This window comes from Euprymna scolopes, chromosome 7, assembly GCF_053919585.1.
Source record: "Euprymna scolopes isolate OS-2025 chromosome 7, ASM5391958v1, whole genome shotgun sequence".
NCBI lineage: Eukaryota > Metazoa > Mollusca > Cephalopoda > Sepiida > Sepiolidae > Euprymna > Euprymna scolopes.
The window spans coordinates 37,190,771-38,058,823 of NC_136488.1; the positions used below are offsets into that span (position 1 = coordinate 37,190,771).

The 868,053-nt window shown below is 34.8% G+C and overlaps 2 protein-coding genes, 1 long non-coding RNA gene and 1 pseudogene across 4 annotated transcripts; 3 read left to right on the plus strand and 1 right to left on the minus strand.

Moving 5' to 3' along the window:
* The first annotated feature begins 59,964 nt into the window (after positions 1-59,964).
* LOC145279683 (annexin A13-like) lies at positions 59,965-140,561 on the plus strand. Of its 2 annotated transcripts, XM_080130957.1 has the most exons (10): positions 59,965-60,403; positions 103,775-103,850; positions 106,250-106,344; positions 107,839-107,952; positions 109,716-109,806; positions 113,727-113,875; positions 116,490-116,667; positions 119,246-119,358; positions 123,737-123,851; positions 140,261-140,561. In XM_080130957.1, exons 1-10 carry the CDS (start codon positions 60,395-60,397, stop codon positions 140,263-140,265), a joined length of 945 nt encoding a protein of 314 aa, XP_079987083.1. In that variant the 5' UTR covers positions 59,965-60,394; the 3' UTR covers positions 140,266-140,561. The 2 variants fall into 2 exon arrangements, with proteins under 2 accessions (XP_079987083.1, XP_079987082.1); XM_080130956.1 differs by lacking the exon at positions 123,737-123,851 and having other exon boundaries at positions 60,055-60,403.
* Positions 140,562-213,352: 72,791 nt separating this feature from the next.
* Positions 213,353-318,641, plus strand: LOC145279684 (voltage-gated purine nucleotide uniporter SLC17A9-like). The gene is made up of 12 exons (XM_080130958.1): positions 213,353-213,511; positions 286,733-286,859; positions 288,930-289,149; positions 295,527-295,626; positions 295,781-295,854; positions 300,643-300,814; positions 307,987-308,083; positions 311,834-311,921; positions 312,783-312,817; positions 316,742-316,913; positions 318,327-318,356; positions 318,448-318,641. Exons 1-12 carry the CDS (start codon positions 213,417-213,419, stop codon positions 318,585-318,587), a joined length of 1,350 nt encoding a protein of 449 aa, XP_079987084.1. The 5' UTR covers positions 213,353-213,416; the 3' UTR covers positions 318,588-318,641.
* LOC145279685 (uncharacterized) lies at positions 310,741-857,651 on the minus strand. The gene is made up of 4 exons (XR_013868426.1): positions 857,560-857,651; positions 576,237-576,295; positions 408,369-408,467; positions 310,741-310,876 (listed from the first exon to the last, which is right to left on the minus strand). It is a non-coding gene; the product is annotated as an uncharacterized LOC145279685 (long non-coding RNA).
* LOC145280546 (U2 spliceosomal RNA) lies at positions 409,954-410,085 on the plus strand (annotated as a pseudogene).
* Positions 857,652-868,053: the final 10,402 nt, after the last annotated feature.

The following is an 868,053-nucleotide window of genomic DNA, read 5'->3' on the forward strand; positions in this document are numbered from 1 at the left end:
TGTAACTTTGATGTAGACATAATTTATAGGAGTACTATGTAGGGAGTTGAGCAGCAAGATTTCTGTTTAGATTACACTTGAACATCTGCATGTCAGTACAGTCAGGAAAATAAGAACCAAGAAGGGAATTCAAAAGTGTAGCAGTCCTAGGTAAGAAACTATTAGAGCAGAAGGCTTTCTTACATCTAGGGATTTCTACTCTGTAGGGGTGGGATTTTGCTGCTTATTGAGTTCGTTGGGGGTATTTACGTTGAGGTGGTACAAGGGTTTGTAGTTCGGCAGAGTATCTACCATACAAAACAGGCAGAAGGATGCAATGTTTCATTGATGGGACAGTGGCTGAAGTCTAGCTGATAGTGTGAGACCTATTAGATTGGCGACTATCTTTTGAACCCTGTCTAAGAGGAGAGACTAGTAGCAATTGCACCAGCCCAAATGTGGCAATAATACTCCATACATGGGCAAATGGTGGCCTTGTAGAGGTACAGGATACTCTTAAGCGTAAGTAACTTTCTAGCATGAAAGTGAGAGCCCATGTTCTGCTCAGTTACCAATATTGCAAAGAACTTTCTGTTCTTTTTTTGTGTATCAAAAATGAAACAAAAATCTTTATTCTTTCCAAGAACTTCACATCCGTGGAACATAATACCACTGGACTGCTTCCTTACTGATTACAACATAGTCGAGCCGTCCACTTAAGTAATCTAATTCTCCCCTTTCAACTCGTTTCTTCCGTTTCTTTGGTGTGATTTCAAGTGAGGGCCACATCATGCTACCTCACATCTTTGAAGTCAGCTTGAAAGTCAATACCAAAATGTACCTGGATGTGCTGAAGAGTGTGTTTATCTCCTGATGCAATCAGGTGGCCGCTGGCAGACTCTGGGTGTGCCAGCAGGACTCAGCAACTGCCATTAGTCTAAAGAGACCCAGACTTGGCTTCAGAAGGAGGGCTACGACTTTGGACCCTTCTCTCCCAACCCGAACCCGCTGGTGCTGGACTACTTTGTTTGATTATATGATGAGAACATCAACATGACTTCCCACAGCACCAAAGCCAGCCTGATCGCTGTTCTTGAATTGTAAGCTATGTTTAGTTTCAGAAGAGTTTCCGATGGGTAGTTATTTTATACAAGTTCTGGAGATGAAGAATTTTCAGTGGGCAGCTGTTCCAGACATTATAATTTTGCAGCCAAAAGAGCAAAAGATCCTTCTCATGTTGATACAAAAAATTATGTGCTGAGATGCTAAAAGGTTTAATTTTTATGGAGTAATTCTTGTTTCTGATTGGTTGATAGCAGAACGTGAATTAATTTGATTCGTCAGTTCTTAGCAGCATCGTTTATAAATAGAATCTCCCAACTGTGAGGGAGCATACCTCATTAATCATCAAAAATATTGCAACAGCTGCTATCCACCGAGTATTCGCAGAGCTCCTGCTGGCACTTGTGGAAAAGGCATGCTCTAAATTCCAGACCCGTATCAAGATGGTGATTGAGGCTTGAATAGATGTCAGCTCTACTACATAATTATGTTAGCTGAATTGATTTTTTTAATAAAAGTTTTAAAATAAATCTGTAGCGTTGTTTTCTAAATTGTTCCACCTTGTAATTACAAAAAACCTTCTCAACCACTAATAACCATGGCTAATGATACATTACCTGGAAGTACTTCATCCAAACTCCTCAGCTTAATGTTCACACGGAACATAAGTTGGAACAGATGCATTGAGGGCATTGCCAAGACCACTGCAAAGAAGGTGGGCTCTCTCTACCGTGCTAGAAAGTAATTTATAACTGAGAATATCCTCTGCCTCTACAAGGCCACTATTCGTCCATGTATGGAGTATTATTGCCACATTTGGGCTGGTGTATCTGCTACTAGTCTCTCAGGGTTCAAAAAAGAGTCGCCAACCTAATAGGTCCTGCACTGTCAGCTAGGTTCTGCCTGTTTTACAAGTATTTTAATGGTAGGTGCTCCGACAAATTACAAGCTCTTGTACCCCCTCGACGTAAATACTCCCGACAAACCTGACAAGCAGCAAAATTCCCCCCCCCCCACACACTTTAGAGACCTCCAGATGTCAGTAAGTCTTCTATTCTAATAGTTTCTTCCCTAGGATGACCAGACTTTGGAAATCCCTTCCGGGTCCCTGCTTTCCTGACTGTACTGATATGGTGATGCTCAAGTTTAATGTAAACAGATATCTTGCTGCTTAACTCCCTGCATAGTATCCCTGCAAAGTATGTCTAAACTAGTAGCCCCCTACATCAAAGTAGCACTATGCCTTGTTTTGGGTGAAAATGCAATAAAAAAAAAAAAAACAGCATTTACACACAATTTATCAAATTTATGTACACACAAGTTCGCACATACTCTGATACGTGGACTTCTACTTCTCTTATTCACAAATACTTACACACAAGTTCCTACACACACGTGCACTGACTAAACACAGGGCAAGCATATATACGCATATTATAAAGAACTTATACATATAAATTCACATGATGACAGCCGAAACAAACATATATCCCAACTTCTTACAGACCAAACAACAACTTCTTTATTTGAAAAGTTCCTGGACTCTTGGAACTTTCATTCACTACTAAATTTTTATTGTAAAAATATTTTTTAAAAAATGGTTTCTAGTAAATAGACAAATTGGTTTCTAGTAAATTGTAAAAAATAAACAAATTTATTTCTCGTAAAGTGTTAAAAAACAAACAAAAAAAAAAAAAAAAACAGCGGAAGACCAGATAAGAACAGAAAATTGGATTTATAAGATCATAAAATCCAACCTTGATCGCCTTTCAGGGCCTGTTGAAAGGATAGAAGTGTTAAGTCTCTATGGTATCAGGTGAGCATTGTCTGAAGATAGCGGTTTCGATCCTAACCCAAAGCAGGCCAGAGAACTAGTTGGCCAAATCGTGGTAAGATAACAACAATTATGGAAGACAGTAATTACTGGGGATACAGTTGCAAGACTCAGCATTTCTATCACGTCACGGTTAACCACCTGAAGAAGGCCAGAGGATTAGTGAGCTGAAACGTGGTGGAACAACAACTATAAAGATGAAGATAACAGTCTACAGAAAAAGAAAATAAATGCATAAAATGGTTTTTAGTAAATTGTGAAAAATAAAACGACATTTAAATTTGAAGAGACAACAACGGAATTTGTTTTATTTTTCACAATTTACTAAAAACCATTTTTTTATTTTCTATGGAGTCACCGCTTATCAAGGCCCAAGGGTCATTCGAGTATAAGGGTTAATAAGTGTGAGACAATATTGGTAATAGTGGAACTTGGGGAGGGTTGGATTATTTAAGAGAACGGCTTAATAAGAACTTAATTACATTAGATTTGAAAACGACTATGCTATAATCAGCTGGAAAGCAGCCCTGCAGTGTTGTGTTCAACAGATGGACAGTTCTAGAAAAGAAACTTTGCTCATGGTATTTTCGTTTAGCTTTAGGAACTGATAGAGAGTAAGGGAAATTATTGATAATTGTTGTAGATAGACGAGTATTTGTTGAAAATTTTTTGCAGTGAGAGATACCATAGATTGAAGCTAAGTCAAGCGTGAAATCTTGACAATCTAAATCTCATCTTCGAACTCCCTATGACCACTTTTATATATAACATACTCTTAACTTCTAAAAAACTATAAGTCTTATAGTATTTAATAGTTAATCATTATATAACCTACCACTATGGATTGAGTTACCAAATGGAAAAGTGTCTGCTTACACGTAAGCTATGGGGTTGTCATTCATTGATTGGCAAGTTAGACTAGAAATTGTGCTCATAGTTCAACAGATATTCAAAAGGCGTTGTATTTGTTTAGACGGATAACACGTCGGATTCGTGTGAATGCGATTATTTATTTTTTCCCCGTTTTTAGCGAAACAATTGAGTTGCTTTCAGGATAAACAGGAATGAATACTTTTAAGATATGTCCATTCTGTCTAGGAGTTTCAGTATGATAATGCTATTACAGACTTGGGCGTGACAGACCAACAAAAAACACTATGAGGGATGTTCCAAATGTAATGCCTCCTATTTTTTTTCCTGTACGAATGGATCAGAGGAGATTGCTATGCTAACTAAACTTATGCATTCATAACCTGAAAGTTTCATCTTTCTGCTGTAGATATTGAAGGTGTGAGACTCTAAGAAAGCAATTCCTATCATGGACGTGTCTCAGAAGCAAAGATGCATCATTGAATTACTCTATTTGAACTGATCAACATTCACGGGCACTTGTTGAACGTTTATGAAGCCGATGCAGTTGATGTCAGCTTAGTTAGGAGATGAGTACATCGATTTCATAATTGTGACAGAGATGTGAGTGACAAAGCATGCTCCAAACTATTACGACGAAGGCATCGTTCATTGCTGGTAAAAGTGCATTGAGAAAGCAAGTGACTATGTAGAAAAATAAATTCTGCAGCACAAAAGGTCGCTCATTAAAATAGTACCACTCCCATCTTTGTAGCTCTTCAACATTTTAGATTTGTAGTTAAAAAGTAGGAAGCCCTACTTTTGGAATGACCCTTATATTTCAAATTTGTGAGACCAACGAAAATGCTATTTGAAACATAAGCGTGACAGACCAACGAACATACTGTTTCAAACTTACATATGACAAACTAAGGAAAATACTATTTCAAAATTAAACTTGGCAGACAAACGAAAAAGTTATTTCAAACTTAAATTTGACAGACCAATGAAAGTGCTATTTCAAAATCATAAACTTGACAGACCAGTGTAAAAGCTATTTCAAAATCAAGCTTGATTGAAAGACAAAAAAGTTTATTTCAAATTTACACTTAATTGACCATTGAAAATGCTATTTCAAACTTAAATTTGACAGACCGATATAAATGTTATTTCAAACGTAATTTGAAAGAGCAACGAAATTGCTATTTGAAATTTGAACTTGACAAATTAATGTAAACTAGCGGGACCTGTGGAAATTCCACAGCGAACTCTTTCATATGTAATACATTGATGTTGGCATTCAGCGTAAATGGAGACGTCTTGTAGCTCTTTTATTAAATATGCAAAAGTATTTAAGCTAACAGAAACACCCGGCGTAGCCCAGTCGTAAACTATGCTTACATATGATATTTTAATTAATGAAGTTTGTTTTTGTATATATATATATATATATATATATATATATATATATATATATATATATATATATATATATATATAATCCTTCGGTTATAATCGAAACCGAAACTAAAACTTATGGAGAATTCTTAGTATAATTATTTATTAGAAGAAATGAAAGATCATAACAATTTAACGACAATAACTCGGAACAAAAAGATGTAAGCGTGACGCACAAAAGAACACACACGCTATCGTATTAATATATAGATTATATTTCAAACTTAAACTGACAGACTAATAAAAATATTACTTTAAATATAACCTCGACAGACCATCGAAAATGCTATTTAAACTTGAAGCGCGACCGACAGACAATGCCTCTCATAGAGAAGCGAGTACATAGCTAAAACAACAAAACTCCACAACCCAATTTACTATTGTTGCCATTGACCGATTTTGTAGATGAAAGAGAAAATGGAAATAAGGAGCAATGTTTCGAGGATGGAGTGAAAGTTAAAGGGTGGGGGGTAGAGGGTGGGGATTTTAATACATGAGTCAACCGTGTGATCATACCAGATCAATAATCGATCTACCTCTCAGAATGATAATGCATTTTTTTTTTTTATTATAACAAGACTTACTCAATACAGACGGAATATTAAGGTTTCTATCTATCAAAAATGGATTGCGATTGGCCTAACGGATACCATCACATACTATGGAATTAGCAATGCTAAATTCAAATCCCACTTGGTCTATTGTGATAAATTTATGCACTAATATCTCTTGAGAAAAGTATGAACCCACAATACATTTTTTTTTAATTTTCTGATCAGTTTGTTCAAGTTGAGGAAGGGGCATCCTACCGAATTCCAAATATTTATCTGCTAACTCAGATATTTCAACTGAGAGATCATTTTAAGATTCTGACCATTAATTTAAGTGCAATTGTATCTTGGTTTACCGAGTATATTTTCCAAAATAGTGACTTGTGTTTAATTACATACACTTATCGTTTATATATATATATATAGCGCACAATATCTGGATGCATCCGCTTGAATCGAAACCAAAACCTATGAAAAAAATATGTGTGTGTATATATATATATATATATATATATATATATATATATATATATATATATATATAACGATAAGTGTAGGTCGATGATGAATAATAGAGGAAATATAACTAATAAAGCAGATGAAGACCTGATCATTTCATTCTAGATTGTATTGGAGGGTGTTACCTAGTGTGATATTAAATACTTTTGCGAATTGTTAAGCCATAAAACTTATGTAGTTTAATATTGGTGCTGTATATCTGTTTCTGTAAATATCGAAGTGGCTTTATTTGGATTACCATGTGTGGACTGTCACCATTTTGAATTTCATTTTCTTGTCTGGTATTTTCGTATGGATATTTTATAACTACGAATGACATACCATATTTTGAATATTAATTATAAATATTGAATTCAATAAACAATCACCAGCTATGGCCTTCGGGCCAAGATCACAGTGTAGTATCTGTTTGATGCATCACTTCACCTTTTCTATCCTCGGTCAGTAGTGGAGAGATCCTTCATGACTGAGGCAATTTTTATTTTTGTTCCTATTCAGAGTGCCCCTTTTGGAGGAGCTGGGTTTTCCCCACATTAAAAATCGACCTTGTGTCTCACTCTGCCCTCGTGGGGAGGCAGGTAAATAGGAACAATCACCGCCTGGGTTGTATGTTGCTTCATTAGTTCTTATATTAGATCTAGGTTAATTTTATATAGCCTAAGGTATTTGTTGGTTTATGCATTTTGAACTGAAAACCATGCTAAATTTCAGAAGAATTTCCGATGGTTAGCTAATCTGCACAAGTCCTGGAGATGAAAAAGAGTTTTCACTGGGTAGCTGATCTGTATAAGTCTTGAACTTTGCAAGTTTGCAGACAAAGCGCAAAGATCTTTCTTGTGTGGACACGAAAAATTATGTGAAGAAATTCTAAAAGATTACATATATTTTTATGAAGCGATTCCGGTGTCTGATTAGTTGCTAGCAGAACGTGGATCCATTTGATTGATCAGTTTCTATCGCCAGTGTTAAAAAGTAAAAATCTTCCAATTTTCTTTAATCGCACCCTTTTCATTATATCGAAAATATTGCAACAATATAGCAGAAATGCAACTAGTTGTTTCTATCATGAATAGACAAACTAATTTTATTTTGTTTTATATTTATTTTGACGTCAGCATATTCCGGGCAGGCTATGTAAACAACTGGAAGGTGTCGAAACTTTTGGCCAATAAAAATCGTAGTAGCTGACAATTAGTAAGCCTAAACACACCCTAATCCCTAACAGAAATGCAATCTAACATTAAGCATTAACCTACATTAGATATAGTTGAAAAGAAGGAGGAAAAAATCTTGGAAAAATCATTAAAAAATGTATTTGTTTGCTAACAGTTGTTTGATAACAAAAAAAAAAGTATATATTCATGAAACTTACTATACGATGAGATTTTTTCCCCTCTTTTTTTGAACTTTTTACTTTTGATTTTCTTTAAGTTTTTAAAAATTTTCCATTGTATTTTCTTCGTAACGACAAAAAATATTCTTTCAGTGACAAATTTGACAAATATTTTTGAAAATAAAAAATCCACAAAACTTTTGGGTGCTTCTTAAGATATAGTCGACAGATCGATTTTTTTTTTAAATATATTGTTTTAAGCACAAACAATATTACATACATAATTGCCAAGCCGAAAATAGTAATATATCCAAAAATTACGAAAAATCATTGAATAGAAATTTCTTTCTAGTCAAAAGTAATTTTTACAGAAAATTGTGTAAAATCGCATTTTTCTTAGACGTTATAAAGTAGGCAGTAGGAGGCTAAACACAGGGGACATAACTCCGAAAAGAATATTTTAGATTAATTGTGCATGGCTACAACATTTGTTGTCTATACCGATAGACTTTCTTTTTTTTTTTTTTTTAAACTAAAAACACAATAGCAGTTGTTCTATTCGATGTGTTGTGTAGCCAGGTTGATATATAATCAACGTATAGATTGTTGTATCGAGGAGTTATCACACGGGGATATATTACAGTTCGTATTTACATAAAGGTATCATATTTTATAGGAAGAACAATATATAGATGCTTCGTACCTTTTCTTTATCTAGGAGTTCTTCTGTCTTCATTGCTGGCAACACCATAACCGATTGAGACACCTGCTTTTTTCCTTTTTTTTTTTTTTGTGAAGCCACAGAACAACACTTTATATTTTTAAAATATAAATTTGTTACATGAAAAGGCTTGTCCCCTTTTCATGTAAGTAAAAATAAAGAGAATTAGTTAAATGAAAATAAAATCAGATAAAACGGGAATCGAACCCTGTAGATAAGTTTTAAAGAACAATAGGTTTTTAATGGAATGTTCAGTAAATTGTTGATTCTGTTAAAATATTTAATAAATACAAATTTGGCTTGAAACTATTCACATTGTCAGAAAGAATGCATAATAAAATATGGGTTATAGAATTAGAGAAGTGGGTTAAATATCTTTGTAAAACAACAAGTAGAATGGGAAATTTCCTGGTCGTCAGAAACGGTTTCAAAAACGTGCAAATCGCGCATGTTGATGACACGTGAATTATAGTCACATTGAGCAGACATAGGTGATTTCTCAATATAGGAAAGAGTTCGAAGTTAGGTAGAGGAGTCGAGGAGTCAGGGGAGTTAGATCAGCCCGACCAGGGAAGTAGAGAGGTTCAGACCGAATCTTGGCACCGTCTGGAAGCGAGAGGGTTTTAAAAGAAGAAGATATAAAAAAACTTTGAATTCCTGGATGCAAAGCCATTGACTGGTCATATGGAAGAAATAAATGATCATCATGTTTTTCATAACATGCGTCTTCGTGTTGTAATTCAACAGAAAAGTTATTGTCCATTTATGTTATAAGAACCTTTGATAAAATCATCATCTAAAAAAATATGCGTTAGAAAGTATATGTGTCAAACTATAAATGTTATATAAACACTCCCGTTTCATACAGAACTGTCAAAAGCATAAATGCCAATCTCTCGATCTATCTATCTATATATCAAATCGCCTCTCAAAGTGTATTAATATGAACTTTGTGTTTATAAAAATGTACAACTGTCTCTCTCTTTACATGTACCTGTTAATGTCACCAATATGCTATCTCCCACAGCACACGACATGAACAACAACAAATATATAAGTCGTCATACAAACAAGAACACTGAATAAAAACTCACGTAACATATACGAATATTTAGTCATTTCTTCTAATAATAACAATCACCACATAACAAATTTATTTCAGCTGTCTCAGTGGTCTTCACCAGGAGTCTGCATTACGTGTCTACACGTTTGTTCTTTTCTAACCCCGCCTCTGGGACTTTGAAGCACGTCTGCTCACTTTCATGACTAAACTGAAACTCTGCAATCTAATCGTCTTGACTTCTTGACCTGTCTGTTCCGTTACGTCATCATCAAAAGCACACGTCTCCTGACGTCTGCCCTCTGTCATATACGCAACTGTTGAAGGTCATTTTTTTATTTAACTTAGCTAATTTATATAAATATATTCAGCTAAACAATAAATAACTCCCAATCTAAACTATTTTAACAATATTACTAGATAGATGGGTAAATAGATAGGTAGACAGATAAATAGATCGATAATAACTAATTTAACACACATGAACACACATTTCCTTTTCTTTCTATACTACCAGTCTCGCAACAAACGATGGTTACACCCACCTTGTTATTATCTAACAGATGAATTTTGGTAATTTTTGGATATATTACTATTTTCGACATGACAATTAAGTACGTAATATTGTTTTTGCTTAAAACGATATATTTAAAAAATCGATTTGTCGACTATAGCTTTTGTTTGACACCTTCCAGCGATTTACGTAATCTGCCCGAAAAATGTTGACGATAATGCGGTCCCTACACTGCATAAGTACTGCTATTTTATATTTATATTATAGTTATATCATCTTGTATCTGCGCGAGCCTTTTCTAGTCTCACACAAAAACATGTGTTCACATCTCAAGCTATATTACTTGTCATATACATACGCGCGCATGTCCACACATGTACATATATTCACGTTCGCGTATATACACTCACATTCACGTGTATACACACACACACACACACACACACTAACATACATACACATACTCATGTACACGCACATGTACGCACACATGGGCAACGTCACTTCCCCTTTCGAAGGAAATCCACACATGCGCAAAAGACCACTGGAAACAACTATAAAAGCAAGAGACAAGCTGTTTCCACCCCTTTTTCGGACCAGCTTCCGAAGTGAGTAGTCTACGGACCAGCCGCCGCCATTTCGGCAGGCGCGCCTCACGTCACTTGCTACCATGTGGGGAAAAAAGCTAACAAACAGTACATACACTTTATATGCTTTCTATCTCCATGAACTGGATTGACTTTCTCACTCTCTTTTTCCCCTTTTGCTTTGGTCCATCAACCAGACAACTCATCTACAACTCGTGCCTGAGAACAACTCTGCGTAGCTGACTGCTAACATGGTGCACAGCTTAACTGATGCAATCCTCTCTCTTTCTCTTTCTACGTGCCGGACGATCATTTCTCGTTCCACTACATTACTCACTTCTCTTCCCACGCGCGAACAAACGATAGAGACCTGAACGTGAGATGAACACATATTTCCTTTTCTTTCTATACTACCAGTCCCGCAACAAACGATGGTTGCACCCGCGCGGACATGAACACGTGTTATACCTAAAATATTCATTCTTTCAACAGTAAATAAACGACATGTTTATCTTATCCAGCAATTGAGTTTTTTGTTTCCTTCATTCCATTCGTTTCATTATTTTCTTTTGTAACGGGATTAGGATATATATGTTCTAGTCCTCTACATATTTTATATTTTATTTATTTTTGTTGTATTTTTAGTAGTGAACGATTTTCATCATTTTGAAAATGGAAATTATAACTGGACTATTTTTCTAATCAACTAGCAGCGGCTTTTCCTGCAACATCTAACTCTCAACAAAACGTACTTTTTTGACCGACATTAAAGTTGTTTTTCTAATAACCGATTTGTTTTATCTCATATATTTTTCCTTCCCTTTTTCTTTCTTCTTTTTTTGGCGGCATACAAAATAAACAGAACAATATCTTTTTGCAGAAATCTATGAAGCTGTGTTACATAAACAAAGATAGACTTAATTAATCCAATTACTTTTTGCTAACTTACTCACCTACGTCCGCGCTCTCCTTTTATTTATTTCTTTTCACATGGATCTGTAGTATTAGTTGTGTACTTGTTTATTACCTCCAACGAGTTTGTTTTCTAGTTTGTGTAATTGCTTTTTATTTGTTTGTTTATTTATTTTCGTGCAGCCTAGTGTCCATATTGTTTGACCAATAATCATCAAACTTAACCAAAATATCAGTCATAGTCTTTTTTTTTTTACATAGGAGTCACCACATATCAAGGCCCGAAGGCCACTTGAGGATAAGGATTATTGAGTGTCCAGTAGTCAATGGGATAATATCGTAGTAATCATTAGTAGTGGAAATTTGGTAAACTGGGTTACTTCAGGTGACGGTTCATCAAGAATTTGTTTACATTGGACTTGAAGACTACAAAATTGTAGTCAGCTGGAAAACAGGCAAACGGAAGAGAGTTCCACAGGCGATCAATTCTAAGAAAGAAGCTTTATTCATGGAATCTACATTTAGGTTTAGGCACATATAAAGAGTGGGGGAAATTATTGATAGTGGTTTCAGCTAGACGAGTGTCTTTCATGAAAGTTTGGCATGGGGAGATCATAGATTGGAGCTCAGACGAGCACTTGCTATGAAAATAAGGATAAAGCAGAGGCATGCTTACAACGTCTCTGCTGTAAGAAAACGGGTTGCAGGGAAGAGGAAAGGGCATCCTCCACTAGGCTACGAAATCTATTTTGAACTCTGTCAAGGCAGGATAAGATATTTTTAGCAGCTCCTGTCCAGATGTGGCAACAGTACTTCATCCTTGGACGTACTTGGCTTATATATACAGTGGGTAGCAAAAGTATTTGGTACATTGTTTTTTTTTTCGTATTACTCAAGAAATATCAAGTTAATTTAAGTGAAATTTACACTCAATCTTTGAACAGATATTATCTATTTGAAAAATAAAACGCAAATAAAAATATACTTAGTTGATAAATATTTATTAACAAAAAATCAAATTACCCATATGCAAAAGTATTTAACACTTTGTAAAATTTAATTCTTAAGCAGTCATTTCATCTTGCTACAATATTTCAACCAATCAGAAGGCATCCCAGGATTTTGTCTCCTTATAGGTCAGTTGATAACGGCTCTCAGACACTGTGCAGATTGCCTCTTTCATTACTGTTTTAACTATTTTAAAACAAAGGAATTGATTAATGATATGCGCCAGGAAAGCATAGCAAGGCATAGATGGAAAGGGGTACAGGAAAATAGCTTCAGAACTAAATTTGGTGGTGAGTACAGTTGGGGCTGTCATGAAAAAGTGGAAAACAACGGGTGGTAATACTAAAAATCTTCTAAGAAGTGGTCGGCCGCATAAATTAAATAATGTTAGTGCTCGTTACATTGCTCGTAACGTGAAGAAAGAACCATTTCTGACTTGTTCAGAAATTCAGAAGGATTTGTAGAAAGTAGGTATTGAAGTAAGCAAGGACACAATCAAGAGATCATTGAATCGTATAGGCCTGTATTCTAGATCACCGAGAAAGACTCCATTGTTGAGTTCTAAATATGTGAGAGATCATTTGAAATTTATTCATAAATATCAACGATAATCGGATGACTTCTGGAACAAAAGTTATTTCGTCAGATGAAACTAAAATTGAGATTTTTGGAAGAAACATGCACATCTGTGTATGGAGGAAAAAGGGCACCATATTTAAAAATGATCTAATACTATTCCCACTGTAAAATTTGGAGAAAGAAGTGTGATGATTTGGGGCTACTTTTCTGCAAATGGAGTTGGAGGAATTGTAAACAAAGAAGGGAGAATGAACGCAGCAAAATAAATTAAGATTTTGTCAATGTATCTGTTCAATAGTGTCGCAGATTTAAGATTGGGCCATGGTTTTTATCTTCCAGCAAGACAATGATCCATAGCACAAGGCTAAACTAACTATGAAATGGTTAAAGGATATTGTGATTAGTATTCTACAGTGGCCTAGGTAGAGACCCGACCTAAATCCTATCGAAAATTTGTGGAAACTTTGAAGCTAACGGTGCATGCAAGAGATCCCAAGAATATCAAGGAATTGAAGAAACTTTGGGAATAAGAATGGCTGAATCCACCAGTAAGTGCTTGTAAGAAACTAATAGGCAGAAATGGAAAGCGTTTGGAGGCTGTAAGGCAAAACAGATAATATACAACTATGGGTAGTTTGATTTTTCGTTAATAAATATTTGTTAACTAAACATATATTAATTTCCCTTTTATTTTTTTTTAGATAATATCTCTTCAGAGATAGAGTGTAAATTTTATTCAAATAAACTTGATATTTTTGAGAAATATGAAAAAAAAACAAATGTACCAAATACTTTTTATACCCACTATAGATAGAGAATTACATCAGCAGTGAGATATCTGGTGGAGCGGTAGAAGGTTCCCACCATTTTCCCAGCGACCTTGACAACAGATTTGATGTACAAGTTCCATTTCAGATCAGGTATAAAGGTTAAGCCCATAATCTTGTCAAAACATGGAGCCTTCCCAAGACAAGAGCCATTCATTTCAATTGATACAAAATGGGGAAAGAGCGTTGATGATGTAAAGATAGAAGTTTGGTTTTAGATGCATTAAAAGTAACCAGTCACCTCTTTCCCCATATACCACGTGCTCAAGATCAGAGGAGAGAGAATCAGAGAGAACTTGGTCATTTACGGCCCTTGATGTGTTGCCATAGATGGTAGTGTCGTCAGCATAAATGTCTAAGGATGTGATTTGGAAGATCATTGATGTAGATTAGGAAGAGAGTTGGGCCCAGGATGGAACCTTCAGGATCGCCAGCATTAATACTGTGATCTTCTGACTTCTGCCCATCAACCACTACTCTTATGAGCCTATCAGAGAAAAATGATTTAATAATTGAGAAGACATTTCCAGCTATACCGTAGCTGGAGATCTTTAGAACTGATTTAAACTTGAGGTCAGTGTCATGAGAAAGGTAAACTCTTGGAGATGAATTCGGTTCTGTTCATTGCAGAGATTTACTATTTGGTTCATATTGTAGCCGAAGAAGTCTCGTATTTATATGTTATATATATATAAACTATATTTACCAAATGAATGCACCGGCGATGATACATACGACTTTTAGGAGACGAACCATTAAAAGATGCATCTGCTTTACTTAAAAAATGCTAGGTTTATTTGTGGTGTCTTTAAAAAAAACACCCAATATTTTTGCTGATGAGGAGACTTTATTTCAAAAAACTATATCAAAAAAATTATTGTCCAAGACATACTGTCTATCACAATAAAGATATCGTTTCGGAAACGATCGTACAATTTATTGATTTTGTTTGTTCTTCCTTATGAAACAGATTTTTAATTTTTAATTTTAATTATAAATTATCAATCACCTTACTTAATATTAAAATAGCTCTAGGATATATATGCCTATTGAGCTTATTATATATCTACATTACAACGAGCACTGTTTTCTTTTCTTTTATTTTAATTGTATTAATGAATTTACTAATACATCAAAATATACTCTGCTCTAATTCCCTAAATCTGTTATATATATATATATATATATATATATATATATATATATATATATATATATATATATATATATATATATATATTTCCCAATTTGATGTATGTAGATCTGATGTTCTTTGGTAACAGATACCATCATACAAAATTTCAGCCTGATCAGATAATTTTTGAACTATCAATGTTTTATGGCATAACTTTGCGAATACTTCATTCAGTATAAAGAAATAAGGGCTAGATAAGATTCTGACCTATCCTTACGTTGTCAGAAAAAAAGTATGCAGTGAGTTATGTTCTTGTTATTAATATCTGGGGCGGATTGTTAGACCATGCATATTCCATATTATGGGGTATGTATTAGATTTATATAGGAATAAAGAGGGAAAAGGTTAAGTGGTATAAGTGAATTTTATGTTTCCATAACTGGACTATTTTGCTATTAGAAATTTTCTTCTGTGGGGCACAGTTTAAAGCCTTCAGTTTTTACATTAATACAGTTTATGGAAAAGTTATTAATAGCTTGTAGGATCCTAAGTTTTTTTTCTGCACAGTGCAAATTCCTTGAAGTGAAGTTATAAAATTTTGTTTCTTAATAACTCTCCATTTAATTTCGTGGAATGTATTGGCATCTTTAAGGTTCTGTATGGTGGTTGTTAGAGAGGTGATTCTCAGTTTCCCGGGTATTTGAAGGTATTATTGTGGACGTAGAGCTTCCTTTTGAAGATCCCTTGTGTCATTCAGATGTACATCTCTTCTTCTCTGGGGTTTACACCTGATATAACCTTCGTAAACATGGTTCTGATTGTGCAATCTCTTTCCAGGGACCAGACTTTTCTTTTTGCATAAGCAGTTGGGATCTAGGGAATTGATTGTAGCTAAGTATATAATAAGATATAGATTCTTACTGGTTACATGCAGGCACTTTACTTAGTAAGTAAATAAGGAGTGTGGAGGAAAATACGAGTCTTTTCTTCTGGACACAGCATCATTCTCGAAATGTTTGAGTAAATAACAAGCAGGAGGGAAACGTTTGTTTGATAAGATCTATCGTCTGCTTGTAGGCGGCCATTTTTGAAAGATAATGTTTCCTTTAGAAATGGAACTATTTAAAAAAAAAAAAAAAAAACTTTCTGTAATTTTGTAATAACGTATCTCACAATTGAACTTGTTTATCGTGCAGTGATCTTTTGATCGAACGTTTCTTGAAATATCGCGAGATTTTAAGAATATAGGACGACCTTTTATTTAGATATTAGTTGTACTGGGGTTTTTTTCTGTTTAGTTTGGTTAAACTATGCTATTTTTTTGTTGTTATTTTTCCCCAAATTATCATTTGGTATCGTTGACAGTTTCATGTTGGTTTCCATTAGAAGTCGAAACTGATTTTTTTAATTGAGTCAGTTAGTTTCATGTTGGTTTCCATTAACAAGCCGAAACTGATTTTTTAATTGAGTCAGTTAGTTTAAATATGAATCTGACCGGCTCTGAGAATTGGTGTGAATAAATAGTAATGTTTGTTTTTTTAATATTGTGGAGGCGTATGGTTTTCGCAATTTGGATTAGCTGAAAACAGATTTTTATATTTAAATTCTTATCCAATCACGAGTCGACATTTTTATACAATAGTTGATTGCTTTTCATCCACTTATTAATTAAGAGTTACATCTTCCTGAATCCCCTCCTGTATATATATATATATATATATATATATATATATATATATATATATATATATATATATATATATATATATTACTTGAAAAGAATGAAGTAAAAGAAATGTAAAATATATATATATATATATATATATATATATATATATATTACTTGAAAAGAATGAAGTAAAAGAAATGTAAAAAAACTGAGACATATACATAAGAATTTTATGTTTTTCTAAACAGTTCACTTCTTGTAAGTAAAAAAAAAATACTCGAACTGAGATCAAAACCAAAAGCTTAAAGCCAGGTACTATTAGGCCGGCTTTACACGATCTTTAAAAAGTGTTTTCAAACCTACTTATTCATAACATTCATACACGCACATTTGTGAAACAGTTGATAAATAGATAAAAATCCGATCACCACCACGTACCAGTTTTTAATTTTGACCCCTTAGCAGCCATCCTTTCGGAATGAAAAGCGATTAAAAAGTTTTCTACATGTCTGAATACTCTATATATCAGATTTCAAGTCTGTAGATGAAAAATTCGTTGAGTATATAGGTTGAAAAATGTCTTCTCGCAAACACACATTCTCACTTATATATATATATATATATATATATATATATTACATAGAGGAATTACATATTCATTTGTTTTAGGCCTAACATTTTTTCAATTTTTTATAATTATTACTCCACCAATAATTATTATTCAACCAGATTGGCCCAGTAGTTTCCAACAAAACTTCTAGAGTAAATGTGGTATTGTGGTGACTAATCCCTATTATTCCATATTAATCGCAAATTTTGCATCGAATGAGTACCATAATACTTAGTTTGCTGCACCTTATCATAACAAAGGTCTATACAAAATTTCAGCCAGATCGGCTCACTGGTTTTAAAGAAAAATCTGAACAGACAGAGAGACAGACAGACTAAGAAAAATATAATAAAAGATAGATGTTTTAGCCCATTAAAACAGCCAAAAGTTATAGTCTGTTGAATTAGAATGAGTGCTTTATGCCAAATCGATGGTTAAATGTGATTAAATGTGTACTCATTTTTGCATTAAATACTAATCCTTTATATTCCCTATTAATCTCTAACTGTGCATTGTACATGATACTTAGTTTACTCCACCTTATCATAACACAGGTCCATACAAAATATCAGCCAGATCGACTCAGTAGTTACTGAAAAAAAATTCTAGAGTAAATGTGGTATTGTGGTCACTAATCCCTATTAATCCCTAACTGTGTATCAAACAGATATAATAATACTTAGTTTGCTGTACCTTATCATAAAAAAGATCCATACAAATTTCAGTTAGATCGGTTCATTAGTTTCCGAAAATAAGTGGAATGGAGGAACGGACAGGCAGACAAAGTAAGAGAAATATGATATATAGATTATTATTTGTTTTGTTAGTTAATATTTTTTTATTTATGATATATACTAGTAGGCTGCTCGGCGTTGCCTGGTCGTAAAATATGCATAAATATTATATTTTAATTCATACAGAAACTGAGACATGTGCGTGTGAGTATCATGTTTTTCTAAACATTTCAAGTCTTGTAAGTAAAAAAAAAATACTCGAGCTGAAATCGAAGTGAGTCAAGTATGATAACTATTAGGCCAGCTTTACACGATTTATAAAGTGTTTTCAAACCTACTTATTCACAACATAAGTAATCTATGTGAACGATTCACGCATGCGGAGTCATGAAACAGTTGACAAACAGATAAACATCTGTTTACCACCATATACCAATTTCTAATTTGGACCCTGTAGTTACGCTTTTTTTCCGGATGAAAACCGATCACAAAGTTTTCCATATGTCTGAATACCCTATATACCAAATTTAAAGTCTGTAGACCAAAAATTTGTTGTATATAGGTTAAGAATCGTCCTCACGCACATACATTCTCACTTGTATAGATGTATAGATAATAAACTATATTATATATAGTATTATAGAATATATTAAGTAGACGATATTTAATTTTATTCTTAACATTTTGGTTTTGTAGTTTTGTTATCTTAAAAAAAAGATTCTATTTTTTTTTGTTTTTTGTCTTGAGATAACTTGTTTTGCTAAGTTGGTGCATAAACGCATTGCTTGTGGTTGCCATAGCTACCTGATCGAACTGCAGTCATTCATGGCGCAATTCAACCCCATCTACCCATATTCACACCCATCATGGTTATCAGACTAGACAGGCTAGAAACACAAGCCTCGCTTAGAGAACAGAGATTGAAGTCATTTCGCTACTAACAAAATTTTGCACAGTGTTATCCGGTCTAATTTTCACCATTTCGTTTTTGTGTGTGTGTGTGTGTGTGTGTGTGTGTGTGTGTGTGTGTGTGTGTGTGTGTGTGTGTGTGTGTGTGTGTGTGTGTGTGTGTTTTATTTTCGTTTTTTGCCAAAATCCAACACAACTGGAAGCAATGCTGGGACGAGTGGAGAGAAGAACTGATATTATTTAGAGTTTTCCCTTTTTCTAGACTAGTTGAACTACCAAGGATTGGGAATCCAGTCTACACTACTATTTCGCTACAGGAAGGGAGATTGATTCATACCATCGTTAGTCAGCAATAACCATTTAACAGTTTAGCAATAAAGGAATTTCGTTTAGAAGCAGGGCGAGATAGACGTGTTATATAGCATATCTCTTCATATTTACATAAAGTAAACACAAAATCAGCAGGAGCAGTGAAAGTGACAACAATGGCGGTGCTAAGACGAACCAAACGTACACGAGATCGTCAAAGTCTATTTTTTCTGTGTTTACATCAACAGCATAATTCACAAGTCCTCCCAGCCAAAGAAAACCACTAGAGGGAACCATTCATCGAAAAAAGAATAAAATTTGAACTATGAACATCACAGCCGATGACCCTCCAGCACATACATCGACACAAATAATTAACCCTTTGAGCACTATAAGAGTACAATTCTTACCCAAATACATCCACGACTTTGTTAGCTTCAATCTGATACTGACAAATGAACATACGTCCCTGCTGTATGTAAAGATGTGAAAACTAACACAAATGTAAAACGAAAATGATTCATTAATGCCGGAAACCAATCATATCTTCAACTTCATCTGCAGCTGGTTTTGCGACAACCAGCCAGAACAGGCTAGATCGCCGAGCAGTGAGGTTCGCCTGACAGCAGCTCAAGCCACAGCACCAGCAGCAGCCAGCCATTGCTGATATCACCTAAGACAACAACAGCAGCGGCCTTGGCTACAGCATCAGCAGCAGCCAGCCACCGCCAACATCACCACAATATCAGCAGCAGCCAGCCATCGCTGACATCACCTAAGACGACATCAATAGCAGCCTTGGCAACAGCATCAGCGGCAGTCACCCAGTCACCCACCACCGACATCACCACGATATCAGCAGCAGCTCTAGCTACAGCATCAATAGCAGCCAGCCATTACTGATTTCACCTAACACCGGCGGCATCCAAGCATTAGCAGTAGTCAACAGTCATCATATCATCAGCAGCTATCCAGACCTACCTCTCCTTTGCCACCGACTCCTAGAGCCTGCTGAGTGACCGCCATTCTTATTACAAGTAGCCGATCGACGTCCCCATTTCTGCCGCCACTATCACCTTACAATCCTGACAATATCGACAGCTTCTACTACGATCGTATGATCCTCAATAAAAGTTTGAACTAAACTTTTTCGTTTCTCCTTCTTGCTTCCATACACTCATTTTTGTAATATAACAAATGCCTGAAATTTAGACCTAAAATTCACCAGTAATCTCTCTCCCTTCCTCTCTCTCTCTCTCTTTCTCTCTCTCTCTCTCCGAAGTCTGTACCTAAGATAAATAATAAACAACATATATTTTAGGTACACATTACTTTATTTAAAAACCTTTTTTTCACCCGAAGAAATTATATTGTTGCTAAAACGTAAAGGACTATTGTGATAGGGATCAGATTTATAAGGGGGTAATCTAAGTAAAGAATTGAGCAGCAAGATATTTGTTTACATTAAATTTACATTTCTGTATGTTGGCGCAGTTGGTGAAATAAAGACTAGAGAGGGGAATTCTAAAAGCACGCGGTCTGAGGAAAAAAAACTATCAGAGTAAAAAAAAAAAATCTCTCATCTTCATACCTCTACACTGTAAGGGTGCAATTTGACTGCTAGTTGGGTGGATCTAAAGTATTATAGTTGTGAATCTGCTTACAGAACCAACAACCTTGATGAAAGCGTCATTTCTTCAAACCGTCTTGAGTAGGGCTTCCTATCAAACTGCCAAAGAAGGGATACGTTAGTATACAACAACATGAGGAAACCCAATGAACTGAAAGCGTACATGGTTTAATTTTGCTTTGGTAGTTTAACCAACAATTGGTCTCCAATTGGTCAAGTAACATTTTTAACGTCTCAATTTTTATTGCAATGACACTTTATATTTTCCTTTCGCTTAGCATCTGCTTTTTTATTAATTGTCAGATTTTGCTTGCATTTTCGGTAGCATGACCTTGAACTGTTGACATTAGAACATAAGCTCAGCAAGTCAGCATAGACAGAGAAAGTGATTCGAAATGAAATGAACTGGTATCTCTTCTGTTCTTTACAGCTCTTATTTTTACAGAAGAAACTTTCCTACTCTCTCTCTCTCTCTCTCTCTCTCTCTCTTCCTCCCCCCTCTCTCTCTCTCTCTTTCCCTCTCCCTCTCTCTTCTATCGTTATTTGCATAAAAGGTTTTTAGATTTTTGAGTAAACTGTAATCTCTGGTTCCCCCTTGTAAGAAATTCACAAGAACTCGTTTTCTAACACAAAACTTTCCTTTCTCCCTCCATATATCCAGTGTTAGGCGAAATGTCCATGAACAGAGTTTGTTTACAATAGGTTCTCATCTGTGGAACACATTACTACAGGTCTGCTTCCCTGTAGATTATAATATAGTTGTCTCCAATATTAACAAATACTTGCCATAAACCCTTTCCGTAAATAATTAAATACAGGTTATTCAATTAATTGTTTTTAGTACTCCCATAATATTCTTCAGCTTTTAATTGATAATTATCCCATCTCATTAACTCTTATCCTCGAATGGCTTTTGGGCTTGATAAGTGGTAAGCCATTAGTAAGAAAAATAAAATTCGACTATAAGGGTGTAACTCGGGTTGGTAAAAGCGGATGTTGGCAGAAACTGATACAATTCGTATTTCCAGCTGTTTTCTTACAGTTTGGTAATTCGTATCAGTTTGCATAAGGTTGGATTCAACTTTCCAGGTTGAGAATTGGCTTGTGGCCAGGTAATGCATCGATGATAATAAATAAAAATAAGATCCCTAATTTTCACACCATTTCAATCAAGAACGTTGTCTGTTTCTTTTTCTTTTTCTTCTTTTTCTTTTTTGTTTTTTTGCTGTTGTTTGTTTTTCTTCTTAGACTTGTGAGAATAACAAAGGCTGAGAACACTTTAGCAAGTGTTGTTATAACTTGGCACTGAGAAATTGCTGGATGATTCGCTCACATATACTTTTAATGAACACACATTTGGGCAAAGAAGACGGCGATAGCGCCAACGACGATGGTGGTGTGTATAACTTTAATGGTAAATCAATATATGTGTTAAATAAACACATGTGTGAGCTGTAAGACAGTCAGGCAGCAGCAGAAGCCCTAGCGCCTCCGCCTCAGTGTATCCAGAAATTATATTAGATGTTAAAAGCGGGCAAAAGTTATAGCCAATGTTTTATGCCACATTAATGGTTTAATATGGTTTAAATGGATAAATTTGTGCTATTCTTTTATTAAATACTAATCCTTATTAATCCCTAACTCTGCATCGAACAGATACAGATACACTTAGTTCACTGCACCTTATCCTAGCAAAGGTCCGTACAAAATTTTCTCCAGATCAGCCCAGTAGTTTCTGAGAAAACAGAGACGATCAATAAAAACATCGTAGCTAAGGGATGAAAGCTGCCGACTATCAACTGCATGGTTGTAGGTTCGATTCTTGACTTAGGATGGGTACTTATGTAGCAACATTGAAGAGCTGTGATACAGCGGAACATTCTGTCTGTTGGTGACTATATAAGCTCCCTTCTTGAGTAGAGCACTGTCCTTAAATGATAACATAAGGTAAAGCTTTTTGTAAATAAAAAAATGGGGCACTTTAAACATGCTGATCAATGTTTACCGAAAGACATTGTAGCTATTTACTAGCACCATTCCTGTGCTCAGTGACTAGCACTGCCGACTATTAATTAGATGATTGTATGTTTGATCTCTTGCTTCGGATGGATGTTAGTCTAGCCGTACTGAAGGACTCCAAAAATTTATCAATTTATATATATATATATATATATATATTGCATGTCAAATTATTAATGAGATAACAGTTTTTTACCAGTTTCAGAAACTTACCGGTAGTTTCGTATAAAAAGCTTTGGAAACGTTGGCAATGCTGAGCTGCGCGTACTGTGAAGTTTTTGTACTGTTTCGCGCAATGTAAACAATTTGCCATCGTAATTGCTGACTCCACGGTATTTGAGGTGTGTCAAATTATTAACAAGGCAGTTTGGTCAATAAAATGGGTCGTAGAGGTAGTATGAGTAGTTCTGAAAAGAATACTATTACAGAACAGCTAGCAAAAGGTAAAACTACCCTCGAAATATCGAAAATGATAGGAAGGTACCATCAAACTGTGAAAAACTTTGTCAAGTACTCTACAAAGGTACGTAAGAGAGCTGATAAAGGTAAATCTAGAGTTGTTTCACGCCGTTCTCTACTCCAAATTAAACGTGAAGTTGTTAAGAACCCTGGGCAGACAAGTCGAGAAGTCTTTGACGAAGCCAGATTGGAGAATGACTCAAAAAGTACTCAATGTTGCCTTCTGAAAGAAGTGGCAAAGTCTGTTAAGCTTGTGACAAAGACTCCATTAAAGCAACATTACATGCAAAACTGATTGAAATGGACAGAGGACATCATAAAGTTTTGTTCACGGATGAAGTGCATGTCACTCTTGATGGCCCAGATGGCTGGAGCAAGGAATGGGTCTTAGATGGACGACATCGTCATCAGCGTTTAAGGCACCAACAAGGTGATGGTGGGATAATGATTTGGGCTGGGATTATCAGAGGTACTTTAGTTGGCCCATGGAGAGTCCCAGAAGGCGTAAAAATGATGTCAAATGCTTACATAGCTTTTCTGCAGGAGCACTTTGAACCATGACTGAAGAAGCAAAGGTTGACGATCAGAAGAATCATTATTTTTATGCAGGATAATGCTCCCTCGCATGCAGCAAACAAAAACAAAGAGTATTTGCAACAACTGGGGTTCATTGGGCTACAGAAAATGGAGTGACCTGCGAATTCACCAGATTTGAACCCAATTGAGACCCTTTGGAGTATCATGAAGCGAGGCCTCTATACAAGTGGATGCCAATTTGAGAGCAAAGATGAGTTGTGGGATGTTCTCCTAGTTCATTTAATGTTTGAAAATTATTTCAATAAACAAGTTATGGGTATATTGTGCTTTTTTCTCAACCTCGTTAATAACTTGACATACTGAAATCAACAGATATTCCTATCTTTTGCCATAGTTTGGCTAATACTACTTTAAATACTTTTTTTTCTGACTGGAGTAGCTGAATAGTATTGTAAGCACTTTCTCAAAGTTTCATGGATTTTTATTCACTCGTTTCTTAAATATTTTAAAAAAGTGTAAACTTATTAATAATTTGATATGCAGTGTATACACACACACACATACGCACAGGGTGAAATGATAAAATTGTAGCCTTGACGACATGATTCCATTTCCATTTGATGAAAACCGATTTTCTTTTTTTGTTGCAGACTCTCTACTAGTTAGCCAGTTGTGTATAAATCCCAAGAGCGATCAGAGCCTTCTATCATGTCTGAAAGTGACACAATGTTCAACAGGCGAGATAGGAGATACACCGGTGTACAACTCATGCTCTCTACTGATCGAAATTATAAAATAGGACCATTGCCAGCACCCTCAAAATGCATTACTGGATTGCCACGAATAACAGGGACGTGCCTAAGGTGATGAAAACAAAGTTTCCAGCCACGGTTATGGTCTTTGGTGTGGTTTCAAGTGAGAGCCACATCATACCACCTCACAGTAAGGGGTTACTACCAGGGACATAAGTTGCAAGGATACTACGTAGGGAGTTGAGCAGCAAGATATCTGTTCACATTACACTTGAACTTCTGCATGTCAGTATAGTTGGGGAAGCAGAAACCCGGAAGAGCATTCCAAAGTCTAGCAGTTCTGGGGAAGACACTATTAGAGTAGAAGGCTTTCTTACATTTAGGGATCTCTACTGTGTAGGGGTGGGACTTTGCTGCTTGTCGGGTTTGTAGTTCATGAGAGCATTCACCATTAAAATACTTGTAGAACAGGCAGAGGGATGCAACATTTCATTGATGGGACAGACGTTGAAGCTCAAATGACAGTTCAGGACCCATCAGGTTGGCAACTCTCTTTTGAACCCTGCCCAGGAGTGAGAGACTAGTAGTAGTAGTAGCAGATGCACCAACCCAAATGTAACAACAATACTTCATACATGGGCGAATGGTGGCCTTGTAGAGTACAGGATACTTTCAGGTATAAGTAACTTTCTAGTACAATAGAGAGAGCTCGCAGCAGTGGCAGCAATGCCCTCAATGTATCTGATCCATCTCCTGTTCTCTGTGAACGTTAAGCCGAGGAGTTTGAATGAAGTACTTTCAGGTAATGTATTATTAGTCATAGCCATTGGTGGTTGAGAAGGTTTCTTGTAATTATTAAAGGAAATGAGCTTAGTCTTGGCAGCATTGAACATTACCATCCATTTTTGTCCTCATTCCATTACAGACTGGAAGTCTTTCTCTAGGGTTTCCACCATTACCTTGGATATGTGTTCATGCCTTTTATATAGCGTGGTGTCATCAGCAAATATACCCATCTCAGAGACTATTTTATCAGGGAGGCCATTTATGAATATTAGGAATATTAAAGGTCCAAGGATCGATCCCTGAGGTACACCTGCATTTATATCATATTGTTTAGATGTACCAACATCAAGGACAACTTGGATTCTTCTTTTATTCAAGAAGGATTTAATTAGGTTAAGTATTCATTCAGTAATACCATAAGATCTGATTTTCATAAGAATGCTTGTGAATTTGATTTACCCATGGAACTTCCTCCTTTGAAGGAATTTGGTTAAACTTGCCTAAGATTGCGATGTTAGTACAGTACTGGTATATCAGCCATCAATGGATTAGTAGAAGTCAAATCAAATTGTCAGATAGAATTCTATAAGTGGGATAATTATCTTTATATTTATTTTTTTATTGGATAGCATGATAGTCCATCAGTATATGTCGGACTCTATATGATTCAGGACATGAAATACACACTGGATACTTTTTCACCATCCAGTAAATGTGGAGGGGAAGTATTTAGTTCTCTCCCACTGCAAGAACTGTGACATCATAGTCAGAAAGTGGGATTGAGAAGTCAGCGCTCTCGAGGAGCCTGGGCAACCTCGTTGGCATTATCCAGTAAGGCCACCTCAGGCGATTAGCAATAAACTAACCCCTTCTCAAAGAGTGAAGACAAAGCCTGGGTGGATGGATCTCCCAGAACTGCATAGAACTGGTATTACACCGCAATTGACAGGGAACAGGTCATTACAGAAATGGTCTAATCTCTGTTGATGTTGGGGGTCCAGGCAAATACAATCTTTTGTCTTCTTGCCTTTCTGTAGCCTGGATATAACTCATCAATAATTGACAAAATTTTGATTAATTCGTTTTTTCTTCATTCATTTCAAGATTAAAAATACAAGGGACGTTCCAAAAGTAATAACTCCTATTTTATTTATTCCGCCCGAATGGAACAGAGGGGATTGCAAGTTGAATTGTTATGATGACTGAATTTATGAATTCATAACCTGAAAGTTTCATCTCTCTGTTGCAGATATTGATAGTATGAGACTCTAAGAAAGCAACCCCTGTCATGGACGTGCGACAGGGCCAGAGATACATCATTAAATTTTTCCATGCAGCAAAAATTGAACCGATTAACATTCACCAGCGTTTGTTGAATGTTTAAGAAGCCAATGCAGTTGATGTCAGCACAGTTAGGAGATGGGTTCGTCGATTTCAGAGTGACAACAGAGATGTGAGTGACAAAACACGCTCTGGATTGAAGCATCAACAAAAGAGCCTAGCAAAAGTGCATTGATAATGGTGGTGACTATGTAGCAAAATTAACATTGGAGCACAAAAGCTTGCTCATTTTAATAGTACCACTCCTGTCTTTGTAGCTCTTTAACGTTTTAGTTTTTGAGTTAAAAATTAGAGGCCTTACTTTTGGAATGACCCTTATAAAATGATAACATAGGAATAAATACTTGGGTAATATCCCTAGTGAGATACTCAAAACCTTTCATAAATTGGACAAAAGAATAACTCAGATAAAGGTAACAAAGAACCAAGGAATTAATGATCATTTACAATACGCTGTAGCTGAAGGATGATACTTACCGATTCTATATGAAAAGGAAAGTTTTTTTAGTCCTCACGTTCAATGAGCGATGTTTCTGACAAAGAGGGGAGAATTGCTCTTTTATGCGTTGCAATCTATCCATCTCACATCGTTGACTAGTTTTTGACCTTTAACTCCTTACATCAAGATGCTTCATGTCTTGCCTGAAGTGATTTTCATAAAAAATATAATGGGAAGCAAAAATATGAGAAAAGCAATATGGCAAGAAAAGCAGCTACAGTATTTATAAGACACCACAAAAAAATAAATAAAAAAATAAATAAAATAAAACATAACGCACAAAAGCACACGGCTACAGAAAAGACTCCCTAAAATGGTGATAAAACAAATTACCTTTCATAGTACCGAAAAGATAGAGATCGGAAACTCTGAGATATTATATTTCTTCATTGTTCAATAGCTTATGCTCCGGCTAAAACGAAAGTTAAAGAAGATAATACCGATGATAAGATTAATGTTGAAGATGAAGAAGGCGAGATGATTAACCCGTTTTATGTGCTTTTAACTTTCAGAATTAATTGCAAAAAGAAAAGGAAAGAATAGCGAGGTAGTCAACCCGTCTTAATCCGTTTGAAATCTGGAAATGCAACGAGGACATTTATAAGCTTCACGTTGCCAGGTGTCGTTTAGGAAGAAACTCAAAGCAATAGCAAAAGACGGAACTGATGTGGAAAAACATGAGTTCCTTTTCTAAAATCTGAATATGATGAATGCTTCCTAAAGACAACTCGAACGAGTGTTGCAATTGTTATCAGTATGATAACAAATATTTGGGCGATTATCTTTATAGTCAGGAGTTATAAGAATGAAATTATCAGGTACCAAAATTACTGTATAAAATATACTAAATCTCTTTGAATTTTTCAGCATTGACATGAAAGGAGGATCATTGCTGACCCTGACTAGATTAATACTACCATTCTTTTCCTGGAATTGCTAACAATACAAAACTTCTCTGAATGGATTGATGCTGCTAATTTTTTCTTGGGACAACTAGATTTAATATCAGCAATTGAATAATTTTAATTTTTTACTACGATAGAGTTATTTCTTTTGACATCCATTTTTGGATCATTTTTCAATTACAAGAATGGCTCTACATTCAAGAGTGAAAACTTTAGCAAAAAGAGATACACAAGAACTAAGAAATCACTTTAAATATCTCGGAGAAATTTTGCACTTGTCTGGTCTTTTCAGACGCTAAATTTTTAATTCTTAATATCAATTGCTTCTCAAATAGTGAATTTCCTATTATTATTTATGCGTATGACAGACATTCCACACTGTTATCAGACATTTAAACCTCATTCAATCTCAATTTCCAACTTATGAAGACGTGCCAAACTTTACCACTAGCATGACACGAAAGAAGAAAAACAAAACTCTGTATTTCCTGATCGGAATCGGTATCAGAAAAAATTGTGCCTATTTTCCGATGCCAAAAACGATTCTTTTAATTATCTTTTTATATGATTTTGTTGTAAAAGAAATCTATAGATTCCCAACACCCATTGTATTTGACAAAATATCTGCACATTTAACTTGTGTTTTTTAGGTAATCGGGAAAAAATAACAACTTTATACGACTCGTAGTTAAATATTTACAGATTTATAAAGAATCGGTATTTGAATCGGGAATTTAGTAAGGAATTAGTAATTGTATCGGAATTGGGAAAAATATTGGAATTATCCCATCACTAATATATATATATATATATATATATATATATATATAATTTTTGTTATGGCTTGGTAAAAGTAATAATTGGATTCTGTCTACATTTCTTATTCGGTAAGTGGAGAGCCATGAATACAGCTATCCTGTTTTAAAATCTTCAAAACATCTACATGGTGAACAGCAGATGATTCTCGTTTTCTATTTAACAATTTAAGTTATTTTTTTTTTCACTGTTATATAGTTTAATCCCCTTTTTGTAATTATGAATTTTTCTAGCGGAAAGTCGGCTTATGCAATGTCAAGTCTGCAGAATGCTAAATTTAGATAGTATTTCTATGAATTTAAACTTCATTTCTTATCTTATCTAAAACTAATGTCGTTTTTTGACGTTGAACTTCATGTCAAGAAACGACATTATTTTTGCACCAACCATATATATATATATATATATATATATATATATATATATATATATATATATATATATATATATATATATATATATACTAGCAAAAGTACCTGTCGTTGACTGGGTTCAAAAACAGCCTACAGAAAATAGACTCTGATTTATGAAAGTATGATAGATTATGGAAAGGAAGGGTTGTAAAGAGATAGCTTCGAATTTGGGGGTATCAGAACCAAAGCAAAATATGATGAAAGTAAAAATAAAATAGATAAACCCCATTATTTATTATACCATACTTGTTCACACTGAAACACTTATCACAATATTCTGTGGATCTATATTAAAAAACCTTGTTAAACTTTGTGACATATTTCCATTCTATGGAGGTCAGGTGCGAACGAACACCCCATAATTTTATAATACCATATTTCTTTAAACTAAAACATGATTATCAAAGTATACTTATGCAGATAGATATGAAAAGTCTTTATTAAAGTTTGTGCCTATTTCCATTCTATTGAGGCCAGGCGCAAATGCAGACCCCACAATTTTATTATACCATCACTATTTAAGTTAAAACATACTTATCAAAGTGTTATTATGTACATCTATATCAAAAACATTAGCAAACGTTTTTTGTAATTTAAAAATTTTTTATTTCCATACTTTGTGGACCAGGCACGTACGTAGACCCCACAATTTTAATGAATCATCATTATGCCAGATCAAACATACCCATTCCTGTGTCTTGATACATCTTCTATCATTATATGTGATCAGTTTTCTATAATAGTCAACCATATAGGAGCCTATTCGTGACCAGACACACACACAGATGTTCAACTTATATATATATATATATATATATATATATATATATATATATATATATATATATATATATAAAAGTGAACATGTCTGTCTGTCTGTCTGTCTGTCTGTGTGTCTGTGTGTCTGTGTACATTTCCCTACGCAATAACTCTGTCAATTTTTAGTCTATAGACTCGAAATTTGAAATACCGGGTACTGAGATTTGGGAAAATCGATGTGACGGGTGTCAGCCAGAAATTTGGCTGTTAAGGGGTCAAAGTTCAACGATTTGACCTTTAAGAACTCTACCAAACTCCTCCGACAATTTTGGGTCTAGACACTTGAAATTTTAGATATAGGTTCCTTGAACCTGGATCTAACTTAATAAAGTAATTTGAGCCCGAAACTATAAATTTTAAGGGGTCATAATAGGGGTCAAATTTAAAAAAAAATTGACGTCTGCGGTCTATACCAAATTACTCACACAATTTCTGGTCTAAACATTTGAAATTTTACATAAAGTGTATTCAGAGATAGGGCAAGCTTTTTTATCAGTTTGGGTCGAAAATTTTTAGTTACCAATATATAAATGTATGTATGTATGTCTGTTTGCATGTCTGCCTTAAACTTTCAATAGAGGCGACGGATTTTTTCAAGATCAGTATCGTTTTAAAGTTCGATATTTCATACGACAAATATCGAAAAATTGTCTAAAAACATTAATATCTTCCCCTTCAACTAGGCACTTTTCTACAGGGGGGGGGGGGGTCACTTTTTTCGCCGATATTTTTTAAAGTTATATCTCCTTTATATTATCTAGCCTTAATTTTTTAAAATGTCGCTTCCGGTTTGGCGGTGATCGTAACAGCAGAAACGTTAGGTTTTACTCCGTTCTTTTCCTCCTTTGCGGTATGGGTTCGAGCCTGCCTTCCTACTACCACCTTTTTTTTTTTTGCTCAGCATACACATCCAAACACCCAGGCAACGCCGGGCGCCCATGATAGTATATATATATATATATATATATATATATATATATATATAAATAAAATGAACTCATTTTTTCACGTCGGATTTTGACCTTAATAGGATTAAAAATCAAGATATTTCATGCAAATATAATATGCACAAACGGCAGAACAATATCTGAGGTGTGTTATAGGCTTATTATTTCTCAAATTCCTCGATAATCTTAGATTTCTATACTTTTTCTGCGGAGAAGTCACGGCCAAAATCGGTTAAGATCAATGGAAGTGGTAAAATATTTTCTCTCTAATAAATTCCTCCTCCCCTTGCCACCACTTAACACCGTTTGGGGATCGTTCACAAGGAACAGTTGAGAAGAGAACACCGGTTTGGCTTCATAGTTCTTTCATGTGAAGTTATTTAAAATCACTAAACTAAGCTGCAGTGCTTTGTGGCGTAGTGGTTAGCGTGCTGGACAATTCACATTATATTTTCACGTTCGCGCCGACCTACCGTAGTCGTTTTATTTATTTTTTTTTTTCCCTAAACAACTGGAATGGACTTTTCTTGGTGGCCGAACTGTTAACGTTGCAGATGTTTTTTTTTTTGTTTTTTTTCACACTTTATTTTCCTACTTTTACTCATGACTCCGGGTTTGATCCTTCCTACTTAACTACCATAACATTTTTAAAACTCCCCCCCCCGTCCCGGAAACAAACACTCGGGCAACGCCGGGTACCCCCGCTAGTATATAATAAAACTTAATAGTTAATAAAAAAAAAGTTATCAATATAATTAAAAAATTTTAAATATCTAAATTTAGTTTACATATTTTGTGAAAATACCTTTCAAGTAATAATCACTCAACCAAATCGGGAGCAGATACTGTTTTCATTGGCTTTCAGCCACGCTTGACTACACCCAAATACCTAACTCAACTTAGCCCACATTTTGTGGCAAAACCTATAAACCGCAAGATTAATACTGCTGTTACTATCTACATATGCAATATATAAAGGAGTAGTGTTTGTGTGTGTGTTTGTGTGTGCGTGTACAACTCTCCTACAACCCACACCACTGGACCGATCATAACCAAACCTGGCATGATGATGGTTCCCCACATAGGGATGGTGCACATCATTTTTCAAGGTTAAGGTCAAAGGTCAAGGTCATAGCCTATGTATACATATTCTTCTACAGTTCACCACTGAACCGATCATGACCACACCTGACATGATGATGGCCTCTGACCTAGGGATGGTGCACTCTAATTTTCAAGGTCAAAGTCACGTGTTCGGTTGGGACTTTACTGTATGCTTGGGTATCCGCTTTGCGAGTACCCAAACGTACAGTAAAGTCCTTTTTTTTTTTTTTTTTTACACAGTGATCACCACTTATCAAGGCCCGGAAGCCACTCAGGGATAAGGGTTATTGCAAGTACATTACATTAGTGTGGAGATTTGATGAAGTGTTTACTTAAGGGGGCGGTTCATTAGGAATTTGTTAACGTTGGACTTGAACACATCCAAGTCCTGAGCAAAGTGTGGATATCTTTGCTAGTATGTTATATATCCCATGGCGGATTTAGATATTTCTATTTACTTGCCTCCCCACTAGGGCAAAGTTAGATACAGGATCAGTTTTTAATGTGTGGAAGATCCAGCTCCTCCAAAACGATCAATCTGGATTGAAACAAAAATAAAATATTACCTCAGTTTACAAAAATTTCTCTGACTGAAGAAAGATATGATGAAGTGGAGTACCAGAACAGATATTACATTTTGCTCCTAGCCATGAACTGAGAGTTTGTCATTCAAACTCCTTGACTTAACATTCACAGGAAATATAAATTGGAACAAATACATAGAAGACATTGCCAAGGCTGTTGCAAAGAAGGTTGGCTCCTTTGACTGCACTAGAAATATGTTCACACCTGACAATATCCTATATCTCTACAAAGCCATCATTCGCCCATGCATGGAATATTGTTAGTGCATCAACCACTAATCTCATCACTATTGGTGAGGTTACAAAAAAGGGTCTCCAATATAATAGCTCTCAAATACTTTAATGACATATCCTCTGCCTCATAGCACTTGTGCCTTCTCGATGTAAGTACCCCCAACTACCCCGACAAGCTGCAAAATCTCACTCTCTTACTGTAGATGTCCTTAGATGCCGGAGAGCCTTCTACTCTGAAAATTTCTTCTCTCGTCCTACTGGACTTTGGAATTCCTTCTTTGTATTCTGCTTCCCGACAGTACTAACATGCAGAAATTTAAGTGTGACAATTTGCCTTATTTGGAGTGAATCTGAGTGATATATATATATATATATATATATATATATATATATATATATATATATATATATATATATATATATATATATATATATATATATATATATATACTCGTTTTTTTTTTTATATTCAAAAGTAATGGACTAGTGAATTCAACGGGGTTGTTAGATAGTGCTCAATAAAAAGAGCTGATAATACTTGTTTATTGTTATATAAACATGTTTACATCCCGCTGCTACAAACAGCCACTTGTTTCAATCAAACAACAGATATCATTAGGCAGCGACTTGACTATTCAAAAGTTCAATGAATAATGGATTTTTTTTTTGGGGGGGGGTAGGAACTCTTTAAAGGTTGGAGTTAAAAAACCTTAAAACACAGAACTTTAATTATAAGATGTAAAAAGGGAGGGGCAATCTAAAGAAAACTAAAAAAATATAATGGAGAGAGAATGATGAGGAGGAGAAAAAAGAAATAGAGAATATATATATATATATATATATATATATATATATATATATATATATATATATATATATATATATATATATAATATGGAGAAGAAAAAAGAAAAAACGATATAAAGGGTTATTATAAAGAAAAACAAGGGCTAGAAGAGAAAAGAAAGAATGATGAAATATAGTTAAAGAGAGAAAGTAAGAATTAATAGGACCGGAAGCTAAAATGTTGAGAGGATATAGAAAAAGAAAAAGATCTGCGTGTCAACTAATATATGGACAATTATACATTTCAATAACGAGACGCAACACAGACAAAAATACAATCATAGCGTTAAGAAGTGTACATGTCAGCGAATGTAAGCGACCAACATATTTATCATCTCACATACGTCCACGAGTAATATCAACGCAGTTTAAACATACGTCTACAATTAATTAAGCCCTTTATACTAAATGATATAAGTTTAAAGTTTTCACGTTTATATTAAATAAATATATAAAAGTAATGATAAAACAATATTAAAATTATTAATAAAAATAATATTAATAGTAATAATAATAATAATAATAATAATAATAATAATAATAATAATAATAATAATAATAATAATAATAATAAAGCAGAATAAAATTAATATTTATTATCTTTTTTATATAACATATTTAGCCATAACAGGGCATTGAAGAAAGTAAATAGGACTAATAATTTGAAAGAATAATCTACTAATATGTATGTATATAAAAAGAATACAATACATATATATATATATATATATATATATATATATATATATATATGTATGTATATATTTATATATATATATATGTATATATATATTTATATATATATATATATATATATATGTATATATATGTATATATATATCTATCTATCTCACGTATGTGAGATGATAAATATTACATTCGCTGTCACTTTTGACATGTACACTTTTTAACGCTATGATTGTATTTTTGTCTGTGTTATTGTCTCGTTATTGAAATGTATAATTGTCCATATATTAGTTGACACGCAGATCTTTTTCTTTTTCTATATCCTCTCAACATTTTAGCTTCCGGTCCTATTAATTCTTACTTTCTCTCTTTCTCTCTTTAACTATATTTCATCGTTCTTTCTTTTCTCTTCTAGCCCTTGTTTTTCTTTATAATAACCCTTTATATCGTTTTTTTCTTTTTTCTTCTCCATATTATATATATATATATATATATATATATATATATATATATATATATATATATATATATACAGTGATGATCATATTTATTGGCACGGTAAAATAAAAGTTAAATTTTGTCTAATAAATTCTAAAAAAGGGATTAAATTAAAGAAAATAACAAAGTATATTATGTATTTTTAACTGGCCTTTCCGATGCAGCAATCGGATTTTAGAAAAAATAAATAACAAAGGAACAACAAACATAATTGCAAAAAACCCTTGTTCAAAATTATTGGCACGATTTATTTAATAATCAATTGTATAGCCTTTGGCCTTGATTACCTTCCTCAGTCGCTTTTCATAGTTTACAACCAAGTTGTTGCACTCTTCAGTAGTAATTTTAGCCCACTCTTCCTGACAATAATCCTCCAATTGAATAAGATTCTTAGGCTTCCTTTGCATTACCCTCAATTTTAATGTTCTCCATAAATTTTCAATTGGATTAAGGTCTGGGCTTTGTGATGGTCACTCCAAAACATTAATATGATTGTCCTCAAGCCATTTCTTAGTCAGTTTAGCCGAATGCTTTGGGTCATTATCTTGCATGAACCACCAACGACGACCAAGTGAGAGCTCTTTAGCAGAGTCTTTCAGGTTTTCATCCAATATTTTAACATAATCTTCCTTTTTTATGCTACCTGTGACCTTAACAAGTCGTCCTGGTCCAGAGGCAGCAAAGGATCCCCAAAACATCAAACTGCCTCCACCGTGCTTCACTGTGGGTATGGTGTTCTTAGGCAGGAAAGCTTCGCCAGATTTTCTGTAAATATAAGACACTTTATTATGGCCAAATAACTCTATTTTCGTTTCATCAGTCCATAGAACACGTTTCCAGAATGCAACATCTTTATCAATATGACGTTTTGCAAAGGCTAGCCTTGCTTTCAGGTGCATAGGCTTCAATAAGGGAGTCTTTCTCGGACGACATGCTTTTAAACCAGCTCTCTTCAAAACTCTACCAACTGTATGTCGAGATACATTCACTCCAGAGGTGCTCTGTTCATCAACAATCTCCCCAACAGAGATCCTTGGGTTTTGTTTTACTTGTCGAACAATTTTCCGTTCATCTCTTGGGGAAAGAATTCTTTTTCTCCCTCTACCCTCTAAACTCATAACGTGGCCTTGCGATTTGAACTTTTTTATTATGGCTCTAACAGTGGATTTGGGAAGGTTTAGCTTCTTTGAAATCTTATCATAGCCCTCCCCATTGGTATGGCATGCTACAACAAGCTTCCTGACGTCTTCGCTGTGTTCCTTAGTTTTAACCATGGCGATTGAAAATTATAATTTAGTCACTTATAATAGTTTAAATAAATCGCTATCTAAAAATTATCTGAAAAAAATTATTCACTGAATTAGCGTTAAACAAGCATAATATGGCTATAAAAAGTTCAGAAAGCACGTAAACCGGAAATTGATTGATATTATACTGATACTAAAAGAAAAACAAAGCCGTGCCAATAATTTTGAACAAGGGTTTTTTGCAATTATGTTTGTTGTTCCTTTGTTATTTATTTTTTCTAAAATCCGATTGCTGCATCGGAAAGGCCAGTTAAAAATACATAATATACTTTGTTATTTTCTTTAATTTAATCCCTTTTTTAGAATTTATTAGACAAAATTTAACTTTTATTTTACCGTGCCAATAAATATGATCATCACTGTATATATATATATATATATATTCTTTCTCTATTTCTTTTTTCTTGTCCTCATCATTCTCTCTCCATTATATTTTTTTAGTTTTCTTTAGATTGCCCCTCCCTTTTTACATCTTATAATTAAAGTTCTGTGTTTTAAGGTTTTTTAACTCCAACCTTTAAAGAGTTCCTACCCCCCCCTAAAAAAAATCCATTATTCATTGAACATTTGAATAGTCAAGTCGCTGCCTGATGATATCTGTTGTTTGATTGAAACAAGTGGCTGTTTGTAGCAGCGGGATGTAAACATGTTTATATAACAATAAACAAGTGTATATATATATATATATATATATATATATATATATATATATATATATATATATATATATATATATATATAAGACTCTTTTTTTCCCCTCCCTAGACTTTAGCCATCTATCTCTGTTCCGAGCTATCCGCTGCCATGTAGGACCCATGTGTTGTATCAAGTCGTCCCTCTACCTCGTTCCTGATCTTCTCTTTGGCCTGTTATGTTCATGAGGTGTCCATTCCGTTGTCATGTTATCTGGCTGCGTGCCCTGCCCATCTGTGTTTGTATGTTTTGATGGCAGTATTGATGTCAATAACTCTTGTTTGTTAGTGAATCCAGATGTTTGTTTTTCTGTCTTATAGAGTGATGCTCAACATTATCTTCTCCATCTTCCTTTGTGTCGCTGCCAAGATTTCACTTTGGCGAGATGTCAGATCCCATATTTCACTATCGTAAATCATCACAAGTGTGCCATCAGTACTATATCATCAACAAAGATGAGATGTGCCATCGATGTTAACTCCTCTACCCTCTCACTTAATCTGACTGATTATTGCATCCTAGAGACAGGTTGTGACGAGTTTTGGTGAGATGATGTCAACTTGTCTTGTTCGCTAGGCACAATAGCAAATCGTATAGGAGAATTTAATGTTAATCCTAAATAAGACATTACATTCGAAGTGTAATTTAAGAAAAACAAAGCGTTTTTTTTTTTAAAAAGATTTGAAGTTGAACAGGTGACAGATTTTCTTTTTACATTTAAAAAAATTGGGTCAATTAAAAATAAAATATTTTACGAATGAGTTACTGCTTATGACTCAACAATAATAAAATAGATTGTTAGCTTAATGATGACGTATATGATTGTTAGACCTTGCTGATTTCGCAAGAAGCGTCGGCCCTAATGTTCGTGTGCCTTGTTTTTCTCTTCTTCATCTTCTCGTTCTGGCTGTGTTGTCTCTCGTATTGACGGTCACCAAGATAGCGTTTATTGGTTTACAAATATACAAAAACAAAAGCAATGTAAACTCATGAGAATAAAGACAAATTCAGAAATATACATTGTGTATCTGACTTGTTGGTAAACGGGCACGTATATGTCGTTGAGAGGTACACCCCTAGCATCCATATCTGAGTTATCTTTCAGTCTTTCAAATACCGAATCTCAGCTTAAGACTAACTGAGATCATTTTCCTATCAAAACAAGCCATTGTCCACCTGAGTCATCTACTCATCAAATCTCATCGTCTGCTCAACCCGATCTAAACTTTCCCTTCTTGGTATTCTGCTTCCTGATAGTACTAACATGCAGAAATTTAAGTGTAATGTGAATAGATATCTCGCTGCTTACTGTGACAATTTGCCTTATTTGGAGTGAATCTGAGTAACATATATATATATATATATATATATATATATATATATATATATATATATATATATATATATATATATATATATATATATATATATACTGTTTTAATAAAAACCAAGACTTCAAGAAATGGGTTGATAGCAACAAAAAGTGTATTTCATTGTTAGTTACAATTGTTTCAAGACCATTTGGACAAATTCAAACAATATGTTGTTTAAAAATTTTCACAAGAACAGCCTTTAAGGTGTTTTTTTTTTTCCTCCCTGGACTTTATCTGCTGCCATGTAGGACCCGTGTGTTGTATCAAGTCGTCCCTCCACCTCATTCTTGGCCTTCCCTTTGGCCTCCTATGTTCACAAGGTATCCATTCCGGTCTACATCAAACTGCTCTAAGCCTAACTCTGACGTTAGTCCGTTTTTTTTTTCAGTCTGACCCACGGAACTTACTACATCTGTCTCTTTTCAGTGCACACCCAGCTGACCACCTGGAAAACGTCAACCTTCTAGGGGCCCCTTATCTAAAGAGCTTGGCAGACTCCTAATCACCTGTCCACTTATTTTACTTTCGACTGATAAGTCATTTCCCAAGTCAACATTTTTGGTTTTGTGTATGCGTGAGATCTTGGTTTGATGGAGAGAGTTAGAGACAGTCACAGTATCACTTTATGAGAGACTTGATAATGATTAATGAGATGGACAAAGCTTGATTACTTATGAAGGCAGTTTATAACAAAGTATTTATTGAGATTAGATTTGAAAACTATCATGTTACAGTCTTCAAAGAAGAAGCCCTGTGATAATGTGTTCCACAGATGGGAAGAGCTTGGAAAGAAACCCTATCCATGGAAAAGTGGTCTGTTGATAGCCACATAGAGGGGAAAAAAGGGAAGTTCTTTTTAGTTGTGGTAGTAAAACGAGTTATGGTTGTGTGTGTTTTATAAAGAGGAACGCGAGTTTCAAGCTCAGTCAAGTATCCTCGATGGAAAGAACGATAAAGGCTAGCAACATTTACAGACGTGGCAACAGTACTCCTTCTTAGGACGTATCATATATTATTAAATATTATATATTGTTAAAGAAACCATTAAAAGTACCTGTGCAGGATTTGAACCATACAGTAACTAACTGGGCGTTCGGCTTTGCTCGGAACATGCCGGCTTTCAAACCATAACAATGCTATTTAAGGAAAATACTGAAGAAAACATTTAAATATTATAAAATCACCAGAAAAAAAAAATATATAACAAAAATAAAAATGAAACAATGACCTACCGTAACAATTTCTGTTTTATTCTTGGAGCAAATATTTTTAAGCGAAAAAAATAAACAAGTATTTTTTTTCCAACCATTTTTTTTTTTTTTGGTCAAACAAAATTGAACAAAACTATTAAGAAAACCATTTTTTGATGTGTTTTTCATATTTTTTTTTAACAAAGGTTAAAAAAAAAAACACTTTTTTTTAATATATTTTTCATGTAATATTTTTTTTGCATGTTTTTCTTTATTTTGTAATTAATGTAAAGTAAACTTTTTTTGTTATTTATTTTCATTTCATGAACATTTTTTTCATGTAGGGTGGGCTACCGATTTTTTAAAATTAAATTAAAAACAAAGACAGCCGGGATATTCCCTTAGGATTAGGTAGATTTTCTACAGTTGCATCAAATGATGAGAGACAGCGGATGTGGAAGAAACTTCGCCAACCTAACCAGGTAACTTTTCGATATATGATTTAGGATGGAGACAAAAAGATCATTACTATTACTGTTTCCACTGAAAAAGATAACTGTCATTTTCCCAAAAAATCGTCCGCTCCCTTACTGTCTTATGTCAGATTACAGTCAAATCCAAATGCATGACGTCATGTTCTGAGCAAAGCCAAGCAGATGGTTAGTTATGTCTGGTTCAAATTCTGCACAAGTACCCCTTTAAACTTTACTTTTGACGAATATTGTGTCAATACTATCTCAAATATTTAACTTTGGATAGTTCATACAGGTATTCAAAAGATTACACTGTTGCGATTGTGTATTTTGAGAAACGGTTCGTTGGTTTCTACTCATGAGAAGAAAGGTTGATTATAGTTTTCTCCATTTTTAGAAATAGAATGGAGTTTTTTGTTTACTTCATTTTTTTAAAAACATTTTTGGGTTTTATATTTTGAGCCAGAGATTGTCTGCAAATATGTTAGCTATGTCGTTTCTGTTTGATCTTTGTTTCTTTCCTTTTATTTTGTTTTATTAGATCTTTTATTGGCATGCAACTATTCCTGTCAATTCCATATTTTATCTTGTTTTTGAATTTGTGTTGGAGTTTATTTCTGATATGTGCTCTTTCTATGTAGTTCTTTTTTTATTCTTTGTTTGTTTGTTTGTCGACTTTGAGCTCTGCTTTTTTTTAATGTTTAGGTTTCGTTTGGTAGATTTAGATTAAATTTTGTAAAAGTAGCATGACATGTTCAAATAATCGTTAGGCATTCTTTATCAACTCAGAACTTGTGGAATTTAGTAGAAGTGAATAATGACAGAGATATGATTATTTTGATGAATAATTTCAGGAGTCTTACATATATAACTATTTGATACTGATATTAAATTTGGTGCATGATTAATCCTGGAATCGTCTCAAATTAAGGTTTTAGGTTCAATCTTGGTATTGGGAAGTGACGGTAGTTCAGTGGTTAACGACACAGACTGATCACCTTCCCAAATTCGAATTCAGTTCGTTCCACAAAAATCACTTTCACTTAGGATGTTGGCAACCTTCACATGGTCCTTCCCGTAAATACCTGATGTCTTTCTAGAAATAATATAATATGATGATGATGATCTTGGTATTTTCTTCTCAAATCAGGGATTTTTATTTTCCATGTTAAATAGAAAATGGTTGCTCATGTTGTGAACAAATTACAAGAACATGCACAGAAAATGTCCCACTGCTAGCTTTGAACATTGCGACGTCAGTCTTTTTCTCTTTTTAATCCATGAACTTCAAGACGGAGGAAAGACCTTTCAATATCCTTCTGTCTCTACATTTGATCAGGCCGAAAGAAAATTTTCTTTCGGCCTGATCAAATGTGACATTCAAACATCTTAGGTAAATGGATATTCACTCATCCTATCGACACTCTTAATTTATGTATTCACACACACACACACACACACACACACACACACACACACACACACACACACACACACACATCTTTTTTGCACTCATGAAGAAGTAGTTCAGCACCAAACGCATTAACATTTTGTCATTCTTTCTATACGCATGTGCCACATCTCACTCACATCATTCACAAAATAAATATCATTATTGTTTAATCTTACTTTTTCGTTTCCTTTCTGTAACTTTGTCCGGGAACCAACATGTTGTAGCCTCAGTCACAAAGCAGACAAAGAATAGAAAAGAACTGCAACCTGCTTTTTTTATTGCATAACAACATTTATTTCTCGCATTACCGCTGTGATGTCTCTAACGTGATCGTCTTTGACAGTGCTCTCGAACGTCATTCAAGTGTGCTCTCTGAAGTGATCATCTTCTCGAACATGCTCTCTCTTTTTTATAGTCTTTTTTTCTTTACCATCATGTCATTTTGCTCACGGCTCGATATTTACATAAAACCGTCCGTGCTATGTTACACTTCATCCTTGGATTCCCTTTGCCTTTCAGAAGAATTTTTATTTCAGTGTTTCTTTCTCTACAAACCACTTATACACTGTTCATATTCATCTAAAAGAGGGTAAATTGTCATCTTTCCCTTCACACGTGAACAGTTAGCCCATCATTTAAAAACCGACACTATCACGTTCTTTTTTTTTTTTCATGAACCTTTCACATGTAATCAATGTATGCGGTTGGATCACATCAAGTCGGATCTGTGGTTAAATATGATTCTGTTCCCAGTTGCAAGTATGTATTTGTTTTATTATAAGAAATGCAAAAATTTGTTTATTTGCTTCCTTATTTTATTTTGTAAGTTTAAATTTTCAAATCAAGTTTTTGGTTTTATGTGTTTTATTTAATGTTCGATTTGGATTTTGGTGATACTGAGTTAGCAGCATATAAATATGACAATTGATTATTTTTTTTATTTTTACATGGAGGTCACCACTTATCAAGGCCTGTTACATAGGGATTATATTAGAAGGAATGACGAATTATATATTTGTTGTTGCGTGTTCGTCTTAATGTGATAGAGACATAGTACATTTTAATTGAGAGACGGGAACATGTAATACACAATGAGAGGGCGATAGATACATAGATAGAAGAGAGATTGACATTTATACAGTTCTGACAGTTCTGGGAGTGTTTCTATAAACATTATCTTTCTTTAACACATATACTTTTGAGATGATGATTCTCAGTTCTTTTATCATAAAGAAGGAACCAGTCATTACTTATAATAGCTGAGGGGGGGGACATTCTTAAGATGATAGACACCTTACTTATATGAATTTTATACACAAAGTTCTTTATACAGATAAGTGGAACACAAGTTCTTATAATACAAATTCACAATACCTTTGTTTGTTGAATGACATAACACAAGACAGTTGCTACAAAATGATGATGACTTCCTTTATTTCTTGACCGGTCAATGGCTTTGCATCAAGGAATTCAAAGTCTTACATTATTTCAACTTGCAACCTTTCGCCTCCAAAGGTGGATTCCTTCTGACTCATGTCAGCTCTGTCCGACCCTCTTTCGACCCTGCCTTGGCACTGACTGGCACTCTGACTCCCCTTGTCTCACTAAATCTCTAACTATACTGACAACTCATGTCTTACATGACGTCATTGCATGACTAAACAATGTGCATATTGGTCCCGTGGCCTGACATGCCCCACATGTCTAAACAAGAGTTCTCTAACCTATTTCGGCCTAACCTACTTTCAAATATGTTTAACATTTTCCTATTTCGTTTCAAATTCCTTATTTTAATTTCATTTCATTTTCATAAACAGAATTGCATCATCAAATTCCTTTTTCACATAAACAGAATTGAATCATCAAATTCTTTTTTTAAACAACATATCTAAACTATTTTATGTGAAACTAAACAATGGGTAATTCTACATTCCATTTTCAATAACATATCTATATTATTTATTTTAAACTCATGATCAAAATTCTCCTGAATCTTAATTCAGAACCTATTTTAGAAATAGACCTAGATTACCACGTTCATATCTCTATCTATCCTATCTCATTTTTACTTACTTACAAGAACAGGCGACTTGTTCTTGTAACAGGCCCAGAAACCACTCGGGGATAAAGGTTATTGTGTGTACAGTAATCAATGGGATAGTGTTGTAGTATTCGTTAGTATTGGAGATTTGATAAAGTGTCATTACTTAAGGGGGCGGTTCATCAGGAATTTGTTTATGTTGGACTTGGAGAAATCCAAGTTGAAGTCAGGAGGGAAACAGGCAAGCGATAGAGAGTTCCACAGGTGTGCAGTTCTAAGAAAGAAGCTTGGTTCATGGAATCTATGTTTTGATTTAGGCACAGATAAAGAGTGGGGAAAATTATTGACAATGGTTTCAGCTAGATGGGTGTTTATCGTGAAAGATTGGCAAGGGGGACCAGAGATTGGAGCTCAGACGAGCACTTGCCATGGAAATAACGATAAAACAAAGATAGGCCTGCAACATTTCTTCTGTGGGACAGAGGTTGCAGGGAAAAGAAAAGTGCATCCCCCACTAAGCCACAAAGTTTATTTTGTACTCTGTTAAGGCAGGATAGGCTGTTTCTAGCAGCTCCTGCCCAGATGTGGCAGCAGTACTCCATCCTTGGACGTACTTGGCTTTTATATAGATAGAGAATTGCATCAGTAGTGAGATATCTTCTGGAGCGTTAGAGGGATTCCACCATTTTCCCAGCGACCTTGGCAACAGACGATGTATGTGTTCCATTTCAGATCAGGAGTAAAGGTCAAACCCAGAAGCTTATCAAAACATGGGGCCTCCCCTAGACGAGAGCCATCCATTTCAATTGATGCCAGATGGGGATCAGAGGGTTGAGGATGTAAAGATAGGAGCTTGGTTTTAGATGCATTAAAGGTAACCAGCCATCTCTTCCCCCACTATACCACGTGCTCAAGATCACATTATTGGTTTGATTGTGTCAGTAATTACCTGTATGTTTGCTTTGAGAGAAATATGAATTACACTAAAAAGAAAAAACATTATAAGCTCAGTAATTAAATGTCTTGGTTGCAAAAGAAACAATTACTGCAAGTCTTAACCAGAAAGAAATGGAAGATGAATAAACACAGTAAAAGTTGCATTATATTAGTAAATTGTATTTTTCGCATCAGAAAGGTGTCAAAGTCACCAAATGTTAGGAAAAAAATGTAGCAAAACAAATGAATACTGTTAAATTTAAATTTCAGTTAGACACAGGGATCAACATTATTATAATTACCATCATATTCGGTTTAACATCTGTTTTTCATACTTGCATATGTTGGACAGCTTTTAGATATTGAATTCCAAATAACCTATCTCTTGCTAATTTTTTATTTATCCCATATCAGTTCCTCCTATATTTTCCTTGGCCTTTTCTATACCAACTAATCCTTCTACCTCAACTGTTCTACACTTGTTATATTATTCATTCTTTAGTTGTGACCAAACCAACAAAGTCTCCTGTTCTGCACAACTCACCTGATACTGTTCAGATTTAATCTTCTGAAATCATCCGATCTAAACCTGTACTTAAGACTCGCATTACACATCCATCATATCATTCTCATATAATTTCTTTCCATACAACACATATCCTCAACTCTCACTGATCAGCTTTCACTTCCATATATCATCATACTTTGTATGTAGTAGATTTTCCCCATAGTTGATAGCGGTAACACTCTGCTGATTAGTAACAGTAAACTTACTTCATGCACTCCTAACTTGGATAATCACACTAGTACTTAGGTTGAATATCGGATCGGCTGTACTGGAAATGCAGCTTGGAAGGAGTAAAATGTACTTCTGACCTGAAGAAACAAAATGATCATAATTGACACGGTTAATTGACACAGAAACATAACTCTTCGGAAATAAAATATTTGTTGATTAATTGAAAGCCACCTGCAAAGGTCATCTGTAAATGGTTACCGGCAAACAGAAATACTCCATCACTAAAGAAACGCAATAGAGATGGTTACATTGATAATGAATTGACTATTACAGGTGGATGCATGAGTGTCCTAAATCATTATATAAACTAGCGCAAATTAAGATTGAGAGTTGACTGGTAATCAGGCTAAAAAAACACTTCTAGTAATTTCTTCCTCACTCACTCTACTCATTTATTGCTACTGACAATAAAGATGTATCATTATATTTTTTTATATATTAGTGGCTGTCATCATTCTTTTAAGCACACCAGGAATACAGCACCTACTAACCATAACACTAACTCCTCCATGTGTGCCAATGTTATCACTAAAGTAACAAAATTAAAAATACGTTTTCTGAGTGATAGGAAAAACAACAACAACAAAAAAAAAAACAATAAGTTTTTTGTGTTAAAGAATGACAAACTGAATTTATTTGAAGCAGATTGGATAAAACATTTCAAGTTATCGGACTTAACAATAAATTTTTTCTGTCAGAAAATGATTTCCCTCTTCTCCCTAAAAATATGATGACTAAACTATTTTGCAAAAGATAAAAATTACCCTTTCTTTGAATCGTTTGTGACACCTAAAAAATGAAGGGAGATAAAAATAGAATTACCGTACTGTTTTCTGAAAACGACTTGGAAAATGCACAAAAACAAAACGCTTAAATTAAACTAAACTACAATATAGGTATTTACCTTTCGCTGTTTTGGAACCGATTAACAAGAAAATCGATATATTGGAAACTCTAGGGGCCATTGCTACCCAAAATGGGTTGTCCTTATGGTGTACATCAAAAGAAAAGATCCACATTTGCATGAAATCCATAAGTCATTCATCAATCGATGATGAAGCATCCATGAAATTTGTGCACCATAGTGCTCGCTCATTGCAGTCAGAATCCTGAGAGTTTCGTGTCCTTCTCCAAAAAAGTTTTGGTTGAAGTATAAAACGTTCAATCTGTAGTTTGATTTCTGGGAACCACAGGAGCACTTTTCCAGAAATTTCGTAAGAAGAGTACTCCTATTGTTTCCAGAATAAAAGCCTAATGTTAACGTTTTTAACATCCGAAGATATTTGGCTAGAATATGATTGCTAATGATACCAGCTTGGGCCTTCAAGACGAATATTGGCATTCCAAATCACCTATGCATATTTTGTGTACTTTATATGGCTTGTATTTCACAATTAAGGATTTTTCTTAATATGCCAACTGTAGTAATTATGCTGTACTTCATAGACGCCAGTTCTCAATGTGTCTTGTTGTTACATGATAAGGGCTGCCCCCTGTTCATGTAAGTATAAAAATAGAGAGATTAGTTAAAATGAAAATAAGAGAAAGCAGAAATTGAACCCTGGACATAAGTTTTAAAGAACAATAGGTTTAAATGGAATGTCCAGTAAATTGTTAATTCGGATGAAATAAATAATAAATAAACTATTCAATTGTTAAAAGAATGTGGATAATAAAATATGGGTTAAATAAATTAGATATGTAGGTTAAATTCCTTTGTGGAAACAACACAAGAAAAATAGGTTATTGGGAAATCAATGTCGGAAACGTGCAAAGTCGCGCATGTTGAAACACGTGAATTTTGCTCACGTGGCCGGGATGCATGGATTTCTCAATATAGGAAGTGGGAGTTAGTTGGTCGGAGAGACAGTCAGAGAGACAGTCAGGAGAGACAGTCAGGGGAGACGGTCAGTGAGAAAACTCAGAGACAGGCGGACGTCTGAAGTGAGACGTCACTTCAGAAACTAAAATGTGAAACTTTGAGTTCTTAATGAGGAAATCACGACCGGTCGTAAGGAAATAAATTCATCATGTGTTTGTGATAAAGCTCATCTTTGTGTTTGTGATTTCTACAAAAAGGTAAATTGTATTGTTATTATATGTCTGTGTTATAAAATGTCATTACATACACATCTCTCTCTCTAAGATACAACATCATATGTAATAAGACAAGAACTCTCACTAAGACTCATATCTTTACTAATAAGAACTCACGTAACATACGCGCACAAGTGGTATCGTCTAATACTAATAATAATAACTATATAACATTGTATCTTGTCTTGCCACTTGATTTTCAACAATCTATGGAAGCCGGTCATATCAAAATGGTTCAGTTTCTTGGCATGTTTGGCATATACAACCCAAGTTTCACAAGCATACATAAAGATGGTAAGAATCACATCTCTGTATACTGGAAGTTTCATCTGCAGCCGATATTAAGAACTTGAAGCATAAAAACTTTTGCAAAAGTTATTGAACCTGAAAAGCATTAATATGGCATAAAACAAAACAATCAAACCAAAGACTATGAATAAATACTTGGAGATATAAAAAATTTGAAGCATAAAAACTTTTTTCCAAAATTACTGGATTCAGTATTAAACAACATGAAAAGGGTTGATATGCTGTAAAGCAAAACAACAAAGCTGATTATCATAATTTGCTAGGTCTGATCTGACCAGATGTTGCATATTCATCTAAAGCTTAAGTTTTTTCAATTACATTTTTAATGCTGAACATGCAAATTGAGTTAACACATCTCAAGACTATTTGTCCCTATTTATTATTGAATTTCAATGTAACACGGATGTAACACGTGGCGCCATGTGCGTACAAAGTAACTTTTCTCAGATTGCTTTTAGCCTTGAAAGTGTTAACATCCTGTTAGCAACAACAACTTTTTCCCCTTGAACTCGTTTAAAGAGTATTAATCATATTACGGACTCAAATCACAAAGCGCTATAATTTAAAATTATCACTTGATATTCGTTCTTTTGAAATCTCTCAAAGCAATTAAAAACTAAACAAAGCAACTTGTTCTGCACAGTCATATCAGCAGGAAACTTTTCATCCACTTTCAATTCTAAACATGTACACAGTTAAATTAAAGGATTTTCTTTAATCTTTATTGTTCATTACCTGAGATAAAATGTACGGGTTTCGAATTTCACTATGTGGAGCCACGCTGATAAGTCGGAGACGACGAAACAGCTGTCTGTGGATATTCCTGTCGGTTATCAGTATCATAAAAAAAATTTAACATGACTAATTTCAATAAGTATTATATAATTGCTTCCATTTCTATAAGAGGAGTAGATTGTTCAGTAGGTAGAACATTGGGCGACAGTGGTCATAGTTAGTGAGAGGCAGCTGTTTCGCCATCTAGTACTTATCAGTGAAGCTGGATGTATTAAGATTTGAAACCCGGATCCCAGTTAAATCAAAACGTAGATTCCATGAACAAAGCTTCTTTCTTAGAACTGCACGCCTGTGGAACTCTGTTCTATTTGTCTGCTTCCCAGCCGACTACATTTTTTTTTATGCCTTGTTCACGGTGCACTCATGTGGGACCATGCATGGTTCACTTGTGAATATATTTGGATTCATGGATCCATTTCCATTTTCACTTCTGCGAATATTGCTTATATCCACAATTTTAAAGTTTTCAATTCATGCATTGTCTGGAGCGATTTCCATAAAAAAAATTCCCTCGCTGATGAATTGGACAATTACTTGGTCCATAATGAAAAGTGTCATTCCAAGGTTTGTGTCAATTTGACGCTGATTAAATACACCTTCATGTTAACCTCTAATATAGCTCCTTTGCAACTGAGAATTCTAATATTTCATTGGCTAGTGTCCTCCATAAATAGCGATATTTGATAGATAGATATTTATATCTGAATCACAAAAAATGTCAATTAGTATAAAATCTTGATATTTCAAACTTATCCTCTCGCTTTGTATGGCCCCAAGTGCTAGTTATTGGCGAAAAAAAAAAAAAAAAAAAGAAAGAAATCTATGTATCAATTATTTTTGTGGGGATTTATTTTGTTATTATGTGCATGTGTGTGTATTAGTGTGTGGTTTACTGCTTAATTATTAGTAACAAAAAATAATTCTTTTTATTTCTAAAAATCTAGATTTTATAAGAAGGGCAAAGGGGAGTGCTTTTATGTCTTAGTTCAAACATTCAACAATAAAAAGTTAGAGGGCGACACACTTCGCTCAACATTCGATTTTTTTTTAACTTTTAATCAATAAAAAAAATATATAAGTAAACGTAGTCTTATCGATATAGTGACCTAAAGAAATGACGACAACACCCAATAAAAATAAAAGAAAATAGAAAGAATGAGGTAGGATCAATAGAGATTGCTTGGATATTTCATTGTTTATGCTTGATATTCACTGAAATGTTAGATGAAATCACTTTTGAAATTTCATTGTTTCCTGATGACAATAACAATAATACTACACTGAATATCTGTTGAAAAACTAACTGTAGTCGCAGCTTGATTAAAAATGACCAACTATTGATAAAATGCGTTCAATTATCATCTCAAACAAGATAGTTTCTTGAATATGTCTAATTCGAATAAAATTTGATTCAAAAGAAGAAAATTCCATCAAAGGACAGAGACTCCAGAACATGCGTCCTTCAAATGCAGTGGACTCAGTTGGTACTGGGCATATGTCAATGAAATGATGGCTCACATCGATTCTGAGCAGTCTCGCCCACTACACATGTCTTACATCATTCACAGCGGCAAGCTACTGTGGGACAGGAAAAGATGAATAGTGTTTCTTGCAATCCTGGCTGTGGCCAAAATGGACTACTAGAGTACAAGACAAATGTGAGGTTGAATCTTTCGCTGATCAGGATTTGGTCCCTTTCTTCAAGCACCAGCTGAAAGTAAAGATCAGATGTGATAGAAAAATATTACATCCCATGGCTTGTGACTGAAGATGGATTAAGTTGGCGAGTCTGTGCATGTATACAGGTGTCAAGTTGGAGTTTGTGTTCCTTGCCCAAAATTATCGCGCACATTTCCAGATGCTGCCAAACTCTAGAACTCTAAAACAAGTGCCTAGATTAGGTTTTTAGCTAGCCAAGGGAATGGTCCCTCCATCCCCGATAGGGAGCCTCCAAGATGGCCACACCCCGATTTTTTTCTTTTTCGCCCCCAGCCACCCCAATAAGTGATTTCATCTTAGAGCACCTTCACATACCACCACCCCAACCCTTTTTTCTTTGACCCCGCCTAGAATTCGATCCCTAATTAGAGAACAACCTGCTTGTTTTTGGCCCAACAAGCCAGAAAATAATGGGTGGTCTATTTTTTGGTTGTTATTTTTTTTTTTACTTTTTTTTCTCACCCCACCGCACACTAATGAATTAAACAAATATATAATACTATTTCTGTGCAAATTTTATATTGACATTGTTTGTATAGGAAAAAAGAAACAAAAAAAAAACGATTTGATTTGGGAATCTTAAATAGGACGACCCCCGGTGTGTATGAGGTATTATGGTGAATGATAACATCTAGGACTAGCATAGTCCAGCAAAAGTACAGTGACGAGGATGTCCCCAATTTTTGAGTGGCCTTGTGTCAAATGTTTTGTTTTTTATTGTCTTGTTTTCGTAACTTTTCATGAAAAATAAAAAAAATATATAACTCAAACAAAGGCTTTTCACTTTCAGCCTATAAAATTTAGGACCTTGTCAAGGAGAATTGTCTTACCCAATTAGATGTGGCTATTTTAGAATACAAGGGAGATAATTCAATTCATTTTTATTGGCTAAAGAGAAGTGATGATTTTAGAGAAAATTAGAAGTAATCCTTTTTGATAATGATAATATGACAAAATTCAGTTCCCTGGATAAGTAATTTGCGATGGTCCTTTATAAGTGCAATGAAAATAAGTTCTTTGAGCTGTCTCCATAAATAATGCATTTCTAACCAAATCTCCACCATTACCATTTATCATGGGGTTCATTAATTAACCTTTATCCTCAAATTATCTGTGAGCCTTGGAAAGAAGTGATTACCTTGTAAAAAAAAAAAAAAAAGAACACAGACACATGTATACATTTTTTACTAAGGTGCTATCATTTATCAAGGCCTAAAGATTACTCAACGATAAGGTTTAAGTGAGTGCCAGATTGACAGTCAAACATCGTGATGATTTAGTAATAATGGTGATGATTAAGCAGAATTTGATTATTTAAGAGGGCGGTTCAACAACAAGAGTTTGTTTACATTGGACTTGAAAACGACCATGTTGTAGCCAGCTGGGCAGTAGTTCTGCAGCATTGTTTCACAGACGAGCAGTTCTAGGAAAGAAACTTTGCTCATGGAAGTTTTGTTTAATTTTAGGTGGAGAGAGAGAGAGGGGGTCTATTGACAGTGTTTGTAGATAGACGAGTTTTATTATAAATATTTTACAGATTGAAGCTCAGTTGAGCAACTGCCTTGAAAATAACGATAGAGAAAGACTTTGAAAAAAGGTAGTAGAGAGGAGAAAAGGACATTGCCCACTAGATTTCAAATTTGGTTTTGTATTCTGTCAAGGCAGGAAAGTAATACATGTGACAACAATATTCCGTCTTATGATGTATACAGATAGAGGATTGTTAGAAGTAAGATACCTTCTGGAACTTTAGAATGATCCAATCATTTTTTCCAACGACCTTAACAATATTATGTTGTAATTTAGTGGAAAGCTATATTAAAAAAACGAGAAAATCTATTGATTTTATTTATGACTTGTTAGAGCAACCAGAAGTAAAGAGTTGATAAGATTTCAAGGTGGTTAGAAAAAGAAAGTGTTTCTTTGTATGTGCGTGAACGTGTGTGAGTGCATTCGTAAGACTGTGTGTATAGGCTGAAGTTGTGCTCAGTAATCCATGACTGTTTCTCGTATCGTCTACTGAAATGCCTTTCACCAAAGGTAGATTTAGTTTACCTGCAAGAAATCTGTGTAATTGTTGTGTGCCTGACAAGAGTTCATGTGGTAACTGCTGACTGTGCTTGAGTTGTTGCTTAAATATTATTAACAAGTAATTGGCTACCCAGAGCAAATTTGACTAATTTATTGAAGGTTTCAATAACCAATCAAGGTTAAACCCTTTTTTGGCAGAGATAGAATTAACCAATCGATATTAAGTATTTCAACCAATAAGAATCGAATATTTATAGAGATTGTTTATCTGTTGTTGTTGTTGTTGTTGTTATTGTTGTTGTTGTTGTTGTTGTTGTTGTTATAGAAGAAGAAGAAGAAGAAGAAGAAGAAGAAGATCATTCTTCATTTTAAATGAATCAGATGATTATTGTTGGCATTTGTTTCCATGACATCTTTCTAATTAGAATTCTGGAAAGCCATTGGGCACTTATGGAAGGCACCACATGAAGGTTGCTAACATCCCTAAGTAAAAGTATTTCTGCAGAACGAACTGCATTCGAACTTGTTATCAGTTGGTGTCGTTAACTACTTAGCCACCTTCACATCTTTTGTTGCTGTTGTTGTTGTAATGCTGAAACAGGGTTCCATAATAATAGCTATTAAAAATACATATTATTTTATTCATTTTAAAGTTTTCTTTTATCTTTTACAGTTTGGAATTTTGGAGATTAGGTATGTTTGTATTATTTGGATTAATTGGACAATTGTCATCTTGAGTGCTATCTGCACGTTTTGGTTTATGTAACCCCGACCTTCTTCAGGTGTCTAAGTTATCTCTACACTTCCGAGGTTTCGTGTTTTTGGTTTTTATTTGAAAGTAAATTTACAAAAAATTCTAAATTCAATAAAATTATCAAACAAAATGCTAAGTGTATTATTATTTCTAAATTATTTATGACTAAAATTTTAATTTGATTCATTAACCAAATACGAAACCTCGGAGTGTAGAGTTAAACCGTTTATATCTTTTAGTCCAACTACATTGAATTCTATTCTCTGTCTGTAACAATTAGGTTGTCCAAAGCGTGTATAGAACATTATACTCCGGTTGTCGTCAGGTTCTTGATTGTCTATGGTTGCAATCACTTGCTAATGTTTAGCTTTTATAAAAGGTTTATTAAGACAGCGAAACTTGAAACATTCACAAATAGGGTGAGGGTTCTCTTGACTTTAACAGGTATTAAAGGTTAAGGTGTAAAATGTTAATGGCTAACCTTTCAAGAAAGAAAGTGAGAAATAGACATGCAGATAGATATACAAATAGCTAGCTTTTCTTATTACTCATAGTTACATTGTGCACAATCGCTCCCATTCTCACTAGGGGGACTAGGAGGGACAGCCATATTTTGCGTCCATCTACTTCAGTTGTAAGCCAAAAAAAATCTTTCTTCTGGAAATTACGTAGTTTCACCAACTTCCGTTAACTAAAAGGTAACTTCTGACCTCCCATCCATCAATCATTCCTTCATTCGGCTAACGGCTTGTTTTATGTAACTACTGTATGTTAACACTAGTTTGCTTATATTAACAACACATGTCAACCCATTAAAATTCTGCAATAAAATTCTAATTTACCTTGGTTTAACATGTTGGTATTATTTTTTCCTTGTAGCACAATGGGTGAGAAACTCTTTCGCAGGAGCTCCAACTCCCCACGTTTGGGATCCTTTTACCAGATGTGTATTGTTCTTGCAGGAAGGCACACACAATATACCTGTGCAATTCCAAAATGTCAGCATGAATCAGTGTGTGCTTCATGTGTGTAACTTGACTTGTGTAACCGAGTGCAAGGAGGTGAAAAAAGGTCACGCCTGCTGGATGGTGACAATCATAAAACAAAATAACATTTCATTTTGAGCTTGTGTCAAATTCTATGCATATGTCTCTCTCTCTCTCTCTCTCTCTCTCTCTCTCTCTCTCTCTCTTCATTGAAAGTGAGGAGAATTGAATCATGTTATAATATATTCAAAACTGGGACGCTGAGCAGGCCAGTCGTAACAGTTGAAACCTGTACACGTAGGATATCAACGGGCCTTAGTTAAAATGCTCCTGTGTTATTAACATAAATTTATTTTTATAAAAAACACCTTTGTTTGCTATTTTGTGAAGAGTTCAATTTTCAACAACAGTAAAAGTGGTCTTTGCCAATTAATGCCAACGATGGATGCTGCCCATAATAACACAAAAAAGTCTTGACGACGACCAGACCTGCCAGCCGATTATAACCAATGCCATATCGCCCCCTTGATGTAAGGGGATATGTCTATCATTTCATTAGTTCTATTGCTCTGGGGAGCTAGTGCTGTGCCAGGATGGAACAACCATTATCGAAACGTCCACAAGACACGGACAAACAAAGAAACTCTCCCCAGAAAACAATAGTTCTACATTCTCATTAGTTATTCCATTTACATCCTCTTTAGGTGGTTAGATACAGGGTGAAGTGTTGGTTTGATGAAAGGGTTTCTGTGGAACAAACTCGATTCGAACTTGGTACACCGAGGTTTTCAGTTTGTGTCGTTAACCACTTTTAGTAGCAATTCTTACTTTTTTATTTGATTCATGAAAATCCGTCAAAAGTTTTTTTTCAGTAAAAAGTTGTTCAAAGTTAATTTTTTTATATCACAAATTTTGTCCTTTCTGTTTGATATTATACAACAGTAAAATCATTTTGTTGAAAGAAAAACGTGGCCGCCAGCGATTAAAACAAAAATTTTAAATCAAGATTTTCACAATAAATCAGAATTTTATTTCAAACAGTATAAGACCAACGATCACTATTTTATCCCCCCAAAGTTTTGACGAAATAGATGATATATTCTATTGATCTCTATAGTACAATGGAGACGTGCAGTATCCAACTGTCAGTGATTATATAACTTCTCACTCGTTACAATAATTAGTACACGTATATGTAACGCTTCTGCTTGGTAAACAGTCAGTCATTTTAAAAGGTTTATTTGACTATCTATGACTCGTTGGGTCAGTAATTGCTACATATTATTAAATCTCTCTCTCTCTCTTTCTCTCTCTCTCTCTCTCTCTCTCTCTTTCTCTATCTCTCTTTCTCTCTCTCATTTAACTGCCTCTCCATGAGGTCCGAATGTAATACAAAGTCGAGTGTGATGGGGGTGGGTTATCAGCGGTATGACCATTATTGGGTGCCACAAGGGCACTTGTGGCTTTCAGTAATGACCACTGATCAAAGTAAGAGCTCCCACTAAAAAGTCATTAAAAGTAAAAAAAAAAAAAAAAAAAAAAAAAAAAAAATTCTATGGTAATCATGTAATTTTCCAACTCATGTAATTTTATTGGAAAGATGATATGCAGTAGGTAATAAATTGTATAGCAGCTAATGAAAAGGTAGCTTTTGGGTCATCCTCAACTATAGTCAACCACTTAGTTTCCAGTCCGTTTTGGCATCATTGTAAGAGCATTCATTAATGGCCTGAGAGACGAGGGTTCAATTCTTTGTTGAGTCATGACAAAGACTTAAAAATGATACTTTGTGTCCTCCTGCAAAACAGTCAGAATTATAAAGGGAGGATCAAGGGTAAGTGGAATAATCCTGAGAATGAAGTGACGCCATTCTCTACACTTTGGCATAGCAGCTAATAAAAAGTGAGCCTTCAGATCACCCTCGACTATGATCGGTCACTTGGCTTAGCTTAACTTTAAGATCGTAACATACTAAATGCATTGATGAAAAAATTAATTTAGTATTATGTATGAAATAGGAAAGATAAGACACATTTTTTAAATTAGCTAACACGCGGTTACTCCTGGAAAAATGCAAGATGGACGTTCTTATTGTAGTTGATTTAAAAATGTAGAATGGAGAATGGTTAGGAGAAAACGAAAAGAAAAAAATTATTTTAGGGAGTTATAAAAATTTTTTATTTAAAACAATTAAAATGGGTCTTATTGGTGAATGATGAAAAGGATACCCCCCCCCTCCGCCCCGACAAACCATAGTCGTTAAAATTCAAAATATATCACGTATTTATGAAACGAAAAGAGTGTTGAGTCGTTTCCATAATAACAAAGATGAATCCAAACACTCCAAACAATACATATTATCAGACCTCATCTCAAAAATTCAGAAACGTTATATCAAATCGATACAGACTTAAGTGATAAATGTTAATATTTAGTAAGAAAGCAAAGCTGAACGATCGATCGAGTGTGATAGCGATTTTATTCCAGTAGAGCGCCAGGTCAGTAACTGTCACATTTGTTCCCAGGCAAGCAAAAGTGAATAATATCTGTGGTACTATGACCGGTTTAGTTGTATGTGCATGTTTGTTGCCTGTATGCATTTGTTATATGTTTTGTCTTTGATTTCTCACACGTGATGGTGTTATATTCTACCTATGGGATAAGATCAGTCTTTGTACCACAAATATTATTCTGTTCAATTTAGTTCGAAGAGAGCCATATTTGTTTTTGTCTAGTATAAGCCTGGTGATGTTGGGTTTGGTAATTTCGTCTCCAACATTAATTTCTTTTTATCTATTCATATTCTGTATGATGTCAAGTTCAGATATATCAAAATTAACCTTTTGCCCCTGGAATTGGTATGGTGCGCAAATGGATGTGATTGCAGCAGAGTCTAATTCCACTCGGCATCTCTACTATGTAGCTTCTGAGTTGTTTGTCATTCACAATGGTGATTCCAGGGTGTCATCTGTTGTCGAGTTTATTTAGTAGCTGTATACACTGACATGGGTAATTTCCTAGTTGCATTATAATATTCACAATGGAGTTTCCTGCTTGCTGATCTCACATGTAACTGTTTACAATGTTCTTCCTTTTCTAGTTCTGATCAGCAGGCAAGGTAGTTGGTATAGATCTTCCAAAAAGTATTTCAGATAGTGATAGTAGTTTGTTATCTATTGGTGTTATCCTAACCTGTAACAGAACAAAATGGATGTCAGTTCTCTCCCTTTTGCATTTTTTTTTATCCTTGATTTGATATGTCTCACATGTTTCTTGGCGAAGCCATTGCTTCTGACCTAGTGAGGTGAGCTTGTAGTGTGCTTGATGCCCCAGGATTTGATTTAACTTTGGAAAGTCTGTCCAGAGTACTGTGGACCATTGTCCATCATAATTTCGTCTGGATAGCACTGCTGTGCTAGTTACTGGTGTTGGCAATTCATCAATGAGTGGGTACTTTGAGTACCTGTCTACAGTAAGCAGAAATTGCTCCCCCTCAATCTCGACTATGTCTGATTGTTATATATTAACGTTTCGCTTATTATACTTATGATGATGAATGTTTTTTTGTTTACATGTTAAGAAGTGTAAGAGTCTTAGGAGGGATGAAGAGACAGTCTTAGGAGAGTTCATGTTGTGAGTGTTCATATTGTAAGACATGGGGTGGAAACATTAACACATTAACATTGTTAGAGAAGAGATGTGGACATTAACACGTAGATATAAGGAGAGAGTGTACATATACGTAAACTTTGAGAAGTGATTCGCTATCTAGATAGACAGACCGATAATTGAGAGGTTTGCATTTATGCCGATGGATTGACAGGTTGGCATTTATGCTTTGACAGTTCGTATGAACGAGAGTGTTTGTATAACATAAATAGACACATTTACTTTCTAACACATATTTTTTAGATGATGAATTTCAAATAGATTGTACACATAAATAGACAATACCTTTTTCATGTAATGATGGACACAGGAGACGGAGTTATAAAACACATTGAACATTTATTCTTCTTCCACTTGAACCAGTTGGTGGCTTTGCGTTCAGGAATTCAAAGGTTCACATATTAAGTTCCAAATGTGATCGTCTTGCTTCTAGACGATTGAAACCCATGTCTGTCGATCTCAAACTCCCTCTGAGTTTCTCACTAGCTAACTAACTAACTAACTAACTCTCACTTCCTATATTGAGAAATCCATGCATGTCCAGCCTCGTGAGCAAAATTCACGTGCCATCACATGCGCGAGTCGCACGTTTCCCGAACATTCTGATTTTCCAATAACCTATTTTTTCTTTATTTTCACAAAGGAATTCAACCTACATATCTAATTTATTTAACCCATATTTTATTATCCACATTCTTTCTAACAATTGAATAGTTTATTTATTATTTATTTCATCAGAATTAACAATTTACTGGACATTCCATTTAAACCTATTGTTCTTTAAAACATATCCCAGGTTCGATTTCTGCTTCCTCTCATTTTATTTTCATTTTAAATAATCTCTCTATTTTTATACTTACATGAAAAGGGGACAGCCCTTATCATGTAACATGATGTGATGAACTTCCAAGGCTGAGATTGAATGCCATATGGTTGCAGTGGTTCATGTTACTCGGTATAGGTAGCCCTGGATCTTCAATAGCATTTGCTGTAGTCAGAGTGATGCTGAATGCAATAGTTTAGCCCATATTGTGACCAGTGGCTTATGGTCCATGATGATGATGGAGAAACAAAAATAGAAACGACTCAGTGCTCTTTCCATTTCATAAAAGACATCACACATTTTTAATCTAACGACTATGGCTTGTTTGTAAAAGGAACAAACACATTTTTTCTACCATTTACTTATAATAGCCATTGCTAAGATAGACCTGAAGAAGGTCAGAGACTACATCGACTGAAACACTATGAGAATATATGAGAATAACACCAAAGATGAGACTAGCAGACTGAACAATCAAAATAATATAAATTATCAATCCTCATCTCAAAAATTCAGAAGCATTAAATTAAAATTAGATATTGAAATTGGATAACAAAATATTACAACCAACTTTTATTTGCTTCGTCTTAACCATTTTCCCGTTTCAATTTTTTAAACCAATAGCTTCGTGAGCAATCATCTTACATTTTTCCAGGAAAAACTGTGTCAACCAATTAAAAAAAAAAAATGTTTTTTCCTGTTTCATACGAAATGCTAATTTTATTTGGTGCTTGTTAAGATATAGTCGACAAATCGCTTCTTTTTTTTTTTTTTAATATATCGTTTTAGGCAAAAACAATATTACGTACTTAATCGCCATGTCGGAGATAGTAATATATCCAAAAATTACGAAAATTCATTAAGTAGAATAACTGCTATTGTGTTTTTAGTAGAAAATGTCTATATCGCTAGACAACAAATATTGCAACCATGACACAAATAATCTAAAATATTCCTTTCGGAGTTATGTCCCCTGCATATAACCTCCTACTGCCTACCTTTATAAAGTCTAAGAAAAATTCGATTTTATTCAATTTTCCGGAAAAATTACTTTTAACTATAAACAACTTTCTACTCGATGATTTTTCGTAAATTTTGGATATATTACTATTTTCGGCATGACAAGTAAGTACGTAATATTGTTTTTGCTCAAAACGATATATTAAAAAAGAAAATCGATTTGTCGACTGTATCTTAGGCACCTTTTATTTTAAGGTCAATACAGTCAGCATGCCATAATCTTAAAAAATACAATTTTTCCAATAAAATTCTACGGACCGTGAAATTACGAGATTACTATATATATATATATATATATATATATATATATATATATATATATATATATATATATATATATATACAATTGAAAATGGATAACGTCATAAGGACCACCCACCCACAATTTAATTTAAAATATTTCGTTTCAGTGTGTTCTGTGTTCCAACATCCAATTTTATAACTCTACTAATTATAAAAATGAGGCAAAATAATCCACGTCATCGAATTACGTGGAATAAAAATATGTAAAAATAAACAATAAAATAAATAAATGCTGTAATTTATGTGTTGAAAAGAAAAATGGTTAGATAAAATAACTTTGTTGTCACATGGAAATCATTTCTAATTAAGTAAAACAAATAGAAATTGGTATCAAAGAAAAAAAAAGTGTCTGTGAAAGTTGCGAAGAAAATAGCGTACGTAACTCTGTGCGGAATTTTTTGATTGGTCGGCCAAAGTCACGTGATTGAGTTGCTTTTTATTACTTTTACTTTAAAAAGAAAAGAAAAAAATAATAACAATAATAGTAAAGCCTGAGCACTTGCTTCCCCTTTCTCAACAAGTTCTCTCTCTCTTCAACACCTGTGTTTTTGGTTACCATCGGACTGTCAGTCTCTCAATTCATACCTCATGATGCACGTAAGTGTAATTCCTTTCATTTTATGCATACTTTGCGAAAAAAAAATAAAATAATAAAAAATAAATAAATAAATCCGAAAAGAAAACAACACACACGAGATTTTTGTGTAAAATTTTTTAGTCTCAATTTTTAAATGCCAAGATTTAAAAAGAAAGCTTAATTTCCTAGCATTCCGATTGTCAGTTTTAGTTTCATAGATAAAAATCTTAAACTCGAAGTATTTTTGCGGACGTATACGCCGCCCACTGTCCGTCTAAATATTGTTTTACTATTACTGCTTTAAAATATTTTACAGTGTTCGAATAGTACCAACATTTTATATTTAGAATCTTATAACATTTTGAAAAGATTAGTTCATTTTTAGCATGGGGGGGGTAACCATATTTGAAGTTTAGCCCCCCCCTCCCCACTCACCCATACACACTTTATTTTGTCCGGTTTGTGAATTTGGCCGAGGAGGGAGTACGGGCAACTTCCAGATCGAGCTGAAACTACTCTAAAAATTGAACAATTAAAAAAAAAAAAACAATAAAAAAACTTCTGACCCCCACGCACTAAAAGAGATCGATATTACATACGTTCGATGAAATTTTTAATTCCAGTTTTCGTTCTAGATTTTTGTTACTTTTTCGTCGTTGTAATAGACACCAAGAAAGTCTCTTTGATTATAATCTATCGTGTGTTGGGCCAATTACTGCAAGTTATTGCTTGAGGATTTCAAAAATTAAAATTTCTTCACTGGAGACTACTTAAAAAGTTTAACTATACTTATGTATTTTTGGTACCGCACTGAAATAACGTTATTTCGAAAGCCGTTCTTAACATGGAAGGGGAGGGTGTTTTATAACTATTCTGTGCTTCCATCTAACAATTTAATAATAATATTGTGAAACTTGAATTTAACCTGAAAAAAAAAACTATTTAAAGATAGCGCGGTACCAAAAATACACCAGTTTCTTGCGTGAATTGAAAAAAATCGTTTTCTTTTTGTTTTTCGTATAACACTTGGAAGTGAGCTTTCGTATTTAATTTACTCGTTTGGCGACTTTTCTAGTAATTACTTAAAAATAATAATAATAATAATAATAATAGCGCCGAGAAAATGTGGGTGTGGTCAGTAATTTTTTTTTTCTTTTTTATGGTTCATAAAATTATTCATTCCGTTACTTAGTCTATGACTCAAAAATAATACAAGATCTACTTTATCCTGAGATTTAAATATTAAGTCTACACACACACACACACACACACACACGTTTATATATAAATATTGTCTCCCCTGTGGCTTTGCCAGGCCACTAATGACAAGGATAGATCTATAAAAAAAAAAAAAAAAAAAAAAACCTGACGTCAGATCTTACAAAGTGCTCTATATTCTATTTGATAGATCTGTATTAAGTAATGAAATTTAAAATATTCTTAACTCTAACAATTTACTGCAGTATCCCTGTTCTCGCTTATCACCAAACGTGTATATACATATATATTCTCTAGTATACTAGGTGTGTACTTGTATATTTAAGACAACCAATTTGACAATTAGTGAACTACTTGGTCAGCTGCCAGTGAAAATTTCTCAAGATATTTTTATGGTTGTGAGTAACTATTGATTTGTCTGTTTGATCGCAGTGCGTTTTATTTGCCTCCGCACAGAAACTCTGCAGTTTTTAGTCCGAACTGCGTCATAAGATTCTACCGACTGGCGATTATTCCAGCTCCTCCCTTACACTACGGTAAAAAAAAAAAAAAAAAAAAAAAAAAAAAAGGCGTCCTTTTCCGTCGAATTTGACCTTTAAATCCATGTTAGCCCCCCCCCCCCCCGACTCCACTTTAGTCTAAGCGTGTTTGTTTGGTTTGAAATAATACTAGAAGTGAATATTCACTTAGTCAAGTACTAAATATTTGAAAAAAAAAAAAAAAAAAAATTATTCTATAATGTATCGGAAATAGACGACGCAGTTTAGGATCTGAAAGCCGAGAAAAAAATGTAAAAGGCAGATCCCACTAAGCTAAGTTAGGAGCTAAATTGTTTTGGATCCTAAAAAAAAAATGTAAAGATGGATTTTGAAGTCATAACCTGTTTCGGCCATTTCCGGGTTTGACTCTGAATTCTCCTTCTATACTCTTTACTACCCCCCCCCGTAAAATACTGGAACCCGTTCCTTACAATTACCTTTTAATTTCTTTAGAAATATTTACGAGGTAATCATATAGTATTTTTTGTTTTACTTGCGTTATAAAATAATTCTAACTTCTGTCATTTCTGTCTCGTAAAATATACGAACTTGTCTGCTTAATTGAGAGAGAACTGAAATCTTGTCTTTGAATATTAAGAGAAATTTCTTTTATATATTATAATTATATCTTTTGATAAATCTATAGTGTTTGCGGAACCGAATATAAAATCTGTATATTACAGCACCCTGGACTTATGGTTAATGGGTGGGTTAACTTTTCCTTTTTACGCGTTTGCTTGTTACATTGTAGTTCACGCCCGATTTCATGGTGGCTCTATACTTCGACCAATATCTCTCTTATATATATATATATATATGTATATATATATATATATATATATATATAAATTACAATAAGTTTACCAAGGTAATCAAAATGGTAAACTTAAAATATATTATAAATTTTAAAGAGTTAATATTTACAAGTAAAATAAACTCAGCCAGATGTAAAAGCTCAATAAAACCGAAAAGGAAATAGAGCTTATAAGGTTAAAAAAAAAGGGTGAGGTAAGGGGAACAGGAGGCAAAAGAAAAATGATAAAAAGATTTCACATGAATGGACAGTCCGGTGAAGGATAAAAATCCAAAACGGTCGAATTTAAAATTTCAATCCAATGGGTGAATTCCAAATAGTCCAAAATAATCCAAAAGGCAGAGTTCCTTGGAAAAAGCGCAAATAGAATGAATTCCAAATCATTAAAAGAAAAGTACTGGAGAGAATTTTTTTCTTTTGCCTCCTGTTCCCCTTACCTCACCCTTTTTTTTTTTAACCAAGTAAGATCTGTGACTTACTTGTAGTTTCATTAAATACTTTTATATGCAAAATCCGATCCTGCATTTTGCTAATTCCTGCCCTCTGATGAGAAGGAGAGTATTTCTTCGAAACTCCGCGGATTAAGGACTATCCACTTATCTTGTGTTTCCTTTTTTAAAATTAAATATGTTTTTAACTCTTTTTCAAGATGTCTTTTAACATGTTTTATTAATCATTTGTTCATATATATATATATGGGTGTGGGCATGTATGCTTCCATGTACATTGTGTATATATTTGTATGTGCGTATGTGGTTGTGTATATATTGATATATTTTTATATATACATGTGTATTATATATGTGTGCGTTTATGCGTGTGTATTGACATGTGTATTCACTCTTAGCTGCCTAAAACAATTCATTGTCGAATGTACGTTTAGACTTACCGTGGCCACTGCGAGCGTTCGAGAATGAACCCTTGCCAAACGCATGTGATACGCACCTAACCCTTTCTCTCTCTCCCTCCTATCAATTCATATACTCCAATGTATAGCTAAGCAATCTTAATAAAAAACACCCAAATCTTAAACCCCAAAATTGAAATTCCTCCCTTTTATCTCTCCCCCTCCCTATATCACTATATCTTCACCCACTTCTAGCTGAATTTACTAACCCCCCACACACTACAATCTAATGCATTTTAGACTTCAAAACTTAATTATTGTTGATCTTCGCCCCCCCCCTTATTTTCTCCCCCCCTTATTTTCTCTTCCCCCCCCCTTTTGTTTTCTCCTCTCACGTATTTCTTTTAAAATCGTTCTTCCAAATAATAGCCATTTCTATACGGTCTGACGAGCTGATGGATCGTAAATATGTTCAGGCAACCGAAACGTGTAACTGAACAGATAAAACGATAATTAAATATATATTTATCGTTTTATCTGTTCAGTTACATGTTTCGGTTGCCTGGACATATTTACTGAATATATATAATTTATTCCACACAATGCGAGCAGTGAAATTTTCCTCTATTCTTTCTATTTGGGGGCACATTAGAATAGACCCCCAATCCTCTTATGTGGAGTAATAGGGAAGATACTTTCTTTGGAGAAAGTTTCTTGTAGCTTCACAGCAAATTTTATCTTGATCAAATATGCGTGTATTAAAAAAAATGCTGCCTAAACCGATCTTTTTTTATAGGTATAAATTTTTGTAAGTTCACTGCAAAACATGTAGATTATTACGTTTCGGCCTTCTGATTATTTATCGAATTTTTGAACCGCTACAGAACTTTTAATCCAAATCTTTTTGGAGAAACGATATGCTGTTATCTCGTTTCCCAGGCGTTGTTGCATTCTCTCGACGTTCGATCGCTTTTCTACCTTTTTGTTCCGAATTAAACACATAAATTCACAATAACCTACATTAACGACCGTCCTAGATGTCTTAACCAAGGTGTCTTTGAAATATACGAATAAGGTTGTGATGTAATTTTGGGGTCGTTATCAAAATTCGTCTTTGGGTAACAATTGAACAAGAACACTTGCAAAAAGAAGCAAATAATTTAGACCTAAACATGTAATTAAATCCTGACGACACTACCATTTATGGTACCACATCTAAGACAGTAAACGACCAAGTTCTCTCCAATTCTCTCTCTTCTGATCTTTAGCACGTAGTACAATGGGGAAAGGAGTGGCTGGTTACTTTTAATCCATCTAAAACCAAGCTTCTCTCTTTACATCATCAACATTCTAATCCACATTTGGCATCAATTGAAATGAATGGCTCTCGTCTTGAGGAGGCCTCAAGTTTTGACAAGCTTCTGGGCTTGACCATTACTCCTGATCTTAAATGGAACACATATATCAAGTCTGTTGCCAAGGCCGCTGGAAAAATGGTGGGATCTTTCTATCGATCCAGTAGATATCTCACTGCTGATGCTATTCTCTATCTATATAAGAGCCAGGTACGTCCAAGGATGGAATACTGTTGCCACATCTGGGCAGGAGCTGCTAGAAAGGACTTGTCCTGCCTTGATAGAGTTCAAAATAGACTTCGTAGCCTCGTAGGAGATGTCCTTTTCTCCTCCTTGCAACCTCTATCTCACAGAGATGTTGCGAGTTTGTCTCTGATGTATCGTTATTTTCATCGAAAGTGTTAAACTGAGCTTCAATCTATGGTCCCCCCTCGCCAAACTTTCACAAGAAACCCTCGTCTAGCTGTAAACACTATCAATAATTTCCCCCACTCTTTATCTGTGCCTAAACCTAAACGTAGATTCCATGAACAAAGCTTCTTTCTTAGAACTGCACGCCTGTGGAATTGTCTTCCGTTTTCCTGCTTTCCGGCTGACTACAATATGGTTGTGTTCAAGTCTAAAGTAAATAAGTTCTTGATGAGCCGTTCCATATAAGTTATTAAATTTACCAAATTTTCATTACTAATGATTACTATATTGACCAATTTCTACTGTACACTCTTTAACCCTTAGGCTTGAGTGGCCTCTGGGCCTTGATAATGTGGTGATGCCTTTGTAAAAAAAAGAAAAAAAAAAAGTTTTATTAAGAAATAAAAGCAGTTGCTTTCGCTTTCCAAAATACGATTAAATTTTAACCAAAGTAACGATTTGAACAAGTAAAAACAAAATGAGTACATAAGGGAATTCGAACTTGACCCATTCAGGTTGTCAGTTCATATTAACCACTTAGCGACCGTCATATCCCTGCTATTGTCGCTACTAACGCTGAAAGAGTATTTCCATAGCAATACTCATAAAAATACGTTATTTAATTCGAGGCCTGTTCGATGTCTTTGTCCAACTAGATCTAGTACGACTCTGTAACAGTTTGGCTGTCCATGGCGTGGACAAAGAATTATCGGCGAAAACTAAAACGGGAATTATTATTGCTTTTCTAGCAAAATAGGTTTGGCTTGAATAAAGCTGAAAAAAAAAGCGACTTGCAAAAGCATCGTCTGAAGACCTTCTTCAAATGTTTCGGTTTGTTTCTTTTAAAATAAAACCTGCAAGGTAAAAGTTCTTGAATTTTCTTGCTTCAAATCGATAATCACTAAAAAAAATCGAAAATGAAACGAGCATCAATCGTGTGAAAACGTAATGTTCAACAATTACTAATGTTTTTAATTTGCGATTTTTTTTTCAAATTAAAAACTTGAACAGCCTTTTTAATTGAACTAAAAAGCAAGATAAGTTATTTACTACCTACATGGATAGTTTTTGTTCTCCATTTATTTTTTATTGAACTAAAAACACTTTAAAATAAATTAGCATACAAAACAATATTGAGATAAGTAGAAAAAGTAACTTATCTTCTTTAGTAACATTTGTTATATATTCAGCCGTTTTTGTCCTGTTGCATGTTCGATAGCGACCGTGTTTTAATATTCAAAAATGCTAGGACGGCTTCTAACGCCAATTTTACTCTTTTCAAACGTTCACCCTGTGTTAACACGTAATCGAACTCAACCAATCGGCATATAGGATTTCTTCATGTAACAGATTTCGTTTATACTAAAACCTTCTACACAAGTTTGACTTTGTCAAACAATTCTCGTTAGTCACACGTGATCGATTGTCTTCAATTGAAACGATAAGTACTAATGGTGTTACTTCTATATTAAAGAGAAATAGATCGAAACATAACGATCAGTTTTTGCTTACAACGTATTAGAATTTATGTCAAAGTTACAAAAAAAAAAAAAAAAAAATAGAAACCTTGTAAACAAAGTCACAACCAAAATTGACATTCAGAATTATTTTTTTTTTTTTAATGTTATTTGATATGCTGTGTCCTAATTAAGACTTATTTTAAAACAATCCGATGTTCATTCTATTTGAGATCTGTTCACCTCTTTGAATGTAAATTACTTTATGCAATATTTAATTCATGGCTCTACAATGGGAAACTACCATTATCCTGAGAACCGATAATGGAACAAACCTTTCATTATCAGGATTTCTAAATAAGCATACAAGACTTTACGGTGCTAGTGCACTTCCGCACTATTTTTTTCAAATCGTATTTCCAAGTTTAAAGTTTTTTTATTTTTTAAATTTTTTTTATTCAATTGTAAGGTTAAAGTATAGAATAGTTACAAAACACCCTCCCCCTCATGTTAAGAATGGTTATTTCAGCACGGATCAATAAGTGCACTAGTACCGACTTTACAAAATATGAACATTGCAGGAACTTGTACTGCTACTACAAGGAATTTCCTGTGTACCTAAAACAAAACAGAATATTCATGAAGTTTCTTTTCAATAACTTCCAACTTCCTATTTTTTTATTTTTTTTTATATTTTTTAACACATTGTCATTGGACTATTTTCCTACAGTCTTCAAGTCCAACATCAACAAATACTTGTAAAAATAGTCGCTAAAAATCAAATTTTGTCCTTCATTCGTTTTCTAACCATATAGTATCTTTACTTCTAACCTCTGTAGGAGGCTACAGTCGGGCGAATTTTTGAAGTTCAGCATACTTTAAGTGCATGCTGCCTTACAAAAAAGCCATTCGACATCTTTGTGCTAATCATCTTTCGTTCTTGTTAGCTCCTTACATCGAGTGGCTTCACACCTTTCTCTGGAGCGATTTCTTTAAAAATATGCATGAGTATCCCTATCAGCATTCTCCAGTAAAAGCGCCTCAGACAATTAATGATAAATCAACACCTCGAATAGAGAAGGTAAAGCCTTGATGGTTTCTGACATTAAGTGGAAGCTTGTTAAAAGAAAAAAAAATCTAACAAATCACTAGCAATACATTAAAGTGACGCTTTTCTAAAAAGCCACTAAACAATGATCATACTTTTCACACGATCTTGCCAATTGCTAGCGTTGAAATTCCTCCATTTCTGCAATTCCTAATTTCTCCTTTTAACTTATTTGAGAATACAGCAGTTCCTTTAGGAGTTCTTCAGATTCTATTTTTTTTCCAAGTATTACCCATGAGATTCTCGCCTATTAGGACATCTGCTATAGATGGTAGGCCTGCACGTATTTCCTTATTGGTAACCTTGTTCTATCATTCATACCCCCCCCCCCCAAATGAGGTGTCCTGCAGAAATCTGTTTAGTACAGTATATTTTCCAGGTTTTCAGTCGATAGCAAAGTGATCCAAGCACTTTACAGGAGTGCCAAGTATAAGGTTAAAAAAAACTTATGCAGATGTTTTTCTCCTCTTTTGGGAGGAGGGATCACCACTTATCAAGGGCCAGAGGCCACTCTAGGATAAGAGATAAATGTTAAGACACATGATTAGTAATGGCGGAATTTGAGTAAGGCTAGATCATTTAATAGGCAGGAACTTATTCACATTAGATCTAGTCCGTCGGGAAGCAGCCACACAATATTGTTCCACAGACGGACAGTTCTAGGAAAGAAACTCTGCTCATTAAATTTTCGTTTAGTTTTACGTACAGTGAAGGAAGTTAGCTGTTGTAGCTAGATGGATATTTGTTGCAAATGTTTTACAGGAAGAGACTAAAGATAGGTGCTTGACTGAGCTCCAATCATAAAAGTATTGATAGAGTAGAGCCTCGGTGTCTCTTCTGAGAAAGAAGTAATAGGCAAAAAGGTTTTCACTAAATTTCGAAAAGGTTTGTACCCTGTGAAGGCGGGAAAGGATACTCTTAGGAGCTCCACCCCAGAAGAGGCAACAGTACTCATCTTAGGACCTATTTGACTACTGCATTGGGAGTGAGATACTTTCTGGAGCAGTAAAAAAAAATTTTTATCTACATAATCATTTTAAACCAATCCCAATTTTACATACCACACAAATAGTTAAAACATTCCGGTTCAACTAATTTAAACAGGATTTAGTTTCATACGATTGTGAAAACTGATATTTGACTTGAGTTTGGCTGCATTTGATTTTGCCAGTGAATCTCGCTTAATACTTTCACCGCTTCTCCCCCACTCCCCTTTCAATATAAAATGTACAATTAAAGATTAATACTTCACTTTAATCCAATTTAATAGACTAGATATGTGTATGTCTATTGGGAGAAGCCGGTTCAACTTGTCTACAGTAAATGTCGCACCAGGCCAAGCAAATTACAAGTGAAATTGAGAACCCACCACAAGTTGGAAATTCCTAAGTAAATTATTGCCACATTTATAGGTTTTAATTTTTTTTCATAATCATTTTAATATAGCCTAATTGTACCTGTGAAAAATTTAATTAAAATATTTTCCAAAATGAGTTTCCTTTAAAATCGCGTATCTTCAAAGATGTTTTGAAAATATGCCCCCCTCCCTTTCACTTATATGGAATTATATTCAGTCTCGAGTTAATGTTAACTTCACTGATTCTTAAAAAGAATTCATTTTTTAATATCCTAAAAATAGAGCAATTCATTCATAGTTATTTCAAAGATGCAGAGCATGACGGTAGGTAGACATACTGCTCTAGTCTGTTTATTAATAGACAGATAGGAAACTCACCTGAGCACAAGTTCATGGTAACTAGGGCATCATTTAATAATTGAAAAGTTCAGAACTCTAAATATTTTAATGCAATTTTTTTTAACTGAGGAAAATTGAATGGAAAATAAGTTACACAACTGAATTTTGGTAAAAAAATTATTTTTTTAGGCTTTCTTCCTTACAGTACTTTTAGGTGATTGATAATTTGTATTTGGATACTATTCTCATTATTTTTAAGTTTCGGCCGATGTAACCTCCGACCTTCTTATGGTGCATGTTTTTAGAACTTTACCCATTCCATTATTTAGTTTAATTTAGTCTTCTGTATTAGGTTTGTCAAAAAAATTTTCATGCAAAAATTTGTATTTATTTTTTATTTTTACTTCATTCATATTCGTGTGATCTGCATAGGCCGAATGTGTTAGTCCCATTGTACGAGTTTTTCAAAAGAATCTTATTTTCATACCAAATTATAGTATTTATAGACATAGGTATTAAGCTCTGACCTACTTCTCCATTAAGGTTGTTTGTCCCTCTCTTCTCCCAGCATGCAGTAGTTTTAAAAGCAACTTTGATGCCTTTCTTTTTAGTTATATCATCCTTCTGCTATCCCATTTGATATTTCCTTTCCACCACCGGAAGACTTAGCACAAGGCTAAGGTGTGGGAGGAGTGGGGGGGGAGGGTAGAAAAGCCAGCACATCAAAAGGTTGGTACACTCTGGCTCCTCAAAAATAGCCTGAACATCCTTATCTGTATTCCCTGGTCGGGGCACCTCAGCTAATTGGAAATGGACTAAATAAAACCTGATTCGACTTGGGTATAACCCTTACTGACTTGAATGCATCATTCAATATTGCCATGGATGACTAAGTCCGGCAAACCCTGGTAGATAGTAATCCTCTGATATGACTGGGTTGAGTTGGTGACAGTGATTATCTAATGATAGAACTGTGTACCATGCGAATAATCAATTGTTTAATGCTGTAACCTTTTCTCTTATATTTAGATCAGTATTTGGAATGTGATGTAAGTAGCATAAAGTTTACTTGGGATTTTTGTAACATTTTTAGAAACATTTTATTGTGATTCGAAATAGTTTGTAGCTCATTGACTTGGAGAACACCAATTGACTCATGGAAATTGGATGATTCTTTTTCTCAGAGCAGAAAGGTGTCTGAGAAAATGAATTTATATCTTTCAGAAAATCTGTGCTTCTGCTTAATAGACAATTTTGGTTATCCACAATTGTCTAGAGATAATTTCCTAAATATCTGCATCCTTGACTCCGTAACTCTAATCCTACCTAATCTTATCATCTACTTATAAAAAAACAAATCTTTGAATCTTTATCCCCTCTCCCCGATCAAATTCTTTCTTCCATTTGCTTTTCCATGAACATCCGATAATGAGAAACTCTTGAATAAAAATTGATTTTTAAATTGGAACCAGGGATCGGGGGGGGGGGTATTTATCTACAAAAAATGCTTTTGTTTTGGAAAAGGTATTCAAACACTTGTTGCATTGTGGGGGCTACATATAGATGCAGTGACTGTATATACGTTTGTATATGTGTTCGCCATCTATATGACGTGTGTGTATATACGTATGTTCGTCTGTGATTGTCTAGCGTTGTGATCGTCTAATTTAAAGTTCGTTGTGTGTGTATGTACATTTAAATACAGTTTATGACGGAACAAGAATATACATAAATACCTTTTTATAACACAAAGAACGAATAACACTTATCTGGGGTTGTAACATTGGGCCAAATTGGGAACACCTTGTCTATTCTTGATCTCGTTTGATGGAAAGCTGCAAGCGAAACTCTTCCCAAGAAAGTGACAGACCTCGGGTTTTATTTTCAACAACTTTTATTTCTGATGTTCCCAATTTTGAAAGCTGCCACTGGTCGTAAACTAACGCATTCTGATCCCATCTACTGAGGGCCATCACCGTCTGACTAATCTCTCTCTCTCTATCTCTCCGTTTGCTCCCTCTCGTTTCCGATCTCTAACTTCAAATCCTCGTATCTTTTCACTAAACTCTGAAGTCCACGTCCCTTTATAATGACCTCTACGTAAGAGTCAACAGACTCTAGAGGTCAATCTATTTTAAATTGTTTACGTTCTTCACCTCTTAACATAATCTTCTCTGTAAATATTAGGTTTGTGCAAAAATGTTGTTTTTATCAGATATATATATACGTCGAAAAACATTATTTTTTGCACCAACCTAATATTTATTTTGCTAGAATAATATACTATTTTTACAAATATTACAATGATCATAATAATCGACTATTTGTTTCCGGTTGACCAACAACATAACACATTGTTTTGAATAACCACATGCCTACTTTAAAATCTTCATCTTTTGTACTTTTCATATAGGATGTCTTCAGCCTGAAGATCATCAGTGTCCATGGAGTAAAAAAAAAAAAAAAATCTTGCTTTTAACAATATCGTGCGAGTTAATTTTGGATTTTATTTTTTTAACTTATTTTTTAATGTGAAAATAGTGTTATCTCCCCTTACTATTTGATGGCAATTGTGGCCTTACATTGATGTTTACATGTCTTCTAATGTGATTTTTTTTTAAAGTTTAATCGAAATTAAAATGTTAACCAATTTTATTTTAAGAGAATATGAAATTTAAAATGTCTTTGTCAAGTATGCTAATTATTTCAGGCCAAGCTAGTAGAAATTGGACAATATTTTGGACAATTGTTTCATTCCTATGAAAGTCCAAGTTCATTAATCTTATTGTTCATCTTAAGTCTTGATATGACTTTCGGTAATTCTTGTATTTGACTAAATATAAACTTTTATGATCTTATGCCTAATATGAATTTTGTCTAAATAAGTGGAATCTAATTTCTGTTTGTGTGCATTATATATTTTCAATTTAGGTATACAACATTATTTGTCACTACAATAATTTTGCTGTTTCAATCTAAAAAAACAGGCCTCTACCGCCTGATGAAATCTAAGATTGAAATAGTCAATTTATTGTAGCGACAAATGAAAATGTTGCTTACCTAAATTGAATAAAATAATATTCTATTTTTATTGAGCACTATCAACTGTGTGTGTGTGGAAAACAAAAACAAAAAAAACTACTGTATGTGGATGACTATAATGCTCTCAATATTGGGTTGAGCATATTGGGAAGTGATATACAAACTGCCATTAGCGTATTAAGCAACGCTCTTTGTGTAAATGTCAAAGTAGCCATATAGCACAATGTCATTTGGGCAGTCCAGTCTCTATCCTGGCTTGAAGCAGTTTCCTGCCTAGCCGCACTGATGAGCTGTGAAACTAATGTATGTGGATGATATATATTAGTAATTAGCTCCTGATTACTGACAGTTTAATGAGGTGGTACTCAATTACTTGTCTGCTTGAAAAGGGATGGGGGTAGAGGTTTTTTGTAAATTTACAATTATAACTGAATCCAAACTTGAGAATGAAGTCCACTTAGAGGTAAATTGACTGTAAAGGACAATTTTTCACCCAAAATATCCAGCTTTTATTCATAATATAAAAGTACACATGCAAATAGAATTTTTAAAATGAAAACGATTATTGAAAATAGAAACGGATATTTAATGATGTTCTTTTACAAAACATGCAAATTAGCTACCAATATGACTTTGTATGCATATGGTAAGTGTATTAGAAACAATTTTCCTTCTACTGTTGAAATCGACATTTTCATCTTGTTAAAGCAGGAAATGGCACAACTTAATAACTATAGAAGATTTAACAATGTCCCAAAGAAACGGTACACATTACTCTTAGTCAACATCTCTTTGGGCTTTCCCAGAGGCCATCTCTCTGGCGAGCTGAGCATGTGACAGTTTATAAAAAGGTTAAATGCATGGTAGCACTTTCTCCCGCCTTTTCCAACTCTGAATACTGACCACACCCTTCTCTTTAGGGGCGCAACAGAATTCACCTGAGCCTTTGGCCTGGGGATGGACTAAGACAAGGAGAGAAAGAATCAATCATGGCTTCCGCCTGACTCTAACTGCAATACGCATGAACTTTTTTCTCTTCCTGTAATGGAGTGGTTACATGTCAACACTTGGGACCCACACATATGCACACAATTGCAAGGAAACAGGCAAAAGAATTTGACTTTTTAAATTTCAGTTGAAACGACATTTATAGTTACTTCCAGAATAACTGTCTTTTCAAGTCTTCTCATACTCCAATGTTTTTAACAAAATCTGTCGAACATGTGATACTCTTTGTCCAGCCATGTTTACAATATGCCTTTCCCTACCTCTCTTGAGCCAGATGTGTAACACCTATTTCTGTCTCTCTTGGGTCTTTGGTCACGTTTTTCTTTTTTATAATCTTTATTTCCTTCTTCCTTGCTGTGACGTCACCTCGCACGACTTGATCATTTGCATACTTTGTTGCTGCCATACACGTGTCTTCGCTGTTGCATTCCAACAGAGCTGTCTAACCTTACTCTCCATCCATACACATGAACTCATTACACTAATCCTCGCCTTTTTTACATTCTTGCAAAGATATTTTTTGAAATGTTAGAATGGACACTTGTCATCACTTATTCTACAGATACGTGAATTCAATTTGCACATTTCAAACAGAAGACTAATCGAACAAACAATAAGTTTTTGCATTTTCACCGCCAACAAGGCACATTGCCACTTTGTTGTAGGGGGCTACTATCAGGGACATATTTGTCCCTCAGTCCTCATTTTTTAATGAGTGATTTTTTCTGACAAAGGGAGAAGAAAAAGCTGTTTTCTAGGTTGGCAGTATTTTGTGCGAACAGTTGGCAGAGTTGGTCGAAATTTTCTGTTTCTATGTCGATCCTTGTAGCCATGTCACTAGTAAGGGTGCTGGAGGTAAACGTTTTGTCTGGGCTGACGTTATCCGCCTGATAGTCAGGGACCCGAACCTTGGATTAACCACTAAGGAGGCTGTCCTATCAGCAGGTGCAAAGTACTGGAGCTGCTGTATTGCCATTTGGTGAATGGAATCTGGACCATGCAGTAGCTTCTGGTGGGGCCTCTCGATGCCATACTAGTGGGTAATTGTTACGGCTTTACCTTATCATGTGCTACAAAAAAAAAAAAAAAAATTCTTCGTTTCTTTTTCTCTCTTAGTTTCCCCTCTCTGTCCTGCTCTAAGTAAATCTGACGACCTAGTCCACAAATTCCAAAATTTCATCATGACAAGTTTCAAGAAAAAATACACGATTAAACCCGGTTCTCCAACTTCCAACGTAGACCCCTACTACCATGTCTCCTTCTCCAACATCAGGGGTCTTCGTTCTAACCTTCCAGAGGTTGAAACCCAATTACAGGAGACTAAACCAGACCTTTTATTTTTAAGTGAAACTGGCATTGGACAGGCTATTTCCCTAGATGAGTTTGCAATTTCAGGATACTCTAACTTAACTTCTAAATCTGACCCCCAAGATCGCCATGGGCATGGAATATGTGCCTATATTAAAGATAGCTTTCCATGTGGGAGGGACATCTCCAGGGAAGATCCTAACTTACCCTATATGTGCTTCCGGGTTGCTTTAGCTCACACTACTGCATTTATATTTACTCTCTATCGCCCCCACAACAGCGGAGTTACTATCTTTCAAAGCATATCTGAGAAAATTGACCAAGTCCTTTCTACTTATCCTTCAGCTAACATTCACGTATGTGGAGACTTCAATGTTCACAACGTCGAATGGTTGACCCACTCAAACAAGACCGATGATGAGGGGAGGTTCTGTCATGATTTCTCCATTGCCTATGACCTCACTCAGATTGTTCAGGAACCTACCCGTGTGCCCGATAATGACGGCCAGTATGCGAGCCTACTAGACCTTTTTCTCACAACTTGCCCTGAACTATGTTCAGTTTCTGTTCTGTCACCTCTTGGGTCTTCCGACCACTCTGTTGTATCAATTAAGATAAAAATGAAATGTAATAAGTCCCCAGACGTACTTCTTCATCGTACAGTATATCGATACACTAAGGCTGACTGGGATAGCTTCCGTACATTTATATCTGATCTACCTCTGCATTCCATGTTTAAAAAGGATGTGTCCTCTATAGTATTAGACCTGACTGAATGGTTAATTGTAGGTATTGACCATTTCATACCCTCTAAAAAGTTTCAGCAAAAACCTAACAGCCAGCCATGGTTCTCTCCAGAATGTGCTGCTGCCATTGCGCACAGAAATCACTTTTTCCACTGCTTCAAACGTAATAGATGTATGGAAACTAAAGCCGTTTTCAGGACTGCCAGCAACCATTGTAAGAAAGTAATAAGGAACGCAAGAGAGTTGTATGCTCAATCTGTTAAGTCCAAAGTAGCTGAGCAGCGGCTTGGTTCCCACCAGTTTTGGCAAATAGCAAACAGCTTCCTGAACAGAAGCGTGTGCTCCATCCCAACTATTATCAATGGACCTGAGGTAATCTCGTCAGCATCAGACAAAGCCAAACTCTTTGTCAAGAACTTTGCAGCTAATTCTACCCTTTGTGACCAAGACCGCCAACCCCCAATATTTCCTCCTGTATCAGAAAACACGCTATGTGATATACGTATATCTGTACGTGATGTTGTGAAGCTAATCAAAAACCTTGATTCGAGTAAAGCAACTGGCCCTGACGGTATTCCAATTATAGTACTCAAAAAACTTCAACCTGAACTAGCGCCCATACTTACAAAACTGTTTAAACGTTGTCTTAAGGAGAATAGTTTCCCATCTCCCTGGAAAATCTCATCAGTATGCCCTGTATTTAAGAATTCAGGTGATCGCTCATCCCCCTCTCAGTACAGGCCAATAAGTCTCCTGTGCGCCATGAGTAAGTTGCTAGAATCTGTGTTAAATACAGAAGTAATCAACCATCTCAACAAAAATAACCTTAGTGACGCTCAATACGGTTTCCGTTCTGCTAGATCTACAGCATATGTGCTTACAGTTATATCGCATAGGATTAGCAAATCTCTCGACGGTGGCAATCTTTCTAGGGCAATTGCTCTTGACATATCTAAAGCCTTTGATAGGGTATGGCATAAAGGTTTACTTCATAAGATCGCTAGCTATGGTATAGCTGGAAAAGTCTTCTCAATTATTAAATCATTTCTTTCTGATAGGTTCATAAGAGTAGTAGTTGAGGGGCAAAAATCAGAAGCTCACAGTATTAATGCCGGTGTCCCTCAGGGATCCATCCTGGGCCCAACTCTTTTCCTGATCTACATTAATGATCTTCCAAATCATATCCTTACATCATTTGTAGACATTTATGCTGACGACACTACCATTTATGGTACCACATCTAAGACGGTAAACGACCAAGTTCTCTCCAATTCTCTCTCCTCTGATCTTGAGCACGTAGTACAATGGGGAAAGGAGTGGCTGGTTACTTTTAATGCATCTAAAACCAAGCTTCTCTCTTTACATCAACATTCTAATCCACATTTGTCATCAATTGAAATGAATGGCTCTCGTCTTCAGGAGGCCTCAAGTTTTGACAAGCTTCTGGGCTTGACCATTACTCCTGATCTTAAATGGAACACGTATATCAAATCTGTTGCCAAGGCCGCTGGAAAAATGGTGGGATCTTTCTATCGATCCGGTAGATATCTCACTGCTGATGCTATTCTCTATCTATATAAGAGCCAGGTACGTCCAAGGATGGAATACTGTTGCCACATCTGGGCAGGAGCTGCTAGAAAGGACTTGTCCTGCCTTGATAGAGTTCAAAATAGACTTTGTAGCCTCGTAGATGTCCTTTTCTCCTCCTTGCAACCTCTATCTCACAGAAGAGATGTTGCGAGTTTGTCTCTGATGTATCGTTATTTTCATGGAAAGTGTTCAACTGAGCTTCTATCTATGGTCCCCCCTCGCCAAACTTTCACAAGAAACACTCGTCTAGCTGTAAACACTATCAATAATTTCCCCCACTCTTTATCTGTGCCTAAACCTAAACGTAGATTCCATGAACAAAGCTTCTTTCTTAGAACTGCACGCCTGTGGAATTGTCTTCCGTTTTCCTGCTTTCCGGCTGACTACAATATGGTTGTGTTCAAGTCTAAAGTTAATAAGTTCTTAATGAGCCGTTCCATATAAGTTATTAAATTTACCAAATTTTCATTACTAATGATTACTATATTGACCAATTTCTACTGTACACTCTTTAACCCTTATCCTTGAGTGGCCTCTGGGCCTTGATAATGTGGTGATGCCTATGTAAAAAAAAAAAAAAAAGCATCAGGGGTACTGTGTAGGAAGTTGGGCAGCGAAATGTTGGTTCACGTTACACTTGAACTTCTGCATGTCAGTACAGTCGGAAGCAGAGACCCGGAAGGGAATTCCAAAGTCAAGCTGTTCTGGGGAAGAAACTACTGGAGTAAAAGGCTCTTGCATCTAGGATCTCTACTGTGAAGGGGTGGGCTTGTCGAGTTTGTCAGGAGTATTTACGTCGAGGGGGCACAAGCGCTTGCAGTTCGTCAGAGCATTCGCCATTAAAGTACTTGTAGAACATGCAGAGGGATGCAACATTTCGTCAATGTTACAGACGTTGAAGTTTAGCTGACAGTTCAGGACCTATCAGATTGGCGACCCTCTTTTGAACCTTGTCTAGGAGCGAGAGACTAGTGGCAGATGCACCAGCCCAAATATGACAACAATACTCCATACATGGGCGAATGGTGCAGGATACTTTCAGGCATTAATAGCTTTCTAGCATGGTAGAGAGAACCCACCTTCTTTGTAGCGGTCCTGGCAATGTTCTCAATGTAATTGTTCTAACTCGTGTTTCCTGTGGCTGAGGAGTTTAAAAGATGTACTTTCAGATAAAGTCATTGGCCATTGCTGACAGTAGGGAAGTTTCTTGTAATTATTTAAGGTGACCATCCAGTTTTGTCCCCCATTCGACTATGGATTGGAGGTCTTCCTCTAGTGTTTCTGATTTTCTTGATAAGACCCTCATGCCATATCCTGTCAAAAGCCTTAGATATATCTAGAGCTACTGCTCTACCTTCCCCCACTTGTCCAGTGAATGGTATATACGTTCTGAGATTACAGTTAGGGTGTCTGTTGTGGAACGGGCTTGCCTAAATCCATATTGTTGGTCAGTCAGAAGTTTCGTATCATCTGTAAGGTGATGGACTAGAGCTTGGTTAATTATGGTCTTAAATATTTTGGCGAAAAGTGGGAGGAGGCTAATGGGGCAATAATTTACTGGGTCAGTTCTTTCGCCAGAATTCTTGAAAACTGGCACTACAGAAGCAATTTTCCAGCAGGCAAGAAAGCAAGATTCATTAAGGCATTTGTTGTAAAGTTTGGAGAGAACTGGAGCTACTTCGGCAGAGCATTTTTTAATATCACAGCCAGGATGAGATCAGGTCCACATGCTTTTGCAGTTTCAAGCTTTGATAGCATGCACCCGAGCAGGGGTGATTTTCAGATTGTCTAGTGTGACGTCTGTCTGCAAAGGAAAGTCAGGGAGGGGGTGGTTAGCAGTGTGGAGTTGGAGGCAAACCGTCTGACAAGCATTTTAGCCTTCTCAGTTGCAGATTGTTGGATAGTGGGGGAATTGTTGATTGCCCATTATTTACTGCGAGTATGCATCAAAAACAAATGAAATTCGTATTGCTGTTAGTTGTTTATTGAAATCTCACACAATGCTATTTATTTTTGGCCTGGGAATACTTCCCATACTCTTAAATGTTTCCATAGGAATGCTGCCCTGCATTAAAATATCTGGAAAGAACATGCTCAACTCGCCCAGTTATATAAGGCCACTATTCTCCTGTTTCATTTAATTGAAACCATTTTAAATGTAAATATTTACACATTCCTTTACGTTATTTGAGATTCGTTTTATACATTCTATGCTGTACCCAGAATAAAATATTGAATGACCTTATGCCAGATTAACCTGCTTTAAATCTTTTTAAAGAAAGTTATGAAGAAAAATATTTTCTAAAGCAGGAAATATTAATAGATTTATCCTGAAAAAATTAAGATCAATAAAACTGCCTTTACCCTTAAAATCATGCAAGTCATTGGTGTGCCTTGTTTATGAAAATACATTTTAGAAGTCTTACATTTTCATTATTGTACATGGTCATGAATTTCATTTCGGTTAAGTTTATGCTATATTGAATTATTAAGGGTTATTTAGAACTTGCTCTGACCTAACTCCTTCCATTAGATAGCTGATTGTGTTGTACGTTCATCGAATCCTACATGATTGTTTTTATTTCGGTAACTGAAGAGAGAATTCCACAGGAACCTCCTTACTGTTTGCTTTGACCAATCACAGCTATTTTAGGAGCCCTCCACCCCAACCTATTTACAAAGATTTTATTTGTTTTCAAAGTTTGATTGAAATAGTCGACGTTGAGTGATTTTTAAATTATGACAATGTTGTTTTAATTGGTTAACTATACTTAGTCTGGGTATGTAGCGATAACTGTATCAATTATGTAAATATTTTGACTTCTCAACTCGGATTTATTAGATTCTAATACTCGCATAATATATAGACCTAATTTGAACTGTTAATTTGTCTTCAAGGAAAAGAGTTTTTTCAAAGCTTACATATTCAGTATTTTTAACCATCAACTTTTTGAGTAATGGAGTTCCAATTTCTCCTAAAGGAGTTGATCCACCAAAGATTAGTTATCTCAAATTATTTTAGATGTCGCCTAATTTAATAAGTGTCTACAGTGTAAAATTTTTTTTTTTTTTTTTTTTTTTTTTGAAAATAGCCCTTTTGCATGCCAACATAAAAGTGATCAAGAATCTATAAATGTCGGGGGGGGGGGGGGCTACCATGACCCAATTGATTTTTAACATCAGTAATGTTTATCTAATCTCAGGCTAGAGTGTATTAACAGTATTGAAGTCACGTTCTGTTAACTTTCCGTTGGTTCACTTTACTCATGATCCATTATGACATGTGTGCTTGCCTTTTAGGCTATTTAAATTTGAACATGAAATTTCTGGCAAAACATCCATTACTTATGCAGGCTATCATGAAGTTATCTTAGACAATATACTAAAACAGACCTTTTTATATATATATATATATATATATATATATATATATATATATAATGTGTGTGTGTGTGTGTTGTACCTATCAACATTTTTATGAAAAAAAAACAAAACAAAAACACATTAATTAATAAAAAAAAAAATAAGATGCTTAGTAATGAAGTCCAGAGATAATACCCCTCATTTGGAAATTATAACTGAACATTTTGCCTGTTTTGGTCACTTATATGCTCCAAAGCTGCTTGCCAGTATTGCATCAAATTTAGTATGAAGCATCCTTGAGATGTCTGATGCAATAAAAGGGTAAAAATTTTAATGTTGACATTTCTGCTAATGCTACAAACCTTCATTGTTTTATTTGACAATATTTTGTCTCCTGTGTTCATTTTTCCGAGATCTGTTATTTACATGATTTAGACTAACGAAATTGTTATATTCTAAATCCAACATTTTAGTCATATTTTTCAGATTTCAAATCATGTCATGATCGCTTACCTACCATTTATTTTTTATAACTTAATTCTTTAATCTGCAGCACTGTTTCTCTTTGATTTTTTTTTTTTTTTTTTTTGTTAGATTTTTCAGTTTTGTTTTTCAATCTCTATGTAAGAAATTGAACTTTATAAAATTTATAAAGCTGTTGATTCAAGAGTTTAAACAATTACGGTACAAGTTTGGGATTTATTTATTTTTTCTTCAACGAACTATGAAAAATTCCTAAAATATACTACATATTTATTAGGGTTAGGACTATTAATCAGAATCGAAACTTTGGATGTATTGGAATTGTATCTGAAAAATTTGTCTTTTTTTTGGATGCCTAAAACGATTATTTTATTTCTTTGTTTTTGTTTAAAACAATTTTTTATTCATCTTATTAATGATGAAATAACTTAATTTCACTGGTTTTAGTTGAAGTATGGATCATATGTCCTACTCATCAATAAATAACACTAGGCAACAATTTTTTACTTTGTGAGTGGTGTCTAGATTTCTACAAATGACTTAAGGTATTTTTGCACTGCTGAATCAGGAAATAGCGTCTGTTTCTCTCCATCAGGTCAGGTTTGTGTACTAAGTTGATTTGAAAAAATCAGACCGTGTGACAAAATTAATTACATTTTTGTGGCATTATCAGCTCATTTTTGTCAGTACACATCATCCTAAGTAAGGTTTTTAAGAAAAAATGTTTGTCCAACAAAATATATTGATTACCTGATGTTTACATCGATTACTGTAAACTGAATCGTGGACATTATAGGTAAGTAAACGCAAATTGTATGTTGCATCACCATTGTTCAAACTTGAGGACTTAAACTTCCATTTCTTCTAACTCCTGGAATGCTTAGCGGCAGGGAGGTTTCTCTTCAGAGTCCAACAGTAGTCTGCCATCATGACTGCATCGCAGCGACTGATATCTGGTCTCCATTTCTTTCATATCCTGATGGAATCTCTCCCACTACTCGTCACTCATTGAAACCAGGTTCTCAGGAAACTGATCCATATGTGAAAATAGGTAGTGCATCTTGGTACTCATGTTGACAAGTTTTGCAGAATTTCTGGCCTCATTGTTACCAATAAAGTTTTCCACTTCCAGAACAAATGCCTTCGACGCTTCCAGTTCCACTTCGTTCATTGAGTTTTTGAACTCTGGATCTCTAATGAGCTGACGAATCTGAGGACCGGCAAAGATGCCAGCTTTCAACTTCTCCCTGGAGAAGCCTGGTACAAGTAAGTGAAGCAGTCACCATACTTGTCGAGAGCCTTGGTAAACTGCTTGATCAAGCTGAGCTTAATGTGCAACGGTGGGAAGAGTATTCTCACTGTCCACCAAGGAGTCATTGATGATGTTCCTTTCTTTGCAAGGCACCAGTTTCTCCAGCACAGGTCAGTTCTTCGTGTAATGCTGAGCACGGCCCTTACTATCCCACATGCACAGAAAACATGGATACTTGGTGAAGCCAGACTGTTGTCCCAACAAAAAGTTCACCATCATTAGGTCAACACTAAACTACTTATGATCATAACCAATTTTGTCCAGCACATACTTCACTGCTTCATACTTCTCTTTCAGTGTAATCTAGTGAGCGATGGGTACAGAGGCAAACGTGTTGCCGTTGTGTAACAGAACACATTTCAGCGATTGCTTGCTGCTGTCAGTGAACACTCTCCAATCTTTGGGTTCATACTGTGGCACCCAAGATTGAGCAGATACTGTGCAATATCTGCACAGTACACAGTTCTTTTCTTCAGAGAAAAAAAAACGGTATTCTTTTATGCTTGCTGTGGAAGGTGATGCTAGCACTATCAGATTTTTTTTTTTCTTCAATCTGAATGCCAACAGTTCAGAGTTCTTTGTCAAGCTGAGGTCACGAACTAGATCATTCAACTCCTTGGGAAAATGAATGTGGAGCATCATCTTAAGAAACCTTCATCACTAATGTCCAGAAGTTCTGAGAATAGGCACTGGAATTTCATCACAATGAACTATAGGATGACGTGCTGATTGAAGAACAGGATACTTGAGGCTGCCTCAGTTCTTTCTGGTGGTCCCAGTCAAATCAACAGCACAGAAGTAGCAGTCAGTGACAGTTTGTCAGCTCCCTCCAAACCATGGGAATTCCAAAGTTCAGACTCCTCTTGCCATTGGTCCACCCACACAGTCTTGGTGCATGCCTTGCACACCATGTGTAGCGCCCAAACTTTATCATGGTTACCAAGTCAATACCAAAATAAGCATAGTAAGCACGCCTTATGAAACTTGTAACGGGTTTCCTATTAGGAGCAATGGATAAGTTTCCACATATGTAGCAGAACACGTCGATCTTTTTTCTGCATGATCTTCTGGACAAAGCCATCTCCTTCGTCTACAAAACAAAAATAGGTACACAGAAGATTAGAATATACACAAAAAGCAAAAGTATCAATGAACACATTGCCATGATGATACAGGATTGCCATATTTCACATGCAAAAAAAAAAAAAAAAAAAAAAAAGATTAAAGACGGAAGATCAAACATTTTTTAAAAGTTAACAAAGTCCATAGGTAAAAAAAAAGTATTCCACACGGCATTTTACCCCCCCCCCCCACTTCTAAAATGCTCCACACATGCATACATGTGAACAAAAACGTAAAAAACATGTGTCCATATATCGAAAACTTGACAAAGCAAAATAAATGTGATTTTTGGATTCGGCACGTCAGATTCACTCTAAATCAGCTGAAAAAAACGCAGACAACAAATTTGTTGACCAGTGTTTTAAACTTCCAGTAAAACAAACTATAGATCACACCCATAAATGTATTTTTACATTTATGAGAAGATATGGGCATATTACACGGGTTGTCTTTAGTGAGACAAACCCCCTCCAAAAAAAAAAAAAAAGTTCCAGATTTAGAAATTTAAACTTGCTGCACTGGTGCCACCTTGACATAAATATTCCTGAGCAACCTGTCAATCAGCAAAAATATTAACCCTTCACTGTAAAAATCTCCAGATTCCAGAAAGCTTTCTCCTTTGCCCTTGAATTGCTATCCTCTATAATTTCCTCCATGCCCCTGACTGTACCAACCTGCAGAAATTTAAATGTAATGTGAACAAATAACTACCCACTTATGATGCCTCTATACCACAGTAGCCGTTTACCTCTGAAATGTTATTTGTCTAGGGCAGATAAGATAATGAAATTTCTGGATCCAAATAAAAGGTTCAGTACCTGTATCATTTAAAAAAAATTTCCCTAACCTGACAGAATCTCCATGTGATCTGACCTTTTCATCGGTTGTTGTTTAACAAACCTCACTTCTAGTTCGGTGAAAAGGGTGGGTACTACCTATGTACAAAACCTAGAACATTGGCTTGTTTTAAAGTTAATTTAGTAAAGTTTCCTCCTTGGCACCAATAGAAATATTTTAGTCAAATTGATCATTTTTATTTCTAGTCATGAAGCTGTGATTGGTGCAATGGATACCTGCATAAACTATCAAAACGGATATGTAGTATTCAATTTCTATCAGATCTACTATTCAGTTATACACTGTTATTAAAAAGTGCCAATCCATAATTCTTCCTTCTCTTCAAACAGAAGTATAACAACTGTTATTCAATGAACGGTATACTATCAATTATTTGCAATAAGTGTTATGTTTTTAATATTACATGTTTTAATATGCTATAAAACAAAACTAAGTTATCTTTTCGAATGATGATGGCAAAAGGTTTTGAGCTCAGCATGCAAAGTTCAAATTCTATCAAAAGTAGTCAAAACTAGGAGTTTAGTTTGAAAAAGTAATGAATCACCTCCAACCTACTATTGAAGTAGAATGTCCCTTCTCCCAAGTACAGACATGGAGTCGTTTTTACTTGCTAAAAGTATTTTTATTTTACTGTAAGAAAATGCTTGTTGGCATTGAGTTTTAATTATCTTTCACTGCTGTGTCTTTCTGAAAGTTTTAATGTGTAAATAATCTGTAGACTGTTATTTTAAGGACGTAAAAATCCTTGAAAGTATGTTGGAGCTGCTTTTTAAAAATATTTAAAATAAAAGGCAAAGTGCTTTAAAAGAATGTACTACCAAATTACATTTAATGTAGCAGAAAATTAAATTCTTGGAACAACTTTAAATAAATTTTCACAATCTTATGTATATCAAATGCAATGGCGCGATCTTCGCAGTGATGTATTTTAAGGTTCATTTAAATTTCAGCGTCTAAACTCCTTGTTTTAGACTGGTGCTACCAGATCAGACTTGGTTATCTGCTTCTTGACAAATGTTTGACCATTTTTCTTTTTCCTTTTTGCATCTTTTTGGATCTTTAAAACTTTGTAGATTCTTTATTCTCTCTCACAGACGCATTTTATTTTCGAATTCTGTATGTTAATTTAATAACAAATGCTAATAATTAGGGCTAGGACAACAGCATATTCTTTTCATTGTTTTGACTCTCGAGTGTGTATCTGCTGATATCTTATATGCTTTTCTATAGTGATGTGGTTCTCGATTAACTGTCTGTATCAGATATATACTCGAGAGTAAAAACAACGAAAAGAATATTCTGTTGTCATAGCCCTACTAATAATAATTAAGAAAAAAAAAATGTCCAAAATTATGCATTTCAATATATACAAAGATTTAATTATTGCCACTTATTTAAAGTATTAAAAATTGGTCACATTTTCACTGGTATGTCCTTATGGTTGAAGTAAAATTGTATTGCTAAACACTAAGATTAAATGGACATATTTAAAGGGTTTTTTCCAGTGCTGAATATCTTTAAATTGTATATTTACTAGTAATGGAACGATTCCAATATTTTTCCTGATTCTATGCTAAATTCCCAATTCCGATACAATTTCCAATTCTTTATTAATCTCTAAATATTTAACTATAGAATTATTTTCATATTTTTGTAAAAACACGTTAAATATGCAGATATTTTCCTAAACGTAAAAATTCATTTGTGGAAGGTGATCTATCAGTTTAAGTTTTATTGGTATTTTAAAATCAATAGATATTTTATTACCAACAATGGATGTTATTGCTTTAAACAAAATCAAATAAAAAGGGCAATCAAAAGAATTATTTTGCCTTTGAAAAATAGGCATCAATTTTTATGATTCCAATACCTTCAAATATTCCGATTTTTCAGACTCCGATTAATCTTCCCAACACTAATATTTACATAGTGTGCAGAAAATCTATGGAGTTCAAAGATAGAAAAATAAATGCGAATCTTATCAAATTTAAACCTAAGAATAGGTAACGTTGTCTTCTCACCATGACCAAGAATTCTATAGTTAAGTTGAAATACACTAATCTACATTTTCTTTAGATGAAAAAGTATTTGGAAGACTTATTTAATTCTTTAGAATTAAATAAAATATAAAAATTAAAACTTAACTCTCAAACATAAAAAAAATAAAGGGTTGCTTGCTTTGCAGTTTTTTTTTGTTTTTTTTTTCTATAAAAGTGTAGCTTTTTTTATCCTGAATTCTAAATTTTGGGCTTTAAATTTCCAATGATTTTTTTTTCCTTAAATTAAAATGGCTTTTGTTCAGCATTATCTGTTTGAGAAATGTGCTTAATCAAATATCAATTCAAATTTATAACTCTAAAACGTTAAATTTTTTATTTTTATTTATTTTTTTTTTTTTAGCTGTTTAAAAATTAAAAATAATTTGTGACTTTGTAAAATCTAAAAGTAAAATTCTGAATCGTAAAGAAATTAATTCAGTTAAATAAAATATACACAGAATTGATCTTTCAAAAGAAAAAGCTCTAAAAATACTTTTAATGATTCTTTAAGGATTTTTTTTTCTTTAAGATAAAAACTGAACCTTCCCACCCAGAACCCAGACAGTGAGCATAGCTGAAATCTCAAGTGATTTTTCAAATGTTTATCTAACTCGTTCATTCAAATATGCAATTACAAATTTATTCCAGATGTACGACTCTAGAAATTGTCTTAGGAAACTGAGTAATCTTCCTTGGATATATTCAATGTTCGTTTCTATAGATTAACCTAGTTTTAAAAACTAATGTTTTTTTTCTGAGATTTTTCTCTTGTACTTTATTACAAGAATTCTTAATGATTAGAAAGTCTGAATTTTTTAACGGACACAATTATCTACTCTATGGAACTGTCATGGCAACCATCTAGAAACTCGTATGACCTAATAATTGTACAAGACTTTGTACAAGAATATTGTTGTCGATTATTAACATCAAAAGCTTTTCATGAAAAATCAAGAGCATTCTGAAAATAGAATGAGCACAAAGTTTGCAATCGTTATTGAGAGTATGGGCATTTTTAAAGATTGGAGGTTAAAAGTGATATTTTAACACTATTAGAATGCAGTATATGAGATAGTGTAATTAACAGCTTTAAAATTTGGACACGAACACTCGCTATACATTTTTTTTTTATGAAAAACTAGCGCATATCAATGTAACTTTTATGTTGGTTGTGGCATGGATTCAATAAACTTAGTAAATAAAATAAAAGATGCTTCAGTTGCAGAGAAAATGGAGTAGTTTTTTTTTTTTTTTTTTTTTTTTTTTTTTTTTTTTAAGAAAGCGTACCTCTTCAGTTGGAACTTAACTCGTGTGCACAATTGACGGGTCACCATTGTCTTCTAATTTAGAAGATATAAGATTTCATTTGAAGTGGAGGATTTACTACTTGACATAGTAACAATACAATTAGAGATCCAGAAGATTTTAACATATCAGTTTTCCGTGACTGCTCACTTGAAAGCGCCAGGAAACTGAAGTCAGAATTGGCTTTTTGTCAGCTTTCCTTTTATTTACCCATAGTATCATCTGTTTTTGATTTTGGCTGTCAATCATTCCACCAATTCATTCCATCCACCTAAAAGATGGGGTTTCATTATCAAATATTGTAAAGTTTATTTTAAATACAGGGCAATTTTGTGATTAGCAAATTGGAAGCTTTATAAGAATTTTAGTTATTGAAAGTCATTGATGTTGAATGTTGAGGAACATAAACGAGATAACAAAAAAAAAAAAAACTTTTTATAAGTTTGTCATAACCAAACTTCGAATAAATATAATTGACTAATTTGCCTGGTGGAAACATGCCCCCCCCCCCGTGAAAAAAAAATTAAAGTATAGTTGTTGTTGTTGTTCCCCAACCTCATGCTAAGAATGGCTTTTGGAATACCCCCCCATCTTGTGGGGTGGGGGTGGGTTAAAATATTTGCCCGAAATTTAACCTTGATAATCGCTGTCAGGATTCCCACATGTAAATACCATGAACCAACAAAGAAATCGAGGAATGGCAATGTTGGTTGGATAAAATTAGATTTGTTCTTCGCCTGTGCGTACTAATCTGGTGGCCAGTCTTTTTAAAGTGCATAATACAGGGCTTTATCTCTTGGAAAATACTTGTATCTGCCAAATATGAGATTTTCTTAATTGGCATAGTGGAAAACCTATATGTCGTCATTTCAATAAGTGTAAGTGGAGTTAAAGTAAAAATTTATTTAAAAAAAAAACAAAGGTAATTGTCTATAAAAAAAAAAAAAAAAAAAAAATTATGTGGTCTCGGAGACAAACTAATTAAGTTTAATACATATCTGCATAAAATAATGGGGCATCAAGTTAATTGTAAGTGGTTAATGCGGAAAACTAAAAATAAACAACGGTACCCATAAATGTTTTCAAGGTTTTTTTTCTTGGAGAGGGGAGAATCTGCGCGATGTTACTGTGTGCATAAATATTGGAAAAATAAAATAACAAAAGGAAATGCCAAGTTATAAAACAAAGTAAAAGAAAAACAAATATAGCATCGTTGTCTGTTAAGGAGAATTAAAATCGAAAAAAATGATACCTGTAAATGTCATGTTTTTTGTTTCGATTTTTTTTTTTTTTTTTTTTGTAGGGGGTTAGTTGCGTGGTGATAATGTGTGCATAGGTAACTCTGAGTATATGAGTATTTAAATTTCTGATTATGAGCAGTTAATGCTTGTATTTGGTTTAATATTTATAAAACAATTGCAATAGTCATGTGTTTGTTTATAAAATAAGATGTGTAATCTGGAATAATGAATTTGTCAGCTCTCAGCCAATAACAATTGGAAAAGGAATAATTTGGAAATGGAAAGATAATGTTATGTTTAGAAGTTTATGATCCAGTTACGCAGGGTGCCATGACAATATATGAATGTGTATATTTCCTCCCGGTGATGACTGGGGTTGGTAGGAGGACTTTATATTTGGAGGGGAAAAATCGGAACTACTTCCTCTAAAGATATTGTGATGGTGTTACTCCTAGAATGTAATGTAGGATTTTATGACGAAATGTTGTTCTAAAGTTACATACTGTAGTGGCTGATAGTCTGGACATAATAAATTTGTATGTGGCATCTGCTGTTATGAACCTACAATACTTTGGTCCAGAGGGGATTTTCTGCAATCAAAATATTATAGGGAGAGAAATTAATTTTTTTTTTTTCAGAATTTTTAGTGTGACGTATATTTTATCTGAAATGGCTTAAATTTGAATCTCATTTTTTCTCTATCATTTTAACAAATTTATTAATCTGGGTTCATGTTTATATCTGTACTCATGGCCCACAGTGTTGACTGTTTAAACCAGTTATGGAAATAGCCAAAAACATGATATAAAAGTAAAGATTATTAAAATGAAAGTGAACATGCTGAATAACTTTTCTTTCTACACACATTTGAAGCTGTAAATTATACAAAAGGGTACAGCAACATCTGTAATATGAAAGACAGAACCTCTCAAATTAATTGTTGACGATTTAAACTGGATAAAATGTCACTGTTTTAGCATACAGTCCCTATGTAGACACTGTAGGACCACAGACCATTTATGCAAAGTAAAATGACGAATGGTATGATGTATAATGTAGATCTTAAAGATCAGCTTAAATCTGATTACCCCAAAATATTAATTCTAGAAAGTATAGGGAGATGTGTAGAGAATAGATTTTGATGGTAAACTGAAACAATAGATGAGTTCTTGTGAGGTAGCAGGAGTAAACCATGGAAAACATGGGAGTGACATGAATGAACTTAAGAATTATAGACCTGTCCCGAAATAGGCTTGAATGTCAATTTCTAAAATCTGCTCACTAGCATGTAAAATGGACGTTAAACCGAGCATAGAATCGCTTTCATTATTTGTAACAAAAGCAAAACTGTCAGTTTCAAACTTTCTTTTCAAAAGCAAACTGTCAGGTCATAAATGGACAACTTTTAAAATGAAAATTCATTTTGTGAAAACGTTTTCTTGTTGGATAAAAAATTATCATTCTCGTGATTAGTTGTAAAGTTAGTATCTAGCGTTTTAGATTTAAAAGAATTTGTCTAATGGTGAATTCATTTCTACATAATTGTCAATTTTTTTTTTTAACTGGACTAAAATGTTTATCTTTAATCTTCCATTTTATTTAGTGAGATAAAATGAAGCGATTGTATAATACATGAATCTTAAAAAGTAAATTTTTTAATTTTTTTTCTCTTTTAAAAGCTTTTCTCTATAAAAAGAAAACTAAAACCTAAGTGAGATGTAGGTTAGGCGTTTCAATGGTAAGATATATAAAACGTTTGAGCACTACTTTAAATTTAATTTCAGAAAATTTCCTGGAAAGTTTTTATTTTTTATTTTTTTAACTAGTTTCAAAACGTTCTTTATTAAACCCGACATAGTGATATGAGACAAGGAGAAAGAAGTAACCTTGAAATTTTGGATCTCCAAAATGATGCTGGGTTAAACAGTTGAGGAAACGTAACTAAATATCTATAACCTGAAAAGAAACTGGAATGTTAGGGAGATCTCCATTGTTCCACTAAATATAGGAGCAAATGAACTCCTAAAATGTAATTTTAAAAAATTACTTTGCAAATATACCCGGTGAACAAAGTTCAAGAGATACTAACAATTGCATTTACAAAGATTATTAAAATATCTAGCAGAACAAAATGATACAATTAAAACTCTTTATGCATATAAAGAATGCATATCTTAAGAAAATTGAAAACGATGAGTCACAAATGTCAAACAAGGATATGCAGAAGAAACAAGATGCCAGCATTTTCGTCTACATAGCTATAAACAGGTTTTAAGTAATGAATTCTAACCAGATATATAGAATTTATACATCTCTTGCGTATATCTCATTTATTTGAAGCATATCAGTTTGTATGTGCCAATCGTAGATTTTAAAAGATAATTTTTTTTTTTTTTTCAATTAGAAAAACTTTCCATCTATAAATAAAGTTGATAAAGTTCAAGATCAATGGATGCCTGTTCAGAGCATATAGTCTAATGTAATATTATAAAGTATAGCTCCCAAGGTTCCAAAATCGCGTCTTTAATATATTTCCAAAGAGAAATTATTACAATATAGAGAATATTGGCGGTGCGTCTGCTATTTGAACCGTAAGTTGTTTAAATTAATTAAAAATAAATTTTTTCCCATGTTAAGGAATTTATCCGAGTAAGCCATTGAAATTGCGTAAAAAACATAATTTTGTTAGTTGCAAACGAAACAGTATTGTAATAATTTTCGTTTTGAAATGTAATAAACTACCAACCGAGGAGACTTTATTTTGAAACGTTGAAAGCTATATATATATATATATATATATATCTCGACAAAAGCTGTATTTGATCACAAGGACAAAATAAATGAAAGTTGAGTCATTGAATGTTGCATAAACACATTTTCTATCATCAACTCTTTCCTTTTGAGGTTTATAATATCTCTTTTCAAGTAGGTTTTTTTGAAGTTTTACTTCTATTAGATCAAAACATACCAGTATTACTGGTTATTGTTTTAGGACTTTTGAAAGAACAAGTAATGATGACAATAGAAAGTTGTTTACTTTATTTTCTGTTTGTAACATCTCCATTTTTTGCTTTTAGCATTCATTTCCACCTTCTCATTGATAAACCTAAATTCATTCATTAAATGATTTACTAAAAATAGAATTTACATATACAAATTCTGTTTTAGATAAAGCATTGAATGGACGTTGTCAGAAGTGATGGGGTTGTCATAGGCGGTTACAACCACCACTTCATGGTAACAAACTAAAACTGTTAGTTTCTGCCAACTTACACAAAATCAGATGTCCTTTTTAACTTAACATTTGACCTTTTTTCACAACTTACTGCAGATTACTGTGGCAGGGTGTTATCCTTGCAACTTCATCCGGCTGTAGATTAATTTCACTAGCCTAAATGTTGACATGATCACTTACTCTACCATACAAGATTATATCCAACACAGCAGTTGTATCCTGTCATCACACTAGACCAAGCTCATTTCCCATTGTTCTATTTTCTGACTAGTCTTGCCCAATCACTCTCTTCCATTCAAGACAATTACAAACTACTATTTGTGATCTCCTCTTATTAGGACAATTCCCCTTTCAGCCATTTGAGCTGCTCTTTAACCGTGACCCTTAGACAAACATCAACATTCCTTTAGTGACTAAACTAATCCTTATTGGTATTTGTATCTGTTATGGACATATAAACCAGCTATTATAGTTAGTAATGGGCTAAGAAAATTAAGAAATTTTGTGTTTAAAGTCGTAAAACTAACCTTCATACATCAGGGGCTTCTGTAACAAACGTAATAATTCTATATATTTCTATCAGAATTTGAATACTAATTGTTATATTAGTTGTCAGAAGTTAAAAGCACAATGTTACATTTAAACTTTCTTTATTTAGATCACAACAATTTAAGTAACTATGGTGCTTCTGCAGTATAATAGGAAATGGGATTTGAAACAAATGCATTTCCTGTAACTATACTATTTACATACCTATGTGTCATGTCAAATATTTTTTCCAAAAATGATCCAGTAGAAAATATGCTGTATTTTTTTTTTTTTTTTTTTTTTTTTTTTTTTTTTTTTTTTTTTTCCATAAAGCAACAAAAATAGATTAAAAAAAAAAAAAAAAGTTGGTTATCTCTCCTAGATTTTAAGCACTTAAGCATTAAAATGTGCAATAAAACTCTAATTCGATAAATTTTAGTGTTACTTGTCATTTTTCTACTGGATCATTTTTCATAATTTTTAAAATTTATACTAAATGTGACATGACACAAATATATTAGAAATATACTTGTTTGAAGTTCCATTAAACTGTAGAAGCACCCATATGGCTTTCGATAGTTTGACTAAATTTAAATGGTTTTGAGTTAGTTATCCTGGTTCAGTTAGCATAGATCATACTTGCTCAGATAAGTGTATGAATTTGGTTGTACTGAATAATAGGCATTGAATCTAAAATTAATACCATAAAAAACAAAGCAATTACAATATTGTATGACTTATACGCTGCCATGATTTTTATTTAACGGTCTCTTCAGAGCCAAATCACAAAAACCTATATATAATTTGGATAAACGAATTAGGCTGGAAGACTGGATTGGAAACTTGACGATTTTTAAATCATATTATATAGATTTTTTTTTTCTCTCTAACACAGAATCCAGTGGTTGAATAAACCTTGACCTTTGCCCTTAATGATTAAGTGCAAATGAACTTCCTTCACAATTGAAACTTTGTATCCTGTAATGATTTTCTTTGTGGGGAGGGAATTAATGGCACATTTCCTTAATCTTAGGAATTCCTTTCTAAAAAACATAATTCCTAAACTACAGTCCTCAGGTTCTGAGAATTGACAATGCACCCCTCCCCCAACACACACACCAATAATCATCTCAAAAATTCAGTTGGGTTTGCATTAAATCATGAAGGGAAAAGGTCAAGAATGTAGATCTAACCACTAAATTCTGTTAGAAAATCGAACATATGAAAAAAAAAAAAAAAAAAAAATCGGTATCTATAATGCTCCTTCTTTGTGCAAAATATTTACAAAACTGGTGCTTAACCCTGTTTTATGGTTAAGCAGGACGCAGTTCTCTGGACGATATCTTGTGACAGGATGTTAATCTGTTACTAGTTTATACTCCCAGCAAGTGTGATATCCAAAAGTAGAATATTTTACAAGAATCCAAACACTAACCAGTTTTAAGGCTTAACTAGTGATCTGATAAGAACCATTTTTGTTAATGTGTTCATTTATGCACTAATGAACCCATGATCACTTCTTTTCCCAACTATGGGAGTAGGAGGAAATAGCTTGCTTGCAATATTTACTGTACTTATCAGGCGTTACCCAGGATACAGTGAAGTCCATTTTAAATCGTTGGTGCATTTTTTAAACTTTTATAAAGAAATATAAATTCAGCCGTAAAGGCGACTATTGTTTTTCTATTGAATGAAAAATGAATTATTCCCCTTAATATTTGGTAATTAAATATTTTCATGACAGTTGTCTGGTTTGAACTACATAAGTTATAAATTCTAGTTAGGTATATTATTATAGTGCCAATACATAGTAAAATAACATAAAAAAAAACTTGCTAGTCAAACTGTCTGCTTAAATGCTATTAAACCTAACTTTTATCTTATAACTTGACTAGATATTGTTTTGAGTGACTTGGAAAGGGTTGATATATATTAAAATTAAACCAGTTAAATGTTATAAGTAATAAATTAATAGAATTCATTTGTATAGCCATTCAATTTCTATTCTGATCTAATCCGATTGTATAGCTCTATAAAATGGTGTTGAACATTGTTCGATATTGAATTATAGATTTGTTTTGGCATTATTTATAGATATCAAATCAGGATAATGTATTTAAACATTTTGGAATTTTTTTAATACTTTAATATGGTGCATTAGCAGGGTTGAATATAAAAAAAATATGGTGAATAGCTATGTGGATGCAATAGCATCTGTCCTAGATCCATTCAGGCCATATGGGGAATAGTCAGAGATCTCTGGTCAAAATGATTTCTTGGTAACCATTAAATTTCCATGATCTAAATGTGACCAGACTATATTTTTAATATTATCTAACGACAATATACTACATTGCCCACCCCCACTCCAAGAAGATAATGCATAGAAGTTATATCCGTCAGTATCAGTTATACACTCCTCTTCCTAAAAATGGAAGTCATAATCCCTGGGAGAACGACAAAGTATATATGCTACACTACCTTTTACCTGGAAAAAAAAATTGCTGCTTGTATCATGGCAGAACAGATACTACACTATTTGTGCTCCTGAATTGAACATTAAAAAATAGTCTTTTGACTTAAGATGCCAAATCTTCATTGGTAATAGATATGACTGTTTTACAAACCTTTTTTAAATATTTATAGCCACCCAAAAAAGAATCAAACTTGCCACTCCTGGATGCCAACCCGCCCACTATTAATCATATGCCCAACGACCAGGCACTTCTTTCTGTAAGGTAGATTAGAAATCTTTTCATAAAACTGGAGTTGTATTATCACAAGACACAAAATGGTGGACATTACTTATTCTTTAGATTTAAGTAGGACAGTTAAATTTGTTTTGCATGCCCTGTTTAAAGAAAACTGAATGCGTAACACACACAAACACACACACACACACACACACACACGATTTATTGTAGAGCAAAAAGACTAGCTTTTACTTGTGCAAACTTGGCCTTCTCTAACCGTTTGATACATGACTTGTGGTTTTACTATAAAGAACATTTGAATCCTGTATATCTTGTTTTCTCTTTGCAGCTTTTTTGTTTATTCTTCGTCCCATAGATTTAATTAACCATTTATTTAATAGTAATACCTACGAAAACAACTTTCATAAAAAGTGGCAAAATATATAATGGATGTAATATTAGTTTTATATTTAAGAGGTTAATGCCCAATCTGATAAAGTATGTAAATGTAAGTTTCTAGCCTTGTAACTATGGGGTCAAATGGTTTGAAGAAGCTATTAATGCTAATTTTTTTTTTTAATATGTAGATTTTTAAAACTCTTCCTAGTATGACTGTATAAACATTAGTTCAGAATTTTTCATGATTTACATGTTGAGTCACACTTGTAAATTAGGAAGTTGCTGATTTGTTTTCTAATACCCACAATTAGAACCAAAGAGACTAGCTAAGAAATGAATTGAATATATAAAACACCGATTCATGGAATTTCACAAAGCAATACCATGGATAATTGGATAATTGGTCATTAAAAGCTAGAAAATAGATGATTTCCTGTGGTGGAGATATATTCAGGAGATGCTGGATGTTAGCAGAATAGTTTTGGTAAAAGACTGATTTCAAACAAATCTTAGAGATTCAGATGTAGACACTATAGATATGACTCCAGTAACATACTTGCACACTCACGTCCAACAAATGACTTGTATACAATGTCTGTCTGTATTAAGTTGTTGCATAAGTAACCGCCGTTCCCCCCCCCCCGGACAAAAGGAGGGTGGACCTAGAAATTCACCCTTGTCTATCTGCACTTTTCTCAATAACTACACCTTGGAATTTTTCGAAATTTTGGCAAAAACATTAAACATGATATGAGTAAAAAAAAGTAACAGAACAGATTTTCCAGGAAAACTCCGGTTGCCCCCCCCCCCTCGAAGGGGTGCCTTTTGGTTTAAAATGGCTAAAATGATAGTTTTGAGCTTATTAAAAAAATTTAAAAAATTGATACCTTGGATTTTTATAAAACTTTCTGAAAAATTGTAACTGATTCTATACAATTTTGTATATACTTCACGATAACTCTTGGGTTTGCCTCAATAATAAAAACACTCCATTTTTTACAAACTATTTTACCATATTTGCCAAATGTTCTATGTATGCCTATTTAGCAGTTTGACATGGTGCTGAACTCAAATTTAAATATGTTAAGGCTTAAAATTGCACCGTTTGTTCATTTCCACCAGGATTTGGTGTCACCTAGGGACTTTTGGGGCTAAATGGGCGTGGGAATGCTGAACCTAGTAATTTTTTATGCCTCGTTCACTGTGCACTCACAGGAACCATGTGTGCTTCACTTTTTTAATAAAATCAAAGAATTTTAACAGCAAAAGTAAGTTCCTGTGGAACCCAAGCTCCAAGTTTTTGTGTGAATTCCATCGACTGAAGGTGGCGTGAAACTAAAATCACACTTCATCTTTTCACCCAATTCTCTGTTTGATGGGCATCTTCGTTTTCGTCAATCTTGATTGATCTTCCAGAATGAGGAGCATCATTGAGGTCCAAATTACCGTGTTTGAATCTGGTAAACCAATCTTGAACAGTTCTCAGCTATAGCATTTTCTCCATATACGGCACAAATATCCTTGATCACTTCACACACTTTTTGACTAAAGGTGAAAAAGTGTCAAATGTGATTATTTTATCTACTTGACTATCCATTTGATGGTTCTGAAAAACGAGAAAAAATTGAGTAAAAAAAAACGATGATCATTATCTTGTAGAAGAGAATACATGCTTTCTAATGATATATAACACTTTGCCAAATATCCAAACATGTTTTAGAACAAAAGTTTTAATGAAACGACAGGAACTTGTGCAACAACCTGATATATTGGACTGTAGCTTTGCACCCAATAATCCATTAATACTAGAATCTGTCTGCTAATTAGATGAAAAACCACGGTATATACATTTGGAGTAAAGTAGTCACTCAAAGGTGCTACATTAGTCTTTTATTTCTATAAAATTCATCTAAAGCCATAACTTTTCTTCCCGATCTTTGTTCTGTCCTTACTCAAATAGGATGAGATCCTTCTCAACTAGGGAAATTTTCTCCCAGATGATGCACCCTTTTGAGGAGTTGGCTATCCCCATAATTAAAAACCAATATATGCCTAACTTTGCCTGCATAGAGAGATGATTAAGTAGGTACACACAAAAACATTTTAATTTGTGACTTTTATTTTACCAAATGGTTAATAAATAATATTTAGTTGACAAATTATTAGAGAATGTAGCAGAGTAGCAGTTACAGACAAGACCCAGTTTTCTAGTGAGATGATTTTTATTTTGGAAATTAATGTTTTGTTTCATGACTTTGTAGGGCTGCCATTGTGGTAATTTCCTCTGATATTGGAATATCATCGATCATCTTGAATCACTACGAGACAGCTGTGTGAATCTGATTTTGCACAGATCTCAAAAATTGTGCCTTGGAATTTTTTGTCTGCATGAAGTCCTCTTCATTAGCCTCTCTCTATTTTATGCTTATATATATACTAGCAAAAGTACCCGTCGTTGACTGGGTTCAAAAACAGCCTACAGAAAATGAACTCTGATTTATGAAAGTATGATAGGTTATGAAAAGGAAAGATTGTAAAGAGACAGCTTCGAATTTGGGGGTATCAAAACCAAAGCAAAATATGATGAAAGTAAAAATAAAATAGATAAACCTCATAATTTATTATACCATACCTGTTCACACTGAAACACTTATCACAATATTCTGTGCATCTATATTAAAAAACCTTGTTAAACTTTGTGACATATTTCCATTCTATGAAGGTCAGGTGCGAACGAATGCCCCATGATTTTATTATGCCATATTTCTTCAAACTGAAACATAATTATCAAAGTATACTTACGCAGATAGATATGAAGTCTTTATTAAAATTTGTGCCTGTTTCCATTCTATAGAGGCCAGGCGCGAACGCAAACCACACAATTTTATTATACCATCCCTATTTAAGTTAAAACATACTTATCAAAGTATTCTTATGTACATGTGGGAGGGACATCTCCAGGGAAGATCCTAACTTACCCTATATGTGCTTCCGGGTTGCTTTAGCTCACACTACTGCATTTATATTTACTCTCTATCGCCCCCACAACAGCGGAGTTACTATCTTTCAAAGCATATCTGAGAAAATTGACCAAGTCCTTTCTACTTATCCTTCAGCTAACATTCACGTATGTGGAGACTTCAATGTTCACAACGTCGAATGGTTGACCCACTCAAACATGACCGATGATGAGGGGAGGTTCTGTCATGATTTCTCCATTGCCTATGACCTCACTCAGATTGTTCAGGAACCTACCCGTGTGCCCGATAATGACGGCCAGTATGCGAGCCTACTAGACCTTTTTCTCACAACTTGCCCTGAACTATGTTCAGTTTCTGTTCTGTCGCCTCTTGGATCTTCCGACCACTCTGTTGTATCAATTAAGATAAAAATGAAATGTAATAAGTCCCCAGACGTACCTCTTCATCGTACAGTATATCGATACACTAAGGCTGACTGGGATAGCTTCCGTACATTTATATCTGATCTACCTCTGCATTCCATGTTTAAAAAGGATGTGTCCTCTATAGTATTTGACCTAACTGAATGGTTAATTGTAGGTATTGACCATTTCATACCCTCTAAAAAGTTTCAGCAAAAACCTAACAGCCAGCCATGGTTCTCTCCAGAATGTGCTGCTGCCATTGCGCACAGAAATCACTTTTTCCACTGCTTCAAACGTAATAGATGTATGGAAACTAAAGCCGTTTTCAGGACTGCCAGCAACCATTGTAAGAAAGTAATAAGGAACGCAAGAGAGTTATATGCTCAATCTGTTAAGTCCAAAGTAGCTGAGCAGCGGCTTGGTTCCCACCAGTTTTGGCAAATAGCAAACAGAATCCTGAACAGAAGCGTGTGCTCCATCCCAACTATTATCAATGGACCTGAGGTAATCTCGTCAGCATCAGACAAAGCCAAACTCTTTGTCAAGAACTTTGCAGCTAATTCTACCCTTTGCGACCAAGACCGCCAACCCCCAATATTTCCTCTTGTATCAGAAAACACGCTACGTGATATACGTATATCTGTACGTGATGTTGCCAAGCTAATCAAAAACCTTGATTCGAGTAAAGCAACTGGCCCTGATGGTATTCCAATTATAGTACTCAAAAAACTTCAACCTGAACTAGCGCCCATACTTACAAAACTGTTTAAACGTTGTCTTAAGGAGAATAGTTTCCCATCTCCCTGGAAAATCTCATCAGTATGCCCTGTATTTAAGAATTCAGGTGATCGCTCATCCCCCTCTCAGTACAGGCCAATAAGTCTCCTGTGCGTCATGAGTAAGTTGCTAGAATCTGTATTAAATACAGAAGTAATCAAACATCTCAACAAAAATAACCTTCTTAGTGACACTCAATATGGTTTCCGTTCTGCTAGATCTACAGCAGATGTCCTTACAGTTATATCGCATAGGATTAGCAAATCTCTCGACGGTGGCAATCTTTCTAGGGCAATTGCTCTTGACATATCTAAAGCCTTTGATAGGGTATGGCATAAAGGTTTACTTCATAAGATCGCTAGCTATGGTATAGCTGGAAAAGTCTTCTCAATTATTAAATCATTTCTTTCTGATAGGTTCATAAGAGTAGTAGTTGAGGGGCAAAAATCAGAAGCTCACAGTGTTAATGCCGGTGTCCCTCAGGGATCCATCCTGGGCCCAACTCTTTTCCTGATCTACATTAATGATCTTCCAAATCATATCCTTACATCATTTGTAGACATTTATGCTGACGACACTACCATTTATGGTAGCACATCTAAGACAGTAAACGAGCAAGTTCTCTCCAATTCTCTCTCCTCTGATCTTGAGCACGTAGTACAATGGGGAAAGGAGTGACTGGTTACTTTTAATGCATCTAAAACCAAGCTTCTCTCTTTACATCATCAACATTCTAATCCACATTTGTCATCAATTGAAATGAATGGCTCTCGTCTGGGTGAGGCCTCAAGTTTTGACAATCTTCTGGGCTTGACCATTACTCCTGATCTTAAATGGAACACGTATATCAAATCTGTTGCCAAGGCCGCTGGAAAAATGGTGGGATCTTTCTATCGATCCAGTAGATATCTCACTGCTGATGCTATTCTCTATCTATATAAGAGCCAGGTACGTCCAAGGATGGAATACTGTTGCCACATCTGGGCAGGAGCTGCTAGAAAGGACTTGGCCTGCCTTGATAGAGTTCAAAATAGACTTCGTAGCCTCGTAGGAGATGTCCTTTTCTCCTCCTTGCAACCTCTATCTCACAGAAGAGATGTTGCGAGTTTGTCTCTGATGTATCGTTATTTTCATGGAAAGTGTTCAACTGAGCTTCAATCTATGGTCCCCCCTCGCCAAACTTTCACAAGAAACACTCGTCTAGCTGTAAACACTATCAATAATTTCCCCCACTCTTTATCTGTGCCTAAACCTAAACGTAGATTCCATGAACAAAGCTTCTTTCTTAGAACTGCACGCCTGTGGAATTGTCTTCCGTTTTCCTGCTTTCCGGCTGACTACAATATGGTTTTGTTCAAGTCTAAAGTAAATAAGTTCTTGATGAGCCGTTCCATATAAGTTATTAAATTTACCAAATTTTCATTACTAATGATTACTATATTGACCAACTTCTACTGTACACTCTTTAACCCTTATCCTTGAGTGGCCTCTGGGCCTTGATAATGTGGTGATGCCTTTGTAAAAAAAAAAAAAAAAAAAAAACATACATCTATATCAAAAACACTTGTAAACGTTTTTTTAATTTTTAAATTTATTTCCATACTTTGTGGACCAGGCGTGAATGCAGACCCCACAATTTTAATGATCCATTGTTCTGCTAGATCAAACACACCCATTCCTGTGTCTCAATACATCTTCTATCATTATGTAATCAATTTTTTAAAATAGTCAACCATATAGGAGCCTATTCGTGACCAGACACACACACATTCAGCTTTATTTTATATATATATATACATATATATATATATATTATTATTATATATATATATATATATACATATATATATATATATATATTTATTATTTTAAAGTAAATAGATATTTTACCTAGAAAATGCAACTTTTTTTTTTTTTTTTTTTTTTTTTTTTTTTTTTTAAATTACTTGCTCTGCATATAGTTTGTTTATATTTTAAGTCTTTACTAGTGGGACCTAGTGAAATTCAACAGGGGACTCATATGTAATATATTGATGTTGGTATTCTCTAGATGTTCAGCATAAATGGAGACACTGATATTATTGTAGCTCTTTTGTTAAAACTACAAAAGTATTTATCTAAGCTAGTAGGGACGTCCAGCATAGTCTGGTCTTAAAGTACACTTAAATATATTTTAATTCTTGCATCGATTTTTATATATAAAGTTGTGACTTCAAAAATTAAAAAAAATATATTCATATGACTTGGGTGCATCGGCTTGAACCGAAACTTATGAAATATAACTCGAGTTCCTTTAGCTATAATTGAAAGCAAAACTTATGAAGAATTCTTGGTAAAATTATTTATTACAAGAAATGGAAGTCCATAACAATTAAATGATGGTCACTCGGAATTGTTTTTGATGTATTATTATAGTCAATTTTCTATCGATTCTTATATATTATAAAATTGATTTCCAAAATAAAAAAAAAAAAAAATATATCCATATGACTTGGTTGTGTTAGCTTGAATCAAAACCAAAATGTACATAGAAAAAAAAAAACTACATGTATATTGAATTCCTTCAGCTATAACCGAAATCAAAATTCATGAACAATTTGTGGTAAAATTATTACAAGAAATGGAAGCTCATAACAATTAAATGACAGTCACTCAGATGTAAGCGTGACACAAAATAACACGTTATTCTATTAAAATATAGGTCTTTGTAATCTTATGCTATTGTTCGGATCAAGGATTAGAATATTTTAACTCCGTTTACTGGTCATCTCATTTCTACTTGCCTAATTTTAGAATTCTAGTGTTTTAGATTTTTAGTGATAATGGAACTAATCTTTGCTGTATGAAATTCATGAAATGGCTTTCCTCTTTTCCTAAAAGGTGTTTGCGACCAATAAGTTAATTGAAAAACCAAATTCTTTCTCCTGTATTCCTATCACCATATTTCCTCTTTGCACACGTTCAAAATGCTACATGACAATTCAAGTTTTCAACCACAGCAAGTATTTCCTCTTCACAACTTTGCTGGTTACTGTCATAAAATTTGTATTCGGCATCTTCACCTGAGCTGCATTGTGGTGCATAAACAGAATATCAAAATTTTCTTACCAAGCATCCACTTTATTAGTATCCTTTAAATGATTAACTTCAATTTCTGTAATAAAAAAAAAAACTGTTCATTTTTCAGTCAAAAACTGCTCATCTCGCTCTTTCCCACAGTCAAGTTAGCAGATTTACCTTTCCAACAAGTTTCTTAGATACAAAACAGATTAATACATTCCCCCACCCCCTTTTTATTTTTAAGACACAGCCTGAAATTTAACCCATTTTCCTTTTAGTGCCTAGGTCATGGGGACCAGTGCTTTTATTAAAACTCCATCTTGGTGATTGTCTAAGAAGGTTAAAGAGTGCTTCACATAATCTTTTTGTCTTAAATAAAAAATTAAAAAAAAAAAAATTCTATCAAAGAAAGCCCTATGTATTCTCTGATCAAATTTTATTTTATTTTTCAGGGTACGATATTTGCCAACGATAACTTTGATTGTGAGACAGCATGTCGAACTTTGAAGGATGCCATGGATGGCTTTGGTGAGTACTAATTTTTTTTTTTTTTTTTTTTTAAATTGCATGTCCTCCCCTACACACAAATATTAAGCTGAAGTTTTCATATCCATGTTAGATGACATTCTTTAATCTTATCACAAAACTATTTCACCTCCTTTAGTTTTGAATTGACGAAACATGATGGACGACTTATCTCCCAGGATATAAAGAGATGAGCATCTAATTTTCACTAGAGTAAAAGTAAATGTTTTAGAAATAGTGCCTTGCGAACTTGTAAAAGAAATTCTTTGAAGCCTAAACAAAGCTAGAATCGGGATATTTAAACTTGTACATATTTTATTTATTTTTATTTTACTCGCATTCACTCCAAACAAGGATGCAAGGTGCTACTAATTGGGACTATGGCCAAGAAAGATTAACAAGATGTTGGTTTATGTTACATTTGAACTTCTGCTTATAAGTACAGTCAGGGTAGGAGGAAGAGAATTCCAAAGTCTAGGCTGTTCAAGGGAAGAAAGTCTTAGAGAGTAGAAAGTCTTCTGGCATTTAGGGACCTCGATAGTGAAGGGGTGTGATCTTGTTGCTAAGCAGATTTGTCGGATATGTACGTCAAGGGAGGCACAAGTGCAATGAGTTCATCAGAGCATATTCCATTAAAATATATCGTTAAGAGCAGCTTAGTCTTACTAGCATTAAATGTTACCATCTATTTAGTCCCCATTTCACTATCGTCTGGAGGTCATTTCCTAAGGATTCTTAGATTTGTGTGCAGCTGTTTAAGATATATTCCAATTTTCTTTTTTTTCTAAAAGACCATTTATGGTTGTTTAATTTTTTTACTAAAACATTGAGCAGTGTCCATTAAACTGCCATAACTCTGTACAACTTCAAAACTCTTGGTCCTCCTGAATGAAAGAACAATACAAGAACACTCTTCCAATAGCAGACGTTCAAACACTGAAATTTCTTTCAACAATTTCATAAACTCATAAATTGTCAATACTACCACGTATCTTGCTGTTTGGTTCATTTTGTCCCATGCATAAAGACATGTTGCTTGTTATCAGTTTACATGGTGATTATGAAAATTACCTTTCTGGCTTTTATGTACAGAACGGGTAATTCTTTTTCATTTACAACAGGATTGGCTCTGTCTGTTACAATGGGAATCTTCCATGTTTAAATTCTGCTGGGTCTATTACATTACTAATAACTTTTTGTAGAGATATGCCCTATCTCTTTCCAGCTATGGGTAAAATAGGGTACCCCTGTAAGAGCTGGCCTTATCAGGAAGATGCTAAGACAAACGCTTAGATATTAATATGCAATAAAAACCTAACACAAAAAGTTTTTTTTTTTTTTTTTTAAATGAAAATATTTAATTATCTACATCTTTCTGTATAGATGGAAGAAAGTTGGACAGTATCCAAGTGAAGAAAGGAAAGATAGAAAGTTCTTGAGGCTCTAGAAAGGTTGTCGGCAGTCTTCAGGTACAGATGGTCAAGGATTGGGCATCTAGTGGAAAGAAAAGAGGAAAGGAACGTTGCCGTTGCTCTAAGGTTCTCTTTATTGACCGAACATGACTCCTAAGAGTATAAAGTAGTTCATGGGACAGATAGAAATGATGTGCCCTGCAAGATGATTGCTTAGTGGGTAACCAAATTGCCAAGCAGGGACAATTCTGTGAGAAAATAAGTATTTATTACTGCTACAACTTTATCTCTAAAACTTTTGTAGAGGAAATGGTTAAAAAGGAAAACTGATAGTGAATCTAAGATTCACTAATTATCGCTCATGTGACTGATTTTACTTTTGAAGATGGTTTTATAATTTATGGATGTCTGATAGGAATACAAACTCCACAATATGATTGGAAAATCTAATACAAAATTACTATTGTACTACTATTGTAGAATCTTGAATATTTCTGCTTCTGGTTAGTTGGCTTTTTTTGCTTTGAGTAACTTTAGGGGACTGCTGTCATAACCAGCAGAGCATTACTATTGTCGGCCAAGGGAAGAGTCTATCGGAAAGTGTATGCAGTTGAAGCATAGAAGTGAAATCTGACCAGTGAGCATTGAGGACATGAATTGCATGGAGAGAAATGATAAGAATATGATGAATGTGTCATGTCTTAAAAACTGGCTTGAATCTAATGACCTTGGGAAGATTAGATCTAGACGGCATATGTGTTGAAAGAATAAATTCTTGGGTTAGATGTATAACAGCTAAAGTAGAGAGGAAGTGATAAGAATTGAGCTTTAGATGAATGAATATCTTGCCAGGGATAGGTTAATTTGGAAGTCAGTTTTTAAGTCATCCAATGCCTGCTATAATGTAGGACGGATGTTAGACCAAATTTAATTTTCTTCTTTCCCATGATATAATTAACAAATGTTTTAAATTCAAAATTTTTATTTAAGGCACAAATGAAAGCGACATAACCGCTGTGCTGACAACTCATTCAAATGAGCAGAGACAAGTTATCAAAGAAGAGTACAAACAGATGTTTGGAAAGGTAAGCTCATTATTACACCTCTCTGGCCATCTCTTATACTCGAGACTTATTTTTAATCGTTTTTAATGCCCAAAATTGGAAATTACCAACTTCTCAAAATTCAAATCCGATTATAAACCAGACAGTTATCTGTATGTATCTGTTGAAATACATAAACTCCACTCTCATCTCCGGCCTCTCGTATCATAAGTCACCACTACAATTTAGTCCCTAACAAAAATCCTAAAAGAACTTATCAGTAAATAGTGTCAAATCTACACAAGAACTACTACAAATCCTAAAAACAAAGCAACTTGACAATAAAATTATCGCCTCTTGTGACATAGAAAGCTTATTCACAATGTACCTGTCAAAAAACTGAATATAATCCTTGAATATTTGATAACCCATCTCTCCCTCCACTTAAGATAGTAATATACTTAGTTATTACTTTGTAATTAGCTCTCTCTCTCTCTCTCTATATATATATATATATATATATAATTTCAGAAAACCTGTATCGATTTAAATAGCATGTAAAATATATTTAAAATTTTTAAATTTATGCAGGTTTTCATATTTATTGCTAGTGGGATATCATGGAAATTCAAACAGGGCTATTTTCATAGAAGTATCTTTTTTTGAAAGGTCCAAATACTATGAACTGATACTATGAATTTCATTTTTAGTAAAATATACATTTTCAGCTTTATTTTGAACAGTTATTTGTATCCATGTTATTTAATTAAAAAAATATTCCACTTTAAACAAATTAATCTTGTAGACCTGCTTTATCAATTTCTTTTACAAATTTCTCTAAATTTGAGTTAATTTTTTTATTTAGCTAAAATTTTGTATTGTTTCTATTAATACAAGTGACATAAAATATAAATTAAAAATAAGTGGAAGACTATACTTTCAGATCCGGCAAAAGTGCCAACACAAAAATATAGAAAACTGGTATATTTTTAATAAAATACATTTGTTCTTGCACATATCCAATTCTAGGCTGGACCAAATCCATTTTGTCTTTAATTTGGAAAAGTTACATAAGATGTAAAATGGGTTTTAGAATCAGACATGTCTGCAAAACCTGACTTTTCTTTAAAAAAGTTGTACTGGATAATTTTCTGTAATGTTTGTAGACATCGGCTTTTGCTTAATTTATAAGTATGTCAAATATTTTCATTTTGAACTGCCACATTTCACTTATATGTTAACGGAAATGAGCACCAAATTTTTGTAAGCAAATTAACTTGGAATGAATCGGTCCTTGTACAATTCTTGACATATACAAAGAAAGCAGTATTAAGTATACTACTGTATAGAGCTTGCATTGATTACCTCCCTTTGATTTTAGCACATGTATATTGAGTGTTAGTCATTTTTCTTTTAGTGGGAGGGATAAAGTTTTAATTCTCAATAATTTGGAAATTTATTAAAATATTTAAAACTAGCTTTTTCATGGGTTTTAAAATGCTGTTTAATTTGATGTTTTTTATTGTTTCTCTGTAGGATTTGATTGAGGATTTGACATCAGAGCTTGGAGGTGATTACGAAGAAGTCTGTTTGGCACTCCTTGATCCGCCCCGTATTTATGATGCCCATCAACTTCATGCAGCTGTTTCTGTGAGTCCTTCCAACGATGATTAACTTGATCATATTCGCTTCAAACAAATGATGTAAAGTGATACATAAAATTCATGATGCCTTTACTCTATTATAGGAGCAACCATACTCATTAAAAAAAAAAAAATTCAAAACCACCTGGCAAATATACTAAGTGCAAGAGGTACAAACAATTGCACTTAAAGAAACGGTTAGAATCTTAAAAAGATTTGTTAGAATGTATGAAATAACGGGTGAATGTTTGGTATCCAAGAAGATTCCACATAAGACTGGAATGAGATTATTTAGTGAGGAAAGTTTTTATTGATGTGTACTCCTTTGAGAGTTCTGACAAGCTTAGTAATCGATGGTATTACTATAAAGTTTCTAATTTTAAAAACATCAGGAACTTAATTTTCATTTTGTGGGTTTATTAATTCAGCCATTCAAATAACCTATAGTTGTTAAACTTTAAATAGAAATAAGCCATATTTGATTGAACAAGATTGTTAAGACGTTTCTGAATTGGGATGAGGATTGGTAATTCGTATTTGGATTCCTTGAACTACTGTTATCTTGAATCTGATTTTCACAACGTTTCGGTCGATGTAACCGCCAACTTTCTTCAGGTGTGTCTTGAACTCTGGAATGTTTCTGAACTTGGCTGATAGAACAAGAGCATGCTACCCCCATGAAGTAAATAAAGGGTTCCATTCGAAATTCTTTTCAAATTCCAGAGTTTGGCAGAAACATTTCAAAGTTCGACAAGATACACCTGAAGGTTGGAGATTACATCTGAAACATTGTAAAAAAAAATCACTTTCAAGATGAGAACAGAAGTCTGATGAATCCAAATAATACACAGATCTATTAAATTATAGGTGTATTTTGAAATAGTTGACGATAGGCAAGAGATATTAAGCAGATTATTTGTTGACCACATGGGAAATAATTTCCAGTATAAATTGAGGAAATTAATTCCTCAAGTCAGTTGTGAAATGGATTTACTATGAACTTTAAATGTTTTGTTGCAATAGTTATATACTTGCTTGACAAAGCTTGTTATATATTGTGATAAGCATTTAATTTTGATTGGGATCCAACCAATCTCTTGTGTGAGCAAGATTTTTGTAATGTTCACAATTTATCTTTTATTGATAAGACCATCCTCTGTGCTTCCCCAAGGGAAGCAGTTTCATTCCTCATTCATTTTTCTATTGTAGAAGTTTTTATTTACTGCAATTTTACACTATTTCATTTTTGTGCACATTTGAAATCGATTTGATAGCATGTTTTGCATTAGTTTTTTTTTTAAATATCTAAGTTCAAAGCACTGCTTGTAATTATGCATTTAATTTCATAAGAATCTAAATTAGGAAATATAATTCACTAAAAGGAAAGCCTGTAAGTGAAAAGTACTAGCTTCAGAGGCGCATTCATATTAAATTCCATTTTACACTCTACTTTTGCATTCTTTAAGAGGTTTTGCCTAAAAAATATCAAGAATATTACACTATCCTGAATATTTAGCAGGTCTCACATATTTACTGATATGATGGGAAAGATCTCTTGAAAAATAGATTTTGAACATTCGTAACAAATGCTGTCTTTGTTTTTATTTATTTCCGTTTTTTTCTGCATTGCTATCAGCATTCATAAATACATGTCTGTTTATTACCAATGCTTTAAGCATGCTACATTGCACTTTTTGTACTAATTTTTTTTTTTTTTTTTTTTTTTTAACAGTATTGGCAATCAATGATATACTTTTTTTTTCTCTTTAGGGTGCTGGAACTTCTGAGACTAAACTCATTGAAATTATGACAACGAGAACTAATGAAGAACTTGAAGAAATTAAGGAAATTTATAGAACGGGTAATTAGAAAATATTTAAAATTTGCTTCAGTATTAAAGATGACAATTTGCTTTTGTTATATTATATTGCTCTCCCTTAATTTTGATTATCATAACTCAAATTAAGCATTCAATGAATCTTTGAAAACTAAATGTTTGTTAGAAAACAATTTTTATATCATAATTGAAAAAAAAATTAATTATTGTATCATGTATTCAAGATGGCTGCCATCGATTATGCAAATCAGATTGAATTGTATGTTTTGAACATGTATCAATTATGCATTAGTGGAAAGTGTCCAAGAAATCTTTTGTATTATTACTGTTCTTATCTTAAGTAATAGTTGCACAACATTTTGGTTGAGGTAACCTCTGGCCATCAAGTGTATTTTGTTGAATTTTGGAATCTGCACAGAATTTTGAACTAAAGCCTTTATTCAATCCACAAGAGTAACATGCTCTCGTTTGGTCAGCCATGATTGGGTAGAAGTCCTAAGTAATTCACAATTGTAGTTTTAGGTCTTCTGCACAAAGGATTACTTTCAACCAGGAGTTTGTTTGGAATTTGAACATTCCAAGTTTAACAGGATGCACCTGAAGATCCGGTTACATTGACAGAAACATTGTGCAAATAACACTTAAGATGAGAACAATAATCTGAAGAATCAAAATAGATATCAATCCTCATCTCAAAAATTCAGAACCAATATTATGTCCAACTACAATATAAAGAAAAAAAGTTCGTTTGAAGGATTTGTCAAATGACTTCTAAAATTAAGCTTAAAGATTCTTGTTTCACCTCTTACTTTATAACTCTTCAAAATTTAGGCAGGTATTTTTAAGTTGCTCATTCATTCCTTTTCTATCTAAATGAATTTGATATTTTTAAATATATTTTGGAAATTGAACTTGAAATCTATTGTGAGTATTCTCAGTATAGGCATCATATACAGAATTGAAGGGGGGAGGATAAAAGAAAAACCTTGGCTTTGGAATTTTAAAGACTACAGAATTAGCTAGAAGTATTTTATATTTTGAAAGTAACTAAAACTTGCCAATTGCTAAAGAAAAATTACTTGTATTTAGAAAACATCTTAGAAGAAAATCAGAATGGGACTTGTCACATTGCAAAAAAGATCAGTTTATGAGACTATTAAAAAAAGATGGGAGAAATTATTGTGAATTGAGTGACTTTGGGTTACTAAATTCTCTCAATGATAGAACACAAATACTCAATTATAAAATAAAAAATCTGAAAGTCTATTTCATGAATATTTGGAATAATTGGAAGAGGTAAAGTTTTTTTTTTGTTTTTGTTTTTTTTCTCATGAAAATAAAAAAAAACTGCTACTCAGTTGAACACTGCTAATTTTGTCTTATTTCCCATCACTTTGTAAAATTTTACAAAATTTAACTCTTTCTACAATGTGTGTGTGTATATATATATATATATATATATATATATATATATATATATATGACCATCTAATATATAAAAGGCAAAATGGGCGTGTGTTTGTATGTCCATGAAAGACTTTGTGTTGGTTCTCGCATCGGTTAGATTCCGAGAAAAGTTTTCTTATACTTCCTAGATCATAATATCTCTGATTCACAAACGGACATTGTCTTGATCTTTTTTTGATCAAGTTTTAAAAAAATTCCCTCCTTTCAAGTGTTTGTTTGTCTTTCTCGTATAAAGTAAAACTAATCGGACGCAATCACAGCCTTCTGGCTGGATAGTATCTGTTCTGTAATTGGTCCTTGGTCAATGTAAGGGAAACCCTTCATACTGAGACAATTACTATTTACTTGAATACTGCCAGAGTGCCCCCCCCTTTTTTTTTGAGGGGGGAGCTGCTTTTCCCCTGCATTAAAAATAACCTTCATGGAAGGTTTAAAAGCAATGCCATTTCTGCAAGTCATCTGTAGCAGAAACAAATAGAACTCTTTTTCTTGTGTGTCAGTGCCTCCCCTGACTGTGCGATATGGCACATACTGACCAGAGGCATAGCGCAGGGACCTTCCTTACCCCCTAAGGAACTCTGCTTTCGTTCCGGATGAGAAAAACTCCCTTTTCCAGCCAGACGCCAAAGCGAGAGGACCTGTTTCCTCTCTCTCTCTACACCGCTTGGGAATAACTACCGGACAAAGAGATAAGTTTTATCCGCGTTATCTTTTTGGCATCTTACCCTGACTCGCATCAATAAACTTTTTCCTTGTTAAGTTTTACGAAGTTGTTTGTTTGTTTTTTATTCAGTAGCTTGTGTTGAATAATTTATTTTATTAGGGAGTGCCCGAAAAGCACTAACTTAACTCCCTAAACATCTTTTTGATTGACTACGTTAGATTTGAATGCTTTACACGTTCGGTTGCATTGTGAAGTAGAGGTAAGATGGCAATTGAGAACTCCTCCGTATGAAACCACTGACTCCTCTACCACATTTTGGATATTTTTTATTCATATGTATTTTAGTGATTTACATGAACTGGAATAGATCTTGTCAATGCAAAAACGTTTTTATTAAATATCAATATTTTCTTATTTATTGCAGTCCAAATTAACAATGAAAACTAGTATCATAATTCCAGTTTATGAAACTATTTAACAATACAAGAAGGCAAGATTGTGTTTTGCAAAATTGAGACGACCATACATTGAATGCTATAAGTTAATTTTGACTCTGCCTAAAGTGTATCTCACTATAGTACAGGAAGTTCGTCTAAACCATAGTATTTAGATTTTTATTTATTTTTATTTATTTAATTTTTTTTTTTATACATCTGCCTCCATATGTTGTTGCAAAATTATAGGTAAATCAACCGAGAAAATAGGACTATTTGAAATGTTTTGTACTCCAAAAGATTGAAATTAAATGCAATGGCGTATAAAGATTTTTTCATAGGAGAGGCATTAAGTGAACAATTTTAAAAATTCAGTTCTAACAAATTTGGCTTTTTACAAAAAAATATAAAATGACTGTCAATTTCATTTAACTAAGAAGCTTGCGTTTTGATTTTTGTATTAGTGATCGCAACTTATAACTGCAGTATCCTACTAGTGCAGAGTAATTTTCTTTTCATTGTCTGAAACAGATACTCTGCAAAGCACCCACTTTGAATATATCCAGATCTGTTTATCTTATTTGCATATTCATATCCAACCTCCTGCCATTTTTGTCGGGTACTGCCTATTCATTTTTAACTTATTCCTCAAAGCACAGGTGTTACTGTGATGGTGATACCAGATTTAGGGTGGGCGGGTATGAAGGGGATTTGGGCAGCAAAATGTTTTAAATTTCAAATTTTAGTACAGTTGGAAGAGCAGGGAGGAAATTCCAATGACAGATAAGCTTAGAGTAGAAAATGTACTAGCATTTAGGATCTCTATTGAACAATTTTACTGTTAGTCAGGAATAATTCTTGGCATTTGGGACAAGATTACAGTGTGGTATCTGTCCTGATGCTATACTTTACCTTTTGTCCTTGATCAGTGGAGAAATCCTTCATGACAGACTATTTTTATTCCTATCCAGAGTGCCAATTTTTGGGAGCTGGATTTTCCCCACATTAAACACCGACCTTGTGTCTAACTCTGCCCTCGTGGGGAGACAAGTAAATAGGGACAATAGTTTGAAGATAATGTGAATGATTCTCTGCTTCATTTGAAAAATTCAGAAAAGTTGTGAAATCTTCTAGTTCCATCTATACCCTTTCCCTTTAAGATCTTAAACTCTTGCCTAGTACAGTCACTGTCAACAATTTTCCTTAAATAAATGGTGATATTTTTTCTTCCTCTCCAGAAAAAAATTCTCATATTAAGCATAATTTTACTAACTCATCATTCATCTGTGCTTCTAGCCTAGTCACAGAGCATTGACTAAATTAAATCTTTGATGCCCGGTGCAGTAATATTGCTTCATGAAATATTTTTTCTATTGTAGAATATGAAATCGAATTGGAAGAGGATCTGAAGGGTGACACAAGTGGTTATTTCCGTCGAATGTTGATTTCTCTGGCAGCTGCAAACCGAGATGAAGGCTGGTGGGCTGACCAAGAGTTGGCTGCAGCAGATGCGCAGAGAATATATGATGTAATTTGACTTTTTGATACTAAGCTTGTGATAAACTTGTATTCAGTTGAATATCTGTTTAACATGTTCACGTTTGAGTTTTCTTTAATAAGCAATATTCTGTAAGTATAAAATTAACTTGAAAATCCTATCTAAATAAAAAGATGGTCCATAATCTGCACCAGTAATAGTTTTTAACTTTGGAGATAAGAGAAAATATATTATCCTGTATCTGTATCACATATGCATATTCGGGTTATTGTTCTAATCTTGGATGTTTTCACATTTTAGCTGATGTTAAGTCCAACCTTCTTTAGAGATGTTTTGTTAAATTCAGGAATACTTATGCCAAAATTAGGTTAAATACAAAATTCCATAGAAATTAGTTTGAGACGCATATGAAGGTTACCTTGACCAAAATGTTGTTGGAATAATATACAAGATAGGACATTAATCTGAATAATCCAGCACTACCTTATTTTTTAGCTAGGATGGGACATCCTACTGGATGCCAGACATTCACCTTCTATCTCGGACATTCCAACTAAGATCTTAAAGATTCTAATTATCCCTTTTAAGTGTAATTATTTGTATCTCTTCCACTTGGTACACAGTACATCTGACGGGTAGTTTTTAAAATTTTTCATGAGTATAACATTGAGTCGATCCCTAGTGACCACCCAACAGTTACAAGGAAATCTTTTTTTAAAGAGTGAAGGCATACCTTGAATTAGGTGTGGCTTTTTTCTGGTTCTGCTTCCCAATTTTGTAAGAATGCCTTCTTGAAGTCTGGTTCTGGCTGGGAACCTTGTCTTGATGCTAAAACATTAAACAACATGCAACACAGGTTGTAATGTATATAAGAATCTTAGCTATTTTATTTTACAAAAATATTACAATATATTACAATAAAGAAAAAAAATAACAATTAAATTTTTACTGTAGTTAGCTATTCTTAGCTAGTACTGGGGAAGAGGTGTATCTCCCCTTTTTTTCAGACATAAAATTGTACATGCTTACCCTATGCTGGTCGAGTGAAAGAGTGAATAATGGCGAGTTGTATTGTCCCTTCCCGTATCCTTCTGCTAGTGATTAAATCACCTCCAGGCTATGGGGGCAGTGACTGTGGTGGCACCTGAGTCCAGTGGCTCCTTTAATTACTGGAATGATCTTAAGATTTCAGATTCTTTTCATGTCTTGTATAAGACCTTGGTATTTTATCTTTCCCTCTCTGCTTTAATTTGACATCATTGGGGACACTTACCTTTTTAAGGTGTGTGAGATATATATATATATATATATATATAATAATCTCATATGATATGCATTTTACCATTGGAAGGAGCATTTAGCCTAATGGATACCATTATGGAATTGCTTAAATGACAGGAGTTTAGTAAGCAAGATTTTTTAAATATATATGCATACATATATGGAAAGAAATTCCACGACCCATATATAGCAGTTCTATTCTATTTTTTTTTTTTTTTTTTTTTTTTTAAATAAATAGAAAAAAAGGTCTTAATGTGAATATCAATACACACAAAAAATTTATAGGAGTACAGATTTAAGTAAATCTTCATATTTAAACATGTAATTTAAATTTGTTCAATTATTCTAGTTAATTCCACAGTCATAGATTTAATTCTTTTTTTATTCAGAATTTTCCTGAAATGTGAAGGCATATTCTCTTTATAATTCTGAATATAAATCTGAAAACAAGTATAAATTTTCACCAAAGCAAATATAAAAACTTAATGAATTTTTTAATTTCTTTTCAGTCAGTTTCCCTTATTTTATTTTGTGCATCTACAAAATTTGGACCGAACCAAATCTACTTGTGCCAAATTAAACTTAGGTTAGGATTTAAAACAATATGGTTCAGTTCAAATTCTGTAGAAGCACTTATTTTAGATTTCTATTTTATAAATATTTCATTAAAAGTAAAAAATTTAAGTCCTGGTCATAAAAACAGTTAGCAGTAGACAGCCTACCTAGCTAATTAAGAAATGCATAAAACTTAGAAACATCACGTTAGACAATATAAAACTCCGAAAGTGTGACAGTGATACGTGTTCATTCACATAATTCTGAGGCAACATGTTCAGAACAGCAGAACACAATGCAAAAAGAGATTGCTGGTACATTTGAACAAACACCTGTGAATCTAATGTGAATGTATATTGTTACAGGTTTGGTCTATTCACTTGCAATCCAGGATGGCAAGAACCATGAAATAATCTATAAGCAACAGATACAACTGTCACATTCCAGCAATTAGACATCCGATCTAATCCAAGCAGATCATATGCTCCAGGGGGAACAGGGTCGTGCCAGGGAATATATATATATATATATATATATATATATATATATATATATATATATATATATAGCAAAACGCTGTAGAGGTGTCCATTTCATGATACCTGACAAAATTGAAAATATTCAGGTTTACATTTTGAAGTTTTTAAAAAAGATTTTAATAAATCGTTTCAGTGTGCTCTTATTTTATTTTTGGCTTTCTATAAATAGTTCAGGTTTTCTTGTCTAACCACAAGGATATGCCTAACACATGATTTTGCTTTTTTTTCTGCTCTTGTTTTCTTTTGAAAAATTTTTATTCATTTTTCAGGCTGGTGAAGGCCAAGCTGGAACTGATGAGTGTGAGATCAACTCTGTTCTTTGCTCAAGAACACTCCCTCAATTACAGGCTACACTTTTTGCCTACAAAGATTTAACTGGTAATGATCTCCGTGATGCTATTGAAGGTGAAACCAGTGGTTCTGTGCAAGAGGGTTATCTGGCTATTCGTGAGTATAATTTAAAAACAATTTTAATCCATCAAGAATGGAAGATGGTGCTTATGCATTGTATGACCTGCAATTTCCACAAAGTTACTCGGGTTTGCCTGGCAGCTGTACATAGAAATTCATCAAAGCAATCACTAATCATAAGAAATTGTGTGAGCCCGCTTCAATATTAGTGCTATAAGAACTCATAATTCAGTATATAACATCAGGAGTAGCTAACTTGAAATATAAAAAAATGAGAATTGTAGCATCAAAATAGATACTTTGTTCCTATCCCAATATTGCATTCTTTTATTCCATTTCTAGGCATGCTATCAAAACTAGGTAAATACATTTAACCAAATTTAGCTAGCAGGGACTAGAAATTAAAATTAGGTTTCCATTTTATATATGGAAGACTATAATAATATGTAGATGATAGAGGTTATGCATTTCTTTAATGTGGGGGAATCCTCCAATTTTTCAAAAGGAGGCACTTGTAGACTCGGCCTGTCAGACTGAAACAAAGGACCAATTCACTATTGTAAGTGACACTATTGAATTTTTTTTTTTTAATGATTTTCTTCCACATTCGATCCTGTCGAATAAAATTTCAAAGCTGCTTGATAATGCAATTTTTTAAATTTAAATTGCTAAATTTGGAATCTCCTAATGCATCAAAAGGTTTGATCATTAACTTCTATTACTGAATCCATGAAAAAAAATTCTTAAAATATTGGATTGTTTTCTGTTAAATTTGGTTACCAGTTTTTAATCACCATAACAAGTATTTCAAGATTAGTTTTATAAATATACTAGCAGGCTGCCTGTTGCCCAATCATAAGGTATGATTAAATGTGATATTTTAATTCATGCACATTACATTTATTATTATAGATAATTCTCTATTGATTATTATATTGAATTTAATATATGGTAGCACAATAAAAAATGACTTGGGTGCCATCAGCTAGAATCAAAAACAATGACCCCGCTAATTAATTCCCTAATAGTAGACCCCTGCTTCAAAGTGGCACTGTGCCTTGTTTGGGGTGAAAATTGAATAAAAAAAAAAAAAAAAAAAAAAAAACCTAACTTTCTACCCTCATTCTTTAGCCTCTGAGCCATACCTATACATGTACATATAAATATAAAATTCACCTGTCATCCCTTTTTAAAAGATGGAATCATTCTACTGTCACAAACAATTGCAAGAAAGCAAGCCAGGTTCAATTTTATACTGAATTCACTTGACCGCTAAACTTTCTAAAATCAACTTCTGGAGGTTGAAGGCTCAATACTTACAACAGTTAACTAAGTAACAAAAACAAATTATAGCAATTCATGACTAAAAGCATGAGAACCCTCTATGGATTAAATGAACTGTTCAGTTCAAATTGTGTAGGTTATAATAATGATATAAAGATGTATCTGAAGGTGAAACTTTGTAGATATAACAGCCAAGGTCACATCAAAGCATTAATGTTATTTTTAATTTACAATCTTTTAAATGCAAATATCATCCCAGATAAGTAGTAATAGATCTGTATTGAAATCTGTTGTCTATTAATATGCATAACAATTATTGTAAATATATAATAGCATAAAAAGCATATGTAATATAAATAGCCAGGCTGCCAGATATATAATCACAGCATATATGGCATGTTATTATTAAAATATTTCTTTTTACTTGTTTCTTTTGAGCTCGTGTATGCAAATATTGACTAGCGATTTTTAAGTTAGGTATGTAATATAAGCTACTGTAAAATCCAACTCCCTAAAAGAGGCCACTCTGGATTTGAACAAAAATAAAAATTGCTTCAGTTTAGAAATTCTTTAGTGACCCGACAGAATATATGTATAGCATCAGAACAGATACTACAGTTTTTCTTAACCAAAAGGATGTTTTTGTTTTGATTGCTTATGCATTTTTGGTATCACACTATTTTCAAATAGTTTTTCAGGTTAAATTAAAGTTTCACAATATTTTTTTTTCTTTTTGTTAAATAGAAGCTCAGAATAGTTACAAAACACTCTGTCCATGTTAAGAATGTCTTTCAAAATATTATTTCAGCACGGTACCAATATATATATATATATATATATATATACCATGATTATAAGAAAACTATTTAGTATTAATAGGTCATAAGAAAATGGATAGTGAAGATGAGTGGATGTCCAAACCCCATAAAAAAGTTTTTATGAAGGTCAATAACTCTTCAATGTAATGTCCTAAAGCAAAAAAAAAAAGTCAATGGTATTACTGTGTAATATTTTTTTTTTGTGGGTGGGGAGGAGGCAAATTTGAAAAAAATTAGAGAGATTAAAGTAGGTAGGAGTTAATTCCAATAAATACATGCCATGCTCTACAGCAGAAGTCAATGCAGACTGGTAACCCTAACACAGACATCCAATTAGTCTCCCGACTCCCAACAAGGAGGTGAATGTGTAGGAGTACACCTTAAAGAACTATATTCATACACTGTCATTTTATTGGTTAATAAACCAATTATTTGATGCTTAATTTTGTTCACATAAGTAGAAAACTGCATCAAAATGTGACTTCATTATGTAATTTTTATTTTTCTTCCAGTTGATGCTGCAATTGATCTGCAAAAGTTTTTTGCCAAACGCATGCATGAAGCGATGGCTGGACTTGGCACAAACGACTCTGACCTCATTCGACTGATTGTTTCCAGAAGCGAGGTAGAAAATTTGATTTAAAATTTAATCATTTATATTGTATCTTTTTCATTATCAATATTTTAAAAATCTTGTCAATTTATTCTCAAAATGACTATTGGTGGTGGTAGATTTAAAATTAATCCTTTAATTATTACTAATTATCTAAAAATCAAAAATAGTGGCCATAAGTGTCTATATTTGATTAGAACAAATACTAATTGTAGATAGCTTAAAGTTGCAATTTTAAATTGGTCTTAATTTTTAAATATAATTTTTAATTAAAAATATTAAATATTCCCCTCTCATAATATAGCTGTGACTATTTGGCATTTTAAACATTTCTGCTTAACCTAGTTTATGAAGAGTAAACATTTTAGTGGAAATTCTGACTGAACTTTAGTGAATAAAGGTGTATCAAAGTTATAAACCAGTTGCAGTTTTCAAATAAAACAATTCCAAAGCGCTCAAGGAATTTTTCCTTGGTCAACCATTACTGCTTATCTCTGTCCATGTAGAGCCAATATGTCTGGTTAGTTTCATGCCATCGTTTGATAAACTACTGATTTCGTTGAAGGGGACATAACTCTTGATGGCAATTGTTAGCAAGCAGTTTCCAATTTTAAGGAACTTTATTGCATCTGATGCACCAAACAGCTTAGATGGATGTCTTAATTTCGTAAGAGAATTTAAATGGCTGATATTTAAACAAACTCCAGTAAATGATTTTCAGGCTCAGAAAATTTTAATTTCTGAAAAATTCATAATCACTTGATAAAATTTTGAACTTCAAGAATTTAAAACCAGTTGAAAGAAAACCATGAAATTGCAACATGTACATACTTAAAAATGGGATCAAAACCTGTTAAACATAATCGTGAAAGTAGCACTAGCTGTAATTCAAAATACTAAACTTTCCTTAGATGAAAAAATAGTGCCAGTCAAATAATTCCTATTAAACCACCAAAATAAGTAATGATTCAGAGAATAATAAATAAAAAAAATAACATTCTAAATTTATAAAACTATTAAAATTAAATCCTAAAACCCTTAAAAAGAATAGTTACAAAAATAGCTAACTCAAATAAACTGAACAAATATCATTTAACAAGTTCAAATCCAATGTTCTTACCTGTAGTCCTTCAGCACAAAATATGTAGATGACAATCGGACAAGAAACTATCAGTCATGTATTGTTGACTCCATCGACAACATAAACAAAGCGTTTATGAACGAGTGAAACTTTCTGATGCATAAAATAAAACTGAACATGAAAACATTTTTTAAAAATATAATTTTAAAAAATGCTTTTAAATTTGATTTTGAAATTCTGAATTTTTTTGTATTTTGATTTTGGTAACTGTTTAAACTTTTGGGGAATTGCTTTCTGCATTTAATTTTTTAAACTATGCATCGCAATGCTTCAATTAGCACATTTTTTTAATTTGCTTGACTTTTTTTATGTCTATGGCTAAGCCTTATTCATTATTTTTGTCTTAGTTTTATTTTATCTATTTCAAAAATAGCTCTGGCTTGACAACCATTAATTTTGGAAATGGGTGCTTTCATAAGCTCTCCATGAAAAAGCATTAAATGGTCCAATTTTTAACATGGGTGAAACTCTGATAGCCACACTCTGAAAATATTTGATTCAATAATCAAGTTTTATTAATTAGCATTACTCATATCACTGTTAAACTATTGAAACAAAATACTGACTCGATTTCCAATTATTGATGCACCTAAAAATTACATGTTTACAAATCCGTCAAGACTAAAAAATTTTCAATATGCACACTCTAGTGATTGGCTACATACTTGAAAACAACACTCTGCTTAAAGTTGACTGCTTTGATATGTACTTTAGCAGATTACACTGAAGCATCATTTGGGCTGGATAAATATAACTCTCCGAACCTGTACACCTTTGATTTTCAAATCTCTAGAGTCATGCCCCTTCCTATTAAGAATGGTCTTTTATGATCTCTTTCAAAGAATTCATTTGTTTTGGTCACTAAAACAACCCACAAAGAATACAGTCAATTTTTGTTTACTTTTCTAAATCTGTTTTATTTATGTTCATGCATATTACAGTGTAATATTTATGCACTGGCTCTAGATAAGTCAAGCTTAACTAATGTTAAGCTTAATTAGTACAAGATGGTGACTATTTGAGAATACTAAACTCTATATTTAGGATGTTGACGTCTTCTTGCAGGAACTGCAAAAACTAAACATTGCCATCCCCCCCCCCTAACTGTGATATACAAGTGACTGAGGATTGCTTGTGAATGTGAGTTTCCCATGAAACTTCTTCCTTTTGAAGAAAAATTGTTCTTACCACCTATGGTGAGTGCCACTTTGGTATAGTAGAGTATATTACAAAGCTAAACTTGTGGAGGATTTGGTTCTTTTTGCATATCATCTACTGCTAGGATACATGGTTGTGGATGTCTCTAATAGACAACTTGAAAATATACTATTCCTATATAAACTCTTTAGCCTAAAATTTTATGGCTCCAAAAAAATACTCCTTTATCAAAATGCCCAGATTCTAAAGTTTGACTATTGAACTACCTATGTTAAAAATTGGACAATTTAAATTCTGGGTACTTTAGAATTCCTTGTGGGTTAATGTAATCTAAAATGAAATTTTATAAATTTGAACTTTAAATTGAATCTAAAAAAATTTTTTATATAAATATCTTTAAGATTTTTGTTAAATTCATGTCTTGTGGTTTGTTTTTTGTATTTCTTTATTCATTAAGAATTTCCTTTTTTTTTTTTTTTTTTTTTTTTTTTTTTTTTCACAACTTCTGAGGGTTTCTTTTCAATCTATTATTAGGAATTTCTTTATACTTTAGTAATTTTATTGTGAAATCAAGTCTTGTTTAGAATATTTTATATAATTTTATTTTTTAGAAGTTAAATGTTGGTAGTAATCTAGAAACCTTATTAAAAAATATGATGCATAAATAACAATGACACATTTGAGAGGGTGGACAATTAAGATACATGGATGAAAAAAAATTGTAATAAAAATCATGCATTAACATTTTTCTAGAGGAAAATTTAGTTATTTTCCTTATTTGCACTAAATTGTATTTTTTACACATTTAAGCTAATGCTTTTCATTCCTTATTTGTAATTAAAATCGTTATCAAATATTAACAAAGGCTGATTTTCCAGTTAACGCCTTTTTAATAGTTGAATAATTCAAATCTTGGCGTATAATCATGCCATACAAAGGGACATCATTTCTTTCTGCCACAAAACACCAAAAATCACTAATTTGAGTATTATACATTTAAGATGCTTCCTTTAACAGGTTAGTGCATTTCTAAATATAAAAAAAACATTTTGCCACTAAAAGCTTTATAGTATTTTAATGTCTCAACAAATATCAAAACCATCGGTATATGGAGGAATTTTTACTTGAGCTGTTTTTATATTTACTTTTATGATCTGAAAATTAACTTCCAAAAATTTTATAAAACTAAGAATTGATTTGTTAAAAAAAAAAATTGTTTTTAACAAACAAAAATACCACAGGTTGCATGTATTATTTTAATAACATAGGCAAATTTTTCACCACTTACATGCTGTTATTATTAGTTTGAAACGCTATAAAATTAGACTCTTCTAAAGTGTTCTGTTCATTGTAATGGGTATGAGAATCAGGACCAAAATTCTTTCAAACATTTAAAAAGAAATTCGTTTCAATAGTGCTTAATACATTGAATAAATAAAAACGGGTATAGAAAAATTTAATTAGAGCAATCAAGTTAGTCTGTTTCAATCTAGCAATAAAACCTGATTATATCTGTAAGCACCCATTTTATCACCACAAATTTTTCTTTAAGATATGCTTATATAGATCTCCATTATTTGTAATATTGAAATGGTATTTGCTAAATTAACCAGAAAATGACTCCCGCTTAGTTCCTTTTCAATCAATTGAAAGAAATTTGAAATTGACTTTCTGTCCAATTTTTTAAAATGCTAGTAATATAAAGCTCTGAAAGGATGTTGCTTTCCGTGTTTGCAAGGACTACTGCATTAATTTGACTCTTTCTATTTTTGATAAGTTAAATTTTCATATTCATACATCATCCGTCAGTTCTACTCCCAAGTGCATGATCTAATGTAAAACAATCTGTTTTTTTTTGTTTTTTTTTGTTTTGTTTTTTTTATATCAAATATTTGTGACAAATGTAAGAAGCAGCTCAAATAAATATTCTTGCCATATCTTAAAACTCCTAAATATCCCAACTACAATTCCTAAAAATTAAAATAAAAAAAAAAACTTCAGGCTACATGCGTGCTTCCATCTCTGCTTTTTAATTTTTCAAGCTCATTTCAATTCTCAGCTAAGTACGTGTACTTATTTCTTCCTTTTCAGGTCGACTTGGAGATTGTGAAGCTTAAGTTTCAAGAAATGTATGAGAAGTCATTGGCAGAGTGGGTCTCTGATGAATGTAGTGGAGACTACAAACGCATTTTGTTGGCTATCATAGGTTAACATCTTACATCTGTTTTATTTTTACAGAGCTCTTTACATAATAGATTGGTGGATTTGTTAGAAATAAAATACTTATGTGCACACATGCATATGTAGCAACTCTAGCGCAACATTTTAAATCTGACTGTAAACATAGTGCACACACAATTTAGGGTATCGTTTGTTATATCGGCCTAATTTGAATCTGACCTTACTTGTTACATTATTGTTATATGAAGATATTATGAAAAATATAATCAGATATTTACACAAGTGATGAGGTTAATATAAAATCTATTTTATGAAGAATATAGACTATAAACACTTCAGGGATATTTTTATTCATATGTCAGACAAATATGTCAATCCATGTTGCGCCTTGATTGTTCTGGTTTCTTAATTAAAAAAATATTTGAGAGTTAGGCTAGTTTGGGTTAACCTAACTAGCCGGACTGCTCGTGTTACTATAATTACATGCATATATCGTATATACTGCGTTAATAAACTATATTTACACTCTTCACGAAAAAGTATATTTTCTACACGAGATCAAAACTTACCAATTTTAAAAAAAATGTTTTGGAATTGTTTACAACTTCGCCGGAAGTTTTTTGTAGTTGAAACTTGAAATTTGTAAAATAAAAATTTTAAACTTCATCTTTTTATTCATTTTTTTTTTTTTTTCTTAATCTAAACTTTTACTTAAATATTTCTCTTATTCTCGTTTGACATTAAAGTTTAGAAGGCTGCATTTTTGGGAGTTTTCTTTGTGAAGTTCTTCAAAAATGATTTATTTTGAATTTTTTTTCTTTTGAATAAAATCCTTTCCATTAAACATGTTTTGGAGAAGGTATAACCTCAGATTCAGTGATATAAATCTGTTCCTTTCAGATGCTAAAGTTACACTTGGTTCCAATTATCTTTTTATGAAATCAAATACATCCAGGAAATTTCATTAAATTTCATCCAGTTTGTTATGGAACTCTTCACTTGTAACGTTTTCCATAACAAAAATCAAGTCTTTATACATGCTGGTCTTGTACATACATTCTGCTTTTCACACAAGTAACACAAGGAGACGTTCAGTGCAAGTTTTCATATATGGTTTTATTTGAAGAGAATATACTCAGACTAGAGTAATGTTATCGTAGCTACTTATTTTTTAAAACTTTCTAATTTGATGAATTAGTGATGCACACAGACATTTGCTGAGGTTCAGTTTTCCACATCATTGACAATGGCTTATTTGCATCCTTTCATGAAGAGACTGATGTGAAAAACCACACATTTTCTCTGCTCAAAACCGTGACTATCTTCATAGTCTTTTGTTTAGCTTGGCTTTTGCTCCCTGCCTCAACTTTACGTCCCCCATCTTTTCTTCAACTCTGAACTATTCTGTTTTACAAATCTGGGTTATCATGCACTAGGTGCAACTCCTGTTAAAATCGTAACTTAATAGCCATTGATGTAGGGTTCTTAATATGTACCGCTTGTATTTGTGGTAGTATTCACACTAGTTGAGTTAAGCAGATTATCTCCCTGCCATGCACTACTTTTCTAATCACTAGTCAATGTGGTGGTCTTGCATAAGGTCACAAGAGATAGCTAGCCATTCATGATTCCACTACCAAAAACCAACTATTTGTGAATCAAAATCTGTTGCATTTGTCATGGAAAAGTTTCTTTGGGATTTGTTTAGGGGTAGGGGGTCCATATATGTATGGCATAAGCACATCGACACATTAGACCACCAATGTTGAGCCTGTTCTGTATCAGATGGGTGACCATTTAGGAGTACCAGGCACTATCAGTGTTGGAAGATGCCAGCTTCTACTTGCAAGAACTGTCATCTTCCTTTCACTAAGATATATACATGCAACTGGGGGCTGATTTTTAATTTAAGGTTCTCAAGAAACTTCCTCCTTCAGAGGAAACCAGATCAACCTGCTTAGAGCTAAAGCCACTGTTTTTAGGGGTTCAGATCAGATTCTGGCTTTTAATAAATTGGCTATAGCACTGAAACCTTTTGCTTTGACACCCAGCAAATTGTTTTTGACAAAAGTGAGTTATGTTACAGTCCTAGTAGTAGGGCTAATAGTACTTTCCATTCTTCAACTCGGACATAAACCTATTTAGAAAGTAAGGGTGTAGCCTCCAGTGTCAGTAACTATAGTGATTACGATGAAACATGACCTGATGTCTTCTATTATCTTAAGACAATGGATACTCCCTGTAAGGGTAGCTGCACGAGTAATTATGGAGCAAGGGTTGCGCAATCACTAACCACATTTCTCCTGAATCAAGAGTGCTTGAATCCAGTGGCAAGAAGTCCAAAACGACTGGAAACAATGCAGAGACAAGCGGAGAGCACATATAGCATACATCACCTGGAATTTCCAAATGGTCACCCACTTTTTTTTGTATTGACTAGGCTCAACGTTGCTTAACTTTGATCTAACAGGAACCAGTGTGTCAACGTAATTATACCATACACTGAAACTACATAAACAATGGTTGTAAATTGTGGATTATTAAATATTAGTAGTCATTATATTGGATGGTTTGAGATCGTTAAAAATACTTTTACCTCCAGTTTTAATTTCCCACTTTTAGTATTTATCAATTTCATTTTAACTCTAATAGAATTTCAATTTGGATGTGGATAGTTTGTTCTTCAAATATTTTAAATATACATTTTATGAGAGAAGAATTTAGATGAATTGAATATTCTGAAAGTTTTAGGTAAAGGTTCTTATAATTTTGTTAAACAATTTAAAAACAAATAAAACTTTATTTCTGAAACCATCATTGTGGTTTGTCCATTCTTTAAAGTTGAAATCTGTTAGTGTATTTTCAAAACCCACCAATTATGCTTGCTCATGAAAAGAACAGATTTTGCATTTAACTGTATGTGAGGTCATTTAAATACCTTTTTCCTGCAAACACGATTTTGAGTAACATCAAATATGATGTCATGCTAAATCTATTCTTTTCAATTGCAAATACAATAGATAAAAGTATACTTGGTCCTAAAATTGCATGATTTTTTTTTATTTTTTTTTATTTTTTATTTTTTTTTTTTTTTTTTTTTCAACCAAGGAAGATATACTGCCAAAATAAAGATTATCTTATCTATATAACTTGTGCTGGGATTGATTATAGATTTGGTAAAGTTTGATCCTATCATTTTGTGCCCTTTAAAAAAAAATTGTGCATTTTAAAAAGCCTCCTGCTCAGATTTAATTGGGACGGCTGCAACAGCAAACATGTAACTATGAAGGCTATAAATATAAGTTTGAAAATGGTTTTTGGTCCCTGGGTTCTAATATACCAATAAAAGCACATTGGAAAGATCTTCTTTAATTGAAGACACCAGATATAGAGAAGAAACAAACAAGCAAGTTACAGTTTAAATATCTTTCTCTACTTATACAGGGTGACTCCCCCCCCCAAAAAAAAACAAAAACAAAAGCTAAATGGAGGCCATCTAGAACATATGCTGTAGAATGGAGAAAAAAGGCCAAAGACCCTAGTGTTTTGATGTGATGTTTTGAATATAATAAACTAGTTATGACCAAACTTTCATTTCATTCGGACAAAACACTAACAAATTAGAGTTGAGGCCCCGTTTTTTTTTTTTTTTTTTTTTTTTTTTGGGGGGAGGGGGGTCACCCTGTATATAAAAGGCGGGGGGGGTCACCCTGTATATAAAAGGCACTTTGAGTTTCTTCTCTATGGACTCTGAAACGGCTGGGTCGATTTTTTTTTTTTTTTTTTTTTTTTTTTTTTTTTTTTTTAATTTCACACCTTAAATAGGTTTCATAGTGGAATACCTCCGATAAGTATCAAAAATCGATAATTGAAAATTTTTATATGAGAGTCGATGCTTATCAGGCAATTCCTTTTAATTAAACATATGCATAAATGGAGCATAAAATAAATGTCTAAATATAGTACAAAAACATTCTGCCAAAAAATACCTTATGCTACAGTATGTAGTATTGTTAAAGAAAAGAAAAAAAAAAGACTAACCTTGAATTTCACAAGGAAACAGATAAAGAAAACTGTTCTTTGAAGCCAATATATGTATATATTATGTTTGCAAAGTTTGAGATGGGAATTTATAATAAAATCTCATGTCCTCTCAGCAGCTCGTAAATAAGGAAATGGATCCATAGGTAAATGCAATACAACGTTAAGTGAAAACGCCATCTTTACTGTCCTTTCTATGAATGTCCAGCAATCTGCCCTACAAAATTTCCAAACTATATTGCTAATCCTTTCCAATGAAGATACATGTAACAATTAAATCTGAAAATGTAATTTAAAATGAAAATACTTCTTGCATCTGATCATTGTCAAAACTGAATTCCAAGAACTCTACCAATAATGCTGTAAAACTCTCTCTCTCATATATATATATATATATATATATATTAGCAGGCCACTCGGCATTGCCTGGCCATAAATAGAGCTATGACAACAAAATATTCTTTTCATCGTTTTTATTCTCGAATATGCATCCGACACAGTTACAATTAATCAACCGAGAACATCACTCTATATAGAAGCATGTAAAATATACACGGATACACACTCGAGAGTCAAATAAATGAAAAGAATATGCTGTTGTCATAAGCTTAGTCATAAAATATTTTTAAATATTTTAATTTATGCAGATTTTGCATCGGAGCCAATACTGTATTAATTATATTGTATCCAATACATATTAATGATTTCAAAAGTTTACACAAATGACTTGGATGCCATCAGCTAGAATCGAAACAAAACATAGCTCTCTAGCTTTAGTCTTTACTGCTTGAGCTATCAGATAAGAATTTTAGATTTAACTGACTTTAATATAGAAATGTATGTTTTTTGCATGCATACAAGAGCACTCCAAATAAACTTATGCCAATTTTCTTTTTTCAATTTTGACCTCTTAGTAGCTATTTTTACCAGCTAAAGGCCAAATCGAATTTGTTCCACAGATGAAAATATCAAGTCTGTAGTCTGGAGTTTGGTAGAGACTGTTCTTCAGAAAGATATCACATATGTTAGTTTTACAGCATCATTTATTGATAGTGTTCCTAGAATTATGGTCAACGATGATCTGACATGTGCAATACATGTATTTGTGTTACATATACACATGAAAGTCTAAAAAGTGCATTCTGTTATTTGGTAACTGCTGGTCTATAAGTTATATTTTGGTCAGTTTGGAATTTGGCAGTTTGATCTGGTTATTTTCTTTACTCTTTAACTGGCATACCTGGCAAATACCTGTTCATACATGCTACTTTATTCTAGTGTCACTACTTTTAGTAGTACAACCTATGTATCACAGTGGCACATAAGTCTACACTTCCTTGGTTGATAGGTAAGCAATTTGATTATTTAGAATAGATGAAATGATTTTTGTAGACAATATTTTTTCTTTTAGTAAATTTGTTAATGCTAAATTCTTCTGCTTTTTTTTTATCTTCGGTTTTCTTGGAAACAAAACCAACTTTTCTGCATGGAAAAACTTTGAATGTCTATAGCCTACTAACCATATTTTAATTTGCTCCACTTTTTCTGCTCTCAAACTAAATTCTTTAGATTCTAAAATATTCTCTTTGTGTGCTAAGAAAGCAGAACATGAGTATTGTACCAATTGTGTATGAACTATCAGCAGCAGTTACTGCATCATGCTCCTCCTACATATCTTATCCAATTAAGAGATGCCAGTGATATTTTAAACTTTTTGTCCAGACAAAACCGTAAATAAAAAATAATTCAGGTTAAATATGTAGAAAATATAAATTATAATTAGCATCTAATTATTGCAATGACAAATAGTAAGTGCAGTATTAAAGCAATTTTCATTTCAGAATCCAATTAAAAATTGGAGGCAAATATGACAGTTAGTTACAAACACCATAAGTTTTTATTGTCAGTTAACTTGTTTTATTCATATTTCACCCAACATACTAAATTATAACTTGTTTAGATTTTAGTTAAAATTTCATTTCTGTGACGTTGTGTTCACATTGCTTCATAGTTTTGTTAAGGGGAAAGCCAAATATGAAAATCTGTACAAAAATATTTTGGTGCCAGTAAAATTATATAAGTCAATTGTGAGAGGTAATTCCTTTTGTTGGCCTTGTGTATGAGGTTAAGAGTAATTGTCACTTTAAAGGTAGTTCTTATGGGTGAGGTGTGCATTTTTTTTTTTTTTTTTTTTTTTTTTTTTTTTAGAGAGAGAATTAAGTTGTTTGCTTGTGTGACTGTAGATTTGCTTTGGTTACCTCTTGTTGCTGAAGAAAGTTTTAGTTTTTGTGCTTCACTAAGAGGAATTGAGACTGTTTTGCAGGGCTAAATATTGTAAATTGTTTTCTATATTGCAGTGGCATATATTTTCTGCACTTCTGATTAACTGAAAGATGTTTTATATTAAGATTCTTGTCTAATCTAATAGTTATTTTTTGTTTTGTTTTAATATTCACTTGCTTGTGCTTATTGAAACAAGAATTAAGCTTATGCAAATCCAAGATAGATTTTTTTTCTAATAATTAGAAAAAAAAAATCCAAGATGAATTTTATATCAGTTGATTCCTAAGTCTTATGAAAAAAAAGCATCCCAGAATGTTTAAGTAATGAATATCCAACTCAACCAACCTAAATAACTATATATTATTCAATCTCTGAAACTATTATGTAATAATTTAAGTAACTACATTTCTCACAATGAACATAAAATGTGAAACGTACTCCATCAAATGTCATTCACTAAAAACTTGTGTAAATTCAATTTTTTGTTATACAATGTTATGGTCGGGTTTTAATGTGAAAAATTTAACTCCCTTAAAAAAAAAAAGTGGGGTTGACAAATGACTTGTTTGGCAGTTTCTCACAAATCATAGTGCCTCAGGTGACAGAAAATAAATTCATCTCCCTCCAAAAAGAGATAATTTCTGGAAGAATGACTTCTTGAAAACATGTACTGCATTTTGATACTAACTGGATAATGTTTCATTATTCATTAATGGTTTGATTTGTTGGTTCACAGTAACAAGGCCAAAATCAACCATTAATATCTATGCATTGTGCAACCCAAAACATTAGTTTTTAGTCACTAAATTTTTTTTTCCTTTTAATTCATAAAACAAATTTTTTTAGTTAAATTTGGTTACTTTGTGCATCATATTCTTATATTAAGATGATCCAACAAGGAGTTAATCTTATTTTTACTACTTTCTTAGTTTTATTTTATTTTTTGCATGGATTTTCAGTGAATGTTGTGCGCTGTGTATCTTTCTTTTGCATTTCTTGAATAACGTTTTGCCATTAAACAAAAAATTTCTAAAATGGCAAAATTTAAACTCTTTATAAATTAACCATTTTATGAAAATTAAAACTAAAAGCTAAAAATGAATTTCATCTTATTGGAATATTCCTGCTTTTGGTAAGTTGCCTTTGCAGTGACCTTTTTTGTCTGTCTTCTGACCTTTTACAAAAATGATCAAATCTGACAATTAAAAACAAAACTATCCAACATTGTATTTCTCCTCGTTCATTTTTTTCTTTTTCTTTTCTCCCCCCCCCCTCTTTTGCTCCTCCTTCCCTTCATTGGTTCTTTTCTTTATATTGAGCGTAAAACAGTGGTTACCAGTATGGACTCTGTATTGACATGTTTGTATTCTGTCAAGGTTATAGCTTCACTTTCACTAATGCCCTTAGAAAAGGTATGAACCCATTTATCCTCTCTCCCCCATGTATGACTGAAATAATTAGGTAGACTAAACTTAAAGTGTAAGAAAAAAAAATTTAAGATCATGCCATTCTTATCAGCCTTATTGAAAAAGTATTGTTAATAGCAACAAAATTGAATTTTTTAGATGAGGATTGATAATTTGTATTTTGATTATGCAGACTACTGTTCTCATTTTAGATGTTATTCTTACAATTAGATCTAGGTAACTTCAGATCTTTAGGTGTATCTCGTTGAACTCTGGCAATCTGCACAGAATTTCACACCTTTTTATTTAATCTTTGGGCAAGGAGATATAGCCTGTTCGGTTGGGTAGAAAACTTAAATAATTTGCAGTTGTATTTTTTTTCTTTTTTTTGTATCACTAGTATTGAGCATTGAATCTTCAAACTTTAGAAGAATGTCACTTAGAACAGACTTTTACTTAGTAGCCATAGTATAATGAACTACTAAGAATACATTTGTGAATCACTTAAGACTTTTACTTATTCATGGCTGAATGAAAGTGTGCAACTCCTGTGGATTAAAAAAACTGTTTTGTTCAAAATTCAGCACAGATTCTCGAGTTCAACAAGCTACACCTGAAGGTCAGAAGTTACATTAGTGAGAACAGTAGTCAGAATAATACCCAGAAATTGTTTTCTGACAGTTGCTAATCTTCAATTAAATGTAGATGTAACAGAGCACTGACACAACTACCGAACTGTGTGCGAGATGACAGCATGCTAAGGAAAAGACTAAAAAGCGAGTATATTAGAAAGGATGATCATGTTCAGCACGTTCAAAACTATATTCAAGAGGACAAAGGTCACAAAAGGAGCATGATCACGGTTTATTCAGAAAAGTATCCAGAAATGTCCTTACAAAAGAGTTGAGTTATTACTTGTACTTGTACTATGTTCCTTGCAACGTAAACTGCATACAACGTGTGGGTCCCGTGTGTAACGTTACATTCCTATGATTCTGCATAGGATGACTTTTTTGACTGGCTTGATTCTGTTGGTGTTAGTTTTCTTGATCCTTGAAAGTACAGGAGGGACTGAAGGTTTCCAACATCTATAAATGAAAGTGGTGCTATGGAATCGACAGGATTCAAACTTGAAACTTCCAGATCATCAGTCTGTGTTTTTATCCACTTCACCACTGCTGTCTCCCAACGTTCAATTGACAAGAAATCACTAAAGATAATTCACTTTTCTGTTTTTCTTTTCCAAACACATTTTTTCCCTTTTATCGTCTATTTTCATGTGGGAAATTTAATCTTTGTCTGGACGTATACGATGCAATCACACTTCCATCTAAATCATATTTGAAAAGATAATTTTTAATTGGAAGGTTCAATTCACGTGTAAGTTGGCTATAAAGAATCACTTTAAAGTTTATCAAAGATTTTCTCCTTTTTTTTTTTCTATTAAGTTTTTAATTTTTGGACAAATCAAATCTTTGGATTATGTATCAATTAAACAGGGTTTTCAAGTTATTTTTTGAATAACTTTTTTTTTTTTTACATGGCGTTCACCACTTATCAAGGTCCAATGGCCACTTGAGGATAAGGGTTATTGTGTGTACAGTAATCAATGGGATAGTGTAGCAATAGTATTGGAGAATTGATAAGGTGTCATTACTTAGGGGGAACGGTTCATCAGGAATTTGTGTTGGACTTGAAGACATCCAGGTTGAAGTCGGGAGGAAATTTTAGTTTTTCCTGTTTCACATAAAATGACTAAAATTCCCAAGTCGAGCAGTTATTTGTTAATGATATGCAGAGTCTTTTCGTTTTCACATTCCATGAAGTAGATCTCTGGGTCAAAATCTATCCATGTAACACTTACCATTGGCTAGTTTTTGACCTTGAAGTATATATATATATATATATATATATATATATATATATAATTCCTCACATCAAATGGCTTCATGTCTTGTCTGGAGCGATTTCCATAAAAGAATATATTCTTGTAACCAATCTCTTATAATACAGTTGATTTTATTTTATTTTTTAATCCCGACATACTGGGTTCCCTGGTTAATGTCTTTGTCAGTGTTCATATTTGTTGCCATCTTTTATGTCAGCACAGCAGCATTCACTCTAGGTGGGTTGAACTAGCTTTCACTGAAGGAGGAAGTATGACTGGAACATGAATTTAACAAGCAGTCCCCAATCGCATGTATATCCTAGTGAAGGGAGATGTTAAGTGCAAGGAAATTTCTGTCCTACATGTAGTGACTGATTTCCAAATGGTCATCCATTTGGTACTGACCAGGCTCAATGTTGCTTAACTTCAGTGATCTAATGAGAACCGATGTATTAGCGTGATTATTGCCATCTTTTGCCAGACTGAGAATAATTCAAGTCGTTTCAGACATGTTAATCAAGAAACATATTTACGGAAGATGGTTTATTTTGCCGAATTCATCTTAAGACTGTAAAGCAACAAAGTGGTGAGGGAGGGGGGAGGCAAGGATAAATGGAGATACTTAGAATTGCTTTGATAAATGAATTTTAGGATATCTCAAAATACGTCTGGTCACTCTGATTTCTCAATTCAAATTTACAGAACCTCCCATGTCTGATATTATTTTGCTAAGCTTAGTTTCCATGCTGGGCAGATTGCTCCAAAATATTAACTGTCTGAACCCTGTTGATCCTTTTCTATAAGTTATTTGCTTATAATGTGACTCGTGTTAATCCCCACTGCCCAGGAACATAATTCAACCAAATAAACAGACTTATGCAAGACATTTAACAGTAAACTTACATCGGCAATTCCTGAACTTATTTATTCAGAAAGGTAGGAGTGTTGTGCATCTTATACGTCCCTTGAAACTTTGTTTCAGCTTGCTTAATTTTTTTTTTCTTTCTAATATTTCTTTTGATTTCATTATTTAAACAACCTTGTGTGCCATTTGTTTCTGTAATTTGTTCAAGCCAACGTGAACACAAACACCTTTGGTATGTAGGTGTTTTTTCATTTTATTTTTTTAAATTGTATTCTTGTAAATATGAGTAACCCCCCCCCCCGCCTTTTGAAATTTTTATTTTTCTTTCCCCAGATTTCCAAATTATAGTGATAAAATGGCGCTTTCTAATTTTGTTTTATCTGTAGAAATTAATATCACTAGCTTTTGAGTGATACTGTAGCTTAGGGATTCTCAATCAGGAGGAAAATCCATGTTTCGCAGCGGTTGGGGTAGCACCACAGATTAGCATACACAAACTAGATCCAGGGCCATAAAAGTGTACATTACTCATTGCTACTAAAAATTCATATTGGATTTTCTGTTCGTTATTATTAGTAATATTAAATGCTATTATGTCAGTATTAGTTATTGTTAGCTTGAATGGACATTTGGAATAACTTTTAATTAATTTTTAAGTAGAGAAATATAAAAAAAAAAAAAATTGAAAACAACTGCTGTAGTTAATAACTAATAATTGCTGGAAAAAATTTTTTTTTACATTGAGAAAAATCTTAAAACAAATTGTAACATGTTTGAAGACCAAATTAGTTGAAATAGCTGTACCAATAACATGACCAAAAAAATGAATTTTTATTTAATTTTTTTTTTTTTTAAATAATTCTGAACTGAAAATTATGATTGCTATTTTAAAATACAAAATTTTACAAACCATTTCTATTATATAAAAATGATTTTGTTCTAAACTTAATCCGTATCTGAAAGTAGTGATATAATACCCAAAAAAATAAATAAAAAATAAGTGACTTTTGAAATGATCGCCATGGTATCATTGCTCTGCACATACAGATGCATGAGTCTTTTATATGACAGGGGCGCTCTTGATAATGTTTTTTAAGAGTAGAAATCTTAATTAATCTTGTATATATTGTTTCAAATGTTCAACCAGAAGATAAACAGGCAAATGACATATCTATCATACTAAACTTTATTCAAATACTTTATTAATCTAGAGAGAGCCAAAGATCAAAACTTTGATCTTATACAATGAGAATATATGCTACATTTATATTAAAGAAAGCATGGATATTTAACATGGTCACTCGCTTGCACTGGTTTACTACATTCGCATATAGGTGTTACTTTTTGAAGTTTGGAAGCATTTTCATTGGCTGAAAATACTTTTGAGTTCACACGTTCATGTTAAAATTTTCTTTGCTTTGGAGAGTGCAAAGGAAATCAAATTCCACAGACGTCGAGAAGGAAAGAGTGTAAGCAGTCATAGCTATTTTCTTTTTAGCATTTGTAAGAATCACTTTACGATTAATTTGCCATAATTTTAGATTTAGTCACATTTTTTTACATTTTATAATTTTTAAGGTGATCGCTGAAGAGTGTATTGTGAATGTAAAGTGATATCAATTGGAATAAATTTCAGTAAAAAATTTGTAGCTTAACTACTTCACATTAACTTGGCATTTTTTTTTTTAGAAGTCAATGATTACCTCTGTACACTTCTGATCCAAACTCTGAACCCCCATAAAACCATTTCTATTTTTAAATTGCTGTACTTTTCAAATTTTAAATAAAAATAAGATAAAGTAAAATGTCCTACATCCTTTACGGATGTTAAACAAATATAAAAACATGACAATGTTGTATTCTCTTTGATCAAAATGAAATATATTTATTCAAGTACTGTGGTTTCAGGTTATTAGGGTCTATCTCCAAATCCTTAGGAGCTTATGAATAAACAAACATAGGAATTAGATTTTGTATTTCTAACATATGTTGTAGTTGGCCAATGTTCATTTATTCAAGCTGGGCGAGACTTTCAACTGTTAATGCCTTGAGCTGTAAGATTGTGGCCTTCTTCTAAAAGAATTCGGATTAAAATATTTGGAACATAATTATATATGATTATTTATAAGTTTTATTATCTAGTTAATACAACTATTCCTGGTTATTCTCTATCTGAGGATGACGGTGACTAAGTGTTTAAATCTAGGTGTGCCGTATTCAAATCCCGTTGCTTCCACAGAAACACTTTTATCTCTCCTACATTTGACCTTATACCTAACCTCCTGAAGGAGATAAATACCTATTTGGAATTATGGACTTAGATTCAAAAAAATATTTAACTGTTAAACATTTTCTTTTTCAAATTAATGTCGCTGTGAGATTTTCCATTCAACTGAAAGTTTGTTTTACAACAATAACAGCCAAGATGCGGACAGTAGTCTGAAATCTGCAAATATCAATTCTATTTTTCAAAAACTAAGAATGCAGAAAGATAGTTTTAACTGCTGTTCTAGACACATGAATAAATGATAAAACTTTGTTATGGCCCTTTATTCCTCTTATTTTTATACACAATGTTTTGGTCACTCTACACCATTTGTCAGAATAAGACCAGAAAATACAGCAGCTAAAATGTTCTGTTTCACAACAATACCAGCCAAGATGCGGATCTGCAAATATTAATTCCACATTTCAAAAAGACTGCGATCAAGATCGATTTAAATGCTGTTCTAGATACACAAGTTAATACTTAGTTATGTCCCTTTATCTAGTTCTTGAGATTGTTTTTATTTACACTTTTGAATGGACATCTTTTTGGTTTTTACATAGAACGTTAACTTTCTAGCAGCTTACACTTAATTGACAAATAAAAATTTAAAAAAAATTAAATTTAACTACAGCAGATCAAATAATGGACACTCTTATAGTGATGATTGAATGCATCTAAAATAAAATGCGTCGATTCAATCTCTACATTTTAAAAACTTATTAAAAGCAGAAGAGAAATGCAAAGCCTCTTATAAAATTTAGCTGTCTCTAAAAAATTTTTTCCAAAAGGTTGGTGAAATTAGCCAGCATATCAATTTTCACATTTTAAGAATTTACGAGATTTTATAAAATATGAAATAACTGTGCTATGATGAAATAGTTATCTTATGATGAAGACTTCCCAGTATACATGGGTGGAAGTAGATTTGAGCGGGAATGATAATTCCTCCAATTTCCTCTCTGGATGACTACCAGAATAGAAATTGCCAGTAGAACAAAATATAATATTAAAATAAAGTGAACATAAAGATTGTATAATTTCAACAGGCATGCGTCAAGATTTTCCCTAAATCACTACAATAGGATAATTCTACATGCTATTTGTTTATCATTATATGGTGTGATTATGACACTAGTATTGATTTAGATCCTAAAGATTAAACGATATTAAGCTTAAATGGTATCAGTAGTATTGAAAACCATTAGTCCTTGTATTTCATGAGCAATGTTTCTGACAAAGGGGAAAGAATTGCTGAGTCAGAATCTATTCATCTTACTGATTGTTGGCTAGTTTTACATTTTGAATTAACTTTATTTTTTCTTTTTTTTTTTTTTTTTTTTTTTTTAGTTCTTTACATTAAGTGTCTTTGTGCCTTATCCGGAGTGATTACCATAAAGTTGGGAGTAGATAAGATGTACACCTAGTTATGGGTAAATAGCATTGCCAATCTGCAGTGTTTAGCATAGCACCTATGGTATAACCCCTGAATAACATACATCAATAAAAGATTAAAGGAGACCAGGAAAAGGTTCCTCATCCAGAAGTGATTTAAAAAAAAAAAAAAAAAAAAAAAAAAACTTCCTGATAATGAAATTATACTTGTCAATGAAATAGGGGGAAAAATCACTTTCTAACCATTTTTTTTTTTTTTTAATTTTTTTTAATCATCGATATATTTTGGTGTTTTTTTTTGTTGTTGTTTTTTTTGTTTTTTTTTTTGTTTTGTTTTTTACAATAATACCGCCATTTGTGTAAAAATAAATTTAAAAAGTTTAAATGTTGCTTTTGTAAATAGTTGAATTTTTGGCATGTGTATTTCAATAGTCCTAAACTCGTGCTTTGATAACAATTTTATTTATAACTAGTATGGTTACTTGGCATTGCCTGGTCGCAAAATGTTTAAATATATTTTAATAATTTAAGAGCAATTTTCTATTATATTGTACCCGATAGGTAGATAGTGATTTCAAAAGTTTAAAAAAACCCAAAAACTTGGGTGCTATCAGCGAATCAAAACATTTAGCTGCTGCAGTATTTGCTACCATCTAATCTAAGGATAGATGGATATTAAAAAAAAAAAAAAAAAACTTTGAAAATTCTTGAATATTTAACATGCCCTGTCATCTTCAATAGAAAAATTGTCTCATTGACTCTGAAGTAGTTGACTCATTGGATAGTGATGTCTTCCAGCAGTAGTGACAGTCATAGATTTTTTTTTTTTTTTTTTTTTTTTTTTTCGACAAGTCTATTCTGATGACATCTTCCCCTTCCAATCTTTGTCTGGTGGTAGAATCCTCAAAATCAGCATCTGTTCACTTTGATGCTGGATTCCTAAAAGCAAAACTCTCTCTTGGTACAACTTCCTAACCTACTAATGGAAAATTTCATCTTGATTAAACTTATCTAATGTGGAATCTTTTTAGTATGACATAATCACGTTGACACAACCATTCTTATTATATCCATGCAATTAAGCAACTTTGAGCCTGGTCAGTACTAGATGGGTTCCCATTAGGGAATACCAGGTGTTGTATTTGGGATGAGGTCACCACCTTCCTGCAGGAACTCGATGTCATCATCTTCCCTGACCAGGATATACATCTGATTGTGAATTTGATATTCCCTAGAAACTTCCTCCTTCAGAGGATGCCGGCTGCATCTTATGGTGAATGCTACTTCATTTCATTTATTTTTACAGTAAATTTTCTATATTTAGCCATATTTTTACATGTGCATCTAGTCTTGCCATGATTTGTGAAAACACAAATTATTTTGAAATAACTTTTTCATTTTTATACAAGTTTCTCATTTCTTGTATTCAAAAAGTTCTGAAAATTCTATTTATAAAGAATCCAATCATTAATGACGATTTTAAAAATCCATAACTTTTACGTATCGACAATAGAGATGACGTATTGTTGAAATCAGTTGGTTTTTAGTTTTCTTTCGAACTTTTCACTATGAAACTGAACTGTAGAGCTGATTTACAAACTCTACTATTAAGTATTATTTAAATTTTAAGAAATGTTATATATATCTTCCCCCAGCCCACTACATAAATTTGTTATATCTTATCACTATATATATTCCTCATCACAGATCTCCTTATAGCCACATTTGTTTTTACTTTGTTCTTGATCGAGCCACCGAAATATTGAGTCTTTACATCTCAGATTCATACTGTCGGATTTATTTTATCCTTTCATGTTATTCGTATTCACTTTGAAAGAAATATCTTCTGGTTATACAGTCAGCCCGGTGTTTACTTAAAAAAAAAAGCAAAAAAAAAAAAAACAACAAAAAAAACACTGTTATGGTGGAGTATTTATTAGTCCCAATTTGTTTTGCTAAAATATTCTTTAGAGGATTTATAACTGATTTTTTTTAATAAAAAAGAGGGGGGGGACTTTAATCTGATAAGGTAACAAGAACATGGTTAAAATATGTACTGTTATCATGCAAATTTTAAATATAGAATACAAACTTATTAAAATCTCAAAGCATTTTGATAATTTATGATGATTAGAATATTCACACCAAAAATGGAACTAATTTAATTCTTTTAAATCATGAGACAGTTTTTTTTGTTTTTTTTTTCCATGGCGGTGTTATTGTGACGAAACACCATTCTTTCGACTTTAACCATTCTTAAATTATTCCTTGGTTTTATTTTAAATTTCAGATTGATTTGGCTTCTGTCAAGACTCAATTTGCAGAAATGTATGAAGAAAATCTTGCCGATAAAATTGACGGCGAATGCAGTGGCAATTACAAGAACATGCTGTTGGCAATTATTAATGCATCTTGAATTTTTATTTCTTGATTTAAAGTTTTGATCACCTGGAATATTTGTTCAATATTTCCTTTTCCTTTTTCTGAATGGCATGTTTTATCTTGTTCTTAATCCTACTAATATAAAAAAATGGATTTAGAGGAAAATTTATTTTTTATTTTGCTGAAATTAAAATTGATAAACAGCCAAATGTTTTTCCTTCAAATTATTGAAGCACAAAAAATGTCTCTTGCTCTGTTGCCAGTTGAAACGCAATTTTTATTTGTGGCTAAGCTAAAGTAATAACAAATTCAGATCAAATCTTACAATCAATATCCACACTTTAAACGTATACAGGTCGATAGAAAATTAAATTTTAATTAAAGCTGTTAATTATACATTTTTTAGTTTAAATTTTTGAATACTGAAAGATTAGCAAATAATCCATTTAATTAAAAGCCTTCTTATGGTGTGGGTGGCAGTAATACCCAGAAATCGATTTGAAATGAATTTTTTGCTGACAGCGACTCCATTTGTATTTTCATTGTCTCCATAAACTACTGAGGAAAGTTTTGTCATTGTACTTGAAATAACTGGTAGACAAACCTTTTTCTTTAAATTAAACTTTTTTTTTCTTATTTCAGTCTAAATAAATTTATGACCGTTCAAAAAATGTCTTACTATATTTGTGCCTTTGTTAATCTTTTATATATCTCTATTCGAGGATGCAACTTTTTTTTATGGAAACTACTTTAGACAAAGCATAGAGCCACTGTATATAAGGGGCTAAAAGCAAAAAAGACTCAAGGTCAAAAACTAGTCCACAATACGTGTTAGATGAATAGATTCTGACTTTGAAAACAGCAATTTCCACTTTTTCAGAAACCTTGCTAATAGAATGTGAGGATTAAAGAACAAAATAAAGGAAGTGAGTTGTGAGACAAAAGTAAACCCAATGTCTACTTTATATTCTCCATAAATTGAAACCAAAATCAAATCTTACAATCAATATCCACACTTTAAGCATATACAGGTCGATAGAAAATTAAATTACGGAATACAATGATCACACCACTTTTCTTAAATAAGATTTTATGAGGAATCCAATGACTGCCTTAATTTTGCATCGTTTTGTTTGTTACAGTATTGCAGTTTTTTATCAAGGCAGCTAAGATATATTATTTTATTTGAAAATGATAGAAATTTTGAGAAAATTATAAAAATGTTTGAGTTATATAAACACTTTAATCCTGGAATGTTTAATATTTCTCATTGTCTATAGTCTTGAACTTTTGACCGATACCTTCTCATATATTTATCAAATCATGCCTTTCAATAGACAATGGTGGAAAGCCTTGCATTCCTCAAATGGAATTAATTTTCATGTGCAACCCATCAAATGCCTCTCTTCTTGGGATCACCTGTTAAATATCCAACACTTATTCATAGCCAGGTAAAACCAAGTAATTTAATAGGCGATATAGAATTAATGTCTCAACAGGTATTGACTAGTGAAGTGGCTAGGAGAGACTAGATATATTTAAGACCTTTGACAAGGTCTGGCACGAAGGTCTTATGAAAATTAAATCATATGGTATTACTGGACGAATACTTAATATAATGAAATTTTTGTTAAATAAGATTAAAATCCTGGTTGTCCTCGATAGTAATACTTCAAAACCTGATATAAATGCAGGTGTGCCTTGGGTCGATCCTCTGACTTTTCTTATTCCTCTTATTTATAAATGACCTCCTGATAAAATTGTCTCAGATGGGTGTATTTGCTGATGACTCAATCCTCTATAAGACATGTGATCATTCGTTTTCCTCTCATATCTAAGGCAATGGCTTAAACATTAGAGGAAAGCCCGAGAGTCTTCTACTTCTACAAAGCCACCATTTTTTTTATTTTATTTTTTTTTTTAATGTTACTTTTGGGCCGTATGTTTTTGTTTTTTTCCCCCCTGTTTTAATTTTGTTTATTTTCGTAGTGAAACCTTATTTTATATTAATGACCTCCTTGATACAATTTCTCATAGAAAATTTGTTCTTAAAATTAATGTAAAAATGGTTGTGAAATTTTTTGGTTTATTTAAAAAATAATTGACTAAGAATTAAGATACATTTAACTTACTCTATTTAATATCTTTAATTAGAAATAATAATTATTGAAACATTTCTACTGCTGCTGTGGAATTTCCACAGGTCCCGCTAGTTTGGAAGAATTTTCACAAGTTTTTTTTTTTTTTTTTTTTTTTTTTGTAAAAGACGTGAGGGTCGTTTATCTTATGGTATTCTGAGACAAAGACTACTGCCCACTTAAGAATTTTATTTTTTTATGTGAACGAGCTTCATTCAAGTATTGACCTTTATTTTTCCACAAAGGTTGCTAATACCCTATAGTGGAAGTATCTATCACAACTTGTCTGGCTGCAGCAGTCAAACATTTATTTCCTTTCTTAGAGAACTGTCCCTGTTAGGCGATTTGGTCACACACTGACCAATCAGTTTGTAAGGTGTATTTATTTCATCAATTACTTTAGCCCCTTTGGGAATTATGGATGATCATCAGTTTCCTGAAATCAAGGATACTACCTTTTTTTTTCTGCTTTGATTCACCGGATTCCTGAGCATTGACGATCTTTACCCAAAGATGAGCTGCTTATAGACTTTCATCACTTGGACACTGTCCTAACGTTGCCAATCTATACTCACCAGTAAAGGTAATTTAGATACTGTTTGTTATAAAAATGTTTTTTCTTTTTGTGCTACATTTTCATTACTTAGAATCTTCCTCTACCATGTCGAACTCCTAATGACATCTCAGGAAAAGATCTAGCTACGGCTGTGAAGTAGACGGTTAGAGATTCCTCTCCCCCTCCTAGTAACATGAGAATCTCCCTTCTGAGATTCTCCTTCCCCATTCAGAAGTACTCTAGCTCTAGTGGAAAACATTGAACTGCCTGAGAACAGGAATGGTACAATCAAAGTTATAACCAGACGGGGCTACAAAACTTACCCTATTATCTGCAGATGTTGAAAGGATGACCATAGAATACAACACTGCCTTGTCTCTACTGCTGAACCAGTGCAGCTTGAGAGATCTTACAGAATACAATTATAAGAGATTATCGATGACATTTGAATATCATAGACTCCTTTATAAAAATAAACATAAACTGCAACACTCAAGAACACCAACAATTTACATATATTAAAAAAGTTTTACTTAACTTTGTGTGTGTGTGTATATATATATATATATATATATATATATATTTGCCGTTTTGCCTGGTAAACTGTTACAAAATTAGGGACGTTGACGTTCATTAATATGAAATTAAAATCCATTACGTTTTTTATTAGAGCAGGCTTAGAAATTTTTTGATGGAGACAGCTACGTATAAATCTATATGTTTGGTTTAGAGAAAGCTATTCATTCCTACTTGTGTAAATAGAAATCTCTTGGTAAGATATTTATCCATTGATGTAAATCACCTCAGCATGTGTATTTCCTGATAAATAATTTTTACATCTCGTGATGGAGTTAGGACAGATGTTTCTCACTAAATTGATTTGATTTTTACCGTGTACTGTATTTGTTATCAAAATTGCAACACTCCTGGCCTCTTTACTGTACTCATATACAAGACAAAAATTACTCCCTGTAGAATTCACATGACTTTGGATGAAGCATGCATTGCACCATCTGTTTGCATGAGTGACACGGTCTTTCTTTTTGATGACTACTTCACTAGATGCAAACGATCTTTAGAAACTGGGATAATCGTGATTTACAGAAGATTCACACACTATGAAGTGCTTCCTGGCAGCAGGGAGTTTATCATTATTTGCAGAAAAGAGAATTCCTATATGATCAGTGTTAAACACAAGTGGTTAAGCTGTAATTACTTTTGTTTGAAGCAAGTTTGACAAACTTGTCATTACTAAGACTGTGGTATGTTTATTGAATGTTGGAGTAACTAATTTCTAGCGCTGTTCCTAGCTACAGCGTGTTTTGGTGATAGTATGTCTTTGGAAAATGCCAAGAATAGCACTATCTCTCACAGGACGACGTAGTTCAGCATCACATTTTAAACGATCGTAGTAAATGAGGATGAAAGAAATGAAGACATTTGATCAAAAGGTAAATTAATGATAAAATCCGTTTTAACATTTTATTAACTTTATTTCATGTCTTTGCTCAATTAAGAAAAAAAAAAAAGCAAGGGAAAAAAAATTAGACCCCAACGTTACAAAAGTGCCCCATGCTGCTGATAAATTAGACGGGCGCCCCTCACATCTGCTTGGGTTGACATTTTAAGCCTAACTTATTTAGAAGTGTGGGAAAAAATATTTAAGTAGTTCAGCGGAAGTACATTTCATGTAAAATGTTTTCATTAGTTGAGCAAGATGTAATTGCTACAAAAGATAGTCGTTTGACATTAATTACACATTTGCTAATCAGGATCTGATCGTGTTCTTCAAGCACCAATTGAAGGTCAAATTTAGATGTGATAGGAAAAGATTACATCCTGCAGTCTGTGACAGAAGATGGATCAAAATAGTGAGCTGGTGTGCATGAAGAGGTGCCAAGTTGGAGTACATGTTTTCTGCCTGAGCTTGGTGCACACAGTTCCAGGTCTTGTCGGATCCCAAATCCCTTAACGTAAGCCCTTTGCCTAGTCTATCTTTTTAGCTAGTCGAGTGAATGCCTTCCCTTCTCCTGATACGGAACCTCCAAGTCTTACACCCCAGCTTTTCTTTTCATCCCTGGCCACCCCACTAATTGATTCCATCTAAGAATGACATCAAATATCCCCTAACTCCCCAACTTACTTTTTTATTTTTTCCTATTTAACCCCGGTTAGAGATCAACCTGCTTGTACTTGGCCCCCATAAAGCAGAACAGTGGGTGGTCTACCATCTAGAAAGGGTTGGGAAGGCCTTACTAACACTTTGTTTTGGGGTCTACACCCACCCCATGCCAATGAAATATATATATATATTTTTTTTACCCCCCCCCTCCCCCCCCCCCAAAAAAAAAACTTGATTTGAGAATCTTACATAGGACGACTTCTGGTGTGAATGTGATATTATAATGACTGAGAACTCTAGCTAGAATTAGCTTAGTTAATAAAGGTACAGTGACAATGGTGACCATAAATCCTACTCCACATTTTTGATTGGCCTTGTGCCTAATTTTATTTTATTTACTTTGCGTTCATGAAATAAAATATATGAATTAATCACTCATTTGGAGCTTATCTATATAATAGATAATAATATAATATATTAAAACTTTGTATCAAATTGCAAATTTTCTTTAATCAGTTTTCATCATGCTTATTATCACCACTTACAGATGTAGAAAGTCAAAGGGGGGATAACCCTGTTAATATTATCAGTGTTATCTCCCTTTGTCAGACTTTTCTTCTTAACTGAAGAGTAATTTTGAACTTTCTTACTTTGGCAAATTCGCCTCGATTAAATTGGGGGGGTTGTCTTGCCTATCAAGAAAATAAGGTAACCATTTTTTTTTTTTTACCTTACAAAATAAGACCAATATATTTTTTGGCTGATACATTTGTAGATTAACATCTTCTGCTGAATTACTTCTCTCACTCTAAAAATGAGATTCTAAATTTGTAGGCGATTATTGTATTATTTTCTTTTAGTATTAGTTTACGCATATAACTTTAACGTAAAATGATCTATTTCCAAGCCACTGAATCGTTTTAAGTGCAGTAAAAAAAAAAAAAAATATCACTAATCCTTTGAACATTTCAACATCACAAAATTGAGTTTGTGAAAATTTTTTATCTTCTTGCAGGAATGAAGGAGTACCTTTTACTTTGTCTTTCACACTGTTATTCAATGCGAATGTGATTACAATAAATAGGAATAAAAAAAGATCAGCTATGAATGAATTTAAAATATCTGGTATAAAATCGACTTCATATTGGTAATGAGAGATAATACAAAATAAAGACTAAATAAAACGAAATTCCAAAAACTTGCAAATAATTTTTGCAATATTTTTAGTATTACTGATTAGGGTAAATATTTATTTTCATTTAAAATATAAAATTTTAAAAGAAAAATTTGGTACAAGGCCGAAAAATAGGCAGGGGTGGGTGGGACGGTCTTCACAAACTAATGCTAAGCTAGTTACTACTTTCACTCTACTCTCACCACAATACCACATTCATGCTATACATCCATCAGCATATAAATCCTTCATCGATCACCCTAAAAACACCATTCCATGAGAAACTTACTTAAAACCTATATTTAAAAATATGCAATGGAGTGTAAGGGGCATAAAATTTTATTTACAGAATATAATGGTATTTACAATGTTAGTAAAAAGACCCCCCCCCCTTACTAAACTGTGGCAGATATGCCGATTTGCCAGTAGAAAGGGTGATGCAGATCCAAATGCTTTATTACAATCGCCTCTTGCAAAAATTTTGAAGAAACCAGCATATCTGTCAAAGCAAGCGATCTGTCACCTAATTGGGGAAGGGAATGGCAAAAAAAAAAAGAAAATGGGGCCTAGTGATCACTATCTAGGTTATGAACTTTCATGTCTAAAAACTAGTCCTTACTCTAAATTTAAACATGATCTGCTTTTGACTTTGAAAAACGTATTAAAGCTGACATTTGTTTCTATGTCTCAAAATTCTTCTACCTAAAACACACCCAAGTACCATTGAAGACTTGTTTATTTACTTAACAAACATGCACAACAGACACCCACCTTTCAGCAAAAATAAGTTCTCGGCCTTAATACGAACCTTCAAATGATAATGGAAGATTTGTATAAGATCAAGAGGAGCGAAGTCCTCGGATGCATAAACCACTTTCATACAAGTGTTCCAAATCATACCTCTAATCACGGCTAGCAAGGTCAAAAACAGTTCTTCTCTAAGCCCATTGGTTGTCAGAGCCCAGTTGCTACAAATATTGATAGGAACCAGCTGAAAAAATGACACATTCAGTATGCAAGCCATGAGACCTGCGACAAACTCAACCAGTGGCACAATGATGCGACCATAGATGAAAGTGTGACATTAAGTCTCGTCTTTATCATCACACGGTTTTATATAGGCAAAATAGCCAAGCCAGCTTACTGACCTAAAGAGCATTATGAATCACCAGCCAGGTATGAGATGCCTCATCATTAGTGAGACACTCTGACCCAGGCATCCCAGGCCAGATTGAGTGAAGCTGCCCCTTCATCAATGTGAGCTCTTCACTTATATCCTCTCTAATGAATCCCCTAACACCCAATATAATACCTTTTGGGACAACAGTAGAGTGTCAGAGAGGCTTTCTTTCACTCTTAGAAGAAACTAAATGCACAACAACACTCACGATAGAAGTATTGACCTTAGAGCAACTTGTATGCCTCCCCCTTGACCAAGTACACACTTCTCAAAGCTGGAAAGACTTTCTTAGTATCTTCTTTTCAGAGGCCACCGTTTCCCTCACTCTGTGTACACATTCGATCTAGATAATGGAACCGAAGTGTGTGTTGAAGGAAGATGGAGATAATAGATATCGTGACTCACTTTCTAAGCCACAAGAACTGGAAAAGAGCCCGTTGCAAATAGAGCAGTGTATCTGATGGGACAGGAAAAATGGAAAGACGATATATAAAGATTGGATAAATGTGCGATATGCAGACCTCCACTCTCCCTTTTAATGAAAGGTTCCTACTGATCCACTAGCTAGCTGCAGACTGTACCACTTTCAAAACCTCCAACCAATTTTTCTCCAGCTGAAGATCAGAATTAAATCAGACACTGAGTATCTTGTAAGGCCTGTCACTCCAGCTAAAGGACCTCTGAAGGAGTCTCCCCTCCAGGCACTGATGTGCAAGCCAGAAGAGTTGCTGCGGTTAATTTTGGCCCCTGTTACCGTTTCATACAATCTGATTTCCATGCTGACGATGCTAATCTCAGTATTGCTCATTACAAGCACAGTTACATCATTAGCTTAAGCAGAGTACTTTACCATAGAGGAAACACCCAGCAAAGTGATACCATGTACTACCGGATTTACCTTTAGCCTGCAGAGGAAAGGTTCTAATGCAAGCACATAGAGCATCAGTAATAAAGGACAACTTAGATGAATAGATTGGGATAAACTGAAGGACCTTCATCTCTTCTTATTCACTTCTACCATCATCACAAGGTTTGCATAAAGGAGGTGAACTCAAGAGCAAAATTGAGGGCCAAAACCGACTATCAACAAAACAACCTCCAAGTAGCGATGGTCCACCTTATCAAAGGCTTAAGACTGGTCTAAATTGATTAGTGAAGCCTCGGTGTTGACTTTTTCTATCATCAAGTGTATTGAGTGCAAGTTATTCTGGATTGTCCTGCCCTTCACGGCACAAGTTTGCTTGGAGCTAATTAGACTAGCTAGGACAAACTACAGATGATTGGCAAAAATCTTGGCGAAAATGTTTAACTCAACATTAAGCATCGTTAAGGCCAATAATTATCTAATCCATCCCCATCATCATTACTTTTGCATAACAGCTTCACAATGCCCATGATAAAGTATTTGGGGATTGAGCCATACCTGAATCATGAGTTAAATAAAACTGTCTGTAAGGGAACAAACTTGTGCAACATCCTCAAATACTCTTTGTAGTGCAGACCATCAATCCCTGGAGATTTGTTATGGCCGACCTGCTTTAAGGCTTCAATGACTTCATCCTCCATTACGCCTAGCTACTTCAGTTGCCAAAAGGTGAGAAAAGTCAGCCAAATAGGTGTCAAACTATTTTAATGACAGACGGGGTTCCATGAAAAAAAGTTCCTGAAAATGAGTCCTAAACGCCTCCAGAATGCCTTTGTTTGTGGTCCCGGTACATCTATCTGGCAATGTGATATATATGATGTGCTGATCAGCAACATTGTATGCAGATACGCAGCCATGTTTATTGCTTCCTGAGGCACTCTTTTTCACTAGATCACGAGATCTTAGTTCTCCTTTTCAGCCAAGGAAAAAAGTATGCCTTTATTACATTAATGCTTGCATTATCTTTCTCCTTCACCGCCTTATATAATCCAGACTCTAGTATCTGCTAAAATTAGCAGAAAAGGATGACTTCCTTAATTTTTACTCACCACTCATTCCCAATTACAGCCTCTGACAGTTCCAACTGTAAGGCTGTAGTAGCCCATCATAGTAGCCTTCCATGTTGAACAATGATGTGTTGAGCTTCTAGTAACCGCCAATCTAGGCTTAGCACTATCTAAGTTTACTCATACACAAACAAGTCTGTGATCTCAGTAAACTATATTGTGAAAACTTGGACAATGTAATACTTCTGGGTCGACTTGCCTAACTAAGAACCAGTCAAAAGTTGTACTGCACTGGAGCTGCACCTACCTATCTGTCCACACTAATTCCCGGGGCTTTTCATTTCGGAATGTGTCGATAAGATCAAACTTATCCACAAACTCATGAAATAAAACAGCATCCCGATCTCTGTTAGTACACCTAGAAGGTAACCCAAAATGATCTAAATCAGAATTCGTCCAAGAAGTATTCATGAACTGCTCCATTTGTTGAGGAAAAGCAGCAAGCTCAACATGACTATTAAGTGCATGAACTCAAATGAAACGAAATGGTCTACTTTTTTATGGTAACATCCATCCAGATCCATGCAGCACAGTTCACACAACACATCTAAGTAAGAATAGATATTTGTCTGGTGTCCACCGCACCAAAGTGTGACACAAGATCGGGAAAATGGAGAGTAGGCAAGCTCTCCTAAAGAAGGGGCACTTTTGCCTCAACAAAAATTGCCTACCCCTCCCGTTGGCATTCCTGGTAGGGCGCCTCAGGCGACAAACAATAAACTTGACCCACTCGAAAGCCAGGTGGCAAGGCCTGGGAGGGTGAACCTCCTGGATGATACCCAAACAGTGTTCCTCAGTCTGACAGGTACTGGGCCGGTTCCCGGCCCCTCACCTGTCGGGCTGAGTGTCAAGAATGGATCCTTGACGAATACTCTACCCTATCTCCCTGCAGCCGAAGCTGCTAGGAGACACATCCCATCACGAGTAATGGAATATAAGTAAGAGTATGATTACAAAAAATTGGAAGATTATATTTATAGACAAGGGTGATAAAACCTGACCAATCAGATGGAACCACACTGCTACCAACCAATAAGAATTTGAAATTGCGCCATAAAACATACTGCATTTAGAATTCCTCCACATAACTTTTTATATTCATACAGGGAAGGAACTCTGCTCTCTGTCTGCAAGCTTTTATACTTCAATTCTTTTTCAGATTGGCTAACTATCAGAATCTCCTTGTCTTCATCTGCAAGCTTTTATAATTCAAAGCTTCTCTGGATTGATACTGCCATTTTGTTTGGAACAACATTTCTTTTCTCTTCTGAAACTAAAATCATCAACTGAACACATATTTATTTGTAAAGCTAAACACAAGGTTGGCTTTTAATGTGAGTAAAATCCATCTACCCACAAAGGTGCACCCTAGATTGAGACATTTAAAAAGAAAAAAAAATACACTGCGTAAATGGAATTTTCCTCCTCTGACGAAGAGTAGAACATTTTGACCACAACATTAAGACCAGACTTAAATTTTCCTCTTTTATATGTCAACTGCACTCAAGAAATTTTTTTTACATTAAATTTTTTAAATTTAATTAAAAATAACTTTTTTATTGATAATTTAGATTTAGTTACATTCTCTTCAAAGTTTCCCTAAAATAAGACTAATTCATTATTATTGACCAATAATAAAAAAAAAAACAAAAACAAAAAAACTCATTTCTATTCTGGTTTCTTTTATTGGCAGCGAAAATTTTGATACTTCACACTCAATAACTTCACAAAACAAATCGGTTCCTTCAGTGTTATTGTAGCGAAATTCAAAAATTGAAATATTCAATTTCAAGTGAAACCAATGGTATCCACTGAATTGTCATGTCACAGTAATGAACATATCCAAAAATTACGAAAAACCATGAGGTAGAAAATTAATTATCAATGAAAATGATTTTCAAAGACAATTAGAAAAAATTGAGTTTCACAAATAAAAGAAATCGGAGAGTTCTAATTGTAACAAAAGGGAGGTAAATCTTTTCTGAAAACTGAAAATCTTTGGCCAATTTAGCAAAACTTAATTTTTGCGAATTGTCTTCAAAAACCGTTTTCATTAATAATTAATTTTTTACCTACTCGTTTTTCGTAATTTTTGGATATTTTCATTACTGCGACATGACAATTCAGTAGATATCATTGGTTTCAGTTGAAATTCACTATTTCATTTTTCAAGTTTCTACAGTAATAAAGAAGAATCATTACACATTTCCTGCATAAATTGTCCATTATTGCACTCTTTACAATAAAACTATCTGAGTTTCCCATTTTATATAATACGTTAAATACACATCATAAAATACTTGGCTTATAAAAACTAGCATCCAACTGGTAATAACAAAAATAAAAAGTAAATGAATAAATAGGACTAGCATGTTTGTTTTTTTTTTTGTTTTTTTTATAAACATTATTAAATGTTTACTTATATAAAGAATGGCAACTGTTTATACAAAGTTATTTTTTCTTAGAAAAAGCTGTTACTGATCAGTGGTAGGTGATTCACAATTTCCACTCCCTTGCTAACAAACCAAACACAGTTTGCTCTATCTTCCCTTCTTGCACAAGAAAATTGATTTATGGCCCATTGAAGTTGTCAGCCTGTTAATCATGAATTCAGCAGGCAGAGGTGGAATACAATATGGTAGCCTTCAAATCCAGTGTACACAAGTTATTGTTGAGCAGTCTGTTGCAGGGCCGAATGTCAGTGGCAATCGACCCTACAACTAAAAGATAATACAGGCAAAAAAAAAAAAAACACACGAAAAACACGATGATGGCAAAGAAGAGATGACAAACGCAGTAGGTACCATAGGGAACGAATATAAATCCGTCCACCTTTATTTTTCAAAAAGAAACTGAATGATTGTAGATTTTAGGCTGAGGGTTGGAGTCCAGCTGGTGTTTGAATTGGTACAGCTATAAGGTCGTCGCCAGTGGCTACAGGAAATATGCGCTGACTTGGGATGCTGGGCTGCTGGAAATCAAGCGAGTCTATGGCAAATGGCTGCTACTGGGTTCAGCTATCAAGTGAGTCGGTGGCAAATGACCGCTGTTACTGCGGAGTTCGGTTGCTATCTGGGGAGGTAGCCAAGCCCGTTCTGTAGTGGTTCAGCTGATGCTACGTTGGGTTGAGCTGCTGGTGGGAGTGACCCTCACTGCCTGACGAGCCAGGCTGGTCTGTCCCTTGTTGAAATAACCCACTGTATTTATACTCGTCTGGCAGACGTAGTTATAGATAAAAGCGGCTTGCAGCAATGGTTGTCGTTTTCGTTTTTGATTTGTGTTTGTTTTTTGTGTTTTTAATGTATTGTAGGGAGTCATCTGTTTAAGGTTTATATTCATGTGTCATATCAGATTGAAGCTAGGAATGTTGTGAATATTATTGTACTGTACAGAGTTCTACAGGATAATTATTCACGTCAAAGTACTTGTTGAAAGGTTGTCGGCAGTGGAGTTTGTTTTGAATTGGGATCTGTTTTTGATGAGCAGTTTCTTTTGGTTGAAAACCGCAACAAGTCCTCATAAATAATCAAATTCTACTCAATTTACACTATTAACGATTACTACACTAGCACCTTACATTCATTAGCCTTTATCCTCGAGTGGCCTTCAGGCCTTGATAAATGGTGACTCCCAAGTGAAAAAAAATCATCCTAGATAAACGATTGTCAAGATCCAAGTGTAGATTTTGTTTTTACGTCCAGAGATTCCATTGATTACTATTGAGATATCAGCTTGTATCTGATCTTGATTCCTGACCCCGAGACCATATTGACTGACCTCATTTATTTTTCAGTCTGGCATGAGGATGCTTGTTGCAATTTGATTACAGGGTGGAACGATAAGTGTCGCTCTAAAGAAAACAACACTACAGCTTTATTTTAAAACTTTTATAGAGAAAATCTTTGGTGTTGACTGCCAAGCCGACTTCGAAGATGTTAGGTGGCATGATGTGGCCCTCACTTGAAACTACACTTGGACACATCCCTATTATTTGTGGCAATCCAGCAATGCATTTTGAGGGTGCTGGCAATGGTCCTGTTGTCATAACTTGGATTGATAGAGAGCATGAGTTGTACAGTGGCACATCTCCGATTTCACTTGTTGAACATTGTGTCACTTTCAGACATCATAGAAAGTTCTTATCACTCTTGGGATTTGTACACAACTGGCCAACTAGTAGATGGTCTGCAAAAAAAAAAAAAATTTATCAAATGTCATCTTTTCTAGGTTGACAACTTTGACCGTTTCACCCTGTAACTATAGGAGAGTAGTAAGTGGCCTTGTGTTTACTTTCAGCAGTTTTGAAACTCTCGCTTCCCTCCCTTACATTATCCTTTAGTCCTCACATGAGCAATGTTTCTGACGAAGGGGAAAAATTGCTGCTATTTGGATCAGAATCTAATAATCTGACACCTATCGTTGGCTAGTTTTAACATTGAAGTAGTTTTTTTTAAGCTTCTTCCATCAAATGGCTTCATACCCCACCCCTCAAAAAAATAAAACAAATACTAGTCCACATGATCAGCTACTAGAGTCATAACTAGCATGACTTTGTCTTGCTGTTGACTAACTTCATGAGCCCAGCAAGTGACTTAATCAGCTTCTCCTGATAATCTTCTGGCTACTTTGTCTTACTATCATTTAACATTGCTTGTCCAGCCATTGACTCAACTTGTTCTCTAAGATCATGCTGTCATTTTCAGAACAATTTCTCCTTCAGTTCATTGAGTTATTCTTCAATCTTAGTGCGATTTTCACACTTGACCATCATCATTGGAAAAGTGAGTCAACCTGATGCTCTTAACACCAACATTCCATTTTATATTAAGCCAAAGTCCTTTGTCTCTCTTTTTGCCAATTGTCTAAATAATTATAAGATTGATCGCCATACTTTTAGTCCTTGCAATAAGTGAGAACCCTGGTGTGATTAGAAGACAATGGCTGGGCAGAAAACAGGGCAGAACACATGGATAAACTGGCGATTATTGTGCAAGCATATCTGTTATGTTGTCCACCACAAATCCTCTAGAATCAATCACACCAGATCTGACTTATGCTTTTGAATGAGCTTTGCATTTTCAACCTTGTGTCATACATGGAGTAACCATATCATTCAAGAAATAAATTTCACAAATTGCTATCCATGCTTTGTTGCTGGTTGTTCTTCTTGTACAGGCTTTGTGTGATCTTCACAGACTGGGGATTTGCCATCCTATAATTAAATCTCTTATTTATATTTTCAAATAGACTAACTTGAGACAAAGCTGATGGAAGACAGAAAACATTTATTCAACTTAATATTTGTTCCAAACCACTGATCGAGAGAGAGAGAGAAAGAGAGAGAGAGAGAGATTGATTGATTGATTGATAATCACTGTTTAATCATATGTTGTCAGCCATTTCATTTACATGTCTAAATATGCTGTGTGCTTCCTTAGACTATCTTTTTTTTTTATCATCCTCTATCTTTTAGTTCTGTAACGTCATATCAATTTCTGTTATGAGATCTTAATATATTTTCTCTCTTACTTCTCTAGCAATTCAGAAAGACTTTCTATCGTGAAAATCTCTAATTAATTGAGAAAAAAAATAAAATGTTTTAGAAAAGTCCAGGAGATTCAAAAAGGTTCTGGAACATTTCAGCAAGATCAGAAAGGTTTTAGAATGTTCTATTACTGGTTGGCAGTCTCTATAAAAAGAGGTGCTATATTTAAAATTTCTCTTATTTTGTTGTACATTTTTAACAAGGCATCCTCTATTTGGACACTAAGAGGTGTTGCAGCGACTACCATCCCACATAGGCTTTGCCACTATCACAGGCCTCGGACGAACAGTACCAGTATCCTTCCACCTGCGTTGATGGAATGAATCAGTCAAAGACAATAACAATGAGACTCTTCCAGCAACAACCCTAGAATAAGTGGTTAACACTCAACCAGGCCTGAGCTAATGTTGTGAAAACATGGAACAGCCTACACAAATGAGGCTATGTGTAACAATGTTGTATGCTTGGGTAACACCAATTCTTGAATTGGAAGCCATGTTTAATTTTAGAAGAGTTTCTGATGGGTAGCTATTCTATACAAGTTCTGGATATGAAAAATTTTCAGTGGGTTGCTGTTCTGTACATGTTTTGGACTTTATAATTTTGCAAGTGTTATATAGTGGGATGCGTTAGGATCAATATAACGTAAAATATCTTACCGCAGGATGTCCAGCTTTCACGTGGGTATGTTTGCAGCACATGATGAAAGACTAGAATAATTATGAACAAATAAGAAAATCACTCGCTGTTACATAACGATATACGTTTGTTATGGAGACACACGTTACGACAATTCAAACATAGTACAGGAAAGGTTAGAAGTCCAAGTATGATTACTGGAATAAACGGAATGATGCTTATTTCTCCATTTTGAATGTCACTCTGTTTTCCCTCCACTCTCTACTTCCTGTCGTTGATCTTGCGAGAAGTCGCAAGAATTTAAAGTCTAGGGCTCAGACAAGGGAAGGCAACTTTGCCCAAAGAAGTAAAGAATTACTCCCCATGCATTATACTTTTGTATCATCCTAACATCTCCCCTTTAAATTTTGTCGCCGGTACGACTTCAGTTGGAGATCCACCTGCAAATGTTGTGTTGGACAACGGGTGTGAGCTGACTTCCGGATGTTAGGATCTTGCACTCCAGCTTCAGTGCTCTGAGAAGCTTCTGGTGTTTGTTGTGGCAAGTTGAAAGTGTCCAATAAGATGTTTAATGGAATAGAGTGATGTGGTATTCTGTCTGGGAGATGTGATGGTCATTGGTTGGAATGTCAAACCCAAATTGAAATTTGGACATTTACCTGGTACGTTACATTTCTGGTTCGTCATACAATGTAGCCTTGGGTCCCTGACTGTTGTTCTAGTAGTCTTTTGTTCGGACTTGTTGACCAGGTAAGAATGTTCTTTGAACTGAACCATGGTGGCAGTTGTATTGCCGTTCCATTTTTGTGTTCCTCGGGCATAGCTGATAATACAGTTTCTTTGAAGCAACTGGGTTCGAGAGAGAGAAGAATAAAAAAAAGGAAAAAGAGAATTAAAGAGAAAAATGAGTTAGAGGGAGAGAAGGAAAGAGAAAAGTAAAACGATAGAGAAAGAAAAGGGTGACCCCCAAACGACAGAGGAGGAACTAGTGATCTGAAAAAGATGGTGGTTGGAATTAGGGTCCAATAAAAAAAAAAAAAACTATTGTGTTTGGGAATAGTGAATTTGTTGGCTGGTATCAAAGAGTATGCATTACCTTGGGCTTCCACCCAAGGGCCAAAAACCTCCCCAGAAGAGCTAAGTTGAAAAGCTCTTGCTTCTGAGTAAAAAGCTGTCTAAACGAATCTAAGATGAAAACACCCTGATGGATCTTAAGATGGAGTGAAATGCTATGATGATGATGATGATGATGAACAAGGCAGCACTATATACTCAAAGCCTAAGCAGCTTACTACTAGGATTTATCCAGTTAATTTCTGCTAACTCCTCAGCAGTTTTATTTCCTGGTTATTTCATAACATCTGCTCAATATCTTATATGAGAATTCAGGCAAAACGAGCACTAACAAACATACTGAAACACTGACAATACCCAATCAATAAAAGCAAGACTTGATGCTACTAAATGCCTGAATGAATAACCAAATCCCTCAAGCAAAAGAGGTGAACTATTATTATCTACTTTCATTCATCTAGTATGAAAAATGTTTGGAATAACACTATACAAGAAATCTCACCAGTTAAAACCATGACTCATTTGTGTATCCAATGACACAACTCATTTGCATAGACAATGACACAATTCATTCACATAGCCAATGATATGACTCATTTGCATAGTCAAATATACAACTCATTAGCATATCCAATGACACAACTCATTTGCATGTCAGGCAATAAGAATTACTTCACTATCCTGATTTGTTTTTTAATGCAAGCATTCCTGGGATTTTGTTGACTTTGTTTTTATTTTAGGAATCACAATAGACATGGCATTCAAGATGGCGATGTTATATCCAAGAACAGTAAAAGGTTATAGCAATTCATTTGCCTATTAGCTTTCCTATGGAAGTATAACTTGCCTATTAGCTTTACTATGGAAGTATAATTTGCCTATTAGCTTTACTATAGAAGTATAATTTGTCTATTAGCTTTACTATGGAAGTATAATTTGCCTATTAGCTTTGCTATAGAAGTATAACTTGCCTATTAGCTTTGCTATAGAAGTATAATTTGTCTATTAGATTTACTATAGAAGTATAACTTGCCTATTAGTTTTACTATAGGAGTATAACTTGCCTATAGCTTTGCTATAGAAGTATAATTTGCCTATTAGCTTTACTATAGAAGTATAATTTGCCTATTAGCTTTGCTATAGAAGTATAATTTGCCTATTAGCTTTACTATAGAAGTATAATTTGCCTATTAGCTTTACTATAGAAGTATAATTTGCCTATTAGCTTTGCTATAGAAGTATAATTTGCCTATTAGCTTTGCTATAGAAGTATAATTTGCCTATTAGCTTTACTATAGAAGTATAATTTGCCTATTAGCTTTACTATAGAAGTATAATTTGCCTATTAGCTTTACTATGGAAGTATAATTTGCCTATTAGCTTTACTATGGAAGTATAACTTGCCTATTAGCTTTGCTATAGCAGTATAATTTGCCTATTAGCTTTGCTATAGAAGTATAATTTGCCTATTAGCTTTACTATGGAAGTATAATTTGCCTATTAGCTTTACTATGGAAGTATAACTTGCCTATTAGCTTTACTATAGAAGTATAATTTGCCTATTAGCTTTACTATAGAAGTATAATTTGCCTATTAGCTTTACTATGGAAGTATAATTTGCCTATTAGCTTTACTATAGAAGTATAATTTGCCTATTAGCTTTACTATAGAAGTATAATTTGTCTATTAGCTTTACTATGGAAGTATAATTTGCCTATTAGCTTTACTATAGAAGTATAATTTGCCTATTAGCTTTACTATAGAAGTATAATTTGCCTATTAGCTTTACTATGGAAGTATAACTTGCCTATTAGCTTTACTATGGAAGTATAACTTGCCTATTAGCTTTACTATGGAAGTATAACTTGCCTATTAGCTTTACTATGGAAGTATAACTTGCCTATTAGCTTTACTATGGAAGTATAATTTGCCTATTAGCTTTACTATGGAAGTATAACTTGCCTATTAGCTTTACTATAGAAGTATAATTTGCCTATTAGCTTGTTGCAGTGAGGCCTGAAGGTGGTTAGCCAACTGACCGTGCAACTAAATAAACATCAGACACAAGGACAAGGAAGAAAACAACAGAACAAAGAAGAATGACAAACTCGGGTAGTTTAGTTTAAAGACGAAGTCTCGCCTTTTATTTAAGCAAACGAAAGGGTGGCAAATGCGAATTTTCTCACTGGGCGACGTTGGTCCGGGGTCCGTCACCGGTGTATTCTGTCAGGGGGATGCTTGTTGGCTCGCCGTAAGCTGGAATGCCGGGATGACGTTGGAGAAGTCGGCGTGGTAACTGGTGCGGGTGATTGGTCGACTTGGGTCCGACTGGGACAGTACTGATGCGTTAGCCTCAGGTTATGAGAGGAAAGGACGGACGATTGGCAACACTGAGGGTTCAGTATTCATCAGGTACGGACGGGCGCTCGGATCGGCCAGTAACTGAGAAAGGTGTCAGTGTATGAGAGGTACGGACAAACGAATTGGCAACACTGAGGGTTCAGTGTTCATCAGGTACGGACGGGCGCTCGGATCGGACAGTCACTGAGAAAATTATCAGTGTATGAGAGGTACGGACGAACGAATTGGCAACACTGAGGGTTCAGTGTTCATCAGGTACGGACGGGCGCTCGGATCGGACAGTCACTGAGAAAGGTGTCAGTGTATGAGAGGTACGGACGAACGAATTGGCAACACTGAGGGTTCAGTGTTCATCAGGTATGGACAGGCGCTCGGATCGGACAGACACTGAGAAAGGTGTCAGTGTATTAGAGGTACGGACGAACGAATTGGCAACACTGAGGGTTCAGTGTTCATCAGGTACAGACGGGCGCTCGGATCGGACAGACACTGAGAAAGGTGTCAGTGTATTAGAGGTACGGACGACATGGAGGACGGAGTCGTGGTGATGAGGTGGACTTCTACGGTGTGGAGACCGGAGCCACGGTAGTGGTGGTGGACTTCTACGGTGTGGAGACCGGAGCCACGGTAGTGGTGGTGGACTTCTATGGCGTGGAGACCGGAGCCACAGTAGTGGTAGTGGACTTCTACGGCATGGAGACCGGAGCCACGGTAGTGGTAGTGGACTTCTACGGCGTGGAGACCGGAGCCACGGTAGTGGTGGTGGACTGGACTGCTACAGTGAAGAGACTGGAGTCACAGTAATTGCGCGAGCGTCGAACGGTTAGGGAACCGTGAGCAAGTGCAGAGCTTTGCCGAAAAACCAAGCCGCCGAACGGTGAAAAATATCGCCGTAATATTCAAGAGATTGCTAGTCACCGGGAGCGGGCCGGAAGTTGTTTCTATTTCTAAACAACAGTTAATATTAATTCTCGGATGTGTTCTTTACAAACAGTCGATGCTGAAGGAGTTCGTTGTTTGTATTTCACGAAGTTTTTCCAGGAAATTAAAGTTTGTTGTTTTGTTTTTGTTGTAGAAAAGATGTCTTTTTTAAATTTCTTTCCTAAAACGGGGCTCTGGAATCACGTGACGGCTGCTGATATTACTGCTACTGCTGATTTCGGCGGAGGCTGTCAATGGCTGGTCGTCTGTTGTGCTGTTGTTGTTGTTGTTGTTGTTAGCGGCCAAGCCGCGACAAGCTTTACTATGGAAGAATAATTTGCCTATTAGCTTTACTATGGAAGTATAATTTGCCTATTAGCTTTACTATGGAAGTATAACTTGCCTATTAGCTTTACTATAGAAGTATAATTTGCCTATTAGTTTTACTATGGAAGTATAATTTGCCTATTAGCTTTACTATGGAAGAATAATTTGCCTATTAGCTTTACTATGGAAGTATAACTTGCCTATTAGCTTTACTATGGAAGTATGATTTGCCTATTAGCTTTACTATGGAAGTATAATTTTCCTATTGGTTTTACTATGGAAGTATAATTTGCCTATTAGCTTTACTATGGAAGTATAATTTGCCTATTAGTTTTACTATGGGAGTATAATTTGCCTATTAGTTTTACTATGGAAGTATAATTTGCCTATTAGCTTTACTATGGAAGTATAATTTGCCTATTCTAATGAAAAATAAAGACCTTTTAAGATATTAGAAAAGTTTTATTCAACATAAAATTCAGCAGGTACAACAACATGGTCGGTAACGAACGACTAAGCTGGGAAAAGGCGCCAATTTCGTTCTATTTGTAAACATCTGGTGCGCATGCGCACTAGCGCTCTAAACTCACAACACTCTCCACCACATTTTATTTATATTTCGGGTTGCAGGTGATCTTCCTTCCCCTTTTTGTAGCTTCTGGAAGAAATTTGAAAACGCCCTTCTTCGAGTCAGACTGTTGCTGCTGCTCTTCTATTTCTAAACACTTTGTTTTGTCGACTGAAGAGAAAGACTCTCCATTTGGTGAGGTATTATTTTTGGGGTCTCCTGTTGATCAATCAACTCTGGTTCGCGGATGTTTGATGGAGTAGTAGAATCTGGTGATGTACCATGATCAGGGGAGACAGGAGATTCCAAGTTTGTAGAGGAGGGGTCAGTGACAGGAGTGGGGGCTAGGTCTTCTGTTGAGACTGTTGACTGACGGCGGTCAGGGAAGCGAATTCTGGCAAAGTTGGGAGTTGCAGATATTATATCTACTTCCTAAGGAGGGCGGTCCTCCTTGCAGCCACTCGGGTAAGGTATATCCAGTGCCCGACCTTCTGGAAAAGTTAAACATTCTCTCGTGTGGGGTTGAGTTAGTTGCTGTACAAAGTAGCGATCGAATAGAGTGCAAAGCTATGTCGAGTACTTCATGCCAGTGACGTTCGTCCAATTGCCTGATTTTGAGTGCAAGTTTGATCGTTTTCCAGATTGTGCCATTTACTCTCTCGCATTGTCCATTGCCGATTGGATGGTATGGAGTTGAGTGGGTAATCACAACTCCATGTTGCCAGAGAAACTCTTTTAGTTCACATGAAATAAACTGACTTCCTCGATCACTATGGATGGAATCTGGGCAGCCAAAAAAGGTAAATAAATTCTGGAGACAATTTATAACAGTTTTTGTTGATATGTCCTGACATGGATAGACAAAAGGATAGCGTGAATATTCATCTACAATCACGAGTAGGTATTTGAGATTATTCGTAGATGGTTTCGGTCCCATGAAATCTATTGAAAGACGTTCAAAGGGGGATCGGAAATGGATTAATCGACCTGATGGAGGTTTGAAGAACCTTGGTTTTAGTTCAGCACATATTTGACATTCAGCGCAGGTGCGCTTAGCATCTTCCATGGAGAATGGTAGATTCTTCTGCCTCACAAAGTGATAGAGTCTCGCTACTCCAGGATGACAAAGTGCTGCGTGCAAGTCCTTTAGTGATAATGAGCGCGAAGCAGAGCATGATCGAGAAAGGGTATCTGCAGAGTTATTAAGAGAACCTGGTCTATATACTATCTCATAAGAATAGTTTGAAAGTTCAAGTCTCCACCGAAGCAGCTTATCGTTTTTAATATGATTTGGTGTCTGCGTGTTGAACATAAATGATGCAGCCTGTTGGTCAGTAATAATGGTAAAGTGTCGACCGAGTAAGAGGTCACGCCATTTACGCACAGATTCTACAATGGCTGCCAATTCACGTTCCACTGCTGAATGTCGACGCTCTGACTGCGTTAGGGTTCTGGAAAAATATGCTACTGGACGTCCATTCTGGGAAAGGCAGGCTTCTAATGCTGTCGCAGATGCATCAGTTTCTATCGTAAAAGGAACTTCATCCTCAATGGCTGCAACCGAAGCCTTGCAAATTTCATCTTTCATGGCTTGAAATTGATTTTTGAGTTTCTCAGTGATAGGAAAGGACGTAATGTTTAATAAAGGTGAAATCCGATCTGAGAAATTCTCTATCCATGGTGAATAGTATGAGAAGAGACCTAGAGCCCACCTAGTGACTTACTGCAGTTCGGAATCGGTAATTCTTTTAGTGGTGTAAGTCTGTCTAGATCAGGACTGATTGTTCCATTTTCCAATAAGTGCCCTAGAAACTTTAATTTGGTTATACCATATTCACATTTTACAGGGTTTAGTTGCAAGTTAAGACGGTTGATAACCTTTCTAAAAGCTTCCATATTTTTATTTAATTCTTTAGTAGTTTTTCCTCCGATGACAATGTCATCAATGTAGGCAAATGTACCTTGGAGTTCATGTTCTTAAATCAGATTATGCATAATACGTTGAAACACAGCTACTGAGTTCGTTAGCCCAAAAGGTAACCTAGAAAACTCGTATAGTCCTCCGTCAGCTTCAAATGCTGTGTAAATTCTCTCGTCTCTACGTATAGGGCATTGATAATATGCAGACTTCAGGTCCAGCTTATTGAAAATTTTGTACTGTGATAGTTGGCGTATGATATCCGAAATTTTGGGAAGCGGAAAAGCATCCAAAAGTGTAAACCGATTTATAGTTGCAGAATAGTCAACGACCATGCGACGCTTATGTCTTTCATTTCTAGTTACTAGTACTTGGGCTCTCCATGGGGAATTCGATTTGATTATGATACCTTCTTTTAATAATTTTTGTATCTCATTCCGGATAAATTCGCAGTCCGATGCTGAGTAGTTTCTGCTTTTTGTTGTGATGGGTTTACAATTCTTTGCTAAATTAGCAAAAAGAGACGGTGGCTCGATTTTCATCTGAATGACGTTACAAATCTGTAAAGATGGTATCTTTCCGTTATAACGGAATTCCACCCGGTTATGGAATTGCATGAACTCTTGTCCTAGTATAATTGGAGCACACAAGTTGGGAAGGATAGATAGACGCATATTAGTGTAAATTTGTCCATTAACAGCGATGGACGCAACACAGTGCCCTAAGGTTTTGCTCGTGAGATTCGAGGAAGCCATGCTTACCGTATCATTAGAAGGTAATATACTAAGGCCGAGTGATCTCACGATGTTCATTCGTATAAAGTTATGAGTGCTTCCACTGTCTACCATAGCTTTCAAACAGGTACTATTAATTGTTGCATTTACTACAGAATATTGTGTGCATGGAGTGCATTGGGATGATGCAGTGAGGGCAATATATGCAGAACTAGTCCTGGTATTATAAGTTGTTTGTTTTATTTTAGATCGGCAGACTTTAGAGAAGTGGCCCCTCTTTCCGCATTTAAGGCAGTCAGCATTCCGAGCTGGGCAAATATTTCGAGAATGATTTTCTCGTCCACAGAATTGGCATCTGGCGAAGTGAGTCGCCTGATTATTTCTGGAAACAGCAGCACATTCATTAGTTAGTTCCAAAATAGAGTTATTTTCAGATTCATCTGCATGAATAGATGCCTTTGCTACAATTGATGTGTCATAGGCTGCTGCATTATGTTGGGCCATTTCTAGACTTCGTGCAGTTGCTACGGCATGATCTAGGTTAATTTCAAAACTTTCAAGTAATCTCTGCCTAATAGTTGAGGAAGTGAGACCTGTGATAAATGCGTCACGTATCGCTAGCTCCGCATGTTGAGAGGCAGTAACATCTTCAAATTTACAATCCTTAGAAAGATTCTTTAGTTTTAGGAGAAACTGATCAATAGATTCACCTTGATTTTGTTTCCTAGTGGCGAGAAGGTGACGAGCAAACACAGAATTTACCGGTTTTACATAGGTTGCTTGAAGGATGCTAATAGCCCTCTCGAATGTTGAACAGTGAGATATAAGAGAATAGACCTTCGGTGAGATGAAATTAATCAGAATACTTAACTTATTCGGAGGATTTTGAGGATGAGCGACTGTGAGAGAGTCGATGCAGTTGATGAGGGTGCGATACCAATGATTCCATTCGTCAGCGGTTGTATCTGACGATCCTTCGAATTTACCAGGTCTCAGTATAGCATCCATTGTTGCTGTTGATTTTTAATTTTATGTTGAATAAATTGTAATGAAAAATAAAGACCTTTTAAGATATTAGAAAGGTTTTATTCAACATAAAATTCAGCAGGTACAACAACATGGTCGGTAACGAACGACTAAACTGGGAAGAGGCGCCAATTTCGTTCTATTTGTAAACATCTGGTGCGCATGCGCACTAGCGCTCTAAACTCACAACACCTATTAGCTTTACTATGGAAGTATAATTTGCCTATTAGCTTTACTATGGAAGTATGATTAAAATTAATATTTTCTTCTATTTCTGACTCACCATTTTTTTTTTGTTTTCTGCTTTTTACTTTTATTCTTATTTTAATGCATCATGTTTACCTAACTATTCTATTAAATGAACATTAAATGTTATTCAATTGAAAATAAAAACAAGCTTTTTTTTTTTTAATCTGTGTTCCATTAATTTATACTGTGATGGTACGTCTCGGTTGAGAAATCCCCAAAAGGAAATTTGTCCCCCAAACCGTATCGTATGAGAAAAAAAAAAAAAAGTGTAATGTGTCAGCCGTGAAATTATTACAGCCAAGTAGTACTTTACCCAGATTCTAATCAGTACCGCCGTCGTGGAATATCCCAACAAGATTCACGGTTGATGAAATACCAGGCAATGAAATGACGAAACAACACGGCTATATCTATGCATTATGTCATTTTATTACACATTCAATTTCAATGAACAAAAAATATATATAAATGATAATAAAAGAAAACATGCAATGTCCAACGGGTCAAGAAGGGGGGGGATATTCGACAAAGAAAAATTGTTCAATTAAATAGTTTCTTTTCTCTCCATTTTTTGTTATCTTTTTTATTTATTTATCGTATGAAACGTTAGTTAGGTCATGCAAGGCAAACAGAAAATATTAAATTTTTTTTTTTTTTTTAAAACAATTCAGTTGAGTAAGTCAATATGGATGCGATAGGAAAGAGGATTGAGTGAGGAAGCTGGTAGGAAAGTATCTGAGAAAAGTTATCAATCCAATGTTTATGGTGTGAGACGATCCGGCTTCACCGATATGCGATTCAATGCTTTCAATGTTCTTTCATTCACAGTTTTTCCATTTCTTTTTTCAAGCACCGACTTGAAGACAAACAAACTTGGTAATTTTTTCTCACTTGGGGAGGCGTCTTGTTCCAATATATCTGAGCCATGGTATATCCATAGTTTTTCTATATTCCCTTTTTCGTCTGAATGGAAAAGGTTTAATTGGAGTGAACTAAAGGTTCACCATGCAATTTCTCTCTGCTAGTTATTTAGTGGGATGTGGTCGCTTCCATTCATTTCGCCCAACTAACTTCTCCCTCGCCCCCTCCGCCGTGATTCGTGCCAAAAGTTTTTTTTTCACACGCTTTTTCATTTAGAGATGGGAGGTAGGATGTCTGTCACTCATAGTTTGACACATGGCGTTTTTCACTTGTTGAATGTCTAGGTGGAACATAGTGATGGGGGTGTCTGGCTAGCAGTGTCAGAAACCGACATTAAAATGCGTGATAAAAATTGAATAATTCGACCTCCAATCTTTCCAAGCTTATAACTACTTGAAAAATGTAATTCAAACCCCATTTTTTTTTCAATTAAAGAAGAAAAGACCAAATTTAAAAAAATAACAGGTCTAATAGCAAATTATGCAATGTTTGTTTATTTAAATCGGTTTTCTTTAAAAAAGATTTGAAGAAAATCAACGAAATTCTACTTTGATTATAAAAAATATATATAAATTCCAAAAAATCACTTACCTATAAAATATACTATTTAATGGACACTTCCATTCTTCATTGTTAAGAATTTATCCATATTCATATTTTAAATTCCATGTATTTTTTAAATAAAAGAATTTTTTCAAACAACTATTTGAAAATACCGCCATTACATAAGCATTTTTATGGTGTTAGCGAAAAACCGAACTGGTGTTTGTTCTTGTTTTGAACTACGGATGGACAGAAGGACGTAAAAACCACAGGTTTGCATTAGCCGTCTAGCCTTGTGCGTGAAGAAATATGTGTCCCCATAATTAAAAAATAGTCACATTTTACTTATAAGTTTTTGCCTTAAAAAAAAACAGTCGATGAATTTTTTTCTTTTCTCAAAGAAATACATGAATTTTTGATTTAATATATTTTAATTCTTGTTTATCGAGTGAACTTTTTAAAAAATATCTAAAAAAAGAAAACATTGAGTGAAATAGAAAACATTGTCGTCAGCGTCCAATATTTACTTGACAATCTAAGCGTAACACAAGCTTCCACTTAAAAAAAAAATCAATGTGGTTTAAAAAAAAAAGGTAAGGACTTTACAGGTAAATTTCCAAAAAACACTTCTTTTTTGTTGTTTTAAATTAGAATATTTTATTTATTGATCTTTTATCTTCAATTTGTGATATATAAAACTTTGGTGAGTAAATTAATTATTTAAATTTTAATAGACATTTCAAAATGGGGGTGATTTATAAAAAACGTTTGTCTAAAATATTATATTTGGTCTATTGGAAAGAGCATAAAATTTCACATTGACCCTGAAAATATCGTAAAAATTGAACCAATAGAAAAATTTGGATAGATTTTTAAAGTTTAAAAATTGAAAAATATTTAACTCGTAAAATTCACTTGATTTCATTACGTAAAAAAATGGCTGCATGAAGGCGCGCCGGCACTTTGTAAAAACTTTGAGGGTGTGGGCTGGAGTGGGGTGTCTGACTGATAGGTATATAAAATGAAAGGAAAAAGGATGGGGGATAGCCACTTCTGCATTATGCCATGTTTTCCTCATGACAATGACAATACCAATTATCTTCTATATAAATAAATACAATGTTTTTTTTTTTTTTGTAAAGCGATACAAATATCTGATTTGCAATTTAACATGTTGACTAACACGACCAAACCATTTATAGAATCTGCATTTGGTAAATTGTCATTTCTGGCCATTATTCTATTTACAGATTCATCTGATGTAAATGATATATCAGTCAACCGTTCTAGCAATGTAGAATTGTCTTCTATAATTAAAGTCGGAGGTTTGTATTAGTTGCATACATTGTTAGCAATTATTTGGCTTTAGCATAAATTCTTTTTAGTGAAGGATTCATTTTTTTTTCTCAAATCCAATTCACCTTATAAGTTTTTTTTAAGAGCATAAATAGCAACTATTCCCAAGTATTATTTATTGCTATCTCTGCATATTTATTTCAAACATGCAGAGCTACCAAGGTTTGCTAAGGCAAGTAGTAATTTATTTTATCAACAACAATTTCCTACTGTTTTCACATGCAAGATAAATCTTACTGCAAAAAATTGAAACAATTAATTAAGTTAAAGCTTACCAACCTCCAAAACCAACTACATGAGTTAAATCTTACTTAAAATGTAAGATTTCGGGGAGGGGGGTATTGTCTGTTGCGTGTCTATTTCATTAGATGTGTCTCTTTGTCTGTATCTACGTATGTAATCATAATACATCTTGTGTGTGTGTGCATATGGAGGCTTCCTTTCTAAGACAATTGCTCTTGACATATCAAAGGTTTTTGATAGAGTATGGCATAAAGATCTACTCCACAAAATCTCCAGCTACGGTATAGCTGGAAATGTCTTTTCAATTATTAAATCATTTCTCTCTGAATGGTTCATAAGAGTAGTGGTTGATGGGCAAAAATCTGAAGCTCACAGAATTAATGCTGGAGACTCTCAGGGATCTATCATGGGCCCAACTCTCTTTCTGATTGTGGTTTCAGCTAGACAGGTGTTTATTGCGAAAGATTGGCGAGGGGGGGGACCAGAGATTGGAGCTCAGACGAGCACTTGCCATGTAAATAACGATAAAACAAAGATAGGCTCGCAACATCTCTTCTCTGGGAGAGAGGTTGCAGGGAAGAGAAAAGGGCATCCCTCACTAAGCCTATTTTGTACTCTGTCAAGGCAGGATAGGCTGTTTTTAGCAGCTCCTGCACAGATGTGGCAGCAGTACTCCATCCTTGGGCGTACTTGGCTTTTATATAGATAGAGAATTGCAGTAGCAGTGAGATATCATCTGGAGCAGTAGAAGGATCCTACCATTTTTCCAGCGACCTTAGCAACTGACTTGATGTACATATTCCATTTCAGATCAGGAGTAAAGGTCAAGCCCAGAAGCTTATCAAAACATGGAGCTTCCCCTAGGCGAGAGCCATCCATTTCAATTGATGCCAGATGGGGTCAGAGCGTTGATGATGTAAAGATAGGAGCTTGGTTTTAGATGCATTAAAAGTAACCAGCCACCTCTTCCCCCACTGTACCATGCGCTCAAGATCAGAGGAGAGAGAATCAGTGAAATTGTCATTTACGGCCCTTGATGTGTTGCCATAGATGGTCGTGTCATCAGCATAGATGTCAACGAATGATTTAAGTATGTGTTTAGGGAGATCATTGATGTAGATCAGGAAGAGAGTTGGGCACAGGATGAACCTCTGAGGGACTCCAGCATTAATACTCTGGGCCTCTGATTTCTTCCCATCAACCACTACTCTTATGAGCCTATCAGAGAGAAATGATTTAATGATTGAGAAAACATTTCCAGTTATACTGTAGCTGGAAATCTTGTGAAGTAGGCCCTTATGCCATACCTTATCAAAGGCCTTTGATATGTCAAGAGCAATTGCCCTAGAAAGGAAGCCTTTGTCAAGAGATTCACTAATCCTATGAGTTATAACTGTTAGCACATCTGCTGTAGATCTTGCAGAACGGAAACCATATTACATGTCACTAAGAAAGTTATTTCTGCTGAGGTGGTTGCTAATGTTTGGAATACGTGTGCGGTGGCAGTGATGACAGGAATGTGGCTTAGTGTTCTGATGTCTGGGATACAGGTTTGGCGATAGCGGAAGAGGGGTAATCCTAAAAGCAGGTGTCACTGTGGCGAGTTGGTGACAGTGGCTCCTGCTATTGGCGCGACATTCCTCGCTGTCTGGTGAGCTGTGGTGATCTGGTGGCGGCGGAAGAGGGGTAGTTTTTAAGACTTGCTGTCCAGTATCACGAGTGAGATGGTGGTGTTGTGGCGGTAGCAGCAGGAGCATAGTAATTTTAATAGCTAGTGTCGCTGGTGAGGGATTAATGGCTGCTGGCTGGTGACAGAGTGGTGTTCACAGCTTGACACGCAGGGCCCATCTCTCGCTTGTCGAAAAAGCTGTCATTTTTATACTTATGATGCGAGCATAGTTGTAGACAAAAGGCGGTGTAGCAGAAACAAATGGAACTTTTTTCTTTCTCGAATCAATGCCTCTCCCCTTGCTATTTGGCCACATACTGACCAATCAGGGGTACGGCGCATTGATCCTTCCTATCCCCTAAGGAATTCGGCCAGCATCCGGTTTGAGGAACAAGAACTCGTCCTTACTGAGAGAGCCACCAAACAGAACGAACCTCCCTTTTCTTCTCTCTCTTCACCTCGGTGATTTCTAACGGTATCGACGATTCCACTGGGAATAACTACCGCGATAGTACCAGGTAGCCGGAGTCCAGCTTTTGACCAGGAACATATCACCTTCTCCTTAATAAACCTATTCTGTGTTACCTTTTATGAAGTTGTTGTGTTTGTCATTTCAGAAGCTTGTATTGAATTATTTATTTTCTTAGGTTGTGCCCTAAAAGCATTTTAAAACCCTAAAGCGGCTTTTACTGCTGGTCGGCGTTTTCGCTTTTTATTTGTGTTTGTTTTTTGTATTTTAATGTGTTGTAGGGAGTCGCCTGTTTGGTGTTTGTATACGGGTGTTATATCAGTTTAAAACTAAAAAAGTTCTAATAGGTGTTGTACTGTTGTACTGCTGCAGTGTTTTTGTTTTTTTATTTTATTTTTTTTTTTTAGATAATTATTCGTATTTATATGCTGCAGGAGTTGCGTCTGCTGTGATGTTTGTGTTTTGTATTTTGATCTTTCTTTTGATGTGCGTCTTCCTCTGGTGGTTTTCTTTGTTGAGGTGAGGTGCGAGTTATTTCATTGATGTGTGTACATAAAAAAAATGGGATTTGAAGTTGCCGTGTGTGTTTAGTGTGTTCATTTATGTTGTTTCAACGAACAGGGTTCGTCTTAGCGTCGTCATTATTGTTGTCGTCACTGCTCCTGCTGGTTTCTGGTTTATTCATGTAAATATGGAGGGATATGCGATATAGCAGAACGAAATGAATGATTTCTTAATGATGTAATCTTCAAAACATAAATGAAAGTTATCGATGAAATTGTTTTACTGAAACACCCGAAAACAAATGAAAATATGATTATATTGTTAGAAATAAATATATCCCATCAACATAATTTGAAAAGTAAAATAAAATTATAAAATATAGATAAAGTAAAATAGCATATAATCTGTCGCTTATTTTAATTTTTATGAATAATTAAATTTGTTGGGGACAGGACGGTCTGCCGTGTTTTAGACGATCCCGTCCCCGTGTGTATAATGGTGAAATGGATGTATTTAATGGTAGAGAAATTGAAAAGGCGAAAGGACGCATAATGAAGACGAAAATATACCGTTATATATCAACGAAACAAATGCAATTTATTTGCATAATTATATACAGGAAAAAGATATAGGAAGTGATAGGAAGAATAAGAGTTCATTGAGAGATAAGTAACGTTACTTGCGGTGACTGTCTAGTCAGGATGCGGTGGTGGCTCATGGCTTCCACCGGAGCGGTGGTTCGTCACATCTTGATTGTTTGAGCGTTCCGCAGAAAAGAGGGTGAATTAAGAGAAACAGGAAGTGACGTAGCTAGGTCGCTCTTCTGAGTTAAAGGGCGATAATCGAGTTAGGCTGAGAGTGTTCAACTCCCACAATACTCCCTTCCTAGTTAGCTGGAAGCTAGAGAAAAGAAAATTGGAGAAAAAGCATGCATATATGTGTTTGCGTGTGTGTCCACTGTATAGAGAACGAGGAAGAATTTTTTTTATTCATTAAGTAGCAGGGTGTAAGGATAGAGTTGCGACGTTAAAGAATATCAGGAAAAAATGTTCAAAACTTGTACAACTGAAAGATGGTCACAGGAATGACGTTATGAGTTTGAGTGCAAGTGTTGTGGTCATAGACTGTATTGCCGCGGAGTCTATGAAGCGTGCGCAAGAGTCAGCATGGTGGCTTGAAGTTAGTTCGCGTTGCTCGCGAATGTGTCGACTACACGCTTACGGTCACAAGTGAGTCTGCGAGGAAATTTGTCCGTCCGTAGAGAGCAGTGTCAACGTTGTTCAGGTGCTCGGGTGTACTCAGTGAGTCGGTACAGTCTGAACGTCCAGGATGAGTGTATCAGTGTGCATGTTGCAGCTTACTCATGTTAGCTGGAGAACTTCGGTGAGGTGAGGTGAATCGTTGTGAAATCCAGGAGTGTACAGTGTTTGGTGAACATCTTTGTGTTGGTTGTCGCGTTTGTTGCTAAAAAAGGTTGATATCCTGTGAGGTGTTGCTGGAAAGGGTTGATATGCCGTGGAGAGGCTTGATGCGCGTAACATGACATTGGAGAGACTTGTTGTCGCTTTTTCCTCTCCATAATTGTGGAAAACTGGAGTTGAAATAGCGTGAGAGTTGCTATTTGAGTTTTGCAGTGGGCTTGTTGCCACATGTTCTCCATGATGGAATTGAAAGCTGAAATATTTTTTTTTTATTAGCACATGGCAAAAAAAATATTTCGGTAAAGTGAAGAAGGTTTAAAGTTTTGATACGTAGGTAAAACGCGTGTGTGACGGAATGTTTTGAGACTTCATCGTCCACAGCACAATTCATATATAAAATCTGGCGTTGAAAATACGTTGAAAACACGTTGAAATTGCTATTGAAGTTGTTGGAAGTAATTTTCGTTCGTTGTAGCAGTGGATGCATGTTTTAATTTAATTTTGACAATAAAAATGAAACTAGCACAAATTGTTTTTTTTATTATTATTAGAAGTTGTTCATTTACAACATAAGACTGAGAAAGGCCACAGAATGGGTTATAAACATTTACAGATTTAACATTGATTCACAGAGTTTAATTTGTTTTATTTATTGGTTATTTATTGAGAGATAACTTGCCTATTCCCTTTGTAAACTTTTCACATCTATTCACTAAATGTCTATATGCCCCATCCGAGGGAGTTCACTTGATTATTAAAAGGTTTTAAATGTTCTGGACGGTTTTTAAAATTTTTTTTTTTATTACATTTTCACCCCAAACAAAGCACATTGCCACTCAGGTGTAGGGGGCTACTATCAGGGTCAGCAACTACTGGGGCTCTATGTAGGGATTTGGGCAGCAAGGTGTCGGTTCACGTTGCACTTGAACTTCTGCATGTCAGTACAGTTAGGGAAGCAGGATCCTGGAATGGAATTCCAGAGTCTAGCGGTTCTGGGGAAGAAACTACTGGAGTAGAAAGATCTTTTACATCTAGGGATCTCTACTGTGTGGGGGTGGGATTTAGCTGCTTGTCGGGTTTGTCGAGGGTGTCTGCATCGTGGGGGCACAAGTGTCTGCAGTTCGTCAGAGCATTCACCATTAAAATACTTGTAGAACAAGCAGAGGGATGCAACGTTTCGTCGATGGGACAGAGGCTGAAGCTTAGATGCCAGTTCAGGGTCTATCAGATTGGCGACTCTTCGTTGGTGCTAACTGTACATTGACAGTGTCTGTCATCGGCTTTTGAAATAATTAAAGTTTTATGGTCCTTCTCTTTGGATGACAATGAAAAATATAGATGAAAATCTCTGAGTTTATCAAAATCTTGAATGAAATGCATAAAGAGAAAACATTCTGAAGATTTTCTTATCTAAAAAATAAATTGTATCTACATTTAAACTTCCTCAAAAAGAAGAATGAGACTGGGGCATTTACTGTAATTAACAGAAAAAGAAAAGAAATGATAAACAAATATGCAACAAATAAATTGAAAATTAACAAATGCTGGTAGAAACACATAAATAAATGTTACAATCAATTAAAAATGTTATACTGTATGGGTATTTTGTTTAATTTTCGATTTTTGAGCGATTATGCAATAATGGGGTTGAAATGAGTATCATTTTACATTAATTTTATGTGCGAAACAGTTTTCATATGCAAAATTTTAAAATAATTGTTTCTTTTCTTTTTGGCACATAATCAATTAAAAATGTAGAAACCTACTTTGGGGAAGTGATTTAGCTAAAGTGATTAATATATTTGCTGCTGCTGCTGTTATTATTATTATTATTATTATTATTATTAGTAGTAGTAGTAGTAGTAGTAGTATCTGTAAATTGTTTTTCTTTCACAGTAACAAAAATCAATCTAATAATCACCCAAATGCGTATAATTGTGAGAAAAAAATGTGAAATTTTTTCAAAGAGGGAAGGTACAGAATAGTTAGCAGAATTTTTTTTTTTTTTTTTTACATGAAGGTCACCACTTATCAAGGCCCGAAGGCCACTCAGGGATAAGGATTATTGCGTGTACAGTAATCAATGAGATAGTATTGTAGTAATCATTAGTATTGGGGGTTTTGATAGAGTGTCTTACTTAAGGGGGCGGTTTGTCAGGAGTTTGTTTATGTTGGACTTGAAGACGTCCAAGTTGTAGACAGGCAAGCGGCAGAGAGTTCCACTGGCGTGCAGTTCTAAGAAAGAAGCTTTGCACATGGAATCTACGTATGGATTTAGGCACAGATAAAGAGTGGGGAAAATTATTGACAGTAGTTTCAGCCAGACGGGTGTTTCTCGTGAAAGATTGGTGAGGGGGGACGAGGTATTGGAGCTCAGACGAGCACCTGCCATGGAAATAATGATAAAACAAAGACAGGCTCACAACGTCTCTTCTGTGGAAGAGAGGTTGCAGGGAAGAGAAAAGAGCATCTCCCACTAAGCCACGAAGTCTACTTTGTACTCTGTCAAGGCAGGATAGGCTATTTTTAGCAGCTCCTGCACAGATGTTGCAGCAGTACTCCATCCTTGGACGTACTTGGCTTTTATACAGATAGAGAATTGCATTAGTAGTGAGATATCTTCTGGAGCGGTAGAAGGATCCCACCATTTTCTCAGCGTCCCTGGTAACAGATTTGATGTACGTGTTCCATTTCAGATCAGGAGTAAAGGTCAAACCCAGAAGCTTGTCAAAACATGGAGCCTCCCCAAGACGGGAGCCATCCATTTCAGTTGATGCCAGATGGGATCAGAGCGTTGATGATGTAAAGATAGAAGCTTGGTTTTGGAAATCTCTCCTAATGTTAAGAATGCTTTTCTAAATAGTACGTTATTATGTAGAAATGCATTCTTGGCAAAGGACGGGCTTTATTAACTATTCTCATCCTACACAGTTTTCTTATTTTGCATATCAATCATCGGTTAATTATTTTTTGGGATGCCAGCACGCCAGCACACCAGATTTCAATATGCCATTTTGGTTCACCAAAATGTATGTCAAAATGTACACCAGGTGCACCAAATTTTATTCTGCCATAAAAACAAATTTCTGCAGGGAAAATTTTTTTTACATTTTTATCTAGCGAATAAACATAAACGTACATATGAAAAACCATATTTATTATTTTTAAAAGTCCAACAACGAAACTGAAGTCAATGTTTTGCTTCTAAAACAAAATTAACTTTTTTAATTAATCTTTGTGTTGTGTACCGGAAAATATTTCTCTAATGAATGAAAATGAATAAAATTTAAAGAATCTGTAGGGGACTGGTGGATATATTATACATATCCTCCAGTCGTACAAGATAGGAGAAACGATTTGAATTGGGAAAGGAAAAATTAATTGCTTTGAGGAAGGAACGAACAATGCGTTTACTTGAATTAAATGAACTAGGATTCATTTCGTGAAGAAACAAGTGAAAGAAAAAGGTACTACACGTGTTTAGTTTGGCGTGCATTTCTCGCTGTTTACTGGTGAGGAGGAAAGTCTATTGTGGTATAGAGAGAGAGAGAGAGAAAATGAGAAAAAGTCAATCCAGACCATGGAGAGAGAAAGCATATAAGGTGTACATACGGTCTGTCAGCTTTTTGCCCCACATGGTCGCAATTGGCGTGAGACACGCGCGTGCGCGCGCCTGCCGAAATGGCGGCAGCTGGTGCGCCAACCACTCACCTCGGAAGCTGGTCCGAAAAGGGCTGGAAACAGCTTGTCTCTTGGATATATTTTTCAAGCTGGTGGTCTTTTGCGCATGTGTGGATTTTTTTTGAAAGGGAAGTGACGTCGTCCATCTGTGCGTACATGTGCGTACGTTAGCGTGTGTGTGTATACATGTGAATGTGAGTGTATGCACGCGAACGTGAATATATGTGTGCGTGTGGACGTGTGCACGTATGTTTGTGTGCGCGTATGTATATGACAAGTAATATAGCTTGAGATGTGAACGCATGTTTTTGTGTGAGACTAAAAAAAGGCTTCCACAAATCTTTATGCATTTATCTAGCCAATAGACATAAAAGTATGTATGAAAAAACATGTTTATTATTTTTGAAATCCAACAATGGAGCTGAAGTCGATGTTTTGCTTCTAAAACAAAGTGAACTTTTTATTTTAAAAAATCCAACTTATGCAACGAAGCTGAAGTTGATGTTTTCGATTCTGAAACGAACTAACTTTTTGATAAATCCATGTGCTGGTATGAGGTCGTCATACCAGCACATGGTAGAGGCAAGTGCCCAGACTATAGGTAGAAAGCTTCTTTCTATAATAAAAATAAAGAAAATACGACAACAGTAAATAACAATCAACTCGGACACAATGTTTGTATATTAATATATTTTTTTTATTTAACCAAAATAGCTTATATATATATATATATATATATATATATATATATATATATATATATATATATATATATATATATATATATATATATATGCAGAAAATGGACTCTGATTTATGAAAGTATGATAGGTTATGAAAAGGAAGGGTTGTAAAGAGATAGCTTCAAATTTGGAGGTATAAAAACCAAAGCAAAATATGATGAAAGTAAAAATAAAATAGATAAACTCCATAATTTATTATACCATACCTGTTCACACTGAAACACTTATCACAATATTTTGTGGATCTATATTAAAAAACCTTGTTGAACATTGTGACATATTTCCATTCTATGGAGGTCAGGCGCGAACGAACACCCCATAATTTTATTATATCATATTTCTTCAAACAGAAACATAATTATCAAAGTATACTTACACAAATAGATAAGTTAAAACATACTTATCAAAGTATTCTTATGTACATCTATATCAAAAACACTTGTAAACGTTTTTTTTTTTATAATTTTTAAATTTTTTATTTCCATACTTTGTGGACCAGAGGCGAACGCAGATCCCACAATTTTAATGAACCACCGTTCTGCCAGATCAAACATACCCATTCATGTGTCTCGATACATCTTCTATCATTATATGTAATCAGTTTTTTTTAAATAGTCAACCATATAGGAGTCTATTCATGACCAGACACACACACACACACACACACACACACACACACACACACACACACACACACACACACACACACAGCGTTATATTATATATATATATATATATATATATATATATATAGAGAGAGAGAGAGAGAGAGAGATGTGGGATATTGATTGCGTTTTTTCATTACTTGTGATTTCCTGTAATCATGAAATTAATTCCAGTTAAAAGCATTTTGGGTATTTTAAACAGGATAGTTCATAGAGTAAAAGTGGCATTGTGTTGATTTCTGAAGTAAAAATGATGGACAAATTGTGAAAGAATAAAAAAGAAATGAGTCGGAATATGCCAAGAAAATAGGATATACAAAAGTAATGGCTGGAAATCCTTCAAAACTGTGGCAATTGTTATTTCAAGCATATTTGGAAGAGAACCGTGAATAAAATGTATCCCATTCCCATATGTAGCATTGACTATCCAAGCCTTATTCAATTTACTTTTAATAGTTTTTATGGTAAGCAAAATAAATATTCTAAAGTTCACTTGCCTATTCAATCCTACAAATTTTAAAAAGCTTTTCGCACCTATTTGATAAACGGCCATATTGTGCCTATTAGAGATTCACACTTTAATGTTAAAAAAGGTTTAAAATGCCAGAATTATATGCAAATCGATATTTTTGTTCTAACTCCGATAGTTTTCAATGAAAATTTGTGAAACTTCGCACGTTATACAGCAACACTAACGCATGCGCAGATATAAAATTTTAAGCTGATCTGCGCAATAGCGAGCAAACGGCAGCCATTTTGGTGACTTGCGTTTTTTTTTTTCAGCGTGCCAACTTTATATGCAAAATGGGACGTAAAGGTACTTTAAGTCAAGCTAAGGAGTCTAAAATTGTTCAAAGGCTCCATAATAAGATTTCCACCTTAGAAATTGCCAAAGAATTACACCGTGATCATCGTACAATAAAAAAATAATGTACTAACACTCAACTTTGCAATGGACGTACTGACAAAGAGAAAATTCGTAAGAAATCATATCTGTCACTTCGAACAATGAGCAAGATCAAGAGAGAAGTTCGCCGTAACCCAATTGAAACTAGCAAACAAGTTTTTGAAAAAGCTGGTATTCCTGATGTGCCCAAATCAACTCGTTGCCGTATCCTGAGGACGATTGCAAAATTTGGAAAGCCAGAGGTCCGCCCTCAATTGAAGGATATCCACAAGAAAAAGAGGAGGGAGTGGGCAAAAGATCACATCTTTTTATTTATTTATTTTTTTATTACATTTTCACCCCAAACAAGGCACATTGCCACTTTGGTGTAGGGGGCTACTATCAGGGGCAACAACTACTGGGGTACTATGTAGGGATTTGGGCAGCAAGATGTTGGTTCACGTTGCACTTGAACTTCTGCATGTCAGTACAGTTGGGGAAGCAGTGACCTGGAATGGAATTCCAAAGTCTAGCGGTTCTGGGGAAGAAACTACTGGAGTAGAAAGATCTTTTACATCTATGGATCTCTACAGTGTGGGGGTGGGATTTTGCAGCTTGTCGGGTTTGACGAGGGTGTTCACGTCATGGGGACACAAGTGCTTGCAGTTCAGAGCATTAATCATTAAAATACTTGTAGAACAGGCAGAGGGATGCAACGTTTCGTCGATGGGACAGAGGCTGAAGCTTAGATGCCAGTTTAGGGCCTATCAGATTTGCGACTCTCTTTTGAACCTTGTCAAGGAGCGAGAGACTAGTAGCCGATGCACCAGCCCAAATATGACAGCAATACTCCATACATGGGCAAATGGTGGCCTTATAGAGGTACAGGATACTTTCAGGTGTTAGTAGTTTTCTAGCATGGTAGAGAGAGCCCAACTTCCTTGCAGCAGCCCTGGCAATGCCCTTGATGTAATTGTTTGAACTCATGTTTCCTGTGAATGTTAGGCCAAGGAACTTGAAAGACGTGATTTTCAAACTGTTTTATTCACCGATGAGTGTCAAGCGACCCTTGATGGACCCGATGGGTGGAGGGGAGGATGGTACCATAATGAGGGTCTACGTCCCCAAAGGATCAGGCGTCAACAAGGAGGTGGTGGTGTGATGTTCTGGGCTGCAATCATTGGCAATAAGCTGGTAGGACCATTCAAAGTCGCAGATGGAGTGAAAATTACCGCCAAACTCTACATTGACTTCATTAAGGAACATTTGGAACCCTTGCACAAGAAGAAGTATTCGGCATTCCGGAAAAAGATGGTATTCATGCACTGTCACATTCTGCAAGGATAGCCACTGAATATTTGGAGAGAGTTTTTGCCAGACATGAGAAAATAATGCGATTGCCAGCCTGTTCTTCAGATTTAAATCCCATCAAAAATCTGTGGAACAACTTGAAACAAAATATTTACTCTGGCAGAAGGCAGTACAACTCCAAGGATGACTTCTGGAATGCTTTTCTGACTGCTTCCAAAGACATTTCATCAGATGAAATCAAAAGTTTGACATCTTCAATGAACCAAAGGCTTTTTGCTCTTGTCAATAAAAATGGCAATTATATAAGATATTGATTGTACTATGAAACCATATTGAATTCGTTTGTTCTTTATTATTGTTGTTCTCAATTTACAAATTCCAAGAATAATCAATGTTTCGATGATCTTTTAGCACTTCACCATATTTTAGCATTGGTTTGCATATAAAGTTGGCATGCTGAAAAAAATGCAAATCACCAAAATGTCTGCCAATTGTTTATTACTGTGCAAATTAGCTTACAATTTTAGATCTGCGCTTGTGCTAGTGTTGCCATATAACGTGCTAAATTTCACAAAATTTCATTGAAAACTATCGGAGTTAGAACAAAAATATCGATTTGCATATAATTCTGGCACGGGGTGTATAAAGACCAAACATTTAGAAGTATTTTAACTTAAAATAATTTTATTTACATTTAAACTACTCCCAAACATATGAGATTCTACTTTTTTATGCGATTATGTGTGAATACTCTGAAACGTTATTTTAGTATTTAGAATGGGGGTTCAATTGTGCATATAAATATAATGCAAAATGATCCCATTTCCGGTACGTTCTAACTTTTTAAGCAGTTAAGTATATTTTACCTCTAATTCTAAGTCCGATCAGCAAAATCATAAAATCACATGTAATTGCTTTATTTTTCATATTCCCACCCAGACTTAGGGTTAGTAGTAGGAAAAGAGTGTGGCTTTTGTGACTTTTAACAATCACATATTTTATACTAAAGTTTGATTTGGAACATTAACATTCCCAAGATTTAAAACAAATAAAATTGGTTACATATCCTTAAAACCTTGTCTGATCAACAAGCTGTGATCATTTTGCGTTAAAGTTATATACAAAACTTATTGTTTGGCGTTTTCTTATATTTCTATTACTAAATTTTTCAAGCTGTTTACATGTAATTGCCTAAAAATTGGGAATCGTGTTTTTCTTTTTTAGGTGTACCACAATATAAGTTGGATTGTTAAAAATAATAAACATGGTTTTTCATGCATAATTTTATGTTTATTGGCTAGATAAATGTAAAAAGATTCTTGTAAAAATAAAGTTTATTAATTTTTATTCTTTAGAAAAAATATTTTCCCAGTACACCACTCAGAGATTTATCAAAAAGTTAATTTTGTTTTAGAAGCAAAACATCGACTTCAGTTTCGTTGTTGGACTTTTAAAAATAATAAATATGGTTTTTCATATGTACGTTTATGTTTATTCGCTAGATAAAAATGTAAAAATATTTTTTTCTGCAGAAATTGTTTTTATGATGGAATGAAATTTGGCGCACTGGCGGATAGTTTGGCATACTTTTTGGCAAACCAAAGTGGCAGATTGAATCCTGGTGTCCCCCCCAAAAATCATCGATTATTTTAAGTTAAATATATATTTCAAACTGATCAGTCACTCTAAATATTAAAATGGTTGCTTTTCTTTCTGTCAAGTTTTTTAAGGGTTTCACATGTAATCACCTATAAAAGTAATATTTCTTTTTGGAATGGTGATTTACCTGATATTGTTAATCTAAGAATTTATTATTATTATTATTATTATTATTATTATTATTATTATTATTATTATTATTATTATTATTATTATTTGCATCTCGTTTTTGTTTTTGTTTACAGTAAAGCAAATCAGTTTAATAATCCACCAAAATATTATAATTGAAATAAAATTTTAACTTCAATCATAGAGAGAAGGCACAGAATAGTTAACAAAGACCATGTCCTCCCCATGATAAAATCTTTTCTAAATAGTAACATTATTTAAAAATTTGTTCGTAACAATGTGAGGGGCGTTGTTAAATATTTTGTTCTTACATTGTTTTCTCATTTTGCCTACCAATCGTCGACTATTTTCCACTGTTCATAAAAACTTTCAAGTAGCATGTTGTACACTAACGACGAACTGATACAATCTGACTTTGTTTTAAAATCAAAATAAATCTTTTGTTCTCTTACAATTTTCGATCAATTACAAGGAAAACATTTGAGAAAAATATACGCGGAAATTACCAGGAAGTTTGAAAATTTACAAAAAAACAACAAATCTCTAATTAAATATTTATTAATTTTAAAAGAATCAAAGTTGGGAATCGAATGGGTGGCATATATATATATATATATATATATATATATATATATATATATATATATATATATATATATATATCTTCTCTACAATTATATAACTGCAACTTTGTGTGTGTGAGTTTGTTCCTTATTGATTCTGAAACGGCTCAATACATTTTCTTTAAAATTTACAGATCTTAAGTGTATAAGTCTGAGAGTGATCTTAGTTAAATTTTGTTTTGGAATACCTCCGATAATTACTGATAATCAATAATCGAAACCGTTATTTTAATTTATCTATCATCGGTAAAACCATTTTTTTCCATGTTGTCGCTAAGCAACAATGATAGAACAATGGGCCGTGAAAATTCTACTGTGGGTATGTTGATGGCGTTATTTTTTTTTGCATGACGTGGTCTGTAGTTTCAAACTCCTCACATAAATTTCTTCATTTTTTTTTTTGCATGACGTGGTCTGTAGTTTCAAAGTCCTCACATAAATTTCTTCATTTTTTTTTTCTCATTAATTGCAAAGAATTTTATAAGACTTGAAAATGTGTTTTTTAGCAGTGCAAAAGTAAATTATGTTTCTGTTTTTGAACGTCCATTGAATAAGCAACTGATCCTGAAGAAATTGCAAAACAGTCTACACATATATTTAGTGAAAATGCGATTCAGAGGTTTTTTTACATGTGAGTTTAACAAAATCTTTTGACACAGTTGACTAATTGTAGAACTATACAGCGACAACCACATAAATTATTACAAAGATAAGATAGTTGATGTTGATCCTGTGTTTTTTGGGGTTTTTTTGCATACGGTTCAAGAAATCATGGCCCCCCAAAAAGTTCGCCAAAGGTTTTGAGCTGGAAGAATAGCTGCTAAGGGGCCAAATCAGAGAAATTGGATTGTTGCTGGCATGTTGCATCCACTGTGTGGGGGCTACATTGATCAGAAAGGTGGCAATATAAACAAAATTTACTAAAATAATTTTAGGATTACAAAAAAAAAAAAAACGAAAGAAAATATTGGAATTACCAAAGATACAGATCAAAATAAACATAAAAAGGCATCAAAGCAACCCCTGAGCAAAGCCGAGTAATACATATAATATATATATAATGTGTATATATATGTATATATGTATACACATATAATATATATATATATATATTATAATTATTATTATAATTATTATTTAATTATTATAGTAAAAAATTATATATATATATATATATATATATATATATATATATATATATATATATATACTACTTTTTTTGGCAATTTTATCAGTTCCAAATTTCAGTAACACTTTAAAAATAAAATTATAACCTATGTAGTTAAAACTTTTAATGTTCGAAACTACTATAAAATCCCACTTTCTTAGAAATTCCACACCCTTCAAAATTAATCCTCTAATCTATTTTAACATTGCCCTATAATTTAATACCTCTATTCCCAATCATTTTCACAGTCCCTTAATTCTAGGCAAACTCAACACTGTTTTATAGCGCCTACATTATTAATATTTTTCCAAACAACCCATTTATTCTTATTTTATTCATTTTTTAAATCTATTTACCTTTCTTCCCTAAATTCCATTTCAATTCTAAAATCTACCCAACAGAATCTATAACTGATTTCCTACCTAAAGAGATTTTATATAAGCTATATTGGACACACCTGTTTACCAATTTGAACTGGATGCATCTTAACCCTTTCTGTGTACCCTCACCACCATCGTCGTAGGCAATTGCTGACTTTTTTAACTCCGTTTTAGCTTTGCAACTTGTGCATATCGTTATCCAGAATCCAACAAACTTTTTTGACACACTCAATTATCCATTTCTCTTCTTTCTTTTTTTCTTTTCTTCCCTTTTCCTCCCTCCTCTCTTGCCTTGTCTTATCTTTTTATAATTTTATAAATTTTTAATTTATTTTTTTATTGCCTTTACCCCCACCTCTTTTATTTTCCCGTCTTTTCCTTTCTTCCCGTTCTCTCTTTTCCTTCAATTCCCTTGGTTTTTAATATCCGTATGTAATCACAAAAAACTATATTTATTTTCATTTTAACTTGAATCATATCTTTTCTTTTTATTTTCATTTTAACTTGAATCATCTGACGATATGGACAGATAATTTTTATCCTGTCTATTGAGACAATTCGTAATGAATTAAGTTAATACACTTGAGGTTGTAATAATAAAAAACATATTTGGCTCTACTAACGTGTTTTGACCGTATAAACCTCTTTATAAATATATATACTAGCAAAAGTACCCGTCGTTGACTGGGTTCAAAAGCAGCCTACAGAAAATGGACTCTGATTTATTAAAGTATGATAGGTTATGAAAAGGAAGGGTTGTAAATTTGGGTTGAATTTGGGGGTATCGAAACCAAAGCAAAATATGATGAAAGTAAAAATAAAATAGATAAACCCCATAATTTATTATACCATACCTGTTCACACTGAAACACTCATCACAATATTCTGTGGATCTATATTAAAAAACCTTGTTAAACTTTGTGACATATTTCCATTCTTTGGAGGTCAGGTGCGAACGGATATCCCATAATTTTATCATACCATATTTCTTCAAACAGAAACATAATTATTAAAGTATACTTACACAGATAGATATGAAAAGTCTTTATTAAAGTTTGTGCCTATTTCCATTCTATGGAGGCCATGCGCGAACGCAGACACCACAATTTTATTATACCATCCCTATTTAAGTTAAAACATACTTATCAAAGTATTCTTATGTACATCTATATAAAAACACTTGTAAACGTTTTTTTTTTTTTAATTTTTAAATTTTTTATTTCCATACTTCGTTGACCAGACGCGAACGCAGACCCCACAATTTTAATGAACCACTTTTCTGCCAGATCAAACATACCCATTCCTGTGTCTCGATACATCTTCTATCATTAATCAGTTTTTTAAAATAGTCAACCATATAGGAGCCTATTCGTGACCAGACACGCACACACACACACACATACACACACACAGACACAGCTTTATATTATATATATATATATATATATATATATATATAATTAAATCAAAGGAGATGCAGTGTTTACCTGATATAAGCAATATTAAACTTCAATCTAATGTAAATACAAGTATTTATATATAGATATTTTAATCCCAACCAAATAAATAAAGCTCAATACACGCACAATAGAGAGTAAAGCTTATTATAAGAGAAAAGAAATTAAAACCGTAAGTTGAAATTTATAATCAAATTTATTGTTCGACCAAATACTCCAAAAAACAATTTACAAAATCTTTATTCTGCTGAGTTTCAAAGAATGCTATTCTTGCTATACTTCTCATCATTATATTTGTAGCTAGAATTTGCTGGTTGCGGCATTGAATGAAATCGCAATTTATTATAGTCATAAATTGCAAAGATGTATATGTCCTTTAAAAACGAGTGAAAAATTTTTTGTTATATGCCTTTTATTTTTTTATTTTACCCAAAGGGGACTACAAATTGTATTGTTATGATGACTGAACTTATGCATTCATAACCTGAAAGTTTCATCTCTTTGTTGCAGATATTGACAGTGTGAAACTCTAAGAAAGAAACCCCTGTCATGGACGTGTATCAGAAGCAGAAATGTGTCATTGAATTCCTGGCAAATGTACATTGAGAACGGTGATGACTATGTAGAAAAATAAATTCTGGAGCACAAAGGATTGTTCGTTTTAATAGTACTACTCCTGTCTTTGTAACTTTGACTTTTTGAATAATAAAAAAAGAAGTCTTTACTTTTGGAATGACCCTCATATGACAAAGCACCCTCCAGAAGTCCATGCACAGCCATTGTTCATCACTGGCAAAAGTGCATTGAGAATAGTTGTGACTTTGTAGAAAAATAAATTTTGGAGAATCATGGTTTCACTCTCGTCTTTGTAGCTCTTCAACTTATTGAGTAAAAGAAATTAGGAAGCTTTACTTTTGGAACAACCCTCGTAAATATGAGCAATGATTTTAAGATCTATAACAAATAGTAGAATATTACGTTAAAAACAAAATTAGATATTTCTTTGGGTATTTGAAACAAATTTGATCTTTAGTTTATTTTAGAATCATTTGAACCATTTCATGCCGGCAAAGTGTAATGAATGTCTGTTTCTGTGTATTATTGGTAGTTTTGAAAGCTGGAGAATATGGTCGACCTTAAATACCACATGATGTGATCTAGACAATTGCGATAGAGATTTGGAAGCAGTGGCCAGCAAGAAGGATTATAACAAGTGTTTTGACTGTATTTGTACAATGAAATTTGTTGCGAAGCTGAAAAAAAGATGCGGCAACACATGGCTAGAGAGATAGGAATCAGAACGGTGACTATGAAGAAAAGCACTGACCAAGGATCTATACTACTTCTTATATAAGGGCCAATTACTTACTGCCAAGACACAAGAAAATCATCTTATGAACGCCAAAACACCTTCTCAACAAGATTAAATAACCCACTATAGCTGGTCTAACATAGTCGTTAATATGTTAACACGTCGCAAGGAAACAGAAGAAAGGAAGAAATTCAACTTACTATTTTTTTAAAGAAGAGCCTTTATATTTGGTATTTCCAATAACGTATGCTCTCTAAGTATTTAAGTAGTTCATTTCTCCTTCTTCGGCCATGTGTATCCTTTTATCTCTGCTATGACATTACCCATGTGACTCGAACATGTGCTTCTCTTGTCACGTCTCGAACACCTCTTCTCCGAAGATGTCTCAAAAACTTCTGCTTCTCTGAACACATATTGAACACGCACTTTTCTGAAAACCTGTCTTTTTATCTCTGCTGTGACGTCACTTTTCATACACAGCTTGGTTATTTGCATATCTTTTGTGGCTGTTGCATACAACGTCAGCAGCTCTTACACTAGGAATGATCTGATTCTTCTCAGGAAGATTTGCAGAACAACAGGCCATTAGTCTATAGGTTTGCACAAAGTGCTGCACATTATGAAAACCAAGTTCCATCAAATTCTAATGGTCTTTGAGTGTGCTTCCAACCAAGCCATATCATGCTATGAACATCTTCAAAAATGGACTCAAATAGCTATATGAAGTTGCTGTACACTGTTGTCAAGCACTGGACAGAAACAGTGGCGTGGGAAAGACCATACATGTAGCAGCAAAACTCAACCCTGAGAAAACTCAGACATAATTGCCTGAGAACTTCTACAACTTCACCAGCCCCCGCTCCCTCTCAACTCACCTGATTGCAACGCCATGGGCAATTATGCATGGGGCACAGTTGAGAAAGACACCAACCATGCTGCATACAATACCAAGAATAAACTGATTGCCAGGATCAAAATGGTATTCATAAAACTCTCAAAGGACACTGTGGAGGCTTTATGCTCCTAGATCAGATTCTATCTCGAGGCCCAGGGCATTTTCAAGATATGATGTCTTTTTTTCTATCCTTTCCCCAAAATGTAAAATTTGTCCTGCAATTGTTTGTAGTAAACGTTTGTTTATAAAGTAATTTAAGTTAAAACATTAATCTCTGTTCTTGTATCTTAGTTGAGAGCAAATGATTTTAGTGACTCTTTCTTCCAAAAGAAAGAAAGAAAGGAAAAGGAAAGAAGAGGAAAGAGTAAACCGATCAAACAAAAAAAAAAGTGGGGAGGATAGCTCATACAAGCTAATAACTTTCTCCTTATGCTCGTTTGTCTCACATATCAATGTCTAATCTATCATGATTGCATGAACCCGTGTTGCAAAAAAGTGTACCCTTCACGCATTTTGAATATAATCGATAAAGAATGTGTTCGTTTCTTGAAATATTATTTGAAAAAAAAAATCATTGAACTGTATTTTGGAATATCATCAATAAAAATACTCTTTTTATATCTAAAAACAAAAACCATTTATTTCTTTGGTAGACTCATCTTACAAAATATGGAAAACAGAGATAGAACTGCGCCATAGCATGTGTGCTATACTCTCACTGAGTCAGGAGAGTACTGGGAGGGAGGAAAAGAAATAAGCTGCTAGCTAGGAATTATGAGCACTTAAGCAAAATTGGGATGACAAAACACCCCATGGGACTAATGCGAGGTTAAGTGAAGTGGGTCATGGGATCTTCCATCTGCCTTTATATTTTATACATTATTTTTACTTATGACTTTATGACTTTAATTTTTGAAAACTAAGACTTTATTTTTTGAAAACTATAACGTTATTTTTTGAAAACTAAGACTTTATTTTTTGAAAACTAAGACTTTATTTTTTGAAAACTATGACTTTATTTTTTGAAAACTATGACGTTATTTTTTGAAAACTAAGAGTTTATTTTTTGAAAACTAAGACTTTATTTTTTGAAAACTATGACTTTATTTTTTGAAAACTAAGACTTTATTTTTTGAAAACTGTGACTTTATTTTTTGAAAACTATGACTTTATTTTTTGAAAACTAAGACTTTATTTTTTGAAAACTATGACTTTATTTTTGAAAACTAAGACTTTATTTTTTGAAAACTATGACTTTATTTTTTGAAAACTAAGACTTTTTTTTGAAAGCTATGACTTTATTTTTTGAAAACTATGACATTATTTTTTGAAAACTAAGTGTTTATTTTTTGAAAACTAAGACTTTATTTTTTCAAAACTATGACTTTATTTTTTGAAAACTATGACGTTATTTTTTGAAAACTATGACGTTATTTTTTTAAAACAATATTTATGCTGAACACCTGGTAAGTGTACTCTTCACGCATTTTGAATACAATCAATAAAGAATGTTCGTTTGTTGAAATATTATTTGAAAAAAAAAATCATTGATCTGTATTCTTTTTTTATCTAAAAACAAAAAACATTTATTTCTTTGGTAGACTCATCTAACAAAATATGGAATTATTTCTGCATGTTTGATCTCATTAATAAAGATTTTTATGGATTATTGAATTAAGAATTTTTCTTGTTATACATGGTGGCCCTTTTAAAAGTAGCCCGGAAAATGTAGTAGAGAGGAGGAATATTGTTTTATTGTTTAAGTTTCCTGTAGCTTTGTTTAAATTACACGTAGTGTTATAAAAGATGCTGGAAGTGCTCCCCGTTGACATCTATGTATTTCTGGGCATGTTTAACAACGTTTGAAGATACTGCCTGTAGATCTTCTCTGGTGATTCTCCTGATAGTATTGACAATGTTCTCCTTTAGTTGGTTTAGAATGTAAAGACTATTTGCATAAACATTTTGTTTTAAAGATAAAAATCACACAGTGACAAGTCCGGGGAATGTGGTAGCCATAACCCATTGCTTATTGTTCTCTCTTTCATAAACATATCATGAACTTATGTCAGTGATCTGTGAGACGTGTGGCATGTAGCGCCATCTTGTTGAAAAAAGAATTGCATTTTGTCCTGTGGTGTCAGTTGGTCGTTAAGAGAAAGATTAGATAGATCGGGCTACTTTTAAGTGGGTTCCTTAATCTGAAAAAAAATCTATTTCAGAATAAACAGCCCACTTAAAAGTAGCCCGATCTATCTAATCTTTCTCTAATCAATTAAATAATCTAATCAAAGAGTAGATAATTGGGCTACTTTTAAGTGGGCCATCCTGTATAACACCCAAAGAACTTTCCATTCTTCCTCCATGTGCCTAGTGGAGTTTCTGTGAACTGAGTTTCTTTCCAAAGATTTTTCATCAGCAGAACACATTCCTATAGAGTTACTTCCTTGCAGATTACAATATGGTCATCTTCAAATCCAATGTCAATAAATACTTGTCATAAACCGACTCCATAAGTAATCAAACTTTATTAATTCCTTTAATCATTTTTAACCCTTTTATAATACTGTTAATCATTAAATAAATAAACCACCCATGCCATTAATTTTTGTCATCGAGTGACTTTTTTTTTGGTTTTGATATGTGATGACTTATTAGCAAAAAAAAAAACAAACAAAAAAAAAAAAAAAAAAAAAAAAAAAAATGCTTATAAAAAATCTCTTTATTATTATTTACTCACTAGATTTTGACACAACTCATCATTAGTGATTACTCACTGACAATAACCGGTGATGTTCCCTGGAGTCTTGGTGACAACAAGTCGCCCCAGATTTCTAGTACTCTCCATCTCTCTTGATAACCATTGCAAATGATTTTGCATTATTGCAACAACCGCTTACCATTGATTTCTTGCTGGCAACAACCTTTGGTCTTCTCTGGAATTTGGGTGTTAATAATCTGTCCCAAGACTTCAGTATCCTCAACATACTTTGAGTGGACATTCGGTTAGTGCTCCTTGTTTTTTTCCATCCTCCTCACCTTTTTTATGACTATTTTGTGCAGTATCAGCTGAGACATGTGCCATTACATTGCATATTTCTTTGAAGAATGGGGGCCAATTTATTATATTTCTTGCAGTTTAAGTTCCTTTAGGTTCATTTGGTGCTGTCCTTTTTATTTCTATTGCAATTTCCATGTGGCTGATTAGTGTTCATAGTTTACATGGATTAATTCCTGCATTTGAAGATTTTCCTAAAGATTTCAATTGTGTTCATTATTCTGATCTATTTCATAGTCTCAATCTTCCCTTTGATTCCAATTTCTCCCATTTCCTTTCCAGTTTTTTTACACACTGTTCCTAGTCTGCTTACAATTATTTGTATTATATTGATTTTCTTTATGTTTCATGTTCGTTTCAGTTGTCTAGCAAGTTCCGTAGTTCCGTACATTTGCTTGTATCCTGCTGGAATGGCAAAATCTATGATTTGGCAGTTTTTTTCACCTTCTTGTTGACTATTATGACATCTGACCTGTAAAATTCAACACAAGTCTACTTCAATGAATCTGGAAGACCTTTATTTTCATGAATCATCTTGCAAAAAAAGTGCTATTGCTCAGCTCAACATGCTGCCTATACATTTTGTAATGATAAGATTCCATTAAAAAACACATTTCTTCCTTATATGGCAATGAAATTCATCCTCATTGTGAACTCTAGTTTATATAGGAGGGTTGGCCTTTTGGCCAAGATCAAAGTTCAAAAGTGTAGTATCTGTTCCGGCAGATACTGCAATCAAAGACCATATGTGGGGCAACCCCACATATAAGACCATTGCTCTTGTAGCAATCAGTTATTGGACAATGTAGGGGAAACCCTTCATACCAATTGTCACTACCAGCTCCCCTACTCCCCGGGGAGCTGGTTCCCATTTCCCCAATCTCTCCACATTCAAAAACGGCCTTATGCCTAATTTGTTCAGTGGGGAAGCAAATAAATACAAACTCTAGTTTATATAGGAATAAGGATGAATCTATTCTTAAGCTGTGTCCATTAAATTTATCTCCATTAAATTTATATCAATGGAAATGCTATTACAAAATAAAGCGTGACAGACTAAAGAAAATGTTATTTTAAATTTAAGCTTAAAAGAGTGATGAAAATACTATTTCAAACTTAAGCATAACAGACCAAAGAAAATGTTATTTTAAACTTAAACATAACACACTTTAGATAATTCTAGGCGCTTCTACACTATCAGAATGAAATTTCAGAAATCGTAAAACTGAATTTCACATGAAAACAATGGTACCTATGTATTCCTCATATTTTTAAGATGATTATATCCAAAAATAACGAAAATCGATGAGGTAGAAAATTATTTATTGAAGAAAATAAAGTTTGAAGAAAACGATCATATTTGCTTATGTAAGTAAGACACAGGAGAGTTCAAAAGGGAGGTAATTTCCTCCTGATAATTTTTGGAAAACTCAGGAAATGTTTTTTGAATTGTCACATTATTTAATTATTAGGCAAACAGTTATTTTTATATTAAACAATTATGAAAAGATCTTAAATGAAAACCAGACTCAGAAACACTGTATATATGTTATTTTTATTCTATTTGCTTTGCGTTAGTCACATTAAACATTTAGAGTTACTTCCCTTGTTTATGTTTTCGTTTTGATTTATTTGATAATAAAAAGATGGCCACAATTTTTCACCTGCTAACATGATTAAAGTTTTTTTTTTTAATAATTCAGTAATATTTAGGTAATTTCAATTGCATAATTTGGAAGTTAACATTGTAATTTATTAGAATTGACAAAAAGATTCAGTAGAAACCATTGTTTTCATCTGAAAACTCCATTTATCGACTAAAAATGTTCGTTCTGATAGTGTAGAAGCGCCAAATTCTATTTTAAACTTAAGCTTGACAGACCAAAGAAATTCTATTTTAAACTTAAGCATGATAAATTAAAGAAAATTCTATTTCAAATTTCAGCATGACAGACCAAAGAAAATGTTATTCCAAACTTAGGCATAAGAGATCAACTGACGATGGACAGAGCTTTTAAAATGATGTTTGGATGCATTTAAAATGAAATGAATCCATTCAATTTGCGTATTGTCTAAAACTTAGCATGCAAACTGAGAGAGGTGTGAAGAATGTACTGTAAAGTTATAAGAGAGGGAGATTGTTAATGTTAGATAACAGACGAGTTACTTCCCTTGAATGAATATACAAAAAAATGGAGATTATTTAAGGCAGACATGCTGACTACTCAGTATTTGAAATAAATGGGCCAGAAAATATTTCTGGAGAGTGTAGGAACCATTAACATTTAACTACTCTCTGCTATCAAATATTTAATGCTACCTACAGCCTTTATGAACATTCATTGGAAACTTTCTTCAAACCTTGAGCAGTCAACATGTTTGCTTTAAATTTTCATTCAAGAGAAGTAACTCCTTTATCATCTGGCATTAACAAGACGGACCAGCAAAGAAAAACTTATAAACATATATATAAGCATGTTTAAAACTATTGATATTTTATGATCCCATTACACAGTTATCCTTGTTCCCAGATGTTGCATGGAAATATGTTTTCCTATGTATATGCCTTTTCCCATAACAATCAATTTCAACAAAAGGGGTTTATCTTTCTTCTCCAATAATTCGGTCTCAGTATGATTCCCCGGTTAATGAGTTATTTATTATATTTCAGACTGTTAGAACATTTCTTGAGTTAGTTATTTCTAACACTTTTTTTTTGTTTATAGAAAATAACAATCTTTTGTAGCAGAACAACCTTCCGTTTTTTTTTTTTTTTGGACGAAGGCAAATAAAAACCAACAAGTTATTGCATTCAAAAACAAATTATATTCAATTATAATTACAAATGCAATAAAAGGTAATACTTATGTCAGTTTGAAGATTGGCAGTTTCCAAAACGGTTGTCCTGGAGATGTTCTTTTTGTTGAAGAAAATTAGGTAACAGAGACGAGAAGAAGTGTTTTGATTCCTTTTAGCAATTTCTTTCTTTCTTTTTTTTTTTGAACTCTGCTCGTCCTTCCAATAAATTATTTTTTTGAACTCTGTTCACCATTCCAGTAATTTTTTTTTTTTTTTAACTCTGCTCGTTCATGGTCCTTTTTTTGAGCTCCTCTTACCCTTTTTGATAAATTCTATTGAGCTCTCTCGTCGAAGGTTCTTTTTTTACTGTTTATATATAGCCTCTCCTCAACTAATAGTGAGTAATTTGCATAAAGTCACCTATGCAAATTGCATAAAAAGTCTTATTAAGAATATTTCCAACAAGACATAGGAAATATTTCTTGGATGACTGGACTCCAGCTAGATATTTTCAATATTTTTCTCGTGTTTTTTTTCTTTGGCCAAGCATATATCACCTACAACATCTGCCATTCATATGCACCATTAAAACATGCAACCCAATGCATGTTTACAAAACATGCCTACCAGAAAGTGTCTGCCAATGTTAATAACACTAGTATAGATTAAATTCTTTAGCTATGGCAAGGTAAGTAGTCTAAGAGGAAGAAAAACCTTGAAATAATATTAAAATTTTTAGGACTGACTACATTAGCAAAAATGTTCAAATAAAATGCCTGCTAGTCAATGAGGGTACAAAAGTAAAACTATACTTGAATAATCAGTGTAATTTTTCATAAAAGTTAAGTAAATTACAACCAAATTGTCATCATGTCAAAACAATTCATACATTTTCCATCAACAGATTTGCATAGCTTTGATCCCGCTCGGTTAGAATCGATGTTGAAAAAGTATTACCTGCTATATTCACCACAAACTCTCAAGCAGACAACAAACATCAGCACCACATACATCAACTAACCATACGAAAAAAAAAAACAACAACAGACAGCATCATCTGTTGACCAAAATCTGATATACGCCCTTTGCATGTAAACAAGCAATTCAGTGGCATGTAAACTGCTATCGTTGATTAACTCACACATATTAACTCACACATATTAACTCACACATATTAACTCACACATACTCTCACTATTCAACAAAATATTCAATTACATAAAGCAAGCACAAGGGACATTTCGCTCACATAAAAGCTCTCAAACGCAAGTTACATTCAAACACCATTGAACATTTTTCTCAGCAAATAGTGTTATATTTTACCTCTGTCTTATCATGATTTATTTGCTATCTTAATTTTTTGCTTTTTGGGACTTTTATTTTGTTGTGTGATTTACAAAGTTCACGGACAAAGATGGTGAATATTGGCATGGTCAAATGATGATAAATAAGAATAGCCAACGCTATTTAATGACAAAATAGTGAAAAAAGGAAGAAAGAGTGTATGAGAGAGAGAGAGAGAGAGAGAGAGAGAGAGAGAGAGAGAGAGAGAGAGAGAGAGAGAGAGAGGGGGGATTTCTGGAAACAAATTTCCTTCTCACTTACATCAGCAGTTTATTTGTTTTATAGATGACCATCGTATGTCTAAAATAAATAGAGATAATAGCAGAAAGAACCTCTAAACAAACATCCATTAAACCGAGTTTATATTTAAGTTCTACATTTACATCTGATCAACACTACAAACATTAAAAATTGGTTTCTCCAGTTTCAAGGCACATTTTCTGGATGAGAGATCCGTTCTCAGCAAAAATATTTGCCAGTGTTGTGCAAGCCATAATGACAAAAATTGTAAATAAGGTTATGCAATAATCCCATCCAGTCTTGAGAGACAATGGATACTTCCTATAAGGGTGATGTGCATATAATAGTGAAACAGGGGTTGCTCAATCTCCAGACATACCTCCTGAGTCGGCACTGCTTGATTTCAATGGTAAAGAGAAATCCAGGACGACTGGAAACAATATTGAGATAAGCATGTAGTATTGCCAAATCGTCACTCATTTTAGTACTACTGACTAGATATAACAGAGTATGTATTGGCGCATGTGAGATATCAGCAGCAGCTGAAGGATTGCTGGCTAGTGAAAATATTAGAAGCAGCAGCCGTTAAAGCATGTATGCAAATTAGCAAGTGCATGTGAGCTTGTGTCACAAGAAAAGGAGAGAAAAATACACCATGTGGTTGAGAGAGAAGCAAGTTGTATGCCGAGCAAGATGGATATGTAAATATGAAGGCAAGTAAGCTCTGGCTAGTGCCAGCTTGAGGTGGCGAGGACTGAGACTTTTAAAAAGCACATGTGTGTGCAAAACGACTTTGGAAATATGCCTTGTTTTGAAAGAACCACAAATAAATGCGTTTCATTTGTGCTTTAAAAAATGCTGAGTCGGATTTTTATTTCTTTCCTGTTTTATTTATTTATTCTTTTGTGACGATACCGGACAGCATATGGGTCTAAGAGGATTGAAGTGTAACGATACAGATAAAAGTAACAGCCACGTTACACAGGCTCAGTGTTGCTTAACTTTGTTGGTCTGATGGGAACCAGTGTGCCAACATGATTATCATGAGGTTATAGATATCTTAGAAAAAGACTCAAACAATGTGGCCAAGAAATCTATTATTAAAAGTACTGGACTTTTGTATGAGAAAATGTTTCAGAAATTGTTCAGTAACTTGTAGTTTGACTTTTTAAACTAGACTTCCAAGTCTTGGCAGAGCAAGTAGCCTAGGAGGAGGAACTGCAAACTATGATCAATAATTTGCAAATAAAATCATGAACAGCCCAAAATTTTCAATGATAGAGAGATTTAGAAAACCAGAATTTTTAATGCCTGATTCTTAAGTAATAAGTTGAACAAACTGACACAAGTGTGGTCACATATTGTAGATTTAAATCATTCGCAATGTTTAAATTTATTAATCCATACTCAACAGTAAATAATGCTTGGCTGCCTTTTCTAAATAGCTCTTCACCTTTGTTTTATGGTCACAAATGAAAAAGATTAACAGGTGTTCAGCATAAATATTGTTTTAAAAAAATAACATCATAGTTTTTTTGTTTTTTTTTACACGGCGGTCACCACTTATCAAGGCCCGGAAGCCACTCAGGGATAAGGGTTATTGCAAGTACAGTACGTTAGTGTGGAGATTTAATGAAGTGTTTACTTAAGGGGGCAGTTCATTAGGAATTTGTTTACGTTGGACTTGAAGACATCCAGGTTGTAGTCAGGTGGGAAGCAGGCAGACGGAACAGAGTTCCACAGGCGTGCAGTTTTAAGAAAGGAGCTTTGTTCAAAGAATCTACGTTTTGATTTAGGCACAGATAAAGAGTGGGGAAAATTTTTGACAGTGGATTCAGCTAGTCAGGTGTTTTTCGTGAAAGATTGGCGAGGGGGGGACCAGAGATTGGAGTTCAGACGAGCACCTGCCATGGAAATAACGATAAAACAAAGATAGGCTCGCAACGTCTCTTCTGTGAGAGAAAGGTTGCAGGGAAAAGAAAAGGGCATCCCCCACTAAGCCACGAAGTCTATTTTGTACTCTGTCAAGGCAGGATAGGCTTTTTTAGCAGCTCCTACCCAGATATGGCAACAGTATTCCATCCTTGGACGTACTTGGCTTTTATATAGATAGAGAATTGCATCAGTAGTGAGATATCTTTTGGAGCGATAGAATGATCTCATCATCTTTCCAGCGACCTTGGCAACAGACTTGATGTACGTGTTCCATTTCAGATCAGGAGTAAAGGACAAACCCAGAAACTTGTCAAAACATGGGGCTTCTCCTAGACGAGAGCCATCCATTTCAATTGATGCCAGATAGGGATCAGAGCGTTGATGATGTAAAGATAGGAGCTTGGTTTTAGATGCACTAAAGGTAACCAGCCATCGCTTCCCCCACTGAATCACGTGCTCGAGATCAGAGGAGAGAGAATCAGAGAGAACTTTGTCATTTACAGCCTTTGATGTGTTGCCGTAAATGGTCGTGTCATCAGCATAGACGTCAACGAATGATTTAAGTATGTGTTTAGGGAGATCATTGATGTAGATCAGGAAGAGAGTTGGGCTCAGGATTGACCCTTGAGGGACTCCAGCATTAATACTGCAGGCCTCTGATTTTTGTCCATCGACCACTACTCTTATGAGCCTATCGGAGAGAAATGATTTAATGATTGAGAAAACATTTCCAGTTATACCGTAGATGGAAATCTTGTGAAGTAGGCCCTTATGCCATACCTTGTCGAAGGCTTTTGATATGTCAAAAGCAATTGCGCTAGAAAGGAAGCCTTTGTTAAGAGATTCACTAATCCTGTGAGATATAGCCGTTAACACATCTGCGGTAGATCTTGCAGAACGGAAACCATATTGTGTGTCACTAAGAAAGTTATTTCTGCTGAGGTGATTGACTATTTCTCTATTTAATATGGATTCCAGCAACTTACTCATAACACACAGGAGATGTATTGGTCTGTACTGAGAGGGAGATGACTTATCAGCTGAATTCTTAAATACAGGGCATACTGATGAGGTTTTCCAGGGAGTCGGAAAGCACTTCTCCTTAAGGCAATGCTTAAACAGTTTCGTAAGTATGGGAGCAAGTTCTGGTTGAAGCTTTTTTAACACTATAATTGGGATGCCATCAGGGCCAGTTGTTTTACTGGAATCAAGGTTCTTGATTAGCTTGGCGACCTCATGCACAGATATTTGTATGTTACCTAGCGTGTTCTGTGTTATGGAAGGAAATATGGAGAGTTGATGGCCTTCGTCGCATAGGGTAGAATTAGCTGCAAAGTTCTTGGCAAATAGTTTGGCCTTGTCTGATGCTGACGAGATGACCTCTGGTCCATTGATAATGGTTGGGATAGAACGCACACTTCTGTTCAGGATTCTATTTGTTATTTACCAAAACTGGTGGGAACCAAGCCACTGATCAGCTACTTTGGATTTAACAGACTGGGCATATAGCTCTCTTGCATTTTTTATTACTCTTTTACAGTGGTTGCTGGCGTTCCTGAAAGCAGCTTTAGTCTCAGTGCATCTATTACGTTGGTAGTTATGGAAAAAGTGATTTCTGTGCGCGATAGCAGCAGCACATTCTGGGGAGAACCATGACTGGTTGTTAGGTTTTTGTTGGAATTTATTAGATGGTATGAATCGGTCTATGCCTACAATTAACCATTCGGTCAGATCTGATACTATAGAGGACACATCCTTTTTAAACATGGAATGCAGAGGTAGATCAGATATGAATGTATGGAAGCTATCCCAGTCAGCCATAGAGTATCGGTATACAGTACGGTGGAGGGGTACGTCTGGGGATTTATTACATTTCATTTTTATCTTAACTGATACGACGGAGTGGTCGGAGGATCCTAGAAGAGAATAAACGGAACATGAACATAGTTCAGGGGAAGTCGAGAGAAAAAGGTCTAGGAGGCTTGCATATTGACTGGTAGTATCGGGCACACGGGTGGGTTCGCGAACAATCTGAGTGAGGTTATAAGCAATGGCAAAATCATGACAAAACCTCCCCTCATCGTCTGTCTTATTTGAATGGGTCAGCCATTCCATGTTATGGACATTGAAGTCACCACAGTTTTCAAAAAATAAAGTCATAATTTTCAAAAAATAACGTCATAGTTTTCAAAAAATAAAGTCATAAGTAAAAATAATGTATAAAATATAAAGCCGCATGGAAGATCACATGACCCACTTCACTTAACTTCGCATTAGTCCCATGGGGTGTTTTGTCATCCCAATTTGGCTTAAGTGCTCATAATTCCTAGCTAGCAACTTATTTCTTTTCCTCCCTCCCAGTACTCTCCTGACTTAGTGAGGGTATAGCACACATGCTATGGCGCAGTTCTATCTCTGTGTTCCATATTTTGTAAGATGAGTCTACCAAAGAAATAAATGTTTTTTTTTGTTTTTGGATATAAAAAAAATATTTTTATTGATGATATTCCAAAATACAGTTCAATGATTTTTTTTTTTCAAATAATATTTCAATAAATGAACATTTTTTATTGATTATATTCAAAATGCGTGAAGGGTACACTTTTTTGCAACACGGGTTCATGTATGATATGAAAAGAAACTGGAATCTTAAGGGGATATCAATCATACCAGTTATCATAGGTGCCACAAGACTTATGAAGAAGAAACGGAAGTCCTACCTAACGAATATTCCTGGAGAACCAAGTGCAAAAGAGATTCAGACAATTGCACTTAAGGGAACAGCGAGGATACTAAAAAGAGCTCTCGGTTGGTTTCAATAAAAAAGCAGGGCAATGTTGGCAGCTGGTTTGGCTGCCCCATACCCAGCATTACAATCTTCAAAGGAAGAAGAAAAAAAAATAGATTAGACATTGATATGCGAGACAAACGAACATATATCTGTCTGTCTGTCTCCATATTTTCAAACTCTATCCCTTCTGAAACTAAAAGTCGTAGAGCGGCGCTAGGGGCCTCAAATGATTGGATTTTTTTATGGGCTGTTCTTTTATGGGTCTTTAGCCGGTTAAAATAGTTTTTAAGGGGACGAAAATGGGTCAAAACTGAAAAAATCGTTATACATTTTGTACATTCATCTTAGTTTAATTTTACTTTTTAATCAGTTCATGTGTGTATCACGTTGGGACAGTGGTAACGTCATTAACTTTGAATGCTACAGCTTTGCTTTTGGTTTCGGTTCTAGCTGATGGCATTCAAATATGTTTTTTATTTTTGAAATCACGACTCTATAATAATAATATATATACGAAATCTAGACAAATTAAAATATCATATTTAAGCATATTTTACGACCCCCCCCCCCCGATAGTATTTAATATGTTTTGGTAGTTTCTTTATCATAAGTTTTGATGGGATTATTATTTCATTTACAATTTATTACTCTTTCAGTCTTGTAACTATGAGCTAAGCTAACGTAATATTTTAATTTTTCCTTAGTTTTATAATTTATTTTATTGTATTATTTTATACTAGCGGGACCTGTGAAAATTCCACAGGGCACTCATTCATATATAATATATTGATGTTGGTATTCTGTAGATGTTCAGCATAAATGGAGACGCTCTGATATTATTGTGGCTCTTTTGTTAAAATTGCAGAAGTATTTATCTAAGCTAGCAGGGACGTCAGCGTAGCCCAGTTGTAAAGTATGCGTAAATGATATTTTAATTCTTGTAGATTTCGTATATATTATTACAGAGGTAATGTTCTATCGATTTTTATATATTATAAAGTTGCGATTTCAAAAATGAAAAATATATCCATATGATTAAGCACATCTGCTTGAATTAAAACCGAAACCAAAACTTATGAAAAAGAAAAAAAAAGAAAAAAAAAAAAAAAAAAAAATATATATATATATATATATATATATATATATATATATATATATATATATATTGAGTTCCTTCAGCTATAATCGAGACCGAAACCAAAACTTATAAAGAATTCTTGGTAAAATTATTTATTACAAGAAATGGAAGTCCATAACAATTAAATGATAGTCACTCGGATGTAAGCGTGACATAGAAAATCAATAAATAACACACACGTTATCCTATTAATATAAAGATTAATATCAACAAGATACAAGTGATCCAAACAGTTCAACAGGGACTGTAGATATAAATATCGTTATTCTGGACGAACAGGATGACGACATTTTACAAAATAATAACACTATAAATATTTTTGTACTAGCAGTTCAGCCCAGGTTTGCTCGGACCCTATGTACTGTTCATAACTTTATGTGCATATATATATATATATATATATATATATATATATATATATATATATATATATTACAAAGTTTGACTCATGTCCAGGTAACCTACATCTAGACTTTCAAGTGTTTAGATCCAACATTGGCGGAGGAGTTTGGTAGACTTTGCAAATGGCATCTCTTTCAACTTTGACCTCTTAGCAGCCAAATTTTCGCCCAAAAACTGATTAAAAAGCTTGCATCATGTCTGATACTGTTTCTGTAAAATTTCAAATGTTTAGACCCACAATTGGCTAAATAGTTTGCTAAAAACCGCAAAGATCAAATCTTTGAACTTTGACCCCTTGTCAGCCAAATTTTCGGGCAAAAACACATTAAAAAGCTTTCCCTATGTCTAAATACATTTTATGTAAAATTTCAAAGGTTTAGACCAAAAATTGGTTGAGATGTCAATTTTTTTTTAAATTTCACCTCAAATTTGACCCTTTAACATTTATTGTTTTGGGCTCAAATCAAATTAAAAAGTTTGATCCATGTCCATGTAACCTACATCTAAAATTTCAAGTGTTTAGACCCGAAATTCACGGAGGAGTTTGGTAGAGTTTTCAAATGTTAAATCGTTGAACTTTGACCCTTTGACAGCCAAATTTCTGGCTGAAAACCGATTAAAAAGATTTTCCCAAATCTCAATACCCCTTATGACAAATCTCGAGTCTGTAGACTGAAAATTGACAGAGTGGTTTGGTAGGGAAATGCACGCGCACACACACACACACACACACACACACACACACAATTTCACTTTTATAGATATATAGATTGGGGTGTATAAACACCTGATGGGACTAACCATGTTTGGAACACCCAAGTGACTAACGTAGGGTTACATTTATTTTAAGTGGACCATGCATTGTGAAAAGACACAACCCACTCTGTCTCCACCAATTAAGTGATGACTATCTAAGAGTGCAATCTGTGCTATATGGCCTTAACATAGACATAGATATTATATCAGCTCCTAGATTACTTTCCTTCCTAACAGTAACATGAACACACACAAGTTATACGATAAACATTACTTGTGCAGTTTACAGGCCATACTTTTTTAGATAGGATTTTTAAGTTAAATTCAATTTTTATGATATCATTTTTTTATGGAAATCGCTCCAGACGAGGCATGAAGCTGCTGGATGTAAGGAACAAAAAAAAAATACAACTTCAAGGTTAAAAATTAGTCAACAATAAATGTTATATGGATAGATTCCAATCTGGAAAACAGCAATTATTCCTCCTTTGCCAGAAACATCGATCATAGAATGTTCGAACTAAAGAGCAAAATAAAGAAAGCAAGAGTTACAAAGCTGCTGGAAGTAAACACAAGGTCCACTTTCTACTCTCCATCTTTTGCTTATTAAATTGTTAGCTGAAAGTATAGAATAGTTAACAACTCCTCTCCCCATGTTAAGAATGGCTTTTTAAATAATATTTTTTTATCATAGCATAGTCTGTAAACAGCACAAGTACCTGACAGATAATAGATATGGCCATAAATATTCACACTATCCTGTTCAGTAGGGCTTGTCTGTCTAACTGATAGTTACAAGAAATCCAAGCCCAGTGTTTAACTTTTTTTTTTGGTGGGAGGGTGGGGGGTCTGTCATTTACATATCAAGGCAACTATCCTATTTAAAAGAAATTAAGAACAATCGTGAGGGTCAAAAAAACAAAAAAAAAAATTAAAAATTAAATGAAAATGAACAAATATAGTCAAAGGTTTGTCTAAAAACTGTGATATCTACCATTCACCCATCCATGAAGTATCAGCTATTTCAGCAGAGATAAACTGCTGGTTTGATCTGAGCATTATTCCAAAATTTTATGGAATTGGAATGACTTGATTACAAAACCAGAATTAGTGTGGAATCTCTCAGGGTTGATACAGTTGTGCAGCCGATTATTTGTGGTTTGCCAATAACTCACCAAGGATGAGACATTGGGCATGATCCCAATCAAGAAAGCACTCATCACGTCCTTTGCTGCAAACAGAGTCACATTATATGAGCAGTTTGAGGCACATGGGCTGCGTTTGGGTGAGCTCATGTTCATTTGGCGTATTTGCAGTTGTTGGTTCTTTTCAGAGGGATAACAGGCTATACGATAGCTTCCTGGCTCTGTGATGAGGTCATACAGCTCTCCTCTAGGCTGGATGATGTTACACAAGACCACAAATCTCTACTATTCTATAAAAGGAAATTTGTCTGTGTGTGAGTTTGTTCGAAATTAATGTTTCTGTTTAAAGCATAACTGCACCATAATACTTGATTTTTTTCATGTTAAACTTAAATTCAAGCCATTATCACAGCACAACCAGTAAGACCAGGCATATTAAATCAACAGTAGGTTCTTTGATATGATAGGGGCACGTTTGAAATGAGCGTTTCTGTTTAGAGCATAATGGAAACATGATAGTTGACTTTTGCATTTTAAACTTTAACGCAAGCGATAATATATAAAAAATAATTTTATAAAATCAACAGTAGATTCTCTACAGTGCAATGTAGACTACAATGTATTGTGAACTAAGTCACTGCAAGAGGCATGTGAAGCTTCATCCAGATGCATCGCAATGAGTCCGCAACTAGAGTAGGCAACCAATCAATGGGCGATATCACGGATTTTTTTTTTTTTTTTTTTTTTTTTACACAGTGATAACTACTTATCAAGGCCCGGAAGCCACTCAGGGATAAGGGTTATTGCAAGTACATTACGTTAGTGTGGAGATTTGATGAAGTGTTTAATTAAGGGGGCGGTTCATTAGGAATTTGTTAACATTGGACTTGAAGACATCCAAGTTGTAGTCCGGAGGGAAGCAGGCAGACGGAACAGAGTTCACAGGCGTGCAGTTCTAAGAAAGGAGCTTTGTTCAAAGAATCTACGTTTTGATTTAGGCACAGATAAAGAGTGGGGAAAATTTGTGACAGTGGATTCAGTTAGACGGGTGTTTTTCGTGAAAGATTGGCGAGGGGGGACCAGAGATTGGAGTTCAGACAAGCACCTGCCATGGAAATAACGATAAAACAAGGATAGGCTCGCAACGTCTCTTCTGTGGGAGAGAGGTTGCAGGGTAGAGAAAAGGGCATCCCCCACTAAGCCACAAAGTCTATTTTGTACTCTGTCAAGGCAGGATAGGCTGTTTTTAGCAGCTCCTGCCCAGATATGGCAACAGTATTCCATCCTTGATTTCGATGACAATAAAAATATGGGAGTGTGAAACATTTGTTGATCATCATTCAATCCCGGGCAACGTCAGGCCTCCCTGCTAGTAACTGCTAAAATAAGTAGTAAAGAAAAAGGAAAAATCTGGAATAACATTAGGATACATTACCCTCTCAAGCCTTCTTAGTAAGACAACTACAGGGTGGAACGGTAAAAGTGTCGCCCTAAAAAAACTACACTATAGTTTTATTTTAAAACTTTTATTGAAAAAATCAATTCAGATAACTTGATTATGTGGTAGAGCTGACATCTATTCAATGTAGCCGCCTTCAGCCTCAATCTCCACCTCAATACGAATCCAGAACTAGGAGCATGCCTTTTCCACAAGCGCTAGTAGGAGCTCGGCGAATACTTGGTGGATGACGGCAATCAGGATGGTTTTGGTGTTGTAGGAGGTCATGTTGGTGATGTTCTTGATGTATGACCAAATGAAGTAGTCTAGAGGAGGGAGGAGGGGGTAGTGAGAGAAGGGTCCACAGTCATAGCACTCCTGAAGCCAAGCCTGGGCTTCTTTGGACTTGTAGGCCATCGCTGAGTCCTGCAGCCACACGCAGGGTCTGCCAGCGGCCACCTGATTGCCCCAGTGGATCACGACACTCTTCAGCACATCCAGGTACATTTTGGTACATTTTGGTGTTGACTTTCAAGCCAACTTTGAAAATGTGAGGTGGCATGAATGTAGCTCTCACTTGACACCACACCAAAGATTATAACCATGGCCAGAAACTTTGTTTACATCACCCTGGGCGCATCCCTGTTATTCATGGCAATCAAGCGATGCATTTTGAGGGTTCTGGCAATATTCTTGTTGTCATAATTTAGATCGGTAGAGAGCATGAGTGGCGCATCTCCAATCTCGCTCATTGAACATTGTGTCACTTTCAAACATGACAGAAGCCTACTATCGCTCTTGGGATTTGTACACAACTGGCCAACTAATAGAAGATTTGCAACAAAAAAAAAGAGAACTGGTTTTCATCAAATGGAAATGGAATCATGTCATCTTTTCTAGGGTGACAATTTTATCGTTCCACCCTGTAGCATAGGAAAACACAAATATAAAACTATGGTAGACTAGACACTTACATTTTGATAGGGTAACTAGTCTAGAAAAAGGAAAATTCTGAAATGATATTTGGATACAAATAACACCAGGGAAGACTAGACTCACAAGCTTTAGTAAGATAACAAGTCTAGGATAAGCAGTCATACATAAAAATTTATTTTCTCATATGACAGAGAAATGTCCCTGCTCGATTAAACCTAGAACCTCATCTTCCTACGTAGACCCCTACTACCAGGTCTCCTTCTCCAACATCAGGGGTCTACGTTCCAACCTTCCAGAGGTTGAAACCCAATTACAGGAGACGAAACTGGACATATTATTTCTAAGTGAAACTGGAATAGGGCCGACCACTTCCCTAGATGAGTTCATAATTAACGGATACTCTAATTTAACAGCTAAATCTGACACCCAAGATCGCCATGGGCATGGAATATGTGCCTACATTAAGGATGGCTTCCCGTGTGGCAGGGATATCTCTAGAGAAGATCCTAATTTACCCTATACGTGCTTCAGGGTTGCACTTGCTAACACCACTGCATTCATATTTGCCCTCTATAGGCCCCACAACAGCGGAGTTACTATCTTTAAGAGCATATCTGAGAAAATAGACCACATACTGTCTTCACATCCCTCGGCTAACATCCACATCTGTGGTGACTTCAACGCCCATAACGTGGAATGGCTGACCCATTCAAATAAGACAGATCATAAGGGGAGGTTTTGTCATGATTTTGCCATTGCTTATGACCTCACTCAGATTGTTCGCGAACCCACCTGTGTGCCCGGTACACCCGGTCAATATGTAAGCCTCGTAGACCTTTTTCTCTCAACTTCCCCTGAGCTATGTTCATGTTCCATTCATTCTCCTCTAGGATCCTCCGACCACTCCGTCGTATCAGTTAAGATAAAAACGAAATGTAATAAATCCCCAGACGTACCCCTCCACCGTACTGTATACCGATACTCTATGGCTGACTGGGATAGCTTCCGTACATTCATATCTGATTTACCTCTGCACTCCATGTTTAAAAAGGAAGTGTCCTCTATAGTATCAGATCTAACCGAATGGTTAATTGTAGGCATAGACCAATTCATACCATCTAAAAAATTCCAACAAAAACCTAACAGCCAGCCATGGTTCTCCCCAGAATGTGCTGCGGCTATCGCGCACAGAAATCACTTTTTCCATAGCTACCAACGTAATAGATACACTGAGACTAAAGCTGCTTTCAGGTCTGCCAGCAACCACTGTAAAAGAGTAATAAAAAATGCAAGAGAGCTATATGCCCAGTCTGTTAAATCCAAGGTAGCTGATCAGCGGCTTGGTTCCCACCAGTTTTGGTAAATAACAAATAGGATCCTGAACAGAAGTGTGCGTTCTATCCCAACCATTATCAATGGACCAGAGGTCATCTCGTCAGCGTCAGACAAGGCCAAACTATTTTCCAAGAACTTTGCAGCTAATTCTACCCTATGCGACGAAGGCCATCAACTCCCCATATTTCCTCCTATAACACAGAACAAGCTAGGTAACATACAAATATCCGTGCATGAGGTCGCCAAGCTAATAAAGAACCTAGATTCCAGTAAAGCAACTGGCCCTGATGGCATCCCAATTATAGTGTTAAAAAAGCTTCAACCAGAACTTGCTCCCATACTTACGAAACTATTTAAGCGCTGCCTTAAGGAAAAGTGCTTTCCGACTCCCTGGAAGACCTCATCAGTTTGCCCTGTATTTAAGAATTCAGGTGATAAGTCATCTCCCTCTCAGTACAGACCTATAAGTCTCCTGTGTGTTATGAGTAAGTTGCTGGAATCCATATTAAATAGAGAAATAGTCAACCACCTCAGCAGGAATAACTTTCTTAGTGACACACAATATGGTTTCCACTCTGCAAGATCTACCGCAGATGTGCTGACGGTTATATCCCACAGGATTAGTGAATCTCTTGACAAAGGCTTCCTTTCTAGGGCAATTGCTCTTGACATATCAAAGGCCTTCAACAAGGTATGGCATAAGGGTCTACTTCACAAGATTTCCAGCTATGGTATAACTGGAAATGTTTTCTCAATCATTAAATCATTTCTCTCCGATAGGCTCATAAGAGTAGTGGTCGATGGACAAAAATCAGAGGCCTGCAATATAAATGCTGGAGTCCCTCAAGGGTCAATCCTGGGCCCAACTCTCTTCCTGATCTACATCAATGACCTCCCTAAACACATACTTAAATCATTCGTTGACGTCTATGCTGATGACACGACCATCTACGGCGACACATCAAAGGCTGTAAATGACAAAGTTGTCTCTGATTCTCTCTCCTCTGATCTCGAGCGCGTGGTTCAGTAGGGGAAGATGTGGCTGGTTACCTTTAATGCATCCAAAACCAAACTCCTATCCTTACATCATCAACGCTCTGATCCCTAGCTGGCATCAATTGTGATGGATGGCTCTCGTCTGGGTGAGGCCCCGTGTTTTGACAAGCTTCTGGGTTTGACCTTTACTCCTGATCTGAAATGGAACACGTACATCAAGTCTGTTACCAAGGTCGCTGGAAAGATGGTGGGATCCTTCTATCGCTCCAGAAGATATCTCACTACTGATGCAATTCTCTATCTATATAAAAGCCAAGTACATCCAAGGATGGAATACTGCTGTCATATCTGAGCAGGAGCTGCTAAAAACAGCCTATTCTGCCTTGACAGAGTACAAAATAGACTTCGTGGCTTAGTGGGGGATGCCCTTTTCTTTTCCCTGCAACCTCTCTCTCACAGAAGAGACGTTGCGAGCCTATCTTTGTTTTATCTTTATTTCCATGGCAGGTGCTTGTCTGAACTCCAATCTCTGGTCCCCCCCTCGCCAATCTTTCACGAAAAACACCCGTCTAACTGAATCCACTGTCAAAAATTTTCCCCACTCTTTATCTGTGCCTAAATCAAAACGTAGATTCTTTGAACAAAGCTCCTTTCTTAGAACTGCACGCCTGTGGAACTCTGTTCCGTCTGCCTGCTTCCCATCTGACTACAACCTGGATGTCTTCAAGTCCAACGTAAACAAATTCCTAATGAACCGCCCCCTTAATTAGACACTTCATCAAATCTCCACACTAACGTACTGTACTTGCAATAACCCTTATCCCTGAGTGGCTTCCGGGCCTTGATAAGTGGTGATCACTGTGTAAAAAAAAAAAAAAAAAGGTGATTTGGTTACAGACCGACTAATCAGCTTGAAAGGTAGAGTGATAGCATCTGTCCCTAAAAATCTACTTCAGGCCCCTTGAAAATAATGATCAGTTAGCAAAGAGAATCCTGAAAGCAAAAGAAAAGATGTCCCCTTTCTATTTACTGCCCCTGTTTATGGGACACTCAAGCATTGACTATCTTCGTCTGAAGATAACTGCTGACAGACTTTTGACAGCTTAAAGAACTTTCTACTCTTTATTTTCTTCATTTGGACACTGTCCAATTTTCTTCTTAAATGGAAGAAAATTGGACAGTGTTTCGTTGTTGTTATAAAAAAGGTTTTGTTTTCATTTTGTGAAATAGTTTTGATTACACCCTATAAATACATGGGAATTCATTTCATTTCTATAACGCTAGAGTTGACTGAATTTTCAAGTTATTGTATCGCAACTATCATCGAAGAGAAAACGCTTGGCTGTGACATACCCCCCCTAAAAAACACACAAAAAAAATAAAAACAAAACAAAAACAAAATACTAATGATAAAAAAAAAAACTTGCTCTTACAAGTCACAGATTGAAAGGATTATCAAAAATATTTTCGATTTAAAATGTTTTGTTTTTTTAACTCTTCCAGCTGTGTTCGAAAACAAAAGCATAAATTGATCATAAAATACATTGTGAAACTTTGAATAAATAATCATAAATGAATCTGATTGTGTTAACATGAAATTCTGTTTCTCTCGTATTAGTTTAATATTTGATTATGAAATCATTACCAATGTCACCATATTATACATTTTCTGTTAACAATTAATCTTGAATCCTGAGAATGACTTTTTTTTCTTTTTTTTAAATTTTCAATGAATTGTAAATTGTAAAGTTCTCAGAAATATACTCATGCTAACGTTTAATTGGAAAAATAAGCAAATATTGCATGCAAAAATGTGAGGAGAAAAGCACAGGAAAAATGCTAAAATTATCTTTCCATACTCCTAAATCTATTATTCAACTCAATAACACAATATACATTGCCTTAACTAAATATGGCTTTAGGACAATCTAATCCACTTTCAGCATTAAGAAACTACACAAGTATAATCTGAAAAAGGTTATATCATCCGAAGGTTATATCAGGTCTGGTGCTATTAACCGAGGTTAATCCCAGTACATGAGTTCCTGTTAGACCTTTCCGATCACAGAATGCCAAAAAAAAAAAAAAAAAAAAAAAAAAAATGTTCAAGGGTTATTCTAGTCACCGAGAACAACTTTCACAACACGTCAGTTTGGTTTACATAGGGACAGAGTTTGACGAGAGATTCTGATTATTTTGTTTCAACGAGAAAAGTCCGCCAATCTAGGGAGACCAGTGCAGCCCACATCATGTTGTGATTGTTGTTGTTGATCTGCGGGTCACAGCCCTCGCTCTGGCATTGAGGTAGGCACTCCTCTTTTGATAGATGGTTCCTGAAAAATAACTCAAGTTGACCGTCCATTCTTAAATCGTTGGTTTTCTTTTTTATAAAAATTATATTAACAGAAACCATATAACTGCAAAGTTCTAATATAATACCACTGAACAAAGATAAAGGTATAGGCAGTTGAAATTAAATCAGTTCAAAGTCAACAGTTCAACACGTGTCATATCATCTGACCGACAGCAATCTCACCCAAAGAAACAGTCACCCATAATCCCGAATTCAATTTTCGTATATTGTAAATTTCGATAGGTGGAATACTTATAGCCACAATTATGTGAATCTGACTTTCTTTCCTTTTTTTTTCTTCCTATATTGTCACCAGCAGTTTGCAGAGGTGGGGATGGGGCAGGAGCCTTTGTAACAGTGATGTTTGTTAAGTGAGAGTATAAGCAGTGAGCGTTTTCACAAACACAAATCTATTTTAGTTTGTGCAAAATATGATATGTGACGAAAATATTATTCAGCTTGTGTGTGTGTGTGCATGAGAGAGAGAGAGAGAGAGAGAGAGAGAGAGAGAGAGAGAGAGATTGTCAGCAGTATTTCAAGTCGGCATATTTTCCCAGTGGTCAAGGGCTGTTTGTTCAATTCTCCTCAATTCTGCTGCTCAAGTCTCTAAAAGTCGCTTATGCATGAGCTTATATATTCAAGGGATGGGTGGGGAAGGAAACTCTTCCAGCCCAAACTATCCAATCAGGGGTCGTTATGACATCTTCCCTTCTCTTCTGATTGGCTCCATGCATAATTGTATATTGGAAGTAAATTTCCATTGAATTTGTTCCCACACCAACCATCTTTGAAAGTTGACCTCAAGGTCATATACTGCTCCCCAAACTTAATGAAAACACTTTTCATACTATTCTCTTGAAATCAATTATTTTCTTTGCAAAACAATATTATCATATAATATTATTATCAATCCCAAATCCGCTAACCGAAGCTACTTTTCCTAAGTCTGGTTGCCTCATCGACCAAATATATGGAATTAGCAAGACAATTGAGTGTTGCCTGGGATTGTTCACATAATAAAAGTTCTAATTTAACTCTATGGAGGTTACCATAAATTTTAACGACGTTTGAAAAAGAGTCACCATTTCGGTCGGTCCCCTTTTTGGGGCACCTCTGACCTTAGAGAGAGAACAAGAGTGCTGTAAAAGAACGGTTGTGGAAAGGAAAATATTGGTTATAATTAAGTGCGCCGAGACTTTAGGATTGATGATGTTTTATAAAGGTTTCCAAGATATAGGGTACAAAGAGGATGGTACATTTCTTTGATAAAAGTCTTTACCCATGGAAACTGGTCCGTCACGTGTTGATGCTTCTATCGTTTCCGCATGTCTGAGACAGATTTCTTCTTTGTATCTCCCTTCAGGACAGTCCTCTATTCCAATTGGCTGAAACCTCTGGTGACGTTGAGAGAAGAAAGGAAGGGAAAAGAGAGTAGGGAGAAAGAGAGAAATAAGGGAAGCATAGAGTAGCAGCATCATAGTAGTAGTTCACTACAACTCTATTATAATCGTTATAAATGTAAAATTCGATCACATAGCAAGGCTGCTGCAAAGTAGGTGGGCTCCCTCTACTGTGCTAGAAAAACACTCACACCTGACAATAACTTGTGTCTCTACAAAGCCACCATTTACCCATGCATAAAGTATCGCTGCCAAATCTGGGCTAGTGCATTTAACACTTCTCTCTCTCTCTCTCTCTTTCTCTCTCTCTCTCTCTTAGTCCCAAAAATAAAGAGTCTCCAACCTAATAGGTCCTACACTATAAACCAAGCTCCAACTCCTGCTCCATTGCTGCAATGTTGCATCCCTGTGTCTGTTTTACATGTAATTTAATAGCACTTGTGCCTCCTCAATGTAAATACCCTTGACTAATCAAACAAGCAGCAAAATCCTACCTCTATAAAGAGAATTATATTTTATTTTCTGTGAATAAACCTCCGTTTGTTTTGCATGTAAGTCTTCTTCTTTTTATTTTTATTTATTTGTGGAGGAAGTTAGTTCCTAAAAAGGCCTGACGACCCCCCAACTTGTGGTTGTCAGGCCTTTTTAGGAACTAACTTCCTCCACAAATAAATAAAAATAAAAAGAAGACTTACATGCAAAACAAACGGAGGTTTATTCACAGAAAACAACCATTAACAAATGAAGTATAATTCTCTTTATAATGAGTTCAGAAGTCCTTTTTAAGTGTTCGTATAAAAAAAGGATAATGTTTTTTTTGTTGAACTGTTCATATGTTAAAACATGGTAAGAGAGGCAATAGGTAATGTTTGCCTGTGAAATTGTATGAAGCGCGCGGAGCGGTGAAAATGGAAGAGTGATAGTAACACGCGTGGAACGTCCGAATAAAAATGCAGTTGAGAGAGAGATTTGATGTTTATGTGTGGTTAAATACTATTTGGACCGGCTCCCAGCGAGCTTAAAAAGAAAAGTTTAAAAAAATGTCCTTGGAGAAATCCCATTGGACGGAAACATCACGCGGGGTGCTCTGTACTACGTCTGTTCGTTTTGAGTCGATTTAATATATAAGGCCACGCCAGAATTTGCGTGAGAGTTATTTTTTATTTTTCACGCGCCAACATAATCATAATCATACTGCGCGCCTAAATTGTATTTATTTTTATAACAATTTTTAATCCGAATATTAACCGTGTCAACTGGCATAAGACTCAGCAATTCCAGAACAAAAGGATCTACAAACATAATAGGGTTGTTAAGTGTTGCAATATGAAAAAAATGTTCTTATTTATATATGCTGCATTTTAATCAATTAAATTTTGCTATGGACACAATAATCACATATGAACATAAAATAAAGAAAAATCTGTATGATGTACATACCCGTGACGGCAAGAAAATATCATACACTAAAAATCACGTAATTTGATAAAGTAGTTTTATTTTTATAAAGAAAAAAAATAATTTTTAAGCAAATTTGAGTCTTTCTGATGCTCTCTCCTCATCTTAAGAGTGGCTTTCTAAAATCTCGATTTAGAGTTATCTCCCTTGTTCCTTCAGTCAGTTTTCAAAATGGCATCACAAGATCGTCGCTCGTAGTTTAGCCATAACATTTTATTTTGTTATTTAAAAATGAAGCTACTTGATTAGTTTACGTGATTTTTGGTTAACAATATTTTCTTTTAGTCACCAATAAATACATCATACAGATTTTATTTATTTTTTATGAGGATGGAATTCTGGACAAGCATCAAGTTATTTGTTGGAACTTATTTTCACCATTTTCTACATTGTTAAGTATACTGCTCAATTGCCCATTTGTGCTCTAATTTTTTTTTTAGTGTTCCTGTTTACTTACCTCCCCACGAGGGCAGAGTTAGATACAGGGTCGGTTTTTAATGTGGAAAAAAAATCCAGCTCCACAAAAAGGGGCACGTTGGATAGGAACAAAAATAAAAATTGTCTCAGTCATGAAGGACACCTTCTCCACTGACCGAGAACAGAAAAGGTAAAGTGCAGCAGCACTGCAGCAGCATCAGAACAGATACTACACTTTGTTGTCCAAAAATTTTTTTTTAGTGTTGGGAAAAGAATGAATTTCATCCTATCTAGAGTAAAAACAAACAGCAGTTGATTTTACTTAATAACCGTATACTATATAATGAATCGTTTATAATGGATAGTACATTTGAGTATTAAGTAACTCGAATAGTGTTGATTTGGTGTAAAACATAAAAATCAATGTCTAAAACAAACAAAACCTACTTAACTTCCATTATTAAAAAAAAAAAAAAAAAAAAAAAAGAAGAAAAAAATTCACCTTTGCTGGGAAGAGTAGTTTCCCTTTACCTCTGCCTGGAACGGCCCCGATGGCGTCGTATCATGGCGCAGAGTTCTAAACGCGATGACGTCCGAGTATGTCGAGTCTTGATACGGCCTGACGATGATAAACTCTCCCCGGGAAGATATTGGACGAGGTTCGTTTAAAGATGTAGATTTTTCCTCGTTTAATTTTGGGATGACGTCTACCATTTTAAATGTGTTGTAAACGTTTTATTTTCAGTATAACAAACGTGTGTCTCTGATGTTCGTTTTTTTTTTCTTGAATAACTCCAATCAATTTCATTACCCTTCTGATTTTTGTTTTCTTCATTAATTGAAGATTTTTTTTTTTTTAGCTAAATTTGATTTATTTTTATTAAATTGATATTTATTAATATTTATAATTATTATATATATAATATAAGTGATTGTGTATTGAATTTGTTTTTAATTTATCGCCAGCCGTTGTCAAACAATAATTTTGTTTTGTTTTTCCTTAACACAAGAAATTTTCTTAATAAAAACAGGATTTCTCCCCAATTTTCCCTTATTCATTTATTCATCATTTTTAAAATTATCCATCTTCTATTATTTTAATATTTTAGAGAAAAATGGAACTATTGTCCAGGTCAATCAAAAACATTTTTGTCAACAAATAATTTTAATTTTTTAAAAATATATATTGAGTAAAAAGAGTTTTTTTTTTTTTTTAATTTTACTTTAATATAAGTAAACCTGATTTTTAATCGAATATATATAAAGAAGTATATATCTATATATTTTTTTATTTTAAAATTCACGTTTTATTAAAATTTCCATCACTTTATTTTTGTTAGGAAACGTGTTTGGTCACGTGACAACTCGTAAGTTGTACTTGTGGAAAGCTGAAGCAAAATAAATTGGCCTGAAAAAAATATTTTTAATCAAAAACATTTTGTGTGAATAGCCTTTCTTAAATAAGACCATATTGCGCGTATATTAATTTTCAAATAAAACATCAAAAAGTGAAACTCAATTTTCTTAAAGAAAAATAAATTTAAAAAAAAAAAATCGTAATCTAGAATCAGTTCTTTACGCCAGAACATTGTCGGAAATCGCTGTTTTCGTTTGTGCACAAAATAAATCATAAATACTTGACTATAACTTCAAACTGCGATTTACCCCCCCCCCTCCCCTGATGTTTTATTCCAAATCACTTGAGTTTCGGAGATCACGATGTAAACAGATGTCGGTCCATTATTATTATTATTATTATTATTATTATTATTATTATTGTTTATCATTTAAAATAGTGGATGTGGATGTTTATTTAGAATTAAACCTATGAATAAATAAATTTCAGAAAAATTAGTTATGATATACGTACCAGTGGAGTCACGAAACGAAGATGTAATATTCCAAAAATCACATAAATTGATAGTTTTTTTTCATATGTATATAAGACAACCATTTTTAAATAATTTTAATCATTATTGTAAAATCGTTAGCATTACAAGGCTGATCTCGCAAGTTTGAATTATTGTGGAGTTATCTGCCCTTGTTTTTTTATTATTTAAATGGTCACTTGAGACCGTCTCTTACTCTGAAAATTTGATTTTCTTTATAAAACTACTTAATTTACGTAATTTGTTTTGGGGGGTGAAAGGACATATGTCTTCATTTCGTGACGGGTACAAATAATTTTTGCAATTTAGTTTTTTTTTTTAGATGGGTTTAATTTTAAATAAGCACCTTGGATATCATGACTCTTTCAGAATGTTTTTGAAGCCTTTAAACTTACGAATATAAAGTGGGGGGGGGCGAACACATTTAAGTTAAATGATTTAACTGTACTTGTGTTTCTAAAGGAACATGCCTAATTTCCCAAGCGTCGTTTCTTATCGTTTCAAAGAAATCTTAAGTTTGTTAAATTACTATAAAATATTAGGTTGCTAATGCAATGCAGTAATGCACTTACTGATCCGCTCTATTTTTTTAAAATCGTATTTCCAAGTTTAATTAAAACTTTTATATGTTTTTAAACCCCCCTCCCCATGTTAAGAATGGCTTTTTAAATAATAACGTTATTATTTCAACACGGATCAATAAGTGCATGCATGAGTGATTTTGTTTTTATTCAACTCATAAAGTGAAAAAATTTTTTATTAAAAATTGGTGTTTATGCTCTTACCGTGCTATTTTTTAAATAGGATTTTAAAATTAAATTAGTTTCACGATATCTTTTTTTTTTTTTTAATTGTTAGTTTAAAGTAAAACACTCTCTTCTCCTCATGTTAAGAATGGCATTCTAAGTGCCAAACTTTTACAAAAAATAAACAAAAATAAAAAACAGTCGACTAGCTATAACCACTATATACGATTTCCCTCATTTTCTCTTAATCTAAACGCAGATTCCATGAACAAAGCTTCTTTCCCAGAACTGCCAGCCCGTGGAACACTGTTCCGCTGGACTGCTTTCCGATTGACTACAACCTGATATCCTTTACGCTCTTGTTGAGTTGTCACCATCAAATTCTACCCAATTTACTCCATTAACGATTACTACACTTACCACCTTACATTCATTAGTAATTATCCTTGAGCGGCCTTCGGGCCTTGATAAATGATGACTCCCAATTAAATAATAATAATAATGATAACGTTATTATTTCAACACGGTAACATAAGTACCAAAAAATTAAATAAAAATCTCTTTTTGCTGTTGCTAATGCTGATGATTAAAATAGGATCTATCATCGAATCCATCATGATCGGTCCTGGATATGACCTAAAACTATATCCGATGGTGAGGCCAGGCCCCACCTTGCTGGCCTTGGGGAGTGTGGAGCCACCCTTTAATTACCATTGCTCCCAGGTCCACTCTGACCTGGAGTGGTAGTAGATGTTAGGGTCTCAACTATGGGTTAAATAGAATCCGACTTAAAAAAACAAATATACTCCATTAAAAATCGTTCCTCAAAATAAAATTCGGCATTAAATAACCTGAAAAAGATTGATATGCCGTAAAACAAAACCAACCAACCATCATGATCATCATTAATTTAACGATTGTAATTTTTCCCTATACGTAAATAAAACATCTCGACTGTGGCCTGGTCAACTTCTTCCTCGACCATTGTAATCTTATTTTTGTTAATATTACTTTTTTCCCACACCTAATTATAAAATAAAATAAAAAAAAAAAATGACGTATTTTAAACGTTTACGGATGATATCCATTGATTTTTTTTCATGACACGGTCGAAAAATATTTGTATAAGGAATCCTACTCTGCTTTCGATGATAAACTTTTAATTCTAGCCAGCAATTATTTTATGTCCGCCAATTTAAAGATTAAAACTGGTGCTTGCTTCTCCGTTATTAGAGCGAATATAAAAAATCAGAATATTGCATTTCAATTAGAACCAATGCTATGTCGAAATTAGTAACATATCCAAATATTATGAAAAACGATTAAATAGAAAATTAATTATTAATGAACATTTAATTTTTTAAGCCTGTTAACTTAATGTTAAGTAACTGTAAATATTGGTTGCGAGTAAAGTAATAAGGTTCTTTATTTCCTGAAAAAAAAAAAAATCTGACCTTTGTATAACTACTAAGTAAGTAAAGTTATACAAAGATCAGATTTTTTAAAATACTTACTCAATATTTAGTAAAGATTATTTACGGTAATTTCAAGTTATAACTTCATTTAAATATTTAATATTATTTTGGCACTAGTGAACAGAACAGTGCCGTTTAGCATACTCAATGAAATTTGTTTTCATTTCCGGAGAGTTCCGTCGCCGCAAGGAAGAGTTAATACAGCTGCCTTTCCTCCCCATGTTAAGAATGGTTTTCTAATTTTTGGGGGTGAGTGGGCGTGGGGGTGATGTTAAACTGCACAAGTGCTTTTTTGTGCAAATACGTCACAAATGAGTAGATAAAACAAACTGCATTTCCTTAAAACTATATGTCGCCAATAGTAACGTTTAAACTAAAACGCCGTGGAGACTGATTTTTTTATCATTCGAAATTCGAAAGTGATTTTAAATTGTCAGTTCGAAAGTAATCTCTGACGAGAATTAAAAATGTATAGCCAAAAAAAGAGCAAAAATAAACGTTTTTTTTTCATCGTGCCAGTCGCGGCATTATTGTACTAAAAAAACAATTATTCAATCACAGTTTTTAACATTTTATTATAAATCTCTGCATTAATACATTGTGTATTTCACGTGTACAGTAACTTTGATTGATAATCACACTATTATAAATCAATGCCCATACCTCTTTAGCAGTGTTATGTCCCTCGGGATGGGAGTAGGTACGTAGATATTTTAAGTATTTATATCTACGTCATCTTTTTTTTCCATTATTACTCAACCGACCCCCCCCCTCCCTCGAATTATTAAACTTCTCAAATCTTCACTCGTTTATTCTTTTCCTGAGTGTGTGACAGTGTGTGTGTGTGTCTCGTTCATCAAGTTCCGTCCGTCGTATTTCAGCTGATATTGTGACTTGACGATGAATGCCCTGGAAAAGTCACTTCTGATTAATGTTTACCAGTTTTAAAATATTCGAGTGAACTTTGCTGTTTGTATTATTTGTATTGGCCGGACTACTGTTCTTCTCACCTCAGTTGTTAAATCAGAACAGTAGTTCGAACAATACAAATAATACATGTTATTAATCCTCATCTCAAAAATTCATAATCATTTTAACAAATCTGTACAGACTTGAATTTACAAAAAAACAAAAAGAAAACAAATAAAAAACAAAACAAAAAGAAAATGTAAAAAACTGTCTTTTCCGTTTTAAAAAACATCACACAATTTGAATTCTAACAATTAAGGTTGGTTAGAAAAAAAAATTATAAAGATATCCTTTTTCTTTTTCACCATTCGCCAATAACATCTTTGTGAAAATGCACCTGAAGATCGGAGGTTACATCGACCGAAACGTTGTGAGAATAGCAATCAAGATGAGAACAGTAGTGCGAACAATACCAATAATACAAATTATCAATCCTTATATCATTTTATCCATTTATTTACTTTTTGAAAACATAAACAAAATGTATGACAATATTTTTTGTTTCTGTTGCGTTTGGTCAATTTTTTTTTTTTTTGACGTTTTGGAATAAGAACGAAAATCAAAAATAAAAATATTAAATTTCAATTAAAACCAATGGTATCTACTTAATTGGCATGTCGAAGTTAGTAAAATATGATCAAATTAAAAAAAAAAGATAAAGTAGAAAATTAATTATAAATGAATTTAGTTTTCGAATGAAATCGTAAGTTATACTAAAATAATAAACAGAATAAACAAGGGAGATAACTGCATCCTGTCTTGTTACATAAAATAATGGCGTCTTAGTGGTTCTTGAAATCGTGAAAGTACATGTTTTATTTAATAATGCAGTAATATGTTACTAATTGCGACATGGCAACCAATATGGTAATCGTGAAGAAAGAAAGAGCCTGTTTCCTCCGTTCGACTAAAGGTGGCGTTACTGTCTGTCCACCCAGTTACGGAAGCACAAAATGGCATCCTTGAAATAAAAATAAATGTTTTTTTGTTGTTTTTTTTGCAAACATTTAAGTTTTATTTTTTTCAAACATATTTACGTTTTATTTTTATTTTTTTTTGCAAACATATTTGTTTTATTTTTCTAAACATTTACGTGCTGTTGCTTGTTTATTTTCAAACATTTACGGTTTTTTTTTTTGCAAGCATAACCTAAATGTTTTTGCTATATTTTTCTTTTAAACATATTTATGAGTACAATCGTTGTATTTTTTACGCTCTTATAATAATTAAAAAAAAAAAAATCAACTTTTTCTCTTAATTTTTCTGCACTTATTTTTTTTTTTACCTTTTCCGCGAGTATTTGAAAAAGTATATTGTAAAACCTGAATCTTACTTGAAACTACTATTAAAAAATAGCGCGGTACAATAAGTGCATAAGCAAACTTTTCAAAAAGAAAAATATTTAGTTTATGCTTGCAAAAAACAAAAAAAAAAACAAAAAAAACGTAAAAAGAAAACGTAAATGTTTGAAAATAAACACGCAACAAAACGTAAATGTTTGGAAAAATAAAACTTAAATATGTTTGCAAAAACAAAAAAAAAACGTAAATATGTTTGAAAAAAAATAAAACTTAAATATGTTTGCAAAAAACAAAAAAACATGTTTAAAATTAAAATATAACGAAAACATTTATTTTTATTTCAAGAGTGCCATTATATACATTTTGTGCTTCCGTAACTGGGTGGACAGACAGTAACGCCACCTATAGTCAAACGGAGGAAACAGACTCTCTCTTTCTTCACGATTACCGCAAATATTTAGGTACTCATGCAGATATTAATCCGTGCTGAAATAATAACGTTATTATTAAAAAAACAAAAAAAAAAACATTCTTAACATGGGGAGGGGAGGGTATTTTATACCTATTCTGTACTTTAACCTTACAATTGAATAATAATAAAAAAAAAAAACATATAAAACTTTAATTAAACTTGGAAGTACGATTTCAAAAATAGCGCGGATCACTCTCTGCATTAGCACCAATATTTAATATTGCTTTTAGTTGAAATTGACATAAAAAAATAAATAACATTTGCTTTTAATGAAAATTTATTTTTGCGGCTTCCGATTTTCGTTCTTATTCTGAACAAAGACCGATATTAAAAAAACAAAAACAAATAAAAAAAAACAAACTACAACTAAGCTCTGATCCCCAGCTGGCATCAATTGTGATGGATGGCTCTCGTCTGGGTGAGACTCCGTGTTTTGACAAGCTTCTGGGTTTAACCTTTACTCCTGATCTGAAATGGAACATGTACATCAAGTCTGTTGCCAAGGTCGCTGGAAAGATGGTGGGATCCTTCTACCGCTCCAGAAGATATCTCACTACTGATGCAATTCTCTATCTATATAAAAGCCAAGTACGTCCAAGGATGGAATACTGTTGCCATATCTGGGCAGGAGCTGCTAAAAACAGCCTATCCTGCCTTGACAGAGTACAAAATAGACTTCGTGGCTTAGTGGGAGATGCCCTTTTCTCTACCCTGCAACCTCTCTTCCACAGAAGAGACGTTGCGAGCCTGTCCTTGTTTTATCGTTATTTTCATGGCAGATGCTCGTCTGAACTCCAATCTCTGGTCCCCCCTCGCCAATCTTTCACGAGAAACACCCGTCTAGCTGAATCCACTGTCAAAAATTTCCCCCACTCTATATCTGTGCCTTAATCAAAACGCGGATTCCATGAACAAAGCTTCTTTCTTAGAACTGCACGCCTGTGGAACTCTGTTCCGTCTGCCTGCTTCCCTCCGGACTACAATTTGGATGTCTTCAAGTCCAATGTTAACAAATTCCTAATGAACCGCCCCCTTAAGTAAACACTTCAGCAAATCTCCTCACTAACTTTATGTACTTGCAATAACCCTTATCCCTGAGTGGCTTCCGGGCCTTGATAAGTGGTGATCACTGTGTAAAAAAAAAAAAAAAAAGCTAAACTACACATTTGCCAAAAAATTAATCAGCTGAAACCATTATTCGCCCCTTCAACAAAAATTAACCGTAATATTTGACCTTTTACTATTCAACTTTAATTAAAACTAGATATTACTTTCTAATCGACAGTTTAAAAACTTCAAATTTACTTTCGAACATCGAAGTAATTACACATTTCAGTGTTACGAAGTAATTCATTTTTTTTACAACTATTAAGACTATGAAATAAGTGTTTTGGTTATTTAATGTTCACAAAAAAAACGAAATGCATTAGGATAAATCTAATTTGGTCATTAAATATTTTTAAAAATTCGCCATTGATTTTTTTATGTAATAAATAAGCGATTAATAGTAAATAATAAAATGTGCAAGTCACGCACAGACGAGAAACACGCATACAAATTTGAAATGGCCACATGATTTTCTTAATGTTATTAATTTATTTTGTCAAATATATATATATATATATATATATATATATATATATATATATATATATATTAATGCAAACGATGAGGAATGTTTCGGAACCAACGCTTGTTTTACTTTTTCTTCGTATCACACGCAAATATGGTGATAATGAATTGTATTTATGCTTTGCTTACCAAACAGATTTTTTTAAAGAATGTTATAACTAGACACGTGGCAGAAAAGACGAAAATGCCACATGAAAAAGTAATAATTCTACACACACTCGAAATGTATAAAGTTAGGTCTTTGAAGTCGAAGTAAATTCCTATTTTAGTCACGTAAAGTTATTTTGAATGAAATCGATCTCGTCACTATTCTCAAATAACTTAGTCTTACTTAAAATCATGTTTTTAGATTATAAAGAACTAGTTGAGTCGTCTGCGATGCACGTTAAACTATCAAATTATTTGTAGAAAAATGACGTCCATGTTAAAGTTGTATTTTCTGAAGCAAGAAATGTCATTTAATCATCTCCCTTTTCGACTCCTCAGTCATACACACTTAGGTTTTAGTTTCCCCGCAAAACATTCGTTATTCTTTCATTTGTTATTTAAACTTCTATTTGTTTACTATATTTTGTGCATTTAGAGAACCTTGTTGAATATTTATCTCTTTTCCACGGCTGGAAGATGTGACACAAGGATCGAAAAGTTAAGATGGAAGAGCACTTTAGCCTATAAAAAAATGCTTGGGCAGCCTCGTTGACATTCCCTGATAGATGCGCCTTAGGCGATTAACAATAAACAAACCCCTTAAAGAAAGTTAAACCTGGGAAAATGGACCTCCTAAAAATGCACAGTGTTACAGAGAAAATCGTACCACTATACAACAACAGGACCTGCTGTGCTACATACGCAGTCAACAAAAAAGGCTATTTCAGAAATGACCTGGACTGTGTTGACTTTGGTGCCGAAGGGGAAAAATCCCCACTATATCTTTTATTACATAAGAAAGTGAGAAACTATGCAAGATACACTTGCATAATCGGATTCGGTGGAATTCCTGGTTATAGTAAAAAATAAAATTATTCTTTCCCTTGAGATCATCAGAGACCAAATGGAGTGTGGGGGGTAATTGTTTTTGACTGGTAATTATTTCTAATACAGCCAGTTTTCCTTTCTCTCTTTCTTTCCATTTGCAAAAGAGAGAGGTGCAGAGAGGGGTTAGGTAAAAGAAAAATGTTTCATTTTTTTAAACTCGTCTATTTTTTGTTATTCATGCCCCTGGGCAACGCAGAGTAGTCCTGCTAGTTCTGAATAAAGTCAAATCTAAATTGGAATTTCTTTAAATTTATGTTCACTTAAACTCATCTATGAAAAGTTAGAATTTCTGTGACCGCTCCTTTGAGGAGACGAAGCAAATGCTGATAATTTTATAAGAAAAATTTCTTAATTCCATTTATGTGAAAAATTGTCGCCAATTAAAAAGTAATAAATGTTAAATCTGTATTTATTTATAATTAAGTCTTAGTAAATAAGATAATTTCCATTTTAAAAGAAAAGTTGAAAGATTGCCTCTCTCTTTAAAAGATAATCATTATCGAAATTTTTCTTCTTGCTTTTAATGAAGTATATTTGAATGAAAATTTTTTTTCACATCAAAAGTGAGTTTAAAATGTAAGAAAAAAAAAAACACTTCCTAACTTGTTTGTGTGTGCTTTCTAATTGTTTGTTGTTTTCAGAAAAAAATACTTTCTCCATGAATGAATCATGTTCAATTCTGGTAATTTAAGCCTTTTTTACACATTCAGAAAAAATGACACTGATGGTGTACATATTCAAAATCTATTTTTAGACAAGCACTTGCTGTTGATTGAATGAGAAAGCCTTTTGCAACATAAAAAAAAATGAATGTTCTTTTTTTCTTCTACATTTTAATATATTCAAGTTTTTGGGTTGAGCTCTAGGATTATTGGCATTTGGTGGGAGGGGGATGTAAGTAAAATGAAATTCATTGAATAAATTTCGTATTTGATCAAAAATGGGGTTTGTATTACTGTACACATAGATTCGAAAAAGTTGTCAAAAAACAAATATATAACAAATAAATGTTATCAAAGGCAAGATAAGTTACTTTTCTACCAAACTGGATATATTTTTTTGTTTGTATTCAATGTAACATGTTTATTCAGCTCGAAAAGCATACAGTGTTTACCGATGTATTGGAAAATTCAAAATGGCGGCCGACTCTCCCTTTAAGGCGGTAAGTTCGGAAAAAGGTGTAATAATTAATAAACTAGACAAAATACTGTTAGAAACTCGCTCAATATATGTTACCGTGACATAACTTGACATATATTCGGTGGTTTTTTAATAGTATTTTGTCTAGTTTATTATTTATAACACCTTTTCCCGAAATTACCGTGTTAAAGAGAGAGTCGGCCGCCATTTTGAATTTTCCAATACATCGGTAAACACTATGCTTTTCGAGCTGAATAAACATGTTAAATTGAATAAAAACGCGAAAATTATATCCATTTTGGTAGAAAAGTAATTTATCTTGCCTTTGATAACATTTATTTGTTATATATTTGTTTTTCGACAACTTTATGTGTACAGTAATACAAACCCCAAAAATGAAATATACTTATCAAAATACATTCGGTAATGTAATCTATATATATAAAGCAATAGATGTATTGTGTGTGTGTGTGTGTGTGTGTGTGTGTAAATATTTAGCTGATAAAATCTTAAACTACTGGTCACATGACACTGGAATTAACAGGAACTAGTAATCATTAGGGCTGTGACAAGAGAATATTCTTATCATTGTTTTGACTTTCGAGTATATATCCGATACAGTTAGACACAGTTAATCAATCAAGAACCACATCACTCCATCTAAAAACATAAGATATTAACTGATATATACTCGAGAGTCAAAAAAATGAAAAGAATATTCTCTTGTCTTACATCAAGGATGGTTTCTAATGAATAAAATCTTTGTTTGGATTGATGAATAAAAAAAAAAAAAATAATAATAATAATAATAAAAAAAGAATAACACATGCAGAAATATGTTGGCAAGTTGAAATGCAAACTGTTCATTTCAATTTGCTGGCATATTTCTATTAATTTTACTCATGCGGTAATTTAATCATAGCTAAAAGTGGTTTGAGTTTAAATCTTTTTTTTTTCTGTTGGGTTAACTCAAATGATAGGGAACGTGTCTGGAGTGCTAAATGTTTTGGTTTTGATTCTAGCTGATGGCACCCAAGTCTATTTTTTTAAACCTGAAATCAGAATTATATTTAATAGAGAATTGGCTCTGTTCTGTAATAATAAATAGGAAATCTGCATAAATTAAAATATTTAAGCGGCTGGCAAAGCCGGATATCACACCCTCCCCACTAGTTAAAGAATATAATGGTCATGGGAAGTGGTGAGGTCTATCTCCCAAACCTGAAGAGTTTATGAACAAAGGAATTTCTCGACCATTTAGCTCAGAGCAAAGTGTAATATCTGTTCTGCACACTTCATCATTTTTGTCCTTGGTCTGAGAATCTTTATAGACTAAGGCAACATCAATTTTTGTCGTAATTCAGTTTCAGTTTTCTAATATCGCTCCAGACAAGGTATGAAACCACTTAATACAAGGATCTAAATAAAAAGATATATTAAGATTAAAAACTACGCAATGATAAGTATTAAATGGATAGATTCTGACACTGAAACAACAATTTTTCCCCATTTGTCAGAAACATCACTCATGAAATGTGAGGAATAAAAGACAAACTAAGGGAAGCGATATAAGGCTGCCAAAAGTAAGCCCAGAGTCCACTTTCTACTCTTTTTTAAGGTGGGGTTTATTTTCCCTACATTAAAAACAACCCTATGTCTAACTCTTGCCTTCTTGGGAAGGTAAATAAGAACAGAAACTACAACTTTATTATACAGATTTTCCATCCATTTCTAAGAATTTTCTTTATCATATTTAAGTTTTAAATAGGACTTTTATCGCTTAACGTGCAGTTTGCATGGATCCATTCTTGTTGTGACTTTTTGAATATTTATATTTTTATTTATTCGGTTTATTTTTCATGTTAAGTTTTGAATTCTTATCAGTTAGACAACACGATTAATTTTATTGTGTAAAATTTGTACAATTTAGATTTAATCTTAAAATTGATGTCATCTTTTTTATTTATTTATTTTTTTAAAACAGTGAAATTTGAACTTAGAGAAACCAAAAATTCTAGCATTCATGATTTTCTTGTATACTGTTTCACTTCTGTGCCAGTCTATGAAAAAATTTACTCTAGATCAGTTTCCCAAACTTATTCAGGGTAACTTCCAGATAGATTCCTAATGCCTCCTCTGCCCACATATTACACACAACCCATTTTTTTTCTTTTAAAGTGAAAATAACAATCTTAGACACAAGATATATATTTAAAAAATAATTCAATATTCTTTTTTTTTTTTTTTTTACAAGGGGGCCTCAACTATCAAGGTCCGAAGGCCACTCGAGGATAAGGGTTAATGAATGTAAGGTGATAGTGTAGTAATCATTACTGGTGTAAGGTATTTATTTGCTCCCCCACCGAGCAAATTAGGCACAAGGCCGATTTTTAATGTAAGGAGTGAAGGGGAAATGGGGACCAATTCCCCAGGGAGTAAGGGAGCTGGATAGTCTTATGTGGGGTTACCCCCACATATGGTCTTTGCTTGCAGTATGTATTTATTTGCTTTCCCACTGAGCAAATTAGGCACAAGGCCGTTTTTAAATGTGGAGAGAGAGGGAGGGAAAAGGGGATCAGATCCCGATGGGTGGGAAATGGGAGCTGGATAGTGACAATTGGTATGAAGGGTTACCCTTACATTGACCAAGGTCTGATATGTGGGGTTATCCCCACATATGGTCTTTGCTTGCAGTATCTGCCGGAACAGATACTTGGCGCCCGAAGGCCAAGAACAACAGAAAAAGGCAAGGTAAGTTGGGTACAGTTTAATTATTTAAGGGAACGGTTTAACCCAGTGGTTCTCAACCTTTTTCACTCCATTCCCCCCTTCATGAATTCTCAACATTCGTGTGGCTCCCCTTCATTTTTCTCCCAAATCCCACCCTGCCAAAAAAGGCGCAGAAAAAAAAGAATAAATAAAATGTTGATGAAGAGAACACCCTTGCTTTATTACAAAGTTTACAGTCATAATTATCTTATATTGATAGATTTCTGTGATATGCTTAACTTACATCACTAGACTACAAAAGACTAGCAGACAATAGCAAATTTGATTTGGATGGGAGAAAGTTCAATTAACCTCTGCATACTTTATCACACATCAGTGGGAAGGCTGATATTGTTTCTTTTCAGTCAGTTGACGAATCCGAGGTTGTGTCACTGACAATGCACATCTCATGTCGGGGTCCACATCCAATCGGTTGCGGCTCTTATTCTTGATTTGTAGAAGGGTGGAGAAACCAGACTCGCATAAATAGGTAGTTGAAAAAGGCAAGAGTAGTCGAAGTGCAATCTCACTGACTTTTGGATATGACTGATGCATCGAACACCAGAATACATTCAGAGATTTTTCTTCATAGAGATCTTTGGCAGCAGAATCATGTTTGAGATCAAGGAACTCGTCCTGAACATCACTGGGAATGGTAGTAATATCAAGAGTGCCAGAGAATGGATTCCTTACCAACTTCCCTTCTTCCTCCTCGAATTCTGGGAAGTACATATTAAGTTCACTTTCCAAGGATCTCAGATGCTGGGTGATTTCAGTTTTAAGTAATGGGTCAAGCAGACTATCTTCTTCATTCTCGTCAAGGACAGCTGAAAGGTTTTCAAACATGGCAACATTCCCGGCACCGACTTTCCTTTGCCAATTCTGGAGCTTGGCAAGAAATCCACGAAGACAGTCCATCAGGTGAAACACATTTCTTTCCTTGCCCTGTAGTTTCAGATTCAACCTATTTAGCTGCTCAAATATATCTGCTAAATATGCAAGACGTGGCTCCCACAAAACCTCATTGAAGTGACTCAACAGATCATCTTTCCCTTGCATTTCCAGGAACAATTTTAGCTCCCCCCGAAGTTCAAACACTCGATTCACAACATTGCCCTTGGAAAGCCAGCGCACTTTGGAGTAAAAGAGGAGAGCTTCATGCTCCGAATCCATGTCTCTACAGAGGTTCTGGAAAAGGCGAGAGTTCAGAGCTCCAGCTTTTACAAAGTTGACGCATTTGACCACTGCCTCCAGGATCTTGCAAAGTTCATCAGGGAGGGTTTTCGACGCCAGTGCAAAACGATGGATCATACAATGAACCCCCTTGGCATTCGGAGCTACTTCCTTGACACGCTTCTGGAACCCTGATTTTGATCCCAGCATCGCTGGAGCCCCGTCTATACAGACTCCATAACAATTTTCCCATGGGATCCTGTTAGCTTTGAAGAAAGAAGATAGCTTTTCCATCACATCTTCAGCTGTTGTGGTGGTCTCAAGCTGTGTACATAACAGATATTCTTCCTTGATATCACACAAGAAAATATACCTAACAAACACGAGTAGCTGTGCACACGAACTCACATCCGTTGACTCATCCAGTTGTATTGCAAACATACCAGCTGGAGACGATTTGATCTCCTGTATCACTTTTTCCTTTATGTCATCTGACATTTCATTAATTCTCCGCTTCACTGTGTCGTTTGACAAGGAAATTTGTTGAATTTTACGTTCATTTGCATCTCCAAGAACACGCTTGACCATCTTTAAAGTACATGGCTTAATTAAGGTTTCACCAATTGTGTGGGGCTTCTTTTGCTTCGCTATTTCAAGGGCAACCTCGTATGATGCCTCAACTACACTTGAGGTCTGTTGTTGGAAAGCACCAGTTGCATCCAGTTTCTGTTTTCCGAAACTACTTTCATGGCGCCTGAAGAAATCGGGGTCTTTTTCAGCATACTGTGGATGGATGGTCTGCAAATGATGCTTCAACTTACTAGGCCTCATAGAATCGTTCCCCAACACTTTGAAGCACAGTACACACTGAGGTTTCTCGATGCCATCAGCGAGAATTGATGTAAATCCGTAGCTAATGTACTCTTCACTGTACTTCCGCTTCTTAGTAACACTAGTAGCCATCGCAAATCTAGGGAAAATAAAGAAGACAAACCATCAGAACAAACATTAAGTGATAAGACAAAAGAATGATAATGAAGGACAGATAAATAGGACAAGTGATAAAATGACAAACACACAAATATCCACATACATAATACATCCATGGACTCACACATTAAGCACACACACAGTCATACACAAACATACACAGAGAGAGTAAAGATGATAAACATTCACACTCAACCTAGCAAGCTGAAATGTACTTTCTACAGCAAGAACACACCTCCTTTGACAAGAACTGCCCCAATTGAAATTATGAGAAGAATAGCGAGTCACATCAATATTAGCACTAAAAAAAAAAAAGCAGGAATACCTGAGTAGGGAATGAGCATGAATACAATGATACCAAAAAATAAGAAAATAATAAAGGAAGTGCACAAATATTTCACACACGAAAACAGCGACCGCATTTATAATTGTCGAACAAAATAAGTAAAACAGTATACAGTATGGTTCAGAATCAATTATACCCACATGTTTACGTGCTGATATCCAAGGCCACACTGAGATAATTCGATCACCTCTCTCCCACATACATACACACATACATACATACACACGTACACACACATTCGTAACAATATTATGTAGGTAACAAAATTTTATTGTCAACTTAATCAATTAAAAAAGAAAATTCCACCATGGCCCCCCTAAATTATTGCCATGGCCCCCTTGGGGGCCATGGCCCCCAGGTTGAGAGTCTATGGTTTAACCAGAACTTGTTTACATTAAAATTGAAGGCTACTATACTGTAATCACCCGGGTAGCGGGCTGATGGAACATAGGCGGCCAATTCTAGGAAAGAAGCTGTGTTTGTGGAATCTGCGTTTCGATTTAGGCACAGATAAAGAGTGGGGGAAACTGTTAATAGTAGTTGTAGCTAGTCGAGTTTTTTTTTTTTTTTAGAGTTTGGCAAGTGGGGACCATAGATTGATACTCAGACAGGCACTTGCCATGAAAATAACGAGAGAGCAGAAACAGACTCATATTGTCTCTTCTGTAGGAAAGAGGTTGTAGGGAAGAGAATGTGCACCAGCTACTAGGGTTCAAATCAGTTTTGAACTCTATCAAGGCAGGATAGGGCGCACCAAGCAGCTCCTGCCGAGATGTGGCAACAGTACTCTATTTTAGGACATACTTGGCTCTTATACAGATAGAGGATTGCATTGGCAGTGAGATTTGATCTTTACAATTACTGCCAATACACACAATAACAATAGATTATTTTATTTAGTTCTGAAAATTACTTCTAATATAATGAATGGGTTTACAAGGTGTAGGGATATTAGTTTCTGGACATGAAGCTGAAACTCTAAAAGCAAATCATAGCACGTTTGATAATTTTAAACTTATTTCTTTGCATGGGACGAAGCAAATCAACTACATTAAAGTTTCATTTTATTGAATATCATGTTCGGTTTAATGTCTGTTTTACATGCTGGCATGTGTTGGACAGCTTTTAGAAATTGACTTTTAAACTAACAAATCTCTGGCCATGTTTTAATTTTCATCACTTCCTGTTAAGTCCATTTTTATCACTTGCTCCAATAGTATAACCAAGGTAATAAAACTTCTTGACAACCTTAATAGCTTCACTGTACAGATATTAACCAACATTTTAATAGTGTAAAGTACTTAAATGAACTTAAAAAAGTATTTAAAATAATTTAATTACGAAATTAAATTAACCAGAATTACCTTTTATTTTTTTTTGTTTTCAGAAACAAGCAGTCATTTTACTCTTGTTAATAGTTGGAAAAACAAACAAAAATACAGCAAAAACAAAATCACTTCATGATCTGTCAAAATTTGAAAGTGATTTATAAGCATTTAAACTGTCAAATAGAAATTAATTTTAACTGACTTTAAAATTCTTAGTAAATCCCAATCTCTACTATTATATAAAAGGAACTTTGTCAGTATGTCTGGGTTTGTTCCCTATGGACTCAAAAATGGCTGGGTCGATTTTTATGAAATTTCACAAAGGTACTTTGTGTCTGGCAGTGTTCTTAGATAGGTTTTGTGTCGTAATGTCTTTGATAAGGATTGATAATCGAAATGATCCAATAATAGAGAGAACAGGCGATTTTGACCACATAGCCTAACATCACAAGTGCATTTGAGAAGTTTTCTTACCACACAAACTGAAAGGCTTACCATATAAAATCAACAGTTGGTTATTTGATATGACAAATGTTTCTGTTTAAAGCACAATTTCACAATTATACTTGACTTTTCCATTTTAAACTTGAATTCAAGCCAATATCACCACAAAACTAGTAAGGCCAGGCATATAAAATCAACAGTAGGTTGTTTGATATGACAGGAGCGTGTTTGAAATGAATGTTTCTGTTTAGAGCATAATTGAAGCATGATAATTGACTTTTGCATTTCAAACTTTAATACAAGCCATTATATATAAATATAATTTTATAAAATCAACAGTAAGTTTTCTACAGTGTAATGTAAACTACAATGCATTATGGACTAAGTTATTGCAACAGGTATGTGAAGTTTCCTCCCAGTGCATTGTGATGAGTCCCCAATTAGAGCAGTCAATCAATCGATTTGATTGATAATTGGGCTATTGCATCAACTTCGATGACAATAAAAAATGTTTTTTTTTTAAATTACATTTTCACCCCAAACAAGGCAAATTGCCACTTTGGTGTAGGGGGCTACTATCAGGGGCAACAACTACTGGGGGTACTATGTAGGGATTTGGGCAGCAAGATGTCGGTTCACGTTACACTTGAACTTCTGCACGTCAGTACTGTTGGGGAAGCAGGGGCCTGGAATGGAATTCCAAAGTCTAGCGGTTCTGGGGAAGAAACTATTGGAGTAGGAAGATCTTTTACATCTAGGGATCTCTACAGTGTGGGGGTGGGATTTAGCAGCCTGTCGGGTTTGTCGAGGGTGCTCACGTCGTTGGGGCACAAGTGATTGCAGTTCATCAGAGCATTCACCACTAAAATACTTGTAGAACAGGCAGAGGGATGCAACATTTCGTCGATGGGACAGAGGCTGAAGCTTAGATGCCAGTTCAGGGCCTATCAGGTTTGCGACTCTCTTTTGAACCTTGTCAAGGAGCGAGAGACTAGTAGCAGATGCACCAGCCCAAATGTGACAGCAATACTTCATACATGGGCGAATGGTGGCCTTATAGAGGTACAGGATACTTTCGGGTGTTAGTAGTTGTCTAGCACGGTAGAGAGAGCCCACCTTTCTTGCAGCGGCCCTGGCAATGCCTTCAATGTAATTGTTCCAACTCATGTTTCTTGTGAACGTTAGGCCAAGGAGTTTGAAAGATGTACTCTCAGATAAAGAATCGTTGGCCATTGCTATAGGTAGTAGAGAGGGTTTCTTGTAATTATTGAATGAAACTAGTTTAGTCTTGGCGGCATTGAACGTGACCAACCATTTTTGTTCCCATTCCACTACAGATTGGAGGTCTTCCTCTAGTGTTTCTGCCATTTCTTTAGAAATGTGTTCATTCGTCTTCCTGTCATGCCTGCCATAGAGTGTAGTGTCATCAGCATATATACCCATTTCAGAGGCAATTTTATTGGGGAGGTCATTTATGAATATCAGGAACAATAGAGGTCCAAGGATAGAACCCTGGGGCACTCCCGCATTTATATCATATTGTTTAGATGTACGACCATCGAGGACAACCTGGATTTTTCTCTTATCTAAGAAGGATTTAATTATGTTAAGTATTCTACCAGTGATACCGTATGATCTAATTTTCCTGAGGAGACCCTCATGCCATACCCTGTCAAAAGCCTTAGATATATCTAGAGCTACCGCTCTGCCCTCCCCCGCTTTGTCCAGTGATGGTATATACATTCAGAGATTAGTTAGGATGTCTGCTGTGGAATGGGCTTGTCTAAATCCATATTGTTTGTCAGTCAGAAGTTTAGCATCTGTAAGGTGATGGACTAGAGATATGGTTAATTAAGGCCTCAAATATTTTGGAAAAAAGTGGGAGGAGGCTTATGAGGCGATAATTTGATGGGTCAGTCCTTTCGCCAGAATTCTTGAATACTGTATTTAACCTCCACAAACTAACTAACCCAGTAACACTAACTAATCAAGCGGGGTCACAGAAATACCTGGATTAGAACAAACCCTCTCAGTGGAGCAAACCCTCTCAGTGCTGACGGACCCAGTAGATCTTCCCAGATCATCCGTCTAGGAGAAGGAAAACTCTGAAACTAAACCAAAGGGGAGAGAGGCCTCTTCAGTCTTGGATGAAAACCTTCCTAGAGCTGGTGACTCAAACAAATTTACCGGTTTGCAAACCTAAACTGCTTAAGGAGTAGATAGGCTCTGTCTATCACCCGGCTTCCATACTCCTTCTTTGCCTATTAGTCAAGCGCAGAGACACTATCTCAGTGATTCGACAGAAACACCCAGCGGTAGATCTTGTTTCTTGGCTAGGGCAACGAATGCCGTTTTTCCCATTCCCGGCACACCCCACCCCTAAAACTGGACATTTGAGAGTTCTTGAGTACAATATATGCCTGAGCAATTAGATTGGGTTGACCTTCTTCTAATGGGTTGAGGGTACCGGATTGACAGTTTCTGGCTGCTGTTCCCGGACTGGTAGTACAGGACCCCTAACTCTTTGGTAGCGCTTAGAGCGGCTACTCCATCAACAGTTGAATAATATCGGGTTGTTTGTAGTGCCATGATGCGCATGGAAAGGGACCCTGCACTCATCCCCGGTGGGCTTTCCTGAGGCCACAATCCTAATTGGAGAAAGGTCAGCTGATGGTCTACTTGTGATGCAATGTCTGATGCTCTGCATAATCTCTTGTTTAGCTCCCCCTTACCTAAACCGAAACTCTTTAAAAATATGACGACAGTACAATCTAAAAATAAGCTTAAACCAGGTTTAGGGACAAACAAATTCAACTTGCTTCCTCCCTTGAGGCTTGCATTCACAAATATCCGTGGGCTTAGAACTAATTTAGCTGATGTTGAAGCATTTCTCTTAACAAATACCCCGGATATCTTAGCACTAAGGGAGACTAACCTACACTCCTCCATCCCCTCTAACCAATTTAACATGCCTGGATATCTCCCACTCTGCCGTAAGGACTCTGACAGACACATGCACGAACTTGGAGTTTACATTCGTCATACCCTCCCCCTGACTAGAGAAACAAACCTAGAAACGGATGATCAAGACTTTGTGCTTTAGACTAAACATGCAACACAATATTAACTACTTTTATTTTCTCTACCGCTCTCCCTCGACTCAGGACTGCACCATAATAAACAAAGTCTCTGACAGCATAGACACGGCACTGTCCCTCGACACTAGCGCACAAATACATGTATTTGGTGACTTTAATGTCCACCACAAAAACTGGCTTGGATTCTCTACTTACACAGATGCAGCGGGCAGCACAACTCATAGCGTCACTATATCTCACTCCCTATCACAAATTGTTACATTTCCAACCCGTTTCCCTGACCAGGAAGGACAACACGCATCACTTCTAGATCTGTTTTTGACCACAGTTCCCGATGACTGCATAACGAAGGCCCACAGCCCACTCGGGAACGCTGATCATGCAGTGATAATGGTTGAAATCGCCCTAAACTCTAGACCCAAAACTGAGGAGCCAGTGCTCAAAACAATGAGATATTATAAAAAGGCTGACTGGGAAGCCATCAGGGAACTAATCAGAGATGCCCCATGGAGAAATGTTTTTTCTCTCCCAGCTGAACAGTGTGCAAACGAGACCACTGACTGGTTCAAAACTGCAATCGAAGCGCATGTTCCCATGCGGAAATTTTATAGTAAGCTCTCCCCAATGGTTTACGTCATCTTGTGCAACTGCCATTGCTCAAAAGCAGCATGCATACCACAGATTTAACCGGCATAAGTCCAGTTCAAACAGACTGAAGTATATAGAAGCTAGAAATAACGTTAAGAAAGAAATAGCGACAGCTAAGAGTGAATTTACGGAAACCACTAAAAAACGCATCGAAGCACAAAAACTAGGAACTCGAGACTTCTGGAAAATCTACAACAGTGTAGTAAATAATGGGCAATCAACAATTCCCCCACTAACCAACAATCACGAGGTTGTCTCCTCAGCAATCGACAAGGCTAACATGCTTGCCAGTCGGTTTGCCTCAAACTCCACACTGGACCCTTCCAACCACCTCCTACCTGACTTTCCTATGCGGACAGACGCCACGCTAGACGATCTGAAAATCACCCCTGCTCAGGTGCATGCCATCATAAAAAACCTTGACACTTCAAAAGCATGTGAACCCGATCTCATCCCATCTGTGCTATTAAAAAAGTGCTCAGCCGAAGTAGCTCCAGTTCTCTCCAAACTCTACAACAAATGCCTTAATGAAGCTTGCTTTCCGGGCTGTTGGAAAACTGCTTCTGTTGTACAATAAAAATATGGGAGTGTAAAACTTTTGCTGATCATCATTCAATCCTAGGCAACGTCATATCGCCCTGCTAGTTTTATTATAAGATTGAAAATTTTGAAAGCTATTCACATCCAATAATTTTATAGAGATCAAAACAATATTACTTTAATGAAAATTAGCAATTTGATTCAATAAAAAAATCGGTTATATTTACAATTACTGTTTTCATTAGATTAACCTCCAAGGGGGCTGTCCTATTAGCAGGTGCAAAGTACTCAGGCTGCTGTATTACCATTTGGTGAATAGATTCTGGACCATGCCGATGCAATCCTCTATCTGTATAAGAGCCAAGTATATCCTAAAATAGAGTACTATTGACAAATCTGGTCAGGAGTTGCTCGATGCGCTCTATCCTCCTTTGATAAGTTGCAAAACTGGCTTCAAAACCTTGTAGATGTGTTGCGAGCCTGTCTCTGCTCTATCGTTATTGTCATGGCAAGTGCTTGTCTGAGCTCCAATCTATGGTCCTCCCTTGCCAAACTTTCACAAAAAACATTTGACTAGCTACAATCACTATCAACAATTCCCCCCACTCTCTATCTGCACCTAAATCTAAACGCAGATACCATTAACACAGCTTTTTTCCTAGAACTGCTCTCCTGTAGAACACTGTTCCATTGACCTGCTTCATGGCTGATTACAATATGGTAGCCTTCAAGTTCAATGTAAACAAGTTGTTTTGTCTCCTAAAATAATCAAATTTTACCCAATTTCCACCATTAATGATTACTACACTACCACCTTGTATTCATTAACCATTATCCTCGAGTTGTCTTTGGATCTTGATAAGTGGTAACTTTCTTGTAAAAAAGGGAAAAAAATACGAGTTCTCATCCATCTTCATTGTCTTACACTTGCACACAGATTGATTATCCTCTCTCAACCTAGTTCCTCTGCCCTTTTGATCCAATTTAGAGAGGCTTAAACTCATGACATGCTAAATTTTGTTTGATAATGGTGGCATCATTTATTTGCAACTGCGAATCAATTTCATTGAAATTTGTGAATATATCAGACAAATAAGCAATGTGATCATTGATGTTTTCATGATCATCACAGTCCAGAGTCCATAATCTTATAAAAATTCTACAACTATATCAGACGATGAATATGAGAAGCATTTAAGGAAGTTTCACTTTGGCAGTTTGTTTTACGTTGTCTTGCAAATAACAGTTCTTAAACTGACTATCTTTGAGAAACTGAACGTAAGCAAAAATTCATCTCTTGGTAATGTTGATTCCTAAATCTCAATATTCTGTTGTAGTAATGTTATGCAATGTTTTCTTCAATGTTTTCAGCCATTTCATCTACTCTTCTTTGAATTAAGCTATCACCGAGAGAAACAGCTTTTTAAATTTTGTCAGTCAATTTATTTATATACTAGCAGGACCTGTGTACAGGTGTTGCCCGGTGGAAGTATGCCCCCCCCCACCTGTAAAAAACAAAAACAATTTAAGTACGGTTGTTAGTTGGAGCCACTGCTCACTCATTATAATTGCAGGTACTAGTACCCATGGTGAAAATGAATGTACTGTGGTAATGTATGGATGCATTTCATATATATTTTTTCCAAATAATAACATCTTTTTTAATATTTGTTCTGACAAAAAAAAGAAAAAAATTTTGTTTTTTTTTATTTTTGTATTTTGTTTTTTTGTGATGATAAATCCTAATATAAAAGGTAGAAATATTTGTGAGTCAAAATGGTCAATATATAAATATATATGCAGTGTATTTGTTTAGAAAATCATTAATGTAAACGTAGTATGTTTAATTTGTTTTTTTTCCCCACATTAAAAACCAATCTTTATCCTCGTGGGGAGGCAAGTAAATAGGAACATCACCAATGTACATGTAGTGTGTTTTATGGCAAGAAAACTCGAGAAACTAAGTTTGTTTATAATTTAAGAATTACATATATAAATATGTTTAGAAGGCTATAAACAATGCATCATTTTTTATAAACAACTCTGTTAATAAAAAAAAATGCATTGTTTCTAGTCTGCTAAATATACGCAATTCTGAAATTTCAAAATATATGAAACGCTTCAAATGCGGGTAACATTGCTATGAGTTTGTTTTTGACATAGAAATTGTTGTTGTAGTCGTTGTGATGGAAAAAAAGTAAAAATAAAAGTATGTATGTTTTAGTTGGGGGAAAAAATAGGAATATAGTATTTTATAGTTAGATTTAATAATGTTTATGGCAATTTATTTAAGAACAGAAGATGTGTTTTTTGTATCTGATGCATCGTTGGGCCAAATCGTACATCTTTTAGTGACACCATATTTCAATTTTAGTAACTGTTTGTTTATGAAGGGGAGAATTGTAATCCGGAATGAGAATTTTTCAGAGCTCAATCAATCAGAATGAGCAGAGTTATGTAAGAGAGACTTTATTATTTATGAATTGGAAAATGGAAAGATTGTTATGTTTATGGATGTAATAACCAGTTACAGGCAGTATAATCGCATTATTGTTGGAAAAAGTAGAATTGGTCCTGGTGACAACTGCTAGGAGTGGGAGGACTAAATATTTAGAGAGAAAAATAGGGACTCCTACCTCTGAAGATATTGTGATGTGAGATTGTGCCATAGGATAAAATGTAGCTTTTTAATATTACGAGTGAATATGTTTAAAATGGTGGTCAAAAGGTAAATAAGACAGTGGCTATTAGGCTAAATGTAATGAATTTGTATGTGGCATCTGTTATTGCAAACCTACGATACTTTGGTTCAGAGGGAAATTTCTGCAGTCATTTTATTATATAGGAGATTTAACTGTTTACAACATTTTTTTTTATTGCAGAATAAGTTCCTCTATGATTGTCTAAGTCTTACCAGATCTAGCAATCGGCAAAAATGTTGTATGACGCATTCAGTCAGTGGATTATTGTGAAATGTATCAATTCTTTTTAAAATAATAATCTGTGTATTATTACATAGATTTTTCTGTTATCAATAGAATTAGTTCCATCTATTATATAAAAGCGAAAATGTTTGTTTGTGTGTGCACACTTTTTTGTATGTCCGGCAAAGGCTTTTTTTGGTGGGGGTGCTCGGGTGGAGAGTGGTACCACGTTTTAGAACTTTTTATATACTCCCTAGATTATAATATCTGAGATTTACAAAAGGAGGTCATCTCTATCTTTTTATTTGAGCGACTTTTACGTGCTATTTTTGTGCTATTTCTTTCTTCTTTAGCGTGTTTGTTTGGCTTTTTTTTTATACGTAAAAGCTAAACTAAATCCGGAGAAAATGCGTCTACCTGGCACTCATGCCAGGGACATCCAGAAAAGCAATAAGCTTTGATCAATGTCGGGAAAACCCTTCATATCAGACAATTGCTATTCATTTGGACACTCTTTTTGTAGCAAGTTGGTTTTCTCCAACATCGTGGGGAAACAACTGCATGATTTCATTTCTCTATGGTGTGATGTTTGACCTAGAAAACCAGACGTTTGTTTAAACACCTGCATTTTTTAAGCGTTTAATTTGAACGATTCTCACTGCCTCTACCCTGTTAGCGTAACGGTAACATGTCACGTTTTCTTTTTTGACTTCACCTCAAGGCTTCAGGTTTGAACTTACTTGCCTACCAAAATGTTTTTTTCCTCTTCCACTTGTTTTTTTTTCCTACATACACAAACACCCGGGCAATGCCAGGCACCTCCGCTAGTTTAATATATAAAAGGCAAAATGGGTGTGCGCGTTTATGTATGTCCACGAAAGGCTGTTTGCGTCGGGGTCTTTGCGTTGGTTAGATTCCGGGAGAAGTTTTCTTATACTTCTTAGATCATAATATCTCAAATTCGCAAACGGACACGGTTTCTTTCATTTTTTTTATCGAGTTGCAAAAAAATTTTGTGTTGGCTGTTTGTTTGTCTTTTTCATATAAATAAAGCAAAACAAATTGAACACAATCGCCAACTCCCGGCCTTCGCCCGGGTAGTATCTGTTATGTAATTGGTCCTTGGTCAATGTAGGGGAAACTCTTCATACTGAGACAATTACTATTATTTGGATACTGCTACTGTGCCCCCTTTTTTGGGGGAGCTAGTTTTCTCCCCACATTAAAAATAACCTTCGTGGGAGCAATGCCATTTCTACAAGTCATCTTTTTGATTGACTACGTTAAATTTGAATGCTTTACACTTCCAGTCACCTTATGAGTAGTGGTAAGACGTCAGATTTACTTTCGCTTTCTATTCTGCCTTCGCGTCACGGGTTCGAGCCTGCCTGCCTGCCTGCCACCTTTTTTTTTTTTTTGTTCAACACACACCTCCAAACGCCTGGGCAACGCTGGGGACCCCCGCCAGTCTATTATATCAAGGGCAAGATCGTAATATCTCAGATTTGCAAACGAACATTGTCTCTATCTTCTTTTTGATTGAGTTTTAAAAAATTTCCACTGTCTCTCCAATGTTTGTTTGTCTTTTTCGTATAAATAAAGCGAAATTATTCAAATGCAATTGCCATTGCCTGGCCTTCGCCCAGGTAATATCTGTTCTGTAATTGCTCCTTGGTCAATATAGGGGAAACTCTTCATGCTGAGACAATTACTATTTATTTGGATACTACCAGAGTGCCCCCTGTTTTGGGGGAAGCTGGTTTTCCCCAACATTAAAAACAACCTTGTATCTAATTTGCTTTCATGGGAAAACAAATAAATAAAATGGCAGAAAACGGGAAGCTTAACTGGCCTACGGCCAGATTTAAAAGGAACATTCATTTCTGTGCATGTGTGATGACTCCTATGATTGTTAAGTTAATTACCAACTCATTGATTTCACTATCCTCTTTGGCCTAATGGTTAGCAAGGAAGACTAATTACCTTACATTTTCGAGTTCAATCCCACCTCTCTCTTTCTATCTTTTGTTTTATTTCGTCTTTGTGACAATATCTTCCACCCGGCCAAAAGTTAATTACCAACTCATTTAACTCGCTATCCTCTTTTTTCACATTCTTTTCCTCCTTTGTGGTACAGGTTCGAGCCTGGCTGCTACTACCACTTTATTTTTATTATTTTTTTTTTTTTTTGCTCAACACACACCTTCAAACAGCCAGGCAACGCCCCAGACACCTCCGCTAGTATTTAAGAAAGGAAAGTGAGTAGCGGTTTAGAGAGAAGTTTCTCTTTGTTCTTTACCTGACAATACATCATTAAACAGATGCCAGTGGTTGGACAATGAGTTTCATATACTGACTACAAGTTCTAGAGTGCTTACCCTGATATAGGTATAATTAATCTAGCTTTTCTGTCTCCTTTCTCTCAGTTGTTATAGTGAAAATAGTTGAGTTTGCCGTTTAGTTATATTTGATAGAAAGATTTATAAATCCAACTTCTATCCAACCTTGATCTTCCTGATTTTATAACTAAATGAAGGATTTTATACTATGTGATCTAATCCGTTCTATCCATGACATGCCTGGAATAAAAGTGTCTTTGAAAATAAGAATGGTTAATCAAACAACATGATATTCGTTCTTTTTACAGCACCAAATATTTAACAAAACAATATAAGATTATTAACTAAAGGTAAACAAACGAAACTAAACCTCTGACATGATAGTTTAGTTTAACTGATACATTCCATCAGGCTTATCAACAATAATCATTTAAAAAAAAATTTTTTTTTTGTTACATCAAACTGCAAACTTTAAACTTAAAAAGTTGATGATACTTTTGTTTTTATTAACAGGAAAGATTATGAACACTAAATTTAACATTCAATTTGTTTTCTAATATATATATATATATATATATACTACCAAGCCACCCAGCATTGCCCAGTTGTAAAATACGCTTAGATATGATATTTTGATTAATGCAGATTTTGTATTTATTATTATGTTATATTAGACCCAATATATAGTAATGATTAAAAAGTAAAAAAAAAAAAATGACTCATGTGTCACCACCGAGAATTGAAACCAAAATATTTAGCTTATGATTTACTTTTTCCTTTGACGTTAATAACAGAGCTATGAAGACATGTTTGCTCCAAGGCTTAAAATTAAAACATGAACCAATAGCTATTACGTTACACGTGCATATTTGTACTGCTGTCGTTCAACCATCACCTGGTAAATTGCACTTTTTCATTTTCACCTGTGTGTAATGCTAAAAAACGACGAAATGTGGATAATGGTATCTTTATTGGCATTGAAATCGGTGAAATCTCCCATTTTTCAATCAAATTTATTGATTACTTGCTCTAGTTAGGGACCCATTACGGTGCACTGGGAAGAAGGTCACATGCTTCTCTGCAGTGACTTAATCCACAATACATTGTAGTCTACATTGCACTATAGAGATTCTAATTGTTGATTTTATGAAATTATTTTTATATATAGTGGCTTGAATTAAATTTTAAAATACAAAAGTCAAGTATCATTATTCAATTGTCCTATAAATATAAACATTCATTTCGGACACGCCTTTGTCATATCAAAGAACCTACTGTTGATTTTATATGCCTGGCCTTTCTCAAATGCGCTTGTGATGTTAGGCTGTATAAGGTGTTAACTTTGGTCAAAATCTCCTATTCTTTTAATTAGATTTTTTTGATTACTGATACTTAAATACAAAACTTATCTAAGAACACTGCCAGATACATGAAGTATATTTTGTGAAATGTCATAAAAATTGGTCTAGCCGTTTCAGAGTCCATATGAAACGAATGCACGCACACACAGATAATTCCTTTAATAGAATAAATAGATAATACAAGAGGCCTCTTATTATTGATAACCAACATACTGTTTTTTAAACTAATTCATTTCCAAAAATTATAAATTGACAAATGTAAACCAATTCGATGGCAAATTAATAGCTTGTATAAACATTTTTCCTTTTCATAGGTACATTCATTTCTTTCCTTTTTTTTTTTAAAGGCGTTGCCACTTATCAAAGCCCGGAGGCCACTCGAAGATAAGGATTAATGAGTGTACAGTAGTCAGTGGGAAAATTTTGTAGTAATTGTTATTATTAAGAACTTATTCATATTGGACTATTGGACATATTGTAGTCAGTTGGAAAGCAGGAAAATGGAACATAGTTCCACAGGCATGCAGTTCTAAGAAAGAAGCTTTGTTCATGGAATCTATGTTTAGGTTTAAGCATAGATAAAGAGTGGGAAATTATTGATAGTAGTTTCAGATAGATGAGTGTTTTTTGTGAAAAATCAGGCCAGGGGGGGACCATAGATTGGAGCTCAGATGAAAATAACGATAAAGCAGAGACAGGCTTGCAGCATCTCTTCTGTGGGAAAGAGGCTGCAGGGAAAAGAAAAGAGCATCCTCCACTAGGCTACGAAGTCTGTTTTGAACTGTCAAGGCAGGATAAACTGCTTCTAGCAGCTCCTGCCTAGATGTGTCAACAGTACTCCATCTTTGGACGTACTTGGCTCTAATACAGGTAGATAATTGCATTAGCAGTGAGATATCTAATCGAGCAATAGAACAATCTCACCGATTTTCCAGCAGCCTTGGCAACGCTTTGATGTACGTGTTCCATCTCAGATCAGGAGTAAAGGTCAAACCCAGAAGCTTGTCAAAACATAGAGCCTCCCCAAGATGAAAGCTATTCATTTCAATTGATTCCAGACGGGGATCAGAGCGTTGATGATAGAAAGATAGAAGTTTTGTTTTAGATGCATTAAAAATAACCAGTCACCTCTTTCTCCATTGCACCATCTGATCAAGATCAGAGGAGAGAGAATCAGAGAGAACTTGGTCATTTATGGCCTTTGAAGTGTTGCCATAGATGGTAGTGTCATCAGCATAAATGTCTACGAATGATCTTGGGATGTGATTTGAGAGATCATTGATGTAAATCAGGAAGAGAGTTAAACCCAGGATGAACCCCTGAGGAACTCCAGCATCACAACTGTAAGCTTCTGATTTCTGTCCATCAACCCCTACTCTTATGAACCTATCAGAAAGAAATGATTTAATTATTGAAAAGACATTTCCAGCTATACCGTAGCTGGAGATTTTGTGGAATAGCCCTTTATGCTATATCCTATCAAACATACAACATTTTACTTATTGACTACAAACAATATTTTGTGTATGTTTGATCTAATTGGTAATATCTTGCTTTCAACAAAAAACTTGTCATACTTGCATAAACTGCCGGAATATGCCAAGTGCTGATCAAATTTTTAAACACTAGAAAAAAAATGAACAATTACCGTTCAGTAATTTCAATGAATAAAAATGGAAAGATAATAAATAAAAGTATAACATCAATCTATGGCAAATTTCCTGAATCAATATTTTTTTAAAATAAAAACTTTTTTTCTTTCAAGGTTTTTTAATATAATTTTTTGTGTGGATTTTATTTTTTTTCACTTTTAGATTTCTACTTTTTTCTGATATGGTAAGAGAGTAGGCTATTTCTTTTGGAATATTTTCAGTTGACTAAAGGGCGGTCACCAATGGCAAAGTGGAATGAAAAGGGTTAGAGGAAGTGGAGGGAAGCTCCTCAACCAAGTAGCTTTCTGTGATATGATTTATGATGGAGACAAATTGATTTTTTTCAAAAATTTTTCCCCTTATAAATTTTTTGAAGTAGCTATCCAGTTGGTCTTGACATTCTTTCTTGTTGCCTTCCACATCCTCTCCACATGATTCATAGCAGCATTTGTTATAAGGTTTATGAAATTAAGATTGGTTCACCATTAGATGTTGGAACCGTTCTGATCCTAATTTCTGTAGGCTTTTCAACAGTCAGATACAACCGTGGCTCCCAGCAGAATGAAGGAGAGTTTTGACATTACAGTTTCATACTGTTACTAGGAAACCCTCCTTCTTGGTGGGATAATATCCTTTGAAGACCCAGAGCAGTTTGAAGAGCCCCCCCCCCCCACAACATTGTTTCCTGTCGAAGAGGGATTCCTCAATTTCAATAGTGTGCCCTGAACCTCTGATTTGCTGGACATTTCTAAAGAAGTATTCCTACACACACAGCATGTTTGTAATGTCATCTGATCAAGCGATTCTCTTTTTCTTTTTTTTTTTTTTATTGGCTGAGCATTTTCACCATATTCTGTCAGTTTACATAAGCTGCCAGGATATGCTGAGACAACATTACAGAAAAATGGTTGTTAAATGCAGAAGGACCATCATTTCCACTGCTGTGTTTTCATATAGAGATAAACCCACTATCAAAAGATTTCTTTAATAATTACATAATAATCCTTTTATAGAATTAAAAACTTTTTCATCTTGTACTAGTTTTTTATTTTTATTTACAACAACATACCTTGCCTTTTTTTTCCCACTTCGTGCTTGCTTTGGTATGTTTAATTTCCCACTGAACACATGTTTATATATAAAAAGAAAAGAGGATAGACACATATTAGATTTTTTTTATCAATCACACTTAACTATATTTTATTGATTTATAAAATTTTCATCCATACACCTAAGCGATTTTGAATTCTATACATCTGTGATTTATAGGGAGTAGAAATATTAAAATTTTTAAATCAACCAATTTCTTTTCCTATCGTGGGTCTAGATAAATCGGAGTTCACACCTACTCAATAACACTCAAGTGATCTGGCAGCTTGAAAATTCTGTGTTGCTGTTAAATCTGGCACTTGACAAAAGTAAACAAAATACCAGGGGGTGCCAACGAACATGGTAGAGCCTCGGGTGGGCAAGATTTCTGCTAGACACACCTATATCTTTCAACAGGACTCTGCTTCTGCATTCAAGACCAAGACAATCCAAGTGCAGCTGCTCAACAATGTTTCTCACCACTCGTTGCTGGACTCGTGGCTGCCCTTGTCAACTGATTGCGACTCTTTTGACTATTTCTTTTGTGTTATTGAACCCAAGACAAATAAGCATAGCCAAAACATGTTCAACTCTCTGAAGGCTGTCATCAGGAGGCATTTTCCTCTATAAACAAGAACATAGTTACTAAAGTGTGACTCATTTTGCGCTCACCTCGAGATAGTTGTCTCCACTGTCGGCTGTTACATTGAAAAATACTGTACTTTGTTAACTGCTGCTAAATAAACTGTTGGGTCTTTGCATATACAACTTTGGTTTTTATTGTTTACCTTGTTTTCTTTTTGTCAAGTGTTGGATTTTGCTGCAAATGCTGAACGTTACAGTCAACTAATATTATGACATTTAAATTAAAATATTTTTTTTTTCTATAGAAGAGTATCTGTCATACAAAATTTCTTTTAGATATTCTTTTTACACTGATTTGCAAATTTACCTCTTGCTGGCTATTCGATTCATGCATTCAAGTTTGCTCAGTCTGGCATGTTGAATCAATTTTTTGTACATTCGATTACTCGTGCATTATGTTAGTGAAGCAGTAGATTTTGTTATAAGAAAATATGAGATTCACTTCTCAAGTATCTGTTTAAGAACTTCCACATAACAAAGATGGATATAGATTTTAGTTTTGAAATATTTTAGAAAACTGATTCTTAAAAGCTGACATAAGGCGTATGCTAAAAAAAACGTAATAAAAATTAAAATCAATAACAGATTCCAGAGTCTGTAAAAAAAAAAAATCCAACTCTACATGAGGGTTGAACTATTGGCTAAAAAAAAAAAAAAACCTTGACTCCAATGTCAGTTGACCCTGTCGGTGGGGCATTAGAATATGCCGACTGCCCCCCTGCAGAGGGTAAAAGTCCCTCAATGGGGGTCCTGGATATGACCTTAAACTATATCCAGTGGTGAGGCCTCAGCTTGTGGGCTTTGGGGAGTGTGGAGCCACTCTTTATTTACCATTGCTCCCAGGTCCACTCTGACCCAGAGTGGTAGTACCTGTTAGGGTCCCAACTATGGATTAAATAGAAACCGACGTGAAAACAACAAATATATTCTATTAAAAAAATTTTTCTTCATAATCTTTATTAAATAACTCGAAAGGGGTTGATATGTCGTAAAACAAAAACAACCAACCAATGTCAGTTTTTAACCAGACTAAATCCTGACCATGACTCTCTCTCACCTGTTTTTTCATTAATCAAAATTAATCAATTTTAATTAATGAAGAGTACTGATCACTTTTTTATTTTATCTGTTTATAAGAAATTTGAAAGAAATAACAATCAGCAGTAAGGTGGTAGGTTAAGCTGGCCGAATAATTAATGATATGGATTGAAAACTTGAGTGTGACAAGTTTGAATCCAGGTCGTTTCACAGAAATACTTTTATTAAACCCACACTTGACCTTGTGTTTAACCTCCTGGAAAGGAGGTAAATAAAATAAATAAAATTAAACAACAAACCATGGCTATATGTTAGCACCAGTGAAAACCTGCAAATGATGAAAATGTGTCAATTTTCTTGATAGATTCATACCTAAAACAAGTGCCATTTAGCAAGTACCTATTTACAATGCCTCCCCACGGGACAGAGTTAGACACCAGGGTCGTTTTTTAATGTGGAGAAAAGGTACAAAAATAAAAATTGTCTCAGTCGTGAAGGACTGCTCCTCCACCGAAAGAGAACAAGAAATGGAAGTGCAGTATCTGAAGAACAGATGATATTTAGTTGTACCGGCCCCGGACCTGGCATTATCTACTGCCAGGCCCTCATTTGGGGTCCGATACAACTTAGGCACCAAGGCCAGTAAGGGGGAAAGTGGGGAAGAAAACGGGACTTTGCTAAATTTGCTAACTAGACTTGCGTTGGAAAGCAAGTATTTTATTTAGAAAAATAAAACCTATACTAGTTTCTATCATAACACATCCGCCTACATGCTTACCAGGACCTACTTAAAAAGACAGCTCCCCAGCTTAACGGGATGGCGGGCGACACTCGTACTGTAAAAGAAAAATATATACAAAAAAACAAAACAAAATTTTATGTACAAACTTAGGCATTTTTTTTTTTTTTTTTTTTATATAAAATAAATGGGGGTGAGATGATGGGGAGGGGGGCAAACTAGAATACACCCAAAAAAGAAAGAAAAAGAAAACAACTTAATAAAATGCCTATGGGGGCGGGTTAGTAAGGGGACCCTCCCTACCTAACGGCTGGTCTGTCGTATGAAACGCCTACTGTCTTCTGGTCCACTTCCCCCGGGGAGAAAGGGTGAAAGCAAGCAGGTCGTTCCCTAGGGGGGAGTGGAGGAACTAGGGACTTGTAAGAAAAATAAATTAGGGTTGGGGATAACAGGGATGGATGGCGTCTTCCAAGATAATGTACGTAAGGGGTAAAAACAGGCCGGGGACAAAATAAAACTGGTGGACTTTGGGCAACATTGGAAGCTCTCCTAGTGCCAATCTATCAAAAAACAAAGATCTATAGGGGACAGGATCAAACTCACATACACCCTAGTCTAGGCCCTAAATAACGTATATGCTTTCCACTCTAGGTGGTTACTCCGCCTAACTAGCAAACCTACTCCTACCCATAATTACGGGGTAAACCCCGTATTAACATATGAGGGGCTGGGTTCCGAGTGCACGACAATCGAAACTTCAGCACCTCCAGACGAATACTACTAGGGTGGAAACACAAGCTCATACCTAGCTCCTCGTCGGATGCACAAACTAGTGTTGTGCACCCATCTCCTATCAAAGTCTATGCGGGGCAATCTTTTCCAATCACATCTGATTTTTATTTTAAGTTGATGCTTAAAATAAACAACCAGATCCTGATCGGAAACAGATCGTCCCTCATAGACAATGCCCAGATGTGAAACCCACGTCACTAACCTAGCTACAGCCAGTATCGCCAGAAACACCGCCCGTTTCTCCCTGATAAACGGCGGGTCCACATTGTCAACCACGTACGCCAAATCAAGTGGCACCGACCGCTCAGGGTCGATGCGAGCCGTTACCCCTTCGACATACCTCCAGAGACTGCGCACCCCGCTGCAAAGAAAGAACGCGTGTTCACGCGTTTCATCTTCGTCCTCATTGTTGCAGCGTGGGCACGGGGGATAGTAATAATCAGCATCCCTGAAATCCCTGGCAAGTCGGTCGAAGAGTGGTAACGCATCCCGGACTAGCCTCCACGTTATCGAAAATTCTGCATTATTAATGTAGCTACTGGCAGGCGCCCAACTCCAAAGCGAGAGAACTTCCCCCCTCGACAGATGTAGCCGCTCCACCAGCGGATCGTTCGCGGTACCCTCCACTAACTCCTCATATAGCCTCCACCTAGGCCGTGCAAGGTCACTGGACCCCGGCAATGCCCTAAGGGCGGCTCGGCATTCGGTCAGGAAGCGCCCTTCCCCCGCTGGTCTTCGGCGACCTTCGGCGGCGGGGTCGGTTAACAGCCGTGGGAAAGCGTGCTCCACGGCCGGTACCCAGGGTGCCTCCTCTATCAGTGTCCGACTCAGGAACGCCAATCTTTCTGCGTGTTGGTGGCTGCGCAGATCAGGCATCCCCAAGCCTCCCTCGCTAAGCTTCTGCGTACAGACCTGTCTACGGACATACGGCTTTCCTCCCTTCCAAAGCAGTTTGAAAAGGAGGCGCTCTAAAGCCTTACAGCGGTCCGCAGGCAGGGGAAGAACAGATAAACGGTAAAGGATCAACGGAAACACGTAAGTGACGCATGCCTCCGCACGACCCTTCAAGGACAATCTCCTCCGAATCCAAGTCCCGACAGACGATTCGACCTTAGTCTGTACCTCCGACCAATTCTTGTCCAGCTGGAGATCCGGCCCGAACCACACACCGAGGATCTTAACCGGGCCATCAGTCCAGCCGAACGCACCTGGAAGCGAGTTTACCCCGGTCCAGGTGCTCAACCGCAGGCCGACGGACTTGCTGCGATTGATCACGGCCCCTGTGACAACTTCATACTCAGCGATCGCCTCTATCACCGCTTCGATGTCGTTACGACTGGCTGCGAAAACGGTGACGTCATCAGCGTACGCGGACACCCTGGCAATTCGGCCGCCAGGTAGAGCAATGCCGCGTAGGACTGGTCTCGCCGCCTCGTCCCTTAATTTGCGAAGGAAGGGCTCCAACGCCAGGACATAGAGCAGAGGCGACAGCGGACAGCCCTGCCGCACCGACCGGGAGACCCCAAAGGACTCCGACAACCTACCATTGACTTGCACCACCACCGCGGGGTCACGATACAGGGCGGAGATCCACTTGCGGAAGTCCGGACCAAAGCCGGCGGCTTCCACAACAGCCCTCAGGAACCCATGGTCCACCCTATCGAACGCCTTAGACTGATCTAAATTGATCAGCGCGGCTTCTGTGTCGTCTTCTAACCCCTCTATTATCGTGCGAACCAAGTGCAGATTGTTTTGAATTGTTCGACCCTTCACAGCGTAGTTCTGATCCGGTTCGACCAACTCGTCGATTACGACTTGCAGTCGGTTCGCAAGAATACGGGCCAAAATCTTAAAATCTGCGTTAAGCAGAGTTATGGGCCTATAATCGTCTAAGTTCCCCCCTCCATGTTGGTTTCCCTTCTTCAGAAGCGTGACCACTCTTTTGGTTACCTGCCTCGGGATCGAGTCCTGGGCAAACCAGTGGTTAAACACGCCCGTCAAAAGGGGCACAAACATGGGCGACAGCCTCAAGTACAGTTTGTAGGGCAAACCATCGAGCCCCGGAGATTTGTTGTGGCCAACCTGCTTCAACGCAGTAATGACCTCACGCTCCGTAACCACCCCCTCGCAACTAGCCGCTCGGGCCGCAGTAAGGCGGGGCGAGCCAGCTAAATAGCTGCCAAACTCCTGGCCGCGGAGTCTGGGTAGTTTGGTGAAGCGCTCCTCCAAATGTTGCCGAAACCCATTGCAGATCTCCTGTGCTGACACGAGAGAACGTCCTTCCAGGTTTTTCACCTCCCGAATGTACCCATCCGAGCCGCGTCTTAAAGCGGCCCCACGCTCAACAGCGTCAACGTTCACGGCTTCGTTGGAGACTCTATTTAACCTAGCCCTAATTACCTGACCTTCATATCGCTCGCTAGCCAAGCGATTGAGGTCCCCCTTAACTAGTGCTAGATCTAGGGAATCCCCCCCTGCCACCGCCCGGGTCAATCTATCCTCTAAGTGCTTTTTGGTCCGAGCCCTAGTTAACGCGAGGCGTTGGCTATATTGGACACAAAAATGCCTAATGGTGACCTTAAGATTAACCCACCATCTACTCCCGGTAACTGCCCCCACTAACTCCCTCTGAATTAGTGTCGTCAGCTGCTCCCGGAAGTCGACCGACTCCAACAAGGAGGCGTTCATCTTCCAGTAGCCAGCCAACCTAGGCCTATTACCTAACTTCAAACGGGCCAACACAAGTTTGTGGTCTGAATGACCTAACCAGTGGAACGTGGGACAAGATAGAAAATCTACGTCGCCCCTTCTAATTAACATCCTGTCCAAGTATGTACTTGGACAGGCGGCCGCACTAGTATGCCACGTCCATATCTCCCTCCCGGGGTGATCCAGACGGAACCTGTCGACCAGATCGCACGAGGCCATCAAGTCAGACAGGCTGCTGTCACACCTATCCGACCCGCTAGTCCCCCCGACCTTATCTAACTTGGGGTCCAGGATGGCATTCCAGTCCCCCATTAATACTACCCGCTCCGGACCCGAAGAGAGAAACCCCTCCACCCGCCGAAAAAAGGAAACCCTCTCGGTTTGGATGTTGGGCGCATAAACTGCCATGATCCGGAACGCGCCGCTGCTAACGGCAACATCGACCACGACCAGCCTCCCATGAGCGTCCCCATGAACAAGTGTAACCGTCGCTGATAGGGTGCGACTTACTAGCACAGAAACCCCCCGGCTCTAGATACTGCCATATGCTGAGTAAACATCAAAATCGTTCACCAGCACATTGCAGTCCCCAGCCCCAACAAAGTGGGTCTCCTGTATTGCAGCTATGTCTACCTCAAGGGCCACGAGGTCCCTCAGCACGCGAGAAGCCTTGCTTCGAGACCTCATGCCCCTCGCATTTAAACTAGCTAGGTTTAAGCTTGTTGCCATGTTTCCCTAACTAGTAATATTCCTCTATCAAGGGTCTGAAATCCTCGGGGGTAAGGGCGTCGAAGGTCTGCCCAAGACTGCCCGTGAGCAGGACAGGCGTAAGCCGCCCGTCTTTGGCCAGACCTCCTACGTCCAGAGGGAACGTCAACTTAAGCGCCCTATAAAAGGAGGGGTGAACGTATAACCGGACCCTCCCCTCGCATTGCTTAGAAATTTGCTCTAAGGATGGGTGCTCCCCGTCGACAAGCTTCAATCCTGGAAACGTGGTCTTTCCTTCCTCCAACATTCTCCAGAGGGCTTTCGCTCGCCTACCCCTATTGGGTCTCACGAACGTTATTAGGTGTGGCGCCTCTGCGAAGTTCCTGAGGTCGGTGACATCCTTCCCCTCCACCATTTTCAGGCTCTCCAGGACGCGCAGGTATTTTTTCTGCGTCCCACTTATGTCGCTTACCGCCTCATCCACCTCACACAGACAAACCCCCGGCCAGAATGGAAACTTTCTGGTCTTTTCCTTCCTGGGGGCCGTCTTCTCCTTGTCTTGACTTTCCGCAACCACATCTTCTGAGACTGGAGCCGTTACATCCTGCTCCGGGGTGTTGAATAGGGGAGGGGTGGGCTGAGCGTCCTCTGGGGAAACTGATGTTGGAGGCTCAGAATGCTGCTGCTCTGCTGATATTTGCATCTCTTCCACCGCTGGGATCTCTTTCAGGGATTTTTGCGGGGGAGACTTCTTCGGAGAATCCTTGGCCGTTTCCTTGCGCTCCTTCTTTTCTATGTGTCTGTCATGAGTTTCACCGTCTTCTTCAGATTCCGAGGAGCTCAATCTTAGTTTTCGCTTTGTGGTCGCCGCCGTCGATCTTGCTGGGGCTGAAGGGGCCTCTGCTTCTTTCTTTTTTCCCCTCCTGGCGACGACCTTGCTCCAAGCTCCATCCTCGACATTCACCTTCTCCTTCCTCTGCTGGCGTTTGTCTTCTTCTGCTGGTTTCACACTCGTCCCTTGCTGGTCTTGATCCTTCCTCTGCGGGCAGAAACGTGCCACGTGGCCAGGCTTCATGCAATGCCAACAATATGGCCGTCTCCCCTCAACAATTACTGCCATTTGCCAGCCCTCACAGCATAGTTGCACCGGGATTTTATGGAAATTCTCCCGGTTAACGCGCATCTGGATCTTGTATGACCCAGTTTGGATATTCCTCGGTCCCTTTGTGGGGTTTATTTCTTCGACTTCTCCAAACTGGGCCAGGGTGGCACCTAGTTGATCCTCACCGACGAAACAGGGTACCCCGAGCACCGTTACTCCAGCTCTCCTTTTGGACAGATACTCGGGGCGGAGTCTTACGTTTTTCCATTTGAGGTCCCCTCCTGCTAGCTTCTCTGCTTCCTCCTTTGATGGCAGGAGGAGATCCCATGTAGCATGAAACTTTCTAACCAGGTACTGGGCAGGAATCTTCAACTCTCCCAGCACGTCACACATCCTTTCCAGGGGCACGCCGATGAGCCCCTTCCCATTTGCATCCAGCGTCACGAGGGAGACCGTTCTCATCTTTATATCTTCTAATGCACCTGGAACCATCGCCAGCTTATTACCATTGATGTAGTCTTTAAAACGCCCTTCCAGCAATTCTTGGTAATATTTCGGGGTCTTCTTATTTTCCTTTTTCTGACCCCACGCTTTCGTCTCTTTCGCCGCTGTTGATGGCAAGCTGGTCTCTGCTACTGCTGCTGCTACAACTTGCTTTGCCACTTGCTTTTCCTGCCCAGGTGGTATCGGTGAGCAATCACTCAGCGTGAGGGCTGGCCACTCAAACGGACTTCCTGGCGTCTCACTTCCGGACACCCCCACCCCCGGGGAGCACCCATCCACTACTATAACCTCCTCCGATCTACTCCTGCGTAGGACCTCCACTATGTCCTTATTTGGACTGCCCCTCGCCGATTGGGACCTTGTCAGAGGGGTTCTGGGCTCCTCCTCCAAGACCCACCACTTCTTCATCGGCCTTTTTTTCCCTTAATGACGCGCTCTCCGACCGCTGGGGCACCGACCGACGCAAAAACGACTCCATCGGGGTTGCCTTTCGCGGCGACAACCCCCTGCACCGTACCACGAACCGACTCGACCCTACTGGGGGTGGCGACTCCCGCTCGCGATCCGGACACCGACTTTACCGACGCTACCGAAGACTCTGGGGTGGCGACCCCGGGAACCCTTCTCGAACTCGAACTGGGGGTGCCTTGCGGGACGGCACCCCCCGGACCCATCTCGACCACTACACCTGGGGCGTCCCCCAAGGTGGCAGGAGCAGAGGCCTGCTCCATCTACTTTGATGGCCCAAGGCCCGGCTAGGCACCCGCCGATTCGGAAACCAAGGGGACCTTCGCCTAAAAAGGCACGTCGGTTTCCCTTGGCCCTGCCGGCTGCTTAAGTGCTAGCTGGACCCCGGACTATCTGCAAAAAAAAAGGAAAAAGCAACAATTAGTAGTTGCCCAGGATGGGCAATAACAAAAAAAACAAATAAAACAATAAACAAAAAGGTCTTTGCGGGTCCAAATCCCCAAAGAAGGGGCTGGTCCTTGCAGAAGACAAGCAAGAAAACTCTTAACCAAAGGTTAAAGAGCTCACAAACTCGGACAAAAGGCAGACCGCAGTAAGCACTGAAGAACAGATGGTATTTATTTGCTCCCCCATCGAGCAAATTAGGCACAAGGCCGATTTTTAATGTGAGGAGTTAAGGGGAAATGGGGACCAACTCCCTGGGGAGTAGGGGAGTTGGATAGTGACAATTGGTATGAAGGGTTTCCCCTACATTGACCAACGTCTTATATGTGAGGTTGCCCACACATATGGTCTTTGCTTGCAGTATCTGCCGGAACAGATAGTACACTTTGATCTTGTTTATATATTTTATTGAGAAAGAAAAAATTGAACATAAAAAACGTACAAAAAATTCAATTCAACAAAATTAGGCACAAGGCCCTATAAGAAATTGGGAGGGGGAGGGTACAGGGTCTTTTTGACTATGTAACAGATGAGACTTTGAAGTCTTACTCTTGACTGGCAACATTTACCAAAATACCTCAATCACTCTGTGGATCCTAATCTAACTAATAACCCCAGCGTTCAGTGTAAAATTTAACTATGTACAATTTGTATATTCATTTCTGTATGTTGTGTGTGCATTTTTTTTTTTTTTTTTTTTTTTTTTTTTTTTTTTTTTTGTGTGTGTGTGTGTGTGTATGTGTGAGAAAATAAAGTTTGATTTCATTAGAAAGAGTTCTTGAATTAATTGGCATAAAATGTTCGTGGAGTGGGAAAAAACTAATGAAAATGTTCATTTCAAAAATAAGGGAAAAAACTACTAATGTGTTGTTAGTAAGACCCCCCTGTACTATTCTATGTGGCTAGATCCCCCACTGTTTTCCGGGGAACCGAAAACAAGCAGAGCATCCCTAATGGGGTTTGGGGAAGTCGCCTTAATGGAGGTGGGAGAAAATAAAGCAACGGATGGAGGGGGTAGGAAGGTGACCTCTGAGTAGGGGGATGACCGGGGCATCAGAAAATAAAGATGAGGAGCAGGGGGGTTGGGCAGACTCAGAGGTTCTCTAATACCAAAAATAAAATCAGGAACAGGATCTCATTTGTACCACCAGTCAAGAGTTACTTTACTGAACTTATAATGCTAACCTAGGCGGGATGGGTTCCGTAGGACCCAGCACCGCCCATGCCATGCCTAAGGAGGGAACACGTATTGAAACTTGGCTCCTCGACGGATGCACAAACTAGTGCCGTGCACCCACCTCTTGTCAAATTCCACTCTAGGCAACCTCTTCCAATCGCATCTGATCTTTACTTTAAGCAAATGTTTAAAGTAAACGATCAGATGTCCCTTCGCGGACCAACTTGACGCGCGTGATCCAAATGGTCATGCGCGCTACTGCTAGGATCGCCAGGAAAACCAAACTTTCCTCCCTGGGGAACGGCGGCTCCATGTTGTACACAAAAGTTCCTACGTCGAGATCGAGCGGACACTCGGCATCGATGCGAGCTGTTACCCCCTCAACGTACTTTAATAGGGGCTGTATCCGGCTGCAACTAAAAAACGCGTGCTCGATTGTTTCGGGCTCGCGTTCGTCACAGCACGGACAGAAGCGCCTGGTATGTTCTTTATACCGGAAAAGTTGATCTTGGCCAAAAGGCCAAGTCAATGTTGTCTCACAGTATTGACTATCTTGAGTTTTTGTTATGAGTTCCTGTCCATAGGCATTATTTGAGGGAATGCTTTGAGTTTGCTCTCAGCCTACTAAGTCGAACTTTGATATATTTGCAAAGGCTTTTTAAATTTATCAGTTAAAACGGATTATCTATAATATAAATCTCGCCTGTCTGTTTAAATGTATGTATGTGTGCCTAAAACTTTTGACAGAGGTGACGGATTTTCACAAGATCAATATTGTTTTGAAGCTTGACCCTTTGGACGACAAATTTCGAAAAATTGGCCAAAAACATTAATTCCTTCACCCCAAACTGGGCAGTTTTCTACAAGGAGGCTGATTTTTATTGCATCACCATTTTTACAAGTTCGGTTAGAATGACTTTACTAATTTCAATGTTCTGAACTGCCGGTTGCATCATGGAGTAAGACGTCCGGTTTTCTTTCACTTTCTTTTCTGCCTTCGCGTCACGAGTTCTAGCCTGTCTGCCTACCAACCACTATTTAAAAAAAATTTTTTTTTTTTTCGCTCTACACACACCTCCAAAAACCCAGGTAACGCTGGACACCCAGACTAGTTTAGATTAAGATAGAAACAAAACTGTTCACATTAATTTTTTAATGTGTATAAAATTGAACTTTTCATAAATCTTTCTGTAATATTTCTTTGGTTAAAATAAATTTTAGAATATTTTAATGTTTATTAATTGAAACTTCCATTAATGAAAACTGAAAAAAATCTAATAAAATAACAAATGCTGTAATTCAATTTCAAATGTATAAACAATCCTCGAGAAAAACGTTAATGATTATTTTGAGATAGCAAATACAATAATAATGATAGATGGGATTATCAAGGTTTAAATTTGCATGTCAAACTAGGATCAGTTTGAAATCCATATTTTCTAGCTTAGTCTTTTCATAATCAATTATAACCCATTAATCAAACATGCTTGTTTCAGGTTGGATATTGAAGTAACAACAGCTTGCTTTAGTTTCACATGTTAATCATTTTATTCGCAAGCAATATGGATTTCATGCTGTAAGACTAACTACTGAAGAGCTGACTGCAATATCACATAGGATCAGCAAATCTCTTGATGGAGACTATCTTTCTAGGTAATAACTTCATATATCAAAGACCTTTGATAGGGTCTGATAGAAAGAGGTTGCTATGGAATATCTGGCAATGTGTTCTCAACTATTGTATCCTTTCAGATATAGTCTATAAAAGTAATTGTTGATAAGTAGTTACATAGAGCATCAATGTTGGTGTGCCTCCATGATCTATCCTGATATTCATTGATGATGCCCACTTCTTAATATTCATTAATGGTCAATTAAATCATATTCTGATATCATTTGTGGACATTTATACAGTCAACACCTGCTGATTCTATCTTCTGAGCATGTGTTGCAATGGGAAAAATATAACTTATTACTTTTGACACCATGAACTAAGATTCTCTCCTTTCATCACCAATGCTCAGATCATTGTTTTGCTCCAATTGAAATAAATGGCTCTCCCCTTGAGGAAATCTTTTGTTATGAGAAACTCCTAGGGCTGACTTTCATTTCAGATTTTAGATGATATCCAATGATATCATCTAAAATAATATCCAATTTGTTAATAAAGTTGTTAGGGAAAAAAGATTGGATCATTCTATCACTCCAAAAAGTATCTGACTCTTGATGCAGTCAGATATACCCAACTTTTGATTGAAAGTATATATATTTGGGGGATGCTGACTGTTGAAGGATAAGGATCTCTGCATGGGACAAAGAAAATTCTCATTAAGGCAAATATGCCTGGACAACAATCAACAGACAACATTTGGGTTTCTAGCGAACGACACATGCTTGATGTTTGGTCTAGCTTAGTTGATTGAGTCATGCGCATAGTTACACAACTAGTGTTAGATGGAATTTCCATGAAGAGAGTTTCTTTCCAAGAATTTCCTATCTATTGAACACATTACCACAGGGCTGGTTCCCTTCAGACTACAACATGTTCAAATTCACTGTCAACAATACTTGTCATAAACCATTGTCATAAGTAACAAAATTTTGTTCATTCCATTTATCATTTTCAATTCTTTCATTCTTCATCATTCAACTAATTCTTTTGTCATTGACCTTTGGGCCAAGATCACAGTGTAGTCTCTGTTCTGATGCTACACTTCACTTTTTCTGTCCTCGGTCAATGGAGGAACAATCCTTCATGACTGAGACAAATTTTATTTTTGTTCCTATCCAGAGTGCCCCCTTTTGGGAGCTGGATTTTCCCTACATTAAAAACCTACCTTGTGTCTAACTCTGCCCTCGTGAGGAGGCAAGTAAATAGGAACATTAAAAACAAAATCTATATTTTATGTTTTGGTTATGGAGTTTATAAAAAGAAAACGAGCCAAAACAGAAACCTAGAGGTTCACACTGTTTATTATGTATGATTTAATCAGAGTTGGAAGTTCCTAATTTAAGAACTTCGAGGAATGTGACATCCCTCCTTAGGTGTTATTACTCTCAGGACCACTCTGACATGAAATGAGAGTACCTGTCAGTCTATCATCTATTAATTAAATAGAATTTATCATTGGCAGACTACTTACAAATTATACTTAAAAAAACAAACAAATCTATAATTATTTGGCATTAAATGACCTCTTAATCGGTTGATATGCCATAAAATAAAGCAACCGAACCAATCATCTTTGTTATAATGGTCACAATAGTTAGATCATTGTAATCCCATCCTCCTTCTCTCATGCTACCAGATAAAGTTGTCTGAAGATAATGGCTTCCTGGCTTAAATGACAAAAGAAAAATTGAACCTAGTAATTTACTCCTGTTCGTTCCTTGTTTGTTCGCACTTTTCTCAATAACTATACTTTGAAGTTTTTTGAAATTTTGGATAAACATTAGTCATGGTGAAAGTAAATTTTTGCCATAATAAATTTTCTGGGATAACTCTGGTTGCCCTGATAAGGGGCATTATAGGGGTAAAATTGCCCTTACTCAGTCATCTGTTCATTTGTTTCCACTTTTCTCAATAACCAAACTCTGGATTTTTTTTTTAAATTTTGCACAAACATTAGTCATAATATAAGTAAATTTTTTGCTCATGGAGGGATACCCCACATGCTTGACTTGTTTTTTTTTCCCCCTTTCTCTTTGCAAAACTCAATCATGTTCTGCAAACCTTAAAACAAAAGACAGCAAAACTAAACATTATGAATAAATATTTGAAGATATTAAGAACTTTAAGCATAAAATCTTTTTTTTCAAAATTACTATATTCGGCATTGAATAACCTTTCCACAAGGATCTGTGGCATAGTAGATAAAAATACTTGATAAAATTCAGTTGAAAGTTATAATCTTTTGGTGGTTAAAGATTCAATCCTCAGTGCAGGGTGATACTCAAAATACAATTGTGAATTACTTAGGGCTTCTACTCAGTCGTGGCTGATTGAACAAGAGCATGATGTCACCATCTATTATATAAAGGGTTCTGCTCGAAGTTCTGAGCAGATTCCTGAGTCTGACAGATCCCCACAGAGTTCAACAAGATACACCTGAAGAAGATCGAAGGTTACATCGATTAAAACATTGTGAAAATAACACTCAAAATAAGAATAGTAGTCTGAATAATCCAAATAGTACGAACCTGAAAAGGGGTTTATGTCATAAAACTAAATCCTCCTCCTTCAAATGTCTTTTTTGCAGTGAACCTGACAATGATCATAGTTAGAAACATGTAAATAGCCACTTCTTTTCATAAAAATGAATTCAAAGTGTGTGTCATAAGACTTTTGTGCTGTTGTCAGCCGAGAAAGGTGAACATAGCTATCTAAAAGTGAAGGTTTTGTTAACAGAATTTGATTTTTCTTTTAAATTGGAGAATAAATCAATTCCATATCTGTGCCATCAGTTTTAAGATCATTTTTGATTTGCTATAATGCAACAAATGTCTAAACGAAATTGTATAAGTGCTAAGCTAATATATTAAGTATTACTTACACGATTCTTCTTTGTCCTCCATCAACCATTGTGTGTTTTATCATAGTTTAATTAGGATGTTAATAAGCAAGTGATTTATGAACATTATAAACAATTCTAGCATATATATTCCATACTGAAGTCATTTGATACTAAATGACTCTGAAGACTGACCGAATTAGCAAATTATTTCTCTATCTAGTAATAAAAAAGAAACATTATACAGATATATTTCTCCTCTTGAAATAATTGGAAACTTATAAAATATAATAGGTTAATGTAGTTTGCTTGAAACATTGTTTAATGTGTATATAAAATATCTAAAAGGGGTTAATCTACTAATTCCAAATAATTGTCTCCAAACAATTTACTCAAAACTAGTAGTGGCACATATGTCTTTAAATGCTCCATCACCCCATAAAGTTTTATCTACCATCACATAACTGCACATAAAATAACCATAACAAACTTGTGTAAATTAACTGAAAACACCCCCATCCCCTCCATTTCTAATTGCAGTCTCTGTCTGCCTGCCCTCAAATCATTATTCACTGTTTAAACTCACCATTAACCAAGCCTGGTATAAGGAGGAGAGAGAATCTTAAAATGTTTTAAAATCATATCTTTCTTAACATCTTAGCCAATTTTAATTTTTATGAGTCAACACTGATGGCAAGTATGGTCAATTCCTGTACACATAAGATCAAAATGTATATCGTTGGTTTGCCAGTATGGGGAGAGGGTTAAAAAAATTAACACATGCTCTTGCTTCTCTTTAATCAAGCATAGTGTGTGTGTGCGCACATGGATAGACGTTTTCAATCATAAAAGATGGCTGTATAAGACGTGTGGGCTGAATTTAATGACCTTTCTTTGGGGTAGTTGCCTATAAACACTGCAATAACTGTTTTGCTTATGTTTCTGCGAACTTTAAATATCTCTATTTCCTTTTATCAACATTTTTTTCTTACTAAATCCTTTTTCATTCCAAAGAGAAAGAAAATATGAATAAAATACAGAGTGGAACGATAAGTGTTGCCCTCAAGAAAACAACACTACAGGTTTATTTAAAAACTTTTATTGAAAAAATGAATTCAAGTAACTCGATTATGAAGTAGAGCTAACATGTATTCAGTGTAACCACCTTCAGCCTCAATCACCACCTTGATATGGGTCTTTTCCACAAGTGCCGACAGGAGCTTAGCGAATACTCGGTGGATGGTGGCGATCAGGCTGGCTTTGGTGTTGTGGGAGGTCATGTTGGTGATGTTCTTGACATATGACCAAATGAATTAGTCCAGCGGGTTCAGGTTGGGAAAGGAGGGAGGCCAGTGAAAGAAGGGTCCAAAGTCTTAGCACTCCTTCTGAAGCCAAGCCTGGGTCTCTTTGGACTTGTGAGCTGGCGTCGAGTCCTACTGCCACACCCAGGGTCTGCCAGTAGCCACCTGATTACACCATGGGATCACCATACTCTTCAGCACATCCACGTACACTTTGGTGTTGACGTTCAAGCAGACTTCAAAGCTGTGAGGTGGCATGATGTGGCCCTCCCTTGAAACCATACCAAAGATCATGATTGTGGCTGGAAACTTTGTTTTCATCACTCTGGGCACATCCCTGTTATTCATGGCAATCTAGTGATGCATTTTGAGGGTGCTGGCAATGGTCCTGTTGTCATAACTTGGATTGGTAGAGAGCATGAGTTGTACAGCTGCGCATCTCTGATCTCACTCATTGAACATTGTGTCACTTTCAGACATGATAGAAGGCTTCTATTGTTCTTGGGATTTGTACAGAATGGGCTAACTAGTAGATGGTCTGCAACAACGAAAAAAAAAAAAACGGTTTTTATCAAACAGAAATGGAATTATGTTGTCTTTTCTAGAGCGACAATTTTATCATTCCACCCTGTATTAGAGTAAGAATTGAATACACCTTTTGGTTTTGGAATGTGTACTAACTAATATATATCGTCATATTCACCTCTATTTTTCAAGACTGTCAGTTGCTCATTCACATCTTCCTGGTCCACACCAAACCTTATTTGGTCCCCTGATTTATTGGAGAGGGACCTATGTTTTCAGTGGCGTCCTGCATTTGTATGTCTGTCCGGCCGTGCATCAGTTAGTCCGGACGATTACCAGATAACCATTCATTATTTTTCCCTGAAATTTTGCCACAAATTGTATTTCATTAAATAGATGTGGACAGTAAAAAAAATTTTTTGTGAAAATTCCTGTTGCATCCCCAGGGGCTCAAAAGAGGTAAAAAATGCCTCAAAATTGGCCAAAAATGACATGTTTTTCCCCATAAATTTTTATCCATCCATTAGATTTTTCTAAAACTTGGCCAAAATGTGGAGCCCATTGTTCTTAATATAAATCCAGTATGGGTGACCCTGCCAAAATTCTGGTTCGCATCCCTGGGGACTTTCAGTGCTAAAAACACCCCTTCTTGTGGCTCTTTGTTCATATTTCTCAACAAAAACTTGATATGTCTGACTATATAGTGGTTTTCCACGGTGGTCAACTCAAATATACATGTATTTAACCCTAAGTCAGAGTGGCAACCTCCCCACCTTCTCATAATTGCACAGACCCTCTTAAAACCACACATAATCGCCTTTTAGAAAACAAACAAACAAACAAAAAACACCCAGCATTTATCTATCATAGGAAAAGGGGGGGGGGTAACTGCCCTAAAGCGCTCGAATGATTCAAAATTGGAAATCATTTTACATTAAATTCTAAAATAATTTTTGTTTATCTTTTAAAGTTTTTCAAGTTGTTCACATGCAATTGTCTATAAAGGTAGAATCACATATTTTGGAGGGGTGGTCAGATGGGGAGGGGTAGCAGAAGGTATTAATCTACAATAATACCAAAGAAATATTGCAATATATTCATTTTTAACCAAGCCTAGATTTCGATTTCAGTTTTTGGCACATAAAATGCATTACAACTAAACTTTGAGTTCTCTAACTTCTTTTCTTTTAATGAATACATGGCATGTTTATGTAAATTTACTTTGATTATTTGGAAACCATTAATTTCTGGAGATTTTCAGTAGCATATTCAGATTCCTTGCACAAAAATACACTTATATGGCAAATTTCATTGCTTAGTCTTGTGTTTTAACAAAGATATAGCATTTTTACTGAAAAAGTAGTGCAAAAAATGTGACAAAACGCATATGGTCTTAAAGAGGGGAAAATATCCAAACACGCAGGGCATAAATAGTCATAACTTCCTTGATTTTAATTGGATTTTAAAAATTTAAAAGATTCTTTTAGCTTATCAAGCTCTTTCTATATATACCAATATTGAAATATTTTAAGCCATTTAAATTTTTTCATGTGTATTGCTAGGGCTAAGGAAAATTATGTGTGAACATCCTGAAGACTTGATAGAAACAAAACAAAAACAATTTTAGAATTTAGAGTGGGGGTTGGTTTCACATAAATGTAAAATAATTCACCATTTCAAGATGATCCTAGCGTTTTAGGACAGTTGACCAATTTATTTCTTTTTTTTGGGGGTGGGAGAGATTAATCATGTGCACTTTTCTTCAAACGTTTTTATGCTTTTTTTTTTACGTTTATATGAGCTCATAGGGGAAGTTTGTTTAGTGGGGAGCTCTGCCACTTGTACTTAGCGTTATTGTTAAGGCTAAAGGTTTTAGGAGGAGGCTTGCCACTCGTACCTAGGATTAGACATAGAATTAAGTAAGTTTTTTTAAGTGGGTGTTTGATACCATTGTGAAACTTTACAAGAATTATGACAAACAGACAAAAATAAATGTTATTTAAGAAAGTGACATCACTCTAGCAGAAAACATGATGCTTGGAAAAATATCAAGTATTTAAATTCTATTTAAATATAAAAAAAGAAACAAGTTTTTGCTAAAGCTGACAAATTGTTAAAAATTTTGAATTAATGTTATTTTGATTTTTAATTGCATTTCATGTCCTTTCCTACCATTGTTATCTCACTGAAAACATTTTTTAAGGGACGAAAATTAGTGTGTTACCGTTCGTAATCGTACACGTGAAACATCATATTTCATATTTTCGCTTGTTAAGATTTACTACTACCCAATTTTTTTAAATATTTGTATGGTTGATAACAAAATAACTCTAACATGTAAAAATTTTTTTTATAACCAGATTTTCAATTAAAAAAAAAATCGATTTGGAATAAACAAAAACAAAACCTGTTTACGCAATGTTATCGCTGCTGCTGAATACAGCTACTATCACTAATACTACAGAAGTCTTGATTCAAATTCATAACGATTTTTTCGGATATTATGTTTTTAAATTGCTACGTACCACTAGAGAAAACACTGTCCAATCATCTTTTTAACGAATAAACATAGTAAAAAGATTGTTTTATTTAATAGTGAGTGTCCGAAGAAATTTTTTTTCAAAATTCTCAATACTCATCATTTTAAAATCTTTTTTTTTAACACAACAAAAAAACGAGTGGTCAAATGAATTTTGGACACTCGAAATCATTAAAAATGACATCTCTTTTGGCTAATTTCCAAATTTCATTAAAAAATTCTTTACAGAAACACGGGACGAATGTTTAGAAATCTAGGGTGGGGGGTCGTTACAAAATCTTACCGAAAATGTTGTTTTATGATGTTCACATTTTTATCATTTTATTTGCTTAAAACTCTAAAAATATATAATGTATGTTATTATTTACTAATTCATTTGAAAGTATATTCATTTCTGAACAAAATAGTGGTATTTTGAAGACTTAAAGTGCTTTGGTTTTTAAAATATGACTATTTTAGAAGAACCCCTTGAAATCTGTGATTATCCAAAGCGTTTTAACGGCCATGTGTATTGCTAATTAAGGCCTGCACTGTTATCCATTATCCATTTACACTGGGATTCGGCATCCTCAGGGGCTCGAGAGGTCAAAAATGTCCCAAAAAATGACACTTTTTGCCCCATAGTTAAATTTTCCTGAAACTTGTCCAAAATGTGGAGACCATTGTTCTTAATATAAATTCAGTATGGGTGACCCTGGCAAAATTCTGGTTCGCATCCCTCTGGGACTTTTAGGGCTCAAAAAACATGCTTTTTTGGAGCTCTTTTTTCATATTACTCAAAAACTTGATATGTATGTCTATATAGTGGTTTTTCATGGTGCTGAATTCAAATATACATGTCTTAATTACAAGTTGATTTTTTTCTTTTTAGATACTTGTTATTTTATCAACTTGCATGAAAAGAGCTATGTAAAAGATGCTTAAAACCGTTTGAATTATGCAAATACCATCAGTAGTTCAAAAGTTATGAGAATTTTAAATGCCAAAATTTTATGCTTTTCTGTGGACATTTTTCTTTAGAAAAAGCGGGCTAAATTATGGACCTCAACATTTCAAGAAATTCGGTAATTTTGCCACCATTTATTTTTCAAGCTATTCTCATGAAACTTGGCACTCTTATGTAAAATTGTGTGCTCTTTCTGATTATGCAGTCAAATCTGATGTATTTCTTTACCATAAACCATGAATTATAAATTCAGATGTACAAATTTCATTTTTATTTTAAACTGGCGCATGGTATCATACAGTGGGTGTCTATACATGAACAAAACTAAGTATTATAGTAATATTTAAATATAGCTTTATTGAGAATAGGCATTTTCCTGCCTCCTCATCAATGGAGAGCTTAATCTTGGGTGTAGCCATTGAATGCCTAAAGAGCATTCATGGCCGGCAAAGAAAAAAAAATTGAATAGATATGAATTAATCTCAGAAATAAATCAAATTTTTCATATAGATTTCTGATTTCTGTAAAAGATGGAAATTCCCATAGTCAACCAGAACTTATGCATTTTGGGACCGGTCCAATTTTCCATTTTGTAAATTCTCCCTATCTGGCCCCAAATATACCCCTATTTTCTGAGATGCAACCATAAATCGTACTCTACGTGAATCCTCAATGTAACTTTCACAGTACCAGGATACCAAGAATCCTGATAAGCAACAACTATATATTCACAAATTGATGGTAATTTTTGTCATTTCTATTCTGTTGTTTTACTGAAAATTCAACTTTGTAAACAAAGAAATAAAACAGTAATTTTTTTACCATTTAAAATGATTACTTGAAAACGAATATCGCATTTAAATTTTCTGCAAATAAGTATTTTTTCGGATATTAAGCAATGTCATTTCTTATGTTATTGCTGGTGGCCATCTTGGTTCGCGCAAGCGCAACCCCGAGAAACTATGCACAAACGCACATACCAAGATAGCCACCAGCAATAACATAAGAAATGACATTGCTTAATATCCAGAAAGCTACTTATTTGGGGAAAATTTAAATACGATATTCGTTTTCAGCATACCCAAAAACCTTAAAAGGTAGTCATTTTAAAGAAAAATGTTAAGGTGGAACCAAGGTAAAAATTTACAAAATGCATCACAATAAAATTCTTTATCGAACCACCTAATTATTATTATTATTATTTAGATATCCTCAGTTAAAAAAAGAAAAACGGGTTTGTTTTACAGATTCAAAAACATGGTCTTGACAAGGAGTTAAAAATAAATTCAAGTTTCACAATATCTTTTTTATTTAATTGTTAGGTGAAAGTACAGAATAGTTAACATAACACCCTTCCTTCCCCATGTTAAGAATGGGTTTCTAAATAATAACGTTATTATTTCAGTATGGTAGCCTAAGTGCACAAGTACCTCTTATTTGTTATATATATATTTTTTTTTTTTTGACCACTAAAAAAACACAATTCTACCTTAAGTACAAGTAAAAAGTTAAACGCATATACATTTTGTTGTTTTTTTAACGCTTTTAGTGCATGTGTACTAAAAGCGTTAAAAACAACAAAATAGTATTGTTTGGAAATCAAATTTGAAAAACTTGAAAATAATTTTTTTAAATTGACAAACTCGGAATAAAAAATGACTAGTCTAGTAAGACAAAAGCAGAAAAACAGTTTTCTATTTTAAAGAGAATACTTTAGTCAACTTAGCGCATTAGCGAGCCGTTTTCCCTTTAAACAGATTTACATTTCTATAAAAGATAACATTTTAAAGAAATTTCCGCACAATTAATAATTATCAAATATTTACATATTATACATGAAAATAATTCTGAAACTATTATCTATATGAAAATGGATGATTAGATGCTGATTTATCTTATCAATTTTGAAATATTCTTTGTCAACTTTGCTCGGTCGTAACTTTGCTTCCTGTGGTTGTAAAAATATAAATCAAAGTCCAGTAGAAATGGACTTTTATGTAAAATTTCAGCCGTATCCAATCAAATTTGACCCTGCACATGTGTAGTCAAACGTTACGTATAAAATGTAAACATTGAAAGAAGTTTCCCTTTTTTGTTGTCGTCATTTTTTACCGTTTTTTCATTTTTAACTTGGAGCATAAAAATATTGAACGCATAAAAGAAAAATAAATTAGCATCATTGGAATGCTTATTTTATTTTCTTTCCATCAATGTAATTCTTTTAAAAATTGACCAACAAATAAAAAAGATATGACTTGTTGAAGCACATTAGGTATGTAATATTGCTGATGTCCATGAAAATACAGCATACATTTGTAATGCTACTGAAAGCGTGAAACTGCACAATTTGTCCACTCTCACTGGGATTTGCCGTTCCTAGGAGCTCAAAAGGGGTCACAAATGCCCCCAAATTGCAAAAAATGACACTTTATACCCCATAACTTTTACCCCATCTATTAGATTTTTCTGAAACTTGGCAAAAATATGAAGGCAACGTTGGCCCTTCACACTTCTCACATTCATCATCTCTTCACTATTTTTTGTGGCGTTATCTCACATGCAGCACCAGAGTGGGACCACGCACGCGCAGCTTATTTCTTGAATTTTACCCTATCTTATTAACTTTTACTCTGAGTTTTTTTCTATGATCTTAAATTGAACAGCTTTCTTAAATTAAAAAAAAAAAATCATAGAGAGGGTTTCACTTTGTTTTTACTACTCTTCTCTATTGAACTGGACATCCTAATATCTACATTGAATTTAAAGCTTTTTTTGGATTAATATTGTACTCCTTTGAAATCCTTTCAAAACCCTTTTGATTTGCATGAATATACATTTTATACACAAAGAACGCAAATACACGTTTCTTCTGTGAGATTTTCCCTATTCAGGAACCCTGATCTTAATTACTACTAAAGATTACTCCTTTGGTGGCTTTTTAGACTCTGTACGGACATTGAAATCTTTCCTCTGGACTATTATGCATGCGAGTGTATTGGATATTAACTTCTGTATCATTTTATCCTGGAGTATACCTGATTACTGGTAAATTACCTTCAAGAATTTGAGTTGATTTATTTTTTAACTTTTTCTTTTTCCTTCTCTGACTTTGTACTTAATTTGTCCTGCTTTATTTATATTTTGTAATTTACATTTTTTTATCAGAAATTTGTAAGTTTTTTGGAATTCAAGAAATTAAAAAAAAGTTTTTGAAGTTTAAAATTTAAAAAAATATTTTTATAAATGGAAAATGATTTTTTTTTTCTGTCCCTTCTCTTTTATTCCCATCATATCGCTCCTCCTCCCCTATAAATTTTTTATTTTTTCCAATTCTAATCTTGAAAATTTCTACGTTTCTAATCTGAATGTTTTCAGTCAGTGCTGTCTTTTTACCTTTACTTTTGTATAATGTCGGCTTTTTCTCCTCTTCTGACAAGAAGCATTTAGATTCGAGATGCCATGGCTTAAGTAGGTTTCTCGCTTATTCTTTTTTCTGTAATCCTTATTAACTGGGTAATGTAATTATTCCTATGTAACTTTATGTTTTATCTTATCTTATTCTCTCTCTCTCACTATCTTTATATATATATAAAGTTATGAAAATATATTTTTGGCAATTAAACTACACAGAGGCATCTGCGTTTCATCCCCAAAGGGAATCACAATTCCTTGTAGGGATGAAATGCAGAGTCCTCTATGTAGTTTAATTGTTATAAATATATTTTCGTAACTTATTATCTAACTCTGAACACTGAAGTAAATACTGGGAATCGATTCATTAATTAATATGATTATGAATCAGATAATTCCATTGTTGGCATTATTTATTTCCGATATCTTGCTAGTTAGAATTCTTTCCAGAAAAACATTAGGTACTTACAGGAGGGGCCATGTGAAAGTTGCTAACATTCTATGTGGAAGTCGAACATATTGGATTTGAACTCGTCATATCCAGGTTGTCAGTTTGTGTTGTTAACCATTTAGTTACTGTCACCTATCATATTATCTTTTATAATGTTATGTGAATACATGAAATAATATTTTATGTGTGCATGTGTATACCAGGGATGTAAGTTCTTTGCATTTTCTGAATTACAAAAATCGGAATTCCACTAAAAAAAAATAGTGATTGGACGATTCTAATATTTTTTGATTCTGATTCAATTACTGTTAGAAAGTTGCTGTTTTTTTTTTTTTTTTTTTTTTTTAAATAAATTTTCAGATTACAGAAAAATCCATGTAATGTGCATGTATTTTTGCGAGTGTAAAATGGAGGGAAAAGGGGTTTATTTTAGGAAATAACGTGTGGGTTTATGATTTTTTTTTTTTTTTTGAAGGGGACTTGTGACTCAAACTTGAGTTAGTAATAAGACTAAGAGAGGTTTTATTTGGGAATGGGGTGATTCAGAGTTAAGGAAGAGGTTTTATGATGGGTTTTTCATTTGGATTAGTGAAGTATTTTTACTGTTTCAAAATTTTTCAAATTTTGAGTTATATTAATATATTTTTAAAGGTTGTATGTGTTTTCACTTAAGCATCAATCTGTTTGTGTGGTTGATAAAAATTCTAAACTAATGAACTACTATTGTATTTGACCACACGGTGTGTAATCTGGGCACATTATTTTATGATTATTTTTTTTTTTTAAAGTTTGGGAGGGTGCCACTAAAACCGTATAACCCCCACCTCGAATAAAGAAAAAAGAAACATTAAGATTTAAACTAATGCTGTATCTATTGCTTATACCCATCATGAGACGGGTATTCACCTAGTATATATGACCACGATCAAGAATTTTTATTTTTTTATCAATTATATTTTTACAAAATGTTTGGTGTTTTTTTTTTTTTTCAAATCTATGTACAAAAAAAAAAAAATTAAATAAAATTTACCCCCAACTGTTTTGTGAATTACAAAAGTTTTCTAATATCATTGAAACATGTTATTCCCATAGCATATTAACAATCAGCTGAACAAAATGTTTTGTGAACCAGGAAGTGTTTAGAAGAATGAATGGTTAAAGTTTCATCTCTATTATTACTTGAAAGTTCTGATTTGTAAGTCATGTAGTGAGAGCTATGTGTTGTGAGACGGCCAGCTTGGTTCTGGAAGAATCTATTGTGGGCAATAGAAACTAGAAACGGGTCATCAGAAGAGAAAATGAAGAGGTGTGTGTGTGTGTGTGTGTGTGTGTGTGTGTGTGTGTGTGTGTAGAGTTTAAGTGTGGATGAAGTCAAAATAATGGCTGAAAACAATTGCTTCGAGAGACATGGTTGCCAATCTTCAATTATGAAAAGGCCAGTATATGATGATGAATGTTATTGATCTGTTTTTCTGATGTTTTGTTTTTATATTCAACTAGCATGGGTGCTCGGCGTTTTGAGGTGTATGCTGAGCAAAAAAAAAAACAAAACAAAAAAAAACGGTCAATTTTTTTAACTTTGACCCCTATTATGACCCCTTAAAATTTATTGTTTAGAGCTCAAATGAAGTTATTAAGTTAGATTCATGTCCAAGGAATCTATATCTAAAATTTCACGTGTTTAGACCCAAAATTGTAGGAGGAGTTTGGTAGAGTTCTCAAAGGTCAAATCGTTGAACTTTGACCCCTTAATCGCCAAATTTCTGTCCGAAAACCAATCACATCGATTTTCCCAAATCTCAGTACCCTGTATATCAAATTTCGAATCTGTAGGCTTAAAATTGACAGTTATTGCGTAGGGAAATGTACACACACACAGACACTTTCACTTTTATATATATATATATATATATATATATATATATATATATATATATATATATATAGATTCATTTAGAATGTCCAGTAGGTAAACATGTTTATTTTTTATGTGCGTGTGTGTGTGTGTATATATCAGTTTTCATGGCAAGTATTTGACATGCACTTACTCCCCCACCACCAACTACCCATTATTAATGATAATAAATACTGAAATGTCTATTTCTTTTCTCAAGACATATCAATAAGTGTCAGTTTAATGTGACTAGATCAATGTTTCTTGTGAACCCATTCTGACATCTGGTGTAATTTTATTTTATTTTATTTTTTTCCCAATATTTCTTAATATCAAACATAACATTACTCAATAAGTTCTAGATCTGAAATATAGGTGGCTCCATTAATAAAAAAAAATCCATATGACTTTTATAAAACACTTGCCTTAAAATGGCATATGTTAAAATTTGAGCCAAATCAGATTATTTATTCATCAATACAATTATTTAAGGAAAACTATTGTTGTAAATTTTCAAACCAATAGAAACAACAGAATTTTGTGTGTTGATGAACTATTGCTTTCCAATGAAAAGATACTGTTCAAGTAAAGCAGTGGCCTGATAAGTGTTATTTGGACTTTTCTCTATTGGAAACTATGATTAAGAGGTGATGTACTGACTTTAAACATGGTTGTACAGACACAAATGATGCTGAATGCACAGGTCTGCCAAATTCAACAGTTATTCTGGAAAACAAAAGTAAGTCCACAAAGTCGTTTTGGCTGCTGCTAAATTATAGTTACATGAGATAGCCAAGGAGTTGAAGATTAGAAGGCATTGTATTCTCCAGTTTGCATGAACATTTGTCAATGAGAAAGTGTTGTTGAACGTGTATGTCACATTTGCTCACACTCAACCAAAAATATTAACGGTGTGAGAATTCAGTGTTGTTTGTAACTGTTTCAACACAACAGTTTTTTCTTCAATATATGATAATGGATGAAATGTGGGTCCACCACTTAACTCCAGAATCAAAACAGCAGTCGGCTTAGTGGACAACTGTAGGTGAAAGCTATCCACAGTGACCAAGGATGCAAACATGCAAAATTTTGACCTCTACATTTTAGGATGTGCAGAATGTTTTGTTGATTGATTACCTTGAGAAAAGAAGAACTAGCAATAATAAATACTAGCGGGACCTGTGGAAATTCCACAGGGGACTCATTCATATGTAATATATTGATGTTGGCATTCTGTAGATGTTCAGTGTAAATGGAGATGTTCTGATGTTATTGTAGCTTTTTTTTTTAAACTGCAAAAGTATTTATCTAAACTAGCACGAACGCCTGGCAAAACCCGGTCGTAAAGTACGCTTAAGTATATTTTAATTCTTGCAGATTTCGTATATATTATTATAAAGTTATTTTTATATATTATAAAGTTGCGATTTTCAAAAGTAAAAAAAATAAATATATCCCTATAACTTGGGTGCATTAGCTTGAATCAAAACTGAAATAAAAACTTAGGAAAAAAAAAAAATATATATATATATATATATATTAACTTGAGTTCCTTCAGCCATAATCGAAACCAAAACTTATGAAGAATTCTTGATAAAATTATTTATAAAAAAAATAGATGCCTTAAGTGCCATCATCAGCTATAATCGAAACCAAAACTTATAAAGAATTCTTGGTAAAATTATTTATGACAAGAAATGGAAGAACATAGCAATTAAACGACCCGGATGTAAGCATGACACAGAAAATAACATACACACTATCGTATTAATATATAGATTATATGGCATTATTGGTGCACTTAAAGGAAGAAATTTCCCAAAACTGCCACAAATACTAAAGAAATAAGTACTCTTTTACAAAGATAATGGACTGTGTCCAATATATCATAACAATGGGAAAACTATATGAATTACACTGCAAATTGTTTTTGCACCAACCTAATTCTCAAATTCTGGGCTCCTAGCAACTACTAGCTGTTTGCAAACCTCAAAAGAATGTATGAGGGAAAAAGATTTGGCTGTAACGAAGAAGTGATATGGTGAAACTAGGGCATATTTTGAGGCCAAATACAAATCATTCTACAAAGAAACATTAAGAAATGGTGGAATCAATGCATCACCTTAAAAAGGAAACTGTTGATAAACAAAGTTAAATTTTGACTAAAAGTGGTTGCTTTATTAGTTTTGTCTGAACCTTATTGAATGATGTGCTATATTGGAGAAAGTTATATGTTGTCAGGTGACATAAGAAGCATATAGTTATACTTCATTTTATTCATAAAATTTGTATCATTTAGAACAACTCGTATTCATGTGCATTGTTTTAGTTTGTTGTCGTATTTTAACTCGTTTATTCTCACATTTTCACTTTATTTATAAACAAGAAGAAATATTTGTAAAATATGTCTATTCAATCTAAAAGTTTAGCAATAAAATCCTTAAGTATGATTGACTGATGGACACTCTTGTAGGGATGTGTGCATGTATCTAAAAATCCTATTTTGAATTTTATCGTGACGGACAAGGAAACAATTTATTACCAAAACACTTGTGTACACTAAATCTTAAACAATGACAATCCTTACATTTGTTTACTAAAACAAGTATTAATTTTTACTTTTTTTTTTTACATGTGAATTCCATAGAATGCATTTATAATAACATAGGTATGCAAGGAATCATAGAACTATGAAAGATATTTCTAAATCTAATCCTTTAAGCTCTTTGTTTTTTTTATTCTAATTTAGATATTATACTTTTCAAATTTTGAACAAGTTTAATCTTGTAATTGGGATTACCCTCAATATTTCTGATCTGCATGAAGTTTTATTTATATTAAGTGATTCAATGCTACGATGACAGTGTTCTTCCCCCGTCAGCAAGGCCACAAATTTGCTGACTACAATTTCATGAAAAGACGTACACACCTCCCTTCTGAAAACAGGACCACCTATAGGTAGCGAGTAGCGACCAATCATACCTTAATATGGGATCCTGTTGGCTGAACAATCCATAGCTGGGTAACTTGCAACACTGCATTTTGGCCCTTATTTCACCTAAACAAGAGATTGGAGAGGCCTGATCTGATCAATTGTCTGGTTAGGTCATGCTCTAGTACGTATAAGTTAATTCCCAACTGTATTATTCAATCTGATTCTTCATAAAATCAAAACTTATTTCTCCTTTCTATTCTTCCACCTAAATAGATACTAGAAGGCAGTGGTTTAGAATCAGTTATGTTGAGAATAAGAGTACAATTGGCAAGGAGTAATGTTTTTAAAGAGTAATGATGATGCCATCTCTGTAAAATTTTCTAACAGAAATGTTTTTTAGTAGTAGTACACTCCGTTCTAAGAACAATGTATACTTGGAATATAAAATAATTATCCTTAACAGAGTTGAGAGGGAAAAGATTACAAAGTATCAAGGACTTATGTATGATATGAAACGAAATTGGAAATTAAAAGACGTTTCAATTATACCAGTCATCATAGGAGCAACTGGGCTTATGAAAAAGAACTTTAAAAAGTACATAGCAAGCATACCCGGTGAACCAAGTGCAAGTGAAATACAAACGATTGCACTGAAAGGGACGGCTAGAATCCTGAAAAGATCTCTTGGTTGGACTCACTAAAATAGGGGTAAATGTCAGACATCTGGTTGGATGTCCCATCCCCTAGAAGAAAAAGTTTAAGAAAAATGAAAAAAAAAAAAGGGAATAGAATTACAATTGACAACTTCAACATTAAATAATCTATAGATGGTGGATATACTGTAAATCAAACCAAACTAGAAATGCCCCTACTCTCTCTAAAATTTACGTCTAGGAATATTGTTTTCACTCTCACTGTAAGATTTCCTTCTAAGAGTAAAATTTTCAGAGAATAAAAAATCATTGTCCTACTTACAGAATCATGTTTGACAACTTTATTAATAACCCATAGATGGTTGATATGCCGTAAACCAAACCATGTCTTCCAATTAGTTGCTCTTTTAATCATTCTACACTCATGCGTTTTGATGCAACTTAGAGACTTGGGTAATTGGCCACTTCACTTGGCAATCTTGAAGCATGGGTGAGGAACTTTTTACTTTGTACTTTTGTTTCTTAGATGACGTTGATTTGGAGAGACTATCTTCTTAGTCTCTTATTTTTCTGATTTCAATCAGTCACTAGCTTCTTTTTCCTTTTTATCTCTTTCCATCTATCTTTCAAAAATCCCTAAAGAATTCTTTTTACTTGAGGCAACTGTTTTGATTGGCTAACCAGTCATAGATCGTTTTTTTTTTATTTTCTCCTATTTTATGATTGGTCAGTCAATTCATGTGGAGCCATAATATAGGGGCTTGGTATATTACAGATACTAACACCCCATTTAAGTTTAATTTAAAACCTATAACAGTGGTAATTTTAAAGAATTTTTTGAGGGTGTAAAGATACTGCACCTTTACCAATGTTTCAATCATCATAGTCATTTGTTTTCCTAGTTTTGCATATAAATTACAAAATATCTGATATTTCTCCAAAACCTCTGGCAAAGTATGAACAAACATATTTCAATATATATACCCAAAAGAAAATACAATTGGGGGAAATATGGTGAAAACAAATTATTTTGGTTTCCGATCTATTTGCGTTCAAAAATAAAAGCAAAACATGTAGGTTAAAAATTGATTTCAAATTTTTTTTTTTTTTTAGAAAATTCATTTCAGGGACACTCGTCTTCCTAATATCTGCTTGATTCATGTCTTAAATATTGTTCTTTAAAAATGATGCCAGTACAGATTATCAAAATAAAAATTTTTCGTTATTCTTCACTTGTCAGGCTGATACTCTTCTCAGCAGGTGTTTTTGTAAATGGCCAGAGTTTGCATCTGATTACTTTAAAACTTTATGAGGTCTGCTGCACATGAGTGCCTTGTCATGCCCTTGCTGTTGCAGTATGTACTCTTACCTCACTTATTGTGTTTCTGTTTTCTCACCATTTGTAACATTTTACTTCTACTCCCACAGAAATAAATTCATAAGCCTCCCTCTAGTCTGTCACAAGGCTACCTGCATGGAGTTCTCCTCCTCATATTCTATTTGTAGAGAACAATATGGATTTAGGCAAGCCCATTCCACAGCAGATGTCTTAACTGTAATCTCTGAATGTATATACTGTTCATTGGACAAAACGGGGGAGGGTAGAGTGGTAGCTCTCGATATATCTAAGGCTTTTGACAGGGTACGGCACGATTGTCTTCTAAGGAAAATTAGATTATATGGTATCACTGGAAGAATACACAATGTAATTAAATCCTTCTTAAATTAGGGGTAGGCTATTGAAACAAAATTTTTCAAATAAATGCCAAAAGTGGCTTATTACCTTCATTTATATGTAAATAGATGGGAACAAGTGATTTTTTTCAAAATGGGTCAAAATTGGAGGGTCGCTGGCCCCAAACGTGATTTGACCGCGTCAACGCATGAAAATGGCCCAAATTTCGCCCCGAACACACTTAATCATTTATTGAAATCCACAGGGTGCATTTTTTGACTATAAATGCATTTGTATCATTAAATCTAACATTCCCATTGGCTATCCCACAAGTATAGGGCTTTTTAGGGTATCTCAGAGTCCAAAATGGGTCAAAATTACCCCAAAATTAGCCAAAAATGGTTGGAAATCATGGATTTTCCAAAATGCACCTCCCAAGCCACACAGGGTGCAATTTTTGACCATAAATGGCTCTATATCATTAAATCTAACATTCTCACTGGCTATCTCACCTATATAGGGCTTTTCAAGGTATCTTAAGGGTCCAAAATGGGTCAAATTTACCCAAAAATTAGCCAAAAATGAACGAAAATCACGGATAATCCTCAAAATGCAGGTATTATATCTCATCGGGCTCCTATAAACACTCCTGTATGGCTTTTTACAGTTGGAAGACTGAAATAACCACCCTGTTATCTTATCCATTTGTATTTAGGGTATTTAGAGATCTTTGGGGGATGTAAAAAGGGTCAAAACAATCCAAAAATGACAAAATTACGCTTTACGGTACATAACATATGAATCATTAGTTCATTCATCAATGATACTTTTTAGAAACATTGTAACTTTACTACATCAACTTCTCAGAAAGTAATTAATTGTAAATTGAACATTGAATGTCAATAAAATGCTGTCCAAGAAGAGTCTGAATTCATATTGTTCTCATAGTTACCCCAAAATTGATGAAAATGGCCCTTGATTCGCTATTTCTCGATTTGTAACCAATATATTGAATAACTTGATAAAAGGTATGAGTAATTAGCAAAGGAATTATTTTGTTATTTCAAGACACAGCTTCACTTCACATTACTTTAAAATCATTCAACAGTAAAATATCAATATAATGCATTAAATGTTGGCTGCAGCACAGGAATTTGCTAGAGCTATTTTGATTGACTCCTGGAAATTCCGTGCACCAGTTCGCAGATTGTGACATGTGTTTGGGTGGCGATCTCGGTACATGGGACAGTGCTACGGATTGTACCCGATCTGTTTAATGAGTAGTTCAAATTGTTTGAGGCATCATGCTCTGGCAATTGGTCACTTATATCCTCCACTTCAAATTGATCATCGTCCAAATCCAAATGATTGTGCAGTTCTTGCTCTGCCAGAAACTGTTCATGTTCCATATCGACGTGGAAAGTGTCAATGAGCCATTTGCGAGAGAGAGACTTTGGATCGACAAAGAATCTTCGTTCATGTACATCAAATTCATCAGGATTCACATCTTTTGAAAGTATATTGAGAAGGACATGGTGCTCTCGTTTCCATTTAATCATATTCACACGTGTGGAACCCTTTGCTTTGTAGACATCTTTGTCGTAAATTTTTAGCGATCGATCAAGTTTATGTTTTATCCCAGGTATTGTAACATAACGAACATCACTTCCAAAGGCTTTCTGCCACAATTGTAGTAATCACAAGGAGAACTGGTGAATATGATTTTTCTGTGTCGTGGTACCATATTTGGCAGCATGATGTTGCACAGCTTGAACACATTCAGCCTCAGTTGGAAGAGAATCAAGCAGAAGATAAGTCCAATCGTCGTAATTATAATCTTCGTCAATCTGCCCTGCTATACCAGCCATGTTCATTGCATTTTACTAACTGAAAAAGAAAGCAAAGTTCAATCAAATTCACAATTAATGCAATGCAATGTTATCGTATCTATTTAAAGATGCCATTGCATTGTTACAGAAAGAAAACATTTCCTTATTTGGTAATTTTCCATCTATAACTCAAATTAAGCCCCTTTTTGACAACCTATGTTGATTCTTAGGGACTTTTTGACTCTTTGGCTAAATCGGCCATATTTAGCCCCTTTTAAAGGTCCTTATACCCCTCATTAACAGTGCAAAAGTTAGGAGAGTGCCTGCTTCAAGCAAACAGTTTCTGCCATGTAGAGGTGTCTTTGGGCCCATGGGAGGTGCATTTTGGAAAATCCGTGATTTCCGACCATTTTTGGCTAATTTTGACCCATTTTGGACTCTGAGATACCCTAAAAAACCCTATACTTGTGGGATAGCCAATGGGAATGTTAGATTTAATGATACAAATGCATTTATAGTCAAAAAATGCACCCTGTGGATTTCAATAAGTGATTAAGTGTGTTCGGGGGCGAAATTTGGGCCATTTTCACGGGTTGACGCGGTCAAATCACGTTTGGGGCCAGCGACCCTCCAATTTTGACCCGTTTTGAAAAAAATCACTTGTTCCCATCTATTTACATATAAATGAAGGTAATAAGCCACTTTTGGCATTTATTTGAAGAATTTTGTTTCTATAGCCTACCCCTACTTAAATAAGAGAAAAATCCAAGTTTTCCTCGACGGTTGTACATCTAAACAATATGATATAAATGCGGGAGTACCTCAGGAGTATATCCTTGGACCTTTATTATTCCTGATATTCATAAATGACTTCCCTGATAAAATTGTTTCTGAGATGGGTATATTTGCTGATGATACCACTCTCTATAACAGGTATGATGGGAAAACAAATGAACACATATTTAAGGAAATGGCAGAAACACTAGAGGATGACCTCCAATCTGTAGTGGAATGGGGACAAAAATGGATGGTCACATTCAATGCTGCCAAGACTAAGCTTGTTTCCTTCAATAATTACAAAAAACCTTCTCTACCACCAATAGAAATGGCCAAGAACACATTACCTGAAAGTACTTCCTTTAAACTCCTCGGCCTAACGTTTACAGGGGACATGAACTGGAATAGATACATTGAGAGCATTGCCAAGGCTGCTGCAAAGAAGGTGTGCTCTCTCTACCGTGCTAGAAAACTACTTATGCCTCAAAGTATCCTGTACCTTTATGAGGCCACCATTCGCCTATGTATGGAGTACTGTTATCACATTTGGGCTGGTGCATCTGCTGATTGTCTCTCACTCCTGGTCAGGGTTCAAAAGAGAGTCGCCAACCTGATAGGTCCTGAACTGTCATCTAGGCTTCAACCTCTGTCCCATTGACGAAATGTTACATCCCTCTGCCTGTTCTACAAGTATTTTAATGTTGAATGCTCTGACAAACTACAAGCACTTGTATCTCCTCGATGTGACTACCCCCAACAAACCCGACAAGCAACTAAGTCCCACCCCTTTACAGTAGAGATCTCTAGGTGTAAGAAAGCCTTTTACTCCAATAGTTTCTTCCCCAGAACTGCAAGGCTTTGGAACTCCCTTCCGGGATTCTGCTTTCCAACTGTACTGATATGCAGAAGTTCAAGTGTAATGTGAACAAACATCTTGCTACTCATCTCCCTTCATAATACCCCTCCAACTTTTGTCCCCGATAGTAGACCCCTACTTCAAAGTGGCACTGTGGCTTGTTTGGGGTGAAAATTGATTAAACATATTTTTCTAATGTCAATAATCTTCTTATTCCCACATATTAAATGTGCCAACATGGAAATGACGCTGTTGCAGTTTGCATTTGTGCAGCGTGTGAGTTATTTCAACACTTTCACTAATAACTTTAGGAAAGGTTTAATTATTTTCAATTATAGACAACACAGTCTGTCAGGTGACTAATGTAGGAGAAGGAAACCTCTGCAATAACACCATCTACCTTAACTAAGAGTAACTGCAAAGAACATCATTACTGGCTAACAAAATAAAAAAAATTTAAATAAAATCTCATAAATTGATAAAAGCAATAAAAAACCAAGGATTTGATTTAAAGAAATTAACAACTTGCAAATGTTGGCTAAATCGGCCATATTTAGCCCCTTTTAAAGGTCTTTATACCCCTCATTAACAGTGCAAAAGTTAGGAGAGTGCCTGCTTCAAGCAAACAGTTTCTGCCATGTAGAGGTGTCTTTGGGCCCATGGGAGGTGCATTTTGGAAAATCCGTGATTTCCGACCATTTTTGGCTAATTTTGACCCATTTTGGACTCTGAGATACCCTAAAAAACCCTATACTTGTGGGATAGCCAATGGGAATGTTAGATTTAATGATACAAATGCATTTATAGTCAAAAAATGCACCCTGTGGATTTCAATAAGTGATTAAGTGTGTTCGGGGGCGAAATTTGGGCCATTTTCACGGGTTGACGCGGTCAAATCACGTTTGGGGCCAGCGACCCTCCAATTTTGACCCGTTTTGAAAAAAATCACTTGTTCCCATCTATTTACATATAAATGAAGGTAATAAGCCACTTTTGGCATTTATTTGAAGAATTTTGTTTCTATAGCCTACCCCTACTTAAATAAGAGAAAAATCCAAGTTTTCCTCGACGGTTGTACATCTAAACAATATGATATAAATGCGGGAGTACCTCAGGAGTATATCCTTGGACCTTTATTATTCCTGATATTCATAAATGACTTCCCTGATAAAATTGTTTCTGAGATGGGTATATTTGCTGATGATACCACTCTCTATAACAGGTATGATGGGAAAACAAATGAACACATATTTAAGGAAATGGCAGAAACACTAGAGGATGACCTCCAATCTGTAGTGGAATGGGGACAAAAATGGATGGTCACATTCAATGCTGCCAAGACTAAGCTTGTTTCCTTCAATAATTACAAAAAACCTTCTCTACCACCAATAGAAATGGCCAAGAACACATTACCTGAAAGTACTTCCTTTAAACTCCTCGGCCTAACGTTTACAGGGGACATGAACTGGAATAGATACATTGAGAGCATTGCCAAGGCTGCTGCAAAGAAGGTGTGCTCTCTCTACCGTGCTAGAAAACTACTTATGCCTCAAAGTATCCTGTACCTTTATGAGGCCACCATTCGCCTATGTATGGAGTACTGTTATCACATTTGGGCTGGTGCATCTGCTGATTGTCTCTCACTCCTGGTCAGGGTTCAAAAGAGAGTCGCCAACCTGATAGGTCCTGAACTGTCATCTAGGCTTCAACCTCTGTCCCATTGACGAAATGTTACATCCCTCTGCCTGTTCTACAAGTATTTTAATGTTGAATGCTCTGACAAACTACAAGCACTTGTATCTCCTCGATGTGACTACCCCCAACAAACCCGACAAGCAACTAAGTCCCACCCCTTTACAGTAGAGATCTCTAGGTGTAAGAAAGCCTTTTACTCCAATAGTTTCTTCCCCAGAACTGCAAGGCTTTGGAACTCCCTTCCGGGATTCTGCTTTCCAACTGTACTGATATGCAGAAGTTCAAGTGTAATGTGAACAAACATCTTGCTACTCATCTCCCTTCATAATACCCCTCCAACTTTTGTCCCCGATAGTAGACCCCTACTTCAAAGTGGCACTGTGGCTTGTTTGGGGTGAAAATTGATTAAACATATTTTTCTAATGTCAATAATCTTCTTATTCCCACATATTAAATGTGCCAACATGGAAATGACGCTGTTGCAGTTTGCATTTGTGCAGCGTGTGAGTTATTTCAACACTTTCACTAATAACTTTAGGAAAGGTTTAATTATTTTCAATTATAGACAACACAGTCTGTCAGGTGACTAATGTAGGAGAAGGAAACCTCTGCAATAACACCATCTACCTTAACTAAGAGTAACTGCAAAGAACATCATTACTGGCTAACAAAATAAAAAAAATTTAAATAAAATCTCATAAATTGATAAAAGCAATAAAAAACCAAGGATTTGATTTAAAGAAATTAACAACTTGCAAATGTTGAATGTACATCAAATTTATTTACTGGACATTCATTTGACAGGTATTAAAATGTACACACAAAAAAAGAAGGTATTTTAATATTTTCATTATTTCTTGACATATTGATAAGCATGGCATCTTTGAATCTGATACCACAACTTAGGGGTGGGAGAAGAAGAAAAATTCCTGCCGTAATCTAAACGCTCCAGTTGTCATTTCAAATCATGACTTTAATTTTAATTTCTTTGTTATATCAAGAACAATTCTTATGTATTTATTGTGAATCACTTTCAATATGTTTTTATTTTGTTAAAATATTTAATAATTTTGAAAATAATGGATAGCAAAATTTTAAAATGTATAAAACCATTCATTAAAATCATGTGAGACATTATGTCATTCACCTTCCTGTGGGATATACACACTTGATCATAGTTGTACATTGCAATAAAAGTTGAATGACATATGTCGACCTCGCTCCAGGACTTTTCAGGAGGGGGATGTTTTAGCATCTCTTATTTCTTGAGCCCTTACATGATGTGTGGCTTATGTAAAATGCTGGCAGCAACTGAATTTAATCACGATTTTAAAATATTTTCCACATTGTCTTTCTTTTTCTATTTAACTTCACTTTTCCTTTGTCCAGGAGTCAGACTTTAAGCTTACTAATTGACTGTGTAGTTTTCATAGAATTTTAGCTCACCCTACAGGTCATCCTTTGTCAATCATCCCAGAATCTACTTCCCTTTAAAAATATAGGTTACTATTGATTTATGACGTGCCATCAATAAGTTTCCAGACCTTTTTCATATTGGAAGTTTTATTGATAGTACACACATATAACTCTAGTCCCCATTCGAAGTAATCTCCTCGCTGCAATGCACTTGTACTGTTCCAACAATTTCTGGAAGCCTCCTTGGAAGTCCTCTTGTGTGAGCATGTCAATGATCCTCGTTACAGTAGCAATACACATGGCCGTTAAAACGCTTTGGATAATCACAGATTTCAAGGGGTTTCTGCTAAAATAGTTATATTTTAAAAACCAAAGCACTTTAAGTCTTCAAAATACCACTATTTTGTTCAGAAATGAATATACTTTCAAATGAATTAGTAAATAATAACATACATTATATATTTTTAGAGTTTTAAGCAAATAAAATGATAAAAATGTGAACATCATAAAACAACATTTTCGGTAAGATTTTGTAACGACACCCCCTGATTTTTAAACATTCGTACCGTGTTTCTGTTAAGAATTTTTTAATGAAATTTGGAAATTAGCCAAAAGAGATGTCATTTTTAATAATTTTGAGTGTTCGAAATTCATTTGACCACTCGTTTTTTTGTTGTGTTAAAGAAAAGATTTTAAAATGATGAGTATTGAAAGTTTTGAAAAAAATTTTCTTCGGACACTCATTATTAAATAAAACAATCTTTTTACTATGTTTATTCGTTAAAAAGATGATTGGACAGGGGTTTCTCTAGTGGTACGTAGCAATTTAAAAACATAATATCCAAAAAAATCGTTATGAATTTGAATCAAGACTTCTGTAATAGTAGTGATAGTAGCAGCAGCAGCAGCGATAACATTGCGTAAACAGGCGTTTGTTTTTGTTTATTTTTATTCCAAATCGATTTTTTTTAATTGAAAATCTGATTATAAAAAAAATTCTTACATGTTTAGTTAGAGCTATTTTGTTATCAACCATAAAAATATTTAAAAAAATTGGGTAGTAGTAAATTTTAAAATATTTTAACAAGCGAAAATGTGAACTATCATTGTTTTGGTTCACGTGTACGAACGGTACACACACTTCTAATTTTCGTCCCTTAAAAAATGTTTTCAGTGAATTATTATCGAATGGAAACTAATCTACCCGATTATTAAAAAAAAAAAAATAAAAATAAAAATAATCAATATTTAAATATTTGTAGGAGGTGCTCAGTTAAAAAATAACAACGGTAGGAAAAGACATGAAATGTAATTAAAAATCAAAATAACATTAATTCAAAATTTTTAACAATTTGCCAACTTTAGCAAAAACTTGTTTCTTTTTTTATATTTAAATAGAATTTAAATACTTGATATTTTTCCAAGCATCATGTTTTCTGTTAGAGGGATGTCACCTTTTTAAATAACATTTATTTTTGTCTGTTTGTCGTAATTCTTGTAAAGTTTCACAATTGGTATCAAACACCCTCTTAAAAAAAACTCGCTTAATTCTATGTCTAATCCTAGGTACGAGTGGCAAGCCTAGCCTTAACAATAACGCTAAGTACAAGTGGCAGAGCTCCCCACTAAACAAACTTCCTCTGTGAGCTCATATAAACGTAAAAAAAAAGAAAGCATAAAAAACGTTTAAAGAAAAGTGCACATGATTGATCCCCCCCCCAATAAATTGGTCAACTGTCCTAAAACGCTAGGATAGTCTTAAAATGGGGAATTATTTTACATTTGTTTTGTTTTTATCAAGTTTTCAGGATGTTTACACATAATTTTCCTTAGCCCTATCATTAACCCAAAGTCAGAGTGGCAACCTCCCTACCTTCTCATAATTGCACAAAGACTCTCTTAAAACCACGCATAATCACCTTTTAGAAAACAAACAAACAAACAAAAAAAACACCCAGGATTTATCTATCATAGGAAAAAGGGGGGCAGGGGTAACTGCCTTAAAATGCTCGAATGATTCAAAATGGGAAATCATTTTACATTAAATTCTAAAATAATTTTTATCTTGTTCACATGCAATTTTCTATAAAGGTAGAATCACATATTTTAGAGAGGTGGTCAGATGGGGGAGGGGTAACAGACAGTATTAATCTACAATAATACAAAAGAAATATTGCAATATATTCATTTTTAACCAAGCCTAGATTTCGATTTCAGTTTTTGGCACATAAAATGCATTACAACTAAACTTTGAGTTCTTTAACTTCTTTTCTTTTAATGAATACATGGCATTTTTAAGCAATCGCAGCATATTTATGTGAATTTACTGCAGATTATTTGGAAACCATTAATTTCTGGAGATTTTCAGTAGCATAATCAGATTCCTTGCACAAAAACACACTTATATGGCAAATTTCATTGCTTAGTCTTGTGTTTTAACAAAGATATAGCATTTTTACTGAAAAAGTAGTGCAAAAAATGTGACAAAATGCATATGGTCTTAAAGAGGGAAAAATATCCAAACATGTAGGGCATAAAAATAGTCATAACTTCCTTGATTTTAATTGGATTTAAAAAATTTAAAAAGATTCTTTCTTAGCTTATCAAGCTCTTTCTATATATACCAATATTGAAATATTTTAAGCCATTTAAATTTTTTCATGTGTATTGCTAGTTACAGCCTCTTTCATCTCTTCAATTGTCTCATAACGACAGCCTCTGAAATTTTCCTTCAGCTTATGGAATAACCAAAAGTCACAGGGAGCAAAGTCTGGACTATTAGGGAGGGTGAAAAACTGTCTTGATGCTCATCTTGGTCCAATAGTCTCTATGACAAGGATGGAGTTGTGGACTGGTGCATTGTGGAAATGCCACTGATTCGAATTGAAGAGTGCTTGCCTCTTCTGACGGAATCTCTTCTTGAACTCCCTTAAAACCTCAAAATAATATTCCTTGTTGACTGTCTGTCCAGTGGGAACCGAGTGCATGTAGATCATGCCTGTGCTGTCCAAAAAAAAAAAAAAAAGAAAAAGAAAAAAAAGATCATCATAAGTTTCTGGATGAATTTTCTCTGTCTGGACTTCATGGGTCTGGAGAGCTAGCATGCTTGCACTGGGAATTCTGTCTCTTGGTCTCTGGGTCATAGCAGTAGATCCAGCTTTCATCACAGGTCACCAGAGCATCAAGAACTGTGGGATCTGAATTAGTCAGCTTGACCATTTTCCTGCTGTCATGACAATGTCTTTCTTTCTTATCTTCTCTGAGCACTCTTGAAGCAAATTTTTCCCAAATTCAATTCCTTATGAATAATTGTGTGTACAGTTCCCACACTGATATCAAACTGTGCACTTATTGTTTCTATAGACACATGACGGTCCTTATCCGTGGAATTCTTTATTTGGCCAATCAACTCTGGTTTTCTGACTTCCTTACTCCTCCCACATCATCCCTCACAGATTCCAAAAGCAGTCTGAAGCATTCCATACATTTCTGTGGGTTTTCCAAGTTTAAACAAAATTTTATTGCATGTCATTCTTCTAAAGTGTCCTCACATCCGGATTGCATTTTTGAAATTCACCAGCTGTGACAATCATTCTTTAGTAGGGTGTATTCCAATTCCTGCTGGAGCTGTTCATTTGAACCTGCAATCATAAAAATTGATCAGTAATCTCATAAGATATATAGCAATAACATTGCATTTTCCAGAGATTATGACAATTTGAAATGCCTGTACAAAAAGTCTGGAAACTTATTGAAGACACCTTAAATAACTAATTCAACTTATGACTGACTGGCTTTACGACCTTAATGAACTGTAAATACAACTAGAAAAAGCTGTCTTTAAGATTAAAAAAAGATTTTAAATTAACTGAAATGGTAGCAATAAGAAATGATACGATGTGTATTGAGATATTACAAATAGTATGAAAATTTAAGGAAATTAAAACAGCTAGAAAATACAATGTCTAAAAAAAATAAGATGAAAAGACAATGTTGAATTTTTATGCAAACTTTTAGAAAAGTACAGTGCATATAGTAATATAGTTTACAGTAATAATATGTACTCAGCGTTATGCTTATACCTTGTTAGAAATGATGAAACCGTAATTTAACATTGGACAACTTGCATTCAAATCGCTTTACAACTGGTTGATCATAAATTGATAATAACTTGTATATTACTGCCAAGATATATGCAACACATTCATTGCCGGCTAAAAACGATCCCCCTCCTTTTTCTTTTACCTGTTTCATATTGCAGCAAGATTGGTTAGACATGTAGCCACTTTGTGAAAGGAGGTGATCCAAGGGATACTATGAAAAGGTATAAAAAGAATCAAGAATGGGGCATCAGCATTTTCTGGTTGGAGCACTTCAGGTGATGAACAATAGTCCCACCCACACTCCTTCCCAAAGAAGATATACCTAAGACCAAACTGGACCGTTTCATTCTGACAAAGAACAGGCCGATGGTTCAAGACATTTCCAGCATTATCAGAATGATGTTTAAGCGGACCTCGGTTTGTATGATAATTGGTCAGAAATGCCAGAAACTTGACCCTCCCCTTCCCTAATATCATGATAACGGTTGTTAACATGAAAAAAGTTCTCTTCTTTTTAAATATGTCCAAGCATCTTATAAATAGCTTCATCCATCTGTCTGCTTAAGTTTGAAATTGCATTAAAGAATATTTGTTTTTTGCATCCACCCCCCCTGTTTTTTCTTTATATTTTGATTTGCTCATTTTGTTTTTCTTTTTTTTTCTTTTTTTTTTTTCAGACAGGAGAAGCGCCAATGGGGGTGCGGGTTATTCTGTGGGGGTGCTATGTTATATGCATGCCGCACAGTCATGCCATTGTGTGTGGTCTCACTGGCCAAAGAATTACATTGGGATAAAACAGAATCGGTCAGTAACAGTTTTTTCTTATAAATTTAAATCTTCAAGGGAGATAATTATTGAAAAATATGCTAAAAATTATCTCCCTTTTGTAATCTAATAACGTGGTCATAAACCGAAATGATTAAAACAGAAAATTTGGTGCTTCTTGACATAATATGTTTAATGCATTCTAATTTTTGGAATAAATTACTTGTTATGGAAAAAAAAAGCGGTACCCAAATTTTACAGAAAACAATTCAGTAGTCTTTTGTTTTGTTTTTTAATATTCGATTCATCAAATTTCTATCATCATTTATATTCTGCTAAACAGAAATTTACCATTTGCACGCACACACACACACACACACACACACACACACACACACACACACACTAAAAAAAAAACAACTATTATATTTAGCCTGATATTAAAAATAAAATGGCGACTCTAAAATCATCTCTTGATTCAAATGAAAAAAATTGAATTTTTTAAATAATAATAATAATAATAAAGAACTACTGGATTGTTGGCATCCCATTATTTTGTTTAGTTACTATTTTTCTTTTTCACCATAACAAGTAAGTATTTTCCAAAATTAGAATTTTATTTAGTGTATTTACTTAGAATGTTATTTAAAGAAACACTGAAAATTCTTTATATTTGCTATAAAATTAAATTTATTAAGATAATGTTGTTTTAATCTTTATTAAATTAATCAATTCAAATAACTTTTACAATTTTCAATCTTTTAATACATGAGAATTTTAACAACAAAATTGATTTTCTAGTTGACAGTTTAAATTCTTCCAAAGTCAAAGTAATGCGCATTTTTTTTCCAAACATCATCAAAACATTAAAATGGCTGACATATTTTTTAATAAATGCATTCTGGTAGATTTAATTTCCTTAAATTTTTTTTTTCAAATAGAATAGGATTTAAAAAATTCTCTTTCAGTAAATGTTCAATTAATTGTAAAAACAAACCAATTGTTTTTTTACACTTTAACATAGGTATGTCACAAAAATGGGCACAAAAATCTAATGGAAATTTTGGCACAGGTTAAAAACATTTTAGATTTTAATAATATTAAATGCTATTGTTAACATTTAGTAAGATTGAATGAAAATATAAATGTTGAATTGAGAATAGGAAATAAACTGACTTTAGATGAGGATTCAATTTTCAAGAAATTAAGAAAAAGAAATATTCAAAATTTCTTATATCATTAGCATAGAATATTTTTGAATAGAAAACATTTGTTGTAATTTAAAATGTTAAATTTACTTAAAATATTTATCATTGGTTTCAGAAAAGATTATTTAAAACTTTTAAGTAAATGAAGGTGTTCATCTGGATGTTAAGATTGAATTTTCATCTACAATTCTTTTTTTTTTTTTTTTTTTTTACTAATTGTAAAAAATTTCTCGAGAGAACAGATTAAAAAAAAATGAATCAAGGAAATACTAATAAATGCTTCAAATTATTTCACCTTAAATTCTCTATTTCAAAAATTAATTTGTTTAAAAGATATTTTGATATAAATTCAAGTTTCCATTTTTTCTAGAATAATGCTTCCTACAAGATATACTATTTATGTATTATGATGCATTTTCAAACCAAAGAAAAACTTTTTTAAAAGTCACAATTTTAGAAAAGCACTTAGAGTTACAAAAAAAAAAAAAATCATGTTAAAACAATTGCCCACTCTAAAATTTTTATGACTGATTATTTTTTATACTTTATATTATTGATTAAGCACCACATTTTCAAATCATAAATAGAAAATGTTTAAAAGTTACAAGTTCGATTCTTAGAAGTGGAATGGAGGGGCATCATGCTAAAAATTCTGGAAAGGCATTTGAAAATCTAATTATTTTAACTAAACCCCAGTTGAAAAATCAAGTAAGATGAACATTTTCGGTTAAACATAAAAAACTCTACAGTATTGTGAAGAGTTAAAACAAATTACAAAATATTGCCCAACTGTATTGTATACATAAATGTGAATGTATATTTTTTTAATTTAAACTAAAAAAAATAGTCTAAACTGAAAATGTTTTAAATCTAAATGTGATTTCTCTCTCTCCTTTTGTAGGGCACTGTTCTATCTTCGTTCTTTTGGGGTTATACTATGACTCAGTTCATTGGTGGTTACTTGAGTGATCGCATTGGGGGAGATGTTGTTCTTCCCATCGCTGCTGCATTTTGGTCACTCATCACATTCTGGACACCTCAGCTTATTTACATAAGCAAAGACAAACAAGTCACACTCAATATATTAGTTTTATCCCGGGTTTTACTGGGAATATTTCAAGGTCAGTACATCAAACCTCCACCATTATACACTTTCTTTTTTCTTTGTTTTTTAATATTTTATCAATTTTAAGTTGAGGAATATTCAGATTAATATTTTCATCTTGGTTGTTATTTTTATAATCTTTCAGCTGATGCGATCTCTGAACGTCTTCAGGTGTATTTTTTTAATTTGGGAAACTTTGTCAAACTCACCTGAAGATGGTTGGGGGTAACATTGTCCAAAACATAAAAATACTAACGAAAATGAGAATAGTAGTCTGAATAATCTAATTTTTTTACAAGTATTGGGACAATGAATCTGAATCAGGAATCAAATAAATCAGAAATTTTGGGGGATATTAGAATAAAAAAAAAATGTGGCTATTTTCTGATGCCCAAAACGATTCTTTTTATTGTTTTTATTTCTTCATTTTTCATTTAAAACTTAATTTTTAATGGCTCAAATTCATGATGAAATGATAAATATTTATTTATTTTAAACTTCCAGTAAAACTAAAATCTACGTCATACCCACAAGTTTATTTTTATATTTGCAAAAATATATGCACATTTTACATGGATTTTTGCAGTAATCTGCGCCCCCACCTCCAACCAAAACAACTTTATATTTAGAAATTTAATCGTGATAGGGAATTTAGAACAGAATCTGTAATTGTATCGGAATTGGCGAAAAAATATTGGAATTGGCTGATCACTAATTTTTACTGTTGTTTGATATTCAGTGTTTTTATTTTTCACATGTAAAGAAATTATGAAAGAAAAGTTTTGTTTGTAAAAAGTAAACCTGATCCTAGATGAATATTGATTTGTATTTGCTTACATTTTGTCAACAGAGGATAACTGAAGAATCTTCTTATTGTTAAATGATTAAAATTCAGGTTTGTAGCTAGTATTCACAGATCAGTGTTTTGATCTGTTACCACCCCCCTCCCCCCAACATAATATAGACTGTTTGGAACTTCGAAAGTAAGAATAAATTGATTACAAAACGATTTATCTTAAACCAACTGAGATAAATCCATCATCATTTTGCAATTTTGGTCCATTTATTTTAAAGTAAAAATTATCATTTCAACTTAAAATAACCTAAAATTTAATTTACATTTTAAAAGTTAAGTAATTTAATTGATTGGTTTGATAAGTTTTAAATTTTGAATGATTAAAAACAAAAAAAAAAAACTGAGTTTATTATAGCAAACATATTTTCATTACATTTGCTGAAATATTTTCAATACTTTTAATAGTGTTTTTTTTTCTAACTAGGTTGGTAGTTGCAGATTTATCCATTGCTCACATTCATTGGTTGTTCTTACACAATTATTGGCAAGGTCCCATTCTCAATTAAGTTTTTCTCCTAACTAGTAGGTAACTCCTTGCTGTGCTGAGTGAACAAAATCAGTGATAGAAGCAGAAAAAAAAATTTTTGCAAAATACTTAAGTTTGGTTAGTTAAAAACTTAAATTTTGATTGGTTAAAGAGATCTCGATAACCAAACAGAAACAGTTGCTCTGGGAGCCAAGTATCTATCAAATATCTAGGTAAACAAGAACACAAAGACACTCAGAGAAATGATTACAGCTTGTCAAACAGACCTTTGTCACCCAGGAAAATAAGTACAGCTTGCCAAATAGATTCTCGTTACTAACAATGAGTGAACAAACAAAATTAACCCTGGTTGTATGACCAAGGGTCATTGACAGTCAAAGACAATACACGGTTATCGATATCACAGATAACCCCAACTTAATATTCTACTTGTTCCTTTCTTAGTTTGTGTGAAAAAGGCCTAATACAATTTTTGAAAGCCAAACTGCTTAAAAAAAGGCCAAATTCCTGAAATTTGGCCCTAAAAAGCCAATTTTACAATCTTGGATAAGAATAGCTAGTATTGACCTTCCTTTGATGTAGCCTCATTTTCGAATATCATAATATATGATCATTATTGTAATGGTGTGAGAAAGGAACACATAATTTTGACATGCAGTGCTTTTTCATCGAAGAAAGAAGTTAATGAAATGTTACATAAAAAAATAAATATTTGAAAGAAACAGGGCAAAAAGAACAAAAAAAAAACAAAGATGCTGGACTGAAGAAGTAAATTAAAGATTATCTCTTACAATGTGATTTTATTTGTATTGAACTATGTAGCACAATATTACTTTCTGAGTATTTATTAATATTTAATAATTTATCTCATTTGGGTTAGTTGTATATTTAAAATACAATAACTCCATTATAATCAGCAACAAAATAAATTGGTAACCGAAACCTATCAAGAAATATCTTTCTCTTGACAAACAAAAACTGGCTATTTGCAATCAAGGCCTACATAATATTATCAAGGATATGGATGGCTGAAGGATGTCAAAATACTACTATCATCTTGGAGAGCATTGAAGCTTGACTATGATTGCTACTGTTTATTATAAAAGTTGTAGACTAAAACTGAATTTTCATTAACACCTTAAACAGATTACCATTTTCTTCTAATATTATTAAAAAATAAATGATTGTACCATGTTATTCCTGTATATTATAAAAGTAAACTTGTCTGTCTGTGGAATGGTCTCTACAAAACTACTCTATCAATTTTCGGTCTACAGACTTGAAACTTGACATATGGAGGGGTCTTTGAACCTGTGGAATAAATCAATTTTGTTTTTAATCGGTAAAAAGCTGATAAGAGGTCAAAATGGTCTACACATGCACAAATATACATTTATATATTTAACTGCATTAATTTGTCATGGTTTGATATGCATGTGTCGTTAGCTCAGATAGTAGCGAATACTGCTAAAGAACAAAATGTTTTGGTTTCAATTCCAACTAATGGCAATGAAGTCATATCTATTTTTAAAAAAGTTTTGAAATCACTACTATATAGTGGGTATAATATAATAATAAATAGAGAATTGGCTCTATAATAATACATATGAAATATACATAAATTAAGATATATTTAACTAGCAATACCAGAAACCATAACTTTCAGCGTTGGACAAGTGGACAAGGCACACACTGCTACTTAATTTGACACTCATAGTTTTTAAATCAATAATAAGTACATTTCTTCTACCTCCATCAAAATAAAACTTATATAACTGGATTCATAATAAAATTTACTTTAAAATGGTATTTTAATATTTTTGTTGTGATTTGTATATTCAAAGAAATCGCTATTTAAATTAGATGATTAATGATGAAACCTGTCAGCAGATAGATCACTTTTTATTAACGATAAAACCTGTCAGGCGGTAGATCACTTTTAGCAAATAAGCAGTCTGGGTGTGTTCACATAAATACTCGTAGCGGAAGTTGTACCTATTGACGATGTTTCTAGTTTTTTTAGCTAATTAGGAAAAAAAAATGTCTTTGCTACGGAATTTGAACACAACACGTACATCTTTCCAGTCAAAAGTTAGAATATCTCAAAGTTTACGCTTTGTAGTACAAAGATAAGTAAAGATAGAAACTGTGTTCAAAAGCTATTTAATAGTGAATATATTAATTTCTTTTGTCCTAAAATTTGAAAAAAATTGGATAAAAACTTTTTATGCTAGTCATTAGAAATACTGACAAGCGCTTATAAAAATGAGAATTTTTGTGCGTCGTGGCACACACACACAAAAAAAATCTGTAAACACATGTTCATCAACTAACTTACGAACATAAAGTATTCATTTTATTTTTATTATTTAGAAAACAAGTTTTTAATTATGAGCAGGAAAATAATATTAAAAAAAAAAAATTTGAAAAAGAATGACCGACAATGACCATGCTTTTAAATGAGTTAAACACGCACAAATCACTTATCAAGTTAAGTAAAAGAATAACTTTTATTGGGTTTGTTTTACAATCCACAGAGGTATGAAAAAGTGGCCAAAAAACAAATTTATAATAAATAAATGTTACCAAAACAAGTACTTGATAAATTTTTGGTGTTGTAAATGTTTTTTCTATTCAAAACCAAGTAGTGTTGAGTGTTACATGAGAACAAGAAAAAAATGGCTGCAATGTCTCTTGAAGACTTAAAAATAAAAAAAATTATACAAAATAGTGGTAGAAACTCACCTGATAATTGTCACGGAACCATTAAAAATGAAATTTAATTATCCTAATTAGTTTAACAAACTTGAAAATATAATTGTAATCTGTATAAAATTTCCTTCCATTTGATATGCTATAAGCCATATTTTGTTCATTTCTTTGAATTGTATTGTGGTGGCCATCTTGGATTTCCTGGTTGCCATCTTGGATTTTTCACGGTATAATGATGACAAAGGATAAAGTCAGAATAACATTTCGCATCATGATAAAGTCTTACCTCCCATTTTTTAAACAGTTTTTTTTTTTATGATGCTTCTACTGGAAGCCATTAAAATGAAGCTTAATTATGCAAATTAGTATGCTAATTAGCTTAATGTACTTGAAAACATAATTCTGATCTGGACAAAATTTCCATTAATTTGATATGCTACAAGCCATATTTTGTTAATAATTTCTTTGAATCATGTCATGGTGGCATCTTGGATTTCCTGGTCGCCATCTTGGATTTTTCATGATGTTATAATGGGAAATGATAATGCCCATCAGAATATTCCTTCCTATGATGATGAACCATTTTTACTTACCATTTTTTTTTTAGCTGTTTTTTGATGTTTTTACTTAAAGCTGTTAAAATGAAGCTGAAATATGCTAATTAGTCGGTAAGTTATCAAGTGAAATGGTTGTAAATAACGCCAAGTGAACCTTCATGGTATTCTGATATGTTCAAAATTTCATCATAATATCTTAAAAAGATCTGAAGATACAGTTTTTTTAAAGATGGGTTAGTTTGTAAATTGTGCAAATTTACTACCATTTTCAGTCACAAGCTTATACGCATTTAAATCAAGGCAAAATATCCAGTGAACCACACATTTTTTGATACTTTGAATGATCATAACTCCAGTTCTAATGGGCAGATTTAAAAAAACTAAAGACATTATTTGTTTTTATGCTCTTTTCAATAATGCTTGATTGGAGTTTATTCAATCTAAAGAAAAAAAAAATGGTGTGGTATTGCTAATTTAAGTGATTTTTACAACCAGGCAACACCAGGCAGTGTGCTATTGTCAATATGTTCTCCACTACAATTTAATTAATAAATTATTTAGTCCGGCTCAGACTACTAATCACTTAAAGATATTAATCAAGGGGAATAACTAATTTTAAATTGAAAAATATAATAGTTGTCTACCATTTAGTTTCAAGTAAAGCAAAAAATAAACATTAAAAACTAAAAATAACCTCATTGCATCTCGGAGAGGTACAACTTTGTGTTCCAGAATTTATTTTTCTACATATTCTCAATGCACTTTTGCCAGGGATTCAATGACATAGCTCTGCTTCTGATCCACATCCATAAAAGGAGGTTGCTTTCTTAAATCTCACACCATCAATATCTGCAACAGAGAGATGAAACTTTCAGGTCATGAATGCATAAGTTCAGTTATCATAACAATGCAATTTGCAATTCCCTCTGATCTATTTGGATGGAATAACAAAATTGAAGGCATTACCTTTGGAATGCACCTCATGTATGTATGTATGTATATATATATATATATATATATATATTATATATATATATATTATATATACTAGCATGAGTGCCCGGTGTTGCCCAGGTATTTGGAGATGTATGTTGAGCAAAAAAAAAAAAAAAACGGTCAATTTTTTTAACTTTGACCCCTATTATGCTCCCTTAAAATTTATTGTTTTGGGCTCAAATGGAGTTATTAAGTTAGATCCATGTCCAAGGAACCTATATCTGAAATTTCAAATGTTTAGACTCAAAATTGTCGGAGGAGTTTGGTAGAGTTCTCAAAGGTCAAAGCGTTGAACTTTGACTCCTTAATCGCCAAATTTCTGGCCGAAAACCGATCACATCGATTTTCCCAAATCTCAGTACTCTTTATATCAAATTTCGAGTATGTAGACTTAAAATTGACAGAGTTATTGCGTATGGAAATGTACACACACAGACACACACATACACACACAGACAGACACTTTCACTTTTATAGATATATAGATATTATTGATAGTGGTGTAATGGTTACCAGTGTGAGTCATGTTAGAATTCTGTTATGATTATTGTATTATTTTCATGAATAACACTGGGAAAAGTATGTCTTTTTGTTGTAGATTATTGATGAAATAATAGTCATTGTTATTTTCTTTATCACATTTTTTTCTTTTTTACATTTCAAAATTGCAGTTTTATTTTGTTTACTTTATATAATTATTCTGGGGGGAAAAATATTGTTTAAAAAGTTGATGTTAATGGAATAAAAACTGTTTCAAAAGAAAAGTTTTGTTTATATTTTTGCAGGTTTTCATTTTCCTAGTTTTACAAGTATGATATCAAGAAAAGTGATTGAGCAAGAGCGATCGTTAACATATAGCTTTGTATCATCCGGATCTTTTCTGGGGTAAGTTTCATGAAAAAAAATTATAAATCTCTTTAATTTTCTTTTTATTAAATTATGTTTTAACTTGATATCACCAAAAGAATATCAAATTGTTTCTCTTTCCTTGTGTGTTAGAGAGTGACCAAATACAAAAATCCATTTTTTTCTTTTCCAGCACTCTCTTCACTGGAAGTATAGGCTCTTTGCTGTTAGATAACTATGGTTGGCACAGTGCATTCTATTTTACTGGTAAGCATTTCTTTTCTCTCCATTTTTTTATCTGTTCACAAATTTCAAATAAAATATGAATTTATTTTATTTAAGAAACCTGCGTCTATAATATAAAATTTAAATCTAAATAATAGCAAATTCAATGTCAATATTAATTTCACTATATTTTTTTTCCCCTTTTCCTTCACAATTCGGTTTGGGTATATATTTTTTGTTTCTGAATTTTGAAATGAGGTTAAAATAATTTGTATTATTCTGACTGGAATTCTTATCCTGAATGTTATTTGAACAATGTTTCTGTCATTGTAACCTCCGACTTTCTTCAAGTGTATCTTGTTGAACACTGGAAAATTTATGTCAGACACTGAAATCTGATTTATTTAATCCAAAGGTGCAGAATGCTCTTGCTCTAAATATATTTTGAGCATCACCCATACTGAGGATTGAATTTCAACCTCCAGAAGAGTATAACTTACAACTGAATTTTACCAAATAATTTATCTCCTATGCCACAGATCCTTATATATTTAAAAAAAAAAAAAAAAAAAATTTTTTTATTTCTTAAGAAGCCATTAATTTTCTTAAATAGTTCTTATTCCATGTCTCGTTGAATATTCCAATAAGAAGATGGCCAACTTTGACTCAACCATTCTCTTATTTAAGGCAATAGCATTTAATAAGAGAATGAACAGAGTCAAATATTCCTAAAAATCAACTTTTAAAAGGCAATTCTTCAATTGGTACTCTATCACACTTTGACCCAAAACTTTTTAATAAAACTATTCAAGCCAAATTTTTTAATGTTCGGCATTTTATTTTTAAATGAGGAAAACCCCACTATTCCAATCCACAGTGTCTTATTTCCCATTTTGAGAGGAACAAGCTCTCCAAAATGAGGTGCTCTAGATTGATATTTTTATTTAAAAAAAATGCATTTATTTAAATGTATTTTGTTTAAATGTATTTTGTTCCTTACATTGAAAGATTTACTTTGTATTTGGTTTGTAAATATAAATAAAAAGAACACATTATTTGGTTTGAAAAGTTTTATTAAAAGATTTTGTATATATATATATATATATATATATATAAGGTAAAATTAAAAGCCAAGAACAATGCGAGATTTTTTTTTTATATAGAGTAAAATTAAATGTTTATAGAACATATTCGCACTTTCATTAATTCAGAACCAGATTTTCACATCAACATTCTTGCTTCTTCAAGAAACGTAGGTCAACTTCGTATCCTCGAATCTTTAATTATTTCAAAAAATACTCCCACACTAAACAATAGACTGGAATTGAGCTCCGCTTTTATAATATAAGTTTAAAACATAAGAAAAACAATAATTAAAATAATAATAAAAAAAAACAAGCAAAAAAAACCCCTTGCTTGAATAGTCATCTCCCTTGATTCACAAACGCAACAAGTATTTCAAACACCAACTGATTTATTTTAACGTTCTCCTAACGTCATTTTTTGTTCTATATTTCGCGGTATCACGTGGCAAACTCTGCGGCTGCTTTTCCAATTTTGAACACTCTTCCGCTGTCTTCTCTTGAAAAAGGACTAATAGGTCTGAAATATATTGAGATTTATAACACCATTGAATACAACAGAAAAAAAAAAAATGACTGTTGTTTAGAGTTAAAATTTGTGTGAAAAAGAAAAAACAAACAACAAAAAAAAGAAATTTATTTCTTTTGTTTTCATTTAATTTTACTCTATGTAAAAAAAAAAAATCTCGCATTATTCTTGGCTTTTAATTTTACCTTATAATTTTCTTCAACAATGCTTCAAGCAAACTACAATCTACTTATATATATATAAAAGAATGCACTCTACATAAAAATAAATTTTGGTTGTGAATATGTAAAAGGTCATGGTCAAACCAGTGTCAATCAAAATCTGTTCTTTTTCTCAGTCGATTGGGGTCCTTGTTCTTGTCTTGATGTAAGGCATTTTCAACAGAATAACAAATTCAAATCAATTAAGCAATTAGTCAATCAAATAATTCATGAAATAAGAATCTAAAATACAAGCGTAAAAAAATCCAAGTATGAACTGTAGGATAAAAACTTTTTAATAATTTGAAAATTAAATAATTAATGAAGTTGTATTTTATAATATTCACAATAATGAGTAAGCTACCTAGGTGTGTCTTAATTATATAATCTGCATTTTACCTCTGACAAGATGAGGTTTGTTTTTGGTCAAGTTTATTTGTTCAATTACAGTCTAGTATCCATATCACTGGACCAATTGTCATCAAACTTATGACCGATATTTTGACTAATTTTAAACTGATTAAATTTTGAGATATGTAGGTTAGGTCATGAAAAGGTGAAAATCGCACTTCTGGTGATAACTTAGGTTTAGTTCATCATAGAGACTTACTACTTTACCCATATTATAGCCAATGAAATCACTTATCTTATATGATCTAGAAAAATTCTGTCATGGTCAAAATTTTGGCAGAATTTCAATTTTTTTCAAATATGGATCTGATGCTCTTCGATAACAGTAAGAACCATGCCAAAGTTTGGTCTAATCAGATAAATAGTTCTTGAGTTATCAATGCTTCTATGATATAATGTCAAGAATATGTCATGCAATATGAAAAATTAAAACCTAGATAAAATGTTGGCTCATCTTTATGATTTTGGTAGAGGTCTGTAGTCTTACAATTGACTTATGTTATTATAATTGCTTAATTTTTATTTAAAAACAATATTAAAAATGTCTTAAAATGAAAAAAATTTATTTTCCCCTGAGCTTTCACATTGCAACGAAAAAATGCAAAAATAAAAATGAGATTCTATTTTTTTTGTGTGATTACACCTTGGAAATAACTGGAAATTTTCTTTTTCATTTTTAGAATTAGAGTGTAAATTCAGTTTATTATATACCTTTAATGTTAAATGGTCACCTAGTTGTTGATCACACAGCACAGAATGGGTAACCATATATATTTCTATTTATAAAATGATTGCCATTAAAAGTGTTATTTTTTTCAATTTCTACACAAACTTAAGCAACGTTAATAAAGGCAATTTTGGGGGTTGTGGGGAGCTGAAAAGAGGGGATTTTCCCCCATGTTATTCTGTAAATGATGTTCTTCCTTTTCTATGTTTTACCTGTCTTCATTTTATCTTCATTTTTTTTTGTTTCACACTTTTTCTCTTACGTCTCATTTTTTTCTAAAATTACAATCTCATCATATAAGTTAATTTGATTGCATTGTTTTGGCATAGACCAAGACAACGCATTCAAATTAACTTCTCTAAGATTTTTAATATTTATTAGCAATAGCAATGATTGATAAGATTGCTAACTACTGTACAATTGCTCAAATTTTGAATCATAACTTGAAATATTAGCCATACTGAAGAGTGAAGCTGCTATCTGTGGATGACTATAACATATATATATTAATAAATATTTTTTAATATCCAGAGATATGTTTCATGTTCACCAACATTCATCAGTATGCATGTAATTACTGCTGACTAAATAATTCAAACTCTGGATCCAAATATCTCAGACCTCAGCTTCAGCTGAGAAACAGACAGATTATTAAGTTGAGACTCTCTCTCTCTTTCTCTGGGGAGATCTACAAGAAAGTAAGGATTCTTGCTCTATATGGCTGACATTTTATTAACACCTTTATTATTTGTCATGCTCTCAAAAGTTTTGGAAAAATATATTTAATTTACAGAATGTTTTTCAGTATGATAATGAAGGTTTTAAGCATTGTTATTAGAAATATATTTGTTCAACTTTTAATCAAATATTGTAATGCCACTTATATTACATATGCCTTTTATGATAATGTAGTAGATCACAACAGTTTTGGCAAATTGTAGACGTTTTTAAAGTGATCATCATAGAAGTTTTTTCGTTTTTCTTCCATCTTCTCATTATTTTATTTTGTTTTTATTGTTACTTTATATTTTATAGTTCTTAATTCAAAAACTTGTGTAAATTTCTAATGCTAAATTTTGAAAAATTTTCAACTACATCTGGACAGACTGTGTGTGCACCCAATCATTTGTCTTCATATTTAAATAAATACTAGCAGAGAGACTCAATGTTGCTTGAGATCAAATGAGAATCAACAAATTTTCTACACTTTTCTACACTTTCAATACTTTTATTGTCATAAATATTGGAGAAATCTTGCATTTTTCAATCAAATCGATTGATTGCCTGCTCTAGTCGGGGACTCACTGTGGTGGATCGAGATAAATCCACAATATATTTTAGTTTATATATATATATATTTACATTGCGCTGTAGTGAACCTACTGTTGATTTTATAAAATTATTTTTAATCGCTTGAATTAAAATTTAAAATGCAAAAGTTAAATATCGTGGTTTAATCAGATTTTTTTTTATTTTTGATACTTATCAGAGGCATTCTAATACAGAACCTAGTCAAGAACACCCCCAGACACATAAAGTACATTTGTGTGAAATTTAAAAAACATTGATCCAGGCATTTCAGAATCCATAGGGAACAAACTCACACAAAGTGTCTATTATATACAAGTAGAGTAGATAGACATTAGTCATGTTTGATTATTAAACTTGTTACATGCCAAAAATGAAATTTATTTCACATTTCTTTATTCAATTGTATGATTAGCTAAAAAACAAAAGTCTGTGTTATTAAGTGTGTCTATTTTTTTAATTTATTATTATTTTTGAAATGGTCAATTTTTTTTGGTTTAATTGGTTAAGAAAACAATAAGGAAGCCATTTTGTTCATTGCATTTCTTATTTGTTTTTTTGTCTTTTTTTCAGGGATATGTGGAATAATATGGTTACTACTTTTACGCTATTGTTTAATTTCAAAACATCGAGAAAAGTATGTAGTGGTGTCTTTGGCAGATAATGTTGTGGCACCAGGGAAGACGGTTCCAAAAGATACATCTTCCGTACCTTGGTTAACTTTATTTACCAAGTGTGCATTTTGGTGAGTGGACATCTTATTGCTATCTTTTCATTAGATGTTGTTCACTTTCCATTTTAAATTGACTGATATTTGTTGGTGATAACTATTTTTTTCTTTGCAGTCAAATGAGAAGCAAAGCTATTGCATTTATATTCAATTTCATAATAGATTTTTATTTTTCAATACAATATATTGTATTGAAAAAAATTATTAAAAAACAAATTTTATAGGTTTCTGATAAAAATTAAAATTACTTAGTACTAGATAATTTATCTAGTCTTCCTATGAAATTTTATAGGCAGTTTTAAAAATATTTAAAACCTTTTCAAAACTAATTCTTATTCTAATACCTTCTAACCCTTAAAATATTTGCTCAGTGGAGTAATTCTTTCTGAGTTTCAAATCTATTAATACAACTTTGTATAAAAACTAGATCAAAGACTTTAAAGAAATTTTGTAAAATGAAAGATGTTTGCTTAATATTTATAGAAAATAAGAAAACATAATGTTAAAATTTGCGAAAGATAATATGCAAACTGAAGAAGAAAAAAAATGAAGGGAACAAAATACCAGTCTGTAACACGATGTGGGTTCAGTGATAAAAAAAACTTGATCGCAAGTGCTGTGTAATTTTTTTTTTTTTTTTTTTTTTGACAACGTCTATGACGATGAAAGAGATTCTTAAAGTGGATAGCGTGTTTGAAAGTTTGTAAAAGAAAACAAGTAAACAGGTTATTTAACGTTGGTTTAATGCTTTTCTCTCTCGCGTATGTTTCGATCTTACTTGACACTGGGTGAAATAATGTCTCTTAGTGACACGATATTTTAATGTTAGTAACCATTTGTTTATAAAGTGAAGAACTGGATTCCAGAATATGAGAATTATCAGAGCTCAGCCAATCAGAATGGACGGACTTTGGCGAGGGAGGATTTATTATTTATGAATTAGAAATTAGAAAGATTATGTTAGATCTATGTATGTATGTATGAGCCAGTTATGGTTGGTGTAATCACAAAATCTACAGAATGTGTAAAATTCTTCCCAGTAACTAATGGTAGCAGTGGTAGGACTAAATATTTAGAGAGAAAAATAGGAACTCCTTCCTCTAACAATGTGATTGTGATGGTGGTGTTCTTAGGATGTAATGTAGTATATTATTATTGTGACTGAATGTGCCTGAAATGGTGTTTGAAAGCTACATAAGATAGTGGCTATTAGTCTAGCTGTATTTAATTTGTATGTGGCATCTCTCGTTGCAAATCTATGATACTTTGATGCAGAGGGAAATTCCTGTAGCTACTTTATTAATATAGAGACAAATAAGTGCAATAAAGCTACAATTCAACAAATGTTGAATTCAAGTAACTGACATTTTTGTCTATATGAAGTTAGATAAATGCTAAGATGAAATTGATGAATGAGTGAAGTAGGAATGGAGGTTCCATTTACATCACCTTTAAAATATCCTTTCAATTTGAACACGGAAAGAATGGTTATATATTTTAGTTTAATTTGATATTTTATGCAGCTTTACATAGCATTCATTTATATGTTGATTTTTGTAGGATTTATTACAACAATGTTCATTGAATGTGATGGTCTATAATACCTTCATGAAATGAGAGATTAATCTGATTCAAAGACCCCCCGTTTTAATTCTTCAAGTTCAAGTAAACACGTGTAATATGAAATATATCATTAAAATAACAAATTTACAAAATAAAACAAGAATCTCTAATAAATTTAAACCTTAAATTTTAAATGTTTTGTAGAATCGAAATCATATCAATTTTGATCAAAATTAGAATAAGGATTCTAGACATAAGATTTAATCTTATTATATTATAAAACTCAAATCATCTTGCTTGGGCGTTTAAACCATGTTTCCAGTTCTGCTTTACGATGCACATGCATAAAGAAATAAAAACAAAGCCATGAAAGCTGCTTTTTTTTATCAACAATTTTTTCGCATTTAAAATATGAAAATAAAAATAAAAAATCCCCTTTACTCTTTTATTTACAAATTTTATTTGCATTTTTCATTCCAAGTTAGACTTGTTTTCAAACAAAACCAAAATAAATGTTTACGATTTAATGTCTTTTATATATTCTAGAATTGACAATTTAAAGGCGACAAAATTACTCAAATCAGCTTACTTAGTTGTTGAAACCTTGTTAATAAAAGGAAAATACTTAACGGTCAATATATAACAACATCTAACTTTTTTTTATAAATATTTTTTTAAAAATTGGTTTGAATTACAAATAAAAAAAATTGGGCAAGATTGGAAATTGAGTGGTAAAATTCTCTTGATCCCTATATCACATAAAAGTAATCGATTAATAATCACTTATGTTACTATCAAAAAAATATGTAAAAATAATATCGATATTTCAGAAGTCAACAGTTTTAAATAAGCAGCAATTCTTTTCAAAGATAAATAAATATAAACAAAACTTAAAAAATACTAAACACTTTTTATTTATTTTAAACAATATATACAAAACTTTAAAAATTTTAAACAATATAAATAAAACTTTTTATAATTTTGAACATTATAAACCTTTTTAATTTTAAACAATATAAATAGAAATTTTTATTTTATATAATTTACAAATATTGTTCACGAATGCTTTTGATTATACTATGTATGGTTTTAGCGTCCCAAATTTTTAAAAAGGATGATTTCGATTGTATTTTCATTGTAAATTGGAATCGTTTTCAAACAAAAAAACAAAATAAATGTTTTTCTAATGTAAAACCCCCCCAAAAAAACTACTTGATCAATTTGCATATATTTAAAAATATTTAGTATTTTTTTATAACCTAACTCAATATAGTTCACCTTGTAAAAAAAAAAAAAAAAAAAAAAAAAAATCAAAATCTTTTTTTTTTTTTTTAGCTAATACGTTACACAGCCTTTAAAGATATAAAAGAAGGAATTTTTAAATAAAATATTAAAAACTTAACATTTTAAGGTGGGGTATCACTTATATTAATTCGATATAAAATGAGCACCCACTTCTTGGCCATGAAGTGGTAATCGAGACGTAATCAATTGTATTTTTCCAAGTTTAGTGGTGGATGGGGAGGAGTAAGAGGGAACGAGGGGTGAGGCGGTCATAAGTTCCTAACATTTTTAAAATACGTAGAAACACTTCAAAACGTGTGTGTTGGGGTGGGGGTTAAATTAAAAAAAAATTCTTATTTAAGATTTGCTTTGCACTGTTAAATATTACTTAACTAGCAGTATCTGCTAATCGGCGTCGCCTGGTGAAAGCATGCCCACTTGATAAAAATTATAGTATCGTCATTGTTGCTGTATCTCCCCCCCCCCCCCCAATGCTACGAACCAGGTCACATTTACCAAAAATTAAAAAAAAAAATAAATGAAATATTTCCTTATTTTATATTTCTGATGTAATTCCCTTATTCCTTCCCCCCAATTTAATTTGTCATATTTTGGGGTTAGTTTTGTTTATGAAATTGTTAGGTGAAAGTACAGAATGGCCTCATAAAAAAGTTTAATCTCAGATCTACCGCCAAAAAAGAATTAATTTATCTTATTTTATGTTTTAAATGTAAACCTCCCCCCTGCCCCGTCGCAAAAAAAATAAAGAAAAAATTGTCATGTTTTACTGTCTTCCCTCCCCCCTCAATCACCAAACTTTAAAAAAATGCTAGGGGTGACATGTCTCGTTGAACACTAGGTGGTCAAAAAGTGGGTGTGCATGTTACGATAAAGTTATATAGGAAAGTGATCCCCCACTCTAATAAGTTAAATTTTAAATTATTATCAAAATTTGTGCTTTCATATAATTTATAAAGGTGTAGCAAAAAAAAGTAGATCTTAATATTTTTATGGGTTAAACAGCACTGGATCATGGTGTAAAAATTTACCATTTTATTGCCCCTCTTTGTGTTTCTCTCTCTCTCTCTGCTGATACGATGATTTTAATCTCTCTATCTATCTCTGTCACTCTGTTTCTCTCGCTTCGGTTCTTTCATGTATTTATCAGTTATCATGTTTTTGTATTAACGGCAATACTTGTTTTCAATAATTTTAGATATCACCGTAAGAAAAAAGAAAAGAAATGCAACCTCTCTTTCTTTCTCTCTCTCTCTGGTTCTGTTTTTGTATGTCTACTTCTCTCACTTTCTCTATCTCCCTCTAATGACATTTAGAGAGAGAAAGGGATGGAGAGGGAGCAGGATTGAGAAGCAAATAACTTTGATGAGGCACAGTAATCGCTTTATTTAATGTAAAAATCTGGCCTCCTCTATCGATAAACGCCATATTAGATAACGACTTGATTGAGTGTTTTTTTAGTGTTTAGAATAGTATTCTTGAATAAGAGATCGGTATGATCTAAGCCAATCAGGATAGGATTACTGTAAGGAAGAAGTTATTATTTTTCAAATAGATGAACGGGAATTTAATGGTTGGGCTCTAAGTTTATGAATCTGTTAAGAAGGGTATAACCACAGTATCCATAACTTGTACATAAATGTAGGTTACGCCGATGATGAACATGGTGCGCCTTGGAATATACGAAATAATGTGTATGTAAATGCGTTCTATAGGTAAATAAGATGATGGCTAATGGTGTAAACATGATAAATTTTTATATGCCATCTGTTATTGTCAACCTACGCTAGTTTCATCCAGAGGGGAAAAATTGTGCCTCTTTTGTTGTATATAAGAGTAATTATTTCTCGATATTTTTAACATACACAAAAAACTAGGGTGGCCATGTACAATGCACACTCCCTCATCATATTTTTCTTCTTTTCATTCTTTTTCAATTTTTTTTCAATGGATTACACCCCTCTTATATAAAGGATGCTTCATTTAATCTAAAGGCAATGATGTTAAGACCTTTATTATCCAATGTATTCCGTATTGTTTTAATGGTTGCCATGTTTGTTTTTGTGCGCACATTCAATTTTTGTGCATTTATACATTAATTTTGTATAGTCACTTACACTTTTATACATTAATTCTGTATACCCTTGATTCGATAGTTAGCTATAACATATACTGACCCAACGGGTTGTCTAGTATAATTATAAATCTTTGATTTTAATTTTTGTAATGGAACATAAGTGGTACAAAATTGATTTTCTCCACTCTTGTAGTTCATTAGCTCAGATCTTAGTATTAATATCTTTGTTTAGTCACACTGAGGAGTCATGAAATGATGAAATATCTTGCTGTGGATAACAATAGTTTAGATATAATATGCATATAATTAATTTCTTTTGATAAAATGTATAGAAAAATAAATGGAAAAAATGGATGCACTGCAAGATATATAAGTTCAAAACACATCAGTTAACTAATATTTTGTTTCTAAATGACTGATGTTTTGGGTAGAACTTATATATTTTTCAGTGTATCCATTTTTGTTATTATACGAAATGAGTTTGTCATTGTTTGTTTGCCAATATTTTTTTTTTTTAATACAAATTAGTCACTATTTATTAAGGCCCAAAGGCCATTTGAGGATAAAGATTAATAAGTTTGTCAAGTAGATGGTGTAACAACACTTTGAGAATTAGTTATGATGGTTGAAACTGAGGAGAATTTGATTATTGGAGAAGATAGTTCAAGAATTTGTAAATATTTGACTTAAAAAAAACCCCAAAAAACTCTGCTGTAGATAGTTGGGATGCAGCCCTGTGGTATTATGTTCCACAGACAGGTAGTTCTTGCAAAGAAACTTTGCTTATGCAAGTTGTTAATTTGAAGTACATAGAAAGGGGAATCTAAGTACATTATAGGGTAATCATAGATTCAAGGTCAATTGAATATCATTTCTAGATATTCTATAACTAGCATCTACCATGAAAATAATGAGAGAGTAGAGAAATACTGGCATTTTATTTCTCTGTGAGAAAAAAATTCTAGGGAAGAGAATTCAAAATCAATTTTGTACTCTTTCAAGGCAGGAAAGAATGCTCTAAGCAGTACCTTCCCAGATGTTTCAACAGTACTCCATCTTAGGATGTATTTAACTCTTATACAGGTAAAAGATTGTGTCAGGAATGAGATACTTTTTCAAGTGATTGAATGCTCCAACCATCTTTCCAGTGACCTTATCAACACATTTGTCTTCCATTTTGGGTCTGAAGTAAAGGTCAATCCTAGAAGTTTATCAAAGCATAGGGTTTCCTCAAGGAAAGGAGCCATTCATTTCGATTGAGCCAAAATGAGGATCTGACCATTGATGGGTGAAAAGAGATCAGCTTAGTTTTAGATGTATTAAAAGTAACCAACCACCTTTGCACATTGTGCTTCAGGTTGGAAGAGAGAGAAACAAGACAGATCTTTAATGCACATCAGTGTTGCCATAGATGGTTGTCATCACTCATGACAACAAGTGATCTTATGTGATTTGGGAAATCATTGAAGATCAAGAGAGGGTTGTGCTCAGAATGGATCCTTGAGACATGCCAGCATTGATACTGTGTATCAGATATTAAACCCAATAAAACGGCTACTTTTATAAGCGTATCAGAAAGAAAGAATTTGATGGTGGAATAGACATTTTTAGATATTCTATAACTATCAAATTTGTGAAGCAAACCTTTGTACCGAACCCTATTGAAGGCTTTTGACATGCCAAGAGCTGTTACTCTAGAAACTGATTCTGTTTTATATTACAGTCAGCATATCAGCTGCTTTAATAATACAAAATACTGCTAGATATATCTTAGTTCTGGGATTAAGTTATGTTAAAAAAAAAAATTTTTGTTGTTCAGTAGCTGTAATTTATAATTAACTGAACAAGTCACCTATCTCTCTCTTAATTACGACTGCTCTTGTTCCCTCCCACTCTATGTTGATTCAATCACTGTGAAATATTTGTTAATGTCTCTTTGAGCCATTACGCAGTTGGCAGATGTCTTCATTTTGGAAAATACAGCAGAAGCAACATCTATTGTCATTTTAAGATATGCAACCTGGTGTAATCTTAGGATCTGTAAGGTGAGTTATAACTTAAAGAATTGTATCAACTCTGTTATGAGTTTTGTCATATACTGTTTGAATATATAATTGATTTTTCAGAAACCTAAAATTTCTATTCTCATTGTAGATTTTTTAAACATTATATATATTGATTTTAATGATTTTTTTTCCTGAAATTTTCTAAAACATATGCTACCTGCTTGTGCTTAACTTTCCAGGTCTCTTATAGTTGGCCATTTTTGCGAAAACAATGCATTTTTTGTTCTTCTGTCTTGGATGCCAACATATTTTCATGAAAGTTTCCCTTCTGCAAAGGTAAAATAAAATCTTTTTTCTCTTATTTTTCACTTTTTTGAAAGAATCGAATATGATGTACAAATTAGAAAGAAAAAGTAACTTATTATTATTAATTTATTAAATATTACATATTGGAGAAATGTTTTTTTTCTTGGGCTTGAGTTTTTAAAAAAATTTTTTTTTTTTTTATTAAAAATATTTTTTTTTAAATTACATCATTATGAAATTTGGCTCTGTACATACCTGAAATCTGGGTTGGATTAAGCATTTTGTATCTATTAAAAACATTTTTCTTCACTCTGTATACTTAAAATATTGAAATATGCAAATGGATTCGTTCTTGTTGATCGTAAAAGAAATATGGAAAAAATCCTGTAAATCTATTCATGAGGCTTAAAATCAGCTCTTCAGTGCTAAAGCATTTGCTTTACATGTTAAGTGTTTGAATTTTGGTCTGCTTATCCCAGCAATTATTTCCAATATTCTTGTATTTCTTTTTGCCAAGTCAGGAGAAGTGATTAGGAGTTGTGCAACTCTTTCTTTATGGTGAACTCATAACACAACATTTGAGAGTACCGATTGCCTCTTGAGAAAGAACCTAATCCAATAAATTGAAAACTATATTATTAGCAACTATTTGCTTTCTTATCCTTGTATCTGTCTATTGTGAATATTTCTTTGTATATTTTTTAAAAGCTTGTTTAATATTTTTCCTGAAAAGAAAAAAGTATCCATCCAAGCTAATTTCTGAGATCACCAAGTTGAAATTTATCCCCCCCCCCCCGAAATTAGGTTATAGTCAGGTAACACACTTTTAGCATAGTGTTACTGGAAGTGATGACAAGGCAAATCAGTTTCTTCACATTTTCTCTCGCGCCTATATTTCCCCTGTGCATGTACTCTTTTTTATTACGTTTTCCAATCATCCTTTTTTTTATTTAATAGTCATTGAAAAATTGTATAAGTATTATTGAAATTAGTTTTTTTTTAAGAATTATTGAAAATATTTTTGCACTCATTTTTTTTTTTTTTTAAAGAATTGTTGAAGACACATTTGAAAATCTTTTGGAACTATTTTGGGAATATTATGTATTGGATATGTCTTATTATATTTGAAATATTGTTATTTTGATTTCAATAATTTCATTTTTATACTTTCATAAGCATGTATTTATTATATGAATTCAAATAAAAAACGTTTTTAAAATTAATAACTATTTATAATTTCATAAACATATTTCTTATAAAATAAAAACATTTTAAATTTTGTTATTTTTATTGTATATTTTTCAATAATGTCCTTTTCTAATATGTTATTTCAATACATTAATATATCTATAAAAGCCATTAACAAACCGAAATAATATTATTTTGAAACCTATTCAAAACATCGATAGTGTAGGGTGTATTACAACTATTCTGTATTTTCACCTAACAATTTAACAAACTAAAGATACCATTAAACCTGAATTTAAAGCACAGCGGTTGTTTATTTTTTACTTAATGTATATATAAATGTAACTATTAACTAATATTGAGTGAATTAAAGCCCCCCCCCCCCCCTTAAAAAAGTAAATAAAAAAAAAGGATTTAAAGCACTACATTTGTTATGGTCTTTTCGTTAACATAGTAATGCCCATTGTTCATAAAAACGCTTTGGAGATTTCAAGATTTCAGAGTAGTTCTATTAAAACACTTTGTCCTCAAAATACAACCATTTTGTTTGAAAATGAATATCCTTTTACATACTTTAATTAATAATAATGTACATCATATATATTTGAAGCATATTTAGGAAAGTAAGGATAAAAATGTTAATGCTTTGAAACAGCCATTTTACATCATATATTTATTTTTGTAACTCCCACTGTGTTTAAAAACTCTGTACCATTTCTTTGAGGAATTTTGTCATGAAATTTGGAAAACAATCAGAAAGAACATAGATCTCACTTCTTGTGGAAGTACAAAATAAATTGTTTATTTTTGTTTTTTAAAAATAAAATTTCAACATGATGTGTCTTGAATATTTTTTTCTAAATATTTTTTGTACCCCAACTAATAAGTAAAATAATGTTTTTATTATTTTTATGTATTAAAATGATAATTCTATGTTAATTTTTCTTTTGGTACTGGTGGTTTTTAATGATGCTCCCCCTAAAATGTTAACCCGTTTTCAACGAAAGTAAAATGTAACTAGTAGCGCTCATACTGAACAAACTGAAGCAGTAGCAGCAGCTCTTTAATTTGAAGCCACAAGTTTTTTGAATTACGTTTATTTTAAAAATAAAAACTTGTTTAAAATTAGTATGGGTTTGTAATTCAATTCTTTTATAGAATTTCCTTAAAAAAATTTGTAGTTGTAGCCCTTCTTTGAAACTAAGTTTGGGTCTCTTTGGACTTGTTGGCTGGCGCCGAGTCCTGTTGTCATGCCCAGGGTCTGCCAGTGGCCCCCTGATTGCACTTGGGGATCACCACACTCTTCAGCACATCCAGGTACACTTTGGTGTTGATTTTCAAGCCGACTTCGAAGATGTGAAGTAGCATGATGTGGCCCTCACTTTAAACCACACCAAACACCATAACTGTGGTTGGAAACTTCATTGAGCTGTGCTCTCAAGCATTGAACCATATGGATTTGCATTTTGAGGGTGCTGGCAATGGTCCTGTTGTCATAACTTGGATTGGTAGAGCGCATGAGTTGTACAGCGATGCATCTCTGATCTCGCTTGCTGAACATTGTCATTTTCAGACATGATAGAAGGCTCGTATCGCTCTTAAGATTTGTACAAAACTGGCCAACTAGTATATGGTCTGCAAAAAAAAAACAAAAAAAAACATTAAAAACACAATTGTCTATCAAAAAATGAAAAAAGACCTCCCCCCCCCCCCCAGACACATAACAAAAAAAACCCCAAAAAACACAGGATTTGTCTCTAGTAAAAAAATAAAATAACTATCCTAAAACAAAAAAAAAACTGTAATTTTTGGAGTGGGGAGGGGCAATTATTATTTATGTATGAAATGCGCATAAGTTGACTGTAAACAAAATGAAATAATAACGGACGCATGTAATAATTGAACTCTATAAAATATTTGGTAACTGTGTAAACTGCTGTAAGAGAAGGAGGACAATACAATACCACCTCTAAATGTTAACTGTTTGGGAGAGTGTATCTTGCCGGAAAAAAAAGAAAGGATAATATTATCAAAACCTACAACAGATATTGGCTAGTAATCTGACCATATTGAATTTATATGTGGCATCTGCATTTGCCAAGCTATAACTTTTTTTTTTTTTCCGGAGATTAATAATCTTTATAATTTTATTATATATGGAGATAAAAATAATTTGAAAAATTTCAGTAAAATGCATTCATACAGTTTAAATATATTCGAAAAACTAATTTTGGTTGTTAAATGACAAAATACACTATCTTTTATGCAAGCCATAAATGTTCTTGCAAAAGATGTAAAAAAAAAAAAAAAAAAAAAAAAAAAAACTTGTACAAATTTGGATGAATACTGATAAGTAATAAAAATACTTTTTTATGAAATAATCAAAATACATTTTTGAAATATCATTTTGATCAGTTTTTTAAGGAGTCATTTCATAAAATGTTTGAAAATTTTCCTTTATTTCTAAATTTTAGAGTTGATTACATTTTTCCAAAAAGTAACACATTTTTAAACAAGATTAAGGATTTTATTTAATTTTTAATTTTTCTTGATAGCTTTTTGATTACAACGAATGCATATTTCTATTTTCAGGGCTGGGTATTCAATGTTGTTCCTTGGGTGGTGACAATACCAAGTTCTATTTTCAGTGGTTGGCTAGCAGATGTTATGATATGCAAAGGTAAGTTTTTTATTTTTTTTAAATTAAAAAATAATTTTCATAGTTTTCAAACCCTTTCTCGCGCCTCGATGAGACACTTTTTCTCGTGTCTGGATGAGCAGCCCTCGCCCCCATCCAATAAATCTTAATACTTTAAAGATTACACAATCAAATTTTATTAAAATTGGGGTGTTGATTGCAATATTAGCCCTGAATTTTAGTTGGATTGGTTCAAGAATTCTTAAGTTATTTAAGTGTAGCTTTCAAAATAAATTACATGTTAGATATTTTATCTGTAAAACCCAATTAATTAAAATATGATCAATTATCTTGAAAAGGTTCTGTCCATCATATTTAAGTTCGAAATCGCATTTTCATCATTAAATACACAAATTCAATAGACACATCTTAAAAATGCTCATTATTGTATTTTCATTCTCTTATATGAAATGCATTTAATTTGTCACAAGTCAAACTAATTCTGAGTTAACTTTAAATTACCATCCCAAACTGGAACCAATCAGTTCATGTGGTTATAATTTATCTTAAAGGGAAATCATAACTGACAAGTTAAAGATGGCTGGTAAAATTGTGAAAAAGAAGTAATTTAGTTTAGAAGCAACTAAGACTTAACATCCAATCATTATTTAAACATTCTCATTTTTTTTCCCCATTTTTTTTGTTATTAGTATTTTTTGCCTTTAAATATTCTGTTTTCTTTTTCTAATAGTGTTGTGACATGGTTTATTTCTAATAGTGTTGTGACATGGTTTATTCTTTTATTTAACTATATTCTTCTAAATGTCTATGAAAGAATGTTTTCAGAAAATAGAAAACATATACCTCAACACTAATGAATTGTTAAATGTTTTTTATTTCTAGGTTATACAGTTACTTTTGTAAGAAAGTTTATGGAAGTAAGTTATTTTCTTTGATTTATTGATTAAAAAAAACAGTTTGATTATTTTTCTGCAATATGTAAGATAAGTAAAGTAAATCAAATTAGAATTTACAATCTTAGATCAAGATTCAGACTTAAAAGCAAAACAATTCCAACATGATTGAAATAGCAAAACCCACAACAATCAAATATGCACCAGCAGAATGGAAACAGTCCTGGAGAATCTTGGAAGAAAAATTAATAATATTCAGAGTTATTTTTACTTACAACTAGATCAACAATAGTTTTTTGGAAGGTATTTCTGCATTCAGACTTAAATTGGTGGTTGTCCTTCAAATGTAATGCTTGCCATACTGCAAACCCAATAAAACATATCCTCACAAATGTTATATTTTCATTGATGAGTAATCAATGAACAAAAAAAAAAAAAAAAATCCTTATACGTACGTGAGGTGTTTATGCAGAGTCTTTTTATTCACTGCATCATCAATGTTTGTCTTTGCCGCATTTCAAGAGTTGCTGTTGATTGTTTTGTCTGTTTAACTAAGACAAATAAAACTTCTTTCAGGAAACAAAGACACAAGATGTTTGCTGGGTTTTCTTCAGGGTTTTGTTTGGAGGGAGTGAATTGATACTGAACAGAGAGACTAATGTTAATAATTATTTACTTTTTAAAATTAACTTTCTAATTTACTGGAATGAGTGACACAGACATTTTTTTTTACTTAGGAGTCACCACTTATCAAAGCCCAAAGGCTACTCGAGGATAAAGATGAATGAATGTAAGGTAGTAATCGTTAATGGTGTAAATGGGATAGAATTTGATATATGGGGCCGGTTCAGCAAAAACTTGACATTGAATTTGAAGGCTAACATGTATTCAACTGGGAAGCAGGCCTTGGTAACATTCGCCTTAGATTATTCTACATTATTGGTTGTGTCTCATTTGCGTGACTTCCTGAAAGAGACTGTCTAAAAACCTTAGTTATCTCTTGCTCAAAAACATGACATCATTCATCATATATCGTTTGACTGTTGTCTTTGGCATTTGACCTCTTGCTCCTGCTTTGTCACTTATCTTTCATTCAACATTGGGAATGATTCTCTTTTATCGACCTGGATTATAATGCACTAAATGTGCCCCTTATCAAAATTCACACTAACTAACGTAATTGCTACTGATGTAGAGTTGCTAGTATGTAGAAGAGAGAGAGACTAATGTTATCTTAGCTAATTTTTTACTTCTTAACATACTTTATAACTTGTTGAAATGAGTGAAGCAGACCAACAGGCATAAAAGTAACATTCACTTTAGATTATTCTACAGTGTTGGCCGTGTCTTGTTCACATGGCTTCTGGAGAGAGACTGATCTGAAAATCTTAGTTTTTCTCACCTCGAAAATGTGACCTCAATTGTCATATCATTCTTCAACTATTTTGTCTACAGCATTTTGACAGCTTTCTCTGCCTTGTCACCCATTTTTATTCAACCCTGGGAACAATTCTGTTTTATAGATCTGGGTTATCATGTACTCAGTGTGACCCATGTCAAAATTAACACTAGTTAACTTAATTGCTATTGACATAAAGTCTCTAATATGTACCATAATTGCATTGATGAGAAAGATTTTACAGCAAATACAATACGGAAGATATATTAAGGGGGGAGCTTATAGAACAGGCATGCTAAACCCAGAATTACTTCAAGTTCATCTGGATTCATTTGTGAGGGTTGTACGTGACTAATTGGATTTGTTTAATAAAAACTAAAGCAGAATATTTTGTTACTTAAACTTGGAAACAACAATATGCACATAAATTATTTAGCCACATTCATGAATGTGAGATAACAATATGCACATAAATTATTTAGCCACATTCATGAATGCGAAACAACAATATGCACATAAATTATTTAGCCACATTCATGAATGTGAGATAACAATATGCACATAAATTATTTAGCCACATTCATGAATGCGAAACAACAATATGCACATAAATTATTTAGCCACATTCATGAATGCGAAACAACAATATGCACATAAATTATTTAGCCACATTCATGAATGCGAGATAACAATATGCACATAAATTATTTAGCCACATTCATGAATGCGAAACAACAATATGCACATAAATTATTTAGCCACATTCATGAATGCGAGATAACAATATGCACATAAATTATTTAGCCACATTCATGAATGCGAAACAACAATATGCACATAAATTATTTAGCCACATTCATGAATGTGAGATAACAATATGCACATAAATTATTTAGCCACATTCATGAATGCGAAACAACAATATGCACATAAATTATTTAGCCACATTCATGAATGCGAGATAACAATATGCACATAAATTATTTAGCCACATTCATGAATGCGAAACAACAATATGCACATAAATTATTTAGCCACATTCATGAATGTGAGATAACAATATGCACATAAATTATTTAGCCACATTCATGAATGCGAAACAACAATATGCACATAAATTATTTAGCCACATTCATGAATGCGAAACAACAATATGCACATAAATTATTTAGCCACATTCATGAATGCGAGATAACAATATGCACATAAATTATTTAGCCACATTCATGAATGCGAAACAACAATATGCACATAAATTATTTAGCCACATTCATGAATGCGAGATAACAATATGCACATAAATTATTTAGCCACATTCATGAATGCGAAACAACAATATGCACATAAATTATTTAGCCACATTCATGAATGCGAGATAACAAGGTTGTTTAACGAAACAAAAAAAAATGCAATGATTTGCATGCAACTACAATAGTTACAATTTGGAATTGATAAAATGTGATGTATCGTTTTTTTAGTGTAAAGTAACGTTTTGAATAAAAAAAAGTAATCTTGTTTTTTAATTTTTAGTGAATTGCACACATTTATTCAGTTTAAATGCATTATAAAAATTGAAAGTTTCACCATTAAATAATGAAATACAGTATTTTTTATGCAGGACACAAGTTTGTTTACAAAAAGTCAAGTTTGACATGCCTGCTAGAAAAAAAAACAACAAAAAAACTATAAGTTGTGAGTCTCTATGTCAAAATTTTAAATAGAAAAATGCAAACATTATCCAAGTCTGGAAATACAAATTAATATTTGAAATTTACTCCATAAATCAATATTTTAAGATAGTAAGGACTTGAAACAGACTTTTATAGGTTTTAGAATTTAATAAGGTTCTTGTCCAGAATTCTACGTTAAAAAGACAAAGATAAAAAAAAAATTGTATGAAGTTCATGTCTGTGACAAAACAATATCATATTCCAAAAACGACATAAATTGATCAAGTAATTTTTTTTATTTTAGAAAGAAAATCACTTTAATCGATTAATAGAAATTCGTAGGGAATTACATTGGGCAAGATCAAAGTGTAGTATCTGTTTTTCAGATGTTGCACTTCCATTTCTTTTTCTCTTTTGGTGGAGGAGCAGTCCTTCACGACTGAGACAATTTTTTATTTTTGTACCTTTTCTCCACGTTAAAAAACGACCCTGGTATCTAACTCTGTCCCGTGGGGAGGCATTGTAAATAGGTACAACATAATTCTTGCAAGTTTGAATTATTTCCCTTTACTCATTTTTTGTTTTTAAAATTGCAGACAAGACAGACGTCCTTCTGTTACACATAGAATTTTCTTGTTTAAAAATAAAACTACTTGATCAATTTACATGATTTTGAGAATATTTTTGTTTCGTTAGGGTATGCACATTATACAGATTTTTCTTGTTGTTTTTTAATATGGGGAAATTCTGGACAAGAATGTTTAATAACCTGGAAAGGTTAAAGAGAAGGAAAGAAATGTTTTAAAATGTAACAAAAAACCAGATTCACTTTTCCTGATCAAGATGTTTTTCTGACTTGCATCATTCTTCTCGTTTCAGACAATAGCGTTATGTGGTAGTGCATTATTCCTCATGCTAATTGGTTATACCTCCAGTTTTGAAGCCTCCCTTTTCTGCTTGGCTTGTGCCGTTGCTTGCTGTGGCTTCCATGGCAGTGGGATTCTGATCAACCCACAGGACATCGCACCAAAACATGCAGGATCAGTATTTGGTAAATCTTTTACATTGATCCCATTTGAAAAAAAAAAAAAATCTTTTTGTTAATAGAATTTGAATTATGAGTTTAAAAGTTGTCCAGAATAAAAATACCTCAAATACTCTCAGGCAATGTGTTTTGACCTACCCCTACATTTACCTTTTCTGTTGTTTCTACCATTTTTATTTAAGTTTGGGATCATATACAAAAGTTATTTTTAATTATGTATATTGTGTATAAATAAAAGAATGTAATTGTAACTTAAGCAGACGGAAATACACAAAACTTTATTTTTAATTGAATAGATATGTGCTTAGTAAAATCCTAAAGTATTGAATATCAATCTATCTAGATTGGGTAATTTTTATTTTTATCCTAATTCAGAGTGGACTTAGAAATTTTATAAAAAAATTTTTTTAACACTTTTCAAATTAGTACATTGGCTTATTACCAATAGGTCATCCCAACAAATATGGCATCATGGAGGAAATAAGTAGATAATACTAATATATTTATCCATTTAAAAAGTGCTTTTCGTAAGATTTCATGTGTAATCATAAATTTATTTTAAATCAAACTTTAAGCAGATCCTAATCTTAATAAAAGGCAATTTTTATCGCCTGCCTATAAACGATTTTTCATCCTATTTTTTTTTTTCAAAAAATCTTTACATCCCCTCTCAAATCTTGACATTTACTGAAGAAATATCACTTTTCAATATTTTTGCTGATGTTAGGTTTAAAATGTTTAGTTTATTCACACACTTGAAAATTAGTTTTAAAAAAAATCCTAGAAAAAAACTATTTTTGTAAAAAAAAAAAAAATATATATATATATATATATAAATAAATAAAGTTGTTTCATTAATTTTCTTTCTCGAAAAAGAACTTTTCATAAAACTAAAATATGGTTAGTGTTTTTGGTTTTTTCATTGCTTTTTCTGCTGGACTGCTGCTAGTTTGAATTTATTCAGTTTTTTTCCAGTGGTTTACATCTGTATCAGCAGAAGTCGATTTTATCTGCCTCAAAAGCTGGCCGAACATTATAGTATTATATACTACTATTGATACATTTGAAGGGAAAAAATGAAGAAAAAAAGTGCTCTTTTACAGGACAGTGTACCGTATCATAAGTTGATAGCAAAACCATATGAATTCTATTTTGAATTGCTTCTGTACTCTCCAGATCTGCTGAGAGAAAGTAAGAAATAGTTTATTAATACAGCACACAGTTCAAAGAAAATGAGATAATGAATGGCTAATTGTTGACTTCACTAACTCAGTAAAAGAGAATAATCAGCTAGGCAACTCCTCCCTAGCAGTTTCCCAGCTCCTCATTTGATAGTCCCTTTCCAGTCTCTTACTCAAGAAATATTTTTTTATTTACATCTTTAATTTTGTTGTAACATTTTTATTTTGTTTATTCTAGGTATTATGAATATGGCTGGTGCTATACCAGGTAAGAAAATATTAATTAAAAAAAATTTCTTTTTATTTTGAAACACATTTTATTTTCATGTTGACATTCTTTTTTTTTTTTTAATCTTCAGGTTTTGTTGGAGTGTACATTGCGGGTCACATCTTAGAGGCCACCAAGAGTTGGGGAGCAGTATTCAGTCAAACGGCCGTTGTGTGTATTGTTGGCTGGATTGTCTATGTCATTTTTGGAACTGGACAACCAATTATCTGACAGGCAGTGAGAAAAAAATAAATAAAAAATAAAAAAATGAACAAAAAAAAAAAACTGTGGGTGGGGGTAGGGATAACAAAAAACCTTTTTTCCTGTGTTCTTTAAAACACAATGGGGGACCAGAATCAGACATTTTTTAATTATTTTTCTAAATCGAGTGACTTGGTCAACGACCATGTTCAATGATGGGGTCCACTTTACTTTCTGGGGGGGGGGAAGGTGGGTTGACAGGTAGGTAAATGAGAAATCTTTGAGGAAAATGTTTCTATAATTGTGTTGCTTTTTTTTTTAATTATCTTGTCATCCACTTTAGTTAAAAAAAACAAAACATTGTGTTAGAAATTTATAAACAAAACCTGTGTTATTGAATTTTTGATACGAAATGCACCCCAAAATGATAGAGTAAATATCTTTACTTTTGTTTTAACATTAGTTTTTTTTTTAAATATTTTTGCTGAATAAAACACTTTATGAAGATTTTTTTATTAAAATAAATATTGTAAATGAAATTTAAGTCACAGATGTAAATTTTAGAACCAGAATTGGTTCTTGTCCAGAATTTCCCCTATTTAAAAGAAAACAAAAATAAAAAAAATCTGTATCTACCATAATGAAACCAAAATATCAATTCCAAAAATCACATAAATTAATCAAGTAGTTTTATTTTTATGAAGAAAATCATTTCCTAGCTATTAATAGAAATTTGTGGGCATTACAACATAACTAAACACTTCATACTAAATTTATCTCCCTTTGTTAAGATTTTTTTTTCGAAATAGTGGGTAAAATAGTTCCTCTTTGAATATTCATAAAATTTGATTTTCTTATTTAAAAATAAAACGACCATTTACATGATTTTTTAAAAATATTTTGTCATAAACTGTACAGATTTTTTTTTTATTTCGCATGAGGAGAATTCTGGACAAGAATTTCAGAATTTATAAAAAATGAAAAAGTTTTATTTTTAATTACAGTGTCCTCCACCGTAATAGCTGGCAGTAAAAAAAAAAAAAAGTGTTAAAGTAAATGTGAACTCTTTTAGTCTATCATTCTGAGGTGCCATATAGTATTTTCAAAGAAATGGTTTGAATATTTCTTTTTGTTGTCGATAACCCCTCCCCCAAAGATCTGTAACAGTCTTTCATAGAAATTAAATATTTGTGCATATGTGGGCAGCAAATACACATTTCAGCATTGTTGGAAGAAACACTTCAAAATAATTGTCTTTTTGCATTAACTTTTCTATTTAAAATTTAACGATTTTTCTTAAATAAAAAAATCATAAAAATTCATTGTGTTAACTTTTTATAATCCAGGCTTTCAAATTGCATAATTCATTATCAGGTATAGAAGTTATCTTATGAGTTGGACGCCAAGATTTTGAAGGTCTGAATTATGCTAGTCACAAGTTTGGATGATAAAAAGTCCACATTTAATTTTGAGTGTGTCTATTATCTTAAAAATTAGGAAAAGTTGATGTAAAAGTATAATTGTTATGAAGTCTTTACACACATTGTTTGATTAACGTGTGTGCATGTATATATTTCAGGTTAATATTCAAAGATAAAAGCCAAGGAATTTAACAAGATTTATATAATAGTGCTCGATAATTTACATTCAAATAAACATTATTTTAATGTTGCTGCATAATCATGACAATGCTTTTGGTCAATTATTTATTTTAACTAAATGACCTTGTCAGGCAACATAAAAGAAGAAAACGTTTATTCTTTTGAAGAGAAAGATCTGCCTCTACAAAAGAAGTAACCTCTTTTATTTTTTTTTGTTGCCTCGCGAGGTTATTTATAACTAATTGACTGAATCATTGTCATGAATGTGTAGCAACATTAAAATGTTTATTTGAATATAAATAAATGTGTGTGTGTGCATATATATATATATATATATTCAAAACCCGAACACTGTGACCAACTAATGTCATATTACTTACCATCTTGGCTTAATGATCTTTGCACATAATTTAAATTATAAAATTAATTATGCCGACTGCTTTATACAGGAAAAATATGTGAAAATATATTTTTTTTTTATTTCTCTTATTCCATTTCAACAATAGTCACTCCGGTCCCCACCCAAGATGATAGATGTTACACTGATTAAGAAAATATTCCTTCCTCTTTAAAAGATTTTTTTTCTTCTTTGCTCTACTTTTTAAGCATTCCTAACTGCTGCTAAATTGGACCAGTTTATTTTTAGTGGTAGATTATGAATGCTTGTTATAGGTCATTTGATAAAAGTTGACCAGATGGGGATTAAAATAAACTAAATGAGATTATAAAGGTAAATATTAGGTTATCCCAAATGCAAAGAATGTAATGTTGTCAGTGTTAAGGAAGGAAGACAAAAACAAGAGATGTATTTAAATCTTTATATATATAAATAAATATGTATACATGTATGTATGTGTATATATATATATATTTATTTAGTAAATTTTTTCTTTTTTATTTGTTAATAATAAGACTTCCTTGAACATTGACAAAAAAATAAAGAAAATCAAATTCATTAAATAAATATGTATGATTTTTGTCTTCCTTCCTCAACATCGACAACATTCCATTATTTGCATTGTGATTGTCTTCTAACACTTACCTTTATACATAACTCACACAATGCTTCAAGCAAACTACATTTCATTAAATGAAATTACTTTGTTGCTACTAATTTAGATTTTTTTTTTGTATCTTGGAATAGACATTGTTTTCTGGTTAAAAAGACATTTTTCAGAGGAGGAAGAGACGTTACTTAAAAAAACATTTCTTGGCATTATTTTGACGCTCAAGAGAGATAAATCTATGAAGCTCTTCTCTACTAGATTCTTTGTAACTGCTCTCATATCCATCACCTCTTTGTTTTTTTTTCTATTGTGAATGCAAAGAGTACTTATTATCAATTCTTCACTGCCATCTTTTTAATGTACACACGAATAAGCAAAATGAACTCATTCTAAATTCATACAAACAAAAATTAATTTCTAAAAATTTCTTTTTTCCTTTTTAATTGCATGATTGTTTTTCAGTTTGTAACATCAAATGGAAATCTTATTCATTTTTTTTTGTATATTCTTGAATTTTATTAAAATCCCTATTTACTTATGAGATCAGTTTTTAATTATCAGATTTTTTTCTCTGAGTAAGGATAGAACATACTACACTTTAATCTTAGCTTTAAAGTAACAAACATTGGAATATACGTATAGAATTTGAGTTGAAATATCTTTTCTATTAGTTCGCTAATAGTAAGTCTAACCTTAAAAATAAAATGAAAAACTCTCATAATAATTAGACACTTCACCAAATTTCAAAATGAAAAAGACTGATCTGATGACAGGATTATGCAAGGAAAAGCAACTTTTCACAAATTACTAAGAAAAGCTAAACTGAAACCATGCTAATGTATGCTCAAGAAAAAAAAATGGTTTCCCAGCATTTTTCAGTTCTAAGATGGTTTTTAATGATTTTATAAACAAATGGAGGGAATTTTTCTTTTGTTTCAAACTTTTGTACCTGATTGTTTAGCTTACAAAATCAACAATTACTCCTTCATTCTAAATAATTGAGGAATCTCTTTCTGCAACATCCATCATTGCTAAATGATGGACTTAAAAAAAAACAATATGGCTTATAGTTAGAATAAAGCTGTTTGTTTTTAATTTTTGTGCTGAATATCAGATAATCTGTGGGTAACATATTTAGAAAATTAATTTACAATCCGAGATAAGGTATTAATTGAAATAATGTTAAACGAAATGATATTCTTTATATATTTTTCGAAGGAATAATACCTCTCTCCTGAAAAAATTAATTTTCTTGTCCCCCACCCCTCTTTGAAGTAATTGTTTGCATGTATCATCTCATAATGTTGGATGTTTTCTGCAGCCCGAAAAGATATCTTATAATTATGGATGATTTCTTTTCAATCAGAGAAGAAATAGTTTTGTGAAAAAAAAAAAAAAAAAAAAAAAATTACACTTAATTTAAAAATCAAAATTATTTTATTTATTTTCTTAAGCTTCCATTATTTTATTTATCAAAAGTAAAGAGTGACTTTTGACAAGATTTTTTTTCTCACATTTTTTCTGTGTGAATGGATAAAAAAAAACTTTTTATTGAAGTCTGAGAAAAAAAAAAAGTTATGTCTGTACATGCGTGCGTGCATTGTCTCTCCTGTACCTACCTATCGATCTGTCTATGGATTTATTGAAATGTAGTCATATTGGCAAACTTTGAACAAAACCCAAACACAATGTATTACACAGTGATGACTAAAAGCATTTACAAACCTAAAAATCTATTTGTTATATTTTATTGCATGTCCATCAAAATTGTCAAGTTTCATCTGTTATATATATATATATATATATATATATATAAATAGTTTTGAAGCTGCAGTTTCTATGAGGAAAATTGAAAATCTTTACAGGCACATATGTAAGTATCATGTTTTATTTTATCCAAAATATTTTCTGTTTATTACAAATTTTAATTTTTATTGATTATTTTTCCTTTTACGTTTATTAAGCAAATAAAAATATATGTACCCTCTCTGTGTGAGGGTCTGTTTGTCATGCTTAAGTTAAAAAAAAACCTATAGTCAACCTTTATTAAAATTTGTGCACTGATTGTGTGACAATACCCTTAAGTTTTGATGTTTGATCAACAAAATTTGGATTTTTAAAATATTTTTATTTTTTTAACTATTTCATCAATCTCGTGGTCTGGATGATTAGTAAGACACCAAAGATGACTTTTTTTTTTTTTTACACAGAGATCACCACTTATCAAGGCCCGGAAGCCACTCAGGGATAAGGGTTATTGCAATCATTTTACTCTAGCCCTCCCAATTTTCTGCTTTCTTAGCGCTTGTCCTGGTCTTTATTTCTTCGTTTGTAATATAGTCTTTTTATGAGGAATTGAAAAATTTTTCAGAAGCATTGTATCTTTTGTGGCTTGTATACTTCTCTTTATGTCCACAACTCGCACGCATACAGAGACAACTAGGGAAATATGGGAATGGCCAGATTTTTAAATATCACTTAAGTTTAAAATAATATTTTCATTGCTAAACAGCTTGAATGGACACATCTTTAAAATGGATCTGGTTTTGTTAATCATCATCATCAGTAATGTTGAACCTAGTTGGTAATTAAATAAGTGATCGTTTGGAAATGATAGGTGCTGTATGTAAAATACTTTATGCAAATATTGGTGGGAAGAATAACCAAGACGAGGATGGGGATGATTCATGCCAATGAGATAGACAGTAAATCTGAGCCCCACCTCCTTTTAGACCGCAACTACTACTAAAATAAAGTCTTCAATTTTTTACTTATAATGAAATTTTTAACAAGTTTTCTTATTCATCAAAATCTAATTGAGTGTCTCTGATATTAAATCAACCTATTTTGTGTCATTGCATGACAAAACAGAAATACTAATTCTATAGGATCAATTGCTGTAAAAAACTGTCATGGTTGTTCCGTGTTGCCTGTGACAATGAATAACAAAATAGAAGAGGTAATAAGTGCATATAATATCTTTCATTTCTCTCCATTCAAGAATTTCCTCTCATTGAACTGAAGCAGATATTACACTTTGATGTTAGTTTGAAATCGAGAAAGTGTATTTTATTTAGTTTCAGACCAAAGGAAAAGAAGACTAATTTAAAAAGAAAAACAAGTGAGGCATGCATGCCCCCCACCCCTCGTGAGTGCACAGTGAACGAGGCATGAAAAAAATGACTAAGTTCAGCAAAAGGGGGCGTTAAATCCTGGTGAAAATGAACAAAGGGTGCAGTTTTAGGCCTTAACATATGTAAATTTGAGTTCTGTACCATAACAAAAAAAAAAGAAAGATGACTAAGTCCCCACCTCCATTTAGCCCCCAAAACACTCCAAGTCCTTAACATATTTAAATTTGAGTTCAACATCATGCAAAACTGCTAAATAGACATACACAGAAAATTTTGGACAAATATGGTAAAATAGTCTCAAAAATAGTGTTTTTATTAGCCCTAAAACAGACCCTGGGGCACAGCCAAGAGTTATCGCGAAGTATAGACAAACAAAATTATATAGAAATCAATTAGTTACAACTTTTCAGAAAGTTTTATAAAAATCCAACGCATCAATATTTTTCAAAATAAGCACAAAAGTGTCAATTTTAGCCATTCTAACCCGAAAGGCACCCCTAGGAAGGCAACCAGTTTTCCCGGAAAATCCATTCTGTTACTATTTTTACTCATATCATGTTTAATGTTTGTGCAAAATTTCAAGGCATAGTTATTGAGAAAAATGCGGACGGACAAGGTTGAATTTACAGGTTCACCCTCCTTTTGTCGCCCCCCCCCCCAAAAAAACAAAACGAAACTAAAGACTCCCACTACAGCTAGTCATATGTAGTTAGTAAGCCCTGTTCACTGTCAAAATAAAATTCTGAAAACATTGCATGAAAGGGAAGTAAGCAATGTATATATTGATGAATAGTTATCGACTATGGAATAATTTCTTGTATAGAAAATCAGAAAAATCTAATAAATTACAATATTTATTAATCCCATAAAAAATTCAAAAAAGGAATATTCTCAACCCATGGATTTTCAATAATAGGTTCTTTTCATCCGAGGAAAAAAAATGTATTGCTAATAAGGATAATTTTGAAAAAATATTAAATAATTTTTGTCGATTATAAAATAATTTTCAATTAAATTCAATTAAACAGTAAAAAAGTGAACAGCTAAAGCAGGAATTGGAATACACCCTACTAAAGCCTGATTGTCACAGCTGGTGAATTTCAAAAATGCAATTCGGATGTGAGGACAATTTAGAAGAATGATATGCAATAAAATTCTGTTTTAAACTTAGAAAAAATGCCACAGAAACATATGGAATGCTTCAAACTGTTTTTGGACCATCTTGCATGAATCGAGCATCAGTTTTTGAGTGACATAAGAGATTCAAGGAAGGTAAGGAGTCTGTAAGGAAGTCAGAATAATAAAGAATTTATAGAGACAGTGCACAATTTGATGTCAGTGTGGGAACTGTACACACAAGTATTCACAAGGAACTGAAGATGTGTGAATGCACCAATCCACAACTCCATCCTGGACCAAGATGGCCATCAAAACAGTTCCTCACCCTCTCTATTGTTCAGACCTTGCTTCCTATGATTTTTGGTCATTCCCTAAGCCCAAGGAAAGCCTTAGCGGCTGTTGTCATGAGATGTAAGAGACTGTGACAAGGGTCATTGACACACTCACACAAGAACACTTTCATGGGCCCTTCAAGAATTTGTTGGAATGGTACAAGTGCATTGCAACCGGAGGAGATTACTTCAAAGTGGTCTAAAGTTACATGTGTGTACTATCAATAAGAAACTTATTGAAGGTACCTTGTATATAGTAAGATAGATTAGTGTTGGGACAATTAATTGGGAAATTTTGAACTTTTGGGGGTATTAAAATCAGAAAAAATATTCCAAAAATGATTCATTTAATTTTTTTTCTTTTTCACTAAAAAAATGAAATAAACACTTTTATTAGAAGACAGTTTTATGTTGTAAATAAACAAACGGCCACAGCACTGCAAATTAGGAACCCCATTCTCAGATGTAGCATTGACTCTTAGTTAAATATATATTTTTTTATTGTTAAATTATGATAAGCAAAGTAAATATTTTAGAGTTCCTAAACCCTTTGAAATGTTCATTTTTTTTCACACCTATTTGCTAAATGTCTATATGATGCCTCTCAGAGAGTTCATAATTTAATAAGATTTTGAACACATGGGTAAATTGATGAAAAATTAAAAAATAAGAAATCACTGATAATTTCAAGAAAATGTAGTATTTACAAAGTACTAGAAAAATGTTTAAAAATAAATTAAAACATTTTTGTCAAGAAAAGAAACTACTGGTAATTCATTGATAAAAATAAATAATTATTCAAGAATTTATGGGGGAGAGATCAGGTTCACACCTAAATATTGCTAGTCAGACTTGAGGTAAGTGGTAGAAAAAATAAACATCCTTAAAAAATAAGAATGACTAATAAATTATGATAATTTTATGTTAAATTTGTATATGAAACTGATCTCACACTCTAAATTCTAATTTTATTTTTTTTTGTCTAGTAAAGAAATTACATTCATTAAATAACAAACTAAGAATTTAGGGTGTCTAAAACCCATGATACCAATGTTATGATCTGTAACTTCTATGATTCAGCTGGTGTTCTCTCCCATGAACCTTGCACACATATAGATTGAGTAAGTATCAAACACTCGATGATGTAGCTAAATCAAATAAATATTTAAAATAAAAATATCGTTATGGCCTCCTTCAACAAGGATTGGATCTATATGAGAATTTATGAAAAAGTCATCAATCTATGTGTAAACCGATGCTCTGTCCATAGTCTTTGAACATTATATAACTAAACTTGGTGTATATTTGAACACTATATTACTGCTTACTGCATATATCTGCTAATTTGACATAATATAGACTTTAAATTCCTTTCTTTCCCTTGTTAATTATGGAAGTCTTGGGATTGAATATCAAACTACGGAGTTAAGCTGACTTACAACTGAGTTTAAATACTTTTTATTGGCAGTAATTATCGTTACCTACACTGAAGATTGCATGAAATATTAGCATCTATATGTAAAATTAATAAAATTATATTATTTAAATTCACATAAAAGTTTTCTCAAAATCCACATTTTGTCTTGATTATTAATTCAAGATGTTTTGAAAAGGCTTCAATGTCCTCTATTAGTCCTTTGTTTAAAAGAATACACACAAAAAGACAAAGATGTAGTTTTTTGACAAACTGATACTTTCATATTTTCCATCAAATCGTTTGATAACATGAAAAAATGAATAAGAAGAAAATTCATGGGTCAAGGAGAACGAGGAAAGATGAAAGTATGTATTAAAAAATTTTTTTTGTTGTTTTTGGGTGTATTCGTTTAATTAAAGGACATTCTGGAAGAAGGGAAAGATGATTTTTATCTCTGAATGTATTCTAATATTGCTTTTATTATGTATCATCTACTTGGCTTACTTGGATTAAGAAACTTTTGCAACACATGAGGCAGTCAAAGTATACCATCATTTTCAGTCTGAAGTAGTATCCAAAGTGTTCCTCCAGCTTCTTCAAAAAATAAATAACACGACTCCCATCTTATTACCTATATATGGACATAACTAATAATTTATTAAAGGCCCACTTGAAATAAAAAAATAAAAGGACAAAAAATATGTCTGGTAATCTCCTACTTTGTTGTAAAGACTTAGACACCTACATGGACTCAAAATCTATATCCGTAACACCCTCCCCTTGACTAGAGAATCCAAACTAGAATCAGATGACCAGGCCTAATCTTGCAACATAGCGTTAGCTACTTATATTTTCTTTACAGTTCTCTCTCGACCCAGAACTGTACCTTAATCAACGATGTCTCTGACAGCATAGTGCTCAAGTATCTGAATTTGGTGACTTTAATGTTCAGCACAGTAATTGGCTTTGTTTCTCTAGTTACACAGATGTAGCTGGCAGCATCATGCATAACTTTACTATATTCTATTCTCTGACACAGACTGTCATGTTCCCAGGTCATCATGATCAGCAAGCATCGCTTCTAGATATATTTCTGACCACAGTTCCAAAGGATTATGTAATAAATGCCCATAGTCCTCTCAGAAATACTGGTCATGTGATACTGGTAGAGATCACCTTAAACTCTCAACCCCATGTTGAAGAGCTGTTGCTCAAAACGATAAGGTACTTCAAGGAGGTAGATTAGAAAGCCACCAGAGATCAAATCTCTGATGCTTCATGGAGTAGTGTTTTTTCTCTTCCTGTGGAACAATGTGCAAATAAGGCTGCTGAATGGTTCAAAGCAGCAATTGGAGCACATGTTCTCATTCAGAAATCTTATAGAAAACCCCACTCTCCCTAATCGTTCACTTCTACTTGTGCAACTGTCATTGCTCAAAGACAGCCTGCATTCTACAGATTTATCCAACATAAATCCAGTACAAACAGACAAAAGTATATAGAAGCTAGAAATAATTGTAAGAGTAAAATAGCTGTAGCTACAATAAGGCAAGCTCATTCTATTGCAGATATCTGGAAGTATATACAATGCACTGGATCAGGCTATGGCAGTAGCCCTAGATATATCTAAGGCCTTTGACAGGGTCTGGCATGAAGGTCTTCTCATGAAAATTAAATCATATTGACGGATACTTAATATAATCAAATCCTTAGACATGAAAAAAATCCAAGTTATCCTTGATGACCGTTTGCCAAATCAACATGGTATAAATGCAAGTGTGCCACAGACATCGATCCTTGGACCTTTATTATTCCTGATATTCATAAATGACCACCTTGATAAAATTGTCGCTGTGATGGGAATATTTGCTGATGACACCACACTCTATAATCGACATGGGAAAACGAATGAACACATACCTAAGGCGATGGCTTAAAACTTAGAGGAAGATCTAGAGGGGACATAAATGGATGGTTATATTCAATGCTGCCAAGCCCCCTTTCCTTTAACAATTCCAAGAGACCTTCTCAACGACTGACTACCATAACTAATAATACACTATTTTTGGCTTAACATTCACAAGCAACGTAAATTGAAACAAATACATTGAGAACATTATCAAGGTGGGTTCTCTTTACCGTGCTAAAAAATTAAATTGTCAGTGCATGGAGACCTGCCACTAGTCTCTCACTCAGACAAGGTTCAAAAAAGAGTCTTCAACCTAATAGGTCCCACACTATCAATCAAGCTCCAACCTCTGTCTCATCACTAAAATATTGCATCCCTGTGCTTGTTTTACAAGTATTTTAGTAAAATGTGCTCCAATGAACTCAAAGCACTTATACTCCCTTGACATAAATACCCTTGACTAACCTAACAAGCAGCAAACTCTCACCCATACACAGTAGAGACCTCTAGATGCCATTTGGTCTTTTGGACTATTTTAACGGTCATCTCTGAACACATATACCACGTACTGGATAAGATGGGTGAAGCCAAGGCCTTTCGCAATGTGTACATTGGCTGCTGAATGGTTCAAAGCAGCAATTGGAGCACAAAGTCTGGCACAAAGGGCTGCAAATGAAAATTAAACCGTACAGTATAACTGCATGTATACTTAATATAATTAGATCCTTCTTAGACAATAGCACCATCCAGGTTGTCATTGATAGACGTACATCTAAGCAGCATAACATTAATACAGGAGTGCCTCAGGGGTCGATCCTTGGACCACTATTATTCCTGATATTCATAAACGACCTCCCTGATAATATTGTGTCCAAGATGAGTATATTTAGTGATAATACAACACACTCTATAACATGTATGAGGGAAGAACGAACGTACATAAATCTAAGACAATGGTAGAATCGTTAGAAAATGAACTCCAGACTGTAGTGGAATGGGTCTGCAAATGGATGATAACATTTAATGCTGGTAAGACTAAGTTGCTCTGCTTTAACAATTACAAGACACCTCTCCAACCACCTATATCCATGACAAATAACACCCTTTCTGAGAATTCTTCCTTCAAGCTCTTTGACCTGATATTTGCGGGCAATATAAATTGAAACAAATATATTGTGGACAAAAACGAAAGCTGCTACAAAGAAGGTGGGTTCCCTCTATTGAGTTAGAAGATTACTCACACCTGAGTGTATCCTGTACCTCTACAAGGCCACCATTCGCCCATGCATGGGTATTGTTGCCACATCTGAGCTAGTGAATCTCGTACTAGTCTCTCCCTCGTGGATAGGGTCCAAAAAAGAGTTTTCAAGCTAAGAGTTTGTCAACTAAACTCCAACCCCTGTCCCATCGCCGCAATTGCATCTCTGTACCTGTTTTACAAGTATTTTAATGGAATGTGCTCTGATGAACTCGTTGCACTTGTGTCCATATCCGCGACAAAACCGCTGTTGAGGTCCCTAAATGCCAGAAAGCTTTCTACTCTAATAATTTTTTTCCTTGAACAGCTAGACTTTGGAATTCCCTTCCTGATACCTGCTTCCCTAGCTGTACTGATATGCAGAAGTTCAAATGTAACGTAAACCAACATCTTATTAAGCGTTCTGAGGCATGGTTCCAAATAGTAGCTCCTTTTGTCCAAGTGGCGATATGCCTTGATGGGTGAACATGAGTAAAATAAATTAATAAATAAAAATATCAAGGGCAATATAATAAAATAACATATAAAAGTTGTTTCCCTTTAATCAAACTGAAAGCAAGTTGGCGAGTGCAAGGGGAATAACTCATTCAAAAATAAACTTCACAGAGTTATCTGATCATAGACAGATAGAAAATAGAGCATATGTAACAAGAAGCGACTCACAAAACTAAAATACGAAAAAGAATTATAAGTAAATAAACACCTAAAATACATTAGAAATAGATTACTTTATTTATTATATAAATTATATTATTTTTGGTTTACTGTTTTATTCTGACTATTTTCCTTAGGATCACTAATTGATAAAGAGAGTGGTGGTGGTGGTGGTGTGGTGTGTGGTCGCAATATGAACACACGGCAGTAATAAGACTGCATGCGGCATGCCTTTATCTGACACTATGGGCCAAAGTTTTATCACATTTTATAAAGGAGTGAGATCTGATATTTTTAAGAAAAAAAATTTGTGTAATCATTAGCAATAGACATGGGCACTTTGTATAATCAGATTTCAAGGGGATTCTGCTAAAATCGCCATCCTTTAAAAACCAAATCTCTTTAAGTCCTCCAAATACCACCATTTTGTTCGGAAATAAATATACTTTCAAATGAATTAGTAAATAATAATGTACATTATATATTTTTAAAAATTTTAAGTAAATAAAATGATAAAAATGTGATCATCATAAAACAGCGCTTTCGGTAAGGTTTTGTAAAGACCCCCCCCCCCCTAATTTGTAAATACTCGTATCGCGTTTGTATTAAGAATTTTGTCCTGAAATTTAGAAACCAATCAGTAGAAATGTAATTTTTAATAGTTTGGGATATCTGAAATACTCTTGGCAGCTAATTTATTTTGTTGTGTTAAAACAAAAAAAAAAAAAAAAATCTTCAATATAACGAGTATTGAAAATTTTGAAAAAATTTTCTTCGTATACTCACTGTTAAGTAAATTAATCTTTTTACTGTTTTTATTCAATAAAAGTATAATTGTATATTGTTTTCTCTTGTGGTAATTAGGAATTTAAAATGATAATATCCGGAAAAAAATTATTTCTATTTGAGCTTGGATGACAAAGTATCAGTAATACTAATAGCATGCACGGCTGTTAACAGATGTTTTTTTTTTTGTTGATTTGTATTCCAAGACGAATAAGAAAAATGAAAAAGAAAAAAAAAAAAAATGAAAAATCTGAATATGTAAAAATGTTCTTACATGTTTAGTTAGAGCTATTTTGTTATTAGAATATAAAATTAAAGCAATTCCAACCAGTCTGGCATTATGAACTTTGTTCAACTTGCAATTTCTCACATATTTCTGATTAAATTTTAAAAATATTTATGTAGTTGAAAAGACAAGAAAATAAGCTTTCTAAATATATAACTTGCATGCACGTTTATCCATTGCATTAGTTTTTAACAATGAATTAAACAGTTTTGCTTTGAACAATTCAAAATGCGAAATTATTTTTTTTAGTTCACGTGTACAAGCAATACACCCCCTCTATATATTTTATTTTAATCTTTTTTTACAATTTTTTCAGTGGATAATTATCGAATGGATACTAATCTACCAGATTATCAGAAAAAAATGAAAAAAGAAAAAAAATCAATATTTAAATATTTGTAGAGGGTGCTCAGTTTCTAACGCATCGAATCACAGAAATTAGGCACCTGTGACTTCTGGAAAATCTACAACAGTGTAGTAAATAATGGGCAATCAACAATTCCCCCACTATCCAACAATCATGAAGTTGTTTGCTCAGCAACCGAGAAGGCTAACATGCTTGCCAGTCGGTTTGCCTCAAACTCCACACTGGACCTTGCTAACTATCCCCTCCCTGATTTTCCTTTGCGGACAGATGCCACATTAGACGATCTGAAAATCACCCCTTCTCAGATGCATGCTATCATAAAAAATCTTGACACTTCAAAAGCATATGGACCTGATCTCATCCCGGCTGTGCTATTAAAAACATGCTCCGTCGAAGTAGCTCCGGTTTTCTCCAAATTTTGCAACAAATGCCTTAATGAATCTTGCTTTCCTACCTGCTGGAAAACTGCTTTTGTGGTACCAGTTTTCAAAAATTTTGGCGAAAGAACTGACCCAGTAAATTACCACCCCATTAGCCTCCTCCCATTTTTCGCCAAAATATTTGAGTCCATAATTAACTAAGCTCTAATCCATCACCTTACAGATGCTAAACTTCTGACCAACCAACAATATGGATTTAGGCAAACCCGTTCCACAGCAGACATCTGAACTGTAATCTCTAAGCGTATATACCATTCACTTGACAAAGCAAGGGAGGGTAGAGCTGTAGCTCTAGATATATCTAAGGCTTTTGACAGGGTATGGCATAAAGGTCTTCTCAGGAAAATCAGATCATATGGTATCACTGGAAGAATACTTAACATAATTAAATCCTTCTTAGATAAGAGAAAAATCCAGGTTGTCTTCGATGGTCGTACATCTAAACAATATGAAATAAATGCGGGAGTGCCTCAGGGGTCTATCCTTGGACCTCTATTATTCCTAATACTCCCTGACAAAATTGTCTGTGAGATGGGTATATATGCTGATGACACCACGCTCTATAACAGACACGACAGGAAAACAAATGAACACATATCTAAAGAAATGGCAGAAACACTAGAGGATGACCTCCAATCTAGTGGAATGGGGTCAAAAATGAATGGTTACATTCAATGCTGCAAAGACTAAACTTGTTTCCTTCAATAACTACAACAAACCTTCTCTACCACCAATAGCAATCTGAAAGTACATTTTTTAGATTCCTCGGCCTAACGTTCACAGGAAACATGAGTTGGAAAAATTACATTGAGAGCATTGCCAGGACCACTGCGAAAAAGGTAGGTTTTCTCTACCGTGCTAGAAAGCTATTAACGCCCGAAAGTATCCTGTACCTCCATAAGGCCACCATTCACCCATGTATGGAGTATTGTTGTCATATTTGGGCTGGTGCATCTGCTACTAGTCTCTCACTCCTTGACAAGGTTCAAAAGAGAGTCGCCAACCTGATAGGTCCTGAATTGTCATCTAAGCTTCAGCCTCTGTCCCATCGACAAAATGTTGCATCCCTCTGCCTGTTCTACAAGTACTTTAACGGTGAATGCGCCGACGAACTGCAAGCACTTGTACTCCTTAGGTGTAAGCGCCCCCGAAAAACCCGACAAGCAGCAAAATCCCACCCCTTCACAGTTGAGATCCCTAGATGTAAGAGAGCCTTCTACTTCAGTAGTTTCTTCCCCAGAACCGCTAGACTTTGGAATTTCTTTCCGGGTTCCTGCTTCCCCAACTGTATTGACATGCAGAAGTTCAAGTGTAACGTGAACCGACATCTTGCTGCCCAACTCTCCACATAGTACCCCTGTAGCTTATGTCCCTGATAGTAGCCCCCTACATCAAAGTGGCAATGTGCCTTGTTTGGGGTGAAAATGTAAAAAAAAAAAAAAAGTTAAGAAATAAAAACGTCTTAAACAGGAAAATTTAAAAACGAAATAATGTGTCACTCAGTAGAAAAAGGACAAGAAATGTAATTGAAAATAAAAATAAAATTCATTGAAAATTTGTGAACGATTTGTCAGCTTTAGTAAAAAAAAATTTTTATATTTAAATATGTGTGCAAAAACTTTTTCAAACGTCACGTTTTCTGTTAAAGTGACGTCTGCTAAAGTGATGTCACTTGTTTAAAATAAACTTGTATTTTTGTCTGTTTGGTTTAATGCTTGTAAAGTTTCACACCCTCATTTACCTAAGTTTGCATATTTAAAAATAATTTGATGTTCAAAATCTAAGTTATAACATTTTCAAAAACCAATAATTATGAACCACTTACAGTAAATATGAGTGTCGAACTCCCTTAATCCTACCTCTAACTCTAGGTACGAGTAGCAAGCCTCCACCTAAACCTTCTTTAGTCCTAACAATAAGGCTAAATCCGAGTGGTAAGCTCGCCATAAACTAAATTTCTCGCTAAACTACATATAAGCATCTAAAAAATAATCAAGAACATCCTTCCTTAAAGAAAAATACACATTGGTTAACTGTCCTAAAACGCTAGGATGGCCTTGAAATGGCGAATTATTTCACATTAAATTCATATAAAACTAACCTTTACTTTCAATTCTAAAATTGTCTTTACTTTTGTTTCTGTTGAGTTTCAGAATGTTCACACATAATTTCTCTTAGCCTTACCTAAAGTCAGAGTGGCAACCTCTATAATACATACCATATATAATGGTTAACTACTCTAAGATGCTAGAATGGCCCAAAATGGGAAATCATTTTACATTAAATTCTAAAATAATTTTTGTTTATCTTTCATTAAAATTTTTCAAAGTGTTCACACATAACGTGCTCAAAAGGTAGAATCACATATTTCAGAAAGGTGGTAAGATGAGGAAAGGTGAATGGTAGGTATTAATCTACAATAATATCGAAGAAATATTGCAATATATTCATTTTTAAATGGTCATAGATTTAGATTTCAGTTTCTTGTACATAAAAGGCATTACAATTCAACTTTGAGTTCTCTAACTTCTTTTCTTTTAATGGATACATAGCATTTTTAAGGAATTTAGCATAGTTATGTGCATTTACTGCAGATTATTTCGGAATCATTAATTTCTGGAGATTTTCAATGACGTATTCTGATTCCTTGCACAAGAATACGCAAATATGGCAAATTTTATTTAATCTTGTGTTTCAACAAAGATATAGCACTTTTACTGAAAAAGTAGTATAAAAAATGTGATTAAACACATATGGTCTTAAAGAGGGGAAAATATCCAAACATGTGAGGCACAAAAATAGTCATAACTTCCTTAGTTTTAAAAATTTAAAAAGATTATTTCTTAGCTGATCAAGCTCTTTCTATATATGCCATTATTGAGATATTTTAAGCCATTTCAGTTTTTTCATGTGTATTGATATAATCATTACAATTGGCGACATAAATTATCTCAACTGAAATACAGTAAGGAAATTAGTCAAACATAATTTATCTACTCATTTATGATCTATTTGCATTAAAAAAATATTAAATATTAATTGATTTTAAATTAACACTTATAATGCGTGATTGACCTAAATAATACTGTGACACAGCTTATTTTTCTCTCTCTCTCTCCCTGTATCTGTCTATCTCTATGTGTCCCTCCCTCCAAGTGACTGAAACCAGAAATAGTTTCGCATAGCTGTCTATGAATTTGTGTGTCCGTTGAGGTTGAATAAATGTAATAGCATCGTCAATGATTTATTTTTGGAGTGTAATATTTCATAAATAAACAATAAAAGTTAAGTTTCTAAGCAGAGTAATTTCATAAATTATATAAATAAAACGTAAGAATAGTGTGTACTTATAAAAATGGCGACCTGTTTTATAGTTGAGAACTGTTCCTTTAGTGTTGGAATAACTGAATAGGGGAATTGTAGAATGCATACTTTTCAGCCAATCAGCTGGGCCAGATTTTTGAATGGGAGAAATCATTATTTGTGTAGGATTAAGGGGGTAAGAATATGTGATTGCATAGTAAATCTGTAATCAGTTAATGACGGCTAACACCCAGGACAGTACAATAAAGTATAAATGCACTCGGTGTAGAATAGTGATGTAAGAGGACTTGGTATGGTGGGGGTGAAATTTGAGCTACTTCCTCTGTAGGTTAGGATGATGATCATCATAATGCTCCTTGGAATAAATGTAACGTTTTAATATAATGTAATGGCTGATGGCGTAAACATAATTTTTTTATGTGCCATTTGTTGTTGTATGTTTTTATGTGCCATTTGTCTATGGTAGTTTTGTCTAGAGGGGAAAAATTGCGCCTCTTTTATTATATACGATATAAAAATATGCCATACACGTTTGAAAGTCAAATATACACCTGATGAAGGAAAATATAGCATCATGGACACACCTCCTGATGAAAGTAAGAACATCTTTTTCTTTTTTTTTTTTTTTACAAAGGAGTCACCACTTATCTAGGCCCAGAGGCAAGTCAAGGATAAGGGTTAATGAGTGTACGGTATTCAATGGGAAATACTGTAATCATTAGTAGTAGAAATTTGGTAAATGGGATTACTTAAGGAGGATGGCTCATCAAGAACTTGTTTATGTTGAAAACGACCATATTGTAGTTAGCTGGAAAGCAGACAAATAGAAGCGAGTTCCATAGGCGTGCAGTTCTGAAAAAGAAGCTTTCACGTTTAGTTTTAGGCACAGATAAAGAGTGGGGGAAATTATTGATAGTGATTTGGCTATACGGGTATTTTTTTGTGAAAGTTTGGCAACAGGGCACCATAGATTGGAGGTCAGACAAGCACTTGCCATGAAATGATAGAGCAGAGACAGGCTCTCAACGTTTCTTTTGTGGGAAAGAGGTTGCAGGGAAGAGAAAAAGGCATTCCCTACTAGGCTACGAACTCTGTCAAGGCAAGATAAAGTGCTTCTAGTAGCTCCTGCCCAGATGTGGCAACAGTACTCCATCCTAGGAGGTAATTGTATAGGTAGAGAATTGCATCGGCAGTGAGATATCTATTTGAGCAGTAAAATGATCCCACCATTTTTCCTGCGACCTTGGCAATGGATTTGATGTAAGTGTTCCATTTCAGATCAAGTGTAAAAGGTCAGATCAAGAAATTTATCAAAACATGGAGCTCTCAAAGGCGAGAGTCATTCAGTTCAATTGATGCCAGACGGAGGTCAGAGGATTGATGATGGAAAGATAGAAGCGTGGTTTTAGATGCTTTAAAATTGGTTTCAGCAGTTTAAATCTTGTTTTTCGATGAGTCTCATTCTGCAATGCCCAGCAGACGATGAAAACCAGCTCAGAAAATGCAGAGTAAGCTTATTCGCTGAGAAACAGTGACAAAAAGAGATACGAGTAAGCAGGCAATACCAAATTGGAAGAAAAAAAAGAAAGGAAAAAGTGTTGCATTGCACTTCAAAGAGAAAGAAAAGAAAGGACAAATTATCATTGCGCTTCAAACAACCAGTCTTTATTCTTGTGACAAGGAAGGAAAATGAACACTTCCAGGCTAGAGTCTATTTGTAAATCTCCGGAAATGGTCCTTGCGTTCTGCCAGGAAAATCAGCTGCTGGCAACTGAGAGGAGATGCACAAAATGTTGTCGAAAGGGTATCTTAAAATGAAACATAACCGGTGGTTTCGGCTGGAGGTGCAGTAATGGCCAGTGAAGACACTAAATCTCCTTGCACCATGGCACCTTTTTCCAGCTATCCCATCTCTGGATACTTATAAATATAAGATTAACATATTTGTGGGCCTACGAAATGGCAACATACAAAAACCTACGATTAGCGTGTGATATCAGGCCAGATCACACTCTTACCAACTGGAAAACTTCTTTGCCAAGACGATTTCCTTCAAAATCCCCAGAAGATCAGAGGCTTAGGACACACAGTGGAAGCGGACGAGTCCATCTTTAATAGATATGGACATAATGTCAGGAAGTTCGTCGAACTGCACTGGGTCTTTGGAGGATACGACTCTGCTGAGAAGGAAGGTCTTGTTGTCACAGTCCCAGACTGTAAGGTGGGAACAATTCTTCCGATAATTAAGAAATATATACTGCTGGGAACCAGGATAGTCTCCGATTGCTGGAAAGTGTATTGCAGAGTAGGATCTGAAAGGTACAATCATCTTACAGTTAACCACTTTAGCTTTAATTTTGTGAAGCCTACGACTAGGGCTACCACAAATCATGTGGAGAGGATGTGGAAGGAAGACAAAAAGAAATAAAAGAGAGTGTGGAGCTAAACGCGATCTGCTTATCAGTTATTTGATTGAATTTATGTGAAGATAAAAATTTGGAAAGAATCCTTTTGTATCTATCATAAATCATATCGCAAAAAGCTACCCTATTCTCTAACGAACCTTCTTTGCCAGCATACTATGACATCATTGGCTGCTTTCCTTCAATCAGCAGAAAATACTATCCCTAAGGAAATAACCTATCCTCAGGAAACCATAAGTTGCCCCAAAAGTGTAACACCCCTTCCCCCACAATAAATGTAAAATTTAAACATAACAAAAAAATATTTTCAAAAAGAAATCTTTGTAGAAAATGCATCACAAAAAAACAAAAAACAAAAAATGCCGTTGTCAGCTGCTCCAAACTTTTCTTTGGAAGAAAACTAAAAAATTGTTAAAAAAACTTTTTCATTGAAAACAAAAGTTTTACGAAAAAGATATACCCCCGACCCCACCAAAAAAAAAAAAAAATTTGTTCTTTGTTTTTTAAAACAAAGCAAATACTTTTTCATTAATTCAAAGAAAAAATAACCCTCTATACAGAAACAAAACAAACGTATTCACTAATTTAAAGAAACAAAACTTTTATGACAAAAAAACAAAACAAAAAAAGAATAGTTAATAATAAAAAAAATAAAACAGTAAATTTTATGAATTTTTTTACGGTAGGGTATTTATTTTATTTTATTTCTTTTTTTCATTTTTATATAATCCGGCGGTTTTCGTCATCTGCCAGGATTTAAACAGCAGAAGTACCTTAAAATTAACCAGCCATCTCTTTCCCCATTGTACCATGTGCTCAAGATCAAAAGAGAAAGAATCAGAGAGAACTTGGTCATTTATAGCCTTTGAAGTGTTGCCATAGATGGTAGTATCATCAGCATAAATGTTTACAAATGATCTTAGGATATGATTTTGGAGATCATTGATGTAGATCAGAAAGATGGACCCCTGAGGAACTCCAGCATTAATAATGTGAACTTCTGATTTCTGCCAATTAACCACTATTTTTATGAACCTATCAGAGAGAAATGATTTAATAATTAAAAAAACATTCCCAGCTATACTGTAGCTGGAGATCTTGTGAAATAGGCTTTTATGCCATACTCTATCAAAAGTCTCTGATATATCAAAAGCAACTGCCCTAGAAACGAAGCCTCCATCGAGAGATTCACTAATCCTATGTGAGATATAACAGCACATCTGCTGTAGATCTGGCAGAACGGAAACCATATTGCATGTCACTGAGGAAGTTATTTTTGCTGAGATAGCTGACTACTTCTCTATTTAACACAGATTCCAGCAACTTACTCATGACGCACAGGAGATTGATCTGTACTGAGAGGGAGATGACCGATCACCTGAATTTTTAAATACGGGCATACTGATGAAGTTTTCTAGGGTATTGAGAAGCATTTCTCCTTAAGACAAAACTTAAACAGCTTTGTAAGTATGGGAGCTACTACATGTAAAATAGTTTATTAGAGAAAAACAAAAACATATGTATATGTATAGTTATACTACATATACACATGAATTGGATCAAATTTTGCTTTTGTGGTGTGATTTTGGAAATGTTATTTATTTATTTATGTTTTTAGAAATTCCAAGTGAATATAATAGAAAATTTTCTAGAAGTTACAAAGATTCATTTTTGTATAATTTTAGTCGAAATATAAGAAATGTACATTTTGATAGTTTTATAGCAATAAATAAAGACTTCTTTTCTTTCTCAAAGAAATGTCCCTACTATACAATTTGGTCAAACACTGCAGAGTGTATTAATTTCATCTGTCCCTTCAAGATTCTCTTTAACCCCTTTGGGAATCATTGTTGGTCAGTAGAGAGATTCCTGAAAGCAACGAGGAAAGGCGTTTCTTTCCTCTTTTATCCTTGTCCATTGGACGCTCAAGTATCGACTGTCTCTGCCCGAATATAAATCTTAACAGACTTTCTGCAACCCAAAGACTTTCTGCTTTTCCTTTACTCACTTGGACACTGTCCAACTTTCTTCAACCTATACCAAGCAGTATAGGTTATTGGATGAACCCTTTCATTATTATAAAAAAGGGTTTTGTTTTGTATAATAATTTTCATTACTTACTAATAATATACAGGAGTTGATCTTAAGAAGCATCTACTGATAAGATCAACTTTTATAGTTTTATGAGAATAATGATTTGAACCAACAATACTCCCTCCCGAATCCAACTGAAATTTCCATTAAAAAAAAGCTTCCGTCATATTGTATGGTAATTTGACAAAATTATAATATAATTAAAAACCAAGAAATCAAAAATAAGCTAGATATACATTTCCAAAAATTGGTGATGGCCTAGAAATGGATGATCATTTTGAATTAAATTTATATAGGAAAGTGATCCCCAATCTAAAATCTAAAAATATTGGAAGTCTCTAAAGACATATTTGGTAAGTAAACACGGGAAAAACAAATTGGTCAAATTAGTGATGGTCATAAAGTGGGTGATCAGTTTATGTTAAATTTGTATAGGAAATTGATTCCTTCTTTAAAATCTAAAATGCTTGAAACAATTAAAATAAGAAAATAAAAAACCAAAATGGAATTCTCTTGCAACATGATAGGTAATTGTATACGAGAAAAAAATGGGTAACAGGAGGCTAAATAACGAATAAATCGATGGTTGTTATGAATTGAAATCGACTAAGCAAAAGTAACAAAACAAATTTTGAAACAAAAATTACAGTTTCAAAAGTTTAAAATTATCGTTTGGTAAAAGTTATTTGTTTGTATAATTTTGATATTTTTCACTTATAAAATATACTGCACTTTCCCCAATCTTTTTATTGTTTATTTATTATATAAGTCTCAGTCGTTTGTATGTCTGCTAAAACTTTTGTCATCCACATAAGGCCGGCATGAACCTGATAGTATTAGAAGGAGCGATATCTCGGACACATAATATCGAAAAATTAGAAAAAAATCGTCAATTATTTCATGCAAAAATGTCGTTTTGTTTGAAGTGAGGGTCACATAGAAATGTTGATTTTGCCGCTGTTTGTTAATCGTAAATGCGCGAACGGCTGATTCGTTGTTTCATTTAAAAAAATAAATTTGCAATTTGATAACGTCTGATTCCAATAGATAAAGTGTTCGCTTACGAACGTAACTTTTGCAAGTTAGAGTCTGCCACGTGGCATTTTTTTCTTTTTTTTTTTTCTCTCCTATCTTTTAAAATTCTCAACTTTCTTACGTGCACCCACCACTAGATGTATCAGAATTTTTGGGGAATTTTTGATACCCCTAACATGAAACTGCGAATAAAATATTAAAAAAAAATCGTAATTTTTCTTTTAAAAGTGGGTTGTTTATTTTCTTTATGGATTATACTTCCAAAATAAACTATTAAAGTTGTATAAAAAGTAATAGAAATATTATTTTTTTTTATTTTTTAAAAAAACATTTTTTAACGTAATGAAATCAATTGAATTTTATGAGTTAAATATTTTTCAATTTTTAAACTTTAAAAATCTATCAAAATTTTTCTATTGATTCAATTTTTACGATATTTTCAGGGTCAATGTGAAATTTTGTGCTCTTTCCAATAAACCGAATATAATATTTTAGACAAACTTTTATTTTCAATTCACACCCCCATTTTGAAATGTCTATTAAAAAGTAAATAATTAATTTACTCAACAAAGTTTTATATATCACAAATTGAAGAGAAAAGATCAATAAATAATATATTCAAATTTAAAACAAAAGAAGAAGTGTTTTTTAGAAATTTACCTGTTAAGTCCGAAGTTTAAAACTTTTTTTTTTTTTAATTTTTTTTTTTTTAATGAAACCTTGGTCCTTACTCCTTTAATTGGAAAAAAATTAGGGTTTGAATTTCAATTTTCGAGTAGTTATAAGCTTGGAAAGACAGGGGGGCGAATTATTCAATATTTTTTCACGCATTCGTAAGGTCAGTTTCTGACACATCCAGCCCACCACGCGACATTTTGTTCTTTTAAAACACGATAACATAGCACCCAAGTCCCGTTTTGTTTCTTTTTTTAATTTTTTTTATTTATACGTATTTTACAACCGTCCCGTCCCCGCTAGTACAAATCAAAACATTTTTAAATAGAAGGTAAATAACTCTGAATTATAAATCAAACGTTACTTCCCTTAGATACAAAGTCTATTTAAAACAGGGGCGGGGGGGGGGGGTTTAAAACAACAAAGCCAGAATGGTACTTGAATGTAAAAGAAAACTATAAGAATTTTATGTCTGCCAAAACAACGTCACAAAAAAAAAAAATGGAAATATGATTTAATATCCTTAATTCTAAAATATCTGCTACATGATAGAAATATGCAAAATATTAGTGTCTAATGCAGACTATGTATATCTAAGTTGATTTGTTATAAAATGTATTAGTTTACCTTAAAATTGCTTGTGTTGCAAAGATAAAAGCCTAAAGTTAATCAAAAACAGAAAATGTGTTTTTACGTGTGAAAAACTGTTTAGAATGAAATATGTTCTCACAGCAGCTAAAAAAAAAAAAAAAAAAATTAGTAAAATTTTCAGAAATTCGTTTGGAAAATCTCTTGAAAGACAATCATCAGTTTTCTACAACTATTTCAAAGATAGTTAGTAAATTAAAGTCTTAAGGTATTGAATTAAAAAAATGTACTTACTTCTTACTGAAAATTGCACAATTATCCCCCCCCCCCACCAATGTCAATCAAATTAAAGATATGATTTTATATTGGATAAAATTCTCTCGGTTTAGAAGGATTTCACCTTACTGGGTGTTCTAAATTCTCGATTCTAATGGGCTTTTTTTTTAATGTAAGAAAATTCTGTTCCCCCAAAATTTGAGAATTGTTAGGTAGAACAGTTGAGGTAGCAGGATCAGTTCATAGGGGAAGGTCAAAGAAAACTTGGGAGGAAGTGATTAAAATGGACCTGATGGATAAATGAAGATCTGGCCAGTGATAGATTACTTTAGAAGTCAATTTCTTAAAACTATCCAGCATAATCAAACTCAATATGATGATGATGATGATGATGACCCTTTTTTTTTTTTATTACATAGGCGTCACCACTTAACAAGGCCGATCGGCCACTCAAGGATAAGGGTTAAAGAGTGTAGAGTAGTCAAAAGGACAATATAGTAATCAATAGTAATGGAAGTTCGGTAAATGTGTTAACTTAAGTGGAACGGCTCATCAGAAACTTGTTCACATTGGACTTGAAGACAACCATATTATAGACAGCTGGAAAGCAGGAAAACGGAAGACAATTCCACAGGCGTGCAGTTCTAAGAAAGAAGCTTTGATCATGGAATCTATGTTTAGGTTTAGGCACAGATAAAGAGTGCGGAAAATTATTGATAGTGTTTTCAGCTAGTCTAGTGTTTCTTGTGAAAGTTTGGCGAGGGGGGACCATAGATTGAAGCTCAGTCGAACACTTTCCATGAAAATAACGATATATCAGAGACAAACTCGCAACATCTCTTCTGTGAGATAGAGGTTGCAGCAAAGAGAAAAAGACATCTCCCACCAGGCTCTGAAGTCTATTTTGAACCCTATCAAGGCAGGACAAGTCTTTTCTAGCAGCTCCTGCCCATATGTGGCAACAGTATTCCATCCTTGGACGTATCTGGCTCTTATATAGATAGAGAATTGCATCAGCAGTGAGATATCTACTGGATCTATAGAAGGATCCCACCATTTTCCCAGCGGCCTTGGCAACAGATTTGATGTACGTATTCCATTTAAGATCAGGAGTAAAGGTCAAGCCCAGAAGCCTGTCAAAACTTGAGGCCTCCCCAAAATGAGAGCCATTCATTTTAATTGATGCCAGATGGGGATCAGAACGTTGATGATGTAAAGATAGAAGCTTGGTTTTAGATGCATTAAAAGTAACCAGCCACTCCTTTCCCCATTGTACAACGTGATCAAGATCAGAGGAGAGAGAATCGGAGAGAACTTGGTCGTTTACTGTCTTAGATGTGCTACCATAAATGGTAGTGTCGTCAGCAAAAATGTCTACGAATGATGTAAGGATGTGATTTGGAAGATCATTAATGTAGATCAGGAAAAGAGTTGGGCCCAGGATGGACCCCTGAGGGACTCCAGCATTTATACTGTGAGCTTCTGATTTTTGCCCATCAACTACTACTCTTATGAACCTATCAGAGAGAAATGATTTAATAATTGAGAAGACATTTCCAGCTATACCATAGCTGGAGATCTTGTGAAGTGAACCTTTATGCCATACCCTATCAAAGGCCTTTGATATGTCAAGAGCAATTGCCCTAGAAAGGTTGCCTCTGTCGAGAGATTCGCTAATCCTATGAGATATAACTGTAAGCACATCTGCTGTAGATCTGGCAGAACGGAAACCATATTGTGTGTCACTAAGAAGGTTATTTTTGCTGAGATGGTTGATTACTTGTCTATTTAACACAGATTCCAGCAACTTACTTATGACGCACAGGAGACTTATTGGCCTGTACTGAGAGGGGGATGAACGATCACCTGAATTCTTAAATACAGGGCATACTGATGAGATTTTCCAGGGTGATGGGAAGCAATTTTCCTTAAGACAACGTTTAAACAGTTTTGTAAGTATGGGTGCTAGTTCTGGTTGAAGTCTTTTGAGTACTATAATTGGAATACCGTCAGGGCCGGTTGCTTTACTGGAATCAAGGTTTTTGATTAGCTTGGCAACATCACATACAGATATTTGTATATCACATAGTGTGTTTTCTGATACAGGAGGAAATATTGGGGGTTGGCGGCCTTGGTTGCAAAGGGTAGAATTGGCTGCAAAGTTCTTGGCAAAGAGTTTGGCTTTGTCTGATGCTGACGAGATAAACTCAGGTCCATTGATGATAGTTGGGATAGAGCACACGCTTCTGTTCAGGATTCTGTTTGCAATTTGCCAAAACTGGTGGGAACCAAGCCGCTGCTCAGCTACTTTGAACTTGATGGACTGAGCATACAACTCTCTTGCGTTCTTTATTACTTTCTTACAATGGTTGCTGGCAGTCTTGAAAGCGGCTTTAGTTTCCATACATCTATTACGTTGGAAGCAGTGGAAAAAGTGATTTCTGTGCACAATAGCAGCAGCACATTCTGGAGAAAACCATGGCTGGCTGTTAGGTTTTTGCTGGAACTTTTTCGAGGGTATGAAATTATCTCTACCTACAATTAACCATTCTGTCAGGTCTGATACTATAGACGACACATCCTTTTTAAACATGGAACGCAGAGGAAGATCCGATATAAATGTACGGAAACTATCTCAGTCAGCCATAGTCTATCGATATACTGTACGATGGAGAAGTACGTCTGAGGACTTATTACATTTCATTTTTATCTTAATTGATACAACTGAGTGGTCGGAAGATCCAAGAGGAGACAGAACAGAAACTGAACATAGTTCAGGGCAAGTTGTGAGAAAAAGGTCTAGGAGACTTGCATACTGGCCGTCATTGTCGGGCACACGGGTGGGTTCCTGAACAATCTGAGTGAGGTCATAAGCAATGGAGAAATCATGACAGAATCTCCCCTCATCATCGGTCTTGTTTGAGTGGGTCAACCATTCCACATTGTGAACATTGAAGTCTCCACATACATGAATGTTAGCTGAAGGATATGCTGATAGAACTTGGTCAATTTTCTCAGATATGCTTTTAAAGATAGTAACTCCGCTGTTATGGGGGCGATAGAGAGTAAATATAAATGTGGTAGTGTGAGCTAGTGCTACTCAGAAGCACACATAGGGTAAGTTAGGATCTTCTCTGGAGATGTCCCTACCACATGGAAAGCCATCTTTTATATAGGCACATATTCCATGCCCATGGCGATCTTGGGAGTCAGATTTGGAAGTTAGGTTAGAGCATCCTTTAATTACGAACTCATTTAGGGAAATAGTCTGTCCAATTCCAGTTTTGCTTAAAAATAAAAGGTCTGGTTTAGTCTCCTGTAATTGGGCTTCAACCTCTGGAAGGTTAGAACGTAGACCCCTGATGTTGGAGAAGGAGACATGGTAGTGCGGGTCTACGTTGGAAGTTTCAGATCTGGGTTTAATCGTGTATTTTTTATTGAAACTTGTCATGATAGAATTTTGGAGTTTGTGGACTAGGTCGTCAGACTTGCTTAGAGCAGGACAGAGAGGGGAAACTAAGAGAGAAAAGTAACGACCTATTTTTTTTATTTATATTGACCTATTTTTTATGTGTATATTAGATATTAGCATGAGAGAAGATTTGCAGTTGGAATTTTGATTTCCTTTATGTTGGTTGCATGAAACCAGATCAACCAACTCTCGAGTTTTATATGCTCTGTCTAAATAAATAAATAGATTCTATATTTTTTATATATAAAATGTATTATTCATTCCTTTCATACAAACATTCAATTTCAGCACAATGGTTCCTTCAGCTTAGATAATTAATTATCTGGAGAGAATTAATAACTCCTTAAACCTGACCAAGGATAAACAACCCTATAACATTTATAGAGAATGAGCCTCCTTGCTACTTCAGTTACCTAGAGACTTGAGTAGAAAGTACTAGTCAAGAATCCATTCTTGACAATCAGCCTGGCAAGTGAGGGGTCAAGAACTGACCCATTACCTGTCAGACTGAGGTATGCTGCCTGGATATTACCTAGAAAGTTCACTTTCCCAAACCTTGCTACTCGGCTTTCAGGTGGGGAAAGTTTATCGCTTGTTGACTGAGGCGCCCCTACTGGAGAATGTTGACAGGGATGCTCAGGCAATTTTGATAGGCCAGAGTGCCTCTCCTTTAGGGGCATTGGCTTGACATACCTACCTTCCAATCTTATGTCACATCTTGTTGAGGTGGGCAGCAGGTAAATGTCTACCCTACAACAATGGATCGACCACTTGCTTTGAAGGGGATGTAATTATCATACCCCTGGGGAGCTGGTAATGTCATATGAGGACGAAAAGATTTCTTTTAAAAGGCGCCCTATGAATACACAAAGTTACACCCCCCCTTCCCATGATAGTGCCACAACTCTTAGAGAAGTCAAAATTTTTAAGTGACATTCTCTTATAAAATTACTAGCCTGGTTGCCCGGATGTTTGGAGGTGTGTATTGAGCAAAAAAAAAAAAAGTGGTAGTAGGCAGGTAGGTTCGAACCCGTACTGCGAAGAAGGAAAAGAACACAAAATAAAAAGCATGACATCTTTACTGTTGCGTCCATCGCTAAACAGGACGTGATGAAGGTTTAAATTAAGGCTAGTCAATCAAAAAGAGGGATGTCTTTCGAAAATATTGGCGAAAAAAGCGACCCCTCCCAGTTGAGGGTGAAGGAATTAATGTTTTTGGCCAATTTTTCAATATTTGTTGTCCGAAGGGTCGGTCTTTAAAACGATACCGATCTCCTGAAAATCATTTAAACAAACAGGTGAGATTTATATTATAAAATTATTATATTGATTATATATGTAGCAAAAGATCGGTTGGAAGACATTTCCCAACTAGTAGAAGACTCTAGCTGCCATTTGGAAGACCTATTGACAGCGATGTCTGACAGTTGAAGTGAACGAGTTAGAAGAATCTGAAAAGAGTTTTTGATCTGATTAAGTTGATTGAACAGTAGATGAATTAATGAGAAAAGAACGACATTTTAATGAATGAAAATATATTTAATCGTTTTAAAAGTCAGATAATTATAGCAAAATCTATTTCAACTGATTCTACTATTCTTACCATATACAATTCAATTCTTTTTTATGTGTATGATATTGGATCCGTGATAATTTCACTAAATATGTATAGGTAGTTGCTATCAATCTCATAACGGCCTATGATAGTGGTATAACGAGATTTTCTCTGAGGGAGTCGGTAAGTGGAGTCGATACTAATTCTGACAAAATGAAGTTTGGAATTTAACAAAAAATGCGCTGATGGATTTGTATTTAGATAATTCGGACTACAGTTCCCATTTTGAAAGTTACTATCACAATATTTTGGTCGATGAACTTCTTCAGGTCTTTTGTCAAGCTCAGGAATTTTTGCGTTGAACTCCAAAATCTGTACGGACTTTCAAACAGAACATTATCATCTTCAGTTTAAAATCCATTTTATATGCATTGACGGCTTTAAGAAATTGACTCCCAACCAAACCTATCTCTAGCCACATATACCTTTTTCTGTTGTCCACCCTCATCATTTCCTCTCATATTTGCCTTGGGCCTTCCTCTGTGAACTGAACCTACGACCTTATCTGTTCTACATCTACTAGCCCAACCACTCCCATCCTTCTTTCAACATGTTCTCCACACATCTCCCTCTGCTGTTCAAATTTAATCTTCCTCTGAAATCATCAGAACTAAGCTTGTCTTTAATACTCATATTACATAGCCATTATATCGTTTTCACGTCATTACCATCCATGCAACTCTCACTGACCATTTTTCACTTCCATAAATCATTACATGCTGAATAGACCCTTCCCTTAGTTAACAGAGGTAACGTTCTGCTGGTTAGTGAAGGCGAAGTTCCCTGAACTTACTCCTTTATTGAATTCATGGAGGTAGGTTGTTTTCAGTCAGTCAGATATTATCAATCCACAAAATTGTGTTGATTGAATTAGATTACAATATTGTTGGCTATGAGTCGATTTGAAAAATAACCAAAAAATCATTTGTTAAGGTATGCACGTGTTAGATAAGAAGGGCTGTCCCTTTCTCATGCAAGTAAGAAGGCAGACTGGATCAGTGAAAATGATATTAGGAAAAGGCTAGAATCTCCCAAGAATTATCACAGTCGTCATCGTCGTGTGTAATCTATATAAATGTCATTAACATCCTCTGTTTGAGTCCCCGTTATTATGTGTCTTATATATTATTATTAATGTTGATTTGGTGCTTGTTGCCAGGGCACCCATACAAGGATGCAAAAAAAAATTGCATCTGGCTAATACCACGGAACACAACAAAGGGTCCTTAAAAAAAACAAAAAAAAAACAAACAAAACAAAACAAAAACAAACACAACGTGAACAGATAATTAGTGATAGAGTCAGTTGGAGACTGGGAGCCCCTTAGAGGTGAAGATAGAAGAGTAGACCATGTAGTCGAAAAAGCTTGAATTCCTGACATCACCAATCGGCTGGTTGAGGAATAAAGAAATCATCAATAATTTTGTAACTGTTGTCTTCGTGTCGTCTTTACAACCGAAAAGGTAAATGTGTTTTGTATATTCATCTATAAACAAACTCTTGTATAACCCTTTTACAAGTAATGTGCCTCCTTCATCATGATAATGAATCTCCTCGCCTCTATATGTGTTAAGAACTGTTGCATCATATTTCCCAGTCTGTATTAATATAAAGTCCCCAAGAATCATTTCAGTCTGATATAAATGTCTCCCTCCGTATTTAGCATCACAGTCGTCATGATGTACAAAGAACTGTTATAAATGTCTTCCCCTCAGAATTGTAATCATCGTCGTTATCTCTGTTATCATCCCCATTATACATGTATCCGATATGAACCCGTCATCTCTGTCAATATGACCCCCCCCCCATGCAACGTACGGACACAAACAAATTGGGCATTACAGCAGTCCAAGAAAAGAAGTAATAGTGAGGAGAAAAGTTTAAAAAAAAAAAAAAAAAAATTTTTTTAGAGAGGGAATTCAGGATCTGGATGTAAAGTTAGTTCTACTTAGGGACAAATAGGACAATTTGGACGCAGTGTACCATGATGACATATTTAGTACAGAAAGATTTTAGAAAAATACTTTTTTTTTTTTTTTTTTTTACATAGGCATCACCACATTATCAAGGCCAAGAGGCCACTCAAGGATAAGGATTAAAGAGTGTACAGTAGAAATTGGACAATATAGTAATCATTAGTAATGAAAATTTGGTAAATTTGATAACTTATATGGAACGGCTCATCAAGAACTTATTTACGTTAGACTTGAACACAACCATATTGTAGTCAGCCGGAAAGCAGGAAAACGGAAGACAATTCCACAGGCGGGCAGTTCTAAGAAAGAAGCTTTGTTCATGGAATCTATGTTTAGGTTTAGGCACAGATAAAGAGTGGGGGGAATTATTGATAGTGTTTACAACTAGACGAGTGTTTCTTGTGAAAGTTAGGCGAGGGGGGACCACCATAGACTGAAGCTCAGTCAAACACTTTCCATGAAAATAACGATACATCAGAGACAAACTCGCAACATCTCTTCTGTGAGATAGAGGTTGCAGCGAAGAGAAAAGGACATCTCCTACGAGGCTACGAAGTCTATTTTGAACTCTATCAAGGCAGGACAAGTCCTTTCTAGCAGCTCCTGCCCAGATGTGGCAACAGTATTCCATCCTTGGACGTACCTGGCTTTTATATAGATAGAGAATTTCATCAGCAGTGAGATATCTAGCGGATCGATAGAAAGATCCCACCATTTTTCCAGTGGCCTTGGCAACAGATTTGATGTACGTGTTCCATTTAAGATCAGGATTATAAATTATAGATTATATATATATATATATATGTGTGTATGTATGTATACATATGTGTGTGCGTATATATATATGCATAAGTGTGTATGTGTATATATATATGCAAATACACTTCACATAAGCATTACTGCGCAATACACTTGTAAAACTTATAAAATGAAGTATGAATTGATTGATTGATACAGAAGAAAATTTTTTAGTCCAATTTCTTTGCACAAAAATTTGTTGCCTTTTTCTTCTTACATATTTTTTCTTTTAGTCTCAGACAATTTGAATTTTTTACATTTCAGATGTAAAATTTTCTGAAAAAGAAAGTTTGTCTTTTCACACAATCAGTTTTTTTTTTTTCTCGCATTCCTTTGTCAGATCTTGATGACAAAATGGCCGACATTTTATTGGAAATATTCATTTTTACACCTTGCTTTCTTTACTATTTTATTTGTTTCATTTTTTTTTCATTTTCGTCTACATCATCTGCTTTTTGTCATAATCTATTCGCTGCTGGAACCAATTGAATTTTGTCAAACTTAGATCCCATGAAACTTCAAAAGTACAAGACAATTTCAGGCAAAATTTAAAAAAAATGAAAATATGCAATTAATATCAATGTTGATAATTATTATTGACTCAGGAGTTTTCAAACAAATCATTATCAGTGATTGTTTACTACCTCTGTCCCATCACCGCAATGCTGCATCCTAATGCTTGTTTTACAAGTACTTCCCTGGAATGTGCTTCGACAAACTTACTGCACTTGTATCCTCTTGATCATGACAAAACTGACTACCAGAAAAATAACTCCCTTACCCTGAAAAAGTCCCATATGTAATAAAACTTCCTATGCTAATAACCGGGATGCTTCAAGGATCCATTCTGGGCTCAGCCCTCTGCTTTATCTTCATCAATGATTTTCCAAATAACATTCTAACATCATTTGTCGACAGTTATGCAGATGACACAATTATTTTGAAATGATCAAGATCTTTCTCTCTCTCTCTTTTGAACTTGAACATGTGATACAATGGGGAAAAAGGTGACTACCAACATTCTGATTCTTACTTGGGCCCAATTGAAATGAATGGCCCTTGTCTTGAGGAAGCCCGTTTTGACTAGCTTCTAGGACTGGTCATCACTTAGGATATAAAATGGAAGACTTACATCAAATCCGTTGCCAAGATTGCTGGAAAAATGGTTGGATTATTCTGCAATCTCATTTTCGATGCAATCCTCGACTATTTATCAACTCTTTCTTTATTCTCCTTTGACAAATGTTCATACAAAATGATGCATACACTGCCTTCTAATGTCTTCAACTCCTCTGTTTTTTTGTATTATGTGGAATAACTGACATATCTGGGCAATCTGCATTAATCATCATTTGTGTCTGTATGACAATATTTCAAATCAACATATCACCTCTCAATTGTTAGTTTTGACAGAGCAGAGACCAAATAATATTTATCAAGTTATTGCTTTTCTTGAAGTTGGATGAGATCAGGCATCTGCAGAGTGGACAGATTTTAGTTCAGAATACTTACATTGGAAATTCATTTTATTATGTGAATTAATTCGGTTTTTACAGTTCCGGATTTTTTAGATGATGGTTGAATGTTTATATTACTTGTATTGATTGGACTATTGTTCTCATCTTGAGTTTTATTTGTGCAACGTTTTGGTCAGTTTGGCCTTTTACCGTCATCAGGCATGTTGGTTGTTGTCATTGAAAATAAAAGAAAAAATTTACTGACTCTGTAGATATTTTCGTATTCTTGGAGTTTGTCTCATGGCTGTGGTTTTGTAAGTGTGAAAAAATTGATTAACAAAAGGGGAGGCAACTCTTATGAATAATTATTATTAGAGTTGTCTCCCCTTTTGTTAACCAATTGTTTCACACATACGAAACTATAGCTATAAAACAGAGACTAACTCTAAGAATACAAAAACATCTATGGAGCCAGTAACTTTTTTTCCTTTCTTTTCCAAGACAACAACCAACATGTCTGACGATGGTCAAAGGCTAAACCGACCGAATCGTTGCACAAATAACACTTAAGATGACAACAATCGTCCGATCAAAACATTGGTTTTGTTTGCTTAACATCACTTTAATCTGTTATGCTAATGTATATTATAGTTAACAATGAAAAAAAAAAACAAAAAAAAAAAACGAAGAAAGAAACAAATATACAACAAATAACCCTTACCAAACGATAGAAAGTTTAATGTTCTATCAGCCTGCATAGTTTTAAACTTCTGAAACTGTAAATGTTGATATTTAGGAGAATAGAAAGTTAACCTTAGGTTTACTTTCAGCCGCCTTGTAACTATTGCTTTCCTTATTTTGTGTTTTGTCACATCCTATGTGTGATGTTTCTGACAAAGGAGGGAAAATTGCTGTTTTCTGAGTCAGAATCTATCCATCTACCACTTATTGTTGGCTTAAAGTAGTATTTTTTTTTTTAGCTCCTTAGAGCTGCACGGATTTTCAAATGCAATCTTTTATTTAATTCACGAGGGTAGCATATTTTTATTCCATTTGCCATGACTGGGTAGAAATCCTAAGTAATTCGCAGTCGCATTTTAAGGGTCACCCGCACTGAGGATTAGACCTTCAACCCCCAAAAGAGTATGATTTTATAAGTAAATTTTACCAAGTACTTTATCCAATATGCCACAAGTCCTTGTACAAAGGATTCCATTCGAAATTCCATGCAGATTCTCGAGTTTGACAGAAAGATTCCTGAGTTTGACAAGATACACCTGAAGGAGGTCGGAGGTACTTTGACAGAAACGTTGTGAAAATAACACGGAGGATGAGAACAGTAGTCGGAATAATCCAAATAATGCGGATGATCAATCCTCATCTAAAAAATTCAGAAACATAATACCATCGATTTTAGTTTGATAACTTATGACAACCCAAAGGGTTTGCCCTCCTTCCCAACCGATGGAGAGCAAAAAAAAAAAAAAAAAAAAAAAAAAATCAATCCTATCATATAAAAGAGGAAACATCTTTTTTTTAAAAATTTTTTTTAATAAAAAATATTAATAAATTTTCAAGAGAAAATAAAAATCTTTAAAATTTAAAAAGCTGACATTTTTTTCTTTTCAACTTTTTACGTCTCATCAGCTGAACAGTTTTAGAGGTTCCAGATGCTGCCAAGACATGGCTATGCAACAGGCGTCTCTTTGATAATTCTATCTTAGAATAGTAGAAAATACTCTCTGTATAAACTAGGAAAATTATATTTCGATGAAGTTTAAAGTTTCTTTCCTAGAACTGTGGAACTCTATATTGTGGGATTGCTTTCTGGCTAATTATAACATGGTTGTTTTCAAGTCTAATATAAACAAGTTCTTCTTGAGCCGTCTCCTTAATCAAATTCTACCCAATTTCTACCACTATCAATCACTACGTTATTTTCTCAGGGACCACCGTACACTCATTCATACTTATCCTTAAGTGACCTTTAGGCCTTAATAAGTGGTTAATCCCTTGAAAAAAAAAAAAAAAATGATGCGCCCATTCTATCTGCACATTTATTAATGAGAACGCTATATCAAATTTAAATATAAAAAGTGACTAACAGACAGAATCTCTTTTCAATATGCAAGGATGTAAAGATGGGCTAAAAACACAGTTAAAACTTCATGGGAAAGATAAACAAGGCTTAGAAAGTCGAACAAATCAAAGCTTTGTACTTCCAAGTTTAAAATTCCCTAACATATTTGAATGATTGTGTTTTTGACAAGGTTTCCTTTTTTTTTAAGGCAGAATTTTGGACAGTTAAGGTATTAAAAAAAAAAATGAGACATTCACTAATATAAAAAAATAAAATAAAATAATAATAAAAGTCAGCTGATCTGCCCAACCTCCCCGATCTGCCATTTTATTTTGTCCACGTCATGTTTTCAAGGTCTTCCTAGAATGTTTAGGTTTCGTTCATTTTTTTTTCTTCTTTTTTCTCACAGTCAAAATAACAAACAATCCTGCCACAGAGAAGCATGTTATTTTGCGATAAGGGAGATGTTGGACATTTCTACATCGTAGATAAATTTGGTTAAAATTTAAATTGCGTGTTTTTTTTTTTTTTTTGTTTTTTTTTTTGCTACCATGATATTAGGTAGAGTGAAGAGAGCGACTTTGTTGGTTTTATAGCATATCTGAGTAAGTTTTGGGGTTATTTTATAACGAATATTTTGGTAGAAGTTTTTTTTATATTCAAATTCTTAATATCTTCAGATCTTCAATTCATGTTTTGTTTGGTTTTGTTTTAGTTTTACATTATGTTATTGTTTTTCATGAAACATCTAATCATTTTGGGGTAATTATATACCAAACAAACTGACCTTGCCAGCGTACTATTATCTCATAAAGTTTATTTTTTGAAATACTTTAATTTAAAATAATAAACGTTTCATTCATAACTTTCGCAACCAATCAGAGTATTACAGCAGAGATCTACTGCAATCAACTATCCGAAATGCATGCTTCCTTACAAAAAAAAAAAAAAAAAAAGAAAAAAAAAGGAGAGAAAAAAAAAAAGGCCTGTCTTGGTGAATTGACGTGGTCCAATTCTGCTCCACGATAATGCACGGCGACATGTTGCAAGATTGACTCTGCAGAAACTCACAGACTTGGGATACAAGACTTTACCACATCCTCCATATTCTCCAAACTTTTCGCCTACTGATTATAATTTTTTTAAGCATTTAAGTTCATTTTTAAATGGTCAAACGTTTCGGTTCAAAGAAGAGGTGGAATCAGCTTAAAAAAATGTTGTTGCATCACAGACAATAACTTTTTATCAACGAGGAATAAATAATCTTGTAGATCGATAGCAGAGATGCATAGCTGTGCAAGGCTCGTATTTTGATTTTTTTTCATTTTTCAAGAATAAATGTTTGTTTCTGAAATCGGCCAATATTTTCGTAACAACCTAATAATAAACATTTCATTCATAACTTTGTTGTAAACATGAAAAAAACCTTTCATATTTATTCATAGGCATTAACATTTCGGAAATTTCGAAACAAATTTATTTATCTTTTAAATATTAGGTTGGTGCAAAAGTTATTTCGTTTTTTGGCATGAAGTTGAATGCCAGAAACGACATTATTTTTGCACCAACCTAATATAACCGTAAAGAGAAGAAAAAGAAATTCGCCTTTTCATTTGCAATTTAGAAATAGATCATAACTGGTTGAAAATCCCCCCCCCCCAAAAAAAAATAAATGAACATTTAAACACAAATGCTGATATTTGTCCAAGAAAATAAAACTATTGCGAAACAGAACTATTTGTTATATTCAAATCAAAATCATTGAATTGAAGAAAACAATGACAAATAATGTTTAATTAATAAAATGTCCCTTTTCAAAACCAATATGCAAATTAATTAACCTTGCAACTTTTATCACGTATATAAGCTGTTTATAAAAATGGTGTGTCTATTGTGTAAAAGTTTGTTTGATTTGAATAAAAAGAAAGAAAATATTCTTTTCACATCAAAGACTCATCATATATTTTGAATTCTATATTTCGCTTGAAAAAATTAAAAAAGGGCAACAATTTTCTTTCTACGTTATAGACGCACCATGTATTTTCAAGTAGTGACTTCTACGTTTTTCTTTAAATCATTTTGAGAAAATCTTGAAATAAAAATGAAACATGGATGAATGTATAAATAATTTTTGTTTTTCCTTTTTTCATAGGGAGGAGAAAAAGACAGACTTAAACAGAGGAGAGTCTGACATAGATAATTAACTATAGGTCCCCTTTGTTTGGATTTGATACCGATGATGTTTTAATATTCTATAATGTATATATTTTGAAGTCAAATTCAAATTTATAACTCAGTAATAAAATTGGTTCATATCTGATACCTGGTCGATGGTAAAAATTTCATTAGCAGAAGAAATAATAATTAATTGTGCCATATACTGAAAATACTGGGAAGTCTCGATGGTAAAGTGGATACTGATGTAAACCGACTTGTTGGGTGAACCAAGTTTAAATCCTATTGATTCAATAGCACCACTTTTGCAACTTTCACCATATGGTCTCATGTGTACCTGACTCATGAAAAAACTGGGAAAATCAATGCTAACAAAAGAAACGGTAAATCTGTGAGAAAAAAAAATTGGTACAGTCACAAGAAACACAAGATTACAGTGGTAGAGATTCATGCTATGCACATGTAGACATGATCACAACAACAACAAAAAAATTCTGTAAGACAAGAGGTAATAAAGGCAGGGATGATGGTGAAAGGAAAGCCAATTGTTTTTCAGCTTGATAGTGAAGTATCAGTCGATATATTGAATAAGGAGGATGTGATGAGAAAAACACTTGGACACTCAAATAAAACTCTTGTCATGTAGAATGGGACAGAAATAAAGCCATTAAAGAAGTGTCAGGTTAAAATGATAACCCCCAAAACTGGACAGAAATATTCAGTAAAGTTTGTGGTTGTAAAGGAGGAGTTCCACCCACCCCTACTTGGGGCTAATGCAATTCAGCAGATGACACTCATCATAATCAATAATGACAAGTTTAAGAGGATTGCCAAAGTATCTCAACTGGAGGAAGTCAGCGGCCAGCACCCAGGAAGCATTTTAACAGAATTTAAAGAGAAGTACATTTGGAGGTGGATCCGATCATAACACCTAATGTTACAGCAGCACAGAGAATACCAGTAGCACTTAAGGACAGATTCGAAAATAATAGTAAAAAAAGAAGGTAATTAAACTGATGAGTCAAGAATATAGGTAAGTGCATTAACGCTAGCAGTCAAGAAAAATGGACATTTACATAGATGTATAGATCCAAGACCACTAAATAAGGTTCTTCATCGGAAACACTTCCAGTTACCTGTACTAAATGATTTACTCCTAGAACTTGCTGACAGTAAAGTTTTCTCGATCCTGCATCTGTGAGATAGATTTTAGCATCTAAAATTAGTTGAACAAGTGGTAGCTTGCTAACATTTACTACTCCATATGATTTTATTGAAAGGTATTACCATTTGGCATTGCTCCGGCTTCAGAGGTATTTCAGAGGGTGCTATATAACAATGTGGCTGACTTGGAGGGGGTTGTCAATAAAGCAGATGATTTTTTGGTAATGGGAAATGGGAAAACCATAGAAGAAGCACTGGTGGATCATGACAAAGCTCAGGAAACTATTGCAGAAATATCATGAATGTGGGATGCGACTGAAGACAGAAAAAATGAATCTACGACAAACATCTACATCATTCCTGGGACACATGATTACCAGTGAGTGTTTACATCCTGACCCTGAGAAAGTAAAAACCGTAAGAGATATTATCCTGCCCAACAAACATAAACAGAGTGCATTAACTGGCAAAGTTTCTACCTCACATTTCTGACATGATGGCTCAAATTCAAAATTTAACCAAAAGAGATATGTCATGGACATGGTCATAGATCTGTGAAAATGCTTTAGAGAAAATCAAAACGTTAGTGAGTGAAATATCAGTATTGAAATACTATGATCACAAAAACCGTTGATCATTCAGTGTTATGCAAGTGAAAAAGGCATAGGAGCTGCATTGCTACAAGAAGGTCAACCTTATGGCCTTTACTTTCTCAGGGTCAGGATGTAATATATCAGTCGAGCACTTACAGACACAGAGATCAGATTAAAATTAAAAAAGAATTGGGGAAAAGTACAAAATATGTTGATGCTGTTGCAAGTTTACAATGTTATAGTTCTATGCCATCCTTATCAAGGGCATACACAGGAGTGAATAGTGATTAAATAAACGATGATAATGTCAGGGAAACTGAATGTATTCCTATGACAGGGGGAAGGTCACTGGAATTGTGCTTAGCGAACAAAAATGACAGAAACAGCTGTTGGAGTGAGTAATTGTGGAAGAATAGCCAGAAGACAAAGTAGATCTTGACCCAGAGGCGAGACCATGTGTTAACATGCGGAATGAAATGACCATACAAGATGGGTCGATTTTCAGAGGAAACTGAATAGTGGTTCCAATTACCCAGCGGGCTGTGTTAAAAGAAAGATTGCATTCCACTCACCTAGGAGCCAAAGGATTTTGCAAAAGAGCAAGAGAATATTTGTATTGACCAAATGTGAACAATGACATCAGAAACTACGTTTCAAAATGTCTCACATGTAGACAATATGAGGTAGCCAATCTTAATGGTCCATGAGATTCCTAAGAGACACTGGGTAAAAGTCGGAGTCTTCAAGTTTGTAGAACGGGTCTATCTCTGCACAGTTGATTACATGAGCAACGTCTGGGAAATTGATCATCTTCCAGCTACCCAGGGTGATCACTTAACTTAAAAACATGATTTTTCATGACACTGGATACCAGATCAGATGGTCATTGATAATGGACCCCAGTTCAGTAGTCAAAAATTTTCCACCTTAGCAAGAAAGGTGTTTTACATACACACCTGCCAGTTCTTACAATAACAAGGCAAATGGTAAAGTAGAATCTGTGGTAAAGATGGCAAAGAGCCCTTCCAGAAGGCAATGGATGGTAAAGCTGATCCATATCTAGCAATGTTGGACCAAAGGAATACACCAGCTAAAGATCTCTTATCACCAGCGCAGAAACTGGTCCAGAAGAACAAACCACTTCTTCCAACCAAAGAGAATCTATTCAAACCAAAATCACTCAAAAATTTAAACAAGATAAGTGGGGAAGCATTATTTCAATAACAAAGTTAAACCAATTCAACCATCATACTCCGAAAATATAGTACAATTGAAACCACAGGTAAACGGTCAGAAAGAATGGAAGAAAACCATTGCGTGGTGGAGACTGAATGAGAGATCATACCATGTCAAAGTTAATAGAGAGTTGTATCAACGGAATAGAGTGAATTTGAAAAAAAAAAAAAAAAAAAAAAAAAAAGAAACACCCCATTACCATCACCAATCTATCAGCTATACCTATGGCATAGTGAGCTACCAACGAATGTGCATAGAAAAGACTTGTAACCTCTAGAAATTTCATTAAAAAAATGATAGAAGAGAAAGAGTGAGCCTAACACCATCTCCAACAAAACCAAACCTAGTAAGGGTAAGAATGACACGGTTGGGAAGACAAGTAAGAAATAATACTGGGTTCAAAGACTATACATCTTAAATTAAGTCCAAACTGAAAAAGGTAGAATAATCCCTGTTAGGCAAGAGGGTAGTCAGCCCAATGAATGCCTAGGTCACTATTTCATTTTTGTTGCTTTATTAAATCTCTTTTTTTTTTTAATTCTTATTTTTGTTTTTCAGGAAAAGGAAGATGTTTCATGAGAGACTAATTAGGGTTTACACCGACTTTAGCAGTGTCACTGTAGTTTTTTTCCTGATTAAAGAAATGCGATTGAACTCGATACACGTCTTGGGGTTTCTCTTCTCTATTACCATCCACATAAAAACGATAAGAAAACGATACTATGCTGATTTATATGAAAAAAGAATTGAAGATTCCAATTTCTAGAATTTTATGCTAAAATTCCAGCATTAATTAAGGGAATTGGTTCTGAGCGAACCAATAGATTAAAACGTTGGCATGTTCAGTGTAAGCCAACAAAACTTGAAGAATAACCATTCCAGGACATTTTTGCAACACTTATGACTCCATACGAAAATTAAAATCTATATATCTATAAAAGTGAACGTGTCTGTCTGTCTGTCTGTGTGTCTGTCTGTCTGTGTACATTTCCCTACGCAATAACTCTGTCAATTTTTAGTCTATAGACTCGAAATTTGAAATACCGGGTACTGAGATTTGGGAAAATCGATGTGACGGGTGTCAGCCAGAAATTTGGCTGTTAAGGGGTCAAATTTCAACGATTTGACCATTAAGAACTCTACCAAACTCCTCCGACAATTTTGGGTCTAGACACTTGAAATTTTAGATATAGGTTCCTTGAACCTGGATCTAACTTAATAAAGTGATTTGAGCCCGAAACTATAAATTTTAAGGGGTCATAATAGGGGTCAAAGTTTTAAAAAATTAACCATTTTTTTTGTTTTTTTGCTTTTTTTGCACAGCATACACCTCCAAACACCCGAGCAACGCCGGGAACCCCTGCTAGCAAACATATAAAGCTATTAGGTTGGTGCAAAAATAGTTGAACATCAAAAAACGACATTATTTTTGCACCAACCTAATACTAAGCCTTTTGTCTGAAATCTTTACTTTAATTTTGATCAAAATTCATTAGATGATTTTGATTCCAGAAAATGTCTAAAATTTAAAGCTTAAGCTTAAGGGGTCTTCAGAAGAAAGTCAAATTCACGGAATTTTGTTTAAGTAAACAAAATTCCGTGAATTTGACTTTCTTCTGAAGACCCCTTAAGCTTAAGCTATGGATGAAATTTAATACAAATCTAAAATATTTAAATTTTTCAGATAGGCGATTATGCTCATATTATGCTCACTAAAATTCTTTAAAATACACCAAAGAAACTGAAATTTGAGAATATTTATTGATTAATGACTGATATTGTGATAATTCTACAAAAATCAGAGTTATCTGAATTTTCACAAAAGGCTGCCATCTTCTCTTTGCCATCGTTACATAAAACTATATTAAACTCACATTTAGATCCTTTATTCCTCACAGTTGCTTTTTAATGGAAAATGCTCTATACAAGTCATGAAGCCACTTGATGTAAGGAGCTATAAAGAAAACACTTCAAGGTCAAAAGGTAGTCAACGATAAGGTTTACATGGATAAATTTCAACCCAGAAAACAGCAATTCGTCTCTTTTTGCCAGAAACATCGCTCATGGAATGTGAGGACTAAAGGATAAAATAAGGGAGACAAGAGCTGCCAAAAGTAAATCCAAGGCCCAATTTAAACTTTATAATGTTTGGTTAGGAGTGAACCCTGTATATACAATTATACAAACATAGACACATACCTAACTTTATGTACATAGATATATGTAGCTGACTTATTGTTGTAGACCCGTGCTAGGGGGTCACAAATGGAAGAAACCACAAGTAGTGTAAAATGTACAAATATAATATGTATTTATCATAAAGAATACAGGAGCCACTAAAGTGGTATGGGAGGAACGTGTTCGTAGCATGCGGTTAAACATGGTATGAATGTTTCCATTTAGTCTTTGAAACCAGTGGTATTCATAGGACTGGTTGATTCCACTTAGTTCTGAAATAGGGGTGATTTGTCCCTCCACAACACTTATTTAGCAGTTGTTTCAAAATTCATAATGATCGGTTAATTAATTTAGGAGTGAATCCTGTATATACAAATAAATAAGCATATACACATAACTAATTTTATATAGAGATGTACGTATATAAATGTTTATATCCACATATATACATCAGTGAAGAGTTACAAGAAGAAAAAGGGTAATGCATATAAAGCAATTTTTCTATGAAAAACATCGACATTGAAACGAGAGAGGAATAAAGTATGTTATGTTCCTGTTCCGTTATGTGTAAGTAAATACGCATTGCATAGATGTTGCACAGACATGCACTTCATTAATGAAAGGATGAACAACAACAACAAAAAAAAAAGAATGTAGAATTTCGATTCTTTCTTGATTAAAGAGTCAAATCTTGATTTCCTTTTTAGGAAGAAAAAAAAAAAACAACAGATGTCAGAAAATAAATACGAACCAAACACAACAACAGCAACAACAAAACAAAACAAAAATAAAACAAAAAAAAAAGGTTGCTGTCAGCTTCAAGTGGTAATTCCCAATTGGCCGCTTTTTCTTTCTTGATGAATAGACATGCAACAGCAATAACGCTATTTTTTTTTTTTATCTTTCAACCTTGTTTTAGTTCCGACATTTTCATGAACTCACCCCCTACATCACAAAGATTCCAGATCCTCAATATAAAGCCAGCCTCAACCAAAAATCAATGGCAGTGCATTATTGGTGCAATGGATACTGGCACTGATTATGAACTCAACCTTGTTGAATTCAAATGCCATCACATGTGTTATGTTCAATCACACACTATGTCAAGGGTTCTTGCATTAGGCATAGTGGATACAATACTTGGTAAAATTCAGTTGTAAAGTTACACTCTTTTAGAGGTTGAAGGTTCGATCTTTAGTGTGAGTGACACTCAAAAAAAATATATATACAATTGCGAATTACTTAGGACTGCTACCCAGTCATGTTTGACAAAACGAGTGTATGCTACTCCTGTGAATTAAATACAGGGTTCCACTTGAAATTCCATGCATATTCCCAAATTACGCAGAAGGATTCCCGAGTTTGATAATAGGCACCTGAAGAAGGCCAGAGGTTACATCGACCGAAATGTTGTGAAAATAACACTCAAGATGAGAACATTAGTTCAAAGAATTCCCCCCAAAATCTGGTTTTAGTTCTGAAATTTTAATGAATTTGCCCCTGCATCAGGAAGATTCTAGATCCCCAATTTGAAGCCAAAATTCAATGGCAGTGCGTTATTGTCATTGGATACGGACATAAACTATGGAATAGATCTTTTTTAAATTAAAATCCTGTCAGGTCAGTTATGTTAAATCATGGACTAATATCGTAGATAAAGGTACAAACTGATAATTTCCTTTCAGTCTTAAATCGTTGGATCATTCTATCGCTCCAGAAGGTATCTCACTCTTAATGCAAGCTTCTATCTGTAAAGAATCAAATACATCTTAAGATGGAGTACTGTTGCTATATCTAGGGAGGAGTTGCTCAGAATACCATTTTCTGTCTAGACAGAGTACAAAACCGGCTTTGAAATCTAGTGGACGAAGTAATTTTCTCCTCCCTGTTACCTCTTTCTTACAGAAGAAACAGTACTAGTCTTTCTCTACTCTATTGTTATTTGCAGGTGCTCGACTGAGCCTCAATCTATACCCCCCCCAACAAAAACAAATCTAGCTAGATTGAGGATAGTTGCCCTTTCTCTCTTTACTTAAAATTAAAGAAACTTTCATGAGCAAAGTTTCTTTCCTAGGACTACCCGTCTTTGGAACACACTACTATGGGGTTGCTTCCCAGCAGACTACACCATGGTCGTTTTTAAGTTCAATGTAAACAAATTCTTATTGCACTGCCCTCTTAAATAATCAAATTCTGTCTACTCACTACCATAATTACCAATCATCACAATGTTGTGCTACCGTTCACTCGACATTCATTAACTCTGATCCTTGAGTGGCCTTTGGGTTTTTATAACTGGTGACATTTTATCAAAGAAAAAAAAAAAAAGAAAAAATATAGCAACTTGTATAGAACAAATCGTTTCCAATAAATGTTTAATTTCAGTATTAAATAACCTAAAACGGATTGATTTTCTATAAAACGAACACATAAAACCAAAAATCGACTTAGAGGATTTCAATAATCCTCCAACTCTGTAATAAAAACTAACGTGTATTAATTTGTATTTTTTCATATAAACACATATAATATATTTGTATCGTCACACAAAAGTTAGCAAGTAAAAGAAACATGTTTTTTTTCTAACCTCTAAACAAAACCATTTCATTTGGTGAGGGGGAGCGAGAAAGCAAACAGCAAGTCAGTAGATATCTTTGTTTGAAATGAATTTGGAAAGAAATTCTCCACTCTAAATAATCAACAGTAGGTGTTTTCTTCTTTAGGTCATCAGAAATGATAATAATTTCTAAATGGATAGTTAATATACCCACTTCATTCTATAATTTTATGTGCATATTAGTGTGAACAAAGGTGGAGCATATTTTTTACATCATTTTTTATGACAGACTATGTACACTATAAATATAAATACTAATAATGAAAAAGAAGATTGGAAAAGAGTACCTGCGATGAACAAGAAAATTCTAAATCAAATTATCTATATATTAATACCGTAGCACCTTTAACGTACGTACATATGTACGTGTGCGTCATGGTTTCCAGATTATAAATGATTTCATTGGAGATTCTATTATTAAAAAGGAGGATAGAATGTGATAACATACTACAAACATAAAATTAATATATAGATACGCTAATTTAATGTTCGTAGTATATTATCACCTTCTATCCTCATTTTTAATAAATAGGATCTCCCGATCACCAAAGATGCAACGTAAAAAATATTTTAAATAAAAAAAATGATGCCGCTTTTGGACGGTACTTGGAACTAAAATATGCCTTCTGGCTAGGATTCAAGGGCAGTGTCTGTTCTTTCTAACAAGGGTCTAATGATATTGTAGGGTTTCCGTGCGCACCGGGCGTCCATACAATGGAAATATGTCACAGACTCCTATAAGGATATTGAAGATAAACCATAATAACCAGATATATTCTGACACTACATGAACCAGATTACTTAGATAAATACTTTTACAGTTTTAACAAAAGGGCTACAATAATATTGTGGGGTCTCCATTCATGCTGAATGTGCATAGAATGTCCAGCAGCAACATGTTACATATAAAAGATGCTGCTGTGGAATTTCCACAGGTCTAGCTAGTATAATAGAAACCTGCTAAAAGGAATAAATACCTGAGCAATATCACTAGTGAGATATTCTAAGCTCTTCATTGGCTGAACGAAAGAAGAACTCAGGGACCTGGATCAGAAGAAATTAATGACGATGCACAATGCATTACAACTGGATGAATGATACTGACCGATTCTATGTAAAAAGTAGAGAAGGGAAAGAGTACTGGTAAGTATAGGAGACTGTGGAGGACACAAAAAAGAAGCCGAAAAATATGTAACCCCCTCCCCCACCCCCAAGCTGATCATTGATGCAAGAGGTATCAAAAAGAACACTGCATGGAGCAGAGAAATTGCAGGTAATAAGGGTAAGAGATCAAAAATGGAAAACGAAGTATTTACATGGACGATTTCTAAGGAAAGAGACACACAAAAACATCTGGACATGACAAGGAAAAGGACATTTTAATAGAGAAAGAAAATTGTTACTGACAACTGCAGAAACCAATGTGATCAGAATAAATTATTAGAACTTTTTTCCACATTGTGCAGATTTGAATTGAAATTCGTAAGTTTAAGAAACCAGTACAACACAGAATTTTATTTTAAAATAAATATTTATTTCAGTTCTGATTTTTTGAGATGAGGAATGATTAATTGAATTTTTTGGATAAATCTATAATTTTTTTTATGAATTTATTTTCAACTTCACCTAAATATGGATCTTTGGAAGTGTAGAGCTTTCCTTTATCAAACATGGCGACTTATACACCTGAAGAAGGTCGGAGGTTGCACCAACCGAAACGTTGTGCAAATAACACTCAAGATGAGAATTTTAATCCAAATAATTAAAATATTTAAAAATTTTATATTAACTAAGTTTTGCGATATAATGTCATCTTCAGGCATAGAAAAAGTTTTTTTTTTTTTCCTTTACCTTCCTCGTGGAAATGATGTCATTAGAAAAGTAAAGTCCATATGATGGTCAATGGTGATTTTTTTTCTCCCCTCGATGTGAGTGTTGTGTAAATTTGAATGTTTACTTATTTAAAATCAACTAAGCCTTGACGGATAGTTAAAATGGATAAAACTAACGAAAAAAGGAAATGTAGATAAAGAGATGAAGACGAAGCAGTAAATCACATAATAAACGAATGCAGTGAAGTAGTCCGTCAAAATACAGAAACAGACACGAGTATGTGAGAAAAACTGTTCACTAGGAATTGTATAAACGCCTACATTTTAAACATGCGAGCGTATTAATAGTCAGCAGAAAGAAAAAAAGATTGCTACAAAAACATAGATTTCGCCATCACAAAGATTCAAGGAAGCAGAAAATGAAGTAAATACATGGAACCTACCAGAGAATAATAAAAAAAAATATGGAACAAAGAAAATCAATATAATCCTAATAAGTGTAGGAACACGGAGAACAGATTCGAAAAAACAAAAAACATAGAAAAAAAATTAAATAAAAAGACTAGCAGAAATTGGAATAAAGAGGAAGATTAAGACCATACATGTACAGCAAAGGTAAAAACAGTCAAACCTCGAGGCAAATTTTGAATATGGAAACTAGTCCACATAAACAAAAAACATTAACCATGTAAGTTGAATTAGAAATAAGAAGAAAAAGAATATCACACAATCTCAAATGACGTGAAACTTATCAAAATCATGTAAATTGAACCCATCCCCACCACCAAAATATATTCATATGTAGTGACATTACCACCTCACAAAGTGGTCGTGAAAAATGGAAAGTTTGAAAAGTTAGAGAACCAACCAGAATGGTTGAAGAGCTAATGGGATCTTGAAGAAGTTTGCCAGTGAAAAATCAATTGTAAACGGCTGTTGTAATAATGTAAAATGAGTTGCAACAATCATCAAAAGAGGCAAAGAGTGATGGAAATTTGGGGAGACTTGTTACTCAGATTCCAGGGCATAGCATAGTCAGCAATAGCTGATAATGGCTACTGTGAGAACTCCTAATAAATAAATAAATAAATAAATAATAATAATAATAATAATAATAATAATAATAATAATAATAATAATAATAATAATAATAATAATAATAATAATCTGTTAAACATCTTTAAAATAAAATTATATTTCTAAGATTGAAAAGTAAATAATTTTATTTCAGGAAAAAAAAATTACAAATTCAGAGCAAAAACTGAATGAAGTAAGCGAGATTTTTCAATAGTCCCTCATCTAGAATTGAACCAGGAGAAGCAGGGAAAAATAATAGAAAATAGGAAGTTTTAAAAGCTACAGCATTAAAATTTGATTAAAGTCAGATATCATCACCCAATACAAATCAAAGACCCCCTCCAAAACAAATAAAACAAAACAAAGAAACAAGTAAACTTGAAAAATCCGCGTGAGAATTTTCTAAATCAATTCTTTTTGCACCTGACATTAAAAAAGAAAAGGATAAAAAGTTAACCTTAAAAGAAACACTTATCGCACATACAAGCTTCCACGATTTTTCTTTTGCCTGGAAGAGAGGATTCTCACTAATTTGTTTGTTTGAAATTCATATTATTTATTCAGTTGTTGCACTTGGAGGCGGAATGATATCTTTTTTTTCTTAGCACTCACAAAGCTAAGAGTGGAAAAAGTGCAAATCGATTCCAGTTTGTTTATGATCGTTTTGAAAAACATGGAAGACAACGCGAGGGAGAGGGAGAGAGAGAGAGAGAGAGAGAGAGAGAGAGAGAGAAAGAGTAAGAGAGATTGAGTGTGTGTGAGAGAGAGAGAGAGAGAGAGAGAAATAATCACAAACTATTTTGCACTATTTCTTTTGATGGAGAGTTAATATACTAAGGCATAACTTGACTAGGTGTTGACAAATCGGGTGACTCGGCATAGTAACCCCTGAACAAATTATTTACAGCTTTTTGCCAACAGAAAAACAGCAACAAATGCTTGACAACGAAAGAAAACTTTTCCTCGTCCTTTGCTTATCGTTTGATCCAGATTTCTCAAAGCTGATAGCATGTTCTTTGGATATTTGATTCGATTGGATTGGTAGGTTTCTCTTACAGGCTGTCCATATGTTATATTAGTTTGAAAGTCACTTTCTAAAAGCCGTTCAATACATGTCTTCATATTTTATAAGATTTAATGCAAGTGAACTAAAAAAAAAAAAAAAGAAAAACGTCTAAGACCTTCTAGTAAAATGACATTTCTGTTTCTCTATAACTAGGACATTATTTCATATCAGAGTCCATCAATGTGTTTTCTATCCTTCAGCACAAGTTGCATCCTATAAGAGAGATTTTCTTGCTGTTTCTTAACAGATGGAGATGTAGCAGTATCATAATTTTGGTGTTAAGTGTAGATATGTCTTGGTAGATGCAAAAGGTTACTAAGGTTACTAGGTGTGCTTGAAAGGGTTTAATCTTAGATTAAGCTGTTCCCGGGTAGATATCTTATTGGCTGAGTTTTAGTCATGTGATTTGAAGTGATTTTTAATAGTGATGGTTTAAAACTTAATAGAAAAGGATTATTATGAAAAACCTGGATAAAAAGGGATGTTTAGACCGTTCGCATCTCCTCTGATTATACAGCTAGAATCAACTGCATAGTTACAGAAATAAATCCATACCTAAGTGTCATGAACATATATAGTTATAAAGCTGCCTTTGTTGCCCTCTTCCAGAAATGTCAAGTAGAAACAGCAAGATCATATCATCAACGATTGTATTTGATGTGATAAATCCTAAAAGTAAATTCAAGTTACATTCGTTCGAGCATAACTAATCTTGAAAAGACTTTAAAGTAATGGAGTGTAACTTGGAAGTATGTTTTCTGATAACAAATCACTTTTATTTATTCAATAAAAGTAAATAATTTCAACCATCAAAATCAATATCTACAATTGTTATACATATTAATTATCAGTAATCTTTACTGAAGAATCAGTGACAAAGTTTAACCTCCTCTAGGTTCATTGATCCAATGATAAGAGGATTCATAATTGGCTACCGTGCTAGAAAGTTATTCATGCTTGAGAGTACCCTGTACCTCTACAAGGTCACCATTCGCCTATGCATGGAGTATTTTTACCACATCTTGGCTGGTGCATCCAACACTAGTCTCCTGCTCCTAGATAGATTTCAAAAAGAGTCACCAACCTAATAGGTCCCGCACTGTCAACCAAACTCCAACCTCTGTCCCATCCCCAAAATGTTGCATTCCTGTACTTATTTTACAAGTATTTTAATGGAAAATGCTGTGACGAACTCCAAGCACTTCTACACACTCGACATGAATATCTCTGACTAACTCGACAAGCAGTAAGATCACACCTTTACACTGTAGAGATACTCAGAAGCCAAAAAGTCTTCTATTTAAATTGTTTCTACCCTTGAACTGCTAGACTTTGTAATTCCCTCCCGGGCCCCTGATTCTCTGACTGTACTGACATGCAAAAGTTCAAGTGTAATATGAACAGACATCGCATTGCTCAATTCCCTAGATAATATCCCTGCTGGATTGCTTTCGAATAGTAGGCTCTTATGTCCAAGTGGCAATGGGCCTTGTTTGAGGCTAAAAAGCAGTAAAAAAAACAAAAAAAACAGTTGCAGTTCAGAACTTTGTCAGGAAAGATCATCATTGAAAATCTGTAAAGCTAGGTGTATTTAGATCCCAGGCGATTCAGCCAGAAAGAACTCTTAGTTAAGGAAAATGAATTCATAATTAAACCTAATAAAATATGTTAATGGGAAACTTTAGATTTAATGCAAGTGATCTACAAATGAAAAGTCTAAGACCATCCTAATAAGATGACATTTCCGTTTCTCTAGAGTGGTGATATTATTTCATATTTTGTATGCCTCCGTTCAGTCTCAAAAGACAATAGATACCCTTATAAGGATAGTTGTGCATGTAATTATGAGGTAAGGGTTGTGCAATCCTCAACCACGTCTCTCTAGAATCGGCACTGCTTAAGTCCAGTGGCAAGGAGGAGTGCTAAACGACTGGGAACAATGCCAAGATAACCGGAGAGCTCATATAGCATCTGGTATTCCCAAATAGGTTAGTATTTCATATCAGAATCTACCAATATGTTTTCTATCCTTCAGTACAAATTGCATCCTAAAAGGGAGATTTTCATGCTGCTTCTTAACAGGTGGAGATTGCTTTTGTGACATATTATTTAGCAGTATCATGCTTTTGGGACTGAGTGTAGATATGTTTTTTTAGATGCAAAAGTTTAATAGGCATACTTGACAGGGTTTAACATAAGATTCAGTTGTTCCCGTGCAGATATCTCACTAGCTGAGTTTTAGTCATGTGATTTGAAGTGAGTTTTAACAGTAGTTATTTAAAACTTGGTAGAAAAACTTATTATATAAAATTCATAATCAAACCCAATAAAATAAGTTAATGAGAAACTTAATTTTGTCACCCTTCTCCATGAGTATTCAGACCACTTCTTAGATTCTGGTACTGAGATGCGAACATCATTCACAACCCTCCATTGGATTCATTACAAAATCCGGACTAATACATTCAGTTGTCTTTGTTCGTTCGTCAACACAAATCTGAAATTGGTTCAATGATATCTTCCCCAGCAGGTCAGGGCAGAATCTTCTAATTCAACAAATTATTTTCCGTCTGCTCATCGGTCAGTCCCCCCCCCTCCCTCACATCCCGAAACTTTATGGAAAATGATTTGGTTAAAAATAAAATTATTTTGCAGACGGGAAGAAAAGCAAAATCAATATTTCTCTCAATAGCAGCAGCGAAAGGCTTCTTCTGACAAGAGCAGCAAAGAGTGCTGAAATAGCGCAGACAAATGTTCAGTAGGTTAAAGGTCGAGTTTCTTAATCAAAACCAAGTTCGATGTATAGTTACAAGGAAATGTTATTTTTATTGAGAATGCTTTACAGCCACCGTGTCTGTTAAGATGATGAAACTGGTTTTTACAGATAAAGATTGATTATTCATATTTGGATTCTTTGGGCTTTTAGTTCTCATCTTGAGTGTTATTTGCACTATATTTCGGTCGATGTAACCTTAGGTGTATATCATGTCGGATTCGGGAATCTTTCTGTCAAACTCGGAAATCGACACTAAATTTTGAATGGAACCTTTTATTTAATCCATGGGAATTGTATGCTCTTGTTCTATCAGCCATGACTGGGTAGAAGTCCTAAGTAACACGTAATTGTATTTTGAGTGCCATCTGCACTGAGGATTGAACCTTCAACCTCCAGAAGAGTGTAACTTTATAACTGAATTTTACCAAGTACTTAATCCAGGGGTCCTTACAGGTTCTCGAATTTGATGGAAAGATTCCAGAGTTCAACAAGTTACGCTTGAAGAAGGTCAGAGATTAGATTGATGGAAACGTTGTGAAAATAATACTTAAAATGAAAACAATAATCCAAAGAATTCAAATAATACAAATGATGGAATCATGTTTATCAGCCTGAGAAAATGTAGAAACGGTAATAAAGAAATAGGATTTCTGCAAATTTAAAATTGGCATCCAACTTGGAAACTAATTGAGCAAACCAACTCATCTGCATAATTTCTATTGTTTTACATGGAAAAGTGACAACCAAAGCGATTTCAATAAAACAATTCAAAAATTTGTTATGCCCCACAAACAGCGTATATTATCACTGAGACATAAGGTTTACCATGAATTAGTGTCCACAAAAAGAAAAAAAAATTATGCAGCAAGATGTTTGTTTATATTACATTAAACTTTTGCATTTTCGTACAGTCAGGGACAAGGGGAAGGAGAATTCCAAATGTAAGTGTCCTAAGAAAATAAGCTATTAGAGTAAAATATTTTCAGCATCTGAAAATCTCTGGAGTGAAGGAGTGGGATTTTGCTGCTAGTCAAACTTGTCGACGGTATTTATATTAAGCAGGTACAAGTGTATTAAGTTCATTAGAGCACATTCTTCACAGGGATGCAACATCGCTGTGATGGGACAGGGGCTGGAGCTTGGTTAACAGTACAGGATCTGTAAAATTAAATACTCTTTGTTGCACCCCATCCAAGACGGACAGACTTTTTTTTTTACTTGAGAGGTTACCATTTATCAAGGCACACAGGTCACTCTAGGATAAGGGTTAAGTGTTAGGTAGATAATGAGACAATATGATCAGTAATGGTGGAATTTAGGTAAGGTTAGATTATAGGAATTTATTCACATTAGATTTCAAGACAACCATGTTATAGCTAGTCGGGAAGCAGACACACGGTATTGCACTCAACAAACAGACAGTTCTAGGAAAGAAACTCTGCTCATGAATTTTTCGTTTAGTTTTAGGCACAGATAGAGAGTAAGAGAAGCTGTTGGCAGTTGTTGCAGCTAAGCGAGTATTGCGAACATTTTATGGGAAAGGGCCATAGATTGGAATTCAATCGAACACCTACTATAAAAGTGACGCTAGCAGAAGCATAGTCACAATGTATTCCAATATATTCCTATGTACGGTGATAGCATGGTTTCTTATTAGATGATTGGCTTTATTACGCCGAATTCTATTTATGCATAGTTTCTACATTCTGCATAATTGAGTAGAATATCAGATGAAAACGTTTTAGCACATGGAAATTATATATAAGTGACCTTGTCAGTGCGTATGTGAAAAGTCTCTACCAAACTCGTCTCTGAATATTTGGTCTACAGAGTAGAAATTTGATATATAGGGTATTTGGACCTGTAGCACACTTTCAATTTGTTTTTTAGCCAGCAAAAATTGCTGCTAAGAGGTCAAAATTGAAAACAAAACAGTTGACCTCGGCAGGAGTAATCGGCTAAACATGTTCACATGTTAAACAATGATATTTTTTTACGTAATTATATGCGTATGCATATGGCACAGAAGTTAAGGAATGAGGCTGGAGAGTTGGATGTTTCGGTTTCGATTTTAGCTGATGACACCTAAGTCATATATTTTTTTTTCTTTTTGATATCACTACTATATATTAGGCACAATATAATAAAAACGTAACATGTGGTTGAAGCTGCGATTGAACTCACTACACGAGTTTATAGTGTAATTCAAATCTTGTCCGTAGCTGAATATTTGATGCTTCATAAGGGCTATCAAGAGTATTTTTTATTTATCAAGGGTATTTTTATTTATAGATGGGTTGCTTACCACGGCTTAAGAAAGGCTCACCTACCCTCAAGAGAAGGATAGACCATGCCAGTTTCCCAACCAGGTATTTTACCTTGTGTTACATAAAGAGCCTTGCCTTCCCCGAATGGTCACCTGTCTGGTACTGGCCTAGCTCAACGTTGCTTAACTTTGGTGGTCTGGCGAGAATCAGTGTGTTAACATGATTGTGCCGTATATAATAATATAATAATCGATAGACAAAAGCGTATTGTACAACCAGGTAATGCCGCGCGGCCTACTAGTGTATATATATATATATATATATATATATATATTGTTATTCCGATGTTACTAATTCTTTGAAAGTTTAATAATTTTAAATATACATTGTTTTTTGTTCTATGCAATCACCCACATTAATTTTAAAATAAGAATTTTATTCATCGCTCCTCCTCCAATCTTAGATATTGCCGCTAGCCACAATTTTATATTAAGGTAGATATGACCTATCTTTTTTTTTTTTTTGATGTCTTGCGTAAGACAGAGAGAGAGAGAGAGAGAGAGAGAGAGAGAGAGAGAGAGAGAGAGAGAGAGAGAGAGACAAAAATAAAAAAAAAAAAACTAGTTTTTTGGCTCAAATTAAGTCTGAATAAAACTTTGATGGGTCGTCTCTCTAGAGTAAGCGCCGCCATTCCAAAGACAATAAAGAAAAGGTTTGGAAAAGGCAAGATGAAATGTTTGAAGGAAGCCATTCAAATTGGTCAGACAATCTCAAAGGGTATGAAGAGGTTATCTTTGTTGATTCAGAGAGAGAGAGAGAGAGAGAGAGAGAGAGAGAGAGAGAGAGAGAGAGAGAGAGGGGGGGAAGACTGTTTTTGATGTCATAGAGATCCCAGAGTTAATGCAGTTAAGTAATGTCCTGTTTGTAAAATTCTGAAATAACATTAAACGATAAAAACATCAAGAGAATATAAACATACAATTTCAGTAGACAAATTGTATCAGAATAATAAATTCAGAAAACATCAGAGGCATTAATAAATATCCAGAACATTTTTTTTTTTAAGAATTTTATTAAGTTTCGGAATAGAGATCATATCAATTTTCGACTTAAATTTTTTATTTCATGTAAAAGAAACTTTTTTTTATATACAAAAAGTAAAAGTTGTAAAATTATTTGCAAACAAAATTATGTATTTTTCATTTATCATATTTTACTTACAGAAATAAATTTGCAAACATTTTTTATTCTGTAAAGTTTAGAACATTTAAATTTAATTACAAAAAAGTCTTGTGTATTATCCATCTCTGTCTGCAAACAATTAAAAAATATGTAGCTATATTTACAAGCGCATATTTTTATACATATATTCTTAATTTAAAATCTTTTCTAAAACAGTAGATGTCTGTCTGTGCGTAAATAGTTAACCGATACTGGTCACATAACACTGAAATTAACAGAAAATAATAATCATACACCAAGAATGGTTTATAACTAATAAAATCTTTGTTTGGATGGACGAATAACGCATATAGTGGTATGCCGGCAAGGTGAAGTGCAAAAATATTCACTTCAGCTTGTCGATATATTTCTATTACTTTTGCGCATGTTCAAATTCATTCATAGTGTGAAATGGTTTAATTTTAAATCTTTGTTATTTATCTTGTGAGAGCTCAAAAAGTAGGGAACACGGTTGGAGTGCTAAATGTTTTGGTTTTGATTCTAGTTGATGGCATCCAAGTCATATTTTTCAACTTTTGAAATCACTACGATATATTAGGTACAATATAATATTCAATAGAGAATTGGCTTTGTAATAATAAATATGAAATCTGCATGAATTAAAATATATTTAAACATATTTTACGACCGGGCAACGCCGGGCGCCCCTTGTTAGCTGTAAAAAAAATCCTTTTTTAAATAATTAAACTTCTTTAATGCAAATCTGTGATCTAAAATTTATAAAAGTTTTCTCTTTGCAATTTTACTCAAAAGTAAGTAAAGTTAAAAAGTTAGTGTAAGGAAGTAAAAGTTAAAAAGTTAGTGTAACTGAAATATGTCTTTTTGGTTGTTGCTTATTTTGGAATGCTGAAATCCATATGGTCCTTATTTTCTCTTAATAAAACTTGATGTTGTTTGACCGAGACCTAGTTATTAACTTTTTGTAATTAATACATTATGTAAAGAAGTCAAAAAGGATACTATGTTTATGCCAACAAATAACACACATAAATCTGGTCATATTATAACTTAGAAAGAAAAGAGGTAATTTTGAGATATCTAACTCAAAGGTAAAGGCCATGTGAAATACACTGTGATAACTTCACTTTTTTTCATTGTAGACATTGACTACTTGGCCCATATTGTAGCCAATGCAGTCCTGCATTTTATATAACTTTGATCTTTGGCTGTGACAAGTTGCGTGAAGGTCGTGATTTTGACAGAATTTCAACTTTCAATTTTTCCAAATCGAATGCATGGATCAGATTATCCCTTGATGACAGTAAAAATCATATAACATTTCAACATGATCAGATATATAGTTTTTAAGTTATCAACGTTTCTATAGCAAAACTTTAGAAATGTTTCTTTTTAAACTATTTGTCATCGCTTATCAAGTCCCAGAGGCCACAGAGGATAAGGATTAACGAGTGTTAGGTGCGACAACACTGTGATGATCAGTTATGGTGGAAATTGGATGAGTTAACTTATTTTAGAAGATGGCTCGATAAGAACTTGCTTGCGTTGAACTTAAAAATAACTGTGTTATAGTCAGCTGGGAAGCAGCTATACAGTACTGTGTTCCAAAAACGTGCAGTTCTGAGAAAAAAAAACTCTTCTCAGAATTTTCATTTAGTTTTAGGCACAGATAGAGAGTAAAGGAAATTGCTGATAAGGGTTGTAGCTCATCGGATGTTTGAAGCTCAGTCAAGCATCTGTCATGAAAATAACAATAGAGCAGAGATAGGCTTACAATGTCTCTTCTATGAGAAAGAAGTTGCAAAGAGGAGAAAAGGATGTCACTCTCCAAATTTCGAAGTCAGTTTTGCACACTGTCCAGGCAAGAAAGAGTACTCTGAGCAGTTCCTAAGGCCCAGATAAGACTTTGGCTCATCCTTATATTTTTGTTTTAATTGTTAGAAGTATCTACGATACCAAGTGTATGCATAAGATATTATGGTCTGCTTGACGGAAGGGAAAGCAGGAGGGGGCAGATTCAGCAATGGCTCGTGGAATTGTCACTTTTTGACCAACTGGTTCTTGTACTTGGCTGCTTATATATGTTGACCTGTTCTCTAGCAGGCGTTCCAACCCCAACGGCTGTGGGGATCAATTACTCTGGCGACATCAGTTTTCACGACTTCACCTCATCACTTGGTGCGTTTTAGCTACTGACCATCATTCGTGTGTGTGTGTGTGTGCTCAGTCTCAACATGCGACATTTTGTTGGACTGAATGTAAAAAGCCCTTATTCTTCCTCACTTGTGACTAGGAACCTGTACAGTCAACAAGTAAGAAAATATCTATCTCTTCTTAATTTGAATGCGACCACCTAAATCTGAACGTTCTAAGGGGCTGTCTATTTCTGGGATGTAAAAGAACTTTATAGTTGGATTCTAAAGCCGCAAACACAATCAGTTTTGCAAGGACTTTTCTTTATTATTGTTTAATTTAATAATTCAATACATATCATTATCTTAGCCTTGTGTTTCGTCTGTACTTCTTTATTTCCAACTCTGGCAAGTAAGAACTGATGCACTCCATTGCCAAATCATTTTATTTTTAGTGAAGAGCAGGGACAGATGAGCGATAATTTTGCAGATCAGTTCTTTCAATCAAATTTTTGAATACAGGTACCACGGAGGTAATTTTCTAGGTATCAGCTGCAGAACAGTGTGCAAATGAGACCACCCATTGGTTCAAAGCAACAATTAAATCTCATGATCTCATGCAGAAGTTTTATAGCAAACCCCACTCTCCCTAATGGTTTACTTCTACTTGTGCAACTGTTATTGCTCAAAAGCAGCATGCATACCACAGATTTGTCTGACATAAGTTCAGCACAAACAGACAAAAGTTTATAGAAGCTAAAAGTAATTGTAAAAAAGAAATAGCGACAGCTAAGAGAGAATACACTGAAACTGTCAGAAAATGCATCGAAGCGCAGAAATTAGGAACTCATGATTTCTGGAAAATCTACAACAGTGTAGTAAATAATGGACAATCAACAATTCCCCCACTATCCAATAATCATGAGGTTGTTTGCACAGCAACTGAAAAGGCTAACATGCTTGCCAGTTGGTTTGCCTCAAACTTTACATTGGACCTAGCAAACCGCTCCCTCCCTGATTTTCCTTTGCAGACTGACAACACACTAGATCAAAAATCATCTGAAAATCACCCCTTCTAAGGTGGATGATATCAAAAACCTAGACACCTCAAAAGTTTGTGGACCTGATCTCATCCTGGTTGCGCTATTAAAAAAAATGCTCCGCTGAGGTTGCTCCAGTCCTCTCCAAACTTTTCAACAAATGTCTTAACGAATATTGCTTCCCTGACTGCTGGAAAATTGCTTCTGTGCTACCAGTTTACAAGAACTCAGGCAAAAGAACTAACCCATTAAATTACAGTCCCATTAGCCTCTTCCCTCTTTTCACCAAAATATTTGAGTCTATAATTAATCAAGCTCTAGTCCATCACCTGACAATTGCTAAACTTCTGACCGATCAACAATATGGATTTAGGCAAGTCTGTTCTACAGCAGATATCCTAACTGTAATCTCCGAATGTATATACCATACAATGAAGAGGAAGCTAAGGCCGTAGCCCTAGATATATCTAAGGCTTTTAACAGGGTATGGCACGATGGTCTTCTCAGGAAAATCAGATCATACAGTATCACTGGACAGATACTTAACATAATTAAATCCTTCTTAAATAAGAGAAGAATCAAGGTTGTCCTCGACGATTGTACCTCTAAACAATATGATATAAATGCGAATGTACCTCAGGGGTTGATCCTTGGATCTTTTATTATCCTTAATATTCATAAATGACCTTTCTGATAAAATTGGATGCGAGATGTATATATTTGCTGATGACACCACTCTCTATAACAGGCTCAAGGGGAGAACGAATGAACACATATCTTAGGCAATGACAGAAACACTAGACCTTTAATCTCTAGTGAAATGGTACAAAAATTGATGGTCAAATTCAATACTGCTAAGACTAAGCTTGTTTCCTTCAATAATTACAAGAGATCTTCTCAATCACTAATAGCTATAGCTAAAGATACATTACCTGAAAGTACTTTTTTCAAATGCCTCGGCTTAACGTTCACAGGGAACATGGACTGGAATAGAGACATTGAACATGGACTGGAATAGAGACATTGAGAGCATTGCTAAGACTGCTGCTGCGAAGGAGGGCTCTCTCTACCGTGCTAGAAAGTTATTTATGCCTCAAAGCATCCTGTACCTCTATAAAGCCACCATTCGCCCACGTATGGATTATTGTTGTCACATTTGGCCTGGTGCATTTGCTACTGGTCTTTCACTCTTGGACAGCGTTCAAAAGAGAGTCACCAACTTGATAGATCCTGAACTGTCATCTAGGCTTCAACCTCTGTCCCACTGACGAATGTTGCATCCCTCTACCTATTTTACAAGTATTTTAATGGTGGGTCTCCGACAAACTACAAACCCTTCTACCCTCTCGATGTGAATACTTCCATCAAACCCAACAAACAGCAAAGTCGCATCCCTACACAGTAGAGATCCCTAGATGAAAGCCTTCTAATAGTTTCTTCCCCAGAACTGCTAGACTCTGGAATTCTCTTCTGGGTTCCTGCTTTCCTAACTGTACTGATATGCATAAATTCAATTGTAATGTAAACAGACATCTTGCTGTTCAACTCCCTACATAGTATCCTTGCAACATGTCCCTGATAGTAGCCCCCTACATCAAAGTGGCACTGTGCCCTTTTTTGGGTGAAAATGCAATAAAAAAATTAAAAAAATCAGGAAAGCCAGATTCAGCAAGGCATTTATATAGAGTTTGAAGGAGACGGGCCAGCTCAGCAGAGCATTTTTATTACTATCCTCAAACCTAAGGAACATTTTCATGTGTATTTTTTGTGATCAACATAAACTGAAAGAAAAATGTCCAAATGGACACAAACTTTAACTTAGCTTTAGTATAATAATAGATAGAAGATTCAGTGACAATTTGACTAAAACAGTAAAAAGATTTGGTGTGATTTATCTTTTCTATGGAGTATCAACCATTCCTGGGTTATTTATTGGTGGAAAATAATACCTACTGCATGCAATTAATTGAACACGGGGTGCTATTTAATTGATAGATAACTGATGCTACCAGATCAGGCTGTCTAGAGATACCGGCTCCCTGACCCAAATCCACCAAACATTGATGTTATTGTTTTTATCATTTCGGCTTGCAAAACTCAATGATGTTTTGCAAACCACAAAACAAATCCAGCAATTTTTCTCTAGAAAACAACAAAATCAAACCTAATGAATAAATGAAGATAAAATTACTGCATCCGGTATTAAATAATCTGAAAAGGTTTGATATACCGTAAAACAAAACAATCAAACCAAACACAATAAATATTTGAAAAAATAAAGAATTTGAAGCATAAAACCCTTATTTCCAAAATTAATGCATTCTGCATTAAATAACCCAAAAAAGCGTTGATATGTCATAAAGCAAAACAACAAAACCAAACACCATGAATAAATATTGGAAAATATAAAGAACTTAAGGCATAAAGCCTTTTTCTAAAATTATTGGATTTGGCATTAAATAATCCAAAAAGGGTTGATATGTCGTAAAACAAAACAACTAAACACTGCAAATAAATATTTGAAGGTATAAAGAACTTGATGGCTAAAAAGTTTTAGCAAAATAATCGAATTAAATAAACAAAAGAAAACTAAACAAAATCTACACATGAATATGACTTTATGATTCAAGTTTGAATATTCTATTATAACGATAATCTGAAGCTATACATCCTTATATCTCATTATACAAGTTTACTGAAAAAATATTAATCCATACTGTAATATTTGCACTGTTTGGACTACTCTTCTGTTATTTTCACAACGTTTTGGCTGATGTAACCTCCGACCTTCTTCAGAGATGTTTTGTCGAACTCTGGCGTCTTTACAGGATTTCCAATGGCAACTATGGAGGGATCTTGCTCTTATTATGTCAGCTATGAATTTGTAGAAGTTTTGAGTAATTTGTAACCGTATTCTTAATATTTCCCATACTGAAGATTGAGCTTTCAAACTTTACTAGACTTACTGAGGACTGATTATAACTTAGCACTTTTATCCGTTGTATTACCAGTCCATGTGCATTAAATAATCATTATCCAGATAATACAAATTATCAATCCTCATCTAAAAAAAATTATAAAGTATTATCCTTTCTTATTAACTAACAGGGGCAAAGGTGTAAAATATTTCTATTAAAACTTCTATCTCTGTCTATTTTTCTCTCTTCCCTCCTTCTGTGTTTCTCATCCTCTCCTCAAACCTTTCTTTTCCACCAACTCATTACTTTTTGACTGGACATAGAGACACACATATGCACAGACAACTTTCTTTTATATAATAAATTCGTTGTGAAATGCGTTAACATTTTCTTTCCAAATCAGTACATGAAAAAAAATCAACCCTAGCTGATAAAATCTAACCTATTTGACCTCCAAAGAATGAATAAATGAATTTTTTCTAAATTTCAGATATTATTCATCCAGGACAATGCCGCTCATGAATATACAACTTTGTGGGTCTTTGTTTGATAGTTTCTTAATTTTAGCTGGACATACAAATATCCCTTTATATAATAGATTGCTGGAATACATCCATACACAGAGTCTTTCTTTTGTGACTTATCCCACTTTCGAAATTTGGGCAAAATTGGTTGAGAAGTTTTGTGCAATCCAGTTAACAAATATACAGACATAGAAACAATAGCTCTAGAGAGGCAAAAAAAAAAAGGTTGATCAGATTAAAGCTGGCTAATGAAGGTTCTAAAGATTTGCGTTTAATTTAAAAAAAAAAAAAATTCAATTTGATTGTTTGTAATAATATTGATCTTAATTTGCAGACATTAAAGGATTTTAAACAATATCATTCATGACGGCTTTTTTGCTTTGTTTTATCCGGATTTTCAATGAATTTGTAAATATGAATATTAGGTTGATCTTTAACAAAAAAACAAACAAACAAACAAAAAAAAAACAAACAAAAAAAAACCCAAATCCCTCAAACTCAGCTTCCTTTACTCAAATATTCACGAGGTTAAGCTGATTTTATTGGATTAACATGATCTTTTGTTGGGTTATTAGATCTGAACAAGTAATTGGAACATGGTGGCTCGGGTTTGGAAATGAAAAACAAACAAACAAACAAACAAAAATTTGGAGAACAAAATTACATATATTATTTATATCCATACGATAATGGAGCTTTATTATGTATGTTTGTAAACAAAAATCACAACATAAAAAATGGTATTAGATGATACTGGTATTTAGATTTATTAATGAAATAATAAAAAAAATTATCAGTGTATTTATCACATGGTCCCATTTAAATAATATTTCAACTTTTAGTTTTAAAGTTACATGCACAAAATCATTTTCACAATGTTTCGGCCGATGTAACCTCCGACCTTCTTCAGGTCTATCTTGTTGAACTCGAGAATCTTTTTGTCAAATTTGGAATCTGCATAGAATTTTGAACCAAGATTTTTATTTAATCCACGAGGGTAGTATGCTCTCATTCCATCATCCATGACCGGGTAGAAGTCTGAAGTAATTCGTAATTGCATTTTTGCCTGCACTGAAGACTGAACCATCAACTTACGTAAGAGTTTAATTTAGAACTGAATTTTACCGAATACATTTGTGTGAAATATTATAAAAATTCGTCCAGCCGTCGCCGAGTCTATAGCGAAAGAACTCACACACACGCATGAACTTCCTTTTCTCTCTCTCTCTCTCTCATATATATATATATATATATATATATATATATATATATATATATATATATATATATATATATATATAGTATGACCCCGGGATTTAACATTTTTAACATCAAACGATTTATATAACACATGCCACTTTCTATGACTTATTCCACAGTACATTGTAGTCTACATTGCACTGTAGAGAACTGTTGATTTTATAAATTTATTTTTATATATAAGGGCTTGAATTAAAGTTTAAAATACAAAAAGTCATATAAAAAATCTACTGTTGATTTTATATGTCAAGCCTTTCTCAAATGCACTTGTGATGTTAGGCTGTATAAGGTGTTCACTTTGGTCGGAATCACATGATCTTTCTTTCATCGGATTATCTGGATTATCAATACTTATCAAAGACATTATGACACAAAACCTATCTAAAAACACTGCCAGGTGAAATTTCATAAAAATCGACCCAGCCATTTTCGAGTCTATAGGGAACGAACTCACAAAGATATATTTTTAACACTATTTCTACCCCCAAGCGACACTGGATTACCTTGCTGAGCAAACTGTGAATCAAGTATGAGGAATGATGAGATATGTTTTTGTGAAGATATTAAAAAAATGAATATCTCAAATGATAAATAGAAGTGACTATTGTTAGATAAATCTAACTGGTCTCAGTGAAAGAGGTTACTGCCGGCCATCTGTTTAGTATTTGCAAAACTAAATAAATCCTTTTGTTGATAATGAAGTCATGAACAATAGAAACAAGTAAAAAATGGATTTAGGGAAAAGAAAAATTGAAAAATGGAATGTTTATTTTCTTAAGTAGGAGATAATAAGGAAATTGTAGTCACATATTAATAGGAGACATCTCCGAATGTTTACATCATAACCAAAAATAATTTAAATGACGCTAAAAAAGGATTGTAAACATTCTAAATAACCGAGAACCAATTTTTTTAGGGGGGGGGGTAAAAAAGGCAGATCTCAGAGATGGGAACAGAATGACAGAAAGATTTCAGAAGATAAAAGGGGAAATAAAATAGGCAATCTTGTTTTATTCTCCTTCATAATTTCTTTGGTGTATTTGACTTCTGTTGCTCCTTCCTTAGTGAGTTGTGATTTCCTGTTCATTGGTATTTGTATGTTTAGTGTTTTCATTGTCTCAATTTTCTACCTTTGAGCTTTTACTGTTGAAGGGGATACCTTCCTTTTATTTCCATTAACTTCAGCTCAGGGACTAATACTCTCTTAAAGATGTGCCCTTATTTGGTCTGTAATCCTCGGTTTAATTGCATAGTAGTCATTAGAGTCTTATGAGTTTTTTATGTGCTTAAGTTAGTAAGGCTGTTTTTGTAATAGTATTTCATCATTACATTGGTTTATTTTCCTTTGTCGTCTATATTTATTCTTATTTTCACAGAGTTTGAGAGCTCTCTACAACATTATGTGCATACTTTTACTCATATGTTATATATGTAGTGATGTTTTAGTTATTTCCCTTTGAGGGATCAGCAGTTATCCCCCTTGGATGAAAACATATTGAATATGCTTTATTGATTTTTTGCATAACAAGTTAGTCAAATGGTTGCAGAAATTTCTTGTACCTTTAGAAAATTAAATTAAATAATTTGAAATAAAGAAATAATGAGTAACAATTTATTTGCAAGAGAATAAATATTATCGACAAAACTAGAAGATGTAACTGGTAATGCCTGGTATTAAACGTAACGTTAAATTTCTATAAAAAAGTTTAAAAAAAAAAGAAAGAAACTGAGACATGTGCATGCGAGTATTGTTTTTTTTTTCAGTTCATTTCTTGTAAGTAAGAAAAAATACTCGAGCTGAGATCGAAACAAAAACCTAAAGACAGTGAATCTATACACACACACACACAATTTTTTTTGAGATATTTGTGCATGTGTAGAAATAGCACGTTTAATTGACTTAAGTCTACTAAGTTATAATTTTTTCGATGTTGACCCCTTAGCAGCTATTTTTACTGACTAAAAAACAAGTTGAATTTCTTCCCTGGATCGAAATCCCTTATATATCAAGTTTCAAGTCAGTAGACCAAAAATTGACAGAGGAGTTTGATAGAGACCGTTCCTCACACAGATACACAAGATCATTACATATATATATATATATATATATATATATATACACACACACACACAGAGGAAATTCTAAAAGTAAAACTTCCTATTTTTAACTCAAAACGTTGAAGAGTTACGAAGACGGTGAGTGGTTCCCATTAAAACAAGCAAACTTTAGTGCCCCAGAATCTATTTTTCTACATTTTCACCCCAAACAAGGCACATTGCCACTTTGGTGTAGGGAGCTACTATCAGGGGAAACAACTACTGGGGTACTATGTAGGGATTTGGGCAGCAAGATGTTGGTTCACATTGCCCTTGAACTTCTGCATGTCAGTACAGTTGGGGAAGCAGTGACCTGGAATGGAATTCCAGAGTCTAGCGGTTCTGGAGAAGAAACTACCGGAGTAGAAAGATCTTTTACATCTAGGGATCTCTACAGTGTGGGGGTGGGATTTTGCAGCTTGTCGGGTCTGTCGAGGGTGTTCACGTCATGGGGGCACAAGTGCTTGCAGTTCATCAGAGCATTCTACATTAAAATACTTGTAGAATAGGCAGAGGGATGCAACGTTTCGTCGATGGGACAGAGGCTGAAGCTTAGATGCCAGTTTAGGGCCTATCAGATTTGCGACTCTCTTTTGAACCCTGTCAAGGAGCGAGAGACTAGTAGCCGATGCACCAGCCCAAATATGACAGCAATACTCCATACATGGGCGAATGGTGGCCTTATAGAGGTACAGGATACTTTCGGGTGTTAGTAGTTTTCTAGCACGGTAGAGAGAGCCCACCTTCCTTGCAGTGGCCCTGGCAATGCCCTCGATGTAATTGTTCCAACTCATGTTTCCTGTGAACATTAGGCCAAGGAGCTTGAAAGACGTACTCTCAGATAAAGAGTCGTTGGCCATTGCTATAGGTGGTAAAGAAGGTTTCTTGTAATTATTGAATGAGAACAGTTTAGTCTTGGCGGCATTGAACGTGACCATCCATTTTTGTCCCCATTCCACTACAGATTGGAGGTCATCCTCTAGTGTTTCTGCCATTACTTTAGATATATGTTCATTTGTTTTCCTGTCGTGCCTGCTATAGAGCGTGGTGTCATCAGCATATATACCCATCTCAGAGGCAATTTTGTCGGGGAGGTCATTTATGAATATCAGGAACAGTAGAGGTCCAAGGATAGATCCCTGGGGCACTCCCGCATTTATATCATATTGTTTAGATGTCTGACCGTCTAGGACAACCTGGATTTTTCTCTTATCTAAGAAGGATTTAATTATGTTAAGTATTCTACCAGTGATACTGTATGATCTAATCTTCCTGAGGAGACCCTCATGCCATACCCTGTCAAAAGCCTTAGATATATCTAGAGCTACCGCTCTGCCCTCTCCCGCTTTGTCCAGTGAATGGTATATACGTTCAGAGATTACAGTGAGGATGTCGGCTGTGGAACGGGCTTGTCTAAATCCATATTGTTGGTCGGTCAGAAGTTTAGCATCTGTAAGGTACTGGACTAGAGCATGGTTAATTAAGGTCTCAAATATTTTGGCAAAAAGTGGGAGGAGGCTAATGAGGCGATAATTTAATGGGTCAGTTCTTTCGCTAGAATTCTTGAATACTGGTACCACAGTAGCAGTTTTCCAACAGCCCGGAAAGCAAGATTCATTAAGACATTTGTTGTAGAGTTTGGAGAGAACTTCAGCTGAGCACTTTTTTAATAGCATAGCTGGGATGAGATCGGGTTCACATCCTTTTGAAGTGTCAAGGTTTTTTATGATAGCATGCACCTGAGCAGGGGTGATTTTCAGATCGTCTAGTGTGACGTCTGTCCATATAGGAAATTGAGGTAGGGGGTGGTTGGAAGGGTCCAGTGTGGAGTTTGAGGCAAACTGACTGGCAAGCATATTAGCCTTTTCGGTTGCTGAGCAAACAACTTTGTGATTATTGGTTAGTGGGGGAATTGTTGATTGCCCATTGTTTACTACACTGTTGTAGATTTTCCAGAAGTCACGAGTTCCTAGTTTTTGTGCTTCGATGCGTTTTTTAGTGGTTTCCGTAAATTCCCTCTTAGCTGTCGCTATTTCTTTCTTAACGTTACTTCTAGCTTCTATGTACTTCTGTCTGTTTGAACTGGACTTATGTCGGTTAAACCTGTGGAATGTTGCCTTTGAGCTATGGCAGTTGCGCAAGTCGACGTAAACCATTGGGGAGAGTGGGGCTTGCTATAGAATTTCCGCATGGGAACATGTGCTTCAATTGCAGTTTTGAACCGTTCAGTGGTCTCGTTTGCACACTGTTCAGCAGGAAGAGAAAATATATTTCCCCATGGGGCGTCTCTGATAAGATCTCTGATGGCTTCCCAGTCAGCCTTTTTATAATATCTCGTTGTTTTGAGCACTGGCTCTTCAGTTTTGGGTCTAGAGTTTAGGGCGATTTCAACCATTATCACTGCATGATCAGTGTTCCCAAGTGGGCTGTCGGCTTTTGTTATACAATCATCAGGAACTGTGGTCAAAAACAGATCTAAGAGTGATGCGTGTTGTTCTTCCTGATCAGGGAAACGGGTTGGAAAAGTAACAATTTGTGATAGGGAGTGAGATATAGAGAAGCTGTGAGTTGCGCTGCCCGCTGCATCTGTGTAAGTAGAGAATCCAAGCCAGTTTTTGTGATGGACATTAAAGTCACCAAATACATGTACTTGGGCGCTAGTGTCGAAGGAGAGTGCTGTGTCTATGCTGTCAGATACTTTGTTTATTATGGCGCAGTCTTGGGTCGAGGGAGAGCGGTAGAGAAAGTAAAAGTAGCTAATGTTGTGTTGCATAATTAGTCTAAAGCACATAAAGGCTTGATCATCCGTTTCTAGGTTTGTTTCTCTAGTCAAGGGAAGGGTATTACGAATGTAAACTCCAAGTCCGTGCATATGTCTGTCAGAGTCCTTACGGCAGAGTGGGGGAGATATCCAGGCATGTTAAAGTAGTTAGAGGGGATGGAAGAGTGTAGGTTAGTCTCACTTAGTGCTAAGATATCCGGGGTATTTGTCAGGAGAAATGCTTCAACATCAGCTAAATTAGTTCTAAGCCCACGGATATTTGTGAATGCAAGCCTCTAGGGAGGAGGCAAGTTGGATTTGTTTGACCCTAAGCCTGGTTTAAGCTTATTTTTAGATTGTACTGTCATCATATTTTTAACGAGTTTCAGTTAGGTTAGGGGGAGCCGAACAGGAGGTTATGCAGAGTATCACACATGCATCACAAGTAGACCATCAGCTGACCCTCCATCAACTAGGACTGTGGCCTCAGGAAAGCCCACCGGGGATGAGTGCAGGGTCCCTTTCCATGCGCGACATGGCACTGCAAACATCCCGATATTATACAACTGTTGATGGAGCAGCCGCTCTAAGCGCTACCAAAGAGTTAGGGCTCCTGTACTACCAGTCGGAAACAGCAGCCAGTAACTGTCAATCCGGTACCCTCAACCCATCAGAGGAAGGTCAACCCAATTTAATTACACAAGTATATTCATGAAGAAAATGTTTCTAATCGCCTACTCTCTTTTTTCCTTCACTTTAAGATTTAGTTTCTTCGTCGCTTTTAAAAGTAGGTTTTCACAGAAACACTTTAATTCAAAGTATTTGCAAATCATGAAAATCGTTTCAAACCCCAAAAGTAACATGTATATATGAAAGTAATAAGCCAGTGCGAACTTAGAAACTCCTATAAGACCGGGTGAGCAAAATCTGCTAACAGAACGAATGAACATGCAACGTTAAGAACAAAGTAAACCAACACACACACACACACACACACACACACACACACACACACAATGCCATGCAGCTAAATACTCATTACTTGAATACATTGTTACACCACGAACATACTGACCTGTACATTTCTAAGCTCTGTGAGTACTTACTTAACATTCTTTACCAAACACAAATTTTCTCAAATGAACACTTAGGATTGAAAATAATTTTTACGTTTTTATAAAATTGTAATCTAAAAATCTTTTATTATTAATTTTCATTTTTTATTTACAAAATTTTATTATTTACAAAACTGTTTATATTTTTAGTTAACACTTGCGAACTGGTGACCCTTTTATTCTCGCTATGTTTTGTTTACTTAACATGTTGATATACATACACGTAAAAATACACTTGTCGGGGGTCATCTAAAGACTTTACTTTTACTGGGAGTTTAAATCAATAAATATTTACTATTTTATTATTACAACAACCAGTGGAAGATTTTTCTTAAACTAAAAATCGAATAAAAAAAGATAAAGAAATCGTTTTTGGCATCGGAAAATAGACACAAATTTTTCCGATACGGATTCCAATTCCGATGCCCTAAAAGTTAAGATTTTTCCCATTCCTGATTCTGATTAATCGTCCCAACACTAATATATATATATATATATACAGTGGGGAAAATAAGTGTTGGACACATCCCATTATTCTTTATTTAACACATTTTTTATGCAGCGAATGACACGAAAATTTAACAAGAAGTAGTTACTAACTTAACAATAACAAATAACTTTAGAAATTGGAACCTTTTAATGCAGAACAAAAATTATATAATAAAAACGAGAATAGCCGGAAAAAAAGTATTGGACACACTAACACAATTTGATCTAATATTTAGTTGAAAACCCCTTATTGGCTATTACAGCTTCGAGACGTTTTCTATACGACAAAACTAATTTGTGACAACGTTCAGGCGAGATTTTTGCCCACTCTTCAACACATACTTTCTTCAAATCCTGAATATTATGTGGATCTCGCTTGTGGACCATGATTTTGAGCTCTCTCCATAGATTTTCTATAGGATTTAAGTTTGGGGATTGACTGGGTCACTTAAGAACATCTATTTTGTTCTGTACGAACCAATCGGAGGTTATTTTAGCAGTATATTTGGGATCATTATCTTGTTGAAAGATCCATCCTTGTTATATACCTAACGCATTGGAAGCAGGCAAGAGATTATTTTCAAGAATTTCTCGATATTTGGCTGCATTCATCTTTTCATCTATAATATGAAGTGGTCCAGTACCATTTGAAGAGAAGCATCCCCAGAGCATGACATTTCTACCACCAAACTTTACAGTGGGGAGGGTGTCCTTGGGATCGTGCGCTGTGCCATCTCTTCTCCATACTCGACGTACAGAGTTAATGCTGAAAAGTTCCACTTTCGTCTCATCGGACCAGATCACATTCTTCCAGTAATCACCTTTTTTCAATAAGTGGTCTCTTGCAAAATCCAGATGAGCATTAACATGACATTTTTTAGTAATGGTGTCTTTTGAGGTGTACGCGATTTAAGACTCTTGCATCAGAGTATATTACTAATCATTGGTTTCGTTACTACTATCCCTGCTTCTTCCAAATATTTCTGAAGTTCGCCTCGTGTGGTTCTCGGTTGCTGCTGAACTTTTTATACAATTTTTCTCACTGCTCAATCCGATATCTTGCGAGGAGCTCCGGTGTGCGGACGGTTCAGGGTTGAGTCATGCACCTTCCATTTCCTAATAAGGTTTCCTATGGTGCTTACAGGGATTTTGAATTGAGCAGATATACGCCGAAAACCAATTCCATTCTTGTGCTCGGCAATAATCTAATCACGGACGACTTGAGAGAGTTTTTACGTTTACTCATCCTGAGAACCTTCACGCATGATGGCTTACTGGTGACTAACGTGTTTCAATACTTTCCAACGACCTAGAGTATGGTCTACAACAATTAAGAAACTTCTAAAACTTATAATAGTGTCGGAAAATAAAAATACAAATTACAATTGTCAGCATTATTTATAAAAAATGATAATAAAATATAATTTAAAACAATGTGTCCAACACTTTTTTTCCAGGCTATTCTCGTTTTTATTATATAATTTTTGTTATGCATTAAAAGGTTCCAATTTCTAAAGTTATTTGTTATTGTTAAGTTAGTAACTATTTCTTGTTAAATTTTCGTGTCATTCGCTGCATAAAATATGTGTTAAATAAAGAATAATAGGATGTGTCCAAGACTTATTTTCCCCACTGTATATATGATGATTGCAACGTCTTGTAAGACGAGTGCCACTCCCTCAGGTACTTAAAGTCCATGAGCCCAAAAATGACTTCCATCACCACAGGACCATTTTAATAGACAAATGCCAGAGGGAGTATCTATACACAGATGATGTTACAGAGTCTTAGCTTTGTACGACAGCTAAGTCTCTCTCTCGGTTCAAAATGTTGAGATCCAGCATCAAGCAAGAGAAAGATAGCCAGCAACAAGTTAAACTGCAGATCAGCTTAATGCGGGTACTGGTCTCCCGCTTTATGGCTATTTGAATCAGAGATTTGCTTCTCCTAGAAAGGTTGCCTTCACCATGGCTTACGGGAGCCCTCTCCACCCCAATACACACTACCACCACCATTATATTTATATATATATATATATATATATATATATATATATATATATATATCTTTTTCTTCTTTGCTAAAGCATAACATGTATAGACAATTTATATCAAATGTTAATTTTTGGTTTAGCACAAAGATGCAATCGTCGTCAAAAATACAAAGCTAGAGACCATGCCACTGTATAGTGACCCCCTCCGACACTGAAATGAAGCAGAGAAAGGAAGAAGGTAACTTACTAAAGTCATTTGATTTTTAGCGTTCATTCGAGTCACCACAGAATAAATTAGGGAAAAGAAAAAAGTCACAAAGAAAAAAAAGTCACAAAGAAAAAAAAGTCACAAAGAAAAAAAAGTCAGAAAGAAAAAATAAAAAAAATGGAAAAAATGAATAATGATAAAAAGGGAAAATAATTAATTGACCAAAAATGACAAAATAAATGAAAACATAAAAAAATAACGAATACAATATGAAAGAAAAAGGAAAAACATTTATAATAAATAATAAAGAAAAATTCAAATGAATGAAAAATAAAAACGAAAAAAGTGAAAAATACAAACGCAGAATGGAGGGGGAAAAAGTATATCATTCAGAACCAAAGACAGAAAGAAATGTGCTATAAATGAATGAAAAAATTCAAAATAAAAAAAAAATGTATAAAAAAAGAACAAAAAATACATATATACATAACGATTTGCTAAAAGTTCTATTGTCAGAAATAATTTCATATTCGGCAATTAAAATGTTTCCAAATTACTTTCAAATTTCGAAGTGAAACGAAGTAATTGCTTATTCAAGTATTAACAGAAGTAATGGCACTTCTGCATGACAGTGCCATGAGGCGAATAATGTGTGTATTTTAGTTTCAAGAACGGCCGATATAGGGCGTGTGCCAGTTGAACAGTGGTCGATAAATCGTATCACTCATTGAAAACAAAAAAACAATATTATTAAAAATTTCTATAAATTTTATAAATAAAAACTTCTATATTGAAATTATATTTTGCTCTATTGACAAACCAAAAATTATATTTTGATATATGTTTATACACTCTTACTGTGAAAAAAAAGAACAAAAAACAAAAAAAACTATCTTTGTGTAAAAAATATATTGGCCTTTCTACAGTTTAATCAAGACATTAAAAAATGAAAATAGCGAAAAAAGATTATATTGTACGTATTCGTTTTGGACCGAAGATCTCCGAAAAAAAAATTTCACTTAATTTGATAGAGTAGTTTTTTTTTTTTTTACAGCGGAAAAACACATTTTTATGAGAGCAAGTTGAAGGCAGACATCTTGGATTTAAAAAATTTTTGTTTTGTCTTTAATACTAGCTTTACTTCCTAAAAATCGAACCTTTTGCTCGGTATCATGACAAATTGTTTTTTCGCTGTAAAAATAAAAACTACTTGATCAAATTAAGTGATTTTTTTTTTCAGAGAACTTCATTCCATAACGGATACGGACAATTTAAACTTTTTTCGATATTTTCATTTTTTAATGCCTTGATTACACAGTACAAGTACCCAAAATATTCTTAAACCTCTATAAATGTTTCATGTTTTTAAAATTATATTTTGCTACATTTTGCTAAAATTATATTTTGATATATTTTTATACAATCTTATTGTGAAAAAACAAAAAAACAAAACAAAAAAAAAACAAAAGCAAACAATTATATATTGCTACATTTTATACACTCGTACGTGAAAAAACCCTAAATAATTCTAAAAACAATCTATAAATGTTTTATGTTTTTAACATTTTATTTTCACTTATAAATAACTCATTTAAAAGAAATATTAAAACATTAAAATTATATTTTTTAAATTTTTGTACAATAAATGTTTCGCTTTTCCTATATTTTTGTGTTATTTATTTCGTTATTATATATTTTTTTGCGTTCTCGGAGACACTTGTTCATATTTGTGGTTCACAGAACGGTCGGTAGAGGGTATTTCTCATTTAAAGAACAGGGATCGATAACTCGTCTCAGTGGCCTAATGGCACTGTCATGCCAAAGTGCCAAAGTAATTAATTATTGTTCCAACGATTAACAGAAGATTAAAAGGAATTAATTATTTACGAAGAAACTGAAGAGCATTGTGATCGATTCAATGTCGTATTTAAATTATATTTTTAAACACGATTTTAAAATTGCACTTTTGCTTTTATATTAGACTAGCATTTACGCCCGGCGTTGCCCGGGTGTTTGGAGGTGTATGTTGAGCAAAAAAACAAAAAACAAAAAAAGCGGTCAATTTTTTAAACTTTGACCCCTATTATGTCCCCTTAACATTTATTGTTTGAGGCTCAAATCAAGTTATTAAGTTAGATCCATGTCCAAGGAACCTATATCTAAAATTTCAAGTGTTTAGACCCAAAATTGTCGGAGGAGTTTGGTAGAGTTCTCAAAGGTCTAATCGTTGGACTTTGACCCCTTAACAGCCAAATTTCTGGCCGAAAACCGATCACATCAATTTTCCCAAATCTCAGTACCCCGTATATCAAATTTCGAGTATGTAGACTTAAAATTGACAGAGTTATTGCGTAGGAAAATGTAGACACACAGACACGTTCACTTTTATAGATATATAGATTACTAGCATTTCAGCCCGGCGTTGCCCGGGTGTTTGGAGGTGTATGCTGAGCAAAAACAACAACAAAAATAGTGTTAATTTTTTTAAACTTTAACCCCTATTATGACCCCTTAACATTTATTGTTTTGGGCTCAAGTCAAGTTATTAAGTTAGATCCATGTCCAAGAAACCTATATCTAAAATTTCAAGTGTTTAGACTCAAAATTGTCGGAAGAGTTTAGTAGAGTTCTCAAAGGTCAAATCGTTGAACTTTAACCCCATAACAGCCAAATTTCTGGGCGAAAACCGATCACATCGATTTTCCCAAATCTCAGTACCCTGTATATCAAATTTCGAGTCTGTCGACTTAAAATTGACATAGTTATTGCGTAGGAAAATGTACACTTTATATATATATATATATATATATATATATATATATATATATATATATATATATATATATTAGATTAATAGCAAAAATAAAAACGATGAATATGTTTACGGAGACATGAGAAAGCATAAATACACGTAAACATATGAAGTGGTTTTATTATTTTATTGATATAAACGAAGAAGAATGAAGAGCACAAAAAGAAGGGGAAAAATGAATGATTTGAAATCAGGCAAAAAGATGGAAAAGAAAATACTAATAAAATAATTGAATAAAAAATGGCTTACAAAGTGAAATTATTGATGATGATGATACGATTAGAATAATTTTAAATGACCAAAAATAATTCCTTTATCTGTCGAAATAAAAAAAAACAGTGAAAGAGTGAGTAGAAAATTAATAATGCTTGATTATTCAAAATTGAATTTCTAAAAGATCTAAAAATCAATCAATTTTTCCGGATAAATAAAAAAAATTATCCAGTTTTTATTGTTTTATTATTTTGGAGACAAACGAAAAATGTTTGTCTTTTACTTCTCTTTGCGGTCATTCATTGAACAATATAAAAAATTTCAAGAACTAAAAACACTATTATTCACATATTTCGGACTGTTTTCCTCATCATCAATGTTGCTATCTTCGCATTTTATATTGTGAGAAATTCCATTTACATTTTCCATGTTTCTTGTTTAAGCCGCCTACACAGTTCTAGTAGTCGGCCCGTGATTGGTTAGTTTAAGTGAGTCAAGTTAATTACTTGGCGCCCTTTTTTGTATCATACTTTTATTTTGCAGTCTATGTAAAACACTCGGCAGGAAAAAGACTCCCAAGAGCCGCTCCGAGAAGAAAGCCTGACCGAGAACGGAGCCGCCACAATTTCTTCATGTTATATCACCAAACTGTTGGTGAATAAAGGACTTACATCTCTACAAGCAGAGACACCTTTATATTGTGCCGAAGATATCCTAATTACAAGACGGCATCCTTTGAACTTTTTATTCATGTTTATATCTACTATATATCGGAACTTTTCTCAATTCAATTAGAGTCTCAAGCGACTCGCTTTATGCCTAAATATAGGCACCAACATTCTTGCCTAGAACACCATGAATTATTATGGATCCTTTCGACGAAAATTTGAACTACCACTCCACCAAAAGGAGTTTAACTACTGGCTCCCTGTTTAGGGAGGCAAAACTTCCCCACCGTTTTGCAATGGACTGCACCAAGACCAATGACTTTTCTTTGCTGTTATTATTGAATAAATTATGAGTTTGAAGGTATGGCTTTTGTAATTTGTGGATTTATTTTGCCTCTACCAGGAAGTATTGGGTTTGTGAGAATTAAATTTCTCATGTCGCGGTTTCAAATCACCGCATCCATTTTTTTTCTCTCTCCACACCCGTTGTTTCTCCTCGCTTTCCCTTCCCTTAAACAAAGGACGCGATAGGCTAACGCCAGCTAAACGTATGAACATATCCGGTTTCAACGTATACATTCACCTTCCCTTTTTTTCTGTCATGAACTTCGCTACGCACGTATGAATTCAAATATATCAAAGAAAACGTCAATAATTCACGCAATTGACTTTTACTTTTCAGACGAAATTAATTTAAATGGAATTAACAAACTCCCAACATCACGCTGGCCAAATGAATACAGCCAGCATCGGCCCAACCAGGCACTGTTTTCGACTGGGCGCCAGACTCGGCTGGGGGAGTAGGAGGAGACTCCCGAAGCGACGACTGACGCTACCAGCCGAAGGATTCCCAGTAGTAACAGCAGCCGTCTCAGCGGCAGTTCAAACAGCCCTTATCAGAGCTAATAAGTTTTTCTACTAATGCGATTCACTACTGTTTGCCTCTTGAGACCCACCAGCAGTGAACTACTTCACTCCCAGTCTCCAGCGCTTCCAGCTCACTCCAGTGGCTTCCTGCTCATTCCTGCAGCCTTTCCAGCCCTTGGTACCTCCCAGCTCCTCCTGCAGCTTTCCGGCAACCTCGCCTGCACTTCACTTCACTCCTCCGGCCTGCAATCTCGCTTGCACCTTGCTCCTTCGGTCTGCAACCTCGTCTGCACCTGGCTCCCTACTGACCGCCCGTTCCTTAACACTGACCCCTACGCTCTCAGTGTCGTTCATTTCTTAGCACTGACCCTTAAGCTCTCAGTGTAATCCGTTCTTAACACTGACCCTACATTCTCAGTGTTGTCCGTTCCTTACCACTGACCCCTACGTTCTCAGTGTCGCCCGTTTCTTAACACTGGCCACCTCATTCTCATTGCCCACCGACTGTTCCCGATCGCCCTGACACCAAGCCGATCATTCCAGACCCAGCGAGCAACCCTAAACCACGCTACGTCTAGAGTACCTGTTCCAGACCTTCAGACCTTAGCCTCCAGTGACGCGCGACCTTCAGGACAACCAGCATCCAGTTCATACGATGTTTTTGCTTCCTTTGCAAATAAAAGGCGAACCCTCGTCTTTAACCAAACAACCGGTGTCTGTCATTCTTCTTTGCCTTTTTGCCGTTTACTTTTTGCCCGCGACTACCTTATTAGTTGTTGGGTCGATTGTCCTCGGACGACCGGTCCCACAACATTCACAATATTTTAGACTGTTGTATTTAAGACTTTTTTGTCTATTTTATGGCATATTAAACTTTTATAAATTATTTAATACTGAAGTATGTAATGTTATTTGGAGTAATTATATCTTACTTCGCATACATTTATATTTGATTTCGAATGTATTCAAGATTCAACTCTAATTTGATCAATATTGAAAATTAATTGCAAAAATAAAAAAATGCATCTGATAAAAAAAAGAAAAAAAAAAGGTGAGGAACATTATAAAACATTGAACAGATTTTTTAAGATTGAAACATCTGCAGGAACGTGCTGATTCTAAATCTAGGATCAACCATTCCAAATAGATCCTCAGACATAGAGACAGAGAATTCATTATATATATATATATATATATATATATATATATATATATATATATATATATATATATATATATATATATGTGCGTGTGTGTCTCGGAAGTAGAGTGAAAAGCACATCTTATTTTTCTTTTATTAATATTATTGGAATCTTTTCTTTTTTTCCTTGTACACATTTTTGTGAATTATTCCATGGATTTCTGCCTTTGGATTATTATGGACCATCTTCTTCCAATTACGGGATTTCCTTGGATTTTACTTGTACAAATGGAAATTCTTTTAACTTTCTTGAAGTTTTACATTTGGATTTTACCGTCACTGGATGTTTTATCTTCCACCAGACTATCCATTCGTGTGTAATCACCTTTTTCTTCACCATATTCCCTCTTCTTCACTTTTTTTGTTTTCAAGTAAGATCTTTGACTTACTTGTTGTTTCATCAAATACTTCTGCATGCAAAATCCGATCCTGCATTTTGCTAATTCCTACCCTCTGATGAGAAGGAAAGTATTTCTTCGAAACTCCGCGGATTAAGGACTATCCATTTATCTAATGTTTCCTTTTCAGATTAAATATGATTTTAACTCATTTCAAAGTGTTTTTTTAACATATTTTATTAACTGTTTGCTCATATTATAAGCTCTATTTCCTATTTGGTTTTATCGAGCTTTTATATCTGGCTGAGATAATTTTATAAATATTAATTCTTTAATATTTATAATTTACTTTAATTTTACCATCTTGGATCATTTTGGTAAATTCAATTGTAATTTTCATTTTATATATCTATATCTATATATCTATATATATATATATTTATATATATATATATATATATATATATATATATATATATATATATAAAACAATAGAAAAATGCGAGCATGTAAAGTAATATTATTAAGCTTAAAAATTGAAAAGTAAAGGAGTGGTTGTTAAAACTGGAAAAGAAAAGGACAAGATATTCTAGTAAAAATATAATAAATTTATAATTTAACGTATTGCAGCATTAAAAATTGATTATATAATGTTATAAATCGAATTTTTAAAAAATTCTTAATGCTGCAATATTTTAAGTTATGAATTTATTATATTTTTTACCAGAATATCTTGTCCTTTTCTTTTCCAGTTTTAACACCCAGTCCTTAAGCTTGACCACATTACTTTTCATGCTCGCATTTTTTCTATTGTAATCCATGATTTTTCTAGGCTTTCAGTAAATTCACTTGTTCTTTGTTTAATTTCAGTCTTATTTTTTGCCCCCATAAATATAACATACACATATGTAATAACATTGTATGGCACTCTCCTGCTTTCATTAAAATCCCCACAATTATCTCACTTTCATTCTTTCATTCTCTCTTTTTGCAAGAGTGGTGAATTAGTAGCAATAGTAATAACTGAAGCAACGTTGTTGCTTTGGAAACCAATCATAAAAACGGGGCTCACTACCTTACGTTTTTCCGATTTTGACATTTTTTTTCACACAATAGCGGAGAAGGTGATCTATAAACTGTCATAATTGTTTGAAATTTGATCGAAAAATAAGTGAGCAAGGAAGCTTTAATGCAGATCAAAATGACTAAAACTACCACTTTTTTTAATTACATTTTCACCCCAAACAAGGCACATTGCCACTTTGATGTAGGGGGCTACTATCAGAGACCTAAGTTGCAGTGGCACTATGTAGGGAGTTCAGCAACAAGATGTCTGTTCACTTTACACTTGAACTTCTGCATGTCAGTACAGTTGGGGAAGCAGGAAACTGGAAGAGAATTCCAAAGTTCTGCAGTTCTGGGGAAGAAGCTATTAGAGTAGAAGGCTTTCTTACATCTAGGGATCTCAACTGTGTAGGGGTGGGACTTCGCTGCTTGTCGGATTTGTTAGGGGTATTTTCGTCAAGGAGGTACAAGAGCTTGTAGTTCGTTGGAGCATCCACCATTGAAATACTTGTAAGGCAGACAGAGGGATGCAACATTTCGTTGATGGGACAGGGGATGAAGCTTAGATAATAGTTTGGGACCTATTAAGTTGGCGACACTCTTTTAGACCCTGTCCAGGAGCGAGAGACTAGTAGCACATGCACCAGCCCAAATTATAATGTAATAGATGCACTGAGACTAAAGTTGCTTCCAGGAACGACAGCAACCACTGTAAAAGAGTAATAAAAAATGCAAGAGAGCTATACGCCCAGTCTGTTAAATCCAAAGTAGCTGATCAGCGGCTTGGTTCCCACCAGTTTTGGCAAATAACAAATAGGATCATGAACAGAAGTGTGCGTTCTATCCCAACCATTATCAATGGACCAGAGGTCATCTCATCAGCATCAGACAAGGCCAGACTATTTGCAAAGAACTTTGCAGCTAATTCTACCCTATGCGACAAAGGCCATCAACTCCCCATATTTCCTCCTATAACACAGAACAAGCTAGGTAACATACAAATATCTGTGCATGAGGTTGCCAAGCTAATCAAGAACCTTGATTCCAGTAAAACAACTGGCCCTGACGGCATCCCAATTATAGTGTTAAAAAAGCTTCAACCAGAACTTGCTCCCATACTTACGAAACTGTTTAAGCGTTGCCTTAAGGAGAAGTGCTTTCTGATTCTCTGGAAGACCTCATCAGTTTGCCCTGTATTTAAGAATTCAGGTGATAAGTCATCTCCCTCTCAGTACAGACCAATAAGTCTCCTGTGTGTTATGAGTAAGTTGCTGGAATCCATATTAAATAGAGAAATAGTCAACCACTTCAGCAGGAATAACCTTCTTAGTGACACACAATATAGTTTCCGCTCTGCAAGATCTACCGCAGATGTGCTGATGGTTATATCTTACAGGATTAGTGAATCTCTTGACAAAGGTTTCCTTTCTAGGGCAATTGCTCTTGACATATCAAAGGCCTTCGACAAGGTATGGCATAAAGGTCTACTCCACAAGATTTCCAGCTACGGTATAACTGGAAATGTTTTCTCAATCATTAAATCATTTCTCTCCGATAGGCTCATAAGAGTAGTGGTAGATGGACAAAAATCGGAGGCCTGCAATATAAATGCTGGAGTCCCTCAGGGATCAATCCTGGGCCCAACTCTCTTCCTGATCTACATTAATGACCTCCCTAAACACATACTTAAATCATTCGTTGACATCCATGCTGATGACATGACCATCTACGGCAACACATCAAAGGCTGTAAATGATAAAGTTCTCTCTGATTCTCTCTCCTCTGATCTCGAGCGCGTGGTTCAGTGGGGGAAGAAGTGGCTGGTTATCTTTAATACATCCAAAACCAAACTCCTATCTTTACATCATCAACGCTCTGATCCCCATCTGGCATCAATTTAAATGGATGGCTCTCGTCTAGGAGAAGCCCCATGTTTTGACAAACTTCTGGGTTTGACCTTTACTCCTGATCTGAAATGGAACATGTACATCAAGTCTGTTGCCAAGGTCGCTGGAAAGATGGTGGGATCCTTCTACCGCTCCAGAAGATATCTCACTACTGATGCAATTCTCTATCTATATAAAAGCCAAGTACGTCCAAGGATGGAATACTGCTGTCATATCTGGGCAGGAGCTGCTAAAAACAGCCTATCCTGCCTTGACAGAGTACAAAATAGACTTCGTGGCTTAGTGGGGGATGCCCTTTTCTCTACCCTGCAACCTCTTTTCCACAGAAGAGACGTTGCAAGCCTAAAGTATCTCTAGCCATAAGTATTGGTGGTTGGTGAGGTTTCATGTAATTATTAAAGGAAACAAGCTTTGTCTTGGCAGCGTTGAACGTTACCATCCATTTTTGATCCACTGCAGTCTAAAGGTCTTCCTTTAGGGTTTCAGCCATTACCTTAGATATATCCTCATGAGTTTTCCCCATGTGCCTGCTAAAGAGCGTGGTGTCGTCAGCAAATATACCCATCTCAGAGACAATTTTATCAGATAAGTCATTTATAAATATCAGAAATAATAAAGGTCTAAGGATCGATCCCTGAGGTACACTCGCACTTATATAAAATTTTTTGTCAAGGACAACCTGGATTTTCTCTCATTTAAGAAGGATCTAATTATGCTAAGCATTCGTCCAGTAATACCATAGGATTTTATTTTCATGAGAAGACCATCGTGCCATAACCTGTCAAAAGCCTTAGATATATCTAGGGATACTGCCCTCCCCTCTCGCGAATGCAGACCCCACAATTTTATTATACCATCCCTATTTAAGTTAAAACATACTTATCAAAGTATCCTTATGTACATCTACATCAAAAACACTTGTAAACGTTTTTTTAAAATTTTTTTTATTTCCATACTTTGTGGACCAGGCGCGAATGCAGACCCTACAATTTTAATGAACCACCGTTCTGCCAAATCAAACATACCCATTCCTGTGTCTCGATACATCTTCTATCATTATATGCAATCAGTTTTTTAAAATAGTCAACCATATAGGAGCCTATTCGTGGCAAGACACAGACACACACAGACATACAGACACACACACACACATTCAGCTTTATATTATATATATATATATATATATATATATATATATATAAGCGAAATTATCTGTGTGTCTGTGTGTGTACATTTCCCTACCAAACTACTCTGTCAATTTTCAGTCTACAGACTCGAGATTTGACATAATGGGTATTGAGATTTGGGAAAATCTTGTTAATCGGTTTTCGGCCAGAAATTTGGCTGTAAAGGGGTCAAAGTTCAACAATTTGACCTTTGAAAACTCTACCAAACTCCTCCGCCAATTTTGGGTCTAAACACTTGAAATTTTAGATATAGGTTACTTGGACATAGAACAAACTTTTTAATTTGAGCTCAAAACAATAAATGTTAAGGGGTCAAAACTGGGGTCAAAGTTTAAAAAAAAATTGACCTCTGCGATCTCTACCAAATTACTCGGCCAATTTTTGGTCCATTTTTACTTTTTATTTTTTTTACAAAGGAGTCACCACTTATCAAGGCCCGGAGGCAGCTCGAGGATAAGGGTTAATGACTGTACAGTGGTCAAGGAGAACATGTCAGTCAACGTTAGTAGTGGAAATTTTGTAAATTGGATTACTTAAGGGGATAGCTAATCAAGAATTTGTTCACGTTAGACTTGAAGACCATATCATAGTCAGTTGGAAAGCAGGAAAACAGAACAGAGTTCCACAGGCGTGCAGTTCTAAGAAAGAAGTTTTTTTATGGAATCTAGGTTTAGGTTTAGGCACAGATAAAGAGTGAGAGAAATTATTGATAGTAGTTTCAGCTAGGCGAGTGTTTTTTGTGAAAGTCAGGCTAAGGGAGACCATAGATTGGAGCTCAGACGAGCACTTTCCATAAAAATAATGATAAAGCAGAGACAGGCTTGAGACGTCTCTTCTGTGGGAAAGAGGTTCCAGGGAAGAAAAAAGGGCATCCCCGCTAGGCTACAAAGTTTATTTTGAACACAAGGCAGAATAAGCTGCTTCTAGCAGCTCCTGCCGAGATGTGGCAACAGTACTCCATCCTTGGATGCACTTGGCTCTTATACATGTAGAGAATTGCAATGAGATATCTACTGGAGCAGTAGAACGATCCAACCATTTTCCCAGCAGCTCTGGCAATGGATTTGATCTACGTGTTCCATCTTAGATCAGAAGTAAGCCCAGAAGTTTGTAAAAACATAGAGCCTCTGCAAGATGAGAGCCATTCATTTCAATTGATGCCAGGCAGGGATCAGAGCGTTGATGATGGAAACATAGAAGTTTGGTCTTAGATGCATTAAAATTAACTAGCCACCTTTTTCCCCCATTGTATCACGTGATCAAGATCAGACGAGAGAGAATCAGAGAGAACTTGGTCATTTACAGCCTTTGAAGTGTTGCCATAGATGGTAGTGTTGTCAGCATAAATGTCTACAAATGATCTTAGAATGTGATTTGGGAGATCATTGATGTAGATCAGAAAGAGAGTTGATCCCTGAGGGACTCCAGCATTAATACTGTGAGCTTTCGATTTTTGCCCATCAACCACTCCTCTTGATGAATCTATCAGAGAGAAATTATTTAATAATTGAAAAGACGTTTCCAGCTATAACATAGCTGGAAATTTTGTGGAGTAAACCTTTATGCAACACAATATCAAAAGCCTTTGATATGTCAAGGGTAATTACCTAAGAAAGGAAACCTCCATCGAGAGATTCGCTAATCCTATAAGATATAAGTTAACACATCAGCTGTAGATCTAGCAGAATGGAAACCATATTGCATGTCACTAAGGAGGTTATTTTTTCTAAGGTGGTTGACTACTCCTCTATTTAACACAGATTCTAGCAACTTACTCATGAAGCACAGGAGACTGATTACTCTGTATTGAGAGGGAGATGAGTGATTACCTGAATTTTTCAAATATGGGGCATACTGATGAGGTTTTCCAGAGTGTGGGGAAGCAATTCTTCTGAAAACACTTAAATAGTTTTGTAAGTATGGGAGCTTGTTTTGGTTGAAGCTTTTTGAGCATGATAATAGAAATGCCGTCAGGACCAGTTGCTTTACTGGAATCGAAGTTTTTGATTAGCTTGGCAACATCATGCACAGACATTTGTATGTCGCATAGTGTGTTTTCAGACACAGGAGGAAATACGGGGAGTTGGCAGCCCTGATCGCATAGAGTAGAATTAGCTGCAAAGAGTTTGGCTTTGCCCAATGCTGACGAGATTACCTCATATCCATTGATGATGGTTGGGATAGAGCACTCATAGAGTATTCAGGACCCTGTTTGTTATTTGCCAAAATTTGTTGGAAACAAGCCACTGCTTAGCTGCTTTGGACTTGACGGATTGAGCATACAACTTTCTCGTGTTCTTTATTACTCTTTTACAGTGGTTGCTGGCAGTCCTGAAAGTGGCTTTAGTCTCAGTACGTTTATTATGTTGGAAGCAATGGAAATAGAGATTTCTGTGTGTAATGGCAGCAGTACATTATGGAGAGAACCACGGCTGGCTATTAGATTTTGGCTGGAATTTTTGGAGGATATGAATTGGTTTATACCTACAATTAACCATTCAGTCACGTCTGATACTATGGATGACACATTCTTTTTAAACATGGATAGATAGAGGTAGATCTAATATAACTGTACAAAAGCTATTCTAGTCAGGTATAGAGTATCAATATAATGTACGATGAAGAGGTATGTCTAAGGACTTATTACAATTCGTTTTTATCTTAACTGATACAACTGAGTGATCAGAAGGTCCCAGTGGAGACAGAATGAAAGACGAACATAGCTCAGGGCAAGTTGTGAGAAAAAGGTCTAGGAGACTTGCATATTGACCATCAGTGTCAGGCAGACGGGTGGGTAAAAGTGTATTCAGACATAGGGCAAGCTTTTTAATCAGTTTTTGGGCAAAAATTTGGTTGCCAAGAGGTTAAAGTTGAAAGAGTTGACCTTTGCAGACTCTACCAAACTCCTCTGCCAATTTTGGGTCTAATCACTGTAAAATTTAGATGTAGGTTACCTGGACATGAGTCAGACTTTTTAATATATATATATATATATATATATATATATATATATATATATATATATATATATATATATATACATAGGAACATAAAGTTATGAACAGTATATAGGGCCCGAGCAAAGCCAGGCTGAACTGCTAGTATATATATTCTAGAAGGTCGACCGGCGTTGTCTAGCCATAAAGTATGCTTAAATATGATATTTTAATTTATGCAGATTTCATAATTACTATTATGATAGACAAGATCATTTTATATATATATATATATATATATATATATATATATATATATACACACACACACACACACACACACGAAGGACATTCCAAAAGTAAAGCCTTCTATTTTTAACTCAAAACGTTGAAGAGTTACGAAAACGTGAGTGGTACCATTAAAACAAGCAACCTTTAGTGCCCCAGAATTTATTTTTCTACATAATCACCAGCATTCTTAATTCACTTTTGCCAATGATGAACGATAGTTGTGCATGAATGCCCGGAGTACACTTTCTAAAAGTAAAGCCTCTCGTTTATGCATTCATCTCATTCATTCTGAAAGTTTCATCTCTTTGTTGCAGATATTGACGGTGTGAGACTCTAAGAAAACAATCCCTGTCATGGACGTGCCTCAGAAGCAGAGATACGTCATTGAATTCCTGGCAAAAATGAATGGTGGGGATTATGTAGAAAAATAAATTCTAGGGAACAAAAAGGTCGCTCATATATATATAAAATCAGTTCTAAATTACAGTTTTTTGGAGGTTAAAGGTTCAATCTTCAGTATGGGTGATATTAAGAATGCAATTTCAACTTCTACTCAATCATGGCAGGCAGAATGAGAGATTAAGCTACTCCTGTGGATTAAATAAAGGGTTTGATGTTCTATACAAATTCTTTAGTTCGGCAAGGTATATTGAAAAAGATATTACATCGTCTGCAACGTTGTGCGAATAACATCCAAGATGAGAACGGGGTTCAGAATAATCTAAATAACCTGCTAAACTATTTTCCGACATAACATATAATTATTTAATTTATTTATTGCAGACTATTATCCTCATCTTTATTAGTTGTTGTTTCACAACGTTTCGACCAACTACTCCTCTGGCCTTCGTCAGGTGGTAAGTGCGACGGATAGGAACTCTGAATCTCCTGACTGCATCCACTGCAATTACTGCCTTCTGTAGTTGCTGTCGTCTCACCACGTCTTGGCCAAGTAAGCCAATAGCCAGCTTTGGGTAGGATTGAAACCGCTATCTTCAGACAATTCTTACATGAAAACTATGCTACGGAAGATAGCAGTTTCAATCCTACCCAAAGCCAGCTTGGCCAAATCGTGGTGAGACGACAACAACTATGGATTGCAGTAATTTCTGAGAAGGCAGTTAGGAGATTCAGAGTTCCTATTCCATCGCGGTTACCACCTGATGAAGGCCAGAGGAATAGTTGGCCAAAACGTCATGAAACAACAGCTAAAAAAGATGAGGATAATAGTCCGCAATAAGTAAAAATTAATAAATAATACTTATCTCAATAATAAATTCAAATTAAAAAAATATATAATTATTTGTGCTTCTTTATTTTCTCTACATCGGCCTGTGGCTTTGCTTTGATTTGTATAATTGCATTTGAATTGTATTGTGCTATAATTATATTACCCACCAGTTCCTGTTTAATTACAGAAGTTAAGCAACGTCGAACTTGGTCAGTACTAAAATGGGTGACTGGTAGTTTGGTTGGTTGGTTGGTTGTTTTTGTTTTACGGCATATCAACCTTTTTTCAGGTTATTTAATGCCGAATCTAGTTATTTTGAGGAACGATTTTTAATGGAGTATATTTTTTTTTTTTACGTCAGATTATATTTAACCCATAGTTGGGACTCTAACAGGTACTACCAGTCCGGGTCAGAGTGGACCTGGGAGCAATGGCAATTAAAGGGTGGCTCCACACTCCCCAAAGCCCATAAGGTGGGTCCTCACCATCGGATATAGTTTTAGGTCATATCCAGGACCGACTGGTAGGTATACCATAGGGTGTATCTGTTCTCTGCATTGTTTTCAATTGTCCTGGCCTTCTTTGCCACTGGAATTGGGAAGTGTCGACTCAGGAAAGATGTAGTGATTACACAATCCTAGTGATTACACGTGCAGTCACTCTTAAATATCTATTTTCTCTGGAGACTAAACGGTGGCCATGAGATCATGATTATTAGATTGAATTGTGCAATTATAAAATATCACTAGTAGGACCCATGAAAATTCCACACAAATAAGAAATATATTTAATCAACAAATATATTTTGATAATGCTTATATTTTTTGGGGCACAGTTTTTTTTTAATGAAAAATACAATAACATGCAGCAAAATGAGTTTATTAATATTTCTATGAAAGCAGTGCCTATTGTATTTAAAATATACAACTGACCCAAATGAGATAAATAACCCAAATGAGATAAATTAATAAATACTAATAAATACTCACAAAGTAATATTGTGCTACATAGTTCAATATAAATAATAAAATCACATTGTTAGAAACAATCTTAAATTGACACCTTTAGTCCAAGATCGAACAGATACTACACTTTGAAATATTTATTTGAACAAAATATAAAAAATTGCAAATTGAACATATTAGGCACAAGGCTAATCAAAAGTGTGGGGATAATGGGTGTCGTTGGTCATCCTTGATCGCAAATACTTAAAATTGTCTATCCTACTCTTAAGTAGAAATATATCAGTCACCACATTACAACATTCACTCCAGGCGCTGTCCTACTTAAGATAAAACCAAATCTGAAAAAGTTTTATTGAACTTAAATATTTACAGAGATCACATTTGATTGGAGAAGTAGTGGAGAATAAACAAAAACACAACAAAAATTGGTTGGTAAGGGCCTCCCAACCTTTTCTAAATAACAGACCGCCCACTGTGTTGGGGTTTGCTGAAAACAAGCAGGTCAATCTTTAAGTGGGTTGAGTCCTTCCAAGATGAGTGCCATGGAAAGAAAGGCCAGAGACGAAAAGGAATAAAAATGGGGAGTCGGCATGTTGGAGGCTTTCTATTGCTAGGGAGGGGGAAACTCATTCACTGTACCAGCTAAGAGGCTAGAAAGATTAAAACTTACCCAAAGGACTGGAGTCCGACAGAATCTGGAACCGCGTGTGCTATACCTAGGTGGGGAGCATGTACTCATAATTTGTCTCCTCTTCTCACACACAAGTTTGCCACTCTTATCCATCTCTTTGGAATTCTGAGGAATGTAATCTTATCACTAAATGTATAAATTGAATGGACGTATCTTAAGAGTATCTAATGCTAATATTTATTGTAAGCGTGTTGCTCATTCGTCTTTGACAAATCTGTTCAGTAAAGCATGATTCAAAGAGGAACCTTAACACCTGAAGCTGGAGGGGGGGGGGGTCTGTGGCGAAGAGAAACTGTGAGCAGCAGTAGCAGCAACATTATCGTCATCATTCTCCAAAACAGAAACAATTACTTTCTTTTACTGCAATCTCAAAGAAGTTAATTGCTCTTCAATCTGGATGCAAATCCCAAGGGAAAGTAGGAAGATCGGAAGAAATTCATCATTCCTTTTTCTCAGACTTTTGGTAACTTTTTTCCAGAAGACGGATGCATCAATTTGTTAAAAGGAATGCTGACTTTTTGGGGGATTTTTAAAGTCGTGTTTTTATTTTTTCCCTTATATTAGTATTTTGTTACTTTGGAATTGAATGACAGATTACCTGTTAGAGGTTTCCGCTTCAACCGGGACAAAAAGCCATCTTTGTTTCTGGAAATTTTGATTGGATTTTTTTTTTCTTTTCTTATGATCGCATTGCATCCTGGGAAGAAAAATGGAGAATAAAAAAAGAAAAAAAGAAGTTAAATTAGAAGTATCCCCCCTCCAAAAAACAGCAAAATAACTACTAAAATATACCGAGTCATACTTATCAATAAAATTCTACAAGTTGTGCGTGCTATTTTGATAATTATTAGTTATTGAAAACACTAGTTTACAACAAAATCAGACTTACCCTAAATCAGATAAAAAATTATGCAGCAGTACAAGAGTCTTAAAGACAACAATAAAGCCAGCCTGATCGGCGCCATTCGCCGAGCTCCCGCTGGCATGGAAAAGGCATGCTCCCAGTTCCAGACCTATATTGAGGCGGTAATTGAGGCTAAAGGCGGCTATATTGAATAAATATCAGCTCTACTACATAATGAAGTTACCTGAATTGATTTTTTTCAATAAAAGTTATAAAATAAAGTTGTAGTTTTTTTTCTTTAGATCGATAATTTTATCGATCTACTCTGTACAAACTGAATTTTACTCAGCATGTTATCAACTACACCACAGGTCCTTGCAGACAATTCTAGCATGAATTTGTTTGCACCTGAAGAAGGTCAGAGGTTACAATGGTCGAAATATTGTGAGAATAACACTCAAGATGAGAGCTGTACTTTGAATATTCCAAAAAATCCAGATTTTTTTGATTTGATTAGAGTCAACCCTGACACAACAAATAAAGAAAAAATTACATTCATTTTGTTAAGTTGCATCAACTTGTTTTATACGTTGTTGTTTTATATATATATAAGTATTTTTCGATTTTAATGAAGCAAAGTTCTTCTGCTTTTTCTTGCAGCAAACGAACTAACAAGAAGTTACATATACCAATTTACGACCAATTTGATATTTTTATTTTAAAGTTGTATGAAATGTATAATTTAGAAAGTTGGGAGGTAGAGAGTGTGTTTAGAGGCAAAACCAACGCACGTGTTTGCACGTAACTTTAAAAAATAGCTAATAGCAGATTTTCTTTTTCTCTGAAAAAAATAAATAAATAAATAAATAAAAATTGCCTATCCATCCTTTCTCAGATGAATTTAAATAACTTTGATCAGAAAATGTTACCAAAAATAAGCTGACGTATTCTACTTAATTAGATTAGTCATCAAACAAAATATGTGTTTAAGGCATTAACAAAAGATGAAGGCACTATTAAGTTAATATAGAGTACTGTTGTCACATCTGGGGAGGTGCTGCTCAGTGCATCCTTTCTTTTCTTGATACAGTACAAAACCGACTTCGTAATCTAGTGGGCGATGCCCTTTTCTCTCCCCTACTACCTCTTTCAGAAAAGAGAGGTTTCTAGTCTTTCTCTAGTTTATTTTCATGCCAGATGTTCAACTGAGCTCCAATCTATGGTCTTCCGCTCTAAAACATTCACACCAAAAAACTCGCCCAGATACAACTATTATAAATCATTTTCTTTCTTCCTCTGTTTATCTGGTGCTAAACAGGTTTTCCATGAACATAATTCTAGCTCTTGGCCTTTTGGCCAAGATCAAAGTGTAGTATCTGTTCTTCAGATGCTGCACTTCCATTTCTTGTTCTCTTTCGGTGGAGGATCAGTCCTTCACGACTGAGACAATTTTTTTATTTTTGTACCTTTTCTCCACGTTAAAAAACGACCCTGATGTCTAACTCTGTCCTGTGTGGAGGTATAGTAAATAGGTACAACTACTGTCAATAGCACCCCTTTCTCTCTATATCTACCTAAAACTAAACGATATTTCCATGAGCAAAGTTTTTTCTTAAAACTGCCCATCTGTGGAAGACAGTGCTGCAGGATTGCTTCCAAACTGACTACAACATGGTCGTTTTCAAATCTAATGTAAACAAATTCTTGTTGAATCGCCCTCTTAAATAATTAAATTCTGCCCAACCACCACCACCACATCTCACTGTCCATCGTACACTGATTTAACCCTTATCATCGGTGACTGTTAGGCCTTAAGTATTGACATCTTAGTAACAAAAAAAAAAAAAAAAAGGGAAGACAACAAAGAAAAACGAGAGTACTACTGATGCCAGAAAGTGGGTTTGGTACATTATTTAATCATGTTTACTTTTTCAGTTTACTTTAATTAGCTCTAAGAGATCAAGGGTCGCTCCTTCGGGTTAACACTTTATTTCTTTACTAGCAGTAACCACTAACCGGCTTTGCCCAGTGGAAGCATGCCCCCCTCCCCTTGAATAAATTAAATTATGGTTATTGTTGTTGTTATTGTTGTTGTTGCTGCTGCTGCCCAGCCCTTAACCTCCTCATGTTACAAATGACTTTCGGAATAGACACCCTCAACTCCTCATGGTAAGAACGGCTATTGGAATGGAGATCCCCAAACTTTCCCATCGCAAGAACGGAAGCAGAGAGGTGGTGTTCCTATTTACAATGCCTCTCCACGGGACAGAGTTAGACACCAGGGTCGTTTTTTTAACGTGGAGAAAAGGTACAAAAATAAAAAAAAATTGTCTCAGTCGTGAAGGACTGCTCCTCCACCAAAAGAGAACAAGAAATGGAAGTGCAGCATCTGAAGAACAGGTGTAGTAAGGATATTGAACAACCGCCAACCGAAAAAAAAAAATATCAGCGAGGAGAAAAAGGCAGTAGGAAGAATAGAGGTGTAACAAAAAAGAAGAAAATAAAATAAAATACAAAATTGTAGGTGCCCCCCCCCCCTCTTCCCAAAATCAAACCGTTTAGCCGTCGCATCCACAGGAATAGGAAGAAGGTTATTCATCTCAAGACGTATGTTGACTTTTGAGAAGGATCGAGCGAGAGAGAGAGAGAGAGAGAGAGAGAGTCGGTAATTTATGACGGACGAAACTCATCGTCATTTTGGTGATGTTCTCAACATATGACCAAATGAAGTAGTCTAGCAGTTTTAGTTCGGGGGGGGGGGCAGTGAGGGAAGAGTACAAAGTCGTAGGACTTCTTTTGAAACCAAGCCTGAGTCTCTTTGGACTTGTGGCCTGGCGCCAAGTCCTGCTGCCACATCCAGGGTTTGCCAGCGGCCACTCGATTGCACCAGGGGATCACCACACTCTTCAGCACATCCAGGTATACTTTAGTGTTAACTTTTAAGCCGTCTTCGAAGATGTGAGGTGGCATGATGTGGCCCTCACTTGAAACCACACCAAAGACCATAACCGTGGGTAGTCTGATGTGTTGAGCTGCTGTGCCCTCAAGCGTTGAACCATGTGGATTTGCATTTTGAGGGTGCTGGCAATGGTCCTGTTGTCATAACTTGGATCGGTAGAGAACATGAGTTGTTTTAGATAACAGTAGGGTTAAAAGTGTTAATTATCTATCTATCTATCTATCTATCTATCGATGTGGACAACAGCAGTGATTTTGCTAAAATAGTTTATATTAAGAATTATTTATTGCTTAGAGAAATAAATTCGTCACCGAAATGTTCACAAAAATTAGCTTAAATAAAATATAAGCAAAATATAACTAGATCGACATTGAGCAGTTGGGTACAGACCAAGAGGTCACATGTTAGTGAGACGTGTCGTTGAATCACATACGTCACCGAAACTCATGATTGATGACGTAGCGAACTGACAGGTCAAATAGATTAGAGTTGGGAGTCTGAGATTTGTCACCAAGGTGTGCAGACGTGCCCCAGAAAGCCGGGAAGCGAGGCTAGACGAAACAACCATGTAGATACGTAGCAGACTCCAGTAAAAAAACAAAAACTGAGACATCTGAAATAAATTTATATTTATAAAATATAAAGTCGTTGCCCTGTGATTCACAAAGAAGAAAGTCTCAATCGTTTTATTGTGTTAGTATGATGGACATTCATCACAGCGCTCAGCAGCAGGAAGACAAAGGACCTCCGGACAGAAAGGTATGAAGTATCTTTTTCAATATCCCCCCCCCCCGCTATCTAATAGTTCTACAGCAGTGCATCTCTGATCTCGCTCGTTAAACATTGTGTCACTTTCAGACATGATAGAAGACTCCCATCGCTTTCGAGATTCGTACACAACTGGCTAGTTGATGGTCTGCAAAAAAAAAAAAAAAAAAAGAAAAAAAAAGAAAAAGAAAACCGGGTTTCATCAAACGGAAATGGAATCATGTAGTCTTTTCTAGGACGACAATTTTATCGTTGCACTCTGTATTATATCCTTAATGTCAAATACGTGATACAATTCTTTCCAATAATTTTGACCTGATAAAATATTTATGGCTATTTGTGGTAATACCGATAGTAGTATTTTAATCTCCAATATCATGTTTATTGTGTTAAAAGTATTTCATATTTAATGTGATGCACTTCTGACCAATCTTTATCATCAGCAATGGTAGTAGTAGAATTTTTTTATACTATACATAAATATCCAAGTGTCCATTTAAGATTCTTTCCTACCTCTCAAACATTGAGTGAAAAATAATAATTTTGCTTTTCCTAATAAACAACAAATACGTTATAATTTACTAGCGGTCGGGAGAGAGACGCCCGGCTTTGCCCGATCGTAAAATACGCTTAAATATGATATTTTAATCTGTCCGGATTTCGTATATATTATTATAGAGTCGTGATTTCAAAAGTAAAAAAAAAATGTATTTAGGTGCCATCAGCTACAATCAAAACTGAAAGCAAAACTGTAGCATCCAAAAGCTGGAGACATTACCACTGTACCAATGTGACACACATACAAACTGATTAAAATTTACAAATAAACCAAGATGAATGTATAAAATGTATAGCGATTTTTTTTTTCAATTTTGACCCATTAAAAACTATTTTAATTGGCTAAAAACCCATAAAAGAATGGCCCTTAAAAATCCAATCATTTGAGGCCCCTAGCGCCGTTCTGTGCCTTTTAGTTTCGGAGGAGATAGAGTGTGAAAATATGGAGACAGACAGACGGACGGACACAGCCTTTTATACATTCGATTTTTCTTGTAGACTATGTTTGATTTTGCTTGATTCCAAGACCAGAACTCCTCTAATCTGGTTGAGTTGTCTAGCTTAGTGTTGTTATTTGAGCTAACATTATTAAAATAAACCGCACCATTCCCCATATAAGCCAGTGTGTAGTCATGTCAAAGGGGTCTTATTTGAGCTTCAAATACTATGTGAATATTTCGTCAGAGTTTACTTGTAGAAAAAAGTACCCTCATGTCAAGATGTATTGACAGAGAAACGGAGCACAATGTCTACTAACCATTAAAACTCTCTCCTATTTTAAAACAAAAATTCTTCTTTTTTTTGGGGGGGGGGCGCTTGGAATGGGCCATTCTATCGCCCCACTATTTTCAGAGCCTACAACCGAAAGATCTTTTTAAAAATTCTAACCATCCGTTTAACTGGAATTATTTGTATATTTTGCACTTGGTTCACCGAGTATATTTGCCAGTTAGTTTTTAACTTTTTTCTCAAGAGTCCATTGACTCCAATGATTATTGGAATGATTGAAATGTTCCTACGGATTCGTTTTTTTTTCATGTCATAAACCAGACCTTGATGATCTCAGCTCTGTTTAGGCCGGCATAATTCTTTGTATAGAAGTGTTAAAAAAAAAGAGAAAAAATTTCGAATCTAATTTAAGTACATGAATAAAACATTGATTTACATTCTAAACTGAAATCATCAGAAAAATATTTCAAGTAACATGAATGTTTTATTTAATTTTTCGTTTGATTGAAATTGAATTTCCTTGTTTAAAAAAGTCTGCAGACATTATATATATATATATGTAGATTAAGGTCACTATCCTCATAGTGTTTAAGGTATATATATATATATATATATTAGTTTTCCACATAAAGTACTGTTACGTTGTATCACAACTCAATAGTGTGGCTAGGCAAGCACCGTTCCCCAGCCGTAGATCGAACCTACAACCATCGAGTTAACAGCAGCTCTACCCACAAGGCTACGAATTAGTGCCTACATATGTCCCTTATCAAGTGCCTATCAAAGAAACACTTGCTCATCGCTTCGCAGTGCTCAAACTGCTAATCTGTTTACAAACAAAAGAACAGTGAGCTTCGCTTAATAGCTAAACGAAGCATTGGGTGAAAGTACATTTGTGATAGTGCTCACTCAAAGAGGGGAGAAATTTAATCGTCATCCACATACAGTACAGTTTCGTTGTATCACAACTCATCAGTGTAACTAGACAAACACCTTTCCCCAGTTGTGGATTGAACCTACAACCATCGAGGAGGAAAAACTTTAAAAAATGTTTTTACTCCTTGTCAAACAATAAATTTTGATATGAATCTATACGATTTAATTCACAGTTTCATATATATTATTGCTCTATCTCGTATACTGAGCTTTCTTTACCTGCTTGGGATTGTCTTATAAATATTGATACTAGTATTTATCTAAACTTTAGGTTTACAGTATTATACAATCGATAATCCGACAGCGTTCCAGAATTTCATTTAATATATATATATATATATATATATATATATATATATATATATATATATATATATATATATTCTTTATTCACTTATATTTTCTTTTTATATACACCAATCCTTATTTAAGAAGCTCAATGTAATTACAGAGCATATAATGAATAAATGACAAAAGTCTATATTCCAAATTTCATGATGATGTTGACCCTCTTACAATTTATTCTTTTAATTCAGTTGACATTTACAGTATCTGTTTCGTAGCACAAAATCAGTCATTTAATTATTATATCAATCAATGAATCTATTTTGCCCTTAACTCATCAGAAGAAAAAGCAGCAATCAATCCACCAAAGGAGATAAAATGCATTTGGACATGATTAAAAAATTGTAAGAGAAATTGCAAATACCTTACAGTTTTCTTTCATTACGCCATTTTAAATTTGGTGGATTGTTGCAATTTGATGGAGTTCAAAACCGGCTACAAAACCTAGTAGGTGATACCCTTTTCTCTTCCCTGCAGCCTCTTTCCCATAGAAGAGACATTGCGAGCCTGTCTCTGCTCTATTGTTATTTTCATAGCAAGAGCTCGACTGAACGCCAATCTATGATTACCCCTTGCCAAACTTTCACAAAAAAACACTCGACTAGCTACGATCATTAAAAACGATCTCCCCCATTCTCTAATTGTACTTAAATATAAACGCAGATTCCATGAACAAAGCTTCTTCCCCAGACCTGTCCACATGTGAAACACCGTTCCGCTGTCCTGCTTCCTGGTTGAATACAACATGGTAGCCTCCAAATCTAATCTAAACAAGTTCTTGTTGAGCCGTTCCCATAAATAATCAAATTCTGACCAATTTACACCATTAACGATTTCTACACTACCACCTTTCATTCATTAACCCTTATCCTCGAGTGACATTCGGGTCTTGATAAGTGGTGACTCCCAAGTAAAAAAATAAAGTACCACTAGATCAATTCATGTGATATTTGGCATATGATATTTTCTTTCCGTCCCAGGTACGGACACCGTACAATTGAAAAAAAGAAAAAAATTTGTGTGGGGGTGGGGTCTGGATAAGTGCTTTTTTTCTATAACAAAATAAGTCATTATTTTTCCTGTGAAACTACACTTCTAGTCAACATAAATGTTCTTTCTTGAAAGCAGATGAAGTTATTCAAAAACAGATTTAAAAAAAAGTGTGTGTAAGATTTTTTTAATTCACGTAAATTATTTCAACTTTTTGGAATACCATTAAGAAGGTGATCACCCAAAATTACATTCCGATTCCTGAATTGGAAAATGTAAAAAGGGTTTGGTAGATGAAAAAAATAAATAAAAAAAAGACAATCACAAATTTTATGAAGTATTCTTCCCACGTTTACTTTTGTATTAAATTTGGTAACCGGATAAATCCTGAGCAATATTTCAAGTGAAAACAGCTGATGAATTTATATAAAAATATACAAGTGAGAAGTAGGTCTCGAAACAGTGCATATTCTTTCCTGATGACCCGACATAATCAAGAAACCGAAATGGAATATATCACAAGTAAAAACAGCAGATAAACTTGATTATCTACAAGTGAGAGAAACAAAAAGCCTGTGAAAGGGGGTGGGGGTTTAGCATATGATTCTGAACCTCTTCAGATGTTCACTGACCTAGATCTCAATTCACTTGTATTATTTTCTGTTATTATTTTGATTCTTAACTACGCGTCGACTTGCTATATTTCCTTCCAAAACGAGCGGAGATCATTCTCATTGGACGAAAATTATGATTTAACAACACATGAAAATTTTATTTTTGGATGTCAATTCGAGAGTCCATCTAAACGAAAAGGAGAAAGAGAGTAGCTACTCAAGTCAGTAGCTTTTTGACGTTCATTCAAATTGCACAGACACTTTACTACAATGTGTCTTCCGTACTTACGTTTTTTTTAGCATAACGAAACATATTCCTTTTTGATTCATAATAATAACAAACGGGATATTAACCATTACCAACATCCGCATCTTTCTAAGGCCTCCTTACTTTTCCTCTTATTAATCTCCCATGCAGTACCATTAAGTATACATCCATTTCTCCTCTTTCAAGTTATGAGTTAAATGGTAAGGAAAACAAGACTTTCACGATTTGGTAGTGCAACTATATTAAGAGAAGGAAATCTTTGAAATAATACCAGTCTTTATTTATCTCAATGATGCTTGGAAGATTGATTTTATTCTTGCCATAAGATTTAAGCAATGCGGCGCAGGAGAAGAGCAGTTTTTAATTATGCAACCATGACATTACAATAAACTCCCTTCTTCACAGAGAAGATATAAACAGTACATCATTACAAAACTAGCAGGACTTGTGACCTGGCGTTGCTCGAGTTAAATAAAAATAATTTCCTAAAAAATATTTTTTCTTAAAATAAAATGAAGTACGGAAGCCATATTTATTATTTTAGGATATATTTTTTATGCTTCCTTCTCGGAAATCTTGAAGTAAAACCTTTTTTATGGTTAGGTTATGGTAAATAGAAACAGCTTGATTCGTATTTTGTAGATTTTTTGGTGAAGTTCATTATCGTCACCTGTACTTGATAAACATGGGTATTTTTCATCATGATGAAAATTTTGTTTTATTTGATTCATAAATCTCCTACCCCCAAATTCTACCAAAGTAATTCTCTCTCCTATTTCAATTTAAAACAAACAAAAAGAAAATAATTTGGTTATATATAAAAAAAAAAAAAATTTGGTTATGTAAAAAAAAAAAAAGAAAAGAAATGTCTACATCTTAATTTTCAAAATTGAGAAACCAGTAACTGGACAAAAAGTGGGTACTCATTACTCGGTAGTTTTTATGCTATATACATTTAACCGAAAAAAAAAAATTAAACGCAAAATGTGTATCGACTTTTGCAAACCAATAATGATTCATAAATAATGACTTTGAAAATGGGTTAATGCAAATAGGTCACCAATCGTTTTCGATTAATCATAGAGGAGATAGATATAGAGATGGAATGTTTGAAAAGAAGTAAATTTCAGATTGTGAATTGATTTAATTATCTGTAATAAAAGTAACATGTATGTGATAGTGCAATATTGTTTATAAACCTTATTGTTGTTGTTAAGAAATGAAAACAAAAGTTTAACATGTACGAGCCCTTCCAGTCTCGCACAAAAACACGCGTTCACATCTCAAGCCATTTTTCTTGTCATACACATGCGCGCACACAAACATACGCGCGCACGTACACACATGTAGATATATTCACGTTCGTATACATGCACTCACATTCATACACACACACGCTAACATACACACATGTACGCACACATGGGCAACGTCACTTCCCCTTTGAAGGAAATCCACACATGCGCAAAAGACCACCGGAAACAACTATAAAAGCAAGAGACCTGAGCTGTTTTTCTCCTTTTCGACTCAGCTCCCGAGCTGAGCGGTCGACGGACCATCTGCTCTCTTTCGGGGCATGCGCCCGCGCGCCTCACGTCACCTGCTACTATGTGTGGGGGCAAGAGTCAACAGACAGTACGTACACCTTACACGCTTTCTATCTCCATGGCATGGATTGACTTTCTCTCTCTCTCTCTCTCTCTCTCTCTCTCTCTACAACAATACACTTTCCTTCTCACCAGTTAACAGCGAGAGACGCACGCCAAACCAAACATGTGCTGTAACCTTTTTTTCATTTGTTTCTTCACGAAATAAATCCTAGTTCGTTTAATTCAATTTAACACGTTGTTTGTTTCTTCTTCAAAACAATTCATTTCTCCTATTTTGTACGACTGGGGGATATGTATAATATATCCACCAGTCCACTACAAACACTTATTTATCCAACGTGTTGAATATGTTCTAATACTTTAATTAAGCTGTTATATCCTTGGTTGTTTAACGATAAATCATTCTAGACTGTGGTAATGCGTTTGTAGGAGAAGGGGCATCGACCGGCCTCCGAATTCATGAAAGTGACGAGAGCATAGGTCAAAACTCTTTTCTCTAACAAGAAAAACAAAAAAGGCACCAGTAAACAACAACTCGGGAACAAATTCTAAAACTTAAAATAAATTTTATTCAACCAGAAATAGTTTATTTTATTTTTTGTGTGCAAGTTATAGTCATTCTTGAATGTTCGAGATCTTCCCATGAGAACGAAATAAAAAAAATTCAAGTCTATTAATAACGCAAAGAAATGTGCATTTTTGTAAGACGAAAGTTCAGATTCAGCGAAAAAATAATATTTGCGTAATTGTAAGGGTATGGATGGAAATCTTTCGTGACTGAGGAAATCCTTATCAACTGAGGAAATCGTTATGGTCAACATATTTTATGAAGAAACACCTGCGAATTTACCCAGGTGGGTAAAAGTTTGCAAAAAAAAAAAAAACAATAAAATAAAATAAAAAAAAAATAAATAAATAAAAAAATATTCATTCATTGTTGTTTGCGTGAGCTTCATTAGTGAATAATTGAATAATTTGTCCGTTTGTAATTTGCATTCTTAGCAGTGAAGTTTTATGTCCTGTCACGGAGTCCAACAACACGTGTGATAATTTCGAGCAGTGGCGAAAAAGCGTGTGGAAACGTTATCTGGACTGATTTGTTTTTCGCGCGTTGGTCCTTTTATATTGGCTTTCTAGAACGTTCCAACCCATTCACTGTCTACATACGCGAATAGACAAAAATATAGTCCCAATGGATTTGTGTATAAAAAGACCGCATTACAACCACGATTCGATGTATCGACAGAACTGCGTGGGCGAACGGGGACAAAATCAAATTGTTCCTGAAATGAATAAATTCCGGCCGAATTGATTCTTCTGATTAAGTGACGAACGACTCGATTTAGCTGACTACACGCTTAGTACATAAAAAAAAACAAAAAACAAACAAACAAAAAACAAACAAAAAAAACAAAACAAAAAAAAAACAAACAAAAAATAAAACAAAAAAAAACAAAACAAAAAACAAAACAAAAAACAAAACAAAACAAACAAACAAGAAACAAAAAAAAAAAACAAAAAAAAAAACAATCTGTCTTCCAAGGAACAATTTAACTTTTTTCTTATTTTTGAAATTATACTTGAAATCAAACGCGTCTAATTCAATTAATGTTTTCCTTATTTAAAGCTGCTTTTTATTATTATTGGCTCACAAGGAGCTTTCACACAGGTCTTCAGAGATCTTTCCCTGAAAACAGCCTGTGGTGTTCCCTGGAAGCTGAATGACAACAAATCTCCCCAGGTTTCCAGTACTCTCCACCTCTTTCAATAACATTTGTGAATAAATTTGCATTATCGCAACAGTTGCTTGTCATTGATTTCTCGTTGGCAGCAGCTATCGGTCTTTGCTGGGATTTGAGTGGCAATAAGCCTCCCCAAGGTCCCAGTTCTCTTCGCACTTATTCAGCTGAGATTTGGTCAATTCATCGGCCTTTCCTTCATTATTGGCTCACATGGAGCTTTCACACAAGTCATCAAAGATCTGATTTTCACCTGAAAGCAGCCTGTGGTGTTCTCTGGAAGCTGAGTGACAACAACGTCCAGCTATCTCCACCTCCTTCGATAGCATTTGCAAATAAATTTGCATCATTGCAACAGCCTCTTACCATTGATTTCTCGCTGGCAGCGACCATTGATCTATACTGGAATTTGAGTAGCACTAAGTCTACCCAAGATCCCAGTTCTCTTCATGCTTTTCCAGCGGAGGTCTGGTCAGCGCCCTCTCCTTGGTCTTTCCATCCTCCTTGACTCTTCTCAGCCCTTTGGTATCACTTTTTTTGGGGGGTAGGCGGTGATGAGACAATGGGAGGGGATGCGTGATGGGGGGGTGTAGAACATAAATATGCAGCTTCAGTGTTCTTCATTCCCTGTAACGCTTCTTCATTATATTGTATACTTGTATTATTCTCTGCATTGAAGGGGTTCCTTAATATTTCAGCCGTTATCATTATCGTTAGTCATTGTATTTTTGCAGCCATTCCTCTGATTCCAATTTCTCCCATTTTTTTAAAAAGTTTTTCGGAATTGTTCCTAATGCTCCTACTATTATAGGTATTATTTTGATTTTCTTCATCATCCAAATCCCTTTTAACTCTCTGGCTAGCTCTATTATTATTATTATTATTATTAGGCAGATGAGATCATTGACTCTGAGACAATGGAACCAGTGAAAGGAGCAGATGTATGGAGAACTGGTGATGAAGTTCGAACTTTGACTGCTGTAGGAAAAGAAGTACTTCAGAAGAGAGGTTCTTCTTAGAGAAAAGATCACAGAGATTCCAAGTATGAAGAGTAGTGATAGGTGGAAGGTGAAAAACGAGATAAAAATAGTTCAAGGAGTAATTCACAACATCATAAGAAAGAACATATCGATTACGGAACTTAACAGGCTTCTGTATGCAGCGTCATACGTTATTGTGAATCGTCTTGGCTTAATACAGGAGAAAAAGAGAGAAATGAAGGATAGAAGGCCACACTGGCAGAGGTGGCTTGAAGAAAATATTAAATGGTGGCGGAAAGACATTGGTAGAATCGAAGAAATAAGAAAAAGAGTTAAACTAGTCCAGAAAGTTAAGGACGAGCTTGAAAGGAGGTATAGATTGCTGGAAAAGGGAACCATGAGGGTCCTAACAATGTTGAAAGAGAAGATCCACACTGGTGGTATGAAAATTCGGAACTTTGTTGGAAAAAGTGTTGCGTTTCGGCAGAACAACCTTTTCCGGAACAATCAGTTTCAGTTGTCTAAAGAATTACTCCAAATGCAAAAGATGCTAGGAAATTCTGGAGTGGGATTTGGTCTGTCGAAGGACTATATTATAAGAAGGCTAGCTGGTTGGGAGAGGTCAGAGAAAGGCTATCAGGAATGCAGCAGAGGAAGAACGTTGAGATAACCATCGATGACGTTAAGGCTGGCATACAAAGGATGGCAAACTGGAAGGCACCTGGTCCAGATGGAGTGATGGGCTTCTGATTTAAATAGTTTCCATGCCTATAGCTGCTGCCCTGCAAAGGGTTGTAAAGTCGGGAGATATCCCTGATTCGCTTGTGAAGGGAAGAACAACACTGATTAGGAAATATCCTGCAGTGGCAACAAATGCCAATAATTATAGACCAATTACATGTCTGCCACTGATGTAAAAACTGTTGACTGTAATCTTTGCAGAGAAAATTTATGAACATCTTGAGAGTAATGGTGTTTTTCCTGACGAACAGAAGGGGTGCTGGAAAGGCTCGAGAGGTACCAAAGAGCAACTACTGATTGATAAAGCATTAATGCAGGATGCAAAGAAGAAGAAGAGGAATCTGAGCATAGCATGGATCGATTACAGAAAGGCTTATTACATGGTTCCTCATTCATGGATATGTGAAACACTATTGATGATGAAGGTTGCTGAGAATGTAGTCGGGCTTTTGGAGACAAGTATGGCTCAATGGAAAACGGTGCTGACAGCAAACAGAGAGGAGATGGGGCAGGTTGGCATTAAACGTGGAATATTTCAAGGAGATTCGTTATCGTCACTTCTTTTTGTAATGGTAATGATGCCACTGAGCATCCTCTTGAAGAGAGAAAAACTGGGGTATAACTTTGGATCTGGTGACAGACGCCTCAACCATCTACTATTTATGGATGATTTGAAAATATTTGGTAGAAAAGAAAAGGAAATGGAGAGACTGGTAGAACTTGTGGGGACATACTCAGAAGACATTGGGATGGAGGTTGGAATTAGTAAATGCACGGTACTGGTGATGAAAAGAGGAGTAAAGATTCATTCGAATGGAATAGTGCTGCCAAATGGAGAAATCATGAAAGAAATAGAAGATACAGGATATAAGTATTTGGGAGTGTTGGAGGGTGTAGGCATCATGAACAGAGAAATGAAGGAGAAAGCCCGGAAGGACTATCTTAGAAGAGTAAAACTAATTGCAAAGTCGAAACTGTACGGATGAAACCTAACGAAAGCAGTGAATGCATGGGCAGTCAGTGCTTTGAGATACAGTGCAGGAATTTTAGAATAGTCTGACAAGGATTTGCATGCCATGGATATCAAAACAAGAAAAGTTTTAGCAATGTTTGGTATATTTCACATTCGAAGTAGCATAGCAAGGCTGTATCAAAAGAGGAAAGATGGTAGGAGAGGACTGAAAAGTGTAAAAGATTGTGTTGAACCGAGATGTTGTTGAACAGAGGAGATGTTGTTGAAGGAGCATGTGGTTAGAAATGAGGAGTGGATGCTTAAGGTTGTGGCCAATGAAGTGGAGGTATGTGAGACCAAGGCTGATTATGTGAAACGTATGGATAGAGAAAGGGCAGAGGAACTGGCTAGGAAGAAAATGCATGGAAGACTCTGGATATATTTGGAGTTGTATAAAAGGGTTGGGGTGAAGTGTGCTGGAAAATGGTTTAAGGAGGTGCCTGATGAAGTGAGAACAACTGAGGATGGCAAGGTAGAGGTATGGTGGGACAAAAGTATTATAACGACCAAGCAATTGGGACACAATCGTCCGGATTTGGTCATCATTGACAAGGTCTCAAAAAAACTGGCAGATTGTAGACTTTTCCGTACTCTGGGACAGGAATGTGAGAGAGAAGGAGAATAAGTGGAGCAATTATGCTCCATTAGCCTTGGGTTTAAAACACAAATAATTCCGGTCGTAGTTGGTACACTAGGAGTAGTATCAAGTCGTCTGTAAGGACAATTGTAAAAAAAGCTACAAATCCTGATGCTTTAGGTGGCCTTCAGACTTCTGCAATTGCAGGTACCACCAACATCCTTAGGAAAACCCTTGATCTTTGAAGCTCCTGGTTTGGAGCCAGGATTGAGGGATATCCTCTGGAAATTAATCCTATCCCTTTCCAGAGAGACGCTGATAAACGAAATCAGAATTATTAATTATAAGCATCAAATGGAGTAATCGAATTACAAACCAAAAAGTCAGAGATCACACTAACAGATAGTATCGTAAAATAATCTACAAACAATGCCTGACTCAGAATGCTCTAAGATTGTCTCCAGAAAGAATTGCCAACCAAGTGCTCCAATGCACCCTGACGGAAGAAGAAGAATTGGAAGCAGACAAAAAGGCACTATGAAGTCGGGGAGAAGAAAAAGTGCAATTGAAGAAGATGGGCATGTAAAGTTGGAGAGGAAAAAGTGCTGCATAGAAAAAGAGACAACGAAATGGAGTTTCATTCTATATTCAAAAGCAACTTTATTATTAGTAGCATGTACAAGAGAGAAATGTGTTCTTGTGTAAAGATAGATTTAATATATTGCCGGCTTGTTGAGGAGAGAATAGTTCCATTTACCCGTGTTTATAGCTAGTAGTCGTCGGGAGAAAGGAGGCCGGTTAAAGGAGAAAGAAAGAGCAAAGTCTTCAGTGCATTTACGTGTTGTAGTAGGTGTGTGTGTATGTGTGTTGGTGTATCGATGAGAGAAGTTTTGGGTACCGCACATGTACACAAATGTGAGTTTGAAGAGAGCCATGTTAGCTTATTGTACTCACGTTCGGCCTAGGGCCAAAGCCCCAGACTACTGTTTGCTGCCAGCTGAAGCCAGGGAGAAAAAGGAGTAAGAGTTTCAGATTTCGCCTTTTATTTACTGGGTCACGGCTTGTGTTTGGACAAGCCAGGGAGAAAATGGATTTCAAATTTTGAGCCGCGAGAATTAGCCCCTGCCTGTGATTGTAGCAAGTTTTGGCTACTACAGCTGTCCACGGCCAGCATGTAGTAGAGCAGAAAGAGAAACCCCAACCAAATGAGATGGATATGTGCCCCCCCCGCAGAGAAAGACTTTTAAGCTGGCGTCAAAACTGAGAGAAAGAAAAACAGTAATAAACGACTTGAGTTGAAAAAGAAAAAAAGCCGGGTCGAATTTATTTATTTATTTTGTTTGTTTCTTTTCGATGCTGCCGGATGGCGTGGAAGGGGGCAAGAGAGGTTTAAACTGAACGCACATGGTTCCAACGTAACGGTCACGTTATGATGAGAAGAGACTGGCGGGCGGTGGCTATGGATCAAAAGCGATGATATACTTTGATTGCCTCGTGCGTCGCAGGATTGGAGGTTCCTAAGTTTAAAAATTAAAATAGAAAGAATTGGAGAAGAAAAAAAAAAGAAGGAAACGCAAAGAAACTGTTTTTTTTTTAGTTGGAAATATATAAGGATATTTATTCGTGGCTCATAAACGTATGATAATGTTTTCTAGTCATGAATAAGAACCCAATAATAACTTAGCAAATAAAAACGGGAAACATAAGAAATGGTTAGTAAAAGTTACTTACTAAGATGCCATTTTTAAATTAATCGAAGATATTTTGAAGATGGTTCCAAAACTAAGGCCTCCTATTTAAAAAAAAAATCAAAATTAAAACGTTGAAAAGCTACGAAAATGGGAGCGGTATCATTAAAACGTGTTCTAGAATTTAGTTTATATAGTCACCGTCATTCTCAATGCACTTTTGTCAGCAATGAACAATGCATCACTTATAAAAGTTTGAAGCGTACTTTGTTACTCACACCTCTTCTACCACTCTGAAATCGACAAACCCATCTCCTAACAGTGCTGACATCAAATGCATCGGCTTCACAAACGTTTAACATGTGCCGGTAAATGTCAATCAGTTCAAGTATTTTTTTTTCTGCATGAAAAAATTCAATGACATCTCTGCTTCTGAGGCACGTCCGTGACATGAGTTCCTTTTTTAGAGTCTCACACCATCAATATCATCAAGAAAGAGTTGAAACTTTTAGGTCATGAATGCATAAGTTCAGTCATCATAACAATGCAATTTGCAATCTCCTCTGATCGATTCGAGCTGAATAAAAAATATAAGGTATTATTTTGTGAACGTTCCTCGTAATTTATGTAGAATGATTAAAAGTATTATTAATAGTCAAACTGCAGTCCTGAAATTCAAGAATTTCAATATTCTCTTATTCTTCGAATGCATTCAGGACGTGAGTTAGAATTAATTGAATGTGAGGGAATATTTGCTATTTTATTTCCAAGTATAGTGTAATATGATCAAATTTTGTAAAAGATTTTCTTATCAGTTTGTTCAAGTTGGGATAGGGCATTCTACCAGATGCTAAACATTCATCTGCTAACTCAGATATTCCAACCAAAAGATCTTTTCAAGATACTGATTTTCCTTTTAAGTGAAATTGTTTGAATCCCTCTTGCACTTGGTTCACTGGGCATATTTGCCAAGTAGTTTTTGAAATTCGTTTTCATGAGTCTGGTTGCTCTTGCATTTGGTTCACCAGGAATATTAGTTAACTAGTATTTCTGGTGAACCAAATGCAAGAGAAATCCAGACAATTGCACTTAAGGGAACAGCAAGGATACTAAAAAGAGCTCTCGGTTGATTTCAATAAAAAACAGGGGAATGTTGGCAGCTGGTTTGGCTGCCCTATACCCAGCATTACAATCTTCGTGTGTATGTGTGTGTATGCTACATGTCTGTTTTGTGTGATTCCATAAACTAAATTATCGCCAATTTTGTTAATTAAATATATTGCAAAGGTTCATTTCATTAAAAGAAACACAAATGCTTTTGTTATGTCTCTTCCAGATATATTAACGCAGACTTGCTGAGATTGCCTCTGAACGAGAGAGAGAGAGAGAGAGAGAGAGAGAGAGAGAGAGAGAGAGAGAGAGAGAGAGAGAGAGAGAGATCATGGTACGATATGATATGTGATAAGTTTTCGTTTTCTTGGTCATGTTTTTCTATGGAGAGACGATGCAGGGATTTTAAGATCTATCTTTGGAATATCTCGAAATACTTGGGTGATCAACCTAGCTTAAACATTGACATTTTGTCCCATACAAATGAGGTCATGAGAATGGAGGCACTTCATCACGAGGCAAAAAATCGTCACTATTAACAAACGGTTGCTTTCACAATAAACTGGATTGCCGGAAGAAAAAGTTATTTTAGAATAACCCAAACGACGCAGACGTAGAAGGGACTTAACATGATATATATGTATAGATATACATATAAAATAGAATATCTATCTTGGAATGTATTAGTTTTGCTTCAAGAGACAAAATAAAGAAAAAATAAAAATCTACGAAATAATCACTAAGAAGATCATGGCACAGTGAGCATTTTTTTCTTTTCTATTTCTTTTTTTTATCTTTCATATTCAATCATCGGGAGGTAACGGTAGCTAAGTGGTTAACGACACAGACTGACAACCTAAGGGTGCCAAGTTCGAATCCAATTCGTTTCTATAGAAACTCTTTCAATTAGGATGTTGGCAACCTTCACGTGGTCCCTCCTGTTCATATCAAATGTCTTTCTAACTAGAAAGATATTGGGGAAACTAATGGCGACAATAGAATGATCTGATTCATATAAATGGATGACTCAATCATCTATTTCTATCCTTCCCCACTTCGTTATTTTTCATCTCGACACAGTTTTTTGTAAATTAAAAATAAATAACATCTTCAATAGTTTCTGAAGAAGCATTTTGATAAAAACAAAATTTTAAAAATTTCTCCATATCAAGTAACGTTATTGTCATTTTTTGGTATATTCGTCTTCATCCTTTATTCATCTCTACATTTATCTTAAGGATTCATTTATGGTTTGGTTGTTTTGTTTTATGCATGTCAACCATTTTCAAGGGTTTTAATACCGAATCTGGTCATTTTGGTAAAAGTTTTTACGCTTCAAGTATATTTTTTTATATCTTCAAATATTTATTCATAGTATTTGGTTTGGTTGCTTTGTTGTAGCGAATATCATTCCCTTTCGGATTATTTAATGTCAAAATCAGTAATTTTGGCAAAAAAAACATCCTTCAAATTGTTTATATCTTCAAATAATTATTAATGGTGTTTGGTTTTGTTTTGTAAAAAAAAAATTGTTGTTTTTGCTTTTGGTCTTGGATTTCGAGAATATGATTTAATTTTACAAAGGGAATGGAGGAGAGGAAAAAAAAAACAAACAAACAAAACAATGACATCGATGTTTGTGCATTTTAGGCCAGGAAGCCAGTCTATTGAGACAACCTAATTTGGTAGCACCAGTGCTTTATTTATGATTTACAGGTCTGTTCCACGTTGCTTGGGAACATGGATAACAAAACACAAGAATTTGAAAGAGTTTACGTGATATCTTTTTTTTTTTTTTAAACTTTTCGCTTTCTTACTCTCTATTAACCTCTCTTTCTCTCTCGTACAACTGGCTCAATATGATAGAAAGAAAGAAAACAAAGAAAGTAAGAAAAATGTAACTGTTTGACTTAATTTCAGTGTTGTTTTTTAGACTACCAGTAAACCGTTTGCATAAGTAATCAAACTTTGTTCATTCCAAGCATATTTTATTTCATCACATTTTTTCCCTTATTTTGTGTGCTTTTTAACATTGAGTTTAGTGTATATGTTTTCCCATTCATCATTTTCAATCGTCCCATAATATTCATCATTATTCACATAACAATCTATCAATCTCATTGACCCTTATTCTTAAATGTCTTCTGGCCTTGATAAGTGGTGAATTATCAATGAATAAAACAGTAAAAAAAACTATATGTTTACTGATGAAAATGCTGCTATTTCAATCTGAAGTATGTAAGACTGGCAAGAGAATCCGGTAATCATTTAGGTTGACACAAGACAACATAATGCGATGAAAAAATATTGCTTGGCCAATCAAAATGTTTTTTCTTTCTTTTTCTTTAATATTTATTAAATAAAGAATTTTTTGGAGTTAAAAATCAATGGAACATAGTAATAGGACAGAAAAAAACGTTTTATTTATTTATTTATTTATTTTTTTTGCCAATAACATAAAATGGCGGCATCAGGTATACGAAAACCTGGATCAGAAACTATGAGTATTGAAACAAAGTAAAATCTTGTATTGAATTTTGCAAATAATATATTTAAAAAATATTTCGTTTCGTTTCAGTTTAACATAGTGCAATACTTTCCGACTATTAGAATCGATTTTGTAAACCTTGAATTCAGTTTATGTATTGACACATTTCAAACGTATTTTTCTTACTATTGCATGCATAATAAATAGTTTTTTACTCGAACTTATTGCTCATTTAATAATTAGCAGAGGGGGCCGGCCTTGCCCGGTCGTAAAATACGCTTAAATATATTTTAATTCATGCAGATCATGTATTTTATAATTACAGAGCTAATTCTCTATTGAATATGTTATTGTGCCTAATATATAGTAGTGTGTAGCAGATAAAAACTTGCAACAAACAGAAGCGGGAGCGAATTCTCGTAGCTGGAAATTTTGAATCCACTTTCTTCCTGGCTTGTCCAATGAGAAGCCAGCTCCCAGTCACGTGTTTGAGTGTATAAAATGTGAAACCGGCAAAGCACTCTTCCTCTTTCTTCCTGGTAGTACACCCCTCTGTTGGAGCACGACTTTGCCCAGGCCCTTTAGGCCCTAAGCTAGCATGAATAGCATGACTACAAACATGGCTATTTCCACATGCAATGCGCACACAAACTTTCTTTCTCATGCTACAGGACTGCCCTCGTCCATACATGAATCCACGCTCCTAGTACTAACTACAACATGTATACACTGAACTCGTCTCACTTTAAACAGGTCCTGTATAATATTCAATTTACGTTTCCAAACTTTCAGCTTCTAACCCGTTTCTCTCCAATATTCTTACTAACGAAGATAACCAATAAAGTTGCTTTTAAATGTTAATGAGATTTTTTTCGTGTTTTGATTTTAACTAAAAGCGATTTCAAAAGTTTAAAAAAAAATGACTTAGGTGCCATCAGCTAGAATCAAAGCCAAACCATTTAGCGCTCTAGCCACGTTTGCTACCATTTTAGTTATCGACATATAGATAAGAAAGATTTAAAAATTAAACTTTAAGCTATGTATGAATTTGCGCATGCGCAAAAGTAATAGATTTATGTAAGTAAGCTGAAATGAAGATTTTGCATTTCAATTTGCCGACATATTTCTATACGCGTTATTCATCCATCCAAACAAACATTATACTTATTATAAACCATTATTAGTGTATGCTTACTATTTTCTGTTAATTTCAGTATTATGTGACAAGTAGTTTAATAGTTCATCGGTTAAATATTTATACACATACATGCATCTACTGTTTTATTTATATACAAGATATTTAAACGAAAAAAAAACAACAAAACAATATACAACCATTTTTTTTTATTGCATTATGTCATCTGACGTCGATCTATATGATTGCTGAAAATCCTCCCACAGAGATGTGAGGATGTGTAGAAAAAGAACTGCGACTGTGGAACAGAGATTTTGGTCCGTAAACTGCGCTTGCAGAAAAAGAAGAGGAAGACAATGATGAAGAAGAAACCAAAAATAGAGATTAGAATATCCGGTTCTCAAGTTGTCAACGGCACCATGTGTATGTATTTTGGTAAAACCAATTATGTTTTAAAATGTAATAGAAGGAAATTGAAGAAATGTAGTCGTTTGCATGCAAACAGTTTAAAGATAGCGTTTTCGATTAAACTAGCTGTATTTTACAGGTGGAGACATATTACCGGGCGGGTGGGGAGGGATGTTAGAAAAAACAACTAAAAATATACTCATCTTTACAATTTTATTATTATTTTTTTTAAATAGGATTTAACAAAATTCGTTTCAGTTTTGCCGTATTTTATTTTTGATTTCAATAAATATTCGATTAGTTGTAAATAATAGAAATGAATTCAATGTATATATATATATAATAATTATATAGCCTGTATTATTATTATTATTATTATTATTATTATTATTATTATTATTATTCATCGGACGACTGTACTCATCTTGAGTGTGATTTTCACAGCGTTTCGGTCAATATAACCTCCGACCTTCTTCAGGTGTATCTTGTCGAACTCGGGTTCCCGAGTTCGACAAGATACACCTGAAGAAGGTCGGAGATTATATCGACCGAAACGTTGTGAAAATCACACTCAAGATGAGTACAGTCGTCTGATGAATAATAATACAAACAACCAATCCACATCTCAAAAACTCAGAAACGTCATATTATATAGTCTGTTTATTATACAAACATTATTGGTTACATATGTGCATACATGTTTCAGTGGAATCTCAATTCAAAGGGACCACTTCATCAGATCCAAAAAAATGAGAGTGAAGATTACATTCGTTTTTTATAAAATATGTTCGAATGTGGTTTACATTCTGAAAGAAAGCTGGGTGTATACTTTGCGAATATGAGCAGTAGAGGTTTTGGAGGGAGGTGTGGTGAAGGGAGTAGGGGTGGGAGTGAAGATGGTTCTCTAATAATCCATATGCAATCAGCATAAATTAAAATATCATGTTGAAGCGTATTGTATGACCAGGCAACGCCGGCCGTCCAGCTAGTTATTTTATAGATTTTTAAGAAGAAATTAGGTGGTATCCAATTTATAGGACAATAGGGCCTAATGAGTTAAAATCCCAGGCGACGTCGTTAAACAACAAACATAACATTTTACTTTATTTTATTTATAACTTGAAAATTAATGGTTGCATACATTATAAAATAAAAATATCAATATATCGTTCAAGACTGAGGGCATGAGTTCTTTGTGTTCATTACATTTTTACTGAGCAATATCGAAACGGGTTTGCTAGTAGATATATAGACATTACAACATACTTCTCATTTCATTGACGAAAAAATTATAAAAGCTCTAAAGTATAAAAGAACAAGCTTTCGCGTTCCTTCTCTCCAATAAAAACTTGACTAAAAGTTAATTTTGTTTTCTCTACAGAAAATGCAAACTAGACCATAAAACGAAGTTATTTCTCTGTAAATCTGTAATGTGTTTGTCTTATCAATATTGTTTGACTTGTCTGCAGAATTGTGTTTGGAATCGTGCAAATTGAATGAGGTGCCAACAGATTCTGAATCTCCATACTTCTTCGTCGAGATTAGACTTTATTATTTATTGGTCAAAATACTGTACAGATTTATTTCTTTAAACCTGTGTTATTTAATATTAGTCAAGGAACTCGATGTTGCCCGGAGGCAAAAACTAAAATATTTAAAAATTTGTTATTACATATTTCTTCTTCGTCTGATTTTCTGTAGTAAATAAATGACAAAATGTTTTCATATATAGGCAGCATCCCTTCCTTTAAGCATATTTCATTAAATATTATAGACAATTACTGTCTACATACTTTAGTTTCCATCCTTTTTAGTTTTCTAATAAATTTTCTTGTTTCTGACAAGAATTGACCGATGCAACTGCCATAATCGCTTTTTACTCAAATACGGATCTATTTTCAGAAGTGATTCCCTCTCCTCCCCGTCCCTAGGAAAGGACAACTATATTAATAACTAGAGCTGTGAGAATAGCATATTCTTTACATCCTTTTGACCCTGCAGTATATATCCGACACAATTATACTCAGCTAATCAATTGAGAACCACATCAGTTTATATAAAAATTTATAAGATATTAACGAATATATACTCATGAGTCAAAACAATGAAAATAATATTCTGTTGTTACAGCCCTATTAATTAATTGATGCTATGTTTCTGTGAGAGACATTTAAGAATATTAGAACCTATTAATAGAATAAATAGCATGTAATTTCCTGTCACTCTTATAAATATCTTAGCATCTTTACTGATAATCATCACTGAAGATGGATCTGACGAATCAGAAAGTACTCAGTTAAAAAGCAATTATAGCAGTGATATCAGCCAGAAACATAAAAAAACTCATTAGAAACTAGAAAAGATCAGAAATAAAGTATATAAGACAGAAACTCTGTATATTATATATATATATATATATATATATATATATATATATATATATATATATATGAACAAATGATTAATAAAACATGTTAAAAGACATCTTGAAAAAGAGTTAAAAACATATTTAATTTGAAAAAGGAAAACAAGTGGATAGTCCTTAATCCGTGGAGTTTCGAAGAAATACTCTCCTTCTCATCAGAGGGCAGGAATTAGCAAAATGCGGGATCGGATTTTGCATGTAAAAGTATTTAATGAAACTACAAGTAAGTCACAGATCTTACTTGGTTAAAAAAAAGGGTGAGGTAAGGGGAGTAGGAGGTAAAAGAAAAATGATAAAAAGATTTCACATGAATGGATAGTCCGGTGAAGAGTAAAAAATCCAAGAATGGTAAAATCCAAACACGGTCGAATTAAAAATTTCCCATCCAACAGGTAAGTTCCAAATGGTCCAAAATGATCCAAAAGGCAGAATTCCTTGGAAAAAAAATCACGAATGGAATGAGTTCCAAATCATTAAAAGAAAGTTATCCACATACAGATTGTTTCGCTGTATCACAGCTCAGTGTGGCTAGACCAACAACTGCCTTCAGTTGGGATCGAAATTCGACCACCTAGCCAACAGTCGGCATTTCTAACCTCTGCACTATTTTAGCTGTTGCTAAGTAGGTAAGTGAGATCACAATGATAAACATTGTCAAACGCTGTAAGCTTGTTTTATATGCTAATGGCAGTTTGTTATTTTCACTCACCATTATGCTCAACCCAAGAAAAGGAGCATTCTTAGTCATCCACAGACAGACTGTTTCGCGGTATCACAACTCTTCAATGTGGCTAGATCAACAACTGCCTCAACTGGGATGATTAATTAGAATAAGAAAAATCGGAAATTTTGGAGTATTGGAATCAGTACCCAAATCGGAAATATTTGTGCCTATATTCCGATGCCCAAAAAATGATTTCTTAAGTTATTGTTTATTTATTCGATTTTGTTTGAAACAAAATCTTCCACTGCTGGTAGTAATAATAAAATAATCAATATTTATTGATTTTAAACTACCATTAAAACGAAGATCTATAGATTACCCTTCACACAAATGTGTTTTCACGCTTGAGAAAATATATGCACATTTAACATGTGTTTTTACGTTAATTGGGGAGAAATAACCATTTTATAGTTAAATATTTAGAGATTTGTAAAGAATTAGAATTTCATAAGGAATCCATACTTGCATCGGAATAGGAAAAATTATTGGAATCGTCCCATCCCTAATATATATATATATATATATATATATATATATATATATATATATATATATATATATATTTGGTAAGTCTCTGCCAAAAAGCCTCTGCATACAGTTATTCTTTATTGATTCATCAATCAGTCTTATTTTGCAAAACATCGCAGAAGAAAACCTGTAGCTCAACGAAATCTCAATGAAAAAAAAAAAAAACAAAATATATATATATTGTGTCAAAAATTACAAGATAGATACAAGAAATTGCAGAATACTTTCGTGCATCAGTTTAAGTGTGAAAAACTCTTTAAATGGACTCGTTAGGACTGGTTTGATCACTTCGGGAATAATAGAACAGTGGAAAACCTCACCGTAGCCAGTGACAATCATTCAAGATGTTCAAGAATAGTATACCTGAACTGGGTCAGTTTAGCATAGTCCAAAATACTGTGTACAATAAGTTTTATACTCTGTACCAATCGCTTGTTGTAAAGTTCTGGTTACAGCAAGATGGAACAAGCTCAGACCTCAAACATTCCCCAGGATTGGCTGAAAAAGAACCTTACTGTGTGATCAGTTTCAAGATTAATTTTGAGTGGAAACCTAACAATCCAGACCATAACCTCCAGAATTCTTTCTCCGGGGCTACCTTTTTTTTTTTTTTTTTTACATTGAGGTCACCATGTATCAAGGCCCGGAAGCCACTCGGGGATAAGGGTTATTGCGTGTACAGTAATCAATGAGATAGTATCATAGTAATCGTTAGTATTGGAGAATTGATAAAGTATCTTACTTAAGGCGGCGGTTTATCAGGAATTTGTTTGTGTTAGACTTGAAGACATCCAAGTTGTAGTCAGGTGAGAAACAGGAAAAACGGAAGAGAGTTCTACAGGCATGCACTTCTAAGAAATAAGCTTTGTTCATGGAATCTACGTTTTGATTTAGGCACAGATAAAGAATGGGGAAAATTACTGACAGTGGTTTCAGCTAGACGGGTGTTTTTCATAAAAGATTGGCGAGGGGGGACTAGAGATTGGAGCTCAGACGAGCACCTGCCATAGAAATAATGATAAAACAAAGACAGGCTCGCAATGTCTCTTCTGTTGGAGAGAGGTTGCAGGGAAGAGGGCATCCCCCACTAAGCCACAAAGTCTATTTTGTACTCTGTCAAGGCAGGATAGGCTGTTTTTAGCAGCTCCTGCCCAGATGTGGCAGCAGTACTCCATCCTTGGACATACATAGCTTTTATACAGATAGAGAATTGCATCAGTAGTGAGATATCTTCTGGAGCGGTAGAAGGATCCCACCATCTTCCCAGCGACCTTGGCAACAGACTTGATATACGTGTTTCATTTCAGATCAGGAGTAAAGGTCAAACCCAGAAGCTTGTCAAAACATGGAGTCTCCCCAAGACGAGAGTCATCCATTTCAATTGATGTCAGATGGGGATCAGAGCGTTGATGATGTAAAGATAGGAGCTTGGTTTTAGATACATTAAAAGTAACCAGTCACCTCTTCCCCCACTGTACCACATGCTCAAGATCAGAGGAGAGAGAATCAGATAGAACTTTGTCATTTACGGCATTAGATGTGTTGCCATAGATGGTTGTGTCATCAGCATAGATGTCAACGAATGATTTAAGTATGTATTTTGGGAGATCATTAATGTAGATCAGGAAGAGAGTTGGGCCCCGAATGGATGCCTGAGGGACTCCAGCATTAATACTATGGGCCTCTGATTTCTGCCCATTAACCACTACTCATGAGCCTATCAGAGAGAAATGATTTAATAATTGAGAAAATATTTCCAGTTATACAGTAGCTGAAAATCTTGTGAAGTAGGCCTTTATGCCATACCTTATCGAAGGCCTTTGATATATCAAGAGCAATTTCCCTAGAAATGAAGCCTTTGTTGAGAGATTCACTAATCCTATAAGATATAACCGTTAGCACATCTGCTGTAGATCTAGCAGAATGGAAACCATATTGCATGTCACTAAGAAGGTTATTTCTGTTGAGGTGCTTGACTACTTCTCTATTTAATATGGATTCCAGCAGCTTACTCATGACACACAGGAGACTTATTGGTCTCGTACTGAGAGGAAGATGATTTATCACCTGAATTCTTAAATACAGGGCATACTGATGAGGTTTTCTAGTGTGTTGGAAAGCACTTCTCCTTAAGGCAACAGTTTTGTAAATATTGGGGGCAAGTTCTGGTTGGAGCTTTTTTCAACTATAATTGGAGTGCTGTCAGGGCCAGTTGCTTTACTGGAGTCAAGGTTCTTGATTAGCCTGGCGACCTCACGCACAGATATTTGTATGTTGCATAGCAAGTTATCTGTTATAGGAGGAAATATGGGGGGAGTTGATGACCTTCGTCGCACAAGGTAGAATTAGCTGCAAAGTTCTTGGCAAATAGTTTGGCCTTGTCTGATGCTGACGAAATGACCTCAGGTCCATTGATGATGGTTGGGATAGAATGCACGCCTCTGATCAGGATCCTGTTTACTATTTGCCAAAACTGGTGGGAACCAAGCCGCTGATCAGCTACTTTGGATTTAACGGACTGAGCATATAGCTCTCTCGCATCTTTTATTACTCTTTTACAGTGTTTGCTGGCAGTCCTGAAAGCAGCTTTAGTCTCAGTACATCTATTACGTTGGTAGCTATGGAAAAAGTGATTTCTGTGTGCGATGGCAGCAGCACATTCTGAGGAGATCCATGGCTGACTGTTAGGTTTTTGTTGGAATTTTTTTGACGGTATGAATCGGTCTATACCTACAATCAACCATTCGGTCAGGTCTGATACTATAGAGGACACATCCTTTTTAAACATGGAATGCAGGGGTAGATCAGATATGAATGTACGGAAGAGATGGAACAGAACATGAACATAGCTCAGGGGAAGTTGTGAGAAAAAGGTCTAGAAGGCTTGCATACTGACTGGTAGTATCAGGCACACGGGTGGGTTCGTGAACAATCTGAGTGAGGTCATAGGCAATGGCAAAATCATGACAGAACTTCCCCTCATCATCTGTCTTATTTGAGTGGGTTATCCATTCCACATTATGGACATTGAAGTCACCACAAATGTGAATGTTAGCCGAAGGATGAGCAGACAGGATGTGGTCAATTTTCTCAGATATACTCTTGGAGACCAGAACTGTCATGTACCTTAACCTTTTCCCTGCCATTGTTCCTTAAATGAAACATAATTTTTAAAATAGTGTAGAATTTATAATTTTATTCTAAATTCGATTTTTATCACATACTAGCAGGGGCGTGCCGTATACATTATTATAGTGTCAGTTCTCTATCGATTATTGCATATTATATGTTACCCAACATATGATATTATATGTTACCCAACATATGATATTATATGTTACCCAACATATGATATTATATGTTACCCAACATATGATATTATATGTTACCCAACATATGATATTATATGTTACCCAACATATGATATTATATGTTACCCAACATATGATATTATATGTTACCCAACATATGATATTATATGTTACCCAACATATGATATATAATTTCAAAAGTAAAAAAAACTGCCCACAAAAAATGCAATCATTTGCACTGCTTTGCAACTTTTTGTTTCAGAGTAAATGCAATTTGAAAAAATAGAAACAAAGAAACATAGTGAGTTTTACAAATGAGATTTTCTCTAAACTAATATGATTTTTTTTCAGTGTTCATGTATATACCTTTCACATAAACTGCAAAAATTATGTAGTCTTCAAGCTATGATGAATTTATATTAAAAGAAAATTAAATTGAAAATTTTATAGTTGCCAGGATGAAGGTTAAGGAAGCTATAAGGAAGGTTAGGGTGACACTTTAGTCCATTTGTAAGGATGTCCTGGCATATTGCTCCTCAGTATATTGCACCTCAAAAAATGTTCAGAGCTTAATGGAGGTCACATGAATACATGCTCTAGAATAATAAAATAAAGTCTTCTGTTTGTTATGTTTTAAACGCAATAAATCAGTTATCACCACAATTTCATTTAATTTTTGAAAAAAAAATTGAACAAAAATGAGGCACATTCAAAGTTGAGGCCCAGTCTATATCTTTCTATATATATCTATAAAAGTGAGAATGTCTGTGTGTGAGGACAATTCTCAACCTATATACTCAACGAATTTTTAATCTACAGACTTGAAATTTGGTATGTAGAATATTATTTAGACATGTAAAAAATTTTTTATCCGCTTTCCCCCGGAAAAAAGGGCTGCTAAGGGGTCAAAACAGAAAAATTGGTACGTGGGAGGTTGATCAGAGTTTTATCTGATCGTCAACTGTTTCACGAATGCGCATGCATGGCAGTGAAACATAAAAAGCTTCTTTATGTTAAGAATAAATATGTTGGAAAACACTTTCTAAAGCTCGTGCCAAGCTGATCTAATGGTTATCGTACTTGACTCACTGGTTTAAAGTTTTGATTTCGATCTCAGCTCGAGTATTTTTTTTTTTTTACTTACAAAGAGTGAACTGTTTAGAAAAAACATAATACTCGCAGGCATGTCTCAGTTTCTGTATTAATTAAAATATAATATTTATGCATATTTTATGATTGGGCAACGCTGGGCGGCCTGCTTGTATAATTTCAAATATGAGAATGTTTGTGTGTGCGTGTGTGAGGATAACTCTCAATCTATACACTGAACGAATTTTTGATCTGCAGACTTGAAATTTGGTATAAAGGTATTCAGGTATGAGGAAAATTTCTTACTTTTTTTTTCACCTGAAAAAAAAAAAGGGCTGCTAAGGGATCAACATTGAAAAGTTGGTACTTGGGGAGGGGGATCATAAAATTATCTTTTTGTCAACTGTTTCACGAGGTTTGAAAACACTTTTTAAAGATCTTGGCAAGCTGGTCTAATGGTTATCGTACTTGACTCACTGTTTTTAGGTTTTGGTTTCGATCTCAGCTCGAGTATTTTTTCTTTTTCTTTTTACTTACAAGAAGTGAACTGCCTGCTTAGAAAAAAAACATAATACACGCATACACGTCTCAGTTTCTTTGTTTTTTTTTTTTTACTTCATTTATTTTTTAAAGGAATTTAACGTTGCATTTAATATCTACGGTATTTCTGTTTATAATAAATAAGAATTCTACATTAATTAAAATATAATATTTATGTGTATTTTACGACCGGGCAACGCCGGGCGATCTAATAGTATGCATATATGATAAAACTATTTCTCAAGAGCTTATTAATGCAATTCCAAGATAAGGTGATTTGTGAAACTGCAGTAAAGTTTTATTTTATTTTTTTTTGTTATAAGGGGAGGGGGAAGTAGGGCACCACATTAGAGACATTCTAAAGTGAATTCTATCTGGAGGTTGAGAGTTCAATACCCGAGAAAGAAACTTGAGAGAAAAAACTGACACAAAATATTTAAAAAGGCCTGGAATATGGAATGAGTAAATCAAATGAAGGCTTTTGTTTGAAATTCTTGAAAGGTTAACTGCAACAAAAGATAAATGAAGAAGACAAGAAAGTGCAATGGTCGAAATGTTGTGGATATGACAACCATGATGATTAGAAACCTAAAACATGAAAACATCATCTCAGAAAAATCATATATATATATATATATATATATATATATATATATATATATATATATATATATATATATGACGAAAACTATGGAAATAATATTCTGACGTGATGGAGAAATGAAAAAGGAACAAACTAAATTATATGTTCATCAACGCTTCATCTTTATTTCATCCCGAGGAAGTCGTGAAATAAAAACGAAATGTTGATGAATATATAAGGTGGTTTGTTCCTTCATCATCTCTTTATATATATATATATATATATATATATATATATATATATATATATATATATATAATATAGATCCGAAACAATATAGTTGAAGACTTAGTTGATTAGTGCATATTAAAAAAATAATTTAAATTAAATAAAGAAATAAAGAAATTTTATTTAAGAAATTAATTAATAGTTTTAGTAAAACATATTAAGTGAACATAGATAATTAGTGGTAACGTTGTATGATAATTTGATTGAAAATTGTTTTTTTTTAAATAGAGATACGAAAATAAGTAAATGGATGAGATGCAGGTAAAATATTTTCTCATGTTTTTCCACATTAGGAAAATGGACTCCATTCTGTTCATTGTTAAAGTGTTTTTTATTCTATACATCTGACGAAAGGCTGTCCTTGTGAAAATTTTCAAACGACATAATGTTTGAATTTGTCCGAATAGTCTTGAAACAATTGTAATTAAGGATGAAATACACTGTGGCAGGAAGAGCAAGTCAACTGCTGGTTTAAGGAGGCATATGGTGTGCATAGAGACACTACATAACTGAGTTATGTGTCATCTTTACTTCAGGCCATGTAAGACGGCTGCTGGTTTGAAGAGCCACCTGTGTGGCCATGTGACATGAACTGGGGGGTGCTGATAGTGGGTTTTTGTTGGGCGGGGCGACGATCATCTGTAATAATGAAGTTTGGTTGTTTTTGTTTTATGGCATTTTTTTTTTTTTTTTTTTTTTTTACAAAGGCATCACCACATTATCAAGGCCCAGAGGCCACTCAAGGATAAGGGTTAAAGAGTGTACAGTAGAAGTTGGTCAATATAGTAATCATTAGTAATGAAAATTTGGTAAATTTAATAACTTATATGGAACGGCTCATCAAGAACTTATTTACTTTAGACTTGAACAAAACCATATTGTAGTCAGCCGGAAAGCAGGAAAACGGAAGACAATTCCACAGGCGTGCAGTTCTAAGAAAGAAGCTTTGTTCATGGAATCTACGTTTAGGTTTAGGCACAGATAAAGAGTGGGGGAAATTATTGATAGTGTTTACAGCTAGACGAGTGTTTCTTGTGAAAGTTTGGCGAGGGGGGACCATAGATTGAAGCTCAGTTGAACACTTTCCATGAAAATAACGATACATCAGAGACAAACTCGCAACATCTCTTCTGTGAGATAGAGGTTGCAAGGAGGAGAAAAGGACATCTCCTACGAGGCTACGAAGTCTATTTTGAACTCTATCAAGGCAGGACAAGTTCTTTCTAGCAGCTCCTGCCCAGATGTGGCAACAGTATTCCATCCTTGGACGTACCTGGCTCTTATATAGATAGAGAATAGCATCAGCAGTGAGATATCTACTGGATCGATAGAAAGATCCCACCATTTTTCCAGCGGCCTTGGCAACAGATTTGATATACGTGTTCCATTTAAGATCAGGAGTAATGGTCAAGCCCAGAAGCTTGTCAAAACTTGAGGCCTCCTGAAGACGAGAGCCATTCATTTCAATTGATGACAAATGTGGATTAGAATGTTGATGATGTAAAGAGAGAAGCTTGGTTTTAGATGCATTAAAAGTAACCAGCCACTCCTTTCCCCATTGTACTACGTGCTCAAGATCAGAGGAGAGAGAATTGGAGAGAACTTGCTCGTTTACTGTCTTAGATGTGGTACCATAAATGGTAGTGTCGTCAGCATAAATGTCTACAAATGATGTAAGGATATGATTTGGAAGATCATTAATGTAGATCAGGAAAAGAGTTGGGCCCAGGATGGATCCCTGAGGGACACCGGCATTAATATTGTGAGCTTCTGATTTTTGCCCCTCAACTACTACTCTTATGAATCTATCAGAAAGAAATGATTTAATAATTGAGAAGACTTTTCCAGCTATACCATAGCTAGCGATCTTATGAAGTAAACCTTTATGCCATACCCTATCAAAGGCTTTAGATATGTCAAGAGCAATTGCCCTAGAAAGATTGCCACCGTCGAGAGATTTGCTAATCCTATGCGATATAACTGTAAGGACATCTGCTGTAGATCTAGCAGAACGGAAACCATATTGAGTGTCACTAAGAAGGTTATTTTTGTTGAGATGTTTGATTACTTCTGTATTTAATACAGATTCTAGCAACTTACTCATGACGCACAGGAGACTTATTGGCCTGTACTGAGAGGGGGATGAGCGATCACCTGAATTCTTAAATACAGGGCATACTGATGAGATTTTCCAGGGAGATGGGAAACTATTCTCCTTAAGACAACGTTTAAACAGTTTTGTAAGTATGGGCGCTAGTTCAGGTTGAAGTTTTTTGAGTACTATAATTGGAATACCATCAGGGCCAGTTGCTTTACTCGAATCAAGGTTTTTGATTAGCTTGGCAACATCACGTACAGATATACGTATATCACATAGCGTGTTTTCTGATACAAGAGGAAATATTGGGGGTTGGCGGTCTTGGTCGCAAAGGGTAGAATTAGCTGCAAAGTTCTTGACAAAGAGTTTGGCTTTGTCTGATGCTGACGAGATTACCTCAGATCCATTGATAATAGTTGGGATGGAGCACACTCTACTGTTCAGGATTCTGTTTGCTATTTGCCAAAACTGGTGGGAACCAAGCCGCTGCTCAGCTACTTTGGACTTAACAGATTGAGCATACAACTCTCTTGCGTTCCTTATTACTTTCTTACAATGGTTGCTGGCAGTCCTGAAAACGGCTTTAGTTTCCATACATCTATTACGTTTGAAGCAGTGGAAAAAGTGATTTCTGTGCGCAATGGCAGCAGCACATTCTGGAGAGAACCATGGCTGGCTGTTAGGTTTTTGCTGAAATTTTTTAGAGGGTATGAAATGGTCAATACCTACAATTAACCATTCAGTTAGGTCTAATACTATAGAGGACACATCCTTTTTAAACATGGAATGCAGAGGTAGATCAGATATAAATGTACGGAAGCTATCCCAGTCAGCCTTAGTGTATCGATATACTGTACGATGAAGAGGTACGTCTGGGGACTTATTACATTTCATTTTTATCTTAATTGATACAACAGAGTGGTCGGAAGATCCAAGAGGCGACAGAACAGAAACTGAACATAGTTCAGGGCAAGTTGTGAGAAAAAGGTCTAGTAGGCTCGCATACTGGCCGTCATTATCGGGCACACGGGTAGGTTCCTGAACAATCTGAGTGAGGTCATAGGCAATGGAGAAATCATGACAGAACCTCCCCTCATCATCGGTCTTGTTTGAGTGGGTCAACCATTCGACGTTGTGAACATTGAAGTCTCCACATACGTGAATGTTAGCTGAAGGATAAGTAGAAAGGACTTGGTCAATTTTCTCAGATATGCTTTGAAATATAGTAACTCCGCTGTTGTGGGGGCGATAGAGAGTAAATATAAATGCAGTAGTGTGAGCTAAAGCAACCCGGAAGCACATATAAGGTAAGTTAGGATCTTCCCTGGAGATGTCCCTCCCACATGGAAAGCTATCTTTAATATAGGCACATATTCCATGCCCATGGCGATCTTGGGGGTCAGATTTAGAAGCAACCCTTTTCAGGTTATTTAATGCTGAATCCAAAGATTTTGAAGAAAATTTTTTTAATAGAATATATTTGTTGTTTTCAAGTCGGTTTCTATTTAACCCATAGTTGGGACTCTAACAGGCACTACCACTCCGGGTCAGAGTGGACCTGGGAGCAATAGCAATTAAAGGGTGGCTCCACACTTCCCAAAGCACGCAAGCTGAGGCCTCACCACTGGATATAGTTTAAGGTCATATCCAGAACCGTAATAATGAAGCAATAATATATATATATATATATATATATATATATATAGATAGATAGATAGATAGATAGAGATATATATATAATACAAGAAATAGAAAGATGTTGATGTATTTATTTTTCCGCCTGTCTACAACATTGATATTTTACTGCAGTATAACCATAAAAGAACATTACCGGTGTACATCAATTTCAAGAGATTTGAAACACTTTTCATTTGATAAAGAGGTCTTACTTCAAAATATATTTTAAAACACGGTCACACACATTAAAAAACTGCATAGAAATTTTGACTAATCAACTAAAATCTATACTCCTATAAATTTTTTTTTGTGTGGGGTGTGTGTATTGCTATTCATATCAAAAACCTCTTTTTCTATATATTTTAAAAGAAATTACAACTTTGTTATATATGAGTCTGCAAAAGATCTAGCTAATTTGCATATTCTTTTAAACATTCATTTTAATTAATTGCTCAATGAGAGTAATTGTAAGAGAGAAATAGCGACAGCTAAGACAGAATACACTGAAACCACCAGAAAACGCATCGAAGCACAGAAATTAGGAACCCATGATTTTTGGAAAATCTACAACAGTGTAGTAAATAATAGGCAGTTAACGATTCCCCCACTATCAAACAGTCATGAGGTTGGTTGCACGGCAACCGACAAGACTAACCTGCTTGCCAGTCGGTTTGCCTCAAATTCCACACTGGACCCGGCACACCACTTCCTTCCCAACTTTTTTTGCGGACAGACGCTACACTAGACGATTTGAAAATCACCCCTTCTCATGTATATGGTATCATAAAAAACTAGACACTTCCAAAGCAAGTTGGCTCGATCTCATCCCGGCTATGCTATTAAAAAAATGCTCCACTGAGATTACTCCAGTTCTCTCCAAACTTTACAAAAAATGCCTTAACGAATCTTGCTTTCCCGACTGCTGGTAAACCGCTTCTGTGGTACCAGTTTTTAAGAATTCTGGTGAAAGAACTGACCCATTAAATTATCGCCCCATTAGCCTTCTCCCACACTTCGTCAAAATATTTGAGTCCTTAATTAATCAAGCCCTAGTCCAAACACCTTACAGCTGCTAAATTCCTGACCGACAAACAATATTGATTTAGGCAATCCCGTTCCACAGCAGATATCTTAACTGTAATCTCTGAACGTATATATCGTTCACTGGACAAAACAGTGGAGGGTAGGGTATCTAAGGCTTTTGACAGGGTATGGCACGATGGTCTTCTAAGGAAAATTAAGTCATATGGTATCATTGGAAGAATTCATAATGTAATTATGTAATTCTTAAGTAACAGAAAAATTCAAGTTGTCCTCGACGGTCGTACATCTAAACAATATGATATAAATGCGGGAGTATCTCAGGGGTTTATTCTTGGACCTTTATTATTCCTGATATTCATAAATGACCTCCCTGATAAAATTGTCAATGTATTGTGGGTATATATGCTGATGACACCATTCTCTGTAACAGGCACGAGGGGAAAACAAATGAACACATATCTAAGAAAATGGCAGAAACACTAGAGGATGACCTCAAATCTGTAGTGGAATGGGGACAAAAATGGATGGTCACATTCAATGCTGGCAAGACTAAGCTTGTTTCCTTCAATAATTGCAAGAAACCTTCTCTACCACCAATATCAATGGCCAAGAACACATTATTTGAAAGTACTTCCTTTAAACTCTTCAGTCTATCATTTACAGGAAATATGAACTGGAATAGATACATTGAGAGCATTGCCAAGGCTGCTGCAAAGAAGGTGGGCTCTCTCTACTGTGCTAGAAAACTACTTACGCCTGAAAGTATCCTGTACCTCTATAAGGCCACCATTGTACAGAGTACTGTTGTCACATTTGGGCTGGTGCCTCTGCTGCTTGTCTCTTACTCCTGGACAGGGTTCAAACGAGAGTCGCCAATCTGATAGGTCCTGAACTGTCATCTAAGCTTCAGCCTCTGTCCCATCGACGAAATGTTGCATCCCTCTGCCTGTTCTACAAGTACTTTAATGGTGAATGCTCTGATGAACTACAAGCACTACTCCCGTGACTACTCCCGACAAACTCGACAAGCAGCTAAGTCCCACCCCTTTACAGTAGAGATCACTAGGTGTAAGAAAGCCTTTTACTCCAATAGTTTCTTCCCCAGAACTGCTAGACTTTGGAACTCCCTTCCAGGATTCTACTTTCCCAACTGTACTGACTTGCAGAAGTTCAAGTGTAATGTGAACAAACGTCTTGCTACTCATCTCCTTTCATAATGCCCCTGCAATTTATATCCTCGATAGTAGCCCCCTACTTCAAAGTGGCACTGTGTCTTGTTTGGGGTGAAAATTGATTTAAAAAAAATCCCTATTAGTTTTTCCGGTTTTCTTATGGGATGATCATCTTTAGTTAACTATTACGTGTAATTATATCCATGCAGATATTCTACGTGATTTATACTTATGTAATATTTGCATTAAAAGGTTATAGTAAACACAAACCTCTTTCTATATATATCTATGCATGCATATATATATATATATATATATATATATATATATATATATATATATATATATATATATATTTGTTTTAAAAATTTTGTCTACAGAACTCCTCTGTCAGTTTTTGGTTTACAGGCACAAAACTTAACATATATAAGGAATTCGAACCCATGCGAAATTTTATATATGGGGTTTAGCCGGGGAAAATCGGTGCAAAAGTGTGAGAATTAAAAAAATGGAATTTGCCAGGTGAAGGGCGAACGATGGCATTACGAATATGCATGCATAACGTAATAACTATTGATTAATGTTTTAATTTTAGCCTTGCAGCAAACATGTCTTCATAGCTCAGGCATTAATGGCAAAGGAAAAAATAAATCATAAGCTAAACATTTTGGTTTCGTTTCTCGATGGTGGGGCACAAGTCTTTTTTTTTTAAACTTTGAAAATCATTACTATATATTGGGTCCAATATAATATAATAATAAATACGAAATCAGCATTAATCAAAATATCATATTTAAGTGTATTTTATGACCGGGCAATGCCAGGCGGCCTGCTAGTAAATAAATAAATAGAAAATCAATAGTTTTGTCTTCTGTATCAATACTGACATATTTTTATTTCCTGCACTGTGATAACTTTCTAATACTTCCCTATATACATTTTATTTTTTTTTCATGTCAGACTGTCTTATCAGCTTAGTTTATTTGAACATTTCTTCAGTGACTATTTGGGAGATTCTCAGAGCAAAGTGCATGTTTATTAGCTGAATGTGGTCTTTGAATCACACAAAGTGTCTGGCATTTTCTGATAATATATAGATACTAACAGAGATATTAGTTTAAAGCTGTATAACGAGGGATACGAATGGCTGATGGCAAAAACGATGAAATCACTGGATTTACCAATTTGAGGGGTAGGGGGCAACTTTTCAAACTGAATCTGGTTAAGAGTGAAGACAAAAAAACAACAAGTGAAGCATGCATGGTCCCCCGTGAGTGCACAGTATACGAGGCATAAAAAAAAAATGACTAAGCTCAGTATTCTCCCCCCCATTTAGCCCCAAAAGTTCCTAGAGGACGTCAAATCCTAGTGAAAATGGACAAACGGTGCAGTTTTAGGCCTTAACATATGTAAATTTGAGTTCCTCCCCCCCTCCTCCACTTAGCCCCAAGACTGCTAAATAGACATACACAGAAAATTTTGAACAAATATGGTAAAATAGTCCCCAAAATAGAGTGTTTTAATTAGTCCTAAAAGAGCCCCTGGGGCACACCCACGAGTTATCGTGAAGTATAACGAAATTATATAGAAAGTTACAACTTTTCAGAAAGTTTTATAAAAATCCAAGGCATCAACAAAAGGTAAATTTTAGCCATTTTAATCCACAAAGCATCCCTGGGGAGGGGGACAACCGGAGTTTTCTTGGAAAATCCGTTCTGTTACTTTTTTTTACTCATATCATGTTTAAAGCTTGTGCAAAATTTCAAAAAATTCCAAGGTGTAGTTATTGAGAAAAGTGCGGACAAACGAACGGACGAATGGACAAGAGTGAATTTACAGGTCCACTCTCCTTTTGTCGGGGGATCAATAATTTACTTAGATCAATTGTTAATGATAAGTAAAAGATATATTTTTTTTTAAATAAAAAAAATTAAAATACTTTGGAAATATTTGTATTCTAAAAATATCACTTCATTCAATTACGTAGAAGTTCGTCCTGTAATTATGGAGATGGCAAAACTAATTAAAAAAAAAAAATGGTGCATAGAATTGTGAAAAATTATAGGGTAAAATGTTGAATTAAAATTTTCGAAAAAAGAAAATAAAGACAAATTTGCATACTTAATTATTAGATTTATTCAAACTAGCAGATCAATCTTTTAGATATATATATTAAAAAAAAAAACATGGAGGAAAAAGAAAAGACAAGGTAGGTGGAGAGAAAAAATATTTCAAAATGATATCCAGCCAAATATTAGAAACAATGTTGTTGAAAATCAGCTTTTTCCTGTTTACCCCCCCCCCCCCCAAAAAAAAACTCGGATTTCTTTCAATTAGTGAAAGCTCGTGTCCTCGATGAAATACGTTTTGCTTTCTGTAGGTTTTTTAGAGACCCTCACAGTATTATGTGTAACGTTACTGTAACAAACAAACAAAAGAAAGAAAGAAATATTTAGGTCGGCATTTTTTTTTTTTTTTTTACTAAACATTTCTATTACCGTTACTTTTGGCACCACTTAAAAATCTCTCACGATCGTTCATCTCGCCCGGTGTACACTTTTTCTCTCTGACCACATGCCAGCTGCTGCCATCCATTTCTCGCCTTCACTTTACATGTCTATTTCCTTCGACGTCGATTTTCTTTCTCCCACCTCATTCTGGTCTTAACCGGCCATTTCTCGCCTGTGTCTTTGCACGTCCATTCTCTTTGACGCCCACTTTGTTTCTCCTCGAGCACGTGTTGCATTTTTCTCCTTTTTTCCTTCTTCATGTGCACACTTCCTAATTTGCATATGCAGTTTTTCGAGTACTGCTGCTGCTTATCTCTTCACATGCTAGCCATCCTTTGCTACTACTGATATTTTTCATCATGCTTATAAGCGCTCTTAAGACAGTTATTCTTGCTTGTATAACTTGTTTTAGAGATGATAGTGGCTAATTTACAAACTAATAATCTGAGTAGGTTCAAATTTTGACATACTATTTGAAGGTTAATACTTTATAAAACTCGTATGTATTTTTTATTAGTGGCGCCATTTATATGTCTAGCATATGGAACTTATTGAATGATGCATTACATAGCTTCCTCATGCCAAGTTGGATTGAAATCCAATCAGTATTTCTTTTAGTAAAAGAGCACACAGACAGATAGAGACACACCATTTTTATTGAACGAGAAAACTGTCACATAATGCTATCCTTAATTAAAATTAATAATTTTCTGTCGACATTGCCATCCATAATTAAATTTTGTCTTTTCACACCTCATCAATAATTATTTCCCTGAGAAGATGCAGCATAATTTATACCCGCAAAAACTTACAGCAGAGAAAAATAAAGAAATTTGCATTCAAAAGTAAAAATCAACAAGAAAAAAAAAAAAAGTTGTTAAACTGCATATCTTCACTTGACAATGTAAAGAAGGGCCCAAATCTTATCTGATCCTTACTTCTCCAAAGTCATGCCATAACAAGATAAAGTGCATAGAATTAATAATTGTAAGCTTTAGTTTCACACGGTTGGTTTCGCTTTTTGGTTAACAAAGAGCATCAGATACATTAAATTTGAAAAACTTGAAAGTTGTAATTTTATCAAAATTTCGCCCTTTGTCGAACTTTTCAAGATCAAGATCATATAAGACGTTTCATTAGCTACAATATGGGCCAAATAGTGAATCTCTATGATGAAGTTATGGTAAAAACTGACTTGCATCTTTTCCATAAACCAATATATCCCAAAATTAAATCAATTCTAAGATCGCGACTTCTTTTGAAGTTTGATGACGATTGGTCAAGTGATGCGAACGCTAAGCTGTATACAAACAAACATAGTGATAACCTCCGGCGGAAATATATCCACCTTGGCGGAAGTAATAAATAAGATAACTCATATCATAAACATATTTGTTTGTCCAAAATATCAAAGTTCAATTGCTCTTTGAAACGTTTTCACTTTTTTAATTTTATTAAAATGTTTTTACTAATGAGTAACCACTTATCAAGACTAAAACACTCGAGGATAAGGGTTAATGAGATGAATAAATTGACAGTTGAATGATGGCGAATACTTTGAGAAGATTGGAAATGTCTACATATCACTCAGTTAAAATAGCCGATCCATACACCCTCCCTTGTCAGAAACATCGCTCATGGAATGTGAGGACTAAAGGAGAAAAATAAGAAATGAGAGTGATGCTAATACTTAAAGTAAATCCCAGGTTAACTTTTTACTTTACTTCTTGTATACTTTCCCAATCAGTTTGAAAAGATGGAATTCAATGAATAAAGAAAATAGTTTATTATTTTTTTTTTTTGCAGAGTGTTATCCTCATCTTCATAATTGTTGTTTTACCACGTCTATTGGCCAACTCATCCTCTGGCCTTCTTCAGATGGTTAACCACGACGGGATAGGAATACTGAGTCTTGTACCAGAATCTCCAGTAATTACTGCTTCCCATAGTTGCTATCTCACCCCGTTTTGGCCAGAGGATGAGTTGGCCAAAACATGGCGAGACAACTATGGAAGTAATTAGTGGCGATATAGTTACAAGACTCAGCATTCCTATTCCGTGGTAGTTAATCACCTGAAGAAGGCCAAAGGATGAATTAGCCAAAACGTGGTAAAACAACAATAACCGCCCGGAAAAAAAAAAAAAAAAATGGATACACAAATTATGAAGCCTCATCTCAAAGGATTAAAAAAAATAAAAGACAATAATATTAAACAGAAAATATTGTCTACATCGAATTGACTTTGATGAATACAGATGTCATTTTGACTAAAAGGAACGATAAAATCAAGGAATCAAGATTTTAGATTTCATTCAAGATAAATCCAAAGAAATAAATCAAACTAAAGAATCAATCATTTTTGGTTTGTCTAAAGCCAAGTGGAAGTAGAAAGTGAATCTTTGGTTTACTTTCAGCAGTCGCGTAACTCTTGCTTCCCTTAGTTTGTCCTTTAGTCCTCACATTCTACGAGCGATTTTTCTGACAAAGAGGGAAGAATTTCTGTTTTCTGGGTTAAAATCTATGTATATACTTTGAATAGTAGTTTTTGTTTTGTCTAACTCCTTACATTAAGTGACTTCCTGACTTGTCTGGAGTGATTTCCATAAAAAAAAAATTTGGTACTTGTGGATCTATGTTACCATGGTAAAATGATAACGTTATTATTTAGAAACCCATTCTTAACATGAAGAAGGGAGGGTGTTTTATAACCAATCTGTACTTTCACCTAACAATTTAATAAACAAAAGTATCGTAAAAATTGAATTTAACTTGTAAATACTATTAAAAAAAAAAAAAAAATAGCACGGTAACATAGCTGTACTAGCACCAAAAATATATTTTTAAGTTTGTAGATTACTTCAGATTTTATTTGGTTTAGTTGCATCGGATACCCATGGACAGTGTTCGATCCACAGCCATCTCATCCCAAAATGCATATTTCCCATCTAATCTACATTTTTTGATTAAGTTTTTATTTCTTCTGCTTACCCTATTCCTCAACCATATCTTCTACTCAAATTCTCTACCTCCAACTTACTCCTAGGAATGACCATAAACTCGTAAAACCATAAACTCATGAAAACAGAACTTTTTGAGCCTTGGGGAGTTTAGTTAGAGTTTATTTAAAAAGATGTTGTGACGAAAACAATTTTGGCTGAATCGTAAGAAGGCTTCATTTTCGATTCAGATCAGTGTGCTTTGGAATAATTTGCCAGAAGTTGTGCTCAACATGCAGATGTCCAAACAGTCCAAGGTGGCTGTTGATTTTCGGATGACAACTCCTCACTTAAGTAATGGATGATGCAAGCAGACCAAACTCGGGCATACAAAATCGTCAGTAGAAATTTGAATCTACCTTTCGAGGAGTTTTTCACCCCAGCACCCAACATAAGATGTACCATAGAGACTTCAATAGAAGAAAGGGGACATTCTCTGTGTTTCTGTTCCCGGAACAGCTCACCAGAGTAAATAGTAATAATTTTCACAATATCCAGGTTTAAAGTGGCTTTGGAAAAGAATTCAGGCTATATATAGTTTTTACCTGACTTTTTGAACTTTGCTATTTCTTGTCAATAAATTTGATTTGACTTGCAATTATATCCATGTCCATTCTGATTAAGACTGATAGCAGCTGTCATGTGTCCATCTATCATTTGTAGATAACTAGCATTTCAGCCCGGCGTTGCTCGGGTGTTTGGATGTGTATGTTGAGCAAAAAAAAAAAAAGCGGTCAATTTTTTAAAACTTTGACCCCTATTATGACCCCTTAACATTTATTGTTTTTATTAAGATAGATCCATATCCAAAGAACCTATATCCAAAATTTCAAGTGTTTAGACCCAAAATTGTCGGAGGAGTTTAATAGCGTTCTCAAAGGTCAAATCGTTGAACTTTGACCCCTTAACAGCCAAATTTCTGACCGAAAACCGATCACAAAGATTTTCCCAAATCTCAGTATCCTGTATATCAAATTTCGAGTCTGTAGACTTAAAATTGGAAGAGTTATTGCGTAGGGAAATGTAGACACACAAACACACACACAGACACGTTCATTTATATATATATATATATATATATATATATATATATATATATATATATATAGATAGATAGATAGATAGATAGATAGATAGATATGCCTGCGATACCAATTCATCATCATATTCAGTTTAACATCCATTTTACATGCTGGCATGTGTTGAACGACTTTAAGAAATTTATATCCAAACTAACCTATCCCTGCCAAGGTCTTTATTATTTTCTTTCTCTCAAATTCATGTTTACCACTTTCTCCAATGTTTTCCTTGTGGTTTTTTCTTTGTGAACTGAACCTACTTTCTTAACTGCTCTACATCTACTGACTCATTCATTATTTCAACGTGGCCATACCACCGAAGACTCCTGTTCTGCATATACCTCCTTATCTTGTCTAGATTTATTCTTCTTTTGAGGTAATTCGAACTAAGCTTATCTTTACACATCTATAGTATCATTGTCATATCATTTCTATCCATGCAATGCATATATTTAAACCTCACTAGCCAGGTTTCACTACCATAGATCATCACACTGTATGAATATGCCTGAACATTTAAAAATATTAACCCTTCATAACATGAATTATGATGTCGATGACAAAAATATATTTATTGTTAATTTTAATTCGTTTAAAGCGTAATGATACTATGATTGTCTTCAAACTGGAAAAATTATGAAGTTCAATAGTTAAACTACCACTGAGAATTTTTGTATTTTATAAACTTACTTTGATTATTATTTTAAAAGATATTTCCATATCCTTGGGAAAGGTGTCTTTAAACGAAATCTTCCGCTCTCTGAGATAGATGGTGGCCTACTGAATGTAAGCAATAGACAGTTGCAATCTAGAGCTATCTGGTATCTACCCAGCTACAGAACTAAGGCGTGTTTGAATCAATTCCCACTTTATTTATACCGTTATATTCATTTACGACTGAACGAACTAGTTCAACCAGGTCATAAAGGGTTTAGAACTTTAAGCATAGAAAGTATAACCAGTATAAATGCATTTGACATTAAAAACCGCTTAGAAGGGTGATATGTCATAAAACAAAACACAACTGCCATTTTTTTTTCTTCTAAGTTTAGAATTTTAATTGAATTAAACATTTGTTTCCTGCGAATTTTTGACAAAAATAAGAATAAACAGAAAAAATAATTTCCATGCCATCTTTAAAAAAAAAAAGATTATTCTTTTTTTTTGTTTAATGAAGGATTCCTTTTGAGTTTTCTTTTTTATTTTCTTGGAGACATTTAGAAAGATTTAATATCCCATCGTCTCACTCTTAAAGGGCGAATCAGACATTAACTCAACAAGGTGTTGTGTTTTCACACTTCATTAATAATTACAAGCAAAGAAAATCTGACACTTGAACAATAACTTCATATTTGAAAGCTGGTGGAAATTGATTATCACACAATTCTGACGTTTTTTTGTCTGTTGCTGTTTGGCGTTTTTGTTGTTGTTACTGATCATCATTCATTTCCTATGCATCAAATGTGTATTGTTGGCATTCGTTTTCCGGATATCTTTTTAGTTTGAATTCTTTCTTACAGGAGGGCCCAAATGAAGATTGCCAGCATCTCTATGTGTTTCAATGGAACAAACTGGAGTCAAACTAAACACACCCAGGTTGCCAGTCTATATTGTTAACCACTTAGCCACTGCCACTTTCCTTTAACAGTTGTTTGGTGTTTTCTTTTCACATACCTATTTTAAGACTTTACATAAAAAGTTTAAACTTTAATTATTTGGCATTTTAGAATAAATATAAAAATTTTTTAATAGTTTTTTTTTTATTTTTCACTTTTTATTTTACTCGAACTTCTTAAACATTATTCTGAGTCATTAAACCAGAATTTATCAAAAAAATTGTTGAAACTTTTTTCGCTTCTTTTCCTTGCCCTTTCTTTGTATTAATTCCCTCCGTCTCTTATGGAATTATGTGTTTAATTGTAAATATTAAAAACAACAACAAAAAAAAACTAACAATGATAACAATGCGAACTCATTTTCTTATGAAGTCTTTTCATTAATTTGATTATATATATATATATTTTATATCTTGTTGGTATATTCACTTTTTCCGATTTTATCTTCTTCAGATAAACTACCCACTTATATATATAACTACTCTATTACTCTATTACTAAGGTTTTTTGTAGCGCCTATGTAGGATTTATCGCATGCTGGACATTTTATTACATAGATCACGTTTTTTGAGGTGCAATCTAGTTTTTTTTAATTAAAAGTAATAATATATAATAATTAGTAATAGAGTAGCCCTACACCGATCCAACATCAAAATCGCGGAAAATAGACACCTACATGTATCACAACATATACACACATGCAGTGGAGGCAGATTCGAGATAATGCCCATCTTCCAAACTGACAACTACTTCTACTTACTAACACAAGAAAAAAATTTCATAGCAAAGTTTAACCCCGCCTTAAACATCTCTCCATAATTATACACATAAATAGGCAAAACAAAAAATACACTTACACGCATGCATGCTTGGGTAGGTGTGCACCCTCACACACGAAACAACAAAAAAGCACAATAAGGCACACGCACACTTTCGCGGGTGCGCGCGCCCATACCCAGTACAGTACCATTTCTCTTAACTAAACAAACAACTAGAAATTAAACGTATGTATGTGTATGTGCGCGCGTGTGTGCGTGTGTATATGTGTGTGTGCGTGGGTGTGCACATATGATTGTGCATGCGTGTGTGTATAATTATATATCATCTGTTATCTATGCTACATCTTGTTTGTATGTATACGTGAACGTGCACTTATGTTTGGGTGACCGAATCCATGTATGCATATGTGCTTGGATTGGAAAGGAAACTTCAACCAATATATACATAAGGTGGAATGTATGAATATGTATGTGTGTGTGTGTGTGATTGTGAGTGCATGTGCCCATATATATATATATGGGTGGATGAGTGTATACACATCCGTATGTATGTGTGTGTATGTATATATATATATACATATGTATGCACATGTATGAGTGGGTAAATGTGTTCGTGTGGATATGGATATACGCGTATGTGTGAGCCCCTGCATATGTCTGTGTGTGTGCATGTGTGTGTGTATGTGTGTGTGCCTACATAGTATGTGGATGTTTGTGAGTGTATGTGCACATACATATATGTGTGTGCGTGTATGTGTGTGTATATATATCTTCTAACTATTCTCCATCTTACTTGTGTGTGTGTGGGTGCGTGTACGTATGTCTGAATGATTAAGCGCATATATACATGCGTGTTTTGGTTGGGGAAAAAAAAGTATATATATATATATATATATATATATATATATAAAATGAAAAAATAAAAAAATAAAAATAATTGTTAGCGGTGGATGTATGCGAGCACGTGTGTGAGTGTGTAGGTGGGTATGTATATGTATATATATGTATGCTCCTACATATATTTCTATGTATGTACGTGTGTGTATGTGTGTGTGCCTGCGTACGTGTGCGTGTGCATGTGTACATGTACATGAATGTATATGTATGCGTATGTGATTGTGTGTGAGTGTATGCTATACATGGGGAAAGAAAGTCTTTAAAAAAAACCCTAAAAAAGCCATAAAAACCTTCACCATATGGACTAAAAAACACTCTTTGAAACTAACTTTGACCGACACTGTGAACACTTACAGTTGGAGACAGAATGTCTGAACACTGAACACACGCATAGCATCAGTCTGAAAAGCATATTTAATATCATACTTTCACATGATGCTAAACAATGAATTCTTGCTTGACTCAAGAGGGGAATCTTCCTCTGAAGTTGCTTTCAATGCAAATCAATGAACAGGAGATCGGAGAGAAGATGTCTTGTATGTTATCGCTTCTTTGATTTTATCTATGTTATCATCGAACGAAAAGTTTCTGCTGGGATCTAAATATGGAAAAGAGCTTCTCGTGTTTCAAATTACTTGCATCAACCCCCAGTTCTCTACTTTTGGCTTCTTTCAGTAACCTCCCTGACTGTTGGCCTATCCACAAGCTCACCTTCAGTACCCGTGGCAAAAGCTGTATAGATTTCTACATCAGAAATCTTAGCTTCCATTATAGTGTGTTATGACCCAAAACTGCTAAGAGCGACTCCTAGCCTTCACCTTAATAGCACTGTGTCTCCATCTCATGAAAGCAAATGCATCATTGTCCCGTGATATGAATGCTAACATGCACTTGCCCAAATCTCTTAATTAGTACCCTAACACATTAGACATTGATATAAACCTTCACCAATGCAATTCTATTGCAGATTTGAGAAGCATTGCTAATGATGCTTCGCCAGCTGTTTGACTCAACGCTTCAGATGATAATGTTGCACAGCTGAACAGTAAGGTGTTGAAGGCGCTCTAACTAAAACATTCTTTGTCATTACTGGATACCAGAATTTTGTCTCTATCCAATAAACTATTCGTACCAGTCAGTGCGTCCTGTGGTAATGCTGTTACATTTGCACATGCGCAACATTAAACATTCATATCTTAAAGTCGCTTAATTTTTAACCTTTCGTATCCATATTGCAGTAGCTCAGATGGTAATGACGCTGGAGAGATAAATAACAACTAAGGCTGGAATGCTATATGTTCTGGTTTCAATTCTAGCAGATGGTACCAAAGTCATATTTTTTTATAACTTTGGAAATCATTAATCTATATCAATAATCAACAAAGAATTGGTTCTATAATAATAAATTAGACATCTGCATGAATTAAAATATAATCTGCATATTTTACAACCAGGCAACGCCGAGTGGCCTACTAGTATATGTATATATATATATATATATATATATATATATATATTATTGGTATTGTACTTACGTTGGGTTGAACCGACTATTCAGAGTTTAAATCAGTTATATTGCGCCATTTATGCATTAGTGCTTTTGGGAAAGGTATGAACCTGCAATTAATCTTCCATCAAGTATGGCAAAAAAAAAAAAAAAAATTGTATACAATGAATTCTTTACATTATGTATTGTATTTCACTATGACGTAACCTCCTCAAAAAAAAAAAAAATAAAAAAAATAATAAGGCATTTGCATGAATTGAAATATAATATTTATACATATTTTACGTTCAGGCAACGCCGGGCGGCCTACTAGTGTGTATATATATATATATATATATATATATATATATATATATATATATATATATATATATATACTAGCGGGGGTACCCGGCGTTGCCCGAGTGTTTGTTTCCGGGACGGGGGGGGGGAGTTTTAAAAAATGTTATGGTAGGTAAGTAGGAAGGATCAAACCCAGAGTCATGAGTAAAAGTAGGAAAATAAAGTGTGAAAAAAAACAAAACAAAAAAAAAACATCTGCAACGTTAACAGTTCGGCCACCAAGAAAAGTCCATTCCAGTTGTTTAGGAAAAAAAAAACAACAAAAAAAAAACGACTATGGTAGGTCGGTGCGAACGTGAAAATATAATGTGAATTGTCCAGCACGCTAACCACTACGCCACAGAGCACTGCAGCTTAGTTTAGTGATTTTAAATAACTTCACATGAAAGAACTACGAAGCCAAACCGGTGTTCTCTTCTCAACTGTTCCTTGTGAACGATCCCCAAACGGTGTTAAGTGGTGGCAGGGGGAGGAGGAATTTATTAGAGAGAAAATATTTTACCACTTCCATTGATCTTAACCGATTTTGGCCGTGACTTCTCAGCAGAAAAAGTATAGAAATCTAAGATTATCGAGGAATTTGAGAAATAATAAGCCTATAACACACCTCAGATATTGTTCTGCCGTTTGTGCATATTATATTTGCATGAAATATCTTGATTTTTAATCCTATTAATGTCAAAATCAGACGGGGAAAAATGAGTTCATTTTATTTATATAGAAGAAGATAGAAGAGAAGAGAAGATATATATATATATATATATATATATATATATATATATATATATTATTGATATTGTACTTACGTTGGGTTGAACCGGCTATTCAGAGTTTAAATCAGTTATATTGTCGTCATTTATGCATTAGTACGTTTGGGAAAGGAATGAACCTGCAATTACTCTTCCATCAAGTATGGCAAAAAAAAAAAAAAAAAAAAGAAAAAGAATATTGTATACAATGAATTCTTTACATTATGTATTGTATTTCAGCATGAAGTAACCCCCTCCCCCAAAAAGGGAGATACACCATAAAACGTACAAAGCAAAATTTCCTGTATGTCTGGGTTAAAGGTGTCACATGATCAATCTTTCCTAAAAATATGAATCAACATAAAATAAATATCAAATTATATAATTTTTTTGTATGTCTATTTCCTTTTATCTTTTTTTTTTTTTTAATTTTTTTTATTATTTCATTTGATGTCTCTGCCCGTCAGTTGGCCTGTGTGTTTTCCCTGAAGGATACACAAAGATTATTCCATTTCTTTATTAAATGTGTTTAAGAAAAACAATTGGCATTTCTTACTTTAAGAGATTAAATATGAAAACAAAGAAAAAGTTAAGTCTATCAAAAATTTGCTTAAATTGTATCATTCCTGATTGATTTATTGTTGTGTTCAACAATCAATATTATTTGTATGCGTTGTAAGGCACAAGGCAAGCTCATAAATTGATTTGTGACGATAATCTATAACGTGATGACATGAACTAATTTTTGTATACATAAATATATGAAAAAATTAAGGAAAAATGATTAAAGCTGGTTCAAAAAAGTATATTTAATACGACATTTTATCATAAAAGACTCGAATAGGTTCAGGGTATCAGTAGGTCAAAACTGATCGGAAATTCATCCAATGGATCCACACGTATTATTAAGGAAGGACAGAGCAGAAATAGATTAAATGAATTCAAAATTTATCGTTAGTTCAAAATTCATTTGAAATAAATCAAACCAGTTATCAATTGATTTAAATGGCATGAATCAACTAAATTTAAATGAGTTCCAAATTCATCTGAAATAAATCAAGCCAGTTATCAATCGATTCAAATGGAATGAATCAACTAAGTTTAAAATGTATTGTAAGACAAACACCGAGTAGAAATTAATCAGACGGGTTCAAAACAAAAGTACAGTTTAACTGAAAACGATCAAAACCGACTGAATGAATTCAAAATGCATGATTAAGCAAAAAGTAAAAATTTAAAAAGTGTGATTAGGTAAAAAGAGGAACAATTTCAATGGGTTCATGAATATCCACGGTCGAAAATAGAGCAAGAATGAATCAATTTTAAAATATATTGCTTAGGTTGAGATCTACTCTAGAATATGAATCAGTGGTTGGATATAAGTATGGAATTTAAAAATTAATTGAATAGGTTTTGAAATTGATCAAAAGTGAATTGAATGGGTTTAGAAAGAATAGTTAAGCAAAAATGAACAGAAATAAATCAAAAAGTAATTTTGTAGAACTTTCTATTGTTATATCACCTATCTAGAAATCTAATGAGAATGATCCCTATCTATAAAAGTTGTTTTAAAAAGTTTACATTTATTTTTACCTTATAAAAGGGATCATCAAGGGAGTACTAAAGTCTAAATTAAAAAAAAAATGTTTACTCCTAATTTAAATGAGATTTCGAATAAATCCTCATACTGTTTCTTATAGGATACTAACACGAAATTTATAGTGAAACAAGGATTTCATAATCTTTAACTGCATTTCTCAACTAGCACTGCTTGGGTCCATTTGCAAAGAGAAACTTAAGATGACTGAAAGCAATGCTGGGATAAGTGGATATGGACCAACCAGTATTACATTTCCATTGTGCCATCTTCATGTGTAGTTTCGCTACCAAATGTTGAAAATTTAGCCAACTATTGCATACATAGGAAAATTGTTGAGTTGGAGTTAGAACCAATCAAAGCATAGAACTATGTCAGCTCCAACACAATTTACACATTATTTGGCCTAAGTTTATTTGTTTGATGTACACCAATTTTGTTGATAAAGTATAATCATGCTAAGAGCATATGATGCATAGACTTTATGAGATTTATAGACTGTAATTAGTTAATTTCAAGAGATAAAAAAGGGTGAGAAAAAGTAGGAAATGATAAACTGTAAAACATCTGTAGTGATGATATATTAGGAAAATAGACACTAAAAAAATCTGAAATATTAGAGCCATGTGTGCTGAGAAACCATTCTGACAAAGATGTACACATTGCAACAAATGTAAGAAACAATATAAAATAATTAAGAAATGTACCAAGAGGTCACTTGAATAAAAATTATGAACCTGACATGAGGCACCTGCATGGGAAGAAGCAACAAACTTGATCAGTTGTCAAAAAGAAGGCTATTTTCAACAAAGGATTATACAGATGTAATCAATTTTCACAACGTTTAGGTCGATGTAACCACCGACCCTCTTCAGGTGTATCTGTCAAACTCAAGAATTTGGACGGAATTTCGAATGGAACCTTTTATTTACTTCACGAGGATAGCATGCTCTTGTTCCGTCATCCATGACTGGATAGAAGTCCAAATAATTCACAATTTTATTTTTTGGTCACTCACAATGAGAATTGAACCTTCAACCTTCAGAGGAATATCACTTTTACAAGTACTCTGTGGCGCATTGGTTAGAGCAATTTGAAAAATCAATTGTAAAAGTAATATTCTCCTGAAGGTTGAAGGTTCAATTTTCAGTGTGGGCGACTGAAAAATACAATTGTGAATTACTTAGGACCTCTATCCAGTTATGGCTGACAGGACGAGAGCATGCTACCTCTGTGAAATTAATAGCATAGGGTTCTATTCGAAATTCTGTCCAAATTCCCAAGTTTGGCAAGATACACTTGAGGTCACATCGATCAAAACATTGTGAAAATGATATTCAAAGTGAGAACAGTAGTCCAAAGAATCCAAATAATATGAATAACCAATCCTCATCTCAAAAATTCAGAGATGTAATCAAGTTGAACAATAGTAATGACAATGACCGAATAAAGTACCCTTAAAGTGTACTTACAGTGACAATGCCATCTCAGAGAGGGGTGGGTGCGTTTTAGGTGGTCACAAATGGTTATACAATAATAACAACTGTAAAGGATATTGGAGTTGATTGACGATTTGGATCCGAGAAAAATTAAGCCATCGAATTCCTATGTGTGCATCTCCATTCTAACAACCAATCATCCATCACCGTCAGCGACAATAAAGATATATTGTTATATTTACATAGAAATGTGTGTCATCATTCTTTTAAACATAGCAGAAATATAACAAAAACAAAGACAAACTTGGTAAGAAAAAAAAAAATCAGAATCGAGAGTACCAAAAATAGCGTTGGAGGTTGAGTTGAAGGTTTTGTATTCCAACTTCATAGCTCTGGTAGTTAGTTTCCAGGGCATACGGATTAATACGTTTCCCAAGGGTATTATTAGTTAAAGTTACTTCACATACCAAAGATCTTCCAACAATAATGTCAATAGAAGGCAAAACATTAATTTTCTAAGAAAGGATGAATTAAATGAGTATTTTATATATAATTTGAATTTGGATTATTTGACTTGTTAACTTTTTAAGATGTGAAATATTCTAGGAAAATATAAAAAAAAATTATTTCTGTTTCTTTCATAATTTCTTTAGAGATATTTTTCCCAACCATAAAAATATGGTACCTATATTTATATTTCGTCAAAACTGAAAATATTTTCATAATTTCACTAGCTATGGGCAAATAGCTTCACTGTCTTGTGGATGCCTTGGGAAAAGCAAAGGCTAAGGGAATAAACCCTGACAAAAATTTGGTTCAGACCATATTGGCTTGCCTTTCAATCGAACTTTGTCTGCAATACTGAGAGGGAGGCCCCAGTAACTGGACAAACCTAGGTCTCCTTATCACCCTCCCAGGCCTGCATCAGGAGAGACAAATCCAGCTTCGACTGTATAACCACAGCAAATGCTGCAGTGCATCAGACTAGATGCGGAACGCCATTGTCTTATGGGAGTGAAGGTTGCCATCATCATCAATTCACAATATGAACATAAAATATGCAGTTCGCTTTGGTAAAAATTTGACCATTTTCAGTTAATGAGATTTAAATCATTTAAGTTTATATAATTTGCGATCTTTTAAATCCACTGATAAAACATTTTAAAAAATGGATCAACTGAAGTTGTCCAAAGTTGATAAATGAGCAATCAGAATACAAGAAAAGAAAATTTTTGGTCAGTTTTTCCATCTGACATATTTAAGAAATATCACCTCCACTCACTCTGGTAGTCTTAAAGCAACTCATTTTTAATTACTCACACATCAATCAAGTTTTGTACCTTGAGAATACAGTTTTAATTAAGGTGATAAAATAAGAGAACAGAGATTGCTTTGTTAAAAACAAAAAAAAAACAAAAAACTTCATAATTCATGAAAACCGTGAAGATAGTTACCAATTATGACGAAACTTTGAACTCCAAAGAAAAGTTCTTTATTGAGAACAAATTAGATTTTCTTCCAAAACTAATGACCTAGTTAATCATTTTATACAAGTAAATCTTGACAGTCTTGGAGACAATGTCTTTTGAAGGACAAAAAAAAAAAAAAAAAAAAAAAAAAGAAATGCTAAACTGCCTATTTCTGGTGGAACATTTTATTTTAACTGCAAATTTTCCATTTAAAGTTTAGAAACTTGGGCAGGTGCTGAATTGCGTTATCGGATCCATTTTTGTTAGAAACAGAGAATTCCTAGCATAGTTTAAAAAAAATTTAATTCAATTTGCACTCCAAACAAGGCACAATGCCACTTTGAAGTAGGGGGCTACTATCGGGGACATGTTGCAGGGGTATTATGAAGGGATATGAGTAGCAAGATGTCTGTTCACATTGCATGTGAACTTCTGCATGTCAGTAAAGTTGGGAAAGCTGAATCCCGGAAGGGAGTTCCAAAGTCTAGCAGTTCTAGGGAAGAAACTATTGGAGTAAAAGGCATTCTTACATCTAGGGATCACTACTGTGAAGGGGTGGGACTAAGCTGCTTGTTGGGTTTGTCAGGGGTATTCACGTCTAGAGGGTATGAGTGCTTGTAGTTTGTCAGAGCATTCACTATAAAAACACATTTTAATATTTTTGTTATAGAACAAAACAATTGTTTTGCTATTTACTTGGACTTATATTGCTTACCTAAATTTATTTACAATTGTTGCAATGGCCAACTCTTTTTTTGGTCACCCAAAAGGAATTGAAATGTAACATAGCTTGTCAAACCCAAATGCTATTATGTATGTTCTTTTTTTTTTTTACACAGGAATCACCACTTATCAAGGTCCGGAGGCCACTCGAGGATAAGGGTTAATGTGTATGCATTAGTCAATATGATTATAGTGTAGTAAACATAAGTAGTGGAAATTTTGTAAATTGGATTACTTAGGGGGACGGTTCACCAAAAACTTGTTTTTGTTGGACTTGAAGACAATCAGATTGTAGTCAGTTGGAAAGCAGCCAACCAGAAGAGAGTTCCATAGGCGTGCAGTTCTAAGAAAGAAGCTTTGTTCATGGAATCCTTATTCAGGTTTAAGCACAGATAAAGAGTGTGGGAAATTATTGATAGTGGCTTTGGCTAGACGAGTGGTTTTCATGAAAGTTTACTGATAGAGGACCGCAGATTGAAACTCAGTTGAGTTCTTGCTATGAAAATAACGATAAAGCAGAGACAGGCTCACAACATTTCTGTGGGAAATAGGTTGTAGGGAAGAGAAAAGGGAATCTCCCACTGAGCTACGAAGTTTATTTTGAACTTTGTCAAGGCAGGATAAACTGCTTCTAGCAGCTCTTGCCCAGATGTGGCAACAGTACTCCATCGTTGGACGTACCTGGCTTTTATATAGGTAGAGAATTGCATCAGGAGTGAGATATCTACTGGAGCGGTAGAAGGATCCCAACATTTTTCCAGCGACCTTGGCAATGTATTTGATATACATGTTCCATTTCAGGTCAGGAGTAAAGGTCAATCCCAAAAGCTTGTCAAAACATGAAGCCTCCCCAAGACGAGAGCCATTCATTTTAACCGATGCCAGATTGATATTATTATCGGTTAAAATAAAAGGTTGTAATGATGTGATTTGGAAGATCATTAATGTAGGTCAGGAATAGAGTTGGGCCCAAGATGGACTCCTGAGGAACTCGAGCATTAATACTGAGAGCTTCTGATTTCTGCCCATCAACCTCTACTCTTATGGACCTATCAGAGAGAAATGATTTAATAATTGAGAAGACATTTCCAGCTATATCCTAGCTAGAGATCTTGTAAAGTAGACCTTTATGCCATACCTTATCAAAGACCTTTGATATGTCAAGAGCAATTGCCTTAGAGAGGAATCCTCCATTGAGAGATTCGCTAATCCTACGAGATATAACTGTAAGCACATCTGCTGTAGCTCTCACAGAATGACAACCATGTTGCACATCACTAAGAAGGTTGTTTTTGCTGAGATGATTGACTACTTCTCTATTTAATACAGATTCTAGCAGCTTACTCATGATGCATAGGAGACTTATTAATCTGTACTGAGAGAGATGATCGATCACCTGAATTCTTAAATACAGGGCATACTGATGAGATTTTCCAAGGTGTTGGGAAGCATTTCTCCTTAAGATAATGCTTAAATAACTTTGTAAGTATGGGCGTTAATTCTGGTTGGAGCTTTTTGAACACTATAATTGAATGCCGTCAGGGCCAGTTGCTTTACTGGAATCAAGCTTGGCAACATCACATACAGAACTCCAATCTCTGGTCCCCCTCGCCAATCTTTTACAAAAAACACCCGTCTAGCTGAATCCACTGTCAAAAAACATTCTCCACTCTTTATCTATGTCTAAATCAAAACGTAGATTCCATGAACAAAGCTTCTTTCTTAGAACTGCACGCCTGTGGAACTCTGTTCCGTCTGCCTGCTTCCCTCCTGACTACAAGTTGGATGTCTTCAAGTCCAACGTAAACAAATTCCTGATGAACTGCCCCCTTAAGTAGACACTTTAAATATCCACACTAACGTACTGTACTTACAATAACCCTTATCCCTGAGTGGCTTCCGGGCCTTAATAAGTGGTGACCACCTTGTACCCCCCCCCCCAGATATTTGTATGTCGCATAGCGTGTTTTCAGATATGCAAGAAAATACTGGGGGTTGGCGATCTTGGTTGTAAAGGGTAGAATTAGTTGCAAAGATCGTGGCAAAGTGTTTGGCTTTGTCTGATGCTGACGAGATTACCTCAGGTCCATTGATAATAGTGGGGATAGAGCACACATTTCTGTTCAGGATTCTGTTTGTTATTTGCCAAAACTGATGGGACCCTAGCCCCTGCTCAGCTATTTTGGACTTGACGACTGAGCATACAACTCTCTCGCATTCTTTATTACTTTTTTTTACAGAGGTTACTGGCGAACCTGAAGGCGGCTTTAGTCTCAGTACATCTTACGTTGGAAGCAATGGAAAAAGTGATTTCTGTGTGCAATGGCAGCAACACATTCTGGAGAGAACCACGGTTGGCTACTAGGTTTTGCTGGAACTTTTTCGAGGGTATGAAACGTCACGTCTGATACTATAGAGGACATATCCTTTTTAAACATGGATAGATAGAGGTAGATCTGATATAAATGTGCAGAAGCCATCCCATTCAGCCATGGAGTATCGATAGACTGTACGATGGAGAGGTACGTCTGAAGACCCATTATATTTCGTTTTTACATGATACAACAGAGTGGTCGGAAGATCCCAGTGGAAACAGAATGGAAGATGAACATAGTTCAGGGTAAGTTGTGAGAAAAAGGTCTAGGAGACTTGCATACTGGCCGTCAGTGTCGAGGACACGAGTGGGTTCATGAACAATTTGAGTGAGGTCATAAGCAATGGAGAAATCGTGACAGAACCTCCTCTCATCATCGGTTTTGTTTGAGTGGGTTAACCATTCCACATTGTGAACATTGAAGTCTTAAGAGACGTGAATGTTTGCTGAGGGGTATGTAGACAGGACGTGGTCAATTTTCTCAGATATGCTTTTCAAGATAGTAACTCCACTATTGGAGTGCAAATATGAACGCAGTAGTGTGAGCAAGTGTAACCCGGAAGCACATATAGGGTAAATTAGGATCTTCTCTGGAGATGTTCCTGCCACATGGAAAGTCATCTTTAATGTAGGCACATATTCCGTACCCATGGTGATCTTGGGGGTCGGGTTTAGAGGTTAAGTTAGAGTATCCTTTAATTACGGACTCATCTAGGGAAGTAGTCAGCCCAATGCCAGTTTCGCTTAGGAATAATAGGTCAGGTTTAGTCTCCTGTAGTAGAGTTTGAACCTCTGGAAGGTTTGAACGTAGACGCCTGATGTTGGAGAAAGAGACATGGTAGCGGGGGTCTACGTTGGAAGTTGGATATCTGGGTTTGATCGAGTATTTTTTTTGGAAACCTTTCATGATTGAGATTTGGGATTTGTGGAATAGATCGACAAACTTGCTTAGAGCAGGGCAGAGAAGGAAAGTAAGAGAAAAGGAAACGAAGAAATTATTATTTTTTTGTAGCACATGATATTGGCGATTTTTTCTTGATACTATGTTGGCAGAAATTAGAATGCAATTGTAAAATTTGGTAATCTGTAAAAATGACTGCGAAATAAATTTTTGTTATAAAAAGAGTAACCTAAACATAGTTTAAATTACCTTTTTTTGATGTAACAAATATAATTATATCTGGGTCTTTCCTCCTTGCAATATTGTGATTGGCTGGTTAAGCCATAAATACCAGCTAGTAGAGACATTTGGCAGAGACATCGAAAAGCACACAAACCTTATTGATAAAAACAACCACTACAACTATGGCACTTGCTCCATACTGTGACATACCAGATTTATTACTCAAACTGAATCAAGACCACTCAACTTCTTTAAATGATGGATATCCCTTTTCCAGGATTATATCATTTTGTAATAAGAGAGCATTTTTGTCTATATGCTTATTCAAATTCACAGAATTTACCTATTTGGGTTTATTATTTATCTGATTTTATTTACGATGGCTGCAAATATTATTTTACTGCTACTGCATAAATTATTAGTAGTTCTTTGTTGTGTCTACATTTACCCGTCACCGAACTATGGGTCACATGATATTTTTGCATCACAAGGAAGAAATGACAAACAACAAAAAAGGACCTAAATATTTATTTTGAAAGGAAAATGCACATATCATTTTTGGCTTTCTTTAAAAAAAAAGAAATGTATGTATAGATGAAGAAGTTGTTTTCTAGGTATATATTTTCTAAATAAATAATCTACACTCGATCGATTCTATTTAACACATAAATGAGATGCTGACAAAGACTCATTTCAGGTCTGAGTGGACCTGACAGTAATGGCAACAAAGAGATGTCTCTTTACTTGCCTTGCCACGAGGTCGAAGTTAGACACAAGGCCAGATTTTTAATAAGGGATTTACAGCTCCCAAAAAAGAACACACTCGATGAAGCAAAAAAGAAAAATTACCATGTCAAGTAGGACCTCTTCTGCTCAGACAAAAAACATATACTACACTTTGATCCTAGTCTAAAGGTCTTTACACTATTCCAAATTCCCAAATTAAAGCTTCTAATATAGTTCAAGGTCATACTCGAGATTGCGTTAGATTTTAAGCGGGTTGTAAGTAGAAAATGAATATATATATATATATATATATATATATATATATATATACACACACACTCCTATAAATTTGATTTTTTGTGTATTGATATTTATATTAAAAACCATTTTTTCTATTTATTAAAAAGAAAATAAAACTTTGTTATATACGCATTTATCTGCAAAATATCTACCTAATTTGCAGATTCTTTTAAACATCCATTTTAATTAATTCCCTATTAATTTTTTCGGTTTTCTTATGGGATGGTCATCTTTAGTTAACTATTACATCTAATTATATTCATGCAAATATTCTACATGATTTATACTTGCGTAATATTTGTGTAAGAAGGTTACGGCAAACATAAACCTCTTTCTAATATATATATATATATATATATATATATATATATATATATATATATATATATATATATATATATGTATGCGTATATATTTGTTTAAAAATTTTGCCTACCAAACTCCTCTGTCAGTTTTTATTCTACAGACATGAAACTTAATATATAGGGTATTTGAACTCATGCGAAATTTTATATTTGTGTTTTAGACGAGGAAAATCGGTGCAAAATGGTGAAAATTAAACAATGGAATTTGCCAGGTAAAAGTCAAACAATGGCATTACGAATATGCATGCGTAACGTAATAGATATTGGTTCATATTTTGATTTTTAGCCTTTCAGCAAACATGTCTTCATAGCTCAGGCATTAACATCAAAGGAAAAAGTAAATCATAAGCTAAACGTTTTGGTTTCAATTCTCGGTGGTGGCACAAGAATAGTTTTTTTTTTTAAAACTTTTTAAATCATTGCTATATATTGGGTCCAATATAATATAATATAATTATACGAAATCTGCATTAATCAAAATATCATATTTAAGTGTATTTTACGACTGAGTAACACTAGGCGGCCTTCTAGTATATATAGAAAAATAGAAAAAACTGGGAAAAATGGATATTAGGATGAGGAAATAAGTGGGAGTTGCACCTTGCTAAAGGGTGTCTGAGACAATTTAATATCATGCCTAGGATACTGCATTATGGATTCGGAGTTGTTAATGGTTATTAAAAATATTTTAATCTTATTTATCAAACCTGATTGTGATATGTGATGCACATATGAAAAAAAATGAATGGGTCCAGTTTGTCAGAATGGGCACCGTTCTTTTCTTTTTCTTTTTTTTTACAAATAGCTTACTACATATCAAGGCCCAGAGGCCACTCGATAATAAGGATTAAATGAGTGTACGGTAGTCATCAGGACAATAGCATAGTAATCGTTTGTGGTGGAAATTTGGTATAATTTGATTATTTAAGGAGACGGTTCAACAAGAACTTGTTTACATTGAACTTGAAAACGACTATATTGTAGTCAACTGGAAAGCAGACCAACGGAACAGTTCCACACGCAGGCAGTTCTAGGAAAGAAGCCCTTGTTCATGGAATCCATGTTTAGGTTTTGACATATATAAAGAGTGGGAGGAATTGTTGATAGTGGTTTTAGCTAGATGAGTGTTTTTTGTGAAAGTTTAGCAAGGGAAAGGGTGGAACCATAGATTGGAGGATAATAGTTGAATCCTTCGAAAATGATCTTCAGTCTGTAGTAGAATAGGATGGTAACATTTAATTCTACCAAGACTAGGAACCTTTTTTTTTTTTTTAACGATTATAAAAAAAAAAACATTTCCAACCACTGATTGCTATTGCTGATAGTCCAACATTCAAACTTTTTGGTCTAAGATTCACCGGCAACATGAATTGGAATAATACACAGGAGATACTGCCAAGTCTACTGCAAAAGAGTAGAGATTCCTCTACCAGGTTAGAAAACTTCTAACACCTGACAACACCTTATATCTCTATAAAGCCATTATTGCCCTGTGTATGGAGTATTATTGCAACGTCTGTACTGGTGCACCAACCACTAGTCTCTCTCACTTGAACAGGGTGCAAAAAAATTCTTAAATATTTCTCGCACTGTCTACCAAGCTCCCACCCCATCGCGAAAATGTTACATCTCTGAACTCATACGAACCTACTGAACTTGTACCCCCTTCAATATAAACATCCTCGACAAACTAAACTAGCTGCAAAATCACACCCCTTCACTGTAGAGAGTCCCAGATGCTGGCAAGTTTTATAATCTAAATAGCTTCTTTCTTCAGACTGCTTGCCTATGGAATTCCCTCCCTGTTTACCTTACTGCACTAGCAGGCAGAAATTCAAATGTAATTTTAACAAATATCTTGCTGTACAACTTCCCACTAAGAATGCCCTTTATAAATATGACCACTAGTTGCCTTTTACGTCTCAGCAGCAATGTGCTTTGTTTGGAGGGAGTAAAAATAAAAACAAGCAACACAGAAAGTTTTTATGAAACTCTTTGGAAAATTTTAGGTTTCTGAACTTTTGAGATGAGGATTGATATTAATATTATTTGGATTCTTCAGACTACTGTTCTCATCTTGAATATTATCTTCACAACATTTTTTTTTTATTACATTTTCACTCCAAACAAGGCACATTGCCACATTGATGTAGGGGGTTATAATCAGGGACATAAGCATCAGGGGTACTATGTAGGGAGTTGGGCTGCAAGATGTCAGTTGAACTTCTGCATATCAGTACAGTTGGGGAAGCAGGGACCCAGAAGGGAATTCCAAAGTATAGCAGTTGTGGGGCAAAAGCTACTGGAGTAGAAGGCTCTCTTACATCTAGGGATCTCTACTGTGAAGGGGTGGGATTTAGCTGCTTGTCTGGTTGGTCGGGGGTATATACATCTAGGGGGTACAAGTGCTTGCCGTTTGTCAGAGCATTCACCATTAAAGTACTTGTAGAACAGGCAGAGAGATGCAACATTCTGTCGATAGGACAGAGGTTGAGGCTTAGGACCTATCAGATCGGCGACTCTCTTGTGAACCTTGTCTAGGAGTGATAGACGAGTGGCAGATGCACCATCCCAAATACGACAACAATACTCGAATGGTGGCCTTATAGAGGTACAGGATACTTTCAGGCGTTAGTAGCTTTCTAACACAGTAGAGAGAACCTACCTTCTTCGCAGCGGTCCTGGCAATACTCTCAATGTAATTGTTCCAATTCATGTTTCCTGTGAACGTTAGGACGAGGAGCCTAAAAGATGTACTTTCAGATAAAGATTCATTGGCCATTGCTATTGGTGGTAGAGAAGGTTTTTTGTAATTATTGAAGGAAACAAGTTTAGTCTTGGCAGCATTGAATGTGACCATCCATTTTTGTCCCCATTCTACTACAGATTGGAGATCATCTTCTAGTGTTTCTGCCATTTCTTTTGATATGTGTTCATTTATTTTGCTGTTGTGTCTGTTACAGAGCGTGGTGTCATCAGCATATATACCCATCTCACAGACAATTTTGTCATGGAGGTCATTTATGAATATTAGGAATAATAGAGGTCGAAGGATAGATCCTTGAGGTACTCCCGCATTTATATCATATTGTTTAGATGTACGACTGTCGAGGACAACTTGGCTTTTTCTCTTATCTAAGAAGGATTTAATTATGTTATGTATTCTTCCAGTGATACCATATGATCTGATTTTCCTGAGAAGACTTTCATGCCATACCCTGTCAAAAGCCTTAGATATATCTAGAGCTATCGCTCTACCCTCCCCCGCTTTGTCTAGTGAATGATATACATGCTCTGAGATTACAGTTAGGATGTCTGCTGTGGAACGGGCTTGCCTAAATCCATATTGTTGGTCAGTCAGAAGTTTAGCATCTATAAGGTTATGGGCTAGAGCATGGTTAAATATGGTCTCAAATATTTTAGCGAAGAATGGGAGGAGACTAATGGGGCGATAATTTACTGGGTCAGTTCTTTTGCCAGAATTCTTGAAAACTGGTACTCCAGAAGCAGTTTTCCAACAGGCAGGAAAGCAAGATTCAGTAAGGCATTTGTTGTAAAGTTTGGAGAGAACTGGAGCTACTTTGGCGGAGCACTTTTTTAATAGCACAGTCGAGATGAGATAAGGTCCACATGCTTTTGCAGTGTCAAGATTTCTTATGATACCATGCACCTGAGCAGGGGTGATTTTCAGGTCGTCTAGAGTGGTGTCTGTCCGTAAAGGAAAGTCAGAGAGGGGGTGGTTAGCAGGATCCAGTGTGGAGTTGGAGGCAAACCGGCTGGCAAGCATGTTAGCCTTCTCAGTTGCAGAGCAAACAACCTCATGATTGTTGGATAGTGGGGGAATTGTTGATTGCCCATTATTTACTACACTGTTGTAGATTTTCCAGAAGTTACGGGTTCCTAATTTCTGTGCTTCGATGCGTTTTTTAGTGGTTTCTGTAAATTCTCTCTTAGCTGTCGCTAGTTCTTTCTTACAGTTATTTCTGGCTTCTATATACTTCTGTGTGTTTGAGTTGGACTTATGTCGGTTACATCTGTGGTACGCATGCTGCCTTTGCGCTATGGCAGCTGCACAAGTAGAAGTAAACCATTGGAGAGAGTGGGGCTTGCTATAAAATTTGCACGTGGGAACATGTGCTTCGATTGCCATTTTGAACCATTCAGTGGCCTCATTTGTGCAATGTTCAGCAGGAAGTCAAAAGACATTTTGCCATGGGGGCGTCCCTGATGAGGTCCCTGTTGGCTTCCCAGTCAGCCTTTTTATAATATCTCGTTGTTTTGAGCAATGGCTCTTCAGTTTTGGCTCTAGAGTTTAGGATGATTTGAACCATTACCACTGCATGATCGGCGTTCCTAAGTGGGCTGTGGGCATTATTTACACAGTCATCGGGAATTGTGGCCATAAACAGATCTAAAAGTGATGGGTGTTGTTCTTGCTGGTCTGAGAAACGTGTTGGAAACGTAACCATCTGTGATAGGGAATGAGATATAGAGAAGTTATGTGTTGTGGTATAAGCTGCGTCTGTGTGAGTTGAAAATCCAAGCCAGTTGCTGTGGTGGACATTGAAGTCACCAAATATATGTACTTGTGCGCTAGTGTCGAGGGAAAGTGCTGTATCTATGCTGCCAGAGACTTTGTTTATTAGGATGCAGTCCTGGGTCGAGGGAGAGCGGTAGAGAAAATAAAAGTAGCTAATGTTATGTTGCATGTTAAGTCTAAAGCACATAAAGGCTTGATCGTCCGTTTCTAGTTTAGTTTCTCTAGTCAAGAAGAGGGTGTTTTGAATTTAGACTCTAAGCTGTGCATATGTCTGTCAGAGTCCTTACGGCAGAGTGGGAGATATCCGGGCATGTTAAAGTAGTTAGAGCGGATGGAAGAGTGTAGGTTAGTCTCACTTAGTGCTAAGATATCCGGGGTGTTTGTTAGGAGAAATGCTTCAACATCATTTAAATTTGTTCTAAGCCCATGGATGTTCGTAAATGCAAGCCTCAAGGGAGGAGGCAAGTTAGTTTTGTTTGAGTTTTGGCCTGGTTTTAGCATAATTTTTTTTATTGTACTGTCATTTTGTTTTTTTCAAGAGTTTTAGTTTAGGTAAGGGGTGCTGAGCAATGGTTATGCAGAATACCAGACATGCAACACAAGCAGGTCATCAGTTGACCTTCCATTTACTAGAATTGTGGCCTCAGGAAAGCCCACCGGGGATGAGTGCAGGGTCCCTTTCCATGCGCGACATGGCACTACAAACATCCTGATATTATACAACTGTTGATGGAGCAGCCGCTCTAAGTGCTACCAAAGAGTTAGGTTCCTGTACTACCAGTCGGGAACAGCAGCCAGGAACTGTCTATCCGGTACCCTCAACCCGTCAGACGATGGTCAACCCAATCTACTTGCACTGGCATTACGGCATTCAAGCACTCCCAAGTGCCCAGGTAAGGGGATGGGATGTGTCGGAAACAAGATCGACCACAGAGTGTTTCTGTCGAATACCTGTGATTCGACCTCTATGCCTGGCTAATAGGCAAAGAAGGAATATGGAAGCCGGGCGATTGACAGAGCCGATCTTCTCAAGCAGTTTAGGTTTGCAGACCGGTAATTTGTTTGAGTCACCAGCTCTAGGAAGGTTGTCATTCAAGACTGGAGAGGCCGCCCTCTCCTCAGGGTCCTAATACAGGTATTTCTGTGACCCCGTGTGGGTAGTTAATATTACTGGGTTAGTTTATAAAGGTTTTATATCTACTGAAAAATTACACTCCTCGAAGTGATTATGAGACATTGCTATTTCATTGTTTGTTACTTGAGGAGGGTGTGAGTAAGAGTTCATGCAGTGGAAGCAATTATGTTTGCAACAGCTTTGTTGAAGTTAATATGGTTCAATATTTTTTCCCTTTAAATTTATAATTAAAGAAAAAAATGTTGGCTTAGGAATAGGATAATGAATTACAGAATGGCTTGATATTACGAATTAACTAAAAAATTTGTTGTACAAGCTCAGGATATTTTAGATGGCAGGAGGGATTAAGATGTATATTCAATAGATACAAGTAACGCCATTTTTGATATGAAGTACAATACAGTACAGGTATAATTGGAAGCAAATTATAAGCTATGGCGTATTCAGTATGTATAATAAAGTAAATATATATATATATGGGCAGATTTTCAGTAGATGCGAATATATGGAGGTTGTAAGTATAAAGTATGTTTCCATTTCTAATGAAGATATCTTCAGCTTTCGTTTAAAAATCAGGAGGTTGTATTTTGCATTAGAGAGTATCGGTTCAGTTTTTGTATTTAGCATTGCAAAGCTAAGGAAGAGACAGCTATTACTATGTAATATTGCTAGCTGTAAGTCTAAATACAGACTAACCTCCGACCTTCTTCAGGTGTAGCTTGTTGAACTTGAAAATCTGCACAGAATTTCGAATGTAACCCTTAATTTAATCCACGGGGGTAACATGCTTTTGTTCCGTCAGCCATGACTAGGTTAAAGTTTTAAATAATTCACAATTGTATTTTGAGTGTCATCTGGACTGAGAATTGAACCTTCAACCCCCAGAGGAGTGTAGCTTTTACAACTGAATTTTATCAAGTACCTTATCCACTATGCTAAAGGTCCTTATGAGTTACTTAGGACTTGTATCCAGTCATGGCTAACGGAATGAGAACATGCTACCCTCGTGGATTAAATAAAGTGTTCTGTTTGAAATTCCGTGAAGATTGCCCGAATTCAACAAGATACGCCTGAAGAAGGTCAGAGGTTATATTGACCGAAACGTTGTGAAAATAACACTGAAGTCGTAAACCTGTGTTTAAAAATATATTCATTATGATTCTTTTTTGAATATCACGAATAAAAGATTTGCGTTTTTTTTTTTTTTTTGGTAATATTATCAGAAAAAAAAAGATAATTTATTTAGTCTAGAGGCGGCCAGTAAGGCAATTTCGGTTTTCATATCGATTTTGGTTTCTCTTCATACTTCGGTTTCTGATTAGCTATTTTTGTTGTCTTTTTTTTTAAATTTAGTATTTTATTTTCTTTCTAAAGAAGCAATTCCTTCTCTTGTGCGATGATTGGTTATTATTCGATGTCTCCTTGAATTATGCCTCGTTTTCAATAAGGAGGTGGTCAACTTTACGGCTTAATCATCCTCTTATTAAAGGAGATGGCTGCTGAAATCAAATTTCTACGATTCATTTTTTAGAGTGGTCATTTATCTCCCTCCCACGAGAGGAAGATGTGACACAAGGGTATTAAAGTGATATTGAACAACAAGTGCTCCCAAAGGAGGAAGAGAAAGCAGTCTGGCCTACAAAAAATGCGTGGGCAGCGCGGTTGACATTCCCCAGTAGAGGTGCTTCAGGTGATTAGCAAAACTCATTTACCATACACTGAACAAAGCAGGGGAAGGTAGGTCTGTATTAGTTTGCTTCTAAAAATTCATGCTAATGCTAATATTTTTATAGGGATCATCAGTTGTTTACCATGAAAAACTTTCATGTCATTTTATATCATGACTCCCCAGCAATGTTTATCAGAAACCACCTTTCTTAAAAAGCAAGAACAAAAACATTTTGAATACCGGATATATTATTTTTGCTCCAGATTAATTATCTTGCTAATCTATACTTGTATCATTCATCTTTGCCAAAGAAAAAGGGCGTTTGTTATTTAAAAACTGCTGTATTTTTTAGTGTTTGAATAAATTTATTATACTACTTATCACTTCCCTTGTATTTATATTTGTATGCATTTACATTATTATTTATTTTTATAATAGTATAATATATATATATATATATATATATATATATATATATATATATATATTATAATAAAGTCGAAATCTTGTCTGTTCATAATTTGATTAATACAAAAGATATACCGATTCACAAATACATTTTCATGTGTTGTTGTATCATAAAGGGGATTGTGTGTGTTATATCTAATCAGGGTTAACATCGTGTGATCATCTAGTGGTCAGTCTATTCAATGATATGTTCATATGCCGTTGTGTGTATGTGTGGTACATGCATTTTAGACATACCTTCCTGCATCGTGGATGTTGGTCTACCTGGAATCATTTTGTGTCTTGGAGGGGAGACGGGTACCTGTTTTGAACGAAGATTCATTGCACTCCAAGACAAGGAATTGGTTTTATAGTTTTTATTCACTTCCAGATGTCTCGCATAAGGATAGAAAGTGAATCTCCGGCTTGCGTGGTTTCTCTTGGTCTCATTTCTACACAATTCAGCGCCCTCCTCCCTCCATGAAGGGGAGAAGACGATTGTGAAGCCGTCCGCCGCCTTCTAAATCCAAACTCAATCTCTTCGATTCAGCCAACCTGATCACGTGACCCACACACAATCCGATCAGCTGACCCTGACTTCCGAAAACAGACTTTTATACACTTTTATTCCAGCATAATTTCTATATATACTATTTATTCAAAGGAACTCTACATTAAATGAGTATCTACATTTACATATTATATTAAAGAAAATCTATTTTAATAATTAGCTTGATCTTATTAATTATTTGTTGTAATAGAATTGTTTTAATTGTTTTATTTAGAAAGTTAATTTATTGAATTTATTTTTAATTTAATTCAATTAAAATTATTTTTAGCCGAAAGTAAGTTTATTTATTTAAGCTAAAGTGTTATTTCCAGGTTAATTTTTATAGACGAAGATAGATGTGTTTTTATTTTGCCGGGTGTATACAGCTGGTATATATCACCAGACTATCCATTCGCGTGAAATCACCTTTTCTTCACTATTTGTTACCAAGTAAGATCTTGTAGTTTCATTAAATACTTTTGCAAGCGAAATCCGATCCCGCATTTTGCTAAATCCTACCCTCTGATGAGAAGGAAAGTATTTCTTCGAAACTCTGCAGATTAAGGACTATGCACTTATTTTGTGCATCCTTTTTAAAATTTAATGTTTTTAATTCTTTTTCAAAGTGTTTTTTACATGTTTTATTAACTACTTGTTCTTACACATATATATATATAATTACATACATACATGGATATGTTTCTACTCTATATGTATTACTAGTGGGGGACGCCCGGATTTGTCCAGTTGTAAAATACGCTTAAATATGATATTTTAATATGTCCAGATTTCGTATATATCATTATAGAGTTGTGGTTTAAAAAAACAATAAAAAACAAAACAAACAAGCAAAAAAAAAAAAAAATGACAGCATAGATACAGCACTCTCCCTTGATACTAGCATGTCCACCACACTAATTGGCTAGATTTCTCTACTCACACAGACACATCTGGTAGCATAACACATAGCTTCTCTATATCTCATTTCCTATCACAAACAGTTACGTTTCTGACACGTTTTCCAGACCAGCAAGATCAATAAGCCTCACTTCTAGACCTATTCCTGACCACAGTTCCCGATGATTGTGTAACGCATGCGCATAGTCCACTTGGGAATGCTGATCACGCTGTGATAATGATTGAAGCCCTAAATTTTCAATCCAAAGTCATTGCTCAAAACGACAAAGTATTATAAGAAGGCTGACAGGGAAGCCATCAGGATCTCATCAGAGATGCCTTATGGGAAATATCTTTACTCTTCCTGCAGAACAGTGCACAAATGAGACCACTGAATGGATTAAAGTGCCAATAGAAGCTCATGTTCGCACATGGAAGTTCTATAGTAAACTCCACTTTCCCCAATGGTTTACTTCTACTTGTGCAGCTGCCATTGCTCAAAGGCAGCATGCATACCACAGATTTATCTGATACAAGTCCAGTACAAACAAATAACAGTTTATAGAAGCTAGAAGTAATTGTAAGAAAGAAATAGCGACAGCTAAGAGAGAATATACCGAACCCACCAGAAAGCGCATCAAAGTACAGAAATTAGGAATTCATGATTTCTGGAAAATTTACAACAGTGTAGTAAATAGCAATCAACTATTCCCCCACAATCAAACAGTCATGAGATTGTTTGCACGTCAACCAAGAAGGCTACCATGCTTGCCCATCAGTTTGCCTACAAACTCTACTTTGGACTCAGCAAACCACTCCTTCTCTGATTTTTATTTACTGACAGAAACCACACTAGATGATCTGAAAATCACCCCTTCTCAAGTACATGATATCATAAAAATCCTAGACATCTTAAAAGCATGTGGACTCGATCTCATCCCGGCTGTACTATTAAAAACATGCTCCACTAAGGTTGCTCCAATCCTCTCCAAACTTTACAACAAATACCTCAACAAATGTCGCTTTCCTGACTGTTAGAAAACTGCTTCTGTGGTACCAGTTTACAAGAATTCTGGCGTAAGAACTGACCCATTAAATTATCGCCCCATTAGCCTCCTACCTCTCTTCGCTAAAATATTTGAGTCAATAACCTTACATTTGCTAAACTTCTGACCGACCAACAAGCCCATTCTACAGCAGATATTCTTACTGTAATCTCTGAACATATGTACCCTACACTGGATAAAGCAGGGAAGGGTAGGGCAGTAGCTCTATATATATGTACAGGGTATGGCACGATGGTCTTCTCAGGAAAATCAGATCATACAGTATCACTGGACGAATACTTAACATAATTAAATCCTTCTTAAATGAGAGAAGAATCCAGGTTGTCCTCGACGGTCGTATGTCTAAACATCATGATATAAATGCGGGTGTACCTCAGGAGTCGATCCTTGGACCGTTATTATTCCTAATATTTATTGATGATCTCCTCAGTAAAATTGTCTCTGAGATGGGTATATTTGCTGATGACACCACGCTCTATATCAGGCATAGGGGGAAAACGAATGAACACATATCTAAGAAAATAGCAGAATCGCTAGAGGAAGACCTCCAATCTATAGTGAAATGGGGACAAAAATGGATGGTCCCATTCAATGCTGCCAAGACGAAGCTTGTTTCCTTCAAAAATTGCAAGAAACCTTCTCAACCACCAATAGCTATGGCTAAAGATGGCTATTACCTGAGATTACTTCTTTCAAACTCCTCGACTTAACATTCACAAGGAACATGAATTGGAACAGATGCATCAAGAGCATTGCCAAGGCTGCTGCGAATAAGGTGGACTTTCTCTACCGTGCTAGAAAGTTACTTCTGCCTGAAAGTATCCTGTACCTCTATAAGGCCACCATTCGTCCATGTATGGAGTATTGTTGTCACATTTGGGCTGATGCAACCGCTACTAGTCTCTCGCTCCTTGACAGAGTTAAAAAAAGAGTCACCAACCCGATAGGTCCTGAACTGTCATCTAAGCTTCAACATCTGTAACACTGACAAAATGTTGCATCCCTCTGCCTGTTCTACATGTACTTTAATGGTGGATGCCCTGACGAACTACCAGCCCTTGTACCCCCTCGATGTAAATATCCTCATCAAACTGACCAGACATCTTGCTGCTCAACTCCCTACATGTATACCTCAACTTATGTCCCTGATATATCAAAATAGCACTGTGCCTTGTTTAGGGCGAAAATGTAATTAAAAATTTATTTATTTTTAATATTTGGGTGCCATCAGCTAGAATCGAAACCGAAAGCAAAACTGTAGCATTCAAAGCTGGTGACGTTACCACTGTACTAATGTGACACGCATATGAACTGATTCAAAATTTAAAGTAAACCAAGATAAATGTACAAAATGTATAATGATTTTTTTTTTCAATTTTGACTCTTTTTCGACCCCTTAAAACAATTTGAAAAATATGGAGACAGACAGACAGACATTAGATTTATATGCGTCATCGATTTTATACTGAATTGCTTTGATTAATTTGTTTTGATTTATAAGCATCATGATAGCGGCAAATATTTTAATTAATTTCTTAAATATTTTATTTGTCTAAATATTTTATTTTGATCCGCACCTTGTTTAATCATTCTTATTACCAAAACGAAAACGGAAGAGTGTATAATAGAATGTATCTTATTTATTATATTATTTATTTGTTATGCCTAATTCGTAATTTCCATTTTAAACTATCTTCTCTATTCAACCTAACCAATTCAACAGGACTATTATTAATATTCAAATCAAATTATGTTAAATATTTCATCTAATAATAAAATGGTAACTTTCTAGTGTATATATAACTAAATTAAAAAAAAAAAAATAAATAATAGCGTATGTGTTATTTATTTTATGTGTCACACTTACATCCGAATGACTATCGTTTAATTGTTATTGACTTACATTTCTTGTAATAAATAATTTTACCAGGAATTCATAATAAGGTTGGATTCGGTTTCGATCATAGTTGATGGCATTGAAGTCATTTATATTTTTTAGAAATTATTTTATCAAGAATTCTTCATAAATTTTGGTTTCGGTTATAGCTGAAGGAACTCAAGTTTTATATATATATATATATATATATATATATATATATATATATATATATATATATTTCATACGTTTTGGTTTCAGTTCAAGTTGATGCAGCAAGTCATATGGATATATTTTTTGTTATTTTCGAAATCGCAACTTTATAATATATAAAAATCGATAGAACATTAACTCTATAATAATATATACGAAATCTGCAAAAAGTAAAATATCATATTTAAGCATACTTTAAGACCAGGCTACGACGGGCGTCCTTGCTAACTAAGATAACTAAGATAATCACGATGGTATAATTAATTTGACCGAAAAAAAGAAAAATCGAAAATAACGAAATGAAATAAAACGGAAATGTATTAGTAAATGGTATAAAAAAAGAAAGGAAGAAAATGGGGGGAAAAAAATACCGATGTCAAACTTTCCAGAAAGATCGAAAAAATATAAATAGAAAAAAAAATCTGAGGGAAGGAAACGAAATAAAACGGAAATGATTTAATCTATGGTAAAAAAAAAAGTGGAAAGAATCTGTTAGTATATATATGTCTTAAGTAATCTATATATATGTCTTAGTGTAAAAATGTGAACAACGTAAAACTAAGCATGGTTTAGGTGTAAATTTGATATTTTAGATTACGAAATGCTATACTATGATATAATTATTTTGATCGGAAAAGTAATATCTAACTGTGGGAGCAGAAATGAAAAAAAAAAGAAGAAAATAACGATGTCAAACTTACCGGAAAGTTCGTTAGAACGTAAACAGTAAAAAATAAATAAATAAATAAAAAATAAAATGGAAAGAATCTGTCTGTAATAGTGTAAAAATGTGTAAAACGTGTAAGTAATGCATTTATCTTTCCTAGTGTATAAATGTGAACAGCGTATAAGTCAGAGTGGTGCGTTTTCCCCAAATAGGAAGCAGTTCAGTTTTTGTAAGCAACTAATAAACCCGTAAAGGGTGGGCGTCTGTAGAAGTTCCGCATGAACGATTAAGCAGCGGTGTAAATGGGGAGTGGGAAAAGGAGGAATTTAATAGAGAGAAAAGATTTCACAACTTCCATTTAATCTAACCGATTTTGGCAGTGGACTCTCACCAGAACAAATATAGGAATTGACGATTATCGAGCAAGTGTAGAGGTAATAGGCCTATAGCACACCTCAGATAATGTGCCGCAGTTTGTGCATAGCACATCTGCATGGAATCTCTTGATTTTTAATCCTATTAAGGTCAAACTCACCCAGGAAAAAATAAGTTCATTATATATATATATATATATATGTATATATATATATATATATATATAATATACATATATATATATATATATAATATACATATAGATATATAATAATAATAATAATAATATATATATATAATATATATAATATATATAATATATAATAATAATATAATATATATAATATATAATAATAATAATATAATATATATATATATAATATATATATAGATAGATATAGAAGATAGATATAGATATAGAAGATAGATAGATATAGAAGAAAGAAGAAGATAGAAGAAGAAGAATAAGAAGATAGATAGAATAGAAGATAGAAGAAGATAGATAGATAGATAGATAGGATAGAAGAAAGATAGAGAAGAGAAGAAGATAGATAGATAAATAGAAGAAGATAGAAGATAGATAAATAGATAGATAGATAGATAGAATAGATAGAAAGAAAAGAAGATATAGAAGAAGATAAAGAGGAGAGAAGAGATAATAAAATTATGTACCCCTAAAAAGATTTTCAAATATATATGTATCAGTAGTTCTGAAAAAAAAAAATGATGGCCACTTTGGAAATACAGCTAAAAATAATTACCTATGTTATGGCACGGTGTGTAGCCAATAATTGTGTGATCAATGGCGCTTTCTAGTTTGGTTTCATAACACATACTTTTTTTTTTATTGAAACTAGAATAATACCCATCCTCCGAAGGACAAAGTTAATTTCTTAAGCAGAACAGTTTTGTACCATTTGCATACCCATTCATTAAGATTAAAATCAAGATATAATAGATCTAATTCAATACAAATCTGATATATTTAAATTTTCAGATAAGAGGTTGTGCCGATATTATCCCCCCCCCTTAACACTCTTCAAAATACTCCAAAGGAACTGCAGTTTGAGAAATATTTATTAATTGATGTTCAATACATATCGTTAACATTTCACAAAAATCGGACGTAATTTTCATGAAGGACTTTCAACCTCCTTTATCTTTGCATAAAGAAAATTTTTTGTCGTTACTGCGACGGGATAGGAACTCCAAATCTCCTAACTGCATCCTCAACAATTACTGCCTTCCACAACTATTGTCGTCTCACCACATTTGGGCCAACTAAGCCTCTGGCCGGCTTTGAATAGGATTGAAACCACTATCTTCAACCACCTAACAAAGGCCAGAGGAATAGTTGACCGAAACATCGTGAAACAACAATTAAAAATGAGGATGAATCAATAAATAATACTCATCTCAATAACATTCCAATTAATTAAATATATACTATTTCATACAGACCCGACAGTAGAAGATCAGATAATAAATAAACGTGGATTTATTAGACCAAAAAATCCAACCTTGATCGCCCTTTGGAGCCCATGGCGCAATGAATAGAGACGTTGAATCTCTACGGTTCTAGGTGAGCATTGTCTGAAGATAGCGCTTTTAATACTACCCAAAGCCGTTAACCATTTGACGAAGGCCAGAAGAATAGTTGGCCAAAATGTCATGAAACAACAACTAAAAGATGAGGATAATTGTCTGCAAATAAATAAATCAATAATCCTTCACTTCTTGTCATGCATGTATTTTTTCTGTTTTAAGGGGAATCAGTCTATTTAAGCATTACTATTTGAAATGAAGCGTATAATTACAATGCAGTATATATATATATATATATATATATATATATATATATATATATATATATATATATATATATATATCCCATTTCATTCTCCGAAGTCCTTTATGTCTGAAGATGACTAGGCAAAGGAGGCTTGATGAATTATCCGCTGGTGTTGAAGCTCTCCTTTTCTAGTGTGGAACATCCTTCCGCAAATAGCACATGCAAAGCAACCAGGGTTCTGTTTGCAGAAGTGTTTCTGCTGAGCTGCCACCCCTCTCCTCTGTATAGACTGCCAACTCCTTCAGTCACTTGCTTGTCTCCCAGTTTGGGATTTCAATGGCCATTTTCTTTAGATGGCGTTAACTACATTTTTGTGCCAGAGTTTTGGCTCACCACTTTTCTATTGCCATTCTTTAGCTCTCCAGAGAGAAGCATTTTCGAGAACCTGTCATCCGCCATTCTGACAACATGACTTTGCCATCTGTTCGTGTGCATATAGACACTTTCATGTATTTCCTGCTGAAGTTGCGGTCTTTGTTAGGAATAGTGTAAATAGCGTTGGGGCCAAGAAACATCCTTACTTTGTTCCATGATTTGCCTTGATAGGATCGCTTTCTTGATTTCTCACTATAACTATCCCTATGGTGCTTCATGGAACTGTTTCACAATTTCCATAAAGTGATCAGGGTATCCAAAAATCCTGAGAATCCTCCAAAGCATATATATCATGTTTATTTGAAAAAAAATAAATCTCTGACAGGGTTAATACTATTAAGATAACAATGACTACTCCAAACTTAAGTATAATAGATCAAATAAAATGCTATTTCAAACTTAAGCATAACAGACAAAAGAATATGCTATTCTAAATTCATGCATAAAAACAACAACAACAACAAAAATGTTATTCTAAACTTATGCATAACAGACCAAAGAAAATACTATTTTAAACTTATGCATAACAGACTAAACAAATGCTATTCCAACAACTATAACAAACCAAAGAAAATACTATTCTAAACTTAAGCATAACAAACTAAAGAAAATTATTTTTCCAACTTGTGCATAACAGACCAAAGGAAATGCTATTCCAAACTCAAACATAACAGACTGATGTACTGACAGATTTTTCTGAAGATATGCGGACACATGAAAAAAAAAAAAAAAAAAAAAAACACTAAGAAAAAATAAGTAGATTTACTTATCAAGTAACTTTTAGTGTCTTACCAAAATCTTCAATTCTCATAAAAAATGAATTAAATTAAAATATCAGTCCAGAATTTCCGTATTTTGAACAAATGTCAGTAGAAAAAGCGGCATATCTTTGCATGACCATCCGATAAACCATATTTTTAATGAAGCCCGTGAGATTGCCATTTATAGGAACTAATTAGTGAATCCAAAATGAATTCCCTATTAAAAGTCTCTGAAGTTTTGATTGTGAACTCCATTTTTGCCGCAAATTTTTCCTAATTGCAAAGTAATTAGAAATCGGAAATGAAATAATTCACCCAAGAGGAAACTCCTTGTTATGAGAGGAATGAAGAAAACAGGTTTCCAAGTCAGAAGTAAAGACTTTCAACTAATGCTCTTATTTAAAGAACAAACTCAAAATCTGCATCACAGATGTTAAAAATGGTCACTCCTCAAATTTCATATATTTATATCTGATTAGAGAATTGCTTGAATAAATAGAATAGAATAGTAGAGTAAAAAATATTTTTTTAAACCATTTTTTAAAATTATTTACTCTAAATTCGAAATTGCCAACATTATTTTTCACTGATGCTGTAATTGGTATCAACTCTTAACTCCAATGTGTTCTCTCAACTAGAAAACACTTGACTCTGCATGGTCGATTGTCAGTGTTTAGGTTAGAAATAGTTTGATATTCTTCCGGCATTTCAAAATAACACCGCAGACAACAACACGTGGACTCTTTACTAACTTTTTTAAAATACAATTTAACATCATAGCGAGAAAAAAAAATGCATAAAATTCTGAGGAAGGAATCTATCTCCGAAATATTTATTTTAAACAAGTAACTCTTTCATACGTATTTTATTTTAATAACAAAGAAAAGAATGTTTTATTAATAAAAAGAATATTATCAAAGCAAAATAACAATTTAAAGGAATTTTAACTGGGGAAAAGTAATTTGATAAGTAAAAATAAACACGTGACAGAGATCAGACGATGGTTGTGTAGTGATACATGTTGATGACGTCATTTAGAGGGAAATAGTTTTTTTACAGACAAGTAGAAATTAGTAAAGAGTTGGCTGTCAGAGTTGAGAGTTGACAGTCGGCAGTCAGAAGGAAAGAGAGACCAAAATGGCTCCGAGCAAGGGAGACTGTCGGAAAATGTTGATAGTAAACATCTAAGATCAATGTGCAGCTTTCCAATGGGAAACATCGGTAAATAAAGCTGCTGCAAATATAACCAAGACTTTGGGGCGTACGAATCTTTATTTGCAGCTTTTCTCAGAATCCATCAAATCAAGACGAACCCAGATGGATAAAGTATGTTTCCCTATTAGCTGATGTTAATCTCGCCCCTAAAGAGAACTGAATCGGTTCCCTATAATTGTAAAGACCGTCGGTTATAAATGTTATATGTCCTGTTTATACACTCATCACTAGATGGTCATATATACACTTCAAATATATATACACTCAACATCTTAGAGACAATTAAATATACCATAGGTCAAACAGAAAATAGACACATTCATATGTATTCGTAAATGAACACATTATATACTGCAATAACATGACGACTCCAATTCTCAAAAAGTCTGACTTTCGAATCAGAATTAACAACTTTTCTTGTAATCTAAATAAAAAATTGATGATACTCTTTTCCATTGACGCCGTAATTCTTACCAACTGCCAAATACTAGACTCCTTGTCCTCTACAATTCATCCTTTTCTTAACGCAGCCATCACTCTTGTATGCAAATTAATAGCATTGTATTTTTAAACGAAAAATTAGCAATTTTAAACAAACTAAAGTCTGTAAATGATGTATATGTAAGTATAGATAAGTCTTAGATAAATAAGACGTTTGTTATAAAATTTAGTTCATGAGAATGTTTGTTTGTTTGGTTGTTTGTTTGGTTGTTTGGTTGGTTGGTTTTACAGCAATGCCACCTTTTAGGTCATTTCATGCTGAAAATTGTTTCGGGGGTTTTCCAATGCGATTGATGTAGATATTAGAGAAGTTAAAGTGATTTTTGTTATAACATTTAGAAGTAGGAGTTTTTGTTTTATTGCATTGATTGGTTACTTTTGTATTTGTTCAAATTGTGAGTTTCATCTTTTAGAAAAGTTTTGGTATTTGATTTTTTTCAGTTTGGATGCTTGATATTTATATTTTGTTGTGATGGCTCTTCAACAATTCAGTCATTCGATATCAATATTATTATACTGTTGTGTATTATATTAAAGTTTTTTTTTGTGATGGAGTTATGTTCTTTGGAATAATCCTATTTCTTTGATGTAGGATACGATTTTCCCGGTGTTGTTTTTTTCGAAGATTTTCTTAAGGTCTTTTCCTTTGTAATGTTTGTCTCTTATTTCTGAGAGATCTATGCACTCGGTTAACAGATGTTTTATAGTAAGTGGTGTTTGGCAGGGGATACATTGTGGTTGTTTTTCTCCTTTCAGGAGGTAGGAGTGTGTTAGTTGTGTATGACCTATTCTCAGTCTGGTAAGGATGGCTGTTTATTTTTTGGTTTTCCTGTTTTGTTATTTTTTATATGATTTTGTATAATTTGTTGTTTGTGAAATCATTCCAGTAGTTTTGCAATTTATTTTGGATGCATATGCTGATATTTCTGTAAATGTCTGTGTACAGGATTTCGAAAGTGGGGTCGATAGGTTCGTTGTGAGGTGACTTTGCTGCTGTGTCAGCTAGTTCGTTACCCTGTAGGCAGAGTATGATTTCGTTTTTTAGTTGCTGGAGGTTTTGTGAGTAGATTTATAATTAGGGGGTCATTTGTTTTGTTTTTTTGTTTTTTTAATTGCTATGATGGCAGATAGAGAATCTGAATAGATGATGAACTTTGAGACTTTATTTTCTTTGACTAAGGCCAGATTTATAGCATTGATTTCTGCACTGAAGATTGAACAACTTTTTGGGAGGCATTTTGTTATTTTGCTTTTTGTATTTATTATGGCTGCACTAGTTGTGTTGTTTTGTTTGGATCTGTCTACATAAATACAGATGTGTTCAGGGTATTTTTCCAAACATTTTTCTTTGAAGTTTATAGGAGGAGTTGTTTTTTTATGTATTTACAGAGGCTTAAGTTTATTATTGGGTTTATGATTTTCCATGGAGATGTTTTAAGGAGAACAGCTTTATGGATTTGGTTTGTTGGCATATTAGCTTCCTTGCAGATTGGTTTCATTCTTAGTCCAAAGGTTTTTATTGCATTTTTGTTTTGGTTGAAGAGGTTTTCACAATTTGGTTTCAGGGTACTGTTATGTGCAGGATTGGAAGGGTTTGCAATTAATTTAGTGTAGTATCTTAGAGCTAGATTAAGGCATCTAATATCTGGAGGAGTTTCGTGTGCTTCTGCATAAAGGCTTTCCACAGGAGAAAAGCTCCTAGTGAAAATCTTAGTCCAGCGTGATATGCTGAGTAGAGTGCAGATTGATATATGTAGCAGCTGTCGTCAAGTTTAGATCTGATTTGTGTTCTGTGTATTTTGAGAAGAGTTTTTTTTTGTCAGCTCCCCAGTCTGTGTGGGCTAGGACTCGTAGGATTTGCAATGATTTACTGCATTTTTACATAGTTAATGTGTGGTTTGAAAGCTAGTTTTTGGTCAAAGATAGTTCCTAGACATTTATATTCTTTTATGAAAAGGATTTTTTCCCCTTCGATTTGTAGAGATGGGTCGTTGTGGAGTTTTCGTTTATTGCAGAAGTGGATGCATTTGGATTTGGTTTTTGAGAATTTAAAGCCATTTAGAGTTGCCCATTTACTGCTTTTATTTATATTGTACTAAAGTTTTCTTTCTAATGTGGATGTATTTGGATGCATAGCTGATAGAGCAATCATTCACATATAGGAAGCTGTATATATGAGGGGAAAGTTCTTTTATTATATCGTTGATTTTTATGTTGAAGAGAGTAGTTGATAAAGTGCTTCCTTGAGGCACGCCTTCTTCTTGATTTTGGGGTCTGACAAAGTTTATCCTATGCAGACTTTAAAGGTTCTGTCTGTTAGGAAGTTTAGGGTGAAATTGGGTAATTGGCCTTTCAATCCTATGTGGTGGAGATCTTTAATTATGCCATATTTCCACATGGTGTCATAAGCCTTCTCTAGGTCAAAAAATATGGTGGTTACATGTTGCTTCTTAATGAAAGCTTCCTTAATATATGTTTCCAGATTGATGCTATGATCAATGAATCCACGATTTTTTTGGTATCCACATTGATTTTTTGAAATGATATTGTTCGTTTCTGGATAGACGGAGGTTGATCATTCTTTCCATACTTTTGCATAAGCAACTTGTTAGAGCAATAGGTCGGTAATTTTCCGGATTTGATGTATCTTTTCACGGTTTTGCTATGGGAATTATTGTGACTTGTTTCCATATTTTGGGGAGTTTTTTTTAAAAAAGTCATCTTTTGTTGAACATTTGTAGAAGTTGTAGTGATTTAGGAGGTATGATTTTTTAGGAAACTGTAGTGGATCTCATCCGGTCCCACAGCTGAGTTATGGGATTTTTCTATTGCATCTTTAAGTTCGTCTAGTGAAAAGGTCTCATTGTAGGGTTCTTGGTTATTGGAGTTGAAGTTTATTTTCCTGATTTTCCTTTAGTGTTTGGAATTGTTTTTTGTATTGTTTCGATGATGAATTGTCAGTGAAAGTTTTGGCTAGTGTATCAGTTATTTTGTTGTTTTTAGTGAGGACGTGTTTGTTTGGGGCGGAGTTATCTTTCCCGGAAATTTTTCTAATCATTTTCCAGATAATTCTAGGTTTAGTGGAGGAATTGTTGCCAGCAATTTTGTTTTGATTCCTTTATTGTTTTACCTGCTTTTGCTCTTAGTCGTGTATATTCTATGAGGATTATATTCTTTGATTGGTTATGGATTGCTTTTGGAATTTTCTTAGCGTTGTCTTTCTTTTTCTAATGGCTTTTTTGCATTCTTGGTTGAACAATGGTTTGTTATTTTTATTTGGAGGGATGGATTCTTTAGCTATTAGGATTAGGGTTCGGGTGAAGTCTTCCATTGTTTGAATTTTACGTTCTATTAATTGTTGTGAGCATAATTGTTTGAATTTAATCCAGTCTGCTCTGTTCGCATTCCATTTTGGTACGTTGTTTTGGATAGTACTATTGTAGTCAATTATGATGAGAAAATGATCGCTTCCGCAGAGATCATCATAAGTTTTCCATGTATAATCCAGAAAGCTTGATGGGTCACACATGGATGGATCAATGGCATTGGTTGTACCATTTGTTGGATTTATGTAGAAGGGTATTATTTATTGATTCATAGGGGGGGGGTAAGTATAGAGAACAGATTGTGAGAGTTTTTTTGGGGTGTGACCTGAGTTGCGACTGCCTGGAGATTGGTTAGGGCAGTGTTTGCTCTTTAGAATGGTGTTTCTTACTAGAATTGATGTGCCTCCATTATTTCATAAGCCTGTATTATGGATATAATGATACTGTTCGTAGTTTTTTTATTTTTAGGTGGTTATTGTGCTGTAAAACTGTTTGACAGATGACAGCTGGGTTGTATAATGAAATGAGTATAAAGAGTTCGTTAAAATTAAGTTTAATACCTTGGCAATCCCATTGAATGATAGTTTTAGTTTTTTTATCGTGTTCTCTCATTTTATTTGTCTGGGGGAGTTTTGTCTTCTACCTCCATCTACTCCAGTGTTCCTATTTTGTTTCCTCTTCTTGAGGTCAATTGGGATCTAGATCTGGGTTTTTCATTTGATTTTTTTTTTAGTTTTCTTTTTATTAGGTGATGATGGTGTTGTTTCATTTAGTTTGTTTATAATTTGTTGTTTTCATTTGGTGTTTTTTTTCTTTTTTTTTTGATTCTGTTTTTTTTTTTTTGTACTCTCTTTTGTATGTTGATTGTTTCCATTGTTCAGGATGTTTTGATTTCTTTCATAAGGTCTTTTATCTCTTTTATCAATTGAAATAGTTCTTCAGTTTTTATTTCTGGATATTGTATATCTTGGCAACTTTGATATTTTTTTTTGTGTTTATTTCAGTTTTCTTGGTTACTTCTGAGTATCTTGTGTTCATAATTTTTCTGGTCTCCAGGAAGGTTATATTTTTCGTTTTCTTTACTGCTGTTATTTCTTTTTCTTTTAGTCATGTTTTGCATCCTTTGAAATCAGCTGAATGGTTTTCATTACAGTTTGTGCATTTGGGGTCTTTTTTGCAGTCACTATGCTTTGAGTTTTCGCCACATCTTACGCAGATTGATGATTTGGTGCATTTGGATTGGTGATGTCCAAATTATTGACAATTGTAGCTCCCTAGAGGGTTTGGGATGTATTTCTCAACGTTTACTTTTAGGTAACAAATTTTAATTTGATTAGGCAGATTTGTGGAGTCAAAGGAGTGTATATATGTATTTGTGAGTATGGTTTCTCCATTTCGTTTTATACTTATTCTTTTTGCTTCTGTAACACTTTGGGATGAAAGGTTAGATAAAATTTCCTCAGTAGAGCTATTTGTTAGTTCACTGCATCTAATGACTCCTTTTGAGGAGTTTAGGTATGGGTGAAGATAAGTTTTAATTTTAATATTGTTAAAAGTTTGCCATTTGAGAATTTGTTTAGCTTGTGTTTTTTGTTTCAATTCAATAAGTATGGTGTTATTTTGTAGTCGTTATATCATTTTAGGTTTTACTTTTTGAGAAAATTTTTTTTCCATTGTGAAAGGTGAAATTTTATTTATTTCGTTTTTTATTTCAAGTGTTTCCATTACTAAAAATATTGTTGAATTATCTTTGATTGAGCATTTCTGATGGTCCTCTGAACTTGAAATGTCAGCAACATCTGAAAAGCTTGCTTTTTTTTTTGGGGGGGGGGGGATAAAAGCCATAATCAAATAAAATTGTTTTTTTCGTCATCCTTGTTCCCCACTCACCTCGGAGCCCTATATGGGAAGTGCCTGGGGGAAACCTATTCGCCCAGGCTCAACAGGGATACAAGAATGATATACTCGATTTTAATGATATCTTTCATGAGTACTTGTCCTTTGATGTTACTATGGGATACATGGTAATTTAAAGGGTTTGCAGTCATGTCATTGATATTTGCACTTTGTCCATTGGCACTCAACCACCGCTTTCAACCATATATTAGGGAGTAGATGTTATTTGTGGGAAAGGGATAGGCATGTTGTGTTAATGGTGGATTTATGGGGTGGGCAATATATGGCAGGGCTTGATGAGTCCAGCCATGAATAGGGTCCTTCTGACCGCCCATCTAGCCTAGTAAGGGCCAAAGTGATGTGTTGAGAAGTGAGGGTACTAAAACCTGACCTCCAAGTCCCTCAACCGGCAGGATCCCGTCCTAATGATATTATGGATCGCTACCTATGGCCAACAGGTAACCCCATTGAGGGACTTTTACTCTCTACAGGGAGGCAGTCTGCATATTCTGATGCCCTGCTGATGGGGTCTAGTGACATCTGATCGATTGGAAAAACTTTTTATGCCTCAAGTTGTTTGTTTCTTTAAATATTTATTCATGGATTTTAGTTTGGTTGTTTTTATTACTTTGGTTGGTATGTTTTAAGTTAAGAAACCAGTAGGGAAGTGAAACCAGTAGGGAAGTGGGGGGGAGGCTGTTGTTTTTGTGTTGGTCTTTGCAGCACATGCTTTAGTTGTGCAAAAATTAAAAAGGAAAAACAAAAACAGAAATGTGTTAATGTAGGTGCATTTGTGTCAGGGAGTTATTTTCCGAAAGCCTGATCTAGTTGCACCAGTCACGAGAATGTGTCCAACAAAGTCTGAGTAGAAGGATATGTGTAAATGTGTGTGTGATTAGAAAAATTCTCATAGAGCAGAATAGCGTGCTTGTGTCTGAACACATACCTGTTGGCAAAATACTTACTAAAGTAGCCCCCAGACGAAAGACTGAAGTGTGTTGCTGTTGAAGTTGGGAGAAAAAAAAAAAAAAAGGAAAGGATTTTTCTCCTACAGCGTTTTTTATAATTACAAAATAGTCATGCTGCTTGGCATCAAAGGGGAGATAAATCAAGTTTAAAAATGCTCTCTGGTGAAAAGTCTGTAATTGTGTTGACAAAGGGAGGTAATGCTACAGTTGTCTCCACAAGAAATTTCTCAGAATCGATACATATTAAATTTTCTATTTTATATAGTATGCAGTAAATGAATGAAATGAAATAAAAACAATTTCTAAAATAAAAAATAAAACTATTAATTATTTAATTTATTTAAATTAATTATTATCCAATTCAAAATAAAAATAAAACTATTAGTTATTTAATTTAATTTATTTAAATTAATTATTATCCAATTCAAAATAAAAAAATAAAACTTAATTATTTAATTTAATTTATTTAAATTAATTATTATCCAATTCAAAATAAAAATAAAACTATTAATTATTTAATTTAATTTATTTAAATTAATTATTATCCAATTCAAATTAAAAAGTAAAACTTATTAATTATTTAATTTAATTTATTTAAATTAATTATTATCAAATTCAAATTAAAAAGTAAAACTATTAATTATTTAATTTAATTAAATTAACTATTATCCAATTCAAATCAAAAAGTAAAACTATTAATTATTTAATTTAATTAAATTAATTATTATCCAATTCAAATCAAAAAGTAAAACTATTAATTATTTAATTTAATTAAATTAATTATTATCCAATTCAAATCAAAAGTAAAACTATTAATTATTTAATTTAATTTATTTAAATTAATTATTATCCAATTCAAATTAAAATGTAAAACTATTAATTATTTAATTTAATTAAATTAATTATTATCCAATTCAAAATAAAAAGTAAAACTATTATTTAATTTAATTTATTTAAATTAATTATCATCCAATTCAAATTAAAAAGTAAAACTATTAATTATTTAATTTAATTTATTTAAATTAATTATTATCCAGTTCAAAATAATGGCCAAAACTTTGAATGCATCGCTCATCTTACATATTTGTTAACTATTTTTACATTAAAGGAATTAGTTTTCCATATATATATATATTCCACATTTGTAACTGATTACCTGCATTGTTCAGACAGAAGGAATGACATCTGTATACTTATAAAGCTAAGATTTTTTCTCTCGCTCTGACATTGATATTAAAACCTACTTTTTCTATTTAAAAATTATTATAACAAAAGTTTAATATACTCAGTCATGGATATGTGAGCGACTACATGAAGGTCAACTAATTTGTATATTCATGTGAAAAACTAACGTTAATTAATTACTCATTCATTTTTTTATGGTTTCTTATTAAATGATTGGTTTCATTTTACTATTATGCTGAATTCTATTTATGCATAGTTTCTACATTTTGTATAATTGCATAAAATTGAGGATGAAAATGTTCCAACAAATGGAAATATAAGTGACCTTGTCGGTGTGTATGCAAAAAGTCTCCACCAACTTCTCTCTGAATATTTTGTCTACAGAGTAGAAATTTGATACGGTATCTGTAACACTTTTGATTTAGTTTTTAGCTGGCAAAACTTGTTGCTAAGGAGTCAAAATCGAAAACAAAGCTGTTGACCTTGGCAGGAGTAGTCGACTAAACATGTTTATATCCACAAACCTACATTCATAGGTCAAACAACGTATTTTTTTTTAACTATTTATATGCGTGTGAGTGTGGCTTCGAGGCTAAAGAATGAAACTGGAGAGTTGTGTGTTTTAGTTTTCGATTATATGGCACACAAGTCATTTTTTTATATCCCTACTATATAAAAAAAATTAGCAAGCTAATTTTTTTAACAAAATGAATAACTACATTCGTTCTGTAAGAAAATGTTGTGAACAAGTATCCAACTGTCTATCAACAGCTTAACCATCTCAGCCAAACCAGAGAGATTCTTTCATAAATATTTTTTGGGCTTTTAAAACAACGGAGGGTCTGTCATTAATAGTTAATAGGAACCAACAAGCAGAAAATTGAATTAGGTTAATAGTAATTAAATCAATAACTGTATGATAAATAAATGACACAAAAATTAGTTAAAGAGTTAAAAACAAACAGCAACATTATGGATATATATATATATATATATATATATATATATATATATTTCGATTGCTTAATAAAAATAAATTAGCATTTTCTTATTCAGAATATTACATTTTTATAAATATAATCTCTATACAAATTAAGTTATAAAGTTAAGTTTTTTGGTTGAATCCAATTTTAGCGTTACAAATTCCAGAGAATTTTTTGAGGATCGGCACTATTGCTAAACGAATTATTTTGCGCTAAATAGTATTTTTTGTTTTAAAAAAATAACCATTGTAAGCGTAGAACAAAATATCGAAGCCGGTGATTTTGTTTACTTTATCGCCAATCCTCAAAAAATTCTGGAATTTGTAACGCTAAAATTGGATTCAACCATTTTTTTTTCGATCTGACATTATTAAAACTTTAGTTTTTCTAGTTAAAAATTATTAAAACGAACTCCTTAATATACTCAGTCATGGATATACAAGTGACTACATAGAAAATTAACTAATTTGCATATTGCTTTGAAACATAAGTGTTAATTAATTACTTATTTTTATGGTTTCTTATCAGATGATTGGTTTCATTCAACTATGACGCTACATTCTATTTATGCATAGTTTCTATATTCTGCATAATTAAGTAGAATTTCATATTAAAATGTTCCAGCACACGGAAATTATATATATATATATATATATATATATATATATATATATATATATATATATATATTTTAATTACATTTTCACCCCAAACAAGGCAAATTGCCACTTTGGTGTAGGGGGCTACTGTCAGGGGCAACAACTACTGGGGTACTATGTAGGGATTTGGGCAGCAAGATGTCGGTTCACGTTACACTTGAACTTCTGCACGCCAGTACTGTTGGGGAAGCAGGGACCTGGAATGGAATTCCAGAGTCTAGCGGTTCTGGGGAAGAAACTATTGGAGTAAAAAGATCTTTTACATCTAGGGATCTCTACAGTGTGGGGGTGGGATTTAGCAGCCTGTCGGGTTTGTTGAGGGTGCTCACGTCGTGGGGGCACAAGTGATTGCAGTTCGTCAGAGTATTCACCACTAAAATACTTGTAGAAAAGGCAGAGATATGCAACATTTCGTCGATGGGACAGAGGCTGAAGCTTAGATGCCAGTTCAGGGCCTATCAGGTTTGCGACTCTCTTTTGAACCCTGTCAAGGAGCGAGAGACTAGTAGCAGATGCACCAGCCCAGATGTGACAGCAATACTCCATACATGGGCGAATGGTGGCCTTATAGAGGTACAGTATACTTTCGGGTGTTAGTAGTTTTCTAGCACGGTAGAGAGAGCCCACCTTTCTTGCAGCGGCCCTGGCAATGCCTTCAATGTAATTGTTCCAACTCATGTTTCCTGTGAACGTTAGGCCAAGGAGTTTGAAAGATGTACTCTCAGATAAAGAGTCGTTGGCCATTGCTATAGGTGGTAGAGAGGGTTTCTTGTAATTATTGAATGAAACTAGTTTAGTCTTCGCAGCATTGAACGCAACCAACCACTTTTGTCCCCATTCCACCACAGATTGGAGGTCTTCCTCTAGTGTTTCTGCCATTTCTTTAGAAATGTGTTCATTCGTCTTCCTGTCGTGCCTGCCATAGAGTGTAGTGTCATCAGCATATATACCCATCTCAGAGGCAATTTTGTCGGGGAACTCATTTATGAATATCAGGAACAATAGAGGTCCAAGGATAGAACCCTGGGGCACCCCCGCATTTATATCATATTGTTTAGATGTACGACCGTCGAGGACAACCTGGATTTTTCTCTTATCTAAGAAGGATTTAATTATGTTAAGTATTCTACCAGTGATACCGTATGATTTAGTTTTCCTGAGGAGACCCTCATGCCATACCCTGTCAAAAGCCTTAGATATATCTAGAGCTACCGCTCTGCCCTCCCCCACTTTGTCCAGTGAATGGTATATACATTCAGAGATCACAGTTAGGATGTCTGCTGTGGAACGGGCTTGTCTAAATCCTTATTGTTGGTCAGTCAGAAGTTTAGCATCTGTAAGGTGATGGACTAGAGCATGGTTAATTAAGGTCTCAAATATTTTGGCAAAAAGTGGGAGGAGGCTAATGGGGCGATAATTTGATGGTTCAGTCCTTTCGCCAGAATTCTTGAATACTGGTACAACAGAAGCAGTTTTCCAACAGCCCGGAAAGCAAGCTTCATTAAGGCATTTGTTGTAGAGTTTGGAGAGAACTGGAGCTACTTCGGCTGAGCACTTTTTTAATAGCACAGCTGAGATAAGATCGGGTCCACATGCTTTTGAAGTGTCAAGGTTTTTTATGATAGCATGCACCTGAGCAGGGGTGGTTTTCAGATCGACTAGCGTGACGTCTGTCCACATAGGAAAGTCAGGTAGGGGGTGGTTGGAAGGGTCCAGTGTGGAGTTTGAGGCAAACCGACTGGCAAGCATGTTAGCCTTGTCGGTTGCTGAGGAGACAACCTCGTGATTGTTGGTTAGTGGGGGAATTGTTGATTGCCCATTATTTACTACACTGTTGTAGATTTTCCAGAAGTCTCGAGTTCCTAGTTTTTGTGCTTCAATGCGCTTTTTAGTGGTTTCCGTAAATTCTCTATTAGCTGTCACTATTTCTTTCTTACCGTTATTTCTAGCTTCTATATACTTCAGTCTGTTTGAACTGGACTTATGTCGGTTAAACCTACGGTATGCATGCTGCTTTTGAGCAATGGTAGTTGCGCAAGTCGATGTAAACCATTGGAAAGAGTGGGGCTTACTATAAAATTTCCGCATGGGAACATGCGCTTCGATTGCAGTTTTGAACCAGTCAGTGGTCTCGTTTGCACACTGTTCAGCAGGGAGAGAAAAAATATTTCTTCATGGGGCATCTCTGATTAGTTCCCTGATGGCTTCCCAGTCAGCCTTTTTATAATATCTCGTTGTTTTGAGCACTGGCTCTTCAGTTTTGGGTCTAGAGTTTAGGGCGATTTCAATCATTATCACTGCATGATCAGCGTTCCCGAGTGGGCTGTGGGCTTTCGTTATGCAGTCATCGGGAACTGTGGTCAAAAACAGATCTAGAAGTGATGCATGTTGTTCTTCATGGTCAGGGAAACGGGTTGGAAACGTAACAATTTGTGATAGGGAGTGAGATATAGTGAAGCTATGAGTTTTGCTGCCCGCTGCATCTATGTAAGTAGAGAATCCAAGCCAGTTTTTGTGGTGGGCATTAAAGTCACCAAATACATATTTATTTATTTATTTATTTATTTATAAATAACCTTGTCGGTGCGTATGCAAAATATCTTTACCAAACTTCTCTCAGAATATTTGGTCTACAGAGTTGAAATTCGATATATAGGGTCTTTGGAAGTGTAGCATACTTTCAATTTGATTTTTAGCCAGTAAAAGTGTTGCCAAAAGGTCAAAATTTAGGACAAAACAGTTGACCTTGACCGGAGTAATTGACTAAACGTATTTACATGCACAAACCTACATTCACGGGGTAAAGAGTGTTATTTTTTTAAAAATTATTTATATGCATATGAGCGTATCACAGAGGCAAAGGAATGAGGCTGGAGAGTTGTATGCTTCAGTTTCGATTCTATCTGATGGCACCCAAGTCATATTTGTTTTTACTTTTGACATCACTACTATAATCGATAGAGCAATGGCTTTATAAGTATAAATATCTAATCTGCATGAATTAAAATATCATATTTAAGTGTACCTTACGACCGGTCAACATCGAGCGGCTTGCTAGTAAATATATAAATAGAGATCATGGTTAAATAATAATTATATTTCGATCTTTTATTCCTCCTCGAGACTATTTAATGTAATAATTATTAAAATTGGACCATCTGTGCATCTAAAGTTCATAAAACTAAAATATCTAGACCCCCCCTCAAAAAAAAAAGGTTCAACATCACCCCTTAACTTTCTTTAAGGATCATGGCCCCAAAACGTAAAAAATATAGTGGATGTAAAAAAATATATTGGACGTAAAAAAAAATGGCTGATACATGTCATGTAGTATTGTCTGTAGCATACTGTGTTCTTCATAGGAATGTGTTGTAATATGACACCTTTCTCCACAAGAGTCAGCAAAGTTTAATAACAACAAATAACTGTGGTTTTTCTAACATAGACATTTTTGCTAACGACACTACCATCTATGGCAGCTCATCAAAGGCTGTAAACGACCAAGTTCTCTCTGATTCTCTTTCTTCTGATCTTGAGCATGTGGTACAATGGGGGGAAAAGTGGCTGGTTACCTTTAATGCATCTAAAACTTCTATCTTTGCATCATCAACGTTATGATCCCCATCTGGCATCAACTGAAATGAATGGCTCTTGTCTTGGTGAGGCTCCACGTTTTGACAAGCTTCTGGGCTTAACCTTAACTCCTGATCTATAATGGAACATGTACATCAAATCCGTTGTCAAGGTCGCTGGAAAAATTATGGGATCCTTTTATCGATCCAGTAGATATCTTCCTGCTGATGCAGTTCTCTACCTATATAAGAGCCAGGTACATACAAGGATGGAGTATTGCTGTCGCATCTGGGCAGGAGCTGCTAGGAAGACTTTATCCTGTCTTGAGAGTTCAGAATAGACTTTGTAACCTAGTGGGAGGTGCTCTTTTCTCTTCCCTGCAACCTCTTTCTCACAGAAGAGACGTTTCAAGCCTATCTCTGTTTTATTGTTATTTTCATAGCAAGTGCTCGTCTGAGCTCCAATCTATGGTCCCCCTTCGCCAAATATTCACGAGAAACACTATCAATAATTTCCCCCACTCTTTATCTGTGCCTAAACCTAAACGTAGATTCCATGAACAAAGCTTCTTTCTTCGAACTGCACACCTGTGGAACTCTGTTCCGTGTAGCTGCTTTCCAGCTGACTACAATATGGTCGTCTTCAAGTCCAATGTAAACAAGTTCTTGATGAGCCGTTCCCCTAAAGTAATCCAATTTACCAAGTTTACACTTTTAACGATTACTCTGATATTGTTCTTTTGACCACTGTACACACTTTAACCCTTATCCTCAAGTGGCCTCTGGGCCTTGATAAGTGGTGAATCCTTTGTAAAAAAAAAAAAATTATATTTGTTTATATACTAATCACAAAAAACACATGTTCTAGGAAACAAATCTTTGATCCCAAAAAGGTTTTAGGCATAATATTTTAAAAATAGTTTTTATTTGATTTTGTATAGGATTTAAACTCAATGATCGAAAAGTCAGTGTTTATATTCAATAAATACTCATATATTGAAAACCGACCCTTTAATAACTGCAGTAGATCTTTTTGATAACAATTTAGTAAACTCATTTTAGTAGGTAGTTTCTTTTTTTATTGTAAAAATTAAAGCTTAATACAAAAAAGAAAAGAAAAATAGAAAATAAAAGAAAAAAGAAAAGAAAAAAAAGAAAAGAAAAAAGAAAAGAAAAAAGAAAAGAAAAAAGAAAAGAAAAAAAAAGAAGAAAAGAAAAGAAAAGAAAAAAAAGAAAAAAAAAGAAAAGAAAAAAAAAAGAAAACCTTAAATCCTAAAAGTCTTTTTATGGACTAAACTTCAATCTCCGTTGGTTTAAAAATAGACATCAGCCTCCTCCCACTTTTTCTTCCTTGTCTTAACCAATGGGTCATATTGGATTTTCTGAACATTATGTGAAAAGGGATTCTACATTGCGGGTTTATAGACATTTTGCATTCCATTACTATTTGTGAAATAAAATCCATATAAATATAAATAGACATCCTAAAGTGGTACTGAAGCCATCCAATTATGTTCGTTCGTTGGATTTCTCAACTTAATAAAAACCAGATACAAGACTAAGAAAGTTAACTTTCAACTTTTTACAGTAATCTTATTATTAGCCATGCACACACACATACATATACCTTCATGTATCCATATAAAATTTTATGAGATATAATATTTTATTTACCGATTTTCAGTATTTAGTTCAACAATGCTCAATACGTAGGTAGAGCTAGATCGAAAATTATGAAAATATGAAAAAAGCTACCCAGAATTTTCCACATTTCATCCTTGTGAGAACTCATCAGGCTAATGCATAAAATTGCTGTTATCTTTATATATACAGGTGGTGTTAAGTTTGCTAGTAAACCGATCAGATTCTTTGTTATTCCCGTTTTCATTTTCAGCAGCCATTGGTTGTGCATTTATCAGAGAAAGGTTCATTTTGCTTCTAATTCACCTATTTCTTTGTTTTTTTTTTTTTATTAAAGTAGGCTAACTTACTTGTGTATGAAAAGGTAACCTTGTTTTAACCTCGTGCTTAGATATGCTTGTTTATATTTTTCAAATTTGTTTAGATTTTATTTACTTATTATTATAATGATTATCACCATCCCTCCCTCTCTCTAAAATCTGATGAAGTTATTGGATCGTTTGTATGATTCGGTAACTGAAACATGTGTAACTAAGTAGATAAACCGGTAATATATATATATATATATATATATATATATATATATATATATAAAATAAAATAAAAATTACAATCAAATTTACCAAAATGATTCAAGATGGTAAAATTAAAGTATATTATAAATAGTAAAGAATTAATATTTATAAAGGCCAGATGTAAAAGCTCGATAAAACCAAATAGGAGATAGAGCTTATACTACGAGCAAACAGTTAATAAAACATGTTAAAAACACTTTGTAAAAGAGTTAAAAACATATTTAATCTGAAAAGGAAACACTAGATAAGTGGATAGTCCTTAATCCGCGGAGTTTTGAAGAAATACTTTCCTTCTCATCAGAGGGTAGGAATTAGCAAAATGCGGGATCGGATTTTGCATGCAAAAGTATTTGATGAAACAACAAGTAAGTCAAAGATCTTACTTGATAACAAAAAAGTGAAGCAGAGGGAATATGGTGAAGAAAAAAGTGATTATAACTGAAATTTTGAAATGTTTTCAGATTACAGATAGTATAATACTGTAAAATGAAATTCCATATAAATATTAGTATCAATTTTTATAAGATAATCTCTACCAGATAAAGAAGCTAAATATAAGAGTATATGAAACCTTAGCTTAGATTTCCCTCATTTCTCTTTGACATATTTATTTTAATAGCTCCTACAGCTGACTTTCGCATTTGAGACTTGTTTTTCACTAACATCTTACACACACACACACACACACACACACACACACATAAAATATTTTTAAAAACAAAATTTTGCCTAGAAATTTTTTTCCCATTAAATTATCTTCAAAACGTGTAAACACCACTAGCCGAATAATTTACAGAAAAAATTGAAGTAAACGTGCATAGAGGCGGATATAGAAACACATTCGTTACTAAATTAAACATTTTTGTTCCATTAATTAAGTCTATGAAAATGTAACATCGAATGTAACATAGTAGTCAGGCTCTGCCATTAAATGGCCCATCCTGGTCACGTACAGTTATTGACGACTCATGTGCCGAGTTAATGTCACATGAACATTTTTAAGCATGGCGTGAGCATGACGTCATTGAATGAAATGCATATATAGATATTAAGATTGAGTGAAGAAAAAGGAAAAGACGTGTGACAATTTGAAAGCTACGTTCGAAAAACATGCGAGTCCTCTCTCCTACTATCTCCTCGAAAGCGAACCGGCCGATTTACGAGTTCTAGAGAGAATTACGGCAACACCCCAGCTGGTTGTAGCTGAAACTGTCATCTGACAGGAAAGAGAAAGAAAGAGAGAGCATACTTGTATTGTAAATACATGTCGGCAACTTGTGTGAGAAACAAAGAAAATAAATAACTTTTTCTTTCACCTAAAAAGTTTGTGTCAAAGCTCTATTTTCTTTGCGACTGTCTCTGCATACAACGTTTGGGTCCACTTTAACATAGCATCAAATACTTAGTTTAGTTTGAGTAGAAATTTATGTTCGAGTAGAGTTTAATGTTAATTCTCATAATCCAATTATAATCGACTATTTCGTAAAGGTCTGATGACCTTAAAGTGCATCCGGTAGTGACTCCCCAGTTTGAGAGCTTTGGAGAGTGTGGAGTTACCCCTTAGTTGCCACTACCACAGAACAGGAGCCTATGTTGGTTTGATCACATTGAAAGAATGAATAAGAGTTCTTGGATGTTGAACAGTTGAAGTAGCAATGTCAGTTGACAGGAGAAGGTCAAGCAAAACATAGGAAAAACTAATACAGATATTGAGAAAAATAGGGAACAATAACTTTACTAGAATTAGGTTAGTTTGGAAGTCAATTTATAAAAGCCGTCCAATACATGTCAGCATGTAAAATGGATGTTAAACTGACTTTTTATGAAACTAATTGTATGCAAAACATATGTGCAGTTTCAGCATAACATGACACAATGACATACCGTAAACACAACAATCAGGAGACTGTATTGGTTTGGTCACATCACTATTTCATAAGTAGCAATGTTTAAGTTTTCATCTTTGCTTTTAGAAACTGTTAAACAGATTTTACTAAATTAAATCTTGTACTTGAAAATTTATTTTACGGGATTTTCATAATATCTTCATTCCCCACAAAAAAGTATTATCCTTATATAGATATCCTAACTTTTTTATTGCTTTTTATAACGGGAAAACTAACACTATTGCTCTGTTATATGCAGATATATAATCTTTCTTTCTAAGCTGTTCACATAACTGATTCTATTCAACATCTGATAGTTTTTTCTCTCTTTCTTCTTTATCTTCTCCAAATTCCATTCCAAAGTCTTAATTCAAAGAAATATTGGACCGATTTCAAAACCATGGCGGATACTTTTTTTGTTTAATCACATTCTTCACAAGTGCATCAGCGGAAAACTTATTATTCTTTAATAAAATAACAAAGTCAATTGCTTTACGAAAAGATGCCGGAAGGCGTACATATTTGAAATCTAAATCGCTATGAATTCTAAAGAGAAAATGATTTATGGAAATTTCAGGCAGATTATCTTAGAATAAGTAATTATAACATGCACGCACACACACACACACATATATATATATATATATATATATATATATATATATATATATATATATATACACACACACACACACACACACACATTAGCTGTATCTCCTCAGCATTATCCGGGAGTTGCACTTTCACTTTTTAATATTTTAAACAAGATTTTGAAAATAAAATTCAATCATTGTGATAACATTTGGTTATTTAATTATTAATTGAACCAAATTGGTATAAAATTAATTTTAGAGGTTGAAAATCGAAAAAAAAAAAGGCTTTTTAAAAGGTAGTTGTTATTATCGTTGTAATTTTTGTTTCATTTTGGATTAAATAAAATCAAGAAATTTATTTTAAAATTAAATAAGAATCAATTATTTGCCATAAAACTTGTTTCTTTGTTTTTATTCTTATTATTATAAGTTAGAACAATTGTAGTGATTGTGTCAATCTATGCCAATTAAAACGCTTGAAGTACAACTTAATACCGGTAGATTTACAAAATCCATGTTATTAAATTTATTAACAACTAAATCTTGATTACTATAAATTATATTGTACACACACATACACACACACACAATCAGTTAAATTCAGTGAAACTTTTTGTTTCTGTTTTGCATAAATACAAATTTACTTACTATTAACAACCAGGTGAGTCACGACACTAAATATTGTAATCAGCAATCATCCCTTATGTTTGAAATTTCCTTTGTCAAAACTCTAAATTTTTAAATGTCGAAGTAAAAGAAAAAGAAAAACACAAACGGACTAGATCCTTGAGGAAGGCGTGATATCACCGAAAATTTGATCATAAACAAATAAATGGCAATTTAAAGGAAGAAAAATCCTGCATTGTACTGGCTCTTTAAAATTACAGATTTTAATTAAAAAACAAGCAAATAACATTTTTAAAAAATTTTAAATTACAGATTTTAATTAAAAAACAAGCAAATAACATTTTTTAAAAATTTTAAATTACAGATTTTAATTAAAAAACAAGTAAATAACATTTTTCAAAAAGTTAAAATTACAGATTTTAATTAAAAAACAAACAAATAACATTTTTCCAAAATTTAAAATTACAGATTTTAATTAAAAAACAAACATATAAGATAAAACACCCACATTTTAACAATATACTTGGTTATCTAATGTTAGTTATGAGATTTTTAACATTTGGTGGAACGATTCTATTAGTGAGATGATTCTATATTAAAGTATTTTTCACAAATGTTAGATGTTATTGTTTTTAGCTTTTCCTTTGCAAAACTCAATCATATTCTGAAAATCAAAAACAAAAACAATTTTCCTCTACAAAATAACCAAACCAAACTAACCACCATGAATAAATATTTGAAGATAGAAAGAATTTGAAATACAATTTTTTTTTCCAAAATTTCTGGATATGACATGAAATGGGTTGGTATGCCGTTAAACAAAACAACTAAACCAAACCCAATTGACTGAAGTGAAAAGTTAGCAGTTGGTTGAATTTATACTCTGCAACTTTGGGAATGGCAGAGACTATCGTTACAGTATAATCGAAAAATCTGATCCAAGAATCTATCTTTTAGGAAGTTAACGATCAATAATCCCACTAGAACCATTGCCCAACTTCATCAAACGAGTCTTTGGAATTGATTTTTTTTTTTTACGCAAGTATTTTTCTGATATACATTTTGATTTGTATATATCTATCTTGTATATATCTATATCTGCCAGAAAAATTTAGACTTTAGATAGTTATGAATGGATAAAAGTCTGTTATGTCGAGTTGTATAAATCTAGAGTAATTTTGTTAAGTATGTTGTTAAAACAAATGTGAACTCCATGTTTACACAAAACCGTAAGTTTGTATTATATATAACTAGCTGAACGCACGGCGTTGCCTGATCGTACAAGACGCTTAAATAAGATATTTTAATTTATGCATATTGCATATGTATTATTATAGAATCAATCCTCTACTGATTATCATATATTATGAGGAATAATGTTGTTCATTAAATTCCGCCTGTGTTTGTTCACGTCAGCTGATATTTCAGCTTCCCGATGAATGCCCTGGAAAAGTCACTTATGATTAATGTTTAGTTTTGAAATATTGATTTGCAGCAATTTTAAATGGTACCTCTCTTTTATCATAAATTGAACTCATTAATAAGAAAAAATTAAAATTAAATGGTGCAGTACACCCAAGCTTGAACAGGGAATCATTCGATCTGTAGTTGAATGCTCCACTACTAAGCTATATCTCCAGATGACAATATATCTGTTTTTAAGAAATGATTTGCTGAGATTTTGTTTTCATTGGCCGGTGTAACGTAAAATATTCCTCTGTAAAAAAATTTTTTATGAATAAAAAAGAAAGACTATTTTTTTTTAAAATCGGATTTTTTTTCGATTTTCGAACATGATTTGCTGAGATTTTATTATTTCCCTTGCATATAATATTCCCCTGTAAAAATTTTTCTTTTTATCTATAAGAGAGAAAAGACTATTTTTAGGATCGAATTTTACGATTTTCAATTCTTATCAGATGAATTTCTCTACAAATCATCTAAGAACCTTGCCAGACATATGCATTATCTTTGTGTGAAATTTGCGAAAGATAGGCTCAGCCGTTTTGGGACCCATGAGAGGAACTCACACACACAAAGTGACTGTTGCACTTTAAAAAAATCATTGAAAATTTTATATCTATATCATTAACTGCTAGATGAAAGATAATGTTTTTAAATTGCAACAAAATGTACATTATATAAAATAAATCCACGGTAATTTTTTTAATTCAATTTAAATTACATTTTTATACCTTATTTTGTAAAATTTATAAAAGTGCACTTTGAAGATAGATAAATTTCAAATTGAATCTTGTACCTTTATTTTTAAAGCCTATAGTAAAAACATTTTGTTTAACAATTTTCATGCCTTCGATGAAATGCTTTTCTAACTTGTATCTTATCTTTTTAAGATTATATTTTTAAACTCTCCTTCTCTCTATTTCAGTTTGTATTTCTCCTCACACCACAACTCATTTTTTCAACCCCCTCTTTGTATTATTACAGGTCTGAATATTCTCTCTGTTTCAGTTTGTATTTCTTCTCACACGACAACTCATTTTTTGCAACCCCCTCTTTGTAATACAGGTCTGAATAATGAGAAAATCTGAATTTTTTTAATAAAAACTTTAAAATAACTTTTTTATATTAAACTTTTTAAAACTTCTTTCAGAATAGAAAATCTTTAAAATTTAATAAGGAACATATTTCATATAGGTTTCATTAACACCTATTCAGTACATAACGAGAAAAATAGAGATGAAAATTTCAAAAGGAATGTATAACTGGTTACGGTCAATAGTAGTCCTTGCCAGCGAAAGTCTTTGTTATTGTTATTCTATTATTATTATTTAAAACATTTTGTGTCCTGCTCTTTCGCGTGAGGACTAATATATATATATATATATATATATATATATATATATATATATATATATATATATATATATATATATGAGAAAGAGAAAGTAAAAGAAATTTATATTAAAAAAAGAGAAAGAAAAAGCTGACAAATAAATGTAGCAACAACAGTTAATCTATGAGAGAAATCAAATTATTCAAAGTCCAAACTACCGATAGAAATTTCCCTTCGATATACAGGACAAATGCCAATATTTATTTGGCAAACATTTTGAATTTGAAGAGACAGAAAAAAAAATTGGATTATTAAAATGAATTGGGAATAACTTGAAAAATAATTGGTGTCCATTTTGTTTCTGAGTGGCTAAAAGCTTCTTCCAATTAAAATCTTTCACGCCATTTGAAGTTGTTTTATTTGAAATTAAGACACTTGTTTAATGCCAACGTACTTGTACTTGTATGAATTAAAGGAAACTTTGCAGGGGTGTGTGTGGGGTGTATATATGTGGGTGTACGTGGGTATGTGGGGGTGTATTAAAAGTCTTCAGTTCTGTTTTTAAAAAAATACCCTATTTTGCTTAACGTGTTTCTTTTATACTTTCATCAAAACGTTCACGAAATCACAGAAACAATTATAAAAGGTCTCGTTGTCGTAGTCGGCAGCTGCTCCCACTCGTATCGTTGTATCAGGTTTTGCTGTTTGTCTGTTTTCTTCTTTATTAATGTCCAAGAATGGTATGACTTGAAAGTATAATTTATTGTGGAAAAGCCTGTTCACAGGAAAAAATTAGCAGAAGGATTCGGTTGTTCCTCTCTTCTTATCCTTCGTCTTTCCTCCTCATTTCCCTTTCTCTTCTCCTCAAAGTCTGCGATGCCTTAAAATATTGTTCTTCATGTGTTCCAGTCATTGGCAGTTTCTTCTCAGGAGGACGTGTATCTATCTTGGTTAAGGCCAAGGTGCGCTTCAGTTCATCTTCGTAGCACATTTTCAGGGCTCCTTGTGATCTGATCCCATTGACAAGCTTGCCATAGAGAGCATTTTATTGGGGAGCTTGGCTGGATCCATTCTGTAGACGTGGCATACGCACTGGAGACAGTGGTGGCCTCAACGCTAGGCACTAAGGCTTGAAGCAAAACTGTTTTGGTGTGTGTCTCTCCTAAATTATTTTTAGAATTTACAAGGATGGTGCAGAAAAACAATGAAATAAGCGGCCACGACTGGCATATGCTTATTTCAAAGAGACAATGGCTGCATGCAGAAGCGACCCTGAGATTATTTGATTGCAAAGACCAAAGTGTGTGATTATGTAAAGTAGTCAGCGTCTTTGGCTGTTTAAAAGTTCAATAAAAGGAGAGACGTTGTGATCTGCAAAAAGATTTTGAACGCCACACTGCCAGCATCGTTTGTATATATTAAGAGTGTTGCATCAACATTAGAGAATTTGTGGTGCATTATTTATTTTTTGCTATCTATCTAGTGTCTACTTCCGGTGTCAAGGCTGTGTTTGTCCCTATAGAGCTTCTATTCAAAATACCACAACAATGTCGTGGTACTCACCCTTAGGATAACAATGAACGTTTTCATTTATTATAAAGAGCAGGAGAATATATCTCTCGGCATCAGTTATACACACTTGGCCGTCGGACTGCCATATAATCACTTCTCTTTATTTGTTTTAATAGCTTTGCTTTTCAATATATTACGTTTCCACTAAATACTAAGTTCTGTGTTTTTATGGACTCTTACTGGTTTACAGCAAACTACAACTACAACAAATTTGCTATATGAGGGTTGCTCCATTCAAACAATGCAGGGCATCGTGACGAGGGAGAGAGGAATGCTGATAATTTATCTGATAGTAAGTATTGCTGTTATTTGTATAATTTATATGTTTGATTTAGTTATCCTCATCTTTGGTGTTATTATGAGAATATTCCATTACAGCATTGATTTAAAACTTTTAGTTTTTTATTAGTTTTTTTATTAAACATTTTCGTTGACTGATATTACTGAATTTTGGTAGGTTATTTAAAAATGATTCGACCATGTACATGACAAATATCAACTTTTTTTCTTTTTTAATTCTGCTACTGGAATAAGAAACTGTACTACAATGAGGTATCAACACAGGAATTGATGGAGACTGCTACACCAGGGAGTTAAACGAGCTAGAACAAACAAATGTATCGTTAAACAACGTAGAAAGAAAAAAAAAAGAAACAAAGAACAGCATTAGGTTTAAGTCACTAGTAATCTATTTCTATCCATGATGTGCCTAATGGACAAAAGCATTTACAGGTTTAGGGCTCCCAAATGATTGCAAGGTCCTGGATATGACCTTAAACTATATCCGATGATGAGACCCCAGCTTGTGGGCTTTGGGGAGTGTGGAGCAACCCTTTAATTGCCATTGCTCCCAGGCCCACTCTGACCTATTAGGGTCCCAACTATGGGTTTAATAGAAACCGACTTAAAAAAAATATATTCTATTAAAAGTTTTTTTTTCAAAATCATTGGATTTGGCGTTAAATAACCCAAAAAGAGTTGATATGCCGTAAAACAAAAACAACCAACCAATCCTTTGGTAAAAAGCAGTATTGTTCCTTTTTATGTTTAAAAAATATTAAAAGTTTTACATACGAAAATAATAAGTCCCTTTACTTCCACATTATTATTATCTTTAGTAATAATAACAAAAATAATAATATCGTTGCTATTATTATTATTGCATAGAAGTATTATTAATTTCTATTATCCTAATATACAAGTAAATATATAGATCGCATTTATTTCAGTATTGGAGATAAGGCAAACGAAATGCAGGGCAAAGTTGAGATTATCAAGATGGCCTTTAGGTTTCCACGTTAACATTTGTTTATTGAATTGGTTCATCAATAAAATCCACATTTAATTTTAACCATTTATTTTTATTGTATGTGCACTGGATCTATGAAATCAAGCAAGGGAGGGACAAGTCAACAATTGATAGCTTGAGAGATTACTAAAAGGGGGACAGCAGCAGAATTCATGGCTGCCAGATAAGAAATGTTTAACTATATCTAGCTGACTTTTTACCAATTTCGCCAATAAAAATCTAGATTTTTTTACGATCTTTTTTTATAAGTGCATTTGATATTTGTTTGTTATTAATAGCTTTAGAGATTATCAAAAGCGTAACAGTAGCATACTTGATGGATGCCAGATTAGAAATGCTTCATTACATATGGCTGACTTTTTTCAGGTTTAGTTAAGAAAAACATACATAGGATATGATATTGAATACATTTACTGCAGCTGCGGCTATTTTAGTCTCACCAATTTCAATAACCCCTCCCCCTTTCCTTATCGCCAGTTGTTACTGTCCCTTTAAATTTTATTAAATACCAGTTGGAGCATCACTCTTTTCCTTGAAACCGGCCGGTACTTACAGTTAAAACATGTCTCTCCAAGGGCCAGAGCAGTCAAAATGGTGTGGAATCGTTCTAGCCGGTTTCCTTATTTCCGCTTTAAGTCTGCAGAAAATAAGGGGACAGCAACAACTGGTGATAAGGAAAAGGGGACGGGGGTATTGAAATTGATCGGACTACTACAGTCGCAACTACATTTACATTAATCTTAATCTTTTTTCAGATAAGTTTATAGACCATCAGCTTTCCACGTTACCAAATTATAATGTTTTTTTAATTTTTGAGATGAGGATTGACAGTTTGTATGTTTTGATTATTCAATCTATTGTTCTCATTTCAAGTGTTATTTGCAACGACCCGTAGCGTAATGGATAAATTACTGGGAAACATTCAATTGCAAGTGACATTCTTCTGGAGGTTAAAGGTTTAATCTACAGTGCAAGCGATAGGAAGTATACAACTGCGAATTACTTAAGAATTCTACTCGGTCATGGCTGACGCAACGAGAGCATGCTACCCCTGTAGATTGAATAAAGGGTTCTGCTTGAAATTGTATGAAAATTCTTGAGTTCAACAAAAATATACCCGAGTTTGACAAAATACACCTGAATAAAGTCGGAGGTTATATCGGCCAAAACTTAAGGTAAGAACAGTAGCATGAATAATCCAAATTATACAAGTTTACCACATTGACTAACTTTTTCCTAAGTTAACCAATGAAATCGAAAATCGAAATCTGTGAAATTTTAGCAATCCGATATGTATTTGATCTTTGAAATTAATTAAAAAAAGAAAGAGCAATTTGTATCATTTGAACTACTGTTATCATCTTGGATGTGATTCTGACAATATTTTGGTTGATGTAACCTCTGGCCATCTTTAGGTGTGTCTTATCAAGTTCGAGAATCTTCATGAAAATTTTGGAACCATGGCATAATGGATAAATGTGCTAAGTAATAATCAGTTTTAGGCCTCATGTTTTGACAAGCTTCTGGGCTTGACCTTTACTCCTGATCTGAAATGGAAAATGTACATCAAATCTGTTGCCAAAGCCGCTGGAAAAATGGTGGGATCCTTCTATCGATCCAGTAGATATCTCACTGCTGATGCAATTCTCTATCTATATAAGAGCCAAGTTCGTCCAAGGATGGAGTACTGTTACCACATCTGGACAGGAGCTGCTAGAAAGGACATCCTGCCTTGATAGAGTTCAAAATAGACTTTGTAGCCTCATAGGAGATGTCCTTTTTTCTTTTTTGCAACCTCTATCTCACAGAAGAGATGTTGCGAGTTTGTCTTTGCTTTATCATTATTTTCATGGCAAGTGCTCTACTGAGCTTCAATCTATGGTACCCCTTTGTGAAATTTTCACAAGAAACACTCTTCTAGCTGAAAACACTATCAATAATTCCCCCCACTCTTTATCTGTGCCTAAGCCTAAACATAGATTCCATGAACAAAGCTTCTTTCTTAGAACTGCACGCCTGTGGAACTGCCTTCCATTTTCCTGCTTTCCAGCTGACTACAATATGGTTTTCTTCAAGTCTAATGTAAACAAGTTCTTGATAAGCTATTCCCCTTAAGTTAACAAATTTACTGAATTTCGATTACTGACAAATTGTCAGTAATGGAAATTCAGTAAACTATATTGTCCAATTGACTACTGTACATTCTTTAACCCTTATCCTCGAGTGGCCCCTGGGTCTTGATAAGTGGTGATGCCTATGTAAAAAAAAAAGTGACAGTCTTCTGGTGGTTAAAGATTAAATCTTCAGTATCACACATACTATTCAATAACTTACTACCTAGCTCTACTCATATATTGATCACTGTTGAAGTAAATACTGAAACGCGATACATAAAATGGTATATCTTTTTATAATATTTTATATGGATACGTGAAATAATAATATATTCCTACTATTATATAAAAGTCATTTTGTGTGTGAGTGTGTGAGTTCCTTCTTCATAGGTTCCAAAACGGCTGAGTCTATTGTTTGCAAATTTCACACAACGATAATTTATATTTCTGGCAGTGTTCTTAGATATGTTTTGTACAGAAATTCATCCGATAAGTATCTAAACTCGAAAAAAATCCGATATTAAAAATATTCTATTTTCTTATAGATAAAAAAAAATTTTACAAGGGAATATTTTACGTTATGCTGGTGTAACGTAAAATATTCTCCCGTAAAAATTCTTTTTTTTATCTATAAGAGAAGAAAGAATATTTGTAAGATTGTTAAGCTCAAATATCAGCTGACATTATATTGTAAACAAACATAGACGGAATTTGATGAACGACATAATCATTATTATTTTTTTGTGTGAATTAGTCCACCGGGCAAATTATTCCTCATAATATATAATAATCAATTGAGGATTGATTATATAATAATACGTACACAATCTGCATAAATTAAAATATCATGTTTAAGCGTATTGTATGACCGGGCAACGTCGAGCGTCCAGCTAGTATACATATATATATTGTATGTGATATGTGATTGAAATTCTGATACTTTATAAAACCAAATACAAATGGATGAACAAAGAATTGATCAATATTCCTTTCAGTATTTTCTACTTAATTATCGAATATCTCGGCAATGAAGCAAAAATTCTTAATTTTGACATGCCTCCATTTTTATTCTTCAGGCAGCTAATAATTGTTTAGCCAAAATGGTACAAGTGCAATATCCCTTGAGACCAATTTAAGTAGTAGAATTGTCAGAACATCTAACATGAGCCAATTGAAGAATATTTGTTGTCTTTAAGTTTCCTTTTACTGCAGAGCGCAACTCACATTTAATGTTTTTGTCAGATGTTCTTTTGAAGAACAGAGATGTGTCTGTCTAAAAGACAAGTAACTCTGCAACGAAGAAGAAAAAAGAATGCAAGGAATTTAACGTACGCAAAAGGCAGAAATTCCTGCCATGTTTAATATTGGATGAAGAAGAAAATTTTTTTCAAAGATGTATTTTTTTTATTCAGAAATGAAATTAGGAGATACTAGCAGAGAAAACCCAACGTTGCCCGGGATTAAATGTTTGATCAATGAATATTTCACGCTCCCATATTTTTATTGTCATCGAAATCAGTGAAATCGCCCATTTTTCAATGAAATTGATTGAATAGCTGCTCCAGCAGGGGACTCATCGTGGTGCACTGGGAAGAAGTTTTACATGCTTTCTCACAGTGACTTAGTCCACAATACACTGCAGTTTACACTGCACTGTAGAGAACCTACTTTTTGATTTTATATAGTGGGCTTTTCTGCTTGGGTGGCGATAATGTTTAAAGTTTAAAACAAAAAAGTCAAGTATCATGATTCGATTGTGCTTTAAGCAGAAACATTCATTTTGAACGTGTCTCTGTCATATCAAAGAACCTACTGTTGATTTTATATGTCGACCCTTTTGGCTTGTGTGGTAAAAAAAAACTTCTCGAATGCACTTGTGATATTAGGCTGTATAAGATGTTAACTTCAGTCCAAATCATCTGTTCCTTCTTTCATTGGATTTTTTCGATTATCGGTACTTATCAAAGACATTCTGATATAAAACCTATCTAAGAACACTTCTAGATACATATAATAGATTTGTGTGAAATTTCATAAAAATCAGCAGAGGTACGTCGATTGGGGTACAATGTCTATGAGTTCGTTGGAGAACATTCCATTAAAATACTTATAAAACAAACACAAGAATGCAACATTACAGTGATAGGACAGGTGCTGAAGCTTAGCTGAAAGTGTGGAACCTATAAGATTAGATACTTTTCTCGACCCTGTCTAAGAGAGAGAGAGAGAGAGAGAGAGAGAGAGGGGATATATATATATATATATATATATATATATATATATATATAGAGAGAGAGAGAGAGAGAGAGAGAGAGAGACTACTAGTAGATGCACCATCCCAGATATGGCTACAATAATTTATGCATGGGTTATTGGTGGCTTTGTCAGGAAGCAGGATACTCTCAGGTGTGAGTAATATAGCACAGTAGAGGAAACGCACTTCTTTTGTAGCAGCCTTGGCAATGTTCTCGATGTATTTGTTTCGATTCATGTTGCCTAAGAATTTTAAGCCAGGGAGTTTGAACGATGAGCTCTCAGATAAGTTATTAGTCATGGCTATTGGGGGTTGAAATGGTATATCTTTATATATAAAGTAAAGTCAGATTTCTTTACCTTAGAACTCAATATATTGCTTAACAAATGTTTTGTAAAATTCTGCTCAATATTTGTTTTCTTTTAGTTATGAATAGAAGAAGTGGAAGGACTCTTCACTCTCTTATTCATATCTAATTTTACTCTCCCAATTGACACCGAGAAAACTTTTAACATTGTACAATTTTCGATATTCATCAGCAGTATAACATTTTTAAGCTTTTCATTTGGCTAATGACATTATTTCACTTAATGTTACAAGGGCGCATTTTGGTAATAATCTTTCACCATTTCTTTATTAGCTATATTAGTAAATATATTCCCATTGCGAATTTAGAATTATATTTTACGGTATTAATCAAATATCTGAAATATACGTTTAGAGCAGATTAATTAACATATGATAAAGTAATTAAGATCAATGAATATAGTTACATGCCTTACTTTCCTAGATTAAACATTCTTTCCTTGTTTAGTTATTAAAGGTTCAAGCATGTACCAATTAATGCATTAGTGTAAATTCGTTATTATTTATTATTATTTTTTTATTGAAATCGCTCTGGACAAGGCATAATACTATTTGATGTAAGGAGCTAACAAGAATGGAAGATTATTATTGCAAAGACAGGAGATGCCTATTGACCATAGTCTTCAAAAGACCAAGGTTATAGGTAAAAAAAGTAAAAAGAAAAACAGCCAGTAAAAAGAGAGTTCCACAAACCTACAATTCTTGGAAATAAGCTACTGGAATAAGAAACTGTACTACAATGAGGTATCAACACAGGAATTGATGGAGACTGCTACACCAGGGAGTTAAACGAGTTAGAACAAACAAAGCAGGGAATAGATTAGACAATTCTAGAACACATGGCATAATATTCTATTTGAGTATTTCATACGAACGTTTTACAGGAGCTCAGTCGAACACTCCCCATAAAAATATCGATAGGGCAAACACAGACTTGCAACACCTCTTCTGTGAGAAAGAGGAAGTAACGAGGCCAAAAGGTTCTCACCCACTAAGTTTTGAAGACGACTGTGTATCCTGTCAAGGCAGGGCAAAAATCTCCAACCCAGGTCTGGCAGTAGTTCTCTCTTAAGCCATATTTGACTTGTACAGGTAGAGGATTGTATCCAGAGCGAGATGCCTTCTAGAGTGGTAAAACGATCCCACCATTTTGCAACTCATTTTTACTGGTTGAATGACGATGAATTCGATGACAGGATCGAAAATTGTCACATATCACATACTCAAAACGATAGCTGTAACAAAAAAAAAAAAACCCAAAAAAAACAAAAACAAAACAAAGTACAAGATCGATTTTTCTGATAAAGGGGGAAGAATAGCTGTTTTCAACATTAAACCTAATCCTAGAGTGTTTTTGTCTTAATAAGTGATGACACATTAATAAACACTATACACTTTCTCATATTCATTTCTTGGAAAAATTATATCAGAGCACTGAATAATGAAGCGTTACCTTTTCACATGCTTTGTAGATATGTATACATCCCCCCCTAAAAACAAAATCGTTTGTACATGAGAAAATATTAATAATATAAGTAAAAAAATTATTAATGAAGACTACCCACAAGAAATGCCCTTTGCTGAAACAGTCCCACAGAAGCATTTCACTCTCCCATATTCCTAACAACAGTATCACCCTAACACTTTATATAGATATATATATATATATATATAATGTCACCAACGATTTTGAATCTATGGGATACTAACTAAATCTGTTTATTGAAAACTTAGACAGTATATAAGCTGATTTTTCCATTAGAAAACCCACAAAATATCAAAGGAGACTCATTTGTATTATTCGAGAAATATGAGTAGAACATCAGATTCTAAAATATGAAAGAAAAATAAAAGGATCAGCAGCTGCTTATAATGCAACTGTTTTGGAGATTTAAAAACAAAACAGTTATTAAATTCATAGCTCTCCACTGCTACTGATCAAAATATCACTTATTTCATCACCAAATTTTTGACAATTCAATCATAATGTTATCTCAGTGTCAATAGAATGTCAATATAAAAACAAAACAATCATATGAAAGAACGACGGCAAAAAAACAAACAAACAAAATAAAACAAAAACAAACAAAAAAAACCCCACCAAACTATCAGGTAGTACAGCAATAATCAAATATACCAAATATGATGATGAAATCCACCCAGGTATAAAAAAAAAGTCAAGCACTTATAAACTTTTTAGTTTATCGTGCATGTCACAAGAGCAAACGCCGTAGGTAAAAAATACATTACCTTCCGCTTTTTCAGGTTTGAAGCTAAAATGAACTCTCCATCTGTAACCCAGATATAGATAAAAATTTCCTCTTATTTACTAAGGCACAAAAAGGACATTTGCAATATCAAAGAATCTTTCTTGGCAATTTCACAGCTGATGCTGGCAAAATACTAATATTTCAAATCTCTACCCCAGTCCCCCCCCCAAAAAAACTTGACCCAAAAATAAAGGTACCAAAATATGTGTCTGTTATGTATTTACTAGAAGTATTAGCAGATGGTAAGGCATGAACATCTGAGAAAAAAAAAAAAAAATTAATGTAAAAAGCTATTCTAATTTTTTCGCTAATTTTGTTTTTACCACTAACTCAAAGTCTGACTGGCAAGGTCGTAAACAAGTTATCTCTCACTCAGAATTCAAAAACAATCGTTTTTTTTCTTTTTTCTAAGGTTTTCATAGTTTTCACATGTAATCGCTTAAAAAAAGTAGTATTTCATTTTAGGATGAGGATTTATCTGGAGGTGTTAATCTGCAAGTTTACTATCATCATCATCATCATCTATATAATATTCTGCTTGTTCCTCCCTAGTTAGTCCGTACCTTACGCTTTGGAAAAAGCCAAATGCAATTTTTGAAGGCCAAACTTCAATCTGGCAACCCTGGACAAGAATATGAGAGTGACCACCCTTTGATGTAGCCTCGTTTTTGAATATCATTATAATAATATATGATTATTGTTGTAATGGTACAAGAAAATAACTCGTAATAATTTCGTCGTGCAGTGATACTTCAAAGAAAAAAGTCAGCGAAATGTTATGTAGTAAAAGGAAACATTCGAAAGAAACATAGCAAAAAAACAAATAAAATAGAACATGGTCTGTCAAGAGATACTGAATTGAAGGAGTAAATTTAAGATTGCCTTTTACAATATGATTTTATTTGTATTGAACTATGAAGCACAATATTATTTTCTGAGTATTTATTAGTACTTATTTATATATATATATATATATATATATATATATATATATATATATATATATATATATATACTAGCATTTCAGCCCGGCGTTGACCGGGTATTTAGAGGTGTATGTTGAGCAAAAAAAGAAAAAAAAAACGGTCAATTTTTTTAAACTTTGATCCCTATTATGACCCCTTAACATATATTGTCTTGGGCTCAAATCGAGTTATTAAGTTAGATCCATGTGCAAGGAACCTATATCTAAAATTTCAAGTGTGTAGACCCAAAATTGTTGGAGGAGTTTGGTAGAGTTCTCAAAGATCAAATCGTGGAACTTTGACCCTTTAATCGCCAAATTTCTGGTCGAAAACCGATCACATCGATTTTCCCAAATCTCAGTACCCTGTATATCAAATTTCGAATCTGTAGACTAAAAATTGACAGAGTTATTGCGTAGGAAAATGTAGACACACAGACAGACAGACACTTTCACACACACACACACACACACACACACACACACACACACACACACACACACACACACATATATATATGCATGGGTATGGCTCAGAGGCTAAGGAATGAGGATGAAGAGTTGTATGTTTTGGTTTCGATTCTAGCTGATGGCACCCAGGTCACATATATATATTTTTTAGTTTTGATCTCACTACTTTATATATTAGGTTCAATATAATAATCATTAGATAATTGTCTTTATAATAAGAAATATGTAATCTGCAGGAATTAAAATACCATATTTAAGGGTATCTTACGACCGAGCAACGCCGAGCGGTCTGCTAGTTTTAATTTATTCATTTATTTAGTTTTATTGTAAAAATTGAATTTGCACGAGATGGATCACGAATAGAAATACAGTTTGAAGAATCAAATTTTTACGAATATTTAATGTTTGTTTTCATCCATTCATTCCAAGTCAACTTGCAGCAATAAGCATGAAAAACAAAATGATGACCTAATTATCACATAGAGTTTACATAAATGCCCGATGCAGTTCGGATAAAAAAAGAAGAGATAATCACTCAAGGGATATTTAACAGTATTCGAATTTGTTGCCAAGTTCAACATAGAATCGGGAGACTTTCCTTGCAATATCTGCCATTTTCAATTTGATTTTTATATACCCCCCCAGTTTTTCCTTTAAAGAGGGACTCAGAGTAGTCATTTCTGGATTCAATGCCAATTAAAACTAGAATGCCAAATCTATTTTACAATTTTAATCAGTCCATTTAGCATTATGGTAAAAGCGTTTACTAATGGGCCAGGAGACCTGGATTTAATCCTTGGTCGAGTCAGATCAAAGACGTAAAAATGGTATTTGATAGACTTAGAATTATAAAGTGAGGGTGAAGAGAAATAAGTAGTGCCCTCTCCTATATATCAGTGCAGTAGCCAATGAAAAAGGAGTGTTCGGGTCACTTTTTTTTTATTCTACTAACAGCTAAAGTGGATGTGGGGAGTAAAAAATTAATTCATGTTTTTTTGTTTTTTTTCAAATGTTTATTAGTGAGCAAGTGAACTGAATATCCCCAACAACCTTGAACTTGAAAAGAGAAACCATTTCCATAGTCGATATCAAAAACCATTACATCGCCAACGGTTCTTTAAATTGAGGAGAGTTCATTAACGATACCATTTTTAGATTCTTTGATTTGTTTTGTTTTCTCAGGAATTATTTGCTATCCTTTTATCAATCGTCTATGTTAATTACAAGAAATTGCCTGTTGGTTCTACACAGTAATTGCAAATACTGTTTCCTTAATTAAAGAATTAATTTAATAAATTACTACCAACCAAAAAATAAATAAATAAAACAAGCAAAAGAGTTTTTTTGTTATCTGCATAATATATTACTGGTAATTTTGATTTCTAAATTTATAATGTCCTCCCTTCAACTAAACTTATTCTGCATCAATTTAAAAATAAAAATTGTAAACTGCAATCTGTAATAAAAAAAAGAAACACGTCAAACCTGCAGGGTCTTCCTCCACAAGTAAAAAATTTACTTTCACCATGTCTAATGTTTGTGCAAAATTCCCAAAAAATCACAGGCATGGTTATTGAGAAAAGTGCAAACAAACGAATGGGTGAACGATTTAGGGGCAATTTTACCTCTATAATGTCCCCTTAGAGTTATCCCGGAAAAAATCAAAGAAATTCAATAGTGATTATTGAGAAAATTGCGAACAAACGAACAAACAGACGAAGGATTTTTGGATAATTTTACACCTATATTGGCCTGCAAGGGGAAATCAGGGTTATCCCGGAAAATCCGTTCAGCCGAAAATTTACTTTCACCATGACTAATGTTTGTGCAAAAAATTAAAAAAATTCCAAGGCGTGGTTATTGAGAAAAGTGTAAACAAAAGACAGATGAACAGACGAACGGGGATGAATTACTAGGTTCAATCCCTCCTTAGTCAGATGAGCAATTATAAACGTTAATCCTCATTAAGATCAAGTAAAGCAGTGGAAAAGTAACAAGTCACAAATTCAATACTGGATCATTTTGTTCTTATTTCATTCAATCGAATCAAATTCGGATTGTTGAATGTTTTTCATTCATTCTTTCAATGGGTTGCCTAATTAAATGTATCCAGATTCATATTTAAAGAAAAATCAAAGTAGAAATAAGCAGTAAAGCAAAAAATAAATAAAATAAAATTGTAAAGTTCCAGCACTTTACAACACTTCCTGTTCAAATTCTGGTCTCCAGATTCAATTGCAGACCAATTCGAAATTGAACTGACATCTATCTTGCAGATTGTTGCAGAAATAATCATTATCCATTCACAGAGTCATAAATGAAATTCTTGAAAATAAGAAAAAAACATAATTTATCGCGTGTATTTTCCGATAAAACTCATTTATGTTCAGAAGTTCTTTAACAGGTTTGAAGTATTTTTATGAGCGTGCACTTAAGTCATATATATCTATATCTGTATATATATCTGTATATATATATATATATATATATATATATATATATATATATATATATATCTATATATATATATATCTGTATATATATATATATATATCTATATATATATCTATATCTGTATATATATATATATATATCTATATATATATCTATATCTGTATATATATATATATATATATATATATATATATCTATATCTGTATATATATATATATATATATATATATATATATATATATATATATATATATATATATCTATATATATCTGAATGGATATTAGATGGATTGGATACTTTACCTTTCACTAGACTATCCATTCATGTGAAATCACCTTTTTCTTCCCCATATTCCCTCTGCTTCACTTTTTTTATCAAGTAAGATCTTTAACTTACTTGCAGTTTCATCAAATACTTTTGTATGCAAAATCCGATCTCGCATTTTGCTAATTCCTACCCTCTGATGAGAAGGAAAGTATTTCTTCAAAACTCCGCAGATTAAGGACTATCTACTTATTAAGTGTTTCCTTTTTAGATTAAATATGTTTTTAACTCTTTTTCAAAGTGTTTTTTAACATGTTTTATTAACTATTTGCTGTTAAATATATATATGCATATATATATGTGTGTGTGTGTGTGTGTGTGTGTGTGTGCGTGTGTATATATGTGTGTGTGTATATATATATATGTGTGTGTGTGTGTGTGTATATATATATATGTGTGTGTGTGTGTGTGTGTGTGTATATATATGTGTGCGCGTGCGTGTTTCTAAATGTCCTATCATATGCCGAACAGAGATTGATAAGCAAAGCAAGGAGTTGCAATCTTCTACATTTATTTTTCTTTCCTCAAAGGTCAATATATATATATATATATATATATATATATATATATATATATATATATATATATATATATATATATAATTTAAAGGAGATTAGAACAATAGTCTAAAGAGCTGAGTGTATTTCAATGTAACAGTGAAATTACTAGTTTAATTAAAATACAGGAAAGAGACCTAACGGAAAATAATCACAATAAGTAAGAGGTAATATATTTTGGTTCCACATCTGGCCTAATAAAACATAGAATTTCAACGCACAAACATTCTTTTAAAAATAACTCTCTGTCAAACCAAACTACTCTATCCAACTATATTTGGTAACTAAAATATAGCAATATTTCTTTCAACTTAAAATGGCGAATAATTGAGACTTGCAAATCATATAAACCAGGAGATAAATTTTGTGCACTATGTACAAAAGAGACCCTAAAAATTTTAAAATATGAAGATATAAAAAATACAACCACACTATTAAATTCAAGACAGGAGCTAATATTTACATGCAGTCATAAACGTTGGTTTAAATTTAATAAATATAAACCACCTTAAATCATTAAAAATTACTTATTAGTAAAATTAGATTACAATTTAAAAAAAATTTTTTTTTTAATAAATTAAGTTAGTCCAATTATCCCCCTTACACCACTTAAATAAAAAAAAAGTAAAGAAAATATGGAATTATCTCCCCTTACAACATGTGATTACATAAACAACATTCGAAATATAAACCGTAGCGTCTTTAAATCAAAAGTACGCTAACGGAAATAATTTATTGCACGAGCGTCCTCCCCCGTTTAAAATTCATCATTCAATAAGGCAAAAAACTATAGCAAACATCTAAATGAGTATTTTAACCATAGTTCCTGATTTCAAAAAGCGAAAAATTAAAAGGTAAATTTCTCTCTATATTATTTTTTATATATATACCTGTATACCTATGTATATATATATATATATATATATGTGTCTATTTTTCCATATATATGCATATATATATTTGAAATGTGGTACTTAAAGCAAACTTATAATTTAAATTTAAATCCATATTTCACTCTATTTCTTTTCCATCTCTAACCCATATTAATTTTCTTATAAATTTTAAATCCAGACCTTTTATTTCAATTTTTTTCAGATACATCTGCCTTACTTTTAATACTAGGTTTATTTATGATGTCTTTTAAATTTAATAAAAACCCTTCAAAATTTGCTGACGAGGAGACCTTCCTTATAAAAAAAACTATATGTAATTATTGTACGTAACTTGATGTCTACCACAATAAAAAGCATTGTTTTCCGAAACGATCGTACAGATAATTGATTTTGTTGTTGTTCCTTCTTATGAAACGGATTTTTAATTTAATTATAATTTGATTTTCAAATTTTAAATTATCAATCACATTACTTAATATATATATATATATATACATATATATATATAAATACCCGTTCACATACACTTTTTCATGATAAAGCTAGAACCCAGAATTAGATGGAATCGAGCAATTGCATCGAGAACGGACAACGCCATTGTCCGTTGTCGATGCAATTGCTTGATTCCATCTAATTCTGGGTTCTAGCTTTATCATGAAAAAGTGTATGTGAACGGATATATATATATATATATATATATATATATATATATATTGATAAGCTACATTCGTATAGCCAAAGGAAACAATCAGTATATATTCATAATTTTTATTATTATTTTTTAATTTATATTATAATTTAGATGAATGTCTGTATTTTCTTCATTAATGTCTTACTCAACATTTGAGGTGGGGCTTATATACAGAAGAAAAAAAAGAGAAAACGACCATATAAAGATATATACTAATGCATATAGATTTAATCGTTCCTTCAATAGGGATATTACATCATTAAGGGTACGGGATATATATGCTCTTTATACCTAGATATTTCAAAGCCTAGTGCTTATCATCAGAAAAGGAGAGGAGGTGCTAAGTAACAGATTAGAAATGTGACATCTAGCAGTAAGTACATTAGGAACGAAATAATAGGGTATCTAAGATAGAGGGTAAACAGTAGAACTGTGGAGGGAGGAAAGCTGGAGAACTACAGTGATTAAGCTGAAATAGGACGAAATTAGGATCCTCACATAATGGATATAAGTGGTATGTAATGGGGTTAAAAATTTTGCCATGATACGTTAGGTGGTGTGAGTTCAATAGGCGTGTCATATGTGGAGAATTGCATTAAAGATCGAGAAAAATAGAGAAAGAAAAAGTGATAGCAAGTAATGGAAGAGGCTCTTCAGGCTATGTTGACAGAAGAGAGGTTTCTGATGAGAAGCATTAGACTTCGAAATATCAGGTGCTAGCTGTACCCCGCCACGCGTTGCAGTGGCTCAATTTGTTTAAATGGAAAACAAACAACCAAAAAGACAAAATGTGTTTTTTTATAAGAAGGAAATAGTGTGGCAAACTGTTTTTTTTTTTCCATTATAAAAATATCCTTATTTTCACATCTGATTTTTTTGACAGAAAATAGTGCATTAAAATTTAAATAATGATAATGTTCGTAAATATTTTTGTTCTTCCTCGGTAATGTATCAAAATTCAGAAATCGAAAAAATGATATTCAAGTGTAAGCAATAGTATTTTTTTAAATAGCCATGTTGCATTCATGCAAAAACCATTAGGTATCAGTTAATAAATACAGGAAATAGTTTGTTTATTTATTTGTAGACTGTTATCCTCATATTTTATGGTTGTTGTTTCACAATGTTTCGGACAACTATTCCTCTGCCCTTCGTCAGGTGGTTAACCGCAACGGGATATGAATACTGAATCTTTTAACTGCATCTTCAACAATTACTGGCCTCCATAGCTGCGATTGTTTCACCACGCTTTTGGCCAACTCATCCTCTGGCTGGCTTTAGGTAGGATTGAAACCGCTATCTTCAGACAATGCTCACCTAGAACCGTAGAGATTCAAAACTTCTATCAACTGCACCACGAGGCTTTGGAGTAGTGGTCAAAAATGTGGTGAGACAACAACAGTATGGATGGCAGTAGTTATGCCACTACAGTTAACCACCTGACGAAGGCCAGATGATTAGTTGGCCAAATTGTTGTGAAACAACAACTATAAAAGATGCAGATGACAGTTCGCAAATCAATCAATCAATCAATAAATAAATAAATATACAAATTGCTAATCTCAAGAATTTCTGTAAATAAAGAAGCTAAGGAAATATTTGTAAGGATAACAATCCGGAAAAAATAAGTAAATAAATGAAAACGTCTAAAAATTAGTCATTTCAAGAATTTCAATAATTCCAGTAATTCAAACTTAATCGATATTATCTGTGAATGCGTAATTAAATGTGGAATGACAATTAGGTAGCTGAATTTGTGTTGTTTGTTTCTTTTTAGCAATCTATTTTAGCGAACCGAATGGACAAATGAACACAAGGGCGCAAACCACAAACAAGAGAAAAACTTTTGGGGAGAGAGAGAGAAAGAAAGAAAGAGAAAGAGAGAGAGAGATTTTATGGCTCATGTCACGTGACCCAAACAAATGTAGTCAATATCAGTCCTTCGTTTAATCTATGAATACATCAGTAAATGAGAGAGAGAGAGAGAGAGAGAGAGAGAGAGAGAGAGAGGTAGATTTAATGGCACAAGTCACGTGATCAAAACAAAACTGATATAATTTTTTCGTATAATGTGTGAATACGTAATTAAATGCGGAATGACAAACAGATAGCTAAATGTTTTTTTTCTTTTTAGCAATCAAATTTAGCAAGCCAAAGGGAAAAACGAACATGCATACACAAACCACGCACAAGAGAAAGCCTCGCATTGAGAGAAATAGAGAGAGAGAGAGAGAGAAAGAGAGAGAGAGAGAGAGAGAGAGAGAGAGAGAGAGAGATGGGAAGGATTAATATAGAAAGTGAGTGCAGAAAAAGCATGTTTACGTAGGATTGATACTGTAGAATGTCATGGTTTTACATGTCGCACTAATGTAACAACAAAACAAAAAAAAAAACGGAAAGTTATAAATTAGGTAATGTAGAAAAATAGTTGTCAAATGGAAGTAATAATATGTGGGTCAATGACACCATGGTTAAAATTCACTAACCGTTCGTTTATGTGTTGGGAAATCGAACAATGGAATAGTAGATTCTCCAGAGCTCAGCAAATCAAAATAGGCTGACTTTGGTAATGGAGATATTATTATTTATGAATAGGAAAATGTAAAGATTTTGTTATGTCTATGTATCTAATAACCAGTTAATAACGGTACATAACAGAAGTTGAAGCCTAGCTGACAGTTCGAAACCTATTAGGATGGTGATTCTCTTTTGAACCCTGCCCAGAAGTGAGAGACTAGTAGCAGACGCACCAGCCCAAATGTGACAACAATACTCTATATATAGGTGAATACTTTCAGGTCTAAGTAACTTTCAAACATGGTGGAGAGAGCCCACCTTCTTCACAGCAGTCGCGGCAATGCTCTCGATGTATCTGTTCCAATTCATGTTCCCTGCGAATGTTAAGTCGAGGAGTCTGAACGAAGTACTTTCAAGTAGTGCATCATTAGCTACAACTATTAATGGTTGAGAAGCTTTCTTGTAATTATTAAAGGAAACGAGCTTAGTCTTGGCAGCATTAAACGTTATCATCTATTTTTGACCCCATTCCACTACAGACTGGAGGTCTTCCACCATTGCCTTAGATGTATGTTCATTCGTTTTCCCCTCATGCCTATTATAGAGCGTGGTGTCGTCATCTCAGATAATTTTATCAGGGAGGTCATTTATGAATATCAGGAATAATAAAGGTCCAAGGATCAACTCCTGAGATACACCCGCATTTATATCATATTATTTTGACATACGACCATCGAGGACAACCTGGATTCTTCTCTTATTTAAGAAGGATTTAATTATATTAAGTATTCGGCGAGTAATACCATATGATCTGAGTTTCATGAGAAGATCATCGTGCTATACCCTGTCAAAAGCCTTAGATATATCTAGGGCTACTGCCCTCTCCTCCCTGCCTTATCTAGTGCATGGTATATATGTTCAGAGAGTACAGTTATGATATTTGCTTGCCTAAATCCATATTGTTTGTTGGATAGAAGTTAAGCAATTGTAAGGTGGTGGGCTAGAGTTTGGACTCAAATATTTTGGTGAGAAGAGAAAGGAAGCCAATGGTGCGATCATTTAATGGGTTAGTTCTTTCGCCAGAATTCTTGTAAACTAGTACCAGAGAAGCAGTTTTCCAGCAATCATGGTAGCAATATTGGTTAAAGCATTTGCTGAAAAGTTTGGAGACAACTGAAGCAACTTCAGCAGAGCATTTTTATAATAGTACAGCCAGAATGAAATCAGGTCCACATGCTTTTGAGGTGTTTAGGTTTTTATGATATGTATTTGAGAAAGGGGTGATTTTCAGACCATCTGGTGTGGTTTCTGTCCACAAAGGAAAATCAGGGAAGGAGTGATTTGCTGAGTCCAAAGCAGAGTTGGAGGCAAACCAACAAGTAAGCATTCTTGGTTGCAGTGAAAACAACCTTATGATTGTTGGACAGTGGGGGAATTGTTGATTGCCTATAATTTAGTACATTGTTGTAGATTTTCCAGAAATCATGAGTTCCTAATTTCAATGTGTTTATTGATGGTTTCGGTATATTCTTTCTTAGCTGTCACTGCTTCATTCTTACAATTATTTCTATAAACTTTTGTCTTTGAGCAATGGCAGCTGTGCAAGTAGAAGTAAAGCATTGGGGAGAGTGGATTTACTATAGAACTTCCTTGTGGGATGTAGGGTATATGGTTGGAAAACCCCCCCCAAAAAACTTACCTGGAGTATCTACATAGCTCTTTAGGAAAGAAGAAGGAAGAGATGTCTAGCTTATTTATATACACGAAGGGCATCTTGGGAAGGCAGGGCATGATGGGAGAAGCTATTTTTCCCCCTGTCTCTTCCTTTTTTTTCTAGATAGGAGGATATAAAAGCTGGGAAAAATTCCCTGGAGGTCACAAAAAGAAAAGAGTCGTGAACATCTCTTGAAAAGTATTTCATGTTGCTGACGTATCTGCATCGCTCTTTGGGAAAGAAGAAGGAAAGGATGGCCAGAGCATTTGTATACGCGAAGGGCATCTTGGGAAGGCAGAGCATGATGGGAGAAACTATTTTTTTCTCCTGTCTCTTCCTTTTTTTTCTAGATAGGAGGATATAAAAGCTGGGAAAAATTCCCGGGGGGGGGGGAAGAGAGAAAAGAGTCGTGAACATCTTCTCTTGAAAAGTATTTCATGTTGCTGACGTTCAGATTGTGCGGTGTGACATTGGTGGCGAGAGGCCAGGTGTGGTCGATTGGAAAAGAAGAGGGCAGAAACGTGCTGTTGTCGAGCGAGTGACTCACTCCTTTCTGAACCCCAGAACCGAATCCTGATTGTAACCTTAAAAGCTATTTCGGCCTGTTGAGCAAATTAACATGGCTGACTGGAGACTGAACACTCAGATGTTGAGACCCTTCACTGGGGAGAGTGACCTAATTAAATGGCTGGAAAAATTAAAGATGGTGGCAAGGTTGCAAAAAATCGAAGACGTGGTCACCCTGCTGCTGCTATACTTAGAGGGGGAAGCTCACTATTTACCAGCAGTTGCGCGATGAAGATAAGGGAGACCTTGCCTCAGTGGAGCAAAGACTGAAATTGGCTTTCATTGAGAGTCCATTTGAAGCACTCGGAAAGCTTGCAAGTTTGAGGTGGACTGGTGAGTCTGTTGACGTCTTTGCTGCGGAGATCAGGAGACTGGTAGGATTGGCTGGTTACCTGGAGATGACGGTAAAGCTATACCTAGTGAACGGCTTCCCAGAAGAAATCTCCGTGAACATGCAGAGAATCACTAAGATCAATATGATGGAAATGGACGACACCAGAGTCCTAGTCAAGAATGTCAAGGGCCCAATCGTGGCTGCAGTTGTGAGTGGAAATAAGTGCACAAGGCCCCACTTGAATGACGAGAGACAGGCAGCGAGGGGACAGGAGGGGAGACTTGCCATCAAGTGCTTCCAGTGTCAGGGTCCTCACCTGCTCAAGGACTGCAAAGAGCCGAGACCGGGGGTCACCTGTTACAGATGTGGACGAAAGGGGCACATTAGCCACTATTGCATCACTTCACAGGACCAGGAAAACAAGTGAAGGGGAGCCATTGCGCCAGTGGTTCCCCCTTCTATGTGGAATTGGCACACAACAAAACGTTGCCTCAGTTACCGGTAGTATTCAATGGGAAGAGAGCCATAATCCTTGCTGATACAGGCTGCACCACAACGTTGGTAGCGAAGAATGTCGCTAGATCATGGAGCGGAGCCAGGAGTATTAAGACCATGGATGGCGGGGAGGTGAAATTCCTAGGAGAGACAACAGTGGAAGTACTGGTACAAGGTGTGTCTATTGGACTGCGAGCCCTGGTGTTGGATCGTCTGGTTGGTGATGTTGATGTGGTTTTAGGTGTAAGTGTGATCAACTAACTGGGAGGGGGCGTTGAGAGGGGGCTAAGTAACTTTCGGATGCCGTAGTGCAGTAGGAATAGGAAGGGTGGAAGGTGATAGAAACATCAGAATACAAAAACCAGAGGCTTGTTGCATTGAGGACAAGGATTTCCTGGTGAGGGTCGATGGTGAGAGGTGGACGGTGGAATGGAAATGGGCCTCCGGAACTACAAAACAAAGTAAGCTGCTATAAGAAAATACTGCAAGGAGAAATAAGAAAAGGATTCGAGGAAGAAGTGGAGAGGTGGATAGAGGAGGGAATTCTGAAACCGTGGACAGGGGAAGAAAAAGGAGTGCTACCATTACTGGCGGTTGTTCAACCCATAAAGAACAAAGTTAGACAGGTACTGGATTTCAGAGAATTAAACAGACACGTAGTCTGCCACACTGCATGGGGAGAGAACTTAAATGCCTACTAGACACTGTCCTCGAGTGACTAAGGTCTCTCTGTACAGGGGTTTGTTAGAATAACCTGGCATGAGGATACTTTTTCAATAGAAGTAAACCCTGACCAAATATTCAAAATCACATTTTGTATTCGCTGCCCAAATAAGATCTCACTATCGTTAACCCTAATGAGCTTTTATGAGGAATGATGCACCTTCTCCAAGTGATGTTACCTCCACGAAGATGGATACTCCACCAGACTAGATAAATTCTTGTCCTGGAATCCATTAAGACCAAGAGACCAAAACGAAAGATATACTACAATGTATAAAAATAGTTAATTGGGGAGAGGAAAATTATGTTCTCAATTTCTTTACTAACTCAGTATTTGAGAGATAAAGAACTTAAATGGAACATTCGAATATCTATGTATATCATATAGATTTCAAGTGTTAGCCCCAGGTCCTGGGCCCCCTGATTTCTTTGACTGAAGTAAAATAAAACAGAAAGGGGATTGAGTATGCGAAGAGGTTATGAGGAAATGGAGGAGGATGAAGCAGGCCACTAAGATTGTCGACCGGAAGTCGGCTTATCTCCAGATCCATGTAGATGAAAAACTCCGGCAACATCAATTGGTCCGGTACAAGGGGAAGATGTATTGCCTGACGAGATTAGGCTTTGGGCTGAGCTCAACCCCCCAAATTATGACTGCCATGCTGAAGACGGTGCTGAGTAAAGACTGTACAGTGGACAAGGCCACTAGTTCGTACATTGATGACATTCTTGTGGAGGAAGCAGAGGTGACAGCGGAGAAAGTGAGAGGCCATGTCGTAAAGTATGGGTTGACTGCAAGACTGGCGGAGTCTCTGGATGGAGGAGCAGCGTTGGGGGTTGAAACTATGCCGAGATGGCAAAGGAAGCCTTGTCTTTAGATGAGGGAATACAATACCTGAAATTGGAACCGACCTAACAAAACGAGAACTCTTCTCGGTCTGCAGGAGATTAATCGCCGACTGGCTCAAGATAGCGTGCAGCTTTATTAAACGACAAATGGCCGTGTGACAAAGGAGGTCACGAACATACTACAAGAAATCATCACAAGAGTGACGAAAGAAGACCCAGTAAAGCGGGAATGGTATGTCAGTGACAGAGACACGGGGGTGACTTGGTGTGATGCCAGCATCCTGGCATTGGGCGTCATATTAGAGATGGGAGGTGTAACTGTAGAAGATATGTAGCTAAGAAAGAAAAACGACTGTTCCCATATCAACGTAGCCGAACTGGAAGCCGCTATGAAAGGAATCAATCTGACCCTGAAGTGGGGATTGAAAACAATTGAAATCAAATCCAATTCGGCAATGGTAGTTTCATGGATCAGGTCGGCAGTGACTGGTAAGAGAGTTAGGACCAGAGGTGCTGCAGAAATGCTGATCAAGCGCAGGCTCAGAGCACTCACAGATTTGATAGCGGAATTCCAGTTGAAGGTATCTGTAGTGCTGGTCCCATCAGAAAAAAACAAGGCGGATTCGATGAGATGGGTAAAGAAGGCCTGGCTGCAAGAAGGAAAGGAAATTTTCTCGGTATGCTGTGCAGGGGAGGACGTTAAAAAGTTACATGAAATGCACCACTTTGGTCGAGAACGGACGTTATTCCTGGCAAGAGAGGTTTACCCGGAAACCACCAAGAAGAAGGTCAGGGAGGTAGTGGAGCACTGTCAAGAGTGCCAATCGATAGACCCCGAACCATCCAGACATGAAGCGGGAGAGTTATACATTGCGGAGGACTGGAAGCGATTGGCCATTGATGTGACCCATTTCGCCATAAGCTGTATCTGTTGATGGTCGACTGTGGACCGGGGAAGTTTACCATATGGAGAGAGATCAGGGCAGAAGCTGCATGGGCAATTGGAGGGGTCATCGAAGAAATATTTTTGGAGAGAGGGTTGGTTGAGGAACTGTTAATGGACAATGGCCTCGATCAGAAGCCTTTAAAGAGGTGTGTGATTAGTGGGGAGTAAGGCAGTTTTTTAGGGAAGCGTATCGGCCGAGTGGCAATGGAATTGTGGAGAGGAATCATCGCACCATCAAGGCTGCTGCGGAAAAAAGCAACATTTCACCCATGGAGGCGGTGTTTTGGTACAACATCTCACCAAAAACCAGAAAAGATGTGATAACTGTGCCTCATAGAGCCATCTTTGCATATAAGTGGCGGCATCTGTGCAACAAAATAGTAGGAATTGAGGGTGAAGAAGCTACCATTAAAGTGGGTGAGGAGGTGTGGGTGAAGCCCCCCAATGCAAAATGTACCATTCGCTGAGGGAGGGGGGTCGTAACGGGAACACAGTCGAAGAACAACGTGATGGTGAATGGCGTTCCTCGGCATATCCTAGACCTGCATTGTGTAACCTTGTTGGTGAACAGTGATGGCAGTGAAGAGAAGGAAGTCGATATCCACCAAGAAGCTAACGATGCATCCCAATTCAACTTAGCCCCACATTGTGGTTCTTTACAACTGGACGAGAATGTCTGTAGTGAACCTGAAAACATCAACCCCCAAGAAGTTGTCCCTCAGAGGCCTCAATGTGAGAGGAGGAGCCTGCTTGGATGAAGGATTATGAAGTGTCTTATTGATCTCGAAGATCAGGGGGGCGTGTGGGGCATATGGTTAGAAAAAAAAACAAAAAAACGTACCAGGTGTATCTGCATCGCTCTTTGGGAAAGTAGAATGAAAGGATGGCTAGCTCATTTATATACACGAAGGGCATCGCAAAATAGAAAAGAGTCGTGAACATCTTCACTTGAAAAGTATTTCATGTTGCTGATGTTCAGATTGTGTGGTGTGACATTGGTGGCGAGAGGCCAGGTGTGGTCGTTGTCGAGCGAGTGACTCACTCCTTCCCGAACCCCAGAACCGAATCCTGATTGTAACCTGTGCTTCAATTCTTGCTTTGAACCATTCAGTGGTCTCATTTATGCACTGATTCACAGGGAGAGAATAGATATTTCGCCATGGGGCATCTGTGATGTTATCTCTAATTGCATCTCAGTCAGCCATATTGTAGTACCTTGTTTTGAGCAATGGCTCTTAAACCTGGGGTCGAGAGTTTAGAGTGATGTCTATCATTATCACATTCCCTTGATCAGTATTCCCGAGTGAGCAATGGGCATTTGTTACACAATCTGCAGGAACTGTTATAAGAAATAAGTCCAAAAGTGAGGGTTGGTGATCCTCACGATCTGGGAGACTGGTTGGGAACGTTACTGTGTCAAGGAATGGAATATATAAAAGTTATCGATGATGCTACGAGCTGTGTCTGTATAGTTAGAGAAGCCAAGCCAATTACTGTGGTGGACATTATAATCAATAAGTACATGTATTTGAGTGCTAGTGTCAAATAAGAGTGCTACATCTTTGCTGTCAGAGATACGATTGATTAGAGTACACTCTTGGGTCGAGGGAGAGCGATAAAGAAAATATAAGTAGTTAACACTATGTTACATATGAAGGTCTAGTTGTTTGATTTCAGATTAGATTCCCTAGTCATTGGGGAGGGTGTTACGAATATAAACACCTGCATGTGACTATCAGAGTCCATATGACAAAGTGGAAGATAACCAGATGTAAAAGTAGTTAGAGAGGATGGAGGGGTGCAAGTTTAACGCTAAGATATCTGGGGAGTTTACTAGGAGAAATGATTTTACATCGTCTAAGTTGGTTCTAAGGAGGAGGTGAATCATTGTTTGAGTGCGTGTCTGATTTGATTGTTATTTTGGATTGAACTGTCATTTCATACTTTCAGCTTAGGGTGAGAAGTGCTAGACAAAGCGAATATGCATTGATAGAGACGTTGAATCTCTACAGTTCCAGATGAACATTGTCTGAAGATAGTGGTTTCAATCCCACCCAAAGCGTGCCATAGGTTTAATTGGCCAAAATGTGGTGAGACGACAACAACTACAGATGGCAGTGATGGCTGAGAATGCAGTTAGGAGATTCGAAGTTCCTATCTGTCGCGGTTACCACCTGATGAAGGCCAGAGGAATAGTTGGCCGAAACGTTGTGAAAAAACAAAAACCAATAAAAGATCAAAAACAACAACTAATAAAGATGAGAATAATAGTCCGAAATAAAAATAAATTAATATATATAATGCTCATCTCAAAAATGAATTCCAATTAAGGAATAATATATATATATGCATAACCCCGATCAAGGAACACAAGTAGACTATCAGCCGTGCTTTGCAGGAGGTGGAGGAGGGTGATCTGATTAAAATTCACAAAGCCGGCGCCATAGTAGCGCCCCCCCCCCCCCCACAAGAATGGTGGCGACCCCAATTTGGTGTGCCTGATCCCTAGGTGGGGGAGTTTACGAAGAGCCGCACCAACTATGACCTTAACCTTTGACCCTGACCTTCAAAAATGATGTGCACCATCCTTAGGTCGGAGATCATCATGATGTAAGGTTTGGTCATGATCGGTCCAGTGGTATGGGCTTTGAAGAGTTGTACATACAGAAACACACACCCACAAACGCTACTACTTTATATATATATATATATATATATATATATATATATATATATAAACGAAAATTATCTGAAAGACTATAATAAATAAAATGTTAATATTTTTATTTTAAGTTAAAGTGTACGATCTTATGACACATCTCTTAGATAAGCATCCTTGGTCGAGTGTTTTATTTATTTACTCAGGTATCATTTCTTATCCAAGCCCAGAAACCACTCGAGGATAAGGAATAAATGAGTATCAGGTGGGCGATGAGATATGGTATGATTTGATTATTTAAGCTGGCAGTTCAACAAGAATTTGTTCTCATTGGACTTAAAAACGACACGGTTGTAGCCAGCTGGGAAGCAGACCCGTGGAACCCTGTTCCACAAACAGGTAGTTCTAGGAAATAAACTTTGCTCATGGAAGTTTTTTTTTTTACTTTTGGGTAGAGAGAGAGAGAGAGAGAGAGAGAGAGAGAGAGAGAGAGAGACAGAGAGAGAGAGAGAGAGAGAGAGGAAAACTAGTTTCGCTGCATCTTTTCTGGCCAGATTGAGCTGACCTATGGGGTCAGATCATCGAGTTATATTGCCTTTCAATGCTCTCTACTTCTTTCCCACTGCCCTGATGTCCACACTCTCGATCTAATAGTCTACCTGTTGTCTCTAAGGCGAGAAACATGATCAGTCCATTTTATAGCCTAGATTATTTAATTTTTGCATGTCTGATGTCGAACCCCGACGTCGTTTTTCACACGATGTAAAGTGAACATGATTCATTCCATTTTAGGTTGTAGATATTTTCAGAGATACTCCAATGAAAAAATTGATCGTTTTTTATAAAAAACAACAACAACAAACGGACGGTCAGACTGCATTATCATTCTAATAGACTAATCGATATGTAACTATTCAATAAATTTATTGATTAGCGAACAGACTGATAATTATCTCTGATTTTTATAAAACTGATTATCTGTCAATAATAATAATTTGATCCGTTAGCATTTTTTTTTGAATAATTAATAACAATTCTTATCTGAAATTACAAAAGATATTAATGAGTAGTAAAAGGCAGCATTTTATTGATCATGTTGTGGTGACTTTAATAATAATAATAATAATAATAATAATAATAATATGCAAAGAAAACCTAAGCAATCTGTAAGAATATCATCTAGATACTTTTATACGTTTAAATACGTTTTATATAAAACTAGCAGGGGTACCCGGCGTTGCTCGGATGTTTCGAGGTGTGTGCGGTTTTGAGTAAATCAAAACAAAAGAATAAAAAAAATCGTGGCCCGGGTGTTTGTTTCCGGGGTGGGGATTGTTTAAAAAAAAAAAAGTGATGTTAGGTAAGTAGGAAGGATCAAACCCGGAGTATTGGGGCGAAGTTGGAAAATTAAGTGTGAAAAAAAAAAAACATGCAATGTTAACAACTCGGCCACCAAGAAAATCCATTTTAGGTGTTTATGAAAAAAAAAAAAAAGACTACGGTAGGTCAGCGCGAATGTGAAAATATAATGTGAATTGTCCGGCATGCTAACCACTATGCCACGGAGCACTGCAACTGAGTTTAGTGATTTTAAGTAACTTAACATGAAAGAAGTGAACGGTTGTATTAAATTAAATTTTGAATAGAAAAAGGTACACATTCTATAATGAAAAAGATTAGAAACTTCCCATAAGAATTTCCTATCAGAGTTTTAAAACATTGACCTGACAGGAATATGAGTGGAGTGTGGACAATACTTATGAGACTGCCATGCTGATAATTCACAGCAAAAAATAACTATAAATAATAATAGAAGGGAGAATTGGCTTTCCTATTTGTATAAAGCTCTTGGATACACAATGTTTGATGTTCTACCCTCTGGTGCTAATATATATAGATTGTGTGGGGAACCTACCCGTGAACATCCTACATAAAACTGTCCGTGACTAAAGCAAGAAGAAGCTAAGTTCAGACCAACCACTGCCAAGGTTTGTCCTTGCGACTTATTTATTGTCATGGCAAAACGTAATTTTATTGGGAACTGAAGCCTTTTAAATGGAATTGTTGAATCCGATGGAATAATTGGTATTCTAGGAAGAAATGTCAATTCGCCTGTAGCTACACCAGTCAATATGACTGCTTCTATCACATGAGGTTGCATTCGTGTTACACATAATCTTGTTCCATTGCATAGTCGTGGAGCATCAAGGTTTCTGAGTAACACAATTAGACATCCAGATTTCAGTTTTAATTTGTGTGGTGGCATACCAGGTAATTGCAAGGAATTTAAAAATTCTGTAGGGTACTGTACAGCATGGTCATTATCTACAGTAGAATCTAGAGAAGTGTAAATTTGTTCCTCGCCTGGAATTTCATCAAGCAGTTGGTCATTGATGATGTGTACCATATCATTTTTTGGAGCTAAAATTGCTCTTTCTGTTAGCCATTGAGGATTAGTATAATTTGCAGCTATATTTGGGTAAACTTTGTTACAAAGTTCTGCGAGTGAGGAAACAATTGATCCAATACTTGAAGTAATTACAATTTTACCATGTTTGTCTGTTGGAATTTTGCCATCTCCAATTTGTAGAAGTATGGAAGCAAATTTATCAGCCAATGGGTCACTATTAAGATGGACACGCATGTTTGTAGATAAGGTTACAGTCTTGATGTACTTCCACAAATATGACAATTTAATGCAAGCATCGAGCTCATCAGCAGGACTTCCACGTGGAACAATAGGAAGCGTTTGTCGGAAGTCACCAGATAATAAAAGTGTGATGCCACCCATGACAACATCACGTGACTTGAGATCACGCAATGTTTTAATATATGAGGGGAGTAAAGTTTATGTAAATGCAAACATCGGACTGTATTTTGCAAACGAAATAAACCGGTAATGATGTATATTTATTTGTTATTTATTGCGGACAAAAAATGGAAATAATCATAGTTCTTGTAGTGGCCAATTTTTGTGGAAAAAAAAAAAAAACCATTGCTGTGGATGTTTCCAATACCCCGGTTTTGGGGAAGTTATAATCGCCCCCCCCCCCCGGCAAACAGAAGGACCCAAATATGTAAACTGTGCCAAACTGGGCGGGCAAAAATGAGGGACTTAGTTGTGCAAGCCGATTTATCCTAAATTTTTTGTAGGTTTCCTATGAGTTTTCTATTGTATTCGAAAGAGTAAGGAGTAAACTTAATGTGCCAAAGGGGAAAAAAGTATTTGTACACGTGAAAAATAAAGTTTTCTGGGTCTATTTCCGAGTTAATTAGTAAAGTGAAGTGCTAAGACATTGGTTCTTCGGATATCCATCGAAACAATTCTCGGGTAACCATTTCAAAATCTAGAGCCACTACAACCAGAGATGTTTCTTTCCGCATAGATTCAGATTGTCAGACTCCTTCTGGTTACTCGAGTAAACTACCTCCTCTGATTTGTGTTACCTTCGGTTGAGGAGGAAGAACCATCTCTGTAAACTGCCTATTGGATATTGGCAGGGGCAGAACGTATTTGTCTGGTGATGTCTTGCACTCCTTGGGTTCCTTGAGTTCTGACGGTTTGGATTGTCATTTGAGGCTGACTACACTTCTCGGAGAATGTGAGCAAGTATACAGAGAGGTGAAATTGGATGTGGACTTGGGGTCTGGTCATGTGGGGCACTTTCCGGTACTGGTTGCCAACTCATTGGACCTATCCTTATATCTAAAAAATTGGCATTTGCTGTTGGAGGAGTTCAAGCGAACTGGATGTTCTCTGGCTGGGCAATTTGAATCTGGTACTGATGCGGTGGCTATAAGTGGAATTATGGGTCTGGATCTGGTGCAACATTTGGGCCCCTTACAGTTGGTGCCTTGTTTGGGGGGTCGGGCTTTCTCTGTTTCTGCTGGTTTGATTCCCTTTGGTGAGGTGGACACTTTTTTTTCTACAAATCCCGCCCCTATTTCAAGAGATTATATGTTGTTCAGTGCAGTGATGGAGAATACTCCCCAAGTGGAATCATCTCATGTTTTCTTCATCCTGGAAGCCGACCCTACCTATGCGGACCCCTGGGTGGATGTCTTTCCCTCTAGCGATGTGGAAAGAGGATTAGAGAAAATGTTCAGCATTGAGTCATTGGGCATTCAGGACGGAGAAGAGATTTCGGGATATGATCAGGGTATGATTCGGCAGTTCCAGGAATCTATAATATTCAGGGATGGTAAATATCATGTGCAATTACCCTGGCATGCAGATAAGCTGGCTCTGGTTCCTTCCAATCATGCTATTGCTTTGCACGTTTTGGATCGTGTGGTCAGGAGCCTGGAGAAGAAGGGGCTGTACCAGGAGTATGTAGATGTATTCCTTCAGCAGCTACAAGAGGGTATCATAGAGGTAATACAGGTGGATCCTCAAAATTTTGTGGACTATGTATGGGTGCCTCATCGGCCAGTTTTCAAGACGGATCCGGCAGCTACTACTAAAATCAGGCCTGTATTTAACTGTAGCTTGAAGGTCGGTAACTCTGCCTCTCTTAACGAGGCTGCATACTCTGGTGTGAATATGACAGGAGATATGTTGGACCTGTTGATGTCTTTTAGATCGAATAAGTTTGTCTTGATTGCAGACATCAGGAAAGCTTTCTTGATGGTTCGCCTTGCTCTGGAGGCAGACAAGAACAGGTTCTGTTTTTTTGTGAAGGATGGTGATCGCCTTCGATGTTTCCACTATGCCACATTGATTTTCGGGTTCACCTCGAGTCCCTTTGTATTGGGAAGTATCTTGAAGTTTCATGCAGCCCAATATCCCTTTGATGAATGTCGAGTTGCGATGGAGAACCAATTCTATGTCGACAACCTGGTGGTTACTGAGTCTGACCCAGCAAAGCTTGTAAGGCTGTATTCTCAGGTTAGGAGGCGGTTGCAGGAAGGTGGATTTGTGGTGCAGTCCTGTAACTCAAACTGCGACAGCCTTAGGGAGGAGATGAGGAAAGATGGTACATTGAGTACTCATGAGGCCGGATGGGAGATGGTGCTCGGGTACCGGTATGATCCTATTTCAGAAAAGCTCCGCACTGCTCCTGTTAAGTGTGATCCGAGTGCATCTACTAAGAGGCGAATCCTTTCGGAATCGGCAAAGGTATTTGATCCCTTATCTCTTTGCCTGCCTGTGACTATAAGGAGTAGGATTTTGGTGGGAGAATTATGGAAGCGAGGCGTACAATGGGATGAGGAAGTCTCTCCAGAGTTTCAGTCTTCTTGGAGGAACCTGGCAGAAGACTTATCTAAATTGAGTGACATGCATTTCTGCAGACAGGCCCATGACGGGAACCGAACTGGAGAGTTATACCTGTTTTGTGACGCTTCTAAAGAAGCATATGGATTTGCAGCCTACTATGTTCAGGACAACAATTCTGCATTGATCTTTGCCAAAGCACGAGTGGCTCCAGTGAAGGATAAGACATTACCAACTTTAGAACTAATGGCGGTATTTCTTGCTCTGAAGTGTTTGCCCACTATCTTGGTAGGATGCAAGGGTGTCCGTCCTTCAAGGTTGTGTGTGGTAACAGATGCACAAGTAGTATTGTCATGGATTTTATCAGAAACGATGACTAGTAAAAGCATCTTTGCTAGAAACAGGTTAAAGGATGTGCTGCTAATGAGCTTGGATTTGGAAACGAATTACGGCATCAGGCCGACCTTTAGGTATGTTTCTACCACCGAAAACCCGACTGACTTGATCACTCGTGGATTAACGATAAGGAAGTTCCGAGACAACTTTGACTTTTGGTACCATGGCCCTTCTTGGTTGCGCAGTGGGGTCTTGACTTGGCCGGAGCAGGAGTTGCCCTGTCTTGATGATAGGTGCCAGCAGATTGTTCGTTCATCAACAAATTTTGCGGTGATTGTGGATGAGGAGTGTGCTTCGGTGATCTCCATGCGGCGGTTCTCTACGTTTACTCGTTTGTTGAGGGTAACTTCTTTAGTCTTCCGATTCATCGGCTTGATGAGGAAAAGGGAAGACAACTACAACAAGAAAGCCGCAATTTACTTAATAAAATGTTCTCAACAGCAGGAATTTATGGCTGAATTGAATTACCTGCGGAATCCTATGGTAAAGCCTGCACCTAATCGTGTTCGAGCACTAGATCTTTTTCTGGATGAGGAAGGGTTGATCCGCTCGCATGGACGGCTGGACAGGTCTTCTCAGTTTTCTTATGAAGTTAAGAATCCCTTGTTGCTGGGCAAGAATCATCACCTGACCCGACTTGTAATATTAGACTGCCATCTTAAATGTTCCCATCTGGGTACAGGATCAACCTTAACGGAATTGAGATGTCAAGGATACTGGGTGCCTCAAGGGAGGCAGGCAGTCAAAAATGCCCTGAATTCCTGCACAAGGTGTAAAAGATACAATTCTAGGCCGGTACTGCCTGAGAACATGGCCAATCTACCAACTTCTCGTGTCGAATTTGAGGTTCCTTATAGGAATACTGGAGTGGACTTCACAGGACATTTTTGGGTGAAGGAGGGTAACAGTGAGAAAAAAATGTATCTGTTGTTGTTCACTTGTTTGAGTGTAAGAGCAGTGCATATAGAGGTGGTGCCTGACATGAGTATATTGTCCTTTTTCAGGCTCTAGTCAGATTTACTAATGCACATGGTGTTCCAGAGTCAATTCTCAGCGACAACGCAAAAACCTTTCTGGGTAGTGGAAGACTGTTTAAGCGCCTTTGTCTTCTCCAGGACTACCAGGCCAAATTTGGGTCATGTAACATTAAGTGGGAGACAATTCCTCTATTTTCCCCCTGGGTTGGAGGTGTATGGGAGCGTAGCATCAAGACTTTAAAATCTTGCCTATACAAGGTTATTGGTAGGGGTAAGGTAGATTATTATACCTTCCTAACTATTGTCTCAGATATTCAGCGGGCTGTAAAGAACAGGCCCCTTACTTATCAAGAGTCCGCTGACAGGCAACCAATGATTATCACACCCAATATGTTTATTAGACCCAATAAAAGCCCTGGTCTATTGGTACCGTTGGGAAGAGATGATCTCTCCACCATGGTTCCTCCCAGCCAGAGAAGGTTGATCGAGACGATTGGATTACGAAATGAATGGTTGTCAAGATTTAGAGAACTGTGGTACAGAGTCAAAAAATTTAATCCAAGCTAAATGATGACTCAATGTGTTACATCCTTTCTACGAGTGTTGTTCCAAAACTAAACCTAATTTCTTCAACTCAAAAAAAACTGAAAAGCTACAAAAGTGGGTTGGTTGTTTTTGTTTTTCGGGTTATTTAATGCCGAATCCAAAGATTTTGAAGAAAATTTTTTTAATAGAATATATTTGTTGTTTTCACGTCGGTTTCTATTAAAACCATAGTTGGGACCCTAACAGGTACTACCACTCCGGGTCAGAGTGGACCTGGGAGCAATGGTAATTAAAAGGGTGGCTCCAGACTCCCCAAAGCCCATAAGCTGGGGCCTCACCACTGGATATAGTTTAAGGTCATATCCAGGACCCCCATTGAGGGACTTTTACCCTCTACAGGGGGGGGGGGAGCAGTCGGCGGATTCTAATGCTCCACCGACAGGGCCGACAAAGGTGGGAGTGGTACAATTAAAACGAGCGATCTTTTATGCTCTAGAATTTATTTTTCTACATAGTCATCGCCATTTTAATGTCCTTTGGCCAAGAATTCAATGACACATCTTTGCTTCTGATACACATCCATGACGTGAGTTGCTTTCTGTACACTGTCAATATCTACAAAAGAGAAATTAAACCTTCAGATCATGAATACAGAAATCTAGTTATCATAACAATGCAATTTGTAATTCCTTCTGATCCATTTGGGCGGAATTAAAGATAGGAATCATTATTTCTGAAACGCTCTTACTAGTAATTTATAATATTGTACTTTCCTTCAGCTCACTTAATACTGATCCCCCCTCTCTCCATCCAGCTAGAATTAATACTATAATTATATTCCCTAGTATTGATAATGGAACATTCCAACCTTTTATTTTATAATTAGTTTTGTCATATTTTACTAAAAAAATAAACTAAGAATTATTCAAATATCAGTCCAGTTGATTAAATTAATATTATATTGATGATGGCCATTCAGTTTTTCCTAAAATAATTATCTGCTTGTTAATCAATAAATCGATCGATTAGTTCATCAGTTTAACATTGATTATTTTATTAGAATAATTAAGCTTGTTTATTTTTCATTTAAATCAAACAAAATGGCCAATCTGTTTAAAACGTAGAATTTCTAAAGACAAATAAACTTCTGTTTCCTAGAATATGCAATGAGGAATTTGGATCTCATATTATGAAAATAAGTACAACAATAAAATATAGTTAAAAAATATTAATACGAAACTATGGATAAGTTCAAATATCCTATGTATTGCACTGAACTAGTGATGGGACAATAAGTTGGAATTGGAAACTTTTTTCAGGGGCATTGGAATTGAAATTGAAAACATTTCAGTCTAATTTCCGATTCCAAAGCCGATTAAAAATCTTTTTTTAGTTTAAAACTTAAAACACAGGGTGGAATGATAAAATTGTCGCCCAAGAAAAGACAATATGATTCAATTTCTGTTTGATGAAAACCTGTTTTATTTTTTCTGTTGCAGACCATCTACTAATTGGTCAGTTGCATACAAATCCCAAGAGCGATAGGAGCCTTCTATCATGTCTGAAAGTGACACAATCTTCAAGGAGCAAGATTGGAGATGTGCCGCTGTACAACTCATGCACTCTGCCAATCCAAGTTATGACAACAAGACCATTGCCAGCATCCTTAAAATGCAAATCCGAACAGTTCCATGTGTGAGGGCACGGCTCAACACATTAGGCGGTCCACGGTTATAGTCTTTGGTGTAGCTTCAAGTGAGGGCCACATCCTGCTACCTCATATCTTCGAAGTCGGCTTGAAAGTCAACACCAAACTATATCTGGATGTCCTGAGGAGTGTGGTGATCCTCTGGTGCAATCAGGTGGTCGCTGGCGGACCCTGGGTGTGGCAGCAGGACTTGGTGCTGGCCCACAAGTCCAAAGAGACCCAGGGTAGCTTTAGAAGGAGTGCTACGATTTTGTCCTCTTCTTTCACTGCTCCCCCTCCTCCCTCGACCTGAACTACTTTGTTGGGTCATACGTCGAGAACATCACCAACATGACTTCCTACAATACCAAAACCAGCCTGATTGCCACCATCTGCTAAGTATTTGCCAAGCACCAGCTAGCGCTTGTGGAAAAGGCATACTTCCAGTTCTGGACCTGTATCGAGATGGTGATCGAGGCTGAAGGTGACTACATTGAATAGATGTCAGCTTTCCATTCATCCAGTGTGGCCGCAGCCGAGATTTAACTCACTATGCGAGTTTGTAGTGTAATTCAAATCTTGTTGGTAGCTGAATACTTAATGCTTCGCCAGGGCTATCAAGGGTATTTTTTATCATAACGCCATTACTAGATGAGATGCCTACCATGGCTTAAGAGAGTCCCATCTACCCTCGAGAGAAGGATAGACCACACCAGTTTCTCAACCTGGTATTTTACCTCGTGATATGTTAGCTTTACTACATGATTAAGTTGAATTGATTTTTTTTCAATAAAAATTTTAAAATAAAGCTGTAGTGCTGTTTTCTTTAGGATAACAATTTTATTGTTTTACCCTGTAGAAGAACATCATGGCTCTATATTGAGTTAGTCACTTTTCGTTTACATTATAGCAGCATTGTTTAGATAATTCTATATGGGTTATCTGGAAGAGATGTAGCATGCTGAGGATTTAGTACTTGCATGTTAAAAACTTGAACGAATGTTATGGAAAATGAAAGTCTGAGTGTGAATGTTACCAAGACCAAAGGGATGATCAGTGGTTGTTGCGTTAGAAATCTCCCCAAAAGAGGAAAATTACGCTGCTCAGTTTATCCAGAAGTTTCTTATCTTGGTGATTGTATTGGGTAGATCTTGTGTGATTGCAAGAATTAGAATCTGATGTTACTAAATGGCAGAGCATTACCACTATCGATCAAAGGAAATCTATCAGTAGCGTAATGATGTATGGAAGTGAAACTTGGTCAGTAAGAGTTGAGGACATGTGTTGCATGGAGGAAAATGATATGAGAATCATAAGATGAATGTGTAATAAGAGTCTTAAAGATTAGCTTAGTTCTGATGACCTCAGAAAGATGAAATATGGACAGTCTAAAAAGATGAATGTAGAACAGGAGGCTTCGATAGTATGGTCATGCTGAAAGAATTGATGAGAGTTCTTGTGTTAGCAGCTGTAGAGCAATTAAGGTAACAGGTTCAGTTCGCAGTGGGTATCCATGGGGAAAAATGATAAAAATGGATTTGAGATGAATAGAGGGATGAATAAAGACTTGGCCAGAGGTTAGTTTAGAAGTTAGTTTTTTTAAAAGCCAGCCAATGTATTTCCAATCTGTAAAACTGATGTTAAAATGGAAGATGATGAAATGGGAGGTGATGAAATGGGAGATGATGAAATGGAAGATGATGAAATGGGAGGTGATGAAATGGGAGATGATGAAATGGGAGATGATGAAATGGGAGATATACCAAGCACTTTTCTATGGCTCTCTTACAGATATATGATATATCATAATTACTAAAAAAAAAAAAAATAAAATAAAAAAAATAAATAAATAGATAAAATAAAATAAAAATGTATGTAAAATGTATGTTTATTTTTATTAAACTTCATAAACCGACTCATTTGGCATAATGATTAGAGTGTTTGACAATTGGATAAGAGATTGGAGTTCAATACTTGGTTGAGTCATACCAAATATCCAAACTAAATTATTGGACGCTCCTTTGTATCATTTGGATTATTCGGACAACTGTTCTCATCTTGATCGCACAACATTTTGATTGATGTAATCTCAGACCTTCCTTAACTATGTCCTGTCAAACTCTAAAATCTTTCCAACTAACTCTGGAATCTGCGTGGAATTTCAAATGGAACTCTTTATTTAAGCCATATAGGTAGCTCTCATTCCATCAGCCATGAAAGCGTAAAAAGTTCTAAATAATTAGAAATTGTATTTTTTTTAGTGTCACACACACTGAGGATTGAACCTTCAACCTCCAGAAAAGTGTAACTCACGATTGTATTTGACGCCCTTGCCATTAAAAAGTGAAGGATCAAGGGTAAGTAGAGCCATCCTGGGAAAGGAGTGGCGTCCGTTCATACATTAGCTTTAGCAGTTAATGAAAAAGGAGGCTTCAGGTCACTCTCGACTATGGCTTACTACTTTACTTTAGATTATATATAGTCACTTACAAGTTTATATCATTACACCAATATGTAACAGTTGGATTATTTTTTTCCAGGATGAGTTTTTTCTTTTTCTTCACGCTTTGTTTTAAGGATAATTTTTGTATCTATGTGATTTGGTAAGGGGAGGTATTATTTAGGCAATTTTCCTTATCATTATTACTTAAAAACTAAGGCTATGTAAGCACGCACAGTTTATCGAATAGCAGTGTAATGTTAACACCAACGTCTATTTGGCCATAACGGAGATCTAGCATAAATATGGTGTACAGTAGTGAGAGAAGAAGTGTCTTAGTTTCCTTAATTTTCACAGTTAACGCCATAACACGTGCCTAGTATATATATTGAATACCTTTTTAGTGATACAGAATTTTATAATGGCTATATACAGACCAAATTTTATAATGGCTGTATACAGACCAAATTTATTCAACATAATGAATTGAAAAGTAAAAATATGAAAAAGCTAGCTAACTGATTTCATACTTTGCCCAACAGAACTAAATAGTTAAGAAAATTACGATGAAAAAATAATAATAATATGAACATAGAAATACGGCGAGAGACAAAAAAGAGTGGTGGGGGGATCATAGAAAAAATCAAATTAAAACCGCATTAAGTCTGAAAAGAGTTTTATTTTGTTTGCAAAAAGAAGGTCTCAAAGACAATGTAAGTAGTTTCTAGAATTTTCAAATGAAAAAGCGAGTGTGACTTGCTTAGAATGAAGAACAAGTCAACACTAAACTTGGAGACACACAGTTATTTATAAGGTGCTCACAGACGGCCGAACCGTATGTATTATTCCAAACATCTGATGGTGAATAATTTGCATATCTAATCTTTGATGGAATGTGTTGTTAGATCCGGAAGTCTAATCTTTTCAACATCTGCCCGACATAGTGAGAACCGCAACTACATTTAAATAAATCTATCTATATATCTATAAAAGTGAAAATGTCTGTGTATGTTTGTGTGTGTGTCTGTCTGTCTGTGTACATTCCTCTACTAAATAACTCAATTTTCAGTCTACAGATTCGAAATTTGACATAAGGGGTATTGAAATTGGGGAAAATCTTTTTAATTGGGTTTTGGCCAAAAATTTTGCTGTCAAGGGGTCAAAGTTCAATGATTTGACCTTTGAGAACTCTACCAAACTCCTCCGCAAATTTGGAGTCTAAACACTTGAAATTTTAAATACAGATTACTTGGACATGGATCTAACTTTTTAATTTAATTTCAGCTCAAAACAATAAATGTTAAGGTGTCATAATTTGGGTCAAAGTTTAAAAAAATTGACCTCTGCGGTCTTTACTAAGCCAATTTTTAATCTAAACATTTGAAATTTTACATAAAGTGTATTCAGACACAGGGAAAGCTTTTTAATCGTGTTTTTGCTGAAATTTTGGCTCCCAAAGGATCAAAGTTCAAAAGATTTTACCATTGTTGTCTCTAGCAAACTACTGAACCAATTTTGGGTCTAAACATTTGGAATTTTTCATAAAAAGTATTCAGACATGCAGCAAGCTTTTTAATCAGTTTTTGGGCGTAAATTTGACTGCCAAGAAGTCAAAATTGAAAGAGTTGACCATTGCAGACTACCAAACTGATCCGTCAATTTTGGGTCTAAACACTTGAAATTTGAGTCTTTTTAATATATATATATACATATGCACATAAAGTTATGAGCAGTACATAGGACCCGAGCGAAGCCGGGCTGAACTGCTAGTAAACAATAGAGAGTTATTATGAGGAGGAGTACATTTTTTCGAATTGAAGACTACAGATCAGATCATTAGTAATTGTGTTATTACTTTTTGTTTAATAAACGATTCTTTCCTTTTATTATTATTATCTTCAACTGTTAATAAACAGATAGATGAATGGAGATAAAGAGAGAAATGTGACTATGAATAAAACAACATAGCGAATAAGATGGAAAGTGATAGAGAAGAATGGGTCACACTGTCATTTCGTTTTTACAAGTGAGTCACCACTTATCAAGGCCTGAAGGCCACTCCATGATAAATCCAAGACCGGAATGATTGGTAGTGGTGGAAAGTAGATAGAATTTGATTATTTTAGAGGGCACCTTAACAAGAATTTGTTTGCATTTGACTTGAAGACGACCATGTTGTAGTCAGCTAGAAAGCAGGCCCTTGATATAGAGTTCCACAGATGAGCAATTCTAGGAAAGAAACTGTGTTCATGGAATTTACTTTCATATTTAGGCACAGATAGGGAGTGAGAAAAATAGTTTATAGTGATTGTAGCTGGAGGAACGTTTGTCATGAATGTTTTACAGAGAAGGGACCTTAGATTGAAACCCAAACGAGCACTTACCATGCAAAAAGCAGTAAAGCAGCAATAGACCCACAACATCTCTTCTGTTAGAAAGATGTTAGGTTGTGAAGCTGATAAACCCTCTCAAGGGAGGAAATTGTGTTATGGACAGCTCCTCCCCCAGATGTGGCAACAGTACTTCATTTTAGTACGCATTTGGCTCTTATACAGCTAGAAGACTACATCGAAAATGACATACTTCTGGAGCGATAGAATGATCTAATCATTTTTACAACAATCTTGGCAACAGTTAATTGCAAATTATAGCTAATTGGACGAATGGAAAATTTAAAAAAAAAATATAACTCAATCCTAAAACTAATATTTTAGCATGTATTATGTCTGATATATATAAGAAAAAAACTTTAGTTAAACAAATGTTGATGAACTCAGATTTAGTATAATAATAGATTAAAAGTTGTGCTTACATAGGAAAGCAAGTGCTTTAGGATAGCAGTTTTAAAAACAACTTCATGATCTTGGGAAAATAGACAAAGAACATGGCAGGTGCTCGACTGAGCTTCTATCTATGATGTTCCGCCCCCTGTAGAACATTCACAGCAGACGATCGTCTAGTTACAACAACTGCTAACAATTTTCCTTATTATCTATCTGTACCTAAAACTAAACATAAATTTCATGATGAAAGTTTTTTTTTCTACAGTTGTCTATCTGTGGAACACAATAATATGGAGCTGCTTCCCGGCTGACTATAACATGGTCGGTTTCAAATCTAATGTGGACATGTTCCTTCTGAACCGTCCTCTTAAATAAACAAAACCTACCCAAATTTCACCATTACCGATAATCAAAGTGTTGTATCAATAACCACCTGATACTAATTAACGCTTATCCTCGAGTGGCGTTTGGGCTTTAATAATAAGAGTCCCCTCGCCCACTAGTAAAAAAAAAAAAATATGATAAAAAATTGTTTCAAACGTTAAAGTGCTAAATTATTTATCTAAGGCAATGTTGAGTGTTTTCACAAATCCAATGACATAAAACACCCGTCTAGCTGAATCCACTGTGAAAAATTTCCCCCACTCTTTAAATATGTGCCTAAATCAAAACGTGGATTCCATGAACAAAGCTTCTTTCTTAGAACTTCACGCCTGTGGAACTCTGTTCCGGCTGCCTGCTTCCCACCTTACTACAACTTGGATGTGTTCAAGTCCAACGTTAACAAATTCTTAATGAACCGCCCCCTTAAGTAAACACTTCATCAAATCTCCACACTAACGTACTGTACTTGCAATAACCCTTATCCCTGAGTGGCTTCCGGGCCTTGATAAGTGGTAACTACCGTGTAAAAAAAAAAGAAAGTATTTTCTAATACAAGGTCGGACGGTAAAATTGTTGCCCTAGAAAAGACAACAACATCATTTAATTTCCGTTTGATGAAAATCGGTTATCTTTTTTTGTTGTTGTTGCAGACCATCTAATTGGTCAGTTGTGTACAAATTCCAAGAGTCATAGGAGCCTTCTATTACATCTAAAAGTAACACCATGTTCAACGAGCGAGATTAGAGATGTGTTGCTGTATAACTCATGCTCTCTGCCAATCCAAGTTATGACAACAGGAACATTGCTAACACCTTCAAAATGCATCGCCGGATTGCCACAAATAACAGGGACGTTCCCAGGGTGATGAAAAAGTTTCCGGTTACGGTTACAGTCTTTGGTGTGGTTTTAAGTGAGGGTCATATCATGCCACCTGCCATCTTCAAAGTCGGCTTGAAAGTCAACACCAAAGTATATCTGGATGTGCTGAAGAGTATGGTGATCCTCAGGTACAATCAGGTGGCTGCTCGCAGACCCCGGGTGTAGCAGCAGGACTCGCGCTAGCCCACAAGTCCAAAGAAACTCAAGGTTGACTTCAAAAGGAGTGCTATAACTTTGTACTTTTCTCTCACTCGCCCCTCTCCTCCCTCGACTTGAACCTGTTGGACTACTTCGTTTGGTCATACATCGAGAACATCACCAACAAAACCTCCCACAACATCAAAACCAGCCCGATCACCGTCATTCACTGAGTATTCACCAAGCTCCCACCGATGTTTATGGAAAAGGCATGCTCCCAGTTCTGGACCTGTATCAAGGTGGTGATAGAGGCTGAAAGCGGCTACATTGAATTCGTAATCAAGTTACCCGAATTGATTTTGTCTATAAAAGTTTAAAAATAAAGCTGTAGTGTTGTTTTCTTTAGGACGACAACTTTATCGTTCCACTCTGTACAAGAAATGATTTCCCAGGTTTTACAAGAAATTTTTACTACCACATTTATTTCGAATTTGAAAAAAAAATAACAAAGGACTCTTGTAAAAGAGATGAAGAATTACTTCATTTTGCGTCTTTTTTTTAACATTGGTCTAGATCACTTGAGATTTGAGGAGAGCCCCACCCAATGCAGTACAGGCACGAACTTGACCCAGACAAAACAAAACAAGACCCTTTTCCAAGGGTAAAAATACCATTCTATAAGGAATTTGAATCAAGACCTGGATAACATACACCACAAATCACGATGAACTCTTTTCTCAGACTTCCATAAGTATTGGGAGGAGAGGGTAGGAGGGTTAGGATTGGATAACCATGTCATATGAAACCCAGATGTTAAAAGTGACAACAAAGTTTTGTCAACAGTATAATTACTTAGAAGTTATAAGTGTCTCTGAAGACTTATGGGATGGATCATGACAGTGGCTTATTTTTCAGTATATATTCACACACATGCACACATAGGGACATTATATATATATATATATATATATATATATATATATATATATATATATATATATATATATATATATAACATGTATAAAGATATATGTATAGAGTTTTTGCCATTCTAATCTTTACTTATTTTGTTTTTATGGCAAAGGGAAAGTATTACTTTTCAACCAAAAAGTCAATGTCGCTTTCCACATTAACCTTTAAGAGTTGAGGGTTTGTTAAAAAAGAAAAAAAAAATAGAAAAAGAAGGAAAAAATAGGAAAGAAAAGAACAAGAAAAATAGAAAAAGAATTCTGGTCATGAAATATAAGTCAGCCAACAAAATCTGCTGAGCGTAAGATGGTTAGATAAATATATTGGCTTTCACAGGCTTAAAAGAAAGCATACACATTTTTTGTTTATTTAATGAAAAGAAAATTGAAACTGAATTGGTCATGAGTGTATTTTTTTTTATTCCAGACAAGGAAATACATCCCCACCATTCTCCATCTTTTACTTTTCTGTTTGTTTATTGGTTGGTTCGGTTGTGAGCAAGTTACACGAAATAATGCGTTAAAAACTACTGATCAGTATTCCATACAACTTGGAAAAAAATATATACCCTGGCTTAAAATAATATATATTAAATATTAGTGCAGTCCTGAATAAACACATGAATTGAGGAAATTTTATATAACAGACAATATCTACCATTAGTCTCTCCCTGTAAGACAAGGTCTAAAAAAGAGTCTCAAATCTCCTGCACAATTGGCCTAGTTCCAACTTCTCTCCAACCGCCGCAATTTTGCACTCGTGTGCCTATTTTACAAGTACTTTAATGGAATGTGCTCATAACACTTGTGCCCCTCCCTCGACGTACACACTCCTGACTAACCAAGCAGCAAAATCCCAACTTTTAATTCTTGAGGTCCCTAGATACTGGAGAGCCTTCTACTGCGACTGACGTTATAAATGGCTCTTTCCCGAATGTTACGTAGCCTATTGATGTTATGGAATAAAGTCTGAAGATACGACCGGAAGTCCTTATATCGAATTGCAGTGAGTAATTACGAAAATCATCCAAAAGTATCTGAGAAAGAATTATTTTCCATTTGAACACGTGCAATAAAACGAGAGAATTTCTTACCGGGGAAGTAAGAGATATTTATATTTTTTAAAAGTTGGTGTAAATAAACTTTATTGAAAAGAAAACGAAATTTATATCTCGGTTCTTCCATTTTGCTGGAGATCTCATTCCACGTTTAAAATCCCCTCGTGTTTGTAATATAAAACTGCTCAATACTCTACAAGTTTGCAATAGTATAAAATATACACTTATCACAAGTACTTCATTCCATCAAAGGAATTCGTCAGACTAACAATTAGCCTGACGAATTCTTTTAGTAGAAAGAAAAAAACATTTGCGTAGCTCGCTTGCTATAAATATGAATTTTGACACTGTTACATATAGACACACAAATCTATATACATATAAAGTTTTTTCCCACTCTGACATTATCTGCTTTATCGTTATTTCCATGATAAATGCTAAGCTGAGCTTCAATCTATGGTCACCACTCGCCAAACTTTCATGAAAAACACTCGTCTAGCCAAAACCACTATCAATAATTTCCCACACTCTTTATCTGTGCCTAAACCTAAATGTAGATCCCATAAACAAAGCTTCTTTCTTAGAACTGCACGCCTGTGGAACACTCTTCCAATTGCCTGCTTTTCAGCTTACTGCAATCTGATTGTCTTCAAGTCCAACGTAAACAAGTTCTGGATGAACCGTTCCTCTTAAGTAATACAATTTACAAAATTCCCACTACTTATGTTTACTACTGTAGCAATATTTCTCAGTGCCACTGTTTCTAATGCACTCTGCAGCATGGCCGAGTGGTTATTTGGCCATGGGCGTAGAGATACAAAGAAATGCATTCCCATGATTCCTTTTTTTCTAGAGCTCGATCTCTTTCTGCACCCACCATAATGATGTGAGGACGCATATTCTGTCTCTCCGTAAATGAGGGGGGGCACCCCCACTCTCAACACTAGTTAGGGTAGGTTAGTTAGCTTTGAAAAGCCTATTATCCAGTTTTAATTATAAAAGTTTTTGTAATATATATTGTATCTATAATGTAAAATAGTTATGCTTTATATATATATTACAATTGTGTCGTGTGTCGTTTTTCTTGTGTTGCCATAAATGTCTCCATAAATGCCTTCATTGAAACACTGAAGCGGTCTGGAGGATGAAGAAAGAAAATTCCAACCAGAATGCCACGAGGGTGAAGAGGTCAAGACGTTTCCTGCGAAAAGAAAGGAGCCACACCAACATCCAACATCTCAGGTATGATTTTCTTCTTGATACACAGACCCTAATGACTGCCCATCTTTACGTCTTCATGAGACCACTTTTAAGACATTTACTATAACATGTGAAGCCGGTCCCACCTCAGTGACCGGCTGATCGTGTTATACTATGCTATAATCACATTGACTAATGTATACCCATTAACCTTTATCATCGAGTGGCCCCCGGGCCTTGATAAGTGGTGATTCCTGTGTAAAAAAAAAAGCCTGGATAAGACGTGCCGAGCAATTCCTGCTACAATATTGCAACAGTACTCAATTTTAGGGTGCACCTGGCTCTTATGTAGATAGACAAGGTTTATATATATATATATATATATATATATATATATATATATATTCTCTATGTGTATGCGGAAAATCTCTACCAAACTCCTCTCCGAAGTTTTGGTCTCCAGACTTGATATATAAGATATTTGGAGTTGTGGAATACTTTCGATTTTTTAACAGGTAAAATAGCTGCTAAGATGTCAAAAATGAAAAGAAAAAAAACATTGACCTTGGCCTGCCGTAAGTCGACTACCCCTTTTTTTCTGCATATGCTCTAAATAACAGTTATAAATTAAACAAAGTTCTTTTTTTTTTTTTTTTTGCTGCGTTTGCATACGTATGAATTTAGGTCATACGCTAACGGACAAGACTGAAAAGCTATATGTTTTGATTGTGATTCTAGCTGATGGCAGCCAAGTCACATTTTTATTAAAACTATTACTATGTATTGGATACAATGTAATAATCGATAATGAATTTGCTCTATAATAATAAATACAGAATCTTCATGAATTAAAATATAATATTTCAGCATATTTTACGACCAGGCAATGCCGGGCAGCTTGCTAGTGCTTATATATTTGCAGGATATTATGTTTGGTTCTTAAAATGGAAACGGTACTTTTATGTGAAAAAAATGTTAACGTCTATTTTATGAGTAAAAGACGTAAACATTCTTCCTTGTTTGTTTTAACAAAAAAATTGTGGTTTTAAGATTGAGGGGAATTAATAAAAATATAAAATGCATTTTATTTATTATCTCCTTATGTGTGTGTGTACATATAACGGTATAAAATATTAACAGTGCCAACTCTAAATTCTAACAAATCAGAGTATTTGCTTTTATTAACCTCCACGCACACTTCATATTTGTTTCCTTCAATGACTTTTTCGCCCTTTGTTTAAAAAAAACCGTTTGTGTCTTCACTTCTACGTGTGTCAAACACTATAACGATTGGAACAATCATTTTAGGTGAAATAGATTTTAAAACATTCTTTTTTTTTTTTTTATTGACCGGATTGTTCAAACATAGAAAAGAAGTCTCCACAACACCACTTTTGAATTTGGATAAAAATCTCTACATGTAGGAAACAATTATGTTTCAGAATGTTTTAGATGAAGCTTGATCATTTAGATTATTCATACTATTGTTCTCATCTTGAGTGTTAATAGCGAAATGCTTCGGCTGATGCAGCCTCTAGCCTTCTTCAGGTGTATCTTGTTGGACTCGGGAATCTGTAGGAAATTTTGAACAGAATCCTTTATTCGGTGATGTGCAGAGAACTTTCTCAGGGCAGGTGCTCACGTGTTAAAAAGCGGCAAAAAATATAGTGATGGTGGGGCATATAACACATTCCTCTGAAAAGGGCACTTTTAAAACAGGAGTAAAAGGGGCAGGTGCTTGGGCACCCTTGCCTTTATTTAACCCACGGGGTTAGTATGCTTTCATATAATCTGCAGTAAGAAGTAGTTATCTGTAATAACACTGTAATCCTAAAACAAGAATCGGTTTAATGCCCCCAAAATTCATACCAGAATTGCCTGCAAGAACCCGTGACGTAATGGATAAAGTATTTGCTAAAATTTAGTAGTAAGTAACGCTCTTTTGGAGGTTGAGGGTTCAATCTTGAGTGCAGGCGATACTAAGAATACACTTTTCGAATTTGACTAAAGACTTTTATCCAGACATGGCTGAAGGAATGAAAGCATGCTACCATCGTAAATTAAATAAACGGTTCTGTTCGAAATTCCGTGCAGATTCCCGAGCTCAACGATACACCTGAAGAAGGTCAGAAGTTACATCGGCCGAAACGTTGTGAGAACAGCACTCAAAATGAGAACAGTAGTCTGAATAATCCGACTAATACACATCTAGTTATCATTTTAAAACTGGCAAAAAGCATAAACATTCATTTTCTTATCCTTCATTCAACATATTTTCTTTTTTTCTTTAGTTTTCTTTTATTTTTACCTCATTCATATAGTAATGTTTTTCACAAAAGTTAATACCAACTGTTTTAGTGTTTTGCCCATGTGATTTTATTGAAGTGTACTATGAATTTAATGAAACTTATTTTACATACGAGAATGACTGGGAAAATCTATGTCACAGTGTGGATAGTATACATACACTAGAAGAATACCCGCCCTGAGAGGAGTAAAATTCCTCAAATAGAACAGTTTTCTCGACTTTTATGCTCCCTTATAAAAATGAAAATCAATATATAATGATACTAAATCTAATGTCTAGAATCCTTATTCCAATTTTGATTCAAATCCAGTACATGATTTTGATTCTAAAAAATGTATAAAATTTAAGGCTTAAGTTTAAGAAGTCTTAAGAAGAAATTGAAATTCAGGGAATCCTGTTTAATTAGCGTCTCATGAATATAAATCAAATTTAATGCAAATATGAAAAGGTTGAATCATCAAATAGGAAGTTGTGCGATATTATGTCCTCTAAAAATTATTTTAAAATACTCTGAAGAAATTGAAATTTGGAGGGAGTCTAGTTAATAATTGATGTCTGATATCTATTATTTAAATTTTTCACAAATCAGAGGTATCTGAATTTTTGCAATTTTTTTTTATCCCTTTTGCTTACAATTAGATTAAACTAAATACAGCCCATATCACCCACCCTTGCTTATCATTCATAATGATCAATTCATTAGTTTAGGAGTATATTTTGCAAAATGCACTATATATATATATATATATATATATATATATATATATATATATATGTTACATATAGGAGTTTCATTAAAAGAGAGTCTTATTACAAGCGCAGTCTTAGAAGAGGGATGAAGAGACAGTCTTAGTGTAGATATGATGTAGATTCACATTGTGGATATGAGATGTCGAGACGTGTATGTAATGACATTTTATAACACCGATATATAGACATATAATACAATTCAATTTACCTTTTTGTAGAATCATAAGACAAGACGACGTTTTATAAAAACGCATAATGGGTTTATTTCTTCATGACCGGCCGTGGTTTTCATCATCAAGAATTCAAAGCTTCACATTTTAGTTTCAAAGTGATCGTCTCGCTTCCTAGACGTTCGAATTCCCAGACCCTCTCTAAGTTTCTCACTGACTGTCTCTCTAACTAACTAACTCTCACTTCCTATATTGAGAAATCCATGCATCCCGGCCACGTGAGCAAAATTCACGTGTTTCAACATGCACGACTTTGCACGTTTTTCCGACATTATGATTTCCCAATAACCTATTTTTTCTTTGATGTTTTTACAAAGGAATTCAACCAACATATCTAATTTATTTAACCCATATTTTATTATCCACATTCTTTCTAACAATTGAATAGTTTATTTATTATTTATTTCATCCGAATTAACAATTTACTGGACATTCCATTTAAACCTATTGTTCTTTAAAACTTATGTCCAGGGTTCGATTTCTGCTTTCTCTCATTTTATTTTCATTTTAACTAATCTCTCTATTTTTATACTTACATGAAAAGGGGACTGCCCTTATCATGTAATATCCCTCCCTTCCATATTTCACAAAAAAAATGTATGCATTTTTAAATTTAGTACATTTTTTTTATTTTTACATCTACACAATCACACGGCTGGAAAGATCAGGCTAAAAAAAAACAACAAAAAAATATTTCTTTCAGTCAGCCCTCCACGGCCGACTTCACAATTATTTATTTTTATAAGATCAGAACCTTTCTGATCTTCTTGGCATTTACTTTTTGGGTGTAGGATCTTTCCCTATGATTCACATCAGCTACTTTCCAGCCACCCATATGCCGCAGACTAGAGGTTTCCACCTTTTTTTTTTTTTTTAATTTTTTTTTTATTACATTTTCACCCCAAACAAGGCACATTGCCACTTTGGTGTAGGGGGCTACTATCAGGGGAAACATCTACTGGGGTACTATGTAGGGATTAGGGCAGCGAGATGTTGGTTCACGTTGCACTTGAACTTATGCATGTCAGTACAGTTGGGGAAGCAGTGACCTGGAATGGAATTCCAAAGTCTAGCAGTTCTGGGGAAGAAACTACTGGAGTAGAAAGATCTTTTACATCTAGGGATCTCTACAGTGTGGGGTGGGATTTTGCAGCTTGTCGGGTCTGTCGAGGGTGTTCACGTCGTGGGGGCACAAGTGCTTGCAGTTCTTCAGAGCATTCACCATTATAATACTTGTAGAACAGGCAGAGGGATGCAACGTTTCGACGATGGGACAGGGGCTGAAGTTTAGATGCCAGTTTAGGGCCTATCAGATTTGCGACTCTCTTTTGAACCCTGTCAAGGAGCGAGAGACTAGCAGCCGATGCACCGGCCCAAATATGACAGCAATACTCCATACATGGGCGAATAGTGGCCTTATAGAGGTACAGGATACTTTCGGGTGTTAAAAGTTTTCTAGCACGGTAGAGAGAGCCCACCTTCCTTGCAGCGGCCCTGGCAATGCCCTCGATGTAATTGTTCCAACTCATGTTTCCTGTGAACGTTAGGCCAAGGAGCTTGAGAGACGTACTCTCAGATAAAGAGTCGTTGGCCATTGCTATAGGTGGTAGAGAAGGTTTCTTGTAATTATTGAATGAAACCAGTTTTGTCTTGGTGGCATTGAACGTTACCATCCATTTTTGTCCCCATTCCACTACTGATTGGAGGTCATCCTCTAGTGTATCTGCCATTACTTTAGATATATGTTCGTTTGTTTTCCTGTCGTGCCTGCTATAGAGTGTGGTGTCATCAGCATATATACCCATCTCAGAGGCAATCTTGTCGGGGAGGTCATTTATGAATATCAGGAACAGCAGAGGTCCAAGGATAGATCCTTGGGGCACTCCCGCATTTATATCATATTGTTTAGATGTACGACCGTCGAGGACAACCTGGATTTTTCTCTTATCTAAGAAGGATTTAATTATGTTAAGTATTCTACCAGTGATACCATAAGATCTAATCTTCCTGAGGAGACCCTCATGCCATACCCTGTCAACTCGAAATGGACTTCCTTCGTCCCTAGTGTCCTGATCAACTCTTTCCGCATGGTTAGTCTTATCAAGTATGGCTTTGTTTTTTGTTTTTGTTTTTTCTATAACTATCTTATACGGGACATACCAAAGCTCATAACCAATCTTCTTGGTTGGCTTTAACTATCAAGATATACCTTTTTTTCTCTCATACGGATTCACTCGGATTTCCTTGCTTGGATTCTTGAAACTTCGACGAGGATTTAGAAATATCACCCCTAACTAACACCTTTCGCGCCCAACACCTTAATTGCGCCTAAATTCTATCTAATTGCCCGATTTTTTTGTGATTTTTCTTTCCTCTCACCAGATCCTCCAAGATCCAGCAGATATATCCCACATTCATGCGTCTCTAGAAGAATAATACAAGGTTATATCTTTCTTACGTAATCTACGGCATATTTTTGCCTGTCTCTTACTTCATTAAGCTATATGTGATTGCCTCGGGACTACCTATCATCGGTTTACTGGTCCCCTTAAGAATTTTCGTATTCTTTCCAACGCCTGTTTATTAATTAAGTCAAGTCTTACCACTTGCTTGGAGTCGTTACATGCAACCAGCTTATTTTAAGCACTTAATTAACACGGTTCCCAAATTTTTCGAATAGGGGCACATCTTGTGCTTATCAATCCCTACCAAGTCACTTTTCTTGGAGAAAAATTATAGGATCTCTAAAAAAAAACAAAAAACAACAAAAACCAATTGCTTAAACAAAACATCTTTCTTACGGCTTATCACATCTAAAAACTCTCTAAATACCCGTTTACGTAATTTTAATTCTTGTCCCCCTTCTAAATTCTAACTGAATCTGTAAGCCAACCATACGTCTTAACTAGTTTTATTTTCTCCTAGACTGTTTAAATTTAATGTATATTCACTGATAACTTTGAATTCTTGCTGTGAAAATCAATAACATTTACATTAAGTATATAAATTTACAATATTGTTTAAAACACATTTTCAAAAGAAAATACCTTAATACATTTAAACATTTTGCAACAAAACACAAAAAAATAATAAAAATTCGTTACATTATACATTTCAAAAGTCCATTGGCACAAAACAAAAATTTGTCCCTTTTTCAAAGTAATAGTAGTAGTATTGTGTGGACTTTAAGCGCTAACGAACTAACAAATTTAACCAAAATGCAAAAAATTCAACAATTAAATAATTTTAATAAGTGCCCAGCTTCTAATACAAATCCTAGTTAATCCGCTTCATCGATTTAAAAAACAAATTCTTTTAATGAAATACACGAGTTTTTGATTGATATATTTTAATACTTCTCCATCAACTTAATTTTTTTTTTTAAATATCTAAAAAAAGAAAACATTCAATGAAATAGAAAAATTTGCCATTAGCGTCTGGTATTTACTTGCATAACATGAGCTTTCATTTAAAAAAAAAATCAACATGTTTTTTTTAAAAAGTTTTACACTTTGGACTTTACAGATAAATTTCCAAAAAAACTATTCTGTTTTTGTTTTAAATTAGAATATTTTCTTTATCGATCTTTTATCTTCAATTTGTGATATATAAAACTTTGGCACATAAATTAATGGTACTTGTACAGTTTAGTCAAGACATTAAAAAATGAAAATATCGAAAAAAAGTTTAAATTGTATGTATCCGTTATGGAACGAAGTTCTCCGAAAAAAAATTTCACTTAATTTCATCAAATAGTTTTTTTTTTTACAGCGAAAAAATATTTGTTATGATACCGAGCAAAATGTTCGATTTTTAGGAAGAAAAGCTAGTATTAAAGATGGGAAGGGGTGTCAGCGCTTTAACTGGAGTTATCTCCCTTTGGCATTTCTAAAATTCAAACAAATTTTTTTTTTAAATCCAAGATGCCTGCCTTCCATACGCTCTCATAAAAATGTGTTTTTTCTGCTGTAAAAAAAATAAAAATAAAAAACCCTACTTGATGAAATTAAGTGAAATTTTTTTTCCGGAGAACTTTGTTCCATAACGGATACATACAATTTAAACTTTTTTCGATATTTTCATTTTTTAATGTCTTGACTAAACTGTACAAGTACCAAATTAATTATTAAAATTTTAATAAACATTTCAAAATGGGGGTGTGAATTTGAAAAAAAAAACGTTTGTCTAAAATATTATATTTAGTTATTCGAAAGAGAATAAAATTTTACATTGCTCCTGAAAATATCGTAAAAATTGAACCAATAGAAAAATTTTTATCAATTTTTAAAGTTTAAAAATTGAAAAATACGTAACTCGTAAAATTCTATTGCTTTTATTACGTAACAAAATGGCTGCATGAAGGCACGCCGGCATTTTGTAAACATTTTGTAAACACTGTTTTAAAAAAAAAAATATTTCTATTATTTTTTAAATAACTTTAATAGTTTATTTTGGAAGTATATTCCATACAGAAAATAAACAACCCACTTTAAGGTAAATTTTCAGATTAGGTCCACCTCAACAATTTTCTTTTAAATGACGACTTATATTGGTTTTCGACTATGCTGAATACGAAAATCGATTTTGCAGAAGTAAGTAGTTATCGAAATATAAAAAGTTGTATTATGCATTGTATTCTTTGGACGCTATTTTATGCACGTGCGTGTGCGCCATAAACAAATCTACTCATCTCTGACTGACATTGCACACGCATAAAAAAAGATGGCCGCCAAAAAATACAATGCATAATAGAAGTTTTTATATCTCGATAGCTAATTATTTCTGCGAAATTTGAATGCAATTTTCGTAGTCAACATAGTCGAAAACCTTTAAAAGTTGTCATTTAAAAGAAAATTGTGGAGGTGGACCTAATCTAAAAAAAATACCCAAATTTCTAATGCACCTAAAGGTTCTATTTTTTTTCACTATTTTAAGCAGATTTGTCACTCAGCTACAAGTTTTTTATGGGTCGCTATTTTTGCCATAAATTGTTAGGTGAAAGTTTTTTTTTCAGGAAAACTTGCACTTTTTTTTCAAGTTGGCAGTAAACGTTTCTTTTTGAAAACAGAATTTTTATTATAAAAAGAAAAGATGAATGCTTTATATGAACACTGTAAATAGTTAGGTGAAAGTAGAGAAAGTTTGATTTTTTTTTTCAAGAGAATGTACAAATTATTTTTTGTCAACAGATGTTAAGAAAATAAACAAAAAAATACTCCCATCATTAATTAATTATGCAAAAAAATAAATAAAATGTTGATTTAGTGTTTCAACATTTGGACAACGCCCAGCTAAATCCGGTGATGATGGCCGGTCGAACCCTAAACTAATTGGAATCCGGTGTGTGTGTGGGTGGGGGTGGGGTGTGTGGTTAAATTCTGCATGAGTACCATTCTTTTTAATTTTGTCTTTTGTTCAATTTTTTGTGTGGGCTTTTAGCGATTGCAAACTAACAAATTTAACCAAAATGCAAAAAATTCAACAATTAAATAATTTTGCTCAGCTTCTAATACAAATCCTAGTAAATCAATCCCTCTTATTAGAACACTCAAGGGAAGGACGGAACCAAATTAATGGCAGTAAGTTAGGGAGAGGTTATATATATATATATATTACAATATTTTAAGCAGATTTGACACTCAGCTACCAGATTTTTATGGGTTGCTAATTAACTTACGATAAAACTTGCGAAGTATGCGCTTCTTTACGATTGTTGTAAAACTGGAATGGAAATTTAACTTTCGCTCCGTTTTAATCTTTTTTTTAATTGTGCTTCTCTCAAACAAATATAATCAAAAGAATAACATTCAACAATTGTACTTTATATATAAAACAAGAAATATAAAAAAAAAAAATTAACAAAAGAGAAATAATTCCATTTTTAAATGAAAAATGTCAGTTTGGTATATAAAAGTTCCGTTTAGTGATGTCACGTGATGGCACGCGGTGTGAAATAATTGTCCCCAAATAAAAAAATGGCCCATCCATATAAAGAAAACCAAATATTTATTATAGAAAAATTAAGTATAATGTTATAATTAAAAAGAGATATATAAAAACACGCATGCGTACAGTAAACGTATTATACTAAAATGCTGAAGCAGTCATTCCAATGGTTATTTAGACTATTAATTACGAACGGACCAAGAGTTACATATATATATATATATATATATATATATATATATATATATATATGTGTGTGTGTGTGTGTGTGTGTGTGTGTGTGTGTGTGTGTGTGTGTACATGACATGCGATTAATCTCTTAAATTAATGTACAGGTCATTATGAATTTGGATTATATAATCTGGCCAATACGGTGACTAACATGGATACATTACTTTCTTTATAAACTTTAACATAGAGAGGGTGTACACACATATATGTATGTAAATGTATGTATGTAAAGAAAGTAATATATCCATGTTATATATTATATATATATGTTATGTCATATATGTGTGTGTGTGTGTGTACACCCACTCTATGTTAAAGTTTATAAAGAACGTAATGTATCCATGTTATATATTATATATATATATGTTGACTCGTACATTAATTTAAGAGATTAATCGCATGTCATGTACACACACACATTATATATATATATATATATATATATATATATATATATATATATATGTTGACTGAAATAAATACTGAAAATTGATACATCCATGAACATGGAATATGTGCCTATATTAAGGATGGCTTCCTCTGAGGCAGAGACATGTCTAAAAAAGTCCTAAACTCCTTTACATACATTTCCGAGTAGCACCATCATAATTTATATTTACCCTCAACCGTCCCCACAACTATTGAATTGTTATCTCTAAGAGTATCGCTAACGGAAATTGATCACACCTCTCTCCTTTAGTCAAGATTCACGTCTGTGGGGATTTCAATGTTCATAACTTTGAATGGTTAGTCCACTCAACAAAACAGGATGAAGGGCAGTTTGTCCTGATTTCTCCCTTGTATATGACCATACACAGATTGGCAACGAACCCACTCAGGTACTCGATTCAATTAGCAAATATGCTCAATCATTTTCTAACAACATGCCTTGAACTGTATTAAACATTCTGATCACTCGATTGTCTCAAAGATAAAACAAAGTGTAACAAGACCCCAAATATCCCCACCATCGAACAGTGTATCAATACTTGATAGCTAACTGGGATAGTTTCCGAATGTTCATATTAGAAATGCTTTATGCTCAATATTTATAAAGAATGTGTCCTTTATAGTATCTGACTTAACTGATTGGTCAAGTATTAATATAGACAGCTACATATCCTCCAAGAAATTCCAACAGAAATCGAAGAGCAAACCGTGGTACACTCCTGAACGTGATGCTGCCATTGCACACAGAAACCACTAGTCTAATTTCTTTCAATATAATAAGAGGTTTTGAAACTAAAGTCGCCTTTAAGACTACTAGCAATCATTGTAATATGAAAAATACGAGAGTGTTATATATTCAATTCATTACATCTCAGGACGAAGAACAGAGGTTTGGCTCCTACGAGTTTTGGCAAATAACGAACAAGATCCTAAATGTCTTCTATCCCAACTATCAGTGGGCCTGAGGTAATTTCGTCAGCATCCAACAAGATGAACCTCCTCTATCTTGACCATTATCAACAGGTCTGATGTGATCTTGGCAGCACCTGACAAAGCCAAACTCTTCGCTAAGAACTTTGCATCAAAATCAACCTTGTGCGATCAGAGCCAACTAACACTCGAATTTCCTTCAAAACGAAAGAAAATCTGAGCGATATTCATATTTCTGTCCTTGATGCTGCCAAACTTATCAAGAAACTTGATACCAGCAAAGTAACTAAACCTGAAAATATATCAGTACTGAAAAAAGCTGCAACTGGAACTCGTTCCCATTCTTGCAAAACTGTTCAAATGCTGCCTATAGAAGAAAAGCTTCCCAACACCCTGGAAAACTTCATTAGTCTGCCCAGTATTTAATATTTGCATCTCAATACAGACTAATTAGTCTTTAATGCGTCATGAGTTGCTCGAATTCTTCATAAGTTATCAACCACCTTAGTAAAAACAACCTCCTCAGTGACAAGCAATATGGTTTCCGTTCTGAAATAATTTATTGACTGGGGGGGGGGGTCTTTCTAGAGCATAAAGGTCTAGGTCAACAGATTTCCAGCTATTTCATAGCTGGAAATGTCTTCTCAAGTATTGAATCCTTTCTCTCTGATAGCATTTTACTGGTAGTCATCAATCAGCAGAAGTCTGTAGCTGAAAATATTAATGCTGGCATGCCTCAAGGATCCTTGGCCCAACTTCCTTCCTGATCTTCATTAATGATCTCGCAAATCACATTCTTAGATGATTCATCAACGTATACACAGACAATGTTATTATCTATAGCTACACTTCAAAGGCCAGCAACAGTCTTTCCTCCAATCTTGGACACTTGGTTCAATGCGGTAAACTATGGCTGGTTAATTTTGATGCTTCTTGTGATGAGCATGTGTAGAAGCACTCAAGAATGGTGTATCAATGTCTTAGTTGGGCCTACCTCTGGCGAAAATGAATTCATCTAAAGGCTATAAAAAGCCAAGGCCAAAGTCATTCAGCGAGTAATTGCTAAGGTTATTCTAGTACCATGTCGTTTCCACAAAGTTGTTCAAGGCAGGATCGTGTTTGGGTAGTTTCGATGGAGGTGTTCAGAATTGTATCAGGTTGTTTCGATGGAAGCCTTTAGAATTGTATCAATGGAGTTGTTCAGGATCGTGTTGGGTTGTGTCAATGGAATTATTCAACACCATGCTAGATTGTATGTTTTGGTATTGTGTTGACTCATATAGACGGTATTTTCAGTGTTGCGTTGTGTAGATGGAAACGTTCAGTTGACTGTACGGTTGTCATAGTCGTAGTGCCGCGTGTGATAACAAATATTTTTTTCTCCATCTCTCTTCCTTTGTGGAGCTAAACTTTCAAAACAAAGTTTCCGTTTTTTTCACCACCGAAGCTCTGATCCTCACCTGACCCCAATTCAAATAAATAGCTCTCATCTCGAGGAAGACCTCTGCTTTGACAAGCTACTAGGACTGACCTTCACCCCTAATCTAAAATGGAAAACTGACATTATGTTGCCAAAGTTGCTGAAAAAAAATGGTTGCATCAAACTACCGCTTCAGAAGGTCTCTCATGATGCAACCCTCTACCTGTGTTAATCAAATACATATGAAGATTAAGTACTGCTGCCACATCTAGTTAATAGCTGCTTAGAACACGCTTTCCTGCCTTGACAGGATTCAAAACCGGCTTTGCAATCTAGCAGGTTATGTCTTTTTTTCCTCCTTGTAACCTCTTTCTCACAGAAGAGATTGCAAATCTATCGTCATTTTCATAGCAAGTGTTCGACTGGGTTTTAATTTATGACTTGCTCCTTCCAAAACATTCACAACATACACTCATATAGCTACAACCACTGTCAATAATTTCCCTCCATTTTCTATCTGTATTTAAATTTAAAAGCAAATTCAATGAACAAAGTTTTTTTTCTTAGAACTACCCACCTGTGGAATTCTGTACTGCAGGCCTACTTTCTAGCAGACTACAATATGGTTGCCTTCAAGACCAATGTAAACAAGGTTTTATTGAGCCATTTTCTTAAATAATCAAATTCTACCCAATTTCTGCAATTACCAACCAATACGCTGTTGTTTCACTGACCACCTTATACTCATTAACTTTTTTCCTCGAGTGGCCTTCAGGCTAAGTATTTACTTCCTTGTTAAAAAACATTATTGTATCGCCTTATAAAATTTCATATAGATACATGAAATACTAATATATATATATATAAATAAATAAAAGGTGGAACAATAAAAGTGTTGCCCTAAAGAAGACAATGCTACAGCTTTATTTTTAAACTTTTATTGAAAATTTCAATTAATTTGATTATGTAGTAGAGCTGACATCTATTCAATGTAGGCGCCTTCAGTCTCAATCATGGCCTCAAAATGGGTCTGGAACTGTGAGCATGCGTTTTCCACAAGCGCTGGTGGGAGCTCAGCGAATACTTGGTGGATGGCGGCGATCAGACTGGTTTTGGTGTTTTCGGAGGTCATGTTGGTGATGTTCGCGATGTATGACCAAGCAAAGTAGTCCAGTGGATTCAGGTCGAGGGAGGAGAGGGGGGGGCAGGAAGAGAAGGGTACAAAGTCGTAGTACTCCCTCTGAAGCCAACCCTGGATCTCTTTGGACTTGTGAACTGGCGCCAAGTTCTGCTGCCACAATCAAGGTTTTCCAGTGGTCATTTGATTGCACCAGGGGGTCACCACACATCCAGGTGCACTTTGGTGTTGACTTTCAAGCCGACTTGGAAGATGTGAAGTGGCATGATGTGGCCCTCACTTGAAATCACACCAAAGACCATAACCGTGGCCGTAAACTTTGATTTTCATCACCCTGGGCATGTCCTTGTTATTCATGGCAATACAGTGATGCATTTTGAGGTTGATGGAAATGGTCATGTTGTTATAATTTGGGTCAGTAGAGAGCATGAGTTGCCTAGTCGCACATCTCAGATCTTGCTTGTTGAACATTGTGTCACTTTCAGGCATGATAGAAGGTTTCTATCACTCTTAGGATTTAAACACAACTGGCCAACTAGTAGATGGTCTGCAGCACCAAAAGAAAACCGGTTTTCATCAAACGGAAATGGAATCAGGTCGTCTTTTCTAGAGCGACAATTTTATCGTTCCACCCTGTGTATACGCACACACACACGCACGCACACACACACACATATATATATATATATATATATATATATATATATATATATATATATATATACCCAGTATATAAAAACAAAAGGTATATCTTTTTCTACAAAATTAAGATAGTGTACTTCTAGTTAAATATCACATCACAATGACTGCTTGAGCAAATGAAGTTACGCACATAGATGCTGTCATTTTCACATTCAATATTTTGCTTGATAATTTTGTTTCTGTTAATCCTGGCATGGATGACATCTTTCAAATGTTGAGTTGTAACCTTTATTTAAAAATTTTCCACTTCTTGTCAACAGCATGTCTTATGCTGAAGGAAATGTGTCTGAATTCTCAAGAGACGATTTCAGATTGAAAGGTTAAAAATATATTTACATTTCTCGTAGTACTGATAGCCACTTTAACATTTTGAATTACGCTTGGTCACCTTTCCAAGCTTTGGAAGATATGCTCTATTTTGAGGGGTAGTGGACAATCTGGAAGCTTTTAGTGTTAAATAGTAAAAAGTGTGTTCGCTTGTATATATCTGATGATTTAAATTTTCTGGGCAACATTAGTATGTTCACAGAAAGTCAGGATCAGCGGATCAGGGTATGCATTAATCTGCTGTTGCTAGAAATAGATATGACATCACACGGCTCAAAGAGAAAGATGTAGCAAGTTTGTCAGGAAGTTGTGAGCAGACAGTATGTGTAATAAAATGATTTAAGAATTGATTAAAAACTAATGGGTCAAAGGCCCCAGATACCCGTATCTCAGGAATGTCTCCTTTACTCGTCCACTAGCAGAAAAGAAGGTAATGTTAGCAGCTTAATAAATGGTCGTTCTTCAAATTCGGCATCTTTTTTCCTTTGGTTGCTGTGAGACTTTAATTTTAGCAAGAATGAAAATGATTGGGGGATGAAATGCCTCAGTCACAGGCGGAGCAAGTACCATGATATGGTTTGTTGATTTATCTTCAATAACATGTATCGTCTTTTTTATTGTGACGATTTATGCCTCCCCCCTCGCCAAACTTTCATGAAAAACACCCGTCTATCTGCAACCACTGTCAATAAGTTTCCCCACTTTTTATCTGTGCCTAAATCAAAACAGATTCCATGAACAAAGCTTCTTTCTTAGAATTGCACGCCTGTGGAACTCTCTTCCGTTTGCCTGTTTTCCATCTGACTACAATTTGGTTGTCTTCAAGTCCAACATCAACAAATTCTTGATGAACCGTCTCCTTAAGTAATCCAATTTACCAAATTTCCACTACTAACGATTGCTATATTACCCTACTGACGACTGTACACTCAGTAACCCTTATCCTCGAATGGCTTCCGGTCCTTGATAAGTAGTGACCCCTATATAAAAAAGCAAACAAACAAAAAAGACATACGAGACATTATACCTCGCCTTAGAGAGGCAGTATATCCAACAATAATTTTTAACCTTGCTGTGATGTCACATGGCAAGAGTGAACGCAGCCTCATTCTCTTTCTCATCTGACTTGAAGAAGCTAAGCAGATGCATGATGTGAGAAGTAGTACTCCCATGCTTGAAGAGATGGCTTGGGTACATTTATATGGTTTATGTGATATTGTTTTCTCTGTTCAGAAAAATAATAATAGAAAGATATGGACATCCATGTATGAGACAAATTAATGGTCTAAACAAGACAGCAATGCTATATGAAGTTTCTGAATCTTTTTAGACAACAATTAATAATTTGTCTTATTTGGATTATTTGCTTGCATGTTATTTTCACAACATTTCGGCGATTTAACTTCCTCTTCAGGTGTTGCTTGTTGAATTTGTGAATTTTTCTGTCAAACTCAAGAACCTATATGGAATTTTCAACAGAACCCTTTATTTAATCTAGGGGGATAGCATACTCTCGTTTTGTCATCTATGACTGGGTAGAAGTCTTAAATAATTCGTAGGTATATTCTTAATATCGCCCACAATGAAGTGTGAACCTTCAAGCTCCAGAATAGTTTTTTTTTTTTTTTTTTTTTTTTTTTTTTTTTTTTTTTTTTTTTACATAGGCATCACCACTTATCAAGGCCAAGAGGCCATTCAAGGATAAGGGTTAAAGAGTGTACAGTAGAAATTGGACAATACAGTAATCGTTAGTAATGGAAATTCAGTAAATTTGTTAACAAGTGGAACGGCTCATCAGGAACTTGTTTACGTTAGACTTGAAGGCAACCATATTGTAGTCAGCTGGAAAGCAGGAAAGCAATTCCGCAGGCGTGCAGTTCTAAGAAAGAAGCTTTGTTCATGGAATCTACGTTTAGGTTTAGGCACAGATAACGAGTGGGGGAATTATTGATAGTGTTTTCAGCTAGACGAGTGTTTCTTGTGAAAGTTTGGTGAAGGGGGACCATAGACTGAAGCTCAGTCGAACACTTTCCATGAAAATAACGATACAATAGAGACAAACTCGCAACATCTCTTCTGTGAGATAGAGGTTGCAGGGAAGAGAAAAGGATATCTCGTACGAGGTTATGAAGTCTATTTTGAACTCTATCAAGGCAGGACAATTCTTTCTAGCAACTCCTACCCAGATGTGGCAACAGTATTCCATCCTTAGACGTACCTGGCTCTTATATAGATAGAGAATTGTATCAGCAGTGAGATATCTACTGGATCAATAGAAGGATCCGACCATTTTCCCAGCGGCCTTGGCAACAGATTTGATGTACCTGTTCCATTTAAGATCAGGAGTAAAGGTCAAGCCAGGAAGCTTGTCAAAACTTGAGGCCTCCTAAAGATGAGAGCCATTCATTTCAACTGATGCCAGATAGGGATCAGAACGTTGATGATATAAAGAGACAAGCTTGGTTTTAGATGCATTAGAAGTAATCAGCCACTCCTTTCCCCATTGTACCACATGCTCAAGATCAGAGGAAAGAGAATCAGAGAGAACTTGGTTGTTTACTGTCTTAGATGTGCTACCATAGATGGTAGTGTCATCAGCATAAATGTCTACAAATGATGTAAGGATGTGATTTGGAAGATCATTAATGAAGATCAGGAAAAGAGTTGGACCCCTGAGGACTCCAGCATTAATACTGTGAGCTTCTGATTTTTGCCCCTCAACTACTACTCTTATGAACCTGTCAGAAAGAAATGATTTAATAATTAAGACATTTCCAGCTATACCATAGCTAGAGATCTTGTGAAGTAAACCTTCATGTCATACCCTACCAAAGGCCTAAGATATGTCAAGAGCAATTGCCCTAGAAATGTTGCCTCCGTTGAGTCTCACTTAGAACTGAATTTCACTTTATCTGCTTTGCCATAGATTCTTGTCAACAATTCTAATATGAATTTTGGGATCCTTAAACCTACTTTTGTTTTTAGATGTACAATCAAGATGAGAATAGTAGTCCGAAAAATTCAAATAAAACAAAGCAATGCTACACCTATGATATGAGAGGTAGCACTCGTCAGCTTGAAGTGGTGTTTTGGGTACATTTAAAGGGGGCGATTTATAATTTAGTTAATGCAATATTTTTCTTTGCTCAGAAAAATAATAAAAGAAATGCGAGACAAATGAAAGGAGATAAGACAGTAATGCTACTTATTCGCGGTTCCCCATTCATGGCCCAGGCTCTTAACCCTATCGCATCGGATGTCGGTATACTGGGCTAGTGTCATAATGTCATAAAAACAAATGCTCAATAAACAGTGTTGCCAATTTAGCGTTTTTTTGTTTTAATCTTTTTGTGTCTAACTCTGACATCGTGGAGAGGCAAGATCTGGTATCGCTATGAAATTTTTCCTTTTTTATCATTTTTCCTTCTTTTCTTATTTTCCTCTTTTTCTTTTTTTCCATTTTTCTCGTTTTCTTTTTTCCTTTATTTTTTAAACTTTGCTTTTTATTCCTTTTTTCATTTCTTTTTTTCACTTCCACTTTTAACTGCACTTAAATATTAGGATACTTCTTTGATGAATGTAAACCAAAAGAACTCAAATTTAACTCACTTTATTATCTAATAGCAGGGTGACCCAACGTTACCCGGGATTGAATGATGATCAACAAATATTTCACACTCCCATATTTTTATTGTAATCAAAATCGGTGAAATTGCCCATTTTTCAATCAAATCGATTGATTGCCTGCTCTAGTTGGGAATCCATCGTGGTGCACTACAAGGAAGCTCACATGCCTCTTGAAGTGACTTAGTCCACGATACATTATAATCTACAGTCTACATTGCACTGTAAAAAACCTACTGTTAATTTTATAATATAATTTTTTTTATATATACTGGCTTGAATTTAAGTTTAAAATGCAAAAGTCAAGTATCATGCTTTAATTGCGCTTTAAACAAACATTTATTCCAAACGCGCCCCTTTCTTATCAAAGAACCTAATTGATTTTATGTTAAGCCTGTGACAATAAAACTTCTCAAATGCACTTGTGATGTTAGGCTGTGTAAAATGTTAACTTTAATCAAAATCGTCTGTTCCTTCTTTCACCGGATTATTTCGATTATCGATACTAATCAAAGAAATTTCAATAAAAAACCTTTCTAAGAACACTGCCAGACACAAAGTACCTTTGTGTGAAATTTCATGAAAATCGGCCCAGCCGTTTTCGGGTTCATAGGGAACAAAGTCACACACATATTAGAGATTTCAAAATTCTGTACTCATCGATACTTATTATTTTTTGACAATATTTTTGATAACGTGAAAAATGTCAAAATTAATTACAACAGGATTTTTAATTTTCATCTCTTCAATTTTTTTAAATTGTTTTTGTTCAAGGAAATAAAAATAATAAAAACAAAAGCGAATTTAAAAAAAAAATATCTAATAAAAATTTTAAATAAAAAAATAAAGATCTTAAAATGGAAGCCAAAATAAAAATTAGTCTGTCGCTGGGATATTTCCAATTCCTAGACAGAATGTCGGATGAATCTGTCAGAAAATGTTGTAGATTCAGTGATAAGGAATACTAAGGAAAAAAAAAGAGATTTAGAAATGTCAGAGCACAACTTTCAACTGGAAGAAGTAAAAACCAAAAAAAAAAAAAAAAATCAATAAAACAAACGAATTTGGTTATAACAGTGAAAATCAAAATATTGAATTCAAGTAAAATCAATGGTATTGTCATGCCACGTTAATGAACATAAAAAAATTACGAAAAACTGTATGGTAGAAAATTATTAACGAAAACCGTTTTCAGAGATAATTAACGAAAATTAAGTTTTGTTAAATTGGCCTAGAATTTTCAAAGTTCTGGAAAAAAAATTATCCTCCTTATTATGATTCGAATTCTCTGGTTTCTTTTTATTTATTTATTTATTTTTTTGCAAAGCTTAATTAATGTTCTAACTTATCATTTTTGGTTTTACTTTAAATTCAATTTTTCGATTTTCGAATTTCCCTATTATAATGAAGAAGAACTCTTTACCCTTTCCTTGTTAATCATCTTAGCAATATGTTTTAAATTAGGATTTCAATCTCAAAGAGGCTTTATACATCAGTCATTTTTTTTTTTTGCTTGGGGATCATCAAGGCTCAGGGGTTACTCTAGAATAAAAAGTTAATGAGTGTTAGGTAGACGGTGAGACAACACCATGATGCTTGGTAAGGGTGGTACTTGAGTGGGGGTTTATTTATATATGAGGACGGCTCAACAAGAACTTATTTATATTAGTATAGTCAGCTGGAAAACAGCCTCGCGGTATTGTGTTCCACAGACGAACAGTTCTAGGAAAAAAACTTTGCTCATGGAATCTTCGTTTAGTTTTAGGCATAGAAAGAAAATCAGGATGAAAGTACAATTATTACACTTTAGTTTGAAATAAGATTTTCATCGATAAACGTGCAGATTAAATGGACGCATCGTGCAAATATTTATATAAGAGGCACTTCCTATCAGTCTCTACTAAATGTTTGAAATAGGATTTTCATTACTAAAAGGGCAGTCTTTTTTATGAGAAAGTATGTCACACAACGATGTCTTAGCTAGTATGGCTACAGCACCTGTCGTTAGTCATCTGAAACGCCCCAAAGTGTGTGTATTATTGATGTTGTAGGCTTCTTAAGACATGGAAGGGATCAGTTGATGACGACCTGATCCTGGTGGGTCGCCTAAGCAAAATGTCGACAGACAGAAAAAGTTGTAAATCATTCATGAAACGTTTAACCACAAGATGAAAAATAAAAATAATAGTTTTTATTGGAAGGAGAGCAATAAAAATCCAATGATCACAAATAATTATAGTTTTCTCACAATTTGGTTGAATTTATAATTGAATTAGCAGGTCGTCATGCTTTGCCCAGTCATAAAATATGCATAACTATTATATTTTAATTAGTGCAGATTTATTGTTTATTAGAGCCAATTCTATATTGATTATCTTCCAATATATTGTAATGATTTCAAAAGTTATAAACAAAAATATGACTTGGGTACCATCCACTAGATTCGAAACCAGAACGTTTAGCACCCCAGCCATAATTGTTATTTATCTCTCCAACGTCGTTACCGGCTAAGTTACTGAGAGATGGATACAAAAGGTTAAAAATTAAGCAACTTTGAGCTATGAATGTTTAATGTGGAGCATGCGTAAAAGTAACAGCAGGAGTTTTATTTGATATACCATACCAAGGTCAACTGCTTTATTTTCAATTTTGACCATTTAGCAGCTATTTTTGCCGGCTAAAAAACAAATTGAAATTGTGATACAGATCCCAAAACACTATATATGAAATTTCAACTGTGTAGACCAAATATTCAGAGAGGAGATTGGTAGAGAGTCCTTACATACACACCGACAAGGTCACTTTTATATATATATATATATATATATATATATATATATATATATATATATATATATATATATATATATCTGAGTACTAGAACGTTCTCATCTGAAATTCTATGGAATTATGCAGAACGTAGAAAATTTGCATAAATTCAGCATAATAGTAAAATGAAACAATCGTGTAACGAGAAATCATAAAAAAATGAATAAAGTAATAAATTAACACTCGTTTTTCAAAGGAGTAAGCAAATTAGTTAAATATCATGCAGCCGCTCGTATATCTATGAGTATATGAAGAAGTTCGTTTTAATAATTTTCAAGCGAAAAAGTGAGTATTTAATGAGTGAATGAGTATTTAATGAGTGAGAGAAAAAAACTCAACTTTATAGGTATATTGAGATCCAAAGGATACTGCACTAACTAAATTTAACTTTCAAAGTTATATTTAAAAAACAAAATGCCAATTTTTTTTTTTTTGGGGGGGGGGATGGTTTATAAAGAAAAAACACTACTGAGGAACATATTATTACCTTTATTTTATGATACTTTTCGATGAATTGTCCTTTAAAAAGAAATAAGCTAATTAGTTTTATTCGGTACTTATGTATATTATGAAACGCGCTGAAATAATTCATTTTTTTTTTAAATTAAAAAAACCCATTCTTAACATGGTAAGGATGGGGCTACAGAATAGTTACAAATTATTCTGTACTTTTACCTAACAATTTAATAAACGATACTGTAAAAATTGAATTTAACTTGGAAATCCTATCTTAAACTAGCACGATTTATTATATAATTTTAAAACAAGAAATAACATTTTATTAGATACTTTAAATGTTCCTACATATGACAAACGCTAATAAAATAATTTTTTAATTTTCTTTAGAAAATTAAAAATACTAACTTTTTAATGGTGACAGAAATCTGCGTTTCATGTTTCTTCTTTTCGTTTTATTGCCTTGTATATCTTTCATTTTGTTCTTGTTTATTAGAGAATTGTAACCATTTCTTTTTCTGTTTTTCCCATTCTCAGACACAGATGTCGCCGAAATCATTAAAATTGAACTCTCCAACCTTCTCTTACATTCTACATTCATCTTCGCCCTCTACTTTTCAATTTCACAAAGACATGAGCAAACGGATTCCCAGTGACAATTATGCAAATCATTTATATCCGTAACCTCATTAGAGATTATGATTGGGTAAAAATGAAACACCACTATTTTTATGCAACTTAGTGAATACCCTCATTGCAATTAAAAACAGATTAGTAACAGCGCCATCTATTGTGACAAAACTTTTTCTATAATCTGCCAAATATGAAAGGGGACATAACTCTGCATAATAATTAAGAGATACAGTTCAACTTTAAGAGATTTTTTCTCCACAATGATATTTCTGTGTTGCTTTAAAAGTAACAATTAAAAACGTTTGAAAATTGTTGTGGAATAAAGTGAAAATTAAATGAGTTTAGTTAAGAAAGCTTGTCAAGATATACATCAAAGATATAGACGTCAATTAATCATTATTTACTTGAAAGAAAAAGGAAAGAATAAAAATGTTAATCTTTTTCACCACATGTGAAGCACATTCAAAAAGTATCGATATTAAAGCTATATTTATGACGTGTGGAATTAAAAAAAAAAAAAAAACAGCATTTTCCACACAATATAAAGCGTTTTTACAAAGTATTGTTGTAGCAAGATTAGAGGCAGATATATAAAAAAATAATATTAAAACCGTAGTTTAATCACCAGGTTAGAATAGTGGAAAATTCCATTGTAAATATACAAATTAGAGTTATGACTATGTTGCAAGATATGACGTCATGGAAAGAAATATGTTGCAGATAAATGAGACTAGTTCTGCTTTTTAGCTGTACAATGGTTAAAGTGACCATGGGTCTTTTACAACCGCCATCACCCCTATGGAGGTGAATTGTGAAATTGCAGCTCATCTTGATGTACATTGCTGTAAATTATAGAAATAAGTAAACTAGATTCCCGAAAGCACATGATGGCGTTATTTGTGCTGGAAATTATCAATGTAGATAAAAGTTTTAATACTGTAAAATTTGTAAGAGTTATCTCTCTATGACTGTGTAAAGGATTCTCTTGCTTTATGCTTTGGTGACGTGTTCGTTTTCATTTACACAAGCAGTTTGAGTAACTTAGAGTTACTTCCCTTTGATCTGTATATAAATTATAAATGAATAAATAGATGTATTTTTTCTCTTTGTGTCGAATTGTAAATAAAGACAAACCTCTTCTCCTGTCTGTGTGTTTAACGAAAAACATGGTTACATATTAATTTCTTTTTGTTGACGTTTTATAGTGTGAATCCTATTTAAAACAAACAAGGTATGTTTTATTTGATTCTTAACCTTCATAATTAACCATCAATTTGTTGTTTAGTCTTTAAAAAAGATTCTTCCAGCCTACAGAAAAAGAAAAGAAAAAGAAGCCGAGAGTGGCAAAATATCACTTACACTGTGCCAACAAAATTAAAGATCAGACAGGCCGCCAACCGGAGATGTTTTCTCGCAATCTAAGATAAAAAATAAAAAAAAGATAACACACCATACTATGTTAAATTCTTATTGAAGCTGTATTAACAAAGAAATGAATAAAAAATAAGTTAAAGTTTAACTTTCTTAAAGTATACAAGATATTTAAAAAGAAGAAATGCTATCAAAATGTTCACCCATATATCATCTTTTAGTCTACAACCTGTGAGAAGATATGTGTTATGTCTATATTTAAGCATCAGAGGTATTATTAACTTTATTGCATTAAGGATCTGTCGTTTAATACAAGCTTATCAAGAACCTAGATTCCAGTAAAGCAACTGGCCCTGATGGCATCCCAATTATAGTGTTAAAAAAACTTCAACCAGAACTTGCTCCCATACTTACGAAACTGTTTAAGTGCTGCCTTAAGGAGAAGTGCTTTCCGACTCCCTGGAAAACCTCATCAGTTTGCCCTGTATTTAAGAATTCAGGTGATAAGTCATCTCCCTCTCAGTACAGACCAATAAGTCTCCTATGTGTTATGAGTAAGTTGCTGGAATCCATATTAAATAGAGAAATAGTCAACCACCTCAGCAGGAATAACCTTCTTAGTGACACACAATATGGTTTCCACTCTGCAAGATCTACCGCAGATGTGCTGACGGTTATATCCTACAGGATTAGTGAATCTCTTGACAAAGGCTTCCTTTCTAGGGCAATTGCTCTTGACATATCAAAGGCCTTCGACAAGGTATGGCATAAGGGTCTACTTCACAAGATTTCCAGCTACGCTATAACTGGAAATGTTTTCTCAATCATTAAATCATTTCTCTCCGATAGGCTCATAAGAGTAGTGGTAGATGGACAAAAATCGGAGGCCTGCAATATAAATGCTGGAGTCCCTCAGGGGTCAATCCTAGACCCAACTCTCTTCCTGATCTACATCAATGATCTCCCTAAACACATACTTAAATCATTCGTTGACATCTATGCTGATGACACGACCATCTACGGCAACACATCAAAGGCTGTAAATGACAAAGTTCTCTCTGATTCTCTCTCCTCTGATCTCGAGCGCGTGGTTCAGTGGGGGAAGATGTGGCTGGTTACCTTTAATGCATTCAAAACCAAACTCCTATCCTTACATCATCAACGCTCTGATCCCCATCTGGCATCAATTGTGATGGATGGCTCTCGTCTGGGTGAGGCCCCGTGTTTTGACAAGCTTCTGGGTTTGACCTTTACTCCTGATCTGAAATGGAACACGTACATCAAGTCTGTTGCCAAGGTCGCTGGAAAGATGGCGGGATCCTTCTACCGCTCCAAAAGATATCTCACTACTGATGCAATTCTCTATCTATATAAAAGCCAAGTACGTCCAAGGATGGAATACTGCTGCCATATTTGGGCAGGAGCTGCTAAAAACAGCCTATCCTGCCTTGACAGAGTACAAAATAGACTTCGTGGCTTAGTGGGGGATGCCCTTTTCTCTACCCTGCAACCTCTCTCCCACAGAAGAGACGTTGCGAGCCTATCCTTGTTTTATCGTTATTTCCATGGCAGGTGCTCGTCTGAACTCCAATCTCTGATCCCCCCTCGCCAATCTTTCACGAAAAACATCCGTCTAGCCGAATCCACTGTGAAAAATTTCCCCTCACTCTATATCTGTGCCTAAATCAAAACACGGATTCCATGAACAAAGCTTCTTTCTTAGAACTGCCCGCCTGTGGAACTCTGTTCCGTCTGCCTGCTTCCCACCGGACTACAACTTGGATGTCTTCAAGTCCAACGTTAACAAATCCCTGATGAACCGCCCCCTTAAATAAACACTTCATCAAATCTCCACAGTAACGTAATGTACTTGCAATAACCCTTATCCCTGAGTGGCTTCCGCCCTTGATAAGTGGTGATCACTGTGTAAAAAAAAAAAAAAATATATGCATTGATTTGCATATCAATGAATTAGCTGCTCTAAAAGGACGGTGTCGACTGGTTTGCAGCAAATAGACTAAAATGAATGTAAAATGTTGTGAGCATGCTGCCAATTATTTCATTCTAATCAGATTACCGCAGCTCAAGGGCACTTAATGCCGATTTTTGGTGTAATTCTATCTAATAGTTTTAAAGTTTATAAGTGTTTATAATTATTATCAGTAGTAGTATTTTAATTAAAAAGGGACAAAATAGAAATGCGGAAAGAAGCATTAATTTTGCTGAAAATACAATTTATAACTAAATTAGCAACGAAAGAAACATGCATGTCCAACAGAACATTTGACTTAATTAGACACATTTATTCCCAAATATTTTTCCATTCCTCAAACAAAGTATTGAATTATCAGATGATCCCATGAATTAATCTGGTTATAATGGTTCATGCAGTGTTAAATACAAATCCCATTCCTTCCAGCAGGCAAATTATATCTGCAAAAGTGTAATATATATACATATATTACAATAGAAAAATGCGAGCATGAAAAGTAATATGGTTAAGCTTAAACATGGAAAAGAAATTAGGCTCTGCTCCATAAGGGATCCCGCTCCCCAAGCAGGCTGCACACACGATATTTTCATTTGAAACTGTATACATGATTCATAAAGTATGTAATGCCATTATGTCAGAAAAATAATAAGCTAGATAGGTAAGTTTATAGTTTAAACTGTATGTATGAGTGTACAAGTTATTACATGGACTTAGAGTGAACCCCTTAGCTTTTAATTGCAGAGAATGTCAGATTCAGATATCTACACAACTTGACGTAGCAACGAAACATCATCTGTCCAGCATGCATATATAACTATCGTAATGTTACAAACCTACAATTTTCATCGTTGCTAATCTATAAGCTGGCATAGTGTTTCTTTGTTAATTTTGATAAAGAAAAAACGTTGTGGTAAGTGAATATAAGATTGTATTAAATTAATGTGTGCATTTATGTCTGTTTTACATGCAACGGCCTTTTAAGGTTTTTTATCGTGAATAATCTTTTATAATTCTAAAAAGATAATTACAAGTCCAGAACGCCAGGGCAAGCACAAGCAGAGATAGAGGCAAAGGTCGCAAGTATTTAAGCAGAAACCAGAAGCGAGCACTAGCAAAAGCAAAGGTGTCAGAAAATTAAAAAAAAAAGAGGTGCTATAAAAAAGTTCTTGAAATTCCACCTGTTAATTGCATCGAAGATGAAAAAAGTAAATGTTCAGAAAATGACAATCTAAACATAAGTTAAATTTGATGAATACCTAAACGTAGATTCCATGAACAAAGTTTCTTTCTTAGAACTGCACGCCTGTGGAATTGTCTTCCGTTTTCCCGCTTTCCGGCTGACTACAATATGGTTGTGTTCAAGTCTAAAGTAAATAAGTTCTTGATGAGCCGTTCCATATAAGTTATCAAATTTACCAAATTTTCATTACTAATGATTACTATATTGTCCAATTTCTACTGTACACTCTTTAACCCTTATCCTTGAGTGGCCTCTGGGCCTTGATAATGTGGTGATGCCTATGTAAAAAAAAAAAAAATACAATGATAACATTGATAACTCCGAAAAAAGTTGACAGAGTTAAATTAATCTGAAGATGCCCTTGTTACAAGAGGAAGACAATGTCAAAGTAAAAGGTCTGTTTACAACCAAAACAGAGTCAGAAAGCCAAGTCCAAACATTGCACAGTAATGGATCATCTACAAGCACAGCTGTAATTAACATTCGTGATGACCCAGTGAATTGGCCAATGAATATAAATAAAAATACTAGAAATTATTTATCCTCTTGATATTGCATTGAACAACAAAAGGAAAACAATTTGCGTCTATTCAAAGTATCACTGTAAAAGAAAACTTTCAAATGGTGAATATGTTGAAAGGTCTTGGATTACATACTCTCAGTCTGCTGATAATATTTGTTGCTTTTACTGTAAGTTTTCTAATGTAAGCACAACCAGTTCATTATCAGGAAGTGGTTTCAACAACTAGTCTAATCTCCACCCAAAGTTACATTAGCATGAAAATTCTAAAACACATTTGGAAGCCAACAAAACTATTTGGATTTTTAAATAACTTTCAGGATCTACGAAATACAGACTTAAGGAAACACACAGCAGATCTTGAAGCAGCTTTGATTGATACCACACTACAACAGGGCAAAGATGAAGGGTAATTACTAGTGATGGGGCGATTCCAAAACTTTTCCCGATTCAAATCCAATTTCCGATTCCAATACGATTCTCGATTCCGATTGTTTTAAAATTTATAAATATTTAATTAGAGATTTGTTTTTTTTTTTTTTTTGTAAATTTTAAAATTATTACAAAAACCCCCAGGTAATTTCCATGTATATTTTTTCTCAAATATTTTTCTGATAATTTTTTGAAAAGTATAAGACAACAAAAGATATATTTTGATTTTAAAACAAAGCCAAATTGTATCAGTTCGTGGTTAATGTACAACATGCTACTTGAAAGTTTTCATAAACAGTTGAAAATAGTCGACGATTGGTAGGCAGAATAAAAACGATGCAAGAACAAAATATTAACAACGGCCCCCTCCTATTGTTACGAACGAATTTCTCAATAATAATGTTACTATTTAAAATACTTAATATGGGGAAGGCGTGGGATTTGTTAACTATTGTGCGCTTTCCTTCAATGAATTAAGGTTAAATTTTATTTTAATCATAAAAATTTGGTGGGTTAATGAATTGATTTGCCTAGCTGTAAAAAACAAAAACAAAAACGAGATACAAATATTAATAATAATAATAACAAATTTGTAGATTTACACTCTCAACTGAATCACCATTCCAAAATGAAATATTACTTTTACAGGTGATTACGTGTGAAACCCTTAAAAAACTTGACGAAAAGAAAAGCAGTCATTTTAGAGTAGAAAATCAGTTTCGAATATATCAATTTAAAGTAAAATAATCGGTATTTCATTTTTAGGACGCCAGCACGCCAGATTTCAATCCGCCATTTTAATTCGCCAAAAAGTACGCCAGTATGCCAAATTTCATTCCATCATAAAAACAAATTTCTACAGAAAAAAAAAAATTATTTGTACATTTATATCTAGCGAATAAACATAAAATTACATTCGAAAAACCACGGTTATTATTTATTAAAATCAACAACAGAGTTGAAGTCGATGTTATGCTTCTAAAACATAACTTTTTTTGGTAAATCTATCTGTGGCATACCGGAAAACTATTTTTCTAATAGAAGAAAAATGAATAAAGTTCATTTTTACAAGAACATTTATACTATACATATAACATCAAATTACGCATGAAAAAACACTTTTATTATTAAAAAAAAAACCAACTTATATTCTGATACATCTAAAAAAAGAAAAACACGATTCTCCATTTCTAGGCGATTACATGTAAACAGCTTGAAAATGTAAGTAGTAAACATACGCTAACACATAAACAATAAGCTTCCTTTATAAATATAATGCAAAACGATCACAATTTGTAATTCAGACAATGTTCTAAGGACATGTAACCAACTTTATTTGTTTTAAATATTAGGAATGTTAATATTCCAACTTAAACTTTAGTATAAAATAAAAACCAGACGCCTTTCCTACTACTAACCCTAAGTATGGGTGGCAATACAAAAAACAAAGCAATTACATGTGATTTTATGATTTTGCTGATCGGACTATGTGGTTGGTTGGTGGTTTTTGTTTTACGGCATATCAACCCTTTTCAGGTTATTTAATGCCGAATCTAGTGATTTTGAGAAACGATTTTTTAATGGAGTATATTTGTTTTTTAAGTCGAATTCTATTTAACCCATAGTTGGGACCCTAACAGGTACTACCACTTCGGGTCAGAGCGGACCTGGGAGCAATGGCAATTAAAGGGTGGCTCCACACTCCCCAAGGCCCGCAAGCTGGGGCCTTACCATCGGATATAGTTTTAGGTCATATCCAGGACCGTTGTATAAAGGGTTCTTTTTAAAAAATTTTTATAAAGGCCAATTTTTTTTAAGATATGAGAGTATGGTATGGGGATTGTTTTTATAAAATAACTCTTTAATATTGTTTTCTTTGTAGAATCGATTTCTTACTGTTACAAAATCAGTACATTCAATTAATATGTGTTTGTTTGTGAGTGGTGTTTAACAAGGTATACAAATGGGTTGGCTTTCTTTTTTTAGGAGATATGAGTGGGTTAAGTGGGTATAGCCTGGTTTTATTCTTGTTAGTTTGACTTCTTTTTTGTTTAATTTCGTATTTTGTTCTTGTTTTTTTTTTATTTTTGGCATGATTTCGCGAAGTTTATTGTTAGGGTGTTCACTTCAGTAGGTTTGCCATTTCTCTGTTGTATATGCGTCTTTTTAGATCTATGTATGGAATTTTAAAATTTGCATCGATTGGGAGATTTAAGGCGTTTTTTGCTGCTGAATCTGCTAATTCATTACCTTTAATACCGGAATGATTTCTTTTCTACTGTTTGATTCAGTTAATTTTTGGAGTAATTTTGCGATTAGGGGGTTGTCCATCTTTTTATTTTTAATCGCTTTTTGAATAGATTGGGAGTCTGAAAGGATTATAAATTTGTTTTCTTTTGTTATTGGAGGCGAGTTTGAGAGCTAGGATAAGAGCATGTATTTCAGTACTGAAGATTGACGTTTCTTTTGGGAGGTTTGATTGTTTTTTGATTGATTTATTGAGTATTGCTGCACTGGCTGTTGCGTTATTTTGTTTAGACCCATCTGTATAGATGTGTGTGTGGTCTGGATACTTTTCTTGGATTTTATCTTGAGTACGACAGTTTCGTGAATTTTGGTTATGGGTAGATTTGCTTCTTTGGAAATCGATTTTATTCTAAGTCTGTAGCAGAAGTAGCAATAACTAAAATGAGGGGAAAAAGAGCTTACCTCGGGTATGTCTGTTGTGTCACCGGTTGGGGGGGAAAAAGAGAATTCCAAGATGGCGTCCGGGGGTTTTTATTAGCATTTACCCCATGCAACTCTCGGAAAATCACGTTTCTTTCTCATGTGATTATGCAAATGGATAATTCCCGGCCACTATATTAGCAGGAGGCTAGAGACGAGTCGGAGTGTCCTGCAAATTGTGTGTGTGGGTGTTTCTGGCGATTGGAGTGTGTCTTCTTTTACCACGGTTATCACGGACAGGAATTCCCTCTCTTCTGGAGGTGGGCGATATTGACTATTTTGAAGTTGTACTGTTGCTGACAGAACATTCATTTTTTTTTTGCCTACTACATTTTTGTTTCAAAGTCCAAAGGTTTTGATTGCATTTTCTTTTTGGTCAAAAAGGTGTTTACGGTTTGGATTTAAAGTGCTATTGTGTGCTGGGTTTGTGGGGTTGGCTGTAAGTTTTGTGTAGTACTTAAGACCAAGGTTTTGATTTCTAAGCATTGGAGGAGTTTCATGTGCTTCTGCATACAGGCTTTCTACAGGTGAGGTTGGAAATGCTCCTAGTGCTAGTCTTAGTCCGGAGTGGCATATTGTGTAGAGGGTTTTTAGATGTGACTTTCTGGTGGATTGATATATGAAGCTACCATAATCTATTTTTGATCTAATTAATGCTCTATATAGTTTGAGTAGTGTGTTCTTGTCAGATCCCCAATCTGTATTGGCGATGACGCGTAGGAGTTGTAATGCTTTATTACATTTGGTTTTGATATGATTGATGTATGGAATGAAATTTAGTTTTTTGTCAAAAATGATTCCCAGGTGCTTGTGTTCGTTTACAAATGGAATTTCTTTGCGTTCAATCTGTAAGGTTGGGTCAGGGTGGAGTTTGCGTTGGTTACAGAAATGGATGCATTTTGTTTTAGTTTTGGAGAATTTTAAACCATTTTTAGTTGCCCATTTATTAATTTTATTTATGTTATGTTGTAGTTTTCTTTCAATAGTGTGTGTATATTTAGATCTGTAGCTGATTGAGCAGTCATCTACATATAAGAAGCTATGTATATTAGGATAAAGTTCTTTATAATGTTATTGATTTTTATGTTTGAAACAGTTGTTGATAATATGCTGCCTTGGGGCACTACTTCTTGAGTTTGTGGGTCTGATAAAGTCGAGTCTATGCGAACTTGGAAAGATCTGTCTGCTAGGAAGTTTTTTATGAATTCAGGTAGTCTGCCTCTTAGTCCAATACTGTGGAGATCTTTTATGATACCGTGTTTCAAGGTAGTTTTATATGCTTTCTCAAGATCGAAAAAAAAACCCATATGTTACGTGTTCCTTATTGATAAAAGCTTCTCTGATGTAATTTTCGAGGTTAGTGATGTGGTCTATACATTCTTGATTTTTTTGGTATCCACACTGGATTGTAGAAATTATCTTGTTGTCATTTAGCTACCATATAAGACGGTAGTTAATCATTCTTTCGAACGTTTTGCATAGGCAGATTGTGAGAGCTATTGGTCTGTAGTTTTCTGGGTTTGATGTATCTTTTCCCAATTTGGGTATCAGTATTATTGTTGCTTGTTTCCATAAAGTTGGGAAATCTTTTGTTTCCCATATTTTATAAATTTTGAGAAAGAGTTTTAATGATTCAGGTGGAATTTCTTTAAGGAAGCTGTAGTGCACTTTATCTGGTCCTACAGCCGAGTTATGGGATTTTTCTATAACGGTTTCTAGTTCATTGAGTGAGAAGATTTCATTGTAAGGCTCTTGGTTTTTGGAGTTAAAGTTTATTTTGTACTCTTATTCATGTTTCTTAAGTATTTGAAATTGTATATTGTAGTGTTTTGAAGATGAATTTTCGGCAAAGGTTTTAGCTAGTATGTTAGCAATATCTTTTTTATCAGTTATTTTCTGTTTATTTGTGAGGTGTTTGGTTGGATTCAGATTATATTTTCCAGTTATTTTCCTAATCATTTCCCAGACGATTTTGGGTTTAGTGGTGATGTTGATTTTGTTGACAAATTGTTGCCAGCAGGATCTTTTGGATTCTTTAATTGTTTTTCGAGTTTTAGCTCTTTGGTGTTTGTATTCTATTAAGTTGTTGGTTGTGGGTTGTTTTTTAAATTTTCTTAAGGCTGCCTTTCTCTGTCTAATGGCCATTTTACATTCTGGATTGAACCATGATTTGTTTTTTTTTCCAGGAGGAGAATTTTTGGGTATGCATTTTTTGTCTATTGTTATGAGTATTTCCGTGAATTCTTCTATTGTTTGGATTTGATGTTCTGTTAATTTTAGTGAACAAAGTTCTTTAAATTCGACTCAGTTGGCTTTGGTTGTGTTCCACCTGGGTATGTGGTTTTGGATGGAGTTACTGTAATTGATTATAATAGGGAAGTGATCACACTTCGTAAGTGCTGCATGTATAATCCAAGAAGCTTGATGGATCACACATGATAAGATCAATGGCACTAGTTGATCCATTTGTTGGATTTAAGTATGTGCGATTCTTTTGATTGAGAAGGCATAAGTTATTTTTGTTAATTAGTTGTTCAATTTTGTTTCCTTTGGAGTTTGTGACTTCACATCCCCATAGCGTACTGTGGCAGTTAAAGTCTCCTAGGAGGATGAATGGTGAAGATAGTAGTTTTATTAAATTTTCAAGTTCATTTTCGTCTATTGGTTCATGAGGGGGGAGGTATATTAAGCAGATTGTGATTGTTTTGTGTAATGTGACTTAATTTGTAATTGCTTGGAGATTTGCTTTGACAGAGAAATTGCTTTAAGGTATGTTATTCATTACAAGAATTGACGTGCCTCCATTAGCACGAAGGCCCGTGTTATGGAAATAGTTGTAGTGTTCATAGTTTGGTGTTTTGAAATGGTTATTGTTTTGTAGGAAGGTTTCTTGTAAGCAGACGATAGCTGAGTTGTAGAGTAAGATAAGTATACGAAGTTATACTTATTATTCCACGACAATTCCATTGGATAATTTGTTGTGTTTTATTTCTATCCATGAGGTTGTTTAGTTTTCCTCTATTTCCATCTCTTTAGAAGTAGAGGGTTTATCTTTTGTCGGAGTTTGTGTCTTTAGTGAAGCGTTTTGCTGGATTTTTTCTTTTTTTTGTTTGGATCTGGACATCGATCTGGATGTTGCTGTTTTGGCTTCTTGTTCATTTTTTCCCTCTTGATTACTTGTGTTTGATTTCATTTTTTATCTAGGGTGTTTTCGGTTTCCATTTTTTCTAGAATTTGGAATCTATTTTGAGTGTCTGTTTGGTTTTCTTCTTTTATGGAACGTTCTTTATTTGCTGTTTTATCATTGCTTATTTTTTTATTAATTTCTGGTGGTTGTTTTTTTGGTTTCTGTGATAATTTTTTTAATGGTTTTGTTGTGGATGGAATATTATTTTCTTTGTTTGGATTTGTTATTTCTATTTTGTTTCCCTGATTTGAGTATTTTTCTTTTAAGCTATTTGGAAATTCTGGCCATTCTTTAATGTTTAATGTAATCAGTTTGCTTATCAGTTCTCTATATTGATCATGTATTTCAGTATGTTGGCATGGTTTAGTTGTCTTTTTTGTTGTCTCAGCATATGTGTTGTCTTTCACGTACGTCTCAACTATTTTTCTGGGTTCTATAATTTCTCTTTCTTTTTTATGTTTTGCACATTTTAGAGAAGACCGGGTGATCTTTGGGTGTAAGTGCTAGGGCTTGGCGTGACTGGCCGATTGAGCCTCTCCGACCACCTGTCTAGCCAAAGTAAGGGCCGGAGTAATGTGTTGCAGTGCCTAGACTTTTATGCACCCGGGTCTAGGTTAGCTCAATCACCAGGATCACATCCTAAGGCATTACGGGTAGCAACCCACGGCTAACTGGTTGCCCCATTGAGGGATTTTTACCCTCTGCAGAGGGCAATCAGCTTATTCTAGTGCCCAACCAACAGGGCAAAAAAAAAAGGAGGGGGAGAGAGGGGGGGAGCGACGGGGTTGGGAAGTACGGAAGGAAAAGGGAAGGAGGGGGAAGGGAGTTGTTGTTTTTGTTTTTGTAGAACATAATTAAGTTTTACAAAAGAGAATAGAAAACAAAAACAGAAAATCGATGTAGGAGCATTTCGTCTCAGGAAGCCAATAGACAGCCTGATCTGGTAGCACCAGTTCTTTTTTTTTTTTTTTAGACTATGTGATAAAAATTGTTTAACTGCTTAAAAAGTTAACATGTACCGAAAATGGGATTATTTAATATTATGTTTATATGTATAACTGAACCCCCACCATTCTAAATTTTAAAATAACATTTCAGTGTACTTACACATAATCGCCTAAAAAGTAGCATCTCAAAGGTTTTGGGGTATTTTAAACATAAATGGAAGGTTTTTTTTTTACTCTTTATATATTCTATCCAAGGTTTTGATAAACTTGTAAGATTTTCATCTATATTTTTCACTTATGCCAAGACCAAACAAAATATGAATAAACATGAAATATTTCAGAAGATGTGGTGACCATAAAAGACCACGGTCAAAGCAGCTCCAGAAAATATGTCAAGCATTTTCAATCTTTTGATATTAAAACGTGAAGTCTCTAATAGGTAATATGACTATTTATCAAGTAGGTACGAAAAGCTTTTTAAAATCTGTGGTATTGAATAGGCAAGTGAACTCTAAAATATTTACTTTGCTTACCATAAAAACTAATAAAAACAAATTAAATTTGGCTTGGAGTGAATGCTACACATAGAAATGAGATACATTTTATTTGCGGTTTTCTTCGTCAAATATGCTGGAAATAACAATTGGCACAGTCATGAAGGATTTTCAGTCATTACTGTTGCAATCATCCTGTCTATCCTCATTTCAACGACATATTTCGGCTCATTTCTTTCTAATTCTTTCACGATTTATCCATTATTTTCACTTCAGAAATCACCATAATACCACATTTAGTCTATGAACTACTCTGCTTAAAATATCCAAAATACTTTTAATTGAATTTAATTTTATGCGCACAGGGGATCACAAGTAATAAAAAACGTAATCCCATATATATTACATAAAGCAACTTTGGTAAAATAAAAAAAATATTACTTTAATATACAAACATTGTGTTCGAGTTAATTGCTATTAACTGTTGTCGTCGTATTTTCTTTATTTTTATTATAGAAAGAAGGTTTCCACATATAGTCTGGTCACTTGCCTCTCCTATTAATTGGCGACCCCGTATCAGCACATGGGGGAAATGCTCTCCTATAAATATAACAAGGAAAAAATACCAACTTCTTGTTGGATTTCTGTTACTTTGCTAACGATCCTGCAAAAACAAATTAAAAATAATCCAAGTAGATTTTCATGTGTATTTTTATGTTTATTTGCTAGATAAATGTATAAGGATGCTTGTAAAAATAAATTTTTTTTTTTTTTTATTCTTTAGAAAAAATATTTTCCCTGTACACCATACTGAGATTTATCAAATAGTTAATTTGGTTTAGAATCGAAAACACTAACTTCAGCTTCGTTGCATAAGTTGAATTTTAAAAAATAATAAACGTTTTTCAAATGCAATTTAATGCTTATTGGTTAGATAAATGCATAAAGGTTCTTGTAAAAATAAACTTTATTGATGTTTATTCTTTAAAAAAAATATTTTCTCGGTACGCTACACAGAGATTCATGAAAAAAGTTAATTTTGTTTTAGATGCAAAACATCGACTTTAGCTTCGTTGTTGGATTAAAAAAAAAAAATAATAAACATGGTTTTTCATATAAAATTTTATGTTTATTGGCTAGATAAATGCATAAAGATTCTTGGAAAAATAAAATTTATTCATTTGAAAAATATTTTCCCGGTATACCACACAGAGATTTACCAAAGTGTTAATTTTGTTTTAGAAGCAAAATATCGAGGTCAGCTCCGTTGTTGGATTTTTAAATATAATAAACATGGTTGTTCAAATGTACGTTTATGTTTTTTTTGTAGGCATTTGTTTTATGACGGAATGAAATTTGGTGCACTGGCGTACTTTTTGGTGTAACTTTTGGCGAACCAAATGGCAGATTAAAATCTGATTGAATTAACCGACGATTGATATGCAAAATAAGAAAACAGTGTAGGAAGAGAATAGTTAAGAAAGTTCGTCACATTTCAAGAATGAGTATCTACATAAATTTAACAAAATACTTATGCTGGATAAATCTACGGTATGCATGTTGCCTCTGAGCAATGGCAGCTGCGCAAGTAAACCATTGGGTAGGGTGGGGTTTGCTATAAAACTTCAAGTGCTGCTTTGAACCATTCAGTAGTCTCATTTGCGCACTATTCTGCAGGAAGAGAAAAGATATTTCTCCATGCGATTGCTAATGGCATCCCAGTCAGCCTTATTTTAGTATGTTGTCGTTTTGAGCAATGGCTCTTCAACTTTGGGTCGAGAGTTTAGAGTGATTCTATCATTATCACAGCATGATCAACATTCCTAAGTGGGCAATCAGCATTTGTTACACGATCCTCAGGATCTCTTGTCAGAAATAGATCCACAAGTGAGGCTTGCTGGTCCTGGCGATCTGGAAGACGGGTCCGGAATTTTACTGTCTGTGTCAAGAAATGGGATATAGCAAACTTATGGATGATGCTACTAGCTGTGTCAGTGAAGTTAGAGAAGACAAGCAAATTTCTGTGGTGGGCGTTAGAGTCACTAAATACATGTATTTTGGCGCTAGTGTCAAGGGAGAGTGATACATCTATGCTGTAAGAGACATGATTGATTATAGTACAGTCCTGGCTGGATGGAGAGCAATAAAGAAAATACAAGTAGCTAACGCTATGTTGTAAATTTAGTTTAAAGCACATGAAGGCCTGGTCGCCTGATTATAGTTTAGATTCCCTAGACATGGGGAGGGGGTTACAAATATAGACTCCAAATCTGTTCCTGTTAAAGTCCTTATGATAAAGTGTAAGATAACCAGACACGTTAAAGGTTAAAGATGTTAGAGGGGATGGAGAAGTGCAAGTTAGTTTCACTTAGTGCTAAGTTATCTGGGGAGTTTGCTAGGAGAAATTATTCCACATACTCTAAGATAGTTCTAAGTCCTCAAGGGAGGAGGCGTGAGTGTGTGTCTGGTTTGAACATTTTTTTGGATTGAGCTATCATTTCATTCTATTTAGTAGTTTCAGATCTAGATTGAAGTGCTAGGCAAAACGCATGTGCTTCGGCACCATCATGCAACACGAGTAGATCCTTCTACCACTCCAGAAGGCATCTTACTGCTGATGCAATTCTCTATCTATATAAAAGCCAAGTACGTCCAAGGATGGAGTACTGCTGCTATATCTGGGCAGGAGCTGCTAAAAACAGCCTATGCTGCTTTGACAGAGTACAAAATAGACTTTGTGGCTTAGTGGGGGACGCCCTTTTCTCTTCCCTGCAACCTCTCTCTTACAGAAGAGACGCTGTGAGCCCGTGTTTGTTTTATCTTTATTTCCATGGCAAGTGCTTTTCTGAGCTCCAATCTCTGGTCTCCCTCCCCTCGCTACTCTTTCATGATAAACACCTGTCTAGCTGAAACCACTGTCAATAATTTTACCTACTCTTTATCTGTGCCTAAATCTTCTTTCTTAGAAGTGCACGCCTGTGGAACTTTCTTCCGTTTGCCTGTTTCTCACCTGACTACAAATTGGATGTCTTCAAGTCCAACATAAACAAATTATTGATGAACCGCCCCCTTAAGTAAGACAGCTTATCAAATCTCGATTACTATGATACTATCTCATTGATTATTGTACATGCAATAACCCTTATCACCGAGTAGCTTCCGGGCCTTGATAAGTGGTGACCACCATGTAAAAAAAAAAAAAAAGAAAGAAAATCAATTCGACTCTGCTCTTGAGGTTCGCTTTCACAAATATCCGTGGGCTTAGAGGTAATATAGATGATGTAGAGTCTTACATTTTAGTAAACTCCTCGAATATCTTAGCATTAATTGAAATAAACTTACACTCTTCAATCCCCTCCAACTACTTTAACATTACAGGATACCTCCCTCTTTACCGTAAGGACTCGGATAGATGTATGCACGCACTTAGAGTCTATATTTGTAGCACCCTCCCTTAAACTAAAGAGAAAAATCTTGAATCTGATGACCAGGCTTTATGTGCTTTCAACTAACATTTCATCACTGTGTTAATTACTTATATTTTCTCTGTTATTTTTCCATCAAGCCAGGATTGTACCCTAATGGATCATGTCTTTGATAGTATAGATGCAACAATTTCCCCTGGATAGTAATGCCCAAATACATGTGTTTGGTGACTTTAATGTCCACCATAAAAAATGGGCTTTGTTTCTCAGGTTACACAGATGCAGCTGGACGCTCCACTAATAGCTTCTCTATAGCCCATTCCCTCACATAGACAGTAATGTTTCCAACTGGCCTACCAGATCGTGAACCTCAGCAGGTTTCACTTCTAGACCTATTCCTCACCACAGTACCTGAGGATTGGGTGACAAATGCTCACAGTCCACTTGGAAACGCAGACCACCTCGTGGTATCAGTTGACATCACATTTAAATCCCAACCTCAAGGTGAGGAATCATTGCTCAAAACCAAAAAGTACTACAACAGGACTTACTGAGAAACCATTAGAGAACACATCTGAGATGCCCCATGGACCGATATCTTCTCTCTTCCTGCTGAACAGAGTGCCAATGAGACAACTGAATGGTGCAAAGCGGGAATTGAAGCACATGTTCTCACACGGAAGTATTATAGCAAGCCCCACTCACCCCCATGGTTCACTACAGATTGTGCAGCTGCTATGGCACAAAGACATTCTGCCAGTTTGTACGTCATAAGTCAAATACAAATAGGCAAAATTCGTAGATGCTAGAAATCATTGTAAGAGAGAAATAGTGACAGTCAAAAGAAAGCATGCTGAAATAATCAGGGAATGCATAGAATCGCCAAAGATAGAGACTCGTCATTTCGGAAAAATCTATACTAGTGTAGTGAATAAAGAACAATCAGTAATTCCTCCACTGAGCAACAACCAGAAGGTTCCATGCACGGTAACAAAAAGGTGGAACTGCTGTCCTGGCGATTGCCTTTAACTCCACCTTAGAGCCAACAAACAACTCCCTCCCAAATTTCGCTATGAGGACTAAAGCCACATTAGATGATGTAAAAATCACCCCTTCTCATGTCTGCGATACATGATACATCCAAGTCCTTTGACAAAGTTTGGCACAGAGGGCTGCTAATGAAAATTTAATCGTACATTATAACTGGACGTATACTAAATATTATTAGATCCATCTTGGACAATAGAAGTATACAGGTTGTCATTCTATCTATATGAAAGCCAAGTACGTCCAAGGATGGAGTACTGCTGCTATATCTGGGCAGGAGCTGCTAAAAACAGCCTATCCTGCCTTGACAGAGTACAAAATAGACTTCGTGGCTTAGTGGGGGGATGCCCTTTTCTCTACCCTGCAACCTCTCTCCCACAGAAGAGACGTTGCAAGCCTATCCTTGCTTTATCTTTATTTCCATGGCAGGTGCTCGTCTGAACTCCAATCTCTGGTCCCCCCCCCCTCGCCAATCTTTCACGAAAAACACCCGTCTAGCTGAATCCACTGTGAAAAATGTCCCCCACTGTGTCTAAATTGAAACATGGATTCCATGAGCAAAGCTTCTTTCTTAGAACTGCACGCCTGTGGAACTTTGTTCCGTCTGGCTGCTTCCCACCTGACTACAACTTGGATGTCTTCAAGTCCAACGTTAACAAATCTCTGATGAACCGCCCTCTTAAGTAAACACTTCATCAAATCTCCACACTAACGTAATGTACTTGCAATAACCCTTATCTCTGAGTGGCTTCCGGGCCTTGATAAGTGGTGATCACCGTGTAAAAAAAACAAAAAAAAAAACAAAAAAAAACAAAAAAAAAAACAAAAAAAAAACATACATCCAAGCAGCATAACATTAATGTGAGAATGTCTCAGGGGTCGATCCTTGGACCATTATTATTCCTGATATTCAAAAACGCAGCTGATATGACTACATATAACTTCTCTATATCTCATTCACTATCACAGATGGTTACGTTTCCAACCCGTTTCCCAGACCAGCAAGAACAACACACATCACTTCTAGATCTGTTTCTGACCACAGTTCCCGATGACTGGGTAACTAATGCCCACAGCCCACTTGGGAACGTCGATCATGCAATGGTAATAGTTGAAATAGCCCTTTAGAGCCAAAACTGAAGAGCCACTGCTCAAAACAACAAGATATTATAAAAAGGCTTACTGGGAAACCCCATGGCAAAATATCTTTTCACTTCCTGCTGAACAGTGCGTAAATGAGACCACTGAATGGTTCAAAAAAGCAATTGAAGCACATGTTCCAACACGGAAATTTTATAGCAAGCCCCACTCTCCCCAATGGTTTACTTCTACTTGTGCAGCTGCCATTGCCCAAAGGCAGAATGCGTACAGCAGATTTAACCGACATAAGTCCAGTTCAAACAGGCAGAAGTATTTGGAAGCCAGAAGTAACTGTAAGAAAGAAATAGCGACAGCTAAGAGAGAATTTATTGAAACCACTAAAAAACGCATCGAAGCACAGAAATTAGGAACCCGTGACTTCTGGAAAATCTACAACAGTGTAGTAAATAATGGGCAATCAACAATCCCCCCACTATCCAACAATCATGAGGTTGTTTGCTCTGCAACTGAGAAGGCTAACATGCTTGCCAGTCGGTTTGCCTCCAACTCCACACCGGACCCTGCCAACCACCCTCTCCCTGACTTTTCTTTGTGGACAGACGCCACACTAGACGATTTGAAAATCACCCCTTCTCATGTGCATGCTATCATAAGAAATCTTGAAACTACAAAAGCATGTGGACCTGATCTCATCCTGGCTGTGCTATTAAAAAAGTTCTCCGCCGAAGTAGCTCCAGTTCTCTCCGAACTCTACAACAAATGCCTTAATGAATCTTGCTTTCCTGCCTGCTGGAAAACTGCTTCTGTAGTACCAGTTTCCAAGAATTCCCACGAAAGAACTGACCCAGTAAATTATCGCCCCATTAGCCTCCTCCCACTTTTCGCCAAAATATTTGAGACAATAATTAACCAAGCTCTAGTCCATCACCTTACAGATGCTAAACTTCTGACTGATCAACAATATGGATTTAGACAAGCCCGTTCAACAGCAGACATCCTAACTGTAATCTCAGAACTTATATACCAGTCACTGCACTGGACAAAGCAGGGAAATAAATAATAAATATATCTAAGGCTTTTGACAGGGTATGGCATAAAAGTCTTCTCAAGAAAATCAGATCATATGGTATCACTGAAAGAATACATGACATAAATAAATCCTTCTTAGATAAGAGAAAAATGCAGGTTGTCCTCGACGGTCGTACATCTAAACAATGCGATATAAATGTGGGAGTGCCTCAGGGGTCTATCCTGGGATCTCTGTTATTTCTAATATTCATAAATGACCTCTCTGACAAAATTGCCTGTGAGATGGGTATATATGCTGACGACACCACACTCTATAACAGACATGACAGGAAAACAAATGAACACATATCTAAAGAAATGGCAGAAGTACTAGAGGATGACCTCCGATCTGTAGTGGAATGGGGACAAAAATGGATGGTCACATTCAATGCTGCCAAGACTAAACTCGTTTCCTTCAATAATTACAAGAAACCTTCTCTATCACCAATAGCAATGCCAATGACTGTATTTGAAAGTACATCCTTTAAACTCCTCGGCCTAACGCTCTCAGGAAACATGAGTTGGAACAATTACATCGAGAGTATCGTCAGGACCGCTGCAAAGAAGGTAGGTTCTCTCTACCGTGCTAGAAAGATACTAACGCCCGAAAGTATCCTATACCTCTATAAGGCCACCATTCGCTCATGTATGTAGTATTGTTGTCATATTTGGGCTGGTGCATCTACCACTAGTCTCTTGCTCCTAGACAAGGTTCAAAAGAGAGTCGCCAATCTGATAGGTCCTGAACTGTCATCTAAACTTCAGCCCTGTCCCATCGATGAAATGTTGCATCCCTCTGCCTTTTCTACAAGTACTTTAATGGTGAATGCTCTGACGAACTGCAAGCACTTGTGCCCCCTCGACGTAAATACCCCCGACAAACCCGACAAGCAGTACAATCCCACCCTTTCACAGTAGAAATCCCTAGATGTAAGAGAGCCTTCTACTCCAATAGTTTCTTCCCCAGAACCGCTAGACTTTGGAAGTCCCTGCCAGGTCCCTGCTTCCCCAACTGTAGGGAAATGCAGAAGTTCAAGTGCAACGTGAACCGACATCTTGCTGCCCAACTCCCTACACAGTACCCCTGATGCCTATGTTCCTGATAGTAGCCCCCTACAACAAAGTAGCAACATGCCTTGTTTGGGGGTAAAATGTAATAAAAAAAACAAAAAAAAACGACCTCCCTGATAATATTGTGTCCGAGATGGGTATATTTGCTGATGATACAACGCTCTATAACATGCATTAGGGAATAAAAGATGTAAATAAATCTAAGACAATGGCAAAATCATTAGAAAATGACCTCCAGACGATAGGTGAATAAGGACGCAAATGGATGGTAATATTTAATGCTAGGAAAACTAAGCTGCTCTCCTTTAACAATTACAAGACACCTCTTGAACCGCTTATATCGATGAAAAAAAAACACCCTACCTGAGAATGCTACCTTTAAACTCCATTTTTGGGACTACTTTAGCATATTTTACTTTGTGGGCAATATGAACTGGAACAAATACATAGAGGACATTGCAAAGACTGCTGCAAAGATGGTGGGTTTATTCTATTGAGCTAAAAGACTACTCACACCTGAGGGTATCTCGTACCTCTACAAGGCCACCATTCGCTCATGCATAGAGTGTTGTTGCCACATCTGGCCTGGTGCATCTACCACTAGTCTCGCCATCTTGGATAGGTTCCCAAAAAAAAGTTGTCAATCTAATCTGTCCCACTTTATCAACTAAGCTCCATCTCTTGTCCCAGCGTTACAATGTTGCATCTCTGTGCATGTTTTAATGGAATGTGTTCTGATGAACTCGTTGCACTTGTACCACGTACATATCTCCGACAAACCCGTTCAGCAATAAGATCTCACCCTTTCACTGTTGAGGTCCCTAGATGCCAAAAAGCTTTCTATTCTAATAGTTTCTTCCCTTGAACAGCTGGACTTTGAAATTCCCTTCCTGCTACCTGCTTTCCTGGTCGTACTGATATGCAGAAGTTTAAATGTAATATAAACCGACATCTTGCTAATCTTTCCTAGACATGGTTTCAAAAAGTAGCCTTTTTCGTCCAAGTGGTGATATTCCTTGTTAGGAGTTAACGTTAAATAAATAAATAGAACTGGTAGAGTGTATATGTCAGTATATTTCTCATACAAGTGTGAATGTTAGACATAAAAAATGATATACATGAAAAGTAATTATAAAATGCTGAATAGGTGTGGGAGGTTGGTATATGGATCTGCAGAATAGATTTCTACATAGTGGTCAAGGAGTCGGGAGTCGTAGTCGGTATTTTAGGAATTCAAGGAGTCGGAGTCAGACTTTCACCATCCGACTCTGCAACCCTGATTATGACAGAGTTTTATCGCTTAATTTTTTATTTTCAAATTTGTTGTAGGGATGTAATGCATTTTGAGAGCGATAACCACCACATACAATTTCAGCCAGATTATATACATAGTTTTTGCGTTATCAACATTTCCATAGCATAACTAACCGATAATACTTCATACAATATTGAAGAAGTAAGGCTTAAATAAATGTTAGCCCATCATTACATTGTTATTAGACTGTTTCGTGACTGACTTAGCTTCTTGTTTTGTTTTTACCTTTGGTCACAAAATTCAGGCTGATGTGCCGTAAACGAACTAAAATGAAAAGGGTTGCTATGTCATTATGAAGGAAGCCATACTTGTTCACACTGTCTACCTGTTTTTATATATTTCTGGACTAATCAGTGTAAAAGAGGATTCAGAATTATGTATGGAAGCCCATAAAAATGAGAGGTTAGCCATCCTTATCTAATTCTATTCCTCCAGGCTACAGACCAAAACTAAATTATTGTTCCTATATTTCCATCCATACCCTCACCAAACAAGTCTAGCATATATAAATAAGCTCAAAGTATCAGCAGAAGTTTTCCCTTCTTCATTTCCAATTTGCTTTCAGTAGAATCTGGCCAGAATAAACAAGTTCTTCCAATATCGCCAGATAATATAAAAAAATCATGGATTCACCAAAATATACCGACAATTCAAAGTTTTCAATAGATAATAAATATTATACAAACAAGTTCACTGTAAATAGTCACATAAAGATCTATATAAACTAATACATACTTTATATAAAGTAATATAGTAACAGAACCCTTTACTCTATAATAAAGACCAATGTGCATTTACTAGTCTCTCTCTCTCTCTATTAAATAACTAGCAGACGTGGGGGTAGGCGCCTGGCTTTGCTCGGTCGTAAAATATGCTTAAATATGATATTTAAATTTGTGCAGATTTCGTATATATTATTATAGAGTTGTGATTTCAAAAGTAAAACAAATGCATTTGGGTGCCATCAGCAAGAATCGAAACCGAAAGCAAAACTGTAGCATTCAAAGCTGGTGACGTTCCCACTATACCAAGTGACATGCATACGAACTGATTAAAAATTAAAAATTGAAAATAAACTAAGATGAATTTACAAAATGTATAACGATTTTTTCAATTTGGACCTATCTTTGACCCCTTAAAACTATTTTAACAGACTAACCCACAAAAGAACGGTCCATAAAATTTTGCGACTTTTAGTTTCGGAAGAGATAGAGTTTGAAAATATGTAAACAGACATAGTGCTTTTTAGATTCATACAATGTTAAATTAAGAACTCCAATCGTACACTATTAAGCTATTTACTACATTTTGTGTTAATTAAAAATAAATCTAATATATAAAAGGCTATATGTCTGTCTCCATATTTTCAACTTCTATCTCTTCCAAAACTAAAAGACGCATTTTAAGATTTTTAATTAGTTTAACAGTGTGTCACGTTGTACAGTGGTAACGTCACCAGCTTTGAATGCTAAAGTTTTGCTTTCGGTTTCGATTCTAGCTGATGGCACCCAAATACTTTTTTTTTTTACTATTGAAATCATGACTATAATATTAGATTGGTGAAAAAACAATGTCGTTTTTTTTTTTTACTTGAAGGTGAGCATCAGAAAAACGACATTATTTTTACACCAACTTAATAATATATACGAAAGCTGGACAAATTAAGTCTTATTTATTCAGAGAAACATTCCATATTTGCTTTAAAATATTTTATAACCAGACAATTATTTCTGCCCATTTTAAGAATATATATTTTTAAGATCTTCAAAATATCACAAATATTTTTTTAAGAGGCCTCATCATTACATATGTACATGTGTGTGTATAGGATAATCTCTTAAACTAATGAATGGATTATATTTATATATTTTAGGCAACACAATGAGTTACAGTCATATAATTTTTCTATAATGTTAACATTTAATTTAGGAGATACATATATATAAGTAAATAAAAATGTTTAAAGTCTTTTATGAACCGATCATTATAAATTTTGGAATATATATTTTTGGTACTTCTCTGAGTTATGTTTTTTATTTATTTATTTTTTTTTTATAAACTTTACGATTTAAAAAGTGCGCTCACCTAAACTCGTACTCGCCCTCCTCCTCCTCCTCCAAAAAACTTGAAAAATAAGTTAGATACAAAATAATTTTGAGTTGTATTAAGTAATACATTTTTAAAATGCGCACACACGAGTGTCAACAATATGTATGTGTTTTTTAAAATCCCAAACTATTGTAGTTATCGTTTTAAAGTATGGAATATGTATTTTAAGCAGTAGAGTGAGTAACATAACCCATTTTTTTTTTTTTTAGCTTTGCGATTATTGGGGGTGAGGATGCCACCGAAACCATAACTTAACCCCCCCCCCTACAAAACGACCTTTCAATATTTTTGTTTTACACTAATGCTATATTCATCACTTATATCCTTTCTAGGACGGGTTTTCTACTAGTTTATATATAAATATGTGTAGTTCCATTTGGTGTAAAAACGTTGTTTCGATACTATCAATTAATACTTCTAGCAAGCAAATAATGTTTGGTTGCCGGATATTTTCCCACTTCTTGATTACTGCAAAAATTTAAATCTATCGGGGGGAAAAATGGTGGTAATTCATTCGAGTATTGTGTTCTTTGAAAGATTTTGGACGTCAAAGTAAATGACTGTTGGTGAAATTTAAGTATTGAGATCCAGCAGTTCTAATAAATACTGTGTGTACACTTGCCTACAAATCCCTTTATCATTAGATGTCTTTTGCAACTATGGCAGAAATATAAACCCAGGGGACGAAATTGGCAACAATACATCCGAGTATTTTATCTTTTAACATGTCGGGTTGTGCTTGAGAGATTTTGGAATTTCAGGGAGAAATTACGTTGGTTTTGGAAATTAAATTATTAAATTCTTTCTAATAAAATGTGTGTTAAATTGTTCACTCCTTTGTCACTAACAGAGGTTTTCTACAATCGACAGATGGTTGGAGCAAGCAGAGCGTATATCTTCACCAGTATAATATATCAATAAATAAAAACGGAACACTTGCATATAGGCATGGGGATTTCAAAGTGTACTTTACAGGTACATGACAAGGAAGAAAGGAATATGACACTATGATTAGTGTCAGACGGTGACTAACAATATTTGTTTTGTTTAAAAATGTCTTCAGTCGCCGCATCGCATGCGTGCAGAAAGAAACAAAAATTACACCACTGAGTGCTGGATGACATGCGTTGAGTTAGCACCAAAACAACAATATTGAAAGGTCGTTTTTTATTATTATGATTATAAGGGTTAAATATGAGTTTTGTTAAATCTGTAATTTATTGGATTGGTCATGAGAAGTCGTGGGTGCATGATGAGAAAGGTTTTGTTTTTAGGTAGAAACTAAATGGAATTAAATATAAGAGGACGTAGAATTTAATGTTCTAACCTTATATTTTAGCTAAAGAATATATATATATATATATAGAATAAATAACAAAAAAACTATATTCCAAAATCCATGATGTTGACCATCTAATTTTGGAATATAGTTTTTTGTCATTTATTCTCTATATTGCTCTGTAATTATATTGAGCTTCTTAAATAAAGATTGGTATATATTAGAAGAAAGTATATATATATATATATATATATGTGTGTGTGTGTGTTTAGGCAGCATTTTTACATTCAAGCAAACTCTGTTAAAACTAACAGAAATCCTAGCTTAAGTATCATTTCCTATTGTTGTTTTCGATTTTTCTAATGATTTTCATATTAAAATCAATGATTTTAACACAAGAAAGATTAGAAAAATGGAAAAAATAAAAAATATATAGTTAAGCAGAAGATTTGTTATTTTTTACAATATTTTCCTTATATATATATATATATATATATATATATATATATTTAGGTAAGTTCATATTTTTTTACTACAAAAATGCCTAATTTTTTATATGGACATTTAATCCAGATTTCTTGCTCACAATTTAAGTTGGACACAATACAACAAAAACTATCAAGATAATTGCTGTTTTGGATCAAGACAAAGAGAGATTTCCGATCAGCATGTTATTCAAATCTCCAAAGTTATTAAAGCATTAGATCACAAAAGACAATATGAAAATGGACAAAGATGACGAATATGGAAATTATGTTGAATATAAAATTATCCAGGTCATTTTCCTAGAAGGTAGAATTACAAACAGTGAGGTTCAGTCCCCAGCATCGCAGAAATGTTTAAGTTGAATGTTTAGTTGACTTGCTTCTTCAACGGTCATGGCTAAATGTGGACATCGCACTGACACCCAAGAACAGTCTGGCAGACTGATAGAAGGAAGATTCAGAAGGACAGCTAAGTCGCAAGATTAGTAGTTTATGAATTGTTCTGAAAAGTACACAGTTTATCCTGGGAAAGACAGATTTATCACAGAAAAATGGGATGTAGATTACTGGGGTCGGTTCAGTTGAGATTATTCGAGTGTGATGGTCAGGATGCAATTGCAAGGTAAAATGGCACCCAGTCAGTCACTGGATGAAATCATCAGAACATCAGTAGAAGCAGCTGGCAGAGTCAGCAACAAGGTGACAGCTGGACATGAGGGCTTTTATAGTTAGCAAAATGGCAACAAACATCCGGTTTCCAGACAGTAAAATAAATTAATTGAATTAGTAATTGAATACAGTTTCCAACAGGAGATCAGATACAATAACTGAAAAGTGATTAGATTCATACTACACTTTCATTGGTTGTTCGGTTGTTTTGTTTTACAGCATATCAACCTTTTCCAGCTTATTTAATGCGGAATATGGTCCTTCTTAGCATGCAAAAGCTATTACAACAAAATCCCTGTAGATTACTGCTTATACCGTGAAAAATCATTGGACCAAAGAAGCCTACTGAGCATTGTTTGGTATTTATTGAAGACTGTGACCCACCTCTTGGTTTATGATGACCTTCGACTCATCCAAAGGCCATCCTTTCATCGGAAGGAGCGAGGACAGAAAATATTGAAACTCTTTCAGCAACTAACAGAGGGAGTGCAGCCAGTAAGTAAAGGATACGAAAGAAAGATCTACTTTAGGGAAAGATTGTTCTAAAGCCAAATCTGTACTGACGTTTCATTTCGGACTAATTCCTCTTAAGTTAGAGATTCAGGAAAATACACCAACCAAGAGACAGCAACAACCCTGAATGCTTTCCAGGAATACATATTAGACTTTGATCATGACAATCACTGTCAAGTAGCTATTGAAGCAGATTTAATATTTCATCTCCACGAATTTCATGTTACAAGAAGCCGAGTACTGTGATGAGGCAATCAGAAAAGAAAGATGAAGGCCATGTCAATGAATAGTATCTGGTTCATTATCAAGGAAATAGTTCACAACAATATATGTGCTTTTCCCTTAGTTAATATGACTACAGCTGAATCAAAGGAATGCAATTCATCCAAACTCGGCACAGTAGAAGTAAAGTACATGTAAACAAGAAACAGATGACAACTGATTTTTCATAATTTACTAAGAAATTTTTTTTTTTTCAGGAAGTTATTAACATTTGTAGAAGAAAAATATGTAGAAGCAATAAACCTGTTATTAATTGGAATATGATTTGTTAAAAAATACGGTTTAAAATCACTGAGAGTTCAAGTGACAAAATCAGTATTGTGTGAAAAATTTTTAACTTATCAACTAAAACAATGTTTTATATTCGTCAAATGCAATAACAATCAGTAAATCAATATAAGTTAAAACATGTTATTCGCTTGTCGACTACTAAAAAACAACAACCTTGTTCTGTTTGTGGAAAGGGAAGCAACTCAATTTTTTGTTGTACTTGCAAACATTGGGTATGCAAGAAGTACAGTGGATTACAGGTAAGTTGTGAGATGATAAAGAGTTTGTGAATAAAAAGTGTAACTCAATGAGGATGGAGATGTGTACCCCACACAAACTTGTTAGTTAAGGTTTTACTGAAGAAAGCTGATCTCTTAACATGTTGATTAGTTGAAAAATCAAGCAAAACAAAAATAAATTAAAAAAGGAAGGGATATTTGGATGGTAAGGTTATTGAGGTTTTTCAGACATTTTGTTACTTGCGAAGATCCAAATCAAAATATGATTTGAAAGCTTACGTTTAGAATCCTTATTCAATTACATTATTTTGATTCTAGAAAATATCTAAAATTCAAGGCTTAGTCTGTCTTAACGAGAAATTTAAATTTAACGAATATTGCTTAATTAGAGGCTAATGACTAGGGATCAACTTCAATGCAGATCTGAAATATTTGAATTTCCAAATGAGAGGTTATGACCATACTATGCCCCATAGAAACTCTTTAAAACAGTTCAAAGAAAATGAAATTTTAGGAATAGTTATTAATATATGTCTAATACCTATTATAAAATTTCATACAAATTGAAGGGATCTAAATTTTTACAAAGGGCTTCCACACCCTTTTTGCTCTCTAAGCTTAATTTTCCACACCCTTGTTGCTCCTTAAGCTTAATTTTCCACATCATTTTTGCTCCTTAAGCTTAATTACAATAAATGTAACCCATATTATCATCTTTGCACCTATTAAATTTTAATTAAAGTTTATAATATTCAGTTCATTAGTTTATCCTGTATATAAACGCACGTTACATTATATACATGCACCGCCTAAATTTTACCCCCCCCCCAAAAAAAAAAATAAAGCATCCATGTTACTCACCCTGTTGCCTATAATATGCATGCCAAAATTCATAATGGTTCGTTTATGAAGAGAATATACAGTTTTCTTTTCTTTAGATGTAATAATTATTGAAGTTTAATTATCTAATTTTTCTCAGTGTTCTTTTAATATATGAGGTGTCTTAAATAAGTTTCCAGACTGTTTCGTACAGGCATTTAAAATTGTCATAGGCTCTTGAAAATTCGGTACGTTATTACTATACATCTTATGAGATGATTTCAGGTTCAAATGAATAGCTGCAGCAGGAATTGGAATACACCCTACTAAAGCTGGTGAATTTCAAAAATGCAATCTGGGCGTGAGAACAGTTTAGAAGAACGACATGCAATAAAATTCTGTTTTAAACAAAATGCCGCAGAAACACAGAATACTTCAGACTGCTTTCGGACCATCTTGCATGAATCGAGCATCAGTTTTTGAGTGGCATAAGAGATTCAAGGAAGGCAGGGAGTTAGGGATGATGAGAGGTGTGGGAAAAGTGAGGAGGTCAGGACACCAGAGTTGATTGGTTAAATAAAGAATTTCATAGATAAGGATCGTCGTGTGTCTCTAGAGACAATAAGTGCAGTTTGATGTCAGTGCGGGAACTGTGCAATTATTCGTGAGGAACTGAAGATGCAGAAGATTTGCACAAATGCATCAGTCCACAACTCCATCATTGCCACAAACTACTTAACTAAGAGGAGATTCAGGCAGTCCAGCCCTTGCTCCCTGTAACTTGTGATTATTCCCTAAGCTCAAGGAAAACCTTAGAGGCTGTTATGAAATAATTGAAGCGATGAAAGAGGCTGTGACGAGGGTCAGTGACACACTCACACAAAAGGACTTCCATGGACCCTCCAGTTGTTGGAATAGTGCAACTAGTGCATTGCAACCAAAGGAGATTACTTCGAAGGGGACTATAATTTCATGTGTGTACGTTCAATAAAAATGCCCAGGCAAAAAAGTCTGGAAACTTACTGAAGATACCTCGTATATATATATGTATATATATATATATATATATATACGCAACTTAACAGTTGATAAGGTCTGATTTTCTCACAAATTTGACCCCCCCTCACCTTCCCAAGGGGCCAACCAGTAACAAGAAGCTCACTCATATTTAAAGATGAGCAACGTTGTATTAATTTTATATGAAATATTTATAAGCAATTTCATCTGATTTTGCTTTTGCCGAAGCTGACTAATCTGCCGCATTGGCAACACCTCATTTGCATAACCATGTTGAAAAGCAGGATTCAACTCTCATTGTTGAATAGCCATTTGGGTCTTCTTGACATTAATCTGGTCATAAATATGAAAAGAAAGATATTTTTTAAATCGTCCAATTTTTTGGAATGGGTACTTTTATAACCAAATGCATAAAATAGCAAGGCATTTTGATAACAAAGTTTTTATTTATTTACCAATGTTGCTTGGTCATAATAAACGTTTAAATATATTTTAATTCTTAAAGGTTTCATATTTATTATTATAAAGAAAATTATCTATTGATTATTATATTGTACCCAATATATAGTAGTATTCCTCTCTCCTAGCATGCCCGGTCGTAAAATACATTTAAATATGATATTTTAATCAATGCAGATTTCGTATTTCTTATTATAGAGCCAATTATCCATTGATTATTACATAATGCCCAATATATATTAATGATTTCAAAAGTTAAGAAAAAATGATGGGTGCTATCGGCTAGAATCGAAACTAAACATTTAGTGCTCCAGCCTTAGTTGTACCATTTGAGCTATTGACAGACAGATAAAGAAACATTCAAATTTGAATGACTTTAACCTATAAATATATATTTGTGCATGCACAGAAGTAACAGGTTTAGTCGACTTACTTGTGCCAGGTTCAATGTTTGTGCAATTCTGATCCCTTAGCAACTATTCTTACTGGCTAAAAGCTAAATTAAATTTGTTCCACAGATCTAAATCATCTATTAATGCATTTTCAAGTCTGTAGACCAAATATTGACTGAAGAGTTTGATAGAGATCGTTCTGTACATACACAATCTCCAACTATACATTTTCTGAGCCAGCATTATTGAATACCAGTGGCAAATGGAGGTTCAGGACGATTGGAAACAATGCCGAAATAAGCAGAGAGCACATACACGACCTAGAATTCCCAAATGGTCACTTATCTGGTACTAGCCAGGCTCAACGTTGCTTAACTTTGGTGATTTGACTTTGTGTGTGTGTGTGCTAAAACTTTTTCATTCTAAATGCTATGCAATTAACGTAGAAAATAAGCATAAATAGAACTGAGTCTAATAATTAAATAAAACCAATCATCCAATTAAAAAACTTTAAAAATAAATAAGTAATTAATAAAAATTTGTTAACCTTTGTGAAGTCACTCATATACCCATGACTGAATATATTAAGTTCGTTTTAATAATTTTTAAATAGAAAAAGAAGGCTTTTAATATCAATGCCAGTGCAAAAAAAAAAAAAATCAACTTTACATATGTATATAGATTACATCAATATAATAATCTTGATTTTTCATCTGCTTTTACAGTTTCAATAAACGAACACTTCCCCAACAAATCTTTCACAATCAGCACATGTAGCATTTGTAAATTACTGAGTATATAACTGTCTTATTTTTGGTTTATAAATATTAACAATTTTTATACCTACAGACACTAGTGTTTCGCGTGTATGCAATCGTCAGTGTAGGAAGCAATAGTTACTGCTAGTCTGGATATTCAAACGCAGTTAAAAAGCCGAACTTGGCTCCATAGGGTAGCATCTTTCTCCCAGGTCACCAGTAATGCACACATGAATGGAAGCAAATTAAATACCTCCGAATGTCATTTCGGTCACAATGAACATACGGGAACAGATCTGTCTCTCTCTTTCGATATATATCTATATAATAAAGTAATCTTGATTTTTCTCCTGCCTCTACAGTTCCAATAGAAAACTAAGTAAACATTTCCTAAACAAGTCTTTCATAATCAGCAAAAAACAGCATTTCTTACATTGTGTTTTGCGAAACTACTATAATACTATAATTGTGTGATTGTAGTCATGTTTTTTGGAGTATGCATGAAATTATTAATAGCACAATGCATTCACTGCATTTGAAATCAATGTAATGAGTGTTTTCTGCTGATGTAGTTGAAACAATATGGTGACACTCGTCATTTTGTCATGTAATAAGCAAAAAATTAGTAATTAAAAAAATACCTGGCTGTTGTCAAACTGCAGTAAGAATCATAAATATATAGCAGAACTGAAGAGAAAACAAAGGAAAGTGAAGATAATCTTTTTCTTAAGAGACGAAAAAGATGGATTTTAAAAAATTTCTTTATTTCCGAAACAAGCGTTTCTCTACCATCATTTGATCATAGAATTGGTTTGTAGTTTTATTTTATGTTCCCACCAGGTTTAAAATGCCAATCTCATATTCTATTTCTTGTTTGCATCTAAGCCAGTCTGGCAATACAATAGAAGATACTGCTAAGGTCTCTGCAGTGCTAGAAAACTAACATCTCCCAGTATCCTATATCTCTAAAAGGCCATGATCCGCTCAGGCATGGAATATTGTCACATATAGGTTGATGAACCAATCATTAGTCTTTTCCTCTTATACAAGCTAGAACGATAAAATCGTCGCCCTAGAAAAGTCGACATAATTCAATTTCCGTTTGATGAAAACCGGTTTTCTTTTTTTTTTTTGCAAACCATCTACTAGTTGACCAGTCGTGTACAAATCCCAAGGGCGATAGAAGCCTTCTGTCAAGTCTGAAAATGGCGCAATGTTCAACGAGTGAGATTGGGATATGCTGTTGTAGAACTCATGCTCTCTACCGATCCAAGTTATGACAACAGGACCATTGCTAGCACCCTCTTGGTGGAAAAGACATGTTCTCAGTTCCGGACCCGTATCGAGGCGATGATCGAAGCCGAAGGCGGCTACATTGAATAGATATCAGCTCTACTACATAATCAAGTTACCTGAATTGATTTTTTCAATAAAATTTTTTAAATAAAGCTGCAGCGTTGTTTTCTTTAGGGTGACGAATTTATCGTTCCATCTTATATTTTATTCATATTTTCTTTCCTCTCTTGTATCTTCTTCCATACCGCTTGCTGTGTCCTCGAGTGGTTTGTGTCCCGACGTTAGCGCACCTGGAACAAAAGCTCTCTCAGACATAGAAACAGCCGCGAGTGTCATTTTTCTGAACAATGGAATCTTTATTCAGTTTTACGGTCAAAGTCGCGTCCCTGTTTCTGCATCATTCTTAGAAGGAAGGTGGGAATTTTACTATTGGTTTACCTGCCATCCCCCCTCCCGTCTCTCGTCGCCCCCCACGAGAAGTCTTTCATCTTCTCGGAATCTACTGTTCCAACTGATTGTGATTAACTGTAGACTAGATTGTTGAACTGACTAGAAAACGCATGTGCGTCCCTATTTATCTTAAGGTTTATGTGTGGGGGTGGTAACACCCCACTAACCAGTTCGCATTCAAGATATACTCACTGACCTATGGCGCTTGTCAATTTTTCAGTACAATCGCTCGTCAACACAGAGTCAACGATTTTGATCCATGTCGCCGATAACTTTTTGAACTGAAGTTGACACAAGCAAGCTGAGTTCAAACCAGTACCGCGTTAATCACGTTACTGACACACAACAGTTCGACAAGATACACCTGAAGAAGATCGGAGGTTACATCAACCGAAATGTTGTGAAGATAACACTCAAGATAAGAACAGTAGTCCAAAGAATCCAAATGATACAAATAATCCTCATCTCCAAAATACAGAAACATAATAGAATCGTCAAATACATGACTACTTTAATCCGAAGCAGAAGTATCAATCCGTGCATATAAAATCCCATCGTTTTTTTTTTTAATTCTTGACAGGGACATGATGTCAAGAGACAATAGCTTTTTTAAAATAAAATGACAGAATTCAACTAAAGTCAAGTATGTTTATGTCTCAGTAAACACACAGACATGATTTGATTCTACATTATTATTTCATCCGCAGACCAAAAGCATCTTTGAAGAATGACAGTTCAAAACAACAAAGATCTAAAGACAAAAACTCAAAAATATGAAAAAAATAAATATATAATGTCACGTGGTTAATTCTTCAGATCGGGAAACAAATACTTAATTTTGATTTCTTAAATTAAGGCGAAAAAAAAAATTAATTCAAAAACATTTTTTTTTATTAAAATTATTTTTATTTAATTATCATTGGCCGCCGTAACCCAATACCGACTCCATTTCTATTCATAAAATTCAAATTAATTATAAATATTAATTATAAAGAAATTAAAAAGAAGACACTTTCGTCTCGTTTTAGGACAGAAACATGACCACAGTAAATCGAAGGCAGTTTCGCTGATGTCACAAAATATAGTATGATGGCTACGATTTAGCGATAAAAAACTATTACGAAAAATCATCATTTTGTGTTTCAATTCTCAAGAAATTCTCAATAGATTTATAAAACTGATCAGAAACTGAATATTTTATTTTACGAAAAAAAAAAAAAATAATAATAATTATATTACATTTGAACATGTACAATTCAAAGGGAGTAATTTTTGCTGGGAAAATACTGTGGAATTTAAAAAAAATTCACACCTGACTTTAATTTCAGGTTAAAATGCACTCATTTTCCAATCATTTTTAAATAAGATTGGGTTTTTTTTCTTTGAAATCCTTTTGTTTTTGCCAAAACAGCAAACATTATGTATGAGAGATCTTGCTTGTACCCCGTGCCTAAGGTAAGTTTTCAGTGACTAGGCCTTCTTTACGGTGGCCGTGACAAAAACTGCTTTTATTTTTGATTGTTTCAATTTAGTATCGCTGTTTCAAAATTCTTTTCCTAACGGTAGAACAAACACGTGATTCGTTCTCTTTCACCAGTCTGCCTAATTCATCCTAAGCACGAATCTTGTTGTGAAGCATAGCCAGAAAATTTCAAATTCCCCTTGAGATTCAAGATAATACAAATAAATTAGACCAGGGATGAGCGCTATTTTTACTTCTAGGCATATAGTCAGGCCATGTCTATCCAAATACAAGATACATTACCTGAAAGTACTTCATCCAAACTCCTTGGCTTAACGTTCACAGTGAATATGAGTTGGAACAGATATATTGAGGCCATTGCCACGGCTGCTGCAAGAAATGTGGGCTCTCTCTACCGTGCTAGAAAGTTATTTACACCCGAAAGTATCCTATACCTCTATAAGGCCACCATTCGCCCATGTATAGAGTATTGTAGTCACATTTATGCTGGTGCATCTGCCACTAGTCTCTCACTCCCGGACAGGGTTCAAAAGAGTCACCAATCTGATAGGTCCTGAACTGTCATTTAAGCTTCAACCATTGTCCCATTAACGAAATGTTGCATCCCTCTGCTTGTTTTACAAGTATTTTAATGGTGGATGCTCTGATGAACTTCAAGCCCTTGTACTCCCTTGACGTAAAAACCCCTGACAAACTTAAGCAGCAAAATCCCACCCCTACACAGTAGAGATCCTTAGATATAAGAAAGCATTCTACTCTAATAGTTTCTTCCCCAGAACGGCTAGACTTTGGAATTCTCTTCCGGTTTCCTGCTTCCCCAACTGTACTGACATGCAGAAGTTCAAGTGTAATGTGAACAGACATCTTGCTGCTCAACTCCCTTCATATTAGCCCTGCAACTTATGTCCCTGATAGTAGTTCCCTACATCAAAGTGGCAATGTGCCTTGTTTCGAGTTAAAATGCAATTAAAAAAAAAAAACTGTTCCCCCCCCCCCTTTTTCACTAATGAACGTGGCAAAACACATTTGTTCTTTTACACCTCGTACATTATAATTGATTATATAATTTGAAACAAAAATTTTATTATTTGAATTATTCGCATCTTGAGTGTGTTTTTGCAGGTTTTACTCGATCTAACCATATTGAGGCATATCTTCTTGAACTCATGAATCTTTCTGTCGAACTCGGGAATCTGCACAGAATTTCGAACAGAACTCTTTATTTAATCCAAAGGGTTAGCATGCTCTCATTCTATCAGCCATGATTAGATAGAAGTCTTAAGTAAGCCACAAGTGTATTTTTAGTATTGCCCACACTGAAGATTAACGACCAGAGGAGTGTCACTTACAACTGAATTTTATCAAGTACTTTATCCATTATGCCAAGCATCTTCTGGAAGTTGAAGGTTCAATCCTCAGTGTAGGCGACACTCAAAATATAATTATAAACTACTTAAAACTTCTACCCAGTCATAGCTGACGGAACGAGAACATTTATCCCACTAGATTAAATAAAGGTTTCTGTTCAAAATGATATGCGGATTCTTTAATTCAACAAAAGCATTCACGAGTTCCATAAGATACATCTGAAGAAGATCGGAGGTTATATCGACCGAAACGTTGTGTATATAACACTCAAGATGAGAACAGTAGTTCAATAATCCAAATAATATAAATTATCAATTTTCATCCCAAAAAGTAAGAAAGAAAACAGAAATGTTTTACTCTTTTTTTTTTTAAGTGTGTGTAAGAGGAAGAAAAGTTTCATATATGTTCATTGAAAAATAAATACGGACATCTACGTCAGATTATTTCAAAAATTTAGAAAAATTCTGTTATAATATTTATACTTCCATAGTCATCCCAGTAAAAATCCTATGTGATAAAAAAATGCTTTTCTTTTTCTTCTACGCAGTACGGGTTCGACCCTGCCTGCCGACTACCATGTTTTTCTTTGCGCTCGCAATTTTCCTTTCTCTTTTTTTGGCTCAACCAACACCCTTACACACACCTCCACTTTCTTTTCCATCTTCGCATCACGGGTTCGAACCTGCCTGCCTACTACCACTTTCTTTTCTTTTTTATTTGCTCTACAAACACCCGGGCAACGCTGGGCACCCAGGCTGGTCTATAATATAAATCTCACTTGTCTGTTTAAATGTATGTATATTTGTATGTCTGCCAAAAACTTTCGACAGAGGCGACAGATTTTCACGAGATCGGTATCACTTTGAGTTTTCAGTTTTCGTATTTATGGAATCGGCCAATTATTATTTTAAAAGTCACATTCTTGATATTCTCTGTCAATATCTAAATATTAATTTACTTGTCCGACGTCTATGAAAAAACAAAAACAAAAAAAAACATCATCATCGCAAACATTAATTAATGAGAAATAAAGTACCTCCCTTTACAGTCGGTCTTTATCAATTAAAAATCATTAAAACTATTTCCTCTCCAAAAATGTTCAAAAAAGGAAAAAACAAACAAACAAAACAAAACAAAAAAACATGTAGCTGTCTGTCTACGGTTTTAAATTGGCTATTTTATTTTATAATTTTAAAAGAAACTCATATTGAGAGGAGACTAAGTTTTCTTTGATTATAGATTCTTTTTAAAATTAAAAAAAAAAGTTCAACTGAGTTGCTGTTCCTTTATAATTTATATTAAAAAATATTCAGAAGAAAAAGCAATGTGATGTCTTGAATTTTCATTGAAAAAAATGTACATTTTTTTCATCAATTCTTTTTAGCTTTAAAAAGGTAAAAAAAAGGATTTGCTTAAAATTGTTTTAAATTCATCTTTATTTGTGTTTATTTAATTTTTTATTCATTTTATTTATGTGTTTCAAAAATTTTAAACTGCCATGGAATTTCTACGGGTTCTGCTAATATTCCTGCCGTTTATTACTTTGATAAAGAAATTAGATATTTTGGAGACAGAGACAATGAAATTGCTTCTTCTCTTTGAAATATTAAAATAAAAAGAAAATGTTAGACATGGTTTTTATGTCCATTTGCAATTTTGAAGTATTCAATTACTTCATTACATGTAGTAGCGTGCAGACGTTATACCCTAGTAACGCGCTGGGTCAATTCTTGATTGTATACTCCAAAGATTCAACCATCAAATTCTTTTTTTCTCAGATAGGTTTATAAAAGTAGTTATTTATGGACAGAATTCTGAAACACATATCAATCTATTTTGGGCCCAACCCTTTTTCATTATCTTCAATCATTTTCCAAATCATATTCTAACTTCATTTATTGGCATTTATGCTGAGAACACAACCATTTATGGAAACACTTCAGAGTGGATTAAGGAATAAGAAATAAGGAGAGAACTTGAATGCCTACTAAACACTGTCCTCGAGTGCCTAAGCTCTTTCTCTACAGGGATTTGTCAGGACAACCTGGCATAAGGATACTTTTCCCTACAAGTAAACCCTGACAAAATATTCAAAATTATATAGTATTTGCAATCCAAATAAAATCTCCTTAGTACGGCTAATCACACCAGCTTTTACAATAACTGGTGCATCTTCTTCAAGTGATGCTACCTATAGTAATAACACGAAGATAGATACTCCACCAGACTTGATGAATTCTTATCCTGGAATCCGGTTTGGCCAAAAGACCACAAGAAAGATATGTTATAACATATTTAAATGTCAATTGGGGAGAGGAAAATAATGTTCTCGACTTTTTACCCAGTTTTTGAGGTAAAGAAGAACTTTAATGGAATATGGAGATATCTATGTATCTTATATATAAAAATCAAGTGTTAGCCCCCAAAATGGGGCGCCTTAATTTCTGAGAACTTTGACTAAAGTAAAATGAAACAAACAAACAAAGGATAAAGATCTTTGTTTTCTCGCTCTCATCCAACTTGAAGCGTAATGTGTAAAGGAGACTGGTCATTTTTAATAGATCAAAAATCAAGCTGATCTCCTTTTACCAACAATGGTCAGATCCTCACTTTAACCAAGTTGAAATGAATGGCTTTCTCTTTGAGGAAGCCGCCTGCTTTGATAAGCTTCTGGGACTGACTTTCACTTCAGACATGAAATAGAAGATAAATTTGTTTCCAAGGTCGCTGGAAAAATGCTTGGATCGTTCTACTGCTCCATAACTTCTGACACGATCTTCTACACATATGAGGGTTAAGTACATCCTAAAATAAAGTACTGAAAAATTGATAAGGAACTGAAAAAGGTTGGAATACTATCAAAAGTAAGCACCAGGGAATAGGCTGCCCCTACTGTATATGTTACAAAAAAGACCAACCAAATTCGTGTCTGTGAAAACTTTTTCCACTAGCCTGAATGCGACTCTAAAAGATTACCACTATCCCTTCCCCACACAAGAGGAAGTATTCAACAAACTCAACGGTAGTATAAGAAGCAGAAAAGGACGACTTTATTTGTGACATCAAGAGCAACATCGCTATAAATGACAACGTACATTTTCGAGACATTCGATATCGACCATCTCTAACCACCATCAGAATCACAACTGTCGGTTTTGAAAAGGAAAGTCACCGATCCACTAATGATCAATCCTAAATGTAAGAGATATTAATAGATTTTATGAAGAAAAATTGGGGGAGGGGAGTGTTGGCTGGCACCCCTACAAATTCTGACAATAAACTATTTCTGACGTCACTTCCGGTAACCAGTTCCTGTTCTCGAACAGTCTGGAGCTGAAACTCAATAGGAGTGGGTCATAACCTTACTTTGTCTTTCCAGTTGAGTAGAGTTCCACTTAACCAGTATACGTTTCTGTATTTCCTGTTAATATCTATTTCATTTCACTGTTTCCAAGCCTCCTCGTTCTTCTTTCAACATTAAACCACAACAGTCTGCATAAATGTTCAACAAAATCTGTCGGTGTATTTTATACCTGGACAGTGTTGGGTTCATCAGCTAGTATTAAAAGAAAATGAACCCCGAAGTTTAATATAAGCTAAATTTCTCTTTCAAAAACTCTTTGTCTAAAAGAGCTTTTCAACTCTTTATGTTCATTTTGTTTCCAATATCCTAATAGACCATTGCATGTTTGATCTGTTGTAGTTTAATGTCAATGATCTTTTGTGCCTTCATATCTGTGTTGAATAAAAGTTGAAGAGATTGAGAGATAAATATTGGTCAATGCTCTGCTGCAGATAAACATTACAAAAAAGAGAGAAGACGACCAAAATGGTTTTCAATATTCTTCTTTGAAGGTTTAAACAGGGTCAATATATGCAGACAGTTTTTGATGCTCAAATGTTTGAAAAGCTGTTATCAAACTTCATGAAAGAAAAAGATGACCAAAACTCTGATTTTATCAATAAGGCTGGCCTTCATTCCTGAACACTATAATAATTTACCCCTTTTTATATCCCAATCAAAATAGTTACATTAAAATAATAATTATGTAGTTGGAAAAGAAATTACCATTTCCTTCTTATATTTTAGTTTATTGTATTTTCAAATTTTGGAATTTATTTTTGAGAATTCTATTTTAGAATCATGTTGCAATCCATTTTTATTTTTCGAGTTATTTTAAGTTAATTTATGTTTATTTTTAAATCATTAAAATGGAATGTAGTTATTTGGATGTTTTGCTTTACGTCATATTAACTCTTTTTATGTTATTTAATACCAAATTCAGTCATTTTTGTAAAGGTTTTATGCTTCAAGTCTGTTATATGTTCAAATATTTATTCATGGTGTTTGATTTGGTTGTTTTATAGAGGAAAATTGTTTTTGTTTTTGCTTTGCAGAACATGACTGAGTTTTGCAAAGAGAAAAAAAAAATGACATCAATGTTTAGTGCATTTAAATCAGGAAGCCGATATCTTTAGACAGCCTGATTAGGTAGCATCAAAGAAGAGTGGAATGTAATTGACAAAATGAATATTTTCGGCCCTCTTTTTTCTTTTATTTACCAACGAAAATCTTGTAGAACACAGACAAAAAGCTGTAAACACTAAGGAAGAATACATTATTGATTAATCTATATTATATTTCTCTTTGTCTGTCCGTTTCATTTTTTTCTAGGAAACTATGGAGCCGATCTAACTGAAATTTTCTATAGACCTTTGTTATGATAAGGTTCAGCGAACGAAGTATTATGGTATCCGTTTGATACACAGTGAGGGAGTAATAGGGATTATTCCTCAATACATTTACTCTAAAAGTTTCCTCAGAAACTACTGAGTGGATATGGATGAAATTTTGAATGGACCATTGTTATGCTAACGTGCAGTAAACTAAGTATTATGGTATCCATTCGATGCACAGTTAGGGATTAGTAGAGATTAATAGGGATTAGTACTTAATGCAAATATGAGTATATATTTAGCCATAAATTTGGCAATAAAGCTCTCATTCTAAGTCAACAGCTATAACTTTTGCTCGTTTTTAATGGGCTAAAATGCCTAATTAATTGCTATTTTTTATTAAACATTTCAAATTAAAAAAGAAACAGCGGCGACTTAGTTGCCAACTCAATAGTTAGAACACAGTCTGACTGAAGACGTGAACAGGCGTGTAAACAAATCAAAGATAAATCGAAATGCATTACTGAGGAATTTATTTTTGAAAGGAAATAAATATGTGGGATCCATTGCTGAACTCACTGTTCTATTGTGGTAATTACACACTAATTCTGTTGAGAAAGTATGAATATGTTATTTCCACCAACAATTTGTAAAGTACTGACTTGTTGACATTGTATAACAGCATTAAATAACCTAAAGCGGGTTGACATGCCATAAAAGAGACAAAATCCAACCTATAAATGAACCATTTATAACATATATAGTGTTTAAAAAGACAATCATCATTCAATAATGCCAAAGATTTTGATATTTTTGTCACATATGACTTTTCTGTATTTCTGCAGTTTATGGACTGCTTTACAACCGATATTTCCCCCTGCATATTCCGGCAGATTATGTAAACTGCTGGCAAATGCTGCACGAAACTTTAAAAATCAATAAAACAACTTTTGAATAGGGAAGTAAACAGCCATCTTATGGTAATTTCAAGGAAAAAGTATTTATGTTTTACAAAGAAAACATAATGAAAAATTAATGGAAATTGTATTTCTTTCAAATTTAGGAACAAACGTTCCAATCAAAAAAACAAAAAAACAAAAAACGTGCATCGTATGATAAGTTTCATAAATAAGGTAAAGGTTAGGTTGTTTATTTTTAGTGTTAAGGTTAGGTTGTTTACTTTTAGGCTTAGGGTGTTTATTTTTACGGTTAGAGCTAGGCTGTTTATTGTTAGAGCTAAGGTTAGGGTGTTTATTGTTAGAGCTAAGGTTAGGTTACTTATTTTTAGGGTTAGAGTTAGGTTATATATTTTTAGGGTTAGAGTTAGGTTGTTTATTTTTAGGGTTAGGGCTTTTTATTGTTAGGGTTAAGTTGTTTATTGATAGAGTTAGGGATAGTTTTTTATTTTTAGGGTTAGGGCTAGGTTTTTTATTTTTAGGGTTAGATTGTTTATTTTTAGGGTTAGGTTGTATATTATTAGGGTTAGGTTTTTATATTTGTGGGGTTAGGGTTATTTTTTTAGGGTTAGGTTGTTTATTGACAGAGTTAGGGCTAGTTTTTTTTATTTTTAGGGTTAGGATTAAGTTGTTTATTTTTAGGGTTAGGGTTAAGTTGTTTATTTTTAAGGTTAGGTTGTTTATTTTTAGGGTTAGGATTAGGTTGTTTATTTTTAGGGTTAGGGTTAAGTTGTTTATTTTTAGGGTTATGGTTAGGTTGCTTATTTTTAGGGTTAGGTTGTTTATTTTTAGGGTTAGGGTTAGGTTGTTTTTAGGGTTAGGATTAGGTTGTTTATTTTTAGTGTTAGGTTGTTTATTTTTAGGGTTAGGTTGTTTATTTTTAGGGTTAGGTTGTTTATTTTTAGGGTTAGGGTTAGGTTGTTTATTTTTAGGGTTAGGTTGTTTATTTTTAGGGTTAGGTTGTTTATTTTTAGGGTTAGGGTTAGGTTGTTTATTTTTAGGGTTAGTCTACTTCATTTCTTTTCAGATTTTTTTGTAGGCTTGGGATTAATTTCCAGAACTAGACAAAAGAAAAATGCCCAAGAGAATTATTTTTTATTGAAAAAGGCCAAACAAAATAAGAAATGATAGCACTTGTGCAATTTAATGTCTCTCAGCACATTTAGAAAACCATTTTTAACATGGGAGGATGGGGCTTGGTATATTCCTAACAGAAGTTGGATTCTGGTGAGTGGTGGGGCATAGAATGAATGAATAATCTTTGTTGTTTTAGTGCTCTTTAATCTTGATGCTTCAATAATAATAATAAAATAAAAATAAAAACACTGCTCTCCATGATCCCATCGAATTTGCTTTAAGAATGGCATGTAACCTATAATTTTTTGCCTTAATTAAGGACATTACTACGAAAGAAAATTAGTGCCGTCTATTTTTTGTTTATGGAAATCGCTTGGAACAAGGTGTGAAGCCACGATGTAAGGAGTTAACAAAAAACAAAAGGTGATTATCACAAAAACAGGAGATACCTGTTGACCTAAGTCTTGAAAAGACCAACGGAGGAGGAAAACAGTTAGCAGGAAGAAATTTCCACAAATCAGCAAATTTATGGATACCACAAGACCAACGAATCAAACTAACTGGAACAAAGAAAGCAAGGAATATACCAGACAATTATAAAGAAAACATGTCATGATAATACTATGTTGCACTAGTTTTTGGTATAATAAACAGGGAATGATTACAAAAAAAAATTAGAAAGCTTTATTTATAGATAGGGGTGATAAGAACTGACCAATCAGATGGAACCAAGCTTTGCTACTGACCAATCAGAAACCGGAATCACTCATGCTGGAGATTTTTAGAATTGCGCCACATATTTTTTGGGCTTCACGCAAAAAGGAACTTTGCTCTTTGTCTCAGGACTTCTTCATATTGGCTACCTACCAAAAATGCCCGTCTTCATCTGTAGGCTTTTACAATTCAAAGGTTCCCTGGACTGATACTGCCATTTTGTTTGGAACAACGTTTCTCTTCTCTTCTAAAACTAAAATGGCTTAGAACTAAAAATATTATTTATAGAAAAGACTAGCAACATCACTTCTGTGTGCATGTGGGCGGTTGTGTGTGGATGTGTGTGTGTGTGTGAGAGAGAGAGAGAGAGAGAGAGAGAGACGGGTAAGTTGCAGAGAAGAGTTGAGTCAATTAAATTACAGATACGTTCTTGAATTTATCTAGAACCCTTATGTAATAGAAATTCATCAGACAAAAGGTCATCTGCTATATGAAGAATCAAATTCCTTAAAGTCACCTACAATTATGGAATTAAGGTAAAGCATTTAATTATTATAGGTTTTAAAAATATATAATGTAACAAGTAAAACATAAAAAAATCTACTTGTTTGGTATTGAAATGCATTTTTACGAATATTAGAGTAAAAAAATAAGTAAATCTAGTGCTACCAGATCAGGCTGTATGAAGATTTTGGCTCCTTGACCTGAAATGCACTAAACATTAATGTTATTGTTTTTTCTTTTCATTTTGCAAAACTTAATTATGTTCTAAAAAAATTACTTGGTTCGGCATTAAATAACCTGCAAACGGTCGATATGCCATGAACCAAAACAACCAAAAAAATAAAATAAACTGGTCGACCATAATCGAGGGAAACTTAAACACACTATTTTCATTGGGTTTTACACAAAGATATAGGTGGGGGCGCTATTCTTTTTCCAGGATTTACTCTTTCCTTTAATCCTCACTTTATAATGCTAAGCAAGGGGGGTATCAAGTACCATTTTGTCAGTCTTTGGTGTGACTGTACACAGGATTGAACTTTTGCCTCTTGGCCCATTAGCAAACATTAATCATTATGCCAAATAGACTGACACCAAAACCTAAACTATTTATGGCGGTTTGATTGTAAAGAAATATTGAATATCCTTTCAGAATTGGTTTAGGATCGAAACAATATAACTGATGTTCTAAAATTCTTGTTACCTGCAGAATAGGATGTAGTTAACAACTCGTCTTATCGCATCGGTAGCCATACATAAAGCCATCCGCAAAGACAAGCAGCATCCAACTATTATTATACAGCTTTCTTTTATACATCTCCGAACATTCATTTGCAAACGCCGGCTTTACAATACCGACTCCTCGTGTTAATGCAGGTATTGTTGTAGGCAAGAAGAACAAACGTAAAAGGTGTAAAAATCCCATTACTTCCATTGTTTGCAAACTTACATGGCCAGAGCTGATCCAGCTACGCCTTAGAAAGAGATTAAGGCAACAAGCAACAATGGCGTAACGATTTTGTGGTAATATACACAGACAGGAAGGTCAAATCTTTATATAAAGGGATTTAGCAAGAAAGTAGCTGGAGGAGAGAGAAAGGGGGTGAACAAACAAGGATAAACATTATTGTTAAGAACAGCAAAGAAAAAAAAGAATCATCATCATCATCATCATCATCATCATCATCATCATCATCGTAATCGATTTAACGTTTAATATGCTGGTATGCGTTGGATAGCTTTGAGAATTTGACTTTTAAATTAACCTATTTCTGGTCAGGCATGTAACCAAACCAACGAAGTCTCCTTTTGTGCACACATTCCCGTATTACTAATAATTTAACAGTATAAAGAATAAAAACGGTTTAGTAATAACCTCTTAATTTTTTGTCAAAGTCAGTCTTTTATAGTTACGGATTGTCCAAATAACCCATTATTTGTCTTTATCTTTCAAGTTTACTATATTCCTACAAGCATTTATTTATCAAAATTAGATATATAAATTAAAGATGGATTAAATGGGCTTAAAATTTTTATGTTCCTTTTTTATGATTCAGTGATATAATTGTGAGTCTTGGGCAAATAACAAGTCTAAATGTTCACCAATGTTTCTGAACGCAAAATTAAACAGATGCTTGAAGATTGAATAATATGACAAATCTTGGCATTTCATTGTTAAAACGAATGAAATTTTTTGTGATCATGTGAAATTTATTCATCAACAGCTTACTGATATATATTGCATTCTGGGTAAGTGTTAGTGATGAATTATTAATACCAAGTACTTTATTCACCACACTATATGTCCTTGAGTAAAATTCAGTTATAAGTTATGCTCTTCTGGAGGTTAAAGGTTCAATCTTCAGTATAGGTGTGACTTAAAATACAATTTTGAATTACTTGGGACTTCTACTCGGTCATGGCTGATCAAACAAGAGTCTGCTACTGTTGTGGATTAAATAAAGGGTTTCATTCGAAATACGATGCAAATTCTTGAGTTCAACAAGATATACCTTTTTAAAAATTTTTTTTTACTTACGTTCACCCCTAGCAAAGCATATCACCACTTGGACATAAAAGGCTACTATTTGGGACCATGCCTAGGAGATTAACAACATGTTGATTTATGTTACATTTGAACTTCTGCATATCAGTACAGTCAGGGAAGCAGGGAGGAGAAAGGGAATTCCAAAGTCTAGTTGTTCAAGGGCAGAAACTATTAGAGAAAAGCTTTCAGGCATTTAGAGACCTCAGCAGTGAAGGGGTGTCATTTTGTTGCTAAGCAGGTTTATCGGATATATACGTCGAGGGGGCACAAGTACAACGAGTTCATTAGAGCAGATTCCGTTAAAATACTTGTAAAACAGACACAGGGATGCACCATTGTGGTGATGGGACAGGAGTTGGAGCTTAGTTGACAAAGTAGGACCTATTAGATTGAAGACTTTTTTGGGCTCTATCCAAGAGAGAAGCTAGTGGTAGATGCACCAGCCCAGATGTGGCAACAATACTCTATGCATGGGCAAATAGTGACTTTGTCGAGGTTACATCAACTAAAACGTTGTGAAAATAACAGTAGTACATAGAATTCACAAAAGTGATGTTATGTTTTCTTTCACAACCAATAAAAAGAACCTGTTACTATTAGATAAATGTTCTTTGTGACATATCAACACATTTACGCTTTCACCTTTTGAATATATTTGCATCCATAATAGCTTCCAGAAAACAAAAACAATCACCTGTGTAAAGAGATTTAATCTACCACTACAAGGTGGACTGATAAAATTGTCGCCACAGAAAAGACGACATGATTCCATTTCCGTTTGATAAAAAATGGTTTTCTCTTTTTGTTACAGACCATCTACTAGTTGGCCAGTTGTGTACAAATCCCAAGATAAATAGAAGCCTTCTATCATGTCTGAAAGTGACACAATGTTCAACGAGCGAGATCAGAGATGCGCCACTGTAAAACTCATGCTCTCTACCGATCCAAGTTATGACAACAAGGCACCCTCAAAATACATCGCTGTATTACCATGAATAACAGAGACGTGCCCAGAATGATAAAACAAAGTTTCTAGCCACGGTTATGGTCTTTAGTGTGGTTTCAAGTGAGGGCAGCATTATGGCAAATTATGCCACCTCACATCTTCAAAGTCGGCTCGAAAGTCAGCACCAAAATGTATCTGGATGTGCTGAAGAGTGTTGGCATCCCCTGGTACAATCGAATAGCTGCTGACAGATCCTGGATATGGCAGCAGGACTCAGTGCCGGCCCACAAGTTCAAAGAGACCCAGGCTTGGCTTCAAAAGGAGTGCTACGACTTGTACCCTTCTCTTTCTGACTTGAACTCGCTAGACTACTTCGTTTAGTCATATGTTGAGAAAATCACCAACATAACCTCTCATAACACTAAAGCCAGCCTGATTACCACTATCTGTTGAGTATTTGTCGATCTTCCACCGGCATTTGTGGAAAAGGCATGCTCCCAGTTCCGAACCTGTATTGAGACGATGATTGAGGCTGAAGTGAGCTACACTGAATAGATGTCAGCTCTACTACATGATCAAGTTTCTTGAATTGATTTTTTAAATAAAAGGCAAATGTATCGCTGATGTTGTCTCTATTCTCCATTGTGACTTTGCGTTTTCTGATCACAGTTTATCTTGCTTTCGCTCATCTCCACTCAATTCTATCAGTTGCAAACACGAGGCAACAATGTTTAGCAGTCCAAGTACAGAAATCAACAGTTAGGTACATAACTCCATCTTTATTTCAAGTGGCGCCATCTTTAATCACCACAAACAAATATTATCTAAAAACAACCACACTTATTTTATGGTTCATATATTTATTTTTTATACTTCTCTAACAAGACTTTGTCCAAAGTGCTTCTTAACAAGCTGTCACTAATAAATTCCCAAGTTTTGTTCCTTAAGCCGACATTTTAGGGCAAAAGGATTCACACGAGCCTTCAATAGGTGCAATATACATCGAACCTCATTTGCCAAATTAAAGAAACTGATCATACTTTCTACATATCACCTTTAGGGAGCAACTCTGTTACCACTTATTAGCTATGTCACGTCTATGGAGGCATCATCTCATTCAATTGCTTTATTACAGAAAATGTATACTATAATAAAATGTTTTTTTTTTTGTTGTTAATCAACTTATAGGCTCCAAAAGTAAATGATATAATTGTACTAAATTTGGCATGAAGCATTGTTAAGATATTGAGTACAGCATAAGAGTGTGAAGAATAATACTAATATTGTGAATACTCAAAAATATAGTGCCCTTAAGATGCCAAATGTTTATGCGAAGGGAAGATTATATACATACCCCAGAGAGCTTTACTATATGCTCGAGAACAAAATTCTGCCACTCACCATTGTCTTGAGGTTAGAGTTTGATTGCTTTGTTGCACAAGCACATTTGTGGTCAAGTAGATTATACTGAAGTATTTGCGAAAAGCCCTTAAGCAAGGTATAGCACTTGTTACCAGAGTTGATTGGTTAAATAAAGAACTTCATAGATAAGGATTGTCATGTGTCTATAAAGCAATAAGTGTACAGCTTGATGTCAGTGTGAGAACTGTAGACATAATTATTCACGAGGAACTGAGGATGTGGAAGATTTGTGCAAAGTTTCTCCCAAGGATGCAGTTCACAACTCCATCCTTGTCACCGACTATTGAACCAAGGTGAGCATCAAGACCATGAGTCACCCTCCCTATAATCCAGACCTTGCTCCCTGTGACTTTTGCTTATTCTCTAAGCTCAATAAAAACCTTAGAGGCTGTCGTTATCAGAATTGAAGTGATGAAAGAGGCTGTGACAAGGGTCAGCGACACGCTCACACAAGAAGACTTCCATAGGGCCTTCTAGAAGTTGTTGTAAGCATACAACAAGTGCATTTTTTTTTACATGGGAGTCATCACTTATCAAGGCCCGGAGGCCACTCGAGGATACAGGGTTATTGCGTGTACAGTAATCAATGGGATAATATTGCAGTAATCGTTTAGAGTTTCATTTGTGTACTATCAATAAAAGTGCCGATACGAAAAGAGTCTGGAAACTTATTGAAGGCACCTCGTATGCATAACAAGCTGCATAATTTGCATCATATAATGCTGAAATGCATGGTGACCAATTAAGGATGCCATAAATAGGTCATCTCTCCTCTGTAAATGCTTTAATTGTAGCACTGAAAACACTACCATTAATAAGACATTAAAGCCCCCAAAAGTAGTATATAAAATTGCACTAAATTTAGTAGAAAGAGTTTTTGGAATGCTGGATAGGTCATTGAGGCAAAATTAATATGCTACTACTACTTATAATCATCATAGACACGTTATAGTTTCAAAATCTATTCTACAGAATCTCACCAAATTTGTTATATTTGGAATATCAGACATAACAGAATTAAGAGCACTAATTATAATGCTTAAATCATGTGCATGTGTTAGAGTAGTAGCCATCCTTTGGACGATGTAGTGAATAAAAAATTTTTATTGTGAGAAGCATATCACAGCAGACAAAGATACACACCCACACACATTATATATATATATATATATATATATATATATATATATATATAGAGAGAGAGAGAGAGAGAGAGAGAGAGATAGATAGATAATGATCACAACATCTTATCAGACGAGTGCCACTCCCTCAGTCTATGAACGTCCATGTTCCCAAAGATGACTCTTCAGTCCTACCAGTGACTTGCACACCCTCAAACAGACATGACACTGATGATGGTCATTGGTTTGGATGAAACCAACTGCAATGGAACCTGTATCACCGCACGCTTTCATGTGATTAACAAGACCTGCCTTGGACAACAGAGCCCAGTCACACACCTCACAGATCCAGAGATCCACATGATTGAATAGCAAGGTTTGGCATTTCCTACATGCTCTCTTGAGCTTCGCTCGGTCTATCTTGGCTGTTTCGAAGTGCTTTGCGCCTCTGTATATCAGTGCCCTCCACTGTTTGCAATCAGACACTAGGGACTTTCAACTTTCAACAGGAACATGAAAATTCACCAAACTCTCCTGTTTTGGGAGTCGACAGTCATCAAGCCGGACAAGATGACCTGGCCAACACATCTGGTTCTTAATAACAATGGTAGCAATACTGGTGGTTCTGGCCTTATTTAAAACACATGTATCAGAGACGAAACTGCCTCACTTTAAACCAAGAATGTGTCTAAGGCTGATGAGACCTCTTCTAGATATCTTTGTCTATCAGTTTAATTTTTTTGTGGAAACTACTAGAATGATCTACCTGAAATTTTGTATGGAATTTTGTTATAATAAAGTGCTAAGTATTATAGTATCTGTTTGATGCACCATTGGGATTAGTCACCACAATACCACATTTACTCTCAATTTTTTGCAGAAACTACTGAACCAAGGTGCAGCAAGCTAAAATAGAAAATATAAATAAAGCTTCTTTATAGTTATATTTTAATATTTTATTCTTGTATTTTACTTTTTCTTAAATATGCCTTAAGATATACTGCGTTCATTTCTAATACAAATGTTCTTAAGCCAGCTTTTATTTATATTTTATATTTTGTATAATGTCGGCTCTTCTTTTCTAATGAGCAGCATTTAGCTTCGAAATGACATGACCTAAAGAGGCCTTTCTCTCTGAGTCTTTTCTTAATGATCTGATGGCATAATAAAGTTATATGCAACTTTTAGTTTTCATCTTTTATTTAATATATATATAAGAATAATAGTATAGCTACATTCCAAGATCAAAATATTTATTTTTCTTACCAAACAGCTTTTTCAGCATATTAAAATTTTGGTACATATGCTACAGATTTGTTTCATAATGCAGAAACAATCGATTTATGTCATTATAGAATATATATATATATATATATATATATATGTACATATATATATATATATATATATATATATATATATATATATGTACATATATATATATATATATATATATATATATATATATATATGTACATATATATATATATATATATATATATATATATATATATGTACATATATATATATATATATATATATATATATATATATGTACATATATATATATATATATATATATATATATATATATGTACATATATATATATATATATATATATATATATATATATATACTAGCTGTATCCGGCCACACGTTGCTGTGGCTCAGTTTGTTAAAATGGAACACATTCCTCCAGAAAAATTGCATTTTGTTCGTTTATTTACTTTTATTACTTTTGCAATTTTTTTTAATCAATAAAAGTTGTTATTTTTTCCCCAAAATAAGATTAATTTTTTACCATAAATTGTTAGGTGAAAGTTTTTTTTTCAGGAAAACTTGCACTTTTTTTTTTTAAAGAAATTTGGCAATTTGGCATTTGAAAATGGAATTTTTTATTATAAAAAGAACAGAAGAATGCTTTACATGAACACTGTAAATAGTTATGTGAAAGTAGAGAAAAGTTTGATTCTTTTTTCAAGAGAATGTAAAAATTATTTTTTTTTAACAGATGTTCAGAAAATAAACAGAAAAATACTCCCATCATTAATTATGCAAAAAAATAAATAAAATGTTGATTTAGTGTTTCAACATTATGCTTATAAATTACGATAAAACTTGCTGAGTATGCGCTGTTTTACGGTTGTTGTAAAAATGGAATGGAAACTTAAATTTTACTTCATTTTAATCTTTCTCAATTTTTTAATTGTGCCCCCCCCCTCAAACGAATATAATCAAAACAGTAAAATTCAACAATTGTACTTTATGTATATAAAACACAAAATATTTAAAAAAAAAAAAAAAAAAGAAAAAAAGTTAATTACGAAAGGGAAATAATTCCATTTTTAAACGAAAAAGTCAGTTTGGTATATCTTTTTGTTATTTTTTACATAAGTCCAGCTTACCATTCACATTGGAAATGTCGACATTTATAGGTTGTCGGGTACGTTTACAACGAATAAACACTCCAATCTAGTAGATGTATCAGAATTTTTGTAGGAATTTTTGACACCCTATCATGAAACTGCGAATAAAATATAAAAAACTCGTAACTTCTCTTTTAAAAGTGGGTTGCTAATTTTCTTTATGGATTATACTTCCAAAATAAACTATTAAAGTTGTTTTAAAAGTAATAGAAATATATTTTTTTATTTTTTAAAAAACAGTTATGAATTTTACGAACTCAATATTTTTCAATTTTTAAACTTTAAAAATCTATCAAAATTTTTCTATTGATTCTATTTTTATGATATTTTCAGGGTCAATGTGAAATTTTATGCTCTTTCCAATGAACCGAATATAATATTTTAGACAAACGTTTTTTTAATTCATCCCCCCCATTTTCAAGTGTCTATTAAAAAGTAAATAATTAATTTACTCACCAAAGTGTTATATATCACAAATTTAAGAGAAAAGGTCAATAAATAATATATTCAAATTTAAAACAAAAAAAGTAGTGTTTTTTTAGAAATTTACCTGTAAAGTCCGAAGTTTAAAACCTTTTTTTTTAAATCCACGTTGTTTGTTCATTTGTTATGTTTTTAATGAAACCTTGGTCCTTACTCCTTTAATTGAAAAAAAAATTAGGGCTTGAGTTACATTTTTCGAGGAGTTATAAGCTTGGAAAGACGGGGTGGAATTATTCACTATTTTTCACGAAATTTCTGACACACCTACCAATCTACTCATGTTAAGAACGGCTACTGTAATAGACACCCCTAACCTTGCCAGCATACCTGAAAAGCTATAAAAGTTGACGTGTCGAATGTGAACGATGAGTTGGACGTAATGAAAAAATGTACCGAATTTAAAAGAGAACGAAATTCAAATTTCCGTTCCATTTTTATAACATCCGTAAAGCAGAGCATTCTAAGCAAATTTTACCTAACTTACTGTATTAAGGCTATTTTTTTAAGCAAAAACAAAAAAAAAAATATTTAGGCTTGGCTATAAATTCCTAAACTCATTTCACCCTAAATAATTTAGGTGACTGTGTACGAGCCTTTTTCAAGTCTCACACAAAACACACATTCATATTTCAAGCTGTCATATACATACGCGCACACAAACATACGCGCCCACGTCCACACATGTACACTTATTCACGTTCGCGTACATACACTCACATTCACGTATATATACACACACACTTACGTATACACATGTACTCGCGAACACGAACACAGCACATGGACGACGTCACTTCCGCTTTCTAAGGAAATACACATGCGCAAAATACACTCTGGAAACGAGTATAAAAACAAGGCAATAAGCTGTTTCTAATCCTCTTTAGAACCAACTCTCAATGAGAGAGGTTGGGCTAACAAGCCGCCGCCGTTTCGGCGCGCGCACACGCGTACCTCACGCCCACTTCCTACTATGTATGGGGCACGAGCTAAAGACTGTATGTATACATTCTCACTCTTTCTCTCTCCATCTACTACTGGCCACTAAGAACACCTTCGCGTAGCTGACTACTAACTGCTGACAACTCTAATATCCTCTTCTTTGTCTACACGCTGGACTACCATTCTCAATTTTCCTACAACATTTATTTCTCTTCCCACGTGCGAACAAACAATAGTGACCCGAACTTGAGATGAAAACACATTTCCTATTCTTGCTACAACACCAGTCCTGTAACGAACATGGGTTACATACGCGTGGACATGTTATAACTAAAACGTTCATTTCTTTCAACAGCAAATAAACGACATTTATCTTATCCATTAATTGAGTCTTTGTTTCCTTCAATTCCCATTCGTTTCATTATTCTTTTGTAACGGGATTGGGGTATTTATATATCCTAGTCCCCTACAAATTTGGTGACCCCGACGTGATCTGAAATGGATGAGGTTGAACGAGGCACTCATACACACACAGACTCTTTTCTACAAAGATAAACTTTTCCTCTTCACCACTTAACGAGAGACGCACGCCAAGCTATAAACTTTCTTTCTCACCAGCTATCAGCGAAAGACTCACGCAAAACTAACCACGTGTGGTACCCTTTTCTTTCACTTGTTTCTTTCACCAAAGACATTCCTGTTCGTTTAATTCAATTTAACACGTCGTTCGTTTCTTCCTCGAGACAATTCATTTTCCCTCGGAACGCGAGAGGAGCACACATTTCCTCCTATGCCACAAGTCCACAACAAACTGGCGCCCGACTGACTTGGAACGAACAAGCATGGCGACCCTACCGTTTTGAGATTAATTGTTTTGAGCGAGACGCGCGTTTTATTTGATAAAGAAAAAAAACGAACTTCTCAACAAAGAAAACCAAGCGAACCAAACCACTACCCACAGGAATAACTACTACCAACTACAATGACGAACCCTCGTCAGACTCTGCAAAAAAAAAAAAAAAAAAGAAAAAAAACGAACACGGAGCTGTCGACTTTCATATCGAATTTAAAAACAAATTCGAGCTTAACAAACATTTTCACGGTTTCCTGACATTACCCTGCAACAAACGCGAGGAGCAAATCACATAGGCCTATGCAATTCCCTCCCGCACAAGCAGACGCAACAACAAAGAAACAGGACATCCCTATCAACACATAGGAAGAAGTTGAATCAACAATACGAGTTGAGATGCACGACGCACGCGGATAAACTCAAAACTTGGAAGTTTCGTTGACAGCCGGCAACCACGAACGACTACACAACAAACGCCCGTACAGACAATGTACACACACTACCGCAGACGCACATGCAAAGACAACAGTAACCAGACCCCGTTCAACAAGAACAAATGCGCGACTAGCGCCCGTCCAAACGATGCACACATTACCGCAGAATCACATAAGACGATACCGTCAACTGGACACACGCACGACACCGTCAACACGAAACAAAAATTTTCCTTCCAAACGGAACAATTCACTTCTCTGTCCAAGCAACTCTTTGCACATGTCAACACACAACAGAAACCAAACCAACAAATGTCAGCCAAAAAAAAAAAAAAAAAAAAAGAGTAAACGCATCTTCCACGCATAAGTAAATACTTTTTTTTACGAACACACTCTGTTTTTGACATTCCGTTCTTTTTTACGTTGTTTTTCAAACAACCACACCAACAGCAAAAAAAAAAAACAGGACAAAAAAATCAACTGCCGAAAACATTACTCACAAAAAAAAAATATATATATTTATACATAAATATATATACATTGCATGTATATTTTTTTTTCCTAGGAAGGGGAGTATTTGTACGAGCCTTTTTCAAGTCTCACACAAAACACACATTCATATTTCAAGCTGTCATATACATACGCGCACACAAACATACGCGCCCACGTCCACACATGTACACTTATTCACGTTCGCGTACATACACTCACATTCACGTATATATACACACACACTTATGTATACACATGTACTCACACACGCGAACACGAACACAGCACATGGACGACGTCACTTCCGCTTTCTAAGGAAATACACATGCGCAAAATACACTCTGGAAACGAGTATAAAAACAAGGCGATAAGCTGTTTCTAATCCTCTTTAGAACCAACTCTCAGCGAGAGAGGTTGGGCTAACAAGCCGCCGCCGTTTCGGCGCGCGCGCACGCATACCTCACGCCCACTTCCTACTATGTATGGGGCACGAGCTAAAGACTGTGTGTATACATTCTCACTCTTTCTCTCTCCATCTACTACTGGCCACTAAGAACACCTTCGCGTAGCTGACTACTAACTGCTGACAACTCTAATATCCTCTTCTTTGTCTACACGCTGGACTACCATTCTCAATTTTCCTACAACATTTATTTCTCTTCCCACACGCGAACAAACAATAGTGACCCGAACTTGAGATGAAAACATATTTCCTATTCTTGCTACAACACCAGTCCTGTAACGAACATGGGTTACATACGCGCGGACATGTTATGACTAAAACGTTCATTTCTTTCAACAGCAAATAAACGACATTTATCTTATCCATTAATTGAGTCTTTGTTTCCTTCAATTCCCATTCGTTTCATTATTCTTTTGTAACGGGATTGGGGTATTTATATATCCTAGTCCCCATAACTGAAATAGGAATCTAATTGAATCTTTAATTTCCTGAATAGTATGCGAGAAATTCATTTTTCTTCGAGTTATATCGAATTCATTAATACAGACTTTAGGGGCTTTTTTCGTAATGTTACTGTAAAAATTATTTTTTATTGTTACAAATTACGACGCTTTATTTATATAAAAAAGCAAAAATAAATTCTTGCGTTTTTTTTTACTACTGAAAACCATAACTTTAGTAAAAGTATCTTTTGTTTAAACAAAATAAAACATTTTCACTAAGAGTTAAGTAAAAATAATTCGTTCATTATATTCTGCAATCATTATTTGATAAATACTGAAATTTTCATTAAAATTGGTTAATTTCTTGATTTTTGGTGAATTTTTAAGTAAAGGGAGGGGGTCAAAATGTTTATACACTTTGAGCGTCGGCATTCATTTTGTCTGAACCTAACATTTTTCGATGAATATTTGATAGGAAAGCGACCACGTGTGGTTAATTTAAATTAAATTTCAATCACATGGTTACATTATCAATAATCATGTGATTAAACCAATTGAAAATTTATCGATATTGTAAACACATTTTGTTTACATTATCCTTTTAGTGATATCAAATGCAGTGTTGGCAACTGAGATTTAAAAAAAAAACCCCGCGAGATCAGGAGAAAGAAATCTCCAGAAAATCGCTAGATTTTTAACTTTTATCGTCTGAAATTTTTAAAAATCGCTAATTCACCCCCCCCCAAAAAAAAACTCCATATTTTAACTTCCTACCATAAAAAATTCTAAATATAGTATATTCAATATATAAAATGTTCCGTGTTTTCTCACTATATGTTTCTGGAATTATATTGAAGGGTTACATGTTTTTTCAGAGAGGGTATTTTTTTTCTTTTTGCAGGAAACAAATCATAAACTCAAACTTTTTATAATAAAAGTTAAATTGAAATATACTGCAAATTAAACATCACAATAATGGTTTAACATATTTTAAAATTAGAAAAATAAAAAAACAAAAAAACTTTGTTTTAGCATGTTAAAAGTATTTAGGTTGGTAGATAATTAAATTCTACTGTATTGGTATAAGTGTTTTTTTTTTTTTTTGCTGTTGTTTCTTGCTTTTTACAATTTTCGACTAAATACTTCTACATTAAGCAGGGTTGCTTAGATCGTATTTTAAACTAAACTTCGGAGGTTGGAATGCCCCCCACCTAAAATGTACTTGGAAAAATCGATTTTATAGCGAGATTTAAGAATGGTTAGCCGAAAAGAAGGTGAAAAACAAAACAAATAATCTATAAATAATTGTTACCAAAGGCAATAAATGCTACTTTTTTTTTTAACTTACATGAATGAGTTTATTTTATGTTTTAAAGTATTTTCAAGCGCTTTTCTTTATTTTTTAATCTAAAATTGCGGGTGGGTGGGTGCCAAATATCTCAAGATTTTCTAGAATTCCCCGCTAGATTGCAAACGAAATCTCCAGATCTAGCAGGAAAACCGCTAAATTGGAAACACTGGTCACATGACAGGAAGCGGTAATAAATAATTGTCCCTAAATAAAAAAATGGCCTATCGGTACAAAGAAAACCACCTATTTGCTATAGAAAAATTAAGTATAATGTTATAATTAAAAAGAAATATATAAAAACACACATGGATATAGTAAACATATTATACCAAAACGTGGAAGCCATCCGTCCAGTGGTTTTTTAGACTATTAATTGCGAACGAACCAAGAGTTACATTTTTATATATATATATATATATATATATATATATATATATATATATGCGACAAAAAGTCTATATTCCAAATTTCAAGATGTTGTCCATCTTACTGTTTATTTCTTTTGGCATATTAAAATGTTCAATTCTTGACAGCATAGCATGTTTCGTAGCGCAGAATCATTCATGTAATTAATTTCTTTTAATTATGTCATCTTTTAATTTTCATTATATATATATATATATATATATATTTATTATATATGAAAATTTAAAGATAACATAATTCGTTGTCAGGTAAATAGCATATTGCTTGGCAGAGGGTTTAGTCACATACTTTTAAGACATGCAAGTTGTTGCGATTTTCCTAAACGTTGGTCATATTTTGGCTTTTTCGGAAGCCTAAAACAGTCATCTATGAAATTCAAAAAAGATAAATAAAATCTCATAGCTTAAAGGGCAATGACTCATAAGTTAAATGAAACTTACTTCCGTTTTTAAACGCAGCTGATGTTGGTTGGACTAATAAATAAAAATAAATAAAATAAAATGTAAATTTAATTAAAAATAAATTAAAAAAATCAACATCATATTATATTTCAAAATAGAATACTTAAAAAATTCTATTATATATTTTCATTAAAATTTAAAGAAAATCTGTTTTAATAATTTGCTCTAATGTAATATGCAAATGAAAACCTCTTGAATGTTGATTCCTTTTTAAATACAAACGCAAGAATAAAAGTATATAAGAGTCCGTTTTCAGCATCAAAATATGTTTATGAAACAGTGCATCTTTTGTATATATTAACCAAATTGTGAACAAACAAACAGGCAGGAATATCACTTTATCATATTATATATACAGTGCCGGCAAAAAGAAAGTCCGCACTTGTAATTTTTTCAAAAATTGTAAATTTAAGCTAAATTTAATGTAACTGTTTAAACAACCTATACCTCATTTGATTCGCCTTTTATTCCTCTATTGATTGAAATGTGATGAGAAAACGGTACGAAAGACTGTTCAAAAGCACCAAAACACTCGCAGTGTTCGTGATGCCTCTTAATCTAGTTGTACTAGAGTTACTTCTAACAGAAAAAACAATGCTATCAAGATCTGCAGCCTAAGAAGCAGATTTGAAATGGCTTCCTAAATCCAACAACAGTGCAATCTTGTTAAAAAGTGTTCCCTTTCTACTGACAAGAACAGATTAAAGGAATTTAATTTGTGAGGATATGTTGCAAGATGCAAGCCAGATTTCTGTAAAGAACAGAAAGCTTCGTCTGAACCTTGTCAGATGCAATGAAGATCATGACTCTTCATATTGGTCAAAAGTGCTTTTTAGTGACGAAAGCAAGTTCAATAGGCTAGGCAGTGATGGTAGGCAGTACGTCCGTCAGAGGAAAGACGAAGAATTTAATCCTATGTGCTCAGTTTCAATGCTGCGAGGTGGTGGAGATACAGTTTTAGTGTGGGGCATTATTAGTACCAATGGTCCAGGGCCTATAGTTCGCTTGCAAGGTCGAATTAATTCGACCAAGTATATTAATATGTTAACTGAGTATTTTCTACCCTACTTTGGTCACAATTTAGAATATAATCCCATCTTCCTGCAGGATAATGCTCCCATTCACACAGCTGGCAATGTCAAGAGGTTCTTGGAAGAGCATGATATTCCATGTTTGGATTGGCCTGCACAATCTCCAGCTCTCAATCCTATCGAAAATATATGGCATTATATCAAGCAACAGCTATGCAATGATAAAATTACAAATTTGGAAGAACTTTGGACAAAAATTAAAGAAAAGTGGGATGCCTTTCCCCAGAGTATTGCTGCAGTCTAATTCAAAGAATTGCCAAAAGATTGCAGGCTGTCAAATTGCAGAAGGACTATGCTACTAAATATTAACTAGTTCATTGTTTTCCTGTTGTATTTGTGTTGCATTAATATCCTAAAGTTACATTTAAATAACAATTTCTCATAGTGCGGACTTTCTTTTTGCCTCAATTTGAAGTTATTTTTTTAAATTGACGTGAACACTAGAATATTTCAATTAAAAGTCAAATATGAACAGCAGGTAAAATTATAGAAGAATAAAAGGCCAATCAGTTCTGGCAAATAGCAAACAGAATCCTGAACAGAAGCGTGTGTTCTATCCCAACTATTATCAATGGACCTGAGGTAATCTCGCCAGCATCAGACAAAGCCAAACTCTTTGCCAAGAACTTTGCAGCTAATTCTACGTTTTGCGACCAAGGCCGCCAACCCCTAATATTTCCTCCTGTATCAGAAAAAAAAGCTATGTGATATACAAATATATGTACGTGATGTAGCCAAGCTAATCAAAAACCTTGATTCCAATAAAGCAACCGGCTCTGACGGTATTCCAATTATAGTAATCAAAACACTTCAACCAGAACTAGCGCCCATACTTACAAACCTGTTTAAACGTTGTCTGAAGGAGAATTGCTTCCCATCACCCTGGAAAATATTATCAGTATGCCCTGTATCTAATCATTCAGGTGATCGCTCATCTCCCTCTCAGTACAGGGCAATAAGTCTCCTGTGCGTCATGAGTAAGTTGCTGGAATCTTTGTTAAATAGAGAAGTAATCAACCATCTTAGCAAAAATAACCTTCTTAGTGACACACAATATGGTTTCCGTTCTGCTAGATCTACAGCAGATGTGCTTACAGTTATATCTCATAGGATTAGCGAATCTCTTGATGGAGGCAACCTTTCTAGGGCAATTGCTCTTGACATATCAAAGGCCTTTGATAGGTTATGGCAAAAAGGTTTACTTCATAAGATCTCCAGCTATGGTATAGCTGGAAATGTCTTCTCAATTATTAAATCATTTCTCTCTGATAGGTTCATAAGAGTACCAGTTTATGAGCAAAAATCAGAAGCTCACAGTATTAATGCTGGAGTTCCTCAGGGGTCCATTCTGGGCCCAACTCTTTTCCTGATCTACATTCATGATCTTCCAAATCACATCCTTACATCATTCATAGACATTTATGCTGATGACACTACCATCTATGGTAGCACACCTAAGGCAGTAAAAGACCAAGTTCTCTTCGATTCTCTCTCCTCTGATCTTGAGCATGTGGTAAAATGGGAAAAGGAGTGGCTTTTAATGCATCTAAAACCAAGCTTCTCTCTTTACATCATCAGCGTCCTGATCCCCATCTGGCATCAATTGAAATGAATGGCTCTCGTCTTGGAGAGGCCTCAAGTTTTGACAAGCTTCTGGGCTTGACCTTTACTCCTGATCTTAAATGGAACACGTACGTCAAATTTGTTGCCAAGGCCGCTGAGAAAATGGTGGCTCCTTCTATCGATCCAGTAGATATCTCACTGCCGATGCAATTCTCTATCTATATAAGAGCCAGGTACGTCCAAGGATGGAATACTATTGCCACATACAGTTTGTTTCAACAGTTACATTGAATTTAGCTTAAATTTGCAGTTTTTGAAAAAAATTACAAGTGCAGACTTTCTTTTTGCCGCCTGTATATATATATATATATATATATATATATATATAGTTGCGCGATTCTTTTATATTTTATGATTCAATTGATCCACAGTTTTTTTTAATTTGCATTCTCCTTTTTTTGTGTTGGTTTTACTTCAACCTTTCTATGTAATGTGACGGATCTTGACAGAATTCTATTTAAATCATTGTTTACTGACATTTGATATCCTTCCTTTCTTCAATAATGTCTAAAGAAGTTTTTGGTGAAGAATACACTACCAATGCTCCTTTGTCCAATGGTTATTTCTAGACTTAGTTTGGTGTGGTAGAGTCTTCTATATTTGTCCTAAGTCAGCATTTTGCTTTTAGAATTGGTACCAAATTTGTTTCTGTAAAACTGGAACGAAGTCATTTTCTCAGGTGTCTGTATATTTGCCAAAGTCTAAAGTTAAAGAAGAGTGAAGAGAAAGGAGGATGGAGAAAGAGAAAGGAAGGGAGAAACAGAAATAGAGGGAGAGATAGGGGGAGGAGAGAGTGTGACAGAACGAGGGGAAGAGAGAGATGAGTAAAGAGAGAAAAGAAGGAGTAGAGAATAGGACAGAGTGGAGAGTAAAAGAAAGGTAGAGAGAGAGAAAGGAAGGAAAGAACAAATAGCGGGTGGGAGAAAGAAAAGAAAGCAAAAAAGGAAGAGAGAAAAAAAAGAAAGCAGAAGGGGAAGAGAGAAAGAAAAGAAGAGAGCAGGAAGAGGAGAGAAAAAGGAAGAGAGTAGGAGGGGGAGAGAAAAAGGAAAAAAGAGAGGAGGCAAACAGAGGAAGGAAGGAATAAAGCAGGAGGGTGAAAGAAAAAGGAAGGAAAGGAGCAGGAGGGGGACAGAGAATGGAAGGATCAGAATTTAAAAAAAAAAAAAAAACTAATAAGGAGAGTCAAATTTGAAACTCATTAAAATTGCATTTAAAACTGGTTTATTTTCCTTTGTACCAAGTAATTGAGACTGATTTTACGACTACAATCTTGCTTACTAATCATTTGGGGCTTATTTTTTATCTTCTGCTGAAAAAATTGAAGTTCTCTGATCTTGGTGATATTTTTTGGAGTAAAGCAGCTGCTAGTATAATTGTAAGCGTTAAAAGTTGATAGAGTTTCATGGGAATTCTGCCTTTACGAACCAACATCACTGTCAACCAAGGGAAATGTCTGCCAGCCAACGAAAAAGTCTGTCAAACATGTGTACACTCTGTGATGACGTATGGAAGTGAAATCTCACCAGCGAGGGTTGAAGACATGCGTTGCATGCAAAGAAATAATATGTAAACGATATGATGGATGTGCAATGCAAGTCATTGAAGACCGACTTATTTCTCATGACACCAGAGGAAAACTTAACTTGGACAGTATAATAAGATGTGTGCAGAACGAGAAACTTGATGGTATGATCGCGTTGAAAGATTGCATGAGAGCTCTTGGGATGGTAGATGTAGAATAGTTAAGGTAGCAGATCTAGTTCACTGAAATGAGCCAAGGAAAACATTGGAAGAAAACGATCAAAATAAATTTGAGAGCAAAAAGGAGAAATAAAGATCTGGCCAGAGAGAGGTTAGTTTGGAAGTTAATTATTTTAAAGCTAACACATGCTCGCATGTACAATGGAAGTTAAACGGATGATGATGAAGATGACGATCACCGTTGTTGTTGAGTATCATTCATTCATTTATTTTGAATGAATCAAATGATTATTTTTGGCATTCATTTCCCCAATATCTTTCTAATTAAAATTCGTTCTAGAAAGATTAAATACTTACAGAAGAGACCATGAGAAGGCTGCCAACATCCTTAAATTAAGGTGTTTCTGTGGAACAAGTTGAATTCAAACTTGATATGCCCAGGTAATCAGTCTGTATCATCAACCGTTTAACAAGTCACCTCGATGATGATGATGATGATGATGATGATAACTTTATCATGGTGAAGCAAATATCAAAATCCAAATTCTTCAATTGCAAAGATCATTTACATGATGAGTGTAGTGGAGGGTGATATAACTAATTTATTATTAAGTAAGGATTTTCTTGCTCATTATGGTTTATTAATGGTATGTACAAATGAGGAATTAACAAGAGAGATAAACAAGTTAATTGCAACAAATTAGAATTGATGATGCTTCTCAGTTCCCTGCGGATATCAAAATACTAATTGAGAAATAATCACCGCCAACTTCTCCAAAATTTAACAATAATTATTGCCATCTTCATATTCGGTTTAACATCAGTTTTATTTACTGGTATGTGTTGGACAGCGTTAATCCTACCAGACCTGATCTACTGAACCTAATTTGTCTCTGTGTCTGGACTCCTGGACAAAATTGTGAAAACGATTTAAATGCATTAGTTCATCTTACCGTCTTATATGAGCTACGAGTTTGTCAGCATTCAGCCTTCGCGTGCCAGTTCGCCCAACAGGTGGAGCCCTCCTTGATGCACAGGCCCAATTGCATCATGAGAATTATCATCACTTTCTCCTTCATCGATATATTCATCATCACTAGCGTTACTTGATTCAGAAACTCCTGATCAAATTCGCCTTCGTCTGAATCAGAATTTGTCACTTTATCCAACACTTGTTGCACCATGAAACTCCTTCGTCTCGCTCTTCTACCTGTCGAAGTGCTTCGTTCGTAGCTCGCTTCATGGCTACTTTAGTCTACAAAACAACTCACAACTCCGCCAAAACAAAAGAAGCCATTTGCAAAACGTTAGGCTTGCGCTAAAGCGAGGCTAAGCAGCGATTGGGTAGCTATTATTAGCTCCCTGACAGCACAAAAACATGTGGTTAGAAAATTACCGGTTTAGCAGTAACTCGGTATATAGCATTTTCGGAAATTACTTGTATATCGGTCACTCGGTCTGGTAGAGTTAAGAAATTAGCTTCGAAACCTATTTCTGGTTAGGTGTTTATTTAACCCCATTTCTCTCATTTTTATCACTTTCTCTGATTTTTCCTTTGTCTTCCTCTGTGAACAGAACATGCTATATCAACTGTTCTACATAACGCTACAAACGGATGAACATAATTTATTTTTATTTTTGCTCTTATTCACGTTAAACAAGGTATATTGCTACTTGGATGTAAGCGACTACTATCTGAGCCCATATCTAGAAGGAGACTGTGTAGGGAGTTGAGCAACGAGATATCTATTTATATCACATTTAAATTTCTGCATGTCAGTACAGTCAGGGAAGCAGGAAACCGGAAGAGAATTCCAAAGTCTAGCAGTTTCAGGAAAGAAGCTATTAGATAAGAAGTTTTTCTGGCATCATGGAACCTATAGAGTGGAGGGGTGGGATTTTGCTGCTTGGTCAATTAGATGTAGGATATAAGTGCTACGAGTTTGTCAGAGCACACTCCAATAAAGTACTTGTAAAACAAGTACAGGGATGCAACATTGCGACAAGGATTAGAGCTTGGTTGGAGACTTTTTTTTTTTTTTTGGACCTTGTGCAATAGTAAGAGACTAAAGGTAGAAACACTGGATGTGGCAACAATAGTCCATGTATGGGCGAATGGTTGCTCTATAGATGTATAGGATACTTTCAGTTGCAATTTTCTAGTATGGCAGAGAGAGAGAGAGAGAGAGACAACTTTTTTTGCAGTAGCCTTAGTAATTGAACCATCTCTAGTAACTGATTCACTCTTACAAATGATGTGTGAACGTTTTGTCAGAATTTTCACTTGAGAAAAAACATGACGAAATCCTAAGTTTTATAATTCTTAAAACTAACAGTTAGCAGAAAAAAATGATAACTGACATTTTTTATCGCTCTGTTTTAGTAAAGGGAATATTGTGATATTAGGCTGTAATACTACCCCCACCCTCTGTACTAGTGTTAAGAAGTAAAAAGAAAAGGAGGAAATAAGTTTATCAGCAGAATATAGGTATAGGAAGTTGTTTACTAAAACACACAAAAGAAAGCTGAAATAGGAGTGTTAATCAAGCTTCAACGGTAATTGGGACAAAAGAGGACAATATGGTTAAAGTTAGTTTATAGCCATTTTTAGAGTGGCAGATATTTTACACAACAGTTAGAGATAGTTTATAGAAAGTCTTTGATTTGCGACAGTTGAGGACAGTGTTCAGCTTGGTAGAGTTGGCAGCTCAGGGGTCACTCGAGAGATCAAATAGATTGGAGTCTAAGCAGAGCGAAGGTAGATCAGGCTGAAAGGAAAATTGTTGGGGATTGACGTGACTAGATAGCTAGTGACAGACAACGTTTCCGCTTTCTACTGTGACAGTATCATACACACATAGACACACACATAGACACACACACAGATCCAGAACTGATTTACATGATTTTGTTTTATTTGCTATCATATGATCAGATCAGAAGGTTGGTTGGTTCGTTGGTTGTTTTTATTTTACGGCATATCAACCCTTTTCAGGTTATTTAATGCTGAATCCAAAGATTTTGAAGAAAATTTTTTTAATAGAATATATTTGTTGTTTTCAAGTCGATTTCTATTCAACCCATAGTTGGGACCCTAACAGGTACTACCACTCCGGGTCAGAGTGGACCTGGGAGCAATGGTAATTAAAGGGTGGCTCCACACTCCCCAAAGCCCGCAAGCTGGAGCCTCACCACTGGATATAGTTTAAGGTCATATCCAGGACCTCAAGTCACAAGGATATGAGCAGTAGTATAGTCAATAATCTACAATGTTTACACTGGCTTGAACATACTCTAAAATTTGCCCAGAGGGGAGTGCTCCAGCGGACCTCTGATGGAAAAAGAGGGAGATAAAAGCTGAACTAGAAGCAGACAATCAAGAGCGATTTGATTGCAAGGGGGAGAAGCTGGAGGGATGCTGTGGATGTAGCTTCAGATCCAAAACGATGATATACTTTGACTGGCTCATGCGTCATAGGACACGAGTGTTCATAAATTTAAGTAAAATGAGCGGAGAATATTTATAGTTGAATAATTCTGTTTCTTTTATTTCTAACCTTTACTTCGCCAACATATATGCATTATTTATAGTTTTAATTTTTTTTAGTAATTCCAGTAATAATAGAAGCAACCAGCTTCATGAAAAAGAATTTTAAAAATTACCTAATAAACCAGGTACAAGATAAGCACAAGCAATTGCATTCAAAGAGACAGTTAGAATCCCAAAAAGATCTCTTGGTTAGAGTCTCTAAAATAGAGGGTACATGCTTTATCCTCAACAAAAAAAAAAATAAAATAAAAATAAAATAAAAAAATAAACAAAAAGAAAGAATATAGTGTTATTCAGTGTTATAGGAAAAAATAACAGAGTGCTCAATTACTTGTGCAATTTTCTAGTATGGCAGAAAGAGAGTAGCAATATACTGTGCAAGAGTGTGTGTGTGTGTGTGTGTATATATATATATGTAATATAAAGCTGAATGTCTGTGTGTGTACGTGTGTGTGTGTGTGTGTCTGGTCACGAATAGGTTCCTATATGGTTGACTATTTTAAAAAACTGATTACATATAATGATAGAAGATGTATCGAGACACAGGTATGGGTATGTTTGATCTGGCAGAATGTTTGTTCATTAAAATTGTAGGGTCTGCGTTCGCGCCTGGTCCACAAAGTACGGAAATAAAAAATTTAAAAATTAAAAAAAACGTTTAAAAGTGTTTTTGATATAGATGTACATAAGAATACTTTGATAAGTATGTTTTAACTTAAATATGGATGGTATAATAAAATTGTGGGGTCTGCGTTCGCGCCTGGCCTCCATAGAATGGAAATAGGCACAAACTTAAATAAAGACTTTTCATATTTATCTGCGTAAGTATACTTTGATAATTATGTTTCAAGTTTGAAGAAATATGGTATAATAAAATTATGGGGTGTTCATTCGCGCCTGACCTCCACAGAATGGAAATATGTCACAAAGTTTAACAAGGTTTTTTAATATAGATCCACAAAATATTGTGATAAGTGTTTCAGTGTGAACAGGTATGGTATAATAAATTATGGGGTTTATCTATTTTATTTTTACTTTCATCATATTTTGCTTTGGTTTTGATACCCCCAAATTCGAAGCCATCTCTTTACAACCCTTCCTTTTCATAACCTATCATACTTTAATAAATCAGAGTCCATTTTCTGTAGGCTGCTTTTGAACCCAGTCAACGACGGGTACTTTTGCTAGTATATATATATTGTTTACTTGGAAGGTCACCACTTATCAAGGCCCGGAGGCCGCTCAAAGATAAGGGTTAAGTGTTAGGTAGATAGTGAGACAAGATTAGATATGGTAGGACTTGAGTAAGGCTAGATTCTTTAAATGGACAACTAAGTAGGAATTTATTCACATTAGACTTGGAGACGATCATGATATAGTCAGCCGGGAAGCAAACAAACGGTATTGCGTTCCACAGACGAACAGATCTAGGAAAGAAACTCTGCTCATGAAATTTTAGATTTTCGATAGAGATAATAATAACCCTTATCCCCGAGTGGCTTCCGGGATTTGATAAGTGGTGATTTCCATATAAAAAAAAAAGGAAAGTTGTTAATTGCAACCTTTAAATGTGAGGGGCATGAAATCCCAAAGCAAGGCTGCTCGCATGCTAAGGGATCTCGTGGACCTTGAGGTAGACATAGCCACAATACAGGAGATCCACTTTGTTGGCCCTGGGGATTGCGATGTGCTGGAGAACAACTTTGACGTTTACTCAGCATATGACAATACTCATAGTTTCTGTGCTAGTGAGTCACACCTTAGCTGCAACGGTTACTGTAGTTCAGGCTGACGTTCATGGAAGGCTGGTTGTGGTCGATGTTGCTGTTAAAAGTGGTAAGTTCCAGATTTTTAGCTAAACAAGTGTTTGTTGTGAACGTTTTAATGGGAAGAGAACATAGATTGGAGCTCAATGGAATCACTACCATGAAAGTATCGATAGAGCAGAGACAAACTTGTCTGTGAAAAAGAGGAAGTAGGGAGGCTAAAAGGTCATCGTCCATTAAATTTTGAAGATGGTTTTGTATCCTTCCATTGATACCTTCAGTTTCATGAAAACACTGAAGAATCAACCCGCAATGATAAAATTACTGAATGCAACTGATTCTTCAATGAAAATTTTGGTAAGTAATCTACAGTGTCAAGTGATATATATAAAGACAAAATTGACTGCTGTAAAATAAAATTTATTAGTTCATCAAATGTTCAAAACAAGGAATATAATAAAATATAGTTTGCATGAATTGATTAAAAGTTAAGTTTAAATCAACAGTTCAACTATCTTCATTATATTTTTACTTGAGTTCAATTTCGTGGCAAAATGAGGTTATGAACTTCTAGATTCAGATCTTAGTGGAATTATTAACTTCACTATTTATGGATTTCTGAACTGTGATTTATTTAATAAACAAATACACTGTTCAAAGATTTTGCCATTTGACTGGATTTCATTTTCATATTGCCTCCATTATTTTAAACCACATTGCCTTTATTTAAAATTGTCAAAGTTTTCAAATTTATGGATACTAATATACATTATTTTATTTTGCTGGTTATTTCCTCTGAAGGAGAAAACCTAATTTCTGAAACTCCATGGAATAAGGAAAATTTTTGTTTGTTTTGAAGATTTGATGAACTAATAAATTATGTAAATTTTATTTTTCTATCGTTTTGTCTTATATTAATATTCTATTTATAATACCGAACATCCCTTTATAAAGATAAGATTATATATAATGTATATATATTTATTATTATTCACATCTTTTTGCTAACAAAATTTCCTCTGATGCGAAAATCCATATATTGAAAATTCATGGGTTAAGGAAAAGACTTTAATAATTATCTGTACTCCTTTGCAAACAATAAATTTTGTTGTAATTATACATGATTTATCTTAGAATTTCTGTTTATATTATCACCTCTATCTCACATATGAAGTTTTCTTTATCTGTTTGAGAGTGTCTAATGATACTAATATTTATTCGAACTATGTTTACAATATTATACAACCTGTAATCTTAGGGCATTTCTGTATTCCATTTATATATATATATATATATATATATATATATACACATACACGTGTGTGTGTGTGTGTGAGCATTGACAAGAGAAATCAATCGAATCCAAAGCTCATATGTAATGATTATTTGAAGTTGTATCTGGGTAAATTTCCAATAAATCAAAGGATTGGAAAGGCATTGGCAAGGATGTTCGGGAAGGAGTGGACGAAATCTTCATTCAAGCGTTCAATGCACAAAAAGTGATCATGTCCTAGTTCCATGTGGATGTCACCAGTGTGTCTGCAACTCATGTAAGAAAATCTATGATTGGCTGCTGGACTTAATGTGTCGCATCATAGTCACTTGCGTAGAAGTGATTTGTTCAGCTGTTGTGCCAATTCAATTCAATACAGTCAGTGATTGTATCCATGGACTAGCTGTATTAGTACATACACTTATCAAAAATTTGTTTATTCATTAGCTATATGAAAGAATGGATGGATGAAGTTCAGGGAACTACCAACCAGCAAAGCAGGGATAGAGTCTAGCAGATGTGTGTACACAGTGTGATGAGGTATACGACTGAACCTGGTCAGTTAGAGTTGAGAATATGCGTTTCATAGACAGAAATGATATAAGAATGATACAATGAATATGGAGTGTGAGTCTTAAAAGACAGACTGAGATCTGATGCCTTCAAACGAAGTTTAAATCTGGATAGTATAAAGAAATGTGTTCAAAACAGGAGACTTTGTTGGTTTGGTCATATTGGAAGAATGGATGCGATATCAGTGGATGTAGAACAGATAGTTGACATAAGATGGTTAGTTGACACTGGAGGAACAAGGAAAACATGAGAAAAATAATTAGGATGAACTTGAGAGAAACGAGGATAAATAAAGACCTGAGCAAAGAAAAACTAGTTTGGAAGTCAATTTCTAAAAGCTGTTCAGCATATGTTAACATGTAAAACGGACGTTAAACTGTTGTTGTTGTTGTCGTTGAAGATGATGATGATGATGATACAAAAAAATTTCATAATCGGAATTTGAAGATATTTGTTCACGGACAATGCCAATAATGTTCACCACTTTGTATAGATTCTCTTTGACCTTGAACTTTTCTTTCTGATATCTGTTTGTTGTAATGATCCATAAATCAAAGTATCTACTGTAGGTAAAATCGTGACTTACCTAACTAGCATGTGTACGTGCTTCATAGGGTTCAGTCACTTAACTAAAAAAAAACAACAACTTCAGAATGGTGACTCACAGTTGTTTTTGTGCTTCACAGTCACTCGTGAGTAACATAGATTCTTACCGTTCCTATGAAAATGACATTATATCAGGTGCATAAAAAAGCCGTGGAGAAAACGGGAGGGGAGTTGGAATAAAGCGTGCTACGTACACGGACACATGCAACATTTAGTTTAAGTTAACTCAAAAAATCGTAGGTGGTAAAGAACACAAGTTTATTGAAATCAACTTTGAAAGATTTGTAATTAAAAAAGTTAGATTAAATTGTTGAAGCCTTTCTTCCATGTCTTTTGAGTAGATGAATGTGAAACTCATGAGGATTTCTTTCTGGAATTTCCTTCAACAATAACCTTTGTCATCATGGATACTAGTTGGCCTGTTCATGGCTCAGTCCAGTGAATTCTTTCATGATTTGAGAGAGCTCTTTTGTTTGTTCCTTGGTAACTCCTAAAATTTTATTCCAATATCTATTCATAAATCCATATAAAATATTCTTGGGACTGGTGTATCAGTCGGGTTCTATGTAGATATTGTTTGTTCATCGATTTTCTTGATGGCAGTCAATCAAAATTTTTTCGGACATTCTCATTGGTACACACATACACACAATCATAATCTCTCTTACACGTCCTATTTGTTCATTGATGAACTTATTTTACAAAGTTTTTTGCGATGCTTATAAATTTGTATTCAGATTAATTTGTGATAAAGTTGTTGATTATATTTTCAGTGACTTTCTGCTTGAGGCATTGAATAGCGAGAAATCTTGGAATTGTACTTTTGTTATGCTTGATTTTTGGCCATTTTTTGCTTAGGCATGTTTCCTGTAGGCAAATCCCAATTACTTAAGTTAATTCTCCAAGATTAATTCTGACAACACAACACTATGCCACTGTGTGTATTGTTTGCCATGATTCTATATTAGCCTTGGTTTGTTTGTGTTATGGCATATCAACTTTTTTATTTTTGATCATTTAATGCCACAAGAATATATGTTATACACGATTGATTGAACACAAGTTGCTATGTTACCCATGGCTATATTGCAGTATATCAATTACTTCTGACAACTAAATCCGGCTCCTGGTCGACTTGTGCAATGATGTTTGGAACAGACAGGTGATTTTGCTTAAAAAAATAAATAAATAAATAAAAAAAATAGTACTACATTAGCGAAATAGATATTGTGTCTAAAGATTAATAACATCAATATTAATGTTCACTGATTGCTTGTTCTTACTAACTACCGAGGGTATTCTTGGCTCCAAATTTATCTTTTCAGACCGCCAGTTTTCTCAGAGACAACAGGTCGCAATAGACTTATGAAAACTCACTTGTGGCTTGTATCCTCAAACCCATTGTCTCATTGAGACGCATAATGCCATAATATAGGATGAAATGTTATTATTTGCAAGCAACAATGCCCTTATGTTATGCAAAATATTATATTGATCGCACACTTTTGTGCTCTGTGAACTTTGATTTTCATCAATACTTATGTCTCTCAGAGACAAAATTAAGGTCTACATTTTGACCTGTCCTTTGTCCGCCATTAAGACGGTTATGTGCAGTGAACTCCATGAGGACTGCTGATCTAGTAGCATTCATCACTTAAACTCATCGACCTGTTGCAGCTTTTCTTTGTAAGCAGAGTATTACCCTTTCTGGGTGTTATTGGCCTAGCTCGGCAGATAGCTAAAGATGACATATCTTTTGCAACTTGGATCTTTTTACTTGAATAAAATTTATGTTGAAGTCTTAAGGTGAGCCTGTTATAATTTCTTATTATGATTGTATATAAGCAATCAACTCAAGCACAAAATGAAATATTCTGACTTGCTATTATTGAATACCTCTAACTGTTTACTGTATATGCCCGCTGTCTTAGCACTTATAGACATTTAATTTCTCTCAAATGCGTTAATTGCTGGTTATCTAAACATAGAATGCTAGCCTATGGAATCAAAGTTGACTTTGTGACTGGGTTAGAATCAATGAAATAGAAAACAACTCACTTTACTTCCTATATAATAAAAAATAAATAATAATAATAATAATAATAATATATATATATATATATATATATTCTCCCATTGATTTTGACATATAAGTTTCATACAAAATTAAGTTGTCCGAAATCCACACAGATGATTTGTTTATAGTTATGAAGGCTTTATGTAGGGTCAACCACACTTTTTGGAATAACTGCAAATCTGTCAGTGCAACTGGTTACCACGGTCAGAGTAGTTTTATATTAATTTTTCTTCTAGATGCATATTTTAACAAAGACTGATGGTGAATCTCTGCCAATGGTCTTTAAGCATGCCCCTAAATACAAACCTGGAAATTTCTATTTCCCAGCACAGTACACGACAGACTCACCGCTGCTTAACTTCGTGATTTAATAAGAACTGGTGTGTCAACATGATTATTATGCCATATATATATATATATATATATGCATGCACATAATTTGATGTATATGTTTGTGTATACAATTCAACGTTAGTGCTAATCTCTTGTGCAGGAATAAAATCAATATCGGAGGCATTTTATAAGTACTTTTAATACAGCAGAAAATTCTTTCCCCTAGAAATGCCATCACCAGTCAAATCGATTGCATAGGCAGAAAAGAGAAGCGAACCAATGAAAAATTCTATGCATCCGATAAGAAGGAACATCAGATAAAAAAAAACATTTGCCAACATTTTGAAGAGGAGGTGCATAATGACAGAAAGAAAAACATATGCATATATATATATATATATATATATATATATACACACACACACACAGTGTGGAACGATAAAATTGTTGCCCTAGAAAAAACGACATGAGTCCATTTCCGTTTGATGAAAATCGGTTTCTTTTTTGTTGCAGACCATCTACTAGTTGGTCAGTTGTGTACAAATCCCAAGAGTGATAGGAGGCTTCTACCATGTCTGAAAGTAACACAATGTTCAACAAGCAAGATCAGAGACGTGCTGCAACTCATGCTTTCTATCGATCAAAGTTATGACAACAGGACCATTGCCAGCACCCTCAAAATGCATTGCTGGTTTGCCACGAATAACAAAGATGTTTAACAGAGTGATGAAAACAACGTTTCCAACCACGATTATATTCTTTGGTGTGGTTTCAAGTGACGGCCACATCATGCCACCTCATATCTTCAAAATCAGCTGGAAAGTCAACACCAAAGTGTACCTGGATGTGCTGAAGAGCGTAGTGATCCCCTGGTGCAATCAGGTAGCCGCTGGCAGACCCTAGGTGTGGCAGCCAAACCTGGCGCCAGCCCACATCCAAAGGCTTCAGAAGGAGTGCTACGACTTTGTACTCCCCTCCTTGACGTGAACCCACTAGACTACTTTTTTGGGGTCATATATCGAGAACGTCACTAACATGATCTCCCACAACACCAAAACCAGCCTGATCGTTGCCATCTGCTGAGTATTTGCCAAGCTCCAACCAGCGATTGTGGAAAAGGTTTGCTCCCAGTTACAAACCCATATATGAGGCGGTGATTAAGGCTGAAGTCGGCTACATTGATAGATGTCAGCTGTACTACATAATCAAGTTACCTGAATTGATTTTGTCAATAAGTTTTAAAATATAGCTGTAGTGTTGTTTTCTTTAGGGCGACAATTATATCGTTCCATCACACACACACACACACACACACACACACACACACATATATATGTTGTGTGTGTAAGTGTGTATGAGAGAAACAAACGCGGCAAGTAATCCTCCACTCTAAATGAAATATTTTATCTTTACATCACAAATGATTATTTACATATATGAAAAAAATATTTACATAGTTTTATGATTTTATACCAATTTTAGTGCAAACACTGGCGGAGCATAATTTTATTTTTCTGTCATTTTTGACGAAGAGTGTACGTTAGTTGTAAAACAAAGACAAATGTTTTCTCTTAACAGTTTACATTTTAAAATAACACCAAATGTGTAAGAAATTCTGCAGAAATAAGCAGGCTTCTCATTGGTCGGTTTGACCGCCTACGATTTTGTTTGAACCTATCAGATTGCTTGTTCTTGCTAACTTACCGAGGGTATTCTTGGCTCCAAATTTATCTTTTCACACCGTCAGTTTGCACAGAAACAGATTGGAATGGACTTATGAAAACTCACTCGTGGCTTGTAGCCTCAAACCCATTGTATCATTGAGACGCATAATACCCTAATGCAGAGTGAAATGTTATCATTCTAACCCTTTTAATACAGATTAAACTGATATTTTTTACTTAAAAGCACTCCCTAGTTGGAGATAGACAAGTAATGATTGATTAGTTAGTTTAGGAGTGAATCCTGTATATAAAAATATGTAAACACATAAAGATACCTATTATTTATGAGGAAATATGTTAATACAATTATATTTCACCTTTTATTTATATGAATTCATTAATTTATGAAGCTCGATGTAACTACAGAACATATAACAAATGACAAAATAAGATGGTGTAACAAAATTAAAAAATAATTGTAACTTCTCTCCCAGTTTTCAGATTTTCTAATCATTTATTTTCTTTTTAAATTGATGTGCTTTTTTTTTTTCTGGTGAGTTAAGGGCGAAATAAATGCAAGAATTGACATAATAATTGCATGAATGATTTTGTGCTATGAAACAGATGTTGTCGAGAATTGTGCATGTCGATGTACTTAAGGAAATAAACGGTAAGATGGTCAACATCTTGAAATTTGGAATATAGACGTTTGTTATTTGTTTATAATTTTCTTAATTCATACAAATATTGTTGGCTACATATGTGCATTCATATTTCAGCTGTGATTTCTTCCAAAATCCAGTGTCATTAAACCATTAGTCATAACTGGTTTGAAATGCAAACCGCTTTGACTGATTCAAATTTGAAATCAGTTCCGACTAGTGGTCTGATAACATTAGATTTCAACCTCTAGAAGAGTGTCAGTATTAGGTAAAATTCAATTGTGTAAGTGACACTCTTCTGGAGGTTGAAGGATTAATCCTTAGTGCGGGGTGAGACAAAGAATACAACTGCGAATTACTAAAGATTTTTATCTGGTCATGACTAACGGAACGAGAGGATGCTACCCCTATTGATTAAGTACAGGATTCTATTTGAAACTGTACAAATTCACAAGTTTTACAGAAATATTCCAGTTCAAAAACATACACCTGAAGGTCGAAGTTTACATCGGCCTAAACATTGTGCGAATAACACTCAAAATGAGAACAGTCGTCCGAATTATCCAAGATATCATAATCGTTGATAGTTTAGTATTATCTGATGACTAGGTTAGTGTTCAAGATAACGAGTGAACGTATAGATTATTTGCTTCGTTCGTTAACAAAAAGAAAGCCTGATTTTTCATGAATTAATAATTACTCATTGTTCAGAGAGAAAGTGGTTGATTTGCACAGACATTTATTTTGTTGGCAATATTATCTCCTCTGCCCTTTGCCCAAGCTTCGCAACAAACCAAGCCAAGGGTCATAAGGTTGCCCAATACTGTGCTCTTACAGGATACGTTTTGCACAGTATCTGTGTCAGTTCAGATATAAGTTGTGCTTAATCTACAGACATTGACCTTCTGATGACACTGAGGGATGAACGTCATCGCACAGACCATGAATGATCAATATGAAACGTAAAGAATGTTTCTTCATCTTCTTTCTCTGTGTTTCCTCTTCTTCTTCATCTTTCTCTTCTTCTTCACTGCCATTTTGCATGGGAATACAACTGCTATCTATTCACAATGCAACTAATTTTAGCAACCTTATGTGAAATCGCGCTAAGATAAATTTGACATTTAAATGATAAAACAGAAATCCAAACAATTTATAACATAATTTAAACTATTTATAATCTGTATCATTTTGATTATTCCATCTACTATTCTCATCTTCCAGACACTGATTTGGCTGATGTAACCTCCGACCTTCTTCAGGTCTATCTGGTCAATCTCGGGTGTCTGTATAGAATTTCAAACAGGGCCCTTTATTTATTCCACTGGATGGCATTTTTTCTTTTTTACAAAGAACTCACCACTTATCAAGGCCCGGAGGCCACTTAAGGATAAGAGTTTATAGATATACATTAGTTATGGGATTATAGCGTAGTAATCATAAGTAGTGGCCATGGTAGAGTAAATGTCTTAATAATTTGTAATTTTATTTTTAGTATCACTGGCACTGAAGATTGAACCTTCAACCTTCAGAAGACCGTCACTTAGATTCATTATTACTTTGCAAGGACCCGTGGCACAATAGATAAAAAATGCTAATTAAAAATCAGTTCCAGATGACAGTTTGCTTGAGGTTGAAGGTTCAATTCTCAGTACGGATGATACTAAGAATATAATTATGAATCACTTAAGACTTCTACCCAGTTGTGACTGATGGCAGTGGTCTCCAATGTACGACCAGATATGGCCCGTCAAGGTCTTTAATCTGGCTCACAGAGCTTTTATGGAAAACGTGAAAAATATTCAGGAAAAGTTTTTAAATGGAACTGTGTGAAAATAGTGTGATGATTTTCCTTTTCAGAAAAAAAAGATTAAAAGAATGAAGCATTGGAGAACCAGCTTCACTAAAAAGCAAAACTATTTAGCAAAACAGCATTAAACGCGTCCTTTTGTACGAGTATGCTGCATCTTTTTTTTTTTTTTTTCATCTTGACTCTCCATTGCTGACTCTCGTTTTTACTTGCCTTCTGCACTCGTACATTGCATCTGAGACAAATTTCTCTTTTTAAAAAAGATTGTGGTTTACTTAATAAAGCTAATAAACCACTGCAATTGTTAATGTATCACAGACCATTTCTTCCATGTAATTATGTAAAAAGTGCACAGATTTCTAAATTTAATACTAACGAATAATAATACAGTTGAAATTATTTTTTAATGTTAATTTTTTAACAGAAAATTCTGCATCGATTCAAACTTTGGAAATAAATGACCTTTTAACCCTGTTTTATGTTTCTTGGTCAATTTATTTTTTAATTTTGACCTGCAACAAAAATTCAATATTTTTTAGATCCTTAAAAGGCATACAGTTAAAAGATAAACAATTCAACATTGTCTGCTGGATTATCAAGAAAAGGATTGCAAAAATTCTCATTTAAAAATTATTTGAAAACTGATGCATTTTTAACTTAACATTAAAGTCGTGTGTGAATTACTAATTAAATACACTTAACAAATATTAAACCTTAATCTTTTTTAATTGTACGTGTCCAAATGTAAATTTATCTTTCGGAAAATAAAATACTGTTACTTTTGGATCAGCTTTATGAATCTCTAAGCAATTTCTTTGAAAATTAAAACAGAAAATAACCATACGTCATAATATTCACTACTATGAGTCTGTGTCTGTTGGACTTTGTCGTGTGACTTTAGCGGGTCAGGTGATTTTTACTGACACAGCCTTCTATTTACCAAAGTCACGCCCTGACTCACTTGTAGTTGTCTGATTAAGCTGGAATTTTGCATGTGAAATGATTTATATCTTTTTGGGTTATATGGTGAATGATAGATTGAAACTAATTGAAGTTTTTGATTTAGAAATATTTGAACTGAGTCAGATGTGAAATAGTGCTTGTTGAGTGCCGTGCAGTGATCTAGTTTTGGCATTTGAAAGGACACACGCTACAGGAGACACACACAGCCACAACTACATCAACACACTGATACATTATGATGCAGCATCCAGGCAGCAACACAACAATGCAAAGGAATGTATAATCTACGAGGTGTCTTCAATAAGTTTCCAGACTTTTTGGGTACAGGCATTTAAAATTGTCATAATATAGTATTGCTATACATCTTATGAGATGACTGAACAATTTTTATGATTTCAGGTTCAAATGAACAACTACAACAGAAATTGCAATACACTCTACTAAAGCCTGTTTGTCATAGTTGGTGAATTTCAAAAATGCAATCTGGATGTGAGGACGCTTTAGAAGAACGATATGCAATAAAATTCTGTTTTAAACTTCGAAAAATGCCACAGACACGTATGGAACGCTTCAGAATTCTTTTGGACCATCTTGCATGAATCGAGCATCAGTTTTTGAGTGGCATAATAGATTTAAAGAAGGCAGGGGGTTAGTGAGAGATAATGAGAGGTGTGAGAGAAAAAAGAAAGTCAGAACACCAGAGTTGATTGGCCAAATAAAAAATTTAATGGATAAGGACTGTTATGTATCCATAGAGACAATAAGTGCACAGTTTGATGTCAGTGTGGGAACTGTACACACAATTATTGGTGAGGAACTGAAGATATGGAAGATTCGCGTGAAGTTTGTCCTAAATGTGCAGTTTGCAACTTTATTCTTGCCACAAACTATTTGACGAAGATGGGCATCAAGACAGTACCTCACAGTTCTATAGTCCAGATGCTGCTCCTTGTGATTGTTGATTATTTCTAAGCTCAAGGAAAACCTTAGAGTGTCATTATGAGACAATTGAGGAGATGAAAGTAGCTGTGACAAGGGTCATTGACATGCTCACACAAGAGGACTTCCCTGGTGCCTTCCAGAAGTAGATGAAATGGTACAACATGCATTGCAGTCAGAGGAGAGTACTTCAAAGAGGATTAGAGTTTCATGTGTGTACTATCAATAAAAGTGCCCATACGAAAAAAAAATGTTTGGAAACTTATTGAAAGCACCTCGTGTGTCTTGGTACTGGTCAAGTGAGGCTCATTAAATACTGTTGCCATGTAAGATGTTAGACAAGTGATATACATTAAATACATAATGTTTCGGTTTGTTTTTTTTGTTTTGTTTTTTTTTTTGGATGAGTTTGGATTATTTGCATTATTTGGACAATTATTTTTATCTTGGTTGCTCCTTTCCAAGAATTGCAAGTTTGTGGAACTCTTATTATTTAAATTTTTCGTTCTACCTATAACCTTAATCATTTCAAGACTAAGATCAATAGACACCTCCTTTATTTTCGGTAATAATCTTTATTCGTTTCGTGTCTTTGTTTTATGGCCTACCAACTTATTTTAAATCATTGTTAACAATTGTATATCATTAGTTGAAAACAAAGCGCTATTTTACTCACAGATCGTGTAAAACTAAGGTGCAACTACACTATAATAGCGAATTTCGAAATTTTTAATGTTGAATTTCAAGGCAAACCAATAGTCTCTACTTAATAGTCATGTTACAGTAACGAATATATCCAAAAATTACGAAAAACGATGAAGTAGAAAAAATTATTAAAGTAGAAATTTTTTTGACAAAAATTAGTAAAAATGAAATGTTTGGCTAAAAAAACACTGAGAAGTTCCAAGAGGAGGTAAATAGCATATAACTATTGCCAATGTTTTTTAATAAATTGTGTGTTACATAACTGAGTTACTTCCCTTGTTATTATGTCACATGTTCCTAAAAAAATATGGTGAGAGTTTTTTACAATAATGGTAAAAAAACTCATGTTTTTTTAAAAATAATGCTGATATTTAAGTACTTCTTACATGCCAATTAAATAGATATCATTGTTTTTAGTTGAAATTGACCAAAAAGTCAGGAGATACCATTGTCTTTTTTATATTTAGTGTTTTGTTTTCTGAATTCCGCTATTATAGTGTAACTGCACCAAAACTCATTTGAAACTTTTCATAACAATAATACATAATATTATTTTAAATTATGTAGTGCATAATTTAAAATAATAAATCTGGTAGGATTTGAACTTGACAGCGTCAATTCCATAGTCCAAGATTGTATCCATTAGGCCAATCGCACACACCCAAATGTTTATTGATTTTAGTATTAGCAGTACTTGTTCTAACTGTTTATCCCTCACTTATCATACCACACCTGGTGTCTCAAGGATTCATTATACCAAATTTGGGACAATTCTGTTGAGTAAATTAGAACCTTATAAGTGCTTTTTTTTTTTACTAATAAGTTATCACTTATCGAGGCCAACAATTATTCGAGAGTAAGGTGGAGTAAGATGAATATTATGAGGGAATTGCAAATAATAAATGGAATGAACAAAATTTGTTTACTTATAAGGACGGTTTATTACAAGTATTTGTGAAAATTGGATTTAAAGACAACTATGTTATAGACTGTAGGGAAACTGTTCTGTGGTAACGTGTTCCACAGATATGAAGTTTTTGGAAAGAAACTCTGTTCATGGGAATTTTGTTTGATGTTAGGCATATTTTCAGCCGTGATAGAAAGACGCATGTTTTGCTGTGAATATTTTACAGGACAGAACTAAAGATTAGAGCTCAGTCTAAAGGTCAACAGATACATGCCGACAAAAAAATGCTCAATTATAATATAAATAAGCATTAATACTCTTTCTCTCTCTACAGTTCCAGATGTCTGGTTTCTACGTCTCCTTCTATCACTACACTGTCACTTATCCTCAATTAATCATTGAAGAGTCATCATTTTCTAAACTCAATAAATGTGCATCTTTTACCAATTCACTGAAACTTGGCATCTGGTGCCAACTGAAAGATTTCCCCATTGACCACACGAACGAGGCATTCTCAGAATCAGAAGCCATAGCATCACTTCCAGCTGAGCTTAATAATATTAGCGATGAGCAAACTATAATAGATTCTTATCACTCCCCTCTTCCTCGATATCCATCTTCTCTTAGGCTCTCCACGTGGATAATGCGACTTGCAACATTGGCACATAACTCTTTAATTATGTCGAAACTGGCACAACAGGTGTTGAATAGGTGCCAACAGTCTGGTCAGTTTTCATCATCTTTCCGAACTTTGCACGATAAGCAAGTCAAATGCTGAGACCTATCAAAAGACAAGGGTTTTCTCTGGATTATTTGGATTATTCGAACTAGTGTCTTAAGTGTTATTTTCACAACATTTCGTCCGAAGTAACCTTCGACCTTCTTCAGGTTTATCTTGTCCAACACAAGAACCTGTCGTATTACTGCTAAAGTACAAGGTAAAATTCAGTTGCAAGTGACATTCTTCTGGAGGTTGAAGGTTTAATCCTTAATGTGAGCATTACTACTTTTTTTTTTACGTAAGATTCACCACTTATCAAGGCCCAGAGGTCACTAGAGGATAAGGGTTAAGGAGTGTACAGTAGTCAATGGGACGATATCATAGTAATCGTTAGTAGTGTAAATTTGGTAAATTGGATTACTTAAGGGGAACGGCTCATCAAGAACTTGTTTATGTTGGGCTTGAAGATGACCATATTGTAGTCAGTTGGAAAGCAGGCAAACGGAAGACAGTTCTACAGGTGTGCAGTTCTAAGAAAGAAGCTTTGTTCATGGAATCTACATTTAGGTTTAGGTACAAATAAAGAGTGGGGGGAAATTACTGATAGTGTTTTCAGGTAGAGGAGTGTTTCTCATGAAAGTTTAGCAAGAGGAGACCATAGATTGGAGCTCAGACGAGCATTTGCCATGAAAATAACAATAAAGTTAAGACAGGATCGCAACGTCTCTTCTGTGAGAAAGAGGTTGCAGGGAAGAGAAAAGGGCATCCCTACGAGGCTACAAAGTCTATTTTGAACTCTGTCAAGGCAAGATAAGTTCTTTCTAGCAGCTCTTGGCCAGATATGGCAACAAATACTCCATCCTTGGACCTACCTGGCTTTTGTATAGGTAGAGAATTGCATCAGCAGTGAGATATCTACTGGATCAATAGAAGGATCCCACCATTTTTCCAGCAACCTTGGCAACAGCTTTGATGTATGTATTCCATTTCAGATTAGGAGTAAAGGTCAAGCCTAGAAGCTTGTCAAAACATGGAGCCTCTCCAAGACGAGAGCCATTCATTTCAATTGATGCCAGTTGGAGATCAGAGCATTGATGATGTAAAGATAGAAGCTTGGTTTTAGATGCATTAAAAGTAATCAACCACTTCATACAATTACGAATTACCAAAGATTTCTGCCCTATCATAGCTGATAAAACAAGAATATTCTATCCTCATGGATTAAATAAAAGGTTCTGTTCGAAATTCCATACAGGTTCCAGAATTTAACAGAATGATTCTAGTTTTACAAGATACACCTGAAGAAGGTCAGAAGTTACATCAGCCAAAACGTTGCGGAAATAACAGTTCAGATAAGAACATTAATCCAAATAAACCAAATTGCCAATCCCAAACTAAAAAATTCAGAAACCTGTTATCTTTCTTGTTCTTTATTACATCTATATAAATAAAACAGTAGATGTATGTATGCATGTGTGTAAATATCTAACCGCTAAACTCTTAAACTACTGATTACATAACACTGAAATTAACAGAAAATAGTAATAATACACTAAGAATGGTTTATAACTAGTAAAATCCTTGTTTGGATGGATGAATAATGCGTACAGAAGTTCCAAGTTGAAATGCAAAATGTTCATTTCAATTTGCCGACATTTCTATTAGTTTGCGCATGCGTTAATTAATCATAGCTAAAAATAGTTTAATTTAAAATCTTTCTAATCTATTTGTCGGATTAGCTCAAATGATAGCGAAGTTGCTGGAATCTGTGTTAAATACAGAAGTAATCAACCATCTCAACAAAAATAACCTTCTTAGTGACACTCAATATGGTTTCCGTTCTGCTAGATCTACGGCAGATGTGCTTACAGTTATATCTCATAGGATTAGCAAATCTCTCGACGGAGGCAACCTTTCTAGGGCAATTTCTCTTGACATATCTAAGGCCTTTGATAGGGTATGGCATAAAGGTTTACTTCATAAGATCTCTAGCTATGGTATAGCTGGAAATGTCTTCTCAATTATTAAATCATTTCTTTCTGATAGGTTCATAAGAGTAGTAGTTGAGGGGCAAAAATCAGAAGCCCACAGTATTAATGCCGGTGTCCCTCAGGGGTCCATCCTGGGCCCAACTCTTTTCCTGATCTACATTAATGATCTTCCAAATCACATCCTTACATCATTTGTAGACATTTATGCTGACGACACTACCATTTATGGTACCACATCTAAGACAGTAAACGACCAAGTTCTCTCCAATTCTCTCTCCTAATGGGGAAAGGAGTGGCTGGTTACTTTTAATGCATCTAAAACCAAGCTTCTCTCTTTACATCATCAACATTCTGATCCACATCTGGCATCAATTGAAATGAATGGCTCTCGTCTTCAGGAGGCCTCAAGTTTTGACAAGCTTCTGGGCTTGACCATTACTCCTGATCTTAAATGGAACACGTACATCAAATCTGTTGCCAAGGCCGCTGGAAAGATGGTGGGATCTTTCTATCGATCCAGTAGATATCTCCCTGCTGATGCAATTCTCTATCTATATAAGAGCCAGGTATGTCCAAGGATGGAATACTGTTGCCACATCTGGGCAGGAGCTGCTAGAAAGGACTTGTTCTGCCTTGATAGTAGCCTCGTAGGAGATGTCCTTTTCTCTTCCTTGCAACCTCTATCTCACAGAAGAGATGTTGCGAGTTTGTCTCTGATGTATCGTTATTTTCATGGAAAGTGTTCGACTGAGCTTCAATCTATGGTCCCCCCTCGCAAAACTTTCACAAGAAACACTCGTCTAGCTGTAAACACTATCAATAATTCCCCCCACTCTTTATCTGTGCCTAAACCTAAACGTAGATTCCATGAACAAAGCTTTTTTATTAGAACTGCACGCCTGTGGAATTGTCTTCCGTTTTCCTGCTTTCCGGCTGACTACAATATGGTTGTCTTCAAGTCTAACGTAAATAAGTTCTTGATGAGCCGTTCCATATAAGTTATCAAATTTACCAAATTTTCATTACTAATGATTACTATATTGTCCAATTTCTACTGTACACTCTTTAACCCTTATCCTTGAGTGGCCTCTTGGCCTTGATAATGAGTTGATACCTATGAAAAAAAAAAAAAAGAAAAAGTCCAATGTGAACAAGTTCTAATTGAATCGTCCCCCTAAGTAATCCAAGTTACAAAATTCCCACTGTTTACTATGCTAAAATCACAATGACTAATGTATACCTATTAACCCTTATCCTCGAGTGGCCTCTGGGCCTTGATAAGTGGTGACACCCTTGTAAAAAAAAACAAAAAAAAAAACAAAAACGTGGTTGGAGCGCTCAATGTTTTGGTTCCAATTCCAGCTGATGACACCCAAGTTATCTTTTTTTTAATTTTTGAAATAAGTACTCCCTCTCTCTCTCTCTCTCTCTCTCTCTCTCTCTCTCTCTCTCTCTCTTTCATATATATATGGCGATTAAGCTACACTGAATATTCCGCATTTCATCCACTCTAGGACTCTTCAGGCTTATAACTTACTAACTAGCTCTACCTATGTATTGAGCACTTTTGAAGTAAATAATGTTTACGCATAAATTTATACTTTCGTATATTGATTTTATGAGAGTAAATGAAGTAGTTATATATTTAATAGAGAATTGACTCTGCACTAATACAAAATCTGCATGAATTAAAATATATTAAGCATATTTTACAACCGGCAAGACCGGACGCCACCCTTCTGCTAGTCTATAAAATTGCAAAAAGACACCTTTAATCCTTTATGACATCCATTTTTAAGTAATTATATTTTTTCGTTCTTGATAATAATCATTTGGGTTTTATCCTCTCTTGTATCCCTCTCTCTCTATTCTCCTCTTGTTATTTCTACCCATTCTCTCTCTCCCCCTTTTCCTCTTCTTAATTATTTACTTATTTGTCTTCTCCAACTGTTGATGTTAGATGACAGATAAGTTACTTTCTGGGAACGATCATACAGGAAGTGGAGACTATTTAAGGCAGACATATTGATTGATTAAAGTGAAGGTATTGTACCAGTGAATGTCTTTGGAACATATAGGAAACATTAACACCAATTATTTATCATTTGGATTATGGACCGTCTATGTTCTGTTATAATGGATGACATCATCTTCGTTTCATTTCATCAGTTATGACGTCAAAGTATCTCATCCTGTTGTCTTCTACTCTCTTTCTAATGGATGACGTCAGAAACCAGCTATATAACCACTTATGACACCATAAAGAGTGTTCCAGCTGTCTTCCACTTGTTTTTGTGGATCACATCATCACTTTGTGACATCACTGAGTATGCATGAAGACAAAAAAATATACATGGTTAACAAACAAAATCCACAAAGTCATCATCATCATATATATATATATATATATATATATTTTAACAAAGGAGTCACCACTTATCAAGACCCGGATCCCACTCGAGGATAAGGGTAAATGAGTGTACAGTAGTCAATGAGACAATATCGTAGTAATTGTTAGTAGTGGAAATTTGGTAAATTGGGTTACATAGGGAGACAGCTCATCAAAAACTGGTTTACGTTGGACTTGAAGATGACCATATTTTAGTCAGTTGGGAAGCAGAAGAGAGTTTTTAATAAAAAAATGTCCCCCCTTTTTATTTCTTCCAAGTATCATAAGCAAATAAAACATCAAACAAGGCATCAATATAAAAGAGGGATGGGATGAAAATAATTAATGAGAAATATGAACTATAGGCAAACATGTACATTTCATAAAAATTACTTTTATCAAACAATGCTTCAATATAACGTGGGAGTTGTAAAACTAAAAAAGGTCAATAACTTAAAAATATGAAACGTACACATATCATTTATATTTCATAACCCAAGGCACAGAAATTTAAAACATTGCTTCAATATAAGGTAGGAGTTACAGAAATGAAAAAGGATCAATAACTTAAAAATATGAGATTAGGCAGATTTGATCCAAATTTAACGTCTGTACTTTTTCAGTTTTGTTGCAATTTTTTTTTCACCTCTAACAAGGCATATCGCCACTTGGACGTAAGGGGCTACTATTTAGGACCATGCATAGGAAAGATTAACAAGATGTTGGTTTAAATTACATTTTAAACTTCTGCATATCAGTATAGCCAAGGACGCAGATATCAAGAAGGGAATCTCAAAGTCTAGCTGTTTGAGGGAAGAAACTATTAGAATAGAAAGCTTTTTAGAATTTAGGCATTTATGGATCTCAACAGTGAAGGGATGAGATTTTGTTACTAAGCGGGTTTATCAGGGATATGGGGCACAAGTGCAATGAGCACATTCCATTAAAATAGTTGTAAAACAGGCATAGAGATGCAACATTGAGGTGATGGGACAGGGGGTGGGGCTTAGTTGACAAAGTAGGACATTAAATTGAATTTTTGGGGGGGACCCTAACCAAGAAGGAGGCTAGTGGTAGATGCACCAGCCCAGATGGAGCAACAACAATACTCCATGCATGGGTGAATGGTGGCCTTGTAGAGGTACAGGATACTCTCAGGTGTGAGCAGTCTTTTAGCTCAATAGAAAGAATCGACCTTTTCTGCATCAGCTTTCCCAATGTCCTCAATGTATTTATTCCAGTTCGTATTGCCCGCAAATGTTAGGCCGAGTAGTTTGAAGGAAGAATTCTCAACTAGGGTGTTATTTGTCATGAAATGTAGAGTAGAGAATAAAACAGACTATAAAAAAGCTGATAAACTTTTTCAACATTTTAGGTCGATGCTTTTCATTTATTTATTTATCAGTTTGCTCCCCGTTTTTTACTTTTTCTACCCCCCTAACCCTAACCCCCCTCAAGCAAAAATAAACAAAAGAAAAAAAAACACTCGAAACCACTAACAAATTCTTTCTTTCTTTTTATGTTTTCAGCATCCCAAATTGCCTTTTCTTATTGACCGTGAAATTTTGATATTAGAAAATTGAACTCAGAAATTAGTTTTAAGTTTAATTTTTCTGCTGGGGACTTACAGTAATATTGTGGGGCCGGCATTTATGCCGAACATCCATAAACAGCAAAGAAAGCACTTATGGAATGCCCAATTATTGTATATCAGTTATTTATAGGCGATTGAGCCTGATTATGCTAATTACTGTATTAACTATGTCAACCATATAACATCTTCCGGAATCTTTTAGGTTTCACACACTGTATCAATTATGGCTTCTTCTCAATTCACTTTCTTATTCAACAAATTCCTATTAGCAAAACCGTTTTCGTGTTCAAAGTAAGTGGTTCACATCGCAGACATGTTAATGATGTTCCAGATGATTATATGCAGGCTATTAATGAGTGACAAAGCATGACTATGGTATTACTGAATTAGCCAAGCGAAGTACATTACACTAATAATATTTTCGAAGAAAAGAATTTTAATTTTTATATTTGTCTTTTCTTCCATAATGAATATTCCGAGATATTGACCATGTTAATGTTTGGGTACACAAAAAGTGCAGTGGAATTACAGGTCTGGTTGAAAGATAATAACCAGTCTGTGTAAAAGCAGTGTAAGACAAAGGATACGGATAGAAACTCAGATGTGAAGAATTTCAAGAGGTTGGTTGTTTTTGTTTTATGGCATATCAACCTTTTTCAGGTCATTTATTACCAAATCCAGTTATTTTGAAAAAAAAATTTTTAATAGAATATATTTGTTTTTTTTTCAAGTCGGTTTCTATTTAACCCATAGTTGGGACTCTAACAGGTATTACTACTCCGGTCAGAGTGGACCTGGGAGCAATGCCAATTAAAGAGTGGCTCCACACTCCCCAAAGCATGCAAGCTGGGGCCTCATCATCGGATATAGTTTAAGGTCATATCCAGGACCCAAGAGGTAGTAGTGAATGCAGTAAGTTCAGGGAACTTCTGCTGTTAATCACCCACAGAGTATTACCACTGTTGATCATTATATCAGGCATGCATACACAACGTGATCACATAGAGAAGTGAAAAGTGGCCAATAAGAGTTGAGGACATGTGCTGCATGGAGAGTAATGATATAATGGGTGTATCATGTCAGTTTTAAGCATAGGCTTAGATCTGATGACCTCAAAGAAAGATTAAATTAGGACAGTATAAAGAGATGTGTGAGAACATAGGACTTCATTGGTATAGCCACATTGTAAGAATGAATAAGAGTTCTTGCGTTAGTAAATATAGAACAGTTGAGGTAGCAGAGTCGGTGGCAAGGTAATGCCAATGAAAACATGAAAGGAAGTGAAAAGGGTGAACTTTAGAGAATAAAGACCTGGCCAGAGATGGGTTTGTTTTGTTTGGAAGTCAGATTCCAAGAACCATTCAATGCTGCTAGCATGTAAACTAGACGTTAACCGGATGTGATAATGGTCATGATGATTATGATGATGTGCATGCTTTCTGTTAGTCTTTTATTTATTTTATTTTTTTTTTGCTTGTGACAGCTGGTGATGGTGAGATTGATTGGAGGAAGACCTATAAGTTAATACTGCAAAGGGTTAAGGGCAATAAAACCTTAAAAGAATGGGTAAACTCTAAATGATTGTTTGCTGTTATTATTGATAACTTTCATAAGTTCTGTTGTTAAAAATAAGACAATGTCTGCTAAAATGTTAACGCTTTACACAGCCTAACATCACAGGGGCATTTGAGAAGTTTTATTACCGCACAAGCCGAAAGGCCCGATATATAAAATCAAATGTACAGACGGTTGGAAAAAAAAAAGAAATCAACAACACTGAGATGGCGATAACAACTATTACTGCCACAGTTATCATTAAGGATACTATGGGGACCATACGCATCAACTGACAACACAACTGTTGACATGACGATAGCCAACAATCTGATCGAGTCAAAAAGTCTTGAATGTGGAACCATTCTTGTAATAGAAAATGTAGTTGTCCAAGCAAAGGAAAATGGCAGCATAAATCCAATTAGAAAAGCTTTTCTAGATAAAAAAAAAATAATACAATCAAGATCAGCACAACGCAGTGGCCTTCTTATGTCAAGGTGGAAAGTTATGAATGAAGAATTTGAAGAGATTCAGTATATTTTATAAAGCGATTCTGGTATATGATTGATCCGTTCTTTATCACCTATGGTTATGAATGCAATCGTCGAAACTTTTGTGGTCATACCCTCTTCACAAATCCAAAGTAGCGAACAAAAGGATTCCTCACGTAATGTTACATAATAAGATATGTCTATTAGAGTATATTAAATAAACGCTTCAGTTTGAATTCCCAGAAAGTTACTGATTATGAAAACGGCATCTGAAGGAACCTAGAGTTTCATACAATGGCCGAAACATTTTTAATATAACAAAACCTCAAGAAGAGGAAAACAGCAATATATCATCTCAGAAATGTATAAGAGGAAACATTAAACAAGAACTTTGTGAGAATTAATTTAAATTCTAAAATGATTTGATATTTTTGTCATCGAGAAATTTTCCACAGATTAAAATAATATTAAAAAATATACCAAGAAAACAAAGAAAATACTTATCAACTCGACATTTTTATTCATAACCGAAGTAGGTTGAAAAATGGCAGAACTTTATTTTTATGGACTTAAGCTTAAACTTCTGTTTACATAAGGTTTGGTTTGGTTGTTTCGTTTTACGGTACATCAACCCTTTTCAGGTTATTTAATGCTGACTCCAATCATTATATCTTCAAATATTTATTTATTATTTGTTCGTTTGCTTTTCATGTTTTGTAGTGAAAAACTGCTTTTGTTTCTGGCTCTGCAGAACATGATTGTGTTTTGCGAAGTTGAGAGAAAAATAATAACATCACTGTTTGGCCCATTTAATCTCAAGAAGCTGGTATCTTCAGAAAGTCAGAGCTGGTAGTAACATGCTTAACCCTTTGCCACCAGAATTTTTATGCAATAATTTTTTTAATCATGAAACCCACAAGTGGCGAAAGTTAGTGTGCAACTGAACATAAACAAACCTCTCATTCAGATTGAACCATACATAGACATGTACTTTGAAAACCAGTTGGGCTGACAATCCATGAGTAAGAAACATTTCCTATACAGATGTTTTTTGATATGTGACTTGGAAGTACAATTTGGTCAAGAAAAAATGTATCCAATTTAAAATCCTTGTTTTAAATTATCTTTTACTTATCAACTGAACAATTTTATTTCCAAATTTTAGGCTGCTGAAATTAGCAGATGTTGATTTTTGATCCGAATTTCTATTAAAAAAAACATCTTAAAAGTAACAAAAGCAACGATTTCTTTCAATTTTCACATTCAAATGCATCTTCGAAATTAACTATGACAGATCAACAGGAATGCTATTCATACTTAGGCATGACAGATCAACGAAAATGTTATTTCATACTTAGGCATGACAGACCAACAAGAATGTGATTTCAAATTTAAGCACGACAGACTAACGAAAATGTTATTTCAAACTTAACCTTTTCGTTGGTCTGTCATGCTTATTTCAAACGTAAGCATGACAGACTAATGAGAATGCTATTTCAAACTTAGGCATGACAGACCAACGAGGATGTTATTTCAAACTGAAGCATGACAAGCTAACAGATAAAATAGAGCTTCTTATTGAGGTGCTTCAATGCATATAAAACGAGAGACATTCATTCACTCTGGGTTTAGCAATGGAAATAATGCTTCAAACTTAAGTGTGACAGGCTGAACTTTACGACGTTACTTGGTGAATGTCTAAAAGTTAAGAAACTTTTTTTCCTCCAAATCTGACATCTTATTTGACATTGGTTGATAGATTTTGTCTAAGTGCCGAGTTTTCTTTTCTTTTACAATCCTTCTGTATGACACGCGTTTCTTTCATTGTGGACACTTTATACGATTTAAAGAGTCGTCTCCCCTGACGAAATGTTTCACTTGAAAACTTCTGGACTCCAATCAGGAAATGAAATAAGATTTTGAAATGAAAATTTTTTTTTCTGTTCTCACCTAGCTTGTAAAATCAACTTTATTTCAATTTAAAAATTATATACGTATACACACATATATATAATTTCCCCCAAACCTCTAGCCTTGATAAAGGGGAGACTAAACTTGCTGCTATGGTTTCAAATGATCTGAAATAACAGCAAGGGGAGACTTGATTCCAAATATTTCTCATATGTTATATCTCCCCTCTTTGGTTTTCATACATAAAGTAAATTTCAGTGTATAAGGATTATTTGATATTCATAATCGTACCCTATTTCCACAAAAGGGCAGATATAACATATGAGAAATAGTTGGAATCAAGTCTTCTCTTGCTGTTATTTCGGATCATTTGAAACCATACAAACAAGTTTTAGTCTCCCCTCCATCAAGGCCAGAGGTTTTGGGGAAATATCAGATGATTTGTAATTCATATGCAAAGCAAGGAAAGTAAACAACTATAATTGAAATATTGGTAAAGGTGTAGTATCTTTCCACTCTCAAAAATCTTTTAAAATTACCACTATGATAGGTTTTCGGGTGCTGAAAACGAAAGTAACGTTTAAAATTCAGGAAACAAGTAGTTTCCAAGATATTTTTTTTCTTTACACAGGCATCACCATATTATCAAGGCCAAGAGGCCATGAAGAAATTATAATTTCAAAGAATGGTGGAGATCACTTTTCTATATTAATTTAAAGTAAAACGAATACCTACTTTATGGCAACCTCTTTTTGGGAGGGGGAGGGGCGTCTGTTATTTTTTAGGGGTGGTTTTTATTTGATAATTGTGGCCTGGAAGACCAACACAAAATCTACCTTAAAAAACTTGTTTTTGTAGGTTTTTGGGTGTGCTGAAAACGAATATTACATTTAAATTTTCCGCAAATAAGTATTTTTCCGGGTATTAAGCAATGTAATTCTTGATGTAATAAGTAGCGGCCATTATTGTACATGCAAGCGCATGAATATTTTTTTACTTAATACCTGGAAAAATACTTATTTGCGGAAAATTTAAAGACGATATTCGTTTTTAGCACACCTGAAAACCTATAGAAAACAAGTTTTGTGTTGGTCCATCAGACCTCAATAAAAACGACCCCTAAAAAAAAAAAAAATAACAGACCCGACAAAATGTGACCATAAAGTGGGTGCTCATTTTACGTTAAATTAATATAAAAACGTGATCCCTCACTTTTTAAAACAATAATTTCTTCATATCTTGGAAACAACTAGTTTCCTACTATTTTAAACGTTATTTTTGTTTCATAAAGAGCGACTACAAAGGGAGGTAATTCATTTCTCATTAATCAATGTTTTCGATGATGAGGTTTTTTGTGACATTGGACGTACTGATAAGTAAAATATTTAGATTATTTCAGCATGGCCCGTAAAATGCAGAAGTACTACTTACACACGTACATTTATAGATTAATGGGGGCATATTTTTTATTTATTTCTTCTTTTTACGAAATTATATTTGGTATGCCTATAGTTTATGAACTATGCTGAAACCCATTCTTAACATGTTAACTATTCTATACAGTATTAAATTTAATGCAAAGTCCTATTAATAATGTCAAATGTTAATATCCCATTTAAAATAGTGCAGTCACTAAACTGTAGAAGTACAAAGTATGTTTAAACATATACATTTACAAATAAATGTGTGTGTAGGGTTTGTATGGGGCGTTTTTACTATTTATTTTTAAATTTCACTTCCAGTGTACAGAACGTGGAATTTTTATGATTGAATTTTTAAGTTAAATGTAACATTTCTGGTGCCTTTCGATTATTAAATTGTTGTACAAAGTGTACAATAGTTAACATCGTGATAATAGGTTTCTCCATAATAACTCCATTATTTCAGCAACATTTATTTTATGAACAGGATTTTAGCCAGCGAATCTTTTAAACCGTTATAAACAAAATAACTTAAGCAAGTTGGGGAAGTTATTAGGTTGAATGATGATATCACTGAAGTAAAAAATTAAAACAATGACAGTCTGAGTCAAAAAATATATACTAGGAATGAGAAATTCTGGTGATTAATAGGGGAGTAGTAGTAAATTTCTGTGAGTGAAAGTTACACCAACTTTCTCTGAGGATAACTGTTTTGAGAGAGTCAGTAAGGTTGGAATTAATGCAGGAATTTCTCACTGATAGTTTCCGAAAACATGCATCATTTAATGTCAGAAAATATGATTATATTGGAATTATATATAGCGTCTGTATTTAGTGTCTAATTGTGATGAATTTACATGAGAAAATTCGACTTTATTTTCTTAATATAGTTGGTATACTAGTTAATCTAACCTACTGTTGCTCGGGAGAATCTATATTTTCATTTAATGCAGACCTTACAATATTACTCTAAAACCCTAAAATAAAAATATGAGTCATTGGAAAAAAGGTTGAAGAAAAAAAAACAATATTGTACACAATATTGTATTATTATTATTATTATTATTATTATTATTTACTCACATTCACTCCTAACAAGGCTGTAAGGGGCTATTATTTGAGTCCATGCCTAGGAAAGATTAATAAGATGTTGGTTTACATTACATTTAAACTTCTGCATATCAATACAGTCAAGGAAGCAGGTAGCAAGAAGGGAATTTCAAAGTCTAGCTGTTCGAGGAAAAAAAACTATTAGAATAGAAAGCTTTTGGCATTTAGGAACCTCAACAGCGTTAAATAATCCCTAATAATTGTAACTAATTTTCAACTAATCCTTCTTTTTAAAAAACTTTCTTTAAATGGCTTCCTCCAATCTGAAGAACAGTTTGGAAGTTATCAATAAATCATTTATATAAAAATAAATACATAATGTAAACAGTATTTTATGAATATTCCTATTTTAAAATAATACCCTTTCTTATTTTAAAATAATACCCTTTCCCCCCAAAAAAGAAAAGTTTGATAACAAGTAAAAACTTTTACTTTTAATTCTTATAAAAACAGATACTTACTGGAAAAAAAAGAAAAGAAATGGGAACTTTATATATATATATGTGTGTTGGGACGATTAATCAGAATCAGAATTGATAAAATCAGAATTTTTTCAGGTATTGGAATCAATATCAGAGTCGGAGAAAATTGTACCTACTTTCCAATGCCAAAAACGATTCTTGTAATTGTTTATTTGTTCGATTATTTTTATTTAAAACTTAATTTTCCATTCCTGCAACTAGAGATAAAAACATACAAATATCTGTGCATGAGATCGCCAAGCTAATCAAGAACCTAGATTCTAGTAAGGCAACTGGCCCTGACGGCATCCCAATTATAGTGTTAAAAAAGCTTCAACCAGAACTTGCTCCCATACTTACGAAACTGTTTAAGGGTTGCCTTAAGGAGAAGTGCTTTCCAATACTCTGGAAAACCTCATCAGTATGCCCTGTATTTAAGAATTCAGGTGATAAGTCATCTCCCTCTCAGTACAGACCAATAAGTCCCCTGTGTTTTATGAATAAGTTGCTGGAATCCATATTAAATAGAGAAATAATCAACCACCTCAGCAGAAATAATCTTCTTAGTGACACGCAATATGGTTTCCGTTCTGCAAGATCTACTACAGATGTGCTAACGATTATATCTCATAGGATTAGTGAATCTCTTGACAAAGGCTTCCTTTCTAGGGCAATTGCTCTTGACATATCAAAGGCCTTCGACAAGGTATGGCATAAGGGCCTACTACACAAAATTCCCAGCTACGGTATAACTGGAAATGTTTTCTCTATCATTAAATCATTTCTCTCTGATAGGCTCATAAGAGTAGTGGTTGATGGACAAAAATCAGAGACCTACAGTATTAATGCTGGAGTCCCTCAAGGGTCCATCCTGGGCCCAACTCTCTTCCTGATCTACATCAATGATCTCCCTAAACACATACTTAAATCATTCATTGACATCTATGCTGATGACACGACCATCTACAGCAACACATCAAAGGCTGTAAATGACAAAGTTCTCTCTGATTCTCTCTCCTCTGATCTCGAGTGCGTGGTTCAGTGGGGGAAGATGTGGCTGGTTACCTTTAATGCATCTAAAACCAAACTCCTATCTTTACATCATCAACGCTCTGATCCCCAGCTGACATCAATTGAAATGGATGGCTCTCGTCTAGAAGCCCCATGTTTTGACAAGCTTCTGGGCTTGACCTTTACTCCTGATCTGAAATAGAACATGTACATCAAGTCTGTTGCGAAGGTCGCTGGAAAGATGGTGGGATCCTTCTACCGCTCTAGATGCAATTCTCTATCTGTATACAAGCCAAGTACGTCCAAGGATGGAATACTGTTGCCATATCTGGGCAGGAGCTGCTAAAAACAGCTTATCCTGCCTTGACAGAGTACAAAATAGACTTCGTGGCTTAGTGGGGATACCCTTTTCTCTTCCCTGCAACCTCTCTCCCACAGAAGAGACTTTGCAGGCCTGTCCTTGTTTTATCGCTATTTCCATGGCAAGTGCTCGCCTGAACTCCAATCTCTAGTCCACCCTCACCAATCTTTTACGAAAAACACCCGTCTAGCTGAATCCACTGTAAAAAATTTTCCCCACTGTTTATCTGTGCCTAAATCAAAACGTAGATTCCATGAACAAAGCTTCTTTAGAACTGCACGCCTGTGGAACTCTGTTCCATCTGCCTGCTTCCCACTTGACTACAACCTGGATGTCTTCAAGTCCAACATAAACAAATTCCTGATGAACCACCCCCTTAAGTAGACACTTCATTAAATCTCCACACTAACGTACTGTACTTGCAATAACCCTTATCCCTGACTGGCTTCCGGGCCTTGATAAGTGGTGACCACCGTGTAAAAAAAAAAAATAAAAAACAAAAAAAAAGTAAAAAAGATATTAAGTGTGTATTGGTTTTAAGCTACAAGCAAAATTAAAATGTATAAATCACCCAAACAAGTGTGTTTTCACGTTCACAAAAATATATCACATGGGTTTTTACGGTAATTTAAAGAAAAACAACTCTACAGCTAAATATTTAGTGATTTTAAAAGAATCTGAATCGGTAATTGTATCGGAATCGGGAATTAAAAACAGAATCGGTAATTGTATTGGAATCGAGGAAGCTTGTAGAATCATTCCATCACAAATCATTCAAACACTGCCGTGTTTGAATGATTAGTTATGAGCCAGCTTTAGTCATTTAGAATTGCTTTAAACTTTCACCGCTCACTCATTTTGACCAAATTTCAAACAATTATTACAGTTTATAGATCACCTTCTCAGCTATATTGTGAAAATTTTTTCAATTTTTGTTCAAAACAAAAATTATGATGAATTTTCTGGTATTCAAAATCGTAAAAACATGTAAAGAGATGAGCGACGCTTTTTATGGCTGGTTTCCATAGCAACCATGTCGCTTCAGCGACTACTGTTGCTAATAATTCACTGCTGTCACGAAAAAAGAAGTAACACGTGAAACCGAGAATCAAAGCATGAAAGGGAGATACTTGGGGGGATTTTATTGAAAGCAGACGAGTGCCGTACATTGTTATTACATGTGTTTATGGGAGGAAAAAATAAGACTGAAATTAAACAAAGAACAAGTGAATTTATTGAAAGCCTGGAAAAATCATGGATTACAATAGAAAAAATGCAAGCATGAAAAGCAATATGGTTAAGCTTAAACATGGAAAAGAAAAGGACAAGATATTCTAGTAAAAAATAAAATAAATTTATGACTTAAAATATTGCAGCATTTAGAATTATTTTTTTAAATTCAATTTATAACATTATATAAATTCCAGAAGTTACTGTCATTTTTTAGAGCAATATTTCTTTGAATGACTTGATCTGTTCTTCAGATGCTGCACTTCAATTTCTTGTTCTCTGCCAGTGGAGGAGAAGTCCTTCACGACTGAGACAATTTTTATTTTTATCCCTTTTCTCCACATTAAAAAACGATCCTGGTGTCTAACTCTGTCCCATGGGGAGGCATTGTAAATAGGGACTTGATAACCAGTCTTTAGCCAAGCATAGATCTATGTATGTGTGTGCACGAAAACACATCAAATGCATCAAAGTTTACTAAATCCTGGTTGAAAGAAAAGGAATTTGTTGAAGATTCTCTCATGGACTGGCCTCCAAATAGCTGTGACTTGAATCTCATTAAAAACTTGTAAAGCATCCTCAAGAGAGATATTTATTCTAATCGAAATCAATTTAACAATAAGTGTGACCTCTTGGAGGCAGTTAAAGTTGCTGCAAGCAACTTACCAACTGCTAAAATTGCAAATCTAACATCAAATGTACCAGAGAAAAGCCTGCTAAGAATTATGGAAATAAATTTGATGGGGTTCATATAACTGTATTTTTAATATATCTTCTATTTATAAAATAAAATGTTTTCTTTCGTATATTTCCCCATTAAGAAATTAACGAATTGATTAAAAAATATTTTCATATGTTTTTACATTAGTTTTACAAGTTTACAATACTGTAACACTCAAAATAAATAGCTGTAAACAAACTACTGACAGTCAAATTAGTTTGTTTTAATTTTGTAAAAAATTTTTCAAACGAAAACAATACTTTTTCCTATCACTATATATATCTAAGTTAACGTATTGAGTCAAAGCTAAACAACATCGTAATAGGATTTTTAACAATTCTATATACCAATCAATAATTTGCGCATAATCTCTAGACGCAGTTTAGTTTCTTTTTTTGTTCGAGTAAGCCAACATAATCAGCCATGTTTAAATCCTCAAATATTCAATGGTTTTATTTTAATCCTCAAACTATTCAATGGTTTTATTCCCTAATGTAATTAATGCTGTCTGAGAGCTCATAACACTTCTTTTTGGAGATGCTCTTCGACACATAAAACAAAATAGAACATAATTGTGATCTTTAAACCAAACATGAAAAAAATTTTTAAAAAAATGCCAAGGCAATAGAATATTTCAATAAGAATAAACATCATATAAATTATACATTTAATCTCTACTATGCTCGAGATACTAATTGAAAACAAAGCCCCATTTTATGTATCTTCGCCAAGAAAGGTGACTCAATCATACCAAGCAACTATAGAGGAATAACACTCCCTCCAATTGCAGTGAAAATCTACAATGCCATGCTTCTCAACCGTATCCAACCAAAGATCGAAAAAAGTGCCCAGGAAGAATCAGAATGGATTTAGGAAGAGTCGCACTACTACTGGTCAAATTTTTACTGTCAGAAGATTACGAACGAGTCAAAACCAAAAACCTTGAGGCAGTCATGCTCTTTGTAAGCGTTCGACTCTGCACACAGAGAAAAAATGCCAGCATCTTACAGGCATATTCCAACGTTATCATGATGCTATACAAACACACATGAGCAATGATCAGATCGCCAGATGGTGACGCTTGCATAATTAATGTCACATGAAAATAACAGATAGTGGATAAAGTAGTCTTCAAGGGCGTGTGACATAACAGATAAAGTACTTGGTACAATTCAATTGTAAAAGTTTCACTCTTATGGAAATTGAAGATTCAATCCTCAGTGCGAGCAACACTAAATACATGGACAGATTAATTGGGACTTCTATCCAGTCATAACTGACAGAAGGAGAGCATGCTATTCCCGTTGATTAAATAAAGGTTCTATTGGAAATGCAGATCTGAGTTGGGCAGAAAAATTCCTCGAGTTTGATGGAAAGATTTCCCTCGAGTTTGACAAAGATTCCACCCAAATTTGACTGAACGATTCCACCCGAATTTAACAAAAGGATTCCACCCGAATTTGACAAAAGGATTTCACCTGAATTTGACAGAAAGATTCTCCCGAGTTTGACAGAAAGATTCTCCCGAGTTTGACAGAAAGATTCTCCCGAGTTTGACAGAAAGATTCTCCCGAGTTTGACTGAATGCAACACCCGAAGAAAAACTTTGTGAAAATAAAACTCAAGATGAGAACAGTAGTCCAAAGAATTCAAATAATCAATCCTTATCTAAAACATCCAGAAACTCTTTTTTTCTACTTAGATAGTAAAATGGTGAGAAAATTCAAACTAGATTCTCTCTAACTGCTTCTACCAGGGAGAATATTAGTCAATAACTAGAAAATTGCTATTCCAGAAACCAGACCTATACAGTACATTAAAAGTAACTCATTTATTTCTGTTATGATACCCATTTAAAAAGGGGTACATATTATTTACGTGACGGTCTGTACATATATTATTAAATGTTGGTTGTAGTTGACAACACACATATTTTAAATGTTCATTTAGAGAGGAGACACAGTGACAGTAGGTACATGTTGGAGAGAGTTGATATTCACAAGACATATACTTTGATGAGAGTATAAAGTGGTATACATTGATACATACTGGAATGATTAAACACATTACCTTTTCTCGTTGGAATGATGAACACAGAAAGACGGCAGTTATAAAAAACATGATAGTTTATTCTTCGACCGGTCGGAATTGATTCTGTACTTAAGGAATTCAGAGTCGTCACATGGTTTCTTCTAAGCTTCCAAGAGGGTCCCCTGACTAACTGAGAATCGGTCTGATCTTCTCTGATTCTCTGACCTCAATCTACTTCTCTTCTTTCTAACTGACTTCGAACCCTTTCCTATATTGAGAAATTATTTCGCACGTATGTCTGGTCAACGTAACCACAACTCACGTGTTTCGAACATGCGCGATTTGCATGTTTTGAAACCATTTCTGACAACCCGGAAATTTTCCATTCTCTTTGTTTTTTTACAAAGGAATTTAACCTACTTGTTAATTCTCTAACATATTTTTATCATGCATTCTTTCTAAGAATGTGAATAGATTTTCCAGCCAAATTTTATTTATAAAATATTTTAAAAGAATTAACAATTTAGCTGGACATTCCATTTAAAACCTATTGTTCTTTAAAACTTATCTACAGGGTTCGATTCTCGTTTTATCTGATATCATTTTCATTTAACTAATTCTCTTTTTTTTTTACTTACATGAAAAGGGGACAGCCCTTTTCATGTAACATTGCATATTCCATTCCACAGAAGAATAACACATATTTTAGGAATGATGACCATATGGGGGCCTATGACATTTACTTATGCATGGAGTATTTTTGTGACATCTGGGCTATTGTATCAACTATTAATTCACCCTTCACTGGACAGAGTGTAAAAGCGAATTTTTAACCTTTTAGGTTCCACATTGTCTGACAAGCTCCAACTCCTGTCACATCACCAAAGTGTTGCATCCATGTGCTTGTTTTACAACTACTTACATAGAATGTATGCCGATGAACTGCCTTCACTGAAAATACTTCCAACCTAGTCGACTAGCAGCAGAATCACCTCCCTTCATGGCATAAATCTACAGATGCCTGAAGATTCGCTACTCTGATATCCTTTTACTTGTACCGCTTGCCTTTTGAATTCCTTTGCTGCTCACTATCTCCATGATTGTACCAACGTGCATAAATGTAAATGCAATGTGAACAAACATCTTTCTGTCGAACTCCCAACCCAGATTCCCCCTCTATAAATCACAGCAACTCCTTATGCATCTGTTGTAATAGGTTATGTTTGACAAGGTGAATAAAAATTAAAAAAAGAAAAAACCTTTACTTGTGCCATTTTCCCTGAAATCATTTTTGTTTTACTATGCTCATTACAGCGACAGAGTACATGTATACAGTTTCGTTGCACCCTCAAACCCTTTCTAGTCCCCTTCCTTTTTATGTTTCAGAATTTTATGGATGAGGATTGATGATTTGGATTATTTGGACTACTGTTCTCATCTTAAGTGTTATATTCACGTTTCGACGAATGTAACTTCCAACCCGTAGCATAACAAAGTTTTATTTACTTCCTTCCCACTGCAGGAAGATGTGACACAAGGTCAGGAAGGTGGGGAAAGTGAAGCTAGTGCCCCTAAAAGAGGAGCACTCTGGCAATTCACAATTCACAATTCACAAATTGCTGGGGCATTCCCCAGCAGGGGCGCCTCAGACAGTGAGCAATGAACTTACCTCCCCCCCCTCTCTGAAAGACGAGAGGGAAAGACTTGGGAAAATGGCCCTCCTAGGACTACACGACTCGGCCCTAATCTCAGTCAACAGATAAGGTACTAAGTAAAATCCAATTATAAGTAAACTCTTTTGGAGGTTTAAGGTTCAATCCACAGTGCGAGTGATACAAATGCGAATTATTTAAAATTTCTACCTGGTCATTGCTGACAGAACGAGAATATGCTACCCCCATGGATTAAATAAAGGGTTTTGTTTGAAATTCCATGCAGATTCCCAAGTTTGATAAAAAATATGTCAGAGTTGGACAAGATACACCTGAAGAAGGTTGGAGGTTACATCGTCCGGAACATTGTGAGAATAACTCTCAAGATGATAATAGTAGTTTGAATGGTCCAAATAATACTCACACTTTGTTATGTTTATAGTCATGAGCATCAACATATCAGGTCAGCTATTTTTACTGAACATGTAAATTACATGAAAACTGCAAATAATTATAACGATTCCAAACAGATCCTTTAAAGAATACGATTCACAAAATTATAGCATTTTCTATACTCATAAAATAATTGTAGGCTTTTCATTACTTTTAAGTATTGTGTGACCAGACCTTCTTTCACTTATTATGGATGCCAATCTATTATGTAAAGGACAGTGTCTTGGCTTGTATTTCCAGCTAAAAATAAAACACTACAAAATGAAGACCCAAAAAATTCGTATATTCTTGATCAACATTGCCCTTTCATTTTACAAGAGTGTCACCGCTTATTAAGACCCAAAGGCCACTCAAGGATCAGAATTAATGAGTGCACTGTGGTCACTAATATAACAGCATAGTGATGATTATGGTAGGAATGGAGTATAGTTTGATTATTTAAAGGAACGACTCAACAAGAACTTGCTTACATTAGACTTGAAGACAATCATATTGTAGTCAGCTGGAAAGCAGCTCAACGGAACAGTTTCACAGGTAGTTCTAGGAAAAAAGCTTTGTTCATGGAATTTGCATTTAGATTTGGGCACAAATAGAAAGTGGTGGAAATTGTTGATAGCGGTTATAATTAAATGGGTGCTTCATGGAAAGTTTGGCAAGGGTGAATGACAGATTGAAGTACACTGGCCATGAAAATAGCGATAGAACAGAAATTGGTTCGCAACGTCTCTTCTGTGGGAAAGAGGTAGCAGGGAGGATAAAAAGGTACTAGGTTTTGAAGCTGGTTTTGAATTTTGTCAAGGTAAGATAAAATTCTCCAAACAGCTCCTGCCCAGACGTGGCAACAGTACTCCATTTTAGGACATTCAACCAGGAAGAAGTTGCATTAAGAGGGAGATATCTGGAACGGTAGACGGACCATGACAACAAATTTGATAGGTCTTCCATTTCAGTTCAGGAATGAAGGTAAAACCCAGAAGTTTGAGATGAGATACATTCGTATCAATTATAACCAAGTGATGATCAGAATATTTATGGTGAAAAAACAGAAGCTTGGGTTTGGATATGTTAAAATTAACCAGCCATCTTTTGCCCCACTGCATACTCAATGTTGAAGGACAGAGATTCAGAAAGATCTTGGTCGTTGTTGACTTTTTAAGTATTACCATAGATGGTAGTGTCGTCTGCAAATATGTTGACTAATCAATTTAAAATGTGATTTGGGAGATCATTGATGAAGATAAGGAAGAGAGTTGGGCCCAGGATAGATTCTTGAGGCATGCCAGCATTGATACTTTGAGCTTTGTCCATCGATGACTACTTGTATAAATCTATTGGAGAAAATGGATTCAATAGTTGAGAAGAAATTTCCAGATATTCCATAGCTGAAAATCTTGTGAAGTAGACTTTTATGCCAAGCTCCATCAAATATCTTTAATATTTCAAGAGCTATTGCCATAGAGAGAAAGCTCCCATCGATAGATTCACTGATTCTATATGAAATTGCAATCAGTACATAAGCTGTAAATCTTGCAGGATGGAAACCATATTGCTTGTCACTGAGTAGGTTATTTTTGCTGAGGTGGTTTACAACTTCTCTAACACAGATTGAAGCAACTTATTCATGACACACAAAAATCTAATTTGTCTGTACTGAGATGCAGAAGATCGATCTACCGTAGTTTAAAATACTAGGCAAACTAATGAGGCTTTTCAATGTGTTCAGAAGATTCCTCCTTTAGACATCTGTTGAACAGCGTAGAAAGACTGGGTGCTAGTTCTGGTTGCAGCTTCTTTGGAATATTGTCAGAACAAGTTGCTTTGCTGACATCAAGATTCTTGATGAGTGTAGCAACATTGCGAATGAATGTGGACGTCGCTCAAACTCTGTTCTACTTTGTACTTGATGAACTGAGTACATGAGTCTCTTGTGTTTTCTATAATCCTAGAATTCTTTTTTAGTGATTGTTAACAGTTCTAAAGGCGACTTTAGTTTAAAAACATCCATTACATTTAAATTAATTTAAGTAGTTGTTTCTGTGAACAAATTCAAGAGTGTGCCATGATTAGCTGTTTGATTTCTGTGAAAATTTCTTGAAGGATATGTACTAGCTGTCTATGTTGATGATTAACCAATCAGTTAAGTCAGATGCTATAACAGACACATTGTTTTTAAACATATAGTGTAGAGGTAGTTCCGATATGAATGTTTAGAAACTGTCAGAGTCAGCTATCGAGTATTGATACATGCTCGACTGAGAGGGATATTTGGAGTTTTGTTATTCTTTGTTTTTATCTTTATTGAGACAACCGAGTGATCGGAAAATCCTAGTTAGCTAGAAAATCTGAGGATGAGCAGAGTTCAGGACATATTGTTAGAAAAAGATCTAGAAGACTTGCAAATTGTCGGTCAGCATCAGTGTCCGTGTGGGGTCGTCAGCAATCTGTGTTAGGTCATGAGCAAGAGCAAAATCATAAGAAAAGCTCCCTTTGTCATTTGTTTTGTTTGAGTAGAATAGCCATTCAACGTTGTGAACATTGAAATCGCCACAGATGTGAATGTTAGCTGAAGCATGAGAAGACAGTGTAAGGTCAATTTGTTTAGTGATGAACTCAAAGATAGCCAATCATCGTGGGAACAGTAGAGGGCAAATATAAATGCTGTGGTGTGAGAAAGTGCTACTCTAAAGCTCAAGAAGGGATGTTTGGGGTCTTCTTTGGAGATATCCCTGCCACAAGAGAAGCTATCCTTCATGTAGGCGCATATTCCATGGCGATCTTGAGAATCGGGTTTGGATGTAAAGTAAGAATAGCATTCGATGAAGAAATCGGCTAAGGAAGCAGGTGAATTAATGCCAGTTTCACACAAAAACAACAGTTCAGGTTTAGTTTCTTGTAATTGGATTTCAACCTCTGGAAGTTTGGAACGTAGACCCCTGATGTTAGAGGAGTTTGTAGTAGGGTTCTACATTGGAAGTTGTGTTTCTGGGGTTTCTCGTGTTTTGCTTGTTGGAAATTTTCATAGTTTGCAAGTTTGTGGAGGAGGTCAGCAGAATTATTTAGAACAGAGTTGAAAGAAAGCAAGAGAGCGAATAGGGACGAAGAAGAAAGTGAAGAAGGAATACTTGTGTAGACTATGAATGACATTTGACATTTTTGGATAGGGTCTTCTTAAATTGTCTGGTTAGGAAAGTGAAAAAAATAAGGAGATGAAGGAGAAAGTGAAGAAGGAAGACTTTTGTAGACCAATGAAAAGGAAAAGCTGCAGCAGTTCCCACTTATATAACCAGTAGCTATTGCATAGTCTAGGCTCCGTTCACCAAGTCGCAAAGCTCCAGCCCCGGTATTTTGTTTGAAATTCCATGCAGATTCCCAAGTTTGATAAAAAATATGTCAGAGTTGGACAAGATACACCTGAAGAAGGTTGGAGGTTACATCGTCCGGAACATTGTGAGAATAACACTCAAGATGAGAATAGTAGTTTGAATGGTCCAAATAATACTCACACTTTGTTATGTTTATAGTCATGAGCATCAACATATCAGGTCAGCTATTTTTACTGAACATGTAAATTACATGAAAACTGCAAATAATTATAACGATTCCAAACAGATCCTTTAAAGAATACGATTCACAAAATTATAACATTTTCTATACTCATAAAATAATTGTAGGCTTTTCATTACTTTTAAGTATTGTGTGACCAGACCTTCTTTCACTTATTATGGATGCCAATCTATTATGTAAAGGACAGTGTCTTGGCTTGTATTTCCAGCTAAAAATAAAACACTACAAAATGAAGACCCAAAAAATTCGTATATTCTTGATCAACATTGCCCTTTCATTTTACAAGAGTGTCACCGCTTATTAAGACCCAAAGGCCACTCAAGGATCAGAATTAATGAGTGCACTGTGGTCACTAATATAACAGCATAGTGATGATTATGGTAGGAATGGAGTATAGTTTGATTATTTAAAGGAACGACTCAACAAGAACTTGCTTACATTAGACTTAAAGACAATCATATTGTAGTCAGCTGGAAAGCAGCTCAACGGAACAGTTTCACAGGCAGGTAGTTCTAGGAAAAAAGCTTTGTTCATGGAATTTGCATTTAGATTTGGGCACAAATAGAAAGTGGTGGAAATTGTTGATAGCGGTTATAATTAAATGGGTGCTTCATGGAAAGTTTGGCAAGGGTGAATGATAGATTGGAGTACACTTGCCATGAAAATAGCGATAGAACAGAAATTGGTTCGCAACGTCTCTTCTGTGGGAAAGAGGTAGCAGGGAGGATAAAAAGGTACTAGGTTTTGAAGCTGGTTTTGAATTTTGTCAAGGTAAGATAAAATTCTCCAAACAGCTCCTGCCCAGACGTGGCAACAGTACTCCATTTTAGGGCATATTTGGCTTTCAACTAGGTTGCATTAAGAGGGAGATATCTGGAACGGTAGAATGACCATGACAACAAATTTGATAGGTCTTCCATTTCAGTGCAGAAGATCGATCTACCGTAGTTTAAAATACTAGGCAAACTAATGAGGCTTTTCAATGTGTTCAGAAGATTCCTCCTTTAGACATCTGTTGAACAGCGTTGAAAGACTGGGTGCTAATTCTTGTTGCAGCTTCTTTGGAATATTGTCAGAATAAGTTGCTTTGCTGACATCAAGATTCTTGATGAGTGTAGCAACATCGCGAATGAATGTGGACGTCGCTCAAACTCTGTTCTACTTTGTACTTGATGAACTGAGTACATGAGTCTCTTGTGTTTTCTATAATCCTAGAATTCTTTTTTAGTGATTGTTAACAGTTCTAAAGGCGACTTTAGTTTAAAAACATCCATTACATTTAAAGCAATTTAAGTAGTTGTTTCTGTGAACAAATTCAAGAGTGTGCCATGATTAGCTGTTTGATTTCTGTGAAAATTTCTTGAAGGATATGTACTAGCTGTCTATGTTGATGATTAACCAATCAGTTAAGTCAGATGTTATAACAGACACATTGTTTTTAAACATATAGTGTAGAGGTAGTTCCGATATGAATGTTTAGAAACTGTCAAAGTCAGCTATCGAGTATTGATACATGCTCGACTGAGAGGGATATTTGGAGTTTTGTTATTCTTTGTTTTTATCTTTATTGAGACAACCGAGTGATCGGAAAATCCTAGTTAGCTAGAAAATCTGAGGATGAGCAGAGTTCAGGACATATTGTTAGAAAAAGATCTAGAAGACTTGCAAATTGTCCGTCAGCATCAGTGTCCGTGTGGGGTCGTCAGCAATCTGTGTTAGGTCATGAGCAAGAGCAAAATCATAAGAAAAGCTCCCTTTGTCATTTGTTTTGTTTGAGTAGAATAGCCATTCAACGTTGTGAACATTGAAATCGCCACAGATGTGAATGTTAGCTGAAGCATGAGAAGACAGTGTAAGGTCAATTTGTTTAGTGATGAACTCAAAGATAGCCAATCATCGTGGGAACAGTAGAGGGCAAATATAAATGCTGTGGTGTGAGAAAGTGCTACTCTAAAGCTCAAGAAGGGATGTTTGGGGTCTTCTTTGGAGATATCCCTGCCACAAGAGAAGCTATCCTTCATGTAGGCGCATATTCCATGGCGATCTTGAGAATCGGGTTTGGATGTAAAGTAAGAATAGCATTCGATGAAGAAATCGGCTAAGGAAGCAGGTGAATTAATGCCAGTTTCACACAAAAACAACAGTTCAGGTTTAGTTTCTTGTAATTGGATTTCAACCTCTGGAAGTTTGGAACGTAGACCCCTGATGTTAGAGAAGGAGTTTGTAGTAGGGTTCTACATTGGAAGTTGTGTTTCTGGGGTTTCTCGTGTTTTGCTTGTTGGAAATTTTCATAGTTTGCAAGTTTGTGGAGGAGGTCAGCAGAATTATTTAGAACAGAGTTGAAAGAAAGCAAGAGAGCGAATAGGGACGAAGAAGAAAGTGAAGAAAGAATACTTGTGTAGACTATGAATGACATTTGACATTTTTGGATAGGGTCTTCTTAAATTGTCTGGTTAGGAAAGTGAAAAAAATAAGGAGATGAAGGAGAAAGTGAAGAAGGAAGACTTTTGTAGACCAATGAAAAGGAAAAGCTGCAGCAGTTCCCACTTATATAACCAGTAGCTATTGCATAGTCTAGGCTCCGTTCACCAAGTCGCAAAGCTCCAGCCCCGGTATTTTTAACCTGCTGATAGGATGACCTTCTTGAGAGTTAATCCTGACTATCTGGCAGATAACGTCAGCCCAGAAAAACGTTTACCTCCTGCACTCTTATTAGTGACATAACACAAATAGAATGGAAGGAGAATTTAGTCATCTGTAGTAATGCATTCACTGTGTCTTTTCTTACTCCACCCTGGATGAATAATATCTAAAATAAAAAAAGTATTCATCATTTTTGTTGTGGGGAGGGGGCAACTATGCCAGGTTAAATTGGAGGTGGTTTTTCAACTGTGTCAGGTTTAATCAGAGGGTGGTTTTTCAACTATTTTATGTACCAACTTGAGAGAGAGAGAGAGAGAGAGAGAGAGGGGGGGGTTAACGGAAATATGTAACACTTTTGTCCTGAAATAATGTCGGGTAGCCCTGCTAGTACAATATAAAGGGTAATGATCGAATATGTAAAGATTTATAAGTATATGTAAGGGACATCATTTCTGCAATTAAACTTTAAATAATTTATTACCTGGAATTAACAGGTACTTCACCTAGTATAGATAACTATCATTGTTGTGTCAATAACATGGTGCAACAATAACAAATCAAAATACACTTATCAGAATCAAAATTTTATTCATCAGCTTAAAGGCTATATGGGCCCGACTTTGAAGATCCGATAATATAATTTTACATGTTAGATTATCATCATCATCACATAAAACCAGGGAGAAAGATTTGAGTAATGCATTAGAAATGTTCAGTAATAATATTTAATTTAACATATTAAAAAAAAAATACTCATTTTAATAATTTAACATGATTACATTTTTATATTTGAATTCCATAAGTTTCATGTATTCTTGAATAATAAAAGGTAGAAGTCCGTATGGTGGTTTAGTAGTAATATATTCAATGATTAAACGTTTAAATATCTTACCGTTAAAAAAAGCATGCAGACTTTTACCTTTTTCTGGTACTATATGCTACAAGAAATGGCAAAGAAAGAGAAAAACAAGAAGAAGCAGATACAAGAAGAAGGTTTTATATCACCAATATTTGATCATAAATAAATGTTAATTTTCTCATTGTCGATGTAATCCCCTTTCTGTATAAGAGACACATAGTCCTAAAATAGACTACTGTTGCCACATCCGGGTAAGGGCTGCTTGGTGTGCCTTGTCTTGCCTTGATAGAATTCAAATTTGGTTCCAAAACCTAAGAAGTGATGCACTTTTTTCTTCCCTGCAACCACTTTCTCACAGAAGAGACGTCGCGAGCCTGTCTCTGCTCTATTGTTATTTTCATGTCAAATGCTAATCTGAGCTCCAATCTATGATCCCACTTGCCAAACTTTCACAAAAACACTCTACTAGCTACAACAACTATTAACAGTTTCCTCCACTCTCTATCCGTACCTAAATCTAAATGCAAATTCCATGAACACAGATTTTTTCCTAGAACTACCAACCTGGGAAACACTTCCATTGGCCTGCTTCCCGGCAGACTATAGTATCATAGCCTTCAAGTCTAATGTAAATAAGGTCTTGTTGAACCGTTACCTTAAATAATCAAACTGTACCCAACTTACCCTATAAACGATTACTACACTACAAAATAAAATTCATCAACCCTTATCCCGAGTGGCCTTCGAGCCTTGATAAATGGTGACTTCCTTGTAAAAAAAAAAGTTTTGCGTTGTCTTGGCTTTTTTAAATTACCGATTTTATTATTAGTATATTAATCAATTTAGCTAGATTTTTTGTACATCAAAAGCTACAACAAATAACCCTTAAGATTGCTTTTTAAATAGGTTGTATTAGGTATACTACAGTACTATTATCCACTATGGCCACCTTTTAATCACGGTTCAATTGAAGCTTTTTAGAAAGTACATTTTACTCTATGGTTAAATGGAATGACGATAATCAGTCAAATTACTGAGAAAAATTGAACCGACTGAATAACTCCAGTTGAGAGAGAGAGAGAGAGAGAGAGAGAGAGAGAGAGAGAGAGAGAGAGAGAGAGAGAGAGAGAGAGAGAGAGATATGTAGTACTGTGTAATGTGCATAGATGATTGAGCTGAACCGCCGTTGAGCTGATTTATCGTGACGTTTGCTGACGTCACGTTTAATAGTTCCGATTCCCTATTTTCAAACATTATTATTATTAATGATACTCCTATTTACTTAACCTTCCTACGCAGATAGAGTTAGACACAAGAGCAGCTTTTGATGTATGAAAAATCCAGTTCTCCAAATACAGACACTTTAAAGTGAGCCAAAAAATTAAGTTGCCTCAATTTAGGATTTCTCTTTTACTAACTGAATACAAAAGAGATGAAGTGTATTATCAAAACAGATACTACACTTTGTTCGAAGATGAGATGATTAAATATAAGTCAAATTATTTAGCTTCATTAAGAATAGATGCATTCTATGTGTTTGTGCTTGTTTTTTTTTTTCAAATTTTATCAAGGCAATTATACGAATAGATCAAAACTGCTATTTTTTGCTGATGGTGTAGCGGAATTAGAATCGTAAGGCGATTCTAACCAATGCTTAAAAGCAAATAGCCAGAATTATTTGCAGTCTTTCTTTCTCCTGTTCATTTTGATATGCTTTCTTTGCAGCTTCCTAAAGCTAGTAAATTTTAACAAACGTGTTAACTCAAGATATTTTGAACTAATGAAAATCGTTTCAAGTTCTTAAAGTAACCAGTCTTTGTCAAAATAATAAGCCAATATAAAGTTAGAAACTTCTATAAAACAAACAGACAAAGGCTGGAGAGAGAGAGAGAGAGAGAGAGAGAGAGAGAGAGAGAGAGAGAGAGGGAGAGAGAGAGAGGGAGAGAGAGAGAGGGAGAGAGAGACAGAGAGACACAGACAGAGAGAGAAAGAGAGAACACTAGCCCGCAAGGCACAAAGGAAATGATTCAAGGACTCATGTACTAGTCTTCTTCATCTCGCACTCATATTCTTACACACTACAAGCGAACAGAAACGAATTACTACTCACATCTATAGATGCACTAACAAGAAAAAGGAAAACAAACACCACAAGAGAAAAAATTATTTGAGAAATGCAAACCTGCAATGGTAGTAGTTAACCAGTCCCAGAAAACTTTGAAGTGCTTGCACATTATCAGGAGCAGGCATGTTCGTTATGGCTTCTGCCCTCTTAGGGTCGGGGTGTCTACCATTTTTATCAATTATGCGACCTAGGTATTTTATCTCGTTCATGAGAAAGTCACACTTAGCTCTTTTCACTTTAAAACCGAAACTTTGGATTATTTTAACTTCATGTATGTGTTTGCGATGCTTGGCTGTGGATTTACTGGCAATGACGATGTCGTCCAAGTAGGTGCAAGTGAATCGAGGCCGCCCAGCATGGGGTCCATGATCTGTTGAAAAATCGCAGGTGCTATTTTTACCCTGAAAGCTAACCTCTCAAACTTGTATAGTCTGCCGTGTGTATTGATGCAGAGGAGTTTAGAACATCCCTCCTCAACGGGGATCTATAAGTACGTTCGCTTAAATCTATCTTAAAAAAGATTTTACCACCGTTTAGTTTTTGAATACCTATGGTGTGGGTAGGGGAGACTGATAATCTTTAAGAGCTGCATTCAGACCCATTGAGAAATCTGCACATACACGAATTGGATTGGTCTTTTTGGTCACATATATGGTTGGGGCTGCCCAATCACTGGTGCTCACTTTCAATAGTATTCCAGTCTTTGTAGCCGATCCAGTTCCTTATTAATTTTCTCAGTTGCCACAAACGGAACATTACGTTTCTTCTTGAAAATGAATAGAACGTTTTCCTTCAGTTCGAATCTGGCTGTAGGTTTGGTACATCTTCTTAGACCTGATGAGAAAACTTCTGGAAATTTTTCGTCCTTCAGTCGTTATGTTCATAGGTATGTCCCACAATTCAAATCGTTCTATCCAATCCATTCCGAAGAGGTTTTTGGATGTCTTATGCACATAAACATGTTTTGGTAGTCTTATGCACTGTTTTGGTAGTGCCATTTAACACAACAGGGAGTCAGTTCTCCCTCAAATTTTACTTTATCGCATGTGACTGATCGAGCTGACATATTTGTCTTATGCATGGTTGGTTTCTTCAACCTTTTCCATGTCTGTAGGTTGATAATGGACAGGTCTGAGATGGAATGCAACTGTAACTCCACTATCCAATTGAGGATGTTGACAGTGATGTATTTCCGCTGGTTCTTTTTCACTTTCCTATCGGATCTTGTTTATTGAACCCTGTGGTTTTTGTTCCTTTTGCAATGCGTTACTTTGTGGCCTTCCCTGCCACACTCATAGCGTGTTTGGTTTTTGTAAAAACATCTAACGGACCAATGTTGTCAGCTGCAACGGTTGCACAGTCTTGTAGGTGAATTCGGTTCAGAGATTGGATGGCCACTTTTTGATTGTGTCTGGTTTTTCTTCTCGTTTGTTTTTTTCCCCCATGAGAGTAAATCTTTAGTCTGAAACTAGTTCTTCGTATGTATGACATGTCTGACACCTTAATGTTCCATGAGTCGTTCTTTACACTAACTATAAGTTGGCAATCTTTGGCCAACTACTGGAGAGCGAGTCCTTGTTCACTTTTGAGTCTAGTCTCTGCAGTTTTCGCTGAGACGCGACCCTGTGCAAAAATCAAACATTTGAAATCGTTTGCTGATAATTCAGCTAGTTTGAAAATCATCACAGTGTTTGTTAACAATAGACAAAAAGGTGAGAAAGTCTTTGTCGTCACGTTTTGCCAGGTTGAAACACTTCCATTTCTTGTGAAAAAGTGTCTCGTTCAGGTTGAAACACTTCCATTTCTTGTAAAAAAGTATCTCGTTCAGGCTGAAACACTTCCATTTCTTGTGAAAAAGTGTCTCGTTCAGGCTGAAGAGTTCAGATAAAAGCTTGACCGCTTCGGAGAATTCCAGCTAGCTCATCTTCCTGAATAAAATATAGTCAACGAATTTATTGTGTTCTGTGGTCCCTAGCTTCCTTAGAAGTAGGCAGGCTTTTTTGGCATTACTCCACTCTTGGCAGTCAATAAGCGAATAAGTTCTTGTATCTCGTCAAACGTCAGATGGTGTTTTGAGAAAATGTGGTGCTGTCATCACTGTGTTCCATCTTATTCAACACTTTTAAAAATAATTGCCTGTGTCTCTTATGTTGAAGTAACAATTTCTCCAATATATGTTGTTGTTGTGCTTGTTGCTGGATTTGGTCTTTAAATCTTTCCTCCAACTTTTGTTGGGGAACCATCTAAGCCTTTAATTGCATAATTATGGCCTTAAAGTTTTTCATATTGGATATCCTTCCCAGGAAGCATGACAGTAAAATAGTGTTCCAAAGGCAGGAAGTTCTGGGAAAGAAGCTTTGTTCATGGAATCTATGTGTAAGTTTAGGCACATATAAAGAGTTGGGGAAATTATTAATAGAGGTTTCAGCTAGACAGGTGTTTTTTATGAAAGTTTGGCGAGGTGGAACCATAGATTGGAGCTCAGACAAGCACTTACCATGAAAAAAAAATGATAAAGCAGAGACAGTCTCGCAATGTCTCTTCTGTGGGGAAGAGCTTGCAGAGAAGAGAAAAGAGCATTCCTCACTAGGCTACAAAGTCTATTTTGAACTCTGTCAAGGCAGGATAAGCTACTTCTAGCAGCTCCTGTCCAGATATGGCAACAGTGCTCCATTCTTGGACGTACTTGGCTCTTATACAAGTAGAGAATTGCATCAGCAGTGAGATATCTACTATGGCGGTAGAAGGATCCCACCATTTTTCCAGCGACCTTGGCAATGGATTTGATGTATGTGTTTCATTTCAGATCAGGAGAAATGATCAGACCCAGAAGCTTGTCAAAGCATGGAGCCTCCTAAAGACGAGAGCCATTCACATTAACAGCCACCTATTTCTCCATTGCACTACGTGCTCAAGATCAGAGAAGAGAGAGAACTTGGTCATTTATGGTCTTTGAAGTGTTTCTATAGATGGTAGTTTCATAAGCATAAATGCTTACAAATGATCTTAGGATGTGATTTGGGGGGGGGTCATTGATGTAGACCAGGAAGAGAGTTCAGCCCAGGATGGAACCCTGAGGGACTCCAACATTAATACTGTGAGCTTCTGATTTCTGTCCATCAACTACTATTCTTATGAAACTATCAGAGAGAAATAATTTAATAATTGAAAACTATACTGAAGCTGAAGATCTTGTGGAGTAGACCTTTATGCCATACCCTATCAAAGGCCTTTGATATGTTAAGAGTAATTACTTTAAAAAGGAAGCCTCCATCGATAGATTTGCTAATCCTATGAGATATAATTGTTAGCACATCTGCTGTAGATCTAGCAGAACGGAAATCATATTGCATGTGACAGAGTTTGTGTCTATCCGTTACACCTCTGCATTGTATTGCATTCTATAAATTACTTTTACATAAAAATGAATTTGTTAATAAAGCAAAACGTTTTGTGAGTTAACTGAACAGGAAAATCGTCAATTTACTTTTTTAAAATTAATTTTGTCAAATAAAATTTTTTAAAAATTTCTTTCGTCATAAAAAATAGAAATTAAATTAAAATAAAAGAAACAATACATAATCGTTAAAATCGACTGAAAATACATTCTATTGCAGTATCCATTTTTAAACAAAACGAAGTCTTTTACTTTATCATGAGAATTTATTCTGATGAAATATATTTTTCATTAAGAGAACGTATTTTTAAGACTGGTTTAATCTATTTTCTGTTTTACTAACATTTAATCTCTCGCACATGCCCAGACTTGCGTAATGACGTGGCCATTTGTGAACACAGGACGTATGGCCACTTTTTCCTCCTGTTCGCCAAAATAGTTTCACAGGTAATTACGATTAGTTCCAGTCGAGATGTAGACCTGACAAGACGTCAAATCCTTCGCTCGCCTTTCATTATGATTTAGCAGAAAGCGAGATACAAATTCCTATCCAAGACCAAGTAAATTACATTTATTTTGTGCATGTCGGCCGAACCAATCTCTCTTGCTGTCTTTTGTGTTACTATTGTTTGACGACAGTGTTAAATAAAGTTGATTTAATTGCCCTGCACTAACAGCCAAGCTTCATTCTCTATCCCATTGTCACAATGTTGTATCCCTGTACCTGTTTTAAAAGTATTTTTATGGAATATACTCTGATGAACTCATAGCACTTGTGCCCCCTCGACGTATATACTCCTGACAAATCCAACAAACAGCAGAATCCCATCCCTTCACTGATGAGGTCCCTAGATGGCAGAAAACCGTCAACTTAAATAATTTCTTCCCTCGGAGTACTAGACTTTGGAATTTCCTCCGTTTCCTGCTTCCTTAACTGTACTGACATGCAAAAGTTTAAATGTAATGTAAACAGACATCTTGCTACTCAACTCTCTACAATCCCCTGTTAGACATGATTCCAAGTAGTAGCCCTTCACGTCCAAGTGGCAATACGCCATGTTTGGGGTAAAAAAACAAAAAAAAATATAATAAATAGATAAATAAAATTTTAGAGAAGATGTTAATAGTTTTATATGGAATTTAGTGTCACTTTTTCTTATTCAATTAATGCAAAGTCAGATAAATACAGGCACTATTACAAACTTTCTATTTCCAACAATCATCTCAACCTCAGCAGCAACTCTATAAATCATAACATTATAAAAATAATCTTCACAATAACTATAATAATAAATCCAAACTTAACTTATCTTTAAGATATAGCAATGGTAGACCTTGAAATGCTGATTACAAGTTTTAAAAAAATTAACAGAAGTTTTTTTTATCAACTACTCGTAGACCGCCCAGCATTGCTTAGTTATAAAATATGCATAAGTATTATATTTTAATTCATACAAAAACTGAGACATGTGCAAGCGAGTATTATGTTTTTTCTAAACAGTTCTTGTAAGTAGTAATAATAATATAAATATTTGAGATCAGATCGAAATCAAAACTTAAAGACACTAAGTCAAGTATGATAACCATTAGGCCAGCTTGACATGATCTTTAAAAATTGTTTTCAAACCTACTTATTCTTAATATAAGGAACCTGTCATGTGAACCATTCACACATGTGCATTCACGAAACAGTTGACCAACAGATAAAAATCTGACGACCCCCACGTACCAATTTTTCAATCTTGACCCCTTAGCAGCTCTTTTTTCCGGATAAAAACCGATTATAAATTTTTCCACATGTCTGAATACTCTATATACCAAATTTCAAGTCTGTAGATCGAAAATTCATAGAGTATATAGGCTGAGAAGTGTCCTCACACACACATACACACATTTTCACTTTTATAGATATATAGATAAAGAAAAAAAGCCTGGAAAAGTATTAACTAAAAGATAAGACGAAAAAGTTCTACATTAGAAAAAAATTCACGAATAGTTTGTAATATTTTATTTACACTTATTGACAAAGTCTAAGATATCGATTTTGAAACTAATTTTAAATGGATTTCAGATATAAATAGTTAAAGGTTTTTTTTTTAATTAATTTTTATTTCATTTTTATGTGTTTGTGCTCAAAAATCGTAAAAATAAAATATTTTCTATAGAAAATTGTAATTGTTTGATACTTATGCAAAGTAAGGACCATGTTATCGTCGGAAAAGTTTCTAATCAGTTTACATAAAATGCCGAAAGGTGCTGAAACGCTGAGCCAATAAAATCGCCGCAACGAACGTCATTTGAGAAAACATTTATTTGTTATCATTGGTTTATCATAAAAACTAAGTAAATATATATCTTGATTTCAATAACAACAAAAAACCATGAAAATAGAAAAAATGTTTTAGAAAATAAAAAAATAACATATTTCATATATACTTTTAGAAGGGCGGGTTATATGGAGTCTGTTCTGGAAATAACTGAAACAGTTGACATGGTAAAAATCACTTTATTTCATATATATTTTAGGAGGAGAGTATATTGAGTCAGTCCCGAAAATGGTTGAATCAGTTTACGATATAAAAATCACTTTATTTCTTATATGTATTTAGGAGGAGGGGTATATGCAGTCACTACCAGAAATGACTGAAGCAATTTACTATCTAAAAATCACTTCGATTCATATATATATATTTTAGGAGGGAGGCTATATGGAGTCAGTCCCGGAAATGGCTGAAGCAATTTATAATCTAAAAATCACTTTATTTCAAATATATTTTTAGAAAAGAGGTTGGGGGATATAGAGTAAGTCTCAGAAATGGCTGAAGCGGTTTACGATATAAAAATCACTTTATTTCATATATAGTTTTACGAAAGAAGGAGGGGGGAGGCTATGTAGAGTCAGTCCATGAAATGGTTGAAGCAGTTTAGTACCTAACAATTACCTTTATTTTGTATATATTTTAAGGATGGGTATAATGAGGGGGTTATTAGATGAACTTATATGACTGAACGATTGACTAGCCAGTTGTAGACAGGTTTTCATGACTTGTATAAGTCTGCTTTTTGGCGACTGCTCGGACGTTTACAAATTACTTACATAGTTTGAAGCTAAATTCATCCAGCTATGTGCGATTTCTTACACTAACTCCTTCAAAAGGACAAGTATTTTATCGAGACACCATTTTGCCATAATTCTTCATTAACTTCATTAATATTGTGTGTGTCCATTGTCAAGAATGTGATTATCCCAAGAACCAATCTGTTCTTTGATCCGCTAACAGGAATTGCTGCTATCCATGGAAATAACAAGATTGTTTATCAAGGTTTATTCCTCTAGATCCGCCATATTCTATCTATGTCCATGCATAGTAACTAGATTACGTCTTAAAGGGTGTGGCACTGCAACTGAAAAATTAACTAATTTATGCATCACATAGTTCTATGTGCAGGTGACCAATTGAGGAAGTCATAGAAAACCATTCTGGAAAGATACTACTTCTCTGCATAAACCTCTGAACCCTAATGATGCTTAAAACCCAGAAGGAATGACGAAACTAGCACTTTACCAAGCACTCACTCTGAACGTATATTTTTGAATGTGAAAATAATGATAATGGAGAATATCATTATTACTTTCAAGGAAATTAGTATTCAATCTTACGAGAAAAAGAGAGAAAGAAAAAAAAGAGAGAAAGGAAAAAAGAGAGAAAGGTGAAAGAGCGTATTTATTTTCTAATCAAGGGAGTGTATCCATGATTTCTTAATATGATGCTCCAACCAAAATTCAACTGTCAATTCAAGTCAGTATAGCGATTGTGGATCTCACTTAAGCCAATTTCTAAAGACGTTTTTCCTATTTCTATAAGAAATAAATGAAGGAGAATCCTAAAAATATCAGCAATAGAAATTAATATGAAACCTAAAAACATTCTTTTATTTTCTTTCTTCAAATATTTATGCAGACATTTTTTGTGGTTCTGACTAGAACTTTAATAATGGAAAGAAAAAATGTGTCCATTAATGCCAAAAGTCCATTAAATCCAAAGGTTATTTAAGAAGCTATTTTTAACCTTCTTTATTTTAATTTAATTTTTTTTAATGTAGAAAAACAAAAGATAATTTAAAATAAAAGAGTGTATAAATTTATAAAAGTATATAAAACAAAATAACTAGAGGTTTACAAAGTATGTAGTTAAGTAACATTTTTTAAATTCAAACATATCTCGTCAAATATAATAAAGATTGCCGATTTAATCTATTTCTCATTTTTACTAAAATAAAAAAAAAACGGTACTTACACAATATGGGGGAGTATATTTATGTATTAGGCAAAAATAAGCATCTTCATAAAACATGACGGAAAAATTTCAAATAAAATTAATTTTTTTGCAAAAACAGAAATCGCTCCCAACAAGGCATAAAGCCACTTGATGTAAGTAAAAAAAAAAAGCCAACTATAAATGGTGATAGATTTCGACCTAGTTTTCATATTTGACCTATATGCTATTCATTATTACTTAGTTAAATAAAAAGCTGACTTATCTCCCCTTGCTTTACGAGATTTCTATTATTACTAATGGAGGATTGATAAACTATGATAAAACTGATTTTTATATCTAATTCTACTTGATAATTTTTCATAATTTTTTGTGTAGATTCCTATTTTTGCTCGATATGTATGTATATACTATAGTTTCCCTGTTAATTTATTTGGAACCGCCACTTAAGCTTGAGAGATCAAATAAAATGACATTTCAGACTTTGGCTTATACAGGTTTCGATTTTCACTGTTATGTAGTAAATTTTAAGTTTCGATGCTGGTTTGGGGAAATTGAATACAATAAGTATTGTTGAAGTAAGCACTTTTTTCCCCAGCGTGAACCTTATAGCTTCAGATATCATTAATATTTGTCACAGTTTAAATCTCATTAAATTCAGAATTATAAAAAACAATATTGGTAGCTTAAAAATAATTTTCCTAATCATGAAAATAACCTAATTCGAATAATATATACATATCTATATAATATTTTTCAAATACATATTAATTATTTTACCTACAGACACTAATGTTTCATGCTTACTAAATCATTATTGTAGGAAATGATAATTACTGCTGGTCGAATATATATATATATATATATATATATATATATATATACTAGACCACCCGTGACCCGTTGGGTCAGTACGTTATATTAGCTATGGAATTCATGTATGAGCGTGACACTTGTGGCATAAAGAAAATAGTTTTTTTTTACATAACAGAAGCATTTCTATGAAAGTATATTAAAATGAAAAAAGAATATAGATAGATTTCTATGAGTCGTTCTGTTTATTATAATTGTTATTTTTTTTTAAATTACAGTTACTGAATTATAAGTGGTTGGTCATACTTATAGGTAAATATGCACTGAACAGGTATCATAATCCTTATTATAGTAAAATTCAAATTTTGATATATCATCTTTTAAATGAAATTGTTAGTTGAAAGTACAGAATAATAAAAAAAACACTCTCCACATGTTAATAATGGCTTTTTAAATAGAAAATGAAAATAAAATGTAACTTTTTTCATTTAATTTAAGCAAACATTCAGTACCCATTGTGTAAAGGAAAACACTATTTAATGTAATAGAAATGTGTGCATTTACCGATTCAGCTTTCCGTTTGGAAATGTAAGCAGACGACTTTAAAAAACATGGGAAGAAGAAAAAGAAATTTTTTTGTAATAACGCCCTCTAGTAAAAAGGTCTGCATTAGTTAAGGGGGATAACTCTATCCAGTTTTACATCGCTCTCTTTTTCTCTCTCTCACACATACACGTAACTATTTCTCGCGTACGTAACGAAAACAGAGGGAGTAGGAGTGTTGAAATCTATTAGAGGGAAAGTGAGAGGTGTTTTCTTTCCATAAATTGTATAGGGTAATATTTCATATTATTAATAGATTCATAGATAAATAGATTTTATAATATATATTATAATTATCTATGAATCTATGTATTATTTGTATATATAAATAACTATTTGATCAAATTAAATGAAATTGTTTGTATTAAAAGCGATATAAAAATTCCGGAATTGGAATAACGGATTGAAGACGTTGCTATTTACGCATGCGCAACCGGATGTTGAAAACCGGAAATCTGATTGCAAACATACAAGATCCATAGACTTTTAGTATTATATAGATATATATATGTATACACACACACACACCAACGTGGGGGGAAATTCTTCATCTGATTTAAAAAAGCTAGCTTTCATATTCGATAAATACGCACTATAGCTTTTCACGTTTGAAGCTTTATACAAAAATCTTCTTTGAAAAATATTTGATGGCAACCTATGAGACAATGGCGTCTGCATCTAGTCTGATACATTACAGCGTCTGTTGTTGCTATACAATTCTGAGCTGGAATTGGCTTCCTGGATGCAGGCGTGCGTGGGTGATAAGGAAACATAGGTTTGGCCAGTTACAAGGTTCCCCTTTTCTGCGTTGCAGACAAAGTCCAACAGGAAAGCAAGCCAATAAGGTCAGAGCTGCAGAAGTTGCCAGAAAGGTGTTGTAGTGCTTCACCATTTGCCTATCGGGACTCCAAACCCGAGCCTTTGCATTTCTCAAGGCGTCCATAAAGCAGTGGAGATATTTGTCCTGAGTTGGTGAAAATAAGTATGGTTGTGGTTGTATAAAAATAAAAGCGAAATCTTTAAGTGATTCTTCTTAAAAAAAAAAAAAAAAAGAGTCGAGCAAAAGACGTGAATCCTGAAAATTTGAAAATATTTCAAATTTTGAATATGGTCGTATAAAAAAAAAAAAAAATGCGACTATTATTTCATCTTCAAAAGAATATGATAATGAAAATATACATGGGGAGAGAGAAAATTAATTTAGAAGTTTATCAATCCATAAGATAGGTTGCCACCGTTTAAAATATTTGTAACTTTATCAAAGCTTGAGTCCTTTTCACTGATTATAGAAAATAGCGTCTGCACCATTAATAAATTTAAATGTAGAGTAGAGAATGTGTGTCACAGTTATAAAAGCTCTTTAAGGGAGAGTTAGAGCTTCCAACATTTAAGAGCCTTATACGTTACCTTCCTTGTCATTTTGAGAAGACAAGTAAACTTGAAAAATATACTTATAAAAACATGGAAACTTCAGAGCGTATTGTCAATCAGAGTAGACTTACCTGAAGCTAACAAAAGTTTATATCATAAAGTTGTGAGCGAAGACTGTCTAAATGTAAAATGTAATGAACCTAGTGAACTTGTCATCTGCGACTTGTGCAATAACAATATCTCAGTATCTTTGTTTTTAATATGTATTTCTCTCCCTCTCTTTCGCTTTTCCACCACGAGGGAAGATCTGTAATTCAGTTGAAACTCGGACTCTATCTCCAGTCGTTGAGATTTGAATACTGTTTGCGGTGGCCATAGAAGATGAAACTTGGATTCTGTCCGAGTCGGTCGTAAGCAGTTGGGATCCGATCTTCATCGGCGTGGCAACTCAATGTTTCGAATTTTAAAAAATTCTTCTTCAATATTAAAGTATATTTCTATTTTTATGAAAGTGTATGTTGTTCGCTTATTTTATACAACGTACAATTCCGGCAACAAAAATAATTAATTTTCAGAAAAGAATTAATGACAATGAAAATCTTGCCACTAACGACGCTGAGAATTTGAAGACGCGTCAAGCAGACGTAACCGACATCATACCAACCCGTTTATCTAAAGGGGATGTTGATATGCTTTATCGTGTTTAACTCTCGAGGAACTGGTTATATCTAGGACACAAGAACCATTTTAGAGACGTGTCTACACCGCTGACATACGAAGATGCTCTCCTTGATAAACGATAGTAAGATAAATGTATAAAGAACACAAAACGATTACTTAGATGATGCAGCATCTTAAATATTTCATTCTTTGGACATAAAAAAGAAAAACAATATTTAGACAAGTTTTTGTAAGTTTTTTGTCTTTCATTTTAATTCTAAAATCCTAAATTAAAAATCTGGTCATCAAGTTTGAAAAGAAAAGTAAGAACTGTCGGATAAAATTAATCAAAATTAAAGTAAAATATTTAAAAAGACTTAAATAAACAAAATAAATTTTTGTTAGGAAAATTATAAAAAGAATCCACTGAATTTGAAACCCAATCAGTCAATTGTTATTTGTTTTTATTTCAAGATTTTGCTTTCATATCTTGGCTTAATGTATAAGAAATTTTATTGGACAATCGTAAGGAATTTTTAAGTTTTGTTGTCAAAATCTATCAAAAGAAAATACGTCTAGAAAGATGAAAGAGTTCTTCGAAAGTTTGAATATTGACCTGGATTTGTTGTTTTTTGTCTTATAAACGAAGATAAGAGGATTAAAACATAAGGCGATTGATAGTCACCATTAATTCCTTTTGGGCAATGAATAGTAATTTCTGTTTTATTTGGTTCCTTTTTTGCTTACGCTAATCTTATATATACTAGCAGGATCCGTGGAAAATGTAAATATAAATACATATGGTACAACTTTTCATAGTAGCTTGATTTTTTCAGAATGGGATTATTTAAGTAGAGACCTGTTGAAGATTGCGAACATCCACAAGTGGTGATGTGGGTATTTTGTTTTACAGCATATCAACTCTTTTTATGTTATTTAATGCAGTACTTTTGGAAAATAATTTTATGATTCAAACTGTCTCATCATCGAAACGCGGCATCTTGGTGCCTGTTTTACAAGTATTCCAATGGCAAGTGCTCTGATGAATACCGAGCACTAGTACCCTCATGACGACAATAAACTCGACAAACAAAAAAAATCCCACCCCTACACTGTAGAGATCCCCAGATGCCGTAAAGCCTTCTAATAACTTCATAGTAGGTCTAAAAATAATTACATCAGTTTTTTTCTTCTTCATGCAATACCGAGTATATATATATATATATATATATATATATATATATATATATATATATATATATATATATATTATTACAATATCAACATATTTGCATAGAAAATGTTCATTTCGATGTATATAATCACTTGTGTTCCTATTTGCTTTGTTTACTTTTTACAATTTTTTTTTTTTTTTTTACTTTTATGCTATGTAGACTTTTTGTGTTAAAAAATACAAATTTTTAAGAAAAGTCATTCGTAATTTTAATCCGGACATTTTTAATAATTTTTTTCAGGCTTAAGAGGAAATATTTAAAAATAAATTAGAGAGTTTACTTTTGGTATGAACCTAAAAAAAAGAAGATATTTACCAAAAATAAACTTCCGACTGAAAGTTGTGACTAAATCCGTTTTATTGTTAATTTCAATAATACTGCAAGAAATATTTATGATACTTTGCACTGACAGACCCAGATCACTTGAATGCTGATAGAAATCGAAGTTTGCTTGAACGACGGGTCGAAATTGCTTGAATAGTGAATTATCAGCAGCAATAGTCGAACCTAATTTGGTTGTACATAAAATGTTTTACTATTTATGTACGACAAAATAAGTACTTGTCGCTGCTGATGATGATTTACTATTCAAGTAACTTCAACACGTCAGAAAATCCCGTAACGAGATTGTGGTGAAAAGTGTTAAAAGAATGTTAACGACAAACTCAAGTCCTGCAGTATCCGTAAATATAGATGAATTCAGCAGAGAATTGATCCACAAACAAAAACATCACCAGGAGTGATACTATCTTGTCACCGAATCAGAGATCCAATCCCTACACCGCTACGAAGATACTAGATCCACCTGACAATAATAGAAAAAAGGCTTTAGCAGAAAGGTACAACAGAGCAGTAAAAGTAGGAAGAGCACACTAGAGAACTGAAAGCTCTTGAAATAAGATGACCATGTTTATTCCCAAAAATCTTACAGGAAATAGCTTTGAGATGGAAAAGAACTGAAACAATGGTTGAAAATCAAACCATTCAAGCAATATACGATAAAAATAGATGGAGCAAGATGAATTACTTTAAGAAATAAAAATACACCCCCGAAAATGCATACCATTTTACAAAAAAACATGCCACCAGTATTGATAAGAGAACAGATCAACACAAGAACATTTACAATGTTGACCAACTCTCATATGGACATATACGATCAAGAAAAGTCTATAAATGACAAGGGAAAGTGGACATATTGCAATCAGGGAATCGGTTATAGAATCAGATACTTTTGTATATGACCGTAAATTTACAACCTAGAAGTAAATATTCGAACAGAAAAAACATCCCATAAGACACCAACCCTAAACAAAAAAGTAAACCACTTGAAGCAATCATTCTAACAAAAAAAAAAAAAATAGAAAAAATGTTTTTGTTTTTTCGTTTTGCAGAACATGATTGAGTTTTGCAAAAAAAAGAGGAAAAAATAACATCAATGTTTAGTGTAATTCAATCAGGAAGCCGATATCTTCAGACAGCCTGTTCTGGTAGCATCAGAACAGAATAGATGATATTATTGCATGAAATATACGATCAAAATAGAACAGGACGAATCACTAAGAAATTAAAGACACCTCTGAAAATCGACATTTTTCAACAAAGAAAAAAGATATCACTAGTAATAATAAGAGAACAGATCAGCACACAACTATCTACAATGCTGGCCAACCATCCTTTGGACATACGCAATTAAGGAATCGATGAAAGGGAAACTATTGCAATCATGGAACAATTAATAGAAACAGCCATATCTGCACATGGATTGCAACCAGAAATTGCCTTGACAGAGTACAAAATAGGCTTTGTGGCTTAATGGTGGATGCCCTTTTGTCTTCCCTGCAACTTCTCTCCCACAGAAGAGACGTTGCGAGCCTTTGTTTGATCGTTACTTCCATGGCAAGTGCTAGTCTGAGCTCCAATCTCTGGTCCCCCCTTGCCAATCTTTCACAAACACCCGTCTAGCTGAAACCACCGTCTAAATTTTCCCCACTCTTTATCTGTGCCAAAACCAAAACGTAGATTCCATGAATAAAGCTTCTTTCTTAGAAGTGCACGCTTGTTGAACTCTCTTTCGTTTGTCTGTTTCCCACCTGACTACAACTTGGATGTCTTCAAGTCCAACATAAACAAATTCCTGATGAACCGCCCCCTTAAGCAAGACACTTTATCAATTCTCCAATACTAACAATTACTACGATACTATCCCATTGATTACTGTACACGCAATAACCCTTATCCCTGAGTGGCTTCCGGGCCTTGATAAGTGGTGACTACGTTGTAAAAAAAAATTAATAATCCAGAAACAAACATTCAAGCAGAAAGAAATCCCAAACAAAGCTAAATTACTTGAAACAAATAAAAGGTTACCTTTGCCATATATGACAATAAACAAGCCAAAAAGTCGCTGAATAGTTTACACTTTTAAATTATTTATTTGATTAAAACAATATTAATCATTTATATACTAAATGAACCAAGTTATTTTTATTGACTTAAAAAAAACTTCCTCTGGAAAGTGAGACAGATAATTATCAATTTTTCCATTGATGTACACTAGGGACAACCACTGTAATCTTTTGTAATGTATGTGTATCTATGTATGAATGATTGGGTATTAGGTGTTGGATTTGTATTATTGCCTGCTTCTATCATTTTTCGGGATTATAAAGAAAAGATGAAGGAACTATACTTGCCATTTATCCTCATTCTGAAGAAGTTATTGTACATAGCCAGTTTTAATTAAATTGTCAAGGTGGGAATAAATATCTATGTAGTCGTGATCACTGTCATTGCTTTAAAATTCTTTGCAAATCTTCAGATATTAAAAGATCAGAAGTTTTTGAAGATATTTACACTCAATAATTTTATAAATAGAAATTAAAATAACATGGAAATAAAATAAGCGGAACTTCCATATACAAAGTCACTTTCAAAAAAATATCCATCCGTGGAACACAATACTATGGTGTTACTTCCTAGCCGACTACGGAATGGCCGTTTTCAAGTCCAACATTAACAAATTCTTGTTGAGCCGTCCTCTATATAATCTCATTTCTGGCCAGTCTCGACCATTGCTACCAGTCCTTATGATGTTGATGGTTAATTAAGAATTGAGAATTAGGAAGCAAATAAATATATACCTTGTTTGTTTTAAAAGTCACTAACGTCAATAAGAACAAATAAATTCACACGTAGCCATGTTTTTCCTTTTAACACACAGAGAGAACGTCTGTCTTTTATTTACATTCTGAGACGAAAAAAAAGGAAAACATGTAAACACTCGTTTATATACAGATCAAAGGGAAGGTGATTCTAAGCTATTCAAAAGATTATATTATTGAAAAAGTAACACGTCACCAAGGTATAAAGCAAGAGAACTAACTTTTCACACAGTACAAAGGAGAAAACTCTCACAATTTTCACAGTATTAAAATCTGATTTACATTGATAATTTCCAATAATTGTTTCACCATTCGCCTAACAAATTCATTAACTCTTATCCTCGAGTGACCTATGGGCCTTGATAAGTGGTGAGTTGTTAGTACATGAAAACGCATTACCTTAACAAAATTAGTTATAATTTTAAAACAATCTGCATGCTTCCCAAACTGTACTGATATGCAGAAGTTCAAATGTAACGTAAACAAACATCTTGATCTTTCTCAAACATGGTTCCAATTACTAGCCCCTATTTCCAAGTGGCAATATGCCTTGTTTGGGGGTGAAGGTGAGTAAAATAAAAAAGAGAGAGAGAGATGACGAATGACATCGCATTTTGGGAAGAGAAACTGAGATTTTCAGATTCGTTTCTCTCTAAAAGTCATGCAACGAGACACGGCTATAATGTACAATAGTCTAAAGTGAATGTTACTTCGATGTCTGTCCGTTTGCATCACTCATTTCGATGTCAGTAAATTTAAGAAGTAAGTAATTATTCAAACATTAGTCTCTCTCTCTCGTCTACGTTCTCTTCTAATAAAACCCTGACCCCCCCCCAGTGAACGTCTCTTTTGTGTTTTTCCTGCATAAGAGAATTTTATTCGTCTAGTAAAATTAATCACGAACAGAAAAAAAAAAAAGATGAAGCGAATTATGTAACGGATATTAGACATAGCAACTATGATAAGAAGCTGAACGCAGGTAAAAGATGAGTACGTATAAACATAAACACCCACGTGTATGTGTAAGTGTAACGTGGCCGTTTCTTTTTAACTGCGTCGTTACACTTCCAACAACTCGGACGCAGGCGCCAATCTGGCACCGTCGCAAAGAAACAAACAAATAAAAATAGGAAATATAGATAGGGAGAGAAAGATAAAGAGATAAAAATACAAAAAGGAAGAGAGATAAACAGATATGTGGCAACAGAGAAAGAAGGGGTGATAGTTTAGTTTTCGTTTGTTTAACAGCAAATCAACCATTTTTTAGTCGTTGGATGGTATTTGTCAAAAGAAAGAAAAAATGTTTTCAAAAGTAAAAATCGTTCTACACATCACAATCGATTCAATTGTAGAGGAAAAAGATCTGCCATTTTTTTTTTTTTTAAGAATCAAAAAAATGAACAGATCATCATCATGGGACTCAAAATAAAATAATTAAACATGAATGAACAGGTATTATGAAAGGAGATGATTAGAAAGATGTTTGTTCACATTACACTTGAACTTCTGCATATCAGTACAGTTGGAAAAGCAGTATCCCCGGAAGGGAGTTCCAAAGACTTGCAGTTCTGGGGAAGAAACTACTGGAGTAAAAGACTTTCTTACACCTAGGGATCTCTACTGTAAATGGGTGGGGCTTAGTTGCTTGTTGGGTTTGTCGGGGGTAGTCACGTCGAGGGGGGTACAAGTGCGTGCAGTTCGTCAGAGCAGCCACCATTAAAGTATCTGTAGAACAAGCAGAGGGATGCAACATTTCGTCGATGGGACAGAGGATGAAACTTAGATGACAGTTCAGGACCTATCAGTTTGGCGACTCTCTTTTGAACCCTGTTCAGGAGTGAGAGACAAGCAGCAGATGCACCAGCCTAAATGAGACAGCAATACTCCATACATGGGCGAATGGTGGTCTTATAGAGGTACAGGATAATTTCAGGCATAAGTAATTTTCTGGCATGGTAGAGAGAGCCCACCTTCTTTGCAGCAGCCTTGGCAATGCTCTCAATGTATATATTCCAGTTCATGTTCCCTGTAAACATTAGGCCGAGGAGTTTAAAGGAAGTACTTTTAGGCAATGTATTCTTAGCCATTGCTATTGGTGGTAGAAAAGGTTTCTTGTAGTTATTGAAGGAAACAAGCTTAGTCTTGGCAGTATTGAATGTAACCATCCATTTTTGTCCCCATTCCACTACAGATTGGAGGTCATCCTCTAGTGATTCTGCCATTTCCTTAGACATGTGTTCATTAGTTTTCCCCTCATGCCTGTTATAGAGGGTGGTGTCATCGGCAAATGTACCCATCTTAGAGACAATTTTATCAGGGAGGTCATTTATGAATATCAGGAACAATAAAGGTCCAAGGATAGACCCCTGGGGTACTCCCGTGTTTATATCATATAGTTTAGATGCACAACCGTCGTGGACAACTTGGATTTTTCTCTTACTTAAGAAGGATTTAATTACATTGTGTATCCTTCCAGTGATATCATCTCTTCTCATTTTGGATGTTATTCTAACAACGTTTCAGCCGATGTAAATCCCTGATGCATCTTGTTGAACTCTACAATCTTTCTGTCGAACTGTATAGGATTTTAAATAGAACCCTTTATTTAATTAACGGGGGGTAGCTTGTTCTCATTTCATCGGCCATAACCAGTTATTAGCCTTAAGTAATCCATAATTTTATTCTTAGTATCATTCTTTAACCTCCAGAAGAATGTCTCTTTGCATTTAGCACTTATATCTGTTTTGCCACAGGTCCATGACGAAGGTTAGAGGTTAAATCAGCTGAAATGTTGTGAGAATAACATACAAGATGAGAATAGTAAACCATGTAATACAAATTATCAAAACTGCGAGCCTGCTTTCTAGCTGACTACAACATGATCGTTTTCAAGTCCAATGTAAACAAGTTGCTGAGCCGTCTCTTTAAATAATCAAATGTTGGTACAGTCAGGGAAGCAGGGCTTGGGAGGGAATTCCGAAGTCTAGCAGTTTGAGGGAAGAAGCTATTTAATTAGAAGGCTTTCCGGCATATAGGAATCTCTACAGTGAGGAGGTGGGATTTTGCTGCTTATCGAATTCGTTGGGAGGCATTTATGTCATGGGGACACCAGTGCTTTTTTAAAGATTTGTAAATCAGACACAGGTATGCCACATTTCGGTTATGGGGCAGAGGTTGGAGTTTGGTGGATAGTGGGGGACCTATTAAGTTGGCGACTCTTTTTTTTAACCGAACCTAGGAGCAACAAAATAGTTTTAGATGCACCAGCCCAGATGTGACAAATTCCATGCATAGGCGAATAGTGGCTTTAGTGGAGATACAGTATACTCTCAGATGTGAGTACTCTTCTAGCACTGTAGAAAGAGCCCACTTTGATTGCAGCAATTTGGCAATTACCCCAATGTATTTGTTTCAATTCGTATTGTTTAAGAATATTAAGCCTAAGAGCTTGAGAGAAGTACTTTCAGTTAGTGTATCTTTAGACATTGCAATCAGTGGCTGAGAAAGTTTCTTGTAATTATTAAAGGAAATAAGCTTAATCTTGGCAGCATTGAACGTTACCATCCAGTTTCAGCCTCATTTCACTAGAGAGTGGAGGCCTTGCTCTGGAGTTTTAGCAATTTCCTTAAATATGTACTTATTTGTTTTCCCTTGATGCCTGTTATAAAGCGTAGCGTCATCAGCAAGTATACCCATCTCAGAGACAATTTTTTCAGGAATAATAAAGGTTCAAGGATTGACCCTTGTGGCACACCCACCTTAATACCATGTTGTTCAGATGTATGATCATAAAAGACAACCTGGATTTTCCTCTTATCAAAGAAGGATTTGATTATATTAAATATATTCGTTCAGTAATACCATATGATTTAATTTTCATGAGAAAACAATCGTGCCAAACCTTGTCAAAGGGCTTAGATATGTCTAGGGCTACCGTCCTAGCCTCCCTTGCCTTATCCAGTGGATGGTATATACGTCTGAAGATTACAGTTAGGATATCTGCAGTCGAATGGACTTGCCTAAATCCATATTGTATGTTTGAAAGAAGTTTATTCGAGGTGGCAAACTAGTGCTTGATTGATTAAGTACTCGAAAACCGTGGCCCATAAAAACAGGAATAATTCTTTCTAATTTGAAAATGGTAAGCTATTTGGACTCCAAGGACGCTGCTTGTATCTCTTCCACAGTTCCATATAAAAATCCAGAGTAACAATATATCATCATATTCGATTAAACGTCTGTTTTACATACTGGCATGAGTTGGAGGGCTTTAAGAAATTTACTTCCAAAAACTGAGCTATCTCTAGCCAATTTATCCCCCTTTCTCTCTAGTCCATTTTTATAAATTACTAAATTCGATCTTTAAAAACACAAATAGAGGTAAAGAGTCTAGTTAATCTGAAGAGCTTAGCGCTTTGATGATATTACAAGGTTCTTAATGAAAACATATATTCAATCTGAACTGTTTGATTTATAAAAAAAAAATATATGAATTCCTTACTGCAAAACTAGTATGTATCCTGTTTCTGAATAATTAGATGAGGACTGATAATTCGTATTATTTCGATGTATGGTCTCATCTTGAGTGTTATTTATATATATATATATATATATATATATATATATATATATATATATATATATATACCAGCTGGTATTACCCGGTCGTACAATACACTTATAAACATGACATTTTGATTTATGCAGATTGCATATTTATTATTATAGAATCAATCCTTTACTGATTATTATATATGACGAGGAATAATTTAGCCGATAGACTAATTGATAAATAAATAAATAGAATAAAAAAATAATCAAATTCCGTCTATGTTTGTTTGTAATATCACATCATCTGATATTTGGGCTTGATGATGAATGACCTGGAAAAGTCACTTCTGATTAATGTTTAGTTTTAAAATATGCAAACAAAGAAATGATTTGCCGTGATTTTAAATGGTACTTCTTTTATCGTAAACTGAACATAATAAGAAAAAAATTAAAATAAAATGGTGAGGTACACTCTGGCTTGAACAGGGGATCATTGGATATATGGTCGAAATCTCTACCACTAATCTACATCTCCAGCTGGTGTGGGGAGTTGGAACTTCCAGGCTAATTCGATTGTCGCCCTTTAACGCTGATAACCGGAAAGTGACACAGCCACGTGACATCCTGTTTCTTTCTTTTCTCTCCCTCTTTTCCACTGAACCCTCGACCAGTCAACATGTAACAAAGAGTTGCTTCTGGTGGGGGCATCGGCTACCAACCAGCTTACCTGACTAACCCGTCAGCCTCTCATCAATTGCAAGTAACGAACTCTTATTTTCAACGAACTCTTATTCTTTCTGTCTTATCCTTAATATTTCTCATGTAAATTTATGTAACTAAATCTGCATTCTTTCACTTATATATACCGGTATGTTTTCGTCATTATTGTGCGACCTTTTGCTTTTCAATCCTTCTACCATTCAATTCACCAAACTACCCAATGGGGATGAGATCGTCTATAACATAAGCAGACCATCCTGTCCCCCTCTACAGGTGTAACGTAAAATATTCTTTTTTATCTATAAGAAAGAAAAGCTATTTTTAAGATCGGATTTTTTCGATTTTAGATACTTATTGGATGAATTTCTGTATAAAACATATCTAAGAACACTGCCAGACAGATAAATTAGCCTTGTGTAGAATTTGAAAAAGATAAGCTCAGAACATCTGAGGAACACAAAGCGACTTATATATATAGTAATTTGTAGCAATAAAAAAAGGGTAAGTAGTAATATTGTACTTCTAAAAACAAAAATAGGTTTAAAGTTCTTACATTTTAGACTAGAATTGTCCGCAAGGGCCCGTGGCATAGTGGATAGATTACTTGGTAAAATTCAGTTGTAAGTTACATTCTTCTGTTCAATCCTAAGTGCAGACGATACTAAAAAAAACTGCAATGGTGATTTAGAACTTCTACCCAGTCATGACTGACAGAATTAGAGCATGCTACCCCAGTGCATTAAATAAAGGGTTCTGTTTGAAACTCCGTGAGATTTCCGAGTTTGACAAGATACATTTGAAGAAAGCCAGAGGTTACATCAACGGAAACGTGCGAATAGCACTCAATCTGAGAATACTAGCCCGAATAATCTAAATACAAAAAAAAAAAAAAAAAAAAAACGTATCCATTCTTAAAATACGTCCATTCAATCTGTGCATTTAGTGATGAAAATTCTATTTCAGACTAAAGTAGAACAGACGGACCATGCCTCTCGTAAAGATGCGATGACACAAGTTAATCTAAAAAGTTTCTTAAAGACTGATTAATATTTTCATTAGTTTCACAATAGAAAAAAAAAAAAAATTTTTTTCCAGTCATAGAAATATATTCAATATCAAGTTAATGAAGTGCCAAGATGAAGTACAAGATTCAATTTAGAAAAAAAAAAGTTCACTCAAAGAACATTCAATCTAAAATAGAACAAAATATTAAATAACAGCCCCCCCCCCCCGGGAATAAAAGACAGGGAAAAAAATCGCTTTATTGCGACCAGAAAGGAAAAAAATTCTCTTTATGGTTAAAACAGACAAAGATAATTTATAAGGAACCAATACTAAAAAAGTTTTATTTTGTAATATTTAAAAAAATTAAAATCATATAATTTTCATTTAAGCAATGTTCCAACTCCTCAAATTAATGACCGATAGTAAAAAGTCTTGCGTGAATTTCTTATATTGTTTACGGTCTGTAAACATTTATAATTTGTATAAACAACTCTAAACTTCCAATCGGAAACTGTAAAGATTCACAACATGCCAAATTGCATGGTGGAATTCATTTTTCTTGTAAAACGAAAATTCCAAAAATAGTTAAAATTACTTATTTTTGTAATAAGATAGGACAATTGTCTGGAAATACTGGTTGAAATTGAACTTATTATTAAACTTAGACTTAACAATTGCCTGGATCCGTTTATCATTTTCAAAATCCAACAAAAGACACTTTTTTTGGAGTTATCATAATTCTGAATTCTTGGTTTTCTACAAATTCATTTTTCACCTTTGCTTTATGTAGTCATATAATTGTAATTAAGTTTGTACTTTTATTAGCGGCATTCCGTAGAGATTCTGCCATGCTTTCTACATGATCTCTATAACTTACAGTTATATTCTTTTCGAAATAAATGTCTGTCAGAGTCAAGTATTATTAATTACTTTCTTCTTTTGTAAAAACCATTGCCATTGTCAGCTAAATATTCTTTAAATTTATAACGCGAATATGCATCTATTTTATTTTAAACATGTTTACCATTTTTTTCAATTTAGGAAACAACCATTTTTCTGATTTACCATAATTCTTAGTAATTCTTTGTATTCTGTGTCATCACTTTGTTTTGCATCGTCTGATAATTGCAATTGAATGTGTTATTATTTTTACTCTTCCAAAGTAATATCGAGTTTAAGTGATTTTGTTTTACATTTTTAAATGCAGTTTAAAGATTATCCTTTAGCACCATAACAGAACCACAGAGAATGGCAATTTTTGGTGAAAGATTCAAGATTTTAACATAACTAGAATTTGTATTAGTTGGATTATTTGAACTACTGTTCTCCTCTTGAGTGTTATTTGCAGAACCTGTTGAAAAAGTACTTGGTAAAATTCAGTTTTAAGTAACACTCTTCTGGAAGTTACAAGTTCAACCCTCAGTCGATAGTAAGAATTCAATTGTGAATTATTTAAGACTTTTACCTGATCATGGCTTTCAGAACGAGAGCATGCTACTCCTGTGGATTAAATAAAGGGTTCCAATCGAAATCCCATATAGATTCCAGAGTTCAACAGAAAGACTTGAGTTCGAAAAAATACACCTGAAGAAGGTGTCATTAGCTGAAACGCTGTGCGCATAACATTCAAGAGGAGAACAGTAATCCAAAGTATCCAAATTATAATTCCTTATCTAAAAAATTCAGAGACATAATATCAACTAGAATTGCATAAAATATCAGCACAGCCTCTTGAAAATAAATAAATAAATAAATAATAATAATAAAAAATAGAAAAGACACTTTTTCTTTTTTACTGCTTGAAACGATAAACACAAAAAACTGACGATGGCGATTATGCGTCTGAATGCCAAAGTGATATTTTCATTGCTGCAGTTCTAATAAAAATGATTGATACCTCTTCATAAATGCCAGGGAGGATTAAAAAAAAAAAAACACGTGAACATATTTGAAGTATATAGTGGGAGGCGGGGTGCACCAGTTCTAGATTTCACCAACATAAAAGTGACAGTGGAAATCAAGAATCACATTTTTGTATTTTTTTTGTCTTCTCTCTTTCAGAACATAATCTGACTGAAAGACAAAACCATCAACATGACTTATTATTTACACTTGTATTTGGCATTAATGCTTTTTAATGTTCTGCAATAACACAGATGGGTAAACCTTCATAGGGTTAGTCATATTGTTGCAATTTTTATACCAAGTCGTCTTTAACGACAGAATTGCTACTCTACATTCAAAGATCTATATCTATAGAAATATAAGGGCGTGTTATTCACGTTTCGTGAAGACACACATAGTAACGCCGCATGCATTACAACAAAATGAATAACAATCCTCAGAGTATTCATCACTCGCCAAACAAGACTGGATAGTTCTATTTTACTCTAAGCCGACAGAGTTATGGAAATAGATTTTTCTCCCCTTGACTGTGTTGTTGGTCCTGTACAGTTCTAGGCTTTGCCTTCCCCCTTTGAGAAGGGGTAAGTTTATTGCTAATCACTTGAGACGTTCTTAACAGAAAAATGCTGACTGGGTTGCGCATGCAATTTTTGCTGGCGGCTCTTCAATCCCACTTTCAGACCCTTGTGTCACGTTGGAGGAAAACAATCCGAAACTGGAAGGGAGAGAGGTTAGATTCATAGTTCTTCACAGATTATACTTTAAATATAGCAACCCAAATCTGTGAGTACCGATTGTAATCATCATCTGTTCATGCATTTTTGCAATGAACCCAGTATTTTAAATATGTATTTTTTTATGTATTATCTTATATATCAATTTTCATCATTTACTTTGACGAATACATGAATCAACACGTGAATAGAGCTAGGTTATGAAAATATATTACATTTAAGTTATGCATAGGTTTCCATGTAGATTATGTCTGAACGGTTTTCCGCTCTGCTAGATCTACAGCAGATGTGCTAACGGTTATAGCTCATAGGATTAGCAAATCCCTCAATAAAAGCGTCATTTCTAGGGCAATTGCTCTTGACATATCAAAGGCCTTCGATAAGGTATGGCATAAAGGCCTATTTCACAAGATTTCCAACTACGTTATAACTGGAAATATTTTCTCAGTCATTAAATCATTTCTCTCTGATAGGCTCATAAGAGTAGTGGTTGATGGGCAGAAATCAGAGGCCCTCAGTATTAATGATCGTTAATGATCCCCAAAACACATACTTAAATCATTCGTTGACATCTATGCTGATGACACGACCATCTATGGCAACACATCAAAGGACATAAATGACAATGTTCTCTCTGATTCTCTCTCCTCAGATCTTGAGTGCATGGTACAGTGGGGGAAGAGGTGGCTGGTCACCTTTAATGCATCTAAAACCAAACTCCTATCTTTACACCATAAATGCTCTGATCCCCATCTGGCATCAATCGAAATGGATAGCTTTCATCTAGGAGAGGCCCCATGTTTTGATAAGCTTCTGTGTTTGACCTTTACTCCTGATCTGAAATAGAACACATACATCAAGTTTGTGGCCAAGGTCGCTGGGAAAATGGTGGGATCCTTCTACCGCTCCAGAAGATATCTCACTGCTGATGCAATTCTCTATCTATAGAAAAGCCAAGTACGTCCAAGGATGAAGTAGTGCTGCCACATCTGGGCAGGAGCTGCTAAAAAAAGCCTATCCTGCCTTGACAGAGTACAGAATATACAAAATAGACGTCATGGCTTAGTGGGGGATGTCCTTTTCTCTTCCCTGCAACCTCTCTCCCACAGAAGAGACGTTGCGAGCCTGTCTTTGTTTTATCGTTATTTCCATGGCAAGTGCTCGTCTGAATTCCAGTCTCTAGTCCCCCCTGCCAATCTTTCACGAAAAACACCCATCTAGCTGAAACCACTGTCAATAATTTTCCCCACTCTTTATGTGTGTCTAAATCAAAACGTAGATTCCATGAACAAAGCTTCTTTCTTACAACTGCATGCCTGTGGAACTCTTCTGCATGCCTGTTTCCCTCCCGACTTCAACTTGGATGTCTTCAAGTCTAACACAAACAAATTCCTGATGAACCGCCCTCTTAAGTAATGACACTCTATCAAATCTCCAATACTATTACTACGATACTATATCATTGATTACTGTATACACAATAACCCTTATCCCCGAGTGGCTTCTGGGCCTTGATAAGTGGTGACCTCCATGTAAAAAAAAAAAAAAAAAAGAGAAAATCCACAAACATATTAAACTATAGAAGTGAAACAGAAAACAACTGTATATGCAGAATAAACTTTACTTCAGGATAACAATACACAATAAAATAAAATAATTAAATAAGTATTCACAAAAGACTGGGTTCAAAAACAGCCTACAGAAAATGGACTGATTTATGAAAGTATGATAGGTTATTAAAAGGAAGGGTTGTAAAGAGATAGCTTCGAATTTGAGGGTATCAAAACCAAAGCAAAATATGATGAAAGTAAAAATAAAATAGATAAACCCCATAATTTATTATACCATATCTGTTCACACTGAAACACTTATCACAATATTCTGTGGATCTATATTAAAAAACCTTGTTAAACTTTGTGACATATTTCCATTCTATGGAGGTTAGTCGCGAACGGACACCCCATAATTTTATTATACCATATTTCTTCAAACTGAAACATAATTATCAAAGTATACTTACGCAGATAGATATAAAAAGTCTTTATTAAAGTTTGTGCCTATTTCCATTCTATGGAGGCCAGGCGCGAACGCAGACTCCACAATTTTATTATACAGAGTGTACTTTACTACTTTGGCCCTGTTTCTTAGTGTTCTGTCTGAATGAAATGAAACTTTGGTCATAACTAGTTTATTATATTCAAAAAATCACATCAAAACACTAGGGTCTTTGGCCTTTTTTTCTCCGTTCTACAGCATATGTTCTAGATGGCCTCCATTTAGCTTTTGTTTTTTTGGGGGTCACGCTGTACCATCCCTATTTAAGTTAAACCATACTTATCAAAGTATTATTATGTAGATCTATATCAAAAACACTTGTAAACGTTTTTTTTTTAAATTTTTAAATTCCATACTTTGTGGACCAGGCGCGTACACAGACCCCACAATTTTAATGAATCATCATTATGCCAGATCAAACATACCCATTCCTGTGTCTCGATACATCTTCTATCATTATATGTGATCAGTTTTCTATAATAGTCAACCATATAGGAGCCTATTCATGACCAGACACACACACAGATGTTCAGCTTTATATTATAGATATATATATTTCATGTGTCCACATGAAATGTTATCAGGAGATAAAAATTTTATGTACTGATTTTCAATATTTAATTCAACGGTGTTCTGCTTTATTTTAAAACTTTTATTGAAAAAATCAATTCAGGTAACTTGATTATGTATAGAACTGACATCTATTCAATGTAGTTGCCTTCAGCCTCAATCATTATCCTGATATGGATCTGGAATTAGGAGTATGCTTTTTCCACAAGCATCGGCAAATACTCGGCAGATGGCGGCGATCAGGCTGGCTTTTGTATTGTGAGAGGTCATGTTGATGATGTTCTCAACATATGATCAAACAAAGTAGTTCAGCAGGTTCAGGTCGGGGGAGGAGGGAACCAGTGGTGAGAGAAGCGTACAAAATCATAACACTCTCTTTGGACATATAGTCCAGCGCCGAGTCCTGCTGCCACACCCAGGATCTGCCAGCTACCACCTGATTGCACCAGGGGATCACCACACTCTTCAGCACATCCAGGTACACTTTGGTACATTTTGGTGTTGACTTTCAAGTCGATTTCAAAGATGTGAGGTATCATAATGTGGCCCTAATTTGAAACTACACCAAAGACCATAGCTGTGGCAGGAAACTTCGTTTTCATCACCCTTGGCATGTCCCTGTATTCATGGAAATTCAGCGATGGTTCTGGCTGTTGTGTAACTGGTCCTGCCGAAAAGAACTAAAGCATATTGGCTTCTTGGGATGCTTCAGTTTGTTGAGCAACTTGACGGACTTGATTAGCCTGAGGTTTTTTGTCTTCTCACTCAAGATCTGGCTTGTCTGGCGCTTGTAGGATCTACACTTCAGTGTCCTTGGCCTTGGGCTTCAGCTTCACCATCTCCAAAGGGTCGTCCGATGCATTAAACCATCCGGATTTGCATTTACAGGGTGCTGGCAATGGTCCTGCTGTCATAACTTGGATCGATGCAGAACATGAGTTGTACAGCAGCACATCTCTGATTTTACTCGTTAAACATTGTGTCACTTTCAGACATGATAGAAAGTTTCTATTGCTTTTAAGATTTGTACACAACTGGCAAACTTGTAGATGGTCTGCAACCAAAAACGAAAACCGGTTTTCATCAAATGAAAATGGAATTAGGTTTTTTTCTAGGGCGACAATTTTATCTTTCCACCCTGCATATACTATCTGGTTTTGCTGGCTTACTACTAACTTTTCTGAAGTTGTTTGCACGGCAACCAAGAGGGTTAACATGCTTGCCAGTTGGTTTGCCTCAAACTCCACATTGGACCCAGCAAAACACTCCCTTCCTGACTTTCCTTTGCAGACAGGCGCCACATAAGATGATCTGAAAAATCACCCCTTCTCAGATGTATGGTATTAGCCTCCTCCCGCTTTTTGACAAAATATAGAGTCCATAATTAATCAAACTCTAGTTCATCACCTTACAGCTGCTAAATTTCTGACCAACCAACAATATGGATTTAGGCAAGCTCGTCCCACAGCAGATATCCTAACTGTAATCCCTGAACATATATACCATTCCCTAAACAAAGCCGGAGAGGGTAGAGCAGTAGCCCTAGATATATCTAAGGCTTTTGACAGGGTATGGCACGATGGTTTTCTCAGGAAAATCAGATCATATGGTATCACTGAGAGAATACATAATCCTTCTTAAGAGAAAAATCGAGGCTGTCCTCGACGGTCATACATCTAAACAATATGATATAAATGCGGGAGTACCTCAAGGGTCTATCCTTGTAACTTTATTATTCCTAATATTCATGAATGATCTCCCTGATAAAAATTGTCTCTAAGAAGGGTATATTTGCTGATGACACCACGCTCTATAACAGGCACAAGGGGAAAACTAATGAACACATATCTAAGAAACTGGCAGAAACACTAGAGGAGACCTCCAATCTGTAGTGGAATGGGGACAACAATGGATGGTCACATTTAATGCTGCCAAGACCAAGCTTGTTTCCTTCAATGATTACAAGAGACCTTCTCTACCACCAATAACAATAGCCAAAAACACATTAACTGAAAGTACTTTTAAATTCTTCGGCCTAACGTTCACAGGGAACAAGAGTCGGAACAGATACATTGAGAGCATTGCCAAGACTGCAGCGAAGAAGCTGTGGTCTCTCTCTAAACTGCTAGAAAGTTACTTACGCCTGAAAGTATCCTATACCTCTATAAGGCCACCATTTGCCCATGTATGAAGTATTGTTGTCACATTTGGGCTGGTGCATCTGCTACTAGTCTCTCGCTCCTAGACAAGGTTCAAAAGAGATTCGCTAACCTGATAAGTACTGAACTGCCATCTAAGCTTCAGCCTCTGTCCCATCGACGAAATGTTGCATCCCTCTGCCTGTTCTACAAGTATTTTAATTGTGAATGCTCTGACGAACTACAAGCACTTGTACCCCTTCAACATAAATACCCCCAGCAAACCCAACAAGCAGCAAAATCCCACCGCGATCCCTAGGTGTAAGAAAGCCTTCTACTCTAATAGTTTCTCCCCCATAACCACTAGATTTTGGAACTCCCTTCCGGGATTCTGCTTTCCCAACTGTACTGGCATGCAGAAGTTCAAGTGTAATGTGAACAGACATTTTGCTGCTCATCTCTCTTCATAATATTCCTGCAACTTATGTCCCCGATAATAGTCTCCTACTTCAAAGTGGCACTGTGCTTTGTTTGGGGGCTGGGGGTGAAAATTGAATTTAAAAAAAAAGACGAAGAATACTTGAAACAAACATGTTTAATAATTAGACATTTTATTCATAATTTAAAAACACAAAACAAAATCTTTTGCAGTCATTCATATAGATGATTAAACATGAACATTTTGGGAATTTTGATACAAATCTAATCGTCTGTTAAATATGAGGGTAAATAAAAGAAAGGAGAAATGGCGATGGAGGGTTAAGATTGTACATTGAAAACAATATTCCTAAACAGAACTATTTGCTATATTAAAATCCTTGAAGTAAAAAGTAACAAGAAAATAATTGATAAATTATCCGTTTTTGGAAAGGAATATTCAAATTATTTAACTTAAATCACACACACACACATATATAATCTTGAGTGGAGAGCCATTCTTGTAATAGAAAAATAGCCCAAAAAAGAGTGCAAAAGAAATAGAGATAATTTATTCAATTGCAAATATTAAAGTTAGTGACCGCAATTCGTCGCAAATCCCATTCTCTATTAATTCTCTCTCTCTCTCTCTCTCTCTCATATATATATATATATATATATATATATATATATATATATTTCTTTCTATCTATCTATCTCTACCTCACTCTCTTGCAAGACATTCTACTTGTCACAAGTACGACTTGAAATGTCAGATAAATACAGTGTTTCCAGAAACTGAACGAGTCATCGAGTTGTAAAAAATATATACGTTCGTATGTATTCGGAGAAAGTGCAGCTGAAATTATACATGCGTTAATAATATTAATATTAAATGTAGTTATCCCAAACAAAAGAGATCAGTATCAATCCAGTCAGAGTAGCAGTGGTACTATTTGCGCTAATAACTAGGAGGATCAAATTTGATGTGTTACATAGGGGTGTCATTTTTTTTAGAAGAGATGTCGTATATTTGTTGTTGTTGTTCGTCTTAGGAAGAGAGTCTTAGAGTGTTCATATTGTGTAGATAGAGACATTATGAGATGTTAATATAAGAGGGCTGATGACATGTAATGCACAATGAGAGGAGATTTGATATATAGATAGATAGACCGAGAGATAGTGCGTTTGACATTTATACTTTTAACAGTTCTGTGAATGGGAGTCTTTCTATAACATTGACACATATATTTCTTTACCTATTTTTGAGATGATGATTTTCACAAAGTTCTTATAATATAAATTGACAATACCTTTTCTGCTGAATAACATAACACGAAGACGCAGATACAAAAAGATGAAGTTGTTTGTTTATTCCATTTCGACCGGTCAATGGCTTTGCATCAAGGAATTCAAGTCTTTACATGATTCTTTCTTCTTCTAACCTCCGCTTCTAAGGTTCCATGTCAGCTCTGTCTCTGATTCCTCTCTTCTCTCCTGACTGACTGACCATGACTTACTTCTAAAGCTCTATATTGAGACTCATGACGTCATTGTATGACCAACACGTGCATATCAGACTCGTGTCTTGACACACCTCACGTTTTCAAGCATTTATCTAACCCAATTTTCCTTACACACTTTTACAAATATTTTCTATTGTTCTGATCTAAATTCCTTATTTTAATTTCATTTCTTAACAGAAACAAAATTACATCATTACATTCCTTTTTCAATAAACAAACTATTTTATGTGAACTAAACAATGGTAATTCCACATTCCATTTTCAATAACACTCTGTATTTATTTTAACTTATGATCGGAATTCTCAATTCCAAATCTAGCTTCGCAAGTTCGAATTCTTGGCAATCCCATCTCATATTTACTCACAAGAACAGACGGCTGTTCTTTAACAAATGCAAATTTGAAATATTTGAATTTGTGTCGTTTTTTGAATGCTAAAAACTCTAAAATCTTCCAAAGAAATTGAAATGTTGGAAATATTTATTAATTGATGTCTAATACCGATTGTTAAAATGTCAAAAAAAGGCCTAGCTTACGAAATATTCTGGTGTGACCACTATGTAAATATTCTGAGTTAAATTGCTGGTAAAAAATAACTTTAAATAATTAAATTGTATCAGAAAGGAAGTGATATTAGATATCTAAAACAACAACAACAACAACAAAAAAGGGTATATAGAACCCGGCACATTAAGGGATTTGATTCGAAATTCACAAAAAGTTACCACCTACAACAACGAATATCTAAAAAAGACCAGAAAATGCAAAAAACATAATGATGAGAATAACAGTCACAAGATATTTAATTTTTCATTAACTTCCAGTTTATAACCCAATCTCCGGCAGCTGTACATCAACATTGGAGAAATTACATAAGTAGCCAAAAGATGCTGAAATGAAAACTGCCAGACAATTCTAAACAATGTTTCCCTTTCCCCATTTTAAGAATGGCTTTCGAAGTAAAATTCTTAACACATTGATATATTTCTGGATTTAATGATTTCACAATTTCATTAAAATTTGTCTTCCAACAGCTGATTGGTTAATCAGCATCTTGCAGTTGCTTAGCTAATCTGCTGGAAGATGCTGACGCAAAGTTGCCAGAGATTGTGTCGTAAACTGGATAAGTACCAGTAGTTATAGTTTATGATATTGTGCTGCATTCTTAGATTTATGTATAAATTATAAGGGGTATTGTTGCTTAGGAGCAAAAAAAATAACATCACCTGATGCAGTAGATCAGCCATCCTCAACTTTTCCTGCATCGTTGACCCCTAGCTTTTATGGGTTTCTCCATTTACCTCATACAAAAATTCATATCCATCATAAAGTGACAGAAAAACAAGGAAGTCAAAAAGAAACTTTTTTATTGTTTAAGACATTAGGTTTTGTATAAAAACAGTATTATACATTCGTATCACAAAAACAAAGAAAAAATCAAACTTTTTTTCTAAATAAAAAAATTATGAATTTATATTACATTTTTTAGACATGACACAATCCGAAAAGAAATAATTATTTTTAAATTATAAGTTACTACAATTATCCCCCCCCCCCCGGACTATATATTTGTTTTTTTACCATCTAGGCGTAAATTTACCTCTGGTTGAGAATTTCTGTTCTAGAGATATATTGTTGGAAGCGACTAACTCTATGGAATCGTAAGAACCGTAACCAGACCAAATGAATAATTATAGCACTCCCATATTTCCGGCATAATCACGTTGGCACATCGGCTCCTGTTAAATCACCAAAGTTAAGCAGCGCTGAGCCTGGTCAGTACTAAAATGAGTGACCATTTATGCTCTTCCAGGTACTGTATGCATTTATACATTTACTCTCTACTTCCATACAAGAATTCATATCCATCATAAAGTGACAGAAAAACAAGAAGGTCAAAAAGAAACTTTTTTTATTGTTTAGGACATTAGGTTTTGTATAAAAATAGTGTAATACATTCGTATCACAAAAACAAAGAAAAATCAAACTTTTTTCTAAATAAAAAAATTATGAATTTGTATTACATTTCTTAGACATGACACAATCTGAAAAGAAATAATTATTTAAAAAAGTATCTGGCACTTCAATTATTTACCCCTGACTATATAAATTTTTTTTACCCCAAGTGGTAAATTTACCCCTGGTTGAGAACCTTTATAGTAGAGTAAGCAATGTATTATCTTCCACTCTATAATAAAAACCAATGTGTATTTATTTGTTTATTTTGATATAAATCTATCTGTCTAGTCACACAAAAGTTAAATACAAATGGGCCTATTCTAACCTCCAGCCGGAACCATTTTAAGTGGTGAGATAAGCGAGAATGCAAATAGCAAGTCAGACAAACCTTGTAATGAATTTAAAAAGAAATCCCTCACTATGTAAAAGTCAACAGAAGGTAATTTTTCTCTTTAGGTCATCAGAAATAATAATTTACACATGAAAAATTAAATTTCTGTCATAATTCTATGAGTTTATAAGGAACACTGGTAAAGCATATTTTTTTCCATTAATTTTGACAAAGGGCATACACTAGTATAATATATTTCTTCTAAATTTATATTAGGAGTGAAACCTATTGAAGTCGAATATTTGAGTAAAGATCTCTTTTTCAATGCGATACTGGTTAATAGTCGCTTATCGTTGAATAATTGGTATGCCATGAAGACCTTAAAACTACAAATTCAGTTACAAGTATTCAAATGATCTCCAAACCAACTTAATTTTCATTTAAAATTCAAGTTCTTATTAACACAAACTCCCTTCTCCATCGTTCTCCCAATGGCCCCATTACCAATATATTTAGAGATTTGATGAACATACAAATATGCAAATACATCAAAACATCAAATGAATTCACAAATAAAATAAATTCATTTTAAATCTAAAACGAACTTGGTTTTGGACTATATGTCGTATCGATTTTGCCGTTGTTTTGAGATTTTAAAACATACTTCACATCAATGGCATTTAAAACATTCTGACTACCTGTTTCACTGCCCACTGACGTCCAACTATCCGTTCCAGAGCCCACTGACGTCCAGCTACCTCTGACATAGAGCTACCTGTGCTAGTGCCCTGTGATGTCCGGCTACCAGTTTCCCAAGTCCCGCTAGTTGTTCCAGTGCCCACTGGCACCCCGCTACTTGCTCCAGTGCCTACTGAGGTCCAGCTACCAGTTCCGGTGCCCACTAAGGTCCAGCTACCAGTTTCGTTGCCCACTGAGGTCCAGCTACCAGTTCCGGTGCCCACTGAGGTCCAGCTACCAGTTCCGGTGCCCACTGAGGTCCAGCTACCAGTTCCGGTGCCCACTGAGGTCCAGCTACCAGTTCCGGTGCCCACTGAGGTCCAGCTACCAGTTCCGGTGCCTACTGAGGTCCAGCTACCTGTTCCAATGCCCACTGAGGTCCAGCTACCAGTTCCCAGTGACTGATCCTGAATATACGATCTTCATTACCTAAACATTTACCATTTCGATTCTTTGTAAATAAAACACGATATCCATCGTCTCTAAACGAATATCAGTGTTATCATTCTTCTTTGCTATTGCCGTTATCCTTTTGCCTTTGTGTTTATCTTGTTAGTTGTACAGTCGATTGGCACCTTCACACCACTTGCGCCACTGCAACACTAATTAAGGTTTTAAAAACGGATTTAGTTTGTTATTATATACGTAATATAGAACGAACATTGAAATAACTGGTATAAGCTTTTGAAAATATTGAAAGACTTTACAATTATTAATCAACATCAAAAAGCAATATAATATAAATTTTTATTAAATTCTGAAACAAAAATTTGATGTAAACTATCCCGAATCTTCATCTAAAATATGTAATTCTAATAATAAACACAACCATAAGAATAAACCTGAAAAATGATCCCTACAATTACATTGGAACTAGCATAAATTCTTGGGAGCAAACTAAGTGATTGAAAGCGATTGCAAAGGAATTGGCCAACGAAGACTATGTAAGACTTTTTATATTGTTGCAGAAAGCTTATTAATATAAAAACAACCTATCTCTTTTCTCTAATGAGAAAAGTATAAATTTTTGAAACTCCTTGGATTAAGTAAAAAACTTATATTCTGTTTTGAACACGTGATGATTCAGTAAATAAATTAAACTTAAAGTGTATGTGTATGTGTGTGTATATATATATGTGTATATATATATATATATATATATATATATATATATATACACAAGTACATGGGTTTAATAAAATGTTGAGAAACACTTTAGTTATACTTAAACATACTTATTATTCAGAATAGAAACATAAATAGACGTGAAAGTCCTTAATCCTTGGAGTTTCAAAGAAATACTTTCCTTCTCATCAGACGAGAGGAGTTGACAAATGCATAAAGAAATTTTGCTTGTAAAGCATTTAATGAAACTAGATATAAATTGGATCATACTAGCGTGAAAATGAAGCAGACAACAATGAAATGGAGTGGGGGGGGGGGGGAATTTAGTTAAAATTATTTCAAATAATTTTATAGTGATTATCTCTATATTTAATAGCATGGGGAATTTACACTCAACATTGTATTGCAAACAGCTCCAGTCTTTATCCTACAATGTTAAACAGATTTCTTTGAGCGTTATCCTGTTTAGTAATCGCATTTCAATACACCGAATTTACAAACTGATTGGACATAAGTGGATTAACTTAAAATATTTTTTATAACCAACCCGAAGAGATCTTCCCAGTGTTGAAAACAGACGACAATATGATCTGAGTATTGAACTGTTTTGCATTATGATTGTTTTTTAACATAATCTTAAATGTTTGTAGCCAAAATAATAAAGTAATGTTTTGGAACTTGTTTTATATTACAATTTATTTTTTCTGAAACAGCAAATATATATGAGAGAGAGAGAGAGAGAGAGAGAGAGAGAGAGAGAGAGAGAGAGAGAGAGAGAGAGAGAGAGAGAGAGAGAGAGAGAGAGAGAGAGAGAGAGTTTCCAAAAGTTTCTAGATTAGCGCATCAACTCTGTTTATATTTTAAGATCATACCCAGGACGATTTAGGAAAAATTTCTCGATACCAACTTTTTTTCTATTATATAAAGAGCAATTATGTGTGTGTATGTCCAGTTAAAGGATAAAAACGACAAAAAAAGCACCCACAAAGTTGGTATATTCTTGATCAGCGTTATATTGGATGAATAATATCTAAATAAAAAAAAAAGTTTCATTGTTTGAGGCGGGGAGGGGGGTCAACTGAGCTAAGTTCCGATAGGGGGTTTCGGTTTGTCAGACATTTCCAGTGTCATCAATTATATAAAAGAGATGTGAATGACTTAAATTACTATTTTTAATAGAGATGAATAGGTTAGGCTGAAATGAAATAGGGATGAGAAAAAGTATATTAAAAAACGTGGAAGTAGGGGGGGCGGTTTGAGAGAGGTAGAAGTTTCAATATAAATATATTACATACACTTTTTAACCTCTCCTATTTTGTTTTCTATGGCTCCGAGAAACGCCGGGTAGGCCTGCTAGTCATACATAAATCTAATCAGAGGAATAGTGAAAAAAAAAGTGTACCACATGATATGATGATCGCATGGCCATAAAACTACTAGTTACCATTGTTTGTGGATCCTTATGTCAACGTGGATTAGTTTGAAGTTAGAATATTTTTGAACCCTGTTGTTGACAGAATATAGATTTCAGCATAGCATTTGGTTTTGCCAAAAAAGTTGATCAGTTCAAAAGGAACAGATTTCTGGGGCTGTTTACTCTATAATTAGAATATGTATATTCAATAGGTAAAGAGGATGGGGAAACGGTTGGGGGTGGGGTAGTGAATGAGATGATGCTTACTTTGGACATGCCATGAAGAACATCTAAAAAAAGACATCACTTAGCAGTCAAGAAAATAAGTCAAAAGAAAATCATGGCTAAATAAACTTGCAGTTTTTATTGGTTAAAAAAGATTATGACAGAATCAACTGAGATAATTTTATCCCAGAAATCTATCAGGAAAATAAAAATAAAAAACCTTGGACACTTAGAATGAACATCTAACCAAATAACACATGCAGTTTAATATTATATTAATTATTTTTTGTAGATTAAGCTATGAATAAGTAAAAGTTTATTGAACAGGAATCAATACCAAGAATTAAAGTCAAGAAAATATTGAATTAATTTAGACATCGTTATTCTGTTTTTCTTTGTTTTTTGGGTTTTTTTAAAAAAATTTTTATTCAGGTTCACCACAAAAGCACATCGCCACCTGAATGGAAGGGGCTACTATTTAGGACCTATATGCCTAGGAAAGTTTAACAAGATGTTGGTTTACGTTACACTTAAACTTCTGCATATCAGTATAGTAAGGAAAGCAGGTAGCAGGAAAGGAATTTCGAAGTCTACCTGTTTGAGAGAAGAAACTATTAGAGTCGAAAGCTTTATGACATTTAAGGACAACAGTGAAAGGGAAATTTTGTTACTAAGCAGGCTTGTCAGAGATATGTACATTGAGGGGGCACAAGTGCAACGAGTTCATCAGAGCACATTTTATCAAAATACTTGTAAAACAGCCATCGAGATGCAACACTGCGGCGATGGGTCAGGGGTTCGAGCTTAATTGACAAAGTGGGACCTTTTATATTGAAGACTTTTTTGGGTTCTATCCAAGAGGGAGATGCACCTGCCCAGATGTAGCAACAATACTCTATGCATGGGCGAATGGTGGCTTTGTAGAGGTACAGGATACTCTTAGGAGTAGTCTTCTAGCACAATAGAGAGAACCCACCTTTTTGCAGCAGCCTTCGCAACGTCCTCAATGTTGTAGCTACTATTACCTTTGCATGAGAATGTATTTCCTGTTTGATATCAGTTCTCTAAGTCAGGTAACACAGTAGCTAGTCAAGTGAATGAATCGCATTCTCGTTTTACTCTTTGGAAATTGAACTCGTACCAGATGTTCATTTCGTACTCGTATTTTGTTCTTGGCCTTCACAAATTAAATTCATCTTGGCAGGAGACCCAAAAGTCTATCCGACATGGAGGAGCATTCTACAGGATGCATCCATGTCACTTGATGAAGGTGAACAAAGACCTTGGAAGGCCAAGGAATAAAGAAAATACAATTCCCTTTAATGAGATGAATGAAGTCTTGAAGGGAAAGTTGAAGATCAACATGATGAAAATTCCAATAGTAACAGGGAGGAACTGAAAGAATACTATAAGGCTGAGTAAAAGGGAAAATAGTGGAATATAAAATTATTGGAAGTAATGAGTGGAAAAAAGGAAAGATTATGAGTATGCAACCAAAATCAACTGGAAATTATGGCCATTGGTGGAATATAGAACCAGCTGCAGAAAATGTACGTCCAGTGTGTATCAATTGAGATAAAATTGATCAGTGGCGAGAACTTCCCCAAGTAACAGAAGAAGATCATGAAGAACATATTTTCTTCACAACTGAACAAGAACAAGCGAAAGATATGATTGATGCAAAGGAGAAAGAAATAATAATAATAAAAAAAAACATAAAACTCATGAAGTGTATGAATGCGTCCCTAACATAGGTCCAAAATACATATTAACAAGATGGGTGGTAACAGAGAAAGTTAAGGGTAACAAAAAGATAACGTGGCTATGAAGAAAATTCACACAACCTAAAAACACTCTTCAATATGTAGCCGTGAAGCTATGCATCTTATGTTAACTTCCTCCATTAAGAATTGGTAGGTGGCGACCCTTGATGTCACCTCAGCATTTTTGCAAGGTGATATGTTAGAGAAAGAAGTATTTCTCAGACTACCATCTGAGGCATGTCCAGAGTCACAAGTGTGGAAGCTGAAAAGATGTGTTTATGGATTGAATGATGTGCCCCATTCATGGTACAAGAGAGTTACTCAGAAATTAACTAAACTAAAAGGAATGGTAAGTGCACATGACAATACGCTGTTTCTTTGGCATGATTTATCTGAGAACTTGATGGGTATTTTGTAGATGACTATATTTTGTGGAAATGATTATTTTAAAAAACAAAAGGTGATTTCAGAATTAAAGAAAATATTCAAAGTTGGAATGCATGAAAACAGAACCTTCAAATTTCTGGGATTGTGCGTTAGACAAACGAAAGATAGGGTCATTATAAACCAGAACAATTATGTGTAATGCATTTCTTCAATAGAAGATCCTTAAGTAAAAATGATGAGTGAAGAGGAAAAGACAGATTTAAAAAGACTAACAGAACAAATTATGTGCGTATCTACCCAGACTTGATCTGATGTATCATTTGATGTGTATACGATGAGTAATATCGGAAAATCTCTTAAAAAGAAATTACTTTTTGAAGCCAACAGCTAGGAAATCCTTAAAAATTTGAGTGTGGTTTGCTATTCTGATGCTATCTATGGCAGCTTGGAGGATGGTTCCTCACAGGGTGGATTTATAATCTTTGTTTATAGTAAGATGAATAGACTGGGTTCTATATGCTGATCATAAAAAAAAAAAACTTGATCGAATAACAAAGAGCCATTTTTTAAAAATTTCATATAAACGTACTTTACATATCTGGAAGTGTTTTTAGATAGGTTTTGTATCGAAATGTCTCTGATAAGTATCAGAAATCGAAAAAATCTGATTAAAGAAAGAACAGTTCAATTTAAACCAAACTTAACAACCTTATACAGCCTAACATCACAAGTGCATTTCAAAAGTTTTATCATTGCACAAGCCGAAATGCTCGGTGTAGGAAATCAACAGTAGATTCTTTGATAAGACAAGGGCGTGTTCTACATGAATGTTTCTGTTTAGAGCACAATTGAAGCGTGATACTTGGCTTTTGCATTTTAAACTTTAATTCAAGCCATTATATAAAAACAATTTTATAAAATCAACAATAGGTTCTCTACAGTACAATATAGACTACAATATATTGTGGATTAAGTTACCATAACTTCTTGGTGCGCTGACTCCTGTGGGTCTTTAACTAGAGCAGGCAATCAATGATTGAAAAGATGGTCGATTTCACAGTTTTCGATGACAAAATTATTGGTAGCGTGGAACATTCGTTGATCCTCATTTTATTCTGGGCAACGTCGGGTCTCCCTGTTAGTCTATTATATAAAGTCTGTTAGTGTGTTTGTGTTTTTATATCTAGCTAAATGTCAAAACTATGAAACGGACCTTCATGAATATGATATTGACTAAAAGAGAAAGGACCCGGACATATATCTAAAAAAAAAATCAATTCTTTGTGGTACACATGTCATTTTATTTGAAGGGGGGACATGTAAAAATGTTGCCTTCAACAATCTTTCTTAATAAATTATAATCTACGCATGCGTGAATGCTGTTCATTCATACCTTAATTTCAAAAACATAAATTTGCAACGTCATAACATCATTGTGATTTTAGCCTAATGGGTAGCGAGTTTGCTTACGGTGTTTGCTTTTGAAGTTTGCACCCAGCACGGTTCATTTTTTCTTTTAACCCTACCAGGCCGAGTTACCTATATACCAGTAATTTCCGAAAATGCTATATACAGAGTTACAGCTAAACCGGTAATTTTCCGGCCACGTGTGTTTGTGTTGTCAAGGAGCTAATAATAGCTACCCAATCGTTGCTTAGCCTCGATTTAGCGCAAGCCTAACGTTTGGCAAATGGCTTCCTATGTTTTGGCGGAGTTGTGAGTTGTTTTGTAGACTAAAGTAGCCATAAATGAGCTAGTGACGAACCAAGCACTTCCTTCAGTAGATAAAGAGCAAGACCAAGACCAAGGTGTTTCATGGTGTAACAAGTGTTGGATAAAGTGACAAATTCTGATTCAGATGAAGGCGAATTTGATCAGGAGTTTCTGAATAAAGTAACGCTAGTGATGATCAATATATCGATGAAGGAGAAAGTGATGATAATTCTGATGATGCAAGTGGGCTTAGATCAAAATTGAGTATTCAAAGTAGAGAGTGTGTCACTCAACCAGGTGATAGGAGAGATTCTGGTGTGATTGATGAGGGATGGAGTCGCTATTTTGTAGTTCCAGATCTGGATTTCAATGAGGATGGGAAAGGGCCAGTGAACATTCCAGGTCATATTACTGAAGAAAGCAAGTGCATCGATTTTCTTTAGTTGTTTACCGAGCATGACTTCTGGCAGAATTTGACACGTGCCACTTGAATGTATGCAGAAAGGCCCAACTACTACAACTACTGCAAGAATTTCAAGGATGTTTCTGTTGAGGAAATGAAAGCCTTTTTGGGCTGAGGATCTACAGGTAATATATCTGTATGAAACTCGGCTATCGGGATTACTGGTCAAGTGATTGAAGTAACTCTAGGGTTCTGCAACGTCATGACACGAGAGATTCTTGGCCATCTGAATTTTCCTGATGTGGTTAATGAGGAGGATGCTGCCATTGACAAGAGAGACAGAATTTACAAGGTTAGACCTGTTCTGAAGTATCTACTTCCCAAGTTTCAACACTACTAACAGTCCAGACAACACCTGAGACTGGATGAGGGAATGATTCCCACGAAAAATCGCCTGGCAATAAAACAGTACATAAAAACAAGGCCAAAAATGGGACATCAAATCATTTCTCCTTTGTGAAGCTGAGACTGGATATATTCTCGATGCATAAGTCTACACCAGGGCAGCATCAATGCCAGTTCAAGAATTGGGTGCGGTCAGGAACACTTATCCGTGTCTTGACATTAACTGGGATGGAGGGCAGCTCACACATTCTGGTCATGGACCGCTTCTACAACTCAGTGATTTTGGCCAAATATGCTGTGAACCACCAACAAACGGAGGTTGTTGGAATTCTCCTGCAGAACAGAAAGTTCTTTCCAAAGTTTCTCAAGGCAGTCAAGAAAAAACCTCAAAGTGAAAATCGTTACCTGTGTCAGGACAGCATCACATGTATGGTACGGCAGGACAACAAGCCCATCACCCTTATCTCCAACTACCATGTTCCTGTAAAGATAGGAACTGTCAACAGAAAGAAGAAGGATGGTAATTTTACTGAAGTGAGCATTCCACAGCTTGCCTTGGACTACAACAAGTACATGGGCGATTGCAACAAGAACAACCAGATGACCCGTCTTCACCGTTCATGATGCCACTACCACTAGCCCCGACGCCTCTTCATCAAATTCTTCATGTGGGCTTGCTACAACTCATATGTGCTGTACGTTTGTACACAAGGAGCTGCCAGAAAACATCTCTACTTTACAAGATACATTCAAACACTGTGTCTGGAACTGGTAGGAATCTACCATTCTACAGCCGTTTGCAGAAGACAAGAACCTTGTGCTCAACGCCTGAAGCCAGGCAACCACTTCCCTAAAATTCCCTCTGGCACCTCATCCGATCACATCTGTGCATGAAGAAACACCTGAGATACAACAGAAAACACCCTAGGGTATCTTACAAAAACAACCTCGAAAAGAAGGTGAAGACAAGGTTCTGGTGCACCCACTGCAGAAATTACCTGTGCATCAAGGAGGGCTCCACCTCTAACCACTTTAACATGCCTGGTTATCTCCCACTCTACCGTAAGGACTCGGACAGACATATGCATGGACTTGGAGTCTATATTCGAAACACCCTCCCCCTAACTAGAGAAATAAAACTAGAATCAGAGGGCCAGGCCTTTATGTGCTTCAGACTAAATATGCAACACAATATTAGCTACTTATATTTTCTCTACCGCTCTCCCTCAAACCAAGACTGTACCCTAATAAACAAAGTCTCAGACAGCATAGATATAGCACTCTCCCTCGATACTAGCGCACAAATACATGTATTTGGTGACTTCAATGTCCACCACAGTAACTGGCTAGGATTCTCAAATCACACAGACGTAGCTGGTAGCGCCACATATAGCTTCTCTATATCTCATTCCCTATCTCAGATGGTTACATTTCCGACACGTTTCCCAGACCAGCACGATCAACATGCCTCACTTCTAGATCTCTTTCTGACAACAGTTCCCAATGACTGTACAACAAATGCCCATAGCCCACTCGGGAATGCTGATCACGCTGTGATAATGGTAGAAATCAGCCTAAATTCTCGCCCTAAAACTGAAGACCCACTACTCAAAACAACGAGGTATTACAAAAAGGCTGATTGGGAAGCCATCAGGGAGCTCATCAGAGATGCCCCATGGCAAAATATCTTTACTCTTCCAGCGGAACAGTGTGCAAATGAGACAACTGAATGGTTCAAAACTGCTATTGAAGCACATGTTCCCGCACGGAAATACTATAGCAAGCCCCACTCCCCCCAATGGTTTACTTCTGCTTGTGCAGCTGCCATTTGTCAAAGGCAGCATGCGTTCCGCAGATTCAACCGACATAAGTCCAGCTCAAATAAACAGAAGTTTATAGAAGCTAGAAATAATTGTAAGAGAGTGATAGACACAGCTAAGTCAGATTACTCTGAAACCACCAGAAAGCGCATCGAAGCACAGAAATTAGGAACCCGGGATTTTTGGAAAATCTACAACAGCGTAGTTAATAATGGACAGTCAATTATTCCCCCACTAACAAACAATCATGAGGTTGCTTGCACGGCAACTGACAAGGCTAATCTGCTTGCCAGTCGGTTTGCCTCAAACTCCACACTGAACTCGGTACACCACTCACTCCCTGATTTTCCTCTGCGAACAGACGCCACACTTGACTACTTGAAAATCACCCCTTCTCAGGTACATGCTATTATAAAAAACCTAGACACCTCTAAAGCATGTGGACCAGATCTCATCCCGGCTGTGCTATTAAAAAAATGCTCTGCCGAGGTTGCTCCAGTTCTGTCCAAACTTTACAATAAATGCCTTAACGAATCTTGTTTTCCCGACTGCTGGAAAACCGCCTCTGTGGTACCAGTCTTCAAGAATTCTGGTGAAAGAACTGACCCACTAAATTATCGCCCCATTAGCCTCCTCCCGCTTTTCGCCAAAATATTTGAGTCCTTAGTTAATAAAGCCCTAGTCCAGCACCTAACAGCTGCTAAACTCTTGACTGACAAACAATATGGATTCAGGCAAGCCCGTTCAACAGCAGATATCTTAACTGTAGTTTCTGAACGTATATACCGTTCATTGGATAAAACAGGGGAGGGTAGAGCGGTGGCCCTTGATATATCTAAGGCTTTTGACAGGGTATGGCACGATGGTCTTCTAAGGAAAATTAGATCATATGGAATCACTGGAAGAATTCATAACGTAATTAAATCCTTCTTAAGTAATAGAAAAATCAAAGTTGTCCTCGACGGACGTACATCCAAACAATATGACATAAATGCGGGAGTGCCTCAGGGGTCTATCCTTGGACCTCTATTGTTCCTGATATTCATAAACGACCTCCCTGATAATATTGTTTCGGAGATGGGTATATTTGCCGATGACACCACTCTCTATAACAGATATGAGGGGAAAACAAATGAACACATATCCAAGAAAATGGCAGAAACACTAGAGGATGACCTCCAATCCGTAGTGGAATGGGGACAAAAATGGTTGGTCTCATTCAATGCTGCTAAGACTAAGCTTGTTTCCTTCAATAACTACAAGAAACCTTCTCTACCACCAATAGCAATGGCCAAGAACACATTGCCTGAAAGTACTTCTTTTAAACTCCTCGGCCTAACGTTTACAGGGAATATGAACTGGAATAGATACATTGAGAGCATTGCCAAGGCTGCTGCAAGGAAGGTTGGCTCCCTCTACCGTGCTAGAAAACTACTTACGCCTGCCAGTATCCTATACCTCTATAAGGCAACCATTCGCCCATGTATGGAGTACTGTTGTCACATCTGGGCTGGTGCATCTGCTGCTTGTCTCTCGCTCCTGGACAGGGTTCAAAAAAGAGTCGCAAACCTGATAGGTCCTGAACTGTCATCTGGGCTTCAACCTCTGTCCCATCGACGAGATGTTGCATCCCTCTGCCTGTTCTACAAATACTTTAATGGTGAATGCTCTGACGAACTGCAAACACTTGTACCTCCCCGACGTAACTACCCCCGACAAACCCGACAAGCTACTAAGTCTCATCCCTTTACAGTGGAGATCCCTAGGTGCAAGAAAGCCTTTTACTCCAATAGTTTCTTCCCCAGAACTGCGGGTCTTTGGAACTCCCTTCCGGGATTCTGCTTTCCCAACTGCAATGATATGCAGAAGTTCAAGTGTAATGTTAACAAACATCTTTCTACTCTTCTCCCTTCATAATGACCCCGCTAATTAATTCCCTAATAGTAGCCCCCTGCTTCAAAGTGGCACTGTGCCTTGTTTGGGGTGAAAATTGAATAAAAAAAAAAAAAAAAAAAATAGGTGGACTGGCACCTGAAGGTTGACTACTGGCGGTAAACGAAAGGCAAAAAAATTTACTAATGCGTTTGAAATTTTTTCACAATTTTGCCCAGGAGGCCAGACACAGGCGCAAATTAGGTTCAGTAGCTCAGGTTTGGTAGTGTTGATAACACAGTAAGTAATCAGCGATCATGTTTAAAACAAAAACATTTATTTTGTTTAAAAAAACATTTATTTAGTTAAAAAAAACATTTAGTTAGAAAGAAAAACATTTATTTAGTTAAAAAAAACAAACATTTATTTAGTTAAAAAAAAACAAAAACATTTATTTAGTTAAAAAACATTTATTTAGTTAAAAAAACATTTATTTAGTTAAAAAAACATTTATTTAGTTAAAAAAACATTTATTTAGTTAAAAAAAACAAAAAAACATTTATTTAGGTAAAAAAAAACAAAAAAAAACTTGTGCGGTTTCTGAAGCGCTGAAAATAACTTTCGTTCTGTTTTGATTTTTTTTCTATGTGTAAAACTATTTTAATTTAAACGGTACAATAAATAATTGGTATTAATCCTTTTTAATGATTTTCTGATATTAGCGCGCTTTTGAAAAGTGAATTTGGGACGCTAAAAACGTCCTAACGCACTTATGAACGTTGTGCGATTTGTGAAACGCTTAATATATTTTTTTTTTGATTTTAATTTGAAAATACTCTTTAAAAATTAGCACGGTACAACAAGTCCATACCTAACAAAGAAATAGTTGATATTAAACCTTTTTAATGATTTTATGAATATTTGTTGAAAAGTGAATTTAGGATGCTGAAAACGTACCAAATTTTTTTTTTCAGATGTGTTCAAACGCAACTACATTTCTTCTTTTTGTCTTATATAGCCCGGACATTGCCGGGCACCCCTGCTAGTTATTATTATAAAGTCAATTAATGTATATAAATAGTATTGAAGTAAATACTTTAGAGCTATATGCGAATTTAGATTCAGTTTTATCTACTTTTATATGTGAGGACGATATTAACAACTGCAATGTCATTCATCAAATATTTGATATGTGCCTTTCAAAAGCAAAACCACGTGATAGATGTGCAAGCCATACAATCAGATCGATTCCGCTTCAGTAAGGACGTCGAATTGAAATTTATTATACGTATATGCAATATATTTTTATAATAATGTTAAAGGATTCGCTTTCTCCTGGAAACACATATGGGTGGGAGAAGGGGGCATTAACTTGTGTAACATTTCGTCAATCTTAATTTTCTTATCAGTTTGTTCAAGCTGGGGATGAGCATCCTACCGGATGCCAAAAATTCACTCGCTAACTTATATATTCCAACAGAGATCTTTTTAAGATTCTGAATGTCTTTTTAAATGCAATTGTTTGAATCTCTATTGCACCGGGTTCACCGGGTATATTTGCCAGGTAGTTTTTATGTACATTTTTTTTTTTTTACAAGGTAGTCACCACTTATCAAGGCCTGGAAGCCACTCGGGGATAAGAGTTATTGCATGTACAGTAATCAATGGGATAGTATCGCAGTAATCGTTAGTATTGGAGATTTGATAAAGTGTCTTACTTAAGGGGGCGATCATCAGGCATTTGTTTATGTTGGACTTGAAGACATCCAGGTTGTAGTCAGGTGGGAAACAGGCAAATGGAAGAGTTCCACAGGCGTGCACTTCTAAGAAATAAGCTTTGTTCATGGAATCTACATTTTGGTTTTGGCACAGATAAAGAATAGGGAAAATTTTTGACAGTGGTTTCAGCTCGATGGGTGTTTATCATGAAAGATTGGCGAGGGGGGGGGACAGCACCTGCCATGGAAGTAACAAGAAAACAAAGACAGACTCGCAATGTTTCTTCTGTGGGAGAGAGGTTGCAGGGAAGAGAAAAGGGTATCCCCCACTAAGCCACAAAGCTTATTTTGTACTCTGTCAATGCAGGATAGGCTGTTTTTAGCAGCTCCTGCCCAGATGTGGCAGCTGTATTCCATCCTTGGACGTATTTGGCTTTTATACAGATAGAGCATTGCATCAGCAGTGAGATATCTTCTGGAGCGGTAGAAGGATTCTATTTCCAGCGACCTTGGCAACTGACTTGATGTATGTGTTCCATTTCAGGTTAGGAGTAAAGGTCAAGCCCAGAAGCTTATCAAAACATGGAACTTCCCCTAGACGAGAGCCATCCATTTCAATTGATGTCAGATGGGGATCAGAGCGTTGATGATGTAAACACCTGAGACTCGTTTTAGATGCATTAAAAGTAACCAGCCACCTCTTCCTCCACTGTACCACGTGCTCTAGATCAGAGGAGAAAGAATCAGAGAGAACTTTGTCATTTACAGCCTTTGATGTGTTGCCATAGATGGTCGTGTCATCAGCATAGATGTCAACGAATGATTTAAGTATGTGTTTAGGGAGATCATTGATGTAGATCAGGAAGAGAGTTGGGCCCAGGATGGATCCCTGAGGGACTCCAGCATTAATACTGAGGGCCTCTGATTTTATGAGCCTATTAAAGAGAAATGATTTAATGATTGAGAAAACATTTCCAGCTATATTGTAACTGGAAATCTTGTGAAGTAGGCCCTTATGCCATACCTTATCAAAGGCATTCGATATGTCAAGAGCAACTGCCCTAGAAGGAAGCCTTTGTCGAGAGATTCACTAATCCTATGAGATATAACCGTTAGCACATCTGCTGTAGATCTGGCAGAACGGAAACCAGATTGCATGTCACTAAGAAGGTTATTTCTGCTGAGGTGGTTGACTACTTCTCCATTTAATATGGATTCCAGCAACTTACTCATAACACAAAGGAGACTTATTGGTTTGTACTGAGAGGGAGACGACTTATCACCTGAATTCTTAAATACAGGGCATACTGATGAGGTTTTCCAGGATGTTGGGAACCACTTCTCCTTAAGGCATTCCAATTATAGTGCTGAAAAAGCTGGGTGTACTAGCAAACATATTTGTCCTCGGGCGGGTGATTTCAAATATTGTTGTGTTGTTAAACGTATATATAATCTCTGGTTGTGTTCTTCAAATGCGTACTTACAAACACCAGAAAGACCCCCGGGATTCGATGACCCTAGGATACGTTTTTTCAAGTTACGATGTGGAATACGATGTTTTTCCAGTCCCTGGTTATGGTATATTTTCCGCTGTACGGTGTTATTTATAATTTCATTTGATTATAAATAGGTGCACTATATACTGTACTGCATTTTCTTACTAATTTTTAATGCCGTATCCGGGGTTCTACTAATATATATATATATATATATATATATATATATATATATATATACATACACACACGCTGTTAGTTGTAATATTCATAACAGATGAACAATCTTTATTTGCAAATACAGCCAGCAATTTCAAAGACGAGCGAAATCGGCCAGTATGTGGGTTTGCTGGTGTGGTGTTGGGCGCCCCGGACGGTAAAAATGTCACTGGCTCTCTAACTCTGTTATCTTATATTCACATTCCATAAATCGGAATTCGATTGTCCTATTGTTTTGCATTTTACGCAATTCCAACCTAGGTTAAAATGTGGGACGTCCGATTGTTTTCTGTTTTTAGGTCATTTTCATGACCCCAACACCTTGATCGGAATGTAAAGTTGACGTCATCGCTCAGCAATCGGCGATCTCTTTTACATTGAGTGTGTGCACCATCCGATATTTTCTGGTGTCGCTCGTCACCTATGCAACAATATTTATTTTTTTAGTGAATCACCTGAACATTGAACGTGTATCATACGAAAGTTTAATTAAAAAAGATAATTCAGCAACATAAATGTTTGGAGAGGGGAGGATTAACGTCATACAAATCTGTCTTTTTTTTTCTATGACATTAAACAACTAGAATGTGTCAATAAAATATTGTTTACCCTTATATTTTCCTATAAAAGAAATGTTAATTAAAGAAGAATGAATAAAAAACAAAAAAACAAATCCAATAAAGGACCTGCATATGAATAAACACACAGGGTTCTAAGATGTATATATCTATTTTAAATCTTTAGAGTTTTATGCCTATATTTTAGATCATCCAATGTTAAAAATGTTCTTTTTATATTACTGCTTCGCCATTTATTAAGAAAAGGATACATGCAAGGCGAGGTGTGTCAAAAATTTCGTGAAAAATAGTGAATAATTCCACTCCGTCTTTCCAAGCTTATAACTCCTCGGAAAATGTAACTCAAGCCCTAATTTACTTTTCAATTAAAGGAGCAAGGACCAAGGTTTCATTAAAAAAAAAATGAACCCCCCCCCAAAAAAAAACGTGTTTAAAAAAAAAAAAAAGGTTTTAAACTTCGGTAAATTTCTAAAAAACACAACTTTTTTTTGTTTTAAATTTGAATATATTATTTATTGACCGTTTCTCTTCAATTTGTGATATATAAAACTTTGGTGAGTAAATTAATTATTTACTTTTTAATAGACACTTGAAAATGGGGGGGGGGGTGAATTAAAAAAAAAAACCGTTTGTCTAAAATATTATATTCGGTTTATTGGAAAGAGCATAAAATTTCACATTGACCCTGAAAATATCGTAAAAATAGAATCAATAGAAAAATTTTGATAGATTTTTAAAGTTTAAAAATTGAAAAATATTGAGTTCGTAAAATTCATTACTGTTTTTTTAAAAATAAAAAAAAATATTTCTATTACTTTTAAAACAACTTTATTAGTTTATTTTGGAAGTATAATCCATAAAGAAAATAAACAACCCACTTTAAAAAGAGAAATTACGAGTTTTTTTTATATTTTATTCGCAGTTTCGTGTTAGAGGTGTCAAAAATTCCTACAAAAATTCTGATACACCTAGAATGTAAGCCTGGACAGCATTTACGTTTATTTTTTAACTGATGATGGCATGTTTTTTTTTTTTTTTGTTTTTTTTTTTGTTATTTAGTCAATAGCAATCAGCAATAATACTGCTGGATATCGAAAAATAATTACATTGAATTAAAAAAAAAAATTGTTTTTACTATTTACCATCGGAATTCTGCAATATTTTATCCGTAGTGTAAAAAGTCTAACAACTTTTTACGTTGCAAAATTTCACGAATATTTAGGACATTTGTCACAAAAATGTTCACAATAGTTAACGTTCTTATTATAAAAAGATATTTTTTTCTTCATAACATGTTTTTAGTGTATTTTGTAATAAGGAATATAAGTTTAACTGGAGCATAAGGACTATAGAATTTCATTTGATATTCACGTAGATGTTGGATAAAACAGATCCTTGGTTTAAACGATACTTTTTGTCCGAATATTACTCTAAAACATACATGCAGGGTCCGTGTTTGTTGCCTGAGAGATATATAAATAATGATTTAATTGAAAAAATAGTGTTAGATATAGATGTGGAGTTTAGCTAGTTAAAAAGATAGTTGAGTATCGGCCTTTAGCCGGGCCGGACACGGAATGAGGTTAGACAACGGTGAAATTGCAACCCCCCTCCCCCCCGACAGAATAATTGAAGAATAAAAGATTATGAAATCACCAAATATGTCCGGCTTTGTTAATCAGAAGAAGAGATGACACGATGACACAAACGTGTACTGTTTCTGTATATGTAACCCCCCCCACACGCACACACAGACACACACGGCAGAATATTTCGTATGTACACGATTTACACCCCCACCCCATATTATATAGACCAGTAGGCAACAAATGTTAATCTTTGTAATATCACCTTACTTAACAGTAGCCTAATAGCATAGGGGATAGAAGTGCTGACTATTGTCTAGGTCAGGGTTTCTCAAAGTGGGTGAAGTTGAGAGGCTCCGGAAGCCCCTTTTTTTTTTTTTTTTTTTTTAAAGAGGACTACATGCTTTATATTAAATGGCTGCAGACATTTAATTATTGATCTTTTTTACTGAAAAAAAATATAACTACAGTTGTAAAGAGTTTTAGAATGGTGCATGAAAAATAAAATAAAAAATAAATTAACAAAAAATGCAACAGTTTTTGATTAATCAAAAACAAAAAATTAGTTTGTGTTTAAATTTAAAATTAATGTTTTTCGGATTTATTTTAGGAATTATCTCATTAGTGCTCCGTAAAAAACCTTTGTCCTGTCCAGGGGATCCATAGTTACCTGAAGTTTGAGAAACCCTAGTCTAAGTGGTGGAGTTTCGAACTAAGCTTGAGACAGTTGCTGGTCTAGCTACACTCAAGAGCTGTGATACAGAGAAACAGCTTTTCTATGGATAACTATATATATATATATATATATATATATATATAAAACTTATGAAAATATATATGGCAATCTAAGCTACACAAAATATTCTGCGTTTCATCCTTATGAGAATTCGTCAGGTTTATGTGAAAAATTGTGGTTATCGCTCATTTTATAACTCATGGTATTGAATTTTCTTCTTAGTTGTAACAGTGCTCATCCTAATCAGCCAATTGTTGGGCACTTACAGGACAGAGGTACAGTTGACCTCAGGTTCACCTTTCCTTTTGTGTGTTTTTATTTATATATATACAGGGTGACCAAAAAAAACAAACAAAACAAAAGCTAAATGAAGGCCATCTAGAACATTTGCTGTAGAACGGAGAAAAAAAAAGGCCAAAGAGCCTAGTGTTTTGATGTGATGTTTTGAATATAATAAACTAGTTATGATCAAAGTTTCATTTCATTCGAACCAAACACTAAAAAACGGGGCCTAATTATAGTTGGGGCCCGTTGTTTTTGTGTCTACCTGTGTATATCTATGTATATATATATATATATATATATATATATATATGTATATATATATATAAATAAAACATAAGGATATATGTGATATCCATTTTGTGAGCAACTTCCAATGATGTGTTTCCTGCAAATCTGCTACTATCAAAAAGCAAAAGAAAAGCAAAATGATCCACTTTCTTAAAGATCTTATATTTTCTGATGCTTCAGTAATAAGAGACAAGGATCATCTTCGAATTATCTTCATTCTTCTAAAATTGACAGACCACCAAGTATTCACATAGGAGGATGTAAGAAACGCAGCAGCATCAGTTTGCTGTTCCTTTGAAGCCTGGAGCATGGGTCGTCTTGCTTGTGGAAAGATATTAGGATTTCTACGATTTATACATCCATCATTTTCTTCTTTGAGCAAAGTATCAAGATAACAGAAAATACGAGGAAGCACATCCAGGTGGTCTTAACAACAAATGGCGTTAAGAGAATAATATTACTAACATTTATTATATGATAATGTAGCTTTGGTGTCTGTAATAAAAAAGAAAACATTTTCCAAGAAAAAAAATTATGCAACAAGATTTTCATTGGTATTTATCTAACCTCCAACGAGACTAGTTTATTATGGGGTAATTTTATTACTGAATCGTAAAATTCAGAATCGTTTGTTATCAGCAATTTTAAACTTGAACGCCTGGTATAATTTCATTTTTCGTTCAAATTTTTATAGTGCTATTATAAAGTTATTTACAATTTCTACAAAAGACGCTTGTGCTAGAGAAATCGGTAATAATTTTGACAAAAAAGTATTTATTTTATTTTTTCTTTAAATTGTTTCCAAAATGTTTATGTAACAATAGTGCCCAATCATTTATTATTTAAAACATAGAATTTGTTGTTCCTTTGAAGCCTAAAGGGAGAAACAAAAATAAATATTTTGCTGTATTAATTTATTCTTAAAACATTTTAAGGAAAGAAAAAATACATTCAAAGAAGCCTCCAGAGCTTTGTTGAAGCTATCCCTTCCAGAGTCTACAACAACCATTCTCATCTCATTGGCTCTAATGATGCCTAAGAGAAATCAGTGCAGACAGGACTAAAAGAGTGCACCCCGGAAAGTTGTTGTTGCTGCTGCTGTTGTGTCCATTTTCGATGAGTTTGAAAGAGATTTAACTTAATCATTAATTAATCGATCACTTAATTGATTAATGATGTGCTAATGAATCAGAAGTCAGTCATCAATAATTAATGAGTGGCCACACACAATCTGACCATTCCATTTTTTTTTTTTATACAAAGCCTTTAATTTTAGATCTCCTTTTCTCCCCCGTACTCATAAAGCGAAAACTGTATCCTTTTGTGCAATGTCTAAGCAACACAGTTGATGGATATAAGGCTGAATGGTGAAGATGAAAACTAAATTGCAAAGAGGTCCACGAATAAGTAAAAGAATAAGTCTAACACTTGTATGGTGAAGAGATCTATTGAGAAAGCAAGCTGGCAAGGCCGGGAATTAATGTTTAAGCATAAGTGGTCATGCTGAACAATAAATTATAATAAGGTTTTAGGTCAAGGATTCTCAACCTTTTCGTTTTTATCCATCAATCTCTTTTCCTTGTATTATTTTTTGTCAGACTCTCCTAGCTTCTGGTGTTTTTCATTGATAAAAACAAAAGGAATCATATCAATGCTTTATTTAAAAAGAACATGATGGATACCAAGTAATGTTAGATCGACCCCAGGGCTCTATGTAGATCCCCATTGAGAATCACTGTTCTAGTGTTATGTATTCATGCGGCCGGTTGTTCAAAATGTTTTTTTTTTCAGTATATATAATTGTTAAATCTACTTTTGTCATTAGTCTGCGATATATATATATATATATATATATATATATATACATACTGATAACGAGTAAAGCACAACATGGCTGATCTATAAAAATATATATTGTTTTTATTTCACACCAACAAACAGCTTTGGATTCATAGTTATGACTGGTTGTTTTAACATCTCTGAAAGTGCATGAGGTTGGTGTGCATATTGACGGTGAAGAAATGTGTCCGCTTATTCTCTCTCTCTGATCGTCTGCCTCGCTTTCTATTTGTGACGATTCATATAAATATTCTTTTTACCTGGAATGTTTAATATTTCCCATTGTATATTGTCTCAAATCTTTTGACCGATATCCTCTCACATATTTCTGGGTCAATTTATGCATTCCAATAGACAATGGTGTAAAGTCTTGGATTCCTCACATAGAATCAATCTGTGTGTGTGTGTGTGTGTGTGTGTGTGTGTGTGTGTGTGTGTGTGTGTGTGTGTGCAACCCATTGAATGCCTCGCTTCCCGGGGTCACCTGCCAATCCAACACTAGATAAATGGTCAAGCCCTTTATGGATGTGGTTCAATAGTAAAAATGTTTAAGAGGTCTTTGGTTAAAACTATCTGTTAGTATTTAAAACATTTTCAGGCAGCTGTATTCAAGATGTCTAAGGATAATGTTTAATTCTATGTATCAGCACTAATGATTAAATGGTCTGGATAAAATCAAATGATGAAGCTGAATGTTAGGAAGTATTTCCTCCTGGCATTCTTATTATCATGCTGAAAAAGCTTCAACAAGAACAAACTCCCATATTTACAAAGCTGTTTAAGCATTGTCTTAAGAATTGCTTCCAAACATCCTGGAAAATCTCATCAGTATGTACCATATTTAAAAATTCAGGTGATCGGTCATCTCCTTCTCAATACAGATCTATCAGATTCCTGTGTGTCATGAGTAAGTTGCTAGAATCTGTATTTAATAGAGAAGTAGTCAACCACCTCAGCAAAAATAACCTCCTCAGTGACATGCAATATGGTTTCCATTCTGCTAGATACACAGCTGATGTGCTAACAATTATATCTCAAAGGATTAGCAAATCTCTTGACGGATGTTTTCTTTCTAGGGCAATTGCCCTTGACATATCAAAAAGCCTTTGATAGGATATGTCATAAAGGTGTACTTCACAAGATCTCCAGCTGTAGTATAGCTGGAAATGTTTTCTCAATCATTAAATCATTTCTCTCTGATAGGCTCATAAGAGTAGTGGTTGATGGGCAGAAATCAGAAGCTCACAGTATTAATGTTGGAATGCCTCAGGGGTTCATCTCTCTTCCTGATCTATGTCAATGATCTTCCAAATCACATCTTAAGATTATTTTGTAGACATTTATGCTGATGACACTACAATTTATGGCAACACTTCAAACGCCATAAATGACCAAGTTCTCTTTGATTCTCTCTCCTCTGATCTTGATCTGGTTAATTTTAATGCATCTAAAACCAAGCTTCTATCTTTCTATCATCATTGTGTTGATCCCCATCTGGCATCAACTGATATGAATGGCTCTCGTCTTGGGGAGGCTCCATATTTTGACACGCTTCTAAGTCTGATGTTTACTTATGATCTAAGACAGAACACGCACATTAAATCTGTTGCCAAGGCTGCTGGAAACATGGTGGGATTGTTCTATAGTTCTAGTTTGCTGATGCAATTCTCTACCTGTATAAGAGCAAAGTATGTCCAAGGATGGAGTACTGTTGCCACATCTGGGCAGGAGCTGCTAGAAGCAACTTATCCTGCCTTGACAGAGTTCAAAATAGACTTTGTAGCCTATTGGGGAATGTCTTTCTCTCTTCCGTGCAACCTCTTTCCCACCAAAGAGACGTTGCGAGCCTGTCTTTGCTTTATCATTATTTTCATGGCAAGTGCTCGTCTGAGCTCCAAGCTATGGTCCCCCCCCCTAGCCTGACTTTCACAAAAAACATTTGTCTATCTGAAACCACTATCAATAATTTATCCCACTCTTTATATGTGCCTAAACCTAAACGTATTCCATGAACAAAGCTTCTTTCTTAGAACTGTACGTCTGTGGAACTCTGTTACGTTTTCCTGCTTTCCAACTGACTACAATATGGATTTCTTCAAGTCCAATGTGAACAAGTTCTTGATAAGCTGTCCCTTTAAGTAATCCAATTTACCAAATTTCCACTACTAACGATTACTACAACATCTTCCAGTTGACTAGTGTACACTCATTAACCCTTAACCTCGAATGGCCTCTGGGCCTTGATAAGTGGTGACTCCTTTGTAAAAAAACAAAAATTTAAGGCCAAACTCTAGTGGTCATGACATATATGAATGAGACTAAACTAGTAAGATCAAATATTAATAAGGAATTAGTTTTATTTACAAAAGAAATGCTCAGTTTTTTCAAAAATAATATTGGAATGTTCCAATAATATACTTTCTGTAAACTAATAAGAATAATAAATGCAATTAATCTTCAATAATATTACCAAATAATGCAGTCCACCTAAAAATAACGAAATTTATATATAGTTTATCACAAAAGTGAGTACACCCCTCACCTTTCTTCAAATATTTAAGTATATCTCTTCATGGGACAACACTGAAAAAATGATTTTTTGACACAATGAAAAGTAGTCTGTATGGAGCATATATAACAGAGTTAATTTATTTCCCCCCTCAAAATAACTTATAATATAACCATTAAAAGCTAAATTCCTGGCAACAAAAGTGGGTACACCCCTTACAAAAAGTTATCAATATTAACATACAACATGTTAACTCTCAATATTTTGGGTGGCCACCATCAATATCCAAAACTGCTTTTACTCTCCTGGGTAAGAAGTTCATCAGAGTTTCACATGCAACCACTGGAAAACTCTTCCACTCTTTAGTTATGACGTTGCGGAGCTGGTGGATATTTGAGACATCTGCTTGAGGATGTCCCAAAGATGTTCTCTTGGGGTCAAGTCTGGAGACAGGCTTGGTTAGTCTATCACCTTTACCCTCAGCCTCTTCAGTAAAGCAGTGGTTGTCTTGGATGTGTGTTTTGGGTCATTGTCATGCTGAAACACCACACTGTGACCCAGTTTCTGGAGGGAGTGGACCATGCTCTGCTGCAGTATTTGACAGTTCATGTTTCTCTCAATGAAATGTAATTCTCCAATACCTGCAGCACTCATGCAGCTCCAGACCATGACATTCCCACCACCATGCTTGACTGTAGACATGACACAATTATCTTTGTACTCCTCACCTGGTCACCACCATACATGCTTAAGGCCATCAGAGCCGAACAAATGAAATTTCATCTCATCAGACCATAGTTCCAGTGGACTTTGTTGACATGTCTTCAGCAAAGTGTTTGTGGGCTTTCTTGTGTATTGCCTTCAGAAGAGGCTTCTACCTGGGGTGACAGCTATGCACACCAACTTGATGTAGTGTGCGGCGTATGGTTTGAACACTAACAGGCTGAGCCCCAACTTCTTTAATCTCTGCAGCAATGCTAACAGCACTCCTACACTGATCTTTCAAAGAAAGCATTTGGATGACGCTCAGCCCGTGTGCTCAGCTTTTTTGGACAACCTACCCGTGGCCTGTTCTGAGTAGACCCTGCTCTTTTAAAATGCTGGATGATCTTAGCCACTGAGTTGCAGCTCAGTTTCAAGGTATTAGTCATCTTCTTGTAGCCTTTTTTAAGATCCTCAGAGAGTTTTTTGCCATGTGGTGCCATGTTGGAACTTTGAGTTACTGGTAAGAGAACGTGTGAGAGCTGCACAACAAATTTGAGTACACCTGTTCGCTATGAACACCTGGCATAGTTACACTAATGAGCCACATGACATTTTGGACGGGTTGGTTGGTTGTTTTTGTTTTACGGCATATCAACCCTTTTCGGGTTATTTAATGCCGAATCCAAAGATTCAGGAGAAAATTTTTTTAATAGAATACATTTGTTGTTTTCAAGTCGGTTTTTATTTAACCCATAGTTGGGACCCTAACAGGTACTACCACTCCGGGTCAGAGTGGACCTGGGAGCAATGGCAATTAAAGGGTGGCTCCACACTCCCCAAAGCCCGCAAGCTTGGGCCTCACCACTGGATATAGTTTAAGGTCATATCCAGGACCCATTTTGGACGGGAAAAAAAGCAATACTCAATTTACACATTTAGGGGTGTAGTTTTTTTTAGGATTGTACTCACATTGTAAGGGTGTAGTTTCTTAGGGGTGTACCCACTTTTGTTGCCAGTGATTCAGCTTTTAATGGTTATATTTTGAGTTATTTTGAGGGGGAAATAAATTGACTCTGTTATATATGCTGCAGACAGACTACTTTTCATTGTGCCAAAAAATGATTTTTTCAGTGTTGTCCTATGAAGAGATATACTTAAATATTTGAAGAAATGTGAGGAGTGTACTCACTTTTGTGATATCTGTATATAAAAAAATTAAACATAAAAACAGAAAGTATTTAAACAGGTGGTTCCATTATGATTTTCATAATCTATGTATTAATACAGTACTACCTTTAATGTATGTACGTATGCCACAGTTTCTAGATTATAAATTATTCGATCAGAAAATCCTATTTATTAAAAGGGAGGATAGAAGGTGATATCAGTATATAGAGACGCTAATTTAATGTTCGTAGTTTGTTGTTACCTATCCTTCTTTTTAATAAATAGGATCTCCCAATCACCGAATGTAAAAAAAGAAACATTTTTTTTTTATGATGATGTTGCTTTTGGGCCATATGTGAAACTAAAATATACTTTCTTGGACTTCTGGCTAGGATCCAACGGTAGTATCTGTTCTATCCAAAGATGTATTTGTTCTGTCTCTATATGATATTGTGCAGTTTTCTTTCATGTCAGGCGTCCATACGATGGAAATACTCCACCAACTCCTATAAGGATATTGGAGATAAATCGTAAGAAGTAAATATATTCTGACACTATTAACCAAATTATTTAGATAAATACTTGTACAATTTTAACAAAAGGGCTACAATAATATCGCAAGGTCTCCATTCACATCCACAGAATGCCCAACAGCAGTATATTACATATGAAAGACGCTGCTGTGGAATTTCCACAGGTCCGGCGAGTTTATATAAATGCTTAAGTATTGTCTGTGACCTGTTCAATTTATTGAAAATCTACTAACGAAAATGCAGTTCTTATGTATGGATAAAGGTTGAAAGATCCATATTGTTACACAAAATTTTTTATTCTATCTTTGGCAATCTAATAGTTGATTTCACCCCAAACTTTCGACCTCAAGACAAAGATGTATTACTCAAAATGACAAGATGCTACAGAGCCATCAAAGATTACATCAGAGATGCTTCATGGAGGAAAAATTTTCTCTCTGTTGAACAGAGCACAAAAAGTAACTGAAAGGGTAAAAGCAAACATAAAAGCAGATTTTCCCACGTGGAAATTCTGTAGCAAAACCTGATGGCAATGAGAAAGTGCTGCCCCCGATTCTTCAAAGACGACTGCCCCCCACTACCCTGTGTGTGATCATGAGATCAGGGGGGAGTGTAGGGAAACGCATAACTTACCTAACTAGCACGTGTGCATAATTCAACGGGTCGGTCGTGGAACGAAATGAATGAAGAAGAAAGAAACAAAAATGGCTGCCTTATCTCTTTATATGCCTGCAATGTGACCACCCGATATGCAAATGAGATGTTCCTGGTTGGAGAGAAAAGAGGGTTGATTTTTTTTAGAGGGGAGTGCATTTTGAAGTTGGATTTCGAAGAAATAAGTTGAATTAGCAAAAGTTCGTTTGGAGTTGAGAGAAGGTGCGTGACGTATACAGAAGTTTTGGAAGTTGGAAGTTTGGACAACAGTGTCAACCTTACCCAGGAAATTATTGGTGTAATGGGCAGAAGAAATAACACTCAAGTTATTTAATTATAAAACCTACTCTCCTCAATAGTTTACTTTGACTAGTGCAGCAACATTTCACCAGTTTAACTGCCATAGTCAACTTCAAAGAAACAAAAAATTATAGCACAAACAATCATTGTAAGAGATTACTAGTCGTCTCTAAGACTAAGTATACCGAGATGACTAGCAAACATTGAGTCACTGAAATTAGGAGCTCTTCATTTATGGAAAAATCTATAATAGTATGGTGAATAATGGCGAACCAACAATTCCCCTACTATCGAACCACCATGATGTCACACAGCAACTGATAAGCTTGAACTGCTTGCCCAGCGGTTCACTTTGAACTCTACCTTGGACTCCACAAACTCACTCCCAAATTTATCTCTGTGAACTGAAGCCGCACTCAATCATCTGATCATCACCCCCTTCACATGTGTGGGATATCATAGAAAATTTGTACACGTCCAAAGCAGGTGAGCTTGATCGTATCCCTGTTACAGTGATAAAGAAATTCTCTGCTGAGCTCTGTTCTCTCCAAACTCTATAATGATTATTGCCTGCTCACTCCTGCTCTTTACAAAAGTTTTTGAATGATCAGCAGTAGTCCATCAATGGAATGTGCTCCGATGACGTCCTTACTGCACACACTGGTGCACCTTGATAAAAATATCCTTAACCACCCAACAATCAGCAAAATCCTCCCTCTCACTCTAAATGTCCTCCTCTCACTCTAAATGTCTGCTGTTGCTGGTAGGTTTTCTAGTCTAATAGCTTATTTCATCAAACTGATAGCATTTGGAACTCCCTTCCTGCTCCCGGTTTCTCTAACTATGCCAACATGCAGAAATTTAAATATAATGTAATTTTTTGTAAGCCGCATGTAAGGGTAATAACTGGTTGTGAAAAATATGGTTATTGTTTTGTGCAGATTCTTTCCTCTTATTTGTACAAATGATTTGCATTAAAAAAAATATCGGGGGAACCAATGCCAACAATTTAATCATCTGATTCATACGAAATAAATGAATGAATAACTTGATAACATTTCGAAACAAACTTTATAACAACCTAAATAATCTTCATCCCGCAAACAAAACTTCGAAAATATTTCCTCAACGTCTATATTTCACCAAAGAAATTTGATCTACTCTTGCGCCTGGCTCATCTATTGATCTTGGTGCAGTGAAATCGTATTTCTTCTGGTGCTATGAATGAACTGTTTCTTATTGTTTCCTCTCGCAGTTGATACGAATCAAAATTGTAAAGTAAGGATGTTTTTGTCACATTTTATGTGTTTGTTTCAACGACCATTATCGTTTTGCTAATACAAGTTTTCAAATTTTAGAAGGAAAAAAAACAAAAACATCTTTATCCTAAGAAATACATGCATCATTTTGACAGGAGTATGATTTTACATAAAAGATATTCTCTCAAACTGCTAAAAAATATTAAAGAGTAAAACAAGTTTCAATTATGTATATAAAAGGTTTATTTGATTTTTAATGAAATACAAGAATAAAATAAGAAACCAGGAATTATATATATATATATATATATATATATATATATATATATATATGAGAATGTGTATGTGTGAGGACACTTCTCAACCTATATACTCTACGAACTTTTGAGCTACAGACTTGAAATTTGGAATATAAGGTATTAAGGCACGTAGAAAAATTTTAATCCGTTTTCTCCTGAAAAATAGGTTGCTGAGGGGTTAAAAATGAAAATTTGGTACGTGGGGGTGGGGGGAATAATCGGATTTTTTTCTATTTGTCAATTGTTTCACGAATGCGCATGCACGAATTGTTCACACGACAGATTCCTTATGCTATGAATAAGTAGGTTGGAAAACACTTTTTAAAGATCGTTGCAAGGTGGCCTAATGGTTATCGTACTTGACTCACTGTCTTTAAGTTTTGGTTTCGATCTGAGCTCGAGTATTTTTTCTTTTACTTACAAAAAGTGGACTGTTTAGAAAAAAAAACTAATACTTGCATGCACATGTCTCAGTTTCTGTATGAATTAAAATATAATAGTTATATTTATTTTACGACCGAACACTGCCAAGCGGCCTACTAATATATATGTGAGAAATGAAATGTGTTTTTCCAAACTAAAATAAAAATTTATCATTTGCAGGAGTCAAACTATTATTCTTAATAACATTTAGGTCGATATAATCTTCAGATGCATCATTTATCATTTTGAACTTGTAAGAAAGAAACAAATTGCAATTTGAGTAACAGTAAAATGAGTTGTGATACAGCGAAACAGTTTGTCTGCGAATGACTATATAAGCATCCCCTTCTTGGGCAGAGTATTTTCGTTGAATAATGCTACCTGCTGTTTACTTAGTGTAATGCGAAGCTCTTTGCAAATATAATTTAAATTTAAAAAGTTGCCATCAATGTTTATAAAGACATAGAATGTATTCATATACAATGAAATAACTTGTCTCTGGATGACGTGTGTATATGGGTGTGTGTGTGCGTATATAGGTTGAGAAGTGTCCTCACACATACACATTTTCACTATATATATATATATATATATATATATATATATATATATATATATATATATATATAATGACCTTGTCTGTCTGTGGAACGATCTATGCCAAACCCCTGTCAATTTTTGGTCTATAGACTTGATAAACTTATAAACTTGATATATAAGGAATATGGACCTGTGAAACAAATTCGATTTCGTCTTTAGCCAGTAAAAATTACTAAGAGGTCAAAATTGAAAAAAAAATGGTAGGCTTAAGTCGACTTAAAGTGCTCGTGTATGCATGTGTAAATATACATTTATAGGTTGTATGTGCATGGATTTAGGTCAGACTGAACACTAAATGTTTGGTTTCAATGGCACCCAAGTAATATTTCTTTTACTTTTGAAATCACTAATATATATTGGGTGAAATATAATAATCAATAGTGTATTGACTCTACAATTATAAATACGAAATCTGTGTGAATTAACATATATTTAAACGTATTTTATGATCAGGCAACAACCAGCGACATGCAAGTATATATATATTAGTTATATGAAAATGTGTTGATAATAGAAAAATATATACTGATATATATATATACAGATTTACTGATCAATTCGAAACAAGGGAATATAATACATTGTGCAGGCGTTATGAGGGTTCTTTATACCATGCATTTCGAAGCCTAATACTTCTCATCAGAAGAGGAGGAGGTGCTTGGTAACAAGATAAGGATGCGGCATCTAGCAATAGGCATATTTTCTATTGTTAATATAATTTTCTCTTGTATGTTGAGCTTTTTTTTTTCGTTTTTTTTTTTTAATCGCAACCTCTCCATTTAAAGAATCTTTATATACTCTTTTGATATATGGATGCATATATATATATAAACAATATTTTTTATATAAATTTACACGGTCGTGATACTGGACATGTTAATGTTTCAAACAAATGATCTCTTAACAGCATGTCCAGCATTGCGACCCTTTAAATTTGTTTATATTAATAAGAATATATCTTGCTCTTTTATTGAGCACTCTTAATAATAAAATTCGTTAGCTATTACTCTTGATTACCTTTAACTTGATATATATATATATACATGCACAACAAAAGAGACGTTGCAAGCTGTCTTTGTTTTATCGTTACTTCCATGGCAAGTGCTCGTCTGAGCTCCAATCTCTGGTCCCCCCTTGCCAATCTTTCCCGATAAACACCTTCTAGCAGAAACCACTGTCAAAAATTTTCCCCACTCTTTATCTGTGCCAAAACCAAAACAGATTCCATGAACAAAGCTTCTTTCTTAGAAGTGCACGCCTGTGGAACTCTCTTCTGTTTGCCTGTTTCCCACCTAACTACAACTTGGATGTCTTCAAGTCCAACATAAACAAATTCCTGATGAACCGCTCCCTTAAGTAAGACACTTTATCAAATCACCAATACTAACGATTACTACGATACTATCCCATTGATTACTGTACATGCAATAATCCTTATCCTCAAGTGGCTTCCGGGCCTTGATAAATGGTGACTACCATTCAAGAAAAAAAAAGAAGAAAAAAAAAGGTAAATGCAAAAGTAAGCTTCAGTCCAATAAACGTATTAATGTTTATATTATCCCAACCAAGTAAAAAAGACTCAATACGACAGTGAGAAGTAGAGCTTAATATCATAAGTATAAATAAAAACTCTAAATCATAAATTTACATATACAAATTTATTTTTCTACAGAATACCTCCAATGAAAAAGGGGCAGTGAAATATCCTTATTCCGCAGAGTTTCCAAGAATGTAATGTTCTTCTCATCAGAGGATAAAGACTGGTTAGCAGATTATATACATAGCGCAAAGCCAAAATCTGCTGGTTTTGCATTTTCTGAAACTGCATTTTATGATGGTGGTCATAAAATGTATAATCATGCTTGTAAAATAATATTTGCATATAGTGTTCGTGGGATATCAGTTTTTAAAAATGTTCATGTAAAATTTGTCAGGGGCTATAAACAAACAAGAAAGAGGGGAAAAAGAAAAAAAAAAAAAATCCAAACCAGACTGGTTGAATCCAAGATGTGATACTGTCCTTTGTAAATATCACGAAGCGAAAGATGTATATATCCAATTTTGGAGTTTGGAAAAAGATGTTGGTGAAGATTTGAAGGGAATTAATCCTTAGTAGTCGCCATTTTTTTTAAATTCTGTTTTAAACTTGGAAAAAATGCCACAGAAACGTATGGAATACTTCAGACTATTTTGGACCATCTTGCATGAATCGAGCATCAGATTTTTTTTTGCATAAGAGATTCAAAAAAGGCAGGGTGTCTGCGAGTGATGATGAGAGATGTGGGAGAAGTAAGGAAGTCAGAACACCAGAATTGATTGGTCAAATAAAGAATTTCATGGATAAGGACCGTCATCTGTATATGAAGACAATAAGTGTACAGTTTGATGTCAGTGTGGGAACTGTATACACAATTATTAGTGAGGAACTGAAGATGTGGCAGATGTGCGCAAAGTTTGTCTCAAGAATGGTCAGAGAAAATCAGAAAGAAAGACGTTGTCATGACCAAGATGGGCATTAAAACAGTTCCTCGCCCTTCTTATAGTCCACATCCTGCTCCTGTGACTTAGTTTTTCCTTAAGCTCAAGGAAAACTTTAAAGGCTGTCGTTATAAGATAATCGAGGAGATGAATAAGGCTGTAAGGAGGGTCATTCACATGCTCCCAAAAGAGGACGTCCATGAGGCCTCCCAAAAGCTGTTGGAACGGTACAAGTGCATTGCAGCCAAAAAATATTATTTTGAAGGGGACTAGAGTTTCATGTGTGTACTATCAATAAAAGTGCCCGTGCAAAAAAAAGTCAACAAACTTATTTAAGGCTCCTCGTCTCTCTCTCTCTCTCTCTATATATATATATATATATATATATATATATATATATATATATCTGTGTGTGTGTGTTATTTATTTGTTTTTATTTTGCAATACTTTTTTTAATTCAATTATTTATACGAAAATGCATCTTTACCTAAATGCGAGTTGGGAATAATTTTTCCTTTTACCAATTTGGTACCCCCAAATGGGGAGCGGCATATATATTGTTTTTAAAATATAATTATCCACTGGTATGTGTTTCGTCGTCTATGACTCATGAGAGTGGCTGAATCTATATATGTATCATTAAATAAAATAAACGATTTTTGTCTATTACAGTAGACACCGGGATGCTGCATATAAAAATTAGTAACAAAATACAGTACAGTATATAATACACATGTATATAATCAAATAACATTATAAATAACACTAAGGCGGGAGTAAATACCGTAACCAGGGGCCCAAAAAACATCATATTCCAGATCATAATCTGAAAAAAAAAACTGTACCCTAGGGCTATCGTATCCTGGAGTTCTACCGTAATTTTATTTTGTATCCTTTCAAACTTCCAAATAACGGTCTTCACTTTTGACAAGAATTTTATTAATAAAAATCTGCAACCCATAGACCCTAATAAAAAAATAAGATTAATCATTTATTTTTAATCATCAATTTAAAACCTTTAACCTGATTATAACTAATAATTACCCCCCCCCCCCCGACTGAGTTAGTTTATGATTAGGAAGACTTTAGTTGGCAACACATCTATACTTCAACAAACCAATAATAAACGAAAACTTGAAATACTAGAAGCATTACTAATAAAAACTAAAACACCTACTATTAGCAAAATAAACTTTACCAATAGTAGTAACATTCTAAAATATTTGTAAAGTTATTAAAATAATTAACCAATGAAATAAATATTTAAAAAATGAATATAAATTGTTCAAAACCAGTTAGATTAATTTATCTCTGACGATGAATTCAGAAAGATTGGAAAGTACTCGGCCTTACAATAAATTATACTAGGGTTCCATTCTTTCGGGAATCTACTATATATATATATATATATATATATATATATATATATATATATATATATATACACTTCTTTGATACCAGTAATTAGCATCTCCTACGCTGAAGATTGCATTAGCATGAAAAACGGATATCTGTAGATAATAATAAATATTTATATATCTCCCATTGAAAACAAGGATTGGCAATCTAAGATAACCAGTCAAGCAAGGCATAAAAAAGAAAAAAAAAACTTATTCTATGAATCATGAAATCATTAGGAATGCATTAAAAGACAGAAGAACATACAGAAATACAGTCTATATACTCAAGTCTGGCAGTGAAAGTATTTTTTTGTTAACGAAAAATTGAATAACTAAGATTGATAAAAAAAAAAATACACTAAAACTCAGAAGTTAAATTTTTATCATTTATTACTCAATAAATGAATACCAATATAAAATATTTTATTAAAAGCAAACTTATACCTTTTTTTGTTAACTAAAATTACTTTACTGCTTCCTTCATTTCGAGGATAAAACAAGTCTTACTATATCCATAGTCGAAACACAATGACAACCTTTACAAAGAGAGATCGCATTCTGGACATGAGAATTAAATAAGACAGATCTCATATCAAATAATAAAAAATTGGAAATATAAATGAACAATTAAATTTTTGGAGGCCTTGAGATACTAGATGGCTTAAAAAATTTTTTTTTCTATTTACAACTTCAAGGTTTATCCTTTACTAAATATTTTCATTAATTTTCGATTGTAGGTACAAGAAAATATATTTCGCCCATGAAATGAATGGAAGAGCATTAAATAACTAAAGCAAAGTAAAAAAAAATCTTTAAGTCTTTTTTTAATAAAAATAAAAATTTTATATTAACATGCATTTAGTTATTAATAAATAATTCAGTCAGATTAGATAACTGATTTCTTGGTGTGCAAATTAGAGATCTAAATGATTTTATTTTTTGAAATAGAAAAGTAAAATAATATGAGGATTAGATATTGGCAAGAGTACTGAAAACTATGCCACTGGCAAGAGTACTGAAAACTATGCCACTGGCAAGAGTACTGAAAACTATGCCACTGGCAAGAGTACTGAAAACTATGCCACTGGCAAGAGCACTGAAAACTATGCCACTGGCAAGAGCACTGAAAACTATGCCACTGGCAAGAGCACTGAAAACTATGCCACTGGCAAAAGTACTGAAAACTATGCCACTGGCAAAAGTACTGAAAACTATGCCATCGGCAAGAGTATAAAAAATCATATCACTGGCAAAAGTACTGAAAACTGCCATCGGCAAGAGTATAAGAAATTATATCATTGGCAAAAGTACTGAAAACTATGCCATCGGCAAGAGTATAAGAAATTATATCACTGGCAAAAGTACTGAAAACTGCCATCGGCAAGAGTATAAGAAATTATATCATTGGCAAAAGTACTGAAAACTATGCCATCGGCAAGAGTATAAAAAATTATATCACTGGCAAGAGTACAGAAAACTATCCCACTGGCAACAGTACAGAAAACTATGCCACTGGCAACAGTACTGAAAACTATGCCACTGGCAACAGTACTGAAAACTATGCCACTGGCAACAGTACTGAAAACTATGCCACTGGCAACAGTACTGAAAACTATGCCACTGGCAACAGTACTGAAAACTATGCCACTGGCAACAGTACTGAAAACTATGCCACTGGCAACAGTACTGAAAACTATGCCACTGGCAACAGTACTGAAAACTATGCCACTGGCAACAGTACTGAAAACTATGCCACTGGCAACAGTACTGAAAACTATGCCACTGGCAACAGTACTGAAAACTATGCCATTTGCAACAGTACTGAAAACTATGCCACTGGCAACAGTACTGAAAACTATGCCATTTGCAACAGTACTGAAAACTATGCCACTGGCAACAGTACTGAAAACTATGCCACTGGCAACAGTACTGAAAACTATGCCATTTGCAACAGTACTGAAAACTATGCCACTGGCAAGAGTACTGAAAACTATGCCACTGGCAACAGTACTGAAAACTATGCCACTGGCAAGAGTACTGAAAACTATGCCACTGGCAAGAGCACTGAAAACTATGCCACTGGCAAGAGCACTGAAAACTATGCCACTGGCAAGAGCACTGAAAACTATGCCACTGGCAAAAGTACTGAAAACTATGCCACTGGCAAAAGTACTGAAAACTATGCCATCGGCAAGAGTATAAAAAATCATATCACTGGCAAAAGTACTGAAAACTGCCATCGGCAAGAGTATAAGAAATTATATCATTGGCAAAAGTACTGAAAACTATGCCATCGGCAAGAGTATAAGAAATTATATCACTGGCAAAAGTACTGAAAACTGCCATCGGCAAGAGTATAAGAAATTATATCATTGGCAAAAGTACTGAAAACTATGCCATCGGCAAGAATATAAAAAATTATATCACTTGCAAGAGTACAGAAAACTATGCCACTGGCAACAGTACTGAAAACTATGCCACTGGCAACAGTACTGAAAACTATGCCACTGGCAACAGTACTGAAAACTATGCCACTGGCAACAGTACTGAAAACTATGCCACTGGCAACAGTACTGAAAACTATGCCATTTGCAACAGTACTGAAAACTATGCCACTGGCAACAGTACTGAAAACTATGCCACTGGCAACAGTACTGAAAACTATGCCACTGGCAACAGTACTGAAAACTATGCCATTTGCAACAGTACTGAAAACTATGCCACTGGCAACAGTACTGAAAACTATGCCACTGGCAACAGTACTGAAAACTATGCCACTGGCAACAGTACTGAAAACTATGCCACTGGCAACAGTACTGAAAACTATGCCATTTGCAACAGTACTGAAAACTATGCCATTTGCAACAGTACTGAAAACTATGCCACTGGCAACAGTACTGAAAACTATGCCACTGGCAACAGTACTGAAAACTATGCCACTGGCAACAGTACTGAAAACTATGCCATTTGCAACAGTACTGAAAACTATGCCATTTGCAACAGTACTGAAAACTATGCCACTGGCAACAGTACTGAAAACTATGCCACTGGCAACAGTACTGAAAACTATGCCACTGGCAACAGTACTGAAAACTATGCCACTGGCAACAGTACTGAAAACTATGCCACTGGCAACAGTACTGAAAACTATGCCATTTGCAACAGTACTGAAAACTATGCCATTTGCAACAGTACTGAAAACTATGCCACTGGCAACAGTACTGAAAACTATGCCACTGGCAACAGTACTGAAAACTATGCCACTGGCAACAGTACTGAAAACTATGCCATTTGCAACAGTACTGAAAACTATGCCATTTGCAACAGTACTGAAAACTATGCCACTGGCAACAGTACTGAAAACTATGCCACTGGCAACAGTACTGAAAACTATGCCACTGGCAACAGTACTGAAAACTATGCCATTTGCAACAGTACTGAAAACTATGCCATTTGCAACAGTACTGAAAACTATGCCACTGGCAACAGTACTGAAAACTATGCCACTGGCAACAGTACTGAAAACTATGCCACTGGCAACAGTACTGAAAACTATGCCATTTGCAACAGTACTGAAAACTATGCCATTTGCAACAGTACTGAAAACTATGCCACTGGCAACAGTACTGAAAACTATGCCACTGGCAACAGTACTGAAAACTATGCCATTTGCAACAGTACTGAAAACTATGCCATTTGCAACAGTACTGAAAACTATGCCACTGGCAACAGTACTGAAAACTATGCCACTGGCAACAGTACTGAAAACTATGCCACTGGCAACAGTACTGAAAACTATGCCACTGGCAACAGTACTGAAAACTATGCCATTTGCAACAGTACTGAAAACTATGCCATTTGCAACAGTACTGAAAACTATGCCACTGGCAACAGTACTGAAAACTATGCCACTGGCAACAGTACTGAAAACTATGCCACTGGCAACAGTACTGAAAACTATGCCACTGGCAACAGTACTGAAAACTATGCCACTGGCAACATGACTGAAAACTATGCCACTGGCAACAGTACTGAAAACTATGCCACTGGCAACAGTACTGAAAACTATGCCATTTGCAACAGTACTGAAAACTATGCCACTTGCAACAGTACTGAAAACTATGCCACTTGCAACAGTACTGAAAACTATGCCACTGGCAACAGTACTGAAAACTATGCCATTTGCAACAGTACTGAAAACTATGCCATTTGCAACAGTACTGAAAACTATGCCACTGGCAACAGTACTGAAAACTATGCCACTGGCAACAGTACTGAAAACTATGCCATTTGCAACAGTACTGAAAACTATGCCACTGGCAACAGTACTGAAAACTATGCCACTTGCAACAGTACTGAAAATTATGCCACTGGCAACAGTACTGAAAACTATGCCACTGGCAACAGTACTGAAAACTATGCCACTGGCAACAGTACTGAAAACTATGCCACTGGCAACAGTACTGAAAACTATGCCATTTGCAACAGTACTGAAAACTATGCCACTGGCAACAGTACTGAAAACTATGCCACTGGCAAAAGTACTGAAAACTACGCCACTTGCAACAGTACTGAAAACTATGCCATTTGCAACAGTACTGAAAATTATGCCACTGGCAACAGTACTGAAAACTATGCCACTGGAAAGAGTACTGAAAACTATGCCACTGGCAAGAGTACTGAAAACTATGCCACTTGCAACAGTACTGAAAATTATGCCACTGCCAACAGTACTGAAAACTATGCCACTGGAAAGAGTACTGAAAACTATGCCACTGGCAAGAGTACTGAAAACTATGCCACTGGCAACAGTACTGAAAACTATGCCACTGGCAACAGTACTGAAAACTATGCCACTGGCAACAGTACTGGAAACTATGCCACTGGAAGCAGTACTGAAAACTATGCCACTGGCAACAGTACTGAAAACTATGCCACTGACAAGAGTACTGAAAACTATGCCACCAGCAAAAGTACTGAAAACTATGCCATCAGCAAAAGTACTGAAAACTATGCCACTGGCAAGAGTATAGAAAACTATGCCACTGGCAAGAGTACTGAAAACTATGCCATCAGCAAAAGTACTGAAAACTATGCCATCAGCAAAAGTACTGAAAACTATGCCATCAGCAAAAGTACTGAAAACTTTGCCACTGGCAAGAGTACAGAAAACTATGCCACTGGCAAGAGTACAGAAAACTATGTCACTGGCAAAAGTACTGAAAACTTTGCCATTGGCAAGAGTACTAAAAACTATGCCATCAGCAAAAGTACTGAAAACTTTGCCATTGGCAACAGTACTGAAAACTATGCCACTGGCAAGAGTACTGAAAACTATGCCACTGGCAAGAGTACAGAAAACTATGCCATTGGCAAAAGTACTGAAAACTATGCCACTGGCAAGAGTACTGAAAACTATGCCATTGGCAAAAGTATTGAAAACTATGCCACTGGCACGAGTACTGAAAACTATGCCATCAGCAAAAGTACTGAAAACTATGCCACTGGCAAAAGTACAGAAAACTATGCCACTGGCAAGAGTACTGAAAACTATGCCATCAGCAAAAGTACTGAAAACTATGCCACTGGCAAGTGTACAGAAAACTATGCCATTGGCAAGAGTACTGAAAACTATGCCACTGGCAAGAGTACAAAAAACTATGTCATTGGCAAAAGTACTGAAAACTGTGCCACTGGCAAGAGTACAAAAAACTATGTCATCGGCAAAAGTACTAAAAACTATACAGTTGCTGCAGGCGTGAAATATTTGCATTTAAGGTATCAGGATTGTTTTGCACATGCTTCATCAGACTTCCATAGAACTTTTTCATAACCTTTTATTTCAAATTTGTTCATCTGTAAAACTTTTGTACAAATACTCGTCTATCTGTGCTAAAACTAAATGAAATTTTCATGAGAAAATTTTCTTTCCTAAAATTGTCCATGTATGGAACATAATACAAATCGTGTTCTGCTTAGCTGACAATAATATGGTCGTTTTCAAGTCCAATGTAAGTTCTTGTAGAGCTGTATTCTTAGATAATTAAACCATACCCATGTTCTACCATTATATTGTCTCATCATCAACCCTTATGCTTCCTATTTTTATTCCAACGGAATGGATCAGAGAAGCTTGCAAATTGCATTTTTATGATGACTGAACTTATGAATTCTATCACCTTAAAGTTTTATCTCTGTTGCAGATAATTACGGAACCTATGTCATAGTTGAACATCAGAAGCAGAGGTGCATCATTGAATTCCTTACAAAAGTGCATTGAGAATGGTTGTGATTATGTAGGAAAATAAATTCTAGAGCACAGTAAGTTGCTTGTTTTAATCGTACCACTCCAATCTTCGCAGATCTTAAACTTTTGGAGTTAAAAATAAGATAGGACGCATTACTTTTGTAATGACCCTAGTATGACAAAGCACACTCTGGACGCTCATGCATAACTATTATCATCGCTGGCAGAAATAGAAAATCACAGTGACTATGTAGAAAAAATTAACTTCTGAAGCACAAAAGATCACTCGTTTTAATAGTATCACTTCTGTCTTTGTAGCTCTTAAACTTTTTGATTTAAAGAGGTTTTACTTTTGGAACAACTCTTGTAATCAAATGACCTTTCTGAATGATATGTACTTTGTCCTTTGTTGTCATTTGTACTTTTCTCTTATTGTTGTTTGTTCTTTTTTGTTTCAGCTCCCATAGCTGAGCAGCCTTTATGATCTTTGAAATAAATTGGTTTCCACCAATCTGGCTCTCTGTCCACATTTCTTCATGACACTGCGTGATCCACAGTCTTGGATTATTTTTTTGTTGGATGCAGGCATTCCAGACGATGTCGCTGAGGAATATGCCTCTATTTTCATTGGGAATCGGATAACAGAGAAAGCTATTCAGACCGTGACAGATGATCACCTGAGATCATTGAAAATTGAAGTGCTGGGTGATAAACTTGCAATTCTGGCACATACAAATGAGGTTTTTCAGTCATCAATACACAATTCTTCGGTACCTGTTCAAATTACTACTGTCAAACCTTCTCCAGCATCTATCAAACTCCCATGCGCCAGTGCAAATATGATGCACCCACAGTTTCGAAAGTTCCTAGTAGATTGGAACGTATTCAAAAACATCACTGGCATTACCATGTCCCAATTTGCAAATCATCTGTATAGTGCCTGTGAGGGAGAAGTTCAGAACAGTTTAATAAACTCATTTCCCAATTTTTTCGAAATGGATGAGCCTTCAATGCTACAATGTGTTGAGACCATCGTCACCGACAAGATCAATCCAGCAGTCCACCGAATGAGTTTCGGCAACCTTGCTCAGCATACGGGGGAAGGTGTTAAAGAATACATAGTGCACCTCAGATCCCTTGCTGCTGATTGTAAGTTTGTCCGTCTTGCCGGTTTGACCTCTCTGATATGAATGTGAGGGACCAATTTGTTCGAGGACTTGTGAATGAATCGTTGCAAACAGACATATTGGCAAAGGCTGCTCAGCTCAAGACTTTGCAGGACATTATTCAGCATGCAGAGACCTTTGAAACCGCACTCCGTGACCAATCACAGCTACAGGCCTCTTCCACAGTTCAATCTATTCAATATACACCTGAGAGGCGCAATGCTCATCAATGGCAACAAACTAATCAGAACAATTCTCGACACCGTCATAATCAGGACTATCCTCAGAGTCCTAGGCAATCTTCGCAGTGGCCAAAGTTATGTCGTGGTTGTGGTAGTAATTCGCACGGTATTTTTGGTAAACCAGGCAGATATTCGCACTGTCCTGCTTGGGAGCAAACTTGTTCAAACTGTAACATGTTAAATCACTACTCGTCCGTTTGCAAAAAGTCAAGTCGTTCAGCTTATCATGCCCACAATGTGGTTGGCGATTCACAATCGGAAGGTGTTGCACTTATTGCTCATGTACATTACAACAGTGACTCAGACATTTTTATTGCTTCTGACATCACCCAAGAAATTGAGGCAGAAGTGCAGCCTTCCATCATGAATTGTAAACCAGTGACATTGAGTATTTTCCGATAGTGGAGCGAACATTTGTTTGGGTGGTCCTCAGCACCGTAACCTTATGGGTGTTGCAACCTCTCAATTGAATCCGTGCCGAAGATGAGTGAAAGCTGTTGGACATTCAATCCTTGTTTGTAAGGGTTGGATCCCAGTGAGGTTTGTTGTTGGGGGCCGACCAACCAAACAGGACTTGTATATCTGTGATAAAGTGAACAGGCTATACTTTAGTAAACAGAGTTGTATTGATGTGAACATTCTATCCACTTGTTATCCTCATCCAATGCCTGTCATTGAACAAAGGCATGTCAACTCTATTCGCCCAGTTCAAATCCATCTTCCAGAGAAACCTTCATGTCTACCATTCCCAGCTATCCCTGAGAATGTGCCGAAATTAGAGCAATATCTGAAAGAACAGTTTGCTTCAAGTGTATTTAACAATGAAGCTCCATCCCCTTCACTATCTGGCCCAGCTGCTAAGATACATGTCAAGCCAAATGCTGTTCCCTATGCACGACATTCTCCTATTCCTGTACCACATCACTAGAAGGCAGCAGTGAAGGAGAGTCTTGACAGGGATGTCGAATGTGGAATCATCATGCCTGTTCCTATGGGGACACCAGTAACGTGGTGTAGTCCTATGGTTGTTGTTGCCAAGGCTGATGGGACTCCTCGTAGAACTATTCATTTCCAGCATCATTACCAGATTCTAATGGCTCAGACCACATACACGGTCACACAAAATGCCCAGCGTTTGGGAAGAAATGTAATTACTGTGGAGTAATGCATCACTTTGAAAAAAACATGCTTGAAGAAAAAGAACAACAGTAAAGGAAAAGCAAACAGTAAAGGAAAAGAAAACGTGTCAGACGGACACAACTACATCTACGTCCAACCCGTATCAATGAAACTGAAATAGGGCAGCCAGGCATGGATTTTTCAGGTAGAACCTATTAATTCAGCAGGGAGTGAAATCGTCCACATCGACGACATACCAATCAGAATATTGATTAAACATTTAAAGGAATCCTTCAATTACGGCCAAAATTAACATTAAAAGAAACAAGTTGTACACCAAAAGCCTACGGGAATATTCCAATACCACTAACGAGAGAACTTTTTGTAAAACTAACAAATGGTCCCCAAAAAATAGTCCACAAAATATTTGCTACAAAAGTATACCAAGGCGGTAACATATTAAGCAAACGGGCCAGCATCGAACTAAAGCTTATTACCACCCCACAGGTGCAATCAATTACTAAAAAAAAAAAGAAGAAATATCCCAAAATCAACAAAAGAAATTCTCGGGCAACACGTACGCTCAACAGAAGGATTAAAAAGGATGAAAAGCTTACAACTCAAAATTAGAATAGACGATAATGTTACAGAACCACCAAGACGGACACCATTTAATATCCAACAAACAGCAGAGGGAAAAATCAGGGAACTACTAGAGAATGATATTATTGAACGAGTGGAAGGACCCACTGTGGGTCTCACCATTAGTAGCAGTGCCAAAATCAAATAGAGAAGTTAAAATATGTGATATGGTGTGGCAGACATTGAGAAAAAACGACTTTACAATCGCACAGCACAAGAGCATATTCCATAGTGAAGAAATCGAGTTCCATGGGTTTATCGTGTCCAATACAGGGATCAGACCAACTGACTCTAAAATAAAAGAAATAAAAAATTAAAAAAAAACTTGGAAGTGTCCAGGATATACGCAGCTTCTTGGGTCTAATAAATTACCTCAGAAAATTTATTCCTCGACTGGCAACACTTAGTGAACCATTAAAAAGGTTAACGTGGGCAAACACGGAATGGTGATAGACGAAGGAAGAAGGATCTTGTTTCCTTGAGCTGAAGAATACAACAATCCAAAGCAAAACGCTCATGCATTTTGATCCCAAACTAGAAACATCAGTCTTAGTGGAGGTCAGTTCCATAGGACTAGGACCAATACTCTACCAAAGCAAACAAGGTATACTCACCCCCATCATCTATGCATTGAAAACTCCCAAAACGGGCGAACACCATTACTGTTAACTAGAAAAAGAAGCCATAGCAATCGTATGGGTTTGCGAAAATTTCATTTTTACGCCATGGGAAAAATTTTCTTATAATGACAGATCATCAAGCTTGAACGACTATTTTACATCCCAAGGGTAACCCCTCCGCGCGAATTTTGTGCTGGATTCTACGCTTGCAACAATACGATCATACAATAAAACATTAATGGTAGGAATAATCCGGCACACATACTCTCTCAGCGACAAATCAAGAATCAAAAATCTCACCCGAAGAAGAGATTGCTGAAGAGTTTATCAACACTGTTGTGGTAAACAACATCACTAAATCTATTACTTTTTCGGAAATAATGGAAGAATCTCAATGGGATCCAACTATTATAGTTGTAGAAAAGGCGATTAAATAAGACGATTGGAACAGTAAGTTAACAAAAACACATGGATTGACAACCAAACGGGGCATAGTTATGCATGGAGCCAGAATCATTACACCCGAAGATCTACATACCCGAGTATAATGAAAACAAAAGCACCGCTTAGAATTAAAGTATGGTTGCCTAATATAGACAAGGACATAGAGGCCACCATAAGCTGACATATTCTGTGCACAACCCTAGATCCTAAGAAAAATTGGTCCATTTCATATAGCCGAAGTAAAAGGCCCATGGGAAGTTCTCCACGTTGCCATATGTGACTTCTTTCTAGCAGGAATTACGTAATTGGAATGGTGGCTGCAGGCTCAAGATGGCCTGCAGATCCACCAGGGCCGGTACAATTGTATCAACAATCCAAAACTGTTTATATACACACGGCATCCCAGCAATCATTGTTTCAGATAATGGGTCCCAGTTCATATCCTTGGAATTTAAGCAATTCTGTAAAGGATGGGGTATCCAACACTGAAAGATAACACCTTATCATCCCCAAACTAATGGTGAAATTGAGCGATTCTTAGGGACCATGTTGAAAGCTATTCGAGCGATGAATACGGAAGCAAAAGACTAGTGAAAACATCTAGAAGAGTTCCTGATGTATCACCGAAATAGCCTCCATGCCATAACGGGAGAAGTTCCTCTTGGGTAGGGAAGTGAACATCAACCTATCAAGACTGTAAAAGAGGCCTGAAAGCCAGGCTTGGAGAGCAGCTTGGCAAAAAGACAAAAAAGAAAAAGCCAAATTGAAGAATCACACAAATCAAAAAAATAAACTAAACAGACTAACATGAAACCCGAAGATATAATATTCCTTAAAGAAAACAGACATAATAAGCTAACTTCAGTATACCACTCAACACCATGGACAGTAGAAGAATACAGAGGGGAGGTCGCAATTATAAGGCAAGGCATTAAACTGATCTTAAGACACATGTCACAATTGAAAAAATCCCCTAATGACCCATCAACAACTAGAGGATGACGATTTCTCTTTTGGTGACAATCTCAGAAGACAGGAGGAGAAAGAACATGAGCAAAAAAGCGATGAAGAAAAAATGGAAGAAACAGACCTCCTGATCGCTCTCAGATGAGCAAAACGCCACATAAGAAAACTCTGGAGATATGCAAGCAGCAGTTCAGAGGACAAGGAAAGCAATCTGAATACAAAAGAAGGGGCAGATGTGATGCCGAATATAATGTCACGAGGAGGAGTATAAATATAATACACTGAGAGAAGTTCGGGACTCTTAAGCCATTTGTCTGCATGTCCATAGGTGGAGACACAAATATGTCGAGAAAGCATAAAAATGATTTTAAAAATAGGAAGCATTTGTTCTGCAAAATAGAAGTGTTACGTATTACTGCATTTAACAAACAAAATTACTTTTTGGTTTTTAAAAGCAGCCGGCTGTAGAATAATCAAAAGAACTGTAGTAGTCAATAACACACAACAACAACAACAACAATAATAATAATAATAATAATAATAATAATATTTGATTAACGGCGGATGGTGGTGGTGGTGAGGTTTTAATGATGGCAAGCAAAATGCAGTCAGTATGCGTCTCTGTTCCGATAGCAACTCTCTTTTCGTTCAAACTCTCTTGTTTTTTATTTAATTCCCCCTGACTTTTCCGGACATGATTTCGATTCATAAATTCTGTTTTCATTGTTTACTGTTTCATTCGCTTTGTCCAGTCCGTGTTGACGTTTGATTTTGGCGTCAGAGTTCAAAGACCAGGACGCTCTTTGCGTCAGAGTACAACATGTTGGTCTTTTGTTCTCATGTTTGTTTATTTTGGGTGCTCTGACCCCATTATCCAACAAAAACGACAAAACTCAATATTTCTTCTAAATAAGGAAATCTGAAAGTTGGGTCGATTTATTGAATCAACAGTAAAGTCAAAACGTCTTGTCTTAATTCAACTTATATAAAAAAAAAACATCTTTTTTATATATACTGCTTATGTGTATGCAATATCAGTTACAAAGTTAATTAATTTGCATATTAGTTTTGGAAAAGTTCATTTTATAAATTAACGAGCAAACCAATGCCATCACGTTGTCTAGTGGAAATCAAAAAGAATTATTTAACTTTAACTAAATATTAGAGTATCAACTCATTGGAGTAATATTTATGATTTTTATGCTGAGTTTGGCTTTTTTGGGTAAAATTAAAATGTGTATGTTCCCTGCCTGAGCATGATGCACACGGTCCCTGTATTATATTATGACCCAGGCAATGTCAGATGACCTGGGGAGAGAGGTGACTGACCGACATTTGAACTGGTGACAATGTTATGGAAACAACAAAGTATATATTATTTTAATTGGAATTCATTATTGAGATGAGTATTATTTGTATTAATTTATTTATTGCGGACTATTATTCTCATCTTTATTAGGTGTTGTTTCATAACGTTTCGGTCAACTATTCCTCTTACAGTTAGGAGATTCGAAGTTCCTATCCGCCATGGTTACCACCTGACGAAGGCCAGGGGAATAATTGGCCGAAACGTCGTGAAACAACAACTAATAAAGATGAGAATAATAGTCTGCAATAAATAAATTAAATAACAAAGTGTTTTGATAACGGAAGAATGTTTCGAAATAGGACTAGAATTTAATGTAGAAATAATTAAGCGAAAAATATGTAAAACAATAACGTGTTTAAAAGGATGTTTAATAATATCGGATTGAAATGTTTGTATGTGTGAAACTGCACTAGCCCTATTCGGGTTTAACAGGCTTCCTCTGAAGGAATTGAAGTTCCATGGGAGTATGAAATTCACTAGCGGTCACCAGTCGCATGTATATCCCCGTTAGGGGAGATGACGACGTTAGGTTTTTGCAACTCTTGCAGTGAGGTGTCGACGTCCTCCTACATAAAGCACCTGGAATTCCCAAATTGGTCACCCATTTTAGTAATGACCAGGCTCAACGTTGCTTAACTTCGGTTATCTGACAGGAACCGGTGTGTCAACATGATTATGCCGAATATGATTAGAATGTTTGGTTTTAATAACAAAGATATGTGACAAAGACTGGGCTAGGATTTTCGGTTACGCATATACATGATGTAACAAGTTTAGAGACACCTTGGAAAGTTAGTGGAGTCTGTAACGGGCGGCCGGGAGAGACGATTAATAGATGATATGGCACCTAACAGGAGCAAGACCGATAATTAAAATGTAGAGTGGACTGTATCAGCGTTCAACCTTTCCAAGATGGGAACAACATTTGGAATAAAGGTTGCCAAAATAGACGCGAGGTCTGTTGCTTGCGGTAGAATTTTCGTTGGAGCTTTCTGTCCAACAAAATCAAAGATGGGCTAAGTGTGTTCCCTAATTGGCTGAATGCTGTAACCCCATGAAATGGTATTCGTACCTTTTGTGAAGGTATGTCTTCCTTTTGTCTGGCAAATGACAAAGATGTTTATTCGTCCCTTATTTGTTGTTATATGTGAACATGCACTAGATAAGTTGTGTTGTGACATTTTGAAAACTAGGCGATCACACGTACATACTTGCATGAAGAACAGACACGCATTCAATAAGACACTTGTTACATACACGTGTATATATGTACAGAATATATGCACACCTTCCTGAAAATACAACATATAATCGTTTGGTTCCGTTTCAAAACCCCTCTATATTTTACTTGATGCTGTTAGACCCTAGCCCTTCAAGTATGTTTATCCTCTTAGCTTGTCGAATGAAGAAGTTATTCCCCAAGATGTCCACTCCCCAGTTTCATTTTTCTATCCTCAGCCTCTTCCAAATTTCATTTATCTTGGAAGGACACCACCTTTTCTCCAAGTTCCATCACCTGTTTTCTTTTTCTCCCACTTGGATCCCACTCCTATTTAGAGTGACTTGCTTGTTGTTTATGAACAAACCGTAAAACGGTGGGCGGTCTATTATTTAGAAAGGGTTGAGAGAAAGAGAGAGAGAGAGAGAGAGAGAGAGAGAGAGAGAGAGAGAGAGAAAGAGAAATGGGGGGGGGGGGAAGACAATGTGGTAATTGTAGTATATAGACTATTATAAATATATAGCAATTTAGCTACACCTGTGCTGTATCTAACAGTGATATCAGATGTTTTGCCTTAAGTTTATTTGCATTTATAATTTTATTCGTTATCTTTTAGTTAAAATATGACGAAAGTAACACTTCGATTTATCTGTTAACTGTGACTTTTACATCACTCTATTCCTCTCTACCTGAATCTTGTTCATTATCACCTTTGTTAAGATTTCGTGAATCGAATGGTAAAACTGCTTTTAAAGTTATATCAATATTATTTGATGAAATAACAAGGATTTCACGAAAATTCTTTAAGTCACATTCTGAAAAAAAAAAAAAAAAAATTGGGGGGGGGGGGAATCAGAAGAAGCAAAAAATCAGGAATCGTCAAAAACAAAGCAAAAAAAAAAATACAAATAAAATGTTTGGCAGATATTTGCTCACTGCTAGAACTTGTCAAATCTTCACGATCTTAAATTGTGTTTTTACAACAGCACTTGGTTTTGAAGAGTTTTCACTTCTGCTATACCTCACCCCTCGCCCCCTTCCTCCCGCTTTTGGAAACAGCTCCCTTAGCATAGAAATAGATTCCGGGTTTTTCTTTTACATATCCAAAAGATTATGTTGATTATATTTTGACATTTACTTCTTCCCCCATCCCTAACTTTTTTTTTTCAGTTCATCTCATCATTTAGAATCTTTTCTTTCATCCTGTTTTTTCTTTTCATTTAGTCTATAAAAATAGTTTCCCAAGACACTTATTACTTTGTGTAATGTTTCTTGCATGTTCCATAAGAAAGATCTTAATATATAAACTGGGGACATCACTCGTCTGCATCAACATTCTATCTTTATAAACACAAACTCAACATCCTAAAACAACTTGCGAAGAGCGTGTTGTAGTTTGTTTGAAGCATTGTGCATAGTGTGTAAAGAGTTGTATTTGAAGATTATGCTCATGCAGTCTTGTAGAAAAAACGCCATTGGGCACGAGACAAGCTAAAAGGAATGATGACAATATTGAAAAGCTTTCAATAATCTTAAATTATAAATTATTTATTCACTAAATAAATAATTTATAAAATAATAAATAATTCATAATCGAAAATTATTGAAATCTTTGAATATTGTCGTTATTCATTATACCTTGTCTCGTACTCAACAGTGTTTTCCTATAAAACTATATTGTCATAGCCTTCAACACACAATTCCTTAATCAGCTTGATTTTTGGAACCGGTGTAACCATATTGATTGGTTGGTTGTTTTAGTTTTAATGGCATATCAACCCTTTTCAGATTGTTTAATGCCAAATCCAGTTATTTTGAAGAAAATTTTTTTTAATAGAATATATATATATATTTTTTTTTTTTTCAAGTCAGTTTCTATTTAACCCATAGTTGGGACCTTAACGGGTACTACTACTCTGGTCAGAGTGGACCTTGGAGCAATGGCAATTAAAGGGTGACTCCACACTCCCCAAAGCCCGCAAGATGGGCCTTACCATCGGATATAGTTTAAGGTCATATTCAGGATCAGCTTTATTGAAGTAGATTTAAAAGGTGAACGTATGAGGAATAATTTGACTGTAATGCAAACAACGATTCTTGTTTGTATGTGGATAATTAACCCTTTATGACCTGGTTGAACTAACTCGTTCAGTTGTAAATAAATGACTATAACGGCATAAGTGGGAATTGATTCAAACACGCCTTGTACGTATTAGTTCAGTATCTGGGTAGATGCCAGATACCTCCAGATTGCAACTGTCCATTGCTTACATTCAGTATGCCGCCATCTAAAATTAACAATCAATATTTTTTTTTAATCATCTACATCATAATTCAGGTCATAAACGGTTAAACTTAACTTATGTAAGTTTTCCGGCTCTTCGCAGCAACCAATAATGCAGCCGTTATGCTCGTTCGTTTTCATTAGTGTCCTAATATCTCTGCTACTGGCTGATGTGGCGCCTTTCCAAAACGCCAGCATTAACAAAGTTTCCATTCCCTTTGAAGGAGGACTGGTGATGTTGAATCGTCTCTGTTGATCAGTCTGTACCTGCCCCACGTTGTATTAATTTTCTACAAAATTGCATTGTCATAGCCTTCAAACACAGACAGAAAAAGGGTATATATATATATATATATATATATATATATATATATATATATATATAGAGAGAGAGAGAGAGAGAGAGAGAGAGGGGGGATATGGCAATCGTAGCATATATAATAATGTTCCGTTATTTTAAATTTTCATCCTACCTTTTTTTATTGACACACATGTCTCTCTTTGTAGGGCACAAGTTCGGACATTGCACGAGTACGTTTTCATTTTGTGGTTTTTAGTGTTTGTTTATTTCCAGCTGTGACAGAACGTTAACGCACGTATGCAAATGTCGAGCTGTGTGCGAAATGACGTCACGGTAGGGGAAAAATGACTATAAAAAAGAACGTGTGCACAGACAAAAGAGCATGTTTGAGCACATTCAAAACAACATTCGAGAGGACAAAGGTCAGAGAGAAAAAGAAACAAAGAAATATATTTTTTGTAGCCCATGATAAGGTAAAGTTGTAACAATTACCAATTAATATGGCATCGAGAAACCTCACCACTATTTGGGGAAAGTACCCAGAAATAAATGTCGTTGTTACAAAAAGAAAAAAAAAAAAAAAAAGGTCGAATTATTTGTTCTATATTCCTTGCAACGAAATCTGCATTCAACGTGTGGCGCTACGTGTGTAAACGTGTGTAACGTTACACAGCTCCGTGAATAAATCAACTGTTTATTTAAGAAAAGAATAAGTGTTAGAGCTTGTTAATCAGATGCTTATCACCACTACGACACAATTGTAAACAACAGGTGGAATAGGTGATTACTTCAGAGAAATTGATTATCCAAGAAGATGACTGAACAAGTATTTGTTTGTATTAGACTTGAAAACAACCATGTTATAGTCGATTAGAAAGCAGCGTCATGTTTTTTTTCCACAGTTGGGATGTTTTAATCAAGAAACTTTGTTCATGGAAGTTCTATTTAGTTTGTATGACAGAGAAAGAGAAAGAGAGAAAAGAAAGTTTTACGCTGTGGTTATAGATAAAAAAAATTCTTGGTGTGAATATTTTATAGGGGATGGATGACCAGGTATTAGGGCTCAGTCGAGCACCTACCATGAACATAATGATACGGTAAAGAGAGGCTAGCAACATCTCTTCTGTGTGAAAGAGGCTATAGGTACGAGAACAGATCACCCTCCCACTAGATTATGAAGTCGGTTTTGTATTCTGTCAATGCAAGAAAGAGTACTTTGACTGACACCTCTTTACATGTGGCAGGAGTACTTTATCTCATTTAATTTCAAAATACAATGTCTATTATATACGATTCATTGTATATGATTAATTGTACACAAGTTGTTATTTTTACCAAATGCTGAGAGTAGGAGGAATTTCTGGTTCGTACCTTTCCTAAGTATAATAGTATGTAAATGATCACAGATCTGACAGGATTTGAACTTGGCCGAGTTGATTATATAATGTAAAGCAATATCCATTGGTAAAGTCACACACTTTCGATGTAGAAAAGAAACATAGCAGATTATATTGTAAAGAAACCGTATTTGTAAAGAGAGCAAAAAGCTGAACAAAAAACCCACCAGAAATCAATAAAAACTTGACCAAAGGCTTGATTTCATTCACGATAGGAAGAGAAGAAAGTAGAAGCAAACAGCAATGTACGTTCGATACAGTAGTGCAAGGCTGACAATCTGCCAAAACTCTGCTTTTATGAGACCAATCGGGAGCAGAAGATGTTATCACTTGCGAATAACACTGAATATATTGAACTTGATATTGAAATAAAAAATAAACAGAATCCAACAATAGAAGTGTGAAACGAAAGGGACAATTTGAGAAAAAGCAACAAGAAAGATTGGGAACCCCCACACACGCTATTCTTAATTCTTTGATAACATTATCTACTAGCTGAAGCACCTTTCTTATGTTATGCACTATAAATCACACATATATTAACATTCTTAAAAAAAAAAAATATCACAGAGAGATGTGACGTCATACCACTAAGTTAAAACAAATTGTTCATTTTGATTAGCCAATAAATATTGAGAAAAGTTGAAATAGAAAGCAAGAGCAGATGTACCCAGCGTTGCCTGGTATTAAACGTAACGTTAAATTTCTTTAAAAAATATGAAATAAAAAAAAAAACAGAAAGAATCTGAGACATGTACATGCAAGTATTATGTTTTTTTAACAGAATACTTCTTGTAAATAAAAAAATACTTGAGCTAAGATGAGAACCAAAACCTAAAGACAGTGAGTCAAGTACAATAGCCATTAGACTAGCTTACTACGATCTTTACGAAGTGTTTATAAACCTACTTATTTTTAACATAAAGAAGCTGTCATGTTAACGATTCATGCATGCACAGTCGTGAAACAGTTGACAAAAAGATAAAAATCCGATGACCCCCCCCTCCCCAAGTACAAACTTTTCAATTTTGCCCTAAGCAGCCCTTTTTCTGGATGAAAACCGATTTCATTTCTGTTTCCATGTCTATTCTTGTAGCCATGTTATGAATAAGGGTGCTGGAGGTAAACCTTTTTAACTACCTGATAGTCAGGGACCCGAACCTTGGACTAACCACTCAGGAGACTGTCCTATCAGCAGGTGCAAAATACTGGTGCAAAGTATTGCCATTTGGTGAATGGATTTTGAACCATGCAGTAGCTTCTGGTGGGGCTTCTTGATACCATATTAATACGTAATTGTTACAGCTTTACCTTATCATGGGCTACAAAAAATATATTTCTTTGTTTCTTTTTCTCGCTTACTTTCTCTCTCTGCCTTGCTCTAGCCAAATTTGTCGACCTGTTTCACAAATCCCAAAACTCCATCAAAAGAAGTTTCCAGAAAAAATACATGATTAAACCTAGAACCCCAACTTTCAACAGAGACCCCCACTGCCATGTCTCTTAAAGAATGCGAGAAAGTTGTATGCTTAGTCTATTAAATCCAAAGTAGCTGAGCAGCGGCTTGGTTCCCACCAGTTTGTACAAATAGCTAACAGGGTCCTGAACAGAAGCGTATGCTCTATCCCAACCATCATCAATGGACCTGAGGTAATCTTGTCAGCATCAGACAAAGCCGAACTCTGCAGAACTTTGCAGCTAATTCTACCTTATTCGATCAAGGCTGCCAACCCAACCATATTTCCACCTGTATCTGAAAACAAATAATGCAATATGCAAATATCTGTGCATGATGTTGCCAAGCTAATCAAAAACATTGATTCCAGTATAGCAACTGGCCCTGACAGCATTCCAATTATAGTGATCAGAAAGCTTTAACCAGAATAAGCTCCCATACTTACAAAGCTGATTAAGTGTTGTCTTAAGGAGAATTGCTTTCCAACACCCTGGAAAACCTCATCAGTATGCTCCGTATTTAAGGATTCACGTGATCGCTTATCTGTGTCTCAGTACAGACCAATCAGTCTCCTGTGCGTCATGAGCAAGTTACTGGAATCTGTGTTTAATAGAGAACTAGTCAACCACCTACGCAAAAATAACCTTCTTAGTGACATGCAATATGGTCTCCTTTCTGCTAGATTTACAGCAGATGTGCAGGGTTATATCTCATAGTGTGGAGAAATGCGTGACTTACCTGGATAGACCACGTGCGGGTCGGTCACCAAAAATAAACAAAAAGAAAGAAAAGAAATAGTCAAGACTCTTATTTATAGAGTAGTGATCACGTGAGTTAGAAGAATATGCAAATAGAGGTGAACGATTTTGCGATATAAAAAGCCTGTGTTGTTAAGAGGAGGAGTAGACTGTTGGCAGAAGTCAGTGCTGTCAGACGTGCTTTAGAGTTTTGTTATTATATGCTGTGTTCGATTGTTGGGAGAGAGAAAAGAGAAGAGGAGGAACCAAGAAGACATTCTGCAGATACTTGACTTTGTGTTGGTTTTAAGCTATTTCGGCGCTTGGTGTGCGGTTACTAACAATGGACAGATTCGACATTCGCTTAATACCCGAGTTCGACGGATCTACCACTGGACCGGCTGTCGTTGAATGGATTGAAAAGGCAGAGAAAATCTGTAAACTGTGCAAAATTAAAGAACCAGCCACAGTTATCCCTTTGAGGCTAACCGGAGGGGCCTATGCAGTCTACCAACAACTCGGGGATGAACCAGACTGGGATGAAATCAAGCAGAGCCTGTATACAGCGTTTGGTACAGATCCATTTGTTGCGTGGCAACAGTTCACGAGCCGGACACTTCAACCCAAGGAAACAGTCGACGTGTACCTAGCCGACCTGCGAAAATTATCTGTACCGTTTGGTGGGGTCAACGATAAAATATTAAGCTGTGCTTTTTTGGTAGGCCTACCTGAGGAGGTCAGTAAACTGTTGCGGGCATCATCAAGAATCGATGAATTGTCAACTGATGAGTTATTGGCCCGAGCTCGAAACATCTGTAAGGAACAGGAACCAATTGCAGCAGCAGCTCGTTTTCGACATGGAGGCAATGTGGACTCTCTTCCAGATAGTAATAAGCATGCCACCCCAGTGTGCTATAAATGTGGGGAGGCCAATCATTTTGCTAAAGAGTGCCGGAGTGTTAGGAGAGGTGTTTATCCACAATCAAAGAGACCAGTGCAATGCTATCGCTGCAATAAGTTTGGGCACATATCTCGCAACTGTTCGGGAAACGAAGTTGGGGGCAAGGTACTATCGCTACCCTTGCCCCCTGCCAACCAATAAACACAGGATTGCCTGTCATTAGCGTTAAACTTGATGATGTGCAGTGTTCAGCACTTATAGACACGGGGTGTTCCCGGTCTATAGTTAGTGCCCATTGCTGTCCGGTGTGGCGGAGGAACCCAGTCGGCGTTATGACCATCAATGGCTTATCACGGGTATGTTGTGGTGAAGGGACAGTCACAATCTGCACTGAGAAGGGTGACACAGCTAAAGTTGACGTTCTGGTGATGCAGGAGAAACCCCTTGGCTACGACATGTTGCTTGGAATTGATGCAATACAAGCACTAGGAGGCGTTACAATCACAGCAGCTAGAGGTATCAGGCTTGGAGAAGGGAAAGACGTCTGTGCAGCCATGTCGATTGAAGAAAAGGACTTCTGTGCTACATTTGATGACAACGAAAGGGTGTGGACTGCAAAGTGGAAATGGGCAATGGGCCAGGAACCAGATCGGCTGTGCAACACGATTCCAGAGTATGCAGTTTCTACCAAGAATAGGGCCGCATATGAAGAAGAACTTCAGATGTGGATTGACAACGGTTGGTTAATACCATACCCACAGGAACGTCTGGGACCACCCAAGGGATTAATTCCGCTCATGGCTGTTGAACAACCTACCAAAGAAAAAATTCGTCCCGTAATGGATTACCGAGAGTTGAATCGGCATGTTGATGCGTTTACCGGAAACGCAGATGTGTGCGCTGCTAAACTGAGAGAGTGGCGTCAAAAAGGGAGCAATGTAGCACTTCTGGATCTAAAGAGGGCCTACCTGCAGATACGTGTCCATGAGTCATTATGGCCGTTTCAGACAGTACTACTCAAGGGAAAACTATATTGTTTGACACGTTTGGGTTTTGGCCTAAACGTAGCACCCTTGATTATGACAACCATTATTAAAACTGTTTTGATGCAGGATGAGACCACAGCAAAAGCTGCTTCAGCCTACATAGATGACATCTATGTTAATGAGGACATAATGTCTGCGGATGCAGTTCGAATAAAACTGAAAGCGTTTGGGTTAATAAGCAAAGACCCTAAGCGCCTAAAGGATGGAGTGCCCGTGCTAGGCCTCGAGGTCTGGGAGGAGGGCAATACGTTGCGATGGAAACGAGGGAGCCCACTTCCAAAGTTACCCAATGTATTAACAAGACGTACTGTGTTTTCTATCTGTGGTAAATTGGTAGGACATCTACCTGTCTGTGGATGGCTCCGATCGGCAACAGGAGTGGTGAAAAGAGGAGTGACTACAGTAACAAAAGGATGGGACGATGTTGCGGATGATGATTCTCTCCAACAAATGATGGCTGAAATGTTGTCCAGAGTGCATAGGAATGACCCTGCCCGGGGTGAGTGGCAAGTGTCTGGAAACGAACTAAATGCATGGGTTGACGCAAGTTCGTTGGCTACAGGTGTCGTGTTGGAGCAACTAGGTGTTGTTGTGGAAGATGCATGCTGGCTTCGTCCGAAAAATGATGCCCAACATATAAATTTGGCAGAACTTGATGCCACGTTAAAAGGTCTTAATCTCGCATTGCAATGGCAGACTAATGTTGTGCATCTCCACACTGACTCATTGTGTGTTTACCATTGGTTAACCGACACCTTGACTGGAAAGGCTCGAGTTAAGACTAGAGCTGCAAGTGAAATGCTAGTACGAAGGAGACTAGCAATAATTAAGCGTCTAGTTGACGAATACAGCTTGCAGGTAGACATTACGTTAGTCTCGTCGATGCAGAATTTGGCTGATAGCTTGACTCGAGTACCAAAGAGGTGGATCGATGCAATGAGGCAGGGATCCGATCTTCAACAACAAACATGCGCGACTGTAACGGATCAATTAACACCTGACCAGATCCGTATGATACACCAGCAGATTGGACATCCTGGAATTCAGAGGACTGCATATTTTGTCCGAAGAGTATGCCCTGCAACTACAAAAGCATCAGTGAAAGCAGCCATACGTTCGTGTGAAGAGTGTCAGAGAATTGATCCGGCACCATCCCAATGGCAAAAAGGGAAGCTCGAGGTGGAGGGCAACTGGCAGCGAGTAGGGATGGACATAACACATTATGGGGGCAAACATTTTTTGACCATGACGGATTGTGGCCCGACGCGTTTCACAATATGGCGCCTGTTGACACGACAGGATGCAGCCAGCATTATACAACAGTTGAGAGCCGTCTTTTTTGAACGTGGTGCCCCGATTGAAATTCTGACTGATAATGCTGCCACATTTCGATGTCAAGAATTTCAGAAATTCGTGCACGAATGGGGGATTAAAATGCATTATCGGTGTGCATATTATCCCGAGGGTAATGGTATAGCAGAACGGTGTCACCGCACCATCAAAAGAATTGCAGCCAGGACGCAGTGCTCTATTCCAGAAGCTGTGTACTGGTATAATATAACACCCAAGGACAATGCAACACCAGCAACTGCACCAGCCAATGGGATTTACCAATATGAACAGCGTGTGAAAGGAGTTGATGCCATACCATCAGTGGTGAGTGTTGTCAATACACCATATCAGGTGGGAGACCTTGTTTGGATAAAACCCCCAAATGCTGGGTGCACTACGAAATTTTTCCGGGGAAAAATAGACGAAATCATAAGTCCTCAGACCATGTTGATTGGTGGCATACCACGTCACGTAAAAGATATCCGCCCTTGTTATACCTCTTCTGATTCTGAGGACGATGAGGAGGATCACACACCGTTCAGAGATGACCCTGATCACTTACTGCCCCTTCAGGTGAGCATAGAAACACCACCAACAGAACCAGATGAGGGAATGATGGGACATACTGATGACAATAGTGAGGAGAGCGATGGACACAAGGAAGTAATGCCTCATCGAAATACTCGACAGAGACGAATACTGCCCACCCCCCGTGATTGCGAAACCCCGCGAGAAGGGATGATGGAGCATACCGAGGAGATGACGCCTCCGATTCTTCGGAGAAGTACCCGACAAAGACGGATACTGCCCCCCTGCCCTGATTGTGAGACACCGCCTATGGAACCACGAGACGGGATAATGGAACAGACTGGTAGCAATGATGGTGGTAATGAAGAAAACAGCAATGAGGAAGTGCTTCTTCGAAGGAGTACCCGCCAACGACGATTGCCTGCATGTCCTGTTTGTGATCATGAGATCAGGGGGGAGTGTGGAGAAATGCGTGACTTACCTGGATAGACCACGTGCGGGTCGGTCACCAAAAATAAATAAAAAGAAAGAAAAGAAATAGTCAAGACTCTTATTTATAGAGTAGTGATCACGTGAGTTAGAAGAATATGCAAATAGAGGTGAACGATTTTGCGATATAAAAAGCCTGTGTTGTTAAGAGGAGGAGTAGACTGTTGGCAGAAGTCAGTGCTGTCAGACGTGCTTTAGAGTTTTGTTATTATATGCTGTGTTCGATTGTTGGGAGAGAGAAAAGAGAAGAGGAGGAACCAAGAAGACATTCTGCAGATACTTGACTTTGTGTTAGCAAATCTCTCGATGGAGGCTTTATTTCTAAGGCAATTGCGCAAAGGACTTTGATAGAGTATGACATAAAGCTCTACACAAAATCTCCAGTTATGGTATAGCTGGAAATGTCTTTTCAGTTATGTACTTTTGTAAGTAAATGAAGACGTAAAAAAAAAAACTCTTTCCAAGGCTTTATTGAACAAAATTAACAGCTACTAAAGCGAGAGAGAAAGAACTCAGTCTTTTATAGAAAAAGAAACGCGTGCAAAATCATGTAACAAGAAACTGAATTTGCATATCTAATTTTTTTTTAAACAGTAAGAACAAAACAATTTGCATTAGCATTTCCTTTAAATGAAAATATAACAATCTCCCCCACTTATAAAAGAGATTGTAAATAGTTTTTTTTTTTATATAAATCCAGTCACTGGACTGGTCTGCGAATTCTGTTAGATCGGCGTGGAAGTAGTTCGCTATTCAAAGGACCGGTTGTCCTCTGGGAAGATTAGTTCTCAGGGCTCCGACTATTATAGTCAAATTCATTTTCTATAATAGATGTAGTACTAACGGGGCTTGTTTCGGTCAACTGGGTCGGGTCTGTATTTGCAATGTTGGGTTGAATACTTTTAGCAGGATTTTGAGGTCTTTCAGAGCGTGGAAAGCGAGCTAGATGTCTCAGTGCTACTGAATCTTCCCAGCCATCATTCTGTCGTATTCTGGCATGTGTAGGGTTAGCTTCGAGGAGTTCCACTACCGTGACAATCGGGTCATATTTGCTCCTGTTACCAAACCGTTTTAATAATACCTCCCTAGGGTCACAGAGCCAAACAGGTAAAGCAGTACCAGTAGAAGAGTGCCTTTTAAAGTTGAACATGCGTTCGTGAGGAGTTGCATTTGTAGTAGTGCACAGCAGGGAGCGAATAGCATTTAAAACATCCTGTAGAACATCCTACCAAGTGCTAAGGGTAATCGTCTAGATTCCAGAGCTAATAACAAAGTGTTCCAAATAATGCCGTTGTAGCGCTCGCATTGACTATTGCCTCTTGGGTTGTATGCAGCAGTGTTCGAAGTCGCGTCAAAAAATTTTTGAATTCTTCTGACATAAACGAAGTTCCTTGATTGGAATGGATAAATGAGGGGAGTCTGAATATGGAGAAAATATTTGTCAGGCACTGGATTGCGGTTTGCGAAGAACAATCCCGACAAGGGAAAACAAAAAGAAAACGACTGCATTCATCAACGACAGTAAATATGTAATGATATCCTGTCAAAGATACTGGGACAGGTCCTTTGTAGTCTATGGAGTGGCGCTGAAAGGGAGCAGTAGAACGGATCAGTGTATTATTAGTAGAATCGGAGAATTGAGGTTTTATTTTGGCACAAGTCGTATATTCAGATGTCACATGCCGAACTTCATCCATTGAATATGGCCTATTTCGTGATCTTACAAAATGCCAAAAGCGCTGTACTCCAGGATGTATTAATGAATTGTGTAGTAATTTTAGTTCCTCCAAGGAAGAAGCAGCAGCACCACATCCTCTTGATAATGCATCGGCAACACTGTTTTCACTTCCGGGACGGTGTTTTATGTTGTATGACAACGGGAGAAGTTCCATTTTCCACTGTATAATTTTATCATTTTTAATTTTTCTTCAGTTAGCGGGTTTAAACATAAAAGATACGGCTTGCTGGTCTGTTACTGTTGTGGTGGCAACCACTTATTTGCATATGCGAATAACATAACACTATAAATGGCAAGCCTAGGTTGGCCTTTGTGTGTCTTACTCAAATGCCACCAGAAGTGACGCCGAAGAGCGTACATGTCCTCCCACCAAGACTCTCTGACTCGACACCGTCATTTGTACATATTGTAAATATACCTTTTCTTTAATACACTTATTATTGTGTTATCTTGTTGTTTGCGTCTTCATTGTATTTCCTTACTAATTATTGCTCAACCTTGCAACCACAACAGTTGGCGACGAGATATGAAGCGTCAAATATAACAGTTTGACGAAGAACTATTTAAAAAAAAAAAAGTACAACGCAAAGGTTGACCATTTTTTTTTAAGGAATGCAAAGTGTTGACGAGCAAACGGATTTTACGCTAAAGAGAAGTTTCAACTCAAGTGAAAAAAAAAACTCTAACGTGGCAAAAGCGACAATTTACGCCGTTTTCTGACTTGCAAACGACTTGCAAGCGAATGTAAAAGTGAATTTTTGTTTGTCGCTACACGACAAATCTTACTAAAGGACCAACTTGCAAACGAAAAGCGAACTTTGTTCTGTCGCAAAAACGACAGGTCAGAACCGTATTACGAAAAGCAAGGAAGTAACCTACGAAAAAAGTTCACCAGTGGATTCTAATTACTGTTCTCCGTAAACAAAACAACAACTAAAGGACTTTTTAATTAATGTTTTGGTTGACGTTCGGTACTAAAAGGAAATACCACAGCTAAAACTAAAATTCAAGGAAAGGATTTTTTTACTTAAAGTTGTCACTGAATAACGGATAATACAATAAAACGTCACGGAAAAAAAAGGTAATCTCAAATTTAAGAGGTATTTTAATTACTAAAATACTAGAGAAAAAAAAGCTCAAAGAACTAAATGTACTGCATACATTTATTCAATTGTGACTCGATTAAAAAAACCCAAAAAAAAACCCAAACTTTTATTTTGTGGAAAGAGTTACTTATTAGTAAGTGCCTAAAAACGGAAAGTCAATTCCATTTCGTGATTCCAGATAAACCTGTTTTATTTTTTTTTGCAGCGTGACTCGCAAAAAGAATATATTATTGCAAGCAGCGATATTATTATTGAAAACAGGAGCTTACAGCAATTTGCTTTTTTATTGTAACCCAAACCGGTGTATATGGTACATGGTACAATATTTTTTTTAACTACACACTAAAAAAAAACAAAAAAAAAAAAACATGGAAGACTTATCAAAAATGTTCATGCAATTTTTACAAGCACAGGCTGAGCGGGATGAACGCAGACAAGCTACACAAAACGAGTTTTTGCAAACACAAATACAGGCACAGGCTGACCGCGAGGAAAAGAGAGAGGACTTATTATTGAAATGGCAGCAGGAACAAGAAGAAAAGCAGAAAATGGCGCAATTAAAGCAGAAAAAACTGCAATTGGAACAGGAAGAAAGGCATAAGAAACTACAATTGGAATATGAAGAAAGACAAGAGGAACGTTTTGTTAAAACACTGGAACTACTAAAGAGTAATCGAGAAAATGTCGACAGTGTTAATTTCTCCCATACAACTATTTTTAATGGCATGGACACATTTCATTATGTGCCTGAGGACGAGAAGAATTTTGAAGCATACTACACAAGATACGAGGATGTTTTTCAACTGGACTGTAAAAATTGGCCAAATAGTCAGAAAGTGAGCCTCTTACTCAGAAAATTGGGTACATCAGAACACAGCAAATTCGTAGATTACATATTACCTAAAAAAACTGCGGAATTAGAGTTCATGGAAGCTGTAAAATTACTAAAAGAATTATTTAATCCAAATATATCTCTTTTTCATAAAAGATGGCTGTGCATGAATCTAAGAAAGATGGACAACCAAGATTATTTGACATACGCATCAGTTGTCAATAAAAACTGCGATAATTTTAAGCTTGCAGAACTAACGGTAGAAGATTTTAAATGTCTAATCTTCGCTCAAGAGTTAGTTTCCACGAAAAATGCAGAAATACGCAGACGAGTGTTGTCTAAGCTGGAATCTGAGCAAGATTTAACCCTCCAGAAACTAGCAGAGGACTGTGAAAGGGCCATTACACTAAAAAAGGATTAAAAAAATATAGAAGAATCCGGAGTGGCATATGTAAGAAAAGTTAGAAAACCATACGCACCAACCATGAACTTTACAAAGAAAAGCAATGGAACGGGATATTCCAAAGATAATAACCATAAATATAGTACAGAATATAACAAGCCTCTTCCTAGATATAACTGTAAGAGATGTGCAGAAAAGCATTGGGAATCAGATTGTCCTTATAAGAAGAAAAAATGCTACATTTGTAAGAAGGTGGGACACAAAAGCGATTGCTGCAGATATAAAGATTACACCAGAAAGAGAGTACAGCAAACAAAATCAAATACAAAATTAGACAAAGATCGGCGAAAATACGTAAAAGTGGAAATATTTAAAACATCAATAAAGTTACAACTCGACTCCGGCTCCGATGTTTCTATAATAAACCTGAATACGTGGAAAAAGTTGGGAAAACCGGCCATGATGAAAACTAGTAAAGCAGCCCGGACGGTAACTGGTGGGGGTATAAAATTTGAAGGAGAAGTTGTCCTCCCGATAAAATTGAAAGGGATTTCGAAGAAATTAAAAATATTCGTACTAAAAAATAGTGAAAATCTGTTTGGAATAGATTTAATTGAGAAATTCGGACTATGGGATAAGCCAATCAATACATTCTGTAAAAAATTAGAATGTTCTTCTCCATCAACAGCAAATATAAAAGACGATTTAAAAGAATTATTTCCTGAGGCATTCACGACTAACTTAGGTCGCTGCAATAAATTCAAGGCCTCGTTTGAACTTAAAGAAAACGCCAGCCCAATTTTTAGAAAAAAGCGAAATGTTCCGTTCACTGGATTGGAAAAGGTTGATAAAGAATTAAATAGATTGAAACAGACGGGAATTCTATCAAAAATAGAACACAGCGAGTGGGCAGCCCCCACCGTATACGTAAAGAAAAAGAATGACGAAGTTAGAGTGTGCGCAGACTTTTCGACCGGGGTCAACTCCCTATTAAAAGATCACCATTACTCCCTACCAAGCCCAGAGGAAATATTCACGAAGTTGAATGGGGGTAATATCTTCTCCAAGATAGACTTGAGTGACGCGTATTTGCAAATACCGGTCGAGGAGAATTGCTCAAAAATACTATGCATCAATACGCATAAGGGATTATACAAATACAACCGATTGCCTTTTGGCATCAAAGTAGCGCCTGCCATCTTTCAGCAAGCGATGGACACCATGCTAAGTGGTATTGAGTGCGCATGTGCATACCTGGACGACATTGTTGTCAGGAGCAAATCCCTAGAAGAACATAAGGAACATTTGAAACAAGTATTTACTCGAATACAAGAATTCGTCTTTAAAGTAAAAGAAAGTAAATGTGACTTTTGTATGAGCGAGATTAAGTATCTTGGACACATAATAAACAAACATGGACGACGTCCAGACCCGGACAGATCTGCGGCAATAAAAAATATGCCAGCACCCGATAATGTAACAACCTTGCAGAGTTTCTTAGGACTCACAAATTATTACCAATCTTTTATTGAAGGAATGCATAACTTGCGAGCCCCCTTAAATAATCTGCTTAAAAAGGACACACTGTGGAACTGGACGCAAGAATGTCAAACCGCTTTTGACAAAATAAAGAGCGCACTAACATCCGAATTATTCTTAACGCACTTTGACACAAACTTAAAAATAGTCGTCGCTAGTGACGCTAGCTCCTACGGCTTAGGAGCATGCATTTAACATATTATGCCGGATGGGTCTAGAAAACCAATAGCGCACGCTTCGAGAACGCTGATACCAGCCGAAAGGGCATATTCACAAATCGAAAAAGAAGCGTTGAGCATAATCTTTGCCGTGACTAAATTTCACCGATATTTATATGGTAGACAATTCATACTTGAAACCGACCATAAACCGTTAGTCACGATCTATGGATCAAAAAATGGATTGCCCGTATACACCGCAAATAGATTGCTGCGCTGGGGTACAATACTACTTAATTACGATTTCCAGCTACAACATCTAGCATCAAAAAAGATTTGCCATGCGGATGGACTGTCAAGACTGATACCACAGAAACACAATCTGGAAGAATCAGTCATTGCAGCAATTCGGACAAATGTTGAAGTAAAAAATATGGTAGCAAACATCATTAAGGAACCACCCGTAACTTTGTCGGACATTAAAAGGGAAGCCGAGAAAGACGAATATATAAAGGACATAAAAGAGAAAATTATGACGGACACAAAGGTGCAGGAAGTTTTCTCCATATGTGACGATGTGTTACTGTACAGCGAGAGAGTGGTAATACCCAAAACATTGCAGAATAAGATGTTAAGAGATTTCCACACAGGACATCCGGGGATAAATCGAATGAAGTCGTTAATGAGAAGCGACGTGTACTGGCGTAACATGGACACTGACATAGCGACAACAATTGATAAATGTAAAGGATGCCAGTTAGTGGCAAAATCTCCACCTATAGTACACAAACCTTGGCCGAAAACCGACCAACCATGGTCGAGAATCCACATGGACTTCACTGGTCCAGTAGGTGAAAACTATTATTTAATTGTAGTGGATAGTTTCACAAAATGGCCGGAGGTAATGCGTTGCAGGAATCCAACAACGAACAACTCAATAGGGTTCCTACACGAGTTGTTTGCAAGATTCGGTGTACCAGACACACTGGTCACTGACAACGGAACGCAGTTCACATCCGCAGAGTTTAAGGAATTTTGCGACACGTTCCAAGTGAAGCACATCACGACTCCGCCGTATCATCCAAGGTCGAATGGCCTCGCGGAAAGGTTCGTGGACACGCTAAAACGAGCGTTAAAGAAATCCATTGGAACACCAACAGAAAAAGCTTTGCAACAATTCTTGCAAGTATATAGGATTACACCACATCCTAGTACACCATCAAACATATCACCAGCTGATCTAATGTTTGCCAGAAAGGTAAAATCAGCGTTTGACAAACTATTGCCAAGGCAGGCAATTATCCGAAACACTACACACACGAGAAGAAAGATATATAACTCGGGAGATCGAGTATATTTTAAGTGCTACAGAAATAACACATCTTACTGGGAATGTGGAGTAGTGGATAAACGCATTGGTGATTGTACATACATGATTAAAGGTCCACAGAATATACATAAAAGGCACCTAAATCAGATAAAAAAACGTCATATCCAAGATGATGATGATACGACAACAGTTGAAGAGGAGGACACCATAGATATCATATACGAATCTTTTAATTTGGAACCGCCTCAAAATGCACCTGAACCCCGAAGATCAGGTAGGAAAAGAAAAGTGAATGAACCATTAATGGTAAACCCAAAAAGAAAAAGATATTGAAATCTGTGTGACTTCAAATCTTGGGAGGGGGGTGTTGTGGTGGCAACCACTTATTTGCATATGCGAATAACATAACACTATAAATGGCAAGCCTAGGTTGGCCTTTGCGTGTCTTACTCAAATGCCACCAGAAGTGACGCCGAAGAGCGTACATGTCCTCCCACCAAGACTCTCTGACTCGACACCGTCATTTGTACATATTGTAAATATACCTTTTCTTTAATACACTTATCATTGCGTTATCTTGTTGTTTGCGTCTTCATTGTATTTCCTTACTAATCATTGCTCAACCTTGCAACCACAACAGTTACAATAGTAAAATGCTTCCCAACAAGGAGATCCCTACATTTTCGGACGCACTCAACTATTGCATAAGCCTCTTTCTAGACTATGTGAAGTCGTATTTCAGATGGGTTTAGCGATCGAGAAAAGAACGCTCCAGGTCTCTCAGCTTGTAAGCGAGTGCCTCTGATAGCCTTTTCTGAGGCATCGGTTTCAATAGTAAATGGTAATTCATCATCAATAACTTTTACAGATGATTCGGCAATGTCCTTCTTAAGTTTTTCAAAGGAAGGAGGCATGGGAAATTGTTTATTTTCAACCAGTGGACGAAATTTGTATGAATACTTAGGTATCCATTTCGCGTAGTACAAAAACATACCAATACACCTATTTAACAAATCTGAATCGGAAGGAGGAGGCATTTGCAAAAGAGGTTTCAAACACTCAGGATCTGGTTGCATAGTCCCGTTACAAATTTGGTACCCAAGCAAATTGATGGAATGAAGTGAAAACTTTGATTTTTCTCAGTTTATTTTGAGGTTATATGTTGAGGCAGCCTTTAAAAATACTCCAAATTAACATTATGTTCCTCCTGAGTTTTACCGCAAATAGTAATATCATCTATATATGAAAAAGTTCCAGATAATTTGTTGTCAGAAATAAAAGAATTCATAAACCGTTGAAAAGCAGAAACCCCATTAGTGACACCCATGGGTATTCGTTTGAATTGGTACAAACGATTTCCGGCTTGAAAGGCCGTGTAGGGCCTATCTTCGGGATAAATTTCAATCTGGTAGTACGCTTTGGATAAGTCAATTGTACTAAATATACGATATTGGACTATTTGGTTCACAAAGTCTTCAATCCGAGGCAAAGGGTATGCATCTAGTAAGGTAAAACGGTTAATAGTTTGGGAGAAATCAACTACCAACCAATCGTTTCTTTTTATTAGGTGACGAAGTCACGACAATTTGAGTACGCCATGGTGAATAACTTGTTTCAATTACATCATCCTCAAGCAGTTGTAGAATTTCCTTTTCAATGAATTGAGTATCCTCCGCACGGTAATTTTGGAATTTAGTAGCAATAGGTTTGCAATCAGGGGTCAAGTTTCGAAACAATTTCACAGAAGCACAGCTGATCTTGGTTAGGACGCAGATTTTTAGAATATCCTGAGGTTCACCAAAAGAAATAGTGATAACCTGGTGTAGTTCTAAAAAAATGGCACTCCAAGCGTCACTGCTTAGTGACCATTCGGTGTAGGAATATGTATCCTGTTGAGACGCTCTCCGGTTACATACGAACTACATACTTATATAAGGCCGTCAACACTACCTACGAGCTGGGTTTTTATTCAAGTCTGCAAACTATTCGGCGCTTTGTCTCTGACGATATCGTTTTCTCACGTGGATTATTGTTGTCATCTGCTTTTCCCAGGAAAGGCACCTTAAAGCCACACACGTGGTGATAGCAGTGGAATACGAACCCACGCCTCCGAATAGACTGGTGACTAAAACATGATGGCAGCGGCAAACATTCAAAAGAATTCAACCTTCGACGATAATACATTCTACAAACGAAAACAGTCGTACTCATTGACTAAGGATACGCAAAAGTTTTACCGGAAATATTAAGTTAAAAGTATGAGGATTACAAGTCGCGTATATTGCATGTCGGAAAGTGGGACTTGTGCCCTGAAAGACAATTTCATCGTTTTAACAATACGAGCATTGATAAAGTTATCAGAACTGCCGGTGTCTATGAGGGCAGTTAATTTTTCCCCCTTTTAATTCAACAATTTTAGGGCACCTATCACCTTTAGCATGGACTAACATAATAGCAGAAGTAGAACATGAAGGTGTCGGCATAGTAGAACGGCAAACTTTGGAGAAATGATAGAGTTTACCACAGTTTCGACATACCTTATCGCGGACAGGACAATGATGGTTATCATCCTTAAAGTGACGTCTCCCTCCACAGTTGTAACACTTGCCATGAGCAGGAAGGACAGCAGAAAATTGTACAGAGTCACGCTCGGTACGAGAACCAGTAGAATCAGAAATTTTAGTAATAGTAGTGCCCCTCTCGGCAGGATCAGTAGACACAGTGTTAGTTGTAGTAGTAGTAGTAGTAGCAGTAGCTACTCCAATCGGGGAAGCGTATGATTCAGCACGAAGATGAGCTTGTTCTAAAGCACATTGAGTAGCCTCTTTGAGAGTTAGTGTATCAGTTTCAAGTAGTCTAGCACGTATTACTGAGGACTGGAGACCATGTACAAATGTATCACGGACAGATTCATACCTGTAAATAGTAGCAGTAACGTCTTTAAAGTAACAGTCAGCGGCAAGTCGATTCAAGACCTGAAGATATTGGGCGACAGACTCGTTTTTTTTTTTTTGCAGACGCGTAGAAAGCAGATGTCTAGCATAAATAACGGTAGGAAACTTGTCGTAAACACCTTTCAGTAATTCAACAGCGTGTTCAAATTCCAAACAAGCCTCGATAACGTCAGTAACGGTGGGACCGATGTTTAAAGAATTTCGAGTTTATCAGGGTTTAACGAAGCAATAGTTGATAAATAGTAATTAAAGTTACGATACCACAATCTCCAAAGCTTGCTAGCCTGAGGGTCCGTCAAGGATACATCAAATTTGTCCAGACGAATGATTTTCTTCATGAGGGAAATAAATTTTGTTCAATAAATTGTAAATAAATGAAGACGTAAAACAAACCTCTTTCCAAAATTATTGAACAAAATTCACAGCTACTAAAGCAAGAGAGAAAGAACTCAGTCTTTTAAAGAAAAAGGAACACGTTCAAAATCATGTGGCAAGAAACTGGATTTGCATATCTAATTTTTTTTTTTAAACAGTAAGAACAAAATAATTTGCATTAGCGTTTCCTTTAAATGAAAATATAACAAGTTATTAAATCATTTTTCTCTGATAGGTTCATAAGAGTATTGGTTGATTGGTAGAAATCAGAAGTTCACAATATTAATGCTGGAATCCCTCAGGAGTCCATCTTGGGCCCAATTCTCTTCCTGATCTACATCAATGATTTCCAAAATAACACTCTAAGATCATTCATAGACATTTATGCTGATAAGACTACCATCTATGGCAATACTTAAAATGTCATAACTGACCAAGTTCTCTCTAATTCTCTCTCCTCTGATATTGAGCATGTGCTGCAGTGAGGAAAGAGGTGGCTGGCTACTTTTAATGCATCTAAAACCAAGCTTCTATCTTTATATCATCAACGCTCTGATCCCTGTCTGGCATTAATTGAAATAAATGCCTCTCATCTTGAGGAGGCTCTGTTTTGACAAGCTTCTGAGTCTGACGTTTACTCCTGACCTGAAATGAAACATCAAATCCGTGGCCAAGGTCGCTGGAAAAACGGTGAGATTGTTCTGCCGCTCCAGTAGATATCTCACTGCTGATATAATTCTCTAATTGTATAAGAACCAAGTACATCCAAGGATGGAGTACTGTTGCCACATCTGCTGCTAAAAGCACCTTATCCTGCCTTGACAGAATTTAAAATAGTTTTTGTAGCCTAATGAGGGATGGCCTTTTTCTCTTTCCTGCAACCTCTTTCCCACAGAAGAGACGTTGCAAGCCTGCCTCTGCTTTATCATTATTTTCAAGGCAAGAGTTCGTCTGAGCTCCAATCTATGTTCCCCTCCTTGCCAAACTTTCATGAAAAACACTTGTCCAGCTGAAACCACTATCAATAATTTCCCCCATTCTTTATCTGTGCCTAAATCTAAACATAAATTCCATGAACAAAGCTTTCTGCTTAGAACTGCACGCCTGTGGGACTCTGTTCCGTTTGTCTGTTTCCAGCTGACTACAATATAATCGTCTTCAAGTCCAATGTAAACAAATTCTTGATGAGCCGTCCCCTTAAGTAATCCAATTTACCAAATTTCCACTACTAACGATTACTACGATAATGTCTCATTGACTACTGTACACTCATTAACACTTATCCTCGAATGGCGCCCGGGCCTTGATAAGTGGTGACTCTTTTATAAAAAAGAAAAAAACTTCCACCTTTACTAATCATTGCTTAAATAGTAAAACTTTCCAAAAATTGTTGGTCTTCCCAGTATTTAATACTGGAGACGGGTCCTCTGCATCGTAGTACAGACGAATAAGTCTTTTGTGTCTTCCAAATCATATTATGAGACCATTTGATGGAAACGACACAAATATACATGGAAACACTTCAAAGAGCCTCAAAGATGATGTTTCTGACTCTCGCTTTTCCAACTTTGAACACGTGGTGCTGTAAGAGAAAAAGTGGCATGTTGCTTTGAACGTCTCTAAAACCAAGCTTCTCTTTTTTTACCGCCAACTTTCAGATCCTCACTGTCGAAATGAACAGTTATTTTCTCAAAGAACCCTCCTTCTTTGATACGCTTCTAGGACTGACTTTCATCCGAAACCTCACATGGAAAACTTACATAGTCTTTAGTTAGGTTTATGGAAATTTTGGATCATTCTATCGTTCTAGAAAGTACCTCACTTTAATCCAATCCTCTTCATGTACAAGAGTCAGATATGCCATAAGATGGAGTGTTGTTGTAATATCTGAGGAGATATGCTTGAAGTACTCTTTTCTGTCTTGGTACAAAGTTGACTCCCCAATCTAGCAGGAAAAATTCTCTTCTCATCTTTTCCGCCCTTTTCACACAAAAGAGATGCTGTTAGCCTCTCTTCTGTAGTGCTATGCTCATGGTAGAAGCTTGATTAAGATTCAACACTTAATACGACCATCTAAAATGTTCTCAGGAAGATCACTTTTAGTCACATCCACAGCAAGGATGTCTCTCTCTCTCTCTCTCTCTCTCCATAGCGAAACCCAAACAAAAATTCTATGAACAGTTTCTTTCCTAGATCACACCACCTGTGGAACAAGATACTATGAGACTGCTTCCCAATCAACTACGGCACGGTTGCCTTCAAATCTAATGGGAATGAACACTTGAGCCGACCATACAGACAATCAATTCCCATAAGTAATTTGCTTCCCATCCGACCAAATTTATTCAGTTCTATTGTGGAAGTGATAACTGATCTCTTTAACTATTACCTTCAATTGCCACTGGGCGTTGATAAGTTGTGACCCTTTAATAAAAGCAAATGTTTGTAACCAAAACTAATTCACAGCTGTTGAAAATATTACTTAATATTCTCACATTAGAGGAGCAACCAGGCTTATGAAAAAGAATTTCAAAAACTACCTGGCAAGTATACTGGGTGAACTAAGTGCAATAAAGATTCAAACAATATCTGGAATAGTGGTTGAATGAATGCGTGTTCCCAGCAAAAAAAAAAAAAAAAAAAAAGATAAAATTAAGTGTGGAATAAACTGAAAATTCAGTAGATGGATAAAAATATTTTTGGCGTGTTTTAAGCATTATAGAAAAAAATAATGATAACCATCATATATATTCACAAAGGTTTAAATCAATGGAAAAGTAGAGGAAATAAAAGTATCGATGCTGTATATATTTTGAAGAAGAAAAAACATTTCATTTTCAGACTAGACATAATTTGTACACCTCTAGTAAATTATATTTTATACATGAAGATTAAAATATGCATTTCTGGTCATTTTGAATATAGAATATGTTAAATGTCATATGTATGTATATATATATATATATATATATATATATATATATATATATATATATATATATATATACACACACACACACACACATACACGTTTTATTTATAATTCAATAAACATTTTTAATATCGCTACACAATCATGACTACATTTCAGTCAATTAGTTATAAATAACTAAAGATCTTCTCAGGCAATGCTAGAACCTTCTTTTAAAAAGATTAAATTTACAATTACATTGAGGATTTGATCTTTTTAAAAGAAGGGTCTACTATATTGTCCAACGAGGTCTTTCCTAAGATATTTAAAAGTAGGAGGCTCTCCAACACCGAGGAGAGGGCTAATCTACAGTGAAGGAGGTTGAATTTTGTTGCTTATCAGGTATTTACATCGAGGGGATACTAGTGCTGCGAGTTCGTCAGAACACATTCCATTAAAGTAGTTGTAAAACGATTACAGAGATGCTACAATGCTACAGAGGTTGGAGATTGGTTGATACCTAGTAGATTCGAGACTCCTTTTTTATACCCTGTCTAGTAGAAAGAAACTAGTGGTTGATGCAACTACCCAGATGTGGCAACAATATTTTATTCATAGACGAATGATGTCTTTGTCAAGCGGGAGTATATTTCTAGCATGGTAGAGGGAGCCCACCTTTGTGACAGCAGCCTTGGTAATGTTTTTGAGTAGTTCTTCCAATTTATGCCACTTTATGTTCATTTATCCCTCAGGTCTATTCCTATCATTTCCTCCCATGTTTTTTTTTTACCGCCCTTTCCCTGTAAGCTGATCCTGCTACCTCAACTGTTTCACATCTAACAACTCAAGAAAGAATTCTCATCTATTCTGTCAATGTCTATTCACATAAGTTTAAACCAATGCAAAAGCAGATGCAATAAAATTATGGATGCCACAGTCTATTTTGAAAAAAAAAAAAGACATGGTTTCATTTATCGATTATTTCTGGCTTGTTAAACAATTTCAGCCTGGAAAGCTTTTGCACACGTCTCCTGCATGATATCTTATACATAGAGATTAAGATACAAATTTCAAGTCATTTCGAGTATAAGATATGTCAAATGAAAAGACAAAATAAAAAATAGAAATCCATCTATCTATATATATCTACATATATATTTATAAAGTAATTGTTGTGTGGTTCCAACGAGAGAAAAAAATGTATATTTAAAAGAGTGTAGCCAGTAATAATTCTAGTTTTTTTAGGCTTGTCATTTTTTAATATTTTTAAATATTTTCATAACGCGTTTCGAGCCTTGTTTTAGCTCTCTTCAGATATTTTTACTCAAGTTTTTTAGTTAAAAGTTTATGTTTATATATATATATATATATATATATATATATATATATATATATATATAAAGCTGAATGTCTCTGCGTGTGCGTGTATGTGTGTGTGTCTGGTCACGAATAGGCTCCTATATGGTTGACTATTTAAAAAAAAAACTGATTACATATAATGATAGAAGATGTACCGAGACACAGGAATGGGTATGCTTGATCTGGCAGAACGGTGGTTCATTAAAATTGTGGGGTCTGCATTCGCGCCTGGTCCACAAAGTATGGAAATAAAAAATTTAAAAAAAAAACCCGTTTACAAGTGTTTTTGATATAGATTTACATAATAATACTTTGATAAGTATGTTTTAACTTAAATAGGGATGGTATAATAAAATTGTGGGGTCTGTGTTCGCGCCTGGCCTCCATAGAATGGAAATAGGTACAAACTTTAATAAAGACTTTTCATATCTATCTGCGTCAGTATACTTTGATAATTGTGTTTCAGTTCGAAGAAATATAGTATAATAAAATTATGGGGTGTTCGTTCGCGCCTGACCTCCATAGAATGGAAATATGTCATAAAGTTTAACAAGGTTTTTTTAATATAGATCCATAGAATATTGTGATAAGTGTTTCAGTGTTAACAGGTATGGTATAATAAATTATGGGGTTTATCTATTTTATTTTTACTTTCATCATATTTTGCTTTGGTTTTGATACCCCCAAATTCGAAGCTATCTCTTTACAACTCTTCCTTTTAATAACCTATCGTACTTTCATAAATCAAAGTCCATTTTCTGTAGGCTGTTTTTGAATCCAGTCAACGACGGGTACTTTTGCTAGTATATATAAGAAAAAGGTATTTGTTGATGACTAAGATATACTCCCTTTCTTTGGTTGAGCATACTAGTAAGTGAATTAACAAAAGAACAGCTCTATATAAACTATGACATCCTAATACTTACAACGCTGGTGACCCCCTCCTCCTTGACTTACAATAGTAGCATATTATTGTTAGTATACACGTAATATATATGGCTTTAGAATAAACCTTTATTAATTCAAACATATTATGCAACATATATGCACACACGTTTAAGCAGAAGTTAAATGCATAATAAAATAACATCGATTGAGGAATTCTGGAAGAAAAGACATTTTTCCAACTCTTTATGTTAATCCTTAGATATTTATTCATTCCAAATTTTATTGCAGAGAAAATTTAAAATATACGCTATTCTTGAGAAAAATATCTACTAAAGAAAATGCAGAAGAAAAATAGTTCAACAAAGTGTTGCAAACGTGTTCAAAATTAGCTTATATGATCATAAATTTCCCTTTGATAATGAAACATATACAAACAGAACCTTCTTTACATGTACATTTGGAGTTTACTTAAAACGAAAACGGAGGTAACAATAGAATGGCTAGTCAAATGCATGGAAATTCTTTAACGGAACCTGCTATTTATGTTTAGGTGAAAAGCTAGAGATAATTCAATTCGGTGACAGTAGAAACCTATTAAATCTAAGAAAAGAAGTAACTATAAAATACTCTACAAAAATTTGGTGGCGCCAATATTGGTTGAAAATGATAATAGTCATAAGCGGCTTGAGAGAATAGAAAGATTGAGGAAGGAAATTTCTACTCAGATCTTGATTGGAAGGGAATGGAGAGTACTGAAATCCTGAGAAGGCTTATTACCATTGAAATTTCTGAAAAAAACAACAGTTACTATTAGCACTTAATGGTAAATGATTTGTGCAAAAACACAAAATAAGTTGAAATGGAGAGTACTGGACATCCGTGGAAACTTGCTGTCACTCACATTCCAGGGAATACCACCAGTAAGCAATCACTGGTAATGACCTGTGAGAGTACCTCTAGTGAGTAAAAAGTAATAATAATCACTGTAGTGTTTAGCAAATTGTCAAAATTCCACCAAAGTAAGCATGGCACACCCTTGACAAAAAAGGCATATTATAGGACAATTTTACTTTAACTAAAAATGAAGGCAATGGCAGAAACAATAAAAAAAAAAACAATCTTCAGTCGGTAGTGAAATTAGACCACTAATTAATGGCAACATTTAATTCTAATAAGCTTCCTTCCTTTAATAACTAAAAAAAAATCAACCACCAATTACCATGACAAATAAGAGTCTACATGAGAGTCCATCTTTCAAACTGCTCAGTCTATCATTCACAGGTAACATGAATTGGAACAAATACATTTAGAATATTGCTAAGTCTGTTGCAAAGAAGGTGGGGCCCTTCTATCATGTTAGAAAATTACTTACACCAAAGAGCATCCAAACAGCCACAATTTGACCATATATGGAGTGTTGTTCCCATCTTGTGGCTGGAGAATCTACCAATAGTCTCTCACTCCAAAAAAGGTCTCCAATCTAATAGGCCCCATACTATCGTCCAACCCTTGACCCATCGTTGCAATGTCACATCCATGTATCTCTTTTGCAAATATTTTAATGGAATGTACTCTGATGAACTAGTAGCACTTGTGCCCCCTCGACATACATATTCCCCGTTAACCCAACATACAGCAAAATCCCCCACTTTCACTGTCCAAGTCCCTAAATGCCAGAGAGCCGTCTACTCTAATAGTTATTCCCCCAGACTGCTAAACTTGAAATTTTCCTTCCTATTTCTTGCTTCTCCGACTCTTCTAATATGCAAAAGTTTAAATGTAATGTGAACAGACATCTCGTTCTACTCCTCCAGTTACGTGTTAGACACAACCTTAAATAATACCCCTTACATTTCAAGTGGCAATATGTCTCGTTTAGGGTAAAAAATGAGTAAAAAGCTACCGATGTTGAAAATTATTCTAGCAAATAGACTCAATAACGCTCCATGGGAACAAGATAAAACGCAACAGAAAAGTAGTGTTTGAATAGTTAATATAGAAAAAGAGAAACTACTAAAAAAATTTGATCTGAAAATATCTACAGTTTGAATTAAAAGTAACGCCTCTGACCAACTTCCAATCGTCCGATCTAGCTGAAACTTAGCATGAGTAATGATTTATATCTCTATGGGTTATGTGGAAAATTGCAGCTTTGAACTAATTGTAGTCTTTGATTCACGATTATTGTTAAGATGCGTTCATTTAATATGAATGTTGAGAGACGGGAATGCTTTTTCCAACTGAACAATGATCTGATCATATCAAAAATAAAAATGAAATTTCTTTTTAAAATATTTTTGTTTAGTTGAGACAATAAACGAGTCAGATGATAGAAAATAGTAATTATTATTTCAGTGTACGAATTTGTTTGGTGTAATTTTTTTCAGCAACATATTTAACAAAGAATGTAAACAGCGAAAGGGAAAGAGTATGGGAGGAAAGGGGAAGATTGAGATTAAGACGGGGAATGACAGACAGAAAGAAATAAAAGAGAAGAAAAGAGAAATAAACACAGAAACAAACAGAGGAATAATCAAAGAAACAAAAAAGACAGACAGAAACAAGGAGAAGAAGCGAGAGAGAAAGAAGAGAGAGAGAGAACAGAGAGAGATAAAAAAGAAAAGACAGGGAGAGATAAAAAAGAAAAGACAGGGAGAGATAAAAAAGAAAAGACAGCGAGGAAGAAAAAAAGACAGAGAGAGAGAGAGAGAGAGAAAAAAAGAAAATACCGAGAGAGAGAGAGAGAGAGAGAGAGAGAGAGAGAAAAGCCAGAGAGAAAGACAGATGGAGAGAGAGAGAGAGAAAAAAGACAGAGAGAGCAAAGACAGAGAGAGACAGAAGAGAGAGAAAAAAGCTCGAGAGAGAAAAGACAGAAAAAGCAATAAAGAAAAGGAGATAGTAGAAAGAGAGAGTGAGAGAGAGAGAGAGAGAGAGAGAGAGAGAGAGAGAGAGAGAGAGAGAGAGAGAGAGAAAGGAAACAACGAGAAAGAGAGAGAAAGGAAACAACGAGAAAGGGAGAGAAAGGAAACAACGAGAAAGGGAGAGAAAGGAAACAACGAGAAAGGGAGAGAAAGGAAACAACGAGAAAGGGAGAGAAAGGAAACAACGAGAAAGGGAGAAAAAGAAACCAAGAAGAAGAGAAAAACAGATTGAATTAATGAAAGTGATTCATTCCTCTTTCTTCATTGTTTAAATGTGTCGCCATTGTTATCAATTTAGTTTTGTTTCCATCCGCACATGTTTCTACAGATAAGGGAAAAGAAATTTGCTGAACGCCATAGGAAAAAATATTTTTTAAAAAATTAATAAAATATACTCAGTGAAACTGAATGTGCTTATGAAATTCTTAGAATAAACCATTTTTCTGCTGGAATAATTTTGCCGTTTTTCTCGCTTGCTCTAATCTCCATTTGTTTTGTTTTTCTGTGTGCAATAACATGAAGATATGAAGCTTCCTAATGATCAGTCAATAATTAGAGATAAAGAGGAACTTTGGAAAAAAAAAGGATTTTCCTAATATTGAAGCAAAAGTTTTGTTTAGTCTGCTATGGTGATACTAGAACCAAATACAAATGATTGTTGATTACTTTCGGATGCTCAAGGAGGAGTTTTGTTTTAATTTCTCGTTATACAGGAAGTGCCCTGAGTTAGGTACTTTTTACCAAACTAAAAGAAAACTTGATCTGAAATGAACACATACATCAAATCCGTTGCCAAGGTCGCTGGAAAAATGGTAGGGTCCTTCTATCGATCCAGTATATATCTCACTGTTGATGCAATTCTCTACCTATATGAGCAAGGTATGTCCAAGGATGGAGTACTGTTGCCACATCTGGGCAGGAGCTGCCTTGACAGAATTCAAAATAGACTTTGCAGCCTCGTAGAGGATGCCATTTTCTCTTCCCTGCAACTTCTTTCTCACAGAAGAGATGTTACGAGTCCGTCTCTGCTTTATCATTATTTTCATGGCAAATGCTCGTCTAAACTCCAATCTATGGCCTCCTCTTGCCAAACTTTCAGGAGAAACACTCGTGTAGCTGAAAATACTATCAATAATTTCCCTCACTCTTTATCTGTGCCTAAACCTAAGCATAGATTCCATGAACAAAGTTTCTTTCTTGGAACTGCACGCCTGTGGAACTGTCTTCTGTTTCCCTGCTTTCCAGCTGACTACAATATGGTTGTCTTCAAGTCTAACGTAAACAAGTTCTTGATGAGACGTGCCACTTAATTTAACAAATTTACTGAATTTCCATTACTAACGATTACTATATTGTCCAATTGACTACTGTACACTTATTAACCCTTATCCTCGAGTGGCTTCTGGGTCTTGATAAGTGGTGATGCCTGTGTAAAAAAAAAAAAAGCAAACTTATGTGCATATTATCGTTAGCTAGTATAAAGTTCGGTGATCTGTGAAATGAGGGTGAATAAAAAAAACACGTGGCATTCATTCTAGGTTGAACTGGCTTCCCCGAACCCCAGAAGGAGGAAATTTTTAAGGAATATCATTTAGGAGCGCCCTTAGTTTCATGCATATCCCGGTTATGGGAGATTATGACGTTAGGTTTTTATGGTTCTTGCAACTTGTCAACATCTTCCTACATATAATGCCTCGTATTGTCAAATGGCCACCCATCTGTTACTGACCAGGCACAAAGTTGCTTAACTTTGATGATCTAACGAGAACCGATGTCTTATCTTGATCATGCCGTATAGAAGCACCCAAGCCAGAAAATGAAGAATGCATGAAAAATCCTAAAAGAATCCCTTGTTTTCATGCCAGCAATGTTATCAAGAGGGTGACGGTGGCTAAATAGTTAATGATACTTCCACTTTGGATATTGGCAATTTTCATGTGGTCAGTCTCGTAAATACCTCGCTGTCTTTCTAGAAAAAAAATTCTAACTATAAAGATATCGGGGAAACGAATGTCAGCAATAATCATCTGATTCATATGAAAATAAATGAATGACTGATGTTCAAAAACAACGTCATATTCGCTTCTGAACATTTTGCTGAAAATGAATTAACCAAACAAGTGGTCTTAATAAAGCAAATTCGTAGTAGCATCGCTTGACTTTTCTGACAGACTTGCTTCTGTTATTAGCGTTGGTCTCCCCCAATTCTTCCTAAAATCAGATACTGTAGTCAGCTGGAAAGCAGGCAAACAGAACAGAGTTCCACAAATGTGCAGTTCTTAGAACTACGCTTAGGTTTAGGAACAGATAAAGAGTGGGGTAAATTATTGGTAATGGACGAGTGCTTTTCGTGAAAGTATGGTGAGGGGGGAACCATAGAGTAGAGCTCAGACGAGCACTTGCCATGAAAATAACGATAAAGCAGTGACAGGCTCGCAACGTCTCTTCTGTGGGAAAGAGGTTGCAGGGAAGAGAAAAGAGCATCCTCCACTAAGTTACGAAGTCTATTTTGAACTCTGTCAAGGCAGGATAAGCTGCTTCTAGCAGCTCCTGCCCAGATATGGTCATTTATGGCCTTTGATGTGTTGCCATAGATGGTAGTGTCGTCCATAAATGTCCACGAATGATCTTAGGATGTGATTTGGAAGAATACTGACGTAGATCAGGAAGAGAGTTGGGCCCAGGATGGACTCTTAAGGGACTTCAGCATTAATACTGTGGGCTTCTAATTTCTGCCCATCAACCATTACTCTTATAAACGTATCAGAGAGAAAAGATTTATTAATTGAGAAGACATTTCCAGCTATACTGTAGCTGGAGATCTTGTGGAGTAGACGTTTATGCCATACCCTATCAAAAGCCTTGTATATGTCAAAAGCAATTGCCCTAGAAAGGAAGCCATTGTCGAGAGATTTGCTAATCCTATAAGATATAATCGTTAGCACACCTGCTGTAGATCTAGCAGAACGGAAACCATATTGCATGTCATTAAGAAGGTTATTTTTGCTGAGGTGGTTGACTACTTCTTTATTTAACAGATTCCAACAACTTACTCATGACGCACAAGAGACGTATGGGTCTGTATCAAGAGGGACATGACCGACACCTGAATTCTTAAATTCAGAGCATACTGATGAGATTTTCCAGAGTGTTGTTAAGCAATTCTCCTCAAGGCAATGCTTAAACAGCTTTGTAAGTATGGGCGCTAGTTCTGGCTGAAGCTTTTTCAGCACTATAATTGGAATATTGTCAGGGTCAGTTTATTTTATCGAATCAAGGTTTTTGATTAGCTTGACAACATCACACGCAGATATTTCTATATCACCTGGCATGTTTTCTGATACAGGAGGAAATACGGGGAAGGGGTTGACGGCCTTGGTCGCATAGGGTAGAGTTAGCTGCAAATTCTTGGCAAACAGTTTAGCTTTGTCTGATGCTGGTGAGATTACCTCAGGTCCATTGATGATGGTTGGGATAGAGCATACGCTTCTGTTCATGACCCTATTTGCTATTTGCTAAAACTGGTGGGAGCCGAGCCACTGCTCAACTACTTTGGACTTAACGGACTGAGCATACAACTTTCCTACATTCTTTATTACTCTTTTACAATGGTTGCTGGCAGTCCTGAAAGCGGCTTTAGCCTCAGTATATCTATTATGTGGGAAGCAATGGAAAAGTTATTTCTGTACGCAATGGCAGCAGCAAACTCCAGAGGGAACACAGCTAGCTGCCAGGTCCCTGCTGAGACCTTTTGGAGGGTATGAAGCAGTTTATACTTACAATTAACTATTCCACCGGGTCTAATACCATAGAGGACACATTCTTTTTGAATATGGAGCACAGATATAGATATGATAGAAATGTATGGAAGCTATCCTAGTCAGCCATAGAATATCAATATACTGTACAATGGAGAAGTATGTCTGAGGACTTATTACATTTCGTTTTTATCTTGACTGATATAACCGTGTGGTCAGAAGAACCCAATCGAGACAGAACAGAATATGAACATAGCTCAGGGTAAGTTGTAAGAAAAAGGTCTAGGAGACTTGCATACTGACACGTGAACAACCCGAGCAAGATCATAAGCAATGGAGAAAGTGTGGCAGAACCCCAAGTGGGTTAACCATTTCACACCATGAACACTGAAATCCCCACAGATGTGAATGCCAGTCGAAGGATGAGCAGACAGGATGTAATCAATTTTCTCAGATATGCTCTTAAAGATAGTAACTCTGCTGTTGTGGGGATGACAGAGGGCAAGTATAAATGCATTGGTGTGAGCAAGCGCAACCTGAAAGCACACACAGAGCAAATTAGAGTCTTCTCTGGGGATGTTCCTACCACACGGATAGCCATCTTCAATGTAGGCACATATTCCATGCTCATGGCGACCTTTAGGGTCAGATTTTGATGTTAGGTTAGAGTATCCTTTAATTATGAACTCATTTAGGGAAATAGTCGGTCCCAATGCCAGTTTCGCTTAGGAATAATAGGTCTGGTTCAGTCTCCTGTAATTGGGTTTCAACCTCTGGAAGGTTGAAACGTAGACCCTTGATGTTGGTGAAGGAGACGTGGTAGTGGGGGGGGGTCTACGTTGGAAGTTGGAGTTCTGGGTTTAATCGTGTTTTTTTTCTGGGAACTTCTTTTGATAGAGTTTTAGGATTTGTGAAATAGGCCGATGGATTTGGTTAGAGGAGGACAGAGAGGGAAAGTAAAAAGGAAATTTCTTTTATAGCACATAAGGTAAAGCCGTAACAATTACTTACTAATATGGCATCAAGAAGCCCCACTAGAAGTTACTGTATGGTTCAGAATCCATTCGCCAAATGCAGCAACCCCAGTACTTTGCACCTGCTGATAGGACAGCCTTCTTAGTTGTTAATTCAAGGTTCGTGTCCCTGACGATCAGGCAGATAACGTCTGCCTAGTTAAAACCTTGTTAGTAACATGGCTGCAAAGATAGATATAGAAACAGAAAATTTCCGACATCTCAGGATAGTGTTTATGCAACATTACTGCCGTCTTAGAATACAGCCTTTTCCTCGCCCTTTCTCAGAAAAATCACTCATTGTAAATGAGGACCGAGAGACAAATAAGGAGAAGCGAGATTTGCAGGAGCTTCCGATAACACATCCACAATGCATTGTCTACTCTCCATTAAATTTTACACATTTGTGCCCAAGGATGACCAACGACACCCATTATGTCCACACTTTTATTGGCCTTGTGCCTAATTTTTTCAATTTGTAATATTTAAAATATTATGTGCAAATAAATATTTCAAAGTGTAGTATATGTTCAGTCCTCAATCAAGGGAGGAAGAATAACTGGGACAATTTTTTTTTTTTTTATCTATGTCTCAAAGTATCTTTTTTTTTATAAAGTTGGATATTCCCTAAATAAAACGGACCTTGTGTCTAATTTTGCCGTCGTAGGGAGGCAAGTAAATATGAACTCATGGTTGCACAGCCATTGACTGACTAAGTGACTCAAACATAATTAGAAAAATAAGAGTAACACAACAAGGAAAGGCTTGCTAAGAAGAAATTCAAGAATGCTGTATAAAAAACATTGAACATGTTTTTATACGGTATTGCTGGCAAAAATACAAAATCTACCGGATAAAATTGGGACTGCATAAAAAATATCCTTATTTTTCTTTTATAGTTTTAAGGCACAGCTATTTATTTAATAAAAACTTTTACAAACTCTATAAAAAGATATAGTATTGTTTTCTTACAGTTTTGGCTGATCTCTAATCCCAGATACCCCTCCCTAAAATATTCACAGCAAAAACACGTCTTGCCACAACCGCAGCAAAACTCTCTCTCTCTCTCTCCTTACCAAAAACCAAACAAAACTTCTGTGAACAAAATTTATTTCATAGAACATTCCATCTGTGGAACATAGATTCACAAGTCGGCTTACCAACTGACAACAATATGGTCATCTTCAAGTCTAATGTGAACAAATACTTGTTGGGCCGTACTATTGAAAAATCAATTCCTCTTAAGTAATCTTCTGTTCATCCCACCAATTTGTTTCTGACCCTCACCCTGCAAAAGCGAGAAGAGGTGATTAGAGTCATACTCCTTGTGTCTTGATAAATGGTGACACACCGGTAAAAAAATTTTAAAAAATCGTTATGTACTAGATTGCAAAGTCGATTATATATCTTGTCAAGGTAAAAATGATCTGTGCGACACCTCCCCAGATGTGGCAATAGTACTTCATCTTGGGATGCATTTGACAGGGAGATGACTGTGTCAAAATGAAGCAGTTTTGGGTTTAAATATTGTTTTCAGTGCATAGATTGTTTAGCTGTTCAACTTTATGGCATGCCATAATTTTGAGTTATTTAACTTAGAATCTTCTTTTGGTAAAAGATGTCTACTTTAAGGTTTTACTATTTTAAAATATTTTATCGATTCTATTTGGTATATATGAATGGTTTTCGCCGTTCGACACAAATTTGATAATTTTATTTATATTCTTCCGTTTCAGAACCATTTCAAGTATCTTAAGTAAAATGCAAATGCACCGGATAGTTGCTTCTGCTTACTACGCATGGGTTTAAGAGATGCAGACCATATTCGACTGGCAACATTAGAAGAGAGTGACCTGCATCATGATAATTTGCTATTGATTCAAAAATCTAAAAACCTTAGCTGCAATTTGATGCTTTTTGAAAACTGTGAGACAAGAGTTGAAGAAACGCAGTAATGGTCTACTGAAAACTTCCACGACTTTACTATTTCCAACACTGTCTTCCCAATCTCCCTGCTTTTAACCCCATGGACTATTATGTGTTGGGCATAGTTCAGAAAAACACCAATCACACCATCTTGAACACAAATAGGATCAAACCTTTGGGCTGGTGCATCTGCTGCTAGTCTCTCGCTCCTAGACAAGGTTCAAAAGAGAGTCGCCAATCTGATAGGCCCTGAACAGGCATCTAAGCTTCAGCCTCTGTCCCATCGACGAAACGTTGCATCCCTCTGCCTGTTCTACAAGTATTTTAATGGTGAATGCTCTGACGAACTGCAGACACTTGTGTCCCCACGACGTAGACACCCTTGACAAACCCGACAGGCAGCTAAATCCCACCCCCACACAGTAGAGATCCCTAGATGTAAAAGATCTTTCTACTCCAGTAGTTTCTTCCTCAGAAGATTCTGGAATTCCATTCCAGGTCCCTGCTTCCCTAACTGTACTAACATGCAGAAGTTCAAGTGTAACGTAAACTGAAATCTTGCTTCCCAAATCCCAGCATAGTGCCCTAGTAGTTGCTGCCCCTGATAGTAGCCCCCTACACCAAAGTGGCAATGTGCCTTGTTTGGGGGTGAAAATGAAATAAAAAAAAACAACAAAAAAAAAAACAATGACAATGAGAAAACACGAAAACTATAAACATCTCTATAGCGCTGTCAAATCCATTTTTCATGGGGAAAGAATAGAAGGCTTTCTGCATCTAGGGACGTCAACAGTGAAGGGGTGGGATTTTGCTGTTTGTCAGTTTAGTCAAGAGTATGTATCTCTAGGGGGAACAAGTGCTGTGAGTTCATCACAGCACATTCCATAAAGTACTTGTAAAAAAACAGAGGGACCCAATATTGCGGTGATGAAATAGGTTGGAGTTTGGCCAATAGTACAAAACCTATGAGATTCAAAACTTAAGAGAGAGAGATTAACGGTAGAAGCACTAGCCCAGATGTGGCAACAATACTCTATGACTGGGCGAATGGTGGCTTTGTAGATGTATAGATATATTTTCAAGTAAGAGTAATTTTATAGCATTATAAAGGAAGTCTACTTTCTTTGCAGCAGCCTTGGCAATATCTTCAGTGTATGTGTACCAACTCACGTTGCCTGCGATTGTCAAACCAAAAAGCTTAGATGACAAGCTCTCAGGCAGGGTGCTATTTGTCATGGTAATTGGTGGTGTACAATGTTTTCGTACTTGTTAAATGAAAGAAATTTAGTCTTAGTAGCATTAAATTCTACCATCTATTTAGAGCCCGATTTCACTACTACTGAAGTTCGTTTTCTGAGGTTTCTGTTATGACCTTGGATAAGCATAAATTCGGTTCTCACCTCATGTCTATTATAGAGCATGGGGTCATCAGCAAATATACTCATCTGAGACAATTTTATCAGGGAGGTCATTTATGAATATCAGAAATAATAAACGTCCAAGGATCGTCCCCCGAGGCACATTCACATTAATATCATGCTGTTTATATTTACGATCATCGAAGAAAACCTGTATAGGAAGGATCTGATTAGATTAAATGTTCTTCTAGAAATGCTGTCAAAGTGTTTAGATGTATTAAAGGCTTCTGACCCAGCTTCCCTTGGCTTATCCAGTGCATGATGCACGTGTTCAGATATGACATTTTAAATACCTACAGTTAAATGATATTGCCTAAATCCATACTTTAGTCAAAAGAAACTTGGCCTTTACGAGGTGGTGGACCAGCACTTTATTTATTAGACGAATCGCTACCATGATAAACTGTAAAATTTCGTACAAGAACATTTTATATATATATATATATATATATATATATATATATATATATATATATAGTTAGTGGAGATGGTAATTAATAAAAACGGAAGAAAGTGCTCAATACTGTTGTAGAGCTAATATGCGTTTTATTTTTTATTACCGTATCTTTCTGTAAAAGTCTGAGGATGCTACAGACAGCCAAAAAAAAAAAAAACGGCTGTGTAGCCGAAACAATAATGTAACTTAACAGAAAGATACGGTAATAATAAAAAATAAAACGTATATATATATTTATTTATTTATATATTAAAGTTATTGTTTTTGCCAATAAAATTGTAAACTATAGAATACATTAGGTCGTCATTTGTGTACTAATATTATAGAAAATGTATGAATTTATAATTTCCTCCCACATAGGTAAAATAACAATTTATGTTCAATAAATTGTATACAATAAATGTTAAATAAATTCTTTGAATAGCACTGATCTCTCTCTCTCTCTCTCTCTCTATATATATATATATATAAACTAGTCTGGGTTCCCGGCGTTGCCCGGGTGTTTGGAGGTGTGTGTCGAGAGAAAAATGAAAAAAAAAAGTGGTAGTAGGCAGGCTCGAACTTGTACTACGAAGGAGGCAAAGAACATGAAAAGAAACCCTGATGTCTTTGCTGTTGGGCCCATCGCCAAACAGGAAGTGATATAGATTTAAATTAAGGCTAGTCAATCGAAATGAGGAGATGACTTTCGAAAATATCGGCGAAAAAAGCATTCCCTCCCTGTAGAAAAGTGCCTAATTGAGGATGAAAGAATGAATGTTTTTGACCAATTTTTCGATATTTGGCGTCCGAATGATCGATCTTCAAAACGATGTCGATATCGTGAAAATCCGTCGCCTTTGTCGAAAGTTTTAGGTAGACATACATACATACATTTAAACAGACAGGTGATATTTATATTTATAGGTGACCTTGTCTGTGTGTGCGCATGTGTGTGTGTGTGTGTGTGTGTGTGTGCGTGTGGCAGTGTGTGTAGAACGGTCTCTACCAAACTATTTTTTGTTTACAAACTTGAAACTTGATATATAGGGGATTCAGACTCTAAGTATGTTAATTTTTTTAAAGTTTTGATATCCTTCTGTCTTTAAGTCATATGGTAGCGACTACTGCTGAGAAGCTAAATGTTTTGGTTTCGATTCTAGCTGATGGCATCCAAATCATATTTTTTAAACTTTGGAAATCACTACTATATAATTAAAATATATTTAAGCGTATTTTATGACCGGCAACACGCTAGTATACTATAAAACAGATAAACAAAACTAAACCTTTAAGTCTGTAGTAGTGTATCAATAAAGAGATTCAAAACCATAAGAAGGTCGGATTCGACCGAAATATTTGATTTATATTGGTTTTATTTATTGAAAAAAATCTCTTAACTTCGAATTTGGTTTGAAAAATGATTTCTTATATTTTCATTTCTACAATGCTTTTTAATGTCGAAATATTGGGAATGTTCCCTTACACACATAGCCAGTGTGGCCTCTACAAAAATATGAAAACATTAATAAACGTCTCTATTTACAAGAGAGATCAACTATCACCAGTATTCGTTATTATAACTTGACAATGAAGAAAAAAATGTCTAACCCAATGAGGAATGTTGGAGTCCATCGAAATAATTAATTTATATTGTGTTTCTAAATATTTTTTATGAGATGAGGATTGATAATTGATATTATTCGGGTAGAAGTTCCAAAATAATTTTGCAAGAACACGTGGCGTAGTGGATAAGGCACTTGGTGACATTCACTTGCAAGTTACACTCTTATAGAGGTTGAAGATCCAATACACTGAAAATACAATTGCAAATTATTCAGTACTTCTAAATAGCCGTAGCTGACGGAACGAGAGTATACTACGTCCATGGATTAAATAAAGAGCTCCGTTTGAAATTCTATGCAGATTCCCGAATTCGACAAAATAACACCTAAAGAAGGTTAAAGCTTACATCGACCGAAACTTTGGTAAAAAAAAATAACACTCAAGATGAGAACAGTAGCCCAAATAGTCGAAATAATACAAATTAATTCATATTGTTTTTATTTATTGAAAATAAAGGAAGCTCTTAGCATCGAATTTGGTTAAAAAAAAAAGATTTCATATACATTAGGTACGACACTAATTTCTGACATCCATAACAAAAAATACAAGTAAAATGAAATTCATCACAATTTTTACTCTATATTGAAAAGGAAGGATCAGATGTTAAATCGCATATAAACATTCTTTATTTTACACTGAATAAAATAGACGGAATTTGATTTGAATATCACAAAATAACCAAAACATTAAAAAATGAGAATATAACATGGCGTCGCAGATATATGATAAACAGGTCTTATAAAAGAGTAAAAATATAGGGGGAAAAACTTGATATAAATATACATTATATCTTTTTAAAGTTTTTGTTCAATCATTATTCAAATGAAATATAACAATAAAAATTTTACCTCTTGCTTTAAATATTATGAAAAAGACATATACAGATGTTTATATCCAGAAAAATTTCAAAAAAGTAATATTTTAATTATTTTTTTTTTATTAAATTCCGCTTTATTCTAGGAAATATCAATTTTTCATTCCTAAAACTGAGCTTTTTAAATTTTTTTAACTAAATCCTTAAATTAACTTCCGGAAATTTATTTTCTATTCAACATTTTTGTATGGAAATAAACTAATAGTTACATTTTTATTTAATATTAACAAATTATAAAACATGCCATACTCAAAGAAATTTAATTCACTCTTAAATCATAATTGTTTCAGTTACTTGGTTTATAAATTATATTTTATTCCGACAAAAGAAACGAGTAATGCAACGATTTTTATCAGCGACGTGCGAACAGATTGTTGCGTCATTGGCCTTCCGTAGAAAAAATTATTCATGTTTGATTTCTAAATATATTTTTTAATAATTCACTTTTAAAGAAACGGCATCGATTAATTTTTTTTTTAATTATTAACAGTAAGATTATCTGTTTATTCATAATAAGTTTTAAGACCGAATCTTCCACATTTTTTTTATGAACCTTGAAAAATTCGATCATTAAAAAAAAAGTAAGAAATAATTTCTGAAATCGTTTAAAATTACACAGGTAAAAAACTGTCAAATGTAAATGATAATCTTTTTAAATTTTGTATTTTAATATATTTTCCAACTTTTTTCCGAAAAATCGATAAAAATCGTATAAATCGGCAACGTTTGGGACCAAAATTAAATATATCTTATTTCATCATTCCAGTATATTTAATATGTAAAAAAACAAAACAATTAAAATGTGATTCCCCCACTCCTATAAATCTGATAAAATTGCGTTGATTGTAGGGAATTATGAGAATGTTGTTTTGTATATTGTTTTATTTGAGTTTATGTATAGTTCAACCTTTTTAACTAAGTCTGTAAAAAATTAACGAAATCAATCAATTATTTGATTTTGGGGGGAATTTTAAAAATCGTATGGTTTTCATTGTTTACGTCAAAATATGTAGAAATAACATTCAGTTCTAATTTTCCCGTTTTTAGCATTTTGGCGAATTTTTTTAAAATTCACCGGTTTCACGGAGAGTAAAAAAAAATGAGATTTTTTAGAATCTTTCCCCTTGAGAATTCTCCAAAAATGACAATTAATCTATTTTATTTTACAAGTTTTTATTGTTATTATTTGTTAGGGAGGGGGTCGAAATTTCTACCTATATTATGATTATATAAAGAGTTGCTTCTTCTGCTTTCTCGAGGGCCTTCTGGGAAAATTTTAACTTTATTTTTAGTTTTTGACGGCAAGATCTACTTGGAGTTCTGACGGGGCATGAAAACGTTGAAACGTTGCATAGACTGCGTAGACTCCTTACAATGTCGATATAATTTTATATATAATATCAAACGCTCTATTTTTATAAGAAAAAAAATGTTAAAACGAAACTGCTCATCAAACATGATACACATGCACATCAAGATTACCAAATGTATGAACGACTGTACAAATGTGAACTTGATAAATAAATGGTTTGCATAAAAAACGATTAAAAATAAGAATGATATTTTAATTTATTTATCAGATACGTATGTTCAGTATATAATTAGATGTGTAAAAATGCCTGCGCATGTAACGTGTTTTTTTTTTACACTAATCTCTACAGTTAAATATTTAGAGATTTATAAAGAATCATAATTAGAAAGCGTAGCCGGAATCGGAAATTGTATCGGAATCGGGAAAAATACTGGAATCATCCTATCACAAGATTATAAAGTACAAATAATATTGTTTTTTTAGTAACTACTATATACATTAAGACTAATGTACAAATATATTTATTGAAAAATATATAGATGATAAAATTTTAAATTTTAGAAAAAAATGATTTTAAATACAATAAAACCCAGGGATACAGCATTAAAAATTAGTAACAAAATACAGTATAGTATATAATACACACTTATAAAATCTAATAACATTATAAATAACACCGTAAGGCGGGGGAAAATACCGTAACCAGGGGCAAGAAAACATCGTATTCCCCATCGTAACCTGAGAAGAAAAAAACATATCCCGGTTTTCTACTGTATGTTAAACAGATTCATAAAAAGTTGATTACAAATTGCATTTCTGTTGGTAACATTTATCTGGATTGCTTTTTCTTCATAAGTAATAATTTTGAAGGTTGAATAAGTGTATCAACTCTTTCTCCTTGTTCAGGCTTGCCCGTTTCGCAGCATATCAACACGTTTTGGGTTATTTAATGCTGAAACACAATTCCTAATTCTTGTGATGTTATCCGACGTTCAGCGGATAACACATAAATATATGAACGGTCAACATACAAGTATAACAGAGTTTATTACTCTAAGTGAGCACTGTAATAGGTAGTTTAAATTTGGCAATTGGCTGGTAATGTACAAAGGTGAACGACATACTTGTATTCATATTAACATTGACTAGTTTTGGTGTCATCAATATGCTGTTAAGGATAGTTGCATTATATAAGGAAAAGACAGTGTCAGTTCTTTCTCTTCGACACTATTCAAAATTATTTATACTGTATGATCAATTGAACAAAACTTGCTATTTGCTCTATTAAGAAGGAATTCACAGGTTCATGCTTTTTTTGCTCGGCCAATCATGCACTGTTGACATTGCATTTCTCATGAAATCAAATGATAAATGATGCAACAGAAAAAAGTGCTTACATCTATGGCATATATATATATATATATATATATATATATATATATATATATATATGAAATAAAATGGAGGTGGAAGGACCTGGATACTCAACGTTTCGCCCGATTTATGCGGGCTTCTTCAAGAGGGATGGTCATTGACGAGAGAGTCGGAGGATTGGGGCTATATATAATGATGGGGGAGAGCAGCGTGTTTTCCTTATGTAAATTAGATGTCATATATACATGTATATACATTTTATGAGAGAAGAACTAATTATAGTAAACTAGTGTAGTGGATTATGTCTAAAAGATAAAATATCGTAGAGATTAAAAATTGTGTTTGGAAATATAGCGGTGATAGATTAAATAAATAAAATGACACGAGATTACGAAAGAATTTTTTTTTTTTTTTTTTAAATTAGAAATAATTGAATTGGGATAAAATAGCGCAGTAACTTAAAAGATGGTATCTAAAAATAAGAATAGGAGGTGATAAAATGGAGTCTAAAAATAGATAATGATAAAATACAGTAAATAAGTAAAATAAAAATAAAATTAAGTGAAATTACGAATTTTTTTTTTTTTTTTTTTTTTTCGCGTTTAACCGGTGTCTAAGTTGTTTTCTTTGATAATTATTTTCGACAGAAAGGGAGCAACGTGGAAAAAACCTTTTCTTTGCTTAATTATTTTGCTGGAATGGGAGATTATAGCTGACTCAATTAAACGTCGTGTGGATCTGTTATGTATGTGTTTAAGGAAAGTTGCCTTGTTAAAATCAAAATGGTGGTCGTTTTCCATGATGTGACAAAATATGGCGTTGAGTGTATTGTTGTTTTTTACATCTCTTTTGTGTTCATATATTCTTTTATTTAAATTACGTTGAGTTTCTCCTACGTATATTTTTCCACAATCAAGGCAGGGTATGGAATATATTCCGGCTTTGGTGTTAATGTTGGTGCTAGTTATAATTTTACGTGTTAGATCCCTAATTGTTAAAGAGTTTAGTTTTGTTATTTGAATGCCTGTCTTATTTAGGTTCTTATATATTGTGTCGTTGTTTTTATTAGTTGGTAATGTTAATTGTCTGTTGTGTATCTGGCTATTTAAGGAATGGTCTCGGTTTCGGTTATGGTAAATTTTTAGTGCTTTTCTTTTTGTATTTGCCAAAAAATGTTGAGGGTATTGCAAGTTCATGAATGTACGTTCGATATACTCAAATTCTTCCACGATGTATTCTTCACTACATATTCTCAGGGCCCTAAGAAAAAATCCTATTAGAATACCTCTTTTTACTTTATCATCGTGATGAGAGTAAAAGTGTATGTAATCATTTTTATTCGTGACTTTCCGATGGACTTTAAAACTTAGATGATCATTGTTATTTATGATGTTGATGTCCAGAAAAGGTATGGAGTTGTTATTTTCTCTTTCATACGTATAATTAATAGTGGGTTCAATCTTGTTTAATTTATCAGTGATATTCTCTATTTTGGAAGATATAGGGAGAAAAATTAAAATATCATCAATATATCTATAGTAGGAGGTACCCTTGGGCAATTTATATTTCATGGGTCCGGTTTCGATGAATTCTAAAAATAGACATGCCAAAACCCCACTTAGAGGGTTACCCATGGGCAGTCCAAATTTTTGTTTGTAGCAGAGTCCATCGAATGTGAAATATGTCATGTCAATGCATATACTTATAATTTTAATTATATTATCTATCGGCAAAGGTAATTTAATTTTTATTTTATTTAAGTGTTTTGAAAGAAGGTTGAGACATTTCTTGGTAGGGATATTGGTGTATAAAGATTCTATATCGAGACTATTCATGGCATGTCTATTTTTAGAATTCATCGAAACCGGACCCATGAAATATAAATTGCCCAAGGGTACCTCCTACTTTAGATATATTGATGATATTTTAATTTTTCTCCCTATATCTTCCAAAATAGAGAATATCACTGATAAATTAAACAAGATTGAACCCACTATTAATTATACGTATGAAAGAGAAAATAACAACTCCATACCTTTTCTGGACATCAACATCATAAATAACAATGATCATCTAAGTTTTAAAGTCCATCGGAAAGTCACGAATAAAAATGATTACATACACTTTTACTCTCATCACGATGATAAAGTAAAAAGAGGTATTCTAATAGGATTTTTTCTTAGGGCCCTGAGAATATGTAGTGAAGAATACATCGTGGAAGAATTTGAGTATATCGAACGTACATTCATGAACTTGCAATACGCTCAACATTTTTTGGCAAATACAAAAAGAAAAGCACTAAAAATTTACCATAACCGAAACCGAGACCATTCCTTAAATAGCCAGATACACAACAGACAATTAACATTACCAACTAATAAAAACAACGACACAATATATAAGAACCTAAATAAGACAGGCATTCAAATAACAAAACTAAACTCTTTAACAATTAGGGATCTAACACGTAAAATTATAACTAGCACCAACATTAACACCAAAGCCGGAATATATTCCATACCCTGCCTTGATTGTGGAAAAATATACGTAGGAGAAACTCAACGTAATTTAAATAAAAGAATATATGAACACAAAAGAGATGTAAAAAACAACAATACACTCAACGCCATATTTTGTCACATCATGGAAAACGACCACCATTTTGATTTTAACAAGGCAACTTTCCTTAAACACATACATAACAGATCCACACGACGTTTAATTGAGTCAGCTATAATCTCCCATTCCAGCAAAATAATTAAGCAAAGAAAAGGTTTTTTCCACGTTGCTCCCTTTCTGTCGAAAATAATTATCAAAGAAAACAACTTAGACACCGGTTAAACGCGAAAAAAAAAAAAAAAAAAAAAATTCGTAATTTCACTTAATTTTATTTTTATTTTACTTATTTACTGTATTTTATCATTATCTATTTTTAGACTCCATTTTATCACCTCCTATTCTTATTTTTAGATACCATCTTTTAAGTTACTGCGCTATTTTATCCCAATTCAATTATTTCTAATTTAAAAAAAAAAAAAAAAAAAAAAAATTCTTTCGTAATCTCGTGTCATTTTATTTATTTAATCTATCACCGCTATATTTCCAAACACAATTTTTAATCTCTACGATATTTTATCTTTTAGACATAATCCACTACACTAGTTTACTATAATTAGTTCTTCTCTCATAAAATGTATATACATGTATATATGACATCTAATTTACATAAGGAAAACACGCTGCTCCCCCCCATCATTATATATAGCCCCAATCCTCCGACTCTCTCGTCAATGACCATCCCTCTTGAAGAAGCCCGCATAAATCGGGCGAAACGTTGAGTATCCAGGTCCTTCCACCTCCATTTTATTTCATATCGTCGGATTTAATCCAGCTCAACAATCATATATATATATATACATATATAAAATCTGAGCATACACGGGCGATTGTTTGATGATGCATCACAGTTTATTTCGAATTTCTTATCTCCAACATTTTGGGTAATTTTTGGAAGATTCTTTATCATTCAAATGCGCAAGAACATTAGATTGGCAGATGCCAAAGAAGAGGTAAAAAAAAATAATTCCAGAATAACTAACTATATTTGGACAGAAAGTGCTATACATTACCGGCCTCACGATAACAGAAAAAGAGTAAGTGTTGAGAAGTAGAAAAACTGAAGGGCGCTTTTTTCTTTCTTTATATATATATATATATATATATATATATATATATATATATATATATATATATATATACTCTTCAGAACAAATTTATTTAACAATCATCTGGTATGGAAACCTGTGATTATAAGATTTACAAAAATATTACTGGCAGTAATATTTTATAAGTATTATCCTATATAAATAAGAATTGCTCGATATACAAGATAGAGCAAATAAATTAAATTATAGTGATTCAATAAATTTCAAAAAACCTTTTTTGAAGTGAAATGTTTGAGTTTCATATCAAAGATTTTTATTATTCTAAGCAAGACAAAGAATACTTTAGAAATTTTATCTCTTTAACCTATAGGGTTTCGATGTCTACCATCTCTTCAGAGGAGAAAATATTAGCAAATATTTATAAAAGGTATGTACCCTATTTGCTAATGTCAGTTAGACATGGGAAATCAAAGTAAAAAATAACTGATTAATCAGAATAGGATAAGGAGATAAAATTTCTAAAGTATTCTTTGTCTTTCTTAGAATAATAAAAAGCTTTGATATGAAACTCAAACATTTCAATTCAAAAAAGTTTTTTTGAAATTCATTAAAGCATTATAATTTAATATATATATATATATATACCGAAGATGAGCTAATCAACGTTCGTTTACCTAAGCCGTTTTCTTGTATATATATCACAGAATACATGCCAAACTATTGGTCAGTTTTCAGATTATGTTTGATAAACGTCTATTTAATTGTTCTGAATAGCTGTGGCATGATATCTCAGTCCACCGGTTGTTAACACGCTCTACAACATGGCCGGGTGGTGATTTGGCCATAAGCGTAGAGATACACACAAATGCAATCCCAGAATTCCCTTTCTAGATCGATCTCTTTCGTCCGGACAACATGGTGTAGGCACGCATGTTTCTGTCTCTCCGTGAGCGACCCCTCCCTCAAAGCACTAGTTAAGCATAGTTTAATAATCGTAGGATATGTAAAGTGTAAATTGTTTTTGTCATATATTTTTTTGTAAAATAAATAGTCAATATGTTTCATAAATATTACGATTGTGTCGTGTTGGGTGTTTTATTGAGTCTGCCATGAATGCCTCCATCAAACAACGAAGCGGCCCGGAGGACGAAGAAAGAAAATTCCTACCAGAATGCCACCAGGGTGAAGAGATCATCTTGAGAAAATAAAAGAATTACACCCACATCAACATTTCAGGCATGATTTTCTTCTTGATACACGGACCCTGATGACCGGCCATCTTCACATCTTTCTAAGATTTTGCGAGGAAGATCCAGCAATAAAGCTTATGGATGCCTTTTTTGACTGTCATCACGCTTAATTTATGTATCTACTGTACACACTAATATATGAAACTTAAGATTTATATTAATAGCACTGTGGATGTTTTCCGTTTTAATTTTAATTATTTTATCTACTTTTTTAATTTAAATGCATTGAGGATCAATTTTTTTTTGTACATGCGATAGTTTTTGTTTCTTTAAGTTATATTCCAGTAAACGTTATTCTATGTCTACAATATTTCTCCGAGTCTCTCTCCACAGACCTTGTGCATGTGGTTCAATGAGATAAAAGTGGTTAATTTTACCGCATCCAACACCAAGCTTTTATCTTTTCACTTTAAACGCTTTGATTTCACTTGGCCCCAATGGTTATGAATGGTTTTCGTCTAAAAGAGGCCCCCTGTTTTGAGAAACTTCTGGGGTTGACCTTTACTTCTGATCTAAAATGGAAGACTTGCATCAAATCTGTTGACAAGGCTCGCAGAAAAATAGTTGCATCATTTTACCGCTCCAGAAGTTATCTAACTCCCGACGCAGTCCTTTTTACCTTTATAAGAGCCAAATACGTCCTAAAATAGGAAGGAACTGCTCGGAGCACCCTTTCCTGCCTTGACAAAGTTCCAAACCGGTTTTGAAACCCAGTAGGTGATGTCTTTTTTTTTCTCTGCAACCTTTTTCACACAGAAGAGACGTTACGAGCCTGTCTCTGTTGTATCGCTATTTTCATGGCAAGTGCTTGTCTGAGTTTTAATCTATAGCCCCCCCCTCCATCGCCAAACTTTTACAAAACACACTTGTCTAGCTACAACAACTATCAACAGTTTCCCTAACTCTATCTGTGCTTAAATCTAAATGCAAATTCCATGACCAAAGCTTCTTTTCTCTAACTGCCCGCTGATGGAACTCTGTTCTGCTGGCCTACTTTCCAGCTGATTACAATATGGTCATCTTCAAGTCCAACGTAAACAAGTTCTTGTTGAGTCGTCCTCCTAAATAATATATTCTTACTCCATTTCCATCAATAACGATTACCGCATTGTTGTCCCAGTGGCCACTGTACACTCATTAACGCTTATCCTTGATTGGCCTTGACAAGTATTGACTCCCAAGTAAAAAAAATATAACTATTTAACTATTATGATCAAGTGACTTTTACATCCTTAAATTTTAATGTTCCTAGTTTCTTGCTCAATAATAACCAGTAAGAATATTTGAATGTCGTAGCCCATCTCAACTAGCGGTGACCATTAACTTCCCCAACATGATTTGATACCAGTACTTTTGTAATTAAATATGCTTTAATGATTATAACATATTTCAAAAAATCTAATACAGTTTCCTCCTATATAATATTTTTTCTCATTCGGATTTTCATTATGGCTTGTTGAACAGTTATTTTGTAATGGGCAACTCACTTATTTTGAAGCTATATTTCCCTCTGATGATTACCTTTTAAAATTAAATATATCTGTGTAGATTACTTGCCATTAGTATATTTTATAATGTATACGGCATAATCACATTGACACACCAGTTCTCATTAGATCACAGAAATTAAGCAATGATGAGCTTGGCCAGTAGTAGATGGGTGACTATTTGGAATACTAGACTTTGTATGCATTATGGTGGGACCTAGAAATTTCCAGGTAGTATCTGGGACAGACGCACCCTCAGTTTTCGTTATGACATGCATCTAGGAGAAGAAATGGTCCACTGTCTGCTCTGTCCATGGCAATTAATTGTACCGACTGAGATTAGTAGTTGTTCCAAAAACTGTGGATGGTTCTACACAAAGCCTTCGCCACTGTAAACAAATCGTCTTCGTGAATTTTGGGCAACTAAGTTGCTGTGTTAACCTCATATGTCGTAATCGATGAAAGAGTCCATGATATATACACACTAGTAGAATACCCGTTTCAGGATGTGGATAAGCAATAAATATAGCGTTTGTTTTAAATTTTGATGTTATTTTTTTTATTTCTTTGGGCTTGTGGTATGGTTTCGATGGTGCCCACATGTTAGTTGATAAAGTTTACAATACACGCACACACACCTGATAAAAAATTTAAGACCACTTGAAAATCTTTTAAAAAAATACCTTTATTTTAAGGATAAATTTTAAATTCCTCCTTAAAAGTTGAACTTTACAATCAAAGTTTATTGTTCGACTGAATACTCCAAAATACAATTTACAAAGTCCTTATTCCGTGGAGTTTCAAAGAATGCTATTCTTGTTATTCTTCTCATCAGAGGACATAAATAAATCAGCAAATTATATTTGTAGCAATGCTAGAATTTGCTAGTTAAAGCATTAAGTGAAACCGCAATTTATTGTAGTTATAAACTGCCAAATAAAACATAAAAAATGTTAGATATGTAATATATATATATATATATATATATATATATATATATATATATATATATATACACACACACACACACACACACAAACTGCGCATAATATTTTAGCTTGCATGAAAATCCTCTCAAGTTGATCCGAAATGTAAAATAGTTCTTTAGAGAAAATGGAGTCCAAAATAAGTCCAGCGTGATGCTGCATATAATCCGATTGGAAAGCCTTCAAAACAGATGAAATAATGAAAATTGTTTTTTTTCCGGGCAGTGCAGTAGCCCAAAGAGAACTCTGTCCCCAGTCAAATGGGACCAAATAGTAAAAAGAGAAAAAACCAGTAGGAGGACCTTCATCATCGGCTTAATTAGAAAAAGTGAGTTCAGATTAAATTTTAAAGTAATGAAGTTCAGGCTAAGTGGGGTAAAAATCAGTCCGTGAAAGCTCGTATTACTCTGACCGGAAATTGTCTAGACAGAACGAAACAGATCTTTCTATAAAGTGTTAAATTCGATGTCATTATTAAAAAAAAGTTGGAAGAGTGAGGATTTTAAAGTTTAAAGTGTTGCAGAATCGTGGCTTATCAAGCTTATTAAATACTGATAGTCCTTCACAGAACAATTCCTATGATAATAACTTTGGAAACCAGCTCAGTAATAACATCCCCATCCATTCACCCACATCCTATCCTTACCTTAATATAACAAGAATAGCATTGTTTGAAACTCCACGGAATAAGGACTTTGTAAATTGTATTTTGGAGTATTCAGTCGAACAATAAATTTTGATTGTAAATTTCAACTTACAGTTTTAATTTTCTTTCTCTTATAATAAGCTCTACTTTCTATTGCGGATTGAGCTTTTTTAATTCGGTTGGGATTAAATTTTCTATATATAAATAATGTTATTTATATTAGTTTGAAGCTTACTATTGCGTATATCAGGTAAACACTACATCCCTTTGTTTTCATTAATATATATATATATATACACACTAGCAGGCCACTAGGCATTGCCCGGTCATAAAATATGCTTAAATATGATATTTTGATTAATGCAAATTTTGTATTTATTATTATATTATATTGGACCCAATATATAGTAATGATTTAAAAAGAGAAAAAAAAAAAAAAAAGGACTCGTACGCCACCACAGGGAATCAAAACCAAAATGTTTAGCTTACGATTTACTATTTCCTTTGACGTTAATGCCTGAGCTATGTTTGCTGCAAGGCTAAAAATTAAGATATGAACTAATAGCTATTGTTACGCGTGCATATTCATAATGCTGTTATTTGACATTCACCTGATAAATTCAAATTTTTTAAAAATTTTCACACTTTTGTACAGATTTTACCTGGCTAAAACCCAAATATAAAGTTTCTCATAGGTTCGAATATCCTATATATTAAGTTTCATCTCTGTAGTCCAAAAACTGACAGAGGAATTTTGTAGGCAAAATTTTTTAAACAGATATATATATATATACGCATACATAAATATATATATATAGAAAGAGGTTTGTGTTTACTATAACTTTTTTATGCAAATATTACGCAAGTATAAACCATGTAGATTATCTGCATGAATATAATTACATGTAATAGTTAACGTGTATAATAGATAATCATCACATAATAAAACCGGAAAAACTAATAGGGAATTAATTAAAACTAATGAGACCTATGGGAATTCCACAGGGAACTCATTCATATGTAATATATTGATGTTGGCATTCTGTAGATGTTCAGCATAAATGGAGACACTCTGATATTATTGTAGCTTTTTGTTAAAACTGCAAAAGTATTTATCTAAGCTAGCAGGGAAACCTGGCATAGCCTGGTCGTAAAGTGCGCTTAGATATATTTTAATTCTATAGGAAGTCTCGAAATAAAGACGAAACGTTGATGAACACATAATACGGTTTGTTCCTTTTTATTTCTCTCTCTCTCACTTCAGCTATACTTGAAACCGGAATCAAAATTTATGAAGAATTCTTGATAAAATTATTTATAAAAAATAAATTACTGAAGTGGCATCAGCTATAATCAAAACCGAAACCAAAACCTCTGAAGAATTCTTGGTAAAATTATTTATTACAAGAAATGGAAGTCCATAACAATTAAACGACAGTCACTTGGATGTAAGCGTGACACACAAAATAAATAACACATACGTGATCCTATTAATATATAGATGGATGCTTAGTAAATGGATCTCGATATATAACAAAGTTGCATTTTCTTTTTAAATAAATAAAAAAAGAGGTTCTTAATATGAATATTAATACACACACAAAATAAAACAACATTTATAGGAGTACAGAAAAATATATTGGCCCTTAAAGGGTAAGATGAAAAATGTTCAAAATAAAAAGTGATCTTAAGATTATATTGTCTTTTATTGTCTTGAGAAAACATTTTTTTAAGTGATGAGTGAAAAAATAAAACTCACGAAGTTTCCAGAGCACTACTGCAAGCACTAATTAAAATTAAGGAGGCCCTACTAAAAGCACCAAGTTACCACCTCCCCACACCACTCATTGAAGAGAAAATATTTTTTAAGTATAGCATGAAAAAAAAAACTCGTCAGAATCCACAGGAGCGTTACAAAAAGCAGTAAATATGGTTATAAATATGATTATAGTTATATATTGTATATTTATATAAGTTTTTTTTTTAACTCATAGGATTAAATTACATTTATTTATAAGGAAAGCATGTTAAAATTAGTTTTAAAAATATTGTTGACCCTGTGTATGCTTTGAATAGAAGCTGTGGCTTTTAATATATATATATATATATATATATATATATATATATATATATATATATATATATATATATATACCCGCATTTATTACTGTTATTTTAAGTACATACAGTAGAACCCCGGAATACGGTGTCCTCAGAATACAGTTTTTTTTTTTTAGGTTATGATGTGGAATACGATGTTTTTTCTGTATACGGTATTTGCAGCGCCTTACGGTTTTATTTATGTTATTTGATTATATACGTGTGTATTGTTACTAACTTTTAATCCCGTGTCCCGGGGTTTTACTGTATTACGTGATAAGTTTAATATTTTAACATTTTCCTGAACAAATATTGGCGTGGACTGATCCTTTAAAAATGTATTACTTAATAAAACTTAAAATTTGATGTAGAGCAATTCATTTTTCTATTTAATTTTTTGTACCTAACTTATTCTTAAAATATTTGGGGGTAAAGGTTGCAAAAACTTAATGTGCTCATGCCTTGTTGTCTAGAATATATATTTCAAAATTCATAACGATTCGTTCATTATGTATGTATGTAGGTAGATAGATAGATAGATAGATAGATAGATAGATAGATAGGTGTGTGTATGCGTGTTTGATTGATTGACACTACTGGGAGGCCATGATTTAATATGCTGTTTTCTTTGTAAATCCCTGAAATAGTTTTTCATGGTAAACAACTAATGATCCCTAAAATAATATCAGAATTAGTGTGAATTTTTTGCAGCAAACTAATACAGTGATTGCAAGGGATTAATTTACTTACAGGCAAAAAACTTTCCAACAAAGTGGGATTATTTTTTTAATATAGTTTTAAAGGTTGAAAATTTTCCAAGATATATAATGTCTTATCTATTCAGTGTGTAATTTTATATAGTATACATTTCATTGTTTATTTGTTTTATCTTCAATAAAGAATGCTTTCGTGTGTTTATCAAAAATAAATCTGGAAACATGTCTTCTACGCAATCACTGGAAGATGTATAAGTATCGTGGCTCCTGTAATAGTAGGCCTCTCAAAATAAATAAATAATAAAAGCAAAAAAAAAAATAAATAAATAAATAATAATAATAATAATAATAATAATAATAATCACGTGATCTAATGCCATAGGTGAAGAAAGATGGTCATTTCCTGTTCCAATTCCCAAAGAAATTATGGAGGGATTCATAAAACTGGTTCAAAAGTGACTGTATTTTATTTGTCGAAAGATAAAAAATTATTTTACATTTATGCAATTAAAATGGAGTATTTTTTAGCGGTAAAATACTGTGAAGTTTTATACGTGTCAAGTGTATTTCACACGTCACTTTAATTTTGAGTTAAAAATACACCCGTTTTTTAAATGAGATTTTTTAACACTCCTTTCTTTTGATAATACAGCAAATAATGCTGAATTATTTATCTTTTATAATTTTTTAAAATGGATGTATAGAAAAATCTAAAAAAAGTTAATTTTCGGTCAGAAAGATTAAAATTATTTTTTTTTTTTTAGCTTTTAGAGCTGTTAAACAAATAATTTTAACAAGCGATTTTTTTCTTGCCTGTTCTCTTAATAATAAATGAAACCTTTCACACTATTATTCATATATTTTGTAGAGATATTTAGTTTTCTATACCAAGAGTCAATAGACGTAGCAGTAGCACACGTTTAGTCTCGATTGTAAGTGTTTTAACTTGTTTCTTTCTTTAAATTCCATTAAAACTTTTTTTATATAAGTAGAATGTTTCAAGTTTATGTTTTATGTGAAGTTTTTTGTAAATTAATACTTTCAAAAAGTAATGTTTATCTTTGTTCCAAAAAATTCAAACATATTTCCACAAAAAAGATGTAAACTGAAACTGTTTATATATTTATTCCCAAATAGTTTTGAAATTTTTGTATCAACAAGTTTTATAACAAAAAATTCTGATTCTTATTTAGAATTCGACTTAAGAAAAACACAAAACTCCAGAAAAATCTTTATGATGTATGTGCTCGTCATGGAACGAAGATGTTATATTCCAAAAGTCACGTTAATTGATCCAGTAGTAGTTTTTAATTAGAAAAATAAAAAATTACAATTTTTAGCGAAACAAAAAGTGTTGATTATTTTTAATACAAACACAATCACGGTAGTTAATTGAGTTGTCCACCCTTGAATTTTAATATATTCTTTAAAAAGAAAACATGGCTTCGTCTGTCCCGTCTAGCTCATCATAAAATTTGATTTTCTTATTAAAAAAAAAAAACAGAAAAAAACCCAAAATGATCAATTTACGTGATTTTGGAATATAACACCTCCATTCCGTGACGTGTACGTACATCATAAAGATTCGTATATTTTCTCTATTTCGTTTTTATTTTAATAAGGACACAACTGTAATCAATCAGTTTTTGGTATTTATGCAGAATACGAATCGTGTTTAGATAACGTTATTATTTAACAACCCATTTTTAACTAAATTATCCAACAGTATTTTCTATAAGTTTGATTTAAAATGATATATTTCTGCACTAATAATTTTGTATCTAAATTATTTATTGGAATTGAAATAGTTTTCATTAAAAAATATTCATAGTTTGATTTTAATTTGTTTGTTTAATTATTGTTTTATTCTCTCAATTCATTATTCAGTTTTTGCAAAATTTTATTATCTCTTGCTTCAAACGTACATAATTTTACATACATAATTCTTGTCTTTTAATTTATACTAGACTACCCGTGACGTAAATAAAATAGGTTTTCTGACATAACAGAAACATTTCTATGAAAGTATATTAAAATGAAAAAAAAAATATAGATAGATTTCTATGAGTCGTTCTGTTTATAATTGTTTATTAAAAAAAAAAAACAACTTACAGCCATCGAATTATAAGTGGTTTGCCATGCTTATAGGTAAATGTGCACTGAACAGATACCATATTACTTAAAGTTCAATTCAAATTTTGATATATCTTTTAATTTAAACGCCCCCCCCCCAAAAAAAAACAACAATTGGGACGCTGACAACGTACACAGTAAAACAATACGTATTATTGTCGCGTTGATTATTTGTAACGCGAATAATAAAAAAAAAAATTTTCGTGGTTATTTATTCATGTTGGTAGTGTAGAAGAAAATGTATGAATGTTTTTAAGAAAGGTGTATTAAAAAATGGAGAATAAATTAAAAAAAATGAAGGCGGTGGGTAAATCGCCGTTGTAAAATGCTCTTATGGTTGTCAACGGGTTAAAGTAGATTTATTTGTAAGAAAATTGCGTTAAAATAATTTAAACGTAATACGGAAATGAACGATGTCAAAAATGCAGAAAGTATTAACAATTGTTTATTTGGATAATTTAAACGCGGAAAAAGAAACAATTTGGATGCTGAAAACGTACACAGTAAAACAATACGTTTTATTGCCGCGTTGATTATTTGTTTATGTACGCATGTGCAATTGGAAGGCGTAAACCGGATGTTGGGTTACAACACCCGTTACAAGGTCATTTGAGTTTTATAATTATATAGATTGAATAAAGTTCAGTTTCAGTAGAAATTGAATCGTATACCATTTTTAAAATGCTTGCTTAGACCTCAGGTGTGACATACTTTTTTCAGTGATTAGGCTTATTATTACGGAGGTCAGGGTGGTACTCACTTGGAATAAAGAATGGAGTAACTAACAGAAAATGGTTGAAAAATATTTCTGTATTTCTCACGTACTGAAATTGGAGAAAACAACTATGATAAATTAGATTAGCACAAAACTCGTCACACATTTCATACTAAAAATGAACCAAATTATCTTGAGATACAGAAAATTTTTAAGATACCAGATTAAAAGGAATAGACACAAGTATTTACTCATTTTTAAAATGTTAATAATGTGAATAAATGTCTATTCCTTTTAACATGGTACCTTTAAGAAAATATTTATAGCTCTAGTATCATACTATTGAACTATCTAAAAGAAACTTTGTTATTTAACCATATGACATTACTATCCAAAGTAGTTATATATATATATATATATATATATATATATATAAAATCACTTTAAAAGACAATAAAATATAAAAATTGACATTAGGGACAATTTCTTAATTAAGCAGTGAAAAAAAGTGTTTATTATACCAGAATGTCCATCTCATGCAAAAGTTTGTAATCAGTGTAAACTAATGTGAAATTATTAAGTCTACGTTTTATTTGGGTTCTTCTATTCTTTTATCGCATTGGATGTCAATCTTGCAACTTTTAGAGCGAGATCACCCTCAATATTCTTCAAATACCACTGAAACCACTGTCAATAATTTTCCCAGTCTTTATCTGTGCCTAAATCCAAACGTAGATTCCATGAACAAAGCTTCTTTCTTAGAACTGCACGCCTGTGGAACTCTCTTCTGTTTGCCGGTTTCCCACCTGACTACAACTTCGATGTTTTCAAGTCCAACATAAATTCCTGATAAACCGCCCCCTTAAGTAATCCACTTTATAAAATCTCCATTACTAACGATTACTACGATACTATCCCATTGATTACTGTACATGCAATAACCCTTATCCCGAGTGGCTTCCGGGCCTTGATAAGTGGTGATATAATTTATTGCTTAAACTAATTTCTTAAATTTTAAATGCATTCCTGCATCTTTATGAAAGACTATGTTTATAGATCTGTCACACTTCAATTTAAAATAACATCTCCTCTCTCTCTCTCTCTCTCTCTCTCTCTCCATGACTATGAAATAAATAGTAAAATTTCAAGTTCACGCGCCTTTTGTCGTATAAGATGTATGAATATTTTGTTGTGGAGTAAAAGTTCTAACGATAGCACGCCGCCTGGCATTGCCCGATCGTAAAAGCAGCTTAAATATGATATTTTAATTCACGCAGATTTCGTATTTAGAGTCAATTCTCTATTGATTATTATATTGTACCCAATATGTAGTAGGATTTCAACAGTTTAAAAACAAAAAATATGAGTTGAGCCAGAATATTAGGTATACCTTGGAGAATTGGGTCCTTTCTTTTCAACCGTGTTACCTGCATATCTAATGTTCTAATGCAATTTTGTATCATACATATATACGCTGGGCTCAAAGTAGAAGTTTCTCGGTGACGGTTAGTACATTACTATTACCTTGTTCAAACTTGTAGTGAAGTCCAAATCTTGTTTAATTTATCTCAAAATCCAATATGTAATTCATTGAACGGTATATCAACCCTTCTATTTTTTATACCAAAATCCAATATGCAATTCATTAAGCATTATATCAACCTTTTGATTATTTTATACGAAAAATCCAATATATAATTCATTGAGCGGCATATCAACCTTTTACTTAATACCAAAATCCAATATATAATTCATTGAACGGCATATCAACCTTTTACTTAATACCCAAATTCAATATGCAATTCATTGAACGGCATATCAACCTTTTACTTAATACCAAAATTCAATATGTAATTTATTGAGCGGCATATCAACCTTTTATTTAATACCAAAATCCAATATATAATTCATTGAACGGCATATCAACCTTTTACTTAATACCAAAATCCAATATATAATTCATTGAACGGCATATCAACCTTTTACTTAATACCAAAATCCAATATATAATTCATTGAACGGCATATCAACCTTTAACTTAATACCCAAATTCAATAGTAATTCATTGAGCGGCATATCAATCCTTTCATTAATTGATATAATTCAATATACAATTTACAGAACAGCATATCAACTCTTTACCGATTTTATACTCTTATTCAATATGCACTTCAAATGTATTGAATGGCATATCAACTTTTTAATTATCCGACACCAAAATTCAATGTGATACACTGAACGGCATATCAACCCCTTTTTTATTGGATAGCAAAATCAAACACATACTTTAAATTCTGTTTTATCCACAGTCATCACAGAATGATGCGGTTAAAACTTTCTCCAATTTTTTTTTCATGCAGAACAGACAGATTCCATGGTAGTTGAATACATTCAAACATGTTTGACTTAAAAGACATTTTTATCTGCCTACGTATAAATAATGTTTTTTTCGCGTTAGAAATGGGATTCGACATGCAAATAAATCACATGATATGAGGAATTCAAAAGATGTTCAAACTTTTTTATCTATTGTGATTCCAATGCACAAAAGAATTTCGATTTGCCGTGCAAAAATAAAACAAAAACAAACAAAAAAAAAACATGAGTGCGTAAATCAAATTCAGCACAAAAATATAAAAACATATTTGCAATGCATCGATCTCCGATAATTCTCTTGCTATTATCGATAAATAGAAACTGTTGGACAAAAGGCATCCTTCACAAAAAGAGATCAATCCGAATAACTAATTGGCGCAATGATTACTAGTGCAGATTGTGGGCTCCTATTCACGTTTAGTTGAGACTAATGCATCATTTAGTACAGTTAATAGATGGACACACAAGAATATATTAGTACTTACGTCATCAATGAGGAGTTTAATCGAACACTTTAGAGACTGGCGAATGTTAACGAACTTTACTCAACGAATTGAATATACTTCAAGTGATTATTCGTTTTTTGTTTTTTTTGCAAGTCAATGGTTTTCATCTTCGCTATGACCATATTTCAGTTAGTATTTCTGCAATTTAACATCACCAACAAATTTAGAAAGCCATTCTTGACAAGAAAAAAGTAAGCGCGTTTTATATTTGTATATTTGGATTAGGTTCTTTCCATTCATAATTGGAACTGCTTACGTCACGTATACAAATCCTTAGATTCATATTCAGCAACAACATCCATTATTTTTATAATAGCCTTGGCAAAATTATAAATTCATATCTACTGCTTCTAGCTATAAGTGATAGTAGAGTAAACTAGACTCTCAAGCTTTGATAGAGCAACTTGTCACAGAGAAGGAAACCAGATATAACACCTAAAATCAGACGGTTCTTTATCCCTGACACACATTATGCCCATCTCAAGTCATTATTTAACTGGTGGGCCGTGTTTACCACAATATACGATTTACTTAAAATGTATGCATACGTGGAAAGTTACTGAATGATTTTCCAGACTAATTATGCGATTGGGGAACGGACTTAGAATTTATTGTAATAAACATGGATGAGACACTTATCTAAAAAGCAGACAAAAAAAACTGCTTTTATGTATCATTATTATCGGCAGCACAGAAATTAGAAACCCGTGATTTCTGCAAAATCTACAACAGTGTAGTAAATAATGGGAAATCAACAATCCCCCCCCCCACGAGGCTGATTGCACGGCAACCGAGAAGGCTAACATGCTTGCCAGTCGGTTTGCCTCTAACTCCACATTGAACCCAGCAAACCACTCCCTCCCACACTTTCTTTTGCGGATAGACGCCACACTAGATGATCTGAAAATCATCCCTTCTCAGGTGCAGGATATCATAAAAAATCTTGATACCTCAAAAACATGTGGACTCGATCTCATTCTGACCGTGCTATAAAAAAAAGTGTTCCGCTGAGGTCGCTCTAATTCTCTCCAAACTTTACAATAAATGCCTTAACGAATCTTGCTTTCCTTACTGCTGGAAAATTGCTTCTGTGGTATTTGTTTTCAAGAATTCTAGTGAAAGAACTGGCCCATTAAATTATCGTCCCATTAGCCTTCTCTCACTTTTTGCCAAAATATTTGAGTCCTTAATTAATCAAGCTCTAGTTTATCATATTACAGCTCCTAAACTTCTGATGGACCAACAATATGGATTTAGGCAAGCCCGTTCTACAGCAGATATTCTAACTGTAATCTCTGAACATATACTGGGCAAAACAGAGGGTAGAGCGGTAGCTCTAGATATATCTAAAGCTTTTGACAAGATATGGCACGATGGTTTTGTCAGGAAAATCAGATCATACAGTATCACTGGATGAATACTTAACATAATTAAATCCTTCTTAAGTAAAAGAAGAATCTAGGTTGTCCTCGACGGTCGCACATCTAAACAATATGATATAAATGCGAGAGTACCTCAGAGGTCTATCCTTGGACCTTTATTATTCCTAATATTCATAAATGATAAAATTGTCTCTGAGATGTGTATATTTGCTGATGACTCCACGCTCTATAACAGGTACAAGGGGAAAACAAGTAAACACATATCTAAGGAAATGGCAGAAACTCTAGAAGAAAACCTCTAATCTGTAGTGAAATGTGGACATAAAGGGATGGTAACATTCAATGCTGCCAAGACTAAGCTCGTTTCCTTCAATAACTAGAAGAAACCTTCTCAACCATCAATAGCAATGGCTAGAGATACATTACCCGAAAGTACTTCTTTTAAACTCTTCGGCCTAACGTTCACAAGGAACATGAGTTGGAACAGATACATTGAGAGCATTGCCAGGACCACTGCAAGGAAGTGCTACGGTGCTAGAAAGCTACTTATGCCTGAAAGTATCCTGTACCTCTATAAGGCCACCATTCGTCCATGTATGGAGTATTGTTGTCACACTTGGGTTGGTGCATCTAGTTTCTCACTCCTGGACAGAATTCAAAAGAGAGTCGCCAACCTGATAGATCTTGAACTGTCATCTAAGCTTCAACCTCTGTCCCATTGACGAAATGTTGCATCCCTTTGCTTGTTTTACAAGTATTTTGATGATGAATGCTCCAACGAACTACAACGACCTGTATTCCCTCAATGTAAATACCAACAAGCCAAAAACCCGACAAGCAGCAAAATCCCACCCCTACACAGTAGAGATCCCTAGATGTAAGAAAGCCTTCTACTCCAGCAGTTTCTTCCCCAGAACTGATAGATTTTGGAACTCCTTATCAGGATTCTGCTTCCCCAACTGTACTGACATGCAGAAGTTCAAGTGTAATGTGAACAAACATCTTGCTGCTCAACTCCCTACATAGTATCCCTGCAACTTATGTCCCCGATAGTAGCCCCCTACATCAAAGTGGCACTGTGCCTTGTTTGGGGTGAAATTGGAATAATGGAATTAAAATAAAATTTTACCATCTATTTTACATGTATTTTAGAACTTATTTTGGTACTTCTGCCTTTACCGACCCACGATTTTCATGAAGTTACTGCGGTGTGTCCTGCAGATGACGGGAATAACCGGAAACGGTCGAGTCTTCCTTAACAGTTAAATTGCTACGAGCAAATGATAAAATGGTAAATATAAAAAAACGTAGAATTACAATAAATATAAAAAAAGATAACATGAAACTACCGTAAGAAGAAATATTTACTTTTTGATTGTAAGAATTTTTTTGTTGTTGAATAAATGTTTTATTTCGAGGTTTTTGTTTTTTTTAGTTATGACGAAAAGTTTTTGATTAAAACTTTAGGAGGATTTTTGTGAAATTTTTTTTGTTTGTTTTTCTATGAAAACAAAAATGGAAGAAAAGTTATAAGGAAAGCTTTTTTTTTCGGAAAGGTTTTTATGTTACTGTTTGGTGGTTGAGACAGGAATCTATTACAGGCCAGGAAATATTTCCTTTCTCTCCAACAACGATAAATTAGTAAAACTGTCTTCTTACATCTTTCTTTTTTTTCTTTTGGCTTTCTAAATAATTTACTTTAATTTAATTTTCTTCCAATTCATATATATATTATATATATATCGTCTGTTTACATTCTTATTGGCTAAAGCCTGACAGCACATTTGATATAGCTTAGTCATTGGTTATTCATTTCTAGATCAGCCTAAATATTCTTTACATTGCATTGCAATCGGCTGTTTCCGGTTATTTCCGTAATCTGCCGGGCACACTCAAGTAACTGTGTGAAAATTGCGGGTCGGTAAATGCAGAAGTATCCTTATTTTTCAAACTCATATACCACTGACATGGTCCTTATTTATCCCATTTTGTCTCAAACCCGTCCTTGTTATTTTCTACCATGTATTCATTTGTCTTCCATTGTGAACTGATACTGCTACCTCAAGTGTCCTCCATCTACGAACCAGAAAACTTTCATTCTTTCAACTTGGCCGTACCTATAAAATCCTATTTAGTATACCTCCCTATATTGTCCAAATTTAATTTTACTCTGAGGTCATCAGATTTAAGCCTGTGTTTAAGACATATTGTACATTTATTACATCATTCTCATATAAATTCTCTCCATGAACTTAACCTTATATATCTAAAATTGATTTTTACTGTCAGTTTAGAAAAATGGTGAGATATTGATTTATATTCACACAGTTGATTCATTCTTATGTAATGGATATGCAATGCAATGCTGGTTTGTTTGCAGGTGCGAACAGACATATTGATACTTGTATAATGCATTTAAAACTTTAAACTATAATCAATGAGACTTAAATAATCCTTTTATTTTTAGAAATAAACCAGATTTTTACTTAGAGTAAAATAAATTTTAATTTTCTAAAAATGTATTTATGGACATCGCGTAAAAGAAGAATTTCTAACCTAATAGATCCCACACTGTCTGCCAAGTTCCAACCCCTGTTGCATCATTGTAGTGTTGCTCTTTTACAAGCAGTTCCACAGAATGTGCTCGGATGAACTTACTGTATTTGTACAAGCTCAAAGTAAACATCCCTAATCAATCCGACTAGCAGTAAAATTCCACCCCTTTACTGTAGAGGTCCATAGATGTCAGAAAAGTTCCTACTCTAACAGGTTCATTCATCAGACTACTTGTCTTAAGAATTTTCTCACTGTTTACTATTTTTCTGATTGCACTAACGTATATGTACTAACAATAATTTAAATATAATCTGCAGAAACGTCTTGCAGCTTAACTCCTTACTTAGGATGCCCCCATATGAAGTTGGCCTTTAATCAGAGTAGTCCCTTGCAAGTGACCTTGTACAGAGTGAACAATAGAAAGAAAACGTAATGGCTCCAAAGATCTCTAAATTGATCAGAATATGATAAGCATCTAAAAGCTAAAAAGATTTTCTTCAATCCATAAAAAAATCTCTTAGCACCATTCTGTAATTGATCTGTCTTTGATTAGATTTACTTCCTGCATTCTGATATTCTTAGTTGGGAGAAATATTGACATTTGCCAACGATTGAAGAATTTAGATTGAGTGAAATTAATTTCATGCTTAATTATATTGTGATCGAAATATGTTTTTTGCAATTTTCAGAGTCCAATCTCGTACAATCGGAATCGGATATCTTATTGAACTTTTCAGACAGGAAATAAACCTGCAACACCTTGAATAAGTGTTCCAAGTTACTTAAGAGAACTTTACAACTAAGAAAGCTGGATTAAAATAAATGATCCGTTTTACAAATGAATACAAGCACAGATCAATATCTGTCTAGGTTAAATAATAGTATGATTAATGTAACGAGATTACTTCTGGTAAATTAAGGAAATGATATTATCACTCATTATAATAATAATAATAATAATAAAAATAATAATAATAATAATAATAATAATAATAATAATAATTTGTATGATGATGAGAGAGCTAATATTACAAAAGCAGGATGGTGAAATATAGGTTAAAATTTGAATGTAATTCTGAATGCGTTTTTTTTTTTATTTAACATATTCTAAGTTAAGAGTTGAACTGAAAAATAAATATTTTGTATTATTTGAATTATTCGGACTACTGTTCTCATCTTAAGTGTTAGTCTCACAACATTTCGGCCTATTTAACTTTTTATTTTCTTCACGTGTATCTTTTCAAACTCTTGGAATCTGCATGGATTGAACCATCAATTTCTAAAAGAGTGTCACTTAAAACTGCATTTTCATTGGCCATCTCTGCATGCGATAAATAAAGATGTATCAGAGATAGAACCACAAATTAAATGAAGTGAAATTGTCAAATTTACTTTTAGTTAGATTCAATCTTCAGTACAGGTGACATTCAAAATGCAATCGCAAATTACTTAAGATTTTATACTCAGTTATAATTAAACAAGAGCATGCTACTACTCCTATAGATTAAATAAAGTGTTTCTATCCGAAATTCTGTGCAGATTCCCAAGTTTGACAGAAGGATCTCTGAGTTCGACAAGATATGCCTGTATAAGGTCAGAGATTACATTGACGTAAACATGAAAATAACACTCAACATGAGAACAGAAGAGTCCAAATAATATGTATTAATATATATGACACAATTTTTTAGACTAAGTAGTTATGTCTGTCAAATACAAATGCATGAGTTATCCTGTTAGACATCTAATATCTCTTTTTACACTCATGATGGAATAAACTTCTAAAGAATATAAAATTGAACAGACATCACTGTAGAATAATCAAAAGAACTGTGTTAGTCAATAACACACAACAACAACAACAATAATAGCAGCAACACTTACCAAGGGTTCAGCTCATGCACAAGACAGACATCAGATTGAGCTGGACTGAGGGCTTGTATTTATGTACAAGCATATCCAATCAGGTGATTCAGCCAATCACAATCCAAGGAATAGACTGGCCCATGTGTGCACAATGGAATCTCCCATTGTGCCATAAATAGTTCTCCTCTTTCATGAAAAGTAACTTTAGTCTTTGTCAAGTTATCCACAACTTGAACGCTGACCGAAAGTCCACTACACAATTCAACATGGCGCTACGAACAGGATTCGAGACAGAAGATTGGGAAGACTATTTCCTCAAAGCAGGCATTGCTGCCGATTCCGCCAAGAGCTACGCTGCAACTTTTGTGAAGGAAAAACTGAGGAAAGAAAACCTTCAAGTAATAGATCGAGCCATGCTAAGAGAATTGGGAATCACAACAATGGGAGAAGCTCTGTCTATCCTTCGACAAGCCAAGGAACCCGCTACCCAGACCACCTATGCTAAGGCACCAGCTGCCAGGCCTCCCCAACTTCATCTCGAAATGACCCCTCAACAATTCAGAAAATTTCGGATTGACTGGGAAGTATTTACCAGAATAACGGACATGCCAACTTCTCAGGCCAATACCCAGTTATACAGTTGCGCTGATGAATCCGTTCAAAACGCAATCATAAATACGTACCCTAAGTTCTTCACCACCAACCCAGACAAGCTGCTAGAGATGACAGAAGCATTGATAACTCAGAAATCAAATCCCATGGTCCATCGGATGACATTTGCAGCTATATCACAGTATGAAGATGAACCCATCCAACAATACCTTGTTCGTCTTAGGTCCACGGCCATAGACTGTCATTTTTCATGCCCCAACTGCGATCACAACCTGTCCGACATTTACATCAAGGACTAATTTATCAAAGGGATATCGAATGATACGCTTCAGACCGATCTACTGGCAAAAGCCGGGTTGCTAAAAACTCTCAACCAAAATATTTGTCATGCTGAGGCATTTGAGTCTGCACTACGGGATCAAACCGCAATGACTGATACCTCAGACATAGCTACAGTCCGGATGTCAATGTATCGCAAAAAAAAAAACACAGTGCTGTACGGACTAGCAGAGGCAATATTCGCACTAGCTCTACTGCTACTCACAACGATAACATTGCTGATAAAGAACCCTGTCAAACCTGCATAGGCTGCGGTAGTCACCAACACGGTACTCCAAGGACAAGTGCCCGCCATTTAACATGTCCGGCATGGAATCAAATGTGCAACACTTGTGGGAAACTTAACCATTTCTCAGCAGTGTGCCGGACAAAGAAATATCGCCCGGCAGTGATAAAGAGTTTTGAAGACCAAGAAGCTCCCATGAATACACTCATGGCCCATATCACATTCGATCAAATGAGGGGCACCATTATGACTACAGAAGGTGATCTGTTAACTGAAATAAATGCATCAGTAATCCCATTCTCACCAAAACCAGATCCCAGACGAGCTGGCAATATCCCTAGGAGTTGTAGTACAACGCTAAAGGTTTTTCCCGACAGTGGTGCCGCCATTTGTCTTGGGGGACCAAAGCATTTAATCAAAATGGGCCTCACAGAGATTAGTCTTATCCAATCAAGAAAGATCATACGAACAGTTGGAGGTTTCACACTCATGTGTCAGGGTTGGCTACCAGTTGAGTTTGTGGTCAGAGAGAAAACAACTAAACAAGCCCTCTACATATGCAAGGGCATACAACGGCTTTATCTCAGCAGAGCAGCCTGCATCGATGTGGGAATATTGCACAAACATTTTCCAAACCCTTTAGCAGACGTACATGAAGAGGTAGACACCGAGTCTAAAAAGTGTGTAGATCAATTGCCAAATCGCCCCAAAAACCTCCCTTTTCCTGTAACAGAAGATAACATAGGCAAACTTAAGAGCTGGCTCCTAGAAAAGTTTGCCAAAACGACATTCAACAAAGATGGGATATTTCCAGCCATGTCCGGCCCAGCTGCCCACATTCACCTCAAAGAGGGAGCAATCCCTAAAGCCAGGCATAACCCAATTCCTGTACCCTTCCACTTCAAGGAACCAGTAAGACAAGCCCTTTGGAAGGATGAAGAAAAAGGTATCATAGCTCCAGTACCCGTGGGTATGCCTACTGATTGGTGCAGTACTATGGTAATAACTGCCAAAAAGAATGGTAATCCAAGGAGAACAATAGATTACCAACACCTTAACTCTCAATGCAAGCGAGAAACCCACCATACTGGGTCGCCATTCCAGTTGGCACTGCAAGTGCCACAAAGAACAAAGAAAACAGTCCTAGACGCTGTTGATGGATAGCACTCGATTCTCTTAGACAAAGAATCTCAACCATTAACCACCTTCATAACTGAGTGGGGAAGATACATGTATCTTAGGATGCCTCAAGGATATGTCGCATCTGGGGATGCTTACACTCGTAGATACGATGAGATAATAAAAGATATCCCACGCAAGGTGAAGATAGTAGACAATACCCTGCTATATGACTCTAGCATTGAGGGAGCCTTTTATCATACCTTCGATTTTCTGCTCCAATGTGCTAAGAATGGAATTGTGCTCAACACCGACAAATTCCAATTCTGCCAGGATGTCGTACAATTTGGAGGCCTCCAGATAACTTCTTCAGGAGTGACCCCTTCTGAGTCCATGATACAAGCGATACAGGATTTTCCAGTTCCAAGGACAATTACTGATGCCAGATCATGGTTTGGGCTTGTCAACCAAGTAGCCTGGGCATATTCACTGGGTCCAGTCATGGTGCCTTTTCGGGACCTCGTCAAACAAAACTCCAAATTTGCTTGGAATCAAAACCTTGAAGACGCATTCAAAGATTCCAAGCGAGTTATAATTCACCTAGTCCAGAAGGGGGTAGCAACATTTGACGAAGACAGAGCAACTTGCCTTGCTCCAGATTGGAGCAAAGAAGGAATGGGCTTCCTACTCCTACAAAAACATTGCCAATGTACCATGGAAAAAGCCCCAATCTGCTGTTCCGAAGGCAGCAGATTTTGCACGGATGCTGAGCGCAGATACGCACCAATAGAGGGTGAGGCAGCAGCAATAGCATGGGCATTGGAGAAATGCCGTATGTTCGTCATGGGTTCTCCAAACATCATAGTGGTCACAGACCATGAACCGCTGAAGGGGATATTTGGCGATCGTGATCTGAGCAAGATCCAAAACCCCCGGCTCTTTAGACTAAAAGAAAAGACCCTGAGATACAGATTTACCATACAGCATTGCCCCGGGAAGTGGCACAGAGGCCCTGATGCAGTTTCCCGCCACCCAGTGGCGATGGTGCAAGCCCTCCTCGATGTATTTCCAACAAAACCCTCTCAAATGGATATACTGGAGTCGAACAACATAAGCAACATAACAGAGTCAACAGCCTTAATAGCAACATTTGCAGACAGCAGTAATATAGCCATGATATCACCAGACCTAGTTCGTTCAGCAGGTCGTGGCGATCAACAATATAACAAATTAATAGACACAATACAGCAAGGCTTCCCAAAAACACGTAATCTCACTGCGCCCGAAATCCGTGAGTATTGGGAGGTGAGGCACCGCCTTAGCACTGACAATGGTCTAGTATTGTTGGATCGAAGGATCGTCATCCCCAAAACACAACGAAAAAAGGCCCTACACTGCCTGCATTCTGCACACCAAGGAGTAGTCGGCATGAAAGCACGTGCCAACGAACCGGTGTACTGGCCAGGGATGGATGCATCAATCCGCAGTATTAGAGCGAATTGCATGGTATGCTCAACCATCGCACCTAGTCAACCAAGGGAAGCTATCATTCTAACACGATCCCCAGAGTGGCCATTCCAACAAATCGTCATGGATATTTTTTATATTGGAGATCACACATACCTTGCCTGCGCAGATAGGCTAACTGGTTGGCTAATTTTATACCACCTAGAATCAGGTCACACTACTACAACCAAATTGATGTCCATATGCCGACAACTGTTCCAAACATATGGTGCCCCAGAAGAACTCAGCACCGATGGCGGCCCACCTTTCACTTCCAGCACGTTCCAAGAATTCTTGAAAACATGGTGTGTTAGGCACAGATTATCTTCTGTTGCGTATCCCCAATCCAATGGCAGGGCAGAGCTCGCAGTAAAAACTGCAAAGAGGATTGTGAAAGGAAACACAGGCCCCCACGGTTCCTTGGACAATGACAGTGTTGCCCAGGCCATCTTGCAGTATCGGAATACCCCAATCCAAAGCATTGGCCTATCACCGGCCCAATTATTACTTCACCGTCGACTACGTGACTCCATCCCATCACAGCCAATCCTCTACAAGCCTCATCCTGAATGGGTGTCAGCGGCACAACATCGCGAGGAAATGCTCCACCACCGCAATGCAAAAATAGTGGAAAGATACAATAAATATACCCACAACCTTCCACCATTACAAGCTGGTGACACTGTAGCCATCCAAAATCCAGTCAATCGCAGATGGAACACAACGGGCAAAATCATCAGTTCCCTACCAGATCGACAATACCGAATCAGGGTTAACGGATCCGGAAGGATCACACTTAGGAACCGCCGTTTCCTCAGAAAATGCGAACTTAAGCCTACACCAATCCCAATACCAAGTGCAGCACTAGGACCAACAATTCCCTCAAGCGATACTACATTCTTGCATCTCCCACTATCTCCCTGTAATAGCACATACACAGCAACCAAACCCCAACAACAAACCACACATATATCCCCACGCTTTCGATCAAGGATTCCCCGAGCTCTTTCTAGGTTACTACCACACAACAAACTAGGCCTAAAAGAGAGATACACCTCTCACACAACCCAGCCTACTCGTGGGGGGGAGGGGGAGATGTAGAATAATCAAAAGAACTGTGTTAGTCAATAACACACAACAACAACAACAATAATAGCAGCAACACTTACCAAGGGTTCAGCTCATGCACAAGACAGACATCAGATTGAGCTGGACTGAGGGCTTGTATTTATGTACAAGCATATCCAATCAGGTGATTCAGCCAATCACAATCCAAGGAATAGACTGGCCCATGTGTGCACAATGGAATCTCCCATTGTGCCATAAATAGTTCTCCTCTTTCATGAAAAGTAACTTTAGTCTTTGTCAAGTTATCCACAACTTGAACGCTGACCGAAAGTCCACTACACAATTCAACAATCACAGCGGAAAATGAAATAATAAACTGATATAAGTATATCTACATTGTAAATATAAAAATTGCTAAAATATGTTTATTTATATTGGTAAGAAATTATATATATATATATATATATATATATATATACACTACTTCATTTAATCACATAAATTAACATACAAAGATATAATTTATGTGTAAATTTTCAGTATTTACTTCAATTGTGCTCAATAAATAGGTAGAGCTAGGTAGTAAGTTATGAAAATATATATGGCAATTAAGTTACACAGAATATTCCACGTTTCATTCTCGTGAGAATTGGTCAGGCTGACGAATTCTCACGGAATATTCTGTGTAGGTTAATTGCCATATATAATTTAATAACTTACTCTCTCTCTCTCTCTCTCTCTCTCTCTCTCTCTCTCTCTCTATATATATATATATATATATATATATATATATATATATATATATATATATATGTGTGTGTGTGTGTGTGTATATATAAGTGTTTTACGGTAAAAAAAAACTTATAAATCGCTTTAAATAAGGTCGGGAAGACTCTAGGGGCCCCTTTCATCAACAAGCTCATCAGGAGTCAATCGTTGAATTTCTATCAAGTGTAAAACAAATGTCACGCAAGAGCGAAGACTTAAGTGGGGATTACTTATAAAATTATAACGAATGGATTAAATGAGAGAAAAAAAATTAATTTTTTTTTCTTACTCGTAATCCCATTCGCCCTTCATTTACTTATATATATATATATATATATATATATATATATATATATATATATATATTATATATATAGTTAAATTTTTTTTTTCTCATTTAATCCATTCGTTATAATTTTATAAGTAATCCCCACTTAAGTCTTCGCTCTTGCGTGACATTTGTTTTACACTTGATAGAAATTCAACGATTGACTCCTGATGAGCTTGTTGATGAAAGGGGCCCCTAAACCCTAACCCGACCTTATTTATATTTATATATATATATATATTAAAAACTGTACTGAAGAAAAACATTGGTATCGTCGGTTTCAAGCCTAATATAAGGGGGACCAGTGAATGGTAAATAATGGTTGGCTCTTGTCAGCCATTATTTTCTTTTTATCTCATGAAAAAAATTGTTTATTTAATTATAGCTTGTCTTTCCCTATTTATATGTATTTTATTTCCATATCAATTTATCAATTATTTAATTAATATATTTTTTGTAATCATCTGTTTCATTCATTTTGTCCTATTCGGTTCTCAATTTTTCCGACTTTAAGTCCTGATGAGCTATTTTTGATGTATCTAAGGAAATAACTCATGCATAAATTCTTCTGACCTTCTGTACAGTTTTTAATAAATAAATATTAAGCTCTTATATTGAAAATATTTTTTCTTTATAATCGAGCACTTTACTAGAATTCTTTCCCACAAACAGTGAGCAAATATATATATATATATATATATATATATATATATATATATATATATATATATATATATATATATATATTACGTCCTAAAATGTAATTTACCCACCCACAAACATTTTCAATCCTGAAGCAGATTCTAGCTAGAAATTGTAACATTGCTTAGACTACAGGATGCAAAATTTAACTAAGAATAAAATGAGAAAATTTATGTTTCTAGGATTCTTGATATTCATAAATAATAGTAAAGTTTAAGTTGTATTAAAAGATGACATTATTCCAACTGAACCACATTTAGGCTTGCAAAATAGTAGGATATTCTTCCATTTGCCACCTTTATAGTATGCATGCATAGCCAGGCTGTCTGCCCATACTTAGGAGTTGTAGTGTGCATCTGGCGACATTAATCACATCCAGATCGAAAGAATGCTCAGCTGAGTAAGCGGCCGTTGTGAACAATGAAAGTGTGGTGTCGCCTTTGACCTCTACTCAAACCTACAGAGAACTCGTTACATTGTTTTAATTGCTCCGGCCCAATCATCTGGCTAAGCACTGCCAGTTTGAATGACTGAGGCAATGCCACTAGTCAATCATATGATGTTACAGATGCCAAGGGGAGAGTCACGTTGCTTTAAAATGTCCGAAAAATGGAGATAGAGGCAAGGTGTAAGCACCACTCTCACTCCAGAAAAAATGAACACCAATCTGCCATAGATGCATGTGTGTGTCAATAGATTAATGCATGACGCATTGATTGACTCAGGGTGCACAAAGTCTCTTGTAAGGAGTTTGGTTTATGGTCCACTGAATGGGCACAAGACAGAGGTACTAACTGTTGATGGAAAGAGCAGAGAAGAAACCAAGGTCAATCGGCAGGTGGATAAGAAGATCCCATGTAGTGGTGGAGATGCTGACCATGGATCTATCGGGGCTCGATCTCCTGCTTGGACTTATCATCCGCCTGTTGGGTGGTATTCATATAAATGAGCACAGTGAGGCCAATTTCCCAAATGAAGTTTCCAGTGTCAGTAGTTAAAATAGAACTACCCGAATTTAATAACATATTCGACCCAACTAAGAAACATCGGACTGCAACCTGGAAGTGGTTAGATAAGTGGCTACCAAAACAGCTGATTAATCAGACACCTGAATACACCATCATTCCTGAACACATTTGGACACATATAATTACGAATTGCTAACTTGGTTTCACAATGGATGATTGATACCATATGCAGGGAATGAGCTTGGTCCCCCGAAAGAATTAATCCCTCTAATGGCGATTGTTCAGTATAGTGGCCTGTTATAGATTACTGCAAACCAAATGACCATGTGGAAGCATACCCTGCATGCACCGATGTGTGCTCACAAAATCTGAAGGAAGGGGTCGATGCAGAAATGTCACTGCTCGTGTGTGACTCAACCAAAAGCGAAGCCCATACTCATACATTAGAGCCTCGGAGGCATAAAAGACAGTGAATTTTCTTGTTTGAGTAGGGTTTTTTTTTTCAGAGTCAGGTAGACCTTCACATGTCGTGTTTCAAAAGGGGAAGAAGTAGAAGACAGCCAAGCAAAAAAAATCAAACATACATGTCAAATTGATGGTTGAATATGATTAAATTTGTACCTATTTTTGCATTAAATACTAATTCTATTACTCCCTAACTGTGCATCGAATGGATACTATAATAGTTAATTCGTTGCACTTTATCATAACAAAGGTTCATACAAAATTCCAACCAGATCGACTCAGTAGTTTCAGAGAAAAAGTGATAATTAAATATTAATCTCTATTTGTCTAACTGTGCATCGAATGGATACTATAATGCTTAGTTCGCTGCACCTTATCATAAAGTTCAATATAAGATTTCAGGCAAACTAACCTAGTAGTTAGTTTACGAAGAAAAAAATGGAGTCTGCATACAAACAATCAGACAAACTAAAAGAAATACATATTATATAAAAAGAAAAATAGTAAAAATTAGGTTCAGAGGTAGGAGCGGAAGTACATACGTGTCCTCATTCATTCCCAGGCAACAGCGTGAGGGGGCTGCTAGTTTAATATAATTTTATTCAGAATATAAATACAATAACTATAAAATAGATTAAAACGACCTTCATTTAAATTTTTAATCAACGTTTATGACATTTTTAAAATGCATTTCGGCAACACTAAAACCAGATTTAATGTTTCAAGATATTTAGAGATTACAATTGATCCCCTTTGTGTTATTGTCCGACTGCTTTGACCCTTCTAATCTTCCATACACATTCAAGCGGATTGCTTGAATCTTTGATTGTTAAATGGATGCTGAGCGACTGAAACAACAATCCTGATTAACTTGAATCACTTGGAATTTTTATTTCATTCTTTAAATATTTAATCATCCGTCTCACCACTCACCCCCTCTTAGAGTTTGCATATCTTTTCTTGCTTTTTTTTTTTTTTTTTTTTTTGTAATTTTCCTGTTTAATGTATTTCGGTGAAGATTCTCGTTCCACTTGCATCAATCAGATCATGGCATGCAAACGTAGAGAGGCGTTTATAACGTGCGCATGCGGCAAAGTATTCCAACCAAAGTGAGAGAGAATGTTACCGCTTTTTGTTTTCATTTTTCATTTATTGATTTGATTGCTTCAATTGGTTCAGTTTGGAAAAAGGAGTTGCATGATTGGCTTGATGGATGCTGTTGCAGACGATGCAAACAACTGTGTCGAGTTCAAATCTAATAGATCTGTTCTGGTCATTTATGCATGAACAAGACTTTTTAGTTATAGTTATAGCCCGTTGATTTAGAATTAGTGTTTTATGCCAAATTTGTATCTTTGTTCGGGGCCTATGTACGATTCATAACTTTATGTGCACATGTATATATATATTAAAAAGTTTGACTCCTGTCCAGGTAACCTACATTTAAAATTTCAAGTGTTTAGACCCAAAATTGGTAAAGGAGTTTGGTAGAGTCTAAAAAGGTTAACTCTTTCAACTCTTGGAGGCCAAATTTTCGCCCCAAAACCGATTAAAAAGCTTGCTGCTTGTCTGAATACTCTTTAATAAAATTTCAAATGTTTAGACACAAAATTGGCTGAATAGTTTGCTAGAGATCGCAAAGCTCAAATCTTTTGAACTTTGACAGTCTAATTTTCGGCCAAAAACCCATTAAAAAGTTTGCCTTATGTCTGAATACACTTTATGTAAAATTTCAAATGTGTTAGACCAAAACTTGGCTGAATAATTTAGTAGAGACTGCAGAAGTCAACTTTATTAAAACTTTGACCCCAATTTTGACTCACTTAACACTTGTTTTGGGCTCAAATCAAATTAAAAAGTTTGATCCATGTCCAAGTAACCTACATCTAAAATTTCAAGTGTTTAGGCCCAAAATTGGCAGAGGAGTCTGGTAGAGTTTTCAAAGGTCAAATCGTTGAACTTTGACCTCTTGACAGCCAAATTTCTGGCCGAAAACCGATTAAAAAGATTTTTCTCAAATCTCAATACCCCTATGTCAAATCCCTAGTCTGTAGACTGAAAATTGACAGAGTAGTTTGGTAGCGAAGTGTACACACGTAGACACACACACACACAATTTCACTTTATAAATATATAGATATGGTAAAATTTGTGTTCATTTTTAGATGAATTATAAACTTATTTGCATGAATTCATCTCAATACAATAGATATTCTTAAATGTTGTGCTCTGTTGAAAAGTAAACTGCAAAAATATATTGTAAACTAAGTTTTTCCCCTCTTAAAAACGAGAAAAAGTTATAGCCTACGTAATTAGAATCGAATGAATGCTTTATGCCAAATTCATGGTTCAATATGATTAAATATGTGCCCATTTTTTTAAAATTAAATACTAATTCCTATTAATCCATAACTGTGCACCGGACGGATACCATAATACTTAGTTTGCTGCACCTTATAACAAAGGTTCATACAAAATTTTCAGGTTATTTAATATCGAATCTAGTAATTTTTTTAAAAACGTTTTTATGCTTCAAGTTCTTTATATCTTCAAATATTTATTCAGGGTGTTTGGTTTGGTTGTTTTGTAAGAAAAATTGTTTTTGTCAAACATGATTGAGTTTTGCAAAGGGAAAGAAAAAAAAATAACATCAATGTTTAGTGCATTATTGGGTCAGAAAGTATTTTCAGAAAGTCTGATCTGGTAGCACCATGACATAGATAATGATATAGATAATGACAACAGTATTATTATTATTATTATTATTATTATTAAAATGAGGCAATAATTCTCAATGTTTCAGATTTTGAAAACGTTAACAAAAATCGACATTATATGAAAACTTGGCTTTTGATTATTCTCTCATAAAATATTTCTTTTACAGATATAAAATATTTTATAGTTTCAGTGAGTTTTTTTCAGAGCAGTTCATCTAGAGAATCCTTACTGTATTTGTATAATAGTGCTCATTAACAAGCAGAATTATATATTTATTTCTGTCACTGCCTTCATATTAAAAACTTAATCTAAGCTAATTTCCAGCTGAAGCTGAATTATCTTTGCAAATGTGTAGCCAAATATTTTGCATAAAACAAATTTAGTCTGTATATATATATATATATATATATATATATATATATATATATATATATATATAAAGTGAAAGCGTCTGTCCGTCTGTGTATCTGTATGTCTGTGTGTGTACATTTCCCTACGCAATAACTCTGTCAATTTTAAGTCTACGGACTTGAAATTTGATATACAGGGTACTGAGATTTGGGTAAATCGATGTGATCGGTTTTCAACCACAAATTTGGCGATTAAGGGGTCAAAGTTCAACGATTTAACTTTTGAGAACTCTACCAAACTCCTCCGACAATTTTCGGTCTAAACACTTGATTTTTTAGATATAGGTTCATTGGACATGGATCTAACTTAATAACTTAATTTAAGCCCAAAACAATAAATTTTAAGGGATAATAATAGGGGTCAAAGTTTAAAAAATTGACCACTTTTTTTTTTTTTGCTCAACATACATCTCCAAATACCCGGGCAACGCCGGCACCCATGCTAGTATATATATATATATATATATATATATATATATATATATATATTGTATCACAAAAGTGAGTACACCCCTTCACATTTCTTCAAATATTTAAGTATATCTCTTCATGGGACAACACTGAAAAAATGATTTTTTTGACACAATAAAAAGTAGTCTGTCTGCAGCATATATGACAGAGTCAATTTATTTTCCCCTCAAAATAACTTGAAATATAGCCATTAAAAGCTAAATTCCTGGGAACAAAAGTGAATACACCCCTTACGAAAAGTTGTCAATGTTAACAGAGATATCAACTCTCAATATTTTGTGTGGCCACCATCATTATCCAAAACTGCCTTTACTCTACTGGGCATGGAGTTTATCAGAGCTCCACATGTAGCCACTGCAATGCTCATCCACTCTTCAATTACGACGTCGTGGAGATGGCGGATATTTGAGACTTTTCGCACCTCCATCTTCTGCTTGAGGATGTCCCAAAGATGTTCTATTGGGTTCAAATCTGAAGACATGCTTGGTCAGTCCATCACCTTTACCTTCAGTCTCTTCAGTAAAGCAGTGGTTGTTTTGGATGTGTGTTTTGGATCATTTTCCTGCTGGAACAATACTCTGCAACCGAGTTTCTGGAAGGAAGGAATCACGTGCTGCTGCAATATTTGACAGTACATGTTGGAGTTTATGTTTCCTTCAATGAAATGGAACTCTCCAATACCTGAAGAACTCATGCAACCCCAGACCATGACATTCCCACCACCAAGCTTGGCTGTAGGCATGACACACTTATCTTTGTACTCCTAAGATTAGTGTGCATGGCTGTCACCCCAGGAGGAAGCCTCTTCGGAAGGCAATACACAAGAAAGCCCGCAATCAGTTTACTGAAGAAATGTTAACAAAGCCATAGGTTACGGGAACCATGTCCTATAGTCTGATGAGACGAAATTTAATTTGTTTGGTTCTGATGGCCTTAAGCATGTGTGGCGGCAATCAGGTGAGGAATACAAAGAGAAGTGTGCCATGCCTACATCCAAGCATGGTGGTTGGAATGTCATGGTCTGAGCCTGCATGAGTGCTGCAGGTATCGGAGAGATACATTTCATTGAGGGAACATAAACTCCAACATGTACTGTCAAATACTGCAGCAGAGCATGATCCCCTCCCTCCAGAAACTGGGTTGCAGAGCAGTGTTCCCGCAGGACAATGACCCAAAACTCACATCCACAACTGCTTTACTGAAGAGGTAAATTTTTCATTGAATTATCTTCGTAATTATAGAAATATTTTTTTATTGAAAAATTTGGCCAGCATTTGCATGAAAAAAAAAAAAAATGAAACTTTCATACGCCACCTTCCAACATTTTATATAAACTATCCAGAAAATTCCGACGATATTGCGTATAAGTACCTAAACAAAAAATAATTTAAAAAATTTTTCAAGTTAAATAAAATATAGACACTGTCTAACTCTGGCTCTCTTAATGACTCATTAGAAAATTTTGGACCAAAAGTGAAATTTTCTTTATATGCAACGTAACATTTTTTTCCTTGGTGGATTAGAATTAAGACAAAATTGCACACAACCAACTTATAACTGTTACAGATTAGTTTTATGTATCGTTTGGGTGAAATCTTTAAAAGGCTAGAAATTAGTGCATTTATGTTTATTATTTACAAGGAGTGATTTCTATGTGCAATGGTGGCAGAACATTCAAGGGTGTATCATGGCTAGCTGTTCAGTTTCTTGGAGGATATGTAGCTGTCTCTAGTTAACCAATTGGATAAATCAAATGCTATAGCAGATGCATTCTTTATTACATTTTCACCCCAAAGGCACATTGCCACTTTGATGTAGAGGCTACTATCAGGGACCTAAGCTGCAGGGGTACTATGTAGAGAGTTGGGCAGCAAGATATCGGTCCACGTTACACTTGAACTTCTGCATATTAGTACAGTTGGAGAAGCAGGGACCGAGAAGGGAATTCCAAAGTCTAGCAGTTCTGAGGAAGAATCTACTGGAGTAGAAAGCTCTCTTACATCTAGGGATCTCTACTGTCTAGGGATGGGATTTAGCTGCTTGTCAGGTTTGTCGGGGGTATTTACGTCGAAGAAGTAGAAGTGCTTGCAGTTCCTCGGCGCATTCACCATTAAAATACTTGTAGAACAGGCAGAGGGATGCAAAATTTAGTCAGTGGGGCAGAGGCAGAAGCTTAGATGACAGTTCAGAGATAGTTTCAATATAAATGTTCAGAAATTGTCTCAGCCATCGAGTGTCGATACACTGTTCGATTGAGGGAGATATATTAAGGTTTTGTTATTCTTTGTTTTCATCTTTATTGAGACAACCGAGTGATCAGAAGATCCTACAAGAGACAGAATTGAGGATAAACATAGTTCAGGGCATGTTATCAGAAAAAGATTTAGAAGACTTTCAAATTGTCTGTCAGCATCGAGTACCCGAGTGGGTTCGTCAACAATCTGGTCACAAGGAGAAATCATGACAAAATCTCTCCTTATCAACTGTTTTGCTTGAACATTGAAATCTCCACAAACGTAAATGTTAGCTGAGGGATGAGCAGACAGGGTATGATCAATTCGAGTAGTAATATTCTTTAAAATGGCTACTCTATCATTGTGGGGCCGGTAGAGGGCAAATAAAAATGCTGTGGTGTGAGAAAGTGCTACTCTAAAGCACATGAAGGGATATTTGGGGTCTTCTTTGGAGAAGTTTTTGCCGTAGGGGAATACATCCCTCATGTAGGCATATATTTCATGTTGACCTTGAGGGTTGGGTTTAGATGCGGAGTTAGAATAGCCTTTGATGGAGAAATCAACGAAGGAAGCAGTTGAGTTAATGCCAGCTTCATACAAAAACAACATGTCAGGTTTGGTCTCCCATAATTGGATTTCAATCTCTGAAAGGTTGGAACATAGACTCCTGATCTTGTAGTGGGAGGGGTCTGCGTTGTTTTCTCGTTTTGTTTGTTGGAATCATTCATAGTAAGGTTAGGGAGTTTCTGGAAGAGGTCAGCAAAGTTGTTTAGAGGAAGGCTGCAAGAGAGCATAGGGATGAAGGAGAAAGCAAAGAAGGAAGCCTTTTATGGACCAATGAAAAGGAAAAGCAGTTTCTACTTAATATGGCATCGAGGCCCCACCAATAGCTACTGCATCATCCAGACTCCATTCATCAAATGGTAATGTATCAGCCCCAGGATTATGCACCTGATAGGAAGGTCTCCTTAGGAGCTAATCCAAGGTTTGGATCTCTATTGTATGAATAACGTCAGCCCAGGAAAACGTTTACCTCCAATACCCTTATTAATGACATGACAACCTGAATAGAATGTAAAGAGAATTTAGTCATCTGTAGTAACTGCTCGCACAAAACTGCCGACCGAATATACAGCGTTTTCTTCCACTTTGTCAGAAATATCACTCATTCGATGAAGATGAGTACTGAGGGAGAAAACAAAGGAAACAAGAGTTTCTAGGCTCCCGAAATGCCTTTTCTACTCTAAAAAAATGCCGTAATCAGTGTAAGAATTTTCTTTTAACCATTGAGACAATAAGTTGTTTCGATAAATTTTGGACTAAATTTTACAGATACTTAACTTCACTTTCTCTGGAAAAATATTGGTATAAAATAAACAGAATTTTCATTATATTTTGGCAAAGAAATGCTATGGAGACTCTGTTATTTTGACACCATACATCTAGTGAGTGATAGCATGTTCTTTTTTTCGTTACTCACAAATGGTCCTTAACCTTAGTGATCCCAACACTCACTACCATATATTTTTCAATCCCAAAGAAAAACTACCACAGAGATATAAGAGACTACTGTGATAAAGGGCCAGATTTATAGGAGGAATTTTAAATGGGGAGTTGTGCAGGTAGATGTTTGTTCACATTCTAGTTAGATTTCAGCATGTTTGTAAAGGTGAGGGACCAAGGAGCAGGAAAAGAGGTCCAAAGGCAAGAAAAGAAACTATTAGAGTAAAAAAGTTTCTGGCATCTAACGACCCGGAAAGGAGTGGAATTTTGCTGATGGTTGAGGGTATTTACCCTGAAGGGGTACGGATACAACAAATTCATAAAAGTACATTCTATTAAATGTAAAACAAGCACAATGATAATACATGTGGTTCTCTTTGGAATGTGCTGCTGACATTGCGCACAGAAATCACTTTTTCCATTGCTTCCAACATAATAGATGTACTGAGACTAAAGCCACTTTCAGGACTGTCAGCAACCACTGTAAAAAAGTAATAAAGAATGCGAGAGTAGTATGCTCAGTCCATCAAGTCCAAAGTAGCTGAGCAGCAGCTTGGTTCCCACCAGTTTTGGCAAATAGCAAATCGGGTCCTGAACAAAAGCATGTGCTCTATCCCACCTATCACCAATGAACCTGAGGTAATCTCGTCAGCATCAGAAAAAGCCAAACTCAAGAATTTTGCAGCTAATTCTACCAGAAAACACGCTATGCGACATACAAATATTTTTACGTGATATTGCCTAGCTAATCAAAAACCTTGATTCCAGTAAAGCAACTGGTCTTGATGGCATTCCAATTATAGTGCTCCAAAAGCTTCAACCAGAACTAGCACCCATACTTACAAAGTTGTTTGAGCGTTGTCTTAAGAAGAAATGCTTCCTAACACCTTGGAAAATCTCATCAGTATGCCCTGTATTTAAGAATTTAGGTGATCGGCCATCTCCCTCTCAGTTCAGGCCAATAAGTCTTCTGTGCGTCATGAGTAAATTGCTGAAATCTGTGTTAAATAGAGAAGTAGTCAACCATCTCAGCAAAAATAACCTTCTTAGTAACACACAATATGATTTCCGTTCTGCTAGATCTACAACAGATGTGCTTACAGTTATATCTCATAGGATTAGTGTATCTATCAATCGAGGCTTCCTTTCTTGGGAAATTGCTCTTGACATATCAAGGGCCTTTGATAAGGTAGAGCATAAAGGTCTACTTCACAAGATCTTCCTGATCTACATTAATGATCTTCCAAATCACATCCTTACATCATTCGTAGACATTTATGCTGACGGCACTACCATCTTTAGACCGTAATGACTAAGATCTTTCTGATACTCTCTCTTCTGATCTTGAGCACGTGGTATAATGGGGAAAGAGCTGGCTGGTTACTTTTAATGCATCTAAAACCAAGCTTCTATCTTTACAACATAAACGCTCTAATCCCCATCTGGCATCAATTGAAATGAATGGCTCTCGTCTTGGGGAGGCTTCATGTTTTGACAAGTTGCTGGGATTGACCTTTATTCCTAATCTGAAATGGAATACGTACATCAAGTCTGTTGCCAAGGTCGCTGGAAAAATGGTGGGATCCTTCTATTGATCCAGTAGAGATCTCACTGCTGATGCAATTCTCTACCTATATAAGAGCCAGGTACGTCCAAGGATGGAGTACTGTTGCCACATCTGAGCAGGAGCTGCTAGAAAGACTTTATCCTGCCTTGATAGAGTTCAAAATAGACTTTGTAGCCTAGTAGGGGATGCCCTTTTCTCTTCCCTGCGACCTCTTTCTCATAGAAGAGATGTTGTAAGCCTGTCTCTGCTTTATTGTTATTTTCATGGCAAGTGCTCGTCTGATCTCCAATCTTGTGTGAGTACCCCCTCGCCAAACTTTCATGAGAAATGCTTGTCTAGCTCAAAACACTATCACAAATTTCTCCTACTGTTTATCTGTGCCTAAATCTAAACGTAGATTCCATGAACAAAGTTTCTTCCTTAGAACTGCACGCCTCTGGAACTGTTATCTGTTTGCCTGCTTTCCAGCTGACTACAATATAGTCATCTTCAAGTCCAACGTAAACAAGTTCTTGATGAGCCGTTCCACTTAATTTAACAAACTTACTGAATTTCCACTACTAACGATTACTATGATATTGTCCAATTGACTACTGTGTACTCTTTAACCCTTATCCTCGAGTGGCCTCTGGGCGTTGATAAGTGGTGATGCCTATGTAAAAATAAAATACACTGCGACAGGGGCTAACACTCCGTTTGGCTTGTTTTAGTGCATCTCAGTCAGGTATGATAACCATTTATATTTGTGAATACATTGATCTCAGTATATTATTCGAAAACAACTCTTGAAAAATATGACAATTTGGTATTGGTAACCTTTCTTATTCTCAACACAAATGACTATCTGTCACCGTGTTCTAGTATCTATTTGGAGAAAAAAAATAAGGAGAAATGAAGTTTTGATTTATTTTAAGAAGCAGATTGAATACTATGGTTGAAGATGAACTCATAGAGTTAGAGCATAATGTGACAAACCGATCAGATCGGGCCTCTCCCACCTCCTATCTAGCTGAAGGGGAAGAATGGTTTAAATCCCATGATCCATCAGCGAGCTGACGGTGATCAAGTGGTTAATGACATGCTCTGAGTGTTCCAAGTTCGAATCCAGTCCGTTTTACAAAATCACTTTCATTTAATATGTTGACAACCTTCAAGTAGTCCCTTCCTGATGTCTTTCTAGAAAGGATTTTGACTAGAAAAATATCTTGGAAACCAATGTCAACAATAAAATCTTCGGATTAATACAATATGATGACCAGGATTTTATCCTATGACATCATTGGTTGACACCCACAGCCTACAAGTGACCCTGTTTTCGGGAAGGAGGGAACCATCTGCTTGGAGTTGCAGTCTGTGAATTTGTGGCCCTGACGACAGGGTGAAAAACTTGGTAGACAGTGTGGGACCTTTTTTTTTTTTAATACAATTTTCACCCCAAACAAGGCATAGTGCCACTTTGAAGTAGGGAGCTACTATTGGGGACATAATTTGTGAGGGCATTATGAAGGGAGATGAGTAGCAAGATGTTTGTTCACATTACACTTGAACTTCTGCATATCAGTGCAGTTGGGAAAGCAGAATCCCGGAAGGGAGTTCCAAAGTCTTGCAGTTCTGGAGAAGAAACTATTGAAGTAAAAGGCTTTCTTACACCTAGGGATCTCTACTGTAAAGGGGTGGGACTTAGTTGCTTGTCGGGTTTGTCGGGGGGAGGGTAGTCACGTCGAGGAGGTTCAAGTGCTTATAACAACGTAGATCAATCACAGACCTTATACTCTCTGCTTCCTTATGTTTCAAATGAAGAATTCTGAAAATGATTTCTATTTAGACCTGGGGCCCATAACCGAGATATTTTAGAAAAAGAAATTATTCACGAGTATAAATCGAATGTTGAATAACTTCGAACACAAAGAAATAAGAATCATTCTTGAGGAAAAAAGAAAACGGTACATTGTTGTTGGTTTTTAAGAAACCGTAATAAAAAAATATATATATGAAAAAAATGGTAATGTTATCGGATTGAAAGAATTTAAAAGTGAAAATCCAAAATCAAAATGGTGAAATAATGAAGGAACCTTCAACACGTGAGAAGAAGAATGAAGAGTAAAAATCATGAATGAACGATTTTTAAAGTATCTTGAAAAGAAAGCTAGAATAAAACATTTTGAAAAAGAATTTCAATAAAAAAGAAAAAATGTTTAAAAAAAAAATGTTTTTCATTTTTTTTATTTCTCTGCCTTAAAAATATTATAATCTTTTCTTTTTTAGAATCTGTCAGAAATCATGTCGAGATTGAACCATGAAAAAACGCAAGGAATGAAGTGGGGAAAAATTATTTCAATCCTTTGAGCATTTTATTTCATCATCGCCTTTTTCTAAATAGTTATTTTTATATAATACATAAAAAAAGAGCAGGAAAAATGAAATTAAAGAGAAACTGTTGGAAAAAGGAAAAAAAATGAATAAAAGAAATGAGATAATAATACGATTACACGATGATAAAAATAAGAGGATTTAAAACAAAAGCAAAAAAAAAAAAAACAGGAAAAAATTCTTAATGTAAATAATGAAGAGCAAGAAAATTGTCTCAAATCTATATATCTATAAAAGTAAAATTGTATGTGTGTCTGTACATTTCCTTACCAAACTACTCTGTCAATTTTCAGTCTACAGACGCGAGATTTGACATAATGGATATTGCGATTTGGGAAATCTTTTAACTCAGTTTTCGGACAGAAATTTGACTATTAAGGGGTCAAAGGTCAACGGTTTGACCTTTGAAAACTCTACCAAACTCCTCAGCCAATTTTGGGTCTAAGCACTTGAAATTTTAGATGTTGGTTACTTGCACATGGATCAAACATTTTAATCTGATTCGAGCCCAAAACAATAAATGTTAAGGGGTCAAAATTGAGGTCAAAGTTTTAAGAAATTTACCTCTATGGTATCTACGAAATTACTCAGCCAATGTTTAGTCTAAATATTTGAAATTTTACAAAAAGTATATCCAGACATAAGGCAAGCTTTTTACTCGGCTTTTAGTCGAAAATTTGCCTGCTAAGAAGTCAAAGTTCAGAAGATTTGACTATTGCGATTTCTAGCAAACTCTTCAGCCAATTTTAGACCTAAACATTTGAAATTTTACATAAAATACATTAAAAAATGCAGCAGGCTTTTAATCAGTTTTTGGGCGAAAATTTGGCTACTAAGAAAGAGTTGACCTTTGCAATTCTACCAAACTACTCTGCCAATTTTGGATCTAAACACTTGAAATTTTAGAAGTTACCTGGACATGAATCAAACATATATATATATATATATATATATATATATATATATATATATATATATATATATGCCTATAGTTATAAACAGTACATAGGGCCCGAGCAAAGCCGGGCAGAACTGCTAGTTATATAGAAAGTTTCATAAAAATCGAAGGCATCAATTTTTTTTTAATAAGCACAAAAATGTCAATTTTAGCCATTTTAACACGAAAAGCACCCTACAGGGGCAACCGGAGTTTTCTCGGAAAATCCATTCTGTTACTTTTTTTACTCAATCATGTTTAACATTTGTGTAAAATTTAAAAAAATTCCAAGGCGTAGTTATTAAGAAAAGTGCAGACAGATGAACAGATGAATGGAGAAGGGTGAATTTACAGGTCCATCCTCCTTTTGTCGGGGGAACCAAAAATTAATTTACTATTGATTCACAAAATAATTGGTATGGTAAACCCTATTGGAAAATAAATATTACAAAATTGAGGTTAATGAATTAGAAAAGATAATTGTACCAAATTTAAATGGTGAAGATAAAGAAAAAATATTAAAATTGTCATCTAATAATATTTCATATTCGATTGATTAAAGTGGAGGTAAATAATAATTAATAAAGTGTCCGGTACTTATGCAGAATACAGACCGTGCTGAAATAATGACATTATTTAAAAACTCATTCATGGGAAGAGAAGGGCGTTTTGTAACTATTCTGTACCTTTACCTCACAACGAAAAATATTTTAAAGATTGAAAATTTTATCTAATAAACAGTATAGTCCGCGTTCTGCATAAATACTAAATGTTCCTTTTTGTAAGCAATAGAAAAGAAACAGGAATTTTAATCGTATGTCGTATGACTTAGCAGGACGAGAGCAGGCTCAAAATGTTTCCATGAATTGTAGCGATAGAGAGGTGCTTGTAAAGCCAATCTACAATGGTCTCTGGTGTGACGAATTATTAACAGACCAAGGCTGCTGAGGAAGTCATGCATGGCAGGGCCTATCACTTCACTCGTCTCCATGGTGAATGGTTAAAAGACAAATCTGTTGAGAAAACCGACATTTTGATTGGTTGCAATTCTCTGCTGACGGTGCTGCATGTCCAGCATTTGTGTCTGACTGCTGGAATACACTGTCAGGCTATCGGGTACATAATAGTTAAAAACCGAGTTTCTACATAATAGCAATGATGTAGGGTGCTTGTAGTGGTAGTACTTTTTGTGTTGCAAAGTCGTATGCTAACATGCTAGCAGGGCAATGTAATAACTAATTCACATATATAGCATAGGCATAGGTTCATGCCTATTTCTCACTGATGACTCCAAGAAGGGATGTAGCGAAATTTCGGCCACACCACAATACATTACCACGACTGGCAGGCTAAACTTGGTGAAGGGGGCGAGTGACAGTTAAAAAACTTCTAAAAAAAAATAAAATAAATAAAATAAAAAAATAAATAAATAAAATAAAACTTAAAAAAAAAAATGGCTATGGAACTAGTTCCCAATGAAAAGAGAGCTGCTTTGGAAGGCATTTGCCACTTTTGGATGCTCTAAGATGTTTATTGACTTCCACAGACTTTTCTATAAAGACATGAATGCCACAATCCTCTCTGTCAACACAGACGAATCCTTCAAAGTTAAAACGGGTTTAAACAGGGCTGCATTATTGCCCCAGTGCTCTTCATCATGTTTATAGCAACCATCACACACACATGGTCAAGGACGACCTTCCCCCCCAGGTCTCGACATCGTCTACAGGACAAACAGATGAGCTTTCAATCTCTCTCGTCTGAGGTTGAAAATAAATTCTCAGTCACACCCCTGATGGAATTCTAGTCCGCTAATAACACTTGCATTGGGTCCATATTGGAAGAACACCTGCAGCAGATTCTGAATGCCTTCAATCGTGTCAATCAAATCCAGCTCGGCTTTGCCATTAACTCTACAAAGACTCAGATCATGTACCAACCAAAGCCTGGGGACAAGATCGATGCTGCAGCTTTCTCCCTCACCATCAGTGACAAATCTCTGGAGAACATGGATCACACCCCATACTTGGGGAGCCACCTGTCATTCAATGCTTACATTGATGAAGTCCAATGCCATTTAAAATGCACCAGATCCATCTATAGCCGTTTTTAAATATACTTGTTTCAAGACAGAAACATCTGGATGGACACCAAAATGGCTGTATGCTATAAGAAAAAGTTACTTACCTCCAATGGCCTCTAGTTTGGGGAGACAGATGCAAAATTATAATTCTAAACGCCATTTATGGTGAAATACCTTCTATATTATGTTATTTTTGCTTTGTATTTTTCATAGTAAATATCCGTAAGCAACAAGTGAAGCATGCATGGTCCCCTGTGAATGCACAGCGAACGAGGCATAAAAAAAAAATTGATTAAGTTCAGCATTTGCTCCTCCCCATTTAGTCCCAAAAGTCCCCAGGGGACGTCAAATCCTGGTGAAAATAAACAAATGGTGCAGTTTTAGGCTTTAACATATGTAAATTTGAGTTCTGCACCATGCAAAAAAAGAAATGACTAAGTCCATTATTTGCATCCCCCTCCCATTTAGCCCTAAAAGTCCTCAATGCCTTAACATATTTAAATTTGAGTTCTGCACCATGCAAAACTGTTAAATAGACACACACAGAAAATTTTGGACAAATATGATAAAATAGTCTCAAAAATGGAGTGTTTTTACTAGCCCTAAAAGAGTCCCGCGAAGTATAGACAAGCAAAATTATATAAAAATCAGTTAGTTACAACTTTTTAGAAAGTTTTATAAAAATCCAAGGCATCAATTTTTTTTTTTTTAATACGCATAAAAATTTAAATTTTAGCCATTTTAACCTGAAAGGCACCCCTAGTAAGGCAACCAGAGTTTTCCCGGAAAATCCATTCTGTTATTTTTTTTTACTCATATCATGTTTAATGTTTGTGCAAAATTTCAAAAAATTCCAAGGTGTAGTTATTAAGAAAAGTGCAGACAGATGAACAGATTTACAAGTCAACCCTCCTTTTGTCAGGGGACCAAAAATAAATTAAAACTGCTTTGTTTTCTGATATTTTTGTTTTTACATCAACCATTAATTCTTTTATTTTCATAAATTGAATATATTTTTAATTTCATGATTACAATCAGTTTCTCTTTTGTAACCTGTGAACCATATATTCCATAAACTATATAAAACATTTTTTCCATAAGCCATATAAAATTATTTTTTCCCCAATTTTTTATTGCATAATTTGTGAAAAAGACTTTCATAAGAATTTGACATAATTTTGAAAAAAGAGAAGGGAACTGTAGGCCTTATCGTCTATCGTAGCTGAGGTAATATTGCGTAACAACAAATTGATGAAAGAAATGATCGTATTTTTAGGAAAATGCGCAATTATTTATTGATTTTTTTTTTATCGATTCTTCAAAGCATTTCCTATTTGATGGTATATTAGCACTATTGGGCTCACTGAAAGAAATTATCTGTTTTTCAAAGATTTAAAAGTAGTGTTTTTCATAAAAATAATGAAAATATATAATTTTTTTCTAATCTGAAAAATAATAATTATTATTAATATATTCAATGAATTTCACATTTCAAAACACGAAAGATGAAAAATTAAACACATTTAAAATCAGATTTTCAACCATGAAATCTGATACGTGCACAAGTGTTTATTTTGGGGGTGTTTGCTTTATCTATAATCCTCACCCTCCCCACAATACAATCTATTTTGTTCAGTTTCAGCTGATTATTTTAAGCATATTTGTGACCACAAATAAAGAAGGGGATTTTGTAGGCAAAAAAATATATATAAATATCGGTTATGAAAAGAGTAACCGTTATAAAGCTCATTCTTCACTTAATAATCGGTGAAAATTTCGTATTGATTCGATAATTACTTGATTTATATGTAGATTTTTAAAGAGACACTCCATAAAAAAAATACCCACTCCCTCCTTCCGATTTGGCCGTGTCTATCTCTATGATGTACCACCAATACCTTAAGGCACTGGAGAATTTTCACCAACGCTTTCAGAACATTTTGGACATCTCCTGGGAAGACTATTGTACCAACCTCGGCATTCTCCAGGAGACCAATCACAAGCGTGTGTGATTGGGTCACGTGGTCAGGATATCGAATTCCTGGCTGTCAAAACAACTTTTTTTATGTACAGCTAAGAAAAGTGCAGTTAAGGAAGCCAGAAGAAACGATACAATGACTTCTAAAAGCAAACTTGAAAAACTGTAGCATCAATATAGGCTCATAGGAGACCAAGGTCAAAGACAGGCAAACCTAAAGGCAGACCATCGCCAAAGGCACAGCTACCTTTGAGGTCAACTGACGCATGCCCTTGAGAAGATAAATTGAAGAAAGGAGAAATAACGCCCTAGAGTCGACCCTCCAAACGGAAATGGAACTACTTGTTTTCACTGCGAAAGACAATTCAAGGTTAGGATCGGCCTTGTAAGCCACCTCTGCACACACTAAAACCAAGAACACAGCTACCATCTTCATGCCTGAGACGTCAGCAACAGAAGAGGGTCTTAACTATTCAGTCTGATTTTGGTATGAAAAGATCATTATAGATGGAGATTAACTCTCAAGACTTGACGGATAGTTCGGAAAGTGTTCATGTTGAAGTGTGGAACTACTAATTAAGCTTTTATTTCTTTCAAATTTAAAATAGAATAAAACTTTCCATCATTCTTGAGAATTAAATAAAAAGAGCTGTAGCACTTCAACCCTTCTTATTTGTTGGGAATTAGTTCTATTGCAATTTTTAGAACAAGTTTTTTTTATTCCATTTGAAATAATGTTATTCCCGCAAAGACTAACCGAATGATGCCTTTTTTTTTCGTTTTGCTTTAAATTTGATGAAACAAAAAATAGATCATTTAAAATTTAGGTAAACAGTCAGAAAAAGCTGAGTAAAACAAAACCATCGTCAAAATTACAAAAAGAAAATGCATTTGAATTTTACTGCATGAAGAAGAATTTATTTTGGACAGAATTCTACCCCGCTTCCCCGAAAAATGGGTAAAACTATACAAACACCGTGACAGCGAATTAACCCTACCCCTAACCCTAACCCCTAACCCTAACCCTAACCCTAAACCTAACCCTAAACCCTAACCCTAACCCTAACGCTGTCACGGTGTTTGTATAATAATACCGAAAAATGTTTTCATCATTAAATAAAAGAAAAAAAACTTTTTTTTTTTTAAAGGAATTAAATCATTTAACTTAGAGGTTAATTAGGGTTAAAAATAACACTCAACCATTTTTGGTTTGATCATTTTATGTTTGACGTCTTTATTTCTCGTCTGCCAGGAAATTTTACTGCAGCTTCCATTTTGATAAAAACGTTGTTTTTTTTTCAGCTAGTTCCAGAAATCTGATTCAACAAAAGAGTCCGTTTGGTTTGGTTCAAATTCTGCATAACTATCTTAGTTTGTTTTCGTGTTGAGACTAAAGCTTTAGGCTGTACTGGACTTGCTGCTCCGGATCTAATAGTCGGAAGTTATCTACCACTCTTCCAACTATCGTTCAAAAATTAAATAGATTGAGAAGTCAATTTGATTATTGCCGTTAGGTATAAAACTTGAACCAATTTAAAATCCTGCAAGTTTTATTCATTTTAATTAATCTGATCACTTGATTGATGCTTCTGCTTTTTATGTCGTCTGCGTTAAGTCGCCACAATTTTCTGTTTTTTAGCATTACTCTGTCAAATATTCAACCATATATTTTTGTATAATAAACTCCAAATTTAGAACAGATTTTTTTTTTTTTTACATAGGAGTCACTATTTATTAATAAATATTCTTTTTTTTTAGTTTTAAATTAGATGAGCCACAATATGAATGAAAACACGGTGCTTATGCATTTATGTTACTAGGCTATTTCTTCAAATAGTATTTTTAAGTTAAATTCAATCTTTACGATATTTTTGTTTTTAGATTGTTTGGTGAAAGTAGAGAATAGTTACCATACACACTCCCGTCTCCATGTTAAAAATGTGCTTTTAAATAATAACATTATTATTTCAGCAAGGTAACAGATGAATAAGTACCAAAACACTAAACAATGATAAATATTTAAAACCAAATGAATAAAAATTATTCTCAATTTGTTCAAATCATTTTTAAAGAAATTAAAATAATTCAAATTAAAATATTCACCAATAAAAAAAATAAGAATAAAAGCTTTAAAAGAAAAAACAGAAAAATTTTAAACTAATTCCAGCTTAAAACGATTGAACGAACAATGATAATAATACTCACCAATTACTTCTTTCTGATATGGTAAAATCCCATTGGCATATCGCTGTTTATTCAGGAGAGTTCTAGGAAACAAGGGGAGATAATTTTAAAAGTTCCTTGAACGTGGAACTTGACTTCAGTATAATTGCATTAGTTCATAAAGATAATTATAGAGGTAGATAGAAACATATATTAAAAGCAAAGCGAAAATAAAAGCTAAAGATTACGAAACAGAAAATTTTAAAGAAGTAGACAAAAATGTGGTTCTGTAACTTGCATCTCTTAATCACAAGGAATAAAGAAAATAAAACAATTGGCAGACATTTTTCTGTGTGGTACATAGGGTAGCTGTTGAAGGGAATATTATGTTCCTGATTTTTTGTAGATGAGGATTGATAATTCGTATTATTTGAAATATTCGGACTACTTCTCATCTTGAGTATTATTCGCTCAAAGTTTAGGTCGATGTAACCTTCGACCTTCTTCGGGCGTATCTTGTCAAACTTTCTGTAGAACTCGGGAATCTGCAGGAAATTTCGAATCGAACCCTTATTTAATCCATAGGGTTAGCATATTCTCTTTCTGTTAGCCATAGAAGTCCTAAGTAATTAGCAATTGTATTTCGAATGTTGCACTTAGGGTTGAACCTTCAGCCTCCAGAAGAGTGTAACTAACAACAATCTATTTTGGGAATATAATCAACCTGTTTTATCGCTGTCTTTTATGCCTAAATTATTATCTGTTACATGTATCATTCTTCCAGAAATCAAATGCGTCCTCATCCAAATTAACTTTCTTAAGTTAATTTCGCCAGAGCTAAGGTTTAAAGGTGCCGTTTTTGTATCTTTCACCCTTAATTATTATATGTTTAAGAATTGACCACAATATTGTCCATTAATTCAAAACTAGAACTAAGATACATCTATCCACTTTAAGCTATATCAAGTTTAACAAAAGTTTTGTGATTCAAAAAAAGAGGAAGACTACATTGTAGTGTCCCTTTGGATGACATTGCCTTGATGAGGAGAGAGTGACTACCCTGTGGTATCACAGTCTCTTTTTTACTGTTGGGTAACTATTTATTAAGGCCAAGAGCCACACACGAATAAGGATTAATGAAATAGAAAGAGCAATGGTTTGAAATAAAGGTTGAATACTTATAGTGCGGTTTATGACAAGTACTTGTTGAATTTGGATACTATAATGCTGTAACTTGCAGTGAAGCAGTCCCACAATGATGCGTTCCATAGACGGAAAAACTTTGTAAAGAAATTGTCTGTGGAAATTATACTTGATTCTAGGCACATGGAGGAAGAAAGTAAAGCTTTTTCCATTGTAATAGTAAGACGAGTTCTTGCTATGAATGTTTTACAGGGAGATACCAGAGATTGGAGCTCAATCGAGCACCGTCCATGGAAATAAGGATAGAGTAGCAATGTCTCTTCTGTTAGAAAGGGTCTGTAGAAGAGTTCACTCCCACTAGATTTTGAAGTTGATTTTGTACTTCATCAAGGCAGGAAAGAATGTCCTCCCTAAAAATGGAGGTAGTGCTCTATCTTAGGATGTATCGGACACTTATATAGTTAAAGGATTGAATCAGGAATCTGGAACAGTAGAATGATTCAACCATTTTTACAATTCAAATGGAATAATAAATCAGGAACTAAAACATAGGATAATAAAATTTATTTTATGGAAAAAAATATTATTTAGATTATTTATACTTCTGTTCTTATCTTGAATATTATTCTCACAACGTTTTGGCCGATTTAACCTCCGACATTCTTCTGCGTCTTCTGTATCTTAATGTCGAATTTGAGAATTTGTACAGAATTTTGAATGGAAGCCTTTATTAAATCTACGATGGTATCTTCCTCTCATTTCATCAATCATGACTGGCTGGAGGTCTTAAGTAATTTGTAATGGTATTTTATTAAAACTCTTTTCGACCCAAACAAGACGTATTTCTACTTAGAACTGAAGTAGCTACTATTTGGGATCGTCTAACAGGGGATTTTGGAAAGTTGAGCAACGAGATGTCTGTTCACATTACATTTACACTTCTGCAGGTGTGCAGTCAGCGAAGCAGAAAACAGGAAGAGAATTCCAAAGTCTAGCACTCCGAGGAAAAAAAGCTATTAGAAATAAAATCTTTCCGATATTTAGGGACTACTACAGTGAAGAGGTGGGATTTTGTTGCTAAGGCTTTAGAGAATGAAAATGAACACTTATGCATAACAAAATAATTGCATATCTTTATTATTCGGCTGTGGCAAATGAGTAGAGTCAATGAGAGTCATAAGGGTTGTATAGTGCACGAGAGATGATAAAAGTTGATCCCTCATATTCGTTAGCCATTTGTTCCTGGATATCTATTTCTATACCGTCCATCGCATGCCCTCATACATACATAAATACATTATGTGGAACAGATAAATAGTTAAATTCATCAATAAGCGGACCAGTTTCTTTAAATATTTGCGAACATCACAGCTCTAAGATGGTTGCAGTAGGTGGATGTTGTTTCTGGGTGTTGTTATAATACAAGTAAATAATTATCTTGATTGGACACGCGTTGCTGATTTAATGACCATGTAGTTGTTAGGAGATATTATAGTAAAAAACGTACTTATTTAACGTACATATCCCCGACAAACCTGCTTAGCAACAAAATCTCACTCTTTCACTGTTGAGATCTCGAAATGCCAGAAAGCTTTCTATTCTAATAGTTTTTTTCCCTCAAACAGCTAAACTTTGAAATTCCCTTCCTGCTACCTGCTTTCCTGACTGTACTGATGTTCAGAAGTTTAAATGTAACGTAAACTAACATCTTCTTAATCTTCTAGGCATAGTCTCAAATAGTAGCCCTTTACGTCCAAGTGGTGATATGCCTTGTTAAGTGTGTGTGTGTGTATGTGTGTATGTGTGTGTGTGTTTTTTTTTTACACGGTGGTCACCACTTATCAAGGCCCGAAAGCCACTCAGGAATAAGGGTTATTGCAAGTACAGTACGTTAGTGTGGAGATTTGATGAAGTGTTTACTTAAGGGGGCGGTTCATTAGGAATTTGTTTACGTTGGACTTGAAGACATCCAAGTTGTAGTCAGGTGGGAAGCAGGCAAGCGGAACAGAGTTCCACAGGCGTGCAGTTCTAAGAAAGAAGCTTTGTTCATGGAATCCACGTTTGATTTAGGCACAGATAAAGAGTGGGGGAAATTTTTCACAGTGGATTCAGCTAGACGGGTGTTTTTCATGAAAGATTGGCGAGGGGGGACTAGAGATTGGAGTTCAGACGAGCACCTGCCACGTGTGTGTGTGTGTGTGTGTGTGTGTGTGTTCGTGTGTGTGTGTGTGTGTGTGTGTGTGTGTGTGTGTGTGTGTGTGTGTGTGTGTGTGAAACGGCACTAACCTTACTTGGGTTTAACCAGTTTCCTCTAAAAGAGGAAGTTTCATGGGAGTATGAAATTCACAAGCGGTCCCTAGTCGCATGTATACTGGCCGCCAGTCGCATGCTTGTTAGGGGTGAACATGAGTCCAAAAAAATTTTTTAAATAGTAGAATTCTGAATTTTTCTGAAATGCATAATATGCATTTTTTGAACAGGGCTCTCCTTGGCTTTCGGGCCAAGATCAAAGTGTAGTATCTATTCTTATACTACACTTCGATTTTTTGTTCTCGATTAGTGGAGGAGAAATCCTTCACGACTGTAAAAATTTTTATTTTTGTTCCTTCCCCTACATTAAAAAATGACCTTGGTGTTTAACTTTGCTCTCGTGGGGAGTCAAAGTAAATAGGAATATACATTTTTTGAAACCAGGAGTATATCAAACCAAGTGATCTAATAATTTTACTATCATTTTTATACTTATTTTTGCCACTTCTTATCCCTATGCTTCCATGATTAGCTCTTACTCTTCATCCTCCTTCCCCAATTCCCAGGGATAGTCGGTGCTTTCCCACCGTTGCTACAAACGAATAGAGTCACTGAAAGTCATGAAGAGGGCACGAGAGTTGATGAAAGTTGATCTTTCAAATTCGCTAGCCATTTACACTTGGACATCTATTTCTATACTTTATATCAAGATATATTTATAATGTAAAAAAAATCTACAAGAGAAGGTTTATTTACATTTTATCTATCAAGGTAAGACGTCATCATTATTGGCAGATTGGAGTTAGAATATTAAAAATACACGTTTGTTTAGTTTGTCTATTTTATTGCATATAAACTCTTTTTAACAGAATACACATTCTATACAATTTATTGTATAGAATTAATTGAACACAAGTTGCTATTGTATCCGTAGCTGAGGTTTGCAGATTCATAACTTTCTCAAGAGTATTACTGTATGAATGGTTACAATTATGTCGTAGACTTGAACTTGGAATATCCGATTCTATGTTTCATATATTGCTGCTCTACTTACACGAATGATCATGAAAAATTCTCTATAATAATAATATGGTATATGTTTATTAATCAATTGCGATAAACGATTAGGGCCGTAAAGATTCATGACAGGTGAATAATGCATGGGAACTAACAAATGTTTATCACTCAATCTCAATTCAAACCGATCCAAATTATAGTCTGCTTGTTTTTTCCTTAGTTAGTACGTACGTTACGCTTAGAAAAAGGCTAAATACAATTTTTGAAGAGCAAACTGTTCCAAAAATTGCTAAACTTGTGAAATTTGGCTTTAAACATGCCAATCTGGCAACCCTGGACAAGAATACGAGTGTCCTCCCTTTGATGTAGGCTCGTTTTCGAATATCATTATAATAATATATTATCATTGTTGTAATGGTGTGAGGAAGAAACATAGTAATTTCGATGTGCAACGTTTCTTCACCAAAGAAGTCAGTGAAACTTTGCGTAAAAAAAGGGAAATACTAGAAAGAAACAGGCCAAAAAATAGGAACATTGTCTGCCAAGAGATGCTGGACTAAAGAAGTAAATTAAAGATTGTCTCTTATAATGTGATTTTATTATTTGTATTGAACTATGTAGCACAATATTACTTTCTGGGTATTTATTAGTACTTATTAATTTGTCTCATTTGGATCAGTTCTATATTTAAAATACAATGGACACTATTTTCATAGAAACGTTAATAAACTCATATCTGCTGTGTGTTATTGTTTTTTCTGGTCCAAAAACTAATTTTTTGTGCTATCCAGAAAAATATCAGCTTTATCAAAACATATTTGTTGATTCAATATATTTCTCATTCCGTGGAATTTTCACAGGTCCTGCGAGTTAATATAATATTTTAGGACATCTAGGCTACACCCATTCAAGGGTTTTGACCTGCATGCTCAATATAGCCACAACCAATAGAAAGGAGGCTTCCTTCCAGCTATATATTGTTTATGTAAAAGAAAATGATGTATTTTGTCCAGTGCTTCTATAAGTATTCTTACAAGTGTCTCTACATCAATCAGTCGGGTGTCACTATTCTGGTCAACTGGAATTTCTCTACAATCAATCAGCCGGATGTTTACCGCAAAGATGAATAGTCAACATTTGAACAATATGCTTGAAAGACAAAATAAAAGACATTTTTTCAAAATTAAGCTTGACAGATGCTATTGTAACTTAAGCATAATGAATACTAATAATTTAAACACGAATAGATGTTATTAAGATGTTTCGATTCATTCTGCACATCTAGTGATAAAACTTACACATGCCAAACTGATTGACAGACTCTTATAGAGACGGGTGGATACATTTAGAAATGCTATTCCAAAACTGAATCATGATAAATTGACGTGAATTATATTTTAAAGCTAAGCATGGCAGACATAAGAACATTTTATTTCATACTTAAGCCTGATAGACTTCCAAAAATGTTACTTCAAACTTAAGCCTGACAGACCTACGAAAATGTTATTTTAGACTAAAGCCTGATATACTTCCAAAAATGTTACTTCAAACTTAAGCATGACAGACCTACAAAAATGTTATTTCAAACTGAAGCATGATAGACTTCCAAAAATGTTGCTTCAAACTTAAGTATGACAGACCTACAAAAATATTATTTGAAACTTGAACATGACAGATTGACGGAAATTCTAGACAGACTGGTGAAATTCTAGACAGAATGGTGAAACTGTTACTTCAAACTTAATCTTGACAAAAATACAAAAATGTCATTTCAAACTTAAGCATAACAGATTTACAAAAATGTTAATTCAAGCTTAAGCGTGACAGACTTACAAAAATGTTATTTCAAACTTAAGCATAACACACTGGTGAAAATGTTATTTCCAACTTGAACATGACAGATTGACGAAATCGTATTCTAAACTTAAGCATGACAGACGGGTGAAAATGTTACTTCTAACTTAAGCATAACAGATCTACAAAAATGCTATTTCAAACTTAAGCATGACAGACTGGTGAAAATGTTATTTCAAACTTAAGCATAATAGACCTACGAAAATGTTATTTCTAACTTGAATATAACAGATTGATGACAATCTTATTCCAAATTTAAGCATGACAGACGGGTTAAAATGTTACTTCAAACTTAACCATGCAGACTGACGGAGCGAATCGAAGCGATGCTTCTAAAATCTAAAAATGATGTCACCATTAATATGTATGCTGCTTTGCTGATGATCTCTTTTTAAAATGATTAACGATTTGAAATTATTGACGTTGAAGTATTTTCCCCTTATAATCCAAATCGAATCGATTTCTATGAATGTGACAAGTGAGTTGTTTGCGTTAAGATAAAATCATATCACATGAAATCTGTTGCCTTTTCTTTACACGAAAAATCTTTTTTTTATTTCATCGAAAAGGCCTTCAAATTAAATCAGATTGATATATAAAATCTAAAGTCGTTCAATGATCATTATTTTTATTTATTTTGTAATTCGGCTTAGAAATTTAAAGCGTCTTAAAAAGAAACCTTTTTTGATGATGAAAATAAAAAATGTCCGACGAGAAATTCTGTTGCCGATATTTCACGAAGAAAGTGTCACGCATTTTAATTAAATGCGCCGAAGAAAGAAGAGATTTTATGCTTGAGAATTAAATGAAATTTCACTAAACATGGCAGATTTTTTTTTGGGGGGGGGGGATTTTACTTTTTAGAAATGCAAATTAATGAGAAGAACAAATGAAAAAAAAAATGAGAAGGAAGATAACATTTTGAAAATAGAAGAATTTTAAATATTCGATTTTATCTCAATGGAATGACACAATGATTAATCAAATAAAAGTGGTAACTTTTCTGTATGAACGGGTTGGGCATCAAAATGTCCTTGCAGAATAGGAAGACAGTTTCGTTCTAAGATTTAAAACAACTTTATTTGACCACTGTGCCCTGTGGTGTTAATAAAAGAGGAATGGAAAAGAGAAGAGTTTTAGTAATGGAACAAGTCCATAATCAAGATGAAAAGCCACTCAAGAACAAGAGTTAATGAGATTGTCGGATGATGATCAACATTATGAGAGGATTGAAAACAATGAGTGGTCGCATTTGATTACTTACAGCTCGACAAGCATTTGTTGACATTGTTTGAAGAAGACCATGCTGTAGTCAACTGGGAAGCAGTCCCGCAGTATTATGTTCCACAAATACAAAATTCTTGGGAAAAAATTCTATTCATGGATGTTCCGTTTGGTTTTAGGTATACAGAGGAAGAAATAAAAGTTCTTTGCAGTGGTTGTAGCTGGACGAGTTTTTGCTGTGAATGTTTAACAGGATAGAGCCACAGATTGGAGTTCAGTCGAGCATCTACTATATTTCTGTTGTAATTTTCTTGCTGATAATAATTAAAACAACAGAGTATTGCAGAATAGAAAGACAAAGCAACTTTAAAGCAACTTTATTGAACCATCTTTAAGATGTTAATAAAAGAGGAATTAAAAAAAGAAGTGCTAGTAATGGAATAAGCCCATAAAAATGGAAAAAGACAATAAGTTATAAAGTTCTGTTTAAAAAGCAATGAGTTCCTATATGTGCACCGTACGCAGGTGTTGAAGTCAGGATGAAGCGGTAGTCATGATGGATTATACATCTTCATGTCAAAGTCGAACCCAGAGCCAAAGACTCAGATGGGAAGGGGTCTGTTGCATGCCAGGAGAGAATTTTAGAGGACTGGTCCGAGCTACGTAGAGTTATTGTCGGTACGATGTCCTAGCCAAGCAAAGAGAAAGTAAACCATATATTAACAATTTAATTAATTTCTATCATGTGCTCAACTCACCTGACAGATGGATTCAGTTTGGATGCTTCCACCAATCAGCGTCAAGCTTACAAACCAAGCACAGATTCAGAATCGTTAATTGCTACTACTCATCATCATCATCATCATCATCATCATCATCATCATCATCATGCAGTCTGTCAGTCTTGACGGTGACTAGTTGGGGCCTCAGTGCTTTATCTCTCAGTGTTGGCATAGTCTCACTCCATCACCATAGGACTTTCCACCTTGGCTCCAAACTTGCTTGCGCAGTTTAGGTGCAGTATCTGTTACGTATCAAATAGACATCCTCTGAACCCCCAATGCTCATGTCCAGTAGAGTGAACCCGCGACGACTGGCAGCAGAGGAGGCCGCAGCTTCTGGCTGAAAGTAATCTCAGCAAGGTAAATAGTCACCCTATCATGTCCGCTACTATGCCTGCTACTACTACCATTACTGTGGCCGTCGTCTGCAACTGCCACTACTGCTATATATTCAAATTTTTTTTTTTCTTCCTTTTTATTCTGGACTTTCCTTAATCATTTTTTTTTTTAATCTTTTTTGTTCAACAATTTTAGTTTCTATTTTAAACAAAAAAGCAGATTCCTTTCTCTTTCAGAATCTTTTAGATGAGGATTGATAATTTGGATTCATTTTCTTATGTTGGATGGTATTCCAGTTTGCTAGGGCCCACAGTGCCACGAATAAAAGTGATCAGTATAATCAGTTTAATTGACAGTCTTCTAGAAGTCGAAGGTTCAATCCTTAGTACAGGCAATACTAACATTGTCAAAGCAAAGACGGTGGAATACCTAGAAAATTACACAGACACCAGAGAGTATCCTATATCTTTATAGATAACAATTCGCCCATGCCTGTACTGTGGCCATATCTGAGTTCACGCATCTACCATTAGTCTCTCACTCTTAGACAAGGTCCAAAAAAGAGCTTGAAATCTGATAAGTCCCACATTATTGGGCAAGTTCCAACCTTTCATCGCTGCAATGTTGCATTTGTGTGCCTGTTTTATATGTACTTTAATGGAATGTGCTCTGATGAACTCCTTGCACTTGTACCCACTCAACAAGCATACTTCCGCCTTATCTGACAAGCAGCAAAATCCCACCCTTTCACTGCTGAGATCCCTAGATGGCGAAAAGTCTTCTATTCTAACAGTTTCTTCTTTTAGACTTTAGATTCTGGACTTCCCTCCCTGTTTATTGCTTTTCTGAATGTACTGGCATGCAGAAATTTAAATGTCATATAAATATACATTTTGCTACACTCCCCACAATCCCCTGTTAGATAAGATCCCGTATAATAGTCCCTTATGTTCAAGTGGTAATATGACTTGTTTATATGAAAAAGAGTAAAAAACATTTAATGAAATAGATTTTATTACTTATGAGAGACGGTATATGAAAAATATTTGTTGACATTGGACATGAAAATAATTGTGTTGTAACCTGCAGACACGCAGTCTCGTGATAATGAGTTCTGTAGATAGGAAATCTTTGGAAAAAAGTTTTTTTTGTTTTTTTTTTACATGGGGGGTCACCAGTTATCAAGGCCCGAAGGCCACTCAGAGATAAGGGTTATTGCGTATACAGTAATCAATCAGATAGTATTGTAGTAATCATTAGTATTGGGGATTTTGATAGAGTGTCTTACTTAAGGGGGCGCTTTGTCAGGAGTTTGTTTATGTTGGACTTTAAGACGTCCAAGTTGTAGTCAGGTGGGAAACAGGCAAGCGGCAGAGAGTTCCACTGACGTGCAGTTCTAAGAAAGAAGCTTTGCTCATGGAATCTACGTTTGGATTTAGGCACAGATAAAGAGTGGGGAAAAGTTCTATTCATTGACATTCCGCACATGTCATAGAAATTATATTTACCGATGAGTGTATAAACTATTATACACCTTTGTCATCGCTGTGAATCCAGCTGCTTGCTAGTCTATGAATACAATCACTCAGATTTTTTTCGTCTGCTGATAAACACACTCATACGCCGATGTTTAGTTTTTAATAAAAGGTTTATTACAAAAAAAAAACCAATAACAGAAAACATCAGAGTCGTGCTACTTTTGTATGCGTGTGAAAGATAAAGACAGGGACATAGATGGATAGCTCGTTACACTGTGTATACTGCCCCGTTGAGGATATTACTCTAGGTATGCTTGAAATCTTGCCGGCTAAGAGGCAGAAAATATCTTCCTTTAAAAATCACCTAGCCTTGCAACTTCCATCTGGGATCACGACTGACTCTTAAAACTATCACTCAAACTTTTTTTCATTTAAACACGTAGTTGTGA

What these genes read in the sequence shown, in the direction of transcription:
- LOC145279683 (XM_080130956.1), top strand. An exon ending in TAAGGAAATTTATAGAACGG is followed by an intron (nt 109,807 to 113,726) that starts GTAATTAGAAAA and finishes TTTCTATTGTAG; the next exon opens with AATATGAAATCGAATTGGAA. An exon ending in ATGCGCAGAGAATATATGAT is followed by an intron (nt 113,876 to 116,489) that starts GTAATTTGACTT and finishes TTCATTTTTCAG; the next exon opens with GCTGGTGAAGGCCAAGCTGG.
- LOC145279684 (XM_080130958.1), top strand. Translation starts at nt 213,417, where the DNA reads ATGGCGCAGAGTTCTAAACGCGATGACGTCCGAGTATGTCGAGTCTTG. An exon ending in CCGGGAAGATATTGGACGAG is followed by an intron (nt 213,512 to 286,732) that starts GTTCGTTTAAAG and finishes TTTTTTTTTCAG; the next exon opens with ACAGGAGAAGCGCCAATGGG. An exon ending in AGATGTTATGATATGCAAAG is followed by an intron (nt 311,922 to 312,782) that starts GTAAGTTTTTTA and finishes TTTTATTTCTAG; the next exon opens with GTTATACAGTTACTTTTGTA.